This window comes from Homalodisca vitripennis, chromosome 6 (genome assembly GCF_021130785.1).
Source record: "Homalodisca vitripennis isolate AUS2020 chromosome 6, UT_GWSS_2.1, whole genome shotgun sequence".
NCBI classification, from domain to species: domain Eukaryota; kingdom Metazoa; phylum Arthropoda; class Insecta; order Hemiptera; family Cicadellidae; genus Homalodisca; species Homalodisca vitripennis.
The window spans coordinates 119,634,407-120,742,457 of NC_060212.1; the positions used below are offsets into that span (position 1 = coordinate 119,634,407).

At 35.6% G+C, this 1,108,051-nt stretch overlaps 15 protein-coding genes and 1 long non-coding RNA gene across 22 annotated transcripts; 8 read left to right on the forward strand and 8 right to left on the reverse strand.

Annotated features, from left to right (window-relative positions):
- Positions 1-5,469: 5,469 nt before the first annotated feature.
- LOC124365542 lies at positions 5,470-20,995 on the reverse strand. Its single transcript, XM_046821531.1, has 7 exons — positions 20,977-20,995; positions 20,732-20,874; positions 17,563-17,770; positions 16,141-16,453; positions 13,237-13,352; positions 9,694-9,801; positions 5,470-6,023 (listed from the first exon to the last, which is right to left on the reverse strand). Exons 1-7 carry the CDS (start codon positions 20,993-20,995, stop codon positions 5,773-5,775), a joined length of 1,158 nt encoding a protein of 385 aa, XP_046677487.1. The 3' UTR covers positions 5,470-5,772.
- A 44,062-nt stretch (positions 20,996-65,057) lies between these two features.
- On the reverse strand, positions 65,058-73,843 carry LOC124364836. Its single transcript, XM_046820615.1, has 2 exons — positions 73,612-73,843; positions 65,058-65,548 (listed from the first exon to the last, which is right to left on the reverse strand). The coding sequence occupies exons 1-2, from the start codon at positions 73,729-73,731 to the stop codon at positions 65,351-65,353; spliced, it is 318 nt and encodes a 105-aa protein (XP_046676571.1). The 5' UTR covers positions 73,732-73,843; the 3' UTR covers positions 65,058-65,350.
- An 11,012-nt stretch (positions 73,844-84,855) lies between these two features.
- Positions 84,856-92,496, reverse strand: LOC124364837. The gene is made up of 3 exons (XR_006922670.1): positions 92,388-92,496; positions 92,203-92,286; positions 84,856-84,964 (listed from the first exon to the last, which is right to left on the reverse strand). It is a non-coding gene; the product is annotated as an uncharacterized LOC124364837 (long non-coding RNA).
- Positions 92,497-125,686: 33,190 nt separating this feature from the next.
- Positions 125,687-133,599, reverse strand: LOC124364838 (mucin-4-like). Its single transcript, XM_046820616.1, has 2 exons — positions 133,397-133,599; positions 125,687-127,039 (listed from the first exon to the last, which is right to left on the reverse strand). The coding sequence occupies exons 1-2, from the start codon at positions 133,556-133,558 to the stop codon at positions 125,702-125,704; spliced, it is 1,500 nt and encodes a 499-aa protein (XP_046676572.1). The 5' UTR covers positions 133,559-133,599; the 3' UTR covers positions 125,687-125,701.
- Positions 133,600-138,423: 4,824 nt separating this feature from the next.
- Positions 138,424-143,418, reverse strand: LOC124364839 (zinc finger protein 420-like). The gene is made up of 2 exons (XM_046820617.1): positions 143,179-143,418; positions 138,424-140,217 (listed from the first exon to the last, which is right to left on the reverse strand). Exons 1-2 carry the CDS (start codon positions 143,401-143,403, stop codon positions 140,050-140,052), a joined length of 393 nt encoding a protein of 130 aa, XP_046676573.1. The 5' UTR covers positions 143,404-143,418; the 3' UTR covers positions 138,424-140,049.
- Positions 143,419-458,416: 314,998 nt separating this feature from the next.
- LOC124364840 (zinc finger protein ush) lies at positions 458,417-852,468 on the forward strand. 2 transcript variants are annotated; one of them, XM_046820618.1, is made up of 10 exons: positions 458,417-458,585; positions 829,754-830,017; positions 835,473-835,565; positions 836,129-836,242; positions 837,116-837,297; positions 837,406-837,936; positions 838,224-839,477; positions 844,469-844,690; positions 848,455-848,713; positions 849,110-852,468. In XM_046820618.1, the coding sequence occupies exons 1-10, from the start codon at positions 458,432-458,434 to the stop codon at positions 849,172-849,174; spliced, it is 3,138 nt and encodes a 1,045-aa protein (XP_046676574.1). In that variant the 5' UTR covers positions 458,417-458,431; the 3' UTR covers positions 849,175-852,468. The 2 variants fall into 2 exon arrangements, with proteins under 2 accessions (XP_046676574.1, XP_046676575.1); XM_046820619.1 differs by lacking the exon at positions 835,473-835,565.
- Positions 658,325-663,723, forward strand: LOC124364844 (Krueppel-like factor 8). Its single transcript, XM_046820624.1, has 4 exons — positions 658,325-658,516; positions 660,310-660,522; positions 660,636-661,629; positions 661,899-663,723. Exons 1-4 carry the CDS (start codon positions 658,466-658,468, stop codon positions 662,144-662,146), a joined length of 1,506 nt encoding a protein of 501 aa, XP_046676580.1. The 5' UTR covers positions 658,325-658,465; the 3' UTR covers positions 662,147-663,723.
- LOC124364841 (glucose dehydrogenase [FAD, quinone]-like) lies at positions 716,204-729,695 on the forward strand. Its single transcript, XM_046820621.1, has 2 exons — positions 716,204-716,293; positions 725,036-729,695. Exons 1-2 carry the CDS (start codon positions 716,205-716,207, stop codon positions 727,014-727,016), a joined length of 2,070 nt encoding a protein of 689 aa, XP_046676577.1. The 5' UTR covers position 716,204; the 3' UTR covers positions 727,017-729,695.
- On the forward strand, positions 734,789-748,103 carry LOC124364842 (glucose dehydrogenase [FAD, quinone]-like). The gene is made up of 2 exons (XM_046820622.1): positions 734,789-734,894; positions 745,760-748,103. The coding sequence occupies exons 1-2, from the start codon at positions 734,833-734,835 to the stop codon at positions 747,747-747,749; spliced, it is 2,052 nt and encodes a 683-aa protein (XP_046676578.1). The 5' UTR covers positions 734,789-734,832; the 3' UTR covers positions 747,750-748,103.
- LOC124364843 (glucose dehydrogenase [FAD, quinone]-like) lies at positions 758,769-773,103 on the reverse strand. Its single transcript, XM_046820623.1, has 2 exons — positions 772,954-773,103; positions 758,769-760,759 (listed from the first exon to the last, which is right to left on the reverse strand). The coding sequence occupies exons 1-2, from the start codon at positions 772,992-772,994 to the stop codon at positions 758,890-758,892; spliced, it is 1,911 nt and encodes a 636-aa protein (XP_046676579.1). The 5' UTR covers positions 772,995-773,103; the 3' UTR covers positions 758,769-758,889.
- On the forward strand, positions 791,248-809,364 carry LOC124364845 (pre-mRNA-splicing factor syf1 homolog). The gene is given in 19 exon segments (XM_046820625.1): positions 791,248-791,388; positions 794,252-794,400; positions 795,167-795,290; positions 795,484-795,681; positions 796,077-796,261; positions 796,362-796,476; positions 796,904-797,051; positions 797,649-797,800; positions 799,201-799,421; positions 801,082-801,244; positions 802,209-802,322; positions 802,675-802,837; positions 804,689-804,798; positions 805,592-805,795; positions 806,360-806,443; positions 806,445-806,477; positions 807,051-807,171; positions 808,240-808,395; positions 809,259-809,364. Coding segments are annotated over 19 exon segments (2,562 nt in total). The 5' UTR covers positions 791,248-791,349; the 3' UTR covers positions 809,342-809,364.
- A 32,467-nt stretch (positions 852,469-884,935) lies between the features above and the next one.
- Positions 884,936-954,319, reverse strand: LOC124364846. 2 transcript variants are annotated; one of them, XM_046820627.1, is made up of 9 exons: positions 954,177-954,319; positions 917,236-917,393; positions 891,919-892,096; positions 891,735-891,813; positions 891,061-891,124; positions 890,504-890,617; positions 889,313-889,453; positions 888,487-888,614; positions 884,936-887,274 (listed from the first exon to the last, which is right to left on the reverse strand). In XM_046820627.1, exons 2-8 carry the CDS (start codon positions 917,383-917,385, stop codon positions 888,501-888,503), a joined length of 840 nt encoding a protein of 279 aa, XP_046676583.1. In that variant the 5' UTR covers positions 917,386-917,393; positions 954,177-954,319; the 3' UTR covers positions 884,936-887,274; positions 888,487-888,500. The 2 variants fall into 2 exon arrangements, with proteins under 2 accessions (XP_046676583.1, XP_046676582.1); XM_046820626.1 differs by having other exon boundaries at positions 888,487-888,629.
- Positions 954,320-997,899: 43,580 nt separating this feature from the next.
- On the forward strand, positions 997,900-1,001,583 carry LOC124365258. The gene is made up of 2 exons (XM_046821222.1): positions 997,900-998,110; positions 1,001,218-1,001,583. The coding sequence occupies exons 1-2, from the start codon at positions 998,004-998,006 to the stop codon at positions 1,001,519-1,001,521; spliced, it is 411 nt and encodes a 136-aa protein (XP_046677178.1). The 5' UTR covers positions 997,900-998,003; the 3' UTR covers positions 1,001,522-1,001,583.
- A 38,235-nt stretch (positions 1,001,584-1,039,818) lies between these two features.
- Positions 1,039,819-1,048,008, reverse strand: LOC124364847 (nucleoside triphosphate pyrophosphatase). 4 transcript variants are annotated; one of them, XM_046820631.1, is made up of 3 exons: positions 1,047,913-1,048,008; positions 1,046,212-1,046,333; positions 1,039,819-1,040,154 (listed from the first exon to the last, which is right to left on the reverse strand). In XM_046820631.1, exons 2-3 carry the CDS (start codon positions 1,046,302-1,046,304, stop codon positions 1,039,834-1,039,836), a joined length of 414 nt encoding a protein of 137 aa, XP_046676587.1. In that variant the 5' UTR covers positions 1,046,305-1,046,333; positions 1,047,913-1,048,008; the 3' UTR covers positions 1,039,819-1,039,833. The 4 variants fall into 4 exon arrangements, with proteins under 4 accessions (XP_046676587.1, XP_046676585.1, XP_046676586.1 ...); XM_046820629.1 differs by having other exon boundaries at positions 1,047,884-1,048,002; XM_046820630.1 differs by having other exon boundaries at positions 1,047,907-1,047,999.
- Positions 1,048,009-1,051,198: 3,190 nt separating this feature from the next.
- LOC124364849 (rRNA 2'-O-methyltransferase fibrillarin-like) lies at positions 1,051,199-1,060,463 on the forward strand. 2 transcript variants are annotated; one of them, XM_046820632.1, is made up of 6 exons: positions 1,051,199-1,051,355; positions 1,055,516-1,055,725; positions 1,057,417-1,057,559; positions 1,057,976-1,058,146; positions 1,059,198-1,059,443; positions 1,060,194-1,060,463. In XM_046820632.1, the coding sequence occupies exons 1-6, from the start codon at positions 1,051,343-1,051,345 to the stop codon at positions 1,060,356-1,060,358; spliced, it is 948 nt and encodes a 315-aa protein (XP_046676588.1). In that variant the 5' UTR covers positions 1,051,199-1,051,342; the 3' UTR covers positions 1,060,359-1,060,463. The 2 variants fall into 2 exon arrangements, with proteins under 2 accessions (XP_046676588.1, XP_046676590.1); XM_046820634.1 differs by having other exon boundaries at positions 1,055,516-1,055,713.
- Positions 1,060,464-1,089,936: 29,473 nt separating this feature from the next.
- On the forward strand, positions 1,089,937-1,098,717 carry LOC124365543 (rRNA 2'-O-methyltransferase fibrillarin-like). Its single transcript, XM_046821532.1, has 6 exons — positions 1,089,937-1,090,033; positions 1,094,485-1,094,694; positions 1,095,670-1,095,812; positions 1,096,233-1,096,403; positions 1,097,453-1,097,698; positions 1,098,448-1,098,717. The coding sequence occupies exons 1-6, from the start codon at positions 1,089,937-1,089,939 to the stop codon at positions 1,098,610-1,098,612; spliced, it is 1,032 nt and encodes a 343-aa protein (XP_046677488.1). The 3' UTR covers positions 1,098,613-1,098,717.
- The last annotated feature ends 9,334 nt before the right edge of the window (positions 1,098,718-1,108,051 follow it).

Consider the following 1,108,051-nt stretch of genomic DNA (forward strand, 5'->3'; position numbering starts at 1 on the left):
AACTAGAAAGTTATGTATTTCGTGGAATGATACATCCAATATGTCCAATCCACAATAAATCCCAGCAGTATTTTACAGATCTTTCTGTAATCAAGACCGGAGCACCTCACGGATCTATTCTTGGACCCCTACTTTTTCTCATATATGTTAATGATTTTCCAGATATACATAGATGTTTTGTTGGAACAGTATATAGTCATTACGTCTGATTTGTGACTGATTCTGTACAAAGTTTTCAATAGCCTGTTCTTAAAAATTTCTAAAACAAATATTCTGGAATTTACTCTCAAAATTTCCAAGTTTGTTCCTAATATTATTTATACATTTGGTGGCAATCCAAGAACAGGTCTTCTTTTTGACCTGAAATGGAATACCCATATAAACATATTATCGAAGCAACTAAATTCAGCTCTATTCACCCTGAGATGATTTTCTACATTTGTCTTAGAAGAAGGTCTTTAACTGGGTTACTTAGGGTTATTTGAGTCAAAGTTGAGGTACAAAATAATATTTGTGGGATTTTCTAGTGTCATAAATTTTAACAGAGTATTTACCCATGAAAAGTGAGTCATCTGGGTAATGAGACCAGTGAAAAGCTGTTTAAAGATACCTGTTGAAAATTTGAATGGCATTCAGTTGTTTTGAATGAGTCAACCAATGTGATTTTTTAAAGTATTAATTGTTAGGAAATCATTAAAATTTGTTCGAAGATAAATGAAACTAAACGTCAAATTATAAAAAAAACTCAAGGATATTACTACAAATGGAGGTAAATGTGTTTATGGCTCTAAACCAGGTTTAGTAGCATATGTTGAAAATGCTAAAGGTGAAAAACTTATGAAATTACCCTATATTATTCACCAATAAATCATGTTCTTTATGAACCTTAAGGTTTCAGAAGTAATGCAAGTTGTTAAGATAGTGAATCAATGCTAGTTAGGCGTTTTCTTTTAAAAATCAAGAGTGAATCTCCAAGATGTGCTCTATCACTGTGATGTATAAATTGCATAAGCAGTGGAAAAGAGCTGCAAAGATTTTGTTGAACTGCATCAAGCTAATTGGTATCTTATGATTAAACAGGCCAAACTTGTTTAGGAGCTTTCAGATGACCACTGGCTTGCATTGGCAATAGATCTTATCACTCATATTGTTTTATTGAAGTAAATCAAAAAGTATTTATAAAAATTTGTTCTAACATGTGAAGGTTTTTACTCGTATGTGTGAATGGGATGAGCACCTCTGTACTGGCACATATTGAGATTGAGCTTTTTTAGTTTGCATATGGGATTGCTGCTTTGCCCCTGTATCAAATCACCTGTAACAGTAGAGGGACACCCATATTAACCTGCCTGTTAGTGAATGTATTAAGCTAAAACCAAAAAAATAGAGTAAATTTTGTATTACCTTAATTTTATGAATAGCTGAACCATATCATTACCAACATGCAGTTTTCATGCGGTTTTCATGAAAAACTAATCATAAACTACCAACATCTAGTTTTACAGATTTTTACAAAAACATTAAAATTTACATTAGCAGTATGTAAAGTGAGCATCATGTTTGGAACACAAGTGCTTTTACCGATTTAATAGAACACATCATTGACAACTTGGAGGAAGGAAACACAGTTACAAGTGTTTTCCTTGATTTAAGTAAGGCGTTTGACTGTTTGGGCCATAGTTTAATTATCAACAAAATTAAATCTCTTGGTTTTGGAGGGACTACAGTCAAGTGGTTTGAGAGTTACTTAACGGGAAGAGAACAGGTCGTTGAAATAAAACAAAACCTGGATGGAACAGAGAGGACTGCAAGATCTGGGCCCTTGGCTGTTACAAGAGGTGTTCCCCAGGGTTCAGTGTTGGGCCCGGTTCTGGTTGTTCTTTTTACTGCAGACCTACCTAAGTATTTGGGTAATATAAGCTACCCAGTCATGTTTGCTGATGACACCGTTCTTGTAACGAGTGGCAATGCCATTGAAGACCTGGACATTCGTACCTTCATATCAGTCAGTATGGCACAACAATATTGCTCAAATAACGACCTAGTTTTTAACGCTGCAAAGACAAAATATCTCGCTTCTGGACGATTAAAAGAATGCTTGACTGAGCCCCCAGATCTTCAGAGAGTTGACAACACAAAACACTTAGGCCTAACTCTGGATCAAGGCCTTTCCTGGAGCAATCACACCGACCAACTGTGTTCAAGGCTTAGCTCTGCAATCTTTGCAATGAAGAGGATTAAATCCATTGGTACCTCTATCGCTTTGAAAGCCGCATATCACGCTCTGTTTGAATCACACATTCGATATGGAATAACTCTGTGGGGAAGTTCATCTGCCGGCAACCTTCATCGTGTCCTGGTATTACAGAAGCGGGTTATGCGGATCATGGCAGGACTACAGCCACAAGAATCTTGTAGAGAGGCTTTTAAATCTTTTGAGATACTCACAGTAGTGTCCATATACATCATCGAGGTAATCACCCACGCCTCAAGAGAAAGATTACCAAGGGTTGGTGACGTCAACAGCTACACAACAAGACGGGCAAATGATATATCCCTTCCAGCGCATAGAACAACCCTTTACACCAAGAAGCCTTCCTATAGCGGTGCAAAACTCTTTAACATGCTTCCAGAAAACTTCAAAACATGTGACTCTAAAACTCTGAAGAAAAGACTGCACAGCCTGTTGATAAACTCTACAATTTATAGTTTGAATGAGTTTTTTAATTCTGTTAATGCTATTATTTAAGACATGTATGTGTATGTATATGCATTCATATATTTTCTCCTCATATATATTTTATTTTACAGAAATGTTAGTTGATATCAAATTTTAAAGATATTTTCTCTTTGCATTTAGTTTTAAACTAGTTTACCTACTTCTTGATGACATCAATTTTTACTGCATGTGTTGACTCTGTAACCATTCTTGATGAATGTGTGAATAAAGATATTATTGAATTGAATTGAATTGACTTAAAGCTTTATACAGTGCATTTCTAGTATTAGTATATAATCAAAATTGAATGATCTTTTAAATGAATGATTTTATTATGTTTATGTGGGTACTTTTTTGTATATAAAAACTAAAGGCCAAGTTTGAATTATCTTTTAAGAAAGTGATTTGTTATGTTTATGTGAGTTCCGTATTTGTATTTACAAATTACATTATTGGCATTTCTGGATAAAAATGCTCATAAATTAGTTCAGAAATACGAGTATAATATATTTTGTATAAACCAAAAATTAATTATTGAATAAATAGTGAGTTGAACTTTCGTTTTCAATATTTTGTACAAGTTTAACTTTAACAAAAGAAAAATTGTTAAACAATTGAAACTAAACCCTAATTATCTAGAAACATTTTACTATTTCTAATACTAAACTTCTTCAGAAAGAAAAATACAAATTCTATTTTTATATGATTATAAATAACGATAATATTCATTTTTTTAACGCTGTAAAATTTCTGAAACTGGACTGGCAGCTTTTAAAAATGTGTGAAGCTTTGGCAGTGTTGGAACATCCTGGGAGCAAATCGCCTGGCAGCAAAAGGGTTAATGTTACTATTACATACTAAACATCCTGATGGACATGTTTAGAAACAGTTCAACCATTACTACAGGATACAGTTTTTTCCAGGCATTTAACATTGCACCATATTACAAGAAACCAGTAACGCCAAATTTTGTATTACTGTACAGTGGAAAATCCGGGAATTCCTGTTTTCTTCACGATCCTTCTGTCATCAAAAACTACAATCATTACTATTATCAGGGCATAACGGGTTAATAAAACATATTTTCATATAAAAAACTAATAATTGCTATTAATATAAAAACACTTACATAGTAACATATTTTCATAAGTTAAAAAACAGAACAAACAAACATAACCTACAAAATTTTACTAAAAGCCTTTAGTAAGATTAAACTACATTTAAAAAATTTCTTATGTCTAAATTTATTTAATTTTCAATTTGTTCACTAAAAACACTCTCAGTATTTATTCTAATTATTTTAGGAGCTTTTTAATATAGTTGCTTTTTATGAAAAGAGCTCACGTATTTGCTAGATCACATCATTAGAACAGTATATATACAGTAGATCAGATTCATCATTGAACTGAAGTACATTACAGTTAGCCTACATTACACATCCTTGAGAGTAGATGGAATAATACTCAAATCCAACTTCTTTCCCACATAACACCTTATATATACACAATTTCATTGAAAAAAATGTATAAAACCTCACTAGTTTTATAGTTTCGAATTGTCATTTTTACCACAGTAACATTAATAAATATTTTTTAACCAATAATTCTGAATAACCCCATCACAACAAAAGTTTTACAGATATTTTAAGAAGAGTGTTATTTTTTTAAAGTACTGTAGCACAGAATACACGAACATCTTTTATGTAACAAAATGAAAAGTATTGAACATTTGTAATACATAAAAAAGTTAGGAGTTTTCTGACCTAGTTACAACACTCACTAGAGAAGAACATGTATTTTGCTTTTGGACAAATTGTATTATATAACATTTATAAAACAAATTTTAAGACTCAAACTTGGTTTTTTCAAGTTTTTGTTTTCACATAAAAATTATTTAATATTGAATTTTTAGCCCTTATTAACCCTCCATCGGGCGCTAAACGGAGTTTTCCTCTGTGTATGTTTTATTATTAAAAATAGTACTACTTTTCTGATGTCGGCAGTCATTTCCCGCAGTGTACTTCACGAGCATCTTTCGGGGAAACGAAACAATACCCTCCCGCTTTTATTTATCAAAATGTGTCAGTATGAGGTCTACTTCCGTGCGTGACTGGACGATTCCTCCGTGAGCGCCCGATGGTGTGTTTGTAGTGCTTGGACGAAATCTCCGTGAGCGCCTTATTGTGTTTAGTTTTTATGTTGTAATAATCCGTGTGCGCCTAAATGTGTGACCTGTGATGGTTTCTTTTTAAATTATACCATATATTTTATTTGAATTTTTTGAAATGGAGAATGAAGACGAGAGACTTGTCAGTACAGTACCAGTGTGCTAGGGAACATTTTAGTAATGATTATGGAGTGAACATTGCCGTTATAAGAACCAGAAGGAAAATTTTTTTTAATTTTGTGCAGTGTGTAAAAAAATTTTTAGTAAAGAATAAATTTTTATTTCAGAGCAATAATTGACATTACAATTGTATAATATCTCAAGAATTGAAGTAAGTTGTTTTGTAAGAAGTTAAAAACTAAGTTAATTTCCATACATATTTAAAGCAGGTTAAACATTTTTACAATTAATTGCATTATTCCTTAAAATTAATCATGTTGTTATTATACAATAACATTTTTTTAAGATTTTGAATTTCTTATTTCGAAAATTCATTACATAAGAGTGTAATTTTTATTATATTTCTAAAAATGAATATATTACATTGTAATTAAATCAGTATGAATATTTAAACAAATAAAAACAGTTTAAACGACTATGATATCCATTATTCGCCAACCTGGAGGAAACCTCCGTGAGCGCCTGATGGTGTTTCTAATTTTAAGCGCCCGATGGAGGGTTAATCGCTAATATCAATTTAGAATATACATCCAATATAGAGTTTCTTTGGCTTGCTGTGTAAATAAACCATAATTCCACAAAGTGGTGTATTGTTTCCACCATACATTCAATATCACAGTTAAAACTCAGTCGGCCGCTCACCGAGACACTGCCTGTCTCAGAGGAGGACGGCCCGGACCGGATGGTACCGAGTGTTCACCAGGTGTTCAGGCCTCTGATTGTGTCGCACACTCGATAGTGACGGTCTGAACAGGTTCCAGCGCCAGAGATACACAAGTTTCCTGCAAGATCTCGTTGCAGACTCCTTCCCTCAGGACGTTCTCTTCAATGTCTTCTTCACATACCTCTTGGATAGTCTCAAAGTCCAACACAGAGTCCCGCATGGAGTTCTCAAAATTTTCATAAATAGTGGAATTGGAAGTGTACACATTGTCGTCGGAGAGCATGGATAATCGCCCTGCAATCGAACAGCACAAATCTATTTCAATGTCTTTTTACACTGTAAAAGCAAAATATAACAATACAATTTGGACTTTCCTATTATTTCAGTGTGTGTAACAACTGTAAAAAGTGTGTAGATTCTCAGTACCATTGTTCTTGGACAAAGAGTAGGTCTTGGATCATCATTACTCAGAATTATGTGATGATGATACTTGCAAAGGTGATTAGCAAAGCCATCTAGTTTTAAATGCTAGATCAAACTAAACATAATTAAAAATCAAACTGAATATTCATAACAAAATAATGAAATCAAAAAAATCAGTTGTTACAGCAATGAAATCATTGAGTAAACAAAGAATTTTACTTAAGACACAGTGTGCACTAAAATATACAGTACACTGCAGGATACGACAAAGAAAGAATAATGGAAAAGACATTTTTTATATACTTCCACATTAAATTTATTAAAAAAGCGCTTTCGCCGGTTAAGGCATCATCAGTTTGACATTGGAAAAAAAAAATGTCAAACTGGTGATGCCTTAACCGGCGAAAGCGCTTTTTTTAATAAATTTAATGTGGAAGTATATAAAAAATGTCTTTTCCATTAAAACCTACTTACTTCCACCAAGGATACAACGCAGAAAAAGAAAGAATAATTTAATAACATGAATAAACATGCTAACTTCACACAACTCAAATAAATATACATGGAATGAAGTTATAATCTTTTAACTTTATCACTGTGATTCTCATGGAGAAGTACCAGAAATTTATTTAATTGTTGGATAAAGATTTACTTAACAACTTTCTTGAATTTATAATTGTCAAAGTCAAAAATCTTTATTACATGAACATTAAGTACAGTAATTTTGTCAAGTTCTACAATAGAATATAATGTAAGATATATACATATAGAGAGAGTTTATACATCTTCCCTTGAACTCTTCTATGTTGTAAATTGTCTTCTTAAGAAAGAAATTTTTAGCCGTTCCTTAAGTGCATTCCAGTTAGACTTTGTAGTAGATTCTCCGGTAGTAGATTTCTAAATTTTCTTTCTGCATAGGATGGCTTTTTCTCAAAAAGAGCTGTTCGGTGCTGGGGCAGTATATATCTAGAGGCATGGCGTGTGTGGTAGTTGTGGACATCTTACAGTTTCCCAACTCTTACAGATTGAGTTGGGAAACATGTAAGATAGATTCATAAATATAAAGAGTTGGTACAGTGAGTATCCCCAGAGTTTTGAATGCTTCCTTGCAGGTTTGTTGAGGCTCAAGATTGGCAAGGGATCTAATTGCTCTTTTTTTGCAGTATTAGAATTTTATTCAGATTTCCAGTAGAATTACCCCAGATGATTAAGCCATATCTTATATGAGACTCAACAAGTGTGTAGTATGCAGCCTTGGCTGCTGCTTGAGTACAAACTGTTTTTATACATTCCATAACGTATATTCCAGTACTATCTTATCCAGTATTATCTTATTGGAGATCGTGTTTATATGTTCAGTCCACGAAAGTCTACTGTCAAGTGTTAAGCCCAGAAATTTGACTTGGTTGAGGTTAGTTATATCTGGGATATCTGCAGGTACTCCTTTTTTTCCTTTTTGTATTACTTATTTGGCCCAAGTTAGTCAAATATTATCTGTTTACATTTAATTTAGTTAAAATTTACTCTCCAAAGCTGTAGTAATCTTTTATAAATAACAATACCTGAACAGCAAAGGTACTCAATGTTAATCACTCTCTTCCACATGAGTATGGTGGATCATATAAATATATGCATAAAGTGAAAATGTTAACATTTAGCATTTTGACACTATTTCATATTGTACAACTGTATGTTATTTCTGCTATCTTAACATCATTAATAGGTTCAAACTATCCTATTATTTTTTATGTTTTTCTTCCTCTTTTATCTTTGTCATAGCGATTGTAGCAGCTGAAACGGTGGTGTAACGTAGTGTAGTTTGTTTTGATAGCTGTGTGCTCTATTTATTTAACCCTCCATCTGATGACTATTTCACTTTAGGGCATTTTCAAGACATTTGCATGGTTTGTTTATAAAATTATAAAAAAATAGAAAATAGTGAGAAATTATCAAGTGTTGTACATCAAATTATTTGTAAGAATATGTTCTACAAGCTGGTAACAAAAATAAAAACTTAACTTTTTTCCAATTTTTTTTCTTTTTTAGCCGGGCATAATGATAAAAAAAATTAAAATTTCAACTTTGAGGTAATATATATGTACACTAACTTGTTGTATTCTAAATTCCAAAATATACAAAATGTTACAAATTTAATGCTGAGTTGAAAACACATCGCATAACTTCATAAAAATAAAAACACTAACACTAACAACTTAAAAATAAAAAAAATGGTACGTAGGTCAATTTTGACTATTGTTGTAATACTTCAAACCACTCATAAATGTTATTATTTTGGTTCAAATACAATCCTAAAAATATCTAATGTATAACAAAATTAAACCATGAGAAAAAAAACATATTCTTCTTTATATACATATTTATATAACCCAAAATACATTTACATAGTCCGATTCAGATCCTGACTCCTCTGCTCTTCTCCTCCTCTCACTAACAATCTCCTAAGTGTCACTAATCTCTTCATCTAAACAGTGCCTAATCGCACTAGAATGGCTAAGTTCACTCATAATAAAACATAAACTAGTATTGCAAACGATTTACAACAGTCAAGACAGTAAACAAACATGTGTCGAGAACAATAACAGCAAACCAAAGCAAGAGCTGAACGCAACAGTAAAGGCGCGGGCGCAGTGCAAATCAGCTGATTGTTACATCCCCACTACATTCCAAAGACCAACAATATCGATTCCAGTAATACTGGTGGAAAGGGCATTTCTTCCTCTTTCGTACTATATAAATAAACAGCTTATCGCATATCTCGTTATAGTTGTTATATGACGGCTAACTAAGGATCGCACTGTGCGACTCTATCAGTACAGACGGGTCTAATTGAGTCGCATCATGCGATCTTATCAGATGGAGGGTTAAAGCAATTATTATAACTGCCCTCTTAACATCACAATATTTAATAGGTCCAAAACTATCAATATATATATATATATATATATATATATATATATATATATATATATATATATGAGTTTTTATAGTTTTCCTTCCACTTTTGCCTGTGAGATAGTGATTGTAGCAGCTGAAGCGGTGATGTAACATAGTGTCAAATTTGTTTTGATACCTGCATGCTCTATTTATTAAAAGTAACAGTATAAATATGTGAAGAAAACATTGTGAATATTGATGTTATCTGTTACAACTCCTAGATGAAAACATCTGTTGGACATCCTTTCATTTGTGATAGGCCAGGTGATAGCAGCCAGTAATGTAGGGCTGTATTTTGTTGTTGTTTTTTTATCGCTAATAAACATGTGTTCTATATTAATTTAATTTATATAGCTATGGTGTATAAATACATGGTATAGAAATAATTTATATTTTAATTTAAACATAAAATTTGATTTAAAAAAAAAAAAACAAAGTTAACTTGTGTTTACAAATTTTGTGTTTAGTTAAAATGTATGTTTCGTTTATTTTTTAATATAATTTTAAACAGCAAAGTATTCATAACAAAATATTGGGCTTTAAACTAAATTAATTATTTAGTTTAAAGTAAGGAATGTGAACTTACTTGACTTAAACTTGATGGGGATGAACCACCACACGGTGAGGCCGATTGCCACGAAGCCCACTGCCACAATCACCACCAACATCACGATCTGGACCTCAGTTGCTTGCTCTAGAAAATAAGTTGACTATTCAGTCTTAACGACAGCGCCACACTTGCTAATTGACTTCCTAACTGTTGTTAATTGCTTTGTGTATATTACACCTACGTCAAACTCTTACAGTGCACCGGGCTTTTCTCATTTCTTTAGAAACAATTCTGTAAGAAAGTCTATGTTTATCTTACTACGTCAATGTAGTTTTCCAATGCTTATGAATTTTCGGGTTAGAGACACGTGATGTAGGATGTATGAATTGGTAGTGAAGGATGCAAATTTGTATTTAAATGAGTATTTTTGTAGTTTAAAAATGAGTTTTCCATTTAGCTTCGTTTTTAAACAACGATGAATCATGAGATCAATGAATGGAAGGTTATTTTAATTTAAAGCCTTATTAAATTGTAATTATTTAGAGACAAAGAGAACACCTCTTCATCTAGATAGGAGTCAAGTCTGTGACAGCTTTAGATTTCAAACACCGCACTAAGTGGAAAGGAGCTAAATGCAATACCTACATCTATTGGCCAGTATTTAAAAATTAAATAAATTGCAGTTTAATGCTAATTAACTATAAAAATAAAGTATTTTAAAATATTTTAGCTAATGCAGTTATTACAGATTACAAGTAGTAAAACATTACAATTGTTTTCATAATAATCTTCCTGACCAACAAATAAAAAATCCCTTAAGATCATGAAACAAGATTAATAAATATAACATATTATTCAATTATTGTAAATATAACTTCAAACTAGTCAAACAACTGTTAAACACCAAATATTTGTGCATCCTTTGGTTTTACGTACATTATAATACGTACACTTACCTGATGACTGGTTGACTACTAGTAATGGACTGATGAACCTAAACGTAAATATTTGTTCAAGAAACTGACAACTCCGTCAGATGTGTCATGTTATCGTCTTTCATTAATGGACTTCAGAGTACGTTCACAAATAGTACACAATTTGGTTAACAATCGGGCCCTAATACTCTGTGCCTGCCGCCGATAGGAGAAATTGAGTGGTATCAGTACGTCACATTCGGTCAAAACATTGGGTTTACGTAAGCGTACTCACTTTACTTAATTTTATCGTCTTAAACTTCCTTGATAATAGTACCTTATTACCTGAATATTATTTTTATGTATATCCAAAATATTAAATTTCAATACAAGAGAGTTAAATATATTTTACCTGTTTTATTGCATAATTTTTAACAAAAATTACAGAAAGGATAATAGGATTTCAGACATTTGCCACCGTTTTATGTTAAAACATTTTTGTTGTAACATAAATTAATTGAATGTCTGAAATCCTACTCTCCCTCAAATCATCTGTTGTTAATAACAAACATTAAAAATGGAAAAAGAAAGAAAGTTGTCTCTTGTTAGACTCACTATGTCTAATTTCTAAAGTCTATACACGGACTGCAACAAGCAGAAAAAGGAGTAGAGAAGATTGTAGAGGTACAGAACGAGGAGGATAGTATTGATAAAATGTCCAACCCCTTATAGAACATACAGCTACTAGTGCTTGTACCTGTTTTTCATTTTAAACTAATCAAATTATATTAACTAAACAATTGTACAGGCTTTTCACAATAGAGTAGCATAAATATTTTTGTCATTCTAAAGGATGTTCTAACCAAACTTAAGTTATATTGTCCAAAGGCAGGCATTTTCAAGTAATGAATACATAAATATTTTTGAAAGGGAACTGTACATTCCCTGGGCAAAATGCTTGAAATTCTGTGTGGACTTAATCTGAAAATAATTTAAAACATTTAGTACATTATGTATACAATATCTAAAAACCAACAGCATACAAAGTGCTCCTTTTTGAAGCCATCCTATCAATCTATTCTAATAGATAGAAAGTAATAGATGAAAATGGTTGGTAAATCAAATTTTATTCAAGAAACCCTCGGTGGGAAGAGGGTGAGTATATTAAAAGTTTGTGTAAAAACAATTTTGGTACATTAAGTTTCTCTAGTATTAAAACCACAATTTTTCTGGATTGAAAGTGAAAAATAGGATCAAATTTTATTTAGGATATACTAGCCTATATAAAACCCCCGGTAATATCCCATTCAGTATTTCCTTAGGGTATGAAATTCCCTGAAGCATGATACCACACACAAGACAACCTGTCACAGCCCTCACACATATATTGCGATTCTTGCCTGGCTCGTTTCCATGTCTTTATTTTTTGCACATGTGACACTGTCGTGTTGGATACTCCTTTTTATCTGTTGAGGGAACACGTGTAGGGAAATGACTTTGAGTCAGCCTCAGTGAAGGTTGATAAACAGTTTTGAGTCAGTTTATATGTTATACCAATCAAATTTAACACTAATTAACATAGTATAACAGCTGTTACTATTTAAACAGGCAACTGATATCTTTAAAACAAGTCATTTCAGCCATTGGAGTCATTCTAAAAATTACTATTGCACGATTATATCTGGCAGTTAAAGGGTTAACATTTAGTTCAATATAACTAGAATATTAGCTAAGAGTATTTAATAACTAAGTTGGTAGTATTTAAAAATATAAAAAGACTTCAGAGCCACTATGAGTGGACCATGCAACTGAAACTGACTAAAGCTACCTCCAGAATTCTGTCCAATTAGAAAAATAAGATGTGGAATCACAACATTGCAGAAACATTTCTAGAGAAATGATGTGTCACTTAAACTGACAATTAATAAAAGCTACTTCCAGTGTCCTGTCCAATTGGATTCCAATGTGGTGGAATCACAAGATTGCAGAAACATTTCTAGAGCCATGATGTGTCACTTAAACTGACAATTAATAAAAGCTACTTCCAGTGTCCTGTCCAATTGGATTCCAATGTGGTGGAATCACAAGATTGCAGAAACATTTCTAGAGCCATGATGTGTCACTTAAACTGACAATAAATAAAAGCTACTTCCATTGTTCTGCACAATTAGAAAATACAAGATGTTGTGGAATCACAACATTGCAGAAACATTTCTAGAGACATGATATGTCACTTAAACTGGCAATGAATAAAAGCTACTTCCAGTGTACTGACCAATTGGATTCCAATGTGTGGAATCACAAGATTGCAGAAACATTTCTAGAGCTATGATATGTCATTTAAACTGACAATTAATAAAACTACTTCCAGTGTTCTGTGCAAGTATAAAAATAAGATGTGGTGGAATCACAACATTGCAGAAACATTTCTAGAGCCATGATGTGTCACTTAAACTCTTTCCATTGAATTTGACCATGATAAATTTGAATAGTGGCAATATACCGGGTGTATTGTTTTTATTAAATTTAGGGCAAGAATTTCTGCAGCTTCAGCATTTTTGGAGTGTGGTGTATAAACCACTGCACATCTACAACAGCACAATCAGCATATGAGCATTGTTGGTGTGGCTCGAGGACCTAGGGATCATATCGTGGTTGTGCTGACCTGTGTCAGAGCGGCCGGTCTCCCCCGGTAGCTGCAGTGCCGAGGCCTGCACGTTGTTGTCCATCACTTCGTCCATGGCGGTCGGTGCGTCCGGACTCGTCGATGGCAGGTTCAGCCTGTTGCATTATTCATACTGTCATTGTCAACAATAAACAATCAAAGTTTTGATTTAAAAAGCACATTGTTACCAGAATTCTTTTTAATATATCTAAAAAGAATATTTACTTATAATTTATGAAACATTGATTTAAATTAGGATTGTTCCCAAAATAAACTGTTTACCTGAAGAACAGATTTGTTTTAATTTTGCAGAGACAGATACCAAACTGTTTTATTTTTTGTAATGTTAACAACAAATATTGTACACCTGTAACTTTTTATTCCTTATATTTGTCACAAAACTGTGTAAAGACATAAAATAGTTCAGTTCTGTGGTTGTAACTAAATTCCAGCAAAAATATTGAATTTAGCAATACATTTTAAACAATGAGGAACTCTTAAAATAAACTTTTTACAGTTTGAATAAGGTTTATTATAACCATTAAAGGACTTTGAAAGATCTTTTTGTAAATATCCACAATGATTTATTTTTGGATATAACTAGACATTAGCTATATCCACCGCTTACTTATATGATGATTATGTGGGTATCCATGATCATTATGCTGATTATGTAGTTTTATATCTCGCAATATCCAGTTATAGTCTCATCTGCCATAAATGGTTTTAACGGGAATCAGGTGTGTTTTATTCTCAAGCCAAATAAAATAAAATAATTGTTACCTAGAGCCTTAATAGTTATAGTTAGTGACCCAAGGTCTAAGGATGTATTAATTTGTTTCATACACAGGGGGACAAGATTTGGAGGGCAGGACAATTTTATTTTTCATGTTTATAATAAAATATTTGCATTAAAATAATTAAAATATGTTAATTTTGTAACTCAGAACTTGAGCCTTATATTAAAATATTTTCAAACTACAAGCCTGATACAATACTCTCTCCCTTAACACTTAGTGACCACCGCTTTAAATTCAATTATAAAACAATTTATTCAAAAACCATAATTTCAAATAAAAACCAATAAAAAACTCAGCTATAGAATAATTACCCCAAGAAGTCTACACATCTGTGGGTAGAGAAGAGCTCCTCCACAACATGTAGTGTTCGTGATTCTAAATATAAACTATAATAACTCGACAAACTTTTAACAAACATAGTAAACTATAATAATTTATGAGCATAAAAATAAGTAAAAGTTAGTCGATCTATGAAAATATTTTAAAATAAAAGTCGCAACCAACAAATTTCCGTTGAGACAGAAAAGGGATTAAGGTAGGTGATAACTTCACCAAAATTTTGAAGCACAGGGGTTGAAATATAGGATTTGTTTTGTTAACTATTGTAACATAAACTAAAAATTAGTGGACAATGATTAAGCGTACGGTGGTTTGAGCTGTAACACTGCAGCATCAGAACTCACACGGAGGAACCACTCACAAATTGTGCTCCCGAAAACGACAGCAATGCTTCTCTCCAGTAATATTACTGCTCTATATTCTATGGAATGCTTCTGTAAATAAGATTAGCTATAAAAAAATAGTTAGTAGTTTCAGTACTGAGGTTTATTCTCGGGGTCTGGAAGCCAATGTTTGTTCTATTCCTTGTTCACAATGAATTTGTGAAAATATTTTATTTTTATTACCTTTGATGAAAGTTAAAAGAATTTTGGTATATGCTCACGTTAAGTATAGGGAATCCGTTAAAAAGTATATTGGTACAGAGCCTTTTATATTTATTTAAGAGAATTTTAAAATGGTTGTATGTGAGACCGCAAGTGGCGGAAGAACAGCCGAAAATGCGCCGCGCCACACTAGGATTCCAAATTGCAGAAACGATTGCACATGGGCATAATGCACCATCCTGCAATGTGTCCGAGAGAGTACTCTACAAAGCTGAGTGAAGGCGTAACTACGTTTTCGAAGCAGTTGCTTAATGTTTGATCATATGTATGGAAGCCAAGAAAGTTTTCTACATCCTCAATATACCCACAGACACAGAGATTTACATGGTCTCTTTTTTCAAAACATTGATATCCTTTTAACTGGCCACTTTTTAGTAAAACATTGTGACTAGCCAAAAATGATTGTCAGCTATGTTTTTGTTTTATTACTGTACAGTCATAAATTCTTTAGTTCATTGAGAGTTTTCAAGGTGTGTTGACAATAATGCAAATTATACAGTCCATCGTTTAATTAGTATCTGGTATTATTTACTATATTTCCTGATAAGCAAGTAGTAATTTAATAATATTGTTTGTGGGAAAGTAAATTTATAAACGTAAATTTAACAAACATGAATTTAATAAACGTAAACTTGCTAGCAAAACTGGAGGAGGAGGTGGTGGTGGCAGATTTGGTGGAAACTCTGGCAGAGGAGGCGGTGGTGGGAGTTTCAAGGACAAGCAGCCTGGCGGTGGACTGAGGAAGCCAGAATGGGATTTCAACAGCCTGTCTCCGTTCGCGAAGGACTTCTACAATCCACACCCCAATGTTGTCAACCGACCTTTCAATGAAGTGCAGCATTTCCTTACAAGCAAAGAGATCACCATTAAAGGAAGAGCTCCCAAGCCCATTCAGTTCTTTGAAGAGGCCAACTTTCCAGAGTACATAATGGAAGAAGTCAGGAAGCAAGGGTTTGACTTCCCCACTGCAATTCAAGCCCAAGGGTGGCCTATTGCGATGAGTGGAATGAGTGGATGAGTGTAAGTTTATGTTAAACTTACATTTAATAAACGTAAATTTAATAAACGTAAATTTAATAAACGTTAATTTCATATTTATGTTGATCAAAGAAATACAAATTTTGTTCTAAAGAAATATGAAGTGTTAAGCGAGGACTGACCCAGCTCTCACTGTGAGAGTCTCTGGTTGGAAGGTGCAGAGTACCAGGAACCGCCGAGTGCTGTGAGTCAGGATCGGCAGATTCTCCTGGACAAGGATGAAGGTCTCCACTGCTGTCCTGTTAACCTTACTTCCGCACAGCTTGTGATCTATCCGCAAAGTGTAGAGATCCTTAGGACTGGCTCCGTCCCCATCGACGAGGCAGGGAGGGGTGTCGTTGGCTGTCTCCACCGCGATACGGCCACTGAAATATGGTCCGGTGGCAACCTCCACCTCGCTCACGTCCGGCAGGCACAGGCTCGCTCTCGCTGAAACTGGACAACTACAGTGTACAAACTCTAGTCACCTCATCAATGAGTATCATAGACAACATGTAAAATATGTTCATGAATGATGGGTTGAATCAAAGGAATATTTAAAAACTCTTGGAGCAACTGGAAACAATTTTTAATTGTACTAAATGTTAACAAAACAATACTTTTCCAAATGATTTATTTTGGACGAGGCCTTTCTTTCGGAACCAAAAGTTTCATCATCAGGCGACTTCATTCTGACTCCACCAATAAATATTTTTATTAAAATTAATATTAAAATACCTTATGGTTTAAATATGCAAATACAAACATTTTGGAAATAATTCAGCCAGTAGGAAAAATTAGATGTGAGTACAGTTTAATTTTTTAATAAATTGAGAAGAAAGAAGACTATATTTTTCCATAGGGTCTTCTTCATTGTTTATGAGTTTTTCTTTATTTCTGGTTATGTGTAGTACTTCCAAAGCATTTATGTCCATTGGTTTTGTTACTTGTTTTATTAATTTTAGATTTGTAATTAAAGTTCTGTGTCCTGATTCAATGCAGTGCTTGGCTACAGCAGATTTTTCAACTCTTCCATATTTTATGTGTGATAAATGCTCTTCAAATTGTATTTTTATTGTTCTTTTTGTTTGTCCAATATAAATTTTATCACAGTCACCGCATCCAATTTCATAAATTCCTGATTTATTATCATTTGATTATCATTTTGTCTTTTGGGTTTCCTAAAATTTGGGATAGTTTGTTGCTTGCTCTGTGAGTTTTATTTGTATGTTTTTTTTAAAAAACGTTTTGCATATTTGGTTTAAGAAAGTGCTGATTCTTATGCAAATAAATTCTTATTTTGTGTCTTGAGGTGGCCTTAATGTTGTCTTATCTTTTCTAGTTTTTTTCAATGCTTTTTTAAGCATATTGTCAATAAGTTGTGTAGTGTATCCATTGAACATAGCAATATATTTTATGTAATTTAATTTTTTTTGTAGTTTTCCATTGAAAGTGGTGTATTTAAAAGTCTAAGAGGAATATTACTGTTTTGAATTGCCTAAGGTCAAATGATCCTTGGAAATTATGAAACAATAACTATATAATTTTCTTGAAGAATTACTCACAGCCTTTGGTTGGAATGACAATTCTCCTCGCAGATGGGTCTGGCACCCAGCGCTGGTATGACTGCATGTAAAATCTGGTCCGCCGGGATTCTCGGGGCAGGACCTCAAAGCTGTAGTTGGTAGCCATGCGCAGTCCACTCACTATAATAGAGTACGCTCTGAACTCTGGATCCCCCATGTTTGGTACTCCTGATGTAGCCTCCAGATACTGCAAAATTAATTATTTGTGATTGCAATCAATTGAAGTATTTTTTTTTATTTTGAAAAATATATTATTAAATACAATATTATTTGAATTAGAATAACAATCCTTTAGTTATCTACTTTATTCCATATTTATAATAGGAGGAAGTATTATTGTGATGGATTTTTTTAAAACTTTAAAATAATGCTGTAAATAATTAAAAAAGGATACTCCATAATTTATTACATGAATTTTAAATTTTAGATTTTAATTCCACATCACTGTGTGTTCTTAATGTTTTATTTATTATATATTTACTATAACAGATATGACTGGAAACTAGTATAAATTTACACTATATCACTTGAATCAAGCTAAAAAAATTGTTTTTTTTTACGAAGCCTATTGTAATTTTTGGAGTTCTTAATGACTAATAAAACTTCTTATTTCTGATTTCTTGAATTTTAATTTCCAATTTTACTTCATTTTTAGAAACCATGTACTAAATAAAAAAGGAGTAGTGATTTGTATGAAAATACTCACTTATGTATAAGTATTGGTAATAATTTATTGGAACCAATTTTTATAAGTGTAGCATATTTATATACATATTACTGTAATACCTTTGATTGTATTAAGTTACGCAGAAAATAAACATTTCATTGGTACAAAGTGTGCTGATCTCCGAGGTATTATTTCACTTAGTTCTGACACTAGCGTTGCACCACGTAACTTTGATTGTTCTGTTCAATCATTTACTACATTGTGGTGACTGCCCACCACATATATCAGACCGCCGAATCAACGGTTAGGACCGGTCTTTCTGATAAGCGGCATGCTGATGGAGGACCGGTGGTCTGATAAGCCAGTCGAGATTGAGTGACGGAAGAGCGAAGACGTCTGATCGGCGAGTGGCGGTGACGGAGATTTGACTTACCAGTCGCAAGTCTTAGTTAAATTATTTGTTTGTGGTATTGTGTGTTACACTATGGATTGATTTAATAATCAAGGGGGGGGTTAGGTGCCGGAAAATTATAGGGGGTGATTATAAATTCTAAATTGTTAGTATGTTGGGGTGGGTTTTGTCGTGATGGGAGGTCGGTGTGGGGTTGGTGTTGATATGTGTAAATTATCTTTGGCGGTTAATAAATTATTTTACGATTTACTTTTACTGATTCGTCTTTAATTTATAGCTTTAAATACTTATCAAAGCTGGCAGGAGGATATTGTGTAATTAGGATTATGGTCACTCCACGGGCTTCATCGTGCAGGCCGCTACAAGCCTAGTCCTACACGGTGACACGTTGCTTCCAAACACCCCTACAACTAGTTACAACATGAAGTCCTGAACCATCACTCCACAGATAACAGTCTATGTATTGGATTAGTTATCTCTTGTGTAACTAATATCTAAATTTATTGTTTTCATTTTTAGAATATGTTTACTTTTTTGTGTTTGTCTCAAAAATGCATTTTTTTGGCTCAAAAAACCATACATTATAAAAAGTTGCTTTATCTTTTGATAATTTTTCACTATTTACAGATGTAATACAATCACAAAACTGCATCTTCAGAAAACTAACATTTTCCACACTTTAAATTTTTTTACCTATTTTTCAATAAATTCTACAAATAATAATTTATCAATCAACAAAAAATAACAAATGAATCATGACTTTTACCAGTAAAAAAGTAATGTTTACTAAATGTGCGAAAAGCTATTTAAAAAAATACAATCCATCAAGGGATTTTATTTTAAATGTATCCAGTTTATAATCAATTAAACCATTGCTAATGTTATAAACCACATTTACATACACATTCTCTCTTAAAACCATTAAACTTAAATTTTTTGTAAAAATGAAATTAAATCAAGGAAACCAAATTAACCATACCTGTTTAGATTTTCTAAAAAGCTCTCATTCTGTATAAACAGCAATATATCTATTATAGCATAAATACTATGGCACATTTTGCTACATTTTATTTCATTTTTTAATGTTACCTTTTGTTAACTTCATATAGTTTAACACCTTTAATATATTCACACTTTTATACAGAGCCACCAGTGGGTCATGCAACAGTGGTTTTTTAATGCTCTCTGAATATTATCCAGCTGGATTTTAGATGTTGAAAATATGTTCTTGGGCACATAACTTTAAAAAGTACGATAACTTTGGCAGTCACAATCATGTTAAGATGTTTCATATAATTACAAAACATAGGTATGGTTCTCTTAGAACAAGAAGCTGAGAAACCTCTCATTGCACTTAGTCCTAAAAGGACCTTTCCATTTGCTTCCAGAGTGATAGGATATTCACAATGGGTAAGGTTGGAAGTAGGGGCCACCTCTTATGGAGATCCAAGAGAAAGAATTTGAACCCTAATTTCAGTCATGGCTCCTTGGATTAAGGAGAGGCCAGATCTGTACCAACCTCTCCAGTCAAAGCGGGCAGGGTTGGGATGCCCTTATACCTAGGCTAAAAACTGCCTTTAACACTTGGGGATCCCCACCAATTCCAACAGTCATCCCCCATAGTAGACTAGATCTAGCGATCTACCCTAGCACCATAGGTAAGGTGGTGGCAAGTACCACCATATTATCGTTTTTTTCATCATTAGACTCTCTTACTGAAATTAAGGATAATTTATTTGTTCATACAGTTTTGAGTCCCACTTCGACACATTATATGGTCAAGTTACGTCAACTAGACACAATATCATGAGTTTCTACTTTTAATTATATTTTTTACTGTCTAATGATGATCAGATATCTGAACACTCGCGTGGTAATTTCTTCATATAAATTATGAACACTGAGACAGTAACAAATAGACCGACTAGCTTCAGTAGCGGCCTCCATGCCTGGTTTATACTCTTATTTTGTATATATATAATAGTATCTAGAGTATTTATTGTACTTTTTATTATGTACTCAGCTGAAGAGTTGTTTTAATATAATAATAATAGTGGTGATATGTTAACCTTTGTGCGGCACCGGTTGGGTCCCCAGGCCTGCAACTCACAATAGTTGATCTGGAAGCTGTGCAGACCAGCTAGCTGACTTGGGTACTGCCAGTGTAGAGTCACAAACCTGTAGTCAGCCTCCCCATGCAGCTGGTAGATCTCTGTCACAACATATCGTACATTTATTGTTGATAAAATAGTTGATCTGAAAGCTGTGCAGACCAGCTAGCTGACTTGGGTACTGCCAGTGTAGAGTCACAAACCTGTAGTCAGCCTCCCCATGCAGCTGGTAGATCTCTGTCACAACATATCGTACATTTATTGTTGATAAAATAGTTGATCTGGAAGCTGTGCAGACCAGCTAGCTGACTTGGGTACTGCCAGTGTAGAGTCACAAACCTGTAGTCAGCCTCCCCATGCAGCTGGTAGATCTCTGTCACAACATATCGTACATTTATTGTTGATAAAATAGTTGATCTGAAAGCTGTGCAGACCAGCTAGCTGATTTGGGTACTGCCAGTGTAGAGTCACAAACCTGTAGTCAGCCTCCCCATGCAGCTGGTAGATCTCTGTCACAACATATCGTACATTTATTGTTGATAAAATAGTTGATCTGAAAGCTGTGCAGACCAGCTAGCTGACTTGGTTACTGCAAGTGTAGAGTCACAAACCTGTAGTCAGCCTCCCCATGCAGCTGGTAGATCTCTGTCACAACATATCATACAATAACGTAGCTGTGGTGGGAAGGGTTGATTCAATGCGAATATTAAGCTTAATTCCATATTTTGATTTCTTCTAAAACCTTTGCCCTCCAAACGGAAATAGGTTTTACATCAGGACAAACTGAATTCTTTAGATTTTGCATCTCATGTATGTTATTCAAATGAGGAGTTGTTACATTCATAAATTATTGTAAAGATTTACAAAACAGTTGATTTTGTAATACGAACAAATAATTAGTTACGTAAGCTAACATTAATACTTGAAATGTTTTCGTTTCAATTTGTATAGTTCATAATGCTTATATTGAGTGCTAGTGCCACATACTAGGATTTATTACTGTTTAATTCTAATTACACAATAAAACAGCTGTAAATGCAATAACTTTCTAATGGTTTTCCAATCTGATAACAACAACATTAGTTAACGAATTGTTAGTTAATTTAATTAATACATTCACAACAAACATCCAAGTGATCTGACTGTACACGACTACGCTCCTCCAAGCGTATCCTGACATATCCTGCTTTCAAGGTCAGTCCTGTACTGTAGTCCACAAGCTGGCATGGTGTATTACCTATGTAGCCCTCACCACCATTCTAGATTCGTTTGTGAGCCAAGGTTTTTTGCCAGTGCGAGTAATAGGTTCCCCACTTTGTCACTATATGGTAAAGGTTGGTTGTCTAGGGGAATTAGACAAGTCAATGGTTTGTAAGAAAGAGTCTAGAGTTTCCAATCACAATGACTTGAGTTTTAGTCCATGTCTAAAAGTCTCAATAACGATGCCGTTGATGTCAGTGTTCATGTCAGCGACAGAAACATGGAAACTCAACTGACAACACTTGTATGTTCATCTATTTGCAGGTCCGTTGGCGTACAGATGCAAGTTATAGTACTTTTGACATCATCAATGTAAATAGAAAAAAGAGAAGGCTAAGAACAGAACCTTGGGGAACCCAACATGTCACTGGTTTTCAATAAGATTCATTATCACAGTTTTTGACACTTTGTTGGCGGTCAGATTAGTAAGAACACACCCAGTCAATGTAACCATTCCAAAATACAATCCTATTAAGTTTTAAAAAAATAAGTGGATGATAAACACAACCATAAACCTTTAAAAAATCAAAAGAATCCAAATAAATACTTTTTTTCTGTTTATAGCTGAGTCCATCATCTGTAATTTTCAAAAGGGTACTTGGTTATTTTGCTGTGGTTGGACAAAAATCAGACTGAAAGTGTAACATAATTTTATTGGACTCAAGAAAATATGATATTTGGTTATGGACTACTCTTTTAAGACATTTACAAACTTGGTAAAGCATAAGAAAGTGTAACAGAGCTGTCTACTGATTAATTTTATCTTTCAGACTATTCATTATTCATTTTGGCAGCTTTAAGGTCCAGAATTATTGCTTATAAAACTTTCTCTCCACCATGGTCCTGTAGATAAATCTCTGTTGTTTCAACTCCATCCATTACACCTTCATGCAGCAGGGATTAGTTGTTGAATCGTTTTATACTAAATGGATTTAAAGACCACATTATTCATCTGTAAGTGAACACTAATTTGTACAGTGTTACATTTAACTGCATGTGGGATTTCAAATTTTGAAGCTCAGTCCTTATGATCTTTCACTGTAGCTAACATAACTCATTATTTTACGGTTTTAATCGTTACTGTACATTATATGTTATAAAATGATGCAAGTTCTGTAAAACTGCTTGTTTGATATTAATAAAATCAATAAATTCAAAATTTTTATTCTTTATGTATTATATTATATTAATTATTATATTATATTAATTATATGTATTATATAATTTATATGTATTATATTAATTTGGTTGATACTTAAATTTTTGCATACAATATGACATTTATTAAGTAAAATACCCACAATAACATATAAACATCTTTATTCCAGTATTTTCCAAAATTCAATAATATTCACATTGTACTGTAATTTGACAGAGTGTGTTTTATTAAGCTGTGTGTGATTGTGTAAACATCTTTAACACAACATAAAATTGTGTAAGTTGGAAAATCCAAACAAATTTTCTATATAAATTAGTTTAAAATTAGTGTTAGGAAATAAATAAGAGCAAAGGAGGAAAGAAGAAGAAGATTGAAGTTATGAGGTGATGGGTGCTGTGAAGCAAAGCTGAAATAAGTTTTAAGACTCTAAGATAATGGAAATTTAAAGAAACTAATGTTGAAAGAACTTAATTTAAAAAGATAAAAGAGGTTAATATTTTTTAATACACTGATCTTTGTATTAAAATGCAATAGATCACTCTAACACATTCTCACCAGGATTTTGTATCTTAATTAAAATACAGGTAATCCATTTGAATGTACTTACCATTAGAGAGAGCAAGGATCGGTAGCAGGAGAGCTCCGAGGAACACTGTGCTCCACCAACACATCTGTAACATTTGGCATCTTCCCACAGCGTTGGTATTTATTTTAATTATTATTAAATTAAACTATTATAATATATTAATTATATATAATTATTAAATTGTGTGTAATTATGTATTATTTAACTTTTTCTATTTCATATTAGGCTCATTTTTACAAATGTTTTTGTACCACAAGAATGGGAAATTTTATATATACAGAGTGGCGCAAAAGTCACTGGACTGTAGGTTAAAAGAAGAAAAAAATAACAGCATAATCATTTGGCGTACTTGGACCATATTTTTTTGAAGGAACAGTGACAGGAGATAAATATTTGGATATGTTTCAGAATTACGCGGTACCAGGACTCGCGGTACCAGGACTCGCGGTACCAGGACTCATGACGTTTGCAGAAAACTTTCAAGAACTTTACTTTCAACACGATGGTGCTCCACCACATTACGCCACTGCCGTTCGCGATTATTTAAACGAACGTTTCCAAAGAAAAGTTATTGGTCGAAGTGCAGATATTGACATGCCCCCACGTTCACCAGATATCACACCAATGGATTTTTTCCTATGGGGATAGTCAAGGACTCTGTTTATTCTCGAAAGCCTCATACTATTGACGAACTGAAAGACTACATACATGACGCATTTTATGATTTGGACAATGATCACTCACTATGCCGTAGAGTATGTAACAGTATTCCAGAAAGACTTCAAAGATGTATTAATGAAGACGGAAAACAATTAGAATATAAAAAATAATTGTAAGTATTGTTTGTAATAAAAAATAATTTCAAATAAATCTAGTCTTGTTTTAACCAACTGTCCAGTGACTTTTGCGCCACCCTGTATATATATATATATATAAACATCCGGATGGTGTAAATTTAAGATATGGATTGTTGTAGGTATAAAGTTATCCTTCACAATTTTAATTTGTTTTATTTTATTAAATTACACAATTAACTACAAATTGATTTTATAAATAAATATTTCTTGTATTATGCAAAATTATTTACTATTTGTACCTAATTCAAAATTAGTTTTACATATGATGTTTATTATTTTTTGTTAGTATGTTTACATCTTTATATCTCTTAAAAATGTCGTATTTTAGACGAAATATAGAGAATTTTTGTTAAATTTTTCTATTTTCATTGAAGATACATACACGTGTGTCAAAAAAATTTGAACATTAATTAGACAATTTGAAGGATGCAAACTTATAAGTCAAAGCAAACCATTAAAATATTAAATAAAACATTTACAAATTAAGAATAATTCATAAAGTAAAATGATTGATTTAATTATGTGGTTTGTAAAGACTTTGGTAAAGAAAACCATAACAAATCTTTTTTTAATAAATAAGACTCAGATGTGGAAATGACCATGTTAGAGCATAAAAAGAAAAACACCAAAAAGATTAAATGAACTCAAAACAGACTGTCTAGAATTTGAAATTTTATTGAGAGCTATTAATAATATTTTTTATAACTACTATGTAATATAAATGAAAAACTAGTATCAGTTGGGTCTATGGTGGGAATTAGCTGAGTTAAAGTTTTTGCTAGAATATGAATAGGCGTCGTCTTGAAAATTTTCATTGGTTAAGATTAACAAACATCCCATAAACCCATGCATATATAAATGTTTTGATTATGGTGGTTTTGATTTCTGGGGGATATGATCTGAAAAAATCCAAAAAACCTCCTGAAAATTCCATTACAGGAAGATTGCAATAGGCAGATTTGTATGAAATCTTTCAAAAACCAGCATTTTAAAATAAATATAAAAATAAGACATCTTTGTAACTAATAAAATTAATAATAAATATACCATTTAACAGCATTATTTGTATATTTATTATTCTTAATCTTAATTTTCTTTACATATCTACCAACATCAAATCGTACAATTCAAATAAATCTTCACAGCTCTGGCTGGCATAACTAATGTCTTCCAATTATTACTGAGCACGCTATCTATCGCCAAAATATAACAACAGTAGTTCCCTACAAACTCACCAGAAGTGCCTTTAACGGCTTATGAAGGGAAATCGGCGCTTCCCGCTCCGTTATCTACGTACATATCATGCTTACTTACCGCTCACATACATATCAAAGCCTCAACAATATTTTATTTTCCCATTTGCATGTTTATATTCAACTTTTTTAAAGAATTAATTACAACGCGAGTGTTTTTAGTCATCAACTCCAGGAAAGGTCCTCCGCCACTTTCAGTCTCAACTAAGGTTAGTGCTACTCACGCCAAAACATAAGTTTTAAATTATTTTTATATTTCTTTGATACAGTCCACTACTTTTGAAGAATCCACAAAACAAATTCTTTGACTTATAGTATAAGGGATTCAAATAATGAAGAAATAATCGGAAAGTTTTATGAATATCCAATTCAATTCAATGTTTTATTGCACAAAAGACTATATAAATTGCATCGCAATTGTCATGACATTTAAAAGCTAAAATTTTGCGTTCGTCATTACAGTGGCTCTCATTCAGACTTACAGTTTTTCATTCACCCAAATTCTCATTCATTACATAATTTTCCCACTACAATCACATGGTCAGTCAATTATGTGGTTCCCCAATCGTTTGCCATGAACTCGTCTGTACTATAAAAAACTTCCAAGATCAGCGCGGTTTTCAGACGAGTTTTAAATGCCTTTGGCTTTGTGGCATTTTTTATCGAATTTGGCAATTTGTTGACCAACTGAACTGCCTGCGAAGGCAATCGTTCATGAGACACCGCCCTGTCTTCCAGTACGGTAGTTATTCCTGCCTCTAGTGTCAAAGAGTCACTACCTCTTATGGTCTCGCATTTTTATTTGAAAAAAGATATGTTTTCAGAATATAGAGGCAGTTTGAGATTTTTGAATACTGCATGACTCTCTCTGTTGAAGTTTTGCAATTATTCTAACTGCTTTTTTCTGCAGGGTGAACATTCTATGAAAATGTATATTTGCACAACCTCCCCACAAGATCACTCCGTACAAGAGATGTGGGTAGATTATTCCATAATACGCAATCATCAGTATACCTGAATTGGGCAGTATTTGGAAAGCTGTCTCAAAACAAAAATGCCTGAAGACAGTTTTGAACAGACATTGTCCACGTGAGAATTCCATGTCAGCCCTCTATCGAAGTATATTCCAAGGAATTTAGTCGAGAGGACTTGTTCGACTTTAGTTTCATCCAACACGGCTGTTGGATTCTAATTTGAGTCTGTATTTCGCAAACAAAATTTAAGATAAATAAGAAGAGAAGCGGACCGAGTATGGAACCTTGAGGGACTCCACAGCTCAGGCACTCCTCCCCCGATTGTATGTTTGAAATTTTGACGAATTGTTTTCTATCTCTAGGATGCGATTTGAGCCACTTGTGAGGCACTCACCGTATCCCGTAATATTCCAGGTTTTATTCAAGGTGTAATGATCAACGCAGTCAAAAGCTTTCAATAATTCTAGAAACACACTTAGTGTGTTTCTTTGACCTTCAAGTCCATCTACTATCAAGTCAACTAGACGCACGACTGCGTCTAATGTTGGCTTCCTATTTCGGAATCCGAACTGGTTTATTGATAACAGTTTGTGACTATCTAAAAAAATTCACGATCCGATTTAAGAAGGCCTTTTCAAAAACTTTGCTGAAAGACGGTAAGATCGAAATCGGGCGGTAATTTTGAACGGAACACGGGTTGGGGTGACTTTGGCTGTTTTGAGACAGGAGGGAAAAGTTCCAGAGCGAAAAGAGAGATTAATTAGGTGTTAGAGTGGCTTCAGCAAATGGTTTGAGCACTGTTTCAGAAGCCACGTTGACACATAATTCAAATCAGTCGACTTTTTGGGTGGGAAATCCCTTATTATTCTGGCAATTTCCTCCTCTGTGACCGAAGACAAAGGAGGCTAGTGGGATCCGTACTACATTATGAGTTGGAAAAAACAAAACTTCATATACATTTTGTCTATCTGCTAGACCAGAAAATATAGGCTGCCGTACTGGAAGGTGCCTGTCCAAGATAATTGTTTATGTTTCTCCCCCACTCCGTTCCGTGCAGACGCACAACTAACGACACTCCGTTACAGATGCACTGCTCCCAGATTGCGCATCTGCTGACGCCTCCTGCGGAAGGCGCGACCTGTTACCAGAGCACACGAGCACGGCACGAGCCGCTCTGCACGGCACGGGAGTCGACTAACTGTACCCCGATGACAGTCAAATAGCGGAGACCCAACATGCAACAGAGGCAGTCATTGTAAACAATGGTACCGTAACTTACCGGATGGTCATCGACATCCAGCAGCTGTTTGGACGTTGCTGACCCACTGAACATCTGTTTTTTTCATCTGTGTGTTTGACATTTCTGGACCAATCTCTCAATTCCTTTTGGTGTGCAAGGCATGCTAATCTGTTAACGAATTCATGATAAGCCGCTGGGATATTTGAGTGTTGGATCTGAGGTCAATGTGATTGTGTGAATGATTGTATGAATTGTGTGTGTGTGAATGTGTAGATGAAACCCTGTATATTGACGATTGCGATACGATGTAAAAACTGTTAAAATGATGCAATAAAGAGATTATTATCATTAGCGTGTCCGGGATAGCCTACCTCCGTGGCGGTCATCTTGATTTTATTTCGTCAGAATAATGTTACAAAATAAACCATTTGCTGCCTCGTGTTTGGTTCAAAAGTTTGCAAGTTGTCTCATTTTTAAATACGGATTACACGCGCCTTATAGTTTTTCCTTTGATATTGTTTCGTTATGCAATAAAATATTAACTTCCTTAAGTTAAAAGATTTTCAATTTTGTACGTATTCGTAAAATTCATTTGGACGCATTAAAAATGAATAAACTTGCAAAACCAAGTAACCACAAATAGTGAAGAAAATGGTTTCAGGTGATTATTGTTTTTGTGGAGCAAAATAGAAGCTAGTTTCTAAACCAGCCGATTTTAACTTGGCTAAATTAGTAAAGAGCTGTGATGTGGAAATCAATTCACCACCCTTTCTGCAATAGGTACCATATTTTGTTCTATTTAAACTGAAACTAATCAAAATGTGGAGTTGAACCAATAATACGAGATTACATTTTTTAGAAAAAGTGCAACCGTTGTGTAGTTGGTAGATGTTTTCAACAGCGTTCCCTGCAAACAAAATAAAAATGTTTCTTGTCATTCTGTGCGTATTTGGGTTTATCTACAAGATATTTTGTAACATGAAATGTTTAATTGCTGTGAATTCACAGAGGCGGCAACACAAACACAGAAGATGCGAATTCCTGTAGATGACCTCCTTTCCTCAGTAAAGAGTATCAGGTAACCGATCTTGCTTGAGCGTACTCGGAATTCAATTTCTCAGGTTTACTAGAATAGCAGAGAAACAAACCTGTATATATAGTCTGTCTGTGCTAGCATGTTTCGAACGGAAATAGAACAGTGACAAATTACATCAACGATCAACACTCTTCTCCAATATATTTTACAAGCCAGCTCGTATGTGTTAATATTTGTCGATACAAAGTAAAATAAATTTCTTAAGATCTGGACATTTCAAAGGCGAATTTTAAATCCAATAAGCGTTATGTTTGCGAAATTTCCGATTTTGAGAATGACATTGGTGGTAAGTTTTTTGAACATATTGAGAAGAACACAGGATTTTTCCGGACATTTTCCTTCGTTCAGTGATACAAAAAACCACTGAACGATGGCAAATGTTTGGAAAATCCTCTTTCCTTCACAATCCTTCCATCGTCAAAAACAAACTTCAAAGAAAGAATCTACATATTGTTAAAAAGTGTCTAATAAAGGTAGTTTTCATGCAAATACCTGAAGAGTAGCAATTCATGGAAAACTTTCCCCCCATGTAATAAATACACATATGTCCTTTCATGTTTTATGCAAAGTGACAAATTATTACAATTCTGAAGTTCCACTTGTTTATATTTTTTAGACCCTTCTCCAGATACTCTCACGAAGTGAGGAGGGAGGGGTTCTAGGCTTAACCTTAACCTTCCGGGTTACATTACCAATGCCTACTACTGTTGCTCAAGATATCTACTTTTCCGTGGTACATTTTTATCAACGCGTACTAAATATGTCAGATCTCTTGCGGAGTTTACAGTAAGTATACCACAGTAAGATCGATGGTCAAATCGAAACAGTCGATTCAGTACTCACAATTCAAATCCGCACGTGCACAACCGAAATTTCTACATTTGTCATGTTCGAACTGTGGATAAGCCAACAGTAATTTCACATTTGGCTCGCACGATGGTGAGATGAGCCAGAGTCGGTCGCAGGACACGGTACGGCTACAGGATGAGTGAGCCACCACGCCCCCTATTCGTGCAGCGGCACACTACGCTGCTGTACACGTTCTGGCGAGTCAGCTGGTTCGAAAAACTTTGCATATTCTTTATCTGTGTTATGTACAAATCAGATAATGCAGCCTGGATGAATGAAAAACCAATAATAATTTTCAATAGGTAATAAAAAATGAGTTTTCACTCACTTATCATCCAGTCTTAATGGTATTGAATATTACTTTTGTTATTTACGCTTGTGCGTTCTTGTTTTCCTGGGCATTAGCCGTAGTTCAGAGTTCAGTATTAGTTGACTGCAGTGCCATTATTGCAATAGATTTGCAAAGCATTCTTCTATAAGGGAAAGGTATATTTTGTTAGCCTACATCAAACCTTGCAACGTATTGTATATGAATAATCTTACTGTTACTGTTATTAGTAAGGTCTTGGTGTATATTCTGTGAAGAGTAATTTATCTTGTTTTACAAGAACGGGGGCCGGATAACGATCCTGTCTGCGAAATTCCTGTCTTATCTTATCGAGTAATGCTTCCAGTTAGTACGGAATGTTGCAGCACCTTTGATTCTGCCCCTTACCGACAGCAACGAAAGATAAACATCCCCCTGGATAGTGCCTGTCAGAGAGAGAAGGGGGAGAAAGAGACAGGTAGGGAGGGAGAGATAGAGAATTTTATAATATTTATAAACCTATAGAAAAGTTTGAGTAGGTTTTTGTGGGCTAAAGAACCTAAAGAAAGACATCCAGACTTTATCCCAAGTATATTACCTGTCTGAAATCATTATTTAAGAAAACCGGGAATCTCGGGAGAATGTAGTAATAAAAATGTTCTTATAAAAGTCGCTTAAAAATACCAAGCTTATCTAATGCATACTAAAATTATGTTTTGCTCCTAATCTGTTGTATAGAAGGAGTTCCTAACTAAATTGGATCGTTTATTCGTTCCTCTTTCTTTGAACTATAGAAAAATGCGTTTCTGAAAAATAAGTTTCTATCTATTGTTTAGGGCACGAATTAATTAATTCAAAATGTGCAATCTAAACACACGTTTAATCTTTCAGGAACCAGATGCAGCTAGAAGAGTCATTGGTCTGGAATGAACCGGTCCACATCCACGTTCCAGCAGTCCAGCAAGTCTGTAAACAAGTTCCGCCCCTCCATCGCGTTGTCTTGTCTATCTCGACAACAGCTGATTATTACCGTACCTCCGTCTTCGCCTGGTAGTTGCTCGTATTTTATTTCTTCGCAATTTGCATAAATTGTCCTCCTTCTCCCTGGATTCACGCTCATTAGCGTATCCTAATCCATTCATAGGGCGGTTGCACCTCTATGTGTTGGAAAAACTATTCAGTAACATAGTAAACGAGTTACGCTGTATTTCTAGAAATACAGCGTTGCGTTATTAATAATTTGAAGTCCCGACTAAACGATGAACTAAGAATGCTCATAAATTAAGAACACTGGGCTGAGAGGTGAGTTGATGACAATGAGAGAGAAGTAGGAGTTAGAAAACGAAATAGGGAAAGAGAGAGTGAATGAATGAGAGACGGAAGAAATGCAGAGAGACTGGGAGGGTGTATGTAAAATACACGGGCATAGCGAGGAGTAAGATAATGTTCTGTATTTCCTCGAGATGTGTTTGTATGTTTTCTTCATCTTTTCCCTTGTTTTTTTTTTATTTGTCTTTTAGAACGTGAATATTTTATAAACACAATGTTCTTCACCAATACATATTTTTATTTAAATTAAACTCCTCATTTAGAGATTTAAATTGTATATATATATCATTATTTTTATTTTAATAAATGATTAGATTATATTTAAATTTTTTGCTTATAAGTTAAGATTGTTCTTATCTATTTCTACAACTTTATTGCTATGTATTTGTCACAAATTGTACCTTATTATTTGTATTAGACCTTTCAACATTATGGACTCAGGCCTACCACCTGTGTAGGAACTTTCTCATGCCAAAATATGGTCAATGTACAAATTGCATGTGATGAGACAAATAATTTGATTTTATTAAATCACCACCTTAACTTTTATTCTTGACCGAGTAGTTCAAAATTCCAGCACTGTAATTTTGTAAACCACTATTGAAGGCGTTCGATTTTTAAGACGGGCTTAATTTGTCGTGGCCAAATGCCTGCTCGTCTGAACGTGCAAACTCCAGACTCCGCAGGGCGGCGTTGTTGCCTTTCAAACTCTGCCGAGAGAACCTCCGATACGACGCGTCTGGGAGAAAAGTTACCTGAAGATTAGGCTGGATGAGAGTCCAAAGTTCACTGTGACAGTCTCTGGTCCGCTTGTGGGTGTGAAATCACCGATTGCGACACGGCAATCTCGGAAGCGCCCAAGACAATAATCGGGGCCGACTGTGGTGTCGCTGACCGAAGTCAATACTGTACAAATTGCCGTCACACTTTGTAATAGGGGGACGGTCCATTTCACACAGTGATTTGATATCAATTTCATACATAGGAGGCCTCTTTGATGTTACAATACGCATTGGATGATTGCGTTTGAGAGAAGTGGCGGAAGTTAAATCGGAGGTCTTATTTTACTTTTTTTTAAAGAGGTGGATCCCCTTTTAAGCTACCCGTCCTCATGGCCACTGGCCTGTGCGAGGATCTTATCAAACAGTACAAGGGGAGAGTCGATACAGTACAATGTCGATAGTACTGATAAAAAGTGCAACGGTCACAGACAGGATTTGAACCCGCGCTATCTCAACTGAGACTAAACTGACTAAACGCCTTAGACCGCTCGGCCATCGGCACTCCCAAGGCGGAGTCTTCTCTAGAAGCACGCATAAATGACTGTGCAGTCAGCCCATTCCGTTAAAATGTACAGTGCAGCATAGATTGTAATGCAAGATCCATAAAATTGAGCCTAGTTTGTGTATATGTGTATTGTTTAATCAGTAGATTCGATTGTTAGGAAGTATGATGCTATATCATTGAATTTTCAATACGCGTATTAGTGAGAAGTTTAATTAATATACTATTTCCATATCGTCATTACGGACCTCCTTTGATCTTAACTTTACCGAGGATGACCCGGATTCAATAATCCTTCAGTGGTAAAAACTACGGAAAATAGATGTAACGGAAGTAATATATTGTAACAAGATCAATAGTTCCCGTTCACATACACAGCATTTGTGTTATTGTGATGTATCGCACTGTAATGTATGGTTAGAGATACACAATAGGGGGAATAGAAATGAGAAGACGAATGTATGTTAACACGTGGTGGTGCTAGGTACGGGAGTCACAGGCTGACTAACCTGGTTTTGGGCGGAACTGGGCAAAAGGACGATCGGGCAGAAATATACCTAAGTGCATGATGGAAAACCACGAATTGTATTTAATACATAGAGTAATATACATTAGAAATATAAAAACCCGTTTACTATGCCCACATAGATTATCATTTAACATTTGGTGTTGCGTTGTATAGGACCACTAGTAATAAAAATCTGTAAAGCATGCTGAAACTTCAAAAAAGGCAATTAGAATAGTACTAAATTTAAAGGACCGGGATTCTGTGAAAGATTATTTTTCTAAATTGTGAATTTTAACTGTTTATAGAATGTATAAACTTAAAACAGTAATGATAGTCAGATCAAATGTTTACAAATTACCTCGATTAGCGTCAAATCAATACTACTTTACTCGAAATAGAAACCGATTTGCAGTACATAAACACTCTTTGGAATTTCATTATAAGAAACTAATCTCGGCAGGAATTAAGTTTATAAATGCAATTCCAAAAGATAAAAATTTATTGTTAAAAAAACAACTTAAAATATTTTTAACCAATACATTTTTATATTCATTTGAAGAATTTATGGAAATATACAAATATTTTGAATAAAATATGACTCATGCCGTTCTTTATTTATTTAATTTTAAGTGTAATTGTACAAATTATATGAATAAAGTTGTTTCGAATTTGAATTTGAATTACAACTCTGATTGTACTGGTACCAATACAAGATATCAATAAAAGTACACTGCAGTTATCAATATAGTTATATTATTACAATACGTGCAACATGACCAATTTAAATTAATTTATAATTTGAATCAGCCAATTTCTAGGCTTTAGAACCAATTCATTATTCTAAACTGGTGATGTAGACCGTGAGTTGAGTAAAGAAACTGGAAATTTGCGTAAGGAGAGAAGAAATAGGCAGTTCAAGGAAGTCTGGCAAGGATTAATTCGCCCTTACAAGATTGCAATTGTGGATAAAGTCTGTTTAATCTGTTGCGACAAGTATGTATGTAGCCGCTGTATTACAGCTAGGATAAGACTACACGGAAACGTTTTTATAGCCACTAATACGAGTATGCGGAACGTTATTGTCTCGGTGCGCATGCGCATTAGCCCCGTCGTACTTCTGCGCATCTCCACATCTGTTTCTTTACTCATCTCACGACCTGTAACGAGGTTAATTGTATTCGTACGGTTAGTCATGAAAATTGAGAGCTACTATGTAACCGTGGTGGAGCAGCACTTCCGAGCTTGGCTCAGTGGTTGTTTTAAATCAGGGAAGAGATTAATTTACCCTGCCTCAACAATTTAGGTGGGTTTTGTTTGCAATTTGATGCCGGGATAGCCCTCTTCAAGAACATACAGGGTGTTCACAAACTTCTGTGTGTGATCGTACACATAATTCCAAACATAAATGTCACACAAACATAGTTCGAGAAATGTCTCATTTAGCCGCTAGCCACTATTTTGTATTTTTATAACAGTTAATATCTCTGGAACTAGTAAAGCTACAGATACCAAACCTTGCATGTAGGTAGTAATACATAATAGAAAAATGTTATAAAATAATGGTGTAATTTGCTTTAATATTAACAAAATGGTACCAGTTGAAATTTTTGAAGTCAAATAACAAGAAAACCAGTAGTGTTATAAAAAATGCACAAGATACCAATTATTTATTAATTTTTATACGAATTCCAACGATACATTTTGTAAGTACCGTTAGAATTGTAATAAAAATTGAAAAATAGTTAACATCTCGCAATTTTTGTATAACCGATGCAAAACAGCTGATACCCTGCAACTGATAAAATTATTGTTGCTCCCGGTTTGTGCAAGCATACCTATAAAATGGTCGTGCTCGATTATACGTTGACGGATTTCGTTGAAAAAAGTACCGTTGGAATTGTCATAAAAATTACTAAATAATGGGTTCTAGTGCATTTGCAACTATACTGGGTTTTTTTCATTTGACTTTTAAAATGTTCAACAGGCGCCATTTTGTTAATATTAAAGAAAATTGCACCATTATTTTATTAGATTTTTCTCTTATGTGCTACTACGTATCTACGAAGTATGGCTCAGTTGAAATTTCAAAAGGAACAAGCAGAACTATCTCTTCAACTTTTGGAATCTGAAGCAGAAGAAACAATAAATTGCCTACAAAACGAAGTCAAAACTCTAGCGGAAAAAAAATAAGTTTTATGAAGAGGAAGTAAAATCCAGAGATGAACAAATAACAAACAAAAACAAAGAAATTTCTATTCTCAAAAAATCAGCTATATGTTGAACATGTAGAAGTTAATGTTGAACATCCACCAAGTGACAGAGTCTGTAAGGCAATTCAGAGTTCAAATGAAAGTAAACCTAACAACATGCAAATAAAATTATTGGAAAATAAAGTAAATGAACTTAGAAAAGAAAATCTCAAGCTTATAGAAGCTATTCAGCCCTGTCCCTTACCAGACGAAAACTCTCACTAAGGAGATTAAAAGATTGAATGAACATGTTGAGCTCTTGGAACACACATTCACTGAAGAACTTCAATCCTACAGGGAAATAATTGGTATGCTACAAAATGAGCTTGAGAGTACCAATTTGCAAAATGAAAAAACTAAAAAATGACATCAAACAGTTTCAAGAAAATAATTTTAAATTCCCAAAAAAATTTTCTAAGGATCTAGATAGATCAAAGTTTTGCTCCGATCCAATCAGCCTGGCCAAACCGTTTTGATTTACTGGGAAACTACTGAAACGAGTATTCATGAAGAAATAACAGAGGCACTCTTACCAACAACTAACAATATTAGTAAAATAAGACAACCTGGAGAGGAATAAAAGTAATAATACCAATAATAAAAAATCACAGGTTGCCTCCCAACTTCAAATCCTAAAGTAACAACTGAAAAATAAATCCAATATACTGATGTTTGCTGGACAGCCACGGGAGAGAGATGTATAAAAACCTTGCTGAAATCTGGCCTAAAAGTAATGTAAATATTTCTTGTATATACAAAACCCAATGCAACTCTAAAGAGTGTCGTCACAGACTTAAAACTGTTGGACTAAAGACTTCACGAAAGATGATTCAGTTATAATTATTGGGGGGAACGAATGATGATATTGTGGATAAGGAAGACAAACGTATTAACATTTTCAAAGATATTATTCAACTTACAACACATACCACAGTTTCGAATTGCTGCAATACCCTGCAGACATGATGTCCCCGGGTTGAATAACCGGATAGCCTACATAAACATGGAATTGGAAAAAATTCTTTCTCAACATCTAGATGCAGATTTTCTCCCTGTCAACATCTTACCTAGGCATATGTACACAAAAAAAGGGATTCACTTCAACCGTACAGGAAAAAAAGAATTGTCTAAATGATCAAACACAGTATCTGCGGAGAGAACCAAAATCATACAGACAACTTAAGAACACAAATTCATGAAGAAAAAACTAAATTTGTCTATGAACTCTGTAACAGGAATTCAGGTGCTGGAGGGGGACATGGGGGAGATTATTGAGAACCTGAAAAGCAACGAGTCTTGTGCCTTTGCACATACAATCTCAGGCGACTTCCCATCAAGATAGAAGGATGACTGCAGGGGTGGCGGTGTGTGTTTGCAAAGCAATTTGGAAAACCTGTATGGAGGGATTGCCTCACCAAGCATCTGGCTTACCAGAGGGATGGTCTGCGGGCAGCAGGAGTCTACAGCCTAATAACCAAGGATAACTTCAATGACAAGCCTTCAAGGGATGATTACAACAAGGCGTTCCATGACCTTACTCATGACTTTAAGAGTAGAACTTTTTTTCTACGTTAATATGCTCGCCCTTGGGTTGTGTCCGAGACCATGTCAAGATAGAGCACTTTGCCAAGAACATCAATGAGTTTCATCAGACCACAGGGGCAAAGGTGGTGGTGGTCACCAAGGAACAGTCTACTGCTCGTAGAGTATTTACCATCATGGACTTTCCCACGCAGTATTTGTCAGGAAGCTGAAGGAGGAGGATTAAGAAGGCAGGATCTGCAGATACGCCGGCGACCCAAAGACCTCGGCACCTCCCAAAGTGTTCCTGTCTCCACCCAGTCTAGTTTTAACTTGAATTCATTTCATTTACATTGTTCAGACTTCCCGCCATTAACAGTCCCCACCAAGTCACTGCAAGCTCCCTTGACACCTGGCAAGAACCCTTCATCTTGTTTAAACTCCCTAGTACCACAGCAAAAACACCCCCCTGTTAATAAGTCCTAACCTTTCCATATCCAAAAAAAACTTCTGGTTTGTTCAAGTAATCCAGTATATAAAAGCCTTTCAATGTTACATCACAATGTTCAACACCTTCCATCTCGTCTGGATCTTCTTCACATTTTTCTCACTGAATCAAAACCGGACATAATTGCACTAAGCGAGCATAAGATGATAAAAGAAGAAATAGACTTGCTAAAAATTTCAAATTATGTAACAGCTTCTTATTTTTTTAAAGAAACCTAGGACGGGGGTGGAGGTGTCATAATTTTGACTCATACAAAATGTAAACTTTAAGGCTGTAGGAATCCCTTATTTTCAATCAATATTAGTAGAAAAAGAATTTGAATGTTGCTTAACAGAAAATCATAAATAGTGGGTTTTCTTTTCGTATTAGGATGTATTTACAGATCCCCAAATGGTTCAAACTTAAACATCTTTTTTGAAAATTTAGAAATTTTACTACACATTTTATGTAAAAAATTTGAAAAAAATTGTTCTTGCTGGAGATTTTAATGTGGATGTTTTAGTACAAAAACCACACTTTATACTAGATTTGTAAATGTTTTATCTGGTTATGGTATGAGGTATATGGTAAATTTCCCTACTCGAGTAACAGCAAACATTCAAAAACAGCAATTGATAACTTCATCACCAATATAGAACCCAATAGTTTAAATGTAATTGGGGCAATCACTCCATATTTCTGATCATGATGGCCAAATAATGGAATTGTTAGATTTAGAATCAAAAAATATTACTCTAGTTAGAAAACAAGTAAGAAAATTTGATAAAAAGTAACATAGACATATTTCACAAACAATTAAGCTTAGAACATTGGTTAGATGACTCTCAATCTACCATTCCCCTTAAATATGATAGTTTTTACAATATATTTAAGTATTACTTTGATGTTAATTTTCCAAAATTGTATATTACAGAAAAGTTGGATAGTAGAAATAAATGGGATTAATGAGGAGTTAAAACTAAAGCAAACTGAAATAACTTATTTGGAGTCTCAATTTATAATATGTAAAGATAACGAATTAAAATTATTAATCAAAAGTAAAAAAGCAAGATCTACGAAATAATGTAATTAGTAATAAACAGTTATACTTTGAAGAAAAATTATGAATTCAAAAAAATAAGATTAAAACTACATGGAACTTAGTAAATTTAGAAACTGGAAAACTGTCAAAAACCTACACAAACACTAAATTATTTCATCTGGGTCACTACATAACTGATCCATCTGTTATATGTGAAACATTTAATGAATTCTTTGTGAATGCAGTTAAAGATCTAGTAGTCCCAAACATTGAGCACTCGGCAAAAGCTTACTTTATTAAATGTTAGTCAAGTCAACACAAAATTTCAATTCAAAATGGTAACAGAAATGAAATTGCAAAAATAATAACATCCTTCGATAATAAAGTACTCTTCAGGATACGATGACATTCCTATTACAATTATAAAGGCAGCTTTGCCTTTTATTTGTATTCCGTTAACTCATGTAATCAATCATTCCCTAATCTCAGGTATATTTCCAGATAAATTTAAAATAGCCCAAGTTTATACCTATATTTAAAAAGGGTAATTTAGAGGATGTGAAATGTTATAGACCAGTATCGGTACTTCCAGTATTCTCAAAAATTTTAGAAAAAGTAGTATATAGTCAATTTTCTAATTATCTCGAAAACTAATGAGCTATTAGATAAACAACAACATGGCTTTAGGTCCAGTAAGTCTACTACAACGGCAGGAGTTGAGTTTTATTGAATCAATAATTGAATCTGTTGATAGAGGGCAAAAAATAATTGGCATTTTTCTGGATTTGTCAAAGGCCTTCGATAGTGTTGAACACAGTAAGTTACTGAATGTACTTTATACTCTTGGAGTGAAAAGTACAGAATTGACATGGTTTAAATCATACCTGTCAGAAAGAAAACAATTTGTTGAAATTAATCATTATAAAGAAAATGTAAAAGTTAGATATAAGGAAAAATATGCTTCTCGTCTTTTAACTGTTCAATATGGTGTCCCCCAGGGATCGATATTGGGCCCATTACTGTTCCTATGCTATTTGAAAGGTCTACCTGGAATAGTATGGGGCAATGATAATAAAGGTTGCCTTTATGCAGATGACACCAAACATAATTGTAAACTGCGGAAAGTGAAGAGCAAATAGAAAATTTCCTCTCACATTGGCTTGTCGTTGGTGAAAGACTTTTTGGACAGTAAAAATCTCCTTTTGAATTCTAGTAAATCTAATTTTATTTCCTTCTCAACAAAGCAAGCTAAGAATAAATTTACGGCCCACAATATTTGTCGAAAATAAGATACTGGACCAAGTACAGAAACTAAATTTCTAGGATTAGTTATAGATGAAAAACTTATCGTGGGATGAGCATGGAAATCTTGTTATGCGCAAAAACATCAAGTAGGCCTTTATGCTCTAAGAAGAATGGCACTATCATGTAACATAGAAACATTAGGAATCTATTTACTACGCCTTAATCCACTCCCACATTTCTTTTGGTATTTTGTATATATGGCACAACAAACAAAACGAAATATGGACAGAATCTTAAATCCAACAAAAACGGGGCCTTAAAGATTATGCTCCATTTGAAACAATCCGACTCTGTTAAACATATATTTTCAGAATTGAAGATTTTTACAGTGTATAGCTTATATATTTTTTGAGACAATAAAATTCATACTTTTAAATAATAAAACTACAATAGGGAAAAATGTACATACATATAATACTAGATCACATCGACAAGTTGAACAACATAGATTGTGTTTTTTCGAAAAGAAAACTTCTTTTAAAGGAAACAAATTTTTTTGACTGTTTACCGCAAAATATTAAACAAGAGAAAAATCCGAACAAATTTCTTAAATCATTAAAAAAATTTTTTAATAAAATCTGCATTTTACTCAACTGAAGAGCTACTTACTCTAAGAAACCATTGAAATACATTGTGCTTTTCCCCTTTTCGTTTTATTCAAAAGAAAATTGTTAATGACTACTCTAATAGAACAGGTATGAAAGTTGAAATAAGGTGAAAAAACACTTAATTTTAATATTTTTATTTGTAGGCTCAATGTTTGTATGATTGTTTGTAAAAACCTGTATTTAGAACTAATGTTGTTCTGGCCCGAAGAAGGGGAAAACCCAGTAGCGTAGCCAGAAAATTTCGTTCGGGGGGGGTCCGAAACCGGGGGATCCGGGGGACGTTTTGTTGTGTTATTTGCCAATGAATTCACTGGTAAAAGGTAAATACCAAAATTAATGGAGCTTTATTAACTACGCCTTATATAAAGTGGAAAGAAGTAATAGGCAAATTAAACTCTCACAGCAACTCTAGTACCACAAATTTTTCTTGTATAGCTACAGAAACTTTACGAAGTTCGATTCTGGTAGAGTAGAAGGCACCAAAGTGATGTTGGATTCACTGGATAAGAAAGAAAAGAACAAAACAGAGCTCTTCACTCAAGCGTATTAATGACACAACTATATTCTGTGGAGAAAATGAAATACACCTTCGGGGACATTGGGCCACTGACAGCCGAAAATCCTTTAGAAAAGGAGGGCAATTTTCGAGCGTTGCTCGGGTTACAGATCAAACTAACGGTCGGAAAATGCACCGGAAAAAACTCTACTGATTAGAAGTTCGGCCACTTTGGATTTCACTGATTGGGGCATTTATGAATGAGTTATAATGACGATTTTTTGTATCATTACACTGTAGACGAGTATATAAGTATCGGAAAAATCACTTTCGGTCGGAAATAAAAATACACCTGAAGAACTTCAACTACTTCGGACTTCGGTTATTGAGGTAAACGTGGTATTTTTTTATTGAGTTAGGACGACGATTTTTTGTTATCATTAAACTGTACTCGACTACCTATATAATTATCGAGAAAAAAAATCACTTCCGGTCGGTAAATACCAAATAAAAGCTCTCTACTGATTCGTTTTGACGATTTTGGATTTCATGGTTGAGTGGTTGAGGTAAGTTAAAAAGTAGTACTTATAATTATGTTAGGACATTGAATTTAGAGATTAATTCAACGCCGACTAATAAATATATAATTATCGAGAAAAAAAAACAAAAATAATCACTTCCAATCGGAATATACTAAGGAAAATGAAATAATACCTCAGTCAGTGAAATCCAAAGTAGTCGGAACTTCTTATCAGTAGATTTTTTCCTGTGTATTATCTGACCGGAAGCGATTTTTTCAATTTTTATTTGATAATTATATAGATATTAGTCGGCGTTCAATTGATACCTAAAAATCAATGTTCTAACATAATTCTAAGTACCACTTTTATCTCAACGACTTCAACCAGTGAAACCCAAAATCGTCAAAATCTGAATCAGTAGAGCTTTTCCTCGGTATATTCCGACCGGAGGGTAATAATAATACTTTTTATTGTGTCAACAATATAAAAATTGCATACAATCGTCAAATTAAAATTATTTAGAAATATGTATATCTATTTTAAATTGCCCCCATTCATACCCGTTTCATACACAGTCCACACTCCCATTCCTAAGACTGATAGATACTTACAGCCATACGTTTTAAAAATCTTCTAAATTTTACCACCAGAAATAGAGGATGATCGAATTACTTTAAATTTCATTCCAGCGGCTCATCTTAAAACTCTTCCACTGAATAAAACACCCTCGACACCAAAAAGTGTCTCAATCGAGCTTTAAATTTTGTTGGTTCATTCAAATTTTTGATTTCATCAGGGAGCTTGTTGATCAGCTTAACACCAACCTCGGATGGCAAACGTTTAAATGCGGCTGTTCTGTGCGGATGTAACCGAAGGTTGTCCCTGCTCTTGTCCCGTATTGATATACGTCTCTGCCCCGGACGAACTCGCACTTAAATCGGCAGAACAGGGCGACATCGAGGATGTAGAGACAGGGCAAAGTTAGCAATCCAAGCTCCCTAAAGGCATCTCTGCATGAATTTCGGGATTTAAATTTTGAAATGATGCGGACAGCTTTCTTTTGACTTCTAAATACTCGCTCAAATTTGTATTTAGACAGCTGCCCCATAGCCTCAACTCGTACATTAGATGGGGGTGTACAGGGCCGAAGTAGGCCATTTTTAGTACATCCCGGGGAGCAAAATTTTGAAAGGTTCCGTATAGCATAAATGCCTGAAGAAACCGTTGAGCAGGTACTTTCAACGTGATTGTCTCAAGTCAGACTTCGATTAAGGTACATTCCGAGGAACTTGGTGGAATCAGTTTCTTCTATGAGGACATCGTCCGCCATCACAGCAGCGCGATCCTCAATCTCTCTTTGCCGCAAACAGAAATTTAGTGCATTTGATTTGGAGTTGTTGGTCCTCAGATTTAATTTAGAAAAAACTGAATACATGAATTCAGTTCTAAAAAAGGAAATGATTTCTAATTCATGTTTTGTTGGAGCTTTAATGCAGAGCGTTGTATCGTCAGCATACTGGACCATTTTCCCTCTCAGGAGCGATGAGTTCCGCCTGCTGATGTACACAAGGAACAAGACTGGTCCAAGTATAGATCCCTGTGGGACTCCATAGAAAGAAAGTCGCTAATTTAAAATGATTTAGGTAATTGTTTTTTTCTCGATAATTATATATGTATTAGTCGGCGTTGAATTCATACCTAAAATCACCGTCCTAACATAATCCTAAGTACCACTCTTTACCTCAACCACTCAACCAATGAAATCCAAAATCGGCAAAACTTGAATCTGTAGAGAGCTTTTCTTCGGTATTTACCGACCGGAAGTGATTTTTTTCTCGATAATTATATAGGTATGGTGTACAGTTTAATGATAACAAAAATCGTCGCCTAACTCAATCGAAAACCCCACGTTTACCTCAATCATTGAAAGTCTAAATTAGTTGAAGTTCTAATCAGTAGAGTTTTCCAAGTGTATTTTCCCGACCGAAAGTGATTTTTTCGATAATTATATACACGTTTACAGTTTTAATGACACCTAAAATCAACGTCTTAACTTAATTCTATGTAGTCACTTTACGTCCCCACGACGAATTTTGAAACGAAGTGGTCGCTAATTTAAAACTGTTCGCCGTGTTACGGTTCAGGTTACTTTGCGACGTCACGTGACCGCGCCCTATAGAAATACCGTGATTACACTACACTATACGAAAGGACCGAGCCCAAAAGTATCGTTTGATACTTTATGTTTTTAAACGAAAGGACAATTATATTTTTTAACAACGGTCACTTCAATTCAGTGAAATCAATCAATTTAATGTTTGTAGACAAGAGTAATGATAACTGTCCTTTTTTCTCCTGCTCCATGCTTTATTTTTTAATATGTCTTAAAATTTCGGGGGGGGTCCGGACCCCCTGGACCCCCCCCTTCGCTACGCCACTGGGAAAAACCCCCTAAACTAATCTGCACGAACCTAGTTAAGAATGTGTAATTTTGTGTATAAAGAGGTTCTTGTTTTCTGTTTTATCTCATTTGTTTTTTATTGTTCACAGACATTGTAAATGTTTAAATTAAAACCAATTACTTTGTTGACACTATTTTCTTGTACGATATGTACATTTTTATGAAATAAAGATGTTTGATTGATTGATTGATTGATTGGTATCTGTAGCTTTACCAGTTCTAGAGATATTAATTTTTTTATAACAGATACAAAATGGCGGTCAGCGGCTAAACGAGACATTTCTCGAACTATATGTTTCTATAACATTTTTTGAATGAAATTACGTTTACTATCACTCACAGAAGTTTGAGGCACCCTTTTGTGGACATGCTGTATATAAAACTCACAACAGCAATATTATAACTCACAGACGAAGACAGTATTAAGATGTCTACTAGTGGCTGGATATCACGTCCGTGTCGGACGCGCATGATCGCTCTAAACTGCTGCGAATCCATACTGATCGCGTTCACCGTCATGATGCGGTACGTGGTTTGATGGTCGGATTGTAACACTGGACCGTTTGTCCGATACTGAAAGCCTAATGTGGCTGCGAAGTAGGTGCCAGATCTGTGAACGTTATGGGTCAGCTAGCACGTCGCTGTGACAACCAGACACTGAGACGATGAGCTTCCATGTCGTTATCTCAAAATCACAGCATTCAGCCACAATCACTTCGCGTTGAAATCTTGAGGCTTAGAATGTTGATCACTTGGACTCGGAATATCTCTCGAAATCACGAATAGTGACGAGCAGCTATGTGAACTTCGCGAGGAAATAAGTACAACAACCAGGTACTGCTTGGGATCGAGTTTCGATCCATACATGTACGGAGAGAGATAAATTACATTGAACTTAAAGTGAGCATGAACGTGTCTTTAATCCTTTAATTCCTTTCTGGCGATCTCTTCCTTTTCACAGTTTCCATCCGTAATGTTGGCAACGATACAGAGTATTCTACAAATAACGTTAGATCCTTGCTTAGATGCTTAGAGATCGTGTCAGAAACATCGTAGTGCACTCAATCGTGCACCTGGCGAGACAATGAGAATACGTCTTTACCTGATTGCACAACATTCTGTAGTCTAGGTGTCTCTGATGTCAGAACGATGCATAGGTTCGTTTTGAGCTTCTTCGTCGCCGACTTTCTTTGGATCTCTTTAGACGAACATGACTCCAGATTTCAGGAATCAAGTCTGAGACAGCGTCAGATTCCAGACGCTGCCATAAAAGGAAGATGAACTGGACATAAACTCAACATTCAAAAAGACACAGAGTATTTACATTTAGAAGAATCATAATATTAGGGCGACTAAGACTAGATATTCGATTGATGAAACAAATCGCTAATATGATTGAAATCTACAAGAAAATGCTTTAATTCACTTTTCAAACAGCAATATAAATATAGGATGAACGTGAGGTTCCAGAATGTAATGGTTGAGTGACGTGGAACTAGGTTGAATCGACAGAATTTTTATCATTAATTCCAGAATGGACGATGGTGAAAAGGATCCTGAGGATGCATGTGGAGTCCTACCCAAGGAGATGCGTGAGTCTATGCGTTACTGGTGACCTGTTTCCAAGTAAATCCAGTTCTTTAACCTTCTTTACAACACTCCATATCACGGAAAGTGTTACTATGGAAATCGTTTAATTAACGAAGGAAGTAATCATTATGATCCAAAGTAGCTGGTTATACAGGCGGGTAGTGACCAACCCGTCTGATCTGTGATCCAATGAATGCTCTAATACATTCCACTACACATCAGTGCCTCAACGTAGCACTGTAATAGGGTTAGTCGTAAACTGAACACTGCGAACACAACGGTAGCGGTTGAGATCTGAATGGTAGAAGAGGCGCGACGCTGGAAAGGTCGGAGGAGCTGAGGTTAATTGAAACGGTCAGAAGCCATTAGAGCAAGACGGGGCAATAAACGGTGGTCGTGCGGTGTTCTACTCACGGCCTCGGACACAGCGGCTCGGCACGGCAGCCTCGTCACCTAGTTACCGTGGACCTAGAGACGTAACCATAGCAGGGCCGTAACTGCCAGGGAGCACACGGGGTGCTCTAGACGAGGGCAGATGGTAACCAGAGATATACCTCAGAGGAGCAACGTTTCCAACGTAAGTATTGTTGGATAATGTTTCCAACGTAAGTATTGTTGGATGATGTTTCCAACGTAAATAGTTGGACAATGTTCCCAACGTAAGTTTTATTGGGAAATTTTCCCAACGTAAGTATTGTTGGACAGTGTTTCTAACGTAAGTATTGTTGGACAGGTAACCAACATAAGTATTGTTGAGCAGTGTTTCCAAAATAAGTATTGTTGGGAGATTTTTCCAACGTCAGCATTGCTGGGCAGTTTTTCTAACGTAAGTATTTTTGGACAATGTTTCCAACGCAAGCATTGTCGGGCAATGTTTCATACGTAAACATTGTTGGGCAATGTTTCCAACGTAAGTATTGTTGGACAATATTTACAACGTAAGTATTGTTGGACAATATTGCAAACGTAAGTATTGTTGTGCAATGTTTCCAACGTAAGTTTGTTGGAAAACAGAGGTACAAAATTCCCTGTACATCCCGAGGCCCTGTGATATATAGTTACGTCCCTGAGCCAAGGCCCTTCCTGATTACCTCGCTGTGGTACATTGATGATGCTAAAGCACTTCTTTTCAAGACGATTATTCTTCGTTATTTTGTTTTCTTTCTTTCTTTGGGTCGGATATAAAATAGAACAAGGATGTACTGGTATCCACTTGGCTCATACTATTGGGTGGGTAACATCCGTAACGGGTCTCTTTTAGTGCGACTGGTTACTTCTCTTTGGATTAAAATAGACATGCCGGAGTATCGAGGGTCGGCAGAACGTAATGATAAAGCTGTCGCACATCCGGACGGGGTGGCCTCAGTAAAGTTCTTCCTTGCACCAAGAGGAACATATAATCAAGTTTCAATTCTGATCATCTGATCAAATATATTCATACAGTTGAAGCATCATTAAACCATTTAAAGTCTAAATAATAATGCTTTTACCAAGAGTAACGGGTGACGGTTTAGAGAGATCTAATGGATTCAGACAAATATCCCATGCCAGTATTTCCAAGACTGAGATTAAGAGTAGCACTATAGGATGATGTTTTAATTTTCATCTTTATTGTTTGAATAACGAAGTGCAGGACAGGAGCGGGTATTCCTTAGCGAATAACAAAACGCTAAACATCTGTCCTAACCGAGTCAAATTTTTGTAATCAGCAAATCTTACATATAAAAGCCCGCTATATACTTCTTTCTTAGTTGTATTTCCAAGACCATTCCCACAGTAAGGTTTGAGCCAAGATTAAGAAAACCAATATAACTCAGTTAACACTCTTAAGCGTGTTCTAGTACATGATCCTTGCATATTTCACTCTTTAGGGTGTCATACCGGATACGGATGTTATTGTCAGGTCGACGGTGACAGCTTTTTCTCCCTGTGAGCATACGCTGATGAGTTTTAACGCTATGAGTACAACGTAGACAATTACATAATTACGTGGAATCCTCTTGTAATGAAAGATAAACTCCAGAAAAATTCCCACTGGAAGCTGAGTAGACATTAATGTTTCCTGTTAAGATCATCATTTGTATAATTCTTGTATCAGACATTACTCACTGATGACGTAATACACATAAAGAAATGTATAAAAGGACATGTGATGAGATGACGGCAGGTTCAAGGGTATGACGTCATCGAAGGCCTTACACTTGACCTCAGGGGTCTGGGGCACAATGGTGTTGAGTGAGGCAGTCTCCATGGAGATGGTCAGGGCCGTAGCAATCGTGGGGCTCCGGATCTCCGGACAGGGGGGAGGGAGTCGACCCAAATAAAGACCTTGGAGCTCTTCGACTGAAGTAGGTAGAGGAGAGATAACAAGGCTTTTCTAGGGAAGTAAGGAATCTCCAAAAGATAATTTGGAGGATGGAAAAAATCAAGTTACGTCTCGGACCCCCAGAACTCTACAACCTCGGAACTAATCTTAATAGATCCATAGCAATGCATTGTAACGATAAGTAGAGTGGCGTTGCTGTTAAACAAGTTTTAAGATGAAACAACTCCAAATAATTTCCTTTCTAATCCTTGTTTTCAATACACAATGTTATATTGTACAAAGACAAGTTTACGATTTGTACTGTAAACTTTATCGAAATGTGAATTATGAGATGACGAAATTTAGTAGACTATGATATTTTACATTTAATTTAGATTCTTTAATTAACAAACAACATATTGTACACAGATTAATTAAAATAGATCACACCTTATTCACACAAAAGACCATGTAATTTCACTTTCAAACATTTCATATTAAGAATTATTATTTTCTTCTATTATCATATGGAATCGAGTTGAAGGTAATACTCATAAAAGGTGTATAGCTACAAAACTCGCCTTCAAATTCAACTACTAAGTAGTTAGCGAAAGCCTCTCCCGCCAGATCATGAAGAGATCCGATGTATGCCCCTTGTGTGCACGATCACTGTCGAACGAGATCATCTTGAGTGAAACTCTACTTCTACGTCACTACGAAAATTGCAAACATTGGTCAAATGAGAGTGTTGATATATGTCTCTAAAACAGTGACTCTGGTTTTATTGGTCATAAAGGTGACCATATTAACAACGAGAAAACCGCAGAATAAACAAATCTACGAAAATCTACAAAAACTATAAAGGTTAATTATATGATAACTTTTTAGTAACTAATCAACACATGTGATAAAGGTATTCTGTTGGATTAGTCGGTTTCATGCAAAGCTAGAACATTTTAGCTTTAACCTGTAACTAAGTATCATTCTCATTACAAATTAAACGATAAAAGGGTTTTACTGGAATTATTGACGAAACTTGAATCGACAAAGCATGAATCCAATATATGATATTTTAGAAGTGTCTATTAACTCACTATCTTCTCCGCCTGTTTTGTACAAACAAATTAAAACTCTCTTTACGAAGACCTAGCGTCTTAAAATTTAGAGGATAAAACTCTGAAATGGAAAACAGTGGGATAGTAGCAATTTACCATTTTACATAGCAAACACTCATATACTTTTATTTTAAAGGCATTTAAAGCAGAGGGGAAACCTTCTGCTAATTGCAATCTGGCCCAGAATGCTGTCCGTTACGGGGCACACGCGAGGCCTCTCAAGCTTACCTGAGGTCTGGTGTGCGTTTTGCGTTTATACAGGAAATATCGATCACAAGGTGTGTGGTAAATGAAACACTGAAATGATCAACAGCAAAACGAAGGAAAGTCGTTTAGTCACTAATTCGAATCGGCCCTATAACATCCAGCTGAACATATTGTGTAGTGGACATTCCGGAGACTTTAACGCTATAAAGACTTTACTCTTGGATAACTTGTTTTTGTACAAACAAGGATCCTTCGCAGACTTTAACGCCATAAAGAATGTACTCTTGAGTAAATTCTTTTCGTTCAGAGAAGACTCTCCGGAGACTTTAACGATATAAAGACTGTATTCTTGGATAACTTGTTTTCGTTCACACAAGACCCTAACATATTATAATATTTCAATTTAAACAATCATTATTTTATTTAATATTATTAATATGAATAATATTAGGTATAAACAAAATGGTCTTTTATTCACTCTTTACACGCCATCCAATATATTATCACTGAAATCGCCCTTAACAGAATGGAAACTCACATCTTCACAAGTAATATTAGACAAGGTTGTTTCGTTCTGCTCGCCTCTCCGAGCGACAAATCATGGGAAAATGTTCATGTATTATAAATATTAAGTTTATTCATTATTTAATATTTACAGGATAATTTAACAATTTTTAAGTTTCTCCTTCCTGTAAGTCATTTTGCTGTTCTAACTTGAGTTATCCTTATTCTAATAGTATTATAAATGCGAAAGTGCCTTTGTTTGTTTGTTTTGCTCTCACGCGTAAACTATATAACCAATTGCACTGAAAATTTACATGGAAATTCATAGGGTCACTGAATATAGGTCTATTCTTACTTCGAAAATTCCTCTGGGCTACGCCCCACTGATCTCTAAAGCAGTTAAAAATCCCATTTTGGTCCCTAAAGTTGCAAAATATTAATTAAAAGAATCGGTTCAATGTAAACTGCTCTGTATAGACATTTTATTATGGCAGAACGATTATGAATTAATTTAGTTTAACTACTATTTTATTTTAAATTAGTTTATATTTATACAATGAAAGCATAACAAAAGTAAAAACGCTTCTTATTTGAACATCGATGGAACATGGCAAACCAATTAATTTATTCTGGATTTTACTTAGTCATCAAAATTGTGAACGTGTACATGTAAGATATTTAATTTGGTTTCCTTAGACATTGTAGGACGGCATATTTACAGTAGCTGAAGGAACAAAAACATAGAGACTGGGCATTAGCATGATTGAAAAACCCATTCGTTCCGTCACTAAAACTTGAGGAAACAACGATTGCAATGATTAAAACAAGTGAAATCACAAAGATACACGCCTAAGACACTAAATGCGGTTTTTATGACAGACAATCGTTTAGGGGACATCGCATCCAATTCTCATTGATGAGGTAGGCTATACGACATATATTAGGTATATAAATAGTGATATAATTCCTAGACTGGACCAAGGGAATAGTATGATATTGCGAACATAAATTGGGAATCAAGAACTTGTCAAATGAAGTCAAATCAAACACATTTATTCTCCAGTGAAATTTACATAGTGAATGACTTACGGAATTACTCACTGCCTAGACCTATTGTCTGTGTGCCGAGAGGAGTTCATATATAGAATTAATTAATTTGACTTATTTTAAACTTCACTTAAATAAAGTATTGTTTGTTTATAATTAAAAATAAACCGTTAGATTAAATAATATTATATATAGATCAATTGTATACTAACTATTAAACTTTTTAGGAGAAGCCGATCCCATTTTAAGCCTTATTCTGTCCGTCCTCATGGGCCACTAGCCTGTGCGAGGATCTTATCAAACAGAATAAGGAGGAGAGTTGATACAGTAGTACAGGGTCGATGGTACTGATAAAAAGTGCAACGGTCACAGACAGGATTCGAACCTGCGCTAACTCTAACTCAGACTAAAAGTCCAGCGTCTCCCATTGGTAAACAATTGTAAAATAAGTTAAGACTATAAGCAAATCAAAGTTAACTGTTATGTTAACAAATTACATAAATTATTATTATTATTATTATAAATAGTTAATTAATAGTAGTGGAGGAACTGTAAAGGTATACAGCTAATATAAATTATACTGTATAAATGTGTTAACCCAAAAGTGAAAAAAAACAGAAAAATCATAAACAATAAAAATAACATATGAACTTTACTATACCATGCATCATCTTACTTTTAGATGGCAACTGTTATAATGCAAGTATTGAAATTTGTTAGTACTGTTGATACTGATTTTAGTTTTTAATTTTAATATAAATATTTGAATCCAAGGGGGAAATAGCAATCTGTAATTTTGCGTTGGAAATTTAATTCACTTGATCTAGAAGTGCACAATCTGAATAAGAATTACTCGCAATTTTGCTTAACCTCTGGACCTCTAGTAATTAGTAATCATCAATCATGAACACTAAACAATGGCTACCTGGTGCTTGACATATGACTAATTCCATTAAAGAAAACAGGACCCTCTCGTATGACAAGTGCTTGCACTAAGAAAGCTATGCACTTTCGACTTTGGATTTCCTGTACTTTGGTCTATAATAGTTTAAGTGTTACTGAAATCGTGGGGACTATTCAATCAAATACACGGAATGTTTCTTAGAAATTACGGGCAGAGCCGCTGGTATGTGCTCGTTGTGGTATAAAATTGACTTTTACGTGTTAATTAAAATATTTAATTATGGTTTTAAGCAACCTATGTTTTCCTCGGATTTTCAGAATGTCTTATTAGCACAATAAAACGTGTTCCGTTAATAACGAAACTAAATAATTAGGGCTATTTCAGTAAGGCATAGTTTTTAAACCTGGACATCGTATTAATTACGTCATTGCTAATGAGTAACTTCATTTAAACACTCCATTAAACTTCTCCAAGTAGTGCAATTTCGTTTGGAATGAATACCATAAGAATTACAAACTTGTTATACACTTTGATCATTTTCATTGATGTCAATGAACGGAACAAATATAATTTTGCAGATAAATTACTCTCCCAATCGTAGTGAGAAAGAAACTCTCAGTTGAATGCGACTGACCCACTTCTCAGTTCCGCCTGCGTCTCCCTACTCTCTGACTCGGACGAGGAATACACCACAAGTCCACAAGACAATTGTCGACCGGCCATTTGCCCACATCACAAGTACCAGTAACTGAACACAACAGACCACACTCCACATTTGCGGCAAACCGTAGACAATAAGGAAGTCGCAGACGGGTTTCAAGACTCCTACAAAGAAGTGATATCCGAGAGCAACGTTTACGAGCTAAAACTGCTCTTTCCCCTTCGTCATCGTCCCCGAGCGTTCATCTCGTTATGAGAGGTCTTGCTCGAGAACAGACCAAATTGGCTATTTCTCGTCTGTACAAAAGTAGTCACTGCAAAATTTGGATTTAGTTCTATTTCACCCTCTTTTTTTCTTAGGACAAAAGCTTATAAATTACACCTAGTCCTATAAGAATCTTAGCGCTGCTTCCGGAGGGACAGGATATTCAGGATGGGTAAGGTTAAGAAGTAGAGGCCGCCTCCTATCCAGATCCATGAGGAAGAACTAGGGTACTAATCTGAAAGTCTTGTTCCCCCGGAAGAAGGGGAGGCCAGCTCTGAACCAGCTCAAAGCAAGCAAGGGGTGGCACACCCTTGTTGAGGCTAAGCAAGAATCTCTGAAGTTAGGGAACGAACCCCACGAACTCTAACAGCCATCTCCCGTAGTAGACTAGACCTTTGCACCGCAGAATCTCGACATTTGCTGTTAGTGATGTGCCGCTCCTAGACATCCATAAGTGCTCAGATTTAAGTGACACATCGGTTTTGCTGTGCCCAGTGGTAGGTTCAACTGGAAGGTATAAACCAGCCAGAAGTGATCCCTGCTGGGTGACACCCTCCGTTTAGTGCAGCGTCTAAAATCTCGCATACTTGACTCCTGGAATCTGGAGTCCAAAAGAGATTAAACATTTCTGTGCCTGAGACGTTAAAAAATCTCGTTGCGACAAAATTGTTTTGGTTTCTTCAGATGGATAAGATTCCAGGAGTCAAGTCTGTGACAATGTCAGATTTTAAAACGCTGCACTAAGCGGAGGGTGAAAAGGAGCCAAACTCAACATTCGCTTGAATTTGCAGCCTAAGATTAGTCGAGTTTCCCTCCTGGAGAGCATTTATTTTTGTTGCGTTTTAATAAGAGAATTGGAATTGACCTGTGCCTACTGTATTCTAATGTAATGGAATCTGATGTCCTAATGTATTCATTGATCTAATCTTCCATTTCATTGATCTAATGTTCTGACAACTAAACCATTAACCTATTCAATCTTAAATTGAGAGTTCCCTTAGCATTCTTTCTTAGATTTAACTAAATACGAGTAAAAATCGACCATCAAACTGCTGTTTCTATTACAAAATAACCTTATAGATAGTAGAGATCATTCCGGTTGGAGTGGGTGTTTATTAACTGTGTATAGCAACTAAGTGTGTATACTTAACTCTTGCGAGATTGAATAGTTTTATACCGGCTCCCCACGAAGATGCGTTTAACCGGTTACAGAGTTTCACCGGTCAGCTGTGTACCGGTAACAGGATAGGCAGAAAGTTACCATTTACGGGAGGGTTCATCGGACTGAGTGGCGAGCTATTGTGGTAGCTCGTATTACGATATTTTACGACCTCCATCGTATGTGACCTTCTGGTGTTGTCTGGATGTGACAGGATTCAATGGATTGTGTATAAATGCAGAACACACAATAATTACAGCCTCCGTGCTAATTAATAGTAGCTCTATGCGCTAAGTGCCTGGACATTATCGTTTATATGTGCGTCATTATCCTGACAAGACAAGGATCGATCTCTTTTAACTTTTTTATGTTAAAAACTTGATAAGTGAATCAAATTATATGTATGAATAATTAATTGTTGTAAAGTCATGACTAGTTGTAGAACAGACTTTTGCTAGGCTACGCAGGACATATATGCCGCAGGTAACTTTAGCATAGACATTATCAGTATGATCATTCTAGGCCAGCTCTTTACCAAGGAATATCCCAGAAACTTTGTGGAGTTGTAAAACATCATCCACAAATACAACAGGTTGCAACATATCATCATGCGGTAGAAGGTAGAAATTAATGACATTTGATTTCGATTGATTTTTTCAGATTCGTTTCAGCCAAATACAGAATGCATGGATTCCATGAAAGGTGAAATGTACAGATCTTGTGTTTACTTGATTTTAAAACAGAGAGTAATTAAATCCGCACAATGAATTAGTTTTTCATGGTCGATAACTGAATTTAATCTATATACATAAGTCAGAAAAAGAAAAGTTCCAAAGATATAACCCTGAGGGACGCCATGATCGATTTTACGTTTGTTTGAAACAACGTTTCTCTACCGTTTGATCAACGCTGAGTTGGACTGCTCTGACATTCAAGAAAAATCAACTTCAAAGCATCGTTTGGAACCAGAGCCATGAATTATTTCACTAAGGTCGCTGCTTCCTCCCCTTATGCAGCAAATGGCCCAATGCTGAGGATTCAGCGGCTAGGGAACAACATTCCATCCACCCTCGACATCTTTAACGCATCCAAATCTGCAATCAAAAGTCGGCTTGCATCACGGTAGCTGTTATTATTATTGGCTCGTCTCTACACCTACCCTGCCTGTGTTGTGTCTCAGTCTTTTATTGTATGATCACAGTTAACTTGTTTGTCAAAACTGTTACCTACGTCATAGTTCATTTCTCGTTTTGCATCGTTCTTGTTAAGCATCTTTCTTTGTTTTTGTTATATATTTATCTAATTATTGTTACATATTACTTGTTATCTATTTATACTTTCTTGTTATGCATCTTACAATTCACATATATTTGTTTCATTATGAATCTATTGTTTTGTTTACTGGTTGCATATTCTATTATTTTTGTTTTAGTCTACTAATTAGTTTCTTTGGTCAATTGTTATGCATGTAGATAAAATTGAAACTAACTTATTGAAATGGTGATGCCGTGGAAATAATAAAAATAAAAACATTCGGAATCTCTACACATCGATCTCGATCTTTAAGATAATAAGGAAGCCATTAATGTGGAAAATACTGGACGCCGCATTTCTCCAACTGGCGCAACGGTGTCTTGTGATGCGCATCGGTAAAAGCAGCGCAGAAAGGTGAAGAAATCTGCTAACCACAGGTTCTCACCCTTCTAATCCGTGGACAATAGACGAATACCATTTATTTCACTGCTATAATCTGCTATTTCTCTTTTTAATACCGTAATTAACTGATTTGGGTTTATTATTCGTATTTCTAACAATTAGTGTAAGGTTTTTTATTCATGGATCCGTCGACTGCGTAGTACAATATGGGTACTAAAATAATCTTTTTTTTTATAAATTTTGAAAGTTCAACTTGTTGAATGATCTAACGAGGTCAATCTGTTGTAACTCAGATGTGAAAAATTGCTTTCGCTTACTTCCTAGCTAATGCTTTATAGTCTTTATAGCGCACTGGCGGACTTCAGATACCCATAACTAATTGAAACAAATCTCAATGTTTGGGCGGTTACAACAAGTCTAGAAATATCTGTTACATTTGTTACATAACAGGTTATATCTGTAATCTTGTAAACAATTAATCCTATATCTACCACCGATTGTGACAAAACAAACATAAAGACCTCGATTTTTCACGATACTTCTGCTCTTTCTTCAAAGTTTGTTATTGACGAAGGAAGATTTGACATGATAACAGGATTTCAGACATTTAACATCGTTATAGTTACAAAAGGTATAACACAACGTTTCGATGATTGAAATCTACCCTCTTCGTCAAGGTGGGGGAAACGTCGTGTTATACCTTTTTGTAACGATAGTAAATATCCGAAATCTTGTTATACTTCTGTTGTCAATTAAAACTTTCGAAATGACAAGTTGGAGTCTTGCTTTTATTTTAACACAAAATGGCAGAATGTATTTGACCACAAAAATTGATCATGTTTCTTGAAATTAATAGATCTTATCATTGCAAAGAGGAGGGGGAAACGCACAGACAACACCCTGAATACAGACAGCTACAGGCTGTTACAAGGACAGCCGATTGACAACACTGTCAGAAGCCGATGCCTGTCTAGCTGACGACGCGATGACTGTGAGCCGTTATATTTTTATTGTGTGGTCCTCGAAGTTTCTGTGTCACTTCTCTGTCTGGCCATTACTGTCTGTCATGCTCCAGTTCGAGGACTAGGCCTACTGCCACTGCCACGGCTCCCCTCGGCTTTCATGCTTTCTACTGCGCGCTCTTCATGCTTCGCGTCCTGTCTCGTCGATACATATCGAACTATCAACTTTAATTATTGTATAATTAACGACACCAACGAGCTGGGGAGCAGTGCTGACATCTTCGGTTGTCGATGGGAGCCTACAGGGAGTGTCTCAGACGCCACCTGAAGTCTTAACTTTTTTCTCTTTCCCTCGTTGTTTATTTGCTAGACTGTTCTCTGTTTTGTTTGGGTGAGAGACGTATTCAACGCTCTCTTTTTACCTGTCTTTTTTGTTAAGTTTATTGTTACTGTTGCCCGATTAATACGTTTATTTTATGTTATTAGTTTTTGCTCTCGGAATACTTTTGGTGTCCTTTAATTAATTTATTACACTATTTCTAACCTTTTATCCATCAACTAATTTTAACTAAAACATAGCGGCTCCAACCCTACTTGTTTGTAATATTAAACTTTGATTTCTTGTTAATTACTATATACGCATTTTAGCTCTCCTCTGGTTGTGACGGATTACTATGCTGCAAACACATTTAAGTTATTGTTGTTGAGTTAAAACCTGTATTTTAGTTTATTAGTTTAAGTTTATTTACTGCGCAATATTGTATCAAGTCTGTGTAATGAGAAACCGTTCAAATAAATAAATAAATATTATAACACGTATTAATATTTTATGTTATTACCATATAAATATAATATATCATTAATAATATATATATATATATATATATATATATATATATATATATATATATATGTCGTTTACATCAACTAAATAGATTATCCAGACTATTACACTTTTAAACGTGTTTTTGAAACACAAAGCGTTCGATTCACACCCAATCTGTCCATTTCATTCCCAAAATAAGAACGACCTAACTCATTTTATTTCACAAAACATTACATTTTTGTGGTGTTGAATGTACCACACATAAAGTAAACAATCATACTGATCAGTTATATAATTTATTCAGGGTATATTTGTGGTATCTTCGAGCCCCAGGCTTCACACGTTAATGGGCGTATCCAGTTCTGAGCGGGGGGGGAGGGAAAGAATTGCCCCTCCAAAAATTTAGTTTACTCCAGAGTTACAATACCAAACAAAATCATGTAGAGCGGATGCGAAATGATCGTTTTTGCCACGATGAAATGGTGTAAAAATCTAGAGCCACCTAGTTAGAGGAATCTGTAACAATCTGAAGAGCCCTTACTTGCCCCTCCTCCCCCCCCCGAAACTGTAACAAGTACTCTCCCACCATCCCCGCCCTGTACAGTAAGGCCTAAAGTTCAATTCCCACCAAGGTGTTTGTCTGCTCACATATAGGCTACATCGTCAGTGTCGGAGGAACATAAAATGATGCGAGTAGGACGAATCATAGTTCGGCCGTGGACCAGGACCCGAGTCGACAGGAAGCTGCAAAAGCCGGAAGTCAATGAATCGTAGCGGAGTTTTCACCCAATGGCAGAACAGCAGTGAATAGCCCTTGGTCATTAAACCTCGGAGTAAAAACTGCCATACGAATCAGGAGAAGAGCAACAGTAACAGTAAAACAGCGGCGAACACGCTAACCACTCGCACTCCATGTTGTATTACAGTACATACGTTGGAATGTTAGCTTATTACATCCATAGCACAACATCAAAACTAACTGCACTATTCTAGTAAATGTTTAACGGCTCCACTAAACGTCTTGCCTATTTAACAGAGAATCAAAGGATTCCAAAAGTGGAGGGGAAGAATGTTGATCAGGAAAGTGCAAGAATTTCAGTTAAAATAAAGCTTTTAAATAATAACATTAAAAAAAACATTTTTTTCAGGGTATCAATTCAGTTTCTTTTGTTCTGACTCATCAATGTTTTTGTAATAAATATTCAACCTGTTTTCAATGGCACGAGTGTCTCCTATTCCAATATTCCTCCTATTTCAGCAAGGTTTGGCATGTTCCACAGTAGAAAATAGTCCCAGATTGCCTTTTGAACGTTTTGAAGACCAGAAATAATAACAACCAACAAATAACACAAAAATTATAACACGTTTAAAAATTTACAGTTACGTTTACAGACCATAAAGGCCACCTTGATACAATATGTAACGAAATAAAAACGGAAAATTAGTTAAGAGAGTCGTTTTACCAATGAAAGCGTCTTTTTACCAAGTAATCAAAATAAGTAATCTAACTATAGAAGAAGTTATTCTTATATTTTGATACTATTACCACTTTTAGTAGTTTTCTGCTCTATTGGAGCTATTGGAATGTAATACTTGAACTTAGTATCATATCGATGAAACTATTCACATAGTTGTAAATATATCAGTTAAATACACATATACAAGTAGAATTTGATTCGGTGAATGGAGGTGTTACTTGATAGCAACCGATATGTTGTTATATCAGTGACATTTCATAGTAATAAGTTATGACACCCTGACTAAGTTTATCACAATTTTGAAGATTATATTTGTTCCGTAAAATATGTAGAGATTTCCATAAATAATAATATAATAATAATGTGCTAATAATATAATAAATGCGACAGTGTTTTTGTTTGTTTATTTTGTTATCACGCATAAACTATTCCACCGATTGCGCTGAAATTTTACATGGACATTCTTAAGAGTCCCTGGGGTGAATATAGGCCTATTCTTATTTCGAAACCCTCTCCGGGCTACGCCCTACTGGTATTTAAAGTAGCGATAAAATTCCACTTGGTCTCTAAAGTTATGAAATAATAAAAAGAGCATTTGTAATGTAATCAACTACTCTGTGTAAACAATGTTTATTATGTTCAATTTGTTAACATTTATAGTGAGTACAAATATTTTTAACGCCGTTTTAGATTTCACCGATTATGTAAGTACTCATCTATCTTACAAAATGTCTCTAACATAAGGTATTTAGAATTTGACACCGAAAACTTCCTTTAAAGCAGTCGACAAGAACTATGGTAGATGAAAGTTCACTGGACTGTGATTTTGAACTAACATACTAATTCTAACTCTAATGTTCTAAAATATTAACAGTATTTTCAGTTTATAAAGAAACAAACGCGTAGTGTTATTGTACTTTTAGCTGTAGATTTTCATCAAATATTAAGTATTAGATATAAGACAACGTTACTATCTTACAAAGTAAATTAGAACAGCCACGCCCACAAATATAAACTTTTTACTATTATAAACTATTTTCTTGATCGTGGCAATAAGGAAACTCAACATCAACTTCGGAGATATAATTCACTTGAACCAGAAGTGCTCATACAGGCAAAACCTACGAAATTGCGTGCGAAGCCGCGGGTAAATGCTAGTCGATATGTAAGGCATAAGCTAAATACAGTACTATTTACCTACATTCCATATATACTATATTCTTTATTGTGCAGTATGTGCATGTTATAGTAAGGAAATAGTTCACTTTAAAACGTCTAGATAATTTTTACATTTTTATAACTTCCAATTTTAATAATTTCAACGATTCTTAAGATCTATTGTAAATGTAATGGGATAAAAACCAAACAACAACAACAAAATGCGTTTTTGTAAAAAGATTGCAGAAAGTAATTGAGGGTATATAAGATCAGTTACAGCATTAAAATTAGTACACTACGGAGAGAGTTTTGATACAAATGTTTGCAGCAGAGTTTTTAGGTTAACTGTTATACTTTAATCGTTAACGTTTTGGAAAAAAATACTTTTGTGGAGTTACGTTCAGAATCTTCGAATATTCTTAAAACCTATTATTACGTCAGTTTCTACATTTCAAGAAAAATATGGACTAAAATTTAATTTAATCTATACAAAACTGGGGTACGGTCCAATAAGCGGACCCGGTTTTTTTTATATCGAAGAATATAATCATCGATACCTAATATTCGCATATCGAATCATAGACTATCAATCGATATAAAAGTAATAACAATCTATGTTTAAAATTAAAATGTGAATTTAATGATAACAAATAATAAATGAACATAACCATAACTCATAACGGTACTTTGGGATTATACCGACCACACCCAGACATGAATCGTTATTTCACATTTCGTTTCTACTGATTACTAGATTAGCGTAGAACAATATTTCGTCAATATAAAACAGGAATTGTCTTATCGCAAACACCTCCCCATCCTCAGACGAGGTCTATACTCGGAACGCGTCTAGTGCCCATAAGCAGCATGTTGTGTTTTCTCGCCGCACCGTGTGCGTTACTGGTGTATCGCTTTGCAGGCGCTTTTAAATGTCCAAGAACTCACCGTTCTGTACTCCATGCCAAATGATGCTGATCTTTAGAACACATTAACTTTTTATTGATTTTAAATCTAAGGGTAAATTAAGTAGATCAAGTGATGATGTACAACTGAAAACTTTTTATATAAAAATCACATTCCGCCACCCAAACAAATGCGACCACTCCGGCCATCAGCGCGGGGCAGCCACCGAAGTTGCCCCGCGCTGAATGTACGAAACTGTGAAAAACATCCCTCGAGATAGTACTCATCAGTAAAAAAACAAAAACTTCTAGACATTAAAAAAGATACCAATTGAATGGATAAGGCAATGATGTACCGTCAAAATACGTTTTATTTTCTAACACGTAGATTAAGTGTGTCATGTTTGTAATTTTTTGTGAAAGATAAGATAAAATACTGTCACAATAAAAAGTTTTTTTTTTTTCATTGGGTAATATTTTAATGCCTGAAATATTTGTTTCCGACTTTGTAAGAAAAATAAAAGTCAAAATCTCAGTTATTTTGTTTCTATACAAAAATTCAGTTTTTTTTTTATACTGGAAAATAAAAATCCACGGTATAAAAGCAGCTACTCATAACTTGTAATAATAAATGAAATTGTAGTATCTAACAAGAAAACGTTTTTACTAAAGTTGATATTGTCCATTACTATAATGCCTGCCATATGGGCGGAGTAGTTCTTGCCCATTTCTGCAGACTCGGAAACGCACCAGGATTTAGCTCCTCTGACAGTTCCATTATTATAATTCGTTACCTTTCCACAAAGTATCACATAACGTGATTGCAGAGTCTCGCCCGCCCTTAGGTACTAACTTCCGTGAACCTCTACATTCTGAAACACATAACAAAAAACATATTTACCAAACTCTTTTATTAAAAATCACATTTCGCCACCCAAAATGCGAGTGCCTCCATAGCACCGAAGTGCTGCCCCGCGCATGTTCCCTCGAGATAGTACCTATCAGTAAAATATCAAATTCTAGAGGGGCTTAATCAGAAATATAAATTGAATTGTAATGGAAAGGCAATGATTGTACCGTGCAAATCACGTGATGCCGCGCGCCTGTAATCAGGATTCTCGAGAAAGATAGATAACAGCGTTAATACTGGAAATGCTTGTAAGTTTGTAATTTTGTAATTGAAGAGTTGTTTTTTCACTATATGTTTGATTATGTTCTTAAGTTGTTAACTAAATAAAAAAAATAATTGCATCTCATGTATCGTTACATTTGACTTTCCACAAATATCACATATGGATTCTTAGGTATCCTGAAGCCGTCTTTTATTTCGTGATTAAGTGACGGCCATTTTAATACACGTTACGTGCTTAATTGTATTATTTGAAAGGTTTACAATATCGTAAGTTTGTTAAAATAATTCATCAGTATCGAATTATATCGATGGTTATGAAAAGTAATATCGTTTGCCCGATATAAAAAACCGAAGTCCATGTATTGAATGGTGAAGTGACTTTTTGTGATGCATACTATGTATTTAAGAAACAAAATGTTCGGACAAAAATACTCATACGGTATTTTGCTCATTCCAAAAGAGTATAGTAATTGATACAAGATCTAAAATTATATTTTTAATGTTAATTGAATTATTATAGCTTGCCGACATTTTAAAATTACAGTCATAGAATGTTAGGCAACGATTGAAATATTTTGAAATAAACGTAGAGTTTAACAACTAGATTATTTAAATTTATGTCGTCTAATTCCAGGAAATTAGACAAACTGTGATTTTAAAAAATTGGGTTCGATCAGTAGTGTACTTCAAATACGAAATTACATTAATTAATGCATTGAGAATACTAAACACTGCCATTAAACGAAAATTGACAAAAACCTGTACACGTAAGGCACTAAAAATTTGCTTCTCTAAGGTTAATAATAGTGTTACTAATTTTGTTTATTGCTTAATTTTGCGTACTGATTACAGTATGTATGTGTAAACAGTTTGTATTATTACATAGCTTATATTTGTTTGTACAGAAAAAATTAGTATTGTTGAAAACTATTCAAATTTAGTGAACATTTTGGGGGTAACCTAGGTAAAAAAAAGAAACTGGTAAAAATTACCCCATTTAGATCAAGGGGTTCACTAGTTATATTAATAATGCTTGACAACTATCATCTTTTAAACTTAAGACATAAAAAGTAAATTAATCACAGTATGTTTTACACTTTCGAAAATTAGAATTGAACGCTCGAGTATTTTACGACTAATTGAATTGCTGGTAAACATGGAAGATCGTAAACATTTCTTATTTCTGTTATGATTTGGATAAATTTAATGTACCACACATTTTTATCAATAAGTAAATAGTGAATCCAGTTTATTGTATAGTGGCCAGATAAAATACGAGAACATTATTGAATAGGTTATCACTTAGTTAAATAATCTGATGCGATAAAATGGTATCTGCTACGGAGCCTACCTGGAGCGGTGGTTCGCGCAGCGTGGACGGGCGGACTGGCGGACTGGACTGAGGCGGGCACGAGTGGCAGAACGTTGAACTGGACTGCACAAAAAGTGCACAACCACGACGCTGGCGGCAGCTACTGCATCCATTACGCCCTGGCCATCCCCCGTGCCTGTACGCCGCTAACTACATGTTTATTCGTATTAAGACAAGATGCCCACTCGTCCGGGCCGATCTCTTAGGAACGCGGTTCTGTAAGGAACAATAAGAATGAACCTTGAATTTGAGTTCGGGTCCTGAGTTTAGCTCCTAGTGGAAGCAAATTATATACAATTGTAACACTACTACCCAAGAGCAGAGAACGAAGGTCAACGTACACCCTTCTCTCATCGCTGAGATGAAGAATTATCTATCTTTCATTCATGCAAAACATACACATACAAGAACAACATGCTTCAAACAAGGCTCCGGTATATGATCTGTTGGACTTTGAACGCTTGTATCGAGTGACTAGTAGGTATTATCACTGCTGGTAATTCACCCACAACCGATTTACCGTTACAAGTGTGTTCCTAGGGAGGAACTGTTCAGGTCTGGAGTTTACTCCCATGATGATTGAGAACAACTGTTTAAAAGTCCCTTCTGAAAAATTGGTTCAGATTCTCAAAGGGTCGGGATTATGTTCGATTCATTCACGTTCATACATACAAGAATATACGCTACACTGTCGTCGTGGCGTAGGCCTACAATACGTATGCGGTTGCTGTACATCAGACACTGTCGCTGACATAACACAGGGATGCAACAAACGTGACAACGCTGCTGGTGGTTGCGGTTTTGTCTGGTGTTAATTGGACTGTGTGGTACTGGTTGCTGGAGACAATACTGTTCCTGATTGTTTTCCTTGTCTCAAAGTACGATGTCGAGGTCAACAACACTGTGTTCTTCTCGCCGTGAGGAACAGTTCTTTGCGGCAGCCATATGCACCTCACCGGAGCTACAGGAGCTTTGCAGTGTCAAGTGATCTTATGTTTCCGGTATACTTGTGAAATCAGAATTAAGAAACCTCGTTCCAGTGACAGTCACTGCGTTTGTAATGCTGCAGATGGAGTAACACTGTGAATTTAAACTGTTAAAAAAATCAACACTAAAATTTTACCATTACTGAATGCTGCTCGCCTGTCTATACAATAAGAGAAACTTCGTTAGATGTTCAGAATCAATACAGACGTTTTCAAACATAGAATTTGAGGTTTGGGAGCTCACAGCAAAAAGATATGGACAGGGCGATAATAATCGTGGCCACCAAATCCTAGATCTTCCCTGTGTGTGAAATGCTATACAAATATAACGATCCTTCCACATAGGATTCGAGTAATACTCTCTATTAACCTTTCTCTGTGTAACTCTATAGTATTAGTGTTCTTCACCTCACGTGTTTTTGTATTTTTCTGAAAAACCCATTACCGTTGCAAGATCTGAAACTGGTTTGCTTTGCGAGTTTTACAGTATAATATTAAAATTGAAAGAGTTCCCCACCGGATCCGGAGAGTTGAATCTTGACACAAAAACCCATACAGCGAGTTTCTGTTGATTGTCATTTTAAAGGTAGTACCAACTGAGAACCAGCTAAAAATTAAATACTGAAATAGTGGTCGACCCAAACAATGATCACATCAACTTATGTAAAATAACAATGAAGTATTATTTCTTGCTTTTATTGAAGAGATTATTAGCACTCTAGAATTTAAATCTCAAATTTACAATAATAATACAGAGAAATGGTATTCAACGTTTTTACACTTGAACAAAATCAACTGTTATACTTCATATTGATCAAAATTTATTCATTCCAGATCAAAATTTTTACGGCAGTGCTTGTTTGATAAACTGTCCAATCAATGGTTAATGTACTCGTATTTCTAAATCGGCCTGTGATAAAGCCGTTGATATCTTAATTTGGAGTTCGTCGAGGAGCACTACTTAGACTTCTTTTTTACATTTTCTTTATTGGCCGCCTTTAGATTTTGTTTCTTCTTGTTGAGCCCGCGGATGACACACTTCTTGGGCAGATACTTGCTGTCCACCACCACCGGTCTCTCAAACTCTTCCTTCTCCCTGTGCCACATTCTCGCGTACTCGTTACTCATCAGAAGCCCCATCTTGGGTCTGCCTTCCTGCAAGATATAAACGTGGGATTAGGTCAAAATATTCCTTTATTGCGGGCAGTTTTAATTTCGTACAATATACTTTTACAAATAAAGGGGACGCACTTACACCGAAAACACTCAAACCAAAAATAGGGACCTCTATTAAATAGTTACCCTGATTCTTTTGTTAACAATGTAAAGGTATAGCCCAGAGCCGCCTCAATCACCTCATTACTTCAAAGCTACACTCAGATGATAAAATTGTATAGCGTGTGGAGATGCCGTATCGGAATCGAGATTCGAACCCAGGTCCCCCGGAAGGTAGACAACTCGGATACCAAGGTCGGCGGTAACGTATCACTAAACGTGGTATTTGTACTATTTACGCTCTATAAACACCTGTATATAATTAGTGTCAGATAAATGTTATGGTTATGCCAACCGAAAGCAGATATGGCGGGTAACCCATTTCCCTTCGCGGCCGATGACGCGCTTCTCGAACTGACATTTGCCAATGGGATACGGTATGAGAATAAGAAGAAGAAAGAAATTAATTATTTAAACAACTATCAAAGTCACATAATAGCGTCATATATCTGCTAATTAGACATTTACATTAGTTTTGACATAGTAAATATAACTCTTTTACTTACAGATTTACTTAGAAGTCAACTTAAAGTTAGTAATGCAAAAATTAAAACCATCGTTTACAGGTGGCCATAAAACTAATACTATTGGGACTAAAACCCCCTCAACAATGTAGTGGCAACAGGGTTTACAACCTTTTTAACTACAGACTTTTCACACTCAGACTACTTTCAATCTTCTTGGGATCCGGCCGAGAGTTGAAGAGCCTAAAACTAATAACGTTTTATACATTCGTATCCCCAGATTTGCACACCATAGATAAGGTGGGCGTATACTAATTCATAACCTTACGAACTCTGTTACTTTTTTATCGTGCTCCGAACAATTTCGACCACGATTGGTTCAATTAATTTAGCAACAGTTTTGAAGCTTAAAGTTCGCCATCTCTGTATGTATACACTATTTGTAATGAAATTCTGAACATACAAATGTCAATAAGATTTATATTAATACCTCCAGTATGAATATTATTAAGAAAGTAATATTTTCTTTTTTTATTTAAAGGATAAATCTAGTTTGTAGGAATCACAAAGGATGACCGAATAGTCAAAGCCTCCTGACAGAATAATTTAAGATTATTTTAAGATTTTGTCAACTGAACCGAATCTGAATATAACTTCATTGGGCAAGCTGATATGAAGTAACCGCTCTTCACTAAGATTTGTCAGACTAGGAATTTCGATTTCTCCCAACATCTGAAAAGCAATTGGGCACTCGAAAACTGAACTCAATTATGGGAATTATCTGCTTGTTACAGGATAACAAATTAAACAAATCAAGATAAAAAGGATTAAATTTTCTCCTGGTAGACTACCAATAACCCCTTTACTTTAATGGTTCTACGATAATTACATGTTTTAATGGCAAACTGTACACCATTATATTGCTATCTACATACTACTAAGAGAAATAAAATTAAAAGGTGTATTTCATTTGTTACTTTCCCTTGCCCTATAACTTTCTCGTTCACTAAACCTTTCGTGCATACCAAAGTTTGTAAGTCTGTCTCCTTGTATTAAAACTTAAAGCCCATAAAAATTACATAAAAAGGTAAAGAAAAAATATCTTATTTTAACAGGTGAAGTTATGGCTAAGAAGCCCTCTCTAACACTTAAACAGGGGATCAACGGCTTAAAAGTGACTTTCGAACCACCACCAACAGCCGGGCAGGCGAGCTTGCAAGGACAGGATCGCTCAGCGGTCACCCATCCAAGCAGTAGCCACGCTCGGCGTTGTACCCGCTACACTGCGCCATTGGCAAATATAGGTTAAATTAACTGAAAGCATGTCCAACGATTATTCAAGTCTGTTTCAAAAAGGATGGACATTTCACAGCTCTAGCTCAGAACCTAAGAATAGCCTTCAGCTGAGAGTCAGCGTTGAGACTTGGGCTCGCCCGATGTTACGTGTGATGGATGCATTCTACAACTGTTTTCCTTATTAATATCCTAGTAAGGAGGAATATCGTTCCGAGAATATTGTAATGAAATGAAGTTGCTGTGGGTTAACTCGTGGGGGATTGGTATCCTCATAGGCATCAGTCTCTCTTCCAGATGGGATTGAGAGTGATGTACCCCTTTGTCTTCTTTGTTTGAAGCTTTTTCACGATGGAAGGATTGTGAAGGAAACACAAGCACAAGACAAAGATATTTGCCATCGTTCAGTGATCCAAAAAAAAATCAGTAACAAACTGTAAAAATAGTGTTACCCATTTTTGTTGTATCACTGAACTATGGCAAATTTCCTTGTCTTGTGCTGCACTTCTAAAGGGGAGGCAGGGCAAGATGATGAAGCCACCTTCCCTTGTCATTACCCTAGTAACAAGGAGAGAAAACCTTTTCCTCCTCTTAGTTTGGTGATGAAATTGAGAGAATCCCTTTATCCCTTCCTTTCCTGGTGTCCCCCGCATTATAATTCCAAACTCCAGACTGAGATGTCTGCGACCTGTATCTAGAGTCTCGTAGCACTTGGGGGTACGCAGTGTCTTTAACGAAATCACCTGAACAAAATGAGTATTCATGTTCTGGAAACCCTGTGCAAGAAAGGTGGCGAGGCTGGTGAAACAGCTGAGCAAGTCATATTTGAATGTCCGGCGTTACAAAGCAAACGCTCAACATCACTTGGTTTTCTTAGAAATACTTTAGAGGGATGGAGCAGGAAAGCATTGTTCAGAAGATCTCATGATTTTATAAAGGCCTGGGATTTGACACAGCTTAAACATGGAAGAGAGTGCACAATAAGCCGGATGGCTGAGAGGCAACTACCAGGCCCAGGAATCCTGACCCTCGGTTTCTAAATAAATAGGAGGGGATGACAGGGTTAAAATCAAAGGTACTTTGGAATTATACCGACTACACCCAGACATGAATCGTTATTTGACATTTTGCTTCTACTGATTACTAGATTAGCGTAGAACAATATTTCGTCAAAATAAAACAGGAATTGACTTATCGCAAACTCCTCCCCGTCCTCAGACAGAGGTCAAAGTCGAGCGGTCTAGTAGATAACGTGGTTGCAGTCTCGCCGCCCGTTCAGCTGGTGTGTCGCTTTGTTGTACTTCCGTGTTTTACCCCTACATTTCTCCAAACACAAAAATTCAACAAAAACAAACATTACCAAACAAAAAATAAACTCTTTATTGAAAAAAACACAAAAAAACTTTTTTTTATTCTTGATCACACTCCGCCACCCAAAATGCGAGTGCCTCCGGTCGAAGCCCGCGCTGATGTCAACGAAAGAAAAACATCCCTCGAGATAGTACCTATCAGTAAAATATCAAATTCTAGCGGGGCTGATCAGAAATATAAATTGAATTGTAATGGAAAGGCAATTATGTACCGTGCAAAAAACTTAAATAATCATGTGATGCCGCGCGGCCTGCCGTAATCGGGATTCTCGAGAGATATAAGATAACAGCGACAACAATACCGATCACAATACCTGGAAATGCTTGTTGATTGATGGAATATTAGTTCTGTTACTCAACTACATCTTTTATAACGTTCTAAGTTCATTGAAAAAAGTTTATGCGTTGGAGGCATATAACGGAATCTGACCCCATTAACAAGTGATAATCGTTGTAAGTTTGTAATTTTGTAATTAAAGAGTTGTTTTTCGTTCTATCATGTTTGTTTCTATAAATTTATATTTTTGTGTTCTTCATACTGGTGTGGTCGGTATAATCCCAAAGTACCAAAACGAATTATAAACTTTTTCGTATGTTATACTTTATAGCTTGATAGACTTAAAATCATTCGTAATAATACATGTCAGCTTATGAGACAAATGGGCAAATTGGTGATTGGCAAGTTGGTGGTAACTGCAAGTTGGTGACTTTCATTTCAATCAGACCTCTATTTCGTTGGTTGACGAATGGTGTTATGAGTGTCAAACTAAAAAATATAACTTGAAAAATTTATAATTAAGTAATTTCTTTCAGAACCGTCGACCTCCACCTAAACTCCATCTGACGATCGACTCGTTTCTCATGGAAAATCCACTATCGATTATTTTGTTTCGATTTACACAACCGAGCGTGATCTTTAATGCCTAGCTAGTACTCGTATGGCATGTACATATATGAGGAGGTAACATTCAAAAGCTCACATGTCCAAAATTGAAAAAAATCGAGCTGAGCACTGATTATAAACTGTTAGTGAATGTCTTTATGACTTACACATCTTTTCCAGTCAAAAAGCTCACACAATCTATTTTAAATCAATATATAAATATCACTTTCCAAGCAAAAACCTCACTTATTTTATTGACAGTTCCAAGCAAAACCTCACATGTACCAAGAGCCAATAGGAGCACGCCTTGCAGGTCACGTGACCTGTCAAAGACGTGTCAGCTGTTTTTTTATAGCTGTCCATCAGTTTGAGTTATGCACTGTAGATTTTGCATTTACAATAGTAGTCATAGTTGTTTTCATGTGAAAAATATGGAAAATATTACCTGTGAAAGTGGTGTATTAGTTTAAAAATACGTCTCAAGGAAGTAGGAAGAAAGTTTAAGAAACCTACAAAGCGTGAAATTGCTAAGAATTTAAGACATTCTGCTCCATCTGGTTGCAATGTTTATTACACCCCGTGTAAACATAATACTAAGGTATTTCAGTGCTGTAAAGTGCGCCCTCAGGATGCATTGAACTATCGAAAAAACCTGTACTGTTCTTCTAACAAACAACTACAAGATCAAAAAGTAAGTAGACTTATTTCACATTCTGGAGTAAAGCGTCAGAGATCCCGCACAACTAATTGCCTAGGCCTAGGCCTACCTAAAAAAAAGTAAATCTCACAGCTTTTTCGGCTCATTACGTGTTTCCTGTGGCTAATGGAAGTAATATCACAGTCTGCAAATCATTTTTTTCTGCACTTAACTAAATTCAAATCAGACAGGGTTAGGCAAATTTTGAAGAAACTTCGTCTTGGCAAGGACTTTGTAGAAAAACCGAGGTGGGGATCGAGTAAGTGGTAAGAGTATTCTAAAGAAAAATTCTGTTAGAGAATTTATAGGTAATTTAAAAAGGTTCAGAGAGCCATTACAGCAGGAAAAAAACCAAAAGAGTCTACCTCAGTAGTGACCTGTCAATTAAAAAGTTGTGGACTATTTTATGATAGCTCTACAATTTCCAATGATCTTAAAGTCACAAAATCTATGTTTAGACGTATATTCTGCAATGAGTTCAATATCGGATTCAAATCCCCAGCATCGGACATCTGCAGTTTTTGTGCAATGATAGATAATAAAATAAAAAGCGCAACACCTCATGAGAAGCAAGGACTTTTTTGTCCAAAAGACTATTCACAAAAAACGCGCTAAAGCATTTTATGAACTCTTGAAAAGAAGTTAAAGGCAATGAAGTAACATTATGTTTTGACATGCAACAGGTTCAGAGTCTTCCACGAACACCTGTACAACAAGCATTCTATGCAAGGCAGCTGAGCCTATACAATGTTTGTATTACGGATGTGAATACAAAGAAGCCTGAATTTTTTATGTGGTCTGAAGAGCAGGCGGGACGTGGATCTACAGAAGTTGGGTCTGCTCTGATAAATTTTTTGAGCTCCTACAAATTCGATGAATCTATCACCCATCTTAGACTTTTCTGTGATGGGTGCACGGGCCAAAATAAGAATAACCATATTTTGCATTGTTTGATGTACTTTTTGGCTAAAACGGAAGGGAACTTGGAGACAATTTCAATTACTTTTCCTGTCCGTGGACATTCTTTTTTACCCGCAGACAGAGTGTTTGGCAGAGTAGAAAGAATATTGAAGAAAAAACCAACAATAATAAATAAAGAGGAATATTTGGAAGAGTATAGGAAAGTGGGTCCTGTCAAAGTTCTAGGCACTGACTGGAATCTAAAGGATTTGAAGAGTTTGGGGGGGGAAAGAAGGTTTTCTCAAACCATTAGCTATGATCAGTGAAAAAAAGAGAATATTTATGACAAAGAAAGTATCCTCTAAAGGCACCATCTCAGTGAGGGTAAAAGCCAATCGAATATTTTAGGTTCGAGGATGAAAACCTTAAACAGTTAACCCTACTAAAAAAGGGAATGAATTGGCAACTATTTTAAAGGCTCCGCTTCGAGAAGTGCCTTTGATTCACCCTATTACCAATGCAAAGAAAAAGGATGTTGATGGCCTATTGAAAATCCTGTTTGGTGAACATTGGGGTAGGGATGAAAGCCTCCTCCTGGTACAATGATATAATACACGGAGAAAATACACCAACCATTGAGGAAGAGATCGAGAGGTGCCCCAGTGTGACTGCCTAGAAGACGATTGTGCGCTTCACATTTAGTGTAAAGACTTATTAAAACACAATGAGAGATTTTCATTTCACTTTATACATGATTTTTTAATTTCCTAGAATATAAATTCAACTCTTTAATATTCTTTAAGTAATTTATCTTTTTGGTATTTTAACTTTGTGGTGTTAAATAATATAATATTGTAATCTGTATATAATGTTCTTATTAACCTTTACCTAGACATAAATTTGTGCTTACTTAAGTTTAATTTATCATTCAATTACTGCAAATGAATCCAGTCAAAACAACACAAAATGAACCTCAGTTCTGAACAAAAGCTCACATGTCCCAAAGATTCAAACAAAACCTCACATGTCCAAAATTTAAACCTAAATATTTAGTGAACCTAGCACAATTTTAGGCTCGAAAGCTTTAGAAAATGTGTTTTTGGGGACAAGGAAAAGGTGGTAGGGCAGCTTATTTTTTGTTTCAATTAACAAGGTTGCTGGAGAAGAGTTTTTCTCTTTTCGTGTAAATTTTGATTTGATGGACATGTGAGGTTTTGAATGTTACCTCTCATATGTCCTCCTCCGTAGACTAATGGATATAGTCTCGGCTCTCTAACTGAGAGATCACGGGTTCAAATCCCGGGGAGGGCCAATCAGGCATAGACACGATAAAGTATTTTGCAAATAAATACTAGTGTGAAATAAATCAGAGTACTTTGCAAATAAAATACCAGTGTACATCGAAGCCAGCATAGCTTAAAGCTGAGGCTTAAAAGAGAGAGAAAAGAAATTACAGATACAGTGCACTGCAGTTGAAGATGGAAAGTAGAGTAAAGAGTGTTATTTATCTAAGCAGGAAAAGGTTGCAGTATTCGCTAGCTTGATAAAGAAGTCGTCTTCTTTAATGGATTTTTTAATCATTATTTGGAAAACTAGGTATTAATAAAAGTGTATCTTTTAATAGTTTTGAATTTTAGAAATCAAAATCTTTTTAATCCATTTAATTACCACTGTCTAAAATCAAAACTATAAATAATTCCCTGATGAGATAATTTTTATTTCTCTCTCTTAGGACAAGAAGCTTATAAATTGCACTTAATCCTAGAAGAACCTTAGCGCTGCTTCCGGAGTAACAGGATATTCAGGATGGGTAAGGTTAGGGAGTAGGGGCCGCATCCTATCGAGATCCATGAGGAAGAATTAGAGCACTAATCTCAAAATCATGTCCCCCCGAAAGAAGGGGAGACAAGCTCTGAACCAGCCTCTCCAGTCAAAGCAGGCAGAGGGTGGAACACCCTTATGTCTAGGCTAACAAGAACCTGCGACTCTTAGAGAACGAACCCCACCAACTCCAACAGTCATCTCCCGCAGTAGACTAGACCTATTGAATTGCCCTTGCACCTTAGAATCTCGGCATTTGCGGTTATTGATGTGCCGCTCCTGGACATCCATAAGGTTTCCCAGATTTAAGTGACACATCGGTTTTTGCTGTGTCCAGTGGTAGGTTCAACAAGAAGGTATAAAGCAGCCAGAAGTGATCCCTGCTGGGTTGACGAGATAACTTACTTACATTCTGTTTAAACTATTTCGAATCGGAAATCTATTTCCTTCTCTAAGTGTAAACGTGATTCAATCACAACCAAATTTAAGAACGCAAATCCAACTATTAGACTTACGTGTTCGTATGAAGGAATGAACGGTTTTGCGTGAGCGTAGTCTGAGGACTTGATTCCGTCCGGAGGTTTAGCCTTGTGGGTGGGCTCCCACTTCAGCTTCTTATCTTTAGCGACTGCCATGTCGGAAAATAAGTGTAAAAATAGTTTTCAAAACATCACCTCACTTTTGTTAAAATGACATGCTCTTGTTGGAGTTGCAAATTAAAGGTTAAAAGTCAATCAGCTGATGAAGATATACTAGTGGTAATAATAATAATATTTTAATGTAATGTAATTTTAATCCGCGTGTGACAAAAATGCCTATATGATGTATCACTATAATTATATGAGCACGACATTAAATTTAATATTACATAATTATGTGCTTTTAAAGCAATCATGACTATAACACTTTATTGACAAAGCGAATTGAATTTTATAATATAAATTCAAAGTAATACTGTATATAATAACAAAGGTTATTAAGTAATTGAATTTAAAATAAATTTTAACGTGTGTTTTTATTTTCGTATTGTAATAATTGTAAACATTACGGTTCATAAAATTAAATGTGTTTGGAATGGAACTAAGCTTGAAGGAATAATTTTGAAATTGGGTTAAATTTAAATACAATACGAGTATAGCATTCGTAGCCGGTAGTTTTATTCTCCAATTCCAACTAGATTGGCAGCCTGCTCTAACACTCAGTACTATCTGAGCAACACCCAAGTATTGGGAAGTGTCTGGCAAAAGTTTGAAGGAGTTACTCGGTCTTTCCGTTTCGAAGCTAATTCGTGGATTTATTATTATAACTTAAGTAACTGTACAACATAAGGTATCTGAATTTACCGTTTTGACGTTACAAATCTAAAAAGTGAATATTATCAGTTTAAACTACCAAAACGAAAAGGTTTTAGTTTTGAACAAAACATAACTTTGTAAAAATAATATTACTTTCTCGCTATAAAATGTTACTCATCGGCATGTTTTGACGGAAACTTTCCGTCATACAATGATACACACCAGAAACCCATGGTGAAACCACAAGAGGGAATCAGGGTAGTGAAATCATAAGTGAGCTTCTGCACATTCAAGACATTAATACTTTTAATGGAAGTTCCATTAAAATTGGTGTTATACTAAAAGTATTTTTCTAGGACAATTTTGGATACCAACGTGTGTGTATACATAAGTACACTCTACATAGTGTCCTAAATTACTCTGATCAAACGTTACTGTAACAATTTGGTATTTGGCATAATTTCAATATACTCATTTATTATCCGACCACAACAAATAAGGTATTGTACATTAGTATATGTTATGACATTTATACTTATCTCTAGGTCTACTTAACTAATTAGGTCTTTGGGTTTTATTGAAATTTGGCTTGAAGCGATCACCATTTTCTATCACAGATTATTTTTATTCTTAGAATTAAGTTAGAACATATAAAGATAAAGTATTGTTGTCAAATTGCATGACTGGCAAGAACGTAGCCAGGAAAAGATTTGGGAGGTGGGTCCAGACAACTGATATTTTCCCGTAGTGGACAGAGAGTAAGGCCCCATTTTGTTCCTTAAAAAGTTCTTGGCCCGTTTCTTTGTTGAGAACGATATTTCAGCAGTACATATAAGTAGCCTAATACTGAATTATTTTAACAATAATAATCGTTTAGTAAAACAGTAATTGAAAAAATTTCAAATTGGGGGGTCCGACCCCCTTACTGGCTACGTCCTTGACCTCTGGAATACTAATCTACCCTTTGCACTCCTCAGTCCCTAAGAGGTGGACATGGTGCTTTACCTGTTGTACTCTGTGAATTCTCGGCGCAGCTGTGTCCGTGCACTCCTCAGTCCACTTCTTATGGCCCAAGGTCATGTTCTCTACTACACTGAATATAGATGGTGACAGATGTCTGTTCCACTCTGACATGTTATTCACAATCACAACAACAGGTGATTTTAAAGGGGCATTTTAAAAGGACAATTTTAAATGATCGTTTTATGCTAAAGCGTTGCTTTCATTTTTCTCTTATTGATTATTTAATATATTTTTCATGGATTTAAAAATCAAAGTCTTAGATATATTTCTTTAAAGGTAAAAAGCAAAATTACTACAAGCAAATCCACAGATACAAGTAGTTAATTTTAAGGCAAATTTTAATGTTATTTATAAAAAGTACTAAATAATTAAAGAATTACCAAATTGTTCAAACAATTTTTAAGTCAGTATTGGTTTGTAATGTGTTGTTTCGACTTTTACCAACTTAGAACATTTCAAACATTCAGTGACAGTAATTCAGTTTGTTTCTTATCATTTTAATAAAATAACTATCAATTTTGCTTTATAAAATTTCTGGTCTACTTTCCAAAATAGCTATGTAGAAATGAATTTTAAAAATAAAAATAATCAATCTGAAAATGTATATCATATGGAGATATTGATTTAATGTAGAAATTAGTTCACAAAACTAAAATTATTTTGAATTTCTCACGATTTACTCATGTATAATTTACTAATATTTATTATGTATAGTGTATATATGAATCGTGATTTGTTAAAAGGGCCCTAGTACATTTGGTAAAACTTTCAGGAATTAACAAAAAACCATCTTGTTTGGAAAATATTTACTTTATCTTTTATATCTTTTAGTTTATTACTATTTTTAATTACTGAAACAATAGATATGGTGTTTTTTGTTCATTTATATTACTTTTTAAATTATTTAAAACTATGGACTTGTGCCCTTTTAACAAAATGCACTAAAAAAGGATAAAAAATAAACAATTTCTGATCAAACTTGTGCTTTTATTGCTTACATTAGTAGTTTGGTATAGCATTTGGATTATGAATAAGTCAAATTAACAAAATAAACATTTAATTTGATTTCAGAAAATATTTTTGAGCCATAGTATTAGTTGGTCACTTTTTAATGTGTTATAAGGTCTCAACCTCTGGTACTCAAATCTTCTTCTTCAGCTGTTCCAATGGGCCCATTTACAATTTCGTTATAAAATTCCAGATGTTCTACTGGTACGTACTGAAGAGCTTTCTTATGTCATTGGCCTTGGCTTCCTTCAAGGGAATTTTCCCTCCCGGGTATGCAAGTCTGGTTGGAGCTGAAGGCGTACCTGATTGAACAGACATGAAAAATGTTTGCTTGTCTAGGCCATTAATTGTGGAATAGGCCGTGATGTACCCTTTTAAGTCTGATCTATACACAAAGTGGTATAGCTTACTAATACCAAAGCAAACCCTACTCTCTCTTTTCAAGTTTTTCGTCTCATCAGAAACTGTGTGGAGTTTGTAATGCTTGCCCCACCAGTTTTTGAAATCCAATATTTCATCACAGTTTACTTTCTTAAACAAACACTTTCCTGGTATGCTGCTTTTAACAATTTGTTCCACAACTTCATAGGGGGTGAAGAGTCTGTCATATTTCTTAAGTTGCCTTTTCACAAGACCGAAATCTCGGTCACATGCTAGAAAACTATGTCCCCTTACAGGAAAGAATTGCTGCACTTTTGAAAACTGATTAGAATCTGTTACATACAACAAAAATCATATTTCCTCTTCTTTGAAATATTATTTTCAATTGCAACTTCGTCATTTAAAACAGGAAAACCGTCGTTTGACATGTTAAACACAAAACATTTGACAACAAAAGCAAGTCATAACCTTAAAATGCAGAAGGTTAGTCTGGAACAACAATCTGGGAATGGGAAACAGCTGAGACACAAACTAAAAAACACAGCTGGAGACAGTGCTGCCAACAAACGTTTTGTTAAAGGGGCACAAGTCCCGGACTAGTGCCCTTTTAACAAAACTTTCAATACCAAACAAGCTCTGTAGCTTATGCTATGTGGTGGATTTGTGCCTTTCTAACACAGTTAGATGAATCTATGTTTATGAATCTATGAATGCAAAACAGTGAAAAAATGAATTTCTCAAGAAAATGGACTAATGCCCTTTTAACAAATCGCGATTCATATAGGTGTTTGAAAAGTCTGGGTACGGCTTAATATTTTACAAACCATAGCAGATAACATCTATAAACTTTGCACAGTGTCATATGGCTATGTAGCCTAAACTATTTTTCCTTGCTATTACCATGACATGCCAACCATGGGGGGACGACCCACAGAAGAAAACATGGAAACCTTAAATATTTAGAACTACGTCATCAAACTGTGACAAAATATCTGAACGAAAATAACATACAAGCAAAAACAAGAATCTCATTGGTTGTCACAACAACGATAGCTCACTGGAAGGTAATTGTTTGGGTTTGTTTAAATAGTCATGAGTCACCCAGCTGATAATTGCCAGCTGAGTTTCAGCGTGCAATCATCTTACAAAACAGACTTCAAAAATATTATTTCATATTTATTACTGCTGTTTTACATTAAATAAGTGGCATAAAAATTAATAAAACTAATTAAAAAATATTTTATTCATCTATAGTCTAGTCATCAATAGAAAGGGTTATTTTATTTTGTATTTTAAGAAACAGATAAATAACATTTCTCCCCAAAAATTGTATAATCTTGTTGATTATATAGTTTAGAATCAGCCAAGGTATGGCAGAACATTATATATATATATAACAGAATTATTTACAAAAAATGTAATATAGTTAAATGTCAATGTCCATAAGAGGTGGCCAGAGGAGTTTAGGAGCATTTTAGCATCGGCCACTACATATGGACAGAGGAGTGCAACGACACGGCTCACAACAAAATATTCAGTGTTGTAAAGGATATGACCTTGGGCCATAAGAGGTGGCCAGAGGAGTGCAAATCACAAGTACTGTCATGCGGACGGGGAGTGCAAAGGGTTAACACTTAGAAACATAAATTGTATGACATTTATTGTATATTATGTCTTATTATCATCTGATGAATACTGATTGAGCGATTTCTGAGCATCTGTATGCAGATTCCATTTTGCTCCAATTTACCAAGCAAATTTAAACTGTGAATATTTCACAACAAAAATTTTAAATTGGGGGGTCCGACCCCCTTACTGGCTACGTCCTTGACCTCTGGAATACTAATCTTAACACGTAGAAACATAAATTGTATGACATTTACAGTATTGTATATTCAGTGGCGTAACTAGACAGAGTCGCGCCCCCCGCAGCGTACTGAAATGCGCCCCTCCTGTCGGCTCCTAACACCCCCCCCCCCCTTCCTCCTACTGACCTACACGCATCGTTATAATTATAGCACTACTTCCCCTGGTCTACCTTTATTCTCATGATGTTCACTCTACTTACGGTAAATTGTAATAGAAAACAAACCTTTACTTTTTAAGAGTGGCTTTAAATATTTGGTGTAAATAGTTGATAGTCCCGTGCTGTGCAATGTTTATTTTTATACATTTTGTAAAAAGATCAAAAAGGAAAAGAAAACTTTAAAATGAATTATTCATCATAATTATTATTTATTAATGAAACTATCTCAAACATTAAAATAAAAAAATAGAGAAAAAATTGTAGACATGTTAATTATTTCCATTTATTTAAACCCTCTCCTCTTCTTAAAAACTGAAATATTTTTCAGCTAACATCTTCAAGTTGATCCTACGAGCCCGTTCATGTTCTATGCTCAAGACTCCAAAGCGCTCAGCCTGGTATTGGTCATAGTGTTTCTCAAATAATTCTTTATGAGCTTGAGTTTAGAAAATGACCTGAAAATTTATATAAGATTAAAAAACTATGTTGTTAACATATATGCCATTTTTCAGGTTATAATACAAGTATATAATTAAAGGGTTATAATAACTCTTCTTAACACAAAAATTAATTTTAGTTAGTACGGGTTTTTTATGATATTTTGGTGATTACGAACCTTTCCGCTGACGCTGACGTAACTGGGAGAGTCAAGAACATCAATCATCGCTGTGCAGAAGACATCAGGAAGGCTGCTTGACAAAGTCACGTTTTCTATCATTAAATATGAGGCTAAATCCTTAACTTTTTTTCAATTCCTCTTGTTTTTATTTCATCCGAAAACAATGTTTCTGAAACACACTATTTGTGTCTCCAACCCGTGTGAAACATCTTCCTCATACTTCTCACAAAACTTCCTGGCTGAAAAAATTAGTTCATCATCACTTTTCTCTGTGAGGTACTTTGGAGTTAAAAAGATGAAAACTGATCGTTAATCCTGACCATGCTCTCAAAACGTCTGGAGATTTGAGCAATAACTATATCCAAGCTCCTGTAAAATACTTTTACTTTGAATTCTTGCAATGGATTAGAAAAATTCAACATCGTTGGTCAGTTCGTCAAAAAAGTTTTTTACTTTTTTACATCGTTTAGTCGGCAGAGAAGACTCAATATTCCATCCCCTGGCTAGCGTTTCAGCTTCTTTAACAACACCTTCAAACTCATTTCTTGCTCTCTTTAGTTCAGTCATACTCTTTCCAAGAAGGGCTGTAGCTTCGTCAATTGATACATCCTCTTTTTGTAGTGTTTTAGATGTAATATTAATTCTCTCTCTAAAACCTTACTTTGGAAAGTAAGCATCAATACAAATTGACAAAACACGTCATTTGTTTTTTGAGTCCAGTTGCCTCTAAAACCTCTTTATTCTTTTTAGAAGTCAGAATAATATTCGTCAAACAGCTTAAGACAGAAACAAAGTTACACTTTATGGCCAGTGTAAACAATCGTACCTAGATGACCAACGGGTCGGACACAATCTTTTGAGTGTCTTGCTAAGTATAGACCCCCTTTGCTCCATAGATTTCTCTCTCAAAGCTTGCCATCTTGGCAGGCTTTCGCCGAAAAACACGTAAATTTGATTGACCAAATCGTAAAATAAAATCATTTCTGTTATGTCAGTAACTGAGTCATTGAGTACCAAATTTAAATTATGCGAGGCACAATGCACGTACTCTGCATTTGGCGACTTTTTGCTTTTATTCTAGATTGGGATTCCAGAATAGTTTCCACTCATTACGGCTGCCCCGTCATAACCCTGGCCCTCTTACACTTTTCAATTTTAATGTTGTTTTCTTCTTCCAAAAAATTACAAACCTCGTTAGTAATTTTTTCCGAATTTTGGCCTGTAAGAGCTATGAACCCTAAGAATGATTCTTTAATTTCAAGTTTTTCGTAGTTTTGGACTGCCACATGTCGTATTACTATCGATAGTTGATCAGTTTTTGAGACGTCTTGAGTGGTGTCTAATACCAGAGAGAAGAAAGGAGCTGCTTGGATTTCACTTACAACTTCATCCAGAACATGCTGTGACGCAAACATGATCATTTCATTTTGGATTTTGGGAGACAAATACTTAACTTTGCTTTGATCGTTTTCTAAGTGACTTTTTAGAAGAGGATCGTTATCGTGACAACAAATCTATAATATTCAAAAAGTTTCCAGGAAGTAGTGTCCACTGTTTCAATATTTTTCATTCCCGATGCCCTCTGAACGCTAAGTTACAAGTAGCCATAGTTATTACTACATCTAAAAGTCTTTTGAGAATCTCACAATACTCAGGTTCATACTTTTGAATAAGTGATTTTGCATCTTGGCTATTTTTTACGGTACTATATGCTAAACATGAATTTAAGTGTATACGAGATGTTTCATGTTCTTTAATTTTTTTGCTTAAACCTTGCCAATCATTTATTAGACCTTTTACACCAAGCATCTTTAAATTTAGGGTCAGTTCTGTCAGCGAACAACCAACAAGGTTCACAGTATACGCCATTTAATAAAGGTGAATAACAAAGCCAAAACCGTTCTAGTTTTTGGCCCGTTTTGGCAATTTTGTAATAAAAAATCACTGCTAAAAGATCTATTGTTTGTCGAGTCTTTAGGAAAAGGCCCTGTGGGCCTACATGGTTCAGAATTCAAAATGAAAGTTTTATCTTCTTCTTTAAGAGGGATACTCCGTCATTAGTGTAGAGCCCAATGTCAGTTTTAAAAACACCACGTTGTTGACTGATTTCATTAGTATCAATATGCAAAACACAGTTTTTATCAATGTCTACGGTACAGCTACAGCTATCATTATTTATCTTAACGTCTAGACTCACGTCTGGTTCGTTATTTGTGAATTCAGGTGGGGTCTGAGTAGATGTTCCATTTTCTGTCTCGATGGTAGGTAGGTCAGAACTTATTTCACTACACTCACAAATTAAACCGGAAGTTATTTGTTTCCTTACACTGTCATTGTTTTTACTAAGAGATATGTCAGATTTAAAAAATAGATCAATTTTTTGGTGTTTTTTTTGCTTTTTCTTCCTCCTCCTTCTTCCGCTTTCGGTATTCTGCACCACTAGGTTTTTTAGACATTTTTGTTTAATTATTGATTTAGTTTTCTAGTACATCGTCCCATAATATAAGTTTCCTGTAAGAGGTGTAGTTTGCAAACACTTTTCACCGCCACCACAGTTGTAGGCTACTGAATAAATCACAACTTTCGAAAATGCAGTAAACGTAACGAGTAATGAATATATGACTGAGTGACAAGGAACCACAGTATACTGTGAAGGAACTACCTAACAATAATTGGTACTTGGTAGTGTGGAGGGAGGGAGGGGAGTATTCAAGTCGCAACATGAAACAAGGCAGTACACGCACGCACACCCCCACGCTCACACACGGTCCTAAAGCGCCTTAAAATACACTTCCGTGGGCGGTTCAGCAAATAGTTTGCCTGCTTTAGTTTTGAAGGCGTTTAACTAAAACAAGAAATGATAATAGGCCTACGATTATTCCTCGCTAGCTCATTTATACAAAAAAAATTATAAGGAATTAAAATGAAAATAGTGATATTCAAACCTTAAAGAAATTTGGTAAAATCGGTATAATTTTTTTTATTTTTTTCATTCCTTCGTGTGGCGCCCCCTTGACACGCCGCGCCCCCCCGCATTGCGGGGGTTGCGGGGGTATGTATTACGCCACTGTGTATATTATGACTTATTATCATCTGATGAAAACTGATTGAGCAATTTCTGAGCATCTGTATGCAGATTCCATTTTGCTCCAATTTACCAAGCAAATTTAAACTGTGAATATTTCACAACAATGTTAAAATCCATTTTACCTTTCGGTGTTGTTTATCTAGTCATATAGCTTGATTTTGTAAATACAATTTATGAAAAGCTAGCTATTATTATTCAAGGTTTATTATTTATCTAATAAAATAAAGTGAATTACGCTATCTTTAAATTTAAATCATAGTAAAAATAGCATTTTTAACCTAGCTAGTTTGGGTTTGAGTGAATTCCTAAGCAATAAACACCCACAAATTTTCTACTTTGTAATGTCTAACATCTGTTACTCAGAAATTATATATGTACATTCTTGTAGCTGTTAAAGTACTCGCTTTTTTTATTATCAACATTTAAAAATATATAGCTAATTACATGGTTTATGAAATGGCACAGTATTAATTCTCATTAACAGTATAATTAGTTTTGTATGAAAATGATTTCAAACCTTGGAGCGATGTCCTCAGTCAACCCAAAACTCTCAGAAGTTTCTGGTGTGAAACTGCTAAATAAAGTGTTGACTGTAAGAGAAAACATTTGTGCGATATATCCACTTCTGTGTACCAGTTAACAACGTGCTAAAACAATTACTGTCTTGGGATATTGAGCCCAAAATATCGCAAGATGGTATTTGTGTTAATATTCTTAAGCTATGTTAACTACAAAATAAGATGATAGTTGCAATAGTCAAATTTGTTGTAATAAATACATTCAAAACCTTGAGCAACACAGATTGCAATTTGTTTTCATGATCAACAAAATTGTTTTACTTCGAGGAAATATTGTTAAATCATATACCATGGTTGTGATTAAATTAAATAAATAAAATCTGTATGAATTAGTGCTACGTTGCTTTCCTCTAAATAAATACCTCAAACTCAAATATTTTGAATGTTTTCATCTTAATTCGATCTAAAGCAATTATCTTGATACAAACTTAACATAAAATGTGTGGAAATTATGCTCTATTCTGTCAACTTTGATATGCCTGTTTTTATACCCAAGTAGCATTCTTAGACCTGTGATTGTATCTAAACATATAATTCCCGACATGTTTTCAAGTGAGAATTTACGAGATCCTCATTGGGATATACAAAGACCATAACTTTCAATTTGTAAATATTTTACACTTACCAGTTATACATTTTTTAATCCTTAAATTGTACAATACAAGAAAATCGATGTTACAAAGACTGAAGTCAAACTTCTGCATTGGTTATAAAATACTAAAACCACTGTAAGCCTAAAAATAGTACACTAATCTGACTAATCAATATTGTAGTGCTAAACATACCAAAGTTAACAGAGAAGTTTTGTTATGTTTTTGCAATACCATATCTGAACTTTCAACATATCTAAACTTCACACCAAGCCAGAAGCACAAATTTATTTTGTTTGCAAAGTTGAATTTAGTTCGATTATCTTAGCATCATCATTACACATACCATTGTATCTACACACATACACATGGCATTTCGTAATGACCGCAAATATTCAAAAATATGATTCATCACATAAGAATAAATCAAAGTCCTATTAAATGCAATTGCAATCTTGTTTTTACAAAATAATGTTGACATGAATATAAATTTGAAAGAAATCGGACATTTTAATTTCGACATAGAAACAGTTTAGACCTTTCCTTGCAATCCAAAATAATTTCAGACATTTCAATGGAGGTAATAGTCTCTAGATGTAGAACTACAACAGTCAACTCTCAGAGCTAACTTCACAACGGACCCATGATGACCAAACATCACTCTATTCTGATGATTGCAGCAGTGGGAATGACTGGATCAATATCAGTTTTGCACTTGTATGTTTTGTGTTATATGGCTTAGTCTGGGTATATGATTTATTTCCATTATGTATTTTATGAGTAATCAATAAAAAATTTAAATTCACTACAAAACATTTTATTTTTTGAAATGGTTATATCATATTGTATATTACTTATCAGCCACAATCGTGCATACTTAAGTACAAAATTAGTGGTTTTTTAATACCTACATGTTTATTCTTATTAAATTTGGAACAGGAACAGTTCAAACATAAGCACAATTTGTTTTAAGCATAATGTCTAATTTATGAAATTTCAAACTCATTTTTCTCTAAAAATGGTTTTTGGCTATGCACACTTTGGTGAAATGTAAAAGGAATATAAGCTTGAACCAATTATTGGGCAGTGGGCCTTATTTTTAGTTACGGTAGGCTATGTGGGAAGCATAAAAGCAATGAAAAACAATCTCATTTAGGAATGACCAAAACAACATTTTATTTGTCAATTTTTAAAACAATTAATAAAAAAATGTTTGAAACACAACGTTTTTGAAGTGTAGTGCCATCTTGATCACCCCTCCTGGAACAGACAAAATAACTTGTTAGATTGTACAATATAATAAATATTACTACAGTAATACTAAATATAAAAAAAAAAAATATTAACCTTTCAAAAAGTTGTGTGCCTTTTCAGATGAAATTACAACAGAATCACTATACAAACCCCGAAAGCATTATATTTTTTTTATATAATATATGCATTTTTCTAACCTCCTTGAATTCCACCATGTAAAAAGTACATTAATAGTATGACAATTTTTTAAACCTAAACTGCATCTTTTGTTGAATGTCTAAAAAAATATATTTGTATCCAGTAAATATAATTATTATTGTTCCATTAAGCCATAACTTATACCCAGAGGATTTGTGATCATTAACGTGCTCAAATAACGAATGACGAAGTATAAAAGCTTCAGTGGTACCATGTCCAGTTTTAGTAAAGAAATATCACTAGAGATATTTATTTATCCCCATAAATGTAAACAATGCATAAAATATGTTTTAAAAAGCAATTAGTGCAAGTGCAAACAAAAAACGGCTACAAGTAAACTGAGTATGCACCGCTGACTGCTGTCACCACAACATCTACCACTGCATACATCTCTGACCACCATGTTTCAAGCTCTGAGGTTTTTTGTCACCTGCAAAGGGTTAATTAAACAGGTTTGATACAAATTTTCTGGAATGAAATTTCTAAATGTTTGAGATATAGAGAATGAATGTAATACAGCATACAGATATGTCCATGTCAGAGAAATTGTCCTAAACTGGACACACTTGAATATCCATGTTGTCTTATTTTAGTTTGCTGTGTGCATTATAATTTACAAAAGCGCCCTGGATGTGTAGGAATGCTTAAATGTATACCATTGGGAAGTAAATTTTACTATGTAGTGTCAAAATAGGTAATTATCATATTAACGGCCGGGGCGGAAAAATACGAGTTTTGCGTTAAAAACTTATTGGAATCGTCATATAGAACAAAAAAGTATAAGGTTTGATGGGGTGGAAATGAGAAATAAAAAAGTTCTAGAATATGAAAAATGAAATAACTTTTCAGTAATATCTCCATGTTCTACATCCACGTCTAGCGTCACGTGACCTTTTGTGGCCAATGATTGAACCTCGTGATGACGTCATCGGTTGCGCCGCCATCTTTGCAAACGTAAATGAAAAATAATACAGAAATGAGCAGAATTTTTATCAAAATAAATAATGTTTTTCTTAATTTCGAGAAAAAATTAATTACGAGTGCCTCCGGCCATCAGCGCGGGCTTCGACAGCACCTTCGGTGCTGCCCCGCGCTGATGTCAATAAAAGAAAAACATCCCTCGAGATAGTACCTATCAGTAAAATATAAAATACTAGAGGGGCTGATCAAAAATATAAATTGAAATGTAATGCAAAGGCAATTATATAAAGTTAAAAAACTAAATAAATCATGAAAAACTCAAATATATAGATGGATCAGAGAACACATACCATTAGTGTGTTGACGGATACAGCTGAGCAGCAGCAACAAAAAAGTCGTCTATCACAACGAAACGACAAAGTCTCCCGGTTTAAAAACACCACTCGACGGCACGACGAACACATACACTCATTTTTTTAAATTCCATGTTCAATTAAAAAAGAGATAATTTCGTTTCGGTTAAAACATAAACTCTTTACGTGCCCTACGAAACACTCCGACACACACAATTCACTAGGGTTGGTTGAACTAGTGGATGGTTGATTCATCATTGTAAACGCACTCACTCAATCCGACCTACTGAACACGATATCTTGTGTAGAACTGACCCATGCCCCGGAGAACTCAGATAACAGGTACATTATCAGGCTGCTATCAGTCCCGGCCCCTAGGGTTGGTTGAACTAGTGGATGGTTGATTCATCATTGTAAACGCACTCACTCAATCCGACCTACTGAACACGATATCTTGTGTAGAACTGACCCATGCCCCGGAGAACTCAGATAACAGGTACATTATCAGGCTGCTATCAGTCCCGGCGGCAGATAATATTCAAGTAAACAGATTATCCAGACACAGCACACAAACTGAACATTAAAACATTAGGAACTTAACCACTTATCAATATACCCCCTAAAATTATGTTATTTGTCATTTGCACCCCATAGTACTATATATATTTTTTGTTCAGGAGGGTGAGCAGAATACGTTGGTAACGTCAAATTCGTGATTTGCCGCCCCGGCGTTTAATCTTACTGGTACGTCAAAATAAATCAATAACCAATGATATTCTTATATCGGTTCATCAAACAAAAGAAGTGGTGTGGCATGCGGATAATATGATGTGGTCAGTAGGCCTAAATAAAAATAAAAAACCACCAGAATAAGACGGCTAAAGAATAATGTCCTCATTTAGTGCTTTAATTCTTTCTACAAGTTATGTTTTTGATCAACAATTCATTAAGTTAATTTGATCAGCCCTGATTGTAATAGTATGCAATAAACTCACTGCGATGAATATAAATACACACATAACTGAAAGCAAAATACTACTAACATTACTTAGATAATTTGTTGACTAACTTGTTAATTTATGGGTTAACACGTACATAATACAACAAGATCACAATTTTTATTCAGTAATTAGCATATTGGCGATCAGTTGCCACCAGAGAATAAGTACAGCATGTTGATGCAGAAACATAAATATAAAAAATTAGATTGTCATATCCAGCTAATCGATTCTCGAATATGTAATGCATTGAATTATTTGAGATTTAACTTCCACACATCAGACGCATTTAAAAATCCTTCCACCTTTAAACTTGATATTAATAAAAAAAAAAAAAAAAAATCAGAAGCATTAATAAATTTCTGAGAATGCCCAATTAACCCTAATAGCAAACCTGTTAAATAAGGTCAGGTATACAATCTCTCTCTAATATATATATATATATATACTATAGTATAAATTCTTATAGTTTCATGCTTTTATAGAAATGATCTACATTTACAGTATGAATAGTTAGATTACTCGTCACATCATCAAGTCATATGAACTGAGTTTCGCTCAAATTCCATTAATTAATAAAATTTACAGTTGGTTAAAAGTTTTCCCCCACTCAATAATCAAGTAAAAATAGACAACCCTGCTATCCCTCCTTAAAATATACAAACAATGTACAACAGTTACAAAAATAGCCTTAAAAGCACTGTAGAAAAAATATCATTAGTTACAAAGCACAGACAACAGATGATCACTTTTTTTCAGCAACTGTCACTGACACCGCAATCGGACAAATGAAGAGAACAATGCGTGCACAATTATGTATGATAGGAAGATTTTATCTCTCTTTCAGAGACGAATATAGTGTTGTGTACATCGCTTATAAGGCGGTCAGCACCAACCGACTACATTGCTGATGGAACCCATGCGCTACCATCACTTGCACACTATCCTCACCACTTTTGTCACTTCAGTTCCACCGTCTTTCTATTCCTGTTGGTATATTTTAGACCAACTAGCCTATGTGATTTCATAAATAAGACATGCATTTAATTTTGATGTTTAGTTTTCAGTAATTTCAACTTATTTTGTTACTTGTCATATTGTACATATTTACATAAAAAAAAGACTTCAAGTTCAAAGAGTTAACTTATTGAATACAAAATCACAATTATAGTTATTAATTTAAAATTAATTATTGCCAGTGTTGTATTTATTATTTTGTATTAATGTTACAAATAACAATGTTTAAAATGGATTATAAAAAATTCAGAATCAGAAACATCTTTATTCATATTAATACACATGGTGTATATAAGAATGGTGTCAATCCAATATAATACTATAATAATAACATTATTAACATTAACATCATTGTTAACAATAGTAACAGGTCACAATTCATTATATAATATAAGTTTCATACTAAAATCATTAAAATTACAAATGAAAATTTAAAAATTAAAGTTAAAGAAAAAAAAATGTAATAAAACTGTTTTTATCCATGTTTTCCACCATGGATTTCAAAAAATTCAGAAAACGAATACAGGGGAAGGTTAGTTAAATATTTTTTTAGTTTAACATTGAATAAATTATTATTTTCCAGTAATTTTATGTAGTTTGGCAACAAGTTGAAGAATTTAGCTCCCATGTATTTTGGTTTTTTACAAAAAAAATTCCAAATTATGTCAGATGACTGCCATATTATTTCTATTTCTTGTATTATATGAGTGGTTTTTACCACATTTTTCAATATCATTTATTCGATTTTTCACTGACAGTATAGTGTCATATATGTATGCACTATAGACAGTCATGATTTCTAATTGAGCAAAGTGGTTTTTTACGGATTCATTCCATTGTAAGCCGAGCATAATACGAATTGCCTTTTTTTTGTACAGTTAGGATTGAATTTAAATTTCTAATTGAAGTTGATCCATATAGGGCAATACCAAAAACAATATGTGAATGAATATGAGAAAAGTATACTGACTTCAAAGTATTGTTTGTACATAATTTTGATATTCTTCGAAGAGCATAAAGACCAGAACCCATTTTTGAAAGTACATTGTCTATGTGTTTATTCCATGACAATGAGCTATCCAATGTTAATCCCAGAAATTTTACCTCCTCGACTTTTGCTATAGAAATTTGATCCATTTGTATACTAGGATTAATTTTGTTTCTACACCGGTTAGTATTAAATTCAATATAGTTTGTTTTGGTTGGATTTAGAATTAAATTATTTTCTTGGAAAAATTGACTTAAATTGGATAGACTAAGAAACGCATCCATTTCAATGTCATACTTAGATGGTGCGCTTATTCGCAGAGTGGCATCATCAGCATATAAACATAATTTTTCCCATTCAGGAAGACCTTTTAGGTAGCAGAGAAATAGCAGAGGTCCCAATATGGAACCTTGAGGAACCCCAAAAATGGTTTGTTTTAAATTTGATTTGTAGTTGATACTAAAATTATTTTTAGTGTTTTGATGAGCTATTTCCACAAATTGTGACAATTTGCGTAACTTTAATAAGCGGCCTACACTCCTTATTCAGTTGTTTTTATCGAATAGTGCAATGTTTTTATCTAAAGGAATAATTCGATAATAAAATTTATTTAACTCAGCACATGATTCCAATTTATTAGTTTACAGTAATTTTAATGTAAACAATAAACAAGAAGTAGCCTATTTAATATTTTGACTTTGGAAATGGCGACGAATATAAGGAAAATGTGTTAGAGATATTTCTCACAAGTGACAAGATTTGGGTAAATCTTAAGCTCAGCGACTACCGCTCCGATCGCCGTAATTTTTTGCATTCTAACACAGGTTAACGTAATTTCACCGAAAAAAAATAGTCCCGATTATCGCCGTAGCAGTTTACTCCCCCCCCCCCCCCCAAAAAAAATTTTTGGAAAAAATAAAATTAAAAAACCTGACTGACAGTGCATTTATTCGTTTTTTTGGTGTTATTAGTTCGTAGGGCACGTAATTTCACCGAAAAAAGTAGTCCCGATTATCGCCGTAGCCGTTTACTCCTCCCCCCAAAAAAAAATTTTGGAAAAAATAAAATTTGAAAAACCTGACTGACAATGCATTTATTAGTTTTTTTGGTGTTATTAGTTCGTAGGGTAGTAGCCCATGTACTAATTCTAGTATAAACTCGTCTTATCTTATCAGTAATAAACGCGCGCCGCTTATCTTTTGCATGTAATGAAACCTGCGTTAGTTCTGTCTGAGTGTTGTGTGTGTAAGCAGTCATGTGTGATCTGGGCTTGGACTTTGCAAGCTCGAGTTAATTTTTTTTGTATAAGAGCAAGCAGCGCGAAGTGCTGCGCAGCGGGCAAGCATCGCGTGATCTGAATTTTGAATAGGCAAGCTAGGGTCTTTTTAGCGTGTGACAAGAACCATCGCAAGCCATGTCAATAACTTCACTAATTATTCCTTGTCCATGTGGGTTTGTTTGTGTATGTCTGGCGGTCAATCGGAGCCGTCCTATAGGTCACGTGACCCGTCCGGCCAATCGAAAACCTTTCTGTTTGTCACGTGGCTACTGTCAATTCATCAAAACGTCCATGGTCGGCCATTGTTTTTAGTTTGATAGTCGAAAATCTTGTTATTTATGTGTTTTGTATTGCCAACATTGTACTGCCGTAAAACTGGTTTTTATATGTTAGCGATAATCGGGACTATTTTTTTCTGTGAAATTACGTTAACCTGTGTTAGTACGAAAAACCTTACGGCGATCGGAGCGGTAGTCGCTGATCTTAATATTTACCAAGATTTGTTAAAGTGGCTTCACCACATGGGTTTGGTTCCTGGTAACCCATAGGGAGAAATCTTTCCTTCATTTCACAAAAGCGGTTACCCATTGATATCTATCTGGACAAGTTATAAATATTGTAAGGTTTCTTTGATACTAGTCTAGGCAATAGTTGGTTTTGTCGTTTTGTAATGTTAGTATTAAATTTAGTTTTTAAATTTGTAATAAACGAGATTCCTCTTGTAACGGTAATTTATTTAAACTCTCCATTGTGTGTAATTTTTACATATTAAAGTTGAATAATATATTGAATTGTTTCATACAAATAACGGAATATCAACTGTGGTCCTCTTATTAAAGTCTCCCCGATTATTTTTAATTTATTACTACTACTTTAGAAGAAAACATAGCTGAACTATCGTAGTTCAGTTTGGTGTAACCGTAAGATTTTTATTATTAGCCGCGGTAGTTAGGTAATCAGAAATATCAATTATTCTATTACAGTCATGGCCGGTTATTAACTTACATCACACCCAAAACAGTAAGCTAAAATATTGTACAAAATTGTATTTGACAAACCACATGGTTACATACTAGCCTATATTTAACCATTTATATTATTAAGGTTCATTAGATCAGAAATATTGATGATTCAATTATCATCATGGCCCCATATTACCACTAACAGTAGGCTAAAATGTACAAAATTGTATTCCAGGAACCAAATCCCACATATTAGCATACAGGTAACAATAATTATTAGATTTGAATTTTTAGAAGGGAGTCCTTACAGCACTAGGCTAATGTTATTTCGCCAGTAAAGAATCCTATTAGATTAAAACCGATTAATTAATAGGTACCAATCAGCATGGTTTAGTATAGGACCATGTGCACTTTCAATATCTATGCTACCACTGATTCACATTAAATAAGTAGAATTTGCTATTATTATAAACCTTGGATTAATAAGAAACGACACAAATAAATCCATAATAAATACTGAACACTTACGTATGAAAGGGAAACGATCTACTTGGACCTCGCCCTCATCTTCCTCCTCTTTCGCTTCAACCTCCGCATGCGCTTCTTCCTCCACTAGAGAAAAACAATAATTATTGATAGTTCACTAAATATTATACCCAAACAATATTAATATCTGGATGGTAAAAAAAACTAGATTTAAACAAATAAGTTACCTTAGCTCGCATTCTGTTCTAAAGGTGGATTACAAAAGATTCTTCAACGTCTGCTTCACCACGTCAGTCCAGAGAAAATGAAATGATCAAGGCGGATGTGAAGGGAACAAGCCAGTAAACCTCCCCACCAACACACCATAAAAACAAACCGGAAATGGTAGACGCTCAAGTAACACTTTGTTTTGATGTATATAATTCCACTTACTATATATATAATAAAATACAACTAATAATATTATGCTGATGTCAAAATAAATCCATGCTTAAAGATTTACATTTTTCTATTTAAAAAATCCACTATTTTATACACCGAAGAATAGTATTACAAAAATATGTATTGATTCTCAATAAACTCTACAGCATTACAACCAAGGAACGTTATTCAATGTAACTAGAGAAAAAACATTTATGTAATGTAAACGTTAAGTGAGCTGATTAATTTTGGTTAATTTTGATTCCCTATGTATTAAAATAAACTTGTAATTAAAATTAAACTCTATTGTAAGTAATGAGATGGTCGAACGCGATCTTCATGAACTGACAAAACTGTAGTATCATCTGCGAAAGTTGCAATTTGAGTATGTTCATTTTCTAGGCGGTCAGTGGTATATTATAGCAAGTATAAAAATTGACCAAGTACACTTCCTTGAGAAACTCCGGATTGTCTTGAATGTAGCTGAGTAAGGACTTAATATTTTATTTGGAATGATGGTTATAAGATATAATTTTAATATTAAAAATAGAATGGAACATAAACCTCTTAATTTTGTATAATAAACCAGTATGCCACACCTTATCATACGCTTGACTGACATCTAAAAAGGTTGGTAACAATAACCTTTATTTCCAAAGGACCCCAGCATCATTTCAACTACTCGATGGACTTTTTTGTTTCTACCTAAAACGAAACTCATGAGCAGGTACTAGAAAATCTTCATCGATTAATAATTATAATCTTTTCAGAAGACGCTTTTCAAACAGTACTGAAATAATAGGTAGAGGCTTCTTGGTCTGTATGAGATCAGCTAGGTGGACAAGCTTCCCAAGTTTTGGTGTGACAATCAGCTGGGCTTTTTATAATTGAAGTGGTACATTTGTTCCAGTCTCAATATGGGGTTAAATAAGAATGTTAAGAATATAATCGCTTTTCTTGGAAGTTCTTTCATTATTTTTCGTGTAATAGAGCCGTAGCCAGGAGAAGTGTGAAGATTGGGATTGTAAATTATAACTGAATGAACTTCATACGGTTAGAATTTTTGTAAAGAGAAATCGAGTTGAAGTAAAAATCTAAATACTCGTTTATTTCCTCTTCGAAGTTTACAAAGACGTAATTGTGTTAGAAAATTTACTTAAAGGCAAATGTATCTTATTTCTATTTGGCACAAGTTGCTAACCAGTTTGGTTTTGGTCGTCGTCTTTATTTCCACCAGGAAAAGTTTTCTAGGTTTATCATGTAATTTTTTTCATGCCACTAACAATGGTCATAGCACACACTTTTAAATAAATCTATATTTATGGATGAAGGGTTAACCTTTGAGATATCTATTTTATTACACTTAAATCTAATTAGTTTTCGTAACAGAATATTATGAATAAAGATTAAATAGGAATTTTACAACACATTATAAATATTTTTACACTTTAAAAAAGGAAGTATTAATTATTATAAATAGAAAAATACCACCAGCAAAATAATAGCGAATTGAGCTGTCAACCCACCGGAAGTGGAACTTAAAGATGGTTTCTAAAACACAAAATGGAGCAGGCGCTGCCTTCTATATACAGGGTGTATCAAAAAGAATCATCCGATTTAATAAAATCATAACTATTCTGTTTTTTGAGCTAAATGCGCCAACAACGTACTGTTGAAAAGAGTACCTTTTAAAGTTTTACATGGGTCCCGCTAGGTAGCAGCAGCGCGCATGAGTGAACGCCTACTTAACTTCTAGTGAAAATGGCGTATGCACGACAAAAAGCGTTTTGTGTTCTAAGTTTTTCGTAGTGTGAGTCTCTAATAACTGTTCAGCGTGACTTCATTAATAAGTATTGTGTTGATCCTCCTACATCACAGAGCATTAGACGATGGTATGCACAAGTTCAAGAAAACAGGTTTTCTGTGTAAAGGCCCCCCACCAGGCCGTCCCAGGCCGTCTGCCATTGTTTCACACGCAGCCCTCAGAAATCTGTTTGCCGCGCTGCTCGACAGCTCAACGTGCCTCCTATGTCCGTCTGGCGTGTGTTGCGTCTACGATTACGCATGAAAGGATACAGACTTCAGATACTGCAAGCTCTTCGTGAGTGTGATAAAGAACGACGCGTGGAGTTTTGTAACTTCGTTCTTGATAAGATGATGGACGATGAACATTTTGTATCGCGCATAGTGTTTAGCGACGAGGCAACATTTCATTTAAATGGAAAGGTAAACCGCCATAAACGTTAGAATATGGGGCACAGAAAAACCACTTGAAAGTGTGCAACATGAAAGAGACTCACCAAAATTTAATTTGTTTTGCGCAGTTTCACGGAAAAAAAACGTGTACGGTCCATTTTTCAGTGTGGGATGAATTTGAATACCGCATAGACATATGCCGTGCATCTAAAGGTGGACATATTGAACACCTTTGAAAAGGTATGAAACAAAACTTTTTGAGTTTCCCTTTCAGCCAAAAAAATTAGTAATTGTGTATGTTTACTACTGTTCGAAATATAGACATGCCAAATCGGATGATTCTTTTTGATACACCCTGTATACCTCAACCTAATATTTTAGCCAAGTTATCGCTGATTCCAGTTACACTGCAGAATTGATAGCAATTTGGAAATGCATTAAATTAAGAACTTAGACAAAACTGAATTCGTAATTGTTACAGATTCCCAAGCAGCAATCCTAGCCATAAAAAAAGATTTGAAAGACCAGGAAATCATAGTATAGTATTGTCAATAGTTTCTGAACTTTTGAAGTATAAAAAATATAGTTTTGCAGTACATACCAGGCCACTTTTTGAAACAAAAAAAGCAGATAACTTACCTAAAGTAGCAGGTTTAGAAGGCAATCTGAGTAATTCCAAATAAGTTTTGAAAATATTAAAGAATATCAAACAATTATACGATTCAAAATTTAACAGTTATTTTTCAAATAAAAAAAGGAGGTGGTATAGAAAAATAGTAAATCAATACCAAAACATTCTTTGATTAAAAATACAAAATATAGAAGACAAGAATGAATTAACATTCACAGTACCTAATAAATTAGTGATGAGAGTCTGAAGTATTCCCAGTGGGAAGGAATTTATAAAATGAGAATATTGCCGAGAATATTTCTTTGAGTCCCGAAAATTCCCAAAAATGACGAATTTATGAAAAATTTTAGACTTTAATACTTAACACGTTTTAACACTTACTAACAATTAAAGAACCTTGAAACTAGGTTAACAAAGTAAATTCGTACATTTTTAATAACTGAAAATTGTCATTCCATGCATTAGTTTCCTGTATAAACAACACCCTGGACATTTATATAACTAAATGGATTTTGATTTATAATCCTTTATTAAAAACTCAAACATTTAGAACCCAGGGATATTTCAACAAGTAATTTCTCTTTAGAACTCATGTTCAAACATTCTAGGTCTACCATATTAAAGAAGTTCCTATTTTATAAATTTACTGTTTTTTTTTTTTTGTTTTTCAATTTTACAATTTGTAATTTTTAGGCCAATAATTGCAAATATTGACGGACTATTTAGTATTATTTAGAGCAATATTAGGAACGAATCTAAAATCTATTATACTATTTCAATACCAGAACCATTTTTGTAAATTAAAAATGACCAAAATCGAGAGACAATGCTGAATACCTGGCAGAGATCATTGGATCTGCCATCGAGAAGCGTGCTCTTGATAAGATGATGGTGGTTATTGCTGTCAATGCCCCAAACATGAAGATAGCCTTAACACTGATGAAAGAAACCTATCGTCATATAGAACCATTAAGCTGCATTGCTCACCTTTTCCACTTACTGTGTGCTGACATCTTAGGATTTAAAAAGTTTCTTTGCAGAGGTAATAAATATAGTAGACTATTAAAAACTGTCACATATTGAAAGCTGTTTTCGATGAACTTTCTTCTGAGAAAAGTTCGATGATCAAATATCTCTTTAAGATGCCTGAGAAGACCAGATGGGGCAGCCACCTTTTACGATGTTGAAGAGTCTGCAATAGAACAATGTGGTCCTCCAAATATTGGCCGTCAATGAAAAGACTGATCTAGACCCATCCATTTAAAAGAAACTAATAGACGATGTTATATTTTGGGTTAGAACAGAAAAAATGGTAAATATGCTTACATGGATTCAATTTAATGATCTTCTAATAGGGTGGTCAGGAAATTAAATGAACTAGAGAAAAGTATGAAAAAACTTACCAACATCACTCACGCAAAATTGTGATGAAAAGAAAGTCAAGGAGAAGTTATTAGAGAGAAAATATTTTGGCATTCGACCAATCCATCTCGCAGCAGTTATGCTGGACTCTACAATGCAGGGAAGTTTGCTCGACCCTGCGGAACTACTAGACTCTTTTTATGATTGTGCTCAGCAGATGAGTTTGGACGTAAAGGGGAAGGTTTAGCTAACTATAAAGACAAGGAAGGCTTATTCTCAAGAAAGTTTCTTTTGGAAGGGACGGACGATAAAGATTAAATTATCAAAGCCTTTTTCGTAGTGGAGAGGTACTTCTGACATAGCAGATTTAGCTAAAAGAATATTTGGGACACCGTAGTAACTTCAGCTGCCACAGAGTGTGCATTTCGTACGTTTTCTATGATCTTGGTCTGAGCGAGTATCGAAACTGACAATTCTTTCTTACAAGTGGAAGCTCTAAACGCTCCACCTCCAAAATAGGAGAAGAAAGAAAACAAGCAAGTAAGGAGAAGAAAGAAACAAGCTATTAAGCAGAAGGCAACCCAAAGGAAACGGGAGGCTGGTAAGAAGACGTAGAAATTCTTGATATTGAAGATGATAAGATCGAGTCGAGTAACGATGAAGATGATTTTTTTCGATTTATAACTGCAGAAGAAAAGGATAAGGATCAAGATTTTAATGGGCATTGAGGGTAACAGTGACTAGGGGACTTAAAAAGATCGAATATGGAAAGTAAACACACTATATAACCCATTAAACCTTTTGCCTTTTAGTAGTTTTGATTTAATCTTTATAACATTTTACTTTCTAGTTATTTTTCTTAAGTATTCAATCAATAATAACAATAATAATTTTTAAACATATAAAACTATTTGTTTAATTTTATTTCAAAATTACCACATTGGTCTATTAATTTGGGCGATTTTGTCTTTAAAATGATAAATTTCAAGAACTTTATTTAATTCTAATTTTATTTTAATATATATTTCAATTTTTGAGTTCGATTTAACTATATAACTTCTGTTTTTACCTATTAATTTAGTTTTTTGAGCTATCTGTTTGGAATTATCACTGGTAATATAACCTGGGAAAATTTCATCATTTTTTAAAATTACTGGAAATTTTGCAACACTAACAGTAATTTACTTACAATAATTCAGTTTTACAGCTTTATGTCCGAAATGTTTCCTTCGACATCATCAAAAAACGTATTTTACGTGCCCATAATATGAATATGCCAGAAACCAATGTTTTCAAATTACCAATAAGAACTCGAGATATAAATATCAAATTTTAATGACAATATCACAGTTAGACAATATTAAAATATACAAAGAATTTAATAATTTTTATAACTTACTAAAACATACATGTTAAATAGAATAAGTTATTGCAGTGCAGCTTGAACACAATATTCATGTTTCCTGGTAGATATCTTTTCAGCTTTGGTCCTCCTCGAATGACTGATGTGCTCCCTGGCGAGAAGTCTCCTATAACCTCACCAACAACCCTATATTTTTATTTATTTATTTCCAACGGCAGCAGCCAATTTACAAAGACAAGCATAGATGGTAGAATACAGCGGAAAATAAAATTAATACAATCAGATGAAAAAATCTACATAAAGTAACAAAATAGGTATACAAAAATTTGATAATAAATAATAAGTATCCAAAGATATAACAAGTTATAAATATCCAAAACATAACAAAAAATAAAGATAAAAATAAAAATAAAGATTAACAAACAACAATAATTACTCGAGTATGGAAACAACTCAGAAAAATGATTTTAAATAAATTGTACTTTACATAAAAAAACAACTAAAGTATAGGTAGATGTCAACAAATGTAGAATAATAAATAATTACGTAAAGGAAAAAAAAACATTTATAAAAACTTTTTGTGCAACAGGAACAAGCAATCAACTAGCTAACGAAAGTATAAGATTGATAAGAGCGAACATAAATAAATAGTGCTAATAAATTAAAATATAATATATAATATTTAACAAATAACAGTAGAAATTCAATAAATACAACATACAATACAATGAACATGCACTTAACACAGCTTAAAGCTAACTAGGTCTTAATTTCTAGTCTTTCACAGAAAGAAGAAGAGAGGAGGCCTGCCGACGAACCTGGTGAAGTCCATCAAAGAACAGGTCACACCCAGACGCAACTTTATTTCCCAGGCGAATAAACCTTGCGAAAGGACTGTTGAAGTCGAAGTTGGTTGAGTGGTATCTTCGACCCAGCAGATCTCGAGATCTTGTGTTTGCAGGAACTCTGAGGTCGATTTCAGCTAGGAGATCTGGACAGTTCATGTGACCATTCACTATCTTCCAGAGAAGAACAACATCAGCCACGTCACGTCGCAGGGCAAGAAGTGACAAGTTCAGATTGCTGGACAGTTCCTCCACAGGCACATCAAGATAGACAAAACCCATTTATAATTCTTATAAATCTAAAATCCTGCTTTAAAGAAAATAAAATTACACTAAAATTCAAATAAAAAGTTATAAAATACATGTGTTTTGTCATTAAATCTTGTTCTAATATAGAGACAACCACGATTTAAATTTAAAGTACGAGGCAGCATGAGTTCTCCCAATGCCATAAAATGATGTATAAAAAAGAGAAACATTTTAGGTTAGGGTATGTTTACCACCGTGAAGTTAGCGTCACTTTATCGTCAGTCTGTATTCCGTGCAACAATTTTGCATGTCAACAATCTGAAGGCGCTAACAAACATTCAAAATCTGAAATAATAGTATAAAACTAATTATTAAAAAACGATCTTTCACAAAATCTACACAGTTAATCGTATTTATTACTTACCACAAAGAATTCCCGTTAATATACTTTAATATTACCAACGTCAAAAAAGGTATATTAAATTAAATGCACCGTTAGGACGGGCGTTCTCGTATAAAAGTAACTCCTGAGACTAAACCAAACAAGTGCCCGCAATGAAACTTTGTACACAGATGCTCTATAAGCTGAACTTTAATATACCAACGTCAAAAAGGTGGTGTCGGCCGTCAGAGGTCCTATCGTCAAAATTAAATGCACCGTTAGACGGGGCGTTCTCGTATAAAAGTCGCTCCTGAGACTAAACCAAACAAGTGCCCGCAATGAAACTTTGTACACAGATGCTCTGTAAGCTGAACTTTAATATACCAACGTCAAATAGGTGGTGTCGGCCGTCAGAGGTCCTATCGTCAAAATTAAATGCACCGTTAGACGGGGCGTTCTCGTATAAAAGTGTCGCTCCTGAGACTAAACCAAACAAGTGCCCGCAATGAAACTTTGTACACAGATGCTCTGTAAGCTGAACTTTAATATACCAACGTCAAATAGGTGGTGTCGGCCGTCAGAGGTCCTATCGTTAAAATTAAATGCACCGTTAGACGGGGCGTTCTCGTATAAAAGTCGCTCCTGAGACTAAACCAAACAAGTGCCCGCAATGAAACTTTGTACACAGGATGCTCTGTAAGCTGAAATTTAATATACCAACGTCAAATAGGTGGTGTCGGCCGTCAGAGGTCCTATCGTCAAAATTAAATGCACGGTTAGACGGGCGTTTCTCGTATAAAAGTCACTCCTGAGACTTAACCAAACAAGTGCCCGCAATGAAACTTTGTACACAGATGCTCTATAAGCTGAACTTTAATATACCAACGTCAAAAAGGTGGTGTCGGCCCGTCAGAGGTCCTATCGTCAAAATTAAATGCACCGTTAGACGGGGCGTTCTCGTATAAAAGTCGCTCCTGAGACTAAACCAAACAAGTGCCCGCAATGAAACTTTGTACACAGATGCTCTGTAAGCTGAAATTTAATATACCAACGTCAAATAGGTGGTGTCGGCCGTCAGAGGTCCTATCGTCAAAATTAAATGCACCGTTAGACGGGGCGTTTCTCGTATAAAAAGTCGCTCCTGAGACTAAACCAAACAAGTGCCCGCAATGAAAACTTTGTACACAGATGCTCTGTAAGCTGAACTTTAATATACCAACGTCAAAAAAGGTGGTTGTCGGCCGTCAGAGGTCCTATCGTCAAAATTAAATGCACCGTTAGACGGGGCGTTCTCGTATAAAAGTCGCTCCTGAGACTAAACCAAACAAGTGCCCGCAATGAAACTTTGTACACAGATGCTCTGTAAGCTGAACTTTAATATACCAACGTTCAAATAGGTGGTGTCGGCCGTCAGAGGTCCTATCGTCAAAATTAAATGCACCGGTTAGACGGGCGTTCTCGTATAAAAGTCACTCCTGAGACTTAACCAAACAAGTGCCCGCAATGAAAACTTTGTACACAGATGCTCTATAAAGTGAACTTTAATATACCAACGTCAAATAGGTGGTGTCGCCGTCAGAGGTCCTATCGTCAAAAATTAAATGCACGGTTGACGGGCGTTCTCGTATAAAAGTCACTCCTGAGACTTCTAAAAGTCATTCTTCTTTGAACGCTTCTGATCGACATTTTCTCAGCGTCATTAATGTTCTGACAGACTGCATATTAAGATCAATAGCCAGCATCTATATTTTATATGTTTCATATCTTTCATTCTGTACTGTTTTTGCTTGATCTAGTAACAAACTTCTTTTTGTATATTTTTACGTTCTCCTCCCCTCAGTTGGTAAGAACCTTTTTCTTTCCAGTATGAATCGGGACAGACGTACCGCTGCTCGTTATTCTTACATTCATCAACAATATCAGTTATTTCAACTTCAAATTTAAAACCCTTCTTTTACATTTTTCCAGCTGCGCTTTGAGCCACACCTTGCATATGTTACATATTTTAAATTTTCATTATGTTCTTAGTCTACTATTTGTAAATATTAACCTGCAACTGATATTTGCTTGTTTTATTTACAGCATTTCGGAGCCAAAATTCTAAATGTGGCTCTGTATCAAATACACCGTTAACCATTAACGTCGTCGTCTATGTGACCAGTAACTCTCTTTTTTTCTTCAACTGCAAATTTATTAGAGCACGACAAGGAATGTTTCCTTTTAGGTACTGCTATGTACGATTTTCCTGATTTTTTCTGCAATATTTTTCAATATTTTTTTTTAGGTATTCCTCATTGTTTGAACAATTAGCCGATACATTAATTTTTCCTTTTTGATGTAATATTTCCCTTATTTCATATTGTCAGTCTCATTGACATATTCACTGTAAACATCTTTTGGAAACTATCGAATACTGGACATCCATATTCTATCTCGATATAAAATTTCGTCCATTCTATCAAAAGGGTATTTTTTATCGTCATCATAATATACTGGTAAATGTCCACAGATGTCGTAGTTGTCACTACCTCTTTCTGATTCTCTTATTTCAATTTTTAATTCGTCCCCAACTGTACTTAAGTGTATGATCATTTCATTGTCGCAAAACTTATACAAGCACTTTTTAAAAACTAGAATTACGGGTTTTTTTGATAGATCTTATTTGTTTTAGATTTTCTTTATATTTATACATGTCATCAAAATCTGTCCCACGTACACCACTCCACCGACCCTACGATGACAGCTAATAAACTCTTTGACTAAAATGTTCAAATCTCTGATCTTTTTTACACTCATTTTCCCACAAATATAACAGTGCTATGAATTTGTATTGTTAATAAAGATTTCTGTTTTCGTTGATGTTTGTAAGTCCTGGTGGCTTGGTGATTTGCAATAAGTCAATTATTTCACACAGCCTCTGCTGTCTTTTAATCTATTCAGCAAAATGTTTCTCCTTTGCCTGTTATTTGCTTTATTCCAATATCTGACTCAGGTAATTGTGTTAGAAACTTATTCCAAACATGCTTGAATTTTCTTGCATTATTTTTATTTACTCCCTTTCCATCCTACCTTCTGACAATAGTGATTGTTACACTTTATGATAAACGATCTTTTCCTTTTCCATTAGTTCTTCTTTTGTTATTTCATCACCGAGCGTGTTCAAAAACACTGTTTAGTAATTCCGCATACTTCTCGTTTACTTTGTTCCGAGGGAGATTGTTGGATGTCTTTTTCTGCTGTAACTTTTGTTATGAATTTTGAAAAAGTTTTTTTTCATACAATTTATTAAGCAATAACATGTGTTTGTTACTGCAGTCCCCAAATATCAACAAAGCAGCCTCTTTGAATAATGCGTGTCTTTCCTTACTACGTTTTTTTAATTTTTGGTTACAGCATCCTTTCTTGTTTAAAAACGCAATCAATTTCTCTAACACATCAGGATATGTTGAACTAGTCATCGATTTTCTCTTTCAATTGCAGACTCTGTAAATGGGGTTTTTTCTACATTTTTAGGTTGATCAGACGAAATGTAACTGTTTTCTGCGATGCCACTTTTATGAATGGTAGTATCATGTCTGGTGTTAGATTTGTGGGGTTCCATCGGAGACTTCCAACTCAAATAAAATCTCTTTTTTATTAGTAGATCATAATGGCCTTCTGACTCGGTGACCTTTTTCTATTCCTTGAAAATACAAAATCATATGTTGTATACACTTGATTGATATTAAAATTAGCAACCTTAAAGATAGTATCTTTCCCACAAATCCTTTGTTTAACATCTCTTTCTCTGTATACAGTTGCAATTTCTCTTGTAAACCTCGCAAAAAACTGTAATTTCAAATTCCGATCCATATATTCGCTTCTGTTACATTTCCCATTAGGTTTTTGGCATATTTTAGAGGAGAGTTAAATTCTTCTCCGAGCGTATATTGTATTCTCTCATAGTAATGCTGCCAGTTTGTTACTACGTGGTTCACTATGCTCGTCCTAACTTCCGCGTGCGATGTTGTGTACCCCACAACGCCATACTCATTGCCCCGAAATTAAAACAATGACCGGTTCCCCTATAACCTTAACTCTTTCAAAACACCTCCTAAAATTAAAAATATTACTTATTTTATTATTATTATAACATAATACGCATTATTGATTACATATTACAATGGGTCGCATCATCTATAAACTTGTTTTGAAAATAAGCAAAAACTGCTCATTTAGAAGAGATTAGGATAAGTTTATAACAGAAATATGAAAAAGTATATATATTTTACTTTATATCGCCTCCTTCATTTGGTCTTAGTGATTTATTATCTGTGTCCAGGACTATTCAGGCCAGTCTTTCAAACCTCTTTTTATCTCAATAGCATCATTTTAAAAGTCATTTTTAAATACTACACATTATACAAAATTTACACAACTATAAAAACCTTTGTTTAAAGTTAATGCAGGCCTACCTTGTCTCTGCTATTATATTCCATAATGGTAGTAGCGACACCACGCACAACCAAAGCCATGACAAAGTAGCAGATTTATCAACCAACAGGATTTAGTATAACTGACAAATCCTGAAAAAAATATCGAAAACATGTATCTTCGGCCAGTAAGGCGAGGATAATGTGTTTTAAGTTGTAAGCGTAAATACATGTGCATTGATTATTTTTAAACGAATTACTTAATAAATGTTTTAAATTCAATAGTTCCATTTTACTTACTAATTATTTTAATTCCATAATAATACTTAAAATAAATTTCAAAATTGAATCACAGTTAAGTCACCGTAACTTATAATAAACTACTTTTATTTTGGATATGATAGATGGTGGTTAGCCACTATAAGGTCAGATATTAATGCACAGCAAATAAATAAATTTGTTTGTAAAAGACTGGCCTCTGTATTCACTGTTCTTAAATCCGCGCATGTATTTATGTTTTAATTGTCATATTTATATAAAAACACGGTGCACAAAAAAAATAATATAATACCGTAATGCTCAGTTAAAATATGACTTTGAAAATATTTTAAATGCATCAATAAATCCTACTTTAATAATAGGGCGATATATGAATGTCTGTACAATGAAAGAAATTGGATCGGGTCCAGAATATATTAATTTAATATCTTCCTTGCTGTGTACAGATAGGCATGGTAAGAGAACCAATACCGTCGTGTAATAATTTAATTTATTGTTCATTAACAGGTTAATGTTTTGTCTAGAATATCGTATTACAAAATTAAAACCATGTTTTGTAACTGGTATGAACAAAAATAATTTTTCTGTAGAAAGGTTTAAACTAAAAAAAGTGTTGTGTGTTAGATTACGTGTAACCACTGAGTTTTGAAATTAACTGTTAAAGTATAAATCTCTTATTATATATATTTTCCGTTATTTGTAAAGTACGGAATGTTTATGTTAAAATTCAAACTTGTTGCTATTTGATAAATAAAATAATCAATTGAAGCCTACATCTGTTGTTTTCAGATGGATGATAATATTACATAATTTCGATTTCACTATTAGTACGAAATGATAGACTTTATCTATTACGTCATAATTATGTATCATTACAAATTTAATCGCGAGTGATAAGTATAAAATATTAATACCAATTTATCCATACCAGGTAAAGTTTATAATATGTTTTAAAATTTTAAAATTAATTACCTCAGATAACAGGATACAGGAAGATCAAGTAGCACTCCGTGTGTTGAACTTTGCACTAATGCAAACAACGTTCACAGATCACAGCCAATCCAAGAATGGTGCCAATACATCCCTCAGGCATCGTTTTTATATTTATTTGACATATTGGAGATTTACAACGGGGAAACAGAAGGAAGATGGTCCTAGACTACTGTAGGGTTTTCAGCTAAGTGTGAGGTCCAAACTTTCTCCGGGGTTCAAGGGCGCCGCCCGTGTTGTGCCGCCCTTGTGCCAGCAATTTTGTATAGAATTTATGATTCTATTGGCAAATCCCAATATTCACTTTGCCTTGTAGAAGCAAGGACCATCGCTACCTACCATATACCAAAAGCAAGGAATGCAAAATCAGAAACTAGGCATTTTCCTCTCAATGTCTTCCAGGACGTTACTTTTAAAACTACAAGTTTAAAAAAAGATCTACAGGGTGATTCAAAACTAAACGGCAATCTCTCGGGAGCTTATTCTATAGCTAAAAACATAGTAAAAAAGTTCATATAACCATATGCCCGGAATACGCTTCGTTAGCGAGTTACGCCTAGCGATAAAGATTTCGCCCGGATTTCAGAAACCCTTGGTGAAGTCAGGCCGTATAAAAAATGGTAAAGGTAGTTACAAAGTTATTAAAATTCGTCCCAGAGCTGTAAATGCAATACTTTCAGAGATATCTTACGTATAAAACACAAGAATTGGTGCAAAGAAATAACACATTTTTGTGTTTAACGTAAGATTACTTCCAATAAATGTTAAATAAAGGTCATTTTTTTCTTTAAACAGATTTGTAGAATCATTTTAATTCTGAAAAGATTCATATGAATTACTTAGGAAAAACAATTAATAATATGTATTGAAATTTTAGCTTTATTTAAAAATAAAAACAGACGCACAAAAATGCACATTCTTATCTGCATAAAATATTAACTAATGTTTAGGTTGTGAGTAACAGCTGATCAATTTTATTCTAGACTGAACATTAACATAAAATGTATTTACCTTTATAAAACTGTAATAATCACCTATAATAGTTGCTCAGTGTCCTCCGTTCGTTAGCAATGCACGTTTTTCGCACGACGGAATCCACTCTTTTCTAGCGCGTTTCATAACGTTTGGAGCATTCTTGATAGTTTCTGCCGCCTCTGTAATGCGATTACGTAACTCCTCTATGGTGTTAATCCGTTTTGAATAAACAATTGACTTCATCCAACCCCATAAGAAAATGTCTGCTGGCGTGAGGTCAGGAGAACGTGGTGGCCATTTTACTGGTCCATTTCGACCAATCCATTGTCTTGCCGTATGTATCATTTAAATAGCTTTTCACATCATTAGAAAAATGTGGAGGTGCTCCGTCGTGCATAAACCATGCATTTATTCTGTTTTGAACAGGAATAATCTTCCCAAGAGGGTAGGCAGGTTTGTTCTTAAAAAATTTAAGTACGCTACTCCATTAAGTCGATTAAGGAGGAAAAATGGACCAATCAAATTATCACCAGAACACCAAGCCATACATTGACTGAAAATTTATGTTGGAAAAATGCCCTCGTCGCAGTTTCATGTGGGTTGTCGTAAGCCCAAGTATGGGTTATTACGAAAATTTACAATTCCATTTCTAGTAAAACAGGATTCATCAGTAACGAGAATACGCCGAAGAAAATTACTGATGTCGTAAACAATTTCTTCTTAACCAGCCGGGCCGAACATCTTTCCGTTTATTAAGATCTCTGCGGTAATAAGTCTTGAACACGTGTTATATGGAATGGGTACAACTGGTGCTTCATGAAGTGTCCGCCATACGCTTGACTGGCAAATATTTAACTGACGTGATAATCGTCTGGTGCTTGTGGTTGGTGATAATTCTACAGCATTTATTATTGCTTGTTCATTATTATAGTTCCTTGCGCTACGTTGACGACCAATATCTATTCGCTTCGGTTTAAAGCTACCAGTTTCTCTAAGTCGTCTCTCCACAGCTTCAAATGTTTTGCGATCAGGTGTTTCTTCAATGTGGAAAAGTATCACGATTATTCCTGAACTGCAGCTAAACCATTCTTGTTAACTTTGCCGTAAATCAGTATCATGTCCGTATACTCTTCAAACGAATACATACCATTTACATTATCTGCCATTATTTACTAAGATAATTACATACACACTTTTATAAAAAATAATATTTAATAAAATATTTTTAAAAATAAATATTTAATAAAATATTTTATACACTTGTATAAAATATTTCCAAATAATCACAGGATCTCACAAAATACAATCTTCACACGCCACAATACAAAAAACCTCCATAAAGGTTATTCAAAATATTACTTCATGAAACTTAATTGTTGATCAGCTGATATTGCCAACCTTTGCAAAGAAAATATGACGATAAAAATTGTTGAATAAATGATCAGCTGTTACTCACAACCCTAAACATTAGTTAATATTTCTATGCAGATAAGAATATGCATTTTTGTGCGTCTGTTTTATTTTTAAATAAAGCTAAATTTCAATACCTATTATTAATTTTTTTCATAAGTAATTCACAAGAATCTTTTCAGAATTAAATGTTTTACAAATCTGTTTAAGAAAAAAATGACCTTTATTTAACATTTATGGAAGAGTAATCTTACGTTAAACACACAAAAATGTGTTATTTCTTTGCACCCAATTCTTGTGTTTTACGTAAGATATCTCTGAAAGTATTGCATTTACAGCTCTGGGGACGAATTTTAATAAATTTGCCAGATATAAAAAACATAAAAAACAATCGTATTTGTATCTTTGTAACTACCTTTACCATTTTTATACGGCCTGACTTCACCAAGGGTTCCTGAAATCCGGGCGAAATCTTTCGCTAGGCGTAACTCGCTAACGAAGCGTTTCCGGGCATATGGGTTATATGAACTTTTTTACTTGTTTTTAGCTATAGAATAAGCTCCCGAGAGATTGCCGTTTAGTTTTGAATCACCCTGTATATACTGTGTGATTTTATATAAAAAAGAGCGCTATTCAAATAATTAACAAATACATTTTGTACATTAAAATTCAGGATCTATGTACAAAAGTTTCATTGCGGGCCACTTGTGTTTGGTTTAGTCTCAGAAGGATCTTTTATTTGGGGGGCAGCTCTTTTACTCTACGAATCGTTATCTCTCAACGACCCTATTTTTATATTTGCAATATCAGTGTTGGGTCTTTTACACTACTAAACGTTTAGAATCGTATAGAAAACTAAAACACGTTTAAATTGGCATTAACATTAAATTTATGAGTAAAAATAAACCTTTCCTCTACTCTTTGATGCCCCAGTGGGAAACTGCCCTCAGTGTAGTTAAGATATCTGGAGTTGTTATATATAAATCTCCAGTAAAATTACAGTAAGAACGTACGCGTGTTACGTTTTGTATACAGAAACAGATTTGTAGTTTTCCATTCGATTTTTAAGGAGATTCTAAATATACATTCTTATGCCAATAACGTGTATTTTGATATTTCCGCACTAAAATATTAAGTTCAACGATACAGTATGTTATCAAACGTATCTGACGCATATTAATAATATAAAGCCAATATTGAGGTCATACTTTGTATTTTAAGCAGCAAACAATTTCCGAGGTTTGTGCGTTTTAAAACCACATGTTTTAGGTTTGCAATTTATGACTTTATTAAACATAGTCAATATGAAATAAATGCTTTCAATGGTATTACTATTTCTATGAGTTGATGTAATGGTACCGCCATTTAATTATATTATCAATTCTAAAAATATAGAACTTCTAGGAAGGATTTTTTCTCTTAAGTCAATGCACTTAATTATCATGTTATTCATTTCTATTTGTCTATTTTGAAAATTATAATGGTCATTTGTTAGTATTAAATTTGATGTTTACCTCTGTTTAATGCATACGAGCTTTAATAATTAAAAAACTTAATAATACGTTTTCTTTCTCCAATAAGCGAGTCCCTGGCGTCATATATGGTATATTGTTACGTAGAATGTTTTGGCGTGATTAGCCTACCTATTCCATGTAATCGATTGTGTTAATTTCATGTAGGTATAAGTTGTACAAAGATGTTTGTTAGCATTGCATGATTTTTACAGTTCAAATTAATCAACGTTTCAAATAATGGAAATGGAACAAAAATTATTTTAAACTACAACAGAATTAACAGTGAGGTAGTCTCAGGGTAGAGGCTCGAGGTGAGGTGGTTCCTTTCCTCGAAAATGGTTGTCATTACAGACAATAGGTTTATGGCAAACCGGTCTCGAGTTTGCGTGTCCCTTTTGAATGTGTCTAATTGAAATTACGTGTAAGGGTTATAAAACTATTCTCAGAAATTCCCGTGAGGGGTATTGGGGTATAAAGAGATAAGTCTACACAATAGCTTTTCTTCCATATTATAACATCTGCTCATACTTCCTACCAGGTGTCAGCAATAACATAAATTTCTCAAGCCTCAACCACAATCTCACTCTGAAAAAAAAATTTAGAAAAAAATCAGGGAAACCCTAATGTCCTAAATTACACACGACATTTAAATACAATACAACCATGCGATATAATAACTCTAAATAAGATTTCACATACCCTGAATAAATTCAGTGATTACAAAAAACAATAGTTCAAAACTTTACAATAGTAAAAATAATTGGTGACACATTTAAAAAAATAAATTGTTGCAGATAAAACAGAAGTAAACAGAATAAAAAATAATAAATGAAATATAAAATAAATTGTTTTTTGAAATATATGTGAGGTTTAGAAAAAATATATTGTTTAATTAGCCTACAAATTTTACTTATTATTTTCATGGATATAATAAGGACAACGTCATTTAAAAAAAGTGCGCCAAAAGAGAAGCAGTTAATATTTATGTTATAACTTCTAAAATACTTCCGCATGCTTAGAATTTCAAGCTATCACTTTTTATAATGCTTTTAATTTTTCATGTTTTTTAAAAAATAATGAAACTTTGGAGTACCAAATCCATACGACGTTTGAACATTTTGCAGTATATATACTAATCTAGTTTATATAAACCTTGATACTTGAAAATCTAATACTTTTATAAACGCGAGAACATCTGGTCTAACGGTGCATTTAATTTACCTTAGACGATAGACCTCTGACGGCCGACACCACCTTTTTGACGTTGGTATATTAAAGTTCAGCTTACAGAGCATCTGTGTACAAAGTTTCATTGCGGGGGGCACTTGTTTGATTTAGTCTCAGGAGTGACTTTTATACGAGAACGCCCGTTCTAACCGTGCATTTAATTTTGACGAATAGGACCTCTGACGGCCGAAAACCACCTTTTTTGACGTTGGTATATTAAAGTTCAGCGTACAGAGCATCTGTGTACAAAGTTTCATTGCGGGCACTTGTTTGGTTTTAGGTCACAGGAGCGACTTTTATACGAGAAACGCCCCGTCGAAACGGTGCATTTTATTTGACGATTAGGACCTCTGACGGCCGACACCACCTTTTTGACGTTGGTATATAATTAAAAGTCAGCTTACAGAGCATCTGTGTAACAAAGTTTCATTGCGGGCACTTGTTTGGTTGGTTGAGTCTCAGGAGCGACTTTTATACGAGAACGCCCCGTCTAACGGTGCATTTAATTTTGACGATAGGACCTCTGACGGCCGAACACCACCTTTTTGTCGTTGGTATATTAAAGTTCAGCTTATAGAGCATCTGTGTACAAAGTTTCATTGCGGCGGGGCACTTGTTTGGTTAAGTCTCAGGAGTGACTTTTATACGAGAACGCCCGTCTAACCGTGCATTTAATTTTGACGATAGGACCTCTGACGGCCGACACCACCTATTTGACGTTGGTATATTAAAGTTCAGCTTACAGAGCATCTGTGTACAAAGTTTTCATTGCGGGCACTTGTTTGGTTTAGTCTCAGGAGCGACTTTTATACGAGAACGCTCCCGTCTAACGGTGCATTTAATTTTGACGATAGGACCTCATGACGGCCGACACCACCTTTTTGACCGTTGGTATATTAAAGTTCAGCTTATAGAGCACTGTGTACAAAGTTTCATTGCGGGGCACTTGTTTGGATAAGTCTCAGGAGTGACTTTTATACGAGAACGCACGCCCGTCAAAACCGTGCATTTAATTTTGACGATAGGACCTCTGACGGCCGACACCACCTATTTGACGTTGGGTATATTAAAGTTCAGCTTACAGGGAGCATCTGTGTACAAAGTTTCATTGCGGGCACTTGTTTGGTTAAGTCTCAGGAACGACTTTTATACGTGAAAACGCCCCGTCTAACGGTGCATTTAATTTTGACGATAGGACCTCTGACGGCCGACACCACCTATTTGACGTTGGTATATTAAAGTTCAGCTTACAGAGCATCTGTGTACAAAGTTTCATTTGCGGGCACTTTGTTTGGTTTTGTCTCAGGAGCGACTTTTATACGAGAACGCCCCGTCTAACGGTGCATTTTAATTTTGACGATAGGACCTCTGACGGCCCGACACCACCTTTTTGACGTTGGTATATTAAAGTTCAGCCTTATAGAGCATCTGTGTACAAAGTTTCATTGCGGGCACTTGTTTGGATTAAGTCTCAGGAGTGACTTTTATACGAGAACGCCCGTCTAACCGTGCATTTAATTTTGACGATAGGACCTCTGACGGCCGGACACCACCTATTTGACGTTGGTATATTAAAGTTCAGCTTACAGAGCATCTGTGTACAAAGTTTCATTGCGGGCACTTGTTTGGTTTAGTCTCAGGAGCGACTTTTATACGAGAACGCCCCGTCTAACGGTGCATTTAATTTTTGACGATAGGACCTCTGACGGCCGGACACCACCTTTTTGACGTTGGTATTATTAAAGTTCAGCTTTATAGAGCATCTGTGTACAAAGTTTCATTGCGGGCACTTGTTTGGTTAAGTCTCAGGAGTGACTTTTTTTACGAGAACGCCCGTCTAACCGTGCATTTTAATTTTGACGATAGATAGACCTCTGACGGCCGACACCACCTGTTTGACGTTGGTATATTAAAGTTCAGCTTACAGAGCATCTGTGTACAAAGTTTCATTGCGGGCACTTGTTTGGTTTAGTCTCAGGAGCGACTTTTATACGAGAAACGCCCCGTCTAACGGTTTGCATTTAATTTTGACGATAGGACCTCTGACGGCCGAACACCACCTTTTTGACGTTGGTATATTAAAGTTCAGCTTTATAGAGCATCTGTGTACAAAGTTTCATTGCGGGCACTTGTTTGGTTTAGTCTCAGGAGCGACTTTTATACGAGAACGCCCGTCTAAACCGTGCATTTAATTTTGACGATAGGACCCTCTGACGGCCCGACACCACCTTTTTGACGGTTGGTATATTAAAGTTCAGCTTATAGAGCATCTGTGTACAAAGTTTTCATTGCGGGCACTTGTTTGGTTTAGTCTCAGGAGCGACTTTTATACGAGAACGCCCCGTCTAACCGTGCATTTAATTTTGACGATAGGACCTCTGACGGCCGACACCACCTTTTTGACGTTGGTATATTAAAGTTCAGCTTATAGAGCATCTGTGTACAAAGTTTCATTGCGGGCACTTGTTTGGTTAAGTCTCAGGAGTGACTTTTATACGAGAACGCCGTCTAAACCGTGCATTTAATTAATTTTGACGATAGGACCTCTGACGGCCGACACCACCTATTTGACGTTTGGTATATTAAAGTTTCAGCTTACAGAGCATCTGTGTACAAAGTTTCATTGCGGGCACTTGTTTGGTTTAAGTCCTCAGGAACGACTTTTATACGAGAACGCCCCGTCTAACGGTGCATTAATTTTGACGATAGGACCTCTGACGGCCGACCACCACCTATTTGACGTTGGTATATTAAAGTTCAGCTTACAGAGCATCTGTGTACAAAGTTTCATTGCGGGCACTTGTTTGGTTTAGTCTCAGGAGCGACTTTTATACGAGAAACGCCCGTCTAACCGTGCATTTAATTTTGACGATAGGACCTCTGACGGCAGCCGACACCACCTATTTGACGTTGGTATATTAAAGTTGGCTTACAGAGCATCTGTGTACAAAGTTTCATTGCGGGCACTTGTTTGGTTTAGTCTCAGGAGCGACTTTTATACGAGAACGCCCCGTCTAACGGTGGCATTTAATTTTTGGACGATAGGACCTCTGACGGCCCGACACCACCTTTTTGACGTTGGTATATTAAAAGTTCAGCTTATAGAGCATCTGTGTACAAAGTTTCATTGCGGGCACTATTGTTGGTTTTTAAGTCTCAGGAGTGGAGCTTTTATACGAGAACGCCCGTCTATACCGTGCATTTAATTTTGACGATAGGACCTCTGACGGCCGACGACCACCTATTTGACGTTGGTTATATATAAAGTTCAGCTTACAGAGCATCTGTGTACAAAGTTTCAATTGCGGGCACTTGTTGGGTTTAGTCTCAGGAGCGACTTTTATACGAGAACGCCCCGTCTAACGGTGCATTTAATTTTGACGATAGGACCTCTCTGACGGCCGGACACCACCTTTTTGACGTTGGTATATTAAAAAGTTCAGCTTATAGAGCATCTGTGTACAAAGTTTCCATTGCGGGCAACTTTGTTTGGTTAAGTCTCAGGAGTGACTTTTTTATACGAGAACGCCCGTCTAACCGTGCATTTAAATTTTTGACGAAGATGGACCTCTGACGGCCGACACACCTGTTTGACGTTGGTATATTAAAGTTTCAGCTTACAGAGCATCTGTGTACAAAGTTTCATTGCGGGCACTTGTTTGGTTTAGTCTCAGGAGCGACTTTTATACGAGAACGCCCCCGTCTAACGGTGCATTTAATTTTGACGATAGGACCTCTGACGGCCGACACCACCTTTTTGACGTTGGTATATTAAAGTTCAGCTTATAGAGCATCTGTGTACAAAGTTTCATTGCGGGCACTTGTTTGGTTTAGTCTCAGGAGCGACTTTTATACGAGATACGCCCGTCGTCTAAACCGTGCATTTAAATTTTGACGATAGGACCTCTGACCGGCGGCCGACACCCAACCTTTTTGACGTTGGTATATTTAAAGTTCAGCTTATAGAGCAATTCTGTGTACAAAGTTTCATTGCGGGCACTTGTTTGGTTTGTTTAGTCTCAGGAGCGACTTTTATACGAGAACGCCCGTATAAACCGTGCATTTAATTTTGACGATAGGACCTCTGACGGCCGACACCACCCTTTTTTGACGTTGGGTATATTAAAGTTCAGCTTATAGAGCATCTGTGTACAAAGTTTCATTGCGGGCACTTGTTTGGTTAAAGTCTCAGGAGTGACTTTTATACGGAGAACGCCCGTCTAACCGTGCATTTAATTTTGACGATAGGACCTCTGACGGCCCCGACACCACCTATTTGACGTTGGTATATTAAAGTTCAGCTTACAGAGCATCTGTGTACAAAGTTTCATTGCGGGCACTTGTTTGGTTAAGTCTCAGGAACGACTTTTATACGAGAAACGCCCCGTCTAACGGTGCATTAATTTTTGACGAGATAGGGACCTCTGACGGCCGACACCACCTATTTGACGTTGGTATATTAAAGTTCAGCTTACAGAGCATCTGTGTACAAAGTTTCATTGCGGGCACTTGTTTGGTTTAGTCTCAGGAGCGACTTTTATACCGAGAACGCCCGTCTAACGGTGCATTTAATTTTGACGATTGGACCTCTGACCGGCCGACACCACCTTTTTGACGTTGGTATATTAAAGTTCAGCTTATAGAGCATCTGTTGTACAAAGTTTCATTGCGGGCACTTGTTTTGGGTTAAGTCTCAGGAGTGACTTTTTATACGAGAACGCCCGTCTAACCCGTGCATTTAATTTTGACGATAGGGACCTCTGACGGCCGACACCACCTGTTTGACGTTGGTATATTAAAGTTTCAGCTTACAGAGCATCTGTGTACAAAGTTTCATTGCGGGCCACTTGTTTGGTTTAGTCTCAGGAGCGGAACTTTTATACGAGAACGCCCGTCTAATGGGTGCATTTAATTTTGACGATTAGGACCTCTGACGGCCGACACCCACCTTTTTGACGTTGGTATATTAAAGTTCAGCTTATAGAGCATCTGTGTACAAAGTTTCATTGCGGGCACTTGTTTGGTTTAGTCTCAGGAGCGACTTTTATACGAGAACGCCCGTCTAACCGTGCATTTAATTTTGACGATAGGACCTCTGACCGGCCGACACCACCTTTTTGACGTTTGGATATTAAAGTTCAGCTTATAGAGCATCTGTGTTACAAAGTTTCATTGCGGGGCACTTGTTTGGTTTAGTCTCAGGAGCGGACTTTTATACGAGAACGCCCGTCTAACCGTGCCATTTAATTTTGGACGATAGGACCTCTGACGGCCGAACACCACCTTTTTGACGGTGGTATATTAAAGTTCCAGCTTATAGAGCATCTGTGTACAAAGTTTCATTGCGGGCACTTGTTTGGTTAAGTCTCAGAGTGACTTTTTTTATACGAGAACGCCCGTCTAACGGTTGCATTTAATTTTTGACGATAGGGACCTCTGACGGCCGACACCACCTATTTGACGTTGGTATATTAAAGTTCAGCTTACAGAGCATCTGTGTACAAAGTTTCATTGCGGGCACTTGTTTGGTTAAGTCTCTAGGGAACGACTTTTATACGAGAACGCCCCGGTCTAACGGTGCATTTAATTTTGACGATTAGGACCTTGGACGGCCGACACCACCTATTTGACGTTGGTTATATTAAAGTTCAGCTTACAGAGCATCTGTGTAACAAAGTTTCATTGCGGCGGCAACTTGTTTGGTTTAGTCTCAGGAGCGACTTTTATTACGAGAACGCCCGTCTAACGGTGCATTTAATTTTGACGATAGGACCTCTGACGGCCGACACACCTTTTTGACGTTGGTATATTAAAGTTCAGCTTATAGAGCATCTGTGTACAAAGTTTCATTGCGGGCACTTGTTTGGTTAAGTCTCAGGAGTGACTTTTATACGAGAACGCCCGTTCTAACCGTGCATTTAATTTTGACGATTAGGACCTCTGACGGCCGACAACCACCTATTTGACGTTGGTATATTATAAGTTCAGCTTACAGAGCATCTGTTGTACAAAGTTTCATTGCGGGCACTTGTTTGGTTTAGTCTCAGGAGCGACTTTTATACGAGAACGCCCCGTCTAACGGTGCATTTAATTTTGACGATAGGACCTCTGACGGCCGACACCACCTTTTTGACGTTGGTATATTTAAAGTTCAGCTTACAGAGCATCTGTGTACAAAGTTTCATTGCGGGCACTTGTTTTGGTTTAGTCTCAGGAGCGACTTTTATACGAGAACGCCCCTTCTAACGGTGCATTTAATTTTGACGATAGGACCTCTGACGGCCCGACACCACCTTTTTGACGTTGGTATATTAAAGTTCAGCTTATAGAGCATCTGTGTACAAAAGTTTCATTGCGGGCACTTGTTTGGTTTAGTCTCAGGAGCGACTTTTATACGAGAACGCCCGTCTAACCGTGCATTAATTTTGACGATAGGACCTCTGACGGCCGACACCACCTTTTTGACGTTTGGTATATTAAAGTTTCAGCTTATAGAGCATCTGTGTACAAAGTTTTCATTGCGGGCACTTGTTTGGTTTAGTCTCAGGAGCGACTTCTTTTATACGAGAACGCCCGTTCAACCGTGCATTTAATTTTTGACGATTGGGACCTCTGACGGCCGGACACCACCTTTTTGACGTTGGTATATTAAAGTTCCAGCTTATTAGAGCATCTGTGTACAAGTTTCATTGCGGGCACTTGGGGGGTTAAGTCTCAGGAGTGACTTTTATACGAGAACGCCCGTCTAAACCGTGCAGTTTAATTTTGACGATAGGACCTCGACGGCCGACACTCAGATGTTGGACGTTGGTATATTAAAGTTCAGCTTACAGAGCATCTGTGTACAAAGTTTCATTGCGGGCACTTGTTTGGTTAAGTCTCAGGAACGACTTTTATACGAGAACGCCCCGTTCTAACGGTGCATTTAATTTTTGACGATAGGACCTCTGACGCCGACACCACTATTTGACGTTGGTATATTTAAAGTTCAGCTTACAGAGCATCTGTGTTACAAAGTTTCATTGCGGGGGGCACTTGTTTGGTTTAGTCTCAGGAGCGACTTTTATACGAGAACGCCCGTCTAAAACGGTTGCATTTAATTTTGACGATAGGACCTCTGACGGCCGACACCACCTATTTGACGTTGGTATATTAAAGTTCAGCTTATAGAGCATCTGTGTACAAAGTTTCATTGCGGGCACTTGTTTGGTTAGTCTCAGGAGCGACTTTTATACGAGAACGCCCGTCTAACGGTGCCATTTAATTTTGACGATAGGACCACTGACGGCCGACACCAACTATTTGACGTTGGTATATTAAAGTTCAGCTTACAGAGCATCTGTGTACAAAGTTTCATTGCGGGCACTTGTTTGGTTTAGTCTCAGGAGCGACTTTTATACGAGAACGCCCGTCTAACGGTGCATTTAATTTTGGACGATAGGACCTCTGACGGCACGACACCACCTTTTTGACGTTGGTATATTAAAGTTCAGCTTATAGAGACATCTGTGTACAAAAGTTTCATTGCGGGCACTTGTTTGGTTTAGTCTCAGGAGTGACTTTTATACGAGAACGCCCGTCTAACCGTGCATTTAATTTTGACGATAGGACCTCTGACGGCCGACACCACCTTTTTGACGTTGGTATATTAAAGTTCAGCTTACAGAGCATCTGTGTACAAAGTTTCATTGCGGGCACTTGTTTGGTTTAGTCTCAGGGGAGCGACTTTTAATACGAGAACGCCCCGTCTAACGGTGCATTTAATTTTGGACGATAGGACCTCTGACGGCCGACACCACCTTTTTGACGTTGGTATATTAAAGTTCAGCTTATAGAGCATCTGGTGTACAAAGTTTCATTGCGGGCACTTGTTTTGGTTTAGTCTCAGGAGTGACTTTTATACGAGAACGCCCGTTCTAACCGTGCATTTAATTTTGACGATAGGACCTCTGACGGCCGACACCACCTTTTAGACGTTGGTATATTAAAGTTCAGCTTACAGAGCATCTGTGTACAAAGTTTTCATTGCGCACTTGTTTGGGTTTAGTCTCAGGAGCGACTTTTATACGAGAACGCCCCGTCTTAACGGTGCATTTAATTTTGACGATAGGACCTCTGACGGCCCGACACCACCTTTTTGACGTTGGGTATATTAAAGTTCAGCTTATAGAGCATCTGTGTACAAAGTTTCATTGCGGGCACTTGTTTGGTTTAGTCTCAGGAGCTGACTTTTTATACGAAAACGCCCCCGTCTAACGGTGCATTTTATTTTGACGATAGGACCTCTGACGGCCGACACCACCTTTTTGACGTTGGATATATAAAAGTTCAAGCTTATAGAGCATCTGTGTAACAAAGTTTCATTTGCGTGGCGGCACTTGTTTTGGTTAAGTCTTCGAGGATGACTTTTTATACGAGAACGCCCGTCTAACCGTGCATTTAATTTTGACGATAGGACCTCTGACGGCCGACACCAACCCTATTGGTGGACGTTGGTATATTAAAGTTCAGCTTACAGAGCATCTGTTGTACAAAGTTTCATTGCGGGCACTTGTTGGATTATCTCAGGATCGACTTTTATACGAGAACGTCCCCCGTTCTAACGGTGCATTTAATTTTGACGATAGGGACCTCTGACGGCCCCGACACCACCTTTTTGACGTTGGTAATATTAAAGTTCAGCTTACAGAGCATCTGTTGGGTACAAAGTTTCATTGCGGGCACTTGTTTGGTTTAGTCTCAGGAGCGACTTTTATACGAGAACGCCCCGTCTACGGTGCATTTTAATTTTGACGATAGACGCCCTCTGACGGGCCGACACCACCTTTTTGACGTTGGTATATTAAAGTTCAGCTTATAGAGCATCTTGTGTACAAAGTTTCATTGCGGGCACTTGTTTTGGTTAAGTCTCAGGAGCTGACTTTTATACGAGACGCCCCGTCTAACCGTGCAATTTAATTTTGACGATAGGACCTCTGACGGCCGACACCACCTTTTTGACGTTGGTATATTAAAGTTCAGCTTATAGAGCATCTGTGTACAGAAGTTTCATTGCGGGCACTTGTTTGGTTTTAGTCTCAAGGAGCGACTTTATACGAGAACGCACCCGTCTAACCGTGCAATTAATTTGACGATAGGACCTCTGACGGCCGACACCAACCTTTTGACGTTGGTATATTAAAGTTCAAGCTTATAGAGCATCTGTGTACAAAAGTTTCATTGCGGCACTTGTTTTGGTTAAGTCTCAGGAGCGACTTTTATACGAGAACTCCCGTCTAACCGTGCATTTAATTTTGACGATAGGACCTTCTGACGGCCGACACCACCTATTTGACGTTGGTATATTAAAGTTCAGCTTACAGAGCATCTGTGTACAAAGTTTTCATTGCGGGCACTTGTTTGGTTTATCTCAGGAGCGACTTTTATACGAGAACGCCCCCGTCTAACGGTGCCAATTTAATTTTGACGATAGGACCACTGATCGGCCGACACCACCTATTTTGACGTTGGTAATATTAAAGTTCAGCTTACTGAGCATCTGTGTACAAAGTTTCATTGCGGGCACTTGTTTTGTTTTAGTCTCAGGAGCGACTTTTTATACGAGAACGCCCCGTCTAACGTGTGCATTTAATTTTGACGATAGGACCCTCTGACGGCCGACAAAACCACCTTTTTGAACGTTGGTATATTAAAGTTCAGCTTTATAGAGCATCTGTGTACAAAGTTTCATTGCGGGCACTTGTTTGGTTTAAGTCTCAGGAGTGACTTTTATACGAGAACGCCCGTCTAACGTTGCATTTAATTTTTGACGATAGGACCTGCTGACGGCCGACACCACCTATTTGACGTTGGTATATTAAAGTTCAGCTTACAGAGCATTGTGTACAAAGTTTCATTGCGGGCACTTGTTTGGTTTAGTCTCCAGGAGCGACTTTTATACGAGAACGCCCCGTCTAACGGTGCATTTAATTTTGACGATAGGACCTCTGACGGCCGACACCAACCTTTTTGACGTTGGTATATTAAAGTTCAGCTTATAGAGCATCTGTGTACAAAGTTTTCATTGCGGGCACTTGTTTGGTTTAGTCTCAGGAGTACTTTTATACGAGAACGCCCGTCTAACCGTGCATTAAATTTTGACGATAGGACCTCTGACGGCCGACACCACCCTGTTTTGAACGTTGGTATATTAAAGTTCAGCTTACAGAGCATCTGTGTACAAAGTTTCATTGCGGGCAATTGTTTGGTTTAGCTCTCAGGAGCGACTTTATACAGAACGCCCCGTCTAACGTTGCATGTTAATTTTGACGAATAGGAACCTCCTGACGGCCGACACCGAACCACCTTTTTGACGGTTTGGTATATTAAAGTTCAGCTTTTAAAGCAGCATCTGTGTTACAAAGAATTTCAATTGTCGGGCCACTTTGTTTGGTTTAGTCACCAGGAGCGAACTTTTTATACGGAGCCGCGCCGTTCTAAACCGTGCATGTTAATTTTGACGATAGGACCTCTGACTGGCCGACACCACCATTTTTGACGTTGGGTATAAAAATTAAAGTTCCAGCTTACAAGAGCATCTGTGTACAAAGTTTTCATTGCAGGGCACATTGTTTGGTTTTAGGGGGTTCCTCAGGAGCGACTTTCTATAAGCGAGAAACGCCCGTCTAACCGAGGTGCATTTAATTTTTTACGATAGGAAAACCTCTCTGACGGCCGCGAGACCGCCGGACCGACAACCTTTTTTGACCGTTTGGTATATTAAAGTTTCAGCTTACTTAGAGCATATGTGTACAAAAAGTTTCATTGCGCGGCACTTGTTTGGTTTAGTCTCCAGGATGCGACTTTTATACGAGAACGCCCCGTCTAACGGTGGCACTTTTAAATTTTGAGGACGATATGGACCTCTGGACGGCCCCGACACCACACTTTTTTGACGTCTGGTATTAATTAAAGTTCAGGCTTATAGAGCAATCTTTGTACAGAAAGTTTCATTGCTGGGGCCACTTGTTTTGGTTTTAATCGTACCTCAGGTAGTGACTTTTTATAACCGAGAAACTCCCGTCTAACCGTGGCATATTTAATTTTTGACGACTTAGGGACCTTCTGACGGCCGACACCACCTAATTTTGACGTATGGTATATTTAAGTTCAGCTCTTACTTTACAGAGCATTACTGTGTACAAAAGTTTCATTGCGGTGGCAACTGTTTGGTTTAGTCTCAGGAAGCGAACTTTTATACGATAACGACGCCCGTCTAAACGGTTTGCTGCAATTTAATTTTGACGATTAGGACCTCTGACGGCTCGGGCCCAAAAAAACAAAACCGACCTTTTTGACGTTGGTTTATTTAAAGTTTCAGCTTATGAGAGCATTCTGTGTTACAACGTTTCATTGCAGGGCACTTGTTTGGCACTTGTTTGGTTAAGTCTCAGGAAAATGGTGACTTTTATACGAGGAAACGCCCGTCCTCCACCGTCTAACCGTTGCATTTAATTTTGGACGATTAGGGAACCTCTGACAGGGCCGACAACAACCACTATTTGGAACTTTGGGTATAGTTGAAAAGAGTTCAGCTTACAGAGCTTCTGTGTACAAAGTTTCCATTGCGGGCACTTGTTTGGTTTAGTCTCCAGGAGCGACCTTTTATACGAGAAACGCCCCCCTCGCGTCTATCCCGTGATGCATTTAATGTTTGACGAAATAGGACCTCCTGACTGGCCGACACCGGACTCCAACCTTTTTGACGTTGGTATATTAAAGTTCAGCTTATTAAGCATCTGTGGGTACAAAGTTCCATTGGCGGGCCACATGTTTTGGTTAAACATCAGGAGGTGACTTTTATACGCAGAACGCACCGTTAAACCGGGCATTTAATTTTTGACGGATAGGAACCTCCTGACGGCCGACACCACCTATTTGACGTTGGTAGCGCTAGATTAAGAGTTCAGCTTACAGAGCATCTGTTGTACAAAAGTGTCTATTCATTGCTGAGGCACGCGCGCTTGTATTGGTTTAGTCTCAGTGAAGCGACTTATTTTATCGAGTGTAACGCCCCGTCTAAACGGTGCCATTTAATTTTTGACCGATAGGAAAACCTCTGACGGCCGGACACCACCTTATTTGATGACGTTGGTATATTAAAGTTCAGCTTAATAGAGCATCTGTGTACAAAGTTTTCCATTGCGGGCACCTTTGTCTTGGTTAAGTCTCAGGAAGTGACTTTTATACGAGAACGCCCGCTCTTCATAACCGTGCATTTAATTATTGAACGATAGGACCTCTGACGGCCGACACCACCAAATTTGACGTTGGGTTGGTATATTAAAGTTCAGCTTTACAGAGCTTCTGTGGTGTACAAAGTATTCCATTGCGAGGCACTTGTTTGGTTTAGATCTCAGGAGCGACTTTTTATACGAGAACGCCCCGTCTAACGGGTGCATTTAATTTTGGGACGGATAGGCCTTCTGACTGCCGACACCCACCTTTTTGACGTTGGAAATAATTAACAGTTTCAGCTTATAGCGCATCCTGTTGTACAAAGTTTCATTTGCGGGCAACTTGTTTGGTTTAAGTGCTCAGGAGTGACTTTTATACGAGAACGCCCGTCTATGTACCGTGACATTTAAATTTTGGACGATTGAGGACTCTCTGAGAAACGCCGACACCACCTATTTGACCGTACCTGGTATATTTAAAGTTCAGCTTAGTAGAGCATATGTGTACAAAGTTTCCATTGCGGGGGCTCTGTTTGGGTTTAGTCTCAGGAGACGACTTTTATACGGATAACGCCCCCGTCTAACGGTGCATTTAATTATTTGACGATAGGACCTCAGACGACGCCGACACCACCTATTTGACGTTGGTATATTTAAAGTTCCAGCTTAACAGAGCAATTTGTGTTGACAAAGTTTCATTGCGGGCACTTGTTTTTGGTTTTAGTCTCAGGAGCGGAATCCTTTATATACGAGAAAGCCCCGTCTTAAAGCGGTTGCACTTTAATTATTGACGATAGGGACCTCTGACGGCCGACACATACCCACTTTTTGTTCGTCGTTGTATATTAAAGTTCAGCCTTATAGAGCATCGTGTGACAAAGTTTCATTGCGGGCACTTGTTTGTTTAGTCGCTCAGGAGTTACTTTTATACGAGAACGCCCAGTCTGGGGGGTCAACAACGGTGTGCATATTTGAATTTAATATACCCTTTTTTGGTCGTTGGTAATATTAAAGTATAATTAAAGTATATTAACGGGGAATTCTTTGTGGTAAGTAAATAAATCAACGATTAACTGTGTAGATTTTGTGAAAGATCGTTTTTTTAATAATTAGTTTTTTATACTAATTATTTCAGATTTGGAATGTTTGTTAGCGCTCCTTCAGATTGTTGACTTGCAAAATTGTGGCACGGAATACAGACTGAACGATAAAGTGACGCATAACTTTCACGGTGGTGTAATGTTTAGAGACATAAGAGACAGAGTTGCCTTTCAGTAAAATTGTATGCTTACAGTGCGTAATTTATAGAATAATTCTTCACATCATGTTATACTTCTAACAGGAATTTGGTTTGATTCAAAATTGAAGGAAGTTTTATATTTAACAATTAAAGGCGAAAGCCAACTCATGTAACTCACTGGAGAAATTTCAGAACTAGATTGTTTCTTGTGACCAAAAAATGACTAGTAAAAAAAAGTAACACATTCAAATTTTAATAGACCTACTGATACTTAACAACATTTAAAATGAAGCAGAAGCTGATTTATTTTGTATTCTTAAATATAAGATTTTATCCAAGAATCTGATGCTCCTGTTTTGCTTGATGTTTATGAGAGTAAAAAATGCAATTGGAAAATAAAATTGATATTGTTCCATGCATGAACAGAATGAATACCATGGTTTTTGAATTTTAGAACGTAAGTGAAATTTTATGACTTTATTTGAAAAAATCTATTCTTAATTTTATTTAGGTAATTCAGAAATAAATTATAGAGGAAAAGTACGAAAAGCGACCTTGGTTTTTTTATCTCGAATATTGACAAAGGATATTACTTAATTTATAACTTTCGATATAACCAAACCGTATACTGAATTTTTTAATAAGAATTTACCAAGATGGTAAATCTTAAGCTCAGCGACTACCGCTCCGATCACCGTAATTTTTTTGCATACTAACCACAGGGTTAAACGTAATTTTCACCCGAAAAAATAGTCCCCGATTGATCGCTAAACGACCATAAAAACCAGTTTTTCGGGCAGTAAAATGTTGGCAATCACAAAACACCATTAAATAACAAGATGTTCGACTAATCAAAACTAAAAACACCAATGGCCGACCATGGTCGTTTTGAGATGAGTTGACAGTAGGCACGTGACAAACATGAAAGTTTCCGATTGGCCCCGGGCGGGTCACGTGGACCTATAAGGACTGCTTTCGATTTACCGTAAACAAACAAACCCACAAGGGACAAGAGAATATTAGTGAAGTTATTGACACTGCGCGTGCAATGGTTTTCTTGCGTCACACAATCGCTTAACAAAACCCTAGCTGTGCCTATTTCAAAACACAGATCATGCGATGCTTGCTCTTTTTGAAAAAAAAATTAGATACTCGAGTTCTTGCAAAGTCCCGAAGCCCAGAATCACGCCGATGACTGGCTTACACACACCGACACAAAACTCAGAACATAACTAACGCAGGTTTCATTACAGGCAAAAGGTAAGCGGGCGGCGCGTTTAACACTGATAAGATACGAACGAATTTTTTTAAACTAGAAAGTAGTACCTGGACATACTGCCCTAATCGAAACTAAAAAGACCTAAAAAACGTATATAATGCAATGTCAGTCAGCGTTTTTTTAATTTTAATTTTTTTCCAAAAATTTTTTGGGCGGGGGGGAGTAGATTTTTTGTGGGCCTACCGGCGATAATCGGGATTATTTTTTCGGTGAAATTACGTTAACCCTGTTGTTAGAATAGCAAAAAAAAAATTACGGCAAATCGGAGGCGGTAGTCGCTGATCTTAAGATTTCCCACCCCCCCCCCCCCCCACCCCCCCCCCCCCCCACCCCCCCCCCCCCCCACCCCCCCCCCCCCCCACCCCCCCCCCCCCCCACCCCCCCCCCCCCCCAGTATTCTGATGCGGTAGGCGGCGTTTCACTCTACTAACCAATGTGTTTTCACTGACTTTTTTTAATTAGCAAATTATGTCATAAATTTATAACACAATAAATAAAACACAATAAATACCAATGTTTTTTAGTTTTATTTATTGTGTATATATATGCATTCTATGACTGACCTATTGCAGGTGTAGTCTCTGTGACAGTAGTTGTAGTCGGATTCTGCAGGGTTGGGCAGACTGGACATGCAGGTGCAGCAGGAATAGAACAAGTCCGAGCTGTAGATGTTTCACTCATGAACACTGCTTCTGAGGATGTAGAACTGTCTTGTGGGGTATATTCTTCATAATCAGTGTTCTTTGTTGAATTTTCACTCAAAGCTGAGGTAGCAGTTTCTTCTGTTACAGTTTCAGCTTTTTCTACAGAAGATTCTGTGGAAGTACTATGTGTGGAAGTTGATTCTGTTATATCTGATTCATTAGCTGCAGTATCATCTACAGAAGAGTTTGTGATAGTACTATGTGTGGAAGTTAATTCTGTTATATTTGATTCATTAGCTACAGTATTTGAGCTTGAACCTGGTGTTACAATGGAAGAAACTTCTTCAGTAGTAGTCTCAAAGGGAACTACAAGTCTTTCAGATTTCATCATATTCTTCCCTACATTGTCTTCGCTCTCATCAACATCATTTTCAGTTGTTGAAAATGTTTCGACTTCAAACTCCTTGACCAGTTTATTGATTTTGTCTATTAAACTGTTGTTTTGAATGATATATTGAACTTCAGTTGTGGTAATTGTTGATGAAATTACACTACTGTCTTCAGTTTTCTGAGGGATACCAGTCAAATTGAGTTGGGAAAAACTTTCAGTTGAGCTTTCTGTTGTAACTTTAAGATTACTTTCACTAACAGATGTTGTATTTTCAAAATATGATGAGCCAGGATTCCACACTACTGGATTGCTAATATAATAACTAGTTGTCTCACTTGATTCTACAGCAGATGTGTTAATGAAATAAGATTGACTTGAATTGAATATAACTGGATCATTGATATAAGAGGTAGTTGATGATTCATTAGTTTCTTCTGTTACATTATCATCAATATAAATTCCCTCTGAGTTCCAAGTCACTGGATTGTTGATGTAGTAACCAGTTGATGACTCAGTTTCGTCAACTGTTGTAGATTTAGATGTCTCAGTCTCGTTTATTATAGTGACAATAGGGACTTTGGTGGTGACTTCTGATGGAGAATGAGATGTTGTAGTTTGGGCCTGTTTTGTTTTAACACTTATTTTTGTGTTTGATACAGGGGTAGTTCTAGTGGATGTCTCAGTTACATGATCAGTCGAAGGATGGTTTGTCACTACTGTTTCATTATGAATAACTGAGTCATGTGTTTGCACTTTTTCTTTATCTTTAGATGGATCATCTCTGGTTGTTGTTGGGTTTTGCTTCACGTGGCCATACAAAGATGAAGAGTCAGACGCAGGATTATCTCCAGAAACCTAAAAAGTTCACTTTTACAAACTTACAATTAAAAATTCAATAAAATATGTCTATTTTTTATAATTTTAAATTGAAAGGTAAAGGTTGTTTTGTTATTTTATAAAAGAAAATATTTTTCAACAAAAAAATGAGGTATTTTAACTAGTGAGGATTCAACGTAACAAACACTTAGTTCATGAATAGAGAAAAACCTTTTACACTGTAATAAATACATTAAACATACATAAAAACATTTGATCTCAAAGTATCAAATGTGTGACACTAAAATGCAAAAGAACAACTGTAATTGTAAACTCCAACTCCAAAATAATATGGTTAGCAAATAAGCTAAGACAAAACTGAGTATTTGAAAAATCTGTATGCCATATTACATTATTTTTATCATAACTCTTTTCATTATATGCAATACAATAACTTAATAGTAACACACCACAATGTATTGAATAAAATATTGTTCCATATGAATTTGAATGAAATAATATCATTTATATAGAATTTGAGTAATTATCACAAGTATGATGGAATATGAAACATACGTCATTTGTGTCAGAAGCTAACAGGTACGTTTATCCTTCAAAATAGTACAAAATATTACACTGCTTAGTTTGTTACATTTAATAAATTAGCATAGCCTGTATAGTTTTTTCTATCATTAAATTATTATCAAATATAAAAACTGTCGAACTGTACTGTAATTTGAAATAACTATAACATAATTCTCTTTGACATTATTTTCGGTAGTTTAAAAAACTAATGACGATTCAAATGTGGTGGCCACTTATTACACTAAACCCGTAATATTGAGTTTTTTTGTAGAATATTAATTTGAGAGGACGTGCATGAAATATTTTGTTAAAATTCACATTATTTTGCCTTATTTTAATTTAACAATCCAACTGAGTTACTTCCAAATTTATAGTCTACATATTACATTTTTTAGTATAAAATGTTCTCTAGTGTCACTAGTATTATTCATTAACATAGGAATAAATCCTCTCTCAGTCCTACCCTATCTTAATGCTCCAGGATAGATTTTTCTGGCACCTGTCATCAGAACTGTGACTTAAAAACTTAAATATCTTAAGATCAGTCATAAACATTAAAAACAATTTCACTCCCTGCACTCTATTTCACTGCTTTGAAATAAGTCCCACCTAGCTTTCAATAGATGCATATCTTAGAATCTTCACATATACAGTAAAATGTCCCCAAGTTTTAGAGTAAAAAAGCTCATTGAGAGGGAAACTATTTCTGCTACTTATACCATCTTCCTGTTTCAAAACAATTTCTAAATGCATCCTAAGAGGAGTGTCACCTAGAACCCTAACACGAACATCCCATCTCTCTCACATCAGATGGGTAAGTTATGGTTATTGGGAGGAAAACCATCTCTGCAATTTATACCATCTTCCTATTCCAAGACAGGTTCTAAACCCACCCTAAGATGGGTGATACCTAGAAACCTAGCAGCCCATCTCTGGCATCAGATGTGTAAATTATGGTTATTGAGTTATTACAGTGTAGTCAGAGATATGATCATATAAATGGAAAATATATTTCTAATTCTGAGTTGAAAGTAAAACTTTACAAGGTGAAAGGTTATTTAAATTGTCTGATGACACGTTTGGACAAAAATATGTAACACTTACGTAAATCAAAAGTAAGCTGACTGGCTGGATGTGTGGCCAAACTGACTTATGTGGATTCATGTTTTACTACAGACTTAATTGGGTGATTTAACGAAATGACATGGTTTCTGAAGCAGGTTTATCTTTTAATACTTTTAAGAGTCAGTACTGTAATGCAGAAATCAAAGACAAAATTACTATCTAACCTTTACTATACATTTAAAGACTGTAAAAAAACCCATCTTAGTTGTCTTTTGACACAAGTAGGCCTCTGAGACCTGTGTTTATATATTTTTTCTTGAGTAGTTAGGCCAGGCAAAATCAACTATGGCAAAATAGTACCAAGACCAGAATAAATTACAATGGCTATATACACTTTTTGACATTATGTTCTTGATCATAGCAACAACGTAAACTCAACATTGGCATTGGAAATATAATTCACTCGAACCAGAGTGCTCATACAAGTGCAAAACCTACGAAACTGTGCACAAAGCCATGGGTAACTACTAGAACATTATAAGCAGTGATGTGCTACCACAATAAGCCATATAAATATGATTTATGTAAATTTAATTTAATTTGGTGGTAATAAAGGAACGTTAACCAGACAAAGGTTTTATAACGATGTATACTTTAGGTGGATACTTAACAAAAATTATAGAAATGTACTGTTTTGCCAAAGTTTTTAAACTGCAATGGCAAAGTGTCACTGGAATACATATACAATACGTTTTCTTTGTACCAATGGTAACTTTTGCACACTGTGTCTGATGTAACAGCAGCCTCAATTTTTTTTTTAATCAATTATTGACAGTCTAGATAGAACTTTTGAAGTAGTTGGTTTGTTTATAGATCTGAGTATTATTATTAAAATGGAGTAATTTGGGAATACAAAAGAATGCACTGAACTGGATAAGGTAATACCATTGCAATAGAAAAAAGTTGTGGAAATTCTTCAAATTAAAAACAATTACAAAATTTATTACCAATCCTCAGTGGAAGAAGTAAAGTAGGGAGGGCCTCAGGGATCTATCTTGGGTCCTTTATTGTTCATTTGCTACCTAAAAGATTTTCCTCAACTCAGAGAGGGTAGTAAATTATGTCTGTATGATGATGACACTAATTTGAAAGTTACAGCCTCAATTGGCTGGAAAGAAATAGAAACCAAAGCAAATTCGGACATACATTTATTTAATTACTTTTTAATTTAATTCTAATAACCTACTCCTAAATGCAGAGAAAGCTAATCTAATTCATTTTCAAACTCAGGCAAACTACAGCAAATTTTACCCTGTAATCACAATTTGTAATAAAATAATTGAAAATAAGGATAGTATGACATTTTTGGGTTTAGAAATACACAAAACTATTAATTGGAACATTCATGTACAAAATTTACTTCCCAACATGTTGTCAGGTTTATATGCATTATATGCATGAATTCTGAAAATGTCTGCAAATCTACTTGGAAAATAATAAATAAAGAAATAAAACCTAAAATAGAAAGAAACAATGACATTAGATTGATTGCAGATGGCCAAATGAGCTCCGATCCATACAAAGTTTGTGAAATATTTAATAGTCACTTCATAAATGTTGTAGATGACAGTATAGTTCAAAATTTCCTTATCTGTGTTAAATAATAGTAATAATATTTAAATATTCAAAATCCACCCAATAAACAGCTTCGTATAAAGCCTTTAAGCGAAATCGAACTTGATAAAGTCATATCATCTTTTAAAAATAAATTCTCTGCGGGGTATGACAATGTCCCTATGCCTATTATAAAAAATGCAAAATATCTATTGATTAAACCATTGATGCATGTTATTAACTCTTCTTTTGTGAGTGGAATATTTCCAAAAAAACTGAAAATTTCTAAAATAAAAACAGTTTTTAAGAAAGGTAGTACAACTGATCCTACTAATTATCGTCCATTGTCAATACTGCTAACCTTCTCCAAAATATTTGAGCATGTAATGCATATTAGGTTAGTGGAACTCTTAGAAACTAATGGGTTATTTGAGGAGGAGCAGCATGGGTTTAGGTCGGGTAGATCTGTCATCAACTGCTGGAATTGAGTTTGTGGAGTCAGTTCTGGATTCTGTGGACTCGGGTAATCGTGCTTTTGGTATATTTATGGACCTCAGCAAAGCATTTGACAGAGTCTGCCATAACACTCTAATTAGAACATTAGAACATTTAGGGATTGTGGGTGTGCCGTTGAACTGGTTTATTTCCTATCTTAAAGAGAGAAAACAATACGTTGAACTTCCTCATATTCAGAATGGGCAACTAACCTCTGTTAAATCAAAAATGAAAATAATTAAATATGGAGTCCCTCAAGGCTCTATACTTGGCCCCTTATTATTTCTGTGCTATATTAAAGGTTTACCGAATACTGTATTAAATTTAAATAGTAAAATGTGTTTGTATGCAGATGACTGTAACCTAGTTATATCTCATAAATCTTTAAACGAAATAGAAAATATAGCAAACCAAAATATGACATCAATATATAATTATTTTTGTGAAAAAAATTTGTCACTTAATGCAGATAAAACTAAATATATTTCATTTTGTACACACAAAAATAAACTCAGTCCACAGCCAAAAATTGAAGTTCAAAACACGCAAATAGAAAGAGTAGATAAAATTAAATTTTTAGGTTTGACATTGGATGAATGCTTAACTTGGGATGGTCACATACAGGTAATTCAAAGGAAAATATCTTCTGGTCTTTACGCATTGAAATCAATTTCAAAATATTGTAATCTGGAAACTTTAAAAATGGTTTATTACTCACATATTCACTCGCATATTTCTTTTGGTGTTGCTTTGTACGGAGCAACCAGTAATGCTAATTTGCAAAGTATTTTGCTGTTACAAAAGAAGGCTATGAGGGTTATGTTAAATTTACAGACACAGGAGTCAGTGAAACAAATATTTTCGGATTAAGGTATTTTAACTTTTTATGGGCTTTACATTATGGACACGATATTAGAAGTAAGGAAAGCTAATTACAGCTTACCTAGATTAGGCACCTTCCATAACTATTCAACTAGACACACCGTAATCAATTGGCAGCTCCACAGATTGATTTGCAGTTCACAAGGAAAAAACCAATAGTTGCAGGCATTAGATTTTACAATAATTTACCTAAAGATATTTTAGCAATTGACAATTTTCAAAACTTTAAAAATAAGCTAAAGCACTATTTGATCAGTCGACCACTTTATTCATTTGATGAGTTTTTTGTCTTTAGTTAGTAGCCTTAAGGACTAAAATGTAAAATACACAAGATAATCTTGTACATAATGATAACCGTTATAATGACCGATTTGTCATGGGCCTAGAATATAAATTTTGTAGATTGAGTAGGCATTATGCACCTTGTATTATCTTATGATACCATAGTTATTGTAATGTATGGTATATTGTAAACTGACGCCATTTTATGTTTGTTACATGTTATGTACAAATTATGAATAAAGCGAATTTGTATTGTATTGTATTGCATTAATTAGACTGAGAAACCTGTGTGAAAAAGAAACATTAAAGGTTATTTATTTTTCGTATATTCACTCAATAATATCTTTTGGAATCTCACTTTATGGTGTTACTGCTGTAAATAATCTAAATTCTATTCTAAAAATGTAGAAAAATGCCACTAGAACCATTTTTAATTTTCATAATAGAACATCCGTTAAGGAATACTTAGAAAAAAATATTATGACGGTTGAAGGGATGTACATATATTTTTGAAACTATTTTGTCAATTAAAAGCTAACTTCAGGAACTGGAATTGGTAGGAGATAATCACAACCATTTCATAAGAAATTGTAATAATGTATTAATAAGCCCCCATACCATACAAATTTTTAAAAAGAAACCAAAGTATATTGGATTAAATTTTACAACAATCTTCCTATCGAAATTAAGTCAGAGACTATATTCAATAAATTTTAAATCAAATTAAACTATTTTCTCATCAACAAGGCTATATATTCCTTAAAGAATTCCTGTGATGATTCTGGAGGGAGAGTTCTCCATTATTAATGGTTTTGTGCTAAAAGCTGTTTTAATTGTAACCTTTTAACAACTGTAATTATTGTATTTTAAACTTCTTCTATTTCCTGTGATATATCTCGTATTTTCTGTGTGTATTCTTGTTTTTCTAGTAAGAACATGAACTAAATCCTGACACTATTCTTGTATATACATATACAAGGTGTTTAAAAGTCTGGGCACGGCTTAATATTTTACAAACCATAGCAGTAACATCTTTAAACTTTGCACAGTGTCATATGGCTATGTAAAATATTTTTCCTTGCTTACCATGACATGCCAACCATGGGGTGACGGCCCACAGAGGAAAACATGGAAATCTTAAATTAAAGCATGGGTTGAGTGATACCTCATTCGAAAGAGCTCACTTAGTAGAGTTGAATGCCGCAAACCGCATCTCAAAAGGTTTATCCAATCAGAAATGGCGGGTTGTTTTAGGTACACATTGTGAAGTACATTATGCGCTGCCATTTCTGACTGGATCGTCGTATTCTGATGCGGTATGCAGCATTTCACTCTACTAACCAATGGGGTCATTCTGTGTGATAAACATCTCATTCATTCTTTCTAGCCTCATGGTTTTATTATTTCAATTTTTATCAAACCTCCATCAGACAAAACCAGCAAAGAGATAACAAGAGGATAGTGTGAAAATACCTTGTCTGGACCTCTCTGAGGGTCGATGGACAACCAGAGGAAGAAAGACGTGAGTCCGAACAACGCCAGAATCACCAGCATGGTACATAGGCACACCCTGAAGGATGCATCTTCCTGCTGAGGAGTCTCGGACTGAGGTTGGACTTGATACCTCTGCTTCATCTCTGACACTGGTCATCTCCTGTTTATTTAAGGAAGTGGGTAACCACAGGCTGTGGCAGGACATCCATGCAGGATATCGTGTTTTAACGCTCATAATCTAACTGACCACTAACAGGTCCATGGAAACTTACAGTATTTTCAATCATAAAATCCCGTTCTGATTTATTCACATACCAGATATTAAAAAAAAAAACCCCTATAATTAACCTATACTTTATTATATTTTTAATTTCTTTCAATTGTTTTCTTGGTTCCACCCATTAATTTACCTTAGAAATAAACAGATACAATATATTACAACTCTAAGACACATAAAAAATTTTGAACACGTCCAAGGAGCAAAGCATTAAAAAATTATCTAAAATTTTCAATTTTTTGTCAAAGCCAAATAGATGAGTTTGCAATAATATTTGAGATACTGATGCATATTTTCATTTTTTTAAATGAATAAGGTTTACTAAAAACATTTATAAACTGGACTTTTAGATTTAAATTAATAAAAACATGTCTCTATTTGAAGTTTTAACTCATATACATACTTTAAAAATTTCACACTTATTTCTACCGCCATTTTTGTATGGCTCTTATCACAAAATTGCTTAAATTTCCATTTCGAATTACTGTAATTTTCTTTTAAGTAATAAAAATAACTTTTTTACATCGATGAATTTAAATTTTCCTGGCTATGAAATAAAATGGAAAAAATCCATACAAATTGTATTACACCACCATTTTCAAGTATTTAAAATATTATTATTATTGGCTAGAATTTTGTGAAGTAAAACTCAAACAAAAGTTAACTTTAGCCCATTTCAAAAACATCCTCTTCTATCTGAAGGTGCAATTTTAATTTTTGCCCGACTTGAGAATCAGCTTTGATTGGTAGTGCATCACATCTGGTTCAAAGTGATGAAAATTAGAACTTTAAAGATAACTCAAATCTTCTCACAAACTTGAACCCTACCTCACACTAGAAGTAATATGTATACATTTTTATTTTCAATTGTGGTAACTTTAACAAAAAAAGAAACAATTTTGGAAAAAACACTCTAAATAAGGATAACTCCATAGTTATGTAATCACAAAAATTTCAAAACATTCCACAGACTTAATTTTTTCAAAAAATATACTTTTATATACTACAAAAAAGCAACCAGAACTTACTTATTGAAAAGTAACAATATTACAACTCTATTTTAAAAGGTTTAACAATATTCGGGAAATTACAAATATGATCTGGCTACTTTTATTGATAAAAGTAGTACTATTTCAATTTATATTTAAATATTAAATTAAATTGATTTAATTATTAAATTTATATTATATAACACTAACTGACCAATCTTGGTTTACACTCAACGAATACCTTCAGCACTAAGACAGATTTGTAATTGGGGCTTGTTCTATATTGTTTGGAGTCGGCCCACTAAACCTATACTTACAATGAAAATTTCAACCAACCATAAAATAGTTAACCCAACTTATGATAAACACTGTATTATATTTGCATAAATGCATCCTATTAAAAAGAGCAGCTGACAATTATCGCTACTGCTGTGGAGAACATAACAGGATTTTGAACATTCGCCATTGTTGTTTTTGCACCTGAAGAAGACAACAGATCTCAATATTTGAAATTTAGTGTTCTATTTTTTCAAATATTGATAATAATAGCAAATATACGTAATCCTGTTACCTTTTCAAATCATCAATAACCATCATTAAAGAAATAAATGCCATGGAAAGGCTACATATCTGTTCATTTTTGTGCTCCAACATACACTGCTCTAAATTTGAAACTGATTTCAGTAAATGACTCCTTTGCTTTGATGCTTTTGCCAGTTTTGCACCTAACAAAGAATAGTAAAATGGACCTGTTTACACAAAATCTATTCCAAAATAATCACAAAATGGTACTTAACAGATTTTTACAATATAACACAGTAAACTGAAACATTTTAACAAAAGAATCTCACTTGCCAATAAATAATAATATTTTATTATCAACCGCATTTACACTGTGAGTATTATGCAAAGTTTTTGCAATTTTGAGAGTTAAAAGGTAAAATTTTTGCTATCATTTCCTTCAAGCAGATTAAACAAAAAGATCAATTAAATGCATGTAAGTATTGGTCCCATTTTTAGTCACATATGATTGGTTTATTCAATACCCAATGTTAATACCACAGAGGTATAATATAAATAACAATAACAACCACAGAAACGTTCATTCAAGGCCCTACTAGATACTCAGGCCCAGTTGCCCCCCCTCCCCCAAAAATGACCACCCACGTGGCACATCAAAGATATAGTGCATAATTCGTGCTGCGAGTACTTGAAAGTTCATGGTCATAATAAGTCTCAATGGCACATGATTGCTTACATCCACGTGTTGTTGGAACTCTCGTCCTCTACTTTAGGAATCGTAATCAACCCCTGTAACTATTAATCGGTTAATAGTCAAAATGCCTCCACCTTGCTGTGGGCCTGGGTATAAAAGCGAATACGATGATAGTAATTATGTAAAGTTTTTTGTTTTCCAAAAGACAAAGAAAGAGTCCAAGTTTAGTTACGAGCCATAAATAGAGATAATTATCTGGTTACGCTAAATTCTCAAGTTTGCATCAAACATTTTGATGAAAGATATATTGTGTTACTCGCTCTGACGGATCAGTTCTTGCAGTGAAACAGAACAAACTTGCTGTCAAAGAGGGTGCAGTTCAACAATTTGACAATTTACATGGAAACATTAGTTAAACCCTACCTCGTGAAAGAAAAAAGACAGAATTTAGATAGGAACAGGCAGTAAAGTGGCTAGAGGAACTACAGAAAGAGAAAGAACTTAAAAACTCTGTAAGCTCATTACATAATTTAAAATTAAATTTAACAAAACACCTGGATTTTAAAAGCTTTAGTGTGTTATAATGTAAGGCAAACAGATATAAATTTTTCAATGTAGATGAAACAGAAGACCCTTTTACTAGGATCGTTATTTTATCTTATTCTTATTAGTTACGACCATAACAATTTAAAAATGTAGTAGAATTTTGAAATGGTCACAGAAATGTTTGTCATTGTTTAATAGTGCTAAAATTATCTCATCTACTCAAACTGATAAGCTTACAAGCATAACGATTTGTTAGATATTGTTTCTGGTGAATTAAAACCAAAAGTAATGGAAATGCTAAAATTTCTTAAAGAACAAATAAACTTGACACTAGCTAAGAAAAGTAGTTTTAATGTGTTTTCTAAGTTTGTTAAACTATTCATATTTATGAACAAAAATATATATTTTTTTACAAGTGCATTCAAAAATGTAAAAACTCACTAAGATGGATTACCCTAATGCAAAACAGCTTCTGAGGTACGATTTTAAAATAAAAAACACATATGGACAGACAGACACTAAACAAAGCGAGATATGACATATGTTCATATGAACTTTTTTGCTTGTTTTTGTGTCTACTATCATATCGTGTTAAAGTTGTGCCAACCTCTCACAAAACATCCGTATATCGGGTGTCCAAACAGTCCTGGGACAATTAAATATTTTTGAACAGATTACAGATAAGATCACAAAATAGAAATGCTGTGACCCGCTACTTCATCAGGAGGATGCCTAATAAGGAGTCAGAAGGAAATCTTAAATGTAAGCATAGGTTGATATGCACATCAAATTAAAGATCGTTATTAGTACAGTACAATGTTACAAACCCAACCTAAAACAAACAACTGAGCAGGAAATGACAGCAGTTCAAAGATGGCTTGAATTTACAATTAATACAAAAATAATTTCATTACTAAAAGGGAGTGAAAATAAATGAAAGGAAAATGAATGAACTATGACAGGCCTAACAGATAAACATATGTGACTGATAAGCACAACTATTACTGATATGAGAGTGGGTATTCCCACAAGCAGGAAACATTCTTGCTTTAAGTAGTTTTTATTAATAGCATTCTACCCATTAGTGAATACTCGCCATAAAAACTTTGATCTTCATTTGTTTTGAGTTGAAAACTTAGTTTTTGCTTGGCTTTGATATGGCACTTAGCAAACACAAGAGAGTTACCGTATTAATGATGTAATTGTGGTTGAGGAGACAACACGGTCTTACAGTAAAGTACAAAACCTATTCAATAATTCATTTCCTCTCCGATACCTGGAAGTATCGAAATTCACTGCTAGTTCTATTGAATTATATTTACAGCACCAATGTTGAGTTTGCCTTGTTGCTGTGATAAAGAGTTTGTATTTATGTCCAATGTAATTTACTTATTCCTAGTATATTTTGCTCCATACTTGATTTTGCCTTGTTTTCCAATCAAGAAAATGTATATCACAGATAAGAGGAGCCTACTTCTGTAAAAATTAAAAACAGATGAATTTTATATCAGTTTTATAGTAAAAGTTTGATAGTAAAATTTTCTTTCAGCTCCAAATACATTGCATAAACATAACCTATTCTAGTTACCCTTTTAAATAGGTTCAGTTTTAATTTCTCTATGGATTGGGTCAAACACATCAGCATTAATTCTTTTTGGCACCTCCTAACAGAAAAGAAGCAAACAGAGTCACTAACATACTACAGTAGCTGACAACAATCTCTCTGGAAGGTACCTTCAGAGAAAAACTGTCCCATACTTCTGGTTAACTGCTCTTTTACGAATTCAATTTATAACAATTGATTTTAATATGCATTCTTAAATAACTCAAAAGAGACTATTTTCATTTAATTTGTTTCTAACTCTTACGTACATAGATTTCTACGAAATAAGCTCTTTGATTTATGCGCTTCCACATAGGGAACATCAATACCAGTTAAAGGGTTAAAGTAAGGATAAGAGAATAAATCAAACACATCTTAGGAAAATTATGAACGAATATATTAAATATTAACAATATTTCAACATCACTTATTGACAACCTTATTATATATAATGCTAGTGATATTTCACCTCCAAAATACATTTATCTTATCAAACATAACAAAATTTTACCCAAAACATGAATGTTACAGTAATAAATAAGGGTATCTAAATACATGCATTGGCTGTTAACAGTATCTTGTTTCATAATACCTGAAACTGGAAAATATCTAACTCACGACTTTAAATGCAATTAATCACTATTATTATATTGGTTTTAACAAAGTATTCTCACTATAATAAATATTATAACCTAGAGGCAACTTTACTCTTAAAATGATTAGCCACAGCCAAATCTGTTTATATGAAAACTTGATAGCATAAAAACTATTGATACTACATCTACAATGTATAATGGGTTACACTCAAACAAAACAATGTGTGAGAAATCATAAGCAAAATAACTTATAAATTGAATAAGTCAACTATAATAATAGTAATACAGTCTAATAGGTGAACAATTTCAGTCTAACAAAAGCTTTAATAAAAAGCCAACGCTTTCCACCAAGCAGTCAGTGGTAACCAACTTCTTACAGAAGCCTTCTCTTATTTAACCTTCCACTTAATTTATTCCTTCCACACCTTCCGAAAGAAAACTTATCATACTTTGTGTTAAACACTACTTACATTCTTGTGTTAAACACTACTTACATTCAACCTGAAGTGTGAAATGATTATAAATCGATTACTGAGTAGATGATTAATTTTTGTAATACGCCTGCCTGTTTATGTCAAATTTAATAAAAACCAAGTTTTTATTTCAAGCAGCAACTTTGATTTACATGACAGCGGACATTAATTCAAAAAATGCCTTTCAAACTAATGATAAAAAAACAACAATTAACAAAACGGTTGAAATAATGTCACATTTTATTCATTTATCAAATAAACCTTGTTCATTTTAATATCAAAGAGCTTGCTATTAATTTATTTATTAAATGTTTTGGAATTAAGTGAATAAGTTTACTGTAAAAAAGAATGAACTCATATTAAACAACACTTGTCTTTAATGACCCATTCGTAACCCGGTTTATTAAGTTTCATATCAATATTTTTCAAAGACATAAAAATTACACAATTTTACAACATTAATACTGTTTTGTTACAATGTTAATGAAGCATTTCCAGTTAGATCTATAACAACACTGAATCCTTTTGTAATATATCCTGTTGCTAATCGAAATAATATTGCAAAGTATACAAGATAGTTTCCCAAGCTTTACTTTGAAAACTGACAAATAAAAACTTGTACCTGTTATCTATTACTTTGTAAAATTGACTCTATACTCTCTATCTACTAGTTAACATGCAAATTTACAAAGAAGTTTAGTGAGTTTGTATCTCATTGTATTGTGTTAGTTATGATTGTGGAGTACACATTACAACTAAATTCACCACAGATGGAAACTCATAATTGGGATGATAATTCCAAAATGTAACTCTACTCTGTAAATGGATTAATACAAAGCTCTATGGTGTGACAAACAAAAGAGCTGTTTGCAGAGAGCTAGGTCTGTATGATACTCAAGGTTGTGCATCTATTGTCTCACTCTTAGCCACTGTCATTGCGGCAGTATACCAGCCTCGTTCCCGCTGAGAGGAACCACTACCACCTGTATCGTCGGGACATTGTCGTCTAGTTGCTTGCTGCCTTCCAAAAGACGATATTTCCGTCGGTTCACATGAGTGTGGGAGTTTGGTTTTGTTTTCACAGGGTGCTTGTATTTCTCCTGTACACATAACAGTAAAATGTATTGTTAGGTTTTTAATTACTCTGTTCCCTAAAACTGCTACAAGCTGAGTACACGGCTTAAATTTAAATTGAACACAATAAACTCATAACTCTTGATAATGTTACTTTAGATGTCAATATACATATTGATATTGCAATGAGGAACATGTAAAAGAATTGTAATAGTATTTGTACACTCACATTTTGTCAAACACATGTCTACTTTTTCTCAAGTTCATGAAAATGAAACAAATATTTTAAAATTATCAGTATCATTAACAATTAATCAGAACAAAATTACTTCCTTAATACTTTGAGTGCAGATTCTGTAATTTTACACAATACCAAAAACCCCTGAAGAGTACGGATCACGTAATTTTAAGGAAGTGGTGTTTTTAATTTGAGTGAATTAGGAAATCGCTACTGTGACTTGTTTTTGTTGTTAGTAATACAATTCTCCATTGGAACATGCGCACATTGTATTAATCAATTACAAAGAATTACATGAACTTGTTTTTACATTGCAAAAGCTTGCATTTTTTGTTAAATATAATGACATAAGTTTAATCAATTTGTAATTGTTATTATACTGTTTTATCTATATACTTTTTTTAATATTGTAAAAAGAAGTAGTTTGTTTTCTTTGTAGAAACAAATTTATAGAATTTGTCGGCCACACACGATAATAACACAATCTGGCTACACACGATAATAACACAATCTGGCCACACACGATAATAACAATCCGACCACACCCGATAATAACACAATCCCGCATCACACGATAATAACACAATCTGGCCACCCACGGTAATAACACAATATGGCCACGATAATTGAACACTATGTATCAAGAATTGGAATCTCTTCTGTTTGTCTGGTGTCGATAAACCTGAAGGCATTGTGTTAAGATCATATGAAAAATGCCTTTTGGATCATGTCAGTTTTCAAAACGTCAACTTTTTCTCATTGCAGTAGCTCCAGTTATCATTTAAATTACAATTAGTTTTGTAGTGTACTAATTGTGTCACCTGTGTTCTGTATTCCCAATGAATATTCAGTTCGCTTATAAATGTAACCATGTAACTTCAATTGTAGCTGAAAAAGACATACATGTAGAGAATTGCCAGTAATTTTAAGCAGCATTTACAGAATTGAGTGATTGAGTATCATATTTTGAAAAATAGAGAGAATATTGAAATATTTAAGAAAATAGTTACAACCGAGTCTGGGAACAAGAAATTTTTTAAACAAACAGAATTTAAATAGTTACTATTACAGTTAGCTTACCGTTTTTACCTAGTTTTCATCTAACGTAAGAGTTTATTTAACAACTTTACAACGATACTTCAAGTAATCCTTTATAATACAATAAAGAGTTCTGGTTCCGTACGACAGTCGGCTTGTTAGCCCTTTGTACTTGAAAGGCCAGCAGCACTGGCCACACCAAGGTTGCAGACAGCTCGCGTTAGTTTTGCCGTAGTTGTCCTCGCAACTCGTATCGCCAGTACAGATGGCCGCACTACTTTCATTGACAGCTCGGTGGCCATATTTGTTAATTGCCTCCCTAGATCGGTATTATTTTTCAATTTCCTCCACGTTACTTGCATAGTAATTTAAAATGTCTAAAGAAGAAACAAAAAATAATTTTAAATTTATTTTTAACGACTTTTTCTAATACAGAGTTAAATATACATTTGGGAAATTTAACTTTTATATGTATATTTTTAACAAAGATATGTAAATAAAATGTTATAAAGTAGGCCTTTACAATTATGTTATATTCAGACATGAACAATTTTACATTTTTGTCAGCCTTTACATTTTTTTATGGAATCAAACTTTTGAAAATACACACCTATGTGTAGTCAAGAATAGTTAGCACACAACTTCTAATAAAATTGTCTAGGTTTCTATCACTTCAATGTATAGGCCCACTACGCATCATTCGTCTTATTTGCAAAGTCAATGTTTAGAGAAGAATTATAGGTTAATTTAAAATTTACTGCTTTACTAAAAAGATTACTTTCAATTACATTATAAAACAAAGAGAATATTAGAAAATAACTGCTATGTTTAGTGGCCAGTACAGCTGGACCTACGAGCTGAGATAACATTACGCCAAAAATTAATCCTCGTTTCTGACAAAATGACAGGTGAGCTGGTCATACGAGCTTCAAGGACAAATTATACATACTGCCTTCGAGTGCATAGGGTTAACCCTCTCCCACTCGCATTGTTTCCAGGCGCTCACGGTGCTTCTAACCTCAATTAATTCGCTCTGCCGGTCGCGCTCGGTAAAAATACGCGGTGCCTCAACTTACACACGTTCTGTCATTGTAATTAACTATAATTATATATAATAATTATTTTACTATATATTGGTTCAATGAAGTTGACTGTACGAGACCACGGAGGGGGCACACGGACAGCTGGGCGCCGGTGGTGCGGGATTGTTTGTTGCGCAGTTACTTGGTGAAGGTCATTGTCTGGCTCGCCATCACTGCCACTATGATCACTCCGAACTACATTCTCAATGCCACCAACCATTTCACAAGGCTCTGGTACATCACTACACTCACTTGAATCGTCGCAACCACTACTAATAACGAGATCGATTTCACTGTCACGAAGTGTACGACTACAACCCGCCATTCTTTCCGCACAACTAATATAAATAGGAAAATAATGGAATAAATCTACTTTAAAAGTAAAGTGAATGGTCTCCTGATAGCAAACAACCCGTAGTAGTACAAGATATTGCTACTCGAGAGCAGCACTTATCGGCTCTAGTAGATAAAGCAGTGCGTGCCAATCTGTGCCGTTTAAGCTGCAGTGGCTATGTGGTGGCCATGCCGATTCATGCCTTGCGAGCGGGAGAGGGTTAAAGAGACTACTGCAGTGAGAATAATTTATTTCAAATTGACTGAAGGTATTAAAAAAAGTATAAAAGACTGACCAGACTGTGAATGACGTGACCGCAGTCCTTACAAGGCTTGTCTTCGGAGAGGCAGACCGTCTCGTGTTGCTTGAGCTGTCTGCTGCGCTTGAACACCCTGTTGCACCTTTCACACCTGAGGTTCTGCATTGAGTGAGTTTGCAAATGCAGCTTCAGCTTGTCTTTTCGATAGAACTCCTTTTTGCAGTTCTGGTGCTTGCTGAAGGGGCATTTATACCTGAACATTTCACAAGATAGGGTTAATGCTACAGAATAATACTTTGTGCTACATAATTTTTATAAATTTCCAGTAACGTAAGCAGAAACAATTAGAATTACACTTAATATCACAGAAAAGCACTGATATGGCAAAACCAATGGTAAATATAGTGCCAATGATAATGTTATAATGAATTTATATATTTTTATTGCTGATATGCTAGGTACAACACTACCATTGCTTATTTCCTTTATTCAGCTTTTCTTTTTAATCATATTATAATAAAAACCTAAACATGAAGTTAGAAATCAAATTATGCGCATCATATTAATTAAAATGTGACAACGATTTAATTAAAAACTAATAGACAGTTTAAAAAAGAATAATACATTAATCAGTTTTCATTGGATTTGAAATTAAGTATTTACCAGATAAACTACATTGAATTGAAGTGCAACAAAGTAGTCTGGTTAGGTTAGGTTGAATTCCACTATAATAAATTTTTAGGCAATAAAGTAACTTACTTGTAACTTTGTACTCAACCACTATGAAAAACAAGTTATAAAGTTTTGTAATATACTAAACCTACATCAAATGTTCTGTAGTGTGGATATTTAATATTTATGAGGGCTGTCTGGAAGTATCCAATATTCAACGATTACTGCTTATGTTATCAGATTCAGCACGCACTATCTCTTTACCCTCCTATTTGTACCAAGAATAGCTCTCATTCACAACTTTAAGAAGTCAGCTGTCAATCAGTGTTTAGTGCTTGTGTTTCCCTAGCCTTTCACAGAATTTCTCTAAAAAATGACGCAACGTGAAGGTCAGTGAATTTTCAACACCAGCTATATTTGCAGGAAATGCTTCAAAGCTGTGGTGGCCTAGCAAATTTCATCGCTATCAGTATACGCGAGAAATTTAGTGACAATTCATCTATATCACCTAATATAAGCTCCTTTCTTTGTATCCCTGTTTCTTTTAAGTATTGACATAACATAGTGTATACGTAAACTACACCTACACGTCCTTTCTGTGACGTTAGGAAAATACATGGATCCAATTCAGAAAAAAACAAAAAGACAAACCATTACCAATAGCCAGACTGCAGTATGTGGTACATACATTTTCGGTATAGACCACGATTTTGTTGATACAGAAGACCAGAGTAGTATACTTTGGCCGTTCCTGGGACAACGCACCCGAGACCGGATCTGGGACAAACCGTGTGAGACCGAATCTGGGACAGAATTTTTTAGAGAGCGACTAAGAGTGTGAGTACGGGTAGTCAGAACCGCGCCGCGCGAATCACCACGCATGTCATCGCTGTCCCGCCACCGCGCAGACACCACGCGTTGTTACTGTAAGTATACAAGGAAAAGCGAGTTTGTTCTCACCAATATGTCCTTGTAAGAGTTCCATTCTTCATCGGTGTACAGATCCTTCTCTACTATATTGTTTTTCGTCAACAATCTCCAAAGACCCTCAGTCCCTTTGTATTTCTTTTGAGAGCTGACTAATATAATGTCATCATAATCAAATGTAATCGGTTCGGAACCGATCATCGGCTGCTCTAGATTTACATCGTACCAAATACCAAACTGTTTGTCGTTGGATTTTGGAAGGTATCGGGCTCCTAGAGAACCAAGTGTTACTACTTTAGAATCCATCAACTGTTTCATCGATTGCTCTTGAGGTTGTACTTCTGGCTCATCATCGTAATCTACATCCTCAAACGTTCGACGATCTGATGCTTGAGGTTGAAACCTTACCAACTGTTTCATACGGTTTTGACTACGTATCTTTTGTGTTTCCAATTCTCTATGTTGTTGTTCCCTAATGGCTCTGGTGATTGGTTCGTACTTTTTCTCATTTTCACGAACATCTTCTAACTCTTTGAAATGGGTCTGAGCAAACTCACTTTGTAATTTCCGGTTTAACTCATCCAACTTTCTAGCTTTAGAAACAGTGGGCGGTCGAAGTCAAAGTCAAAGTCAAAGTCAAGTCTTTTATTGCCGTTGATAATATTACAATTATGTGGCAAAAGTCATACCGAATAAATCTATAATTTTTACATTCGTTCACAATACCACATTCAGACATACAATCGTTACATTCATCCATACCACTTACTCGCCAATTCTCTCCACTGCCAACGCCAGTGTTAGTCTTCTAGATTGGAGGTCTCCCAACTATAATTCAAAAACTCGTCGACGCTATAGAATGCTTTAGACGCTAAAAAGCGCTTCAGACGAGTTTTTAACGCCTTGGGCGTTTGTACGTTTATCATGGAATCCGGCAAACTGTTGAGGAAACGGACACCTGCCTGCGAGGGCAGGTGTTCATAAACCACCGTTCTGTGTCGCCCAGTACGGTAGTTGTCTCTGCCTCTCGTTTCATATTCATGCACGTCACGGCCCCTAGTCAGGGCACATTTTGACTTACAGAATAAAACTGCCTCCAAGATATAGAGACATGGCAGGGTCAACAGCTGCAATTTTTTGAAAGCTGGTCTACACGACTCTCTGAAGTTAATGTTGGCGATTGTTCTAATCGCTTTCTTTTGAAGCCTGAAAACTCTCAAAATTTGATTGTTTGAACAAGCTCCCCACAAAATCACTCCGTAGGAAAGATGTGGGTAAATCAGGCCGTAATACGCCGCCATCAGAACCTGACTTGGGCAGTATTTGGCTAAAGATCTTAAAACATAAACGCCAGATGCTAATTTTGAACAAACTGAATCAATGTGAACATTCCATGTCAAACCTCGATCAAGGTATATACCAAGGAATTTGGAGGAGTAAACTTCTTCTAATGTGGAGTCTCCCAGCATGACGGAAGGCCCATCATGTGTTATTGATATGTTACGATTGGCAGACGTCTCATTAGCATTTGATGATATAGTATTTTTGTTTGAGAAGTTTTTTAATTCACCCTGTTCAGCACGTTTGAACTTTGCAGCCAAGACACTCTGAATTTTTTCAAGTCGCCTTGCTTCTTTTGCGTCTAGTTTATTCGCCATGTTGTATACTTATAGTAATAGACACAGAGTTATTCTTCAAATCTTTCAAGTCAAGTTTATGAACGTCAAATTACGTTTATACTTAAACGTCAAATTACGTTTATACTTATACGTCAAATTACGTTTATGAACGTTAAATTACGTTTATACTTAAACGTCAAATTACGTTTATACTTAAACGTCAAATTACGTTTTATACTTAAACGTCAAATTACGTTTATACTTAAACGTCAAATTACGTTTATACTTAAACGTCAAATTACGTTTATACTTAAACGTCGAATTACGTTTATACTTAAACGTCGAATTACGTTTATACTTAAACGTCGAATTACGTTTATACTTAAACGTCGAATTACGTTTATACTTAAACGTCGAATTACGTTTATACTTAAACGTCAAATTACGTTTATACTTAAACGTCAAATTACGTTTATACTTAAACGTCAAATTACGTTTATACTTAAACGTCAAATTACGTTTATACTTAAACGTCAAATTACGTTTATACTTAAACGTCAAATTACGTTTATACTTAAACGTCAAATTACGTTTATGAACGTCAAATTACGTTTATACTGGTACGTTTTACAACGAAGTATTATTCAACACTTAGTTTCCTTTTTAAATTGCACATATATTTCCTTTCTTGTGGTTTAGCTGTAGTATTAATAGATATGAATCCATGAGGTGTTTTCCAACACTCAAAACAGAGAGCCTCAAATTGGTTGAAAGTCATGTCAGAACCTACAAAGTCCTGGAACACTCTCTTTGTATAGTACTTGTTCATTGTAAACAGACACAACAGATTAACATTGTTTCGTATGACCTGCATATCAACCCGACCATAGCTCTGACTCAGGTACACACAAGAAATCCCTTTATGACGTCCTCTAATGAAATAGTCTTTGATTTTAGTTTGCTCTTCTAGGAGGCAGTCATCGAATACCACAAGTGAGTTTGGTTTGCAGTCATCGATAGAAATGAGATCTTGACAAGAAGAATAGAAAAACGCAATGTGTCTTCTAAGGTTTTTTTCTAATCTACTGTATTGTTCACGCAGATCTACATATGCAGGTTGTTCTATTGAACGACTAAACACGTATAGATTCTTGAACGGAACTCCATCTTTGTTGTAAATGAAATTCAATAACAAGTTCCTTTTACCACACCCAGACGGTCCTACAATAAGACACCGTAACGGTCTAGGTAAAAATTGGTCTTCGAATTTCTCTCTGCAATACACTTGAATTTCCATAGTATGTTCTCTTACATACATTTAAAATTTAACAGTTTTCGCATATTCTATGATGACCCCATGCTAGGGTTCGGATATTGTCTTCGAGTACGAAACGCTTGTCGTCCTTTGATGAAAGTACCACTTTATGGTGTTCTACGCTGTAGAGATTGTGTGCTTGACTCCGAATTGTATTCATCGTTTTGTAGTGCTCGATGTTACTAAACAAACAGTCTTTATAGTTGCTAAAGGTAATTTCATTTTCAACTACAGCTTTTTTCACGCCCTTAGACCTCTTTATGTAATGGTTGTCTTCTATATTGCTCGCATACATCTTGGATCGTAGTCCTACAAATTCTCGCATGATTCGACCATTAAGTTCATCTTTCATTTTACCCAGAACTTTTTTGTTTACGTGGGGGAGCCCATATTGGTTGGGGTTGGGGTAGTCACTTGTATCAAATAATCCAATTATATGTTTCATGTCTTCGTAGAAGTTTTTAGTCTTCATGTCATATATCAGGGAATCGGTATCGGTGTACACCATTTTTATATTAGATCCATACTTCTCTTTCATTACATTGTAGTGGAAATCATACATCAGTGTCTTTGATATGTCTAGAATACTCATACCTACGTAAATAGGTTTATTTAACAAAAGTTTTTTCTTACTAAAATGTACAGCAACTAGGTTTTCTGTAAAGATGGTTCGACTCTTAAAGTTCGATTTGCTAACCCATCTTTCCACTAATTTGGACTTAGTACCCAAACGAATGTCCACACGATTTCTCATATTTTCCATAGTTTTTTCCAAAAACTGAGTTGTTCATAAGTTTGAAAAAGTCTTTCTCAAAATCATTTTTTCGCCTTTGTACGCTCCATAGTATTCAGATTAATGTACGGCTGCAACCAATTGCTTTGACTGAAACTAAGAACTCTATGAACATGTTTTAGTTTCATACCCAGACTCAAATAAAGCTTTAAATTTTTGTAGTGTACGACATACTTTTCTTTGCTGTAGAGAGTTGTCAGAAGCTTTGCCATTTTCGATCCTGGTGGGACTCTACGTTCTGGAGCGAGAGGTAGATCAGAGTGTACGTCGTGTAGTTCTTCAGGATATTCCAAATCAACTTCTAATATGTAGCCTGTGGGTGAATCGTCACTAACTTTCATTACATCGATGTCTGTACTGCTCCACTGAAAGTTTGCATATGGTAGTTTTACAGACATTGCCCACCCATACAGGTTGTTTGCATCCAAGTACATGAGGTAGTTGTTTGGTTTCGATTTGTCGTAGTCTTTCATGTAGGGATTGTTTGCCTTCGCATATCGATGAGAACACTGTGAAATACCACCACGAATACCCTTTTCAAACCATGAGTACCATATCGATGTCAGTCAATAGGGACAGTTCGACTTTTGTAATTTTTAGCATTGCGTTCCAAGCCAACCCAGGTGCTGTGAAATACCATGCAGGATCTAATTTGTATGTATTGAGACATACATCCCTGAAGTTTTCCATAACATCTGCAAGCAGCAAGACATCGGTTTCGTTATATAGCATTGTATATTCTTTCATGTTCTGAATGTTAAAAGGCGGTCCATACATCGCACGCATGTTTGTAATCTTCATTTGTTATGTGTTGTTTATTTAGTCTATTGTAAAATACTTCTTGACTAGGTAGTGATGTTTCACTATATTTTTCTATACTGTCCATGTAGTCGTAAGGGTACACTCCTTTTCGTAGCAATAAATTGAGGTCCTTACCATTGTAATATGTTGAGATGTGTTTGAATTGAGATCTGGTCAGATTCTTTGCCAACCTATCGAGACTTTGTGACATGAACTTGAATGAATCGATGAATCGTAGTTCAATTCCACCTTCCACACTGACCGTAAAGGAAATGTACCGCTCCTCGTTGTTGGGTATCAATGATATGCGATTTTCGAACTTACCAAACTCTTTAATGAATAGGTGAGTGTCGTAACCTGCTAAATTATGAATGAAAACAGGAATGAACCTAGGTTTTTTGAAATTGATGTTACACTTGTTGTGAGCTGCTCCTCTAAACAAACCCGTCAAATGGTTAAGGTCTCTAACACGATCATCACCAAGGTAATTTCCACAGATATGACACGTAGTTGTAGATTCAAACATTTCCTGTTGCTCTTTTGTCATCAACTGCATGGGGACTATTGCTTCACTCTTGTAAAGTTCATTAATCCTTATCGACTCCTCAATCAATGATTTTAGAAATACATGTGCAGCATCGTCTCCAAAGTATTTAATCGGTGGTTTGGAAAAGCCGTCCTCTGACACCCTATACATACAGAAAGAAATGGCATTATGTTTCTGATATTTGATAGTGAACGACTGATGATTACCATTACAATCCACTTTACACGGTTGACATGTTGAAATAGGTGCTAGACAGCATTCAAAGTCTGCGTAATACACAAAGGGCACTTTCATTGAGCAATTGAAATCTTTAAATCTAATTACAGTTCCTGGCTCTGGTAGTTCCAATTTCACAGCATCGTGTGTGTTACAGTCTTCTCTATGCTTGATGAGTAAATCCTCTCTCGTAAAGTGTTGCAAACACCTATTGCATATCCACATCTTATGTCCATTTCGTGAGATCTGTGAACTAACCAAACGGGACATATCTTTGATCCAGCAGTAGTGAGTGTTTGTTTTTTCTCTGATAAACAGTAGATTAACATGTTTTTCCATCTCGTTATCAGTTATTCTCAGCGGGAATATATCGAACATGTCATCATAAGCATAGACATTAACAGAAATTCCACTACGTCTTTCAAACTTTGCTATATCATCAAGTTTCATGGGGCATTCGCAAGTTGCTAGTGCATGAAGCAGCTCTCGTTTGAAAGGATTAATGAACTTTAACAAGAGGTGAATGCAATAGTCCCCCATGCAATTGATGACAAGAAGAGCAACATGGAAATGTATGTGAATCTACTACTGCACATGTCAATATCCCTGTGGAAAATTTATCTTTTGGTGATGATCAGTGTTAGAGACCATATACCATTTGACGGGTTTGTTTAGAGGAGCAGCTCCACAAACAAGCTGTAAACATTCAATTTCAAAAAAACCTAGGTTCATTCCTGTGGTCTTTCATTCATAATTTAGCAGGTTACGACACTCACCTATTCATTAAAGAGTTTGGTAAGTTCCAAAATCGCATATCATTGATACCCAACAACGAAGAGCGGTACATTTCCTTTACGGTCAGTGTGGAAGGTGGAATTGAACTTACGATTCATCGATTCATTCAAGTTCATGTCACAAAGTCTCGATAGGTTGGCAAAGAATCTGACTAGATCTCAATTCAAAACACATCTCAACATATTACAATGGTAAGGACCTCAATTTATTGCTACGAAAAGGAGTGTACCCTTACGACTACATGGACAGTATAGAAAAATATAGTGAAACATCACTACCTAGTCAAGAAGAATTTTACAATAGACTGAATAAACAACACATAACAAATGAAGATTACAAACATGCGTGCGATGTATGGACCGCCTTTAACATTCAGAACATGAAAGAATATACAATGCTATATAACGAAACCGATGTCTTACTGCTTGCAGGATGTTATGGAAAACTTCAGGGATGTATGTCTCAATACATACAAATTAGATCCTGCATGGTATTTCACAGCACCTGGGTTGGCTTGGAACGCAATGCTGAAAATTACAAAAGTCGAACTGTCTCTATTGACTGACATCGATATGGTACCTCATGGTTGAAAAGGGTATTCGTGGTGGTATTTCACAGTGTTCTCATCGATATGCGAAGGCAAACAATCCCTACATGAAAGACTACGACAAATCGAAACCAAACAATTACCTCATGTACTTGGATGCAAACAACCTGTATGGGTGGGCAATGTCTGTAAAACTACCATATGCAAACTTTCAGTGGGAGCAGTACAGACATCGATGTAATGAAAGTTAGTGACGATTCACCCACAGGCTACATATTAGAAGTTGATTTGGAATATCCTGAAGAACTACACGACGTACACTCTGATCTACCTCTCGCTCCAGAACGTAGAGTCCCACCAGGATCGAAAATGGCAAAGCTTCTGACAACTCTCTACAGCAAAGAAAAGTATGTCGTACACTACAAAAATTTAAAGCTTTATTTGAGTCTGGGTATGAAACTAAAACATGTTCATAGAGTTCTTAGTTTCAGTCAAAGCAATTGGTTGCAGCCGTACATTAATCTGAATACCATAGGAGCGTACAAAGGCGAAAAATGATTTTGAGAAAGACTTTTTCAAACTTATGAACAACTCAGTTTTTGGAAAAACTATGGAAAATATGGAGAAATCGTGTGGACATTCGTTTGGGGTACTAAGTCCAAATTAGTGGAAAGATGGGTTAGCAAACCGAACTTTAAGAGTCGAACCATCTTCACAGAAAACCTAGTTGCTGTACATTTTAGTAAGAAAAAACTTTTGTTAAATAAACCTATTTACGTAGGTATGAGTATTCTAGACATATCAAAGACACTGATGTATGATTTCCACTACAATGTAATGAAAGAGAAGTATGGGTCTAATATAAAAATGGTGTACACCGATACCGATTCCCTGATATATGACATCAAAACTAAAAACTTCTACGAAGACATGAAACATTTAATTGGATTATTTGATACAAGTGACTACCCCAACCCCAACCAATATGGGCTTCCCCACGTAAACAAAAAAGTTCTGGGTAAAATGAAAGATGAACTTAATGGTCGAATCATGCGAGAGTTTGTAGGACTACGATCCAAGATGTATGCGAGCAATATAGAAGACAACCATTTCATAAAGAGGTCTAAGGGCGTGAAAAAAGCTGTAGTTGAAAATTGAAATTACCTTTAGCAACTATAAAGACTGTTTGTTTAGTAACATCGAGCACTACAAAACGATGAATACAATTCGGAGTCAAGCACACAATCTCTACAGCGTAGAACACCATAAAGTGGTACTTTCATCAAAGGACGACAAGCGTTTCGTACTCGAAGACAATATCCGAACCCTAGCATGGGGTCATTATAGAATATGCGAAAAACTGTTAAATTGTAAATGTATGTAAGAGAACATACTATGGAAATTCAAGTGTATTGCAAAGATAAATTCGAAGACCAATTTTTACCTAGACCGTTACGATGTCTTATTGTAGGACCGTCTGGGAGTGGTAAAACGAACTTGTTATTGAATTTCATTTACAACAAAGATGGAGTTCCGTTCAAGAATCTATACTGTGTTCAGTCGTTCAATAGAACAACCTGCATATGTAGATCTGCGTGAACAATACAGTAGATTTAGAAAAAAACCTTAGAAGACAAATAGCGTTTTTCTATTCGTCCTGTGAAGATCTCATTTCTATCGATGACTGCAAACCAAACTCACTTGTGGTGTTTGATGACTGCCTCCTAGAAGAGCAAACTAAAATCAAAGACTATTTCATTAGAGGACGTCATAAAGGGATTTCTTGTGTCTACCTGAGTCAGAGCTATGGTCGAGTTGATATGCAGGTCATACGAAACAATGTTAATCTGTTGTGTCTGTTTTTACAATGAACAAGTACTATACAAAGAGAGTGTTCCAGGACTTTGTAGGTTCTGACATGACTTTCAACCAATTTGAGGCTCTCTGTTTTGAGTGCTGGAAAACACCTCATGGGTTCATATCTATTAATACAACAGCTAAACCACAAAAAAGGAAATACATGTGCAATTTAAAAAGGAAACTAAGTGTTGAATAATACTTCGCTGTACAACGTACCAGTATAAACGTAATTTGATGTTTAAGTATAAACGTAATTTGACGTTCAAGTATAAACGTAATTTGACGTTTAAGTATAAACGTAATTTAAAGTTCATAAACGTAATTTGACGTTTAAGTATAACGTAATTTAAACGTTCATAAACGTTATTTAACGTTCATAAACGTAATTTGACGTTTAAGTATAAACGTAATTTAACGTTCATAAACGTAATTTGACGTTTAAGTATAAACGTAATTTAACGTTCATAAACGTAATTTGACGTTCATAAACGTAATTTAACGTTTAAGTATAAACGTTATTTAACGTTCATAAACGTAATTTGACGTTTAAGTATAAACGTAAATTTAACGTTCATAAACGTTATTTGGGACGTTCATAAAACGTAATTTAACGTTCATAAACGTTATTTAAACGTTCATAAAACGTAATTTGACGTTTAAGTATAAACGTAATTTAACGTTCATAAACGTAATTTGACGTTCATAAACGTAATTTAACGTTTAAGTATAAACGTTATTTAACGTTCATAAACGTAATTTGACGTTTAAGTATAAACGTAATTTAACGTTCATAAAACGTTATTTGACGTTTAAGTATAAACGTAATTTAACGTTCATAAACGTTATTTAACGTTCATAAAACGTAATTTGACGTTTAAGTATAAACGTAATTTAACGTTCATAAACGTAATTTGACGTTCATAAACGTAATTTAACGTTTAAGTATAAACGTTATTTAACGTTCATAAACGTAATTTGACGTTTAAGTATAAAACGTAATTTAACGTTCATAAACGTTATTTAACGTTCATAAACGTAATTTGACGTTTAAGTATAAACGTAATTTAACGTTCATAAACGTTATTTAACGTTCATAAACGTAATTTGACGTTTAAGTATAAACGTAATTTAACGTTCATAAACGTAATTTGACGTTTAAGTATAAACGTAATTTGACGTTCATAAAACGTAATTTGACGTTCTAGTGTAAAACGTGACTTGAAAGATTTGAAGAATAACGCTGTATCTATTACTATAAGTATACAACATGGCGAATAAACTAGATGCAAAAGAAGCAAGGCGACTTGAAAAAATTCAGACTGTCTTGGCTGCAAAGTTCAAACGTGCTGAACAGGATGAATTAAAAAACTTCTCAAACAAAAATACTATATCATCAAATGCTAATGAGACGTCTACCAATCGTAACATATCAATAACACATGATCGACCGCTCACTGTTTCTAAAGCTCGAAAGTTGGATGAGTTAAACCGGAAATTACAAAGTGAGTTTGCTCAGACTCATTTTAAAGAGTTAGAAGATGTTCGTGAAAATGAGAAAAAGTACGAACCAATCACCAGAGCCATTAGGGAACAACAACATAGAGAATTGGAAACACAAAATATACGTAGTCAAAACCGTATGAAAACAGTTGGTAAGATTTCAACCTCAAGCATCAGATCGTCGAACGTTTGAGGATGTAGATTACGATGATGAGCCAGAAGTACAACCTCAAGAGCAATCGATGAAACAGTTGATGGATTCTAAAGTAGTAACACTTGGTTCTCTAGGAGCCCGATACCTTCCAAAAATCCAACGACAAACAGTTTGGTATTTGGTACGATGAAAATCTAGAGCAGCCGATGATCGGTTCCGAACCGATTACATTTGATTATGATGACATTATATTAGTCAGCTCTCAAAAGAAATACAAAGGACAGAGGGGTCTTTGGAGATTGTTGACGAAAAAACAATATAGTAGAGAAGGATCTGTACACCGATGAAGACTGGAAACTCTTACAAGGACATTATTGGTGAGGACAAACTCGCTTTTCCAAAGAAACAATCCCAAAAGTAATCGTCCCAAATCAAGTCAAGGACTAAAGTGGAAACATATGATAAAACCTATTTGGGATGAGTTGGTGAATGGAAAAGTGGCAACAATTGGTTCAGGGTTAAAGGTTTACAATGAAAGTCCGGTCGAATATAAGTACATAAAGAACTTCAAAGACCTCATTGACAGGTTACACTACATTCAAGCTCAGGAAGAAGCTGGAAACAAACAAACTTTCATAATGGAAAAACTGTCTGTAGTTGATTTCCTTCACGATGAAATGGAAGACCTAATTGCTACACCTAAAGGGTTGAAAGTACCTAGTCAGATGTTTGTCTGTTTTGCCTGAACATGTTATAGAAGGTAAAGGGCTTTTGAACGACATCATTAACAAGTTACCATTCGAGTTACATGCGCCCAAGAACTGGAATCTTGATACGTACAAACTACTGTGGGCCCGGCACCCAGCTTGACAAGAGACTTGTTAGGGGAGGATAAGGGAATTAATCCCCTCGATGAAGCTTGTAAGAAGCATGATATATGGTATAGGGATCATAAAAACACAGAAGACAGGTGGGAGGCGGACAAAATATTACAAAAGAAAGCTTGGGAGAGGGTTACCTCAGATGATGCTGACTTGAATGAGCGTATGGTCGGTCTAGCAACAACAGGAGGAATGTGGTTGAAACGTAAACTCGGTATGGGGTTAGGAACTTCAGGATGTATCTACCCATCAGATATATAAAGCAATGAAAGCAAATATTTTTTACCCTATATATAAGAGAGGATATAATAGAACAGTGATCAGTGGTAAAACCAGTGATGGAGAAACTGTATATTGAATTTTCGAGCGGTATAGCAAGAAGTGAGTATAGAACTGCAATGCCAGTTTCAGAGCTCAACTTCAATGCACCCAACAACAATACAACATTCAAACTGGATCATGGAGACGCATTTTATGATTCACGCATAATGTACCACATTCAAGGAAAGTATGTGCAAAAATCTGATGGATCTGATTATCAAACTAACTCTACCGTCAAACTGGTAGACAACTTCGCGGCCTTCTTGTTTTCAAGAATAGAGCTGAGGAAACACAATACATTGATCGACACAGTAGAACTCCCCGGCATAACCAGCACTATAAAGGGGATTGTTAGTTACAGTAACACTGAAAAACAAACACTCTCAAGTAGTGGTTTCTCATCATCGTTTACAGGAGGTGGGAAGTTTGAAGCACTCGGCACACTTGGGCATTTAGGATTAGGGTTCTTTGACCACCTACGTTACCCGATGTACAAGGGAGGTTTTGAAATCACATTTACTAGGAATGAAGATAATGATGCGTTGTTTCACTGGAAAGGGGCAGGGTCCACAGCAACGGATCCTGGCGATGGGAAAAAATTGTGATAGAGTCGTTTGTGTTACGAGTCCCCATAGTCGATTATACCAGCACTTCCAAAATTCAGTTAATTGATGGTTTGAAACATCTGAGTGACAAGGATGCTTTAGTCTACAACTTCTTTCAATGGCAATGCATCGACAAAAGAGGGGTGTTCGGTTCATCATTCAGCTTCGATATTACAAGTGTTTACAGAAATGTGTACAATCCTAGATTTGTTATAATCGCACTTCAGACAAACAGAACAAACACCCAGGCAAAAGATCCAGTAGATTTGACAGCTGCAACATCAAAAATGTGTCTGTGAAAATTAATGGAGAAAGGTACCCTCAGGAATTGCAGAATTTTGATATTACTAATGGTATATACAGGATCATGTACGATCAGTACCTAGGGTTCCGAAAAATAAACTTCGGAGACAATAACGTGTTAGTAAACCTGAAAGAATTTATTGATAACTCACCTTTGGTTGTAATTGACACACATCTACATCAACCAACAACAGACAGATCTCGAAGTGACATTCAGATTGAATTAGATTTTGTAAAAGCTATTGCATCTCCACAGGGGAGTAGCGGCACCACAGCATATGTTGTTGTTGTATCTGAGGCACATTTCTCATATGACATTACTCGAAACATAATCAAATTCCTGTAAAAACAAATAAAAAAAACAACAAAAAACAAAAAAAGTAAAATAAAAATGTTTTTTTTTTTTCATTAGTAGGCGGCAATTATTGTTTTCATGTCAGTGTTTTGTATATAAGAAAGCGTATAGAATGGAAAGTCAGCATAATTATACAGTTCGGCTATCCGAAGCTCAAAAAACGTAAGCTTCGTACACAGCGTACAAAAGACGGAAACCTACAGTAATCAGATTATCTAATGAACAGCTGTCTCACGGAAGTGATCGTATACTTCTTTCTGGAGAGCAACACAAAGCCGTTTCTAGAGCTGTTAAGAACAAAAAAGGTTTACAATTGCTTCTAAGTTACAACCAACTCGTATCTAATAAACAAGGAGGGTTTTTGAAGGAAATTATGGAAATGGTGGATTCGTCAGTTCCTGGAGGTAAACGCTTCATCTCTCCATTAATAAGAAGAAAGTTGGCTCCTTTACTGAGAGAAAAAATTTATACCTTGGTTAAAGAGTTTAGTCGATGAGGAGTTGGACACCATTATTGAAAAAAGACCCTACGGGTAGAGGGTTGAAACATCGTATTGGTCGGAAGCTTGATGCATTGTTGTCTGTGAATAAAAAAAAGAGATCTTCCCGCTGTCTCTTGGTGAAATAGAAAAATTAGCAGGTATATTAAACATTAATGAGTTTAGAGGTGTTTTCATGCGACAGTTACTTCCAGACAAACCTACAAATATCGAACGTGGTTATAGTAAATCTTGGTGACCTTTCATCTGGTGGTACTCACTGGACGTGTTATGTGAAACGTGGTGAAAAGAAATTCTATTTTGATTCATATGGTGATGTCAATCCTCCAATAGAAGTAGTCAGGTATTTGGGGCCAAAAGGGTTGGTTTATAACTCAGAGCGTATTCAGGGGTTTGACGATCCTCCTATCTGTGGACATCTGTGCCTGGAGGTTCTACGACGAGATTCAGCTGGTGAGGACTGGGAACATATTCTTCGTAGTATAAGAAAACAATAAAAATGCATGGAAACCGTGGTTTTATTTTCAACAGATTTGGAGACGAAATTGAAATTGGATCAATACCAACTCAACCCAATTCAGACCCTTCTCCTAACGAGATAATTGAGCTTGCAAGTGATGTATCAAAAGTCTCACAAGATTTATTCGAAGTCAAGAAATTATTGGAATCGCATTTGGTAAAATCGGAAAAAATAATAAATGCGATCGAGATTGTCCCCACTAGTACCGTAAATGGTGAAAAGATATGGGGCAGCTTCCTACTGAAAAAACCACCAGAGAATTGGTCAAGTGAGCAAAGCAGTGGAGCCATATGATGTGGTTGTCAAAGTTCAATTGAGTGAATTAGAAGGCAAGATATACATCATGCAGAAAAAAATTCAACAACGAAATAAAAAATATATGGAAAGAGGTTTTGAAGACTTCCATGATGGTAGCAACTTCATCTAAAACTTGTATAGAAATTATAAGTATATAAAAAAACTGCAACCATGCCATTACTCAAAACTAACTGGAACTGAGTCTGTACTGACTCTCCATCTAGAACACCCCATCCACTTGGATCCAAACGAAGAGTATTATATGGCTCTTGTTGGATTTTACTCTGAGAACAACATATACAACTTGTTGCAACATGCAAAAGTCTATTTTTGGGACTTGGGAATACATTTCATTCCGAAACCACTGATACTTCAATGCGGTTACTGGACCATTGAAAAACTTGAAAAGAGTTTCAGAGATTGCATAAAATCGTTGAATCTTAGTATAAATTCTGATGATTTCAAGATCTTTAAAGACGGTGACAAAATATCAATTAATTCTCCAATTAAATTCTACTTGGATAAAACCGTTAGTGATCTCTTAGGTTTTGAAAAATCTGATGCAAACAAACTTACAAAAAGAATCGTCTTACTTCAACTCAAATGAAAATGTAATTGCATCGAATCCACCGAATCTCAGAGCTGTTGATGTCATCGAGATACACTGCAATATTGTCAACAACAGTCTTGTCAATCATGATGTTCACTCTCACAAACATTTGGAGACAGCAATCCTCTACTCCTTTTCCCCTAATGTACCACACGGCTACAAAATATCTCAATCACCTCAAGAAAAACACTACATACCTCTTCGGAGCGGTTTACGAAAGATTCAACAGATCACAATCACACTTGTAGACCAAAACAACCAACTGCTCCAGAACAACCATGCAAACAACATCGTCTATTTAGATCTGATCAGTAAATCACAAACACATACATACTCACAATTGTGGTAAATAAAAACGCGTGGTGGCGGTGGCGGGACAGCGATGACATGCGTGGTGATTCGCGCGGCGCGGTTCTGACTACCCGTACTCACACTCTTAGTCGCTCTCTAAAAAATTGCGGTGGCGGGACAGCGATGACATGCGTGGTGATTCGCGCGGCGCGGTTCTGACTACCCGTACTCACACTCTTAGTCGCTCTCTAAAAATTCTGTCCCAGATTCGGTCTCACACGGTTTGTCCCAGAAACCGGTCTCGGGTGCTCTGTCCCAGCAACGGCCAAAGTATACTACTGATGTCATCAGTCATCCATAGGAAGACGCAGTTGGGGGACCTCCTGGGTGCGAAGCTCACGGATGTGATCCCACGGTGAGGACTCTGCAGCTTCCTTAAGGCTCGATTTCAGGCCTTCTACGAAGCTCCTGATGGTAGGGACGTTGGACGAAGCCCTGACTACGGTGTTCCTTACGAACCAGGGCGACCCAGTGGCCCGCCGGAGACACACGCTCTGGACAGCGAGCAACTGCCTCCTTGCGGTCTTGCAGGTGAAGTGGTACCATACTGGGGCCGCATATGTGAGCACTGGTCGTATCAGAGCCGTGTAGAGCAGGACCTTCGTCCTGGTCGGTAACTTCGTGGAGTTGAGCAGGGGGCCGATGCTGCCGAAGCCCTTCCTCGCTTGGCCACAGATCCTCTTGACGTGGGGTGTGAAGGTCAGCTTGGAGTCCAGGAGTACCCCCAGGTACTTGACTGAAGTCTTCCACGGTATGTCGTCGCCGTTGAGTGACAGGTGACGGCCGTCCACTTGTCTCCTTGTCCTCGTGAAGTTTATGGCTTCACATTTGTCAACGTTGAACTTGATCCTCCAATTGGTCAACCAGGGCTCCAGTAGGAGCAGCTGTCGCTGGATGTAGAACCCAGCCATCCTCAGGTTGGCAGAAGTGGCCGTGAGAAGCGCATCGTCCGCGTACAGGGAGAGCTGCACTCTCGGAGCGACCGGAAAGTCGTTTGTGTACCACAGGTACAGGATCGGGCCGAGGACTGATCCCTGTGGCACACCAGATGTCACTAGGCGGGTCGTGGAGGTTGATCGGGCAACGCTGACGGAGAAGGTCCGGAGGTGGAGATAGCTGCGGAGCAGCCGGAAAATCCTGCCAGGCAATGGAGACGATGACAGCTTGAAGAGCAGTCCCTCGTGCCACACCTTGTCGAAGGCTTTGCTCACGTCTATCAGGACCGAAGTGGAGTGGTGCTTCCTTCCTACAGCTCCGGTGATGTTGTTCAGGACTCTGCGAAGCTGAAGGGTGGTGGAGTGGCCAGTGCGGAAGCCGAATTGTTTTATATTGATAGACGTGAAGAACTCCTCAGGGAATCTCGCCAAGACGATCTTCTCCAGAATCTTGGAGAGCACAGGCAGGAGGGAGATCGGCCTGTGGTTCTCCGGGAAGAGAGGGTCCTTGCCGGGCTTGGGTATCATGATCACCCTGGCATCCTTCCAGTTGGTCGGGAAGTGACCCAGGCGTAGGCATGAGTTCAGATGCAGGTGATCGTCACGATCACCCAAGCCGACAGGTTCTTCAATGCTGGAGTTCCTAAGAAGTCTGGGCCAGGGGCCTTCTTCGGGCGAAGGCGGCGAATGTGGTCTTGCACTTCAAGTGTAGTCACAGTGGGCAGTAGATCGTCTTCGACAGGTTGGTATTCCTCCAGGAAGTTTTCAATCATTTCGCACGTGTACTCGTCGTAGACATCCGCGTGTGGGGAGAATTGGTCTTCCATGGTGTCGGCGAAGGCCTCTGCTCGATCTCCAGGGGAGTAGACAATACCACGCTGTCCATGAAGTGGTCGGTTGGTCTTCTTCTTCCCTCGAAGTGCCCTGGAGATTTTCCAGATGCCGCCGACACCACCGTCAGCTTGATGTTCCACAAAGTCATCCCACGCATCTGCTCTGTGTTCAGCCAGGAGACGGGAGCACTTCCTGGCCTGGCGGTTGAAGGTCTGCTTAGCGTGGGTACATCGGGACTGCTGGTACTCCCTTCGCAGTCTGCGACGAAGGCGAATCTCCTCTCTCAACTCCTCGGGTAGAGGTGGAGTGATGTCAGTCCGGGAGAGAGGAGATGACGAGGCCGTTCTTGGAGGATGGAAGTCAAGTCGTGTACTTGTCGGTCTAGCTGGTCCGGTGACTCGGCAGGAGTTGGTGGTGGCCGATGTCTGTCAGCGAGGTGGTTTGCAAAGCGGTGCCAGTTGATCTTGGTGGGACGAGCAGGAGGATATGATGGCACTCCGTCGTCCGAGAGGTCGAAGACAACTGGCACGTGGTCTGACGAGAGATCCGACACTGCAAACACCTCGATGTGTCCGTCCAGCGAGCCAGCTAGACCGATGTCCAGTATGTCCGGAAGGTGCCGTTCATTGTAATTGTAGTGCGTGGGCTCAACAGGTGTCAGTAATTGGATGTGGAGTCGGTTATCCAGGAGACGGTGGAGACTTCTGCCGTTGGAGTTGATGTTCCGGCATCCCCAGTCCAGATGCTTTGCATTGAGGTCCCCAGCAACAAGTGCAGGGGAACCAGGACGCAGCAGGGCATCAAGGCAGCAAGTTTGCAGCGTGTTTATAGGTGGATTGTAAACGGAGGCAATCTCCAGTTCGGCTCCGCTGTAGTGGATGGCAATCCGGGTGATCTCAGCTCCTGGGGCAGGGACGATGGGTCACTCGCCGATGCACCATGATCGCTGAGCCTCCGCCTGGTCGGTTGTTCTGCAGCTGCCTATCGGTGCGGTATATCTGGTAATTGGGGATATTGAAGCGATCTGTCGCCCTGAAATGAGTCTCCTGTAGAAGAGCGACGTCCACATCCATTTCAGTTAGTAGCTGACCGAGTTCCAGCCGCTTGTTTGCCAGCCCGTCGGCGTTCCAGCTGACAACTCTCAGCTTACCCATGGACGTTGGCGGATAACATGTCCATGAGGCGTGACATCAACGCCACTATGTTGGTCAGCTGAGTAAGAATCTGATTTAGTCTTACCTTGAGGTCCTGAGGCAGGAGGGAAGCTGGGTAAGAAATCGGCGTGATGTTTTGTGTGGGCGTCTGGGCTTGTAGTTCAGGGCTGGAAGCAGGATTAGGTGTCTCAGCACGAGAACTCGGTGTTTGCCTGGGTAGTGTTGGTCTGGTAGGAGCAGGAGTGTCCTCGATTGTTGGGTTCTCTAGTTGATGAAAGGCAGGTTGTTGACGTGTCTCGGAGGTTGAGGTCTTCGGAGTTGAACGAGAATGAGCCCCCCGAATTTCCTGCTTCCGAGCTGGGCGATGACGGCGACGCCTTACAATCTCGAAGTCATCTTCCTCCCGGTTTTCAGTGGAGGGCTCCACGGTGTCATCTAAGGTGGCAGGAGCAGGAGCAGGAGCTTCTCGAGGCTTAGGAGGCTCAATCCTGGAAGGTACAGGCCTCTGAACCCTCCTGAACCCTCCTGGCAACGGCAGCATACGAGAGCTGCTTCTCGTTTTTGAAGGTGACACACCCACGGTAGTTGGCAGAGTGGGCCTCTCCACAACTGCAGCATCTGGCCGGGGTTGAAGCTTCCTTCGGACAGAGACTGGACGGATGATTATCACCGCATCGTACGCAGCGGAGCTCACGGTGGCAGTGGCTGGAGCCATGCCCTAACCCCTGGCATCGGTGGCACTGGACTGGTCCACTAGGCCTGGTGTACTTCCTGACCTCCAGCCTGCAGAAGAACAGAGTCCGTGCGGTGTAGACATCAGTAGGAGGCCGGAGCCCATCACCTCCACGGAGGGTGATGAGCCACAGGCTGGTCGGTTGTCCACGTCTTGTCTTCAGGAGCTTGGCCTCCACGATGCCATAGCCATCTCCTTGGAAAGCCTCAAACGACCTCTTCCGGCGATAGGGTGGCTGGGAGACCTTTGATCACCACCTTGAGGAGGCGCTCAGTGGTCATGGCGAAAGTGTGGAACTTCAGCCCCTGTTCCTGTAAGTACCTTTATAGTTGCCGAAAGTGGGCCACGGTGCTTCTGTCTTCAGCCGTAGCGTCCGAGCGGTGCAGATTGCCTCCAGGTCGCCCCCAACCAGCTGTTTGATGGTAACAGCATGGTCCTTTGGGGACGTCCATGATGATGGGAGGAATGCGTGGCCCTCGCTCGACGTCCATGTCTTAGCCTGTGTTGGTGTCCGTCCGTCGGCTTTTCGGCGGAAGAGTCGAAGCTGGAGCCGCTTGTCGTTTCCGCAGACCCGCGGCGGGACGGCCTGAAGTTCCAGAGTTGGCCTCAGTAGTGGCTGGATCCATCAGCTGGGAAACTGGAGCAGAAGTCTCCGGTGGTGTCAGGCCGCCTTTGGAAAGGCATTTTTGGGATTCCGACTGGCGTGGGTTCCCCTGGCACTTGGTCGCCGTACCCTGGCAGCTCTCGGGGGTAATCCCGACTTCACCCGGGCCCTGTTCTCCTGTCCCGGGTGGCACGGCGTTGCTGGGTCGAGATGCAGTCGGCAGGTCGTGGATGGTCTCCAATGGGCCATTGGAGGTCTCCATCAGGCCGTGGGAGGTCGCTGGGGCAGCAGGAGCCCTCAATCCGGGCCTCTTTGTCAGAAGAATCAACCCTTAAAGGCGAGGTGGATGCTTGACCGGTCAGTAGTCCTTTATTCATGTAAACTTTATGTGTGCTCTTGTTTTTCTTCACTTTTAATCTTCTTTGATCTTCTGAGTCTGAACTCTCTGAACATTCTGAGGGTGAATAGTTCTTGTCTTCATCTATGTCATCCGTATTATCAATCAAAGCTTTGAAAATATTTAATCTATTTTGCTGATCCATTTATATGAAACCTAAAAACATTGACGTAAACTACTTACTTATATTATTAAAATCGCAAACGAGAATGCAATAAATTTACTTTTTATATCAACCTAGTTGTCTATTAAAAATATTTTTTCTTGTTTAATTCTACTAGGATTTCAGTAATAATTTTCAAATACATATTCTGAAATACTTAGTCGCTGATACCAAGTATTCATACTGTAAAATTTAATACGTGTTAGTGAGAATAATATACGGATCAACATTATTCTCTTGTCGAGTGAGTGCATATTCTCTACGGTAGATTGCAGCACATGTGACCTAACCTAGGTATTTCAATTAACGAATCTAATAAGGGAGGGGAGTATTACATTGTAGGTGGGTGACGACCTCCACAAGGACTGGCCCTAGTACCATGGAATGGTCCAACCTGGGTGCGCATAACAGTTTCACTGCAGACATTGCTGTTGGTTCTAGTAACAGTGGTGAATGCACGTCAACTGTTTTAAGCACAGGCAGTCCCAATCCCTGCCGAGGTTGGTAATTAAGTATTTTTAAAGGAAGAATTTATATATCTCATATACATTTTGTGACATATTTTAGTTTTATACATACATACATATATATATATGTATAATATACATATATAATTTGTATATATATATATATATATATATATATATATATATATATATGATTGGTATGATTTGCCTGACGTTATGATCATATCATGCCTGACGATGATTTACCTTTTTTCTGTGTCTGACGGTTGGTTACTTTCTTTTAGGCTTGATCTTACTTGTTCTTTGTTTTAACATAGTTTGTTTTAAAACTAATGTGCAAAAACCATTTTAACTTACAAAATATTAGGGATGCTACTGATCAAAGAAAAATCAATATCAAACAGCAGTTGTACAAAATATTTATTTTACTACCACCGTAACAGCTAAATGTTCTGAAGAACAGCTAAGAATGTGTCCACTTTAGTGACTGGACTTCCAAAAAAACGTGTTGTGAATTATAGCGGCTGTGTATTTCTTTTAAATCTAACAGATCATTTTATTGTTTTGGAATTTTCCCAATTAATTGTTTTGCTGTAATGGGCTTAGTTCGTGTTAAGGTTATAAAATAATTTTTACATAAAATATATGCCTAGTTACCATATAAATATTTGTAGCCACATGTACCACTGGATTCTTAAAACGTAACTATAATTTCCCACATTTTGTATTACTTCTAACCATCCTATCCCGCTCTATTACATTTCCAATTACGAATACGTTACAAGCGTCATATAAAATATTTTTCAACGCCAACCATCTTATCAGTTTTTCGTCCTAGCTTAGATAAATGATATTTTATATTTATACTACATATAATGTTATAAAATGTCTAGAATGTTTTATATTATCCTCTAGAAGTACACATTTTATGTTCCTTTAGATAAACGCCAGTAACTATGCACGAAGTCGTTTGTATATATAAATAATTGATTAGAATAGTTTTGCTATTTTAAATCCCAAAGATTTTATATCTTACCTAACAACTAATTATACAGTGTTACCATGAAAACACGGACTCCTAAATCAGAATACTTTCAAAACTGTTTGCGATACAACGGCTACATGATTCATTGTGCAAAAGGTTGGTTAGGACGGTATTGGCATTTAAACTTTTTCTTTGGACCTGTGACCATGACACCACGGCTGAGCCTCTGTTGTCTTGAATGCAAAATGTTTCAAAAGGGTAAGTCAGAACATCACATTTTTCAATCAAATTCAATCACTTCTAAATATTTATGTTAAACAGCAATAAGGCCTAAAGTTTAGACTGTAGCAACACATTAAATTATCGTATTAATTGTAGGAGAACAGATAAATACTGTAACTCACTTCTTGTATTGTATATTTATGTGCATGTAATTACTGTATGTAATACGGCCACTATGCCGTACTATGGCTTTACTTGCCTGTCTGTTATTAGTGCTATCGTTTAGACACGGCAATTATTTTCTTGTTTTATTTGAAATTTGTATTACTGTACTGAATTACTATCTAATTTCTGACACTTTCTAAAGTTATACAATTATCGATTCTAAAATGTTGGTAAATAAATTCAATAAATAATTCTAATCCATCCTTGTCAAATCTTTCACTTTCAGTTACGGTCCTCATATTTTTAATTATATAGGTCCCGTGAAATCCATTATGCTTCCAACGAGGAAGTATCCCGCAACATAAAGAGAATTAAAGCAAAGAAAACTTGACATCAAAGGAATGTCAGTGTGGTTACTTGAATGTTGTTGCAGGCAAGTATTGAAACCACTCAATCGATTAGTTAATTTCTTATTAGAAACAGTAATTTCCCAGCTCTCTTCTCGAAATATCGAAATGTGTTTTAAATGGGCAAATACTGTTAAATGTTACCGTCATCCTATTTTAATTGTACTTGTTTTTTCAACTAAATTTTTAAAGAGCATAAAATAAGTACCAGAGGGCTACTTGAAACATTCTTTAAACTACACCAGTATTAATCGATCATTAAAATGATGAGATTAATAAGTTTGAAGATTTTTTTGGATGGTTTGTAAAAAATTAAACCTGTTTTTATTATTTTCTATTATTTTCTATTATTTCACAAAAGAAAACTCACAATTATCCAATAATTTGTGTTATTGGATAATTGTGAGTTTTCTTTTGTGAAATAATAGAAAATGTATATTCCAATAAGAAGAGCTCCTCCTCCTTCATTGTTTTTATTATATTTAAAGAACTTTCTAAAGCATTTAGGACTGCATTTAAGGCAATAAAAATTGTTACACAGTTGAAATAATAAAGGTTTCGGTGTGCAATCATGTGGCCTGCTTTCATCTCGAGGATAAAACAATTTCACTAGATAAAACTGCCTAGTTCACAACTTTCGTTAAGGCTAAATTCAAATTACATTTATACTCACTCAGGGATCAATTCTTGGGCTTTTTAACATTCAGGGTATACTTCAGCAGTTTGAATGATGTTATCTAAAAGGTACACTTTCCTTAGTATGCTGACAACACTATAGTTTGTTTTAAAAGAATCATAGGTATAGCAAATAAAATATTTTGTTTTTATAATTTCTTGCTTTTAGTACTGTAAACATACCATTTTTGAAGCTAACCATTCAAATTCCATTATTAGTATTTATTGTTTCAAGAGAAATTGGAAGTTTCAGCATCTGTTTTAGTTGAAGGTGTTCCCTCTGCACATTTATAGTGATGCATTTTGATTGAGGACAGAGCAGAGACAGTCTTATCGATTATGTTTTACTAGTGTTGCAATAGACATGTATAAACTGCATAATCTCTTAAAGGTTTCCTCTGAAATAAAATTTAAAATTGTATGTTACGGCATTATGCACCAAAACTTAGAACTTTGATTATAGGGAACCTTTGCCATACACAAAATGGAAAGAGTAAAAGGTAATTTAGAGCATCATTCAAAGTCTGCTTTTGGAAAGTCTAGAATGCTTACACTAACAAAATTTTTTTCTACGCGTAGCCTTCGTATTGTAGTGGGGACTGATATATAATATCATAGGCACAATTGACCCTTTTATTATCTATTCAACTAACAACACAACATCCTTCATTCTTTCCTGTCTTTATTCATGAGCTCCTTCTATCTTAACGGCTTAAATGTGTCCCAGTGACGCCTTCCTCTGACCAGTTATTCGTTTGTATAAATAAGGTCTTTCGATAATCTACTCACTCTCTTAACCTACCAATTATGCTCTATGTAACATAATTATTATTTTCGATTACTAATTGATACTGCATTTTTCATTTATGTATGATATAGTTTCTTTGTCCACATTGGAGGAAATACGTTGATTATCCATCTGATTGCAAGTTCTACATAACTTTTGCAACCTAAAGTCAAATTTATTAGCTTTAACAGTCAAAATTGCTATATCATGGAACAAAGACATTTGCAAACGTCGTACATGATGTAAATATTTTTAGGCATTTGTCATAATGTGTTGCAATGTGGGTTAAATCAACATTGACAAAGATTACTTGCGTAAAAGTTTCACCCGTAATTAAATCAAATTCACGACTTTTTATCAAACTTATTTTTTGTTTTGACTATAATGATCCATCAGAAATGTAAAGAAAGGTCTATCCCACTTATTTTCATATCATATATATTAACTTTTAATGTTAAAAACATGTGCTCAAATCCAAAGTTCGACGTCTTGTACAACTTGGCTAACGGAACTTTTATTAAAATATTGAGAATTTCCACCATTTAACAATTTTTAATTAAATAACTCACCAAAGCTATGTACTACTGTCTTCGCACTAAATTCAATCTGGATCTAATTACAAATACAGTATTTATTAACTTATGTTATATACATATTTCTAGGTAAATTCCATCAAGATGTCAATTTTAATAAATGTGTGTATTTGGAATCTACCAAACTGGTTACACAATTAAAACGTAATAATATTTAACGCTAACAAATGGTTTCCCCTGTTTATAACAGTACTTCTTGAATATCGAACTTATCGTTGTAAAATTTTGGTGAAATTAAATATAAGGGGACTAGATACATCAATATTTCTTAGTCACAAAATCGTCTTCCTTACGTATCCTTTACAAAGTATTTAAGGTCTCAAGTCATCTTTCAATGTTTAGGATGTTAATATAGCATTACCTCTAAGGCTACATCAAAGTACAGTATGTGGATATGGAACTGTCAGAGTACATAAAAATACTCGAATAGCAAAACTCGTATATATTAGCTTCCTAGGTTTGGACGAGTGGTTAAGGACAATGGCGCTGTTTATACATGGTGTGTATTTGTAATTACTATATTACATAATAAAATTGGTTTTATATCGTCGTTATAAGGGATATAATCAACATATAACATAAACTTCTGATATAACAATAATTGTCTTTAATAGAATTTTAAAATGGTTTACTTTTTAATAGGTTCCTATTTAAAATATTTCGTTTTTCGCATATTTTTATTTACTAAACGTATCATGATTTTTTTTAAATTAGAAAAGGAAGAAAAAATTAGGTCATTTCATATTTCCTTATGAGGAATATATTTAACATGTTACAAAAAATAATTGGTGTACCTAAGTAAAAAAGATGGACTGATACCAGAATTTACTGTCAAACCTAAATTTTATTATTACAGAAATGAACACACACTCTGTACATACGAATAACCATAATATTAAGTTTTTGGCCCCAAAACGCTCTGGATACATATAACTTTAGGATATAAAACACATGATATAATATATTCTCATTTGAAACTTTTTTTACAAAAATTGCCATCACCTATCACAAAGGTTTTTTTTGGCAATCTTTTCCGGGTTGATTTTTAATAAATGCTTTGTAAAAAATTCGGTTATTTGTTGAAAACGAACTTTGCAGCTTATTTTTTATTCTTTGGCAGCTATAGATAATGTACGGCTAGTCTGAAACACTCTGTATATTAACAAAAATAAGTTATGGAGTAAATTTTATAAGTCTTGTGTATGTTTGATATGTTTATTATATAACTTAAAACAAAAAATTTAACTAATCCATATACTTATTTGTATAAAATAATGTAAAACATTAAGACGTTGTAAATAACAGTTTACTAATAACATCACTTTTTCTATAAATTCACGAGCTAATAGTTGTGAACAACAAAAATGTATAAATAACTTTAAAAAAACGAATAAATGTTTTTCGGAATAAATAATAAAGAACTAATATTGTAAGTCTTGTGCAAATTATCTAGTACAACACTGTGACTCCGTTAATTTACAGTTTTATTCTATCGTATATAACATGGATATATAGTTGTCGCTAAAGCAGAAGTGCAATCATGAAAATGAGGATATATATCTTTGCTTGCGAGCCTCCATACTCTTGGGCGGAGTATCACTGGCCGCAGAGAAACTGTTTATTGCTCAGTACAAATTCAACGCTACTGTAATAGTTTCCGTGTTGTGTTACTTCTTATTGCCTAGATGCCATCCATATTTCTAGGTTGAAACTGTTTTTAATGAATAAAAATTTCAAGGAAAACACGAACACATTCAACTCCCAATTCCTCAAAATTAAGCAGAAAATGTTTAGTGCAAAACGTAATCCGTACTTCCCGCTAGCTATTTAAAACTAGAAAAAGATCCTGATTGTCATTCATAAGAGTTGCCGTGTATTAATCACAGTTATTTGCAAAATAAAAACTAATTAAACTGCATAAATTATTTATAAATACAAAGTAACTTTTACCGTCAACAAGTTCACAATAATTCAGTACTTTAAAGAATATTTTGGGAATTATAAACGAGATAAAAGTACGATTTGCAAAATTACGACTAACACCTAGCTACTAAACAGAACTTTGAAGTATACTGGTGATTGGACTCCTGTAATACGACGAGTAGACATATAATATGGTGTAGACTTGCGTCTATCTGCTTCTTCTTGGAGCTCTTGATTGTTGACCACGCGACATTCTTCGTCGCATTTGGTGAGAGCTTTGAAAGACTTCATTAAAATGACATGAAACGGGTAAGTATAAGTTATACTAAAGTAAATATTTATAACTCAGTTGTATTACTTAATGTTGGATTTTTTGTATTACTTAATGTTGGATTTTATCTCCTGTAATTATTATAATTTTACTCCAAAGATTATCTACATAAATCACTAAACTACTTTAAACGTCCGATCAAACCGTTTTTAAAATTAATCATATTTTTTTAATTAGACAATAATAATACAAGTATATAAGAATAATTTAATGTAATTAGTATATAAATTTTTATCCCTTTGTTGATTGATAAGCAGGCTCATCGGCTTGAGTAATTTTATTAATAATACCAGCTATTCGTAATAATAATATGTTGTTCATTGTTATTTTGTTTACTTTTTAATTAATAAAAAACCAGTTGTCGATTGAAACACATAATTATTTTTTTTTAAGAGAGCTTCCGTATGCTTAAATGTAGAAGTATCATTATATTGCTGGTCTGGAGAGGCGGCTGTGAAGGTGGAAGACAGGACATGATCCCCGGTTTGTCCAATAAAATCGCAGGTTTCATATCAATGGCAAAGATTGTAAAAAAGTAACACCTCTTAAAATAAAAATTGTAATATGGATATCTCAGTAATACATTGTAAACCAGATATAGCCAATACAAATTAATTTGTTTGTTGTTAAGGGTTCGTTGCCAAATGTTAGTCTTGTTACTTTACGATCATATTTGTCTCTTGTTATTTTGTGTACAAAAATGCAGCTTTGTCTAATTCTATTAGTGTTTTTCTTTAATCGAATAATGTAATTTGTATTTATTAATATCTGTAATAAAATTCCTATTTTATATTACTTCAGAAACTGATGATTGCATCTTTCAACGCTGTTTAACAAGCTACAGAAGTGTTATAGTAAATATAATAAGCGGTAAAATTTGTAAATTTGTATAATTCAAATGACATGAATTATAAATAATAAAAATTGTGTTAAATTATCGTAATCTTTACTGATTTTATTTATATTTCATTGTTTAATAATAATACTATTTAATAGAAAGAAAAATCTTGTTACAACGTTTGTTTGAACAATTCTTTGAAAATTGTATAAAAATTGTAAATCATGTACTTTTACAATATGTTGAAAAAGACAAAATATATAATATATGGTAGGTAAATTCTTTAAATCTGACCTCTTAACAGTAGATAGTTAGGATAAATAACAATATAAAAGTGACAAATTAATATGTAGTTCGGACAAAATTGTAGATGTCAAAAAGACGCTTGTTAACCTCGTCGTGGCTGACCTTGTAGCTGCGTGTATAGAAAATATTCGATACCATATTTTGAAACTTTTTGTTACCGGTACCTCTTTCTTGCAAATTTTCCAGTTGTATTTTCTTACAAAATTTGTTCTGAAAATTGATTCTACTCAAAGTATTAAATTAATTCATTAAAATAAGAGTATTTAATTATTCAGATACATCTCATATATTTCAACAAAATACAAAACAAAGGCCAATGAAATAATTCCTGAAACACAACTTAATGCTACAAACGGTTATTATGTGATAAAATTTCATTTTATTTTATATTAGGCTAAATTGAACTATACGTATTTATTTTTTAATTTGTTTTTATCGATATATTTCATACCGTTTGGCTGACGGTGAGTTTTCAATGGGGAATCACTCTTACTATAAAGCCAATTTAAAAAAACTGAACATTAAATTAGAAAATCTGAAATGAGTGAATCATAATTAAAGCCTTAACCGTATAATTTATAACCACGAAATTATTCAGAAACACTGTTGTAAACATCAAACTTTCTGAAAAAAAAAGATATTTTTACTTATATATTTAAGAACTTTATTGGTTTTGAGATTATACAGGCAAAGGACGTACGTCTGTCTATTTGTCAGCTCGTACGCCTGTCTGCAACAACTTTTGATATACAGCTGTATGTAGATTCGTTTTGCGTGGATTATTCGTGATCCAAGGAAGGACCTTACTGGTTGTTGTAATTTAGGTTAAAGGGTCAAATAATCCGTCTATCCGTTTGTCTGTCCGTTTAACGGTCTGCATAACAACACAGAAAGGTCATAGAGACTTTAAAATAAAGACACGGTTTTCCCCCTTGTTCTAAGGAAATCAATGGCAGTCGGCACGCACGAGTGTTAGTTCTGAATTCACTGTTATCGAATTTAGCTCGGTTTCATTCTAATTTCTTATAAACTGTTAAAAATATACAATAAGTAACAATAATACTGTAATAATAGTATTAAAATAAAAAAAAATATTTTTAAGACAGAAATTGCTTATATTATCTGTCTTTATTCGTTCATCGCTACCATCCGGAATGAAATATGTATAGCTATATTTACGAACAAAAGTCCTCCACACCGCCTGTTTGAGTATTCCTGAGTGCCTTAGAGTCTGCAGTCACCCAAGGAATTTTCCTGCCGTTCCTATGGGATTATCGGTTACAAAACCCTTAAATAAAATTGAAGGACTAAATTGTAATCAAATCTCCAAGGCTGTATAAAATATGATTGATTACTTATGCTGGATCAATGCTTAATCGGTGAAATTAAACTATATTAAAATTCAAAACCAATGTCGCCTGAAACGCTACAGGCCGAAGCTACCTTCGATAGACCACTTGTCGATCATGTTCACAGGGCCTGAGTCGCTAGTTTCCGCTTGGGTACTCTCGAAGATTAGTATTCGCATCAATTCAGTAGATTCTCAAAGCTGTCAAAGTTCCCTAACCGGATGGATTGGAATTATGTCTTCACTATATTAACTTTTTACAAGTGACATTAGAACTAACTAAGATTAAGCTGATAACAAAATTAAAATTAGTAAACTATTTAAAAAGGTGAAAAGTTTATAACTACTACAATAGTGTAAAAAATTAAACCAGGCATAAAAGTTGTAACACATCTAATGTATTCGAAAAGATCATTGATAAGGGTAGGCAAAAGTAAGAAGAACTTTTCCGGCCAGTCTCTAGCATAACTCTAGCAAAGTCCTTGCACGCTGTAGGACGCATCGTTCTTCAACCTCTTCCCGAGAACGTACTTGGGCTCCTGTAGAGAAGCGTAAGAATTTTTGAACCATGCAGCACGTCAGCATACTGAAGAAGTCTTACATAGGAAGAAGGTGGGCAGCCTCACGATAAAGTGACACTTGGTCAAAACGCGAGAGTAGTAAATGGTCCTTGCTGCAGTGTTTTCCAACATTAGAATCCTTCCCGTGTCCTCCCTTGAGAGGCTACTCCAATATGCTGGATAACAGTAATAAAATACTGACAAAATGACGGGCAAAAGAGATTGCTGAATCACCAGGGTCTGGGCTTCAAACATCACCATCACCTTAAGTGGCCGAGAGACTGTATCTCTTGTTGTTGAGCTATATGTGAAACTGAACACTTGCTGAGGCCAACTTGAGGCCGTTGCTGCCAGAACAATGATCTTGTCCAGATAAGAATTTATATATCAGCGACCACAAGTTTCATATTTTCAATGTTGTATAAAATATGATACTGATAACTGTCTGCATGTAGATGGACTGTGCAATGTTGTACACGTATGTATATATTAGATGTGCACGTCGCTTAGGAAGGGGTGCAAATCCTTCTTCCTCTGACAAAAATCGTACGTGAATCAAATATTCCTAAAAAGTGTTACCGTACAGACGAACAGACGGATGGATTGTCGTCCTGACTGACGTACAACAACACAATTTCAATAAGACCTTGTTGGGTTCTTAATAATGTTTATATTTTTGGAGGATATCTACTCCTTGATTACAAACTTCTGCAATTACAATCATGAATACAAAATTGCAACAACAAATAATATATTCTAGTGATGCCTTTTAAATAAAAATTATTATTGGATGTGTCCAACTTGTGCTGTACGGAGGTGAGATACTCTGAGGAAAGCAACACGTTTTGAACTTTAATGAAACCCTTTGTTAAGAACTAATGCGCCAAGCCGGTGTTGTTTGTTGCCTGAACATGCTCCAGACTTTACGTGGGGCCAGTTACATTTTAAATTACTTATAAAAAAAATACTGCTCTTACGGGATGTACAAATATATTCCATTTAGTAAGATTATGTTCGAGATTATGTATTTATCATTAGGTTTTTTCATAGTTTTTGAAATCTTCACCAAGAGGTGTTATTATAAATTTCTAACTATTGACTTGATTGAAATAATAATTTGATTTGAATAGCCAATCGAACCAAATAGCAAGAATCAAATATAAAATTATCAGTAAGAATTATATAGAGTTGAACCGTATACTACCTAACAATACTTATCATCGTCTCCATGAAAACCGAACAAGATTTTAACATTTAGTTGAGTAGCTTGGTGTAACGTAAATATTTAATTGGAATGCTATCAAAGAGAGGATACAGCTAGTGCAAATTTAATCAGTCGTTAACTACAATCTGGATTTCTCAACTTTTCTTTAAACCTGGGACTATTAACAAAGGTACTACAGGTCCAAGCTAACCTATTCAAACTAGTTAATCAAATTCATATACTTATTGCCTCAGTCTTAGCAATAGTTATGTATGGTAGAAATACTGTATACCGTTGAGCTCTAAAGTAGGAAGCGTGTTGATCTGTGTATTGCAAATGACTTTATCAATCCACGTAAAACAAGTACTGTGGATAGTCCACAAGAAACTACAAATATTAACTTCTAGCAGGTGAATTGTGCTGAGAGTATCTTAGCATTACTTCTTTACTTATTTAAATTAATGACTTTCGTATACAAAAAATACAAATTTTAATGATTAACATATAAATATTTATCTTTCTGGAGTGCGTAAAAAGCATAGCAAGATAAGAGTATCAATTTTTGAAACAGTAAATTTCGGTTTATATTATAATATTATACAATTAAGAACTCTAAAAGTGTTGACACATTAAATTGATTAATACTGACTATTATATAATATTCCTATTAATGAAAATTACAAATTAAATGTTGAATAAGTCGAGGTATATTTTTATCAGAAAACTGTAAATGACAATGAAAAATTTTCAAAATTTATCAGTGTTACATCTCATTCTGGATTAAACGAGAACGAGGCTCTTATCCAGCTGTGGGAGGATCTGAACGTATTCTCACTTCAACTCACCCCTCTTGATTAGCAACTTATAGCAGTAATACTATTAAGGTAATACAAAATCCATAAAACTTTCACGAAGATTTACGGATGCTTAAGTATGAAATGTACTAAAAGTACGCATAAGAGATTTACTGGAGTTTAATTAAGGATAAATATATACTAAAACGTAGATTGAGATGTCCGTGAGCTAGAAAAATTTACACTAGTTGTAAATCTGTACTTTATTAAAATATTTCTGTAAATATAATAGTTATGCAAATCTTATAATTAACATCATAAAAAATTTTAAATTTTTATGTTCCATTTTCTTATTGTTACAGGGTGATTAAATAGCAGGCCGCCCCACTCACACTAATACACACACGACACATACACTACTGTAGGTAAGGCATTGATTTATGTAAAAGTTAATTTGGCTACAATAACTCTTTCAGAAAGCACGCTAATATTATTTGGTTGACTATATGGTTTATATGAGAATAGCTTATAATCTTAATGTAATTACCATTACTCATAGCTATTATTGGTTCATGAGTTGTATTAATTGTATCTTTTCATCTTAATAGTTCATCATCTTTGATGGATACGACGTTTAGTACTGTACTTATTTAAAATAATATGGTGACTTTGCCACAATATAATAAGACGACGTGTAAAGTAATAGTAAAATTACAGTGTTCCAAGTTGCAAAGGATTTTATGAAACATACGTACTAAGAAGTGTAGATCTCTAAAACAAGCATTTAATCCATAACCTTGTTTGGATCATCGTCATATCTAAGTATTATAAATGGTCGATAAATCTCATAACTGCGTGACAGAACATATATTTTATAATTCTGACGCAATCTTGTTGCTTTTGATCATCACCGTCAAATATTCTATCAAGGTCAGTATTATTTACGGAGATACCACTAAAGGTCTTACAAAATGTATGTTGTACCTAAAGATTCTAATTATTCGAAGATACTAACTTACTAAAGATCTGATCAAATATCTAGTGTGAGTAAGTATGTTGTTTCACAATTATTTCTTAAAATTGCATTGTTTTAAGCACTGCTCATGGTACCGAGGAATCTTTCTCGTGATGCATTTCGAATTGAGGTGCATGTCAAACAGTAGATTATTGTTGAGCGTTATCTAAACTTAAGTTAATCTTATGGGTAACTTAAAAGGTATCTTAATGCCAACGAGAATTTTAAGAATACATAATTTGTAAATAAACATCTCTTAGTTTGACCACCCAATTTAAATGGTTATAAACGCAGCGTTACGCCCATTGTCCTGAATCAAGGCAACCGATAAATGTTGTAAAATGAAACATGGGTATTAATTTTTTTTGGAGATGCCTAAAAGAAATTTTAGAAATGATTATTAGAAAGAAATAGTAATTATAGCATAATTTAATTGTTATTATCACTAAATCATAAACTCATAAAAAGAGGTTTAATCAGATAATCTATTGTACTGCAAATGCAATATACATGCAATATAAATAATAATCACGGGTTTACCATTAGAAGAAACAAAAGTCAATGTGACTGTTAAGTAATAATAGTTAAAGTGACAACATGATTTAGTAGCAGTTCAAATATGCTTTACAAGGAGAATGTAATTAATTAACCCACGTTTAAGTAGCGGCACGGGTCGGTCAGTATTTAACAGAATTACATGAAAATGTATCTAAAAAGTTCCAAAATAATAAATGTTTTGCCTAATTATAACCAAAAACCTTGCAAATTCCTCTCTTAATAGGTAAACAAAAACCCTACCATGTCTACTATACACGCAAGGTTATCACTACAAATGATTTACCAAATATTTGCAATTTAAGAACGTCTGTAATGAGTTTCCTACTAAAAGTAAATAGAAACTTGTAATATAGGATTTATAAAAATTTAACATAAGCTAAATGTTAATTATATTTGTTTTTTGACAACTCATGATACTTTTTAAACTCGTGCTGGTATAATTCCAATAAATAAAAATAAATTCACATAACAAGGGCTCCGATCGAGGAAGAAAACAATATATTTTGATTTACCATTCGGAGTGGTGCCAAGCTGGAAATTAGGGTCTTTCTTCGGAGACACAGATTTTAAGGTTTAGTGACAATTCCAGATTTCTGTTGATGAGAAGTTTGACTTACACTAACTGTTGTAACCTCTAACCGGGAGACAGCAATGCACACATAAGTCTACATTATATCAAGCCACTAAGAGCACAGGTCAAACAATTAAAAATTGGATTTCATGAAGACGAGTGTATGACAATGAATTATAAAAATGGAACGCGCTCTGGGCCAGAGAAACCGAGCCGAAATCCTGGGCTGCGTTCCGAGTCTGCAGGCGCTGGAAATGGGCAAGAACTATCTCCGCCCATATGGCAGGCATTATAGTAATGATCTAACATCACTTTAAAACGCCTTCTAGACTTAATACAATTGTTAGATACTACAATTTATTTATTATTACAAATGATAGTAGCTGCTTTTTACAGTGGATTTTTATTTTTAGTTAAGAAAACTGATTTTTGTACAATATCAAAATAACTGAGATTTTGACTTTTATTTTTCTTACAAAGTCTGAAACAAAAATTACAGGCATTAAAATATTTCCCAGATGAAAAAAACAACTTGTTATTGACAGTAATTTTATTTCAAAGTAAACTACATAAAATTTACAAACATGACACACTTAATCTACGTGTTAGAAAATAAAATTATTTTGACCAATTTTTGCTTTATTTATAAGTTGGATTTTTTTTATAATATCAAAAGTTTTCTGTTTTTTTCGATGTGATGAGATATTATTAAAAAAATAGTTTAGTCACAGTTTTAATTAAAAATAACTTGTGGCTTCCAGTGAATTCGTCAATTTAGAAGTGGTCGCATTTGTTTGAGATAACTACAGCAAATAACAATATTTTACAATTTTCAATACCGTACATCATTACTTGATCTACTTAATTTACCCTTAGATTTAAAACCAATAAAAAGTTAATGTGTTCTAAGATCAGCATCATTGGCATGGAGTACAGAACTCGGTGAGTACTTGCCCACTTTAAGCGCCTGCAAATCCATGGATACACCAGTAACGCACAGCTGTGTGCGACCGGAAAACACAACATGTGGCTTATGGGCAGTGTGCGTTCCAGTAGTATAGTTCGTTGGTGTATGACGACGTATGCTTTGTTTACTAAAGCCAGCTGGTGTAAAGTGTTTCAATAAAAATCTCTGTGGCACAGCTGACAAAATATGTAAATGGTATTGATGAAACTTTGTATATACAAAAACTCTTTGCAAATATTACCAACATTTCCATATTACATTATAATCCAATAGGATATGTCAATAACATAATATGATGAGCTAGCTTCTTGTTTTCTTAAAATAATAGTCTTCTGCAGTTTCATCAGGGTAGGGCTTGCTGGTATTTTATCAGATCCATTTTTGAAAGTAAAACTAGTTCACTTTTTTTCTTCACCATTTTCAGAATACCTTACCATTAGTTGTCTTTTTCTTGTTAAAAAATTTCAAAAATATGCCCTGTCCTCTCAATTTTAAAATACTTCGACATTTAGTACATATATTAATTGAAATAAAACTTACACTTAATTTGAATATATTATATCAGTGATTTACAATCGTTATAGACTATTACGGTTACTTATGATTAGCCCAGTATTGTTGCTTGTTAACTTTTTCAAAATTTGGTTTATATATGCAAGGTACGAGTACGCTGCACTACGTGTTGTGTAATAGGCTTCGATAAAGTTGCAAGTTAAATATTAATTATACAATACAGCTCATTTCATTATCGTCATGCTGTCATACAGATCAATCATACAGAACAGAAAACTTAACATCCTCTCAGTAGGCATAAACGAAATTCTTTCACCCCACAAAGTGATTTAATGACACTCAAGCAAATTCTACAGTTAAACATGCACCATCTCAAAGTTATCTATTTAGAAATGAAGTATCCTGAACATTTTAAAGGCTGAAGATGATATTTATTGTGATATCAAGGTAAATCATAGATTCACATTTTTGTTTCCTTAGTTAGATTAAAAACCTGTGTTTTTAATAAATAGTTCTAGTGAGGTAGTCAGTGTACTACATCGCAAGAGTGCGCTGAAATGATGCGTTGTTAATTTTTACGATCCTAGTATTTTTTTTTTTACTGCGTGAATAATCTACATATTCTCAAATGATTGTACTAAAACTTTCTTACTACTTTAGATTTGTTTCGTAAAATCAATACTCTCAGTCATTCCACTCTTAATAAAAAATTTCACTTACAAATGTATGGGAGATTGTAATAAAAAATGGTTTTTAAATGTGGAACAATAACTAAGCAGTTAATAAATAACGTAATATACATTTAGTTATGTTTTGAAGAAAATTGATGTAGCAAAATGTTAAAATTATAAAACAAGGTACTTTTGTTATGAAAACATTTAGAGAGGCTTCATAAGGTATAATGTGACAGAATATTATATTATAAACATTTGATGATTAATACACAATAGAAATATTTACCTTATGTTCTATAAGAATAATTACACAAATTGAAATGTCATGTTTATATAAAAGAAAAATTTATTAAAGTTTTGGTTACACTACATCAAAATAACTTTAAACAATCGAACATTTTAGAAATTGATTATTACAAATTTATTATTATTATTAGAAAGTCAACAGGGGTATTAAATTGAGGGATAGTGCAACAACTCCTGTCTGTCACTTTTCTTAGTACTCTCTATTTTTCCAGTACAAACCATTCTATTTGATCTGTTTAGTAAAGATCAAACAACTTTATGGGTTTGGACTAGTTTAACCATAAAAAATAGGAGGGGTAGAATAGAAATGGAAAAGAAAATTTGTCTGTCTCTACAAAAATGTAATACAACAATGCACTTCACTGACATAGTACATTACTTGTACTTGCAAGTGCTGCTACTAAAATTGTGTCATGTTATGTTGAGAGAGAGAGAGAGAGAGAGAGAGAGAGGAGAGAAGAGAGAGAGAGAGAGAGAGAGAGAGAGAGAGAGAGAGAGAGAGAGAGAGAGAGAGAGAGAGAGAGAGAGAGAGAGAGAGAGAGAGAAGAGAGAAGAGAGAGAGGAGAGAGAGAGAGAGAGAGAGAGAGAGAGGAGAGAGAGAGAGAGAGAGAGAGAGAGAGAGAGAGAGAGAGGAGAGAGAGAGAGAGAGAGAGAGAAGAGAGAGAGAGAGAGAGAGAGAGAGAGAGAGAGAGAGAGAGAGAGAGAGAGAGAGAGAGAGGAGAGAGAGAGAGAGAGAGAGAGAGAGAGAGAGAGAGAGAGAGAGAAGAGAGAGAGAGAGAGAGAGAGAGAGAGAGAGAGAGAGAGAGAGAGAGAGAGAGAGAGAGAGAGAGAGAGAGAGAGTGAGAGAGAGAGAGAGAGAGAGAGAGAGAGAAGAGAGAGAGAGAGAGAGAGAAATTTTAGTTACGTATGGCATGAGTGTATAAAGTGCGAGAGTTTCCAAGCCTCCTAATAAACTGTTTTAGATCAAATATTTTTTTTTCATAAATTAAGTTAAAATTTTTATTATTTATTAATCATTCATCATCACATTATCATTTTTGTCGTTTTTATCTGATAGTCATCTTATTCTCACACACTTTATTTGTTGCAGCTAATGATGTATTTGTTTTTTTTTCTTTTTTATTATATTATGAGTGTATATACGTTACATTAAATACATACTTATATTGTAAATTTCATGTTCTCAATACGTTAAATTTGTGTACAAAGATTTTACACTACTTATATTTATTTATTAATTAGGCTTTATGTAGATCATATCCTGTTTTTGTATATTTGTGTGATCTTTATTTCCACGAGGAAATAAATATTGATATCTTTTTCATAATTATCTTAGTGTACAGATCCAGATGTGTTCTCTTCCAGAGAATTTATATAACGGTAAGTTAAAACTTAAGATTGGTCTATTTCTTAACAAAACAATAATTATTAATCGTTACCATGAAAACACAATTTTAAAACTTTATACCCTCGAAAATTTGTTTAGTACAGTGGCATCGTAAGAAATTTTGCTTCAAGTAGATGTGGACAAAGTTAGCAGAGTTCATATTCAGTCTACTTCCAGCCTATGACCACGGCTGAACCTCTGTCGTTAGGACTGGAATATTCTTCAAATGGATAAGTCAAAACAACACAATTTTCACTGAATACAATTCACGTAGATTTTATCTTGCATGTATGGCTGTACATGTAGTCTGAATATTGGTGTTAAACAATTAATTCTTGAGTTTACATTGTAGCAGCTCATGACTGACTTATTTACCAGTAGAACCGCAGAAGTACTATAACCTACTTATCTTACTGTATATTTTGCAATATGTAAGTATTGTATGGGCACCAGTCACTACGTCACATACATGTTCATTATTATCACTACCACTGAGGCAGTACAGTTGATTAAAAATTAGCAAAAATTAAAAAACCTTATCACTTTACAATGAAGTTGTACACGCGAGTGATGTGCATAGTTTTTTAAATCAACATTTACGTCTATTTCCTCAGACGTACTTAAATTTGGCTTTTTAGACTAAACGAAAGTGTTTATAGTATCATAGACAAAACACAAAGGAAAGTAAAAACGTTGCGGGTTTACAAATGTAATAATAAAGGTATTTAAACTGTTAAATTGGCACCTCAACCATTGCTTGTTGCCAAAAGTATGTTATAAAAATTTCTCCCTTATGCTATTTACTTTGAAAAGTATTTCTTTCTTCGCTTGTTTTTTGTTTGAAGTAGTGTAATTTCAATATTCCTAATATTTACTGTTCAAATACTCAAACCAGGTTCTTGAATTTTTTGAAAAGTTTATCCTAGAAAAATCATAAGTTTTTGGGGGTTGTAGTGGTCAACATTGAAAATATCAATAGGGTTAAAAAATATTAAATCATTATTTTTTTCTGAAATTAGATTTATTACGCTTTACAACACACTTAAGATAACCCCCAGACAAGTAAATATATTTTTTAATTATGTGTAAAGATTTTAAGTAACGATTTTCTCTAAACTTTTAATATCCTGACAGTAATTAAAATATTACCTAAACGTCAGTATTAAGTATTTAGAGCCCGGAAAACTTTTAAGGAAAATATTCCAGTTTTATATTTTGTATGCCTTTCGATGCTGTGTCGTTTTGATTCCACTACAAGTAGCGTGGTTCAAAATCGATATCTTCCAGGTCAACTAGTAAACTCAAATTGATTGTGTCATTTATAAGCTTTATATGAACACGTGTAGGTCACCCTGCGATCTAAACTATATTATTCTCATTCAACTAGACAATGTTGTAAGAGCTGTACCAGATGTACAAAAGCATTATTTTTAGTCCTTTCTTTTTTGGATTAAATCAAAAATATACAAAAGTTACAAGCGTTAACAATATCTCATGCAACTTTACAAAAGCGTGGTTGTTTTATCAACCAAAAGAGTGTCATCCACTAGTAGATCATAGTGGAACAGAAGTTTGCTAATCAGCAATGGGTTTTGGCCACTTCAGCTATCATCAAACTCCACATTAAGGGTAGTCTGAGTCAGAAATATATATTCAATGTCACCAAGCCATAGGAGGAATGCTTGTGTTATTTACTGCAAAGCGCTCACAGCTTTTCCTCAACCTTCTCCTCAATAACAGAGAATTAATATGGATAAACATTTGCTGCAGTGTCCTCTAAGAAAAGGCATGTGCTTCAATCTGTACGTGATAAAGAAAACGGCAGAATTACATTAGTTATCACTTGCCGCTAATACTGATCCCTGGTCTTCAATGTATGGCTGTAGATGTCAGAGTATTGATGTTTAAAATATTAAGCCTTGAGTTTAGATTGTAGCAACTGATGAATTTGACTTATTGCCTCTGGGTCTTAGAAGTACTCTTATCTACTTATTTTACAGTATAATATTTAGCTGAATTGCGGTTACTGTATGGACACCGGGGACTACTCCACTTACTTGTCCGTTGTTATAACTACCGATGAGGTAATACAGTTTGATTAAGTACTGTTATTCAATAAAATCATAACTAATCATTCCTAACACATTTCAATAAAGTTAAACACGCGATTTTTTTACATAGCTCACATAATTTAAAAGGTATATGTATTTTCTCAGATTTAATTAACTTCGACATGTTTTACTTAACCAAAGTGTGTATAGTAACGTAAACACACACAAAGGAAAAGAAAAACATTGAGAGTTTACAAATGTATTAATACAAATATTTAATTATTATACTTGCCACAATTCTTTAATAGATCCTACATAATCTTTGATAATTCAAATTAGTTTCAAAAGTTTGAGAAGAATTTAATATGATCAATTTTTTTATTTATAGATGCTACTTTTTTTCTAACTATCGGAGGAAAATATTTAGGATATTTAAGCCAATGAATCATTCCATGATGTTAATAAATCTATGAATCCCATTGTTATGACAAGCATGGATCGAAACTAAGTTTATAATGGTTTCAATATTTATTCTTGATAACCGTTGTAAACCTTATCTTTATTAAACGGTTAATACAATGTTTAGCAGTGGTCTTAAAGTTTTCATATATATTAAGAACGAAGAATTCCTATCCTATCAATAATTTTAAATAAAACCTATCTACACTTATAATATTGAAACATCGTTCAAGTCAGCACATAGTGCACTTGAAAGACTGGCGATAGGTGTGGCGGAAAATTATATAAAATCTAAAAACTTATGACGTAACCTCTTTATTTCTATTACTTAAGCACAACCAAGAATATAATAATTTTACTTCTTATGTCAACCGAGTTTTCAAATAAAATAATTCTTTCTTGTTTAATTCTACTAGCACTTCAATAATAATATGTTTAAACAAATTCTGAAACACTTAGTCGCCGTTATCAAGTATTTATACTGTAAATTTCAACATGTCTGAGTGAGAATTTACGGATCTACATTATTCTGTGGTTGAGGTAGTGCATATTTTCTGCGGAAGATTGCAGCGCACGCACGTGATGTAACCTACATTTTATATATACGTACACCTATGACGGAAATTACTAACGGAGGATATTATTAAGAATATTTAATAAAAGGAAAGATTATATGAGTTTAATAAATGTATTAAATCCATTGTTATAAAGTTCATAAGGAAAGTAAATTCATAATGGTTTCTAAATGTAGTCGTTTTTCAACCGTTGGGAATTGAATCTTTATGAAAAAGTTAGTCCAATGTTTAGCACTGGTCTTATCGTTTTATATTTAGTAACGAGGAATTCATTTTACATCAGATCCTAATATTAATTTAAACGTAGCTGTAAATACAACGGTTCTATTGATACCTCAAGTCAGCACATGTGCACTTGTAAGATTGGGTGGAATTGGACTAGAAATTCTCAGTAAAATTTAATAATATATGGAGTAAGCTATATATTTATAATACTTCAATTGCAACCGAGGATAGAATACAATGTCGTTTAATATCAACCAGTTTTTCACATAAAAATACTAGTTTCTTGTTTAAATCTACTCGGACTTCAATAATAATTAAAAATTATATCATCTGAAAACATTAAACATCGTTTTAAAGTAATTATACTGTACAGTTCAATACGTGTCAGTGAGAATTTACGAATCTACATTATTCCCTTGTCGAGGAAGCGCATATTGTATCCAGTAGATTGAAAGCACACGTAGCTTAACCTAAATATCTTAAATAAACCAACCTAATAAGGAGGTGAGTATTACATAGTAGAAGGGTGACGACCTGCCTAAGTACCATGTAATGCTCTAACCTGGGTGCGCATAAACAGTGTCACTGCAGTCATTGATGTTGGTTCTGGTAACAGTGATGTATGCACGTCAACTGTTTTAAGCACAGGCAGTCCCGATCCCTGCCAAGGTTGGTCATTTAAATGTTTAAAATCTCTCTGACATTTTCTTCATTATGTAGACCAGGGTTTTTTTAAAGTCACTAATCATAGTGTACCAAAGTAACACATCAAACACTAATGGAAATTTTTTGTTTAACCCTTACATTTAACCCTTACACATTTGTTTATTATAATCATAATAAAAACCAGGAACAAAAGGTTGTAACTGTCTGCAAAATAGTTTCAGAATTAAAGCCAAAGAGACATAGTTTGTTGTAAAGAAATCCCGACATAGACATTGATTAATAATGTTACAGAAGAATATAGATAAACACTATATAAATGTGTCACCTGAGTGTCAAACTGGCCATAAAGGGTTGAAAGACAACTTGTTTGATTTAGAATTAATGGTGAGAGTAAACGTTAACAAATCTATAACGTAGTATTCAACTAATAGTGTATTATGACTGAATCTACAGTATAGGCCACCTTTTGCCTCCTTATGGTTGCTACCTGTAGATGGGATACTAGCAAAAACTTCCCTGGCTCTCGTGTTACAATCTGTCACTTGGAGTGGATACTTAAGCTAATCATCATTGTAAATGTCTTAGTTTACGAAATTGGACCTAAACTGATAACCATTATTCCATTAAATCTCAAAACTTTTGAAGTTCCGTGTGTTGTTTACAAGTTCAGAACGTACAATACCTCTAGCTGAACATGCACTATTATTTTATCAGAAGAAACACTCACAAACCTAAATTTGGTCTCGTACTCGTCAGCTTCTATAATCCATAATCAGCACAATCTTCTGTCGGTGTCCAGTTGTTGAAAATCATCAAAATTCTCTCGCAAACACTCAAATCTTTCTTTTGATTTCACTATATTTATTTCATATTGTTCAGTTAGTAATTTATACGAGCCTACGCGCCTTTCAGGTTCGTGATTTAAAACAGTTATTATAACTATAATGACAAATTATAGTTTGTAATCACTTGTTTACAAAAATTACATGTTTAAAATAAATAAACTGTTATGTATCCTAAAAAAACTGTATCCATGGAAACTGAATTACTCTGCACTACCTGAGCTCGCTGCGAGAAACGTGACAAATTAACACAAAAAGAGAATATTAGCATTTCATGATATTTCATAGTGTAAATACAAGGCTTATTGATTTGTCATAATAACGAAATTATGAACATCATTTCTTTGTGTTAGCATATATTTTAGAACTTTGTGTATTGTAACTGTCGATATATATAAAACATATAAAGTACTGTCACAGTTTAAATTAACGCTTACAAACAGCAAAATATGTAGAAACTTATAATATAAACAGGAAGGTAGCTGTACGCTACACACCACGTGTCACGATCCAGGGACTTGTAGAGGTTGCATGCACAAATGTATAGGCCCACAGCGACGTTACTATGTAACGTATTACCTCATCATATACTAAGTTTATTTACAATGTATTTATTCAGCAATTTTCTCTTTGTCTTCATAGTTTACCTATAAAAATCAATTCAAGAAATATTCGCTAATGCTCACCATTACTCGATGTTGCAAATATAGAAATGCAAATAAGTATTTATTGTAGGTATATATGTAGACAATTAAAAATATTGCATGAAAAGATATATTTCATATAAAATTTTTTCTACTGCCCGAGTTTTAAACAATACAAACTAGTTGTTTAACAGAAAAATATTATTATTATTTTAAGAGCCCAACGTCTATATATCCATATTACATGGGATTATATCAATGATGACTTAATATTGTAGTTTTTAGTTACTGTGTTAATTTTTATATAGTAGTAACGAAGTGTAATTTTCTTTTACATAACTGTGTGTTATATAAACGGGTCTACAAATTATGCGGGATGTATTGTAATTCATCCAATAATACGGAGCCTAACCGGCTTTTTTATGGAAAATGTCAAATTAAACCAAATTACTTTTAAATGTTATGTACTTAAATTCAAAACTAAATGTGGTTAGGCAAGGGGAGTTCAAAATAGAAAGAAAAGAAATGAGTGATCAAAGTCGTCTTCACGTGACATACGGAGGACGAGTAAAGTTAATGTCTCATCCTCCAGAAAGGACTGTACCTGGTGGACGCACTGACTATATGCACATTTTACAGAATGAGAGCAAAGATGGAGTACAAACTCATTTCACTGGTTTTAATATCAACTCTGTGACTGGGACTTGCATGCGAAATAAACGTGTGTTGTGGATTATAGGGGCTGCGTACTTCTTTTAAATGTAACAGGAACATTTTATTGTTTTCGAATTTTAGTCTCATAGTTTCAATATAGGGTGAACGTGGAATTCTTATCCTATCAAGATCCTAATTTTAAATCAAAGTTATCTACACATATGATATTAATACATCTCTCAAGTTAGCAAATAATGCACTTGAAATCCTGGCGATAGGGGTGTTGGAAAATGATATCAAAACCGAAAAAACATTGACGTAACCTACGTATTTATATTATTTAAATATCAACCGAGAATACAATAAATTTACTTTTTATATCAAACCTAGTTGTCAAATAAAAATATTCTTTTCCTGTTTAATTATACTTGGAATTTAAATATTAATTTTTAAAAACATATTTTGAAATACTTAGTCGCTGTTATCAAGTTTTTATACTGTAAAATTTAATATTTAATACGTGTTAGTAAGAATTTATGATATGGGCATTATTCTCTTTTCGAGTAAGTGCATATACTCTACGGTAGATTGCAGCACAAGAGACTTAACCTAGATATGTTCAATTAACCAATCTAATAAGGGAGGGGAGTAATTACATGGTAGAAGGGTAAACGAGCTGAGAAGGACTGGCCCTTGTGCCATGTCATGATCTAACCTGGGTGCGCATAACAGTTTCACTGCAGCCGTTGGTTCGCTGTTGGTTCTAGTAACAGTGGTGTGAATGCACGGCAACAGTTTTAAGCACAGGCAGTCCCAATCCCTGCCAAAGTTGGTCATTAGAAGTCTTTTAAAGTTACATTTTAATAGATATCATATATATTCCTTCGTTTACAAAATTTTCCGTTTGTTATAATATTATCCGATTGAGATTCGTAATTTATTTCTGTTTCTGACGTAATGGCTTTTTTTAAAATGTAACGTTTACGATTGTTTTTTTTTACGTTTTTTAGATCGTTTACGTTACGATATAATAGACCTTCCTCTGGCATATTTTCTAGGTTAATTTACTTACTATTATTTGTTCTATGTTTTCAAAATAATTTGCTTTAAAATGTTAATCCCAGAAAAAATGTCAACCTGAAAAAGATAAAGGATAATGCCGAATAAATGAAAAAAACCAAACAGCAGTTCATTCTTAATTCAAATTAACGTATTAGAGATTATGTGTTTGAGTATTGTTTTTAAATGTAAATATGGTCTCACACCGTTTTAATTTTCACAGTTGATTGTTGTGTCGTGATGTGTTAATAGGTATTGAGGTTATACAATATTATCAAATAAATTATACTTTCATTGTTTTTTATAAATATTTGTTAGTGAACAAGATCCAGTTAATTATATACAAATGTTATTGGACACATTCTTCAGAGAGGATAAAAAACTATACACAGTTTTGCAACCGGAATAGCGTTATAAATGGAAACTGTTTGTCGATTAGTGTAATTGAGTGAGGCTGTATTAAGCATCTGTAGAAAGAAACTACAACCTTTCTCATATTTTGAATGCAATTAATTACAAACGTTACCTATTCATAAAAAATAATGTCACTTATAAGGTAGTTAGATGATCAAGCATTTTACTCAGTTTTAAAAATAGAGAACAAATCACAAAGTTTAATTTTAGAATATTAGAGAAAGAAAATATTCCAAAAGGAGTCAGATGTTATATATAGTAAAAATTAAAGTTTGTTGTATGGTTGGTTTCGAATGATTCCTGGACTTAAACAGTGAAATAAATATGATCTCATATTGAACTGTAATTTTAACTGAATATAGCTTTGCCTATCAATCAGGAGGATATTCCGAGAACAAATTAAGCTAGTGGCTTGTAGTTCGTGTCCTTAAGTGTACATCGTTCTCTCCTCAAAGAAGTCTGTTTACGGAAAAAAATTAATTATAATTTAAGTATATGTTTTCCTATAATAATTTATAATTATTTTCTCAGGCAATACCTATTGTAATAATGTAAAAGTGACTATTTGTGACTGTGACAAAAATACTGCAAAACACTTGGCCATTTAATGGACAAAAGTTCAATGAACTGTTTTGCAACAAAATTCTGGGCTTTATAAAGTGTAGTGGTCTAGCTAATCCTAGAGAAAGTCCTCTTTTAATACCGCATGAATTTATTGCATAGTAGTATTATTATTAGTTACTCCTAACGAACGCATTATAAATAATCAATTAAATACTAGAAATTATATTCAAAAATAAATGCTTCAATACTTTTTAAGTTGAAAAAAAAAAAAAATGTATTAATTTTAATTAATTCGTCCATGTCAAGCACATTAATAATAGATATCAACGTAGCACTAGCAGAAAAATATAATGCCGTACTCTGCGTTGCACAAAGCCTGGGGGGGGGGGGGGGGGGGGGGGGGGGGGGGGGACGCACAAAATACAAACAATGATTATGTATTAGTAGATATAAAACTTATATGTCACTTAAAAAATACGGATTAATATACCGGGACCAGAGAAGTCACGTTTGAGAAGGAACACATCACAGAAGCAGTAACAAATATGAGGAAGCCTACTATCAAGGATTATCTTAATGTTATTAAAAACATGTGTGAATTCTTGTCAATCAGGGATGTTTTTGTCCAAGTCTATTTGTATTATATTTTAATGGCCTTCTTTTTATCAGATTAATCACCCAGAATTTTACTTTGTTTATGAATCTTTATATAATATTATCTTCCTAAATTATGAGCTAAACTATGAACTTTCAAGGATTTAAGTCTTACACACCTAATGAACTTTAGATAAATAAACCGCTGTTAAACAAAAAGTAATGCTATAGTTATTATATGTAAGTTATGATTGACTGACAGTAACAAAGATAAAACAATTCTAATCACATCCCTGTACAATTCTCTGTGTGATTGTCACTGGTTTTGTGAGGTTACAAAACTGAGTTAATAATATACAGCTCCTTAGTGTATATATTGACTCGACCTGGACTGAATGATTAATATAGAATAACTTGTTTCAAAAACCTAGAGGAATAAATTATTATTTTACCAATACCTAACAATGTAATACAAATATTTAACAGTAGATGCAATAGATTTTATAGATACCATTATCAAACTTAGTGGTTTATTACTAAACCAATAATGACACTTTTTATTACCCTTCAGCAATGAAACTAGTGAGTGTCGCTTATTTATTTGTTACCATTTACTTTTTAAAATCTTCATTTCTATTTATACGAGTATAACAGTATGTGTTTCTTTACTTCCTTAGAAATAGTTTGGATATTAGGTTTAACGGCTGTATATAATACCTTGTGAGTAAGACATTCGCAATTGTTGTATAAGTTATAAATATCCTATAACAATCAATTATATTACGTTTGTAACCAAACAAATACAATCATAAATGTCAAATAATTTGCAATATATTACGAAGTTTAAAGTGAAAATATATTTTAAGTATCATACGATTTGTATGATACCTCAATCGAGAATTTTCAAAGGCGCCATTCGTTAATACAATTTAAATTGTTACTTTGTCCTTTATATCTGCATTACATTACTTACCCTTGCACTTTATTTGCTCTTAATAGCACTCTAATTACATGACATACAGTATTAACAATATTATGTAATACAGCCTTTAGCACTACATCCCTTAGTTATGTAAAACATTGAGCTTACAACAGTACAAAACCTATGTTACGTGACATGTGGTGTAGCATACTCCTAACTTAAAAAACAATTTTAATGCAGAGGATTTTCTAAATTAACATATAGTCCTTTCAATAATGTCTTCGAATTCAAGTATATGGAACAAAATAAATTATCTACCAATATTTATCACAGTTCGCTTATGCCCAAGTTTAATAGTATGTTATGCAATTTTGAGTTGCACTACACATTCAGATCGTCTACAGCTGGATAATATCTTTGTTATTTTTTCAATTCAAACTTTGACCAGATCATACTATGATAGACTAGTTCAGTAAGTTTATCTGGCTTAATTTTACAATGTAAATTTTTATATAAATGTCGTACAACTCATATAAAAAACATACGTGGTAGACCATAAATTAATTACATTGTTCAAAATCACATATAGGCAGATCCATCCACACTGCGTTTTTAAATAAATTTCAAAAATAAAAATTCAAAAAAAGCAGTTTTTGAAAAAGGAATCTGGATTTACCATTGGATACAGGTCCTTTTGGTTTTAGGCGTCAATAGCTTAGTTTCTGTAGAGAAAAAAAAGGATTATTACATTGAAATTGTATTGTTTTTCTCAGTAAACCCTAAAAAAAGCAACGGTGCTGTGGTAAAGTAATTAATTGTGCCATCGTTATTTTGGAATTATCCAAATCGTAGACTTAATCTCGCGGTCCATTTTTCCATTTTCCTACTATTAATTACTATACATACAAATTTTGATTTTTATGTTCTATGATAATAATAAACGGGAAAAATTTTAAAAAGGGGAATTTATTTTTAAAAGAGATAGATAGTATGTTTCACATGGTACCTAGCAGTATCTTCCAGAATAATGAGTACACGATTGTGAAATTAATAAAGACACAAGAGTACAGAATAATTCAATGGTACTGAGTCACTAAATGGGTAATTTGCTATGAATCCTTCACAAAGGAAAAACTAGCAAATCTAATATATAAAAACCATATTAATTATATCTTAAGTAACTATAAAAAACGTAATTACGGAATTTAAGGTATAAAATATTTTTTTATATCAAGTTCCATTATAAACAATATTTTTGCGGAGATTTAAAACTATTACTATTGTTCTTATAGCATGTTGTGGGTATATGTGCTATGTAGTGGTGTTTAATTTGTGGATCTTTCTCTCTCAGTATAGGATTTTCTTGGATACATATTGAACAAATCTGATGTATTCATAATTTTCAGAGGATTTCTTCCTTATTTTACCAAGTATGAGTGCCTTATTATGTACATGAACAAAAATTCTGAATCGGCTTTCAAGATTATTATACGCTGTGCTATCACACAAAATAGTATTGTTTGTGGTGTTTCTGTAAATAATCTGAAATCTTTGATACAGGAAAGGCCATTGTTATCTTCAATGCTAATGAAAACCATGGAACAAATCTGGGTCATGATGACGCGACGCGATGGTCCATTTATTATTATAATTTTCAAACATTTTTTCAAAATTTCTAGGTTATGGCTAGAATAGTAAATATTTTAAAGGACACATATTATGTGAATAGCGATCAACTCTATAGAATACGTTACCATGAATACGTACGAAGTGACATTTATTACAGAACGCTTAATAAATATTTTAATAATTTTATAGTATATATTTTTAATTTATACACTAGAATAACGTTAGATTTGTAAAGTAACGGCTGAAAACAATAAATGATAAACAAATATTTAATATAAGTACTGGTGTTTAACGTCCATTAAGGATGACGGCAAGTCCAAAATTATGGTAGTACTGTATCCATCTGCTTTTCGTTGGAATATCTGGAATTGCTGTCTACCCAGGCGTTTCCCCATTGAATGTGAAGACATTTTGACAGACATTTCATAGGAGCGGCCCAAAACGGGGTGAGTAGAAGTCATATTCCAAGTTAAGGTTCTTGTAGATAAAAACTTAATTTGTGACATACTCTGTCCCTGTCCTTGGTATTTAAGGGAAGTAAGATCAAGACATTTTACACATCTTCAAAAATTATTATTATCTAAAAAATTATGCAAGACATAAACTGTTGTCAAACACAGAGAACAATCATAATACAATCAATCGTCTTATTTTAAATGCAATAGCTAATGATTTTGAATTATTATGCAAATTAACACATAGCATTTTAACTCAGATAAGTAGGTACTTAAAACGTTTTAAGAATAAGATTAAATACTATTATAAATTAATGGTTCAATATTATGGATAATTTAATTAGCGATTATATTCTATTTTTATAACACGTTATGTCTGAGAAGATGTCCAATAACACAGAAATGGGCACTGAAGAGGGAAATTAATTTTTTTTTTTTTGCGACTCTCCACATTGTTACCTCACCCAGGAAACAATATGGTGGCTTAGCTCAGAGAAAATGGGTCGGGGGTCGGTTGGTCCTAGAGGGGTTCTCTAGCACTTATACGGGAATGGTCTTTAGGGCGCCACCTCATTTGCAAGATACACACACAGGGGGAGAATGAGGAAACTATCCCTGACGCCGGATAGAAGATGAAATGTCCTTCTGTAGAGTTAGAGAAGTAAAGGAATATTATTCTCTCGGTCCGCTGTTGGGTCGGGAGGGTAAGGCCCGGCTTTTACACAGTACTACTAAGATCAGGTCTAGGTCGACCCCCCCATGGACCCTACTCTACTGTATAACTTATAATCAATATTAGAGTTAAACTACCCAGTACACAACTAGTCTCAGCTCTTCATTAACATTGAAAGATTATTAATAATATCGATTGCTTGGATTAAAATGATCGAATGTTAATATATACAATCTGTGGTGCAAGTCAACACAATTCTGGTAACTGACGAGCAGAGAGGATTAATCGATGAGGCAACCTGTTTCGATAATTTGAGCTTAATTTAATGCCAAGGCTCCCATAGAAAGTAAAGAAGCCACTCAATTAAATACACACAAAAGAAATCACATGCATCAGGGGTTCATGCCCTAATAGACATAAACACAATATATATACATTAAACACAAATATCGTTGTTATGAATCTATAATTACCAAGGGACAGTAACAAAATAGGGTCCACCGATAAAACAGTTTTTGTAATAAATGCCAAAGCAATTGTTTTACATCAGTCGAGGTTAATCAGTAAAAAAATATGGGAAAAGCGTTTAGACAAAGTTCAGAAAGGCTTAGGGGGAAACGTGATAGAAGTGGAAACTATTTACAGTGATCCCTGGATTGGTAAAACAATAAAACAGTTTTTTGTCTGGGGGCCAGGAAAGACTCTGCTAAGAATGTTGGTTACGTTTTCGCAATCATAGGCCCTTATCTGCACTCGGGAAATCGGGGACTGGATCACCCGTTTAGAACTAATCAGTTGCGGTGCGCGCCCGTTAATTTGTCCCGGACACCGTAAGGTAATGATTAGCTGATAGTGAAAATGGTCGGATATTGCCGCTCTCCACTTACCGGCGAATCTAAAAAATCCGTAGATTGACCCAGTAGCCAAGCCTTGGACCTAGATGCGCGCTACTATCAGCCGTGATGTACGCAACAGTCGTTAACGGAGCAAGGGACCACGTTGTGAGAAGAAAAGTTGTAAGTTCGAGGATCATCGTTTGCCTCCCTCAGGTCTTCTCGTCGTCTTGTAATTATTTCGAGGATTTTCTTGGACTCTGAGGGTTAAGAACAGTGCAACTATATTAAATTTTGCCACATCTAAGGAATCCAATTATCCCGAGAGTTATCTTGCAATTCAAACCGATTAACTGATGTCAAACTTCATTACATTCAGGACTAAGGCCGACTGGTATAGGAAAATTAATTTATGTTCAATCTTATGTATTACAAATTTAGAGATTTCAACAAGTAAATAGTCCATTTTATTATTAACTTGGACTGTATTATTATGTATATTAAACCTGTTTTCACGATGTTTCAATATATTACTTGTTTCACGATTAAGTGTCCTTGGCCCCCCCACCCCCCCCCCCCCCCACCCCCCCCCCCCCCCACCCCCCCCCCCCCCCACCCCCCCCCCCCCCCACCCCCCCCCCCCCCCACCCCCCCCCCCCATGTTCTGCTATTGAGCTTTATGCAACTAATTGAATGTCTATCAACGAAAAGTATACCCCAAGACTAACGACCTCGTAGGAAAGGTGTTTATAAAATCAACCGCTCTTCCCAGTCCATTTTCATGCTCTGTGTGTCAGAGCTTGGTTCCTTCGCTCCTTTGAATTTGGCGTTTTTTGGGGGTGAATCACAAATCAAAATATCACTTTTTTTAACATCATAGTGTTGTTCATCCGTAACATGGGCGTGCTTTCGGTTCTCTTACGGTCGCATGTGGCTGTCAAATCATGCACCAATGCGTGAAACCTCTCGGAATAAAGCTCTTCAGCAGGAGTCGCTAGGGTAAATTGTGAAAGTGAATTTGGACAATGCAAGGGTTTATTTACGGAACTCAGAATTTTTAAAATGCGGTAACACCGCACCTGTTTAATAGAACGTAAATCTTATTTACGGTCAATTCAAAATTAAGACAACTTTTTGAAAATCAGGTAAGCTAGAGCAAGTACAGAAATATTTTTTTTCCGCTCCATCAGAGAAATTTTGTATGTTTACATTGAGATAAAGTTGCGCTGTTAATCAAGTTTCATTTTGGGGAAGTATTGTTGACAACTAATTGTGGTATATTATTAGTTTAAAAATATTAAACCCAAAATTAATTAATATACACACAACTTTTCTAATTCACGAAGGAAAAAGTTTTACTTGCAAATGTTATATTTAAAAATAAATAATTTTCGTTTGCTAGGTTTTCCTAAAAATGCTGAAATTTTGCAATTGTAGATGAAGTTATTAGGTAGTAATGACACCTTGGGGGTTTGAAATTCGTAAATTTTAATAGGCAGAGTAGTTTAGTTAGTAAATTAAAGATAGGTTTTAGGGAGGTAAGATAAAAAACTTGTGTACGATTATTGATGTGATCTATGCAAAAATAAATTTTAAGACCTCATAAAATGGGCTGTTAGAACTTGTGATGGTGAAAGTCACACTGCTGTTACGGGCGCACTTCTTAAATTGCTCTACAGTGATAGCGCACACACGCGCAATCTCACACTGCCGCCTCTTGTGGCGCCTGCCCACGATCATATCAGAATAGGGATAACCAGATGTCCATGGTCCACATTAGTGTTTTCAGGGATTCGTCGCATAGTTAGGCTCTATTCAGGAGGTCTAACTTCCATCGCTATCCCGGTTTTCTATCGCTTCGGTACACACTACTGCACTCACAATGCGCTCCTGGTGGCGCTGGGCCCCGATATATAGAATAGGTTAACAAGAGTCATCGGTCCACATTAGTGTTATCATGGGATTCTCCTCAGTTCGGCTCTTATCAGATAAGTCTTAACTTCGCTGATATCCCCGGGTTTCATATCGTTCGTACGTCCAACTATCTGAAACCACACTGCCGATCTTGTGGCGCTGCCCCTCGATATATTATTAGAATAGCATAAACAGAAAGTCACACCAAACTCCGGTCCACATTAGGGTTATAAAGGGGGTTTTTCTCTCTAGTGCGCCGGCGCCTCTTATCAGTAGTCTAACTTCCATCGCTAGCCGGGTTTTCTCTCGTTCGGTAAAAACTTACTGCACTCACACGCCGCTCTTGTGGCGCTTGCCACCCGATATATAAAAAAAAAAATAGATAACCAGAAGTCCATCGGTCACATTACCTGTTATCAGGGGTCTTACTCCAAAACACAGTTCGGCTCTTATCACGTAGTCTACTTCTCATCGATATCCCGGTTTACTATCGTTTCAGGTACTCAACTACTGCAATCACTCTGCGACTCTTGTGGCGCTGCCCCGATATTATAGGCAAAGATAACCCAGAGCCATCGGTTTCCCCCCAATTGAGTTTATTCAGGGTATTTTTCAGTTCGGCTGTTTTCTCAGTAGTCTAATTCCATCGATATCACGTGTTTCTATCGTCCCTACCCCCCCCTTCGGTACAACTACTGTACTCACACTGCTGCTCTTGTGGCGCTGTTGACCGATATATAAAAATAGATAACCCAGAGCCTTCGGTCCAAATATTAGTTTTTCAGGGGCTTTCTCTTCAGTTCGGCTGTTATCAGTAGTCAAACTTCCATGCTATCCCCCGGGTTTTATCGTTCCCCGGGTACAACTACTGCAATCACAACTGCCGATCTTTGGTGCGCTTGCCCCCCGATATAATAAAATAGATAACTGAGCCCATCGGTCCAAATTAGTCTTATCAGGGGTATTTTCTTCAGTTTCGGCTGTTATTCTGTGTCTAACTTCATTCGCTATCCCGGCTTTCTATCGTTCGGTACATACTTACTGCATTTACACACTGCCGTACTTGGCGGCGCGCTGCCGATATATATATTTAGATATACCAGAGCCTCGGTCCACGATTAGTCGTTATCAGGGGATTCTCCACAGTTCGGCTCTTATCAGAGTTAACTTCCATCGATATCTCCGGTTTCTATCGTTCGGTTACAACTACTGCAATCACACTGCCGCTCTTGATGGCGCTGCCCCGATATATAGAATAGATAAACAGAGCCATCGGTCCAAAATTAGTTTATCAGGGGATTCTCTTCAGCTATCGGCTCGTTATCAAGTAGGTCTAACTTCCATCATATCACCTCGGGTTTCTATCGTTCGTAGCAACTACTGTACTCACACTGCCGCTCTTGTGGCGCTTTGCCCCCCCTGATATATAAAATAGATAACCCAGGCCATCACACCCCCTACATTTCTGGTCCAAACATTAGTCTTATCAGGTGTGTTTCTTCAGTTTCGGTTGTTTCAGTAGTTAACTTCAATCGCTATCCCGGTTTCCTATCGATTCGTTAAACTACTGCAATCACACTGCCGCATCTGTGTGGCGCTTGCCCGATATATAAAATAGTAACCAGAGCCATCGGTCACATAAATTAGTCTTATCAGAGGGGATTCTCTTCAGTTCGGCTGTTATCAGTAGTATAAACTTCCATTCGCTATCCCGGTTTCTATCGCATTCGTACGCACACTACTGTACTCACACTGCCAGCTCTTGTGGCGCTGCATGCCCCGATATATAATATAGATAACCAGAAGCCATCTCGGTCCAAATTAGTTTATCAGGGGGATTCTCTTCAGTTGGCTGTTATGCAGTAGTTAATCTTCCATCGAGTTATTCCGGGTTTCTATCGTTCGGTACTAAATACTAGCACTCACGTACCTGCCGCTCTTGGGCGCATGCCCGATTTTATAACATATAGATAACCAGAGTCAGATCGGTCCACATTAGTGTTATCAGGGGATTCTCCTCAGTTTGGCTTTATCAGAGTTAACTCCCAGCCGAATATGTCCCGGGTTTTCATACTCGGTTCGGTAAACTACTGCTCAATCGCCTTTTTTTGTCACTGTTCCAATTAGTGAAGAATGTGAGAATTCAAGATTTAAAATATCTAATTCAATATAATAGAGTAATTTTATTTTTGTTTATATTCGCCAATTAAAATTATATTTGTTGCTTTTTTGCGGCCCTTAATTATTTCTTATTTTTTTATTATTTATTAAAACTTTTTATTATTGAAATATTTTGTTGGTATTAAAGTTCAGCAATGATAATTTTTCCCGGTTCAGTCAAATAACAGTAAAAGTGTTTGTTTTATTATCTGTGCAGCTTGAGGTTAATCTCAGGTTATTGTGTTGCATAATTAACATATTTGGTTGGACTTGAGTATTAGCGAATCCTATTACTTGTGGATTGAATAAACATATTTCGTATTTGTTATACTGTCTAAACGGAATATCAATTATCGAAAAATCGAAACTTATCTATCGATTTGAATTGTGACAAGGCTCTGCGACCGAAGCTTGTAAGAGGCCCCCCCATCCACTTACAGTTCGAAAACTGCAGTTCTTGACTGCAGTCAGAACTCGTGAAAGGTGGACTGTGGGACTGTTGAAAAAATGTTCACCGTCAGTACGGACTGCAGTCGCGGACGCAGTCAGTTCGGTTGGCGGTTGGTTGTGTGGTTCAAGTCCTTTCCGGTGTTTTGCGTAGGTGTGTACTTGTAGTTATTATTGGTTTATATTATTTATTAAATATTTTAGTTATATTATTCGTTTTGTGGGCTGTAGGAAAAGTAGCATTCTAAGTTCTTATCGTTATGTGAAGTTAAAGTGCAATGTCTTCGTTTGACAGATTTGCAGAGCTATACGCTGTAATAGCGGTAGCTATTAAAAAACGCATACAGAAACGAAGGCATCAATGTGGAAAAAAGAATGGCTTCAGAGGGAAGAGATTTAAAACCACTTTCACCTTATTAGGGAGCTTGACGCATTATCCTAGAGACTGGAAAACTACTTAAAAGTATGGACGAGATAAAGTACTTTTAGATTTATTACGTTTGTAACACCCCCACCCCATTGATTACCAAACAAGATACATAAAATGGAGGGAAGGCCATAAACCACTTGAAAAACTGACTGCGGACATTTGCGGTATCTAAGCACTGGCAGAACAATGTGAAGATTTAAAGTTTTCAACGAGAATTTTCCGCACCCAAACTTTAGGGAAGGTATTAATTCCAGAGATCTGCTAGCTTATTGTCAAGGACTTGAATGACTATTGAGGTTAGTAGCATAATGTGTGTTTCAAGTAGTTTGGAAAAATCCAATATTATGAAACCCCAGAAAAAAAGTTAGAAAAAAGAAAATTAATAACGTAGGTCTTTGTTGTTTTCGAATGCATACATACTGGAAGTAAATATTACAATATTTTATTAATCTGCTTATGGATTTGTTAAGGTACATAGCTACACATTGTCTTATGTCACTACTTTTTGCTAATTTTTAAAATTTACAAACTCAAGTATCTCTTAAACGATTACGAGTTCATTTTCTGTGTTTGCACACAAACATTTAAACCATTTAGCGCATTAATAAAGTTAGTAAAAGGTAATTGAACTCATACAAAAATTATTGTAAAGTATTATATTATCCATACTTGTATGTGTTGCGTTGTCACAAAGCAACACATTTACTTTTTACTATGACCTAGGAATGAAAAAGTAAAAAATCAATTTAATTAATGTAAGTATAAAGATAAAGAAGTAATACGTACCTATGGTGTATGGTTTAAACACAATTGGGGGAAGTAAAGTAATAATTATAAAAATCTATGACACTGTCAAACTTAAGCAGTGCAATCTTGTAATAACAAACACATGGCATGCTCACAACAGGACGATATGAATAAAGATTTAAATAGTGTAATCTTTAATTGGAGTGCAAAATATTTTCAACACCAAACAAAAAAAAAAAGAAATGTAATTTGATTCAAACATTTTAATAACTTATCAATGTACTCAAACTACTGGAGTAGGCCCTACTAAAAACCGACAGCTTGGGTTTGTGGAAAAGTTTACAGGTTTAAGCTACTTGTTTTTTATGGAACACTTAATTTAGATTTGTATAGTTGCACACTGTAAGCCTGGACATTTGACTGTACAATCAATACATTGGTTCTTAGGTATGATTTAAATCCTGAACCTTGGGGGTAACACTAGCTGCGCTGGTGTTGTGGAACTTGAGTAAGAATACCTGCGGTTAACATGTAGCAAATAGTGTTAGTCACCTAGTTCTGCTTCCAAAAAGGGCATTCATTAATGATTTTATGGCGCATAAATCCTTTGCTTCATTGTTCAGCAATCTCAGCTTTTGAGCAACGTTCTTCCCAAAAAGGCGGTCGTAGTGATTCTTCTTCTTTTGTTGTTGCAAGTTCGTTGTCCCCAAATATTAAACCCAAAGACTTGATCACACGGGGACAATTTTTTTTGACGTTTTCTAAATGAACTCTTTAGGTTCAAAAGGGTGTTGCAGAGTTAATATTGGCAAGCGGTTCGAGCTACTTGAGGAGGATTCTGTAGGAGATTGGGGCGATAGTCATTTTTCCTCAGCATCTAATGGTTCTTTTTTGGTGATCGTCCGCATCTCCTGTAAAAATAAAAAATGTTTTGAAAAAAATGTCAAAATCCGTGACTTTTCGAGGATTTCCTTTATTTCCCGTGCCCGGTAGACACCCTGTCATTAATTGTAATAAGAACCACAATATCAATTATGATTCAGTATCACCAACAGTACATTCTTAACTACTTATTTATCTAATTTCTATCAAAATATTATATTGAAAACAATTTACAGAGGGGGTGGCGAAACGGAAAACGAGGGGTGATACGGTTCTCGGGATGGGTTTGATTTCATTAAAAAGTTGTTCAGTACAAAACGCTGGTTGATATATGAACAGCTGACAGTTTTATGAATTGTTTTCAGGTACCCGAATACAGCCGAGGAGTGGAAACTAATCGCTTGCCAAGTATGTTACGGGGGAAAAAATGGAATTTCCCACAATGCCTAGGCGAATGGTTTTGGAAAAGCTTATAGCCATAACACCACCACCTGGAAGTGGTTTCTACACTTCCTATAAAACTACTAGAGGGTTTCCATAGTCAGTAGGTACTTTTCTGCATTGCTGTGCACAACTATGAAATAATTTATTTTCTATTTTGGTGTTAATGGCCCCGGGTAAATCTGCTGGAGGAGTTCTGAGAAGAGACTGACTTCAACAAGGAAAAACTACAGATGATAAAAGCCGCTCAAATTTACCTGAAGAGGGCATTGTAGAAGGCGAAGCTCTTCCATACGTTATTCATTGCAGATGACGCCTTTCCCCCTAGTTCTGTGGTATAATGAAACCCTTTTGCCTATAGGGTTGCTCAAACAAACCTAGAAAGGTTTATAACTACCGACTTCGAAGAGCCACGCCGAATGGTCGAAGGGGTTCGTTTTGGGTTCTCGCTGAGGAGATTTCAAAGGTTCTACAAAAACCAATCACCTTCATTGACTGGAAGAAAGTGGATAGTGTTGTTGTTGGCGTGCTGCTACCTGCAACAACTATTTGCGTAGGGACAATCCCTCAAAGGGTACTCACCTAAAGGTGATGGTTGGATTTTGGATGACGACGAACCGACAGTTGGTGTGTCTAAGCCTGGACCAAGAAACCAGCGATCACATGGCATTACAAGTAAGAACAAACCGACGCCAAATGGCTTAGTGCAAAAGAAGTAAGAAATATAATCTTGTTCATTATTTTAGCAAACAAAAGGAAAAGTGGGAATGGCAAGACAGATACATCTCTTAGTTCTCTATAATGATTATTGAAAAACAAAAATACCCTCGATGACAAACTGTAAAGTTAGTGTGTAGCATTTGTGAAACTTATTAAACCGCAAAAATAGTATTTAATTCTCTTACCCTCGTCTTCACTGACTCTTACCTTCTCCTCTAAGTTGTAAGTCCCTCCTAGACATTCTTCCTGGATCAATAAGAAACAATAAGTTCGTCTGTAGTTTGTACCCACAGCTTTTGGTACATATATATCGTCTGTTCCCAACTGCAGAGTACGTTGAGAAGGCTGTTTAACTTTCTTGGTTCCTTACGAAATGCACTTCTGATTTTGTTTATCTTCTTCAACAAATCGGCTTTTTGTTGCAGACTGTCAAAAACCCCCTTTCACTACTAATAGGAAACTACGGTGGGCTGCTTCCTTCTTTTCCCATTTTGTGGTAGTCTTTTGACTTAACCTTCCATACACATTATTGTTTTCCTAAACTCCTATATAAACTGTTAAAAGATTATTCCTTCGACCAACTGGCCTATTGATTGCAGCGTACAAACAAAAACAATGCGCAAAACCAAACGTCACCACCTCAATGACGCATGAGGTCCGACACGGAGCAGGCTGAGGCTAACGCATGCGCATATCTCGCAGCTTGGACTGTCAGATGTGGCCATGTCACGGGAGCCTCCACTAACTAGCAGTTCCGCCTGCAGTCCGATCGTTGACTGTCGCAACCGGTGCGACAGTTGACTGTCCAACGATTCGCCTGCCCGGATTCCCCATCCACTTACAGTTCTAACTGCAAGTCCGGACTGTCTCAGTCCAGGACTGCAGTTAGAACTGTAAGTGGGATGGGGGGGCCTTACGCGGCGCGTGGTGTGGCGTATTCCCCTATCTTGTAATTACTTTTGCGGAATGCACCTTATGTCCGTGACTGTGGCTCGCGTCTCAACTGACAGATCGTCGGCCGTCGCCGTCGTGTCCAGTGCTATCGTTAATGACTCTGTACTTGACTTGAGAAAACCCGTCCGTGGAAATCTTTATGGAGATGTATTTCAATCTGACCCAAAGGGGGAGTATTTCAAACTGTAATTCTAAAATACTTAAATATTGGAAAATATGCACAAAAAGCAATAGGTCATGTTTCTCTTTGTGGTCGCTCTATTTGGGAACAAGAATCATATACCTAACAACTTTAGATTATTATACACCTTTTTTTCCTGCGTTATATTTGTTCTATTGAATTACTTTAAAGGACATTGAATTGACTATAAGAGGCCCACATTGAAAGAGTTCATCGGATACTGACGGTTGTCTCTATGTCTCCTGAAGTTAAAATTAAATTCTACTTTTTGTTGTTGTGATATACTTCCATGCTCAATTGGAATTAAAATCTTAAACTTGTACAGTTTTATCATACTGAGTGTGTTCTTCAGAATTGTTCTTAAGCGGTTACTAGAAAATTTTCAGGTGTGTAAAAGGGGAAAGTTGGAAAGGTGGGGTTTGGTGTTTGATACGGGGTTTAACAGTGAGGTGCTGTTTGCAGATCAATCTGGTTAACGTAGTGACTGAAATTGTCATTTAGACAAGTTACTGTTGTTCTTAACAGTATTCTGGACACCGTAGTGGGTTTGTCGAGTTAGTTTTCCATTGTACCAGAGAGAGATTTAAATTGGGTTCTAAAGGAAGGCACTCACTCCGGGCTCTGATGTTATGTATGAGATCGTAGGGGTGTGGGAGTATGTCGAATATTGGGCCAGTTATGCTTGTTTTTACTGTCAGTCAACTAAAATTAGGTTTCGCAGAGTTCAATAAGAAGCTTATCCGTTTTTGCTTTATATTAAATGTTTTACATGAACATTGTACGTTTCAATAATTGTATCCATAGCACTAGCTCACTTTTAGAGAAGAATTCAATACTGTTATGTTTAACCTTTTAAAATAATTAAGTGTTCTTGAAGAAATAACCTATTAGATGTCAAATTATACTTAAAATGGCTTTTAGACACTAAAAATAAATTAAAATCGATTAATATATATCAATTAAGTTTTTTTTTTAAGTTTGTACAAACAAGTGTGTACTTTATAATCAATAATTTGCCCAGAGGATTTCTTCAGGAGGTCATTTTACAAAACACAGCTAAGCTTTTATTGAGAGTGATCTGCTTTACTTGGGGTGCGAGGTTTTGTTAGTATCGTGTACCAGAGAAAAAATGCAAGTTGTGCAGCATGGGCTCTGCAAATGTAAGCACATCTCTGATCTAACATTGGGGTTTCTTTTTTATAATTTATCTTAAGACAAATGAAACGTATTTAAAAAGCAGCAGGTTTATTTAAAAATCGGCCAATCCTGAACTGTAGAAAAACCCTTTCAAATGGACTAATATGAACTTTCGTAACAGTACAAAAGTATGAAATGTCAGGTATTTGTGGTATTTGACTCAGTTGTTACGGACAGTTGAAAGTGGTGGGAAGCTGCGCGGCGGCGGGCACTCCCACAGAGTTGAGATATGGACCCGGACCAAGTATGTATAAAAGGGTGTCACATTTATTAATCAGCTGATAGTCGGCGCTCTATTTGGGGTTATTGGTCGGTTGTGGTCAGGTGGGGGGGTGGGGGGGGAGCTGGACCAGGGTGTGGACCGCTGATCATAAGATTTAACAACAGGCACGACCACAATTCGCCTACTACAAACAAATTTTTCCTGGGAAATCTAGGATCGACGCGGACTGTTTTATGTATGGTGTTGTACGGTGGGCCGTAGCTAGACCTTCCTCACGGAGCCTCTCGACCGAGCCGATTGGGCTGTCTCGGCGATTTATTGTCTCCAAGCAGCTATCTTGAAAGGGTGATTTGGCGGGAAACGTATACACAGGTATGCATACCTATGGACATATTCACGTTTTACAGACTTTTAACTTATAGAAGATTTGTCAGAAAGAATAGACTTAAATAAGAAAAAGATAACAAAAAGGATACAACATGAGCTTCACCGAAGTGTAGGGTTGCTGCCGCTCTGTAACCGTGACGCGTTCGATTCCCCCGGGGAGGTAATTCAAAATTTGGAACTTTTCCCCCTTGCAAAGTTTAGTGAGAAACAAAATGCCAATGGCGTATATACCCAAAAACATATTATGGATTGATGGTGAATTAGAATCAGCCGGGAAAAACTATTATTACCTTAGCACTACGCATATTCATTCTTCCCTAAAAATCAAAATACTGAAACACTGATACAAATAATTTATATGTGTATTTAAGTATTTCAAACGGTACACGTTAGTAAATGGTAACCTCACAAGGTTGTCGTCGATATAAATTTTAAAATAATCGTCATTGAGTAGGAATTGAATGAGTATGATGATAATTTACGTGTCAATTCACGTTAAAAATATACAAGTCTGTAAATGTAACGGAAAAATATACTTTTATAGATATTATTAACGTTTCATTCGACGCATAAGTGTAGTCATTTGGCCATCGACACACTGATGTTAACATACTTTAAACGGCGGGTGAAATAACGTTGGAGTACGATTTGCAAGGGATGGATTATTCTTTTAAATGTGGCCACTGCAAGTATTTAATTGTTCAATGGCATTGGGATTGCAAACTGCAAGACGTTGGTAAAACGGACGCGATTGAGGCTTTTGGTTCAAGTTGAAAGTTTTGTTTACATTTTATCAAGATGTTTCTCATCGAGTGACGTATTTAGTTCTTAGATTAAGATAATTAGGTTTCTGTGGGAGAGACTTCTACACGCAGTACAAATTTTATTTTGTTTTATGAAGACGGAATCTCAATGCTCTAACAAAGCACATAAGGTGTGACTAATTATGTGTGGAAGTGTTTACCTTCCTATTAAAATGCAGCACTGAAATCTGATTTCTGTTACACACCTTTATTGTTGCAGTCCAGCACCATTGTGGAAGCGTGAACTTGGTGCTAACCTCCTTTAACACTAATATAGAATTTATGTATAAAATATGAGCATTAAAAAAATTTTAAACTGTGTTTTCCCCTATGTAGCCGTATTACTAAGCTAACTTCAACCTTGGAAGTAGAAAACGTTTGTTATAATTAGGTTAAATGAACAAACAATTTTTTATGATTGTTATCACTCCTCAATATTTTTTCACATAGTGGAAAACTACAAATTTGTTTTGCGATGTAGCGAGAACTGTGTTGCATAAACTGTGGCGTTGTAAATACAAGTTCAAGTCTCAGGTGGTCATTGTTTAAAGTTATCTTCAGTTTAGTTCCGTTATATAAAGTGACCTTTCACATGCAATCAGTACTGTTTGTAGTCGTATTGTTATTTTAGGTTACAATGTTCAGCACGCAGTGGTTTTTACAAGCCCAGGTCATTAGTAAAAATGTGTGCATGGAGAATAACTTGGATTTTACTGAAAATTAGAAAGGGCTTGTTAGGTGGAATTATTTCGAGACAATGAACCACCCAAATTTTTATTGCCGTAAGCTCTTACAAAATTTACCGAACTCAAAAATAAAGGAAGGGGGTTCAGAAGTTCATGCGGTTTAAATCTATTATTAGTGGTTTCATTTGTCATGTATACTTCCCCAAAGATGCATACGAGTAGCAATATAAAAAATAGCCATAAAAATTTTAACTTAATAAACATTATCATCTAAAATATATCAATCTCTGAGATAAAATATTTAAACAAAATAAAATACAGAATTCTCGGTTGGATTTTTTTAATCTCGCTGTGTATTAAATATAAAGGGGAAAGTTTCTTTTGACATAGTAATCACCAATGCATCCGACACCAACGATAAGTACTTCTTTATCTGACACAGTCTACGTCGACTTCCCCTTGAGGAGACACAAACTGTGAACATACTCCTTGACTAACAAACAACGAGGGTAAACACAGCAGTATTCTTTATGTAAGACTTGTAGCGGAAGAAAGTGAAGTATACAACTTTGTTATCCCTTCAATTGTTGCGGAGTGGTGTACAAGATTTGCGATATCGCGACATCCACATCTCAGATGGGACTTGCGGAACCTCGGATTAAAACAAGTGGGAGATAAGGGAGACAAAAAAAGCCGAGTTTGCCTCGGTATCAGCTCACAGCCCCCATGGTACCGTCTCTGGGGCATGCATTGCGCCTTATCAGACAAAGGAGTAGGAGTGCACCCGTCAAACGTGCCCCCATGGTGACCCCTTCCCTACCACCCTGCCAAAACCACGCCGTCTTTGTCCTTGTATTATTTAGACCTCCATTGTAATATCAGTTCGCGTTATGTGTCTTTAGAAATAATATGTATTTCTTATAGTAAAGTCTGCTTCAGTTTAATAATTTATATGTCGCTCATTATTTATCAAGACAATAAATTCTCCTGTATTGTAATAAAAGTCGATTCAATCATTTTTTTGCTTAGAGCTCTGAAAAACTAATTTTTAATTAACGACGATTGTTGAGGTTGACACGTAACTTCTTACCATTGAACAACGGCGTATCGGTCTCTTTTCTATTTGTTATAGAGGAAGATTTCCCCTTACGTAAATTTTTCCAAATAAGTGTGTTACGCACAATGTATATACCAGTAGTATTAAGTAAACATTTTCAATTTTTTCCTATCAAAAATCCGTGTCGAAACTTTAATTTCCAATCTACAGTCTAAAAAATGGTCACAAGAAAACTGCCATAATACTTATTTATGAAATGGGGAAGATTGATTGTGATGGCTGTCAAGCTTACCCAACCAACGATCCAATTATGAGATAATATGCTCCTTTATCATGGGCAGCCAAGTCTTCGACAAATTTTTGACACTTCATTCTTTATTACGTTTTCTTTAAAATAATTACACGTTATTCTGTAGCATAATGTTGTCGAAAACTAGTTATAGTTTGGCAGTCTGTCATAAAGAAGCCCTTTTTTTATACAACCTGTAAGGGGATATTGGTTGTTGTTTTGGTCAAGCTTGTCAACCAATCACGATGCATTCGACAACTTTTAGTAACTCCTCATTACAGGACGGATTTGTATATTGGCAGTTTCACATCTGTTGACTTAAAATCAGCTCACTCACAGAGAGCTCTGAGTGTTTCAAGAAGTTAAAATTTATTTTAAAAAGGCTGTGTTATAAAGCGGAGCTAAAATGGAGAACAGGTGTTCTTTATATCACTGGACGGGGGTTTTTTTAAGTTAAGAATTTAGATAATAAATAAAAATGTTTCCCCACAACAAGGTAGAAATTTTAATTTTTACAAGCATTTGTAAATATGTATTTCCCCGTGTGAAATCGTTGTTTTAATATATTTAGTCCGATATTGTATTTTTTCTTGATTTCTTGTTTGCAGGGTTTGTTTGCTCGAGAATTCTTTATTGTTTTCCGCTCATTATGTTGGAGGGTTGTTTCAAATATTGAGACAAGAAAATTTGGGGGTTACACACGAAAGGTAAGATACCATTGTTAATTATTATCAATCGTAAACGTGCAACTGCCCAAAAACATTCGGTAATCAGGGGGATCTCGGAAATAAGTGAAATCACGAACTAAGAGCTCTGGACCTCAGTTAAAAACTCGGCCATCAGCCTGCGGTTTTGGGCGGAAGATGCATCACGATACTGTACGCTGATTTGCAAGTAGATGATCTGTGCGTATCTGACCCAGCTATCTCTGCCACTATTGTTGCTTATTGCTTATCACTCGGTTCTCAAAAACCTGCGAAAAAACCTACCTCTTATAATTTTCATTCTCGAGGTGTGCCATTCCCTTTTTTTTCCTAGCGAGGCACCTCCATTTGCGATCCCGACCTTTTCGTCGCCTGTCGCGCCCGCCCCCTATTTAGTTCACCCGGGGGCTCGTGCGCACTTGTGCGATAGCGGCAACTTAATATTTATCTCATTTGACGATCGGCTATTGTTTATGTGTGCGGTTTCCAATTTCATGTGTTTTGTTTAGATAAAAAGTGGTGCAGTTTTGAATAAATTTTTCTGGAAATGTCGTGTTTTACTATGGTGTAAAATAGAAAATTTGGGGTTTTTGGGCCCGGATCACCTTGTTTATAATGGTTCCCAATTGGTTACTGGTAGTTTGGCTATATCATTAGTCGATTCGAAAAATAATAAGTCAACTAGGGTAATTTGATTTCTAAATCATGCAAATGTAATTTTGGTCATTTAAATCAATATTTAAAATTGGGTTTTGGGGGGCCCTCCTCCTAGCAATACGGACTCTATCATTTCAAAGGATGTTCATACGTTATACAACAGAAAAACCCATGTGCCGATCACTTTTAAAAAATTTTTTCGATAATAGAACATTTATGGAGAAATAATGTTTGTATAAGGTGGCCAAAGAAAACAAAAGGTATACTCTTTAAAGCCTCAATTTTTAAATTTTAAATTTTTAAATTTGCGAAATTTGATGTAACGTCCAAAATTTGAGTTTCTTTTAACTAATAGTTTGAATAATACTGTATATTTAAAACTCTTAAAAATAAAATGAAAACACTCTATAATTTCCCAGGAGTTTTTTGTGAGAGCACAAGATAGGGTTGTTCATTTTTGATGACTTTATTCACAAATTATCGCCTCATTGGGGATACCGCATTTTTCTATTGATTTGGATAAAAGAACACAAAAAATTTCATTTCAGTATCGAGAAGAATTGAGTTTTGAATACATGGATTTGTAGGGCATAAATTTTTTCGAAGAAACATGCTTCCCCAAACGTGGTTATATACCATATATGAGTATTAAAAAAGTCTGCGAATCAGATTTTTTGGGGCCACATAAAGAGTTGGGAAAATATCGTTTTAAAGGGGATGGGTGGGTTTGTGTGGTTCGATTGCAGACAAAAATATGAATCATCTATTAAAAAAAAGAAATATTGGGGTTTTAAAAATACCAGCAATTACATAAGTTTAAAACGTAATGAAGTGTCAAATTTAACCCTTGTAAGTTATGACTACTTGTTGATTTCCATTTAAATTTCTTCTTGGGGGAAAAAGTTTCTTTGTTCGATATTCACTATCATATAGATGTTAAAATTATTTTATAGGAGACCTATCTTCCACTTCCAAAACCCATAATCCCCTCCAAAAACCCCCTTAGCGGTCGGCAATCGGATATTATCTTTCGAGCTTCCCGGGGTTGGGCTATCAGCTGACAAGTGTCAAAGAGGTCAATGACGTTGACTGATTTCATTGATTGTACTCCTAAATCATCCTAAGTAAATTCATGTGTAACAAATAATCTTCAGTTTTTTTCCCTCGTTATAGACATGGTTTTTGCTTTATGTGAAGTGAGCTAGGTAATTCAATTTTGGGTTTTATTTAAATGGCATTTATTTTCACTAAGCTAGCGGGTTCGCAAAATTTAGTTGTCCTATGACCTGTTGTATTGTTTGTTATTTTCACTATCCGCAGAGAAAATCATTGTTCAAATTTTGGTGCTGTTGTTTGATTCAAATTTTCCCCATATCTGCTATTTTAAATATCACTCAAACAGTCCTCATTTTTGGGATGTTGTGCAATGTTTTTATAATTTCTACGCACGTATTACCTTTTTACATCGGAGTTCCATATAATTCCTAAAAACACCTACTATATTGAAAAGTTCTTTTTAATATTTACTTTCCCTTTATATGCTATTTTAAAGATTAAATAAAACCTTTAGCAAGAAGTTCTCCATTTTCCCTAATCCAAATAGTTCCACATCCAACATGTTTCAAAAATTATTCTTGTAAAGATTTTCATTTTTAACATGTAAATTTTTAAAGTAACCCAGGAGTATCTTTTCAATCCCTTTTAAAAAACAATTTATACAAAACAATTTAAAATTGTTGGGGGAATACGTTTTATTGTATACGGTTAAAAACCTCATTAAGCGATTTCTAAAGGCTGCTCACTGAAATTGCATAACAATACGTATCTAGGTGTATTACACACGGCTGTTATTAATAAAAATATTGAGTAATGAACTTTATTTCCCCAACTGTTTAAAACTTTAATGCAAAACTATTTAACAAACTTGGGGAAAATTACCTGAATCACTCTTTGAAGTAAAATAGTGGTCACGGGATACAGATATTAAAACAAAAAATACGGGCGGGTTCAACGACAAAAAGAGACGTTTATTCAGGCATACTTCGCCGGCTGGAGGTTTAAAATCCAAACTTAAAAATGTTTTCGGAAAATGGTTTTAAAGACCGAAAGTAGCTTATTTAGTCCGGAAAATATCTCTTTTTGATTGAAGAAGACTTCAAAAACCCCCATTGGCTTGAGTATCTTTCTTGATTGGACGCTATATGCAAATCGCTACTACGGCCACCGAAAATAACTTGGAGAATAGATTACGATTGCGGAAATTTACGGTTTTTGGCCCAGGACCCTTTTTAAGCCACACAAAGGACAATACGCTACTATCAAAATATTAAGCTAGTTCCCCAACTAAAAGAAAGAAACGTTTTTATTCAACAGACTTGTGGGGTTAATCAAAATTTTTAATTTCTTCTCTTTAAAATCATTAACATAAATATTTAAAAAATGGGCATATGAGAAGCATAACATAAATAAATACAATGTGTAAAAAACATAAAATTAAATATATATATATATCCCTACTATAAAATATTGATTAGTACAAAATCAATGATACTGTAATAAACCCCTTTACAAAACCCATCTAAAAACAGACTTCGCAATTTAACACACAAAGTTTTAACTGATCTAAAAAAGAGTCTTTATTAGCTCAAAAATCTTTTTATCAACTTGGTAAGTGTTACGTCGTATTTTTTTAGCACCAGGTCTCGTAAGCATTTAGAATATTAAAATTCAGTATTCGATTGTGAAAATGTAACTCATAGCTCTCAGATGTTGCTAACACAGTATGGGTTTCAGTCTATAGACCCCAGTTGCACATACAGAAGAGGAGACCAGAAGAACTAATATGACAATTTAACAGCAATTTTATTATCTGTTCAAGTCAAGATAAAAGGTCGCCGTTATTTATTGTCTCTCTAACGAACTATTATTGAGTCGTAGATTTTTGTATCGCCTTTTACTTTAAGATATAGGGTTTTCCCCTAAAATTTAAGACCGTATTAAAAGGCACCGGGAGATTATCTGATAAGCGCTATCGTGCCTCATAATATATGTCGTTTTTCCCCTTTGTAGAATTTTTTATTGAGCCCCCAAACGCTCGTTATCTATCTGGAGATCTCGTCTTATACAGCGTTAGTTGTGTCAACTTTGCTCCGACAAAGCTTAGTGTAACCGGCATGTAATCGTTAGATGGAACTTACTACTAGAGTACACATTGCTCAACAGAAGATTTTATTATCTTTGACACTTTAAGAGAGTTTAAATAATAACTCACGGGGTATTTTTATTCGTTGGCGCGTAACAAAATAGGTTACAAGAGATGGTGAATAGGGTTTCTGTGTGAAAAGGCGGTTATATTATTTTAAAAAGGCGCCCGCTTTTTTAATAAAATTTTATCACGAGGGTTTTTCACTATGGAGAAGAGTGATAAAACTACGAAGTTTACGTCCTTAGTATGTAACCGTAAAATTTGAGCCGAGATGTTAAAAATAATTAGTAAGCATTCAATTATGGTACCCTTGTTTTTTTCCAAAATTTATTTTTTGGGTTTTTATTCAAAAAGATTTCTAATTTATTTTTGTTCTACGTCATCGTTGAAATTGAAAAAGTATTTTCCATTTCACAAGAGTGATATATAATGCGTTTATTTAGTATTTATGATATATTTTAAATGAGTAAACCCTTTTTCCATTAAACGCTGCAATAAAAAATAAGGGATAAACTGAATGAGGATAAAAACTCGTTCTTAGGGGAAACAACTGAAGGTCATGTCTAACTACAGCGACTTTAGCATGACTTTGCAAAAAAATACGACCAACTTTTCTTTGTTATAAAGTTTGTTATTGGTGATGGGTGATTTTGGGTAGTGATATACGGTTTTTTTGGACATTTCCCCATTGATTGTAATATGTCAGATAAAAGAGTTTGGGTTTGGCGATTTTTTGGACGTTCAAATGCTATCTAAAACTATATGCCTATTAAATTACTAACGTATGGACAGGAGTTTTAAGGGGGACAGTTGGCTGTGAATTAGAGTTTGTACGTCATGTCAGATTATGAAGTAAATCGAAACCCTTTTCATCCGTCCATATGATTGTCTATCAGACGGCCCAGGCGGGTGTAATGTTTATGGCAGGATGACACCGTAGGAGGAAGACTCAGGGGTCCACTCATAATGGAAATGCTCCCTTTAAGTTCCGCCTGGCAGGACCCGGAGGCCGACATCTCTAGCGCTGATAGCAAGTCTTGTCGTTATCAGCTGATAAACCGGTGTCTGTGCGCTTCCGGTTGATAGCTTCCTGGTCTCACCTTGTGGATCCACGTGATGTCACTCCCCACCACCTTCTACGTCACAGTACCTATAAACACCATTAGTGTGGTCCATAGGAATAACTGCCTGGAGAGTCAGCTTGCAGCTGCTGAATATTACAGTGAGAATCAATTCAAAAAAAATGAATTTGTTTTCATAGTAAAAACATCCTAAACTTTAAACAGTTATTTTCATTTATTGGATAAAAATATCTTTTTAAGGGGCATTTGATTTGTACCACTACAGTTTACATAAACTGTAATTATACAGTAAGGTTAGTATGTTAAACTGGCTTTATTTGGTACTATGTAATCAGTGTGTTGCTATACACTAATTTAAATTACGCCCCTTAAAACTCACTTCTTATAAAAATAATTGTTCTGTCGTATAAAGTTACGATAATCGCTATATCTCAAAAGTGCCCGTGCCAACAACAAGACCCTCACTCATTATCACATAATTCTCTAAGACTGTGGTATCCTTTAGAGAGTTGAAATTAGGCACACTTTAAAACCTCATTGAAATAGAACAGTCCGGTAAACATTTCCATAAAGAATTCGAACATTCCATAGGGGGGGTTGAAATGACTAGAAGATCTAGATTGTTGTTTTTTAAAACTTCCTTGTGACCTTTTTAATACAATGCAATTTGATATGTTCAACACAAAAACAGACAACAGACCTATAAAACAAATTTGTCCGTGCAGAATCACAACCAGCATAGGGGAAATTTTTGTTAGGTTGCATCCTCTAGATTAAAAACTATATTTTGTTTTTCCTCTAATTTTGGGCTTCGCGCTATCTATCAAACATGAAAATTTGTCACTCGTGTATTTATATGTTCTCAATATGACTTCCCCGGGACAACGGGAACATGTTTTTAAAATTCGGTCAGTGGGATTATAATAGCCGGGAAAAGGTAACTCTTTTTTGGGTTGAGGAGACTACCCAAAACCTTGCTTGTATGTTTTCTTGAGTTGGCGCAAACCATGCAACGCCACTACCGGCACCGAACACATACTTAGACAGGAAATAGATTACGCATTGGGCGAACAAGGCGCTTTTGGCCTAACTAGACTTTTCTAGAACCAACAAGACAAAAATCTGCTATCCAAATATTTATCCCAAATTTTAATTTATTGAAATATTTGGATCGAGTGATTTAAGAGCGCTTTTTCTGTTTCATTGATTGCCCCCTGTAAGGACTGTTTCACTGCCCGATTCGCAGGACCCCAAAAATCGCCGTTTAACTTAAAACTTCACAACAAATTGAAAAGGATATGCCTATGACATACCTCTTGTTGCAGTAGGAATTTTCGCATTGCAAAGCAGAGGCGGTAACAGCTGAGTATAATATAACCAATAATAAGTGAATACTGATATGAAAATACATTTCCAAAAACGGGTAAACCATGATGTATTCCTCAAGTTGATAGATTTTTTTAAAATACCCATTGTGTTTGATATCCTGTTTATTTCCCATATGTCATAAATACATTATTAATAAGTGGGACAGATAAGTTAGTAAAAGTTGATGCAATAATTACGAGGTATTTAATAATGAACTTTCATTTATAAATGTTTAACATTTTGTAGAGTCAGTTATCAGTTACAAAAGGATAGTAATTAGAAAAAAGTCATCCAAATACCGAAGGAGTACAACAAATCGGAAGTTCAAATTAAACATTTAAACATTTTATAAGGAAATAATAAGAAAATTAAGTCGACTTTTTATTAGACCAAAATTATACTTATTGACAATTGGGAATAAAACTCAATCACTTGATTTCATTATTCTTTCCTCATTTTTATTCAATTGAAACGGTTTTTGGTATCTAGATCAAGGGTGATTAAATTTTTCTAAAATAGAGGTTTTGTAAAGAAAGTAATAAATGTAAATTTTAATAGTAGATAATAAAATATTAATACGCAATGGCCAGGTAGTTACAAAGAAATATTTTCTGGTAATTTTTTGTGCATAACAAACCCATCACTCTAGCATTTTTTACGACAGGGATCCATGGATATTTTGTGGACTTTATCATATCCAACAGAAGAGGGAATAATGGGCGCCACCTGCAGGATGGCAAAGCATATTAAATCAGATGCTGATAATAAACAAGCCACGGGATGATAGCCGGGTACACCGTGATTACGCACTATAATGTATCAGATCCGCGGATGTACTGGTAACCCCAATGGTTATTTGTTTGCTCTGACCGCCAAACGCTGCGCTCCAACGCGCGCCGATATCACACAGACTAATTTATTAAAAATAACCCTGACAGATTGGACTCGGCTGTGAAAATTATATTTTCCGATGGTGAGCCGAGTAAAGATACTTTTCGCTGCGTTGTTATTACGGCGTTTTTATCCATGAAAGAAATCGTAGCTGTTTCTATTGATCAAAACGCTTGTTGTGTGTTTTTGTCGCAGCTATTCAACTCGTACATGCCAGTAGCTAAAGGAGGTTTGTGCATTGTAAAGATAAAAGTAAAATAAACGTATTTATAATTAGTGAATTGTGACGATCATCTATTTTTCCATGGCTTCACGAATTACTTGAAATAAAATTTCGTTCGTTTGTTCTTTAAATTGTGCATGGCAAAAGTTAAGCAAACCTTATCCTTCTATGGTACCTATTCAGGTACACCTCGGGTTACAGATTTTGGGGAATGTCTTTAGTCAAATACTCGCATTAATCATACTCATGAGGGCGGATAGTAGTGTATGACAAAAAATTTTTAAGCCACACGATTCCATGGTAATATATATGGCACTCCTGGTACAGATTTTTCTAATATCTTTACTAAAAAGAATACTCAAAGAGGCGGATAGTGTATTGACAATCAAGTTTCAAGCCAAATTTGTATATTCTACTTCCCCCCCCCCGGGTAAATATATAAGACACCCCATGGACAGATTTTGGGGAAATATCTTATACTTCAAAAAAGATAATACATAATCAAGAGGAGGGAGATATAGTGTATAAACAACAGTGTAAGCCATGTTATTCTACTGGTTCATATATATCACACACCCGTGGTTTCAGATTTTGAAATATCTTTTACTCAAAAAAAATAATACTCAAGTGGCCCCGGAAAATTTGTGTATGGACATCAGTTTAAGCCATGTTATTTCTACTCTGGGTTAATATATAAGGGAACACCCCTGGTACAGATTTTGAACTATCTTTACTCAAAAAGATAATAAATTTTAATCAAGAGGCGCGATAGTGCATGACATCAGTTTAAATGCCATGTTAAAATTCTACTGGTTCTATATATATACACACACCTGGTACAGACTTTGATCTTATCTTTAACTCAAAAAGATAATAACATCAAGAGGCGGTAAATCAGTGTTTGACAACAGTTTTAAGCCTCGTTATTCTCTGTATATATTTAACATCCCCCCTGTACAGACTTTGAACTTCTTTACTCCAAAAAGATAATAATACTCCAAGAGGCGGATTAGTGTATCATGTCATCTGTTTAAGCCATGTTATTCTACTCGGTTTTTACTATAATATAAAACAACCCCTGTTACAGATTTGAACTTTCTTTACTCAAAAAAAATAATAATACTCAAGAGAGGCGGCTTAGTGTATGACATCTGTTTAAAAGCCATGTTGTAAATTGCTACTGTTACTTTATAAGACACCCCTGGTACAGATTTGAACTTATCTTTACTCAAAAGATAAATAATACTCAAGAAGGCGGATAGTGCATGGACATCAGTTTAAAATCGCATGTTATTCTACTAGCGTACTTTAATATAACACCCCTGGTACGGACTTTGAAACTATCTTTACTCAAAAAAGATAATAATACTCCATAGAGGCGGATTAATAGTGTATGACAAAACAAAGTTTTTTAAGCATGTTATTCTACTGGTACTATTTATAAAACCCCCTGGTACAGACTTTGAACTATCTTTACTCAAATAGATAATAATACTCAAGAGGCGGATTCGTGTATTGAAGTCAGTGTTAAGCCATGTATTTCCCCTTTACTGGTATATATATATCACCACTTTTTGGGTACAGGACTTTGAAAACTATCCTTTACTCAAAAAGATCATAAATACTCAGAGGCGGAAATAGTGCTATGACATACAGTTTAAGCCATGTTTTTCTTACTGGTATACGATCTATAAACCCCTGCGGTAATAGACTTTGAACTGTCTTTATCTCAATAAGATAAATATTACTAAAGAGGCGGATAATAGTGTATACCAAACAGTTTAAAAAGGCCTTGTCTTTTTACTGGTATATATATGACACTCCTGGTTTACAGATTCTTGAACCATCTTACTCAAAAAAATGATAATTAATATACTACAGAGGCGGATAGTGTATGAATCAGTTTTAAAGCCATGTTGATCTGACTGGGTAGCCTATATATAAGATCTCCACCCTAGGGTACAGACTGTTGTACTATCTTTACTCAAAAAGATACTTAATACTCAAGTAGGCGGGTAGTGTATGACATCTGTTTAAGCCATGATATTTACTGGTACTATTATATAACACCCTGGTACAGACTTGGAACATATCTTTACTCAAAAAAGAATTTTAATTATTTCCTCTAAGATGCGCAGATAATAGTGTACGACTACCAGTTTAAGCCATGTTATTCTACTTGGTACTTATATATAACCCCACCCCTGGTACAGACTATTGAACCTATCTTTACTCAAAAAGATATAATATTCCCTCAAGAGGCGGGATTAGTGTCATGGAAACACAGTTTAAGCCCATGTTATTCTATTCGGTTATATATTATAACACCCCTGGTACAGACACTTTGAAACGATCTTCTACTCCAAAAATGATTAAAATATTATAAGAGGCGTGATAATAGGTGATTATGGACAACAGTTTAAGCCCATGTTTTTCTTACTGGGGCTACTATATATAACAACCCCCTGGTACAGAACCCTTTGAAATATCTTTACTCAACATAAAGATAATAAGGGGAACTCAAGAGTGCGGATAGTGTTATGACATCTGTTTAAGCCATGTTATTCTATGGTACTACTATATACACCCTCTGGTACAGACTTTGACTATCTTTACTCAAAAAAAGATAATAATATCAAGATGGCGGATAATTGTGTGTATAACAACACAGTTTAAGCACTGTTATGTTACTGGTACTATATATGACACTCCTGGTGAACAGATTTTGAACGCCATTCTTTACTCAAAGAAAGATAAATAATATCAAGAGGCAGGACTAGTGTATGACTATCAGTTAGTTTAAGCATGTTAGTTTGCTATTGCTTACTATTATATAACACCCCTGGTACAGAATTTGAACTATCTTTACTCAAAAAGTTAATAATACTAAGAGGCGGTAGTTGTATGAAATCAGTTTAAGCATCGCTTATTCTTCTGGTACTATATATAACCACCCTTGGTACAAGCTCATTTGGGGGAACTTCTTTACTCAAAAGATATTAAGACTCAAGAGGACGGATTAGTTGTAAAAATGACATTAGTTTAAGCCATGTTATTCGTTACTTGGGTACTATATATAACTCCCCTGGTACAGACTTTGAACACTTATCTTTACTCAAAGAGATAATAATACTCAAGAGGCGGAATAATCGGGTATGACACGAAGTTTTTTAAAAAGCCATGTTAAAATTCCCCTTACTTTGCGGTACTATACTATAACTACACCCCTGTACAGACTTTGATTCTATCTTTTACGCCAAAAAACTAATAATACTCAAGAGCTGGATTAAATAGTGTACGACACTGGTTTTAAAAAGCCATGTTATTTAAAATGGTACTTTATATGTCACCACCTGTACAGACTTCTGAACTATCTTTACTCAAAAGATATTAATACTCAGAGGAGCGGGAAATATTAGTGTATGACAACTGTTTAAGCCATGTTATTCTACTGGTACTATATTTAAAGACCACCCCTGGTACAGAATTTTGATATATCTTTACTCAAAAAAGATATATAATATTCAAGAGGCGGTTAGTGTATGAATCAGTTTAAGCATGTGATTCCACACTGGTACTATATATGACACCCCATGGGTACAGACTTTGGAATACTATCTTTACTCAAAAAGAGAATAGATACTCAAGAGGCGGGGAAAATAATGTAGTGTATGAGACAACAGTTTAAGCCAGGTTATTTCCCCTATTGGTATATGTTTTTAAAAACCCACCCCTGGGACAGATTTTTTACACATCTTTAAACTTCAAAAGACTAATAATACTCAAGAGGCGGATATATAGTGAGAGCTGATGACACGGTTTAACCATGTTATTTACTTGGTTTCTCTATATAGGGCAAAACCCCCGGTAAGATTGTTTGAACTATCTGTTACTCAATCTAAAGTTATAATACTACATAGAGGAGGATAGTGTATGATGTAGTGTATGTTGGGAAACCCCGCTTTTAGAACATTCATGAGCACTGATACTCCAAGGAGGCAGGTTGTGAGTTTATAGTTGGGGTGTTGTTTAATACTTATAACATTTTGTATATGATTTGTACTCACCGACTCGTTCCCCTACCTTGTAGGAAGACTGCAATAACCCCATTAAATTTCCCTGATTGCTAATCCCAATGATACAATGGCGGTGGCGAGCGCGCACTTAAACACTGCATTCTTCTATACCAGTCCATTGTCGGGAATAACAGTTATTGTGGCCGTTAATACAATGGGTGTTTGTTATTGTGTCCGTACTACCCGTAACTGTCGTCCACACACATTTTATCATACATTTTGACCCCAATGTTAGTGGCTTTTTAATAATGTGATTATATTGGTTTGGGGCTGTTACGCCTCACCCTTTCCCTATCAGTTCCCTTTTATGTGTTATTTAGTCACACGTTACAGCCGTCGGGGCCCCCGCTCGCTGACCCTTGATACTCACTACTTATTGTTCTAAAGTTGTACTTTTAATGTATTGGGAAAATGTTCTTTTGATACATTCTGTACTATTGGATGGATGGAAAAACACTATCTTTTAACAAGTTTTTAGTGAAATATAAAAGGTTGAAACACATATTTTTAATGATTGTTTTATTTAAACCCCCACGGGTAATGTGCAATGTAATGATCAAATTTGTCATCTTTATGTTACGAACACAGAAGTACGACGATGTTGAAACAAGAAGATTATTTAAACGCTTGTTCTAATGAAGTAACAAGAGTAGTAATTTATAGAGCATGAAGTCGACCGTGTTTCAAAACCCCATAAAATGTGTTGGGAAAATGGCAATATTGTGAGAGGCTAAAAAAACAAGCTAGGATTTACAACGCACTTGACAATTTGAAATTTGTAGCAATTGAAAATGGCTGAGACAGACATAATCTCTTTTACATATAAGCATCTTTTAAAAAATCAATGGAAATTTGTACTATGATAAGAAATAAAAATAAAATGTAATTTGAAAGTGATAAGAATTTTTTAAAATAGATTAAGTATACTTACTATTAAGAGAAGTACTAAAGGTATAAACCCATTCTAGTTTATTTAACTTGCTTTCGGTAACAAATTTTTAATAAAGAGTTCTGAACCTTACTTGTAATGGAAAAAATTTTTAAGTTTTTTGTTATGTTTCAATATTCTTGTGTTGGTTTGTATAGAAACAAAACTGTTTTTTTTTTTTTTACAGTTTTGTTGTTCACGTTTTAAGAATCGCTTCAAATTTAAAAGGGTTTCTTTTGTCATTGTTCTCTTTTTCCCTCTAAAAACATTTAATATTTAGTCGTTGCGACAGTAATTGCTTATCATAGAATTTTTCCTCTTCCTCCGATTCTTCACCCCTCACCACACGCGCTGTGTTGGTGTGGATATGATTGTTTGGAGTTGGTACGATGGTTTATTGGGAAAGGGGTTTATGATGGCACTTTGTTAAAATATTAACCACACGATAAAATTATCCAACTCAGTAAAAAAAATTGTAAAGCCGATATAAAAGTAGAGACAAAAAGGGAACTGCTAAGGAGACAGCAACGGGAAAATTATTAATATTAAAGACCTAAGACGGGTGATGCTGGGGGGGAGGAGGGGTCAACATGGGGGCAGTTGACGGGGTCTTGTACTCTGAATTCCTTGTCTGTTAAGGCGCAAATGCAGGGCCCAGAGACGGTACCATGGGGGCCGCGACGGGACTGTGCTGATTACAGAAAGGGAAACATCGGCTTTTTGTCTTTCCCCCTTATCTCCACTCTGTTTTATCCGAGTCCTGCAAGTTTCCCCATCTGAGATGTGGAGTTCGAGTGACGCGTAATCGCTAATCTTTGTACCAAAACCTCTCCGCATCAATCGGCAGTAATTTTAACAAAGTTGTATCTTCATGCCGTTACAGTCTTACTGGAAGATACAACTGTGTTTCCTGATAGTTTGTAATTTTCCCCCGTGGTTATGTGTCTCTTTTTCAAAGAAATCGCACGCGACTGCGTGTTAGATAAAAGAGAGACGTTTTTCGTTGGCGTTGGCTGGATTGACATTGTGTATTACTATGTTCCAAAAAAGGAAAAAAATCTCGCCTATGTAAATTACCATGCTTAAATTTCACTCGACCCGAGAATCTGTGGTTTGATTTTAATGCTTTACAATTTGGTATATGTTGCGATCTTGTTGTCCCGCCCCCTTTAGTTTATAATGAATCATGTACCCATTCCAAACTAAAAAATGATTAACCCTTTTATTTGGTGTTTATATTTTTTAAAAATATCAATAATTTTCCCCAAAGAAATTGCTTTATTATTGAAATTTTTTCTATTCTTTAAGGTTACTATATTACAACCCTTTTCTAAACAAATTGTCCTTAAAGTATATGAACAAAAGGTCTCAATATTTTGTTTTCTACAATTATCCCCAAAGGGTCTTACCTTTTCAAATGGATAATACAAATTGGTACTTTTTTTAGTTTTAAAAAATGTTTCCTAATATGGCTCTACCCCTTGTCTTTTATTCTGTAGTCCGATTTCTTAAATGGCTACGTTTTAATCTCGTAGAGTTTTTCTGTTATTTAATGTTTTTAAAAACGATCGTAGTTTTGTAGTCATTATTACATTTCAATCAATTTTTTGTAAATATCTGGGGAATGACAAATCACATGTTTTGCTAAGGCCCCTTTGCGTGACATTATTGAATCAACATGATGTAAAAAGTAAAAAGTAAAAGAAACGTTTTCTATAAGAATTGGTTATACTACTTTTTCCCATAACAAGCTTAAGGTTGGCACTTGAAAATTGTCTTTGGCGTTCTTTATTTTGGACCTCCTTGATAAATAAATTTTTTAATAACAATAATGCAATGATATATGTTACCAAATTATATTTCCCCGTTTTATGTCTCCCCTAAAGAAATTCATCATTGACCCCTGGTGTTTGGGATTAAGAAAAGGGGCTATTTTGTGTTAAATGTTTTGTAAAAAATGTTATCGAATAATAATAATAATAACAGTTACTCGAGTTCCTACACCTACGTGCTTCTGTGTTTTTATTGTGGGAAGAGTAGTGGTTTTACCACGCTATAATGGACGATTCTTCCCAGGTAATTTAGACCTTATGCGCTAGATTTTTGCAGCTAAAGTGGGTTCTTACACCCGATAGTAAAAAAATTATGTTTACTTAAGTTAAACAGGTACATTAAATGGTAGCTCCTTCCTTCTCGATGTTAATATAATTGCATTGAAAGTTTGGGGATTTCTGATTGTATCAACTATACTATAAAGAATTTTATGGGGAAAACTCATCTTAATCTTAAAGCTTCTTACATAAATAGAACCTAAAATATAGAATTTTTATAAGGGATGTATATAAAGTATATGTTCTGGGGCGCTCAAATATAATTTTTAATACAACAGTAAATATGAATGATAACATACGTGTACAAAGAGACAAAACCCTCTATCTATACTTAAGTTTAATAGTATTTTAATTTAGGTAGTTTAAAGGGAAAAGCGTTTTTTTTTTTTTCTCTCACTCGTGACTAGTAAAAATTCAACCCCACCAGTTTTAAAAATTTCAAGGGGAAAAAGCATTTATGGTAGTTTTGTTTGTTTTCCACTGAGTTTTAAAACTACTAATTTCCAAAATTGTTAAAATTATAATTTGTTTCTTATTTTTAAAAAAACTTTTTATCATACTCATGGGGTACAGTGATTGATTTTCCCACTTGACGCTAACGCTAACGAGTCTGTAACTCGCGGGTGTGCGCGCGGCGCGCGAGGATGGCGAAAGGGGAGGGAATGAAGACAATAGCTTTTCTACCCCGGAGACTGCAGCGAGATGGCATACATCACCCCGTGTTATCAGTTTTCGTCGTGCACGCAGCTCTGTGTCTACAAAAAAATCATTCGCTGGTTTATGGGCTTGACTGAAAAAGCAATTTCTCGCTGCCGTTGAGATGTTGCATAGCCTGCCCCCCCCACTGCCACTGAATTGTCCCTCGGGTGGGTGCTCCATATAGCCCCCAGAAACAAAAGAGGATACAGTCATTAAAAGGTAGATAAAAGCCAGCCACTTTATCCCGAACTTTGGAATACTGGCTAATAAACATGAGGAAAACAAAAAGCCCCTTTTTGAAATGCAAAAAAATCATCAAGGACACCGGTAGATGGTTGAAAGGCACTTTGCATTATTTAAAACCGAACTCTTGGGGATATGCTACTAAAACATAAGAAACAAATGCTAAGCCCAACAGTCTTTAAAAATATTCAGAATTTCATCAGGACACCTCGGTAATTTTGGGTTTAGAAAGCACTTTATTATTACCCGAACTTTTGTAAACTGGCTACTAAGCATGAGAAACATAAAAGCTAGCCCCCAAACAGTCATTGAAATGCAGAATGCATTTTTACAGACAACGGTAAATTTGGTGTTGAATGCAAAACTTTCAAATTTATTACGAACTTTTGGATATGGCTACTAGCATGAGAAACAATAGCTAGCCACCAACAGTCCCCTTTGAATGGCAGAAGAAAAGTCAGACACCCGGGGGTATTGGTAGAAAGCACTTTCATTATTACCGAACTTTTGATTTACGGGCTACTAAGCATGAGAAACAAAAAGCTTAGCCCCAAACAGTCTTTGGAGAAATGCAGAAAAGCATCAGGTCACCGGTATATGGTGAAAGCACTACAATTATCTTCTCACAACTGTTTGATACTGGCTACTAATCATGAGAAACTAAGCTAGCCCCCCAAACAGTCTTTGTGAAATTGCCTCAGAAGCATCTGACACCCCGGGGGTAATGGTAGGGGAAAAGCGCACTAAATTCATTACCAAACCTTTTTTTTGATACTGGTACTAAACCATGAGAAACAAAAGCTAGCCACAACAGTCTTTGGAAATGCAGAAAGCATCTCAAAGACACCCGGTTTTAAAAATGGGTAGAAAGCACTACCAATTTATTTCCGAACTTTTGTTACTGGCCCTACTAAAATTGAGAAAACATAGACTAGCCCCCCAACAGTTCACTTTGAAATGCAGAAAAGCATCAGAAAAACCACGGTTTTTGGGGTAGAAAGCCCTTTATTTTTACGAAACTTTTTGAATACTGGTACTAAGCAAATGAGAAACAAAAGCTAGCCCCAAACAGTTCTTTGAACTGCAAGAAAAGGAAAGCATCTGGACACCCGGGGGTAATTGGTAGAGCAAAGCACAACAATTATTTTACCAAACTTTTGATACTGGCATACTAAACATGAGAAAAATAGTAGCCCCAACAGTCCTTTTGAAATGCAGAAAGCATCAGACTCCGGTATTGGTAGGAAAAAGCACTTTATTATTTACCGAATCTTTTGATACTGGCCCTACTAAGCCATGAGAATCAAAGCTAGCCCCGCAACAGTCTTTGAAAGGCAGAAGCATAGACACCGGTGTAATGGTTAGAAAGCACTACAATTATTACCAAACTTTTGAACTGGCTACTTAAACATGAGAAACAAAAGCTGAAGCCCCAAACATGTCTTTGAAATGCAGAAAGCATCAGACCCACGGTATGGTAGAAAGCATTCCATATTACCCGAACTTTTTGTTTATGGCTACTAAACATGTGAGAAAACAAAAAGCTAGCCAAAACAGTTCTTGAAATGCAGAAAGCATCAAAGGTCACCGGTAATGGTAGAAAGCACTACCATTTATTACCGAACTTCTTGAATACTGGCTACTAAACATGAGAAACAATAGCTAGCCCCAAACCAGTCTTTTGAAATGCAGGAAAGCCATAGACACCCGGGTATTGTAGAAAGAACTTTCATTTATTACCGAACTTTTGCTATGGCTACTAAGGCGTGAGACAAACATGACCTAGGCCACCACAGCCCTTTTTTGAATGCCATAAAGCATCTCGACACCGGGTTTTAATGGTAGAAAGCACTAACATTTTATTACCAAAAATTTTGATTATGGCTACTAAACATGAGAAACAAAAGATAGCCCCAATCAGTCTTTGAAAATGCAGGAAAGCATCAGACACGGTAAATGTGTGAAAGCACTACCATTATTACTGTGAACTTTTTATATGGTAATAAACATTGAGCAAACCCAAAAAGATAGCCACAACATGTCTTTGAACTGCAGTAAGCATCAAATGAACCCGGGTTATGGTAGAAAAGCACTTTTGTATTACGAACTTTGATTCTGGCCCTACTATGCATGAGACAAAACAAATGTAGCCCCAAACAGTCGCTTGAAATGTTTTATCCATGAAGCATGCCAGACACCGGTTGATCTGTAGGAAAGCATTTCAATTATTACCGAACTTTTGAATACTGGACTACCTAAACTGTGAGAAGAAACAAAGGCTGAAAGCCCCAACTGTGCTTTGAAATGCAGAAAAGCATCAGGAACCCCGGTATATAGGTAGAATGCACTTCCATTATTACCGAACTTTTTGATACTGGTACCAAACAAATTGGTAGAAACAAAAGCATTGCCCTACAGTCTTTTGAAATGCAGAAAAGCATCAGACACCGGTAAATTTTGGTAGATAAGCATACATTATTAAAACCGAACTTTTGATACTGGCCCCTAACTAAACATGAGAGAAATCAAACTAGCCACAACAATGTCTTTGTAAATGCTCAGTAAGCATTCCGACCCACGGTAATGGTAGAAAGTACTACATATTTAATGAACTTTTGATATGCAGAGAGCCTGCAATTTAATCACCGAACTTTTCATTATGTGTACTAACCCTAAGAAAACAAATGGTTGCTTAACAATTTCTTTAAAATGTAGGTTGACTGCCTCTTTTATAGAAGTTTTTTTTAAATCTGGGCTGCTTTTTCTAAAGAGAACGAAGATAGTCTTCAGATCATTTTTAATAAATTTAAATTTTAATTCTGGCTTTGTCTTCGAAAATCTATGATTTCTGTCCCACTCATTGTTAAGGAAAAACAGGATTTGCCTCGCTGGTCGATGGTTAATGGGGACTGTGCTACTCTCGTTAGCGGGACCTATTCTTTAGACGGCAGTCTTGTTTATCTCTTGGTGCGGCAATGGACGGGTTTCTATTTTAACGGAGGACAGAATCTTGTGATTGGTGCTTTGGGGTTGGGGAAAGGGTGATATCCGAACATTTTAAGGGGAAGAAATGCGGACAAACCACAAAGCTTCGCCAAAGAGTAGTATGAAGAGCTCTGTTATTGTTTACTATTTTAAACAGCTCTTATTGCACTTCTCGGTCTTGTGTTTTAAAATTTTTACATTTTTATGATGGTAAGTTCAGTTTGAAAAAACCACATTACTTTACCGGGTTTCCCCCAACACCGCTATATTCCCCCTTATCATAAGCCGTTATAACTAGATAACCCACCGTTGCTAATGGCGCTGTGAGGTGGTCGACTGGTCCCCTGTGGTAGTGTGGCTCGCTAGCCTCGCGTCCAGCATGATCCTCACCTAGATAGAACGTAAATTGAATCAGTTGCCCCAAGAATGTATTGCTCAGGATACGTGGCCATTTTGGTTTTATAGACACTCTCGGAAGCAGTATAACTCCACACTGATTGAAACATGGAGGGGCGGTTGATCCCATCTTTGTGCTGGTGACGGTACGGTATGGTGGAGAGGAGGCCCCGGGTTTTAACGCTTTATACTCTTACGCACTAGGAGCGGGTTCGATCAAAAATTTCTATAAGTCGGGGAACAGCCCAGGTTGCTTTCATTTACCATTGGATGTGTATTAGTATTCCTAATTTTGGGCTTTCCTTTTTTCGCTCCTGTTCCCTTTTAAATTTGGTCAAAAGGGAAAAATTTAAAACAGAATGTGATTTATCTGAAAGAATTTCTTCTTGAATGTTTTTTTAAACTTGATACGATGTCAAATTCTGTGAAGAAGGTTTGTGAAAATTTAAGAAAATGGCTGGCAGACAAACTATATCAAGTACATTCATAGTTACTCTTATACAAAAACCCGTTAGTATTTTCTCCACTTTTACCGCCAAAACAGGGGAATGATTACCTAAACTAAACAGTTTTACTTACGGCTTGCACTCAATTTCGTAGGATTTGCACTATGTATGGGCACTTCTGGTTTGACGTGTGAATTATATTTTCGAAATTTTTGCAATGTTGCAATATAAACCCAATAACTACGTAGGTGTCCCCCTTTCGTCAAGAACTAAATTTTTCAAAATGTTACTCAATAAGACTACTATAAAACTTTCGAATATGTTAGTCATAGTTTAGTTTAAAATTACGAAATTAACAAGCACTAAACACAGCGAATTTTAAAATTATATAATTTACTCACGCTAATAACAACTAAAATAAAAACTTTTGTACTAGAAGATGACTTATTAAATAGTCGGATACTAAATTACTGTTCTGAAGATAGTAGTACGTTGGTCTTATTGTTATTAGGCCCCAAACAATTAGCTTCAACTGTCGAAAAGGAGCTTACAATTATTTTTAAAATTATAGTTCTTTTAAATTTATGGCGTGTTCAAAGTTAGACAGTCTTTGATATCCTCATTACTAATTCTGCACAAAGGTAACGCACCAAAATATTATTTGCTAAAGTTTACAGTTTTAAAAAAAAGTATGTTTTTACTTAAATATATACATTTTCCTTGTTTTGGTTTATTTTTTTTTACTCGACAGTGTTTTTGGGCTCCAATAAAAAAAGGGTTTTGACAATAAGGGGAAGTGTCAACTTTTATCAAAAGTTTCACACTATGCTTTTAAGACTATAAAATTTTGTAATAAAAATTGAAAATTTAAAATTAATTAGTTATATGAGTGTGGTATAACTAAGCAAGAACCATTGTGAACTTTTGAACATTTGACAGGTGTTGTATTTGTATGTTTGTATCGTTTTATTTTCTTTCTATTTTAAACCCAGATTTTTTCCGCTTGAACTCGTCGTATGACAATTTAATAGATATTCTGCTTTTCGGAGCGGTAGAAGAGAATCCTAATTTATTTATATTATAATAAATCGTTATAGCCGTTCTTGATTTATAATAAAGTGTAACTAATCCTAATGCTATATTTTATAATTAGGATTTCCTCATATAAGTCTATCATAGATTAGATGGGTTTTTTTGGTTTTTCTCTGTCAGAGGTTGTCGAAAAACGTATATAAAAAGTCAATCTATTGGGGTTTTTATATATATATAACCTACTATTTTGCATCAAAATTATGAAAACGTTTATGCAAGGGAAGAACTTGCTGATTTTTTTTCCCCTTTTTCCCGATATGAATATCCTCACCCGAGCTCTCGCCGGAACATCATTTCCTCCTTTGAATTTGGCTTTCTGGATTATTCACTTCATGGGAAAATGCTTGTACTCTTTCCCTGTCTCTTTGTGGAGAAAATGTTTTTATCATCAATTTTGTCCGTAATCTAGTACACTATAAAATAAATGATCATATATTCGTGTCCAATAGTTGTGGGGGGGGGGGGGCAAGGCATACGCTACACCTCATAAGGTGCACTATGGTACGTCGATGCAAATTATCTTTAATTCAAACTTAGCCATTATTGTAAGAATTGAAGAACTACTCAGTGTTTCTAAATCACATCGATATGAAAAACAGTTACCGTAGAAATTTCAATTCAGGGGTGTTGATTTCTAATTTAAAATATCTGGTATTTGTAGAGCGTCCCCGGCGAGTACAATTCACAAAAAATTGGTTATTGCGCTTTTTTGACATATGCTCATATTTGAGCAGGTAAGACTAAATGTGACGTGACGAAACTTGAAACACGCGATGCGCAGTCACGGTCACGGGGTTGACAGTCCGGCAAGGACACCGCAGCGGGCGCGCCGACGGATGTGTTCCATTGTTCCAGACACGGATGATCAGTAAAACACGGGGCGCCGGACAGCGGAACCGCGACACCCCCGAACCTGCTAAAAATTTAGAAAATAATGGAGGTACAAAACTGTGTATTTGTCACCAGATCGTAATCTGCAGGTGACCTGATGGTGATGCCATCGCACTCCACTTCCAAAACCCCCCTATTCTGATTGTTTTCACCCGTGACGGGGCCCAATCACCTCTGTATGTTTTGCCTATCGAGCAGATAGTTTTGATAACTTATTTACATTAAAAAGGTTTATTCCGTCAGCTGTAACTATAAAACCCAACGATTCAATCGAGTAAATGTGATAATCGAAAAATCGTTATCTTCTACACTGCTTATGATCAATAAACGCCATCGTTTTTGGGGTAGAATAAATCCGTCGTTTTCTACACAAGCATTGTTGTGTTTTTTGAGATGGTCTTCTAGACGTGTGAATGTGATAATCGTACGTTTAATCTCTACACTGCCATGCATGAACAATAAAAACCGGCCATCAGTTTTGTGAATTTTTAATCACGTCCGTTTCTAAACACAAGCAGATGTGTGTTTTTTGCGATGGTCTTCAGACGACGTGAATGGGGGAATAATCTCGGATCGTTAATCTCTACACTGCATATGAATAATAAAGCATCGTTTTATTGGGGAATAATCCGTCCCCGTTTTCCTTAAAGATAGCTTTTTTGGGGTGTGTTGTAGAGATGGTCTACAGGAAGGGTAAAAATTTTTGATAATACTGATCGTTTTCTGTCTAGACCACGATGAGTTTATATGAACAATAAACGCCACGTTGTATCGGAATAATCCGTCGTTTTCACAGAAGCTTCATTGTGTGGTTTTGAGATGGTGCTCTTCAGACGAGGAATGTGATAATCGTTCGGGGTTTAATCTCTAGACATGCATATGAACAATAAACGCCATCGGTTTTGTGGGAAAATAATTTCCGTCGTTTTCTACAGAATGCAATTGTGTGTTTTGTAGATGGGGGGTCTTAAGACGATCGACTGTCCTCTATACTTATAATGGTTTAACATTAAATTTTTTTTGTAGATTTAAAAATCGATACATGTTATTTGACCTCGGCAGTTCATTTTAAAAAAATGCGCGACTATAAACATTTTGTAATAACATATACACACGGGTTTTAGAATAGAATTGAATTATTTCGTTGTGTCTTTCATAGTATTTAGTTACTGTAAGAGAGATAATTCAGCTAATGCTTTAAAAGTTAGGCAACCAGAAATAAAGTGCCAAAATAAAACTTGTGACGAGACCCCTAGTGAGAGGCACACGTTGAGTGGCGCTGCTTCTAGCGCCAGGCAATCAGGGGAAACTAACTGAAATAACTCCCCTAACCTCAGCAACACCTATTTGTATGAAATGATTTTTAAATCTTCTGTGTAAAGTAATATGGTATTTTTAAAACGGTGTTTTTTAATTTTCGCGAGCATTCAAATTATCACTGAACTAGATTAACTGGTTTTCGTCATCATACGAAATTGTTTAAATTATGCAAAATTTAAAAAACGGGCGTTTAATATTTGTTATTAACTGTATTTTTCTTTATACTTATAATTAATAACCAGTAATTAGTCATTATTAAAATTTTTTTTAAGCAGTATGTAGATGGGTTGTAAAGCATATTACAGTTGTTCTAGTGTCCTCCCATTTCCCTAATGGCCAAAGGAATTTTCTTTTTATGTCGATCCGTGGAACTTCTTTAAAAGGTGTGTTTGTCTCTCGTTTTGGATACTACATCGTCACAAGTGTTTGAATGTATTTTTTAAAAATATGTAATGTAACAGCTGAAATTGTTTGGAATCTTTTTACAAACATTACCGGTTGATTTTTTGGATTATAACTTGAGGAGTTGTAACAAATAAAAATCGTATCTAGTGTCCCCCATAAATACACTCTATATATTTAAATTTGTTTTATAACGATTAAACAGTCAATATTTAATATTTACTTGAAATTGCGTTATGTTAAACAGGCCTAAACATTTATAACAATTGTAAAAGTGTAATTAGGCCTATAGGTCTTATTTATTAATTCCACTTTTTTTATTTAAGTGCCGGTTTAACTACGTAAATTCACATTACAATTATACACACACGCCTGTGTACACTCCCAGCCTGTGGCGCGACTGCGCGGGGTTCTTGTAGAATATTGAAAATCGGGTTTCCTGCTCCCTTCCCCCTACCGGTGCTGATAACGGCTGGTGTCCGGCGGTGCTGCTGAATAAACATTAATGTGTCGGGATAGTGCTGATAAGCAGGGTCACCTTGCCGGTCCGCTTGATAAGCACGAGACTTCACCTCCATGGAAAACAAACGCCGCCGTTAAAGCCGACCGTGCTCGCCTAGTGTGGCCCTTCGTCACGAGCTTTATGAAATCACGACTTTCCTTTGTTAGGGCGCTATTTAATAAACGTGTGATTTAATGGCGAACTGATTGATAAAATGGTCTGTTTAAATGTTGACTTACTAGAAGAGCGTTGGAAATTCCCTTCCAGATGCATTGTACGTTGTAGATACAGTAGCTGACGTTAGTACTGGAATGAACTATTGCTGGAGTCACACAAAGTGTCACAAATAAGTTACATAAGAAGAGTGTCTTTACCATATAGCGCTTTTCAAGATAGTAATTAAATAGACTTTCTATAAATCTTCCTTGTGTCTTATGTTACTTATTCAGAGCATATTCAGCCGTAATTTAAGGAATTGGAAAATTAGAACTTGTCAGGGAAGTGATTGTTTGCAATATGTTCGTTAGAGTTTAACCCTAGTCCGATAGTTGTGATTAGTAAAATATTTTAAGTATTTATAGATATATTATATATTTAACTATTTATAATTTATATTTATATTAAGTAATTATAATTATTTCGGAAAGATTTAATTAATTCTTCACCTTTACTGAACATTACCATTTAAAATATGATAATATTTTTTTCTCTCACGCTGGCTTCTGCTACCACCCCTTGTACATGATTTTTAGGAAAGGAAATTTGTTGTGGCGGTGTCAAATTCTGGAATACATCTCATGGCCCATAAACTTTGCCGGTGGGACATGAGGGCCTGGTTTCCGATCACAAGCATTTAACTTCGAAGGGGGAATAAGTTTTGAACCATTAGAGATACTCGAAATATACTGCAACTAAGTCTACTAAGTGCACAAGAAAACACGTATGTACACACGTTTAGTATTACCATTGGGTGATTTTGATTATTAACTAGTTTTGTGTCAGTATATTCCATTTAAATAAATGGATAAGCCCCAAACGTTTCACAGAGTAAAAAAGGTGACATCCCTTTATAGTAAGAGTATTTACATAAAAGTTAGACTAGTATGGCTGTAAAATCACAATCAAGCCAATAATGTGGAGTAGAAGTAATTAGAAGGGCGCACCATCGACGTCGCCGCCGCGCGCAACATGGAGGAACAACCCAGTAGTTGGCTCCAAGATGCGCGGTTTAACGATGTTAGAACTGAGACCTGTGCTTTATTCAGCCGCGATATTCCTTAAAATCGAAACCGGCTGAGTGCTGGTCTTGGTGAAGTAATGGTCGTCGAGTAAGCGGGTAGTAAAAAAATCGGCCCCAGCTTATAGCAATGCGGGGCGGGACAATTATACAGAACAGTTACAAACCACTAGCCCTATGCCTGCGTCCGCAGCGAACGTCCCGAGTCCTAACCGTCCGAATCGGGAACCGGGTTATAATGCGGGGAAATTAGTCGCTTGTTTGTATGTGTGGCCCGGGTTGTGTCACATTTTACACTCGACTGTTTAATCAATGTTGGCGCTCACTCGGCCTTCTGAGTTGCCCGGCACTGACTACTTAACTCGTTCTTTCATTCGCAATTCACAGATTGTTTAGGACATTTTTAAATGTGAAATTTCGTATGATGGCGCGGCTGTCACATTACACTGCTGATTAATCCAATATTGGCCATCTGACTAGCGTTTAAGCTGGCGCTACCCGTAATCCCATTTACATCCTTTGCCATTTTTACACAGATTGTTTGATCATGTTTAACATGTGATTTTATTGTGGCCGGCTGTCCAAACGATTACATTGCTCGTTATCAACCACGTAATTGCTTGGCCACGTCGGCGTTCTGTTACCGGCATTATACTCGTTCTTCTTTCCATTCGCATATTCTACAGATTGATTTGACATTTTAAAATGTGATTTTGATGTGGCCCTGGAAGCTAGTTCACATTACATTGCTGTTAATCTAATGTTGGAACACAACTCGGCTTCTGAGTTTAACCCGGCCACTTACACGTTCTTTCATTCGTCGCAATTCACCAGATTGTTTGACCATTTTAAATGTGATTTGTATTGTGGCCGGCTGTCACATTTACATGTGCTGGTTAATCAATTGTTGGGGCCACTCGGCGTTTTGTTACCCCGAGGTCCCACTACTCGATTCTTTCATATCTCGGCAAATCACAGACTTGTTTGGACGATTTTTTAAATGTGAGTTTTATGTGGGCCGGTTGTGTGGTCACAATTACACTCCTGTTATATCAATGTTGGCCTACTCGGCTATCTGTTACCACCTGAGGCAACTACTCGTCGTGTCTTTCTCATTCGCAAATTCACAGATTTGTTTTTGATCATTATTAAAATTGTGATTTATATGTGGCCGAGGCTGTGTCACATTACAACTGCTGCTTATATCCAATGTTGGTGTATTCGGGGCGTCTGTTTGCTTCGGAGCACTACTCTCGTTCTTTACATTCGCAATTAATCATATGTTTTTTTGCGACTTTTAAATGTGAGTTTGTATGTGGTTGCGTTTTGTCACATTACACTGCCTGTTAATTCAATGTTGGGTTAGTACGTCGGCTGTACTGTTGCTGGCACTTACTCGTTCTATTCATTTACGCAAATTTTAACATATTTTGTGAACATTTAAATGTTGATTTTATGTGATGGTCCGTTTAGTCGACATTACATCACTGGCTGTAATTCAATATATTGGCCAACTTCAGCTTTAAGCCGAGCGTTCTACCCAATATCATCCTTTGCCATTCACAGAAGTTCGTTTGACATTTTAAATCTGAGATTTTGTAGTTGCCCGGCTGTTCACAATTACACTGCTGTTAATCAATGTTGGGTATGTCGCGCTTCTGTTTGCTGGCAGCTACTCGTTTTCTTTCATTCGCAAATAACATATTTTTTGACATTGTAAATGTGATTTTTATGTGGTCGTTTTGTTTGTCACATTTCACTGCCCTGCTGTTAAGCAATGTTTGGTATTCGGCTTCTGTTGCATGGCACTAGCTTCGTTCTTTCATTTCGGCAATTAACATATTTTTTTTGGACATCTTAAATGTGGATTGTTATGTGGTCCGTGTTTGTCACATTAACAAACTGCGCTGTTTAATCAAGCTATTTGGCCACTCGGGGTTTAAGCTAGGGCACTTACCCATGTACAATCTCCTTTGCCATCTCACTAGATTGTTTGAACATTTAAATGTTATAGCCAGTTTGTCATCATTACTACTTGCGGTCTGAGTTAATCCATTGTTGGGCTCATTTTCGGCATTCTGTTTGCGCCTGGCACTCACTCGATTCCTTTTCATGTCCGCAATTAACATTATTTTTTGGACATTTAAATGATGTATTTTAAATGTGGCCCGGGCTGTCACGATTAAACACTTAGCTGTTATCAATAATGGCCACTCGGCTTCTGTGCCAAGGCACTACTCCGTTCTTTCATTCGCGGCCCCAAAAAAAAAAAAATAAAAAAAAATTTCCAATATACTTGGTTTGACATAAAAAAATTAGTGGCCGGCTGTCCAAAATTTCACTGGCTGTTAAATCAAATATTGGCCACTCTTCAGATTAAGCCGGCGCTAGCCCATTACATCCTCTTGCCATTTCACTAGAATTGTGTTGAACAATTTTAAATCCTGATTTTTGTGTTGACCGGCTAAGTCACATTACACTGGCTTGATTAATCCATAGTTGGGTATTCGGCTTCTGTTGCCTGCGGCACTTACTCGTTCTTTCATTCGCAATTTAACATTAAACTTTTTTTGACATTTAAAATTGTGAATTTATATCGTGGCACATCCGGCCTGTCACAATATTACAAGGCTATGCTTTTAATCAATGGAGGAGGTCAGTAACAAGATCCACAGGGCTGTTGGGTATTCTGGCTTCTGTTGCTGGCTTACTTCTCGTTCTTTTCATTCAGCAATTAACATATTTTTTTGACATTTAAAAATGTTGGATTTTTAGTGGGTGGGGGGTCGTTTTGTCCACATTACAATGCTGTTAATCAATGTTGGGTTTATCTCGGCTTCTGTTTTGCTGTGCACTACACTCGTTTTTTTTCATTCGCCAATTAACTTATTTTTTGGGACATTTAAATGTGATTTTATGTGGTTCGTTTTGTCACATGTACACATGAACTGTTATATCAATATTGGCCACTCCTGCTTTAAGGCCGGCGCTACACTATTTACATCCTTTGCCCATTCCCAACAGATTGTTTGACATTTTAAAATGGGTGTGATTTTATTGTGGCCTGGCTTAGTCCACATTTAACAACTGCTGTTAATACCAACTGTTGGGGTATTCGGCTTCTGTTGCTCGGCACTAACTCGTTCTTTCATTCGCAATTAACACATATTTTTTGACATTTAAATGAGTGATTTTATGTGGACGTTTTGTCACATTACCTCTGCTGTTATATCAATCATTGGCCACCTCCCTGGCTTAAGCTGTGCGCTATATACCCATTACATCCTTTCACTTTCTCAGATATTGACATTTTAAATGCTTGCGATGTATGTGGCCGCTGTTACACTTTCACGCTCTTTATGCACTGATTTGGGTATTCGGCTTCTGTTCTTGCTTCACTCGTTCTTTTCATTCGCAAGTAACAGATTTTATTGACATTTAAATGTTGATTTTAGTGGTACTTTCACATGACAACTCTCCGGTTAAGCAATAGTGGCCTCTACTGGCTTATGCTGCGCTTTGCCACTTCACGTGCATTCCACAAGTAATTGTTTTGACATGTACTAGGTAGCCAGATTGTCCACATTTATACAACTGATGTTAAGCACAATGGCCACTCGGGCTTCTAGCTTCGTTCTGCCATTCGCACCTATAATTTGTTTGACGTTTTAAATTGTGTTTGTTTTGTGCCCTTTTGTCACATTCAAACTGGTGTTACATCACAGTCGCCCACTCGGCCCCTCGGCTCTTGTAGCTTCGTTTCTATACCATTCGACAACTCTAATGATTGTTTTGACGTTTTAAATGTGTTTGTATATGTGGCCTCTTGTTACATCTAACTTGTCGTTAATCAATGTCGGTCGGCCACTCGGCTTGTAGACTTCGTTTCTACCATCGCAACTATAATGTTTCGTTTGACGATTTAAATGGTGTTTGTATTTGGACTGTTGTCACATCTAACTGGTGTTAATTAAACGTCGGCACTCGGGCTTATAGCCTTCGTTCTACCATTCGCAACTCTGATTATTGTTTGACGTTTTAAATGTGTTTGGTATGTGGCCCTTTTGTCCCACATCAAACTGGTTGTTAATCACCAGTCGGTACGGCCACACGGCTTGTTAGCTTCGTTCTACCATTCGCAACTCTATGATTGTTTGGACGTTTTAAATGTGTTTGTATGTGGCCTGTTTTGTCACATCTAACATGGTGTTGAAATCAATGACTGGCCCACTCGGCTTGTAGCTTCGAGCTTCGTTCTACCATTCGCAAACACTATGATTGTTTGATGTTTTTAAATGTTTTTGTATGTGGGCTGTTGTGCACATACTAACATGGGTGTTAATCAATGTCGGCCCACTCGGCTTGTAGCTTCGTTTTTACCATTTTCGCTCAACTCTATGATTGTTTGATGTTTTAAATGTGTTTTGTATGTGGCCTGTTTGTCACATCTAACTGGTGTTAATCAATTCGGCCACTCAGCTTGTAGCTTCGTTCTACCCATTCCGCAACTCTATGATTGTTTGAATGTTTTAAAAAATTGTGTTTGTATGTTGGCCTTTTGTCACATCAAACTGGTGTTAATCACTGTCGGCCACTCGGCTTGTAGCTTCGTTCTAACATCGCTAACCTCTATGATTGTTTTACGTTTTTAAATGTTTTGTATGTGGCCTGTTGTCACATCTAACACTGGGTGTTATATCAATGTCGGCCACTCGGCTGGTACTTCGATTATCTACCATTCGCAACTCTATGATTGTTTGATGTTTTAAAATGTGTTTGTATGTGGCCCTGCTGAGTTATCCAAAAGGTGTTAATCAATGTCGGCCACTCGGCTTGTATGCTTCGTTCTACCATTCGCACCTTATAATTGTTTGCCGTTTTAAATGTGTTTTGTATGTGGCCCTCTGTTGTTAAGCATCTAACTGGTGTTAATCACTGGTCGGCCACTCGGCTTGTAGCTTCGTTCAATACCATTCGCAACTATAATTGTTTGCCGTTTTAAATGTGTTGTGTATGTGGCCTGTTGTGCACATCTAACTGGTGTTGAATCAATGTCCGGCCACGTCGGCTTGTAGCATCGTTTCTATACCATTCGCAAACTCTATGAATTGTTTTGATATGTGTTAAAATGTTGTTTGTATGTGGCCTGCTGAGATATCAAACTGGTGTTAATCAATGTCGGCCACTCGGCTTTGTAGCTTCGTTCTACCATTTCCGCCACACTATAATTGTTTGCCTGTTTTAAATGTTGTTTGTATGTGGCCTCTTGTTACATCTAACTGTGTGTTAATCACTGTCGGCCACTACGGCTTGTAGCTTCGTTCTACCATGTCGCAACTCTATGATTGTTTTGATGTTTTTAAAATGTGTTTGTATGTGGGCCTGCTGAGATATCAAACTGGTGTTTAAATCAATGTCGGCCCACTCGGCTTGTAGCTTCGGTTCTACCATTTCGCAACTCTATAATTGTTTGGACGTTTTAAATGTGTTTGTATTATGGCCTGTTGTCACATCTAACTGGTGTTAATCAATGTCGGCCACTCGGCTTGTAGCTTCGTTTCATAACCATTTCGCCACCTATAATTGTTTGAAGACGTTTTTAATTAAAATGTGTATTTGTATGTGGCCTGTTGGAGATTATCACAAACTGGTGTTAATCAATGTCGGCCACTCGGCTTGTTAGCTTCTCGTTCTACATTCGCAACTTTATGATTGTTTGATGTTTTAAATGTGTTATTTGTAATGTGGCCTGTTGTCACATCTAACTGGGTTGTAAATTCACTGTCGGCCACTTCAGCTTGTAGCTTCGTTCTACCATTCGCAACTCTAATGATTGTTTGACGTTTTTAAATGGTGTTTGTATGTGGCCTGTTTGTCACAATCAAACTGGTGTTTAATCAATGTCGGCCACTCGGCTTGTAGCTTTCGTTCTACCATTCGCAACTAACATATGATTGTTTGACGTTTTAAATTGTGTTTGTTTGTGGCCTGTTGTCACATCTAACTGGTGTTAATCAATGTCGGCCACTCGGCTTGTAGCTTCGTTCTAACCATTCGCAACTCTATGATTGTTTGATGTTTTAAATGTGTTTGTATGTGGCCTTTTGTCACATCAAACTGGTGTTAATCACTGTCGGCCACTCGGCTTGTAGCTTCGTTCTACCATTCGCAACTCTATGATTGTTTGATGTTTTAAATGTGTTTGTATGTGGCCTTTTGTCACATCAAACTGGTGTTAATCAATGTCGGCCACTCGGCTTGTAGCTTCGTTCTACCATTCTCAACTCTATGATTGTTTGACGTTTTAAATGTGTTTGTATGTGGCCCTGTTGTCACATCAAACTGGTGTTAATCACTGTCGGCCACTCCGGCTTGTAGCTTCGTTCTACCATTCGCAACTCTATGATTGTTTGACGTTTTAAATGTGTTTTTGTATGTGGCCTGTTGTCACATCAAACTGGTGTTAATCACTGTCGGCCACTCGGCTTGTAGCTTCGTTCTACCATTCGCAACTCTATGATTGTTTGACGTTTTAAATGTGTTTGTATGTGGCCTGTTGTCACATCAAACTGGTGTTAATCAATGTCGGCAACTCGGCTTGTAACTGACACTAGCCGTCCCTTTCCCTCGCAATTCACCTTTTGTTTCAAAATTTAAACATATTTAGAACTTGCTGAACGTTCAAATTAACTATCAAGAAATATTGTCATCGAGCAGTGACTTGCACCTTTATTTATATTATATTTCTTACGCAAAAACTATATAACTTTGGATGAGTTGAGAAAACCGTATTGTAAGAGAAGCTCAGGTGTGTTTCCAGTCCATTAGCTTTAAAACAATGCGATATCAGCGTTCTACAATCGATTGGGATATTGTCAGCAAACTGAAGGCAAACACTTTGAACATTTGTTATAACTGTTTTGGTAAGTGATTTGGAAGTAAAAGAAGTAAAAATAAAAAGATTAAGTGTCTCAGTTTTCTCTAACAACCAGAATTGTTTGCATTTGAAAAATTCTGTATTTAACAAAACAATCTTTGAGTGTCGCTATTTTGTAATGCGTCAACTGTTTTACGTGAGATTTTCGCCAAAATGTTTCTAAATTTAAAAGACCTTTTAATTTGATGTACGACTCGACCTATGCTTCTATTTAAGAATTTTCACCAACCCCTAGCGGACGTCCCCCATATCAGCAAGGATATCATGGTGAAATACATAAAATAATTGTTTTATATGAGCAAAAAAAGCTTGATGTAAAATTTTGGTTCTTATTATTGTAATTAGTTCAAAAAGTTATTAGACCGGCCCCCGGGACACTTTTCAGCACTCTGTATATATATATATATACATTTAATATAAATTATATATTTAATAATGAGGTTAGATCCTAAATAGTTTGCTAAATTGTATGGATATAGATATTGTTATTGATTTTTGAAAGTCAACATCAATAGTACTAACACATTTCAATACATTCATGATAACGTTGTCATCCATATTTAAAGATAGATGATACAGTAAAGTACATATTCTTGCTCCCCAATCTATGTTTGCTATATCGTGTTATTTGCTCGTTCTAGTCTACGAATTATATCAGTATTTATATACCTAATCAGTATCGTATACTTTATCAGTGAGAAATGGATGAGATGTCCTCTCAAAGATTTTCTGTCATAAAAATTGCTTTTAATGTCTCGTGTATTGCTTTGTGATTCAGATTGCTGTAATAACACACTCACTGCGCTCGCTTGTTTCCTCAAATTGTAGTTACGGAGCGAATGGTTTGTTGAATCCTTCTAATGCCCAGTCCCCTCATTTTTGTTGCTTCAGCTACTTTAAACATAGCCGACTGTCCGACAACGTCTAAGGCTACACATTTCAATACCTTGCATGTACACATTCACAATTTAATTCACTCGGTATAATCTGGAATATATTAATTTGTTTACCTTGTTGCCACTATGTTCAAATAAGAAGTGTTGTTACTTTTGTTATCCTTTCACTCTATAGCCTAAATGTAAACAAATTTAAAATAGTGGTTAAACTAAATAAACATATAGTCGTGCTGTCATAGTGCAATGTTTGTACAGAAAAGTTGATTACATTTAACAGGCTCTTTCATATTACAAAAATTTAGAGATCAACACGGGATTTTTGCTGCTTTAGAGACCAGTGGGGCGAAGCCCGGAGTGATTTTCGAAATGAGAATACGCCTATATTCATCCCAGGAACACCAAGAATGTCCACGTAAATATGTCAGTAGAATCGGTTGAATAATTTATGCGTGAACGAAAAATAAACAAACAAAGGCACTTTTGCATATTTTATAATATTATAAGGATTTTTTCGGACATTTGCCATCGTTCAGTGAAACAAGAAAACAGTAACACTACGTTTCAAGATCTGCAATCTGATCTCTTCTTCAGGTAAAGAACTAACCTAATACATATATATGGTTAATCATAATCATGTATTAGGTTAGTTCTTTACCTGAAGAAGAGATCAGATTGCAGATCTCGAAACGTAGTGTTACTGTTTTCTTGTTTCACTGAACGATGGCAAATGTCCGGAAAAATCCTGTTTCCTTCACAATCCTTCCATCGTCAAAAATAACCTTCAAACAAAGAATTATAAGGATGTGCGTGAAACTACAGAAAAGATAATTAATTATTGACATCCAAACTCAATTCGTGTTATTGAACGATACTTTGAATTTATTGCGCGTTTCTACGTACAGAAAGCGAGAGGTTTGGGGAACTCACAAAAGGAAAAAAAGTTTTAAATTCCTCTTATGGATTTTTGGCAGCCTTTGAACTTGTAAGATTCATAGATTAGGTCTAATCTTTGAATCATGGAATCGCAGTAAAGATATCAGATAAAGGTATGTAGATCTACCTATATAAAATATTTAAGTAACATAATTTAATTCCCATTATGTAGTCTATTGATAAAAGTAGTATTTTACCATTGCCTCCAATAATTTAGTTCAGTGAATGCTGGATGGCCTTGTACTTAATTATAGCAGTTTCACCAAAATGTCTATCATGCCGACTGGTGTTCAGATTACAGACGAAACATTTCTCCCTAGCACACGAGAGTTTCTAGTCGATCCCAGTTATGGACACGGCCCGAGTTCTGATGAGTCCGACAGCAATAACTGAACAGATTAGCCATCGCCGCACGAGCGCTCGGAGTGCACTCACAGTCGGGCGGCGCAGCGGCAAGCTCTATCCGACTGGTTCTTCTCTCGGCGCTCCTTTTTTGGATCTCGGCTGGCAGATAACAAATCGCAGCCCGTTATCGGCTCGTCGCCATCGTAAACTGTTTTATTCCGTACAAATTCCCTTAAACATCGATACAGAGAGGGTTTTAAACGAGATATTTTCGCTAGTTGTTTGTTAGGGCCGATAGTATCTGAGAATAAATCTGCGGTATCGAAGATCTGAGGCCACCCAACAGCGCCGCCCACCTCTGCGGACACCTGGACACCGGCTGAGTCAGCCCTGGGCAGATTCACTGCTGCTGCTTAAGGCGCTTGCCTGTCGGAGAAGTTCAGCATGGACCTGATTAATCATGCAGGTATCGGGGATTTGAGGCCACCCAACAGCGCCACCCCCCTCTGCGGACAAAAACCTGGGCAGATTCACTGCTGCTGCTGAGGGTGCTTACATGTCGGAGAAGTTCAGCATGGACCTGATTAATCATGCAGGTATCGGGGATTTGAGGCCACCCAACAGCGCCACCCACCTCTACGGAAACCTGGACACCGGCAGATTCACTGCTGCTGCTGAGGGTGCTTACATGACGGAGAAGTTCAGCATGGACCTGATTAATCATGCAAGTATCGTGTATGTGAGGCCACCCAACAACGCCACCCATCTCTACGGAAACCTGGAAAAACCGGCAGATTCACTGCTGCTGCTAAGGGCGCTTACATTACTGAGAAGTTCAGCATGGACCTGATTAATCATGCAGGTATCGGAGATTTGAGGCCACCCAACAGCGCCGCCCACCTCTACGGAAACCTGAAAACCGGCAGATTCACTGCTGCTGCTGAGGGCGCTTACCTTACTGGGAAGTTCAGCATGGACCTGATTAATCATGCAGGTATCGAGGATTTGAGGCCACCCAACAGCGCCCACCATCTATACGGAAACCTGGACACAGGCTGTGTCAGCTCTGGTGCTGCTGAGGACGATTACCTTACTGAGAAGTTCAGCATGGTTCTGATTAATCATGTAGGTATCGAGGATTTGACGCCACCCAATAGCGCCCACCCATCTATACGCAAACCTGGACACAGGCTGTGTCAGCTCCGGTGCTGCTGAGGACGATTATCTTACTGGGAAGTTCAGCATGGTTTCTAATTAATCATGTAGGTATCGAGGATTTGACGCCACCCAATAGCGCCACCCATCTATACGCAAACCTGGACACAGGCTGTGTCAGCTCTGGTGCTGCTGAGGACGATTATCTTACTGGGAAGTTCAGCATGGTTTCTAATTAATCATGTAGGTATCGAGGATTTGACGCCACCCAATAGCGCCACCCATCTATACGCAAACCTGGACACAGGCTTGTGTCAGCTCCGGTGCTGCTGAGGACGATTACAATACTAAGAAGTTCAGCATGGTTCTGATTTATCATGCAGGTATCGAGGATTTGAGGCAACCCAATAGCGCCACCCACCTCTACAGAAACATGGATACTGACTGTGTCAGCTCCGGTGCTGCTGAGGACGATTACAATACTAAGAAGTTCAGCATGGTTCTGATTTATCATGCAGGTATCGAGGATTTGAGGCCACCCAATAGCGCCACCCACCTCTACAGAAACATGGATACTGACTGTGTCAGCTCCGGTGCTGCTGAGGACGATTACAATACTAAGAAGTTCAGCATGGTTTCTGATTTATCATGCAGGTATCGAGGATTTGAGGCAACCCAATAGCGCCACCCACCTCTACAGAAACATGGATACTGACTGTGTCAGCTCTGGTGCTGCTGAGGACGATTACAATACTAAGAAGTTCAGCATGGTTCTGATTTATCATGCAGGTATCGAGGGTTTGAGACCACCCAATAGCGCCGCCCACCTCTACAGAAACATGGATACTGACTGTGTCAGCTCCGGTGCTGCTGAGGGACGATTACAATACTAAGAAGTTCAGCATGGTTCTGATTTTATCATGCAGGTATCGAGGGTTTTGAGACCACCCAATAGCGCCGCCCACCTCTACAGAAACATGGATACTGACTGTGTCAGCTCCGGTGCTGCTGAGGACGATTACAATACTAAGAAGTTCAGCATGGTTCTGATTTATCATGCAGGTATCGAGGATTTGAGGCCACCCAATAGCGCCACCCACCTCTACAGAAACATGGATACTGACTGTGTCAGCCCTGGTCAGATCCACTGCTGCTGCTTAGGACGCTTACCAGTTTGACCAAAATTGGACCATTCATTTAAACGTGATCAGTAACTTAATTTGAACTAGATAAAAATGTATTTTTTAAATTTTTCTGTGCTAATTTACCTCGTTAGTTGATAGAATGTACTCGGAAGCTCTTTACACAATTGAGAGTAGATATGGTCAGGATTATGTATTGTATCTAAATAGATACGAGCTATGTTTACGGTTAAAACTAACTTCAATAATGTAGAAGATTTACTGAGCCTGATAAAGGTTACATGTATGACCTACAAGAGTTTTTAATTCACCTTCACTTTCACAGACAGCCTGGAGACCTTCAAACACAGAAATACAAATTACCAGACCAGCTGGTAAGATTTGAATATACAAACATAAATATCTAAAACAGTGGTTCACAACTAAATTTTTGAGAGCCCCCAAAACCTATAGGTACTCACTTTTGACGGCACCTCTTTGTAATTGGGTGTCTACGTTTATAAAACAGAACAGTGGAAGACATTGTATTATTTTGTTTTTTTTAGCACCTTTCGAAATTGTGAGTAGAATATTTTGCTCCATGAAATACACTTTTTATACCAGTATTTGGTAGTATATTGTCAGTGATATATTTCATTAAATCTTTACCATTTTGTGACTAATTATCGAAAGTCAATCAAACTTTGAGAGTGTGCCATTTCCAAACAAACAGTAATTTTTCAGCCGAATTTGTGACAACGTGCTCTCATAAGATTGACCTTCAAAATGAGGTACAATTCTACCAATTCAACATTTAAGATTTTCACGACTTTCTCAACTGGACACATCCCTTTAGGAAAACATGGGACCTAAAGTAACCAAGCTCTAAGTTACTATAATGGGGACGTAACCCTTGAGTTTGATTTATCAATGTTTAATCATAAATAACATATGCATTTTTACCCAGACTTCTTTGACACCCGGTACTAAATACGTTGAATTTTTTACAGATAAAACGATCGATTTCACTAACACTTGAACTATTTTATACGAATTGTGGAGGAAACCCGAAGTTAAGACAAACGTAGGTTTCTTAGTGAGAAATCCGTGAGAAAACGTAGCTTTCCAACACTTATGATGGAATCCGATGGATAACAGAAGTAGTCATATATCACATATCATGTATCCATTTTCAGCGTTCTTGGTTAAGAGGATCATGGGTTAAGTAAAATGTCAATTAATTTTCATTTTACGTTATTGCGCTTGCAGGAACACTTCTGGTTAGAATCTACTACATTTCGTGTGTGCGTGCGCGCGCGTGTGTGTGAGTACTTTATACTGGTATACTAAAATTACTTTTTCAGTATAACTAAAATCAACATCAGTAATAGTAACACATTTCAATAAAGTAATTATCAAGGAGGAATATTAATAGATTCATCTTTTATCCTGACTTTCTGGTTGCCTAAATTTTGAACTTCGCTGATACGTGATTTTAACATTCCTTAAATATATTGCTTTATAATTAGGTTATAATTGAAAATTTCCTTTTTAGGTTGAAGCAATTTCGAAATTATTTTGGTTGTGTTGAATTGTATGTGCATATAATGGTCTCTCAGAATTTTGGTGAACAACATTAAATCAATAATTTATTATTCTTACTCTTACAAGAGTGATTGGTTTTCAGTATTTTTGGGCAATATTTACAGTATTTTCCGAATAAAGGTAATTAAGGTATTTCATATACATTTAATAAATATGTATTTGTATAGCCTAATTTAATTGAATCACAAAAAGAACTTGCTCCGCCCGTACAAGTATATACTTGTATACATATCGTATGTATGGACTGAAATGCCACTACAGCTATGAAGTGCCTACTTTTACGATTATGGGAAATATTATTTTCACTGCGCTATTATTATTGCTTCACTAATTGAGTTGACTGTCTCGTTGCGTCGAAAGCACTTTCAAACTAAACAGTGTATGAAATGTTTCGCGGATCCTCTAGAATAGGCCCACAGACCACCAGTTGATGAGAGCTCTAGTCGATGATTTTCTATTCGACTGAAAATACCTCGAAATCAACATTTAAAATATATTTCTATATAAAACAATATCGGTACTTATTACCCTTTAATTCTGTCAATACTTTCTTCGCTAATTCTTATTGTTTTTCCATCCACATGTATGTATTGTTCGTAAGTTTTTAAATATTATTTTTATTTTTATTTTCGACCGTCAATTAAGATCCAACGCCTCTTCCTTCATCTTGTATCTATGTATATGTACTTATTCACTTATTACTATACGTATCAATACAAAGATATGTTTCATATCTGATCACATACAGGTTATAATTTTTCAATTAAAGTTTTTCAATGGAAATATCTTCTAATGTCATAGTGTGTACGCTTCTATTCATCTAAATAGTTTAAAATTTACTATACCACCTTGTCTGTATTCATACATTCTTGCTTATCTTAAGGTATTATATTATGTAAATAGGTGTGTGTAATTTCTGTCTTATTAGATACTATTTGGCCTCATGTTTCAACGCCTTCTTTATAATTTCTGTGTGTTCAAACATGTTAGCGTCGAAATTAACTGATTATTATTTATTTTTAAGTCTTATTTCATGTTATCTGTGATTGGGCATAAGTCAGCGTTTCTTGCTGAAACCAGGTTATGCAGTGCTCGCGTTTAACCGTCTGAACTATCTAGACTGTGGGATGGAAACTAAGATGTTTGGGTTTTGGGTTTACGTAGGCTGAACCGGGGTAATAGCTTACCAGGCTGTTCTCAAACTCTCCTTTATCACCTATGTCTTTGTGAAGAAAATGACAATTTGAAGGCACCTTCATTGGGAATTCGGCTACACCATCCTACTGTGTCTCCTTTATCCTTCCTTCAACCTTACCTTGGCTGATGGTTGACTGTGGCATTCAGACGAAAAGAATAAAGATAGGCTCAGGAAGGGACATGCAATTAAGGACTTGGGAGAGTTACGTTTGATGGCAAGGTAGACGCGATGATTGCACGAGAAGGTATTCGTTATCTAAATCCACATATCAACGAGACTGTTCATTGCCGTTCTCTTGATGTGCCCCAACGTCCGCTCGATGAAATGGGCTCATCAAGATAGCAACTCAGGAACTTCAAGCAGCTGGAGATCTTGCTCTCCTTTGTCGTTGGATGTTTTTTCTCTTTTGGTGTAAACTTACTCCATTGACTCCTCACGTCGCATATCCACTAACGTTAGAAGTGAAGTGCTGAAATCAAGGACTCTTGTTCTTCCGTCGACGGTTGTTTGTTTTCGATAGTTTGAGTTATCCGTCGTCGGCTCATAGATTTTGAATGGAAAATTGTCATGGTGGCCAAGGTGGGTATATCTTAGAGACAGTTTTAGTACGCAGTATCTAAAGATTTCATAGAATAATATGAGGAAGCTTCCTTGATGGTGTTACCAGAGACCAGAGGGAATCGTTGTAATGTGGTTATGCGATATTGGAGTCCATTTGTTGGTTAACAATCGCACTCTATTACTGAAAGTTAGTTGATGTCTTGGAAGCATTGGTTAGTCCACTTCCTCTAGGATATTGACCTGAGGATGTTATAGCCGATAGGTCTGTAACTCGGGATTTAATGACGTTATGCTACTAGTAAATGGAATGCAGGTACAGTATCTGTTCTAATACTTTTACTTGATCTCGTTTTTTGCTTTGGTGGTTTCCCTGAAAATCCTCTTCGTTAGTGGGGTTATTTGTATTACAAAATCAAACTTATTCTGCCGACTTCAAACTTAACTGTATCATTTTAGTTAGTTGTCAGGCATCGTCATTATATACTGGCCCAACGCCTTCAGAAAGCGAACGTTTACACCAGTGATGCTTTGACGGTGTGGGCGGCCGTGTTGAACACGTCACAGAACGCAGTGTTACCTTTTTAGATATGCGGTCAGTTGTATCACCATCACGCTGCATCTTTATGTTACAAAGACAAATTTGATAGCGCAAGCCACTTTTGCACTCTCAACAGTTTTTGCAGAATTCAGTGGGTTTTGAGGTTATGTGTGAGCCTCTATCAACATATTTCTACGTAGCAAGCTAAGGTGGCAACTTTATCACGTGGCCCACGGTGTAAGGGCTATCCCTTATCGTAAATTCTGTTCTATCTTTGTTGATGTTATTGTGAGGGCATTCTTTGCCCGTACCTGTGAGCTTTTATATTGGTAACAATAATAAATTCTGTGGCTTCCCGTGATGATCTTTTCTTGTTTACGTCTTCAGATAAGTCTGCAACCTGGAGTAGTACAGATGGCGTGACAGCAGACTGTATCTTTCATACATTATCGGCTAAGTGCAGTGCAGTTTAGTTTCTACAAAGTTACGAGGACCAATGTTACAGCTCCTACGTTCTGCTTAATCAATAGAATGTGCGTTTATAACTACTCAGATCGTTGGTAAACGCATTGCCTCATCGTGGATTTCCAACTGGGATCGCAATTAATTGGGAACCTTTACAATACAATGATTTTTTTGTCTTAGGACAAGAAGCTTATAAATTGCACTTAGTCCTGTAAGAACCTTTGCGCTGCTTCCGGAATGACAGGATATTCAGGATGGGTAAGGTTAGGGAGTAGGGGCCGCCTCCTATCGAGATCCATGAGGAAGAATTAGGGCACTACATCTTAAAGTCATGTCTCTCCGGAAGAAGGGGAGGCCAGCTCTGAACCAGCCTCTCCAGTCAAAGTAGGCAGGGGGTGGCACACCCTTGTTGAGGCTAGCAAGAACCTCTGAGGTTGGGGAACAAACCCCACCAACTCCAACAGTCATCTCCCACATTAGACTAGACCTATCGAATCGCTCATGAACCCCAGAATCTCGACATTTACGTTAGTGATGTGCCGCTCCTGGGCATCCACAAGGTTGCCCAGATTTAAGTTGCACATCGGTTTTTGCTGTGCCTAGTGGTGGGTTCAACTGGAAGGTATAAACCAGCCAGAAGTGATCCTTGCTGGGTTTATAAAGGTTGTTACATATCTTCTTCGTCATATTCATTCACTGCAGGATCCAACAGGAACTTGAAAAGGAACAGGACATGCTTTCACTATCAGGCATACCGGCGGTGAAAGCTAGATCACAAGATACTTCAGGTGGCACAGAGAATTCTTCTCCGATGATTGAGTTGTCGAGGGAGGGCCCGTTTCGATTTTCCGAAGAATCGCCAACACCGCGAGAATGGTTGCGGGGGCCGTGGGTTACGAGCGGGGGCCCGACCGCCAATATACCTGTCCGAGGGGCCCGCCCCGTTCTGTTCAGCTCCGTGCCTATTAATTTACACACCACTCGGGCCTGTTTGTTTTCTGTATTATTTATTGAGCCACGACTCCGCGATATTGTAAGACTCCCATAGACGCGATATCGGTCGAGCAATGCAGCGCCGGGCTCGCCGTTCTCTTGCTCAGCTACATATATGGTGGGAGTGTATCGAGCGAAATCGTAATAATGGCAAGCTTTATAAATGGCTCTATCCAATAAATGTTTATTTCACTGTTTTTACCGTAAGTCCACAATTTACATAGGCTAATTGGAAACGCCTTTTGAAAAAGGTATTATTAAACTCAAAGTAAAACATGTATCGATATTTATGAACTTTATTAAAGAACTCAACAATTGTCAATACTTAGAACTTCCATCCATTTTACGTCAATTTCAGTGTTATTTAAGCACTAGTTTATGGGTTGTACTTCTCAAATTTTTTGCAGTTTCACAAGTATAGTTTTACAAAATAAAACAGAACTTCTGGTTATGCGTTATTTACTATTAAGAATATTAATAAAACGAAAATATAACCAGAATTGGACTTATACTTTCATAAGTCGCGTTCCTAAAATTCTCTAATATAGTGTTGATGCCTTTTTTGTATAATTGTATGTTACCGTAACATGTGCCTTTTATTTAAAACTCTTTATGTCACAATATAAAATGGTTCCATAGAATATTTTCGTACTGATTGAGATTCAAGACAAAAATAGTGTTTTGTGATAAATATTTGGGAACTCCCCAAGAAGCTTAACATTTAACCGTAATATTTGCATTTGGAAAGGTTAAGGAATAATTTTCCTTATCGATTAGCCATGCAGCTAATTTCAAATTATTGTTGCAATGGTTTCTCTTATTCAATGCAGAATTAGCTTTTTTCGTTTTACATCAGCTTATCTTTTTACAATATATGAACTGATAAAACATGGCTGACGAATGTTTGGCGGAATATTGTTACTGGTACAGTGAGTAGCTACTTATAAATAAGATTCTATTTCTATTTAAAGTATTTATAACTCTTTAAATGCCATATAATACCAAATTCAAGTTACTTCTTGCTAAACATGTAAACCATTTCGGAGACCGTATCACAACTGATAGATTGATAATGTATTCTGCGTTTAAGTCTAATCGAATGAGAAACAAACAAAATTGCTAGGTAGATACAGTACAATGCCATAAATATTTATCCAAAATATCTTCAATATAAAAAGAACAATAATTACAATTTAATTTCTATTTTTAGATCACATACCATGTTTTTTCCCTAAGAGCAACGAGATTAGCCAGTTATCAATTCAGTATGACATTCATGACTGTCATAGTGTTGTTATACAAAATCAGATAATTTATCTGTGAAATAAATTACAGCAAAAAATATCACTGTATGCAATCAATCGCACAATATCTTTTTCTGCAAACCATTCAACAGTTTCTATTTTTTAGGCAATAAAATGTAGAGAGAATTCACAAATTCTAAGGAATGCTACTGGTGGTAAAGAAACAACAATCAGTGGCTCTAATAATATTAATTGAGAGTTTTTTAATTGGTAGTTTTATTTGGGCGAGATTGTGAGAGTCGTTACAACTGGTAATAACTAGTCGGCTTTAAAGCAGTGATAACGAACAAGCTGATAGGGTTATCAGTTATTATAATAGATAAGAGATCCAAAGTACACGGTTGCTCTGATACCGCACTGAACAATGCTCGGTTTTATAAACATGATGCAAACTGTCGATCTCAGTTATTGTCTAAGTTACTGATCTCAGAAACTCAGATAAGGTTCTTTGCTAATAGGCAACGATTTTCTCACAGAGAGCGATACAACTACAATAATGTTTAAATAGGACAATTTAATATTTCAATTATCAAGCCACCATAATATTTCACAATACCTATTTTCTATGACAAGCAATATTTTGTTCAAACCAATTAATTTAATTTTAATTTTAATTTTATAGCGTTTATGTTATAATAACAAAGGCGTTACAATAACAACATAAAGAACTTCGGGAATAGCAAAACTAACGTATACTAAGGATCCAACCAGTTGTAAGTGAATGGGCTATTTTGCGTGGGCCAAATTGCCAGAAATGAAAACTTAAGGGTTCTTAATATTTCGTTAAATATAAAACAAAGGTGGTGAATGACAAACGTAACAAAACCTACCAAAAATGTATGTTGTCTGGAATGCATTTTGCATCGATGTTACTACAACGATATATTTATTAGGCAGTTAAATGAGTGATATAGGCGTTTTAAAATGTTCAATTTGTACGATGGATAAAATGTTTGCAAAAATCCAAATTAGGTAGATAGATGAATTTTTATCCCTTATAGCATAAACTAAAAAGTATTTTCCCGTCGTTGACTACATAGTAATAATTTAAAACGTGGTAATTTAAGGAAATTTTTGTATGCTAATAAAAGGTATAATAAAATATAGCTAGTGTATTTTATTGTATAACAATCAATGAGAACATATTTCAAACAATTCTAAAATCTCTTTCTAAATTTCTGTTTGCATGTTCTGTATCGCCACACAAAAGAAACGATAATTATAAACTCATTACATGATATAAGTTATGTTAAGTAAGCTATAACAATAGTGACAAAAAAATCAATTTACATTTAAATTCGATCCATCAAAATGACGACATGTTCTCGGAGATTCATTTTGAGATTTTGTTGCATGAAATACACTAATTAAATACTGTACTAAATATGTATAGCATTGTACGCTCCCTGTGTTTGATCATAATTGCGCGCGCACCACCGCCTAACTGATTTTAATCATTTGTTGGTTATTCATCATAAATTTCGCCGGGACTTCACAGTTTTTACTCTATGCAACTTTCCGCTGCAGTCATTCGATACTACCACACTATCGACACATTGCGGTTATCGTATCGAAAAGCCGAAATCGAATGAAAAAGTATGGTAAAACTGCTGCTTAGAAAATTAATCGGGAAGAGCCCTTAAAGTGTATTTCATTAATCACACACATATTTCATGTCATAAAAGGAGTTATTTATATTAAACCAGTTCTATACAAAGTATATTTCTTTCCATGCAATAAAAAGTCGATACATCGAAACTATTAATTATTATCGCTTTATTTGTTCGATATATTATCAGTACTTCCGTTAAAATTGGTATTTTAAAACGTCTTGAATTCGGTCGTCAATAATCAGGGATTGTAAAATTCCATTGAAAGCATCTGATAGAGGCGTATATTCTCTACAAAGTACTTTTATTCATTATCGTATATCGAAACAAAAATATCGATACTTGTACATGGTTTTATCGATTAGAATTATTCTTATCGAACGTGTGGAGTTACGGTTTGTCAACTCAGTTAGAGAAAGTGGAACAAACGCGATAATATACAGTGTATCCGGAAAACACTGGAAATATTTATATATAATTATATGAGCGAGAACGAACAAAAAAGATCATTTGAGCGGAATGTCTTATCTAGCTTCATTTAGCGACAGTTTTAGTGGTTCATTAATGGTTTAAATTACAGTGTTGTAATTTGTTAATGGATATCTACCGTATCTATCAGGTAAACATTTTAGTGCTATAAATGTAAAATGAAAGTGTTTTTAGGTTATCCTAGGAAGAACGTAATCAAATATTTGTTTTTGTAATCAAGGAATATAACTATTAGACAACATTTTAGCATATTATTTTCTAACATTGGAATAATAATAATACATGGCATTATATTTTAGTATGCAATTATATTGAAGTGAAATACATTTGTTGATTTAAATTGGTAGACAAGTATTTTTGTGGTCTCAGTGGTATTTAATCTGCAATAAACGTCTGCAAGTTTAAATATAGACAATACAATATTTTATGTTCTTCATACTCAATAGGTACTCATTTCTGAACACAACTGTACTTTACAGTTTTAAGCAAAACGCAAAACAGACGGTACACACAAATCACACGTTTACAAATAAATACACGTTATTCCCTTATAATGTGTCAATATGGAATACATACATGTCATTAATAATACAAAACTATAGACTCAAATTAGATAAATAGTCAAACAAAAATACAATAAAGAATTTATTAATTACCCTTACCTAATTAATTGTTAATTAACCAATGGATTTTATTACAATTACGGTACATACGGTATAACAATTAAAATACTCACTTATTTCTACAATTTGCCGTAGAAGAAGCAGCTTAATTAACTTTAGGTGCGAATTCAGAATCAAGAGAATAAAAAAACGGATGGTAGTTAAGATCTTTAGAGGCGTTGGGTGATCGAAGTCAATAAAATGTTGCAGTATCTGTCTCGAATCACGTGTTGTGATAACCTCAACCAGCTGCTGATAAGAATCTTTATCAGGCATCTGTTTATAGAGTGATTTTCCTAGTTATAAACTGAACTGCGCAGTATAATCAGAGAAGTTGAAGAAGGAAGATCAATTGAAGTACTTATACATATACTAGTAAAAAATTGTTAACATTAAATTTGTTTTCTATTCCATGTGTTATACTTGTACCTTGAAATTGGTGTACTCATTTTGTAATAAAATATATTTATTTCAAAATGGAATTTTACCAGTAATTAGGTATTTACTAAATCAGTTACATGCATCTATACATAATGAATATCTAATTTTATCCGCGTTTTGTAATAGTTATCGTTAAATTATTCATACAAATTGTTTGACATTGTTTTGTTTGTAATCTTGTTTATTGAAAAAAAGAACTGGAGCGTTTCATTTAGCGAGCTTTGAAATTTTACTTAAATAACAGAATACCATCCATACGCGTCATGGCGGTGCCATGCATTGTATATCATCACATATTGTAGAAATAGCTTAAATGAGTAATAATAAATTGATTATAACACCCGTAATTAATTTAAACTCGTAAATCGTAGCTCTCTCTTAATATATGATAAATTAAATTATTGTAAATCTTCTATCGAATTGTGTTAATCACGTTTACCCTTATGGTTTACCGAAAGACAATCCGCTCTGAAATTGTACATGCCCAGATCAGATGTATTGGGCAGTGCGACAACAGGGTCAAATCTCATTGTTTTCCCAGAGGTTTGTTCGTGACACCCACATTCATCCAAGTGTCTCATCAACAGACAACCTGTTGTGTGTCTGTACAATTGTTGTTATGAGAATTATGGCAATCACGATTGTTGTTATGGGAATTATGGCAATCGCGATTGTTTTTATGGGAGTTATGGCAATCACGATTGTTGTGATGGGAATTTTGGCAATCACGATTGTTGTTATGGGAGTTGTGGCAATCACGACTGTTGTTATGGGAATTATGGCAATCACGATCGTCGATTTGTTTTATCAAGAGGTATCCTGATATGAGTTTTGAACAAACATCGGTTTTGTTGTTATGGGAATTACGGCAATTACAATTGTTGTTATGGGAATTATGGCAATTGCGATTGTTGTTATGGGAATTATGGCAATCATGATTGTTGTTAGGGGAAATAAGGCAAACGCGATCGTCGATTTATTTTATCAAGAGGTATCTTGCTATGAGTTTGAACAAACATTGGGTTGTTGATATAGGAATTATGGCAATCACGACTGTTATAAGAATTATGGCAATTACGATCGTATATGTGTTTTATCAAGAGGTAACCTACTTTAGGTTTGAACAAACAACGATTTGCTGTATTGGGCATTGTAACAACCAAGACCGTCCATGTGGAACCTGTTTTGTTATTCACACCACTCGACTTTGTACTAATGTTTCTGTGTGTTTAATGCGGGATTTGCCCTCACGACGAGAATCACAATTCTTAGCTACAGTAATTGTGTTAATCACGATCTCCTGTCGATCGGTGCCACACCGGTACCAGCGTGTTCACGCGGACCAGCCGTACACTTATCTATTGAATCAGTTCGATTTAATTATTATTACCGAGGGTTTTCACGATGCATCAGTGCGAGTTATAAATCTGGTGCAGTTCAGAGACCTGGTGGGGGGGGGGGGGGTCAGCCGGTATAATTGTGGCACGAGCGGCTTTGCAAGGGGAACGTGTTGAAAGTTGGCGGAGATCTGATGGGGCGCGCGCAAGCGGCCACTCCCCCAGCGCACGACACGGCTGTATTTGGGGCCGCAGTGATGGTCGCACGGACATGGTTCGCACCTCTGCGGCGGGAACATGAATGGCAACAGGTACTGCCTGCCCCGCCCCTCCCCCCTACACGACACTGCTAGCTGTGGTGGCTTCTGTGGTCGCGAACTGTGTTTTGTGAACTGAGCTCAAGGCTCTTGTCAACTCTTATTTTACTTCTTTGGTCGGGCGAAGTTACTGCACCTATTCCAGCAAGAAACTCGCGTCGGCAGCACTTCCTCCAGAACAACCTGGCCGTAGTTATGTACATGCAGAATGTCAAACCTATTAATTACCTATTACAGGAACACCAACCATGCACATCCCTTCGTCATCGTGCACGGCATCTAGGTCGTGTGTGAGTTTCTGTTCAACTTTTGCTTGTTATAGGGCATCAAAAAGTCATAGTTGTCGAAGAAAACTGATTGAACATTATCACCACAAGTGCTGCAGGTGCTGCGCAGCTAAGAGTGTTCGTTCACACACCTTTTGTGTTGTTGGCGATACATCCAAAAATACACCGACGTCATTTCCTTATGTTTTCTCCAACAACAATTAATCATAAATTGAAATGTAGATTTATATAGGTTTCAAGTGATACATTAATAAGCTATTTTTATGGTACACTTTCCATCATCAGTTATCTCAATTTGACTGTTTTGTGGTCAGATTTTAAAATAACAATCCAGAAGTGGCTGTTACGAAATTAACAAAAGGTTTAAAGGAACAGTGTTTGTTTAGCGAAGTCTCTACGATGAACACAGATCCCTGTTGTTGTGTTTGTCCTTCTGTATGCACAATAACATTCTAATGAGTATTTTTGGTGGGTTGAAATTTTGTGTGTAGTTCTACCACTACTATAATGTAAATTGAAATTGGAAATAATAAACATCGGTCTGCTGCAAACCCCCCTCAGAGTGTCCCTTGACCCGAAGTCTAGCGTGTGTTAAACCTTGTTGATCAAAACTAAACGATAAGTCAATTCAACTTTTGACTATTCAGTCTTAATGAACTTATTCACCATTACTCATGGTTTAACCTATATCCTTTTCTCAGGTAAATTAAGTTTTAACAAAAACTTAATACTGTCAAAAATATATCTTATTATTCTTAGTTTACAGATTATTTCGAGAAAGATTTGCAATCCATATCTCGTGCCAAGGATAAATATGATTTTACACTCCTCTTACCGCTATAGGAGTATTTTTATTTGCGTGAAAATAGAATAGAATAAGTCTACAGACTATACAATAATAAATCACATACAGTACGTACTTTCCTCAAGGAAATTCTTTTTCTAGAAATTTTCTAAGCTAGATAGGTATTTTATAGATAACTTTTCTATATATTATGTCAATAACATAAAAGTTTCAGTTAAACTTGTTTCTGTTCAACGAAAAAATATTACAATATGAGCCAGTCATTAAAAATGACAATGGAAAGGTGCCAGGAGAGTTAAAGGTCAAGGATCTGCGGACCGCCTGATGTAGAAAGGACTTTGGCAAGCCATCAGATATGTCGTTATTTACTCCACCTGGAGCGCCAAGCCGGGCGTTGTAGTTAATTGTTTATGTTTGATGCAACAATACTGTAACTGCAGCCTGCGACTGAGTCCATGGGGTAGTGCCTGAGTACAGAAAGGACTTTGGCAAGCCATCAAATATGTCGTTATTTACTCCTCCTGGAGCTCCAAACCGGGCGTTGTAGTTAATTGTTTATGTTTGATGCAACAATACTGTAAATGCAGCCTGCGACTGAGTCCATGGGGTAGTGCCTGAGTGCAGAAAGGACTTTGGCAAGCCATCAGATATGTCGTTATTTACTCCACCTGGAGCTCCAAGCCGGGCGTTGTAGTTAATTGTTTATGTTTGATGCAACAATACTGTAACTGCAGCCTGCGACTGAGTCTATGGGGTAGTGCCTGAGTGCAGAAAGGACTTTGGTAAGCCATCAGATATGTCGTTATTTACTCCACCTGGAGCGCCAAGCCGGGCGTTGTAGTTAATTGTTTATGTTTGATGCAACAATACTGTAACTGCTGCCTGCGACTAAACCAAGGGGTAGTGCCTGAGTGCAGAAAGGACTTTGGCAAGCCATCAGGTATGTCGTTATTTACTCCACCTGGAGCGCCAAGCCGGGCGTTGTAGTTAATTGTTTATGTTTGATGCAACAATACTGTAACTGCAGACTGCGACTAAACCAAGGGGTAGTGCCTGAGTGCAGAAAGGACTTTGGCAAGCCATCAGGTATGTCGTTATTTACTCCACCTGGAGCTCCAAGCCGGGCGTTGTAGTTAATTGTTTATGTTTGATACAACAATAGCCTACTGTAACTGCTGCCTCCGACTGAGTCCATGGGGTAGTGCAAGGGGTTACAAAATTAGTACTGAAAGTAATGCCCAGAATAATACTTGCCACAACGCTCTGATATGATTCGTTTCAACTCAGACTTTACTAGTTATGAGTTAGGTTAGTTATCCTCCTGAGGAAGAGATCAGATTACAGATATCGAAACGTAGGATTACTGTTTTTTGTATAATTTAAAAGAGACAAATATCCGTAAAAATGCTATTATAATTAATTACTGATTATAATATATTTCTTGTTAAAAACGATAAAAATATTGATGTATAATTAAAAAAATAAATCCGAATTTAAAGATATCATTAGAATATGTATATTTAAAAAACAAAAATAAACTATCGTATTAGGAACCTGTATCTTTTCTTTCTCTCATAATAAGTATAGGAATTAATGTGATGGAAAAAATTTGATTTTAATATCTTGTAGAAATAGGCTATATGTTAGACATTTCAATTCAAAAATGCTCTCATGCCATATAATTATTTTCTTATAAAAAGGTCAAAATACCTTCTATAACAATTTTGATTTCTCTTTAAAGCTTTTCCAAATTTCTAGATTAAATCAGTTGCTTAAAATATTTTACAACCTGCTTTTCATTAAAAAACTGAATTTCAGTCTAAAACTTGAATGGTTCTTTATGGCAACTTATGATTAGAACTGTAGTAGTAGTTATTAACGTTTCAAATCAATGAATCTTTAATTTTTTTTAATCTAACAGAATTATTTTTTTAATTTTTCATAAATTCTAAAAATACAAGTTAGCACGTTATACAATTTATACTGAATTTTAACCATAAATAACTTGTTAAATAATGCAAAATAAGTTACATAAACGACGCCTATTCAAAATTTATTTATATAAACTATATATTGTTGACTACATAAAGACACCTACGAAAAGTTAAACCCAACATTCTCCAGAAGTCAGCGATAATGACGAAGCGTTGAAATAGTGTAACTTCCATATGGAAAGGAATAATTATGCCTTGTGTTGGTTCCACTTATTTCACTACGGTCGGGTTGGATTACTTATCCCATCAGTCCTATGTTCTTAGTAAAACAATAGACCTCTCGCAATTGTACATAACATGTGTTTAATTTACATATTAGTGATATCGATGATTACAACACAGAGTGATGGTGTGGCGTGGCAGACGGCGCTTGAATGCAACTTCACGCAGTGTGCTCAAGAAGTCACTCGCACCTTGAAGGCGCTGATCTGCCTTTGTTTATGTGTTTGTTACATTTGTGACATTCAAGAGTTGCTAACCCAATCTGTTTCATGTTCTCGAAATGTATACGTAATCAACAATATCTTAAATATAAAAAAATCACTTTTGTATAATTATGTACACTATTAAAACCGAAAGAATGTACAACCGTGCGTTTAATTTTTTTCGTTCTTTTAGATACCGTCAGCTGTCATGGGTAGTCTTCCACTTCTAAATACCTGATTATTAAGGCACATACAGTATAATTGAAAAAAAAATGATGGAAACTTGCCTTAAAGCTTATTAAATATATAATTTCTTTTTATAAGAAACCCAAAGTTGTTGTATATGTTTTTCCGGCACTTTTTAATTTCGTCGGTTTTATCATGCATGAAAAATGCTCTAAAACGCTTCCATATTTGAAAGCTGAGAAACGCATTTATTGTGTTTTCATCAAGCGTATGCATGAGAATTTCTCAGACATAATATTTGTGTAAACCATATAAATGCAGCGGGCAGGCATCGTTGACAGGATTAACGTATTAGTCAGGCTCGTCTTTACGAATTGCTTCCACGTGAGATACCGAACATCCAACACAAAGGAGTGCCAATACCACTACTGAACTAGGAGGTTAAGAATAGACGTGGAGGAACAACGGTAGTTCAAAATGGCGTCCCTTCTTTATTTGAGAAGGCACGGAGTATTACCAAACTGTCAAATATATAACTATCGTAAAGGTATGATAATTTCATTGATTTTATGCGCCGGTAAGATACACGATGGGTAGTTATTATCGTACCATGAAAGATTTTTGACAAATTTATACAAGTAACAAACCAAAAGTCAATTATAACATAATTTATTATACGAAACATAACATACTTTTTCATTAAATGTATTTGGTACGATTTATTGTATATGAAAGTACGATAATTTCTCGTTGTTGGTATGATAATCGGTTTTTAAAATCTGGCTATACTGAGTTTGAGCAGACGCGGAGTTATAGGAAAACTATCAAAAACGGAGTTTTCAGAGGATTTAAACAAATCGTAGCTCCTTTGATTTTCGTTGCCGACGAATTTTTTCTTCAATATTGTTTTCAGGAAAAATTGTAGTTTTCAGGAAAAAAAATTAACATACCTTTCCATGGTCACGTTAATGTAAATTGATACCAATTTTTTTTATTTAACCACACTATACCGATAAAACGGAGTGTTGAAGGATGTATAAACACAGAACAATTTTAATCAAGTCTTTACCGAACTGACTGTAACTTTTTATGCTTATTAATTGTAGAACATTTCAGGTTGTATCAACTGCATGAATACAAAAAATGATGAAGCTGGCTGGCAGTGGTGTTGTGACTAACCTGACTTCTGACAAAACTGACTGTAACTTTGTGGTTCATTGACCTATTGACCCCAAAATAAAATAAGTTCCTCCTTGGACCAAGAGGGAAACTTTGTATCAAATTTCGAATCTTTAGAATCTTTTTATCAAGAATTATCGCACAGACGGACATATAATAATAACACCTCAGCTGCTAGTGCTGTATCATGAGCATGCGACAATTGTGTTATCAACTTTATTTCATATTTGAGTAAATTAATCATCAGTTGAGAGCATACCGCACTTTTAAAAATTTGAACTCAAACATTTAAAATACTTTTGTTTTTAATTTCAGCTAGTCCATTATGTAGCCATTGTTACCAATTTTGTGACAGAGACAGTATTTTTCCGGGCATTTGCCATCGTTCAGTGAAACAAAAAATCAGTTTCGAGATCTGTAATCTGATCTCTTCTTCAGGTAAATAACTAACCTAATACATAATTACAAACTAGGTTAAAATAAACAAATCATACCAAAGCGTTGTGGCACGCCTAAGTCAGGAATCACAACCAACGATTTTGTGTGTCAACTTCACTAACTCTAAAACATGCACTTAATAAGGAACTATACACAGCACTAATCATTAAAACTGAACTACAGAATACAGGTCACAATACGTCTGCATTCGTCTATCAACCAGCTACGACTCGACGAGAGTCGTCTTACCTGAAGAAGATATCAGATTGTAGATCTCGAAACGTAGTGTTACTGATTTTTTGTTGCACTGAACGATGGTACATGTCCGAAAAAATCCTGTCGCCTTCACAATCCTTCCATCGTCAAAAATACACTTTACCGAATTTTATGTAAATTATAATTATATAAACTGAAGTTACATAGAAGTCGATATACCTAACATAAATGTAAGTAACGTGTGCGGCGAGGTGGGGTATCCCCTGGGTCGGAGGTAGGAGTAGGAAGATATACCGGTACTACACCGTGTACTCTCCACTATCGGTCCATCTCTTTGCCAACAACACTCTCAGGAAACCAAGATATATTCTTTATTCATTTCGCACTATCAGATTCCCTTATTCTCACGTGACTCCACTTGCTGAAATTAATTCTTGGCTCAAGACTTGTAAATCTCGCGCGTTTAGCTTGGCTACACCTCCGCCTGCCCCTAGCACGATTGTTGCTACACGAGTTCTATTCCGGGCTAGGACTTCATCTCTTAAGAGATCCTGATCCTTCCGCCGAGTGCTTATTCCTCAGCAGTAAGGGCACTGTGTGGAGGTGGAGAGAAGTGGAGGGTTTTGTACAAAACGCGCTAAGGGAAGAAATATTGAAAGAAAACAATAATGAAAAATGGATAAAATCATAAAATGGATAAATAAAAAGGATAACTTGCCAATTTGTGCTGGCAGTTGAGGTGCGAACTTCAGTTTCAGCCTAACATGTCTTCTTTAAATACACCACTACTCGATTTCTTCACAGCGCTGTCGTTTCTAAGAATGTGAGTGTACAACTCCCGAAAATCCTCTTGAATACTCTTCGGCAAAAAACATTCGAACGAGATGACGTAATAGACTAGCGCTGAAAACTGTGTTAAGCGGGTGTGGACTCTAGAGAAAATGCTTTGTTTGATTTGGAAGGAAGAGCCTATTGCCGCTCAGGAAGGTGTTCGTTTTTTAAGATAATTCCTAGAAGTATTTTATGATCTCTAATCTAGCGCTCGTTATCGAGCAGTCTTTGAGACAGCACTCAGGACCTAATTAGGGTGGTTGTTATGAGGGTTGTCGCACAATTACTACGTATATCCTTCTCAGTTGTGTGATGGTTTTGAGAGCTATCATTCTTCGCATCCACCCACCCCCCCCTCCAAAAATATCCCGTATTTGTATCATCCCTGGAACATCGTGTAAGAAGAGTGCCACTCTTATATTTGGTTGTGTTATCGGTAACAGAACCTGCTATCAGCGGTTGACGTAGAAAACTCTTCTGTCAAAGAATTTTTTGGATAATCGATTGCGATAACGGACGTTGAAAATCACATGCAGCCTGTCTTTCACTATAGTAGCCCGCACGAAAATAGTCAGATGGTGACTGGTACGTCTGAATCCCCCTCCACACCTCGCGCTCAACATTGTTGCCAGTTTTACGTGTATTGAAAATTACCCATCTGACTCAATATCTATTGCAATAAACGAACATCATCAACTGTTACCATGATCATATATACATACACTTGATTTCTTATAGATGGCAGCGGATATAGTACCACCACTTCAAATATTATTGGACTACTTTCTTGCGGGTTACTATAGTTCAGACTGTTTCACGTGAGCTGAGTGTGCGCTTTTATATTGCGAGTCACACAAAGAAGAAGATGTCAAGGCGATGCAAATTTGTCCTAATTCTAATTTTATTAAGGAAGATTTGAACATACGTGATATGTGTGATGTGATAAGAGACTAAACAATTTTTTCCTGTAATGGTGGAGCATGGATGTCTATTTATTGGTCATTAATCGTATCCTGCTCTAGATTTACCTCTTCTTTTTATGAGTTTTTCACCACTGTTCTTTATCCGGTGGTCCGTGAGGAAGTTCTGATTCTATTCACGTGTGCACCTGGGCATACCACTGTTATAACTACTAGGTACTGAAATTTCAGCACCTTTCGTAGCCCTTTTACGTAGGATTAAAAGTATAACTGTTAATAAATTAGTAATTAACATTAATTTATTCTGTTAATACTGAAATTTTCGCTTTTACTAATTCACGACTATAGTTGAGTTCCGTATGTAAATTGATAAAAAAAGTTAACGTGAGCTATTAACGTCAACAATTCTATCATACTTACTTTTAATAATAGCACATTTTTTCAAACCTTACTAATTCTATAGTGCCCTTAACACAATCCACCGTATAATCAAACTGGATTCAGAATGTCATATAAAATAGGTCAAAATCACGTAGGTGTACATAAAAGCTTATGCCAGCTGAAATTTTAAAAGTAACGTTACTAATAAAATGTATCCGAGTAAATTGACAATTGATTGAACTCGTGCAACATAATACCTATATCAATTAAATTTTAATCTTTGTACCTAATAATACGTAAAGCTCAACTAACCTTCGATTGACAAGTATTGTTCATAGAGATGACAATTTCCTCGCCATACGATCCAGAGAATATAAACATAACAAACTTGAAAATTGCTACTAATTAATAGATACAAATAATGCATTATTGCTTATTAATAAAATCACCAATAAATTTCATACCCAGTTATATTGAACGTAATTTTTGATTCGGTTTCAACCTTTGATGACACAATTATTATCTTTATACTTCACCATCTTTGATTGAACTTCAACTGTAAAGTATTTGTGTATAGTCTAGGAGTCGAAATCGAAGGGTATCAAAAAGATTAACTTAATATATGTTGTCAATATGCACGTTCCAGGTCATCCACAAGTATTCCATCTTTGTAAACTTCCGTGGTCTGACAGAAATTAATAAGGAACCCTTTTCATAACCTCCCAATTCAGCATCCAATAACAATAGTACAGACGGTGACCATGTTATTCCTTAGGTGAAATTTCTTTAAGAAAAACCAGGTTAGGTGTTAACAAAATTCGAATTGGTTCTCGGCTCATATTGTTTGTTATTTTTGCACCCATTTTTTGTTAAAGAAAATCTTTGCTATATTTATATAAAAAACACTATTGCTTATTTTACCTACCAAGCCCTTCAGTTAACTTCCCCTCAGTTGAAGGAGACACATTAAAAACACTAATACACGTAAAAATATATAGTATAATAAAAATTTAAATTTGGTGATGTCAGTAAAAAAAGTTTCGTATCAATACAAGATCTTATCAAAATTCAAATTTGGGGAAATATGTAAATAAACGTACATATTATTTCCTCCTCCCCAAGTGAAGATGGGAGATGGCAAGAGGCCTACCGTAGAAACAATCAATCGGCGCAATACAGAAATGTTTCCTGCCCACGAGAAACCTGACCCATACATCTCAGACGGTGGCTGGTGGTGTCTCGTATTTATTATATCGGGTCGCTTTTAATTTCGCTATCGGCGTCTAATATCCTCCCAGTGTATGCAGATGGTGGCGCTGGGATTTGTGGAAGGGACTCAATTTCCTCTCCGCTATCACCAGGTGCCGATCTTATAACAGGCATGCATTGTGTCTTTTTTCGGACGCGGGGCGAAGGGTATTTCCATTTAATTTCCCTGCTAGTGGAGATGGGCTATCGGTAAGGTCCAGCTCGGAAATGAAAATGGGCGAGTGGACAGTCCGAGGGGGGCGGGGGCGGGGGCGGCGGCGCCCAAGCGTGAAGCTTGCTATCCATCAACAAGATATGATAGAGCTGCGGCCGAGTCGCCAACTTGCACCTATTGACCGGGCTCGCCTCTTATCAACGACGTTACGCCTAACCTAGTTCTGCCCTTGTAATGTCTCCGTCCGCCTCTTCCCCCGCTGATAACAGCACATTCCTTCCGGCACGTTCAAACATCGTGTTTTCTGCGTGGCTGCTTTCAAAGATTTTCTAAACAAAAACAAGTGGACTATAAAAAATATACCCACAATATCTTTGCCTATAGTTAAGAAGATTTTAGAATACTAGACTATCCATTAAATTCAATAGCAACGAAAGAATGTGTTTGAAAGGGGGAACATTGCTAAAGAAAAAATTTAACCCATCTTTTCACAGTTGTTACTGATGTCTTCTTCAGGTGCGATCAGACTGATGACAAATAAGGCATTGGGGATTGAGAGTGGCTATTAGTCAACTGCAAATTATTCTACAAACGACTGTTCGGACAAGATACTTGTGGTACATAGCTTATCTGCTTGAAGGCGGCGGTAGCTAGCAGGTCAAAACATACCTTCTATCAGTATCTTAGTATATGTAGGTTGTCAGGACGTCGGAGACTTGTCCTGGTATTCCGGGCATGATCGATCATTAGTCCTTTTACGACTCAGGAGTTCGTCCTGCCAAGGAAGAATGGTGTCATGGCACTAACACGCTACCGGTTCGTGCAACTCTGGTATTGAGTGGTCTCTTGTGCCAGTGCTTAACACTCGAGGAGTTGGTATTTACACTTGCTGGCTCACGGGTTACAATCCTGCACCAGTGGAGAACTCAGCCTTCTGTTAAAACCACCAATTGCCTGTGGATACAGTCAACCCGACTTAAACTAAAGAAGCTTTGGTTAGCTCAAATCAAATTGAGTACCTAGTAATCCCTCGGTTTCACCGGAAAGTCATTCATGGAATATTCTTGGATCTCCTCGAGCCTACCTATGCTTCTTTGCGTCTGACATATTGTATGGCTGTGACTTCCATTTACTACAAACCTTTGTATTTTGGAGAATCAAGGCGTTGAAATGGACCACAGTTTTTCTTAAACGCCTTTAAGATGTTTTCGTTTAGCGTGGGACTGATAAGGTACCTGGCTCTGACCTAAGCATCCAAATTTTAATTTTGAATTGCGAGTGAAGTAGACACAAGCCAGAAGAATGCTTTGGTAATTCGGAATCCAGTTTTTTATTTTTTAATTGACCACTTGAGTTTGTTTTACTATTTATCCCAGCAAACTAAACGAATAACCCATTTAGAAGAATTACACGCACACGCAGAATCAGTATTATATGTACTCCGTTTTCATTATCTGGATCTCTATCACGTAATAGTCATATTACTCCAGAATAAGAGCGCTTGATTCTTTTACCATATAAAATGTTCATGCTCAGACCGAGAATCGAACCCGGGTCCCTCGGGTGAGAATCAGAGACGCTAACCACTGAACTATAGAGACGGCGGTATTGCGTGCAATCTGTAACTGTCTAAGGGGGACCGATTCGTAGAACATTTGTCTTGTAATTATCGCGCAGTAGCCAGGGCAACAGTAACATTATGAAGCAGTTCAGGATGAGATTGGTGAATGAAGACAATACAGCGCCCTCACCCAGTATTAGCCCTAGATGGTATCTATAGTGTCAGAGGCGGACGCATCAAGTAGTTATGATAGACGTCGACACTAAAGTCGGTATATAAATGCATACAATGCAGCGAGTTACGAGCTGTACGCGCTTCTTACTTGGAGCTCTTCATTTCCGTTTTCCGCTTTACGAGTCCTGAGTACGTGTGAACGCCGGAAACTGCGAGTGTAATGGAAAACAACGCGGCCCTTAACTGATGATTTTTGCGCGACAGTTAATAGGGTCGGTGATGGATGGTAGTTTACTTCTATGACATTACAGTATCCCCTTCCACAAGGGTCTCGATTACTCCACCCTTTCTTTATCTGTTTAACCCTTGTTTCCACCTCACCTATTAGGTTCATACTAAAATTACTACTCACTTTCTGCTTTAAGTTTTATATACAGTTTTTTTTCCATTTCGGTATGGGTTTGGTTCAATTCTCAATAATATTCGATTATTATTTATTAACTAGAATTCTTTTCGTATTGGCTTGAATTGTGTCTGACGAAAATCGGTGTTTATCGAAAAGATATTTTTATGTTGATGTCTGTATTCACGAGAGTCATAATTCATGTATATTCCTAATTTAGTATCTGTAATTTTAAACAGAAAATATAATATTATATTATCGTTGTTGGTACACACGTATTGTGTGTAGCGAGGGATGTTATTCCATACAGCTTGCAATTTTAACTGAATTGATTACATTTTCTGTTTAATTTTAGTACCGTATGCCAATGCTTTATAAAACTAAACAATTCTTGGAGATTTTTTCATTAGTGTGTATAGTTGTGGTACGCTAATCAAAGATAATATAGTAAGTACCGATTTGCGTATATTTATATTAATCCACGGATTTATATTCATTCTATCTTATACATGGACATGAACATGTACTACTTAAGTACTCGTGGCACTGTATGGAAAGTAAAGACTATCGTGACCCCAGCAAAGACGCAACTCGGTGCAGAACATAAGATCGTGGCCCAGCAAAGACGAAACTCGGTGCAGAACATACGATCGTGGCACAGCAAAGACGAAACTCGGTGCAGAACATACGATCGTGGCCAGCAAAGACGAAACTCGGTGCAGAACATACGATCGTGGTCCTAGCAAAGACGCAACTCGGTGCAGAACATACGATCGTGGTCCCAGCAAAGACGAAACTCGGTGCAGAACATACGATCGTGGCCCATCAAAGACGCAACTCGGTGCAGAACATACGATCGTGGCCCAGCAAAGACGAAACTCGGTGCAGAACATACGATCGTGGTCCTAGCAAAGACGCAACTCGGTGCAGAACATACGATCGTGGCCCAGCAAAGACGAAACTCGGTGCAGAACATACGATCGTGGTCCTAGCAAAGACGCAACTCGGTGCAGAACATACGATCGTGGCCCAGCAAAGACGCAACTCGGTCCAGAACATACGATCGTGGCCCAGCAAAAACTCGACTCAATGCAGAACATACGATCGTGGCCATAACATTCAATATTAATTAATTATAATATTAATATTATATAATGTACATTCATAATTATTTACTAATTAGAAGAAAAACCATTTTTTAGCAGATTACTTTCAATAGCGGCCAATGTAAGCCATAAATTTCAAACTAGAACTTTTTGTATTCTGAAACTACCTTTATCTGCTTTTTACATCTCAATATCAACAGCTACATATTCTTCAGATCATGATGAAATTGAAATTGTTCTATATAGCTATGCCGGAAGATTCTTTGTTATTATTGCATTTTTCTTTGATACACTTTTTAAGTTGGTAACGTTCCAAAATTATTTACAGTTCTAAAGAAATTGTTAAAATGTGCCTAGATATTTATTCAATCAGAATAAATGTTATTCCAATATAATATAAATAAAATGAAAATGACACTTAGTTAAAAGAGGCAGAGTTAGGGCTCTTAGTCCTCATTCCTTAATATACATGTTAGGAATGATGAGGGGACGAGAAGGTTCAGTAGGATCAACGATGATAGCATTATATTCGCGATTTATGGTTGTAATATAAATCATTTTAAAAAATTGCTGATGAATTACGATGGAACTGTTAGATCTTCAATATCGGCCGGCATGAAAGAAAATATGTTGGGAGAATTGTCATTTAACGAGTAAATTCTTATATTAGCCATTTCCAAATTATGCATGTAAGTTAGGTAATGAAGAACATCACTAGTAAATTAATGTACTTCGGGCAATCATGCAATATCAGCATTATGTTGGGTAAAACGAGTAATGATCTATTGTTCTTTATTGTAATGAAATTCAAATGTAATGTTATATAACTTATTCATGATGGTGGTAACGGTGTATTTGAAACAGAGGATATTACATTATAACACACATAAGCAATTTTATGTGGAGCAAAGAGCCTTCTTCATAAATGTGCGGCTAAACTAAAGTGAAGCACGTAAAATGCAGTTTTCTGTTTAGTGGTAAACTGATGTCATCAAGTGTGATAAAGTTCAGGGGAGTTGGAAACGGCAGCTGAACATTTTTGAAAACTAGATATACATATTTATAGTTAATATTTGATATGTACAGTTACACCGGGGTATAAAATGTGAAAATCTAGAAAAATATTATAAATGATAGAACATCCACGTCAGTAAAGAGAGTACTGTAGTGTCCATTAGGCTGGAAGCATAATAAGAGCTGGGAGAGCATGGTAATAAGTGGTAATATGGTTCAAATTACCACTTCATTACCACAACTGCCGGGCTGTCTGTGATTATAGCGGCTAATGTTCACTGGCAAGTATAAAAATGGGTGATTATGTAAAAATAACGAATTTTGTTGGCCAAACAAAACAGGGACTTCCTTCCCCGGTCGGGAATTACGGCAGTGTTTTTAATTAAGAATGAATCAAGGTGCACTGTTAATGACCTGTTTTCGTTGTTGTTGAGAACAGGAGGTGGGATGATGTGTGGGTGCGGGAAGAGCTTTCGATTTTCTTTGTGTTGAAAAGTCTTTGTGCACAAATCGGAATTTTCTGTGGTTGATATCTCAATAAGCAAGTAGTTGTAGGAGGGCGATGATTGAAATTTATTACTTCATATCGGATCGAAGTAAATAGAACCCAAGCCTTCCATTTAGAGAAGCGAAGTTCTGTATTTCATTTATTACTTAAATTGATCACATTTCCATGTATCTAAGACCCTTCACTTGCCTCAAAGCTTTTCTTGCTTAACGCCTTTGTCCAAATTTGACCTTTCAACCCCTCTTATCAACAGCTCATACAGTAATTCCTCCACTCATGAGACTTGCACGACAAAGTTTTCCAAATACACAAGGTCAGTAATTTGAGCCGGTTCAAAGTCTTGAGCCCAGTTATCTCCCCGGCTCATATATGAGTGTGTATATAATACGCGTAAGTGTTGTTCGTTGTGCCTGCAGAAGGCACTGACTGTACTGTTTCAGAGCGCTCTGCACATCCTTTTCAGAGTGGCAAGGAGCTTCTGAAATTCTTGTGTGCTAGAGGAAGAACTTGCAGTGAACGGGGATGTGCGAATTCAATGCTTATTGAGGAAAATGTAGAACCAAAAAACTCTAAATTCATAAAGGTTAAAACCCCTTCAAACCTTCCGTACCACTTCATGTACAACAAACATCAGGTAGGATTTAGATGTGTTTTGGATTTTAATTCTCAAGGATCGTATTCTCAGCTCGGGAGTAATTGCCTCTGTGGGGGTAAGTAATGGAAGGATGAGGGTCAAAGGATCAGTTCAGGGTTTCATTTCTGCCCTTATTGGAGTAACACTGAGCACACTAGAGGCAAAGCTGACGGTATGCACCACTAGTGAGTGACTTGCACACTATCGATGATTTCACGACATGCAATGTCAGTCTCGAAGTGTTTCAACACCAGGCAGCGACCACGGGACCGAGACCGCGGAGTTGGCTGGGCAGACGGCGACATTATGTAAGGGGTCGTGCGCCGATCAGCGATACCCGCGTCGATCATTAAGCATGAAGACAACTCGATCACTCGATCTGTTCGTGTTTCCACAACTCCACTATCGGGTCTCGGCTCGGGGAAAGTGCTCGGCTCTGGCTGGAAGGTTCTGTAGAACTGCAACTTTTTAGATTGACTCGGAGTTCCTAGTACTCTTGGGACATTTCCATAAACAGTCGATGAAGGCTATTACAATTGATGGACTCCCGGGATGGAAGGTCCGGAGAAGACAATCCTCCGGCTCCAGGACAGCGCCTCCTACTGCCAGTATTGTTCTGTAATGGTCGCATTGTTATCAGTGTGAGGTGTGATGCTATCAGCGGTTTGTTGTCGGCTGGGCCACAATGCAGGATGACTTGCAGTACGCTACAGCGTCACCGCCCCCTCTACGCCTTCTCACTATCTCACCTCTGTTTACCTACGTTACCTCTACGTTATACTCTGTTCTGGTTAGCTTACTAGCTGGCTCTTGCAGTTGTCTTCACCCCTTTACTAATTATTTTTATATAAAACGTGCGTTCAATGTCATCATTTATCATGTACTTAATCAAGTAATGTTGGTAGAACTGCCTGGCCAAGATTACCAACACCACATACTTGTTTTATCCCATTTTCAATCAGAGAGTAGGTGGGTGTCATGTGTGAAGGTCCTTGTACTGTATGTGCCAATAACGTTTTTTAGTGTTATTACTGCACGTTTCCTACGGGTTGTGGTCTTCATATGTGACTCAAACTGCAGAACTTTCTTATTATTTGTTGTCCAACCTTTTTTTGTTTTTCTCGTACATTTGTGTATTATTTATCCACCTGCAGAAGAGATAACATTTTAAAAGACAAAATGTAAATTTTCTGTGTCTTCTAATGCTTAAAGATGGCAAGTGTCCACACCCATCTCTATGCCAGATCAAAGTCCCCAACGTAAAGTATTATCTCCAAAATTCACCTTCCTTAATTACCCTAATAACTAATCATTTCAAAAAACCAAATTAAAATATAAATTTTTATAAGTTAAGATATTTTGTAATTTAGTATGTCAGTGTTGTGTGCCATCCCGTCAGAAGCTGAAGACCAGTGTTGGCTGTAGTGTCGATAAGAGGTGTAAAGGAGCAAGAAGCTCGAGTAGCACTAGCTATGCCGTGTGTGATTCCAGTACAATACTAAACGTTATCTGAGTATGGTGAGCCATACTGACTGAAGCTGAAGACCAGTGTTGGCTGCAGTGCCGATAAGAGGTGTAAAGGAGCAAGAAGCCTCGAGTAGCACTGGCTATGCCGTGTGTGATTCCAGTACAATACTAAACGTTATCTGAGTATGGTGAGCCATACTGACTGAAGCTGAAGACCAGTGTTGGCTGTAGTGTCGATAAGAGGTGTAAAGGAGCAAGAAGCCTCGAGTAGCACTGGCTATGCCGTGTGTGATTCCAGTACAATACTAAACGTTATCTGAGTATGGTGAGCCATACTGACTGAAGCTGAAGACCAGTGTTGGCTGCAGTGCCGATAAGAGGTGTAAAGGAGCAAGAAGCCTCGAGTAGCACTGGCTATGCCGTGTGTGATTCCAGTACAATACTAAACGTTATCTGAGTATGGTGAGCCATACTGACTGAAGCTGAAGACCAGTGTTGGCTGCAGTGCCGATAAGAGGTGTAAAGGAGCAAGAAGCCTCGAGTAGCACTGGCTATGCCGTGTGTGATTCCAGTACAATACTAAACGTTATCTGAGTATGGTGAGCCATACTGACTGAAGCTGAAGACCAGTGTTGGCTGCAGTGCCGATAAGAGGTGTAAAGGAGCAAGAAGCCTCGAGTAGCACTGGCTATGCCGTGTGTGATTCCAGTACAATACTAAACGTTATCTGAGTATGGTGAGCCATACTGACTGAAGCTGAAGACCAGTGTTGGCTGTAGTGCCGATAAGAGGTGTAAGGGAGCAAGAAGCTCCGAGTAGCACTAGCTATGCCGTGTGTGATTCCATTACAATGCTAAACACACACCGCTATCTGTGCTTCATTACGGCCGATGCTCGGGCCAGATTACAAACTAGTTCCTATCTTGCCATCTACTCATGTTTCCAGATTCTTCAACCGTGTCTCCCCATACCTTCCCACCGCTCGCTTCGCTCTACACTGGCACATCGTGGCTGTATTCATAGAGCCGTTTGATTCGGCTAGTAACGTTTCAATATTTTGTTTAAATGCCACTTCTTTCTTGATTAGCTACGACATTTGTGAATAATCGACTATGAGTTTGATCACGAACTATTTGGTGACCTTTTAGAAAATCAATATGACACAACACGAATACAAAATATTTTGGCTGAAAATACTGTTGTTGTTCATATTCCTTTTCTTTGTGTAAGTTTTACTAAAATATTCATAACTCGCAAACCTTTTAGGTTAAGACTTTGACATTTTGCAAGGCTATTTTTCTTCTTGAAATCTAAATAACAACAGTTTATATTAAGGAAGGTAAGTTAGAATAATTATGAATATGATGAAATCTGCAAATCCTTACGATATTCAAATTATTTCAGCATTCCACAACTGTTTGGGCCTGGAGTGATAATCACATTTATGTTGTTTATTTTAACGCATTTCAAACCATATTTGCATTTTGAGTCAAAACTATTTTGTATAGTGATGAAGGTCTAATACAAGATCAATTCTCTGACACCAATCTTAACCTACCTTGAAGTTAGGAAGCATCAAATTGCTACAGTAAATACACAATACATAATGCATTGCTACAATATATATATATATATATATATATATATATATATATATATATATATATATATATAAAAGCTAAGTAAATTTATTTTTACCATAGGTGCACTACACTAAAATATGTCTTAGACAACATATATTTTAGTGAGAAAATACGGCATTTACTATCTCAATCTGCTATGATTTGAATAAAGCATAGAGTTATAACTAATTAACCATTATGAGAGTTTGATTTCTGTACACCGCTTTCAAGTTACTCTAAAGAGTATAAAGTTATTATGAGGGTCGTGGTGACCTTGAAAGCAGCTTAAATATAAATGTAGCTCTGAGAGGAGAGCGGGCGGGGCGGCGCGGCGCTCTTATCGCGGCGGCCGGCTGTTATCAGTAACTGACGTCCGATCAGATAGCGGGTCTTATCAGTAGAACCGTCTCTGGCCGAAATAATGCCGCACTCCACACAGCCCTGCGCTCTTTGTTCGTTCCTGTCTGCTCAAGACCACCTCAACCTGCTTGTCTCACTGTTATTGAATAACATTTTAGAAATAAAACATCGTGACTTGCCGTATAAAATAGTATAATCAGTTTGTTTTAACAGTAACAAAGCTAACCTAACAGTATTGATGGAAATGGTAAGAAATTGTTACAGACATTTCATTTTAAAAATTGTATTGTTTTCTGTTTACCCTCGTCTCTGCGGTAACTCTTCATAGAAAGGTTATAGAGACTTAAAACTTGGAACATAATTTCCTTTTGGTTCAAGGAGGAACTTGACTTTTGGGTAAAAGGTAAAATAATATTAAGGGTAAAAGCATAAATCTGGTATTTTTACATTAATCGTATAGTGGCAATGAGAAAATCGCAGAACAGAATTGTAAATAAAAATTAATACAATCTTATGACATTTTATCATATGAAATAGTAACAAAATCATGTGATGACATTATTTTGTTGTATGGATTGGTAAGATTTTCGATAAACAGAAATAAAAAACATATAAGTGTATTCACACCGAAACCTCCGTTAGTTTATAATTATCAGACAAAACATAATATAATATCGAGCTATCTAGATTGGAGTAGTTTACTACAAATAAATATACGGTAAACGGACTGTAGGTCCACGTCATAAAACTGCCGGAAGCATTTCTTACCTACTTCTTAAGGGGTGGACAGTGGGTCCACGGTCCCGGCCTGGGACCCACTGTCCGACTCACGGGTTTCTTTTGACGAGGGGTTGACAAGGGATCGCCGTATTCACACTGCAGCACTTGAATGGATGTTTCGAGATCTAAACTATATATCTGCTAAATAGTTTTCAGTACACTACACAAGACACCTGCAAAAAGAATGAAACAAAATTATATACTTAAAGTCAGGTTACTTACGCCATTTCTAACTTAAGAATTTCTGTAACGATTATAGTGGTCTTTGCTTTATTGGATACGTTTTCGGTCCGACTAGGAGAACAACGATTAAAATATCGTAAGAATGCACGGAAAAATCAGGTAAAGAGAACAAGACATTTATATAATAGTATAAGATCCTGTTAACTATAGTCAATTGTTCTGTGTAAACATTGTTTTATAGTAGCACAATCATAAATTATCTTACATTTAGTCGTGAAAGCATAGAGTAAGCTTGATAATAACAACACTTCTTATTTCAAACTTTTTTGCGACCACTGTTGAGCACAAGTAAGACAAATATTTAGATAAGAAAACTAAAAGTTTTATTAAAAGTCTACTTTTAACTGTACACTTTAGTAAATATTGAGTATGCATGATGAGTACTGTATGGAGACATCAAAGGAATGTACTATATAACTTTTATATAGTTATAAAACGCATAGTTTATTTGACTTTTGACAGAAGTAGGCTTCTCAGAAGTTTGTATGTACCTTGTTCAAGAAAACAAAGCAATATTAACTAGGGATTTTTTATTAACTAAACACCAAATTTTAAAACTTTTAACGATCAACGGTTTATTTTAAAGGGGAATGAAACTAATAGGGTTTAAGAATAAATTTAAGAATTTGGAGCGTTCGAAGTCCTTATAACTGCTAGTAATTAAACATGTTATCTCCTGTCGTTCCGGGATCACTATTTGAAATAACGTTAAAATTTTTCGCAGCGGGATACAGCGATGAATAGCAATTGGAAGTTTGAATGAAACTAGACAGATTTTTTAGCCGTTCATCGAATTCCTGTTTGAGTGATATTTACAACGTATCGTTAGCGGCATAAGGTCACTATTATGTAAGTTAGTATGTCTGTGTAGGCAGATGTTTTGTTTACTGTTTGGATTATATGCCAAGAGCCACTATTTAAGGTAATAAAATATTTTGTCTTCGAATCTATTTAACTTAATTTGGTACAACTTTGAAAATGATATATTAGATATGAACTAAATGGTTATTTTAACTATTAACAATGTTAATAAAACAATAAACTATCTATTTCAATTAACGTGTACTACGAGTAACGTGTCTACTGGTATATACAGTATTATACAAACGATGGTCCAATATAAGGAATAACTAATACAAACTTACTGTAGATGTTTATGATTCATTAGGACAATGCCAAATTAATCAGATAGTAATATAATGCTATATGGAATTCGTTAAGATATCATCCCTATTAGTAATCCACTTCATATGTGATAGCTTGAGTAAACTGTTGTTAATATTTACTGCTTTAGCAGTACGCTGTGCGAATGTAGTGGAAGCATCACTGACCAGAATAAAGAATAAGTGCAGGTAGAAAAACTTATGCATGGCCAGGTCAGTTTTGAAAAGTAGGACAGTTAGTCCACGCCTACCCTGCAGAAAAGTGACGTCAGCCACCCTCGTCAAACTAGGCGTGGACCTACAGTCCTACAATCTAAATATACAAGCCATCTACTGACAAACTATGAATTTAGAGCTAATGAATGCAATACGACCGTACTATGACAAAAGTCTTAAGTATTCATATACGTAGTACTATCTTTTATTGCTCATAAAGCTTTTCATTTCGAAGGAGATAGACCTTTCTTACTTACTTTATGGAGGCACTCGTTCACTTTTGGCTCAAGTTATCCAATTGATGTCTTCTTTCTACCAGTAACGAGGGTCTTAAATTATTCTTGTGCCCAGTCTTAATCCTGTGATTACGCACTCGGAAATTAGAAAGATTATTAAAACTGGACCTACAGAGTTTTAAAAAAAATGAAAGGCAGTGCCCAAAGACAATAAATAACTATATTCTCAAAGAACTATATTTTCATAGACAATTCAGAAATCATATCCCGCCTACACCAGACAATCCACCCCACAAATGATTGGAGCTGCTTTTATAACGTAAACACTTTTTTAGTGATGACTTTGAATCGGTTCTCCAAGAAATGATAAAATAACAAGACGAGGATAAAATGCCCATAGTGTATAACTAACGAAATTTTAGTTTCATCAACGAAATTTTAAAATAGGTACCTCAAAGAAAATAAACTAACTCTGATTCAGGTGCATAGCACACTTTTTAATGCTTCAAATACAATTGAAATCAATGTAAAAGCCCAGTTTGTGTCGAGATTCGCATTTATAGTAAGACTTTTACTATCATCTGTTGCCCACAAACGAGTTGCGAAAGTGATTAAGTAGATAAGAAATAAAACTACAATGATTATCGTGCCAGAACACCATTATTGACTGAAACTTTAGTAAGGATATAAAAAACCAAATTACGAGTATTTTCTGAAACCACATATTTCCGACCGTAGAGAAAGAATCTTCGGTTGCTAATGACGTCAGAGCGTCTACAGAGGTCACAGAATATATCAGCATGATTCGATAAAGTGAGTAGGAAAATACTTGACTAAATGTCAAACCTCATTTGATAAATATAAATATTGAATGTGAATTACTGTAATTAACAAACGCATGTGCACCTCCCCCATTAAATAAAACTTAAATGTTTTTCCAATGGTTATAAAAATGGATATAGGTTTGTAAGTTTCTGGAAGATGTTTTTGGACCCTTTTGAAGAAAAAACTACATTGGAATATTTTAAAGTAAATCGAAAATTTTCTTGGGAAAATGAGTTTCTGAACAGTGTTGTTAAAGGCGTGTAAAAAGGAATGCTTAGAAGTTTGATCAAAGATGGACTGTTATCAAAACATCAATTGATGAGCTTCACTTGAGCTGAACAGTTAAAAAAAACAACAAAAGAAAGGTCTTATTAGCTACGAAAATGAACAACAGAGTCATTTTAATTTAAATGTTTCTTGAGTTTATGTTTCTTCAGTTGCCTGGGAAGTCCATTAATGGACAGTTTACCAGAATATGTACTTTGCTAGTAACATATTTTTTTCTTTGCCTTTTAAACTAGTTGTCATACCTTTTTAGTTATATTTTTGTTTTTTAAATTTTGAACTTCTGCAAGATGAAATACGGCAAGGTAAATAAGAATTACCAGTTTGGTCTAACTTATCCGCCGGATGTCGCTAAACGCATACAGGAGGCTGAGGGGCATTAAGTTTCTGGAAGATGTTTTTGACACTTTTGAAGAAAAAAACTACATTGGAATATGTTAAAGTAATTCGAAAATTTTCTTGGGACAACAAAAGAAAGGTCTTATTAGCTACGAAAATGAACAACAGAGTCATTTTAATTTAAATGTTTCTTAAGTTTATGTTTCTTCAGTTGCCTGGGAAGTCCATTAATGGACAGTTTACCAGAATACTTTGCTAGTAACATATTTTTTCTTTGCCTTTTAACTAGTTGTCATACCTTTATAGTTACATTTTTGTTTTTTTAAATTTTGAACTTCTGCAAGATGAAATACGGCAAGGTAAATAAGAATTACCAGTTTGGTCTAACTTATCCGCCGGATGTCGCTAAACGCATACAGGAGGCTGAGGGGCATTATGCCGAAATGGAAATACATGAGGAATACAAAAATGCGCACATTCGAAGCAATTATTACTCTTACGAATGCAGGAGGTAGAATTTCAAATGCTCGTCCAGTAGAAAGTTTTGCTCCAAGAATGGTTAGTAGTAACGTATGGAGTGTTAACAGTTTTTTTTATAAGGACATATTAGATAGTTGTTTTAAGCGGACATAATTTTGCCATTAATGCAAAAACTAAAAGTGAAACAATACCACCCTTTCTCTATGACTCTATATGAGTGTGAACACGTAGTTGGTCACGATTGTAAACACTACTTGTAACCTAAATCACACCAACGATCAGACGATGGCGATGTGTGATGGAAGTTGCCACATCGCAGACACCTCTGAGTTCATAGCTAGGCGTACACCTTTCTCCCGTATTGCTGCCACTTTTATGGACACTCGCCGCTATCTCGGAGATCGCTGAACCCGACGAGGAATGTGGCGGAATTGTGGAAGGTTGATTTTCTCTACCTCACCGCGGCAACCTGGAGAAGCCATAACGTTTTACTATACGATTACTCACATATTTTCTTCTTTATTGAGTAAGGTACTATATCGTGTACTTAGCTTCCACGTGATTAATGTACTTCGAATTTGTAATTTACAAATTCTACTGGGGTGCATGCGTTCAAGAATTTCAATCTCTATAGGTAGGTATGACCCCAGGATCTACCCACTTTGTAAGACCTTCAGAACTTTTTTTGCTATGCACAAGCTTTACTTAAAATCACTGTTTGCACATCAAGAGATAAGGGACAATATCAGCAAATGATGCCACCCGTAGCATTAATGTCCATTAATTCCACATTTCGAAAAACTGCGATTAAGTGTAATAATATTTGTGGTATCAGCATGAAAGTATATCTCTTTTATTGAAAATGAGGACCACCAAAATGGGTTACTTCAGGTTTGTAATTTACAAATTCAACTGGGCTGCATGACTTCAAGTACATATTTTGTTATAAATATATAAATAATAGGATTTCATAAATGTAATGTCCACTTTAGTTTGCTTTCGAAGCATGGCTCACTCAAGCGTCAGTTTTAAATGTTAATTTATCTGAATATGTTAACACCAATAATATGTTAAATCAAAGTGTACAAATTTAATTTTGCACAAAAAAGGAATGTTAATGTGTTAAATTAAATTGTAAAGAGGTGTAAAGATAGAATGCAGTATTAAAAGAGGAGTTTGAATTGAGAAGCAATTTTGTAAGTTTTTAAAACTTTGTAACCAACAAACACTTTGTATCAATAGTGGTTATTCATTGATTTAATTGCTTAGATTCTGTTACATGCCGTAATTTTGGGTTATAAATAAACGGGATGGGCATATTGAACTATTTGAATTATTAATTAATTGAATTATTTATATTAACTAAATATTATACAATATAGAAAGTGGTGATCGTGTCATAATAAACCATTACTTTGTTTTATACTCTAAAAATAAAAATGTAACATGATCACGTATCCATTAGTTTTGTTCGTTTACAGTGCCGCGTGGGAACAGGGTTGGCACTACTTGAGGAACAGCAGCTCTGCGCCAATCAGCTGTAGACAGACGGTTCTGTATTGTATCAGCTCAGCTGTTTTGACAGTGACGTACGGCCCTGCCCCCGCGTCTCGTCGCTCGGATCTCGCGCGGAAATTTGCACAGCCGGCAGAGACGTCGCAACAGAATCGCACATCCCGGCAATTGATTTACGTGAACCCGAGGCGACTCCGTTATCGTCGCTCGCTCCGCTCACCGTGCAAACTCACCTCACCTCACCAATCTGTCCCAGCTACACCTTGCAGCCACCTCCTGGGTGCTGATTTATTGTTGCATCGTGCTTGTTGAGTGTCATCTGAAAAAATTTAATCCTATAAAACTAATAGGGCTTTCGCTGAAATTTTAAACACAATTGCAAAACAAATCACCATAGTAAAAAGATTTATTTTTGTGAAAATTTATTCGTTTAAGATCGTTAAAAAAAACCTAAAGCTTAGACAGCTAAAATTCTGCAGGTGGAAAAACAATAATATAAGTATTCAAAATAAATGTATTGTATAAAAGATTTTTTTTATTTTACAAGTAACTCAATCTGAGTCTTATAAAATACTGAATCAACAAACATTTTCCACTGCATGATTGAGTGGACGAGACTCTTCCTCTAGATTTATGACTGTAGTGTACACTCATATATAATATAAAACATACATTAGTATTCTAACATATAATAAGATACATTTATTTAACCCTATGTTGAAAGATTCAATTATATCAACAAATTAGTTGTTGCAATTGCGTAATAAATCATTTGTTAATTGGTCTATGTGGGTTTATTAGAGAGTGATAATTTGTATCTGAACTCGGATAATAATGAAATAGGTCAAAATAAATTGTATTTCCCCTTGTCTCAAGACTTGTATCGCATTCTGTAGTGTACGTACATATGTCAGTGTTATTACTTACAGCATACATTTTCCATACTTGGACCTATTTTAAAACTCAGTTCTTTTAAAAAATGGACGGTTTAAAAATGTTAAAGTAACTTTCGCAACTCGGAATTAAGAATTAAAAACCCTGTAAAAACTAGATAGTTCATAACAATGCAACGTGTTTGTTATATAGCAAGAAATTGCGAAACATAATACGTTTACCGTATTACTACAGTAAATCTTATGCAAGTTCAGTTTGAGTGGTGATCATGTGAAACTTGTATTAATTGCAAAAAATAATTTAAAGTGGCCGTCAATTATTTTGTAAGTCACTAGTATTAACATTCAAGTCACTTGTTGTTTTAAAATATTTTAATAATTAAAATCGCTCAACATTTCCCAAAAGATAACGATATGTTTCAATATATTAATAAAACACTATACACAGGTGTTGTAACATTTTCAGAATAGGATATTTATTCTAGGCGTTATTTCGAATATGATAAATGAAATCAGTGTTGCTAATGGTATTTATGTGAATACACAAGAACTTAATTATTTTAAACAATTACAATAAAGAGCGGTAACCCAGGTATATATAAGTCAACAAAAGTCAATAAGTAGTCTGGTGATGGAGTGCATCGAAATGTCTTTAACTTGTGTTAATTAACTAACTGGTTGTTTTATGGGTTTAATGAGAGTAAATATACATAATTAATTGTCATATAATACATTGTAGATGTTGTTTTTAAAACATAAACTATTTAAAAATTTTATAGGACTTCAAACTGCATTTAGAAACAGAAAAGTAAACAAAAGGTTCTTACAACGATATTGTTAATATGTTTGTAGATAGTAAATTGAGGATTTTCGTGACAGGCGATCATTTTGATGTAATGTAACAAAAAAATAAAATAAAAACAGAATATTAAAGATCCAGATCCGCAACAATTATGCACGAGTATTTAGCAACAACTATAAGAAGAGCGTCTTTTCGATTTATGGGTATTACAGGTTTTTTTAGTGTTGTTATTTTTAGAAAATATAAACTTTTTCAGTTTACTTTCTGCATGTCGAACAGTAAGGAAAATAATCTAGTAACGATGGTAATTTCTTTATAATTTAGGTTCTCAAGGTTTCTTCTAAGTGTGAGAATTCCATATTATGATTTCCATCTAAACTTCCACCCAGTAAAGAACAAATCATCAAAATCTGCTTAGAATTAAAATGATCATGTGCAAAGGAATTTTATTATCAATAGGCAGGTATATCCCCATAATCCACCCGTTTTGTAAGACCTTCTTAATTTTCGTTTTATGCTTTTATAGCTATTCTAAAACCACTCTTTGCACGTCAAGAGAAAAAAGAAAATAGTAGTAAACGATGCTACCTGTAGCATTAATGTTCACTAATTCCACATCTTGAAAAACTGCGATCATAGAGTCTTCTTTAATTTGACCCAAGTGTAAGACATATGTGGTATCACCATGAAAGTATAATCTTTGATTCAAAATAAGAACCACCAAAATAGGTTACGAACTGTTGCTATAATATTGTTATTGTTATGCATGTAATGGATTCCTGGAAGAAGTCGTTACCATAACATATTTTCCAAGAAAGGCCACCCTATAGCCATCACAGCTGCATCCCTCGACTGATAAGGAAAGGTAAACGAAGTGACCTGTCATGCAGGTTTTTGGGACTTCACCTATTTTTTTCAAGAAGTGCTTAATCTTTTTTCATAACAGACAAAGTGCATGAGTTTTTCACTCACAAATCTTCCCTTTATTTATTCTTCACTTTATTTACCAACTCCTTAGTTATATACTTATTATTTATTTTAAAGTAATAAAATTTGTTATAAACTGTTATAGACTAATATAATTTCAATAAATATTAAATCTCAAAAAGTACTTGCTCCGTCGGAACTCGAAAACGGATTTCTCACTTGCCGGGTGAGCATGCTCAAGTTCCGGCGGAGAAGTACTTTTTGTGATTTAATCTTTATTGAAATTAAATTACGATATTACCGTTTATACAATTTGAACGAATTTTAACAGATAGATACTTGGTCCTCTGATCATGTCAGTTTGGTTATTTAAACACATAGTGACAGAAACAGTCAAATATAAAATAACTTAATAATAAAAGTAAGGGTTCTGGGGTATATCGGAACTATACTCGCCCGGCAAATCAGAGATTCCGGGTTGGAGTCCCGGCAGCGAAGCAAGTACTTTTTTATTTTGTCTCAATTGAAATTTTATAGTAATTATTTAGTCATTATAAGGAATTCCATGTTGGAATTATTAATAACTGAATATAAAATTGGTTTACTGTTAGAAAAAAATAATTATGCTCATTCAAGTGAATTTATAGTAACAGTTATTGACGTTTCTCAAAAAAATTATTATATTTGTACGTATGTAGTTTTTTTCAGAATGTATGTGTTGTTTTCCACCAATGCAGCAATATTTTTGAAATTGAACTTTCCAAGTTAATTTAAGGAAGAATAATATAGCCTATGGAGTGAGTGACGATGTTCTTTGTTGTCTTGTTTAAGTTTGAAGATTGACCGATACCTTATCTAATACCTGTCATTAACTTATCTAATCTCAGATATCATTAGTCGGGATGGACAGGTAGTTACCTAAAGGCTGTCGGACTTTGGCGCTTCAGGTGTCTTGACGTCAGTGTCAATACCTTGGATGATGTAAACCTTGTGTTGTGTTGTAGTAGTCACTCTTGTATCATGAAGTGATATGTTTAACTTTGGAAACGTCTAAATAAACAAAATAGGAAAACTTAAATTAAGTTAAATATTCCAGGGCTCCCTCCCTTGGTTGCTGCACCAAAATAGGGAAACTTGGAATTTATATAAAATGGCCACCCTCCTTTGGTTGCCGAGCTAAAATAGAAAAACTTGGGATTTATATAAAATACCAATTCATCCTCCTTTGGTTGCTGAGCTAAAATAGAAAAACTTGGAATTTACATAAAACTCCAAGGCTCCCTTTCTTGGTTTCCGTTGGGAATTTACTTAATGTGAACTAGCCAGCCTTAATTTACCCATGTACCCTGTCCAATTACTTGGACTTGAACTAAATACTTGAGATTTTGTATAAAAGTTCATTTCCATTTATGCAACACCGTTCTATGATGGTTTATCCCCTCCATGGGATTCAGCTTCAGCTAAACTTAGGGTTAAACAAGATTTATCTTGTCTCAAAATTTCTCTCAATCTATATCCACACGATATCTAGAGAATGAATTGAGTTGACGGTTTCAAATACTGCATGAATCTTCGAGAAATGAACAACATTGAGTCGATTGTACACGTCCTTTCTTGGACGTTGATAATTCAAGGATTCTGTAAGTGCATTATCAAGATTATACCCTGACTTTATGTTCATAAGATCCTATGAACGCAGACCATTTAAACAAAGAATTGAGCTACATAGTTGCAATTTTGCATAAGCTTTCAGTAAAGCCTTTTACGCGACATCTGGTAAACTTGAATCTAAAATGGATTAAGAGATTGGAATATCTTTCAGTGTCTATCAATTATCTTAGGATTGTTTAGAAGGCCATTAAAAATAATGTGCTCATGGTGTCCCTGTGTAAAAAGCATATATTGTGTGCGTAGCCTGGGGTAACTGTTATTGAATAGATAATAGAGAGGAAAGACAGTATTAAAAAACGGTGACAACATGTGAGAGATTTCAACAAAATTTGAATTTATGATATGGTAAGACATTCTCAGAAATGTTGTACCTATTGAATTTAATTTTACATGAAACTGAGACAAGAATGTGTTCTATGAAGGTGCGTGTCCAACCAATTTAGCTAAGATTCACTGAAAGCTGACACAATTTATATTTAGTTTTCAGGTGATATGTAAAAATTTCTTTTCTGTATGATTTTCTGTGTATTTTTCTGTCCGCAGGACATCTCGTAAATGAAATGAGCTACAGGCTTGAAATTTTGCATGAACCTTTCGGGAAACCTTTTACGAGAATTGTGGTGTGGCATACTCCTACCTTTCCTGTATTGTTAATTAGCAATAGAGAACATACTCTAACTTGGTATCTATAGAGTGTTCTGCTGTGTTATAAAGAACTGAATCACCGTTAATGAGCCGTTTCCAGTTGTCCCCAGCACCTAGGTGGAGGCGTGCATCGTGGACACTCGCATCTAATTAGCAAACACTACACAATCACCGCGCTCTGGACACTCGCTTACATTCTGCCAGCAATCGATAGTGCTAAGTGAAATTCCCGCTACATTAGGCTTATCTGAGCGATTCGCGTGAGCTTGCCGCAAGGCCTCGCTAGCTGGCTGCTCGCTACGTCTCAATCTGCCTTCGCGTCATCGTTATCTGTCTGTCTGCAGCGAGCTTGCAGGACCACTTCTGGCTTCACTGGATCTATCCAGGTTCAGAACAGACAGCCATAGTCTTGTACACGTACACTATGTAACACATGGGAAGTTACTCTCAAATTGACGCTCATTAATAAACAGCTACATCCTTAACAAGGACATTCCAGCTCACATTCTCTATGATGTGAGCTTCTTTGCTCCTTTAAATAACTAACCCACCATTTATTTTTTTGTTTTGTTTTTGAAGTAAAACTGTAAAAATAACTGAAACATTTATAAGAACAAGCGTGGTATATAAATTGATACAATAATGCATAGTACGCTATTTCTTAACGCCAATTTTGGACTGTTGTGATGAACAACTGTCATCATCGTGGTAAAATATCGTTATTTTATAAAGATATTTTGAAATATCCTTATACATTATTTAATGTTCAACATTCTTGTGTTACAGGTATGTTAGCTGCTGTTACAACAAGACACATCTCCAACTGTGCTAAGACTTGTCATGGTGACGCCAACTCGTGAGTAATCAGGTTATAAATCTTCAGAGAAACGGCAAAATGTAGCTATTAATAAGCACACATTTCAAATTACGTTTTGATTTTATTATGATTTTCAACAACAAATGTCTTTGCCAGGCGTTTCCACTTTAAATGTGTACGTAATGTGTGTATTACAAATAATACTAAAATATCATGTGTGAAAACAACGATTTGAAATAATTTTGGAGACTTTAAATTCGTGTATACTTAGTTTTAGGAAAGGAGTTTTAAATAGTGCCAACTTCATTTTTTATATTTATGTAAGATTATTCCGAAGCATTCAAGTGCATTTTCATTAAAACAATATTTTATCCTTATCGTTTAATATAATGCTTGGCTACAACAGATTTTTCTCGAGCGTTCAAAATGTTAAAATTATTTTGTATTATATTCTCGATTAAACGGGAATGTTGAGTATAGCTCCAGATGACCTTTGTTCTCGACCAGATTCCAGGAGTATGTGACAGCGGCATATTACAGAGACTGCACTAAGAGGAAGCTGAACTGGAGCTAAATTTAGCATTCTCCGATATAACTAGTTTTAAGTTCCTGACTTTTCATATTAAATATTTAGTATTTCGCCTTTCCCAATGCCTGGAATAATTATTACTATAAATAGCAGCTATTTTTTAATGTTTTAAAGAAGTCTCTATAACTGATCTTAAATATCGTTGCATGTTGTAAAGATGATCCTGTTTGTTGTTTGAAGGAAATATTGTTGTAGATTTCCTTTGTATAGGTTTCTTATAGTGTTGTCAGTTATTTTTGTGGCGTTACAATTAATTATAGAAATGTATTGCTTGTAGTTTAATTGTGTAAATGTTTGGTTCGGAGTTGTATATTTATAACACTGCTAACTATTAAATTAAAAGTATTTTTTGCAGTGTCGTATAGTCAGATTAATTTATCTTAAATCTAATTGTATGAATTGGTTTATTGTAGGTATCAATTTCAAATCTTTTTGGTTTATAATATTCTTAAGGCGTCTTATGAAATGGTGTTATTGTTAATTGTAATGATGCATAGTTTTTTATTAGGGGAAATGACACTTTTCCATTAGTTTTGATTATTGTTGGGTGTCTGTACTGGAGTACGATAGCGCTTACGGGATCTGAGTTTGAATTCACTTTCTCTTGTTCAAATCACGTTAGATGATTTTGTACGAAAATACCGATTATAAGTGACCCTGGCCAGAAGTGCGTGGTGGAAAACAAACATTCCTCAAGTTGGTACCTCAATTTAGCTCAGATCACGTGAGCGTTCGTAAATTAAAAATTTAAAAATATTATATTACTGGGACCAACGGAAACTTACGGAAACTTTAATACTGGAATAAATAGAAGCAAGCGACAAGATTGAAGCGAAAGCTGTATCGTAACCAGGCTACTACTGGTAGCTACGAGGGTTATCGGCGTTATCTGATCTAAACTGGCTCAGCATTATCTGCTTACGATGGGTTCGATCTTGACTTGATCGTATTACAACACAGGCAGGCCCCAAACAAAGATCGAAAAATTATAGTACACTGCCGTTTTACCCGGTAGAACACCATGCATTTTTATACTTAACCAGTAACATTAGTATGAATCTTACATGAGTTAGATTTTTGTACTTATCTATTTTGTAAAATCTTACAACTAATTTTTGTACACTTAAAAATAAATTTAATAATAAGGCAAAATTAATTTGGATTTCTGATAAAGTCACTTATTTTGAATTTCTAAAATGATTTTCAACGCAACATCGACACATTTTATCAATTTTCTCGAAAACCATGTTGTATTAGAAAGGACTTTGAATTTAAAATAACTCGTAAAATAACTGCAAAAAATCTGAGGGGTCTTTTTCGTTTAAGGACCAGCACAAAAGACCCTAGCTTGCCTATTCAAAACTCAGACCGCGCGATGCTTGCCCGCTGCGCAGCGCTTTGCGCTGCTTGCTCTTTTAGAAAAAAAAGTAACTCGAGCTTGCAAAGTCCAAGCCCAAATCAACTCATCACGCTTTATTGAACAAGAAAAACTAAGTAGGTTTCATTACAGGCAAAAGATAAGCTGCGCGCGTTTATCACTGATAAGATAAGACGAGTTTATACTAGAAGTAGTACCTGGACTACTGCTCTACGAAAAACACAAACAAAAAAACGATTAAATGCACTGTCAGTCAGGTATAGTATGTTTGTAAGGTGCTGGCCCTTAAACGAAAAAGACCCAATCTGAGTATTTCTCATTGATGTGCCATCATATTTTGTGTTGTTAAAATTGAATTGTTGAATTGTGTTAAATTAGAATTTACTCTCATTTATGCATGGTTTTATAAAATTGTAATATTTATTAGGTTTTAAAAAGTTTTAAAGCCAATATCTGAATCAAAATTACGCCAATCATTCCTACGATACACCAAAATAGACGAGATATGTTTCTTCTTCTGCAACGACGTCTCTAACTGAAAGAATAAAATTGTGTCTTTTATAATTGTTTTTATACAAAAGGTTTTTTATATTTCCTCGAAAGCAGAAGACCAAAAATAAAACACCAAGTTAAACCCCGTCAGATACTTAACAAAAATAGACAGTGGTGCCACCTAACGTTGGTCGTGAAGAACTATGTGTTACACTGTGGCGACGTTGCTGTTTCTTGCAGAACTAATAGCTGCAGATAACGCGGCTTATCACCTATTGACAATGTCTGCATAACAGCTATCTCGATGCACCTGTAGTTCCACAGCTTTAGTAGTTTGCGCGGCAACGTCACAGAATCTATAAGATGGTCTGGGTCTAGATACTTTACAATTTCTCCATTAATTAGTAGGACTTCCATAGCGGGCAGATCTTGACGGCCATCACTTGTGTAGTTTCGGTTTAGCAAACAAAATGTAAGTTTTAGTTTGTTTATCATCCCACAAAATGGATTTCATGAAATAACATTTATTTCTTCTGCACTTTCTACACATATCTAGTTAATACAGTAAATAACATATTTTGTAATTACTAACGGATGACGCATTTGCTTGCTGCCAAAGTGAACGTGGTCCAGAGTAATGACGTACATTTTCACGTACCTTATCGACCAATTTGCGCAAGTCCAAAGTGATCAGGATGTAATTAATTGTGAGTGAAACGATAACCGGATCTCGTCAAATTGCCGTCGTTAAATGTTACAAGGATAGAACACTACTTTTCGATCATTAGAATCTGCCCTATTTTCCAGCTGTTAATAAATTAATACACTGGAAAGCAACCACAAACCAATATACGGCGATGGATTTGCAAAGTTAAATATTTAATAAAAGCACTAGTTTGCATGTCAAAATATAATTTCAAGTGTGTACCTATGTGAAGAATCACAAACCGTAAGACTACAAAATACAAGCGCACTACGCAAAACATGCTATATACATCATTCAGAGACTGCGTAGTGTTGTATTCTTCAAACATTAAACCATGAACAATTATGGAATTGTGTTATTTTTTCAAATTAGCCTAACAAACGTAAATAATAAATTTTTAACAAATAATTGTGTCTATTAATATGCGATTTGAGTACATAGTAGAGTAAAACAAATACCTCTGTAGATCGGAATCCGGATTTAAACTTAGGATTCCTAGCCAGTGGGATATTTATGGATAATAATTATTAAACATTTGTATTGTAGCAATTCAATCTCTTTTTATCATTAAATCAGTATTAACATCATTAAATATGTCTTGTAAACGATTCAGACAAGTTCATCTATCATAAAACTGTTAAAATGTATTTCATGTCGACGTCGTTCAAAAGTTTTTGATATATTTGAGCATTAATTTATTCGAATAATCTAAAAAAAATCGTAATTGTGGAAGGTTTCATACAGACATTACTGACTTGCTGAAAGCAATATATTAAATAACCGACTTCAAATCACCTAAATTTCACTGGAGTATTACGACGATTTCAACACTGGAACAGAGAGCAAACAAATACAACTAAACATATCTAATAAAAAAAATAATTTCGGTGCCTGACTAAAATAATTAAAATAAAATAGAACTTACAAATTGTGCTCTTATTCCAGTAAAATTGTTTTACTCATATAGAGTGCATGATTTCAAGATAATAATAAAAACTTGGAAAACATAGTGCGTATTGATGTTTATAAAATATGAATAACAGCATTGACATTCATAACGATCGACACTGAGAGACAGACAGAGGCAGATTAGAACAAACCTGTATAGAAGCAATACAGACAATACTAGATGTAGAAATAATGCATAGAAACCGATAACTAGGGATATGCATTGAGACATTTAGGGCCAGGTTAGAACGCAACTGTGTAGAAGCAATACAGTGACCACTAGATGTAGGAGGGATGAATGAAAGTAAATAACGAGCGAGATTGGGAGACAGATAAGGCCAGGCTAAAACACAACTGTGTAGAAGCAATACAGTGACCACTAGATGTAGGAGGGATGAATGGAAGTAGATAACGAGCGAGACTGGGAGACAGATAAGGCCAGGCTAGAACACAACTGTGTAGAAGCAATACAGTGAACACTAGCTGTAGGAGGGATGAATGGAAGTAGATAACGAGCGAGACTGGGAGACAGATAAGGCCAGGCTAGAACACAACTGTGTAGAAGCAATACAGTGAACACTAGCTGTAGGAGGGATGAATGGAAGTAGATAACGAGCGAGACTGGGAGACAGATAAGGCCAGGCTAGAACACAACTGTGTAGAAGCAATACAGTGAACACTAGCTGTAGGAGGGATGAATGGAAGTAGATAACGAGCGAGACTGGGAGACAGATAAGGCCAGGCTAGAACACAACTGTGTAGAAGCAATATATGAACACTAGATGTAGGAGGGATGAATGGAAGTAGATAACGAGCGAGACTGGGAGATAGATAAGGCCAGGCTAGAACACCACTGTGTAGAAGCAATACAGTGAACACTAGATGTAGGAGGGATGAATGGAAGTAGATAACGAGCGAGGCTGGGAGACAGATAAGGCCAAGATAGAACACAACCGTGTAGAAGCAATACAGTGAACACTAGATGTAGGAGGGATGAATGGAAGTAGATTATGAGCGAGACTGGGAGATAGATAAGGCCAGGCTAGAACACAACTGTGTAGAAGCAATACAGTGAACACTAGATGTATGAGGGATGAATGGAAGTAGATAACGAGCGAGACTGGGAGACAGATAAGGCCAAGCTAGAACACAACTGTGTAGAAGCAATACAGTGAACACTAGATGTATGAGGGATGAATGGAAGTAGATAACGAGCGAGACTGGGAGACAGATAAGGCCAAGCTAGAACACAACTGTGTAGAAGCAATACAGTGAACACTAGATGTAGGAGGGATGAATGGAAGTAGATATCGAGCGAGACTGGAGATAGATAAGGCCAAGATAGAACACAACCGTGTAGAAGCAATACAGTGAACACTAGATGTAGGAGGGATGAATGGAAGTAGATTATGAGCGAGACTGGGAGATAGATAAGGCCAGGCTAGAACACAACTGTGTAGAAGCAATACAGTGAACACTAGATGTATGAGGGATGAATGGAAGTAGATAACGAGCGAGACTGGAGACAGATAAGGCCAAGCTAGAACACAACTGTGTAGAAGCAATACAGTGAACACTAGATGTATGAGGGATGAATGGAAGTAGATAACGAGCGAGACTGGGAGACAGATAAGGCCAAGCTAGAACACAACTGTGTAGAAGCAATACAGTGAACACTAGATGTAGGAGGGATGAATGGAAGTAGATATCGAGCGAGACTGGGAGATAGATAAGGCCAGGTTAGAACACAACTGTATAGAAGCAATACAGTGAACACCAGCTGTAGGAGGGATGAATGGAAGTAGATAACGAGCGAGACTGGGAGACAGATAAGGCCAAGCTAGAACACAACTGTGTAGAAGCAATACAGTGAACACTGAATGGAAGTAGATAACGAGCGAGACTGGGAGATAGATAAGGCCAGGTTAGAACACAACTGTGTAGAAGCAATACAGTGAACACTAGATGTAGGAGGGATGAATGGAAGTAGATAACGAGCGAGACTGGGAGACAGATAGAGACAGGAGAACACAAAAGTGAAGCAGATGATAAGCGGCCTTATCAGCATGCCGTCTCAACTAGCGAGCAGCGTGATGTCTGCAGTAAAACATACAGTTGTGTGCCACAGCCGCGCCGTGATAACGCCGTTCCAAGCCACCTTGATCACTTTTACATTGTTCTCTGATTTGTAACGCCATTGCATTTAGATTTTAACTGAGCATTGGAATATTTTAAATCTTTATGTCTTTTGTTAAAATGTTCACCATTTGTTTTCCAAACTTAATTTACTACTTGTGGGGCTTCCACTGTTTTATCTATTTTATTGGTTTTGATGATCCAGTCAGTATTTTAAAAACTGTGCACCATCCAAATAAGAATAAGAAAAGAAACACGATATAAAATTAATTACATTAAATAATTCATAAGGAATAACTAGTGCTTAATACACTTTAAAAGATTACACCACCAAAAAGTGTTAAACCCTATATTTAGACATTATTAAAACCTACCTTATGTTGTCAACGGTCGTCATTCATAAGATTGGGTGTGATATTTATTGCCCCCAAAAATGGCACCTTAATATTTGTAAGAATACAGTTTGTAAAACCCTATATGAAATTGCTTCAGTTTTAAGTATTAAATAATTGGTACTTAATTTGAGTTATGGTTAATTATAATTTTTTTAAATATCGGGAATGGCGGAAATAGTTATTACGTTATGCATTTGTCATTTATGTATTTGTGCATGAAAAAATGCATGATACTCCTCTGATTGCAGCATTAGTTATTTATTTAAATGTTAATTTATTCTTTAGTAATACGTGTACGGGACTTCAATTATCTGCTTTTCAAATAATACTGAAAAAGCTAAATACCATATCTAAATTTTGCAGTTTGACTCTGAGGATCACCAGGCTTATTTATCGTTTTGTGGAGCAAATTCTACTTGTACTAAGTACCCCACACGTACAAACGAAGGTTTATTGATTTTTTTGTATCACTGAACGATGATAAATGTCCAGAAAGTCATGTTTACTTGGTACTATGTACTAAGTAATTTGTCTAATGTCATTATCTAAACTCTCCCTCCTCCACTCACAGCCCTAGGACTAGATCGCTTCCTTCACAAACAGAAAAATTTATTCAAGGAAGTATATGAAATGGACCTCAGAAATTAAAAACAATTTACCACCCTAAATTCAAGTCTTCCAGGAAAAAACACATTGTACTGGAAGAAACCGTATACAAGTACTAGTTCTCCCTTCTGAAAAGCTCTCTCTTCTTCATTAGTGGCTTTAGAATATACAAGAAAAACAAAGCTTATTATTACTATGGAAATTCCCAGCAAGACTACAGGTCAGAGTGCTGAGAAGAGTTCTTTCTTATATTTACATATCGTTACATAAAAGCTATATTAATGACAGAATAAAAATAAAGTGTCTTTAAAAGTATAACCTAAAATACTAACAACTTTGAAAAGAAAGGATTACAACTAATACAAATAACTTGTCTAACAAACAAAAGCAGGTCGACGTATGAAAATTAATTACTACATTAATGACATTGAAATTGACAGGTGCCAAGTTTTATGCAAAGATTAAATTAATAACAAATGGTCATACAACAATTAATTAACAGAGCTTTGGTCCGGTAATTTAGGTATAAGGTGACAACAACAGCGCCTCTGCAGCCCGCCATCCAACACGGAGCAACCATGCTGTCACCTTCCGTTTATATACAATGACGCTGTCACTCTCTGCTTCCCTAATTTCGTTAGGTAAATTTCGATACAGTATTTGGGCCAGATAAAATGAATTACTAATTTCAGAACTATGAATTAATCTAGGAATGGAATAACCGTAATTATCTTTAAACCTTGTTGCATAACGATGATGAGTTTCAGTAAAAATCGTTTCTTTATTACTTCTTATGAATAATAACAATGTTTTGATAAAAAGCGGTCTTATATTAAGCACAGGAAATTCCGCAAAAAGTAATAAAGTAGGAAATCTATAGCTCTTTTTTAAAATAGTTTTTACTATTGCTCTCTGTGTGATCGCCAGTGGTTGCAAGACAGCAGCGGAAGCACCACCCCATGCCAGTATACCGTATTGTAACACCGACTGCACGTAGGCAAAGTACACAGTCCTGCACTGATCCACCGTCAAAACATGACCAAGCTGTGAAAATGCGTATATAAGTTTCCTTAAGGCTTTATTCAAATACTGTGCGTGTGGGCCCCAGGAGAGTTTATAATCAATGATAACACCCAAATATTTGTACTGGTCCACACGCGCAATTGCTTCACACCCACACACATTCGACAGCGGATCACCGCAGGAATGCATCCTCAAAATCCGAAGGTCAGGATCGGCTTGATTTCTAGTAACGATGGGCAAATATTTAGTTTTACTAACATTAACTGTAAGAGAGTTATGGTCAAACCACATTTTAATTTTTGATAAATCCTCCGAAGCCTGTTTCAAAACTTCGTCCCACGTGCAGCCAGCAGAGACAACAGCCGTGTCATCAGCAAACAAAAATAATTTTCCTTTGAAATTTAATTTAGAGACATTATTGGTATAAATTAAGAAAAGTAGAGGCCCCAAAGTGCTTCCTTGGACAACTCCAAAATCAACACCAGCATTGTCACTCTTGATTCCATTTATAGAAACTACCTGAAGCCGATTCTGGAAGTAACTCCTGAACCACTCTAATTCTTTACTCCTTACACCAACTGCATCTAACTTTGCAATAAGCTTTGTCCTGTCAACAGAATCAAAGGCCTTTGCCAAATCTAAAAATGTAATCAGCACTCGCTTTTTCAACGCAATCTGACTTGAAATAAACTTTGTAATGTCAAACAGAGCATGTGATGTATTTATGTTATCTCTAAATCCATACTGAACATCAGCAATTATATTATGTTGTGAGAGATAATTTGACAGTTGCTGTCTTTCTGATTAAACAAATAGTGTTCGTGCTGAGAACATAATGGAGTTTTAGTTTGGTTTCGCGTGATTTCGATGGATTCCGCTAATGTATAACACACTTTGTAATTTTTATATCGTTTTGATGGATGTAGATGTGCCGCAAGCCTGTGATGGATGTAAGAGTGCGTGGTAAGCCTCCATAGGGAGACTCTGAGGTATTTTAAGTGGCAGGCGAAAGGTTGCACATTTATCGCTTAGGCCATGCTGTAAAGCAGTGCTATTAATGATTTCAATTACTTCCTTGTCATGGTAGCTTTGAAGACCATGACTCGCGATGTTTCTTTGAAACTGGTAGTCAGCAAGTAAATTCTTTGAATTTTGCCAACGTTTATCGAGGCAACTTGGAGTAATTGGTAACGTGTTTGGTGGCTTAAGTAACGCGACGTCAGCTCATGGGCTTACTTTCAGTCCGGCCAAGCGCAGTGTGTTGCTTTTGGTAAAGTTAAGAAGACCATGGTAATTACAGATTCCTAATTCATTCATCTTGAGAAATAGTGCTTTCTTGCCAGAAGTAGGCTTTAAGAAAGGAAGCTGCACTAGACAAAGGTTGAATCGCGACCGAAGAAGTAGTAAGATATCTACTGTCCTGAATGCTTAAAAAAGGCTCTTGAAATGTATCCGATCATTTCTCGATTTTATCACATTCTCGTCTTTGGCAAAGCCACTTTTGGAAAGTTGAATTTGTTCTATCGATTGTACTTGCTTCGATTGCTATCAAGGCGATGTTTGTGAATTGCTTTACATGTGATTTCAATTTTATCCCTTTCCCTTCTTTGACCTTAATAATCCCTGGTTTAAAGCTTGCCATGCTCCAAAGCTCTCCTGATCCATTATCCTCAGTTGTTTTTGCAATGTTCCGTTCTAAGTAAGTCGAGTAGCGAATCAGTGGTACCAATAATTGAAATTAGCAGTGATTTGGTAGTAATAGTGGTTCTCGTGTTGAAACATGACCAGTTGAACGAAGTAAGTTTAGGTTGATTTCTGTCTCAGAAGAATGTCACACCAATATCATAAACATAATAGATGAGATAATTATTATCGTATTCTCGTCATACACGACTACTTGGCGTGGAATTAATTGTCACAGACTAAAGTTTACGGTAATTTTGGGCCACATATGTCGGCTGCTTTGGTGGATCATGACAGGGATCTTCCGAGGTCACCCTATGAATATCGGTAGAATAAACGTACCTCCAAAGGTCCTAAAGCTTTGTCACATCAGGTAGTTCTTCACCTCCCTCATCCCAAGTGCGGAAGTCAACTAATTAATTAAAAAAGAGACAAGTTTTTTTGCTATCACGTCCATTGCATAATTCCTTTAATATGTTTATCCTTACTTAACTTTTTATTCAGTCTTTGATACTGGCAACGTATATAATGATTTGTAATTGATGTAGTACATTACTTTTTCGTAACTATCAGATTTTATAGCTTTGAAGTATAAGATGTCTTATTTGATTCAGTTCTTTATGCTTGATAAAGAATAACATAAACAGTATACAAATATTTCCCCACAATTTAACGGTTGTACAAATAAACATTTTTAACCTGCCTCCAGGAATAATTAATGCCAAAAATAATTACTGACACAACTTTTTGATAAAACAAGAAACCAAAATTTACATTTCCGATATTACTCCCATATGTAACGATTACTTTATGGTAAGGATGAGAGTCAGCAAAGAAAGTGTGGGTAGTACTACGATAGTATGCCTGATAATATGCTATCTTATCGTACAGTAAGGATATAAATCTGTACTGTACTTTATATATGTCCTGTACTAACACTAGGATTTATTGGCCTGATCATATCATGTGGGAAAGATAAAAGTCGGCACTGTAATGTAGGTAAGAACGACCCGTTACCTTAACAAATAAATATTTTAGAATTGTATATATCTTCAGTACTACTTACATCTATTTAATGTATATCCCAGTCAGATATTCTTGATTATTACGTTAACTAACAATAAATAAGACCTCCTAAAAATAAATATAGTATTGTAAAATGCAATTTTTATTGTTTTTTGTTACTAAATGTTAATACCTCTTAAATGTTTTATGAAGGAAATCAATATTACAATACAGGCTGATTATTGTTAATTAGTTTAAATTATATTTATCTTCTTTCCATTTATTACCCTGACATCTAAAACAGGTTAACTAACACTAAGTAACTAGTAATAATAATAGTATATTTATTAGTACAACTGAATATTTTTACACGTTTACTGTACAAGTCATCTGGTACAAAAATATAGTGAAATACATAAAGTAGTATAATACAATATTATTAAGTAACAATCTACTCGAGCTTAAGTAACAATAGTATACAACACAATTTGAATTTAGTTTTTTTTTTTAATATTAGTACTGTAGTCTTGAATATGTTTTTTTTGTTGTATCAGTATAAACAGATTAGTTGCACAAAACCCTATGTGGAAGTATTTAGCTGGACATATACAGCGTTATGGGGCCGAACAATACATGTATTACCACTCCATATTAAATCTAATATTTCAAATATACATAGGTAAAATGGTGTATACGGTCAGATTCCGTTATATGCCCCCAACGCTTAAACTTTTTCAATTAACTTAGAACGTTATAAAACGATGTAGTTGAGTAACAGAACTAACATTCCATCAATCAACAAGCATTTCCAGGTATTGCAATCTGTATTGTTGTCGATGTTATCTTATCATTCTCGAGAATCCCGATTACGGCAGGCCGCGCGGCATCACACGATTATTTAAGTTTTTTGCACGGTACATAATTACCTTTCCATTACAATTCAATTTATATTTCTGATCAGCCCCTCTAGATTTGATATTTTACTGATAAGTACTATCTCGAAGGATGTTTTTCTTTCGTTGACATCAGCGCGGGCTTCGGCAGCACCTTCGGCCGGAGGCACTCGCATTTTGGGTGGCGGAGTGTGATCAAGAATAAAAACAAGTTTTGTGTGTGCTTTTTTCAATAAAGAGTTTAGTTTTTGTTTGGTAATGTTTGTTTTTGTTGAATTTTTGTGTTTGGAGAAATAAATGTAGGGGTGTGGTCGATATAATACGTAAGTACCCTTTTTTCATAGCTAGTAACCATTTGTAATTCATTATAATCATCCGTAAATGAAAAATTAGCGTTGGGGGCATAATGTTAGTTCTGTTACTCAACTACATCGTTTTATAACGTTCTAAGTTCATTGAAAAAAGTTCAAGCGTTGGGGGCATATAACGGAATCTGACCGTGTATACTTGTAATGCAATAGTGAACAATTTAAAAATGTGTTTCGTAACATTAGTTTGGGATAAGTGACAAAGAGAAATAATAAAAAATAGAAAAAACTATAACGGATTGGTGCACTACTGGAACACGCATACTTTAGATGAACTATTGACGCTGCAGCGACTCACGATGCAGGCTACCACAGGAGACACGGCGCTATCTAGTGGCAGCCTCCCGCGTTATCATTAGACACAACACTTGTCTCTTATTCCAGCCGCCAATCAAGTGGAAGGACTGCCGCTGCTGCAGCAGAATTGACTGACGCTGATAACGGCTGTTATCAGTGCCTTGACTTTCTGCATGTCACTGCCGACTGGCAGCCCGTTTATCTACAGACGTTCTGTTCCGCCCGTCACCACTTCACGTACCTTCTCTTATCTTGCCACCCCCCGCCCCTCTGTTACATATTTAGCTGGAGAGGGGCAGTAAAGATATCGATCGAGATACTGAAGTTATAAATTTCACTGAACGGAACACGAAATAAAGATGTACATGTGTTAACATTTGTGAAAATGTTAAAACTAAGTAATTAATGATAATTAATTGCATGATTAACACAGTAGTAAAACAATATAAATAAAACATTATTTACACTTTATGCCACACTTCAAGTTCACCACTGCGGCGGCCTAGAATCTTATCACAGATAATCTGATAATGGCATAGCAAGGACACGCCAGCCAAACATTACTATTAATGAGAGGGGGGATATGTAGATGGCGTGTTAGCTATACTATACTGTATTCTATACTCCTGCTGACTGTTTTTGCTGACCGAGGTGGTGTTACAGTACCCATATTTCGGTAAGGTGAGGCAAGATCATATCACAGATATTGTGATAAGGGCGTAGCAAGGACACGTCAGCCCACAATAACATTACTATTAATGAGATGCGGGAGATGTAGATGGAGAGTGAGCTATACTCTACTGTATTATATATTCCTACTGACTGCTTCTGCTGTCTAGGTTCTTACAGTAGCCATACTTTTGGTGACGTGAGCGAAGATCATATCACAGATATTCTGATAAGGGCGTAGCAAGGATACGTCAGCCCACAATAACATTACTATTAATGAGATGCTGTATAATATGTAGATGGAGAGTGAGCTATACTCTACTGTATTATATATTCCTGCTGACTGCTTCTGCTGTCTTAGAGGTTCTTACAGTAGCCATACTTTGGTGACATGAGCGAAGATCATATCACAGATATTCTGATAAGGGCGTAGCAAGGATACGTCAGCCCACAATAACATTACTATTAATGAGATGCGAGATATTTAGATGGAGAGTGAGCTATACTCTACTGTATTCTATACTCCTGCTAACTGCTTTTGCTGCCTGAGGTGGTGTTACAGTAACAATACTTTGGTGAGGTATGGCAAGATCATATCACAGATATTCTGATAAGGGCGTAGCAAGGACACGTCAGCCCACAATAACATTACTATTAATGACATGTGAGATATTTAGATGGCGTGTTAGCTATACTCTGCTGTATTCTATACTCATGCTTACTGCTTTTGCTGTCCTAGTTGTTCTGACAGCAGCTATACTTTGGTGAGGTGAGGCAAGATCATATCACAGATAATCTGATAAGGGCGTTGCAAGGACACGTCAGCCCACAATAACATTACTATTAATGAGATGCGGGATATGTAGATGGAGATTGAGCTACACTCTACTGTATTCTATACTCCTGCTGACTGTTTTGCTGCCTGAGGTGGTGTTATAGTAGCCATAGTTGGAGAGGTGAGCCAAGATCATATCGATTTCTGTTAAGGGTATTCTAAGTACACGTCAGCCCACAATTATATTGATATTAATGAGACACAAGTTAAGTAGATGGTGTGTGAGCTATAATACACTACTCTAGTTTCTACTTCTTCTGACTGCTGCTTAATATTGCTTTGTGAAATGGTATCACAGTTGTTATATTGTATTAAAGTGAGCCAAGACCTTATCACGGATAATCTGATAAGGGTTAAGGGAATCTCATAAGGATTCATGAGTCCAACAATAACATTAGTATTAATGAGATGCAGGATATTTAGATGGCGAGTGAGCTATTATACTCTATACACCTATTGAGTTTTGCTTGCTACTGCAAACTGAAATAATCTCACAGTGGGCATACTGCGGTAAAGTAAGTCCAGACCTTATCACAGATATTCGTGTAAGGGCGTAGCAAGGACGTGCCAGCTCAACAATAACATTACTATTAATGAGATGCGGGGATATTTAGATGGCGAGTGAGCTATACTTAGTCTATACTTCTGCCTTGATGCTTCTGTCTGGACTGATGCAGCATAGGCGTACTGCGGCTATTAGATAATTGCACCGCGCGGCATGTGTATTAATTACTTCCGATTATAACGGTATTGTGGAATACAAGCATGCTAATATGCCGCTGGACGCTTGGAGTGATATTTCCGTAGCTGTACATGATACTACATATAGCCACGCAATACGCATTATATACTGCAGAATAGAGTAACCAGGAATGTAGTATGTTTATTTAATACACAGCTCCAACAGTACATGCATGTAACTAACGGCATGTGGCAATTTAGTGTAATAATTATAGTGCTGTGTTACTGCATTTAACTACTACTATATCCCTTCATTTTCATATACGGTATTGAAAATATATTAGTTTCTCTGTTTATCGTAATTAATATGCCCTTAGGCGTATTACAGTCAAGGATATATAACAAGATCCTGCCAATATCGACCACTCATTTACTGATCACTTTATATATAAAGACAACATTCTGTATGAAGTTTAAATGTTTCCCGGAACTTCTTGTAACACGATGTACAGTAAAGCAGACATCTACTTTCCACAGAACACATTACTCACGAACATACAAAACTTTTCATTGTTATCCAGTATACCCGTACAACTGAAGAGTCTTGAGATTATTCTGTTGTCGGCTATCTTCAAACAATTTAGGGATATCCCAAAAATGTATTTATTATTTTGGCAAGAGATTCCAAATACTATCCACGGCATCTTTCCCTAAAATTATGAGGCCTATAAAACTGTCATTAGTTATTTTTTATAAACTTTAGATTTTTAAGGTACTCTTACAACAGTTATTTTCATGTTTTTGTTGTCAATTACGAAAAATGGTCGGAAACTGCGATATAACTAACGTTTAAACTCATCATAAATCTTATATTTCTGTAAAAGAGGTTGCTATCTGACCTCTGACTTGAGACCCATAGCTTACAAACCACTGAAATGTTTGAAGCTACTCAACCAAATGCAGCGAAAGTGTGTACAATATTTTTTATTTTCTATTAATACATTTTCTATTAATACATTATTCTTTAATACAATACTCACCGTATGCTTCCTCCTCTTGTAAAAGTTCAAAATAAAGTTCTTAAAAGTGATAAATCATTAAATCGTGAAGTTTTGTATTACATCGTATTATTTTATTGCTTTCGCTTACAAACAGTTTTGCCAAGAAAAAATCGCCCAAAAAGTTTGCACAGTTCTTCAACCAATGACACTAGTCTTATAAATGTAATGGTTTACAAGCAATTACGAAATTAACATTGATTCAGGTGCTCACTAAGAGAGGTTCCCCTTGAACTTCATAATTCCGATGCACTAAACTTTCAATGTACTAATTCAAATTTGCATTATTTTCCGATAACATGCAAACCTTCCCTAAGTCCTTTTCCCTAAGTCAAACCTTCTCACGGGACTCTCTTACTAGCATTTTCCAGAGCTTCATAATATATCAGTTTATCTCCAAACAAATGTTAAAGATAGTTTGCCTCAGTGATGTTGGATGTTGGAATTTTGCACTAATAATCGAAGAGTCGGCAATTCGTCTTTGCCGCAGGACTAATTTGCTAAAGCTGTTATAGGTGTGGAATAAACAATAGGTAAAAGTATATGCAACAACAGAGCTATCTCCAAAATCATCGAGCAGATTTCTTACAACTTTCCTTTCCCAACCCAATGCATCTTAGTTCCTTCTATACTCAGATGCTGAAGAATTCTTCAACCAGATGTGAATTCCAAAAATATTAACTTATATTGAAAAGTCAAGACTTTTAGCGTTTTATGTATTTCACTTGAGGGTTTTTAGAAAAAGCATCAGGTGTTTTCCGAACTTGTATGATTCAGCATCTCATCCTTCTCTAAGCACCTAACTGTAGATGTTTGGAGATTTCTAGTGTTTCATTGAAGTATTTTCCCTCACAGTATGATGCCTAGCTGGGTGTCTCCACTTATTTCGTTTTAAAGTAGTTCTCTGTTCTCCAAATGCTTTCTTCAAATAAAAACACAACTGAACATTTCTATTCATCGAAGTTGTTGTTGAGTTTGACTGTGCAACTGTTATACGTACAAGGTAATAATAATTTGTTTGTCGCTCACAGGTATTTCTTACGCGTAGGCTGTAACTGTTATCGGAGTAACATTCTGTGTCAATCACTGCCACATACCGAACACTCTAGCGGCAGTGTACCCGAGGTTGGTATCACTTGGATGAGCTTTATCACCAAGCGCTGTACCCTCAAGTGGCTCCAGGACTGGGCCGAGTGAATGCCCCTCCTTGTGTCGACCCATCACAATCTTGCCCACCATCTCATCATCTCAGACTCTGCATTCCTCTCAAGTATAACGGCTCTCTAGATTCCTTCCATTTCAAAAACGTTGATCTTAACAAACTTGTCACAATGTTTGCTCTTTTACAGGGTTGAAAAAACCAGTAGGCTTCTATGCAGTATTCCTTAGAGGAGTCCCCTTGATCAAGGTAACTGACTGGAAAAATAGATCTAATAGTTTTCATTGGTGAAATTAAATGAAATGAAAAATTTCTTTATTGAATACAACGTAAAACATACTCAATTGGCGAGGTTAGGACTATTACGTCCTCTCTTACACCTAACCATAAATTAATAAACTATACCATTAGTGTAAAACAAGAGCCACACACAGTATAGTCTACATTACTATTTGACATTCAAAAATTATAATCTATATTTATATAAAGTAATAAAATTAAATGAAGGTTCTCCCAAGAGCCATCGTCCCATACCCTATGACACGATATCGTCAACCCAACGAGGTCCGAAACAGATGGTCCTTAAGCACCCACCAAAACCGCTCCCGACTACGAATACCTCTGATATGATCCGGGAGATTATTCCAGATTCGACAAGCAGAGACTGTGAATGATTTACTGTAAATAGAAGATCTATGAACAGGAATAGACAACAGAGAGGCTCCACGTCGAGTATTCCAATTGCTTGTTTCAGAAATGAAAGAATAGCGTGATGATTGTGTAATAAAGTATAACTTTTAAGGCATTACTCTATAAAGGCAAAGATTCAAAGGCACATAAATAATAATAATGACTTCATGATTCAATTGGTTATATATTATAAGAGTATTTGCTGTTGTTTTAAATAATCGTTTTTTGATCTTTTTCTAGCCTATACCCAATGAACATTTTCCTCGTGACAGTTCCTAGTCTCGACTGATCGGCATGGCCCATTACTCGCTGTACTTTCCAATCGTGATTGGTCACCGCACGAGTTACCCTCTTACGTAACAAATTGAATTTCGCGCCTCGCGATCCCCGATAGACACCCCTCACCGGCAGCCCCGCGCCGCCGCCGCCGCGCCGCTTGCCTGGAGTTGGGCCGTGGAACACTTGTGTCTTCTGGAACAATCAAACTCAATATGCTGAACTCTGATAGCTCCAATAACAGGACCTATGGAATTTTCCAACTTTTGCTTAAGTTCCTCGAATATCTTGTGGATTGTCGTCCAATTGTTCTTATACTGATGTGATTTATAATACCTATTGAGAAATAAGATGAAAAATCTCGTTAGTGTTCGTAGCAGAATCACCGAAATTAGAATTGTTTCATTAATTCCTATACGATTAACAAACGAATGTGGTCAGAATTAGAGAAAGGCTTTATTTGCTGACCACTTAAAGATTGCTTGTATTACTAATAATTTATTACGATTGTGAGCAATTTCAAATGGTCTTTAAATCCATATTTTGATCGGATGTCCCTTCCTAAGGTATATCAATCATTATTCCTATAATAAAACCCAAATTACTACCCAATTGCAAATTATACACCGTAATTAGATATTTGCGATTAATACTGAATTACGATCATTATTTCTTTGAAATCCCATTGCTAATACGACCGTAGGCCTATTAAAAGTAAAGTATAAAATTGATTGAGAATACCTACGAGAGCGGTTCTGATGTTTTAACTTCCAACATACATGTTCCGTTAACAATGATAATCATTTCAGATGCATTAACACTTTGGCTCGTGACATACTGTGTATTATTGAGATCTGGAACACACTCTATTATTGTAACATTTTGGAGCGAACGTCTTCAGTGGGGATCAAAAGATTTTGCTTTCCAACAATCTTGGACATACATTTCTTACATTACAGCTATATCTTCATGTTCCATAAATCTCATGAGGGTGTAGGACTTACTGTGAAACTAAACCTAGAAACTTAGAACACTGTATATCACAACACTGCTATGTATAAGAAATGTTTCACTTCAAGTAAACAATTTTTCCGTGTTTGATTGCAGATGTAACTTGCACGAACAAGTTTAACCTTTACCTGAAAGTGCTGCTATTACCGGTTGCCAATAAATCCGCTTCAAACCCGCGTTCTCGTTGTTGTTGTCCTTCCCCGTTCTGAGTGTTGGGGTTTGATTTGCGGTTCGGGATTATAGTTGCCTTTAGTCTAAATCAAACCATACAAAAATGACAGGATAACAGGATTTCGGATATTTGCCATCGTTATGTTACAAAAAGCATAACACAACGTTTCGAGGATTGGAATCTATCCTCTTCGTCAGGTGAGGGAGGTATCAGTACATACAAAAATAAAGAACAGAAAGAAGAAAATAAGGGAAAGAAACGGGTTCAAACATACCTAAAAGCTGCTTTGAGTCTAGTATGTTACAGCTAGTATATAGTATAGTATGTACAGATTTTGGGTACGTTTGAACCCTTTTCTTTTTCTTCTTTCTGTTCTTTATTTTTGTATGTACTAATACCTCTCCCGCCTGACGAAGAGGATTGATTCCAATCCTTGAAACGTTGTGTTATACCTTTTGAAACAAACATATAACGATGGCAAATGTCCGCAATCCTGTTATCCTGTCAAACCTCCCATCGCGAATAACAAATTTTAAACAAAGAATACCAGATATGCTCGGCTAGTCTCTATAACTGCCTAGACTAAAGCATCTTCTCGTCTCGGATGTTGTGTCATCCTCGACTCCTCTTGATTGCCTCGCTTCCCCAGATTGCCCCCAGTTGTTAACTTATCCAATGATCGTTGAGGTGTGACGGTACAACCTTTATTCAGCATGTTGCACTACGATATCTCTTGTGAGGTCAAACAACCCACTCTCTAGGTCAGCTGAAAACTCTTTGAAGTAAAGAAAGAAATGAGTTCGGAAGCCATAGCCTCAGCTAAGATTTTCAATATTAATTTTGTTATTAACTATGTAGATATTTTTTATTTATTTTGTTATTAATGTTTTAGTTGGCAGTAGGCCACGAGTAATCAGTTGCCCGGAAAACCTCAACTTTGGTTTTTTGTGATCCCTTGCCTAACGTGGTTTTATAAATGTTAAATGTTGCTCTTGTGTTTATATTTATTTAGTACGTATTTTAAAAATAAATAAAAGTACATCGACCTTCTAATTTACTTCATAGTTCTGTGTTTCGAAGGACAAAAATAAATTGGGTTTACTTTTTTACAAATGGTCAATTATTTTGTGCAGTTTCTCAAAATATTTTATTTTTACCTAGTAATACTTTATATCCTGTGATTACTTTTTTAATAAAAGTAATAAGAACCCATTTTAAGTCTTACCATACAAAACTACTCCTCAATCTAGCCAATGTGAAATTAACTTTATGTTTAACTCCACCCATCCGTCTCTCTCCATATATTCCAGGAACAAGAGAGAGGATGTCTATACATATAGAACGGCGAAAGAGTTCACACCTTTCTACAATGATGTAACACTCACCGCACGAGCAACACCTCAACTGGTGACATAGAAATTCGACCTTTCCCCAGAGGATAACTAACAAAGGTGACCTACAGTATTGTCACCACAATACATACATCACAGTTGTCACAGTATTTACAGCACTGCCTATTGTACCTCTACAGTACTGTCACCACATCATTTACTGCATTATCTATGTTATCTACAACAATCTTATCTAACCGCGGTAGTTATCACACTATCTATCTACAGTTCCTACAGCACTGTCACCAAAAATACCTATAGCACTGTCACTACAGTACTTGTAGAACTGTGACCAAGGAACCTAAAGAGAGAATTACTACACTACGATATATATACGTTAAATTGTATAAATGGCAATAGCCTTATTTAATTTCAATGTTTATTGAAATTTATATATATATATATATATATATATATATATATATATATATATATATATATATAAATGAATGTTTGTGTGTTTGTCCTTTATGGAATCGCAAAATATTAGACATACCATTATGAAAATTTGTACGTATTTTTCCACGGAGAAGGTTTATAAGCTATGCCCATTGGTGTAACTCACCACCAAGCGGCGCTGCAAAAGATAAAATGTTTAAAAGCGCCTGCAGACTATAAACTGCAATTACGAGACAGTTACGTATATTACATAGCCAAACACTATTTGAAGGCGCTAAGTTATTATGTATATTTGTCTTTAAGATACATTTCTGATTGAACTTAAAGTTTGAGTGTTAGTTCACTTTATAATAAAGTACATGTACGTGCACAATGGCTATAAACATAAACATATTTTCTTGATCGTGGCAACAAGGCAAACTCTACATCGGCGTTGTAAATATAATTCAATTAAACCAGAAGTTCACATACACGGGCAAAGCTTACGAAAAGCGTGCAAAGCCGTGGAAAACAGCTTCTGTTTTAAAAAGATGAGAGGGAATGACCAATTACATAGTAGTTATACTTGTCCAAAAGATCAAACATATGAGAGATAGTAAAATAAAATTGTCTGAGATAGTTAGTTCATCTACCTATCGAAAGATTTACACCAGATGAGGAAACAACGACTGGTTTTGTAGAACGAAATAAATATTACTGTATACCCGTTTTACTAAAACGTTGTGATCATTCGTTAGGAGTGCCGATGGCCGAGCGGTCTAAGACGTCGGACTTTGAGTCTGAGTTAAGAGATAGCGCAGGTTCGAATCCTGTCTGTGACCCTTGCACTTTTTATCAGTACCATTGACCTTGTACTGTATCGACTCTCCCCCTTATTCTGTTTGATAAGGTCCTCGCACAGGCCAGTGGCCCATGAGGACGGGCAGAATAAGGCCTAAAAGGGGATCGGCTTCTCCTTTTTATAGAAAAAACAATTCTTCACTCTTAATAAGAACTAGTCATTCACAATTGTGATCTGAACGAGTAGGTATATTGAGTTTTGTATGCAGATCTGCTCAGTTTGTGTTTAATCTTCATCGTAAATCACGTTAAGAAGTAATCAGTAATACATTTATGGTTTCGACGACGGAAAGCTCTGCTGTCGGGTTTCACAATAGATCGCAACGCATAAATTTCACCACTACTTTGTCAAAGGGCGAGGGGCTCCAACTATGACTTATCGCGGCCATAAATTGAGTGGCCAGGCGTACCGGCGCGGCGCGGCGCGGCGCGTGTCGAGGGAGAGGGAGTCTGTCGCAATGGCCACTGGACCATACACTTGTTGCTAGGGCCACGACCTTGCCGATCAGCTGTAATTTTACAGCCGAAACTGGGCCGAGCCCGCCTCGGTATTAATCTTGACTCGGCATTGATTGTGCAGACCACAGATGGCGCGATAGGGAATGCCACCGACTGGTGCCGGTACCGCCCGGCTCCTGGCTCCTAGACCTCCCCACCGACCTATCGACCCCGCACTCCGCCATACATTAGTGTGCTTATGACGCACATACCGTATTACATGCAAGCACAAGCACACTATCTCGTTTTGGTAACTCGGAATGACGAGATTTTTCAAATAAATTTTCATGATTTAGACTTCCGCAAGGTTTAGATTTTTCACCAAGGTTTTAAATTGTATTATTTTGAACAGAAAACCAAGATACTATCTCGTTTTGGTCACTCCGAATGACGAGATTTTTCAAATAAATTTTCGTGATTTGGACTTCCGCAAGGTTTAGATTTATCACCAATGTTTTAAATTGTATTATGTTTAATAGAAGGCCAAGAAACTATCTCGTTTTGGTGACTCCGAATGACGAGATTTTTCAAATAAATTTTCATGATTTAGACTTCCGCAAGGTTTAGATTTTTCACCAAGGTTTTAAATTGTATTATTTTGAACAGAAAACCAAGATACTATCTCGTTTTGCTGACTCCGAATGACGAGAATTCTCCAGATAAAGTTTTGTGATTTGAGCTTCCGCAAGGTTTAGATTTATCACCAATGTTTTAAATTGTATTATGTTTAATAGAAGGCCAGAAAACTATCTCGTTTTGGTCACTCCGAATGACGAGATTTTTCAAATAAATTTTCGTGATTTGGACTTCCGCAAGGTTTAGATTTATCACCAATGTTTTAAATTGTATTATGTTTAATAGAAGGCCAAGAAACTATCTCGTTTTAGTGACTCCGAATGACGAGATTTTTCAAATAAATTTTCATGATTTAGGCTTCCGCAAGGTTTAGACTTATCACCAAGGTTTTACATTGTATTATTTTGAACAGAAAACCAAGATACTAACTCGTTTTGCTGACTCCGAATGACGAGAATTCTCCAGATAAAGTTTTGTGATTTGAGCTTCCGCAAGGTTTAGATTTATCACCAATGTTTTAAATTGTATTATGTTTAATAGAAGGCCAAGAAACTATCTCGTTTTGGTGACTCCGAATGACGAGATTTTTCAAATAAATTTTCATGATTTAGGCTTCCGCAAGGTTTAGATTTATCACCAATGTTTTAAATTGTATAATTTTAAATAGGACACTCACCTATTGCCGAAACTTACATTATACAAATACTGGCTGTTTATTGCCCGCAATACGAGGTTTCCTTCAACCTTATTGAACGCTTATTAAATCACAAACAGAACTATATCCGGAGTACGACTTTATATTTTAGCTTTTTATAACGCCGAAGTTTATTTGATTACACACTCGTAACAGCCCAGCGTATAACTGAATTGCAGTTCAATATTCGATTAATCGAGTGTTAATTCTTGTCAGACAAATTTGGAGATAATCTGTGTGCTTTTTATTCAGTATTAAAGATGTAAATGTTTCTATTATATATATTGAAGGTTTTTATACCATTATTGTAAGAATGAGTTGCCAAGGACTTACGGTGTATAACAAGTGTAAATGGTAATCGTGAATAACATGACAAGAAACGCGAAGCCAAAATAAGGGAAGCAACAATTTCTAGACTTCTAGGTCCTCCAAAGGTTGTCGACAATTAGTAAATCACTTCGTTACTTGATAAGAGAAAAATCCAGTTTGAGGCAAAGTAAATTAGGGTTGAAGTGGTCACGCAATACGGTGGAACGCTCCCTGCATGTCTCGCGACTGTACGCGTTGCGAAACTACTAAGGAGCTGAGTAGACAGGGCCACGCTGCGTGGCGGTCTGGGGTTAATCATCTTTGTGTATTACTAATTATTTTGAAAACCAAGAACCATTGTAAAAGGACAGCTCTTTAATAATAACCTGGCTTGAAGTCATCGGTGTTTACTCAGAACTGCTTAGAAGTTTAAAGGTACTTATTACACCTAATGAGTTGCAATTTGGTGCTCATGAACAAGTTGAAAAATGTAACTAATAAACATCAAGGATAGTACGATTTTAAAAAATCAATTTCACAACGATTTTAAAATATTTATCTACTAGCAGTTACCCACGGCTTCGCACGCAATTGCGTAGATATTTAACCTGTTTAAGCACTTTTGGTTCGAGTGAATTATATTTCCGACTCCAATGCTAAATTTGCTTTCTTCCCACGATCAAGAAAATATGTTAAAAGTACTGTATATATTTATAGACATTTCAATTCCAGTCTTCGTATTTTTTGTTCCAAGGCTGAATTTGCATCTTTCCCGATCACGAAAAAAAATATAGGCCTACATATAAAGCTCTGAGAAGCCTACTTTTGTCAGAAGACAACTAATTTATGTTTCATAACAGTTTTTGAATGTAAATTAAAAGTTAGACTACATTGTGTCTTATATCTGCACTTCTAGCAGTTACTCGCTGCTTAGCACGCAATTTAGTAGGCGTTGCACGCGTATGACCACTGCTGGTTCGAGTGAATTATAATTTGAGTTTGCCTTGTTACTACAATCGAGAAAATACGTATGATACGTTTTGTTTCATACTTGATTTTTCCTTGACCCGTGACATATGAAAATATAGATCACAGATCAGAGAAGCCTACTTCTGTCAAAAGTGAACCAAGATGGGTTTTATATCAGTTTTTAAATTTATAGTAAAAGTTCATTAGTAACATTGTCTAATACTTAATGACATGAAAGGTTAAAAGTACATTAACAATCACACTATGCGTTTGTTCCTTTTATAAACTGAAAAATATTGTTAATATTTTAGAACATTTAGAGTAATGGAATTGGTACATTAGTTCAAAAACCCAGTCCAGCTAACTTTTATCTAGCTTACATAGTTCTTGCTGACTGATCAAAAGGAAGTCTTCAGAGTCAAATTCCATCCTGTTTTAGAACATTTTATAAGGCAATAGCTGTTCCCCGCGGCTTCGCACGCTTTTTGTAAGCTTTGCTCGTGTATGAGCACTTCTGGTTCAAGTGAATTATAGTCTCAACGCCGATGTAGAGTTTACCTTGTTGACACTATCAAGAAAATCTGCCAAAAGTGTATCTTTATAGCCACTGTACACGTACATGTACTTAATAATAAAGTGGTCTAATATTCAAGCTATAAGGCCAAACAGAAATTCATTTAAAAGACAAATATCCATAAAAACTTAGCGCCTTCACATAGTGTGTGGTTATTATACACAACTATCTCGTAATTGTAGTTTACAGGCGCTTTGATAACTTATATATTTTGCAGCGTCTCCTGGTGGTGAGTTACATCAATGGGCATAGCATATAAACCTTCTACGTGGAAAAATACATATACATACAAATTTTCATAATGATCGGTCAAATAGTTTCTGAGTCTATAAAGGACAAACACACAAACATTCATTTATAATATATATATTATATATATATATATATATATATATATATATATATATATCGCTACCTCAGAGCAACAGTGGGACATGTACCAAAGACCCTACTTTCGGGAATCAGCGATCAAAGTTTTTCATGTTAGATGATAGCAGTTTACTTCTTAAAAATTTGCCTAATTGAAACTAAAAAAAATTACCAAAAGTGTCATCTGATACATCTTTAAACAGTTTTTGCAACAGTTACTTGTAATTAGTACTTCAATTATGTACATAAAAAAAAATATAAAATAAGACCTGGCACGAATGTCCCACTGTAGCACTAATAAATCATACTTTTCCAAATCCTTGTCTCAAGTATAATATTTACACTATCATTTAGAAATAATTATTTTTAATGATAATAAATAATGATGAAAATAAAACATTGTATTTTAATAATTTTTTTTTATTTTACATTTTTAGAACTTTTGTACATACAGCTTTTAAAAAGTATTAAATTTATCAAGAAAAACATTGTTTTAATCATCTTCATCACTGCTGTCCTGGGCTATTGAAATTACCTTTTTTTGAGCTTTGTAAATTACAATATAATTGGTAATGTTGCTTTAGGAATTAAGTTTTGCTGAACACAATGATAATAGATCCCTTTTCCTTATTATCTGAAATAAGAGGTGCTTCGGTATAAGCTTTCTTCAAAACTACTCGTAACTCCTTTGCACTCTCTCTAGATTTTTTTCTTGTGTCAATTTCTTATGAAATGTTCGTCTTTATAAGACGTCTTGTAAATCAATTAATATTTATTTTCTTTTCTCACTTTTACTATATCTTTACATCGTTCCATGTACATTTCTCATCATCCTTGTTTATAGAAAAATTTTTGCCCGTGTCTTCAGAAAGCTTCTTCCAATCGTAGAAGTCTAGAGTTTCCATTTCTTTTATATTACGGTTCCCCTGACATTTTGGAGGTCCTAATAAGCATGGATATTTCACTAGGAATATAAACTGGACCACTTTTCAAAATCCTTTGTTTATCTCTTTCAATGGAGGAATGAATACTGTCTGCTTCATTTTCCGTATGACCGACTATTAGGTATTTATGTTTGTACTTTCATATATGCATGGTTTGAATGCAAAATAGGTACATGGCAAAAGACATACTTGTTCTTATTTTGTGGTACAGTGTTATCACTGTAAAATATTAAATTCTTCTTGTCCTCACAGTGTTCCTTAATGAATTCACAAACGCAGCTTGCAATTTCTTCTATACCTCGGTTGCAATACCTTCGTTCCATAAATAACAATAACCTTTTCTTGTGAAGTATCCTTATTAGAAATGTCAGCTATTGTAAAATTAAAAGCATTCAATTTAGAATTGTAATAAAATAGTGATGCTTTACCCTATGGCAACTGGAATACTGCCTCTAAATCATACACTGCTAACGTCAGGTTTTGTCACTAGCACATTTTTCCTTATCCTTTTATTTCTCCATTCTCGAAAGTAAAACTTCTTCTCTGTGCTTTTTCAGATGATCTTCCTTTTCTATTTTTCTTCATCGTTTAAGAGTTTGTTGTACTCCCTCGCATTTTAAACATAAATCCTTCTTTGGCTTAAAAAAACTTATATTTAACTTGGTATTGAAAATTGATTCATACAAATATTTATTTACGTAGTTCAAACCTTTTAGTCTTGTTTTCTTCTTCATACATCCTATACATCATTGATAAGTTTAACCTACCTTCCAAGTATTCCCTTATTAGTTCTTGCCCTACAGTAATGGGATTCAATCTGTGGGAAATGATTTATGTGTTTCCATTACTGAATTTACTAATGCATCTTCAGTTTTCTTCTGTTTCCCATGCTTTTCCTCTTGGGTCTCCCCCAGTAAAACCATTAACATCACTATTTTTCATGACAGTAGATATAAAATTGTTAGAAATAACAAATGTAGATTTAAACATTAATTTACAAACTCGCTCTCTTTTACAATCTATCTCAAGATAAAACGATGCGTTGCGTGTACGAGCTGTAAGTGGTCGCCCATTATTGTTACTGGAAAAAGAAATGAGTTTTGATATGTAGTCTCTTTTTCTTGTAATGTCACACAGATTGTAAAAATTTATCAAAGATTGTCTTGCTACATGCATTTTGAAAATTTCAAATTACGCTTTAAAATGCATTTTTTCAGTACATGATTACTCCTATAATTACAAGGTCAAAAGCATTTACCATTCACAAGTCTGACTTTTGTTTATTCATTATCAAGCCAACTTTTTGGAATTATTAATTATTTTTAATGTTCTGGAAGAAAAACATTGCACAAATTGTGCTAAGGAAAACACTTTTATCATAAGAATAAACTAAACAGTATGACCTTAACCTTATTTCAAACACAAAAAACAGCTGGTGTAATATTGGGACAACTTCAGTGCACTGAAGACAGAAACAAAGGATTAAAAGAGCAACACTGGGACAACTCAGATATCCCACTGTTTCACTATAATATAATGGAAAAAAACTAAGTGTTCCATCAGGATATCTTTTATATTGCTTTAATTGTTAGATATCTTGGGAAAACCCACTGTAGCACTGAAATCTGCATCTCCAATAGAATCAAAACCTATCATAACCTCAAAACACTAAAAATCTCAGATGTCCCACTGTTGCACTGAGGTAGCGATATATATATATATATATATATATATATTATATATATATATATATTATATATATATATATAGATGTGAGTACTTACCTAATCGCTGAAATCTAAAAATGCGTGCAAAATAATGGTTATTCCTCATAGAACGTACTCACTATAAATATAAACAAATTGAAAATAATAAACAATATTTACACAGAACAGTTGATTATATTAAACATGTTATTTTAATTAAATTAATATTTCACAACTTTAGTGACCAAGATGGGACTACTTTAAAGACCAGTGGGTCATAGCCCGGTGGAATTTTCGAAATAATAATAAGACTATATTTATCCCAGAGACCGTAAGAATGTCCATGTAAAATTTTAGTACAATCAGTTAAATGGTTTAGACTGAAAGCAAAACAAACAAACAAACAAAGGCACTTTCGCATTTATAATATTATTAGGATTTAATATTGTAGTGTTGGCAACGAAATGAAAGTGATTAATTCCTCCTTTGATCCTTTTTCAGCAAACGGACAGGACAATTCAATTCCACATTAAAAAATTTAACAAAACTGTTTTAATGGGTTTTGAAGAAGTGCCTTATATCACGCAAATGATTCAAACTTATAACCTAAAAGACAATTAAGTTGCATAAGTTTAGTGATAAATTTAGATTTCTTAAGTTTAAATTTTTGCCTCATAATGCAAAGAATTAGAAAGGTCTGATGTTATCATTACAAGGTAAAAACGATTAATATTACTCAAAGGAACAAATTCATAATATTTATTTTGTAAATTTAGTGTACATGAAATAAACGAATATTAAATGGATTCCTAATTAAGGTCCTCACCGTGTTCGTTTTATGGGCTCCAACTGTTCATCGAATCACAAGTAAGTTTCGATTTATTTTTTATTGGACTGGAATTTGATTCTTGCTTATTAGCTATTATGATATGTTTATTTGGATCTTCGTAACTATCCCATTTACAGGTTTGAGTTTTGTACCCGTACGATGAGTATATTACCGCAAATCGTGTAAAGTCTTACATATGGACAGAGTGGCCGCCCGCGTATAATTAACCTGTCCCGCGAGAGAGTCCGCCCCGTCGCCAAACACAGCGGCCGCCGCGCCGTCAGCACTGTCTCCGGCCACCCATCGCTCCTCTAAATCACACGGTAATTGCCAACTACTCGATGATTTTCAATTAACTGCAGCGTCAGCGTAAATCAACCGAGAACGCAACAGGGGGTCGCCGGACGTGATTAATTTTATTATTTTTAATCGTTTAATTTATTATAATTAATGATTTATCTGCAACATTAATGAAGACATCGGGGTAGCAGTCAGGCTACTCTTTCCCATCCGTCTTCGGGAAGTCGGAAAGGTCATCGGGAAATTACCGTGTCGGGATTAATTAAATTACTAAACGAACCCACCATCGTTCACCGGCTAATGGGCCGGTATCGGATGGGATATTTCCATTAAACCGTTGATTACCGCGACGATCGTACGGGAGATCGGGGACCGGGCGGAGGTGATGTCAGTGGGGGAGTAAGACGTTTTATAATTATCGGTGGCATGAAATATGTCTGAGGTACTTTCCCAGGGTACGACGGGGGACTTGTATGAGACCTCACTTCACCGATAAAAAAATTATTATGTTAGTAGTTATACCATTATCATCGTAGGATACCGTACTTGGAATTGATTTTTTTAAGGATTAGCCTGCGGTATGTTTTTAAACCTTTTTCCGAAACCAATAAAATCAAGTTTGATGTTTGTTGTTGTGTTGGTTTAAACTCAATGTGGAAGGAAGTTTTAACTGACAGCAATGATCGGTGCTCAAAAAACAGACTGAAACTCGAGTTACAAACTGATGAGTCATCAAGTACCTCTCTAATAATATTACTAATATTGACGGAGGCGCATTAAGAGAGTCACTCGCTCTCAAGCTTGTATCCACTTGCGTATTGTCAGAATAAAGCAGTCACTGAAGCCGCTGTGATATTCGGTGCTAGTGAGATAAAGCTGTTATCCAGACTTAGTGTAACCCCGCAAGATTGCCGCGGTCCAGGGAGGGTAGGAGGTCGTTAGGGCGCATTAAGAGAGTCACTCGCTCTTAAGCTTGTACCCACTTGCGTATTGTCAGAATTAAGCAGTCACTGAGGCCGCTGTGATATTCGGTGCGAGTGAGATAAAGCTGTTACCTAGACTTAGTGTAACCCCGCAAGATTGCCGCGGTCCAGGGAGGGTAGGAGGTCGTTAGGGCGCATTAAGAGAGTCACTCGCTCTTAAGCTTGTACCCACTTGCGTATTGTCAGAATTAAGCAGTCACTGAGGCCGCTGTGATATTCGGTGCGAGTGAGATAAAGCTGTTACCTAGACTTAGTGTAACCCCGCAAGATTGCCGCGGTCCAGGGAGGGTAGGAGGTCGTTAGGGCGCATTAAGAGGGTCACTCGCTCGTATTTTTCACCGGACCGATACAATCTCATCTCTCTAATTACATCAGGTTAATGAGAGCCGGCGGTTGTCTCGCGCAAAAATGCGCATTTAGCGGTTCTCATGGCCCGGCACCGGCTGCGATAGTGCGCGGCCACTCCGCTGATAACCACCCTACCGTGGGGGGGGGGTCTCTCACCCCCGGGTGGCCCACTATAATTACTACAGTCGGTGTACTATCTCAATCTTTTGTTAAACAAATACTGTACTTAATAATTAACGTGTATTTCCATAAACGTACTTTACGTAGTAATTGACTACGCTTAATTACGACTTATAGTTTAAGTTACGCAAAAATCTAGTAATTTATAGACGAATTGATTAAAATATATCAGTAATAATCTCATTTTTACTGCAATAATATTTATGTTCTTAACACGTAACATAATTAATCATATAAAGATATTACGTAACAGTATCAAAATAATTTCTTCAAATACGAGATTATATCACTAACATATAATCCTGAAACGGGTTTGTACACGGAGAACATTAATTCTAAACATAGTTAGAAACCGTTATATGTCCCAAATTACCTTCTAGGAAGTTAGTATTTGTGTTCTGACCCTCGGCCAATATTTTTATCTGATATATGATTGATACTATCTCGATGGATGTTTTTCGGTTGTTGCCATTGCCGTATTGTTGATGGGAAGCATCAGCGTTTGCCCGATATGATCTACGATTCTATAAGATAACAACAGTTCGAAAATTAAAAACTTTCTAATGCTGCTCAAACAATCATAGACAGAAAAAGTTTACATTTTGTGAACAGATTATGGAATCTAACCCTAAGTCGAATTTCGAGTTTTCCGTAAACTGTGCCTGAGAACTAACTTGTGTAAGCTGTATATGGTGATTGAAGTTGGGAAACTTAAATAAAAGTTATATACTATACCCATTGAATCGTTCTTATTCCTTTTCAGGAATATTTGTACTAAAAGTAATACGAGGATTGAAAGTAAAAAATTACATTTGACCGATAAGTTAAGATTAAAGTTTATGATCTAATCTTACTTCTTAGGGTTATGCGACTGGAGTCATAAATGAATGTAGATTGCCCGGGTCACACCTGGTCCAAACGTTGCTTATGTAATGAAATTCTTGAGATATTTCGGCCTTGCAGTGGAGGGCCACCATCAGTCAGTTTCAGTCTGTTGACTGGATTCTCCTCTGGGACTCCACAGGGAGGCCGAAATATTTCTTGATTGCGTGAGCGATGTTTTGACACGGTGAACCGGAAAACTAGATTAGTTTATGATCTAATCTTATTTCTTAGGGTTATGCCACCGTAGTCATGACTGAGTGTAGGTTTATCGGGTCTCACCTGGTACCAACATTGCTTATGTAAAGAAATTCTTGAAATATTTCGGCCTTGCAGTGGAGAGCCACCATCAGTCAGTTTCAGTCTGCTGACTGGATTCTCCACTGGGATTCCACAGAGGCCGAAATATTTCTTGATTGTGTGAGCGATGTTTTGACACGGTGAACCGGAAAAACTAGACTACTTTATGATCTAATCCACATCAATAACCTTACCTGAATATTTGTTTTAACTATTTTAAACATGATTTGTTGAGTTTAATAATTAAATTTTTATTCGGAGTGCGTGAAATTTTATTGATTCAAATTCCTAGCGAGCACTGTAAATTAATAAAATATTTCTTCAATTTAAACATAAATCTGCACTGTTATTTGATTATAAAATGAAACTGAAAATGTTTATTATTTTCATAACCAAGATTATAAATTACAATTACAGCAAATAGCTCAATTTCGAATCTTACCAATAAATTGTGTTTAAACCTAAAATACCAAGATCACAAGTTGTCTGTCGATCTGGTTTGTTTGTTTGATTTTTAAAACCCCATTTGTTTTAAACTGCCATTTTAATTATAATTTTAAGAGGTGTCAACTAAAATGTTAAAATAAGGAGTGCATTGATATCAGTATAAATACAGTATTTTACAGTCAGTAACGATGCAATTCTAACCAACTTGTGTTGTCTTTTGTGTACGAATAGGAATAGGAGCCACGTTTATTTTACAATGTTTACACGAATGGACTCAAAAAGTAAATTTCAACAGTAATAGCAAAAATACAATTTTGCTTCAAAAGTTTAATAGAATTATATTAAACTGTTCAGTTAGTACATATATTTGTCACAACGTTTTGTTACTTCTTTTTAATGTTGTAGATTGTAGTTATGTGCCAAATTAATTATCATCCACCTGAGGAAGAGATCACATTTCATATCTCGAAACGTTGTGTAACTGATAATTCTGTCTCCGTAAAAAACCTTGCGTCGTCAAAAACGAACTTTGAACCAAGAATAAACCAGTTTTCTGATGTCACATTAGTTTATCTAATAAGTTCATTAATAGGTATTTTTTATTCCTCTGAGAAATCGTATCTCTGGTAGTTTGATATGACGTATCTTTGGAGGTCTAATTCTTAAAAGTTAGGGTGAACTTGGAAAGTAATGTTTGATCCCAAGAGAAGAAGTGCGAATTAAAAATGAAGTAGTTATTGCCGTGTCACGTTATCGGCATGTACGGCAGAACACACACGCCGGGGCCGAGTTACCGACGGGCCGAGTTATCGGGCTCAGTGTCGGCGAGTCCGTGCCCGTGAGATCATTCATCCGTGCTTCCGCCGAAGATACATTCTGAATTATATTTCTTGACGGAGCGGCGTATATCGGCTACCCCCTCCCCCTCCCCCTCCCCCTCCCAGGCACCGCTCAGCTGGGCGAGTAATGATGTGCGAACAGAGATAAGTTTATTCCGCAGATACCCGCTGTCCACCCTCCCGCCCTGTAACCTATTTTATACCCTGATAGCCCGTATCTGCGCGGCCCGGCCTGTACCCCTTCTTCTTTACTGGACGCCCTCCCAACACCTCATCTGTGCCATCCCTAACCCGGGCTCCTCTCAGATAAGGGATTTTGCAAAATACAATTTCTTTTTCATTTAACATTTCAAAATTTAAAATTACCACTTTAAATGTTTAACTTGTAAATTTGAAATATATTTTATAAATATAAATAAAATATAATTTTTAATAAAAAAGCAAATTTTTCTAGATTAAACTTGTAACGTTGTTCCCGGTGTAGCAATTCTGCAAACATTTACCTAGGTCTAAATCGTAATAATTTCTTTTAATCGGTATACTTAATTTATCGCAATGAACCACTTTATTCAAATAAATAAAAACAATAAAGGACTGAAGTTTGATCCCTAAGTGACACCGTATCACAGTTTTTACTTGTAAGCTTGGATGTTTGGTGACTTGAAGAGTGTTCTATTTTCATCTACTTGAAGGATGCTTTTAACTTAAATTATTTTGACAACATCTTTTTCGACAACTTAAAAATAGTAAACAGTAGGTATAAACGGTTCTGTATGTTCTCTGTTAATGCTCTAACAAACAGTAATAGTTTGTTTTAGATCTTTCATACTTACCAAAATAGTTTCAACAAGAATTAATACTGTCTGTCATTGCTGTATATGGTCTGAAAACATATTGTGGTTTGGACAGTTATTGTCTCTTGAGACATAGAAATGTTGAGTAAAATCGTTCCCCAAATATGTTTCTTAATCTGAACTATTAAATATTATCCTGTTATTCTGTTTTAATCACTACAAAACGATAGTAGTAACAAAAGTTACCTTCGTCAGCCATCGTTATACAAGGTATTTTATAGATATTGTTGCAAATTTAGGCAAAACCAATATGCGTTGCGATTATGATGTGATAACAGTACATGACAATAAGTTAATTAGTTTATATGTTTTTGTTATATTTTGTCAAATTTCAAACAGAATTATAGTTCTTTTTTAATGCTTGACTAAACACGAAATGAAGATACTTTTTATGGAGTATCAGGAATAAAGTTTTAAAGTGACACCGTATCACAGTTTTACTTGTAAGCTTGGATGTTTGGTGACTTGAAGAGTGTTCTATTTTCATCTACTTGAAGGATGCTTTTAACTTAAATTATTTTGACAACATCTTTTTCGACAACTTAAAAATAGTAAACAGTAGGTATAAACGGTTCTGTATGTTCTCTTTTAATGCTCTAACAAACAGTAATGGTTTGTTTTAGATCTTTCATACTTACCAAAATAGTTTCAACAAGAATTAATACTGTCTGTCATTGCTGTATATGGTCTGAAAACATATTGTGGTTTGGACAGTTATTGTCTCTTCAGACATAGAAATGTTGAGTAAAATCGTTCCCCAAATATTTTTCTTAATCTGAACTATTAAATATTATCCTGTTATTCTGTTTTAATCACTACCAAACGATAGTAGTAGCAAAAGTTACCTTCGTCAGCCATCGTTATACAAGGTATTTTATAGATATTGTTGCAAATTTAGGCAAAACCAATATTTGTTGCGATTATGATATGATAACAGTACATGACAATAAGTTAATTAGTTTATATGTTTTTGTTATATTTTGTCAAATTTCAAACAGAATTTTAGTTCTTTTTTTAATGCTTGACTAAACACGAAATGAAGATACTTTTTATGGAGTATCAGGAATAAAGTTTTAAAGTGTTTTAAAATATTTAGGGGGTTCAAAATATAATTTCAACATATTGTATTGCCTTTTATTATTCTCGGTTTCGTTCTGCAAAGGAAAATATTTTGGTCTTTTTCGTTTAAGGGCCAGCACAAAAGACCCTAGCTTGCCTATTCAAAACTCAGATCACGCGATGCTTGCCCGCTGCGCAGCGCTTTGCGCTGCTTGCTCTTTTAGAAAAAAATTAACTCGAGCTTGCAAAGTCCAAGCCCAGATCAACTCACCACGCTTTATTGACACAAAACTCAGACAGAACTAACGCAGGTTTCATTACAGGCAAAAGATAAGCGGCACGCGTTTATCACTGATAAGATAAGACGAGTTTATACTAGAAGTAGTACCTGGACTACTGCCCTACGAACTAATAACACCAAAAAAACGATTAAATGCACTGTCAGTCAGGTATAGTATGATTGTAAGGTGCTGGCCCTTAAACGAAAAAGACCCAAATATTTTTTTTTATTACGTACAGAAAATGCTTATTGGCTATCTTTTAGCACTGTTCTTTACAGTAGTATGTGTAATGTTCTTGTCTGTTTAGTAAATGCTGGTGTATAAGTAACTTATGATATTAGTGCGAGAGAAGTTACGGTTTCCCGTTATGTTTTATTGCACTGTATACCAATGGGGACATAAGTAGTAGAAGACATTTCAGCTAGGTCACAGGTCACAAAATCGTTATTCAACAAAATTATAGGATCAGTTCACAAACATTTATAACAGTTCAATAATGACGCGATTTCTGGAAGTTTTGTGCGTTTATAAACGGTATAAACAAAACCAGCATTGAAATATCAATGAAGTATCACTGAACTATGGAAAATGTCTGGAAAAACCCTCATACAGGTGCAAAACCTACATATTGCGTGCGAAGTCGCGGGTAACTGCTAGTAATTTATAAACAAGCAAGCAATAAAATATAAATTGAGTAAAAAGCTATAAACCATTAAATGCAATATGAATCAACAATAAATAGCTTCTAACTTACCAGACACCGCAAAATTACAAACTCGATGAACAAATAAAGAACTTGGGCATTTAGGCATTCATTTGTTAGGTGTTTGGGGCAGTAATCAGGATTTTCCTGACATGTTCCATCGTTCAGTGATACAAAAAATCAGTAACACTAGTATTACTGATTTTTTGTATCACTGAACTATGGGAAATGTCCGGAAAAATTCTGTTTCTTTCACAATCCTTCCATCGTCAAAAACAAACTTCAAACTAAGAATAACAAAACATTTAGTCCTGGCAGACTGTACGCTGAAAAAGTTTGGTCTGAAAGAAAAGTTTAAGGAATACACTATTAAGGGCTGCATATTAAACACTTAACGGCTTCTAAAACCAAATGTGGCTATGGAGGACAGGACAAAAGAAGACAGGAATAAGAAAAGAATGATGCTGATTGCTGAGGAAGAGATGAACTACAATTATAATCGTCTAGGAGACTTTAGATAGTAAAATTATTTAACATTAGCCTACGCTAACAGTTATTTGTGACTTCCAAAAGTCTTACTCGTGAATATACAATTTTTCACAACACAATATAATAAAAATATCTGGTTGAAATTAATTTGTAGAGTCTAGACATTATAACTGGTTTATGGAACTAAAATTATTCAAAATTACTTAGAATATATTTCAACATAAAAATTAAAAGTTTGCCCTTTCAAAAATAAACAATAATTCATTCATGAGTTTACCAACTAAAAGCATTATAAAAATGACCAATTTAATATATATGAATATTTTTTATTGTTAATATTGTTTTTGAGTCTTGATTGTTTTGTTTATATTTATTTAATAATTGTTATTGGTACAATTGGTTACTATTAACTTTCATTGATTTTCATTCATATTGTTATTATCCTTATTATTGTTGTCAATCGTTCCATGCTTTGTTTAAATTTAGTTAATGGTACAAGTCCACAGTATTCAATTACTTAAGTATAGTGTAAGGTAGTAAGTAAATTTAGTTTATGAGTAAAGTTTATAAAGTAAATGAGTATTGCCTAGCCACCGATACCTGAACACGATGGCTAGTGATATTCCATGTACTTTGGTAATCAAGTATGGAATAAAGCTTCGTTTCATTTTTTCGTCTTTATTTCCTAATTTAACACTGGAGCTTGTGGAGCATCCAACTGCCCTTAAATTAATACTGACTGACTCCAATATAATCACCGATATTTTAACTAACGTTCTCGTACATTTTAAAAATTTCAATTCACCTGAAACATTACAAAACTTGTACCAACAGCGCTTTATTTTCACAATGAAACGTCAGAAATGGACTGAAAACGCACCGGTGAAAATACCTAAATCCGGCCATTTGCCAACAATACGTTTCCCAGTCCCATCTTCCGACACAAAACCTACGGTACCCGGAGCGCGCGGGGTGCGGCACATCGACATTCTTCGTATGTAAAAACACGAATACGATTCGCGGTCAAATCTGGGGTCGTATTGTGGGGCAAATGAAAGCCGGGAGTGGAGTGTGTGACAATTGTAAGAATTAATTGGATGGGTGCAGGTGTTGATAAGGCTATCTCTGACAGACAGCTTCTACCCCCTCCCCACCCACCACCGCCCTACACCCACAACCCCCTGCCAAACATATATGAAATATATTCAATGTGGGGAGAGCGATAAGGAGCCAGGCTCGGCTTACGTATAAGAAATCAATTCTGTGGTGGGACACTTGGTTATCTAATACTGCCGTTCGTGCATCACTTACACTGGCAACTCATCATCCCACCTCCCCTCCCCATCCAACACAGCGCTCCAACCCTTAACATACTCCCCGCTCCCTCACGCGCGACACCTAATTTTTGTTTCCTTAGAAAATATTAAACGTTCCTCCATTTGAAAACATTTATCTACAATTTATCGTTCAATAACAGTTCCGCGTGTTAACCATTCATATTATAGCTATTCTGTGTAGATTTTAGTTCATGTTTAAAGGTGTATTGCCATGTACACTGTACAGTAAGTGATCAATTGTTGGAAAATACTAAATACATTTTACTTAGAATGTTTCAAAATTGACGTCTTTGAAACAAAGGTGGTATCATCATAGTGGTTAAAATAAAACTTTTTCTCGTATGAACATTTATATGTCCGGAAATGCATACAGGTTGGCATGTACTCGTATTACTTTTAAAAGTACACTTTTTAAAAGTCGTTGTAGTTAGAGACTAAAATTATTTTTTTTTTTTAGGTCCATGTTTAGTACATTTCCTGTTATTATTACTGACTGAAAAAATATTCATTACAATACGTCTTCGCTAAAATATGTTGCTATACCTTGTCAAAACAGCTCCAAACTGTGTAGGTGTCCACTACATGTTTCGTTGTTAAAAAGTGATAGTGCTTTTAGAGTTGTCAAAAGTTAAAAATAAACAAATACACATACACAAAATAACCACCGGATGATGAATCTTTTGTTCTGAAACATGTAGTCGACACCTATACCATGTTTTGACAAGGTATAGTACCATATTTTGTAGTTCATGCAGTTCCGTCGCTTTTATATTAGCACTTTTAAAGTAAAACATTACACCAAAGTATTTGATAATTGGCTGAGTGATAGCAAAGCTTCGTGATTTCACGCAAGAGGCTGGAAGAATTACATTTCCGTCTGTCTACACGATGTCTAGATAACGATCAGATCTATAGGCTTGAAAGTTTGCACGAAACTTCATTTATTTAAGAACACTGGGTTCCATAAAGGTGCATGTCATGTTGGCTGAGCGTTAGCGAAAGGTTTTACTTTAATCCGACGGGTATCCATGATGACAACGAGAAAATTGCAGAATGAATAAATTGTTAAACTAACTGAATACAATCATATGAGGTTTCAACATGTGACATTTTTATTCAATGATGTAAAAGGAAATATAATACAGTGGAAAGTCAATGTTATAAATTATAAATTGGTGGTGAGATTTGATTTCAGCGCACTCTTTCGTTGTAGTACAATCTCTAGGTTACCGGAGCTTATTATTTAAACAATGGTATGAAACTTAACTTAATGAACAAAAATGTGAATGTATTATATAGTGAGGCATCTAAAAAAGCTTAGATCAGTAAACTTTTGGTTTGGCATGAAACTTCGTTATAACATAGACAAGAGTGAGATATATTATGGTGCATTTCTGACCACGAATTACTGACTAATCTAGGAGGTTTACAAAATTTTTCTTTTGACTGGCGGAGGGATTGAAAAATTTTGTTTTCTGTATGGGTGTATGTATGTCTGTCTATCTATTGGAAGGACTTCTCAAGAATTAAATGAGCCGTAGATTTAAAATTTAGCTATCAAACTCATCGAAGCCTATTATGCGACACGTGGTGTGGTGTACTCCTACCTTGGTATTAAATTTAATTTAGTAAATTAGTATCAAGTGAAAGGCCTAATGGTTGTGAATTGTATAATAAACAATATGACGGATTAATTGTATTGCACTAGTTTACTAAGGCTAGTTTGCCTAATTGTAAACGTACAAGATATATAATATAGATTTCAATCTTGTATTTAAAATTATAAAGTCTAAAATTTCATAAATTATATCCCGTTACTTTCTGAACAACCTTAGTATTTCACACAGAATTCACATGTTGAACTCAATGCACGCGTGAAATATTCATGGTCCATATTGTGTAATGAAAAATATATTGAAGTCTTTGTATAATGCCAGTGGTCAGTACGTGAGGCCATCAACATTCCCAGCACAGGTCACGGCACGATAGAATGTTAAGAGATCGATTGCGTCAGCAGTGGAGCATTCTTGGATGTCGAGTCATAAGGCAGGGCAATGGGCTCGTGTAGAATTCAGGACTACCAGAGCTACAGGTGCAGCACGGCTTATCTACAACTTGACTGGAGTAATTGGTCAATATTTTGCGGTTGCCAGAGTCCGTTCTCTTTCCGTAGCCTCTTTTCTGCATTCCGATGTGAGTCCATTTTATTGGCTCACCATTTGCTATTATTATACTGCGTTTTAACAGCCAAAACTACAGTTATTGATATTTGAGCCAATATTGTAGTGAATTGTAAGGGTCTGCATTTCTAACCAATTTTATAGTCTACACTATTGTAATAAAATGAAAGTTTAGCCAATATTATATATTGTATTGTAAAATTGTGATATTCTAGCTTTATTTTATATTGTACTGTAATGCAACGGCATGGTATTAAATTTTAACCAGTGTTATTCTGTACTTCTTGTTGTGATATTTTAGTCAATATTGTACTATATTCCGAGTCTAATATTACATTTTATTCTAGATTATACTGTATTGCAACCGTCAGATAAAATATTTTACTCGATACGACATTTCTCTAAATGCCGTATTTAGATACAGCTATAAAACATTGCTAAGCCTATTAGGGTTTAAGTTGCGGTAGAAACAATTATAAAGCAGTTTAAATTCGAAATTTATTATTTTACCTCCCACGAACCCATATTAAATAAAAAAATCAGTAACACTACATATCGAGATCTGCAATCTGATCTCTTCTTCAGGTAAATAACTAACCTTTTTTTACAAACCTAACCATAATTACAAACTACAAACTAGTTTGTATTTATGTATTAGGTTAGTTATTTACCTGAAGAAGAGATCAGATTGCAGATCTCGAAACGTAGTGTTACTGATTTTGTGTTTCACTGAACGATGGTAAATGTCCGGAAATATCCTGGGGTCTTTTTCGTTTAAGGGCCAGCACAAAAGACCCTAGCTTGCCTATTCAAAACTCAGATCACACGATGCTTGCCCGCTGCGCAGCGCTTTGCGCTGCTTGCTCTTTTAGAAAAAAAATTAACTCGAGCTTGCAAAGTCCAAGCCCAGATCAACTCACCACGCTTTATTGACACAAAACTCAGACAGAACTAACGCAGGTTTCATTACAGGCAAAAGATAAGCGGCGCGCGTTTATCACTGATAAGATAAGACGAGTTTATACTAGAAGTAGTACCTGGACTACTGCCCTACGAACTAATAACACCAAAAAAACGATTAAATGCACTGTCAGTCAGGTATAGTATGATTGTAAGGTGCTGGCCCTTAAACGAAAAAGACCCATATCCTGTTTTCTTCACAATTCTTCCATCGTAAAAAATAAACTTCAAACAAAGAAGCATATTGAATCCGTAAAAAGCGGAGTTATTACTTTTTCCCGGATCAATGAAAAGTTGTATCGTCTAACGTTGTAGAATTTGGGGAAACCCGCTTGGATCCCTCCTTGCCATGGCAAGATTTCCGTCCTCCCCTGTTCTGCTTCACAAGGTGTCGACCGGAGTGAGGAGGCGGTGGCGCTGTCCGCACTTAGTGCCGTGACTGGCGAGAAACACCTGTCAAAACATTTTGACCAGAAACAAAGCCAGCCATCAAGATGTCGGTTTCCATAATTAAACCAGCTGGTGGTGATTAGTGACCGGTAGGAGAGAGGGGAGCGGGGGGGACGGTCCACTCAGCTGATCCCATCTCCACACCGTCCCCATACTCTCCATATGGCTCCATACTATCTGTTCCCATCAATCTGTCTGGACCTGCTCACGGGAGCCGAATGTCATTATAAAATATGTCCTCGGTGGTTTATATAAACTGACGAAAATCAGTTTCGATCTTTTCACGGAGAAGGAGCAAACCAGACCCAAGCTGATCTGAAATGATCGATTGTTGGGAAAGAGTCATCCTTTTCACTGGGTGTAATTAAATAATGCAGCCTATGTAATTAATGTTCAATAATGTACTGTTTTATGTACACGTAGTTATTCATTATTTTAAATTAAAAAAAAACCATCATTAATTCGTTTTCAGGAAGGGGGAAACTTGAAAGCAACTGATTTCAACAAACTTTTAAATTATAAGAAACCACTCTCTTTACCAGAAATAATAATAAGGGTTATATTAATTATAGAGATAAGGTTGTTGGATTTTAGATACAAATAACTATGTTTTGATGATTACAAAAATATCAAGTATAAAAAATATATATCCTACGGTATTGATGGATCCCAGCATATTTCAAAATCTATTTTAAAGGTAATTATTTTATCCATATTATCTATCCATAACATTATATAAATCCAATTGTTTCGGTTAACTTACAATTATTCATATTGATAGTTTCGTTTGAATGATAAAAAAATCATTAATTTAATGAAATTTACAGCTTACTTGTTTCAAATATTAATAAGAAAAGACAATTTATTCACACACAAGAAGATTTCAATTGCAGTTGCGAGAGAAGTAAATGTTTAAAATGAAAAAAACAATTTATTTTTTTAATAATTTGTAAGGTGCATGGTTTTAATATTTTAGGCAAGTAAATGCTACTCTCAATGAAATTCAAACAAATATTTGCGTATTATATGTCTATAAAAGGCTATATTAAACTTGCTTATAGAAATGACTTCTCTATAAAATCCAATACTAATTTGTCACGAGATGGCCATAAAAGCCAATGCTATATTTCCTATAATATTTTAATACACGCCAGTATTACTTTTGCTATTATATTTTAATACACACTAGTACTACGTTTGCTAAGATTTGTCATACAAGCCAATACTATGTTTGAGTCTCTGGGAGATCCGCAGAAGCCAGAGGTAATTTTGAAGCATTGCTGTGAACTAAGTGTTTACAATAGACAATCATTACTAAGTTTGATTTATTACTAGATATATACCCATATAAACTAGTCTTGAAGATTAATAGGAACTAGTTAGCTGTCGGCCAGGCATCTGGTTATTATTGTAACATGCGGCTACATTCTACGTAATAAATATTACAAATTTTGTTACATTTCACTCAATCTTAACTCAATAAATGTTTCACTATAGAAACTGCTATTGTCTCAATGGTAATTGATAACTGTAACAATACAATTATCTGTTGGTACTATTTTTTATTTACATTAGTTAAATAAAATACACGAGTTTTCCGTAAGGAGCTCTGTATTGAATATAAACTATAAACAATTAGTAATAACGTAATCGTATATTTTACAACTCGGTATCACTGAGACACTAAAATCTGTTTCCATAGTGAAACAATCATTGAGATTTTTTGTAATTTACTGGATTTTTATATAATTTATATAATTTTATAGATAGATAAAATTGACAAAATAATTACCTTTAGATAAATTTACAATATTTTTAAATAAGCTAGGATCCACCATAAGATATATATATATACATATATATATATATATATATATATATATATATATATATATATATATATATATATAGTTTTATTTTTTATTTTTGTACTCAACAGAATAGTTATTTGTATCTAGTAATACATTTGTGGATTTATGGCGATTTTCTATTTACAGCGTAGTTTTAAACTTTATACCCATGTTTAAATTGGAGTCTCAAATGGGCAGGTGGTAGCTTACTAGCGTGCTAGGGAACCAATGAATTACTTTTAAAGCGAGTTATTCCCTCCTTGTACACTACGTCTATTAATTTTACACTCTTTGCTTTATTTATTATTTGCAGTAGCTTAGTTGGTTAACTTACACCTCACTCCAAAAAGTATGATATTATCGCAACAGATCTGAATTTATTTAGAGTGTATTAAAAACCAGACTATCATAAAACATATACCGTACAATACTTGGTAATGTACAGCATGGAACACGGCCGGCCGGCGGAATCCAGAGTTGGCCGAGACAGGTTTGTTATGACCGGCATAGGGCCACCTACAGCGCGACAGTCGGGCTGGCTCCGAAATATCATTGTTCACCGGTACACCGGTACAAGACACGACCGGTGCGGACCGGTGAAATTAAATCTCAGATATCTATGAGCAGACGCGTGCGCCTCTCTCCTCATCTCTACCACTCTCTCTGTCACCTACATGAAAGATTTTTGGTCAATAAATACATTTCTTATTTTTTCACTGAAATTAAACTACTTTGATTGCTCTTGAAAATTGACTGATTTTTTTATCGTAGGTTTGATACGTACCTTAATTGTTCCTTTTATTCATAGTTTTACGTAAGTAACCCAAAGACGGTTTTTGTATTTTTTTAATAATACTTTTTTTGTAATTATTTTAAACTATTTGCTAAAAAATATTAAGTGAAGGGTTTTAGTTCAAAATTAATGACTTATGAAAAATATGTTTACTCTTCTTGATTTGCCTGCCCAAATAAAGAAAACGAAAATAAATTGATAGGTTGAATGCTTTAACACTGATTCGTGCTGCTTGAATGCTTGCGCCATGAAATTCTTAGAACTGACGGACTGTGCAAGATTCCAGTTCGGGGAGCGAACTTTTCCCGCCAGTAAAGTTTTATGTACGAAATCCAACTTCTGTATGTCTGCACGCACGTAACTCTCGAACGAGTTGACGTATAGCATTGAAATTTCGAGTCAAACTCTCTCTACCCTTGCTATTTGTACATAGGTTTTGAAAATAGTACGTATCAGTTCATTAGGAATCCCAATATCTGTCTGTCAAAAATTTACTCTGGTTACGTTTATTGTATGTATAACCATGTTGATAGGAGAAAACCACAGAATAAACAAATGTAACTTCATGACATTTGTTGCTAAGTAACTGTTGTATTATGATAAACCTGTACAATAAAACTTTTTATTGGTTGGTTTCATACAAAACTTGAACATTTTAGCTTTAGCTGCAATGCCATCTCCGCAGCAAGCTACTGTAAAGGGCTTTCTACTGTATTATGTTAATTGGGAATTGTGATAAAAATGGATGGAAGTTATATGCCTACAATGTACCATTGGTAGTTTAAATGTTTCTATTAATTCATTTTCTTGCCTGTTATGTACATATATTTTATAGATTTTATTTTATCTTCTCCTATGTGAAAATCAATATATCTATGTCACTGGGTAAATCAGGTTTTATTTATTTCCATTGTTTTGCAGACACAAGTGAGCTATATTTTGCCTACTTCTATATAGAAGATATACAATGAAATCTCGCTAAAGATGTATTCATTGTAAAATCAGAGCTTGTGCTCTTAAACTCATAAAACACTACAAAGTCTTATTAGATGAGCGTTTAGCGGAATGTTTCCTATGACGATTGTAGATTTTATATTTTTGCGTGTATCTGTATACGGCAACTTTGCTTAAGTTAACTGGTCAGATTCCGTTATATGCCCCCAACGCTTGAACTTTTTTCAATGAACTTAGAACGTTATAAAACGATGTAGTTGAGTAACAGAACTAACATTATGCCCCCAACGCTAATTTTTCATTTACGGATGATTATAATGAATTACAATTGGTTACTAGATAAGAAAAAAGGGTACTTACGTATTACATCGACCACACCCCCTACATTTCTCCAAACACAAAAATTCAACAAAAACAAACATTACCAAACAAAAACTAAACTCTTTATTGAAAAAAAAAACACAAAACTTCTTTTTATTCTTGATCACACTCCGCCACCCAAAATGCGAGTGCCTCCGGCCATCAGCGCGGGGAACATCCCTCGAGATAGTACCTATCAGTAAAATTTCAAATTCTAGAGGGTCTGATCAGAAATATAAATTGAATTGTAATGGAAAGGCAATTATGTACCGTGCAAAAAACTTAAATAATCTTGTGATGCCGCGTGGTCTGCCGTAATCGGGATTCTCGAGATAGATAAGATAACAGCGACAACAATACCGATCGCAATACCTGGGAATGCTTGTTGATTGACGGAATGTTAGTTCTGTTACTCAACTACATCGTTTTATAACGTTCTAAGTTCATTGAAAAAAGTTTAAAGCGTTGGGGGCATATAACGGAAACTGACCAGTTAACTTACAGGGATGAAATTTTGAGTGAAATTCCACCTTTCCTATCTCTATCTCGAAATTAAGTATGGTGAATATCAGTTTATTGGGAGTCAGAATGCTCTCCGGGATAGGATGTTGTCCTCTATGGGACGAACGCGAAATCTCCCACGTGACCGTCGTTTGGCGCTGACTGTAATCTTCTTTATATATACATTTGAACTTGACAAAAAGTTAATCTAGTACTGATTAGAAATTCTGGTTAAAGAGAGTTTAGTTCATACAAAACAAAATGGGACGACTCAACTTATCTGACTTTAAGTTTCAAGTTTATTTCCAAGATTGTCATTAAATTACTAGTAACATTAAGTTGTTGTGTAAATAGTTTTTGTAACATTACGAAACCCTAAAAAAATGGTTAATACATAATATTAATTAATTATGTAAATGGAAAGATAAGTATTAAATGATTTTCGGACATTGTTTGGTTACGCTCCAGCTGTGTTACTGAATACAACAGTATGCGTCTACATAACATAAGTTTAATAGATTTTTACTAATAGATTTTCCGTTAGCATTCTAATATTTAAATGTACATTTTACGCATATTGATTACGATATATTCTGAGGCAAAACCCTCTGGTATTTACCCTGATATTTTGTATATCACCCATATTACATACAAATTGTGCTTTGATGAATTTGTTCTTAAGGACATATATACATTTTGGAAAATTGAGTAACAACGTTGACTAAGGCCTAATCATACATAATGTCCACTACCAAACCCAGTGACTAGGATTCAATAATCTTATAAATAAAAATGAATTGCTAAATGTGTTGCCAAGCACTGATCTCCAGAACGGCTGGCAACAAAATTGGCTATTTTTTTTAAATATTCATTGAAGTCCGAGGAATAATTATAAAAGAGAAAGATCGGTAATTTTCCCGGTACACTTTAGAATTGGAAAAATAATGATAATATTTACGTTTCAAAATATAAATTTTACTGGCTTTAAACAGCTGTGGATACCGTTAAACATTTTTTGATGTTTCAGCTGATTTTTATTTTAAAGTTTTAATTTTATGAAATATTAAGTACACAGTGCCTGACGAGTTGTAGTGGAATGCATTTAAGAGAGATAAATTTACCCTATAAGTCCTACTATAGATTGTACCAATGACGAATTAAAACATCTAATGTACTGGAAATACTTTGTTACTGGTTGGCTTCCTTGACATTGTGATATGGCATTTCTGTAGTGCCTTAAAGAAAACCCGAGGAATGAACACTAACATGCCTTAACGAACCATTATTCCCAGAACTGTAGATCCGAAAAACATCATGAAAATTCTATAACATAAAAAGTTGATTATATACATTATTTTGAAATGTTGCCTAAACTTAGTAATCATTATATCTCGAGTAGCTCTTTTTGACTGTAGTAGGCTTCTCAATTCCAAGTATGTATATTTTCTTCATGAGACAACAAGGCAAACTTAACTGTGGCAGTGAAAATGTCTAAGATTGAAAGAAAATTGCAAGAACCGCGATTAGGCCCTTTATGAACGAAGTAGGTTTCTAAAACCTACATGTGTATATTGTTTTGATCGGGATAATAAAGCAAATTCAAATTTGACACAATAAATACATGACAATAAATACATAAGTGAATGTAACCGGCCGGAAGTAGACGCTGTTGACCGAAATAGGCGTTTCAGCCCTGTATATGTACATATATTTTCTTCGTCGAGGCAACAAGACAAACTCAGCTGTGACGTGGGTAATATCATTTATTCCAACAAGGAATGCTCCTATACGCGCAAACCTGATATCATCTCTTAACGTGTTCTCGCCCTAACCATGATAACTAAAATAATACTTAACTGATGTAAACTTACGTCTAAACAATACCATTGGATACCGTCATATTACGTCATATGTGCTTTATCCAAGTTGGCTAAAGACTTCAATTTAAAAATATTGTATGAAAATCCACGCTAGTTGTTTATAATAAATTCATAGTAAATTATATATATACTCTTGAGTAAATACTAGGAAACATTTTGTAATTAACATCTTAAAAATTGGAACAAAGGATCCTCGTTAAAATGTTCAATAAAACGATACTTCTAATACTTCTAAAAGTCGGCTTATCCGCTCGTCGATGTGGCTGCAGTAAACCACAACGACATCCACCATTAGATATGACAATAGAGTACTGTATCCGTGGACAGAAACAAACAAAGCTTACGTTATGTGTCGGCCCGCCTCTATACCAGCTGCAACACCGGTATCGACAGGCAACATACGGGCGCAGCGGGTGGCTCGCTCGCTCTCCGATAGTCCTGGCAAATATTTCGCGTCTGATCATCGGAGATAGGAGTTTATACCTCGACCCAGCCATACACAGATACTATCGGAGACTTGGAAGTTGTGGATAGTGCATTATAACCCACTCTTGTTATCAACTTATCAAGAGAACTCGGTGAGACGAAAAGGGTGACTCACTTTGTCTCCAATAGTCCTGGAAAATATTTCGCGTCTGATCATCGGAGATAGGAGTTTATACCTCGACCCAGCCATACACAGATACTATCGGAGACTTGGAAGTTGTGGATAGTGCATTATAACCCACTCTTGTTATCAAGAGAACTCGGTCGGACGAAGAGGGTGACTCACTTTGTCTCCAATAGTCCTGGAAAATATTTCGCGTCTGATCATCGGAGACAGGAGTTTATACCTCGACCCAGCCATACACAGATACTATCGGAGACTTGGAAGTTGTGGATAGTGCATTATAACCCACTCTTGTTATCAACTTATCAAGAGAACTCGGTGAGACGAAAAGGGTGACTCACTTTGTCTCCAATAGTCCTGGAAAATATTTCGCGTCTGATCATCGGAGATAGGAGTTTATACCTCGACCCAGCCATACACAGATACTATCGGAGACTTGGAAGTTGTGGATAGTGCATTATAACCCACTCTTGTTATCAAGAGAACTCGGTCGGACGAAGAGGGTGACTCACTTTGTCTCCAATAGTCCTGGAAAATATTTCGCGTCTGATCATCGGAGACAGGAGTTTATACCTCGACCCAGCCATACACAGATACTATCGGAGACTTGGAAGTTGTGGATAGTGCATTATAACCCACTCTTGTTATCAACTTATCAAGAGAACTCGGTGAGACGAAAAGGGTGACTCACTTTGTCTCCAATAGTCCTGGCAAATATTTCGCGCCTGATCATCGGAGATAGGAGTTTATACCTCGACCCAGCCTTACACAGATACTGTCGGAGACTTGGAAGTTGTGGATAGTGCATTATAACCCACTCTTGTTATCAAGAGAACTCGGTCGGACGAAGAGGGTGACTCACTTTGTCTCCAATAGTCCTGGAAAATATTTCGCGTCTGATCATCGAAGATAGGAGTTTATACCTCGACCAAGCCATACACAGATACTGGGAAGTTGTAGACAAGGTGCTGTAACCCACTGTCGTTATCAGCGATATGTCTTATCAGCCGGGTCGACGCAGACGGTACGGTACGTGGTGGTGGGGTATAAATTGTGCAAAACACACTCCACACAGCACAGATAGGGCACGGACACCAGGGTAAAGAACACTGCCTGTCCGATCACGACTGTTTGTACAAATGTTACAGAGTGTGGCAACAAAAACTATGATAAGGGAGGCCGCTGCCATATCTCCCTTCTCTTTGTTGACTCCCGTACGCGCCCTGGTACTGTTTAGTGGAACGCGGTAAATGTCCCGTTATCTCTCTCCACGACAAGTCAGTTTGCGGTAGATCTGTTATACCATCTTGTATTATCTTCAGCGACAACGTTTTAGTGGTAAAACATCTTTGTTGATTAGTTAGTTATTTTTAGAAAATTCCTTACGACCGAAATACTAATTGTAACTGGAAAAATTAAACTTTTAGAATTTCATGAGTTGCGATTTAGATTTTAAAATTGAACCGAATCCGTTCTCGAAATATGTTTAAATTTCTGTGAATAATACATAAACACATTTACAGAGGTATTCCTATGACATTGGATATTGCAAAATGAAAGTAAACGTAAAGAACTTAAGGTTATTGTAAAAATTATGGTTTGTATTTTCGTTAAATGTTTTGATCGTGAACTTGTGGCAACATACAAAAGGTTTACTGTATCAGATATAATTAAGTTACTCAGTTAACAGTGAACATTTTGTTTTTTCCTATTAATATTACTCAATAGACAGCATTGAGTCTTTTATCGAGGTGTTTGTTGTAGGTTTCCACGGAACCACTTTATGAGTTCCCTACATTGGATTTTTAGAAATACTTTATTTTCACAATATTAAGTCTAGGACTTCTCCACTTAAAACGATTCTCTCTAGATGCGTGCAGTTAGGAGTACGCACAAATCATTCAGTAAAATATCCAGCGAGTCACTCTGAAGAATTGTTGGAATTTCCAGCACTTCGTCAGAACAACAGAACCTACTTAATGTGCTAATTTATAGCGGCCTCATACTGTAGACTTTCGAAAGGAACCTCATATGACAGTACAAGCTGCACCCTGGGTTAAGAGCCGGCTTCAATGAAACGATTTTGAAGAATATCATAAGAAGTGTATTAAACCTTATCATCTTAGCTTATGGAAGATTTTATTTTAAATATTTTATAATACTGATTTAAAATTATTTACGTTTTTTGTAAATATATTTTTAACTATTTAATTGATTAAATACAAAAAGGTTAATTTTTGAATTACCAATAAAATAAAAAAGTGTTTGGATGCATATTATATCTTTAAATTGAAATATCTTCCATAATTCTACAACCAAAGTTATGCCTTTAAAAATGCATGAGATTTAACATGTTCTTATGGGCTAAACTCAGAATGGCCATTACTACAACGGCTCTGATCTAAAAACAAACTTAAATTTATTGTTAATAACCCGTAGAGTGTGAATACGTAGTCTATGTATTTTGGTTTAAATATATTAACTCAAAGTTAAAACTCAGTCTTTAAACTATACTTTTTGTAAAAATTTAAATATACTATTCTGTTATAATAGTAAAAATTCTGGTTTATCCGTGAAAATTAAAACTTTAATTGGACAATTTTAGCTATTTTTGAGTACATATTTGTTATTATTTCTAGAAATACATGGAAATTATATGTATACGCCAAATCTAACCAAGATTGAACCATCCGTAATTACGTAAGGTGACTATGGATTGATGTTTGGACAAAGAGATACACACACGCACATGCTCGCCTGGGATAACTAGATATGGATATTTATATTAAAATTAATTACCAACGCCCATACGATCTTCTTTAGGGGAAATAACGAATCAACACATCATTTGTATACAAAATTAATTATATTAGTAGTGTAGAGTGGAACAAATGTGTCGTTGAAATATCCATAATTAATTTTATTCTAATTTTTCTTTTGAGCTGTGAAAATTTCGTCCAGCGGGAAAAGTAATAGAGGCTCCGACCGGATGTTTATCAGAGCCGTTAGCCGACGTTCAATACAAGTTGAGAGGCGAGAGGAGGAGATGGAGGAAGTTTCGTTGATCAGCTAACTCGGGGAAATGAAGTGCAAGACTCCTGCCCGGAATGCCAATGAGCGGCTGTCCCTGGAGAGAAGATAACAGCCATAACCCTCTCCCACTCCACCCACCCCACCCCCGCCCCTCGGCAGTTAAAAGTCACCCTGGATGTGATGTGGGGATTAATAACACCTGCCACAAGAGGTGTCTCCAGCTGTCATCTGTTCTGGAGCCCTGGAGAGGGGAGGAGTGTTTCAGCCGATCGTGATGGAGTCATGTCCGGTCTGGGATTGTCTGAGCACACTCACTCCAGAAGGGTGGTGTTTTAAATTATGAGATAAGCATCACATGTTAGCTTCGTGAAGAGGTTATCGAGCGGCCGTTTGTAAGTGCTGGGCTGGTAGTACAATTACTAAACAATTAAATAGTCGAAGAAAAGATTTACTTTATTGAACAATGATAAATAACTGAGCTATTATAATCGTCTTTTTGGTCTTTACTGATGTATCCTGTTACTACTAGAATTTAAACAATAAGAATAAAAATAATAAAATGTACCAATCTAAATTGTTACCAACGGACACTGCTAGTTTCCTAATCTCATTAACGTTTGTTAAGAGAGATAGATCTACGGTGATACTTGGGCAATTTATGCATTTTCAGTCTAAACGTATTTCTCCTTGAAAAGTCGTGTCTCTGTGATATTAAGGAGAGCATTAAATGAGACCTTTGCAGAGATTTACAGAACGCGTTAGATTTATCTTAGCCTAAAGGTGCAATTGCCTTATGAGCGGTGCGAGCTAGAAAGTACACAAATCCCGTGGGCTTCAAGGCCATCGAGTTAGCTAGCAACGTGATAGTAAAGTTCGGTGATATACCTGCGACTGTACAATCTGTGCAGTTTCAAGAAAATATTGGGCCACAAAGTAGATGAAGAGTTTCCCTTCTAACCACTCGAGTGACCACCGAGGTGGAGTGATAGTGATGTTTCATGATTCTGATGGAAAGAGAATGTGTAATTGTACATGCGGCGGGGTTTTCGAGAAGGAACTGTAAAGGAACAACCACAAAGTCGAGGAAGGCTCTGGACTTCTCACCTCACGAGTGACTACCAAGACGGTGATAGTAACGTTTTATGATGCTGAAGGAAAGGAGGAATGTGCAACTGTACATCCGGCGGAGTTTTCGAGAAGAAACTGTAAAGAACAACCACAAAGTCGAGGAAGGCTCTGGACTTCTCACCTCACGAGTGACTACCAAGACGGTGATAATAACGTTTTATGATGCTGAAGGAAGGAGGACGTGCAACTGTACATCCGGCGGAGTTTTCGAGAAGAAACTGTAAAGAACAACCACAAAGTCGAGGAAGGCTCTGGACTTCTCACCTCACGAGTGACTACCAAGACGGTGATAATAACGTTTTATGATGCTGAAGGAAGGAGGACGTGCAACTGTACATCCGGCGGAGTTTTCGAGAAGAAACTGTAAAGAACAACCACAAAGTCGAGGAAGGCTCTGCACTTCTCACCCCACGAGTGACTACCAAGACGGTGATAGTAACGTTTTATGATGCTGAAGGAAGGAGGACGTGCAACTGTACATCCGGCGGAGATTTTGAGAAGCCATAAAGAAGAACAGCCTAGTAGAGGAAGGCTCTGCACTTCCAGCACACGAGTGACCACCGAGAGATAACGACCGAGAGACGCCATTGTGCGATAGATAATAAAGCACGACGGTGGGTGGTCCGGGCAGTCGGTCTGTGATATCAGGTGATACGGCATATCGCACGGGCGGCGTCCATTAGTGCGCTATGTCACCGCTAAAAGCGTCGCGGTCACAGAGCGGCGTATCGCATCGCACCATTCTCCAAGGTTACGTGCTCGGCATCCTGTATCTACGATGTTATCTCCGCTGCCCATTAATATCCAGATGTTGCGACACTGGCGGCCCTCCGCAGTGCCGTGCCGGGCAGTAGCCATCACGGGGAGGGGTGGGGGTAATCCATCTTGTCGGGAGGGATGTCCGAATGGGTGGAATGGACATTTATAGGAATCCATCAGATCACCGGCAAATAATACATTCACTGCTACTAAAAATTCTACTGCATCAAAATATCTGTATTATAAATTAATGCACTGATTAAACGAAACCAGAAAGTGGACAGCGCGAATAATTATTTTTAGATTAAACTAGCTGTTACCCGCGGCTTCGCCCGCTTTTCGTAAGCGTTACCCGTGTATGTGAACTTCTGGCTCAAGTAAATTATATTTCCAACGCCGATGCAGAGTTTGCTTTGTTGCCACGATCAAGAAAATCTGTATATGTTTATAGCCATTGTACACGTACATGTGTTTTATTGTAAAGTGGTCTAACACTCAAGCTTTAAGTTCAACCAGAAATTTATCTTCAAGACAAATATACATCATAACTTAGCGCCTTCAAATAGTGTTTGGCTATTAAATATTCGTAAGTGTCTCGTAATTGCAGTTTATAATGTGCAGGCGCTTTGAAAACTATTATCTTTGGCAATGCCACCTGGAGGCGAGTTACATCAATAGACATAGCATAGAAACCTTCTTCGTGGAAAAATACATATACATACAAATTTTCGTAATGATCAGTCAAATAGTTTACGATTCCATAAAGGACAAACACACAAACATTCATTTATATATATATATATATATATACTAGCGGGCCCGGCGCGCTTTGCTGCGCATTTCAATAATTTTTTGCAAAAGTTGCCCGCGGCTTCGCACGCAATTTCCCGTTGAAAACAGTACACTATATTCACTTATTCTTTTTCTATCACATTCTAAACATTGCTGAGATAATTGATAGTCGTTCCATCGTGAGCCTCTTGGGCGTATTATGAAGGTATGTACCATATTCCTGCCTCTATCTAGCTGTTACCCACGGCTTCGCACGCAAATCTTAAGAACCGAAGTCCTTATATTACTTAGTAAATTTTTTTTTTACTATAATAAATTTTAGATTAAATTAGTTATATCTCCGATGCCACGATTGAGCTTGCTTTGTTGTCTCGATGGAGAGAATATGTACACACGGAGTTTTGAGAACCATACTTCTGTCAAAAAAAACAACTAAGGTTGATTTTATAACATTCTTTATATTTGTAGCCAACGTAAGATAGTAATTATGATATCTGCATTACTCTTCTGATCAAGCATGAGCATGGTTTATATTAAATAAATATTGCAGTTAAAGGTGAATTTTTACGTCAAATTTGAATTGTATTATCTGGATAGTAAAGTCTATGTTTAACAGTGATTGCAAAAAACAGTTTAAACAAAATTTGTCGTTTCTCTTAAGCTTACTCTATGCTTTAAAACTATAAGTGTAATATATGTTTACAAAGAACAGCTGATTAAAAATTTGAAAAGACGTTAACATATGTTTGCTGCAATGCATTTCTTATGGGTATTTCTGTAACCAGTGGGGCGGAATCCTGAATCGGGAAAGGGATGGGCATAGCTTATAAACCTTCTCCGTGGAAAAATACATATACGTACAAATTTTCATCATGATCGGTCCAATAGTTCACGATTCCATAAAGGACAAACATACAAACATTCATTTTTATATATATAGATATATATATATATATATATAAATTGTTGTACAATTAAGAATGTGATGATATAATTAAAACATCTGACCAGTGTAACCACATTATTTCTTTCGACAAGAGACGACCATGGATGATAGATGACCCTTAAGAGGAAACAAAAACAGAGGGAGTGGTGAATCGATCAACAGAAGACAACTGGTGAAATTAACCGACTGGCAATTTAACCGACCAACTTAACAGAGAAGCTTTAAGTTTTGCGCCACCTTGGGATCGCGGTGGGAGTAAATGTTGTGGCAGAATTCACATTAGACATCGACATTTTGTTGGCAGGCCATTAAAGCATTTTATACAATAACGTGATATCTTACAGAATGGTTTCATTCTACAATGTTAATATGATTTGGGTGGCAATAAAATTAGTATTATTGAAAGTTGATACGTACATTTTACTTTTGGCTAACACGTTTATTACGAAACTTTTAATTAATTAATTAAGATATAAATAGTAATATAAATCTGTCCAGTTCAAAGGACTTAAATTCTAAAATTACTTGAATATTTTGTACTAAAACTAAACAATCACTTTCTTATTTACATAAAATGGTGAAATTATGTAAACTCTTTTTTCACTCTTTAGTTAACCTTTAACACGTAGCAGCTGCAGTGTAAACTTGTTTTATAGTCTCGCTGTGGTAACAGCAATGTATTACGAAACGCTGCAATCTTGTAGTTTGTGTACAGTCTGGAGGGACAATTAGGATGTCTGCACCAGCCTGCGATTCTGATGCTGCATGTGTAGCCATTTAATTGAAAGTTTGTTAGTGGTACTTGCACTTTTCCAAAAAAATCAAACTGGAGAACATATATTCTACGTTCCATTCGTTGAGTAACTTTGCAAATTTACTTTTGGAACAGTTGGTAAATAGATATTATTGACAATTGAAACAGTTGGTGGAGCGGTAGTATTGACTATTGAAACAGTTGGTGGAGTGGTAGTATTGACTGTAGGAACAGTCGGTAAAATGGTAGTGTTGGCTGTAGGAACAGTAAGTAAAATGGTAGTGTTGGCTGTAGGAACAGTAAGTAAAGTGGCAGTATTAAACACAATAATCACCACTGGCATTATGCAGTGGTAGTATTGACTATTGAAACAGTTGATGGAGTGGTAGTACCGATTCTAGGAAGAGTCGGTAAAGTGGTAGGTATTGACTATAGGAACAGTAAGTAAAATGGTAGTATTGACTATAGGAACAGTAAGTAAAGTGGTAGTATTGACTATTGAAACCGTTGATGGAGTGGTAGTACTGACTCTAGGAAGAATCGGTAAAGTGGTAGTATTGAGTAGAGGAATAGTAAGTAAAGTGGTAGTATTGACTAAAGGAACAGTCGGTATAGTGGTAGTATTGACTATAGGAACAGTAAGTAAAGTGGTAGTATTGAAACAGTTGGTGGAGTGGTAGTATTGACTATAGGAAGAGTCAGTAAAGTGGTAGTATTGAGTACAGGAATAGTAAGTAAAGTGGTAGTATTGACTAAAGGAACAGTCGGTATAGTGGTAGTATTGACTATAGGAACAGTAAGTAAAGTGGTAGTATTGAAACAGTTGGTGGAGTGGTAGTATTGACTATAGGAAGAGTCGGTATAGTGGTAGTATTGACTATAGGAACAGTAAGTAAAGTGGTAGTATTGACTATTGAAACCGTTGATGGAGTGGTAGTACTGACTCTAAGAAGAGTCGGTAAAGTGGTAGTATTGAGTAGAGGAATAGTAAGTAAAGTGGTAGTATTGACTAAAGGAACAGTCGGTATAGTGGTAGTATTGACTATAGGAACAGTAAGTAAAGTGGTAGTATTGAAACAGTTGGTGGAGTGGTAGTATTGACTATAGGAAGAGTCGGTATAGTGGTAGTATTGACTATAGGAACAGTAAGTAAAGTGGTAGTATTGAAACAGTTGGTGGAGTGGTAGTATTGACTAGAGGAACTGTAGGTATAGTGGTAGTATTGACTAAAGGAATTGTAAGTAAAGTGGTAGTATTAAACACAATAATCACCACTGGCATCATGCAGTGGTAGTATTGACAGAACGTTGCTGCTTTGCCGTGCTGCCGCTTAGCGGTGATGAGAGAACAAACGAGAGGCAGCCTCAGGCCAACACGATCGGATACCATGTTCAGAGGTGAGAACACAGTATCTGGTAACACTTCTTACTCATTCTTCTGCCAATAGGTGAGTAGCCAATGATGTGCTGATTTCCCTACTCATATATACGCGGCTGTTAAATAATAAGCAGGTGAAAACCAGTATCTAATACTATAATTTTAAAATCTCTTCAAACACTGACGAAGATGTTACCGAGAGACAATATTCTCGAGTTTAATTTGACACTTGTTTGTGATGGTTTTATTGGTTTTACTAGTGAAGCTTTAATACATTGTCCAACATGACAGCTCGGCTTTCCATCTACTGCAAACAAATCTACTCCCACTGTAGGAGAACCTCAAGTCTAGGATGTCACAGCCACTGGTGTGCTGTCAGAATCGCTATACTCAACAGCTGCTGTAGATCACATCAACCCTATAACAATTAGATACTATTTATTGGTTCAATGTTGCGGTAGATCTGCTGGTGACCAAGATTCATTTCTAGTGCAGTACCTTCTTGAGAAGATCCTGTTGAACTCCATATGACAAATGCAACTTCTGTAAACTCATAGTCTTTAAGTTAAGAAATACTCGTATAGTAAGAATGAGCCTCGACTGATGTGTAGGTGCTTGCCAGTCCTCTTCAGTTTAAATTCAAGAAGAATCTGAAATTATTCACTTTGTGACAAATAAGTTCTATCAGTTTTTCTCAACGAATAATACAAAAAGAATCAATCCCAACCCAAACCAAATTTTTGCCGTTTTGACTTAATTAATATGGAACACAAAGCAATCATTCTTACACCCCACAGATACTTCTTGGTAACAATGATCCTGCTTGATCGAGCCAGAATCTTGTCTTAATTCTTCATTCACTTTACACGTTTTTGTCTCCAAGAAATCCTTTCTGAAGCAAAATCGTCCCTGTAATATATACATTGTTAGCCACAAACCTAGGTATCTGAGGTGTTCTTTCAAGTAGCCTAAGTGCTTTAATACTGCTACATGCTGCAAAATACAATTTATGAAACAATTTTATCATGTACAAAAATAAAAAAAATATTTATGGAATGATTACTACACCCATTAGTTTGCTTTATCTAACGTTTCGTGAATTTAAGTGAATTATAACGAAAATTGCTGTCGAGTTAAAAATCTCCAACGTCAGATTAATTTTTATTACATCTGATAAGTGTTGTGATGGGAAACTAATCTGTAAAAGCCGATTACTTGAATATTTAAAATATTTAGGGACACGATGATTCGGCTGGTAGATAAGATAAACGTATTGCTTGCGGCTAATCTAAACTGAAGTAAGAAGTGTTTATCGATTTATCAATCAGACGCTTTTAAAATGTTATCGGAAAGAGAAATCACAAATTAAACCTCTAGTAATCAAGTACCGACTAAAATAATCGATTTAGCTATCTAATTGCCGAGATATAAGTAATTCGAATTCAAATCGTGGACATTAATCGATATTATTGAACAGTTGAATACTCTTAGCGAGTCGAGAGATAATGGACGTTAATCAAGCTATGGTGAGGGGTTGAGAGGGGAGGGATCGCGCGGCCGGCGAGCAGAGATAAGACAGATGGCCGCGTTGATAACGTTGCTACGCGACTATCTCCACCCCTTATCAGCTGATATTGGACTAAGCAGAGCTGCTGATCGTATCTCTCTGTACTCGTTTATTCAATCAACCCTCCCACCCCCTCTCTACCCTCGTTCCCTTTACACGTTTCCGTTTCTTTTCTCCTCTTGTAAAAGAATTTTCTGTACAGCCTACACAAGTTGTAACTGAATAATTCAAGTTCTATTATTACCACTACTAGGATTAACCTAATTTTTTCCACAATAGATATTAGCAAAACTTATCTAACAATGGAGGGGCTAGAAACACTTCATTTCTATCTATCTGTTTGTATCTCGAAAATGAACTGACCTATAGAATTTTCATTTTGTATGAAGCTACGAGTTCGATGATCGTGCATATCACTTGCTGAGGTTTAGCTGCGCATTAACGAACATTGGTTTAATGGGTAACAATGATGTCAACGAGAAATCGCAGAATAAATAAATTTGTAAACAAACTAAGTACAACCATACAACATTTTAATGTGACACCCGTAGGTAGACAAACTATCTGCAAGATACCATGAGAAAGATAACAACTGTCGACTTAAAATTTTATATATAACTTGAATTCTACATAGACGAAAATTAGTTCTACGATGGTATATATCTCACCGTGGGAATTGGCTGAGCGTCATTAAAACCTATCGCTCAGTATTCTGGCATAATTTCTCTTTTGTCAGCCGAGGGATATAAAAGCTTCTTTTTTGTATGTCTGCCCATCCGCAGGACATCTTAATATTTAAATGGGATATAGACTTGACATTTTGCATACAACCTCAGCGAAGATCGTTACGCGACATGAGTAGTGGCGTATGTATTGTATAAAATATATGAAACATTATTTGTTTGTCTGAAAAGGATGGTACAGTTAACTGCCGTAAAAGAAAATAATATATCGTATTAATTAATTAATGTCATTTACATTCTGTAAACGGTTGATCCATGATGAGTCGGAATCAATTTATGATTCTTCAAGTGAAATTTTGTAAAACGAAATGTTTTTTTTTCCATCGCTGAATATTATGAACCTTTATCGCTCTCTCGCGAGCTTCAAAATCCAAGTACCGGTTTTATGCTGCTTACAACTAACTACCTGTTAATCAGAATCCAGCATGAACAGTAATATTACTTCTTTCATAACTGCATCAAATCATAGTTCTATGGAGATAATTCTGTCTCTGCAATCTTGAATCGTTGCACCCATGAGTAACTTGAGTGACGTCTTTGAGAATAGATATCTGGAACCCTATGACATGAACAGCAAAATGTCCTGCAATGTAAAACAATATTGAAAAACTGAAACGCTAAATTATAAAACCTGGTAGATATCTTCTTCTTCATGAGCACTTGGATGAAAAATAACAAATGTAAAATGCACTGTTTTAGTTTTAGTTTGTACCGCTCCAGGACATTTTAAACTGGATACCAATACGAGTGTAGTCTAGAAGGATGAAAATTACATTTTTTTTAATCGCTCATAGAAGTCATTTTCATATCTGTAGCCTATCTATTGCTTCACGAGAAAATATTCCAGAATCCTGGTATATACATGCAATTATGTCTAACATGATCCGCGGATCTCTACGAACAGTTATTAATAATTTCTGCATGATTAAGTTATATTGAGTACACTTTTTTAAGAATCTTCCAAAGTCTTTTACGATGGATAACTTCTTTTTGGCAATACAGTAAATACTAATAGCTCTAACTCCCCAAATGGCATTTGCTTTCAGATTCTTCATTAATGAAGACAGTTATAGCTAATAAGAAGTTACGGCCTTCAAAATACGGTTTGTTTCAGGTTTTAATGACTTGTTGACAACTTACTGGGGTTATGAAATATTTAATTGTTGTCTTCAGATTCTTGCCTAGTCAGCGATCACGAAAACACCTATAGTATTTTACAGCATTTTTTATTGGACATTAAAAAGAAAATCCTGTTACGAAATACTGCATTAGTTGAAGCCATAAATATGAAATGGAATATTTGAAGAAAAGAAAAACATTTTCAAACTAAAATAAATAAACACATTTGAGGAACAAGATAGCAAGGAATAACAGTATGCACATTAAAAAAAAAATAATAATAATATTACTACTCACTAATGCAAAACCATTCCAATGGTTATGTTAAGAATTAACCAAATGTCCATCTAGTAGAAATTTTGGACGCTTTTAAACCAGTTTTGATTTTGATCTATCCCTCTCAGTCCTTGTCCCTCCTAAAACTACAACGCCAAATTATTAAGAGATAATTAAATTAAGTCACTATCCCGATATTTTGAAGCACAATATATTGCACTAACTAATGAATTATAATGATGCCATTAAAAGTATGGTTGTAATGTGTTTATGTTTAGATAGCGAGGTCGGAGACGTAACAATTTACACCAAATCAGGTCTTGAAAATTAAAGAATTAATGCCTCTAATTTAACTAGAAATTACATAATTTTTAAAAACATTATAGGTATTTAAGATACTATGTTTTAATAATTATTTCCTCGTTATTTACCACCCACTAATTGATATCATTAAATGCCACTCTAACAATTTACTTTAATTCCAATATTTGTGAAATTGTGTGCGCTTTTTTACTAACAGGTTGAAAAGTGCCAAAAAAAAAAAGAAACACCGACGTTAAGAACTGTCTGGGGCAAACAATATGAACTCAATTCGTCAAGGCTGTATCTACCGCCGCCAGAGCCACCCGCCCACGGCTAAGCTGCCCCGTCATACTTTTTACGTCCGAACTTTTCATACACAACTTATTACACTTTTAATGGAGTTGCGTTGCTTCCCGCGCTACGCCACAAATTAAGATCCAAGGGTAGATAGGTTAGGGGCAGATTTTTGTAATTTCGAGAGCTTTTTTCTTATCTGCCCGCGGCCTTATCGGACCACCCATCTGCCTGTGGGTGTCTTCTGGGGAGAGTCTGTTGCTAGATAAGGGCGTGGAACTTCTCAATGGAATAATCTTCCTTCACAACCGCCTCATTTTTGAAAACCACCGATTTTAATCATAACTACTAAAGAACGTTTAGTTTGCAAAATAAGATCCATTCACGTAAATTTAATAAAACCTAAACCCGAATAATTTACGTAAGTTTTCTAGAATGCTCTCAAGTGTTGTTCTATTTCTATACTATACCATAAGGTGTCGAGTGATAACGTGCCGATAACGTATCTGATACAACATATTGGTCAACAATTACAAGTTCTCGAGTAGCAAAGGTATTTAAATGTGCGTGTTTGTTCACAACAGAAATACTCGTATAATCTGTTATGTCTTCTACTGTAGCATTTTACAAATTAATTTCACTATGAGTCACTTGGGATAATAACAGACATTGCATATTCAATCCGCAAAGACCTTCGTTTCAAATTAAACTGTTATAATTGCATTCAACAATTGTTTGAAGTAAATATTTATTTTTGTTTCAAGATTGCAGCACATAAGGTTGTGTACGAGATTGGCGACTACAACTAGGATTATGAAGAGTAATAATTTTTAAATTTTGGAAAATGGAATCATAATGTGATTGGTCGAAATTTGTTGTTTACGTCATTGGTGTAATAATAATAATTACATATAATAATATAAAGTTCGTTTTACTTTTCTTAGGAACTTGAAATTTCTAACAGTAATGCTATCTGAGAGAGTGCACCTCATTGATACATATTTATTAACTTTTTCAAACCTCTGAACGTTTTGTAATTCTATTCCCCTCGATTATCTCGCAACCTTGAAGCTCGTAGTGTTCGAACCGCTCACATTTAAATAATTGCGAGCTCGCTGTATGAGGAACGGCCGTTATATGTACGACCCTCATTTGATAAATTGGCGGCGATCAGGCCCGCGATAAGGTGACACGGCGAGATCTTATCTAGATTAATAGATACTTGATGATTATGAATGATGATAAACTCGTTGTACAGCTCTAACCATACGCTTCTCTCGACAGGTTATCTTAGGATCTAAATTGCGATCAGTGCTCTTTAACCGGCCGATCGCCAGGCCAGTCACGACCCCCCCCCCCTCACCCCCCTCACCACCCCTCAACTTGTCGGGTCTCGTTTTTCAAATGTGTACCTATTCAATTACGGCCAAGTTGTCGGTACTGTATGATTTATGTTATTGCGATACCGCGATATGCGACTCGCGTGCATTACATATACAATCACTTTGTCCCGCCGAAGTCGTCCTTAGGAATATTGACTTTATAATTGTGCTGGCATGTGGGAATTTAGCGATCACTTTTATCGTCAAACTTAGACAGGCTCACGTTCAAATCTTGCCAATTAAAAAATAAAATTTACATCTCAGTGAATCTTTAAAAATTCAAATTATCCGAGACTTCATTATATTCATACTTTATTATTGTATTGAACAATCCACGGACTGGAGGGTAAATTTAATGTTATCCAAAATTTCAATTAGAAATGATCAAATTATCCAAGTTACTTACTTATTTTTTGTTTTTTAATATTTGAATTCTGTTATCTGATCCATAAAAAATGTTTTGTATTGTATTTTAAAAACTAAAATAGAAACAAGAGCTGATCTGCAATGATTGCGACGCCCGAAAAACCACCCTCGAGATAATGGCCTAAATTTTACGTAAAAAATCACAAGTTTTGAGTAGAATAACGGAATCTAACTATTACTTTTTTGCTGTAAAATATGAGACAAAACAAATCAAATATTACAACAAATAAGTTTACAACGTACAGGACAGAATTTAATCAAAATATTTAATCAAAAAGCTATGGAGAACTAATTATTTTGTCTATTCATCGATTTAAAAACGCTAATTTTAATCATTGTAATTTGACAATAATGTTTTTAATAATTGAACACAAACAAACGTCCATACATTTTTTGTATTATTGCCAATGATAGTATTTGGACATGTTTGATTGTTTAACAGTTTCATACTTAATAATGACTATATGTGGATTATTACTCTCAAGGGCTCAAGTGAACCGCAACTCTGCTCCTCCAGTAACCTTTAAGATGCAGGTTTGTCACTAACGCTATTGAAAAGATTCGTTTATAGTTTTCTATTTTCTATTATTAGTTTATTATTCTAAGAATTCTATTATGCAAACAGTATTAAAGACCAATAGTTGAATATAAAGTTTGAAATGTTACAATTTGTAAAAAATGAATATACAATTTAATATGTAAAAATTCGAAATTTGAAAATAGCCATTTTACGTACCTAATATTTTCTTTTACTTTCACGCACAAATAATGTACAGTTATCAGTGATGTCAAAGATTTAAGTTCGAATTAGATTTGGATGCAATGCATTCATAACAGATCTACTGGCAATATGTGTCAGGACATTTATATTTTGAATATCACTTTTGCGTACAATTCTACAAAAGAATTATTAATTTTACAATACTTGTTTACATTTTCTTTTCGTAGTTAGATCACAAGGTGGGCAGATTACAATGTAGCAACACCTCCATACACGCCAGGCAGCACCAGGCCCGGTCTAGTGTATAAAATCCATTTAGTCGGAAAAGTGAACAAAACGTTTGCATTAGTTTATCTAAATTGGATCCGAGGTATTACGGGAGATAAATACTAGTAATTTATAAATGAGACGGAAGATAAGACGGGACTGTAAAAGTAAAAGAAGAGACGGCAAGCTCTCGGCCGGCGGGGCGTAGATGACAAGCGAGATAACTGCTGTTAAAGATAACAGAAACGACATCCAACTTTAAAAATCTACCCATGAAATCTTAATTTGAAAAGTTGGGGAGGAAACAGGGCGGGAGTGGTCCAGCCGCGGCGCGGCGCGGCGTGACGTCACTATCTGGCGACTTCATTAAAAACGGAGATATGGTGCCGGATATGGTGAGCTTGTGGCTTTACTGAGTTAGGGCTAAGTTCAACATTTGCTCGTTTACATCTAAGAAAAATTAAAAGTGAGGGAGAAAAGTCATTTATAATCTCGCATTTCAGGACTGTTTCAGTCACTCTGATCTGAGACATATCACTTTACCACGGTATATGGTGTCGTAATAGGCCAAAATATCATTTGCATTTTTGCATAGTAGTTAAAATATTAATTTCCGATGATGTAATAAATAAGATGGTGCACACACAATATTTGGTCTTATCCGAGTCCTTTAACTACTATAACGTTTTACATAGCCGTATTTCATTATTGTCACTGATATCCAAGTTTTTATTATATACAGGTAGTTTAATTCATTTAATACATGTTTATAAGGGTTTGCAAAATTTACCTTTGTAATAAAATAACTATAAACCTAGTGTAAACTACGTATTTGTAATTAGGTTGTTTAACAAACTGACAACACAATCATATATAAATCCTGCCGTTTAATGTTATTGTTTGCCGTAGCGAAAGCAACCTTCCATCCCTCCTTGTTAACATAAGGTAACGAACTACATCAACCTTTTACTAAACGGCATCATTTCAACACAGTTTGAAATAACGGCACAAGACAGCAAAGGCTGTAAAAACCCTCATGCTCCGCATAATTCTGTAGTAAATTTGATAGCCTTGCGAAACAGCGTATAGTGTTTTACAGTTAATAAATCAGAAGGTGAATGGCGTAGCAGACCGTTTTCTCTGGTAGTGAAAACTGTTCGCAATGAAGTCGTTTCAATACAGTAACCCTTCAAGTACCAATAAAATAAGCGCCATCGTCACTGTGCAGTACGTCATGCAATTTACGTTATATACTGTTTACCTCGGCCTGAAACAAAAGACGCCCCAGAGTTCCGTGCAGAAACCGCCCTCTGACAGTCGCACAAAGCCGTATTTCACTCGGCGGCACTTTACGATAGAGCTGTGAGACGCCGGGCTCGGTGAGATGCGACCATTAATAATTCATTGGTTTATTGCCGTGCACTTATTAATATTATAAAACAAACTGGCCGTAAAGCGAGGCGGTTCCGTTGTAAATCTGTTGTCGATGCCGTAAAACAGCTGTAATTATAGGGGGATAAATCAGCTGGTAATGGATACAGCACGACCTGGTGGTTGATCCGGGAAACACGTCGCCTTCGCGTTGCAGAGCACAGGGGTGCCCCCGTAGTGATGTGGGAATCGAATACTTAAAAGAATCGAATATACTGCTCACCCTTGTATTCGAATACTTTATCTGCGTTGAATATTTCTAACAGACAAGTCTAGTCTTGTCTTACTTCCTTCCCGTAATCCATTTTCTTGATTATTTGGGATTGTTCTGCCAAAAAAGTGGGAATCTCTTTTGCCTTTATGTGCCTCCTGCAAACAATGTCATACCCTTAATTAATTTATGAACTTCAGGAAAAATATATTTGTTTACTTGCTACTTTAGTCCCAACTGAAGATTCTTATCTACTGCAGGTTTTGTCACAAATGATGGAATCCAAACACCTCAATCATAATTATTTTGTTTGTACAGAACAACATGAAATAAATATTCATTTTTGCCATTATTGTTTACAAATATATTTATTAATTGAATATTTGTACAATTATACATTTTATCAAGTTAGAATATTTACATATGAGAACATATATATAAATATATATATAAAATTAATTAGTTTGTATTAACTATATATGTACAAGCTTCTAGCACCTCGACCTATGGCAGCGCTATACTTGTACAAAAAACTCCACTTAGAAGCGTTGGTGATCATTTGTACTGGAGGTCTAGGAGACGGCTACGTCGAAGAAGCAATCTCCATAGCAACGAGACGACGAAGGAAAGGAGATGTTTACAGTTTCGTGCGAGAACCGCCGCCACAGCAACTGCCACAGTAACGTTCCTGGTTCCTGTACCATCCAATGATTGACAACGATCGGTTTGCTCGGACATCGTGATCGCACAGAGATAACGCTTGGCGACGATCTCAAAACACGATCATGGAAAAGGTCTTTTGAGATAATCTGAATTGCCCAGGGAGGGAAGGATGTTAAGTTAGAATCAAGAAAAACGACAGAAGAGGTCTCATCCACTGGAGAAATTCCAGAACTGGAGTCAAGACGTCCTTGTGAATGTACATCATAAAGATTCACTCTCGATAGTGATTGATAAGGAACTGGTTTTATGGGAAGCGGATTGTAAAACGTCTGCATTCCTGCGGTTGATGATGACAGTTCGCGCAGAGGGTAACATAGTAGTGGAGGCACTACGATACACACGTCGCTACAGAACACATTAAGAGCATAAATAATGCAGAAACCACAATACCTACTTCTGGTGTCATGTGTAATCTCGGAAAATAATGATTCCTACTAGGTAAATGTACAGATTCATCTCGTAGTTATGGTATTTGAATTGATAACCTAAGAATTGTAGCTTGAAGGAAAAAGGATTTTCCCGGACATTTGCCATCGTTCAGTGGTACAAAAAAAGTAGTACTAGGTTTCGAGATCTACAATATGATCTCTTCTCCAGGTTAATAACTAACCTAAACACATAATTACAAACTAGGTTAAAATAAACAAATCATACCAGAGCGTTGTGTCACGCATAAGTCAGGAATCACAACTACCGTGTTGTGTGTCAACTTTACTACCTATAAAACAGGCACTTAATAAAAAACAATACACCCAACACTAATTAGGTCACACAATAGGCCTGCATTTGCCGACCAACCACCTACGTGGCAAAATGTCCGGAAAAAATACTGTTTCCTTCACAATCGTTCCATCGTCAAAAAACAAACTGCAAACAAAGAATTGTAGCATATAAATAACAATTTACTGTTGGGGTTTTGTACTAAAACAGCGTAGTGTTCCAAAAACCAGGTGTATATTTTCCTACTGAATCCTTTACAGTTTGTAGAATATTATCTTTTGTACGCAAACAAAAGAATTCACAATTATGTGTAAACAAATAAACCAAGTGTAAACAAAAAATAAAGCATTCAATAAAAGGATTTTTATTTATTCGTTATAATAGTTTTAAAGAAATAATTAGAGGACTGATTTTAAGAGATCACATGGTTCACAATTATTGATACACACATCATACACAGGAAGGGGTTCTTGAAACAGACTAAGTTATTGCGTATTTTTCTTTTTATTTACTGATAAATCCTGCAAAAACCAGACTTTAAAAATGCACCGAAACAAAAGCAAATATTTAATACACAAATAATTGTGTATTGCCAATAAACTAACAGATTGATAGCCACACTATGTGTTGTAAAAATGTATGTGTACTACGTTATTAAAAGAATAAAATATACGAATAAAATATGTTATGTATGATTTATTTTTTTTTAATAGAACTAAATGATGAAAACTAAAAATATGCTCGATACATTTTTACATACGCTAAGGAATTATTCTCTGGTTTGCAGTTATCGGAGTTTTGGATAATCCTAAGTACATTATAAGATTATACAATGTTTAAATACTACTGTAGTATTAAAACTTAGTTTCCGTTAGGAATCAATTGTAATAAATTCTAAGGCTATAAATAGATAGTGTTAACTCTCACTGTAGACACATATGTGGGTGCGTGATGCCACACAGTTTTAGATATGAATTACTATCCGGAAAGCAAGTTTATAATGCGGTCCCCCTTATCCGGAATTTCGATCATCCGAAATAGGCTTGGTCCCATCAACTTGGAGAATCGCGTCCCCCAATAAATTTGATTTTCGTTCCTTTAATTTGATCTTTATTCAATTTGTATATGTTATTGAAATCTCTGACCACTCTAATCTTCAAGGTATTCAAAAATCTCCAGACTTCTCGGCAATGTAACTATCCAATTACACATGTGTGTTTAGACATTGTACGATATGAAAGCAAGAGTTGTAGGTCTAAATTTACTTAAGTCCGAACTTGTAATGTACATAATTGAATAAAATTTTATACTGCCTTTTGTTTAGGAGTACACAAAAGGCGACCAAGGCACTCACGTTGGATGAAGAAATGAACTTATCCCGACGTCCACTTAGTGATGGGAGAATCGGATCTCTCACTTGCCGGGTGAATGTGCTACCATTACACCACAGATGCGCTTACTTTTTTGCGATTCAATTATTTTGTATTTGGCCGTATCTGTCACATATGCGTTTAAAAAAGCAAAACTAACATATGATTGGAAGACCAAAACACCTGTCAAACGACTTTTATTTACGTTAAATTGTATAAATGGCAATAGCCTTATTTAATTTCAATAAACATTGAATCACAAAAAGTACTCGCTCCGCCGGGAGTGTATATATATACATATAAAATTAACACAAAATATTAATTTTACAGAGGTGTAATGGTAGCAAATTCACCCGGCAAGTGAGAGATCCGGGTTCGACTCCTGGCGGAGCGAGTACTTTTTGTGATTCAATGTTTATTTAAATTATATATATATACTATATATATTCATCTTAAACCCTCCAATGAATATTTGTATATGAACAGGAATACAGCTCTTGAATATTTTATTTGAATTAAGCGAATGAATTTAAATAATTCCAAACAATGAATACTGTATGTTTGAATTCGATTCTTCCATATACATTGTATTAATTTCAGAAGTATTCGAATTCATTTTGACGTATTCGAATATGTGAATACCGAGCTGTATTCGAATACTATTCGATTCTGTATTCGATTCTCCCATCACTAGGTGGACGTCGGGATAAGTTCATCTCTTCATCCAACGTGAGTGCCTTGGTCGCCTTTTGTGTACTCCTAAACAAAAGGCAGTATAAATTTATTCAATTATGTACATTACAAGTTCGGACTTAAATAAATTTAGACCTACAACTCTTGCTTTCATATCGTACAATGTCTAAACACACATGTGTAATTGGATAGTTACATTGCCGAGAAGTCTGGAGATTTTTTGAATACCTTGAAGATTAGAGTGGTCAGAGATTTCAATAACATATAAAAATTGAATAAAGATCAAATTTAAAGGAACGAAATCAAATTTATTGGGGACGCGACTCTCCCAAGTTGATGGGACCAAGCCTATTTCGGATGATCGAAATTCCGGATAAGGGGGACCGCATTATAAACTTGCTTCCGGATAGTATTCATATCTAAAACTGTGTGGCATCACGCACCCACATATGTGTCTACAGTGAGAGTTAACACTATCTATTTATAGCCTTAGAATTTATTACAATTGATTCCTAACGGAAACTAAGTTAATACTACAGTAGTATTTAAACATTGTATAATCTTATAATGTACTTAGGATTATCCAAAACTTCGGATAACTGCAAACCAGAGAATAATTCCTTAGCGTATGTAAAATGTATCGAGCATATTTTTAGTTTTCATCATTTAGTTCTATTAAAAAAATAAATCATACATAACAATGTTTTATTCGTATATTTTATTCTTTTAATAACGTAGTACACATACATTTTTACAACACATAGTGTGGCTATCAATCTGTTAGTTTATTGGCAATACACAATTATTTGTGTATTAAATATTTGCTTTTGTTTCGGTGCATTTTAAGTCTGGTTTTTGCAGGATGTATCAGTAAATAAAAAGAAAAATACGCAATAACTTAGTCTGTTTCAAGAACCCCTTCCTGTGTATGATGTGTGTATCAATAATTGTGAACCATGTGATCTCTAAAAATCAGTCCTCTATTATTCTTTAAAACTATTTTAACGAATAAATAAAAATCCTTTTATTTAATGCTTTATTTTTTGTTTACACTTGGTTATTTGTTTACACATAATTGTGAATTCTTTTGTTGCGTACAAAGATAATATTCTACAAACTGTAAAGGATTCAGTAGGAAAAGATACACCTGGTTTTTGGAATACTACGCTGTTTTAGTACAAAACCCCAACAGTAATTGTTATGTATATGCTACAATTCTTTGTTTGAAGTTTATTTTTGACGATGGAACGATTGTGAAGGAAACAGTATTTTTTCCGGACATTTGCCACGTAGGTGGTTGGTCGGCAAATGCAGGCCTACTGTGTGACCTAATTAGTGTTGGGTGTATTGTTTTTTATTAAGTGCCTGTTTTATAGGTAGTAAAGTTGACACACAACACGGTAGTTGTGATTCCTGACTTATGCGTGACACAACGCTCTGGTATGATTTGTTTATTTTAACCTAGTTTGTAATTATGTGTTAGGTTAGTTATTTACCTGTAGAAGAGATCAGATTTCAGATCTCGAGAAAAGTAGTGTTACTGCTTTTTTTTGTATCACTAAACGATGGTAATGTCCGGGAAAATCCTTTTTCCTTCAGGTTACAATTCTTAGGTTATCAATTCAAATACCACAACTAAGTGTAATGAATCTGTAAATTTACCAAGTAGGAAACATTATTTTCCGAGATTACTCATGACACCAGAAGTAGGTATTGTGGTTTCTGCATTATTTATGCTCTTAATGTGTTCTGTAGCGACCTGTGTATCGTATTGCCTCCACTACTATGTTACCCTCTGCGCGAACTGTCATCATCAACCGCAGGAATGCAGACGTTTTACAATCCGCTTCCATAAAACCAGTTCCTTATCAATCACTATCGAGAGTGAATCTTTATGATGTACATTCACAAGGACGTCTTGACTCCAGTTCTGGAATTTCTCCAGTGGATGAGACCTCTTCTGTCGTCTTTCTTGATTCTAACTTAACATCCTTCCCTCCCTGGGCAATTCAGATTATCTCAAAAGACCTTTTCCATGATCGTTTTGAGATCGTCGCCAAGCGTTATCTCTGTGCGATCACGATGTCCGAGCAAACCGATCGTTGTCAATCATTGGATGGTACAGGAACCAGGAACATTACTGTGGCAGTTGCTGTGGCGGCGGTTCTCGCACGAAACTGTAAACATCTCCTCTCCTTCGTCGTCTCGTTGCTATGGAGATTGCTTCTTCGACGTAGCCGTCTCCCAGACCTCCAGTACAAATGATCACCAACGCTTCTAAGTGGAGTTTCTTGTACAAGTATAGCGCTGCCATAGGTTGAGGTGCTAGAAGCTTCTAAGGTCGGCAAACAGGTTTATGTTTCAACTAAGAAGAGATGTTGGATAATCATTTGATAGAAAGATCTTGGAAGCTATGATTCTGGAGCACTGATTCTGATGGTGTATTATTTACGTCCAATTTGGTTTTAATACGTCAGCCATTACATCCTTGTTCTAGCAGATTTGCCTGTTCCTCTGGGGTGGGATTTGTTACCTCGTAAGTAGTGGATACGGTTCCAGCATATCATTTTTTGATAGTTTAGAAAATATATGTGAACATTCATAAAAAAGTGACATATAAACAGATTGAATTATTTAACCTCTTCATTGCTTTAAGTTGATTCTTGAGTTGGTTCTTTTGGAACAGCCAGGTTAAGGCTAATAAGGAGTCCATTTATAACAATACCTATTATTCTAAATGTATAGTTGTTCAATAAAACTAATTATGTGAACTTGTGTATTTCAAGTACCCCAAACGTTGCACCCCTTCCCCTCCTCGGATTAATTATTAACATAAATATTTCAACTAATATCCACGGAAGGATCGTAATGAGACTAAAAATCAGGATTTTTGTGATTGATGAGAATTTTAACTTCCGACCTTAAATTGCTTATTGGAGAAGGGGGAGGAGATCAAACTTTTAATGTAAATCCAAATTAAATAAAATGTAAATTTAATCAAGTTTAATATTTTTGTGATACATAAATTATTAACACAGTTAGTTTGCTAACCAAAGTATGGATTTTATAATATTTTTAAGTTAAATTTTTGACTGCCAACCATTTTGTTTTTGACTTCTCTCGACATTAAAATATGTTAATATACCCCTCCATTCTCCATTTAGTTAGCCTAAATTAAATATGATTCTGTTAAAACACGTTCTGTAGTTTATCATCACAGCTTTACTGTAATAAGTTAATTGTTAAATTGATTTTTAATTATATTTTGGCAAAACTTTCATCATTTCCGAACTAACGTAAATGTTACTTATCTAAAATAGAGAATATTGCTTAGATCGATGGTCAGTTTTGGCGTAGAAATAAAGTAATATCAAGTTTTAGTAATTGTATTTTATTTACAGCCAACGCCCGCGCTACAATTCAAACGACAAAGTGTCATTTCAGAAAATTTCATCATCTCAACTTCTCTCTTACAACGGATTTTCGCAGAAGCCTGATGTCAAATGTCTCTGAGATGCCATTATATCGGAGATCCTCAAATTGAATTTCCATCACCTAGCTGTCTGGAACTGTCCAAAGAAAAATGGAGATCTCAGGTTTAGCCGAGCTGGAGAAATTCAAAGTAGGTGTCTGTCTGTCAGAGAAAGTTGATTGTTGGTGCTATCGAGGCAGCAGTGGCGTCGGCGATCAGCGGTGTGGAAAAACGATAGTCCAGAGTACAAGGTGGCAGTGGCTGATATCTTTGCTGCGTCCCCGGCCTGCTGTCCTGATACCCGCTCATTCCGCTCTGTGTTTACTCGTAGCAGAGATATTTCTGATATTTCTGTGGAACTGAATTTCACAATCTCAAAAACGTCTTTGATATAAAATATAGGGTAAGCGGTATTACTGTTTTGCGTGGAAGAATATTATTATCCAAATCCATCTTATCATTATTGAAATGAATATTACCTAAGAGTTTAAAATGGTCATTTTTTATTGCCAATGCGTAATAAAGAATAACTATTCTTTCATATCGCATATTAATAATTTAAAACCGTTACCACTGTCTAAAAAGATAAATATTGTTTTGTAAAACGAAATATAGCAATAAAATATATTATAAAAACATATCTCAAAATATCATACAGTTTTTTTAACTATTACATTTTAGTACTATTATGAGTTTTTAATATTTGAAAACTATTATGATTAGAAGTTACTAATAATATCATAATATAAACATATAGACAAATAAAAAATCAAGGAATAAATATTGTATTCCTTGTGATTTAATATCATTATCTATAAAATTAATTTCGTTGTAAAAGACGTATTTTATAAACACAATGTTAACCCTTTTTATTAAACGGTATTTATGAAAAGCATCGTATTGTTGTTTAGTAATGAAATATGGCTATAAGTGAGGATTACCTAATTGACAAAAAAATTCTGTATTAAGGTTTAACACATCGGGAACTAAATATATTTTCTCTCTTGCAATTTGTAAATATTGTAAGAGACAAACAGAGCACCATAACATTTTATAAGATGTGATTGTAATAAATATGAAATTTCTGAAAACCATTGTACTTTATGGTATATATATTGTTCGATACTGCAACACTGTTATAATTGGGGATACTCCATTCAGAACAAATGTATATATACTACTAAAGTGTAACGAATCAAAAACTAAGTATTTTCTCTATTTCGACTTTAAGCGAAATTATATCGCTTTCAAACCCATATCATCTTTTATCCCATGTCATCATAAATATAAACCTGTATTATTAGTAAAACTAATAAATCTGACGTTTATGGTTCTAATTGACATAAAAAAACTTGAAACTTAAACTTGGGAATATTTTATTACCGTAAAACTTTAGATGTATATGATTTAACAAGATTAAATAAGTTTACAGTATAAAAAATGAGTTTATTGAATATCGTAAATTTTTATAAATACAATTAACATTTGATTTGTTGAGTGACACGAATTGAGCAGGTTGTTTAAACATAAGCAATATAGTGATTTTCTTTTTTCAAATTAATGTATATGGATTTTATATCTGGGTTTCTTTGTTATAGCAGGATTATATTTGTTGCGCCTATTTTAGTGTAATTATGTATTATATATTTTGCACTCGTACTCGTTATCAATGTAGAGATAATCTTATTTAAAAATGAATTTTTAATGCAAAAAATTTTAATCCTACAGATAATAACTTTTATTACGCTTCTTTCCAAATTTATTTTAGCAATTTTCTCATTGCCTTTTTAGTTACTAATAAGAACAATTTAAAAATGTTCGATAACGTTCAGCAAAAACCTTGGAGTGATATGTACCATAATCGAACTCGGTGTTGCCTATATTTTCCATCCCTTTAATTTTAGGCTTCGCTAACGCTCAGCTAGTAAGCTTGAATTTTATTACAAAATGTTGAGTACTTTGCACATTTTATGATCCAAACGAAACAGAGATGTTCTTTTATATAATACCAACTGATGTTTGCTCACTGTTTATTTTGCACTTTTCCTTGTGGAGAAGAGTCCATGAGCTGTTGCAAGTAAGGATATATTAAGGGTCCCCCAAGAGCCACCCATATTTAAGGCGGATAAGAGATGGAGGGAAGCGAAGGTCAATCAGTCAGGGATATTTACCCTCACTATCTGCTGGACACAGGCGAGATCGCTCCCACTCCTGGATTAATCACCGTCTCCAACTTTGTTTGAGTATCCCTTCTGCTTGTTGTAGCCGTTCTTGTTTACACAGTTTGGGTCGTGGACGTTCCTTCAAATACAGTGAGTGGCCCTCGTCACTTTTATTTCGTCGATAAAGTATTTTAAAAGGGGCAAAAAACCAAACATGTCACTCGTGGGGCTGGAGAAATTTCATCTCTGTCTATCCGGACAATATCTCGAAAACGAGCTGACCTTTAAATTTAAAATTGTACACGAAGCTTTGTTTCTATATGAGGAACACAGAGTTTGATTACGGTACATCCGGTACTCCGTGAGATTTGGTTAGGGGTTAATCTTACATTTATTTAATGGGTAACCATGATGGCAACGAGAAAATAGCAGAATAAATATCGGTTAAGCAAACTGAGAACAATCATTTGAGATTTTAACGTGTAACATTTGTATTCATGAACTATATTAAACCTAACTTAGTAAATAAAAATGTGGATGTATCACCTATGGGGATATACCGAGATAGATTTGAGATGATTACTTTTACTTTTTATGAAATTTCATTTCTACGTAGACAAGAATGAGTTCTACGATGGTGCATGTGCACCATGGAATTGGGCTGATCGTCATTGAAGTCTATCCACTCAGTAGACTGATACAATACTTTTGTCTGCCGGGGCGATGTGAAAATGTTCTACTGTCCGCAAATTTATTTTAAAAGCGAAGCCTTCTTATAATTATTTTACCTCAAGCAGCACATATAACTATGTTTTATGTAAAACTCTTGTAAAAAATTGTATAATAATAAAGCTACATCTAGGTCTAAATAGAAACATTCTAAATAGAAAAATTCTAAAAACTCCGTAATCATTTCAATTTTTATTGTTTACAGTATTCAAACAACTTTTGTATAGAACCAAGCAGAACAAAACTAATGAGCTTTAATATAAATGTTTGGGGGGAACAAATAGCAATTTACACAAGAATTATACTATCGTAATTATTAATAGTCTTCAGCAGAAAGTAAAAATATAATGACATTTATAGTTTTTACAAAATGTATTGAGTAGTCTCTGTTTTCGAGGAAGATTTATGATAATTAACAATATTTAAAAAATTTACAAGTATGCGTAAATGACTTATACAGAAATTGTTTAACTTTACGCTTTTAAGAGAGGGGCTTTCTTTTTCGATTGGCCCATATATAATCGTTATCTGGCGGTGTGATCTGTACGAGAGTAGACTAGTAGGCGAGGAAGCCACTGGTGCTCATTGTGAGCATAAATGCTCAATCAAACCTGGAGCGAGACCGCGCCTCCGCCGCGCAGCCGAGCCATTGAGAGCCCCCGACTCCCAGATATATATCGCGCTATTGAAAGAGTTAACCCCGCCCCTCCCCTCACCGGTCGTGTAAAAAGGCTAACAGGGCCTCCCCACACTCCCGTGGAGAGTTTCTCACTTGTACAGATACACTGGCAGTGGCAGTCCGAGACAAAGGTATCGACCGTGCCCAATCACCCATCAGCGGCCAGTGTGTGCTGCTGCGCCGTGCTGCTGCTGCTGCCGCCACTACTGCTGATGCTGCTGAGGCTGCCGGATGGGCGACTGCCGATACTAATGAGAGGATCCGTGTCTCCATCGTCGCACTCAATTGTTCTTTTGTCCGCTGATCATTTCGCTCCGATTCCATTTTTCCTCAGCAGAAGTGGACCACTTTGACACCACTTGTGATGGTGACGGTGGGGAGTAAGAGGGCACAAGAGATTGTATATCTCAACGCAGGATGTACGATCAGCAGCACGATATTTTTTAAATTTGGAAATACATATTCATTCTTTTGATAGACACGTTTCACGATTAGGTCATCGGGGAAATAGGCACCCCTCTGACTTTAGGGGCACGATGTGGAGGAGAACTTACAGTTTGTGCTAAATATGTTTGTAATAATAACTGAAAAAATAATACAATTTATGTTTTATGTTACAGGTAGAGAGACTACATTCGTGAATAAGGCGTATGCAAGAAATTTGTGATTTAGTGAGTCGCCTTGTATAGCTTGTATGTACTTCTATGATATTAATACACCATTTTATCCAATACATAAATCAGCTTGAAATCATTCGCTACTGCAGGTATTTGACAGTATTAATCAATTAAACCAATGGTTTTTAGAAAATAATAGAATCTTTCTCTCAGTTATAGTATTTGTTGCAACGCACACACTATATTTGATTGACTACGTCAAATATTATAGTATTAGGCTGTATTCATTAACTCGCTTGTACTTTGCGATCATTGCAGAAATTAATTATGATTAAATAATTAAAAACGGAATATGGATATGGAAATGTTGTTGTGTTATGGAACTCTACAATATATTTGAGACCGTCAGAGCGTAAATAATTTATTACACGACTTATCATACATATCGTAATAACAAGTTTGTAATACTCGAGTCATAGCGTTCTCTAGTAGTGAAATTATAAGATAAGAGCTATCTCGAGTGTAGACAATGACTAGCATTCTTCACTCGAACTAGGGGATAATGTGTTGCACTGAAAGGCGTAGTATTAAAGTTGTTTGAATACTGTTATCTGCCCCCAAAACTTAAAAACTTATTGTTTGAACTTAGGACCAGGTAGGATGAACTAGCTGATAATAATGTCTCCGGCCATCAGTTCGGGGCTGTGGCAGCACCTTCGGCATAGATAACGAAATGTAAGCATAAAATGAAGCAATATAGAAATTCATTTTGGTTTTTTACAGCACTCAAAAACATTCATTACAATTTCCTAACATGAAATGCTCTTATAGTTATCAATTTAATTTTATATAATTTTAATTCTTTCAAGCCATGTAATAACACGTAAATTAAAAAAAAACTACAACGCAATTTTGGAAAATAAGCTTAACTTTTCTTTCTTCATCGCCTTTGATAAACTTTATCCCGACTGTGACAGTATGATCTGTTAAATTGAATTCTGAACGTTAACTAAGAACAAGCCATATATGAGTATTAACTAATATTCTCCCAGCCGACAGATGGTTAAGCCATAAGCCAGCCTTACCAATGCGACAACCTCCGCTATCACTCGTTAACACTCGTGGACTTGTGGACTTCTTGTTCCCCCCTCCCCCACCAACCTGTTACCTGATACAGATTATGAGGCTCAGGTATGTAATGTTAAATCGGAAATTCGTAAACACTTAATACTCTAAAGGTTTTATGTTTTGGAACTATTGGATCAGGTAGATAAGTTAATTTATGAGTTTGTATCGTAATTTTACGGTTCGTCTGAATATTTTCATAAATATTGACCCCTCTCAGTATATGGTCTGAGACAACAAAATGTCCAGTCGAGTTATATATATTATTGTCTCAGACCATATACTGATAGGGGTAAATTTTTAGAAAAATGTTCAGGGTATATATATATATATATATATATATATATATATATACGCTCCCAAAATAGGTCTAACAGATATAAGCTTTGTTAAAAAACACTTTTTTACTAACTTTTCTGAAATAAATGCACTTTTTTAACGTCACTTTTATTTTGTTTATTTTTATCCACATATTGCAATATTAGTAATGAAAACGTAACAAGAAGTGAAGTTGAGGGAAATGATTTTGAAATTGTTTGGGGCACATATTTCAAGTGAACGTTGAACGCATGATTGTAGTTATCCGAAGTTGATGCGATTAAGCCATTTTGTTTGGATACTCGAAATTTCGGATAAGGTGGACCGGCATTGAAAACTTGCTGCCGACTGGTATTGATGCAAGTTATACTCGTATATCTAAAACCTGAGCAGCTGCATCACAAGTGCAGATCCACTGTGAAGGCGTTCACTGTCCATAGCCATATAATGTAATTACTGTCTAACATATGCAAATCTAATGGCATATAGCAGTAAATAGAGTTCTTATAATGTACTTCAGATAACCAGGTACTTCGAATAACGGCATTCTGGATAATGTCGTTCCTAGTGAACCAGGAACTTCGAATAACGGCATTCTGGATAATGTCGTTCCTAGTGAACCAGGAACTTCGAATAACGGCATTCTGGATAATGTCGTTCCTAGTGAACCAGGAACTTCGAATAACGGCATTCTGGATAATGTCGTTCCTAGTGAACCAGGAACTTCGAATAACGGCATTCTGGATAATGTCGTTCCTAGTGAACCAGGAACTTCGAATAACGGCATTCTGGATAATGTCGTTCCTAGTGAACCAGGAACTTCGAATAACGGCATTCTGGATAATGTCGTTCCTAGTGAACCAGGAACTTCGAATAACGGCATTCTGGATAATGTCGTTCCTAGTGAATAACTGTTGTCGTGCACTTGTGTGTACCAACACAAATACTCGTATTAAGGCTCCAAAATAATGTATAATGGAAACAGAGTTTTACTATACATCGAAACAATCAGTCAAGACAGTATGTAAGACTTGCAAAATCAGCCAAGAGTAATTTTTATTAGCAGTTAAACATGTTTAACTAATTAACTTCATAAATAAGAAACTCGCCTTTTAAAAATATAGTACCGTCCTGTACAAATGGCTATAACCAAATCTTAGACTCTGATGATCAATGTATATATCCCGTAAATTTGATTATTTATTTAAACTATTTTATATTAATCTCTTTTTATATATTAATTTAAAAAGAAGTTAATAAGTACCGGCAACAGACCAATATATATATATATATATATATATATATATATATATATATATATATATATATATATATATATTGCTAAGAATAATCATAATAATGTAAATAAAACAGCTGCACTTTAAGTTGTAAATTCTAGTATTTGTAGATTTTACAATTATGATCATGACTGATATATATCGCTTTGGGGTTCATCTCTGAAGTAGTCTACTACATTGGTCAGTTTTTCTATTGTATATAGAGTTGACAGGTACAGTATTATTCGCGATATAATTAACACGGAGTTGTCATGTAAAAAATCGTTTTCCTATATAAACCCTCTTTTAACCCCTTTAAGGAAAACGAGTTATGATTAAACCATTCAGAGAACATTAAAAGACATCTAGCCAACAAGAACACGCCATTAAACATATTTAACATTTACTTTTAATATTTATTAAAAGAAGAGTTTGTTTATGATTGTAAGACCGGTTAAATCTGGTTTAATTCGTTCTTGTGAGCCTACAGCACGTATTCGGGTGTATGCTGTGTAGATAAGATGGTATCGGGTGGTATCCGTGGACCGGGCCCACAACAATGGACCACCCGGCTCTTGGTACACGGCGACAGCCGGCATTACTCCGGTGACGTCATACACTGAGCCAGTACCACCAGAACAATGACATCACCACGTGGCTTATTGATCGAAAGCGGTACACTAAGATCTGTGCAGTTTTAATCCTTTCTTGAAGGAAACGGGATTTTCTATACATTTGCCACCGTTCAATGATATAAAAAAATCAGTAACACGACGTTTCGAAATCTGCATCTTATCTCTTCATCAGTTAAATATTACCTAACACATAATTAAAATCATACCAGAGCGTTGTGACACGCATAAGTCATGAATCACAACCACAATGTTGTGTGTCAACTTCACTAACTCTACTACATGCACTAAATAAAAACAAAACACAACACTAATTATTAAAACTCAACTGCAGAATACAGGTCACAATAGGTCTGCATCAGCCAACCTACCACCTACCACTTAGAGATCAGATCTCAGATGTATAAACGTAGTGATTTTTGTACCACTAAACGATGGCAAATGTCAGAAAAAATCCTCTTTCCTTCACAACCCTTCCATCGTCAAAAACACACTTCAAACAAAGAATCCTTTCTTGGTCGTATTTCACAATGTCCTGTGTTTTTGAAAAGGAAACATTTTATGATACGTCTGAGTACAAATACAACAAAGTTGTTAAAAAATGTCTCGTTCAAAATGGTACCTTGTTTGATCACAGTCAGGGTATATTTGTAAATTAATTTAAATGATTAGTTTTACGCTAATAATGTACTATCACCTCAAGTTATCGACAGTAACGTAATGACATTAGGATGATGTTAATGCTAGGACAAGTTATTAGAACCATTTACAAAGTTGCTAGCAATGTCGGCCAAACAAGTTATTGTTCACGATTCGAAAATTACGAAGCATTAAACAATGCTTAACTTTTCTGTTATGGAAGAGTGGAATACCCTAAAATTTTATTCAGAATAGGGCTATGACACACTTTATACTATAACCTAGTTATTAATATGAATTTTCATTGTAACATCTGCATTCGTTACTCAGAACAAAACCATAGCGAGGTGTATGTGAACTCGTATAGGTTGTTTTCAATAAGAGTAAATCATCTTTGACATTAGCTCATTCATCATCAATTTATTAAACAGATTTTTCAAATAAAATAAGTAATTATTTAGGGAACCTAACTATTTACTTATACTAGTGTACGTTTGAGATAAGTTGTGGATGCGGGTTTTACAGCCTTGTTTTCAATGAACACTTGTCAAATAGTTTTAAAATGAAATTTAATTGTTTACAATCGCATAATGAACAATAATTTATAGTTATTGTCAAATTAACATGATAAAATTTATATGTGTAAGTTATGAATGTAAAACGTACTTGGTGACAGTTTTCTTACTAAGAACAACAGTCCTCCTGCTTGTTAACATAACCTGCTCGGATAATCGTTACCTACACATGCAAACGTCAAATGCCAGTGACGTCAGAGCTACTAGGCCTTGTTATCTAGGCGGTATTGGCTAGCTGACCGCTGACCTCTCCACTCTCTCGCTGACCCCTTATCAACGCCCGCTCGCCCGCCGCGCCGCCCAGTTTACCTGCGCGTTGTCACGTTTTCACACTTTTGTAACGCGCGATAACTTCGAAATGTGTTGGAAACCGTTGTTTGGTTTGCTTGCCGCATTTCCGCCAAACTGTAATTTGTTTTATATATTATATTTTCGTTATTAAAAAGAATCAAAACCATTTGAAAGTGTTTACATGTTTCAGATGGCATACGTTTGAATTTAGAACACAAAGCTTATTTCTGCAGGTGCTAAAATATCTTAGTACCAGTAATATGCGCATTTTACTTTTCTAATCTGTCGACTAATTGTTGTTTAGCATTTGTTCAACACATATATAATCATGTGTATGTAAGTATAAACACATGCATTATACAAGGTGATTGAAAAATAAGTTGCACCTTCCTTAAACTTTTTTGTTATTTCAGATATTGTGAAATCTATTTCCGGTACTCTTACAAGGGGCTACACTAATAATTATAGTTTTCAAATTTTTTACTCTTAGTGGCCAGGTGGTGGGGGGGGGGGGGCAACTAATAATCTTCAAATAGCACTTATGGTCTTGTAACATATCATTTTAAAGGTCATGGTTACGCAATAAAAACCGTGTTTTGTAACTGAATAAGACAGACCTTTCAAGTGAACTGTTAGAAATTTGGGGAAACCTCTCATAAACCGATTAGATAAGAGCATTGCATAAGTTAAGAATTAGATAAACAACAAAAGGTTATTTGTTTTCCCAACTACTTCCCCCGCCTACACCTCAACCCTCATCAATTACCCAAATAAGTTTTGTCTTAATTGATTTTTCATTATTTGTTAGATTACGGTACGTATTATTTACATGTCATGAGTCGCAATCAAGCTCAGTTTCGTTTAGGTCTGCCATTTCTTGTAGGGTGGTCCGATTTGAATTCTTCAAGTGTAGTTTTTATTGCCTAACCAAGACCTATGAAATTATATGTTACAAGACTATAAGTGCTATTTGAAAATCTTGAGTTAACCCCACCTCCTTTCCACTGAGGGTAAAAAATTGTAAAACTATCGTTATTAGTGTCGCTCCTTATAGCTAGTGAGAGTCCCTCAAACAGATTTCACATCTAAAATAACAAAAACGTTTAAGTGGGTGCAACTTACTTTTCAATCACTCTGTATAAGGTGTGTGTAATGTTATGAGAAGTAACTTATATAAGCTTTATTTATTATTTTGCAGTTAGTTATTTTTATTTGTAATATATATGTTAATTCTGAAGGCTCTTTATATCAATTTATATGAAACTTTTTATATTTAAAGCTTTGATTAACTTATAGGCCCAATTATTTTTATTTCAGTTTCGAAAATAATTAATTTTTCGTGAAATAAGAAACTTTGGAATCTCCGTTTGCTGTATCTCTTAAACAGGCAGTGCATTAAAAGCGTCTACTCTGAAATAAGTTCTTTTAGCTAAAGATAAATATTAGATCAACATTGGCATTGATTTTCTGATATTTTATGTTTATTTATTTTTATTAGTTAAACATTTTTTTATGAAATAATTTCCCCCCTCTACTTAGTTTTTCAATGTAAATTTAAGAGTAGGCTACATACATATTTTCAGAATTGTGTTTTAATTACGGTGAATTAAATGTAAATTTGAACACGCCATACTTTTCTTTCAAATATTAGAACTATAAAATAAAATCCAAATGTATTTAATTTTTTTGAACGGAAATCGTGATGAAAATATTTTTTCGACAACCAATATATACTACTGTTATTATCAGAAATGTGTAGATCGTTATTATCAGCTGGCCCTACAAGTGCTCTCAAGCTGTAATCTATAGTTACAGAGTTACACCCTTCTTCCAGTACGGTAACACAAGCTCGCGCTCGCACAGATGTGCAACAGTATCGCCGAGAATCTATCCGCTCTGTAACTCAAGCCTACTCCGCCACGTGCCCGGAACTGACCGCTTCAACTTCAGCCCTCCCCCTCCCCCTACAACCGTTATCTACATTATGTTTGGTCGTACATTCTATCCACAAGTAGCCTGCAAGCTTTAGCGTGGGCGGTAGTGGCGTATCAATCTTCACGGAGGCCAAATATCTGGTAAATGTGAGAAGTTGAGATTTCCAATACCGAGTTCTCATCCTCGAAGACATTCTAGAACCGTTTCTGTCTGTAATAGGGAACACTTCCATAGTGTATCACATTAGATGTAACTGTCATGTGTCACATTAACGCGACTCACAGTTCGTAGTAGTCGTATCAAGCGTAGCTGTGGTACGATACGGTGGATGTGGTGGTATGATAACTGAGGCTATACATTAGTTGTGACGATACAGAAATTGTGGGGGTAAAATGGCTGTAGTATAAGGGAGATGTAGTGATGCGAATGTTGGGTTTAGCTCCACAATTTACCTTCCTCTTACGTGCAGCATTTGTGGGGGTATATATATATATATATATATATATATATATATATATATATATATATATATATATATATCGTATGGGGGACAAAGGCAGCTATCCATAAATAAATAAATTAAAAATTATTAAAAAGTACGTAAGAACAAAGTTCTTGAGTCATAAATTAAAAATAATATTAAAATCTCCCGTCACAAAGCTAAATCCAAATTACTGAGCCAGTTTAGAGACCCATCCTCTAAACCACTCAGACCAGCCAGACCACCAGAAAACAATCGCAAAGGGCAGTCGTTTACAATGTGCTCAATTGTCTGAGAGTTTGCGCCACAATTTACCTTCCTCTTACGTGCAGCATTTGTGGGGGTAAAATGGCTGTAGTATAAGGGAGATGTAGTGATGCGAATGTTGGGTTTAGCTCCACAATTTACCTTCCTCTTACGTGCAGCATTTGAAATCTGATGCTGTTGTAGACTTCACTCCTGAAATCTGGAGACATGTTCGTCTGAAAGGATCCAAAAGTAGTCGGCGACGGCGCGGGGGTACGTTTAGGGCTTCTTCGTTCTTCGAATTTCTTTAAATTCTGTTAATAATTATTACTCGACCCCGGAAGAAAAGTTATAACTCTAGATATTCCTCTCTAAAACTAAATATTTTCCAGTTTGATTTGATTGATTCATTAAGTCCATTTCATTCACCATCTATTTCATATGGTTATATTTTTATTAAAATATTGTCCAAAGAGCAATGAAATAGAAGTTTATTTTGTATAAACAATCTTTTAGTAATTACATTTCTTTTGTTTGCATTTTACATCAATTGTTTATATTTACGCTGTTAGATAACGAAGTATATTTTAATGTAATGCAGAGGTTATAGTGAATCTGTCTTCCAGCATTTATTCTGATTATATACCCACGTAGTTTGAACATACTGAGGCATAGAAATAGAAGTTCATTTTTTATAAACAATCTTTTAGTAATTACATTTCTTTTGTTTGCATTTTACATCAATTGTTTATATTTACGCTGTTAGATAACGAAGTATATTTTAATGTAATGCAGAGGTTATAATGAATCTGTCTTCCAGCATTTATTCTGATTATATACCCACGTAGTTTGAACATACTGAGGCATAGAAATAGAAGTTCATTTTTTATAAACAATCTTTTAGTAATTACATTTCTTTTGTTTGCATTTTACATCAATTGTTTATATTTACGCTGTTAGATAACGAAGTATATTTTAATGTAATGCAGAGGTTATAATGAATCTGTCTTCCAGCATTTATTCTGATTATATACCCACGTAGTTTGAACATACTGAGGCATAGAAATAGAAGTTCATTTTTTATAAACAATCTTTTAGTAATTACATTTCTTTTGTTTGCATTTTACATCAATTGTTTATATTTACGCTGTTAGATAACGAAGTATATTTTAATGTAATGCAGAGGTTATAATGAATCTGTCTTCCAGCATTTATTCTGATTATATACCCACGTAGTTTGAACATACTGAGGCATAGAAATAGAAGTTTATTTTTTATAAACAATCTTTTAGTAATTACATTTCTTTTGTTTGCATTTTACATCAATTGTTTATATTTACGCTGTTAGATAACGAAGTATATTTTAATGTAATGCAGAGGTTATAATGAATCTGTCTTCCAGCATTTATTCTGATTATATACCCACGTAGTTTGAACATACTGAGGCATAGAAATAGAAGTTTATTTTTTATAAACAATCTTTTAGTAATTACATTTCTTTTGTTTGCATTTTACATCAATTGTTTATATTTACGCTGTTAGATAACGAAGTATATTTTAATGTAATGCAGAGGTTATAATGAATCTGTCTTCCAGCATTTATTCTGATTATATACCCACGTAGTTTGAACATACTGAGGCATAGAAATAGAAGTTCATTTTTTATAAACAATCTTTTAGTAATTACATTTCTTTTGTTTGCATTTTACATCAATTGTTTATATTTACGCTGTTAGATAACGAAGTATATTTTAATGTAATGCAGAGGTTATAATGAATCTGTCTTCCAGCATTTATTCTGATTATATACCCACGTAGTTTGAACATACTGAGGCATAGAAATAGAAGTTTATTTTTTATAAACAATCTTTTAGTAATTACATTTCTTTTGTTTGCATTTTACATCAATTGTTTATATTTACGCTGTTAGATAACGAAGTATATTTTAATGTAATGCAGAGGTTATAATGAATCTGTCTTCCAGCATTTATTCTGATTATATACCCACGTAGTTTGAACATACTGAGGCATAGAAATAGAAGTTTATTTTTTATAAACAATCTTTTAGTAATTACATTTCTTTTGTTTGCATTTTACATCAATTGTTTATATTTACGCTGTTAGATAACGAAGTATATTTTAATGTAATGCAGAGGTTATAATGAATCTGTCTTCCAGCATTTATTCTGATTATATACCCACGTAGTTTGAACATACTGAGGCATAGAAATAGAAGTTTATTTTTTATAAACAATCTTTTAGTAATTACATTTCTTTTGTTTGCATTTTACATCAATTGTTTATATTTACGCTGTTAGATAACGAAGTATATTTTAATGTAATGCAGAGGTTATAATGAATCTGTCTTCCAGCATTTATTCTGATTATATGTACCCACGTAGTTTGAACATACTGAGGCATATCTGCAGATGTCTTAGTTGTAATTAAAAGTTAATTCTCATATTAATTATATTACTGTTTCCGACGACCAGTAAAATTTAGAGTCTTCAAGTATAAGATTATTATGTAAGACAATATTTTAATTATAAATATTGTATAAGTATACTAATATCTTTTGTAAAGTATTTTGTATGGAATACAATACAATATTTGTTGTATTACTACAGAAAATGCAATGTTGTGTTTATATTTAAAATAACATATTTATTTTGTTACTTTTTTGGAATAACAATAAAGACTTTAAAACTTTGAACATTTTGTAGTCAATTTAGTAATCAACAGTGGTTTTTGTTCTTATTTTCTGTGTTGGAAAAGAACAATATCTTAGCTATAATGTTTTAATACAATATAGAAATCTGAAATTTTATCTAGCATGTTTCACAGAGTACGCCTATCGTAGATAGATCTTAAATTGAGTCTTAAATTTCAAGAGAGTATTGTAATGTATACTTAGGCATATGATTGGGCAGTGAACATTATTTATTTATTAATGTATATTCACATAATAATTTTTTTCATCAAACTTACGAATACTGCGTCTTAGACCAATACATTCATTCGTGCATTTTCGTTCAGGCACAGTTTTGTCAATATTTGTTTGTACAATGTAACTCTCTAGTTAGAGAGCTAACGAAATTTGACCTATAAAAACAAACTATTTTCTATCATACTTTAACTACTAAAATGTTAATGAATCCCAGAAAAAAGGCTATAATTGCTTGAACTAATTAAATTGTAGAGAGGTGACTGAAAGCTAACAAATGTTGTCAACTCAAATAACCGAAACTTATGTAATATAGAAATACAATAAAATTAATTTATATGAAACAAAACTAATATGTGAATCACATTGTGTTATTATTCATAACAGTAATACTCGTACATATACGAGTATATTACAATCAATATGTGTGTGTAATGTTCCATTTTTAAATCATAAATTTTTTCTTAATATTTTGTAAACGTAAATACTCCGCTTACTCTATATTGACATTGTGAAAAAGTGAATTTAGTAATTAACAGATGCTTTTAAAGTAAAACATCACGCAATGATTAATGGACCGAAAACATAAGGAAAATTAGATTTTCCTGCATTTTTTAGATTGTTATCATTAAATTAGTTATTTAAAAAAAACCAAAACACTAACATTTTCCGTAATTTTTATATTCCCGATTGGCTTGTTATCGGGGATCAATCTTTCGGATAAAACTGAGACTAACGGAGTTGTCCTGCACCTTTACTGCCAATCACTGTCACCGTGGAAAGAGCCAAGCACCTTATCGGGTACATGAATCAAGTGATCCAAGGCCAAACGAGCGCGCGACACTAATTGTAATTGTAAATGCCATATCACATGCATGTCAAGGACTTGTACCGCATAGATAGCGAAATAACCAGTATCGGTTAGCAGTGATAAAGTGTTCGCAGATATGTTATCACTGTGTTAACCTCACTTTCCTTTGTTCGCTAGTCTGATGACACACTCTGCGGAGACTAAAACTCGGAATCTATTGTCTTGCTGTATTTAAGGAGAATATTGTTGGTCTAGACATAACACAGTACACTGAGCTGTGCATCTGATGAGATAATGAGAACAACACTTCATTTAGATTACACTAGAATTCTGCTGGATAAACCAGACCGGATCTTTGCTGTATTTTAGGTGTCTGATGTCGAAACGATGCAACACGAAAACAACCAAGAACTCATCGTATTGCAGAGAATACGTTTTGAATACTGTAGTGATGGTACTTTCTTTGTTCTCTTAGGACAAGAAGCTTATAAATTACACTTAGTCCTGTAAGAACCTTTGCGCTGATTCCGGAGTGACAGGGTATTCAGGATGGGTCCTAACCTTTTAGGGAGTAGGGGCCGCCTCCTATCGAGATCCATGAGGAAGAATTAGGGCACTAATCCCAAAGTCATGTCTCCCCGGAAGAAGGAGAGGCCAGATCTGAACCAGCCTCTCCAGTCAAAGTAGGCAGGGGATGGCACACCCTTGTTGAGGTTAGCAAGAACCTCTGAGGTTAGGGCACACCAACTCCAACAGTCATCACCCACAGTAGATTAAACCTATCGAATTGCTCATTAACCACAGAATCTCGACATTTGCGGTTAGTGATGTGCCGCTCCTGGACATCCATAAGGTTGCCCAGGTTGAAGCGACATATTGGTTTTTGCTGTCCCAGTGGTGGGTTCAACTGGAAGGTATAAACCAGCCAGAAATGATCCCTGCTGGGTGAGTGATGGCACTTACTAAGTATTATTGCTAGAATACTGTACTCTTTCAGTCTTGTTGGATCCGTTCAAACGGACGTGGGCTCCAGATTCCAGAATCAAGTCTGTGACAATGTCAAATCTCAAACGCAGAAGTGAGCGGAAGGTGAATTAACCTCAACATTCATAATATTCTTGAATGTTTACAGAGAAAACTATTGGAATGGGACTTATTATTTTTACAAACTTATTATACATGCTAACTTATATAATTATGTTATGTTGTTTTTACATTTACATTCAAAATAGAATTAAATCAATATAATTTTTAAACCAGAGTGACAGATATACTGGTGATGCGACCCACATAATTTTTAAAATTGAACTTGAAAATCTAATATTAACAATTAACTATAGTAAAGTTATCCGTGGAGACATTAAAATCAAACTAAAATTTTTCAAATTAGTTATTTGCTAGGAAACTAGATGTCTTATTTAAAATATACAAGTTGTGGTTGGAAGTTTTCTGCACTCTCTTCTCGAATTTAATAATTTGTAAAGGAAACAAGGAAAGGAAGGTTTAGAAGAGCCTTATAACATCTAATCCAACAACCTTTTCTTCGTTGCCTGTGTCTTCTGGTTGAAGAGACTAAGCTACCTACAAGGAGTGTAGTAAAGGAAGAGAAGACATTTAAGGGCTGCAGAGCAGCGGAAGAACATTTTATTCGGAGTCTACATCACCAGGGCCCTCAACCGGAAGTCTACATAAACCTCTCTCTACCACATCGCAGAGCTTGAAACGTTCGTGAACAAAGAGGTTGTGTGTTCCAGGCCATCAAAGTCTAAGGACATCTAAGAACAATCCAATCAGCCCTGTCTGCTACCATCAAAATCATCTTCATTCTTGTACCTGCTAGAAGAATCATGGTTGCTGGACGGCTCTAACGAATCCTGGGAGCGGTACTGAATTTCCGAGAGGCTGCCCGCTACAGTAAGTCGCGTTGTATGGAGCGGCTTACACTGGGGGAGGTCACACTCCCCCACAACACACACACACACACACACACACACACACACACACACACACACATCGAACACTACTACCTATCTTCCTTATTATCTTCTTGCATTGGAGTATTTGACGAATGTAAATCTGCTTATGGTTTATATCAATTAAATATATTGGCAATTCAACCTCATGATCTCTTAATTCATTTTAAAATGACACCTCACAACAAAACCTCACAAGACTTTGACATTTTTCTGACACTAATTATTCGCCACATGATTTCAGATACAACATGAAACCCAATTACAATCTGGTATTCAACAGTTTAAGCTATCATAACAGGGTTAAGGTAGTAGCATTTTATCCCACAAAGATTTTCAATAAATTGCCTATATACTGAAATCATACGGGATTTCATTACTGCCACAAACAAAAAAGGGACATTCATACGTTTTTGGCATTATCAGCAACAATACATAGAGAAAAACAAACATGAAGGGAATAACAGTAGAGGAAAGGAATAATATAACAGTGGAAGGTACCAACAATGTTGCATTTTCAATTAACTCAACTCCGTACGTGGAATTGGATGTACCTTCCTCTGAGTGCAGCGTCAAATCTGACGTCACAGACTTGATTGCTGGAATCTACATGTTCGTCGGAAGAGATTGAAAAGAGGTCTCTTTTCATACTTTTTACACTAGAGGCATATATAATAGAGAATACAGTGTATTCTAGATGAAGAGATATTCTCATTATCTCATTAGAGACACAATTGAGTGCACTAGAATGTTTTAGACATGATCCCTAAGAGCGGTGAAGCAACCGAGTTTTCAACTCATAACGTAACTATGGTGGGAAGGGTTAATTCAATGTGGATGTTGAGTTTAGCTTCAGTTTACTTTCCTCTTAGTGCAGCGTTATTTTCTCAATCTCTTCAGACAAACAAGATTTCAGACGCTTCACTAACAGTAACGTATAAGTAAAAATATAAGTATCAACATCAACAAAAATTTAACAAAAACTAACAGCTAATAAATACATAATTAATATTATTTCACAGAAAGTGCATAATAAACTAAATAAGGCAAGCAGTATCAGTGATAAAGACAGTAATATTCATGTGATTAGTAAATAGATTATTCACTTCGAATCGGTAAAAATATTCGTTTCTGTTTTTGTACATTGCTTTTACAGCCACTGATATGTAGTAAGTCTAAAATTGTTTATTCAGTTCGATAATCGATAGTATCAGTTCGGTTGTTTCCAATCTTAGATCTTGGGTTTGCATCTCAATACGTCTGTAACTGTAAGTGTACTACATACAGAAAGGGCGCGACCTCGCTGGTATTGCTCTATGATTGGATAAATCACATCCTTCTGAGTACAAATAGGATGTCCTCTTTTTTGAGTTTTAATAAAACGCACATATCTCTGTATTGGTATCTTTTTGAGATAATAGTTTGTTAAAACTGTATTCGTCATAAATATTTCTTAAAACAATGGATTACAACAGTGATTATATTTATAACTGTTGACCAATACCGAATACAGTACACATCCTCTTCAATATAATTTCAGAAGTCGTCAGTGGTCACTGAGTGCTGAAGGAGAAAGCTACACCAAGCAGCTGTCTGACCCCACATCTGCCATGAGACTGAGTCACATAATCTGTTCTCAATTATCACCTGATTAATGCCCGTCCGGTATCTGAGGCCAATCGCCTGGCTGATAGTTAATTGAAAATTTTATCTTGATCTATTATCGGATCTGTTCATTTGACTAAAGGTCAATTAACTAGACAAAATACCCGCTCGCCAAACAGGCAGTTTGTTGTGACCGGAGGGCATAGTTTTCATTCCACTCGGTATCGTTATACGATATACAAATAGATATTCTTGGTCCAAATGGCTAGTTAAATGTTCAATTATCTTGTCAACAAATTCCATAAATAATTTTTGTAAATTACTCTAACCTTACTTATGGAACAAAAACATTTATCAGGAACAGTCGAGCAAATCAAGACGTTACACAGCTAGATTCTGTCTCTGTCAGGTTGTTGGAAAATATTTAGATAGAGTCGAGCAAATCTAGCTATTGAAGATGAAGGAGCTATACAGCTAGATTCTGTCTCTATCAGGTTGTTATAAAACATTTAGATAGAGTCGAGCAAATCTAGCCATGAAGGAGCTATACAGCTAGATTCTGACTCTGTCAGGTTGTTAGAAATCATTTAAATAGAGTCGAGCAAATCTAGCTATTGAAGATGAAGGAGTTATACAGCTTCTACATTCAGTTAAGGCGTGGTAAGGGTGTTATTAACTCTGATATACTCTGTGTCTCTCTGTCAGAACATTTATATTGAATCAGGTAAATTGAGACGATGGCGATGAAGGAGTTATAAAGCTGCATTCAATCAGCACTGGTAACGTGTTGTCAGCTCTAATAGAGTCGATGAATCTCTCAGAACATTGGATCCATTTAATTAAGACGTTGGTATTGAAAGAGTTATTAACTGTACGAGTGGTAATAATAGTATTAACTCTAATAGTAGTTTGTTACAATTTTTAGAACATTGGGATCGAGTCAAGCAATTTGAACCATTGGCAAAGTAAGAGAACGCTACATTCAACTACCTGTGATAATAAATGTTGTTTGTATAGAGGTGGAGTTTCTATAATAATACAACCTTTTATAAATAATCCAAAACCCATCTTCATTTTTTATCCCGAAAAAAAAATTAATTCTGTAGTATGACGTGTGCGTCACCCAATTCTCACCATGAATGCACACACGTTTTTAACTTGTTTGGCTGTTTCATTCTGCACGGAGCGTCCACATTTGTTCTTTTTGCAGCTTTACTTTTCACTAAATTATTACTTGTTAGATTATTCTTTGCAATATTATTCTTTTCCCCTAAATTCTTCTTTTGCTGAAAATAAAACATACAGACCTGTGCGGTGGGTTAATGTTCATAAAGTTCTCATATTTCACATTTCGTATTTCAATTTTAATTGAGACATACACCTTCTTCACTGACCTTTCGTCCTTTACATCCTGAACTATGAAGGTCACTTCTGTTAACTTGTATATAATTCTATAGGGTCCACAAAACCGGTTTGCCATTTTTTCCTATAATTTTCTCCGTATAATTGTATGGCTGTCAGTCTTTCACGGTGTTCTTAATATTATACGCCTGCGCCAGTGTCACGAATGTAAACCATTACCGGATTTTGTTATTTACAACACAATAAATTTACAGGGATTACAATAGCACAATTAATTATTTACACACAAAAATGCTCTAATAGTGATCAGAATAAATATTACCCTGTCTTTCGATATTTGAAGGAACAGGGAAGAATATCAGTATAAATACATCTCATTTTATACCACAATACTACCCTGTCCTTCTCTATTTGAAGGAACAGGGGAAAAATCAAATAATTAATTATTTGTGTAATTATTCTTTACACAACGTTCTCTACACACTCATTCTTTAAACAATAAATCTTCGCAAAATCATTCCTTACAAATAACTTTGTACCCAATTACTCCTCACACACTTGATCACGACTACTGACGAAAACTTTACGCCGCTATTAAATCCAGGAAATCGCCTGTGATCTTGACCGCACACACAATTCTCCCCTCGCCGTTATAATAGGCGCCTATAAAAAGTTGCCGAGTGGCACTGTCAGCCTGTTTTTCCAAGGATCAGCTCGAGCCCGAGTCCGGTAAACAGTACCCGGGGGGGAGAGGTGTTTGTCCCGCCATAAAACACATGAGGCCAGCCTGCTATCACCAGGACCCACTCGTGTTAATATTGACGCGTTGATAATGTGCCCTGTCCCGTACCCGGACGTCTGAGTTACTTGTTACTGCCCCACATACTGTACCCGGGGTTTACAATTGTTTCAGGTCTCCGACATGGTTCCATCATTTATCTACTCGCAAAGTAAAACATAATACACCATCGATACCAAAAAACGTAACCAATTATCTGCCATGTACAGTAGTTATTACTATTCACAGATTATCTGCAGTCCAGTCAGTTTGGTAGTTATCGCAAGATCTTCATCGACATCGATTGTGGCTGCTCTTTGGTTATATGACCGCTGAGCGATTCTGTCCTTGCAAGCAGTCCGGCCGTTGGCGGTGGTTCGGAATTCACCTTTAAGACGTTGGTCCCCGGTTATGTGTCAGAGAGAGCTCTTAGTCCTAACTTTTCCTGATAAGATAAAACTTATTCCTGTAATGTCTGTCAAGAAAGGTGTGTTGTGTAGTTTTACACGAATACAGTTTTAGTTTGTGGGATCATCAAAATCTTCCTACTCAGGAGATCGAAGTCGAGAACCTACCGTCATTTTGAGAAAAATTGATATTACTGTGTTACTGGTCCTATCTACAATTCCAGATAAAGTGCGTGACACTTAAGAGTTGTATATTGTTTATTTAACACAAGTATATGTCATTTTCAAAACGTAAAATTCAAAAATAACAAAAAAAATAAAAAAAACAGCATAATATACATGCAAAGACTCATTTTAGGATCCTTAGCTGTTGTTGTTCTGAACAAAAAATAGGATGGTCGAACAAGCAGAAACTAGTTTCATTTTCTTTATTTATTTTAAATGCATATTTGATGTGTCTGATTATAAATGAGGATTATAAAACAGTCAAAAATAACAAACAGGTTGAAAAGATTTCATGTAGTTAAGTCTTCCTCTACAGTTTCTTAATTAAATATACTTTGAAATATAAGTTTTAACTGGTTTCAATTGACCACGTTATAGGATTGTTAAGGTGAGTAAATAAATTCAAGTTAATCTATTGAAAATAATGTTTAACCAAATGTTAAATCTATTCTACAGGTTCCTGGTTCTTTGTTTTACTTTTCTCTGTAGGTTTATTTCTGAGTAAACGTTTCTTACACAGACAAACCGATTTTAAAGGTAAAATTTGTTACTTATTTCTCAAAAAGCTGTAATAATGAAAATTGTGTATACAATCCTAATAACTTTTAAAGAATTTTAATATTTTTTAGTAGATTTTCGAAACAATGCAAGACTCTCAATCCGTCTTCTAATGTTGATAAAATTTGAACTTGATTTTAAATGTGAATACTGTTCACAAATTATAGTAATAAAGGCACTTTATTTTCTTTCAACCTTAGCCATTATGAGCATTATTTGTAAATTTCAAAATTTTTAAGTAGAAATGTTTAGGAGAACTGTTTGTCAGCATTTCAACCCAAGAGCATTTAATGAGTTTGTAATGATTGGCTAGTTACAACTTACCTTTCGTTAACAATAAAGAAATTTCATGGAATACATTTCCTTCACAAATGAAAATATTACTAAGTGAAGAATTCCTACCCTAGGGTATGTGCCAGCAAACCCTACGGCGGTATAACTACCAGAGGTCTGCTGTTGACCTCGTCACTCGCGAGCGTGCTGGATTGGCCTCGGTTAAAAGGTTACTATTAAAAGGTTAATAAAAAACAGATGGTAATTGAGATAATGATACGTAATTGATTTTCACAACAAAGTGTGTGCCCACACACACACTCGAGGCCCCAGGTATTATAGTAGTTAGAACATTAATGGTCAATAGCCCTCAGTTAAACGTTAAATTGTTATGTGCAGCACGTTTTATATTTATTTTCTTGGATATGCCAACGTATCCAAATTTAAACCATCATTTAATCAGATACTTAAGGGATATAGAAATATTCAGTGTTGTCATCAGTAAATAGAATATATATATGAATCTTTTATTTCGTACAGAAATAGTATGGCAATATAACCACACTAGTGGAAACTGCGCTGGTGAGGTCTTACTCAGATCGTTAGTGACTGGTCTGAGATCTCACTGTAACCTTCTACACCACAGAAATAGTGTAACAGTATAACCACACTAGTGGGAGTCACGCTGTTGAGGTCTTACTCAGACAGTTAGTGGCTTGGCTGAGATCTCACTGTAACCTTATACACCACATCAATAGTATAATATTATAATCATACTGGCGGAAGCCGCGCTGGTGAGGTCTTACTCAGACAGTTAGTGACTGGGTTGAGATCTCACTGTAACCTTCTACACCACAGAAATAGTGTAACAGTATAACCACACTAGTGGGAGCTCACGCTGTTGAGGTCTTACTCAGACAGTTAGTGGCTTGGCTGAGATCTCACTGTAACCTTATACACCACAGAAATAGTGTAACAGTATAACCACAAGACTGGCGGAAGCCGCGCTGGTGAGGTCTTACTCAGACAGTTAGTGACTTGGCTGAGATCTCACTGTAACCTTCTACACCACAGAAATAGTGTAATATTATAACCACACTACCGGAAGCTGCGCTGGTGAGGTCGTGCACGGACAGATAGTCAGTGGTCTGAGATCTCAATGTATTCTTCTACACCACAGAAATAGTGTAACAGTATAACCACACTAGTGGGAGCTGCGCTGGTGAGGTCGTGCACGGACAGATAGTCAGTGGGCTGAGATCTCAATGTTTCCATTTACACCAATCGTTACCACAGAAACAGTGTAACAGTATAACCACATTAGCAGGATATGCGCTGTCGAGGTCGGGCATGGGCGGTTAGTGACTAGTCTGATATCTCACTGTATTCTTCTACACCAATCTACACCACAGAAATAGTGTAACAGTATAACCATACTAGCGGGAGCTGCGCTGGTGAGGTCGTGCACGGACAGTTAGTGACTAGGCTGAGATCTCAATGTATTCTTCTACACCACAGAAATAGTGTAACAGTATAACCACACTAGCGGGAGCTGCGCTGGTGAGGTCGTGCACGGACGGTTAGTGACTAGGCTGAGATCTCACGCCGTAACTGAAAGGCGGATCATAAATACTGGCAGATAACAATATAATTCTGTGGAACTCGTTATCGGCCATCGCAGCAATGTCTTGTTCTTACCTGATCTCACGAAAACTGAACCCAACACGATCTCAACAACTAGGCGACTGCGACTCACGCAATCCGAGATCAAGCGGTAGCTAACGAACTTGGATAGCATCGGTAGTGCCAACTGCGCGGCCTCTCTGTCTCTCTCACCCTGTCTCTGCTGTCGTGTGTAGTCGTGAGGTTGGCAACAATACCACTTTATGAAAAGGTGTTGTATGCACTTCGTTGTAACAAGTTCATTGTTATGTTAAAAATGGTCTTAAGTTTGGTATTAAAAACTTTATAGTAGAGTGTAGTTAGATTTATAAATTTAGTTCCCACAAAAACGTTTAAGATGCTCTTATACGTAATTTATATATAATTAAGTTAATTAAGTAATTTTGTATCAAACATTTGTTATGAAATATAAAAAGCAAGTAATACGGCTCGATGGTTGGACAAGAGAGACAACAACGCTCCAGCCCCAAGACGAAGGCTCGAGGACTGATGCCTGCTCCTTATCTGATATCTATCCCCCTTCTAAATGGCCGTAATTAATCCCCAGATATGGCGTTATAATATGAAACCCCGGTTGACACTGGATTTGTCAGCCTAAACACACAAGGGTGGGGGGGAGGTGATAAACTGATAACACACTCCGCTGTTCATCATCTCGGTGTAGCTCTAGCCTCCTGGACTCGGGAACTAAGTTCTCAGTTATAACACTCTGAAAACTTATTTTCATTCGGAGTTTTTGCGAAAAATTACTACATTATTGACAAAATATTTAACTCGACAATGTTTTAATCAGCTTTTTACTTGAAACTTCAAAAAGGTTTTACTATGCAATATTTATTTTTAGCTCATGTTGTTACTATAAAATTGTCAAAATCTTAATCAGTTCCATTGTATATAAACTCAACTTTAAACGCAATTTGCATAAAACCGAATAGTAAAAAAATAATCTTAATTAATAATTCAATTAAAAATTCTATAAGTTAAAAATGTTACTTATGTTATTTGTCGAAAAGTTCGTGAAGAAACTAAAGGTTGAAAGGTAAGTAGGATTCCATTCCCACGATACTTTACTAGAATTTAAAAATCCCTCCCCGACCCATACTTATTTTTTATATACATTTTCTGTAACAATAAGTCAATCACTTATTTAATTTAGTCAGTCTCCAAAATACAAATAACGCTGATAATATAATCGGATAAAATTAAAATTGAGAAAAAATTAGTTTTATCTGTTATTATTTGTGAACTGTTTGTCTTTAAAGTTATAGAAAAAAGTTGTAGGGAGCATCTCAAAATGTACAGCTTGAGTCATTTAGCTGGTGTCTATATTAGCAATAAAATGTAATCCAATACCGCTTACAAAGTTATACAGGGTGAACCAAAATGTAGTAAATGTGTATATTTTGGGATATGTTTAAATAAGTGAAAATGAACAAAAAAGTTATTATACCACTATGTACTATTTTTCTTCGTTTAGCGTGTGTCTGGCGGTTTGAATGTTAAAAAACCGCAATTCAGAAACGATCTTATTAGTAAAAACGGACATTTTACATTTTTTAAGCAAAATATTTTAAAAACTGACGGTAATTGAAAACAAATTTCAAGTTCATAATGCTAATCTATAACAAGACAATAATGATGGTATGTTGTTTGTTACAAATGAAAAATAAATAGCGGAATAAAGGAGTGTTTACTATTCTCGCGCAATCCACTTTAATGAATATAATTAACTTAAATTATTCCCCCGTGCTTTGAAGATTTTTATCTTCTTATTGGTTTACATGACATTTTACTTTCAAATTCCTAAAAGCCGCCATTTTGAAACTATTAATGATACATTTTTTTTAGCAGATAGTAACATTCTAACAAGACATTCTGAGTGACACGTGTACGTCTCGAGTGATAGCTTTAAAGAGAAATAGACGATAGTGTTATAGGAAAGTTGTCTATTTAACTGTATACAATACGAGTATTTATACGCGTAGAGTTTTTGAAAATGTGTATCATTAGTTCCTTTCAGGCTGCTCTTTGGACATTATGTATAAAAGAGTCTTATATAAAGTAGACTACTTTATACACGCGATCGTTTAGTTATACGACAGGAGCCTTGTTGATTGTTAAATACTTAAAGTGTTAAACACTTAAACATATATTAAATAAATTTTTATAAATGGCAATAGCCGAATTTAATTTCAATAAACATTGAATCACGAAAAGTACTTGCTCCGCCGGGAAAGTACAGTTGGGTAGCACATTCTCCCGGCAAGTGAGAGATCCAGGTTCGAGTCCCGGCGGAGCAAGTATTTTTTTTGATTCAATGTTTATTGAAATTACATATAAGTATATGTAATTTCACTTGTTAACAACACACACACTTGTTAAACACTTGAGTGCACTTACCCGCGGCTTCGCACGCAATTTGCAAGTTTTGCACCTTTGTGATTACCTCTAGTACAAGTGAATTTTTCGATGCCAGTATTGAGTTTGCCTTCTTCCCATGATCAAGAAAATATGTTAAAAAATGTATATTTATTATGGTGATTGTAATTTTCGCCGATCTTAGTATTTTTGTTCCGTAGCTGATTTTACCTCTGTCACGATCAAGAAAATATGTATACATATACATACACAGCTCTGAGAAGCCTACTTTTGTCAAAAGACAACTAATTTAGGTGTCATAACAGTTTAAAAGTTACACTGCATGGCCTCTTACATCTGCACTGCCAGCAGTTATCCGCTGCTTTGCACGCAATTTAGTAGGTGTTGCACGTGTATGACCATGCTGTTTCAAGTGAATTATATTTCCGACGCCAATATTGACTTTGCCTTGTTGCCACGATCAAGAAAATACGTCAAAAAGTTTATAGTTATGGCCATTGTAATTTACTTGTTCTTAGTAGGATTTGTTCCATACTCGATTTTCCCTTGTTTCCCGATCAAGAGAATATATGTCACAGATTAGAGAAGCCCACTTCTGTCAAAAGTGAACTAAGAGTTTTGTATCAGTCTTTAAATTAGTAAAAGTTAGTAAAAAATAGTAAAAGTTGGATAGTAACGTTGTCTTCCAGATCTAATACTTAGTATTTGATAACATTTTACATTTACATTAACAATGACACTAAGCATTTGGTTCTTTATAAACTGAAAAAATATTGTTAATATTTTAAAACATTTAGAGCTGGAATTGGTACATCAGTTCAAAAGCATAGTCCAGCGAACTTTTATTTACCATAGTTCTTGCCGACTGCTTCAAAGGGAGTCTTCGGAGTCAAATTCAGACTATCTTGTGTTTTAGGACATTTTTTAAGGTAGATGAGTACTTACCTAATCGCTGAAATCAAAACGGCTGTTAAATAATGGTTATTTTTACCATTATTAGAAATTATTTATGTTTGAATGTACTCACTATAAATGTAAACACATTAAAAATAATAAACAATGTTTACACAGAACAGTTGATTACATTAAACATGCTCTACTAATTAATATTTTACAACTTTAGTAGCCCGGAGGAATTTTCTAAGTAAGAATAGACCTATGTTCATCCCAGGAAACGTACAAATACATGTCCATGTAAAATTTCAGTACAATCGGTTGAATAGCTAACTTCCCAATCAATGTTTGGTATATTATACCATTTCTTCGATCCAGTCTAGGAATTACATCAGCATGTATATACTTAATCAGTATCGTATACCACATCAATGAGAAATGGACGCGATGTCACCTCGACGATTTTCTGTCATAAAAATTGCATTTAGTGACTCGTGTATTGCTTTGTGATCCAGAATAAATAAATTGGTTTACCTTGTTACCACGATGTTTAAATTAGAAATATTACTTTTATTATGCCTTCTCTCTATAAATGTAAACAAATGGAAAGTTTTGTTTAAAATAATTAAACATAAGGTCGTGATGTCATAAAACAATGTTTACACATAAGAGGTGGATTCATTTAACTGGCTCTTTGAATTCACATTACACAACTTTAGATACCAAAATGGGATTTTATTTCTGGTGCTTTAAAGACTAGTGGGTGTAGCCCGGAAGGATTTACAAAATAAGAATAGGCCTATGACCTAGGGGCTCTAAGAATGGCCATGTACAATTTCAGTACAATTTGTTGAACAGTTTATACGTAAAAGTAAAAAACAAAAAAGGCACTTTCGCATTTATAATATTATTAGGATTAAGATTTATATATATATATATATATATATATATATATATATGCAATGAGCTATACAATATTAATTTGTACTAAATCTATATAAATAAAAATGAATTTCCGTTCGTTATCTCGCTAAAACTCGAGAACGGCTGAACCGATTTGGCTAATTTTGATCTTGAAATGTTCGTGGAAGTCCAGGAAGGTTTAAACGATGAGAAAATATAACAAAATTGCAAGAAAAATACTAAAAACGACAATTTGATTTTCCCATACCCAAACTGTTCTTACCTGTCAAACGTTTAATTGATGTTTATGTATCGATAATTAGTTTAACAGCTGTAACAAATACAAATGACGAAGTGTCTCAGTATCATATGTTTACTTACTACTGCATGCAATTTTGGGTAAAACAGCTGTCGCCATTATAGGTTAACATTATTAGTGCAAGAAAACATTAATATTCAGATACTGCTTAGAATGCCGAGAAGAAAACGACCTAACATAGGTCGTCGAAGTAGAACGAATGTGCGGCGAGCTACCTCTACCTCACGCGCTAATCGCACTGATGACCAGCAAGAGACTGATAATGATAACAGTCGTATTGGTATGGCACATTTGCGTTCTACAATAAATCAGAATGAAGTGGATAGACAAAGAATGCAACGAGTTCGGGCACATCGATCACAACAGCAGCGAGCCCGGGAAAAGGAAATTGACCGATTCCCGCAAACGCAATGCTCCTGTGAACCCTGGAACGAGCAGCATTCTCCTACGATCCAGAAATCGATTATAGTGCCGACAAATACAGTACAATCCAAATAACGCTGAATGTTATTATCTTAGATTGTTATTGGTGAATGTTCGTGTCCGACATTGTTTCAACAATTGAGAACAGTTGATGGACATCTGTGTGCTACTTACCGTGAGGCGTGTCAACTATTTACAGTTACTCGAGGATGATTTACATTGGGATAATACGCTCAAGGATTCCATCATATCTTCATCACATCAAATTCGAACATCATTGTTTGCGATTATAATATCCAAATGTTTCCCTTCGAATCCGAAAGATTTGTGGATGAAATATAGGGATGACATGTCTGAGGATGTGCTACATCGTGTGCGATGTCAAACTTCGAATCCTACACTACTAATTAATGCGGAAATTTACAATTAGACATTGATCATGATAGAATAAATGTGTTTATTAATGGCAAATAAAGTACTGTCGTGTTTGGGCCTGACAGCACCCAATATTGTATGTCGAAGATTTTTGTTACACATGGTAAAGTATATCTTTATATGTTTACGCACCGCAAAAAAAGACAAAAAATATAGTTTACCAGAAAGCTTAAATTGATTACCTGTATTAGAAAGCTTTAAATTGATTACCTGTATTGATTGCCTTTTTTTTTTTTTTTTTTTTTTCCGATATGATAATGATGATAATTTGACAATAAATGTGTTATATTTAATGTATGCAAAAATGTCTTTGTTTAATCATTTCTGATTCCAGGTGCTGAAACCAACAAAAAAGTCAACTCTATGAATTTTTATTCATACTGATTCGTGATGCTATTAATGCCGTTGCAAATGCAGAAAATGTGGAAAAAATTACAATTTTGACGGCCACTTACATTGGAAGCCCGCGCCATATGCACGAATACGCGCAAGGTGCGATGTCGTATGTTAGAAAATATGGCCGTCCAGACCTATTTATTACATTCACCTGTAACTCACAATAGATGGAAATTAAGAAAGAATTGCTACACACGCCAAACACCAATTGATAGGCATGACATCACTGCCAGAGCAAAAATTAAAATCTTTAATGAATTTCCATTATAAAGCATCGTGTGTATGGCCAAGTACGTTTTTGGATGTACTCTGTTGAGTGGCTAAAGCGGTGGTCTGCCACATGCGCATATATTAGTTTGGTTAGTTGATAAATTAAGGCCAGAAGACATTGATTCCATATTTTCAGCCGAGATTCCCGATGAAACACTTGACCCAAAATTGCATGCAGTAGTAAGTAAACATATGATACATGGACATGCGGAGTTTTCAACAACTCCCCCTGTATGGTCGACGGCAAGTGTTCTAAGCGATACCCTAGAGCATTGATTGCTGAAACCATCTCGGGAAATGATGGTTACCCGTTGTATCGTCGGCAATCAGTTGAGGACGGTGGGCGATCTGTAATTGTGAAGAAAAAGGACAAAATGTTGATGTGAGAATAGTTGGATTGTGCCGTACTCGCCAATATTGTCCAAAACTTTTGAAACTCACATCAATGTGGAATTTTGTAACTCTCTCAAATTGATAAAGTACATATGTAAATATGTTAACAAAGGTAGCGACATGTCCAAGAGGTAAGTGAAACGAAGTTCACCGGTCAGCTAGTTTTATATATAAATTTCTCACAATAGCCGTCTTATTATTTTACATCTCAGCTGTTAATTATTACTATAGTATAAATATGGTATTGTATTGTTTTATTATTATTATATTTATCTTACTTTAAGCACTAAGAAAAACAGCTTATATAAACGCGTAGTTACAATAGAGTAACTATGTTATTTGATAGACAAAAATCCCCAAAAAGTACTATATAGTATTCTTTTAATATTGTAAAACACTTATTAAAACACACAAGTTTTGTTTAAAACCTCCAAACTAATGTATGAATATTTACACCATATCACAACGTGGGTACATCAGAGTGATTGATATGGACCTAGTTGTAAAGAAGTCGACCATCAGTTAACCCCCAGCTATGGCAGGACATTGCTGATCCTTTAATCTTCGCCTTGACTCTTGTCCTCTAAACTTCCTCATCCTTTTCTTATCATCACACAAAAACTGATAACAGGGCGGCATGTCCCCTTAGGCTCGCTTTGTCCCTTTTGTCCCCAGGATTGTCGGGATAACGCCAGCTTGTCGGTATTCATCTCTCATTCACATTTGAATATGTAGTAAAATTCTACATTGTTAGTCTTTAATTATTCTAATTTCGGTAATTTTATTACTTTGAATACATGATTACTTATTAATATTTAAATTGCCATTTGAAATACCAAATTACCATAAAAACTGTTAAATCTGTCCTCTAACCTAACGTTTTTCCAGGACGTTATTAGGATGTGAGTGTATAATATTTGATAGTTGACTCAAGTTTTCCTGATCAGATCCTCAAGAACTTTGAGTTTATAAGTGATAAATACTATCGATGACGCTTTCAGTTCGTCACACTAATGATGCGCAATCCGACGATCGGAGGCGTTAATTTCAGCTCGTTCGGAAAATAAAAGTACTTTCCGATCTTGTTTAAATAATCATAAAGACAATTTTTCTTCGTTTACTTTTGTATTACTGTAGATAATGGAATAAAAAAAAATTTTTAAGACAGGGAAATAACGGAATTCAACAAAAATTTTAAATTAATTTAAGTTTGTCACATAAAATTGCTGTGAATGATTTTGAACATTTTTACTGAAAGTTTTGAAAACATTAATGTAAATAATGATCAATTATTAGCACCTACTTCGGCTTGTTACCGATAATTGTATTAAGATTAATGATTGTTTTATAATTTAGTTTGTACATTTTTCTCTTAATTATCCATAAGTCGTAAAATAATATTAACCCTAGTCCTACTCTGCACGTAGATTAGACTTGGGCTGGGAGATTATAAACATCGTAAATGGAGACCACGTCTAGTATATTAGAATTAGCTACTAAAAATTGTTTAATTTTGATCGGTGCAAAACTAACCGTCCTAATGACTCTCAGATACTTCTGACACAATACCCACCTCTACCTTTATGCTAATATTTTTGCAATATCCAGCAGTAAGTTTCTTGGGGTGATTGCTAAATATCCAAAGTAAATTTATAACTATTATAAAATGTAAACGTAATTAAAGCAAAAGTATTAAATATTTGTTTATACTTCTATTATAACGGTTATTGTATAGTTTTATATTTGTTGTTCATACAAATTCATTCCAGTGACAGTGTCCCTAATCTGATAAACATCCCTTTGAAATGGGAGGAGCTAATTCATTCCAGTCACAGTATCCATACTCAGAATAAACACCGCTTTGAAAAGGGAAGTGCTAATACAGTCCAATAACAGTATCCATACTCTGAAAAACATCCCTTTGAAATGGGGAATCCACTTCATTTCAGTGACAGTATCCATACTCTCCTTTGGAATGGATGTATCTTATTCATCCCAGTAACTGTGTCCATGGGCAGAATAAGGATCCCCCCAGGCTTGACGTCAGAGCTAAGGAAATGCTTATTCCAGGGGAGATTCCAGCCTGTGTTGGCCCCGATACCTCCCAGGTGTGTGTGTTTCTCTGCAATGTAAGTACCTTGTTTTGGCCCATTTAGAAATTTACTACTTTACGTCGCTCCATTCGAATCCCTTAGTTTTTATACGTTATCGACGCGCTGTAAGTTTTTAAGCGTGTAAAAGTGAAGTGTAAATATGGTTTTGTTGAGGCGCACGGAACCGGGAAATTAGCGGCGAGTGATAAGCGGCCCAGGATTGATGGACGATAGCAGTCGGTCCATGTAAACAGCGTCCTTACATGGAAAGCTACTTACGTCCGGAGCTTCAGAGAGCGCCATAATTTGATGGAAATGCCGCGGCAGCCCATAGATAGCCGCTGAATCTGGGTCGTCATCTGCATTCTGTCCGCAATCCGCTACCAACCTTCTTACTTTTCCCCCGTTAAATTATTTTTCTATAACAAATATTCTTTATCGAACAATTCAGATTTAGAGGTTTTCGGCTAGTTTAAATAAATCTCTTTTTATACTGTGATAACCAAATGCGGTGAAAATATTTAAAAAATCAAATTTATGAATTAGTCTTAATTTTATATAAATCACTACAATATACCTAGTTTATATAATAACCAGTCGGTATCCGCGGCTGTCGCCTTTATTCACTGGAGTATTTCTCCAGCAGCCAGTTGCCCGTGTAATTGTGGGCGCGACTTCCGTAGCACTTCCTCCGTTTCTGTCTCCGCCTTATCTGATTTCTGATCCTAAAATTTGTAGCCTATGTTCGAGGCTATAGCAATATATCGTCAATATCATATTACTTTTCCTGTGATACACGAATTACACCACTCGACGACCAGTGCCCAATCCTTAAATACATGTATTTTATATGTAACCAATGATGATGCAAACACTTTTTCCTTTTTTACATAACTAAGTATTCAAAAAGTCGATAATAAATGCAGTGAAATATAGAAAAGTTGCCCAATACTTATTTTTATAACATAACTCTTCCTTATATATAAAACAAGATAATATTAAGGAAATGTTAAATATAAAACATATTCAAATAACTTATCCCTCTTTTCCCCTATCTGTATAGTTACACACTCATACACATATTTAAAACAAATAGCATTGTACATTAATTAGAAACAAAGTTTTGCTCTCCCAGACATATTCTGTTTGGAGGTATATACAGTGTATCAAAACTGTTACACAATGTATGGGAAATATTATATAAAAGCTTGTTTATCACGACATAGAATTGTTGAACACATTATAGTATGCACTAGCATTGGTTTTTAGTGTTATTGTTAAACCAGCTGATAGAGGTTTCTTTAATTGCAGTTCTTACTTATTCCTCCTAAAGAAAACGTTGGATGATCAGCGATACCTAAAATGATTTTGATTGATTTTCGTTATGCCTTTCCCAATTTTGTAAATCGATAAACAAGAAATCCAGTTAGGTTTTTGTTCAAGTGAACTGAGATTTTCACCAGTGGAAGTGGTACAAGTGGCTCGACAGAAGCTGTGGATGCAGGTTGTAATCCAGCTATTAGAGGATCGGACTTTGAAGGAGAGGTTAGAAGGTTAGGCCAGCTCGCTCTCAAGTTAACCCTCGTGATCGTGACACATTAGCACGCTGCCAAGCGATAAGTGAGAGAGCGCGACTGGAGCGAAATCGTAAGTGATCTATCTGCACACCCAGAACATCACTCAGGGTGGCTGTGTGGTCTAAGGCGCTTCTCTCGGACGCGAGAGTTGGCGTTGGTGGTCGCAGGTTCGATTCCCTCGCTTGACGTTAGGGTTTTTGCGGTCTGATGTGCACTCTTGAGTTACTCACTGGTATATGGCGAAGCTGGTGGGAGAGTCCACCTTAAATTATCGGTGGTTGGTTTCTGTGGAAGTTGAAAGCATCGGTGTATTCTAGTATCATAAGTGTACCCAAACACGTGTTTTGAATGGTTGTTTAATTATTAAAAAAACACTCGATTTGTGTTATTTTATGTTTTGTATAGCGTTTGTTATTAAATCATAACCATAATAGTTTAGAACCCACTTAAAAAATGCCTGGCGTGTTAGGAAAAATTACCAGCAGTGAGAGGGTTAATGCTTTGGATGGAATTGACCCTTATTAAGGTACTAAAAGAGGCCGATCATCAGTCGCGCTTATTTTGCAGACGTTGAAATGAAGGTGCACAGACATTGTTGGATATGCAAACTGATTTCCCCGGAAGTTATTCTTTTGTAGGTTAACTTTACACACACACAAATAGTGTCAATGTAACTTACATAAGTGTCAGTCAACAAGATAAAGACACAACAAGCCGTTTAAAGGCAAATATTGTGTCTCTATCTCGTTGGGTCAAGCTATCAAGCCAGCATCCATTGGAAAAACAACTTCCATGCTAACATCTATTTTGGCATATTAAGCTAAAAAAAGCCGCTTTTACACATTCTATACCTTCCCATTTTGAAACCCACTGGAACTACAATGGAGTGACATTACTTTTATGCTTAGGAAGAATGCTCTACCGATTTCACGATAAACTAGGTTGTGTGCATACTTGATAACTGGCTAGCCAGAACTGGAAACTTCTTGGTTCGGAATCTATATAAACCTGTAATAATTGCTTTTCGTTTAACACAGTTTCATTAATAATGACACTAAGATAATGTAGCTACGTATTACGGGAAGGATTGATTTAACGTGAATGTTGAGTTCACTTCTAGTTCACCTTCCTCATAATGTGTAGCGACTGCAATCTGACGCTGTCACAGACTTCACTCCTAGAATCTCTAATCATGTTCGTCTGAAGAAAGCCAAAAAAGCTGTGTACCTGATGAGACAATGAGAATATCTCTTCAGCTATATTACACAATATTTTGTAGTCAAGGTGTATGTGATGTCAAAACGATGTAAAGAGTACATTTTGAGCTTCTTCGTCGACGAAATTTTTTGGATCTCTTAAGAGGAGCATGACTCCAGATTCCAAGAGTCAAGTCTGTGACAGCGTCAGATTCAAGACGCTGTACTAAGAGGAATGTGAACTGGAGCTAAACTCAACATTCACACTCGCTAAGAATTTTTATATAAGCTACACAAACCATAGAGTAGCGTATTATACAGTATTATTATAACTATATAATACGTTACTCTATGTCTGTACCGTTCATTTTTACGCATGTCCTTCAGTCTCGTATCTCGGTGTGGCTTCAACTCCAGTAAATAATTCCTGTTTTATAAGACAACTATTTTAATTTTTTATATCTTTCCAAATATATTTCAAAAGAAAACATTAAAGGCAAAGTATGACGTTTGTACAGAGTGAGGCATATCACCCGTCCGCGATGTATATCGGCCGAACCGAGTTTTTTAACGAAACCCCCCCTTAATTTAACCCCAAAGAATTCGGGAAAATAATTGTTAACACCCATATATACGCGGAAATGACACTTTAGGGAAGGAGTATGTTAATTTTTTTCGAAAGGGTGTTTTTTAATTTTCAAATGTAAAGAAAGTTAGGTGCCGTAATTAATTTTAAAGGACTCTATTCATTTAAAAAAAAACAGTTTTAATTTATTTATCTTCTTGCATAGAGGGTGGGCTTAAACTGTTAATTTGGAAATGTGGTAATAAGTGACAACTGTAACATATTTTTAGAAAGATAACTTTCTTTGGTAACCTTGGATACAAATTTGGATTTATTAAGATTTTTAAGAAGGTAACAGTAAAAAAACTGTCAAACCCATATACAACTTTGATATTTTTGACTACCTTGTATACGAGAAACAAAATTATAAAATATTTTTCAAAACGATCAGTGAAAAAAGAACCTTTAAAATGAGGTACGGTTCAACCTACCTTTAAATTTCAAAATCTTTCAAACATAACCACAACCCCCTCCCCCCCCCTCGGTTCAGCCGCTATCGTACATCAAAGTGAGTGATCCCTCTCACCCGGTGTAGTTCCTAATTACTGTATATAAATATTTACTAAATGGACTACATTTTTCAAGATACTTTATTTTGTTTGTTGTTTCAGGTATCTCAAACAATCCCACTTCTTAAGACGGCCCTCTAGGAGTATGTATCTAACAGGTTATGCAAGGTAACTGGTTTTATATACTGTAACTAGCTGTTACCCACGGCTTCGCACGCAAATCTTAAGAACCGAAGTCCTTATATTACTTATTAAAAGCAATTATGCGCGATCGGCTGCGGGTAACAGCTAGTTCGTCAATAAATTCGTAGTATTTTATAACGAAAACTCTTCATTTTGAATAAAATACCAAATACCCAGATACCCACGGCTTCGCACACGATTTCCCTCAGAAAAATTGGGACATAGGAGGCATATTTCTTTTGAACGTCGTTATTACCCTTCTGAGATAGATTATAGTCACTGAAAGATACTCCAAGCTCATGATCTATTTAAGATTTAAATGTTAAAACAGTCTCAATATGCACCTGTGAAATAACTGGAATTTTTCTCCAATATTCTATGATTTTTGTGTACAATTGAACTATATTAGACCATCGTGGACAGGAGTCAAAAAGTTACAATTATATACAATGTAATAAATGATGGCGCTCAATGTAATTTTGAAACGAAAATAGGCATATTTTAGGTACATATGGTTCAGTCTGATTATGAGCTTCAGATGTTAAGCGAAATTGCGTATGGTTTTTATTTTAGGCTTTGCGCGTGTATCACTTCTGGATCAAATTAGTTATATCTCCGATGCCATGATTGAGCTTGCTTTGTTGTCTCGATCAAGAGAATATGTACACACGGAGTTTCGAGAACCATACTTCTGTCAAAAAAAAAAAAAAAACTAAGGTTGGTTTTATAACATTCTTTATATTTGTAGCCAACGTAAGATAGTAATTTTGATATCTGCATTGCTCTTCTGATCAAGCATGAGCATGGTTTATATTAGATAAATATTGCAGTTAAAGGTGGATTTTTACGTCAAATTTGAATTGTATTATCTGGATAGTAAAGTCTATGTTTAACAGTGATTGCAGAAACAGAAAATTTGCTGTTTCTCTTACTCTATGCTGCTTTCAAACTATAAGTGTAAAGAAATTTAAAATAATAATTAAATTATAAAAATATATAAAACAAATATATATCGCATTATATATGTTTACAAAGAACAGCTGATTAAATTTGAAAAGGCTCTTTCACTTAATAACATATGTTTGCTGCAATGCATTTCTTACGGGTATTTCCGTAACTTTTAGAGACCAGTGGGGCGGAATCATGAATCGGGAACGGGATAAAAAGTATCCTATGTCCTTCTCCCAGTGCTTAGCTACCTCCCTACCAATTTTCAGCCAAATCGGTTCAGCCGTTCTTGAGTTATAAATAGTGTAACTAACACGACTTTCTTTTATATATATATATATATATAGATTTATGTACTTGTTCGCGCTCATTCAACCTGGAACAAGCTTCTCGAAGTCAAGCGCGGCTTGGAGACTTGTGCCTGAATAGGCCTGCTGTGTTTACGTACGTGACTTTAAGTGTAGTTTTAGTAAAACTAGTAGTGAGTAAAAACATTCCTCTTCCAATATTATTTTATTTTTTGGGAAAGCTGTTGTTTTACTAACTAGTAGTTTCTCGTACATCAATTAAAATCACTCCAAGAGCCATCAGTTTAGTTGTATTAAACCAAATTTAAAAGAGACATAATGCTTCGTTTGTCTGATACAACTATTTTTCATAACAATTCCAACGGTACTTTTTCTAACAAAATCCGTCAACTCATAAGCGAGCGCGACCACTTTGAATGCACGCTTACGCAAGCCATGAGCAACAAACAACTGATACCTGTCAACTGAGACGTGTTTAAATTAGTTGGTATCTTGTAAAATTTTTCTAACTTATGTAAAACAGCTGATGTTTATGAAAACAAATGTTTGTTGCTCTCGGCTTGTGCAAGCGTAACTTTAAAGTGATCTTGTTCACTTATGCACTGACGGATTCCGTTGCAACAAGTACCGCTGGAATTGTAATGAAATTGCTCAAATAGTTGGTGTCTGGTACATTTTTTATAACTATACGGATTTTTTTTGTTATTTGACTTTAAATATTTTTAACAGACGCAATGGCGTATAATATTAAAGAAAATAACACAATTTTTGCTGTTATTAATGCGTGTGCCAAATTAGGATTTCCCTAGCTTAAATAGTTCTAGAGAAATACATTTTTTTAATAAAAATACAAAATGGCAGGTAGCGTCTAAACGACACATTTCTCGACATATATTTATAGGACATTTTTTTTGCTTAAAATGGTAGTACTATCACACACGTGTGTGTGTGTGTGTGTGTGTGTGTGTGTGTGTGTGTGTGTGTGTGTGTGCGTGCGTGCGTGCGTGCGTGCGTGCGTGTGTGTGTGTGTTGAACCGAATTTAAATAATTGCATTTGCGTGAAGGTCAACAAAAAAAAATTAAATGTAATTAATTTTATAAAATTTCCACGAATGGTTGTCTACAACCACTTTTGTATGGTTGTAGAACAACTAGATATAACTCTCGATCTATTTTCTGGATGAATGAGTATTCCTTAATTGTAAAATGGGCTAGAAACTTGAACGCCCTAAATACCTGAGTTTTCCTCGACCATAAATTCACGTGTGTACACAAATCGAAGAGGATTCACACGGGAGGCAGTATGTGACTTCCTTAAGGCCCTCCAGTCACATTTATGTAATTCAGTGTCGCTATCGGGAGAGGAGACGCACCTGAGGGCGCAGAAGAGAACAGTAGGCGCGGCAGGAAGGCGCGGGGCCTAACGTTGTCATTACGGCCGCTGACAGATAAAACTACGCATAAATCATGCGCGGGGGTGGATGGCGCTCCTATTAGCACAGTATCGTATCTGCAGGAAGGAACCGCGATCGAGCTGAGCGTCGATACCGGGCATATTTCAGCCCTACACCGCACCGGCTGTTCCTTGGCTTATCTGCCAATATCTCACCTCACACTGCGCCGGCACCCTCACACCTTCTCTGATGAATTTTATAATTTCCAGGTGTAATTCATCAACCTTTACCTACATTTATCGATGACTAACTGTTCATTGTTGTTTATTTAATACTCATTGTAGATGTGTTTTATATTATCAACGACATCACTATATTGTGCTGTTATTTTCCTTCAAGGAACTATTCAACAAACTGCAATCACATTTAAATACTTTGTATCTGCTAATTGGGTTTTCCGATTTTCTAGTAACTATCTACAGATGTAGCACTTGCTTTATATAAAACTGTCCTTTTGCTACTAATGGTCCTCGTTTTTAATGGTTGAATCCGAAGCATTCCAAACAAAATGGTCGTATCAGTAAATAGCAAATATTCTGTATACATTATCACTTTCTTGGACCCTCAGACTGGAAAACATTTGCGCCACCCCTTGTGGAAAGTTTGCAAAAGTTATTGTACGTTGGTAACAAAAAGAATAAATTATTAACTATTATAAAACAATTTTTTTCCAAATGATTCAAAAGTTATTAATGCGTACAATTTAAAAAATGTAAGTCACTTGTACACATGAATATTTGTTGCTTTATTTGACTATTGTTTCATAATAAAGGGGTCTTTTTCGTTTAAGGGCCAGCACCTTACAAACATACTATACCTGACTGACAGTGCATTTAATCGTTTTTTTTGGTGTTATTAGTTCGTAGGGCAGTAGTCCAGGTACTACTTCTAGTATAAACTCGTCTTATCTTATCAGTGGTAAACGCGCGCTGCTTATCTTTTGCCTGTAATGAAACCTGCGTTAGTTCTGTCTGAGTTTTGTGTGTGTCAATAAAGCGTGGTGAGTTGATCTGGGCTTGGACTTTGCAAGCTCGAGTTAATTTTTTTTTTCTAAAAGAGCAAGCAGCGCAAAGCGCTGAGCAGCGGGCAAGCATCGCGTGATCTGAGTTTTGAATAGGCAAGCTAGGGTCTTTTGTGCTGGCCCTTAAACGAAAAAGACCCTAATAAAGTCATCAAAGTGCATCTAATATAGCATTACTAGAAGTGGGCCTATTGGTAAATCCACCATTGTGTTTTGGCTAATACTTGAATGGTTCGAACAACTACGTTCTATTATACTGTTTTTGGCGAACACTTATTAGTGAATGATATTAGCAACTATTTTTTTTGTACAGTTAGTTCTTGACGAATATTTCTTGGCGAATGATTTGACAATGACTCCAGTGTATCATATTCGACAAACACTCAATCAATCATTTTAAACTACGTTTGTTCTAGTGTACAGTCATTCACGAAAAGTTATCAGCGAATGATTTTAGTACTATATTTTTGTACATTTTTTGACGAATGCTTTCTTGGCAAACAACTTGAGCAACTACGTTATAATGTACATATTTTGGAGTAAACGTATTTTGAAATGAATACTCCCTGACATGCATATTATACAGGAGTACATGATTTAAATTTCACTCCTTTCTTTCTCATAACGAATGTTTGGAGTCATGAATTGCAATAATTTGGAGCTTATTAAATATTTCAACCCTCTTCCGCATACAGTACAGTACCAGAATATTTATTGTACTAATAAAAACAAATTAGTTTTTGTATTTCAATAATGATATGTGTTTTAACCTCCGAGTTAATGTCTTTTAAGTTCGTTCTTATTTGTGTATGTGTATGTGTCAAATTTTGCACGTAGGTGGCAGTACACGTACAGTCTGTTAATCAAAATTAATTTTTGGACATCCAAAAATAATTTTATTTTGTGAAAATATCTCTTTTGTATAATTTTAACCCATGTGTACTTAAAACTCGTAAAGATAAGCTATTCAAAGTTGAAATGTATTTTCAGATTAGATTTAATCGAAACCATAAATTATTTGATTTATTCATAGTAAACATATTTATAAAATGTTCATGTTTTAATTTGAAGGAATTTTATAACCCAGATTTTATGATTTTTAAAGAGCCCAAACAATGTTACAACATTTTGAATTTGTTTAGCCTATATAATAGCTAATTGTTTGAACATTTTTAACTTCAAAGTGAATTTAATAGCATAGTATAGGATACACACCTATACAGGCACAAACTGTCAGTATACACTGTTACAATACGTTTTGGGTGACTGTGACTTCCCTCAATAACTATCCTTCACAATTCGCTATTCAGGAAGACATAAAACCAAATGAATATTTCTTTAATATCTTTTCTTTATCTCTTAAGTGGTTCATAAATCGAGGCGCCGATAAATTTCCACCGAGTGGACGGCTTAGCGGCGGAGTAACGCCGTCATTAGGAGAATAAGTTCCGCAGATAAGCGGGCGAGCCGGGGAGGGGCTAAGACGGCATCATGTCGCACGTTAATTGTAAACCGATGGCGAGCAATGGTTCGGAACCGGGAGTGGAAATCGACGCTGAAATGTGGCCAGATAAGCGGTCGGTTAGCGCTCAAAATGCGCTGCTCAGCTGATCGGTTCATTTACATCCTGTGCGGATTACAAAGAGTGAGCTTGTAGCGCGCAAGTGTCTGACAGTCCATTACACCAGTGTAACTGCTCGAGACACAGCTTCCTCCGGCATTGTGTCACACTCGAGACAGTCCGACTTTGCAAATTGCAATACAACCAGACTAAGTACTAGTCCCTTTGTTTGAAGTTATTTTTGACGATGGAAGGATTGTGAAGGAAACAGGATTTTTCCTGTGAAACAAAAAATCAGTAAAACTACGTTTCGAAAACTGCAATCTGATCTCTTCTTCAGGTAAATAACTGACCTAACACATAATTACAAACTAGGTTAAAATAAACAAATCATACCAAAGCGTTGTGACACGCCTAAGTCAGGAGTCACAACCACCACGTTGTGTGTCAAATTCACTAGCTCTAAAATCGTGAACTCAATAAAAACCATACACAACATTAATCATTAAAACTGGACTACATAATACAGGTCACAATACGTCTGCATTCTTCTACCAACCACCTGCTCGAAAACGTAGTGTTACTGATTTTTTGTTTCACTGAACGATGGCAAATGTCCGGAAAAACCCCCGTTTCCTTCATAAGTACTCGTATTTTATTCAAACTTATATCCTCAAAACTAATACAACTTATAATACACACATATATTGTGGGAATACACTAAAAACGTAGAGTATTGTTCTTCCCTATGTGTATGCTATTACATCAAGTTTTACAAGGTGTGCAATCAGTATCATAGGAACATGGATATAGATTAAATAATTTAAATACTAGTATTTATTAGTTTGAAACGACTCAATTGGTCATGAAAACTGGAACTCTGCGTTTAGAGAACGGCTATCTGTCCTCTTCATCAGGTAAAAAACTTTAAGCATAAGGTTTATTAACCGATAACTTAAGGCGATTAACAAGTCAAAGCATTCTGAACAGAAACGCCCAAAAATGAAAGGGTCCTGAAACTGGACACTAAAGTCAGGAAAACACAAAATAATACTACACAATACAGGGGCACTACATCAACACATGATGATAGGATAAGTGAAGACTGAGCAAGAAATTCCTTTTCCGTGCGTCCTGCATCATGATGACGGCTCTTCTAACGGCGCGGCACAGTCAAAATGGCGAGGTGTTTGATGGAGGGGGGTATAATCAGATTGCTTCTGCTTACTGTAACGCTAGTAACGGCGAAAAATATTGTTTTATAAATTGGGATTACTAATAAGTTACACGAGATTTTGAAGTAAACAATGTAAATGTACTCTCGTACGTTAAAATAATGTTGTAGAACTAAAGTTTCAATACGTACTGAAGCAACAAATAAAACTATGTAAATGCATGCAAATAAACTACCAAACGTCAACATTTTTTGGTCAATTTCTTTATTCACTCCATATAAGTATTTCAATGTAGATTATACATCTAACGAAATATATTTCAAAATAGGAGCACAAAATATGTCACTGATGAAAAGAGACAATAGATGATTGCATCTTCTTAACAGTTCGAAAATAAACAAGACTTCCTGTTTCTCAGCTGATATCGAGTCGAGGGTCACAAGTCTGTTTGTGAGATCCAGATCCAATCAGGGTAATGAGTAAGTGACCACAATCAGGCCGATAAGGAGCTGATAATCAGCGATATCAGGAACCTCTGACCGGCTGTTATCTCGGGTCAGTGGCTGGTCCACCCGTCCCCCGACTGCGCTGATGGTAACCTTATCTCTCACAGATGTTATTATACCGAGCTTATCTTATCGATCATGCTAAAGTCCTAAAGCTAAAGGTTTCAAGTAAATAAATGCATCTAGTAGAGCTGAATATGACAGATTTTGAAGTTAAAACTTCTAGCCTAAAAAGACTGCGTTTTCTCGACTCCCCCCCCCCCCCCACCGTTTATAGCTTGTCTATTCATGCGATGAGGCAAATTTAAATCGAAGGATACAGAGTTTTGTAGTTGTTAATGTAACCTGTCTTAACATGACTTCTTCATTTAAAGTTTGTTATTGACGATGGAAGGTTTGAAAATATAATAGGATTTTGGACATTTGTTATATGTTACATAATGAATATATGTAACATATAAACCTAATTTTCGAGGATTTTTCATTATAACACTACCGTCGTCATGGTGGATTTCGCCTATCATCTTCGTTCACCTTTACTAGTTTGGATGAAAAATAACACTTATTGTTAATAATATTTAAATATACCAAAACGTGTATTTGTCTGGTGAGTGGCATTAGATAAAACTCATGCACGGTCATCTATTATACTCAAAATACAAGCCGTGAAAACGAAATCGGTTTGTATTTGAGTCGCCCTTATATCTATCATACTCTGCATAGACTGCTGGATAAACCGTTCTCTTCGTACAATTACATTTGATTTTGACGAAGTTCAAATCCGAAATAGATATATTCAATATTGTAATGTATAAAGTTAGTTTATAAAATACCATTGAAGGAACATTTCTGTATCTTACAAATTCACAATGTTGTGGGTGTAGAAATACTTCATTCGGTATTCGACAGTAAAATTATTTCATTAAAAAATAAATAGTACTGAAATTGCTTAGTAATATCCTTGATTCCATCTATACTAACTACGATCAATAATACAATAAAGTGAGTATATTTATGCAAATGTGTCAAGCTAGATGTTTTTACACTTCTACTTATATATAATAACATTCAATGTTTTTATTTCTTTAGAATTAGACAAACGTATGTGCGTGCACTTTAACACTTTTGATTGCCATGATATGGAATCAATTACAATGAATGACTCCCAACAAGAACTTTTTAATCGTTTTATTATTGTTGTGCGCAACAAAAACACACCAAAATATAAGCAATTTAGTGTACTCTGTTCCGTCCGATTTTTGTTTGAGTCAGACAATACCCTACGACGATTCCAGGAACTGGTTTCACATCGTCCATGTTATTGATAGAAATGGTGAAGATTTAGCCTATAAACAAAGTGACCTGCTGTTATCTTTTATTTATTGTTGTCCACTTGTAGTGATTGTTGTCACCTTGCTACTACCTTTGTCAACTTGTGCTATTATACGAATGGGCAAATCAGTTCAGTTCGTTAAACTAGTAAAGCTGTTACTAACTGTTACTTGTCATCTTGATACAGCCTGTTATTTTCCTGCACTGTCTGTTGTCACCTTGTACTCATTGTTGTCCATTTGTACAGAATGTGGTTATCTTCATACCGCCTGTTTTCACTGCATTACTGCGTTACCTCATTATTGACTTGGTACTTACATTGACTGTTTGACTGATTGTTGACTCTTTCATTTGTCTGTTGTCACCTTGTACTGTTATTGTCGTAGTACTGCCTTATTGCCTTATTACTTATAATTTAATTACTTTCATATTTATTGTTGGCAGTTAAATCTTCAAATGTATCCATTACTAGTAAAGTTATTTAAATTGAATTTAAATAGGAGTTTGATAACTTCGTCATCAGAAATAGTAGGGACATTTAACTCTTTTTTTCGTTCTGTTACAACTCTTGCTCCAGCTTTTCGAAGCCAAAGGCCTTTGCATTTTAGAGCGCCCCTGTGACATCCATAGCGTTGGCTTCAGTAACTGAGGTTTAAGTAGAAAGTGTCAATTTGGGCTTTAAACCAAAAAAATAATATAACGCCATGGCCTTTCAATGTGGTTAATCAAACTTTGCTACGAGAAAATTTTGAAACTAGTAACTCAATTGATTAAATCTTCCTTTGAAAATGGGCTCTTCCCTTGAGATCTTTAGAGGTGACGGCAATCTTGAAAAAGGAAGCCTTTCTTTGGTAGCAATTACCGCCCAAAGTCAATCCTACCTGTTTTAGGCAAAATGTTTGAAAAAGTGTTTCTTGACTGGCTTATAAAATTTATTGAACGTTTTGATTTGCTCTCTCCCGAACAGTTTGGCTTTAGAAAAAAGAAGCCCATAATTTATGCCATAAACAAGGCGGTAGGTATGGTGGTTATGGGCTGGGAGAGGTGAGAACATGGCCTTCGATTGCGTCGAGTGACTTGAAAATGAAAATTATATCAAAGCTCGATTAAAACACTTTTTGGTATCAAAAACCTTTTATTCCCTTGCAGAGTTCATTGCTAGGCCGCTGGGATCATTAAATTATTTCACTTTCTTTGTTGCTTGGTGTGCTAAATTTGAAAGAAGTTAATGCAATTTTGTACATATATGACTAAATTATTAACGATCTCACCAATTCTTTTATCATTAAAACGACTGTTAATATACAATATGAATATGGTCTTCAGGAATAAAATACGTATTTATCTTTCAAACCTTATTGCAGAAAGTATGCTGCCATTGTAATGGAATGAACATAAGTTAAGCGTGGCTTTGTGTGGAACGTGTTGCCATTATCCCCGGTCAACGACAGTGCAGAAACCCAAACGTCATCTGTAATCAGTAGCAGCAGCTTGTAGTCGCAGCTTGTAGTCGCAGCTTGTAACTACGGTGGTGTAGGAGTTAGCCTATCCCTATCGTGGGCGTGTGTTAAAACACGTTGCCAAGTTTTCCCTCCCCCCCGTCCACGACAGTGCAGAAACCAAAACGTCCCATCTGTAATCAGTACAGCGCAGCTTGTTAGTCGCAGCTTGTAACTACGGTGGTGTAGGAGTTAGCCTATCCCTATCGTGGCGTGTGAAAAACACGTTGCCCATTTTCCCCGGTCCACGACAGTGCAGAAAACCCAAAACGTCAATCTGTAATCCAGTAGGCAGCCGCTTGTAGTCCGCAAGCTTGTAACTACGGGTGAAGTGTAGGAGTTTAGCCTATCCCTATCGGTGGCGTGTATAAACTACGTTGCCATTTTCCCCGGTCCACGACAGTGCAGAAACCCCAAAACGTCATCTGTAAATCAGTAGCAGCACTTGTAGTCGCAGCTTGTAACTACGGTGGTGGTAGGAGTGTAGCCTATCCCTAATACGTGGGCGTGTGTAAAACATGTTGCCATTTTTTTCCCCGTTCCACGACAGTGCAGAAACCAGAAACCGTCATCCGTAATCAGTAGCAGCAGCTTTGTAGTCCGCTGCTTGGTAACTACGTGAGTGTAGGAGTTTAGTCCTATCCCGTATCGTGGGCGTGTGTTTAAAACACGTGCCCATTTTTCCCCCGGTCCACGACAGTAGCAGAAACCAAAACGTCCATCTGTAATCAGTAGCAGCAGCTTGTAGTCGCAGATGTAACTACGGTGGTGTAGGAGTTTAGCCGAGCCCCTATCGTGGGCGTGTGTTAAAACACTGTTTGCCATTTATCCCCGGTCCAACGACATTGCAGAAACCCAAACGGTCCATTTGTAATCATTAGCCAGCAGCTTGGTAGTCGCAGCTTGTAACTACGGTGGTGTAGGAGTTAGCCTATCTCCCTAGCGTGGCGCGTGTGTAAAAACATCGTTGCCATTATCCCCGGGTCAACGGCAGTGCAGAAACCCAAACGTCATTTAGTAAATCAGTAGCAGCAGTCTTGTTAGTCGCCAGAGCTTGTAACTAACGGTGTGTAGGAGTTAGCCTATCGCCCTATCGTGGGCGTGTGTTATAACACGTTTGCCATTAATCCCCGGTCAACAACAGTGGCAGAAACCCAAACATCATTTGTAATACAGTAGCAGCAGCTTGTAGTCGCATGCAGCTTGTAACTACGGTGGTGTACGGAGTTAAGCCTATCCCCTAACGTGGCGTGTGGTAAAACATGTTGGCCATATCCCCGGTCAACAACGACAGTGCAGAAACCCAAACGATCATCTGTCATCAGTAGCAGCAGCGTGTAGGTCGCAGCTTGGTCAACTACGGTTTGTGTAGTGAGTTTAGACCTATCCCTATCGTGGGCGTGTGTAAAAACATATTTGCCCATTTATCCCCGGTCAACAACGACAGTGCAGAAACCCCAAACATCAATTTTGTAATCAGTAGCAGCAGCTTGCTAGTCGCAGCTTGTAACCTACAGGTTGGGTAAGGAAGTTAGCCCGTATCCCCTATTCGTGGGCGGGGGTGTAAAACATGTTGCCATTATCCCCCGGTCAACAACCGTGCAGAAATCCCAAACATCATTTTGTAATCAGTAGCAGCAGCCTTGTAGTCGCAGCTTGTAACTACGGTGGTGTAGGAAGTTTAGCCCTACTCCCTATCTTATCGCTGGGCGTGTGTAAAACATGTTTGCCATTATTCCCTCGTCACAACACGACAGTGCAGAAACCCAAACGTCATCTGTAATCAGTAGCAGCAGCTTGTATCGCAGCTTTTTGGTAACTACGGTGGTTGTTAGAGTTAGCCCTATCCCTACTATCGTGGGCGTGGTGTAAAACTTGTTTGCCATTTCTCCCCGGTCCAATCAACGACAGTGCAGAAACCCAAAACATCATCTGTAAGCAGTAGCAGCAGCTTGTAGTCGCAAGCTTGTTACTACGGTGGATAGAGTTAGCGCCTATCCCTATCGTGGGCGTGTGTGTAAAACATGTTCCCAATTATCCCCGTCAACAACGACAGTGCAAAACCCAACATCATTTGTAACCAGTATCACTGGTAATCAGTAGCACAGCGTGTAGTCGCAGCTGTACGGAGTTAGCCTATCCTATCGTGGGCCGTGGTGTTTAACATTTTGCCATATCCCGTCAACAACGACAGTGCAGAAACCCAAACTCATCTGTAATCAGTAGCAAGCAGCTGTAGTCGCAAGCTTGTAACTACGTGTGTAGGAGTTAGCCTAACCCTATCGTGGGCGTGTGTAAAACTTGTTGCCAATTATCCCCGTCAACAACAGTGCAGAAACCCAAACATACATTTTGTAATCATATCAGCAAGCTTTGTGAGTCCGACAGCTTGTAACTACGGTGGTGTAGGAGTTAGGCCTATCCCTATTACGTGGCGTGTGTAAAACATGTTTGCCATTATCCCCCGTTCCACGACAGTGCAGAAAACCGCAAACGTCATCTGTAATCAGTAGCAGCAGCCCTTGTAGTTCGCCGGCTTGGGTAACTACGGTGGTGTAGGAGTTAGCCTATCCCTATCGTGGGCGTGTAAGACGCGGCACACTATGCAAATGTTAACACCTTGTACTACATATCACTTCCCTCGCCGCGCCGGTTTGTTTATACCTTTGTAATTAAATATTGTTCACGAGCACCGCACCGCACGGCACCTCGGCACGGCGCACAGCACGGCGGGCGGGAAGAGCCCGGTATCCGCCATCTCCACGTCTGGAACGCGTGAACTCCGGCCTATGATTTGTTGATCGTATCGGGCAGTAATAACACATACGTTATCAAATCGACACCTCTGCTCTTCTCGCTTCTAATAGGAAACCATAAATACCTTGTTAACTCGATCCCGCTACGAGACTCAGCCGGCAACAATGCGCATGCGGTACCTACAATCAGCTGTTTGTGTAGGGAAAGTCTCAGTGTGATGTGTACCATCAGCTGATAGCCCGTGGCTCTGGGTGACCCATCGCGAGGTTCCCACGCTAGTTTGGGGAAAACTGGAACTTATCGTGCTTTGTCTCATAATCAACCGTCAGATGTACGTAGTTGCAACACGGTATAATGCGTTTTTCTCTATTTGGCATGCTTATTTCAAAAGGGTTTTTATAAATTACTTCCAGTTTTAATACACTTATACTCATAATTCATCATAAACTTGTAGTTTTTTTTTAATATGAACACTAATGTACCCTTCTTGTTGGACATAAATTCAGGCTATACTGCCTTTTTTATATATATATATATATATATATATATATATATATATATATATTTTGTTTTGTTGGAATACTGCATGAAAAAAGTAGATAAGTTTCACCGACAGATAAAACACTAAATCTTTACTAATCTTATATTACACATAAGGTATTATTTGTTTAATTATTGTCACACAATGTACTTGGTTGCCAATGGCGCAGTGTAGCGGGTACAACGGTTATTGCAAGATGACCAGATCAAGCAACGCCGAGCGTGGCTGCTGCTTGGATGGGTGACCGCTAAGCGATCCTGTCCTTGCAAGCAGCCCGCCTGCCCGGCCATTGGTGGTGGTTCGGAAGTCACCTTTAAGCCGTTGGTCCCCAGGTTAAGTGTTAGAGAGGGCTTCTTAGCTCTAACTTTGCCTGGTAAAATAAAATATCTTTACTTTACTTTGGTTTGACGTTTTGTCAAATAAATACACAACACAAAAACATAATTTATGCAAAAAAATAAAATAGTTGTTTAATACAATACTGGGTATTCGCAGCTGTTTAAGACTCTATTGTAAATTTATTAAACAGATCTGAAATTAAATATAGTTTATAACAATTATTGTGAGTGAGTTTATGTGTGTTTTACTTCCATATACAATGTAAAATTCACCGTTTGTACATCCAAGGATTTCTAGAACTCATCGGCAGTCGAGGGAACTATCCACTATCTGATGAGGGGAGGGGGGAGGACACTGTATAACCTATTAGGGAGGACAAACACATGTTTCACCCGACGCCGTCACTCGCTCGGCTGAGAAATGGACTCGAGCAGAGCAAACCGGAAGGTAATTAGCTTAAGACAATTAATGTACAAAGAGCAAGTGGCTGAGATAAGCTGAACGCGGTGCGGGGTTGAAGCCTGTTGGAGATGAATATAAACAGTGGTGGATGAGGGGTGGTATCGCTCTTGACCGATAACAGGGGAGATAAGGCGCCTGGCCCGAGCTGATAAGGAGTTGACGACGCTCCATTATACATACGACGCCGAATGGAATCAAGATTCTGCGATTCCCCGATAAACGGCTCAGTGCAGTCAATACTCAAAGGTACCCTCCCCCTTCCCGCCCCAACCCACCCTTTCCATGCCCCACCGCAGTCGACTCTTGATGATAAATTAAATTGAAATTATATCTGACCATTGTGCACTTACCGCCTTGTTAACGGATTAGTTTGATGAAAACCTAGCATTGATGCTTTCGTTTAGTTTTGGATTTAGCCTCAAAATCCTACCGCATTTTTACAATGATTTGAGGTACTCATGTTACGTCGAAAGAAGGAAGGTAGTAAAGGATTCATTTATATGAGTTTTATTAGGATATTTCATTCAATAAGTCTTTATTAAATATTTTTACAGCTCTATTTTTGTTAACCAATTATTGCTGTAAAACAATTCACATATTGTATAGCATCCTTCACTTTCATCTTAATTCTAAGCTAATTGTCTAGAGCACAAAACTAAATTTAATATAATATTTAACAGGTATTTATTTAAAATATTACAAAAATTTTATTGAATTACAAGTATACACAATCAGTACAGGTTACTTCAAATTAAACAGTATTTATACAACAACTTTATATAATTACAAATATAAAATTATAAATAATTTTAAATAATTAAAACTTTAAAACAGATTTAAAACTTTAACAATGGTTAAACTTTAAAAAACAATAAAAATCCTAAAACATAATTTAAGACATAAAACAGTTCGGCCCCTTAAAACTCTGGCTCGCGGTCCGCGAACTTAATGAAACCGAACCGATTGGTCTCTACTTACAATCTGAAACTGTAACCCAATGTACTTTCGTTATATTGTAGAAAACATTTCAACAGGCCTGCTTTGTGCTTTGGATATCAGAGAACAACTGTTTTAAAGTTTTTAATTTCTTCACATTTACCACTTTTACAAGATTCCTGGAATAAGTTCGAGTGGGCCTCACAAAGGCAGCTAAGCTGTGCCACACGGTATCAATGAACCGGGATTCGGGATTTATGTAAGCCAGTAAATACTGCAAGGAGATAGGAAGAGCCAGCTCCTAGTAAATCGGTGGCTGGTGGCCGCTTATCGCTGTTCAGACGTGGTTTGAATTACGCCGCTACGCCAGCGCGCTACCGTCACTGCCAAACGACCCCTGCAAGTCGCAAAAATACCTGCCTACCTCCGGTACCTCGTCTCGGTCTCAGTAAAGTAACTGAGAAGCACCGTACTTTTGTCTGTGCAAACGGCGTACGTTATTAATTATTTTCTGCACAGACATTATTAGTTTCTATGGATTGATTCGTACAGTATGGAGTTGCAATTTACAAAAATATGGGCTTCATCGGCCTAACAGAACTCATACTCATCTAGTCTAGACACAATCTATAGGGCTGTCACTCCTCCCCCCCCCCCCCCACCACCGTTAATGCACAGTCTATTAGCACTTGATAAAGTATGGATAAACGTATTTCATAAAGAGCAGTAATGTAGTCACTGTATGCTGCTAAAAACATAGTGATGTCGAGCAGCCTATGATGACCTGTACTACCAGTTAACGGAGGATAAAGACACACCTAAGAATCGAACAAATTGTTTCGAATCGTCCCATTTCACAGCACATTACGCCAGTACTGTAAAAACCAGTACCAGTTCTGAAACTTATACTGAAAAATTTTCGTCCAGGATTGTCTAGATAAACATCTAGAAATCTGAAGGAAATAGGATTTTCCGGACATTTGCCATTGTTCAGTGATACCAAAAACCAGTATCATTACGTTTCGAGATTTCCAATCTGATCTCTTCATCACGGGGGTAACTAACCTAACACATAATTGCAATCTAGACTAAAATAAACAAACCATACCAGAGCGTTGAGACACGCATAAGTCAGGAATCGCAACCATTGTGATGTGTGTCAACTTCAAGAACTCTAAAACATACACTTAATAAAAAGAAAACACAACACTAATTTATTAAAATTGAAATACAGAATTCGGGTCACAATTGATCTGCATTCGGCGACCAACCACCTACGACTGACCATAGGCCAGTACATGGCAATCGCCAAAGCAAAATAAAACTTCAAACATAGAATCTAGAATTCATGTAATTGACAAAATAGTTAGATGACAGCCGATCCACAAAGAACGAAGTGTAATGTACTTTTATCAAATTGCACCAATACAAGCTTCGGTATTTAAGTTAATTCAAGTGTTTTTTCGTTGCCTTAACAGAGATCTGAAAAATCAGCTACGCACATTTCAAGTTTTTCAGTACAATTTTGTTATTTTTTCAGTTAAGTAAATGCAAAACAAAGCTATATTTTTGTACATAAACTTGACAGCAGCACTATGTTAAGTTGTTATGTAATAAACATTAAATACAACGTTTACGTTTTAATTCGGTTTCCTGTATGATAAAACCCGTTATTCGCCACACTGAACAATTGTCTTTAGGCGCTTAATAGTACTTCTGACCTCGTTCGTGCACCAAAAACAACCACTTTTCCTCCCAGTGAGTAAAACTACTGTTGTATTACTGTGTGGGCTCTACGTATCGGTATTGGTCCTTCTCCTAACTTTTTATCTTTTCCACCTCCAACGTTCCTACTGTAAATGAGCGACCCACTGCCGCCGTCCGCCGCGAAAAAACTCTCTTTGGTTAGATAATAAATTAACGTCTCAACTTTTTACCAAGTTAACCACAAATTAATGTCTAAAGTGTTGCTGTTTAGACGAGAGATAAGTCTGATTTATTCGTCTACTTTTTAAACTTTAAACTTTCCACTTTGATGAGGACAGAACCAGAATTGTCTGTGTTTTAGGGATGAATATTTGTAACGCTTATACATTTTAATTTCAATTTTAAATCGCAATTGCATAATTGTATAATATTCACTCACTTATGCCTACTTACCATTTTATGCTTTAAACCATAATTGTGATCCCTTTAGCAATCAATTAAGCATTACGATTTACCTATAAAATTAGAATGTATATTGAAAGATTAAAGCTAATTACTTATATTTTAATTCTTAGAAACCCAGTTAATGTAAATATATAATGAGAGATAACAATTTATGTAAATCTTATTCTTTTACAAAAATTATTATATCTGGTACAAAATGTCGTCTGTCCCGTCAGCGTCAACGCTTGTGTAAGAATCATATCCATAGTTAGGAGTATAAGTATTAAAAGGAGTTTAAAGACATGCCCCGCACTTTTCAAAGTCACACATTCAGTAATTGTGTGTTTTTTTTTAATTTTATAATTAAATATAATTTATATATGTAAGAAATTCTTTAAATATTATGGTTGGGCATATTTTGATTCTCAAGCAACGCTTTGTTAGTAGAATAACTATATTCGGAGACGTAAAACTACCTGGCTCTAATCTGGTTGTGATTTATATACAGTACTGAACTGATATTTTTTTTCCAGAACTATTGGGATTTTGGAGAGGGGGAGGGGGCACTGACCATCTTAAGCTTACGGCCTTGTGTCTAATCTGTGCCAGCATCAACGAACCATAATGGTGAAGGTGTCGGTTTAGCGAATCGTGACTTGGTGGCGGCCGATCGGCTTTTTGGCGCGATTGGCAAATATTTTGACGGTTCTGGTAGAGGGGGGAAGGGGGAGTGTGGGAGCGAGAGAGACCAGTCACTCAGTCGTATCGTTATCGTGGATCTACTGTTGAGTTTATGGTGAAAACTATCTGAGGCAGCCATCAACATCGTGCCGGGGCTTTTAGGACAGCCTGACTGCGCTGAGATAACGAGCTGATAATAGAAACTGCAGTCCAGCCCGGCTCAGGGGTAATTTTGCGGCTACTTCACCACAACACCTACATGGGGACATTCGTCTAGAAACTGCAGTCCAGCCCGGCTCAGGGGTAATTGTGCGGCTACTTCACCACAACACCTACATGGGGACATTCGTCTAGAAACTGCAGTCCAGCCCGGCTCAGGGGTAATTGTGCGGCTACTTCACCACAACACCTACATGGGGACATTCGTCTAGAAACTGCAGTCCAGCCCGGCTCAGGGGTAATTGTGCGGCTACTTCACCACAACACCTACATGGGGACATTCGTCTAGAAACTGCAGTCCAGCCCGGCTCAGGGGTAATTGTGCGGCTACTTCACCACAACACCTACATGGGGACATTCGTCTAGAAACTGCAGTCCAGCCCGGCTCAGGGGTAATTGTGCGGCTACTTCACCACAACACCTACATGGGGACATTCGTCTAGAAACTGCAGTCCAGCCCGGCTCAGGGGTAATTGTGCGGCTACTTCACCACAACACCTACATGGGGACATTCGTCTAGAAACTGCAGTCCAGCCCGGCTCAGGGGTAATTGTGCGGCTACTTCACCACAACACCTACATGGGGACATTCGTCTAGAAACTGCAGTCCAGCCCGGCTCAGGGGTAATTGTGCGGCTACTTCACCACAACACCTACATGGGGACATTCGTCTAGAAACTGCAGTCCAGCCCGGCTCAGGGGTAATTGTGCGGCTACTTCACCACAACACCTACATGGGGACATTCGTCTAGAAACTGCAGTCCAGCCCGGCTCAGGGGTAATTGTGCGGCTACTTCACCACAACACCTACATGGGGACATTCGTCTAGAAACTGCAGTCCAGCCCGGCTCAGGGGTAATTGTGCGGCTACTTCACCACAACACCTACATGGGGACATTCGTCTAGAAACTGCAGTCCAGCCCGGCTCAGGGGTAATTGTGCGGCTACTTCACCACAACACCTACATGGGGACATTCGTCTAGAAACTACAGTCGAGCCCGGCTCAGGGGTAATTGTGCGGCTACTTCACCACAACACCTACATGGGGACATTCGTCTAGAAACTACAGTCCAGCCCGGCTCAGGGGTAATTGTGCGGCTACTTCACCACAACACCTACATGGGGACATTCGTCTAGAAACTACAGTCGAGCCCGGCTCAGGGGTAATTGTGCGGCTACTTCACCACAACACCTGCATGGGGACATTCGTCTAGAAACTACAGTCGAGCCCGGCTCAGGGGTAATTGTGCGGCTACTTCACCACAACACCTGCATGGGGACATTCGTCTAGAAACTACAGTCCAGCCCGGCTCAGGGGTAATTGTGCGGCTACTTCACCACAACACCTGCATGGGGACATTCGTCTAGAAACTGCAGTCGAGCCCGGCTCAGGGGTAATTGTGCGGCTACTTCACCACAACACCTGCATGGGGACATTCGTCTAGAAACTACAGTCGAGCCCGGCTCAGGGGTAATTGTGCGGCTACTTCACCACAACACCTACATGGGGACATTCGTCTAGAAACTGCAGTCCAGCCCGGCTCAGGGGTAATTGTGCGGCTACTTCACCACAACACCTACATGGGGACATTCGTCTAGAAACTACAGTCCAGCCCGGCTCAGGGGTAATTGTGCGGCTACTTCACCACAACACCTACATGGGGACATTCGTCTAGAAACTGCAGTCCAGCCCGGCTCAGGGGTAATTGTGCGGCTACTTCACCACAACACCTACATGGGGACATTCGTCTAGAAACTGCAGTCCAGCCCGGTCAGGGGTAATTGTGCGGCTACTTCACCACAACACCTACATGGGGACATTCGTCTAGAAACTGCAGTCCAGCCCGGCTCAGGGGTAATTGTGCGGCTACTTCACCACAACACCTACATGGGGACATTCGTCTAGAAACTGCAGTCCAGCCCGGCTCAGGGGTAATTGTGCGGCTACTTCACCACAACACCTACATGGGGACATTCGTCTAGAAACTGCAGTCCAGCCCGGCTCAGGGGTAATTGTGCGGCTACTTCACCACATCACCTACATGGGGACATTCGTCTAGAAACTGCTAGTCCAGCCCGGCTCACATGTAATTGTGTGGCTACTTCACCACAACACCTACATGGGGACATTCGTCTATACACTGTTATCCAGTTCTGGTCATATGTAATTGTGCGGCTACTTCACCACAACACCTACATGGGGACATTCGTCTAGAAACTGCAGTCCAGCCCGGCTCAGGGGTAATTGTGCGGCTACTTCACCACAACACCTACATGGGGACATTCGTCTAGAAACTGCAGTCCAGCCCGGCTCAGGGGTAATTGTGCGGCTACTTCACCACAACACCTACATAATAATAATAATCTCTTTATTGCATTCTTTTAACAATTTTTACATCGTATCGCAATCGTCAATAGTTTGTCAATTTACACGATATTATCTACACATTCACGCAACCTCATACTCACAATTCCTACAATCATTCAAGACACAATCGCACTGACCTCAGATCCAGCACTCTCAAATATCCCAGCGGCTTATCATGAATTCATCAACAGAGTAGAAAGCCTTGGACACCAATAGGAGTTTGAGACGCGTTTTAAATTGATTTTGATTATTGGAAATTTTGATTTTTCTTCAGGGAGCCTGTTGATTAATCTGACACCAACTTCTTGCGGTAAATGTTGCGCTAATGTCAATCTGCGTTGATGAGTTCGAAAGTTGTCCCTGCCTCTAGTTTCATATTGATGAACGTCACCGCCACGAAATCAAGGTGCACCTTGATCTGCAGTACATGATCACCTCAAAAATATAGAGACACAGGGCAAAGTCAGCATCTCAACTCCCTGAATGATTCCCTACACGACTCTCTGTAATTCAAATTTTCAATGATTCTGACAGCTTTTTTTCTGGAGTCTAAAGACGCGCTCCATTTTGTTTTTTGCACAACTTTCCCCAAAGTCTTATTCCATACGCAAAATGAGGATGGATTAGGCCATAGTAGGCCATTCTTAAAACATCTGAGGAACAAAATTTTGCTAGATTGCGCAGAGCAAAAATACCTGAGGTAACTCTAGCACAGACCCTGTCAACATGATCGCTCCAGGTCAGTCCTTCGTCCAGAATCATTCCCAAAAACTTTGTGGAATTATTTTCTTCGAGAAGGTTGTCGTCCATAAATACGGCCGGACGCACGACTCGATCATGCTGACGAAGGCCGAAATTTACTACTATTGTTTTTGACTGATTTGTTTTTAGATTCATTTCAGTGAAATACTGAATGCATGTGTTCAGTTCCATAAAAGAGGTGATTTCCAATTCTTGTATTGATTTACTTTTAAAACAAAGAGTCGTGTCATCGGCATATTGAACTAGTTTTTCCATGCTGGATAACTGAATTCAATCCGCCGACATAAATCAAAAACAGGAGAGGCCCGAGGATAGAACCCTGAGGGACACCGTGGGCTATTTTAATTTTGTTTGAAATGACGTTCGAAATCTCCACGCACTGATGTCGATCCTTAAGGTAAGAACCGATCCATAAATGCGGAGACCTCGAATGCCACATTTCTCCAACTGGTGCAACAGTGTCTCGTGGTGCACGCAGTCAAAGGCTTTGGACAGATCGAGAAATATGCTAAGCACATGTTCTCGCCTATCCAGACCATCGACAACATTGTCCAATAGATTGTTCACAGCGTCAATTGTGGATCTGTTTTTTCTAAATCCAAATTGCTCTGGATTCAGAATTTTTCGAATTTTTTTCCAGAAAGCTTTCAAGCCTTTCGTAGAAAAGTTTTTCAAATATTTTGCTGAAAACTGGAAGAATTGAGATTGGACGATAATTGCTTGTGAGACAAAGGATCGTCCTTTTTGAAAATTGGGGTGATCTTGGCCGTCTTTAAAAGAGATGGAAAACTTCCAGTCCTCCCATGAAAAATTGATCAATTTTGTTAGAGGACTCAAAATATGCTTAAAGCAGCGTTTGAGTAGCCACACTGACATCCCATTGGCGTCACTGGTCTTTTTTTGATTTTAGTCTCTGTATGACAACGTTCTACCTCCTCCTCACACACAGGAGCCAAAGCCATGGACGCAACAGGTACCCCAATCTCTCCCTCCGTGAGACTGGGGATTCTTAAATGACGAATTCGTAAAAGCAACGGTTGAAAATATTTATTAAACTCATTTGCCACTTTTAATTTATCTTCAACAATTTTCATTATTAATTTGGATTTCAATAGATTTGGAACTCTTGTTGGAACTCCATCTCGAGAAAAGTTATTAATTAATTATTTTCCAAGCCGTTTTGGAAAGGTTTTTCACAGGTACCCAAGGCTCTATTGATGTCATAGGCTTTTGCAGCTCTTATGACCTTCTTATAGATTCTCCGATACCTTCTAAAAAACATTTTGAAAATCATTATTTTGAGTATTAGTGAAAATTTTATAGAAGAATTGGAGCCTTTCTCGAGATACAAAGAATTCCTTTAGTTATCCATGAACCTTGCAGCTTTTTACTGATTTTTGTTTTCCTGAGCGGGCATGCAGCATCCAGATAGTGACTGAAGGTATCACTAAATGACTGATACATGTCGTCGACATTTCTATACCCGCTCAAAAACGTCCAAGATTCAGTTTTTTAAACATCTATTCAAGTGGCAAATGTTTTGGGAAGTAAGTGCCCTAGTAATTTTTGAATTTTGGATTTTTGATTTTCTAGTTTGCATCCATGAATCAAGACCTCCTGCGCAAAATGATCAGAGATTGCAGAACTCAATACAGAAAACTGTTGTGTTAGGAATGTTGGTGATCACATTGTCGATGGCCGTACGCGTCGTGCTGTCACTCGTGTTGGCAAATTCACGGACCAATTTAGATTGAAGGAATTTAGAAGATCGCGAAGGCCGCTGGGTGAGGGGGGTCGGTGTGATCCAAAACATTAATGTTGAAATCGCCAATTATTACAAACTTCGTTTGATTTAGAGGAAAGACCAATCAGAAGGTGTTCCAAGCTCTCGAAAAAAGAATCTCTAGAGCCATTGGGGGATCTATACAACCCAATGATTGTTTATTCTTTCCGAAGAGTTGGAGTGATGCCTACAGCTTCAAAATTCATGTCCGAACTGTTTTTAATCTTGAAATTTTCGAATTTTGAGGAATTTTTCATAAAAATCGCCACACCGCCCCCTTTATAGCTGGTTTCGACAAAAAATGTTTAGCCAATTCAAAATTTTGAATCTTAAAAAGATGTATTGAATCGGATTTGAAACCGTGTTCTGAGACTATAAACACATCGGGTTTAAGCTCTTCACACATTGATCTCTAGCTCTTCAACCTTGTTGGTATGCTATTTGGGCGTTTTGGTGAATCAATTTTATTGTTTCAGTTGTCAATTTTAAATTTTGAATGTTTTTTAAAATGTTGATTTTGAATTTTGTTGTGTTTTTGGAGCTGGATCTGAAGTCATCCCTAGGTCGGCTTCACACATGTCTGGACCAGGACAGTTTTTTTGACATTGGACAGTCTATGTCTAATGTAGTTGACACTCTGGCTGCCTCCGCATACGAGACAAGCTGGAACCTTGGAGACCGTTGAGAGACAGCAGCCGCTCCCCGGGGGTAGCAGCAAGTGGCGGCACGAAGCTGGAGGGACGGCGGTCACTAGGAGTGGCTTCTCGGGTTCCGGAGGGTCAGTCTAGAAACTGGGGACATGGGGACATTCGTCTAGAAACTGCAGTCCAGCCCGGCTCAGGGGTAAATTGTGCGGCTACTTCACCACAACACCTACATGGGGACATTCGTCTAGAAACTACAGTCGAGCCCGGCTCAGGGGTAATTGTGCTGCTACTTCACCACAACACCTACATGTGGACATTCGTCTAGAAACTGCTACTACAGAAATATTCTGCGATTTCATGTCCTAAAGTTCTGCCATCAAGCGTTGTGGCAAACTTTAGGATTTCTAATTCAGAACCTTTGCTATTCTATCAAGATACAAGGTATTACTGCAACCCAACTTCTGCTGTTCCTTCCTTGTCTACCTTGAAATCGACGCTACAAAGAGCATATCTCACTTCTGATGTTGTTTCGTTTCAAACACAAAAAAAAAATATTTTAAAACTGAAGACACTTCTTCTCCGAACAAAAACTCTCTCTAAAAAGCCCACGTAGGCTATAGTGTTTATTAAATTGGATTTTGTCGTACAAGATTATACTTGGGAGACTCAATAAGTTCTCGAGATACTGGCAGTATCTGTGGATTATCATGATCAATCAAGTGGTTGATAGGATAAAAATAATCTTTTACCGGAAAACTAATAATATTTGATATTTGTTGTTATCACTCTGAGTCAATATTGATTATCATGTTCGGAGATAAGTCGATAAAGAATATCTTATTTTATGTATCACCAAAGTACTCGATAGATAACGACCGTAGCAGTCGGACAAGGCGTGACTATAAGTCGACACAAATATTTAACGTGTTTTAATAGCTTTAAACATGAATTGTACTTTTAATATTTTTAATCCAACTTTTATATTGTATTTTTTGTTTTTGTTTATTTATTTGTGTTTGTAGAAATGACTAATTATTTGTACTTTAAGTAAAATTGATGAACAATAATTCCACAATGACCTTCCATTGCCTAGTCGAGCTAGTTAACACTTAAATCAAAGAGCGCTTGCTTTCTGCCAATGAATTATTTTGAGTATTTGCATATTAGTTTATAACAAAGCCAATATGTAATCGTAAAACAAAATACTTGTCAAACGCTTTTCATTGGCTTAATATAGGTGGAAATTTAATTTAATTTAATTTAAAAAGATAAATAAATTAATAATTAATATAAATATAAATTTTAAAAAGTACTCAATTTTCCAGGACTTTCAACCCAGATCATTATCATTTGCTGAATGGGCACAATTGAATTAGTAATATACATTTTAATATATAACAAATCCCTGTCAAAACAAATGTTATAAACAATGAAGACAAAGATTTTAAATCTTAGCTTTGCCTTCTATAAATCCATATTTGAATTCATTAAATATCCTTAAGTTTAGGTTCAAATCTAAATATGTGAATAAATAGTAGATTTCATTCCTAGGAGCAAAAGTTAATGTTGGTTTTGGTGCGGAATCGTGTTTTACGAACAAGCGCATACGATTAAGCGCCAAAAAAAGTTTCGCTCCGTGTGTTGAACAACGGTTTTTATCATACGGGAGACAAAATTTAAATATATACGTTTTTTAAACGTTTACAATTAAAAACTGCTTTATTTTTTATTTACTACTTCTGAAACAGTAATAAAGTTTGAGGTTAGCGCATTGAAAATTTTGAATAGTGCGCCAGCTGATTTTTAAGATGTCTGTTATAAGGTTACGAAAAACAATCACTTTATGGACCAACTTACGTTTAAGAACAAAACTAAACTGTTATTTGTACAGTATGATACATATTCGTATATCTATCTAGAGCTTGCGTTGTACATTGAAGAGTACAGTCGAGAGAGAGACCCAGTATTTGTTGTTCTTGAGGGGACTGTACGCAGCCAGATAGTGCTGATAACAGTGTTGCCCGATAACATCTCCAGCAGGCCCGACTTTCCTCTGCCTGCTCGCTCCGCTCAGCTCAGATCGATCCTAGACGGGCCTCGGCTGGTCTAACCACTGACTGCCTTCTATATTTACATAACACAGAAATACGAGTGACGTACTACTTACATGTCCAGTTTATAAATCCAAAACCTAACAAAACTTTTTGATTCCTTCAAAGAGTAGGGTTTAAAAGTGGTGAAGTAGGGCTAATAAAACGTCTTTCGTTTAGAGTTAAAGACAATTTTGAATTTTCAAGTTAAATAAAAAGAGGTGTCTTATGATTTTTTTTTCGATTTTTTTATCACAAAATTGCCTCGAGGAAGCACTAAGATGAAATTATCTGCTTAGATACGACTAGATTCCGCACTAACTTCGATTGCTCGATTGAGGAAACAATCAGAATGTAGGACTGTTGAGTCGAGATCCAATTCACCATTCGGTAAGTGCAGTCTGAAATCCAGACACTGACCGTCACAGACTTAATTCCTGGAATCTGTAGTACCCAGACTCCACGTGGAGTCCAGATGAAACGTGATCTGCAGATTCCAGGACTCAAGTTTGTGACTGTGTCAGATTTCAGACGCTGCACTAAGCAAAACGAGAAACGGGGCACAAACTGAACATCGCACTGATTCTACCTTTCCCACCGTAGGTACGTTGTTTGTGGAATCTGAATGTCTTCGAGACAAAGTTCAATGGCGGATAACATGTTACAGCTGCATTAGTCATTGCCAGCTCATATGACTCATATGAATAATGTATTATGTCAGAGGGTTTACCAAACCATTGGGAGATTGTAAAAACCGAGCCCGAAATAAGAGTCATAAGAGTCACTGACTGTCATGAGTTGTTCCCCAACCGTCCGTTGCATCGTAACTTTTGATCTAACGTCTCACCCATCATCGGAGATCAATAAAGAAGGAACAGCTTGGTCCCGAGGCCACTGACGGTTGACTGCCAGCCGGCGTACTGGTTAATAGCCAATAACTAATATTGGCCGAAGTAATTATAATTCCAAATGTGGGTGGACGGGACAGTTGTGAATACACAGACGGCGGACGGACGGACGTCATTATGAGTTAATTAAGAGCGCAGGTAATGAAGTAGGTGAGCTGGGTTGTATCGGTGCAATTTATCACTTCTTTGTGACAGAGGTGTCGACATGTGCTTGGCCCCGCTTCCTTTGCCAATTGTTGCTTCCAGTCACTATCGTTGTTGTCAAGTATAATTTAGTAACACCTAAGTCTTTGGGTTTTGTCATGAATAAGTATGTGTCAATGTGATTATCTGAATTGATTACCCATAGCTGCTCTTTAATAGAGATGCTTACTATTCTGCAGCGATTTGTAATTTTTTATACTTGTAGTGCATTTTGGCAAGCAGGCTATGTGAGAAATTCATAAACTCCGAATTATTTTGCCCAACTAAAATGAAAAGACGTGCCATAGAAAGACAAACTGTGGCCAAATGATTACTACTACTCATGATAGTCTGAAAATCGTTAAAAGTAATTTATGTATATTTTCAGTTCCTTCCATACTACTGTAAAGATTTCAAATTGTTCATCCATTTTCTAAAAATCCAAATATTAAAAAAAAGCGTACTTTTATTCGAAATTCGAAAATGCTTTCAAAAAAATATAAAAGTTATTGTGATTGAGACATGGATAATAATAACTGCCAAGTTGCTTCATCCAGTTTATCTTCTCGATTTGATGAGTTGGGAAGTCAATGAGAACTCCCTTAGTATGATGAAGTGGTAGAAGTGCGGGTGAGAGGTCAAGTGACTGTGGTTCAGCCATTTAAAAAAAATCCAAATATTTATAAAAGCGTACTTTTATCCGAAATTCGAAAATGCTTTCAAGGAAGTATGAAAGTTCTTGTGATTGAGACATAGATAATAATTTCCAAAGTGCAAGTTGTTTCATCCATTTAACCTTTTCGATTTGATGGGTTGGGAAATCAATGAGAAATCCCATAGTATGATGATGAAGTGGTAGAAGTGCGGGTGAGAGGTCAAGTGACTGTGGTTCAGCCATTTTCAAAAAATCCAAATATTAAAAAAGCGTACTTTTATCCGAAATTCGAAAATGCTTTCAAGGAAGTATGAAAGTTCTTGTGATTGAGACATAGATAATAATTTCCAAAGTGCAAGTTGTTTCATCCAGTTTATCTTTTCGATTTGATGGGTTGGGAAATCAATGAGAAATCCCATAGTATGATGATGAAGTGGTAGAAGTGCGGGTGAGAGGTCAAGTGACTGTGGTTCAGCCATTTTCAAAAAATCCAAATATTTATAAAAGCGTACTTTTATCCGAAATTCGAAAATGCTTTCAAGGAAGTATGAAAGTTCTTGTGATTGAGACATAGATAATAATTTCCAAAGTGCAAGTTGTTTCATCCAGTTTATCTTTTCGATTTGATGGGTTGGGAAATCAATGAGAAATCCCATAGTATGATGATGAAGTGGTAGAAGTGCGGGTGAGAGGTCAAGTGACTGTGGTTCAGCCATTTTAAAAAAAAATCCAAATATTTATAAAAGCGTACTTTTATCCGAAATTCGAAAATGCTTTCCAAGGAAGTGTGAAAGTTCTTGTGATTGAGACATGGATAATAATAATTTCCAAAGTGCAAGTTGTTTCATCCAGTTATCTTTTCGATTTGATGGGTTGGGAAATCAATGAGAAATCCCATAGTATGATGATGAAGTGGTAGAAGTGCGGGTGAGAGGTCAAGTGACTGTGGTTCAGCCATTTTCAAAAAATCCAAATATTTATAAAAGCGTACTTTTATCTGAAATTCGAAAATGCTTCCAAGGAAGTTTGAAAGTTCTTGTGATTGAGACATGGATAATAATAATTTCCAAGTTGTTTCATCCAGTTTATCTTTTCGATTTGATGAGTTGGGAAATCAATGAGAAATCCCACAGGATGATGAAGTGGTAGAAGTGCGGGTGAGAGGTCAAGTGACTGCGGTATGCGGACTCTGGGTCACCAGTAATTGCCAGGAGCCGAGTCCAGGACAGAGCTGTGAGGGAGACCATTAGGTGTGGGTTCTAGGTGCGACCGGGGCCACCGATGTTATCTCGTGACGTCATCAACAAACGACCCATGTCTCTACACGCTCCCACCTGCACCTGACGTCTTCTTCCAACACTTCCTCCCGACTCGCTCCTAATTAAAATCTATCCCGACGATTGATTCTGCCCCGGCATTGCCTAATGAACTGGAATAACAAGGAGCCTCTGTCACGATTTACCTGCCCGGATTGAGATGTGGATTGGGAAGATGGGAGCGGACACGCCTGCGGACACCCATCTGGAGCTGGATCTATGGGTGTGGAACGATTTCCGAGATCCTGTTAAGGCTGTTTTATGTTCACGCTTTACCTCTCGATCCGTATCAGTCGCTTGGACCATGATTTGTGGAACGGTCGGTTTCCTATAAAAACAATACCACTTCGGTTATCTTGATTATCCGGGATTAACCGAGCTTGTTTTGATGTTTTCTTCCGACCTTCAACTGTGGAGGACAAATCGTGCAATATCACCTTGAATACCTTGAGATGCTCAAGTTTTTCTTCACAATACCAGGATTGATATAACTCTTGGAAGAACTAGGTAGGTATGTAGTTTTATAAAAGTTCTGCCGTAAACAATTAATATTCTGCCGTCATCATATTATATATTTGCATTGAGAACACTACATTTACGATGTTGTTATTCATGTGGATTTCAGGAATCTTGTTCATCGCAGAGATAAGTGTATTCGCGGCCGATGATTGACCACAACATGAGCAAGATAGGAAATGGTCGGGTTTGTAGGGGGTTTCTCTTGAATTGGTCCGGATTTATCTCTTGTTTCTGGAATTATGATTCGACCTCGAGATAAAAAACCCACACGCACTTATCCCGGGACCCGCGAGCACACACGGAGAAATAAATCACGTTATCGCCATCCATCTCGGCCGGTCAATAAATTCAGGAGCCATTAATTCCGACGGAATAGATCACAATCTGAGGGAATTCTGATGCAGCCTAATCGGGGATTTCGGTTTGACTTTGAAGCGGCGCGGCTCCGCCGAGTGGGCAGCCTTCTTGGCCTGACGGCTGTCGCATTGTGGACGCAGGGTACATGGCTATCGCGGAATATTATTAGTTTTGCTCAAGTCCCTCGCATTCACCGATCTACGATAGCTGCTGCTGCTGCTGCTGCTGCTGCTGCCGTGCACTCGTTATGTCAGCAAGAGACCGTTCGCTCCAATGTTACACTATGCGGATGCTAGACATTTGAATGTTTTCATCTCCAATTGTCTAGAATGTACGGTATTGACTATTGTATCTTCGTTCGCTACTCATCATTCCATTCTTTCAGATAAATTCAGTGAATAATTATAATTTAAAATATGCAAAATAATATCTTACAAATTCTTTAAAATAAGCTACTGTGGTCTGCTCCGGAGTTTGAACTGAGCCTAAGAAGGGATAATATAAACCGTTTTGTACGGTTTAAAAATGATCGTATGATTGAGAATACCTTGTAAACGTAGCTCTTCGACTTTTTTATTTGGTGTATTAACCTAGATCGTGCGACCATAAGAATTTTTTGGGAGGACACTTTGAAAAAAGATTGTGGACAGTTTTCGTTCAGTTATGTTTCGAAAGTGCCTGAGACTCTTTCTATGGAGTTTTGGTTTGTTTAGTTTATAACATTTTTTAGCTCATACATCAGTAGTCAGGCTTTCTAGAATTTTCAGCTTCTGCCTGATATGTTCACATTGAGGAATGTTTTTGTTCATCGCCATAAGAGCGGGGCATCATCGTTGTTGCTATCCTTATTGACGACTGGAGCAATAGTGACAGATCGTCCGGATCCTAGAAATACCTTCTAATCTCGTTCAATCTTAAAGAGTAAAGAGCATAAAAAGGTTTACGTTATGAGGGCTAGTAACGAAATTTGGCCATTATTATTTATACAATGAAGTATAATGCAGATCTTTCCTACCAATGTTCACACATGCTTCTCATCTGTTCTGAATTATTTAAATACTCGACGTAACGAGATTGGCACTTCAGTAACTTTATTTCTTATGTAGTTCTTTCTTTACATCGGAAATGGTGTAAGATTCTACAACAAAAACAGTCTTCTTAATGCCACCCACAACCAAACTTCACAAGTACTAAGATCTGGACACTGGTTAGGCCAAGAGTCAATAACAAAAGCATGTTGTTGACTTATCCACCGATCCATGTTTACTGAACTGCATCTTCTTCTGTGTTCAAGACTGATGTGTTCAACAATAAAAAGGATAACTGCAAAGTAACAATTGAGAAACAGCTGTTTTAATGTAAAAGTTTCAGATGTTATTAGACCCCTCCCCCAAAAAAGGACGACCTGTTGGTTAACAGCTTGCAATAGCCTATTAAAGAATAAACGTAGGCATTATTGCTTTTATATAAACTCTTTGTATACGAGTAAACACTAAGTATTGTATAGAGAGATTAAATACAGTTAACTCGTTTTATATTATTATAAACTTATTAAATATGTTTTATAAGTGTCATTTATAGTGATATAGTAACTAGAAACACTGGAATCTTGCCTAACCGAATTTAATGGTGCAGGAAATTTGATTGAACAAAAACTAGGTTAATACGGAATAATACGGAAAATAGGCATTTGTATTGCAATACGTGAGCTAAGCATGGAGTGCTCATCTATTTGGCAGAGGATTTGCATTGTTTTGTTACACATTGGCACTTTACTGGTATTTCATAATGGTACAAATATATACACTTCTCGTTCTCCCTTTGGTACTTTTCGTGTATTTGACTGGATACGATGGTTCCATGGTACTTTTTGTTGTAAATACATTAAGCTTTTTTGTCAGAAGGTATTCTTTAAGAAAATAACTTTTTTCATAAAATTGACGCTGTTGACCTGAAATTTTGTTATGCGAATATTATTCGAGACTTGAATATGAGACAAGAATCAGATTTACCAAATCTTTAACTAAAACTGGCTGACGAATAAGAAATAACATTTTGGTGTCGTATCCACTCCGATAAACCATACAAAAGCCAACAAGGGGAGTACGAGAATATATGCATTTGCACCGTACCAATATGTACGAGGACGTATGCAAATTCTCCGAGTAGACAGATCATAATTCTGCGTCTAGCCAAAAAGTCCCCAACCCAGCCAAGTGCCGTAGCCTAGAGGCCGCCAGGCTCGAGTAGCAACGACCTGAACAGGATCTGATCGCCGGGGTCCGGGAAGATATGGAACTGCCGTGCAGCGTCGAGGAATGCCATTCGTCCGGCATACAGAACAGGGCCGATTCGGAGAAGACGGGAGAGACGATGCGTGGTGCTGTGGCGGCGCAGCGACAGCACTCCTTTGCATTCATAACGATGTATCGGACGATCGGGCCACGCGTTCGACATGTAATAACAGGGGCCTTAATAGCCGCTACTGAACTACGGGCCCGCCTCCAGCCCCGGGCCTCGCCGCCTCCGTGCCGTGCGGGCGGCACACGCGACATCCCCTCCCGTATCACAACAATGGTCGGGTGTACGCCGTGTCGTGGGCAACAAAACAATTGAACAAGTTACAGACCCATTTCACTTTCACTACGCAATATCAAAATTTTTCGAAAACTAGTTGAATACTCTTCCCCAGTTATTTATTAGTTCATTTTGTTAATATATATACGTACTTTACACATATCTACCACTACAATGTCGTTCGCCCATTATCAAAATAGCTCTTCAAGAATCTTCTCTATTTTCTTGGCAAAATACACGTGCAGTATAGTGTCTTGAAATATCTCTCAAGTCATGTCCGGTTGTAAAAAGGAGTTGTACTTTTAAAAGTTGTTACAGGAAGTTCAACGCTTGAATATTAGGAGCTGTGAAAATTAGAATACTATAATACTCGAAAAAATCAAATTATTTGTTTTCGTGATTTTTTGAAGTTGATGGTCCTTTTCTTTTTATAGACTGTACATCCTGATCTTCCATTGTAGTTATTTTAAATACTTTCAAAAGCCGCCTTAAATTACATTATGAGAAATTTCTACACGTGTTCTGACGCACGTATAGAGGTTAAGAAAACAATGAGAGCTATGAACAATTTCAAAATTAAATAAACTTTATTTCACGATGTGTTATTACTTCATGTTCATTTCAAAAATGTGTCTCAGCTCACAATTGGGTGTTAAGCTAAATGTCCTATGAGAGGACTCTTGTCTAGCGGATATATTACTTGTCTGGTTCCTTGTGTTATTTACAAATGGCCTAACACTGTGTTTATGTTATACCCAACGTAATTTTATTCTTTTTTAATATAAAAACTTTACTTAATAAAACAGACTTAACTTGAGATCTCAATTGAAATCTGTCGATATTCAATAAATCATAGTTCCATTAACATCCCATTAGATATCGCATCATTATTGTGTGAAGATATAAATTACAAAATTCAAAACAATTCCAGGTGGATAAATCTTATCATTCCACATCAAAGTCAATACGTAGAATGATAACAAAAGAAATGTTGAATTTCACATCTACCTAGGAACGTCAGCAACATAGTCGATCCAGGAGCTTTCGTGTAGCATATAAAGATCCCGGAACTTTTGGCATGTGCTATTAACCCCAGGAGTTTTGTCCTGTAACCTAAAATCGAATCAGGGATTTTGGCCTTATAATCCACTAAGAATAGCTTTAGCCATTTATCCTATCGTGATAAGAAAATTAGGCAATTTAGCCAACCATCAGTCTATGAGATTTGGCCAATGTAACAGTTTACTAGCAGCTTTGATAGCGTAGCTTACCACCAAACAATGAAATTTGGTCGACCTTGAAGACCTTCCAATAATTTCCTATCCATCAATGTGTCACGTTATTATCGTATTATATAACGTGAAGGTTAAGATTATAGATCTTAATCAAATTAATTCATACTTCATACTGACTCGTAGAAGTAAGCATTTACATACAGCAACATAATTAAGTGTGCAGTTGAGCGATACAGTAATAATTTACTAGTTTTATACCTTAAACAACAATGCTAGTCTTTCATTTAATTTCCTAAAACAGATAGATATAGCTTTAATTACGGTTTATGAACGTTCCTATAGCATTAATAGGCTGGTGTGTCTAGAAACGCTCACTTCCGTATCAAAACTCTTCTGAACTCAATCGTTAAATATTAATACTTTTATTCTGACATTCTCAATTCCTCATCCGCCACCTAACAGTAGGCAGCAAGTCATCTCTAGCTCGTTTACAATGTACTTAGTAGAGAAATACTCAAGTGCTTTTTTAGATATGCCATGTTTTTTATATTTTAATAAAAGTATAGAGAAGTATTTTTTGAACTGAAAATGAAAAGCTAATTAACTGGAACATTTAATTAGAAGAAAAGGAGTTTCTTAAAATTACCATAAATAGAAAACGTTTCCCTCTTAATCACGAAAACAATAAAAAGAGAAATTCCATGCCGTATGGTTGCATAATTTTAAATCAGCTTGTGCTTTATTGCAATGATCACCTTGCTTGGCCATTGAAGGTATCGTGAAATTCCTCACAGAACAAGTCGCCACAGTGTTGTCACGCGGCTTCCTCTTTAATAATCTCCCTCTGCTAGTGGGTTATTTCAACTTACTATGGACATTGAGGATCCTGAAGAGGAAATCTTCTCAAGAGGACGATTACACGGTAGAACTACTACGTACTATGTGTCCAAGAATTGTGACTGAACTTGGAATTTCAAATTCCGAGGAATCAACACTATAGTGATTATGTCCTTGTTATTAATATTCATTAATACACAACTTACTACAAAATGAAGAAGTATTAGATTGATTTCTTCATTGAAATCTTTAGAAAATTTATAGCAAAATGGCGAGATTAATTTTAAATAAGGGTTTTATGATTTTCTATTATAGAGCCCTCTAACACTGTAGGAATTCTATATTAGCAGCACATTAGAATATTACGAAAATGTCTTAGACTACAAGAAGATACGTGTATATTTGTGAAATTATTATTATATTATTTTGAAAATTATAAGAGTCCTCAGAGATCGAAATCCTGGAAATACCTTCCGGTATTCCAAAATATCTGGCCCAGGTTAACTTTGATCAACAACGAATAGTAAGAGCCATCTGACATTCTAAAAGTCACATAGCGGTTCATTGTAAGAAACTGTGGCGATAACATGGACGAGGCTGCGGGAAGTTTGTGGAAGACCACAGCAACCATATTAGGTTTAAAGGTCAATTGAGATATTATCATTGACCCTTCGGATATTACTAACTACTTAGCCTTGTACATCGCTGAAGTACCTAGAAGATCTTCATGTTCTCATGAATTTCAGATACAAAATACCTCGTATATTCAATTTGGTTTCAATTAAATAAACAAATTTCATTCAACAAATGAATGTGCTTTGAATAAATACACTATGCATTGTCAATGACCACCATCTCTCCACCTGGATCTGATAACGTACAAAACACAAAGCTAAGGAATCTCCCAATTGAGTCCTAAAAGTATCTTTTGCGCTTGAATAACAAAGTATTTAAAGTATTTGAGATACACCGCCTTAAAACTAAGCCAGGAAAGCAAAGGTGCTGAATAGACCTGCAACACCACTTGGTATCACTCACTGAGCTAGGAGTACTAAATCACATTGTGATACAGCGTCATGAAGGAGGGACTCCTTGTTTGTAAATATTATACTGCCCTTTTATGAACGTTTTAAGAATAACACAAATACTTTTGGTGTGTGATAGTTACACCTACAACCAAAGTACAAGTAAAGTTTACAAGTTAAATTTTACAAGTAAAGTTAGGAATGCCAGTTTTCTCTAAGTACACAGTTTGGTCAAAGTCAGATCTAATACACTTTGCAGAGATGGCTCAGAGGCACATGTTACCACGGGTTGTACATTTTTGACAGCAAGAAGGGGTTGTAGTTTTATTTGTATTCGCTATTGTAGTTTGTCTAGTAATTAAGCAGCTCATTTGCAATCAATCCTCCGTCAATCCATGTATTAATCACCGAAGAATGTTCAAGAAGCAAGGCATTGCTCTGACCCAACGAGGCAACCAGCATGGCCAGCCATATATTGCACAGCCTAGGGAAAGTCTGCAGATTCCTCACAAGGACCTACTAGTAGCAGCCGCCAGGGCACTTGGTTGGCATTTCCGAACTTGCTCACACTTTCGAGGAGCCGTCTGTCTACGTCCTCTACAGCGGCTGTCAGTACCAGGACTCTCCTGGTTGTGTGAAACCCTTGTTGCTGTCCTACTCGAAATTTGCAGGTTCTGTGAAGTAAACAAAATTCAACAGAAAACTGCTGCAATCACTATTCAAATATGAGGTAGGAATTTCAGAGCAGAGGGCATAATTTAAAACAATCTTCCATCAAAATATTTTAACTCCAATTCAGAATTCAGAGCCCTAGGAATTGTCTATGATAAAATGTCTACAGTTTTGAGGAACTCGAAGGTATAACCGACTCTGCAAGAGGTATACGACAGTGGACCATCGATGTACGATATCCGGTGTGGCCCAGGGCCTCAGTCCGGAATATATGATTAACTGTCCACAACCATTGTCCCTGGGATCTCCGGCTATCCCAATTTGCCTAACAAGAAAGAGCCGATGTTATCTGGACGTTTTGCGGAATCCGGTTGGTCGCTTTGGTTGGCATAATGCTCCGATCGGGAACTCTCCGATAAGCTGTATTTATGTGAGTCCAATTTTTATCCTCCATCTGTCCGACAACTCTTGGTGGCCTCTAATTAATATCTGCCCTGTTCTCCTCACCCGAACATTTCCGACCCGGCCCGATCTGTGTCCGCGATTCTCTCACACCATTTGTCTCGCCGTTATTAATTTCGACCCCGTGCCTTGTGGACTACATGACCGCCCACCCAAAGTCTAATTTATTTCTTGCAAGCAGCGTTTCTAATTTTCCCTTAATTTTATGTTCCGATAACGCTCGATCATTTGTCATTCTTTTATTTGCTTGGCGCCTTTCACGTCATTTCTTAATCTATTACGGACTCACAAGTGTTTGTACTATTCACTCTAGGCTGAAGTTTAGTATTGTAGTTTCTGTCAGTTAATATACTGTTGTAATACACACGCCGGTCTCCTTATCCTTATACCCGACCATTAATGATCTTACTTCGCCTAATTATTATAATGTTGTATAGTAATTATACACTTTCGTCAAGGTAGAAGAAGAATATTCACTTCTCAGACCGTTTAAATTATATTTAAAAGTACAATAATTTATTCTCCCTTAGATTTCACTGATTAAAATTTCCATATGATAATATTACTTTAGTCATAAACCGTAGTTCAAATTCATATTTCAACATACAATCTTATTGGTCAGCAATGGAAAGTATAATACAACAGAATAACATGGATGTTTAGAAACAATTTTTTCTTGGCTTTGCAATCTTCTTATGTGTGTACAATTTCAGCCATTTACAGTGAAACGTAATTTCACACTTACTTCAATCTTCACTCAAACCGCATTCATACATTATTACATCAGTGTTGGAAAGTTAGGATCAATTTTTGGAAAATTTTAAAAAGTCCTCATAGACACTTTCCATGAACTCTCCAATATAGTAAAATGCCATGGTGATTAAAGATTTGCAGAGTTAATAGTGTGAGCTCTCTTGGGCCACACAATTTCCTTAAAACTTCAGGAAGATGGTTGATTAACTTGACTCAAACTTAAGCAAAAAGGTTTTCAAATGCGACAGATCTATCTCTCTGCACCCAATAATTGTCCCTGTCTCTTGCTTCATACCCCTTTATATGAGAATAAACGTCCATTCCCTGACTTAACTCACATTTCAATCCGTAGTACAAGACAGACTTAAGTATATAGAGTAAAGCCAATAATCCATGCACCACGAGAGCACGACTTTCATTCTGTCAAACGTGCAATGATTCTTTCTTTCTTTTGTGGCTTAACTCCTCTTTTCCATTTGTATCGGGAACAACCCCCTCAATGTAAACCTCATACGTTTTGTGAGAAGTATTATAGAGCTGAAAACATACAATATGTTACTTTTAGAACTGTGTATCCGAAGTTGCACCCGAAGAGAATGCGTAATGAGTAATTACCTAAAGTAACCTTAAAGAATGGTTACTTATGGTCATTTTGACTTTCCTAGTTCACACATTAATTAAATTATATAGGTACCTTTTACAGGATCACCTTCGTTCTAACGCCATTTCACATAAAACTGCAGGTCTGACTTTGTCGCCTTCCTGATGAAGACAAGGTTGATGCGATTACATTTATAAATTTTGTTTTAGGTTTACGAAAAATACTGGCACTGAATCATTTCTCCATTCTTAATTGACAGCTACCGACTATATAATGTCAGCTTGGAGCGATTGGAAAATGTTTGTTTTTTAATTTTTACAATTACTAAATGTTTTATAATAAATAAAAACAATATTTTTTCCAATGTTTTTATCTGTCGAACGAGGGCCTTTCAAAGGTTTCATCATCAGAATAAATAATTTACTTGTGGAGTCGCTTGATGATAAAACTTTTAGTTTCGAAAGACCTCGTCCAAAAAATAAAAAATTGGAAAAGTTTTGTTATTATTAACATTTCATGCGGTCGTTTAATTTCAGCATATTTTCATTAAAACCGTATTTCTAAAGAAAATAAAGTGATTGAATAAAATCATAAATATATTAGAGAATGTATTATATTTTATTGTAACATGGTAAAAGTATTGTTATGTTACAAACTAAAACCATTATCGTGGATTTGTTAATAAACTAAAGTCTAGTCGTTATTTTCCACAAGAGTTGTGCGGATAGTAAGGGGGGGGAGGGTGTCTCATCTCCAGTAGTCGATTGTATATGGCTAGTAATGGCAGCTAACCAATACAGAAATGAGCACACACAATAACTGCCTAATATTTCAGGCGAGTTTATTTAGTTCTTGGCTTTATACTACAATCCGGGGCATTTGGAATCGAATGGCTGATAAGGGAGAATGGATGGGTGGAGTCGAGGCAGAGTAGAGAGAGAGAGAGAGAGTGGAGGGGGTGGAGCGGAGCAGGGTAGAGATGAGAGATAAGAGATAGAAGCCAGACATGCCTTATCTCTGCTGATAGCACATAACTCCGCGCAACTCCGCTGCCGCTGATAATGCGATAGCGCTGCAGAAATATGAGGGTGCACTCCAGCCCGACCTGACCTGACCTACTTTTTTATTGCTGTTGTTTTTTAATCATGTGTTATTTGAATAATTTCATAACATTTGTGTAGCCTTAATTAATTAATTACACATACAGTCTGTCCTCCGTTTAATTCGCGTAATTCTATTCTTAATGTTATTCATGTAGTCGGCTGTGACTGGTTTCATCTTGATTTTAGCCCCTTAAGAATAATATTACTCTTCAATTTATTTTACGACCTTATTTTAGTTCCAGAATTATAGAAGTGGGAGTTATCTCATTTTAATGATATGGTTAATAAGCACCCAGCGCTTTATGGTTTTGCGATATTTTAATGGGTTTTTAGAAACAACATCTATCTTTATTATGCTTAATTGTTTAAATGTACCAAACATATATTATTTTTTAAACACTTTTAAACTCACTTCGGTGTGTATTAATTCATAATTTTTTAATGATATATCTCCCACAAATCACAAATTAGTTGCCTTCAACGCTATCCATTTGACTTTTTTTAAGTAAAATTGAAACCTAAGATAGATAGATTTACATATTTTATTTTTGAGAGTCTCTGTGAGGAAAATTCAAAACAAAACTCTCTAAATTTCTAGAGTCAGAGAAATTCCACTATTTATGTTCGAGAAAAGTAATGACGACATTACAAATTTTCAATGAATAAATATATTTCAACTATATACATAAAAGTATATGTGAGAATAAAATCAACGGAACCTGATACCTTCCACCACTAATACTGCTCACATAACGTACTAATCTTTCCTGAATGCACACAATTCAATGTAGAGTTTTGAGAAAATTCACCATATTTTTAGAATTTATTTTTAAATTATATTCAATTTCATAGTACGATTGGAAAAAGTACATCGGGAGTCTTGCCAAAGGTGGAATTTGTAAAAAAAATTAATGATAGCTATAGTTGACGTATGACACGTATGATACATTTGTGTTTGGAACTTAGGTGGACTCCCCACCGCGAGTCGCTCTGCAGCGGACGCCAGGCGGGCCGCTGCCGAATTGAAACCTGAACGGCATACAAATGTTAGCCCCAGGCCCCGCACGGCGGCCAGCACAGCGCCATAATTCAGGCCGACCGCGCCAACTCACAAACAAGAATGATAATTTGTAAAAAGTCGAAATTCAATGCCTATTCAGTTACACCAATCTGAGATGTTACGCGGAGATAGGACGGCCGAAGTGATAAAACAAAGAGGGAACTGTGCTGAGACGTTTTTACGCAAATTAGCTGCGTCAATCGCGGCTATCACACACTCCATCACCGATATGGGAATAAATTATAGGAACAATGGTGACTGCCCGGGGAATTAGCGGTACAGTCTCGTGCTGCTACTGGGCTGGGTACAGTCGCTGCCGGGACTCGCTAATTGGGTGTCCTCCGGTGTCCATCATGTGTTCTTTGCAGTCACGGTCTCGCATTCTCTTGGATACTCCAGTGATTCCACTCTAAGTCTATCATCCCTCCAACTAATTTGTCCTAACAAGAATCACAATTACGATCACTATTTGAGTACTTCTAAACATTTATATTTGACATGTAAATTTTCTTCAAAGTTTCCGGTTTGTTATTAGAAAGTTACGTACAAACATATTTATGAACAGGGACAACACTATGTGTAGACCGTTTATTAAAAAGTATTAACCTTTAGAATACATATACGTTTACCAGTTTTGCCATTTGTCAAAGTTATTTTGCACCAAGGGTTTTTTATTGCACAATATTATATTTGGTTTTTATACGTACATCCGTTGAAGTGGAAATATGTTGCGAAAAGTAAATTATTTCGTCGCAATATAAGAGAAAATTTGCCTCCTTATTTTGAGAAAACCTCGCAATAAAAGCATTAACGTAAAACCTGATGAATTTAGTAACCTAAAGCAGTCTTGGTCGCCTTCAGACTCCACTCATGTGGCTCTCCTGATATCTATCAAGGCCTCAGGCGTAGATCACCGGGTTTCAAACAATTGCGCCGTTTATAATGAGATGAAATTTTTTCCAAAGAATGTTATATGATATTACAAGAGTGGGGTGAGAATTGATATGTTTTACCTTAAAATACAATGGAATTTGCAGCAAGAGACCAGACCAATCAAATATTACAAGTATCCAAGTTTTTAAATTATGCAAACTTGATTATTATTGTACAGGATTATCAAGCGATCAGAGAATTGTTCTAATTATGAAACACTTAGAATAAAAAATTACTCAAGTCCTTAAGGTGTTGGAAACGTCAGACTTGTAACCAGGAAGGGGTTGACCACAGGAGCAGTTTATTCAAATTTTTTCCCCACTTCAATTCGTGAATAAGTCTTCTGAATGTCACATATCAGGAATAGAAATAAGTTTTTACTTGCTGCTTAGGGTGATGAATTTTTTAAATTCTATTGTATCTTAATAAAAACATCAGTGACTTTAAAGCATTCCACTGTTGTTTTCAGTTGCTCCAATAATTTCTCAATTTTGAGCCCTGATTTATTGAAATATTACTTACTGGTTTATCCCGTTGCTGTAATTATCTTTCAATAGTGAATCCTGATTTCCTATAACATTACTCACTGTGGTATATTTTCCCTCGAATTATTATAGCTCAAGCGGCGGTTGGTTTTGTAAATTTATGTCCATTACTATATATACAATTACAACAAACTTTTTATTCGAGAATATAATCTAAATTGTAATCTAAAAGAGAAATCGTCTAAATTGTGTGTTGGTTTATTACAAAAGACAACTATATAGTACAACATTAAGAAGTGTACATGTTTCATTGCTTGTTAGGTTCCCTAGTATACTTTTAACTATTTTAAAAATCTATTATGTATTGTGAATAAAACTTAAAATAAAAGAATCGTATCGTATTGTACATAAAACGCGATAAAACGCTATGAATACACAATAACATTATTCCACATTCTCCTATGTGACAGAACAAAGAGAAAAGAAGGGTTGCAACCCCTCCATCGCCGCAAAGTTATTGTGTTTATCAGATGTGATAACGACAGTGGAGTCTGCCCCATATCGCCTTATCGCACATATCTAGGTACCCCGACTCCGCCGCGCCGGTTATTCTCCCCATATCAGTTATTGGTTTCCAAATACGCTAAGCTGTCCAATAAAGTCGCAGATTAAAAACACAATCTTGTAAAATATGAACCACTCATGGATAGGGTTGAATCCTCTCTGCAAAAATATCAGTATTGGTTGTAATACCGTTTGTAAATGTGTATGTAGTACGATAAAATTGACTTATAGTTTTGGGTTCAGTATCATACAAACTCATCTAAGACCGGAATCCTATTACTTCGGATTCCACGTAAAACGGAAATAGTACTAGTTCGGATATTTATTGGTTATTTACTTAGTACTTCATGACTGCTGTCAAGAAATCCAGCTAAGATAAAGGTTACACTTTGCTTACCTGTTACACCCATCGTTCTTTCACAGTACACCTTAAGTTAGCCATTGAATTAGGTAATGACATCATCACTCTGCTACGTTCATTAGCATGTTAGAGAATTCTCTACATATTGCATAATAGTTGTAGAGAAATTATTATTGTTTTAAAATATAACTCAATGATGTATCTCGTTACTTGAAACATTACTACTGGTATGACCCGTTTCTTATATTACTATTCACTAATATTACCCATTGATCGAATTTTTTGACACAAAATGCTTAAGAAATCTATCTCTAACGAACTAATGAGAGAGATTATTGCATGCTACAGATATAAAATGTGGAAATAGCGTACCTCCTCTTCTCAGCCAATCCTACACCTCTCAGTATCACTCGCCTACTCCTCAGCACAACCTATACTCCAGCACACTGAAAGTGTGGAAGTTGTCTACCTCCACTCTCTAGCCAAACCTAAACCTCTCACTATCACTCACCTACTCCTCAGCACAACCTATACTCCAGCACACTAAGATTGTGGAATTTGTCTACCTCCACCCCTTAGCCAAACCTAAACCTCTCACTATCACTCACCTACTCCTCAGCACAACCCATACTCCAACAGATTGTGAGTGTGAAAATTGCCTACTTCCACTCCTCGGCCAATCCTACTCCTCTCACTATCACTCGCCTACTCCTGAGCACAACCTGTCGCCCAACAGACTGAGAACGAGGAAGTTGCCTACTCCCTCAGCCCGTACACCGAGTCTTACACCTCTCACTATAATTCACCTATTCCTCAGCATATATGGCCCTAAAACAGACTGGCCTTTCCAATTCTAGCCTTCAAGAAATGACATTTATGAAACCTGAAAGTAACTGCGAACCGGAAGTCATTTCGACCAATAAAGTAATTATCGCATTAGTAAGGTGGGCAGACCGGACGGCGATAACGTATCAATATTTAAATGTCTAATTTGCATCCAAGTCTGTGCCCGCGCCCGCACCGCTGCGGTGGCACCATTTGTCAAACCTCGGCCCGTTCTTTATCTGACCATCTCTGGGCCGAATATGCTTCTATCATTGGCGCTGCAGTGGACAATGGCGCATTAGCATTTCTCCGTAATTATCCTCCTAATCATTCTACAGTCATCCGATAAGTGGGGCCATTAACGGGGCCGAATTATCAGATGGTGGATGATAACGTGAAGGCGCCAGCAGCTCGACTGTCACCTGAGGATTAGCCGTTATCAGCAGGTCACGCTCCCCCCTCCCGTCCCTCCCACAACCCTACATAAGTCCTCATCGTTTGCTTTCTTCTAATCTTGAGGTGGGGGCCTAGAACCGCTATAATCTTGGCTTAATGCATTCCAACGTTGTAACCAAAACGTCAAATTGTATTTCCACTCTGGAGGTGATGACCATTGCTCTACACTCGAGTTGATTGTTTTCCATTTAGTACATAATTATCTATCTGCACAGTGTTTAACCCTTTTAGCGCCAAGCATATTGGGCAAGTCGCGTCACATAACGCCAGAGTTACTGGTGCGGGTTCTCCCGTCGGGCTTCGCGGCATAGCCGCAGTAGCGCACGGCCAATTTTACAAATTATGACACACATACATATAAATCGTTCTCATTTCGCTAAATTTTATGATAAAACTATTGATTTTTACCTCATTTTTTCGTTTAATAGGAGAACAATGACATGTAATGGAATTTATGAAATGTTGATCTGTTAAAATTGTATACCTTTTAAGTTAGATACTTTTTCCATGTTGTGTGTGTGTAAATTAAGAGCTCACTAAATGCCTCGAAAAATGTATTTCCTCAACAAACCTGTGTATTATAGTGTAATATATTTAATTGAGAAAGACAACAATTTATAAATTTATTAGTAAACAAAGTACAAAATTGACTTTTACCATAGAAACGCATATGTCGTTAGATAAAACATTTTACTGTGTATTGTTATTTTGTTTGAATATTATATGAATGTCTATGCAGTGCTACTTGCTACAGTACATTTTACATAAAATGCATTAATCATTACTCATTTTATTGATATTAGTCAATAAATGGTTGTGTAATACATGATAATGGTGAGAGCCTAAATAAAGGCTCATGGTGCTTAACGTCCGAACTTGTCCAAGCCTATATATAGGCTTTTGGCGTTTTATTACTTAACAGGTTGAGTCTATATATAGGCTCTTAGCGCTAAAAGGGTTAAAATCTATTGATTCAGTGAGGAATTAGGAGTTTAATACTACTGAATAGAGTAATATTAATTAAAACATTACCACTACACAACTGGTAGTCAGTCACATTGTAACTAGTACGGTAACACTCACTAAACTAGCTGATATCTACACCGCTTGGTAATAAAAGTCGCAAGTCACGTTGAGATCTGTTTTATGAAACTCGTATTAACATTTCAAGTATGATGACATGTGTTGGTGAGCCATTTTATTTCTCGCACCATACCAGTGCGTCTTGTAAATTCCTCAGTAGTCAAGAAAATGTACCAGACTGAAAAATTATTATACTATTCATTGAAAAGTGTAACATTCAAATGACGTTAATTATAATTACCCCATTGTTAACGCCATGTTATAATATTATGTTCGATGGTGTTCTTTCAAACTTTCCTAAGCTTTAAGTATCGATAAAAGTATAAAGTTATATTGCCTCTCATATACTCCCTTTGACCTTTTTCAGTCTCCATTGATGCTGACTTCAATTATTTTCATTAATAAAGAAGAAAAAATCCAGCAGGTGCGATAGTGCGTTTTTGAGTGCACGCAAAAATACAAAAAGCTTTAATTTTTACAAATCATATTCTTTGTTTGAAGTTTGTTTAACGATGGAAACGTTGTGAAGAAAATACGATTTTTTTTGGATATTTGCCGTGGTTTAGTTATTTTAAAAAATCAGTAACACTACGTTTCGAGATCTGCAATCTGACCTCTTCTTCAGGTGAATACATAACCTAAAACATAAATAGAATCTAGGTCAAAATAAACAAAGCATATGAGAGCGTTGTGACACGCTTAAGTAAGAATCACAACAATCGTGTTTATAAATTAAACAACATTTTTATAAAGTCCTCAATTAACCTGTTACCTTTAGCAAAATATACAAGAACAACTTAATATTCAGCGTAGAATTAAAATATTGACTATATTTTAAAAAACCCAGATAATGTGGATGGAGGACGCGGTTGGTAGACCGCTAGCTGTGATTTGTCAAATCTCTGTTTGGTTCCGGCCACACATGGACAGGCCAGATCCAGTATATGTGACAAGAGGCAACAGTCTGATAACCAGTAATCAAACATTTGTGAAGGGTTTTGGTTTGATGAGTCTCTACAATTGTTCTTTGACTACACTACGCAGTCCAACATTCATTGCATTGTAACAAAATGCGAGAGTGGAAAAACATTTGATTTTGTACGGTCGGAATGTGCCAAGGTCGTGTTGTTCAGTAAAATTCTTTTACTCAGGTAATAACTACTTATTTTAATTGAGTTTTGTGTTTAATACATGTTTTGTATATTTTTTACAATGCTTACAAAGATTGCAATAGAAATATAATACCGTTACTAAATACCTACATCTAGAATGACAACAGTTACTAACTGTACATTAGTAGACATCCTCTGTGTTGCAATGAGTACGCATTGAAGCTTCACTGGAGCACAGTTTACAGTGCGATCCTATGGCTAGACTTAGGAACTACCATTTACGGTACCTAGCGTCACATTAGCTAATTCTGCTCTCTGTACGATGCGACGTATGGGTGTGAATTGTCTTCGCCCTGGACATAGTATTCACAGCGTGCATCCCCTCCTGAAGACAGCACTTCACTGGACGTAGCACATCCTGACCATTTTGTCCACTTCATATAGCACTATCTGGATATAGCGTTTCATTGGCCATAGCAACTTTCTAGCTTAGTATACCCCTGGGCATAGCATTCCTTTGGACTTAGCACCATCCTAGACTTAGACTACATCCTGAACATTTCATTCAATAATTGATATAGCACTATCTAAATATAGCATTCCATTGGAACTTAGCACCATCCTAGACCTAGAATACCCGGAAATAGCGCATCCTGAACATGTATCCACGTGACATAGCACTATCTGGATATAGCATTTTACTGGACTAGCAACTTTCTAGACTTAGTATACCCTGGAAATAGCATTCCATTGGACTTAGCACCATCCTAGACCTAGAATACCCAGAAATAGCGCATCCTGAACATGTATCCACGTGACATAGCACTATCTGGATATAGCATTTTACTGGACTAGCAACTTTCTAGACTTAGTATAACCTGGAAATAGCATTCAATTGAACTTAGCACCATCCTAGACTTAAAATACCCTGGAAATAGCACATCCTGAACATTCCATCCACTTGACATAGCACTGTTTGGATATCTCATTTCATTGGACATAACACCACCCTAGACTTAGAACACTTTGGACATAGCATTCCATTGGATGTATTGGATGTATGAACAATAAATAAATAGTGCGAAAATGGGCACATACTTTCTTCCCCGCCATCTCACGTAGTCGCTTCCGCTCTACCAAAGTTTGGAGTTTGGGTTGAAACGTTGTGCCATGGTATTTGGTCCCTATGCTTTCTACTGTGTGTGCTTAGTGCGTTTCAAACGGGATACAAATGTAATATTTGTTAAGCCATTGTTACGAACATTGTAACAGAGTAAACCATGTAATGTGTTTCAAAATCATAAATATTTTAATGAAATAAATTTTTTAAACACAGCTTTTACAAAAATTTGACGTTTATTATTCGTTAAATTCAGGATTTATTAAGTATTAAACCTTCAAAATGAAAAAAGAAATTAGATATCTGACACCGCCTCAATTGAATTTATGAAAAATTATAATTTAAAATTTATAACTTCAAAACAAGAATTGTATAAATATGTAATTTGTACCACCATTTCATGGCTCAATTCAACATTTTTTCAATATGTACAAAAATTTATTTAAAATATGTTACAAAAACATATTCTTAAGATATAATTAATTGTAAAAAAATTTATATGTATCTAGTAATTACACCCGGATACCAAATTTGGTATATCGATCAATCCTTGTAAAAGTAAAACATTGTTCAAAGACGTCTTCCACTCACGATATCTGAAAATAAACAATTTTTGAATAATACTCAACATTTGTTTCCTCCAATCGTTTGAGGTGGAAGTTGACATAACTTGAGTGTTGACGTCTACGCAGGTCGGGGGGTGGTGGAGGGAAAGGGCAGACTCGGAGTGGACTAGAGGGCGGACAATCTATTACAGACTCAATCCGAGATAGAGAGGAAACACGTCAGCGGCCGAAATAATATATAACCGGAGTGTTCACCGATAGCGGTATTTCACGTGCGGTAACAAGCCGATATACATACAATCCTGCGGCCTCAGTATGACCGATACTATCTACATTAGCAATTTACCGGGCTCGAGCTAGTTGAGCAGTCGACAAAGCTATCTCAGGCCTTCCCCCCATAACTCGGCTCGCTCACATTCAAATGAACGGCTCTGACTTAATAAATTTAATGGTGTACTAAACATGAGTAATGTCATCTTTGTCGGAACCGGGACAAACGTTTATATAATATTAATTTTATTGTCGATTTACTGGTACAAAACACGACGACTTCAACTTATATATGCAACAGTGAATGTGTTGTGGGTATAGGTGAACCTACAAGGGATTTGTAAGGTTAACAGCTAGCTATACTTGGATGCCATATTGATTGTAGTTCCGTAAGAAAGTGTTTCAGATATTTTTCTAGGTTTTGCAGAAAAAGTTTATCATACTTCATCGTTTCAGTATTCAAAACGTATAAACTTTTCAAAAAACTAAAAAGCGTTTGGAAAAGTATTAATGATATCTTTAAAATGAAACATTTATCATAACGCTACAATAAAAAATAAGGGCGTAAAGATGTATGAGGTTTAACGTTGTACTCATTAGGAAAATCAAGGCCGATCTACTATACTTTCTACTTAACCTTCCTCTTTTTACTTTTTCATTATTATTAATATTGTACATTACTTAAATATTAGTTCTTACCCTATTCAGCTGCTTTATTACCTAACAAAACTCTAATGCAGAAAAAAGTTATATCTCCAGGTTTGGATATTTTATTTGAAGCCTTATTATTTTTTTTTTTTTAATTCTTTAGTTCAGAAGAACAATTGAAAATAAAAAAAGGTCAGTGATAGGAGGACAACATTCTTTTTTATATTTGTGAAATGAGTAATAAAATATACTAAACTTCTTTCGTCTTAGCCACCAGTGGTGAAGAAATTGCAAATCACCAAGTTGAGAACTCTTCAGAACACGTTATGTTTTTAAGATTTAATTTAATTTTTACTGTACCGCAGCCTAACACATAAATATCATATTTATTTAACCACATATTCTACAATTGTGATCTGTTGTTGCTTGATGTGTATTATATCGAGGGATGTTTTGTTTGTATCCATCAGGTGGCTTGGTCCGCACTGAAGCCTAAGGTACAGTGTCACCTTGATATAAACCATGAGTCTGTAGGATAACGGTTGGAAACTATAAATGCACTTTAATCTTGTTACAGTATTAAACAATCTCAAAACTTGTTTCTCTCGGTAGGCATTTCTGTGTCAGTAGTTAAAGTAACATAGAATGGTTGAAGTTTGTGGGGAAAGATAAAGGATTTTAATCGAAAGTTGTATAGACTTTAACAGAAGATACCATCAATATACTAAGCTACTACAATGATTTTACGCATCATGTCCAGCTAGTTTTGTCGTTGGATAATTTGTCAGTAATGAATTTTGAAATGAATTCCTTTTAAGCTTGACTGAAAAGGCCTCACTCAAGTTTCTGAGAACACAATTCAGTGTGAATTTCTAATCAAAGTCGATTTATTGGGAAATAGTCAGCGTCAGCGACCCCCCTTTTTTCCTTTTTGTTCTGTTATGCACTATTAAAAAAACAATAATGAGATGAATAGGTAATGGAAGAAAAATAAAGAGAGTAGAGAATTTTGCAGCCTTTTACATATACTTAAAGTAAGTATATTACTTCACCTACTAAATTTCACACAAGTTGTTGTGCTATGAACGTAAATGGCATTTTTATCATTTAAATAAATGTGTTGATAAGAAATATTTAAAATGCATAATATAAGATGTTATGTGTTTAGCGTGGTGAATGGGGATGCCCTGTTTAGTCATGGGAGTCTCTATTACGCCGACTGATCATTTCGAAAGGGTACATTAGTAGCACTGCGGCCAGAGAAACTGAGGATAACAATTTATTAATAGATGTCTATACCACTCAACAAACATAATAGAAGGATAGACACAACTATACCACACGCAGATCACTCCGCCATCTTTCTAGAGGAAGGAAAAGGAACCCCGTGAGTAGCGTTGAAAGCCTGCTTTCCAAATAAAATAAACTGCAATGTAACTCATTTATACCTCAGATATTGTTACGATGAATACTTAAATTTCGCATGAATATTCATCGTTAGTTTCTGACAATAACAGTGGAGTTGAAAGGTATACTGGTTTAACTAGTTACATATTGGATTTTATTGTTGTTGGAATGTTTGTATTTTCTTAACATTTTGCTGGCAATATAGTGGTCAAATTACTGATTAACACGAAAGAATTTTAACTGAACGCATTTAAATTCAATGTATTTTATGCTGTGGGCATTTATTTTATGTACTTTGGATAACATTTTGGCATTAAGAAGAAGTGATAACACCGCCAATGCGGAGAAGTTTGCCGTCTCACAGAATCGAACCTCAGAGACAACACTGTACTGGTTATGTGTTGAACACATTGCTTTCTTTCCTACAGAAATATAATTTTAATGTAAATGTATATACATAAAACAAAGATGGGTTAGTTACGCCTATTATAACTCAAGAATGGCTGTATGGATTATTATGATCTCTGATTTGTTGCATTCTTCTCCTACCCGAATAGCGTACTATTGAAATAGCGCAAAGGTTCACGGTAAAATAAGTAAATAGATAAAGTACAAATTATATAAATTATACAATAGTATAGATTGAATGAGTTTGTTAAATGTATTCAATTAATTTAACTACTATTTTAAATTTATTTACATTTATAGTCTTGAAATCATATGGTAAACTTGATGGTAAGAACAGTTCTTATTTTAACCTTTTCTGTGACTAATGATGTGCACTGAGTAAGAAATAACCAGATAGGAAAATTTAAAGCTTTAGTACCAATATACTTTTAACTGTACATTTTAGCAAATAAATTTACTATCTAACATTTGCTATAAGTTTAACGACTGTTACAAAACCCATCTTAGTTGTCTTTCTCAGACCTGTGTATGTGTACATATTTCCTTGATGGAGGAAACAAGACAAAATCAACGTTGGAGTCGGAAATATAATTCACTCGTAGTGCTCATACACGTATAAAACCTACGGACAATGCGTGTGAAGAATCGGGTAATTGCTAGTAACTAATAAATATGATATTATATTTATGATATACAACAAAATGTTATCTCGGAAACGAAGCAACTTTGATTAGGGGATGTTTTGTCACTTGAACTAGTTATTGGGTAATCAATCAACCTTTGAACATTATTGTTGATTTAGGGTCCACCATGAACATTTATTTTTAAAGAGTTAAATCCGTTATTGGCTTATTTCTTAAGTTCTTCTTAACTTAACCTATAATACATATAGTAAACCATATGATGTTTAATTTTTACTTTTTTCTTAATATATTATTGGTGATATTTTTAGACCTGGCTTAACTTTTTCATTTTCAGTAAGAAATTATTTATTGTATTAATTTTTAATTACTAACAATTAATGCCAAAAATTACTCGATTTTTACTAAAAGTAACTTGAGATAAATATGACAACCACGCCACAGATAGTTACAGTTAATTTAAAATTGCTAAAGTCCCTAAAAATAAAGTCTATGTATCGTTGGAAAATTCAATTAAATATATTAACAGTTGAGATATCTGTTGTTAGATTTTAAATTAATACGATAAAACTTAAACTTTCCAACATGTGCGCAGAACTGGTTTTATACTTATTGACTTTTATGTAATCTTAGATAAATAAGAAAAACCAGTTCTGCGCACACTACTAGAGTATATTAATAGAGGAAGATCACGAATCACGCGGTTCAATTTTAAAGCTAAAAAGTTATTTTCAAATTGATCTCATGTTTCTGTTGCCACTAACCTACGAGTGTCTCATTATTGAGACATGTCCGTACTGTTTCATTATTGGTAAAACATTGAGACGCGACGCTGCGTACTTAGCCGCAAGTTATAAATCATTGGTAAAAGCAATACGCAACCATTGAGACATTAACGCACTGCTGATTAATGTCTGGCTGGTGATAGCACTACGACAGTAGTTATTAACATTACCTCCACTACGTCATCAGTGATTAATCTCTGTACGATGACAGTATTACGTAATTAGTAATTAATAACTGTGATGTTAGTACACGATGAGTAAATTGACCACAGAGAGATTACATTCACCGTGATATTTGTCTTTCAGCTGACTCATTCTTTCTTACTATACAATGGGAACGCGACACCACAAGTCGCGTAACAGCTTCGCTGAGTATGTATTCAGATTAAATTTTGCTATCTTACATGTTAAAACGTCATATAGTTGTACTCGGTTTATATGTAAATTTATTTATCGTACGATTCCTTCTTTGCCATCATGGTTACGCATGAGACCGACGTAAAAATATCGCTTAGCCCGATTCCATGGAGTGACATGTACCATTTATTGAAACTTTATGGATAAGTCTACAGAACAATTCGTAGATATCGTACTGACAGACTTACAGAAAGAACGGAAATTTTATACCCCTCGAATAATAGGCTTCGCTAACGCTCAGCCAATACAATGGGTTAAAACTCTGCCTAACCTTTATTTTTCAAAGCGATCTGTTATATTTTAATCCCGCACATGAATACGGACGTATTTGAATTAAATCTTTAAAGCATTGGGAGTAATACTTTCAGATACATCCTAATTGACATCAATGGACTTATACCGTCTTCATTACACATTCGTATCGTATTTATTGTCGTTGTCTTTGAATATACCCTTTTTTAAATGTTTTTACGATGAAATTTTCCTTGATTAAATGATTCGACCGTAGGAATATTTAATTTCCACGAGAGCGTCACGAAAGTTGACAACACAAATTCCAGCCCGTACCCAACGCGGGGCAGCGGCAGAGGCGCTATCTGGGGCCGGGACAAACGTGACAGTGGAACGAATTAAAAAGAGTACCAGATAACATCATCTCGCACGCATTTAGTTTAGCCGATAAACGCAAATGGAGCAGACGGGCCGGGCAGGGAGTACTATCTAAATGGACACGGCACCTCTATCATTCGTCAGCGGTTTAATTTATTCTTTAAGAGCGCGAAATCTAAGCCATCTCCCCTCCGAGTTTCCAGTTTCCAATTTGGCATACGCTTATCTCGGTGCTCACTTAACATAGGTAAGTATCGGCCGGTCGGCTTAATTAGGGCAGATTTATATAAAATGGTCTCGATCTAGATTGGCGCCCGATATCCGACCAGTTTCCAAACAAATGCAAATCAGTACAACCGACGTGACGCCGGGAAACATTAAAAATAAGTCAATTCCAGCGGTGGAGATCTCGTCGAGTCTCTTACACTTTCGCGTTTTTACAGATTACAACATTGCCTTATCTATCCACTTTGTCTAAATTGACTGCAACGGTCGCCTGTTAGTTTACAAGTTATGCCGTGCATTTCCAGATTCTGTCTCGATAACGTGTTCATTCCAGTTCTGTTATTTTAATACTCCGATGGTGTCTACAGCTCTGCTAGATATGTCCAGGCCACGGGCAATCGTTATATCTCGGACAGTTTGTGAATCTACCGTACACCTGTGACTCCTTACACTGCACAACACTGGTGGATATGGGCTCTAGGGTACAACTAAATCTTCTGCGTGTCATAAAAATTGTACAAATCTATAGATTACTACAATTATAGAACGCGTAATGACAAATAAGTTTTATAGCTAAGACAAATGTATTAGAAAATATCAAAATAGCGATATGACTTTTCTCCGCGTAAAACAGAGTCTTGTTTTGTAAAAGCCATTCTATGTGTTCTACTTAATTCGTCAGAGACCTATTATCGCATCTTTACTTTCTTCAATTTGACGCGGTGGTCCGATAGTCCGATAAAATAAGGCGTAGAAGGACAAGACGAATGTTCATCCCTTTCGTTCCCGTAACGCATTAAGACCGTTTTCCGGACATTTGCCAAAAGAAATCAATGATAAAAAACCTAAGTAACACTACGTTTCGATTTCTGAAATCTGGTCCCTTCCTCAGGTGGATAACTATCCTAACACATTACTGCAATATATGATAAAATATACAAATAAGAACAAAGCTTTGTGACACGAATACGTCAGGAATCACAAGAAGTGTGTAATCTGTCAACTCCACTATCTGTTAGACATACACTTAATGAAACAAGCAGTAATTGTTATGAAATGAACTAAACAATACAAGTTACAATAGGTCTGGTTACAATAACCTCCCAGTGGTAATACGAGTAATTAAGTAACCAATGTGATTCAATGTTTATTGAAATTCAATTAGCCTTCTTCACACATTTAATCAATATAAACAAAAGTCGTTTAGCAGGTAATTGGTCTACAAATCATAATGTTGCTTTGGTTATTTGAGCACATTTAGAACAGAAACGGCCAAATACAAAATAACTGAATCGTAATAATAAGGACTGGGTAAGTGAGAGATCTGGGTTCGAGTCCCGGCGGAGCAAGTACTTTTTGTGATAATTTATTTGCATACTATACAACAATTGATAATGCAGGTAATTTATGTGTTATCTTTATGTTATCTTTATGTGTAATCAAATGTAACCATTATAAAAAAACTCGAGGGAAAGGAAATAATTTTTTACATTATTTTAACACTAAATATTTACGGGCCTTGTATTATTTATTTCATAAAAAAATTGTAATGAGAATATGGTATTTAAGGCACTTAATTTATATCTTTTGTATTAAAATAATGGTATGTTACCTTACTATTAAAAGAAAACCTGTTAACATTTCTTTTTCCTTTTTTTTATTAGGTTATATACGTCGCTGGATTTGTAGGGGTGTTGCTTAAGGGATACATTTTGAAAGTTACGTGACCCTCCACTGAACTTCATGATTTCACTGACACAAAATTCTTCATCAGAACGTAGTTCATATACATTGTTTTTTACACAAAGAGACTGATTCTTATTGGTTTTTCAAACATTAGTATAATTGCTTTTTATGGATGTATTGTAGGTGTAGATTAAATAGCTAATTTAACAAAGAGCGAAAATTCACACTCCTACTGTGTTTCTTCTGTGTATCTAATTAAATACCAATAATTTATCAGTTGATAAATAATCAGAGGTTAGGTGAGTTAGGTTATGTTCGGTTACACTTCGCCGCGTGCACCAGAGTCCAGAGACTGTAACCAGAGCCACGTCTTGACCATGCCAATATGAAATGTAGTGAAATCACATATAATGTTACATTAATACCCTTGCAATTTTTATTCGAGCGACGTTCTTAGAAGTAGCCGTCACAAATTTACTGTTACCTCGTATTTTTATTCGTTTCGCTGATTTTTCACAAAACTAAGGGCTTGTCTTCATCTCCCTTGAGCCCTCCAGGCGACAGTTGAGGTCGGCCATTACCCCCCCCCCTCCTCCATTTATAACGAGCTTAGGCTAAATAAGCAGTTTGTGCTAATCAGATGAGGACGATAAGTGATAACATTTGCTTACCTGATCATCAGATTTGCTACCACAGTGGATTATAAAGCTAATAGACCTTTAGCATTCGTATCAAAACTTCCAAACTATCCAGTATCACATGATTATGTAGCCTATTCGATTTGAGTATGTTAACTTGTCTTTCCCGCTATTTACCTTCCTAGATTAATATTTCAGTACTTATTCACATATTGCGTGTTACCGTACCATTATGAAACTTCAGACAATCAGATAAAGAGAATGGAAACCGTCACTTTCGGCCAAATAATCGGTCTGTAGGCTATATGGTTAGATTTTAGGGCCTGAAACTGAAAGCAGGTACATAATTTCAAATTTGTTCGTTACATTTCCTCAATTTATAAAATATCTTTCCTTCTAACCCTAATTAAGTATGTGTGAACTGCCCGCGTCGGAGCAGCTGATCGGCCAACGCCACCACCCTCTCGACACTGTTCAAGACGCTTGTTCGCTCTCTCTCCAGACTGGCCGCCGAGACATGAACTGGCCGCGCCGACCAGCACAAAGAACATGTAATTTTACTTGTACAACTTGGGTTAGTCTATTTGTAATGCAGTATACATAACGGAGTTTATCTTGAAAATTCAGTGAAGATTTTATTCTTCCTGGTGCCCATAACGTCCAAAATGCAGTAAACGTCCACGCTTCTTCCTCTAAATATTACCTCATCTAAATAAGTTTCCCACCTTCAAAACATTTTTTTTTTCTCTTAGGACAAGAAGCTTATAAATTGCACCTAGTCCTTAAAGACCTTTGCGCTGCTTCCGGAGTGACAGGATATTCTGGATGGGTAGGGTTCGGGGTAGGGGCCGCTTCTTATCGAGATCCATGACGAAGAATTTAGGGCACTACTCTAAAAATCATGTTCTCCCGGAAGAAGGGGAGGCCAGCTCTGAACCAGCCTCTCCAGCCAAAGCAGGCAGGGGTGGCATACCCTTGTTGAGGCTAGCAAGAATCTCTGAGGTTAGGGAACGAGCCCCACCAACTCCAACAGTCATCTCCCGTACTAGACTAGACCTATCGAATTGCCCTTGCACCCCAGAATCTCGAGATTTGTGGTTAGTGAAGGGCCGCTCCTGGACATCTATAGGGTTTCCCAGATTTAAGTGAACATCGGTTTTTTTCTGTCCCAGTGGTAGGTTCAACTGGAAGGTATAAACCATCCAGAAGTGATCCCTGCCGAGTAACCTTGAGCAGTTATGATTTAATATTTATTTACATGTCGGACGGTTGGTTTTAACTTTTTGAAGCAAAGAAAAATTTGATTTCGAGAAAAAATGTTCGTTTTATAACCCATTGCGATCTCCATCATAACTTGCGAGTCTGATATCGATCTTTTCTTCCTTAGAATTTCTCTGTCAATTTCAAGAAATGCAGGTAGTGTGCTCTCATACAAATTGGCTCTCTGCAGAACACGTTTGAGAACTAAAATAACCACTCTTAAATACTTTCAGATCAGACCTTAAAAAAGATTCAAGCAGTCTACTGATGCAGCCGAAGTCTCTGTGGTACAGATCTCATGTAAATCAGCCCGACTTGCTCGGTGGTCATTGTTAGTGTGATATTATTCAATAATACTTTGCTAAGAAACTGTGTGTCTTAGCTGTTAATAAGACTTGCCTTACCCTTCCAGTCGCATTCTCGTCATCCTTACTAATATTTCCTCATCCTTAGTTATCATGTTCTTAAAATCGTAGTTAGTAAAGTCTGAAGTTAGGGAAGTCACAAACGTTATAGTTGCGGTAAGTTAGTGGTGGAAAAGTTCATTTTAACCCCATAAAAGCAATGTTAAACCTTATGCACTTTTACGACCTCATTTTTTCTTAAAATTATGGGTTAATCTTAAGTATATCCAAACACTTTTAAGTTAATTTTACACTTTTAAAAATACTTTTTTGTAGTCATCCTTTAAATATTAAAAAAGTATGCATTTTATAACAAAAAAATATTAACGCTTTTGGATGCGTATTAATTATATCTTAAAATGAGATATCTCCCAATACACTACGATAAAAAATAAGGTCGTAAATTTGCTGAGGTTTAACATTGTTCTTATTGGGAATAATCTAAAGGTTGTAACATTGTAGCCATCAGTTTCATCCATTGTAAATGTAAATAAATGTCTTCTTGTGAGAAAATTCCATTAGGTACAATGTTTCTACAAGATTCCTTGAATTAAGAAATACAAAACATTTGATCTTCCTTAACATCTACTTTGCAATGAGGTTTTGCAATGGTTCAGCGCTTAATTATTTTAATTTGTTTATCAATGCACTAGTCGTTACTATGATTAAACTGGGCACAACTGGCGTGTTAATAAGTCCTTCCTTGGATTCTGATGACTTTACTCCATTTTATAAATAAAGGAAGACATATCTTCGAATCATTTTGTTTTATTAACATTAAACTATTGAATTTTGAGTTTATCTCCACCTTCCTTTTATTGCAGCGTCTGGTATCTGACGCTATCTTAGACTTGACTCCTGGAATCTGGAGTCATGTTCATCTGAAGAGATCCAAAGAAAGTCGTTTCAACATCAGAGACACCTATAAATAGGTGAAGTGGTAGTCTCATTGTCTCATCAGGTACACAATTGAGTGCACTACGATGTGATAGATACGATCTCTAAGCACGGTGGAGCAACCGAGTTTTCTATACATAACGTTGCTATCGTAGGAAGGGCAGTTCACCTTCCATTTCCTGACGTTATGTATAGAAAACTCGGTTGCTCCACCATGCTTAGAGATCGTGTCTATCACATCGTAGTGCACTCAATTGTGTAGCTGATGAGACAATGAGACTACCACTTCACCTATTTATAGGTGTCTCTGATGTTGAAACGACTTTCTTTGGATCTCTTCAGATGAACATGACTCCAGATTCCAGGAGTCAAGTCTAGGATACCGTCAGATACCAGATACTACAATAAAAGAAAGGTGAATTGGAGCTAAACTCAAAATTCAATTGAATCATAGCTACGGTATGTGTAGAAAACTCGTTGCTCCATCATGCTTCCTATTAATTGTTAACAATCCTCAATAATACTGTTTTCTCGAGACAACAATATAAACCAGACTACTCATGCATATCTCTGTGCTTAAACTCTCGCTCGCATCCTCTGTGAAAGATTAGAGCGACGGAATATTAGTTTAGTGGGGTCAGTTTGTCATTTAACCGCATGTAAATATAATGTCCGAGTCTTGAAGATACTCGCGTATGTGTCACAAAATGGAGGGAGAAGTCATTAAATAATATTCTGCCTTTTGGAATATTCTAAAAACATTTATGTTCGGGCATTACTTACTACACAGGTACAATATAAAATGGTACAGGCTTAAAACCAGAGAAAAAAATTGCATTTTTTTCTTTAATTTGTATACGTTGAGATACAAACCATCTTAGTTTTGTAGCTAATTAATAAAATACTGTTAAGAAGTTGTGCACTTTTCTTCTTCTTCTTCTTCTTCTTTACTATAACGAACATTTTTGTATTCATCATTTTTGCGTACAGAGCAATTAAGATTTAGTTTCATGCAACGCAGCGACACAAAGCATATTAGTTTATCAATAAAAACAACTCATAAGTTAATACTTAAACATTTCTATCTTTCCACAGTGTAAAATGAATAATGAAAATGAATGAATGAAATTGACGGATCAATTATTTAGATATTTTTAATACACACATATTAAAATCACAATTAAAGCACGGGTGATGGAGGTAGGACACAAAGCATATTAGTGTATCAATAAAAACAACTCATAAGTTAATACTTAAACATTTCTATCTTTCCACAGTGTAAAATGAATAATGAAAATGAATGAATGAAATTGACGGATCAATTATTTAGATATTTTTAATACACACATATTAAAATCACAATTAAAGCACGGGTGATGGAGGTAGGACACAAAGCATATTAGTTTATCAATAAAAACAACTCATAAGTTAATACTTAAACATTTCTATCTTTCCACAGTGTAAAATGAATAATGAAAATGAATGAATGAAATTGACGGATCAATTATTTAGATATTTTTAATACACAAATATTAAAATCACGATTAAAGTACGGATGATGGAGGTAGGAGCGTGAAAATTTCGGTTTATAAATGTATTTTGATGCCAATAATCTACAAAATTAAAAAGAATTTATGGAATTTGATTTTAGGTTTCTTTCTTTTGTGGGGGGGGGGCTTTGCCGAAACAAACTCATTACAAGGCAACAAAGAGGTATTGTTTACGTCTTTAACATTATTTATATTATTTTTTGTTTCTAAATTGTTAGGTGTATACATCTATATATATAAAAATGAATGTTTGTATGTTTGTCCTTTATGGAATCGTGAACTATTGGACCGATCATGATGAAAATGTGTACGTATATGTATTTTTCCACGGAGAAGGTTTATAAGCTATGCCCATCCCTTTCCCGATTCAGGATTCCGCCCCACTGGTTACAGAAATACCCATAAGAAATGCATTGCAGCAAACATATGTTAACGTCTTTTCAAATTTTTAATCAGCTGTTCTTTGTAAACATATATTACACTTATAGTTTTAAAGCATAGAGTAAGCTTAAGAGAAACGACAAATTTTGTTTAAACTGTTTTTGCAATCACTGTTAAACATAGACTTTACTATCCAGATAATACAATTCAAATTTGACGTAAAAATTCACCTTTAACTGCAATATTTATTTAATATAAACCATGCTCATGCTTGATCAGAAGAGTAATGCAGATATCATAATTACTATCTTACGTTGGCTACAAATATAAAGAATGATATAAAATCAACCTTAGTTGTTTTTTTGACAGAAGTATGGTTCTCAAAACTCCGTGTGTACATATTCTCTCGATCGAGACAACAAAGCAAGCTCAATCGTGGCATCGGAGATATAACTAATTTAATCTAAAATTTATTATAGTAAAAAAAAAATTTACTAAGTAATATAAGGACTTCGGTTCTTAAGATTTGCGTGCGAAGCCGTGGGTAACAGCTAGATAGAGGCAGGAATATGGTACATACCTTCATAATACGCCCAAGAGGCTCACGATGGAACGACTATCAATTATCTCAGCAATGTTTAGAATGTGATAGAAAAAGAATAAGTGAATATAGTGTACTGTTTTCAACGGGAAATTGCGTGCGAAGCCGCGGGCAACTTTTGCAAAAAATTATTGAAATGCGCAGCAAAGCGCGCCGGGCCCGCTAGTATGTTATAAAAAGACAATTAATATAGAAATACAAAAAAAAAAACAAAAAAACAAATCCAAATAGAAACGTCACATAATATTTTGTTGTCGCGTTGTTCAATTTTTAATGGCTCGAAGAAAACTTGTTAGTATAAATGAGTTTAGAGTATTAGATTAAATAAACAATATATTTAAACAGTTCTTATAAGAAACAAATTAAAGGGAACAAATGGCACCAAATCTAAGCCTTTGAAGTTAATCTAAAGTTCAGTTTATAACAGTTTGAATTAATCAGGTAATTCACTATCCATTTCTATGTTACACAAAAAAGTAATTTGTATTAGTGATCCATGTGAAATAACACTAAGTTATGTTCAATAACTAAGTGAACAAGTTCGAATATTTGATCTACAAATGTTCAGCAAGTAGTACATTGTTTTTCTTACATAGTTTCTCCTGGATACAAATATGTATAATAAAAATGAAGTAGAGGTTCGGTCGAAAGTAAGGTTCAAATCCTAGCTTAACACTTTCTTAACTAACCGCTATCGCTATTCTTTTTTATGACATCACATAGGCTGAAAGCTAAGAATAAAATCCGATAATTTGCTTAGTTCTGCCTTTTAAAATATTTATTTTTTAAACTAGCTAAAGTTTGAAACCAAAACAGTGCCATATTGAAACAGTGCACCGCATCAAGAATTTAAAATTTGGTTTCGATAATTGACGTAAGATTGAGTGTTCCCCAAAGCGAGTTGTATTTTAGATCCGTGTAGCCGTCTGGCTTTCTTATCCGAAGTCAAGATAACGTAGATGGTTCTAAGACTCAACGGACAGAGTGACAGACACAGACACGTAAATCAGGGACTACCGAACAACGGGTCGTCAACCTTCTTCCATTAACATCCTGGCTTCTAATCTTTTTACGTAATTTATTCCGACACCCAATACTTTAATTGTGGTCGAGCATCCGTGTCGTAGACGCTTCTCAAATCTTCGGGAGTATTTTAATCCCCTGTATAACAGAAGTCGGGAATGGAGTGGACAGAAAGAGGTTATGTGTGATAGTGGCGGTGGCACGGTGGCGCTATCTGGCGACGCTAGCGCTCTGCACCGTTGTGGCGAGCGGCCCAACTACCAGATCTCAGTTATGATTAGTGAGTGTGCACGGAAACATCGTGTCGCCATGGTGCAGTCTTCGCCAGTGTTGGGTTAGTTTGTTTACTGGTTTTGTTTACTTTCTTATTACATCTGATAAACATTGAAATTTGTAACGTGTACAATTTGTTATGTTTTTATCGTGAAAGAAATTTGCAAACGGCATTTTTCATGCTGAGTTATCTAAGTAAATAAACTCAAGAGAAACTTTTTTAAGAGTATTAAATTACTAATGATTATATTATACTGATTTTAAAAATCAAAAATATTTGTCACCATATAATAATAAATTTAGTTTGTTTGTTGGTGTGTTTTAAATGATGTTATTACTGTGGAGACTAATGATAATATCTATGCTACGTAGCCTATAAGCGATGTTTACATCTATATATTTGTTGTTGTATAATTACTTTTCCTTGTATATTATAGTTTGCAGAGTCAATTTAGATTTGGGCTACTGTAATTGGATTTTCAATTATTAATTAAATGAACAAAATACAAATACATTTGTGAGTAAATGAAATGAAATTAGCGCTAACCGTTTGGTTATTTACTACCTAACAGGTTTTGTGGTGAAATTGTGGTGTGATTAGTGATTTAATTGGTGATTAATTATATATAAACATACTAGCTTAATGTTTATTGTTCCTTGTGCAGAAATATGAAAAGGTGAACCATGAACTATTCTGTTAATTTGACTTATTTCCTTATTCTATTTTAATTCATGTAATTTATTTCACTAAACATGTTTACAATTTAAATTTTAATTGAGTATTTTAGGTTATGTTGCTAATACTAAAAAAGATAGTTAAAATATTATGAATACATTTTTCTTTGAAATGTACATTTTGTTTTCAGTTATGTATAAATCGGGTGTCAAAAGCGAGAGCAAACACTTCTTGCATACATTTTCAAGCATCTTAAAAAAACGTGAACAATTGGGTTTCCATATACTATACTTAATGTCTGATATAAAATGTCAAGTAGGGTACTTAATTCATCTTATATGTGCTACTGCTGTTATGTTTCCTGTTGAAGTTAAAAGTTTCATAATGTGTAAAAGTCAACTATACATTCAAGCTATCAGTGACACGATAATTCAATCAGTGCCCTTCAATGTCCTAACATGTTCGCTTTTATCATCGGGTAATGTAGTGTAAATTTAGTTCACCAAGTTGTATTAAATGTGTTCAATAGAACAATTAACATTAAAGTTTTAAACTGAATGACAACTCGTGGTCTTCACTGAAACCGCGAACGGAAGCGGAAAACCTCGAGGAACATTAGTTGAGGTTATGTCGGTTTCCTGAGTCTGCGCTATTAGCAATTACCGCCGCAGAATATAACAAGCACTACATCCAGCCGATCGCCGTTTTTCTCTTTCCCACAAGTGCCTCCGTTATCACATACGATCACAGATGTTGTAACGTCGTTGTTTCCTCTGGATTTTTTACAATAAGACATTATGATTTCTGTTTCTCAACGCTTTGTTTCCCCACGGCCTTGACGTTATCTGACGGAGACGGGCGATAATCTGGGATGTGAGCGCCCGCTATCTGTAGATAGCCCACTTCCTCTGCCAGCAAATTGTAGCAGCGTGTTTGCCGTGTCAAAGGTCCTCTATCTGATCTGATGGATATCGGATCACTGTCCCAGCCCTCCTCGGCCGGGCTAACAACCGGATCTGGGGGGCCGATAGGATTCTTTTATCCTCTTTCTGGTCTTCATATCTGATCGCCCGTTTCACGAGGGTTTCTGTCAGTAATTAGAACCGATCCTAGTCGTCCCCGTAGTTGTCGGCTCTAATTATTGGCTGTAAACTGGCACGATTCGGACAGAGGATGTTTAGTTTTCTTGTAGCAGTGTAAACATACAGGATTATCTTGCGGATTTCAAAAATCTAACATTGTAATTTACACATGTTGGAAAATATCCAGTACAGTATCAATGTGAAGAAATTTTATTAAATATTCGACGGTGGCAGGTCATTTTCCTAGTGCCAATTTTCAGTCGTTCCTGCGATAGTGAAATACAATTTTATTGTAGTTCACTTATTTTTAGGAAAAAATAATAGGCAACAAATATGAAGAGGTATTTTTAGAAAGGAAAGGTTTGTTTGAATGCTGGGATTATTTTAACCGGTCTATTACATGGCTAAATGGAAAGCTATACTAATTCGTTAAATAAATCGGTCGAGTATTCAGGAATTAGAACTGTGATCCCTTTATAGTCACGCTAGCTCTAAGCTGCGAAGAAAGTACCTGTATAACAGAGTGGCTTACAATAAGTGAAATAAGGTTAATGTTACAACTTGTACGTTATTTCATAAAGGTATAAAACGTGAGTTACGTCCCGTCACACCATGCTGTGCAGAATGTTTTTTGTAAACTAAAGTAGTTTTGTTGTCATGTGTCACTAATATTTTCATTGTTTCAACTATTCTGCTCGCAATTCTTAGGTCTGTTCGAAAGCGACTGCGTGGTCTTCCCCATGAAAAGGGCAATTATACCGAACCAACTATGATTTCCTTTACTGTATTCATGCACTAAAATTATAAACATTAAAAATAAAATAATTTTACTGGAAGTAATTGCCGCTTCAACATTCGTGGTAAATGGTATCAAGTGAATAAACAAAAGCCGAGATGTTTTCCTTATCTCGGTGAAGTGTTATTGCAGGTTGTTATTAAATAACTAATTACTTCATGCACCGGGTGACACACAACTTGAGTAATAATAGTTACAGGAATACTAAGTTTCCGCTTGTTTGTCAGCCCCGTCGTGGCGGCGCCGACTCATCGGCTTATCAAAGTTATCGAGTCTCTGTTCTGCCGGTGAATCACGCCTGCCCCGAGTGTGACTTGCTGGCCACTCCGTGATCCAAAGTCTTTAGGCCGAATGTGTCCGAGTGTTGCCGATAAAGGCCGAACAGCCAACAGCCGGCAGGCGGACTGCTGTTACCGTGACTTATCGCGCCGGGAGCCCGTGGATTGCTCACTTCGGCATCTGTAATGAGCTCGCTGTTGGCAAACAATGATAACAGACCGTCATTTGTGATAACTAGCTACAAAGCTCGACTATTCAGTACGATGGGATCGTGACTTTCGTGACATTCTTATCGCTTTACTACACTGGAACTGTGATATCATGTGCTAAAAAAAATAAAACGTGAATAATGTGGTACATTTACGTTTATTGATTACACTTTTTTAATCATTGTTTTCAAGTGTGGCTTATATAGTTTTCAAGCGTGGCTTGCCCTTAAAAACATTTTCTCATATTTTGTACCCAAACCCTTTTTGCAAAGAAACCTTTAGGTGACGTTCTTTAATTTCCAAATAAATGTAAGAGTCCTACTATACATCGATGCTACGCCCAAAAAGTTACCTAATTAATTTTATACTTTGCGAAGTGGACTAAAGATAATACTCCATATTTTATAACCAATGGGCCAAAGAGTTTGAGTCCAAAAGATGTTTAGGGACTTGGACTATTTATTCTTAACGGCTAGCTTGGAATAGACGTGACATGTTCGAAAGTAGTTAAAAGTCGGTAGAGAAGAGAAACTAAGTCCAATAAAGGCGTCATCTCTGGTTTGAGACTTCAATAATACTAGTAGAATAATTATACAGTTTTTAGTATCGAATACTAATACAGTATTATAAGAATATGTATTAAGTTTCCATGGTAATACTTGTAGTATATCTATTTATTTTATTTTTTAAAATGTCCATAAATTTTCTTGAGTAATAATTACTAGTAGATTATCTATTTGTCTAGTAATATTAAGAGGATTTATATTAACTGTGTCTAAGTAGAATGTCGATAAAGTCTTTCTACATCTTACCAACAGCCGGAACGTGCAAGCTTACGTCAGTTCGTGATTAATTGTAAATCTCCGACATTTCAACTCATTAACAACATGAGCACAAGTTATCACGCTTCCTTTTAAGTTATAAATAATATAGTTTCATTTCCTCACTTCCATTATTATCTCAGGCTCAGTGGAAAAAATACTTTGCCGGGGGGATGTTATCACCAGTGGTCTTTGTCTGGCGAAGTGATTTACAGAAGGGATCAGGTGATGAGCGTTATCGCCATCAGATAAGATAACACTATCAGTTGGGGACAAAGGTAGGTAGACGAAACCTCTCTCCACGCCGCGAGCATATCTCTCCTCTCTGCTTCTCTTTGTTTCATATGAATTCCCCACAACAAAACAGCAACGAGAGTGTTATTTTCGAACCAAACGTAATGGCACATATTTGGGAGTTAATTATTGTTAAACATTTAAAACAGTATTAAAATTTTTATTATGGTCAAGCACAAATTTTATATTTATAATCACTAATTTTGAAGTTATATTGTGTATAAATTATACTATTACGTTACTGCGTTTCTTTATGTTCGGTCAATTTAATATGGGGCTTATTCCAACAATGTAAGCCACGTCTGGGTCTAGATTTGTAGAAGTTGAATTTTGTATAGATTATAAACAAGATAACCATGAAAATATCGAAAAATATACTCTCTAGGAGAACAATCACATTTAAACCAAACACAGTACGGAAATGGCCAACAAAAATGTAATCTTGTAGCGGGGGAATCTTGTTTAAGCCAAACACAGCACGGAAATGGCCAATAAAAGTGTAATATTTAGCAAACAATCATATTAAACGCAAACGCAGCACGGAACGGAAATGGCCAACACAATTTAATCTTTAGCAGTGCAATCTTATTTAAACCAAACACACCACATAAATGGCCAATAAAAGAGTAATATTTAACAAACAATCATATAAAACCCAAACGCAGCACGGAAATGGCCAACAAAAATGTAATCTTAAGCCGAACAATCATATTAATCAAACACAGCACGGAAATGGCCAACAAAAATGTTATCTTTAGTGAAATAATCTTATATTCAAACCAAAGTAATTTCGTATATGTTAACAATTACTATCACGAAGAGGACAATTGTATTAACTCGTTTCGTACCCATAGGCATGTCTTTCCATGTAGTAAACTAGTTTCATTCCGTACATATTAATATATTTAACCCGCATACATGTATTTTAAGTTATATTTATTAAGTCAATAAGACTGTGTCAATAAGTCAATTAGTACTCACCAATCCGGACTGCGATTTCCAATAATATTGTGTTGAATGTATTGCCATCATCGTCTGATCCAGCAAATGAAAGTTTTATAAAACGTATTGTCGGTTAAAACTACAACTGAGGCTAAAGGAAAGCTATATTAAAATGTTTAAGTTTCCTCTTTCACGCTTACCGGGAAACCCTTGTACACTCGCATTTGTATTTGTTCATAGTTTCTCATTCTCATTCAGGTAGTTTTTTAGTTAATATTTTGCCAATTAAATTTATCAGATAGACAAAAATCCAATTTATTGTTGTGAAATTTATTAATTAAGTTTGATGGTGTAAATCGATAACACCATATTTTGGGTGTATATACTTGTAATAGCAACATTAATTTGTTCAATTTATAATGGCATCCCTTTTGCTTCCATTTATCCTACGTTCCATACAGTTCACTGGTTACACAACAAACTGATGACAATTTTTATTGGTGCACATTTTGAAAATGTTTTTAGTTGCATTAATAAGTAATCTCTGTTAGATCTTAATGTTAATTTGTTATATATTTTCTGTTTTGAATAAATAAAACATATAAGGTTGCTTTTAGGATCATGTAACCACTCTAAACGCCACAATTATTCTCTTTGATTTTGTACCATGCGTACATTTTATAATAAAATCTATGTAAATATAAAAAAAGGGTAATGGGCTTCGTTCAGCAGGATGTTTGTCTTCATCAGACATTGAGGGATACGTCATGGTTTTAAAAACGAAATAACATTATAAGTGGAGGAATGGGACAAAGGAAGCGGGCCCGGCCCACCTAGCACTAGCGGAGATGCGATAAACCATAGTTATCACGAACAGATAGCGTCTCTATCTACCCCCTCAGTTTATATGGGTTCAACAGCCCCTATCCTGGCCTGCCCATATACACTCCTCCTTCCGCAGCTCCACCGTCCTCGCCTTATCAGCCGGAGACTAATGGCAGTAGAAAATTTACCTTTGACGTCGTCCGTAGATAACGTTATCGTCCGTTACTCGTCAGGAGATATTCATCGCTCAGGGTTTTGTTTGCTCGCCCCTACTTTCCTTCTAAAATATATCTTTATTGATGAAGCGACAAAGAAAGCATTAAAAAACGTTTTACTTTGTGACCTTCTAAAATTGATCTCTTTTTTAATATCATATCTTCTACGCGAGAAATACGAGATACCTCGAACATAGTTTTAGATATAACAGGCAGATTCCAACAACCAACAACATGTGGTGTGCTTAAAGTTTTTTACAATGATTTGAAGTATATTAAAATGTTTTCTACATATGTCCAGTTAGTGCATTGCGAATACACACTTGTATATTTAGACAATCTATGAGTTTTAGCCGATTTGGGATTTGTAATTAGAAATAAGCTTCAAAAAGTAAGCAAATTAAAGTGTACTGTAGGTAGGTCAAGGTTTACTATACTAGGTTTTCGTTGGTGCACGAGAAAAAAAATTGTTTTTTACGTAGTGACGATGAGGTTATAATAATGATTGAGGTGCTTTTTCAGTCTGTTTTAGCTTAACAAAAGAAAACTAATCGATATAACAACCGTTTTGGTGGTAAATGTATACCGTAAATTAACTCTGCTGCAATCCACCGTCAGCCTCCCACCGATATGGCGATGGTGCAACGCGGCAAAGCCAGGTGTCTAAAGTTAGTCTTGTTCAATGTTTGCCAGTGATAAGACGTTATCAGTGTATCGGTTCGATCTGATAGTGGAGTCTATCGGCCTGACTCACACCTGGCGCAATCACCTGGCCTTTCACAGACCGTACTGCGGTAACCATGCGAACACCTCTGGTCCAACACTATACTGGAGTGTGGCTTTAGGTGTTGTGACTTCCAGTACTGTCTTAGGGCCAATGTGCACTCTATTAGCACACAACCTAGCTTCTTACGTGGCTCATCTTGTTGCAGAGCATAAACAAACAGAATGGTGAAAATCAGAGATCGCTATCTCTTCCATCCAAAATAATAGGTCGTAAAAATTTTAATGAAGTCTTTACACTTACATTAGTTTTCTTTAGGTACAGTTACTGCGTGGAACCTGATTGGTCGTTCTGAATCAGTTAGGAATGCATTGAAAGAAGGATTCAATGAAGTTTAGAATGTACACTGATAAGAAGATTATTTACAATGAGTGACTACGCAAACAGTAACTTTACCCAAAGAATACTAATGTAAATGTAAAGACTTCATTAAAATGTTGACGACCTATTATTTTAGATTTAAAATAGACGTCGTTCTCTGATTTTCACTATTTTTTATGTTTGCTTATTCTTTTCAAAATGTGGGGTCACTTGAGAGGAGTTAACATTTGAAATTTTTTAGATTCCGCATTTTTGTGGGACACAAACAATTTTGAAACTAACTTAATTAAACTTCCTTTCTACATTGCACCACTACCCAAAGAATATCTCCTTATATCAACTTTATAAACAAATATAGGGGTAGTACAGACTTTTTATTCGCCCATTGTATTTCATATTATTACACCCCCGATTCAACCATAAGACATCTAAATAATAGTTATATCATCGTTAGACCAATAAGAGGCTAAAAGTTATCATTTCGGTGACATATCCAGTCTTTGCATCGTTGAGATGCTCTGCTTAAGTTTTATTTACATGTCTGAACAGTTCGCTTTATGGGTATTAAGTTAAAAAAATATGACTTGTATATAATGTTGACATTTCATCTCTTTTTAGCTTCACATTTTGCACTAAACAAAACACGATTTATGATTGATGGAAATTCCTACATCGATATCAAGAAAAACTAAACTATATACATATGGAATGCAAAAGGGTTCTCGGCTCCTGGGTCATTAATGCTTCTTCCAAGATCAGGTACGACAAGAGAAAGGGGGAAGGGAAGCAAATAATAAAACTAAACATTAAAATTTCAGATTTTAAATAATCTAGGCCTATTTATGTATGTATACTTTGTTTATACGACTCGTGCCACACACTGGACGCAGTGACTCTCACCTCACACAACATAATAACTGCCACATTAAACGTTCAAATACTTTATTTTTCCTACTAGTGCCACACACTGGACGCAGTGACTCTCACCTCACACAACATAATAACTGCCACATAAACGTTCAAATACTTTGTTTTTCCTACTCGTGCCACACACCGGACGCAGTGACTCTCACCTCACACAACATAATAACTGCCACATTAAACGTTCAAATACTTTGTTTTTCCTACTAGTGCCACACACTGGACGCAGTGACTCTCACCTCACACAACATAATAACTGCCACATTAAACGTTCAAATACTTTGTTTTTCCGACTCGCGCCACACACTGGACGTAGCGATTCTCACCTCACACAACATAGTTACTGTCACATTACGCGTTCCAATACTTTGTTTATCCGCCACGTTGTTTATCCGACTCGTGCCACACACTGGACGCAGTGATTCTCACCTCACACAACATAGTTACCTGCCACATTACGCGTTCCAATACTTTGTTTATCCGCCACGTTGTTTATCCGACTCACGCCACACACTGGACGCAGTGATTCTCACCTCACACAACATAGTTACTGTCACATTACGCGTTCCAATACTTTGTTTATCCGACTCGCGCCACACACTGGACGCAGTGATTCTCACCTCACACAACATAGTTACTGTCACATTACGCGTTCCAATACTTTGTTTATCCGACACGTTGTTTGTCCGACTCGCGCCACACACTGGACGCAGTGATTCACAACTCACACAACATAGTTACTGTCACATTACGCGTTCCAATACTTTGTTTATCCGACACGTTGTTTGTCCGACTCGCGCCACACACTGGACGCAGTGATTCTCACCTCACACAACATAGTTACTGTCACATTACGCGTTCCAATACTTTGTTTATCCGACACGTTGTTTATCCGACTCGCGCCACACACTGGACGCAGTGATTCTCACCTCACACAACATAGTTACTGTCACATTACGCGTTCCAATACTTTGTTTATCCGACACGTTGTTTATCCGACTCGCGCCACACACTGGACGCAGCGATTGCGATCGACATGGAATTAGCGGCCTGTTAATGACGCGCAATTACCGCTAATAAAGTCGTAGCTCTCTGCCACCTCTACTCCGCCCCACCTTGGACACTGCACTCATTCTGGTTTTGATTGAGCAATTTGACTGTAAGATAAATATACGGTTGCTCATTGGAGACCTCAGGATATAGATATCTCCTATTGGCGGCCATTATGGGCAGTGATGACTTACAATAGTAATGTTCTAAGTACTGCATTTTTACAGTATAGACAGATAGTTTATAGTTCATCGTCGGGAGACGTAGAATTAGAAGACGGATATGTGAGGTGAACAAATGAAGAAATTCTATATCCGAATGTACGTAGCATAGTACTAGAATACTGTTTTAGAAGGAATGGCTACCGATCAATATCAACTCATCAACGAAAATAATCATGTATAATGTGTAACCTTGGTCTAGATTGTGTGTGTGGACTAAATAAGATAACGTTATCTTTGGCATAAAAATGTATCGTGTACAGTAAAAACCGTATTAAGTGGATGAATAGCTTGTGCCAAAGTGCAGTGATAAAGGGCTTGATAAAATTGGTTCCGCTTATTATTTGGTGTTAGAAGTGCCTTGGTTGTGCCAACATAACGTTCTCAATTTGTCATGGATATATGTAAATTAACAATATTATGCGACTAAGTAGGCTAGATTTTTAAAAATTACTTATTTTTTCAGCATAGAAATAGTAACTTATAAGATGGCATAAAATGATTAGAATTTTCAACTCGTAACTGAGCTGTCGTATTTTCATCGTTTTATTTTACTGATTTCAAATCTGTGAAATACTGTAATCTATTTTAGCCTTAATCTTCCACGTGTCTAGAGTGCGCTGTCTCTCCGAAATAAATCCCCCGATGACGGCACTGTTTATGGGGGCGATGAGAGGCCATGTATCAGCGGGGCTCGAGGGCCATACATCACCGACTATAGTGGTGGCAAAGAGACTTGGCGATTGTAGGCGGATAGGCGCGAGAAGACACGGGATCGGCGCATGCGCGGTGCGGACATACGTTACGATGGCGCGGTGATAGAGTGCGTCACAGCGCGCATGCGCATACGTCTTGTCCCGCTGCAAACCTACACTACTCACACACTGACTCGTGCTCGACTGTCATATATTGTGCAGAATGCGTACTGACTGATGTACGAGAGTGGACCATTTGACTGTACGAAGTCTCCTGGTTTGGTTTGCTCAGGCGAAGGCTTTAAATTCAATTGAACGAATTCAAATGTGATTAGTAACGTACTAATTCTTGACAGTCGTAATTTATCCCTCGTCACGATATAGGTGAACTGGCTGGTACATAACAAGTTATCCTCTCACTTCTTCCTGTATTTAGCGGGCTAAATGTTAACACCGTATATTACAGGTACTCTCAGAAAGTTCTCTCAGAAAAAGTTTCAAAATTCAAAAAACATTTTCTAATGTGGAATTCAGAAAAATGTTTTCAATGACTTATTCGTTTTTCACTTTGTGGTTTAGATACTTAATAATTTACTGTGCCGTATGGTACAGTTCAATAAAACCGTATCAATTAAAATCAGAATCTTTGATCAGGCCCAATTACAGATCGATTAATTTTATGAAATCGAAGTTCTATGTTTTACGAATTGTTATGAAGACCTTAAAACTCACGAATTTCGAATTCATTTTTGGAATGTTACGCATAATAACGGCAACGTAGTACTGGGCTTCCCTGGACGTAAATGCACTACTTGACTTTCTAAATTACCCGTATTCAACAAAAAGATGTAAATACTGAAGGTTTTTAAGGATAAGAAAGGTTTTTATGGAGCTTCCAACACGTAAAGCTACTCTGTATAATCGTTGACTACCTTAACCAAAACGTGAAGATTGTTGTCATAAGAAACCGGAATATTTAGGAGGTCATAGAGCCCCGAGCGATTAAAATTATGCTACAGTGGTTTATTTGAGTACCATAAGTGCACTTGGTTTTAGTGGAAGAAGAAAAGAATGTCGAATACACAACAAGTCTCCAGGTTATCAACAAATTTGTTGGCAACTAACGGTGAAGCTTTATGTAGTACGCATATTCAAAACTTTAAATATATACCATTTTTCCTAACTGCTCAAATTTGATTGTATAGTAATGTTTTTTTTTACACTAACGTTTCCTCATAGGCCCCGCTGTGAGAAGGTAAAGAATCGCTGAAGACATTAACAACTTAGATTGCATGTCCTAATAAGGAAGGTTTTTACAATGTTACACGATACTTGTTAACACCACTATAAAGTACAATCAGTTATTATCCGTTTAATTTAAAAATAAAAATCACTGAATGAGTCCCCTCATCTTTTGGGTAAAGTGATGGATGAGTGGAAACTTTTCAGTTGTTTGGGTTGCTGGCGTGAACAGTTTTCAAATACTGGATTTAACAATGGAAACTGTAGTTGATAATGTACAAAATAGCGCATGCGGAATTCCATTTACCAGTATAATATATGCCTTATTATACTAAGTGATAAATATAATTAACACTGATAGATTTGTGTCCAGTGTAACCAGCACGATCTGGCAGCTTCTGAGATGACTTGCGTTTAAGTCTCCAAGCTGTAGAAGTGTGTAGTTGTGAAGAATATTAGCGCACTTTTACAGATTTGGTTTGATAAATATGCATTGTACGATGTAAATATCACTGTATAATGAACCTTGATTCTCATAGAAGGGAAGTAAGAGATATTATGTGTGGGACTGGTATTGTCTTCGCCATTTTGTTTAGCTTATGGAAGTGAAGTCATACCATCACCTTTGGAAGTGACATCGCATGATCATTACTTTTCAAAGTGGTGGATTCAGAGGTTATCTGTAAAAGTAAAACCGACATGATCATTTTGTTCTCAGAGATGAATTCATAGATTATCTGTAAAAATATCACTGCAAGATCGTTTATTTTCTAGGAACGAATTTAGAGATTATCAGTGAGATTAGCATCGGCATGATCATTCCTTTTCTTACAGATGAATCCAGAAGTTATTTGTGAAACTAACTCTGGCTTGATTATTAGTTTTCTCATGATATAATTCAGAGATTATCTGTGAAAGTAACATCAGCATGTTCATTGCTTTTCTTAGGAACGAATTCAGAGATTATCTGTGAAAGTAACATCAGCATGATCATTCCTTTTCTTACAGATGAATCCTGAAATTATATGTGGTAATAACTCTGGCATGATTATTAATTTTCTCATGAACGAATCCAGAGATTATCTTAAGGGCGAATTCATAGATTATCTGTGAAATTATCACTGCAATATCGTTTATTTTTTAGGAACGAATTCAGAGATTATCTGTGGAAGTATCATTGCAATATCGTTTATTTTGTTAGAAACGAATCCATAGATTATCTGTTCAAGTAACATCGTCATGATTATTGCTTTTCTTACGGATGGATCCAGAAGTTATCTGTGAAAGGAACCACGGCATGACGATTTTCTCATGAACGAATCCAGAGATTATCTGTGGAAGTTACATCGTCATAATCATTTTCATTCCTTGGGAATGAATTCAGAGATTATCTTCTAAGTAACACCAGCACGGTTAAGGCTGCATCCAGATGTTATCTGTAGGGAGCTCTCATGTGTGAAATCAGAGGTTAGCTAGACTTAGAGGCATGCTGAGCCTGAGTATCACCGGCCCAGGCCTTTCTCCGGTTGGGTTGGTGGTTTATGGCACCGTGACCGTGTGATTAGCTCGTGCTCATGGCGGCACCGGACTCCGGCTAACGTAGATGTTAACGGCGGCGGTCCGGGCGTGTTCCCAATCAGGGCCGGCCAATTAATAACCCGATACCATCGACTGCTGACCGTGCCGTATTGTGAGTGCCCCGCCCAGACAAACAACAGCTATAGCTACCTCTGCCTCTACACCGTACACACGTTCAATTACCGAATCTTCCTATCCATCTGTGTCTCAAGATATACTAGTGGTCAGCGTCTATTGAATGTCGGAGCTGGACTAGTCGGATCCTCCCTCAACCTTCGGCAATATGTGCCTGAGGATTGCGCTTCTGTGATGGTAGATGATGTTCTTTTAGAGGAAAAAGGATTCTCCTAAGTTCCTAGGTATGTGCTTTGACCGAGGCCTGACATGGGACGACACATGCATATGTTTAAAGGTTTCTTCGGGCATTTACGAAACCTCTCAAAGTTTTGCTCCTTGGGCGTACTAAGAACGGCCTATTTTGGCCTTGTATATCCTCATATACCATACGGGCTGAGACTGTGAGGCAGCTGTTCTAAATACAAATTTGAAAAATAGCATTTAGAATCCTAGAGAAGCGGACCGAATAATTTCAAAATTGAAATTCAGAGATTCGTGTAAAACTTCCTTCAGGGAGCTTGAATTGCTGGCTTTTCCCTGTCTCTAAATCCTCGAGGTTGCTCTGAACTGCCGGTTCAAGTGTGAGTTGGTCCAAGGCAGGGACGTTCACCAATATGGAACTGGGGCCGGGACAACTTCCGTACTCAACAGCACAGAACTGCCACGTTCGAAAGTTTACCATCCGAGGTTGGTGTAAGGTTCATAAATAAGCTGCCTGATGAGAAAACAAATTTAAATAATCCTAAAAAATTCAAAGCTCGATTGAGAAACCTATTGGTGTCGAGGGTGTTCTACTCTATTGAAGAGTTTGTGATGAGCCGCTGGGATCGAATTTGAAGTTAATTTAAATGAATTGGTCAAGTCCTTTAGTTCTGTTCTAAATTGTAATCAGCATAGCTGAACACTTTTTAATAAGTGAAATGACGTGTATTTAAATTGATTTATTTTTATTTTACTACATGTATATTGACGATTGTATACAATGTTCTTAAATTGTGAACGCAATAAAGATCTATTATTATTTACTGTATGAAGCTGTTGGGGCACTGACGAGCGAATGGCCGTTATTGAAATCTCAGTAAGTTTAAAATCGCCAGCACTCTCTTGTCTACACAGTAGGCTACAAAAATTTGTTAAAGACAATATAAACAACTAAATATAGAGTAATACTCGAACAGTACTGGATTACGCCTTTGTGCGACATCTCTGTGTGGACTGGGAATTAATTCACTTATAAGTAATAACAAGTGTGGTGAGGTTATGTTGATTTGTTACAGAGTTTCTCTGGTCTTGTTTTGTGGGGACTAATTTTCTCATCACGGTTAAGCACTAATTGCAAGTGAATCAAGTTTAAGTGCAAGTTTTTTTATTCTTTGTGAATTATAGATTTACGAGATGCGGGTTTCAGTTAAACTCAACCATAGAATAAAATATAAAAATGTGATGCCAAAGTGTGATAAAAATTAAACTCAATTATAGCTAGTATGCTCGTTTAACTCGTATTATAGCCTGGCGGTTATTGTACAATATTTTGCGTCTGCACTTAAAACTGCTTTACCCCTTTCGTATCCTATTTTGAAACTCTGATCGGCTTTAACAGCATTCGATAGTGTAGAGAGTTAAAGTAGTATCTCAAGTTTACGTTGCTGTGTGTTTTTATCAAATTTAAACTTTTTATAAATTCGAATCAAATATGAGAGTCTGATATATTTTTCTGCACAACCGGTGAAAATATTACAATAACTAGGTAGCGTTTGGGATGATATCTATAAATTAGCCATCTTCTCCAATGTGATTCTGTGAACAAAACATAAGGTACTCAAGTATTTAATGTTCAATAAAACCCATGTATTATCAGGCCTTACACAGATTTATTACATTACCACAAGTAACCGCACGGGTCTCACCAACATAATAATTAATTCTTGTAGTGTCAACGACACAATAATATATTACTTGTGTAGCCCGAGTATCAGTTACTCTCATTGTTGTTTCATTCATATCTGTAACTGTGTATCAATCTGTGTATACAAACGTGACACATAAATTATTACCGTCTTACTTCTTGCAGTGCGCCTCTGTTGTGCGGAAAGTGGATCTAATTTGAGTGGTTCTTGTGTGAAAGACAGGCTTTGGTCAAATTTTAAAATTTTAATAACTTTTTATTGAAATTTATTTAGCATTCTACGAAAGGCAAGCCTTTGTATTGTCTATATACTGTAAAAGTGGAATATTTTGTTCAAACGTAGTGAACAGCTGTTTCTATAAAATATTTTTCAGAGCGTACGTCCAGTTGTATTTCTTTCCAAAAATAAATAACCGGTCAGTGCGTAACATAGTTTATTATATTCAATTTACAAATATACTAAAAAGATCTTATTTTGAGTAAACAAAATACACCCAGTGGCGTTCTTCAGTGCAGACTTAGTCGTACAAAGTCGTCGTGCAGAGTCTGTCTTGTTTTATTTCTATATAAAGCATTAATTAATTTTCTAAGCCGATCTTTGAGAAAATATGTTAGCAACAATACTTACCTCATAACTTTGACTCGCACGGAATCCCCTGATGAAGTCCTTGGTAACGCAAAAAAGGAAACCCTTTTTTTCAAATAAAACACAATCGCCACGTTTCAGGATTGTGACCTTGAAACAGATCCATAGGAAAAGAAGGAAAACAGAACACGTGTTTTGAATTGATATACGTGTTTCACTGTTGAAGTTAATATGTTGCTTTAATTTATTTGACATCTTCATTTGAAATGGTAAGTAGGAAAGACCTCGAAGACTAAAGAAATGTTCTTGTTGAAAAGATAAATACCATTATTTTATTGATACCCCAGGTGCATGTTTGAGGTTTCGTACAGATTTTATTTCTTAGGTCTCAAATTTCTCTCGCAACTCACTATTCCATCGGACTGACGTAAATCACCGGAATAGCTCTGTGGCGATGTCGAGATACTCCCATCTGCGGGTGGATCAGAACCTGTTGCGGGAAGTCGAGGCAATAAAAGAAAGGAGGTCCGTTGCGCGCCTGGTTTTTGCCGAAGATTCCCAAGCACCGCTGTGTAGGCTGTTGACGGTGATCGACCTCCGTCAAAGGCGCCGCGCTGCGCGGACTGACGACCAGGAAGTGGAAGAATGGTGCCGAAACCCGCCCGGCAGAGACTCGTCACAGCCGGACAATGTGCGGGCACCTGTTCGGAAATTTTAATCCGCCGCTCCTGTTCTTTGCCTTCCAGATTAATTAGTTACGACTCCCCGCCCGGGAGCCGGAATCCTACCCTTATCACTGGCATATCTAAATCTCCTCGATTGGTATCTGGAGAGTCCCGGCCAAATTGGGTTGACCTCTCTGGAATTCACACGTGGCCGTTATTTAGCCTCGGCAGAACATAAATAACGAGACGCCTAGTACAGACTCCACTTCTGTTCAGGTATTACGGTCCGCAGTACGTTTACTGTCTGCCACTGTGGAATCTTTATTAAACTCATTTATTGTTTGTCCCCCAATTGAAAATGCTCTTCATGTCGAGTCTTCTTAGAGTTTGTAGTATTTCTACAACGAGTCGTAAAACAAAGAATTGTTAATGGAAATTACCCAAAAAGTGAATCGATTTCCACACACGCGGGGACAAATGTGTCGCCACTCCAGGACGTGGGATGACGTCATGCTGATGTATTCCGCTGGAGTGCGACTTATCGCTAGATCTGGAGATCTTCCAGCGACACCCGCCAAGGTGACGAATGCCACAACATCGAGGCCAGCTGTTGCCGGACCGAGGTCGCCACCTGTCCTGTCTGTAGTCGAGCACGTCCTACGATTTATACTTCAAACGTCTTCAGTGCAACGCTGTACATACAGTTATTTAGGAATTGTTCTTTCCAGGTAAACATGAAGTCAAACTTAATAATGACTTAGTGCGTGGACCAAACCTAGACCTCCTCAGTTATTCTCCTAGATTTGGAATAAAAACAACTGTTATCTGTAATGTGCTAAATTTAGAATAAATAATTTTGTTTATCTTCCTCCAAAAAATGGTTGTAAGATTTATGAGCTTAACAGTAGTTGATTTGTTTTTGAATGCAAATACTGAGCGCGAAAATTTTGTTCGTGATTTTTGACCTTGTCCAGAGTTCAGAAAGACAAGAGGTAAAGTCAGTGGCGTTCTGTCATAACTTGATCAAGCAGAAGTGAAGTGAAGAAATCACTTTCTGTCGGTAAATTGTGGGAATTTGAATAAACATCAATGGAGAATAAACTGTACACGTTCGATTTTTGAAAATGCATTATATAAGACCAAAGACGTTCGTGATGGAACAACAAGAGTCCCACCCCCCCCCCCCCCCACCCCCCCCCCCCCCCACCCCCCCCCCCCCCCACCCCCCCCCCCCCCCACCCCCCCCCCCCCCCACCCCCCCCCCCCCCCAATGCCGTGCACGATGACGAAGGGATGTGCATGGTTGGTGTTCCTGTAATAAGTAATTAATAGGTTTGACATTCTGCATGTACATAACTACGGCCAGGTTGTTCTGGAGGAAGTGCTGCCGACGCGAGTTTCTTGCTGGAATAGGTGCAGTAACTTCGCCCGACCAAAGAAGTAAAATAAGAGTTGACAAGAGCCTTGAGCTCAGTTCACAAAACACAGTTCGCGACCACAGAAGCCACCACAGCTAGCAGTGTCGTGTAGGGGGGAGGGGCGGGGCAGGCAGTACCTGTTGCCATTCATGTTCCCGCCGCAGAGGTGCGAACCATGTCCGTGCGACCATCACTGCGGCGGCCCCAAATACAGCCGTGTCGTGCGCTGGGGGAGTGGCCGCTTGCGCGCGCCCCATCAGATCTCCGCGAACTTTCAACACGTTCCCCTTGCAAAGCCGCTCGTGCCACAATTATACCGGCTGACCCCCCCCCCCCCCCCACCAGGTCTCTGAACTGCACCAGATTTATAACTCGCACTGATGCATCGTGAAAACCCTCGGTAATAATAATTAAATCGAACTGATTCAATAGATAAGTGTACGGCTGGTCCGCGTGAACACGCTGGTACCGGTGTGGCACCGATCGACAGGAGATCGTGATTAACACAATTACTGTAGCTAAGAATTGTGATTCTCGTCGTGAGGGCAAATCCCGCATTAAACATACAGAAACATTAGTACAAAGTCGAGTGGTGTGAATAACAAAACAGGTTCCACATGGACGGTCTTGGTTGTTACAATGCCCAATACAGCAAATCGTTGTTTGTTCAAACCTAAAGTAGGTTACCTCTTGATAAAACACATATACGATCGTAATTGCCATAATTCTTATAACAGTCGTGATTGCCATAATTCCTATATCAACAACCCAATGTTTGTTCAAACTCATAGCAAGATACCTCTTGATAAAATAAATCGACGATCGCGTTTGCCTTATTTCCCCTAACAACAATCATGATTGCCATAATTCCCATAACAACAATCGCAATTGCCATAATTCCCATAACAACAAAACCGATGTTTGTTCAAAACTCATATCAGGATACCTCTTGATAAAACAAATCGACGATCGTGATTGCCATAATTCCCATAACAACAGTCGTGATTGCCACAACTCCCATAACAACAATCGTGATTGCCAAAATTCCCATCACAACAATCGTGATTGCCATAACTCCCATAAAAACAATCGCGATTGCCATAATTCCCATAACAACAATCGTGATTGCCATAATTCTCATAACAACAATTGTACAGACACACAACAGGTTGTCTGTTGATGAGACATTTGGATGAATGTGGTTGTCACGAACAAACCTCTGGGAAAACAATGAGATTTGACCCTGTTGTCGCATTGCCCAATACATCTGATCTGGGCATGTACAATTTCAGAGCGGATTGTCTTTCGGTAAACCATAAGGGTAAACGTGATTAACACAATTCGATAGAAGATTTACAATTTAATTTATCATATATTAAGAGAGAGCTACGATTTACGAGTTTAAATTAATTACGGGTGTTATAATCAATTTATTATTACTCATTTAAGCTATTTCTACAATATGTGATGATATACAATGTATGGCACCGCCATGACGCGTATGGATGGTATTCTGTTATTTAAGTAAAATTTCAAAGCTCGCTAAATGAAACGCTCCAGTTCTTTTTTTCAATAAACAAGATTACAAACAAAACAATGTCAAACAATTTGTATGAATAATTTAACGATAACTATTACAAAACGCGGATAAAATTAGATGTTCATTATGTATAGATGCATGTAACTGATTTAGTAAATACCTAATTACTGGTAAAATTCCATTTTGAAATAAATATATTTTATTACAAAATGAGTACACCAATTTCAAGGTACAAGTATAACACATGGAATAGAAAAACAAATTTAATGTTAACAATTTTTGTACTAGTATATGTATAAGTACTTCAATTGATCTTCCTTCTTCAACTTCTCTGATTATACTGCGCAGTTCAGTTTATAACTAGGAAAATCACTCTATAAACAGATGCCTGATAAAGATTCTTATCAGCAGCTGGTTGAGGTTATCACAACACGTGATTCGAGACAGATACTGCAACATTTTATTGACTTCGATCACCCAACGCCTCTAAAGATCTTAACTACCATCCGTTTTTTTTATTCTCTTGATTCTGAATTCGCACCTAAAGTTAATTAAGCTGCTTCTTCTACGGCAAATTGTAGAAATAAGTGAGTATTTTAATTGTTATACCGTATGTACCGTAATTGTAATAAAATCCATTGGTTAATTAACAATTAATTAGGTAAGGGTAATTAATAAATTCTTTATTGTATTTTTGTTTGACTATTTATCTAATTTGAGTCTATAGTTTTGTATTATTATGACATGTATGTATTCCATATTGACACATTATAAGGGAATAACGTGTATTTATTTGTAAACGTGTGATTTGTGTGTACCGTCTGTTTTGCGTTTGGCTTAAAACTGTAAAGTACAGTTGTGTTAAGAAATGAGTACCTATTGAGTATGAAGAACATAAAATATTGTATTGTCTATATTTAAACTTGCAGACGTTTATTGCAGATTAAATACCACTGAGACCACAAAAATACTTGTCTACCAATTTAAATCAACAAATGTATTTCACTTCAATATAATTGCATACTAAAATATAATGCCATGTATTATTATTATTCCAATGTTAGAAAATAATATGCTAAAATGTTGTCTAATAGTTATATTCCTTGATTACAAAAAACAAATATTTGATTACGTTCTTCCTAGGATAACCTAAAAACACTTTCATTTAACATTTATAGCACTAAAATGTTTACCTGATAGATACGGTAGATATCCATTAACAAATTACAACACTGTAATTTAAACCATTAATGAACCACTAAAACTGTCGCTAAATGAAGCTAGATAAGACATTCCGCTCAAATGATCTTTTTTGTTCGTTCTCGCTCATATAATTATATATAAATATTTCCAGTGTTTTCCGGATACACTGTATATTATCGCGTTTGTTCCACTTTCTCTAACTGAGTTGACAAACCGTAACTCCACACGTTCGATAAGAATAATTCTAATCGATAAAACCATGTACAAGTATCGATATTTTTGTTTCGATATACGATAATGAATAAAAGTACTTTGTAGAGAATATACGCCTCTATCAGATGCTTTCAATGGAATTTTACAATCCCTGATTATTGACGACCGAATTCAAGACGTTTTAAAATACCAATTTTAACGGAAGTACTGATACTATATCGAACAAATAAAGCGATAATAATTAATAGTTTCGATGTATCGACTTTTTATTGCATGGAAAGAAATATACTTTGTATAGAACTGGTTTAATATAAATAACTCCTTTTATGACATGAAATATGTGTGTGATTAATGAAATACACTTTAAGGGCTCTTCCCGATTAATTTTCTAAGCAGCAGTTTTACCATACTTTTTCATTCGATTTCGGCTTTTCGATACGATAACCGCAATGTGTCGATAGTGTGGTAGTATCGAATGACTGCAGCGGAAAGTTGCATAGAGTAAAAACTGTGAAGTCCCGGCGAAATTTATGATGAATAACCAACAAATGATTAAAATCAGTTAGGCGGTGGTGCGCGCGCAATTATGATCAAACACAGGGAGCGTACAATGCTATACATATTTAGTACAGTATTTAATTAGTGTATTTCATGCAACAAAATCTCAAAATGAATCTCCGAGAACATGTCGTCATTTTGATGGATCGAATTTAAATGTAAATTGATTTTTTTGTCACTATTGTTATAGCTTACTTAACATAACTTATATCATGTAATGAGTTTATAATTATCGTTTCTTTTGTGTGGCGATACAGAACATGCAAACAGAAATTTAGAAAGAGATTTTAGAATTGTTTGAAATATGTTCTCATTGATTGTTATACAATAAAATACACTAGCTATATTTTATTATACCTTTTATTAGCATACAAAAATTTCCTTAAATTACCACGTTTTAAATTATTACTATGTAGTCAACGACGGGAAAATACTTTTTAGTTTATGCTATAAGGGATAAAAATTCATCTATCTACCTAATTTGGATTTTTGCAAACATTTTATCCATCGTACAAATTGAACATTTTAAAACGCCTATATCACTCATTTAACTGCCTAATAAATATATCGCTCGCTACGAGAAAATCGTTGCCTATTAGCAAAGAACCTTATCTGAGTTTCTGAGATCAGTAACTTAGACAATAACTGAGATCGACAGTTTGCATCATGTTTATAAAACCGAGCATTGTTCAGTGCGGTATCAGAGCAGCCGTGTACTTTGGATCTCTTATCTATTATAATAACTGATAACCCTATCAGCTTGTTCGTTATCACTGCTTTAAAGCCGACTAGTTATTACCAGTTGTAACGACTCTTACAATCTCGCCCAAATAAAACTACCAATTAAAAAACTCTCAATTAATATTATTAGAGCCACTGATTGTTGTTTTCTTTACCACCAGTAGCATTCCTTAGAATTTGTGAATTCTCTGAATGGTAATTCTAAGCAATATATGGGTCAACCTCGATTTTTCTCATATTACAATATAATGTTCCAATAGTCAATTAGAAAAGGAAATGACTAGAATTTCTTGCCGGAAAGCAGTTATAGGGAGCAGGCAACCGCCAGAAGGTCCATATATTGCTTAGAGTTACCTATTAGTGATCAGGGGCACTGACGTGATCTGGGCTTCAAATTTGGAACTAATCGAGTAATTTTTTTTTTTTTTTAAAGAGCAAGCAGCGCGAAGCGCTGCGCAGCGGGCAGGCATCGTGCGTGATCCTTTTTTTATTAAAAATTTCTGATAAATTGTTATTACATATTACAATATAATGTAGGTAATGTATGTAAAACAATTTTAAACACATAATTACATGCTGGAAAGCAAAGTAAACCAATATAATCCGCCCAATACAAAATCTCCGTAAAAATCTGGTAAAGGAATCTGTGTCATTCCTTTGGCCTGAATCAATTCAGTATAGACGAAGATCACGCACGATGCTTGCCCGCTGCGCAGCGCTTCGCGCTGCTTGTTCTTTTAGAAAAAAAATTAACTCGAGTAGTTCCAAATTTGAAGCCCAGATCACGTCAGTGCCCCTGATCACTAATAGGTAATTCTCGCGGTTGCCTGCTCCCTATAACTGCTTTCCAGCAAGGAAATTCTAGTCATTTCCTTTTCTAATTGACTATTGGAACATTATATTGTAATATGAGTTGCCTGCTCCCTATAACTGCTTTCCGGCAAGAAATTCTAGTCATTTCCTTTTTCTAATTGACTATTGGAACATTATATTGTAATATGAGAAAAATCGAGGTTGACCCATATATTGCTTAGAATTACCCTCTGAATTTTATTGCCTGAAAAATAGAAACTGGTTTGCAGAAAATGATATTGTGAGATTGATTGCATACAGTGATATTTTTTGCTGTAATTTATTTCACAGATAAATTATCTGATTTTGTATAACAACACTATGACAGTCATGAATGTCATACTGAATGGATAACTTGGCTAATCTCGTTGCTCTTAGGAAAAAACATGGTATGTGATCTAAAAATAGAAATTCAATTGTAATTATTGTTCTTTTTATATTGAAGATATGTTGGATAAATAGTTATGGCATTGTATCTACCTAGCAATTTTGTTTGTTTCTCATTCGATTAGACTTAAACGCAGAATACATTATCAATCTATCAGTTGTGATACGGTCTCCGAAATGGTTTACATGTTTAGCAAGAAGTAACTTGAATTTGGTATTATATGGCATTTAAAGAGTTATAAATACTTTAAATAGAAATAGAATCTTATTTATAAGTAGCTACTCACTGTACCAGTAACAATATTCCGCCAAAAATTCGTCAGCCATGTTTTATCAGTTCATATATTGTAAAAAGATAAGCTGATGTAAAACGAAAAAAGCTAATTCTGCATTGAATAAGAGAAACCATTGCAACAATAATTTGAAATTAGCTGCATGGCTAATCGATAAGGAAAATTATTCCTTAACCTTTCCAAATGCAAATATTACGGTTAAATGTTAAGCTTCTTGGGGAGTTCCCAAATATTTATCACAAAACACTATTTTTCTCTTGAATCTCAATCAGTACGAAAATATTCTATGGAACCATTTTATATTGTGACATAAAGAGTTTTAAATAAAAGGCACATGTTACGGTCACATACAATTATACAAAAAAAGGCATCAACACTATATTAGAGAATTTTAGGAACGCGACTTATGAAAGTATAAGTCCAATTCTGGTTATATTTTCGTTTTATTAATATTCTTAATAGTAAATAACGCATAACCAGAAGTTCTGAACTCAGAATAACTATTCTCTATTCTCAGAATAACTATTTTGTAAAACTATACTTGTGAAACTGCAAAAATTTGAGAAGTACAACCCATAAACTAGTGCTTAAATAACACTGAAATTGACGTAAAATGGATGGAAGTTCTAAGTATTGACAATTGTTGAGTTCTTTAATAAAGTTCATAAATATCGATACATGTTTTACTTTGAGTTTAATAATACCTTTTTCAAAAGGCGTTTCCAATTAGCCTATGTAAATTGTGGACTTACGGTAAAACAGTGAAATAAACATTTATTGGATAGAGCCATTTATAAAGCTTGCCATTATTACGATTTCGCTCGATACACTCCCACCATATATGTAGCCGAGCAAGAGAACGGCGAGCCCGGCGCTGCATTGCTCGACCGATATCGCGTCTATGGGAGTCTTACAATATCGCGGAGTCGTGGCTCAATAAATAATACAGAAAACAAACAGGCCCGAGTGGTGTGTAAATTAATAGGCACGGAGCTGAACAGAACGGGGCGGGCCCCTCGGACAGGTATATTGGCGGTCGGGCCCCCGCTCGTAACCCACGGCCCCCGCAACCATTCTCGCGGTGTTGGCGATTCTTCGGAAAATCGAAACGGGCCCTCCCTCGACAACTCAATCATCGGAGAAGAATTCTCTGTGCCACCTGAAGTATCTTGTGATCTAGCTTTCACCGCCGGTATGCCTGATAGTGAAAGCATGTCCTGTTCCTTTTCAAGTTCCTGTTGGATCCTGCAGTGAATGAATATGATCAAGAAGATATGTAACAACCTTTATAAACCCAGCAAGGATCACTTCTGGCTGGTTTATACCTTCCAGTTGAACCCACCACTGGGCACAGCAAAAACCGATGTGCAACTTAAATCTGGGCAACCTTGTGGATGCCCAGGAGCGGCACATCACTAACCGTAAATGTTGAGATTCTGGGGTTCATGAGCGATTCGATAGGTCTAGTCTAATGTGGGAGATGACTGTTGGAGTTGGTGGGGTTTGTTCCCCAACCTCAGAGGTTCTTGCTAGCCTCAACAAGGGTGTGCCACCCCGTGCCTACTTTGACTGGAGAGGCTGGTTCAGAGCTGGCCTCCCCTTCTTCCGGAGAGACATGACTTTAAGATGTAGTGCCCTAATTCTTCCTCATGGATCTCGATAGGAGGCGGCCCCTACTCCCTAACCTTACCCATCCTGAATATCCTGTCATTCCGGAAGCAGCGCAAAGGTTCTTACAGGACTAAGTGCAATTTATAAGCTTCTTGTCCTAAGAAAAAAAATCATTGTATTGTAAAGGTTCCCAATTAATTGCGATCCCAGTTGGGAATCCACGATGAGGCAATGCGATTACCAACGATCTGAGTAGTTATAAACGCACATTCTATTGATTAAGCAGAACGTAGGAGCTGTAACATTGGTCCTCGTAACTTTGTAGGAACTAAACTGCACTGCACTTAGCCGATAATGTATGAAAAGATACAGTCTGCTGTCACGCCATCTGTACTACTCCAGGTTGCAGACTTATCTGAAGACGTAAACAAGAAAAGATCATCACGGGAAGCCACAGAATTTATTATTGTTACCAATATAAAAGCTCACAGGTACGGGCAAAGAATGCCCTCACAATAACATCAACAAAGGTAGAACAGAATTTACGATAAGGGATAGCCCTTACACCGTGGGCCACGTGATAAAGTTGCCACCTTAGCTTGCTACGTAGAAATATGTTGATAGAGGCTCACACATAACCTCAAAACCCACTGAATTCTGCAAAACCGTTGAGAGTGCAAAAGTGGCTTGCGCTATCAAATTTGTCTTTGTAACACATACAGATGCAGCGTGATGGTGATACAACTGACCGCATATCTAAAAAGGTAACACTACGTTCTATGACGTGTTCAACACGGCCGCCCACACCGTCAAAGCATCACTGGTGTAAACGTTCGCTTTCTGAAGGCGTTGGGCCAGTATATAATGACGATGCCTGACAACTAACTAAAATGATACAGTTGAGTTTGAAGTCGGCAGAATAAGTTTGATTTTGTAATACAAATAACCCCACTAACGAAGAGGATTTTCAGGGAAACCACCAGAGCAAAAAACGAGATCAAGTAAAAGTATTAGAACAGATACTGTACCTGCATTCCATTTACTAGTAGCATAACGTCATTAAATCCCGAGTTACAGACCTATCGGCTATAACATCCTCAGGTCAATATCCTAGAGGAAGTGGACTAACCAATGCTTCCAAGACATCAACTAACTTTCAGTAATAGAGTGCGATTGTTAACCAACAAATGGACTCCAATATCGCATAATCACATTACAACGATTCCCTCTGGTCTCTGGTAACACCATCAAGGAAGCTTCCTCATATTATTCTATGAAATCTTTAGATACTGCGTACTAAAACTGTCTCTAAGATATACCCACCTTGGCCACCATGACAATTTTCCATTCAAAATCTATGAGCCGACGACGGATAACTCAAACTATCGAAAACAAACAACCGTCGACGGAAGAACAAGAGTCCTTGATTTCAGCACTTCACTTCTAACGTTAGTGGATATGCGACGTGAGGAGTCAATGGAGTAAGTTTACACCAAAAGAGAAAAAACATCCAACGACAAAGGAGAGCAAGATCTCCAGCTGCTTGAAGTTCCTGAGTTGCTATCTTGATGAGCCCATTTCATCGAGCGGACGTTGGGGCACATCAAGAGAACGGCGATGAACAGTCTCGTTGATATGTGGATTTAGATAACGAATACCTTCTCGTGCAATCATCGCGTCTACCTTGCCATCAAACGTAACTCTCCCAAGTCCTTAATTGCATGTCCCTTCCTGAGCCTATCTTTATTCTTTTCGTCTGAATGCCACAGTCAACCATCAGCCAAGGTAAGGTTGAAGGAAGGATAAAGGAGACACAGTAAGATGGTGTAGCCGAATTCCCAATGAAGGTGCCTTCAAATTGTCATTTTCTTCACAAAGACATAGGTGATAAAGGAGAGTTTGAGAACAGCCTGGTAAGCTATTACCCCGGTTCAGCCTACGTAAACCCAAAACCCAAACATCTTAGTTTCCATCCCACAGTCTAGATAGTTCAGACGGTTAAACGCGAGCACTGCATAACCTGGTTTCAGCAAGAAACGCTGACTTATGCCCAATCACAGATAACATGAAATAAGACTTAAAAATAAATAATAATCAGTTAATTTCGACGCTAACATGTTTGAACACACAGAAATTATAAAGAAGGCGTTGAAACATGAGGCCAAATAGTATCTAATAAGACAGAAATTACACACTCCTGTTTACATAATATAATACCTTAAGATAAGCAAGAATGTATGAATACAGACAAGGTGGTATGGTAAATTTCAAAATATTTAGATGAATAGAAGCGTACACATAATGACATTAGGAGATATTTCCATTGAAAAAATTAAAAATTATAACCTGTATGTGATCAGATATGAAACATATCTTTGTATTGATACTTATAGTAAAAAGTGAATAAGTACATATACATAGACTACAAGATGAAGGAAGAGGCGTTGGATGAGAATTGACGGTTGAATGAAAATAAAAATAATATTTAAAACTTACGAACAATACATACATGTGGATGGAAAAACAATAAGATTTAGCGAAGAAAGTAATGGCAGAATTAAAGGGTAATAAGTACCGATATTGTTTTATATAGAAATATATTTTAAATGTTGATTTCGAGGTATTTTCAGTCGAATAGAAAATCATCGACTAGAGCTCTCATCAACTGGTGGTCCGTGGGCCTATCCTAGAGGATCCACGAAACATTACATACACTATTTAGTTTGAAAGTGCTTTCGACGCAACGAGACAGTCAACACAATTAGTGAAGCAATGATAATAGCGCAGTGAAAATAATATTTGCCATAATCGTAAAAGTAGGCACTTCATAGCTGTAGTGGCATTTCAGTCCATACATACGATATGTATACAAGTATATACTTGTACGGGCAGAGCAAGTTCTTTTTGTGATTCAATTAAATTAGGCTATACAAATACATATTTATTAAATGTATATGAAATACCTTAATTACCTTTATTCGGAAAATACTGTAAATATTGCCCAAAAATACTGAAAACCAATCACTCTTGTAAGAGTAAGAATAATAAATTATTGATTTAATGTTGTTCACCAAAATTCTGAGAGACCATTATATGCACATACAATTCAACACAACCAAAATAATTTCGAAATTGCTTCAACCTAAAAAGGAAATTTTCAATTATAACCTAATTATAAAGCAATATATTTAAGGAATGTTAAAATCACGTATCAGCGAAGTTCAAAATTTAGGCAACCAGAAAGTCAAAATAAAAGATGAATCTGTATTCCTCCTTGATAATTACTTTATTGAAATGTGTTACTATTACTGATGTTGATTTTAGTTATACTGAAAAAGTAATTTCAGTATACGAGTATAAAATATATATATACTTGCTCCGCCGGGAGTCCCTAGCACATTCATCCGGCAAGTGAGATATTAGGGTTCGAGTCCCGGCGGAGCAAGTACTTTTTGCGATTCAATATTTATTGAAATTATATATATATAACTGAAATTAGGCCTCGGAAATGTAGTCGATTCTAACCAGAAGTGTTCCTGCAAGCGCAATAACGTAAAATGAAAATTAATTGACATTTTACTTAACCTATGATCCTCTTAACCAAGAACGCTGAAAATGGGTACATGATATGTGATATATGACTACTTCTGTTATCCATCGGATTCCATCATAAGTGTTGGAAAGCTACGTTTTCTCACGGATTTCTCACTAAGAAACCTACGTTTGTCTTAACTTCGGGTTTCCTCCACAATTCGTATAAAATAGTTCAAGTGTTAGTGAAATCGATCGTTTTATCTGTAAAAAATTCAACGTATTTAGTACCGGGTGTCAAAGAAGTCTGGGTAAAAATGCATATGTTATTTATGATTAAACATTGATAAATCAAACTCAAGGGTTACGTCCCCATTATAGTAACTTAGAGCTTGGTTACTTTAGGTCCCATGTTTTCCTAAAGGGATGTGTCCAGTTGAGAAAGTAGTCGTGAAAATCTTAAATGTTGAATTGGTAGAATTGTACCTCATTTTGAAGGTCAATCTTATGAGAGCACGTTGTCACAAATTCGGCTGAAAAATTACTGTTTGTTTGGAAATGGCACACTCTCAAAGTTTGATTGACTTTCGATAATTAGTCACAAAATGGTAAAGATTTAATGAAATATATCACTGACAATATACTACCAAATACTGGTATAAAAAGTGTATTTCATGGAGCAAAATATTCTACTCACAATTTCGAAAGGTGCTAAAAAAAAACAAAATAATACAATGTCTTCCACTGTTCTGTTTTATAAACGTAGACACCCAATTACAAAGAGGTGCCGTCAAAAGTGAGTACCTATAGGTTTTGGGGGCTCTCAAAAATTTAGTTGTGAACCACTGTTTTAGATATTTATGTTTGTATATTCAAATCTTACCAGCTGGTCTGGTAATTTGTATTTCTGTGTTTGAAGGTCTCCAGGCTGTCTGTGAAAGTGAAGGTGAATTAAAAACTCTTGTAGGTCATACATGTAACCTTTATCAGGCTCAGTAAATCTTCTACATTATTGAAGTTAGTTTTAACCGTAAACATAGCTCGTATCTATTTAGATACAATACATAATCCTGACCATATCTACTCTCAATTGTGTAAAGAGCTTCCGAGTACATTCTATCAACTAACGAGGTAAATTAGCACAGAAAAATTTAAAAATACATTTTTATCTAGTTCAAATTAAGTTACTGATCACGTTTAAATGAATGGTCCAATTTTGGTCAAACTGGTAAGCGTCCTAAGTAGCAGCAGTGGATCTGACCAGGGCTGACACAGTCAGTATCCATGTTTCTGTAGAGGTGGGTGGCGCTATTGGGTGGCCTCAAATCCTCGATACCTGCATGATCAATCAGAACCATGCTGAACTTCTTAGTATTGTAATCGTCCTCAGCAGCACCAGAGCTGACACAGTCAGTATCCATGTTTCTGTAGAGGTGGGCGGCGCTATTGGGTGGCCTCAAATCCTCGATACCTGCATGATCAATCAGAACCATGCTGAACTTCTTAGTATTGTAATCGTCCTCAGCAGCACCGGAGCTGACACAGCCTCAGTGTCCATGTTTCTGTAGAGGTGGGTGGCGCTATTGGGTGGCCTCAAATCCTCGATACCTGCATGATAAATCAGAACCATGCTGCTGAACTTCTTAGTATTGTAATCGTCCTCAGCAGCACCGGAGCTGACACAGCCTGTATCCATGTTTCTGTAGAGGTGGGTGGCGCTATTGGGTGGCCTCAAATCCTCGATACCTGCATGATTAATCAGAACCATGCTGAACTTCTTAGTATTGTAATCGTCCTCAGCAGCACCGGAGCTGACACAGCCTGTGTCCAGGTTTGCGTATAGATGGGTGGCGCTATTGGGTGGCCTCAAATCCTCCAAAACTGCATGATTAATCAGAACCATGCTGAACTTCTTAGTATTGTAATCGTCCTCAGCAGCACCGGAGCTGACACAGCCTGTGTCCAGGTTTCCGTATAGATGGGCGGCGCTGTTGGGTGGCCTCAAATCCTCGATACCTACATGATTAATCAGAACCATGCTGAACTTCTCAGTAAGGTAATCATCCTCAGCAGCACCAGAGCTGACACAGCCTGTGTCCAGGTTTCCGTATAGATGGGCGGCGCTGTTGGGTGGCCTCAAATCCTCGATACCTGCATGATTAATCAGGTCCATGCTGAACTTCTCCAGTAAGGTAAGCGCCCTTGGCAGCAGCAGTGAATCTGCCGGTGTCCAGGTTTCCGTAAAGGTGGGCGGCGCTGTTGGGTGGCCTCAAATCCTCGATACCTGCATGATTAATCAGGTCCATGCTGAACTTCTCAGTAAGGTAAACGCCCTTAGCAGCAGCAGTGAATCTGCCGGTGTCCAGGTTTCCGCAGAGGTGGGTGGCGCTGTTGGGTGGCCTCAAATCCCCAATACCTGCATGATTAATCAGGTCCATGCTGAACTTCTCCGACAGGCAAGCGCCTTAAGCAGCAGCAGTGAATCTGCCCAGGGCTGACTCAGCCGGTGTCCAGGTGTCCGCAGAGGTGGGCGGCGCTGTTGGGTGGCCTCAGATCTTCGATACCGCAGATTTATTCTCAGATACTATCGGCCCTAACAAACAACTAGCGAAAATATCTCGTTAAAACCCTCTCTGTATCGATGTTTAAGGGAATTTGTACGGAATAAAACAGTTTACGATGGCGACGAGCCGATAACGGGCTGCGATTTGTTATCTGCCAGCCGAGATCCAAAAAAGGAGCGCCGAGAGAAGAACCAGTCGGATAGAGCTTGCCGCTGCGCCGCCCGACTGTGAGTGCACTCCGAGCGCTCGTGCGGCGATGGCTAATCTGTTCAGTTATTGCTGTCGGACTCATCAGAACTCGGGCCGTGTCCATAACTGGGATCGACTAGAAACTCTCGTGTGCTAGGGAGAAATGTTTCGTCTGTAATCTGAACACCAGTCGGCATGATAGACATTTTGGTGAAACTGCTATAATTAAGTACAAGGCCATCCAGCATTCACTGAACTAAATTATTGGAGGCAATGGTAAAATACTACTTTTATCAATAGACTACATAATGGGAATTAAATTATGTTACTTAAATATTTTATATAGGTAGATCTACATACCTTTATCTGATATCTTTACTGCGATTCCATGATTCAAAGATTAGACCTAATCTATGAATCTTACAAGTTCAAAGGCTGCCAAAAATCCATAAGAGGAATTTAAAACTTTTTTTTCCTTTTGTGAGTTCCCCAAACCTCTCGCTTTCTGTACGTAGAAACGCGCAATAAATTCAAAGTATCGTTCAATAACACGAATTGAGTTTGGATGTCAATAATTAATTATCTTTTCTGTAGTTTCACGCACATCCTTATAATTCTTTGTTTGAAGGTTATTTTTGACGATGGAAGGATTGTGAAGGAAACAGGATTTTTCCGGACATTTGCCATCGTTCAGTGAAACAAGAAAACAGTAACACTACGTTTCGAGATCTGCAATCTGATCTTTTCTTCAGGTAAAGAACTAACCTAATACATATGTGTATTACATATGTGTATTAACCTAATACATATATGTATTAGGTTAGTTCTTTACCTGAAGAAGAGATCAGATTGCAGATCTTGAAACGTAGTGTTACTGTTTTCTTGTTTCACTGAACGATGGCAAATGTCCGAAAAAATCCTTATAATATTATAAAATATGCAAAAGTGCCTTTGTTTGTTTATTTTTCGTTCACGCATAAATTATTCAACCGATTCTACTGACATATTTACGTGGACATTCTTGGTGTCCCTGGGATGAATATAGGCGTATTCTCATTTCGAAAATCACTCCGGGCTTCGCCCCACTGGTCTCTAAAGCAGCAAAAATCCCGTGTTGATCTCTAAATTTTTGTAATATGAAAGAGCCTGTTAAATGTTAAATCCACTTTTCTGTACAAACATTGCATTATGACAGCACGACTATATGTTTATTTAGTTTAACCACTATTTTAAAATTTGTTTACATTTAGGCTATAGAGTGAAAGGATAACAAAAGTAACAACACTTCTTATTTGGACATAGTGGCAACAAGGTAAACAAATTAATATATTCCAGATTATACCGAGTGAATTAAATTGTGAATGTGTACATGCAAGGTATTGACCTTGGTAGCCTTAGACGTTGTCGGACAGTACTATATATAAAGTAGCTGAAGGAACAAAAATGGAGGGACTGGGCATTAGAAGGATTCAACAAACCATTCGCTCCGTAACTACAATTTGAGGAAACAAGCGAGCGCAGTGAGTGTGTTATTACAGCAATCTGAATCACAAAGCAATACACGAGACATTAAAAGCAATTTTTATGACAGAAAATCTTTGAGAGGACATCTCATCCATTTCTCACTGATAAAGTATACGATACTGATTAGGTATATAAATACTGATATAATTCCTAGACTAGAACGAGCAAATAACACGATATAGCAAACATAGATTGGGGAGCAAGAATATGTACTTTACTGTATCATCTATCTTTAAATATGGATGACAACGTCATCATGTATGTATTGAAATGTGTTAGTACTATTGATGTTGATTTTCAAACATCAATAACAATATCCATATCCATACAATTTAGCAAACTATTTAGGATCTAACCCCATTATTAAATATATATTTATATTAAATGTGTGTGTGTATATATATATATATATTATATATTATATATATATTATATTATATATTGTTTCTTGGGGAAAAATAGCAAACTCAAGTTTTGCGTAAGAAATATAATATAGTTAAAGGTGCAAGTCACTGCTCGATGACAATATTTCTTGATAGTTAATTTGAACGTTCAGCAAGTTCTAAATATGTTTAAATTATGAAACAAAAGGTGAATTGCGAAGGAAAGGACGGCTAGTGTCAGTTACAAGCCGAGTTGCCGACATTGATTAACACCAGTTTGATGTGACAACAGGCCACATACAAACACATTTAAAACGTCAAACAATCATAGAGTTGAGAATGGTAGAACGAAGCTACAAGCCGAGTGGCCGACAGTGATTAACACCAGTTAGATGTGACAACAGGCCACATACAAACACATTTAAAACGTCAAACAATCATAGAGTTGAGAATGGTAGAACGAAGCTACAAGCCGAGTGGCCGACATTGATTAACACCAGTTTGATGTGACAACAGGCCACATACAAACACATTAATTTAAAACGTCAAACAATCATAGAGTTGAGAATGGTAGAACGAAGCTACAAGCCGAGTGGCCGACAGTGATTAACACCAGTTAGATGTGACAACAGGCCACATACAAACACATTTAAAACGTCAAACAATCATAGAGTTGCGAATGGTAGAACGAAGCTACAAGCCGAGTGGCCGACAGTGATTAACACCAGTTTGATGTGACAACAGGCCACATACAAACACATTTAAAATGACAAACAATCTGTGAATGGCAAAGGATGTAATGGGTAGCGCCAGCTTAAGCCAGAGTGGCCAATATTGATTAACAGCAGTGTAATGTGACAAACGGCCACATAAAATTCACATTTAAATGTCAAAAAATATGTTAATTGCGAATGAAAGAACGAGTAGTGCCAGCAACAGAAGCCGAATACCCAACATTGATTAACAGCAGTGTAATGTGACAGCCGGCCACATAAAATCACATTTAAAATGTCAAACAATCTGTGAATTGCGAATGAAAGAACGAGTAGTGCCGGCAACAGAAGCCGAGTGACCAACATTGATTAACAGCAGTGTAATGTGACAGCCGGCCACATAAAATCACATTTAAAATGTCAAACAATCTGTGAATTGCGAATGAAAGAACGAGTAGTGCCGGCAACAGAAGCCGAGTGACCAACATTGATTAACAGCAGTGTAATGTGACAACCGGCCACATAAAATCACATTTAAAATGTCAAACAATCTGTGAATTGCGAATGAAAGAACGAGTAGTGCCGGCAACAGAAGCCGAGTGACCAACATTGATTAACAGCAGTGTAATGTGACAGCCGGCCACATAAAATCACATTTAAAATGTCAAACAATCTGTGAATTGCGAATGAAAGAACGAGTAGTGCCGGCAACAGAAGCCGAGTGACCAACATTGATTAATAGCAGTGTAATGTGACAACCGGCCACATAAAATCACATTTAAAATGTCAAACAATCTGTGAATTGCGAATGAAAGAACGAGTAGTGCCGGCAACAGAAGCCGAGTGACCAACATTGATTAATAGCAGTGTAATGTGACAGCCGGCCACATAAAATCACATTTTAAAATGTCAAACAATCTGTGAATTGCGAATGAAAGAACGAGTAGTGCCGGCAACAGAAGCCGAGTGGCCAACATTGATTAACAGCAGTGTAATGTGACAACCGGCCACATTAAATCACATTTAAAATGTCAAACAATCTGTGAATTGCGAATGAAAGAACGAGTAGTGCCGGCAACAGAAGCCGAGTGGCCAACATTGATTAATAGCAGTGTAATGTGACAGCCGGCCACATAAAATCACATTTAAAATGTCAAACAATCTGTGAATTGCGAATGAAAGAACGAGTAGTGCCGGCAACAGAAGCCGAGTGACCAACATTGATTAACAGCAGTGTAATGTGACAGCCGGCCACATAAAATCACATTTAAAATGTCAAACAATCTGTGAATTGCGAATGAAAGAACGAGTAGTGCCGGCAACAGAAGCCGAGTGGCCAACATTGATTAACAGCAGTGTAATGTGACAGCCGGCCACATAAAATCACATTTAAAATGTCAAACAATCTGTGAATTGCGAATGAAAGAACGAGTAGTGCCGGCAACAGAAGCCGAGTGGCCAACATTGATTAACAGCAGTGTAATGTGACAGCCGGCCACATAAAATCACATTTAAAATGTCAAACAATCTGTGAATTGCGAATGAAAGAACGAGTAGTGCCGGCAACAGAAGCCGAGTGGCCAACATTGATTAACAGCAGTGTAATGTGACAACCGGCCACATAAAATCACATTTAAAATGTCAAACAATCTGTGAATTGCGAATGAAAGAACGAGTAGTGCCGGCAACAGAAGCCGAGTGGCCAACATTGATTAACAGCAATGTAATGTGACAGCCGGCCACATAAAATCACATTTAAAATGTCAAACAATCTGTGAATTGCGAATGAAAGAACGAGTAGTGCCGGCAACAGAAGCCGAGTGGCCAACATTGATTAACAGCAGTGTAATGTGACAGCCGGCCACATAAAATCACATTTAAAATGTCAAACAATCTGTGAATTGCGAATGAAAGAACGAGTAGTGCCGGCAACAGAAGCCGAGTGGCCAACATTGATTAACAGCAGTGTAATGTGACAACCGGCCACATAAAATCACATTTAAAATGTCAAACAATCTGTGAATTGCGAATGAAAGAACGAGTAGTGCCAGCAACAGAAGCCGAGTGGCCAACATTGATTAACAGCAGTGTAATGTGACAGCCGGCCACATAAAATCACATTTAAAATGTCAAACAATCTGTGAATTGCGAATGAAAGAACGAGTAGTGCCGGCAACAGAAGCCGAGTGGCCAACATTGATTAACAGCAGTGTAATGTGACAACCGGCCACATACAAACACAGCGACTAATTTCCCCGCATTAAACCGGTTCCGATTCGGACGGTTCTCGGACGCGGACGCGGCAAGGGCTAGTGGTTTTTACTGTTCTGATAATGTCCCGCCCGCATGCTAAGTGGGGCCATTTTTTACTACCCCTTATCGACGACCATACTTCCCAAACAGCACTCAGCCGTTGATTAAGGATTATCGCGGCTGATAAAGCACAGTCAAGTTCTAAATCGTAAACCCGCCATCTTGGAGCCACTACAGGTTGTTCCTCATGTTGCGCGGCGCGACGCGCTGGTGCGCCCTTCTAATTACTCTACTCCATCGGCTTGATTGTGATTTTACACCAACTAGTCTAACTTTTATAATCTCTTACTTAAGGATGTCACCTTTTTACTTGTGAAATTTGGGGCTTTCATTTATTTAAATGAATAACTGACACAAACTAGTTAAAATCAAAATCACCAATGGTAATACTAAACGTGTGTACATACCGGTACGTGTTTCTTTGCACTTGTAGATTAGTGCAGTATTTTCGAGTATCTAATGTTAACTTATCCCCCTTCAGAAGTAAAGCTGTGATCGGAAACCAGGCCCTCATGTCCACCGCAAAGTTATGGGCCTGATTGTATTCCAGAATTGACACCCACACAAAAAATTTCCTTTCTAAAAACAGTACATGGGTAGCAAGCCAGCATGAAGAAAACTATTTCATATTTTAAATGTATGTTCAGAAAGGTGAATTAATTAATCTTTCCGAAATATAATACTTAAAATATTTACTAATCACAAATCAGACTAGGTTTCTTAACGAACATATTGCAAACAATCACTTCCCTGACAAGTTCTAATTTCCAATTCCTTAATTACGGCTGTAATGCTCTGAATAAGTAAATAAGACATAGGAAATTATAGAAAGTCTATTAATACTATCTGAAGCGCTATTGGTAAAGACACTCTTCTATGTACTTTTGACACTTTGTGTGCTTCAGCAATCGTTCATTGAGTACTAACTTAGCTACTGTATCACAAGTACAATGCATCTGGAAGAATTTCAACTCTTCTATAAGAAATTAAACAGACCCATTATCAATCAGTTCCATTAAATCACACGTTATAAAAGCCCTAACAACGGAAAGTCGTATTTATAAAGCTCGTGATAAGGCACACTAGGCGAGCACGGTCGGCTTTAACGGCGGCGTTGTTATCATGGAGGTGAAGTCGTGGCTTATCAGCGGACCGGCAAGGTGACCCTGCTTATCAGCACTATCCGACACATTAATGTTATCAGCAGCAGCCGGACAACGCCGTTATCAGCACCGGTAGGGGAAGGGAGCAGGAAACCCGCATTCAATATTCTACAAGACCCCGCGCAGTCGCCACAGGCTGGGAGTGTACACAGCGTGTGTGTAACTGTAATGTGAATTTCGTAGTAAACCGGCACTTAAATAAAAAAAAGTGGAAATAAATAAGACCTATAATTAAACTTTTCAATATTTATAATTTTGGCCTGTTTAACATACGCAATTTCAAGTAAATATTAAATATGAATGTTTAACGTATTAAACAAATTAATATATGAGGTGTATTTATGACACTAGATACGATGTTTTTGTTACAAGTCCTCAATTATAATCCAAATCACAGGTAATGTTTGTAGATTCCAAACAATTTCAGCTGTTACTTACATATTTTATATACATTATACAAAGTGACGATGTAGATCCAACGAGAGAAAACACATTTAGAAGTCCACGGATCGACATAAAAAGATTCATTTGGTCATTAGATTTTTTGTGTGGACACTAGATCAGCTATAATATGCTTTACAACCATGCATACTGCTTAAAGTAATAATAAATATGTACGGTTATTAATTAAAATATAATACAGTCAAACAAAAATTAACGCCGTTTAATTGCATAATAGTAAACAATTCGTATGATGACAAAACAGTAATATAGTTCAGGATAATTTGAATTCGCGAAATTAAAAAACCCGTTAATACCTTTTACTTACACAGAAGATAAATCATTCATACAAACGAGGTGTGCTGAGGTTAGGGGAGTTATTTCAGTTAGTTCTGAGGCCTGGCGCTAGAGCTGCGCCACTACCTGTGCCTCTCACTTCACAGAGTTTTTGGCACTTTTTCTGTGCCTAAATTTAAAGCATTAGCTGAATTATCTCTTGAGTAACTAATACAATGAAAGACACAACAGAATATAATTCAATACTATTAAACCGTTGTATATGTTATTAATAAAAGTTTATAGTCGCATTTAAAAATGAGACTGCGAGGTCAAAAACATGTATCAGGTTTTAAATCTACAAAAAAAAAAAATAATAATAATTTTAAACCATTATAAGTATAGAGACATCGTCGTCTGAAGACCATCTCAAAACACACAATGCTTGAGTAGAAAACGACGGATTATTCCACAAAACGATGGCGTTTATTGTTATTATGCAGTGTAGAGATAACGATCGATTATCACATTTACTCGTCTGAAGACCATCTCAAAACACACAATGCTTCTGTAGAAAACGACGGATTATTCTACAAAACGATGGCGTTTATTGTTCATATGCAGTGTAGAGATAACGATCGATTATCACATTTACTCGTCTGAAGACCATCTCAAAACACACAATGCTTGAGTAGAAAACGACGGGTTATTCCACAAAACGATGGCGTTTATTGTTCATATGCAGTGTAGAGATAACGATCGATTATCACATTTACTCGTCTGAAGACCATCTCAAAAAACACACAATGCTTGAGTAGAAAACGACGGGTTATTCCACAAAACGATGGCGTTTATTGTTCATATGCAGTGTAGAGATAACGATCGATTATCACATTTACTCGTCTGAAGACCATCTCAAAACACACAATGCTTGTGTAGAAAACGACGGATTATTCCACAAAACGATGGCGATTGTTCATATGCAGTGTAGAGATGCGATCGATTATCACATTTACTCGTCTGAAGACCATCTCAAAAAACACACAATGCTTGTGTAGAAAACGACGGATTATTCCACAAAACGATGGCGTTTATTGTTCATATGCAGTGTAGAGATAACGATCGATTATCACATTTACTCGTTGATCGTTGGTTATTGGTTACACGTGACGGATAAACCTTAATGTATTAAGTTATCAAAACTATCTGCTCGATTGGCAAAACATACAGAGGTGATTGGCGTCATGGTGAAAACAAACAGATAGGGTGGAAGTGGAGTGCGATGGCATCACCATCAGTCAGCCGGCAGATACGATCTGGTGACAAATAACAGTTTGTACCTCCATTATTTTCTAATTAGCAGGTTCGGTGTCGCGGTTCCGGCTGTCCGGCGCCCCGTGTTTACTGTTCCTCGTGTCTGGAACAATGGAACATCCTCGTGCGCGCCCGCTGCGGGTGTCCTTGCCGGACTGGTCAACCGTGACCGTGACTGCATGCGCGTGTTTCAGTTTCGTCCGTCACATTTAGTCTTACCTGCTCAATATGAATATTGTCAAAATAGCGCAATAACCTATTTTTTGTGAATTGTACTCGCCGACCTCTACAAATACCAGATATTTTATTAGAAATCAACACCTGACTAGAAATTTCACGGTACTGTTTTCATATCGAGTTTTAGAAACACTGTATTCTTTAATTCTTACAATAATGGCTAAGTTTTAATTAAAGATAATTTGCATCGACGTACCATATCACCTTATGAGGGGTATTTGCCATTCTACGGACAAAATTTGAAACATGTTTCTCACATGAACAGGAAAGTACAAACATTCCAGGAAGTGAATATCCAGAAAGCCAATTTAAAGGATGATGTTCCGGCGAGAGCTCGGAGGATATTCAGTATCGTGGAAGGGAAAAATCAGATGTTCTTCCTTCATAAACGTTTTCATAATTTGATGCAAAATAGTGTGTGTGTGTGTGTGTATATATATATATATATATATATATATATATATATATATATATATATATATATAACAATTGATGACTTTTTATTACGTTTTTCGACAATCTCTGACAGAGAAAACCAAAACCCATCTAATATGATGACTTATATGAGGAAATCTAATTATAAATATACATTAGGATTAGTTACACCTATTATAATTCAAGAACGGCTATACCGATTATATAATATAAGATAAATTGGATTCTCTTCCGCTCCGAAAAGCAGAATAGCTATTAAATTGTCATACGAGTTCAAGGGAAAAATCTGTTAAATAGAAAATAAAACGATACAGAGAACAAATGACAACACCTGTCAAATGTCAGTTCACATGAGTTCTTGCTTGTATCACAGTATATCATATATCTAATTAATTATTTTCAATTTTTTTACATTTATAGTCTTAAAAGCATAGTGTAAACTTGATAGTAAGTACACTTCTTATTTCAACGTTTTTTTTTGCAAACACTGTGGAGTAAAAAAAATAACCACATAGGAAAATGTAAAGTTTTAGTAAAACATACTTTAAATGTAAACTTTAGCAAATATTATGTGTGCGTTACTTGGTCGGTAATGTAATGAGGATATCAAAGACTGTCTAACTTTGAACATAAATTATTAAAGACTATAATAAAATAATGTAAGCTGCCTTTTCGACAGTTGAAGCTAATGTTGCCTAATAACAATACCAACGTACTTTCGTCAAACAGTATAGTATCGACTTTTAATAAGTCATCTTCTAGTACAATGTTTTTATTTTATTGTTTATTAGCGTGAGTATTATATATTTATTCGCTGTGTTTTGTGCTGTTTTCGTAAATTTTAAACTATATCTATGAATAAACTAGTCGAAAGTATAGTAGTGTATGAGTACATTTTGAATAGTTTGACGAAGGAACCTACGTAGTTATTGGTATTAATCAACATTTGCATCGAAAATATAATTCACTCAAACCAGAAGTGCCCATACAAGTGCAAAGCCTACGAAATTGAGTGCGAAGCCGTAAGTAACTGTTAGTCAGGTAATCATTCCTGTTTGGCGGTAAAAGTGGATAAATAATAACGGGTTGTATATGAGTAACTATGAGGTGATATGTTTGTCTGCCAGCCATTTTATTTCACAAACTTCTTCACAATTGACATCGTATCAATTTAAAACATTCAAGAAGATTTCAGATTAATACAATCTTTTTAAATTTTTCCCTTTGACCAATTAAAGGAAGAGGAGAGAGGAAGCCCAAAATTAGAATTCTTAATACATCCAATGGTAATGAAAGAACCTGGGCTGTCACTTATAAAATTTGATCGAACCCGCTCCTATTGTGAAGTGTATAAACGTTACCCGCTCCTCTACACCATACCGTACCTCACCAGCACAAAGATGGGATCAACCGCCTCCATGTTATAAGTGTGGAGTTATCTGCTCCGAGAGTGGTCAATAAACCATGGCCACTATCTGAGCAATACATTCTGGGCAACTGATTCAATACGGTCTATCTGAGGTGAGATCATGGCTGGACGCGAGGCTAGCGAGCCTCTACCACAGGTGACCAGTCGACCACCTCACAGCGCCATTAGCAACGGTGGGTTATCTAGTTATAACGTCTTGATAAGGGAATATAGCGGTGTTGACCGGTAAAGTAATGGTGTTCAAACTGAACTTACCATAAGTAAATGTAAAATTTAAAACAAGACCGATGTGCAATAAGGCTGTTTAATAGTAAACTATACCGACTCTTCATACTACTCTTGAAGCTTGGTGTGTCCGCATTTCTTCCTTATCGGATATAAACCTTTCAACCAAAGCACCAAGCACAAGAGTGTCGTGAAAAGAGAAACCCGGTCCATGCCGCACCAAGAATAAACAAGACTGCAGGAAAAGAATAGGTCCGCTAACGAGAGTAGCACAGTCCCCATTAACCATCGACAGCTGAGGCAATCCTTTTTTTCTTACATTGAGTGGACAGAATCATAGATTCGAAGACAAAGCCAGATTTAAATTATATATTAACTGAAGCTATCTTCCGTTCTTTTAGAAAAGCAGCCAGATAAAAAATTCTATAAAAGAGGCAGACTAACCTACATTTTAAAGAATGTTAGGGCTACCATTTGTTTCTTAGGTTTAGTACACATAATGAAAAGTTCGGTGATAATTGCAGGCTTCTCTGCATATCAAAAGTTCATAAATAATGGTAGTGCTTTCTACCATTACCGGTGTCGGATGCTTACTGCATTTCAAAGACTGTTGTGGCTAGCTTTTGTTTCTCATGTTTAGTAGCCAGTATCAAAAGTTCGGTAATAATGGTAGTGCTTTCTACCATTACCGGTGTCTTTGATGCTTTCTGCATTTCAAAGACTGTTGGGGCTAGCTTTTGTTTCTCATGTTTAGTAGCCAGTATCAAAAGTTCGGTAATAATGGTAGTGCTTTCTACCATTACCGGTGTCTTTGATGCATTTCTGCATTTCAAAGACTGTTGGGGCTAAGCTTTTGTTTCTCATGCTTAGTAGCCAGTATCAAAGGTTCTGGTAATAATGGAAAAGTTGCTTTCTACCATATACCGGTGTCTGTTGCTTTCTGAATTTCAAAGACTGTTGGGGCTAGCTTTTGTTTCCCATGCTTAGTAGCCAGTATCAAAGTTCGGTAATAATGAAAGTGCTTTCTACCAATACCCGGTGTCTGATGCTTTCTGAATTTCAAAGACTGTTGTGGGGCTAGCTTTTGTTTCTCATGTTTAGTAGCCAGTATCCAAAAGTTCGGTAACGAGAATGGTAGTGCTTTTCCTACCATTACCGGTGTCTGTCTGATGCTTTCTGCATTTCAAAAGACTGTTGGGGCTAGCTTTTGTTTCTTCATGTTTCTCATTTTAGTAGCCAGTTAATCAAAAGTTCGGTAATAATCGGTAGTGCATTTCTACCATTACCGGTGTCTTTGATGCTTTCCTGCATTTCAAAAGGACTGTTGGGGCTTGCTTTTGTGTTTCTCATGCTTAGTAGCCAGTATCAAAGGTTCGGTAATAATGAAAGTGCTTTCTACCAATACCCGGTGTCTGTGTTGTTGATGCTTTCTGAATTTCAAAAGACTGTTGGGGCTAGCTTTTGTTTCCCATGCTTTTAGTAGCCAGTATCAAAAAGTTCGGTAATAATAAAAGTGCTTTCTACCATATACGTGTCTGATGCTTTCTGAATTTCAAAGACTGTTGGGGCTAGCTTTTGTTTCTCACATGTTTAGTAGCAGAGTATCAAAAGTTCGGTAATAACTGGTAGTGCTTTCCTACCATTACCGGTGTCTGTTAGATGTTTCTGCCATTTCAAAGACTGTTGGGGCTTAGCTTTTGTTTCTTATATGTTTAGTAGCCAGTATCAAAAGTTTCGGTAATAATGTAGTGCTTTCTACCATTACCGGGTGTATGATGCTTTCTGCATTTCAAAGACTGTTGGGGGTAAGCTTTTGTATTCTCGATGTTTAGTAGCCAGTATCAAAAAGTTCGGTAATAATGAAAGTGCTTTCTACCAATACCCGGTGTCTGATGCTTTCTGCATTTCAAAGAGCTGTTGGGGCTAGCTTTTTTTTCCCATTTGCTTTAGTAGCCAGTATTCAAAAGAGTTCGGTACAATAATGAAAGTCCGTTTTCTACACAATACCCTTGGTGTCTGATGCTTTCTGCTTCAAAGGGACTGCATTGGGCTCAAAGACTGTTTGGGGGGCTAAGTCTTTTGTTTCTCATTTGCTTAGTAAGCCAGTATCAAAAGTTCGGTAATAATGGAAAGTGCTCTTTCTGACCATTTCATCAACACAGTTCGGTAGGATAATGTTCGGAATGGTAGTGCTTTCTACCATTACGGTGTCTGATTATTCTCAAAGACTGTTGTGGCTCTGATGCTATTCTTGTAGTGTTTCATTACCGGTGTCTGACTCAGTGTGGGGGCTAGCTTTTGTTTCGGTAGCCAGTATCAAAGTTTTGGTAGACCATTTTGTTGTGCTTTCTGCATCAAGATGATTTCGTAAGCAGTACTATTATATGTAAAAGGTGCCTATGCTTTGTACCAGTATCCAAAAGTTCGGTAATAATTGAAAGTTGCTTTACTACAATTACCGGTGTCTGAAGCTTTTCTGCATTTCAATGACTGTTGGGGCTAGCTTTGTTTTCATGCTTAGTATCCAGTTATTCATAAAGGTCGGTAATATGAATGTGCTACCAATACTCGTGACTGAATTTTAAAGACTGTTGGGGCTAGCTTTTGTTTCTTATGTTTAGTAGCCAGTATCCAAAAGTCCGGTTATAAATGAAAGTGCTTTTACTTATTCTTTGATGCATTTTTGCATTTCAAAGCTTTTGTTTCTCATGTTTATTAGCCAGTATCAAAAGTTCGGTGATAGTGGCTGGCTTATCTACGTTTTAATGACTGTATCTTCTGTTTCTGGGGGCTATATGGAGCACCCACAAGAGACATTCAGTGGCAGTGGCAGGCTAGGCTACATCTCAACGGCAGCGAGAAATGCTCAGTCAAGCCATAAACCAGCGAGTGATGTAGACACAGAGCTGCGTGCACGACTGACAACTGATAACACGGTGATGTATGCCATCTCGCTGCAGTCTCCGGTATAAACTATTGTCTTCATTCCCTCCCTCGCCAGTCTCGCGCCGCGCTGCACACCCGCGAGTACAGACGCGTTAGCGTTAGCGTCAAGTGGATCATCACTGGACTCCATGAGTATGATAATAAGTTTTAAATAAGAACAAACTATAATTTTTACATTGAAATTAGTAGTTTAACTCAGTGTAAAACAAACAAAACTACCATATGCTTTCTTGAAATTAAACTGGTGGGGTTGAATTTACTAGTCACGGTGTTAGAGAAACCTTTCCTTAACTACATAAATTAAAATACTATTATACTAAGTATAATAAGTGTTCTCTTTGTACACGTATGTTATCATTCATATTTACTGTTGTATAATATATTTGAGCGAGAACATATACTGTATATACATCTTGTAATTCTATATTTCAGGTTCTATTAATGTAAGGCTTTAAGATTAAGATGGTTTTCCCCATAAAGTCTTTATAGTAGTTGATACAATCAGAAATCCCAACTTTCAATGCAATTATATTAACATCGAAGGAAGGAGCTTACATAATGTACCTGTATACTTAGTAAACATATTTTACTATCGGGTGTAAGACACGCTTTCTGCAAAAATCTAGCGGCAAAAGGTCTAAGTTACCTGGTGAATCGTCCATTAATAGCTGTGGTACCACTAACTCTTCACAATAAAAACACAGAAGACGTAGGTAGATCTCGAGTCTATTATTATTATTATTATTATTGATAACTTTTTTTACAAAACATTTAACACAAAATAGCTTCTTATCCAACACAGTCAACGATGAATTTCTTTAGGAGACATAAAACGGAAAATATTATTTGGTAAAATATTTCATTGCCTTATTGTTATAAAATATTTATCAAGGTCAAAATAAAGAAGCCAAAGACATTCAAGCCAATTCAAGCTTGTTATGGAAGTATATAACCATTCTTATAGAATGTTTTCTTTTAATATTATACTTTTTACATCATGTTGATTCAATATGTCACGCAAAGCTTAGCAAACATGTGATTTGTCATTCAATATATACAAATTGATTGAAATGTAATAATGTCACAAAACTACGTTCCGTTTTAAACATTAAATAACAGTAAAACGTCTACAGATTAACGTTAGCCATTTAAGAAATCGACTACTGAATAAAATACAAGGTAGAGCCTTTTAGGAAACATTTAAACTAAAAAAAGAATCAATTTGTTTCATTTGAAAAGGTAAGACCTTGGATAATGTTAGAAAACATATTGACCTTTTGTTCATATACTTTAAGGCAATTTGTAGAAAGTTGTAATATAGTAAGCCTTAAAGAATAGATTACAATTATAAAGCAATTTGGAATTATTGATATTTTAAAAATATAAACACCAAATATGTTAATATTTTTTTAGTTGGAATGGTACATGATTCATGATAAACTAAGCGGGACATCAAGATGCAACAAATACAACATCTCAACAAACATGACAAACAATGTAAAGCATAAAATCAAACCACAGAATTCTCGGTTCGAATTAAGCTTGGTAATTACATAGGCAAGTTTCCTTTGACATAGTAATCAACAATGCATCCAACACCAACGAAAAGCGTCTCTTTATCTAACACAGTCGGCGGCGATTTCTTTGAAGAGACACATACCACGGACTAACAAACAGCAGGTAAACACAGTTGTATTCTTCTGTAAGACTGTAACGGCAGAAGATACAACTTTGTTATCCTGCAGTTGTTGCGGAGAGGTGTACAAAGATTTGCGATATACGCGTCACTCCACATCTCAGATGGGACTTGCGACTCGGATAAAACAAGTGGGAGATAAGGGAGACAAAAAGCCGAGTTCCTCGGTATCAGCACAGCGCCCCCATGGTACCGTCTCTGGGGCTGCATTGCGCCTTATCAGACAAGGAGTAGGAGTGACACCCGTCAACGTGCCCCCATGTTGACCCCCTCCTCCCCCCCAGCATCACGCCGTCTTTGTCCTTGATATTAATCCCGTGCGTCCTTGCCAGTTCCTTGTCTCTACAATTTATATCGGCTTTACAATTTTTTTTACTGAAGGTGGATAATTTTAACGTGTGTTAATTATCAAAGGCGTCATCATAAACCTTCATAACCATCGTTCAACTCAAACATCATATCCACACACACAGCGCGTGTGGTGAGGGGTGAAGAATGAGGAAGAGGAATTTATGATAAAATTACTGTAGCAAAACTAAATATTAAATGTTGATTAGAGAAAAGAGAACAATGACAAAAGAAACCTAATTTGAAGCGATTCTTAAAACGTGAACACTAAACTGTAAAAAATACCAGTTTTGTTTCTATACAAACCAAACAAGAATATTGAAACAATTCAAACTTAAAATTTTCCATTACAAGTAGAGGTTTCAGAACTCTTTTAAAATGTTACCAGCAGTTAATAAACTATAATGTTTATACTTATTACTTTCTCTAATAGTAGGTATACTTATCTATTATATCATTATAACTTTCAATTACATTTTATTTTTTATTTCTATCATAGTACAAATTTTCATGTGATTTAATTGATGCTTAGATGTAAAAGAGATATGTCTGTCTAAGCCATTTTCAATGCTACAATTCAAATTTGTCAATGCGTTGTAATCTAGCTTTGTGTTTAGCTCTCACAATATTGCTTCCACACGTTTTATGTTGAAACACGACTTCAGCTCTATAAGTACTACTCTTGTTACTCATGTAGAACAGCGTAAATATCTCTTGTTCAAACGTCGTACTTCTGTGTTCGTAACATAAAGATGACAAATTGATCAGTTTCATTGCACATTACCCGTGGTTAAATAACAATCATTAAAAAATGAAATTTATTATTTTTCGTATATATGACTGCTTGTTTCTACTGGTGGTGCAACCTTTATATTCACTAAAAACGTGTTAAAAGTAGTGTTTCATCCAATAGTACAGGATGATCAAAAGAACATTTCATACATTAAAAGTACAACTTTAGAACAATAAGTTAGGATCAAGGGTCAGCGAGCGGCCGACGGCTGTAACGGTGACTAAATAACACATAAGGAACTGTAGGGAAGGGTGAGCGATAACAGCCAATATATTCACATTCGAGCCACTATCTGGGGTCAAATGTGATAAAATGTGTGTGGACACAGTTACGGGGTAGACGGGACACAATAACACCCTTGTATTAACGGCCCAATAACTGTATTCCGACAATGACTGGTATAAGATTGCAGTGTATTGTGCGCTCGCCTCCGCCATTGTATCAGTTGGGATTAGCAATCAGGGGGATTAATGTTATTGCAGTCTTCCTTACAAGGGTAGAACGTGTCTGGTGAGTACAATTCATTTACAAATGTTAGTAAGTATTAAACAACACAAATATAAACTCACACCTGCCTCTTGAGTATTGTGCTCATGATGACTAAATGCGGTTAACACACCATACTATTACACTATTATACGCCTCTTGAGTATTATTATCTTTTGAGTAAAGATAGTTCAAAGTCTGTACCAGGGGTGTCATATATAGTACCAGTTGAATAACATGGCTTAAAACTGTTGTCATACACTATCCGCCTCTTGAGTATTATTATCTTTTTGAGTAAAGATAGTTCAAAATCTGTACCAGGGGTGTCATATATAGTACCAGTAGAATAACATGGCTTAAACTGTTGTCATACACTATTATCCGCCTCTTGAGTATTATTATCTTTTTGAGTAAAGATAGTTCAAAATCTGTACCAGGGTGTCATATATAGTACCAGTAGAATAACATGGCTTAAACTGTTGTCATACACTATTATCCGCCTCTTGAGTATTATTATCTTTTTGAGTAAAGATAGTTCAAAATCTGTACCAGGGGTGTCATATATAGTACCAGTAGAATAACATGGCTTAAACTGTTGTCATACACTATTATCCGCCTCTTGAGTATTATTATCTTTTTGAGTAAAGATAGTTCAAAATCTGTACCAGGGGTGTCATATATAGTACCAGTAGAATAACATGGCTTAAACTGTTGTCATACACTACTATCCGCCTCTTGAGTATTATTATCTTTTTGAGTAAAGATAGTTCAAAATCTGTACCAGGGGTGTTATATATAGTACCAGTAGAATAACATGGCTTAAACTGTTGTCATACACTATTATCCGCCTCTTGAGTATTATTATCTTTTTGAGTAAAGATAGTTCAAAATCTGTACCAGGGGTGTTATATATAGTACCAGTGGAATAACATGGCTTAAAATTGTTGTCATACACTACTATCCGCCTCTTGAGTATTATTATCTTTTTGAGTAAAGATAGTTCAAAATCTGTACCAGGGGTGTTATATATAGTACCAGTAGAATAACATGGCTTAAACTGTTGTCATACACTATTATCCGCCTCTTGAGTATTATTATCTTTTTGAGTAAAGATAGTTCAAAAGTCTGTACCAGGGGTGTCATATATAGTACCAGTAGAATAACATGGCTTAAACTGTTGTCATACACTATTATCCGCCTCTTGAGTATTATTATCTTTTTGAGTAAAGATAGTTCAAAATCTGTACCAGGGGTGTCCATATATAGTACCAGTAGAATAACATGGCTTAAACTGTTGTCATACACTACTATCCGCCTCTTGAGTATTATTATCTTTTTGAGTAAAGATAGTTCAAAATCTGTACCAGGGGTGTTATATATAGTACCAGTAGAATAACATGGCTTAAACTGTTGTCATACACTATTATCCGCCTCATGTGTATTATTATCTTTTTGAGTAAAGATAGTTGTAAATCTTGTACCAGGGGTGTCATTATATAGTACCAGTAGAATAACATGGCTTAAAAAATACTGTTGTCATACACTATTATCGCGCCTCTTGGCTTAGTATTATTATCTTTTTGAGTAAAGATAGTTGAAAATCTTGTACCAGGGGTGTCATATATAGTACCAGTTAGAATACATGGCTTAAACTGTTGTCATACACTATCCGCCTCTTGAGTATTATCATCTTTTTGAGAGTAAAGATGGTTGAAAATCTGTACCAGGGGTGTAACATATATAGTACCAGTTGATCATGTGGCTTAAAATTTTATCATACACTACTATCCGCCTCTTGAGTATTATTATTATCTTTTGAGTAAAGATAGTTCAAAATCTGTACCAGGGGTTTGTCAGTATATAGTAACTCAGTGGTGAATAACATGGCTATAAACTGTTGTCATACAGTTATCCGCCTCTTGAGTATTATATCTTTTTGAGTAAAGATAGTTGATGAAATCTGTACAAGGGGTGTCATATATAGTACCACTTGAATAACATGGGATGGCTTAAAAACTGTTGTCATACACAATCCGCCTCTTGAGTATTATTGTCTTTTTGAGTAAAGATAGTTGATAAATCTTGTACCAGGGGTGTCATATATAGTACCAGTTGAATAAAAATGGCTTAAACTGTGTTCTAATACACTACTAATCCGCCTCTTGAGTATTATTATCTTTTTAAGTAAAGAATAGTGTTGAAAATCTCTGTGTACCAGGGGTGTCTCATATATAGTACCACAGTTGAATAACATGGCTTAAAAAAACTGTTGTCTGACACTATCCGCCTCTTGAGTATTATTATGCTTTTTTATATGGAGTAAAGACATAGTTGAAATCTGTACCAGGGGTGACATATATAGTACCGTGAATTGTATAACATGGCTTAAAACTGTTGTCATACACCTACTATCCGCCTGCTTGAGTATTATTATCTTTTTGAGTAAAGTGATAGTTGAAAATCTGTACCAGGGGGTGTCATATATAGTACCTGCCCTCTGAAGTTGAGTAACATGGCTAAACTGTTTGTCATACACACTACTATCCGCCTCTTGAGTATTATTATCTTTTTGAGTAAAGATAGTTGAAAATCTGTACCAGTGGGGTGTCATATATAGTACCAGTTGAATAACATGCTTGGCTTCAAAATGTTGTCATACACTATTCCGCCTCTTGAGTATTAATTATCTTTTTGAGTAAAGATAGTTGAAAATCTGTATCAGGGGTGTCATATATAGTTACCAGTTGTATAACAACATGGCTTAAAACTGTTGTCATACACTACTATCCGCCTCTTGAGTATTATTATCTTTTTGAGTAAAGATAGTTGAAAATCTGTACCAGGGGTGTCATATATAGTACCAGTTGAATAAACATGGCTTAAACTGTTGTTACATCACTAAACTATCCGCCTCTGAGTATTATTCATCTTTTTGAGTAAAGATAGTTGAAAATCTTTTGTACCAGGGGTGTCATATATAGTACCAGTTGAATAACATGGCTTAAAACTGTTGTCATACACTATCACGCCTCTTGAGTTATTATATCTTTTTGAGTAAAGATAGTTGAAAATCTGTACCAGGGGTGTCATATATAGTACCAGTTGAATAATCATGCGTGCTTAAACTGTTGTCATAACACTATCCGGGGCCTCTTGAGTACTTATTATCTTTTTGAGTAAAAAGATTAGTTGAAAATCTGTACCAGGGGTGTCATATATAGTTACCAGTTGAATAACATGGCTTAAACTGTTGTCATACACTATCCGCCTCTTGAGTGATTATATCTTTTTGTGTAAAGGATAGTTGAAAATCTGTACCAGGGTGTCATATATACGTACCAGTTGAATAAACATGGCTTAAACTGTTGTCATTACACTACTATCCGCCTCTTGAGTATTATTATCTTGTTTTGAGTATAAGATAGTTGAAAATCTGTACCCAGGGTGGGAGTGATCATATATAGTACCAGTATAGGAATAACATGGCTCTGGCTTAAACTGTTGTCATACACTATCCGCCTCATGAGTATTAATTATCTTTTTTGAGTAAAGATAGTTGAAACTCTGTACCAGGGGTGTCATATATAGTACCAGTTGAATAACATGGCTTAAACTGTTGTCATTACACTACTATCCGCCTCTTTTGAGTATTATTATCTTTTTTGAGTAAAGATAGTTGAAAAATCTTGTACCAGGGGTGTCATTATATAGTACCAAGTTGAATAACATGGCTTAAAAACTGTTGTCATACACTATCCCGCCTCATTGAGTTTATTAATTATCTTTTTTTTTTTTTTTTTGAGTAAAGATAGTTGAGAAAATCTGTACCAGGGGTGTCATATATAGTACCAGTTGAATAACATGGCTTAAACTTTTGTCAATACACTATCTCCAGCCTCTTGAGTATTATTATCTTTTTGAGTAAAGATATAGTTGAAAATCTGTACCAGGGGAGTCATATGAGTGTAGTACACAGTATGAATAAACATGGCTTAAACTGTTGTCATACACATGATCCGCCTCTTGAGTAATTATTAATCTTTTTGAGTAAAGATAGTTTGAAAATCTGTACCAGTGGGTGTCATATATAGTGACCAGTGGAATCATGTGCTTAAAATTTTGTCATATTCTACTATCCGCCTCATGAGTATTATTATCTTTTTGAGGAAAGATAGTTGAAAAATCTGTACCAGGGGTGTCATATATAGTACCAGTGGAATCATGTGGCTTAAAATTTTGTCATACACTACTATCCGCCTCATGAGTATTATTATCTTTTTGAGTAAAGATAGTTGAAAATCTGTACCAGGGGTGTCATATATAGTACCAGTTGAATAACATGGCTTAAACTGTTGGTCATACACTACTATCCGCGCCTCTTGAGTATTATTATCTTTTTGAGTAAAGATTGTTGAAAATCTGTACAGGGGTGTCATATATTAGTAATCCCGAAACCCAGTTGAATAACATCGGCTTAAAAACTGTTGTCATACACTATCCGCCTCCATTGAGTATTATTATCTTTTTGAGTAAAGATAGTTGAAAATCTGTACCAGGGTGTCCAATATATAGTACCAGTTGAATAAGCAATGCTTAAACTGTTGTCATTACACTATCCGCCTCTGAGTATTATTATCTTTTTGAGTAAAGATAGTTGTAAATCTGTACCAGGGGTGTCATATATATAGTACCAGTGGAATCATGTGGCTTAAAATTTTGTCATACACTACTATCCGCCTCTTGAGTATTATTATCTTTTTTGAGTAAAGATAGTTGAAAATCTGTACCAGGGGTGTCATATATAGTACCAGTTGAATAACATGGCTTAAAACTGTTTGTCATACACTATCCGCCTCATGAGTATTATTTATCTTTTTTGAGTAAAGATAGTTGAAAATCTGTACCAGGGGTGTCATATATAGTACGCATTTGAATACATGGCTTAAAAACAAATAAAATATAAATAAACTGTGTCATACACTACTATCCGCCTCTTGAGTATTATTATCTTTTTGAGTAAAGATAGTTGAAAATCTGTACCAGGGGTGTCATATATAGTACCGCTTGAATAACATGGCTTAAACTGTTGTCATACACTATCCGCCTCTTGAGTATTATTATCTTTTTGAGTAAAGATAGTTGAAAATCTGTACCAGGTAGGGTGTTCATATATGAGTACCAGTTGAATAACATGGCTTAAAACTGTTGTCATACAACTATCCGCCTCTTGAGTATTATTATCTTTTTGAGTAAAGATAGTTGTAAATCTGTACCAGGGGTGTCATATTTAGTACCAGTGGAATCATGTGGGGGGGGGGGGGGGGCTTAAAAAACTTTTTGTCATACACTATACCTATCCGCCTCTCTTGAGTATTATTATTCTTTTTGAGTAAAGATAGTTCAAAAATCTGTACCAGGGGTGTCTTATAGTATATAGTACCAAGTAGAATATACATGGCTTAAACTGTCGTCATACACTATTATCCGGTTTCTCTTGAGTATTATTATCTTTTTGAGTAAAGATAGTTGAAAATCTGTACCAGAGGGGTGTATTATATATAGTACCAAGAACCCAGTTGAATAAACATGGCTTAAACTGTTGTCATACACTACTATCCGCCTCTTGAGTAATTATTATCATTTTTGAGTAAAGATAGTTGAAAATCTGTACCAGCGGGTGTCATATATGGTAGTACCACTTGAATAACATGTGGCTTATAACTGTTGTCTAGCACTATCCGCCTCTTGAAGTATAGTATTATTATCTTTTTGAGTAAAGATGTAGTTGAAAAATCTGTACCAGGCTGGTGGTCATATATAGTACCAGTTGAATAACATGGCTTAAACTGTTCTCATACATCTTACCTATCCGCCTCTTGAGTATTAATTATCTTTTTGAGTAAAGATAGTTGGAAATCTGTACCAGGGGGTGTCATATATAAGTGACCTCAAGATTGAAATAATCATGGCATTAAACTGTTGTCATACACTATATCCGGCCTCTTGAGTATTATTATCTTTTTGAGTAAAGTAGTTGAAATTACTGTACACGGGGTGGTTCATATATAAAGTACCAGTAGAATAACATGGCTTAAACTGTTGTCATACAACTATTATCCGCCTCTTGAGTATTATTATCTTTTTGAGTAAAGATAGTTCAAAATCTGTACCAGGGGTGTTATATATAGTACCAGTAGAATAACATGGCTTAAACTGTTGTCATACACTACTATCCGCCTCTTGAGTATTATTATCTTTTTGAGTAAAGATAGTTCAAAATCTGTACCAGGGTGTCATATATAGTACCAGTAGAATAACATGGCTTAAACTGTTGTCATACACTATCCGCCTCTTGAGTATTATTATCTTTTTGAGTAAAGATAGTTCAAAATCTGTACCAGGGGTGTTATATATAGTACCAGTTGAATAACATGGCTTAAACTGTTGTCATACACTACTATCCGCCTCTTGAGTATTATTATCTTTTTGAGTAAAGATAGTTCAAAATCTGTACCAGGGGTGTTATATATAGTACCAGTAGAATAACATGGCTTAAACTGTTGTCATACACTACTATCCGCCTCTTGAGTATTATTATCTTTTTGAGTAAAGATAGTTCAAAATCTGTACCAGGGGTGTCATATATAGTACCAGTAGAATAACATGGCTTAAACTGTTGTCATACACTATTATCCGCCTCTTGAGTATTATTATCTTTTTGAGTAAAGATAGTTGAAAATCTGTACCAGGGGTGTCATATATAGTACCAGTAGAATAACATGGCTTAAACTGTTGTCATACACTATCCGCCTCTTGAGTATTATTATCTTTTTGAGTAAAGATAGTTGAAAATCTGTACCAGGGTGTGTTATATAGTACCAGTAGAATAACATGTGGCTTAAAATTTTGTCATATTCTACTATCCGCCTCTTGAGTATTATTATCTTTTTGAGTAAAGATAGTTGAAAATCTGTACCAGGGGTGTCATATATAGTACCAGTGGAATAACATGTGGCTTAAAATTTTGTCATACACTACTATCCGCCTCATGAGTATTATTATCTTTTTGAGTAAAGATAGTTGAAAATCTGTACCAGGGGTGTCATATATAGTACCAGTAGAATAATAACATGGCTTAAAACTGTTGTCATACACTATCCGCCTCTTGAGTATTATTATCTTTTTGAGTAAAGATAGTTCAAAATCTGTACCAGGGGTGTCATATATAGTACCAGTTGAATAACATGGCTTAAACTGTTGTCATACACTATCCGCCTCTTGAGTATTATTATCTTTTTGAGTAAAGATAGTTCAAAATCTGTACCAGGGGTGTCATATATAGTACCAGTAGAATAAAATGCCTTAAACTGTTGTCATACTACTATCCGCCTCTTGAGATCTTTTTGAGTAAAGATAGTTCAAAATCTGTACCATATAGTACCAGTTGCATGGTAGTCATACACTATATATTATCTTTGAGCTAGTTGAAAACAGGGGTGTATAGTACCAGTTGAATCATGTCTTAAAATTTTGTCATACACTACTATCCGCCTCATGAGTATTATTATCGTTATGACTAAAGACAGTTCAAAATCTGTACCGAGGGTGTCCTGAATAGGTACCAGAAGGATAATGTTGCTTAAACTTTTGCCATGCACTATTTTAAAGAACAAACGAACGAAATTGTATTTCAAATAATTCGTGAAGCCATGGAAAAATAGAGAACGTCACAATTCACAATTATAAATACTGTTTATTTTACTTTTATCTTTACAATGCACAAACTCTATCTACTGGCAGTGTACGATTGAATAGCGCGGACAAAACACACACAGCGTTTGATCAATATAAACAGCGACGATTTCTTCATGGATAACGCCGGTAATAACAACGCAGCAAAAAGTATCTTCGGCTCCCATCGAAAATATTTCACAGCCGATCCAATCTGTCAGGTTATTTTAATATTATCTTGTGTGTATCGGCGCGGCGCGGAGCGGCAGCGTGGCGGTCAGAGCAAACAAATAACCATTGTTAGCCAGTATCCGCGATCTGATCATTATAGTGCGTAATCACGGTGTACCGGCTATCAGCGTGCTTGTTTGTTATCAGCATCTGATAATATGCTTGCCAGTCCTGCAGGGTGGCCCAGTTTCCCTTTCTGTTGGATATATAAGTCCACAAAATATCCATGATCTCTGTCGTAAACAATGCTAGAGTGATGGGTTGTTTGCACAAAAATTACCAAGAGATATTTGTTTGTATACTACGCTGGCATTGCATATTCATGTTGTTATTATTAGTATTACGTTTATTATTCTTTTTACTACTCTATTTCAGACAACTAATCACTTCTGATCTAAATACCAACAGTTCATTGAAAAAATATGAAAGAAAGGAAGAAAATCAAGTGATTGGTTTATTCTATTTGAATAATATCATTTTGGTCTAATAAAAGTCTACATAATTTTATATTATCTGTCTTTACGAGTAGGTGGATAACGGACATCTGCTTTCAACAATATGATTGTATATATGTTTTTTCTTTCTTTCGACGTAGAGAGTGAATGTTTTCTCATTTAAAAACCTTATAAAACTGTAAATGTGCAATTTGTGTTCTGAGTTGTTGTACCCTATGTTCATTTGGATTACTTTTTGTTAATTCTGCCATTATAACTGATTCAGACTACATAATGTAAAATATAGTAAATATAAGGTGTTATATTGTAAGTAATTTTAATCTTCATATTATTGCATCAAATACATGGCTAGTCAAACACAATGGGAAACTTTAAAAAATCATGTCAATGTAAGGAGGACGGTACATCAGTGTTAACCGTTTTAGAAATGTATTTCATAAAGTATTCATTTATTATAGGTTATGTTATAATAGCTGTTACCCACTGCTTTGCATGCGATTTACTATTGAATAACAGGTATGCCATAGGCATATCCTTTTTCAATTGTTGTGAATTTAAGTTTAAATGGCGATTTGTGGGGTCCTGAATCGGGCAGTGAAACAGTCCTTACGAGCAGCAATGGAATAGAAAAAGTGCTTTAAAACATTCCATGATACTTCAATAATATTTGGATTAATATTTGGATAGCAGAGTTTGTCTTGTTGGTCTAAAAAGTCTAGTTAGGCCAAAAGCGCCTATTTCCGCAATTGTAATCTATTTCCAGTCTAAGGTATTTTCGGTGCCGTAGTGGCGTTTGCATTGTTGCGCCAATCAAGAAAACATACAAGCATGGGTTTGGAAGTCTCCTTCAACCAAAAAGAGATTACCTCCGGCTATTATAATCCACTGTCGATTTAAAACATTTCCGTTGCCGGAAGTCATATTGAGAACATATAAATACACGAGTGACAAATTTCATGTTTGTAGGATAGCGCGAAGCAAACAAATTGAGGAAAAACAAAATATAGTTAATCTAGAGGATGCAACCTAACAATATTCCCTATGGCTGGTTGATCTGCACGGAAAATTGTTTTTTAGTCTGTTGTCTGTTTTTTGTTAAAAATATCAAATTTCATTGTAATAAGGCCATCAGGAAGTTTAAAAACAACAATATAGATCTTCTAGTCGTTTCAACCCCTATGGATGTTCGATCTTTATGGAATGCTTTCGACTTTCTATTTCAATGAGGTTTAAGTGTGCCAAATTTCAACTCTCTAGGATACCAAAGTTAGAGAATTAGTGATAATGAGTGAGGGTTTTGCCTTTTAGATATAGCGATTATCGTACTTTATACGACACAATATTTTTAAGAAGTGAGTTTAAGGCGTATTTAAAATAAGTGTATAGCAACACACTTTACATAGTAACAAATAAAGCAGTAACATACTACTTACTGTAAAATTACAGTTACATAGCTGTAGGGTACAAATCAATGCCCTTAAAAAGGTATTATCCAATAAAATGAAATAACTGTTAAATTAGATGTTTTTACTATGAAAACAAATTCATATTTTTTGAATTGATTCTCCTGTAATGTCAGCAGCAGCTAGCTGACTCTCCACGCAGTTAGTCTATGGACCACTAATGTGTTTATAGGTACTGTGACGTAGAAGGGTGGGGTGTGACATCACGTGATCACAAGGTGAGACCAGGTAGCTATCACCGGAAGCGGCACCGGACACCGGTTATCAGCTGATAACGACAAGGACTTGCTATCAGCGCTAGAGGATGTCGGCTCGGTCTGCCAGGCGGAACTTAAGGAGGCATTTCCATTAGTGAGTGACCCTTGTCTTCCTCCTACGTGTCATCTGCAATACATTACACCCGCCGCCGTCTGATAGACAAACATATGGACGGATGAATGGTCGATTTCCATTCATAATCTGGAAATACGGAAAACTCGAATTCACACGCACTGTCCTTAAACTCCTGTCCAGCACTGTTGTATTTATTAGGCATATAGGTTTTAATAGCTGTTGACGTCATAAATTCGCCAACCAACTCTTTTTCTGACATATTATAACAATGGGAAATGTCCGAAACCGTATTATCCTACCAAATCACCCATCACCAATAACAAACTGTAAACAAAGAAAATGTTGTCGTATTTTTTTGCAAAGTCATGCTAAGAGTCGGCTGTAGTAACATGACCTTCAGTTGTTCCCCATAAGAACAGTTTTAATCCTCATTCAGTCTTACGCCCTTATTTTTATTGCAGCGTAATGGAAGGTGTCTCATTTAAATATATCATAAATACGTATTAAACGCATTTTAGCTTCTTGTGAAATGTATACTTTTTTCATATTTCAACGATGAAGTAGAACAAAATATGATAATTCTTTTGAGTAACCCATAAAAATATGGAAAAAAACTGTACACATTTTGAATGCGTACTAATTATTTACATCTCGCTCAATTTTACGGTTAAATCTAAGGACGTAAAACTTCGTAAGGTTTATCACTGTTCTCCATAGTGAAAAACTCGTGATAATTTTATTAAAGCGGGCCTTTAAAATATAAACGCGCCTTTTCACACAGAAACCCTGCAATTGCCCTTCTTTGGTGAAATCTGAGAAAAAATATTACTGAATTCAGTGTAAAAATTCAAAAAGAGATATCAAGCTCTGGATTTTTGCAAGAAGAAGATCATTTTTCTCAATGGCATCTTTGATAGTACTGTGTGCAACTTACTGTTTCACCATCTTCTGTAAACTATTTTGTTTACGCCAACGAATAAAAAAACCCGTGAGTTATTATAAAATCTCTCAAAGTGTCAAAGATAATAAAATCTTCTGTTGCAATTGTACTCTAGAGTAGTTCCATCTACGATACGATGCCTGTTACACTAAGCTTGTCGGAGCAAAGTTGACACAAATAACGCTGTTAACGATCTCCAGATACGATAACGAGCGTTTGGGGGCTCAATAAATATACAAAGAAACGACAGATATTACTGGCACGATAGCGCTTATCAGATAACTCCGGCCTAATACGGCTTAATTTGAGAAACCCTATCTAAAGTAGGCGATTAAAATCTACGACATCAATAATAGTTCGTTTATGAGCAATAAATAACGGTCGACTTTTATCTTGACTTGAACAGATAATAATATTGCTGTTAAATTTCATAATTATTTCTTCGGTCGCCCTTTGTAGTGCACTGGTCTATAGACTGACATACTTTATACATCTGAGAGCTGATGAGTTACATTTTCACAATCGAATACTGAATAATATCTAAATGATTACGAGTCTGTGCTAAACGACGTAACACTTACCAAGTGATAAAAAGATTTTTGCTAATAAAGACTCTTTTTTAGATCATTAAAAACTTAGTTGTTAAATTGCGAAGCTGTTTTAGATGGTTGTAAAGGGTATTAAGTTCATTTATTTTGTACTAACATATTTTATAGTATTTATAGTAGTAACATATATATATATATATATGTTTATATATATATATATATATATATATATATATGTTTATGTTTTACACATTGTATTTATTTATTTTATGCTTCTCATATGCCATGTTTTTAAATATTTAAAATATTTATGTTAATTGATAAAGAAGTAATTAATTTTGATTAACCTCCACAGAGTCTGTTGAATAAAACGTTTCTTTTAGTTGAACTAGGCTTAATATTTTGATAGTAGCGTTTGTCTTGTTGGGCTTAAAAGTCTGGGCCAAAAACCTGTATTTCCGGCAATTGTAATCTATTTCCAAGTTATTTTCCGGTGCCGTAGTAGCGTTTGCATTATTGCGCCAATCAAGAAAACATCAAGCATGGGTTTTGAAGTCTTCTTCAATCAAAAAGAGACTATTTTCCGACTATTATAATCTACTTTCGGTCTAAAACATTTCCGAAAACATTAAGTTTGATTAACCTCCACAGGGTATGCTGAATAAAACGTCTCTTTTCGTTGAACTCCCCTATTTTTTTGTTTTATCTGTATCCCGTGATCACGATTACTTCAAAGAGTGATCAGGTAATTTCCTAGTTTGTATATGTTTTGCATTAAAGTTTTAACTGTGGAAATAAATTCATTACTCATTATTTATTAAATACAGCCGTGTATTTACACTGATAGTATTGGTAGGCATTTCAGTGAGCAGCCTTTTTTAATCGCGTATGAGGTTTTTAACCGTATACAATAAAACGTATTCAACAACTATAAATTGTTGTAAAATTGTTTTAAAGGGATTGAAGATACTCTGGTTACTTTAATTTACTTGTAAAAATTATAATCTTACAAGAATATTTTGAAACATGTTGGATGGAACTATGGATTAGAAATGTGAACTTCTTGCTAAGGATTTTTAAATCTAAAATAGCTATAGGGTAGTAAATATTATAGAACTTTTCAATATATAGGTGTTTTTAGGAATATATGGAACTCGGATGAAAGGTAATATGCGTAGAAATTATAAAAAAATTGCACAACATCCAAAAATGGACTGTTTGTGTGATTTAAAATAGCAGTATGATAATGAATCAAACACAGCACCAATGAACAATGAGTTTTCTCTGCGGATAGTGAAAATAACAACAGATAGCAACAGGTATAACAACTAAATTTTGCGGAAACAGCTAGCTTAGTTGAAATAAATGCCATTTAATAAACCAATTGAGTTACTAGCTCACTTCACATAAAGCAAAAACGATGTCTATAACAGGGAAAAAACTGAAGGTTATTTGTTACATGAATTTACTTAGGATGATTTTTGGAGTACAATCAATGAAATAGCAACGTCATGACGCGTTGACACTTCTCAGCTGATTGCCAACCGGAATCGATAGATAATAGTCGATTGCCACCCTAAGGGTGTTGGAGGGATTTGGTTAGAAGTGGAAGATGTCTCTATAAAATAATAACATCTATATTATAGTGAATATCGAACAAAGAAACTTATCCCAAGAAGAAATTATAGGAAACAAACAAGTACAAACTTACAAGTTAAATTTATACTTCATTACATTAAACATATGTAATGCTAGAATTTAAAACAATTTTCTTTTTAATAGATGTTCATATTTTTGTCTGCATCGAACCACTCAACCAACCCATCCCGTTAACGATATTCCCAACTCTTTTTGCCCAAATCTGATTCGCAGACTTTTTAATACACATATATGGTATAAACAACGTTGGAAGCATGTCTTCGAAATTTATGCGTACAAATCCATGTATCAAAACTCATTTTCTCGATACGAAATGCAATTTTTTGTGTTTTCCAATCAAATAGAAAATGCTGTTACAATGTGCGAATATTGTGAATAAAGTCATCAAAAATGAACAACTCTTCTTGTGCTCTCACAAACTCCTGGAATTATTTGTGTTTTTTTTTAGATTTTAAATATACAGTATTATAAACTATTAGTTAAAGAAACACAATTTGACGTTACATCAAATTGCAAATTAAATTATTTAAATTGAGGCTTTATAGTGTATACATTTTGTTTTCTTGCCACCTTACAAACATTATTCTCCAGAAATTTCCATTATAGAAATAAATTTTTAGTGATCGGCACATGTTTTTCTGTGTATAACGTATGAAAATCCTTTGGTTGGGATAGGTCCGTATGCTAGCCCCATTACCAATTTATATTGATTAAATGACCCATTACATTTGCATGATTTAGCAAATCAAATTACCTAGTTGACTTTTTTTTGTCGAATCGACTAATGATATTAGCCAAACTACCAGTAAACTATTGGTAAACATTATAAAACAAGGTGATCCGGCCAAAACCAATTTTCTATTTCACAAGTAAGAACACGACATGTTCCAGAACATTATTCAAAACTTGCACCACTTTTTCTAAACAGAAACACATGTATTGTAAACCGGCACACATAAACAATAGCCGATCGTCAAGTGAATAAATAAAGTGCCGCTATCGCACAGTGCGCACGAGTCCGGTGAACAAATAGGGGCGGCGGCGACGGCGACGAAGGTCGGGACAAATGGAGGTGCTCGCTAGGAAAAAGGAATGCACACTCGAGAATGATTAAGAGAGGTAGGCGCAGGTTTGACATGATAAGCATAACAACAATAGTGCAGTGAGAGCTGGTCTGATAGCACAGTCATCTCTGCAGATTTCAGCGTAAGTTTCGTGATGCATCTTCCGCAATCCGCAGGCTGATGGCCGGTTAACTGAGGTCCAGAGCTCTTGTTCGAGAGCTGGTCTGATAGCACAGTCATCTCTGCAGATTTCAGCGTAAGTTTCGTGATGCATCTTCCGCAACCCGCAGGCTGATGGCCGGTTAACTGAGGTCCAGAGCTCTTGTTCGAGAGCTGGTCTGATAGCACAGTCATCTCTGCAGATTTCAGCGTAAGTTTCGTGATGCATCTTCCGCAATCCGCAGGCTGATGGCCGGTTAACTGAGGTCCAGGCTCTTGTTCAGTTACTGTATTTCACTTTATCCGAGATCCTGATTTACCGAATGTTGGCAAGTTGTACGTTAACATTGATAGATAATTACGAATGTTATCTTACCTTTTCGTGCACCAATTTCTTGTTCTGAATATTGAAACACTCCAACATATGAGCGGGTAAAACAGATAAGATTGAGGCACAAACCTGAAACAAGAAATCAAAGAATAAAAACAAATATCACTAAATTATTTTAAAACAACGATTTCACACGAAATACATTTTACAAATGCTTGTATGTATTTCTACTTGTTGTGGAACATTTTAGTTATTATCTAAATTCTTAACTTACGCGTCCAGTGATATAAATAACACCTGTTCTCCAGTTTACTCCGCGTTATAACACTGCTTATAAACTATTAAATTCTTGAAACACATCAGACTCTCTGTGGAGAGCGATTTTAAGTCAACAGATGTGAAACTGCCAATAATACAAATCCGTCTGTACTGAGGAGTTACTAAGTTGCGATGCTTCGTGATTGGTTGAAGCTTGACCAAACAACAACCAATATCACTTACAGTTATAAAAAAGGCTTCTTTATGACAGACTGCAAAACTATTTAACTAGTTCGACAACATTATGCTACAGAAATACGTGTAATTATTAAGAGAAAACGTAATAAAGAAGATAGTGTCAAATTTGTCGAAAACCTGGCTGCCCATGATAAAGGAGCATATTATTCATAATTGGTCGTTGGTTGGGTAAGCTACAGCCAATCACGATCAATCTTCCCATTTCAATAACAGTGTTAAAACGGATAAGTATTATTGGCAGTTTCTGTTTAACATTTTTAGACTGTAGATGGAAATTAATGTTTCGACACGGTTTAATAGGAAAAAATTGAATGTTACTTATACTAGCTGTTATTATACATTGTGCGTAACACACTTATTGCAAAATACGTAATGGAAATCTTCCTCTATAATCAAATAGAAAAGAACGATACGCAGTTGTTACAATGGTAAAAGTTACGTGTAACGCCAACTTATCGTATGTTATTTAAAAATTAGTTTCAGTGCTGTAAGCTAATAAAGATTATCGACTTTTATTACAATACTGAATTTGATTGTCTTGATAAATAAATATGAAACATATAAATTATTATCTATGCATGTCTTACTTATAAAGAAAACTTATTATTTCTAATGACACATAACGAGACTGGATATGTACAAAGAGGTCTAATTAATCCCTTATATATTAATAGCAAGGACAAAGACGGCGTGGTGCTGGGGGGGAGGAGGGGGTCAACATGGGGGCACGTTGACGGGTGTCACTCCTACTCCTTGTCTGATAAGGCGCAATGCAGCCCCAGAGACGGTACCATGGGGGCGCTGTGCTGATACCGAGGAACTCGGCTTTTTGTCTCCCTTATCTCCCACTTGTTTTATCCGAGTCGCAAGTCCCATCTGAGATGTGGAGTGACGCGTATATCGCAAATCTTTGTACACCTCTCCGCAACAACTGTAGGATAACAAAGTTGTATCTTCTGCCGTTACAGTCTTACAGAAGAATACAGCTGTGTTTACTCGTTGTTTGTTAGTCCATGGAGTATGTTCACAGTTTGTGTCTCCTCAAGGAAGTCGACGTAGACTGTGTCAGATAAAGAAGTACTTTTCGTTGGTGTCGGATGCATTGTTGATTACTATGTCAAAAGAAACTTTCCTATATGAATACTCAGTTTAAATCCAACCGAGAATTCTGTGATTTTATTTTGGTAAATATTTTATCTCAGAGATGGATATATTTTTAGATGTAATGTTATAAGTTAATTTTTCTGGCTATTTTTTATATTGCTACTCGTTGCATCTTGAAGTATAATGACAAATGAAACCACTAATAATTTATTTAAACCGGCTTGAACGTCTAAACCTTCTTTATTTTGAGTTCGGTAAATATTTGTATGAGCTTAAGGCAATAAAATGGTGGTTCATGTCTCATTATTCCATATAAGCCCTTTCTAATTTCAGTAAAAGTGAAGGTTTTCTCCATGCACGCATTTTTACTATTGACGTGGGCTGTAACCACTGAGCAGAACTTTGTAACCTAAATTAACATTTACGTACTACAAACAGTACTGATTGCAGGTGGAAAGGTCACATTATATACGGAACTAAACTGAAGATAACTATTATCAATGACCTCCTGAGACTTGAACTTGTACTTACACGACAGTTTATGCAACGATAGTTCTCGCTACACGAAAAACAATTTGTAGTTTCACTATGAAACTATATTGATGGAGTGATAACAATCATAAATTGTTTGCTCAGTTTAACATAATTATAACAAACGTTTTACTTCAAGGTTGAATTTAGCTTAAATACGGCTACATGAGAAACACAGTTTATTTTTTAATGCTCATATTTTATACATAAAATTCTATATTAGTGTTAGGGTTAGCTCCAGTTCACCTTCCTCAATGGTCTTGGACAGCATCATAGGTGTGTAACAGAATCAGATTTCAGGTGCTGCATTAAGAGGAAGGTAAACACTCAACACATATTAGGTCACCCTTCCCATTGTGGCTACGTTCTTTGTAGAGCATTGAGATTCCGTCTTTATAAAACAATATTTGTACTGCGTGTAGAAGATCTCCCACAGTAAACCTAATTATCTTATCTAAGAACTAAATACGTCACTCGATGAGAAACATCTTGATAATAATGTAAACAAAACGTTCAACTTGAACAAGCCTGCAATCGTCCGTTTTACCAACGTCTTGCAGTTGCAATCCCAATGCTATTGACAATTAAATATTGCAGGTGTCTCATTTAAAAGAATAGTTCATCCGCTTGCAACTCTTACTACGTTTTTTCAACCGTGTAAAGTATGTAATCAGTGTGTCAATGGCCAAATGACTACACTTTGCGTTGAATGAACGTTAATAATATCTATAAAAGTTATATTTTCCGTTACATTTACATGACTTGTATATTTTACTTGGAATTACACGTAAATTATCATCAACTCATTCAATTCTACTCAATTGAGATTATTTATTATGTAACGATAACTGTGTGAGGTATCCATTTACTAACGTGTACCGTTTGAAATACTTAAATACACATTAAATTTTGTATCAGTGTTTCAGTATTTTGATTTAGGAAGAAAGGTATTGCGTAGTGCTAAGGTAAATAATAGTTCCGGCTGATTCATAATTCACCATCAGATACATATATATGTTGGTTATACGCCATTGGCATTTGTCTCACTAAACGTTTGGAAGGGAAAAGTTCCAAATTTTGTATTTACCTCCCCGGGAATCGAACGCGTCACGGTTCCAGAGCGGCAGCAAACCCCTACACTTCGGTGAAGCTCATTGTTGTATCAGTTTTGTTATCATTTTTCTTATTAAGTTCTATCTTTCTGAAAACCTCCAATAAATGTAGTGTTTTATGTATCTAATATCGAAGCTGTGATCGTGAAAATGCCTATGGGTACGCTTGCAAAACATATTTCCAAATTTGAATTTACCACCCCGGAAATCGAACCCGTCACGGCTACAGAGCGGCAGCAACCCCTATACTTCGGTGAAGCTCATTGTTGTATCCTTTTTGTTATCGTTTTCTTGTTAAGTTCTATCTTTCTGAAAAAGCTCCTATACATGTAGTATGTTATGTATCCAATGTCGAGGCTGTGATCGTGAAAATGCCTATGGGTACGCTTGCAAAACATATTTCCAAATTTGAATTTACCACCCCGGAAATCGAACCCGTCACGGTTACAGAGCGGCAGCAACCCCTATACTTCGGTGAAGCTCATTGTTGTTGTATCCTTTTTGTTATCGTTTTCTTATTAAGTTCTATCTTTCTGAAAAAGCTCCTATACATGTAGTATGTTATGTATCCAATGTCGAGGCTGTGATCGTGAAAATGCCTATGGGTACGCTTGCAAAACATATATTTCCAAATTTGAATTTACCACCCCGGAAATCGAACCCGTCACGGTTACAGAGCGGCAGCAACCCCTATACTTCGGTGAAGCTCATTGTTGTATCCTTTTTGTTATCGTTTTCTTATTAAGTTCTATCTTTCTGAAAAAGCTCCTATACATGGAGTGTTTTATGTATCCAATGTCGAGGCTGTGATCGTGAAAATGCCTATGGGTACGCTTGCAAAAACACATTTCCAAATTTGAATTTACCACCCCGGAAATCGAACCCGTCACGGTTACAGAGCGGCAGCAACCCCTATACTTCGGTGAAGCTCATTGTTGTATCCTTTTTGTTATCGTTTTCTTATTAAGTTCTATCTTTCTGAAAAACCTCCTATAAATGTAGTGTTTTATGTATCCAATATCGAGGCTGTGATCGTGAAAATGCCTATGGGTACGCTTGCAAAACATATTTACAAATTTGAATTTACCACCCCGGAAATCGAACCCGTCACGGTTACAGAGCGGCAGCAACCCCTATACTTCGGTGAAGCTCATTGTTGTATCCTTTTTGTTATCATTTTCTTATTAAGTTCTATCTTTCTGACAAATCTCCTATAAGTTAAAAGTGTGTAATCGTGAATATGCCTATAGTTACGCCCACCTGTGTATACGTTTCCCGCAAATCCATTGAAGATAGCTCTTGGAGACAATAATCGCGAGACAGCCCATTCGGGCTCGGTCGGAGAGGCTCGTGAGGACGTCCCGCTCCGGCCCACCGTACAACACATACATATACATCACGTCGATCCTAGATTTCCAGGAAATTTGTTGTAGTAGGCGAATTGTGGTCGTGCCTGTGTAATCTATGATCGCGGTCACACCCTGGTCATGCTCCCCCCCCCCCCACCACACCACAACCGACCAATAACAAATGAGCTCCGACTATCAGCTGATTAATAATGTGACACTTTTATACATACTTGTCCGGGTCCATATCTCAACTCTGTGGGAGTGCCCGCCGCCGCGCAGTCACACTTTCAACTGTCCGGTAACAACTGAGTCAAATACCACAAATACCAGACATTTCATACTTTTATACATACTTGTCCGGGTCCATATCTCAACTCTGTGGGAGTGCCCGCCGCCGCGCAGTCACACTTTCAACTGTCCGGTAACAACTGAGTCAAATACCACAAATACCAGACATTTCATACTTTTATACATACTTGTCCGGGTCCATATCTCAACTCTGTGGGAGTGCCCGCCGCCGCGCAGTCACACTTTCAACTGTCCGGTAACAACTGAGTCAAATACCACAAATACCAGACTTTTCATACTTTTTGTACATACTTGTCCGGGTCCATATCTCAACTCTGTGGGAGTGCCCGCCGCCGCGCAGTCACACTTTCAACTGTCCGGTAACAACTGAGTCAAATACCACAAATACCAGACATTTCATACTTTTATACATACTTGTCCGGGTCCATATCTCAACTCTGTGGGAGTGCCCGCCGCCGCGCAGTCACACTTTCAACTGTCCGGTAACAACTGAGTCAAATACCACAAATACCAGACTTTTCATACTTTTGTACATACTTGTCCGGGTCCATATCTCAACTCTGTGGGAGTGCCCGCCGCCGCGCAGTCACACTTTCAACTGTCCGGTAACAACTGAGTCAAATACCACAAATACCAGACATTTCATACTTTTATACATACTTGTCCGGGTCCATATCTCAACTCTGTGGGAGTGCCCGCCGCCGCGCAGTCACACTTTCAACTGTCCGGTAACAACTGAGTCAAATACCACAAATACCAGACATTTCATACTTTTATACATACTTGTCCGGGTCCATATCTCAACTCTGTGGGAGTGCCCGCCGCCGCGCAGTCACACTTTCAACTGTCCGGTAACAACTGAGTCAAATACCACAAATACCAGACATTTCATACTTTTATACATACTTGTCCGGGTCCATATCTCAACTCTGTGGGAGTGCCCGCCGCCGCGCAGTCACACTTTCAACTGTCCGGTAACAACTGAGTCAAATACCACAAATACCAGACATTTCATACTTTTATACATACTTGTCCGGGTCCATATCTCAACTCTGTGGGAGTGCCGCAGTCACACTTTCAACTGTCCGGTAACAACTGAGTCAAATATCACAAATACCAGACATTTCATACTTTTATACATACTTGTCGGGTTCATATCTCAACTCTGTGGGAGTGTCACACTTTCCTGTCCGCAACTGAGCAAATACCAGACATTTCATACTTTTATACATACTTGTCCGGGACTGTGGGAGTGCCGCCGCCGCGCAGTCACACTTTCAACTGTCCGGTAACAACTGAGTGACATTTCATACTTTTATACATACTTGTCCGGGTCCATATATCAACTCTGTCTAACAACTGAGTCAAATACCACAAATACCAGACATTTCATACTTTTGTACTGTTACGAAAGTTCATTTAGTCCATTTGAAAGGTTTCTACAGTTCAGGGTTGGCCGATTTTAAATACCTGCTGCTTTTTAAATACATTTAATTTGTTCTTGAAGATAATTATAAAAAGAAAACCAATGTGAGATCAGAGATGTGCTTACATTTGCAGCCATGCTGCACAACATTGCATTTTTCTCTGGTACACATATAACAAAAACTCGCACCCCAAGTAACAAGATCACTCTCATAGAAATCTAGCTGTGTTTGTAAAATGACCTCTTTGAAGGATTCTCTGGCAAATTAATGATTTTTAAAGTACTTGTTGTACAAACTGGTTGCTTTTGTGAGACAAATAATTGTTACAGTCCAAATTCACGTCATTTTACCACAGCATCATTCTTATGTACGAAACGGAAATAAGTGGGCAATACTGTGTAATTTTCGGAATATTATTATTTAACAAACCATGCAGAGAAGTTTCCTGCTTGTGTTGCAGGACATTTTTTCCATATTGAGTGAGTCTTCGAACGGTTATTTCGGTCAATGTATATGTTCCGAGATATTTGCTACAGTTTGTTTCCACTAATATCGTTCCTCAAATTCTAATATATGATTAATCGATTAATTTATTTTTGTGTCTAAAAGCCATTTAAGTATATTTGACATCTATTAGGTTTATTTCTCAAATACTTAATTTGTTAAAAGATTAAACATAACAGTATTGAATTCTTCTCTAAAAGTTACGCTAGTGCTATGGATACAATTATTGAACGTACAGTGTTTCATGTAAAACATTTATATAAAGCAAAATCGGGATAGCTTCTGGTATTGAACTCTGCGAGATCCTATATTTTCAGACAGACTGACAGCAAAAACAGCATAACTGGCAATTTCGACATACTCCCTACGATTTTATACATAACATCACAGCCAAGTGAGTGACCTTCCTTTAGTAACAGCAATTAAATATCTTTCCTGGTACAATGGAAAACTACTCGGACAAACTCCACTACGGTGTCCAGAATACCGTTAAGAACAACAGTAACTTGTAAATACAATTTCAGTCACTACGTTAACCAGATGATCTGCAACATCAACCACTGTTAACCCGGTACAAACACCAAACCCACCTTTCCAACTTTCTCTACTCCGAAAATTTTAGTAACCGAATTAAGAACAATTTCTGAAAACTCAGTATGATAAAACTGTACAAGTTTAGTTAATTTCAATTGAGATGGAAGTATTTCACAACCAAAAGAGTAGAATTTAATTACTTCAAGAGACATAGAGACACCGTCAGTATCCGATGACTCTTTCAATGATGGCCTCTTATAGTCAATTCAATGTCCTTTACAGGTAATTCATAGAACATATAGAACGCAGGAAAAAGGTGTATAAGAATCTAAAGTTGTAGGTATAAGATTCATGTTCCCAAAGAGAGCGGCCACAAAGAGAAACATGACCATTGCTTTTTGTGCATATTTTCCAATATTTACGTATTTTAGAATTTACGAGTTTAGAAATACTCCTTGGGCAGATTGAAATACACAGGTACGCAATACACTTACGAAGATCTCCTAATGTATCCACGGACGGGTGTTCTTCAACGTACAAGTACTCGTCATTAACGGATACATGGACACGCGGCGACGGACGACGATCTGTCAGTTGAGACGCGCGCCACAGTCACGGACATAAGGGCATTCCGCAAAAAGTATACAAGATAGGAATACGCCACACCACGTACCGCGTAACAAGCTTCGTCGAGGATCCTTGCACAATTTCAAATCGATAGATAAGTTCGTTTTCGAGATATGCACAATTTCAAATCGATAGATAAGTTCGTTTTCGAGATATGCACAATTTCAAATCGATAGATAAGTTCGTTTTCGAGATATGCACAATTTCAAATCGATAGATAAGTTCGTTTTCGAGATATGCACAATTTCAAATCGATAGATAAGTTCGTTTTCGAGATATGCACAATTTCAAATCGATAGATAAGTTCGTTTTCGAAATATGCACAATTTCAAATCGATAGATAAGTTCGTTTTCGAGATATGCACAATTTCAAATCGATAGATAAGTTCGTTTTCGAGATATGCACAATTTCAAATCGATAGATAAGTTCGTTTTCGAGATATGCACAATTTCAAATCGATAGATAAGTTCGTTTTCGAGATATGCACAATTTCAAATCGATAGATAAGTTCGTTTTCGAGATATGCACAATTTCAAATCGATAGATAAGTTCGTTTTCGAGATATGATGCCGTTAGACAGATAGACAGAAACGACACTTTTTTCAATCCACAAGTAATAGGATTCGCTAATACTCAGCCAACAAATATGTAATTAGGCAGCACAATAACCTGAGATAACCTCAAGCTGCACAGATAATAAAACAAACACTTTTAATGTTATTTGACTGACCGGAAATTATAATTGCTGAACTTAATACCAACAAAATATTTCAATAGTAACAGTTAATAAATAATAAAAAATTAAGAAATAAGAAGGGCCGCAAAATAGCAACAAAATATAATTTTAATTGCGAATTATGTACAAAAAATAAATTAACTCCATTATATGAATTAGGATATTTAAATTGAATTATCATATTCTTCACTAATTGGAACAGTGACAAAAGAAAGGCAGTGTGAGTACAGTAGTTGTACCGAACGATTGAAACCGGGATATCGATGGAAGTTAGACTACTGATAAGAGCCGAACTGAAGAGAATCCCCTGATAACACTAATGTGGACCGATGGACTCTGGTTATCTATTTTATATATCGGGGCAGCGCCACAAGAGCGGCAGTGTGAGTGCAGTAGTTGTACCGAACGATAGAAACCGGGATAGCGATGGAAGTTAGACTACTGATAACAGCCGAACTGAGGAGAATCCCCTGATAACACTAATGTGGAACGATGGACTCTGGTTATCTATTTTATATATCGGGGCAGCGCCACAAGAGCGGCAGTGTGAGTGCAGTAGTTGTACCGAACGATAGAAACCGGGATATCGATAGAAGTTAGACTACTGATAACAGCCGAACTGAGGAGAATCCCCTGATAACACTAATGTGGAACGATGGACTCTGGTTATCTATTTTATATATCGGGGCAGCGCCACAAGAGCGGCAGTGTGAGTGCAGTAGTTGTACCGAACGATAGAAACCGGGATATCGATAGAAGTTAGACTACTGATAACAGCCGAACTGAGGAGAATCCCCTGATAACACTAATGTGGAACGATGGACTCTGGTTATCTATTTTTATATATCGGGGCAGCGCCACAAGAGCGGCAGTGTGAGTGCAGTAGTTGTACCGAACGATAGAAACCGGGATATCGATAGAAGTTAGACTACTGATAACAGCCGAACTGAGGAGAATCCCCTGATAACACTAATGTGGAACGATGGACTCTGGTTATCTATTTTATATATCGGGGCAGCGCCACAAGAGCGGCAGTGTGAGTGCAGTAGTTGTACCGAACGATAGAAACCGGGATAGCGATGGAAGTTAGACTACTGATAACAGCCGAACTGAGGAGAATCCCCCTGATAACCTAATGTGGATGGACTCTGGTTATCTATTTTATATATCGGGGCAGCGCCACAAGAGCGGCAGTGTGAGTGCAGTAGTTGTACCGAACGATAGAAACCGGGATAGCGATGGAAGTTAGACTACTGATAACAGCCGAACTGAGGAGAATCCCCTGATAACACTAATTTGGAACGATGGGACTCTGGTTATCTATTCTATATATCGGGGCAGCGCCACAAGAACGGCAGTGTGAGTGCAGTAGTTGTACCGAACGATAGAAACCGGGATAGCGATGGAAGTTAGACTACTGATAACAGCCGAACTGAGGAGAATCCCCTGATAACACTAATGTGGAACGATGGACTCTGGTTATCTATTTTATATATCGGGGCAGCGCCACAAGAGCGGCAGTGTGAGTGCAGTAGTTGTACCGAACGATAGATAGAAACGGGATAGCGATGGAAGTTAGACTACTGATAACAGCCGAACTGAGGAGAATCCCCTGATAAGACTAATTTGGACCGATGGACTCTGGTTATCTATTTTATATATCGGGGCAGCGCCACAAGAGCGGCAGTGTGAGTGCAGTATTTGTACCGAACGATAGAAACCGGGATAGCGATGGAAGTTAGACTACTGATAACAGCCGAACTGAAGAGAATCCCCTGATAACACTAATGTGGACCGATGGACTCTGGTTATCTATTCTATATATCAGGGCAGCGCCACAAGAGCGGCAGTGTGAGTGCAGTAGTTGTACCGAACGATAGAAACCGGGATATCGATGGAAGTTAGACTACTGATAAGAGCCGAACTGAGGAGAATCCCCTGATAACACTAATGTGGACCGATGGACTCTGGTTATCTATTCTATATATCGGGGCAGCGCCACAAGAGCGGCAGTGTGAGTGCGCGTGTGTGCGCTATCACTGAAGAGCAGATAAGAAGTGCGCCCGTAACAGCATTGTGCTTCACCATCACAAGTTCTAACAGCCCATGTTTATGGCTTAAATATTTTTGCATCAATAAATCGTAACACAAGTTTTTTTATCTTACCTCCCTTTAACCTATCTAATTTACTACTAAACTAATCTGCCTATTAAATTACAAATTCTAACCCCCAAGGTGTATTACATACCTAATAGACTGTCATCACATTGCAAGATTTCAGCATTTTTAGGAAAACCAGCAAACGAAATTATTTATTTTTAAATATAACATTTGCAAGTAAAACTTTTTCCTTCGTGAATTAAAAAGTTGGTGTGATATTAATTACTGGTTAATATTTTACTAATAATATCCACATTAGGTTGTCAACTACTTCCAAAATGAACTTGATAGGCAAGTTTCAATTTACTACAAAATTTCTTGATGGAGTGAATAAAAATTTGTACTTGCTCTACTTACTGATTTTCAAGTTGTTAATTTTGAATGACCGTAAAAATATGATTTACTTCTTTTAACTGTGCGGTTTTTACCGCATTTAATTCTGAGTTCCGTAAATAAACCCTTGCATGTCATTCAGCTTCACAATTTACCCTTGGCTCTGGCTGAGAGCTGATTCCGAGGTTTCACGCATTGGCATATTTCTGCCATGTGCGACCGTAGAGTACCGTAAGCAGCGCCATGTTACTGGTGAACAACTCTATGATTTAAAAGTTAGTATTTTGATTTGTGACCAACGCCAAATTCAGAGGAGCGAAGGAACCAGAGCTCTGACACACAGGAGGAATAAAAATTGACTGAAGGCGTTGATTTGTAAACATCCTTTACTACGTCGTTATCTTGTGGTATACTTTCTTTGTTACATTCAATTAGTTGCAGTAAAGCTCAATAGCAGAACAAAGTACATACAGCTCTCTTAATAAACAAGTATGACAGAACCAGTAAAAAAGGTTTGTACTTAAAAAATTCATCTTTGGAAAAAAATGGTATGGTAATATTTATTTACATCCCATTTACACCAATAAATCACTGTATTTATAAGTGAATTGAGGAAGTAATAAAACGTAAGGAAATGAGCTTGAGTGCAGAAAAATGCTAATAAAACCAGTTTCACTATGAATAAATCATGAATTAATTTTGCACCTATTTTAATTTCAAATGAACATAATGATGGACCAACTTATGTACAAAGTGGATACAGAATGGCAACTTGTAAAAACCTCAGCATTCATTCAGTAGGGTAGGCTGATGAGAATAAATTGTTATTTTGAACTGGAACTTTAGGCATTCTGTGAAGTTTGAAGCTAAGGAGGAAGAGTAGTAGTAGGTTGATCATATAGGAGGTAGAGTAGTAGTAGGTTGATCATATAGGAGGTAGAGTAGTAGTAGGTTGATCATATAGGAGGTAGAGTAGTAGTAGTAGTAGTAGTAGTAGTAGTAGTAGTAGTAGTAGTAGTAGTAGTAGTAGTAGTAGTAGGAGGAGGAGGAGGTTGATCATATAGGAGGTAGAGTAGTAGTAGGAGGTTGATCATATAGAAGGTAGAGTAGTAGTAGGTTGATCATATAGGAGGTAGAGTAGTAGTAGGTTGATCATATAGGAGGTAGAGTAGTAGTAGGTTGATCATATAGGAGGCAGAGTAGTAGTAGGTTGATCATATGCTATCTGTCTTTGAGAATCTTCACACATAGTCAACTTCATAAAATCATGAAGAAACTCAATCTTCTTGTTTTCAAAATAAAGCTGGAGATAGAGGTTATGTAGGCATGAGTCGAGAAGATCCAGTGTATTCAAGTTGTTGAGGAGAAAATATCATATGGATGTGAATAAAAGTAATAATGCATACATCCAATGGAGTGTATTCCAGGCCAGAGCAGAATCTATGTACAATTTCTCGAAACTTGCTTTTAAGGGTAAGAGGGTAACGCTAAAACATCTAAATGAATCAGTACAAAAATATACCTACCCGCCCCCCAGCCGATATTGACACAAGAGCACGCCCAGAGGAATTCGATATCGTTTCCTCAGTTTGTACCATCTGAGCACGCTTTTGAGTAATTAATTACAAAACTGAATAAATAGTGTAATAGGAAACAGCCGGACATAAATTTGAAAAGTTCACGTCAGATAAAGTGCGGTGTAATAACAGGTTTATAGACGATAGTGTCAGTAGTGTTGGTCGTGCATGACTTCCCCCCACCACTCCCCTTACTTATTGCGTGGTGGAGGGGAAAGGAGGTGAGGAGGGGAAGGAGGATCTGTTTACTGTCGCGTGACGTCACCAGACGATCTCCAGAAGTCCTTGAGCACCTTATCTTTACATTTAACTCCAACTCTCAACTCTCGGTGGTAGGATGGCAGCGGATAAATCATTCCTTACCATTAGAAACCGCCTTAAAAATGCCTACTTTTGGCCCCGGCACTGTCGTTTAAGATGGCCACCGGTAAAAGTACTAGGTTCTTATTCTCATTAAAAGTGCATACACTGAAGTTTTGTCTATTTAACCAAAACTAAAGTTCGTATAATGGTTATTTTCTTGGCCAGAGTGGAAACTTTTTTACTTTTAATACGGAAACTTGATATTAAACCATCAGGATATATAAGACACCGTGGTACAGTAAAATGTCATCCTGGTTGTATTGTATTTTATAAAAATATCAAATAAATACTAAATTCATTATAATCCTACATGAATTGAAGGTAAATGAAGTTATGGGAACAAAATATTGATATCTATAAGAGGATTTACATTCAATCAGTGTTTATTCCACTCTTAAAAAACGAAGTTTTTTTAGATTTGTGGTTCTAAATAAATCATTGGAAACTCACTGCTGAACGATGAGGAGACACACTACTTATAGGTCTAGTATTAACAAGCTGACAACAATAAAAATATATTAGTCCTATAGTTTTTAGTCAAAAGTTGATTTTCTACATTTTATTCTTTCTTTGACTTAGGAAATAGCTAGACAACAATGTTGTCCACGTAAATATTCAGATCAACTCCGCATAAAATGTAGATGATTCGCTACAAAAGAGATAAATATTTTTGATTATTATATAACTATCTTGTGAAAATCCAGAGCAATGTGATACTAACTCCCAATCAATATTAGCAAATACAACGCCGTGTACAACTTAAGACATGCAAAATTAATTGTATACTTCACAATAAACTGAATATATTTCAAAGAGTAGATTGACGAGCGGTCGAAGAAGCCGGACCTTAGATCTCAGTTAGAGATAAGCGCAGGTGTAAAGCATTTCTCTGAAGGTAGAACTTTTTATAAGTACCCTCGACCTAGTACTGTATCAACTCTCCCCCTTATTAAGTTTTGTAAGATCCTCGCACAAGTCAGTGACCCATCAGGACTGAGACTTGAGCAATGAGTTAACAGTTTTGTAAATTTAAATAAAAACATAAGTTAATTTTTATTTTGCAGCCTTGGCGAGTGAACAATGCAGGGCTGAGGAAGATGATCGTTGAGTATCAGGTATGGTTGGAGGAGAAGTTGAAAGAAAAGGGATGATACTGTTTCGAGAAGTATAAGAAATGTAATTACTGACAGTAAAAAGAAAAATGTCTTTTTATGTGTAATGAGAAACGCGAAATGGTCCAGAATGTAGTGAGAAAAAGAAGAACAGATCTAGAAGTCAAGAAGGAACTGTATGGATGAAATAATTGTATAATAGTATTGAAATAGATAAATAAATCATCATGCATCGTTAATGTCAGAGAACTATTTAAAGAAATAGTATTAGAAGTTTGTACTGTGACATAATATTGAAAGCCGGAGAGACCATTGTATGTTAGATGAGCATGTAAATCATAAGTATCTTCTCAATTTAGCAAGCATGGTAGAACATGAATTATGAAAGGATGACAACCCTATAAAAATGTGTAATTTATTAGATCATCCATCAAAGTCCATTTTTCTCGTAATTGGTTGAATTTTAAGGCAGACTTTCCAGAAGACCTCTCTGTAAGCGTTACACCGCCCAAGATTCACAGGTGTGCTCGATTGAATAAAACATGGCGACAACAAGTTGAGTGGAGTGTTGGTACCGGAGTGACGCAGATTGATGGGAACTTGTCGTGCCGTGTGAGACCACTGCGCGGCGCTGGCGTGGGGAGGCGATGATGACGTAATAAGACTTTACCGATACAATCTCTCAAGTAATTATTAGCAATTTATTACTAAACATAAATTTATATTAGCACAAAGTTATCAAAAAGGAATCGGTATTACAGTCTGGTTTGGGCCCTTGTTGAAAACTAAACTGCAAAGTTACTATAACATTTGAAAAATTGGAACTGTACGAATTAATTACACACATAATGATCATTCGTGCATTTAAACTTTTATTGATTGTTCATTATTTCCCATCATTGTCATCAAAAACTATCTATATGGAAACTAACGGAAACATAACGATAAATTTAACACTATTTGTCTAAAGTTGTAAGCTGTATGTATGTAAAACTATTTTCAGTAGTTATAAAAGTAATATAACTTAAATGCTTTATTGATAGTTTATGAATATAATCTAATACATTAATAATATTAGAGTGTTTCATAAATGAAAAAATGGAAAAAAATTAAAATGCTTTGTAAAAAAACAGTGTAAATTATGGAATAAAGCTCTTACAGTAAGGTATGTTAGGAAGGCTAGAAATGGAGGCTAATTGAGTGGACGGGCGGCCGGATAATCACAGATAAGCCCGAGCCAGGTCTGTTATCAGCATTGGACCCGCACCACCCTTATCTCACCCATCCCACCCCTCTCCTACCCTCCCGCCTTCCTTTCATGCTAATCTGGGCCGCCACTGCTCTGATAACGGCTCCTTATTTATTGCGTCATTATCTCGATGCGAACTGCCAAATCTCTGGTGAGCTCTTCCATCTTGAGATCTCCTTCTGCTCTGGGCGGATTGGATTTGGTGGTTATTTTTCGTTATTTACAATCACAGACTTCTTCCAACAGTTTTTTGCTCCTAGACTTCATTCAGTATGTAATTTCTGTTGCTATACTCCAATCTGTATATTATTCCTCCATTCAAATTTTTATAAAATTATAGTCTATAAATAAATAAATACATTAATAGCTCTAAACTTAATTTAAACTTCGAAAAGATATTGTTTCCAGATATTCTACTGACATTAATCGTGGAAAAAGGAAGTCAAGAGATCAGGTTGAAACCCTTCCAGATACTTAACCTTACCAGAAAACACTGAAACTTTTATTTTATATTTGTTTGCCTACCGCCAATCTGTGTCCGTTTTAGCAATTTACAATACTATTTGGCCTATCAAATGCTGAAAGACATTGCATGGAATTCTCAAAATATTTAAAAAGTGCCATCTTTCCTGAATTCTCCTTACAGTGGGTGAATAGCATATTCAGGTCTGCTAAACGTGCACTTGGCTGGTTCTTGCTTGTAAGGACCCAGTATCTTCTAGGTGCTCTTTAGATAACCAAAATAATACAAGCACAAGCTACACCCTCCACTCTCCACATGTAGCCATTCAAATAATAAATGTCAAACACTTTTAAATCGCAAACATAGTTTGTATGCAACTTTTTTGTTTCGAACCAAAAAGGCTGAAACTAATATGTTGCTAACAAATCTAATAAAATTGTAAATGTTTAAGTTGCAAAGAGCTGTGTAAACGCGTCTTTAGGCTACTTGGAAAACAAACGCCACACCTTAACATAACCTTCTTAACGTTGTACTAATCAAGCACTTTTCATGGACAGCGACCCATATATCTACAGAGCGTGTCTAATTCAGTAAAAAGTCCTAATATATTATGATCTTCATAATGCTCCGCGTAGCACCTAAACTTCTCTGTTCACAATCAGCTGTTCACGGATCGTAGTTGTAATTATCCTCTTAGGCCTTCAGCAGTAGTCTCCTTATTAATTCCCCGCAGTCAGGTGCCGTGCTACATCGCAGGACGCTCTTATCTCCTCCGTTTCCGCAGGAAGCCAGCTCCCTTATCAGCCGGCCTGGCCAGATCTTCCCGCGATACCGCTATTGTTTATCACTCCTACATGCGTTGCCTTGTCTTTGTTGTCGGTTAATTTATTCTCTTATATTATCGCAGTTGAAGAACTCTTGCGCAATTAAAAAGTACGACAAGTACTTTACTAAGATTATACTAGGGTCCAAGATGGCCCTGAGATACCCATCCGAATCTAATTTACTACTCACAGACAAATCTTTTGAGTTCCAAGGTTCTCCTCTTCTTCTCTGACTTCTTACCATCAAAAACATTAAATCAAATTTCTACTGAATGCTTTAGTACCAACATTTGGAAACTAAAATAAGCTGTGTACTGTTGCGTTGGAACGTAAAAACTGTCCTCATGCAGTTGTATATTTAGAGAAATAATTTATAATTTCCAAGTAGATTGCCAATCTTAATTCGTACTATAGAAATAATAATACTATAGAAATAACTATAGAAATCTTTCCAAATGAATAACTATAACATTACAAATTTTATGCCAACCAAAACCTCAATTTACTAGTATTTTCATTAAATATTTCAGGTTAACCATTATATTTGTTACTGATCACCATTTTATAAATGATACATCGATATATCGTATTTTGAAGAAATCACTAAATTAGAAAAACGAAAGTGGCATGCTTAGCTCAAGAAGTTCTTAAGATTTTCGGATAACTCTTCAACCATCGAAATTATGTTTGAATTGTGTCAATTTACTTATTTTTCATCTCAAATTAAGAATATCCTCGATCTCAGTCGCTATGCGTGATCTGGTTGTTATATTGATTGCTATATCTTGAGATGGTTAAGTAAGGTTAGGTTTGGTAAGTCCACTTTATCACACACCAACCGATATGTTAGCCAAGCAATTACTCAGGCTCTCGGGCTCTGCTTACGAAATGAGGTGACAAACTCTATTGCTTCAACACTTTTGAGCAATTACTTGATAAAACCGAAATCAGTCTGGGAACACACTTCACTTTCTTAGTTGAAACAGTTGAGATTGTGCTTGTTCGAGATAGTTAGTTACCATAGAGATACAAACTACTCGTATTGCAGTAGCTTTAAAGTAAGCGCATGAACTTTATAACCCAAGATTGTTAGTTACCATAGAGATACAAACTACTCGTATTGCAGTAGCTTTAAAGTAAGCGCATGAACTTTATAACCCAAGATTGTTAGTTACCATAGAGATACAAAACTACTCGTATTGCAGTAGCTTTAAAGTAAGCGCATGAACTTTATAACCCAAGATTGTTAGTTGCCATAGAGATACAAACTACTCGTATTGCAGTAGCTTTAAAGTAAGCGCATGAACTTTATAACCCAAGATTGTTAGTTACCATAGAGATACAAACTACTCGTATTGCAGTAGCTTTTAAAGTAAGCGCATGAACTTTATAACCCAAGATTGTTAGTTACCATAGAGATACAAAACTACTCGTATTGCAGTAGCTTTAAAGTAAGCGCATGAACTTTATAACCCAAGATTGTTTAGTTGCCATAGAGATACAAACTACTCGTATTGCAGTAGCTTTAAAGTAGCGCATGAACTTTATAACCCAAGATTGTTAGTTACCATAGAGATACAAACTACTCGTATTGCAGTAGCTTTAAAGTAAGCGCATGAAACTTTATAACCCAAGATTGTTAGTTACCATAGAGATACAAACTACTCGTATTGCAGTAGCTTTAAAGTAAGCGCATGAACTTTATAACCCAAGATTGTTAGTTACCATAGAGATACAAACTACTCGTATTGCAGTAGCTTTAAAGTAAGCGCATGAACTTTATAACCCAAGATTGTTAGTTGCCATAGAGATACAAACTACTCGTATTGCAGTAGCTTTAAAGTAAGCGCATGAACTTTATAACCCAAGATTGTTAGTTGCCATAGAGATACAAACTACTCGTATTGCAGTAGCTTTAAAGTAAGCGCATGAACTTTATAACCCAAGATTGTTAGTTGCCATAGAGATACAAACTACTCGTATTGCAGTAGCTTTAAAGTAAGCGCATGAACTTTATAACCCAAGATTGTTAGTTGCCATAGAGATACAAACTACTCGTATTGCAGTAGCTTTAAAGTAAAGCGCATGAACTTTATAACCCAAGATTGTTTGTTGCCATAGAGATACAAACTACTCGTATATTGCAGTAGCTTTAAAGTAAGCGCATGAACTTTATAACCCAAGATTGTTAGTTGCCATAGAGATACAAACTACTCGTATTGCAGTTAGCTTTAAAGTAAGCGCATGAACTTTATAACCCAAGATTGTTAGTTGCCATAGAGATACAAAACTACTCGTATTGCAGTAGCTTTAAAGTAAGCGCATGAACTTTATAACCCAAGATTGTTAGTTGCCATAGAGATACAAACTACTCGTATTGCAGTAGCTTTAAAGTAAGCGCATGAACTTTATAACCAAGATTGTTAGTTACCATAGAGATACAAACTACTCGTATTGCAGTAGCTTTAAAGTAAGCGCATGAACTTTATAACCCAAGATTGTTAGTTGCCATTAGAGATACAAAAACTACTCGTATTGCAGTAGCTTTAAAGTAAGCGCATGAACTTTATAACCAAGATTGTTAGTTACCATAGAGATACAAAAACTACTCGATTGCAGTAGCTTTAAAGTAAGCGCATGAACTTTATAACCCAAGATTGTTAGTTACCATAGAGATACAAAACTACTCGTATTGCAGTAGCTTTAAAGTAAGCGCATGAACTTTATAACCCAAGATAGTTAGTTACCATAGAGATACAAACTACTCGTATTGCAGTAGCTTTAAAGTAAGCGCATGAACTTTATAACCAAGATTGTTAGTTGCCATAGAGATACAAACTACTCGTATTGCAGTAGCTTTAAAGTAAGCGCATGAACTTTATAACCCAAGATTGTTTAGTTGCCATAGAGATACAAACTACTCGTATTGCAGTAGCTTTAAAGTAAGCGCATGAACTTTATAACCCAAGATTGTTAGTTGCCATAGAGATACAAACTACTCGTATTGCAGTAGCTTTAAAGTAAGCGCATGAACTTTATAACCCAAGATTGTTAGTTACCATAGAGATACAAACTACTCGTATTGCAGTAGCTTTAAAGTAAGCGCATGAACTTTATAACCCAAGATTGTTAGTTGCCATAGAGATACAAACTACTCGTATTGCAGTAGCTTTAAAGTAAGCGCAATGAACTTTATAACCCAAGATTGTTAGTTGCCATAGAGATACAAACTACTCGTATTGCAGTAGCTTTAAAGTAAGCGCATGAACTTTATAACCCAAGATTGTTAGTTGCCATAGAGATACAAACTACTCGTATTGCAGTTAGCTTTAAAGTAAGCGCATGAAACTTTATAACCCAAGATTGTTAGTTGCCATAGAGATACAAACTACTCGTATTGCAGTAGCTTTAAAGTAAGCGCATGAACTTTATAACCCAAGATTGTTAGTTGCCATAGAGATACAAAAACTACTCGTATTGCAGTAGCTTTAAAGTAAGCGCGCATGAACTTTATAACCCCAAGATTGTTAGTTGCCATAGAGATACAAACTACTCGTATTGCAGTAGCTTTAAAGTAAGCGCATGAACTTTATAACCAAGATTGTTAGTTGCCATAGAGATACAAACTACTCGTATTGCAGTAGCTTTAAAGTAAGCGCATGAACTTTATAACCCAAGATTGTTAGTTGCCATAGAGATACAAAACTACTCGTATTGCAGTAGCTTTAAAGTAAGCGCATGAACTTATAACCCAAGATTGTTAGTTGCCATAGAGATACAAACTACTCGTATTGCAGTAGCTTTAAAGTAAGCGCATGAACTTTATAACCCAAGATTGTTAGTTCTTCTGAGAGTGAGGAAGAAAAGATAGACCTCTATCACAGACACAAATTATGGACTCGTTTTTCATATGAGTTGGTGGAATTCCAATGATTTAAAGCTTTACTGGAGAATATATAGGTACACACCAAATACCTTAAAACTATTAATTTAGAAACGAATAATATAAATTAAAATTGGGGCGACTGGATCCACTTCGCCACATGAAAGAAGCCTTGTAACATGTTTTGAAAATGTTATATGCATTCAATACTATTTTATACAATTAAAATCAAATATAGGGGCTTTATGAAACATCCAGCGTATTCGTTGGTAATGTTTAAAATCATACAGTCCAGCTTAACCTACCACAAATTGCCCACTGGGTGAACACCAAATATCGCAGAAAGTGTCTCAAGAGGTGTTGTTCAACTGGTATCTCGACTAAAAGCTATATCTGTCACCGCCTGTCACATAAAATCAGATTATTGAACATCACGAGATTTTGTTTTAAATTATGTATTAATCTATTAAGATAAGTCACTGAAAATTCAGTTACAGAAAATCTTAGATAAAACATTTCTGGTAAAACTGAGTTTCTTAAAAGTTTTCAAGTAGTTTATATTTGAATATAAATACTACTCACTCTTACCTTTCATTCTAAAGTAAGATACGATTAAAGTGTACTAAGTACTCGTATATTTTGGCACATTAATACTACTTTTATAATGTGATCAGTATTGTTCCAACACTTTACTAATATCCTTTTTCTTGTGGAAGTAAAGCTGTCAGAGTGCGCAGAAATAATTCCACTACTTAAGTACGTTCAACGTCTATTTTATATTTTCTAAATGCAACGATTAATTAGACTGTTATTTACATTGTAGGATTATATTTCACGTTTCAACATAGCAACAAAGAATTGCTTAAATATAATTTAGCGATTAAAGACTGTGTCAAAATAGAACTGTAGTAATAAGTTAATCCATTGTGTAAATTCCCAATGTTTTCAATTCTAACAATGTAGGAAATAATATTTCACCGAAATTATAAAGCGCTGATAGAGCCGAGTCGCAGGCAGATAACAAATACCAAGTGATAAGAACAAGGGTCAGCGCGGCAGTAGCAGATAACAACGGGCGCTGCTGATAACGGGATTGGAAACTCTGCTGTGACCTCCTCTTGTTAACATATTGGACCTGGATTCCGGGCGTACTAGCCGGTCATTTGTAGGCCAGAATACGGTCGAGTGTATCTAAAACCTAATAAACTTGGAACACTACTGTGTTGTTGCTACGATTCTGTTATAATTACTTATCTCGTATCGACCACTCGTGGGTACAGTACAGTAGGACAATGTACTGTAACAGTTTATCAATAATTGTAAAATATTATTTTGGTAACCATCCTTCCAAACTTTCTGCATTTTTTATTTATAAGTGATCCAAAAAGGCTTCAAGAAATAATACTTTACAGACATTCTCCATCGATTTTGTTTACGGAAAAAACACTTCAAGAGTTGATAGCTAATACCTACATCTGTTATAAACATTTTTAATTATGTTCAACGAGCAAAAGAAAAACTAACGAGCCAATAGCAGCATTCAATTTATGGTAGTAAATAAAAGATCAGGACAAAGCCACTAAAGTACAATAATTAACAATCACGACATGAACATACTGATAAAACAGAGATACCACTGAGGAAAATTAAACCAAGAACAAACAACATTGAACTAAAAATGTCAAAAATACAAAGTGTACACAGCACAAACGACTTATTAATGACGACTGTAAGTAGTTTCACAATACATTAAGAAAATAATAGCATTTACATTCAATTAATAAATGAATCAGGTAGACCGGTCCCTAAACAAGGTCCAACCAATTTATGTGAATTACATTTACTCTATTCTCATCCACAGTTATATTATTATTTAAGCTATAATATAACTATAATTAATTTTTAAGCTATAAGCCTGTTTATAGGCTATTACAAGCATATATTTTAATTTAGATCATTATACTTCCCTTAACGGCACACATATACATAAAATATATCGTGGTTGAGACATCATAATTATTATCTCCCAAATATATGGGCTTCGAGAAACTAGATTGCTTTAACTACTACTCCGAATAGCCTCAATAGTTTGTGATCACCGCAAACTAAAACCGGTTAGACTCCGTTATCTGTTCCCAAAACTCGTGAACAGATCCTCTAGAATTCTGATCTGTTACGTGATCTAGGTACTATCTCGAGGGGTGTTTTAATAGCCCGCACCGATAGCCAGAGGCACTAGTCGGCCCATTAGGGCACTAGAAAACTTTGTAGTCGCTTTCAAACAAGCATAGAAGACATTTTCTTATTTTGCATTTCTATTTAAGTAGTTTTCTGTTCTCATAGGACAAGAAGCTGAGAAATTTCACTTATCCTAAAAGGACCTTTGCGCTGCTTCAGAGTGACAGGATGTACTATGCAGGTAAGACTTGGAGTAGGGGGCTACCTTATGTAAAGATCCTCATGAAAGGATTTTGAGCATTAATCTCTGTCATGTCTCCTTGGAAGAAGGGGAAGTCAGCTCTGCAGAAGATTCCAGTCAAAGCAGGCAGGGGGTGGCGCACCCTTATGTCTAGGCTAGCAATAGTTCTGAACACTTAGGGAACCCCACCAACTCCAATAGTCATCTCCCGCAGTAGACTAACTAGACCTAACGATCTAGCCGTGCACTCCAATATCTCGACTTTGCGGTTAGTGATTTGCCGCTCCTGGACATCCATAAGGTTGCCCAGATTTACTTAAACAGTTGACACATCGGTTTTTTGCTGTACTAATACCAACTTTAGGTTCAACTGGAAGGTATAATCCAATCAGAAATGAACCCTCCAATGGAATTTAAAACGTTACAGTAGCATAAAAATGTTTGTTTTAAGGACAGATAACGGAATCAAACCCTGAAACTTAAAAGTTATAACGTGTACAGACTAGGCTACACCTCACAATCAGACAAGCGGGCCATTACCAGCACAGTGTCGCAAGTATTATCATTGTTTATCAAGGTGGGGGCGGTTATCGCAGTAGTGATATGGGGGCAGTGATATGGTAACAGTCACCTGTCAGCCCTGCAGGCCTCTTGTCTTCCCCTGCCAGCCCCGAGTCGTTCTGTCCACTCAACGCCTCATCAAAGTCCTGCAGGCCTCTTGTCTTCCCCTGCCAGCCCCGAGTCGTTCTGTCCACTCAACGCCTCATCAAAGTCCTGCAGGCCACTTGCCTTCACCTGCTAGCTCCCAGTCGTTCTGTCCACTTAACGCCTCATCAAAGCCCTGCAGGCCTCTTGCCTTCCCCTGCCAGCCCCGAGTCGTTCTGTCCACTCAACGCCTCATTATAGTCCTGCAGGCCTCTTTCCTTCCCCTGCCAGCTCCGAGTCGTTATGTCCACTCAACGCCTCATCAAAGTCCTGCAGGCCTCTTGCCTTCCCCTGCCAGCCCTGAGTCGTTCTGTCCACTCAACGCCTCATCAAAGTCCTGCAGGCCTCTTGTCTTCCCCTGCCAGCCCCGAGTCGTTCTGTCCACTCAACGCCTCATCAAAGTCCTGCAGGCCACTTGCCTTCCCCTGCTAGCTCCCAGTCGTTCTGTCCACTTAACGCCTCATCAAAGTCCTGCAGGCCTCTTGCCTTCCCCTGCCAGCCCCGAGTCGTTCTGTTCACTCAACGCCTCATCATAGTCCTGCAGGCCTCTTTCCTTCCCTTGCCAGCTCCGAGTCGTTATGTCCACTCAACGCCTTATCAAAGTCCTGCAGGCCTCTTGCCTTCCCCTGCCAGCCCTGAGTCGTTCTGTCCACTCAACGCCTCATCAAAGTCCTGCAGGCCTCTTGTCTTCCCCTGCCAGCCCCGAGTCGTTCTGTCCACTCAACGCCTCATCAAAGTCCTGCAGGCCACTTGCCTTCCCCTGCTAGCTCCCAGTCGTTCTGTCCACTTAACGCCTCATCAAAGTCCTGCAGGCCTCTTGTCTTCCCCTGCCAGCCCCGAGTCGTTCTGTCCACTCAACGCCTCATCAAAGTCCTGCAGGCCACTTGCCTTCCCCTGCTAGCTCCCAGTCGTTCTGTCCACTTAACGCCTCATCAAAGTCCTGCAGGCCTCTTGCCTTCCCCTGCCAGCCCCGAGTCGTTCTGTCCACTCGACGCCTCATCAAAGTCCTGCAGTCTATTACATTCATTTACCTGCCCCAAGTCGTCCTGTCCACTCGAGGTCTAAAGCCCTTCAGGCCTCATCATAGTCCTGCAGTCCTCTTGTCTTTTCCTCCACGCTCCGAGTCGTCCTGTTCACTCGAGGTCTAAAGCCCTTCAGGCCTCATCATAGTCCTGCAGTCCTCTTGTCTTTTCCTCCACGCTCCGAGTCGTCCTGTTCACTCGAGGTCTAACGCCCTTGAGGCCTCATCATAGTCCTGCAGTCATCTTGTCTTTTTCTCCACGCTCCGAGTCGTCCTGTTCACTCGAGTTCTAAAGCCCTTCAGGCCTCATCATAGTCCTGCAGTCCTCTTGTCTTTTCCTCCACGCTCCGAGTCGTCCTGTTCACTCGAGGTCTCACATCAAGTTGATATTCTGTTTGCTTTTATTTTCACCACACTCTCCGTCATTCTTCCAACTCAGCTTCCTCCACTCATTTCGAAATAAATGAAAGTTTTTTTTAATTTTTATTAGTGTAGTACGTTTCAATAACTAGACATTTCAATCAAACTGTATTGATGATTGTATTTGAGACAATAATGCAATACAGTTAACTTATTATTCACGGAACTGGAAATACAATTTCCCTTTCATACATAAAACTTATTGTCATTTGTATCCTCATTATAATTGTTTTTGTTATAATAAACCGCCAAGTAAAGAAGTTTATAAACAAAATTTCAAGCATCTAGAATACTTATATTATTTTTCTTCTTTGTACCATCTTTCATAGATTATAGTTTAGCGTATCTAACGAGATTTAAATACAGTTTCATGTTATTTCCACACAATAAAATATCTGGTGAAAACGAAGTTAACCGTTTGCTACGCTATCGTTTCTGTGCAATGTTATTTACTAGATTAAATAATAATTACTCGAAGTTTTCCCTCAAACAACTAATTGATTGTTATTTAAACAAATAGGTAACCAGCGATTTATGGCCAACATGAAAACAAATACAAGTTTTCAAATCCTATCTACTTGTATTTATACCTATCTTTAAGTCCTCTAAGTATTTAAGTTATATTCGGTAATAAATGTTACAATGTATTCATAATTTGTTGCAAGTACAATGCAGAATGCTGCTGATTTTAAAATTTCAGAATGATGTTTTTGTGGACGTCTGTAGTTTTTAGGAAATAGTCGATTGAGGAAAATAGTATTTATTGTTACTTTTAGAATTTTTCTTAGTAGTTTTGGTTGCTTCATTTATGATACATTAATTTTGTCTTTCAAAATTGCTGTGTATTAACCAACAACATTTTAGAATCAAAACTATGAGATTAAGAAATAAAGTAACGTTTTTCAGCTATTCAAATTTACTACTAAAACTAGAAGGATGGGAAGAAGCAGAAACTACTCAGTAAAGAGTACAACATTTAGTTGCAACAAAAGCTATTAATAACGTGATCAGTTTACTTCCAAATTGGCGTAGATTTGGAAAACCGTTTAGTACGTCTAAAAAATACAATGTCTCAATTTATGAGATGACACTCATTCTTCACAATAACATCTCAATTAAACTTTTAACTTTTGAGGTCATAAGGGTAACTGCACAGTTAATCTTATCCGGAGTAATAACTTCTATTAAATCACAAACAGTCAACAAAATGACGATTGTCTTGTTGTGTCCAGTCATAAAGTAAGTCATAAACTATCAATAAGTCATATCAGTTTGAACTGGGGTACAAATTATTGGTTTATTAACTGCAAGTTTGTGGGTTTTGGACAAACAACTGAATTTGTTTTTCCTAACAGAATTGTCGAAGTAGCTAGTACAAACTGCAAAAATACGTGACAATAGTAGTTAAGAATGATTTTATATATATATATATATATATATATATATATATATATATATGTATATGTATTATATATATGTGTATGTATGTATGCATACAGATATATATACAGTAAAATTACCCGCGGCTCATACACTTTCGAGCGCTCGTGTATATGTATGTCCTGGAACTGGAGATAGGCTAGTTCTAGAATTCTTTTACAAATTATCAAAATCATATTTTCCTATTTTTATTTCAAAGTAAACAATCAACAATGTTTTCTGTATTGAATTTACATTTAAAATTACATTAGAATAGCGTAAAATATAAATTTAACAATTTGCAATGTATAAACCATGTATTTATTACAAAAAAAAACGCTTCGCACATACCATTATTTATAAGTAGAGAAAAATAGTCGCCCAATCCCAAAACAAGTAATATCCTAAAACGTTAAAACCTTTGTTTTTAGTTGTCATTGGTATCTTTCTTTACTCATGTTTTCCACGCAGAAAAAGATAGGCCAATTGAGAACCTATTAAATCAAAACGTAAACAAATTTGAGATATCAGTTGCTATGGCACCTCTAGCTCTATAATCTATAATTTTCAGTTCAGTTCGTGTCAAAACATGTTTAAAGCACGTAAAAATTAACTGTACCAATTTCAAAATTACTTACCACACCAAGACATATTAAATCCATCTGCAATGTCTGCAGTGCAAAAACACTTTAAATTCGCATATTCATAGAAGTTAATGTAATACTAAGCCGGTTAATTTCGATTTACTTGCTCTCTGAATAGTTGGAAAGATATCTCTTTGCTGTTTAATGTTATGTCTTTAGCCTCAATTGAATTAGAACATCATTTGTAATAAGTAGTGTGTAATTTTGTTTTTATTTTGACTGTTAATATTTTTGTTCAGATACAAAAGCTTTCAAATCCAATATATTTCCTTTAATAAAAATAATATGAAAGTTCTGTGGTTACGAAGTATGTACAGAATACTGTAATTTAATAGAGTGTATGCAATATACAGTGTAAGTTAAAAGTACGGATACACTCTGTTTAGTTTCTGATGGATAACGTTGGAGCATGTAACTCGGACACCTTTCTAGGAATTAGAAGTGAACTTGTCATTTACTGTTTACATCATTGCCCATTTCCCATTTTTAGGAATTTTTGTACTCCTGATTTTGATACAGGGTTTCGATTGGGATAAGTGTTATTAAATAAATTCATTACTTCATCATAAGATCTCACCCGATCTCCGTAACCTCGCATCAGGATCATAAGCTCTTGTTCAGTTGAACACTCTATATCAACGTAAAGTATCACAAAAATACGTCTTAACTTTGTTAATCGCAACCAGAAACTGAACATGTTACTGGACTTCCTGAAAACTGATAAGATAAGGGAGGCCTGCCTTGCAGCAGGTAACTGTAAAACCGGTTTGAGTTCGTAAGGAAAGTGGTTGTTTATTCAAGTTATTATTCTGAGTGTGTATGTTTGTTTTGCCTCAATTAATTTTTATTAATTTCAATGAGCTGCCATTTTGTACTGGGTTGAGCTCTAATCTCCACTGTTTATCTTTTATCAAGACCTTTCTAAACAGGCTTGGACACATGGTATAATAAACACAGTTCACTAAGTTTTAGCCGTATTATTGCTCAACGTAATTGTAATTACTAGTGCTACTGTAACTTTAAATTCCTAATTTTTAAACTGCTTCCCAAAACGCACATTTTGGGGAAATAGTTCGCTTTTGTTTCCTATAAGGGTGTGCTAAGTCTCATATTGTACTGGTTTGAGAGAGAAAGCTCTAGTTTCCACTGATTGTCTTCTTTTATGTCTTTTACGTCACCTTTAAAGTGATGGGTTTTCATATTTAACAATTTTGAGACCCCTCCCCTTCCAAATATAATTTTTGGGAAATGGGTAAATGTTTTAACAGTGACTAAATAGTTCACTTATATTTCCTGGAAAGGTTTCCCGAATTCTATGACTCCATCTTTATCCATCAAAAACTTAAACAGAGTGTATCCATACTTTTAACTTACACTGTATGAGGCAGCATAACGAGAATTTAAAATTTTTCTTGAATGCCCATAATTCTTTTTAAACAGAATATAACAGGTTTAGCAACTGGCGTATTCATTTAAAAAATAAACTATATCCCTTGTGAAGTATTTAAATAATAATGAGAAATGCAATACTAGCTATATTACAAATGAATGCATACGCAAAACCATTTCTATATTTTGCCACTTGAAAAAACGTCATATACCACAAACAACGAAGTCCTAAACGCGATTACAAATCCAGTTTATTCCCTCACTAATTCTCCAAAAACTTAGTGTCAACATTAAAAAAATAATGGGTTCTATATAGTTACATTAGTTTATTTATGATTTTACGTTTTCTCCTTAGTTAAATGTCACTCATTATAATATTATCCCAAGCTGTAAATTATTTTTCATTCCTTTCGCCAGCCTTTCGACTGCTTTTTCATCTGTTGAAAAGTTCATAATGCCCATCCGTCCAGCTCCAAAACAAGTTGTATCAAATAAAAAGGTGCAAAACCAGCTATGTGAAGCTTATATATTGAAAGATGATATTACATTATTGCTCTTTATTATACAGATGTACAGGAACAACAGTAAGTTTTCGTTTATTTGGAGTTTAATTTGTGCAATGATCTACTACTGCCATTTATTTTATTTCATAGTTTTTGTTTGAAATGGTTTTCATAATGGGTGACACAATTTCCTTTTTTTTTCGGAATAACGTTTAGTAAAGTCAATGCATGAAACATTAATTTCGATATAATTTTTATCATCTATATCTTATAAACAAATCGAATATTGAGTATACGTTACTTAAAAAGTTGCAAACTACACATCAGAGTGCGTGTGTATTTCTGATTGTAATGTATCAGACTGGGAGGCGAAGTAGCAGACAGAGAACGTCTGTGTAAGATGTTTGTCAGAAGTCTGATATTGACCGAGCCGGCCCAGAGATAAGCAAGATAACGCCATGTTTGGCCCAGCCACATCGAAAACACCGATAACAAACCTACTTTGGACCCGCCTTCGACTCCTAGATTTACTGTTTAGATTTCAGATTTACTAGCTTTGGAACTTTTCTGAGACTCTTACATTACTTTAGCCCAACGTAGTTGCGTAATCCTCCGACGGGAATATCAGAGTAGTATCATTGGCTACCACCACGTCTTATCTGCAAGTAATAAATTGATTGCAACGATGCTATTTTCCTACCAATCATTAGATTTGGTATTATCAATGACATCACGATGCTTATAGTTTCTAACGCTACCGTTGCAAACAAAATATCAATGAAGAAGAACTGACTCTCGTTTTCGATAAACACTGCCGCGAATTTTTTACGGTTAACAGCGTAAATACGTAAGTAGATGGATTTAAACTTGTGAAAATACCTTAGAAAATGTATTACGAGAGAGAAAATCAATAATTATTTTGAACCCCTTGAGGTTTTAACGAAAAATGATCACTTTATTTCATCCGACTTTGTACACATAATCTGAATAAATTATTTCTAAATAAATAAATAGTTCAATTTAAATTACAACTAAATTAATAGATCAAAACAATGGATAAAATCAATAAAAATCATTAATTTACGTATAACAAAAATAAATAATGTGTTTAAAATAAAATATTTCATTAACGCAATAAGTAATGCAAATGAGCAGTACAGTGTTTGAAATAAAGAGTACTGCCAATGATGTCTGAAGTATGTCTAAATAATCCAGATGGCCGCGCCTGGCGCAACGCAACCCGAGCAATTCCTCTTCAGAAGTGAGATCAACTTTAACAGTTGCGTACTTTTGCTAAAGCTCATACTATATAAATTATATACCATACATCCATTTTAATGTATGACGTTTTTACTCCACAACACATGGATTTTCTAATACATAATCAAATGCAACCTTGCTGATACTTAATATAGTGTAAAATAAATCTTCTCTGAATCTAAATAACCTTTTATAATGGAAATATAAAGATTGCCATCTTTGGTAACATCTTACTGTATTGGTTTATCCTCTACCTGTATTTAGACAAGAAACTGTATTAAGTATAGACTAAACTGATAATTTCTTTAGACGATATTCTTCTGACATATGACAGCCAACAGTTTGAAAATATGAGACCTCTATTTTAAAAAGACTTTAAAAGCCCAGCAAGAAGGGAGAAAGCATTCTGTAGCAAAAATAAGGGTTAATAAAGTTCTTCATCGGCACATATGTTCTTGCACTAAAATTAAAAGTGCAATAATACGGAGCTTTCAGTCACACTTCCAGTATTCTTCTCATACAAAGGTACTAACGGCACTCCTACTACTGCACACATGTAGCTTTGTTTCCTTTCAACAGTTAAGTCACCTAAATTTCTAAAACCTTCCCCGATTTATTTCTCCCTCTCCTGTTAGTCCCTTCTACAAATGAACTAGACGTAAATCAGGAATAGGTACACGATTTATTTCTCCCTCTCCTGTTAGTCCCTTCTACAAATGAACTAGACGTAAATCAGGAATAGGTACACGATTTATTTCTCCCTCTCCTGTTAGTCCCTTCTACAAATGAACTAGACGTAAATCAGGAATAGGTACACGATTTATTTCTCCCTCTCCTGTTAGTCTCTTCTACAAATGAACTAGACGTAAATCAGGAATAGGTACACGATTTATTTCTCCCTCTCCTGTTAGTCCCTTCTACAAATGAACTAGACGTAAATCAGGAATAGGTACAACCAGGCAAATGCACAAGTAAGAAGTCAGTAAAATATCGAATAATGTCTCTTTTATTAATCGCTTCTGTACTATCGTTAGTTGGTTCTTGTTACTATAAGTTAAATAGCCGGTTACCAAGCTAAATAGCCTGTTGTACGATCATGCTGCAGTCGAGGAGTGAACAGAAGACCAACGATGTCCACATCGTACTCGTTGTCTTCCTCTAATACAACTGTGGTAAAGTGAAGACCAACGATGTCCACATCGTACTCGTAAAGTGAAGACAACGATGTCCTCATCGTACTCGTTGTCTTCCTCTATTACAACTGTGGTAAAGTGAAGACCAACGATGTCCTCATCGTACACGTTGTCTTCCTCTACTACAACTGTGGTACAGTGAAGACCAACGATGTCCTCATCGTACTCGTTGTCTTCCTCTACCACAACTGTGGTAAAGTGAAGACAACGATGTCCTCATCGTACTCGTTGTCTTCTTCTACCACAACTCTGAAGACCAACGATGTCCACATGGTACTCGTTGCCTTCCTCTACTACAACTGTGGCAAAGTTAATGTATTTCACTGGTTTCACGAAATGGTCTTATCTTCCCATTGACAATGTATTATTTCTATTATACATGACACAAGGAAATTTTGAATTATTTTAAACTGTACAGTAAATGCTGTATGTAGTAATCAGACTTAATCCAGTTATTTTACTGGATAAATATTTTGAAATTGCTTAAAGAGTAGTACTAGGGCTGATCATCCTGGGCAAGTAGAAGCCATAGTACTTTTATATCGGTCTGTGGTACTTAAGGTGTTAACACCTTTCATAATATTCACATTTAAAATCTTGTATGTTTTTCGTGCCGTAAATTTAAACTAAAACATCTATAAGTTTAAAATATAGATGTTTGTACAAATCGAAAAATGTGGGTGTGAAGCAAAGCGTATGTTATGATGGTATCTGTAGCCCACTCCACTGCAGCCAGATGTCTTGATACTGGCCCAGTGGAGAGTTACACAACCGTGATAACCACTGATAGAGGCTATCATATCTGACTGTTCGACTTTCACCCCCGATAACACCAACACCAAATCATGGTGGCTACACCGAACTTGGACGACTTAGTCACACAGCGAGTCACTTACACCCAAGGACTTTTGAAAGTATGGAGAAAACTACATTACAACATTTTCTTCACGCCGGAACATTTTCTGTGCTACTTTACCTTGTATTTGTTTTGGCGACGTTTCTTGTCTCTTAAACCGTCCCAATATACTGTTACTCTAAATCTGAAAATAGCCGTTGCATGACATCCGCAAATGAGTATAAATTACTGTTATAATTAAACCCAGCAAAAACTAAAGACGGCATTGCTGCTACCATAGGCACCTTAAAATCCAAAGTATCTTGTGGACAAAGTTCCTTCAATACCTTGTGTCAAACAATCTTCGCTTATCAGGATAACAAACAAATCATTTAGTTCTTAAATTTCCCTCCATTTTAGTAATAACCAAAATATATCCAAAGTATAAGAAAATATCTTTTATCAAACTAGAAAGGAGGGTAATGTGAACAGGAGGTACAGATGTGGCCAAAATCGTTTACAATACAATGAAGGTACCACCTCGCTAAGCCCTACAGAAAGTTGAACAACAAATTTTAAATCAGATGAGAGTTTGAATGACACTACACTTGCAGTTTTCATGCCAGTCTGCTGGATGTTCCAAGACATGATGATGTCCAATCCTACTGCAACAGAATGGTGAACAACTAACTTCTTCCAACCCACACACAAGACAATAAAAAACACTCTCTTGGTTACATTGGTCGCAAAAACATCAGTCCACCGTCACTAAATCTTAAGGATAAGATACGAAATGAACTAAACTTTGGAAGTGGCTAGTATAGACATATTCTCAATTAAAATCTTAAAATGTTACAAAAAATATATAAACATTTTTTAAATGTTAAGTAATCATTGTATTTCTTTGGGCGATTCAAAATTAAAATGTTTAGTCTAAGATTTGGATTTTCTTAATTGTATATATGAAATTGAAATAAAATTTATGTAATAGTTTAGTATAATTATTTACTCGAATTACTGTAGTCAATGACAGTATTTTATAACTCGAATTTGTTACATTTTCTATTTGTTTTTGCTATTTAGACCTTTTTTATTATTCATCGTAGTTTTCAATATTTGATTAAACTATTATTGCATTAGGAAAACGGAAACAATCAATTAGTTTGTGTATTAGCAAATTTAGAAACTTTATTTTGCTTTATACGTATGAGGGTCGTCACAATTAATGACTACAACGAAAATATACTAACACAGAAGCGCGGTACCCGACGCGGCTTTGTGGACTGAGCTAGCTGGACACTAACCATTCATTGTTGCGGAATAAAGTTGGTAACATGTTTTGTTATCACTTGTTTGTTTTATGTTTCAGGAACTATTTTCCATTTTTCTCATTTTGTCGTCTTTCACAATTTTCTGTTCTTTAAGGAGGTATTTGGTTGGGATATCTTTCTTATTTTAAAATCATAGCCTTTTAAGATTCCTGAGGGTGGAAACATTCATAGTCAGATGCAATCTTAAGAAATTTATTAACTTCTTGTACTTCATATTCTTAAAAACTGCGGTTGACCTTTCATTACCGGCCTACTACCAAAGAAAAATGTATAACTGAGTCTAAATCATTCAATCTTAAACTAATCTCAGAATAATTTATTGTGGATATAAATATTAATCGCACTAAAATACTGCACTCATGATAAGATTTCGAAGTCGATTCTAAATATATATTTATTGAATATTTCTATTGCAAACAGATGAGTTCAAGTTGTTACATATATAAAAAAGACTGGATCAAATATTGATCCCTATAGGACTCCATATGTTTATTTGTTTTTGTTCGACATGAGGTTCGAGATATGTACTTATGCATTTATATATTCCGCTTAGATAAGGCAAGATCCATTGCCGTAGAGTGTATGAATGCCAGACCCTTATAACCAGCATAACAATGTGATGTAATACACGGCTAAACCATTTTGATAGGTTAAACATAGGTTGAACACACATGCACAGGCTACATGTCCTAGTTATTCAACCCAACGACAGCTACAATAGTATTAGAAACGGAATTAAACGTGAAGTGGTAATTAAGTAAATATAATTAAAGTAAATTCATCCAAGTTCATTATCCAAACCGTTCAAAAACAGTTAAGTGTCAATAACTGTACAACAACAGCAGTATAAAGAGCGGTTAGTAATCTCCAACTTGTGTATAAAAACGTTTGATAAGCTTTTTTCTAAATCGGCTAAAAATATCCTTATTGAAAAGGAAGATGTATTACTATCAATATAGACCGAAAACGTAGTCTGGACAACCATACCTGTTTAAGTATGATCATCCGTATAATGTGAGCCTTTTGAGGAGGAATGAAATCTGAATTCGTGGAAATATACCTTGGCTGTTAAACGAATCTTTATGTAATACAAATCTGAAAAAAATCTGAATAAAACAAATATCTTACATTTTTTTAGTGGCCATGAGCGTTTAGATTCAAACAAACGTATTACTAAACATAGACCTAAGACAACCATAATTGTTTAAAATCTTCCAGATTAACGTGTTCTATTTCCAAAACGCGTTGTAATGATCAAATCGTTGCATCAGTTTCTACTTAATATCCAGTGACAGGGTGAATTTTTGCACGAAATGGTCCCGTCATGACGCCATTATAGATATTTTTAGTTACGTTATCGATAGTTTTGCTTGTTTAAATCTTCAGTCGGCTAGATCGTAGACCAATAAAGGCCTCAAGAACTGAAAACATTTATGGAGCGCTAGCTTTGGATTGGTGTGGAAATTTTAGTAATTTGGTAACTATTTGCCAAATATGACCAATACATTAAAAATTACAACTAAATATTTATATTCAAAACGTGTAATTATTTTCTAAAGACAATAAAGTACTTTTTAAAATATGTAATCCTAATAATTTGTTTTATACATTGTTTTATAAATCTGCGCTGCTGAGACGCTGACACAATATGTGTACATTTAACAGTTATATTTTCATTGTATTCAATCTTTTCCATTTTCATCGATCATTTCACACAATTAATATTCGCTGTGGTTCTATCAGTAGTAATTCACTTCTGTTTATCACCTTGCGTTATGGTTTTTGTTCATAAATATTTCACACAAGCAATTTATTTTTTAATTCGAAGTAATGTTTAATGCAACTTCGATGCCACCTAGAGTTTTTAGTCTTGATTATAAATAAACAACACTCATTTCGGAGAAGTCAGTCCATGTTGAGCTGCTCTTGCACAAAGGTAATTGTCTGTGCAGCGAGAACTCCGCACATTCTTACCTGTGGCACTTTGGTGACTAAACGAGCTTTTATTGTATCTATTATACAGTTTAAATGTATGTTAGGATAAGTCCAAGTGCAGGTACTAATTAGGACATAGACTGGCCATGACTACTGGTAGATGTGCGGGTGCCACAAGTCGAGTGACAGCAGGCGGCACTCTGCGATAGCCGCGCACTCTGCAAGATTAAATATCTTCCCACACGGCGGTGATAAATAGACTCATTACTGACTGAGACGGCCTATCAAGTGTTAATAGCGTTAATTACACTTTTCCAACAAACTTTTCAATAATCTAATACAGTCGTGACCAGTCCTGCTTGTTAATTAGCATTCGACGGTGACGCTACAAAAACTGAAAGTTAATATCTGTGCATTAGTGTGCTGTTTGCGCGGACTCGCCTCTTGCATGCACAGGTTATATAAATAGGGGCCGTGCACGTAGCGAAGAGGTCCTGCGCTAGCATTTAATACATATTATCTTATTCTATAACAACCATTTGCAGAGCCAGATTGAATACTTTACGGAATACCAATCGCAACGCTTGAATTGAATAACAATGAACAATTTTACAGGTTATAATCTCAATTATACATTCCGCACAATATTTACTCCAAAAAGTGTATACAATTAAGCAAGTCATCGACCAATTATAAACCATTACCTTCACAATTTTAACAATAATTTGTTTACGCATTGTAAGTAATGAACCTACGAAAATTGTTATGCGAGAACATTACGTTACACGCTAAAGTTAAAACAGATGCGAGGTAAAATATTTGGACGTTATCAGGCTCGTAAATATTATCTTATCATAAGAGCAAGTGTTTTATCAGATCGGCCGCTATCGCCATGTTGATTAGTGGTTAAAATTGTTACGCGATTCTAAAACAAGGCTCACTACTATGGTATTATAAAGTTACATTGCGGTACTAAATCCTGCTTTATTTGTTAATGGTTTATTGGTTACATGATTTGAATTGATTTGATTAAAATTATATCATGTATTGTATGAGATCATTGTGACGATTTCACTACCTCAAGAGGGAAATATTAGTAAAAATTAGTTATCTTAGTAATAAATTTATTGACTTAGTAAAAGTAATGGTTTGTTAGCACGTCTCGTACGTTTATAAATTCATCGATCCGGCCAAATTCGAACATTCTCTTGACGTAATGACGTAACGTCGGTCGTTAGGCCCAAGTAGCTGGAGAAGATAAGCCAGTTATCTCTAGACTTTTATCGCCCAACCATTAACCAGCCGAGGTACGAGATAAGGTCCGGCGAAAGGTAACGACAACACCGAGGTTAACACGGTGGATAATAAATAACTCACTGACCTTTGAGCGGCTTCGGGTTACTCTGCTTCCTTCTGGACATGGTCCGTAGACAGTCGGCGATCAGCACATGTCAACAGTAGTAGCAACTTTTAGGTTATGTCTGACGTACACCCGACCGACACAGCAGAATCACACCTCACTACAGGAACGCGCGAAAGCGACTGACTCGGCGGCGGGACTCCGGCGATGCCGCCCCTCCCCACCCCCACCCGGTACCACCACGCCCGCCGTAGATAAACATCCATGTGACCGGGGCGGCGCTATCTATCTACATCAGTAATCACTCAATTGGAAGTACTGTTGATCGTAAATCACGCTGAAAAATTGATAATTCACCGAGATAGCCGGGGAGTTGGATTAGGTCAGGCGGGCTTTCGATTTATGCCCTGCCTCCATCTTATTATGATCTTGGAGTTTACATAAAACAGATTAATAATTGGCAGACCAAGGACAGTCAACTGTTGCCCCATTGTCGCGGCACAGCTGACATTTCCTAGACTGTGTCCACGTCAGGTAGATTTCATCACGGCTTGTCCTTTATCTGCGATAGACATCTGGTCTGGAACGAGGGTCATAGAGTTAATGGGAAGTGTATTTATTACCAACTGGACTCTAGTGTGAGTTTTATAAGACTATAGAGCACATTCCAGAGAGAGCTAGATATTGGGGTACTAATACCCCTGAACAGTATATGCCCTCCCCCTCCCCTCTGTTCTTATCGTGTTAACCTTCACCGTGACTCAGTTATGTGTACAGTCATGAACTTTATCTCTTTAAATTTAAACAATAATTTTGTGGGCATTTATAGCCCAATAAATGTATTTTTGTGCGTACTCATAGGAAAGGAGTCTTACAAGTAATGAGTGAAACAACTCAAAATGAGTTTCTGATGCGCGCTGGCTCCAACTATATTTTGGACAGAAGATAAGATCAAGAATTCTATTACACACCAGAGTTGTATCTTTGTTTCGAAATATTCAAGAACAACATATAAATTTGACGTGATTCCAATGAGAACTGTGGGCACTGCGTTCACAAATTAAGATTGTTATTTGACAGAGAAATGATGTTTTAAACCAAAGTATTTAAATAAATTTGTCTGCTATTAAGTTTAATAGTTCAGTGTTATTTTTAGAAGTTACTAGATGTTTCCCGCGGCTTCGCTCGCTTTTCGTAAGCTTTGCCCGTGTAAGAGCATTTCTGGTTCAAGTAAATTATATTTTCATCGCCAATGTAGAGTTTGCCTTGATGTCACGATCATGAAAATCTACCAAAAGTGTATTGTACACGTACATGTCCTTTATTATAAAGTGGTCTAACACTCAACCTTTAAGTTCAAACAGAAACTTATTTTAAAGGCGTAGTTATACATCATAACTTAGCGCCTTCAAATAGTATTTGGCAGTTAAATATACGTAACTGCCTTGCAATTGCAGTTTATAATGTGCAGGCGATTTGAAAACTTTTATCTTTTGCAGCGCCGTCAAGTGGCGAGTTACATCAATGGGCGAAGCATATAAACCTTCTCAGCGGAAAAATACATACACATACAAATTTTAATAATGCCCGGCCACATAGTTCACGATTCCATAAAGGACAAACACAAAAACATTCATTTATATATATATATATATATATATATATATATATATATATATATATATATATATATATATATAGATGTAACAATTCTCCTTGTATACCAGTAGGGTTTACTAATTTTAATAAATAATTTAATATTCATCGTGGTTCATTGTAGTTGTATTGAATTGTTCTGAAAAGCGGTTGTACTTAGAAACGCTCAAAATTAAGAACCATCTTCATTTATTTATGGAAAAGATATAATTACAATTCTGTGAAAAATATGAACTCTGCGTGAAATTACTCAACATTTCTCTTTAAAATAAAACACCGATTAAGAAGTGTTGTCTGTTAGAAAGGTCACGAACAACTCACTACGCGACTTCCATTCATATTTTAAATGGATAAAATCTTTAAAATACTTTTATAAATAGTGCAAATTGTACATTGAAAATAAAAACTCAGATACGGTAGTGTTAATTAATATTTAATTTTTATAACATTGGTACTATTACAAATTATTTATATAACATTTATAACGTATTCAGAAATTTAATTACTAGTAGTTTTCCCTTGCAGTATCTATAGCAGCCAAACAAACTGAGCTGCATAATTCAACAGATACCTCCATTTTTGACACCAAAGAATTAAGTAAAATGAATTAAAATTAAGAAAAAATGTACATAAAGGGCACTTTTTGGTAGGGGTCGTTTTTGGAAAAGTGTCAAATGAAAACATTGGTCCCCCATGAGATCCCTAATTTTAAAAATCTATATACCCTTATAATTTTGGCGCCAAAACTCAATATTATGTTTATTCCAATGTACAGGTGTGACAAAATATCTTTAATTTAGGTTTTAACAGTAAATTTTGCTGTCAGGCCCATTAAGATCTAGGTGCACCAATTGTTTGTATGACATATATACATACCCTATCAGAAAATACGGGAGGTGTAAATTTTAACTTCCTTTTCTAATTAAAAATTATAAATTATTAATAATTAAAAACGCGAAAAGACAAAAGTTTTAAATGGGTCCTATGTTGCAAATTACACCACAGTAGTAGACAAACGTTTGTATTTTAAGTTTGTTTATATCTTACGCCGTTTAATTATAGAGCTTAAAAATTGATATTGCTATGCTTGTGGCAAATTACAAAGCACTCATTACTGTTTTTAAAACACATAGGAAACCTTTATCATAATCACTAGTGATCTATTGTTTAATTGGGACCAGGTTAAATCTTACAGGTAATCCACTCTTGCAGTACAAGTACGTCCTAATCACAGTGTGCAGATAACATGACTAAACGAGTCTAGTTTTAATTGTTCTGTATAATGGTTGCTGTGTAATTTTCCTTGCATTGACTAATGATTTAAAATTCACTCTGTGAAGTGTTGCATAACTATTCCTAAAATGCCTTATTCTAACAAAGAGTGTTTTGGTATGCTTATTGTGTTGGGTGAGTGTTTTAGAAACTATGTAGCTGCTGTTGAAAACTATCCCACAATGTTACCCAAAGCGAGAGCACAATTCCCGAATCATATTCCAGCGATTAGCGAAGGGTGTTCTTTGTAACTGGTCGTGTTCAGACAGAACAGGGCAAAGATAAGCATATTTTAATATGCTTAAATTATGAACAAACACTCCAATAAATGAGGATTTTTTTATTTTTGTGAGGCTTTTCGTGTTAACTGAACACATCTTTAGACCCACATAACCCACATAATAAATGAGAAAAATAAAAATTTCTCATTTATTGGAGTGTTTTCTCATAATTTAAGCATTTGGTTTCCAATAAGAAGAAGCTGGTAAAATGTATATTGTAATATGTTAGGAGTTAAAAAAATACCTGACGTATTAACAGGTTTTACGATGAAGCCTCAAAACTCTGTTAGAAGGATAGCTTCTGATATAGTAGTTTGGTTCCATTCTAGCTCAATGGTTTGGAGGATTCTAAAAGGTAACAAATCCAATCCTTTCCAATCCAAATTTCTTTACGTCAGAAAGTCCAAGAACATGACCTTCAACGGGTGAACTTAAGCATTTGAGCAAACAAATCCAGCAAATTCCGTTATTTTTCAGAGAAGTCCTATGGTGTGTAGGCAACGTTCCGTAGCAACGGAGAAGTAAATTGGTATAACATGCAAAATTGGTTCAAATATCCCCACTAGAAGGGAAGTTGACAATGAAAGGTATTGGGCTGTAAACACGTTGTGTGGATTAACGGTGAGAGTATTGGTCCACATTTTCCGAAGGTAATTTGAATGGTAAAATATACAATCACTTCTTGCAAATTATTTTCCGGGATTATTAATGGTAGTCCCTGGGTAGTGTACACTTGTCAAAATATTTGGTTTCTTCAGGACGGAGTTCCACCTTAATGTGCAATCAATGACCGCCAAACTTTTGATCAACAAAATCTTGCGAAGTGGATTAGGAGAGGAGGAACTAAATATATTGTTTACAGCACACGACCTACAACAAGAGAGAACATGTTACGAGTTATCAATGCAGTGGAACCCGTGTAGTGATGGAATAAAACACACATTATGAAATATAAAACCACACATGTTGTAAAATGAAAAAATATCTTAGTTTCATATTAAAACTATACTAATGTCTAATTTTACAACACAACTTGTCCTTAAAATTAACAAAACAATTACTTGTAACATCATGTTACAATGTTTGTAATCCAATCTAAGAAAAACACAAGAAAGATAATAAATGAAGAAGAATAGCCTAATCACTTTATATAAACTCAAATTGCAAATTGTTTACTAAAAAGTAACAAGCAATATTTTTAATTCAAGATGCAATAAAGGTAGAAAAATAAGTAAGTTGTTACAATCTTACTGTACCTGGTTGTACAAGTGGAACAATACACTAAAGATGTTTCTTTATCAAACCGTATCGATTGTTACAAGAGAAAGTGAATTTCAATGGATAATTTTTTAAATCGTGTCAAGTGTTAAACTGAAACACACACAGTAATTAATTATTCGTAGATATCAACATTTTATTATATATGCATCTTAAGGATTGTATTATCAAGAAAGCATGATAGTCTGCTGAATGCGTAAAATCGCATTTATCCATCACAATTAAAAAGCTTTTTTCCAGAAAAACATGATTCAAAGAATCACGTATTTAATGACCAGATAAATACACTTCAACGCCTAACCACACGTATACCTATTTATAAGCGTGAAGGAAAATAAACTAATGAATTTAGCTAAGGAACAGTTATTTTTCCTACAAATTTAATTAATTATGTCACTTTAATGACCAGATAAATACACTTCAACGCCTAACCACACGTACGAGACCTATTTATGAGCGTGAAGGAAAATAAACTAACTAATTTAGCTAAGGAACAGTTATATTTCCTACAAATGTAATTAATTATGTCAGTTTAATGACCAGATAAATACACTTCAACGCCTAACCACACGTATACGTATTTATGAGCGTGAAGGAAAATAAACTAACGAATTTAGCTTAGGAACAGTTATTTTTCCTACAAATTTAATTAATTATGTCAGTTTAATGACCAGATAAATACGCTTCAACGCTTAACCACACGTATACGTATTTATGAGCGTGAAGGAAAATAAACTAACGAATTTAGCTAAGGAACAGTTATTTTTCCTACAAATTTAATTAATTATGTCAGTTTAATGACCAGACAAATACACTTCAACGCCTAACCACACGTACGAGACCTGTTTATGAGCGTGAAGGAAAATAAACTAACGAATTTAGCTAAGGAACAGTTATTTTTCCTACAAATTTAATTAATTATGTCAGTTTAATGACCAGACAAATACACTTCAACGCCTAACCACACGTACGAGACCTGTTTATGAGCGTGAAGGAAAATAAACTAACGAATTTAGCTAAGGAACAGTTATTTTTCCTACAAATTTAATTAATTATGTCAGTTTAATGACCAGACAAATACACTTCAACGCCTAACCACACGTACGAGACCTGTTTATGAGCGTGAAGGAAAATAAACTAACGAATTTAGCTAAGGAACAGTTATTTTTCCTACAAATTTAATTAATTATGTCAGTTTAATGACCAGACAAATACACTTCAACGCCTAACCACACGTACGAGACCTGTTTATGAGCGTGAAGGAAAATAAACTAACGAATTTAGCTAAGGAACAGTTATTTTTCCTACAAATTTAATTAATTATGTCAGTTTAATGACCAGACAAATACACTTCAACGCCTAACCACACGTACGAGACCTGTTTATGAGCGTGAAGGAAAATAAACTAACGAATTTAGCTAAGGAACAGTTATTTTTCCTACAAATTTAATTAATTATGTCAGTTTAATGACCAGATAAATACACTTCAACACCTAACCACACGTATACGTATTTATGAGCGTGAAGGAAAATAAACTAACGAATTTAGCTAAGGAACAGTTATTTTTCCTACAAATTTAATTAATTATGTCACTTTAATGACCAGATAAATACACTTCAACGCCTAACCACACGTACGAGACCTATTTATGAGCGTGAAGGAAAATAAACTAACTAATTTAGCTAAGGAACAGTTATATTTCCTACAAATGTAATTAATTATGTCAGTTTAATGACCAGATAAATACACTTCAACGCCTAACCACACGTATACGTATTTATGAGCGTGAAGGAAAATAAACTAACGAATTTAGCTAAGGAACAGTTATTTTTCCTACAAATGTAATTAATTATGTCAGTTTAATGACCAGATAAATACACTTCAACGCCTAACCACACGTATACCTATTTATGAGCGTGAAGGAAAATACACTAACCAATTTAACTAAGGAACAGTTATTTTTCTACAAATATAATTAATTATGTCAGTTTTAATCACAAAGATTATTAAAGGAATACGTCACGTGTCGCGCAACAGGCCTCGCTGAGGTTAGATGTAAAGTTTCTAATCGATGACGCATTTAATTCTTAATATATCCTGTGGTTGATAAACAGACAGCCAATCGTGCAAAACATTGATACAAAAATTACGTTCAGCCAAATTCTACGATTAAACATACACCAGCATAGAACACCTTTGTCTGTATAGAAATTAAGGTCCATACAAAATTACAATTCTGAGGGTGAAATCGCTCACGCAACTTCTTCCCCATCATGATACATTCAAACGTTTGTTCCTTAAGTTAGGTGTCATTCCAATGTTTAAATAATAACAGTCCCGGTGGGCTAGGGAGGGTACTACACCGTCATAGTGCACTGAAATCAAGTCTTGTCAACGGTTTTAACATTGACTTCCCAAACAATATTTTTTCGTTTTACTCCAGGAATAAATGAATTATTATATGAATAAATAAATTCGTTATACTCTCGAGTTATACTCTTCGCTAAAGCTCAGAGAATAAATACTTCATGCAATAAACGCGTAAACTATTCAACCGATTGTACTGAAATGTTTTTATACAAACCAACATTGTAAGGGTTCCTGGTTAACATATTGCCCTATTCTTATTGTCTATATAAGACGTCTAATCTTTCCGGGCCACACCCCACTGGTCTCTAAAGTTGCGAAAAATCACATCTTGGTATCTAAAGTTGCATTGCAGGAACCATTATTATTAAGTGAAAGAACCTTTTAAACGTAATCAGCTGTTCGGTGTGAACATCGTTTTATGACAGCATAACCGTATGTTTAGTATTAATTTAAACCACGGTCTTCAATTTTTTTACATTTATAGTGTGAAAGCATAGAGTAATCTTGATACCATAGAGTAACAACACTTCTTAATATAACCTTTTCTACATCCGCTGTTGTTGAGCGTAGAGTAAGTAGCTATCCAGATAAGAAAATAAAAAGTTTTGTAAAAATATGCCTTTAAAAGGACATTTTAGCAAATATTAAGTACGCTGTTCTTGGTCAGTACCGTACTGTAATACAGATATAAAAGGCAATGTCTAAATTTTACCATAAATTTTAACACTGTTATAAAACACATCATAGTTGTCTTTTGGCAGAAGCAGGCTTCTCAGACCTGTGTATGTATACACATTTTCTTAATCGTGGCAACAAGGTAGACTTATCATTGGCGTCCGAAATGTAATTCACTTGAACCAGAAGTGCTTATACACAAGCAGTTTACGATTTGCGTGCGAAGCCACGGGTACCTACTAGTTCATTAATAAAACACAAACTGCTTCGTCAGAAAGGTTAAGCGCGTGCACCCCCACTACTGGCTTTAATCTTCGAAAACAAAATGGTAAGTAATTAATTACTGTTAGTAAATATGGCAGAGGCAGGCAAATTTTCCTACAGATATCACCACAGTTGTACTGGAATTGGGTGTTTAATTCACCCACGTATAAAAAGTCGTAGATGTTCAGTTATATTGAGTTATCGTAACATTCTGTATCATAATCGATATAAATAAGTCTACATTCGAGATCACACCAAGTATTCACCTTAGTTTGACGAGTATGGAGGAGCAATGTTAATAAACCAAAAGACAAGTTGACTAAATAAGTACACCTTCCACTAGGGGTTGTGGAGACAATGGTCAGCCCTCAGTTGATTGGGTAGCAGATCTGCGCATGACGTCATTGTTCTCACTCGGCCTGGTTTGTAAACTCCACTTCGACCGCAATAAATAATGGCGTATATAAAAATTATTATTTTTTCGTTATTTTCTCAATCAAAAGTGCATTCTTAACAATGGAATGCTCGATTGAATACAGTAAATTCTGAATAATAATAAAACCCAACTAAATGTATCAGATTTGTGAGGTGGAGTGTTTTATATTATTAACTATAGCCCTATTGTCGATCCTTATTTTTTTATTTTTATCCCGCTTAAAAATGTACTTCAGCCAACGCTTAGTTAAATCCTATTAAACATATAGGGATTCCGCTGAGGTCGAAATAATGAATACTCGATTTGCAAAGTTTATTTATATTTTTAATTGTGGCAAATAAACATAAAAGCACTACTTCTAGATGTTAATGAACTAATAGATAATGAACTAAATGATATCATAAGGGTGGGCCTGGTGGTTCCAATGTTCTATGGGAATTTTGCATACGAACTTAATAATTATAAAACTTTAAAATTGACTTCCCTTCCCGTTGATGTCGACTCACAAGCGCGGGTGTCAGCATCTTGGCTGGACATTGCAGTTGTAGTCGGAAAAAGAGAAAGTTATTAAACTAGTAGTTTAAAAAGCGAGGTTGAATAAGAGACTCGGTTGAAATAGGAGACTCGAAGTTAAATCAGAGACAACTCAAGATTCATTACAACGTGGTCTCATCAGAAGGACATCCCCGCACTATTATTCATATTAATATTCCAAATAAAACATCAACCAAGGCAAGTTACTTTACTATTTACAACTTTATACTACATTCAAAGTTATTTCTCGCATGATAGGGCTAAATACGAAAATATAAATTTTATTTACGGACAAGGCGCGTGAGATGTTCCACGGCAGCAGAAACGGCAGCTACAAAGTTCACGAGAGAAAAAATTAATACGCGTGCCAATTAGGTTATTAATCCGCCAAGAATTTAGCCCCAAGAACATAGGATGTAACTTATATTAACCAGTAACGAGTAACAGGGTTGCTAAAATATGTATTATATAAAATACAACCAAACAACGAGTATACAGTATAAGAGCATTAATGCTCTGCACGTTCTCAGTGTCATTGTAATAATTTTACCGTGACATTCAAAACTAAAACAAATTTTAAAAGAACAACTAAGAAAATCTAGAGTAACTATACGTGGATAATTATAATTGTGATATGACTAAATACTGGTTTAAATGTTTAATATTAATATTAAGTTTACGTTACTTTTAAAATCAGTGCTTGTCAGCTCTTTTAGGCTGCAAGGGAGTTCGTCCTCAACATCATTCCAAACTAATTGAACCATGCTTGTCAAGTTCCAGGTGAAATTTCGGAAAGCTCAGCATATTGTTTTGGCATGCATGATAACTAACCTTATACCTGATATATGTACAAGGGATCATTAAGTAAAGGGCAAAGGATTTTTATCCGTACATTTGCCATCGTTCAGTGGTACAAAAATTCAGCAACACTACGTTTCGATATCTACAATCTGATCTCTTCCTCAGGCTACATATTTATTTGTGTGGAATTGAACATCTCAAGATAAGCAGATACGCTGCTACATTTTATAAACTAAACTCCAAACTGTGATTTCGAATTTCTGTACACGCTCATTCTCTTAACTAAACTGTTCATCCTATACCCTCGCATAGTTCTTGATCTATTCCATTTCACAAATCTAATACTACCTTACTTAATTAATTAATTATTTGAAATAAATTATTCAAAATTTTGAGTTTACGTGGCAATGACAAGACGTTTAACAATATTTAATAAGTTTATATTGGTTTAATAGCTATATGAGATAAAAATTAATTTATATATCGATTAGGCAATGAAACAAGGTAAAGAGTATTAATTATTCATTCAAATAAACAGGTATTTTGAATTGTTATAGAGACCGTCCTTCTTAAACAATGTTAAACTAATTTCTCCCTTTGCTATCTTGTAGGATGTAAATTCACCCCTAGGACTCCGTTTATAATCCACAATCTATTCCTTGTTTATTAGCCATAGACATTTATTTCCAAAATATTATAACATTTGTTATCAGTACATTTATGTGCATCCGTCATGTATTGCGGAATAATTTCATAAAATAACTTATTCAAAAACAATATTATGTTTCAAATTACCTTCTCTGAGAGACAAATTGACTTGCATCACATGGGTTAACAGGCAAGAAGAAAGATATTTGATTTCCTAATCACGCATACATTATAGACCTCCGGGTAGGTTTATTCTACTCCGGTGTATTATTTAAAATCCATATTTAAGATTCTTATTTAATTAAATATTACTGAATGAAATAGTAACTAATTGAAATAATATATTATACTGATATTAACTACTGTAAACACGATGTAGCAATAATAATAAATCATTCACTAACTATTCCACCTACTGTTGCTGGGTGACACGGTAACAATATTTTGTATTCTTAACCTCCCAAGTGTTCTCTTGGCAAGCATAGTTCACATGATCAGGACACAATTGGTCAATGTCCAGCGACCCTCCAAACATCTTGAAAGGTCAGACACGACAAGTCTCTCTTGCGCAAGACGTTTCAACACATGAAGTGCTAATACAGTGCACTTATTCACTATCTTGGACTGAGTTGGAGGCCATCATTAATTCAACCCAGTAGGATTTAGACCTGGTAATTATCCACATAGTGTGTATAATAGCTAGTGCATCAGCCATATCAGCTATGCAAAAAGAACAGGTGGGCTAAAGTAGTTACCTTGAGGGACACCTTCTGGTTCCCTCAGGAGATGTGACTCATTCAAATCACCCGCTATTTTTCTCAAAATAAGAGCTAACCTAGTTCCACAATGTTGTACAACTAAAAATATTGTAGCTTCACCAGTACCGTATTGTAGAGTTGAATGGCGGAGAACAGTTGAACATGACCATTCATTGTGTACACCGCTCTTGCCTCTTATTTGAAACAGATCTCCAGACATATTAGCCAGGACACTAAAATTACTATGGTTTCTTCTGAACCTTTAAATATTACTAATTGTGTTCGGCATCCACCATCGTCGTCGTCTTTTGAAAAGGCTCTCTATTATTTTAGACATATCTGGTAAAGTAGATATAAGCCCAACGAAGTTTATAAATACTGACAGGATTTTGCTTCTTTGGTATTGGTGAACTGCACTCACTATGAAGTCTTTGTAAATTCTTCATATCTGAATTAATTATTTATCAAGGGACTAAATAAAGCACCTTTGTTTATAAATGGCCTTACTTCAATAAAAATACCAATCGATATATCATCACTACACACTGAATTCAATGTGATCTTATTCATGACAGGGTTCACTTCGTCTACTCTGATTTTTGTAAATATCAAATATTTTCTGACGTTAGTTAATTTATTCTTCGAATAACACAAAAGAACCTCATCATCAATCTTCTACATATACTCTTTTCTGACAAGATAGTTCTTTTTTCGTTAGTTTTTATATTTCAGCGATAAGTACACAATTTCATGTCAGTACTCAATTTTATTTAAAACTTGAATTTTAGTTGAACTTTAGCACGCAACAAAATATTTTCTTATAACTTCTTGGTCAACTTAGCCAAGTCTTGAGTACGTTACACCAGCCTTCTTGTAGTTTTGTTCTTCAAAATACTCTTTTTATGTTTGCAGTTTTGTTTAACAAGACTTCCTTACTTCTCAAGAAGTGTTCTCCGTGGTTGATCTTTTTCATTGCATGTCCATCATATGCAATTTTTAAGTTAGTAGCAATACATTTGTATAATTTCGATTCTATTACAAGTGTTACCTCCCAATCAGTTTTCTTTTTGGACAAATCTCGTATATTAATATCAAACATTGAGTAGTGTCATTATCTAAAATTCTTATTGCAGGGTAATCTTGTGTGAAAATGCAGTATATAAACATATTAGCACTAATCTTCACTCCTCTACCAATTCCTAATACTAGAAGCATCGGTAAATTCATTAAAAACTAACAGATTAGGTTATATTTTTTGTTATATGTATATAAATTACAAATGCTGGATTATCTTTTTTGTTGAAACGTGTTCGGAAGTTATTACTAACTATTTGGGTCACTTGGATTTTATTTCAGTCAGCCAATAGATCAACATTAGTGTCACCTGAGTCACTGTATCAACTTGAACAACCATATCAATTAAAAGAAATTGAAAAAGAGACTACAATATCATTTACTAGGAGGTCTATAAATTATACAAATACTGATAAATATCTCTGCGATATATCAATTGAGGGGTCCACACAGCACTAAGGATCTATTGTGCCGCCTAATAACAAAGGTGTGTTTGACATAGGTTACTACTCCGCCCCTAGGCACCTGAGGGTGGCTCAATCCTGGACTCAACAAGGTGTACCCAGAAATATAATTTATTTATTTATTTACAGTCATATAACTAAGGTTATTGAGCCCTCTCGTATCTTATATGATACAATTGGCAACAGATAATCGTACAGTCAAAATTTAATTATAAGCAATCCTTTTCTCTCACCTGCCACAAACTTAATGTAGATTTCCAGTGCAGTTCAGAAGACTGGTACATTGAAATTTACGTACTGAACTATCTGGTTCCCTAAAAGGCACTAGAATGTACAGTAAAAAAAACTCTAAAACACTGTATGGTCCTGTCTTCTGAGAGTTTCGGACCTCTATCAGGTCTCTGATTTTGGACTCCAAAATCTCTCAGCCTCTTCTTGGAGTTCTTACACCGGACAACCATCCTTGGTTAACATTTATCATATAGACATTGTGTGCCAGTTATAGTATATACTTCTACCAACAAGGGTTTTATAGCAATTGTACATAGAACTTTACTGTTATGGCCTGGGGACTCTACTTTCTTGGTTTGGAATTCTGTTATAGGTTATCATTAATTATTAATTGTCCTATTTGATTATTTATGTCAATTATTGCTAAAATTCACTCAAACGGCAGAGTTGACCTAGACCGAAGAATATTTTTCAGACGTATATACTTTTTTGGTCGGCACAAGGCGAACTCTACCTTATCCCCGAACTATTTCTCGGACTCAAAACTTTGCGTGTCACACGATACTACCCTATCTGTACATATATACAAACGAAACCGTCCTTCCAAGTTTGTCTGTCTGAAACTATCTCAGTAATTTTAAACGCCTTTATAATATATCAACTCTTAGCACATACACACGATGCAGGAATTGAATGACTAAGTGATAGTTTATTATGCGCAAAAAGTTTTCCAGTCCTGATTTTAGTAGCATTTACAGCATCATTCCATCAGACGTTACCATTGTGTGTATACATGGAAGTAACCGTGACAACATAATCATCAAAACATCATATTATGATAATTTACTGATGATGTTGGACTGTAATACGGATCAGGATACCTCAGGCCCTTGCACCAGCCATCCACCACTTTATAATTATTGATATTACTGAACCAGGTTTTATATATACTTTGTCATGGAGAAGGTTGACGTTGTCCTATCTTAAAGTTAGAGGAGTTACATGAAGGCCAAAATTATTTGAGCCCGTCCTTATAGTAATTTTTAAATATATTTAGATTTCATTAAATCGTGTGATCAAAACGTAAATAGAAGTACTTGTAATCATTGTACTACTTCCTTGGTGAATTTTGAATATAAGAAATCATTTAGGTCATATTGGCACCTAGAGCTTTTCATACCTTCCTGTTTATTTTTATCCTATTTTCCGAAAAACCTTTTTTGCTTAGATACACATTCCTCGGAAAACATTTCAGTCCTTGTTACGAAGGATAGTCAAATGAAAAATAATAAAATGTAAAAACAAAGAACAGAGAACGAGTTAATTCTGTAAGCATGTTGGTATTTTAATAATTTTGCTGAGTTACTACAGTAAAAAAACCATAACAAATTTATGGGTCATATGACAAATGTTTACCTAATCCCATGTAAAAAGGACAATTCACGATAAGGATATATACTTATAGATTATAAGAATCCATCATAAGTCCATCAAAAGTGGTCTCTCGATGATAAGGAAAGATTTTCACCTGTAGGGAAGTTTTCAGGATAAAAGTTCAAGTACAGGAGCACTCCTGGTTGAGTACCTCACGTCCAAGCTCATGTACGAAGGACTCTTGATATGGATTACTGTAGCAGACAGGTGGCTAAAATTTCTTCAATTCCATATACGGAGGCTTCTAATTGTCAATATAGGTCATTTTTCAGTAGAAATGTGACAAACTTCATGTACACACTACATTCCAACGGAAATGGTAGATCTGTTTTCCAGCAAAGTCGAGACTCTGTCTAAATATATCAACGGAAGCATTTCAACAACAAAGTTATATTTTTTGTAACAGATGTACGTCGAAGACCTCTCCAAGGTCATTTATAGAGTCTTCTCGACAACTGAGTTTTTTTCTCCAACAGTGTGCCGATTATTGTCCTAACCTTATGAACCTTTATTGGAAAATCTTTTTCCTACAGATAAGTAGTCTATCTGTTTTCTAGTATTTTCAGTTACAGTCTATGTGCTCTATTACATCTGTATGTTCATTATAATTGCTGCTTTACTGCTTGATAACTAGGAACTTGATAACTAGGTCCTGAGCTCAAAATATCACTTCAGTACGTCACGATGAGTCCAAGCAGTTTTACACCCCTGGTAGTGTTGACGCTGGTGTGTAATATTTCACTGGAACACTGAGAACGTCTACTGGCAGAGCCCGGACAAAGACAACGTGTAGCTGCACGCCCGCACCAGCCGCGGCACTGCCGCTGCTGCGTCCGCGGTATCTTCGTCATCGCGACATCCCTCATTCCAGATCTCACAGCCCGCGTCTCGTCGTGCCTGCTATTTGTTCGTGCGTCTTTGGCCTCTATAAATTTGCGTAACAAGGAATTAAATCAGAGGGCCTGAATCGTGAGATCTGATTGGAGGTCGGGTAGCCAATGGGAGACAGGAGCACTTTGTGTGCCAGTCAATGTCAAATTAGCTCCCTCTCTCGCCGGCCGTGTGAACCTCGTGGGGAACACCTCAGTCAAAACTGCCACGATTGACGGTGTCCGCGTCACTCATTACGCGTCACTTCTGACACCTCGGCACGGCCACTACAGCCTGATCGTGTAACCTACGAACTGACAATCAAGTCGTTTATTTATATTTGCCATTGACACAAATGGTGGTTATCAACAGTCGCGTATCAACGTTATATTGTAATATGGGTGTGTTCAGGGGTGCACTGGCTCCGGAACTGCGTTAGTGGAGGAAAAATTGATGTACAGTTAAAATGTGTTCCAATGACTATGGACTGGTAGCAGATCTATTGAGAAATGCAATAGATTTCTCACTCCCAACTCACCACTTGAGTCTTTATGAAAGGAAGCCTAGCTACAGAGGAGCCTTGTTCTACAACAATATGCCTGGACACCTCAAGAAAGTATCTGGACAACGACTGAGTAGACAACTAACAGCGTGGCTGGAAGACAGACCCTTCTACTCAGTGAAAGAATTCCTGGAGAGAGCCCTTGACTAAATGAAGACCACATAATGAATTTACAAACACTGACTATTACACTCATTTATAACATTAACACTTCTTCTTGACCTTTGTCCTGTTCTCTAAGAATATGTACAATAAAGAAAAAAGAAAAGAAGAAAGAAAAGATCTTGTTGTTTACATTTTATTTATTTACTTCCAACGGCATCAGCCATTACTACAACTAATTACAATAAGTACATGCATAATACAAGTTAGTAAAACGATAATACTTTTATAAATATTAATTAATAAATACGCTAACTTATAAATGATTCAAATTTGCAAGTTTGTAGAAGACATGCAGTTGCTATTAAATTACTACATTTTGCAACACAGTATATGGCTAAAACATTAACGATAACAACAATGCAATCCGACTAGAACAAATTTTAACTTGCATATAAAAATATAAGTAATTAACAAAAATAAATATCTAAAATGTAACATAGCATAAAACATAACAGAAACATAACCGTGCATTATAGCCCAAGGAACTGTCATGAAATATTTAAATTAAATACTGTGCAAATTAGGTAAAGAGTTAACATAATAGGCCTACTAGAAATTGATGCACTAAGAGGAAAACACAGTCAAAGCATGGCGATGTATACAATGGATACTGTCCTAGAAAATATCGCATTCACATACAGTTCGATTACCCAATCGAGCAAATCTTGCCAAATGACTATTGTAGTCGAAGTTGGTGGAGTGATGCCTGCGACCAAGAAGTTCTCGAGATCTAGTGTTATAGCGGAGGGATCTCTTAAGTCAATCTCGGCAAGGAGATCTGGGCACTGCACCTGGCCATTAACAATCTTCCAAAGAAGCAGAACATCAGCCACTTCACGTCGCCAGGCGAGAGATGGTAGGTGGAGATCTCTGGTGATGTCGTCAACGGGAACCTCCAGGTAGTCATATCCAAGTCGGACCCCAACCAGCCGAATGAATCGGCGCTGTAAAGCCTCTAATTTCATCTGGGAGCCGATATTTTACTTGATATTTTACTCCATCGCAATTCCGTTGTTTCAAATGTCAGCGTATTATATTCCTAAAGGAACCAAGTTAAAATTTAATGCAAATAAATGTGCGCCAGCGCGGAGATCAGCGGTACGTTGGAGTCGGCGCGGCGCGGGTCACTACGTCACGAGTCTCGTCATAGTCTGTCACCTGTCTGTCACTGTGACCGCTACGAGGCACTAAGCTATCTATCAGTTCCGAGTTGTTAGACTTAGTTTAGTCCATTTTTATTGCTACTAAAAGCATTCGTGTAGTGTGTCGTTTTTATGGTTAGTTCTTGATAAACTTTGTTCGAATGAAAAAAGTTTGACCAACCTGTTTTATCTCTCCCTAATGTCTACCACCACTAATGCATCATTAAAAGTTACTGTAGTGTTTTTTGTTCAGTAATTAACTGTATCATTTAATTAATCAATCTTATTGCGTGTGTTTTATTACACAAGCTCTTGGATTACTAATCTGATAAAATAACTTAATGACATCCAAAACTACTTTTATAACAGTCTAGCTTATTGATAACAACGGGGCTTGCATCGACCACTATAATCTTTTAGAAATATAAGCACTTTGAATTTGTCAGCTAGGATTGAAAAACTACAGCTTGTACCTACAGTACGTGCAATGTACAGTGGTTCATCAAAAGCTGACATCTCCCAGATGTTTACTTAACAATAGTATACGACATTCTAGCCGAGTTTTTTACGCTCTCAGAATCTCTGCAAAAACAAAAACAAACTGTGCTACACACAGAGAAACTTACAAGGAGAAGTAGACATTTTTCGATGCTACGAAGAAAAATCCTGAAAATAAACGTTTAGAAGATAAATGTACCACCTATGAAGTAAAATATAGTGTTGTTCTTCAACCCTCAGAAAATCAAACACTCCAGGATTTAAGCCTCGAAACTTTGTAACAATTTGCAAAAAAAGAGCATTGACAACGATTTCCAGCCAGGAACCTTATCTGTCAAGAACACCGTTTCGTCAAACAGCCTACAAATCTGTCACATGAACCAAGAATGCTCGAACCTGATCAGTGGCCTACTGAAAAAATTAAAGCAACTTGTCAAAACAAATCTTAAGGGGGTTCGGCTCGTCCTATCCTTTCCATGTTAAAAAGCACAAACTTAGGAACACACAACTCCAAAACCATTAGAGGTAATAAGCTAATTTTTTTTTTATTTTGATCCTTATCCTTATACCTAACATTTAAGTGATGGGTTTTGAATTAAATGAAAATAACACATTTTTAATTTAAAACAAAAAAAATGTTGAAAAAACATTCTAAATTAAAATTTATTTTTAATAAAAAAATATATTCTAGTATAAATAATGAATATCCCATCATTCATATTGTTCATTGTAGTGTAAATAACAAAACAAAACCAAAATCAATGCAATAACTCAAGTAGTCCAGGAGACAATATTGTTCCTAAGTGTAAAAAATCTGTTTTTTTGGAAAATCGCTAGTATACATCATTTAACCACAGTGACATAAGTAATCCTACCTTAGTGCATGCCTGGCCCATATGAAGGGTTTTCTGGATCTTCCTGCTCTTCATACATGTCCTCTTAGTCTTTTCTTAGCAATCTCTCGCTGTTTCCGGCACTTTTTCTCGATTTCCAACATATCTTTCTCGGCGTTTTTAATCCGGGTCAAGTAAAAGTTCTTCATTGTGTTTATGCAGATTGGGCCAGGGGAAATACCAAATTTACTCAGGATTTTACACTTTGTGATATTGCCATCATTGAAGGTAGCAATGGCTTCATAAATTCCCAAGTCAAGTGTATTCTTCATCACAAAGGTCGATTTCGGAAACCGGTTCCAAAATTATGCTGTTCAGGCTCTCGCAAGGATTTTGTGTTCCACCATGGAGGCACTTCCGCAACAAATGTTCTTGAGATAAATCTCTAAAAATGGGCTTTATCTCTGCCATAACTGTAGGAGGAAGGTTACAACAAACAATATAACCTAAAATAGTAGGTGTGTATTATATAAAGTGTGTTCAAGAGCACAATCAAGGTTGCTAACCAACAGTACCAGTAAAAAATGCATGTGCTTTCACAAACTAAAATATCAATAAAACCACTAATACTCATCTTATTTAAATGAAATTTGTGTTAAATTAAAGGTAAAGAGTTGTAGAAAACAATTCACAAATAAAAAAAAGTTTAATTTTTTTTGCTAAATTTGAACCGAACCCCCTTAACATATACAGTATATGGTACTTCTAAATTCGTCCTCTCAGGGTGAATAAAATCACGTTTTTAGAGGTTAGGTTTTCAAAAGTTTCAACGGCAGGACCCCGGACTACCGTTTTGCCATTACCCACCCTTACTTACGAGTACACCCTTGGTTGTGTTCTTTATTTAGCATCATTTGAACCAAAGTTGCATAATTAAAAAAACACATTTAAAAAAGAAAAGTGTAACCGTTATAGAGAATAATAGAATCAAGAACAATTGAAGTACAATAGTTATTAAATTAAAAACACCAGTTGTGTTATACTCGTACTTCACTTTGACTAGATAGTGATAACAAGTCTGTAGCAGTGCAGCAGAGAAAATTGGGAAAGGTCTAATCCCAGGTCTTGTCCTTTCTGTCCTGCGACCATATCAACTGTAATATTCCTGGGAAATATAATCGCTGCCAAGATATACAGGAAAGATAAGAAGAGTTGGGAGAGAATCGGGTTTTTAAATGTCCGCTTGCATGATTGAGCCTTTTTAATGCCTGCAATTACCCCAACTGGACTGATTTTGTGTTTGAGAAGTCTTCTACTCATCTCCTAAACACATTTCCCATTAAAAAGCAATACCGTAATCATACTTGTTGCTTTAAAGAATATAGTACATCACAATATTAAGTCAATTTAATTTTTTAGATTTAACCTTTGAATGTATTAGTTACACAAGAGATAACTCATCCAATGCTATAAATTGAGCGACGGAAAATTGTGTATTCGAACTACTCTCTAGGAGCGAGAGGCTCTGGTTAGTAAATATTTGAACGGTAACAATCAAAATTACGTGGCACAGCCTTAGGGTCGTGCCTCAGCCCACCTCGTCCTAATTAATGATTTATCTCCTGTGTAACTAATATAAGCATATATTTTGCTGAAAAGGAGCGTAGCAAATATAGGCTTATAATTTGACATGTTGATTTTTGTTTCCTTCATTGGTAGTGTTTAATAACGCTAATGTTTACTTTATACCAGAAAGTTCCTTCATTAAAAAGAAAGTTGTAGTTTATGGTATTAATTGGAGAAATTTCATTGTAGGCCTCTGGACTTTTATTGAAGCACAAACTGTAATAAATCTAATTCATCAGTAGGAATCCAGGTCGTGGTGGTAACAGGACAACGATATCTACAACCACCAAATTCGAATTGTTTTAATGTCGTTTAACAACCTCTGGTTATGTAACAACATCAGTTGCATAATTACATATCACTAAAAACATCTCGCAGAGGTGGATATCTGGCAATTTCCTTCCCACACAGTACGAACACCTAAAACACATGTATTAAAGATCGAACATAGTATGTCCGAAAATCCCGTACTGTACTTTGCTTTCTTTTCCTTTTGATTAAGTCCACATTTGTTGAAAAAATGTGACGTTTATTAAATTTATTACTTGCTAAAATGTTTATAACGGTATGGTCATATACTGCTAAAGAGTATTTTTATGTAATTAACTTTTTGTAAATCGTTGTATTAGCTTGCTAAAATAGTAATAAAAGTTTGTTTCGATTCACCTGTATTTCTTAATAACGTTCCCTCAGCATTAAATCTGGGGTAATTTCTGTATTTACATTGATTATTATTAGCTCAATCGTTCAGTCCGATCGTATTCCTCCAGAAACAACCAAAGCAATCGCAACCTTGGCGGGCTCCGTAAGTTTATACCTTTGTACCCCAAGCTGTCATTATTGTAAATGGCGTTGATCATTGTTGTGACTATTCAGAGGTAGAGGTAACTTTGGTGGTTTCCAAAAAGTATATACCTCTGTACCCCAAGCTATCATTATTGTAAATGTCGTTATCATTGTTGTGACTATTCAGAGGTAGAGGTAACTTTGGTGGTTTCCAAAAAGTATATACCTCTGTACCCCAAGCTGTCATTATTGTAAATGGCATTGATCATTGTTGTGACTATTCAGAGGTAGAGGTAACTTTGGTGGTTTCCAAAAAGTATATACCTCTGTACCCCAAGCTATCATTATTGTAAATGGCGTTGATCATTGTTGTGACTATTCAGAGGTAGAGGTAACTTTGGTGGTTTCCAAAAAGTATATACCTCTGTACCCCAAGCTATCATTATTGTAAATGGCGTTGATCATTGTTGTGACTATTCAGAGGTAGAGGTAACTTTGGTGGTTTCCAAAAAGTATATACCTCTGTACCCCAAGCTATCATTATTGTAAATGGCGTTGATCATTGTTGTGACTATTCAGAGGTAGAGGTAACTTTGGTGGTTTCCAAAAAGTATATACCTCTGTACCCCAAGCTGTCATTATTGTAAATGGCGTTGATCACTGTTATGACTATTCAGAGGTAGAGGTAACTGAGGTGGTTTCCAAAAAGTATATACCTCTGTACCCCAAGCTATCATTATTGTAAATGGCGTTGATCACTGTTGTGACTATTCAGAGGTAGAGGTAACTGTGGTGGTTTCCAAAAAGTATATACCTCTGTACCCCAAGCTATCATTATTGTAAATGGCGTTGATCACTGTTATGACTATTCAGAGGTAGAGGTAACTGTCGTGGTTTCCAAAAAAAATATATACCTCTGTACCCCAAGCTATCATTATTGTAAATGGCGTTGATCACTGTTGTGACTATTCAGAGTTAGAGGTAACTGAGGTGGTTTCCAAAAAGTGTATACCTCTGTACACCAAGCTATCATTATTGTAAATGGCGTTGATCATTGTTGTGACTATTCAGAGGTAGAGGTAACTTTGGTGGTTTCCAAAAAGTATATACCTCTGTACCCCAAGCTATCATTATTGTAAATGGCGTTGATCACTGTTATGACTATTCAGAGGTAGAGGTAACTGTGGTGGTTTCCAAAAAGTATATACCTCTGTACCCCACGCTATCATTATTGTAAATGGTGTTGATCACTGTTATGACTATTCAGAGGTAGAGGTAACTGTCGTGGTTTCCAAAAAATATATACCTCTGTACCCCAAGCTATCATTATTGTAAATGGCGTTGATCACTGTTGTGACTATTCAGAGGTAGAGGTAACTTTGGTGGTTTCCAAAAAGTAAATACCTCTGTACCCCAAGCTATCATTATTGTAAATGGCGTTGATCATTGTTGTGACTATTCAGAGGTAGAGGTAACTTTGGTGGTTTCCAAAAAGTATATACCTCTGTACCCCAAGCTATCATTATTGTAAATGGCGTTGATCATTGTTGTGACTATTCAGAGGTAGAGGTAACTTTGGTGGTTTCCAAAAAGTATATACCTCTGTACCCCAAGCTATCATTATTGTAAATGGCGTTGATCATTGTTTGTGACTATTCAGAGGTAGAGGTAACTGTTGGTGGTTTCCAAAAAATATATACCTCTGTACCCCAAGCTATCATTATTGTAAATGGCGTTGATCATTGTTGTGACTATTCAGAGGTAGAGGTAACTTTGGTGGTTTCCAAAAAGTATATACCTCTGTACCCCAAGCTATCATTATTGTAAATGGCGTTGATCATTGTTGTGACTATTCAGAGGTAGAGGTAACTTTGGTGGTTTCCAAAAAGTATATACCTCTGTACCCCAAGCTATCATTATTGTAAATGGCGTTGATCATTGTTGTGACTATTCAGAGGTAGAGGTAACTTTGGTGGTTTCCAAAAAGTATATACCTCTGTACCCCATGCTATAATTATTGTAAATGGCGTTGATCATTGTTGTGACTATTCAGAGGTAGAGGTAACTTTGGTGGTTTCCAAAACGTATGTACCTCTGTACCCCAAACTATCATTATTGTAAATGGCGTTGATCATTGTTGTGACTATTCAGAGGTAGAGGTAACTTTGGTGGTTTCCAAAAAGTATATACCTCTGTACCCCAAGCTATCATTATTGTAAATGGCGTTGATCATTGTTGTGACTATTCAGAGGTAGAGGTAACTTTGGTGGTTTCCAAAAAGTATATACCTCTGTACACCAAGCTGTCATTATTGTAAATGGCGTTGATCACTGTTATGACTATTCAGAGGTAGAGGTAACTGAGGTGGTTTCCAAAAAGTATATACCTCTGTACCCCAAGCTATCATTATTGTAAATGGCGTTGATCACTGTTGTGACTATTCAGAGGTAGAGGTAACTGTTGGTGGTTTCCAAAAAAGTGTATACCTCTGTACACCAAGCTATCATTATTGTAAATGGCGTTGATCATTGTTGTGACTATTCAGAGGTTAGAGGTAACTTTGGTGGTTTCCAAAAAGTGTATACCTCTGTACCCCAAGCTATCATTATTGTAAATGGCGTTGATCATTGTTATGACTATTCAGAGGTAGAGGTAACTTTGGTGGTTTCCAAAAAGTATATACCTCTGTACCCCAAGCTATCATTATTGTAAATGGCGTTGATCACTGTTATGACTATTCAGAGGTAGAGGTAACTGTGGTGTTGATCACTGTTATGACTATTCAGAGGTAGAGGTAACTGTCGTGGTTTCCAAAAAATATATACCTCTGTACCCCAAGCTATCAATACTGCATAAGATATTTACTAACTGTACAGGACAAACCAAGTGATATTCAATTCAAGGTTCTCGGACAACATATCAATGTAGAACTGATAGTTTAAAGGAGCTTTTCACAAGAAGCGGATGTGGGCCTGCACCTGTCTTTACATGTACTAACCACTGGTTCCGGAAACCACCCGCTTGAGTCATTCCTTAAGTGTGAGCTCAGACCCGCATGTTGTAATTACCATTCTCGGAGATGTTATCTTTCAGATGGTATGTGGGTTGAGAGTTTTCAGCTGTTGGTCAGTTATTAATGCACAGTTGTTTTGCTTCCACTGAAAAGTTATCCTTATTGACATTACGATTACAAAATAAAACTAACATTAAACAGAATCGATATCTTACTATAGAAATAATTAAAAATGCAAAGTTTTAATACAGAATATTTCAACGTAAGAGTCCTTTGATTCCAAGGACTCTTAAAGTATATTATTGGCGATGGATGATTTGAAAGCATAATATGATTTCAGCCATTAACAATCATTACTACATTTCGAGGATTGGAATCTATCTTCTTGTTCAAGTTTTAAAAAAAGACATAAAAAGGTCAAGTTAAAAAAAGGTAATGAACAAGGACGAATTCTCTACAGTCAAACTTGGCAGCAGAATAAGTTGTACGTAAATAAATCACCAACCATAGGTAACTCTAGAACAGTTATGAGAAACACAAAATATATCACTGCACAGCGTATGCTGCAATATCAAAGAGTGCGTGAGGGGAAAGTATTGCATGTTTGCATCTGTCAACATTCTTAGAATATATTTTAAGTCACAATAAAGTATGGGAATGTTGAGTTTAGCTCCATTTAGCCTTTCTCTTAGAGCAGCGTCTGATAAGTGACACTGTCACATACTTGACCCCTGGAATCTGGAGTCTAGGTTCGTCCAAGTACGGTTTGAACACTGAACTCATGGCAAGTACTAAGCAGTATTGCCAAGATACTGTTTCGGCAATCTGTATCCCTTCTTGATGATTGATAAGGACGTGGACTTCAGATTCCAGGAGTAGAGTCTGTGACAGCTGCACTAAACAGAAAGTAAAATAGTATTGGACAACACATTCTTATTGAATCAACTCTTTCCACCATAGCTTTGTTGTTGCCATAAATTATATTAACTAAATTATTTATTCGGTATGAAATTATCTCAGAGAATAAACAGTATTTGTAACACTGACTATAATAATTCAGTAACTCACGATGATGTTATTTAAATCAGTAGCTAAAATAAACTATTGACAAAAGTATTATTCCCGTTTGATAAGAAATTTCGTCCGGATTAACTTTACGAGTATTCGCTAGGTTGTAATTTACAGTTTTAATAAAGAAAATAAATGTCATCTTCTGACTTCTAAGTAAATGAAAATTCAATTCAAATTCCATTTGTTACCTGCGGAGCAATGAATAAGTCACTTTACTTAAATATTTGCAAGCCAGGTGCAGTGTGAAACGGCCTTGAGTTTTTCCCCATTAGAATATGCACATTTACGACCTTATAATTTATAATCATATATAATACACACACACACACACACACACACACACACACACACACACACACACACACACACACACACACACACACATATATATATATATATATATACATATATATATATATATATAATATATTTAATAATATATAATAATATATAATCGTATATATAGTTTATGATCGTAGCAAAATTTAAAATTTATCATTTTAAAGATATAATTAACACGCATCCAAATGCATTTTTTGCAAATTGTATACTTTTTGTCATATAAGCGATAAAATATGAAAAAGTTTGAAATTTTTTCTAAAATATCGTAAAAACTAAAAAGTGTTTGGATGCATATTAATATCTTTGAAATGTGACATATCCTATAACTGTACGGCTAAAAGTAAGGTCGTAAAAGTGCATGGTGTTTTGGTCTTGGGGGCTTTAGTTGCATTAGGTCTTCTAATGGGGCTTTAGTTGCATTATGTCTTCTAATGGGGCTTTAGTCCATACGGCTTAATCATACCCGGCAGCGGTGTTTTTTACATCACCAATGTGACAATACAACCGTCACATTGGTTCCTCTAGATGTATCAATATTATTTTTACTATGTCATTACAGTTTGTTAATTACAAGAGCCAAGACCTGTAAAACCGTAAATCTGGCGGACAATACATTCAATTTTTTCTGTTCTTATGCACCGGTCAACTTGCTATATAATTAAAGATGCAAAGAGAAAGGAAAAGTATAAACATGAATTAATAAAACTCATTAACAACATTTCCATGATTTTGGAATAATTTAAAGGAAAGTGACTTGTTTGAAATGCCTATCTTCTGAAAGGATCTTCCTTTGTTCATGGTGTAAAGTATAATAGTCTAGATATGACAATAATGCTGTCATCAGTCTAATGGCAGATCCAATCCTAAATAATGGAGGGGGCTACCTGAGTTTTAGTTTACCATTATTAAAACCAGGAAATGATGCATTTTATTACAACAATAAAATGTAATGATTAGAAATAAATTTATTCGTACTCAAAGTTTATTCATAAAGTTTATATTGTTTTACTTTATATGGTTACAATACAAGAATGATTGTGTTCCTATAAAACAATTTTTTTTAATCTCCTTTGGATCCGCTAATGTCTTAGTAACTGAGAAATTAGCGTTACGCTTACTACACCACAATAACAAATAGCTGACCTAGCCTAACAATCAGCCTAGCCTATGGCTAACTGATGAATCATTTTGGGTTTGAACCTCAGATCATCCACAAAAAGGGATGAAAACAACTACGCCAACGATCGCGGTGTTATGTTTTCGAAGTAAGGTACGCTTGTAATTTTTACGCTTTTTCACACCAGTGACTATAAGTAATTTGAGAAAATCCTTTTCTGAGAATAGGAAGTGAAACTTGTGTGTGTGTGTGTAGATTTTATTCTTTCTCATTTCAAGATTACTATTCAGTACTCAGTTTTAGTTTCCCCAGTGTTCACTTCAACGTATTTTTTGCATGCTTTCTTATATCAAGTACAACTATTCATCATGTTAAACTAACTATTGACATTCGTTTAAAATTTTAACTTACCAAGAAAGCTGTTCATTAAACTTATAGAAAAATGAATACATTATTTAGTTTCAAGTAAACAAGGAAAATTAAACATATATATTGTATCCAAACTCATAATTCCCAACAAGCTCTGACAACAACAAATATCTTTTTTAGTAAACATTGTAAAGAATATAAACAAGTTGCCAAAGACTATCCCTCACTATTCTGATAGGGGCTACTCAAGAATTCTCCTTGTTATAAAGGATAAACAGGAGCGTCGGCGACCGCCTCGGCAGATCGCTATCACCATTCAGGACTCTCTCCAGACGTCTTTGCGCGCTGATAAAGGCAACTGATAACACTTCTCATTAAGATAAGACGCTCTGGAGAGCTCGTCCCATTTCAGTCTCAGCTGCGTCGCGCCTGTTATAACTTCCTTAATCTGAAATGCCATCGACCACTTTCAAAGCATAGTGCCACCTCGCTCGCTCGCCACACACACCCCCTTTATGTACTCTTCAAACGTCTTTTCATTCAAAGCGATTGGGTTTTGTTTCTCTCTGGCGAGGGTATGTCACGAGTTACGTCCGGCTTGGGGCTGCAAGGAGCGCTTACGATTCTGATCTTAGAGCTTAGAAGGAAAACTTCATAGAAGATTCTAGAATATTGGAAAATAAATATAGACTTCACAATAGTTTCCAGATCATTAAGAATATTCTTAAAAATTTATACCCAAGCAAGAAATTTAATTGAGAGTTTCTATTAGAAATGAATTATTTTTAGAGGTAAACCATAGGATTCCGAGTGCTTCGAGAAATGGCTTTCAGTGTTGAACAAAAAGTGAAGTGTTGTGCGTGGGCTATTGCTTTTGGCCACATTACAGAAGCTATTATAATATTTTAGGTTGCCTACCTAGGAGTCGAACCACCCAGCAATCCAACAATAACTAAGTGGAAAAATCTTAGTTAGAAACTGGAAGTGTCGTCAAAAAGTTCTCTAGAGGATCAAATGAGGAAAGAGTACTAGTATGCTCATCAATACTCCGCTCTCCAGGTAAATCGAAATCACTAAGGAAGGTTGAACTTGAAACTGGTGTTCCAAAGTCCAAGTCACCGCAGAATTCCTTTGCAAGATCTTACGATTAATTTGTTTAGCGCTGTTATCAGAGTGTCGCTGTGGATGGATTACAATTAGAATAATTATAATTGTAAGTTTTTAACAGACTATGATCTGACTATGACTTCTGATTGAAATGCTTTATTTCTCGGTCAGGTTCCGTTATTTCACCCCATGTTTTTAAATCGCTACTATAGCCACGGAATTGATTGTTTTAACTATTTATGATCATAGATGAGTACGGAGGTACTAAACAAGATAGACATTGTTTGTTTTCCTTGACGTCGTCTTATCTTATCAGCATCAGGCATGCCCAGACTGTTCTTGTTATCGAAATGAGACGAGTGCCTCCGGCCGAAGGTGCTGCCGAAGCCCGCGCTGATGTCAATAAAAGAAAAACATCCCTCGAGATAGTACCTATCAGTAAAATATAAAATTCTAGAGGGGCTGATCAGAAATATAAATTGAAATGATTAGTTCACCTCAAACAATCAATTCCGTGGCTATAGTAGCGATTTAAAAACATGGGGGTGAAATAACGGAACTTGACCTATTTCTCTATAATATGAAAATAAATAATTTTAAAAATCCAAAAATACTGTTTTTTTACTGTTTTTAAAGTATAGTTTTTCAAAACGCCACGATTTTGTTTCAACAATTGCTAGAAAGCTGAAATTTGCACATAATATGTATTTTTAAAACCTATTTAATAAATTTTGTAGAGTTTGAAAATGTTTGATGCATAAATGGGCAAGTAATATAAAAACACACATCTAAATCTCTTGGTGGGACATCCGGTATATCACAAAGTTCCTACTTTAGAATGTCTGTTAGAATAAAAACTATACCGAAAGATTCTGATTTCTTTATCTTGGAAGATAAACCTAATGTACATACTTCACCGTAGGTATCAGATTCTTAATTAATCTTAAAATATAGACCGTTCCAAGAAACATCCCGATTCTTGGTATTATAAGATAAACCAAACTTGTAGGCTTATGTTAATCGTAGAGACCAGATAGTTAAAAATTAATCTTTGAAGAAATCTAACCAAACAAATTAATTTGGCATTCCAGAATATTGTGATTTATCTTGCAAGATATACGTATAGTCTAGAATTCATTGTTGAATTATAGATTTTTGGGATTATTATTATTAGAAGAGTGTGTTAGGAACTCTCCACTTACGGTTATAGCAATACTGCATTTTTATATGCATAAGAAATTTTACACTAATTTGTTTTAAGATATACCTAAGAGAAACCTCTTAGTATATTTATTACAGCACATCAGCACTAACTTTCAACGGCTATTTGTGCTGTTATTTGTTAAGCGCTGTTATCAGAGAGTTGCTATGGATTGGTTACAATTTGAGTGAATTAATTTAATTAGCTTGTTAATTTAATGGTCACTGAATTCATATTTAATTATATTTCATTCGTTTTTTATGGAAATAGGGTTTATAGCAATCTATTTAAAGAGTTTTATTGATGATAAACAGTTTGAAAGAAACAAGTTGATGAACACTTATCAAGAAATATTCCTGAATCTCCACACCACCAAGAAAGGTTTTTAACTTTATCTCATAATTAACCTTATATTGTGGGAGCAACATTTGAAGAATAGAGTAGATACACTAGAATAGTGTAGTACACTTACTACAATAAAAACACATGTACAAAACAAGAAAAATAATAGAAAATGGAGGCCTCCAAGGGTTAAAAACTAATTATATGGTGATTAGATGTTATTTGCGCCTCCGCAAGCAGTTACCTATAGTATAACAGAGGAAACAAATTTATTTTATTTTTAAGTGATATTCCACTTTTCTTTAGTGGTATTCCAAACATTTTTATATAAGTGATAGTCATTTGGAGATATTCCTATTTCTGAAACCACTTTAGAATAATTGGAAGTTAAAAGACACCGAAACTGGAGAGCAAATCAATGACTATGAGCACCAATCAGATAACCCGAATTTCTACGAAAAATTTCATGGAATTTGGTAGAATAGCTTACGTACCCTAACTAGCTAATTAAATCTTAGTTAATGTTAGTAGATGCTTTGTATTTCAGGTTAGTAGAATGGAGCCCTGAGGTAAGAACCCTTAGCCCTTTCTTTTATAGCCAATAATAAAATAGTGAAATCTGTATGAGAGCGACAACACAATTGACCTTTGTTTAAAGCATACTATTGACGATGGAGGGTTTGAAAGGATAACAGGATTTCGGACATTTGACATCGTTATATGTTACAAAATGTATAACACAACGTTTCGTGGACTGAGATCTATTCTCTTTTTCAGGTATTAAAATAGTACGTTATATAAAAGGAAAGAAAGAAAAAGAAATGTATCAAAGCGTAGAAAATTCGCTTCGTTTTATCTTTCTTTTGTAAAGTACTATTTTCTCACCTGATGAAGAGGATAGATCCCAATCCTCGAAACGTTGTGTTATACACTTTACAACATATAACGATGTCAAATGCCTGAAATCCTGTTATCCTTTCCATACAATTGTATACTCAATGTAATGCCAAAATAATTATAAACTTTTCCAAATTATCAAATACGTAGGTCGCTAAACAGCGTTTCAGACGAGTTTTAAACAACTTGATCGTTAGGCCATTTTTTTAATATAATTTGGTAATCTGTTGATCAAATGAACTCCTGCGAGAATAAGCGTTTATGAATTGCCATTTGTATCTCACAGTCCAGTAGTGTTGCACCCTACAGCACCAGCTCTTTAGTGAAGTGTGGATAAATCAAGCCATAATAAGCCGTCATCAGAAACTGAGTGAGTAGGGCGGTATTCGGCTAAGGACCACAAAACATGAATGGTTGTGGGTAATTCGGAGCAGATATGGTCTACGTGAGCGGTCTATGAGAATTCTCAATTTAAGTTAATTCCATGAAATTTGGTAAAGTAAACTTCATATAGTATAGTATCTGCTACCATTCTTAGTGAGCACTTATGTAGTATAATGAAGCTCTATAACAATTCTGAAACAAAGATCTGCATATTTTAACGTAAACATTATTTTAATAAAACAATTTCAATATAATAAGCACACAATAATTGGGTCTTTTTCGTTTAAGGGCCAGCACCTTACAAACATACTATACCTGACTGACAGTGCATTTAATCGTTTTTTTTAGTGTTATTAGTTCGTAGGGCAGTAGTCCAGGTACTACTTCTAGTATAAACTCGTCTTATCTTATCAGTGATAAACGCGAGCCGCTTATCTTTTGCCTGTAATGAAACCTGCGTCAGTTCTGTCTGAGTTTTGTGTGTGTAAGCATGGTGAGTTGATCTGGGCTTGGACTTTGCAAGCTCGAGTTAATTTTTTTTCTAAAAGAGCAAGCAGCGCAAAGCGCTGCGCAGCGGGCAAGCATCGCGTGATCTGAGTTTTGAATAGGCAAGCTAGGGTCTTTTGTGCTGGCCCTTAAACGAAAAAGAGCCCAATAATTTTATGACAAAAAAAATAATCCAATGTTTTTTTATAAAATTCAAATTCCCCAAAAGAATACTTTATCTTAGGGCTTGCTATGCTTGTTTGTGACCTTGGCTTTCGTTCATTTAAAGCTACCACAAACCTTTTGCTAAATTGATCTAAAGCAGTGTATCTTCTTACTTTCTGATTTCTTTTCACTATTTTCTTAGTGTTCAGTCTAGGAATTATATCAAATGAAAATAAGACGTGTACCGTATCCTGCAATCATTGCAACATTGAATCGTTGTGTCCACTTGTTTCCTCGAGCCTGAGAGAGAATTGCTTGTGCTCTTTGCGTGACTTCCTCGACTCTTTTCCTTCAGCTACTGTAAACATTCGATGCCGGAATATCAGAGGAGCCAATTTCGAGTACTTCACTTTCTTATATTCATAATTTTGTTGATTAAACTGAGTTCTTTCCACCATTTAAGTTATATCCCATTATATTGATAGAATTCAATTAAGTTCTGGCATTAATTGTACTATAAGTTGAAAATTTGAGTCATTTCTTCTTTTGCTGCAGTCATAAAAATTAATGTAACTACTGTACAGAAACTTCTGTCTAAAACATGAAGTCTTACGTGGATAAACGCCCAGCATTAACGACTAGATTGAATAAAACCAGTTTTCTTACTTACAAGATTTAAAGAAATGTTTCTGGATATCTCCTCATTGTCTATATCATCGTGCTTTAAATGGGATACCGTAATACAAATATGTGTGTGATAGAGAATACCTGAGGATGACGATATGATGCCGCAGTTTCTCAAGTCTAGTGATGCGAAACTGGAAGATTACAGTGATGAGGATGTTTGAGGATGATGGTTGGAGTCCGCAGTGTCCTCAGGTCTCGTCATCGTTACAAACATCACTGCAAACATCCCCTTCCGCTGCTCGAACTGAGAGACTGTGGACTCCACTCATCATGTTACATATCATTCCTGCAAATACAAGAGATTGTGGGCTCCAATCATAATCGTTAGACATCCACATCACTGCTAACATCCCCTTCCGCTGCACCGAACCTGAGAGACTGTGGACTCCAATCATCATGTTACATATCATTCCTGCAAATACAAGAGACTGCGGGCTCCAATCATCATGTTACATATCATTCCTGCAAATACAAGAGACTGCGGGCTCCAATCATCATGTTACATATCATTCCTGCAAATACAAGAGACTGCGGGCTCCAATCATATCGTTAGACGTCCACATCACTACAAACATCCCTTTCCGCTGCACTGAACCTGAGAGACTGTGGACTCCAATCAACATAACTACATATCATCACTGCGAATATAAGATACTACGGACTCCAGTCATAATCGTTAGACATTCACATCACTGCAAACTTCCCCTTACGCTGCACCGAACCTGAGATACTGTGGACTCCAATCATCATAATTACATATCATCCCTGCAAATACAAGAGACTGCGGGCTCCAATCATATCGTTAGACGTCCATATCACTGAAAACATCCCCTTCCGCTGAACCGGATCTGAGAGACTGTGGACTCCAATCGTCATAATTACATATCATCACTGCAAATACAAGAGACTGCGGGCTCCAATATTATTATTCGTTAGACGTACTCATCACTGCAAACCTTCCGTCCCGTTGCACCAGACGAGAGATGCCCTGGGATGGTCGGTTATACTACTAGGAATCTCGCCGTAAAAGGAGGTATTTTGTAGGTGAGTACGAATCCATCGTTTCTACTAAAGTACTGGATTATGAATGAGGGGTTAGGAATTTTTCCATTAACTATACCTGGTATAACCTGCACCAAACGGTATTGTAATTTTGGCAGTATATTTGGCAGGCTTATAGGGTTTGGACCTCTTAAATGTTTATCCGATACTTAATGATACTAAATAATACTAACCGAAACTAAATTATACTTACTTAGTTCCAGATCTGGACGTTCATCGCCATGGATACTGATACCGGTGGTACTTGTCAACATATCATGGTATAAGGTAAGATTTTCCTTTTTATCTTAACTCCGCACGAGTCAACGCGTAAGGTTACTCACACTAACAGGAACCTTAATTACGAATTGAAAGTATTATTTATCCTGGTTTTGGAGGAAACATTACTTGATCACCAATCTTGTTTATTATTACATTTTGTATTTGTGTTGTGCGTGTAACAGCCGAGAGATTCCATGTGTACGTAAAGTATGTACTCCCCGAGTGCTACTCATTTCGTTATCTGGACTGATAAAGTTTAACTCTGAAAAGAATGTGCATTACATTTTATTCATAATAAGTAATTTGCTATATTTAGTGTACTTCGTATTAACATTACTCAATATGTTTATCTGCCGGGCTTTTTAAGTGGTTTTTCCTTGTGTCGATGTGGATTGAGTTCTTTCATATGCAATTAGGTCAACACTTAACATAACTTATTTCATAACAAATGTCTCGTCTTTGCCTTTAAGGTCGGCCTTTACATAAATTAACTTATTAAATGCGTATGTATTCATAAATTGCTGGAAAATCCAAGATCTGTAACTAGACTTGTGATGAACTACTAACAGTGCCAGAACAAATAACATTATCGATGAACTGGAGTGACATTCCCAGCTCGTGTAGGTGGCGTTGGGGGGGGGGGGTGTGGAGGGGAATGGAAGCTGGCGATAAGGAACAAACATGATAAACAACTGATAAGCACGTTCACCAGATAGTGTGCACTCCCAGACTGGCTCAATGCTTGATTTTACCTCGCTTCTGATAACACAACACGTACTTCTTATTTTTATTCCTTATGCAATATATTCTGCGAATTACTACTCTTTGTTGTTAGTTTACAAGTCGTTGAAAAGACAAAGAATAGGTAGACCGCTGAACTGTATAAAATACTTGTGGCAATCCATCAACCTAAATTAATCTATTCTTATAACAGTCTCTGTGTTAAATTTTTATATGTGTTACGTTTGTATTCGTAAATTAAGATTTTTAATATGATTTCTCAATAATTTCACAAATAACTCAAGATTTTGATCAAGCTTATTATTTTCGACTATGATTTTAACCTTCTGTATGAATCAACGTAAAAGAACAGTTGTCGCCTTTACGGGAAATACAAGGTGACAAACCAAGCATAAAAGGCTAATATGACAGAAGTCATAAATGACAAAAAGCATTTATTGAATTAGTTAGAGCTACTGCATGTAGCAAAATGCTCTCGTACTAGCAAGACAAAGTATGTTTCTATTACATTAAAATAGTAATTTGTAATCCTTAATAAACATTACACTTGTGTAGTAGACTTACAGCCAACAATAAACTTTGAAACAGTGTAAACAAATTGTAAAAACTTGTAGAAAGAGTGTAGTTAAAGCCGAATTTGGCATTATAATAATCCCTGTCCTGGGTAGACGTGAAAGGTAGTGCTGCTTGACGTCTCTCTATGAAGATATAGTAATTACTTTAACACCCTTTGGTGCTTTTGGCGTTTGTTGAATACTTGTTTTATTTGTTTACTTCCTTCCAAGATGTTTCAGTAAATCTTATAAATGATACATTTTCAGGTTTTAAAATTCACTGTTGTTAATGTGCTGAAGAATTTTAAAACTGCCACGTATGCGGGACCCACATTCCTCTTAATTTGTTTGGCCGTCCTTTCAAAACTTTAAACCATTAAGAAGATTTTTGTTGACTTAGTCTAATTAAACCAATGGGAGAATATAAGTCGGTTCTGGTCGTTGTTTTATAGACGTCTCTATGGACAATTTGCTCGCATAGATTGTAAACCTAAGTAACCCAATAAGAAGAGTTTTTCTAAGAAAATGGTGAATGTGTTTAACATAATTAAATTGCGGTATTGAGGAACCAATACGTCTGACCATGTATTATATTCTATTACATACTTTGTCTTGCTAGTACGAGAGCATTTTGCTACATGCAGTAGCTCTAACTAATTCATTCAATAAATGCTTTTTGTCATTTATTTTATGACTTCTGTCATATTAGCCTTTTATGCTTGGTTTGTCACCTTGTATTTCCCGTAAAGGCGACAACTGTTCTTTTACGTTGATTCATACAGAAGGTTAAAATCATAGTCGAAAATAAAAACCTTGATCAAAATCTTGAGATGTTTGTGGAATTAAATCTACCAAGCAATTTAAAACAAGTCTTAAATCCTTAGACCTTAAGACATCCTAATCTCCCCAAAGCTATCTTTATCTATTACCATATATTTTACCTACTTAGGCACTTAAATAAACAACACAAATAATGCAAATTTGAAAATATATACATTTAAAATTCCGTTAAGCATTGAAATTACAAACTTTTAAAATATTTCATCAATACACTAACCCCCTAAGCCACATTTCAACCACATGGATGTGTTGTCTTTATGTAAATGCTATTGTTTTTCTACTCTAATTATGAGGCATGTGTGTGCTAAATTTTAACTTTCTTACATTTTAAGAAGTTGAATAATTAGTGATGAGTTAGTGTGTGAAGGCTTTGGACTTTAAAGATGTGTGTGGATGTTTTGCTTTCTAAAATAAACTAAGGGAGCGATTTGTGTCATTGTAATATAGTTATATTTTTAAAGCGGGGTAATAGAAAACGGAAACTCCCAAAGTAACTATTATATATGTGTTTAAGAAACATATAAATGAAAGTTAGGAAGAAGTCTAAGACTAGAGTCCTCACTCGAAACAATTGTACAAAACAATTAATTGTTTTAAAATAGTAATCAAAAGAAGGAAAACATAAGAAGAAAGCTGAAAAGACAACTTGCATTAATTATTATTCTCACAAGTTTCTCTGCTCACAAATAATTAATAATTCCTGTGGCCGTGTAAATAATAGTTCCATCACAATCATCCAACGACGTAAAGTCGTAATTTTCAGACAAATACTCGGTCTTCGTATGGTTTCCTGACACTAAGTTAAGATTTCTTTACTTGCCTGACAATTTGTTGAAAGAGTGGCAAGCTAAACAATGTTATTTGAGAAAAGAATTATTGTTTTATATTTTTAACCCTTTCGATGCCATTCCATTTCGACCACACCACAGCTGGTCTTCTTTCGTAGGAAAAATTTCAACGAAAAACTACTTTGTATACTTATTTCATATCAATTAACTACCGGGTCCTAGTCTATAACAAACATAAACATTAATAAACCAAAGTTAGAATATAAAATATAATATTTACGAGGATTTTATAATTCACATCAATGATATCGGGATATGTTTTCAGTGGTGTGGTTGTACTCTATGAAGTCTCACATTGGGTTGTAAAAACGTGAAAAGGTTTTCTTGGAGTACCTAAATAGTTCTGCAGTTTATAAATATAATGAGTTGTACGCATCGTTATTTTCTAGAAAGATATGAACTGTAAACATCATATAAAACATGAACCAAACTAGAGAAATGAGAGTTTTGTGCTAGTTATATAGTATATTTTCTCTAAGCTTACACGGTCGGTGTTTTGGATTTTAGGTCCGCACACGTCACTAAATAAGTACTGTATTACAATTAGAATTGTGTAATATTTCATTTTCCCTGTACAAAGCCATTTTCATTCAACATGTTGAACTGATACTTGGATAGCTACGTATTGTGCTGTTCATAGTTCGGGTTAATTCAAGACCTTTCGGTGTCAGTAAAGAACAATGAAAATAGGTTTCTTGAGTTCTCGTGAGTCAGGTGATATCTGGGCATTGGATGTATCTCTCTTTTTTTATTTGTTACATATTAACATCAAATCATTACGCCGACACAGAGTTTTTCTTATTGCGAATCCATTGCATTGAAAGAAACACAACAAAACATTTCAGCTCCATAGACCATGCAGCTTTCGAAATGTTTTTGAAGGCGAAGGAAATATTCAATTAATCAAATATCTTCAATCAAATAAACCTTTTGGGGCTAGGACCCCGTGTAGAATATCATATGTCTGGTTGAATTAGCTCAAGATCTCCTTGCAAATAGTTGAAATTAATAAATGCGGTCATAAGTTTTATTAAAATCAATGATACAGTTTTTTGTGTGTAGCGGACATAGTGGAAAATGTAACCGAAAAATCTAATATTAAAAGAAATTTAAGTTTCTGAAAAACTGTTAGTAAGATGATATATACAACGGGTAAGTGATATTTTATTCATATAACATAGAATTGAGAATATGTTTCAAAAATATTTATAACAACAGGGCTCTTAGCAATTTTCAGTATTTTATTTACTGCAACTTCGAAGTCTTTTTATAATTAAATTATTACTTGTATTTTACCCACATAATGAATTTTAAAAAACTAATTAATGTATTTTCTGTAAAGACTAATAGACTAATAGACAAATGAATTATTTTAAGGCATCAGTTAGTACTATGAGTTGATAACAATCTCAAATGTAAAACAATGGCGTTAATCAACGCGTTAAATTTGTTTAGAGTAGTTATTGTTAAAAACAAAAATCCAGTTTGTATGCACTGTAACATAATTTATAACTGATTTTATTTATTTTTTGTTATAATCAGCTCAATAACACACTGTAAACAATATTGAACGCCCCAGTGTAGCAGTACATAAGGAAACTTCATGAGATGTGGTTGGTGCAGCACTCTAGTAGCGAAATCCTGAACTACTACTAGCTACGTGGTGATACAGAGAACAACATAGAGTATTACAATAATTAAATAAACGTTAGATTACAGAGTTTAAGAGCAGATTTGTATATGTTGAAAATAGATTACTTTTAAGACAGTTATATTAATTAGCTACATTATGTATGGTTATTGTGTATGTGTCCAAGAAATTTATAAAATCAATCATTCAATTCGCATATTCATTTACTTGCACATTTTTAGTTTGTAGACAGAAAATGAAACTGAGGGATCTTTCAATGTCAATCTTGCTTAATAATATTCCTTAATAATATTGCTTCAATATCCCCAACTACCAGGCATATCGCACCGATAGGCAGCTGCAGAACAACCGACCCGGCGGAGGCTCGGCGATCATGGTGCATCGGCGAGTGACACATCGTCTCCTGGCAGCAGTCCTGCCCCAGGAGCTGAGATCACCCGGATTGCCATCCACTACAGCGGAGCCGAACTGGAGATTGCCTCCGTCTACAATCCACCTAGAAACACTCTGCAAACTCGCTGTCTTGATGCCCTGCTGCGTCCTGGTTCCCCTGCACTTGTCGCTGGGGACCTCAATGCAAAGCATCTGGACTGGGGATGCCGGAACACCAACTCCAACGGCAAAAGTCTCCACCGTCTCCTGGACAACCGACTCCACATCCAAACTACTGACACCTGAGGAGCCCACGCACTACTATCACAATGGACGGCACCTCCCGGACATACTGGGACATCGGTCTAGCTGGCTCGCTGGACGGACACATCGAGGTGTTTGCAGCGTCTGATCTCTCGTCAGACCACGTGCCAGTTGTCTTCGACCTCTCGGACGACGGAGCGCCATCATATCCTCCTACTCGTCCCACCAAGATCAACTGGCACCACTTTGCAAACCACCTCGCTGACAGACATCGGCCACCACCGACTCCTGCCGAGTCACCGGACCAGCTAGACCGACAAATACACGACTTGACTTCCATTCTCCAAGAAGCTATGACGGCCTCGTCATCTCCTCTCTCTCGGACTGGACATCACTCACCTCTACCGAGGAGTTGAGAGAGGAGATTCGCCTTCGTCGCAGACTGCGAAGGGGAGTATCAGCAGTCCCGATGTCCCCACGCCAGGCAGACCTTCAACCGCCAGGCCAGGAAGTGCTCTCGTCTCCTGGCTGAACACAGAGCGGCTGCGTGGGATGACTTTGTGGAACATCAAGCTGACGGTGGTGTCGGCGGCATCTGGAAAATCTCCAGGGCACTTCGAGGGGAGAAGAAGACCAAACCGACCACTTCATGGACAGCGTTGTATTGTCTACTCCCTGGAGATCGAGCAGAGGCCTTCGCCGACACCATGGAAGACCAATTCTCCCCACATGCGGATGTCTACGACAAGGACACGAGCGAAATGATTGAAAACTTCCTGGAGGAATACCAACCTGACGAAGACGACCTACAGCCCACTGTGACTACACTTGAAGTGCAAGACCACATTCGCCGCCTTCGCCCGAAGAATGCCCCTGGCCCGGACTCCTTAGGTACTCCAGCATTGAAGAACCTGCCGGTTTGGGTGATCGTCACGATCACCTGCATCTTCAACTCATGCCTACGCCTGGCTCACTTCCCGACCACCTGGAAGGATGCCAAGGTGATCATGATACACAAGCCCGGCAAGGACCCTCTCTTCCCGGAGAACCACAGGCCGATCTCCCTCCTGCCTTTGCTCTCCAAGATTCTAGAGAAGATCGTCTTGGCGAGATTCCCTGAGGAGTTCTTCACGTCTATCAGGACAGAACAATTCGGCTTCCGCACCGGCACTCCACCACCTTCAGCTCCGCAGAGTCCTGAACAACATCACCGGAGCTGTAGGAAGGAAGCACCACTCCACTTCGGTCCTGATAGACGTGAGCAAAGCCTTCGACAAGGTGTGGCACGAGGGACTGCTCTTCAAGCTGTCATTCGTCTCCATTGACCTGGCAGGATTTTCCGGCTGCTCCGCAGCTATCTCCACCTCCGGACCTTCTCCGTCAGCGTTGCCCGATCCACCTCCACGACCCGCCCAGTGACATCTGGTGTGCCACAGGGATCAGTCCTCCGCCCGATCCTGTACCTGTGGTACACAAACGACTTTCCGGTCGCTCCGAGAGTGCAGCTCTCCCTGTACGCGGACGATGCGCTCCTCACGGCCACTTCTGCCAACCTGAGGATGGCTGGGTTCTACATCCAGCGGCAGCTGCACCTACTGGAGCCCTGGTTGACCAAGTGGAGGATCATGGTCAACGTTGACAAATGTGAAGCCATAAACTTCACAAGGACAAGGAGACAAGCGGACGGCCGTCACCTGTCACTCAACGGCGACGACATACCGTGGAAGACTTCAGTCAAGTACCTGGGGGTACTCCTGGACTCCAAGCTGACCTTCACACCCCACGTCAAGAGGATCTGTGGCAAGCGAGGAAGGACATCGGCAGCATCGGCCCCTCCTGCTCAACTCCACGAAGCTACCGACCAGGACGAAGGTCCTGCTCTACACGGCTCTGATACGACCAGTGCTCACATATGCGGCCCCAGCATGGTACCACCTCACCTGCAAGACCGCAAGGAGGCAGTTGCTCGCTGTCCAGAGCGTGTGTCTCCGGCGGGCCACTGGGTCGCCCTGTTCGTAAAAATCAAGTTACAAACTCTTAAACTCCCATAGTGGAAGCTTTTTTTGTTAAAATCGTTAGAAATTTCTTTTTATCCACCTTACAATTGTTCAAAAAGTCCACAAATTTAAATCCAATTACAAGAAATAAATTGAAGTACTAAATTAATGAAAAGAATCTTTTTTGACAATATTTTGACACTTCCTCTTTGAAGTTTATTCTTTGATGAAAGTGGCGGAAAAGCTGGCAAACATAAGAAATGTTATTTTTAGTTTTTAGTTTTGATTTATGAACGTATGTAAATGGGATTAACATCACTTTGAGCTAAAGTACCTTAAAGCCACCAAAATATACAGACACTCGGTTTACACCAAAATACTTATTTTATATCTCTTTATCAAAATTTAATCACGTAAGGAGTAGTATAAATTGAAATTTTATGTTGAGGACGCTCCTAAAATTTTGTGTGTGGAAAATATGTCCTATTGTTCTTGAAACATTCCCTAAGTTTTATTTTTCTATTCGAAACTTTTCGAAAATTAACACGGAGGGGATTATGCTCTGACCATTTTTCCGGAACAAGGTTTACATTTTGTTACTAAAGAAATTTAAATCCTTCTAAACTTAAGAGTGAAATTTTTTTAAACATATTGTAAACACATAGTATTATTTTCATCGGAAGGTATAAGTAAATTGCAATAAAATTATTATTTTTAACATTCAGAAAAAACATATTGTGTCTATATTTTGGTTGTAAAACAATCAAAGTTAAAATATTACTTGGATAAGAATATTACGCTTTTAAGTTATAATCTGCCAAATAATCTATCTATCAATCTGTTACATTAACTTTATTTAGACATGTCTCATTAAAATATCGATTTACGAAGCAGCCAAATCTAAAACAACGTTTGACACACGGCTTACATGATGTCAAGGAAATAATGTTGTTTTACCATTTTGGATTTCTATTAAACTAAATTGGGGTATTGCAGTAAATGTAAAATTATGAGAGTTCTTCGAATACAACGTAGACTTTGGTTAGATTCCAAGAATCAGTCAATTAGTGAATACTGAAAAACTTACATCTCAGTTCCGTCTGACTTCCGACTTGCCCCGTGCTGCAGGCCTTGACATTTCTACCTTGCCCAGGAGGCAATAACAGGGGCTCTGAGGTAGCCTGAATACAATGACCTACTGGGCATCCTTCCAGGTGATGAAACTTTCAAAAATATTCCCAGCAGACGTATCAGAAATCGTAAATTTGTTCTAAATTTAGAAATATTTTATATATGTAATTCTATTGAACGGCAAAGGTTAATTTTAATATTCAAATATATTTTGTTTGATAAGCCTATGAACAACCACGAATAAATAAATTTAATAATTAATCCAAGAGCACTTTAGCTTTTGCCAAATCAACCAACAGTACATTCCAACCCTTCAGAAAATAATTGACCTCCACTTTCGAAATCTATGAAGTAATAGCTTTATTTATCCGTAATTGCAATACCTTTATAGGTAAAATAAATGTCAATCACTAAATTGGACCCTACTCACTGTCTTTAATGTCTTAATATTACCATATTTAAATTGTAATACAACCATGATAATTTAATACTATAGGAAGGATAAATACAGTTCTTGTTGTTGTTAAAATAAATAAATACAGTTAAAATATCAGGCTCTGTGGTGTAATGGTAGCACATTCACCCGGCAAGTGAGAGATCCGGGTTCGAGTCCCGGCGGAGCAAGTACTTTTTGTGATTCAATGTTTATTGAAATTAAATAAGGCTATTGCCATTTATACAAATTTAATGTAAATAAAAGTCATTTGACAGGTGTTTGGTCTTCCGATCATATGTTAGTTTGGTTATTTAAACGCATATGTGACAGATACGGCCAAATAAAATATAATTGAATCGTAAAAAGTGAGGGCTCTGTGGTGTAATGGTAGCACATTCACCCGGCAAGTGAGAGATCCGGGTTCGAGTCCCGGCGGAGCAAGTACTTTTTGTGATTCAATGTTTATTGAAATTAAATAAGGCTATTGCCATTTATACAAATTTAATGTATATATATATGTTATATATATATATATATATATATATATATAAGATGCGAATATAAAATGAAGTATGTAGTATGCAATTTAGTTTACATGTGGACACAATATTTAGTCGATTGGTAAATAAAATATGAATAATGATAATATCTTCAATAATAACGTAAAATTTTATGTAAAATCGGTATCTTGTTTTACTTTATTTTGTTGTATACGAAAGTTTATATTTGGACATTTGTTTTAGTGCCTATTGTAAATGACAACGTATAATTTTGATGCCTTTCCTTTACCTATAGCACGAAAGGTAATATTGTTGCTTTCCGTATAGCGCCTGCAATATTATGAAGCAATTATAAACGCCAAAGTGTACGTTTATCATAGAGTTAATTAATGAAGGCGTCCTTGTTTAGCGTTAAATAATAACGCCGTTTCATCTACAATGAGTGGCCTATATCACTTATCTCTAATATTTTGAAGAGGAACGTAACATTATCATGTAATCAAGTAAATACAAATGTGTAGTATAAATACATTATAATTTCTACGTAACTCCGTCATTTTGATTACTACAGTACAGTGGAAATCATGTTATATGAAATATGTAAATATGTTTCCAAATAAATTGAAACAGGTTGAAATATAGGTGCCATTTGTAAATTTTACCAATATCACAATTTTTACTTATCTTTTACAAATAATGGGCCCAGAGGCAAGTGACCCGCGACTGTGTCATAAGTAAAATAAATGATTTTATTACAAATATTTAAAAAAAATAAACATACATATATACGATAAAATGTATAAATTCAATCTCTGTTTTTAATGATATTTTATCATATCTAAGATAATCGTCATTGGGATAAACCTAAAAATAATATATTTAAAACATCGTTTAATAATTAATTGTACGTTTTTTTTGTTTTTATGGAGGATTTGACGGAAACAGAATATTACAATTTCAACACGACTATACATCTAGTCTGTCCTGGTCTGTAAGTTGGATCATAAACTGGAATAGTGACGCTTATATATATATTATTGAAACACCACACACATTGCTGAATATTTCTGAACCGTTGTTGTATGTACTGTATTAATGTTTTCAGTGACATGAACAGAGAAATGTAATTTATTACGTTCGATTGTGCCGAATGACGACTGTATTATAGTCTACCGTGAGCGTGTGTTGGCAGCACTGGTGAGTTGTGAGTACTACATGTGTCCACACACGCGTGGTACTGAGAGAAGACAATGATGGCTCTCACGCGCTCTGTAACCAAGCGTGATGCCAAAACTCAGTGCTATGCATATCCCTCGACTTTGTACCCATCCGAAATATTCCACTGTGTTCATCACGAGTCATTGTTTTACCAGTTAACAAGTACAGTTCGAGGTCTGTTCCTCCAGTTGCCTTTGTCTTATGTCTGATATAGGAAATAATGTGGGAAAATTCAAAATTCCCAACCAAGAAATTTTAAAGTTGTCTATGGTATTCCGCAAGGATTTATACTCGAACCACTCTGTTTCTTATGTATTTCAACAGATTGAAATCATAATTTATGGCAAAATAATTGAATGTTTACGGTATAAATGTGCAACAATACACAATTATAAAATTATTTAATTACTTTTTAGAACTGAATTCGTGTCTTCAGAACTTGTCAACAGTACATGTGAGGAACACAATTTTCAAATCAAATGTAAATAATCGTTGCCTCAGCAAAACAAACTTCAAGAATGCGATGATGGCAGATAATGTCCTCCAGGAGGAAAATCATTCGTTGTGACAGGTCATGGTCGAGACTGACCTGATACGATCTTATCGGAAGCGTATTTTTAACAGTTCTTAAGCAAATATGTTTTTGGAAACATTTTATAACTATGCTCTATGGTGGTACTAAGAATAGCTTACTTTGGCACTGTAAACTTTCATCTTCATACGAGTTGAGTCTGTGTGGCAGCTGTTCTAAATAGAAACTTTAAAGGGTATTTCGAATCTAAAACCATTTAAACAATAAAATATGAAGATTGAGACAAAACCTCTTCCAAGAGTCTACATTGCGAAATCTTTTGTCTGTCTCCATATCATTTAGGTCACCTTGTAGTGTAAATTCACGTGTAATTTGGTCCACGGCAGGAACATTCACCAATACAAGACTAGAGACGCAGACAACCATGCAGAACGCTTATCGTCCGAGGTAGGCATTAGGCTTATTAATAAACCTGATAAGATCAATCATTTCAATACAAAATCGATAGAGATATATTTTGGTGTCAGGAACGTTCTACTAGTTAAAGAGTTTATAATGATCACCCCAGAGAGTTCAAATAAAATAGATCATCCTGCTTGTAAAAATGATCTATTGTGCAAAAGGTGACAAGAATGACTGAGGGAATGAATTGAGAGTAAATGAGAGAAGTTGTGCAAGTTAACTTTCTTTAAGGATTGTAGAACTTTATTGGATTGGCAATGTTAGTGCTATCTTAAAACTGTCTGTACGATAACAAAAGTTTATTACATTGTTATTATAGATAATTGATCTGCGATGAGGCCCGCACGCGCGGGTAAACATGCGGGAAATGATTGCCCGCGCGTGTGCTGTGAAAGCACGTGATGTCAGTAACTGTCAGTTGTGAATAGCCTAAGAGAGTCCCCTTCTACCCGCACGCGCGTGTTTAGCTATGTTTACAACACCGAGTTTTGTATCGACAGTAAAAATAGTTCGTCCAAACAGGCACAAGAACCCTCACGAGCAGTGTCGCGAACAGCTGTCGTCAGCACAGGGATATGTTTAGACTAGCCCCTTTTACTTTCGGACACAACACTTAGAATGAAATGTGTGTTTACTATAGTGGCGAAATAAAGACTTAAATTCCTCTCTTCTAATTAGAAAGCAATTTCTTGCCAGTCCAAGGAAGTAGCCAGGAAGGGGTCCCAAGGAATCCGCTCCCCCCCCCCCCCCCCCCCAAATGTCGTCAATTACTGTTTTAGTAAACGATTATTATTATTTAAATAATTCAGTATTACAGACATGTACTCCTGAAAGATCGTTCTCAACAAAGATACGGGTCAAGAACTTTTTAAGGAAGACAATGGGGCCTTGCTCTGTCCACTACGAGAAAATATCAGTTGTCTAGATCGCCCCTCCCCCCCCCAATCATTACCTGGCTACGTTCTTGTGCCAGTCACAAAACTTAGAATGAAATATGTGTTTACTATAGAGGCGAAATAAGGACTTAAATTCTTCTCTTCTAATTAGAATGCAATTTCTTGAAAGTCCATGGACGTAGCCAGTAAGGGAGTCCAAGGAGTTTGCCCCCAAAAACTTTTTTAATTACTTTTTTAGTAAGCGATTATCATTATTTAAATAAGTCAGTATTACAGACATGTACTGCTGAAAGATCATTCTCAACAAAGAAACAGATCAAGAACTTTTTAAGGAATAAAATGGGGCCTTACTCTGTCCACTACAAGATAATATTAGTTGTTTGGACCCCCTTCCCCCAAATAATTTCCTGGCTGCGTTCTTGTACCATTCCAAACGGAGCTTAAACATTGCCCAGTCACTGTAATGTGTAAACAGGTTCTGTATGGACTTCCACAGCTATCGCAGATACTAGTGACACCCCAGTGACAGTACTCGCGATTAACGTTGTTTTCCTTGTTCACACTACTCGACAGTGGTTGCACAAGTTCTCTCGCAACTTTTCTAGTATATGTTAACACAGCTTTACATAGATGTAGCAACAATGGCCGATGGTACGTGTTGTGTAAACGTGGATGTGGGGCCGGACACCCACATAATAATAATAAGAATTACTAGTTTTTTTTTTTTCAACAATTTCTAAAACCGATAGGTCAAAATATTATTAGCTTGAAATACTAAAAATTACACGTGCCACTGAAGTTAGAAGACCCTGAGGTATTTCGGAGCTTGTTGATACAACCTTGGATTCTCTCTGTTTAGTGACGCAGAAAGCTGTTGCGGATTCGCGCCAAAACCGCCACACCGCGTCAACATCGCTATTACTCGTACATCAACATACACGTTAGACCTTGAACACTGATGTTAACTGTGTTTGCCACCAAACATCTCCTTACTGCCACTAATAGTAAGGGCGTAAAAGTTTATTTACTCAATTACTGCTATGTCAGAAATATATTTACTAGAAAGAAAGTAAGTTATTTGATCAAAACTACAATAGCACTACGGTAATTTACAATCACAGAAAATAGGCCTATTTGTTTTTCTGAGCTGTGTAACGTAGAAATAAGCTAGTTGGCACCTGATTGCTAAATCGTCTCTAACACGGTTCCTCTTTAGTTGTACTTTGTATTACAATTATTATGGGTAGGAGACCATACGTCCTTCATTAACTACGCCACTACAACAATACATAAACAAAATACACATGTATCACGATGTAAAAGAAGGGCCGCTTCAGTAATTCGTAGGAAGACAGTAGGGAAATTTCTAGATGTTATATTGGTATCTCTGAAAGCCTCCAACCCAAAAGTTTGTTATAAGCTGTTCTAACCTCAAAATCAGTTCTTGTATTGTTGTTGCGGTGATTTAATATGTTCTTGGATAAAGATAAAGCAAAGTGTGTTTTATTGTTAGCTGAAATAAAATCCGCAATTTTAGATCAACGTGTGTCCCGACGTGGATTTGGAAGAGAACCACCACACAAAATAACATAACACATTGGTTTAAACAATTCGAAGAAACTGGATCAGTTAAGAAATAGAAATCAACTGGGAAACCAGGTATACCAGACGAAATGGTTGAAGTAATTAAACAATCGGCAATTAGTAGTCCTGGGAAGTCCATCCCTCGTCGAAGCGTTGAATTGGGTATTTCCAAAAAATCAAATTAAACGCTTATATAATACCGCAGGAATTGATACTCAATGATTGTGTAAACCGTTACACTTTCGCAGTTGAAATGTTGGATAGAATAAGTAAAAAAAATAATTTTAAATAGTATAATTTTTACAGACGAAGCTACTTTCCATGTGAATAGATGTGTTAACATGCACAATTCACGAATATGGGGCTCTGAAAACCCACACGTAAAACAACGTGATTCGCTTAAAGTTAATGTTTGGTGTGGTGTGATGAAAAATCGCGTCATAGGGCCTTTCTTCTTTGCTGAAAAAAAATTAATGGAGTAATGACATGTTGACTAATTATTGCTTTCCTTAGCTAGATAAACTCGAAAACATTTATCAACTTCATTTCCAACAATATGCATTCCCAAACTTCAGTGCATTGGTCCCGGACGCTTTAAACGAAACATTTGAAGATCGATGGATAGGCCCGCAAGGACCTATGCTGTGGCCTTCAAGGAGTCCAGACCTGACACCTTGTGATTTTTTCTTGTAGGGGTACATCAAAATCGTTGTTAATTCACAAAAAATTCGCAACCTGAATCACTTAAAACGCAGGATTAATGAAGCAATGACAACCATAACCGCGGAAACGTTAACGAATGTTTAGAGAGAAGTTGCGTATTGTTTGGACATTTGTCGAGCGAGTAAAGACGCTCATATTAAAATGTATTAATTACATAAAATTAAACTGTTTGAGACTGCAAATTATATGAATAAACAACAAATTCTGTTTTCTATAAACCATGTTTGAAACCGCACCATTCTTTAATGATAACCTTGTATTCAACATATTGGTTCTGACGCATGAAATACACACAGAAATATATTAATACAGTACATTAGAACATAAATTATACTACTATTACATTTATACAGTTGGTGCTAGGTTAACTAGTTCCAAACTTTAAATTTATTACAGTTCCTTACTTAATAACAAGTTGCAAAAATACCTAGTGTACGTTTTATATCAGTGCTAAGAATCACAGAAATATATTAATACAGTACTTTAGAACATAAATTATACTACTATTACATTTATACAGTTGATGCTAGGTTAACTAGTTCCAAACTTTAAATTTAATACAGTTCCTTACTTAATAACAAGTTGCAAAAATACCTAGTGTACGTTTTATATCACTGCTAAGAAACTGAATAAATTTTAGATCTCGACTTTATTTGAATAATTGATTCTTTGTGATTATTAAGTCTGTACCTAGGTAAAAAAAGAGAATTTTTCGTTACGTTTTATGTGTGAAGACAATTAACTTAGGAACCTACGTATACGAAGGAGTTAGGATCGCCAGGTTAAAAGTTTTACTCGTATATGCTATTTTGTGTCTTAATTAAGCACAACCGTTATCTGAAATTTTTTACGGCAAAACTGATAAATGGAATTTCACTAAATGTGTCATATCTTTACGTTAAGTAACCTAGTCTATTTCTTGAAATTGGAGAGTTAAAATTTGTTAATATTACAATTAAGATCACTCTTTTACCACCTTACAAGAAAAAAAAAACAAGTTGTTTGTTCTCCAAACTTATTAGAATACAAACAATGAAACTAGCAAACTCTAATTTTGCAATAAAATATCCTTTAAAATTGTATGTATCATAGAAATATTTACTAAACTTTTCCTACCAAAAAAATTAATATAAAAAAAAATAAATGGCCGCAATTAAAAACAATTTAAATGGAAGAGTTCATGACTTTTCTTCACTTTAAATGTATTTATAAAAGAAACCAGCACATACCCGCGTTTCGCCCACAATATCTATGCAAAATTCCGTGTATTTGTTTGAAGAACTCCCACGATTTCAGTAACACTTAGACTATTTTAGATCAATACAGAGGAACTCCAAAGTTGAAGTTCATAGTTTTCTTAGTGAAAGCACTTGTGATGTAATACCGATAGGGTCATATGATAATTCTAACATGGAATTAGTCATTATGCATCAGGTACCCATTTGTCTGTGTTAATGATTAAGAGGGCCAGAGCATGTTGCACTTCTACTTCAAATTAATTATATTTCCAACGCAAAATTGAAGTTTGCAATTTTTCTCCGAGAACCAATACACATAGACCAACCAATATATAGGCTAACTTTGTAATGAAGTTGTATTAAAAACATTAGTTTTCCAAAATGTAAGGATATAGATATTGTTATTGAAAATTAAAAACTCAAATCAACATCAATAATACTAACACATGTTAACACTTACATTATGACACTTACATTATCATCTTAGTACTTAAAGATGATAGGTACTAAAACATAAAACTCAGAATTTGAGTCCGAAGACTTCCTTTGAAGCAGTCGGGAAGAACTATGTTAGATAAATGTTTGCTGGGCTATGCTTTTTTAATATAATGTATGAATTCCAGATTTAAATGTTCTAAAAACAAAAACTATATGTATTAGTGAATTAAATTTTTATTTAATTTTAATATAAGTAATAGTTTAAAAAATAATCCAGTTTGGCAGCTTTTCAGTTGACTTCTGGCCTTTTAATTATACGAGGAGCAGCTAAAAAAAATAACGAAATAACACCTAAAAACCTACATATAGGAAATTGAGAGGTCTACCAAAGCTCAGAGAATTTTATACATATGATGCTAGGATTATAAGGGTTTAAACTTACTTATTACTTATCCATGCAACCTAAACCCTACTGATACTAACGAAAAATGAAACGATCTTAAATGTCTACGTAAGCCTCTCTAAATTAACAGCTCTCAGCACAATATTCGATGTTTGATTTAAAACTGCAGACTGAACCTTCACACATAAGTCTCTATCTAGAAATAGGCCTATTGGTTAAGCTTTAGTAAATGATACTCACGTATTAACTCCAGTGATTTCACGATAGTTTGGATTACATTTCCGCCATTACAATTTTATTTCAAGAATTTAATATTGTTTTCTTTTTTATAGTCTTAAAACTGAAGTAATAAAATCTAAAATAGTCTGTTCAAGCCCATGAAACCATATTGTTCTATGATAACCACAGTTTAAAAGCCTATGCTGACTATGTACATAGCAATTAATTACATCCTTTTTCTATTAATACTGAGATGTTTTATTTTACTACCTCTTTAACTGGGAGCAATGTCACAAGTGAATTGTGTAACACATTCTTGAAATTTCAAATGCCATAAATCGTTTATGAATACTATAAATAACGTTGCTCTCAGTACAGATCGCTGAGGCACACCACACTCATTCCACAAAATCACTAAACATTTCTTTCAATTGAATACGTTGTTATTCATCCATTCATCCTCATTCCACAATTATATAGATTTTTATTCGTCACTGCTCAGTGTCGCGAAAGTATTTTTTTTTTTTAATTTATTTATTGCTGGAAGAAATACAGTACAGCATTCTCACCAACAGCTGTTCCAGTAGAGCGTTGATGAGCTAAATGTTTACCTACCAGCAAATCCACCAATCAAGATATTATTTCCTCTTGAAACCACTTTCTGAAATAATTCTAGAGGATGGCTATTAAGACCTCTAAAAACTCATAACTCTGTTGGGCTGAACAACGCAATGTTGCATTACCTTTCTCTTGATTCATCATTTTCGAGGACCCTCTCTACGAGCTAATACTCAATGTCACTGATCCAAGGTTGTCTGGATCGACTAAGGACCGCGGACCATAGTCTGTGTTGGCATCTCGTGGCACCGCATCAACAATCAGCTCCACCTGCGTGAAAAAGAGAATCTGCTAAGGATCCCTTGTGATTTCCTAGTAGTCCCTCACCGAAACCTGATCGAAACCAAACATTCCACAATGCTAACCATAAGATCAGCACTGTTGTTTGGGTCGGCATAAAAAGCTTTAATAATTCACGAATTTGAAATGAAATGAAATGAAATATGCCTTTATTTAAGAGGCGGAGTTAGGGCTATTTAGCCCTCTCTACCACTCAACCTCACATAATATACAGATATATGTACAGTGAATGATCTTAACTAATAACAAATTTTAAATTAAAATAAATGCTTAAAAATTAACCAAAAATATATACATACTATTTAATAATTAAAAATAAAATTTATCAGCTTAATATGTAGAAAAATTCAAACAAAGTTAAATTAAAACTTAAATTAACAGATTACTTTTTAAAGAATTTCTCGTTATTACTACATTCATTCTCTCAAACACACAGCCCGACCACAAGCACGTCACGAGCACCGCCACCCGTCACCCCCACAGACCGGCCAGCAACAAGTCCTTGACCTTTGCCCCAAAACGAACTCGGCCCTCTATAATACGTATATCATCAGGAAGAGAGTTCCAGAGGCGACATGCCTGAACAGTGAACGACTTACTGAAGAAGTTCGATCGATGAACAGGAATTGACAGTAAGGTGGATCCCCTTCTCGTAGGTCGCTCACTTATATCGGAAATAAATTTGAAATGTTCGGACAGGTAAACAGGTGACTTGTTTTTGATAACTGAATGTAGAGTTGAAAGAATGTGAAGTTGGCCGAAGTTGTTGAAGTCTCAGAAGCGATAGCTGTTTGAAAAATGGAGTCACATGCTCATAACGTCTGAGATTGAAAATAAATCTGATACAATAGTTTTGAGCACGTTGAAGCCTGTCCGAAAGCTCAACAGTCATGTCACTGATCACAGCTTCACAGTAGTTGAAGTGTGGCAGTATGAGAGTTTTAAACCAGCATAACCTTGACACTGAACGGTAGATATAAAGCAAAACGCTTCAAACTGTGAATGCCAGCAAATATTCTATTACACGTTACCGTAACCTGGTCACTCCACTTAAGATTTGAGCTCATAGTAAGACAAGGTTTTTCAGTTTGTTTTGAAAATTTAGTACGTGGTTATTGAGTTTCAGTTTTTGGTGCAACGTTGAAGTCCAAACGGTCGATCAGTCTTGGTTTCCCAATACCCATTGCCTGCGTTTTGTCTTCATTTAATTTCAGCCCATGTTTATTTGCCCAACAAGCAATTGATTCAATGTCGTGATTGAGCAGAACCATAAACGTGTTCAGTTCATCAGGCTAACAGTGTACGTAAATTTGTAAATCATCGGCATAAAGATGAAACTTAGAGTGCCTTATAATAGATGTGACGTCATTAATGTAAAGTGAGAACAAATAGGGGCCCAAGAACAGAGCCCTGTGGAACACCCCGTGTTACGGTTTTCCATTCCGATATTGTTTCCCCTTCTTTGACACATTGCTGTCGCCCAGTAAGATACGATTTGACCCAGTTAACACACCCATCGGAGAAACCATACTTCTTCAATTTGATGAGGAGAAGGGGGTAATAAACACAGTCAAAGGCTTTGGAAAAGTCAAAAAAGCAGTAAAAATGGTGATTAGTCTCTTGTCCATTGCCAATCTGATATCATCAGTAATTTTAATTAGGGTTGTGGTGGTGCTGTGATTAGGCCTGAATCCAGACTGCCATTTAGACAAGATGGTATAGGTATTCAGATAAGATGAAATTTGTTGATGTACCACTCTTTCAAGGCATTTGGAGAGACAAGGGAGAATACTGATTGGACGTAGGTCAGAAGGGGATTGCGGATTAGACACTTTTCTCAACGGACGAACTAAAGCATTCTTCCAGGTTAAGGGAAAGACAGATGAATTTAAAGAATAATTGAAAATGACTACTAAAAACAGGAAGGGTGATTGGCAATGTATCTTTTAGAAAGCGCAAAGGTATGTTGTCAGCCCCAACTGCGTTGCTGGTCATCCTCGTAAAAGCAGCAAGCACATCAGCCTCACTCACAGGTGTGAAAGAAAACTGGCGGCCAGCAGCTTCCTGAGGAGCAGCCTCCAGCTCAGCAAATAATCGCTAGCTGCAGATTATATTAACAGGGATATTAATAAAGTAATCATTTATAATATTGAGGTCAAATGGAACAGGTGGACTGATATTGGATTTTCCCCACACAAGGTCTTTAATTTTACTCCACAATGATTTAGTGGACTGAGGTTCTGAAAGTGTTGTGTGGTAAAATCTAACCTTGGCGTTACGGATTTGCTGCTGCGTTGTGATTCCTAAGACGCTTATAGGCCTCCCAATCTTGAGTGGATTTAGAACGTTTAGCTTTTCTGAAGCGGAATCCCTTTGCTTTTGCAAATTTCTTATGAAATCATTCATCCATGGAGAGGGGGCTTTGGTTACTCTTTTAGTTATGATTGGGGCATGTTTATCAAATAAATTAGTAAGAAAAGCATTAAATTTGTAACCATTTCGTCCACATTATTGGCAGTGGTTACTTCATGCCAGGGTAAAGCAGCAGCATCTGTAAGAAGTGAAGCATGATCTATGTCCCTGTATTTGCGAAATTTGATTATATTGGGCTTATTTTTGGGGATATGGAGTTTATAGGCACAAAAAAATGAGATCATGCTTTGAAAGTCCAGGGGCAGGAAATTGTCCGTGGTGTGCAACGTGGGTCGGGTTAGAAACAGCCATGATGTCAAGCCACGTGTCGGTTGTAGCAGTGTGATGAGTGGCCTGAAGTGGTAGCAGAGACATGTTACATGACTGAAACATTGTGGTCAAAAAGGTTTTTTCATACGTAGTAGGCCCTAACAAATCGGAGTTAAGATCGCCCATGACAATGACATGACTGTAACGAGCCATAAGATCGATGAGTGTGTGTTTTCAAATTCGGCAAGATGGCCGGTATTGGGGGCCCTGTAACATGCACCGACTAAAACATGCGTCCCCATTAACACTGACGTCCAAAAACATAAATTCAGGCCCGTCCCTCTCTAGATGTATCAGATAAGAATAAGATGGAAGTAGGAAACTGAGACTTGACATAAACTGCGACTCCACCACCACGTTTGTGTAGACGGTCGTTCCTGAAGATGTTGTAGCCAGCTAAATTAAAACTCTTGTCGCTTGTGGTTGGTTTTAGCCAAGTCTCAGAGAGCAAGATAATGTCGGTATGTAATGGTTCAAAAATGGAACGAAATTCATCAATATGACTAAACAGTGATTGTGCGTTAACGTGGGCTGCCTTGAGGAAGTTGTTGTAGGGAGCGAGAGAGCGGCAGAGAAGCGCGGGCAGGAGAAGCGAAGAGGCGCGCTCGCTCGGGGCGGGGCTTGTCAGAGCCGCGCGCGGCTGCGCGCAGAGGCGCGATACTGCAGGCAGCGAGCGGCCGGCGGTCACGCGACAGTGACATTGCGGTCAGAACATTCACACACACACGCATACCATAACAAAGAAAAAATAATACCTTATCATAGAATATAAACTTAAAATTAATTGGAATTATTACTACACCACCAATAATCATAATACATTTAAACATACATTGCAAGCTTGCAGGCTCTCATTATAATAATTATTAGTATTATAAATATTATAAATACAACATAAATGTAAGTGGAGAAAAAGAGAGAAAAAACAAAAAAAAAAATTCAACGAAAATTTAGTTAATGAACATTAATAAACTCTATATTCAGTACAGAAAAAAATCAAATAAAATGGTAGTGAATTAAAAACGGGAAAAAATTGATAGCAAAATTGAAGAATTTTAAAATGGTACAATAAATGTTGTACTTAATCAGTTAGCGGGTTGGAGGTCGGAGAGCCGGGTCGCCACTCCCTTGCTGCCGTCGCTGCCCAGCCACAGCACCCTGCCGTCCTGGGTCCAGGTGTTGCGGACCCCGTGCTGCGCCGTCACCCTCTTCAGCACCTCCAGTCGCCGCGCCGTCAGGTCCTCCCGCACCGTGATGCCCGTGCCCTTCAGCTTCTTCTTCCCCCTCCGCTTTTGACCCCTCCGCTTTCCGATTAATTTTGTTTAAAAGTCCAAATTGCTAATTTGATATGTCTTTGTTCCAGCTTATACTAAAAAAGTAATTATTTTAATACTCAACTTGGTGTAAGTTTACAAACTAAATCCAATCATACTTTTTACATAAATTACATGTTCTATAAAAGATTTAACCATTTTTCGGTCAGATTCCGTTATATGCCCCCAACGCTTGAACTTTATTCAATGAACTTAGAACGTTATAAAACGATGTACTTGAGTAACATAATTAACATTATGCCCCCAACGCTATAACTTTTCATTTACGGATGATTATAATGAATTACAATTGGTTACTAGCTAAGAAAAAAGGGTACTACGTATTATATCGACCACACGCCTACATTTCTCCAAACACAAAAATTCAACAAAAACAAACATTATTGAACAAAACAACAAAAACAACAAAAACTAAACTCTTTATTGAAAAAAAACACACAAAACTTGTTTTTATTCTTGATCACACTCCGCCACCCAAAATGCGAGTGCCTCCGGCCATCAGCGCGGGCTTCGGTTCGGTGCTGCCCCGCGCTGATGTCAACGAAAGAAAAACGTCCCTCGAGATAGTACCTATCAGTAAAATATCAAATTCTAGAGAGGCTGATCAGAAATATAAATTGAATTGTAATGGAAAGGCACTTATGTACCGTGCAAAAAACTTAAATAATCATGTGATGCCGCGCGGCCTGCCGTAATCGGGATTCTCGAGAAAGATAAGATAACAGCGACAACAATACCGATCGCAATACCTGGGAATGCTTGTTGATTGATGGAATGTTAGTTCTGTTACTCAACTACATCGTTTTATAACATTCTAAGTTCATTGAAAAAAGTTTAAGCGTTGGGGGCATATAACGGAATCTGACCCATTGTTCTAAAGTGATGTCCAGTTTTACCTTTCCACCGTATAATTATTTTCATTCTGGTAATCAAAGGAACACTACTACATGCCTAGTCGTATATACAGGATGTCCCATAAGTTAACGTTAATACTCAAAGGGGTGATAGGACAGCCAATGACTAACTCAAATAACAAACAAGACCCTAGTGAAAGTCGCTTAGTATTCGAGATGTAATCACTTTTATGCAGATCACAAAAACATCTACTTTAGATGAATAGTCCATGTAGTACTGATACTAAACTAAGAATTTTGTTATAATGTTTGATTAAAATTTTAATTTTAGTGCCATGAAATTTGGTTCAATTGAAAAACAGGCGACTCGCCTGGCCTATCGCCCATTTCAATATTATTATTAACTTATGGGACAACCGGTATATAAAATTATTTTGGAGAATGGTTTAGGAGTTATAAAATACACTCCTTATATGTAGGCTCGACTTGAGAATCTTCCCATTTAAGATCTCATAAATGTGTTTTAGATTTGTGTTTGAACACACTAATATATAAAAATTTATATAATTTCTGAAGCATCATCATATAGTCAGTATCTGAAGCTAGTCAATAATTGATTTAGGTATTAAGTGCAAGCACAAATTTTACTCATAATGATACGTAACTCAAAACATTAGGACTAACGTGCTTCAACTGTCCAAACTTTTAAAGTTAACGTTTGAATTAAGTGCGAAATTTTAGGCCTATTATGTCCAAATTCAATAAAACTAATTTTTCCCTTTAAATGTCAAGGATATCTTACCTTAGGATCTTTTTTAAATTACAAGAGCAATTAGGAAGAGCAACGTGACATGATCATATGTTTAGTCGCGGAAGGTGAGAAAGATTGCAAAATCCATGAAATAATGTTAAAAGTATACGGAGAAAACTGTTTCAATCGACCTAATGTTTAAAACTGGGTAGAATAGTTTCCCCAACCAAAGTGACCGGAAACCCTCCGGAAGTGACCGGTGGTTGTTTGTGGGTTCAAAGTGACCGTACAAACGTTTCTGGCAAACAACGCAGTAGGCGACCGATCAAAGTTGGGACTTTCTCTCTCGAATCACGGTGACGCATTGATTCGCTGTTAAACTGATAAGCGTAAAAATACACGCTAGTGTTGTGACTGTCCAAAAACGATTCACAACAAGCCGCAGTACAAGAAAACCCGTGTAAGGTGCCCAGACAACTCATAGCCGACCACAAAGAAACCCGGCTTCAAATCAGTCAATAATTGAAAACTTGATATTTAACTGTAGGAGAAGGTTTTTTTGGAAAGAATTATAATGAGTGATGAAGCATGGATCCTCTACTAAGAGCCATAGAACTACAGAGCCTTGAGTGGAAGCGTAAGAATTATCCCACTTGCAAAATATTTAGAACCCAGCCATCTGCCAGTAAAATCATGCTTACAGCACTCTGGGATTTTCAGGGGCCAACTTATTGTGATTTTCTTGAAGGCCAGAGAACAATCAACAGCCAGTACTACAGTGACATGATGGAAAACAAGATAAGACCTGCTATTCGAACGTAATGCCACGGACTCTTGACTGAAGGTGTGATTTTGCTTCGTGACAACGCCCGTTCACGGCATAGCTGACGAAAGAAATACTTCAGAAACTAGGGTTTCCACATCCCCTTCCACATCCCCCCTATAATCCTGACCTCACCCCATCAGACTACCATCTGTTTGGATCCCTTAAAAAGGGCCTTCGAGGGAAACCTGTCCTATCCAATGAAGAGGTCAAAAATCAGGTGCAAAAGTGGGTTTGACATCGACCCAAAGAATGTTACGCCAAGGGCATATCCAAATTAGCAGAAAGATGAGGCAGGTGCATAGCTGTTGCTGGGGAATGTGTTTAAAAGTAACCAAAGTTCAGTAGTGATTGAATAAACCGTTTTTAAGCGATAGTAATTTGCATCGTTACTTACCCAGTCCCTCCTAACTCGTCCGATTTACAAAATGTGCAAACTTCAGTGACTAACTTATTTTATTTTTTGTACCCAAAGTTTAATTTTTTTATCTTATCTATTATTATATTTTATTATTTTAAAATATAATTTGTAGTGGTTGGTTATGTATAATCTGTTTAATTTTGTGCATATTAAAACAACTGACAGTGGTCTGTGATAATTCAATCTTTTCACCACCCGATGTAAACATCCAAGATCCACAAAATATGTGTTGCGACCCATCATTGTGTTTTATTATTATTGTTTTGTTAACATTATCTTGTTGATTAAAAACTAATGTGCTTTCACTCCCTTTTGCTATTCTTACCACAATATCTATTTTTTAACAATTTATTTTTATTTCATCCTTTTACAATGCAATATATGACAGTAAAATAGCTTTATTAACAATGTGTATACTCAAAAATGTTTAAATATTTGTTTATTCTACTATGTTATCGTTGCCATCATGGTTATGCATAACACTAAAGTAAAAATGTTAGCTAATGCTCAGCCAAATCTCACGTAGTGACGTGCACCATAACCGAACTCGTGCTCCTCATTTGCAAAGTTAAAACTCTATAGGTTATTTCGTTATCAAGATATCGTGCGAAGAGACAGAAATTAAATGTTCCCAGGCTCTTGAATTATAGACTAATCTAACGCTCAGTTAATTATGTTGTAATAGATAGTAAATATTCGTCAACGTTGTAAAAATTAACCTTCAAAACTATTGATACTTGAACACTTGAAATATACCTACCTTCAACACAACTGAGTACCGAAGGATCGACAGAAAGATTTATCACACATAAGGAAGGACAGACCATCCTTTGACCTTTTGAACCCAAAATTAACAATGTTTTTTCTTGAACCAAGAGGAATTTATCTATCAAGTTTCAAGATTTGAAATAAGAATCAATTTATCGTAAGTTGGTGTACCATATAATACGAATTATTTTGTTATATCAGTGTAGAAACGCAATAGTTGGCCTACGCTGACAATACTTTCTTCTAAGATGACACGAAAGTCATACGGTATCTGACCTTGGTCTGAGCATGCACACCTAGTTTCTAGTCGCTGAGCACGTCTCATGCATATTTTTGTCAAGGAAAGGTTTATTAAATCACTTTATTGCTTCTACGTAATGAAGTAGTACCGGATGTGTTCTATCAAACTGCGTTGTTTGGATTGTATGACGTCACAATCCATTATAGCTGACGTGTGTCTCATTTCATTAAAGAACCATCTCATACGCAAAGTAGGTATGAGACATTTTCTTTTGTGTCTGAGCAAAAGTATAAGTTCATATCTTTTACCTTCAGTAAGTCGTGGCTCATTAAATATTTAATCGTCAGTTTACAAAATATCTTACAGTCAGTCATTGGTACTGACTAAGACAACATTAACTATTAGAGCCATATGGATATAACGGTATGGAAACAAGTTACTTATATAACACGAACACGACAAAACATAATAAAGAATTATCAAACAGACGGACGTGCTTTGACTTTTTCACCCCCTCCCCTCCCCAAATAAATAGGGTTCTTCCTTCGATCGAGAGGTACATATGTGGTAAGTCTCAAGTCTCTAGGGCCTTTCTATCAAGAGTTATTGCTGAGACGGACAGATGGACGGACAACGACTAGAGTTAAGAAGGCATTGCCTTGCCCAAAATAAAGGATAGTGTAGTTTCGGTCCACTTATATAAAAAAGATCTGTATTTAAGAACAGGATATTAACTGCGGTGTCTCTAACGAGACTAAACCTTTGACTCCCTACACTGATTCCTTATATTTAAAATAATTTTTGAAAGCTGTAATAAATCAGTTAATTTTATATAGTCAGTTTATATTGAAATTAATAACAAAAAAATAAACTTTTCAAAATAGATCTTCATTCATGGTGGCTTTTGAGCCAACAAGACAAAGCACTTCTTGGTGACCATTCTTACGAAATGTTGACAAACATCACTAGAAGAGTGTTTGGGGCGAGTCAGTATGGTCCTAGGCTAATGAGAAAGGTCATTACCGAGAGAGGGAATGGCGACGTCACTTTTGTGTGGCCTAACAACTTTTCGATACCTGGTAAACAAATCCGGCTTAGAAAGGGATGATTACAACATCCTCCCGGAAATACTGTAGTTAGTAGACGGTAGCAGCAGATTTGACAGATGCATGTATTTAGCAGACCCATCATTCATTATATCAACAAAACAATTTTCATAAAAATCCAATTTATAACGGTAGTCCCTATCTGAACCTTAAGATTTAAAGTCAGGGTTTGAAAGCAGCAGATTCTCTGGTTTGTCACTTAAGTATTTTTAAGTAATATGTCTCTCAGCTCGTACCTTGTTCTTAAGTGAAGAGATCCTGGAATAAGCCTGACGCAAAGCCAACTCTCCTTTATTAAAAACACTTAACATTTCTCCAATATGCAGATTATGACTATAGAAGAACACTTTTTTGCTGACTCGAAGAAATTGACGAAAGTTCTTAGTTTCCACATCATTGTTCTCCACCGCCTGTCGGTCTGTCTATAGCTCTGTAAGTCAACGTAGTTCTTTGAAAGAGGAGATAAGAAACATGACGTTCACCTGGACCTTTTACGAATCCAAGCTACGGGGGACATCGTATTTTGAGAATATTCTCGACTAGACATCACAAACCTTGTCCTCGTCATGAAACCTTATAAATTGTCGCAGGTCATCGGAGTAGACAAACCTTCCGATATAGCCAAGAAAAGGTTTAGGATGCACGTAAATATATACGGTTCCCTTTGTTCCCAGATATTATTAGTCTGTTGGTGCCATTTGCTAAATACCAGTGGCTGGTTGCAAGGCTAAACCTCACTGGGCCGTCACACTCCTCCTCCATTACATTTGCTAAATACCAGTGGCTGGTTGCAAGGCTAAACCTCATTGGGCCGTCACACTCCTCCTCCATTACATTTGCTAAATACCAGTGGCTGGTTGCAAGGCTAAACCTCATTGGGCCGTCACACTCCTCCTCCATTACATTTGCTAAATACCAGTGGCTGGTTGCAAGGCTAAACCTCACTGGGCCGTCACACTCCTCCTCCATTACATTTGCTAAATACCAGTGGCTGGTTGCAAGGCTAAACCTCACTGGGCCGTCACACTCCTCCTCCATTACATTTGCTAAATACCAGTGGCTGGTTGCAAGGCTAAACCTCACTGGGCCGTCACACTCCTCCTCCATTACATTTGCTAAATACCAGTGGCTGGTTGCAAGGCTAAACCTCACTGGGCCGTCACACTCCTCCTCCATTACATTTGCCAAATACGCACGTAGGTGTGACAGCGTCTCAATTTGATAACTGATTTTAGCCTTGGCCGACTGATTCCGACCACTTGTGTATCTGGGTCACCGCCCGACTGTCGTGCTATTCAACATTGACTGATGTCCTATAGGTATACTATACTATATAACAATATCCTAAATGCTATAAAGTACACTAAAAGGCTTCAGGATAAAGATTGTGTGCTTAATTTCAACCACTTTTCCTAACAACGTAAATCAAAGGTTCACCACGATCTGCTTCACTTTTTACAAATCATTAGCTGCATATTTGTTTGTTTAGTTTTCTCTCGTAAGCTATTCAACCGATTTTACGAAAATTTTCATCCACATTCTTACAATCCCTCGTATCAATATAGGCCTCTTCTTATTTCGAAAATCCCTCCGGACTACGCCCCACTGGTCTTTAACGTAGCGGAAAATCCCATCTTGGTCTCTAAAATTCTTGGTCTGTTCGGCAGGCGTCACTCTCGGCGTGATTGTGACTTCCATGGTCCCCTCGCCCGAATGATGAGGCAGGGAAATAACTTCTGCCACCTTGTCGATCTTTTTCACGACAGTGCTTCGACCATCCGGGGAAGAGTGCTGGCATCCCTCCGCGGTCCTGAGTAGAAACACAATTTCTAATCTTTACATGTTATAGTATTTATTTTATTGTTATGCTTGTTACCCCTCATATTGATTGTTGTGGTACTGAATAGTTTACTGCTTTGTTGTTATGTATTATGCTATTTGTTGTTACTGTTACTTGTATTACGTATTAATTGTTATATGAAAAATTTATGTAGTTGTTTTGTTAGATTGTCACTGTCAACTTTATTGTTATTTAACTCATTGTTTCTTTCTTTCATTTGATATTTAAATATACTACCCGTTTGTACTTTGGCTTGTTTGCCGTTGGAATATAATAAAATAAATAATATTGTGAAATATTCACTAAAAGATCCTGTTAAATTTAAAGAACTCGTCTGTGTTTTATTATGTACATAATAATAAAACCCCTTAAACTTTTTTATTTTCGTACAATGTACATTTCGAATTCTGGGAACTCATTTTCAGGTACATCTCTAATATATTTTTTATTGTTTTATGATAGCATAACTATACATATTTTGAATTAATTTGACCACTATTTTCAATTTATTAACATTTATAGTGTGTAAATTCTCTAAGGAGTAACGATTAGTTTTCACGCTGTGTGGAAATTTCAGCGATTAGGTAAGAACTCGTCTAGCTTAGGAAATATCCTAAACATTAGATGGTTAGAATTAAACTCTGAAGTCTTCTTTTCTAGCAGTTGGCAAGAACTATGCTAGATAAAATTTTTCTGAACTATATGCTACTAAACTAACACCCATTATAGCTCTAGGTGTTTAAAAATAATAAAAATATTTTCAGTTATAAAAAATAAAACAAACACGTAAATATTGCCATTTTAATGGACCTTTTACTGCGCATGTTTAGCAAATATTAAGTATTAGATTCAAAGTACAAAGTTACTATCTAACTTTTACTATAAATTTAAAGACTTATAAAACCCTTCTTAGTTGTCTTTTGACATATTAGGTTTCTCTGATCTGTAACATATCTTTTACCGAAAAATAAGACAAAATCAAGTATGGAACTCTACATTACTAAGACCGGAGTAAATAAAAATTTTAAAATATTTTCTTGGTCGTGGCAACAAGGCAAACTCAACATTGGCGTAGGGTACGTACTCGTAATTCACTCAAACTAGAAGTTCTCATACAGGTTCAAAACATACGAAATTGCGTGCGAATCCACGGGTAACTACTAGTTATAAATATTGTCCAATATTCTATTTGGTAGAACACCACAAACAGTTAGAGTGCTCTAATTATTTTTCTATGTGTATTCGATCATAAAAACATAAACAAAATGTTTTATGGAGTACACCGTAAAGAACATTTAAAATATTTGATGTACTTGAGAAAGAACTTGAAAAAATATTGTTACTTAATTACTTGAGGAGACTGATATCGGAAATAAAAAATTATGTTCTATAGTTTTGTTAAATTCATTTTTACAGTAAGTCACATTAAAACACTTTTCAGTAACCTGTTGTGAATATGCTTTCTTTAAGGTTTTCTGAAGGCTTCAGAGATTTTCATTACTTTCTAAAATATAAAAATTGATTTTTATTTCTTTTACACTGACATAACATACCAATACTTATACCAAACTAGTGTATATTTGTTATGCGTTTCATATTCCACAAAAATTAGGTAGGCTACTTTGGTATTATATGGAGGACACTCTATTACTAGGTACTACTTGTTATTACGCGATATAAGTAGGTAAATATATACAGTACTTACGTATAATAAATAGAAAAATTTAGTACTAACATTTACAAGCGCTTACGTCAGATCACGTTTGACTATCTGAGGTCAGGTAAGTACCACCGACAGGAATGCCATTGGTAATCAGTGGGTAACGAGCACTTCTGGCGAAAATGAGACACATCTCTCGGAATAGAAACCAAATTCAAGCTTAGATAATGTGAGCGCTCGTAAAGGATAACTTTAACTTTGGTATTTCAGGTAACATATTTATCATACCGTAACCTAAACTTACTTATATAGCGTAATAATAAGTAGTAGATAGGGACAGAATTACCTGCTTATAATAAAAAAATACCGATAATTATAATTATAATAAAAACCGAATCAACATGACCAAGATTACCAAATTCAAATTGCAATGAAATAAATAATAATAATAATGTATAAATATGATAGCTTGCACCTTAATCGTTGTATTTCATATGTATTTACAAAAACACAACAAATGGAAGAGGGGACTTCATAGTCCTAACTTTCACCCCTAATAAAGCCACGATTTATTTCATTTTGATTTTACTTATCAAGTGCTCGATAGGTTCTTCTTAAAACCATATCGTAAACTCTTAAACTAGTTGCAATAACTCTTGATAGAACAGTCCTAGAGGCTTGAAACTTGATACGCAGGGAACTTTTCCCAAGTAAGCCTATTATTGATTTTAATATCTTCCGGGAAACGTTACAGTCTGTTCGATAAGACTTTCGTTACGTTCTGTAGGGTCGTATATAGCGTATTGGTTAATGTTATAAACTTGGACTTGGGCAGAATTTATACTATTATGTGTACTTATCAAACAGATACACAAAATATGCCTGACCAGCTTGTATAAATGCCTACATACACAAAATATAAGTACTAAAGTCTGAAATATCATCTAATAATCAATATTTCGAAGTAAATTTATTATGTTATAAAAATGTTATGGTTGCCTGCCTAAGTATTTTTATTCTTCAGCTTAAAATTCAACTGTATGTAGTATGAAAATTGATCTTGCCAATCAGTCTTTAAGGCTGACTAAACAAAAATTTTTACATTTTTCTAGCTTTTTAAGCTGTTATGTGTCTTCATTTCTAGGAGGAGATTTGTACAGCTTATCATAACGCTCTACACATGTATTTCCACTCAGTGCAACCATTATACGTGCAGTTTTCCCCTATGGGTTGGTTGTCTTCTGCCAGCTTTCTCTGAACCGCCTTATCATTGTAGCTTGGAGTACAACGTCCCCGGTTTGTAAATATTTCCTCACGAATGCACCAGTGTTTTCCTTTATAACTAATGTTTCATCACTTTTTATTTTATAATTTTTATTAGTATGGTTTATCAGTTTTTGTCTACTACTGGGTGAATTTAATTATCAAACAAAGCTTGTCCAAGCTGAACTCTTGTGCAGGAATTGTCTGATTGCGAAAGGCGCTCTTGTCTCACCTATTTCCGCATCAGTGAAACTGCCTTCGTTCACAGTGTTTATCCGTCTTGTACAGATAACTGTCATAATATTTATCAGATTATCTTTTATCTTCATGTTTAGCTCACATATGTTCCTTTAAATAGTCATCATCATTAATGGCATTATCAGTCGACCAGACCCATCGAAAAGATGAAACCGATGATGATTACCAATCCTCGGTTACGTCAGTTTATGTCTCTAAATGGTGTAATTATTTCTTTACCTATGGATGCACCAACAATTAATTGTTCTGCGAATCAATCTGTTTCGGTTGATAGAGTGATTAAGTATTTTATAGTCTAATAACGTGAAAATAGACAGTTTTTGGATTACTTCCGCCAATTAATTTGTTTCGGTTGATAGATCTATTAAGTATTTTATAGTCTAATAACGTGAAAATAGACAGTTATTGGATTACTTCCGCCAATTAATTTGTTTCGGTTGATAGATCTATTAAGTATTTTATAGTCTAATAACGTGAAAATAGACAGTTATTGGATTACTTCCGCCAATTAATTTGTTTCGGTTGATAGATCTATTAAGTATTTTATAGTCTAATGACGTGAAAATAGACAGTTATTGGATTACTTCCGCCAATGAATTTGTTTCGGTTGATAGATCTATTAAGTATTTTATAGTCTAATAACGTGAAAATAGACAGTTATTGGATTACTTCCGCCAATTAATTTGTTTCGGTTGGTAGATCGATTACATTTTATAGTCTAATAACGTGAAAATAGACAGTTAATGGGATCACTTAATTCAATTAGTCCTGAAACAAAGTTTGATATTCCAAGAAGTTCTAAAGGAACAAATTCAAACTTCCTTAGGTTTCCCTGCGTGTCATTCCATACAACTTTCTCGTCGTTCGACTAAATACGCCTCATCGGTGCCGAGTGTAGACTGACCAAGTACTGGAATGTTGATTGGTTGGCCCTAATTGTCGTTTTCGTCGTTGACACCACCAGTCCCTTCTTCAACATGGAAATCACCGTAACTCTAATATTCTAGTGTGATAAATTAATCAAATAACCGTCAATAACTCGTAGATTTTTAAAATGCTAAGGCCAGTATCATATTATGCATTACATTTTTGTCTGTTTAGGCAAGTACACAATCAGAAATACCTTGGATAAGTAAGATTATAACACAAAGCGAAACGGTCTTGTTACCCAGGTAGTAACCACACTGATTGATTAGTGCTGCTCCTGGCGGAGATACCTCGAACCACCTTTGTCCAAACACTGCATTTACCGTAGGTAGCCACGGTAGCTTAGAGTAAGGCTGCTGCTCTTTACCCAAAATCAAATGCTACAGCAGCAATTAACAATGTAGACACAATTAATACGATTTTTTATAGAAAGTTATGTTTATGCGTGTACAATAAGAATTATTCGTATAAGCCACGTATTTTTATGATTTACACAACAGGCATGGGCTGGATTTTTAAGGTTTAAAAAGGATCCATAATTGTATGTAGAATATTTAAATATTATTAAAATGTTCACCACAACTGCAGTATTTTAAGAAACACAAACTGTGTTTTATTAACCAAATGCTCCTTTTTTAATTATGGTCACCAGATTTAGCTCCTCGCAGATCTGATTTTGGTGCCATGGTTTATTGTTATCGATATTTCTGTGTCATCCGCTTGGATGAATTATAAATGAATGAAGAAAAATTGAGCCGGTCCACGAGGCCGTTGGGTGGCAGAAAGTGAAACCTCAGTCGGCCCCCAGAACTTGACCACAAACGTGTTCCACACTACACGAAAGTTGTCCTACGAAACACAAGATTATATTTGTGAATGTCATGCGGTATAATGCAGACAAAACAATTCAGTGTAAACCAATTATATGATTGTTTTAATCTGATATTATGTGTAAGTGTTACTCAATGAATTGGGAGTTAAAAAGTAGTAAACTAAGGAATAGTTATTTTGTGGTCAAACAAGAAAAATATTGTAGATATAATTTAATATATATTATTTTATTACCAATAATTTTTGTTCAGACGTTACATATAGAAATGTAATGCAACGTTTTATATCCTGTAGTAGTAGACCAGGACGTTTATTCAGCCAACAGTATATAGGCTTTATCGATTTGACTTAATTTCTTGGCAATTTTTTTCAATATTCTGAAATTGTGCATATCAGGAGATTGAAAGGTCTAACCATATGGTCAGTATTTCAGTACATGGCGCATGTGCTTATGAGTTACGCAGTAAATAAATACATATAAGTTTAAAATAGAACTTACGAATTTTACATTTCAATAAACGCAGATCCCTTAAATATTAGGAAATTCTATGTGATTAACGGATGCGATGGGCAGTGCACAAAGACTCATATGTGCCCATAATTCCCATATTGAGACAGCAGGGTTCTCTAATTCTTGGGTTACGCATATTAGTACTCTGTCACTAAGTGAAAATAAAATAAGAAAATGTATTTTTTAATTAGGTAGTTAAGTGGAATTTTAATAAATTGATACTTGCTAATTGTGTGTATATTCCCAGATTGCTAGCAATCTATATAAATGTACCTTTGAACTTAATGTATGAATTTGTAGGCAGATGTTGGGCACAATGCCGTATAAACAATTTATTATTCGCTTTATGCATTGTAAGTTTTAATTCAAAATTTCACAATGACTTGCGAAAAAAATCTTAAGTGTGAAGCAGCCTTACATAAAAACTTGTATTGTATAGGCCTATAAATAAAATACTGTAGAATATAAAAAGCAATATCATTGTAGGTAGAATCTTGGAATTCTGTTACAGAAAATATCCAAATAAACAGATTTAAAATGCTTAAAACTAACCAATTCCTGTTATACAGATATAATGCAAGTTTGGTTTATAAACCAAAACCTAATAACTTATCGTGACGTTATATACAGGTTTTTTTGTCAGTATTTTATGGTAAATTCAGTTCGTTCTATAAACTTTTACCCGTAGTTTTGCCAAAATACAATACATTTTTCAATTTTTTTACCAGTGGGTTTTATTGCAGTTTACTTTAAGTCTCAAACCCTACAGGTATCAAATATTTTTTAACTACTCAATACACTTGTGGATATACATTCTGAACTACATCCAACCTGGTTAAACTAATATTTTCAATTACTTAAAATGCATTAAAACAATTATCTGTAAATTATTTTTAGTTTACTTATATCAATCTGGTGCAAAATGTTGTAATGAGAAAAAAGGATTTGCAGCAATTGTCTTTTTAACATTATTAAATCTATTGATTGTTTTTTTTAACTACGGATAAATGTTTTAACTACTTCATATTTATATTTACCATGAAGAAATTTACAAAAATACCAGTGTATAAGATAATAATGAAATATTTAGTTTTTAATTTTAACAAGTCGATTAAATTTCTTTCAGAACAGAACTGGCTTACGGTTGTGGGAGAGAGAGGGCTTGAAGTAACAGAGGTCATTATTAACTTCAGTTAAAGCTAAGAGTTGTTAACTAAGGTCGTCAAGCCAATGATGTAGGGCCTTTACTTAGGTAGGCCCTTAATAAGTATTAGTATGGCCTAATACTTATAATATATTATATATAAGGTGAATAAAAATTCAGAACACTCCCCTTCCTCTATTTTGTTCTAAAGTTTATATAAGGAGATATCCTTTTGGTAGTGTTGCATTGTGGAAAGAAAGTTTCATTTGATGATTTTGAAAATTCTTTGTATTCCCCAAAAATGTGGGATTTTACGGGCAACCTCCTTTGATCCCTCATTTTTATGAGCATAAAAAAGTTTTAAGAACGGTGAAAACCAGAGATCGCTATCTCTTTCCCATACAAAATAATAGGTCGTAAAAATGTTAATTAAGTCTTTACACTTACATTTTTTTTGTAAAGTTTCTGACTCCGTTAAAACCGGTTTATTGGTCGTTTGTGTTCTGAATCAATTAGGAATGCAATGGACGAGGGATCCAATGAAGATTAGAAAGTACACTGATAAGAAGTTTATTTGCAAATAGTGACCGGGCGTTTCCGGTTCAAACTACGGTTTAGTACAAACAAGCCCCTTCTTTGTTTCAATCTCGTCACAACAGGTCATACATAGGTACTACTTAGGGTGGTTACTATCATTATTGTATGGTTACTGTTTTGTAGAGTGTTTGGGGAAGGTTTTGTGGGTTTTAGTGTTATTACAGTTATTGATTTTTAATCGCTTTGTCAGTCTTACTTTTACATTATATTCTCAAATTACTAATTCCTACATAGTCTCGACGATAAAGTAAAAATTATATTTATTTTAGAGGATTCGAATGAAAATTATCATGAGGCAGAAAGGCCGTCTGACGTTGCACATTCCTGATAGACCTGCGACAAGGAAATTCGTAAGATTAAATAAGTTTCGAGTACCTGGATCCATTTCAGATGCTCCACACTGAGGTCGGAAATGCCCAGGAAAATTAAATGCGTGGGCTGGAATTTTTGGGAATCATATTTTAGGACCATTTTTTATTAGCGGGAATCTTAATGGAGAACTGTATTTGCAAACGTTACAAGAATAAATTTCTCCCCGCAATAACTACTGTTCATTTCGTTCACTTCCAGCAGGATGGTGCCCCAGCACATTTCCACCGTGCTGTACGATATTTCCTGGGAACTCAATGGATTGGTAGGCGTGATCTAATAGAATGGCCTGCGCGGTCTCCGGACCTTACACCCATGGACTTTTTCTAAGGATCACGTTAAATCCTTAATTTACAAAAGACTAATAAAAAAACGCTGAAGGTTTAAGAAACAGGATTGTTGAGGCCTGCAACCAAATACCTCTTCAGACTTTTCTAAACGTGAGAGAAGAGTTCACCCTGCGCTTGTCTCACTGCCAAATATAGAACGGCTTCTGTTTGGACATTTTATTTGACTTGACAACGTGGTTATTACAAATATTATTCTGGTAACTCTGACTTTTATTTTGGGGGGAACAGAGATAGAGATTTTTAGTTTTCATAATTCTTTAAGTTTTTATGCTCTTTAAAATGAAGGATCACTTACGAGGTGTATACATTTTAAAATTTTGGAGTTAACCTCAATTTTTGGAGACACAAATAATTTTGAAAATCACCAAAGCGAAACTTCCTTTCCATATTGCACCATTAACCAAAGGATATCTGGATATCAAGGTTAAACTCTAGTCTCTTGGAGTAGGAATGTTGCATGAAGCTTCATTTCTAAATGAGCAACACTGACTGAGTTCGATGATGGTACATGTCACTCCATAGAGAAAATCCCATAGTATTTCGCTGAGCACTAGCGAATATTTTTACATTGGTCTTATGGATAACCTTGATGGCAAAGGAGAAAACAGCAGAATAGATACATTTGTAAACAAACTGCGCTCAATCATGTGTAATTTGAGAATATGACATTGTTATTTATAGAGTAATACGAGTAATAGAATAATACGTAATAATTGTTCGTATAAACAAATAATACGGTGGAAAGTCAATGGTTTAGTAACAAGATTTAATTTCAACAATTTCACTCTTGCGTTTTAGTGCCCTCACTACCTAACCAGAATTTTTATTATTTTAACACTGCTATGCAACCTAACTTAATGAATACAAATCTGAATGTATCATGTAGCAAGTTATCTTGAGGACGATTTCATGGTGGACTTTAAATTTTGCACAAAACTTTATTTCAAAATAAAGAAGAATATGTTCTATGATGGTGCATGTCTAACCATGGAATTTGGCTGATCATAATTTTTGTATAACTTTCTTTTTTCATGATTGTCTGTATCTACCCCCAGTACATCCTTAGAATGAAATAAGATATAGATTAAGAATTTTGCATGCAACCTCAGCGAAGCATGTTACGCGACACGTGGTGTGGTGTACTCCTTCCTTCCTTGTAAGTTATTTACGACCATATCTTAAACGAGATTAAAGTTTTCTCAAATTATCACTGTTGTTAACAAAGCATGGCTTGTACAGTTTTTACAAAGCCAAAACTGGTTTGTGCGTGGTGGACGGGCATGAGCGGTGGTGCTTTAACAGGTGTGAATAAGTAAGATATGTCAAACAATAATTAAGTTTTTGTGTTTCATTTTGATTAGACTACTTAGTCCAAAATGGTGTCAATTTTGAATTAGTATTGTATGAATTTGTTAAATTACTTATTTTTTTTGTACGTACAATATTGTTTTAGTAACTTTTTATATCGTTTTGAGGTTAGCTTAGGTTAGGTCTATGACAAATTAAACATTAATTAATTAAGGCAAGAACACGTTGCTGGGCCGGGCGCGTCGGCAGTGCTGACCCTGATACAGACATTAGTGCAGACTACAGGAAAAACCCCTATCTAAAAAATACCACAAGAGTACCCAAGATTGGGAGGACAATATGGCTAGAGACCTACAGTTGTTAGACGTACTAGAGTGAGAGCTGGCAGCTAATCGCAGGAGATGGAGGATTATATTAAAACTGATCGCAGGAGGTGGAGGAGCATTTGGCAGCTGATCTCAGGAGATGGAGGAGAATCTGGCAGCTGATGTCAGGAGATGGAGGAGTATATTGAAACTGATCGCATGAGGTGGAGGAGCATCTGGCAGCTGATCTCAGGAGATGGAGGAGCATCTGGCAGCTGATCTCAGGAGATGGAGGAGAATCTGGCAGCTGATGTCAGGAGATGGAGGAGTATATTGAAACTGATCGCAGGAGGTGGAGGAGCATCTGGCAGCTAATCTCAGGAGATGGAGGAGAATCCGGCAGCTGATCTCAGGAGATGGAGGAGTATATTGAAACTGATCGCAGGAGATAGAGGAGCATCTGGCAGCTGATCTCAGGAGATGGAGGAGTATATTGAAACCGATCGCAGGAGGTGGAGGGACATATGGCAGCTGATCGCAGGAGATGGAGGAGCATCTGGCAGCTGATCTCAGGAGATGGAGGAGCAAATGGCAGCTGATCTCAGGAGATGGAGGAGTATATTGAAACTGATCGCAGGAGATAGAGGAGCATCTGGCAGCTGATCTCAGGAGATGGAGGAGTATATTGAAACCGATCGCAGGAGGTGGAGGGACATATGGAGCTGATCGCAGGAGATGGAGGAGCATCTGCCAGCTGATCTCAGGAGTTGGAGGAGCAAATGGCAGCTGATCGCGAAAGATCGAAGGGCCTTGCTGGAAGGGCAAAAAGGTTTATGATTTTGTTCGGCCACAAAGTAGTAAGTTAATAAGTAAACAATTAATGCGAGGTCAACTGGTTTCCGCTAACCGCTTGAATGACACGGGGTCATTGGATTGTTAATTGCCTACATTAGCTGACAATCAGTCATACTTAGCTAATTACAAGACCACACACCCACATTTTATCGTCATACTACGTTCTTTTCCACCTTAATATACGTAATTAGAGACATATTCCGCAGTCTCAATATGTTTATGCTAACAAACAAGAGATGACCAATAAAATAAATATTGAAGATGTTAAACTATATTTTTTTAAACTTCATAACAGACTCGGCAAACACACGCAGTGGCCTTTTCACGTTCGAGTCACGTGTACACCTAATGGGTTGAGGCTGTTCCAAGTCCGTACAAACACAGAATATCTCACTGAGTGACGAGTTGTCCTGTCTTATAGTCTAATTGTAGTTTAGAGTGTAGTCGCAACGCCTACGGTAAGAATAAATTCCATGCCATTCTGTTTTAACAACTGTGTGGAATATCTGGATTGCATGAATAAATAATAGTGTTGTACCGGTGGTCACCTCCAAATCGCTCTGTTTGGTTGTTATGACGTCATAAATCCAAGATGGCTGCCGTACGTGACACCACTCATATAACAAAGTGGTCCAATCCATAGTTGTTTAGTGTAGTGTGTTTTTTACTTTTAAACTTCCTTGTCACAGTTATTTTAAATACTTTTCATACCGGCAGGAGAAATTTTTATAATAATGTTTAGGGCGTACATTTAGAGCAGTGTTTAGGGAAAACTTACAAACATACACACAAATGTTCAAGATAAGATACATTTTTATAGAATTTAAAACGAATGGGAGGAATAACATAATTTGTACTTTAAAATATTTTCATATTTAAAGCTTTAGTCATTATCTTGAACTGTATTTTGTTGAAAATCCTTAAAAAAAAATTATTTTAATATCATATAACTCCGTTTATTTGAAGCTACGACCCATGAACATACTGTAAATTTCTTTTATTGTATTACAAACTAAGTTTTACTCTGAATCAAGTTTAAAGTAAGTATGGAGATCCCTCGATAATCCAGTAATTGTTTTACAACTTATGCGGTGTTTGAAACAAAAAAGAAAAATGACTGGATCCAAGAGAGTTTGCACGTAGGTTCTGTGAGGTTACATGTAAGAAAGGGCCATGAGCCCTAATTTCGCCTAAAATAAAGAAATATTTCATTTCATTTTATTTCACGTAGCAGTCGATATATTTATATATGAAAAAACGCATTTTGTAAATGAAAAGGGGTAGAACACAAAAATAATGTAAAAGTGAGAACCGAGGAGGAACAGGAATACATTCTAGGTCTTAGGAGTATGCAACTGGCGTCATAAGTATAATTTACGTTTTCCAATTAACCTTTAGTCTCGAAACATTAATCATGTAACAGATTTTTTGTAATGTTTCGACTTCGCTATTGAAAGCCGTCTTCAGTCCGCATATGTTAATCCGAGACTACCAATAACACACATCCGCCTGTACAGATGAGTTGAAAGGGTCTGGGTTTTACTTTGATTGGCTGAAGCTTACCAACTATGATCAATATGGCTCTTTTAACGATGCCAGATTTCTGAAAATTTGAAACTATCTTCATTGTTGTAGTTTTTGTTTATTATTTCCTATAATTAGAGAACTCTTAGATGGCAGTCACCTTAATCATGGCAGAATCGCTATTTTGATGAGGAAAGGAAAAACAACGAAATTCTGACATGTAAAACAACGGATTAAGTAAAATAATGTAGGGAGTAAAGACAGCACAAATTCAGATGCCTAATTTAGGTTAGTAACTGGGGTCAGAATGCGCTACAGCTGTATTAGGTCTAGGTCTAGTAAATAGTAGCCCTATATCTGGCCATAGGATCGCGGTATGAACTGTGTTCCCCTTAAACTACTGTATTTGATCTTTTCTGTGGTAGAAAGCGTTATAAGTTATGTGTCCTTTTTTATACTGTAGAGTACAATTGAAAGTGGTTACATGCGAGTACATCTTGGAGGAATTCATGCAAAACTTTAAATATCACAAAAAAACGCTGCAACAAATATTGGATAAATATCTTAAAATCTAAATATTCGTATAAATCAAAACATGACACCGTGTGCATCCAGCTGATGTAGAGTTTAAATCTACTATTTGTATCTTTCGTCATGTAGATAACGTTCAACAATTACCGGTATTGATGATATACGCAATATCACAGTAGTGAATAATGGCGTTAATGACTCACATGTAAAGACTAATTAACTGAATAAGAAAGTGATAGAACAAGAACATCGGAATTGTTCAATAAACTTCAGCGGCTTCAGTTGACTTTACGCCTTGTGATTGCTGATGATCTACATATGTCACGACTTTAAACATCGTTTTTCATCCTACTCGGATATGCGAATTTCTGTTATTAATCTAGAATAATTTCAAGCGGTTCCCGTAAGAAAGGAGACTTGTGTGACGTCATTCAGAAACCAGTTTATCACATATGAAGTGATATATTCACGGACATGAAAGTTGGAAATCAGAAAAATAATTAAACGCAAACAAGACTCCCAAATGCTGATGTATGTAATTACGTCATATCACCAGTCATCATTATGGAGTGATAAGATATTTTAATATACCATTTTTGATATGCCATTGATGGTGGTTATTGGGCTTTTTATTTAGTTCTTCCTGTTGACTCAAAATGAAGGTCAGGATTTACAATAAAATTGCATAGTTTAGAAACTGTTGTTGAATAATGTTCAGAGTGGATAAAAATTAAATGTATAAGAACAAAATGGAGCATATACATAAAGAGTCTTGGTTGTAGGTTTATTTGTTTTCTGTGCCACAAGTAGTATAATGATTCAGTTCCGAAGTCTCTCATATTGTCCATTTTGAGTTCCAGAGGTTTGGTCAGTACCGGTAAATATATTATAAGCAATTTTAAGAACTTGCACTAACACTAGTACAAGCAACGAGTTTAATATTTTTGCTATCGGCATAGACTTAACCTATAGGAAAATCTTCCCTCTTATTCTGGAGGATGTCTTTTTAATGTTTTGTCAGAAAACATTAAGAGTTAACAAAATTCTCGAATTTGAATTCTATTAAAATCGCTTTTAATCAACAATGTGTTTTAAGATGTAGAAGAATTTATGAATTATGTAAAATATTCAATTTAAATTTAGTTTAATTTTAATTTTTCTTAATTCATTTATTTTTATTTTTAAGCAACAAATCTATTGACAATTAACCAAAACGTTTGTACACCGTATTGCTACAAGAAAATAAATTTTATTTTGTTACTTTTGCATTGTTAACTGTAAGTTATATAATTCAAAGTGTTTGTAACATTGCTATCAATATTTTTGTTGTAAAGGCAGTAAATAATTTATTATTATATATTCACATCGTGTGTATATCATTGTAAGCAACAACAAAACTGGAGTTAAACGCAACACTCACATTAACAGCAAAAGGGTTTGTAAAGACCTGCATTAGATTTTAAGCCTTATCCCGTACGCCTAGAGTACCATAATCACTCTTTGTTGTTAAGCTAGCTTCACACATGTTTGTATTTCGTTGCAACTACTGATAGGTTATGAAAGTGTTATTGTTTATTATACCATATATTAGATCATAAGGCGCCATCTCGAACAATACCGTCTAGGAATCTAAAAATTTATAAAGTACCGGTTGAAAACCATAAATTAAAAATTCAGTAGTGTGTTGCCCGAATATAATCATTGATTGAAAATAACAAAAGGCATCCCTACACAGTGACCTTTTTACAAAGAAATATCAAATATTAAAATCTTTTGAGAAAGCATGGAGTATTTTCTCTGCACAAAAATCCCTTACGGTATTAGTATAAAAATAGATTTATAATTTTCCATGTATTAGTAACGCGTATTTCATACATTTATATACGACATATAAATAAATAGATTTATAATTTTTCCATGTATTAGTAACGCGTATTTCATACAATTATATACGACATATAAATAAATAGATTTATAATTTTCCATGTATTAGTAACGCGTATTTCATACAATTATATACGACATATAAATAAATAGATTTATAATTTTTCCATGTATTAGTAACGCATATTTCATACAATTATATACGACATATAAATAAATAGATTTATAATTTTTTCCATGTATTAGTAACGCGTATTTCATACAATTATATACGACATATAAATAAATAAATTTATAATTTTTCCATGTATTAGTAACGCGTATTTCATACAATTATATACGACATATAAATAAATAGATTTATAATTTTTTCCATGTATTAGTAACGCATATTTCATACAATTATATACGACATATAAATAAATAGATTTATAATTTTTCCATGTATTAGTAACGCGTATTTCATACAATTATATACGACATATAAATAAATAGATTTATAATTTTTCCATGTATTAGTAACGCGTATTTCATACAATTATATACGACATAAATAAATAGATTTATAATTTTTCCATATATTAGTAACGCGTATTTCATACAATTATATATGACTCTAGTAGACTAATGGTAATGATCGCTTTATATCATTAAGGACCTATAGCGACAGGTTCTTCTTAAACCTTGTCCACACTCTGCAAGTGTGTGTCTTCGGTTCTTCAAATTGTCCGCTGACAAAATCTTTGACTCAACTTTGCGTTCACGCTAGCCAGCCAGTATTAATATGGTGACTGAAGAGGACTTAGTTTTAGCTTGTGTGTGCTTTATCTTCCTAAACCATGTAAACTAATATACCGAGGAAGATGCAATGGAGGACACGTAAGTTTTTTGAAGAAAGTTCGCACTATGGTAAATAATTACCATCGAACCTTCGAATAGAAGATGATGCAACAGATGATGAACAGAAGGTTTCAGTAACTTTACAAGGAAGACGCCTACAGAAGCGAACTGCAACTTTTCTTCTTAGCACATAGGATTTATATTCACGCATAAACTGTGTTTTTAAGTTCTTGCCTATTTAATTTACACTCACGTTAAAACATTTCGTTAACTCCTGTGGCGCATCGCGTTTTTATTTCGATTTTTGTAGCCTGGAAGGGATATATTTTCAAAATAATGGACAGGAACGCAATTCTTCGATCAGTTTCATTGACTAGTTGCGATGTTATTTTTGGGGTAAGCGAAAATATTCGCAACTTGCCAGATAGCCAGTCGAGCTGGGTTAGAAATTTCCAGGGTTCGATAATTTAATATAACTATTATTTATTGTTAGAAGCCGAATCAGATGGCCCTTCCAAAAAATATTGGGCTTACTTCAACATGGCAACTACAATAAAATTGTAAAGAAGTAGAAAAATATAAAATAACCTTGCTCAAAAAAATAAAAAATTCTTGTTTTAGGAAAGTTATTGTTTAAGCGATTTCGAATTTAGAAAACAATCTTTAATCCTAGAACTTCCAAATTTAAACCTGTATACCGTATTGTTAATTAATACGTCGGTCAGTGAGTAATTACTAGTAAGCTGAGTGGTCTCCACTAATAACTTGGTCGGGGAGTCGTACACAGTAATTATTGTAAGAGCCCAGGTCGGAATTATTAATCGGTTAAATAATGATAATTAGTAAAATAAATATACTAAATTAAAGCAAAAATATAAATAGCAGTGAGGTAAACAAGTACCTATGGCAAACAAAACCAATATTCAAATAACATCAATAGAACATATACAATCTTAGAAATTAAAGATTAGCCATGCACCAGTATCACAGTGCAACTACTATATACATAAAGCAAGCACAAATCATTAACTTACTAAATATTTTTAAGAGATGCAAAAGCTAAAAAATGTATAATTTAAAAATAGACGAAACTGTATTTATTCTGTAGACAAGTGTATGACTCGAAAAATATATCGTCGATTTTTATCAGGCATATAATTTTGGGAAAAAACAAAATAAATAAAATCATTCAACATGCAGGCTTACCCTGCCATATGCAAGCTAAGATAATGATAAAGGATTTTAACCATGCATTAAGGCTACTAAGCTAAATTACTATAAATATCAGGGCTAAATGAGTATCAAAAAATTTTAACACTTGTCCTATCAGAAAAATTCACCAGAAAATAATAAGCTAAAATATCGTTAAGTAAATATTTTTGAAGGAGATTATCGGGGTTAGGGTGTCAGGACGTTCACCGAAAAAGAAAGGATTGCGAGCCCCAAAATATATAAAAAAGAAAAATAAGGATAATTACCTACAAAAATATAAATAATTAGTAAAATAAAAGATAAGATTGAATTTCAAGAAGAAAAAAATATTTACGAGTAGATCTCTAATTAGCAAAGAAACTTAATAACAGTCAGACGAAAGAATTCTGGTCGAGAAAACGTTATACCTAATATAAAAAATAACATCGGTTAAGTATAAGATTTACTTTATAAGGTAGAGATCGGTGGGAAGAAAGTATTTGTAAAAGTAAGTCGTAAGGGAAGGATTCCAGTTCAATCGCCGGAAAAAAAAAAAAAAACAATGGTAAGGCGAGTCCCGACATGTATTTTTTTCCCGGGTAGGAGATAACTGGTATGAAAGAGATGCTCGTAAAAGGAAACTCGTTAAGGACGAGGTGCCAGGACAATCGACAGGAAATAAAAATATTAAAAATTGTGAGTCCTGAAAAATTTAGAAGGAAACATTTTAACACAGTTTATTTCAGATTTAATCGAAATGACAAAAAATAATCTGAGTAATTGGAATTCAAAATGTAAGTTAAATCGAAGAAAAAAATAACTTGAGTAATTAAAGTTTTAAGTTAAATTTATTCTATTTAAATTTATTGGTTCTCTTAAATAGCAAAATAATTCCATCAAAAAAATAAATCTATAACCACCAAATATTAATAATATATTTCAGATCAATTAATTTTCTTAAATGAGAAATAAAATATTAAAGTCTGTTTCACATAAAAATTGAAAGACTGATTGATGGTGGAGATAGTAAGTAACAGAGTCGTCTCTTACCTGATGCTGTGTATCACGTCGGCTCGCGTCGTAGGTTCCGCATATGGTCGAGGAAGAGGTCGTAGCAGTCGTCGGTGTGAACAGCGATCGTCGGCCTGCACCGTTCGTGATTATTGTACTCGGCGGGGAAGCGGCGATATTCCGTGCGGGCACGGACCCGTCAGTTAGTGTCTGACTCATCGTTAGTAAAATAATGATATCGGTACTTTTAATTTAGATAACTATAAAACTCAAGTCGTTATATTTTAATTTCAAAAAATTGTTCTAATTTCGCAATTTCACTAATTAATATTTTATTTCGTATGTTAAGAAAAAAGTAACATGTTACACCACATCTGTACTTCAGGAAACAAAATAAAGAAAAATGAACGTTAAGTGTGGTATTTGTATATAACTTAAAAGGTTTCTGAAATTAAATTAAACAAAATAAACACTCTTTTCGTACGTAATAACAATTTTAATCATTGAATAAAATGACATCATCTTCTGGCAAGAAAACATAATTAAAATCAAATTGTAATCTGCGTAAACTAAAAAAAAATTATTCAACAAAACAAAAATCCACACACAATATATTATACTATAATTACTGAAACAGTCTTTCACAATAAGTATAAGTCATTTAAAACAAAATCAGATATCGCTTTACCAAAAATAAAACCAAAACCTAACTCGAAAACAACACGTCTAAGGGAAGGATATTAGACACGCCGGGTACAGGGGAGTGGCAGTTTTACAAGGAAGAGAAAAGTAATTGATCGTAAGAATACTAACAAAGCAATTCTTGGCCTAAGAAAATAAAAAAATATCAGTTTTCTTTTTGCTGTTTGCTGCGGCCTTACATACGCAAAAATCGTTTGGGAATTTTTATTCTAACGCCCCCTGGACAGATAATGGTCTTTTTCCGCACTCTTTTCCGCTTCTGACGTTGACGAGGTTCGGAACAGTGTGAAACATCGTTTGATGATGACGAGGGGTTTGGACAGAAAGTAGTAGGAGTGGGGTTTGAAGTGGAAGTAGTGGGGATGGGGTTTGAAGAGGATGGGGTTGGTTCAATTCGAGAGGTCGCTGAGAGGTCGGTTACTTGAGAGCTCGGTTGGTTCTTCCCTAGTTGCATCTTAGGCCAGTGCTCGTCCGCGATGAGGGATAGGGGCAAGGTGTATATCCGATAGGTTCGTTGAGGACTGGATTAGGGATTTCGTCGGGATAGGAGGTAGGATGAGAAAAGATATCCACGTTTCGAGGAGGGAGTTCGAAGTTCTGCGCAGGGGTAAAAGAGATCGGTCACATCGGCAGTTGAGGTCGTTTTGTGATCTCGACTAGGTTATATGGAGGTCTGAGATTTCAGGATTGGGTAAATAGTCGGAGTTACTGTCGGTATCGAGTTAGTAGCCGTTACAGAAGATATTTCGGGAACGAGATGGGGAGGATCAGCGGTCGATGCACGTTGTTCTTGCTGCAGCTCCCACGAGATGTCCAACCAGCTCTTGTCGTTGAAAACTAACCAACTGAGGTTACGGTCGTCGACGGAGATATCGGGTATTGGGTCGGCGGAAACTTCCTCAGCGTAATCCACGCAAGCCTCACTGAGTTACGCCATAAAAGCGTCGTATTCCAATTTCAACCTGGAGGGCTCTTCCGTTCGGGGAGGATGTGTGTCGTCTTCCACACCGCGCTCTAGGATTTTCCAAGCCCCGGCGTTGAGAAGGTCGGGATCGAGGAGTTTCCAACATTCGGCAAGGTGTTCGTCGAATGCACCCAACCGGCTCATTCGTAAAGCTTCCTCCATGTGGACTCGCACACTAGTGTGTTGAGTTACCGCCGCTCAATCGGTTGCCCTCGGGACAATCGCTCCGCAAACCACGTGAGAGAAACACCCCACAGTTCACATCGTTATGTTGTTTAGGGCAACTGAAATTGGTGTCCTGAAGGAACCATGATTGCGGGGACCACTCTAATTTACGAGACTGGGCGTTAAGTCGTGGAGCACTCTTTCCATTGCTGAGAAGTGAGTGCCGCCCAGCGAATCGAAGGTCTATATCCGTTTGGCGTGGGGATGAACAGCGATAAGGACCCAATGTCCTATACCGGTTGGAAGGTGGGGGGGATCAAGATAAGGTCTACGTCAGACGGGTTGACTTTCCTAAACCTCCTAGCTGCTCTACTAAAATGACCATCCTCGAGGTTTTTCATGTAAAAGGTATCTAAACCTAGGATGGTCGGGAACCCATGCAGGCCTTCTTGATTCCGCCTCTCAATGAGGCGGTGATACTCCTCGATGACAGTGTCATCAGACTCTCCATTAATACTTCTGCCACCAGAATAGTAGGTCTCATCTTCCAATCTATCAAATAGCATCGTGCAGCCAAGCAATGATACAATAAAAAAGGTTAGTAGGAGGTAAACTATGGGTACACTACAGGGCAACACAAGGATCTAGTGTACCTCCAAGGAAGAGTATGTCTTCAGATCCTTCGTATGGGCTCGGCCTACGTCTTCTCCCTGGAGATCTCGAAATTCGAATATATTCCATCCTATCTTTCTATGTAGGATGAATGGTCCTTCAAACTTTGGTGCCAATTTTCCTGCGATATTCTCAGCCAAGTTTGTAGCTGCGTCTCAAAACTCGTTGACATACAACAAAACTGTTATCTCTTCTTCTTATGTTATAATAATGAGCTAGGCGACTGTGTGCTTTTTCCAAATTTATCTTACGTTTTTCCCTTAATTTCAACATATTGGTGTCACAGCGCCTTGAGTGATGCTCTCTAATATCGAACCTTAAATACAGTTTAGAGTTTTAAGTTTCCTGCCGAAATTGAGCATGGCCGGAGTAAATTTTGTTGATTCGCTACAACACGTATTCAAAGTAAATCTAAATTCGTTTAAATGTTCATCCCAACTACAATGATCGATGCGAAATGCACGTACTGTGAAATCATAGTTTTTAATACACGGTTCGTTCGATCTGTTGGGTTACTCTGAGGACTATAGGGTGCGGTTGTTTTATGAAGTATTCCCCAATCACTTGATAAAAAAGTAACTTTACATAACCTTGAATTTGAACTGATACAATTCTTGTTACATCATTCCACATGGCCATTTTAACTAATAAAACTAGTAAACTTAACGAAAAACCAATTTCAATGTAATTTAATTACCAGTCAACAGATCCCGATGTGCATGCTGTGTGTCCCCACTGATAACTGACATATGAGCTGTGCAGGATAGTTACGGGTAGTATCCGGTCTCTTGTCAACAGACACGTCCACACATGCAGGCTTGAGATAAAAAACTTGTATCTTGTATCCGTGTTTCCATTCGTTTGGAAAACAGACAACACTGTATTTTGTCTCCTAAAACACACAGACTTGTCGGCAGACAGTCGACAGGTTAGCTGCATACATAGCCAGATACAAAAGTAACATCGTGTAGAGATAGGAAATACCGTTATTTGTCAATAACTTATTACCAAAATAACGTAGCTAGTTAGTATTACGTTCAGCAACCTGTTACCGTGGTAACATGTTACCAACCGACCCACGCTCAGTATTAGCATCATATTGTTACCAACGAACTATACTACTGGAACGCGCACTGCCCATAAGCCACATGTTGCGCTTTCCGGTCGCACACAGCTGTGCGTTGCGGGTGTATCCATGGACTTGCAGGCGCTCAAAGTGGGCAAGAACTCACCGAGATGAGCGGCGATCAACGGGACGATACGGCATCACGCCTTATCATGCCGAAACATGACTCGTTGTTTTAACGCGAAATTTTGCTTTGTTGGTTACTTTTCGTGTTCAGTACGTCAAGACGTTTGCTCTGAGCAACTCAACTAGTTTTGGTTGTTGGTAATGTTTGTTATTTCATAACGTAGTGAAGAGTTGCGCTCCGCACAATTGCACGTCCAGATGGATTAATGGCAGCCACTTTTTTCACAGGTACTTTTTTGTAAATAACACTTCATAAATTTACCGTCGCAGCTGATTAAAGTGGCTGTACTGAAGCTGAGTGAAGTGAGCGTGAATGTTCAAAGTATGACCTTGACAGTACAAGTACTAACTCAGTGCTTTAAAACTTTTAGGTTGTAAATTCACTAAAACGCCATTTTTTAAACTTGATGCCATTAATTACTATAATTATGCTATTCTGAATCCTTCACATATGTTAAAACTTGCACGAAATGCTCTAGCCGATATGAAAATTATGGAATCTAAGTCAGGGAGGATTTGCTTTAAATGTATAGAAGAACTTAACAACTTATAGAAAAAAATGGGTTTAAATATATGTAACAAATTATCAAACAAACATATTTTCTACAAAAACCGAAAAATGAATGTGAAGGTTGCAGCACAGACTCTAAGCTCCAGCGTAGCGGACGCTTTAGAATATTTGTGTGTAAAACAACATCCACAGTTCATAAACTGTTTACCAACCGTTGAATTCGTAAGAATAATTGATAATCTTTTTGATTATTTGAACAGTAGAGATAAATTCGGAAGAGGCTTTAAGGGGTCTATAAAATTAGAAAACAAGGAAAAAGATGACAAAATGTTAAAAAGAGCAGAAAATTATTTGCCCAAACTTAAAATTGGAGAACTATCGGTGTGGGGCCATGCAAGGAAAACATTTGCTTAATGGTTTTTAATTAATATCAAGAGTTTTTGTATTTTACGAGATTGATAGTTTCAGATGATTTTAAGAATTTGTTAGCGTATAAGTTTAGTCAAGACCATTTAGAATTATTTTTCTCCTGTGTTCGAAGTAGGGGTGGAAAAAATAATAATCCAAATACTAAACAGTTTACTTGGGCAGTAAGACCACTGATGTTCCGAAATAGTGTCAGAGCTTCTGAGAATGCCAACTGCCTTGAATTTGATCCTAATTCACACCTCGGCCTTCTTGAGTTAGGTCATGATAAGTGTGATTTGGATTTGTCTTTGTATGATGAAATTGAGAGTGCCATGTACAGTATATCATGGAAAATTATAATAGTTCTAGTTTTAAGGATGAAATGTTATACTATATTTGTGGCGTCATTGTAAGACGTTTTGAAAATGTATTAAATGTAACGATTGTAGTTCTGTACTCCATGCCAATGATTCTGATCTTAGAACAAATTCACTTTTTATTGATTTTAAATCTAAGGGTAAATTAATTAGATCAAGAAATGATGTATTGAAAATTAAAAAAAATATTGTTATTTGCTCAAGTTATCTGAAACAAATGCGACTACTTCTGAATTGACATTGAGAGTTTGTAACCAGTTTATTGGTAGTGTTTTCAAGGGGCATTTTAACTAATGACGAATTCATTGGATGCCACGAGTTATTTTTAATTAAAACTGTGAGTAAACTACTTTTTTAAATAATATCTCATCACATCTTGCAAAACAGAAAACTTTTGGCATTACAAAAAAATCCAACTTAGGAATAAGGCAAACATTGGTAAAAATAATTTTATTTTCTAACACGTAGATTAAGTACCTATGTCATGATTGTACATTTTATGTAGTTTACTTTGAAATAAAATACTGTGAATAAAAAAGTTGTTTTTTTCACCTGGGAAATATTTTAATGTCTGTAATCTTCGTTTCCGACTTTATAAGTAAAATACCAAGTCAAAATCTGTTGTTTTGATATTGTACAAAAATCTGTTTTTTTAATAAAAAATAAAAATTCACTGTAAAAAGCAGTTATTAACATTTGTAATAATAAATAAATTGTTGTATCTAACAATATTATTATGTCTAGAAGTCGTTTTAAAATGATGTTAGATCGTTACTATAATGCCTGCCATATGGGCGGAGTGAGTTCTTGCCCATTTCCAGCCCCTGCAGACTCGGAACGCAGTCCAGGATTTCGGCTCGGTTTCTCCGGCCCAGAGCGCGTTCCATTAGTATAATTCGTTGATTGTTACTGAACAGACGATATTAAGTTGCAAGTAAATCAAAATGTGTGGGGCTATTTAGACATAGTATACGAAAACTTAACTAGGTCAGAACAATGTAATTTTAGACTGGTAGACTATTTTGAAATATACTAATCATAAACTAACACAACACAACCATCGTTTAGTATACAAAAGCTAACTCACTAAAATGTAATATTTAGATTAATAGACTGCTTTCAAATAGACCACTTATAATTACTGATAATTGAGAACGAACAATTAATGACGAATAAGTTAGGTTTGTTTTCATTTTTCCAGAAACAAGTCTACGTGTTCTATTTTGATAAATATATTTTATTTATTTATTATTATTTATTTCAATCTCATGTTTTATTACCTGTCCCCCTCGCACCATGCAGCTGACGACTCCATTACGTTATTGGTTTCTCAGTAACGTAATACCAGAAAAGCGTTACCAGAACTGGTCCGTTACTCAGTAACCTGGTAATTGAGTAACCTAATACCAGAAAGACGTTATGAAAACGGCAAATAATTCAGCCCACCTGTTGCTGAAATAACAGGGTGTTACTGGTAACACGTTACCATGATAATAGGTTACACTGAATAACGTTGTTACCGACATTAATACGTTATATACCGCCCATCTCTGCCGTGCAGACAGTTCTGCAATTGTGAACGAGGCATAAAATCATGTTGTACTCTGTCTGTTTATCCTTATGTGCGGTAAATATTGATAGAAAGGTCCTACAGACTATGAATTTGACATATAAGTTCATCTTGATACAAAGAAGAAACCTATTAATTTTGGGGCCAAAATACACCAGTCTGTATATCCGCCTCGCAATAAATCTTTCTTTACGTATTGAAATATCTTTCGTGTCCATCGATACTCCGTTGAATCGGTTAACTCTCAATTATCATTTTATATTTGTATTAGTAACTTGTATTTCTTACCATCTATATATATATATATATATATATATATATATATATATATATATATATATATATATATATATAAATGAATGTTTGCGTGTTTGTCCTTTATGGAATCGTAAATTATTTGACCGATCATTACGAAAATTTGTATGTATTTTTCCACGAAGAAGGTTTCTATGCTATGTCTATTGATGTAACTCGCCTCCAGGTGGCGTTGCCAAAGATAATAGTTTTCAAAGCGCCTGCACATTATAAACTGCAATTACGAGACACTTACGAATATTTAATAGCCAAACACTATTTGAAGGCGCTAAGTTATGATATATATTTGTCTTGAAGATAAATTTCTGGTTGAACTTAAAGCTTGAGTATTAGACCACTTTATAATAAAACACATGTACGTGTATAATGGCTATAAACATATACAGATTTTCTTAATCGTGGCAACAAAGCAAACTCTACATCGGCGTTGGAAATATAATTTACTTGAGCCAAAAGTGCACATACACGCGTAATGCTTACGAAAAGCGTGCGAAGCCGCGGGAAACAGCTAGTTGTATATGAATCTCCTAACAGTAATTCTTTCATGTTACTAGTGCATACGACTGAAAATTATGGCTGTAAAATCAGCACTATCATTAGTTTACTGTTTGTTTACCCATCGATAAATGACTGGCTGTAACATATATTCTAAACCGATGATTAAATATTTAATGAGCCATAACTCACTAAACGTAGAATATATCAATATAAACTTCGGCCATGCACAAAAGAGAATTTCTTAGACACACTTTGCGCATGAGTGTTCTAGGTGGAATTATTCTTAATGGGATGAGTAAGTCACATATGGCAGCCATATTGGATTTAGGACGTCATAAAAGCCAAACAGCGCAGTTCGATAGAAGACATCCGGTACTAACTTATTAAGTAGAAGCAATAAAGTGATTCAACTCTGTTACAGCTTACCTTCACAAAATATCGCACGGAAGGTACTCAACTAGAAGTTGGGTGTATACGCTAAGTTTAAGTTAATGTCATATGAACTACGTGTTTTTAAGAGTGTCTCATTTCAGCGCCTATTGCATACGTCTAACAGATGCACCAGAAAGTTCTGCAGAGTAATATTCGACTACTTATACAACACAAAACAATTGTTTTTGTCTGGTAAACTTACGGCAAAGCAAGTGATTTTTAGTTTAATCTTCTTTCCGATCGTACTTTTTTCTTCAAAATAGCGTTTATACCAGAGCTATTAACCTGTTTTTTTTTTTTTATTAGGCTATATAGCCTACAATTTATACATCTTCGGAAGCTAGAGTTTTTATACAGTAAAACATGGTTTTCAACCTAAAATTATAATATAGACATTTAAATTTAATCTCTGAATAATGCAGATATTAATAATTTTGTTGAAAAAATAAGTTTTGGAACTGTAAAACATTAAAGACGAAACGTTATTACGATAATTTAAGTATCTATCATTATAAACAACAACATGATGGTTGTTATAGTATTTAACAATTCGTAATGCGTAGTTGTAAAATAATCGTGTTAAGATTATTTTTAGCCGTCGGTCAGTTGCTGGCAATAAATGTTAATATTGATCAAATACTGACGAAATAACGTATTAGACTGACAAAACAAAAGACCGTTTGTCTAAAGAGGTTATGACGAACTCGGCGAGGTGAGCACGTGATGATCAGCTGAGAGAACACGCCCCTGTCGTCGTGTCAGGCGCAGTCAGATACCATGTAGCCTTGCTGTACAAACCCGTCTCCTTGTCTGTTAGTCAGCCAGTGTTCACATGAACAGCAGTCGATACCGGAGTCGGAGTGAAAGCCTGATACCGCAGAGATGAAGACAAACAACTCAGATTCATTCATAAACAAAGAATGCTGTTCAATTCATGCGGAACTCGGCACATCTTTGATGGCAAAGTGTTTAATCAGTTTTCTGCAATTTTAATTTAACGGGAAAATGCTATTAAACAGTTGGGTCAAGGTTTTATATTTTTCTCTTCCACTTTGCAGTGGATAAATCATAATCGGGACTGTTTTACTTCATTTAAAATGTAGACTGTAGATAAGATCCTACTATATTTAACTTTTGATGCTTAAAGAAACTTCAGCCAGATTCAACAAAATTTTCAATTTACTTGTATTCCACAATTTATTATAATAATTGAAATAAACGCTGTATTCGTACATTAGGCGAAATCATACATTTTATAGTTATAGTGTTTGATTTTACTGTCACCAAATAACAAATTCTTTGGATGTAAACCCATTACTTTATATAAGTTCTCTACATCAAACATCCCTATTTAACAATATACTTTTTCATTCCTATAGGCACTCTACAAACTAAATTAAAATATTCATCAGTATGCTCGTTCATTCGTGTATGGTTTCTACAAATAAATAGCAATTCATAAATATCCATTAATGTATATTAGTGTTTATTCAAACAAACAGCAATATTTGTTGGTGTACTCATTTATTCAGGTAGGTTTACTAGAAAGAAAAATCAATATTCATCAGTATACCCGTTCATTCATGTAGTATACAAAAAACAGGACTATTCGTCAAATTGAAATACCCTTTCTCGACTGTGCCCGAGCGATATTTAGATAGTGTACATCTTTTGCGTCTGAGTTGTTGTGCAATGTAACAGAATACGGATTCTAGGAGCAGTATGATAAGCAAGTTGCCACAAATATTAACCCAAAAACTTCAGTTTAAAGTACAAGTACACACCAGCTAGTGCTTCCTGTGCTGAGAATGTGCAATAGAGACGATCCTTAAACAAGTACTAGTGCTCAGTAAAATGCAATTACTTTTATTACTATTAAATAATTTTATATGTCGGACAAATGTATTTATTACAAAGTTTATTTATGAAGGAAAACCAGTTTAGCTAGGTTGTACAAACCTGTTAGCCGACCATTATTAAGTACTGTATCAGAATTTTGTAACAGTTTCTTACCTTTTTACCACAATTTGTTAAACCTCTATCATGAGGAATGTTGAAAATAAATAAAGTCGATCCATTATTCCATGTGCAGACTTGTGAAAGTGTTTGATTCATTTGACAAGCAATATTAGAATTGAGTATATTGTTTGCACTTTTTTACTACAAAATGGAATCTTAAAAAAGTTATTAATAATTAATTGTTATATTGGCTCACGTGCTTCCGCAATAAAAATACCTACAGCTAAAAAGATCGAATATGTTGGGTATAATTTTGTTCTTTACGTAAAATTATATTTATTTCTTTGTGAATGAAATAATAAAGTCTGAAATGATTAATTGAAATAATTATAAGGCTCTGAGAAATATATAAAGTCTGCTTGCAGATCTTTCAATTATTAATAATTGTTTTCAGTAATTTTTAAACTGACAGAGTACAATAAGGTATTGTATAAAGTAGGACATACAAATTTTATAGCGTTTGTAATGATAGGTGATATAAATTTGTTAACCGGTTTTATATTTTTCTAACAGCACCAATAAAAAAATGACCATAACATTTTTTAAATATAAATGATCTAATTTCAAAAATTGAAAACATAGTAGCAAAAACAAGGAAGTAAAAAGTAACTTTTATTTAGAGAAACGTAAACTTTTCATTATTGATTCGTTGCAGAAAATGAATTTCGTAGTTATGTTCACACCGTCCATGTATTGCAGTAATTATAATTGCATAAGTAATAACATGAAACAGTCGCGTGAATAAGTACAATAGATCGTAACAATAACGAATGTGACAGTTATAGCGTATATCGATTGTTCCACAAGATATGGAGCTATAATAAACACTGCTTTCGCTATTAGTTATTAGGTAGTGCATATCATTATAGTACGTGTTTACAAAGACAGTACCTTCTTTAAAAGTATGAATCCTTAATACTGTGTACCCCTAAAATGTCGATATAAGTGAAAAGCTTTCCTGCCATGTATGAGCTTTGCCATGGTCGTATTAAAGCAATTCCTTCGCTCTGTCCTGTCTCACATCTCAAGGAGGATTTCAAATTTTCTCTAACAAGGACATCTCTCGGAACGCTAAAACGAAGTGACATGTTCCTCGCCATCCTTGAATTGAGTGGTGGTCATTTCCAGAAAATTCATTCTCTGCAACATATGCCGTATCGTTGCTTCACGTCATGCTCCTCAGATTTCTTAGTAGATCGTCACCTGATACCCTGAAACATTCATGAGGTTAGAGGATTAGGAGGATTCCTAAAGACGTTTTATCTGGAAACCCAATATCAACAGGGGCATTTTTCGTGCTAACTCTAAGGCAAGCTCTGTTTATATGGAAAATCCCGATTTCTGTACGCTATCCTATTTCGCTGTTCCAGGAAAGGTTCCACATTGCGTCCAATAGGGACGTCATTCGAATACTTCACACGTAAGCGTAATATTCCATAGCATTCCTGAGCATTCCAAGAGTTATATCATCCGAAAACGTGATATAAACAGGCATATTTCTCTTGGTATTTCGGAAACAAGCTAAGTTTATTTGGAAAATTTCTGTATGTGCACTTAATCCTTTTTCGTTTCACCAGAAAACATTCCACATTGCGTCCAACAGCGGACCCGAAACCTTAGTATGAATAGCTATCAAGAGATAATATATGTTTCGTAAGGTAAGTGAAGGACCTTAGATGAAAACTACATTCCGGCAACATCTTTCGTCTCATTGCTCTCGAGGTTCAAAGTCCGATTAAAGGAACTTCATCTAGATCCTTGTCATAAACAGGGATATGTGCCATAGTACATCTGAGGTTGCAATCTATTCATTCCATCGCGTCCCAATATTCCAGGAAGGAGTCCACGTAGCCTTGATCAAGAATCCCGAAGACAGAAAAAAAGTAAAACGTTTCTTGACATTGCTAAGATAAATTGCAATTTGAGGAAAGTTTATATGTGCAATTTATCTTTAAATTGTCTCCATTTAAGTACACATAAAAGTACAGCCAAGAACGTAGCCAGGCAAACAATGGGTGGGGGGGGGTCCAGCCAACTGATATTTTCCCGTAGTGGACAGAAAGTAGGCCCCATTTTGTTCCTTAAAAGGTTCTTGACCCGTTTCTTTGTCGAGAACGATCTTTCAGCAGTACATACTGAATTATTTAAATAATAATAATCTAAAAAACAAATTTGAAAAACATTCCAAATTTGGGGGGTCCGGACCCCCTCGCTGGCTACGTCCTTGAGTACATATTACAACATTATTTACTTATTGTCATTAAAAAATTAAGAAGGCATCACCGAAGGTTGCCCTCTTTAAAACACAATTGGTAAAATAGTCCCGGAATAAATCTCTGGACTAACATAAAAAAGACAAAAACAAATCGTATTGCACAACTTGTTTTAAGTCGGTTAAAATAAATGACTGGGATAAAAAGGTAAAAAGGTTTAACAAAAGTTCTTTTTAGTTACAGTATAGTTGTGTATTACACTTAGACTGGTGGTCCGAATTTTATGTAACTAGAGCATTTATGTCATTTGTAAAAATTTAAATTGTCTTTGTATTATAAACATGTAGTAAAATATGTATTGCAATGATAGAACAGCACAACAGTTTCATAGTCAGTTCAGTTATAAACAGCAAAACAAACTTTAAATAGCTTTAAAACCGTTGTTTGAGAGCCAAATATACATTCTTTCATTGTTAATTAAATTTCAGCATATCACTAAAACTGGGTAAAGAATAAGCCACATCACGTGTCACATAACAGGCTTCGCTGAGGTTGAATGCAAAATTTCAAGTTTATAGCTACGCGTGTTTTTGTCACACGTTGAAATGAGATGTGGTTGTTTACAAATTTATTTATTATGTGATTTCCTAGTTTCCATCATGTTTACCCATAAGACCAATGTACAATGTAAACGGCTGCTAGTGCTCAGTCAGGTTTCGTGGAGTGGCATGCGCCACCATGGACCTCGATGTTGCTTCTGTAGAAATGAAATTCCATGCAAAATTTCAAATTTACAGGTCATATTGTTCTTGAGATATCGTGCAAACAGACAAAAATAACATTTGTTCAGTCCCTCGAGTGATAGGCTTCGCTAACGCTCAGCCAATGAGTTGGGTCATACAGTAAAATCCCCCACTTCCACTTCCAGTGAAGGCAGTATTGTTGTTTGTAACGGTGACTATTGAATGAATCAACAATAGTCTGGTGTAAAATATACTTCCTTGCAGAATATTACAAGAGTGCACGGGTGTCGTCCCTTGTGTTGAGAGGAGTGGTGCAGGCCGAAAACTATTGTTCTTACAAAGGTTGACGACCTTCGCACAAATGGAGACTAAGGTCAGGGTCCAGGGCCCCGACAGGGTCTCAGGCAGTAAAGTGTTTTTATCGATCGCCGAACTGCCGTCCAAGGTTCGTCTTGCCATTATACTCGTCGGGCTCCAACATTGTGAAGGTGCCAAGGAGGTCTGTTGCCGTTCCATCCAACAAAAGAGGTTTGAACCTACGGCATCTGGAGTGACGGGTTTATGGAGTCCCAACCCACTATGGGCTGCAAACTAGAGTTTCGTAATAGTGTTTACGGAAATACATTCATGTCATGTTTTCTTTCAATGCACTAATGATTTTTCTCATAGTTTGGTTATTCAAAAAATTACTATTGTGTTTTGGAGGGCTTCAATGTTAGTCTTAATAACACGCTTTCATAATAATTATGATTTTTTTAATTCATTTTGTCGCACTTTGCTGGATCGATTTTCACAAAACTTGGGCTACAATACATATTTTAGATTAGATTGAAAAATTTCGTGGTGTTGGGGCCCGAGAATTTGTAAGGCGCCACTGAGTTAATAATAATGTTGACCCCGCCAAAACATCGGTCTATTTCAATATCCCACTCACTAGGCTACTTTCGTGACAACTTCTGACCTCATATTAAAGGGCACTTACGATAAACACATATTACGTTATGACGAGTGTTGACGATCGTAAAACTAATGTAATTATTAAATAAAGGTAAATCTGCACACAGCGTCAGTAATAGCAATGAAAATAGAAGAGAGGGAAGTGCGGCTGCAGCAGTGTGGTAGTGTAGAGGAGGGGGGAGGGGGGGCTCGTGTCGGAGGTGTGTTGTGAAGGCAAGGTCGCAGCCTGGGCCGACACGGACTGTCCACGCACCGATCACGTGATCACTGCGTGCTCGCCGCGCGCCTCACCGCTCCACTCAGTGGAATTTTACTTGCTACGTCTGTCTACGCACACACCCACCTTCCACCGAGCCACACACCTCCGCGCGGCTTTCTCTCCGTCCGCGGCCTCTTGGCTCTCCGGCCTTCGTCTATTCTTGCCCGAACAACAAAGCACCTCAATTGTGAAACTGACCAACATGTTTTCTTAGATCACGTACACAACGGTGACAAAGGCTTGAACTACTCTACATGTTTTGTGATCAAACAGATTTCTTCGTATATATTGTACATGGAATATAAACTATTAAAGCAAATACATTTCGGCAATAGAATAGATTAATTTATATTAGATTTAATTTTACCTTCAGCAGATGTCTATACAAGGAAACATTTCTAAACATAAAATTCAAAATGGTGTGTGAATATATATACCATAATATTCTCTTACTATAAATCACTGGCATTTAAACATTATGAGAATTCCATAGCTTGGTTGGTAATCCAAGACGTGAAAGAAAGGAAACGAGACAAATACCTCCTTCACAACTTCCCAGAATTTTCGTTGGAAAGGAAAGGTTTTTACCAACAATGAATTTATACGCACAGTGGAAAAGCCTCGGTAAAAACTAAATGGTAGTGGGTTGCCTATAATTTAATATCATCTACATATCACCTGGTCGGTATAGCGTGAATTCACTTTTTTCAAATAAATTCCTTCTTTTTCTAAATTATACTTTGGAATTCCCATATAGGCTAAGACAGTGTAAGGGAAGGGGGAGGGAATAATAACTCCCCTCAATTACTGGAGCAATCGTCATTGTATTCGACGATGTAACCATCTTTATGGACGATGACGTGATGGTCCCTGCGGACGGTGATAAACGTTATAGTGGGAAAAACCTTTACAGATAGTAGTCGAAATATATACAGAGCAGAAGCCGAGAGCACATTCGCATTGCATAAGCATAATATATCCCTCTCATAACCAACCGATGAATTTTCTCTAAGAAAGAAATTGATAGTCAGTTGCTCTGATTTTGGACGGAAACGGACTGGGACGCTATCAAGGGCTAAACATATCAAACGAAATTTCAAATAATATTTTTTTACATTAAGACACTTAATTAAATGCTAAATCAACGTCAGCTAATATGGTATTTTTGGCAGCCCTTTCGGCCTCCTTGTCTAGTTGTATGACGGTAAAATATAACTATGATTTATGTGCCTGACAGTCGGTTCATAAAAGCTAACGAGGATGACAATTTACTTCATTCTTAGAAGAAATTCCTCTATCGATTTCAGGAAAAACAAGATTCTGTGCTTATACATCGCAAATTGGCTTCTAGAGTAATATAGCCTACTTCAACACAAGGTGTCCTGTGGCTACTTCGATGGGATAATAAGAACTAGCATTCATATTGCGATGTGTGATATAAAAGCTAACGAGGATGACAATTTACTTCATTCTTAGAAGAAATTCCTCTATCGATTTCAGGAAAAACAAGATTCTGTGCTTATACATCGCAAATTGGCTTCTAGAGTAATATAGCCTACTTCAACACAAGGTGTCCTGTGGCTACTTCGATGGGATAATAAGAACTAGCATTCATATTGCGATGTGTGATATAAAAGCTAACGAGGATGACAATTTACTTCATTCTTAGAAGAAATTCCTTTATCGATTTCAGGAAAAACAAGATTCTGTGCTTATACATCGCAAATTGGCTTCTAGAGTAATATAGCCTACTTCAACACAAGGTCTCCTGTGGCTACTTCGATGGGATAACTAGCATTCATATTGCGATGTGTGATATAAAAGCTAACGAGGATGACAATTTACTTCATTCTTAGAAGAAATTCCTCTATCGATTTCAGGAAAAACAAGATTCTGTGCTTATACATCGCAAATTGGCTTCTAGAGTAATATAGCCTACTTCAACACAAGGTGTCCTGTGGCTACTTCGATGGGATAATAAGAACTAGCATTCATATTGCGATGTGTGATATAAAAGCTAACGAGGATGACAATTTACTTCATTCTTAGAAGAAATTCCTCTATCGATTTCAGGAAAAACAAGATTCTGTGCTTATACATCGCAAATTGGCTTCTAGAGTAATATAGCCTACTTCAACACAAGGTGTCCTGTGGCTACTTCGATGGGATAATAAGAACTAGCATTCATATTGCGATGTGTGATATAAAAGCTAACGAGGATGACAATTTACTTCATTCTTAGAAGAAATTCCTCTATCGATTTCAGGAAAAACAAGATTCTGTGCTTATACATCGCAAATTGGCTTCTAGAGTAATATAGCCTACTTCAACACAAGGTGTCCTGTGGCTACTTCGATGGGATAATAAGAACTAGCATTCATATTGCGATGTGTGATATAAAAGAAATAAAAATTTCTTATTATAAACCTTAATTTAAATCTGGCCTTATCTGTTACTGGCTTAGTATACACATTTTAGATGTGTTTTTAGAAAATTTTAGAACCTGGAACGCGATTTGGAGGCTTGTAAACTTCGCTCAAATGAGATAAAATAAAATGTTATAATGTTTTTTATTTTATTTATCACTAAATACGGTACTATATTCGGCGAAATTTCTTACTAGGCTGATGAAAGGGCAACATGTAACAATGAATCACACAGTTTTAATTAATAAAATCCAATCTACCATTTATCACAGTTTTGGTCCAACAATTTACAACTTATACCACTAAAATATTACACTATTATGACACAGAATATGCCACTGTTCAAAATTTACTAACAGTTTTAATATATAATTGTTCCCCTTTCAATAAATAATGCCCTTTACACCAAAATATGAAAATAAGTACATACCTAATTTAGTATTTTCCTAAAAATTACTCACTCGGGTTTTTCCAAAACAGTAGCCTAAACGTCATAACACTGTCTGGATTGAATACGACCTTCATAATGTACACCTTAATTACAACGGTGACAAAGAAACTACGTTCAAGGCATAATTACGCAGCATAGACAAGTGACCTTGAACCGTTATGTAACAATAGAAGCGGCGCTAACACATGTTTGTACAGTGGTATAGGAGACGCAGCACTCGACCACCTCATGGGCGTGATCGTGATCTACACTTGTACAGTCATTTCGACTGCTCAACGACAGGGAACCAGAAACCTTCAGTCGATGTATTAATGTGACGGCAGAACTGTGTCATTAAAAACGCATTATCTGTTTTTTGTGTGAATCTTTAAAACAAACCATTATATAAGCACAAAAGTCGGAAAGAAATCGAAATCCAAGTGCTTAACTGTAGTTTTGGTTATGGTCGAAATAGGAAGGTATCAAAAGGGTTAAAAAATATAAAATGATAATTGTTTTTGTCAGGTGATGTTTTTCTTAGCTGGACACACTTACAACCGATCAGAAGCGTAAATAATTGTAAATGCTGAGTGCAGTTTCAGTTTCAGCTCACCTTCCACTTGGTGCAGCGCCTGAAGTCTGGCGCTATCACAGACTTGGCTCCTGGAATCTGAGAGTATGTGAGTCTAAAGAAATAGAAAAGGTCAGTGACGAAGAAGCTCAAATTTCAGCTTACCTTCCACTTGGTGCAGCGCCTGAAGTCTGGCGCTATCACAGACTTGGCTCCTGGAATCTGAGAGTATGTGAGTCTAAAGAAATAGAAAAGGTCAGTGACGAAGAAGCTCAAATTAAACTCTTGATGTCGTTTCGACATCCGGGACACCTTGACTACAAAATATAGTGTAATCCAGGTGAGGAATTCTCATTGTCTCATCAAGTTCACAATAAAATTGTCCATGACAGTCTCAGATTCCAGAAGCTGCACTAGAGGAAGATGAACTGGAGCTAAACTCAACATCCACATTGAATCAACCATTCCCACCATTGCTACGTTATGTCTATAAAACTCGGTTGCTCCACCGTGCTTAGAGATTCTGTCTAAACATCGTAGTGCACTCAATCGAACTGTATGCATAGCTTCGACAACAAAAACACCTTAATAAAAAAGTAACTGTAGGCCTAATGTAGGCAAAGAGGTGTTTAAATTATCTCAATTCCGCACCTGACGTATATAACGGCTGGGAACGAGAGAGCTTAAGTCGGGATTACTGAAATACAGTTTTGCCTGTACTTGACCACGTGGTGTAGGACCGTAGGCCTACCAGGCCTCCCCAGCCGACAGCTGAGTCAGTCACTAGTGTATGTTTCGAGGGCAACAAGCGCGACTCGGTTTTCCCCAACCTTTCCTCATAATAGACAGAGATCGGCTTTCATAAATATACAGAAACTTTCCGTGCCACGTACGCCTACCATTATAACACAGTTGTACTACAAATACCTGCTAGCAAGTACCTGCCATGTACTGGAGTATACCGAATTTCAGCCTTCATCTTACGTATTCTTTCTTATGTAAACAGGCATGCAAAAACTTGATTTCATATGATCGCACAAATGCTACCTTTGTTTTTGTTTCGCTATTCAAAAGTTGTAATCCCGAAACCTAGCTCCCAATAATATACACAGCGAATTTATGTTTCAGGGTTGACAACTTTGCCAGAGGTTGTTTACCTTAATTATTAAATGCATAAGTGTTTTATGCCATTGGCTTTAAATAGATACAATAAAAAATAATAAAATTTAAATAAATAACAAGTTATTACGATTGTAAAACATTTTACATTGTGTATTGGACTCCGCTGACAAGTTGTATAACTCAGCAGAACCATCAATTCATCAATTCTGTATAATTAAATAAAGCTATCACAACAGTGGATCCGGGAAGCCATCTCATCTGGAAAGAGAGATTTTGTATAGCCTACTATTCCTAAAACAGTTACGGGGCTGGTGTGCTTATGCGGTGAAGAACATTTCTTGTTCACCTGTAAGAAGGTCATTAGCTGTAGATTATCCAACAAACATCAATCGTATCCCGTTTTCTTGCAACACCCTGAAATGTTTGTGAATTCCATCAAACGTACTTCATACTACTGAGAATATCTATTGTTTATGAGAGTAGTATTTATTTCTGCGTTCCATTCTTTCATTTACTAAAACACAGTTTAAAAAGGGAAAATGTCCAATACCCACTGTTTAAAGCTGCAAGTAATAGTTAGTAAAGTAATAGCTAAGAAATGAAAATACTGTAAGAATTTGTTTAATTGTTTTCTATGTTTTAATTTTACCATAATGCTTTATATTACTGAATGCTCGTTTTCATAACAAACTTTCTTTTTGGTGTATTGCCAGTAGAGAAAAAGGTATCAGTTTTACATTGTATTATTACTATTCCCACTGCTTCGCATGCAATTTCATTTCGAAAAAACAGTGACACCACGAGCATATTTGTTTTAAATGGAATTCCAAGCAATTGTGAGATAAGTGATAGTAACTGAAAGAAAACTGAAAGAAATTCCATTGTCTTGATCCATTTTAGATTTAAGAGATGGAGCTTGAAGTTCGTAGAGTGAAACTGTTTTTTTTTTTTATAAGTAACCCTGAAATTTCTCTTTAATATTTCACGATGTTTTATAGACTTGCTCCAACCGTTTCAGAAACAATTGAACTATTTTAGGCCAATACTAAGTCTAAAGGGGATCTAAAGCCGAAGTCCTTAGCTATTCGTATAGCACACGCACTAAATGAGAGCATTTTACTGTAAGCCTACTTAATTAATTAAAAGCCCAAGTAGGTTATAAAAACAAACCCAGACAAAGAAAGACAACCATACACCTAATATAAGATTTGTAGTGTTAACTGGCTTTGACAGATGAATAGCCTACCAACAAACCTTTACTATCGCTTGTTCAAATGTGTTTAAATTATTATACTTCCAGATAGGGAAATAATAAAATACACATTTATTACAAAGACGTGTAGTGTAGGCTAATGTAGCAATATTATGTAATGAAACCAACAGGATGTGGGCCACGACAGGTGTGTTTTTCTTTTTATTAATTGTGTTCAGAATAATTTAAGCAGTAGAAAATGATAGAGACCTCTCTGTTTGTCGTGGAAGGGTAAGTTGTGTGCAACAGGGTCTGCAGCGTGCAGGGACGTGGGGAGGTGGGCCCGGGCCGTGGATCAATAGAGTGACGCGCCTGACGTAACGGCAGCGGCCCCGTGACGTCACGATCAGCCGGTGTTCACGTGATCGGCACGCCGCGACCACGAGGTTACTGCGTGACAGCCGCTCCGCTATTGGCCCGGGAGCCGAGCCCTCGCGCGGGATTGGCCGCCCGCTCCCGCCCCAGTTCGACAGCGCGTGAGACCCTCACTCACACCCGACCATCAAAACACAGGTTGCCACAGTCACAGAAGTGTCTGGTCAGTGTCAGTAGTCTGTGGAGACAGTGTGACAAGTGACAGTGTAGATGTGGTGCAGTTAGAGACAGGATGAGCACAGAGCTATCACCCCCACACACGCCACCACCCCTGCAATACAAGGTATGTACAGTGTACACCACCAACTACTCATTCCTTTGTCAGGGTTCTTTGTTCTTGTCTGAGACGATTTGCCAAATTTTGAGTATCGCTTTTGATTCTTGTTATTGTAGGATTGGTAACTGTCTCAGATCATTGTAGTTAATCTGAAAAACTAGATTCACAGTCCTTTATTACCGAGAACGAAAATAAAACATGCTATTTCAATTATGTAAATCAGTTATGCATTTTTTAGCTATGCAAAATAGAAAAGTATTGTATAGTTACAATCTTCCTATTTATTCAGATTATTTGGTATTTAAAAATTTTATAAATAATTACGTTGTAAAACAATAGACCTCCAGGTTTCTTTACATACTGTGGTGCCTTGTCATATTACAAAACAATAATCACTTCACGAGTTATTTATTACTTTACAGATTTAAGTTTTACAATTATTGTATCTGTAGCCACGAAGGTAGAAAGTTAACATTAAGATGGAGATTAATTAAGAAATGGTTGTTTTATAAAACAAAATCCTATAATCAAGTTTATTCATAAGCCATAGTATAGGTTATTCATAAATAAACTTCTATAATAAAGGAGTGATAGTTGTTTATTCATAAGTCATAGTATAGGCCAAGTACTGAAAATCTGGAATAATTTAGGTAATAAATTCTGAAACAAGTGGAGACCAAATTTATATTCAGTTCTTGGTGCTTTTGTGTGTTCTTTGTAAGTTGATTAACAAATTTTACTCTCTTGTAGTAATTTACATAGTTATATACTGAAAAACTTGAAAACTATATTGAGTTGTAACATTGATTTATCATGCTGTATTATTCACTACACTATTTTTGTTAAACATCTAGTTGACAGTAGCCTATAAATACGTGAAGATACAAGTGCAAATATTTCAAGAAGTGTGTCGAACGCTCTATATATTTATAGTTTATCTGGAAAACATTTAGGTCAAGTATGCGATACAGGCATGTTCGTGATAAAGATGTTCAAGATATCAGTTCACAATATATGGAGAAATGTTAAAAAATCTCATACCAGGATATAAATGATGAATCCAAGATAGGGGAAATGTACGTACTGCTGTGATTGTTTTGAAATACAGATAAAGGGGCAGTAATTCTGCGCAGGGGGTAATCACTGGGGGTCAGGTCAATAATCATGTGGGCAGAGGATGTCTCATAGCTGACCAGTCTATTGTAGACTTTCACCCACTTACGGGGTTATCACGGCAAGGCGCGTTGTTGCGTCGCACCAGGATATTAATAGCGGTGGCTACTCGATCACGCCGGCAGCGCCTGTCTATCACGTGATCAGGCCGTGCTCGCGGCGTGTCTCACAGACTCTGCGGCGCCGGCACTGTTTACTAGAGGCGAGGCCGCGGCCCTCTCTGAGCGGCTTTCGTCACAACACGCGGCCGCTGCGTGAACCGTGAATCCCGGCGCCGTGCCGCACCCTGCCGCAACCGCAACGCAACTCTCCGGATTGCGGCATCTCCACCTTGGAGCTATTACACAGCTTGCTACTACAGTATTAGCTTACAGTGAGTTTACAATTCTTGTACTTACTGTAAACACATACACTGCTGTTATTGCCTTATTCATTCCCTAAAATATAAATAGCTATAAATCGGTATTGTATGTGTTACACTAAAAAATGGCTAGTTTGGTAAGTATTATTCCATTGATTGGCAATAGTTTTGGATGCATCATCCGGACAAGACATCGGTACGCTAACTATTTTATAACTGAATATCAAATTCACCATTTATATTAAAAGTGTGCTTGATGTTCCAGATGTATCAGAAGCCTGTTGACATGGAAGCCGTCAGCAGCATCCTTTCCTACGGCTACATGGATAAGAAGAAACTGGCGGTCTTGAGCAGCAAGCGGGCTTTTGTGGAGCCCAACCTGCCGACCCCGCAGCCTTCTGACTCGGACAGCGATGACTCGGATCTCCCACTCCGGAAGCGAGTCTGCCGTCCACAGCCGGATTGTGAACTCGCCAGAGTAAGTTTAAATAAACTCACAATTGTAAAAAAATTCCCACAACTTGAGCCAAAATAAGAGTTTTAAATTTTCCAAATTTAAAAAAATAATAATAAATATCGTTTTGGTTACAGATGCTGTTGTCGAGCACACCTCCCCGCACCCCCAGTCCTGTCGAGTCCAAGGTGACATCAGTCGCGGTCTCTGTCATAATGAAGGTTAACAAGGATGGTGTGTGCTCTTCTGAACCGTTCGCCAATGTTGGAAACCAGAGGAGGTCTGAGGAGATCTTTCCTACTGCCGCCAAATGCAATACAAACGATTCCAAATATTCTGCCAAAATCTTCTGTGATATTACCGATGATTCTGTGAGGAAGCCACCAAATTGTGTTGATTCAAAATTAGCAGTGACGAATACGAGTGTTACTACTGCATCATCGGAGAGATTTGTGTCTTCCCAAAATATACTGAAGAGTATTAAATTTAAGATGAGTACAAGGAAGGAAGAGATTATTGTGGAGAATAAGGATACGTTTCGGGACTCCTCGGTGTCGGCAGTGAAAGGATGTTCATCCCAGCCATCTTCGCCTCCATCGGTGAACACCCTTGCCCAGAGCAGGCTGCAGCCTGCACCAACACTTCCATCTCAGCCATCTTCGCCTCCATCGGTGAACACCCTTGCCCCCGGCAGGCTGCAGTCTGTTCCACCACCACCATCGGCAACTCAGAGGACCATAGCCATCGCTCCAAAGCCTTTCTACCCTATAGTCACCGTCCCGGACACGCAGACGGTGATTCTCTCGGGAGGAACACTCATCCCGGTCAACTCCTCGAGTCCCTACCTGCAGTCACAGCCGGTCACCGGATCTCTCATTCCGGTCACGACCGCTTCTAAGTTGTCCAGTCCATCTGCCCCCGTGGCTCATGTAGTACTGTCCCCTCCAGGATCCCCGGAGATGCCCAACATCTGCCCGTCCTTCGTCTTTTTCACCGCCAACCCCTCCCCTGTGGAAGACAAGGATCACAACGCAGACCCTCGCCGCAGAATCTTCGAGTGCGAACATGAAGGCTGCGGCAAGAACTACTTCAAGTCTTCCCACTTAAAGGCTCACATGAGAACACACACAGGTAAATATCGGTTCCTGAAAGTTATAAAAATTTAAATCAATTACAAGGAATGAGTACAGTAAACCTAAAAAACAAGTAAAATATCTTAGCCTCTATATAATTAAGGATTATTCAAATTGTTCTTATTCAAAAAAATAAACGTGTGTTTCTAAATGTAAGAATCATCGAAATCTTAAGTAAAGTTAGCCAATCTAATTGCTGCATTCATAGGAAATACGTTGTTCTAACATAGTCTATAACCTTTTCTAAAAACTTTGTTTGATGTCCAGGTGAGAAGCCGTTCGTCTGTCAGTGGCCAGAGTGCGGTCGTAGGTTCTCTCGCTCCGACGAGCTCTCAAGGCACAAGCGAACGCACACTGGAGAGAAGAAGTTCGTATGCAGCGTGTGCAGTCGGCGCTTTATGCGCTCTGACCACCTGGCCAAGCATGCCAAGCGCCATGCCAAGGATGGTCCTGCTCCCTCCTCCCCCTCACCACTACAAATAGGACTGATGATTCCCGCTCAGAGCACTGCATGAGCAGCCTACTGAATCAAAGTTACCTAATAGTCCTGAAATACTCAAAATTATCTTAAGGTGTTATCTCTTTTTCTTCTTCCTCAGTAATATCTGAGCACAAATAAAACGTGTGTTTATTTTATAGTGGTACTGATTTTGGGTCATGTTCATGGTTTTCATTTCATTGCATCAATTTGGTCACGTAATTCATAAAATGGTCGGTATATATATAACGTTATCAAAGTAAAATCCTAAGGGGATGATATTTTTGCATGTTGGGTGATTCTATTTAATTTTGTGGAAGAAAAAATAATGATGTGTTTTGAAGTATTTTATTAAAATGGGTTTTGTTCATGCATTCTTCTGTATTGCTTAATGGAATGCTCAACGTTAATTGCGTCAAAAGAGTTAATCTGTACATTTCAAGACTTATGTAACATTGGAAAACAAGTCAATGAAGATTCAATTGGTACATTAAGATAAACAGCCAAGATTATGAATTTTACAAACACGTTTTGCAATAAAAAAGGTTATCATGAACTATCTCTGATTATGTATTTTGACTGCACTGAACTCTTGTGTTGAAATCTTTAGAAATATCGCCTCTTGTGTAAACTGCAATTTCTGCAATAGTAGTATATTTTAAGTCAACATCTTCTCTGTCTTCCAGTACCTTTTCTATTTAAATCTTTTCATTCGTTTGTGCATTTTTGAAGTAATTTTGTACCTGATGTATTATGAGTAGCCCTAGGTTTAAGTGTGTATGACTTATCTATTGTGATAATCTTATAATAACATTGTGTTATATTTAACAAATAGTTTTGATCCATTGCTGTTGATTGTTATCAATTTTTGTTCCTATGTTTGTTAATTTTATTTGAACTCGTCATATTATACCATTCCCTTTTTGTTTATATTGAAAAGCGAATACACAATAGTAATTCAATCACAACACCCTTTTTATCATAATGTGAATTTTATGATTTTCTATTTTGTTTTTGTGTAAATTCTATTCGACGTTTCATCATTTAGGCCTAACATTTTACATGACCTATGTGTTAATGTATCGAGCTCAAAGTCTTTTCTAGGCCAAAAATTCAATAAAATGCACTTAAGAAACATTTGTAGAAGACTTTCAAAATAAGTTTTGTGACATGTATCAAACTTCTAAATGTGTATATGACTTTTATTAGGTTAATAGTATCTTAGACTTCAGTAGTGAACCCAGGCCAGTAATTGTTACTAAGAAATCTTGTAGTTATTGCACTTTTTACTACTGTTTAATAATGTTTTACATACATATATAATTTTCCACTTACTCAAATTGTGATAATTGTGATTTGAATTTGTATCGAGCTTTTTTAATAAGCTTCACACTTTTATACAAAACAGACTGCAACGTTAAAATAAAGTATTTATTTGAATGTCTTAAATAGCTGTAAAAAGTTTAGTAGAGTAGAGGTTTTATAATTTGTATGATTGTTAATTAATTGTTTAAACAATGGAGAAGTTTATTTTATAGTACATAGTATTTAAAGTAGTTACTTGTTTTGTCTTCCGACATCACTCTGTTTACAATAAAATCAATACTTTTCAAACAGTTGTTTTATTTGTTGCCCCTTTGCAGTATTTTGGTTTATCCCTTTTGGTTCTGATTATAATTGGTTTGCTTCTTATTTAAATAAAAGGAAGCAGTGCATGCAAGTAACCTAAAGATATTGAAAAACTTGTTGATTAAGACTTGAATGAGGTCAGAGCAAGTGTCCCACAAGGTTTGATTTTGGGGCCGTTGCTTTTTATTATATACTTTAATGAACTTGGGAACCACATTGAGGGTCATCTGGTTTATTACGCTGAAGTGTAGTCTTGTACCTTGGACCAACTTCATTCATGGTTTTCAGTGAATTATCTCCAATTTAATGTTGATAAGAATAATATAACATTTGACGTGGTAAATAGGGTTTACGAGAGATTCCATAACAGTAGGTATTCTATCGTACTTGTACTTTTAGATCACGTCTCGTTCTTGGGTATTAAAGTTGATTGTGACCTAAAGTGGAACTCCTAACTTGGTTGTTTCCATTAGGCTTTCCAGGACACGCTATTGCCTTCGGTATCTATCTAGATTCTTAATTAAAGAAATATTAAAAATTGTACAATTTCGGGCAGATTTTCCCTGTTAGCTATGGGGTCATGATGAGGAGTTCGGCTCCTGAATCCTCTTTGGCGAGTTTTTGTGCTTCAAAAAAGGGCGCTTAGGGTTTGCGGCCTCAGACAAAAAGAAAGTTGAAGAGGATATTAACAGTAGCTTAAGAAATAGTATTTGTTATAAGTTATGACTATGTTCAAAACATTGTAATATGTCTTGATTACAATACAGTATACTATTCTTTTAAATTATATGTATAATGGAAACTGATGTCTATAACAAGCTAAAAATTGATAATAATGATTATTAATTTAAGGAAAGTAAAATTTTAAAAATGTATTAAATACACCAAGGGAAATAATACAACGAAGCCATCATTGTTAAAAACAGGTTGTAAAGGTACGACCATCATTATTACCCTTTTTTTAGAATGGAGGTTGTTACTACAAAAATGGTACCGTATTACTCAAACACTTTAATGTTAAATTTGGATCGTAGCATTATGGGGAAAAGTCTCCGTAAAAGCACAATTAATTCTCATCTAAACTATTCTGAATATTGTAAAATGTATAAAAACGCTTTTTTGAACACTCAAACAACGAAGTTAAACAGTTTTTTTCTGAATAATAATATAACAGATAGATAAACACAGATTCATACAAAAAGGCGTTTTACAACCCCGGGCAGGCAAAAGAGAAATTGTGTCAACCTACAGAGTGATAGGCTTCAGTGACACTCAGCCAAATTCCATGGTCCCAATGAAGTTTCATGAAAAATTTAAAGTCTGGATATAAAATCTTTTTGGAGATGGCTTGACACATGATATGTTCACATTTTAGTTCATTAAATTGAATTTCATTGTATTGTTTAAATAATAAAAGTTTACACTAAGTCACTAAAAGTTAAGCTACACATGTGACGTGCTAAAATCGCATACGTTGTACTCAGTTTGTTTACAAATTTATTTTGCCGTTTTTTCGGGTGTAAAACTGATTGAGTGCCCAATATTTTTCTATGGGCCTAAAATTGAGATTGTGGTCAAAAACAGATGCTTCTTAGTTCTGGATATGGCTGTTGCAGCACCTGTAATAACAGAGCTGGCATTGAAGAAGATTTGTAGAGTATAATAAAAATGTAACCCATTTTGTGATAAAAAAATGAGTCTAACTTAAAAAGATATGCCTAAATAGATTTTTTTGTAGTAAAAGTTTTCTTTTTTTTAAACCCATTTATTTTTACAAAAATGCATATGTGTTTTTAATATGGTTTATATTTCTTTATAGCCAAGAGCAAATCCAGTAGAGAATCCTTTGAGATAACTGCCAACAAAGGGATTAGGGCAGTTTAGACAAGTTATTTGAGAATATGTCTAATAAGGCGTTTCCTTCTTTCCTTGTTAGTTAATTGAAAACGGATTTACATTTATGAAATTCTTTTCCAGTTTGATATTTTCCTCTATCACTTCATCAGTATCACGTTTCTTTTTCAGTAACTTATATAGTCATGATTGGCGAAGCGTTCCCGTTTACTATCCTTACTTACATCAATCGCTCAAGCTGTGTAGATAACATTGAACTCTTACAATATAAGATTCTTCTGATCCCTCTATTGTATCATTCTTACAGAAACTAACAAAAAGTTTCACGTAAAATGATATGTTTAAACTCCTCTGACACATTCACAATGTTATTAGACCTATTTCCTTTTATACTTGAAATTCACTATCCTTTAGTCGTCATCAATTCAGGGGCCTTAACCTGTTAAACCTCACCATGTCACTTACTTAGATCAATCGCTCAAGCTATGTATATGACATTGAACTCTTACAATATAAGTTTCTTCTGGTCCCTCGATTGTATAATTCTTACTGAAACTAACAAGAGTTTAACGTACAATAATGTGTTTCAACTCCTCTGACACATTCACAATTTTATTGGTCGTCATCAATTCAAGGCGTTAAACCTGTTAAACCACATCATGTTATACAGGTTAGGAATTCCCGCTGCTTCCCCACAGCTTTTAATACTGTTTTCACTTGAAGATGACATCATAGCAGATTCTTAACTGGATACTAAATAGTCTTTTTCGTAATTCGTAATTAAATACCTATGGAATGCTAAAAACAAATTGATTTCAACAAGGTTTTATAATTACGATAGTTTCGAACTCAAACCAAGAAATGACACCTCGTATGTTTGCGAATTTCCTAAAATTAATTAATTAGTAGTGATTAAATCTGTATAACGTTAAGCGCAAGTTTATTTACAAAAAACCGATTAACCTTTCCCTCTTATAAGTATAAATCGATACTAAATATATTCATAAAAAATATACAAATGATTATACAAACTAATTAGAATAAAATCAATACTATTGTACAAATTTATGCACATCCATGCGTAAACCACGTCACAAGGGCACTGAAAGAGATAGGTAACTTACTGTACATGTTAGACTATTGCTATTAATAACTTTCCTTTATTTCTGGACAAAAGTTTTCTTACTCCTTGTAATATAAGTGGGAACTGAAGAATTTAATGCATTGAGTGAATCGTTAGGAAGGTGGCGGATTTTTTTTCTGAACAACGTGAAACCGCAACTTCATACACATATTCTTGGAAGTGACAGCGCCTTACGGCTTACGCAAGCAATGATTCAACATTGTCTTAGGCGTAATATAAAAAAAATCATGCGTGTTGAAGGAAATAGTTTCCAGCTGGTTGTAGTACGGATATATTATAAGTACTACAAGGTTACGGTCCCTCACGATGATTATGCGTGACTTACGTCAGAAGCGATGCAAAGTTCCCTGTGGATACTGGTTCGCACCCACATTCTTGGTTGAACGTCAGTGTACATAAGTTTTATCGGATATATTATAAGTACTACAAGGTTACGGTCCCTCGCTATGATTGTGCGTGACTTACGTCAGAAGCGATGCTGAATTCCCTGTGGATACTGGTTCGCACCCACATTCTTGGTTGAACGTCAGTGTACATAAGTTTTATCGGATATATTATAAGTACTACAAGGTTACGGTCCCTCGCTATGATTGTGCGTGACTTACGTCAGAAGCGATGCGGAGTTCCCTGTGGATACTGGTTCGCACCCACATTCTTGGTTGAACGTCAGTGTACATAAGTTTTATCGGATATATTATAAGTACTACAAGGTTACGGTCCCTCGCTATGATTGTGCGTGACTTACGTCAGAAGCGATGCGGAGTTCCCTGTGGATACTGGTTCGCACCCACATTCTTGGTTGAACGTCAGTGTACATAAGTTTTATCGGATATTTAGGTACTGCAGGTTACGGTCCCTCGCAATGATTATGCATGACTTACGTCAGAAGCGATGCGGAGTTCCCTGTGGATACTGGTTCGCACCCACATTCTTGGTTGAACGTCAGTGTACATAAGTTTTATCGGATATTTAGGTACTACAAGGTTACGGTCCCTCGCAATGATTATGCATGACTTACGTCAGAAGCGATGCGGAGTTCCCTGTGGATACTGGTTCGCACCCACATTCTTGGTTGAACGTCAGTGTACATAAGTTTTATCGGATATATTATAAGTACTACAAGGTTACGGTCCCTCGCAATGATTGTGCATGACTTACGTCAGAAGCGATGCGGAGTTCCCTGTGGATACTGGTTCGCACCCACATTCTTGGTTGAACGTCAGTGTACATAAGTTTTATCGGATATTATAGGTACTACAAGGTTACGGTCCCTCGCAATGATTATGCATGACTTACGTCAGAAGCGATGCGGAGTTCCCTGTGGATACTTGTTCGCACCCACATTCTTGGTTGAACGTCAGTGTACATAAGTTTTATCGGATATATTATAAGTACTACAAGGTTACGGTCCCTCGCTATGATTGTGCGTGACTTACGTCAGAAGCGATGCGGAATTCCCTGTGGATACTGGTTCGCACCCACATTCTTGGTTGAACGTCAGTGTACATAAGTTTTATCGGATATTATAGGTACTGCAAGGTTACGGTCCCTCGCTATGATTGTGCGTGACTTACGTCAGAAGCGATGCTGAATTCCCTGTGGATACTGGTTCGCACCCACATTCTTGGTTGAACGTCAGTGTACATAAGTTTTATCGGATATATTATAAGTACTACAAGGTTACGGTCCCTCGCTATGATTGTGCATGACTTACGTCAGAAGCGATGCGGAGTTCCCTGTGGATACTGGTTCGCACCCACATTCTTGGTTGAACGTCAGTGTACATAAGTTTTATCGGATATATTATAAGTACTACAAGGTTACGGTCCCTCGCTATGATTGTGCGTGACTTACGTCAGAAGCGATGCGGAGTTCCCTGTGGATACTGGTTCGCACCCACATTCTTGGTTGAACGTCAGTGTACATAAGTTTTATCGGATATTTAGGTACTACAAGGTTACGGTCCCTCGCAATGATTATGCATGACTTACGTCAGAAGCGATGCGGAGTTCCCTGTGGATACTTGTTCGCACCCACATGCGTGGTTGAATGTCAGTGTACATAAGTTTTATCGGATATTTAGGTACTACAAGGTTACGGTCCCTCGCAATGATTATGCATGACTTACGTCAGAAGCGATGCGGAGTTCCCTGTGGATACTGGTTCGCACCCACATTCTTGGTTGAACGTCAGTGTACATAAGTTTTATCGGATATATTATAAGTACTACAAGGTTACGGTCCCTCGCAATGATTGTGCATGACTTACGTCAGAAGCGATGCGGAGTTCCCTGTGGATACTGGTTCGCACCCACATTCTTGGTTGAACGTCAGTGTACATAAGTTTTATCGGATATATTATAAGTACTACAAGGTTACGGTCCCTCGCAATGATTGTGCATGACTTACGTCAGAAGCGATGCTGAGTTCCCTGTGGATACTTGGTTCGCACCCACATTCTTGGTTGAACGTCAGTGTACATAAGTTTTATCGGATATATAAGTACTGCAGGTTACGGTCCCTCGCAATGATTGTGCGTGACTTACGTCAGAAGCGATGCTGAATTCCCTGTGGATACTGGTTCGCACCCACATTCTAGGTTGAACGTCAGTGTACATAAGTTTTATCGGATATATTTAGGTACTGCAGGTTACGGTCCCTCGCTATGATTGTGCATGACTTACGTCAGAAGCGATGCTGAATTCCCTGTGGATACTGGTTCGCACCCACATTCTAGGTTGAACGTCAGTGTACATAAGTTTTATCGGATATATTATAAGGTACTGCAAGGTTACGGTCCCTCGCAATGATTATGCATGACTTACGTCAGAAGCGATGCGGAGTTCCCTGTGGATACTGGTTCGCACCCACATGCTTGGTTGAATGTCAGTGTACATAAGTTTTATCGGATATTTAGGTACTACAAGGTTACGGTCCCTCGCAATGATTATGCATGACTTACGTCAGAAGCGATGCGGAGTTCCCTGTGGATACTTGGTTCGCACCCACATTCTAGGTTGAACGTCAGTGTACATAAGTTTTATCGGATATATAGGTACTGCAAGGTTATGGTCCCTCGCAATGATTAGTGACTTACGTCAGAAAATCTGTGGATACTGGTTATTCTTGGTTGAACGTCAGTGTACATAAGTATCGGATATATGAGGTTACGGTCCCTCGCAATGATTATGCATGACTTACGTCAGAAGCGATGCGGAGTTCCCTGTGGATACTGGTTCGCACCCACATTCTTGGTTGAACGTCAGTGTACATAAGTTTTATCGGATATATTATAAGTACTACAAGGTTACGGTCCCTCGCAATGATTGTGCGTGACTTACGTCAGAAGCGATGCGGAGTTCCCTGTGGATACTGGTTCGCACCCACATTCTTGGTTGAACGTCAGTGTACATAAGTTTTATCGGATATATTATAAGTACTACAAGGTTACGGTCCCTCGCAATGATTGTGCATGACTTACGTCAGAAGCGATGCGGAGTTCCCTGTGGATACTGGTTCGCACCCACATTCTTGGTTGAACGTCAGTGTACATAAGTTTTATCGGATATATTATAAGTACTACAAGGTTACGGTCCCTCGCGATGATTGTGCATGACTTACGTCAGAAGCGATGCGGAGTTCCCTGTGGATACTGGTTCGCACCCACATTCTTGGTTGAACGTCAGTGTACATAAGTTTTATCGGATATATTATAAGTACTACAAGGTTACGGTCCCTCGCAATGATTATGCATGACTTACGTCAGAAGCGATGCGGAGTTCCCTGTGGATACTGGTTCGCACCCACATTCTTGGTTGAACGTCAGTGTACATAAGTTTTATCGGATATATTATAAGTACTACAAGGTTACGGTCCCTCGCAATGATTGTGCATGACTTACGTCAGAAGCGATGCGGAATTCCCTGTGGATACTGGTTCGCACCCACATTCTTGGTTGAACGTCAGTGTACATAAGTTTTATCGGATATATTATAAGTACTACAAGGTTACGGTCCCTCGCAATGATTGTGCATGACTTACGTCAGAAGCGATGCTGAATTCCCTATGGATACTGGTTCGCACCCACATTCTTGGTTTGAACGTCAGTGTACATAAGTTTTATCGGATATATTATAAGTACTACAAGGTTACGGTCCCTCGCAATGATTGTGCATGACTTACATCAGAAGCGATGCGGAGTTCCCTGTGGATACTGGTTCGCACCCACATTCTTGGTTGAACGTCAGTGTACATAAGTTTTATCGGATATATTATAAGTACTACAAGGTTACGGTCCCTCACGATGATTGTGCGTGACTTACGTCAGAAGCGATGCGGAGTTCCTTGTGGATACTGGTTCGCACCCACATTCTTGGTTGAACGTCAGTGTACATAAGTTTTATCGGATATATTATAAGTACTACAAGGTTACGGTCCCTCACGATGATTGTGCGTGACTTACGTCAGAAGCGATGCGGAGTTCCCTGTGGATACTGGTTCGCACCCACATTCTTGGTTGAACGTCAGTGTACATAAGTTTTATCGGATATATTATAAGTACTACAAGGTTACGGTCCCTCACGATGATTGTGCATGACCTACGTCAGAAGCGATGCGGAGTTCCATGTGGATACTGGTTCGCACCCACATTCTTGGCTATTTGGTCGTGTACTTAACAGTGATAGGATATTATATTATAGTATCTATTATCTATCAATTTGTCAATAGGCTTGCTTGCCAAAGTGGTAAGAGCAATAAAGGCCTCATTATATAATATCACAACAGAATTTCAAATTTCATTTTACACTAAAAGAGCTGTAATTATGATTCTAAACATTGCACTTGTTTTCAGCCATTTACCTAACCACACATTTATTTCATATCAAGGGAATGGCTTGTTATTTTAAATGTGAATTCTATTAATTGAATATAACAATGTAAATAACTTGAAAGGGTATGTTAGGAAATGGATGTTTTTATTGTTATAGCCAGGAAAGCTTGACCATAATCATTACAATCGTAATCGGCGTGTCTCCTTCGCCCATGAGCGATTAATTTTTACTATTTAAAATATCCTCCTAAAAGTATTTGTAAAATATAGATGCAAGATATGTATATAAACGTTATTACATACTAGTCTTGAAATAAAATTAATAAAAATAATTATTATAAAAATATATCTGCAACAAATAGAATTATAATTATGTACTTTACACACATTCATAATCGTATGATAGTATTTTAAATTGCACGCGTAATATTATATTGTAAACCCAATTTATTTAAATACCTTCTCCTTAAATTGATCCTAAAAATAGACTGAAAACGAAATTGTTAAAAAGCTAACTACTATATGATCTATAATCACAAACCTTTTCGTTTACTCCATCAATTTAAATCGAATTATTAATTTAAATATAATAACATTGCATTATAAATTATACTGAATAGTCTTTTGCAATCAGTTTCGGAATATAGATGTTACCAAAGTTATCACACAATACGGAAACAAAGCTGATAGATGGATATATTGGAAAAAGGAAGTTTTTTAAAAATAAATACTTAAACGATGTTTTGTGACATTTCTCTGATTATGATTTTGAAGATATTTTATTGAATCTCATTTTTCTTACTATCCATAAACGTAGTGTACTTTTACTGTACTTAGAGTGTACTATAGTATATACTCATACGTAATAATAACCTACTCATGCCTTCAACTATAATAATAATTTAATTGTGCTTTTAAGTTCTTAGAAAAAGGAGAGTTTCAATACAGTTTTTAAAACCCTTTATTATAAAACAGAAGAAAGTTGGTTTGTTACTAAACCCGAGACTAAAGTTCAAGTGAGTAATAAGTAAACAAGGCAAAGGTTGAGTTGAAAGTACTAATGATTCTGTTACCGATAATTTCAGCGAACGTCGCCTCAAGAACAACAACTCGGTTGCTTAGACACAGGTCAATGTATCTCTCACTCTCTCCTTATCCACTTTCTAGCTAAGAAACAATACAGTTTATCAATACAAGAATTACAGTAAATTCAGTAGTAAAATATATTATAATATATTTGTAGTGTAGTTACGATTGCGTCATGGCACACGAGGGGGGTTAAAATTAGAGTAGGAGGTCCTTCTCTGAAACCTTTTAAAAATAAAAACACAATTTATATTAATGTAGATTATTTTGTAGGGAATTTAAGACACAGACCATTTATAATGGCAAAATAATAAATAACTGGATCATGCAGTATAGTATTTATAGTTTCATGGCGTTAGAGGAATGTCAGAAATTTACAAAGTCGCCTACACTGTCCGAGCTGAGAATAAATTCATTTTTGGTTCAATAATAGTAAAAAAATTGTTTGAAAAATTGTGTTATTAAAGCTATAAACGTTGTTATTAAAAAAAACTCAACCAAATTTATGTAATTGAAAATATAATTTAACATCCCTCTTTTCTCGTAGAAAAATATAATATAATAGAATAAAATATAGAATAGAATATAATAGAAAAAATATATTCTTTGGCTTGAAAAAGGACAAAATTTACTACCGTATTATCTACCATTCTAAAATTAATAAACAAGGAAAGAAAATTTTTAGAGTTTTTCTTTGTTGTCATTAATAATATAGAGGTTGGAGGTTATTAAGAGCTGAAGGAAATGCCTCACGATAAACAAGATGACAAAATGGCGAAATAACAAATTGCAAACGTAATGGCTAAATTCTTGTTCTACAAAACATGTTAAAAGAAGTAAATTATTAGATAGCATTTGTATTTGATAATCAAGGATTAGATATATTATACATACACATAATTCAATTTGTTTATGACAAGCATTTGTTTACGACATAGTAAATGTTGTATAAAATACAGTTAAATATTTTTCTTCAACACTGGTAATTAAGCATGAATAAACAAGTTGAGTTTGCCTCTAGTGTATTACACATATGATACACTAATATTATACAGGGTTACGTGTTTTTGTGTGAATTGTTTGTTGATGGAAACCTCTCTAATATAGTGGTTAAAATAGCCCCCATATGTATGGTTATTTGCTTACTTCAAAATGCGTCATGAAGGCAAACGTTGGTTCACAAGTGTCACTCAGAACTGTGAGACACGGCTTTATGCAATAATAGAGTATTTGTGTGGTTTTCAAAGCTTTATTTTGACTTGTGTCAACAGTTTTGAGAGTAGGAGAATTTTTTACAACAATTTTTGTTTGTTAATGACTTCCTTAGAGTATTTGAAATTTGTTATTGGTCCAAAACTTTATATTGAAGTACAAACGTTAGCAATTTATTTCTTTTTAGATCATCTAAAGCTCAAGTCATCTAGCACACTATTTCAGATTAAGCTCTTTTAACAGACTGGTCCATCCCAGGTCGACCACTCTTCCAGTGACGATGAACCATCTTCATTCTAATAAATATTTACGCAACAAGAATTGATCCCTGAGGGTCACCGTATCGCAGTTTAATTAACTTGTGAATATTAGTGATTTGGTGTTTTAAAGTATCCAATCGATATACCACCACTTCGTTACGTAACTCCATGCTGAGAAGGAACTTACGAGAAGCGCCGGGGTTCGGCGCTCCCGCTGATGTAACATCTAGAAATAACGGATAATAAGTAGAACAAGTGGTAGAACACCAAAACGCGCGATGAAAAGGCAGATGTTCCCGGTAGTGAGGTACACACTGCCAGTTGACCGGGCGCCAAGCACCTGGACCTACATGCTCGCGGTTCTCAGAACTGACCGGTGCGACCAGCTGTCTACCCTGACATGTGACGTACCCAGAGAACATGTAGCCATAATTTGGACGGGAGCCTGGATCCTCCTACAGGAACATTTAAAATTAATGAGCTTTTCCATAGCTATAAAGTTACCGGTTTGCCATCCAAGAACACTTTTCAATACCTTTCTTTTCTACATTTTTGCGTTTCACATCATCCCGCAAAAGTTCCTAACAAAACTCTCTGTGGAGGGCCATATGTAATTAACAAATGTAGACCAAACCTGACAGGACCAGTAATACACATCCGCAAGTGAGTTGAGGGGCGGAGCTTTACCGTGATTGGTTGAAGCCTAACACGTCGACGACTAATGTGACCAATCAGCTGTCCACTTGACATTTTTATCACAGACTGCCAGGTTTATAGATAATCTGATAATTAGATAATCTGATATTATATTTTGGTTGAAGTTATTTTCCCCCTTGATAATTTCTAAGTGTTCTCTAACTGTTCTTAAATAATATTGTAAGTTCTTTATGTTTGTCGAGTTATATTTGCATGTTGGCACACAGATGTTGGCTGTGAATTATTTTTCTGTATTATGATGGTCCCCGTGCTGTTGTTTTAAAAGCTTGTGTTGATATTAAACTGTTTATTACCATACATAGACTAAGCCACAAAGACGCTTTACAGTGGAAACGCGTCCGTTACTGGTCTCAAGCAGTTCTTTAAACTTTGAGCCTGTTTTGAATAGTTTCATGTACGGCGTTACTTAGATGTAAGGAAAATTGGCCATTTTTATAGGTTTTTTTATTTTTTATTGGATTAATATGGGGCACATTCTGATACCTAAGGTAATTTATTGTTAATTGCGTTATTAATATGTGTAATCGTTTTGGACAGTAGGTAGGCCTAATAGGCAAAGATAAAAAAAGCCATCGAAAAGTAAATTATAAAAATTAGATTCAAGGAGTCAAGTCTGAGATAGTGTCAGATACCAGACGATGCAATAAAAGGAAGGTGAACTGAAGCTAAACTCAAATTCAATACAGTATTTAAATGTCATCGATTGTATTACTGGCTTTTCTAGTCCCTGAGCTCGTGCCTGAACTATGCTTGTCGTCACGTTTGCCAAGTAATGTCAACGTCGTTTACATACCATCGATCATTTTGCAGAGTTGTGTAGTAGGTAACTTCACCATACACCAAAAACGGATTTCACTCTCTTAGTCCAATTTTCAATTTAAATTGACAGGTACTAACTTCCTAACTTCTTTACAAGCTACTTATAATTAATCATCGTATACAGTTGTCGAGTCTTTTAGCTCTTCTTTACTCTAAAATGTTAGTAGTCAAGAGCGGCAAGTAAACGAGAAAAATCAAGGTGGTGACATAACGTTGACCTTGTTGGACTTTTATCATTCTTATTTATAGAGAATCTTTGATGACGTCATGCTTTTATATATTGAGGAATAGCTTGTCCTCGAGCAATTTAATCACAGAAAGGATTTCCTCCATCATTGGAATCTCTAACATTATTATAGTTCAGCCCATGTGATCTAGAAACTGTCCTCTGAGCGATTCTTCCAACTTCCCGTCTTTTTTATACAGGTATGAAAGTCCCAACTTCTCGTGCTACGTTCACTGTGCTTACTCGTCTCCTAAAGGGATTATAAGCCCTTTTCTGAGGATTTTTCCGTTCTCTTCACTATAATTCCCTCATTCCGGACCACATTCCATCACTGCTCTTCCTTCTTTGCTATTGCATTAATACACATATAAGTCTGCCTCCAAGAAACCTCCACTCGCATAACTACATCCTCCACCAGTATCCCCTTCTCACATTCTTCACTCTGTTAATATATGTCGCTCTCAACATCATATACTCCTAGCCACTGACTTCTCGCCAAACTCTAAAGAACTCTCCTGTTATCCTTCTTAAATCTTGCCAAATTACCATTTCACTAATCCCCTCCCGACGTTGATCCCATATTATGATTCTCGGAACTACCTCACTAGCCACCTTCTAAATCAGTTCTTTCACCTTAGTATAGATACCCTTTCCATCTAACTCCTCAATCAGTTACGTTTTTTATTCGTCATACATCGCCCATCTAATAAAACTTTGATTCGCCCTCTTCAAGGACTTGATTCCTAGCATTTCTATGTCTTATCTCTAAATTCTAATTAACTTTTACGATCAACCTGTGAATACTTGAATTATCTGTTCGCTAACCAATCAAATAATATTACCTCACATCTCTTACTATTACGAACATGTCTGTCATTCTGTTGTTGTCAAACATTGACTACCTAATCTGCTCATTCAAAATATAGAGGACTTCAGTCTTAACATACATTCTACCTTCTCTCCTCTTCCTACAAAACGTCTGAGAACTACACTCTAGATTTGTCATTAGATCCCATAATTACCACTCTCCGACCACCTCAATCCTGTCTTATACCATCCTCAATTCTGACGGTAATCCCAGCTCGAGATTCCAAAGTAAGCGGAGTCCACCGATGAAATTGAGGCAGTAAATTCAATTCTCCAAAAGTTTGAAACCGCTTAGTTCTAATTTTGCACTGTCCAGAGAAAGGAAATCTCACCGCCAGACGAGCTATCTATTCGAAATGTAAAACTGCTAAAACAACTGGTGTCCTCACAGCTTATAAGTTATCAAACTTCGGATAATGAAAGCTATAAAAGTTATGCCTAATCTATAGTGAAATGAGCGAACATTTCAAGCATTGGTAAAGCTTCAAGAGAGTTTTATATGACATAAGTAAATGCCTCACAACTCTTATTTGGCCCATACTTGACCATCAAGTCCATTCTGACGTAATGTCTTTACTCATATGCAGACATCTGAGGAATCATCGTACTATCTCCTAAAATGAACGAAGCTATAACTCGGTTATCTTAACTTGGCCGGTCTATACAAAAGACAAAACATTGCACTTAACCGTGTTAAGGCAAGTCCCTACAGATAATCCTGTGTATTTCGAAGGCATAATTTCAATCTTACAAATAAAAGAAGATCAGTAACCAAAACCAAAATCCAAATTAATTTATTCTCAATTTAAAACTCCTAATTTTTAGGCAAAAACCATTAAAATGGAAATATTTTACACAAAAATTGATTACCCTACCGTTCGCGAATACCCCTCACGAAAGCTCCCGTGATAAGCTGATGTTTTCTGATATGTCGCCTCAAATTTGGTTGAACTTCTTCTATCATAGAGGTTTCCGAAGTACTGGTTTCCATTTTGCACTTATAACTAAGCAAAAACGTTAGCATCCCATAGTTATTGACGCCGTCAAATCTCTTTGTAATATTTAGAGATGCAACGTGAAACTGACTCAATTTGGAACGCGCTTGTGATAAAATTAAAAGTTATGATTGTGACATCTTCAGGACAGTCATTGTCGAAGCAACGCTGTCACATATCGATTACGTTTGCTTCCCAAAGACGCTGAGCCAATGTCGTATGGAATCGCCTGACTAACACTGAGCTGATGCTGATGGGTCGAAAATTAGCTGTCTAAACAGAATCGGACTTTCTAGCAATAAAAATGCACTGTAGTTCTCAAAGGGTGGCAGGGAAGCTACCAGAGCCGAGACTAAGTTTGAAGGTTGAGTCGTGGGAAGCTTACGCAGGAACATTCAGTACGCGAGCACTCGACACAAGAGAGGGATTTACAGCAGACTCTGATAAAGCTGTAAACAAGGTGCAGTAAGTAGTGGTGGGTGGCAACCCGGATCACGCAGTAGTGAAGTGTTCTGATAGCTGGCTATAATAAGCCAGTTATCTGTACATTCACCCGGTTGCTGATCCTCTGATAGTGACATCACCGACAACGACAACCTTGGGATTGCCGATTCCATTACACAGCCATATGCTGCTGTGCAAATATTAGATTTCTGTCAGTTATTTATGGAGCTGTTGATAGAATTTTTTTATTAACAGTGTTAAATCTATAGTAAATGTCTATACATATTTAATTACTCAATAGTAATACGTTCATTGTGTAAGGTCAATAATCTCCCACTAGGGTTCAATTCTGGCTAGTTATACCTTCCAGTTAAACCTACACTGGGTATAGCAAAACTCGATGTGTCTTAAATCTGTCTCCTATGGATGTCTAGGAGCGGCACATTACCAACCGTAAATTTCGAGATATTGGGGTGCAAGTAGATCGATAGTTCTAGTCTACTGCGGGAGTTGGTGGGGCTCACTAAGTGTAAAGGGCTGTTGCTACACTAGACGTAAGGACGTGCCACCCCCTGCCTGCTTTGATTTCACAGGCTGGGACAGAGTTGACCCTTCTTCCAAGAAGACATAAGAGATTAATTCCCAAAATGGATTTTGACAGGAGACGGCCCCTATCCCCAACCTTGACCATCCAGAGTACCTTGTTACTTCGGAAGCAGCGCAAAGGTTCTTTTAGGACTAAATGCAATTTCTCAGCTTCTTGTCCTAAGGGAACAAAAAAAGACCAATAACACTCTTGCAATGCATGCTAGTCCAGCAAAACCCAATCTAGGCTATCTGTCAATTTCTTCATATACATAGATTCTTTCAACTTGATGAATTTAACAAAATATCATCACTTCACTTCCTTCCCCCCCCCTTCTGATTCGTGTATGTAATTCTAAGAGTTTTCCCAGTGTTGATTAATTAGTTAAGTTTCCCAGTTGATTAATTAATCAACAGAATATGTGTCTTAAATATAAATTTTAAACTGGTTCTAAAATAATTTGTAATGTATGTATGTTATTTATGTCAGAAATAAAAATGAAGCCTGTCGATTAAAATTACATTAACTCGTGATGACAGTAGTTTCAATGAGTTTTTTTAGGTCTTCTTTCCTTTATTTTAGTCTTCTACAAGCAGATTCTTCACCTTCTTCTTCACCTCTGCCTCTACCTTGGGATTTGCTAAAAACATAGTTATGAAGATGTAAACGTATGTCAGATATCCAATTTCTCTGAAGGTTTTCCAAGCATCCTTATCCTAATTTAAGTTTTATTACAATTTTATCAGTTTTCAACTCTTTCAAAACTGTATTTATACACAGTAACCATTCATATTAATCCCTAAATTAAACGAACCTAACGTAATCTAACCTAATACATGGTTGTATTCAGGACTGCTAGTGACCAGGATTTTACTAGGTCACGTAAGAAGAAAATACCTCGGGTAACCTTACGTTATACATTGTGTATGTAATAGTCCCAAATCAGCCAACAGTCATTGAGCATTCCGAGAAATTTCTACAATAAGTTTCCTCTTAGAGATGTCATCTAAAGGGTTTGTTGTTGTTCAGTTCAACAACACATTTTACATGTAAATTGTTCAATCTTAAGAATAATAATTAAGATTTAAGATAACAGTCACCATGTTATATTTGCAAGATTGTGAACCTAAAAGGTAGATTATGTTAAAATTTGTACAAATGTGTATTTGTTCAATGTGTTGTTAAGTAAACCGTATTAAACATGGTAATAAATCAACATAACATGTGAATGATAAATCCATTAATGCCATTCTTGTATGAAATTACTAGATTGGAATGTTGTATCCGTTTTCACCGTTATCTAATATATTTAAAAAATAAAAATTATAGTCGTTTCTTACATTAATTCTAATCAGATTACTTAAAACATCAAAACATGTGCTCCTAAACTATCTGGCTATTGCAGTCAAGTAATAGAAATGAAAAATATAGGAACAAAATTATTGAAAACCTTAGACCAACCAAGTATGAATAATACCCAGTTCCAGATAGCAATCGTTTGGACATTCAGCTATCTGATATGGGAGGTCAGCGAACTACCCGCGCTTCTGCAGTAGATTTATAGCAAGCTCTTTAATTTTCTGCAACTAAAATACTAGTTGTACAGTATAATTTAAAAAGGACTAAGGTACTATAATAAAAAGAAGATCATTCTGAACAGTTTACTACTTATTTCTGTTTTATATTTATACTTTTTGTTTTTAAATTGTGTACAACATTACATAAACACAATCATGTTAAATACCGAAACAACACGATGTTCTGTTATTCACGATGTTGATGTTATTTGGCACTTGTTTTGCTTATTTTTTTGCTTCTGTTTGCTTTAGCATGTATGCATGTAAACTATTTATGTAAGTTGTTTATATCAAGCCTCTTGTATTTTCACAATACCTATAACAAATGTGAAATGGTGTATACCGTATGTAAATAAATAAATAAACATTTACGTTGCTTTATTTCAACATACTAACAAGTAGAGAATGGGCAGAGATGTTGGGAGTGTGAGGGTAAGGTTGAGAGGGCGTATTAATCCTGGAACTCTCTGGAGTGTCAGTACTAGCACTCGATGCGAACAATCATAAGCCGTTTCAATTACACTACATTTTCATGGCTGAGCTTCAACGAAGCCCTTCACTCGTGGGGCTTGAAAAATTTCATTTCGGTCTGTCTGTCCGCACGATATCTACAAAACGAACTTACCTGTAGACTTAAAATTGTGCATGAAGCTTAATTTCTAAAGAGGAAATACTTACTTAGACGATGGTGCATGTCACTCCATGAAATTTGGCTTAGTTTTAGCGAATATTTTTACATCGGCCTTATGGGTAACCATGTTGGGAACGAGACAATAGCGGAATAAATATATTTGTAAACAAACTAAGTCCTCCTATAAGTTTGAATAAATAGGACACACGAGCATTTACACGTGTAATCTAACTATTTCATTACGTACATCATAAATTTTAGTGATATGGTGTGCAAAATTCTGGTGTGTAAACACTGGTATGAAAACCGAGTAATTGGAATAAAATATGAATGTATAATGCAGCAAGATGTGTTGAGAGAGATTTCAAATGCAGACTTTAAATTGTGCATGGAACTTCATTTCTACAAGAATTAGTTCTATGATGAGTAATTAGTTTTTATGTCAAATTCTTTTTTATGTGATTAGCTGTCTGTATATCTGCCCGCAGTAGATCTCGAGAATGGAATGAACTATATATTTGAAATTTGGAATGTAACCTCAGTGAAGCCTGTTACAACACCTGTGGCGTACTTGTACTTTGTATTTGCCATTAATAAAATACCAAGTTTGGAGGTTATAATTTTTAATGGATTTACCATAAGAAAACGGTGATCACCATCGAGGTGAGCCAGCTCCGTGAAGGTGAAGAGTGTAATTTTATTTAAAACGCTGTGCAGCACAGATGAAATATCTAGACAAGAAAATTAAAAGTTTTAGTAAATACATATGTTTAACTGTACATTAGAGCAAATATTAAGTATGCAGTGTTTTTTTTGTTCTCTTAGGACAAGAAGCTTATAAATTGCAATTAGTCCTGTAAGAACTTTTGCGCTGCTTCCGGAGTGACAGGATATTCAGGATGTGTGAGGTTAGGGAGTAGGCGCCGCCTCCTATCGAGATCCATGAGGAAGAATTAGGGCACTACATCTCAAAGTCATGTCTCCCCGGAAGAAGGGGAGGCCAGCTCTGAACCAGCGTCTCCAGTCAAAGCAGGCAGGGAGTGGCACACCCTTGTTGAGGTTAGCAAGAACCTCTGATAGTTAGAGAATAAACCCCACCAACTCCAACAGTCATCTCCCACAAAAGACTAGACCTATCGAATTGCCCATGAACCCCAGAATCTCAACATTTGCGGTTAGTGATGTGCCGTTACTGGACATCCATAAGGTTTGCTGTGCGGTTTTTGCTGAGCCCAGTGGTGTGTTCAACTGGAAGGTATAAACCAGCTAGAAGTGATCCCTGCAGTGCTTATTTCCACTGGATAAAGTTTACTTTTTGGTTTTAGAATGACGACCCGTTGGAGATTCATTTTGGATATGTGACTTTAAAACAGTGTGACAGGATAGAGTCAGATATTGGGATTTCTTAAAATTACCACCACTTATTTGAAACAAGTTTGGATAAGACCTCAGAAATGAAAAGGAAAGTTTCTCTGTTTATGACGCTCAGATGACACCAAAATAAAATAAGACATGAAGCATTGACACGGAATATGTTGTATGTATTTGTTTACTTTCGATAACCATCAGGGTTTCCTCAGGGATTCTCTGAAAATTTTACAATTTATGTTACAGTACCGGGTGGCATTCCAGATGGGAGGCCATATTGAAGCGGCCAGATAGTATAGAGTGCGTAAATATATTTTAAATAATACCATGACACATTTGAGCAACATTAAGGAATATTACCTCATTTATACGAGTATCACAGTTCCAGTCAATGTCTGCGGACCTTTCGCAGTGACCTCCACAATGACGTAGTCCCTCAATGGAGCTAGCTAAAATTTCACTTTTACCTTGGGTTGTCTTGATGGCACTAAAGTTGGACAGGTAGATAACATTTCATTCGCACAGCTAAATAAATTTTCATGTATTTTTCAGGGATCGAAGTGAGACTCTTCTAAGAAAGGTACATGACTGAACAATGAGATGGAGTAAATTGCAAAAATGGAAATTGGTGGATAGTGAATGCGGTGAAAAATTCTGCTGTTTATGTTCCTGTTTATTTGGATTCTATTCTGGATCAGCGAGACGGGATAGGTTGAAGAAGGTTGGGATTTATCCAACTAATAGAAGGCATTTCGCCATTTATATTACTTTGTAGATTGCATAATTCCCCCTTTCATAATTCCCATATTCAGTTGTTGATACAAATATATCTTCAAATTTCCAGAAATATGACAGAATTCTCGGATCAGAATTTAATTTTATGGGTTTATATACGTGGCAAGAGCAATGGATAATTTGTAACTCCATGAGTTGAAATAATTTAAGAAAGCAGCAGCTACATTTGTGCCGAATTTTCGTGTCGATCATTGAGCTATTTAGATTTTTTACAGACATTGCGAAACTTTATTACACTAATTTCAAGTTTTTTTAGTTGCATATACAATACCTACCTACCAGCAAAGATTATTTGAACCGGAAACATTTAAATAAACACCAAATTTATGGTAATAAAAACTCCTTACTTATTTGTAGACTCCTAAAATTAAAATTTTAACCCCTATGGATTATGATCCGTGGACCATACAAGTCTGACGTTAATGTATAGTTAGATCCAAATTATAGTTTTGATAAGCGAAATAAAAACTTTCACTGGCAAAACACCATACAACTTTGTTGATTTAAATTTTTACCATGGCATAGAACAAATCGTTTTATATTATTGAATACTTTTTTATCTTACTCAAGATTTTAAGAATGAGATGATAAGCTGATGTTTTGCGAAATCCAGTTGGGAGATTTTAAAAGCATTAAAGAACGGTGAGATAACATTTTAATGGTCCCATTGACAAAATCAAAACTCTGTACAAACTACCTTACACAAAACTATACGGTCATTGTTTTTAATTCAACTCTCAGAGGAACGGGTCTTGAAAATTGATTGAAAAAAAGATAGGAATATAGGTCACGCTGCATTTCAGTTTAGGATCGAAAAACCAAGTATTTGTTCAAATTTAGGTTAATAGTTGAGAACGGATAGCAACGGCTCTTGAGAATTTGATTCGAAATTTTAAGCTTAGGGATTAGAACACTGAAGTCATAGATTCATAGATCCATAATAAGGTATTTAGATCTAGTTTATAAGAACAATATTATGTGAACATATTTGACCCAGCAGTAAAATATGACAACTACGTGAATATATAAAATATTGGATAGAACCTATTGCATTGTATGGCCAAGACCCTAACATTATGTATTTATGAATGGAGTTTAGCAAAACAAATAATATTAACTAGACCCTTATATAAAATAAATATAATGTTCTGTTGGCTGAGCATCAGTGAAGCCTGTCACTCGAGGAGCTGGAAAAAATCTCATTTGTAACTGTCTGATGTTACAATGCAACATCCAGTTCGTTGATGGAAGATGGTCCATTTCACCATAGGATTTGGGTGAGCGATAACCATCTTTACATTGGTTTTACATTGACAACGAGAAATTTGCAGAATTAACAAATTTGGAAACAAACTTCTTACATTGTAAAATCAAATGGCATTTTAACACGTGGCAGTAAGTAATGTATATAGTCCAACTGTCCATAAGATATATCAAGTAAAGATTTTGAGTGAAACTTCGTTTCTACGTAGACAAGAATTAGTTGTATGATGTTACATGTCCATCCATGAGATTGGGCTGAGCGTTGTTGAAGGCTATCGCTCAGTAGGCTGGCACAATTTCTCTTTTGTTTGTCCGGAGGATTTAAAACTTTCTTTCCCCCATGATGCTAGTCTATTTGTCCGCAGGATATTTCAAGAATGAAATGAGCTATACAGTTAAAATGTGCATACAACCTGCTTTAGTCTACTGCACAACATGGTGTGGTACACTCCTACCTGCATAGAGTATAATTTTTTATTCTAAATTTGTTTCGAAACCAGATTTAACCGTTTTAGCCGTACAAAATTATGCATTACAGGATTTTCTAAAAGTATTAATTCATAGTTGAATTGTTCATGTTAAGAAAAGTCAACAATATGTTAGTCTACTGCACAACATGGTGTGGTACACTCCTACCTGCATAGAGTATAATTTTTTATTCTAAATTTGTTTCGAAACCAGATTTAACCGTTTTAGCCGTACAAAATTATGCATTACAGGATTTTCTAAAAGTATTAATTCATAGTTCAATTGTTCATGTTAAGAAAAGTCAACAATATGTTAGTCTACTGCACAACATGGTTTGGTACACTCCTACCTGCATAGAATATAATTTTTTATTCTAAATTTGTTTCGAAACCAGATTTAACCGTTTTAGCCGTACAAAATTATGCATTACAGGATTTTCTAAAAGTATTAATTCATAGTTCAATTGTTCATGTTAAGAAAAGTCAACAATATGTTAGTCTACTACACAACATGGTGCGGTACACTCCTACCTGCATAGAGTATACTTTTTATTCTAAATTTGTTTTGAAACAAGATTTAACCGTTTTAGCCGTAGAAAATTATGCATTATAGAATTTCCTAAAAGCATTAATTCATAGTTGAATTGTTCATGTTCAGAAAAGTCAACAATATGATACAGTAACTTTTGTATCTTTTCAGATCAAGTTTATCTTAGCAAGACGGGTACAAGTTTGTACGTTAGTCTAGAGGAATGGAAAATTCCCAGTTCTCACAATCACTTAAAAGATTATAATAATACTTACGTTATCACAGAATATACACATTACGCCGATAGATATCAGCAGCATAATATCTCCTTGACGTGTTTGGTTTATCAGATTGCAATACGTGACTAACTGTCGAAAACCCAAATCGCATCAATCAAGACTCACAAACTGAATTCAGCAATTATCTAGAGTACTTTCATGTCAATGAATCAGACTTAAAGAACAAAAATAGCAATTCATAACGCTGTTAACCCAAAATTGAGTCCGCTATGTGCCTTTCCACTTCTAATAATATAATTTAGTAACTTTTTATTGCTAGATAATATAATTAAATACCTCATGAAACCTTCATAATTATGGTCTTATAATTAGTACTAAAAACATTTATAGTTAACTTATTTAGACTCTATTAATCCGTTCCATATTTTGAATATTAATATAAATCGTACACAGTGATCCAAGAATTATAAATTAAGGAAACTTTTTAATCTAGGCATTATTGGAAAGTTTTAATTGTTAATCTTACTTTCGTCCATTTGATTTGCAACATCAATGCAACATCAAGCCCGAATGTTTGAAAGAGTGGGGGTGAATAAAGTAAAAGGTATACAACACTTTGACTTCATGGTTATAGAAAATAAATGCATTAATAATGTTTTTACTTCTAAAATTAATGAGGTATTGAATAATAAGTTCGGGCGTAAAAAGCTGATCTTTAAAAAAATACTCGTTTGTATTAAAAACACAAATTTCACACATTGTGGATTAAACTTAGTTTTGTTTAATGGCCTCAGTTTCACAGTGAACTCTTCAAAATGAGATGTTTGACTTTTCGCATTGGAATCAGAAGTTCCAATGACGAGCTAGCAGTCTTATAGGAAAATAGTGTGATAGATAAACTTGACTGTTCCAAATGACTTAGAACATTCCTAGATTAAGGATTGACTTGGAATGCTCATATTGACCATGTTTCCATGGGCACTGTCCTTGGGCATTTATGTTTTGAGGTCTTTCGCCAAATAATATCCTATTCAGGTTCTGATAAGTGCATATTACGACTTGATTTACCCACACCTTACCTACGGCGTGGTGTTGTGGGGAGCCAGCGCAATCGGCTAGACTATAAGGATTTTTAAATTGTAAATGCAACCGATTCGGGTAATTGTACAACTGTTCAGAGAATCTTGGAAGGAAGCCTTCAAAATTTAATGTTGTCTGCCTATCTGTACATTTTGGAGACAACTTTGTACGTCTAAATGTGCCGAGATATGGGACATGGATATGAGACAAGAAGCAGAGACACCTACAGAACTAGGAGACGAGAAATACACTACAAAAGAACGTCCAAATTAGATAACAGTGTTTTGAAATAATTTAGAATAGAATATATTTATTTCCTCGAGATACAATACAAATTTACAAGTGATTCATTTTTACAGAGAAAAAATTAAAACTAAAACTCAAATTTTCTATTATTTTATCAAAGAAAACTCACAATTCTCCAATAATTTTTAATTGTGAGTTTTCTTTGATGAAATAATAGAAAATTGATAGTTCCCAAGAGAAGAGCTCCTCCTTCATTAAAACCCAAATGTCTTGTTGCCAATTTTGTTTTTAGGCTATGTGATAGGCCCTACTTAAAAATAATCTTAAATTAAAATTTGATTGAAATTTGGTACGTAGATTCTATCCTTACACGAACGATATGGCAAAATTAAATAATTACGTCATTAAATAGTAGAACATTCAAATGCACCTGTAACAAGAAGAATAGAGTAGGCTGAATAATTGTTTTAACTAGCCTAACTTATGGTCAGATAATTTTAATACCAAATAAATAGTTCAAGATCTTGATACTAATTATAAAGTATACCTGGCCACACTAAAGCAGTACTCCTACTACTACACTCTCTTCATATAAAAATGTTTTATTTGCTTATCTGCACGTTTATTTCTAGATTTTAAATTATTTCATATTAGCTATAGAAAAAGATTAGCAGGAGAATACTTTCCTCAATTATTTTAAACGTTTATTCAATAAAAGTATATTTAAAGTCCAAATTTCAAATTCAAAATTGGCGTCCAATAAAATAATCATTATCTATTATTCTAAGTATTTAGATTTAATCCAACAATTTATTACAGGACCATTGAGGTTATCTTCCAAAATTCAAAAGATTATCTTCTAGGCTTAACTTCCAAAAGCTTTATGGAGAAAAGTCTTCAAACAAAATAAATTAAAATTCAGAACATCTTATTTCAAATCAAAAATCGAACTGAAATTAAACTTTCTTATCAAATTAAAATAAAATCGAACCTTTCTGAATGCTTTTTAAAATATAGAGTTATTCTCTCTTATAAGTGTAACTAAATATAAATTAAAACTTCACTGAAAAATACTTCGTGCCACGTGTTCTACTTCCTGTGACAGTTAGCACAAATTCAAGTTGAAAACTGTAGTTATACTACACTCCTTCTAAAATGTATTTAAAATCTTGAAATCCTGATGTATTCATTTATTCAGACTCTTGGGTATTAAGCTTCTATTGCAAGCAAACATAAAATAATATTACATTTTAAAACGTTACTTGAACAAAATAATCTTGTTTTACCTTATAATATTTTGAAATCTTCGTAAATAACTTCGTTAAGTTCCTAATTTATACAATGCAAATTGTGTTAAAAATAATACAAGATTCCCTGACAACGAAAACCTAATCGGTTTACAATCATTTCCCCTACGAAAATCGTAATTCGAATATAAAATTTATATTTACGTGAAATACTATGCTGAACGGTTCTTGAACACTGAAAAAGTGAAACACAACCAAACAAAACTGCGGAGACTGAAAGTGGTACAAAAATCGTGAGTGAGCCTTAATACCGTTTTTCCCTAGCCTACATTACCTCATAACGTTTTTCCCTAGCCTACATTACCTCATAACGTTTTCCCTAGCCTACATTACCTCATAACGTTTTCCCTAGCCTACATTACCTCATAACGTTTTCCCTAGTCTACATTACCTCATAACGTTTTCCCTAGCCTACATTACCTCATAACGTTTTCCCTAGCCTACATTACCTCATAGCCGACGCCCCGAATTGGTCTCCGACCATTAAACCAAAGGCTGAAGAAATTAATTGCCAAATCTCCTACCCTATTGTAGTCAGTTATCGTACACGGTGCCCAGAGGATCAGGTGTCTGTCTGTACCGTTACCTATCTTCGCGGATCCTTTCTTACAAAATTAAATTTTGCTTTAACAATTCTACCTGTATTCTAATATTATATTACATATAACTCTCATAATTTTCATTAATTAAATGTATAAAAATTGAAGAAGAAACTAAACAAGGTTTAATAGTTTTTATCATAATACAATAAAACCTTTATCATTTTGACAAATAAATGGTACTTTATCTTGTCAACAGTTCCAAAATTCTATTTTGTAGATTCTCACTACATGTTTCGGGACAAACGTCCCACTTCAGGACATGTTTTTGGAAGCGAATTTAGGAAATTTAATAACAGTTTCGTGGCTACCAAACATGGAATCATTTATATTTTTAGTTTCTTAGTGTTATTATACTATAAACGTTTCAGAACTTTGGGAGGAACTATAAATCCGCATAAGAAAGCCGTGCTCTTAGTGTTTTGGACTTTTAGTGGTCTAATAGAGGTGGAAGGAAATGTCATAGCCACAAACAAATGAAAATAAATAACAATAATTTGTGATTTACTGTGTTGTTCAAATTAGATATACATTAACTTTGAAAAGCAATATGAGAACTCTCGCTTGACAAATTTTTATCTGGAGCACCTGTTTTTTTTGTACTTTTCAACATTTCAAGGACTCACTCTCACTCAAAGGACTCTAATGAATATTAAAATGTGTTAATATTGAGTTTAAGTTGTATATACATCTCTGAGGACAGCTCTAACTAGATTCCAGAATTCAGAAATCGGTTACAAATCTCAGCCATTAAAGTAGTTCGGCGTAAAGGCAAGAATTATTCAGTCCTCAATAAGGAAACAAAACTACTTGGAAATGGTAACTTATTTGGTATTATGGTTATAAAGGTTCACTTGTACAAGTAAACCACTTGTCTTTTGTATGTATGTTCGGTTGATTACGGTCGCCATCTCAAAATATGAAGAACGATTGATTGAAATGAGATTTTGAATGATTGAAAACCACAATCCTGGGTCTAAATGTTGTGACAACGTAGGAGTGTGTACAGGATAATCGAGGGGGTTGGTGAATTTGTACACCAACATTACTCAGATGTATTTGTGGCCCAGTCATTAACCTCTAAGCTGCTACAAGCTCTAATCGCATCATGTCCTTTGTGCAACTGTCCATATTTACCTGATTATTCACAGTAGTATATACTCCCAACTTAAGTAGAACTGAACATGATCGACAACCTCAATCCCGTGGCCTCAATGTTGTGATGACGTACGAGTGTGTACAGGATAATCGAGGGGGTTGGTGAATTTGTAAACCAACATTACTCAGATGTATTTGTGGCCCAGTCATTAACCTCTAAGCTGCTACAAGCTCTAATCGCATCAAGTCCTTTGTGCAACTGTCCATATTTACCTGATTATTCACAGTAGTATATACTCCCAACTTAAGTAGAACTGAACAGGATCGACAACCTCAATCCCGTGGCCTCAATGTTGTGATGACGTACGAGTGTGTACAGGATAATCGAGGGGGTTGGTGAATTTGTAAACCAACATTACTCAGATGTATTTGTGGCCCAGTCATTAACCTCTAAGCTGCTACAAGCTCTAATCGCATCATGTCCTTTGTGCAACTGTCCATATTTACCTGATTATTCACAGTAGTATATACTCCCAACTTAAGTAGAACTGAGCAGGATCGACAACCTCAATCCCGTGGCCTCAATGTTGTGATGACGTAGGTTGGGTCAACCTGTGAACTGCCACGAGTATATTTATTTGCAGCTCAGTCGTCGACCTTATTCGTGTAGTAGCTTTGCCAAACTGTATTCGCAGAATCGTAAATATTTTAACCAACAGCTTCTTACTTACCTACTTGATGATTTGAAGTACATAAACACTATTGGTGCTTGCTAACCTGATACGTGTGGAAGGATGAAGAACCTCCCTTGCTCACAATAATGGAACAACTTAAGTGTGTACAGGATCGTCAATTGTCACAAGTCACATGTATTTTTAATTCAACTATACCTTACCATCTACTGTAGCTAATGATAAACTCTTTTCACAGATTCCACCCTCTTAGCCAAACTCCTGGTAAGTACATATGAAAATATGTACTTACCAGTCTATCCGATGATAAAGTTTTAATGTCCATCATCCATATATTTAAGGAAATAAAATATGCAGCATCCGAAAATATCAATCTCTTGGTCACTGTAATGTATATTTAAGTAGGTTTAGTTGTAGCTTCTTGTAAACTATCTTCTCACAGTTGGATCTTATGGTCCCCTCTTTATGATATAAATAATGTACTTGACTAGTTAAGCTATTTACAGGTCTTTAACGCTCACTATAAAAAGAATCAGGAAGTATAGGGACTGAGAGTAAAGTAAAAGGGCAAGTACGAGTTTACGAAGGAAGTACGAGTTAATGTACTATACATGAAAGTATGAGTAGGATAGAGAGTATCATGTAATTATGGTTATGAAGGGAGGATTGTGGTGTAATAGTTCACATACAAGTATTAGTAGGATAGGAAAAAATACTTATTATGCATGGAAATATGAATAGGGCAAGGAGACGTGCAACTGGAATCATGGTGTTAGTGGTTACACAGAATATTACACAGTAACATATTATGTATGGAATTACGAGTAGGGTGTGGAGTACGAGAAAGGATGATAGAGTATATGAGTTGACGTATAACGTATGAGTAAATATACTTAGTATGTGCGTATGTACTTAAGATGAGCGTGTGGAATTATGGTGTAAGTGTCTAACATTAAAAAAGAATTCGATAAATTGGTCCTGCCTTTCTCGAGATTAGCGCTCAGCAACACATTTATTTAAAAGAAGATTAATATACTATATTAATATACTATGCTAGTATGGTCATTGATTCTATACGTGTTTTAATTCGCAGACATAACACTGAGTAGGATTGTTAATCCCACGGTCCCAATGTTGTGGCGACGTAGGTGTGCGGGGGAGGGTCAACTGTCAACTGTTATACTCTGACTAGTCAGACCTATTTGTGTCCCAGCCATTGACCTTAACCACTATTATAGCCGCTGCCAAGCTCTATTCCCAGATATCTCCTTCTTTTTATTCAACTCCTCCCACCTTCAACTCCTGATATGTTAAATATTTTTTTATTCTAAACATATGTAAAAGTGCCAATTCTATTAGCAAGGAGATGAGTGCTTTCTTGTTCCTTAGCCGATTTAAAGTGAAAATACATTTTTTTTAGTAACTTTTTTCTCATAACCAATAAATCTTAGATATTGAAACTTATATATTGTCATAATATACAGTATATCCATAAAGCATGCAATTTATAAACAATCTTAAAAGTCTAAGTGAGCAATTAACAGTTAGTTTTTTTAGCATGTTTCCATTGAATAAATATTTCCATAAGCTTTAACAACAATTTTAAATTGTTGAGTTCATCTTGTAACAGACATTTCAAATGTATGCTTAATGCTTTAAATACTCATAAGATATTATCTATCCACGGGGTATATCTCGAGAACAATTTAGTCTTTATATTGTTCATAAAACTTCATCTACGTAGACAAGATTGACTTCGATGTTGGTATTTGTCCATCCGTGGGATTTGGCTACGTCGGTAGACTTCAATGTAAAAATGTCTGTCTCTCTACCTGGCTGGGGGCTGGAAATACTTATTTTCTGATTGATTGACTGTTTGTACGCCTGTCCGCAAGATATTTCAAGAATGAAATAAGCTCTAGACTTAAAATGTTGCTTGAAATTCAGGGAAGCCTTACAATTCACGTGTGTATCCTGATGTACTCCTAACTATTGTTTATTGAGTCTTACTAAAAACTAATTCAAAATGTTACTTTACTTGTACACTTTTTTGTGTATTCCATATTCTATGAACAGTTTTATTTCTAACGACTAGTGTATATAATTAATAAAAACTAAAAATAAAAGTAAACCATATCTTTTCTAAATAAAGTAAAAGTTAATCCGTATTTGTATTTCTAAAATAATCGCTTCAAATAAAGGTGTATTAAATCATTATTTATTTTAGTTGTGGTCCTCTCCTCCTTGGTGTCGGGCTTGAAGTGTTTAATTTTGATGTCATAATGATTTTAGGGTGTTTAAAGCCACATTTTGTGTGTTAACTTTCCCATATTGCACTATTGTGTTTTGGTTTGATACCTGAAGAAGGGATAAGATATCATTTCAGAAATGTTGTGTTTTGTAACAAAAATTCACAATGTATAAACAAATTAAAATGTCAGTAACCTATCACGAAAGTGAAAATAATAGGTTGGTTCCTAATGGCAATTCACTAGTAATGTAAATTCAAGAAATATTGGAATTTATCAATCTAGTCGTTCCATTATTTGATACAGCCCCTTTTAAATCCAGGTTCAAATTCTAGTCTTGTATTATGGATTGTTCTGTTCTTTTTCTTTATGATCATCCCTAAAAAATGGTTTTGGAGTCGTGTATAACCCAATATGTAAAGGGTCTCAAATTAATTCCTATACAAAACTATAAAAAATGGACGTAGAATAAAAATTTGATCTAGTTTAAGGGAAATATATATATATATATATATATATATATATATATATATATATATATATATATATATATATATATATATATATATATAGGTAAACAGGCAGTCCATAATTTATTATATGTCACATTTACAAAGTTTATTTACCGTGCGTGTAAATAAAAACATCTAGGATGTCTTATATTTTATTTTAAATGTTCCAATTTGAGGTTGCAAAATGGAAAGTAAAAATTGTTTATATGGAGATTCGTAAATTTACAAAGTAAACGTATGTTTAGTTCATATAATAATCAGTTTTCATTAGGCGGTCAATTAAATGTAACATAATTAGTTAAATTTAAGACAATTATTCCTATACACTTCTGTGTCCAAAAACGATCACGGAAAATTTAATTAAAATATCAAAAACATTATTTCCGACAAAAGCTTCATATTGCTTCATAATGGAAATTACTAGTAATATAAATTCAAGAAATATTAGAATTGGTCAATCTAATCGTTCCATTATTTTGTTTGGATTGTTCTGTTCCCTTTTCTTTATGTATCATCTCTAAAGAAAGGTTTTGTAGTTGCGTAGTTGTGTATAGCCCAATATATATGGGGCCGCAAATTAATTTGCATACAAAACTACAAATTAATGTTGAAAACACATTTTAATTAGTTTAAGTAATATATGTGCCAGTAATAATAGAGTTTACCTCTACATAATTTATTTTATGCCTGATCATTTTAATGTTTTGTAAACATTTTTTGAGCATTTTAATTATTTATAAAGTAAACGTATTTTTAGTTCGTATATATAAGTTTTCATTGATCAATTAGATTTAACATAATTAGTTAATTGGCACTTCCCATGAGAGTAGTTAATGAATGTAATACCATAAAACAATTATTCATATACACTTCTGTGTCCAAAAACGATTACGAAAAAATCAGTTAAAATATCAAAAACATTATTTCCAACAAATGCTTCATAATTTGAAATAGCTTTAAAACGTGCTTGAAAATCATGCTCCTACTGATCCAAGGCATTTCCTTGAGCACTCCTACTTACAGAAACATTCACCGTGATTTCCAACAGTAATTCTCGCTTTTATTAAACTCGAATTCCAATTTGTGAAACCTCACGGAACGAGTTTTTATGCTTGTGCGTCACCTTGCAGGTTGTGCCTCTGACGTCTGCACAAGCGGGTGTAATTCCAGCCTGGGGCAGTTGACGTGTCCTGGCGTGGGGTCATGACGTCAGACGGAGGCAACCGCCATGTAGTGACGTCAGAGATTATAATACACGTCGATCTCGTAAAACAGTTTAATGTTCTATACGACCGCAAATCTCATTGCATACACTTGGAAGGTGAATTGCTCTTTATTGAGGATAAATATATTTGTGAGAAAACAATAAACTAATCTTTTTAACGTTCTACCAAATTCAATAAGTGATTATTATATATCCATTATAACCGTGAATAATTACAGATTTGTGAACAATATTATTAACTTTAAGACAAACTGAATGGTCTCAAATGTATGTACTGGTTATGTCTGAATGCGGGGAATTAAATCAAGGAGTTTGTCTTATGTAAGAAAACTCAAAACGAAGTAGCTTTAGGATTATTCATAACTACTATCTTGTCTATTTTTTTTTTTAAATTTATTATTATTATTATTAAGCCTACAGTATACACCAGTGTACTGTTTGTTTGCTTAAGTATAAATACAAACAATTCTATAACAGTTTTCCTACAGATATCCTACATTAACCTCTTATATTAGTATATCTTTTTTCATCTTAGAGTAAACATAACTAAAGAACTAAGAGTATACTCAGTAAAAAAACCTAACTGCTTTGTTTATGTTTTGTGTTGTATCCATGATGGAAGTCACAAGGTTTAAATACAAAACACATTTTTATTACTTCCACAATATCATTTAATATTAAAAGCACTTTTGATATTAAAAGCATTTAATATTAAGGCATCATCAGTTAATGCAAACAGAAAAAAAGTGTATAAAACAGAAAAAACGTATACAATAAAGCAGTTAAAATAAAATATAAAATTGTAAAGACTAAAAACTAATAAATTATAAAAGTACTGTGTGGGAAAATATGGTTTACAGTTCATAATCTTTGAACGGATTTCTTCTTTTACCAGAGATAAGAAAATGTCACTGAAATTTACAAAAAGTTGAAAAATACACTCATCTTTAAAAGCCTTCTTACGTGCTCTCTCAATTTTGTTTCTTTTAGTCCAGGACGATTCCTTAAAAACTACACTTGATGATTCAAAATTTATATGGTGCTGTTCCTTTATAGCATGTTTCATTAATTTAGATTTTTCAACGTTTTCCTTTTAGTAATTATGTTATGTTCTTTTAGTCTCGTTTTCCACAGGTCTTGATGTTTGTCCAATATGTTTTTTTTGCATTCAGTCAATTTTATAAATTACATTATTAGTTTCTTGTTGTTTATGTTTTGGTTTCAATTTTGTTAGGTAACTTCTGAGATCGTTTGATGAGGTAAACACAGTACGGATTTTAAACTTAGAATTTATGCTTCGAATTTTTTCCCGATGTTCCTTTTTCATAAGGAATAGTTGCAGTTGTGAGATAATTAGGATTGCCTTTTTTGTTAATTTGCTTGCAACTTTTGTTTATAGTCTTAGTTCGTTCAATAACTGACAGAGGATAGTTAATTTTAACAAACAATTCTGTAGCATCCTATCAAAGTATAAAAAAATGTAATTTTACCAATAACCTAATTTTCAATGGTAACTTTTATTGGATAAAACAATTCATTTTGAGTGTTCATTCTATTTTCCCATATACAGAAGACATCATTGATATACCATAACCAAATTTGAGGTTTATTACTCCAATTTTCAAAGGCAATGTCTTCAAAGTGGTCCGTAAATATGTTGCTAATTATTTGGTTGAGAACACCACCCATAGGTAAACCGGATACTTGATTGTAAAATCTGTCAACTGAAAATCAACTGAAAATAGTTGTGGCTACACATACAGTAAGTAGTTTCAATACACAGTTAATAGATAAGGTTGTTCTCATACTGAAGCTGTTATCATTAGGAAGTCGTTGTCTAATCAAACATAAAGCTTCAGAGACAGGTACATTAGTAAACAAACTACGTCTTAGCTGACCATAATATCACTATAATTAATTTTTGATACTTGTTTAGTAAAACCATTATGACTCTTATCACTGACAATATCAAATGTTTCTGATTGAAAATATCAAACTCAATAGAATGTAACCTCAAAATGAGTAGTTCATGAATAATTTTAAGATATGTACTAACATTGACTTTTAATTTATACCAATGTTGGATCTGTGCTGTTAGCCATAATTTCTTAGCCTAATTACATTATGTAAAGCAGATTTTTATGATTATTTTTTATGAAAACAAAATTGAAATTCATTTCAATTTGAATATAATTAGGAAATATATATAACTTTCGGCATTGATTATTGAACCAAATGTGTTGTGTGCATAATCTTTGTTTTGTTGAGGTTTCCTGTAAAAACACGTACTAGTTGTCCCGAGTCGCTTTGTTCCAAGAGTTTTTAATTTTCTGCGTTGTATCCTTGATGGACTCAAAAGGTTTTAAACAAAAGACATTTTTTAATATTTCCACAATATAGTTTTTTATTAAAAGTGCATACGCCGGTTAAGGCATCATCACTTAATGTTAACAGAACCATGTTTATAAAACAGAAAAAACACACATTTTAAAGCAGTTAAAATAAAATATAAAATGTAAAGACCAAAAACTGAGATTGTTTGATGAGTTAAACACAGTACGGACGTTAAACTTAGAATTTATGCTACGAATTTTTCCCGATGTTCCTTTTTCATAAGGAATAGTTTCTTTAGTGACATAATTAGGATTGTCTTTTTGTTAATTTGCTTGCAACTTTGGTTTATAGTCTTAGTTCGTTTAATAATTAATTGGCCCAGGGTTCTTAATCAAAAAGTCTGTAGAAATGTTTTCTTTTAAAAGTTTATCTTTATTATCAGTGACCGATGATAATTATTTTTAATCAAGAATTCTGTTGTCTTTTGCTTTGTTTATGTTTAGGCTAATATTTAAGAGTACAATAATGGTTCTAGAGGAGTTGAAGTTGAAACTTGAATATTTTAATCTATTGAAGGATTTGTATCCCAGTATTTGAACCCCTTAGACAACAATTAACCAATACATGAGAATTGAAATATCCTACAGAACGTAACGGTAGAGTCGGATCTCAAAATCAATAAGGTTCTTCCTTACACTCGTACCAAGAGGAACCTCTGTACCAAGTTTCAAACCTTTAGGACCTTTTTGAGTTTTGAGTTAGATGGACAGAAGAGATACATAGAACTGGCCTTTGACCTTATGATCTTTTCCATGATTTCAATAAGGCCCTGTCGTCTCCAATTAGGCCTATGTTATATATGTGTAGTTCTATGTATCCTCTAGAACTAATCTTCTTCTTGTACACACAAAGAACGGACTAACTACTTAATCCTTCACTTAAGATTTCACTCAATGAAACATTGGGTTAAATAACACCCGGAGTCTATTTTGAAATTCTATTGGATTTATAGTTTATATTACTTCAGACTGAAAGTTTGTAATCAATTAATAAAGTTTCTATTATATTTACGATGTTGAGTGTGATCTTCTATATCACAATGTTAGAATCTAACCTTTACAGACTGTGGACCTTGAATATGCTAGGATTGAAAATGAACACCAGACATAATTTGGATAGAATTTTAAAGCTGTTAACCTCGAATTTTGAATTAGTTTTAACCTTGAGATTGCCGATTCTGAACGTTCTTGGTTTAAAATTTCTACAAGTTGAAAAATGTACCAACTACAATATTCAGAATTTTGCGTCCAGTTATAGCCATGTCTTTTTTATAAGGTCTGATCCTTTCTCAGCAATCATTAGAACGGCAGCATTTATGTTGGCCCTAACTATAGAAGGCATGATTGAAGCGTCGATTACCCTCAGTTTGTTGACGCCCTTGACTCTCAAATGTGGGTCTACCACGGAATCTGCTGAAGCTGCCGGGCCCATCTTCACTGTACCACAAGGGTGGTATCCAGTTGATGAAAGGTGTCTCAGGGCACACTCTCTGTATCTTCGTGAAGCAAACGGAAACATTTCACAACTTGGAATGTCGAGCTCGTGAAATATTGCATTCACCTTTCTTATAGCACGTGTTGCGCTCAGCTTTTCTAAAAATTCATACAGTCGAAAAAACGTCTCTAAATCTCTAGGATCTGAAAAATATCCAGGGTTCAATTTGGGATATTCTTTAGGATCTTTGCTCCTAAGTGTAATGTTTCCTTTACTATAAGGTTTCAATAAAAAAGAATAAATGAGAACGATAAAGGAGTTTAAGTTTAGCTCTAAGTACTTTGTTTTAATCTCGTTCCTATATCCAAAATTGTTTAAATTTTGTAATAAAGCAATTGAATCATTTTTATTAAAATCTGCAAACGTTATGTCAATATCTGGGTAACAAACGGGTTTAACAGTATTGATGTAGGCACTAACAGAAGCGAGACCCAATGAAGAAAATAGACTTTGTCGATGTGAGAGGACATCGGACACGTTCAATTCTAGTTCAGGTTTGGTATAGTTTAGAGACATTACAACAGTGTTCGATATGTAATGATCTTGAAGGTTTTCTCCTACTGGGAGATCCTGCACAACCTTGATCCCCAATTCTTGTAGATTTCTCCTAGGCCCAATTCCTGATAACATTAATAGCTGAGGACTATTTACGGCGCCGCCTGAAAGAATTACTTCTCGCTTTGCTCTGACTGTTATTATCTTACCATATTTGTTAATAAATTTAATTCCAAATGCAGTTTTAGTCTTTTCATCTATCAAGACTTGTACTGCTAGAGAATTCTTCGATACTTTAAGATTGGATCTTTTGCTTATAGGGCTCAAAAATGCCTTAGCAGTACTACAACGCCTTCCATTTTGTAAAGATCCTTGTTTAGGCGTAAATCCAATTTGGTTTCTACCGTTACAATCTACATTATAACAGTAACCTAACTCCTCTACCCCTTGACCCAATACTGTAGCCAAGGGTCTTACTTCATAATTCTGAAAAGTTTCTACTTTCTGGTAACCCCCAATATTGTGATACTTGTGGAAATCTGGTGATGCTAGCACTGCTTCAGCTCTCATGTCTTCCGATTTCTTGAAATAGGGGAGAATATCTTTGTAACCCCAGCCCACATTGCCTTCATCAGCCCATGCATCAAAGTCTCTGGGATTACCTCTAACATAGACCATATAATTGATTGTACTGGAACCTCCCAATACCTTGCCTCTGGGCCAGTTGCACCGGTTGCCTTCCATTCCTAAGCAGTGCAAGTTACTCGGCTCTGTCTTGTACTGCCAGTCGATTTCACTTCTTTGCAGTAACGGGAGTAAGGCCGGCACATCCGAGATATTGGTGGGGTCTCCCCCTGCCTCTACCAGCAGCACCCTCCATCCGGTCACCTCCGTCAGGCGGTTGGCTACCACACATCCGGCGGTCCCTGCACCCACCACGATAAAGTCGAACTCTTCTCCATCTCTAGGGTCGTAGTGGGCGGGGTAGTCGTAGAGATCGGCGAAACCATATTCTGCCGCCCCTTTCGGAGAACAAGTTTTGTTCACCAATAATGACGGGGGATTCCTGAAGCCTGCGAATACTTCATGGCTCTTTCTGAAAAAGATTCCAAAACTAAATCTCATTATTGTCTATTAATTTTTCCTTCATTTCCTATCCATCCTAACTCAGAGACAGGTCATTCATAATATGTGACAGAATCAAAGATGATACATCTTGGCAATCGTTTTAGTAAGCCATAGATGTGTCATATAGTTCGTCTGAGTCATACCTCGTATTTCTTAGGTATTAAACAAGTTTGTCGACCACTCCGCATCTACGTCACGGTATGTCCTGTCCCTTTTTGATTGAATGGTCTCATGAAATTCTCACCGCATAGCCACGTCCTTTCAATTTAATGAACATCCCATAAGGATTTGGGTTTGATATGCACACGAGTTGGGCACAGTGCAGCTCTAGCATCTAGCATATTTAACTAGAGGCGGTAGTAGTGACCTATGTCTTGTTTGGAAAATGAGCACCAAAACTTACGAAAATGGTTAGTAAAAATTTATTAGAAAAAGAGTTTTAATTGTGGACCAATTCTATCCTCGTAGTCAATCTATTTTAGCAATGCGCACAAAGCTATGTTGCAATGCTGCGTTGCAATGGATAACGTGGACTAGCATATTTACCTTCCATACTTAATCGAGTTAAAGCTGAAATAGAAATGTTATTCCCATGCAAAACAGTTCTAAGTAACCAACCAGGCATAAATGTCACCAATTATAGTTTATTTTGATAGACTTACCATTTATATTGACATTTTCATATCTGAAACTACTTCTGACTGAATACATTTTTAAACTCTAAATTATAACTAATCTGATGTAGTTTTGATGCATAATATCTGAAGCAAATACCCTCTCCCGGCCGCAACGCACCCGCCACACCGCACCTGCCGCACAACACCCGCCGCACCGCACCTGCCGCACCGCACCCGCCGCAGTGTTGCTGACTCAATGCACCTGTAGGACTACAAAATAGAAAGGCACAGGGACCGTAACCGCATGGACTGAGAAAAGTGACTCAAGCGGCAGGCACTGAGACGTCACAGCAGTACTACTGACTGGTATGCGGCTCCCTGTATCTCTCGCGTTAGTGATAGTAAGTTGTACTGCACTGCCTCACATTTATGCATGATTAATGATTCCTGAGCAGGAATATATATGAATGAAATGAGACACTAATCCTTCATACAAGGACGTAGTCAGCGAGGGGTTCAAGGGGTTCGGCCCCCAAAATCTTTAATTTTTAAAATTACTTTTTTAGTAAACGATTGTTATTATTTAAATAATTCAGCATTACTGACATGCACTGCTAACATATTGTTCTCATCAAGGAAACGGGCCAAGATCTTTTTAAGGAACAAAATGGGGCCTTACTCTCTGTCCACTAAGGGAAAATATCAGTTGTCTGAACTCCCCCCTCCCAAGTTTTTACTGGCTACGTTCCTGCCTTCATAATTAGTGATTTCAATTAACCCAACCGAAATATGACGGATTTTAATTTGAGCAGTAGTGTGGTATACAGATAAGTGTGAAGTAATTAATAGATAAATAGATTAATAGTTCTTAATTTATAGATTTCTATTCCTGCTAAGTTGTCTTACAAATCATATGTTTATTACTAGCACTTACCCGCGGTTTCGTACGCAATTTTCTATCGAATAATAGGGACGACATGTTATGCATATAGTTTTTAAATGGTGTATAAAACGCTCTATACATAAACTAATGGCGACTGAAAACTATTCTAATCTCCTCAACCACAACCAAATCGTTGGACTAAGTTTGGAAAGCAGTGATTTGGGGCTTGAATTGAGAGGGCGAAACAAATTTGCCTCAACGATTTCATTTATTGCACTTTAACAACTTTAAACCATTTTGTAGTATTCCTAAAGTCCGTTCCTAATCTGTACATTAGTGAAATAACTTATAACATAATACGTTGAAGTCCTATGATATTTAAAGTGGGCATAAGTTCTATGATAAAAGGACGCAAGCATATATCAATTACACATTTTTTGTTCAATTCAATTCAATTAAGAAAATATTAATAACAAACTTGAATGCATTCTTTTCATTTCAGCCAAATATAAATACATGTACGTACCATATATATATATATATATATATATATATATATATATATATATATATATATATATATATATATATATAAAACAGAACAAGTTTCACATCCTTTTTATAAACTGCAAGGTAGACTTTTGTAAACTGAATTAAGCTAATAGAATATGTACTATTCAATCATTTATAAATAAAAATCATTTTGTACTAATTTCAACCAAAATATAGAATTATAGAAAGCAACCAAATAAACCAGAGCTTCTAATATACCTACTAATCAGTTTTATGGTTAAGAGATCAGAGGCTGAATTTCGAGTGGCTCCATTTTCAGGAATTGAGTTTGTAGAACACTTCTGGTTCGAATTAATTAAATTATATTTCCGACGACAAATTTCAGTTTGATCCGATAAACAATATATGTCTCTATGTATACATACTGGGAGTAAGGTTAAATTCATTATGAACAGAAAAATCAGAGGATAGGGTTTTATTTTGTGATTCCTGAATAATTTTACATCAGCTGTAATGTATAATATTTGTAAGTTTTGGCAAAAAACATAAAACTAAAAAGGTCAAAAGAGATCTTATTTTTAGATCTTTAGGTTATCAACTAAAATTTTAAATAATGAACGGTTAAGTATAGTGATCGTCTTTGGTAAATAAACCCATTTAAAGTAAAATTATATCATAATAAAATTGTGTAACTTAACTATTGTATGCTTGACAACTGATACTTGGTTAGAATATATTTAAAATAAAATAAATCTCATACATACGTACATATTTTATTTTGGCAATCATCACGTTTCATGTGGGTTTTATAGACGTTCCGATAATTATAAGTACTTGAGGCTAACGTTAGCTTATCTATGAAAAGCTCATAATATGTGATAGTTAAAAAAAGTAAACACACTATACGCCATTTACTTTACATTGCGCAAAACAGTGCAAACGCCTGTAGAAAGACTGTAGGCAATTACACAGTAGAGAGGTATAACACACAACCTGATAATTGTTGGAAGGCGCTTGGTACAATCATTCTTTTGTATAAAGTATGTATAGATCTCCTGTTCTTGTTTGTTATAAAATCTTTAGTCTTAATAGTTTGACTTGTGTGTTTTGTGTAGTATACTATGCGGTAGTAAAACAAGTAAACACACTATACGCCATTTACTTTACATTGCGCAAAACAATGCAAACGCCTGTAGAAAGACTGTAGGCAATTACACAGTAGAGAGGTACTACACACAACCTGATAATTGTTGGAAGGCGCTTGGTACAATCATTCTTTTGTATAAAGTATGTATGATCTCCTGTTCTTGTTTGTTATAAAATCTTTAGTCTTAATAGTTTGACTTGTGTGTTTTGTGTAGTATACTATGCGGTAGTAAAACAAGTAAACACACTATACGCCATTTACTTTACATTGCGCAAAACAATGCAAACGCCTGTAGAAAGACTGTAGGCAATTACACAGTAGAGAGGTACTACTACACACAACCTGATAATTGTTGGAAGGCGCTTGGTACAATCATTCTTTTGTATAAAGATGTAATAGATTTTATGTTCTTGCTTATTATAAAATCTTGAGTCGTAATAGTTTGACTTGTATTTGGTATAGTATGATCTATTGAGACAACTTCCTATCTTCGATTCTATAACTTATTGTTTAACCTGATTATTATCGGTACAAAACTCTCCTAGCTTGTGTTTGCAATTGCTTGCATAATTAATTGGTATAAAAGCTACTTTCTAATGTTAAAGAAAAATTTAAACTGTCCATAAATTTGTTAGAGTTAAGAAGGAAAATATAAATTGTTTTTCGTTGGATCCAGTTGCACGTGTAAGTTAAAATAATTTCAGAATATTTACACAGGAGGTTACCATTCAAAATACCGTGCTTACCTAGGTACTTGAAATCACATGTGCAGTTGAAGCTGTTACTTAATCACTAATTGCGTGATGTCAGTTCATAAATACAGTATAATGTTTTAAATTAAGGTATTAAGATTTTGCTTATATCATCCAAATATAATAAACCTGATGTTATACCCGAGAGTAAGGCTAGTCAAGGCTTGTCCGTTTTGCTAAAATTCTCCTCTCTTGGCCTAGAAAATGATCGGACCAAAAGAATTTAGTTTCCAACGGAAATCATAACGGTTCCGTTGTGAGAGGGAAATAGTCATCGGCTTTAAAGGTCGGTTACATGTAAAAATGTATTTAAAGTCTGGGGATTAATCGCTTTGTCGCCGAGCAGGTAACGAGTACTTTCGAATCTTAGCCGAAAGATAAGTTAAATTTTTGAAATTCTTCAGATGAACATGACTCCAGATTCCAGGAGTCAAGTCTGCGACAGTTAAGAGACGACACCTTCATTAGAGGAAGGTGCTTCATGTGAACTGGATATAAACTCAATATTCACATTGAATCAACCTTTCTATCCATAGCCACGTTATGTGTACAGCGTTTGCTCCATCATAGTGCACCTGATGAGAATACGCCTTCTCCTAGATTACACCATATCTTGAGTCTAGATGTCTCTAACATCGAAGCGATGTAAGGAGTTAATTTTGATCTACTTCGTCGCTGTTATTTATATCTCTTCAGATGAGCATGACTCCAGATTCCAGAGCATGATTCAAGTCTAAGACATTCCAGAAGCTGAATTACGAGGACGGTGAACTGAAGCTAAACTCAACTTTCACGAGAGATAAGTTGTTATCTTCAGCCAAGTTGGCAAGTCATGTGAGATTATTATCATTGGAAGTGTAACCCCATTGGCTGTGATAACTGTTAAAATCCTCAACATAGAAATAGTAGTTTGAACAAACGATGGAAACTTCGCATGGATATTGCATATGTTTTGCGGCCTACAAAAGTTCACTGTAATTATTTGAGAAAGCCTATGACCAGTTTTTAAGGTGGGTTTACACATAGCCTGCCGTGCCCGTGCCATGTCTCTGCCGTGCGATTTTGACAACCGGAGACCGGTTGCTGCCGTGCCCGTGCCATGTCTCTGCCGTGCGATTTTGACAACCGGAGACCGGTTGCTGCCGTGCCCCTGCCATGCCACCGTTACGTGCCGATGCACTGAAGGATTCAGTTGTTAAATTGGACACGGACGAGGTGGAAGGACACGGATTGGACACGGACGCTGCTTATTTCGCGTTACGTAAACGGAAAAGTAAAATTAAACGAAAAAAAAGACGTATTGGGTATACAAAGTATTTCGGGTGGGAGACGAGGAGGGAGAGTTCCACACTCTTTTTCGAAGATTGAAGGACGACCCGCTTTATTTTATGAGATACTTTCGGATGGGATTTTAAAAGTTGAAGTATTTGCTCGACCTACTACCAAGATCGAAGAAAAACACTAAATGGAGGAAATGTATTTCTAACCAAGAAAGACTTGCCTTGACCCTTAGGTCACTGCAAGTTCGTTATTATTAATATATAATATATATATATATATATATATATATATATATATATATATATATATTGTTTAATATTGTATATGTATAAAACACCCTGTAGGTTGACAAAATAACCGGTGAGGGGCACGGCAGGCTATGTATAAACCCACCTTTAAGATGCCGCCAGTGCAGTCACAATAGTTTTGTGGATTGTTCACACTTCTTCAATGTCCTGTCAAACATGTCCATAACCCTATGTCCCTAAGTCCACAAATCCTATGTCCAGTAGATTCCACTTACCTCAGTCCAGGAATATTACTTTTTACAATTCCAATGCATTCTAGGACATGCGTTTCTTAGAGCGCAAGGAAATCGACCTATTGTTCTGAAAGTACTTAGGATTTCAGAATTGGATCTTATCACACCGACCACATCGAAATGGCAAACATTCTAAACAAATCCGATGTTCCTAAATGTAAATTTGGCCCTCAGAGGAGCCGGTTAGCTTGCTTGTGGCACTATTTACACGGAAGTTATACAGCTTTGAGTCAGCCACTACTTGGAGATCCGTATTATTAACAATAATTAATACTTTTAACAATAAATATTAGCATATAAATAACGTTAAAATGTTAAAATAGTTAAAAACATAACGCAAGATCATTTACGTCGGCCTAATCTTCAGAATAAAGATTCATTTTGGCTGGTTTATCTTATTTGGATTTTTCTGTACGCAGTTTAACCTATAATGGATTTAGCTAAAAAAATATGTCTCCTGGGCAATCCATTTGGATATCCAGGAACTGCGGAGATATTGAGGTTCATAAGTGGATCGATAGGTCTTGGACGTGCACAGGAGAGGTTTTAATACTGTGAAGGATGACTGTGTCGGAACATGAGAGGGTGCTGCACCCTGCCCGCTGGAGAGGCTGGAACAGAGATGGCCTTCCCTTCTTTCAAAGTGACGTGACTTAGATATAATCCACTATCCTTCCTTATGGGATCTCGACAAGAGTCGGTCCCCAACTTCAACCTTACCCATCATGAATATCACGTCACTCCGGAAGCAAAATACTTGTAGGACTAAGTGCAATGAAAGGTTTCCCAGCTTCTTTTACAAAATGAAAAAATGGTCTAAATGATAAAACAACACTTTTTCGTGATCAGAATTGAATTTGAGAAGTTGCAAATTACTCTAGTCAATACGGTTTTGTAAAAAGAATGGTGTCTGATTGATACGTCATTAATTGTAATGTGTACTTGAAATAAAAATATAATATTAGTTTATTGCAGGTACAGTCATTGACTTCAAATTTGTAATTAGATGAAAAGTTTCTCAATGTAAAGAAATACATAGTGTATTCCTTATAGCATTTCCAGATATCGAGTGATAAGTTTTTCAATGCCGTGAAATGAGAGAAAACTATTGGGTCGGCTGTAAAAAGCGTATAGTGATTAGCATAAATCAAATATTTTATTGCCAGAACATTTCAAAATGTACAGTTATGGCCAAGATCACAATTAAAAACTTTTACAACTTAAACAAACGCACCACATTGAAAATACAGCCAAACATACAGTACATTCATATCAAATCCATTCTTGTTAATTTTCCTACTTACAGTGACAGTGCCAGTTGTTACCCAGCAATATACCATAATCCCTTCAGCACTATAAAATGGTCGGGCACTTGAAAAAACGATTTCAAACTAACTTTTAACGCCTTCAGTGTCGATATATTTTCAAATGATTCTGCCTACTTGTTTAACAAAACTAACTTCTGCACTTGTCACACAGGTTTTGAGCTTCTCGTCGTCGACTTTCTTTGGATCTCTCTACGAACATGACTCCAGATTCCAGGAGTTGTCTGAGACAGTGTCATATACCAGATGCTGCCATAAAAGGAAGGTGAACTGCAGCTAAACTCAAAATTCAAAAGAACTAAGTATTTCTCCAAAAGATTTGAAGATACGTCGAAACTACACATTCTACGCACAATATGTACTTACCTGCATATTGATAATTGCAGAAGACGCAGGAGGTAGATAGAGTATGCAATACGCCTCGGGCCTACAGACATTATATTGAGTCGGTGTACCGGCACCACTTGGCAATGTAGAATAGATAACATAGGTTTGACAACATGTGATAAATTTTCAGTGTTTTAGAACCACACCACACAATTGTTAGTGCGAGTATTTCCTTGTTAAAGCAGGCTATCTGATTGTTCTTACGTCAATATCTAGTTGTCTGTGGCTTTGCGTTCAACCTAAAATATTCTGTAATATAATGTCGTACGGTTTTTTGAAAGCATACCAAAATAAATAATTAATAAATAAAGGCTATAGCATAGGATGCTCGCACCAAAATTAATAAAAATACAAAACAATATACATATTTTGTGTTATCTACCATTTAAAGAACCAATTTCAATTCCTCTAACCCAACAAATTCCTTTATATTTCTAACATATGTCCACCTGGGATAAGAACGCAAAATATATAATAATAATAATAATAATTGCTTTATTGCATTTTTCTACGACATTATAATGCAACGCAATCGGCAATTTGTTAACCTTAACACGAAAAGTTATACTTATGTCTCATATTCGCTCTAATACATTTGCACTGATCTCAGAACCTGCCTTTCCCTACATCATATACTCGTATTTCAGCGGCTCATAATGAACTCATAAACAGAGTAAAACGCTTTAGACACGAACAGGCGCTGAGACGAGTTCCAAATTGATTTGGGTTGTTGCAGTTTTTTGTGCCTTCAGAGAGCTTGTTGTAGTTAGACGTTGAGTCTTCATCAATCTGAATTCTAAACTTGTCCCTGTTTCTCGTACCATATTGGTGAACGTCGCCGCCACTTATCATAGCAAAACTTTATCTGCAGCACATGATCACGTCATATATATGTATACAAGGAAGGGGCAAAGTCAGTAAACTCATCTCCCCGAAAGTTTCCCTGAACAACTCACTGTAATTTAACTTGGCAATAATCCTTATTGTGTTTTTTAGTTGAAGATACGGTTTATATCGCTTTAAGTACCACTTCTCCTTAATATCACTCTATATGCAAAATGTGAATCTATGAGGCCATAGAAGGAATTTTTTTAAATTTTTGACCAACTAGAATTTAGCATATATTTATGAGGAGACTCTCGCACATTTGTTGTCAACATGAGCGTTTCAGGTTAATCCTCTATCAAGAAACACCCCTAGAAACTTTGTGGAGTTATTTTCCTCCAGAAAAACATCATCCAAAAAGACAGAGCTTTCCTCTGCATGTTCATTTTGTTGAATTTTTTTGAAGGCTAAGCTTACGACACTTGATTTTGACCTATATCAAAGTATGGTTGATATACGATCATATTGTCTGGGACTCTGAACCACAATAACTGGCCTCCTAACCTCGACTTCAGACAGTCTTCGCTTGAATTTCCAAGAATTATATCAACCCTCATCACTGTGTGGAAACGGTTCAGCAAAGTCCAGTCTTGTACGAGGTAGATCCACTCCATCTAATGGTAAAGTAGGTTTAGACAAAGTTTTTTCCCCTCAAATATATCCCACTCGGATACTGATCTGGCTCTGGACTAAAAGTCTGTTGTAGCTAATATGCTGATTTAATAGATAATTTTCGAGACCTGAGTCTTTTCCTCAACAGGAAAGGTTTTCATTATGTTTAAAAAATGGACTATCGTTATCAGTCGTTATCCAGTCGTTATCAGTCAGCCGAGCTGGAAGGTCATACAGATAAGCGCTCAGAGCGGATAGCGTAGTGTGCGTGTTTTGCCTGCCTGCCCGTTCCGACCTGTACTGTCGCGACCCTACTCGTTTCTATAATATAGATATATACCAGTCTATTAATATTGGGTTTTTCTTTTCAATTTTCCCTTATGAAAATGGTGTGCTCTTAGGTGCAAAGAAGAACTATCCAATCCGTCTGAGGTGGTTAGGTGTGCTGATTGTAGTGCTGAGTACCATCCTGGATGCTGCCGAATTCGAACTGTCGCTAAGCTTAAAGCTTTAATATCTAGTGGTGGGTGTGGCAGTGTGTGGAGTGTAAAAAGGACTCATCTTCTGTGGGAAGTAAGTCTGACTCAGAGGAAGCGTCCGTGATGAACATACTAAAGACCATTCAGAAAACAGATAGCAGAAGACAACAAGCTGTTCAAGACGAGCTTCAGTAGTCTTTGAACAAAGTATGACAAAGGTTCAGGACTCTCTCGCATTAGTAATGACGAGACTGGCTTGCGGTGGAAGATGAGAACGTCAAGCTGAGAGAGGAGTGTGACGGCTTGAGGAAGGATAATGCTGCATGCACACCAGGCTGCAGAATGCTGAGTGGAGCGTCGCTGATCTCGAGCAATACTCGAGGGATGGACAACATTGAGGTTCGTGGCGTCCCGCAGTCAAGAGGAGAAAACGTCTACGCGGTCCTGGAGTCAGTGCGAGAGTCATTGGAGTACCATATGACAAGCGGGACATATCTACTGCCCACCGCTTTCCAGTGCCCCGAGATCGACGTTTCCACCCATCCATCATAGTCCGGTTCGCCCTGAGATCCGTGAGGGCCTGAATGGTTGGATGCGGCGAAAAAGAAGAGGAATATTCAGGACGACGGAACCTACACGCCTCGTTTCAATCCGGGACCAGTTTATATTAATGAACATCTGACTCAGCACAACAGGGCCCTGCTGCAGCGCGGGAAAAGCCGAGGTAAGAGCTGGTACGCTGACCTACGCTTTGGTGCAAGGATGGTAAAGGTGTTTGTCCGAAAAACAAACACTACCTCGTGGGCCATAACGGATCTTTCACAGCCTCCGAGAACTGGACCATCTACAAGACCGTCAGCCCCAGTCACGGGAAAATACGCCTCCGAAATAGTGAAAGTGAGACCCTTTTCGGCAAAAAACCTTTTATTTAGTAAGTAATTTCAGTTCATTGTAAATTTAGTTGTAAGCAGGATATGCTACACCAGATAAAGTTATTTTTTTAGTTATTTTTATTTTTCAATTATAGTAGTAATAGTTTCATGCATACATTTACCTATCAAAGCTTAAAATAATTTCAAAGAAGAAGGAATCAACGTTAAGTTTATATTATATCACATTCATTTCTTGTTTTTCATTTCATAAATATACTGTAAATCAAAGTTTAAAAAAAATTTCCAAATAAGGAATCGACTTTAAGTTATATTATATTTAATATTCATATCTTGTTATCATTTCATAAATATGCTAAAATACAATGTTATAAATACAAGTATATAAGAAGTATATTTAAAATATAAATTAATCAATAAATTATAATAGCATCTAATTATTTTTCCTGCGACCGGGAGTAAAATCAGTTCTCTCTTTCTCTCTCTCGCTAAAATAAGTATGTATGTGTACATGATGAGTATGTATTAATATTACATTAAATTGGTAGTTTTTATGTTGAGGTTTAAATTTTAATACTTTTAAGGGGAGTAGTGGAATTTATGTTAAATTGGTTTCTCTTCATTAGTTATAAGTAAAGTGGAAGTATCGCATACCAAATATGTAAATATGGTCATGATAACATCATTGAAATGGTTGTTTTTGTATTACTGTATAAACTGTCCAAGCCAGTAGATAAAAATATTATAAGAATGATACGTTATCGTTATTTAGTTTTGTTAAATGTTTAATTATTTTAAAATTGTTTATCTTTTAAGGCAACAAAAATATCAACTTAAATTCAGTTATATTTAGACCGTTTATTAGTTATATAATGTTAGAAACAGTAAAATCATTTTCAATCGTAGTCGACTTTTAATTATACAAATGCTCGCATGATTTAAAGCACTGCATAGCCAGTATTTATTTATTTATTTACTATTTATGAATATTATAGATATAATTAACTTTTATAAATTATTAGTGTTAAAAATGTATTCTTAATAAAAAGTGGTTGGGCGGCAGGCAGCCTGTCAATAAACAATTGGAAAGGCATGATTGACGATAATGATGATGGCATTCTTCCAGTTATATGCACTGAAATAGATTGTATAGATAAATATAAAGATTTTTATTCTTTCCCCAAGGATAGTAACACTTACCCATATAAAATGTGTTCCATTCAAATATTAGAAGCTTTTCAAAAAAATGTTTGCCGATTTATCAGTGTATTTAAGTTTATTAGTAGACAAGTTAGATTATTATAGTTTTTACAGAATGTTAGCTGGGGGAAGGAGAGGAGGGGGTGAATATAGATGGTTTAACCTTGTACTGACGGACAAAAGACGAAACCAGAACGACGGTGTAATTTTTATATGTAAAACAAACGCTTATCAAGTGACAGCATCACAAATAACATTAGGAGAACGTATACGGAATTTCACTTGACTTTACTTACTATAATAAGCACTTTAACTTTTAGCAATATATAGAAACTTTGATAGTGATGTAAACAGTTTTATTGAAGCTGTCGACAACTATTATATGAACTTAGAACACAACAAAAAATGCATTATGCTGGGAGACATCAACATAGACCTTTTTACAAATAACGACATTTTAGATAAATACTAGAACTGCCTCACTGGCCACGGACTTTTTACAATGTGTGGACAGAGCTACTCGGGTGACAGATCACAGCACGACCTGCTTGGACAATATCTTTGTGAAGATACGACGACTGGCGGAGTGTGCGGACAGCAGTGCTACAGACCACTGTCACAGACCACTACAGCACCGCACTTAGTATTTGCGCTCGGCAGTGCTGCCCAAGACACCCCCTCACCGCCCATCACGTACATAGACCGAGCACTGTTCACCGACAATCTTACTAATACTCACTGGGAACCTGTACTGAACTGCTGTGATACAGATGAGTGTGCAAGTAGTTTTGCTCATATTGTTTCAGGTGCGTTATCAAGTTCAAAAAAAACCAAATTAGAAATCCTGTTACACGTAAGAAAAAACTCAAGCCATGGATTTCAACCGACTTAATAAGCACTATACGGGAAAGAGATAAAATGACCAAAATTCTTAAAAAAGCAACCTTTTAATTGTGAATTACGTAACCAATTTAAAAAAAACATTAGGCAGCATTTGAGCAACACTTTGAAACACGCAAAGCGACAGTATTTCAGAAATAAACTGAATGAATAAGAAAGAGATGCAAAATTGTTTTGGGAAATAGTGAATTAATTGGCCGGGAGGGTTAAAATTAGAGACGCGTTTTCCAATAAAATATTTTCTTCCTGGAACGACTACAAATAACAAAGAAATATTAAAACAAGTTAGTAATGATTTCAATACTTTTTTTCATCTGTTGGTACAAAGTTAGCAGACGATATCATTGTAAGTGGGAACCCAGTGGTGAGAGACTCTGACTTTAGATTGAACACGGACTTCACAATACACCCTGTGACTGAACAAGAGGTTGCACGGGCAAATCACTGGACTAAGAGGAGGATCCGCACCTGGATGGGATGGGGTTTCGGCGGACCTGATAAAGTCTAATATGGATATTATTTTGCAGCCTTTAACACACATAATTTAATTTAAGCATATCAAACTGGCGTATTTCCCCATAAATTCAAATTGGCAAAAATTTTCCCCCTTTATAAATCAAATTGTTTTAACCGACAAAAGCAACTACCGCCCTATTTCATTGTTAAGCGTATTTTTCCAAAGTTTTAGAACGTATAGTGAAGAATCAGCTCGTCTCATATTTACAAAACAACAATATATTGAGTGTGTGCCAATATGCATTCAGACAAGAACAAGAATATTAATTATGTATTGTTTGACGTAAATAAGGAATTGAACGACAATACCTCAAAAAAATAATAGGTGTTTACTCATATTTTTTAGATTTAAAAAAAAGCGTTTGACTCAGTTGATCGCACATCTTGCTAAAAAAAAATGGAAATGATAGGAATCCGCGGTACTGCTCTAGCATGGTTCACTATCTACTTGAATGACAGGAAGCAGGTTGTGTCTATATGCGGAAAAAACTAGCGATCCACAAAATGTAGACTACGGGGTAATACAAGGCAGCACATTAGGCCCAATTTTGTTTCTAATATGTATACACAATATTGCAAAAATTCAGTTACAAGGCAAAACTTTTTCTGTTCGCAGATGACAGTTTAATATTTATTTCAGGAAGAAGTTTGGCTAGAAGCACAGGCCAAGGCATTGAACGATTTGATGAATATAAAACTGTGGTTGGATCACAATATTCTGTCATTAAACATTTTAAAAAAACAAAATTAACTCAGAATGCCCATTCAATGAATTGAAAATTCATTGTGGAACGTACACAAATTTAATATGTGATTGTAAGAGTATAGAGAGTGTAGTGTCCTATAAGTATTTAGGTGTGGTTTTCGATCATCGTTTAAAGTGGACGGAACAGGTAGCTTATTTGCAAAACGAAGTCAGAAAATACATTTATGCATTCAGGAGATTAAGTGACATTTTAAGGTACAAAGAAATTAAAACTGCGTATTTTGCTTACGTACAGTCTCTATTATCATTTGGAAACATTGCATGGGGAGGAGCTCGAAAATCGGTCCTTGAACCTCTTTTTGTTATTCAAAAAAGTATTTTAAAAGCAGGGTTTAGGAAAAGTAAGAGATATCCAACTTACAATCTTTTTCATGAAACATCAATTCTTTCCTTACGCCAGTTGTATATAAAAAGTATATTAATAAACATATATAAACATTTTTCTAACCATTTTCTCTTTAACGTCACATTCTTATAATACCAGGCACTCTAATAGAGTGGGGATCTCTGTCATACCATTAATTAAGTCATATTCAAATACTAACTCATTTTATATATCTCACAGACCTTATTGACAGGTACTGGAATGCACTGATGGCGATGAACATTGTATTTAATAGAGACTGCAGTAGCTTTGGGTAGAGATATATCAGTGCTACATTCCTGGGATATAAGTTTTGTATATACATACTAGTAATAATACTATTAATAATACGACTCTAGCCTACGCACAGGCTGCTTGCCCATGTAGGCTAATTTCCAAACGCTAACGGCTATGTATAATACTTTTAGTAATTTATTGTACATATATTAATTATCAATTTATATATTAATACTAATTGTAATAGTATTGTAATTATAACGGAAAATAAACTTTCTTTCATTTCACTAGATATAATTTTTCCATACACTCATAGAACCTTCTTGCGTCTGATTTCAGAAGGAACATTATGATTTATTATATTATATTTATTTAATAGCTTTTATTGTTATAAAAATTATTATTCTGTTTTTATCACTGTCATAGGCTAGATAATCTATGTGTATTCCCATTATAGCTGCTGTTATATATGCATTGTTATAATTTTGCATCATACTATTACACGTTACTTGTCGATCTTTAATGTATTTATTAGAAACTAATTACTTATTAATTGTTGATTATATAATTGGGGGTAGATGACGTGACCTGTGAGAGGTCTAGAGCTGCCAAACACCGGAAGTTGCTAGAGGTTAGGACGTTCCAGAGTCCAGAAGCTACCGTAATCTTTAACCTGCCAGAAACCTGAAGGTAGATCCCGGAACCCGAGAGAGATCTAGAGCTGTCAGTGACCGTAAGTTACTAGAGATTGAAGACTAGTAGAGGCTTGGACATTCCAGAGACTGAGATTTGTCAGAGGCCAGGTGTTGCTGTAGGCCGAGAGTTGACAGGAGCAGGAACACAGAGTTCGGAAACACTGACAGCTCGGAGGATACCGGGAGTTCCCAAATTGGAGAAAGTACCATTTTTTTTTAAACTTACTTCCCCATTCATAACTTTAATAAAACCATAATGATCCAGTGAACTATTATATTGAAGTACTTGCAATTTCAATTTTGTGCTAAACAAATTAATGTGCAGTACTGGGTTATATGCAGTAAAATTAAGATTTATTAATATAATTATTGTGTTTTCAAAATAAAAAGCTGCCTGCCACATATTGTTATGGCATTAGCCTGTATTGTAAATGCTTATTCTCACCCGAATTCCATTATAGTAGATAGTACTCAGTGATCATTTAATTTTAAAAAACATATGTTTAAAACATACTTTGGTAAATATTTTAATACAAAATATTGATATTTAATGTTTCGGTAACTTTAAACTTGTTTTGATCCTGATGAATTGAATTACGTATCGCAATGTGCAACATGTGTGCTTACCATGTGAAACCTAACTTAAAAACAAATATTGCTTCCTTTAGTTATTGGCAGAGGTACGCTAGAAATTCAAACGTAGATATATTAGTACGTCTACACACTATATAACAAATTTATTAGGTCCGAAAGGTCAACAGCAGTCCGGTGGACTTTTCCTTAGGCTCTTTTTTGGGGTATTACATATACCCTAAACCTCTATTAAGTCGGCTCCGAAATAGTTTTCTATTCTCACCACGACTGCACGTATAATCGTAGACACTCATAGTGATACGAACTTATTGAAGTGAAAAGTGAGGAAAGTAATTAGAAAATGTTTCAGCAATATGTGTGAGAGAGGAGGATGTTTTATATTTTATAAACGAGTGTATGTAAATATATGGAAGCGTTTCACTTTATCATTGATCATTGCAGCCAACTCCGCATTATGTACACAGCGACTGCGTCTCCAGATATGAAATGCAGAGCCTACGTTGTCTTTTTCCTTCTAGGTATTATGAAATTGTCGGAATGCAGGTTAGTAGATGAGCTTTTTAATAAGTCGTCGACAAAATCAAACCATTATCTTTTTAATAAATGTAACCTTTAACGATATCTTGTTTGATATATTACAGTTTTCTTGTAATCATCAGTAGTGTTATTAGGCTATAACAACTTATAGGAAGAAACTTCATGTTATGCTTATGGGAATTTCTTGTTCTCAAAGTAAGAAACTTGAGTATTAACTGGAGAAGTACATGCAATTTTTACATTTCCTTTCAAAACTTTCGGAATGGGATTGAGTCCCCTGAGCCCTCTTCCCTTATACAGGGTGTGCCCACAAATTACCCTATCAAACTTCATCATTTGATTTGTCAGGTCAAAATAAGTAAAAAATATCGTATAAGTTACAGCCCTATCTTGCTTAGTTTAACGTATTTGTCCGTTTGTTTTTTTAGGGGAAATTATATTTTTAATCTGATTTAAGGTGTAAAGTTCAAACTTTACAAAATTCAGACCTAATTAATTCAAGATTCAGAAAAATATCATATTAGGTTTCAAAATGGCTGTCATATACAATTTTAAAGCTCATAACTGGAGATTTTATGAAACATTTATTTTAATAGAGAAATACGCCTAACTTTCATGTGAATTAATTTCGCTTTGTCAAACAATAACGGAATACTAAAGGTTTTACTAAGTGTTATCCTCTATTTAAAACACTAATCTAGTTAACTAACTAACTTTTCTTTGTTTAAAGTTTGTTATTGACGATGGAACGTTTGAAAGGATGATGTGATTTCGGACTTTTTCCATCATTACGTGTTACAAAATGACTCATTAAAAATGTAAAATATGTACAATTTGTAGCATACGTTGGCAAATGTCCGAAATTTTACTAGATCATTGTTGTTTAACTACAGTGCATGTTAGTAGAAGTTTAAAACTAACGGTGAGAAAAATATGTATAAAATTAATTATGTAAATTAACTAATTTGATTTCATAAATTGTATTTGGTCAAAACACATAAGCAAATGAAATAACATAAAATTGAAAGATTAATTTGGCAAAACAACATCAATTGCAATTTAAAAATTTTACAGCGAGCGAATCGCCGAAAATGAACAATTAATTTCGTCTGTTAGTTACATAATTAGCTGATCATTAATGCTGTTTATTAATAACTCGGCTAGGGTTGGTTGTATTAAATGAATGATGGCGGTCAGTAAAACCTTTACTATTCCGTTATTATTTGTCGTAGCGAAATAATTTGGTATAAAAATGTTTACATGAAAGACCAATATTTCACTATAACAGTAAAGTTTTTCACAACTTCCGTTTTTTGAGTTATTACAGAAAACATTGTAAATTGTGTATGACCACTATTTTGAATTTTTCTGAAACTTTGTCCAAAATCTGGTTAATTATTCTAAACATTTTGCAACGATTTCTAATATATATACAACCGATGTGTAACTGGACTGATGACTGACTCACTCACTCACCTCACGTATACTAATTTAACTACTTCCCAGATGAGTTAGAGACTTGAAATTTGGTACACAAGATAGCTTTCCACGTGTAACACCAGAAAATCACGGAAAAGTGAGAATTTTTTCATTTTCAACACCCTCAAAAAATTCCCAAAAAATCGCGCATTCTTCAACCCTTGCAGGGCATTTTTTGTAAGCCCGATAGCGGGCGGGAACCGTTTGGAGCTAGCTCGGATCTGACGGAAAATTCTATGGTCAGGGAATAGAAGTGAACTACAAAAAAGGTCTAATGACTTTTTGCTCTATCTTCCATGGGTTATGCGACCAAAAAGCGTCGAACATTTGAAATTCAGAGAATTTTTTTCGATAAAATAATGTTTCAAAGCCCAGATAGCGGGCCGAACCGGTCTTGGTCGTAGTCAAATTGATTGACCATCAAATTAGCAAATTGGCGCGTATCTAACAAGAAAAAGGTCCGTAATCTTTTGCCCTATTCTCGATTGGTTTGGCGAAAAACGTGATTATGTACAATTTTGTTGTAACTTTTACGCGGAAACTTATGTTTTTGGGGTCGATAGCGGCGAAAACCTTGGTCGGAGGTTCAAAATAAGATAAACGTTTTTATTTAGGGAAATAAGATGACCTACAAAAAAAAGGTCAGTGGACTTTTTACTATATTTCCCTTAGTTTGACCGCAAAACGCGATTAAGTGAAAATATTGGACATTTTCGCCTAAAAATTTACAATTCCGGGCTTGATTGCGGCTAAACGGTTGGTCGTAACTCAAAACAAATTTAAACGGGATTTAGAAAATCACTGATCTACAGAAAAGGTTCAGTGGATTTCGGGAAGTTGGGCTGAGACGTTAGCTAAGCGTCAATAGTAGAATAGGGACAGCAGAACTTTTAAATCCACGAAAAGTGGAGAATTTTTCATTTTAACCCCTCAAAAAAATTCCCAAAATCGCGGATTTCATCACCCTGCAGGATTTTTTGTAAGCCGATAGGGGCGCAACCGTTGGAGCAGCTCAGGTTCTGACGGAAAAATCATGGTCAGGAATGAAGGTGAACATACAAAAAAGGTCGAATGACTTTTTACTCTACTTCCATGGGTTATGCGACAAAACGCTCGAACATTGAAATTCAGAGATTTTTTCGATAAAAATAATGTTTCAAGCCCGATTAGCGGCCGAACCTTGGTCGTAGCTCAAATATGATGACCATCAAATTAGCTAATGCGCGATCTACAGAAAAGGTCCAGTAATCTTTTGCCTATCTCGATTGGTTTTGGCCGAAAAAACGTGATTATGTACAATTTGTTTTAACTTTTACGCGAAACTTTTGTTTTTGGGTCGATTGGGCGAAAAACCATTGGTCGAGAGGGTCAAATAAGGACTAAACGGTTTTATTTAGGAAATAAGATGACTACCAAAAAAGGTCAGTGACTTTTTTCTATATTTCCCTTAGTTTTTCGACGCAAAACGCGATTAAGTGAAAAATATTGGAATTTTTCGCCTATAATTTACTTTCCGGGGCTTGATAGCGGCCCTAATCGGTTGGTCTTAACTCAAAACAAATTTAAACGGATATAGGAATCACTGGTGATCTACAGAAAAGGTTCAGTGGACTTCGGGAGTTGGGCTGAGCGTTAGGCTAAGCGTTCAATAGGTGATAGGGACAGAGGAATATTTATCCCGAAAAAGTGAGATGGAATTTTTTCATTTTCAACCCTCAAAAAAATTCACCAAAAATCGCGCATTTCTTCACCCCTGCAGGGATTTTTTTTTGTAAGCCGATCGCGGGCGAACCGTTGGAGCCAGATCGGATTGGACGGAAAATTCATGGTCAGGAATGAAGTGAGACTACAAAAAAGGTCTAAAGATCTTTTTACTCTATCTTCCATGGTTTTAAGCGACAAAACGCTCGAACATTTTGAAATTCAGAGATTTTTTCGATAAAAATAATGTTTCAAGCCCGGATAGCGGCCCGAACCGTTGGTCGTAGCTCAAATTGATTGACATCAAATTAGCAAATTTGCGGCGATTACAGAATAAGGTCCAGTAAATCTTTTGCCCTATCTCCGATTGGTTTGGCCGAAAAAGCCGAAAAAACGGAATTATGTACAATTTTGTTGTAACTTTTACGCTGAAAACTTTTGTTTTTTTGGGGGTTCGATAGCTGCGAAACATTGGTCGGGTAGGTCAAAAATATAGATGCACTTCGTTTTTATTTAGGAAATTAAGATGACAACTACAAAATGATTTGTGTGAGTATAGACAGTGACTTTTTAATATATTTCCCTTAGTTTGGACCGCAAACGCGATTAAGTGAAAATATTTGGACATTTTCGCCTAAAATTTTACATTCCGCGGCTTGATAGCGGCCTAAAACGTTGGTCGTAACTCAAAACAAATTTAAACGGGATTTAGGAAAATCACGTGATCTACAGAAAAAGGTTCAGTGACTTCGGGAGTTGGCGCTGAGCGTTAGCTAAGCGTCAATAGTAGATAGGGACGAGGAATATTTATCCCGAAAAGTAGAGAATTTTTCATTTTCTAACCCTCAAAAAAATTCCCAAAAATCGCGCATTCTTTCCACCCTGCCAGGCATTTTTTTGTAAGGCCCGGATAGCGAGCGAAACCGTTGGAGCCAGCTCGGATGACGGGAAAATTCATGGTCAGGTATGAATTGAACTACAAAAAGGTCTAATGACTTTTTAACTCTATCTTCCATGGTTTAAGCGGACAAAAACGCTCGAACATTTGAAATTCTCAGAGATTTTTTCGATAAAAATAATGTTTCAAGCCCGATAGCGGCCGAACCGTTGGTACGATTAGGCTCACTATCTGATTTGACCATCAAATTAGCAAATTGCGCGGATCTTTACAGAAAAAGGTTCAGTAATCTTTTTGCCCCGATCTCGATTGGTTTGGCCGCAAAAAAAAAAACGTGATTAAGTCAATTTTGTTGTAACTTTTACGCGGAAACTTTTGTTTTTGGGTCGTAGCGGCGAAACCAATGGTCGGAGGTCAAAATAAGACTGAACATTTTATTTAGGAAATAAGATGACCTACAAAAAAGGTCCAGTGGACTTTTTACTATATATTTCCCTTAGTCTTGACAGCAAAACGCGATGATTAAGTGAAAATAATTGGACATTTTGCTAAAAAAATTTACATTACGGGGCTTGATACGCGGCCTAAACGGTTGGTCGTAAATCAAAACAAATTTTAAACGGGATTTAGGAAATCACGTGATCTACAGAAAAGGTTCAGTGACTTCGGGACGTTTGCTGAGCGTTAGCTAAGCGTAAATAGTAATAGGACAGAGGAATTTTTATTATGTTCACAGCACAATACCCTCTAAAAAAGGGCAAGTGTGTCATTAACACCGGTAATATTAACCCCCCCCCCGGGGATTTCTGGTATGACCTGATAACTCCTGTTACATTACAACCACCCTGATGTGTACCCCCTGGTAACATTAAACCCCCCCCCAGGGGAATTTACTGCCTGACCTCATGTACCGAAATTTTACAGTTCAACAAATCTCTTATAACCCCCCCCCCACTGGGAAGATCCTGGTATGACCAGATAACCCATGGAGAACTTATCCCGTGGTAAACGGTTAACCCCCCCTGGATTTTGATCATTATGACCAGACAATATTCCTGACGAATTTAAAAACCCCTCTTGTCTTACCTCCTTAACATTAATCACCCACCCAGGGAATTTCTTCGCCTTGATAGATAGTCTCTGTGATATTAAACCCCTGTTCGACTTGTAAAATACTGTTGAGGTAGTTTTTATTATGTTGAATACTAAACAATTCAGATAGCTTGACCCGTGCAGAACTTTTCTCCGAGCTCATTTCTGCTAAACCATAGGGCGTAGTTCAGATCTGAGGGCACAATCGAAAAGACAAAATTAAATTTCCAACCAAGAAGGTCAGTCTCTTTTTGTCGTCATCCTCGTAACGGTTTAACCGCAAAATGCCCTCAAAGTCTAAAGTTTTTTACGAATCCGGAAAAAATCTATGAAAAAAAAGGTTCAAATTTTTAATCCTTGTATTTACTTAATGTAGGACTTAACCAGTCACGTAATTCGCTTATCCCCGAATTGCAGAGCGGAGCGTTTTCTTGGCGGGCCTGGGGGCGTAGCCCCGCGAGGCCGAAGGCGAGTGTACTTTATACCTTTAATTTGCTTGAAAGGTATAATTTTTCCTCCAAAAAACGCAAACAGATAAACAGACAGTAACCTAGGCAAGATAGAGCTATATATTATATGACATTTCTTACTTATTTTGACTTAACATCGATAAAAACTGTCTGCGTATGTTCTTGACTCTATATGTGTAACAAAATTTACGTTTTTCTTGAAAATAGTCCACATATTCTTCAAAATATTTTAACAAATGTAATTTTTGCTTTTGTTTGAATATAATTTTCCACAATGAATATATCGAATTAAATAAAAAGTATAGACAACATATCCGACACATATTGGATTGGCCAATTTAGCTGTAGGCATAAAACTAATCCATAATTTAACCGAAAACGAAACTTTTATGTTCCTAAGAGCATTAACAAAGAAACTTTTTACCCTCACGTTACCAGTCAACCGTAAGTCTTAATATTAATTTGAGAGTAATCTAATAAATTGAAAATTAACCTACCGACACACATTAATCGTATTTAACTGGATAAAAAGTGTAATGTAACACACACACTCTCTCTCTCTCTCTCTCTCTCTCTCTCTCTCTCTCTCCCCTTTCACTCTCTCTCTCCTCTCTTTCATGCACCGTGGATCTTAGAGCAATCTGCTAGGGTTGAGTGCTCAATTTGGAATATTTAATATCACAGTATGGAGCAACGAGATAAAATACGAGTACTTGTACGTTGTTGAGATTTTTTCTAAACGACCATACATGTCCTGACAGATGCTACTGAATATAACGTTATTCATGCTAATTTTGAAACCCGTTCAAGAGCAGAAAGATGGAAAAGAGGTAAGAGAACATTTTTCAACTAAACTTTGCTTAACACTTAGGAAATCTTTATATTTATATAATCCTCTTTGAAAATGACAAGGTCCATAAAAAGAGAATACGTTTACTTCAACTCAAGGTCAAGGTCATCAAGAAATATTTCACTTGTAACGATCTAGGGTGTTAGTTTACGTGTTAGGAGTGTGAATATGAGGGAAATTAGAACCAGTCTGGCATGAGTACCGAGAAAGTACAGAGTACATAGATTGTTTTTGAAATTGCAACATTAGACCATTAAATCACTTTGCTAACAGGGTAGATCAAATACCTGTATTTATCGTCTATACTTTCGTAGAGGATTCAACTTCTTGTATTATACATAAACATATAGCATAACAGTGAACGTAATTGTACATTCACTTTATAACAGCTAATGCAGTGTACCTATCAATATTTAAATACAGAATTAGTTATTACTACGGTGTAAAGTACTAATACACGTTAAATATACATAACATATTACATTTAGAATGACTGAAATAAGGGGGAAATGTCTGTATAATATATAATTTTGGAGTTAATTGTATATAATTCATATTTTTTCTTAAAATTTCGAACCGTCATTAAATATTTTTTATTTTAGTACATTTTGATTAAAATCTTTTCCTGAAATAAAAATTATATTTTACTCTTTGATTCCTTGGATTTTGAAGTAAAAATAATTTTATTTAAAAAGTTATAATGCATGTAGTTTAGGTATACAAATCAGCCTATTTTATTGCCATCATAGTAGTACTTAGCAACCATTTCTTTTAACTTCACCGAACATTTATCGCGACTTACAAAACGCCGTATAACGCGGATTGTGAAAACAACAACTGGTTTAAAAAAACTCCAAACAAGTTGAAACTTACCATATGACTGAGTGAAAAGTCCTAACTTATTTTATACGATTTTTCAGGCCAATAAAGATATTACACTTTTTTATCCAGTTAAACACGATTAAACGTTCACTCTATTTCCTATTCAATAGATTTTTACACAACACGGCATTTTCCATCTCAACAAGTTATTTTATACGATTTTTTCAGGCCAATAAAGACATTACACTTTTTTATTCAGTTAAACACGATTAAACGTTCACTCTACTGTATTTCCTATTCAATAGATTTTTTTATAACAAAACGGCAAAACCTTGTCATCTGTAAGGTAAGTTACGGTCCATGGAAGTAAACTAAATCTTATTCCTTCTTGTTATTCAATGTCATGCTTCATGTTTGATACCTACTGAAGAATAAGAACCCTCCCACAGCAAGTATGATGTGTCTGATATACTGCGAAAATTTCAATCTCCGCAATTAACCCTGTCTCGTCACTTTTTAAATATTGCCTTCAATAGGAACGTAATTTCAAAGCCTGACACGAAAAATGATGTTTTCTAGCATTTCTGAGACAACCTGTAATTGTAAGAAAACCACATTTCCGAAAATTCCTTTGTCTGGCTTCTCCATATGGTTATATTTATAATACTTCCAAAGTAATTTCCCGGTCAGATATTAATACCAATCCATAAAAAACTTCAGTGTCCCCAATCCATCTCTCATTCGCAAAAAAAATCCATCCAAATCGGTTCAGTAGTTTCAGAAAAAAATATGTGGGCATACATAAAAAAGTGATAGCCTCCTCTTTTTTTTAATTCGTTTTAAAAATTAGGTTGATTCACAAAAATGAGACGAGTCAGCAGCGTAACAGAAACAAAGTTTGTTTTTAATTTCTTAAATTTTTAATTTATGTATACGTATTGTAATCAAATGCTAATTAAACGTGCAATCAGTTTATTTACACATTTTTATATTATATTAATTTATCATAAGATTATTATCCAATTTATACTAAAAAGAATAAATACTCGTATGATTTCTTTGCCGCATCTATAATAATAGGAGTACTTTATGTAAGTTTATATCAAATAAGTAAACTATCTATAGTAATTTTAAAACAATTTTCACCTTTAAACTGTTTTCATATAAGCATACTTGCTTCAAATTATAGTTAAAACAAAGAATATTCTCTGATTAGAGTGAATAATAATGTGGTAACACCACGTCTATGTAGTGGATATGCTAATAATAATAAGTATAAATCTATGCCGAAATCTATTACAAATACAAATTATTAAATGCGTACATCGCTGTGAGTGTTTATGGTTATGCATAATTTATTTGGCTTTCCTCCTTTCCATGCAACTTAACAAAATATCTATGCACTTTTGCTGTTTAAAAATTTAGATCTTTTTCAGGAGGAGCCACGTCGTAAAAAGGAGTTACACTGCAGCGTTGCCAGCATTGTTCTTGCCACCGCAGGGAATGGAAACCGATTGGTCTGGAAAGATAGATTGTAGTAAATCGTGCCCAAACCCGTACATGTTCAGGGAATCTTGCTCATTCCATTACGATGACCCTGCGGCTCAGACTATCCAAAGTCTCTTCTCGTCACTCGTTGTAGCAGACTGTGACCTGGCGGACCCCTGCGACTACCCCGCCCACTACGACCCTAGAGATGGAGAAGAGTTCGACTTTATCGTGGTGGGTGCAGGGACTGCCGGCTGTGTGGTAGCAAACCGTCTGGCAGAGGTGGATGGCTGGAAGGTTTTGCTCATTGAGGCTGGGGGAGACCCGACCAAAACATCGGAAGTGCCAGCACTGTTCCCGTCACTGCAGAGGACTGACATCGACTGGCAGTACAGGACAGAGCCCAGTAACTCTCACTGTCTCGGCATGGAACACAACCAGTGCAGGTGGCCGAGAGGCAAAGTTCTGGGAGGCTCTAGCACGATAAATTACTTCGTTTACATCAGAGGAAATCCACTGGACTACGACAATTGGGCAGCGATGGGATGTGAAGGGTGGAGCTACGCCGATGTTCTTCCTTACTTCAAGAAATTTGAAAACATGACATCTAAAGAAGTTTTGGCATTACCAGATTCTTATAAGTATCACAGCACCAAAGGGTTATTGACAATAGAGGACTTTCAAAACTACGAAGTAAGACCTTTGATTAATGATTTTGCAAAAGGAATGAATGAACTGGGCATCACTCCTAATATAGATGTTAACGGTAGAGGACAAACAGGATGCACTCCAAAGCAAGGCTTTTTGAAGAACGGAAGACGTAATAGCGAAGCTAAAGCATATTTATCACCATTAAAACAAAGATCTAATCTTAAAGTATCAAAATATTCTTTGGCAACACAAGTATTAATTGATGAAAACACAAATGTGGCTTATGGAATAGAATTTATTGACAGACATAACAGAGTCATTACAGTTAGATCAAAGAAAGAAGTGATTTTGTCAGCCGGTGCAATAAACACTCCGCAGCTGTTGATGTTGTCTGGAATTGGTCCTAGAAAACATTTGATGGATTTGGGTATTCGAGTCATTGAAGACTTACCAGTTGGTGAAAATCTACAAGATCATATTTTTTCAGTAAGTTCTGTAATCACTCTAAACTATTCTAAACCCGAGCCATCAGAAGGTTCCATGTTCGATTTTCTATTAGGTCATCCTAGCGTTTATTCTTCAGTGGGAATTCAACATTTTGGCTGTTACCTCAACACTCTGAATGTCGCAAGTAATGTCCCGGATCTAGAGTTTAATTTCATCGATTTCAATAAAAATAGCTTTGATGGATTAACTACACTATTTGATAATTTCAATTTCAGGAAGGAAACATCTGAACCGTATTTGGAAATAAATTCAAGAGCTTTTACGTTACTTGTCCGTAGCAACCTGTTATACCCATATAGTCGAGGGAAGGTATTGCTTAGAAACGGAAATCCCAAAGAATATCCTAGATTAATTGCTGGGTATTTCTCAGATGAGAGAGATATTGACACACTGCTACGAGCCTACGACTATATTATAGCATTTATGAATACCAAGCCCCTTAGAAGTGTGGGTGCAACTCTTCATGAGATCAAAATTCCAGGATGCAGAATGTTCCCGTTTGCTTCAAGAAGGTACAGAGAATGTGCTGTGAGGCATGTATCGAGCACGGTGAACCACATGAGTGGCACTTGCAGGATGGGTCCTTCACATTCCCCGATGTCTGTGGTGGACCCTCGCCTGCGAGTCAAGGGTATTAAACGTCTCAGAGTCATTGATGCATCAATAATGCCGACAATCCCCCGCGGGAACATAAACGGCCCTGTCAGTATGATAGGCGAGAAAGGAGCAGATCTTGTTAAAGAAACTTGGCTTCTCGGAAATCAGAGCTGATCCAAACTAAAGGCACAACATTCAAATTAGTTCATATGAAATTATAATTATCCTCCAAAGTTTCAAAAATCCTCTTCTTTTTACACAGCAGCCAGCATAAAAATGTATACTTAAAGAATTGATTATTAAATTTAAGAAATATTGTTGATTGCTTTGGTAGGGGATCTTCTGATAGGTTCAGAACTTCTGATAGATTGTAGATCTTTTGATAGTTCTGGTGGAAACAGTCTCGTCAATTCTTTAATGGTTTTGAGAAGTCACTGTGAAAGTTTGCTACAGTTTTATAATAGCGAATACCCGTGGCTTCACCTGCAGTTTCTACGCTAAATTCCGTATATTTGTTTGAATAGCTCCCACGATTTCAGTAATACTATATAACTTTTTAACTATTTTATGAGATCAATGTAGAGGAACTCCCAAGTCGAAGTTTTTAGTTTTCTAAGTGAAAGCGCTTGTGATGTAATATGATAGGGTCCTATTATATTTTTAAAGTGGAATTAGTCATATATCATTCATCAGGTACCCATTTTATAGTATTAATGATTAAACAGAAGCTAAGCAAAAGTGTGAGTGAGTAGTTCTTATTTTTGGTTTTGAATTTCTGGCTAAAATTAATTATATTTCAAACGCAATGTTAGAGTTTACTATTTTGCCTCAAGAAACAATAACAATAGACAATTGTGTAATGAGGCTGGATTCAAAGTAATTTAGTTTTTTAACATTGTATGGATATATGTTTTATATTGTTATTGAAAACAGAAAAAAACCCAAATCAATAATACTAACACATTGCAATACTTACATTGTGGCAGTTGCCATCCATAAGTAAAATCATAAAGTTCTTGTGTTCTAATCCATGTTAGCTATATCATACTAATTCCTTAGTCCAGTCTAGTAATTACATCAGTATTTATATACCTAATCAGTATCGTATACCTCGTCAGTGACAAATGGATGCGATGTCACCTCGACGATTGTCTGTCATAAAAATTGCATTTAGTGACTCGTGTATTACTTTATGACCCAGAGCAAATACATTGGTTTTGCCATGTTGCAACGATGTTGAAATAAGAAATGTTGTTACTTTTTTATGCTTTCACTCTGTAAATGTAAACAATAGGAAAATATTGGTTAAAATAATTAAACAAATAGTCGTGCTGTCATAATACAACGTTTAAACATAACAGTTGAATACATGTAACTGAGCCTTTTAACTTCCATTACACAACTTTAGAGACCAAAATGGGATGTTTTCAGACCAGTGGAGCAGCCCAGAAGAATGTACGAGATAAGTAAAATAACCTTCAAACAAAGAAGTATAGGCCTATGTTCATTCTAGGGATCCTACCTATGTCCGTGTAAACTTTCAGTACAAGTGGTTAAATAGTTTATGCGTGGATTCAAAACAAATAAACAAAGGCACTTTCGCATTTACACTATTATAGGATTACGCACTAAACTCATCTTCATATATTCATGCAAATAAAACGCGAACATTGATAGTGAAGATCAAAAGAAATCCAATCAGTGTTAGACAAAAATACTTTTGAATCAATAATGTAATTTAAATATTAAGGTATACTTAGCCTAACTGAATTAGGATTATCTATTCATCCATTATGTCCAGCATATTGGAAACAATATTTTAGTATTAAATAAGTAGCTTGTAAAAGTTAATTAGATAGCAAGAGCTTATTATATTTTTACATTTATTTTACATTTGTTTCCTACCTTAATTTATCAAAGTAAATTTTCATAAATAAAGTAAAGCTATACTATACGATGTAATTCTTTGTAAAACAAACTATAAACAAAATTTTAGATTTTAATGTTGTAACCCTATCACAAATATACATATCTCGCATTTTTTAAATAAAATTAGAACATTTGTACTCGTACAGTGACCTGCTGTTATAAAATTTCCTTCGTTAATATCGACTCAGATATAATTATTATTATATCCAGAATTTTTATTAAACTTCAAACGACAATACCTATTTATATAAGTGAACTAGTAATATAGTTACATATAGTGCTAGAACTTAAGTGTAATTAAATATCGATATGAACAGAAAAATATATTACATTATTGATTATAGATTAATAATTAATTTAATTTAATTTAATTTAAGTTTAATTTAATTTAATAATGTAATTAATACTGTACTTGTTTAATCCTTGAGAATCCTTAATATTCCATTTTATACTCATGTCAACTATTTACTAATAATTACACTAAGGTTTTATTACATATTTTTTATGCAATTCACATATTTTTCTTAACATTAATGCCATTCGATGTTTTATTATGTTTTATCACTTACATATTGGTTATGAAAAAAACCAGTGCTTACATATAGTAAAACGCAGTGTTTTAGAAACGTCTGTAGCCTTTGCGACTAAGCTAAAAATGTTTTTATTTTATATTTATAATTGGAAGAATATATAGTCATTAGGACATTTTTAAGTTGCCCGCTAAGTTCAGATATTCTCTGAAACGCAAAACACTCGCTTTGTAGTCAGCAATTACAGTGAGGAATTTGAGAGATAAGTGTGTTAATAGTTTATTATAATTTATAACTTACATTTTGCATCAAAGAAACTCCAATGTGTGAGAAATTAAAAACTTGGAACTGCATTTGGATGAAAATAAATTTTTTATCAAAGTAATAAAAATGATTTGATGACTTTTCATATTATTATTACTTTAAATATAAGTACGAGTAGTAACAATGGAAGTATTGATTTATGAAAATATAAGTGCAGCTTTGCCAAAACCGTACACAATAAAATTACTTTTAAATATCTTCTCTGGCAGGACATCAGTGTTTACAGAGTACCGCAGATTAAGAAAAATCGATGTAGTCTTAAAAACATTCACCAAATAATTGTACTCAAAGAATATCAGTTTTCAGCCTAACAATGGATGATACGTAATCCTGTAGCACACGATATTTTGGATGATAAACTATCTGTCTACTTGTTCTGGGACTCTTCTCTTAACCGGAAAATATATATTTATCTTTTAGTAAAATAAATTATTCGTTGAACAAAAAATGACTTTGTAATAAGCCAGAGGAAATACAAATTCAGCTTGGGAATGCTGTGTAAAAACAATAATTAGTATAATTAATGAAATTTTATTTATTATTTATAAATATTATTACTTAGAATATAAACGTAATTTTACCAAATTCACAGCTTAAGGAAGAATTAAAGAAAAATATTTATTTGACTTTAAATCATTTATAAGCTACGCCGAAGTCCGGGTGGTAGGTATACACTAATAAATTAATGTTAGCATTTCAGGGCTGATAATAATAATTAATTATAACACACTGATATAGCTTATGATATAGCTGCTTAACTTACATTGCCTTATTTAGAAATCATAGTCCTAATCTTGAACACGTCCTTCCTGACACCGTAAACTTAACCAATACTTTTCAAAATAAAAATACTTTTTGTTAATGGAAGACTAGTATTCGCCTTGGCTACACAAATACTGAGGACCATGAAACATGAAATTATGTTGCACGAAAGTTGACCACGAACTCATGACACCACGAATGTGCCCAAAAAAACCCAAACAAATTAGCTTTAAGCCGAGAAATTAATCAACAAAATAAAAAGTGCTTAACCCGAAAGTTTATTGACGAATGAAAGGATTGTGAAGGAGAAAGGATTTTCTGGACATTTTCCATCGTTCAGTGATACACTAAATCACTAACACTACGTTTTGAGATCAGAAATCTTTTCTTCTCGTAAATAACTAACCTAACATGTAACTGCAATCTAGGTTAAAGTAAACGAATCATACCAGAGCGTTGCGACACGCATAAGTCAGGTATCAAAACCACTATGCTGTGTTAACTTCACTAACTCTAAAACCTGTAATAAAGGAAAACAAAAACAAAACACAACACCAACAATTATTATAACCTAACACAGGTCCAAACAGGTCTGTACTCGCCGACCAACCAACTCAATCCTAGTTAGTGTCCTACTTATGTGTTAGGTTAGTTATTCGCGTGAGGAAGAGATCAGATTACAGATTTTGAAACGTCGGGTTTCTGATATTTTGTGTCACTGAACGAGGGCAAATTTCTGGAAAAATTCAGCTTCCTTTACAGAAAGGATAAGTATTGTATCTTCTATACTGATTTTACTCACCAAAAATGGAAAGGTAAACTCTGGATTGTTTATCATGGCTAGCATAATACATTAAAGTTACTATTTAAAAGTGTTCCCGCCTTAACAACCGTTATAATATGCCAAATACTACTTAAATACAGTATAAGTAGTAAATACAGTCTCGCAGGACAGACCTAGCGAGATGCTGTCTTTTAGCCAACTTGTCTAAAGGAATTCTCGAAATTTGTACCGGAAGTGGATCTTTAACTCAGCTACGTATAAAAAAGGGGAAGCTTTCAGTATGATTTTTTTATTCGCCATTCCACATTATAATCGACATAAAGCAATATTCATAATCAATTACATTACATTACAACATATTCAAAGATGCAATATACTATTCTAAGCAGCAACATAAGAACTTACAGTACAAAAAGGTTGAGTCATCATACTCCTTGCCTTACACTAATTATAAGCTGTGTGCAATACTGTTTTAGCTTGCAAACTGCCTACTCTAGTATTGCAGGCGTTACTTACTCTTGTATAGTAAGTGTACCACACAGAATACCATTCTGTTTGTTTATTTATTTTTTGTTTACTTTCGCATAGTTCAAGCATTCTTGTTCACATACATTTAATAATTCACTCATAAGTATACTTCAAATTATCAGGACTCCATTATATTCTATTTATCCGAGAAAAAGCCTACAGATCGATATAAAATGTTATGATTTTTACAATAAATTATATACTAAAGCAAGCATCTCTTTATTTCCTTTGTATTTATTCTAAACATGTTTTGTGTAAATAGAACCATTATCAAAAAAATCACGAATCTAGCAAAATTAAATTTTAGTGATTAATTGGAGAGCGATGGGTGAACAGGCGCCTTTGGTCCCACTCTTGTTTGTGGATTCTAAAGTTTATCAACAGAGTTTATCACCATTTTATTGGATTAGGATTTTTATATTTTAATAATTATTTTGTATTTCTAAAAATTTTTATTGTTGGTAGATGATAAGACTATTGATATGCTATTATTTATTTGTAATTATTTTTTAAAGCCTCAATTACTCTATGCTTAAACAATTATAAACGCTTGCTGGTGTTTGACAACACATATTAGGTATGTTAAAAAAACATCGGTTTTACTTAGTTACCTCCTTCAGAGTCAGTTCACTCGACGGCCTTGGCCATACTCCAGTTGGGGAAAAAACCAGGTATGGAGCACTTCATAAAAGCCAGTAATAAAAAAATACATACATATAAACTTTGTAGCAGTGTTGCATAATCAAAGTGTTCAAGCCCATCTACACCAATAATATTAAATAATTAAAAACTGTATATAAACGGTAACAACATGTAAATTACTCTAAAACTGTACTAAAAATATTTAAAAACTCATGCATAAGCCTATTTACAACGAACCAGCTTTAAAGTCTTCAAACGATTAAGTTTAATGTTCTGATTAGTTACAAAAGTCTAATGTTTATGCACATCGACTAGCTAATTTTCCTTATTTTACATTTTCATTAAGAGTATGAAACTATTGGGATTTAAAATTTCATAGATTTAACCATCCAAATTCGTGAAAGAAAAAACTTTCAATGTTATGAAACATACGCATCAGTGAGAGGTCGTTCATAAGTCCCATAAGTACGATGGATTTGTTTCATTATCAAACGAGAGAACTCGTGGAAAACCGTGATATGACTCACGTGAACTCAACAGATTATTTAGAGACGATCTCTTTTGGGAACATGTGGACACCAATGTAGAGATTTCTGGCAATCTTATAGTTGGACGGACCAAGCCGTACCGTGCTACTATTCATAAAAAATGAGTCTTCAGAAAATGTGGGGAAATATTTTGGGATATTTTTAATAAGTGGAAATAAACAAGACAGTTTCTATAAACACTACAATATTATTCGCTTCCATTTGGAGTCTGATTGTCTGCATTTTTATTTAAAAAATTATAACTCAGAAAGGGGTTAGGTTAAGGCGTTGTAATTTTACGCTTCTAGCATATGCCTTATTAGGCTTTACTGCTTGTACACATACACACGTAAGCTAACTCATAACGTACACTGTAACGTAAACTCATATGAGTGTTTGTGTATGTAACAGATAGCGCCCTTAAATCAGAGGATATATCTTAGTTAATAGAAGTGTTTTATGACTAATTTCTATTCACTTGCATGGTTTCGCAGCGTGAGTGTAGCAGGCGCACAAGGAAATGTCACGATAAGAGGCATACCTGTATGGTTGGTGATTATTTATGCACCAGGTATCCCTTTCTTACGCCTCGCGTTAATTAATAATGCATGCATAATCAAAAGTCAAGCGCTCTACGTTTCTATTTGTCTAGAATTTTACAAATATTGTTTTTTATTGAAATACTGTGAGTCGCTTAAAAAGTCAAAACACACCAATGAATATTAAAGGTGTAGCTATATTAATCTTGTAGCTTAAGAAACTTTTTTTACGTAAACAAAAGACATATAGACCGAAAACGAAGTATTATTAACGTAATTTTTGAACACAAAATACGTTCATTGTTTATATTACTATTTATACTATATTATTATTGTATTAATTCTCAATACCGTTCCGCACGAACCGTGTATAAAACACCTTATTGCATGTAAATACTATAGAAAAATATGTTGAACTCGAACATGAAAAGTATTGGATATTATTAAATCATATTACAAATAACTGATAAACTACTAGTCTATGATAAATTATAATATTTTTATTATTTTAATGGCTGAGCTGTAGCTAACTGAGGAACTGGAAAAATCCATTTCGGCCTCTCTGTCCACATGATATCTCGAAAAAGAACTAAACTATAGACTTGTGAAATTGTGCATGAAGCTTCATTTCTACTTGTGGAACACTGAGTTCGATGATGATGCATGTCACTCCATAAGATTTGGCTGAGCGTTAGCGAATATTTTTATATCAATCATATGAATAACAATGATGATGGCGAAAAATAGCTAAATAAATGTATAAACAAGCTCTGAACAATTATTGGAGATATATATAAAAATAATATCACATATCAAATAATTCGTAAAGTATAAAGAAAATAAACAATCAGTAGAAAGCCAATATAAAACTCGGTGACAATTTTGACTTCAGCACAGCCTTACGTTGTAGTATCCACACTTACCGGAACTTTTATTTGATCACAGGCATAACACTAAATTACTTAACAAAAGTGTAAATGTATCTTGTAGCAAGAAATACCGAGAAAGATTTCATCCGTACAACTTTGAAATTTGCAAAGTAGCTTATTTCTGACAAGAATTAATTCTACGATGTTGCATGTCCAACCATGGAATAGGCTGAGCGTCTTTGATTCCTGTCACTCAGTAGACTGACACAATTTCTCTTTCGTCTCCCGGAAGGATGGAAACATTTATTTTCTGTGTGATTGCCTTCCTGTCCGTAGGATATGTAGAGAATGAAATTGGCTTTATAGATTTGCATGCATGGCGAGGCCCGTTACTGGTCACGTGGCGTGACGTAGTCTTGCCTTGCTTTAAGTAAACACAATGCGGAAACTTGCATCAGTATTTACTGTACAAGTGTGAATTTATGAATGCGCCGCGCCTTATCATTCAGCGTTAGAGCAGGCTGGGTGTAGATCACTCAGCAGCGAGTCTCCAGGCATGATGCACGTACTCAGCGTCGCCTTCTGTTGTCTAGGTCTGCTGGAGCTGTCAGCATGCGGGTTAGTTGGAGGCACACTACATATGTGCCGATGTTTTGTTTTGGTGATATATAATCAAACATTGTTTGTTCATAAAATAACGTTAATTCATAAGCACTCTAATTTCATACAATCTGTGTTCTAAATAGCGTTAAAAATTAAACCAAACAGGGCCAAATAAAAAATGTTTTAGTTTCTAAAATTTGAAGTATTACAAGCAAAATTTATTAAAATCCATAACAATAGAACCAAGTTGGTTACTTATTTTGTAGAGGAAATATGACATGGGAAGAAACTTACATTATTTATTTAAGTGTTATAATTTAGGCTCATCTTACCAATCCAAAATCTTCCATATATCAGCAGTCGATAGGACATTTACAGTTTGTTATTCGCTGTTCAAACATATGTTAAATGTATGAACAGCAAATTTCAAATAGTCTATGACTATCTATAATGTATAATCTATTTCACCGCCATATACATAATTTTAGATTGTTAAGGGAACTCGAAATTTTATGACTGTAAATTACTCAAAAAACCACTAATTATTTAGTTTTTCAGTATTACTTTTTCCCACTTTTATCTCACCCGGTCCAAACAGATTTAGAAGGTAGTCTAATACACAATGGGAAGTATTTCATCCATAGAACTGCTACAGGACCCAACCCATTACCTTCAAGTTATCGAGCCTAAAACGTAATTACTGAAACAACACAGACATATAAAATCCAAATTGTAAACTGAGCGTTATAATCTCAATAATCTATGTAATAATACATAACACCTTATTAAGACTTTAGCTTCTGAAGTTACATCGTACTTTGAATTTTAAATCAATACAGTGATACAAATAATCTTATAGACTTCAAATTTGGCATGTATCCTTGCGAAGCCTTGTTGTGAACCACATAAAATAAATATTATTGCCTTACTGCCTTGCCATAAAAACCAGTTTATAACTAGGGAACGTTTTAGCATTCGTCCACTTCGTAGATGATCTTCAAATATTCGGAAATGAAATTTATGTCTGTCTATATGTCCGTCCACACGTTATTTCGAGTTCGAACTAACTTATAGACAAGTTTGCATGAAGATTCGTTTATTATACGGAACATAATGATGAACCATATCACTCCCTCCATGGGATTTGACTGAGCGTTAGATGGTTGGTACTTGTGGTTAACGATGAGGCAACGACAAAATCAAACAATGAATAAATAGACCGAATACAATAATGTGACATTTTAACATGTTACAGTAAGATATGTCTCCTAAGAAAGCGAGAACATAGACTTGAAAGTTTTCATGCATTCTTAGCGATGCCTGTGGCGTGCGACATGGCATGGCGTACTCATACTTTGTAAAATAAATAGTATTACCTAAATGAGTTGCCACAAAACCGATATACTGTAGAACTAGAGAATACATACAGGACTCGTCCTCTTCGTGGATCATTTCGCTAGGATCTTGTTGGCTTAGCGTGTGCGATCACTCGGGGGCTGGGAAATATTATTTCCGTCAGTCCGTTTAGTCTCGAGATGAAACTGACCTATACACATTGAACATGAAGCTTCCTTTCTAACATTGAGTTAGGTAATGGAGCATGTCACTTACTCCATAGGTACTGAGATCAATCTTATGGCATTTTAAAATATTACGTATTAATACTAAGACTAATGAGATGAATTACAGACAACATTGTCCATGCAACCTCAGTGAAGCATGTTATGCGATATGTAGGGGAATGCTGCTTTATATTCTAAAATCAGCATGAAAGCTGTTACAATATCCGTCTTTGAGATCTAAAAATTGGTATACTCGTTCGGAATGCTGAAATCATTTCAGAATACTAGTTAGATTCCAATGAATATGTGAACCATTACGCTTATAGAAAACATTATAAATAGGTTTATAATATCACAAGCTTTGTAGCTTTGTGATGGTCTCCTCGGTGTTGACGAGATAGGCTTTGTGAAAAAATCAAAACCTTTTTTTAGTTCGAAATGTGAAGTCTATCTTGCACAAAACTGCTCTAATATTAAATTTTTATATTTCTCAGTTAATTTTAATGTACTAATATTGAACAACATTCTTGGGAAATTGATTGTTTTTGATATTGTCGGAATTTGTATGAACACATGACGAAAAACTACCATTTTTAAATACTTCAACTCCTACCCGCCCCAAAGTTACAATTGTACAATTGAGTCAGGTCTGATTTACTTTATGGAATAAAATCAAATTTTAGACGCATAAATTGTAAAAATTAAATTAAACTGTTTTATAAAAAAGCTGAGAAATCGCCTTTCAAGAAAATCTTTTTTATATAGAGCTGAAAAATGTAAAGAAATTACAAAATGCTTGATATATGTATATAATATATATAAATAAAGCATGTATATATTTATTTATATATACAGTTTTATATGTATAAAATACATAACCTAATTATATTCAATATTTTAACTATCATTAACGTAGAAGTCAAATTAACAACGAATTTAGTAAAATTCATAGAAGAATGTTCTATTTATATTTATAGTTAAATAAAACGTTTATTCAAATGCTAGCAGTTACCCGTGGCTTCGCACGCAATTTAAAAAATCGAAGGACGTAGCCTTCTTAACGAATTGCATTTATGATTTAATATGATGGAGCCCTATAATTTTCAAATAGAAGTAGGCAAACATTTGGTACTTAGTATTTCAGTAGCCATAATGCCATAAGATTTCAAAAGTTGTACCATAAACGGATTAGCGCGTGTAGGAGCTTACACATCTGGTTTGAACCAATTACATTTCTGAAACCACAGTTGTGTTTGTGTCCCATAATGCCCCTACAAAGAAAATATACATAAACTGATCTTGGAAACCTACTTCGTTAAAAAAGCCTTTGTAATATACTATAATATAATATAATATGATATTTCCAGTGAGTTTGCCTTGTCCAGATAAAAAAATATCTTCGTAGGACTTTTTACTAACAAATATTATAAAAGTGACTGTTCCCACGGTTTAAATTCACTTTCAGTTCTGGGTGCCACATTTGAATCAACCTTTTTGCCCTGATCAAGAAAGCATATATGTAAAGAATGGTTCGATTTTGTCCATTCCCCTATTTTCATTAAACCCCAGTAAAAATTTCCTACCTACTGTATAGGGAAGCAACCAGTTTCGAATACATTATTTGCAAACATTCACAGATTTGATGATTAGAATGGGTTTTTATAACGGGGGTTTAGTTACTATTTGCAATGCTTTCCAAGGTTTAAATTCGTCATAGGTGCAATCTGCCGCAAATATTAGATAGTAACTTTGATTTTGCAATTGGCATTACAATACCGATCAACCTGTGTATGTAACCTTTGTAACATTTTTAAACGTTTAATTCAAACACATTTGTTTGCTCTTTGTAAATATTATAATTATTTTTCGAAATTCTGAAACGTTGTGGGAAACTCTTCATACAAAAGTTCCTCGGATTTGAAAAAATTACCCAAATTGGTCCAGCCATTGTCGAGATTAGCGCTCAGCAACACATTTAGCGATTCATCTTTATTTATGAGTATTCTGAAGTAAAATCTTTTTTAGCGATAGAATATTTGTTTAAATGATGAAAGTTGTGTAAGCATTGTCATAGACGCCTCCTCCAGTCTCATTAATATGTTACTTCACTTTGAAGATTTCTAAAACAAAGAGAAATGATGAATGTATAAATGAGTACTCACTCCGAGTACTCAGTACTCTTAAAAATAAAATGTCTTTATATAATGCGCACAAAGCATTCGTAAAAATAGTTTCAGCGGACATCGATTTTGGTTTTGATGGTGTTTAGAGATTTATTGTTTTAATTAACTTATTTAATGACTAATAAAAATACAGTGACGAAGCCTGATAATTACGAGTAAAAAAAAGTTTATTCTATCAATTATAAAATTCTGTTTGGTGAAATTTCATAATTGTGGCTTTGATAAAATTCAATGAAGTGGGCAAAATAAATAACCTCATATTTTAGAGACGTGAAATACTCATTTAAGACGTGAAATATGTGTGATAAATCCTCATCCCAAAGGATGAGGTGTACCTGGGGGATTCTGCTTTAGAGTATCATTTATATTATTGATATATTCTGCTGTTCATTTCCTATCAATTCCGATTTCTCCAGGAATATGCTTTTGATATAACTGATAAACTGGTCAGTTGATAAACCAGCTTTAAGTAGCATATCAGCAAGTGCACAGTACCCATCTAAAAATTCTAGTGGTCCAATATTCAAAACAAGAACTCAATGAGGCATAAAACGTCAGAGTGTGGCTCTTCCGGGAGTGCAAGTCGTCAGGAAGGCACAATGATGTGTTTGATAGTGATATCACTTTCTCCCATCGCGTCAGTCAATACGCTACTCAGAGTGTTTTAGGAAGATTTTGTGGTCTGTATAGAAATTTACATTTGGAAAATTTACTGGCGGGCTCCACTTTATGCTGTAATTGATAAGTTGATAAGTACCCTCGGTATTCTATCTTAGAAAGTCTATCTGTAAACCTAATATAATGATTTTCTTGCTTCAGTCCAAGAATTATAGTCCAAGTTGTATACTCTACTATTAGAATAGTAACTGTTAAATCTAATCAGAAATGTTTCTTTCATCTGTGCAAAACGGATCCGCTCCCCTTTAAGTTTTTTTCTGCCATCAAAAAGACTTCAGTTTGTGTCTGATGCATTTTTGTGATTCCATTCTAGCGTCAAGTACGCTACTCGGAGTGTTTTAGGGAGATTTTGCGGTCTGTGTAGAAATCTACGAGTACATTTGGAAAATACACTGGCGGGTTCCACTTTGTGCTGCAATTGATAAGTTGATAAATACCCTCGGTATTCTATCTTAGAAAGTCTATCTGTAAACCTGATATAATGATTTCCTTGCATCAGTCCAAGAATTATAGTCCAAGTTGTATACTCTCCTATTACAATAGTAATTGTTAAATCTAATCAGAAATGTTTCTTTCATCTGTGCAAAACGGATCCGCTCCCCTTTAGATCGTTTTTTTCTGCCATCAAAAAGACTTCAGTTTGTGTCTGATGCATTTTTGTGATTCCATTCTAGCGACGCTCTTTTGTTTCCTAAACATTTAGGATTTGACATCTTGATTGTTTATTTCTGGAAATACCAATATTTTCTTAGTCTCGTTTTGGGGATTTTAAAACTATTGCTGGTGGAATTGATTCAGGTATCATATGACGTATCACTGCCATCAGTGGACAACGTTATCAACGACACATGGGGTTGATAAATAGCCTCTGCACCGACAAAATTCTCATATGGGTGATAAATTGTCAAACAATGTAAAAAAGAACTCAAAGAAAATATATAGTGTAAGAAACTCTTGGGGAAGTCCACCGTCATTCAGATTTTTATTGTGCTGTGAGACCTACCTTGATTCTTTAAAGAATAAACCCTATCATTCATACAGTGTGTTAAAATCGCTCACGCCGTTTAATTTTGGAACATGAATGTCTCGGTGGAAAGACAAATTGCCATGCATTCTTAGCTTATCTACAGTAATATAGTGCCAGTAGGCCTATTTGGCATTCTTTGGTTCTTTGTGTTTCCTTTGGACATGGTGTTACCAAGGGAGTAAGTAGTCAATGGTCATTTTTCAGAGACAGTCAATGTGTTCAGGTTATCTTTTCGTTACTCCCAAAAAACTGTCTTTTCCGTAGAACATATATGTCTCTCAACAGTTCATATCTTCATGTATATAGACCATTATGTTTTATGTAAAGGGGAACACTAACCGCCGTTTTAAATACGAGTTTTAATTCCTACATTATCATAATGTTATGTGCAGGGAAGTCCTTATTTATTTATCACCAATGGCGCAATTTATAAGTGACGTTGGATATCGCAAGATAACCGAATCATGGCTGCTGCTAGGGTGGGTGAATACTAACCTAGCCTGCCCGGTCATTGGTTCGGGAGTCACCTTTAAAATCGGCATTGGTCTCCAAAGTCAGAGTGGGTTTTCAGCCCTTCACTAGGTGAATCCTTTTCCTTTTTTTCATTAGTGGTATAAAAAGAATCAGCCAGTGGTGACGTTAAACGCAGGATAGTTTGTTTATCTAGCACTAAACAAAGGCTAGTCTAAAACTTTATTTCTCTGAGTTTCTCCACATTCATTTATTCCAAACTTTGCACAAATTTTCTTGCAAATAAAAAGCGATGGTGAAACGGGTCTAATATCCTAATTATGATGTAATTAACGATCATAGTAATTTATGTATCATGAAATTCATATCAGTTATGGAAAAATAATAGTTATAACACAAGCAATCATATGTTTACTACGCTTAAATTATTAATATTTAGGATAATAATTTAAGTTAAATTTGTATTCCGCTTCTATTTTGAGGTTCTTATTTCAAAGATATAGTGTAAATCCAGCTCATGTCTACTATAGGGAGGGTAAGCTTTCAGTAGAATAATTTATACTTAGATCTGTCGCTTAAAACAAGCAGTATTGGAACTCGGTCTGGAGCTCCAACAATCGTTGTTGCTCAGAGCTGGATAATCCGAACTGATGCTCCGGACCAGCTTGGTCAGGAGAGGCAGAGTTGTCCTCGGCTTATTGTAACGATAACAATAGAAACTGACAATTAGCGCACTTTGCTGTATTGGTTGGGTTGGTGATAAACCTATACCAATTCTAACCATATTTGAATACTCTTAACAACATATGCATGGTAGGAGTGGAATCTGCAGGATTATCAACAGGAAAACTGGAACTTACCTCACATATGCTAGGTACAAATCGCACGATAACGATCCATGTAACGTTTAAATTGGAAGCAATTTGGAATTCCTATTGGAACAATGAGACAGAATTGAGTGCGCATTTTGAAATGTGTTACCTTGGATTTGTTTGTAGGATACTTTCTAGTCTACGTTGAATTGTAGTTTTCTTCCAATGACCATCGCTTACCTCACTATGATAAGGACACAGAGTATTATCTCTTTGGCAGGTGGAATGGGTTTTATCATTAAGTAACCTTTGCGGTGAGTTCTTCAACTACTTACCTACCTCACAGACGTTAGGTAATTAACGTTTTTTATAGTAGTACAATCCATCCTAGAGCACTATAATACAAGAGAGATCGTTTTTTAACTTAAATATAGCTTACTCCACAGTCACTTAGAAAATGTGTTGTTATATCAGGATATTTGAAGTGACTACTTCTTTTGGCGGGCTATGGATATACGAGTAAGATTTGTACGGGGGAAAAACTTTCGTATCGCGTCACGTAACGTCACATCACGCTTGTTTGCTCTGTATTCGCTAGGGGCAGGACTCATTTTTATTTCTTATCTCTGAAAAATGAGATTGTAGTGAAATTGATACTCACCTAAACAATGGAAGGCAGAAATAATTACTATACTTTATTGTCATTATATTTAAAAAAAAGTAATTATGCGTTTATAATAACGGAAATAAGAAAGAAATATTCCGGAATAAATCGTTGTACTTGTGTTTTTATCGTTTGATATTGTTAATTTTAATTTAACTTATAAAAACTAAATTTATAGTTTGACGTTTCTTCAGCAAAATTTGTATTAAAATCTGTTTTTACTTAATTGATTTTTTAGGTGAATGTTAGATAAGTCCCAATGTAAATGAGTAAAGGTTATAATTATAATGCAGAGGAAAACTAATTTTCTTCCAGGATAAAATTACAGGCTGTATTAGTTAGAAAAGTCTAATGAATTTATTTTTAATCCTTTTATAAATCCCATCAGGACGAAACTAGTTTTAACTGGAAAAGGAATTAATTATTAACTTTGCTGAAGTTCAATTTATAACCCGATGAGCTTTAAATAATGCTATTAAATGATTCAGTAAGTTAATAAATTTTACGTTGGATTCATTCATAAATAAGTTAGTAGTTCTTACATTTATTTAAACTAGTATTTTACCAAATATTTCAGCCTGTGTTTGACTTTATTCACAGATCGTTGTAAAAAGTAGTCACTTCTGTCGGTCAGTCCCGCGACTGCCTTACAAATTTTTATCCAGGAGGCATTAGAAACATGACAAAGAGTAACGAGATAGTTTATGTTGCCGATATATCGTTATCTAGCGATTACCTCAGGAATACCAAGAAATATTTCTCTTTTGATTTGTTGGTTTGAGTGAATATATTGGAATCCAGTGTAGAAATATAAGAAAGGATGGATAATATGTTGAGATGCACCTCAGTTGGATTACATGTGGAATATTTTTCATGTAAAAGAGGTCAATAAGAGTAAAGAGATTGCGACTTGGTTTTTTATTCGAATTCACTTTAAGAACTTGTGTCATTTATACGTGTAACAATGTTGGCTATATAATTTAACTTTCAATAGCCTCAGTAAAGTCTTTTGTAGTACATTAAAGCCTAAAATTAGTCTTAAATTGAGTTACATACAAGCATGTGCTAATAAAAATACGTTTTTAATTACCTTTTAAGAAAAAGGCCGCTATTTTTTAACAGGGTTTATACCCTGTTAAAAAATAGCGGCCTTTTTCTTAAAATAATAATATATTATTAATATATTAATAATAATAATAATAATTGTTGTGTTGTTTTTCTCGTTTTATTAAAACTTTTAAATGAAATATCAGAATTTAATTTTTGAACTTTTGAGCTACCTCCAACCCCTATTTTTTGAAGTAGCTGTAAAAGGTAAAATCCTCCTATCCACCAAAAAGCATGATTTATAAAGATTTTTATGCAAAAAAGTGTTTTTTGAAGAAAACATTCTAATCTGAAGCCAAAAGTTAAGAGAGGGAACACCCTGTATACGTACATACTAACACATAAATTTTACATGTTTAAGATTTATGAACAATCGTATAAACGAGGTACAAAAATATTTTAATTAATGAGGTTGTTATCGTTAACACTCGGTTTCGACTTCTTTGTCGCGCACCTTTTTTGGATCTCTTCAGAATGACATTACTCCAGATTTGCATGAGTCAAGTGAAAAATAGTTCCTCTTTATAGCCACATGGTTCAAAATACAGCAAGCACGACGTTGCTTATTTACTAATCACGTAGCTTTAGCTGCGTCCTCTTCAGTGACCATTTCGTACACACTGGATACGTGTATCAGAAACTGTGACAGCACACCGCTTACATCCTGAGAATGTGACACAGTTATCAAATGTGACGGACTGTGGTAATCACCGTATATTTAGACTGTCTGGTAAAATATATTGATTGTCTTTAAGAAGCTTATAAATTTCTTCGTTTTCTCATTTCCAATCTTTTAGTACTTCGTGCTTTAGTACAGGTGCCATATATGTACATATACCACTGTAAGGACGATAGGTATAAGAAGTCGACCATGCGGATGATGTGTGCTCTGTGGATAAATGGTGATTAACATATATTATTAATAGGTACATTAGTACATTATTAGTAGGTCGTACATTCGCGATCAGCCATCCTCGCGAATGTACCTACGATTTTCAAATAGAGATTGCGTGTTAATGACTAAATCTTAGGTACTCGCCTGTCTAGAAGACCACAATAACGATAGCGGTATAACTTAATGAACATGGTTGTCAAACTCTAATTGAAAGAAGTACGAGGGAGAAAAGGGCTGGTATTAATTCACTTGACCCACCGTGGCAATTTCCGACCTCACATTTTCAAATGCCAGTTCGAAACCTGTAAATGCCCTTACTAGCAGCACTATGATAAATTATCACAACTTCTTTTATAGAAGATCGGAAGAACAAGAATTATTATTTTACTTGGAAACTGGTTTCTTATCAACAGGCTTTGCACAAGTAAAGATGGTGGTGAAAAAAAGAAAACAGAAGAAATGTTGATGTATGGTGATTAAACCAATGGGTGGAATCAGGATTTGAGTATGCGCCTTCTTGAAGTAGTTAGGTGAGTGGTTTGAAGAGTAAGCAATTTTGAAGCGTCTTCTGTTCTATATATTCTTAATCGGGGAAACAATCATTATTGCTACGGAACCGGAAGTAGATTCCATTGGCCGGAAGTTGTTACTTTTTGACCGAAGTAGGTCAAACTTTCAGGCCAACTTTCTTGATCGGGACTACAACTTAAACGCTTCCATGGTGCTGGAAATATCTTAGACAGAAAGTGTATTATTTTGAAACTTTTTGACAGAAGAAGACTTTGGACATATTTATGTCTCCTCGGCCGGTTCAACAACACAAACACTACTTCGGCACTGAAAATACCCTAGACTGAACATACATTACAAAGTACGGAAATAGATGCTTTTTTATTGAAATAGACTTTTCCGAACAACGTATGTACGAGTCTATATTTCCTTGGTCGGGGCAACAACATAAAATCAACTAGGGCACCGGTAATAAACGTAAAGAAGATTGCAAGGGCCGTAGGTAGACTCTTTTTGACTGGAGAAGGCTCCTGAGACCAACTATTTATATATTGTTTTAGTGTGGCGATAAGGCAAACTTTATTTTGGCGTATGAAATATAGTTGATTTTAACCAGAAATGCCTACCCTGAAATAAGTAAGACCCATTGGCAATTTTATGTTTAGTTTTAAAGTACTTAACAAAGAATCCTAAAATATCATAGGGCTCCATCACATCACATTACATTGTAAGAATTTCCCTTCAAATTACAACGATGGACTTTGTATTCCTCCACTCTAGTTAAAAATATTTTAAGTATTTACTTTTGATTCGAGTCCAACTTCATAATATTATGGTTTCTCAAACTCTAAATATTTATTTTTAAAAACCATACAATACAAAACATTGCTACAATCTTGCAATTTTTCAAATAACTTTAAAATAGTAATAAAACTGATCAACTCTGTATTAAGCACTGATTATATTTTCAGAAAAAGCCACATTCTAAAGAGGAGTTACACTGCAGCGTTGCCAGCACTGTTCTTGCCATCGCAGGGAATGGAAACCGATTGGTCTGGAAAGATAGATTGCAGTAAATCGTGCCCAAACCCGTACATGTTCAGGGAATCTTGCTCATTCTATTACGATGACCCTGCGGCTCAAACGATCCAAAGTCTCTTCTCGTCACTCGTTGTAGCAGACTGTGACCTGGCGGACCCCTGCGACTACCCCGCCCACTACAGCCCGAGAGATGGAGAAGAGTTCGACTTTATCGTGGTGGGTGCAGGGACTGCCGGCTGTGTGGTAGCCAACCGTCTGGCAGAGGTCGATGGCTGGAAGGTTTTGCTGATCGAGGCTGGGGGAGACCCGACCAAAACATCGGAGGCGCCGGCCCTGTACGGAAGCCTACAAAGGACAGAAATCGATTGGCAATTCATGACAGAGCCTAGTAATTCATACTGTCTCGGTATGGAAAACCACCAGTGTAGATGGCCAAGAGGCAAGGTGCTGGGTGGCTCTAGCACGATTAATTATATGGTTTATCTCCGAGGAAATCCTCTGGACTATGACGAGTGGGCGGCGATGGGATGTGAAGGGTGGAGCTACTCGGATGTCCTTCCTTATTTCAAAAAATTTGAAAACATGACATCTAAGCAAGTATTGGCATTGCCAGATTTCCACAAGTATCACAGCACAAAGGGGATAGTAACAATAGAGGATTTTGAAACCTATGAAGTAAAACCTCTGAGGAAACTTTTTGAGAGAGGAATGGATGATTTAGGTATCAGACCTAATCCGGATCCAAACGGTAGGAGACAGACTGGATGCACTCCCAAACGAGGATTTTTGAAGGATGGTAGACGGAATAACGCAGCTAAAGCATATTTATCACCTCTAAAAGACAGATATAACCTTAAAGTTTCAAAATATTCCTTGGTAATTCAAGTGCTAATAGAAGAATATACAAAGACTGCATATGGCGTAAAATTCTTAGATAGAAATGACAGGATCATTACAGTTCTTGCAAAGAAGGAAGTCATTCTCTCAGCTGGTGCAATAAAGACTCCTCAACTGTTGATGTTGTCTGGAGTGGGGCCTAGAAAGCATTTAATGGATTTAGGTATTAAGGTAATTCAAGATTTGCCAGTTGGTGAAAATCTTCAAGACCACATATTTTCTACAAATCTGTTGATCACTCTAAACTATTTAAACTATTCCACCACTGAACTACCATCAGAACCCGCCATGTATGACTTTCTCATGGGTTGGCGCAGCGTTTATTCTTCAATAGGAAATCTAAACCTTGGGTGTTATTTTAACACCCTTAATACCCAAAGCAATGTTCCTGATATTGAGTTCAATTTTGTGAATTTTAACAAAAATAGTAATGACTTACTTACGTTGCTGGAAGACTTCAATTACCGGGAGGAGATGATACACAGCTATTTTAAAATTAACTCAAAATCGTTTGTTTTACTTGTACTTGGTAATCTGTTAAAACCATTCAGCAGAGGGAAATTATTGCTTAAAAACAGAAATCCCAAAGAATATCCCATACTGATTGCTGGGTATTTATCGGATCATAGAGATGTAGAAGTATATTTACGAAGTTATGACTATCTTATTGCATTAATGAACACTAAGCCCCTTAGAAGTGTAGGTGCAACACTTCATGAGGTCGATATCCCTGGGTGCAGAATGTATCCGATAGCTTCAAGCCAGTACAGAGAATGTGCTCTGAGACACTCAACGACCACTGTGAACCACGTGTGTGGCACTTGTAGGATGGGCCCACTACAATCTCCGAGGACTGTGGTGGATCCTCGCCTGCGAGTCAAGGGTATCAAGCGACTGCGAGTCATTGACATATCCATCATGCCGACAATTCCCCGAGGAAACACAAATGGACCTGTCAATATGGTTGGGGAGAAGGGAGCAGATCTTGTGAAAGAAACTTGGCTGCTTGGAAACCAAAGCTGAACTTAATAATGTTATACATTGCGCATGTTACATAATAATACTTAATAAAGTTTTCCTCACTAGTTGATTTATTTAATCATACATATAATTTATATAAATTTACATTATTTCTACGCCAACTTCCTCTTTAAAGGGGGGGGGGGGTCGGACGCTCTATCTCTACAATGTTAATTTTCATAATTCTGGTACTCTCAGAAACCAAAACACATAGGCTAATGACATGCTTTTTCTTACAGTAGTTGCTCTTTGTGTATCTTATGAGTGAGATTTCGTGTTAAAAAATATTATCATAAAAACATAAACAGCCTTTAGTCCTCGGCATTTTTACTAACAATCTTTCACCGTAACAAAGAAACCGAAAACTGTAACTAACACCACTGTTACTACTATGTAAACAAACAACTCAAGCAGATAACATATTGTCTGACTAAAAGTAGCAGCTGTGCATACTTCAGGGGGGTTTACCAATAGACAAAGGGAAATACTGATAAAACATTGGAAAATATTAATTTTAATATAACTAATGCGAGAAGAAAATTTCATGTAGCTGATCACAGCTTGAATATTGACTTGACATACTATTATAAAGTTTTTAATAACTCTATAATGATTGACGGAAGTTAATATATTTGGTATCTAACTAAAGCTGAAGACATAAGATACAAAATTAGACAAAAATAAAAATTTGAACAAATATGTTTTTTTCGACCGACCCCCCACATCGAAGATGTTTTAAAACCTTGGTAATTTGCGTAATTTTATAATAGACATGCCGATACGCTTTATTTGTTAGACATGATACAAATTGGCAATAACTCAAATGGCAATTGGATTAAATATCTTATTGGTAAATGTGCCCATATGACAGAATTTTCAAATAAAATATCAAAGGAATATATACATTTTTAGGAATAGAAATTAGCCAAGGAATTACTTATTCTTATAAATAAATTTAGAAAAATCATAAATATGTCAGGAATTAAGACTGATTTGTATTGTATTGTTTATTTCAGGAATTTAAAGAGTTAGCAAAAAAACTAAATCTAGAGTCTATTATACGTGAATGCAGGCGCAAGAAAGTCAATATTGAGAACGTTGTGACTTGTGTACCAGATCAAAACTAGACTCTGATCGTGATATGGTTGTCCATACTTTCTGTCTGCATTGTTTTTGAACACCAAAAGACTCATGCAATTTCTGTCGAAAATTATTATTTCACAGGTCATTTGTTATTTTTGAAATGATCGTTTCAACTTAGGTTGGGTTTACAGATTACATGTGTACAGATTATCATCATGATCTAGTGCCTAGCCCCCTATAATGCCTTCTGTCATTAAATATTTATGGTCTTTGTGTTTCCCTTGATATTTCTGGAATAATCAGACACTCCAATAGTCAATATTTTGTAGTGTTGGGAATATAGGAACTTTAGTTTTAAAGTGATCCTCTGTTTTTCCGTTGTTACACAACATAAAATTCTTCGGACGTGACATATACGCATATCTGATACTACCACCTGAAGTTACGTATTGTCAATGTCAATACGTAGGCGATCAAGACGTGGTCGCCTGTGATTTCTTCCATTGTGTAATGAAGGTATGTCAAGAGGTTTGTTATGTTTTTGGAACCATGTTGTCAGTTTACAATTATAGAATTTGATTATTTTGTGTACAAAACATGATCATGATGTTGTCACCAGTAATTTTCTTCAATGCATTACATGACTCTCGTTGGCCATTTACCTTTCTGGGACCATCTTTTCAGTCCGAATTTTTTAACGTCTGTCTATAACCTACGAAGGTCGTTTTTGCAACCTCCGATCTGACGCCATGACGGCCAAACACGTGGCAGATCCTCGGTATGCGCAGTAGTTGATCGCGCATCTTCCCCGCTTATATTTGCACTGCCTAGTTCAAGTATACTGTTTGCGCTGCGCTGCAGTCAAGTCAACAATGTCGCCTCTGTTGATTCTTCCTCCATATGTTAATTAAGGAGTTTTATTCATTTCCTGCAAGCAGAAGGGAATAGTGCAGCAGAAATACACCGGTGAATTTGTCGTGTTTACGGAGAAAATATTATGAGTGATGTTTATGCACTCAGCAGTGACAAATATTGTAGCTGGGAAGATGCGCAATCGACTACTGCGCACACCGCGGACCTGTCACGTGTCTGGCCGTCATGGCGTCATATCGCGGAGGCTGAAAAACCTTGTATTTTGGCCGATCTAAACGTGTTAATCAGTCATTTCTTTCATTGCACTAGAAGATTTATTGTTCATTGAAATTTCTGGAAAACACATTTTTATATCTGATCTTTAGAATGTCAGCCAGCACCATGGCTTATCGTGAGTCACTCGTATTTCTTTAATTTCTTTCACTGCTTTAGAACACCATCGATGACTTCGGTTATTCTGTTCCACAATGACTTGAACTTGGAATATGAATAAATACGAATTTTTAAGAATGAATATGTAGTAAACTTGACTGATCTAACCAGGATTGTTTGACGTTATGAAAGTAGTAAGTGTCAAAACTAACACTGCTAATTTTTTCACAATTCTTTGTTTTTCAAACGTTGGTTTCGCTATATTATGACTGATTTGCTACGAGAATACTGCATGTGGTTTATACAAAAATAGAATACAATATATATATCTATATAGAACAACTTATAGCTAGTTAATAATTTAAACAATATCTCTATTTATTTTTATTTCGTATTGGTTTTTTGTATCAGAAATTGAGTGCTTTCCAGTAGTTTTGTAATGGAAGTTTCATAAAAAGAGAATAAACCTAATTTCATTGCTATTATTTTGTACTATTACTTTCCCTCGATTATTACATATATTTATATATTATTACACTAATTACTTCAGCAAATTTGTTTTACTTATAACATCGCAAGTGAAGAATCACAATATTCTACACTGGCGTTTAACTTGGAGACCGCCCAATTCGATGAAATTGAAACTCCAGCGCTGGAAGTGAGTTGAGATTGGCGAAGGATGAATGAGACTGGAATGTATGAAAAATTATGTAAGTTTAAACGTGGTGGTAATGTGGTATGAGAGTTTAAAATTTATAATTAATTATGACGTTTGCCATACAATGTGAAGTTGTAACGAGCAATTAAAGAGTTGATTTGATTTGGTTTAGCCATATCGAGTACGTACATTTGCACTATCAAAAGAATTTGTTGCCATTCATTATTTTCTAAATTAAAATGTTCCGAAGTAACTCTTGGAGACAAATCAACTAAAAAGTAAATCCATGATACGTATTTGAACAACAGTAGAAGAAAAGTATGTTCGTTTTCATTTGTATTAATCGTGGACGTATCTGAATTTAGGTGACAGAAATATATATATATATATATATATATATATATATATATATATATGTATGTATAATGTATATACATACATTAAATTGTATAAAGGGCAATAGCCTTATTTAATTTAATAAACATTGAATCACAAAAAGTACTTGCTCCGCCGGGAGTCGAACCCGGATCTCTCTCTTTTATTAAGTGAGAGATCCGAATATCATATATATCATCACTTATTATATATATAAGTGAGAGATCCGGGTTAAGATACGTAAGAACTGTTCGAGGTAAGTAGTTAAATTAGTATTCATTTATATTTTTATTTGTTACACTGATCTTCATCCAAGCAAAGGATAAAAGTAGAAATGAATAAATAGGCGCAGTTTGAAAATTGAAAGCTAACTCTTTTGCTCCCAATTAACATTTATTAATACTAGTTATTCAAAGGCCATTAGGTAAGGTAGGAATGTGGAAAAACACCAAAATATAAAATATACAATAAATGTGTACTGGAGCATTTTTACCTGTGATCTGACTAAATTTCTCACGTGAGTAATACAGTATAAATAATAACGAATTTTCAAATTCCAGTCTGTCTGAATCATTGATTGCGACAGGAAGGGCACAAAATCTGTTGAGAGCACACAGATGCTGTATTGCTATCCAATTACACTGAACTTACAACAAAGATATGCGTGTCCAAATCAACCACGGGAAATCCAGTGCAGATTTCCTTTGATGAAGGTTGCCGTCCTTTTCTTAGAAGATGTTTCAATTGGTTTGCTCTGTACGTCCATTTGTGTCTCTACTGGAGAAGAAACAGGTGTTTCTTCGACTAGCGTTGCCAAAAGTTCGGAGCGATCTCCTGTGTCAGTGCCAATATACTGAGGAAGCTCAGGTGTGGTCGGAAAAGACATAGAGGTGTAAAATGTCTAGATTAAAAAGAAACTTCTACCATTGTCAGGAAGGCAAATGCAAGAAGTGTATAATTTTGAGTTTGACAGGGATAATTTTGAGTTTGAATACGTCTTGTAGTTACTACGGTTTGACCAGGTCCGTTCCAGGTATGTAACAGTTTTGGAAGTTATAATGCCTCATTAGTTTTAAGAAATCATTCTTTCCAAAAAAAAACTGCTTCACCGATTTTACTCCACATATGAAGCGGGAATGAGAATGATCTCCAAATTTTGGAAATTAATTTATGTAATGCTAGCTGAACTTATGTCTTAAATAATATTTCCCTTTTATAAATGTTTTAAACTTTGAAGTAGCTTAATCTGTGAAAGAAGTGAATAATTTTGTAAATGCCTTTTCTGTTTTTAAACTGCTGAGAGAAATGCTTTTGATAATGTATCGGAAACTAGCTTTTAAGGTAAATTACTACGTATACAGACATACAAAATCGGATGCTGAATAGTTTTGAATTCTTATAGCTTTTCTGATGAAAATTACTATCGAAGTAAACATTACGGCGTGATAGCGCCAGTTACTTGGTACATTTCCCATTGGGTTGACTTCTCGTTTTCTCGACCTTGAATACACTGATGCAATTTCCTTCTTGTATTCATGCACTCAATCGGCCAATACTGCTGTCCGCTTTGTCTTGTAATACCAACTGGGAAACTGAATGCAAACTCAGTGCTCTTGCTTAATGGTTTAATACTGAATCATAATTGTATTCCTTCGATAGAATTCTATTCCCTTCTTGTTTATAGATGAATTTGCATATGACCACTACGGTGCATTGATACTCACTTGATCTAGGTATAACTGCAATAATTTTATGTTGCATTTTTCAGGGCATCTTCCAAAATACAATTGTTTTAATTTTAAAGTTAGAAATACTCTTCGTGATCTATAAGATAGAAAATACAATACATATATCGTACATTAGAAAATGCAAAGCATTTATGATTTCTTTTAAACTTTATGATCCATAATGTCCAGTTGTAGGAGCACGAAAACTGGTGATGAATTTAAAAGAGTTAAATTCATTTAACTCATTTCATGTAACGTTCGGCATTTGAGTTTGTGCCGAACTGAAAAATGCTTTCAATACTTAATTAATAATGTATTGTGGTAATTTTACTGACAGGAAAAAGGTTGTAGTTCGATGTATCTGTTTTCCTGAAATTTCATGAATTACATTTCTTCCTCGATTAGCTAGCTTATCTTAGCTTAGATTGCCAAGTGGTTCGTTAATATGTACAGGCATTTAGTTCCTGATAGCTGAAAGGTTAAATCTCAAATCCCAATTATTACCCCAATTTTAAATCCGCCTTCGAATCCAGTTGTACAGGGCATTTTCTAACGCTATCAAAATGATCATTAGAGCCTAGATCGGAGTAATGTGGTAGGCATCGGCTAGAGCTACAAATAATAAATTATAGTTCTGCCTATAACCAAACTCTATGTTGTAAATTCACCAATAAAGTATATTATAAGAAGTTATATTTTCAACTATCTATTGCTATCAATTTAGTCTCCACAAATTTCCAATTTTTGGAATGTGAGATGCTAGTGATGAATTTTCATTTTGAATATTTAATTGTATAGTGTAAATGTTAAACATCACTAGAATATGGTTGACAAACTTTAATATACTGTTAAATATTTTCAACGTAGTTTCATTAGTTTTTTGTACACAACAATTTCAACAATGTATTTAGAAAATATATACCATATTCTTGCTAAAAAACAGGGGAAACTTTATTTAAGTAGTTTTAAACCTACTAATAATATTGTATTTTCAGTTAGTCACCATTTAAAATTAAAAAAACATGATTTGTTTGGTACGGAAAATAGAATTTCAGTCAAGATTGCCCTCAAGAAACTTGACAGAAAATTGAACTCTTTAAATTAACTACTAGAAGACTCTGACATACTAAAAATACAATAACAAAATATCCTCAGAAATTAACCAGTTATTACGTTGGTGTATCCAGTGTACGTATAATAAAAAACACATTTTAAACTAAGCACACTTTTTTTCACGTGTCATTTAATTGGTAAGGCGAATCAGGTGCTATTAAGTTGGTGCTTTAGTAATCGGTTGCTTTAAAGTAAAAAAAAAATACTCTCGTGAGATTCGCAATACAAATGCAGATAAATAAATGTTTCTTAGTGTTATAATGTTTTATTGAAGGGAATGAACTAGATATTTATGTATACGTAAATACAAATGCATTAACGCACATTTAACCTTAGAGAGGGGTGCTATAAAACATTTGGCCAAGGGGCTCAAGACATCTAAATCCGGTACTGCACAAAAAATCCGATATTTAGTAAAAAATGTGTATCTATTTTTTGTACATGCGTTTAATATCTTACACTTGTTACTTGCATATCAGTAATATATTAATGTACGTTTACTTATGCAGATATTTTATATTAATTTCTAAACCCAACATGAGGTGGACAACAGAAAACACAAGAAGTACGTTATCAAAGAGAATAAGGAAAATGTTGTATTTATATGTTAATAACAATTTCATTTTTAATATATTCAACGTGTTTTCCTGTTCTCTTATCGACTGTCTAGAGTAAATAAATACCATATATATTAAATATTTACACTACATATTACTCACGTGTAATAAATAATTAATGCGAATATCGTTCCAAGTTTGTCGAGATAATCTTATCCTGTCTACAATTTTTTTTATCAGTGTCCAGAACACAATCAACAGTGTACCTCTTCCATGTGTGCACGAAAAACAACAGGCGCCCAATCAATATGATTAACGTTCCAAGTTTGTCGAGATGATATAAAATCCAAGTTTCTCCTGTTTACAATTAAAAAATCAGTGTCCAGAACACAATCAACTGTGTACCTCTTCCATGTGTGCACGAAAAACAACAGGCGCCCAATCAATATGATTAACGTTACAAGTTTGTCGAGATGATATAAAATCCAAGTTTGTCCTGTTTACGATTAAAAAATCAGTGTCTAGAACAAAATTTATATCAAAACTCCTCCTACGTAAACTCGTTACCAAAAACGCCGATCTACCAACGTTTAATTGTAGGTTAATTTATAATAAATCTGCACTATTGTACTGCTCTTGACTAAATGTTAATTACTATTAATTATTATTTAATTACTCTTAAGAAGTCTGTTAAGTAGTTGCGCGTGCATCATTGTGTAATATAATACGTTTTTAAAGAAAAATATTACGCCACAGTTTTAGACATTTTGAATATAATGTTTTTGAATAGAATAGCAATAAAACCTGGAGAGTAACAGAAATGAACACGATTGAGTCGTCTATTTTCAAAGCCAGATTAATCTTTTATTATTTGTTTACGTTACACAAAAACAAGTCAAATCTATTTACTGTAATATAGAAATGTAATTTTTTAACTAACTCATATAGTAAAGACACGTAATTATTCAAAGTTTCATCTCCTGATATGTAGAACTTTTGAAGAAATACGTTTTTTATTTTCGATTTATCTAATTTTGTAACAAAGTTTCGTGATATGTCTGATTTGTAACAGAGCCTCACGATTATTCTGGTTTTGTGACAAAGTTTTGTGTCTCTCGGTTTTTTTATCAATTTGCATCTCAGTTTCAAATTTATCGTGATTATTATAAGTTTAGATAGTAGTATAACATGTCAGACAAAATATTATTAGTAATAAGCTTGATAGACTTTACTAGGAACTAAAACATAATGACTCATAATTGTGAATTTAATTATATTGACAGTGTCAGTTACACAACGCGATCTATCTGCTTTTGAAACTGACACTATGGTAATATGAGTTTTCAACAATCGCTTATTTTTCACGCTATTTAAATTAATGAAATATAATTGGGTTTAAATGGATCAGCGCTTAAACATGTAGCTCTTAAACACAAAAGATCTCATCTACTGCGGTGGCTGACCAAAGACTGTAGCTAGCCAGCCTGGGCATGAGGAAGTTTTGCCCTTGCCTGCTTTGACTGGAGACGCTAGAACGGTGCTGACCTCGATTTCTTCCCAGGTGACATAACTAAGATATAACCAACTCCTCCCATCTCTCTTCATGAGATCTCGAAAGAAGGTGGCCCATAAACAACTTACCCAACCTGAATATCCTGCCTCTCCGGAAGCTCGAGCTTTCACGACTAAGTTAATGAGAGGTTTCTCAGCTTCTTGTTACAAGTGAACAAAAAAACCGATAAAAACCCACGACGTGCATACCCTTTCCAAGCATATTTTTCTGTTAAGGATATAACAAAACACCAAATGAAAAATGTCTCGTGATATCAGAACTATAGGGCAAAACGATAGTTGTTTACGTTTAATTAAGTTAAGTCTTAATTTTAATCATAGACTGATGTTTTTGAAAATGTTATTACAGTTACAATAAAAGTAAAATCACGGGTCGGCATGGGAATAGACTAGGAGCACACTCCAAGACAATAAACAATCTATTATCATGCAGCATAATTTGTCTACGACGCAAGAGGACAGACTAGTTATTTATCTTGGCCGAGTGATGAGTTCTGCTTCTTCTAGTAAAATCCAGTGGAAGAGATTGGCATCTAGAATTAGGGGAGTGAAAAATGGATACTGTAAAAAATATTAGAATTTATGGTAAAAGGCGGAGGACCTGTTGCAGTAAAATTTGTGGTGCCGCGTCCTTTTTTCTGTTTAAAGATTATTTATATTTTGTATTTTTCGTTTATCTTGTTTTTTCGGCATTTGAAATAATCATATATTTAATTACAACGTGTATATTTTTTAGTTTATAAAAATATAGTTGATGACTAAAGCCGATTAAATGAAATACCTAAAATGTAAAGATGTAAGTTTTATAAAAGATATCAGTAATGAGAAAACTATGCTATATTTCCCATTACTGTCGTCGTTTCTAAAAAAAAAATAAAAAGTTAGTCAAGCAATCGAAATTAGGTTTGGTAGAAGAATTACGTAACTTGTAGATGACGATGTTACCTACAAATAAAATGTTTTTTTTTTTAATATATATTAAATTTACAGGATTTTCTTATACAAAATTGAATATCTTAAAAATAAAAAAATATCACATCTTATTAAGTCTGATGCGCATATTTGTGGCTTCTAGCTTTACCAATTTTGCGCATGATCCCCAAAAATTTTGTAAATAAAATGTTATTACAAACCTACAATAGTATCTTTTTTGAAGTGATAGAGCCGTTAGTTAACTCTAGTAACTTAATCAAAATTAGTTTGTTGATAACAAAATTTCTTCTACATTGTAACATTTAACCTTGGTGATGCAATTTTGTGAACGGATTATTTATTACTCATGGTGTGAGATTTCTCATATATAAGGTATAAAATATTTACTATGTTTTAACGACATTCTGAAATGGCAACAGAGTTATATTTAAATTTTTTACGAAGCAATAAACGAAATAATTGGTATTTATTTATTAAATGTTTTCATCGTTTCAAGAAACTTGTTACATATATTTTAGAAGATTACATTTGCTGTAAAAAGAACTTTGGCACCTACAGTTGGTGTTTCCTAACCACACAAACACATTGAATGTTTATCATATATTAGACTTATTATAAGAAATAGTCCATTCGATTAGTGGAATAGTACAAAAAAGTGCCTATAATGCAAGCATGTTACAAACAAGTTTACATTGTTTTACGAAATAAAAAATAAGACACATTAAAAATTTTGCTGTGAGAAACGTCATACCATAACTCGTTAAAATATAATGTCATGGAATAATATTGATAATTATTATAATATATATAATATAATTATAATGATATTTATTATTTTTAATCAATAATTTTTAAACACCAAAATATTCAAAAGTAACTTACATATCATTTAATTATTTATCGTTCCAATATTGCTTTAATCGTTAAGGTTAAACATTTAACAGTTGTTTAATATGATGCCGATTACTAATATCTATATTACTAATAATAATATATTATTTTAAATTTTATTTTTCATACTGTCAGAAACTATTGAACAAGATTTTTTTAGTGTATCTTTGGTCTCTTAAGAGTCGAGTGTACTGGAGGCCGGCCACCTTGATTTTAGTCTCTTAAGACAAAATTTTAACTTCCTACACATTTTTAATCTTGCTATTAGTCATTGAAATATGGAGGTGTCTCATTTTAAACAGACAATTAATACAGCGGCATTTCTTTTACTTTTGTATTATTTAGAAAAAATCTCAAACTGTTTTATCCTATACAATGTCATAAAGTACACTTCTAAAAAAGCATTTAGGTGCGTATTAGTAATATCTTTGAAATAGGATTTTTCGGACATTTGCCATCGTTCAGTGAAACAAAAAATCTATAACACTTATTGTTTCACTGAACGATGGCAAATGTCCGGAAAAATCCTGTTTCCTTCACAATCCTTCCATAGTCAAAAATAAACTTCAAACAAAGAATCTTTCAAATGACAGTTCCCCATAATTTACGACCAAAAGTACGGGCATTGAAGTGTTTGGAGTTTAACATTTTTCTCATGAGTAAATCTCAAGGTCATTTCTCTACAGCCCGCATAAGCGTCCCTAGCTTGTATCTAAACCCCATCAAGTGTGCACTTTTGGGTGTTCCTGTCTTTAGATAGCTGACAGACAAATCAAAACTATAGTACAGCAAGACAATTTTATCCAATAAACTTAATTCAAAATTATTATCAGTGAGGGATGGCCAGTCCTACCAATTCATCTTGAAATGCAGCAGAAATATAATTTATTGGAATCGACTTGGTTTTATAATTCAATTCAACTCTTGACAGGTCTTCGACAGTTTGAAAAATTCATATCACATTTGAACGGGATTATTCACTGACTCAGTCAACTCCAGTCCTCTTTAATGAATTCAGCTGCCCTTTCGCCGATCATAATAGTAGGAGCATTTGTGTTGCCGCTGACGATTTTTGGCATAATGGACGCATCTGCGACTCGAAGACTCTTGACCCCATGGACTCTCAGTCGAGGATCCACCACGGCGTCGGGGTCCCCCACAGGACCCATCTTGCAAGTCGAGGTTGGATGGTACGTCGTCGAGACGAGATGCTTCAGACAACATCTCCAGTAGGACTCTGAAGGGAAGTCGAAATGTCTGCAATCCGGGAGCTCGATCTTGTGCAATCTTGCATCCAGCGATTTCATTGCCTCGGTTTTAACCAGATTCTCCACAAACTCTATAGATTTCAAGAACACTTTTATATCGTCTTCGTGTGTTAAATAACCAGAAATGATCTTCGGTTTGTCTTTAGGATCCGAACTTCTTAGAGATACCCTTCCTCTACTCTTCTGCCTCAGAAGCGTCGGCATCGTCAAGACTATGTGGCGGTTCTTATTTGCATCAATGTAAGATTGCGCTATTTCCCTTCTCATGTTATACGACTTCATGGTCAGCACTTTAATATCCTCTTCGTGGTTCTGATCAATGTTAATATTGTGGAACTGTATGTCAGGGTTATCATCACCATCGACATCTATAAACATTGATGAGCTTAAAAGTCCAATATTTGTGTATCTCCCCGATGACATTATAAGATAATCAAACATGTCTTCTTCTGGCGATTTTTCTGGTTGGCTGTAATTAAAAGATAGTAAAACTCCAGTCATCAACATGTGATCTTGAAGATTTTCTCCTACCTTTAAGTCTTTGATGACATCTATTCCCACATGGTTTAAGTCATTTTGAGGCCCAATACCGGAAAGCATGAGCAATTGAGGAGAGTTAATTGCTCCTGCTGATAAAACTATTTCTTTCCTCGCTTTTGCCATTACTTTTTCTCCTCTGGCGTTAATAAATTCAACCCCAGTAGCTATTAAGGAATCTTTGTCAATGATGATTCGTGTTACCAGAGTATGCTTGGACACCTTAAGGTTTTTACGATCTTTCGCCGGTGAGAGAAAAGCTTTGGCAGCACTGCAACGCTTCCCACCAACAAGCGTACCTTGGAGAGATACAAAACCTAACTGCGACTCGCCGTTACAATCGGTGTGGACTTTGTAGCCTAGTTCTTCCATCCCACCCGCGTAGACGTGCAACAAATCTTTTAATTCTGAATTGTTGTAAGTAGATACGGAAAGCATTCCCCCTACACCGTGGTACAGGTCATAATTCCTACTTGACAAAACTTCAGGCGCTTTAAGATTTTCTGACTTCTTAAAGTACTTGAGGACATCTTTGTAGCCCCACCCGTAGTTCCCATCCTTCACCCAAGAATCGTAGTCTCTCGGGTTTCCTCTGACGTAGAGGTTTGCATTGATCGTGCTGCACCCTCCGAGGACCTTCCCTCTGGGCCAACTGCAGCTGTTGTTCACCATACCCAGGCAGTTTTCCTCTTCCGGGTCCGTTTTGTAGACCCAGTCGATGTCGGACCCTTGCAGAAATTGCACGAGGGCTGGAACCTCCGAGGTTTTGGACGGGTCTCCCCCTGCTTCCAGCAGGAGAATGTTCCAGTTTTTCTCCTCAGAAAGTCTGCTGGCCACGACACTCCCAGCGGACCCAGCGCCCACCACGATGAAGTCGAACTCCTCCAGCGGCTTCACGTCGTAGTGTGGCGGATATTCTGAGGGGTTTGCCAGATTATACTCGGCCGTCTCTATCGCAGTGTGCAGACTTTGTACCATCTCTGAGCAGACATCTTGGGAGGCAAGACCCGCGGGAGGTCTTGTGCTGCAATAACGCTCAGAACTTGTGAAATACCTGCAAAAAACCAGTTGAGTTTAGCATTATATTTGTATAGCCAATATTTAAACCATTTTCATTGTATTAGTGAATATTAAATATGTATTTCTCCTATTGATATGATCAACCAAACTGACATTTTTCTGAGATTTTGAGTTAATGCTAAAGATAAAAGGGAAAATTACCAATTTAATAGAGGACACGGATTAACTGGTGGCCACGAATCTGGAGTTTCGCTTTTAGTATTCAGTCTCATGTTTGAAACTGTATATTAAAAACAAATTTGTCTCAAATAAAAAAATTTTTAATTCAGAAACTTAAATTTTAGTGTTTCTATGATATTGGCTTGTTGGTTGTAAAATTATCTATTAATAGCCTCAAGTTATTACTTATTTTAATATCAAATCTCTTATGGAAACATCGTGGGAAATATACAAACTTACCCCATTGTAAAATTCTTACTATGGAGGTATAAAAGTAGGTATTTTAATAAACCAAGATTTTGATTTGATTATAGCAACATTACTATCTCTAAACGAATGCATCAGCGTTAGAAATAAATATTCAGTCTGTATTTTTATGGAATTTATTAAATAGACAACCAAGAATTGTGATTTTATATTTATTTAAGAGTTATATTGAATATTTAATTACAATTTTTAATGCGGAAAGCATATTTAGCATTTGGTATTAAATTTTGACTAAATTTTGTAAACTCGGAATAAGCAAAGTAAAATCATATACATAGTAATTAAAGAATCTAATATTAGTTGATACACGTTTTATTAATGAAAAATTCATTTTACAAAAATACATTTATGGAGGAGATGGTAAAACCCCCATACTAACCGCACATCTAAAGTATGAGTACGCCAGACCAGGTTTGGCGTAACAGGGCTTCGCTGAAATTGCATGCAAAACCTCAAGTCTGTTTCTCTTTTCACTCATTTCATTCGCGAGGTTCTGCTGACACAGAATCAGACAGAAACACTTTGCAGACTCCGGACAGCCAGAAGTTTTCTTTGCCTACTGGGGGATAGGCGCTTAGCTAAAACCCATGGATACCACGAACCTTCACCGAACCCATTCTTTTTTATGTAAAAACGCAGTATCATGCCAAATTAAAGTCTACATATCGTTTCAGACCTTAGGGCACGTAAACGCTCAGCCCAATCCCACAGAGACATGACCACCATCAAACATGACGTTGCTAATTGTAAAAATTAAGTTAACACGCAAAACTTCAAGTCAACATGCGTTAGCTACATTCGTTCTTTGCTAATGATATTGTTCATACATTTTCCAATATTTAAACAAGTACTAATGCCTCCCGGAATATGGCAGTGCCTTCATTTACATAGGGCCACAATACGAGTACAGTTCTGTAAAGCTAGTATTGCCAAGCACAAGTAGTAAGGCGCTATTGTAGCTATTAGCTATTATTTAGCGACTATTCTAACATTATAAATAAGTATGTGTCAATAATTGTTAAATGAAGCCAATTTTATATGTGAGTTTTCGTTTTAACTTTTAAATATAAACCATTAGTATTGGTTTATACCTCCTATAACTCTTTATAGGAGGTATAAACCAATACTAATGGCTTATATTTTACGTTGAATTTAGAGTTTTCAATGGACAAATCTATATTGAATATTAATTAAAAATAATTATTAATAAAAAATAATAATATTTTTAACATTGAAAATCCGTCACCTTTAAGATAAATAACATTTAAAGTTAAAGTGAAAATCTTAGATTAAATTTAAATATTTGAGACAAGGATGTATACATAATAATGTATAATAATAATCAATTATTGATTTGAGGTGAAGTCCCAACTGCCTACTACAGCAATTAACGGTAATATACTTACTTAGATGGATCTATTCTACTATCGCTGTTTAGATGTGATTTACGTAACTGTTACCAAGAGGAGCTGTTTTATTTAAGTACTATTACGTTTTAGTTACTTTTGATACAGTTTTTGATGAAAGAACGAATATTGTACCCAATTGTACTAAATTGTACCTAAAAAGTAAATCAACAAAATAAAAATCTTTTTAGTCGTCTTATTGCACGTAAAATGTAAGGAATCTAGAAAATTTGGTTCGAGAAAAATTTGTTTAGCCTAAAGTATTACTCAAAAGATTTCTTGTTGAAACTAGGAAAAAAACATGGCTACTAGACTGATTGTCTGGCAAATACAATACAGACACTTTATTCCAACTGCTAGCAGTTAAATTTTTAACTATGTAGAAAAGAAACCCATTTTTACAGATTAATTAAGAGGTAACGACATATTCTTCGTAAAATACGTAAGTAGTATATCTGCGTTTTAAGTTAATAATTGATGGCTTACACATAGTATTATACTTTTATAGATGTTCACTTGTATCAGTAATCAATCAGCTTAACTCATTAATATGGAGTTCACTGAAGTTCATTAATATGATTTCTGATCTAGGTAATTATGTAAAACCAGTCTCCATTGGCTTTAAAATACCAATAAACTCAGCGCTATAAATGTTCTGATCAGGTTGAAAGCTCTTGCAGACTCATGGTTGTAAATGCTGCCATAACGTTTGGCTGATGCCAATTCTGCGGCTACGTAACCTTGACCCACCCGCGCTCAATGATCTCGGGACCGTCTCAAGATCATCTCAGTGATGCTTAAATCATCTCAAGATGATTTAAGACGAAGAAAACGACAGAAGGTATTTCTGTTGAGATTGATTGCTTGTTTATGTCGTCAATAATTACTTCAATGAGTAGAATGTTATAGGTTTGAGTTTTGTTGATTTATATTTTATCGTTGAAAGAAAACTAGTTAATGGCCTGTAAAATTCAATGTTTGTGGGTACCTACTTTAATTCCACCGAGGCGAAGAAAACCTTCATCATCAATCTAACTAAGAAAGGTGACTACACTGAAAATAATAAACCCTTCTAACCAGTTCAATTATTATTATTTGTGCCTTGCGAAATATCAACGTAAAACGTTTACACAACATACTGTTAAGTATTATATTTAATTACATTTAAGAACATCTTATAACGATGTCCAGGTCCTTCAGATAATGTTTCAGTGTTGGAATTTGGCATTGAAGCATGAACTTTTATCACCTCAACAATTAAAGGTGACAAAATGTGTGTGGTCATGTAGCCAAATTCTTCAAGGTTATATAGATAAAAGTCCCAAGGTCCTGATGACCATAATCTAAAGATAATGTGAGATTTGAAAAAATTACAAGACATTTTTCTGTTAAGATATATTGCTCTTTGATGTTGTGAAGCTGCAAGTTTAAACAACTTCAATAAATAGTACTTTAATGTGAGTTTTTTTTAATGATATATATATTTTTTTAAATCAAAACCTGTTAATGGCCAGTGTAATGACACGTTTGTTGGTAAAAAAATTCCACTTGAGCCAAGAAAGCCTAGTGATCATGCAGACCAAAGTATTATAGGTAAAAATCGTCGTATTCACGTACACAAAAATGCCTGTAAACCAGTATACGAAATTCAACGTTTTCCTGTAGACCATAATCAACTATGTAAAACTGTAGGGTTCCTCTTGGCTACCATTGGTTCTTGAGGTTCTAAATAAATATGTGTATATATATATATATATATATATATATATATATATATATATATATATATATATACACACACACACTATATATATATATGTCATTCAGTAGTTAAAATCATAATCTTCCACGCTGGATTAAGGTGGTGCAATCTGTGAATACTGAACGGTTGGGATATTTTTGTTGGTAAAAACTTTTATTTGCATACTTTTTCAAAGATTATTAATTTCATATATAACGTAAATTTAATCACATATAATTTCACCAACACTAATAAAACTTGTCTTTCCATGAAGAGTAGCTTTATACTTGTATTTATGGGCTTCTTGTAATCAGCCCAAAAAATGGTTAAGCTTTCGTTTGCTGAGCGTTAGCGAAGCCTTTCACTTGAAAGGCTGGAAAGTTTTATTTCTGTCTGTCCTATAGACTTTAAATATTGCATGCACCTTCTTTTATATGGACAACATTGATTTTTTTTTACTCTTTCCAACGAAACTTAATTTCTACATAAACAAAAATGGATTCTATGATGGTGCATGTATATTCATGGGACTTGACTGAGCGTCATTGAAGAATATCACTCAGTACTCAGTAGTTCATCTTTTTGTCTGTCGGGGGATGTAAAAATGTTCTGTAGATTGTCTGTATATCCACAGGACATCTTAAGGATGAAATTTGCATTGAAATTGTGTATGTAATCTCAGCGAAGCATATACATATATATTTCAACAATGAAACACAAAAAGTACTTGCTCCTCCGGTACTCGAACCCGGATCTTTCACCTGCTGGGTGAATGTGTTACTATTACACCACAGAGCCCTTACTTCTTACGATTCAATTATATTGTATTTGGCCGTATCTGTCGTATTTGTATATACAGGGTGTTCACTAAATGGTGTCACAAACTTCTGTGGGAGATCCATAATTTTAAGCAGGAAATGTCTTATAAATATTTGTTGAAAAATGTGTCGTTTAGCCGCTAGCCACCATTTTATATTTTTATAAAAAATAATATATCTAGAACTATTTAAGCTACAACCAAAATTAAACCAAATTTGACACATAGTTTGAATATATAAGAGAAACTTTTTAAAAATAACTGTGTTATTTTCTTTAATATTAACAAAATAGTATATTTAATGTCAAAAATATTTATAAACGGGGTAGTTTGGGCTTTGGGGGTCATGTTTTGTACAGTTTTGGTTAAAATTTGGTTAATACCCTTAGCACATTGCTATGGGAATGCAGTAAAATAATCGCTACTGTGGATCAAAACTATTAGATAATCGAGTAACCCCTAACTAAAGATCACCACGAATTAACCAGTAGAGGATTTATTGGATTTTTATTAAAATGTAGCTCGTTTATTTTGTGTTCAGACATACAAAATAAATGATTTACAAACAACAACTTCCAGTTTTTATACCGATAATAACAAAATGGGTACCGGCTTTTTGTGCTTTTCAACCAAACTCTAACTTTGAAAATTCACAACTCTGAAATTTGTAATTCAATCAAAGACCACATTTTTAATACAATGCCATAACTATGGAACATGTAATTGGATAATTATGTGCAAACGAGTTGTTATCAAATTATCATTTCAACTTTTATTCTTAACCGGCCTTGTTAAAATAAAAAAAACATGTTAAAATAACATTAGCTTGAAAATTAAATGTTATGGTGGTTTACAAAATTATACGCCCAAGACAATGATGACTTTAAGAGTTCTTTAACAAGACCAATGTTGGTTATTTAATCAGTCGGCCAAGAATTAAAGTTAAAATGGTAATTAAATAATACATTTTTCATAGAATTGTTAAATTTTACCCCAAAAGAGCATATTTGTAACTTTTTGATCCAAGAGTAGGCATACTTGATAGCCATCTCTCTGCACTAGGCTAAGAAGGTCTGGACCTCCAGAGAGATGTCTCTAAAGTTCTATGAGCCAAGAATCCGCAATCAGTTGGTACATAGAGGTAGTTTGTGTTGATCAGAAAGCTTACGGGACTTTCAAAATCAGATGGCATTGATAATTTAGTGATTTATTCACCCAACAATTTGTTAGTTGAACTTTCAGCCACCTTGGCAACGCCAATACTGCAGCCTTTTTCTTCTTAGTCTTTTCTTTAGATAACCAAACTAATGTATGATCAGAAGAAAAAATGGCTGTCAAACAAATTGTATTTACATTCATTAAATTTATGTAAGGGACAATAGCCCAGTTTAATTTAAATAAGCATTGAATCACAAAAAGCTCCACCGGTATTCTGTACAGATGTCTTCTACACTCATTATTCGGCTGCTTTTATCGAATGTTTCGATTGTTTTTTACATACTGAATGATTTTATATTAAAATTTGTTCAACTTAAAATATGAATTTAGCTGATTAATGATAAAAATAAAGTAAGTAAATAAAAGAAGTAACTATTTTTGAAGAATTTGTAAGTGACGATAAATATGAGGAATAGAGATAGTTCTTGGAAAAATTTCAGAGAAATTTTAGGAGTGCAATAGAAGTAGACTATCTAGCAGATAATGTTTGTAAACTTTTTTTACTGCAGAGAAATACACCAGTCTGAGGAAAATCCTTTTCCCCATTTCACAAAAGCGGTTACTCTCTGCTATTCAGACAATCTATAAATACTGTAACGTTCCTCTGAAATGTAGGTTTAGACAAAAGTTGGTTCTATTGTAATGTCAATATTATATATATTTTTTTAAGAATTGTAATGTTTTTTTTTAATGTAATATAATTCCTGTTTCGTACGATTATTATACAATATCGATGTTAAATGCAGTAAAATAATCGTTCGATAATGCAGTATTGAATCGTTCGATAATAATCGATTAACGAGTGTAGACCGCTTATTAAAGTCTCCCACATATGTCTGCCAAAATCGTCGAAAAACTATTGTAATAGAGGTATATAATAAGTTTCATGTTAAATAATTTTCCTCAGCTACTTCCATAACTGAAGGCCATTTTGCCACACACAAATGTCTGATATTACCTGAGATTGAGGTCATAGATTAGTAAATTCAGATGTGAGTCAAATATCGTTAGGACCTCCTGAAACATAACATTCATATTTTTACGGCACGTAATTGTACCCTTGATTGACGATGGTTTATCATTCATTGTACAGTACACACCTGTACATTATTAACTATCATTACAATGGCTTATTATCGGTGAGTCGATGATAACTGTAATTAAAACCTGTACTATTACTGTACTTAGAGACGTTTCGATCACTTTTTGCTATCGGAAGTTGTTGCTTGTTACTTCGCGCACATTCAAGGGCGCTTGTTTAGCAACCTTGATATTCAACGCAATCTGCATTTCGTTACATATGAAACCACCGTTATGTAAGTGCAGTATTTTACCTACTGATTATTCAACATCGTGTATACAACATTTTCCTGCTTGCTTCTACAAACTTTAAATTCCTAAAGAAACTTTCATTCTGGCTCCTCATATAACATAAAAACAAAGTATAGAGAAAACAAAATCTAGTTTATATATATATATATATATATATATATATATATATATATATATATATATATATAAAATAAACGATAATTCTACGATAAAAGATGCTATTGACGTCAGATCAATCTGTAAAATAATTCATGAAGCAAGGACTAAAAGAATCTTATGCTGGTGCGAGTCAAATAGTTTAGTTGGTTCTTTGCTTCAACCCCAAGTAGTCTACATTCCAAACCGCAGGTAAACACATACTCCAAGTATGTGAGAAAATTAATATTCTAATATCAAAACATTATAATTTCGGACGAATACTTCCATTAAATAATTACAAAAATTCAACCCAAAATAGTCAATTTGTAACAAAAAAAGATTAATTTATGTAAAAGTTGTGACGTTGAACCCTAATAATCGTCAAATAATACGCCTTCTGAAGCTGAACTTCAGTGGAATATTTACTACAATCCCATTTTGGGTCTAAGTAACCAATATTTTTCTCTAACTGCTAGCGTTACTAAACTAGCGATTTGTTAAAGAAAAACATACCCAAAAGCATGTAACATATTACTACATGTACAAATTTGTATTTTAGTACAGGATTTTAAGTGCTGTACGTGTGTTCAAGTGACCTACTAACTATATCTGAAGAAACTGCAGGAGACCGGAGGCTGTCACTAGCTGAACTCAGGAAGAGTCCATAAGGTCCCAGAGACCAGGAGCTTCCAGCGGCTAGGACTGCCCAATGGGCATGAGGTATCTCGAGAATATTTCTCCATTAGAATTTTCAGAGGCTGGAAATAATCAGACTTTGAGAGGTACCACATGGTTAACAGCTATTTAAAGGTTCTAGGATCCAGAAACTTCCAGAAGTTGAGCTGGAAGCTCCCAAAGCCGGGAAAACATGTAGTCTGAAAACTCACTCTGACTGGGAGATACTTCAACTTTCCCAAGAAAGGAAGCTTCCAAAGGCTCCCCATGAAGCCTGTTTATTCAAGAAGCGGGGAGATCTAAGCAACCAGAATTCCTGTAGGAAAACTCTAGAAGGTTTCAAGAAGTAGCCTAATGTAATACCCAGGAGTTTTCGATACTCAGAGGCTGGAGTCCATGGTCTAGAGTACTCAGAGGTTACTAGAGGTCTAGTGGAAACATTTCCAAATATTCTAAGTCGGTTATCCCAGAGACAGCTTTAGAGATTAGTACCTCTCATACACGTTGTAAACCTTGAGATCTTTTAACGAGGCGAGAGTCTATCAGTCTTTTCTCTTGTTAACTTGGTGGTCTGTCTGATAATAGATTTAAAGAGGGTAGGTAGAGCCATTTAATATGGCTGATCATAGCAGAGAGTACGTTAAATAGTCCCAGAGTTCCTAGAGATTATGTTTCCCAGAGATGGTGTCCACACTCGGAGACTAGCTACACTTTTATTTCGAAAATCGACATGTAAGCTAGAAATGTGTGTTGAGATTCTATCTGGGTGTTTCTTGTTCGTGTTGCTGTTATTGTAATTCTAAGACTTTTTAACTGTCATAAAAAATTACATCAATTCCAAATGTTTAAGAAAAATACATAGTAAAATAGTACTAAAATGCACAGTTTCCTCGATTTTTCCTTCATGATTGATGTAATGAATAGGATAAAACGTACAGAGCAATTTTAAGGGATAATATGGGTTTACTGAAAAAAGTGTTAAAAATGAAAACAAATTTATGGCTCGCAGATAATTTTTTTCATTTGACTACGTTTAACAAATTGCTTTAAATGTTCATGACATTAATATTTTATTGCTTTTTAAACAATATTATCTGGCTCATAAAATCCAAACTTAAGTGAATCTTATTTTTAGGGATAATTTGGTTTTTACTGAAAAAAGTGTTAAATGAAAACAAATTTATGGCTCGCAGATAATTTGATAAAAATTTTACTACGTTTAACAAATTGCTTTAAATGTTCATGACCTTAGTATTTTATTGCTTTTTAAACAATATTATCTGGCTCCTAAAATCCAAACTTAAGTGAATCTTATTTATTTGCTGTGGCGCCCATGACTCACATTTTTATCTGTCGGAAGCTTGAATGTAGTAATAGTTTCGTTTCTTAAAATATGATTATTGCCTAAATTTGCCATTTTAAAAATAAAAACTACACCTTTATTCAGTAAAATGACAAACCTGCAGGTGAATATATTTTCAACAAGCGTTTGAACCCTTATAACTACTTCATATTCAAATTTACAATTAATCATATTATTAATATTTTATTAAATTATGATACGTGTTGCAAAATCGTAATAATAGCACTACATCGACCAAAATTAAAATAACATTTGACTTACAAATTTGAAATAGCAAGTGAAATAGCAAAGTGCTTTTCGGCCATATTGTTATTTAATTTAAAATAGCCTAAAATAAAAATAGTCAGGTCGTGTGTATGGATGTTATTGTAGTATTTTTATAGGTATAGATTTGTAAACAAATAATTAACTAAAATTAACTTTATTTATTTATGTTATAAAGGAAGTTAAATAGAAAAGAAGAAATATAAAGGAGAGGTTTGTAATTTTTTTAATTACACAATATATTAGAGGTTTTTGGGGTTTATAGTATTTCTCTCATTTTAACCCCCGCATATATGTGTAAAAACTTTTTTTTTAGTTTTATTTCAGAAATCAGTGAACATAAAAACTCTTACAAAAAATGTTGTACAGTTAATTTTTATTTCAGTTTCAAATCTGGAAAAAAATTAGATTACTATAATAACACATTCCAAGACTGTGTCCGGTTAAAATGTTTAATGCTTCATACAATATACAATACATATAAGGTTATGAAAACTTTAAAGAATAATAAAAGTTGCCATTTTTACTTAGAAACATTTTGACACCCAAAGCATAAACAATGTAGATATGAGCTTTAAGTGCTTGTAATGCACTACACCACTTTCATTGTTCACGTCATCACGCCATCGTTAACCGCATTACAATATTATAACAGTTACAACATTATATATCTACGTTATTAACAGACCATTGTTTATGATTTAGGTGATAGACTTTCTTAATTCGATTTAAACATATTTATGTTTTCAGAATCTTCTTAGATTTTAAGGTATTGAACTTTTAAAAACTTTAAACTTCCGCCATAATGAAAATTTATACGATAGTGGATGGTAATTTTTCTATTAATTTGAGTTTGAAAAAAATAATTGTGGCAAATTTGAGTTTATATTTCTACTGGTTTCTGAGATAAAAAATTAAAACTAAGAAACACATACAGACGGTACACAGAAAGAGAGTTGTTCCATTTAACTCCTCTTAGTTAATGGAACAATAACCTAAAGTTTGTGTAGTGAGTTTTGTTACGCTCTGTATATTCCAAAATATTAAAGTGCTATTTAAACAAATAGTCTAAAATTTAAACAAATATACTAAAATACAGGTATGTGTTTATTAATGATTTTGTCTTAGTTTAAAAACATGAACTGATTTAATTTTTAATTCAGTTTTGAAATAGCCTATCCGTTAAAGTACTGGCGCTTTTGTGTGATACCTTGTCAACCAACTCCTCTTCTAACGAAACCCATAAATCGAACAATAGGTCCCAGGCTATCATCGCGGACTCAACGTCCGTCCCTGGAGACGTAGATGGATAAGAAGTGCCCACGTAAAGTTAACGACGTGGACTCACAGTCCTCTTACTATATTGTCCCAGGCTATTATCGCGGACTCAACGTCCGTCCCTGGAGAAGTAGATGGATGAGAAGTGCCCACGTAAGTTAACGACGTGGACTCACAGTCCTCTTACTATATTGTCCCAGGCTATTATCGCGGACTCAACGTCCGTCCCTGGAGACGTAGATGGATAAGAAGTGCCCACGTAAGTTAACGACGTGGACTCACAGTCCTCTTACTATATTGTATAAGAAGCACGTCTAAGTCGCTTCGCTCCATAACAACATATTTTTTTAATTTGGTCATCACGAAAAAATATTATGTCTTAATTTAACAGCATAATCTTAACTGGCTGAGCGACAGCGAAGCCTTATCACTCGTGAGGCTGGAAAAAGTTCACATCTGTCTATTTGTCTGCATGATATTTCGAATATGAACTCACCTTTAGACTTGAAACTGTGCTGAAACTTAGTTTCTATATGAGGAACACTGAGTTCGATTATTGTGCATGTCACTCCGTGGGGTTTGGCTGAACGTTAGCCAATATTTTACATTAGTAACCGTAAGGGCAACTAAAAAATATCATAATAATAAATAAACCGTTAAACAAATTAAGAATACTGATAAGATAATTTATCATTTGACATATTAACACATGTAGCCCAATTAACAAAATACATGTGATATCATTTTACGGTGACTTTATCATTTAAACACTGATTTGAAACCCAATTTAGTGGAAAGAGATATGAAGGTATCATGTACTAAAATATCTCTAGAAAGATTACATATACCCGAACACATAAAACATAATCTTTTAGTGACTTTCATGGAGTGTAGCGTAGAGTTATAAGTAAAGTGTGTAGTTTTTAGTCATTGTAATGTCGCTGTGAGACCCAAATTAATGAAAAAAAATATATATGATGTGGGAGGATATCTTGAGAAAGATTTTATCTGTAGACATCTGCAGATTTTGCATCAAACTTCACATCTACATAGACAAGAATGGATTCTATAATGCTGCATGTACAACCATGTAATTTAGCGAAGTGTTGTTAAAACCTATCACTCATTGGGCTCACACTGTTGTTGCTGGGGGTGTGAAAATGTCTTTAAGTAATGAAATGCGCTATAGAATTGAAATGTTGCATTGAATCTTACGCGAAACGTAGTACGTATACTCCTACCTTACACTGTATAGAACCTAAGGAAAGGTGAATTTTATAATTATAAACATATTTAATATATCTATAATTAACAGAATAACCCATTTTGTAGTTGAATGAAAAGTTAGGTTATTATTTTAGTTAATTCCAAGTATATACTGTACCTATTAAATTAAACAAGTTACTTAATCTGATTTTAATCTTAATATAGGTGAAATACTGCACATATATTTAATTCTTCCTATCATATTTTATTTTAGTTTTAAACAATAAAGATTCACTTTACTCACGACAGGTAAGAGAGCAGTAGGAGGCGGTATAGGAGATCCATCTCGGCCAACGAACAAGCGCAGACTAGACCGCACGTCGTCCTTGTCAGTCAGTACGGCTACTACACGAGTATTTGTAACCTATGTAGGAGGCAGAGATACTAGTGTTCATGCGAGTAGGATCTTCATTGATACTGGCAATAGTGATACCCAGGGCTGAATGGGCTACAGCCCAGGGCGGCAGAATTCAGGGGGGCTGCAAATTTTGGTAAAAAAGTAAAAAAATAATTTATTCTGAAAGTTAAAAATATGTAAAAGAATTATTTGCAATAGATTTTTTAAACATAACAATTTGTAAATTGGAATTGTTTAAGCAATCATTCGCTTAATATATTCCATTTATTAGCCTACATGGTTGGTGGGGGGAGGGGGGAGTGCGGCAAAATTGTGGATAGCCCAGGGGCAAAAGTTATAGCACAAAATACAGAATGTACCAGAACTGCTTTCTTTTAATTCTTTGGCTATTTTAGAGAGACATTAACAGAATATTTATTATTGATTAGACCTCGTATTGGAAGAGACAAAAGTAAAATAATGTATATTATGATGTGTCCCCTTTATCTATTATACCTCATCCTTTTTAACCAAAGACCTAAGAAGACCTTTTATATTCATCAAATTGTATAAATGGTTTATGTAATAAATATTTGTATCAACCATTTTATTCATCATTGCTGAGTACAAAGTTTACGTAACATGTGTATGTATTTTACATTGTACATTTTAGCAAGTATTAGGCCTAAAGGATGTAGTGCTTTATTAGTAGTATAATGCAAATATTAAAGACAAAGTTACTACCTTTCACTACGCATTTAGAAACTGTTATAAAACCCACATTAGTTTTTTTTTTACAGAAAACAGTATTCTCATATATTTTCTAAATCGGGGTTAAGATACTTCACACCAAAAGTATCTTAGACTGGAAGTATACGTTTTTTGCCCGTTTAGGCTTTTCGTACCTACGTGTACATGTATTTTCTTCATGGGGGCGGTAAGGCAAACTCAACCATGGTGACGGAAATATAATTCATTCGAACCAGAAGTGTTCATGGCTTAAAGTAAAAGCCATTCGCCATATAGCTTTATTTGAAATTCTTAACGATGAGCAGTGAAAAATAATATGTACCTAAAATGTACCAACTTCCGTTTCAATACTATAATAATGCCCAAAATTTATTACATCATAAGTGCATTAACTTAAAAGCTAATCACTTCAAATTTAGGATTCCTCCACACTATCCTAAAATAGTCCAATTTTGACTGAAATAGTTGGAGGTATCAAATATCTTGGAATATTGGAGAGAAGTTCGAATTATTTAACAGGTACTTTAAAAGTTGTTTAAATCTACGAATTCAGGGCCCCAACACAAAGCTCTACAAAACTAAATTCTAAAATAGAACAAGAGATTGGATATCTTTCAGTGGGTTTATCAGTTACCTCAGGGATATTTAGAATACTATTTAAATGGAATATGCCCATGGCGTGTACGTTTGTTCAGCTGGAAATACAGTGCGGAGCCGTAGGTAACAAATGTTTCAGACTACGTCAGCGTATACATGATTTATAATATTCAAGTATGGTATGAAATATTACTCTTAACTGTCTAACCATACTTCATCTCTGAGCATCAACCCAGTGACTGGAAGAGGTTTTTACTCATCTAATATACAGGGTGGCACAAAAAGAACGCATGAATTTGAGTAGCGTCAGTACCAGTGGAGGGGAGCTATTATGACCACTATACGACACCATTTTATAATTTAGATTATACAGTGTTAGTAGCTATAGTGCAGTGGACCGTACAACATCGGGTGTGTTTACTGGTGAACAGTATTTAAAACCAAATAAATCTGCCATCAATGTCCAACGAAGATTTCTTACAGAGTTTAATGTCGAGCGTAATGGTTCGATACATGATCACAACACGATACTTCGTTGGATAAACTCGTCTCGTACAACAGGATCAGTTACAAAGAATAAATAGACTGGTCGTCCTCGTACGACTCGAACTCCATACAAATTTATACAGTGTGAGAGCCTCAGTTCTTCATAGTCCTCACCGCTCTCCGACCTTGGGGAATCTCGTCAATCGCTACAGGACATTCTGTCATGTGAGTTGAAATTTCTTCCTTAAAATTTTACGATTGATCAAAAGCTTCACGAACGTCAATTTAATCAACGAAGAATTTTTGTAATAGAATTCTTGATGTTGCAACTGACAATGCTGTTTTAGTGAAGAAGCTCACACCATTTGAATGGATCTGAACAGGCAGAATTGTCGCTATTGAGCAGCTAGCAACCAACAAGACACGCTTAAAAAACCACTGCAATCCTAGTTACGGTGTGGTGTGGGACTTTGAAAATGGATATGTTGGACCTTATTCTTTTGAAAATGGTAGTGCAACTATCACAGTTAATTTTTAACGCTATGAGGAAATGCTACGCATATTTTTGCAGTTACAACTTGAATCTTTGTGGATCGACAGGGCAGAATTATACTTTTAAAAGGATGGAGCTACAGCCCACACGAGTAATACATCTCTCGTTAGAGAAATTTTTCCTGGTCACGTGATTTCACGTTCGGCGTTCTCCATTGGTCGGCACGTTCACCAGATCTGATGAACGTTCTGGCACGATCTATCGCCGTGTGACGTTTTTTATGGGACCACTTGAAATGCAAAGGTTACTGTCGTAAACCTTGTTCACTAGAAGGTTTGAAGGCTGCAATACGGAAAAAAATCGCTACTGTAATCACAAGGGCACTTTGATGAAAGTTATGGAGAACTTTGAAGAGAGACTTTTAATGTGTATTAACGCAGAATGGTGCCATCTTCCCGATGTCATTAAAAAAATATAAATAAAAGCTTTGGAACACATAATACCAAATTCCCAAATTGGGGTTTTTTGCAAATTGTTTTTGTGTTTACAAAATGTTTTGATGATTAAAATAAACATACTCATGCATTTAAAAATGCATGCTTTCTTTTTGCGCTACCCTTGCTAGATGATTTATCAACGTACAGCAAAAACAAAAAACAAATTGTTCCGCATGGGTACTGTAGCAATATATCCATACTTCATCTGGGTCCTATCTACACAGATACCTGAACATAATAGATATTTATTTACGTTTATAAAGGGTTATAATAATCAATGATGACATGCAATATGTCCTGTAACTATCTACCCATACTTTGCCTGGATTTTATTTACCCAAAAACGTGATCATAACTTTATTATTCATTTACATTTAGAAATGGGTTGTAATAATCACTCATTACGTGCAATATGTCCCGTAACTATGTATCCAAACTTCACCTGAATCCTATCTACCTAGAGACTTGAACGGTATTTTTTATTCATTTCAGTGTATAAATAGGCTATAATAACCGAGTATACAGTAGTATGTAATATGTCCCTAATTCTCAATACTTCACACGAGTTCTACAGAATCCTGATTCTCTTTCTATTTAGTTAAATTCATAAATAAATCTCAATAATCAAGAATATTATGGAATGCCTCCTTTAACTATCTCTCCACAAATCATCTGGGCCCTGTCTAATCTGAGTGACCACATGGAGTATTTATCATCGCTTTTGGTTCAAACATAGATGATAGAATAAAGTACAGCATACTGTTCATAGTAGCCTTTCAGTTAATTTCACACATCATATGTGCATCCTATATTTAGAGAATATCAAGACTATCGTATATGCAGTAGATAACGCTAGACGGCTCTGTGTGATATAAACATTAGCAAACAGTTAATTCGCTTTCTTTTATGGTTTTACACCACCTCAGCCGAATATAACTCGTCTGATCGTTGTAAAGATTAGACAATGTCATATCCCGAATTCTTCGATACTGTTGAAGGATAGTCTCATGTAGTAGTAGACTGTGACTGAAGTTAAAATTAATTTTAAACAGCGTGTCACGTATTTCTTGTCAGAAGCATTTATAAGTTGTTATTATGGAATATATTACGGGAAAAAATTCCTTTCTAAGGTATTTCTTTAATACGGTTAACCGAATTAAAAATGTGTGCTACTATGAGTAGCGTTCGCAGGTAGGCCTATTGTAAAACGTATTAAAAAAAAGGACAAAACCCATCTCTCAAAAGTGCTCTTGTGGAGCATGAAACAGAGTTGTTGCTCGGGGGGGGGGGGCGTCGAAAATATAATGATTCATGGTGGTCCGGTGGTCTGACACTATAATGCATAGTTTGACAGTTATGCATTGTTTTTTTATCTAGTAATCTAGTTATGGTAATATCTTTTTAATATTTTGGTTTTATGGTATTTTATTTTGTTAATAAGAATTTGATGAAAATAGTCTTAATAGGTAATTTAGTAAAGTAATTAAGTAAAGGAAGTAAAAAAATCAAACTCCGAATAAAAAATAATTTAATAAGAAATACTGAATATTAATGATCGTACAATTTAAACGATTCGTATCTATAAGGAGTAATAATCTTTATTTATCTTTTTTGTACTGTTTGATTGTGTATTTATTCCATTCTCAAATTTATTACCATTACTGTATCCTAAGCACTTATGAATAATTTTGAGAAACAAGTTGTTTTTTTTTTTAAAAATTAACCGACCATAAGTTTAAGTTAACATTTAATTCTCTTTTTCTAATTAAATACTTCTTAACGTTTATGTTATCAAAATCCATAACACATGCCTTTAACACAAGTACGATCTAAAGCAGAACTGATATCACATTACTTTAGGCTGGGCTCGAACGATTCTTTGTTTGCGTGAGCAAATGCCATGTCCAAAACCTAGACTCGAACTCGGGTCCTTCGGGCTATAACAGACTTCCCTACGCAGCTATCTGGGACAATATTTATTGAATATTAAATTTGTAATTAAATTAGAAACGGTTCTTCGTGTTTTATTCTTTTAGTTAACAGATGTTTAAGTGAATAATCGTTTACAAAATTTAGTAATGTTTGTAAAGTTTTGTGTACTATACACATATACATTATTATAGATCTAAAGATATGTGGATAAGTATGATGGTGCATAAAACTGCCCTTCACTGAAGTAGTATAGTAGTATAAGCGTGTCCCTTATGACCTTCTGCCGTATAGCTTCCTAAAAGATTCCCCAATGCATTCCGGCATGTATCAATATATAGTTTCTTCTTAAGACCTCTCTCCTTTTATATGAGTGCTCACTATCGTCGAACTTTATTTAGGTTTCACTGTTTATCTTTATTTTAGAACCTTACACTGCTCCCCGGCGTGATTTACTCTAATGTCTATAGTCTTTTTAGCTACACATTATTTTCCTCCTATGGCCTCCCAGCGTGATTTGCATGGGTTCTTCCGTGCTTTTTGACATGTACATTTACATGACACCTCTTAATGACTACATTCTTTTAGGTTCATATTTGTTCCCTCATATAGCCTCTCAGCGTGGAGCTTTACATTGATTGCCTCCGTGCTCTCTTGACGTGCACCTTTATATGAATCACACTATAAATCCGAAAGTCCTTTAGCTTCATATTTGGTCCTTCATATGGCCTCTCGGCGTGGAGCTTTACATGGGTTGCCTCCGTGCTTTCTTGACGTGTACCTTAAAGTCCGAAAGTCCTTTAGCTTCATATTTGTCCTTCATATAGCCTCTCAGCGTGGAGCTTTACATTGATCGCCTCCGTGCTCTCTTGACGTGTACCTTTATATGAATCACACTATAAATCCGAAAGTCCTTTAGCTTCCTATTTGTTCCCCCATATGACCTCTCGGCGTGGAGCTTTACATGGGTTGCCTCCGTGCTTTCTTGGCATGTACCTTTATATGGATCACACTATAATGCCGAATCTCCTTTAGCTTCCTATTTGTTCCTTCCTATGGCCTCTCGGCCTTTATATGGGTTTTGCCTCGAGCGTCCTGTCGTGTATTATTGTTTGGGTTTCTCCTGTGTTTCTTATTAGTCTACTACTAGTGCTGCTTCCCATGTATCATAATTAAGTAAACATTACTTTCTAAGGTTTTTACTAACCAACTTTAAATAATTTGGTAGATTTCATTTTCGTATGATGAATGATGAATATCAAGTATGTCTTGATATATGTTGTTAGTTGCCTACGGGTGTTGGTAGCCAATACAATCCAAAAACTAAATCAACAGTATGGAATATTCTTTGTTTAAAGTTTGTTATTGACGATGGAAGGTTTGACAGAATATCAGGATTTCGGATATTTGCCATCGTTATGGTTACAAAAGGTATAACACAACATTTCGAGGATTGGAATCTATCCTCTTCGTCAGGTTAATATAATACCTCTCCCACCAGAGGAAGAGGATAGATTCCAATCCTCGAAATGTTGTGTTATACCTTTTGTGACCATTATATAATAACTTTTCTTTTCTTAACACATTTGTTATATTAACTGTAAAGGTTTAATCCTGAATAATACTGACCATTATGTTGGAGAAACGTGCTTAAAACAGGAAATCGTACAAGAACTGGAATAACAGGAGCTAAAATTGTAATGGAAAATTATTCTAATAACTGCCTAACAGTTTGTTGTTGCTACTGTAATCTAGCGCAGTTATACTGCCATTACAATCTAGTATCGACACCACTTTAGTTGTTTTCAGTATCTAGTGTACTCTCCCAATAATTAAGTCAATCTTCAGTCTATCACAAAATAATTGCTGTGGCGTCAGTAGTAAATAATTCGTTTTTGTCAAAATAATGTGTAATTACGATCAAACGTTTGAATTTTAATATAGAACATTTATTTAACTAATGCTTCCTAGAGACTCTATTATAGATATTTTGTAAATATAGTATTAATACTAATGTCGGTTAATAGCATTGCATAAAAGCTATTAATAACGTTGATCATGGTGAATGCTGACAAGGTAGTCACACGTTTACAAGTTCTGGCATTCATGTTTTACTGCGAAGAAACTGGTTTCTTGACGCTGATGATTCATTCCCAAGTAATCTCATCGAATTTCGGTCAAGGTTTTTCATAAGGAAGAAACTACTTGCATTTTGCTGTCCTGCATGGCAGTAACTTGAGATTGGGGTGCCCGGGGAAATAATTGATTTCGCAATCTGTATGAAAATTATTATTTATTTTAATTTAATGCCACTTTAGTTGTATTGTTCATGGTAGAATATTAGAAAGTGTTTATTTTATAAGGTGGGCCAGTCAGTTGAATGCAAGTAAAAGAAATATGAGGAGGTATATCAGACATAAATGCCAGATCTAGAAATTGAGAGTACGGAATGAACAGATATTCATTCTGTTATAAAGATAACCCTGTAATATGGAGTTTATAACACACACACACACACACACACACACACACACACACACACACACACACAATTTTGGGGGTAATATACCTAACTCCAATATTGCGTTGGAAATGTAATAAATTTTAATTAGAATTCCAAAACCTGAAATGATAGGAGTTAGTGACAATTTGTTTAACCTTTGGTCCTCTTAACCATTAATCATAAAAACTTAAAAATTAGTAATTGCATTTCAAAAATATCATAGGATCCCATCATATTACATCTTTAATACTGACACATCGGCTCCTTGTTCAATATATATTTTATTATTTTATTAGCAAAATTTTGAGTTAGAGAGTAAAATTTACCGTCAAGATGAGGGGATGGCAATGGGTTCTCCACTGTCACCTATTTTCGCCAATACCTTTATGGAGGAATTTGAGCGAAAAGCTTTGGCTTCAGCTGAGTTCAAACCGAGGATTTAGTAGGGGTATGTGGATAATATTTTTCCACATAGAGACACTGAATTAAATAAGTTTTTGAATCACGTTAATAGCATTTCTCCTTCCATCCACCTCACAACGGAAGTGGAAGTCCAAAACAAGCTTCCCTTTTTGGATGTGTATGTATTAAGAGATAGGGATGTATTTAAGACAACTGTTTTTCTAAAGAAAACACACAGGAAAATATTTAAATTATCAATCCAACCATCAAAAATCTGTCAAAGAAGGAGTGGCCTACTCGTTATTTGATAGAGCAAAGAGCTTATACTCAGATAAAGATGGATTAAAAGAGGAATTTAAGAAAGTTGAATCGGATCTTAGAAGCAAAGAATACCCTCAGTCAGTAATAAATAAGTGCAAACGAACCAGAAGAATAATTCCTGAGTCAGAAAAAATGAATAGTGATAAATTTGGGTTTATGTCAATCCCTTATGTGACGGGATTATCGGAGAAAATTAGAAGAGTAGGTAGAAAGTACAACATTAGAACCGCGTTTAAAAGACACAATACTCTTGGACAAAGTCTCGTAAAAACAAAACCTAAAAATGGCACATGTGTATCGTATAGGATATAATACTTCGAACATTACGAAAAGAATATTATAGACTGGAAATTTTTATTGGACTTGCAGTGAATCCTTCGAAGACCGTCATCATACCATTTACAAGTGGGAGGAAACTGGAAATCACACAGCCAGTCTTATGTGGGGGCCAGATACAGATAAGCAGGGAGTTCAAATATCTAGGAGTCAAACTAGATGATGAACTCACTTGGAATAGTCATCTGGAATACGTCATAATCAGCCGATCTCAGACTACACTGATGATGGTGAGACGTGCGGTAGGATGCACATGGGGGCTTAGACCCGACATGTCACATTGGCTGTACACCAGAGTTATCAGACCAATGATGGTGTATGGCTCAAGTCCAACAGGTGACTGCAGCAAAAAACCTGTCAAAGGTACAGCGGTTGGCATGCTTGGGGACAATGGGCGCCATTAGAGGAACACCAACCGTTGCTATGGCAGTAGTGCTAAACCTCCCACCCCTAGACATATTCGTCATAGGAGAGGCTAGGATGGCTGCCTACAGACTGAAGTGCAATGGAAACTGGCATCATCACCATGCTAGTAAGCACTCCAAGATCGTTGACATTCTCGAACTGGATATTCTAGAAATGATGTCTGACAGAATGGCAAAGGTTACGGACTGGGAAAAACCATTTCAAGTCAACATTGTTGAAAGGAAGGAATGGTCAAAAGGTGAGCCTGACTACATGAAGAAGGCTCTAACCTGGTACACTGACGGGTCAAAGACTCTGAACGGTACTGGGGCAGGGGTCTGGGGAGCCAGACCTAGGGTTAACTTAAGCTTTAGCCTAGGTAAACTGGCAACTGTCAGGCTGAAGTTACAGCCCTTGCAGAATGTGCAAGAGTTAATGTGGAAAGGGGTTACAACGACAAAAGCATCTACATTAACTCGGACAGCAGGGCTGCTCTACAGGCCTTGGCCAACCATGACTGTAATTCGAAGACAATCTGGGAATGCCATAAGGTCATGAAACTGCTGGCGAAAACCAATAAAGTTGTTCTAACTTGGGTGCCTGCTCATAGAGGAATCACAGGTAATGAAGGGGCAGACAGTTGCGCTAACTTGGGAGCCAACTGTCCTCTTACCGGTCCTGAACCAACGTGTGGGGTCTCATATAACTTAGCACGTAGATCAGTTACCAAGTGGATGGTTAACAAACACCTACAACATCGGAGAAATACTGAGGGGAATGTACAAGCAAAGCGGATGCTCAAGGGACCATCAAGGAACATTGCAGCAGATCCCCTTAGAATGAGTAGAACGGAGATCCGAAAGGTGACTGGTTTTATTACAGGTCATTGGATATTCCGAAGCCACCTGAACAGAATAGGTATTCCAGTTCAGGAAACACTGTGCAGGAAATGTGGCGAGGCTGACGAAACAGCCAAGCACGTCATATTTGAATGTCCGGCATTACAGAGCAAACGCTCAAGATCCCTAAGTGTTCTTATGCATACGGAAGAGGGGTTGGAACAGGAAAGCATTGTTCAGAAGATTTCATGGTTTTGTAAAGGCCTGGGATTTGATACAGCTTAAACCTGGAAGAGGGTGCACAATAAGCCGGATGGCTGAGAGGCAACTACCAGGCCTAGGAAACCTGGCCCTCTGTTAAAAAAAATGAGTTATTAAACTATATATTACAGATTAACATATAGTCTACAATGGAAATTAGCCTACATGGACAAGCAGCCAGGTTATAGGCTATTTCAGTATTTCTCATTTACCTCACTTTCAATTATATTCATTATATCTTCACGTAAAATAAATAATTCTTCTAAAATTTGTAAATACGATTTTCAGCTTTTTAAAATAACATATTTCTGTGCATCACATATGAACACATGGTATCTACTGTAATACTAAACCGTATCATATGTGTGCACACTATATTTATAGAGTAATGAAAACACATTATACGCTATTGGTGTATATATTGAGAATATACAATAGATTAACCACATTTCTTGACTTTGCATCTTGGTCTGAGAAGAGGTTTTAAATTATTTTCCATGGTATGTAAAAGTAAATGTTTATGCAGCAAATCTTAGCACATAGGACTCAATCTGATACTGATACGTCTCGTCCCCTTATTCTGTTTGATAAGATCCTCACAGTGGCTCGTAAGGGCAGTTAGAATAGAGCTTAAAGAGGATAGGCCTCTTCTTAAAAATTGCTTAAGGTATCAATATGAGTGAAAATAATAATGTTACTTAACTAGTCAGTTTCTTATAGCTAAATATCCTTTCTTCTCATTTTAAAGCGTATTTGGTTTTTGTGCTTTCATGGTCTCAAATAATAACTTCGTCTGAGAGATGGCTAGATTACCCAATACTTATCCCAACAATCGACGTCACTTCTTTATTTCCAGTAATAAAAGAGTTGGAGTTACGAACCAATTATTCAGCTATGCAACACTCAGTAACTTATGTTTTCTCTCGGTGAGAAGCTGGCGGTTCTCGTGAAACCACTGAGGTTCAACCCTAGAAGTTTGCCACTAACACAGTTTTTATTTTCTTTTTTCAAGAAGAAATCAATTTTAGTTTTCCTTCTGTAATGTGAATTGTACATAAAGAATTAGGGTCAATTTAGTAAATTAGTGAAAACCCAGAACTATTCTATAGGTTTTTCTATATAATGAGAAATGTATTGTTATATGGTTTTTTTTGTAGACTAATAAACTAGAAATTAATCGTATGCTAACATGTTGACGATGACTATTGCATTTGTCATTGATCAATCAAAATACAATGGTAATTCTATTCCTTTTTCAACTTTTCTCAACCCCTTTTATTATTTTTTATTTTATATGCTATTTTAAAGCTGGTTCTTTCTTAAAACCTTTCATTGATTGTCAACGATCGTGCTACTAGAGATTTCGCATGGGATTATTTTCTCAATTCTATCATGTCGGATTTTAACTGAAAGAGAAAGAGGCCATGTTAAATTCCATTGTCATTCTGCTAGGCTTGCGAGCTTGTTTGCTGAATACTGGCCTGATTTTTGCAGATTCAGTAGTGATTAAGGTGGTGAAGTGCCTGTAACAAGCGCTTTCGGTCATTTTGCAGAGAACGCGTTTTCCAACTCTCTATAGTTTCAAGCGCATAATCTGTAAATATAAATTTTGAGCTAAACATATGTATAAGCAGAAATGAGAAAGTTGCAGCTTTTTAAACCAGATGATGTTGGAGGCCCTTTTTGCAAATAACGTTAGTCTTTCCTGTTTGTATTTATTGCTTATAATTTATTGTTTATTCATGAGCAAATCAAGTGAATATAATGCATTTTCTTTAAATAGTGGTGAAGGTGGCGTGTGGAAAAATGTAAGAAACGGAGCTAAAATAAAAGTTTAAGCTCCAATTAAAGAAACGTGGAAGTGAAATGTAGCAAAAGTATAATCGATTGCTGGTAAGTTATTTCAGCTTATAAAACAATGTTGTAAAGTCAAATTCTATAAATATTTAGAAGGTAGGAATCAACATTGACAACAATATTAAATGGATTTTACAATCCAAGTAGTAAAAAGCTACAGGACACATTTCTAAATTTAAAAAGGTATGATGGGGAGGGGTAGAGAGTGGAAAAGAGATAGAGAGAGAAAGATTTGACATTTCCTTTATTTTACCTGCTCCGGTTTAGACCAGAGATCCACTCTTCAACAGGAGTAGGCATAAAACTATTACAATCAGTTATTATACACTTGAGTTGTGGTTATACATTCATCAATTGTAAATGAGTTATTATATTTAACTATTACATTACCAAACCGTGTTTCTCTTAAGTCTACATTTCTCATAATCGTACATTCTTCATGTAAATATCAGCGCTCTTTTCTTTTTTTTTACAAAGAATGCATACTGTAATCTAACCGCTCCCTAATTTTTTGCCATCATATCTGCTTATAGTAACCTGTTACATGTTCATCTAATCTGAGCTTGAATATTTCTCAAGTATACAATATTGTACAGTAATACAAGTATTTTGTACTCTTTGTAATTTCTCCACTAAATTACTGTTTATATCACAATAAGCTATACTAGCAAATCAATGTTGATACCAACAATTTTCTAACTACAATAGATGTATTGAAACTCAACCGCTTAAACTAGTGCAAACAATGAAACAAGTCTGATATATATATATATATATATATATCTTCGTTTTTCATTTCAATAAGTGAAATAGTATAACAGCCACTTGGTGATCCCGGCTGATAAAGGAAGTAAGATTGTTATTTCAAATTTAAAAGATTACATTGAAGAAGAGAAGCCTTGTAATCTTCGTTTTTCATTTCAATAAGTGAAATAGTATAACAGCCACTTGGTGATCCCGGCTGATAAGTGAAGTAAGATTGTTATTTCAAATTTAAAAGATTACATTGAAGAAGAGAAGCCTTGTAATCTTCGTTTTTCATTTCAATAAGTGAAATAGTATAACAGCCACTTGGTGATCCCGGCTGATAAAGGAAGTAAGATTGTTATTTCAAATTTAAAAGATTACATTGAAGAAGAGAGGCCTTGTAATCTTCGTTTTTCATTTCAATAAGTGAAATAGTATAACAGCCACTTGGTGATCCCGGCTGATAAAGGAAGTAAGATTGTTATTTCAAATTTAAAAGATTACATTGAAGAAGAGAAGCCTTGTAATCTTCGTTTTTCATTTCAATAAGTGAAATAGTATAACAGCCACTTGGTGATCCCGGCTGATAAAGGAAGTAAGATTGTTATTTCAAATTTAAAAGATTACATTGAAGAAGAGAAGCCTTGTAATCTTCGTTTTTCATTTCAATAAGTGAAATAGTATAACAGCCACTTGGTGATCCCGGCTGATAAAGGAAGTAAGATTGTTATTTCAAATTTAAAAGATTACATTGAAGAAGCTACGACACAGTTATCTGATACAAATACATACAAGCCTCTGGAGGAAGATCCTACAGATAAATTTAACGAAGTTATCAAAAACTACCTCAAAGATTATGGTCCCAATCAAGGTTTGTCTTCAAAGAATATTGAATTATTAAGTCCAAAATGGCCCCGAACACCAATATTTTATACACTCCCAAAAATCCATAAACCCATTCGTCCTCCACCTGGTAGACCTATTGTTTCTAGCTATGGGAGTCCAACAGAAAGAATTTCAGCTTATATTGATGATCAACTGCAACCTTTTGTAAAATCATTACCATCCTATATAAAAAATTCTACTGACTTCATTGAACAAATTACTACTGTTAAACAACCAATTCCTGAAAATTCAATTCTAGTAACAGTAGATGTAAATTCTCTATACACAAACATACCACATAAAGAGGGTCTGCAGGCTGTAGAGAGTGTTCTAGACGCTAGAAAAAAATAATGTTATTCCATCGACCAACTTTTTGATTAATTTAATGCAATTCGTCCTTACAATGAACAATTTTAAATTTAACGACAAAAATTATCTACAAATTTCGAGTACAGCTATGGGCACCAGGATGGCTCCCTCATATGCTAACCTATTCATGGGCGAATTCGAGAAGAAATTTCTAGCCTCACAAAATCTTCAACCATTAAAATGGGTACGTTTCATCGATGATATATTTTTCATATGGCATCATGGACTGGAATCTTTGCAAGAATTTTTGAAGAATCTTCAAGAGGTCTCTCCTTTGAAGTTTACATGGAACTATTCTGATGTTATAATAACTTTTTTAGATTTAGACATTTTCTTACAATCGGGCTACATCAAAACAAAATTGCATGTTAAAACAACAAACACAATGAACTATCTAAATTTTTCAAGTTGCCATCCAATATATATAAAAAAGTCTATTCCAAAAAGTTTATCTATACGAGCCAAGAAGCTATGCAGCAATGATATAGACTTCCTAAATTACATTGAAAAATTAAGCAACACTTTTAAAACATTTAAATTACCCAGACAAAATTTTAAAAAATCAAATAAACAAACCAAAACATCCAGCAAGCTTCAATTATAAAACACAACCAAAGTTTATTACACAGTTTTTTCCTGGACTACACAAAATTAACAGTATTATGAAAATTGCCCATAATGTCCTACTTTCCTCTCCAGATACCCAAACTTTTATGTCTAAAGCACCTAGAGTAATATTTCAAAAACCTCCAAATTTGAAAAACAAACTTGTCCAACCTAAACTACCTAAATTACACCAACCCGTTACTAATGGATGTGAACCGTGCAACAAACCACGTTGCGGTTCTTGCAAAATTATGAAAAACTCTAGGGAATTCAAAAGTAACGTAACAGGTTTAACTTATCCCATCATTGGCAAAGTAAACTGTGACTCTAAGAATGTAATTTACCAAATTAATTGTAAATTTTGTGACAAACAGTACATTGGACAAACATCTAACCACCTTAGAGTCAGAATAACGGGGCACAGATTTGATATTTTCCATAAAGACAAGGAGAAGCCATTGGCCAAACATGCTGCTGAGCACAAAAAAGACAAAATTGAAGAATGTTATAACCTTAAAGGAATTAATAAGGTCTTCCCTTGTCATGAAGACAATTTAAATAGATTAAAATTAAAAAACCTGGAACAAGCACATCAATTACTTTTAAAATCAAAATACCCAAATGGTCTAAATTTAAGATAATTTTAACTTTTCCAAATTTCCATCTGTGCCGTTAATGATATATCAGCTGGGTTTTTAAATGTTTTAGTTGCGTATTTACATTTTTGGTTATTTTATTTGTTGTGTTTCTTGTTTCTGGTTTTCTTGATTTATATTATGCTTCCTGAAGATGTGGGTATTAAATCCCACGAAATATATAGAAGCCTTGTAATCTTCGTTTTTCATTTCAATAAGTGAAATAGTATATATATATATATATATATATATATATATATATATATATAAGGAGTGTATTCAAATCTGAGTTTTAAACTTATGTATAACATTATTTATATCATTAACATAAGCGTGAATGTATAACTGTAGATCATCTGCATATGCCTCGGATTAGCTAAACATCAAAGAATCACACATTCTATTTACATACAAGGAAAACAACACTGCTGATAAGGTGGAGCCTTGCGGTACACCGACTGTGTTACTCTTCCAATCTGAGTATCGGCCACTTCCAGTTTTAATATTTTGCAATCTACCATTTAAATATGAACTAAACCATATAACTACATTATCACTCAAACAATAGGAACTCAATAATGATAGCATTAACATGATGATGAACACAATCAAAATCACGAGAAAATCTAATATTATTAACACCGATAATTTTCTACTGTCCATTGCTCATCTTATATCATGAGTTACATTTATAAGGGCCGTTTGTATACTATAATTAGATTTATAACCAAACTGATATTTATACAATAATTTGTTAACACACAAAAATGTACACATTTGTTGGTAAACTATCTGATCAATTATTTTTCCAAATACACAAAGGATATTTATAGCCTTATAGTTCTTAAACTCTCTTGGATCTGGTATCCTAGGCTAAGGTAATATAAGAGAAAGTTTCCATTGCTGAGGATATACACTATTCAATAAAGAAAAATTAAACACATGACATTTTTAACTTCGTTAAAAATCAACTTTAAAAATTTCAAGTGTATCCCATTACTTCCAATAGCTTTTGAAGATATTTGTGAAATAACCTTACATATAAAATTTGTGTTAACCAGACTAAAACTAAAATAATCATTACCTAATTCTCATATCGAACTTTCTTATACCATTATAATAATCATATCAACACAAATATCATTCATTATTAATTCCACACAAAAAAACTAATGTCATTTATTAATATCAACAACAGGATCACTCAATTTCTTAAACTCATTACCCGCACCCTGATCTCTAATAACTTTCCACAAAACTTTACTCGAAACGTCAGTTTTTAAAAATTATCAGTGTTTGTTTCGAGAGTCTCTGACTTGCTCTAATACTCTCTCTTTTGATATTATTCTGTACCACTCTGTAGTTCTCGCATGTAATAGGATCTTTAGCAAGTACATAGCGCTTTTATAGAGAGTTTCGTTGGTTCATTAATGCTTTTAAATTCCCATCAATCCATGGACATGGGTTTCTCTTTGTATAAATACGCCGTTCTTGAATATATATATATATATATATATATATATATATATATATATATATATATATATATATATATATATATATATAATATAATGTTAACAAACTTTCACACAAAATATTAACTTTATCTTCAATTGAATCGTTATTATAAAGATCCTCCCATTTCAATGCTAAACATTCATCTTTGAGCGTATCCTTATCAATAGTCTTAAAAACTCTTAAGGTTAAACAGCTTTTTTCATTTCCTCACCTACATTTTTATTTAATTCCACAAGTGTGTGTGAGAGAGATTTCAAAGTTTTTCTTCTAAAAATGTGGTAGACCTATACACAACATGGTACAAGACCTACAAAAGTTCTTCACCGGATTAACTTTACTTTTCGTGTTTGCTTCACAAATGACTGTTATCGTTGAATATGTTATACTACTGCTATATCCGCAACGATGATACATCGTATTTTTTAATATTTGTTTAATCATATACTAAGAAGGGTCCAAGAAGGGATTTCATTAAGAGGGGAGGGAGGTTCCTTACGATGGGTTCCTTAATTTGTGCTTGATACAGTTAATAAAGCAACTATTGTGCACCTGATGGGACAATGAGAATACCTATGTATTTAGAATATACTATATATTACGATCTAGATGTCCCTGATGTCGCAAACGATGTAAAGAGTTCATGTAGAACTTCTTCGTCTCCGATTTTGTTTCTCTCTTAAGACGAACATGACTCTAGTCCAGGAGACAAATCTCACGTCAGATTCCAGACGCTACACTAAGAGAGAGGCAAGCTAAAACTAAACTCAACATACGAATCAAACCTTTCAACCATAGCAACGTTATGGGAAGGAAACTTTTGTAGAATTTAATCGTCTATTAAAAGTGTGAAGAAATAGAACTGCAAGAAATGCACCAAATAAATGAATGCTAAAAAAAATCACTCCCCCACCCACTCATTTGTCAAAAATCTCCTTTTTGAACAGAAAACGCTCCAGTGTTTGGTTGGAAAATATGTTTCAGAGTTTCTTAGAAGCCCAGAAAATAACAACCCAACACATCAAAGGAAATCTAAATTTAAATTACAAAAGTATGTGAAACTCGTTATATAAATTTTTTAAGAACATTGCATGAAGTAATTAATTTTACACCAGAAAGAAAAGTGGTTCTCAGAATGGCAGATATCATAGTTTTGCAGTCATTATTTCCTTTTCTAAACGAAAATAGAGTTTAAAAAAGTTAAAATAGTGTTGATAAGGGCCATACAAATATGAACCCTGTTTTCAAAGAAAATCTCAATGACAGGAGGCAACGAAAATCACGGTTTGTGCGTAGAACTTGATAATGATAACGAATAAGCAGTTATTTTTATTATTGTAATAAGAATTATATGTTTTGAGATAAAGTTGTTTAGCCTATGTTTGTAGTAAATTAATCTTAATCTACTTATTCAAACTTACTATATATCTTTTACCTATTTTTCTTTAATCATAAAGACTAATGAAGAATTTTGGCTTGGTAAACACGAAGGCCCTTTTTACTTAGGAATAATCAAAGCATAGAAAAATTACGTTTTCTATAAAAAGGGCCTTCAACATAAAGAAAATTTCTTGTAGTATATATTATTCTTTTTTAATTTAGTAAAAGCAGTACACAGTTTGCTAAAAGTTAGAATGCTAGTTCTTGTTTATTAACAAAGACCACAGAAATGATTATTATAAAATATTGGTTCTTGTGTTGACAAACTTAAATATCTGTGACTCAAAACATTGAATGAAAACGCTACCGCTTTAATTTCTAACCTAAAATTTTTTAATGTTTATATATAATTAGTTCTTTAGTATATATTGTATTATTTATGGTTGAATTAAGTTAACCTAACTGAAGTTGTCTGTTTATTTCATTTGAGATGCCTGAGTACACGAATAAATCAGTCGATCTTATATTTGTGAGTACACTGTTTCATATTTTAGGTTATGTTGCAATGTCGTATATTTTATAAATATACAATAGGTCTAGCCCTAATATTCCGATAGTGATTAATGTAAAATATTTAGGGCACAGATTCCTGAGTGCTTTCAAATTTTTGTATCGATATTGCTTTAAATAACCAAAGTTGCCATAAATTTTAAACAAGGCCTAGGCTAGTTGAGATGTTTGCAGGCTACTCTCAGTATGCTACAGTAATGCCTATCAAGTGTATTACAGCCTATTTCAGTACCATTTAGCGCAATCGAATTTATAATGACCAACATGATAGTCATGTGCCAGGTAGGGTACGATAAGCGGACCCGGTTTTTTTATATTGAAATTGGCAAACGATATTACTTAATACAACCATTGATATAATCAATCGATCCTGATTAATTATTTTGAACAATTAACTTAAAAAATCTATATCAGCAGCTGTAAACACTTTCAAATAATACACGTTCAGTAATTTCAATTTTACATAAGTAACATTTATTATTAAAAATGGCAGTCAATTTTAGAAAACTACACGACATTGCTTTGAAAGATGATAAGACATGTTTTTAGTGGCTTCAACATGTTGGACTCGTACCGAATAACCCATTAGGTATATGTGAAATTTTTGGGAAAGAAACAACTGTAACTGTGAGAGGAGCAAATATGGTTGTCTTCACTTTTCATAATTTTGATTATAATAATTTGTTTGATTACTTTACAGTAATATTAAATTCATATTTAAATTTAAAACTTATGATTGTTATTGAGGACTATAGATACTTTTATATAGATTGATAGTCTAGGATTTGAGATGCGAATATTAGGTATCGATGATTAAATTCTTCGATATAAAAAACCGGGTCCGCTTATCGTACCCTAGCCCATGTGCCTATTAAAAAAATACTACCAGTTATGTCAGGTAGACTTTAAAAGTGGCCTTCACTCGTTATCCGTTTTTTTTTTTTTTTTTTTTCCAATGGCTCGATGTTTTCATCTAAGAGAATAATTCAATATTACAATTTATTTATTTATTTTTTTGTCAACAAATTATGTATTAGGTTAGTTCTTTACCTGAAGAAGAGATCAGATTGCAGATCTCGAAACGTAGTGTTACTGATTTCTTGTTTCACTGAACGATGGCAAATGTCCGGAAAAAAACTATTTCCTTCACAATCCTTCCCGTCAAAAATAACCTTCAAACAAAGAATATTGTTATTGTCTTTGATATCTAATCTAGGTCATAGTTGGTTTTTGTAATGTTACTGTTAAATTGATGTGTTTAAAATTGTAATGTACAAGATACTTCTTGTCACCGTAATTTATTATAACTCATATTGTGTACAATTTTTACATATCGAAGTTGGATATATATATTAAATTGTTCACCGAACAACGAGTTTAGGCCACTTATTAAAGTCTTTCCACCATGTCTAAGGGCAGATGTCTGAATGGTTGCAGTATAATAAACAGCCACCATGTCAATTGAATCATCGATAATCATAAGTATCTAATCCTTGATATTTATGATTATTTAAAAATAGGCTACTAAAACCGGAATTCTGGACCAAATTATAGTATTTTTCAGCTATTTTTATGTATTAAACAGTAATAATTTAAAGATGAATAAAAACTATTTACAAAATCTAACAAAGAAAACAATGTCTTCTTTCTAACATTTAAGTTAGTTACTTTTTACTGTTTTTAAAGATAAACGATTCTGACATCTTAAGATCCAAATAACATATGTAAATCACCATTGTACTTAAGTGGCCATTACTCAAATACCATACTTTTGGATTTTACTTTGAATTAATTTGTAATAATGTCATACCCAATTATATTATAGAGTTTTAAGACTGTACTATAATAGTGCAGCTATATTTTTATTTATGAAAGAAATGTAGGTATTTAGCAAAACCAAGTTAGTATTATAAATAATAAGATTATATAGATTCAAATTATTTTTAAATTCCTAATTTGCATCTGATATCTGATTATTGAGTTCAGCTTTATCGTACTGGTAAGGTATGATGCACAGTATAATAGTTGGTTTGACAATACTAGATACAGCTCGACTCACTATAACTATAAATAACTAAGGTATAACTAATTGACAGACAAACCTTTTCAGTAAGACGTACAATTTTTAACAGTAATGCACGGTATAGTTCTGATTGATGATGATAGAGTATAGAGTAACATCAAAAACTGTGTAGAAATCAAAAAATTGAATATCTTGGTGGTAAAATCTTAAATATATTAACTTTTTTTATCCTGCAACATAAAATAGAGTAAAATAATCTAATAGGGTAATTCTGAATCAAATCAACACATGGTATAAACATTACCACCTCAGAGATTGATCTTCACACTTTTTTTATTTCTTTTTTCTTTTTTATGAACAGTAATTATGGTTATGTAATTGCATGTTCATACTACAAGTATTTTATACATCATCATATTTTCTTAGATGTCATCTTCTAAGCTCTTCCTTCATATGAAATATCTGTGGTTGGTTATGATTATGAGAGTGAACCGTATCACAAGTATAGTAAATCAATGCAAGATTCACCTTTATTGGCATTATAGGCATCAGATCTTAGCCAGGAGGGTTTCTTTAAACTTATTTTTAAAATTATATATAATGAATGTTAGCGAAAGTGGTGAATATATAGTAACGTATTCTACATGTGAAATAACATTATTTTTACCATCCTGCTTTACTTAGCCAATTATATCAGTCCTTTCAAACATCTCTTGCACTTTGAAATTCTGTAGATTAGATTGTATTATAATGTAAACCTATGGCTGAAAGTTAATTAAATACAAAATATCTTACACAGAGCGAAGAGGACCTGCCTTATGAGGAAGAAATTCTAAGAAATCCTTTTTCTGTAAAGCATTGGTTGAGATATATTGAACATAAGAAAGATGGAACAAAAAATGCTGTGAACATTATATACGAGAGGGCTCTTAAAGAGCTGCCTGGGAGGTAAGTCATATAGTTTCAGGTAAGCATTAGTTAAGATACATTGAACTTAATTAGAAGATGGGACGAAAATGGTGCAAGTATTTCATATATGTATATACATATGTGAGAAGGATCTTAACACGTTCATGACGTCAGTGTTTTTTCCTGAATTTTTTAATTGCTGTCGGATTTTTCAATAATAATTGAAAAAAACTGTAATCAGTACATTGATGGGGTACACATCGTCGTGAACATGTTAAAGAACTATTTTCTGAGACTTAAATCATACCTTTATAGTTAAACATTGTTTCAGATATATCAAACATAAAAAATGGAATGGCAATGCTTTGAGAATATTATTTGTGAAAAACTTAAATTATTTTCTGGGGTTAAATCATACTTTTGGCTCATGAACACGGATGAAAATCCTATCTAAAAAACTTTAATCACCAGCAAAGTATTTATTGCTTCTTTCTGTGATAAAATCATAAATATTTATTTTTATTTTTATTTTAATAATATATTTTATATACTAATTTGTTTTTCATTAAATTTAGGCTACTTAATTGTAATTGAACACTTATAATTTATTGATTTTAAATACTTTTTATAGTTTTCTTGAACAATATATATTTACTCATAAATCATAAAAAACTTTATGCAATTTTGTTGCCATTTAAGATAATATTATTTTTAGTTTGGATCGACCACTCATTTTTGACTAAAAGTTTGGCATTTGAACATTTCTTCAATCTAATATTGAGTTTCTAACTTTTCTGTTTTCCAGCTACAAGCTGTGGTACAATTATCTGAAGCTGAGAAGAAGACAGGTGAAAGGACGTTGCATAATTGATCCATCGTTTGAAGATGTAAACAATGCATTTGAAAGGTCTTTGGTGTTCATGCATAAGGTAATATAAATCACCACGTAAAAGCAAAGTCACACTGTTTTTAATACTTCTTGATTTAGATTAGAAATGTATTCATTGTTCTCTTACTTGTATCCCTACCAGATGAATAACTATATAATCTGAGAAGATTTTCTGGAAATTCTAAAGATAATTATTTTGCGTTTGTAACATTGGTACCACTGGTAATGTGTAGATGCCACGCATATGGTTGGACTACTGCCAGTTCTTAACGGATCAGTGTCGCATCACACGCACGCGGCAAGTGTTCGACCGCGCACTGAGAGCCCTGCCTATCACACAGCACCACCGTATCTGGCCGCTATATCTCTCTTTCCTCAAGAAACACGAGATCCACGAGACAGCAGTCCGGGTGTTCCGCCGATACCTCAAGGTCAGTTGGTTGAAATAAGAGGTATTATTACACAAGCATAACTTGTGAAAATCTTGGTTGAATAGTTTTAAAATTACTTGGTTTATTTTAATCCACTATTAATCTCTGCTTTTGGCTATCATTGATTGCATTTATTTGGAACAATTCATTTCTGTTTAACATATATATTTCCTATAGTTTTATTGTAATTGATTTACCACACAAAATTAATACAAGTAAAATATTGTTAAGATCACATTGAGTATTTGACTGTTAACAGGAGATTAGACTAGGCTGCTGTCAAGCTGACCTGTGATATTTAGACACAAATCAACTAGGAGGAAATTTTTTCTAAACATTGCAACTTTAATCATCTTTGATAGAATTAACTCATGGTGTGTTTGTAACATTTTCAGCTGTGCCCAGAAGATACAGAAGACTACATCGAGTATTTGACTGCTATCGGTAGACTGGACGAGGCTGCTGTGAAGCTGGCCCATATAGTCAACAAGGAGGACTTTGTGTCTAAACATGGGAAGTCGAACCATCAGTTGTGGAATGAACTCTGTGAACTCATATCAAAGAATCCTGATAAAGTGAGGTGAGAATCAAGCAAATATATTACCAGTTTACCATAAATGGATGTTTATACAGAGCTGAACTGTTGCTCATAGTTGGTATAAATTGTGTTTGGGTTTCAGATCCTTGAACGTAGATGCCATTATAAGAGGCGGCCTGAGAAGGTATACTGACCAGTTGGGGCATCTGTGGAATTCACTTGCCGATTACTATGTCCGAAGTGGCCTCTTTGAACGGGTAGGTAGAACTGAAAATACTAATTAATTACTAAGTAATGAAATTCACAAAGTTTGCTCATTCTTGAAGGCTTAAAGAGAAAAAATGAGATTTTGGAAATGTTTGCACGTCATGGGTGGCCAATGTTTTGTTTATTGAAAAATTGTGTAGCTTTGATTTTTTGTCCAAGTTTGCTTGTCCAAGGGGTTTAATTTATTGATTATGGTTATGGTGTGTTGGTTCAATGTTTGTGCTATTTCCTAGTAATTAAAATTTTAGTCTATTGTAGACACATCCAATATGTGTGTTGCTCATTAATTAACTCACCGTCCATTGCTTATATTCCTGTAATCATTGTTCTCAGACATTCCTACTATAATTAATTAGAATTAGATATGGCCAAGAGCAAACTGTTTTCTTGTTTATAAGAGACGATTGTAATGTTTAGGCGAGAGACATATATGAGGAGGCAATCCAAACCGTGACAACAGTGAGAGACTTCACACAGGTATTTGATGCATATGCGCAGTTTGAGGAGCTCAGTCTTGGAAAGGTGATGGAGGAAACTGCAAGCAAACTCAACCCCACAGAGGAAGGTAGGTCATAGAATTTGGGATATAGAGATTTTTGGTTATTACAGTTAAACAATAATAACGATCCCTTGATTGCTTTTTATTTATAATATTATTTTGAATATCAAATCTTTTACCTATTTTATTGACTTTAATTGTTAGGTCCTCATGTAGACATTCAGATTACACAGATGATTTTTTCAAACACAATCGTATTAAAAAGAATTCAGATTCAGCACGTTCAGATATCCCAGCGGCTCATCATGAATAGGACATATTGAACACCAAAAGGCATTTGAAAAGAGTTCAGTGAGCTTAGTGATTAGTCTTAGACCAACTTCCTGCCGTGAATCAAAGTACACCTAGATCTGACGCACAATATTTCCCCATGAATATATATCAATTAGGCTTCTAAAATGTTTCCTTGTAATTATCTTGGTGGTTTCAGTAAACGCTGGTTTGTCACACATGACTTCCTTCAGCCACTTTGTACTTTCATAATCTTCCATTAATCTGGAAGACCAATTTGGCTGTGACAGTTGAAGATTTATTTCACAGTGACCAACAGTAACAATAATTACTAAAGGAATGAATGAAAAGGATGGATGTTATTCTTTACAGATGACGTAGAGCTGGAGCTGCGGCTAGCAAGGTTTGAACATCTTATCGAACGCAGATTGCTGCTGCTCAACTCTGTGCTGCTGAGACAAAACCCTCACAATGTCCACGAATGGCTCAAGCGAGTCAAACTCTACGAGGGGAAACCGCATGATGTGAGTCCTGTTTTATTACATTATTAGTCAACTTTGCTTCTGAAATTTTAATTATCATTTTCTTTTTTAATAAAAGATCAAAGCCGTTTTATTTTAAATCTTTTTACATTATATAAAGTAAAAATAGCCAGGGGAAGCTTAACCCTAGAGGTGGCAATGTAAATTTTCTGTAGAGGCAGGGTGTTTTAGTCCAATTGTTCATGTATTTTTCTACAAAATATTAAAACCTCAACCAATACTCTAAATTTAACATATTGTATTCATAGAAGAACACAAACAGACTTTTATTCAGATAATTTTTTATCATAATTTTTATAATGCACGAAAAACAATAAAAAGAAATGTGAAATAAAATTTGACAAAAAAACTATGATATACATGTTGACATATAATGTATTCAAGGCCCTAAAACAATTTTATGAGTCATTTTGATTGTAAATCAACTAAAATATAAAAAGCACTGATACAACATATATTTACAATAGATACAACTTTAAATATATCCATGTTTCCTTATATCCATAGAACCTAAAAATAGTACAAAACCTATTAAAACATAGTATTAATGAGAAGTTTAATCTTCCTCTTTCCAAATTTATGAGGTTTATCACAGTCGGATAATATTTACTTCTTCAAAAATAATAAAACACGACTCAACGTAATCGGACCGAATATTCGGTGCTGTCACTTGAACAGTAGCCTACTGCACCTGCAATTTTGTGTGTGTATATATACACCTGCCACCTATATCATATAGCTCTGCTCAACAGAGTCGATGATGATCACTAGAGGGTCACCAAAGGATAACTGTCATTACAACTAAGAACGAGCATGATGCTGAGGGATGAGTAGCCGAGAGCTACACGCTTGTGTGACTGGTAAACCAGGATGCAGAGGGATTAAATTACCTCCACAATGTGGTGCAGAAGCTCATCATGCCACTGCAGCGAGTAAGGCAAGATGCGAGGGCTTAGTATGCAGAACGGTTGACTGAAGACTCAGCTTGTATGTCACAGTATCTATCGTTTATTTTTTAGATTTAAAGTCAATGAATCTGCTGATTTTGGGAAAGTCTACTAATTTTCATTTCTTCACTAAACTGTGATGTAGGCAAAATGTTATGTGGTGTCACCCGCAAACAAACAAGAAAGAATTTCCCTGGTGCATGACAATGCTTTTTTCTGTACCTCTTGTACTCTCTTAACAATTAAAATCTAGTTGTGCTTTCACACAGTCCTAAAAACTAGCAATCCCTAAAGTTATACAAAATAAGTATACACTTAAAGGGAACTATGTAAAATTTGGAACTCTATATTTTACCAAGCCTAGGATATTCACTTTCTAGACACATTTAATTTCCATAACTATTGTAATCTTGGGTGTTGCTTTAACCTGTCCAGATAATCAACACATACACAGAAGCGGTACAGACTGTGGAGCCTAAGCTGGCTGTTGGCAAGCCTCACACATTGTGGGTGTCGTTTGCCAAGTTCTATGAGGAAAACGGGCAGATAGAGGATGCTCGGGTGGTCATGGAGAAAGCCACTCTAGTTCCTTATGTCAAGGTAGATGACCTCGCCTCTGTTTGGTGTGAGTGGGGCGAGATGGAGATACGGCATGAGTAAGTTCCTATTTATCAGCTGGAAATTGATTTCCACATTACATACACTTATTTCATTCAAGAATGGATAGGACCCTCAATCGTTTTATTTAAACAATTTAAAACATTTTGAGTATAAATCCTGCTATTTTACAGAGCGCCGAAACTTCTGAAAAATGAGGATTAAGTAATTTTACAGAATTGATCTTTTTACTTTTAGCACATTATGTAATAACTAATTTTACAGGCTCCACTAAATCTGTGACATCTATTGTGTTGTTAGAACAATCCTCCACTGGAATATGAACATTGTATTAAATCAGCTTGTTTACAAAGCATCTTGTATCATTTGTTTATTTTCATCAGTCAAGACATGGCTAATGTCATGAATTTCAAAAAAAAATCCCAACTTCAACAAAGTTGTACTTATACCATTATACTGTTTTGTGTGAAAATAAAAATGAATAAAATATTGTAAAAGACATGTTTCTTCTTTAGTATAAAAAAACTTTGTTATGGAATTTTATTTACCTTTTTTTTTCAAATAATAGTATCAAATTATTTTGTATACTTTATGAATTAAAAATAGAAATATTAATTTCTATGTCACAATAAAGAAGATGACACAGGGAATTTAGCTATATATCTTTTTTATAATGCAACTAGTTTTTTTATTTATGATTTTTCACTCAAAATGGCTCGTAGTCCTTGGTTGACCACATATTTCATGGTCTCAAAGTGATAACAATTCTTTTTTTTATAAAAAAGAACCAATTAATATATTTTAATAACCTTTGTATTTTTTTAAACTTATTTAATAGATTTTTATTTTTTTGTTATTACAAAAGGCAAGTAATTTAATTTCCCTACACCCTACAATAAGCCATAAATTTTGTTTCACTCGATATAACATGCAACTTTTTGTGTACAGTCCTCTCAATAAAGCTTTTTGACAACCACAAGCAGGTCTTTTACAGAACATAATATACAAAGGAGGCACTGTAAAACTATAGTATGTCACTGTGATTGCCTTCAACTTATGACAAAAAAGACTATTGAATATTAACAAAAAGTGTTTTAACATTTGATTAGTTTGGGATGAAGGTGTCTGTAATTTCCTTCATCTCCTTATTCCACCTGATCTTGCTCCATGCATTGTCCCTTTGTTTCTGCAAGTGAAGAAGGATACAAGAGAGGTTCTCTATCTTTATCATGTATTTTTATTACAAGTCTACGGCAAGTATTAGCTGTATGGCATAATAATGATGGGAAAAAGTTAAATAGCCTTTTAAATCCACTATAAATAAATAGAAATGAGTTTCTAATATCAAATAAAACGTTTCCAGATGATTGCACTAGGCTCCTAAAAGTTGTATAGTGTTCACTTACTGGAAAAATTACAAATTAAACATGTTTTGAATATTTGGTTACTTTCTTGTACAGAAATCTGTAGTGCAAGTATAAGACAATCTGAATTGTATGAATTACTGTAGAAACATTATACATTTTTACATTCAGTAAATTTTTATAGTTTCTATATAGTTACCCTCAAACACCCCACACTGTTATAGTTAGTGTGTGTTAGTTATAGTTAATCTCAAAACACTTCATTAAAAATATTTATATTATTTTTTAATTTTTGTGTTGGCTTCATTTCTACATAAAATGATCTATCCTGCAGGAACTATGATGGTGCTCTGAAACTGCTACAGAGGGCTACCGTAATGCCGGCACGTAAAGTGGCCTATCATGATGAGACAGAGACTGTACAGATGAGGGTTTACAAGTCACTTAAGCTCTGGTCCATGTACGCTGACTTAGAGGAGAGTTTTGGCACATTCAAGGTATCATCACTCAAGAATTGTTTTATAGAATGTTACTTTTTAAATTATAGTCCTTTGCCATTTAAAACCTGAGAATTTTAATTATTCTTAACAGTAATAAAACAGTATTATTTTCTTGAAATCAAGAACTTTAAGAATATCCTTGCAATATATTTGCAAAAAATAAACACTGAGACAATTCCGTCTTTAAGTTCATTTTTATGTTTTGATGAATTGAAATCAGGGAAACTCATTAGATAGAGAAGAAATTATAAAAAGACAATGTTCCAAATTTTTTGATCAACTTTTCATATTTCTGATGGTGGTTTTCCGATGACGATAAAAAAACCAGTACAGTGTTAGTCATCATTCTGTATTCTTTTCTATTGACTACACAATTTTCCCATCAATTCAATTTTAAAATGGTCATTCATTTTGTGTTTACAGTACAATGAATTGTGTTACATATCAGTAGACTGTAGACTTTTCTAGTAGACTTAATACATATTATTGCGAGTAAATGATAGAAAGTAATGCTAAGTATGATAAATTTATATAAAAATAAAGCTAAACTAATATTGAACAGGTATTTATTAAATACCTTGGCAAACTGCATTTCTCAGAAAGTGAGACCTACAACATGACAAACATTGTAATCAAAACTGTCCAAAACAATCAAATTTCACTCCAATAAATCGTGCGCAACGAACTGAAGTAATGATGGCTGAGTGCACTTCATTAGTGATTTCTTGTTCGTCCATTGTCAGCGCACTAGACTTTGATAATCATTGAAAATTATGTACAATCTACTTTTAAACAGTATGTTCATTTTATTAAGCCTGCCAGCTATGAAGCCATCTCTTCATGGAAGTAAAAATGTATGTTGTATAGTCTATAATTTTTTAGAGTATTTTAGTTATAATACTAATGGTTTTCTGTATATGCATTGTTAAATAATTTGTATTCATTGATCTTTGTTTTCCAGTCTTGTAAGTCTGTGTACGACAGAATCATTGACCTGAAAATTGCTACTCCCCAGATCATCATCAACTATGGACTGTTCCTGGAGGAACATAATTACTTTGAAGAAGCATTCAGGGTAAGGTCAATAAATTGTAAATTTATTCCAAACTAACTAGAATGAAAGTTTAATGAATATTGCCAGTCAATAATAGAGTATTAATTGTGGACATTAGTGTAGCACCTGTCTGTAGATACTTGAGTGTGTGACTTGTGTATGTGTAAAGGGAAAGGAAGGAAGGGTGTTGATTAGTAAACAAAGTATTGAGAGGTATAAGATTAGAGAAGCATATTATTCTCAATGGATCTCCAGCACTTCTCCACTTGTGATATTGCACTTAAGTGAAATGGATCTGTATTGGATCAGTTAAATTTGACTGACTTAGTTTAAATCACTTCCATGTAAGTAACACATTATATCGATCTTTCAGGCATATGAAAAAGGGATTGCTCTCTTCAAATGGCCGAACGTATATGACATATGGAACACCTATCTTACCAAGTTCCTGAATCGCTACGGTGGCACCAAACTGGAAAGGGCGAGAGATTTATTCGAACAGTGTGTAGAAAACTGCCCTCCGAAGTTTGCTAAAGGTAACACGTCCTTTTTAACTTAGTCATCCTAATGTTTTATATATATATATATATATATATATATCAAAAAGTCCAAAAAAGTTATTAATAGGTCTGGTGAAATATTGTATATCAATATCTCAATCCGTTTGGAATATATCCAGGCACATCAACACTTATTTACACACTATGATATATATATATATAATATATATATATATATATATATATATATATATATATATATCATAGTGTGTAAATATGTATATGTGTAAATAAAATAAGCTGGGCACCTCAAAGCCTAAAAAATATCATGCATGCATTGTGTTCATATGCACAAGACATTGGCATTGTCCCTATAGATTATTATTTTTGTGCGTTATTTGCCCATAGCTTTTGCTAGAAACAGCGTAGAGGTGTTTTCTTAGTGATGTTGTGTTTCTATTGAATAGTCCTTTAAAATGACATATCACAAGATAGTAGTTGCGAATTGACAATTTAAAGTTACCCCCCCCCCTTCTATCCCCCTTTTTCAAAATGGAAAAAAAATTATTTCACCTCCAAAAAATGAAAAATAATAATTTAATAAGTATGGTAAAAGTTGTACATTGATATCTGAATCAGTTTGAAATATATCCGGGCATATCAGGATTTAATTTATACCCATAGATGTGAGTGGTTGTTTGCTCATATCTTTTGCTAGCATCATCGTATAGATTTTTTGTTCCTGCTACTGTATTTCTTTTGAGTTTATCTTTCAAATGACATGTCACAAGATAGGGGTTGCAATTTGAAAATTTAAAGTGACCCACCTCTACCCCTCTTTTTCAAAAAATGGGAAAATATTGTTACCCCTAAAAAGTATTTTAATAGGTATGGTGAAGATTGTACAATGATATCTTAATCCGTTTGGAATATATCCAGACGAATCAGGACTTAAATTACATCCTGTATAAATGTACATTGTGTACAAATAATTGTTATAACTTTACAGCACATTCTTGCTAATTGGAATAGATTGAATCAATTCTGGGCCCACTCAAACAACATCATGGTCTGCCGTCCTTACGGAATGTCTGAATTAAGGAGAATTTGTGAAGGTGAGACTGATCTGAAAGGGGAAATGGAATGAGAAAAGCAATTGGCTAGAGAAGGTCCTGATGTTATAGTTGTTAAGTTATAACGGGTTTCTTGTGTCTCACAGCAATAACATTAAGTTTTCATCTTAAGCTTGTAAACTGGTGTAACCTGCTTACATCAAATTGATGTAGGGGGTACAATCACCCAGGCCTTATCTTTATTTTATTCTCTGATACATTGGCATTGATGGAATGGGAAAGGATAGGCAGTGAAGCGTGTTAGCATCGGCTCTTCTTTATTCATAAGATTTGTGATAACGATGCTCGGCTTTTATCAGTGATATACAGTATATATCACGGGTAAAAGTAAGTGATCTTTATCTGATCAATTACCCTAATTTGATGACAGCTGATACTGTATCTTGAATCCCACTTCCTATACCCTTGAAACCAAGGCAACAAGCAGCTAAAAAGAAGATTTGCCATCACAGAGAAGAGATGGTGAGGCTCAGGAAGATGATGAGGAGAATAGTGAGTTGTCGCAAGAACAGATGTGATGTGGAGCAGTACAAGAGTCAGAACAACATCCTTGTTTATGGCCAGAAACATACAGGAAAAGCATCACTGTTCTCTGTATCACCAGAAACTTGTATAGGATTTGTCTGTAAAATGATGAGATTGGATCTGATAAAAAAAATACTGTATTAACTGAATTAGAATGGACTAAACCCTACTGTAATTTGCAAAGTGCTATTTGTTTATAACACCATATATGTTTTTTACTGTATTTCAGCTCTCTACCTGCTGTATGCAAAATTGGAGGAAGATCATGGTCTAGCCAGACATGCCATGGCAGTTTATGAACGAGCAACTGCAGCTGTTCTACCAGAAGAAATGTTTGAGGTAATTTTAATGAACTTAGGACTACAACTTCTTTTAGTTTTCATTTTATAATTTGTAAATAAAATAACCTTTTATATATTTCGGTCAGCTGAAACCATTGATGCTATAAACATCAAGGATGTGTTTCAATTCAACCTATTGATAGCAATCTTTCATGGATTTTAACCTTTGAACTCATTGAAATGTGTGTATTTAACATACTGAACCCATTTGCACCACATCTTTCCATGGAATTTTCCCCCCTTAACCCTTCATTATCATTATTTTCCTTGAAGTTTGGAAGTTAATTTGTCAAAGAGAAAATAAATCTTAATGTTATTCTATTTTTATTCTAGAGTTTATATTCTACATATATTGTGTGTTTAATTCAGAGAAGTGTTTATAGAGTCCTCAGTTTTGGGCATAGGTTTTCTTTATTTTGTAATTAGTGATTTACAGACCTTAACAATCTGTTTTACTTTTGATTACTCATCACAAAAGTGGTTTTATGTTGCTCTAAGGGCGGCTACTTCTCTAGTTCTTTATCTGTCCTTCCATTTTGTGATATGGAACTTGTTAAGACACCCAGCACTAACATACTTTGAATTAAAGTTAGTTACTATTTAAGTCAGTTAGTTTGGTTTTCTTTAACAAATTGAAATATTTATCCACTCCCTCTCCCTCGTACAACGAACAATTGTTAGACAGTAAAGCTTTTGCCAGTACACCATAAAAAGATAAATATCTTTAGTCTTTGCTTTTTTTCAACAAGTGACTATCAGAAATATTAATTCTCATCATTTTGTTGTATTAGCTGTTCAATATATACATAAAGAAAGCAGCAGAGATCTACGGGGTGCCACAGACTCGGCAGATTTACGAGAAGGCAATAGATGTGCTGCAAGAGGACAACTGCAGAGAGATGTGTCTACGCTTTGCTGAAATGGAAACGAAACTGGGTGAAATCGACCGAGCGAGAGCGATATATGCACACTGCAGTCAGATCTGTGATCCAAGGGTATGTAGATAATACAGTGTGTTTATAAACCCAGGATAAAATGTTAGTAATAAAAGTGAATAAATAATGAAATCGAGTAAACGTTTTTGAAATTAAAATTGGAATTAAACTCTAATCGATTTATCTTGATTTATTATTATAAGAAAATAGTAGACTACAAGAACAAGGTTTGCTTGCGTCAATATTTTGATAATAAAAAAGTAGAATAGAAATCTTATTATTTACTAGTAGTGAAGCAAACTTTACCATATCAAATACACTTTATAATAATATTAAATTATGAGTTATTCCAAAAACCTGTATTAAGAGCTTTTATAGAAACTGTTGACAGTAGATCTATTCACCTAACTATAATTACAGTTTTAGAAGGTACACTACCTCTACTGTAAACTCTGGTAGTGAATGTGTAATAAATTTCATGCCAATTTCGGTTCAGGAGTACAGTTAAGCCAATATAAATATTATATGAAAATTCTTTTCACTTCTTACTTATCGGGCACCCAGCATTCTGTTCTGTTGTGTATGATGCAGTCAAGCATGTTACAATGTTATATGTGTTTCTAGGTTACTGCAGAGTTCTGGCAGACTTGGAAAGAGTTCGAGGTCCGCCATGGAAACGAGGACACGATGAGAGAAATGTTGAGGATAAAAACGTAGTGTGCAAGCGACGTACAACACACAGGTACTTAGGAGTATTAATATCAAACCCCTAAAAGTGGTATAACTCTAATGTGCAACTCATACAGGATTTTAAAACCTAATCAATGTGGCATAATTTGTAACAAGTGTTGACATTCCTGCAGTGACACCCATCAGTATTGATACATAAGTTGACAATGGCATCTTCAGTCATTTAATTATTTTGCCACTAGATCATGGGCAATGAGTTTTTGCATTTTTGAATTTGTAAACAACTCTTTGATGATTTTTTTTAATGTTTCGTGTTATCCTTGGTCTTTTCTCCTTCTCTATATATTCCTCCATACAGCATGGTCAAAGCTGAAAAAAATGTTACTTTTTATCATATACAATAGCTCTACATAATAGCTTTATATTTTTATTCAATGATATAATTTGCTGTATACATTTGTTATTGCCATCTAAGTAGAAATAAAGCATACTAGTGGGCTTGTAAAACATTAATAAAAATGTTTTTAGGATTATTTATTATGTTTGTAATATTGAAATATACAATATTACTTAGCGTGCAAAGTGATATGCAGTGTACAATAATATTGATGTGTACCTTACATAGGTGAACATGATGTCGGCCCAGATGTTGTCTGCTGCTAGTAACGTGTCAGGCACTGTAGCGGACCTGGCTCCAGGAGCCAAGGATGGCATGCGGATGCTTGAGGCCAAGGCGGCGGAAAATGGCATTTGAAGAAAGATCAGGTAAGAACAAAATTTTTGTTTCTTCGTTTCATGTTTTCTGGTGTTCTATTGTTTTTCTTACTCGCCCAACCTAGTGTTGGAGAAAGTAATAAGATGGTCTAAAAAAAAATCAAATTTGGTATTTCAGTGAATTATTTCTTTTGAGAAACCTGAATAAAAAGTGGGTGTCACAAAAAGTTTTGTCCATAAAAAGTATATTATTTTCCTATATAGGTGTGCAAGGCTGTGGTAATAACTAACATTGAAGTTTTCTGTTCCACACTGCATCAAAACATTTCTTATACAATTAAATTCTTTAAATGTTTTCGCCTAACTACAGAGTTCCATTGTTCGTCAACAGATGTTAGACCTGTCTAGTATAAACTTAATTTTAAATGTTTCAGTTCAAAATTTATTGACTGAAGATGGCTTTTCACAATGAGGCAAAAAAATATTTCAATAATGTAATTGTGTAAGCAATTTTTCAACACGGTCAGAACCCGAAAACTTAGATGTTAGTTAAAGTGTACTATGTATGTGTAAAAGTGGCCTTGGTGAAAAGTTTAGTAATTAAGTGGCACTGTATAAGTAGTGAGAATAAAAACCACCAATAAATAAACTAATAGCTAACAAGCGCAACAAATCTTCTAATATCAAACAAACAATATAAATACAAAATTAAAAGTATCTAAATCAGGATAATAATTAGCACGCAGGATGTTCTCAATATGAATAATAACAAGAAATCAACACTAAAATTAAAAACAACTTTTATAAAAACAATAAATACCTTTACTACTTCTATTTTTTTACTGAATAACGTTGAAGAGTTCCTAGAATAACATCTGTATACTCAATTCAAAAATATTTATCTGTTCTCTACTAAAATACAATACAGTCACTAATCAGTGCTTACACAACAATGAGACTTTGAGTATCAGAACCGGGTATAAGTATCTGAAGAACCAGAGTCAACACCGATTGATTCTGTTTAATATACTGTATGAACATATAAAATAGTTTATTTGATTGAACTCGTACTGATTGTAACCAATGATGGTTTGTTGCAGTGCCGCAGGTGAAAGGAGGAAACATCCTGTTTGTCCGAGGGGAGACCCAGGGACAGGAGAGAGACGGCACAGACACCACTAGAGTCGTTAACCCTGATGAGATCAATATTGACGAGGATGATGAAGATGTCAATGACTCATCTGAAGATGAAGATGGTAATGTCAATTTCTATTATGCACATGCTATTTCTTCATCATTTTCACTTTAACATTTGCTTTAATTTTGATTTATTAGTAATTTTATAATCATCATGTTTTGGTTGGATTAATATTGGCTGATGAACAAAGCTGGAGTAAGATGTTTGATTTTCCTGGTTTGCGGGGTGGATCGATGCTTCTATGTGTCAAACGAGGCAACTCAAATAGGGATTCCCTCCCCTTAATAAGGGGGTTCTTTGATAAGGTTCAAGTAATTAATATGTCTGATTGACTTGGCAGTAGTAATTGGTTTGCACTCAGCAGAGAAAGTTGGTTTACTAGTGGCCCTTTTGTGTTTTAATCCTATGAGAAAAATCTGATTAGTACTAAATTGCCTTAGTTATCAAATAGAAAAATTACCTTAACATTGGGATTTTAAAATTTAAATTTGCAAATCAATTACAAAAATATGCATACTTTAGTTTGATAAATAAATAAATGAAAAGTTTGTCAAATTCACTCTCTGGACTGAACAGTTTAAGTTTTGTTTCTCATCCTTAGATGTTACTTTCTTTACTACTTACAACTCTTGCTTTAAATGCAGACAAAGTGAAATTTAAAGAGAGCTTTCAAAATGAATTTTAGAGTTTCTAAAAAAAGGAGCAAATAGCATTTCATTTACTGTGTTTTAACTGAAAACTCTGTGTAAAATTAAAACTATTCTTTTGATTTTCAGACATTTATACAATTGTTTGGTATTCAAGCCATCCTTTATAAAAAAGTTGTTATTTCATATGAATATTTGTGCACAAACTAATGTGTTACATTATTTAATGCATATTTAAAAGGTCCCTAGTAATGACAGGTGTATCTTTTTACAGAAGAAATGCCGGTCCAGAAACAAATCATTCCATCTGAAGTATTTGGTGGCTTGAAAAAGGACGATGAAGATGAATCACCCTAAATAAGAAGTTTTTATAACTTTATAAATAAATATGTATATAGCCTAGTATTTATTTCAACGTTTTGATTTCTTTTGTTTCCTTTCTGATATCTCTGAAGTCAGTTTAGATGTTAGAACATGCATGGTCACAACTTTGCCACTGGGAACAAATGTATCTTTTAATTTTTTATTTTATTTAAACCTCAGCCTTGCTTTGCTCTGTGGTCAGTGTTAATGTTTCTGTAACAAGCCAATACAATTCTAGAACCATTACATTATATGACCTTAACCTGTTGAAAGGAGAACAGAATTTCTGGAAACGAGTTACCAATATTTAAACCACGATTCAATAAATGGTATATGTCCTCTTCTTCAGGTATAAAATACCTAAAAATATCATGATTAAGCATGCACAACAAATTAATAAATCAAAAAAATTAGGGGATCAAATGCCGAAGGTTTTCTCAACAACGGAAAAGTTGTACATAAAAAAATCATCAAACCCATCTGATAATTAGCACCAAAGACAAGAGTAGCAACAAACAAAACCACAATAGACATAGAGCATAGACATCATTATAATATAAGTGTAGCAGCATCTTGACAAATAAAAGAAATAGGATAGCAAGGGTTGAGAAAGCTCATTGGTTTTTATTTTCAATAATATTGTTTCTATTTACAAATTTTATTGAGATTTCTTTGATTTTTATATCTTAGTTAATATATAAACATATTAATATGTTATAGCCAAAGTGTTTGTAGTTTAATATCAACAGAAGGTTGGCTTAGCAGTTGGTGTGCTATTTTTATGTACTTCCAATAGGTTTTGTTTCAAAAAATTCTTACCAAATGTATTATATCAGCTTTATCCCATCTCATGTGATAATTTTCATTGTTGAGCAACTTTAAACAATGTAGTCTCCACTTACCTGCTGTGGTGGGTGTATCGTGTTGCCAAGTGATTTTACTCACTACTTTCCTCCTCCCCTCACCTCTAAATGGTGCGTGTTATTGAATAAGTGAAAAAGATTTATTTCAACCACATTGATACAATAGTCCTAACAGAAAATAACAAAAACATTTGTGTTGTGCTTTTTAAAATAGCAATTGCTTTAGAGACACTGGAACAATGAGCTTCCGTCCAATTGTGGCACTGGAGGCTCCTGGATCTATGTCTGAACAAGAGGTGAGGAGACCAATTACTTTAAGGGGGCTGGCCCAGTATCGCAATCACTTTTGCATGGTTTTGGAAAACAATTTTGTACTCAGTCAAATATTGCCCAATTTGTTTGAAACTATCAGGTTAAGTCAAAATAGACTTTTTATACACACTTAAGAAAAAACAAAGTTGTAAATATAAAAATTTATTATTTTTTTTAATTTTTTTTTTTGCAAAAAAATCTTTAATCTAATGGTTTTAACATGATAAATAATCTACCTTATGAGATAATATCACAAAATAAAATGTATCTTGTTCCTAGGCAATAGTTTCTTGGCCTGAACTAAAAATATATCAAAAAATGTACAAATAAAACAAATTACTGAATTTTAAAGTAGTTTTACCAAAAAAAATTGAGTTTTTTAGAAGGTAATAGGCTTGGAATATAAGAAATACTTTACTCACCATTTTAATTTTAGTTCAAGCCATTTACACAGCTAAAATGAAGATCTGGTGAAAATTTGGTGAAGATTGCTCTAATACTTTTGGAGTTATGATGTAAATAATAGGAAAAAACAATGTTTCGGGAAATCACAAACAAACATATTTTATTGATAAATTTACTAAAAATGGTACTCTAAAATTCTCCAGCAGCATAAGAAAACACCTTCCTTTTCCTTGTCTTGACTTTCCTTTTCTATTCTAAGCCTTCTCCTTGCTCTCCTTTCTTCCAGACTTGCCAATATAGTTCTTTTATTTCCGTCGCGCACTCGTCGAACGTCCAAAAGTCTTCATGCAGCTGTTGAAGTGTTTTCCCGGGTTTGATTTTCAAGCGGTCTAGCACTTTTGGACTTTGCATTATTCCCTTCATTAAATATCAGGGAAGCTTCATGAGCAACTATTTCCACAATATCCCTTCCTGCAAATCCTTTTTTAGGACACAGTGACCACAAAATACTGTTGAAACTTTCGTTGGAGTTCTGTGTTTTTTTCCCATAAGACAACCTAGGAGGAGGTTTGGCATTGTTAGGTCTACAAATATTGGTTTTATCTCCAGCATGATGGCTTTGGGGATAGTGTTTTTATGTTTAAAAGTCCCAAGACTGTTTGAAGCAACTGCTTGTTGGTATGAATGACTGGAAAATAGAATCAAAACAAAGTCTTGTCTGACGTACGATTACACTTTTACCTGTAACTCAGCAAAAAAAAATCGTATGCCCATGATATTTACATCAACCCCCCCCCACCCCCCCCCCCCCCCACCCCCCCCCCCCCCCACCCCCCCCCCCCCCCACCCCCCCCCCCCCCCACCCCCCCCCCCCCCCACCCCCCCCCCATATCTCCTTATATCAACTTTATAAACAAATATAGGGGTAGTACAGACTTTTTATTCGCCCATTGTATTTCATATTATTACACCCCCGATTCAACCTTAAGACATCTAAATAATAGTTATATCATCGTTAGACCAATAAGAGGCTAAAAGTTATCATTTCGGTGACATATCCAGTCTTTGCATCGTTGAGATGCTCTGCTTAAGTTTTATTTACATGTCTAAACAGTTCGCTTTATGGGTATTAAGTTAAAAAAATATGACTTGTACATACTGTTTGACATTTCATCTCTTTTTAGCTTCACATTTTGCACTAAACCAAACACGGTTTATAATTGATGGAAATTCCTACATCGATATCAAAAAAACTAAACTATATACTTAAGGAATGCAAAAGGGTTCTCGGCTCCTGGGTCATTAATGCTTCTTCCAAAATCAGATACGACAAGAGAAAGGGGGAAGGGAGCAAATAATAAAACGAAACATTAAAATTTCAGATTTTATAATCTAGGCCTATTTATGTATATATATACTTTGTTTTTCCTACTCGTGCCACACACTGGACGCAGTGACTCTCACCTCACACAACATAATAACTGCCACATTAAACGTTCAAATACTTGTATTTTTCCTACTAGTGCCACACACTGGACGCAGTGATTCTCACCTCACACAACATAGTTACTGCCACATTAAACGTTCAAATACTTTGTTTATCCGCCACGTTGTTTATCCGACTCGGCGCCACACACGGACGCAGTGACTCTCACCTCACACAACATAGTTACTGCCACATTAAACGTTCCAATACTTTGTTTTTTCCGACTCGCGCCACACACTGGACGCAGTGATTCTCACCTCACACAACATAGTTACCTGCACATTACGCGTTCCAATACTTTCTTTAACATATCCGACTCACGCCACACTGGACGCAGTGATTCTCACCTCACACAACATAGTTACTGTCACATTACGCGTTCCAATACTTTGTTTTTCCTACTAGTGCCACACACTGGACGCAGTGACTCTCACCTCACACAACATAATAACTGCCACATTAAACGTTCAAATACTTTGTTTTTCCGACTCGCGCCACACACTGGACGTAGCGATTCTCACCTCACACAACATAGTTACTGTCACATTACGCGTTCCAATACTTTGTTTATCCGCCACGTTGTTTATCCGACTCGTGCCACACACTGGACGCAGTGATTCTCACCTCACACAACATAGTTACCTGCACATTACGCGTTCCAATACTTTGTTTATCCGCCACGTTGTTTTTATCCGACTCACGCCACACACTGGACGCAGTGATTCTCACCTCACACAACATAGTTACTGTCACATTACGCGTTCCAATACTTTGTTTATCCGACTCGCGCCACACACTGGACGCAGTGATTCTCACCTTACACAACATAGTTACTGTCACATTACGCGTTCCAATACTTTGTTTATCCGACACGTTGTTTGTCCGACTCGCGCCACACACTGGACGTGATTCTCACCTCACACAACATAGTTACTGTCACATTACGCGTTCCAATACTTTGTTTATCCGCCACGTTTGTTTATCCGACTCGTGCCACACACTGGACGCAGTGATTCTCACCTCACACAACATAGTTACCTGCACATTACGCGTTCCAATACTTTGTTTATCCGCCACGTTGTTTATGCGACTCACGCCACACACTGGACGCAGTGATTCTAACCTCACACAACATAGTTACTGTCACATTACGCGTTCCAATACTTTGTTTATCCGACTCGCGCCACACACTGGACGCAGTGATTCTCACCTCACACAACATAGTTACTGTCACATTACGCGTTCCAATACTTTGTTTATCCGCCACGTTGTTTATCCGACTCGTGCCACACACTGGACGCAGTGATTCTCACCTCACACAACATAGTTACTGTCCCATTACGCGTTCCAATACTTTGTTTATCCGCCACGTTGTTTATCCGACTCGTGCCACACACTGGACGCAGTGATTCTCACCTCACACAACATAGTTACTGTCACATTACGCGTTCCAATACTTTGTTTATCCGACACGTTGTTTATCCGACTCGCGCCACACACTGGACGCAGTGATTCTCACCTCACACAACATAGTTACTGTCACATTACGCGTTCCAATACTTTGTTTATCCGCCACGTTGTTTATCCGACTCGCGCCACACACTGGACGCAGTGATTCTCACCTCACACAACATAGTTACTGTCACATTACGCGTTCCAATACTTTGTTTATCCGACACGTTGTTTATCCGACTCGCGCCACACACTGGACGCAGTGATTCTCACCTCACACAACATAGTTACTGTCACATTACGCGTTCCAATACTTTGTTTATCCGACTCGCGCCACACACTGGACGCAGTGATTCTCACCTCACACAACATAGTTACTGTCCCATTACGCGTTCCAATACTTTGTTTATCCGACACGTTGTTTATCCGACTCGCGCCACACACTGGACGCAGTGATTCTCACCTCACACAACATAGTTACTGTCACATTACGCGTTCCAATACTTTGTTTATCCGCCACGTTGTTTATCCGACTCGCGCCACACACTGGACGCAGCGATTGCGATCGACATGGAATTAGCGGCCTGTTAATGACGCGCAATTACCGCTAATAAAGTCGTAGCTCTCTGCCACCTCTACTCCGCCCCACCTTGGACACTGCACTCATTCTGGTTTTGATTGAGCAATTTGACTGTAAGATAAATATACGGTTGCTCATTGGAGACCTCAGGATATAGATATCTCCTATTGGCGGCCATTATGGGCAGTGATGACTTACAATAGTAATGTTCTAAGTACTGCATTTTTACAGTATAGACAGATAGTTTATAGTTCATCGTCGGGAGACGTAGAATTAGAAGACGGATATGTGAGGTGAACAAATGAAGAAATTCTATATCCGAATGTACGTAGCATAGTACTAGAATACTGTTTTAGAAGGAATGGCTACCGATCAATATCAACTCATCAACGAAAATAATCATGTATAATGTGTAACCTTGGTCTAGATTGTGTGTGTGGACTAAATAAGATAACGTTATCTTTGGCATAAAAATGTATCGTGTACAGTAAAAACCGTATTAAGTGGATGAATAGCTTGTGCCAAAGTGCAGTGATAAAGGGCTTGATAAAATTGGTTCCGCTTATTATTTGGTGTTAGAAGTGCCTTGGTTGTGCCAACATAACGTTCTCAATTTGTCATGGATATATGTAAATTAACAATATTATGCGACTAAGTAGGCTAGATTTTTAAAAATTACTTATTTTTTCAGCATAGAAATAGTAACTTATAAGATGGCATAAAATGATTAGAATTTTCAACTCGTAACTGAGCTGTCGTATTTTCATCGTTTTATTTTACTGATTTCAAATCTGTGAAATACTGTAATCTATTTTAGCCTTAATCTTCCACGTGTCTAGAGTGCGCTGTCTCTCCGAAATAAATCCCCCGATGACGGCACTGTTTATGGGGGCGATGAGAGGCCATGTATCAGCGGGGCTCGAGGGCCATACATCACCGACTATAGTGGTGGCAAAGAGACTTGGCGATTGTAGGCGGATAGGCGCGAGAAGACACGGGATCGGCGCATGCGCGGTGCGGACATACGTTACGATGGCGCGGTGATAGAGTGCGTCACAGCGCGCATGCGCATACGTCTTGTCCCGCTGCAAACCTACACTACTCACACACTGACTCGTGCTCGACTGTCATATATTGTGCAGAATGCGTACTGACTGATGTACGAGAGTGGACCATTTGACTGTACGAAGTCTCCTGGTTTGGTTTGCTCAGGCGAAGGCTTTAAATTCAATTGAACGAATTCAAATGTGATTAGTAACGTACTAATTCTTGACAGTCGTAATTTATCCCTCGTCACGATATAGGTGAACTGGCTGGTACATAACAAGTTATCCTCTCACTTCTTCCTGTATTTAGCGGGCTAAATGTTAACACCGTATATTACAGGTACTCTCAGAAAGTTCTCTCAGAAAAAGTTTCAAAATTCAAAAAGCATTTTCTAATGTGGAATTCAGAAAAATGTTTTCAATGACTTATTCGTTTTTCACTTTGTGGTTTAGATACTTAATAATTTACTGTGCCGTATGGTACAGTTCAATAAAACCGTATCAATTAAAATCAGAATCTTTGATCAGGCCCAATTACAGATCGATTAATTTTATGAAATCGAAGTTCTATGTTTTACGAATTGTTATGAAGACCTTAAAACTCACGAATTTCGAATTCATTTTTGGAATGTTACGCATAATAACGGCAACGTAGTACTGGGCTTCCCTGGACGTAAATGCACTACTTGACTTTCTAAATTACCCGTATTCAACAAAAAGATGTAAATACTGAAGGTTTTTAAGGATGAGAAAGGTTTTTATGGAGCTTCCAACACGTAAAGCTACTCTGTATAATCGTTGACTACCTTAACCAAAACGTGAAGATTGTTGTCATAAGAAACCGGAATATTTAGGAGGTCATAGAGCCCCGAGCGATTAAAATTATGCTACAGTGGTTTATTTGAGTACCATAAGTGCACTTGGTTTTAGTGGAAGAAGAAAAGAATGTCGAATACACAACAAGTCTCCAGGTTATCAACAAATTTGTTGGCAACTAACGGTGAAGCTTTATGTAGTACGCATATTCAAAACTTTAAATATATACCATTTTTCCTAACTGCTCAAATTTGATTGTATAGTAATGTTTTTTTTTACACTAACGTTTCCTCATAGGCCCCGCTGTGAGTAGGTAAAGAATCGCTGAAGACATTAACAACTTAGATTGCATGTCCTAATAAGGAAGGTTTTTACAATGTTACACGATACTTGTTAACACCACTATAAAGTACAATCAGTTATTATCCGTTTAATTTAAAAATAAAAATCACTGAATGAGTCCCCTCATCTTTTGGGTAAAGTGATGGATGAGTGGAAACTTTTCAGTTGTTTGGGTTGCTGGCGTGAACAGTTTTCAAATACTGGATTTAACAATGGAAACTGTAGTTGATAATGTACAAAATAGCGCATGCGGAATTCCATTTACCAGTATAATATATGCCTTATTATACTAAGTGATAAATATAATTAACACTGATAGATTTGTGTCCAGTGTAACCAGCACGATCTGGCAGCTTCTGAGATGACTTGCGTTTAAGTCTCCAAGCTGTAGAAGTGTGTAGTTGTGAAGAATATTAGCGCACTTTTACAGATTTGGTTTGATAAATATGCATTGTACGATGTAAATATCACTGTATAATGAACCTTGATTCTCATAGAAGGGAAGTAAGAGATATTATGTGTGGGACTGGTATTGTCTTCGCCATTTTGTTTAGCTTATGGAAGTGAAGTCATACCATCACCTTTGGAAGTGACATCGCATGATCATTACTTTTCAAAGTGGTGGATTCAGAGGTTATCTGTAAAAGTAAAACCGACATGATCATTTTGTTCTCAGAGATGAATTCATAGATTATCTGTAAAAATATCACTGCAAGATCGTTTATTTTCTAGGAACGAATTTAGAGATTATCAGTGAGATTAGCATCGGCATGATCATTCCTTTTCTTACAGATGAATCCAGAAGTTATTTGTGAAACTAACTCTGGCTTGATTATTAGTTTTCTCATGATATAATTCAGAGATTATCTGTGAAAGTAACATCAGCATGTTCATTGCTTTTCTTAGGAACGAATTCAGAGATTATCTGTGAAAGTAACATCAGCATGATCATTCCTTTTCTTACAGATGAATCCTGAAATTATATGTGGTAATAACTCTGGCATGATTATTAATTTTCTCATGAACGAATCCAGAGATTATCTTAAGGGCGAATTCATAGATTATCTGTGAAATTATCACTGCAATATCGTTTTATTTTTTAGGAACGAATTCAGAGATTATCTGTGGAAGTATCATTGCAATATCGTTTATTTTGTTAGAAACGAATCCATAGATTATCTGTTCAAGTAACATCGTCATGATTATTGCTTTTCTTACGGATGGATCCAGAAGTTATCTGTGAAAGGAACCACGGCATGACGATTTTCTCATGAACGAATCCAGAGATTATCTGTGGAAGTTACATCGTCATAATCATTTTCATTCCTTGGGAATGAATTCAGAGATTATCTTCTAAGTAACACCAGCACGGTTAAGGCTGCATCCAGATGTTATCTGTAGGGAGCTCTCATGTGTGAAATCAGAGGTTAGCTAGACTTAGAGGCATGCTGAGCCTGAGTATCACCGGCCCAGGCCTTTCTCCGGTTGGGTTGGTGGTTTATGGCACCGTGACCGTGTGATTAGCTCGTGCTCATGGCGGCACCGGACTCCGGCTAACGTAGATGTTAACGGCGGCGGTCCGGGCGTGTTCCCAATCAGGGCCGGCCAATTAATAACCCGATACCATCGACTGCTGACCGTGCCGTATTGTGAGTGCCCCGCCCAGACAAACAACAGCTATAGCTACCTCTGCCTCTACACCGTACACACGTTCAATTACCGAATCTTCCTATCCATCTGTGTCTCAAGATATACTAGTGGTCAGCGTCTATTGAATGTCGGAGCTGGACTAGTCGGATCCTCCCTCAACCTTCGGCAATATGTGCCTGAGGATTGCGCTTCTGTGATGGTAGATGATGTTCTTTTAGAGGAAAAAGGATTCTCCTAAGTTCCTAGGTATGTGCTTTGACCGAGGCCTGACATGGGACGACACATGCATATGTTTAAAGGTTTCTTCGGGCATTTACGAAACCTCTCAAAGTTTTGCTCCTTGGGCGTACTAAGAACGGCCTATTTTGGCCTTGTATATCCTCATATACCATACGGGCTGAGACTGTGAGGCAGCTGTTCTAAATACAAATTTGAAAAATAGTATTTAGAATCCTAGAGAAGCGGACCGAATAATTTCAAAATTGAAATTCAGAGATTCGTGTAAAACTTCCTTCAGGGAGCTTGAATTGCTGGCTTTTCCCTGTCTCTAAATCCTCGAGGTTGCTCTGAACTGCCGGTTCAAGTGTGAGTTGGTCCAAGGCAGGGACGTTCACCAATATGGAACTGGGGGCCGGGACAACTTCCGTACTCAACAGCACAGAACTGCCACGTTCGAAAGTTTACCATCCGAGGTTGGTGTAAGGTTCATAAATAAGCTGCCTGATGAGAAAACAAATTTAAATAATCCTAAAAAATTCAAAGCTCGATTGAGAAACCTATTGGTGTCGAGGGTGTTCTACTCTATTGAAGAGTTTGTGATGAGCCGCTGGGATCGAATTTGAAGTTAATTTAAATGAATTGGTCAAGTCCTTTAGTTCTGTTCTAAATTGTAATCAGCATAGCTGAACACTTTTTAATAAGTGAAATGACGTGTATTTAAATTGATTTATTTTTTATTTTACTACATGTATATTGACGATTGTATACAATGTTCTTAAAATTGTGAACGCAATAAAGATCTATTATTATTTACTGTATGAAGCTGTTGGGGCACTGACGAGCGAATGGCCGTTATTGAAATCTCAGTAAGTTTAAAATCGCCAGCACTCTCTTGTCTACACAGTAGGCTACAAAAATTTGTTAAAGACAATATAAACAACTAAATATAGAGTAATACTCGAACAGTACTGGATTACGCCTTTGTGCGACATCTCTGTGTGGACTGGGAATTAATTCACTTATAAATTAATAACAAGTGTGGTGAGGTTATGTTGAATTGTTACAGAGTTTCTCTGGTCTTGTTTTGGTGGGGAACTGTAATTTTTTCACGGTTTACTTCTAATTGCAAGTGAATCAAGTTTAAGTGCAAGTTTTTTATTCTTTGTGAATTATAGATTTACGAGATGCGGGTTTCAGTTAAACTCAACCATAGAATAAAATATAAAAATGTGATGCCAAAGTGTGATAAAAATTAAACTCAATTATAGCTAGTATGCTCGTTTAACTCGTATTATAGCCTGGCGGTTATTGTACAATATTTTGCGTCTGCACTTAAAACTGCTTTACCCCTTTCGTATCCTATTTTGAAACTCTGATCGGGTTTAACAGCATTCGATAGTGTAGAGAGTTAAAGTAGTATCTCAAGTTTACGTTGCTGTGTGTTTTTATCAAATTTAAACTTTTTATAAATTCGAATCAAATATGAGAGTCTGATATATTTTTCTGCACAACCGGTGAAAATATTACAATAACTAGGTAGCGTTTGGGATGATATCTATAAATTAGCCATCTTCTCCAATGTGATTCTGTGAACAAAACATAAGGTACTCAAGTATTTAATGTTCAATAAAACCCATGTATTATCAGGCCTTACACAGATTTATTACATTACCACAAGTAACCGCACGGGTCTCACCAACATAATAATTAATTCTTGTAGTGTCAACGACACAATAATATATTACTTGTGTAGCCCGAGTATCAGTTACTCTCATTGTTGTTTCATTCATATCTGTAACTGTGTATCAATCTGTGTATACAAACGTGACACATAAATTATTACCGTCTTACTTCTTGCAGTGCGCCTCTGTTGTGCGGAAAGTGGATCTAATTTGAGTGGTTCTTGTGTGAAAGACAGGCTTTGGTCAAATTTTAAAATTTTAATAACTTTTTATTGAAATTTATTTAGCATTCTACGAAAGGCAAGCCTTTGTATTGTCTATATACTGTAAAAGTGGAATATTTTGTTCAAACGTAGTGAACAGCTGTTTCTATAAAATATTTTTCAGAGCGTACGTCCAGTTGTATTTCTTTCCAAAAATAAATAACCGGTCAGTGCGTAACATAGTTTATTATATTCAATTTACAAATATACTAAAAAGATCTTATTTTGAGTAAACAAAATACACCCAGTGGCGTTCTTCAGTGCAGACTTAGTCGTACAAAGTCGTCGTGCAGAGTCTGTCTTGTTTTATTTCTATATAAAGCATTAATTAATTTTCTAAGCCGATCTTTGAGAAAATATGTTAGCAACAATACTTACCTCATAACTTTGACTCGCACGGAATCCCCTGATGAAGTCCTTGGTAACGCAAAAAAGGAAACCCTTTTTTTCAAATAAAACACAATCGCCACGTTTCAGGATTGTGACCTTGAAACAGATCCATAGGAAAAGAAGGAAAACAGAACACGTGTTTTGAATTGATATACGTGTTTCACTGTTGAAGTTAATATGTTGCTTTAATTTATTTGACATCTTCATTTGAAATGGTAAGTAGGAAAGACCTCGAAGACTAAAGAAATGTTCTTGTTGAAAAGATAAATACCATTATTTTATTGATACCCCAGGTGCATGTTTGAGGTTTCGTACAGATTTTATTTCTTAGGTCTCGAATTTCTCTCGCAACTCACTATTCCATCGGACTGACGTAAATCACCGGAATAGCTCTGTGGCGATGTCGAGATACTCCCATCTGCGGGTGGATCAGAACCTGTTGCGGGAAGTCGAGGCAATAAAAGAAAGGAGGTCCGTTGCGCGCCTGGTTTTTGCCGAAGATTCCCAAGCACCGCTGTGTAGGCTGTTGACGGTGATCGACCTCCGTCAAAGGCGCCGCGCTGCGCGGACTGACGACCAGGAAGTGGAAGAATGGTGCCGAAACCCGCCCGGCAGAGACTCGTCACAGCCGGACAATGTGCGGGCACCTGTTCGGAAATTTTAATCCGCCGCTCCTGTTCTTTGCCTTCCAGATTAATTAGTTACGACTCCCCGCCCGGGAGCCGGAATCCTACCCTTATCACTGGCATATCTAAATCTCCTCGATTGGTATCTGGAGAGTCCCGGCCAAATTGGGTTGACCTCTCTGGAATTCACACGTGGCCGTTATTTAGCCTCGGCAGAACATAAATAACGAGACGCCTAGTACAGACTCCACTTCTGTTTAGGTATTACGGCCGCAGTACGTTTACTGTCTGCCACTGTGGAATCTTTATTAAACTCATTTATTGTTTGTCCCCCAATTGAAAATGCTCTTCATGTCGAGTCTTCTTAGAGTTTGTAGTATTTCTACAACGAGTCGTAAAACAAAGAATTGTTAATGGAAATTACCCAAAAAGTGAATCGATTTCCACACACGCGGGGACAAATGTGTCGCCACTCCAGGACGTGGGATGACGTCATGCTGATGTATTCCGCTGGAGTGCGACTTATCGCTAGATCTGGAGATCTTCCAGCGACACCCGCCAAGGTGACGAATGCCACAACATCGAGGCCAGCTGTTGCCGGACCGAGGTCGCCACCTGTCCTGTCTGTAGTCGAGCACGTCCTACGATTTATACTTCAAACGTCTTCAGTGCAACGCTGTACATACAGTTATTTAGGAATTGTTCTTTCCAGGTAAACATGAAGTCAAACTTAATAATGACTTAGTGCGTGGACCAAACCTAGACCTCCTCAGTTATTCTCCTAGATTTGGAATAAAAACAACTGTTATCTGTAATGTGCTAAATTTAGAATAAATAATTTTGTTTATCTTCCTCCAAAAAATGGTTGTAAGATTTATGAGCTTAACAGTAGTTGATTTGTTTTTGAATGCAAATACTGAGCGCGAAAATTTTGTTCGTGATTTTTGACCTTGTCCAGAGTTCAGAAAGACAAGAGGTAAAGTCAGTGGCGTTCTGTCATAACTTGATCAAGCAGAAGTGAAGTGAAGAAATCACTTTCTGTCGGTAAATTGTGGGAATTTGAATAAACATCAATGGAGAATAAACTGTACACGTTCGATTTTTGAAAATGCATTATATAAGACCAAAGACGTTCGTGATGGAACAACAAGAGTAGGAGAGACATAGCACCTGGAGTCGGTATAGAGCCAAGTCCATAGTCCAATCCATCGCCATGCCATTGTCGAGATGCAGGATAAGGTTTACATAAGTTATATTGAATCTCGAGTGAAGATTCCATTGCGATAGGCGAGCGTGTGTGTTATCATAGATGTTCACACGAGGCCTCGTCAAGTAATTTATTGTTTTTTCTACAGAGCCGATGATCGGTGCCCTGTATCGGCCCATCTCGGCCACGTCTATGTGTTTATTGCCATATGAGATCACCGATGGACCGCCATTGTTGGTTGGGGGCTGATTAATTTCGCGAGATCCCCTACCCTCACGTCACGAACTGTTCCGCTGTTCCTTCTCACTTACTCGTTCCTTGTGTCCATACATGTTTGTTCCGACGCTATAATATCGCACTTGCCTCCTCTATAGCAGCGCGATGTAGCTGGGTAACTGTGGGGATTCTATCTAAACTATCTAAAATTGCCTTAATTTCATTATGTAAAAGAATACTAAGTAAAATTCACTTCTAGAAACAGTGAAAGCGTTGTTTCCATGTGGATGTTTTAGTCTGAAGTGAAATAGGCTCTGCATTTCGAGATCTGAAATCTGATCTTTTCTTCAAGTATATATATACTTGAAGAAGAGATCAGATTGCAGATCTCGAAACGTCGTGTTACTGATTTTTTGTTTCACTGAACAAATGTCCGGAAACTCCTGTTTCATTCACAATCCTTCCATTGTCAAAAATAAACTTAAAACAAATAATAGGTTCTGCAATTTCATTTATTAACGCAGAAAAGTCATCTGTATCTGCAGGCATAACTTCTAATTATTTATTGATGGCAAACTAAAGTCGTTTTAATATTTATCCGCCCTATTTAAAATGAAATACCACCAAATAATTAGAGGTGAATAAGTAGTATTTTGCTAGTATTTTCTCCAGATCTTTTAAATTCCACAACGTAAAATTCACTATAACTAAAATAGGCTCAGACGATGCCTAGTTTGGCTGCCTAAACCTATTTAGCTTCCTAGCCAACTCGTAACCAAATAGGCTGCATCTTGCTCGGGTGATGATTTGGCAGCGAAAGAAAAACGCGGCCAAAGCGACGAGAGCAAACAGCGAGCATCACGATCGCTTTATCTTCCATCTTAATACATCTCGGAAATATGTGAAAATGTGTTCGATAAGAGTCTTATTAATCAGGAGGGCCGAGCGGGCGCCTGGTTGGTCGGCAGGAGTTGAGTTGTTAGTGGAGGAGTTTACGTAGTAAGCAAGCTCGAGTACTCTGTACAGTTTATGGTTATGTCCAACACACGTTTTTATTTATTTAAATTGGTTCAGGTTTTCCTGCAGCCTGCAATTCTGGCTTTATTGCTAGATCTCTGGTTTCTTACTTTTGCGGTGACTAAATCGGGCTGGTGCCAAAATACTCGCCGTGTGAGTAGTGGGAGAGATTGACTATGAAAGTGACAGTTCTTCACTACACTGCTCTTCTACACTGCTGTTCTTCACTAAAATCAGCTAATTTTTGTACACTGTTTTAATTTTTTGTCATGTTTCACTAATTCTACATGTTTTTGTGTCTATTATATTGGTAAGTTCTTCTTCAATGTGTACAAAATTTCAATAATATGTGTATTTTAATAAATAAATATGTCTATATGTATCCTTGAGATAAATCTGCCAAGACGTGTTTTGCTAGTTCTGGGTTGGATTGGTAAGGTGAACGTGGTGTTATGTAGTATAAGGTTAGAATAACTTAAACACACGCACACACACACACACACACACACACACACACACACGCACGCATACATACGCGCACACACACACACACACACACACACACACACACACGACACCGACTCCATGATATCAAGATTTACCCGCCAACGTCAGATAACGTTAATTTACGAGCGAGCTCTTACTAATAAAGCGCGTGATTAGCGTTATCACGTTCTCCCCGCGTTATCAGAGTCACACAGCGACTGTACATATATACGTTGTACCCCCCCCCCACCACCCCCTCAAGGTGGGACCAGACCACCCCTACCGAGCAATAACACTGAGTTATCCTCTCTTTCACAAATATTGTCCACAAAATAAATTTGAAAACATTCTTTCAGCTAACAGAGTAAAAGCTGATACGATTTTACGATGTATACGAATGTTCAGTAACACAAAGAGCCATGGTTTATATACCAATTAAAGATATATTTATTTCAAATATTTATTAATTTATATTTTTAATAAATAGGTCGGAATTTCGGAATAACTATTTGAATATTAAAATATAAAATAACTCAGAAACAAAATAAGTCGATGTTTTACGATAGTATGAATGGTAAATGTTGGGATATTATTTCTTAAATCTTATCTAGTTTTTTTTATGTAAACACTTAAATAGAATGCCTTATTGGAAGTAATGAAGACAGTTATAATCTTTGGCCAAGATACAGGTATTAAAGACAATAAACGCAGCAGCTGCGTTTTAACATTCATTTAAAAAGTTATCTTTTTTATTCAATTGTTATATGAATTTCCATGTATCGTTGCATGTATTAGCACAATAAATAAATAAAACTATCAATAAGATAATTGACTTATAAATAGTACCGAAAGTAGTAGTCGTTGTGTGTGTGTGTGTGTGTGTGTGTGTGTGTGTGTGTGTGTGTGTGTGTGGGCGCGCGCGTGCGTGTAAGTTATTCTAACCTTATGCCACATAACACCACGTTCACCTTACCAATCCAACCCAGAACTAGCAAAACACGACTTGGCAGATTTATCTCAAGGATAAATATAGAAATATTTATTTATTAAAATCCTAAAGTACGATAAGAATTAAAGGCACGAGGATCGTACTTATTTAAATAGTAACAATTTTGAATGAATTATTTGTGCTGTATATGAAAGCGTTATGTTTATCTCCTTGCTATTGTTAATTTTTCTTTCTCGTTTTGCAGGGTTGATTAAAAGAATAGCGTATACCAGAAAAGTGTAAATTGTAACGAAGGGGTGTTAAACAAGTTGGGTTGAAATACGCACTATTGTCCTTCATACATGTTAATGGTTTTGTCGCTACGTGCCGATGACGCTGCACGGATACAGTAGTACAGTAGTAAGGCGCGGATGGTACGGTAGCGGGCCAGGCCCCGTGTCGCCGCCCGCCGCCGCTTTGCATATCTGGATCTGAACCCGCATTTGGCGTGACTGATAGCGTTATCAGCAGGGTTGCGTGCGCGCCCGACCCTCTATAAAATCATATTCTTGCTTATCTTGCAACTGCACTGCACTGCAAGGCCTGACGCTCTAGGCAGTGCCGCGAGGGCGGGCGGCGCTCCGCGACTCGACCGCTGTTGGTTCGATATTTCGCATCGTGACAATCAATCAGTCATGTTTATTGACACAACTGCACTGACGGGTTCTTATGTGTGTCACAGTATAACCGCTGTACTGTACTTTAGGAACATACATATTTCACCACAATATATCTATCATTCTTTTACATTATGTTTAGTTTTTAACTATAATATAACGAATTAATCATACTTTGAGTCCAATTATAACTAAATTCCAGTCGTTATCAGAGCATCATTATAGAAAATTTTTTTATTCCCCTTTAAAATTTGTCACAATTAAATTGTTTCAAAACGTTAAAACATTTTTTGAATACCGCTTTCTACAAATTGACTAATTCAAAATTCAAGTATTGCGCCTGACTGTCGACTTCAATATGTATAAATTTTTACATTTCCGGATTATTTGTTTTCTTTTTATCACGAATGCATTGGATGGTTTAGTCAGCAGTCCCATATTTCGTTCTTTACACCCTAATCGTTAACTGTAACGTATTTAACGTACTATCTATAACGTAAATTTGGTATTATTTTCTATTTTGTATTATTTTTTGTATACAATTAAACTAACTACATAGAATAATTTGGTGAAGGAATGCTTAGAAAACATACATTTCCTTTATTTTTTCTCGTAAGGTTCAAAATGAAAAATGAGATTGTTCAACCCCGAGCGCTATTCGCGAGTGGGGATTCCCTACACGTCAGCTGGTCACTCTAGGAGGCCAAAGATCATATCTGTCTGTATACGGCTAAGCCACCTATAATAATGTGAGGGTCGAACTTAGCAATCCCTATCGTATTTAACAGTACATTTTGAGTGTTCTTTTCAAGAGAACATTGTGTAATTTTTATTGATTTACTTCAAACAGTAGTACCACTCCACTACTGTTACTGTGTTTTATGTTGTGTGTTGTACAGACGGGAATTCTTTTAAACACTAGTTGATTGATGTAATAATTACCATCAGCAAAAACCCCCAAGTTTTGTTTCATTTTCATTTTTCATAGGATATTATGGAATAACGGTTACCTCATTACGCGTTAAGTAACAGAGCTTTAAAACATTTCGAGGTTAATGGAATCTTTTAAAATATTGATAAACTCACGGTCAAATATTTTTATTTAAGGAAGAATAAGAATTTTCAGTGTGAGGGTTTGCGAAATTGGCAGCACGCCAGGAAATTGAACTCTCTTAGTTGCGCGGCTTATCTCTCGAATGCCGGAACTCCGTGTAATGGACGCGTGTCCGAGACGTTCGTGTCAACAGAAGACGAGGCCCAGGCCTCATGCGGCAAGTCCAGCCCGTAGCCCGTAGTCGGTGCTGGTGTGTGGCCCGTAATTGATTCGTGCGGGATCCGATAGACCTGGAAACGATAACGTTCATTATAATCCGATGCCGGTATCGGCACCCGATCACCAACTTCTTAATGAGTTCCACGAACTGAGGCAGGATCGCGATAAGGCCCTAATTGCGCGTCGACGAAGATAGCAGCGTTATCGCTACCCACCTGGTTCATAACTCCGAGCACTGTTTGTAATTTGTTCGCAAACAAAACGTACCTGCTGCAGATAATATTAATTTAGCGGTGAGGGATGTAAGTGGGATAGCGGGGTTCTGGCTATAGATTTCGAGATATAGCCTATATCCTATCGGCCCTTTCTTGCCTGCCTCTAAAAAAACCATTTTGTTTTGTGTGGGAAATATTGTATGTCCGAAACTGTTGTACTCAATGAAAATTAAAGAAACCCTCCCACCAACCAATGTTTTTATGAACATCATTATCCCACTGATTTACAACGACATTTATTTTCCATAACAATTAAAAATTCACGGAAAAGAGTGTTCAGGCAATCAAGCAAGCACAAATGTTAAAACTAACTTAAGCCTCTGATAATATAGAGTCCTCCCTCAGATATAATGTTAAATCTCTCTTCCTCTACTAATGTTTGAAAGGTTGTTGATGGGGAAAACTTGGGTTTTTATCGATAATGATGAAATACTACACATTTTTGTGCAATCAATTTTTTTGGAAAAGAGATATAATAAGGAAGTTTGGCTCAAAAAATATGAAATCGTCTTTTTTAGATTTTTAGAAAAGAATAAATTCCCAAAATATTTTACATCCAACTATTATCATAAATATAAAACACTGTTATTAAATTATATACTTTGAAACCACTTTCATCTTTGAGTATACATAAAAATTATAAACAATTCAACAACACATGGTAATAAACTCATCAAAGTTAAACTTGGCAACAAAAAAAGTGTCACTTCAAAACATCAAGCATATACTCGTAGTTGAATACTCAGCTTCATTCAGAAGGACTGCAAATGACTTCAACAGAAGATTGACATAACTCTTAATCTGTTCACCTTGTGTATAAAGCCCAATTAGTTGTGTTTAATGTATTTATTTATTTTAAAAAGCTGTCTTCATAATTTTCAGACCAGCAATGTTGAACAATATGAAACTTTTCCACTAGCTCTTGTATTGTCTTTACATTCTTTATCTCACAGATTAACCTTTTGTCTCATCTATGTATTCCCTATCACAGTAAAATGCTTTACTGTAAACAGATTTTAAGCCTTATGACATTTTTGTTTGGTTTTTACAAGATACTAAGATCGAAAAGTGTTTATAATATTGTATTTTTGCCTACTCTTCTACTTTTTTAGTTTATCCAGGCAAATAAGGGAGTGACATATATGCATTAGTTCTTTGTATTAGTGTTTTTTTACTCAGGATGTTTATTATCACAATATTACACTTATGTATGAGAAACTGAGGGCACTCATTCATTCTTCATAGTCAGATTCAATTTTTTTCTTCTTTTACCCCATTGTTGACTAAACCAAAGCTCTATGCTTCTTTTTGACAGATTTGTTATTGTTTGATTAAAAATTTAGATATTAACCATATTTTCATTTGATAAGCTGTTGCCCAAGGACATCCCTATGTTTTATTACTTACATGTCCAAAAAGGGAGTTTGTTTTGGTCTTCTACCTCCATGGTTAGTTAACAGAGGGTATTAATGCTGTTTTAATAGATAAAGAAATCATTGAGTTTAGTTCTCTATGAGGAAAGATGATGTTCTACTTCCATGGAACAGGGGTAGTAATGTTGGTAAGATATCACTGATTTAGTTCATCATGAGGAAAGATAATAAAAGTGTCATTCACATACCTCCAGCATATCCTTAGTTTTAATTGTGTTGAAGCATGGGCTATTTGCTTAAATTCTTTTATACAGATATTGGCTTAAATTGGTTGTAAAAGTAATGTCACTCCCTCTCAAGACAATAAATTTTAGCTTTAGTTTCAAAATCATTATATTAAACACCTAATTATAGGTTATAACAGACAGAATTTTAATTCTTTTGATTAATATCGCATTTTGAGTGATTCAGAAACTAGTACTATAGGGAACCTATTTTCTAATCAAAGTAGTCCATCAATGTGTTTTTTAATTATCTATGAAGTTCTTAAAGTTCTAAATAAAGTCCTTTGTCCTGTAAGTGGTATCAGGATGCTCAAGAGGACTTAAGATAATTCCCTATACAAAGAACTCCAGGAACGAATTATTGGCTAAAGAGCATGCTATGTGTGTGACTTGGGAACAGTAAGGAGTTAGTTTTGGTCTGAATTTAACAAATAAATTTTCGTTGTATTTTTGAAGTGTTGCATTACTTTGATCATAAGGTTAAACTTAATATTCTTCATGAAGTGGAATAATTAAAGATCTAATGCCTTTCTTGCAGCTGGCGAGGAGGAGGAATGGGGCAGTGAGGGTGAGGTGGACCGTGCCAGCAGTGAAGGAGTGAAGCAGGCCAGCACTCCTAGTGAGCCAGACCCGCCCCCCGCCACGCCGCCTCAACCTCCAGCATCACCAGTCCCCAAGCTACGGCTCAACACCAGTCTAGCTACAGATCCTGCTCTCCGAGTTCCACCTCTCAAGCCTGAGCCTCCTGCCAGCCCTGCAGACTTGGAGTATCTGGCATCCTTGCCTTCTGCCCTCCAAACTGGTGAGTGAAGTGAAAAGTTGCAGCTCAATATCAGACTAGTCACAGATCTTGCTCTCAGAGTTCCTCCTCACAAGCCTAAGCATCCTGCCAGCCCTGCAGAATTGGAGTATCTGGCGTCCTTGCCTTCTGCCCTCAAACTGGTGAGTGAAATGAAAAGTTGCAGCTCAATATCAGACTAGTGACAGATCCTGCTCTCAGAGTTCCTCCTCACAAGCCTAAGCATCCTGCCAGCCCTGCAGAATTGGAGTATCTGGCGTCCTTGCCTTCTACCCTCCAAACTGGTGAGTGAAGTGAAAAGTTATAGCTCAATTTCAGTGTAGCCACAGATCCTGCTCTCAGAGTTCCTCCTCACAAGCCTAAGCCTCCTGCTAGCCCTGCAGAATTGGAGTATCAGGCGTCCTTGCCTTCTACCCTCCAAACTGGTGAGTGAAGTGAAAAGTTAGAGCTCAATATCAGTCTAGTCACAGATCCTGCTCTCCAAGTTCCTCCTCTCAAGCCTGAGCCTCCTACAAGCCCTGCAGACTGAGTGTCTGGTGTCCTTGCCTTCTGCTCTCTAATTTGATGAGTGAAGAGAAAAGTTACAGCTCAATATCAGTCTAGTCACAGATCCTGCTCTCAGAGTTCCACCTCTCAAACTAAGTACAATAGGTAAAACTCTATTGTGCAATAGGTAACTACGTTGACTGCGAGAGACACCTTATGATGCAGACAGATTAGCTGTTCTCACTCAGTATAGAGCAGAAGCGAAGTTGTTACTACATGTATTAGCTTGACACTTATTGTACAATAGTTAACTAAATTGACTGCGAGAGACACCTTATGATGCAGACTCGAGATTGAGAGTAGCTGTTTCTCACTCAGTATAGAGCAGAAGCGAAGTTGTTACTACACTACATGTATTAGCTTGACACTTATTGTACAATAGTTAACCACATTTGACTGCGAGAGACACCTTATGATGCAGACAGATTGAGAGTAGCTGTTCTCACTCAGTTAGAGCAGAGAGCAGAAGCGAAGTTGTTACTACATATATTACATGTATTAGCTTGACACTTATTGTACAATAGTTAACCACATTGAATGCGAGAGACACCTTATGATGCAGACAGATTGAGAGTAGCTGTTCTCACTCAGTATAGAGCAGAAGTGAAGTTGTTACTACATGTATTAGCTTGACACTTATTGTACAATAGTTAACCACATTGAATGCGAGAGACACCTTATGATGCAGACAGATTGAGAGTAGCTGTTCTCACTCAGTATAGAGCAGAAGCGAAGTTGTTACTACATGTATTAGCTTGACACTTATTGTACAATAGTTAACCACATTGAATGCGAGAGACACCTTATGATGCAGACAGATTGAGAGTAGCTGTTCTCACTCAGTATAGAGCAGAAGCGAAGTTGTTACTACATGTATTAGCTTGACACTTATTGTACAGTAGTTAACCACATTGAATGCGAGAGACACCTTATGATGCAGACAGATTGAGAGTAGCTGTTCTCACTCAGTATAGAGCAGAAGCGAAGTTGTTACTACATGTATTAGCTTGACACTTATTGTACAGTAGTTAACCACATTGACTGCGAGAGACACCTTATGATGCAGACAGATGACTCAGTATAGAGCGAAGTTGTTACTACATATATTAGCTTGACACTTATTGTACAATAGTTAACCACATTGACTGCGAGAGACACCTTATGATGCAGACTCAGATTGAGAGTAGCTGTTCTCACTCAGTATAGAGCAGAAGCGAAGTTGTTACTACATGTATTAGCTTGACACTTATTGTACAATAGTTAACCACATTGACTGCGAGAGACACCTTATGATGCAGACTCAGATTGAGAGTAGCTGTTCTCACTCAGTATAGAGCAGAAGTGAAGTTGTTACTACATGTATTAGCTTGACACTTATTGTACAATAGTTAACCACATTGAATGCGAGAGACACCTTATGATGCAGACAGATTGAGAGTAGCTGTTCTCACTCAGTATAGAGCAGAAGCGAAGTTGTTACTACATGTATTAGCTTGACACTTATTGTACAATAGTTAACCACATTGAATGCGAGAGACACCTTATGATGCAGACAGATTGAGAGTAGCTGTTCTCACTCAGTATAGAGCAGAAGCGAAGTTGTTACTACATGTATTAGCTTGACACTTATTGTACAATAGTTAACCACATTGAATGCGAGAGACACCTTATGATGCAGACAGATTGAGAGTAGCTGTTCTCACTCAGTATAGAGCAGAAGTGAAGTTGTTACTACATGTATTAGCTTGACACTTATTGTACAATAGTTAACCACATTGAATGCGAGAGACACCTTATGATGCAGACAGATTGAGAGTAGCTGTTCTCACTCAGTATAGAGCAGAAGCGAAGTTGTTACTACATGTATTAGCTTGACACTTATTGTACAATAGTTAACCACATTGACTGCGAGAGACACCTTATGATGCAGACAGATTGAGAGTAGCTGTTCTCACTCAGTATAGAGCAGAAGCGAAGTTGTTACTACATGTATTAGCTTGACACTTATTGTACAATAGTTAACCACATTGAATGCGAGAGACACCTTATGATGCAGACTCAGATTGAGAGTAGCTGTTCTCACTCAGTATAGAGCAGAAGCGAAGTTGTTACTACATGTATTAGCTTGACACTTATTGTACAATAGTTAACCACATTGAATGCGAGAGACACCTTATGATGCAGACAGATTGAGAGTAGCTGTTCTCACTCAGTATAGAGCAGAAGCGAAGTTGTTACTACATGTATTAGCTTGACACTTATTGTACAATAGTTAACCACATTGAATGCGAGAGACACCTTATGATGCAGACTCAGATTGAGAGTAGCTGTTCTCACTCAGTATAGAGCAGAAGCGAAGTTGTTACTACATGTATTAGCTTGACACTTATTGTACAGTAGTTAACCACATTGAATGCGAGAGACACCTTATGATGCAGACAGATTGAGAGTAGCTGTTCTCACTCAGTATAGAGCAGAAGCGAAGTTGTTACTACATGTATTAGCTTGACACTTATTGTACAGTAGTTAACCACATTGAATGCGAGAGACACCTTATGATGCAGACAGATTGAGAGTAGCTGTTCTCACTCAGTATAGAGCAGAAGCGAAGTTGTTACTACATGTATTAGCTTGACACTTATTGTACAATAGTTAGTAACGTTGACTGTCGCAGGCCATAGTTTCATAATGAATTAATTTTTTAATTTGGTTTATCATTTTTTTTAAATGTCACTGATAGATGCTGTAATTAAATTAATTGTTATTCTTACGATTATCTAGGTGGTAACTACTCATATTTCGCTCCAACAAATATGTTATTCAACTAATCTTATTTGCAGATGTTTGAACTGTAATCCGTTGTTTTCCAAACTCAGTTCTACCCTGGAACTGAAGTTTTCTTCTACCCTTAAGACCTCTTCTCCTTTTTTTCTTTATTGGACAGTAGCCCAGATTTGTTGCATCATGTCCTCTTGAGTCGTGGGCCACATAACCAAGTGTTTTAACCTTCGCCATAAGGACATTCGTGGAAAGAGCCAGAGTCTTTGCACATAGTCCTGGAAAGACTTTTCCGCCTTCCTTACTTAAGTTTCTGGCCCTCATAATCTGAGATTTTTACAGAAGCCTATAAGATTTGAGGGCTCCTGTTCTCTGATATCCTTTCGGTTGAGGAGATAAGCTCCTAGTATTGTTTTTGTTTTGAAAATGTCAGGACAGTGTAGCCATATGCGTCTTTTAATTCTTATGGCTCTCTGCAGAGTCTGCATTCATCTGTCTGGCTTAAATCAACCTAAGAGGACTATGTCTTGTACTGCATCCCTAGTACAAGATGTATATCCTCCATGTTTAGATCTGGGTAATAACCAGCTTTGTTTGTGACACAACTAGTGGAGAAGGCTCTACTACAACCCTTGCTCTGGAGATTCAGAAGGTGGTGTTATGTAATAACCAAAATATTGGATATTTGGAGAAGTAAAAGTATCATTATTTCTTACACCGTTTTTAGTGCACATTACAAAAACTTTTAACCTGTACGTCTTCGTTTATTTTAGTAAATTAAGTTACAATTTCATACTAACAATAGGCTTAGCTCTGACTTTATTTTGTTTCTACATACACAAACACACAGAGATATTAAGGAAATGTTGAAATATTCTACAGCCCTCGTAAATTGGTTGTATTTGAGTTGTTGTTATGCATACTAGCAAGTCTTCTGCGAATACATCTATGTTTTCAATATGAGTAGTACAGTAGTGTGTGATAACATGCAGCAACTGGTACCTTATCTTTGCAATACTTAGTGTAATAACCTGTTATCTTCACTTGTTCAGCTTAATGTTAACGTGACATTTGATAATACATCTGATAACGTTTATTATCTATAGTTTAATTATAAAGGCACTTCAAGTGCTGTGTCAATGGGTTGTTGTGAGCTGGTGGTTACTGATGTTTTAAATATATCTTTTTGCAAAGTTTTCGCTGTTTCGGTAGTGATAGTGTCTTTTCCTCCAGTAAATGATGATGATAAGAACATTATAGTGATGATATAGAGAAGAGTATCTAGAAATGTAAGTTGACTATGGAGCATTTATAAAACCATAACAGAACTGTAAAGCTTCAACATACATAAAATAAGTACATAACCTTTTGTGTCGATTTCATTGTTAGTGAAAGAGTTACACGATTTTTATATTATGTACAAACACATAATCATAACACTTTTGTTATCGTTTTAATACAAAATGTTGATACATTACATGCAACAGTTTATACGTCAAGGTTATGTAATTGCAAAAAATGAAGATTATTCTGATTTATTTAATAGTATATGAGATGACTGTATTGAGTGATTATTTTAGACCCAATTAAAATTGTTTTGATTTGACCTATTCTATATTGTTACTTATACTATTGGCTGTTATATTGACTAACCTGAAGCTGTTGGGTATTACTCTCTTGAAACTGCTCAAAAAAGGATTATCATCCCTCTTGTATAATTTTAAATACAGAAATCAACCATGTATAACTTGTTCAAAAAATTAGTTTGGCACCACACAAATGCACAACATTTTCAGGGCAAATGTTAGATGCTATAATACATTGTAGTGTTGATGAAAATTGATGTGTTAGCTTTTGAAAGGTACTGAAAAGATGTTGAATAAATTAAGAAATAATTTTCTATCAGTTTTATCAGACTAATTTGCCACAGGCAAAGTCAGTGTTATAATCAGATGCTCCTGCCATTACTCCATGATAGTAGTGGTGTAATTACATTAATCTCCCTATCACCTGTTATCACAGGTTCTGTTTATTTCCTTATCGCAATCACTCTGTATGCTGATAAGAACTATATCTGGTGTGGCACGACCACTACCAGTTCCTGCCAGCTAACAGCATTGTGGTGTTCTTGCAGCGATTGTAGCAGGTCGGCTGTTCTGCGTTCCACCTCCTGCCGAGTCCCCCGCCCCTGCTCCGCGCAAGCCCGACTCTGCAGAAAACAGGCAAGGTAGGCCAAATCACATTTTGAAAACCCCCCTTCTCCCCACAACACACAAGTAATACAATTTAAATTTGGTACAAAAAATCTTCACAAACTTCATAGGTTTGTCATCAAAATTATAAAATTCATGTGTTGGTATGTTACAGCTTTATCCTCGATTTAAAGTTCTATTATTTAATTTTTTATTTGGAATTTTTTAGTATCTATATTGTAAACATTATATTATAATTCCGGGACTTACTTTGTTTAAATTATTTTAACGCAGGAATATCCAAAATCCCTTGCCCTGACGGACATCTAAGTATTCTCCGGTATAAGCTTAGGCTGAGATCATCACTATTCTTCACTCTTCGTCTGTGATTACTACTTTTCCTAATTAGAGAATGGTTTTTAGATACTTCATCCTCTACAACTCTTTTCTCTCTAAATGGACACAGTATTCTGACTTGACCTTAAACAGGTCACCTTTGTGTCCTGAGCATGTGTTAAATAATGTGTAGCGAAGCACTGTTACTTGCACATAAGACTGCAGAGTTGGAAGTTTATAAACGTGTTGTGGCGTGTTTCAGGGAGCAGTGCCGTATTCATCTGTACTCCTTGTGGCATCAGGTTCAGTTCTCACAGCACCCTGGACGCCCACCAAACCTATTACTGCTCGCATCGTCATGTCCCCACACCTAAAGGTGAGTCTAAACTTCCCCTAAGTACATAAGGATACAAGGGTCACCCTTGAGATACATACATTTTGGAATTGTGCTTAAAACATTTTTATTAATTGACAAGTTACGTTTAGTAAATAAAATATGTATTTCAATGCATATTTCATGCTATATAGTATTGTAATTAGTGCTCAAAGACAGTATACTTAACCAGTAGAAAAAAAACCGATAACAAAAAACTGATTATGATCTAGTATAATTTGTAGCATCCCACAGCACATATACATTAACAAATCTGTAAATGTGGACTTGTTTGAAATCATGTATTATAAAAACGCACTATAGTGATAAAATTTCATATTTGTGATTTAAGGCTGTTTGGTCTAAATATAATTTTTTATGTTCAAGTGGTGAATAAATGTATGGTATGTCCTAGCTTCTTTGATCATTTGAATATTTATTGCTAATTTATGTATTTATTTTCATATTTAATTTATGGTTCTATTTATGTATTGTTATGTGGTTGTAATATGGCAATAAAAACTTATTATTGTATTGTGTATTGGGTGAGGAGTGCATTCCAGGCAAGGAATCAGTTCATATCCGAGTACAAAATATATGGGAATACAATTTTTAAAAATGTTACTTAAAACATCATCTTCATAGACATAGGTTGGATACATCTCTGTAGATTTGGCTTTTTTGGCCAGTCTGTTTGTTTTCATGTAGGGCAGTTGGCCATTGGGTAAGATTGGTTGTAGCACGTACCTGACTGTTAGGTAATTTTTAACTTGAATCAAACAAAAAACAAGTGTGGTCAATGTAATATATAAGTACACAAATCACATACCATTTTAGTTAAGAATTGTTTGACATGAACTGCTTGTGTTGATGCAGCCACGACCAGCAGTGGAGGGGGAGGTGGAGGTGAGAGTGAGCCAGAAGACTTGAAGCCAGTGGTGGAGGGGAGGGAGGATGCCAGTGGAGGGGAGAGCAGCACAGGAGAACCTGCACCTAAGAGTATGAGGTCTGGCAAGCAGTACCGTTGTCCTCACTGTTCTTATAGCGCAGACAAGAAGGTACCTAGATCAAATTATTACAAAGAAAAATTGATTATTGTCGTATTTTTAATTAATCTTTATATGGATTTAAAGCGGTAAACTAATGGAATTATTTTTATTTTGTAGGTTAGCTTGAATCGTCACATGCGCATGCATTCATCCTCGCCCGCTTCTCAGACAGGTTCAGTCGCGACTGAGGGCGAGACAAATCTTGTGGATAGATACTGTCAAGACTGTGATATTCGTTTCTCTTCCACCAAAACCTTCAAGGCACATAAGTTACACTACTGCAGCACTCGGCATGTGATGAAATCCAAACCGGTTTCAGCTCCCAGCTCACCCTCCGAGTCTCGAACTACTCCCACGTCTCCGGGAGCCTCAGATACCTCCAACCACCCCTCCCGAGAGCCTCCCACCCAACCTTTCCTCGCCTTGCCAACAAATCCCATCCTCATCGTTCCCTACTCTCTGTTTCAAGGAGCTTCCATACTGTCCGGACCTGCGGTGATGGGTCTCCCTGCTCAGGACACTGCTTGTCTACTGCTCCCTGACGGAACCCTTCAGCCACTGGCTCAGGGACTTCTATCACATTCCAGGCTCCCTCCACAAATCCCCAATGAAATAAGCAAGAGGCAGAGGGTTACATCAGAGACGATAGTGAGTACCTCCATCACTATGTATGTATAATAAGAGAAGATTCTAATTTTCAGCGATACCACAAATTGACATAAATATGTTTCCTAATTATTTTTAAATGTCATGTTAAATTTAATAACGAATTCAACGTGAGTTCTTGGTTGTCTTGAAATATATTTCCTTAGTCACTCTAGTGAACCAATCAGCAAATAAATTGGCTTATTGTACATTATAATATTGTTTTGAAAATCACCCTAATTTTTTGTAATTACCTTATTTTGTATGAACATTTCAATTTCTTTTTGCAGGTCAAACAACCTGAAGATAATCGGACTAAAAATGGCATGAGTGAAACACCTGGTGCTCCTTTAGATTTGAGTGTTCGAACACGAGAAGAAGAAGGTGATCTAGTGATCGATATGGAAGAGGAGGATGAGAAAGAAAACAGACAAAGTGTGGACAATCAGGCAAACATCTTCCCGTCACCGGATCCAGAGGACATTATCTGTGCTCCCTCTATACCTCTAATGCTGTCCACATCGTCCACATGTTCGTCGCCATCCCCAGCTCCCCCCTCACCCACGTTGTCTTCCTCTTCGTATTCTGCAAATACCAGAAAACCTCAAGAAATTAAACGACACCGGACAGATTCTCAGAGCAGCAGTCCTAGTCCAAAGTCTTCTCCCTCTGGAGCCAAATCACCACGTAGGACACCAAATGGTTTACCAAATATGAGTGAGAAAGTTCACAAACACGGTGATTCAAAAAGGAAATTATCAGCTGAGTCAGTATCCCCTCCAAAACTGGATAATGGTAACAACAACCTCACTCTGTCTAGTTTGCTTTTAGCTGCTGCTGCTCAGAGTCAAATGGAAAGTTACCCTGGAAAATCTGAAGCATCAGGTTTGCCTTTCCCTCCAGATCTCGTGTCACACCTCAGTGGATCAAGACTTCCAGGAGGAAAAGGTAAACCGATCCCGGCCATTCCAGGACTTATCCCTGCTGCTGGTAGAAATCTTCCTCTGTTACTTCCGAAACCACCACGAACACCGGCAGATCTCATTGCTCCTGCAACTATCCTACCGCTGCTGACTTCTGAAATGGCTCTCAGGATTGCAGTGGCCGCAGGAGGAGATTCTCCCGTCTCAGCTCCGCAAGTTCTCGTCAAGCAAGGTGTCTCCAAGTGTCAAGAGTGTAACATAGTCTTCTGTAAGCATGAAAATTACATCGCCCACAAAAAACATTATTGTTCAGCACGGCAGGTGAATGAACCCATGATAGTGCCAGATGACGACGTGAAGCCTGCAAGCCCGGCAATGTCTTCCTCTCCTCCCAACACTGCCTCATCTCCTACCAGCAAGGATCAGTCTCATAGTCCTGTAAACCCGATACCCAACTCTGGAGCTTCGGTCTCCAAACCTACTCTGTACCAGTTTATTTGTGCTGCTTGCGGCATCAAATTCACATCCTACGACAACTTGACAGCCCACCAAGCTTACTATTGTCCGAAGAGGACCAGCACTGACAGTGAGAAAGGAAGCAGAAGATGCCAGAAGTGCAAGGTGAGCTATGTAAATTTGTACTTGTTTGAAATAAATAAGAAAAGTTTCTGCACTTTTAAAATGATTTAACAGGTCATAATTCGTAAAAATATTTAATCTACAAAACTTTTGCCATTACATCTGATGAAAAACGGGAATATAGTGTTGGCTTCCCTTGAAGAAATGAATAGTGTTGGCTCTATCATGAACTCTTTTTCTGCTAACGTTTTTTGTACTGTACTTAAATATTCTAGAAGTAAAATGTTACATAACAACGTAATATGAATATTTTAATTGTTTAAGTTATGGATGCAAATGTTTTGTTATGTTATAATTTTCTGTCTATATTTTTAACTCAATTTAAACACCACTGCGATTCAGTATATTTTTTTATATCATTCACAAAATTTGAAGGTCCAACCATAAAAATTAGCTATTTATGAGTATTTTCTAAAATTAGAAAGATTATAAAATTTATCTCCTTCTGGACCCTGACCATTACAATATAATTACCATTAATGAATAATCTTTAATGATAAGTATAGTCCTCAATATAACCTGAAAATTCTTTCAAACTGGTACAAACCTCACTTGTGACATTTTCAAAATAAAACTAATTTAGGGTTGAAAATATAGTTCCAGGGAAGATAATTTCAGTAAAACAAATACAAAATTACTTTTATTTTCCCATAAAGGTGTGTTATATAACATAAATGTGTTTTATATTAATGTGATGAAAATAACTAAAACCCTTTAAATTAAAACTTTTTATTACATACACGTGTTTCGGTTTTTAACCATCTTCAGTGTACATTAACCTGAGAGGATAATGTACACTGAAGATGGTTAAAAACCGAAACACGTGTATGTAATAAAAAGTTTTAATTTAAAGGGTTTTAGTTATTTTCATTACATTAATATAAATAGATAACCCTATAAGTGGAGTTAATAACATAACATAAATGTGTTTGTTAAAATCATATTTAACAATAAAAGGTATATGTTTTTGCAACTGTATTACATCATGTAATGATTACATCTACTAAATCCACTCTAACTTTACATGCTTAAGGTTTATTAATACTCAACTTTGGCGGGACTTATGTTTGGCCATGTTTGTTAGTGTTCACTTGTATATGTTGATGAACGTTGAGGACACAGACGATTATAGTGCTGCTAGCACATAGTATTTGTCTAATTTACAGTTTTTCATAAAAATGATGCAAAAACAACACATTTGTGATTTGTAAGCATAATAACCAGGAAATGATTTAATTCTTGAATTTTCTTTCGCTTAAAATTTGTTGTGATACTTAACTTTCAAAATATTTCCAGGAGGGTATTGTTGAACTTTCCGTCTCTCCCTGGTAGTGGTTGTCAGCTAAAATTTCCTGTTTTTTCCCACTTTGCCATATGAGTGGTCCTACATTTAAGTACGATCCTCCTCTTCCCCTTTGTAAATCAACATTCAACCAAATTAGGTTGCCAGTATCTCATCAGAAACATCAGAAAAATGTGTTTGTATTGTTAGAGACTAGTAGACAGAATCTAAATCTCTTAACAGGATTGCGTGGAACAGCTTGTCTTGTTAAGCTTGTATCCGGCTTTAACGCCATGGTGCACACAGCATTACACCTTATCTTATGTGTACCTTAAATACTTGTATACTTTTTTCTTATGAATTAAACATTTATTTACATTACTAAGCAATGGATAACTAATACAGGGTGTATATTATGTCTGGAAACACCCAAATATATCCTTTAACAATTTAAATATAAATTTGAAACCTCTTACAATCGTGATAGAGATTGGGCATCTACTTTTTTGGAACATATGTTCCTGTTATGTCACACCAACGGGGGACGTCCTGCCGAGGGTATCGTGAATATTCTTAATGGAAGCCTATACCTTGTGATACATAATTTTAAAGGTAATAGCTTACTGAATTGAATGCCACAAACCGCATCTCAAGGGAATTATTCTATCAGAAAATAGAGCATTTTTAGTATTGAAAATTTACTGATGTTCAACAATGTAATTTTAACATGGTTCTTGCCACAAAATGTGTTACACTAATTTTTTAGCATTTTTTTTAAATGTTCAAATTAAATAAAACAAAAATTTCATTTTTAAGCTGGTTCTATTAGCACAAATTTGCCAGTTTTTATTACAGTACAATTATGGAAATACTTATGTTATTGATTTCTTATTACAAATTAAAAGTAATGTATGCTGTTAGAAAGTCTTACAACAAACGTTTTACCTGCATTTGGTGTCAAAGCAATTGTTCGAACTGTGTTCCTTCTACGGTTTGACAATGAGCCAATCTTGTGTAAAATGATTCGACAGAGTTGCCTAACATTTCTTCAGTTATCGCAAAGCAATCTCCTCTATAATCCTGTTTCTTAGGTCTTCCAAATTATGAGGCTTTCTTCTATAAACATTGGATTTTAAATGACCCCATAGGAAATAATCGATTGGTGACAAAATCCGGAGATCTTGGAGGCCATTCGATTTCTCCTCTTCGGCCAATCCATTTATGAGGAAACCTTAAATCCAAATACTCTCTTACCTGTCTCCCATAATGGGGTGGAGCACCATCCTGCTGAAACCATACATTATCAAAGTATTCTCCTGATGCAATTTGAATAGCTGGGATTATTTCATTTTGGAGCATATTGTAGTAAAGTTCGGGCATTTAAATTTCCATTGATGAAAAAGGGCCCCCAACAATTTTGTTACCTAAAAATTCCACACCATACGTTCAGTTTTTTGTGGTTGCTGTGAATGGGACTCAGTAATCCAATGTGGGTTTTCACTAGCCCAGTATAACAGGCAATTGTGCCTGTTAACATTTGCCATTTAGGAAAAAAGTTTGCCTCATCAGAAAATAGTATGTTGGTCAGAAAAAATCTCTATTGTCATCATCACATTTGCGCATCACAAGTTCACAAAACTCAACTCTTCTGTCGTAAATCATCCTCACTTAACTGTTGGACTAAATGTAACTTTAAATGGTTTGTATTTATTAATTTTCAAAATCTTACTCACAGACATAGGGGTGCATATCATGTTGCTGTGCAGCTTTTCTGAGCGATGTATGTGGGTCTTCAATAAATGTTTGCAAAACATCTAGTGCATGTTCTTCATCTGTTGCAGATTGTATCCTACCCGACTTTTGGCCGATTACGTACACTCCCTGTCATTTCAAAACGCTCAATAGTTTTTTGATATTGTTGAAACACTTATGGGATTCCTTTCTGGGAAAGTGTCATTAAAACAAATTACAAACTTCCCGATAAGATCTTTGGACGATCGCCATATCCTCGCATCATCAACAGAGTAATTCGTTCTCTTTCAGACAATTCCATTAAAATGCCAAATAAAACTGAACTACTGTAATTAGATAACTTGTTGACAGGGCAATGCTTCAGAGACACTGATTAACTCGACAGTAATGATATGACCTTTGTCCATTTGTAATTTCCCAAGCTTAGACCTGACCTGTCTAGTGAAAGCTCCATGCTCAACAAACTGAAACCTGTAGACCAGATGATTAATAACACAATAATGTTTCTCATAGGCTAGTGACCTTTGTCTCTTTAAACCTTCCTGCTGACTGGAAAACACCAAGTACAGATTCATAAGTAATCAGAGAAAGTGACTCATAAGTTTTATTCATTGTAATAAAAACTGGTAAATTTGTACTAATGAAACCAGCTTAAAAATAAATTGTTTATTTTATTTTAATTGAACATTTAAAAAATGCTAAAAAATTAGTGTAACACATTTTGTGGCAAGAACCATGTTAAAATTACATTGTTGAACATCAGTAAATTTTCAATACTAAAAATGCTCTATTTTCTGATAGAATAAATTTCTTTTGAGATGCGGTTTGTGGCATTCAATTCAGTAAGCTATTACCTTTAAAATTATGTATTCACAAGGTATAGGCTTCCATTAAGAATATTCACGATACCCTCGGCAGGACGACGTCCCCCGTTGGTGTGACATATACAAAACATTGTTCCAAAAAGTAGATGCCCCAATCTCTATCACAATTGTAAGAGGTTTCAAATTTATATTTAAATTATTAAAGGATATATTTGGGTGTTTCCAGACATAATATACACCCTGTATATATCTATCTTAAGTGTATTCTTAACTAAAGCTTTGCCAACTTAAGTCCTGGTAAAACCCAACTCTGCTCTTTACATAAATATTATGCCAATTACATAAAAATGTATCGTAATTGGTGTCAATTCTGAGAGCAGGCTATGCAGAGTCAATACACAAACCCATTATACTGTAGATTCATCAAGCATAACAAGATAACCTCCATTTCATTCAGACAAAAAAATCTGTATTAACCTGAAGCAGCTTCCCCACGATGTGCAGAATTACTGCTGCATTTGAAATGAAAAGAAAATATCTTTATTCCTTCTGCAATATTACACTTCATGCATCTTATAATGGTAGGAATATACTCGACCATCCTACACAGTTTTGATGGCCGGCAATCAAACAATATACACTATTATCAGTCACTACTTTTATGACACTGAGAATTGGCATTCGGCCTCTGTAGTGTTATCACTTTATTTGTTTACAAACTAATGTGGACAATCTTAAACCTTACCTATAATATAAAATTAAGCAACCAAAACATAATTACTGGAACAATTATACACACTTATCAAATTACTGCTACTTTCGTAGTTTATTTATTTTATTTTAACCCATGAAATCTAAATTTTCCCTATACTCCATATACAACCTTTTCAGCACTCACATATACATTCAGAAATGTTTTATTCAATTATATCTGGTTTTTTTTTTTTTTTTTTTTTTTTTTTTTTTTTTTTTTTTTTTTGTCTTACTGCTTAGAGACATATTTATTCTGTCTTTAAATAAGAGTAGTTTTTTATATTATCTGGTGAAGCCCTTAGTTTGGGCATTAACTGATAATTACTAAACTGTCTTGAAATCTAACCATCCCTGTGTGTCAGATGACAGTGCCGATGGACCATGTGTGCGGTGGAAGTGCGGCATGGAAGTGCCCATGCTGTCACGTTGTCAGTCCCACGGCCAGTGCCGCGCAGAAGCACATGGACACTCATACTGGGGTCAAGGCATTCCTTTGCACCATATGCCGCTACAAAGGGAACACCTTGCGAGGAATGCGCACCCATATACGCATGCACTTCGAGAAGAGATCTACTGAAATTATGGTACATAACATTATTTGGTATCTTTACAGATGATTCTGGTCATGGTACATACAAATGTGTTGTAAGATGACACATTTTGATGTTAGACTCAATACCTACATATCTATATGAAGATTTCAGTAGTATTGATTATAGGTTACGACATAGCTATCCTTCCTTTTTTGAAGGTGACATGGAAATCTTACCCAACCTGAAAGTACTGCCATGTCCGAAGCAGCACCAAAAGTCATTTTATGGTTAAGTGCGTCAAGAGGCCCAATCAGAATGTTCGATTAGGGACTTGGTTATGGATATCTCGTGACCCCTTTTGCTGTTTTGGGAAGGCTCTAGGAGTTGCAGTCTCCGTAGATGAGGTGCAGTATCTCTAATCTCGGTGTGCCCTTTAAACTGGTGAACGTCCTCATTGACTGCCCTACTTTGCTGTACAGTATTGACGTTGTGGTCCTTAGTGTTACGAGATCCAAATCCATCCTTCAGCGGAGATGCCTCCCTACAAGCTACAGCTCTAATAGTGGTCTGTCATGGTTGGTGAGAGAAGGAAGCTTTGTGTTTTCTGAGATTGATTTCTTCACTGTTCTCTAGCATCATTCAAGAAACTAGTTCGTGGAGTGTTATTGAAGTGAGATTCAACCCATATGGCCTAGAGCTCTAATAGTGGTCTGTCATGGTTGGTGAGAGAAGGAAGCTTTGTGTTTTCTGAGATTGATTTCTTCACTGTTCTCTAGCATCATTCAAGAAACTAGTTCGTGGAGTGTTATTGAAGTGAGATTCAACCCATATGGCCTAGAGCTCTAATAGTGGTCTGTCATGGTTGGTGAGAGAAGGAAGCTTTGTGTTTTCTGAGATTGATTTCTTCACTGTTCTCTAGCATCATTCAAGAAACTAGTTCGTGGAGTGTTATTGAAGTGAGATTCAACTCATATGGCCTATGTTTTCTAGCGTAGATTTAGTGCCTGTATTATATTTTCAATACATCAATATTGATTTCTGCCATCATCGAACTAATTTCCAATTTATTTTGTTTTTTGAATAAATCAATTAACTTTTGATGGGAATTTATTTGTTACCCATCATTCTGCTATTTATATTTTATATTGTTCTAAATTTATCTTGCTGCAGGTATCTTCTATCAGGTTGCAAGGTAATACCTACCTTGTTATCAGACTATAATTTATCTTCTTATTATATTATAATTAGTGGTGTTGCTATTGAAAAGAAATAAATAAATGAAGGGGTTTCAGCTTCTTGTTTTAAGTGAAGAGAACAGAATTTTGAGTTGGATGTCAAGTACATATTTATCATCTTGACATATACATTTCTTGTAAAATTTTCTTTCTCTTTATTGTAATACATTTGAATTGTTAACTTTCCTGCATGCTTAACGTTATTTTTTAGAATTTGTTACTTGAAGTTTTCAAAATGTTGTGTAACCCTGTCATCATTTAAAGCCATATTCATATTCAATAATAAATTTCAAACAAAGTCTTATCATAATCATGTTTGATCAGTGATTCAGGTACTAGAGATATGAAATTAATACTTGAAAACGATGGCAACATGGTGAAAATTATATAAAAAAGTTGATGCTATCTGTTGTAAAGTTTATTCTCGTGGTATTTTTTTATGAGGGAAAGAGCCTTAGACTCTGCACTTATTTCTGAAAGAACCTTTCCACCGACCGTAGTTATTTCTAATCCTCAAAATTCTAAGGCTTCTGCAAAAACACAAGATTTGAGGGCTCCTGTTCTTTGATGTCCTTTGAGCTCAAGAGATAAACTCCTAGGAATGTTTTTCTGGTTTTTCAAAAAGCAGGACAGTTTAGCCCCTTGTGCTCTACTGTTTCTTCTGCCTCACCACAGAGTCTGCATTTATCAGTCTGGCTTAGACCCACTTTCATCAAATGTCTTCGAAGAGGGTCATGTCCTTTTTTTAGCTTTACAATTTTATATCTTTCTTGCTTAGATATAGGAGTTTTGACCATCCTTTTGCATATGGGGAGATAAACATTTTTTATTGCCTGAATCCTGAGGGCTTTCTCTAAGTCTCGGATCTAATCCTCTTTCTCAAACATTTACTAGAGTTTTATTGTTGAAGAAGGCTACTCCACAGCCCAGCTCTGGTCCTACCAGTCTTTCAGAAATGCCTTTTGTCTTGGCACCATGCCAAGAAGAACCTGTTCCTTTTTGCCTGTTCTATTAGTGTATTCTTGCATTATATACCGCCTTTGATTCGAAGGAGCAGATGTCAAGCTCTTTTAAAGCGACTCATCTTTGTGCAAGCCTCCTGGTGCATTTTTCAGTTGCCATGACTTCAGCTTGGAAAACCGTAACATATTTCCTGAAGGGCATTGCCATTTTTTGCTCTTAACCCATAAACACCAAACCCTGCCCTGGTGTCAAAGTTTAAGTCATCAGTGTAAAACTTCAAAACACCTTTAGTAAGGTAGGCTTCCTTTGTATTCCATTTATCTCTACTTTCTATGGAGACGAAATATGGTTTATCAAAGGAGTATTTCTTTACTATGCACTCCTCCGACATGTAAGCTATCATTTCAGCATCAGGTCATGTATTGTTGACACGTGTCCTTCTGAGGAGGTAGGTTTTATCACTTTTCTATTCAAAATCTTTTATAGCACTTGATGTACCTCAGTATCCCAGTAATGTATGAGGAGTGTACCCCAGTACTGCTCCAATGCAAGAGTTGGACAGTAGCTTATTCCCCCGATAATGCTTACGCATGCTAACCTCTTGGTTGCTGTATTTTGTTCTTCTTTAGCCTCCACACAAGAGCTGCGTAAGTGATCATTGGTTTTATAATGGCTCTATAGGTCATCTTGATTTTTAGTCCCTGTTTATATTCAAAGAGTCTTACAAGGACCAAAACCTTTTTTCGCTTTGGATAAAATGTTTTCAATGTAAGGATTTCATGAGAGTCTTTTCTTTAGAACTACTCCTAGATAGTTGACTACATAGCTGTACATTATTTTTGTACCTTCCGAGACAGGTTAAGCTTGTTTAATGTTAATTTTTTGGTAAAGGTACATGTTTACATGTTTTTGATAAGTTCATCCTTCCTCATGACATCAGATCTTTGTAAAGTAAGGGCTTCTTGAGTGATTCGTTAATACCTCCCCTAATCTAAATCATCAGCATAACATTGTAGTTTTATACCACTTTCTTCTGCTTCAGCCAAGAGATCATTCACCAGCAATGCTCATGACAAGTGAAACAGTATCCCTCCCCAGGGACGCCCATTTCAGACCATACATGTGGCAGATTCCTCTCAGAGCTTTGTTCTTACATGACAGTTTTTTAAGAGAACTACAATCCATTTGACAGCACTTTAGGAAACTCAATCCAAATAATAAGATTTCATCCCTTATCTGTCTATTTATCGTTTTTTCCATGGTTTTCACCATAAAAGTCATCATTCTGTATGACTTAAGCTGAGATGAGTGTCTCATATTTTTCTTTCTCTATCTTTTGACAATCGTTTACGAAGCACAAAACTATTTTTCATCAAATTTAATTTAGTAATCTATAAGGCAGTAATGTTATGTTATTACAGTTTGAATATTGGGCAATCTCTTGGTTTGATAAAAGGAGTGCTGAAGGAATCGGATGATATCAGGAAAGAAATTATATGATGAGATCTTGAGGGAACAAGGATGAAGAGGAGAGCCACATTAGGGAGTCTCGAACACTTTGTTGTTAGGGTTTCTGTCATGATGAAGAAATGCTAAAGATATATCATAATGTTTCAGGAAGAGAACTACATAACATGTATCCTTGAGGATGGAAGTGGGGGAAGCATCGAACTGCCAGCAGTTGATAGTGAGGAAAGCCACATCAGGAAGACTCCTGACACTAACAGCTCCCGAAATGTCAACGGGGACTCTGTCAAAGTGAAAGAGGAGATGGAGAGGAGGCCAGAAGATGAGGATGACGAGGAGTACATTGAAGTTGACGAGGTCAAGACTGAATCACAACACAACTCCCAAGACTGTTCCGACTCGAAAAGTGGTAATGTTTTTTTTCAACTTTTGATACCTTTAGTTGATTTAGGAATTTTCAATAACAATACTTGTGCAATCAAAGGTTTACCAAATAAGAGATTGCTTTTTGTATTTGGAGATATAAACTATAATAACTCCATATTATTAAAATCATTCTGTCATTTTTTTCATTATTTTCACATTTTATATTGTAAAATTATTTTTATAACCTCAGTAGAAGATATTTTATTGTTGGAACTTGTAAGTTGATTAGTACTTAAAATTTAGCATATAAAAAGTCAAAAGACATTCTAGTAATTTTTTCCTATTGATCATTAAATAAAACCATTCATTTAGAAGATTATATTTTTTCATGCAAGAAAGCGGTACTTGGTATGCAACTAACCTCACTTTGTGTGTTCAGTGATGATGAGGAGAGGAGAAGGTGTGGTGACGAACTTGGCTCGCAGTGTCCATGTCCATAGATGATTACACAGCGGACGACAGTAACCACACAACTGACTCAACACTTAATATCGATTAGTTATCGCCCACTTTTGCACCAGTACGTAAGATGAACGTAAACACATGTCCCCAATGGAATTGATGAACATGCAATCACAAATTTTATATAAAAATATGAAGATTTGTTAGTTGATTACTTTGGTGTCAGTCAGTCTAGTTTTTTTCATTATCAGGATCTCAGATATTAATTTTTATGATCCATTATTATTATTGTATGAATAAGCATTTACAAACCGTTATCATCTATATTATAAAATCGATATGTTAGAAATCACAATGATTTGCAGTACTTCCAAGTAACATGGTAAAATTTTAAAAAAATGTTTACAGCAAATTCAAGATCACTTGAAACAATATTTAGAAATATACCGGTATTTGTAACAAAATATTTCAATTTTAAATTACTGTATTGTTTAGTATTTAGTAATATGTTTTTTATATTTTTTACAAGTTTTAAATGTTTATTGCAAAATTACATTTGAACTCCCTGACAATGAGGCAGTTCAGTATATGCATTGTGAAAAATATTGTTCAAATCAATGATAGTGGAATCAAGATGGTCGCCAATGTTGCCATAGCTCTTAAAAAGTTGTACACCCATCGACAGACATAATAACCACCATTATGTTTCCTTGAGCTGGCCTGATAGGGGGTGTATCCAGACTTGTGCCTCATCCTATATATTACAGAATCATTTTCATCTAGACAAATATTAATTGTACTGATGGTGGAGAAGGAATGTTGGTATTTGTACGTCACAATAACTTTTCTACATTATTACAGATTATTATAGAGAATAACATATAGGCTATACCCCCTCAGTGTTTTACGACTTGAGGTGGCAACAATTTAATTTTTTTTTTTTTTGGACTACAAACGGTTTGATAAACCTTGAGCCAGTCCCATTAGTAACAAGGTAAATTAGTTTCTATCTTGAGGTATAATTATCTGTAGTGTATTTATTAAATCTGAAAATTACAATTGGTTTTCTTGACACATGTTTATAACACATTGGGGACAGTGTTATGTACTGAGATTATATATTTTATGGAAGTTTGGTATAAAAGTTAATAATGAATATTAACTTCTGTACTATAGCAACTTCCTAATAAATAAAGATTAACTCTTAAAGCGCGGCTGTATCATGACAATTATGCTAAACATAACATACAGATATATCCGTTTTGTCTTACTTGTGTACATCATAATTCATGAAAGTGTCTGAATGTATAAGAATGCATAAATGTATTGATTTATTACCTTTGGAATGCTAATTGGATTATGTGTTGCATGTAATTAAACAATTAACTGTGCCTATTCTGTTGTCGTTTTGTCTGACATGCAAATATATTTGTACAGCATACAAATATACAGTGCGTCTACATGTACAACGTGGCCATCAGTATCGGAGTTAAAAAAATTCTTTCTTTCAAGAAACAGAAAATAAATTTAACTTTGACAAAAACTGAATTCTTTTTAAAACTTCTAAATGTACACTAATTGATCACAGCGCTTTAAGGGTTAAATGTTGAAACTAATTAACTAGTGATGAAACTTAGGGATTTTATATTTAAGATTCTTGAAATTCTTAACCCCTTTTAATGGTTTTGACGCAAATTTGATTGATAAAAAGTGTGCTACTGATATAATATTATGCATTGTTATATTGTTCCTGTTTTATTCTGTCTGTCATAATATTACGCAAGAAGCATTTCTGTGACAACTGTGCATTGTGCAAGTAGTTCTGGTGATTTTTACTAGATGTCAGCACTTCCTTGGTACTCTGATAAATTTGCCATAGTCGCACAGTACAGACAGCTTCTGCGTGTCTTGAAAAAGTATATATCTAAACTCTACAAACCTGTTTCTGTAAAAACAACATAATTTAAAGGTTCAAAAAGACAACACTGTTAGGGGGTTAAGTAAATTCTTATAATAACATAATGTAAAAGTCGGCGATTGAGCCCAACAGGCGAATACATATAATTTATTGTAAATACAGAATACTGTACCAAGATTGGTATGTATATACTGCTGTTCATATGTTTAGTTATGGTATCTAATATTTTGTGAATGCTTACAAAGCATAATGAGGAATGTAATTCTCAATATTTTGTTTCTGTGATCATTTCATGAAAAATGTGCAATTCTCATTGTTTACTGTTTAATATTTAAGTTTTTAATATTGTCTCATGTGTTCTATAAAAAGCACAGATTTTATCGGTTATAATGTTTTATTCCTATAAATATTTATTTATACTGATTAATAAATAATGAATCCAACATTTATTTTAAATAATTAGTTTTACTTATTTTATGTCAGTAAAGTAAAGAAAAGTAAGTACAAGTGTGAAATCAGTAATTGTTTGTAAATTTACAAAATCCAAGATTATTTTATTGTATTAGTAATGTAATAGAATTACTAACCTGTACCAGTTAATAAGGGCATTAGATAAGTGGCTTGCAATGCCATTTGCTGTTTTTTATTGTATGTAAATTTAACTAAAATGAACTGTATGTCATTATTAAATAATGAAATTGAATTTCACTGGACATTTTTTGTCCCTGAATCGTGTATATATTTTGTTTTACCAAACTAGTACATAGGGTATGTATTATATATGTGAATAATATGTTATTGTTGATGTATAGATTATTATAAGCATAATTGAATATGTTGTATACGCTAGTTAGAATTTTGTAATACATTTACCTATCTTGATTTTATTGTTCACGTTATTGTTTTGACAGGGGTTTTAAGGGATAATGTAAAACGAGAATTTATTTTTTTTAATAATTATTTATACATTCCAATGAAATAACAATCAGTTTATTATTCAATAATATTCATTTTATTGTTATAAATCTTTTATAGAACAATTGTAAAAATTATTTATGGAAGAGCTAAAAGTATAAGTTAATAATTTTTGTATATTTATTATATTATTCATCAGGATTGTTTTGAGTATAATTTATAACATTTGAAATTACTCAATAGAATTACTGTCTAAATATTATACTGAAATGTGACAATTTCCACATCCCCACTTAGGTCAGTAGCCATGCATTGACGTAAATTATAGTGTAAATTGTGTTGATGTACGGTGTTGCTCATGTTCCCATTCCCTGTAATAGTTTAGGCCAATACATGTACAGTCGGTTACTTATCTCGTTATATTCATGTATTTGTGAATATTTCCAACCATTTAACGTATAAATATTGGGATCCTCAAGACAATAAAATATTTATTTGTAAAAGTGTTGTGATTTTTTCACTTCCTACAAATTAGATCATACATACTTTAACACATAAGTGAGTATCACATTATGACCAACAAGATCAAATCTCTATGAACTATTTTCCATGAATATGATCAAGCTTAATTTCATGGTATCATTTAAAATGATCAATCCTCTTCCAGTCGAATCACCATGGCATGTTTCTGGCGCTACCGGACTGAATTGATTGGGCTGCTCCATCAGGGGAGAATACTCTCACGATTTTATTATTTTAACACCTCTATTGAAACAAAACTATTACACACTATACATTGAAGTAAATACTATTAAATTATCTATAATATGGTGGTATTTGAAAATTTATTAAGTTTATAACGTAAACTAAATCCAAATGATACTCATTTGTACAAGAAACGTTTACTTTGTTATTTTAAAAAAAGAGTACATGTCCTATACATAGAACTAAAAAACAACATAATACATCAGTAAAACATTTCAAGAAGTCACAAATAGGTCTAATAATTATAATTAGATAGCAAAAGAAATTGGAAGGGACTGTAATGAAAAACAGTTAAATCACTGTCAATGAAGAGATTGAAAATGATTAAACATTTCATATATTACTCTTAGATACCCTCACTAAACATAAAAACATGTATGAACAAGGACAATAGTACTATCAATAGATATTTTCATTAGCAGTTCTAAAAGCAGCTGTACGATGGCAGCACAAAGCAGAGAGCAATGATAAAGCAGTTGGTGGTGATCAGAGGTGCTCAAACTTTAGTGCTTTGATTCCGTTGAGGTGATTGTAGGTGAATGCCTGTGACAGGGTTAAAATTGAGAATGTATTCATGGACAATATTCTCTGAGCTGCAAAAGAGGCTTGCTTTCAACATCATCTTAGGGATAGTTAAAAAATGTGAATAGTGTACAGTGTAGTTGTTTTAAATGTGTATTTATCAATTTTAGGGCCATTGTACAGTACATGGATGAAAAATCTAGGAAGCCTTAAAAAACTTGGTTATATTTGTGTTTCTTTTTTGTTCAAACTCTTGTGGGCTTCTTCATATGGGAGCACCAGATCCTGCAGTCCTCTTTTGAACTGAAGGGCCCTTTTCATGAGGGGATCCTCTTCAACATGTGATCTGCAGAAGATCTCGTCAATGTTTTTTGAGGAAAATCTTGACTTTGTTTCAGGATTATCGGGATTTTAGTTTTCATCTTCAGGCTGTTCGGATACCTTGTTTTGAGATGTATCAGTCCGTCATTTCTTGGATAATTTCTTTGAAATCTTGATGGCCTATTTTAGGAAAACCCTTACCGCTGATGTAGTGAGTGATTTCTAAAATGTTATCCACCACTGATGTTCCTATTCCACTCAAATTAATTTTGGAATCAATCACCCTTACAGCTTCAGGTCATAACTTTGGTTAGCATGCAGTTATGATCGAAGGCTTCACTTCATTGATGTTAATAAGACAGTTTGAGATGTTGTAGGTTTCCCACATTGATGGAACTGTGAGTTCAGGGGCGTCATCCATAGATTTTAGGAGAAGTTAAAATGTTCTACACAAATAGTAAGCTTTGAAAGCAGCAATCTTACCTTGATCTAATGGGTTTATTGTTTATTTGTTTATTGTTTATTGACATTCTTTTGTACATTATCATAGAGATAAGAACAAGGGTCATTGAAAATTCAGTGGTTAGGCATTGTCAGTCCTTTGATAAAATTCATCAAGTTGGTAGAAAGGATGTTCTTGTAGCCAGCACTTCAGGAGTTGTCCAAACTGCAGCCTGCTGGTCTTCTTCAGGTCCTCTGGAAGGGCATTCCATAACTTGGCTCCAGCGTAGGTCGGTTTCCTTTCTGTGGCTGTCAGTCTGTGTACAGGGAGTTGGTAGCTAGAGGCATGTCTGGTGTTGTAGCTGTGAATTTGGGAATTTATGGGATTGATGTGGTATTGGTGGGCAGGAATATGACTTAGATGTTCAATCGGTGGCATACAGATTTGTACTCAGACCAGTTTTTTTTAGAAAATTATAACAGGGCAACATGGCATACTTGACCATACACTTGTAACGGGGCGGGAGGCAAAACATGATGGGCCAGGCCAAATATCCTTTCCCGGGCCTGCCAAAGCTGAGTACGGCCCTGATGGTATATCCAAGTGGAGTGAACCAACCATCTCACATTTCGTAGAAGGCAGATTAATTTCTTATAATATTATGTACCGGTTAGGTACAGTGTTTGGAAAATAGTAACATAAGGTTAGAGAAATGCTTAAAAATGGGTTCAACATTAATGTGCACTGTATTTCAGTATACAAGTTTATAGTGAGTTAACTAGTATACCCTAAACTTATACTAAAGGTCTAGGAGGTGTGGAATCTAAAAATGAAAGTGAAAGAACAAATTTTAAAATCCAGTACACTTTAGGTAGATTACTGCGGAAAACTCACTATCCTTATCTAAGAATAATATTAATTTAAAAGCCGGCTGTACTGGTGACCATCTTGATAGTAGCTCCATAAAATCTAAGTTAAACCTCATGTAGCTGTATGACCGTATTTTTAGTTGTAAAACAATAGTATATGTGTCAGTTTATAATATAAAAATATAATATGCATTGTAGTGCTTTAAAAAAATATTTTTATAGGGTATTCATAAGAAAATTTTTAACTTTGTTGTACTTCATAGCTTAACCCTCCATCAGGCGCTTAAAATTAGAAACACCATCAGGCGCTCACGGAGGTTTCCTCCAGGTTATGAGGAATAATGAATATCATAGTCGTTTAAACTGTTTTTATTTGTTTAAATATTCATACTGATTTAATTACAATATAATATATTCATTTTTAGAAATTAAATAAAAATTACTCTCTTATGTAATGAATTTTCCTAATAAGAAATTCAAAATCTTAAAAAAATGTTACTGTGTAATAACAACATGATTTATTTTAAGGAATAATGCAATTAATTGTAAAAATGTTTAACCTACTGTATTAATATACGGAAATTAATTTAGTTTTTAACTTCTTACAAAAACAACTTACTTCAATTCTTGACATATTATACAATTGTAATGTCAATTATTATTCTAAAATCAAAATTTATTCTTTACTAAAATTTTTTTTAAACACTACACAAAGTTTCAAAAAAATTTTCCTTCTGGTTCTTATAACGACAATGTTCACTCCATAAACAGTACTGAAATGTTCCCTAGCACACGGGTACTGACAAGTCTCTCGTCTTCATTCTCCATTTCACAAAATTCAAATAAAATATATTGTAAAACTTAAAAAGAAACCATCACAGGTCACACATTTAGGCGCACACGGATTATTACTCCATAAAAACTAAAACACTATAAGGCGCTCACGGAGATTTCGACCAAGCACTACAAACACAACATCGGGCGCTCACGGAGGAATCGTCCAGTCTCGCACGGAAGTAGACCTCATACTGACAGATTTTGACAAAGATAAGCGGGAGGCTATTGTTTCGCTTCCCCGAAAGATGCTCGTGAAGTACACTGCGGGAAACAACTGCCAACATCAGAAAAGTAGTACTATTTTTAATAATAAAAAATACACGGAGGAAAACTCCGTTTAGCGCCCGATGTAGGGTTAAATATACAAAAAGCCTTGCACTCTACTAATAAAAGCATTTTGATGCATAATAATTACATCTTCAAAATGAGATATTTCGCTTGATTTTATGACAAAATAAGAGCGCTTATACTACATTACGATTAACGTTCTTATGGAAAAAAATCAAGGTCATTTTACTACAGCCAGCTTTTTTTTAATGTTTCAATATACAAATTATAAATACTTCAGAATAAATACCTTTATTAATTCATTGTAATAGGCATAATAATAACTATTATAGGCCAGCCACAAACAACATAGTTTCATGTCGATCTCCCAACGTTGTCTGTGTAAAAAATCAAAATTTTACTGTAGTTTATAGTGGTCTGAAGAAACATATGTCCGACAAGGTAAGAGACAGCATTAGTAGTTCAGGTGGACTACTAAGACACCTTCTGTATAACAAAGAACTTAGTTTTGATATGATGGTTGATAATATACATGAAATGAAATGAAATATGCCTTTATTTAAGATGCGGAGTTAGGGCTATTTAGCCCTCTCTACCACTCAACCTCAGAGAGTCAAAATTGATTTATTTGATATTAATCTATTTGACAACTAGATTGTTTGCAGCACAGTATTGTTGATCCATATTGACTGCATTATTATTCTATCTCTAGTATTTCAAGTATCTAGTTTTGGAGAAGCACAGTGCAACCTCAATAAATCAATGATTTTTAGTTGTACAGAAAAGATCATTTTGTGGGACGCTTCACAACTATTTAGCTATATTTAGTATTTTAGATCTTATTATTCAAAGTAGTTTTTTTTTCAACAGTTTGGGGTGAATTATGTCGGTAGCTGTTACCTTCAAGTATTTTGTTCAACATCCATATCTTCCAACTTACTTGATAATATTTCATGACTCAAAAAATCTGCTATAATCTGACAAAATTGCAGTTGCTGTGTCTTCTAGCTTTGAAGTTTTATAAGGTATTCTTTGTAGCATTTGATGTTGAACATCCACTTATAAATCCATTGTTCCTCTGCTATTACATAACTGTTGATTGTTAATCAATGTATCCATCCACCTTGTGAGACAAAAAAAGGATGCAAGGAAAACTTTTTGGGGGGAGGTCCAGAGTGATATTTTTCCATAGTGAGAATAAGAATAATCTTTATTCCATTAATACACATTTTTACAAGAAGCATATGAATAGTGTCATCATCTCCACACTAGTCTATCTTAAAAAATAAAGTCAAAATTTAAAATTTACACATCTTTTTAAATAGAATTTTATTATCTAACTTAAATGATAATATATATAACATAGTCATCTGAGCTCAAAAAAGTCCTGAATGGAGCACAATGCCTTATTGGTAAGGTAATCTTTTACTGCACTTTCAAATCTCTTCCTGTCAGTTATATTTTTTATTTCCTTAGGTAGCTGATTATAGTACTTTTTGCCAATAAAGATTGTTTTCATTTCATATAATTTCAGATTGTGCCTGTCAGTTATGATTTTGTTACGTGTATTGTAAATATGTGTAGATTTTAGGGATTCATTGGATTTTTTGTTACAAATTTTATTACTTCTATTATATACAGTAGAGTCCCGTTAATCCGACCTAATTGGGACCGAGCCCTATTCGGATTATGTGATTGTTCGGATTAGCCAGAATGACAGAAAAATACGGTTTTAAACTTGAGAATGGGTCTATTTTGTTATAGAATTATCAACATTTTTTATTAAAATATGTTTTCTGACTGTTGCATTGTATTTCTTGATAAATAAACGTGTTTGCGAATACTAAGCACATTTACCGTATTTAGTGTGAGAGTTCTATTGTTAAGCAATGTGAGCGTACTGGATATTGTACGGGTCCACGAGCTACGGGTCGATGAGAACCTGGGCGATAAGGAGAGTTGGTGCCACACGGGAGACGGTGCAGCAGCGCTTAACCTTACACTACGATACCTAGAGCAACAGGCTACTGCTACACCTGCCGATATCATGTTTATGACACGATGGTGAAACTACGCGTCATCCAATAGACTCTCTTCAATGCGACAGAAGACAATAACTGAATTTATGTCTTTTAACAATTAATATTGTACTCAATAATAATATTAGTACTGTACGTCCAATTTTTGTTTGATTTCACTTCTTAATACAGTAATTTAACTCATACTTAATCTATAAGTTTCAATTTGGTACTGTATTTAACTTCATTATTTTTGTACTGTACCGTACACAATTTGTCTTAATAAAATACTGTATGTCTATTTAATTAAAGTTTTCTTTGTTTATGTACGAAATGATGCACCAATTTTCATTTTTAAGTAATTAGTTCCTATAACTGCTCATTATTGTTAAAAATAATTCCTCCTGGACCTGTTCGGATTAACCGACGTTCGGATTACACGTGTTCGGATTAGCGGGACTCCACTGTATAAACTATAAATAATAGGGATCTTAAGTTCACTGAAAAAGTGTTTCACCGAGTCTAATCTATTCAAGTTTAGCATGATTCTTACTGCTTTTTTTGTTTTATCAATATTTTATCCAGATTTTGCTTGGATGTTGCACCGTATATACATATTCCATATGCTAGGTGTGAATGAATCAACGCAAAGTAGGCTTTTTTCAGAGCATCCAAATTACACAATTCCGACATGCGCCACAATGCATAGATCCCTGATGAAATCTTGTTTAATACATATCCCACGTGTTGGTTCCAAGTCAGGTTTTCATCTATGATTAGTCCCAAAAATTTTGAAACATTTTTCTGATCTGTGTAATTATCGCCAATTGGTATAGATATTTCTAAGTTTTGCCTGTTTTGTTTCAGTGAGAATCTTATGAAGATTGATTTTTTTGAGTTCAGTAACAAATTGTGTTGATTAAGAAATTGTTCAATATTAGCCAAATCTATAAAAGCTGATATTTCAATTTCCTCCTGTGATTTTCCTGTCACAATCAAATTTGTATCATCCGCACATAAGCACATTTTACTGAAATTTGTCCTTTTAGCTATTCCTCCAAGACAACATATAAAAGGTAGAGGTTCCAATATTGACCCTTGTGGCACCCCGTGCTTTACTACTTGCTGTGTGGAGGCAACTTTCCGAATATAGTTATGGCACTGATTATATTCTGTAAAATGTATTTCTACATACTGTTTTCTATTGCTCAAGTATGAAGTAAACGAAGCAAGCTCTTTTTTTGTATTCCCAGTTCTTTTAATTTAGTTATTAGAAGATTGTGAGAAACGCTGTCAAATGCGTGTGACAGGTCTAAAAAAATGCCTATAACTTTTTTTCCAATATCAATTGAATTTATTATATTTTCTATAAATTCCACACCAGCAGTTATTGTGGATCTCCCTGGCAAAAACCCATGCTGTTCTTTATTTAATAAATTATTTGTTTCTAAATACTTGAGAAGTTGGTTATATACAACTCGTTCATATATTTTTGAAAATGAAGGAAGAATTGAAACCGGTCTATAGCATGAAACATCTTTAGCACAACCTTTTGATATTTTTAATTTTTCTGGAAAATTGCCCGATATTAAAGAGGAATTAATTAGGTGAGTTAATGGTTTGATTATGAAGCTTCTTGAGTTTTTTTATCACTATTACTGGTATGTCATCGATGCCTGAAGAACATTCATTTTCAAGTGAGAGGATAATCCTCTCTACTTCTTTTTCAGTCATGGGTCTGAATGAGAATGTACTAATATTGCTTTGAGTGTACACTCAAAGCAATATTACACACTCAGTAACACACACTTTTTGCCTCAACAGTACTGTTGAGGCAAAAAGTGTGTTGATGTTTTGTGAATATTTGGAGTTATTATATCATCGACCATGTTTACAAAAAAGCTATTGAACAGTTCACAAACTTTTAATGGATCATTAATTTCTACTTTATTATGTTCTAAAGTTATATTAGTCATGGTCTTGGATGGTTTACCTACTTCAGATCTAATTACATTCCATGTACTTTTTACTCTATTTGAAGAGCTTATAATCCTTTCATTGATTTTCTCTTTTTGTGTTTCTATTATTTTTTTGTTAAATTCTTTCTTTTTTTGACAATTATTGGTTTTAATTTTGTTTTTTGAGGATCGAAAAATTGTTTCTAGTTCCATTACTTCATCTTTTTTTCTTTTAAGATCACTTGTGATACAATCGAGAGGTTTGTATGAATTGTCTGTAACTGATTTCTTAGGAAAACATATATCAAAATAATAAATAAATATACTATAAAACACATTATATTTTATTTCTACTGTAGCTTTGTAAACATCCAACCATTCTTCCGCTTTAAGAAATCCAAAGAAAGTACAGGGTGAGTCTAAAAGGACTTTACAACTTTGAAATTATATAGATATATATTGACTTTACTTACAGACTTGATATATGTGTCATTTTGTAGCAAATTATTTCATGTTTATTGTCATATTCTTATTTCGGTTTGATGTGACTTCCATTAGTGATATGGCAAAGATCCCACCGGTAATCAATTTCTCGCCACACCCGTTCTAGCAAATCTGGCGTAAATTCAGCAATGCAGCTGTGATTCTTCTTCTTAGATCTGCAAGACTGGCTGGTAGAGGAGGAACATACACTTTATCTTTAATGAAACACCATAGAAAAAAATCCATAGGAGTCAAATCGGGGGGAACGAGGTGGCCATGCAATTGGTCCTGAACGCCCAATCCAGCGACCTGGAAAACGACTGTTTAGGAAATCCCTACCATCTTTTAGGTAGTGAGGTGGTGCTCCGTTTTGCTGGTAGTAGAAAGGAGCATCCTGTTGTTCATCTTCATCAATTTGAGGAATCAAAAAATTCTGCAACATATCAAGGTAAATGATAACAGTGACAGTTCTCTCCATAAAGAAAAATGGCCCATACACTTTAAATTTACTCATCGCACAAAACACATTCACTTTTGGACTGTCCCAAACTCGTTCAAGGGATTCTCTTGGGTTTTTCGTCCCCCCAGATTCTGCAGTTATGGGTGTTCACTTTACCATTGATATGAAAGGTACTCTCATCACTGAAGATAATTGAGTTCAGGAATGTCTCATCTTCCCCCATTTGATCTAACATTACAGCACAGAATTCTCCACGAGCAGCTTTATCTAAATCAGTGATATGTTGTACCATCGTAAGTCTGTATGGTTTTAAGTGCAAACGTCTCCGTAGCACTCGCCAAACTGTCTTTTGTGGAATTTCAGTCTCCACAGCTGCACGCCACGTTGACTTTTTAGGACTACGGGCAAAGGTTTCCCTGACCTGTTCGACAGTAGCATCACTAACCTGTGGGCGACCTGGCAATTTCTCATGATGAACACAACAACCTGTCTCGACAAAATTCTTGTGCCAACTGTGTAAATAGAAGGCCTGCTTGGAGGGTCTCTTCCGTATTCTGTGTGAAATCTACGCTGAACACTTGTAGCAGAGTTTGTTTCATGAAACAATAACACACAGCGAGCACGCTCCACAACAGTGAAAGTAGCCATTTTAGTACAGACGAAGCTGGCGCTCGCAGTGGTGGAACTTGGTACTACAGCACTACAGGAGTCAAACATGAAGTAATTCGCTACAAAATGACACAAATATCAAGTCTATAAGTAGTCAATATAAAGAAAAATATGATCTTATTGTGTAATTCTCAATATTCAGGTACGTTACATCAGCTTCCCTCATTTTATGCTCAGAAAGTGCCAAAATATCTGGTCTAATTTCCTCTAAATTAATTTGAAACTGATCTAAAGGAGATCAGAGTGTGCTGTATGTTTTAGTGCATAATCAAGATATTTTTTTACTGTTATTGCCTGGAATAGCTTTCTTAATTGGTTTTTTATTTATTATTTTAAAATGTGAGTAGTGGTCATTTAGCTCCTGTCATGCAAGAAACACTATCAGACTCTGCTTTAAGATTTAAAACCTCCATACTCAAACTTAAACTAGACAAACTATTACTATTTAGTTGATTTCTAAAACATCTTTCTATACTGGTATTAATTTGACATGTTGGTTGTCTAAAAAAACAGAACTTGAATTAGACTTATCTTTATTACAATCTCCACTGACAGGCACTTGAGGAACAAATTGGGGCACTGAGAGCACTGCATCATTTACAACTTTCTGACACTGTACTTTGCACTCAGCTGATGTGGAAGTTAAGCAGCGTTGACCTCGTTCATATTACTGACCAGGTAGAGAGCCACCAGATGTCTCATCACTATAATGATCCAACTGTAGACAGTAGCTAGTGCTGGTGTCAGGTGTCAGCAGAGGCAAGTATTCCTGAAGAGAGAGGTGGTTTGGTGGTAGTACACTTGCCTCCTCATTGAAGTTCTCATAATTTTGTCAGTTTTGCCACTGGCAGCCTGATCATGACTCTCTAACCTTCCCTGGGAGTTAGGTCATGTGGCTTTTGAGTAAATGTTGTCGAACAGAGACACAGCCTGCATAAATATTCTGTTTAACATGGACGTGCCTCTTCGATTTAAATGAAGGCCATCCCTTGAGGGACAAGCATCTGTAATGTATCTTTCCAAGTTTTGGTTAGATACACAACCCCAAGGTTCTTGCATACCCACAGAATATTTTGGTTTGTACGGTGCAGTGTTGTAGACCATATACCTCTTCGAGTTGTAATGCTGTTGATAATGATTTGAGCTTTTGGCAGTTTCTTTTTTATGAGTTTAATTACATTACTCATGGCTACCATCACCTCATCCGGACATCCATTCCTACTCAAATCATTTGTACCAACATTTATAAAGACAGTTCTTGGGGAATGAGAAAAATGTTTTCCATCCTTCTGATATTGCCACAAAGCTGATTTGCTGTTATCCCTCTATAGCATATTGTACTTCCATTTTTAATCGAAACATGTTTGATGATGGAGTCACCCATAATTAGAATGGGTTTGGAATCTAATTTTAGTTTATGCTTATCTAATGTGGGATTTATCCATTCATGTTTTGACAGTCTTTCTTTCTGAGGATTATTTTTTGTTTTGTGTTTAGTTTTTTGATAACTGTAATTACTGCTTTGTAGCTTGTCAACTGATTTTTCAGGCTTTTTAAAAGGACTTGTTTATTTTTTACTTCTTCAGCCTGGGAGGAATTAATGATTTGCTGGGATTCAGTCTGAGCCTTAAGTGATAAAGTGGAAGTAGGATTCTTGGCATTAATGAGAAGTAAGTTAATCTGATCTACCCAGCTGAGAACCCAGACACAACATTTTTGCAAAAATATCTTGTCATCTGTTAGTGGTAGGTCATTTAGTATCAGTTAGCAAGTCATTTCCAAATTGTGTTGTGCATAAACACCACATTCCACACTACCTTCTGTTGCCAACATCGCATCTCCACCACATTTGGACATTCCTCACTACTGAGACAGTGGGACAGCTTAGAGTCAAACTGCCTGGTCTGTGCGCTATTATATCTTGCCACAGAGTCATGATGGAGGTAGGAGTTCATTGCTCTGATACAAACCGGTAGTGCCCAATGACTTCCTCCACTTTGCACATCTTCATTTAAGCGATCATTTATCAGAGCAAAAATATACTCACTTTTTGAAGTTCCAGAGTCACAAATATTATGCACAGTAGTATTGTCGGTGCTAATTTTTAACAAATGTCTCACTGAAGGATGAAGCAAAGTTGCATTATTAGGTACTGTGATAAGCTTGTCAAGCCAAAGGCCAATCTCCTCATTGGCTAGCTTATAGTATGTACCAGAGGGAGAGAGATTTTGCAAATCGTGCTTTATTTTTCTAAGACGTGTAGGTTTTTCATCTTGAAACTTCTGTGATTTATTCTCCTTCCTATTATCTGGTATTATTTCCTTGCCGTCAACATCTGTCAGTCCACTGAATCTATTTGGTGTCAGAATATTGATAAACATAGATTTATCATTGATTGGTGTGATATTTTTAGTAGATGTGTTCTGTTCATGTTTTTTAGGTTTTTTTGTTGTGTTTGACAAGTTACCATGCATATTTTCCACCTGAAGAAAGTTAGCTTCTTTTCTTTTCATCTTTTCATCAAGAGCCCCAATTTTGTCTTCAAGACAACCTATGGTCTTCTTGAGCTCGTTTATATAAGCTAAATTCTTTGTCTTCTCTTCTTCCAGCTAAAGAATTGTCATCCTTGAAATTGTTATCTATTTTAATTCTTTCCTGCAGAGAATAGATTTTATTTTTTAATTCGTTTCTTTTTATGATTTGTTTCAGTTAAACAAGAATTGTAATTTTCCATTTCTTTAATTTTGTCTTCTAATTCCAGTTGAGTTTCTGATTTAAACTGTTTTAGATAATAAATTTCCTGTTTGAGAACTTCATTTTCTTTCAGTAGTAAACTCCTTGCTTCAGTGGCCAGGGCTAGAGAGGTGTCAAGGTCTAGTTCATCCCCAGATGGCAACCCACAAATTCTTTTCTACCAATTTACACATACTTGAGCAATCAAAATTTGTGTTACTACATTTGTTGGACATCCACCTTGAGTTCTCATCTTTACAGATTTGTTTGTATTCAGAATCAGTCAATGGTATACATTTTACATGGAACCATAAGTTGCATGTACCCTTACTTACATAATACAGCTATTGACTTTACACCTTTGCCACATATTCCGCATGGATATTTATTCTTCATTTTACTTTAGATTGTATGTACTTAGATATGATATTCACTAAGTACTAATTATTTATTATTAATTTATATCCTTTTACATAATTTCTATGAATATAGAAATGTATTTGTTATGTATTTTAATAATTATTGAATTATTTCAATTCAATAATCCAAAACAATACTATTAATATTGAGTGCTAACCCTTTAATTCAATATAATAATTTTTCAATTAAAATCAAAACGTCCTGAAAATCAGTGTATATTGGGAAACAGTCTAGGCAGATATATTAATATCAGTATTCACTGACAGTAATCAGATGACATTTAAGTAACTACAGGCTGGTAAAGTCCAGGTACTGGGTACAAGCCACTATCAGTCCTATCAGTCGATGACCTTGAGCCACTTCAGTCTCCAATTACTACTGGAGCTGTCTCATAAAGACAGATTGGGTAAAACAGTCACAGCTGATTGAATAATCAATGTTAACCTGCACTTGTTATGAGATTTCAAACTGCCTGTTACTACTGGAGTCAGTCAGTAGTCCACTTCCTGTTATCTATTGATCAATAATAAATAGTTATTTTAATTTTCTTTGCAGATTGTTTTGTTATGTATATATATATATATACTATATATATATATATATATATATATATATATATATATATATATATATACAGGGTGTCCCATGAAGAAACGGAGAAACTGTCAGGACTTGTTCTTACTGTGAAAATAATGAAAAAAGTTTCATATACACATAGGTCCAGAAACGCTTAGTTAGCGAGCTATACACGGTGAAAGATTTTGCCCAGATTTCAGTGCCACCGTTAAAAGGGAGCCCTATTAAATTATTTTGGGTGTTACCCAGGACGTAAAAATTTAATGTATATTATGCAAAATTGAACTGAAAAATTGAATAAAATTGGTACCAGACCTCTAGTTGCAGTAATTTTTAAGATATCTGAAGAAATACACAAAATTTCGGTGTCCAAAAACAAGTTTTTATTTAGGTTTCAAGTAGATTAACTTTGTTAAATGTGTAACAAACACGTAAAATTCTTTAACAAAACTTGTAAAGAATTAATTTCTTAAGATAATAATGTAAAATAAGCCAATTAAAAATTATAACGTAAACTTTAAGAAAATCAATTTTTAATTAAATAAATAACGTACGAAGAATAGACAAAATCGGTTACACTTTTTTTTCTTACTGGATGTACATCCTAATATTTGGAGAAAACATGTTAATTATTGAAAATATATTATTGAAACATAATTATGTATAGATTTTATTTATAGAAACATTCTTCTATTTTTTTTCTAATGAATTACATACTAGTAAAAAAAACTTTAGTATCATAAAATCTGAAACTTAACAATAATTGCGAATTAATTTACGTTATTCTACAACATTTGTAATCAAAAATATTATTTTCATAGATTGGCAGAGTACTAACAGCTGTTCAACAATCACAACTTTTTTTTTGAATATTTTATATTGAAGTGTCATACAGATAAGTTAAGTGTAAATATTGATACAGTATAAAAAGTTAATATGCCGTTTCAATTTTCTAATGAAGAATATGCCGACATAATGTCTGTTACGGATATGCTAATGGAAATGCGGAAGCTGCTCGACGTGAATATCAGGAAAGATTTCCTGCAAAGGCGGATTCCAAATGCGAAAACCTTTTCTTCAGTGTTTCAGTTTTTTAAGAACGAATGGATCATTTCCAACGATTGTCGTTTTCGGTTGAATGGCAGGCACATCATCGAACTTCAAGTGATTTAACATATTCATCGTAGCCCGGGTACTAGAACGAGGCGAAATTGCGTATCGCACTGGTTTATCGAGAAACAAAGTGTGGCGCATCTTGCGTAAAGAGAGACTTCATTTTTTTCACCTGCAAAAGGTACAACATTTGCTGCCGACAGATTACCCTTTACGGTTAAACTTTTCTCATTGGCTTCTAGACAATGCTGATAGGGTGAATTCAATGTTATTTACTGAAGCAGCTTTCAAGAGAAACGGGTCCTTCAATTGTAGAAATAGTCATTTATGGAGCGAAGAAAATCCACATGGTACCGTAGAAACCTTTTTTTCCAACACAGATTTCACATTAATGTTTGGTGTGCCGTTATTGATGACAAAATTCTAGGGACCATTCGTTTTTGAAGGAAACCTTACAGGAAATATGTACAAACAATTTCTGAAAAATGATTTACCGGCTCTTTTGGAAGATATCCCTTTACAAAAAATATTAAAAATGATTTTTCCAACACGATGGTGCAACTCCTGATTTTTCTTTTGTAGCTAGAAATCATTTGAATGCTAATTTCTTGAACTGGATTGGGCATGGTGGACCAATCAACTGGCCACCCACGATCGCCTGACTTATCGCCTCCTTGACTACTTCTTATGGGGACATATCAAAAGCTATGGTGTATAAACGTAAAGTTGATACCAAGGAAGAATTTACTCGTTAGAATTTCGCAACGCATTTGACAGTATAAGAAATAATCCAGACATAATTCGCAGAGGCCACCTCAAATATTTTACGTCGAGCAGAGTGCTGTGTGCATTGTGAAGGAGGGAATTTCGAACAGTTTACTAAACTAAGGTTAGTTATTTTGTTAGCATTTATTTTTTTTTGCTATAGTAAGTGAAAATAAAAGTTTATAAAAACATGTACGTTCAGCAAGAAAAAAAAAGTGTAACCGATTTTGTCTATTCTTTGTACGTTATTTATTTAATTAAAAATTGATTTTTTTAAAGTTTACGTATAATTTATATCGGCTTATTTTACATCATTATCTTAAGAAATTAATTCTTTACAAGTTTTGTTAAAGAATTTTACATGTTTGTTACATATTTAACAAAGTTAATCTACTTGAAACCTAAATGAAACTTGTTTTTGGACACCGAATTTTTGTGTATTTCTTCAGATATCTTAAAAATTACTGTAGCTAGAGGTCTGGTACCAATTTTATTCAATTTTTTCAGTTCAATTTGCATAATATACATTAAATTTTACGTCCTGGGTAACACCCAAAATAATTTAAATAGGGCTCCCTTTTAACGGTGGCACTGAAATCTGGGCAAAATATTTCACCGTGTATAGCTCGCTAACTAAGCGTTTCTGGACCTATGTGTATATGAACTTTTTTCGTTATTTTCACCGTAAGAAACAAGTCCTGACAGTTTCTTTTTTTCTCCGTTTCTTCATGGGGACACCCTGTATATAATTTTTATATATAAATATATATATTTTATATATACAGTATTTTTATATATAATTTATATATATATACATATATAAAAATTAAAAGTTTAGTATTAATAGTGAGTGTTTCAATAAAAAGTTAAAGCAATGGACTGTCCCAAAATATTTAAAGTAGTTATTAAAATAGTGTATACAATCATGTGGCTATATGACACAGAAATGTAAGTAATATATGTCATATACTTTGTGATAAATTAAAGTTTTATGTCACAGTAGAGGCCTTATACTTGTATAAGTATTCTAAACACTTTACAAAATTACACAACTTAGTAAAACACACATTTAGAATAAATTATACTTCCTATGTTTACTGTCACATCTTCAGATAAATAACTAACCTAATACCATAAGTGGACAGAGAGTAAGGTCCCATTTTGTTCCTTAAAAAGTTCTTGGCCCGTTTCTTTGTTGAGAACGATCTTTGAGCAGTACATATCAGTAATACTGAATTATTTAAATAGTAATAATAATCGTTTACTAAAAATGTAAATGAAAAAATTGAAAACTTGGGGGGTCCAGATCCCCTTGCTGGCTACATACTTGTTGTGAGAACGATTTTGTCAAGATTCAATAGAGTTAGTAGACTGATATTTGTCTGTAGTTTTCTGGTTTGGTCATTGTTTCACCTTCTATGAATTGAGGGTACACATTTAACATATTTGGGAAGTTTCCTTCATTGAGTAAAAATATTTCTACAATCTGTTATTACAATTTTTGAGAATAGTTTATAAGATTTACTAATACTACTTTTGATTGCAGAGACTTAATGCCTTTGAAAACTTCATGGTTGGAGAGCCATAGAGAATATTACTGTTATTGTTACAAGGAGCTTCTGAAATAGTTGGCTCTTACATGTAGTTTTACAGTTTTAGGGCTTTTAGATGTTAAGTAGTGCTGCCTTTTATGTTGTGGGTTAGGACACTTTTCGATATTAATCAATTTTCCAGGCTGCGGTGAACGATGGGATGAATCATGTAAAACAGTGTTCTCAAAGTCAAGTCAGGTATTTATTTATAGATGTATAAATATCAAGTAAATAAATAGCTTAAGTAACTTGTAAATAATAATGAGTATTTCACCAACATAGCATATTATCATTAACATGATAGAAATGCATTATTGCTATTCTGTGTACACTTCAAATAATCCAGGCAGACATCTAGTGAACAATTAGATAATAAATAGCATTGGTTGTGAGTGGGACGTGCTCAGTACCCTAGATGCAAAAAATAATCCTAGGAAGTACCTTCTTTCCCAAATAGGAAAATTGACATCCAATTCAAAATAGAAGTAAAAAGTGGTTTATAACACGATTCCTGGGAGATGAAGGAAACAGGATTTTTCCAGACATTTGCCATCGTTCAGTGAAACAAGAAATCAGTAACACTACGTTACAATGCGGAGTCACAATATGGTTTTAAGAAGTTCATCTCGTATGAACCAATAATAACGAAAGGGCCCATTCCTGTCCCCCTTCCTTTTTTATTTCCGCCATCTTGTTTTAGCCAGCCATGACGATTACCATTGGCTAGTCCCTCTGGTCAGTCGTAGGTGGTTAGTAGACGAATGAAGACGTATTGTGACCTGTATTCCGTAGTTAAGTTTTAATGATTAGTGTTTTGTATAGTTTTTTACTAAGTGCATGTTTATAGAGTTAGTGAAGTTGACAAACAACATGTAGGTTGTGATTCCTGACTTAGGCATGCCACAACGCTTTGGTAAGATTTGTTTTAACCTAGTTTGTAATTATGTATTAGGTTAGTTCTTTACCTGAAGAAGATATCAGATTGCAGATCTCGAAACGTAGTGTTACTGATTTCTTGTTTCACTGAACGATGGCAAATGTCCGGAAAAATCCTGTTTCCTTCACAATCCTTCCATCGTCAAAAATAACCTTCAAACAAAGAGTCCTGGGAGATAATGTTTATAAAAATGCTCTGTAGGTCGACTCCTGTACTCATTTAATGGGAGATATTACTTAATCTGCAGACACTGTAGCTCCTTATCTCACCTTCATTTTTTATTGACATCAAAGCTACTAATTTTTCATCAAGAAACAATGCTGCTTCACCTAATATTTTACCCTTGATTATAGAGGTATGGACTAGTAGTTTGAGGCAATGCAAGTAAAATTAATAACATTCTTATCCTTAAAAAAAAATCTATAAGAATTATTAACTCACAACCACTTAAACATTGTAAACCTCTTTTTACTATTTGTATAATTCAGACCATAATAAACCTTTATCTTTTTGATCTTATGAAATATATCTTTCAAAATCCTCAATTATTAAAGCCTAGCAGTATAAAACACTCCACAATACCAGGAATAAAAATGCTGCATCTCTTAATTTTAATAGATTGAGCAAAACTCTTGAAAGCCATTCTGTTATTGCACTGAGGGTGTACAACCATTTGTTACCCTTAGTCTTAAAGTACAATAAAAAAATATTAAGTTTCGAGAATAGGGAAGTTGGATAGTGAAATAGTTATTATAAGTACCAATGAAATAACTCAAATTACAATGCAACATTCCATGATATTTGAGCTTCAAAGATTCCTGTAGCATGAACTATTTTAGGTCACTAGAGTAGGAATCCTAAAGTCAGTCTATAACTTTCTTAGTGAGAGAACTTATCATGAAATATTATAGAGCCTTGTATGAGTAATTTTCAAATTAAGTAGACATATTTGAGATAGGATACATATTATTCCAGTTTTCATGCAAAATTTAAACACAACCACACATAGTAACCTTTGCGCGACAGAAGTACAAATATACTATAATTGTCAGAAAATGCCAGATACCTAAGGTTATATCTATAGTAGTTGTTACAAATTTGGAGTACTAATAGACCTAGGGTTTCTAGAGGTGAATTGATTCCAGAAGCTGGGGTCTTCTAGAGAGGTGGGTAGTCGACATGATCAGAGAATTGATCTCTCAGGTACTGACGGTACTGGAGGCTCCTACATCTAAAATATACCATGGCAAATGATTTCGGTCAGAGAGGGTTTTAAACGTGGAGCATTTTCACCAACCAATAACACATATTGAGGTAAGTTACCTTGAAAGGTGGAAACTTCCACAGGCCGTGGATTCCTGAGATCATGACCTTCACGATTCAAATTATCCCAAATGTGGAGAGATAAAATTTATTCCAATCCCTTATATTCATACTTTATTTTATTTTGTAATCTACTAATAGCCTACATAATTAAACCCTTGCATTAATTTATATGAAGGTTTAAGTCATATTTTAACCTGAAATGTTGTGTAGTGTTATTTACAAGTTAGACTTATATGAAGTGTTGAATTCAAATTTAATAATTCATTTGTGATATTTTAACTTACGGTACTTTGGTTAGTCATGTTCCCAGTGTTACATATATAAGTTAGTAAGTTCTATATTAACTGACTAATAAAGATGCAGCTGTTTCAGACTAATCTTTTGGTTTTCTTATTGAAGATATGAATGTCCAAGTTATTAAATGATTGAAGGGTAATGGATAACAAAAATCAGAATTTTAAACTGTTACTTTTGGACGGAGAGTTTTGTAGAACAAAATAATTTGTAGATTAGACTACATTCAAAGCAAATATTCAAACTGATCTTACCTAAAAATACCTAGAAAGAATTTGGTCATCACACATCACGTGATCTCTGGTCACACCGGCGTTGAAGCTTCTTGATTTTTGGCACAGGAGTAATGGGACCAGTCTCTATGACTGGAACGTTATATCAGCTTACAAGAATGTTCTTGAAGCGGGAATCCGTGTATGCTTTTCACACCCCTCAAAATGATCATTAATAGACCACCATGAGGAGTGGAGTGAGAGGGGCTGGGATTTATGAAGTGGGTGCATAACTGTGAGAATTGGTCAATGGAGGCGTCCTAGCTGTATATTATGCTGAAGTTGGCAGTTACAACACACCTTCTGTTGTTCTATCTCCGTGCATCTCCAACCTTCCTATCAAAACCACAAATTGATGTAATCACTTTTGTCTTGTTACTAAAACTCTCCGTCCGTAACAGTTCCACAATACAACATCAGTTCAAAAGCTATTGTGGTACAGGAATAGCATTTTAAAATATTTCATATCGGGAGTAATATCAAAGTCTTCTCAGTTCACTGAACATCGAAACATAGCTTACACGATTAAATTCTTGAAATATTTCAGCGGAGAACCTTCTACAGTCAACACATGTTAAACCGAAACAGCAAATTACAAGGATTATATAAGCATATATTATTATTCATATCAGCTTTAGATATTTACCATTTAACTACGCATACTTATCAACATAACTAGGTGAGCATAGTTAATTCACAATCTAAGTTATTGAATTCAGTAAATAGCAACTAATTACTTGTGATAACTAAGATAATTTAGTATAAAACTCACGACCCATTACTCATGTTGTAGGCTAGTTCCTTCTTGTTGTAGACCCACGTTGGTTGATTTGATTCAGTTTCAAAATTTATTATAAAGATGATAACCATTACTATAGAAATAGTAACAACAATGGTCTTAATATCTTTTATTACAAATAAACTCTAAATTTAATTCACATTAGCTATAATATTTTTAATGTTTAAAAATAATTTTATTTCATATTTATTGAGTTGAAAGAAGATCTCACACCCTGAAAATGAAATAAATAAATATTGTATAATTGAAATATTACTTAAAACCGTGTTACAATTTGATTTTAAATTTAAATTTCATTGCATTAATTATTTTCAGAGAAAGGGTTATATAAAGTATTTCATTATTTATTACGTAATTTTTAAATAATTTAGAGTTGAATTAGTAAACAAGAGATAATAAAATGTTCTTATAACATTACACAATTATTTATTTACAAAGGAAACAAACATACATTTGACACTTCACAAATTAGACATTAAAACAAAAAACATCTGATTATGAAACTTTAAAATGAATAAACACTCACACTAATATTTATAATATTACATATATTATATTACACAATTTAAAATATTACACTGCAAAAGTTGTTTGAAGGAATTCACATTAAGTTAATCAAAATGTTCTTACATATATACATATTAAACTGTATTCTATTTCATTCTGAATAAACATCTCCCAAAATACATATTCCCTGGAATCTTTCAAGTTCTAATAAACATATGAAAAAGGTTGAGCAATGTTAAATCACAGATTTAAAAACAAACAATAAATAAACTTGAACATATTTTAATTCATCAATTCTAAACAAAGTCAGAAACATTATTAATTTATGAATTAATTTAGGGATATTTAAGAGATGGAATTGAAAGAAAACTCAAGATGTAATAGCAAACTTGAGACCATCTAGAGGCATACATTGCAAAAGCGCTGGTTAAACGTGAAGGATTTTATAAACAGAATCATCCTTAATTTAGTTATAGCATGAATTATGATACAACAAAAATTTTAAAAATCTACACATTAGAAACCAAACATTGAACACATTTTTCATAATTTACTGATAATATTTCATGACTACTGGTTAGATACAATCCCCACTAAAATAAAATCTGTAGACTTTAAAAATAATAAACAATAGAAAAGAATGAATTCTACCTGTGATTAAATACTATAAAAATATATTTGGTTATTGAATAATTTACAAAACAACATTTGTTGACTAAATGATACTATACATCAGGTAGGATTGTATGCCTTTATTAACTGGATACAAAAACAATACAGATTTACAATTTGTATTTGATTTACAGATTTATATTTGTGAAAAATGGTCGTCTTCAACAGTTATAGTAAAACCTTATCCGAAGCTTTATTACAGTCAGCCCTAACAAGTTTTTTTTACAAGTACTGTAAAATGAAAAGAAGGCCTATGGCTTACAACTGTCACAGGAAACATTATTGGTAAAGTGAAAGCAGTAACTTCTCAGGGATCTGTTATATGGAAAACTTCCCAGGAGAAAGTGTTAACAATTTGTTATAGTGAAATCATTAACTATATCATTGTATTTTGTAATACTTGGTTTTACTACCTTATTGAGAATATCTAAAATCAATTTGGATATGTTGGATATGCTAAAACATTTAAGTAAACCAAGGTAAAAGACATAAGTTAGATTAAAAGTAACACACAATCAGGGCCGGCCTAAGGCATGTGCGGTTTTCTGGGGGGCACCGAAAAAATAGTACAGTATAATGAAAACCTTACATAATAAAAATGTAGGTATTATGGACTTATCAATGGAAATTGAATTATATAATTTTTGTTTAACAAAACTGTTCCTTGAGAGAACAATAAATATATGCTTCATTCGTTCCTCTTTGTTGTTTTAACTAATAAAATGAGCAGTTGATAATTGTAGATAAGCGAGTCACAAAACTCACAGGACGCTTCGTCTGAATCACATCAGTGACTTGGTGTCTCTCACCACTCTTCTCCTTGTGTTCTCTGAATAACAGGTATGCATGCGTTGACACGCACATCTGCTGTCTGGCATCTGCACGCCTTCCCTATTGTGCACGATAATTCTTCAGTTGTTTTTCAGAGTGAGTAATGACAAATGTTGTTAAGTGTATCAATTAAAAAATTATAATAAAACGTTAAAAAATAATCTTGTGTATGTGTGCTTTATACAAAATATTTTTTGGTGTTTAGTAATTAATTGGAGCCTTTTGTTTTGTGTAAATATTATTTTAAAATAACTATTTGCGATCTTAATGAACCGATAATGTTTACCAAGCCCTGTGGAAGTCAAAACAGGTAGCAGAAAGCTAACTCATTGAAAGAAGAGGAAGCCATTACACAATTTCTTACCCAGCACCAAATGGCTTTCCGAGGAACAAATGAAACACTACACAAAAAGAACAATGGAAAGTATTTGGGGCTTGTTGTGTTGATTGCTAAATTTGATCCTGTATTGAAAGAACATATTTCTAAAGTATCAAATAATGGAAAGAAAAGGTGAGTCTTTATTTGGACATAAATATTCAAAACGAGTTATTGACTCCATTGAGGGATAAAGTAAGGGAAGAAATAATAAACAGAATTAAAAAAGCAAAATACTATGCATTGATCCTTGGCTGCATGCTCGATTTAAGAAGGAAAGAACAGCTCTGTTATTTTGAGGTATATCCATGCAACAAAAGAAAAAAATGTTGAAATTTGTGAAAGTTACATTATTTTAAATTGAAATAACAGATGCTTCAGAGAAGGGGATGTCAGCAACTTTCTTTAAAAACATTCAAGAGTACGACCCGGACATTTCTATTTACAGAGTACAGGCATATCATAATGGGGCAGATATGTAATGAAAACAGTCTGGTCTACAAAAACAAATTCTAGAAAAAACTAGAGAGCTTTTTATGTACCATGTCGACTTGTTCTATGGACAGCATTTTGGTTGGCAGTTTCTAACATAGGGAAAACATGGTCAGTGTTTCAAATTAAAGATAGACCTTATCACAGAGTTTTGATACCTAAGAAGTATATTTATATCTTGTAATGAGCTGAAGGATAGCAATCTCAGATAGCTGTGTTCTAAATCTAAACACCCCTCAACCTACCGATAGCTCACTAGAACGTCTTTACTGCAGTCAAACCCTAACCATGGAGCAGGAGCATGGTTTCCCTCTCATCTGGGATCAATACCAAATCTAAACATCCCTCAACCTACCGATAGCTCACTAGAACGTCTTTACTGCAGTCAAACCCGTTTGGAGCAGGAGCATGGTTTCCCTCTCATCTGGGATCAATACCAAATCTAAACACCCCTCAACCTACCGATAGCTCACTAGAACGTCTTTACTGCAGTCAAACCCTAACCATGGAGCAGGAGCATGGTTTCCCTCTCATCTGGGATCAATACCAAATCTAAACATCCCTCAACCTACCGATAGCTCACTAGAACGTCTTTACTGCAGTCAAACCCGTTTGGAGCAGGAGCATGGTTTCCCTCTCATCTGGGATCAATACCAAATCTAAACACCCCTCAACCTACCGATAGCTCACTAGAACGTCTTTACTGCAGTCAAACCCGTTTGGAGCAGGAGCATGGTTTCCCTCTCATCTGGGATCAATACCAAATCTAAACACCCCTCAACCTACCGATGGCTCACTAGAACCCGTGACTGCTCTGCCTAATAGTACAACAACCAACTTGATTAAAGACTCCAAGTGTACAGTCTGCTACTAGTTCCAAGTCAGATGGAATGCGTCCTAACAGATATAATGATGTTATTATTCTAATGATAAAGCTGTTAATACCCCAATCTACATGGATACTCAATATCAAATTAAATGCACTTATCGAAAAATGTATGAGCTTACAGAAAGATGACCGCTTAGATGAGAGCTTAGATGACAAAGATAATACCGGACCTGACTTTCAAACTCAAATTTTATTAAATGAATTAAACAAGTACAAGGGTGAAAATGAAAGTTTGAAAACAGCTATAACAATGTTACAGGAAGAGATCACCTCTTTTGAAAATAAACTTCAAGAATTAACATTGTTAAAGGGCACCTGCTTTAATTGCTTTCCGCCTATGCAGCTATCACAATCTACTTCAAAATCATCTGCTTCATCATATCATCCACCTGGACTCAAGTGACACAATCAAATAAAAAAACCCAGTAGGCCTAGGAGCCCTTTGTTACCTTCAGTTCTTCCATGTACAAATACTTTTGCATCTCTAACAGTGGCTAATGAGGAGGGAGAAGAAGAAGATGAGATGGTCAACGTTGAAAATGTACAACCTGAAATTCTCATTTGCGGGGATAGTCATGGACGAGACTTGGCCTATCATCTGAACAAAGCACACAAATCCAATAAGGCTTTTGGGTTTTATCAAGCCTGGTGGTCGAAGCAAGGATATTTTAAATCATGAAAATATAGAGGAATTGAATCTGAAGAAAAGAGACATATTGGTGTCAGTATGCGGTGCAAATGATGTTGCAAAAAATGAAGCCAATGAAGCCTTGAAGAATATAACAGACACATTAAATAAATTTTCACAAATGAATATCGTACTAGTTAAATATACCAAATAGATATGATCTTGCAGAATGGTCAGTTGTGAATAAAGAGGTCAGAAAAACCAATAAGTCTCTGGAAACTCTTTGTCGACAGCATCCAAAACGTCACCTTAGTACAGGCAAGTGAGGCTGAAAGACACTTGCACACTCAGCAGGGCTTACACTACAACTACAGGGGTAAATGTGGCTGGCAAGAAAGATATCTGAAAGCAATACATACGATTAGCAGAGAAGCCTACCAAGAAAAGCCCTTGAGACAGGGACTGGTAGCATGAATGGTGACTGATCAACAACCAATACCACCTGGATGTGATGACTATGAGGAACTGGAACCCAGGCTGCCTACTCCTGCTGATCTGGGAAACTCGGAACCACCACCTGCAGATCCTCACCCTTAGTTAATAATAGAAACAACCTAGGTCTTAATGGTTTCAAGGTATTTCATATCAATATTCAATCCATTAGAAACAAATTAGATATGTTAGAGTTATTTTTTAATTATATTGACTGCAATGTTGTTACAATAAATGAGCACTGGCTATGCTCAGAAGAAATTCCTCTGTACATTCCAGAGTGGTTTTCAGTCTTGCTGGAGTTTACTGCAGGGCAAACCACCGCTTAGGAATGGGGTTTCATCTATTTTTATCAAGTCTCACCTGGAGTTTTCAGTCATAAATGTCAGTAAATTTTCTATAAATAGCATCTTGAAGTCTCAGCTGCCTACATAACAAAGTTAAAACACTGTAATTGTTTCAATTTATAGGACACCACAGTTCTAATGTGGAAATTTTTTTCAATGTCTTGATATTTTTCTGGAGTATTTAAGTAAAAATACTCATCTAATTTTATTTTAACAGGGGATTTTAATATTAATGTTTTTAAAAATGACCAAACAACAAAATCTTTTCTTAACTTATTACGATCATATAATATGTATTGTGTCAATATGGAAGCGACTAGAGGCCAAGCTTGCATTGATAATATAATAACTAACATAAGCAATGACTAAGTGCAGTGCAAAGTTGTAGATGCTTGTATGTCAGACCATTTTGGTGTTTTAGCAAACGTTAGTAGCCTTGACAATCTCAAAAGTAGAGCTAACGTAATCACTAAACAGGTTAGATCTTTAGACTCCCAGGCTGTATCTTATCTTAAAGAAAATTTAAATAACTTTAGTTGGAATTTAACTTGTATCGGTATGCTAATGTAAATGAAGCTTTGACTTATTTTTTGAGCATATTAAGTGTTAATTATGACGAATGTTGCCCTGTAAAAAATGTAAAGGTAAATGAGTCCAAAAAGTAAAAATTAAAATTAAAAATAAGTGGTTTACACCTCAACTTAAATCCTACAGGGATTCTGTTATGGTATTTTATGATAGATATAAAAATCACAAAGATCTTACTGATGAAAAATGTTCACAAAACCGCAAACATTACAATCAGAAAGCAATACAAGGCTGAAATAAGACGGGGCCAAACAAATTGCTTTTGAAAATTACATTCTATCATCCAAAAAATAAGTGTAAAGCTGCTTGGAATGTTATTAAGCATGAATCAAACTGTAACAAGGAATATAAAAAGACTACAATTGATTCTGATACTTTTAATAATTATTTTGTAAATTGTGTTAGCCAAATGAATAACCTACATCCAAATGATAACTTTGATTTAGCTATTCAAAATGTAAACAGTTTTATCTCTTGTAGATCCTTTGAAAGAAAGTACTTTTACTTGGAAACCCATTACTGTCAAGGATGTCTTGTTGTGTGTATCTAAATTTAGCTCATCACAAAGTGAAGATTTCTATGGGTTTTCTAATAAGATATTTAAAGAAATTAATAGACACAATAGCTGAACCTTTAGTATATATATTTAATATGATTTTGGATCAAGGGATTTTTTTCTAGCAAACTTAAGGTAGTGAGGATTACACCAATATTCAAGAAAGGTGATAGAAACAGTCCCTCTAGCTACAGGCCAATATCATTAGTCCCTATAGTGAGTAAAATATTTGAGTGTTGTGTTAAAGATCAGCTGTATAATTTTTTTGACAGTAGCTCGCTTTTGTGTGAAGAACAGTTTGGATTTTTACCAGGAAAATAACACATCAAAAGCAGTTCAATCAATTGTTGAAAAAGGTCCTCATAAGTTTTTTAAAACAGAGATCCATGCTCTGCTACTCTAATTGACTTGTCAAAAGCATTTGATAGTATACCACACAAGCTTCTTGTTAAAAAATTACACAGCTACGGAGTTAGGGGTAAAGAACTTTTCTTGTTATCATCTTATTTAACAAACAGAAGTCAAATTGTGATTCAGGGTTCCTGATTTCTCAGATTACAAAAATGTGCAAGTTGGTGTACCACAAGGATCGGTACTTGGTCCTTTTTTGTTTATTATAGCCATTAATGTTTTTGCCAATAGTATGCCCTGTGCATCAGTTTTATACGCGGACGACACAACTTTATTCAATTCAAGCAAACACCTTAATGACTTAGTTACATTGCAAAAATCAATCTTTTACAAATAGCGCTTGAATGGTTCAAAAACAATATGTTTGACTGTAAATGCTGGTAAAACCGAAGAAATATTTTTCTCTTTGGACAACAACAGCACAAAGAGTTCTGTTAAACTTTTAGGAATTCACCTGGATAGCAAACTAAGCTGGGATAATCATACTAGTCAATTATGTGTTAAGTTATCTAGAGTTATATATTTGTTACGTAAATTAAGTCTCTGTGTTAGTAAAAAAATGTTAATTATATCATATTACGCTTTTTTTCATTCTATATTATCATATGGTATAAATCTATGGGGGAACAGCTGTGGGGTTCAGAGAGTTTTGATATGGCAAAAAATGGCACTAAGGGTTATCAAAAATACTGGTAGTAGAGAACACTGTCATCCTATTTTTAAAGAATATAAAATAATGACTGTTATAAACATGTATATTTTCTCCGCTCTAGTCAATGTTAGGGAAAATATTGATAATTACCAGCTAAGACAGGGACATACACAATTATAATACGAGATCTAAGTATAAGCTAGAATTACCATTTGTAAGGCTCAAGAAAGCCCAGGTCAGCCATTATTGCATGAACATTGCATTTTTTAATAAACTGCCAAAGGAATGTTGGTACCTTGAACTAAATAAATTTAAATTATTACTCAAGGGTTGGTTGGCAGAAAATCCATTTTATAATATTGAGGAGTACTTGACATGTGACACGAACGCTTTAGCAGGATCAATTTTTACAAACTTGATAATAACTGTTAATTTATTTCATGTAATATTTTATGTCTGTGTTATATGTGCTATTTATTTTTGTGTCTATCTATATGTTTATTTATGATATTGAACAATCTTGTTTGTAGATAATAACAAAATGTAACTGACGATGCTATTGTAATCACTGTATTACTTATTGGAAAATAAACGATCTTGTATCTTGTATCTAGAACGTCTTTACTGCAGTCAAACCCTAACCATGGAGCAGGAGCATTGTTTCCCTCTCAAGGATCAATACCAAATTTAAATACCCCTCAACTTACCGATAGCTCACTAGAACGTCTTTACTGCATCAAGACCTCACCATGAAGCAGGAGCATAGTTTCCCTCTCATCTGGGATCAACACCAAATCATGTTGTACCGTGTATACTCTCATGTTCAGTTTCAGACCATTTTTGGCTGACAAAGTAGGAAAATATTTTCACAAAATACCAGTGGCGTAACTAAAGAGGGTGCTGAAGGGGGTAGAAACCCAAAATTAAAAAAACATATGTACAGCTATCCAACTTCCTTGAAATACATAAGAAACATTTTATTTTGAATTAGGGCAATCAAATTTATCTAAATTTATATTTATTCAAATTTATTTCATAAACCCTCCCCCTCCCCCTGGTTTGGTGTGCTCTTCAATCAGATCCATCCCCTTCCCAAAGCCAAGTCATATTAATGCCACTGTAATGTAGTACTGTTTATTTATGTCATATATTATTGAATATATATACAATATTATATATCTATACATTTCAATGTGGATTTTTCAGTTGTCGGCGGGGGTGCGCTGGAAGGGTTGTGGAACTTGTCTCATCTTTTGGCCTTTATAGTGAAATTACTTCGTTCACTAGAGAATACGGCGGTTCATGCTCTCTTATCAACAACATATTTACAAATATCCCTAGACAGCAGGCTTCATCCACTGTCCTTGTCACTGGGATTTCTGATCATCACGCACAATTGGAGAGCAATCTCTTTATATCGGTTTTTCACCTCAGCACACTAATTTAAAGTTTATAAAACCTGTAGATTCTTTTCCAGTAATAACATCAGCATCTTCACAAATCTTCTTCGAAGAGAATCCTGGAAAGAAATGGTGGCTGGAAGGGATGTGAGCGAGAAGTTTTGATGGTTTCCCTATCTGCTGTGGGAGTTCAGCTTCAGCATTGCCTTCCCAGAAAAAACATCCAAAGTTAGGACAAGGAAATATTGTGGCAGGATAAAAACTTGATGAGGATCTTAAGAACCTCCGTGATAGAATGTTATTCCTCTACTCATTGTCTAGGGATTTAGACTCAACCTCATCCCCTCAAGAGATCTTTCATTGATCTTAGAAAGGAATTTAGAAGACGTGTCCACTCTGCCAAGGCTGCTGCAATTACTAGCCATTTACAAAAAGCCACCAACAAACAAAAAGCATCTTGGAATATTGTTTAATGACATGATTCCTGGAAAAAGAGGTAAAGGCTTTCAAAGAACTTTTTGTTAAAGGAACGAGCAGGGTTAAACTGTTGAGGGACCCAGTGGCTGTGTCAAACAGATTCAACACGTTCTTCGTTGAGGTGGGCAAAAGAGTTAAAAGTCATGCTGACTCATCTGGTCTATGTCTTATCGTTATTCCCCAGCTGAAAGAGTGTGTTCGTCGATGGTTTTCTTTTTCCTGCAAATCAAGGAGAAGTCCTTAAAGTAATCAAATCGCTGAAGCCTGGTAGCTCTGCGGGGATTTGATGGGATATCATCTAATCTCTTGAAGAATTGTGCTGATCTTCTTGTTGGGCCCACTGACATATTTGATTAATTGCTCTTTTGAGGAGGGAATATTCCCTACAGCTCTTAAATTATCTATCGTAAAACCCCTCTATAAAAAGAATGGCAGTGATCATGACATAAATAACTTTCGTCCTATAGCTATTTTATCCACGTTTTCAAAGGTATTCGAGAAGCTCTTTCTTGCAAGGTTATCTTCTTTTCTGATTTCAAAACAATATTCTTTATGCACATCAGTATGGCTTTAGAGAGGGTCTGTCTACAACAAACGCAATGTTTAGTCTTATATCAGACGTAACAAAGGCTCTAGATAACAAGGAACATGTGCATGGGCTCTTTTTTTAGACCTATCTAAAGCCCTTCGATGTGGTAGATCATACTTTGCTTTTGAGGAAACTGGAGTATCTTGGGCTGAGAGGCAATGTGTTTGAATGGATACATTCTTATGTGACTGGTCGAAAACAGATGGTTGAGATTCCCTATATGGATGTGCTGACGGACTGCTAAAAAAAAGACTTTCTCAAGAACTAATTGTCAGAAACCGGTGTGCCCCAGGGATCGGTCCTTGGTCCTGTATTTTTTCTCCTCTTTGTAAATGACATAGCCGGGTGTATTTCGGACTCTCACTTGTACTTATTTGCTGATGACACATCCCTCGTAGTCTCCAGTAAGAGTAAACCACAGCTGGAGAATCAAATTTTCATAGACGGGAGCTCATTATTTCAGTGGCTGGAGGAAAACTCTTTATGTATTAATACAGCAAAGACCAGGCTAGTTGATTTTGCAATCAGAAACCAGTTGGATAATGAATGTTTTGAATATTATCATAGGGGATACCGAGTTTAGTCCGTCAGCCACTGTTAATTATCTTGGTGTTGTTTTTGACCTTAATCTGAACTTCTCAAACCATATTGAGAAAGTTACAGGTAAGCTAAGTAGCAGTATTTTTTTATTGTCTCGACTTGCCTGCTGTTTTGTTTTTTAAAGTGCTGACATCCTCTTGTTGGCTTATCATGGTTGTTTTTACCCTTATTTATCTTATGCAGTACCAATTTGGGGCCATGAAAGCACCAAGACGCAGTATGTTTTCAGGTTGCAGAAGAGAGCTGTTCGGATAGTTTTTCACTTGGCCGGAAATCAGTCATGCAGATCGCTATTTCGAGAGAAAGGCATACTCACTTTTCCATCAATATACAATCCTCAACAGCCTGACATTTTCTAATCAAGAATTTTGGTTTATTTACTTCTCATATTACACATACTCATAGATACCAAGCTCCGTCACAACAATAACATAACCCTACCTCGCCATAGCACCACTTTTTTCAGAAATAAAACATATTCCTCCTGCATATCATTGTTTAATTCTCTACCACAGTATCTAAAGAATGTTAAGGAGCCCAACAAATTTAAAAGCCAATTGAAAGAATTTTTAATTCAAAAGGAATATTACAGTGTCCAGGATTACTTACTTGAGAAGAAAGACTAGTTTTAGTATGTTATGTTTTTTGGTTCTGTATGTAATGTTAAATTTAGTAATTTAGATAATTTACTTTAATTTGACCTCTGCCTGTGCAATCCTTGTATTGTTTGTGGCAATAAATGATTTGACTTTGAAATATACTATTGTATATTTATATAATATATAACCATACATTTGTACAAAATATTACTGTATATTTATACATTATTGATTTTATTATTGGAATAATGAATGGTTAACTAAAACCTGTTTTGAAAATTATTGTATTTTAGACACGTGTTTCAGTATTAAGCCATCATCGACGTGAACATTAAACTCTAACTAAACAATAAACAACTAAATATACACATGTGGATCATTTAAACAGAGGTTAAATTTATATGACACAGTTGCAATTTTGATTAGTATTCTGTATTTCAAATTTAATTTTTTCAAAGATAGGGTTTGCCTTATTTTTAGATTGCTATTATGTATATTGTGAGGATCTTTATTATAATTTAGATAAATATGTAATCCTTATTTCATGTTTAATTTTTCTCCTTTCCTTTTGATATCCAAAAATTCCATGATCTTTTCAATATTTTTGTTGTTATGGTCAGTTTCTAAAAATTGTTTAGCGAAATCTGATTTTATTGTAGATTTATTAAAATTTCTACCAGTTTGTCCAATAAAATAGCTTTCATAGTCACTACAGTTAATTTTGTATACTTCAGATTGATTGTATAATTCTTGTTTGTCATCTTTTTGGTTTACTTTGTTTTCATAGGTTTAAATATATTATTTCTTGTTTGCTAACAGATGGAAAATTTTGAATTTTGAAAGGTTTTTTGAACAGCTTTGTTTATTTTAGTATTAAAAGGTACACATATATATTTCTGAATTTCATTATTATTAGGATTAGGTCGTATTATGTTGGTTTTATTTATTTTTTATTTTCTTCTGAATAATTTTGTCTACAATATGGGGTTGATATCCATTTTTGACAGCTAGATATTTGATGATTTTCATTTCTTTAGTTTTATTCTCATCACTCATTGGTATATTTAACATGATATTTTATACATGGAGTGATTTTATTATATTTATAAGTAAAATGTGAATTGTTGTAAGTATAACAGAACAGTTTTATTGGTTAGTATTAGTATGTTCATTGTTTATTCAGACAGCTTCGATCTACTCGTAGTATGTATCACAACAATAACTATAAATATTGCCGAATAGAGGAGAAAGGCCTCACCAAAAATCTTTGTGCTCAAAGTCGAAGCTAGTCAAGGCCCTGGTCAATAACTGAGCCCCAGACAAGGGCAATGGTTTTGAACAATTTACAAAGATTCTTATTGCAATGAAAGTCATAATATTTGTATGATAAATAAAACACAATGAAGAGTCTTTTCACATAGATACATTTATTTATTACAAAATAATATTCACAATCTTATGAAAGCAAACTTGTTGATTGCAAACAACTAAATTAACATTCTTTGGTATCAAAACAAAACTTATTCTACCACATAATCCTTTGCATAATTTAAACTTCTGTTTAATTTTTTCTTAATAACTACTTATCAATAAAGATAGGAAAATCAATAATAATCTTATTTTCTTGTAAAACAAAATGTAAAAATGTTTATAATTTAAATAAAAGAAACATATATAAGCAAGTGACAACAACAAGAATAGTTTATGCATTTGACAACACAAAAACAAGTACTGAAGCAAATATTTTGCAGAACTAATACTTATGTGTAACATGAAGAGTTCAGTAGTACATACACAATGTATTGAACATGAGATGTAATTCAATTCACTAAAGTAGTACATTTAGTGAAGTAATTGTATCTTTGTTCTTGTTATATTTCTTCTGGTTTCCAGGCTGTGTTATTGTTATAGTAATTAAGTAACGTATACTTTCAACATACTTATTAACATTAGATTTTTAATTTGCATTTGTTTTCAGAAAACCACTATTTCAACTAACACTAAAGAGAATAGTGAAATAATGCATAGCATCTTGGTCTACTGACGAACATATTTCTAACTTTAAAACACTTGACACAGCAGGAATTTTAAAGAAATATTTAAGCCCTTGAATGATTCCTTATGCTTTGTAAACACATTCTAAACAGTTTATATTTTAAATTGTTATATACATGAAATAATATACAAATTAAAACAAATAGTAAGTAAAGTACGCTAAATCTGTCATGGTATGTAACACGCTCCATCAATCTGTCTGTCCATCTGACAAGATATAGAACACTGTGGCCTTGATTATGCAAGACTGGTAACTAGTTATAACTACAATTTTAAATTTTAAATTTGTAACTAATTAATTGCACTTTTAGAGGTAAATAGTTCATTTTATTCATTGATTCTCAAAAATGTGATTTTCTGATTGTTTTCAAAATAAGTATAATGTACAGAAATATATATAAGGTGTGGCTAGAAAAATACAAGACTGCTATTGCGACAGAACTAACAACACTGTAAGGGGAGTTCAAGTTCTGGCCCCTTCACCTTCGAATGGAATTTTCTCATCCAAGCTAATTCACTCTATTCAGTACAACATATCAAAAAAATTATGTCTTCAGAATAAAAAGCTACGTTATATTAGAAAATATTATTTTATCAAAATAACAGTTTTTCCTCCGTTAAAAGATTGTTTAAAGAAATAATGACAGCAAATATCGATAATCATGTTATTTTTTCCAATGTCTGATAGAAAACACTGTATGAATATCTATGTTTATAAACAGTAAACCTGTACACTGTACAGCGTTCTGTTAGTGAGGACTGACAAAACGGTTGAATTTACAGATAACCATCCATGAATCCTTTATCAAGACACCTCAGCTTTATAATGCTTCGTCTTCAAAATGTTTATGGCCAACACATCTTTACATAACTGTGTTGTTATAGTTATAGTAACAGATTATAGACAGGTTGAACGTGACAGAATAGAAATTCACATAGAGGAATATAAAATTGTATAGTGGTAATGAAAATGTGGATAATAATGAATCAAACTTTTTCCACCCTCAGTCTCGTGTTTTTCCAGCCAAACTTCATGAAACTAATTTCTAATTAATCTAAAAAATAATAAACCACATCAACGTAATCGTATTTTGATTTCACATGTTCTCAACAATAGAATTATCAATTTAAAAATAAAAACATAGGTACATAGTTTTAATCCATAAACTGAATATAATTTAATTTGCACATATTCTTTGGGATTGCAGCTATGAAATAAAAATATACATTATTTACAAAACCTAGACGAACTTAACGGTCTAATAAAAGTCCCATTCTAATCAGCACTAATTACATGTTGACAGTGCATAGCCAATTAATAAATAATAAAACAAGAAACACTAACAAACCAACAATGTTTATAGTTCTAAACTGAGTAGTATTCAATTAAATTTTAAATTTAAAGGAGCTACAATTCTTACAATTCGATCAACATCTAGAAGGCAGTAACATCCAGCCAACCAACACGAAATTGACTGACAGTTTTACATTACTTGTAGAGAGACACAGAATGATTAAAGTACCTTACGACATAAGTGTGACTCGTGACTCCGATTGGAGTGATATTTTTACTACATAGAGAGGAACTGAAGTGGACGTTGAACTGAAGATAGGTGTGGCTATGACAACTGGAGACTCTTGCCCAGGTCCTTCTCATCCCTTCACAGCCAAACTGAACTAGATAATTAACTGAAACAAACATACAAATCATCATTTTTTTGTTTCAAATAAAGGTAATCAAATAATTATTTATACTTAAAAGGAAAACACTCTAACCTCCTCGTTGATATTGAAAAAAGATTTGTTAGATTGGCGTTACAGATTGACGTATATGCATACAAAAAAGATTTCGTTCTTTAAAACCATTAAAATAGTGTAGAAATTGAGAAAACTGGCAATAAATTGATATTGTTTTTAGCTACCTAAAATCATACATATTTATGTAACTACCAAATTTATATCGATTTAAATAATGTTCAGTGTAAAACAACATAAATAACCATCAAAGTACTAACTAACCATCAAATTACTAAGTGTACACTTTATGTCAAGACCAAATTAATGTGCATCATGACATTGTCCTAATTCCATAAAGAATTTTAAATTGCAAGGCAACTTGCCTGATGCTTACATACAAGATTATTCTCTTGAACATCTCGTGTGAAGTCACAAAATTGCCAGTGAGAATAAAAAATTGTCTTTAAAGTGCTATGTCAATATATCGAAAGTTTATTTTTTGTATAAATCTATTTTGTGAATAAGTGGACAATGTTGAAACTGTATTAGAATAATGAGAATCAATATTTGTCGACACTATAAATGAACAAAAGTAGAATTTATACTAAACTTAAAATCATACAATTTTTAAATCGTAAAGAAGAATTACGCAAAACACAGTAGAGCACCAACCTCAAATTTAAAGAAACCAACATATTTAATTACTTCCTTGTTTGCTCAGATATACTACATCAAGAACGTAGCCAGAAAAATAATTTGGGGAGGGATCTAGACAACTGATATTTTCCCTAAGTGGACAGAAAGTAAGGCCCCATTTTGTTCCTTAAAAAGTTCTTGACCCGTACCTACGTTGAGAACGATCGTTCAGCAGTACATGTTAGTAATACTGTATTATTTAAATAATAATAACCGTTTACTAAAAAAGTAACTGGAATAATTCAAAATTTGGGGGGGTCTGGACCCCTCGGACCCCCTCGCTAGCTAAGTCCTTGCATTACAAAAAAACAGTACAAGGACAATTGAGTGTAAAAAACAAACTATTGAAGCTTTAGCTATATGTAGACTAATTCAGTGGCCCATATCGCTACAACTAACTTTGTGTATTATACAAAATGACATATAGAGTCAATCACCAAAAGTGGTTTTGTAGCATTTGATACTCACCAAGATTTGACTGGTTAGATGTAGAAGTAGTTCTCATATTCGGGGTGAGAAGGCTCTGGAGAGGAGAGAGAGAGTGACTGTCTGGACGAGCAAGGCAGGGAGAGGCTGGGCGTCCACGGCACAACCACCTGTTCCACATGCCACTAGAGGTTATTAATCAAAACAATGGTTAGTTCAAGTAATTGAAACCATGCCAATCTAAAACTGAATTTAAACATGATTAGCCAAAAAGAAGCACATGTCTTAATGCACAAAGATAGGCTCTTCCCTTTTTGTCCATAAGTTACGCTAAGATTAAATGAACTTAACATTTTGTCCACAGTAAAAGAGTTGGTATGGTATAGTATGAGGTGGTAGGTACTGGTAAAAAGTGCACCAGTCAAAAGAAATACTCAAATTTTGTGTGTGTGGAAACTAAATAAAAAATCTCATTCTTAATTTATGTTCCAAGTGATCACGAAGGCAAAGAGTTGTTATTTGGAAATGTTGCAGGGAGGGCTCAATTTTGAAGGAGCATCTTCTCAAAATTTTGAGTACACCAAAAAAGCAGAATCTGTGGGCCTAACCATAACTAAGTCTATTTTTTCAGCTATCATGTCTTTTATATTTTTATATATCAGGATTTTAATAACTCTGCACTTGTTTAGTTTGTTATTTTCATCATAATAAGATTAAATTTACAGGGGAGTCACTATTATATTGTGTTGACTTCAAAACGTGATCCTGTAGTTATATTTGATCCATGGCTGAAAAACAGCCTGTTTTGAACCACTGACTATTAGTGATGAACAGATCAAATGAAATTTTGACTTTTGCAGCAACACACCTTGGTTCTGGAGCGACTCTTGTAGTCAACATTGCGTCGGATAAGGAAATGGTACTCGTGAGAAGGCAGCCAGCGTTGTTGCACCTCCAGTGGCCTGTCGTCGGGATGGAGCTTGCGCTGGGACTCCTGGCTCTTGCAGACCTACACAGTCAACATCCAACATCACAACAATGAATTTTAAATCATTAATATAGGTAAGTATTGATCTAGAACTAACAGACGACTTTTATTATAAGGAAGTACTACAACTGAAATGGTGTGGAGCTAACCCAATTTACTGAGTTGTAGATTAAAATGATGAACTGGTGGGACACTAATTGGATGTTAGTGTTTAAAACTGATATGGAATTATCTTAGATACATCCAAACTGAATATTAGCTACAACTGTAATAAGAAATAAGTCAATTTTTATTATGTTTGTATTCTTTCCAACAGCATATTTTATAACAATTATAATAAATTTAGAGATTTGAAAATAATTTGTGCAGGAAAATACAAAATGAAAAACGTCTTTTATAGTTCTCACTAACAAAAATCTAATATTTAAAATCCAATGTTTTGAGAACTATAAGTACAAAGTACACATCTTCGTGTAGTATCTGGCATTAAACACTACAGTTTAGTCAAACCTATTTTTCCCAATTATATTTTCACATATTCTTTGTTTTAGTTCTATCAAAAATCAGTAATCCTTTGAACTCTAGTGTCAATGTAATGTGAGAAATTGAGTAACTCTACCAGAAGCGTAACTAGGGCCAGGCTTTGGGTGATGAACCTGAACAAACCACATTAGGTAGCATGAAATAAATCTGAATATACGCTTAAATTCTTATTAATTAGATAGGTCTAATTCAAGGTAAAACATTTAACTCCTGCATTTTATACAAGTTCGAATGTTGTTATATGAATATTTATTTTTAGGGCTCTTGGGGGGTTTTATCATACTCATCCCTCCCCCTTAATTATGTGGTAAAGGTTAAAATTATATGTAAATTGTAATTCCACAACAAGAGAATTTCTACCCACTTCTCACAAGGTGGAGGAGATGAAGATTCAACTCTGCTGTATAATGCTTCCATATTAATACGTGCTGTTTCACTTTTAAAGTTAGTGAGTGTGTTGTCGAGTGCGATTGAATACTTTTGAAGCAACTATAGTGTTTGAAAAATATAGTTGTAGGAATTACTGACCTCGTAGAGGGAGAACTGTTCCACTCTGTCCTTGCTGTTGTAACAGTTCAGGAGGATCTGGATAAGTTCATCGACGGTCGTGCGGCAAGAAATCAGCAGCGACTTGTATTGAGACTGAAACAGGATCAATAGAAATTATGCTAGGAGTCATTTACATACATAATTAAGATAGGTAACTACTAAAACAAAATAGAAATTTAAAAAACCGACTTTGTACACTGTATTTAATATTTCCATTACAATTTTGTAAATTTTAGTCTGTTTTAATACAAGGATAATGAATAAAAACAAGTGTTTAATGGCAGTAACGGAAATAATTAATTGTCATGCGTTTATTAACACACACTGGTGTAATTATGTGAGTAAACAATGTTATATGACAATGTCTGGCATGCTATAGAACAGTAAACCCTCTGGATGCCAGGGTAGTACGTGTGAAGGCTACAGAAGAGTCAGTTACAGAGTAGCATCTCATAACCACCTGGCACCCAGATGTCTTTGTTGTTAAAAAAACTTATTTAAAAGTAAAAATATAACAAAAACATTAGAATACTCACTCCAGGCATCAAGACGCTGTCGTAAATTTTGACAAGCCCTCCTCGTCGAGTTTGCAGAGCAAATCTGTGAAAACATAAAAAGTTTAATAACCAAAAGGACAATTAATAAAAAACATTAGAATGATACATTCATTTTATTTATTGTAAAAATCACTGTTTTGCCCAAATATGTCTCAACAGTTTTAATAATAAGTGGGTGTCTGAAACAGTAATTTTAAGAATTGATTGGTAATAAAACTAACTAAAGTTAAAGCAAATATTGAGTTCTAAATTTTCCTTTACTACAGATGAGTTTGTAAATTAACTGTGGAATATATTATTTAGTCATATTTTACACAACTGATAGATTAAAGGTTAAAGGTTACTTCGGCATTCACTACATCATTAGATACACATATACATATTGATGAAAAATAATTGGATCAAAGTAAAAAAATACAGTTACTTTATGAACAATTGGTAATTTTATTGTTAAAAAATAAATTTTAAAAGGTAGGTTAAAAAATACCATGTATTGGTTTTAGACACATAAATCTTGTCCAATTATTTTTCTTACAAGTATCGTTCTGGTTGAATTAAAGATTATCAATAATGTCAAATAAACTAAACATAGTGATGATTGCAGCATATCACACTGTATTACAGTACTTTTTATGATTTCCATAGAGTTTTACCTGGAATCTCCTCTAGGCTGGCAAGACTGTAAAGCTGCAGGCCTGGCCTCTTCATCGAGCACCAGCACTGTCCTTACTCCTGCAAATAGTAAGAGAGTATTAAAAAAATATCATAAAATAGTTTTGAAATGATTTATTTCAACTTAGCAAAATGGATGGCAGAAAGAATTTATGAGTTTTGTACCTGCTTTCCTGACTGTGACTTCCATGGTGAGGTAGAAGAGGTTAGGGTCACGGTGCCGCATGCGATACTTGTTGAGGAGAGACTGGACCACTTCACGGCACGTTGTCTGGAAGGTAATGCTCAGAGTCTTGTACTCAATGTCAGCCCTCAAGCACCTCGCATACACCTTGATTGTTGTCTGTAACAGAACAAGTTACTGAACTGACAGGCTGAGACTTCAATGGCAAAGTAGAAAAGGTTAGGGTTACAGTGTCTAGCGAGACCTGTTGAAGAGAAATTTGAGACCACTTTATGACAAATTGTCTGCAGCCCCTGGCAGCTACCAGGCTACTTTCTATGCCAACCGAACAATGAAAGAACTACAATAGTGATGTGCCCTGAAGACCATTCTGATTTTCTTGACTTTAAGATCAGTTCCAACTACTGCCCACAGAGATGGTAGTTCCATTACTAGACCCAAACAAAGCAGACCAGATGATGTCTCCACGGCCTTCACTAGTCCATTACTCACTATAGCCCAGTCTACGCCGCCGGTCACACAATGGCCTATTGTTACGCCTGATCATAGTGTTTAACGCTGTTTTAACTAACTTAACATGCACGCGCCACGCCGCAGAGCGGTGTTTCTGTTCCCAGCTGTGCTGCGGCAACACTTTCCTCCTCGATTGTGTTGCTGACTTAATTACCACAAAACCATGGGTAGGCACCTGCGGTTATATGTTGGACGGGGAGAGAAACTTCCTCTATATCGTTAATTGTAAACACCGTTTGTCAATGTGTATTTTGCTTTTACCCGTGATGAAACCTAACATACAATAGCGATTATAAAAGTTGTTCACTGTTACCCCACCTCCTCCAAAGAATATTTTAGATAAGCCCCTGAAGAAACAGGCCCAAGGTTCCAACCAATACAATATAATTACTGTGAGGAGTCGATATGAGCAATAAATGCTATGAAGTTGTTTGTTCTATCTTTTATTACATGAGAAGAGTGTTTTAATTAGTCAATTTTGCATCACCGTACTAATCGAAGTCATTTAAAATAATTTATTTTCTGCGTAATGATATATTTTAGTAGCAGGTCTGAAAATAGATGCTTTACCAAGAAATCAAGTTGTTAATAAAGCAAAGTTTGTAATAGGCCATGTAAAAGAAGTCACATGACCGTTTCTTTGTTACATCCTGCGGAAACGAATTGGTTTCTTTCGGAGCAAACTGCCGCAGCGGGAAGAGTTGTTGAAAAAGATCGATGTCCATCCGAGAGTCGGGGACAGCAGTGGGCAGGAAGCGGAAATTTGCTGAAAAGGTCGAAGAACGAGTGAACTGCCCGACCAATACCGCTGTCTCTTGTGGAACGAAAACCGATCTGACTTTGTACTGTCAATCTTTAACTAATTATCGTAATTTAAAAAAAAAAAAAAAGAAAAAAAAGAAAAAAAACAACGGTTTGACACTATCGTTGTGTAAAGGACAAAACCGATATTTCTTAATGAAATAAATACTTTACTAATATAACATATATCTACTTACTGAGTTAAAACACAATAAGGCCCTTCAAATAGAAGGCAATTTTAGAAAATTCGACTTGTTCCAACAAACAAATATTAATGTTCGACATCCTACACAAGTAATAGTAGTTACTGTCTAGATTACATCGGAGGTTGAACCCATGAGGCAGGGAACAAGTACGAGACATGGGTGAATCAATGCGACATTAGCGACAGTACGAGACCTCAGCGACTCGTCCTCACGGGGCGTTGTACTCCTTATCGTTTGATTCCTTCACGCTTCGTTCGCTACTGCTCAGTCCGTACAGGCATGTCAAAACTTCGCTCTCCATTAGAATTACTATCGTCGGCAGATTATCGATCTTATATGAATTTTCACTCACTTCTATCCGATTGATTGGGCCGTGTTAAAATATGTGTTGAGAAATGCGGTGGTTAATGCAGAACACTTCGATGCGGAGATAAAGTTGCAGGACTGAATCAACAGTTTTGTCTGTTTGTCGTATCTCTATTATGGCCCTTTTAAACTCAAAATAGAATTTAAATTTATTCCGCAAGTCTGGAAATGCTAATACTGTAAACTAGATTTTGAGGGGCAAATACATGTATATAGATTTATTTATCAAATAATCTTAACATAAATGCAAATATACATATGGTTTTAATATTACATACAACGTCCCTCTTTTTCGAAACTGATAATTAACTTACTAAACACCGCATTGGTTGTTCTTGAACCTCATGTTAGTTATGTCCTTGATTATAGATCCTTCTGTCTATCTATATATAATCAAGGGTTTATGTATAATGAGGAAATTGACCAGAGAGGAGGAGAATAGAACGTTGGTGGTGTATAGTTTTTTACGAACATAAGTACCATCGTGTAAAAAATAAATGTAAGAAAACACAATAACAATGTGTAGTTGTGTTCAAAGGTGTAATTGAAAATTTACAATAAGTAATCTCAGTACTGATAAACAGGTATAATGTGTTATACTTCACATTGTGACCAGACACTGGAAGGTTCATGGAACAGAAGTCTAGTTTAAACTCGATCTCTGACACGTGAAACTACGCGCATGTTTACTGTTGCGCAGTACGGTACTGCGGCGATGCGCGGCACACAGCAGACTCGACATGTGTCCAGTCCAGGCCAGTGCGCATGCGCAGTAAACTTGTCGATTGCAAAAAGTGACCACTGAGTGAAACGGGAGCGCGGAATGCCACTAGTGCAAGTGTCAGTCACAGATATGTTATCACTATCACTGTGGAATGTTCACGCCCCGTGACCAACGCGTTAACACGCGTTTCGCCGCGGCCACACCGCCTCTGGACCGTCCACTCTCCATCTTACTTATGCCGTGGGAACGTCCGTCAATAGAAAAACTCATCTTCAGAAGCCGACCTTACAGAAGCGTCACTAAATATTTCAACCACTTTCTTTATCCAAAAGCGAAACATTCTTGCTCAACGACCCTGTTACGAAATCTATTCGATGTTCACTTTTTAAAGACAGTTTACATGTGTGAATACTATTATGCATGTCACGCAATGCAATCCTTCTAATTTCATGTCTGAAACGTGATAAAACTAAACAATTATGGACAATAAAATTGAAACTTTGAAGCATAAATGATAAAAATTTCCCAATTTGAAATGATAAAATGTTTATAGTCAATAATTGTTATATTACAATGTTTTTTGAATGCAATAAGTGGTAATCACTTGTAACCGATCAAATTCGTGTTTTCTTGCCGACAACGTGATGAGTCATCACGCGACATAAATTACGCGGTCATCACTGACGTAAGCGCAACAGAACACCACCGAGCAGGTGCAATGTGAAATATAATCCACTTGAGCTGTTGGCATACTTCTCACAGTTTGTGGTTTGTCGTGAGCAGGAATATTGTTCTTGGATGATATTTCAGCTGAAACTCAGCATACCTTAGTTCAAAATCCAACTGATACTCAGAAACCAAACAGTAAGGAGGTAAAGTGGCAATGTTGTCACCGGTATAAGATTCCAATAATGACAAGCTCGTCAAGAGTATTCTATTCCAGGATCAACAGTAAACCTCCGGACTTCTTGCCTGAGGTGGTGAAAGGCACAAATATGACTAGAGTCACTTTAGGAAGAGGTTTCCCTTGTCGGTCAGCGTTCTATTTCTCCAAAACTGACCCTTAACCAGAAGATCGCGGAAACGACAAGGTGACTAACGATAAACCGTAACAGTTGGCTGGAGACAAGGCCGGTAGCTGACATTCTTCGTAGTACCTTGTCTGTATTAGTCCAATAGGGCAATGACTCAGACAGAGCCGAGAGTTCCGCGAACACCTAAGACCTGTCACCACACCTCGGACAACAGACCTCGCCTTGTCTTGCCATGTTATCTCGGCGCGTGCTCGCTGACCGTTGTGCACACTCCAGAATGTCGCTAGGTTCTCAGAGTTTCCAGATATAGCTAAGTAGGTCACCGAGGAACCAAGTATGATGGCTGTTACTGACGCCAGTAATATGCAATATTTTTGTTTGGTTGTTCTGTAAGCTGTTATTTCTTCTACTAGTCGAGGTCACAAACTAGTTTGTAGGGTAGTAATATTACGAATATAAAATTTCCCGGCGAATTAAATGAAACCCGTGATTTTCCATTGCATTATGCCCAATATTATACAAAGCCTTGTAAAACCTTAATATATTTATCGATTAAGAGAACTTTAAAAAGGTTTGTTTATACAAAATTATTTTGAGCAGCGAACGACTGTCAAAATTGAGTCAGTACCCAGGTTGAGGTCAATAGCCAAATGGAGTAGCTGGCTGACACGTTGGAGAAGGTCGCTATTAGCTATAATTGTTACCGATCAGTGCGTTATTTTTTTGCTATGCGTATGATATGCGTTTTGTTTCTTAATTAAATGCAAAGTATTATGAATAACGTTAAACAAAAACACGTTAACTCAGCAAGCTTGCCAGCACACCAATCAATTGCTCTGAAGTTCAAATGGCCCAAGCCAAATTCCTGCTAAGCGACTCTAACCCTCTCTAGGCAAAACGTGTATCAATAATTTTAAGACCGTTATCCATGATATTCAGACTCTCAGTGTAAAGATTTTGCACTGGGTTATATAAGCATCAACTCGCAAAAACGTTTCGTTTCCGATGTGATTTTCTTCATAACTGCTTTAAGATTTCTTATTCAAGTCCATATATTTGTAAGGAAATCATAACTTATAACCAAAATATGAAACACAACACAATTATTTTGAATTGCAGCTGCTTGATATACACAGCTTTATTTTAATTTCTAGGGGAAACGGGTTTCTTAGCAGTATGTCACATATCTCCTGTATCCTAACGTCTCAGAACTGTTTAGATTCCTGGACTATGTAATAACTGGAAAAGGCGTCAAATAAACAAGCCAGATCGTGTTCAAAGCTCATTTTTACGATGGCAATTAAAGTAGTTTGGACGGCAATATTGGATTAATTAAAGGGCGCCCGACGCAGACGACAGCGACACCACCGTGTTACACGCCGACTGTCAAAGGACAGAAGGATACGGGACGGAAACAGCTGTGAGCAGCCATGCCTTAGGGCACACTCCGGCACACGTGCCCCCGGGTCCATTGAACACTCGGGTTTCCTCCTTCCGGTGGGCGCAGGAAACACGCATTATTGTTTGTTTTGTTTTAAGCGATGTTTTCCACTACTGAGGATGCCGATGTGTTGAACAAACAGGCTTTGTTTGGAGATATCCCCGCGTACGACACGACGGACCGGCATTGTAAACCGTGCCTTGATTATATACAACGTGTCTTCGGGGGAGTTATGAATGATCCGGCTTGCGGAGCTTTCGAGGAATACTTATGTAAATCGTTATTAAACATTCATTTCAACCAATTGCATAACATATCATTCATTACATAACAAATTTAAATTAATTAAAAATTTGGTACTTTGGTATTGTACTTGTTATTACGCGATAAAAGTAGGTTTAGATTAGGTTGCCATAAATATGTTACTAGTAGTATCAACGTAAATGTCAACTTTTACGAGTGCTCACGTGATCTGACCTTGACTTTAGGTACTATCTCGAGGGATGTTTTTCTTCTTTCGCCAGTAATGCGGCCACCGAAACCAGCATTGACGTTCAGGGGCATTTCTAATCGGTATTTTTCCCATTAGATCGTGTTGAACGATCTGGCCACCTCGTACTTCTAGGATAAAGGTTAACTGTTTTTATTTGTAACACGTACGTACCTACTTATATCGCATAATAGTAAGCAGTATATAGGGTCAGAGTGGCCTTCGTATAATACCAAAAAACCAACAGTTGTTCAGCGGGAAACACTGCTTTGATAACGTTATTCTCACACAGGCTTTGCAATAAACGCGAAAGCTTGGTTTACACTACAAAATGTGCCTAAATGCACGAATAAGTAATTCTTTGCGGCCAAAATCAAGTTTTGAATGTGTTTTTGTTAATAAATCAAAAAGACGACTGGAGCGGTTCTTATAGTACCGTTCGCATTAAATCCCCCGACGACGAAGAACAGGATGCCACACCAGATGGCAGTGGAAGTGCTCATGATCTGTGGTGGCGGCGGTAGTGGCGGTGTGCGCACGCGTATCAGCTGATCAGATTAACAGCTGTGAGGCGAGGTGGACAGCTGTTGTTGTGACGTACTGCTGTGACAGTCCACCCGGCTAATCCCGACGACCGCAACAGCTGTTGCATTTGCATGGCATCGTAAACAATATCTCACCGCAGGCGGCCGCGCTTTGGACACAGGCTTCACGAGAATTATGAATTTTATCGTCACGCTTGTCATACTTGGTTTTGATTCATAACCGCCATTTTCTTACTTTTTGCAAAGAAAGTCTCGAACTGTTTTTGGGTTTCTTTATTAATTGTTGTTATATTAGCGTAAAACGATTGCAATAATGAATATATGCTATCTTGTCTTTCGTTGATAAATTATAAATGGATTTTTAAATACAATACTTAGGACAAGTAACGCAATATTTTCATATTTACTTCCTTCGTTTTAGGCATTGTACGTTCCCATACATTCTGTTAAGTTATCAAAGGCGGTTTGAAGATTAGGCGACCTTTTGGAAAAGACGAGTTAACGGATCAGTCGTCTTCTCTACTTGGATAATATATGGAGTACGTGACGAAGAATTGTGACTGTTAATATATAGAAAGGTAGCCAAAGAAGTTAAACGCGATACTATTTTAATCTTAGCAATGATTTAGATTTCGTAGGAATACTTAATAGAAAAGAAAATGCCATGATTAAGAAGAAAATCATAGAAACAGATCTATAGATCATGCCGTCTATTCATGTTCAAACGTTGCCGGAAATATATAAACTATTTCAAAACCTTAACTGTAGGTGTAGGTTGGAACTATTTGCCCAACCTTTGAGCCGGAGATAAACATAGATAATCCGTGTTTTTCTTTCAATAATGCATCTGTCAAACTCAGGGAGCGGTGTGAACGTGTTGTCGGCGGCTGACAGCTAATGGTGTGCGGCAGGGTGTACTAATAGTTCCGCTTTTGTTCCCGACGCGGCTCTCTAAACAAATCGGACAACCGAGACTACAGAAATCTACCCCTGAAATCTGAGTGGGGTGTTTAACCCTTCCACACCGCCACGATTGGGTGATCACAAATAAATTGGTTCATCCCTGACCCAACCAGGCTTGACTTGGCTCGTTCTCCTTCCTCAGGTTACAAGAGAACGCCGATAGAGACATGTAATGAAGATTACTGATTATATTTCAACAGCACTGTAGAAAAACTCGTAGTTTCGCACAAAATTGCTTGGCAATTTTACAAAGGAAGACTCCAGAAAGGTTTGTTAGTGAGCGAGCAAACTATAGTTATCTTCGCAGACAAGTTCCCAAGCAGGGAAAGTGGGACGGAATAGGAACATGGGAATGTGAGGGAGCAAATGAGCGAAGTCGGTTGTTATTGTCTCAGTGCGAACCTGCCTGCGCTGTGACCACACTTGTGAACTGTGCCATTATTGCATGGGACTGACGCATGGAAACTGGACTTGCGCACAGTGAAAACAGGGATCATTAAATCTACGGAAGAAGGGTAGTTGCAAAATGTTGTCATTGAGAAATATTCCCTGTTGTACACACTGTTCTCTGTGGTATCAGTCCTTCACGGACATGGAGACAGTTCTACATAAAACTGTTAAAATGATTAAATATCAGTCTAACACTTGAGCGTGATCCTAAAACGCTCCAGCTTCAAATGCCCTTGAGGGTGTCTCAAGGGACATGTGCAGTCGGAGGGTGATATATCTGGGCTAATCACATGGCTGACAGGCCCGAGGCGATAATTGCAGGAGACACGGCGACAGGAGACAAAGGCTCGAGCGAGAGTGAGAAGGAGGGTCAGGATGAGGATAGTTCGCGAAGGCTGCTGGCGGATGCAAGCTTTGTTCCAGCGGTCCAGTTAGAACACGTGGGGTCCATGTGTCAGCCCGGGACTGTAATGAACACCAAATGTGGCAGTTACGTGAGCACATTTGAAGTGTCTTTCCTTTTCTCTGAGTGAGCCCTGCCTGATGTCAGTCATAATCACAGAGAAATATTTCACTCCTACAGAAAAGCGTTTGTCTCATTGCCTTTCCACATTATAACTATTACAAACTTTTGCACATTTGAAGCGTCTTTCCTTTTCTCTGCCTGATGTCTGTCATAATACGATATGAGATGTTTCGTTACAAAAACTGTATCGTCTTCATTACCTTTCCAGATCACAACTATTACAAACTTTCGCACAATCGAAGCGTCTTTCCTTTTCTCTGAATTATCACTGCCTGATGTCTGTCATAATACGATATAAGATGTTTCGTTACAAAAACTTGATTGTCTTCACTACCTTTCCAGATCATAACTATTATAAACTTTCGCACATTTGAAGCGTCTTTTCTTTTCTCTGAATTATCACTGCCTGATGTCAGTCATAATATGATATAAGATGTTCCGTTGCAGAAACTTTATTTTCTTCACTACCTTTCCAGATCATAACTATGATAATTACAGTTATAGCCTACTTGAAATCCAATGATGAATCACTTCAAAGGGTACTGATACTTTACAGATTTAAATAAAACTGGAAGTGTGCTATTATTGGATGTAGTAAGTGCTAACGGCACCGCCTACTAATCAGTAGCATTTCTGAGAAGAACGAGGCATTCCGGCTACAAATAAGCTTCGTCTATGACGTCAGAAGCGTCTGTTAAGCGCGAACAGAGACTTCTGTGTGATAAGAAAGCTGACCACACATCATCGTCACACACGATCTCCTTTCCTCGAGTTATTACTGTACATTCCAGCGTCGTCTCCAGACCTCTGTCCGCCGCCTCTGGTCTGACTACCACCTCTGTAGTCTTCAATGGGTAGTATTGTGGCGGGTGGGTCATCCCAACATCCGGGTGACCTAGGGTCACTCCTATCAACACTCCTAATGAGCAAAATATAGGAACGACGTCAATGGCAGTTTCATTTCAGTTGAAAACTGTTTTAAGATCTATGAGGATTGGATTCGCAGAAGTTGACATCTAAACCAAGGAACATAAAGACAACAAGCCTTTCATTATAGTTCGGTTAAAATCTTCGGAATATTCGCTGATTAACCCAAACTATATTTTTATCTTTAAGCGTGATTTAAGTGGCGATAAAAAATACATAAATTACAGTTATACAATCATCCTTACATATCTGAAAATTTGCAAAATTCTTCTAAAACACTCAGTATTTATTCCATTATTTTTTTTAATCGGCCAGAGGGTAAATAAAGTACAGGTGGTTAGATTGGTCTCGTATGTAAATGTATTAAATCTTCGGATCTAAAGCGTTGCATTGTCTACAAACATATGTTCAATTGTGGCAGAGATATTTTTTAGAGTTTGATAAGGTCTTAATTTGTTTAGGAAATAATGGAAGGCAATGAACTAATAAATTTCTTATGAAGCACTAATGTCATCTACACAAAAACCTCTTAACGTCTAAAATAGTTTAATGAGAACGCATTCAAAATAAGGAAGCAACCTAGCCAAGAATTCTAACGAGGCGAGGTGTGGTGTCGCCTATTAATAAAACACTTCCAGAAATATTATGGAGGCTCGAGATAAACACTTCCAGGATTGTGAAACGAACAAAATTTAAATCCGCCAGAGAGAGGCTGATGCCAAGATCTCCGAGTCTGTGTATACGCAGGCAGTCCTATCACAACACAGGGAAAACGAGGCTGTCGGCTATTTAATTAACAGTACATGCACAACAAGGTCTGTTATTAGCGCCGCCTGTGGGAATCGACCACAATGCGGCCCAGTTTTAGAGGAATGTTTCTCAAGGCCGTGGCAGAGGAAACAATTAGGGTACAAATAGAGGTGTAGCAGGCAACAGGTGGACGGTGTCGACATCTGTGGCCGCCGTGGGAACTGATGTCAACCCTCGAATCTGGATCTGGACCTGGATCCGAGCACCCGACTGGAACTGGCCGAACGGAAGAGTTGGTCAACTTCCGTCCAAGACGGTGGAACATCTGTCGCGCCCAGGGCAAGTACTCGCGCACGGCCTGAGAACCAATGTTAGGGTTGATCTCATTCTGTAGAAGTCACGCAATCAGTTTGTGATTCTGTTCGACACTTTGAGATTAGTTGCGTAAAAGCCTTTGATACACTTAAAATACACAACGCTTGGCAGGGAGATTCAAATCTATCTTCTGGCACAAAATGTGAATCAGTCTCTCACTTGAATAGGCTTGCTGCAGTGTTCCAAACTCGAGTAGTAGTGACAGACAACTGAGACATAAAAGGTAACTATGTCAACTATCAGTATGTCAGCAGACCGGTGGTTAGTCATGATATAGATTATTCCACAGTGATTAGCCTCTGCTCCACAATATACAGCCAGACCAAACAAGCTCGATCTAGTAGGAGTAGCTAAGTAACTCCTTTCACTGATTTGGCTTCAACCATTTAACACACATAAGTAGAATTTTTGTGTTAGTGATCTTCAAGAATTAGATCTCCTTGTTCCCCAGTAGACTTGCTCTGAATACAGATCATTTCGGATAACTAATACTGGACGTTTCAGTTGCATAAAACAGAAAAATGTGTATAATTTTTGAGGATAAGAACAAAATTATGTTCCTAAATCCTTTCCTAAAAAAATATCCATGAAAGTAATTATAAGCCAAGTTGACTTGACTTAAGTAGTAATTCACTGCAATCGTGATGTGTTGCTTTGAACCCTGTATTGAATCTGAACGTCAAGATACTGGTAGCTTCGATGGAATGCTGATGGGACGACTTCTCGTTCGTCAAGTCCAGTTTCTGACAGACTTCCGGTAATTGCGAGACGAGCTGTGATACACTTCCGGCACGACTGGCTCATCCACTATCTCGTGTTGTTCCTCAGGAGCCATTGGCAAAAACGCAACAGATCATAAGAAAAACACATGCAAGATTTTTATGAATTGTTACTTTGCTTGTAGATTTATTACTGCTGTGGTGGCTAAAGACAGTGAATATACAACACTGAGGATATACCACTAATCGTAGGCCTAAAAGATAATGTGGGTTAAAACTTGTATGTGGACCAATCAATTGTCATTTATCAATACTTATTATTGAATTATTGACATCTAAAATTAAACCGTATTTAATATATAAAAAAAATTAAACAGTAAAAGCGCATTCAGCAAAAGTACATTCAAAGTTCTAACTTTGGTCGGTTTTATTAATTTATGCATTTGAATTTTCTACATAATAACTCAAAGTAATGGAAAAGGGGGTTACGTTTTCAATCATTATTTTCTTTGTTTACAACGGTAATATTATTTGGAAGACCAACAAATTTATATAGTAAGGAAAATATCAGAGTGAACCCTGACTAAGGATCTCGAGTTTCTCAAGAGTAAACTCGTTTTGTTGCAAAATGCCATCAATCCATCAGGGCAAGAATTTGTTATTAAATAACCGAGACGTCCGCTATGCATAGGTGATTAGTATTCAATCGCCCGACGAGGCTTGTAATAGGCGATGCGAGGACGGAAGTCGTGAAAGCCGCCCCAGGGCCGATCAAAGCTGTAACAATTCGCTGTTTCCTGCACCTAATGGACTGTATGACCGCCGAACCTGCCGCTGAAGCCCCGCAGGGCCGGGACACTGCCAGGTGGACAGACGCCCGCTAAACGGTGGCTTCGGAAGGCCCAGTGATTCCTGGGCATTCTTGTCCGGCCGGGCGTGACGACCATCGTCACCTCACTAAACACCGCCCCGTCCCCTCCCCCTCACCCACAATCCAACAAGTACACCCGGGATCGGCATCTTTTTCAACAGTAAACGTTCTATAGAAGTGGACTAGGTCCGATAACACAGAGTCCACTAGCATCGCGTTGATGTCAAAGAATCATAATTTACAAAAATTAATTTGTACTATTCTGTTCTTCAGCATCAAATTTAACCTCGAGTTGATTCACTTGATTTCTGTAGTAAAAGTAATGTTGCATTATTCACAGATAGTTTGTTGGTAGATATAGTGAGTGCTACACATCCACTCAGTAGATTACGAAACTAATATAAAAAATAAAATATCACTTTTGCCAAATTCATCTTTTGCACCCTTTATATGTCTATACACAGAAGTGTACAAACAATAAATTTGGCAAAAAAGCAGTTTAATTTTGTATAATATATTTTATTTATGGATCAAACTGAAAAAGAAATTTGTATTAACATTAATGTTATATTATTAATTATATATTATTATTATTATTTATGATATATTATTAATATTAATTTTATATTTTTATTATTTATATCTGAGGTAATCTTTGGATGTGATTATAACTATATAGTGTATATACAACATTAAATATTACCAGTAATTATAATTATACATTGTTAGTTATAATTAGTTTTCATGTTAGTATTACGATACATATATGTCACTTGTCACGAATCTGGCCAAACAATAATTCAGACAACAATGATACGTAGTAATTAGTAGTCTAGGAAATTACTGGAAGTGATGAACATTGCTGATTATAAATACATAGACAAAATTAAGAGAGCTTCCATCATTTAAGCCTCTGAAGGTTCTGAAAGCATTACAATTTATTGCGATTACTGTATTCGGTATAAAATTTACTTTTAACTTCCCTTAGAGGGGACGTAAAGAATAATGACACAATATTTTTGCAATTCGATCCAAACTAACCAATCCCGTTGATTCGATCTAAACCTGTTTTATGTGACAATATATATGTCAGTCACTCTGCTGTCAGTGCCAGGCGGATTCCTGAGGAAGCTGTAAACACAATCAGAGCAGCAGATCGCCTCGTAGCGAGCAGTTAATGCGGCGGATGTCGCGCGCTCTCGGAGGAAATTGACTTTCGTTTGGCGTCAAGTGGAGCACGTTCCAGCCTTCCAGCTTTCTACCTAATTGTACATCTCCATCTCTAATCAGCCGATTATTAAAACCTCCACTCGCCAAAAAACGTGGCACAGGGTCGGAAACGCCTCGGTTTCCACAGTTTACACTTACACGGCCCAACGGCGATGTGAGTTTTACTTTCTATATTATCTCCGTTTCTAGAAGGGAGTTTGTTACGATCGCGATGCAAGAGTGATTTTTGGCAAGTATCGATTCGTAAATAAAGGATTATTCCCTTTCGGGTAAACAGTTCCATTTATTCCCTAGGTTGGCAACACTTCGAGTGAACGTTTTTTGCAACCTTAAAAAGAGGTTGAACAATAGAACATAACCTCAAATGTTTAGCTAAGTTGAATATTTCGCATAAACTTAGCTTGTTTTTTTAGAAACAGATATAAAAAACAACAAAATACAAAATATTTAAACGAGTACTACAAAAATCAGAAGGGCTGAGACGCCCTACACCGGCAACCACTGAAAGGACAAAGACCTCAAAAGACGAACATCGCGACATCAATTATAAGTCTATGCTGGACACGACGTGACGTTGTGACGGAGCGATATGGCGACGGGCGGTGCAAGCGCTGGAGGCAGCCATTGTTTTCTTATCTCCTTTTGATAATGGCCGGAGTGTAGCGTAAGTTATCAACTGAGAGTGTAAAGATACGAAATTCAGCAGCAACAACAGACTGTCACACTGAATATATATATATATGCTTGTAACACAGTCTTTTAAAATTCTACACAGTTCATTTTTAATATAGTTCACAAACTAATATTATAACCTTGTTTTGAAGAATACACATTGTATTGTTTCTTTGAAAAACTGGATGTTAGTGAGTACATCTAAATGTAAACATAAATCAAGTTGTACATTAAAATTTACGATGAGAAACGCAAGCATGAGGGTAAGCAACTAAACCATGTAGGCTGAGCTGTCTGGAAGGTAGAGTTGATTTGCTTATCCCGATTGTTGCAACGTCGGCATCGCCAGAGGAAAGAGGTGCCGTGGCGAAAAAACACAGGCTTATCTTTTGTCAACAAGGTGATCCTATCGCCAAGGCCGCGGCCGCGGTTCAATATTTCTCCAAGCCAAGACCGACGCCACCGTCTTGATTACGTTTCTCGCAGAGCAACACACCCGAGCCGGTCCGCTAACACAACACACCCTACCTTGGCTGTGTGATCAAGATAAGGTCCGAGATTTACGCCTCAAAAGGGCTGCTGACAAACAATCACGTTCCCATGGTAAATTAAAGCCGCCTGTTTTATTGAGGGGCGTAAAAAACAGGTAGGCCTGTCAGCTGTCCTTCACAGCTTCAAGGCCTTCACAACGTGGGGACATTCAGTTAGTAGGTCCCCGACAGTTATGTCGGCTAACGTAGTAGTTTCATAAGTTTGTCTTGAAAGCCTTCGTTGACAACGAAATGACTATACTCGTATAGTGTATTTAAAACATATACGTCATCATATAATAATTAATTCGTTTTACTAACTAGGTCAGGGGTATCGGCATGGCACATGCTTAAAAATGTTGTAACTCAGAGTTCGGATTTTTAAAATGGTTTAAGACAAAGTATACATTTTGGTCGACTTTATATCATATATTATAACATTTACACCGACACCATGCCTCAGACCTTCACATAAAGGTTCTGACTAAGTAAAACTGTTTATTAGCTTAGTTTCCATTTGTCACCGTGATATTAAATTCCTAATTTACAAGGCAAATAGGTTATGCCCACGTCCAGTTTTAAATTAGTAACAAGAGATTTAGAACAAAACTATCTTTACTCGTGATTGTATGAGATTTCCATCACTACGATACTAAATGACAACAAGGAAAATGTCCTTTAACCGGGCATAAGGAAAGGTCATCTTAGCGATAAAATCATACATATCTATCTCTCAAGACATGTTTGTCTTCGGACGATTGATCATCAGCCTAAACAATGGAATAACGATGGTACGTCTGCTTCATCCATCATGTACTGGAAATTAAATCTACTCAGTAGGAAAACACAAAACGTGACCCACTTGAGGACTGAAAGAAACAAATTTGTCAAGTAAAAATGTTTTAATTAAAAACACGTCATCTTGCGCTTGACTTTAGAGGTCCTTGACGGTAGAGTGCATTTTAAAGCTAACTAACGCCAAAAGAGACACCCGGTAAAATAAATTTGTCCAACTACTTGATAGAAAAATATTCTGGGTATATATATTTGCCAGGTTTTGTGGTACATATATAAACATAAAATATGGTTAACATGAAAGGCGAATGATGTACTATAAGTATAAATACACTATTTAAGTTAAGTTTAAGATTTCCTTTGGCGACTTTGGTTTGCAGTATATATAGACTTATAATTACATCAAATACAGTATGTTCATGATATCATCGCTGAATTTCAACTTCAGAAATAAAATCATCGGTGTTAAAAACATTTATAAACAAACTAGTATTACTAATTTGTTGGAAGTTTGGTTTTTGACGATGGAAGGATTGTGAAGGAAACAGGATTTTCCGGACATTTGCCATTGTTCAGTGATACAAAAAATTTATTAGTGTTTTTACTATATATTTATAAGTTGATGTCATAGTATTGTTAAGTTTTATAAATACGTATTTACAAATGAAAACAATACGTACTAACAATAATCTGACCACTTGGGGGATTAGAGTTCTGTTCGCCAATTAATGACAGATAGGTAAACGAAAAAAACGTTTTTTATTCTACTGAATTACAAATTCTTAAAATACTGGTTGAATAATTGAATCCTTATGATTTAAAATAGCGTTAAGACGTTACGCAACCACTAAATGCAATGTGCTTGTTCAAGCCTTGGCTCATCCCATAATCTCAACACTTAACTTACGTCAGATCAGGGCTTGTTAAACGCGATCTATGGCAGTTTTAGAGGCGCCAAATGAGGCGTAATAACAACACAACTCCTCCCTTAATTGGGCAAGAAACTGGCTATCAGAGGCTGGACGATAAGGCGACTTCTTCCTTCCGGTCAACTCTTATCGGCAAACAAGAAGATGACCCCATTAGTGGACCAGTCATCTTGACTAAACAACTCCCAAAATATCATCACGACTAGACCGTCATGTGTAACATTTGTAGAGTTTTTTCATGTAAGACTATCCCTTCAACGAACCAATACGTGGAAACTATTACTGCAAGAATGATGTCATTAACTGATAATTTTTTACGATGATGATCTAAGTGGAATTACCATGTTTCTAACAATATTTTCGCCCAATTACGTGTAGATACATTTTTTTTAATGTAAAGGGAATGAATAATATTTTTCAAATTTTATTTACATATTTTTATTATTTTATTATTTTTGATTTTTTTTTAAATAAAACAGGATTAATTTTTCATATATTATGTAGAAAAAAAACGATAGGTTGTATGGGTAAGTTAATGCTAAACATAATTCTTCTAAAAGCTGCAGAAAATAAATTTTAAATTAAAAAATCTCGAAAAGAAGCAAAGATCACAGGTTGCAAATAATCCTTCTAAATTTTGACTTTCTTTATTCGGTTTAGTTATTGCGAACGTGACATTTCACACTCAAACTGCACGTCATTGCAAAATTGTTGTGGAATCAACCACAAAGATATCCCCGAACGATAGTGGCCAAGACGGAAAGATAGTGGTTTTTTGTACATGTAAACAAACCTTGAACCAAACCAAAATGTATGTAAACCATCTACGCAACAAAAACTTGCGTTCTAATTAGTTCTCTACCTACATTTCCTTAATCGATCTACCGTTGAAGCGAATTACTAAACATTACTTTAACTGTACAATTAGTTAATTAATCACATACAAAACAAGCCAGAGCGAGAATGTATGAAGTATAGGTTACCGCATACGAATTAATTTTCCGCCGCTTGATCCTGAAGATGAGTCATAAACAGGCGTGTGATCCGCCTACCGTGAAAACCCAACACGCGTACGGCAACTGCAGACGTCCTTCCCGCAACCTCTAGTAGCGGCGCTGCTGGCAGGGGAGGCGGGGAAACCAGTCAGAAATGCGGGTTACCCGACCTTGAAGGTGTCACTGATAAGAAAAGGTAACCTTGCTGATATAAAAACAAGATCTAAAGACGTTTTAAGGTCACTGGATGACTTGGGTCGAATCCAGGAGAGGTCAAACCGGCGTCGCACTTCCTCACATTGTTGTAGTGACCGCGTGTGGCAAGGGTGAGAACATCGGCGGGACAACGGCGGGATAATGTTGTTAGGAAGTTGGTAACCATTCGCGTATAAGGTTATACAACAAGGTGCCTCACTGGAGGACTGTCGGTTGGTGAAGGTCGGCGATGGTGGCCTAGTGGAGAATATCGAATTTCCGGTCATGAATGAATGTCCAACATCCAGCCAGGAAAGAATGTTATGAAAGATCTACCTAAACCTCCCCGTTAACTACTGTCTTGAGATAAGAAGGTAAAACATTACGCCTATTATAATACAAATTCCGCAATGATAATATCAGTTTATTTGTTGTTATGTTTAAATGTTTAGCTTAAAAATTGATCTTTTCTAGCCCTCTGTAAGCTAAGGGCAGTAACAACTGTACTATAACACTTTAAGTTAAATAAAAGTACAAGGAAAGCTGGCAACCAGATAATGTCTAAAAGGATCCTGACTAACAAGGCATAATAAGATCAAAATAATAATTAGTTTTTATGTGTGTATGTACTATTCTACACTTATGTTTAGAACGTTTAATATCAAGGCACTTTACTTTACAAAACACTTAAGTGGTAATATCTATTAATTTGATACAATTATCTTATCTCCCAGGAATAAATAAAAATCAAATCACAGTGTTTTCGATAAATAAAAGTATAATTCAGTATAGAAACTGTAAAAACAAATCAAACCTTGTAAAACAGAGATAATGTTAAAATTATGCTTACATAATCAGCTTTGTATTGTTCAAAAACACATACCCATTAAAAAAATATCAATTACAACGTAACAAATTCAAAAATTCACACACCTAAATCACACAATACAATAGTTAACATCACGCGCTTAAGTTTACATCAACATTAATGGTTTATTATCACCAAAACTATTAATTCAGACTACCGCAAAGAGAATAACACGTTTGTAATATTTCTATAAACGAGACTGCCAGAAGAGTAAAGGGGGCTCACCATACAAGCCAATTAACGGTAATATTGTCCTGTTTACGCCAGCGAACCACCGACTATTTAGGTATTGTCTATTTCAGTTTACTCGGGAATTTGTTGTTCCTGTGAAGGCTTCTAATGTAAGTTATCTAACAACTAACTACCTTTCACAGTCCGCAAGGAACTTGGAGGAGGGGGTGCAAGTTGACGTCACTAAAGCACAAACGAGGATCGTTAGCTCGAGAGCTCGCCTCGTTCCCTCGTTCCTGAGAACCCCGAAGGCTTTGTGATGTAGATTTAGCGGCAAACGCTAATTGCACTTTGCTAAATTAGAGACGCTCTTTGAGCACTGTGTCTCAAAGGGTTTATTCATCTTCTTTTGGCATAGACATTTTAGTAGAAAACCTTTAAGATAATTTAAACAAAAACGTAAATTACAGAATGACTATCCAGAACATATAATTCGTTTTGCTATTTGGAAACGCTGACATCATCACAGAGGATTCCCAACCAAAGAAGTTACCTTTGAAAATAATAAAGGTAAATATATTTATCAAGTTTTGAAAAGCCACTTAAAACTGAAAGTGTTATTTCAATAGCTGATTTAATTTATGGAAATCAGATTATCAGTATTTTGTTTAAAGTAGGTCGAACTCCGGAACAAAGTGGGTTGGTGGTTTAGTTATACCCCAAAATAGGCTACTTTCTGTGGACTTTTCTATGCGATGAAAACAACGGAATCTGGTAGAATGGTTCGTTGGGGCCACTTCCTATGGCACAGTTTCCGAAACAATGTCCCGACAACATGGACTACCTCAATGTCATGCAAATAATCCGTTGCTGTTCCTACTGCACCCTCTGTCGGAACGTTGTACAATTTTGGAACCGTGGCAAAACTGAATTGGTACTTGAAGTGAAAGCCAAATCGCAAAAACACCCGGCTAAAAAAACTGCAAACCCGACATAAAGCTGGAGATTTGCTGCACCAAAGAGGCTGTAAATTAATACCTTTGGTCAAGGACGTGCCCTGTAACGAGACTAACAAGAAGCTGTCCTACAGCCTCCTACGAGCGGGATAGAATGTGTTTTACCTCACGTCCATCAGCCACTGTCCCTTGCAGTCGAGGATACAACAAATCAGCTCTAATTGGGTTCCAGGTGTGACCGTGGAGTCTGAACCATTTACTGCCAAGTGTAGACGCTTGGATAATCGACATGTTCAAATCATTACAATTAAGTGTGGTTGTTTTTTCATACACATTGAAAAGCATGTTTTTCATTACGTTTAAGTGCTCAAGTTGATTATCGTCGCTCGTCGATCACCTGAGTATCCAAGGAATTTGTGAACTGAAGTAAAATATTGATTTAATTCGTTATGCAATAAACCATAAGTTAAAGGTTTTAAAATAAAGTAAAGCAAACCTTTCACATTACCCTAAAGTTGCACTACGGTAATAATAGTTAACATTTAACAAAAATTACAAAACAAAACGTAAATAATTAACCGACTGCTATTTTTACACGAATCGTTTATAAATGGTGGTTTATTATAAAGGATATTATCTATGGAATAGTTTGTTATTCTGGGATTAAAGATCGCGCAGTTTCATTGTACTTTAAATTTTATTGTCAATTACTATTTCATACATCACTCTTTGGATTGCAATTCGGAGTCATGAGTACAAGAACCATTAAAAGTACATTAACAATTTTAGGTATTGATCACATTATTTCGATCATTTTTAATGGGTTATTTACTCTTCGACTCCTTCGCTGTCTGACTTGGAGCTGAGAATTACCCAACTATTTCCAGTGACGCAGGTATTTTTATTCGGAATCAATTTGAGACGATGCCGGTGGCTATTAGCCAAGGAATTAGATGACGCAATCAAGGGCTTCACGGAAGATGGGGAAAGTGTGACAAGGTCCTGTCTTGTGACACCTGAGCTACTGGACACGGGGATCCTTGCTCTTGGGAGCCGAGCAGGACATTCTTGTCCGTCCCGCATTGCGGTTGTACGTTATGTAACCGGTTTCTGGCCGTTGTTCGCAGGGATATCGACGAAATCGACATTCCATAATTGGCTGATCGCTGTCAAGCTCATAGAAAACAGAATTATGATCCACAAGAACACAAGACAACTCAAGAAAATCGTGAACCAAGAAGTGGTCCGATTTTAAAATGTTCTGATGTTAAAACTCAAATATGCGCACTTGAAATATAGGTATGATTATAGTAGATATGTACGCTCTATTCCAAAATCAAAAAAACTGTTCATTATTTTCACGATGAGGACCAAAGGAAAATATTCCTAGTTTCCTAGTGCTGCTTTCATTTGCACATAAACCGTCAATTATTTTACTGATTAATTTAACTCTCACGATTTACAGGACAATCGAAAAATCAAATAAATAACGCTTACCCTTCTGTACTATTTAAGGCAATACAGTATTACTAAAGGGTGTATATAGTAATTGAATAGCGGGAAAGACTGTAGACACCTCTTTCGGTTTATACTCAACAACACAATTATAATCGAGTTTGGCTCATAAACATTTGGAATGTTCATGGAATTGGAGTGGAAATTCAGATATCCTGTTGGAAATGTGTTGTAGTATTCCACTTCTCGATGTTAAGAGTTTCGGAGGCGTGTGACCAGCTACAGTCCCGAGTCCCGGGACGATACCGGGCGTTCAATCATTGTTTAGTTAGCGATGACGTCACGCTGGAGGACGCGCGGGCGTGATGACCCGCCACACCGCCCATCTACCCACGCCAGTTCCGTGTCATTTAATTACACACAACTGCTATGCGTGCAGCCGCAGCCTCCGCCGACGCGCTGTCAGAAGAGAGGATGCTAGATCATCGCGGCTGCTGCTTGCCGCTGCAGCGGCCCTTTTTTGGAAACCAGGTGTGCTGGGTCGAACTCCCCGGCCTTGGCCTTCGCAGGTTATGTGTATCACAACAGTCTCGCGGTTGACCTCTCTCACTCTTGAGATTTCAAAGATCTTAGCCTCCCAGCGAAAAGAACATGTTTCTGATAATCTCTCGATCTGTTGAGGCGCTCTTGTCAAGATCTTCGTTATTTCTGTATCATCTGGCACAACCTGTTATCTTATATGTATTTGTGCCCGTGTGTATAAATGACTCCTTTAGTAACGCGCGCTATTCTTCGGGGAAGTTGAAGTTGAAGGTATTTGATCTGCCTGTATTTACAAGTAACATTTATTGAAATTTCGAAACCTTGATGATACAATGGCTTTTTAGATCTTGCTGTTAACATGTTTGGTTTTTTCTGAAGGAAAACCATTCTCGGTTAATTTCCATCATCCTTCCTGGCTGTATTGAAGATCATTGGCTGTATTGGTAATAGTTGAAATGTAGAACTCTGGTAAGATGTACGGCAGTGAACATCTATCGGTGGCGAGAAAGCAGTGTAAGTGGACCGGAGGTGATGATGGGTAAAGGGGATTGGCACTTTCATCCTTGCTGTCCTCTACAAGGTCGCGTGGCTGCAGCCTGTTACCTCACTCTTCACGGAAGGAAGTTGCTATTCAGAAGTCTTCTTGACCTTCTAGGCCTTACACATGGATCTGCTTAAGACTACTCAGTTTATCCGCCACAGAATGTTGCATTGTCATTTATTTTGTATCTAGATTGAAGTGTTCTCCAAGTTTGTGATTTTGATGCATTTAATTTATAAAGTACAGCTTTTTACATTTACATTTACAGCACTAAATGCATGGTTAGTCTTCTGATAATTGTTATTTATCAAGGCGTTATGCATACATAATACGTATTGACATAGATTTTGTTATGTTTCTAATGTTCATTTTGAGAATTTTCATTCAAAACTCTTCAAATCTAATGGTGTCTCTGTGTGCGTTTCTTACTCAATCACGTAAAATCTACTGAACCATTTTTAATGAAGTTTTAAAAAGCCAATCCTTGGGTCCATAGTTCCAATATAGAACAATTTATATTTCTAAAATTCCTCCAGGTTAAATCCCATTGGTCTCTAAAGTTGGGAAAATTCCCATAAATTCCAGGAGCCTATTAAATGCAATCAAGTGTTCTGTGTACATTGTTTTATGACATCACAACCATATGTTTTATTAATTATTTATTTTTATATATTTGTTTACATTATTTATAAATAATCACCAAGCAGAGTGAGCTTGGTAGCGAAACTCCATATTTCATTTTTTTCTGGAATCTTTGTTTTTAGAAGAAAATTGTGTCTTTATAAAACATACTTTTAACTGTTTTAGGAAATATTAAGTATGTAGTGCTTGGTCAGTAATGTAATACTTATATAAAAAACTAAGTTAATAACTATTTTACATACGTAAATTTAAAGATTGTTATAAAACTTATTACAGTTTTCTTTTGACTGAAGCTGCTTATATCTTCTTGGTAAGTGCAAAAAAGCAAAAGCAATTGTAGCTTCAGAAATATCTTAGACTGGAAGTAAATTACAATGACCGAAAGTAGACGCTTTATGATCGTGGTAGGCTTCTCATATATCTGTACTATGTATATTTATTTCCTTGATCGGGGAACCAGGTCAAATCAACTATGACAGAAAAAAATACAAAAATCCGAGTAAATTACAATGGCAATATATATATATATATATATATATATATATATATATGCCCTATTTTTGAACACGAAATTGCGTGCGAAGCGGCGAGCAACTGTTTGTCTTTGACTAAGAAAATAGAGCCTAAAGACATGCCTTGGCTTTAGAGATAGAGAGGTACTTGAGATTTAAGGCTGGCAGACCCAGGTAAAATCTGCCACACGTTCCAAAACCTCAGGTCCTACCGACCGTCAGCCAGCTCTCCAAACCCGGCACTGGTAATCATACAACTTAAGGCAGTTTCCGAGTCCATCCGGCCTCCACTGGTTATCCTACGCGCTCTTTTAGCTCAAGGATTACTTAACTTGTTCCTCAAAAGACGCGTTCCCTTTAATGGAATGGAATGCTTGGACCACTTGCTTCTCACGCCTTTTAAAATACAGGTTGCCTTTAAAAGCTAAGCGGTTGTGTTGGGCGGACAACATTTCAGGGATTTCGTATTTGACCACCTCAATTACACCGACGCTTTTCAGGCACTCCTTTCAAAATCCATCCTCTGCTATTATGCTAGTCCGACAAAAAACACTTACGCAACACTTTGAAACTAGTTATAAACACTCGTTACGCAAGGGTAACGTTGTCACTATGGACATACTTCGCCCATTCCTCGACCGGATGAGAGGGCGGAAGTCATAAACAGATATAAGTGAAACGATTGCACAAATGCGGGCATTGCGGCGACAACTTTCCATCTCCGTGCGCCGTAGTAGCGTAGCACGGTGCGTAATAACAGAGAGGAGCAGAGCGCATGCGCAGAGCTCGGGATCCCGCCCGCCGAGCCAGGCTCGTTATCAGGTCACGATATCATCAGTGGTTACCGCCGCCGCGTACCGTCCAATTGAAATAATTCACAACCAACAACTGGGTAATGATGCCGAACCGCCGGCAGATTAGGGTGAAATTAATTGTTGAGGTGGGGGGAGGGGGGTTCCAATTGAATCGTGTTTGTAGGAACTGGAACAAGGTAAATTATTGGGAGGCAAAATAACATCTGTAGTCAATCTTTCAACTAGCCTTGATTCTATGGAATTACCTTATCTTACCCTAAATGCTCGTTGCTCTCCAGCCGAGTCGCTATTTTACTTCATTTCTACTATCGGTTTATTTATACAAACACAAATGGTTTCAATTATTAACTTACAACTATTCGTCATATCTAAACCGTGGAGTGAGGCTGTAGGTGTAGACATACGATCCATCCAGCTGGAGAAAAGATTTGGAGAATGAATTTATCTCCTTAAGTACTAACCACTTCGATGATACGAATGGTTGTATTTGGGAGTAAAGACAGGGAATTCGGTTTAGAAACTTTTCAGCAGCCCCCAACACAGCCAAGACCTTAACCACTATAGTTTGGGCTCTAAATAAACATTCATATTGTTAGTACTAATTGTAATTCTACTATCATTAAAGGCGCTTGGCAGGTAAGTAACATTCATTACATAATCCATTAGGAAGTGAAGTTTGACTAAAGTCCTTTTTAATCGAATCAAATTTAATTTCGTTCAAACATCTAACGCTGTTAAAATGTTCGTAGGTTGGACGTTACGTTCCCAAATTCATTTTTAGTCACAGGAGGGAACTCAAATTGATGTGGTCCAAATGAATCAAATTCTCCGAAGGAATCATAGAAACCAGATCTTTCGGAACGGTGCAATTGGAGAGACGATTGGAAGGGAAATTTTCGGAGGTGTGAAGATGAGAGAGAGGAGGTGAGGAGGGTTTCATTGTATCCGTGGGACAGGGAGGCAGGCGCAGGTGTAACGCGAACTCCGAAAGCGATACGTCGAGGGACCCGCGCCTGGGCGAGTTCCCACACCGTGGCCATTGTCTGATACGGCTTTCTTCCGTACATCTCCTGCAGAGGCTGTGTATCTCCTGTTGGAAGTCAAGGCAGATTTGTCGTAAGTTTACTAAACCTCTGCTCTGCAAGCTACACACGATCCGACGTGAGAGATGTTTTATCGACGTAAGGTTTCTCGTAGAAGAAAAGCTAACAAAAGTTATAACACTTATTACGAAAAGATGGGCTGGGTTTTAATTCAATAAGTATTAAAATGTATAAAACAAATTATTAATTTTACTATTTATTTTTGTCATTGACATATGAATTCTGGCAGCATGCATCCTTATACTATTTTTAGTTATAAAGTCTTGTATCTATACATTGTAAATGAACAGTCACGATTACCTTAATTGGAGTTATATTGAAATATTCACTCAGATTTCATGATCACATCAATTGATATAAGTTCGGAGGGAGACAACGACTCTGTTATCACTAGCGAACAAGATTAGTGATTTGCTGACATAGGTATCATGTATGGAAACAATATTATCATCGGCCTAAGATACGATTAACAGGATTGGGTTTGATCAGGAATTGCAAAATCTACGGTCTAATTCCCCAAATTTCATGGAATCCCCAATAGACTTCAAGCAGCATCTTAAGTGAAGGTTCTAAAATGATCTCTCTTGTTGTGAGCCCCAATTTACAGGCTAACTGTGAATGCTATATCTAAATCTGTAGACTTACCGAGGGCGAAGCGTCGCTGAGAGAAGAGTAGCTTGAGGAGCGGCTGGACAACGGCTCAGGACTCAAGGACGAGTAGGATGTGTTAGAGCTGAGGCTGAACGTGTCTGCAGACCGGGTCCGATACGGGCTCAACTGCACATGCTTCAGCATCCTGCACCCTGCATCAAGGAAGATATGTTAGAAGAAACTAGAAAGATATTGAAACCAATCAAAATTATTCTAATGAACCGTATGAAATTTTAGATTCAAGTGCATCAACCAATACAATCCGTTCCATCAATACCAATATATACAGATCTATGCGCTAAAACTGCCGCTTGAAAATCTTCAGATCATGGAAATGCGTTACATTTTCAAGCACTTTTGTGATCAAGGAAAAGAAAATCAATAGAGTTCAACAACATATGTGATACTCCAGCTCAGAGATTAACTATTTTGTACCTCTCATAATCAAGTAAAATATTGACGCAAGCTCTCAAATCTATCAGGAAACATTTGGATTACTCCAAAAAGCTGAATGAAACAAAAGACTCAGATGTCTCGTGTCAGGGCGACATCAATGTCCTCTTTATTGAAGCGGCAGCCTGCATCCTCCCGTAGATTGCGGCATCCGGTGTCGAAATGAAGGCATTTAAATGAACAGATCATTCATATAATTGTACGCATCCGTTGTCGAATTGATCTCCTGGCGTTCCTGTGAGGACCGCGACGCGCCCGGAGATCCAGACAACGGGTGATTCTTCTCAATCAGTCGACCCTCACGTTATTATTAACCCATTCACTAAAACCTCCACTCAAACAGGTTCAAAATAGTGCTGGAGATATGACAGAAGAGGCGGATACACGCTATCCTCACATCTAGTGTGCAGCGCTACAAAGCGGGTTATTTTGGACCGACCTCAACGTAGTATCTGTTGACACGTTTGAAGATTTTTGCTATTGGGTCTAGACGTACTCTGCTTTGGACAGATAGAAGATTTTACAAAGAGATAATGATATCACTACAGAACTGTTAAAAAAGACTGGAACTTGAACAATTTCTTGAAGCATTCACTCTTTAGATTGAATCTGCAACGATATGTATGACATTCATTAGTGAAATAAATCACCATATAACACTTGTCCGCAAATATTTTAGCCCTATTAACATTAATTAAAATATTTAAAAGTCACTCTGAATTTTTAGAATTACGGGTTCCTACTTTATAATTTGTACCTCCATGAAGATGTTTTTCGTGGCTATATTTTACAAATTCCCATAAATATGTTTTGCCGTACAAACAAAGGTTTCTGTCTCGGAAATCGTCCAAATCTATTGGAAAAAGGCAAAGGAACAGTTTTCACGCCCTAGTTGTTGTTTGTAGATTAACAAAGAATCCGAACCACTTAAGATATAGGTTCCAGTGACATTTATACCTTTTATGAGTAGGCCTATTCTCAATTCTCGATCTGGCTGAGGCGTAAGTGACGCTTCTTGCAAGAGATTGAGCACCAAATGAAATTTTTGTTATGATTTACCAAAGTTGACTTTAAAACTTGATACACAATGTGACTTTTACATTTATTAGAGAGGAGGTTTTCATTGGCAATGTTTTATGGATACACTAGAAAGTTCAGTGGCAGTGTCGTTCAACAAACCACCGAAGCTCTAAAGTTCCTAACACGATCTTAAAATTCATAAATACCTCAACACCAAGCACACTTACGTACCCTAATCAGATCTACCCGAACAAGTGCTCGTGAGAAGCAGCAGCGAGACTCGGACCAGAGGCCATATTGTTCTCACGAGACGACCGCCGCCTCACATTAAGTTCCTAAAAAGGGCTCCTCTCAGCAGGTAAAGAATGTCGCGGGGGCGGCGCGGCGCAACACGGCGGGGGCGGAGTTCATCAACCCTTACCTCGTACTCTCTCACGGACCGTGAGTCGGGCCTTGACGCGTGCCGGGGAATCCGTTCCGATCTGGGCCCAAGCCAATAGTACGATCTCCGTGCCGACCTTGCCGCTTGGTCGCGGTAATCGAGCGATTTCACAACGCTCAACGCTCCTGCCTGACATTGTACGCCGGCAATCGGTTAGCGAGAACAAACGCGCGTTTCCTGCTTCGGTCGCGAAATCCATAAATACTGGGCGTCCCTCGACTAGGAAAAGGAGGTATTTATTAACGCATCTTAAAATTAAAGATTCCTACATCTCTCAAATATAATATTACAATTTTAACTGATCATCTAAGAAAATTAGCTTCTATAGTATTGAGTGTGCCAAAATAATAATATTTAAGAAGATTGTCCTCTATTAATCCACTTTGTTTTAAAATAATACATTTATAGAATCCTTTTAGTTTTACTTCTGAGTACTGTAATGTAATGTAAAATACAGTCAACAACCCTAAGAATGTTTCGAGGAAAATTTCATCATTTTGGCACATGAAATAAAATGCACTTATCTGAGTGAGTTCACGACTGATTGGAGTAGAGTGGTAGATACCGATCTGAGAATGCTGTTGCGAATGGCCCATTAAAATTTAATTGGACCATTTGACATCGAAGTTTAACCTATTTACTACAGAACGACTGCAGTCAATTACTCTCGTCTAGTGCGAGCACAACCTTGCGGTTATCTAGATCTCTGTGTGTCGCAATCAGTTGGTGTTCTCCAATTCGCAACAAAAAGTCCTAAAGGGTGTTCAATTAATGGGTAAGTTAAGCTGATCAATAGCAGCACGATTCTGCTAGGAGTAGCATTCCAGTAGTGTTGAACGTACTCTGCAACAACCTCCGAGCGCAAGACTCCAAGGTCACTGAGTATCTCTTTTCTTGGATCGTCATTTGAATAGTCCTTCTTATCCAACTTCATCAACTCAAAAATTCCAAAGCTGATACTTCTTGTTGCCATTGCGAATTCTGAAAATTGCTCTTCTCCATACACCACCTACGATATCTGAATCTCGATGTGCCCCCACTATTCTAGTTAACGACTATTTCAATTGGAAGAGTTTAAATATCTGTTTGGTTTTATTTGATCAGCAGAGATTCTAGTAGGAGTTACACATTCTCCTGAGACCTAAAGAGTAACTGCAAGAATCTCTGGATGCAGGCCTGCAGGGGTAATTGCGCAATATATAGCATGAGTGCAGCGGTGCAAGGTTCATTCTGCGGTCTCCTGGTAATATTCTGCGGCAACACTGCGAGATGCCACTGAGGCCGGCGGATCTTCACAGGGACCGTCGTATTCGTCTTAGCTAGTCTTCGTTCAAAGGTAAGATTGTGCTGGGGTCTTCTCACCTCACTTGTGATTTGATCATCAAAGGAGAATTTACGCAATGATTTTGTAATGTCTGTTTGAAGGAGACCATCTAAGCATTGCGTACATGATTCAAACTTGTAGTTTCCTTGTTATAATTAAAATCAAATTATTCCGTGAAAAGATAATTCATGAATCTCACGGGCCTGAGAAACTAAATGGAAATATAGTTTTAAGTTTTGTAAGGTTAGAGTGATTATATTATCATACTAACTATGTGATGTGATAGTAGTTGGAAAATATTGTTGAATAACTACATTACCAAAGCCACCTCCATCTACTATCAAAAGATAAAACAGCTCGCCATTTTCGGCTTATGAGTTATGCTGTATACAGAATTGTTTTAAACTAATTGTAAATCAAGGACGCGGAAGTTACATTATTGCATGAACAATGTAATTATCTCGAGCATGCACTAAATTATCTCGAGTAAGTCCAGATATTGATCGCAAGAAGAGAAAAGCGGAACCAGTATCGCAGAGGCCTTGTCCCCGACGAATGGCTGAAACCTTGGACCAGGTCTCCGATATTGACGTCAAGCCCTGCACCTGAACTTTAGTAAACCAACGCCCTCCGATAGCTGGAACCATACTATCCGTGATCATAAATTGCGACTCAGTGTTGGGTTGGGGTTTTACAAGATTTCCCTGAACAGTTGAATATGATTACAGTAATAGAATATACTAATGACTTTTATTGGAACATTATTCGTCAATTTTGAGAACCAAATGCTGCCACACTGTTAGTCAAGCTTTTATTACTCTCTGACCACGTCTCCGCATCTGCTGAAGAATCCAAGAGAGCCTACAAAGATCACCACCGCCTCTATGACCCCACTTGCCGTTGTCACCTCAATTGCCGAGGTTAACGGCGTAGGAGCCCAATTGAGGACTACCGTCGCGTCGCGTGCGACGCACAGACAATTGCCCCTACTTTATCTAATTGTGCATTTCCTCGACTCCACTCGGTCACGGAGCCCCCCCCCCCCCCCCCCCGGGTACCTGCTCATGTTATAATTAGAGTTGATGCAACCTTGTTTGTTTACAAGAGCACGGCGATTTTAGAGACGGGTCCACGCACGTGTAAACCATCGGCTGTTATGGACATTAACGTTTAATACTGTTTGTATTTGTTGTGATGGTGCCAACGTATACATTTCACGCCCAGACCTCTCTTGCAAAACTTATCTTAAACAACATCAACCAACAGTGGGTGTCTTATGGTTACTCCTTGATAAACAAATAGTTTACAGGTCACCTGAAAACGAAAGCACTGCTATAACATGGTAGATAATTGCACCCTAGGGAAGTAGACCAGTACGTCCCACCGTGTCCCCTACAAGTGCTCTCCCTGTACAGTGGGAGGCGACTGTATTTACATAAATACCACCTGGTGAACATAACTCAAACACTAACCAACACACAGCCGAGCTCGGTGGCCATTACCGCTTGCTATTCATGCCCCGGGGTGGTTCGCGAAAAGCGTTCACTTACAAGATGTACGGGAGTGAGATGGATTTATTTACCTTAATTATGAACTGCTGAATTTGAGACTTCTTAATTTATTGTCACTAATCATTATGAATGTGTAGATAAGATGACTTCAATTTGTAAAATGATGATTTGAGATCAAAAGTAGATCTTTGCATAAGGTATTCTGAAATCGAAGACTGTCTGGGTAAAGCACAATTTACATTTCCATTCTAAATTTCAATCCATGGTGACCTTTCAATGGATACTGCCATGGGCATATGGTATACTGCCCCCCTTAACATGAACATGCCGAGTATATCAATCGCAGCTTTGTAATGAAATCTATTACACAAATTAAAACACTACAATATCCTTAATATTTCAGACGCGTATTAGTTCCAAACTTCAAAAGTTACTCGATACAACTTTTTTAGCTCGTGACTTACAAACTGGAAATTCGATATTACCCAAACATATACCTGTTCCAGTTAATTTGTTTATTTCTAACGACAGACAAACACAGACGCGCCGCGGGTGGAAGTGTCCTACGGAAACGGAAGTGCCGGAAGCACCCCGTCACGCTCTGTAGGATACTGTCGCGCCAAAAGGCCCCGTTAAAAATAATACCGAAGCCCGGGCTTAGAAGGGCCGAAGTTATTAGTTGGAACGTATTGCGCTGAGAGAAGTTACCGCCTATAACAGACGCCCCGGTAGCTTTTTTATTACAAACATCCATGTTTATGGGGCAGGAGCATCCTGTGGTGTCAAAATAGCGCGTTAGACAAACAAGAGACTACGGACGGGCATCAATTCGTCTTGACGAACGACCTGGTCTAGCGTTTGGATCAATTTGTTTTCTGGATAAAAAAAAAAAAAAAACAAAAACAAAATATCCAAGTTCGATCTGAATATAAATTTTATATCTTACCATGGATGTCCTTCTATTGTATAGAACAGTTCAGTAAATAATTTATACATCGATGTCAAGGATTACTACTACTGTGTCAATTGTGTTTTTAAGTCATTGATTGAGATTGAATCTTTTATAGGCTACATAGATAATAATAAATATGCCATTCTTGTAGTAAAATAAGCAATGAAATATTTGAACTCGAACATCCGTCTTGTAGACAAATTGCCTCTCATTCAATCCACCTCTTTTATGTTATCTAACTATAAAGACTAATAAGATTGAAATTCTCCCATTTATAAGGAGCGTACCATTAGTTCGATGTATTTGTCTGATACTTTTGTTTCTTCATTTCACTTTTTCTTCTTGCTAGTATGGTTTAAAATTACTCATACCTTGTCTCCCAGGTGCAACCTCGTGATGTTACGGCCTGGTTTTGATTTTTGTGTTTTTTTTTTTTTTTGGGGGGGGGGGGGGGGGGGGGTGATTGAGTAAAAATACAATCTAATCACATCTGACATTTAAGAAGTCATGTTGAATCTCCATTGAATCTTGAATCTGGGATTTAATCAGGCGCCTTCAGAACTGCAGAACCGCGATGAGAGCAAGGAGGAGACTGATCTCTTAGCGAAGGAAAAGCTCAGAAAACTTCTGTTTGGCATCGGCCCCTCTGTGAAACAGGTCTAACCGAGACCATACGTGCCAGGAATGGGCTTATATACAGCACTATTTTAAGGGTCGCAGAATTAGCTGCTCGAGGGTTCCACTACAAAACTCGCTCTTGCATCCAGTGCGGGTTGGCGGGAATTACTTGAGAAGGATAATTGCTTTCATTGTAGGGCGTGTCCACTCATCTACAAGAAATGGGATCTATTACGGCAGTCCCTTGTGTCTCTGCAACTAGACAATCCAGTTTACTGAACACATCGTCTAGCGTTCACTGAACCAATAGACTCCTAGGGTTTGGAGGATGGAATTCCAACCACTTGCTAGACTATCAACCGTAATTCTACAGTCTGTGGAAGGAACTAAAATAGGGTTTCCTTAGACAAACCTTTAGATAATACAACAAACTTTCTGGTTGACTACCGACCAATTGACAACACCCAATGTGAATCTGCAATACTCCTGCACAATAACGACGAACAGATGACAACAGGCCGATGTCCAGTCCGACCATATCCTGCGGAAGAGGCATGTCGCAACCCACAGCCCATGGCAATGAGCTGGCCTGCGTGTGCCTCTGCTCGGCTCGCACATCACATGGCAATCCAGGCCGAATAACAATGACCCTTTGTCGCTGGACCATGCCCGTCTGTGTGGCCACGGCCGGGGTCCGCTTCTACTTGCATAGTATACACCGTGTCTCTGCGACTGAAGCTACGGTTGTCCTCAACACGTAACAGCCCAGGATCAGGCAAAAGCGTGGAACTCTCTTTTAGATAGATACGATTTAATACCAGCAATGTTTTACTCTGCCCAATAAATTAATCATTCAAGAACTGTAAAATTATCTCGGACGTAGTAGAAACAAAATATACAAAAAAAGGGAAGACCACGTTTTAATTTCTTCACATCCATGATAAATATCAATAACATCTGTTTTGGTAGTAGAGTAATAGAGTTGATTATGTGATATTTGGACCCAATAAAGTGACCTGTAAAAGTGAATGGTAACATGTGCAAGGTTTTGTCTAAAAAATATTGAGTACATGAAACTTTTTTCAACATTTCAAGTAGATAACTGGGAAGAAACCAGTCACTCTGAGTGTCCAGTCTTATGCATTATGGAAGAATGTTTATTAAAATAATTTTGCCTAATATTTAGAAGATTGTGCTCAGTCATCTGTTAAAGTCAATCGCCTAAAGCACGTGGAGTTGTTATTGGTTTGAGTCTGATGTCTTGGTTGTTTTTGATGCGAGATGCAATCTTTAGAACGTTTCATAACGTTACAAATTAAGATCCATCCATTGCAAAAGGCACAATATTCCAAAATAAAGGCATTAGACTAATAAAGTAAAATACGTAAAATAGACTGTGACATACGTATAATGACGTTCGATTCGGCTGTCAATTTCGACCGCACGATCGGTCTCTGACGTATATTTGTGAGTTTCACAATAAATATAACCTTTTTACACCTCGGCCTTCAACAACAGCCTGATATGTAATCTCTTGTCACAAAGCTTTCCACTTCCTGACAAGTATTACGCTGTTCTAGACCGGTCTCCGCCCTGACTTGTCCTGTAACAATGGCGGGGCTGTTCGGTGATCACATCTACCTGTGATTGTGTTACCAGCTCTTATTGTTGTGTTCGAGCATGAACGTCACCCCGCGCGCATGCGTAATTATTACCCTGACTCATTGTAATTCAGCACTGAGCTCGGATCTACCATAACTGTCGGAACACGACGACTCCTTTAGCATCGCAGTTTATAACATTAGTTCAGAGTATTTCATTCTGAAATAAATAATTTTCAATTGTTACTTTAATAATCTTAAATTATATTTACAAATTATTAGAGCTAACGTATATATACAAACATATTGCCCCACTTCGATTGCTCAAGCTCTTTACATGTTACGACACAACTTCTATTAATATTTTGAAATTTGAATATTTAAAAAAAGGGAAATACAAGTTCTTAATGTAATTTCTAAATCAGTGCAATACCACTAAACGAAACAACAAATATAATAAATATGGTAACAAATCACAATGCTAAAATATATACATAATCATTAATTAAATAAGATGACATGAGGTTACAATTACCCAAGCGGTGTCCCCTGGGCCTAATGTAAGGGTAAGATCTATTGGCTTTGATTACATTTTGCAGGTAACCAATCACGAATATCCAATTTAATAACATTTATTCTAGAGCGTTCAACACCACAACACAATGCACGATACAATACTACAACTACGAACTGGAAATTTACTCCTAAGTACAATTAAAATCTCAAAATATGAATTAAGCGATGATGTGATTCAGCTAACGTTCACTTTGTTTGCTAGTAACGTATTGTATTGCATTGTATTGTTGCTAGACGTTACTGATTGGTCTTACAAATTTTCTGTTTATTAGTTTTATTGCCACAGAACATGTATAAATCCCATGCTTAAGGTGCTATTCTAGAATACCTTCTGCACAGAAGGAAATTACTGCTCTGGAATTAATGATCAACTAATCACGCGCTGACTTCATAGGAGTTTTGCAAAGCTGCATACGTGCATAGAAATGAGTAATCGCTTATGTGGCAAAACCTGATTCCCACATAGCAGAAGTCGCTGAGTGACAACTAGGTGTGAGTCAGCACAAAACAGTCGCAGTGGCTCTGGAAATATTTTACACTGCTTGAGCTGCCAATATATGAGAAGAAAAAAACAAATATTCTCTACTCCCAAAACTTTCTGTTAATAATCTTATAGTACTTTTTTTAACTAACGATTTTTCAAACACATTATATTCCCACATTATCAAAAAACTAGATCGCTTGAAATGTTTTAGCCCCAATGTTGAATTCTACAACCATGTTTATAAGAAAAAATGGTATTAACTACCAAAAAAAAAACAACCCCCAAATCACAAAAACAGCAATTCCTCATAAATAGCAATGGTAACATTTGATTAAAGTAAAAACAATGCTTCCATAAATGTTAAGTTTAAATTTTTAATAAATTATTGAATGCATTAAACATATGATTGTTTTAAGAATGTTAAAACAGAAACTTGTGTAATCATACGCTTTATACCGAGATATGACTTAAGGCTGTTTAGAGACTTGAATACAATAATTCTGTACGACTTTAACAACTATTCTCTCTTTGTAACAATTTTATTTCTCAGTCTCCAACTTATCCCCCCAACGGACTCAAGAACAATTACAATATACATTAACTTCTACATAAAAGAGAAGTCGTATTTTTGCATAAACGTTACCTGCATTACATAAGTAATACACGTAACATAATAATTAGCACAGTATTAACAATAATTAAATAATTTATTGTGTTTAAGTTATTGTACAACTAGCAAGGCATGAGTCGCTAGTGGTACTGTCTGTGGCACTAGTGTCACTATTGTATAACTGGAGAGGCATGAGTCGCTAGTGGTACTGTCTGTGGCAGTAGTGTCACTATTGTATAACTGGAGAGGCACGAGTCGCCACTGGTACTATCTGTGGCATATTTACGAGGCAGAAACCGCGTGGTCAGCTGCAACTAAATCACTTCTCCTTGGCGGTGCATAATTTCAGAGATAGCCGCGCCTATAATTGCGCATACCATCACATGGACGGGCTTACATCGCACATCCATCCATTGGGACGGATGATTCGCCATATTTAACTTTACTAATCCGCCATCACAATAACGCCGCGGGAATTATGGAGTAATACTTTATGTTACAAAGGAGGCGTATAAATGCTGCAAATATTTATACTACTGCATCAAAAATTTATGTTTTTAAGAATTTCTAATCCTAGTTTAAATATAGACAATAACTCATAAATTAGTCTCCATTTTAATACAATACGGTACATATCCGTTTATTTTCTAATTATAACAAACGCGTGCATTCTTACTTGAGAAAATAAACTATACGTAACAGCTACAATAACGCTAAAATTGATTTTTTTTAATAACATTTAATGGTCGACAATGTCAAACACTTTCTCTTTATCAAGAAACAATCAATTTTAAACATTTCATTATATGTAGTCAATCATACTATTCGTAACATAAAACATGCTATTTAATGATTAACATTAAGTCACTCAGATTATAATGAAGAACTTTTACATTGCAGGTAGGGAAAGTACGTCTCAATCCTTTCACAAACTCTCAGTTACAAACTTTAGATTTGACACGCTCGAAATGTTGAAATAATAAGGACTTGTGGATCCCAGACTGAATGCGAACTGTACTGCAGTCATCCTCTCACCAACTCAGTGCTCGCATTAGTTCAAAGGCCAACAATATAAAAAGATGAAATATGTGATAAAGAGTAAGATCTCCTAATGAAAGATCAGAGAGCAAAGATCACAAAACGCAACATCCATTGATCACAATGATCAAGAGGGCGGACCCAACTACGCAAGAACGTCTGATATTAATTCAGGACGTGTTTGCCAGTCAGTAGAGAGAATGGCAATTACATACTGGGGCCTGTTCGAGAGTTGTCAAGAAGACAGGAGTGTTGTCGGTGGTGATGTAATTAAATTTGGATGACAGTATCTGTAGTATATAATAATTTATTATTATTTAATACACTTTAAAATATTATTTCTTGGGCTACACGGCTGGAGTCTTTTAAGACCTAAGCGGTACTCAATGCGTCGGAAAATCGTTTAAACAATTACATTCTTTTAAAATTCGGCCTCACTGGGGAAAAGCATTTTCAGTCAAAAGATATTAAACCGAAACTGTCAATCCGTACAGCCATATATGCAGAGGAGGAGATTTAATCGTAATTGGCTGAAGTGTGATCAAATAACGACCAAATCACTAATACTGTTCAATATGAATTATATTCACTACAAAATTCACTAATTAATTTGACAAAAAAATACTTGCAAACATTCCCTATTAGCCAAGTATAATAAAAAGACACCTTAGAAATTATCAAGAAAGACACTTCAATGTAGTAGATTGCATCAAATTATCGGAAATCTGGCAACTCGTAATGTACTCATATTGATCACCGTTGGTTGAGCTTCGACTAATCACGATTAAGCTTCTCCCCTTGCTACTCATCTGTACATGCGGATACATATTATTGGCAGTCCCAGTTTAACAACTTTAATTAATCTCTAATTTAATTAATTGTTTATGCAACGTTTCGACGTGATGTGAACCGGAAAACTTACATGTTACTAGAATTTACAAAATTTGTAGAGGGTTTCATCTCCCTGATCTCCGGACACGCCACTGACCAAGGAGTCAGCAGCTGAGCGGCTACTACGAGTGACAAGAATACCCAAGGAGTCGCTTGTTGGCTCAGGTTACAAGGGACATTATTCAGCGACAATGGCACGAGTTATGCCGCGATACTCCGTGACTTACCGCTGTGTTCTGCCGGTCTCCGGTTAGCAAACGGTGGGCTGAGTGTAGCTGGGAGGTGTCTGGATTATAGGAGTCCTCTCGTAAAACGTGTAAAATACAACGTTGTCCTACCTGATCGACGAGGGACAAAACATGACAATTACATAATAGAGCTGGTCTAGCTTCAGCCTGATTCTAGCCTATGTCGGCTGGGAGAATATCAAAATTGCAAAACATGTTGGTCAATCAAAAATATGGAAGGCCAACATTTTGCCAAGATTTTGGGGCATTGAGAAAAAAAAGAAAAAGAATGGTTCTAACTGAAGTCCCTGCGATATTCCCAAGTAGTACATTATGGAGGTTTCATCACTGCTCAACTATTGACCATTAATTGCGTATTAAATATTAACGATTTAACGATTTGCACTCAATAAACAGTACATTATTTAATGACAAGGTCTATGTAGCTTTAATGTTTCGCAAAATAATCCTTCGCTTCTCAGTATAACAACCGTGTAATTCAAAAACCTGTGTTTACTAATTATTTTTGAGTAAAATTCCGAGGAAGGAATCTGATGACAGTGTTGTTTACGTTTTTGGAAAATCCTTACGCAGTTGATAATGTTGAAACATACATCTTAAACAGGTGCCCAGCATGTATTCCAACTGACACGAAAATCTGAATCATTTCATAAGTAGAGACGCAAAATTCCCTGACAGTTGAAATGTCACCCGTAGAGAATGACGCAACTCAGTAGCCGGGCGGATTCGGCTGGCATGACCGACGACAACAGGGAGAGGAGAAACGTGCGGGGAATGTCCCGCGAACGGTAAGGTAAGGACAAGGCTACACCCAAGGCCGACGGGAGTGCGGTCACCGGTCAACAACAGTGGATATGATCCGGTTACGGTTACGGTCCAAACACGGGTAAAAGTCAACCGTCAGCCTCCGTCATTCACTCCACTGATAATTGAATGTCAACATAATAAATACCACACAATCTGATCCGGCACTGAAAAGGTAAGGATTAATTATCTGCCAATCGTTACGGACTTCGATTAATTGTACTCTTACAACAGAAAGGCTTATTGATTAAGACATTACAGTTTCGTGTCACAAAAGTTTGCGTGTCACAAAATCCCTCACGTTATAATTTTTGATCAATTTGAAAACGTGTGAAAATATGCAAGTTTACATGTAATAATGAACGATGATTAAGAGGTTTTCCGAAATACACTCAAATAATAAGCCACGCATATAATTAAGCAATATATTTTCAACAGCCAAATGTATGAAGGTATAGTATGTATAACGTAAAGGTATAACTGGAAAGAAATTGCTTTGTAGTTCACCTCTCAAAAAGTTGAAATGGACGAATCAGTAAGGATGAGAAAATATTAAATATTTCTAAGGTAAGGTCGAACTAAAACATTCGTTGCAATACGTTATTCAATTACGAGGTCGTAGTCAACAAAAATTTCAAAAAGTTAGTCGGCCTTACAAACTAGACAACATTAAGCAATAAACCTCATCACAATACATTTACGTTCAGCTCATTATTGGTATTTAGAACGATGGAATTGTGTTCCCAATCCTTCATCCACAGGTGTTGCAAGACAAACATGCAATTTTTTGTATACAGTTAGTTCGAGTACAGTTAGGTCTATTAGAATTTTATTGTATTGTGTTGACCAATCCTTGAAAAAAGGCTACAAAACAGCTTTTAAATATCCTAAAACGAGGAAAGTTATTGCGAGACCAACTTCCCGGATGGTGTCAATCATTTGTGTAGATAATCGATGAATCAACAACAGTCCGGTTGACATTTCTAAGCCATTGTCTAGAGTCAGGTATTGTGAAACTGATTGGTTCTGTTGCAGCGTTTCCGTCTTTATTTTCAATCGTTTTGCAGTTTATTTCTGTTTCGCAAGAGCGACCCCGCAACTCGAGCAAGACTCCAAAGTCTTGTTTTAGGTCAAAGATCCATATAGTTGCTCATTCGGTGATTAAACCGTGCGGAATGGCCATCGCGGCACACGTCAACCACCGCTCGGCGATGAATCACTCTGACCATGAAACAATCAGCGCTACTAATGACTACTACACCGGCGCTACTCCCCTGATGAGCGCTTGTTAGCTTCTTGTCAACTACCTTGCTCAGTCAATGCCAATGCAGTCAAGGTCTCGACAAATGCATTTTATGAGACGGATAACACATCATGTGTTGATGATAGCTCTTGCTAATGAGTTTTCATTCTAAATATAGATTCGTATTGATAAATTGCACGGATGATCTCCTGTTACTTTGTATGTAGTGTAGCGTTTCCAGCGTTCTACCGATCCAGGATCGTTGAGATAGTCTTTCCATTTGGTGAAATAGAAACTCCCAAGGAGAAGTATTAGTTTATTTTTAAAGAACACAACAAATCAGGGTAAGCTATATGAAATTTCTTCATAAGATCTGTCAACAAAGATTTAGGACAGGAGTCACAGGGTTTATTTGACATATGGAAGGAAGTCGTTTTGTATCTCTCAAAGATTTGCATTGGATGAGTTAGCGAAAGTAAAGAACCATTTTCAAATCCTTAAAAATATTGTTAAAGACGGTTTATATCAGCAGTCGTGTGCCCCATTGTTTTCCAAAGGCAGTACAAGATGCACTTTTTTCATATCTCGTTCAGCACTCGACAAGAAAGTGTAATCGACATCAACCAATGCATTATCAGTTGCACAAAATACTCAACAAGCAGTTCCAACACCAAGGAAGAAGCATAAGTTAGGGCGGACAATCTAGGGCAGAGAGGCGACATAGCTGCACATAACAAGCTCCAGCCGAGATTCCTGCGGTTCCGCATCCGGGCCGAGAGGGACAAAAACCTTTTAAAGGGCCCAACTACCCTGGGATCACTTGACCCCCTGAAACCACATTGGGGGAGACTGGGAACTGATCCGCCTGAGCCGGGATAGTTTCTCGGTGAGAAGATGCTGTGCTCATGAACGACGACGTGCTTCTCAAAAATATATGAACGATAGCAACATTCTCTAAGTGTTTCAAGACAAGCCGTGACTAAAGGAGGAGAACAAATTATAACACTTATATATAAATGGATGAGGTATAACCTTGTTTACAGCTAATAAATATTATTATTAATTAATATGTCATGGATATTCCAGTGGAAACTAAAGGAATCCTCGAACTTATCTCAGAATTAAAACGCCTGAAATTCTGGTTGAGAATACACAATGGAACTTCAGTTGCCAACACAAAATTCCATTCCTTAGCAATATGATTGTGTGTACAAGCTGTCGAAGAGGATACCTCTTATGCAGACCTGCATTTCTCGTTTCCAACACAATTTCAGTTTTCAACACAAAATTCCATTCCCTAGCAATGTGACTCTGTGTACAAGCTGACCAAGAGGATACATCTTGTGTAGACCTGTGTTCCTCATGGGTAATATTCGAAGGAGATAAAATTTCTTCTGGCTCAAAAGGATTTTCAAACCGCCTGTCTAATCACCATTGAAAAACTACAGCTAATGAATAATTAATGTTCATTAGAGAAGTTACATGTGAAAACAAAGAGATAAATAGATAAAAAAAAACACCTAGGTAACAAATATTAAAGTTCATTAGGGACACATTAAACCACGTTTAATGTTATGCTTATTGTCTCCTGTTCCCTAGAAACGGCCGGTACTGCGTAGGCTATACGATTTGTTGACTACATAACATTACTGCAATTGTGCTGAAGTTAGCCAACGTCGAATAGATTAGAGAAAACACGTCGGTGGCTCGCACACGACATGACAGAGACTTGTCGTGTTATCACTTAAGGGGGCAAATGGCGTGATAAATTACGGTAAACGACAGGTCACTGCTCAAGTCATTTAGCATCTGACAACGGTCGGAGAAGAGGTAGCGGTGGTATTAGCATACTGCGGGGGCGCCACTGGACCACACCCCGGACCTGCCACACCCTACATTACACGCCACCCTCGTGACCGCCCCCGCCCCCGACCTACCACCCCCGGGGGCGAGGATGATGGAGAGACCCCCGTCACGACCGCCACCACTTCGCCTAATCACCTACAAGGCTTCCGTGGCGTGGAAAATAAAGCACCTCTGGGACCGCCTGTAGGTATTTATTTAGAGTGGGAGATGATAGTTGGACTAATCGAGTTTCTACAAAACATCGGCCAGAAATAGAGTTTAGGACTCATTCGTAACAATTGTGCACGAATTAATCATACATATATTCTTCAAGCCAGTATTTAAATCTTTAAAGTTCATGGATTTAGGCTGCTTAACTGAAATTATTGGTTAGTTTCATAGAATGTGTTTGTTTTGTTCTGGGAGGTTAAACAGATTGTTCACTCCCTGACAACTTTTGTAATGTTATTATTAATTAGAAATCCAACATTCATCAATTATGATAGAAAAACGTTTAATACCTCATGGGACATGAGGGTCGACTTAAACACCAGAGTTTGAAACACTTAACAATCGCTCAAATCTGTACGTTTAGGCTTCACTTTTTATCTCTGCTAGAATATTAAATTAAAGATTCTTTGGAATCATTTTGTAAATAAAAACAATTCACTACAGCATACTATTACATTCTACAAATGGCATAGGTTACAATGGAAATACCAACTTGACAACAGCACCAAAGCTTTTCTAAAGGCATTGCCAATCGTGTTTTGCAGTTTGACCACGTTTGTAATTAAATGACCACCACTTCCTGTGCAGTAATGGACAATAGGGCGTACTAATGGGGTCTATCGACAAATGTCCAGCACGGTTAGGGGCCGTTAAATCACATTATACAGCCATTCCGCAGCTCGAGGGCAGCCAGCGCGTGCTCCACCTCAGGCTCGTGCTGTAAACAAGTATAACAGACTACGTTTGTCTTCTGTTCGGCGAGGGAATGACTCCACCGATGTTTTATACCGAGCATTCTTACCGGTGCTGCATGACGGTGATCGGACAATGTTATTAGTTTTACAGTAAGTATGTAATGTAAGTTCTGAGGTATCAGGAGAGCAGGACTCTGTAACAGCGTGTATCGTTAAACATATCAGGATATCATAAAATCTGAATATCTGTACAATATTATACTTTATTTAAATGATTGTCGTTTTCATACATGAGTAAAAAGTTAATATTTTAGAACGGGCTATTTTCTTAATGACATAATACTTAATAAAATACTAATTTGTGTTTACAATGATGACCGATTCTGTTAATGAAATGGTTTTGTAATGTCGACATTATGTTTATAATTCTTATAAAATAATTTTTGTAATTTTTAGATTTTCAGCCACGGTACTGCACAGACTCCTGCAGGTCAGGAGCGACCCAGGTCGAGGGTGTCGGGTTTCTGCGGTGACCGAGTCACTTGCGGTGAGGACGTCGCGTCGTGACGTGACCTCAACTTTTTCCTCAAAAATCTGACGCCACTCCACGCCGTGTCGAGCCAGCCATTTCTTGCGAGTAGAGAGAGAGGATCAAGAACGCTCGTTACATCACTTCCACAACGCCCATGAGTAATCTTAACGAAGATTGGGACCTGTAATAGAATTGACGTCTCAATAAATTTTGCGCGTTTCATTCCTCCTATTTGCGGTTAATACTCATAACCAATATGATTTTTATTGCAGCCTTAAAATGTGAATTAGCGGTTCAGTTTTTATTAGACGTTCCTTTGATGTTACACCTTAATTCTCAATGCATTGAGTCAACTCTTCAAGGTATAGCAGTACCCGTGCCCTATGACGAATGGAGAGTTGGACCGTTATGACGGTGGTGGACGGAGAAACATTACGGGTGAGTGACCCTGGGGCAGGGGAGCAGAGTATAGAGCAGGGCGGGGCCTAACAACGAGCCATTCTGTAAATTGGACCGATACCAGGCCGGAAGTCAATTAGAGATAATATAGTGATAGTGCGCTACTGTGGCGAGGGAACAATCGCCATCCTGTCACACTCACATGGTGGCTCGTAGTACTAGCTGGGAGCGGGGACACGATACAAGAGGAGGTGCATTCGTCCAAAACTGTTTGAATCCCAATTTCCGGCATGCACCCTCTTCCTTCCTGCCAGAGTTCCCAGGCGTGGGTCCCGGGCCGGGACCGCTCCCCTTGACACGGTAATACCCACTTGCATCATTGCCACCACTATCGGGTTGCGGGATTTCTGGTTCGGGCGCAAACAGACTGGAACTGGCTCTGTAGTCCAGCTGCGAAGATTGGTTTGAACAATGGGTTAAACCTACAGTTTAATAGAATTTGTGTCACCTTACATCTTTTTAAAACCATGGTAATGTCATAGAAACCTAGTAAGCAACTGGATTTCTCCAGCATACTCAGCAAAAATGATAATCCATATGAATCAGAATTCCTTTGGTTGCATTTGATAATTTTATAAATGGAAAACGGAACACAACAAAAATAGGTGTCACCATAAAACTCATTAATAACACTGTCTTTAAATGTCTCAGTACTTTATATATTAAGATATGATTATCTCTAAATCTCTCATCAGGGTTTGAAAACATTAAAGATAAGTTGCCAATCTGCACCTGCCAGATTATGTTTTATCTTCTGTCTTAGCATATAAATCAGCTTTGTTGATAATCTTGGGCGATTTTGTGACAGGACTGTCTTGTAAACACCGTTTTGCTATCTTATAACTTTCGTAAACACCGTTCTAGGCCGACAAATAATTACAAATTTCAGTTTCAAGCGGTAGCTTTCCAATATGCTTCACGTCGATAGTCGTTAACGCAGTTTGTAAGATAAAATACATTTCATGTCGACTCAATGATTTGAAAATATTTGACACAAACGGTAAAATAATCGCCAGAGGATTTATACAACCTAGTGCAATAACCGAGTAACACAAATGTCATTGATGCAATGTGAATCGTGTGTCGGGTTTAATGATATCCTTTTCTCACAACTTCAATAGAACTGCGACTGAAGGAGTTGTAAGGACATCCTAGAATAGTGAGTTAGATAAAGGTGAAACGTTCCTCTATGTGAGAGCAATGGTCTCACCGTGATTGTTTGACCTGAGCGTATCACAGCCAACTCGTAATGCTAGACATTCGAGATTTGGAGACGTAATATAACATGCTTATCTTCTTCAAATCAGTGTGATGGTTGTTTACTAGAATCTAGGTCAATGACTCCATTTGATGATTAGATCTGTTTATGTTCAATTAGAGATGAAACAAACAATAACGCATCTGAAATTACGTTAGAAAGAGAAGAAGCAGTATGAACAACTCTTATCAAAGCACTTCCTTCCTACGAGGAAAAGTTATATCACAATAAACTTACGGCAGAGTCTGAATATAAACACAACATGTGGCTCATAAGCTGAAAACCAGTGTGTATATAAATGTATTGCCAAGTATATGACTGGGCTTTTTTCCACAATCTAGTAGATACTCGTACATCAGCGGCATCGTAATATCTGGCTTCATTTCAAAACGGTAAAATAGACCAAAAACACTAAGATCTTTTTATTTTTAGGAAAGAAGAAAAATGGATCACGTCTCTCTAATTTTGTGGATCTCAAATGATGCTTTGCAACAATATTTAACAATGGTATTATAAAAAATAATTAATAAACAGGTTTGTTAAGTTAATTTTAAGACGATGAGGCAGAATCTTTGGAAATGTATAAAGGATCAACATCCCTACGTGAGAGAATGTCTATTTTGAGATGATGCAATAAGTGAATAAACACCTTCACGGAATGGAGAAACAGCAGTTGGCAAGAAACATTTAAACAAACCACGACGAATTCGGATGTTTCTGTCATGACGCTTCATCCAACAATAGCAGTCAGCAACAAAGATAGCGCTTAAGCCAACAGTAGATTTAGCCGCAGAACCGATGAACAGCAGTTCAACCGCCCAGGTTGTTTACCGCAGTATGGATGGATGGAGGGGGGCCATGTGGGCCCCTAGTTGAGCTGATTTACGCATAATTGTGTGAAACTGGGTCACCCGAGCCCACACTGCACCACAGGCTTCTGCTGTACAAACTGCGCAAAACAAGCGGATCAAGCTTCAATGCCATCTAAATAAACATGATCTAGATTTAGTCCATTTCTCAATGAAGGCCATCGAAGTATAATTTGGCTATAACGCTAAGTAAATGCAATAAAAGGGCCCGTTACTGCGCACTTCAATGTCGGGAGAAGATTGTTGAGCCAATTATTAACAAAATGGGTGATGAGGCATACCATCCGGTTCTCTCTCCGGAATTAATAGAGTAAACAATCCATTTAGATTGTACCGTTTATTACAGATCAGTCCGGTTTGGTAAATACCGCAATGTGCTGAGAAAGCCGAACTATTTTCGTTCACTTTACGTAATAACGTGGTAATTATGAAAATTGGGACTTGTCTCAAAAAAATCACGATCGTATTGGCAACAGTACATGGCTTTAGCTTTATTTTGTAAACAAACAAAGACGTTTCAACAAAAGATACAAACACGATAGTCTGCTTACAGATTTTAGTTTGAACAGAATTAGAATACTATATATCCTGATAAGAATTATTCCTTGCAATCAACTGGTAGCAAATGTATACCCCAACCTGTTAACAATAGTTACCATTGGCATCTTAGATTGATGGAGAATGGTATCGTAGAAAATTAAGATTTATGAATATTAGCTAATGAATTATATAGCCATGCTGTTAAGAGATCCCCAAAAGTAATCAAGTTCTTTTTCGATCCTATGAACCAATAGTAAGCATAGAATTCAATTATCATTGTTGGTTCAAAAATCTGTTGCGTTGAAGTAAGGCGTGTTTTAGTTGAAGCTACGATCTACTAAGGTATCTTCATTCAATTATGACAATACAGCAAACTATCCATGCAGAGTTAGAGAAGAGCGAAAAGGGTATATTTAAATTTTGGTAACTCTGCATCTACCCAGATACTGTTTTAGCCAAATTATTAAACAATACACACTAATAAGAGTCTTTGCACTTGGACAGGTAATTTGGACTCGTTGATCTCGGACTTTCACTTGGACTAACAGTATTAACAGCCGAATTAACAGTCACTTAATTAACTCTCACTTGAATTAACAACATAGATCTCTCTGGGAATCATCTTCTTTACTTCAGTAATTGTAAAGTACCTAACCATTCTAAAGTTCCTAACCATTCTAGAGTTCCTAATCAATAACTCTGAACAATTTTGATTAAATTTTATGTTTTGTGCCAGAGGGATTTTATGTTTTTCACTCACTGATTCCAACGTAATGGTTAGTGTTCAACATTTCATATTTAGTGACGATCTCCTAGTGTCCAGATTTATCTCCTTTAAAGCTGCTGCTATACAATGAACTTGTGACTGTATCTCTCGATTACCTGTCTACTACTGCATTACATTATCACTAGAGTGGTTCATATACTGTTATCTCCAGGTCGTAGAACCTCTCCAGTCTTATCGTAGCTGCCAATATTAAAAAGGCGAGTGACCCCAAATTTATTTTCACATCCGACCGAAAATTCCCCGTTAGCGCACCGAATTTCTAGCCCCTCCTACATCGGAACCGCGATTTAATCGTTACCGCTTATTGGGTTTTGTTATTTATTTAAAATCCCGTATCGTGGACCGCAATGTAATTCCATCCAAGAACACACCTCTGGTCCGACCACCGAATTACAGACCGGAGGCGGCGGCGCTGTCTTCTCTAGGTCCCACGGTAGGCAAGGTCGCCTGTGGCTGTGGTCTGCGTCGGACTGCCGTAATAAAATAATGTAATCAAACAAACAATCCGACTTTGGTCACAGTCCCGCCCCTACCGGTTTATTTGGAGTTACAGAAATGGCCTTCGGTGGATTTTCATTGCGACACCATAGCCTGTAATCTCTCCCCGTGTACTTTTGTGGGTGATTGTTGACATAGAAAATGTCCATACTCATTCTTATGCCGCTTAAGTAAGTCCGTCATGTCATGAAAGAACCAAACACGGTCATGGTTATCTCATCAAGGATCAAATATCGGTTGGATGTTTTGGTATTCAACTTTACAAATTTCGAAGATATAGCAAACAATGTGAAACACTAAAAATTAAATGTTTCTTGACAAATATTGTAGATATGTGTATACTTATTATTACATCCACAATCAGTATGACAATATACGTTTAAATAAAACATTAGTTTTAGACACTCTTATAGAAACATTGAAGCCACATCTGAAATTGTATCTTCCCAATAAAACGACGTAAGAAGAAGGTCAACTGAATCAATTCATTATAATTAATACACCAATTAACTGACATGAGATTACATAAAGCGCACAGCAGCGTATTCGCTAACTTTGCACTGATAACGCTTAATTATGAGCGCTAAGTCGGCGTCCTTAAAAGGAGCTAAATATATGACCACAGCGAACGTTAATAATAGAGAAGTCCACGTGTGTTCGCGGTGGTGACGAAAGCTCCACTTTATTATTCGGTCTTCCGATTACGCAGCGCATAACGTAACGAGTAAACAGAGAGGTGGCATTAATAATAAGTTTAAACTGTGCAATTATTTAGTTACGTGAGCTGAACAGTCTTAGTTACGTGAACTTCTCCATTTATCGGAGTTTACTTTACCGTTTGATGATGAAGCCCTTATTAAGTTCTTTAAATTCAACTTTTCGAAATGAAACCTCTTGGAGGAATTTATTCTGAATAACCTATTAACTTTTTAAGTATGAAACTGAACTAAAAAACTTATAATCAAGACATGTACAAAGCATTGCCCCTAACATTCACAAGACCAAAGTACTCCAAAATAAATATTAAGCAAAATAGCTAATATATAATTCTATCCATGGTCAACATTTATGGTTTGCACCAAATATGCACACAAAAAATAGATTACAAAGATTCCACAAAAGTAACCAACCTTTTGATAAAGAATTACAACTATAATACCTCATTCACGTATGCTACTACCATAGGAAAACCAGTCACAACTTTTGAGTGGCCGTATTTGAATTAACCCTTGTATTTCCTAAATTTCGAACTTTAACTTGTGCATTTTCTTAAGTCGCGCCATAATTAGTGGAGTTCTATTAAAAAGGGCTTGCTTTACGTGCTCCAGAGCCGAGCGATGATCCCAACAAAACAGCTGACAGCGCCGCGGCTTGGCGGGAGTACAGCAATAATCAGCTGGGATCCTTTCAACGAGTGAATAGACCCGAATAGAGAGGGGTGTCTTGAATGACATTCCTCCCATGGGAACGTATTCAAATATTTAACGGATTGCGGAATGAAGACTTGAGGGGACTGAAGAAGGCATGAATTATTCCGATACGCATGCATATCGGGGTAGCCTGGCGCTGCTTTGTGGGAATTTCCTTTAGAGGTTTCTCTACGCAGGATGATGGAAAATGTTTTCTTCATTGAGCCGCTACATCGGGGTGAATTTTAAAGGTCAGTAACTCGCCAACTTTACAAACAAGATGTCACCCATTTTATATCAAGAAACTTTAAGGAAATCTTTGAGGTATTGTGTGACGATAATGTCTCTAATTGGTCCGACAATGGACGTGTCATAATCGTGAGAACGATCTGTTTTATGGGCTGCTGCCGGATTAAAATAAGGAAGCAGCGTCTTATCAAGCGGACGGTGTAAAGCCTACTGTACTTCCTGAGAGTGGTAATCTATCAACCAGATTTCACCCGCGAAACGAAAGCGGGCACTTCATAAAGTCTGATGAGAGGGGAATGCAATTAGAGCTCTGGACAATGGGAGAGGAGACAATAGCGAGCCTGGGACTGGGACCCAATTAGACATATCGACGTGTGTGGAGAGAGTGTGGACCTTGCGAGGAAAGAGGAAACTATACCGGCTGTAAGTGAATTTGTCAGTTTACAACTGGGAGAGTGGGAGATGAAGTAGATCAACACAAACTTGGATTTCAAGTACAATTTTAAGAAGCACGTGTTAAATTATCAAAAACCATTGTTTACTCGTATACATCCAAAATCAAGATGATCTCTCGTAATTCAATATATGAAAAACATTTAGTCCAGTTTTAAACACTTCATCTTGATCACTAAAACTTATATTCCTCCAAAAGCAATTCATGCTCTGATGTATTGAAGTCGTCTCAGAAAATTCCCATGTTCATGTGGTTATCAGTATTGCTTATAGATAATTACAGACAAATTAGTCAATTTTTATAACTGATCAACTAACTAAACACAATTAGTAATACAGAGCATTACAGACTTTTACTTTACACTTGCAACTTTATTGCACACAAATCATCTGATAAATATTCAAAATAGCACCATTACAAAGTTGTATTAATCAAAACAGCCTTTTACTGCGCCACGGGAATGGCAACTCGTCGATTGAAGTGTTCTAGCGGCGGCTAAACAAACGTCTTCCCCAGAGGTCGTCCACTCAGTGACCACGTTGCGGAACACGATGCGCCTGGATGGTCGAGCACCCAAGGTCTTTGCCACGATGGTTACATAAGTAAACATCCACTTGCACGCATGAAATCACTGTGTGACGTCATCGCCCAGTGGTCACGCTCTTAGATCATCCTTGCACTCTTACAACGAATTCTTCATGTAGTCATCATACTATTGAATTGATTTGTAACAGCCTACATTGTATTCTCCTTACTAAGAAGAACCTTAGGTATCTTGGACGCATGTTTGAGTCTTTACACCTAATGTCTAATATAGAATAGATTGTCTTTGAAGAAATTGTTCATTCCATTCATTAACTTCCGTCATGAGCTTTTTAACTGGAAAATTATTGCAGTTTCCTCAATTTCACAACTAGAAATATCATTCTCAGAAGCAACTTGAAAACACTCGTACAGAGTTGGCAAACACGCGCATTCCAAAGTATGCAAAGCACTTCCAAGAGCGACATTTCTGTGTAATTACCAAGAGCTGGTTAAACACGAGGCAAACCTGTCTGGCAAACACGGGCGTTCAGTAGCAGAGAACTTAATTGATTCGTCAAACTCCGGCCCGGTCAGGCCCGTAGGACGGCGGGAGTGGGTCGATTACGCATTCAAATTTGGACTAGTGGAAGATAACAGGTTATACTTCTTAGAATGTCTCGCACGCGAGCTGCACACCAAGCGTGCGTGCGCCGCATGAATGAGTGAGACATTCTCTCCGAGAACGTCCCAGAAATGAAGTAAGATCCCAAGTACCTGTAGTGTACTTAATTGTATGTTGATCTTTGAGTGTACCAATCTGAAATTAGTTAAAAAGTCGCAAGGATTGCTTTAAGATAATATTGTTTTCCACAGACTTCGAGACGATTGAGAACTAGATAGCAATATAAAACTAGATTTCATCTGTACAAATTCAAAATGGCGGACGTTTAAAATAAGAACATCATGCAATGCCATTATCTAGAACAAAGACATTTCTGGTTGAGCAAAACTAAATACTTTAAAATCCTTTTGATAACAAATGTTGACTATTCTATCTAATTTCATAATTTTTAAACTGTTAGAACCACAAGTCGGCTTCGAAACATCGTGGCAAAAACTTAATTACGGAAGTTAACCATGTTGTAAAAGAATTCCTTAAGCAATGTTTTCAGTTAAGTGCCCAATAGAACTGTAACAATAACATGCTCTTCCAGCCCTCTTGAGTTGCTCGCCTGTGCGAGGATCATAATCAGACAGAATAAGGGGAAGAGTCGATGGATAATCTTGTCAGAGAGAATAAGGGGAAGAGTCGATGGATAATCTTGTCAGACAGAATAAGGGGAAGAGTCGATGGATAATCTTGTCAAGACAGAATAAGGGGAAGAGTCGATGGATAATCTTATCAGACAGAATAAGGGGAAGAGTCGATGGATAATCTTGTCAAGACAAAATAAGGGGAAGAGTCGATGGATAATCTTGTCAAGACTAAATAAGGGGAAGAGTCGATGGATAGGAAGGAATAAGGGTAACAGTACAAGGTCAATGGTAATGATAAAATCAGCCACACCCAACTCCCTTATTGCAACTGTTCCAGACATGATATTTGTTTGTCACACTGTTTCATTTTGGCATCTAGACTTATCAAAAGAAGTGTTGCCATCATCCTTTATGGCATTTCAAATTTTGTAAAAACCTAAACAAAACAAAAATTCCTGTCGTCTTATTTCCGAACCTGAAGACTTGCCTGTGCTCCCACAACACCAGATGTTGATCAAGATATCCCCGTCAGACAGACGCTGGCTGCCGGCGGAAGGATAGCGGTAAAGCAGCGCCGTAAGTTACCCAGGGAGCTGGAGGGCGGCCCCACTAACTCACCAGATATTAATTACACATTCGGGCCCACGAGGGCACCCATTACCGCAACAATGTGCGGCCTCCAGCGCTGGGAGCTGAGATCCGAGTCTGGCCGATACAATGCGAGCATATGTGTCAAGGATCACCCCTGGGAAACTTGCACACTCTTCGTATTATATTACTGATTGTTTGGTAATGACTAACACTGACTGGCATGTTGTGATCTTTACAATTTACATAATAATTCTAGATGTAATTATTACAAGAAGAAGAGAGACTCGCACAACCGTCCTTCAACCAAAGACTAAGATCGCCACTTAAGTTGATGCAATCTATTTTTGGGTTGAAACATATTTTTAATGTTAAATTCTTAGCCCTTTAAAATAATTTCCCCACATACGCAAGTAGTAAAAAGGACTGTTTTGTCACTCTACGTGAAAATAGAGGCATTTCAGTCATTTATTAAGACAAGTGTTAAATTTTTGGAGAATTGTGAGTTTTCTTTTGTAAAATAATAGAAAATTGATATTTCCAATAAGAAGAGCTCCTCCTCCTCCTCCTTCATTGCAAGTGTTAAATGTTTACAATGTATGCGTAACTTATAGCTTCAGGGTGTGACACGTTTTCTATTTATACAAACATCATTTTGTTAAGAAAAACAATATTTAAAAATTCATTTTCTTAAATTATATTTCATACATATTTTATAACAGATGAATGAATAAAACATACACTAACTAGGTGAGTGACTTTATAAAAACCATAGTCTGTTAATGTAGTTACAACACCGCAGTGGACGCTTTTTGAGTTAAAAAGATAATACTAATTTGATGTATAACACCTATATTGTTATGTCAAGCTGTTATTACGTAATCTTACTCAAGAATTAATAAGCGGACCCTTATCGTCCTTTCGAGTTATGAGAATATTATACAATTTCCTGTTTTGTTTCAACGATCATGTTTCCTTCAGACTGCTGCAATTGAGTCGCAAAATTGTCGCGGACGGACCACTCTGCAGAAGAATTAATTCAGAGCTCGGCGCTCATGAATCTCTCCAGCAGTCCAGCCGTGGGCCGGGAGGTGGTGTACGCAGCTGGAGGCTCCAGGCGTGATGTCCTTGTACTGGAGACGGTGACGTCTCCGTCTCATAAACAAAACTACGCTCACTGTCCGCATGCGAATGAGGGGTGACAAACATTAAGAGTGACGTGAATACCAACGCCAGCTCGTCTGCTATACCCGCTCGCTGCTTGTTTACTTGCGGGTCGTTCCAGGCTTTGAACTACTCTTTACCCTTGCTCGCTTCCGACCAGCTGTTTACACGGAACACACACCTGCGCCGGGAACACCAGATGCGGCGTGTTTCGCCTGTTTCCTTATGGGGCTGTGGAGCACTTGTACAAGAAACTGGCACGAGATTTAGTTAGGGGAAAAGTGTTGGATCAAGAAATGTTAGATTCAATCTAAATGTTCGATGGATGTGTTTTCTTTATCCAAAAATAAATAAGAAAATTGGTAAACTCGACACGTTTACTTTTCTTCTATAAAATATATCAAATAAAATCAAATAAAAAAACATATCCATCTATTGTAAAAAGAGAACTAGGAATGGAATATAGGAACTAGAAATTCCATCCATTTTATATAATTACTTTGACATTTAAACAATTATAGCTTTGTAAATTTTAATAGAGATGCACATATGCGTGGGAAAATGATCCAATTTATTCAATGTGAAATTTGATATTCCAAAATTTTCTTAATAACACATACGGAAAAATAAATTAGCAACCTGAACAAAAACATCATCATGAAAAGTAAAGATCGTAGTGGTGAAGATAAAAATGCAGCACAATATTATAACAGTTATGCAATCAATTATTAACATTCTAATCTGTAAATGTAGCCAGGCAAAAGAAGAAATTAACGAACGGACATATGGTTATCTGTATGAAGAACTTTCCCAAAACCATGTTCAAAGAAGTAACAATCACATTTTGTAATAGAATTCATAATGTTCATAAACTGGTCAATCGGATTCATTGGGATCTGTAGATATAATCCGAAAGCCCTTGTTGACTTATTGAGAGAATACGAATAGTTTAGTTTCAGCTCAACTGCTAGGGTCTGACTTAATCAGAATTGGTGAGCTAACAACCATAACGTATTCTCAGACACGTTCTGATGCAGAGAGAGGCTCAGCTCGCTCTCAGTCGTGCGTCATCACACGGAAAGTGGTTGAATCTCACGAGATGATGCAACCAATGATGCTCCTTTGATCCTGGTAGCGAGGACGTATCAAAGATGGCCTTCGGTTAGGAAAGGCAACTTTGAATGCTACATTGTACTCCAACAGGTGAGTATACGACGAAGAAACTTTTCTTGGGGAACTGGAAGAAGAGTTATCTACAATTGCAATAATTAAATCCCGCAGATAAAGAAATGGCAAGAAAGCGCATCGCATTTTTTAAGGAAGGATAGGAGACTCTGGGCGACCTTGAGGTAGCAGACATCCTGTTAGACGGTGAGAAGACCTGCGTTAAAGTTGTAGAATCCTTTCGGAACCGGACACAGAACGTGATCTGTTAATCACGGGCAGAAGACCTCTGGGCGACCTTGGAGAAAGAGACATCCTGTTAGTCGGGGAGAAGATCTATCTGCAGTAGTAGAATTCTTTCTGGACCGGGCAGAAGAGTAGATCTGTCGGTGCTGGACAGACGACCTCTGGGTGGCCTTGGAAAATGTTCCCGGTCAGACATTAGCCAGACCGGAGCACATCCTGGTTCCGCGGGTGAACGAACCGCCGCCGCGCGGTTTAGCTCCCATTAACCGCGTCATATTAGATTAGCTGCTCCTCGGCACCCGCATCAACGAGTACACGACCCGGGGTTGAGGAAGACCCGGCGTTGTTCAGCAGTACTGTAAATAAACCCGACACTCTAGAGGACAGAGTGTCTTATAACAGTATCGCACCTCTAAAGCCTATCGCTTGCCAATATTAGCATAACGATTCGTCCACTTCCTGCGCGTCGTCGCCCACCACTCTCCTAATATAGACTTTGGCGTGGGCGTTTGTCGACTCTAAGTTAAAACGGATGTTATAGTGATGTTTACTGAAACAATTGTTATGACAAAAACCTTTTAAGACAATCATCGTCTAGCAGGACTTGCATAGAACTCGAGAAAATTTCCATCGAGAAAGCTTTGTCTCATTTCGAATGCAACTCTCGGTGGACGCAAAGTACAGCATTAAAAATAATACGATGTTTCCTTGTTACATTCACTAAATGGCAAACATGATTTCTGGAGGTTTACGTGAATTCACTAATTGGGAAACAAGGTTACGTGGTTCACGTTGGTTGTGAACCATGGGCATTCTGGGTTTGGCTACTTATACCCAGTTTCTTACACTAACTTTTACCCTTCTCAGAGGTAAGGTGACATTGACAGACCGATTCCAACAATCACTCACAACTCTTTGAGTATAATTAAAATCCAAAATCAAATCTTCTTCAAAGTTATATGCACGAGGCGAACATAAAAAGTTAAAAACACAATTTATAACGTAGGTAAGTCAATAAACTTTGCAATTAAACTCATATTCAACTAAAAACATATATCGCCCATTACGTGTGGAATTTGAAAAACAAATCAGGCCAAATTTTATGAATCCTAAGACGAACTGAGTTCCACCGAAGTGACGGGATCTCATTTCCCATAACCCTGTGTACAAGTGTGACCCAACTGACACGACTAATGGAGGCCGATCTGGTTAAAACAACAGCTGTGGCAGTGTGATTACAGCACGGAGCACTAATTCCCGCTGACAAGAAGTTTTCTTCCACTGCCACTGCCTCACCACGCTACGCCGCCGCGACTCACCAAGGGGGATCTAGAAATAACGATCGTTAAATTGCTGCCCAAGGTCAACGGTCCTGTTTAATTGAGTTAGGAGGACTCCTCCTCCTAATTAGTAGTGTTATTGCCCCTGTCCGACTGGACCGAGTCCGATCAGTGTTGACTCCTTGTAGGGGAGTGCTGACAGCGTATCAGGATAACATAATACTCTGAAATCGACATAGATCCAGCCAGGGTATCAGAAGGATTGGAGACGGCGTTGTTAATTAGATCTTAATGGGTTTTCTTACCAGCGTTCCCCAACAGTAATAACTCATTTGATTAAATAGATAATTTATTAAAAAGTAATTTATCTTGAATAAAGTTTAACGCTTTTCAGGCAATTTTGTAAAATACAAAATCAGCCTAAAGTAATTTTGTTGTCCTCATAGTAGTTACCGAAAATGTATGCTTACCCCAAGCACAATAGACTATCAACAAGGCTTGTTGAACCGATAACTATTCCAAAAACTCCAAATAAGTTGCAACTTAGTACAAAAATGTATCTTATAAATATATCGACGAGTTCGTTGGCCAGCTTGTTACCGTACGCTATTTTTGTTTCTTTGTGACTGCCGTTCATCAAAAATATTTCACAACTCCATTATTTATGAAGCTGGAGTAAAAATTAAAAAAAGTAATCTGGAATGCTTACAGCATCTTATAAATGTTTAGTGATAAAAACATTTTTTGCCTCAAACGGTTTTCGAGATATTGAGTGTATGTAAATACCATGAGAATAAATTAATAATATGTCTGTTGTCACAGAATCTAAAAACTTCTGACTCAGTCGAAAAGACTAAACAAATTTTAAACATCCGGGCATATTGTCCCCGGGCATTGCGAATAACAGTAAAAATTAGAGTGGGGTTCCTCGCCGTCTAGAAGATAAATGTGAGTTATGACCTCTAAATCAAATCGGTAACGGCCCCCTGAAGACGAGAGCGGGATAGATTCTGCCAGAAGTCGTGAGCCGACGGTAGTCACGCTGCCCCCCGGCTGCTAGCAGCATTAGCTGATGAGTAACCTACCGGTGACCTGCTGTTTAGCAGCACGCGAACATTAGTCACCGCCACCCACCGGCGGCGCCAGGCGTCCGCTTGTTCCGTATCGAATATGTAAATATCGATGATATTAGTCGATTGACTACAATCCGGTTCTTTCATTAATCGATTTTTTTAACTATCGAAAATGTTTTGATTTTGATGTACCAAAATCTTTTATTTAATTAATTAAACTACTATAAAACATGTAAATAAATCAAAACAAGCGGTAGTTATTATTATTGTCACTATATTCTAAAAAGAAACAGTGAATATTAACTTTGATTTTGAAAGGAAGATTATGTTTTACAGTGAATTGCAAATTTACGCGTGACATAAACACAAGTTATAATGAGTTAAATTCGAAAATACCAGTTTATTCGATTTTATGATCGATAACTTTCACTATCGATAGTTTGACTCCGATACTCAAGTGACATCTATGTTCTACAAGCTGACTGCATGGATGACACGGAGTGGGATCCTAGAAACGATTTCACAACCATGATGAGTGCGAAGTGCAGATGTAGCATTCCTTTATTTCCTGTGGAATGTCACTTAGACCACCATTAGTTTCTACGCTACTACTGGGAATTGAGAACAACAATTGCAAGATATGTCGCAAACAAATGGCCCACTCAAAAATAAGGCAAATATTATTACTTTCTTTATTCCATTGAGCTCAGACATTCATCATTGGAACGTTCGAAAAATTGCTGGTTACCTTTTTTAATATGCTTATGAAATATTTGTTTTTTGCGTTCATATAATTGAAAATCATTAATTATATTCCAAGATCAATTAATTAATTTTAATTATAAAGTAATTATTCTGGAACCAACACTCGGTCAGACACTGGCCCATTACTTTTATTTTATGTTTTGAATTTCTACCCCTACTCGTATTGAAATATACAAGTGTTTTCTTTCATTTTTTTATTACAAATTTGTCTTTATTTATTCATTTATTTTTATAGTCTTTGTAGCAGGTATAAAAATACCGACCACCATTGGGTATGAATTCAAAATTTTTGTTACATATAAACAAAACAAAATAATAAAAATTTACACTTTAAAGAAATGTTTACAGCGTTATTTGACCTATATGTTTCTAATGTAAATTTGTAACACAACTAAATTATAGATTTGAATAAAAAGCGTTTCATTTAGAGAATATTCTTTTAATAAACATAATTTAAAAGGCTGAGGCCGAATTATTATAGTTTATATCTCTTTAACATTATAGCACACACAATATATTATTTCAGATTGCAGATCTCGAAACGTAGTGTTACTGATTTCTTGTTTCACTGAACGATGGCAAATGTCCGGAAAAATCCTGTTTCCTTCACACTATATTATATTATATAACAAATACCGGACTAGTATTTAGGCTGAAAATAAAAATCATCATCGTCTCTCGCCATCTTTGAAGAATAAACTTGAGCAACACAAAATAAATGTTTAAATTAAATGTTATAAGACAAGTTTGCATTGTGTGTCAATCTATTTAAAACTGTATTTGGATTAATTTCTGACATTACATTCTCTCTCTCGACTTTCAGCGCAACGATAAGAACACACAAAATTCATATATGCTGGTAAACCATAAGTAACAATACATTAGTTCACATAGTATCTCAACAATTACTCTCAACCTGAACGTCGTAAATCAGTAGTTTACAGCAGGGAGCAAAAACACATCTGCAATCTGCTATATTTTGCGGACGTGTTTAGACAGATGTGGCTCCTGGGTTACTCTCACCAGATGCTAGCATGCTCTGCATCTGAGACAGGCAGACAGACAGACAAGACAGGACAATCTGCAATATGGCGACGATGCGACGTTCGAGACAGCTGGGACTTATCAAACTATTCTGGGCTGCCCCGATAACCTGTAGGGAAGGCCTTGTTGAAAGGTTCACGGGGGTAGTCACCGAATCGTAGTTAAATATTGGGTCAAGATCAAAAATCGATCTATTCATTAACATTATTAATATATCGCAAGATCTAATGTATGGAGAATATTTCAAGAGAGCCTAGATAATTCCACAAGGAAGAATATTGAATAATGTTTCAACTATTCGTGTCAAAATTCCACAACATTGGATAAAATGAACAAATTTAAACAAATACGTCACTATAAAAATCGTTAGTTTCGGTTTAAAAAATTATGACAACGTTCGTACAAGGTTGTTATAATTCCTGACATATGAGTTACATAACGCTCTGGTATTGTTAGTTTATTTCAACTTAAAATGTAGTTATATGTTAGGTTAATTATTCACCTGAGGAAGAGATCAGATTGCAGATTTCGAAACGTAGTGTTACTGATGCTTTGTTTCACTGAACGGCAAATGTTCGTAAAAATCCTGTTTCCGTTACAATATTGTATTTGGAAAATAAAATAGTGATTTCAAATTATTAAAGTAGGCCAGTAACCTATTTCTACTTTACCTCGAAAAACGTAGCAAAAATTAGCAAACGTCTCTAAATTTATCAAGTGAGCAAACTGAATTTTAACGATAATGACCTTGTCGACGTCCGGAAATAATGGGAGTCCTCAAAGGACCAAAGGATAAATTAATGGACTATAATGGAAAGTAGTGGAGCTCGCTTTAGGATAAATTACGAGACCGCAACGGAAATGGAACATAACGATTAGAATCTATCGTTATCATTACATTCCAACGCTAGATTGCGGAAACGAGGCCAGGCGACACTTCAACGACGACGCCGAAATGGGTGTAATACTCTATACCTAATGGGGAAGAACCATTTTCTTTATGGGTTGGGAAAACACTTTTGCTAAATCCTTGAAATGTTTCGCTAGGTATATAAGAAAGAAGTTATTTTATAGGAGGTATTATACATTTCTGAATATTGTTTAACTTGTACTATATTTAACAGAAATGATCTGTTACATTTTGCTTAGTCGGTTTATGATATGCCTTAAGATATTAGCAGAAATCGGCAATGTGACGAGAAAATAAAGTATGTTACATTTGTACTGTTTGGAAGATATGCAACTTTTCAATGAGGAATACAATAATTTTACTGACTTTCAAAATTATGCATGCAATTTACATACCTTACATTATTGTGTTATTTTATGTTCAAACATTAGGAATTTATTAGCCGGATTACACTTATAATTAGAAAGGGTGTCGTTTAAAGGTCACTTAGTTCCTAAAATTATATCAATTTTAACTTCTTCGCCACTGTCTCATAATCTTAAAATGTTTGCCCGTCATATTGAAATGAAAACGAACAACCATGCTAGTTTTATATCCTAAACGTTTGTAGCACAAGAATCTATAAGATGATTTACAAAATTATACCTATATTTGCAATGAAAATCCTTGAGCTTTTTCTCTGGAAATTCTTGGTTTTTAGAACCATGTATACAGATTTTTTACGAAGAAGCAAGAATTTTACACGCCTTCTTCTACGCTGTTCCATTTGAACTCTATACATTTTAGAAGGAGTTGTTACACCCCATATTTCAATTAATGGGAAGTTTCAAAATCCATATAGCTGGAGTTTTCACTTTATACAGTATCTTTATAAAAAATACCTTTTGTGCTGAAGTAAAATATTAATGAATTATTAATAATTAAATTAATTATTCAGCAAAATAATTCACTAATACTAACTTAAACTATCGATGATATATCTATTGGCAGTACACGACGCGTGCTTAATAATAATGTACGCCTTCATTTTCCGAACCGCAATCGGGCTACATCCTTCTGTTTTTGACTTGTACACAAGCGGTAATTTCCCCAAATTTGGCCAAATTATACAGTTTACTAATACAGCTAAACCACAATACCTAATAAGCCCCTGTCTATCTTGTTATACGCCATGGGATTATGTTTAAAACATGCTATTACTACTTGTGAATCCTACAAATGTGTAGAACTTGTTTGATGCCGAATTCATTTTCAAGCTAGCGTAATTTGAAATTAAAATGACTTACTTATAATATGATTCCAGGATTGCTTTAAAATATCAATTAGAGTAAATAATACTTATAATAATAATAAAATTTACATTAATATAAAATGTAAGTGCATACATGGGTATTATAGGCCACTCTTCCCCTATCTACTACTTGTTTTTACTCGATATAAGTAGGTTTAGATTAGGTTATTATAAATACGTGTATAGTAGTACCAAAGTTAAGGTAGTACCGAAGCCCGCGCTGACTGATGGCAAGGGGTATTTCCGATCGGTATTTTCCCGACCTTAGATCCGTGCCAGATCTTCCACCGTGATTTGATGTAAGGAAAAATACCTATCGGAAATACCCTGTCTATCAGTGCAGGCTTCGGTGGTGCCTTTCCGCACTTCTGGCGAAATAAGAATACCTCGAGATAGTACCTAAATTCAAGCCCAGATTGAACTCTCGTAAAGGTTACCTTTGACTTATTCTATTTATAATAAATACGTAGGCCTATGTTTACTTGTAGGCCAACCTACTAATATCGCATAATAACAGGTAGTAGATAGGGACAGAGTGGCCTCACATATTAATAATAAAAGTTCCCAAATATTTTTAATCTCATGGGAAAACCATGGCATCAATTTTGAGATTATAAATTAGTAAAATTATTTTCTTAAACTTACATTGGCGCACACTGTAGCATATATTTCAACTTTGTCCCAAAAGTTTCATAAATAACACCTCTCCTTTATTTAATCAATAAGTACATTTTATTTAACTTTCGCATTCTATAAACATGTTTATTTAAGTAATTGCTAATTGAATACATTCAAACTCTTGTGGTTTACTCTCCAACCTAGGAATGAAATTAATTCTTTCAAACTACATCTCCACATTTAAGATGCTAATGGTCCTTTTGTTGTATCTAGCCTTAAAATACCGAAGGAGGGGAGGGGGTGAGCGCAACCCCTGTGAAATTAATTTAGGCTTGTACTAATATAATTTTGAAAGAGTGGTATAAGAATTACATTTCGTTTTGGTACTATTTTGTAACAACTAATTAGTTATAATGTAAAAAGCCGTACTTGCATATCTTTACTATAATTGATAAGTTATGAATTGATTTCTTTATCTGATAAAATGGTAGTACAGATATGATCGATAATTACAATTAAGAGTACTACTGAACATTTTAGGTTATGTCAAACATTCCAAAATTTAAGTCCCAATATTTGTAATTTTACGTGAGTTTAATACATTTTTTTAATTTGATACATTATTATGAAAACTTTATTTGGTATAAACCTAAATAATATAAATCTAAATTATCCTCTGTACACTGCGAGTCCAATCTTTAATACATTATTAGGCTATAAATTATTGGAATATTTACAGGATTTAATTAATAGCCACAATGAGTGATTTCCTCAGATAAGCTGTAGATTCATAAACCAAATCATAAGCAACTTTGATCAATTTCGTTGTATTACATAATCTCTTGAAAAGCGAGTTATAAATAAACCGCATTCAAACTGGTCAAATCAATAATGATGGTAAACACAAGTAAAACATTCAAGCCCTTCAACCCTTTACTTAGAATAAACTATTATTATATTAATTAGGAACAATAGATTTAATTTAGTTTAGAATGCAGTAGCTTTTACAAGCTTTTAATAGTTTCTAACCACAACTGTAATGTAACAGAAAATAATTTGCCGATTTAAGTAATACGAGTAATTTTGATCAAAGAATTAGCTATAGATTTGTTAACGAATCTCTATAAAATCTTTATTGTATTCTTTAAACTAATAATTATTTTAATAAAAACAATATTTAAAACACCTAAATTTTGTGTTGTTTCTACAACAATAATAATGAAAAATAATTTAATAGCTTTTATCCCAGGAAGTGAGAAACAACTTTCCTTATCATTTCAGCACACATTACCGGTATTCAAAAGTAAACAACGTTAGTAAATTCACAATTACAACAAACAATAAATTAAATATAAATCAGTAAACCAACCTTTTATGTCGGATTGATCGAGGAAAGCAAACCGAAGAACGACAGTCCTCTAGACGCAAACACAAACAAAAACCACAACAAACCGGGAGGCACGGTCTCTGAGACGTCCTCACAGTAAACACCCACTTCACTGACTGACTGCCTTGCGGGAGACGCGCGACGAGCTCCTCCCGTTTGTTTTCAATGGGGTGATCGTGACAGGCGGAGAGAAAGAGTGGGGGCAGAGCCGAGCAGTACCGATAAATCCCGAACATTCCTGACAAACCCTGTACATGCGGCTGATAGCGACCTCAGTTCGGAACGGTTCTGATTTCTATTATCTTACGAATTAATGAGTCGTTTTATATCCGAAGTAATGAGTCGTTTTATATCCGAACATATCTGCAAAACATAGAAATTATATCGAATTAATTATATTAATATTGAACTTTCTTTATAACTCCAAAAATACTTTACAAAATGTGAGATGGTGCACAACGAATAAAATGTCATAATCTAGAATAGAATAGAAAAATTATTTATTTTCTTGAAAATATGTACAATAGTAAAATTATATAAACATCATTTATACCTTAAGCACAAACACAAACATTGCTCCTTAGTTGTAGACACAATTGACATGAGAATAAAAATAAAACAATGTTACTTTTTATTAAAGAAATATGAACATGTCTTTTTTTATTTTAATACAGCTAGGGTACATCAATAAACAAAATTCAAGAAAACAAAATAGGACCTCAAAAGGCAAGGAACTGCCTGTGTAGAGGCTCCAACTTTCTTAGAAAAACAAAAGAAAACAACACTCAAGCAAATGAAATTAACAAATAAATTCAAATACGATAAATCTACCCATTTAAACTAAGCTTTAATAAAACAAATTTGAATAAAAAACACATTATATAATTTTCAAAGTCTAAAGCTAATTCAGTATACATAAAATGCCATAAATATAAATTATAACCATATCCAGTTATCTTTTTGTGATATTAGAATATATTCAAATTAATAGGACAAAAGCAACATATTATAATGTGGAGTCCTTAATTTGTAGTAAATAAATTAATAATTACTTAACCAAAAACATAATTATAGAAATATGACAAAATCAATGACAACTACCTGACTTAAATACCTAACATAGCACGTGACATAATTAATAAATACAAAATTATCCCAATTATATTATATTACTGTACAGATTTATGATACAATTATACAAATTTATACAATTTATTGAAGTCTGCCATTGTCACTCAGAAGGCTTAAGTCCAGGCAAATCTGTCTGTTTGTTGGATATATAGAGAATGAGAAATAAGCTATAGACTTGAAATTGTGCATGCAACTTCGACCAAGCCTGATAAGTGTCATTTTGTGTCGTCTGGCGTACGCGATTATAATGCTGATCTGATCTATAGTACATGGAAATTATCGAATAATTTCTAACTAATAGTAATGTAACCTACAAATTATATTTATTTGATTAAGGCAGTTGGAAAATGCAATGAACCAAATATAATGTTACGAAACAATTTTATTGGTTTACATTTTAATACGAAAGATGCAATTAAAAAACTCAACATAATTGTTGATTTTGTGTTTGGAGACCCTGAAGATAAATTCTTTAACTACTATGCTAAGTAGGGCTCTTTTTAATCCTCCTGGATGTTTAATCCATCCACCCTCGAACGTCTTTTTTGGTATTTCGATACTCCGTTGTATTGGTTTATTTGTATGTAGACAAGAGTAATTGCCTGCCATTAATTACGTTGTAAAATAAATTTAATTGCGCTGCATCCTGCAGCATCCAGCTTTGAAAATGTAATATATATATATTACATTTATACATATACATACATATACATATTACACCACCAGGCTCTATTAAATTCAGAGGAGTACAGAGCGAGAACGCGCGGACTGCTTATTCCACTATTCTAATACGCGGGCTATCTCTAGTTGGCAGGAGGGGCCCCTCCATCCCCACTTTTTCTCTCCGCCTGTCACGATCACCCCATTGAAAACAAACGGGAGGAGCTCGTGAGACGCGCGGGCCAACAATCGTTGTTAGTGGGGGGGGGAGGTACGAGGAGGGGAAGGGGTAACACTACACATTGTTGACTGCCTTCCTTCGCTCTCTGTCATATCGTATAATCAACGCTGTTCTGTTCTCTTAACTTATAATCAGAACAGTAAGTTCCAGCTCACAAAAAAAAAAAAAATCCATTAAAGCTATAACTATGACAAAAACCAACACAATAATAAATTGTTATTTCTTACACCAAATGAACATTTTTAAACTAGGTGCAGTAGATTAATATAATAGATAATGTAAAATTTTATTAATAAATAAGGAGGGTCACCCAAAACTAACTTGGACAAGAAGGAAAGGACATAAGTTCATCTTTTCTAACATGGTTATTAACATATTGCATGTTAATTTGATAGTTTTAGATAGTTAAAGAGTGTTTATATTATAAAACTGTCATAACTGCAAGTATCACATTTTAAAATGACCTCATATCAATTACAATTTAAATTTATATTTATACCTATATATATATATAATGTGATACTTGCAGTTATGACAAATTTCCAGACAATTAAAATTGTTGAATTCTGGAAAATGGTACAGTATTATCACAGATTAAAGATATTTTATTTATATATTAGATTTCTATAAGAATACCATTAGTCTGTGGTATTATTAAAGCTTGGCCCTAGAACCCCATTTTCTTAAAACCGCAAATGCTTAACACTATTTGTTATTTAACATGTGTCTATTAGAGAATACCTGTGCTAATTTTTCTGAAAACCCACGCATTCCTAATTTGCTGAACAGTGACTGTTCGGGAAAATGTGTCTGATTCTTAGGTTTCGCCTCTGTTCCAACAGTAACTGATTAAGGTGTGTTCCAAGAAACCTGAAGGCATTACCTTAACATTTCGTAAAACGTCATGGTACTCTTCTAAAACTCAGTTCTCCCATTGGTTCCAAAAAATACTCTACAACTACACGTCATTAAATTCAATACCATCCAACTTGTTTACTTATTAAATTTAAATCCTAGATGTTCAGGATACTTAGCTCTTAACCTCCACCTCCTAGGGCCTCCGCATTAATTTCTGCAATGGGTTCCCATTGATTTCATACAATGACCATGCCAATTTTGGTTACCATTCATATATTCCTAGAAAATCAGACCTATTATGAAGAAAATTATTCACGCCCTGTAAATTAGCCCTTTCTAATACCAAATGGCTCACTCATAGTTTATTCCATAGAACGTTCATAACAATTTAGGTTAAAATCAATCTATTTATAAGGCGATCAGGGTATTTTTGGGGAACAAGTTATCACCCCTCCCTCAACTGAAGGTTCTCAACAACTATCCTCAGTCAACATTTATTCAATGCCGTTTTCGTGAAGATCAATGTATTACTAGGACATTAAAGATCCCTGTGTAGGAGTAGTTTTAGCTTGGATGTTAGAGTTAGGTCCCTATATCTCCGACATTCCATAGAACGTTCATGACAATTTCGTCCAGAAAGAATTTCGGATGAAATCTAAATTTGACATGGACTCAGTACGATGAGTAAATTGTAATGTTTTCCTAAAATGATTCGTTCAAAATCTGTACAGCTGATCTGATAAGACAAAAGAGAGTTGAGTTTTGTTTTTCTTTTATACGTGCGATGGGATTTAATTTTCATTTCATTTTTGTCCGAAAATAGGGTTTTCAAAAAATATAGAGAAAAATAAAATGAAGCGTTAAAAAAGAATAAAATTACAGTTTATGAACATCTTTAATAGTATTTCACTTAGAATGTTACGTATTATACTCTTCTAACATATGCAGTATAATAAATTCTTCTTATAAATCGAGAAACGATAAACAATTATTTGCATACAAGGTGGTACATTTTATATGTATAACATTATACATTTATTACATTAGGGTGATTTGCATCAGAAAGTAGTGTTATATTTTAATCATTATATGTTAAATCACTTATTACTTATTATTAATGAGACTTGTAAGATATTACCCATATTAAAGCATAAATCATATACTAGATCACATATTATGTATATTACATGTTAGTAAACGGATACTTGATTAGTTCTACGATGTAAAACTATAATTTAACACGTGTAGGTACTATAATATAAGAGAAGAAAATAAGTGTAATGTAGGGGGAAATGGAGACCATTGAAGAACATTTTGTATTAATTTATAATCAGGAGAAAGAGCAATAAACTTAGAAGAGATATGGATCATGCCACAGGTCAAAGTACAGTTCCAAGGAATAAGAATCGGTGAGAGAATTGTCACCGGCAAGTCACAGAAGTGAGGATCAGGATGTGTCCTTATCGGTGGACCTGCTCGACTTCCTGGTCCTGGCAAGATCTGTATTTAGTCTCAGGTGTTTGTGTGGGAATAGTTACGCTCTCAGGAAATTCTTCTTCATTGTTAAAAATCAGAGAGATGTAAATATGGAGTATATCAACCACGAGAAATACGTTTTTCCCACAATATATTCGTTAGAAATAGTGCAGAAAAATTTATAAAGAATTCCTTCTTCATTTTTGTAACTTCTCTTCCCACATTTCATAACCATAAACCCACGAAATGCCATAGAGTTACAGATTGAACTGTTGCATGAAATTATACATTAAGAAAGATTCAGTTTGATGATGGAGTACATTCCTATGCTATCCTTAGTGAAGACTTTTAGTTTACTTTATGCTTTTACGCGATATGTGGTCTTGTATACCCCTACCTGTATTATGCAGTTGATATTCAGGTTCACTTGGAATCCATAGTTGGCTTTATATAATTAATATTTTTAACTTCACTCGATAGGTCTTCTTGCAATTTCTAAGCTGCCCCTACTCAGCAAAATAATTTAGAAATAGAAATGTGCTGCATATTTTAAAACTCGGAAACAATTAGTGAGTTTTGCCATATTAAATACTAAGGGATTATTTGAAAATTAACTTAAACAAACAATTAAGTTATTGAATAAAGATTCTTGGAGATATTGGTAAATGTAATACCACTAGTAATAATGTTCGCACATATTTTCAATATTAATTTTATGCGAGGCCTTTAGAAATCAAAGATTTCTTCGCCAGGCGACTTCACAAATAAATAAATATTTAAATGTTTTAAAATAATAAACACACAATAAAGAATGTGGGAATATGGTTAGCTAGTATAAAATATTCAAATAGAGTTACATCTTTTCGTATAAATTGAGTTGAGAGTAGAATCGAATTTTCAATAGGACCGTCTTCATTGTTTGTAACTTTTTCTTGATGTTTGTTTATGTCAAATGTTTCCCGATCATTCAAATGTGTTGTATTTGTAAATTTTGTAGTAATCTTAAATTTGTATTTAAGATTATTAAAAAATGTATTTATAGAGTCACCTGACAAAATTTTTGCTTTCGAAAGGCCTCGCCAAAAATTTTGAAATCAAAAATGTGATCATTATTAGTGGAAACAAATTAAGTTATTGTTTGTTTATTTCATTCATTCATATGTAGCTACATCCCCTGTAGTCTAAACCTTTAGAAACAAAGTACATAAATAGATTATTCAGATTGAAGTACAATCCTGGGATATCTGAAAGGTCCGTTAAGTCCTGCGTTTGTTAGATTTTGTTCTAGAAGAAGCAAACACTGTACTATGGAAGGATCCCAGCATATGTGTGACATCATCGTGGACCAATCTGGATTGCCTTAATTTAGAGCACTTATTGACGACTGGGCTGACGTTCTGACAGAAGACGTCAGATGGAGCGGGGGACAGACAGGTCAATCAGCGACCACACGTGGTATGTGTCCTGACAGTTGACCTCATCTCGTCGTGCTCTGGCAAATAAGCAGTAGTAGTCGGTGCTTCTTCCTTCACCATAACTTCAGATGGAGGCCTTGGTAAGCAATATGAAGTATCGGAGATAAATAGGCAGTACCTTACTTTGGGTTGGCCGTTCCGTTTGACAAACGGAACATATCCTATATTAGCTTAATTGAGTACGAAACAAGCAACAGGAAGATTGAGGAGGAAGTCGGAGTATACAGAATTCTCGCAGGATCGGCCAATAGTTTTGAATAGGATGGATATTCTGTGGATATTCAGTGGATAGATGGATATTCAGTGTTCTCACCACTTCTTGAGAGGTATGTTTTACTAGACTGAACCCGTAGTGTAGGGGTTGTTCCTAGCAGTGTTTCTATGAACTGGCCATCCTTTATCCTCTTAGCAGTCACATCACAACCACCTTGTCCTTCCTCTGTGTTTCCATGTCATTGGGGATGTGAGCCACCTGGTGATGGAGGTAGATTACAGGGGTGTTGATGTGGTAACGAAATGGAAACTCCCAAATTTACGTTCTTCCAGTATGTGACAAAGACGCTAATTTAGGTCAGGGAAGAACAAACCTAGTTTAGACCAATTTGTTATGTACAAGGTAAGCAACAAACACAGTTGTTATATCCATCTAAATTACGTTGCAAGAAGACGTAGAACCACTAACGTACATAGTTGCAGCGTAGGCTGCAAGGAACAGTAGTAGTCTGAACCCTCAATTTGTGTATAGGGATCATGTTTATAGGTTGAGTACCGTTTCCACAAGGAATACAAGGGGTAATTATTCATATTGCTATAAAACAATAACACTAAATTCTCTTTTGGATAAACAGTTATTTTAACACCCATATGAATTGAAGCGTGAAGAATACAGAAAAAATATTAAATATGCCTGAAGTACAATTTGTGCCTACTTTTAAAAAAAGGAGGATATGTTTAGATTAATTATTTTTGTCGGTGGCACCACTCAGAAACGGCAATACCTCAATAGACAGCAATATTCTTGAAATGCATGAAATTTTACACCTTAGAAAGGATGTGGAATACACGTTTCTAAAATTAAAACCTCGTGAGATATGAGTCGAAATGTCTAGGTTTGATATATTTTTTTAAAATATATATATATATCCAATAACTCACACTCGGTGGCATTTTCAGAAATGATGAGATTACGAAATCGTTGATAAATAACGCTTTCTTACTTGCGACTATAATTAATTTTATTTTTACCTGTAGTTTTTTCGCTGTGTGTACCGGAAACCCGAAAATGAAATGAATGTGAAATTTAAGACCCTTACCGGGCTTTCTTAAACGTGACTTTGCCCGTCTGTCTATCCGTATGTGCGATGGCTCTTAATGAAAGGGTCCTAGACACCTGATACAAAGGTTCGTAAATTGTAAAAAAAAGTGCCCTATTGATTTTGAGTGTCATAAGGTAAAAGGGCATTCCGTCTGTGTGTCTGTCATTCTATAAGTGTTGTTACATTCTGTCAGATTCTTCGATACTCCGTTTTATCAATGTATTGTGTGCGTCACTATCTCTATCATGAATAGTTTTGTATTGCAAGGCTTGATAAAGAGGTGGAATGTACTGTGTTTTCTGAGTTGATGTAAACCAGACTTGTGTGGTTGAGATGTTGCGCGCATGATCGGCACCATCCCACATGGTATCTGTCTGCGCGGTGCGCACTACACACATTGCTGGGCTTGAGCCCCAGACCCCAGACAGCTGAGGGCTCTTGACACGTCATGTTTTAGTCAAGTGCTAGATGCTCGACCAGTCTGGCCTCTCTTGTTCTCACTCACCAGCATAGCTACAGTCCTGGCTCCTATGTGTGTGTGGCAGAACTAGTAGGTAGGAGGTGCTGCGTTTCCAGCAACAAAATGGAAGCAAACGATAAAAGGATGGACTTAGAGAGAAAACACACTGCCGTGAGCCCTGGTACCAACAAACCAAACCCTTCTAAGTCAGCCATTTCCAATTCTCCTCAGGGGTTCATTGGGTTACCCATCCCAAATGGTGGGGTTTATTCTGATAAATTATTCATTTGCGATGAAGGTTGGTTGATGTATTCGAGTCAGCCTTTTTTTGTTAAAGAATTCATCACCCTCATACAAGTAGCCTACAGTAAATAGCACCTACTGATTTTCCTTGGTATGATAGGTGACATCACTTGTGGTCATGTCTTATTTTCCTTGGTATGATAGGTGACATCACTTGTGGTCATGTCTTATTTTCCTTGGTATGATAGGTGACATCACTTGTGGTCATGTCTTATTTTCTACGGTACTGTTAACACATACATCTTGTCCCATATCACTTTATCCCATATCATAGAAACCCATGCATCAGATCTAAATTGAATAGTGTTCAATGAGTGTTCCAATAATTTTCACTCAGAAACTAATTCACCACTTCGTTGAATTTGTAGAATCAATAGACTATTTAATGATAGGTTTCTATAGAAATTCGCTGCACTTTGTCAAGCGTTTCTAACAGAATATGTAAAAACTGTGCAGCATTCATAAATTAACGTCCATACAAACTACAAAAAATAGCTAAGAAATGTCTGAGGGAACCTGCTTAACCCTTTCAGGGCCAGGACCAAATGTGAGGTGTTGCAAAATTTTTTCACATATCATATCCCCTTGTGACTAGTCAAAAGTGCCAGGCTAAAATTGGCGATTTTGCAGTCTCTTAGATTAAAATTTATAACTTTTCATAACAATTAGAGAATGACCTAAAAGTTGCACCAAATTACTCGTATAGATATATACTATCAATAAAAAAATATATAGATGTAGTTTTAAGTAATTTAAAATTTAGAAAAAATTATGTTTTAATGAATTACATATAAATTTTTTTATTTTTTTTTGTAAATAACTAAAAAAGAAAAAATAATTTTACCGTGGGAAGCTATGTTATTATATTATACATTTAGAAAGGAACAACCATACAAAATTTTGTGTTATTTCTCTCATAAATAAATTTATTATGACACATTTTGTATAAATACGCATAATTGTACTTCGCAACATTTTATAAATGATAAAGCAACTGACTCTTACACTGCAAGAAACTTAAAATAAATATTCACATTATGGATGTACCGGTAAACAGATGATTGTAGGATCCATAAACAGTTTCAATACAGTTAAAAAAATTATTTACCAAGAAATATTTACACAATTTTATTTGAAATTTATTTACACTTTTTCTATTTACAAATATGCTACTTACAATTTCACTCCCGTGAGATCGCAAATTGTCAGTCATTGTAACTACTACACACAATAGCTAAGCAGGTAACTACTAACACTACTAATATTTACAACCACAAAATAAAATAATGAAGAAGAATCCAGCATACAATAATACAATTACACTAAAGCATAAAGAATTAACAACAATAGATCGAGTCAGCTGATAATGTCACGTGACAATTACGAAATAAAAATGCATAGACTTCCAAAATAAAAATGATATTCATATTAATTATCTACAAATATACCAGGGAATAAAAAAACATAAAACTTTAATCATTTGACATTGTATTTATTTAAAAAAACAACGAATATCAAGGCGGCACGAATATCAGACGCGATGTGTGGCGGCAATATATTGCTGCCTGGCCCGGAAAGGGTTAATACGTAGGCACAGTTTACTTCTTCACATGAACCTTGAAGTGTTCACGGTCAACAGCCGACTTATCGTTGCAGCAAGTACCGCTTATTTCCATTGAGTAATTTCTTGTTATTCACTCAAAAACCGAGCATTTGCACAATTACTGGAGGATAATTTTTTATCCGATACAAGTACCCCAATACTCGTACTTGTATCAGCTGTCCCTATGTATCCTTCTTTGTTCGTTGGATAGGTAAATAGCTTAAAACACACCAAAAACCTCCCGATAGAGTCATCTGTTTTGCCAGAATAAAACGTAAATGATCTGATAAGTCTATAGCTTAATAAGAATTGAAGATAAGAATTGTCTATATTGTCCTGATCACGCACCCTCTACGCTATATTGCACGTCATCCCGTTGTTACTATTGCAATTCATAAAGTTGTTTCATCTTTGAAAAGGTTGTGGTGATATGCTGCTCTCTATGTGGTTGTCTTTTCACCCACAAATTATTCCATAAGAATTGTTTTAATTTTGGGGTATTTTGACGTGCTATAAAAATGTGTTGGGTAGTCATTCACGTTAGCCCGTCAATCTGTGGATTTGGGAACAAGGGAACTTACCTAAAATATGGGATTGTTCGGTATTTCTGTGTGCCTTTGGTTGATTTTGTCGTTTTTCTTTGTTGATCTGGTCAATAAATGCTGTGATAGAGGCTGGAAGCTTTTTGATATACACGTTCATTGGAGATTCAGCATTGTCAGAAGGAGGAATATACATTTCATGTCGCGGACTTTTCGTTCTATCTGTTCTATTTTGTTTTGTTAGTGCATATTGTGCGAAGCATGTCGACTTTTTAGATGACTTTTATTTGCCAAGAAGCAGATCGTAATTTGAACGAAGTATCACGTTGGGAGATTTAACTGTGTACCAGGAAAATTATCAAATAGAAGATTGTCCAATCATCGAGACTTGTTCTGTTTCAGAAGTATGATGTTGCTCATTGCTGTCTGCTCGTCATTGGCGTCACTTTTGCATCACCTCCCGGAACTTAGGTGAGCCACGTCCAGAAATCTCCTAGGCATCGTGACGACCTTCAATAAATGGAATAACAACGACAAGAGCTGCAGGTGCTGCTCAAGGTCAGGGAATCCGTCAATTTCGTTTAATTTACTTAAGTTATTTAAAAGAGATATGTGTTGTGAGAACCCTGTGCCATTTCCATAAATGCAATATTCTTCCATTTTTATCTTCTTCCATTTCGTCCATTTCGATGAAGTAGAGAAGTAAAGAAACTAAAGTGACTTCAAGGTAATCCAGTTGTGTAAAACCAAACACAACTGTCTTTTATTAAAAGAAATTTAAATAAAAACTTAAAACAGATTCTAGTATTTACATGGTCATTGATGAAATAATTTTTATTTGAAAAGAAATAACAACAAACAAACAGTTAACAGTTCTTTGAGTGACAGTTTCTTCCACGCGCATATTTGATGACTGTCAAACATTGGAGACCAAACATAACTGATAAGTTGTTTTTATTTAAACGAGCACGTAGTAAAGAAGATAACAGAGAGGAATATTGTTTCTCTGTCACATCTAAAGCAAAACAGTATAAAGCAAAAATGTGTTTAAAATACTGTACACAAAACATTGGGTTGCATGTGCTTAATTTGAAAACCCTTCAGATAATCCGAGTTGAGAATGTTGAGGTCTGGGAAGTCAGGTCCCATTTTACCCTTCCAGCACATTTAAGAAGAGTCATAAAATCCTCTTACTAGAGTATATATCAAACTAAAAATGTCATGAATTTCTAAAAAATCGAAGAATAAAAAAGTGATTTAGCAGTTAACATTTTTTAAATTATTTATTTCCGCCTAACCTTAAAATTCGAAAACCTCAATATGGTCAAGTTCGGTTCAGTAGCTATCCCATGAATCAAATTGTGGTTCCTTAAATAAGTAATATGAGAGAAGTTGTGATTTATTCCCATCTAATCATTTTGTACTCACCTTTTTTTTAATTATGTACTCGATACTCTCATAAATTTTAATCACAAAATAGTTATATGCTAATAACATAAATTATATATTGCACACCGGAGTTTAGTATCGAAACTCGATTTCGAGACATTCTTAATATGTCGTTGCACTGTATCCTGTTCTTTACTACTAAAATTTTCTGCCTGTGAAAGAATAGTCCAATCGATTAGTCCAGTCAAACCGGTGATTATTTTGGCTTAAGCTCACACTCTGGAAATACCCCTGAAGCCAATTAAGGTGTCATTTTATAAGAAATAAGTTGTAACCTAAAATAGCGACTTCGTCGGATTGAAATTTTCAAACTTATAATGGCTTTTATCAAACAACTAAAATTGTAACCTGATACAAAACGACACGGATCTACATGTTTTGGTACAGATAACAAGATTAAAAAGATATACTTTGTTATTGCTACTTACTATATTGTTAATTAAGCCTCTCTAATTTTTATTGACCACCGTTCAAATTTTAATCCATGTAGCTAAAATTATGGGAAATATCTTTTGAAACGGTAAGGTTTTGGAAATAGAGCGTTCACATTAAAGCGTTCTGATTCAGAAAAGATTTCAAAATTGCCCTCAATTTCGACCAAGTTCCTTTCCCGTAGACAATTAGGGGCAACTCCAGCTACTTCTCTGGTAGGTAACAGGTAAGTGTTATACGATAGCTCTCAGAGAGTGAGACACACCGCATCGACCGACCGGTCCGCGGACTCCTGAATGTCGAAGCCGACAGAAGAACTCCGACGGACGGAAGTCGCGAATCAAAGACACCATTGACAGCGTAGCTCGTGCCGCTTTCGTTTGACGATAAGGGGTTATCACTTCCGGTGGACTGCCGCCATCTTCCAGGGAAATAAGCGTTTTTCAACCCGCTCGTCTCTTGTGATCTCTTTGATCTGTCTTCGGTCGTCATTTTACTGTCGCTGTCCCAGCGACGTCTCAGGGCTTGTTTACCCCAGGAAGAGATCTGTCAAGCCGACCGCTGACAGTGTTTCTACTGCAGCGTTGCGTACATTCTACAGGAAATGACTTTCGATTGTTTTACTCCACTGGTTTACTCAGAACCAATTTGTCCCTTTATTTCTACCATATAATAAGCAAGCATATTTGACTCTTTCATAACTTCGTCTAACAATAGCGAGTGTTGTTCGTGGTTAGGCTATATTATAGGTGGTACAATCGATTTATGGTCGGAAATATATTATTTATTGTAATTCATAACCCTTTCTCTGACGACAGGAGTAGAAATGTTACTCCACAATAATTACACGTTTTTAAAGTATGAAATTCAACAATTTTGTAATTAGTCCAAAATAAAATTGACTGAATATAAATATGTAACTTCTTACTATATATACCGTATTTATATTTAGAAATAATTTTCCCGTTATATAATAATAAAAACCTATCACTTTTTACTAGTCCTCCCTTCAGGAGAAATTCATCTTAGAATAAACTAATGTAGTTTCGTACCAAAAATAAATTGCACCTCCTTAAAGGTGGAAAAATCTCCTAACAGATCCCAGCCATTTTGGATTCATGTGCCATTATGCAAATCACAAATCTTGACCCCCATTAATTTAAATCGAAATGAGTATTACAATGAAAACATATACGGTTAATCGCTAAATCGGTTATTTATTATTCTATTTAAATAATGTTGGTGTCACTAGATTTATGATAAAATCCTCTAAAAACTGTTATTCAAGCAATTCTTGAAAATAATTCTGGTTTTAAAAATTTTCTAAGTTTAAAGTTTTGATGGACGCCATTTTGAAAATACTACAGATAATTTTGTGATATTCTTTTTAGTAACTGGCATTGTTTTCATAAACATTTTAGTCAAATTTGGTATAATTTAATTTATTACTTTTTAAGATATTAATTTTTGTATAAAAACACAAACAGACAGACACACAAGCATCGGGAAACCAAGCATCGGAGATCCTTGTTCATGTGGTGAAATATTTTTTTCTTGACCTGAGCAATGACGTGTATACCTTTGCCCAGAGAGTTACGGGACACCCTGTATAGAGTACGTTTATTGTCACTGCTAGCCGAGACTGCTGATGGTCAGACAATTACATAGAAACTTGGTGAAAACTAATTCACTACTCAAATTTCTTTTTAATTCTCGGCTTTAATAGCCATACTAACATCTGATACTGATTACAAAATGGCATACACTGCCTACTTTAAATTCCTTAATTTCACGAGTGATAATTTTCTGTATTTTTTCTTTATTCTGGGAAGTAATGTCAAAAGTCATAAATCTAACGTATCAAAATATTGTCCAAACCCAATGTCTATAGAACAACAAAATGCTTTTAACCCACTTCATATTCTGTTTTGCTTGATCAATTCTTCAATTTGCATACACAAGATCGTTATTGAATACACATCTATAAAACCTTCAATAGTCTCAACATCGACACGCATTTTTATGAACCGATAATATCCATACATTTATAACCCTACAAGAACTCGATTTGGGTAATGAGTACGTATACTCGTTTTTGGCTCCAAACCCGCCTCTGAAATTTCACGGGGGGATATTGATAGATCGTCTTCTTTTCTGAATTGGCGTAAAGATATTAAGTTATGTTTGGAAAACGAGACTAATTGAACAACGATAAAATGGATTGTCTTTTAAAACGTTACTTGTAACATATTGTCATCTTCACCTGTTGCAACGCATGGACAAATATTCCAATCTACAACTTTGCGATGAATAACGCGAAGTAATAAGTACTGTATATTTCTTCTCCTAACAATGCATCAGTAGCAGCCTCCTCTATGGGTGTGAATAAATAAAATGATTGCCTCTACTGGGGTATTTCCATGCAATTACTAATAATTGTTAATACAGCAGGAAGCGCATTGTTGCCGAGCAATAAATTACTCTAGTGGATAAATCAAGAATAAATCAACATTTTTGAGCAATTGTTCAATGGCAATCATGTCAGCCTGGGGTTGAACTTCAGATTTCAAGTGATTCAGATTTTTAAGAGTTACACAAGAAAACAATTTTAACACAAGCAATTGTGTAACTAAAAGTATCTTTTACCTCTTGCCTACTCTAAAGAATCTTATGATAAATACAAACACTTCAATAACCAAAATGTATACAATCATAAAATAGACAGACATTGAAACAATTGATAAAAAATAAATAAACGAGCAACTGTTATATATATATATATATATATATATATACCTTGAAATCGGAACCAGTTGTAAGCTAATATTAATTTAATAATTCATACACCCACGCAGGACGTATTGACAAACCAAGTATTGAATATTATTAGTCTAAGTTTCTATGATATACATAATACGATATGTTTAGTAACAAAGGAAAATGATTACCAAATAAATTAATATATATTCGTAAAGTTGTGACTAATGTGATGTAGCTTCGTAGTTGAACGATTGCTCTAAACGAACTGAAATACATTACGCGTTTTCGTGACGAAATTTACCTTCGGTAAAAATAATCAATGTAAATGTGTCACTATTAAATAATTAGTAGTGTTTTTATTTCAAACATGAAACTAAAACTGTACAAAATGTAATATTTGATTTGCTATAAGTTTAGTATTTTGAACTTAGGCTTAATCTTGGTTTTAGTCTTTGAGTTCAAATAATTTTATGACAATTTATGATCCTTCACATTCCGTGTCATATGGCTGTGTTATACTTTAAAATCTCCCTTCAACCAAATTTGAGGTGTACATTTAGATTCAGATTTAAAATGGGAGACTTACATCATTAAACTGAGCAAACATCTTAACTCTGCAACCTATGCGCTGAGGTGTCTTTCCTTCTTGCAGACGGAGATATGCTCAAACTGGGTTACACAGTCTTATTTGAGTCCAAATTGAGCTGTGGCTTTGTCTTCTGGGGGTTTTATCACTGTTGGCTTCTTCCATAGAATTTATCTGCTTTAAAAGAACGCCCTGAGGCTTGTTTGGGGTGTCGGTGTGTGAGATAGCTAGTGCTGTTTCGATCGAGTAGTGTCCTCACATTCACATGACTTTGTCATTTATCACCCTTTACTATTTGTTTCAAGAATCTTAATCTGTTCTGGATCAATCACGTGCCGCTAGGCAGAGGCAAAATTTTAGTTGATGGCAGATTTAGATTAACGCTCTATCAAAACCCATTGTTGTTCTATGGCCCAAAACTGTTTAATTCGAATCAAAAACGCTAAAATAAAATTAAGGAACTGAAATGTTAAAAATATGAATTTTTCAGAAAACGAAAGAGAAATTTGAAACAACTTTTGGTAAAGCACACATCTTATAACAGGACATATCTGTAATTCAGGAATTATCTGCAGTATATGGAATTCTGTATATGGATTGCGTCATAAATAAAAACATCCTCCCTAAGAGAAATTATCCTTAATTTATGATTGTATGTTCCGCGCTATCACCGCTCAAACAGATGCACGTGTCGTGGATTCAGTTCCCTTTGACTTATTTATTTATACACTTTATTAAAGTATATAATTTTAAATATTCGATTACAATTTTAAAAAGGTTAATTTTTTACTATATTTTAAAGATCTATCGAAATTGCCACAACGCTATGGAGTTTCAGAAAATAATAATGAGATATAATAATTTTGTCTGTCTACGTTAGTCAAACAAAATTTTAACAAGTAGGAATTTACCTTGGTAGTTCTGGGGTTATATCTTACAGATCTGCACATTGGTGGTAAAGAATGTTGGGGATGGGAGTAAAGTACAAGGAGAAAAAAGGATAGGGAACTCTACTTAGTCTTGAGACGGTATATAAATTGTAATGGGCGTCGTACAAAAAAAAACAATGGTTTTCCGGAATTGATTCCAACGTACAACCTTCATTTACTGATATATAAGGGAAATATCAGGATTTCATCAGATATATGTATATATATATATATATATATATATATATATATATATATATATATATATACATATATATATGAGGCACCGAAAAGTCGATAAAAAGGATAGTTTCGGTCATTTGTGCTGAACAGTAATTTGCATACTGCAAAGCTGGCCATATTTTTTAACGCAATAACCACCGGTTATCGTCTTACAAAAACAATTTTGAAGCCGACGTTGAAAATCGACATCTCGTCTTGAATTAATGGAGGAATTGGCAATCTCAAGGATGAAGCATTTGGTTATGAACCATATTTGAGATTTTAAGCTCAACCTAACCAAATGCTTCATCCTTGAGATTGTATATATATATATATATATATATATATATATATATATATATATATATATATATATATATTCAGTCGGTGAAGATCGTGAAAACCATGATCTTTGGAGCCATATGGACTATGACTGTCAGTTATCGTATCTACCTACTACCCACGTGTACGAGACATGTGAAATGTTTCCTTTATCATTTATATTTTATCCTTTTCCTATTGTTTCCTTTATCCTGCTAGCAATACAAATTAATATAATTGTTATAGGATCAACATATGTAATTCACTGTATATTTATCAAAAGGAAGTACTGGTTCTCTTCCAATCAGAAATCTCGTCTTTATCTCAAACAGGAAATTTCTTGTCAGGAGATAAGTGTAGAAATCAACCACTTGTTCTGATACATACTTGTCAAAATAATTCGTATTTTATGTTACTGAGCATTTCATATTCTGTAACAAATATAGGGTTGCTACAAAAATGCTTATTTAGGAGAGACAGCTTCTCTACCGTTACCAGACCGCAATACGTGGCGAAGAGACACCTGAATAGAAGTGACTCTGTTTTTAGCACACCGCTATGTACTTGTATCGAATCCTTCATCAGTGCTGAAGGACTTGCTGGGGTCGGAAGGAGCTTTGAAGACCAGGTGAACTCTTCAATTGCCCTGGCCTTATCACATTATCCGGACTTCTTTCCCTACTCATGGGATCCATATAGTTAGAAAAACAGCAGAAACGCTAACAGGTCAGACTGTGACAGAAAATGATCGCAGCTAGGCAGTCGATCTAGTGGAGTACTCGTTTCGAGATCACGATCTGCGTGCCGACTCCATTCGTTGGCCTTGACTTTATCGGAAGCGAGAAGAATCCGGCGGGAAAATGAAAGCAGAAGACAGAGAAGACAATAGCAGCACCAATGTTAAACCTTTGGACCGTAAAACTTGTCACTCCTGTCTGGAAGGAAAATCTGTATGGGGGTACTCCGTGACAGGAATTGTAATACTTTGCCTTTACAGGGCTTTCCTCAGGATTTAGATGATCCTCTTCGCAGGTTACAACGGAGCGGGAAGAGATGGTATATTCGCTACCTGTCTTTGGAAACGACACTTGAACCAGCCAAGGAAAATGGAATGAAGAACATGTTTTACCCCCATGCAGTCACTGTCTTCTTACCGGATTACATACCACATTCTTAAAAATGGAAAACTCAGGGAAATAGAAGGTAGCCAAAGAAGATCCTTTGAGATAGAAATTTAAGCTACGCAAACAATATAATCACTCGAGAAGTACGACCGGAGGCAAGCTAAAAGATTGTTATACTGTAAGGGAACAAGCTAAGAGTTTCAACAGGTTTCCTTAGAGACCATTGCAAACTCAATGCACACCTGATGAAGTTTAGTTTTAGAGAAGATGTACCGGCAGATTATGTGAGGATGGGAAGAAAGCATCCTGCAGTGATGCATTAGCAAGCTAAACTCCACACCGACGTCTAGTTGAAACGGAAGATTTGCTCAGGATTGAACCTATGTTTTCAGATCCTTTCAGGAGGCAGGAACCTGGCAGCACTGTAATAGCGATATTCTCCCAAAGATATATGAAGGAGTAATGGTTCACAGTAGCACGATAAGGCTGTACTGAACTCAATAATAAAACCTAAATAAATTATTTATACCTAAACAGACGTTCTCTACTACGACTTCCGTACATTGTTGTAAGATCAGCCCGTGCCAAAATAGTCCGATGTTGTTGTTGCGGTATCTCCCTTCTACTCTCCGAACCGTACAATGTTGCCAATTTTACGTGTAGAAAAAATGGCTGATCCGCCTGAACACCAGAGTCCCGAACAGTTGATGGTCAGCAGAGATATGGCAACACCGCCTCAAATGTTATCGGACCATTTTGGTGCGGGCTGCTCTAGCAGGAAACTTAAATGAATTGAACTTAGTATCTGGGTTCTCATTTTCCAAACATTATTTTGTTCTTTTACAAATAAGCTTAGTGTTTAAAAAACTTTTTTTGCCATTTTGCTTACTATACGAGTAAATTGTTTGAATTACTTTTAGGTGTCAAGAGTTGAAATATGAGTACAACTTGGAGTTAACGATCAGTCACTTAGTCTCACATTTCATCTTTTTATTTTAGCGGTTAGGAAGGTAGAGCATGTTTGCTCCACCTCAAGTTTGCTTATAATGTTCTCTGATTCTTTGCAAGAGTACTTTTCTTCAGTCCGTTGCTCGGCATTCATCTTTAGGACTAGGACCACCTAAGAGATCAGGAGAGGCAGTGTGAGGTCTAGACCGTCGGCCGGCCTCGGCGCGCGTCAAGCAAACATAGACAGACAGGAGCTGACAAACTGTCACGTGATTGATAGCAAGTGATAACAACCTCAGGCACGCTTGTGTTGACGTTTGCAGTATCATGCCACATGGCATGCCTTAGGTTATTGTTTCTCATATGAACGTTAAAATTGTAAACGGTTCCTCCCAATATTTATAGGAGTGGTATGTGTTTATTCCAAACTCTTTAAGTTGTATTATAATTTTTGTAAACAACAATACTTTGCCTTTACAGGGCTCGACTGAGGATTTAGATTATCCTCTTCGCAGGAAGATAGTGGAGCTGGAAAAGATGGAATATTCACTACCTGTCTTTGGAAATGACACTTGAAACAGCCAGGGAACATGGACTGAAGAACATGTTTAACCCCATGCAATCACTGTCTTTTTACCACATTCTTAAATAAGGAAAACTCAGGGAAATAGAAGGTAGCCAAAGAAGATCCTTTGGGATAGAAATTCAAGCTACACAAGCAAAATAATCACTCGAGCACTACGACCGGAGGCAAGCTAAAAAGCTTGTCATACTGTGAGGGAACAAGCTAAGAGTTTGGCAAATGTAGTTTACTGATACGGTAATACGGTAAATATTATTAAAGTAGTCATACTCTATAGTTGAACAGTTTTTGAACTGCTCAGCGATGAGCCGGTTTCAAAAGTGTAAGACAATATGTCAACATTTTTTTCAATTTTCTTTCTTATGGTGTTGTTAAAACTAAACAGTCAATGGGCTTATTTTATTTATTTATTTATTCCAACGTTTCCGACAGTTTACAACAATAACAAACATTAAAAATTATCCAACAATCAAGATGGATTTTCAAGATGGCTCAATTTCAATAGAGACTGCCCCTGGTGACACACCAGGAAGCGATTGATATCAAATGCGGTAAACGATGACGTAGGATTTTTTAGGATGAATGATTTGACGTATGGATACCAGTACAGCAATCATCCTCTCCTTAATTTGTGGGCAAAAGGTTTTATATGGTTGCAATTTTCTTTTTGGTCTGATAATACTTGGGCTAACGGGCTAACAGTATATTGGACAAATGTTATGGCATCCCTATTGTCAGTTTGAAGTGTTGCGCTCATGTCTTGGCATCTGTCTATTAATTAAGCTTGTCATTAGTATCATAAAAAAATTAAGCTGTAGGGAATGTGCTGTAATGGTTAACAGTCACAAACGTTACCTAACTAGCCTCACGCAACCAACGCGTGGGATCAGGTCTTGCCTCATCTTCCCTTCCTCGCCACAGTAATAGCATAATCATCGATATGTCGTACACAATTACATTCCATAACATTGTTCTTAATTTCTTCACTTTTATATTATATGTATCAGTCAAGTTCTACAAATATCTTTGGCTAAAATCGTTTACTATAACGCTTTAAGCCTCATCCCCACTTGCAGACTGTGTGTGGAGACAGACGGACAGTATGGATACTGTATGCAGACTACGGACAGTATGCGGACTGAGAATGCAGACTGTATGGAGACTGACGGACGGCATGGGGACTGTATGCAGACTGGAGAAGGTATGGGGACTGTATGCAGACTGGAGAAGGTATGGGGACTGTATGCAGACTGGAGAAGGTATGGGGACTGTATGCAGACTGGAGAAGGTATGGGGACTGTATGCAGACTGGAGAAGATATGGGGACTGTATGCAGACTGGAGAAGGTATGGGGACTGTATGCAGACTGGAGAAGGTATGGGGACTGTATGCAGACTGGAGAAGGTATGGGGACTGTATGCAGACTGGAGAAGGTATGGGGACTGTATGCAGACTGGAGAAGGTATGGGGACTGTATGCAGACTGACGAAAAGTATGGACTGGGTATGCAGATAATTTTCAGAATCACAGGCAAGTGTAAGAAACACATTCTCATACATTCTGCATCCACAAGAGCCAGCCTATGTGTTGAAGTAACTTTGGCTCGTGTTACTTGTACAATTCTAATTCATTTATTCTGAAAGCCGGTTTTGCGAAGTGTAGACGATATCCCTCTGATTTATTGTTTCAAGAAACAGGAATTCTGCCAATTAAAAAAATTTTTATTAAAGTCTTATTTATTCATATTTACAAACATTTCAGCTCAATTTTTTCTACAATCCCACAATTTTATAACACAAGATATGCAAATATAGTCGGAATTAACACTATTCACCAACACAAATCATTTGCGACAACAAACAGTTTTTATCTAGCACACATTTTATATCGAAATTATTCTAATAGTTTTAGAAATTTCAAGCTGTTCGACTCTCCCTCTCTTGAGGTTTTTAAGAAACATGTCAAGGAGTTTTTGATTCTCATAAACAGTGAGAGGGCCCAGTTACTTATCTCTGTTGACTACAGACGGACCTAGACTGTATGACACCGACTGACGGCACTGTCCTCTCTCCTCTCCTCTTCAAACTATATATAATAAAATCCAATCACTTAAGTAATTAGCCTATTTTTTAAATTTTTGTTCACTCAATATTTTTATTTGTTTTTGTCTACTTTCTCCACAATATTGCTGATTATCGGAATTCGAGGTCATATCCGTCGTTTATTCTGCTTTAGATGTCTTCTTTCAATTATCAAATTTTATAAAATTAATCTACACTCTGCTCGAGATAAAATTCGAATCGTAACAATTTCAACTCGAGTCTACGCACAGGCCATTAAGGCCCATGTAGGCTCTTTTCCCATTATTTGAATTTATCCAGAAATTATGTAGCAAATTTAATGCTGTTTTTACTAGGTATGCGTGTATGTATGTGGATATGTATGTATGTGTATGTATATGTATATGTATATATATATATCTTTATTATATCATCTCTTTATTCATTATATTGATTTATTTATGTAACACAAGTCTTTTTTATATTATTTAACGTTAATTATTTAATTTTAGTTTTTGAATTGTATTACTAGAATACTTCTGTATGTTTATATGAATTAGATAATATACAAATGCTACATTTGTTATCATTTCAATGTAAAGGTTTATTTTGTATTTCATTTCTTTTTGTGTGTGGAAATAAACGTGATTTGATTTGATTTGATTTAACAGAATGATCCCTGCAAATTCTGAGGTTCTATTGTGCGTTGTAGAACTAAAAATAGACAAAGAACCATACACGCTACAGACATTCCATTTCGGCATTCAATTTGCCGTTACTTTTCGTACCCAGCAAATGGTTATTCTTGTTCCAGTGTACAATGTATCTTTAATATATCCGAACAGTTAATTTCTAGAACAATTCCTCAAATCTGTGAAGTCATCATCGTCATATTTTGTTAAAATGAAATTAATAATTCAGATTGATAGTTGCAATAAATGTTTTTTTATGTATTTACATTGAGGAACCCTCCCACAAAATATTAAAAACATTTGGTTTGGATTGATCTTTGTTTAAAATATAATGTTTCTTACAAATTTGTCAAAAATTTAAAAGGGAAACCTCATTTTAATTACTATACCATGCCATATTTTTCGTAATTTACATACTCACTACTTGTACGTTATCATTCTAAGATTAACTAAAACTGCATCAATTTCTATGTATCAGCCGTTTAGTAAATATTAAATACTTTATTATAGGAGGGAAAATAAACATTTTTGGGTATAAGGTAATAGGACTTTATTCCTTTAATGGTGACAGTAGAGGCCAATCTGAATTCTACTAGATATGACACGGACATACTGGCGTGGCGACAACTGTTGACAGCCAGCTGCAGTGTGAGATATCGACACAGGTGTCACGTGCCCGTCGCGTCCCTACTCCAGACCATCGCGTCACATCACGACCCGTCGCGTCGCAAAAAAGGATAAGCTGTTGGCATTAGATGCAACATTAGGAATTGTTTAGATTTCATAGTTTCGACTGATTTATAAACGTGCTGAAATCTGCATCGTTTCCAAAGTGTCCTGAAACTTAACAGACAACTAGAAAGAATTCCAAAAAAATACACAAATATATAAGTATATTACAAAAAATACCTGTTACTATACATGAAATCAAACATCATTGAGGAAAAAGTAATTCTAAAAACATTTAAAGCGTCACAAAATCAAAATAAGCTGTACAAACACAAGTCTTTTTACCAGGGCCGAATTGACTCTTTTACGATCATAAAATCATAAATAATTAAAATAAAAAGTAAAACTTGTTCATTTTATAAAATTCTTTCTCTGCTAATTACTGAATTTGAGCGTGGTTGAATTAATAATTTTCAAAGGCAAATTTTGACCTTAAAATCATTATATACCTTCATCTAGTAAATTGTGATTGGGCTATCTTAAGTCTATATTTTGATAAGTGGTTAAATCTACCTTTTTCCGTCCGTAGTTATAGGAATACTTCATAAAGAGAAGTAAAGTAATATGTGAACATATTTCATTTTGGTTTCTATTTTGGTATTGAATATTCACAGTACAGAACGGTACTGTTTAGTACAGAACAATACTGCGTCATGTACTACAGAAACTGTACGGTAACACCGAGAGAAGCACGGAAAACCCGGAAGGAAATAGTGTCTGAAAAGCCTAAGGAATATAAATAGCCATGACTCATAGAATTCTATACAGTGAACCGTTATTCCATAGACAAATATAATGTTAGAGGACAATGCTAATAAAAAACCCAAACTGTCTAAAATGTATGATCATTATAACGAAATGCTTATTACATTTCTTCAAAAAGTTATTTTAAGGGAGAAGAACTTAATTACGAAGTACACTTCCAATTTAGATCAAATTTAGATAAAAAATCATCAATTTAAATAATACCTTTAACAGCACTCAAAGCTTTCTAGCCTTAATATGAACTAAATCTGGTAGACGATTAAACAATTTTGGTTGCGAGTTTTAAATCGACTTTGTTGTGTTTTACAAACCAAAGCTATATTGACAAAGTTCTTACTATCCAACATTGAAGTTATAAAGCCCTTTTAATAACATCATAAACTGTCACTTCTGTACTATATATAATGTATCAATATATTATTTCTATGTCAAATGAACCCAATAAACAAAATAAAAAATGATATGTTGTATCTGGAAAAAAATCATTGGTTTACTATGAATGAACTAATACAGATGAAACACTAACGTTATATACGGGTGTGTGTGCGTGTGTGTGTGTGTGCGTGTGTGTGTGTGTGTGTGTGTGTGTGTGTGTGTGTGTGTGTGTGTGTGTGTGTGTGTGTGTGTGTGTGTGTGTGTGTGTGTTGTGTGTGTGTGTGTGTGTGTGTGTGGTGTGTGTGTGTGTGTGTGTGTGTGTGTGTGTGTGTGTGTGTGTTGTGTGTGTGTGTGTGTGTGTGTGTGTGTGTGTGTGTGTGTGTGTGTGTGTGTGTGTGTGTGTGTGTGTGTGTGTGTGTGTGTGTGTGTGTGTGTGTGTGTGTGTGTGTGTGTATTATTCCTTATACTCCTTTTTGGAGAAGATTCCGAAGTCTTAGATATCTCATTAGTGGAAGGAGAGTTAAAATGGAATTTATAATTTTTTTAATTATATTTTATATAAAATAAATAGATTTTGTATTAAATTAACTAATGTGTATTCTAAAACTTTGCAAAATTGGATCTTCTTCAGAAGAGGGTTTTTATATGACCAAAGTGTACTATGTTTATGTTAGCTTCCTAAATTTTCTGTCCTCATAATCTGTTTGGTATTCTGGTTGAATGGCAGGATCCACATGCTCCACTGATATAAGTAGCAATAACCGGAATTAGCCAGAATATTTCATTGCCTTAGATTTTTATAAAATCTTTTATGGTACGTGATTCTCTTCTTGGGGGCTTTTACCTAACATTTCTTAAAACTATTAATGGTATCGTATTAAGTACAAATTATTTTATTTTCAAAAGAACAAAAATAGGGTGTCCCTTATTAGTTTACAATCCTTATTAAAAACGGGAAAAGGTTAATTTTTAAATTCTGAATCTTTTAAATTCACATTAAAAACTAGGAAAAATCCTCAGTTTTTATCTTAACCCACGCAAATTGGTGTAGTGTTCACCACTGAAATTTATATCCTTTTTTGTGCAGTCTTTATTTCGTGCGTAACGTAGATCGATAACCCCGGGTTCCAGGACGAAGGATTCCTCGTTCAGGTTCAGTACCGAATATTAAACAGAGGAAGAGCACAATCTGCTCGGAACAGTCGTTGGTTCGGAACACGCTTCAGGTTTGGCGAGTAAAATTACAAAACTGCTCCGTAAACTATTTGCCAACCAGTGGCGCGTAAAACACTGCCATTCTTCATTTCCAGATCGATTTTCCACGGTTTTTATGTATACCTAGCCATTCGATTAATCCATCTAATAAAGGGTGATTTAAGAATACTTCTTGAAGTATCTCGAAACTCAGTTACTTCAACGAAATATAGCTTTCATTTCAATCATATGAATATTTATATTGTCTCTTTTAACGTATCCAACAGTACTTTTAGTATAGTATTAAACTTGGCTTGTCAATTACAATCAAGGATGAATTGAATTCAGAAGAAATTTTCTCGATCATTACCGAAGACTACGACTATTACTTGAAGTAATAGTAATATGTTATCTTTCTTCTAGATTCTAATCACTCGCATCTCTTGCTCACAACTGGTAACATACAAACGTTTGAGATTTACATTTGTTTACGAGTGTTTCCTATGAAATTACATACATTTCATTTCCAAATGAAATAATTAGATTTGTTAAAACTTAACAGTGTATGATTTTGTAATTTTTGTAAATTTTTGCTTTGGTAGCTAGAACTAATTTTGATCTGCTAGCAGTAAAACTGCACATGACGTTGACACTTCCAGTAATTTTAGAATCAAAGAAGATGTTTAAGAATTTTTTAAGTAGGTTTTTAGTATTAAATTAACAATTACGAGTATAGAGATATTGAAAAATCAATTTCAAGACAAAATACTGTTAATAATTCCAATGCCATCACTGATAGTGATGCTACTGATAATGATGGTTCACGAGATAATTATGCAGCAGGAACTGAGTGATTAGCGACATATACAAAAGGGTCGGACCCTCTCCCCACTCATCAAGTCGCCTGATAAAAGTATAAAGATTTTCTGACAAATTATATACTTTTGCTAAATTTATATACTTGTGCTTTTAATGCATTTTGCAATTATAAGAATCAAGACAAAGCTAATAATATTGGTTTAAGAGTGACATACCTCCATCGGTTACTTCTATCTAAACCGGTAAATACTGGTAATTTGACCAGATGGAAAATCTCTGAAATAGATTCAGCGGCCGGCATTGACCCTTGATATTCTAACTGAAGGATGATACTTGGTAAAAATATCAGAGTAATTCTAGAGGGGTCGTACATTAAATTCGGCTATTCTACACATAACGTAGGTATGGTGGCTGGAAGCTGAAGAGGACCTGAACTCAACATTCAGCTATTCTGTTTAAAAAAATTTTACTGTAAACATATTAATAAGAATGACACAAAAATCGGTAAAAATAAAATTATACATAAATTAGGTATGTCTTAGAGGTTGGAATATATCTTGCATGCAATCGAGTTCCGCAACGTGTCTGCAGCTGCAAACAGATTCTGAGATGTATCTATAGAACCATCACTCATTTACGATTAGGGAACTGAAACATGCTGTTTATTACTCTATGTCATTCAACATGGAAGATAAGGATAGAGATAAGAGGCCATTAAGCCCAATACTAAGTACGCGATAAGAAGGATATATAATGACAGTAAAACGGGATATTTAGTGTAATCTAATCCATTTTATGATTTAGAAAGGTTTCATATACAGTGCCCTAACTTAGAGTGCAAATTGAATCCAATGTACAAACATTAAGTATGCGTGATAAATGAGTATCTATCTCTCTTCGCTATGAAATATGGGATGGCGATGAAGATGAAGAAGATGGAGAAGGAGAAGAAGAAGAAGAAGCACGAAAAGGAGAAAAAGAAGAAGAAGAAGAAGGAGAAGGAGGAGAAAGAATACGGGGAGGATGAATAAAAAGAAGAAAAATATAATGAAAACGATTGATTAGATGGGATACTCAATTTCCAATATGCATCTACGTGCAAGATAGCAGTACCGTAGAAAACCTTACTGTCAAGAAATCAGATGAAACCTCAAACGACAAAATTGAACAGAGTCATCTATCACTTTGCTCGGGGATGAATTTTACTATTCTAATTTAAAACTATTTTGAAATCCGATTAATGTTTAACGTAAACATTGATGAAGTTGTGTATTATAATTAATTATAAAGATTTCAATGGTACACAATAGTGATGTAAGAAAATTAACATTTAGTCAGTCTAACTGATTAGGAGTCTGAGTTTTTTTAATCTTGCACAAATTTATTGCTTTCCATTAACGACTCTTCAACTAAATTTCGAGCATTTCGGAGGAGTTAAAGAAAACATTTACCGTAATCTAAGTTTCTATTATAAATCTCCCTTAAAGAAAAGTTAGTAAAAATGAAGGAGAAAATACCTTACAAAGTCCACATTATTTGTCAGTACATTGGATTTGTAGGTTTTGTTACTCCTTCTAACTAGGATGTTTCTGAAAAAGGTATTATCTACCTGAATACTAACGCCAATTTCACATACAATAATGATGAGTCCTCATCTATGCTGCAAACACTTTGTCAAAACTGCAAAGATGTGAAGAATCCTCACCTCAACAAACATAGCTACACCCAAAATCATCGGACAGCGAACTGATTCTGGCCTACTTAATGGGCTTAAGTGTTCTATTCTGGGCATTTACTTTATTACCGTTACAGTATGTTACGGTACTTCTATTAAAGCCTTTCACTAAAGCTTATCGTGTATCACCTGCCATATCCCAGACAGTCGCCCCTCGACCACGCACATGGCCGATGTCCGCAGCACTATTTTTAGTCATAGAAGGAGTGTGCTCGTAATGCGAGGGTGGGGTTAATGTGCTCGAGGGTGCGCACGTGCACGCAAACAGCTGCCCCTATCTCCTTGAAGAGCATCATCCATGTTACGTGTCTAGTACAGAAGCCCCTCTCCCTTTTTTTATTTAATTTTTTGACATGATTATGACGGGGTTGCTGTGTTGGTGGATATCCTGCATATTTCCGTACCACAAGTGATTTTTATAGCTAGTCCAGCACCTTTTTGTATGATGAGTTTCATAATGTTTGAACGCACAATCATTGCAAATGGTTTGTATTTTTCGCTACCGGTTACGCATATGATTTGAGTTCCTCCACTCCAGAGGTGTTGCATCTGACACACAGATTTACAGACGAATGGAGTTGCCACAATTCTTTTTAGAAAAAGCGAAATTTTACTTCTTCGTAATTTTTTAACGATGTGCACACATTTTATTAGTCATGGATTTTTTATCGGTTCTACGTACTCCCAAGTTTATAATTACTAAATGTGTAAAATTGAATCAGAACCTTTTCGTATCCACCTGGAAGACATTTAATAACAAATGTGTAATAAATGTATCGAATTATACAAATGAGTGTTCAAATAAAACTTATAACTTCTGTGTCATTATCCTGTAGAAGTAATATTCCAAAGGTATGTGTATATTGACGTTTTTAAGTTATGTACAACAAAAGGCAAATTTGAATTGGGATTACTGTATGTTATTTTTTAATCTACTCTTTCTCAAAATAAACATACACTTTTTACATGCATTTTCATCTTGGTGATAAACTATAAAAATACTAAAAAGCTAACTTTTTCTGAAGCAAAACCATTTAGAAGCGACATAGTAATGGAAATTTCTCAAAACATCTCCCAGTATCATTTTTTAACATGTTCTTTTTATTGGTGAGGTATAATTTTGTAAGAATAATATACTTTGGGACATTGCCATCGTTAGGTAACAAAAACAGAAGACTATGTTATGTGTCGAAGACTGGAATCTATCTTCAGGCGTTAAAAATGGGACATAAAGGTAAGCACACACACAAAAAAACTAGTAATTGTATGGTGACGAACATACAACAACGAGAAGTACGCCAAATATCAACATCGTTTCTGGAAGGCCAGAGCAGTCAGAATACACATAAATCATATTTGCAACCCAGATTGCAACTATTCAACAATGTAGCCACGATCAAATTCCCAGGGGTTCAGTCTGAAAGAAGTACTACTCTAAGACTTTCTCGGCTGCCTTTTCGATGTATTTGAACTCATAAGTGAACATCGCATTTACCAAAACTCATATTCGAACACGTCTTCAAATTCGGAATCGGTTTTTCGACATCAACAGAAGCTTGTAATTGATCATTAACCCAACCTGTTGGCGATGCCATTCTTGCACTCTGTGTGAGAAGGAAGTTTCTTATGATGAAACCGACAGAATCTCCAGAGAACCGTATGAATTGTGCACAGTAAGTCAACTTGCATGACTCCGTACTGACATTAGTAGGTGAAGTGGAGTACAAAGTGCCGTCTTACACGGAATATCCCAGGCTACAATAGTGTCCCGGGAGAGAGGTAGTTATGAAAGATAGTCCCAGGGTCTTCCCTGAGAACCGAGGACAATGAACGGTCTCCAGAAACTGGAGGTGACTGCCGACAGACGGATGGTCCGTGATGCAACTGATAAAAGAAGGCGTCATAATTGTAGCAGTGAGAGGGATTCAAACTAAAAAGAGTGAGCGGTAAAATAAAGTATATAAAATCATTTTTGCTCTTATTCCAAATGACCCAGAAAAACCATTTTATTTGTTCATCTTCTTTTTCGAGATGCTATGCAGGAAAAGTTCGCAATGCCCTAATTTCGTCTAAATGAAAACAAGCATTTTTATTCTATACTATCCCAACCTCGAGTTTGTAAGTAATTTGAAGTTTTACAAACATTTTCATTGTTTCATTGTGAAGATAAATTCGTGATGGTATGCACTAAAGAGTTTATTTCAGCTACGTCTACCATAAGTCATATGATTAGAATTGTTCACGCTACGACTTGTATGAGCTGTTTTGTAATCTGACCTTTAAAAAGTCTTATGTTTTCTGAAAAGATCTGTAGACTTAATTTTTTTAATTCTTGAATAGTATTACTCAGCTTTGCTTGGCCGAACATAAATCTAAATATCCGTAAGTACTATGTGTTCTCTATTATTGTTTCTGACATATTTTCTTAAAGATTTACATTTTTTCTTATAGGCACTCTTTATACCACGTATTTTATGTCCTCTATCTGTTGAGTAGGATGTCTATAAATTCATTAAACAGGACGTTCGCATTGCAAGTGTTAGTTTTATTAGGCTTGTATAATAATTTATTACTAGCATTTTAAAATTATTTCTTGAATCACTTTTACACTTGTAATCTATATATTTAATATATGGATATCTATACGTAGGAAATTATGTTGAAGTAACATTTGGGGTGTTTCAAATAAACTTTTTGGCAATAAGACAAAAATTGCTTTTCACCCTCAAAGTTTGGCTACTAAAATGAATGTTTATTATCATTACAATCGGTCATGAGTATTATTACGAACTTTGATTATGCGAGTTTAAACTTTCAGGAGCGGTCCTACAACCAAAACTACTACTATAATTAATAGATTACATAAAACTGATATCGTCGATCAGTTAACATTTAGTGCCTTTGCAGACACTTATGTTTCTACTTATCATAACATTATGTTCATAACCTGCGGCAAGGCGCTAGCGCCGTAGACTTGCAGATTAGAAAACACTAGAGGTTAAAGCGAGCTATCAAATCAAAAACGTACCATTGTGGTGTCTTGCAATCATAGCTATTGATATATTCGCCGGCTCTTCCTTTCTCCGACTCACCACAACCTTATTATAGGCATTGCATCACTCCTTGATCTGCAAATCACCACCTTGGGCCGATATGCAGCGCGGAAGGTCATGTTGACCCGAGCTCTGATCTCCAAAGGAATGTGTCCCAAGATCTAAAAGGGTTATATGATATCTGTTCAATAACTTTCATTGTATACTGGAGTTTGTGAGGAGAATAGACCACGGAAGTCTTGAGAGCTTGGAAATGGGTCGAAGTGCTGCAGCAGACACGCGTTCTCAAGTGACTGCGTAGGCTAACCAGAGTTGGTCAAGAGTCAAGGCCTGTCAATTGACGGCCACCTCTCCAACTTCCGGTCAACAGCTATTGCGTCATCTCTATCGACATCCGGTTCGCACCAGATTTCAGTTTCCAATCGAAAATGTACCAATTCAAAGAGTCTGGTACTACGCTGCACTTTGTCTACGTCATATCCTAAAGCTTCTACAGGTTAAGCTATTCTTTTTTCAGGAAATGTAACCTCATATCCAGCTCTTGCTTTTGTTCTGAACTTTGCCTATCCCCCAAGCAAAACTGTCTTCAAAATAAAAAGATGCTTCCCCTTGGACAACAAACATAACCCTTTGCTGGATCTTGCTCTGGTGCAGAAACCATTCCGAGCAAATTTTTGACCTCACTAGCCTACACTCTGTTGACCGCTAGGGCACTGGACCTTAAGCTGCCTGTCTGTTCCAAAGGGTGACCATGACAGTGATCTAGTCTTCCTCACTCCACCGCCCCGCCCCACAACGACCGACCGTTCGACTCCAGTTGGTGCGGCAGAGTCGGCCACCTCCTAATGAGTCTTGGGCGGAAGAGGTCTCCATTGTTTACGTGACCGCGACCTCCATGTTCATCCTCTGACGAAACATCTGAATTGTTAAATTGCATCAGGAAATACTCTTCGGTCCGAGAGCACCCAGAGATTGAACTTGACCAGTTCTGAGTGATCCTTAGCAACACCACATTTATGCGTTCTTGATCTTCCAAGAAATCGATAATTGGTTTGAAATTCTATGCACTTTCCATTTGTTGGGCTATCATTTAAACTGCATTTATTCGGTCTTGTGGAGGAGAGTTATCAGAACACAAAGTCAAATGGTCCAAAACTAATATTTCCATCAAGGATTTAAATTGTGAACTGATAATTCCAGCTAATTTATATAAAGTGTGTATAAAATGTCTGAAATCACCTTAACATTTGTTTGGACATTAGCAGATATAGTTTACAAACTTTGGACAGTATTATAAGAGTATTTAACAACGTTTTATACCTTAATTTATTACCTGCCTACAATGGGGGGGGGGACTGCCCGTAGGGAGTATCATGGAAATCTCAAATATAGAAGCCTAGTTCAATGTAGTACATCTCATTTTAAAGGTATTTACTATTAGAGCATAGTGTCACAAACTACACTTCATAAGCTTTATTATTACAAAATAGCGTCTCTTGAAATAAGATCAGTATTTAATTTGAAACGGCCAACATTGTGTATAGGATGACCGTTTTGGAATAACTCTATTAGAAATAGTGCAGTTTGGGTACGAACTCAAAATGGGGGCTTTTTAACGCTCAGTAATGATCTTATTTCAACAGCTGCCATTTGATAAGGCATAAAGCATTTTAAATGCAGGTTTGCTGCATTATGTTCCAGTACCATATACGAGTACATTTGAAATTATATCTAAATTGACTAAGTCTCGCTTTTAAGATTTAAAATACACCCCCTACGGGACCGTCCCCCCAATGTAGGTATGTAATGGTTATTCCGTAAAAAAGTAGTTATAATGCCTTATAAATAATATGCAAAGATTGTAAATTATATCTGCTAAGGTTTCAAAAGTATACATGTGTTTTCGGAAATTTCAGACATCCTTGTGCTTAATCAGGATTGAGTAATGGGTTTGTAGATCACCAAGGCAGTCTTGGGGAGGATGACGCCAGGAGATGGGTGTTGTGCAAAATCGAGGACATCAAATTTCGCCTATTTCGGTTTAGTGCAACAAAATGGTTTATGAGGACAAATTTTACGTGATTCTCTTAGAAGATTTGATAAACCATATTATTGTACTCCGAAAGCTTTAAAATGTATGAACCGTTTTAGTAATTTTGAAACTTAAATGATTCGTTTAAAATAAGGTCATACAAAAGCGCTGTTTGTGTGATGGAAGGATAAACGTCCTTACTTCCAAACTTTCTCATTCCTAATATTAGTAAAATAAACAACATTATTACGAGTATTGGCTGGGTAAAAACAAGTATATCGCAGTGTATTACTTAAATATACCATCTTTTTAAATACACTTCATTTCATTTCATTTGTGAGTTATTTTTCATCCACCCCCAACCAATTAATAATCTTTTATACTCTTGTCCTACCTTTACGTTTATTTGAAGTAGTTTAAATGCTTGTCGTTTGTGAAATTTTACACAAAAACAATTGGATATGACTAAATACGAATAGAAAGAAATGAAACAGGATAGACATACTGTACTAGCTGAGTTTATGGTTATGTAAAGTTTAACATTTGTTTGGACATTAGCAGATATAGTTTACAAACTTTGGACAGTATTATAAGAGTATTTAACAACGTTTTATACCTTAATTTATTACCTGCCTACAATGGGGGGGGGGGGGGGGACTGCCCGTAGGGAGTATCATCATGGAAATCTCAAATATAGAAGCCTAGTTCAATGTACATCTCATTTTAAAGGTATTTACTATTAGAGCATAGTGTCACAAACTACACTTCATAAGCTTTATTATTACAAAATAGCGTCTCTTGAAATAAGATCAGTATTTAATTTGAAACGGCCAACATTGTGTATAGGATGACCGTTTTGGAATAACTCTATTAGAAATAGTGCAGTTTGGGTACGAACTCAAAATGGGGGCTTTTTAACGCTCAGTAATGATCTTATTTCAACAGCTGCCATTTGATAAGGCATAAAGCATTTTAAATGCAGGTTAACTGCATTATGTTCCAGTACCATATACGAGTACATTTGAAATTATATCTAAATTGACTAAGTCTCGCTTTTAAGATTTAAAATACACCCCCTACGGGACCGTCCCCCCAATGTAGGTATGTAATGGTTATTCCGTAAAAAAGTAGTTATAATGCCTTATAAATAATATGCAAAGATTGTAAATTATATCCGCTAAGGTTTCAAAAGTATACATGTGTTTTCGGAAATTTCAGACATCCTTGTGCTTAATCAGGATTGAGTAATGGGTTTGTAGATCACCAAGGCAGTCTTGGGGAGGATGACGCCAGGAGATGGGTGTTGTGCACAATCGAGGACATCAAATTTCGCCTATTTCGGTTTAGTGAAACAAAATGGTTTATGAGGACAAATTTTACGTGATTCTCTTAGAAGATTTGATAAACCATACTATTGTACTCCGAAAGCTTTAAAATGTATGAACCGTTTTAGTAATTTTGAAACTTAAATGATTCGTTTAAAATAAGGTCATACAAAAGCGCTGTTTGTGTGATGGAAGGATAAACGTCCTTACTTCCAAACTTTCTCATTCCTAATATTAGTAAAATAAACAACATTATTACGAGTATTGGCTGGGTAAAAACAAGTATATCGCAGTGTATTACTTAAATATACCATCTTTTTAAATACACTTCATTTCATTTCATTTGTGAGTTATTTTTCATCCACCCCCAACCAATTAATAATCTTTTATACCTTTACGTTTATTTGAAGTAGTTTAAATGCTTGTCGTTTGTGAAATTTTACACAAAAACAATTGGATATGACTAAATACGAATAGAAAGAAATGAAACAGGATAGACTGCTGAGTTTATGGTTACGTAAACGATTTTATTTATTTTACTGTATCATTTCCCAATTTCCTCTCGATGGAAGAAGAAATAAGTTTATTAATGTTTAATTATAATAATAAAATCATATTTATGTTTCTTTTGATTTTTTAACAACACGACACAACACACACTTATTGTATACTTATTACACGTACTAAGCTTGTCTCACCTACAAACACAAATGATCAATCAATCGATCAATCAATCTCTTTCTTTGTGATATCGTAGAGAAATACAAAGGCGTCAATACTGTTTTCCAAAAATTACAGAATAATAAGAAGTTTGTTAACAATTGCTTGTCAGAGGTTAAAAATATACTTATACTGATAGTCTGCTGTACCTTCGTTCTGAGTCCAAATCTTGGACGAAATTACAGAAGAGGTTCATCCCCCCCCTGTGAACACTAGGGGCAACAGTTGCAACACTAGTAAAGTACGTGGGAAAGTTGGCAGTTGTTCAACTCGGTTGTTTGCATGCAGCCCGCATCTGCTCACCCTGTTCCGGACAGGTAACCCAGCCAGGCTGGCAGAGCCCCAGATATCTCGCTATTAGCCCGCCCAGCACCGTGACGTCCACACCTGCTGCTGACACTTCTGAGACCCAGGGGGACCCTTCCCTTGCAGAACTTATAGAAATATCACTCTCACAGAGCCATCATATGTAATGAGACTGAAGGCCATGGTAGAAATGCATATATCAAATGCATGAGTAGCTCCTGATCCAGGGGAACCCTTGCAGAACTCTTGTAGAAATATCACTCTCAGAGAGCATCATATGCAATGAGACTGAAGGCCATGGTAGAAATGCATATGTCAAATGAGTGAGTAGCTCTTGATCCAGTGGAACCCTTTCAGAACTCTACATACATATCACTCTCACAGAGCCATCATATGTAATGAGACTAAAGGCCATGGTAGAAATGCACATGTCAAATGCATGAGTAGCATCTTGATCCAGGGGAACCCTTGCAGAACTCTATAGAAATATCCCTCTCAGAGAGCCATCATATGTAATGAGACTGAAGGCCATGGTAGAAATGCATATGTCAAATGCGTGAGTAGCTCTTGATCCAGTGGAACCCTTGCAGAACTCTATAGAAATATCCCTCTCAGAGAGCCATCATATGTAATGAGACTGAAGGCCATGGTAGAAATGCATATGTCAAATGCGTGAGTAGCTCTTGATCCAGTGGAACCCTTGCAGAACTCTATAGAAATATCCCTCTCAGAGAGCCATCATATGTAATGAGACTGAAGGCCATGGTAGAAATGCATATATCAAATGCATGAGTAGCTCTCTTGATCCAGGGGAACCCTTGCAGAACTTTATAGAAATATCCCTCTCAGAGAGCATCATATGCAATGAGACTGAAGGCCATGGTAGAAATGCATATGTCAAATGCGTGAGTAGCTCTTGATCCAGGGGAACCCTTGCAGAACTCTATAGAAATATCCCTCTCAGAGAGCCATCATATGCAATGAGACTGAAGGCCATGGTAGAAATGCATATGTCAAATGCGTGAGTAGCTCTTGATCCAGGGGAACCCTTGCAGAACTCTATAGAAATATCCCTCTCAGAGAGCCATCATATGCAATGAGACTGAAGGCCATGGTAGAAATGCATATGTCAAATGCGTGAGTAGCTCTTGATCCAGGGGAACCCTTGCAGAACTCTATAGAAATATCCCTCTCAGAGAGCCATCATATGCAATGAGACTGAAGGCCATGGTAGAAATGCATATGTCAAATGCGTGAGTAGCTCTCTTGATCCAGGGGAATCCTTGCAGAACTCTACATACATATCACTCTCAGAGAGCTATCATATGTAATGAGACTGAAGGCCATGGTAGAAATGCATATGTCAAATGCGTGAGTAGCTCTTGATCCAGGGGAACCCTTGCAGAACTCTATAGAAATATCCCTCTCAGAGAGCATCATATGCAATGAGACTGAAGGCCATGGTAGAAATGCATATGTCAAATTCGTGAGTAGCTCTTGATCCAGGGGAACCCTTGCAGAACTCTATAGAAATATCACTCTCAGAGAGCATCATATGTAATGAGACTGAAGGCAATGGTAGAAATGCATATGTCAAATGCGTGAGTAGCTCTTGATCCAGTGGAACCCTTGCAGAACTCTATAGAAATATCCCTCTCAGAGAGCATCATATGCAATGAGACTGAAGGCCATGGTAGAAATGCATATGTCAAATTCGTGAGTAGCTCTTGATCCAGGGGAACCCTTGCAGAACTCTACAGAAATATCACTCTCAGAGAGCTATCATATGTAATGAGACTGAAGGCCATGGTAGAAATGCATATGTCAAATGCGTGAGTAGCTCTTGATCCAGGGGAACCCTTGCAGAACTCTATAGAAATATCACTCTCAGAGAGCCCAAGGATAAAGCCATGCAATGAGACCGAGATCGTAATAGAAATGCATACAATGTACGGAAATGCAACGGGGCAACGTACATAAAGGTTTTAAAAGTGAGGCCCCACATTAAATGAAGTAGAAGTATACCAAAAACGTTCTGATTTTGTTGAAATGTTTATAAAAGAAGAAAAAACCTACACTTAGGTTTAATAATTTCCTTTTTCCATTTGCAGGAATTTTGTATAAATGCCTATCAAACGCAATTTATAAAATGTTTTTTCAGTATTTCTTGTTTAATGATTATGTATTGTACTTTTATTGGTAACTATAATTTCATAATTCTATAGTGACATTATTTCTCTAAACTAAAAAATAAAAATAGAATATCAAATACCTATTAACGATTAAATTTTGCATTTTACAAATAGAGATGTTACCAAAAGTTTTACTAAATTGTAATTATTTTCTTGTTCCGGCACTTGTTGGCGGCCGGTAGTTACAGTGTTTGCAGTTTTTAGGAGAAGTCTGATTTATCCACTTTGACTAGGAGTTGTTAAATCGGACGTCGATTAACTTAAGCAAATAAGAGTAGGCCTAGTGATCGAGTCAACGATATCATTCCTATGTTAAACTGTAAACCATTTAGTTTTCCCAGTCACGGGAATATTGATTAATAATCTGTTCTAAGGATATTTTGAGCCTTGGTAGTAAAAACATTACGTATGATACCCACCTCAGCCTTCATCTCGTGCATCTCACATTCGCCCTACGTCTTGGGCACATGAACGCATTATACATTATACACAAAATTAAAACCAATATAATAAAATATAATTTCATTTTAGACAGATTTTTTAGACAGGATTAAAAGTTCATTTTTATCTCGTTTAACTTTTAAAATATAAATCGTGCCAAAATAGTGTAAACTTTTCCATTACCTACAAGATACCTTATTCCGCAGTTTCTACACAATCAATGTTATGGAAGTCTATGGTTGGGACGTCAATATTCCCATGACTTCAATTGGATTTCTACACGATGTACTAACCAAATTATTTGGTAAAGTTCTAGCCCTGTGCAATTATACTATTTTGAAACAATTTATTGGTTGCAGTTAAAAACCGATAACGTTTTAAATACTGACTTTTAGACCAAAAAGGAGAGTTTTTCGTAAAAATTTAAATTGATGGGTCCTAAATAAACTTAAAGTAAAAAACAGTGTGAGTGCGCTATGGATAAATCTATATAATTAACATTATTGTTTTTCATATAATAAAAACAATATCTTTAGAATGTTTTTCATCATTTTAAACTGCATTTTAACCATAATTAAAGTCCAGTTTTAGAAACTCAAGTTTTTAGAAACTTAAGAACTCAATTTTGATGAGTAGCAGTTACGATAAAAAGGCACGCTAAACAAAAAATTAGTTTTTGTAACTGTTTGTTTTGTTGTAAAAAAAATAGTTTTGTGTAAAATTAACAATAAATAATATATGGAGGGTTATAAACCACATCACCATGCCAAATAATTATTTCGTAATACACCACGGTAACATCTCTACAAAAGGAGGGGGGCTCCAAAACGTCATCTCCACCAAAAATAACATTAAATATTTTATAAAATCCCAAAAGTTTATTGAGTTTTTTGAATGAAATAAAAAGTAAGATGATCATAGCATTTTGAGGAAGTAGTTGGTACGTCTCATTATATAGACTGTTGACCCCACTTAACAGAACTGTGTTTAATTATAATGTAATCTGAAAGTGACTAAACTTCAGAAATAATGTTACGTCCTCATAAAAAATCTTCTAGTACGTTCATAATTGGCTAAAGATGAGATTATCGATATGAAATATTTCAATGAGAGTTATCTTAACTGAAGAATTGACAAAACTATATGTAATCATAGTTAGAAAGCTTTTCTTTGGTTCTTGACTGATTTTTGTGACGGAGAGGTGTATAACTGTCTATACTGGATTTACATAATTCAATGATACCAGGGTCGATGAGACGTGTGTAGAATTGTTCGGGATTAAAAAAGGAAAATATCGTTTCTCGATGTTTCTTGAGTGGTAATTATGAAAATCAATTCTTGGGTGATCAGTTTCAGTTCAGTATTGACCTCAACTGAAACGCGTTAAGACATGTATACGAATTCCAGTTATCAATGAAGTACCTGTATGACCTGGAGAGGAAGAGAGGTTATTGTTCGGAAATAGAAAAGTACAGGAGTGCCGACGCTACCGTGCCGTTAAACGGCCTTGGTGGAGAATGTTTTGGTCGACCACAATCAGAGGGCCGTGCCGGGAGATCTTCCGGTAGCGGTGGTGTTACTGTCCGGTCTCACTCAGATTTGTGTCCGCTGCTTCTCCGGCATCTGATTCCGTAGTCCTCCAGCTTCCAGCTTCTTCTTCAACCTTCACACAGTCACCCTCTCTGTCTGATCTGTCTTTCGCACTGTTTTGATTCTCAGATCAGTCTTCTTATTCTCTAGTCCTCCAGATCCATCAACCCGGATAATCAACATTCTGAACTCTTGATCTCCCACCTCTGGCATAACCCTTTTCCAGTCTATGCATTTAAATTCTTTCATTTTTCGACCCTTCATTTCTAGACATCAGTGTCTCTGGTGTTTATTTCTACACCTTCTTTTGTCTTTATTATCATCCGGGCCTTGAAAAAAGTTTTTTTTTTTTTTTCAGCTTCTTGCTTATTTTTACTTTCACTTTCCAATCATTTGTTTTACAGTTCCTTAGCTATCAGGCCCACCCCCTTTAATACGTAACTGCCCATCCTTCCCTTTCTTACACTCCGGATCTCTGGCCACCTTTTTTTCTCTTAACACAATAATCATGGCCTTTGGCGCTTTTATTCCATCACCATGTACCTATCTCCTATCTCTTGTATTCCTTATCTTTGCCCACCATTCTTAAATTTCCTGATCTTCCAGCTCTATTAATCCCTAAACTGCGGCTTTCAACTAACGCATATCTGTCATTTATCTAATATTGTGTCCACTCGTCAAGGGATAACTTTATCTTCTGTCCTAGGTCCGTCCAATGAACCCTACGCTATTTGCCCTTGCCCTCTGCAGGAGAGTGACTCTGCCTCAACTTTGATCACCGGAACTCGCGCTGCTCTGAAATATTATCCAGGATAATGTCGCAGAACACGGCACTATTAGATGGGGCACTGCTCTGCGATATTCCGGTTGAGGACGCAGTTCAAGGAAATGATACACTTGAGAGGAACTGTTTCCGCAAACAACGACGCGGGTGTAATGTCCCCATCAAAATATGCGATAAACTCAACTGACCAAACCTGCATTTTATTTGTATTGCAGCCATAACTTGGGTAACTATTGAAAGATATGAATGAGGGAGTCTTTTTAATTTAATATAATTTCATACAAATAATTTTTCATGCCCTTATTTTATAAAATTAAATTCATTGCCATCATAAATTTCCCCCACAAACACATTTTTATAAACATGTGATTTTTATTAATTGATTTATATTTATTTCAATCTATTAATACAAGTACAATATAAAGAGTTGGATTCACTCATTGCCAAAGTAAAGTAAAGTAATTTATGACTATATAAAATTACACATTCATAAATTTGATAATATTATATAATTTTAAATATAATTTTCTTAGCGAAAATTAAATTTTTGTTTAAATAAAAAAACATATCCCTCTCCAAAGCTTTCTCAGGTTCACGCTGTAAATATTTTACATTTACGTTGTTTTTATTTGGGCTGTTTTACAAAGTGCATCCATTTCCTATTTTAAATGCCTGTAATTTCACGAGGAGTGATCAAAAAATTTATAATATTATGGGTACATTGAAGTTACTTTAAAGACTTATGAATTTTAACATACTAAAATATTTTCCAAGTCCAAAATCGATAACACCATCTTAAGAGAGTGTGTACTTCTCTTTCAATCCACCTTCTTGTGATGTAAATATGCGCAGTGTTTACACGATGACCGGAACCTGAATTGATTCTAATTATCGGAGCAAAAAAGCCCCGCAGGAAAGGTCAAAACCAACATATGATTCCAAAGGCGACCACCCCCCCCCCCCCCCACCCCCCCCCCCCCCCACCCCCCCCCCCCCCCACCCCCCCCCCCCCCCACCCCCCCCCCCCCCCACCCCCCCCCCCCCCCACATGAAAACAAAAATTTTATCGCGCTCCATTTAGATAGAAAAATTTATTTAAACTAAATGGTGCTTGTAAACCAACGATTGCGCCTCTCACGGCGTGATTATCACTACGGATATGACGCAGGCGAAGCGATTAATCGTGATGGTCGGTCTGTAGTAGCACACCTCGACTGTCAATTGATACACACAGCGCAATCTTTCGGAACTAAAATGTCGGTAATGCAGATTTGCTTTTAAGAATAAAAATTGGTGTTCCCGTTTACTATTATAACATTTTCTTTTTCAAAATGTGTTAGATAATTTTACCTATTTTAATATATGCGTACATTTTTGTTACTTGTAATTTTCAAATTATATTTTAAATTAATTTCTTAAATTTTTACTTCTCGATGGGCTGTTGTATTGTGTTGCTGAGTATATATGTCCACGAATTCGGTTTGGTCGGTTAGGAAGTTTACTTCTGAACTGTTTCAATGCGAGTGGCCATAGCGGAGAAACACCAAGTTCAGAAGTATTCAGATCGGTATTCCGGAACCATTTCTCTATCCGTATCTCGCTCTTCTCTCTCTCTCTAGCCTGAATATAGATCCTAGCCTATAAACGGCAGAAGTGATCGTGTCATAGGCAATAAAAAGAGAGGGAGAGAGAAAGAGACAGAGGGAGGAGAAAAGGTCGACCGGAGAAATGGTTTTGCACTTTTGGACTTTGAATTTTTTCTATTTTAAATGGAGTTCTTGAAAGAGTTAAATGATATTGGAGAATGTAAGTTTAAAGAGTATAAGAAGTTAAATGAATTGGAAGAAAGGAAGAAACATAGAATCTTGAATTTGGAGAAAATGAAAGATAAATTTCGGGTTTACAATAATTGCCGAGTTGGAAGATTGTAAAGTAACACTTGCCGAACAGATTTTTGACTGTTTTGGATGAAAAAAAGATTAAAGAATTAAACAAAAATGAAAAATTACACTTGATTGTTACTGGAAAGAAGACTATAAAAGATAAAGAAATTATAACAATTAACTTTGTAGAATAAAGTCTTTAACTCTAAAAACTTGCAGTCCCTCCCCACGTCATAGTACTGTTTTGATAACCATAGTTGGTGTCTTTTCTTCATAGGAATCACATGGAATATTATCTACAGTAAATACCTTTTGTTTCACACAAAATGTGGCTATATTCTATAAGAAAAATTCTATAATGCTCTTTAATGAATTGTGTTGATAAATCTTGATACTCACAAAAATTCCTAAGAAATTCATCAATTAAGTCTTGATTATCTTGAAAGAACGTATAATATGGGAAAAATGTCATAAAAAACGATGAAAACTCTCTGTTTGTTTATTTTTTACTTTCTTTTCAATATCTTTCGTAATTATATTAAATATGTAATCCCTTACTTTTTTAGTTTTTTTGCCGATAGTAAAACACTCCCATTAGACGTTTTTTCTGCAAAAGACTTTTACAAGTTCTTTGAATTCTGTATCATTTAAGGAAAGTATCAACTGTTCTTTAAAATGTTTTGGTAATTCGTTGAATTCATCTTTGTTGCACTGTTTTAATGCTAGAAATTGTAGAGACTTTGGTGAGTTCATGTTGTTTATTTAGTAGAAAAGTTTTTTTATTAAAGTACAGTATGTTTTTAGTAAAAATGTTTTAAATTGATTAAATTTTATTAAGATAAATCCTTTTATTCGTAGCAGATTTGACAACATTTTACAAAGCACAGCTTAAGAAAGTAGAAGCTCAGATTCGGTTAATTTTTCATTCCACAGAGTAGATAGTAATGTACCGATCGCTTTTGGAGACGAACGACTGTAGATTCGGTTAATTTTTCATTGAGATTTGCTGTGTTATTTCTCAGCTTCCTTTATGGTACATTGAACAGTATTTTACATTGCTTTTCGGTCGGCTCCGAAAGTGCGCCAGGAACCCCATATTACTATCTACTTATATATATATATATATATATATATATAATATATATATATATATATATATATATATATAGATTTTTTTTGTTTTTCTTTTAGATTATAATATGACGTTTGGAAAAGTTCCAACAAAATCAGAAATGTTTAATCCAAAAGTCCACTTTTGTCGATCTCGGTCAGTTTGTTTGGTTACGCTCCGTGCTCACATATATGCATGCGTGCATGAGTGAATGACGCAAATCGGTGGAGAGGTTAGCGAAACTAATTTTTGTTACCTCGGGTGGTTATGACACGGGTGGTTCTACTGCAACTTAAACTCACTCTTACGGTTGATCACAATACTTTTCCTTGTGTGTACAAGTGTACAAGTGTGAGGGAGAAAGTAAAAATTGGAATCTATTTCCGTCCACAGAAGTAACAATGTTGATCTCGTTAAGAAGGCGCGTAACGATGTTTGCTCTGCGCGCCACTGACAGGTGTCTTGTCTGCTTCCAATGTGTTCCTCATTCTTACCGTGCTTTGTGCCTGTTAAATACGATTGCTATCACATTCCAGTTCAACCTACCAATCATTGTACCCAATTTGGTATTTTCAAAACCCAAGATGAAAGGACTTGCAGCCCTTGTAGCTCTGACGTTTATCCTTGCTGTCGGACCAGTCCTTGCCAAGGACAGTAGCAGTGCAGAGATCAAATGGGGAGTTACGAGCTCGTGAGTATGACTGTGGAAACCTTATCTAAATACTGTAATACAATGTGTGGAAAGTCGATGCTTGGGAAGTCCAGTATCGGTAAGACTATAAAACAATCCTTTTTCTGTTGTTTGTCCGTATTTGAAAGATGGGAGGAATATTTGGTTTTACATTTTTTACATCTATGCATGGTAACGGTTTTAAAAATAAACAACGATCACTTTTATTTCCTTTTAAAAATAAATCTATTTTTCTTTGTTCATTTCGCATGTGAGTTTTTGTTGGTTTATACGTTTCATAAATACTGATTTTATTTTAGTCTCGAATGGAATGAAAAGTCACAATAGAATCGACTCAGCTTTAATTTTCAACGGTACGTTGTTCATGCTCAAGATTAGAGGTTTTCAACTTGTCCTTGACCTGGACAATGTGATCGTAAAAGTTTGCGCATAAAAACGTCGCTTTGGAAAAAAGCGAGCTTAGAGCTGTAAGTGTCTACTGGTTAGATCCTACACGACTCCTCCGCATTGTATTTGCCATGAGAACTGCGAGCTTAGACGTTTAAATTACCTTGGCTTTGACAAAGTTGAGCTTAACAGAGTGAGTGATGCCATCAAAAGTGACCTTAATCTTGAAAATCTTTGGTTAACCGAATCAATGTTGGCTTTTAACAATCTATCTTGGCAGTGTGGATCGGAACTTAATTAAGAATCTGAACCATTACAATGACATGGAATAAACAAGCCTAGAGTAAATTTCTTGCCGGTTGGCTCATTCACATGATCTTGATCTTAAAAGTGTGAGCTTAATAGTACAATACATGACCTTATCCTTCAAATAAGCAAGGGTAGCAAGTGCGACTTCTTAAACATCGAAACAATGGCTTTGCCCTTAAAATTGTATGCTTAAAATGGTATTACCCTTGAAATGTGTGCACTCAAGAGATTTTGCTCTAACAAGGGCGCTCTAAGCTTCTCTTCAGTGGCCACAGCTGCGCCTAGCAGAGAACCTAGCAGAGACTTCTCTAATCTCTAGCTGTAGATGGCTGACTCTACGGGCTGTACACAGTGTTTGGGTGCCGAGCAGGCCAATCTACTAACTCCATTCCTACAGTTGAATATTGTAAAGTGCTTTACGTAGAGCAAGTGGTTGTTTTGTTCATTTATTTGTTTTTAAACTGAGTGTATAGTTTTCAATGTGGCTGAATTTGTTTGGAGTCCCGAAAAACAAGAACATTAATTGAATACCTTGATGCCCATTCAGAAATTTGGAACTGAACTCTGAAAGAATACAGAGAAAGAAATTTGAAAGCACAGTTCTTTGAGATGATAGCAGACCACATTAGAAGCACACTGAAAGAAATTAGCAGAGAGTTTCACAACCTCCCCTGCCAATACAATTCTGAGATTTAACTTCACAATACAGCGCCAATACCACAGGTCTCATAAATTTATGCGCTGCTCTAACTAGCGCATTTACGTTTCTCAGAATACACATGTTCAGAGATTCATCTGGCTAGGTTTGTTTATCTCAGTTCTACGAATGCTCTAACTTGGAAACATAAACTCTACAGTGTAAACACACTCAGTCTAGATAGACCATTGTACCTATAAGAAAGTTACTTTCCAGTGACAGCACACGACCTATATGATTGTAAAAACGAATGTGGTAAAACTAGGCACTGTATTAGAGGTGTAGCCTTGAAAAGTGTTTTATAAATATGTATAATACAATATAATACAAAAAAACACATGACAAATTTGTTTTAATTATTTATTTTCATAACTTAACCTTTATACCTGAAGATGAAATCAATGATTTCGAAATGTACATAGTAACAAAAATAAAAGTTTCCAAAAAGTGTTATAAATGGTTTATTTATATTGTATTATACATAGGCACTGTAGTTTTTTTGGCCTTACCACTGTCATTTGCTTTCCACGTGAGGATTTCAAGGTGTGAGGGTGGCAGGAAGGATACCAGATATCACCTGATATCAACACAAATGAGAGGGTAATAATTGCCAAATGTCGGCTCCAAGTTCCAACAATAGATTTCTTTGGTTGATAGTCGAGGGCGGTGGGTGTCTTTGGGGAACGAGTGAATGCACATGCAAAGGTTTTAAACACTTCAGTAAAGGAAACACTATCTTCAGGACATTTTCCATCGCCAGTGGTACAAGAAAACAGTAAAACTTGCATAACTTAACGATGGCAAATGATTGGGAGAAACCCTGTTTCCTCCACAAACCTTCATCGTTAAAAAACAAACTTTAAACTAGGAACCTCAGTGTTATTGACATTCCGTTGTACAGTGGAGCTCTTGCGTTAAGTGGCGTGAACATCACGAAAGTGTTCTAATAGTGAGGTAACATTGTAAGCTGTCTCATACATGTACAATGCTTTGGTTAATACCACCGCTATTTCGTCGAAATCGGTCAATTTAACAATATAGCATTTGTTTCAAGATTATTACTAACTATGGATGATTTAAATTAAAAACAGGATTTTGGTTATTTGCCATAGCCATATCTGTAACAAATTGTGACAGCGCAAAAAAATAAAAATTTAGGACTCCAAGGGAGCCATATAAATGTTAGCGGGTGTAAAAAGAAATCCACGAGGGCCGTAGTGCCAAAAAGAGGTTTTGTCTATTCCATGTGTGATGAGAGTAGTTCATTTAAACTGACCTTAAAGAGTCTTACCGTATTGGACGTACCAACGCTTTGTTCAACTTTTCTTTGTATTTTTCCTTATTTATATGTTTTTCATAGTGCTGGATATATAAAATGATTATGAAGGAAACAAGATTTTGCCGGACATTTGCCATTGTTCAGTGTACAAAATTTGCAAAAGCACTTTTTGCCAAAGCGTTGTGGCACGCCTAAGTCAGCGTGGTATTGGTATGATTTGTTTATTTTAACCTACTTTGTAATTATGTATTAGGTTAGTTATTTACCTGAAGAAGAGATCAGATTGCAGATCTCGAAACGTAGTGTTACTGATTTTTTGTTTCACTGAACGATGGCAAATGTCCGGAAAAAATCCTGTTTCCTTTATAATCCTTCCATCGTCAAAAATAAACTTCAAACATAAAATGATTAGTAATACTAATTAATGTTTTATAGCAACTGTGAGAGTTGTCATGAGGTGAAGCCTACCAGCAGGAAGACTTTCCGGGCAACCGACTCCGCCCATCCGATCGTCGGGGTGTTCGCGACCAGGGACGACGTGACGGACGACATCTGGGGCAAGGGTATGGTGCGAGGGACCAAGATCGCGAAGAAGCAGTGCTACCAACAGGCTCGAGCTTACTTCAGCGTGGTATCCGGGACCAGCAATGAGCCCCTAACTGTGGACGTGACTCTGGGCACCATGGCCAGGGAAGTCTGCTCCTATGGGTATACCATTAAGGTTTGCTACAAGAATTAGGAAAGAGATGTTGAAGTACAATGTATAGATGAAGAATAAAACTGTTTGTGTTGAGTCGTTAACTAAACCTTGCTAATTAGGCTATGAGTTAAAACTTTTAGTATTTTTAAACTTCCCGCGTTGAAGTTTAGCAAATACTTTTACAATTGCTCCACAGATAGCGTGCGGTACCGTACGTGTGAGCGCCAGATATGAGCCGGCCTGCTTTAGGGGAACAACTTTGTTTTTTCCCATCAGACAATGTTAAACCTCATGCACTTTACGGCCTTGTTTTTGATTACAGCGTTATGGGAGGTGTCTCATTTTAAAGATATAATTAATAACGCTATTTAGTTGTTTTTAAATACTTTTTGAATACCAAATTAATAAGGTACAAAAAACGTTTCAGAGTTCTTTTTTTAATAACCTATAAAAATATCGAAAAACTCAATACTTTTGGTTTCATATTTATGATGAGACATTTTCCATAATTCTACAGCTCTAAATAATGTAGAAAAATTCATAAGGCTCAACGAAGATGGCCTTGCGTGATCTACACACTTTCGCCACCGATTTGGAAGTTTCAGTATTCCCTTATCATAGAAAGTTTGAGGGCGAGTTGTAAGCCAATTGCGCACGTGCTCCTCGATAGTGGTGGGAATAACCGAATGAAAATAACTGGTTAGTTCGGTTATTTTATTTTAACCGATTAGTCGGTTATTTTTGCTGCATCCAGTTAAATTAGTCTATAGACTAATTTTTCTATAAGTTAACTGATTGGGCAGACTTATTCTGTACTTGAATTAGTCGGTGATTCTGATCGGTTATTTTAAATCAGTCTTTAGATAAGTTTTTCTACCGACTAATTTTTCTATAAGTTAACTGGTTGTGAAGACTTAGTCTATATTTGAATTAATCGTTGATTCTGATCGGTTATTTTAAATTAGTCTTTAGATAAGTTTTTCTACCGACTAATTTTTCTATAAGTTAAACTGGTTGTGAAGACTTAGTCTATATTTGAATTAATCATTGATTCTGATCGGTTATTTTAAATTAGTCTTTAGATTAGTTTTTCTACCGACTAGTTTTTCTATAAGTTAACTGGTTGTAAAGACTTAGTCTATATTTGAATTAATCGTTGATTCTGATCGGTTATTTTAAATTAGTCTTTAGATTAGTTTTTCTACCGACTAATTTTTCTATAAGTTAACTGGTTGTGAAGACTTAGTCTATATTTGAATTAGTCGTTGATTCTGATCGGTTATTTTAATTTAGTCTTTAGATTAGTTTTTCTACCGACTAATTTTTCTATAAGTTAACTGATTGTGCAGACTTAGTCTGTACTTGAATTAGTCGTTGATTCTGATCGGTTATTTTAAATTAGTTATAATAAGTTATTTTTATTACTGAAATATCGTTCTTTAGCGATTAACTTTCGGTTAACTTTGGTGATTCGTAATTAAAATAAATTATAATTTTGCAATTTGAACGGTAATTATCTTGTAGTGTTATAGATGATATATGATAATATAACATTTTAAAAATGTTATGACTATAACGTATGCACAGAAAAAAGTAATAATACAATTACAGAATTTCATTTTCAATGACGGTTCTGCCAGTGCGGGTTTGCTTGGAATTTTTTGATTGTATATTCAGGTCCGAACTCAGACCGGGTTTTCGTACAATTTCTTCCGGAGCCAGTCACACGTCTATATGAAGGGACTGTGTCTGGTGGGGGGACACGACGGGGCCCGACCGAATATCTTTACCAGGGCTCGCCAAAGCTAAGTACGGCCGTGAGTAAATTGGCCGCGCCGCGCCGCGTACCTGTCTCAACAGGAATGGTTCATTCCCACCACCACCCATTCCTTTGACTCTCCCATATCTATCAAAGAATATAAATAATCGGTTCAGTTCGCACCTACTTATCTCCAATAGAAGATCTTCTTTTATCAAACTTTGATGTTTGATTTTTTTATAAGACATAAATAAAATAATTGTGTAGGTATTATGGTTAAGGTGTTTCGTGAATAATAGTGTTTTGTTTAAATACAAAAATGAAATGCGTTATATTGAGAGAAGTTAAGCAGAGCATTAGGCTAACTGTTTAGGTGTAATTGTTATCTGTAAATAAACTCTGAAATTGTGTACTAAAATGTGGATTGAATTTAAAAGGTAATCGGTTATTCATTCGACTAAAATAACCGATTAACGAGAAAAATAACTGACTGGTTAGTCGGTTATAAAATCCATTCGGTTATCCCATCACTACTCCTCGACTTCTTCATTGCTCTCAAATCGTTTTCCTCCCAGTGATTCCTTCATAGGCACGAACAACAAATAGTCACAGGGAGACAAGTGAGAGTGCTCAAGGGTTTTCTAGCCCATTTCTTCCAGTGTTTCCCTTCTCAGAATCACGGTGTGAGACCTGGCGTTGTCGTGAAGGATAATGACATCTTTGATGGGTATGCCCCTTCTTTTTTTCAATAGGCGGCTTTCGACAGCAACTGACAGTAGTAACCCGCATTCACTGTACGTTGATCATGTAAAAAAAATCAACAAATAATAAATTAGCCTATCGTCCAAAAAATCGTTACCAGGACTTTTACAGCAGAATTCTAATGGCACGAATATTGTCATTTGTTAGGCTTGTCCTTGGGCGTCGATCCCGATTTTCGGTTTCAACCCGTTCTCGTTCACCTTTAAATTCTCTTGCTCACTTAAAACACGCGATTCTGAGGCAGTATACTGTCCCCAAACTGTGCCCGCAAACGAGTTAAAATTTCAGACGATTTAACGCCTTCATTGGTTAAAAACTTTATGATACTCCGTTGCGCAACAGATTAAGGGACCTCTTGCTCGGTGAAGGCAATGCCGAACTGAACACTAACCAGAACGCCCCCCCCCCTCCTCATAAACCAAACATTTAATCCACAAAGCATTACCTACTTAGAACCTGCATTCTAAGAACAATAGCAAAAATAACGTTTATATTTGATTTACCCTCGTAGAATAGTTTTCTCATTTGCACATTTTCTTGTTGCAAGCAAATTCAATTTTCGATAATTTTCTTTTTCTCGCAAGCACTACAAACAAAATGATGTACAATTTTGTGTTAGTTTTACTGTTATAGTTATTTTTAATGAGTAGTGTAAGATATGTTTAGTTGCTAAATTTTAAACAGATTTGTCAATTATGCATATCTTTTAAAATTATTCATAGAAACATCACTTTAAAGAATGTATTTAAATTGTTTATTTGAACTGGTTTTCGAAAACTTGTACTAATTTAATAGTTTAGCTTTATGTAGAAACCATAAAAATTAGTTTCATTTTTCTAAAATCCATCCAGATTATAAGGTATAAGAGATGTTAACTTAAAAACAGTTTTAAATCTGTTACCAAACAGCCTTTAAAACCTGTGACTGCGGCGATTAACTTTTACAGCTGGGCTGTGTAAAAAGGATCAACCTATCTGAATGTATTAAACATTTCTATAACGAAAATCGATTTGAAAATTCATTTCAAACTCCTTTTGGAGTCCAAAGCGAACTATCGCATAAATTGATGAGTCCTGTAATTATGGAAAAGCGGGGTACAAAATCGGAGTGATTCTGTTTGTATGACTATACTAAATGTAAGTTTCCATATACCCAAACGGTAGGTAGGTTAAAACTTTTTAATTTGGAAAATTGCGATACAATATAACTCTGCGTAATGGTGGGAAGAACATTTTTTTAAATGAAACGAATGAAAAATAATACAGAAAAAATGCATATAAAAATACTAAACCCAAACCTATTGAGCTATAAAAACGCAACACGCGGGTGATCTGACGTTGGTGACACGTCGACCTCGATATTATCATAAAACAAACGTTAACATTTCATATCAGTCTGACAATCCCATCACAATAGCCGTGTCACAAACATGTTTACTAACCAACTGTGGTTAACGGGACACTCTGTGCAGGCGGGCATTTTGATTCTGTTCATATGTACTGACTTTGGTAAATTATATTACCCATTCCTCATAGGATTAATACCAACCTATCTATATCTCAATCTCGGGCAAGATACTTAATGAGGAGGTTAGCTAGATATTTAACAATTTTCTAAGTTTTCCATTATAAAAATCGTCGAACATTGTTTATATCATTACTATCACCTTGAGATATTTCGACTTCGCTTCAGAAATCCATCTTCACTCAAAAGACGAAAAGGCCTGAAGTATGTTTATGACACCTAACCTATCGTAGACGATGGCTAAGTCTAAGTCTAGACTTTTATAGATGCGTAATTTTAAAGGAAGATCACTGTGTTTTAAGCTCTTTGTTGGGGTTTCCCATCTTGTAATTCACAGTATGTAAGGAAGAAAGTATTGTGTAATGCATAATTCTATTTGTGAATTGTTGAAACATGCTTTCCCATCGATGAAAAAAGTGTTTTAAGAGTGGTGAATATGTTTGTATGCAATTGTGTATGTAGTTAAAAACTGAACTAATTTATTGTTAATGCATACATACAACTTTTTCACTTCAAAATGTGAAATCTTCAAAAGATATAGTTTTAACAATGTTGTTGAAACACTGGTGAAGTAAATAAGTCTAAGAATGATATGCGTAACAAAACATTGCAAAACTATTTTCTGTAGTTATGTAGTTAGTGTTATTGACAGTCCGATGTAAAGTGGAGCTCTTGCGTTAAGTGGCACGAACATCACGAAAATGTTCTAATATTGAGGTAATGCTGTATCAAGCATGTAGGCTACAATGCTCTGATTAATATCACCGCTATTCGTCGAAATCGGTCAATTGAACAATATAGCATTTGTTTGAAGATTATTACTAACTATGGATTGTTTAAAATTAAAAACAGGATTTCCGTTATTTGTACACTGTAGTTAGTTTATAGTCTACTTCGAAAGTGAATGAAAACATTTAAGCTTTTTCTTAACACGCAAATTATTGGGACCATGATGGAAACTATACGGATAGTTTGGTACTCATTAAATGTGTTATTTTTTATAATTTATAATAATAGCCCCACAAATTACTTAAAACATGTATAATACTTCAAACCAAACACAGACACTTGGAAAAAATTCAGTTTTATATAGTAGGAAGTACCACATTTGATTAAACTGTCACTGTTTACATCTTTACATCCGTATTCCACAGGGTGTGAAAGTGCATCACCAACATTTAGGCATACTTGATTGAATTTTACAATAACAACTGGAATGATTGTAATATGACGTAACGCTGCAAAAACGGTTAGGTTAGTTCTAGTCATTGTGCTGTACACAAATAGAAGTGTTGAATAATTAACTTCAATGAGTAATTAAATGATTTTTTTCATACCAACCAGTTGTGGAAAGTTATTATCTGCCTTAACATTGAGGGAATGGGGTAGTTTTATATTGGCCTCCTACACCTACCGGAATGGAGTAAGGAGAAGGGGCATTTTTTTGGAAGCCAGTTCAGCTGGCACTAAACTGGGTAAACTAACCACGTGGCTGTGGCTGTGGTGACAGCTGCTACTATCACTTACATGCAGGCCGTGGCTATGACATCACTGTCGTCAGATTATGACATCATCTGCTTGCTCTAGTCTTGTTTTATACAGGGCGTTTGACAAATGTGGGGGAAATTTCAGTATACCATTAATATAATGAAATAAACATAATATATTTTTATCACACTGGACAAATAACATCTGTTTTTGATACGTCGTCTTAAAAGTGCATGTTTTGTGTACATTTGTAACAAGGATCTGCAAAACCAGCTGACGAACAATTTTGTCAGTGACCTAACCTCAAATTTTGCAGTTGTTTCAAGTGCTGAATACGGCTGTTTTTGATGCGAAAACTTGAAAGCATGTGTAAGTTGAGTTATTATGTAATAAAAATTAACTAAAACGTCCTTTTATTTCATTAAGTTACTATTTAGTAAGAAACTAAAAGAAGTTTTGGTATTTTGCCGCAAGACAAAAAACGTTGTTTATAATACGGATCAATTTTCTTGTATTTAAGACTTTTACGCTTAGCCTCTTTCGTAAAAAAAAAATCGTGCACCGAAAATAACCACTTATGCTCCGTGTGATGAAAACTATTATTCTACAACCATATGAAGGGTGCAGGAGAAAAACCAAACTTAGTCCAAAAAAATCGATTTACAGATTATGATGCCATTCGATAGTCTGTGGTCCATATTTTAACATGCCAAAAGCTGCAGGAGAATAACTAACTGAGTTACAAGATACAGCCATTTAAAATGTTGTACCGCAGGGAAAAACTAACTCAGTCCATCTGGTTCAGGGGAAAAAGCAACTGAGTCCACAGTCAGCTGACCTTAGCGCATGCGCAAACAATCCATACTCTGTGGTTCAGCTGTAGCAGACTAAACAACACACTCCTTATTGTCTCTGTTGTGTTAGTTTGTACTGTTGAAGTGAAGTTTTAGGTTATTAGTGTTTATTTTGGTGTGCGTATTTGAATTAGCGTTTGGTGAATATTGTGTTTAGTGCCCAATCACTTGAAAATGATTGACGGTGAGCTGCAAAGTGAAAGTGATGATGAAGCCACTAGGGTAAGTGAAGTAAAAACTACGAAAAAACGAAAAATAACTGGGAGAGTTAGGGATGTCGCCAAAAAGCTACGGGCTTGCTCATATGAAAACGGGTGAAGAAGATTGCCGTTGTAAACGATACGAATGTTTTCAACAAGTTACACCAGAAGAGAGAAATTCCTTAATTAAACAATTCAATGACATAGGGCGTGAAGGAGGTACCAATGCTCAAAACAGCTACTTGGGTGGACTAATTGCGTTGCATCCTGTTTCTCGGAGGAGACCTCGGCTAGACGAAAACCAAGCTAGAATGAACGAAGGTTCTTTTTCATACAAAGTTAGAGTTGTGAGAGATGAGTCTGCCGTTGAGATCCCTGTTTGTTTTTAAAGGCCTTTCAGTCTCTTTTTTTGGTGTTAAACCTTTTAGGCTACACAGAATCAAGCAGTCAATAATGACCACTGGTAAATCTCCCGTAGATAACAGAGGAAAACATTTTAAATCGACCTCGTAAAGTCCCAGAGGCTACACGCGAAGCTATGATGAGCTTTTTTTGTTCTTTAAAAGGTAGACGGGCTCATTACAGCCTTCATGACAGTACCAAAGTGTACTTACCTGAAAATTTAAATGTCAAGGAGCTTCTGTCAATGTTTTTAAATAAGAACCCAGGCATGGAAATTTCCTACGAGACATTTCGACACACCTTTGTCACTGAGTTCAATATCGGGTTTGGATACCCAAGAACTGACACATGTTGTTTTTGTGACGAAAATAATGCAAAGGTTTCAGGAATTGAAAGAAAGATTGCTGCAGTGTCAGTTGAAGAAAAAGAATCCCTACTTGAAGAAAAGAAAAAAACTGGAGGAAGAGCAAAAACTGCATATTACTAAGGCAGATTGGTTTTACAAGTTGAAACGTAAAGCCAAAAAATCAGCAAAACTACGCAATGAAGTGGAGGCTATTGCGATTGATTTCGGGAAGAATCTACCGACCCCCAACATCTCCACTAGTGAAGTTTATTTTAGACGACAGTTGACATTTTTTACATTCTTCAATGTACACATCTTGTCCACTGGGGGAATCCATCATGTACACCTATGACGAGACTGTTGGTAAGAAGGGATCTGATGATGTTGCCTCTTTTTTGTACGATTTTGTCCAAAATTACCTGTCAATGGAAGTGAAAACCCTCTACATCTTTGCTGATTCATGCGGAGGTCAAAATAAGAACCACACTGTAATGAAGATGTTGCACTACCTCACAACTGAAGAGAAACGGTTTGACAAAGTTATAGTGACTTTCCCAGTAAGAGGACACTCTTATATGGAAAATGACACAAAAATATGGGATTAATCCCTAAAACAGCAAAAGCTGAAACACCTGACGTTGGAGATCTGTGTTGGAGAACGCTCGAGTAAAACCATCACCCTTCACCGTGGTTTCTTGCCAACAGAAAATGTTCAAAAAATGGGGAGAGTTTTTGGCATCCAAAGACTACAAAAATAAGTTTCTCTTTGCCGTCAGACCGGTAAAACAACTTAGATTTTTTCCAAGATAAATGTCTCAGCTTAGAATATCGGAACGGATACAATGGGGGCCTTTTTCACATCATCCATAAAGAAGAATGATAGAGAGAAAGAAAGAGAAGAAAAAACAAAGAAAAAAAGAAGAACTTGCCTAGGCCTGAGCATATGGCTGAGCCTGAACAATCCTACAATGCACCCTTAGCACTGTCAAAGGAAAAGTGCAACGACCTAAAAGTCCTTCTAAAGTTTTGCGAAGAAGAAGGTTCAAAGGAATATTACATGAACCTTTTTGTGGGAAATGAAACAGCGATTGAGGTTCCAGCCGTTGATGTAGCCGCTCATGAGACTGCAGAAAGCTAACTTTTAAAGGTACGTTTTGAAATCTATATCTTATTCAACTGTTTTACTATTTTTTTCCAATAACTTTCCGTTAGCAGTGATTAATGAAATAATTATGTTTCCTAAAACATTCTAACACAAAATTATTTGTGAAAAATAACAAACCTAAGATACTTTGTCTTTGCAAATATTGAATTATTCACAATTTTCTTTTTGTTAGTATTTACAGTTGTGAGGATTAAAACTATATCCTATTAGTTGGATATTATTTGGTTTTTTTCATTGTGTTTTAGGAAGAAACCTCAAGTGAAAATGTAACCTAAAGTGGAGGTAACCAAAAGTGGTGTGGAGCTAACTAAAAGAAAGACGTTGGACCATATCCAATGAAAATGACAGACTTTCACAGTTTTTCAAATATTTACATATATCTAAGTTTTGTTTTGTCCTTTTTTTCAATCAAATGTGATAATAAAATAAACCAGAAGTTAAAAAATATTGACTAGTTTGTTTCATTATTTACAGGGGAAAACCCAATTGAGTCCATCGTGTGCAGGGGAAAAACCAACTAAGTCCATGGCGTTGTTACCGGGGACAATTTTTTAAAAATAAACTAATTGTTGCAATGAGCTAATTTTTTTATATTTTATAAAAAAACAGTTATACTAAACCTAGATCCAGTTTTTAAGGTCAAAAAGTTATGTTCTTTTTTTTACAGACCGTTTGAAACTTTGTTTTTGCTCTCCTGAAAAATTTTAGTTTTGTGACTAAGTTGGTTTTTCTCCTGCACCCTTCATATGTACCACCTCGCCTCGTTTAGTGTATCTGCACGTTTGTCTTTATTCTGAACACATTCAAAACTATAAAACACAAGTATAAGTGGTTAGTACTGAAGTTTAATATGACTATGTTATCTTAAAATGTGACCTATCATACTGCCAAGAATGTTTGAGAAACGCGGGAGTTTTGAAACTTTCATGCCAAATTTCATGAAAACTAATGTGAGAACACAAAAACATTGACAAGACACATAAATACCGGCTTCCACCGAAAAAGACAATGGTGGCCTGCGCGTATACCAGGAATACGCGTGCGTGCGGTGACTCCATAAACTCGCATTTCTCGCCTGTGATCGGTGTCTCAAGCAGCGTACAATTGCTATCAACATTCAACATTCCAATATTTTTCTTTCGCTTTGTTGTACTCCAAAAATCCATGCCATATTTTGTTATTTAATAAAATTAATACAGTTTTTTTCAAACTTGCTAAACGTATTTCCGTACTTCAGTAAACACTTCCTTAAAATTTGAGTTATATAATCTTAACCCTCTTCTGAGCCAGTTGCCTAGAATGACTCAAAATCCCCCTCCCTCTTAAGGATGAACTTTGTTTACATCTAAAATACATAAAACCTTTTTTTATCGTTAGCGAAGCCTTTCACTCATGGGGCTGAACATTTTCATTTATGTCTGTCTGTCTGTCAGCTCGATCTCAAAAACGAACTGACCTATTAGATTTAAAATGAAGCTTCATGAGCAATAATTCGATGATGGTGCGTCTCACTCCTTAGGATTTGGCTGAGAGTTAGCGAATATATTTACATTTGTTTTATGGGTAACTAGAAAATGGTGGGATCTAGAAAATAGCAGAACGAACAGATGTCTTAACAAATTGAGCACAATCATATAAGATTATAACTTGTGACATTTTTATCCATAGAGTAAAAATAAGGAAAAATAGAGTGGGAAGTCCATTTTATAAATCGATGACAAAATTTGATTTCAACGCACTCTTGTGTTGTAATACCATCCCTAGCTTATCGGAACTTTCATTATTATGACACTGCTGTAAAATCTAAGTCAATGAAAAAATGTGAATTTATCATTTGACTAGATAACCCGGGACAGATTTCACCTGTAGACATTAAATTTTCAATGACATTATATTTCTACGTAGACATGAATGAGTTCTATATTGGTGCATGTCCAAGAATGGAATTTGGCTGAGCGTGATTCAAGCCTATCACTCAATCTGACATAATTTCTCTTGTGCCTGCTGGGGAGGCATAAACATTTCTTTTCTATACAATTGCTTGTCTGTATTATATATATATATATATATATCCCGAGAGTGAAATGATCTATTGATTTGTATTTGTATATTCATACTAAGCAAAAGATGAAATTGATATGGCTGTGGAGGACCCCTACTTGTAGTATTAAGAGGGTAAATGAAAGGCTGAAAAACCCCCTTTTTGCAATCAAATACTCTTAAGGACCTGGGATATTTGAGAAACCTGTTATATGTAATAAATAACATTCATTCCAACCATTAAACAGAACATAACAGCCTTCTAAATTACCGACCATAATTCCACAATTTGAACGCAGATAAAAAGGTTATACATACAATAAAAACATTAATTTTTGTTCTTTCATAATTTTCAGTTTACAATGCAAAGGACGAGTATTCCACATTTTCTAGTTTTTCAAATATTGGATAAACGTTTTGGTAATTGCTAAACGAATCCTAGCGCATGTTGAGGCTGTATAATGCGATGTGGGAACGAAGTAGTTTGCACACTATCCGTATTTTTGCGTAGTCTAGTTAAAAAAAAAACAACCTTTTTTGGAGAAGAAGATGGTTTAAAGGCCTCTTGAATGAGGTTTCCGTACTCATATGAATGACAAAAAATTGAACACTCTGATAGTTATATAACATCCACCTGATCAAATTTAATACTAATAGCCACTTAGGGAAGCCCAACGGTTGGGTGTGGGCGACCCGGATCAAATTGAAAGCGGAAGTGACAGGTCAATCCGAACAGGGCCCGGAAGTTCGAATAAAGAGCGGGGGTGGTTCTACCATTACAGGACAGAGTGCCGTTACCCACCCGTACCTGCACCCTCTTTAACATAATTCATTTCTACGAAACAGGACTTCCATCCTGGGTGCCCAGGACGGGAGCTGCGCGGAAGCTGTGGAGGCTCTTTCACTCGCCTCTTATAATTGATTATATAGGCTACGTGGATTGTTCGTCGTGTATTTTCTATGTCGTTCCTTATATCCTAATATTTAAATTTGCTTAAGTCGTATCTTATGCATTTTTATAGTATTAGGAAATTATAATTTCGCTTTTGTTATTTCACAAATATACACTTACTTACTTAATTAACTATAACTACATTAGGGCCTATTTAAATTTTATATACACACAGCCTATTTTTGCTTGAAATCGGTAAAAGAATTTTCCCTAACAATGAAATCGATCGTCTGCAGCGATAGTTTTAGTTAAGGTCGAAATGGAAGGGCACCAAAATGGTTACAAAAATAAAACGAGAATTTTTTCTCTGATCATATTTTTCCTAGCTTCACACATTTAAAGCGAAGCGTAAATAAGTTAAATCAGTGGCAGCTTACCATATGCTGACCTTGAGTTGTGGCCTATTTTTTATCTACTGTAGTTTTCAAGCGGTAATTTACCTATTAACGATTTATAAGTCGGTCCTTTTTTGTCGATGCCCTTTTATTTCAATCTCCAACAAAACTAGTGTGACTTGCTTATTAACAATTATCAATTTATTTCTAAGGAAACATTTCTCTGCCGCCTTCAAGAACAACAAGGTTGTGTGCTTATACGACGCTCAAACTCCTAGACTCGCAGCTATGTCGTCTTACAATTTTTATGTTTAATCTGGAAAGCATAGTTTATTTAATGTTCAATCGGTCCTTAAAATCAAGAGCTGACTGTTGTATTGAAAGTTTTATTTCCATATTCCATATACTAAAGGCCAAACAGATTTCACATGTTTTGTAATAAAAGTATGGCGGTTGTCTCATTTGATAATTGGTATTTGTGCACATTCAAATGAGTTTGCTTTTGTTGTAAATGTTACAGTTTTCTTTTTTTATATCTTCCACTGTGGGTCTATTACTGAGTGAAACTGAGCATACGCATCTCACTCAGCCTATGCGTCGTAAGGCGTCTGCCGAAGGTATGTGTGCTAGTAATAAGCAATAGTATTAAAAATCGTTTATACGAGTACTAACCAAATTCTAAAAATTAGAAATTATTATACAAAAAAATAACTAAAATAAATTCACATGTTAAAGGTACCTCTGTGACTTAATTTTATATTTAATTCTGTATAATTAATATGTACTGATCAAAGTCTATCACAATACGATTTATGTTGATTGACACATCCTTGTTCCATATAATGTGTAGGTATTATTTTTGGCACCTTTAATTTCAAAATATCCTACAGTTGGCATTAGATTAACCCTCATGTAAAATTTCGATATCGTTTTTATTGCTCGAGTATCTGTTACCAGTATTATTAAGTTGATAGACGTGACAATATTTTGAAGATATTCTGGGGGCATGTCCAATGTAATTGGTTTTTAAGTTCGTAGCATTTAAATTTGTATATTCTAACATTGTTTTAATTTTGAATTATGCCGTGTAATTATATCTATTATAATTAGCCGCAAACTTTTTTGGATCTCTTCAGACGAACATGACTCCAGATTCCAGGAGTCAAGTCTGTGACAATGTCAGATTTCAGACGTTGCACTAAGGGGAAGGTGAACTGGAGCTGAGCTCTACATTCACGTGTTTATAATAGTGTTGTGCTTCGAAAAACAGTTCTTTTATAGGGTATTACTGGATGTTTTTAATTTGATAAAAAGTGGGCTTTTTAAGTCTGAAATAATTGTGAAATACAGTGGATAAAAAAATTATTTCAACATTTTTGAGCAAATTTTTAGTAACAATCTAATCGGAATATGAATTCCGTATATACAAAAAAAATCAATCAATTAATTTTTAATCACTCCTAATGAAGTTGCAGGCATTTAAAGTAAGTAACTTAGGCCGTTATGTAATCAGGCGAAAATAAAATCGGCTGAAAATAAAAATGTGAAGGTGAAATTTTTTTATTCATTTATGAAAATTTATATTTTTATGAATATATTGAAGGCGTCTGGATTTCTTTCCTTCAAAGTACGTTTTCATTACAATAATTATAAAGTTGAACTCAGTTTATAAAAGTTAGTTTTTAGTTAGTCCTGTAAGAATCAAGACTAAAAATGGAGATCGTGTAATAAGAAAACAAGAAATGTAACCAAATAATTGACCTTCATAACACGATTACCAAAAAAACTTGACCCTTGAAAGAGTCCTGCGTGACAATGAATAGAACCTTCGACATTATATAACGAGTGATTTAGGTCCATTGTGAATGCGACGCTGACAATGCTGGGTGATCCTTGGGGAGGAGGGGACTCTACATTCACTTCCGTCGCCTTTGGAATCATCTGTTGGTTTTGACCTTTCCTGCGGGGCTTTTTTGCTCCGATAATTAGAATCAATTCAGGTTCCGGTCATCGTGTAAAAACTGCGCATATTTACATCACAAGAAGGTGGATTGAAAGAGAAGTACACATCTCTCTTAAGATGGTGTTATCGATTTTGGACTTGGAAAATATTTTAGTATGTTAAATTCATAAGTCTTTAAAGTAACTTCAATGTACCCATAAAATTATAAATTTTTTGATCACTCCTCGTGAAATTACAGGCATTTAAAATAGGAAATGGATGCACTTTGTAAACAGCCCAAATAAAAACAACGTAAATGTAAAATATTTACAGCGTTAACCTGAGAAAGCTTTGGAGAGGGATATGTTTTTTTATTTAAACAAAAATTTAATTTCGCTAAGAAAATGATATTTAAAATTATGTAATATTATCAAATTTATTTAAGAATGTGTAATTTTATATAGTCATAAATGAATGAAAAACGAGTCAGTTCCTGAAGCTATAAAGCAGTTTTAATTTGAGCCCGATTAAAATATTGTTTAACTTTCCTACTTTATTTGAATGCCTATAATTTCATATATAAGCAATCAAAAAAAGTTTTCTTCTGTTTCTATATCCATAGAATTTATCTTAATGGGCTATGAATTTAACATACCGTAGGGTTTTCAAAACTGGATATGCTTAAACATCTACGATATTCTTCGATCTTTGCTAGATGATTACTCGTACTATATCCAATACCACAGTGTAGCGGGTACAACGGTTTATCGCAAGATATCCAGATCAAGCAATGTCAAGCATGGCTGCTGCTTGGATGGGTGATCGCTGAACGAATCTACCTTTGCAACAAGCTCGCCTGCCCGGCCGTTGGTGGTGGTTCGGAAGTCACCTTTAAGCCGTTGGTCTCCAGGTTAAGATTAAAAGTAAGCTTCTTAGCCATAACTTTTTATTACTAAGATATTTTTTTACTTTACTTTGGCAATGAGTGAATCCAACTCTTTATATTGTACTTGTATTAATAGATTGAAATAAATATAAATCAATTAATAAAAATCACATGTTTATAAAAATGTGTTTGTGGGGGAAATTTATGATGGCAATGAATTTAATGTTATAAAATAAGGGCATGAAAAATTATTTGTATGAAATTATATTAAATTAAAAAGACTCCCTCATTCATATCTTTCAATAGTTACCCAAGTTATGGCTGCAATACAAATAAAATGCAGGTTTGGTCAGTTGAGTTTATCGCATATTTTGATGGGGACATTACACCCGCGTCGTTGTTTGCGGAAACAGTTCCTCTCAAGTGTATCATTTCCTTGAACTGCGTCCTCAACCGGAATATCGCAGAGCAGTGCCCCATCTAATAGTGCCGTGTTCTGCGACATTATCCTGGATAATATTTCAGAGCAGCGCGAGTTCCGGTGATCAAAGTTGAGGCAGAGTCACTCTCCTGCAGAGGGCAAGGGCAAATAGCGTAGGGTTCATTGGACGGACCTAGGACAGAAGATAAAGTTATCACTTGACGAGTGGACTCAATATTAGAGAAATGACAGATATGCGTTAGTTGAAAGCCGCACAGTTTAGGGATTAATAGAGCTGTAAGATCAGGAAATTTAAGAATGGTGGGCAAAGATAAGGAATACAAGAGATAGGAGATAGGTACATGGTGATGGAATAAAAGCGCCAAAGGCCATGATTATTGTGTTAAGAGAAAAAAGGTGGCCAGAGATCCGGAGTGTAAGAAAGGGACGGATGGGCAGTTACGTATTAAAGGGGGTGGGCCTGATAGCTAAGGAACTGTAAAACAAATGATTGGAAAGTGAAAGTAAAAATAAGCAAGAAGCTGAAAAAAAACTTTTTCAAGGCCCGGATGATAATAAAGACAAAAGAAGGTGTAGAAATAAACACCAGAGACACTGATGTCTAGAAATGAAGGGTCGAAAAATGAAAGAATTTAAATGCATAGACTGGAAAAGGGTTATGCCAGAGGTGGGAGATCAAGAGTTCAGAATGTTGATTATCCGGGTTGATGGATCTGGAGGACTAGAGAATAAGAAGACTGATCTGAGGATCAAAACAGTGCGAAAGACAGATCAGACAGAGAGGGTGACTGTGTGAAGGTTGAAGAAGAAGCTGGAAGCTGGAGGACTACGGAATCAGATGCCGGAGAAGCAGCGGACACAAATCTGAGTGAGACCGGACAGTAACACCACCGCTACCGGAAGATCTCCCGGCACGCCCTCTGATTGTGGTCGACCAAAACATTCTCCACCAAGGCCGTTTAACGGCACGGTAGCGTCGGCACTCCTGTACTTTCTATTTCCGAACAATAACCTCTCTTCCTCTCCAGGTCATACAGGTACCTCATTGATAACTGGAATTCGTATACATGTCTTAACGCGTTTCAGTTGAGGTCAAAACTGAACTGAACTGATCACCCAAGAATTGATTTTCATAATTACCACTCAAGGAACTATATTTTTCTTTGCTTAACCCCGAACAATTCTACACACGTCTCATCGACCCTGGTATCATTGAATTATGTAAATCCAGTATAGACAGTTATACACCTCTCCGTCACAAAAATCAGTCAAGAACCAAAGAAAAGCTTTCTAACTATGATTACATAATATAGTGTTGTCAATTCTTCAGTTAAGATAACTCTCATTGAAATATTTCATATCGATAATCTCATCTTTAGCCAATTATGAACGTACTAGAAGATTTTTTTATGAGGACGTAATATTATTTCTGAAGTTTAGTCACTTTCAGATTACATTATAATTAAACACAGTTCTATTAAGTGGGGTCAACAGTCTATATAATGAGACGTACCAACTACTTCCTCAAAATGCTATGATTATCTTACTTTTTATTTCATTCAAAAAACTCAATAAACTTTTGGGATTTTATAAAATATTTAATGTTATTTTTGGTGGAGATGACGTTTTGGAGCCCCCCTCCTTTTGTAGAGATGTTACCGTGGTGTATTACGAAATAATTATTTGGCATGGTGATGTGGTTTATAACCCTCCATATATTATTTATTGTTAATTTTACACAAAACTATTTTTTTTACAACAAAACAAACTTACAAAAAACTAATTTTTTGTTTAGCGTGCCTTTTTATCGTAACTGCTACTCATCAAAATTGAGTTCTAAAGTTTCTAAAAACTTGAGTTTCTAAAACTGGACTTTAATTATGGTTAAAATGCAGTTTAAAATTATGAAAAACATTCTAAAGATATTGTTTTTATTATATGAAAAACAATAATGTTAATTATATAGATTTATCCATAGCGCACTCACCTTGTTTTTTCTTTAAGTTTATTTAGGACCCATCAATTTAAATTTTCACGAAAAACTCTCCTTTTTGGTCTAAAAGTCTGTATTTAAAACGTTATCGGTTTTTAACTGCAACCAATAAATTGTTTTAAAATAGTATAAGTGCACAGGGCTAGAACTTTTTGGAAATAATTTGGTTACTACATCGTGTAGAAATCCAATTGAAGTCATGGGAATATTGACGTCCCAACCATAGACTTCCATAACATTGATTGTGTAGAAACTGCGGAATAAGGTATCTTGTAGGTAATGGAAGAGTTTACACTATTTTGGCACGATTTATATTTTTAAAGTTAAACGAGATAAAAATGAACTTTTAATCCTAAGACTAAACATTTAGGTCACCATACTAACTGATAACTTTGTAGTACCCTGTAATAATTATTTAAGAGCTGGATGTACTGACACTACCTTGAGATTATTCCCGATAGGAACAATGTTAAATCTCGTGAACTTTTACGACCCTATCTTTGATCGTAGTTTTAAGGGAAGATGTCGTACTTTGAAGAGCGTATTGGTATGCATGAAATTGATTTTAGTTTTTTATGTACCGTTTGTAATTTTTTAATACTCAAACGATAAATTACAAAACGGTTGATTTTTTGGTATAACCAGTAAAAAATTCAAAAACTAAAAAACGTTTGGAGGTGTACTCAACTATATTTAAAACGAGGCATTTCCCATAATTTTCCGACTAAAAATGAGCCGTAAAAATCCAACCGCTACTAAAGAGAAGGCGAAATTATTTTTTATTATATTGGTTTTAATTTTGTGTATAATGTATAATGCGTTCATGTGCCCAAGACGTAGGGCGAATGTGAGATGCACGAGATGAAGGCTGAGGTGGGTATCATACGTAATGTTTTTACTACCAAGGCTCAAAATATCCTTAGAACAGATTATTAATCTATATTCCCGTGACTGGGAAAACTAAATGGTTTACAGTTTAACATAGGTATGATATCGTTGACTCGATCACTAGGCCTACTCTTATTTGCTTAAGTTAATCGACGTCCGATTTAACAACTCCTAGTCAAAGTGGATAAATCAGACTTCTCCTAAGAATTGCAAACACTGTAACTACCGGCCGCCAACAAGTGCCGGAACAAGAAAATAATTACAATTTAGTAAAACTTTTCGTAACATCTCTATTTGTAAAATGGAAAATTTAATCGTTAATAGGTATTTGATATTCTATTTTTATTTTTTAGTTTAGAGAAATAATGTCACTATAGAATTATGAAATTATAATTACCAATAAAAGTACAATACATAATAATTAAACAAGAAATACTGAAAAACATTTTATACATTGCGTTTGATAGGCATTTATACAAAATTCCTGCAAATGGAAAAGGAAATTATTAAACCTAAGTGTAGGTTTTTTTTTTTCTTTTACAAACACTTCAACAAAATCAGAACAATTTTGGTATACTTCTACTTCATTTAATGTGGGGCCTGATTTTTAAAACCTTTTGTACGCTGCCCCGTTGCATTTCCGTAAATTGTATGCATATCTATTACGATCTCGGTCTCATTGCATGGCTTTATCCTTAGGCTCTCTGAGAGTGATATTTCTATAGAGTTCTGCAAAGGTTCCCCTTGATCAAGAGCTACTCACGAATTTGACATATGCATTTCTACCATGGCCTTCAGTCTCATTACATATGATGGTTCTCTGAGACGGATATTTCTATAGAGTTCTGCAAGGGGTCCCCTGGATCAAGAGCTACTCACGCATTTGACATATGCATTTCTACCATGGCCTTCAGTCTCATTACATATGATGGTTCTCTGAGACGGATATTTCTATAGAGTTCTGCAAAGGTTCCCCTTGATCAAGAGCTACTCACGAATTTGATATATGCATTTCTACCATGGCCTTCAGTCTCATTACATATGATGGTTCTCTGAGACGGATATTTCTATAGAGTTCTACAAGGATTCCCCTGGATCAAGAGCTACTCACGCATTTGATATATGCATTTCTACCATGGCCTTCAGTCTCATTACATATGATGGTTCTCTGAGACGGATATTTCTATAGAGTTCTACAAGGATTCCCCTGGATCAAGAGCTACTCATGCATCTGATATATGCATTTCTACCATGGCCTTCAGTCTCATTACATATGATGGCTCTCTGAGAGGGATATTTCTATAGAGTTCTGCAAGAGTTCCCCTGGATCAAGAGCTACTCACGAATTTGACAAAGGCATTTCTACCATGGTTTCAGTCTCATTGCATATGATGCTCTCTGAGAGTGATATTTCTACAGAGTTCTGCTAGGATCTCCCTGGATCAAGAGCTACTCATGCATTTGATATATGCATTTCTACCATGGCCTTCAGTCTCATTGCATATGATGGTTCTCTGAGAGGGATATTTCTATAGAGTTCTGCAAGGGGTCTCCTGGATCAAGAGGTACTCATGCATTTAATATATGCATTTCTACCATGGCCTTCAGTCTTATTACATATGATGGCTCTCTGAGAGGGATATTTCTATAGAGTTCTATTTAAATGACCTCATGACAATTAAAAAATGGATGGACCAAAATGTTTTATCACTTAACGTCTCAAAAACTAAATTTATGCCCCTTTCTCTTACATCAAATTCAGATTACAACTTACACGATTTAATTATTCATAATTGTAACAATCACTATAACAATGCCTGTGGATATAATAAAATCGAGAAAGTGTCGTCATACAAATATTTGGGTGTGTTGTTTGATTCTCGAATGAAATGGATAGATCACATTAATTTCTTAAAAAATAAAGCAAGAAAGTATATATTTGCTTTTAGGCAGTTAAATAGCATTTTAAGTGTTAATGAAACTAAAATCGTTTATTTTTGCTTATGTGCAATCCCTTTTTTCTTATGGCATTCTAGCTTGGGGGGGTGCTTTTCCTTCACATATTAAAAGTTTAGATATAGTTCAGAAATCTATTCTGAAAGCCGGTTTTGCGAAGTGTAGACGATATCCCTCTGATTTATTGTTTCAAGAAACAGGAATTCTGCCAATTAAAAACATTTTTATTAAAGTCTTATTTATTCATATTTACAAACATTTCGGCTCAATTTTTTCTACAATCCCACATTTTTATAACACAAGATATGCAAATATAGTCGGAATTAACACTATTCACCAACACAAATCATTTGCGACAACAAACAGCTTTTATCTAGCACACATTTTATATCGAAATTATTCTAATAGTTTTATAAATTTCAAGCTGTTCGACTCTCCCTCTCTTGAGGTTTTTAAGAAACATGTCAAGGAGTTTTTGATTCTCATAAGCAGTGAGAGGGCCCAGTTACTTATCTCTGTTGACTACAGACGGACCTAGACTGTCTGACAACTGACTGACGGCACTGTCCCCTCTCTTCTCCTCTTCAAATTATAGATAATAAAATCCATTCACTTAAGTAATTAGCCTATTTTTTGTAATTTTTGTTCACTCAATATTTTTATTTGTTTTTGTCTACTTTCTCCACTATATTGCTGATTATCGGAATTCGAGGTCATATCCGTCGTTTATTCTGCATTATATGTCTTCTTTCAATTATCAAATTTTATAAAATTAATCTACACTCTGCTCGAGATAAAATTCGAATCTCAACAATTTCAACTCGAGTCTACGCACAGGCCATTAAGGCCCATGTAGGCTGTTTTCCCATTATTTGAATTTATCCAGAAATTATGTAGCAAATTTAATGTTGTTTTTACTAGGTATGCGTGTATGGATGTGGATATGTATGTGTATATACATGTATATGTATATATATATATGTATATTTCATCTATTTATTCATTATATTGATTTATTTATGTAACATAAGTCTTTTTTATATTATTTAACGTTAATTTATTTAATTTTAGTTTTTGAATTGTATTACTAGAATACTTTTGTATGTTCATATGAATTAGATAATATACAAATGCTACATTTGTTATCATTTCAATGTAAAGATTTATTTTGTATCTCATTTCTTTTTGTGTGTGGAAATAAATGTGATTTGATTTGATTTGATTTCTATAGAGTTCTGCAAGGGTTCCTCTGGATCAAGAGCTACTCACGCATTTGACATATGCATTTCTACCATGGCCTTCAGTCTCATTACATATGATAGCTCTCTGAGAGTGATATTTCTATAGAGTTCAGCAAGGGTTCCCCTGGATCAAGAGCTACTCACGCATTTGACGTATGCATTTCTACCATGGCCTTCAGTCTCATTACATATGATAGCTCTCTGAGAGTGATATTTCTATAGAGTTCTGCAAGGGTTCCCCTGGATCAAGAGCTACTCACGCATTTGATATATGCATTTCTACCATGGCCTTCAGTCTCATTACATATGATGGCTCTCTGAGAGGGATATTTCTATAGAGTTCTGCAAGGGTTCCCCTGGATCAAGAGCTACTCACGCATTTGATATATGCATTTCTACCATTGCATTCAGTCTCATTACATATGATGGCTCTCTGAGAGGGATATTTCTATAGAGTTCTGCAAGGGTTCCCCTGGATTAAATGCTACTCATGCATTTGATATATGCATTTCTACCATGGCCTTCAGTCTCATTACATATGATGGCTCTCTGAGAGGGATATTTCTATAGAGTTCTGCAAGGGTTTCCCTGGATCAAGAGCTACTCACGCATTTGACATATGCATTTCTACCATGGCCTTCAGTCGCATTACATATGATGGCTCTTTGAGAGGGATATTTCTATAGAGTTCTGCAAGGGTTCCCCTGGATCAAATGCTACTCATGCATTTGATATATGCATTTCTACCATGGCCTTCAGTCTCATTACATATGATGGCTCTGTGAGAGTGATATTTCTATAAGTTCTGCAAGGGAAGGGTCCCCCTGGGTCATAGAAGTGTCAGCAGCAGGTGTGGACGTCACGGTGCTGGGCGGGCTATAATAGCGAGATATCTGGGGCTCTGCCAGCCTGGCTGGGTTACCTGTCCGGAACAGGGTGAGCAGATGCGGGCTGCATGCAAACAACCGAGTTGAACAACTGCCAACTTTCCCACGTACTTTACTAGTGTTGCAACTGTTGCTCCTAGTGTTCACAGGGGGGGGGGATGAACCTCTTCTGTAATTTCGTCCAAGATTTGGACTCAGAACGAAGGTACAGCAGACTATCATTTGTGTTTGTAGGTGAGACAAGCTTAGTACGTGTAATAAAAGTATACAATAAGTGTGTGTTGTGTCGTGTTGTTAAAAAAATCAAAAGAAACATAAATATGATTTTATTATTATAATTAAACATTAATAAACTTATTTCTTCTTCCATCGAGAGGAAATTGGGAAATGATACAGTAAAATAAATAAAATCGTTTACATAACCATAAAACTCAGCTAGTACAGTATGTCTATCCTGTTTCATTTCTTTCTATTCGTATTTAGTCATATCCAATTGTTTTTTGTGTAAAATGTCACAAACGACAAGCATTTAAACTACTTCAAATAAACGTAAAGGTAGGACAAGAGTATAAAAGATTATTAATTGGGGGTATAAAAAGTTGGGGGTGGATGAAAAAATAACTCACAAATAAAATGAAATGAAGTGTATTTAAAAAGATGGTATATTTAAGTAATACACTGCGATATACTTGTTTTTACCCAGCCAATACTCGTAATAATGTTGTTTATTTTACTAATATTAGGAATGAGAAAGTTTGGAAGTAAGGACGTTTATCCTTCCATCACACAAACAGCGCTTTTGTATGACCTTATTTTAAACGAATCATTTAAGTTTCAAAATTACTAAAACGGTTCATACATTTTAAAGCTTTCGGAGTACAATAATATGGTTTATCAAATCTTCTAAGAGAATCACGTAAAATTTGTCCTCATAAACCATTTTGTTGCACTAAACCGAAATAGGCGAAATTTGATGTCCTCGATTTTGCACAACACCCATCTCCTCGCTTCATCCTCCCCAAGACTGCCTTGGTGATCTACAAACCCATTACTCAATCCTGATTAAGCACAAGGATGTCTGAAAATTCCCGAAAACACATGTATACTTTTGAAACCTTAGCAGATATAATTTACAATCTTTGCATATTATTTATAAGGCATTATAACTACTTTTTTACGGAATAACCATTACATACCTACATTGGGGGGACGGTCCCGTAGGGGGTGTATTTTAAATCTTAAAAGCGAGACTTAGTCAATTTAGATATAATTTCAAATGTACTCGTATATGGTACTGGAACATAATGCAGCAAACCTGCATTTAAAAATGCTTTATGCCTTATCAAATGGCAGCTGTTGAAATAAGATCATTACTGAGCGTTAAAAAGCCCCCATTTTGAGTTCGTACCCAAACTGCACTATTTCTAATAGAGTTATTCCAAAACGGTCATCCTATACACAATGTTGGCCGTTTCAAATTAAATACTGATCTTATTTCAAGAGACGCTATTTTGTAATAATAAAGCTTATGAAGTGTAGTTTGTGACACTACGCTCTAATAGTAAATACCTTTAAAATGAGATGTACATTGAACTAGGCTTGCATTTGAGATTTCCATGATACTCCCTACGGGCAGTCCCCCCCCCCCTAAATGTAGGCATGTAATAAATTAAGGTATAAACACGTTGTTTAAATAGCCTTATAATACTGTCCAAAGTTTGTAAACTATATCTGCTAATGTCCAAACAAATGTTAAGATGATTTCAGACATTTTATACACACTATGTATATAAATTAGCACGAATTAGCTGTTCACAATTTAAATCCTTGATGGAAATATTAGTTTTGGACCATTTGACTTTGTGTTCTGATAACTCTCCTCCACAAGACCGAATAAATGCAGTTTAAATGATAGCCCAACAAATGGAAAGTGCATAGAATTTCAAACCAATTATCGATTTCTTGGAAGATCAAGAACGCATAAATGTGGTGTTGCTAAGGATCAACCAGAACTGGTCAAGTTCAATCTCTGGGTGCTCTCGGACCGAAGAGTATTTCCTGATGCAATTTAACAATTCAGATGTTTCGTCAGAGGATGAACATGGAGGTCGCGGTCACGTAAACAATGGAGACCTCTTTCCGCCCAAGACTCATTAGGAGGTGGCCGACTCTGCCGCACCAACTGGAGTCGAACGGTCGGTCGTTGTGGGGCGGGGCGGTGGAGTGAGGAAGACTAGATCACTGTCATGGTCACCCTTTGGAACAGACAGGCTGCTTAAGGTCCAGTGCCCTAGCGGTCAACAGAGTGTAGGCTAGTGAGGTCAAAAATTTGCTCGGAATGGTTTCTGCACCAGAGCAAGATCCAGCAAAGGGTTATGTTTTGTTGTCCAAGGGGAAGCATCTTTTTATTTTGAAGACAGTTTTGCTTGTGGGGATAGGCAAAGTTCAGAACAAAAGCAAGAGCTGGATAAGAGGTTACATTTCCTGAAAAAAGAATAGCTTAACCTGTAGAAGCTTTAAGGCAATGGATATGACGTAGACAAAGTGCAGCGTAGTACCAGACTCTTTGAATTGGTACATTTTCGATTGGAAACTGAAATCTGGTGCGAACCGGATGTCGATAGAGATGACGCAATAGCTGTTGACCGGAAGTTTGAGAGGTGGCCGTCAATTGACAGGCCTTGACTCTTGACCAACTCTGGTTAGCCTACGCAGTCACTTGAGAACGCGTGTCTGCTGCAGCACTTCGACCCATTTCCAAGCTCTCAAGACTTCCGTGGTCTATTCTCCTCACAAACTCCAGTATACAATGAAAGTTATTGAACAGATATCATATAACCCTTTTAGATCTTGGGACACATTCCTTTGGAGATCAGAGCTCGGGTCAACATGACCTTCCGCGCTGCATATCGGCCCAAGGTGGTGATTTGCAGATCAAGGAGTGATGCAATGCCTATAATAAGGTTGTGGTGAGTCGGAGAAAGGAAGAGCCGGCGAATATATCAATAGCTATGATTGCAAGACACCACAATGGTACGTTTTTGATTTGATAGCTCGCTTTAACCTCTAGTGTTTTCTAATCTGCAAGTCTACGGCGCTAGCGCCTTGCCGCAGGTTATGAACATAATGTTATGATAAGTAGAACATAAGTGTCTGCAAAGGCACTAAATGTTAACTGATCGACGATATCAGTTTTATGTAATCTATTAATTATAGTAGTAGTTTTGGTTGTAGGACCGCTCCTGAAAGTTTAAACTCGCATAATCAAAGTTCGTAATAATACTCATGACCGATTGTAATGATAATAAACATTCATTTTAGTAGCCAAACTTTGAGGGTGAAAAGCAATTTTGTTGTTATTGCCAAAAAGTTTATTTGAAACACCCCAAATGTTACTTCAACATAATTTCCTACGTATAGAGATATCCATATATTAAATATATAGATTACAAGTGTAAAAGTGATTCAAGAAATAATTTTAAAATGCTAGTAATAAATTATTATACAAGCCTAATAAAACTAACACTTGCAATGCGAACGTCCTGTTTAATGAATTTATAGACATCCTACTCAACAGATAGAGGACATAAAATACGTGGTATAAAGAGTGCCTATAAGAAAAAATGTAAATCTTTAAGAAAATATGTCAGAAACAATAATAGAGAACACATAGTACTTACGGATATTTAGATTTATGTTCGGCCAAGCAAAGCTGAGTAATACTATTCAAGAATTTAAAAAAAATTAAGTCTACAGATCTTTTCAGAAAACATAAGACTTTTTAAAGGTCAGATTACAAAACAGCTCATACAAGTCGTAGCGTGAACAATTCTAATCATATGACTTATGATAGACGTAGCTGAAATAAACTCTTTAGTGCATACCATCACGAATTTATCTTCACAATGAAACAATGAAAATGTTTGTAAAACTTCAAATTACTTACAAACTCGAGGTTGGGATAGTATAGAATAAAAATGCTTGTTTTCATTTAGACGAAATTAGGGCATTGCGAACTTTTCCTGCATAGCATCTCAAAAAGAAGATGAACAAATAAAATGGTTTTCTGGGTCATTTGGAATAAGAGCAAAACATTCAAAACTGATTTTATATACTTTATTTTTACCGCTCACTCTTTTTAGTTTGAATCCCTCTCACTGCTACAATTATGACGCCTTCTTTTATCAGTTGCATCACGGACCATCCGTCTGTCGGCAGTCACCTCCAGTTTCTGGAGACCGTTCATTGTCCTCGGTTCTCAGGGAAGACCCTGGGACTATCTTTCATAACTACCTCTCTCCCGGGACACTATTGTAGCCTGGGATATTCCGTGTAAGACGGCACTTTGTACTCCACTTCACCTACTAATGTCAGTACGGAGTCATGCAAGTTGACTTACTGTGCACAATTCATACGGTTCTCTGGAGATTCTGTCGGTTTCATCATAAGAAACTTCCTTCTCACACAGAGTGCAAGAATGGCATCGCCAACAGGTTGGGTTAATGATCAATTACAAGCTTCTGTTGATGTCGAAAAAAAACCGATTCCGAATTTGAAGACGTGTTCGAATATGAGTTTTGGTAAATGCGATGTTCACTTATGAGTTCAAATACATCGAAAAGGCAGCCGAGAAAGTCTTAGAGTAGTACTTCTTTCAGACTGAACCCCTGGGAATTTGATCGTGGCTACATTGTTGAATAGTTGCAATCTGGGTTGCAAATATGATTTATGTGTATTCTGACTGCTCTGGCCTTCCAGAAACGATGTTGATATTTGGCGTACTTCTCGTTGTTGTATGTTTCGTCACCATACAATTACTAGTTTTTTTTGTGTGTGTGCTTACCTTTATGTCCCATTTTTAACGCCTGAAGATAGATTCCAGTCTTCGACACATAACATAGTCTTCTGTTTTTGTTACCTAACGATGGCAATGTCCCAAAGTATATTATTCTTACAAAATTATACCTCACCAATAAAAAGAACATGTTAAAAAATGATACTGGGAGATGTTTAGAGAAATTTCCATTACTATGTCACTTCTAAATGGTTTTGCTTCAGAAAAAAGTTAGCTTTTTAGTATTTTTATAGTTTATCACCAAGATGAAAATGCATGTAAAAAAAGTATGTTTATTTTGAGAAAGAGTAGATTAAAAAATAACATACAGTAATCCCAATTCAAATTTGCCTTTTGTTGTACATAACTTAAAAACGTCAATATACACATACCTTTGGAATATTACTTCTACAGGATAATGACACAGAAGTTATACGTTTTATTTGAACACTCATTTGTATAATTCGATACATTTATTACACATTTGTTATTAAATGTCTTCCAGGTGGATACGAAAAGGTTCTGATTCAATTTTACACATTTAGTAATTATAAACTTGGGAGTACGTAGAACCGATAAAAAATCCATGACTAATAAAATGTGTGCACATCGTTAAAAATTACGAAGAAGTAAAATTTCGCTTTTTCTAAAAAGAATTGTGGCAACTCCATTCGTCTGTAAATCTGTGTGTCAGATGCAACACCTCTGGAGTGGAGGAACTCAAATCATATGCGTAACCCGGTAGCGAAAAATACAAACCATTTGCAATGATTGTGCGTTCAAACATTATGAAACTCATCATACAAAAAGGTGCTGGACTAGCTATAAAAATCACTTGTGGTACGGAAATATGCAGGATATCCACCAACACAGCAACCCCGTCATAATCATGTCAAAAAATTAAATAAAAAAAGGGAGAGGGGCTTCTGTACTAGACACGTAACATGGATGATGCTCTTCAAGGAGATAAGGGCAGCTGTTTGCATGCACGTGCGCACCCTCGAGCACATTAACCCCACCCTCGCATTACGAGCACACTCCTTTCTATGACTAAAAATAGTGCTGCGGACATCGGCCATGTGCGTGGTCGAGGGGCGACTGTCTGGGATATGGCAGGTGATAACACGATAAGCTTTAGTGAAAGGCTTTAATAGAAGTACCGTAACATACTGTAACGGTAATAAAGTAAATGCCCAGAATAGAACACTTAAGCCCATTAAGTAGGCCAGAATCAGTTCGCAGTCCGATGATTTTGGGTGTAGCTATGTTTGTTGAGGTGAGGATTCTTCACATCTTTGCAGTTTTGACAAAGTGTTTGCAGCATAGATGAGGACTCATCATTATTGAATGTGAAATTGGCGTTAGTATTCAGGTAGATAATACCTTTTTCAGAAACATCCTAGTTAGAAGGAGTAACAAAACCTACAAATCCAATGTACTGACAAATAATGTGGACTTTGTAAGGTATTTTCTCCTTCATTTTTACTAACTTTTCTTTAAGGGAGATTTATAATAGAAACTGAGATTACGGTAAATGTTTTCTTTAACACCTCCGAAATGCTCGAAATTTAGTTGAAGAGTCGTTAATGGAAAGCAATAAATTTGTGCAAGATTAAAAAAAACTCAGACTCCTAATCAGTTAGACTGACTAAATGTTAATTTTCTTACATCACTATTGTGTACCATTGAAATCTTTATAATTAATTATAATACACAACTTCATCAATGTTTACGTTAAACATTAATCGGATTTCAAAACAGTTTTAAAATTAGAATAGTAAAATTCATCCCCGAGCAAAGTGATAGATGACTCTGTTCAATTTTGTCGTTTGAGGTTTCATCTGATTTCTTGACAGTAAGGTTTTCTACGGTACTGCTATCTTGCACGTAGATGCATATTGGAAATTGAGTATCCCATCTAATCAATCGTTTTCATTATATTTTTCTTCTTCTTTTTATTCATCCTCCCCGTATTCTTTTTCCTCCTTCTCCTTCTTCTTCTTCTTTTTCTCCTTTTCGTGCTTCTTCTTCTTCTTCTCCTTCTCCATCTTCTTCATCTTCATCGCCATCCCATATTTCATAGCGAAGAGAGATAGATACTCATTTATCACGCATATTTAATGTTTGTTCATTAGATTCAATTTGCACTCTAAGTTAGGGCACTGTATATGAAACCTTTCTAAATCATAAAATGGATTAGATTACACTAAATATCCCGTTTTACTGTCATTATATATCCTTCTTATCGCGTACTTAGTATTGGGCTTAATGGCCTCTTATCTCTATCCTTATCTTCCATGTTGAATGACATACAGTAATAAACAGCATGTTTCAGTTCCCTAATCGTAAATGAGTTGATGGTTCTATAGATACATCTCAGAATCTGTTTGCAGCTGCAGACACGTTGCGGAACTCGATTGCATGCAAGATATATTCCAACCTCTAAGATATACCTAATTTATGTATAATTTTATTTTTACCGATTTTTATGTCATTCTTATTAATATGTTTACAATTAAAATTTTTTAAACAGAATAGCTGAATGTTGAGTTCAGGTCCTCTTCAGCTTCCAGCCACCATACCTACGTTATGTGTAGAATAGCCGAATTTAATGTACGACCCCTCTAGAATTACTCTGATATTTTTACCAAGTATCATCCTTCAGTTAGAATATCAAGGGTCAATGCCGGCCGCTGAATCTATTTCAGAGATTTTCCATCTGGTAAAATTACCAGTATTTACCGGTTTAGATAGAAGTAACCGATGGAGGTTATGTCACTCTTAAAACCAATATTATTAGCTTTGTCTTGATTCTTATAATTGCAAAATGCATGAAAAGCACAATTAAATTTAGCAAAAGTATAGAATTTGTCAGAAAATCTTTATACTTTTATCAGGCGACTTGATGAGTGGGGAGAGGGTCCGACCCTTTTGTATATGTCGCTAATCACTCAGTTCCTGCTGCATAATTATCCTCGTGAACCATCGTATCAGTAGCATCACTATCAGTGATGGCATTGGAATTATTAACAGTATTTTGTCTTGAAAATTGATTTTTCAATATCTCTATACTCGTAATTGTTAATTTAATTTAATACTAAAAACCTACTTAAAAATTCTTAAAACATCTTCTTTGATTCTAAAATTACTGGAAGTGTCAACGTCATGTGCAGGTTTACTGCTAGCAGATCAAAACCTAGTTCTAGCTACCAAAGCAAAAATTTACAAAAATTACAAAATCATACATTGTTAAGTTTTAACAAATCTAATTATTTCATTTGGAAATGAAATGTATGAAATTTCATAGGAAACACTCTTAAACAAATGAAAATCTCAAACGTTTGTATGTTTACCAGTTGTGAGCAAGAGATGCGAGTGATTAGAATCTAGAAGAAAGATAACATATTACTATTACTTAAAGTAATAGTCGTAGTCTTCCGGTAATGATCGAGAAAATTTCTTCTGAATTCAATTCATCCTTGATTTTCATTGACAAGCCAAGTTTAATACTATACTAAAAGTACTGTTGGACACGTTATAAAAGAGACAATATAAATACTCATATGATTGAAATGAAAGCTATATTTCGTTGAAGTCACTGAGTTTCGAGATACTTCAAGAAGTATTCTTAAATCACCCTTTATTAGATGGATTAATCGAATGGCTAGGTTATACATAAAAACCGTGGAAAATCGATCTGGAAATGAAGAATGGCAGTGTTTTAACGCGCCACTGGTTAGCAAATAGTTTTACGGAGCAGTTTTGTAATTTTACTCGCCAAACCTGAAGCGTGTTCCGAACCAACGACTGTTCCGAGCAGATTGTGCTCTTCCTCTGTTTAATATTCGGTACTGAACCTGAACGAGGAATCCTTCGTCCTGGAACCTGGGGTTATCGATCTACGTTTACGCACGAAATAAAGACTACACAAAAAAGGATATAAATTTCAGTGGTGAACACTACACCAATTTGCGTGGGTTAAGATAAAAACTGAGGATTTTTCCTAGTTTTTAATGTGAATTTTAAAAGATTCAGAAATTTAAAAATTAACCTTTTTCCCGTTTTTAATAAGGATTGCAAACTAATAAGGGACACCCTATTTTTTGTTCTTTTGAAAATAAAATAAATTTGTACTTTAATACGATTACCATTGATAATTTTAAGAAATGTTAGGTAAAAGCCCCAAGAAGAGAATCACGTACCATAAAAGATTTTATAAAAATCTAAGGTAATGAAATATTCTGGCTAATTCCGGTTATTGCTACTTATATCAGTGGAGCATGTGGATCCTGCTATTCAACCAGAATACCAAACAGATTATGAGGACAGAAAAGTTAGGAAACTAACATAAACATAGTACACTTTGGTCATATAGAAAACCCTCTTCTGAAGAAGATCCAATTTTGCAAAAGTTTTAGAATACACATTAGTTAATTTAATACAAAATCTATTTATTTAATATAAAATATAATTTAAAAAAATTATAATTCCATTTTAACTCTCCTTCCACTAATGAGATATTCTAAGACTTCGGAATCTTCTCCAAAAAGGAGTTACCTATAAGGAGTTAATACAGACTTAAGTACTGTGAAAAACATGTCTCAAAATATAACCTTCTACTCTAAGGACCAACCGTAAATTCACACACTAGCAGTTTATCTCTGATATTCAAAAGGCCATGATACCTTAGGATATCAAATATTTTAATTAATAAGCTTAGAAGTTACGGTATAAGGCGGGACTGCTCTTGGATTTGGTTGACATCATTTTGTACCAAAAGAAGGACAAAGGTTAGGATTAACAAAGTTGTACAGTGAAATTTTTAGGAAGTTATTTCATGGAACAGCTCAGGGTGGTGTACTTGGTCCATTTTGTCTTTGTGATATATTTATTAATGACATGTTAAAGTTACCTTTATACTCATTCCATAATTCATTTGTGGACGATACGGCATCATTAGTGTGGCTCGGGCATTTAATAAAGTGACTCACTAATTACTTAGGGTCAGACAGGATCTAAATATTCATATCCGAGTGGATGATCAACAATAAACTTTTAATGCAATGTTTCTAAATCAAAGTGGGTCTTCTTTTTTTCGATTCAAAAATTGCAATCAAAACCTTTTGTGAGAAACAGATTACATTTGGTTTGTCACAACGCCATATCAGTGTAAAGTATTTCTTGTTGGTGCACAGACTATAGAAACAAGTAGTAAGTGGTTAAAAGTACCTAAGGCTTGTATGTTGATCATCATCATAAAATGGGGAATCAAGGCATATTAATTAAACCTTTCAAAAAAGACTTAGGAAAATAAATTACACTCTACTCTCTCATTTCATTCAAGCAGCATATTAAAAGATCGACATATGAAACAACTTTATTTTTCTTGGGTTTGAGAGTAATACTGAGGTTTGGAATAATTTCATTATGGAGGAACGTTTATCGAACACTACTCGTCAGGCCAATTAAATATGGCACAGAAGGCATGCGCATTGCGTAATATATATGGGATTAGAAGAATGGTATAGAATGAGTTAATATTTTCAAAGAAAAAAAACACATATGTAAACTTTAATCACTTATGTATCAACCTTTGTATTCGTTAATCATGAGTATACCATAAATACATAAATCAATTATAAAATTAGAAACTGCAAACTAGGACTAACCGCAGTGTCCCCCCCCCCCCCCCCCCCCCCCCCAAATTTTTACAATTGGAAAAAACCTTTTTATACTTACAAGTACTTCTAAACGTCAGTTATGCTACCTGGGGTTCCAAAGTTTATTTAAACCGTTTTCAATTAAGGATTGCGGCAATGAATTAATTTTTTGAAAAAAAGCCTAAGGTCAAAATGAAAAAGCAAAAAAAACAATATCCGTTTATTTCCGACAACAATCCCTGAATAAAAAATGTGATCCATTTGTATAGGTTAGGTTACCATATGCTTCATCATATAAGTCACTATGATGTGGTTATATGTTAAATATTGTATGATAATATATTGTAGTTTTATATTTGTTATATCTGTATTCACTACATATTAAGATAATTGGTCTGGTTATTGATTGTTTGTTAATGTTCATATGGTTGTGTACATATGTTGTTGGTTATTATTTAATTTGTATATTTATATTTATATTGGTTATCCCTTCTACTAATTTATATTGTTATAGCATTTTTCATTAGTTTATATTGCTTATACAATCTCATTCGTTTACATTGTTTATACATTCTCACAGTTTTATATCGTTGTAACATTCCTCATAGTTTTTATATAATAGGTTATTTGTTGTTAGTGCCATTTGTATGTGTGATGGCAAATGGCGTTATATGCAGGTGTGTATGTATGCGGTTTGTGTTGTGCGAACTAAGGTAAAATATAGTTTTTTTTGTTCATTGTTTCCCAGTAACCATATGTAATTATTGAAAAACATGTAAAACAGAAGAAATGTTATTGATATGCAGTGGAAACAGTGCTATAATTATATAAAAATTAAAATATCATAGACAAGAAAATGCAGCAAGTCAGCAGTAATTATTGGACATATAATTATTTAGTTAAGGTTCCCCGCACGCAACCCACACACAACACACACACACACACACACAACACACACACACACAGTCCACACACACACACACACACAACACAACACACCCGTAGTATAACGTTAGTGTTTTCATTTGTATTTAGTTCATTCATAGTAAACCGTGTTTTTTTCCGATACAACATATCATTTTTTTATTTTGTTTATTGGGTATTCATTTGAATAGAAATAATATATGTACCTTATATATAGTACAGAAGTGACGAGTTTATGATGTATTTAAAAACGCTTTATAATTCAATGTTGGATAGTAAGAACTTTGTCAATATCGCTTTGGTTTTTGTATAACACAACAAAGTCGATTTAAAACTCGCAAACCAAAATTGTTTAATCGGTCTACCAGATTTAGTCATATTTTAAAGGACTAGAAAGCTTTGAGTGCTGTTAAAGGTATTATTTAAATTGATGATTTTTTATTAAATTTGATCTAAATTGGAAGTGTACTTCGTAATTAAGTTCGTTTCCCCCCTTAAAGAACTTTTTGAAAGCAATGTAATAAGCATTTGTTATATGATATACATTTTAGACAGGTTTGGTTTTTTTTATTAGCATGTCCTCGTAACATTATATTTGTCTATGGAATTAAAACGGTTCACTGTATAGAATTCTATGAGTCATGGCTATTTATATTCCTTGGCTTTTCAGTCACTATTTTTCCTTCCGGGTTTTCCGTGCTTCTCTCGGTGTTACCGTAAGTTTCTGTGAGAGTACATGATGCAGTATTGTTCTGTACTAAACAGTTCGTTGTGTAATGTGAATATTCAATACCAAAATTGAACCAAAATGAAATATGTTCATATATTACTTTATTCTCTTTATGAAGTATTCCTATAAATACGACGGACAAAGGTAGATTTAACCATTATCAAAATATGATTAGATAGCCAATCACAATCTTACTAGATGAAGGTATATAATGATTTTTAAGGTCTTCAAAATTTGCCTTTGAAAATTATTAATTCAAAACCCCCAGCTCAAATTAGTAATTAGCAAGAGGAAGGATTTTATGTATGAAAAGTTTTTCCTTTTTATTTTAATTATTTATGATTTTATGATCGTAAAAGGTCAATTCTGGCCCTGGTAAAAGATTGTGTTTGTACAGCTTATTTTGATTTTGTACGCTTTTTAAATTTTTTAAATTCCCCCCACCCCCCCCCCCCCCCACCCCCCCCCCCCCCCACCCCCCCCCCCCCCCACCCCCCCCCCCCCCCACCCCCCCCCCCCCCCACCCCCCCCCCCCATATTGCATAGTTCGTCAACATGTATTGCTCATGATAGGTTGTCAAGTTTATACAAAGGTATTTGGATAAGGTGACATCTTGAAGATGAGGAATATGGGAGATGTTGCTTTTCTTACTGCCAAAAGTCAGCTGCTTAGTTTTATGTATAAGTCAAAACCAAATCGTGATTTTGACAGTATTACAGTGCTAGGTTAACACTTAATATATGTATATGTCTGTTCAATGAAGTACAGTTCAGTTGAAACAGCAGTACAGTTCAATGAACATTGGAAGATCGTTTGTGAATAGTATAAACAAGAGGGGGCCAAGAACTGACCCTTGGGGCACCCCTCTAGTCACTGGTAAAATTTGAGATCTTGAAGTAACTGATCTTCCATGAACAATGTGTTTAAGTTCGACTAACTAACTGGGACCTTTTAGGTAGGATATAAACAATTTTTTAACTGTATGTTGAATACGCATAGCAGTAAGTTTTTTTAAGAATGAAGTCGTGACTAAGACAGTCGAAAGCCTTGCTTAAATCTATTAAAATGCCAGATGCAGTTTTCCCTTCTTCTAGAGAATCCAAAATAAACTCATCTGTTTCAAATACGGCTGTAATGGTTGACTTTACTTTCCTAAAACCATGTTGGTGGTTTTGTTAAGATGTCATTGGTTTGCAACTAATATAAATCCCTTTCAAGCACTATATTTTCAATGATTTTGGATGTTAAAGGGATGAGAGAAATAGGCCTGTAGTTATAAAACATCATCTTTCTTTCCTTTTTTATGCAAAGGTACCACTTTAGCAATGTTTAGCTTTGTTGGAAAGTGACCTTGGGAAAGTGAGGCATTAGTAATATGTAAAAGAGGGATAATAAGTTCATCTTTGCAGAATTTTAAAATCTTTGATTACATTTCATCTATTCCTGAAGAACTTTTTTGTTTTAAACCATCAATTACCTTGTCTAGCTCTTCAGATGTTGAAGGAAAACCTGACATTTTGGTACAAAGATTAATACAATGTATATTTACTATTCTAGTGTGGTGTTTTGCTGTTTTTTAGAGTTTGTTCTGTCACGTTGGTGAAGTATTTATTTATAAGTGATTGGCAATTTTGTCATCTCTTACTTTTAGTGATATTATATTTGAGCAAATCAAATCAAATCAAATCAAAACATCCTTTAATAACATGTTCATTGAGAACAGAAATGGTGTCAATTATACATAGTCATAATTCAAATCACATAGAGAAACAAATTATACATTTGTAAATGAGTCAGTGAAATGTTTTAACAGATAAAGCGTTCTTTGGAATCGTTTTAGTCATGTTGAAGGAACTCGTTGATGGAGTAAAATGGACGTTCGGCCAACCAGCTGTGAAGTCTTGATTTCAGCTTGCTTCCACTTCCTGTTCTTATGTCCCTTGGTAGAAGGTTGAAGAATTTAGCACCTTTATATGTGGTTTTTTTTCTCATATTGAGTGAGGCGATGTGCTGGGAGGTTGTAGAGGTTGGCATTACGTGTGCAGTAGATGTGTAGATCCGATCCTCTCAAGAGATCTTCTCCATCCACGTACATCACAACTTCTTTGATGTAGAGTCCAACAATCGTTAAGATATTTAATAATTTAAATGCTTCCGTGCAGCTGTCAAGTCGTTGCAGTCCGGCTAAAGTTCTGACTGCCTTTTTTTGAATGACCAGGATTTTCTCGATGTTTTCTGCAGAAGCTGCACCCCAGACGGCAAGGCCATACCTTAAGTGTGTTTCGAAGTGCAATATGCAGTTCTTGCTGTTGCTAGGTCACTAATGGCCTTAATTTGTTTAATTGCATAGACACTAGTGTTTAATTTTTTACAAAGATTTTCTATGTGTGGAGTCCAGCATAACATGTTGTCTAGAGTTATGCCTAGAAATTTCACTTGGCTTTCCAAGGTGACGCCTGGTATCTGTGGTACATCTTCGTTTCGGTGCCCAAATCCAACTTGGTTAATTTTTGTAGGGTTGACGACCAGGTCATTGTTATGGCAGTACTGATAGGCCATGTTAAGAGCTATGTATGCGGTAACGGCTAATTTATCAGTTGTTTTGTCATTTAGTAACAGTGTCGTATCATCCGCATACATGATGGTAAGACAGTGGTCCTGAAGAAGTTGGGGCATGTCATTAGTGAATAAAACGAAGAGGACTGGGCCCAGCACAGAGCCTTGAGGTACGCCACGGGTTACTGGGAATGTATTTGATTGTACATGTTTGGTAATGCCATTTTCTGTGTGCTTGAGCTCCACCAGTTGGTGTCGTCCAGTTAGGTAGCTTTTGAACCAGAGCAATATCTTTCAGGTTCCCTCTTCCCTCTTGCTATTAATTACTGCCCAAATCACCTTGCTTTTATTATCCGAGTGATTTGTGTGATCAGTACTTGTCTGGTGCTGTATAGTCTTTACAATATTTGTTCCTATAATATTCCAGTTACTACCTAATTCCATGCAAATAAAGCTATGCTCAAGAATCTTCGCTTCAGAGCAATTCACTTTTGTAGATCATGATAATTTTTTTACATTATTTAAGAACCGTACCTAATGCATTTATGACAGAAGTCTATTTAGAAAAAATGTATTTTAGAACATTTATTATATGAATTAAAAAGATTAATTTTCTAACAGACCTCACTATTGTGAGCTTATTAGCTCACTCTTATTTACTAATCTGAACATTACACCAAGTGGAATGAGGCCAAGATAAAGTGTGAAGAGTTGTTTAAAATGTAAACTAATGGAGTGGTTGCACATAAAATTAGGAAATCAACTGCTAAGTCAATCTTTTATTGAAGTTTGATCAATTTGGCCTTTCAACATGGAATAAAGAATAAACTATGAAACCTAAACAAATTGCAAAGTCAAAGAAACCTCAGCCAACCAAATTTGAACAAAAACTGATACTATGAGTTTAATACTGAGAAGAAAAACTTAAGGAAGAATGCATTTGACTTCACCCCCAACACAACCACTGCCATTATTTTGTAATGACATGTTGCGATGCTGTGGGATATGCTGTCGGTAATTTGGTAAATTTATGTTTGATCACTATCTGTCACCTTCTCTGGTGTTTATAACACAAAACTTGTTTTATTAACATACATTGGTTAGTTAATCCTTTTTTACTTTGCTTAATCTTACAATGCCTTAAGTTTTTTGAAAATCTGAAGAGAATACATTTCAATCCTCAAAATTTAGAGTTCTATTTTTTTTTAACCTATTAAACCATCTATTGTCAGTAAACTAATACACTTTAATCAAATAAATTGTTTAACTATTTCATTGCTGGTGATCATGACTTCTAGTGTGAAACGTGACATGGAAGGACGTTTGCCACAGTCAACCTGTTAACGGGTAATGCAAAAAAAAAACACCCAAAATTATGAAAATGCTTTAGGCTAGGAGTGATTCAGAAAAAACTTAAAGGATAATTAAAGGGGATTGATAATTATGTCAGCAATACTAGGTAACTTTGTTAGGTAAATGAGATATTGCATGAACAACTTACGTACAAGTTTTTTTAATAACATTTTTTATATTTAGCAATCCTTTCTTAGATTGGGCTTGAATGTGGTAAGAAGGCCTATTTTTTTATTTTTTCAAGTAATAAACTACGTACTTATAAATTAATCGTAAAGAAATACCTATAAATCCTACAGAAATACTTACACCTGTAAATGTTTTAAAGGCTTCTTCTTTATCTCTTGGTTTACCAAAAACTCTCCCATCATAAGAGACGACAGTGTCCGCCCCAATTATGATGTCAGGCTTCACCTGATCATTGGACAGTCTCTTATCAACTTCCAGGACCTTATTGAGTGCAGTGGCAATAGCAAAGTCTCCATGGTTTTGATAATCCTTTGGATCTAGGTCTTCTTCATAGGTAGACGGTACGACTTCGAATCGCAGACCCTTAAACATAAAACATTTTAAGAAGTAATATGTCATTCATAATAAAATATGAATATTATTGAGTAACTATTTGAGGAATCGTTGATTTCCATATATTGTATGATTTCTGTTCAAATAAATGCAATTTGCATGTTAAACCAAATTTTTCAAAGTGAATTTGTTTTCTTCAACTTGATTACAAAAATGAAACTGTGATATATATATATATATAATATATATAATATATATATATATATATATATATATATATATAAGTGATTAATTAGTGAAAATGTGATAGAATAAGTTCCGCTTAAATGCTACTTTCAGGTCAAGGTAAGCCAGGTTTATATTGAGACTTATATTGAAAGAATTTATAAATTCTGTTGTTAAAATTTAATTAAATGTTTAAATTTTGTAAATTAATTTTAGTTTCAGCAGTCTACCTTGCATCTACAAGAAAAAAACACCTCAAATCCTTCACCACTCTTGTCTCAAACCCTAAAATAAGAAGCTTATAAAACAAACCAGTTTTAATTTAAAGTAACTGGTTTTATACATGTAACTTTTTAAATTCTACAGATAAAGGGGATATTAAAAATTAAATTAAATGAATGTGTTTGGTAAATTTATGTTAATTATAATAAATGACACAACAACTATAACAGTGTTTATTTTGTTTCTCTAAGAATCTTTGGCATTAGAAAATAAGTTATAGTAGTAATAAACCTAAAAACAATTTAGTGAATGTTATGAATGCTCCAAAAATGAATAGGCCTACAAATATAAAATTTAACAGTATAGCAAAAAACCAACTCAGTTTTCTTTGTTCCTTTTAATTAATTTCAATTCTTTAAACATGATTACAAACTAAGTATGTATTATAAAACATAATACAAATATCAATTTTGCTTATCTTATTTTACTTGGTTTCAAGAATAACACGAAGCAATGCCAGTACATCATACATGCAGTCTATTTTGAGTTGAAGTAAAAAATCCTCAGTGAAATAATTTGACATGCCCTTTCAAATTCAAATCTTTATTTTTTTTTTATTAGGCTATATTACGAGCAATAGACACTGTCATACTAATACTAAATATACTATGCAGTATACAAATTGTCATAACTACAATAATGATAAAAATCTTCAATAGAATAAGGTGCAGTCCTCACCAAAAAACTTGTAATTATTGTTTTGAATACATTAATACTTAATTTTTTTACATATTCAGGTAAACTATTATACAATTTAATTTGCATATATTTATGACTGTTTATCACTTTTTGGAGTCTGGTACTTGGTAAATTAAGATTATCACAGTTCCTAGTATAGTGGCTATGATACACATTGTGCTCAACAAAATCAGATAAATGTTTTTTAACATATAATAAATTACACAATATATACAAGCTAGGTACAGTTAAAATGTTAAAACTAATAAAATATGGCTTGCAACTTTCTATCTGACTTATACCAGCCATAACTCGAATTGCCCTTTTTTGGCATAAAAATACATCGTTAGCTCCAGGACTATTTCCCCATAGCAATATGCCATAGTTCAAGTGACAATTAAAAAATGCAAAATAGGCCATACGCAAACAATCAGATTCAACATTATACTTAAGCTTAAACAATAAGTATAACACTCTAGATAGTTTAGTAATTAGCTGCTCAGTATGATAATGCCAACTAAGTTTTGAGTCTAGATGAATACCGAGCAACTTGACATGCTGATTGACTAACTCTCCATCTACTTTCCTTAATGTAAAGATGATTTGTTCTGACTTATCATCATTAAGTATTAACTCATTTGCTGAGAACCAGTCACCAGCCCTTTCCACTAATAGAGCAGATTCATGTTTCACATAATCCAGAGAGTAACCTTTAACCAGTGCTGATGTATCATCTGCAAAGAGGACAGACTCATGGGGGAGGTTGGATGGAAGATCATTAATCATAATGACAAATAGGAGTGGCCCCAAAACAGACCCTTGGTGAACACCTCTAACCACTTCCCGCATACGAGACACCTGATCCCCCATTACAACCACCTGTTTTCTGTTCACAAGATACGAACGAATAAGGTTTAATTCTTTGCCCATTACACCATACTTAGAGAGTTTTTTAAGCAGTATTTTATGCGATATAATATCAAAAGCTTCTCTTAAATCTAACAGAGTCAAAGCCAAGAAAGAATTTTTTTCAAATGCCTTAAGAACTTCAGTAACAACCTTCTCAACTGCATCAATGGTAGACTTACCAGCTAAAAAACCAAATTGTGCATTCGTAAAGTAATTATTTTTTACAAAAAAAGAATATAGTCGTCTTTTGATAAAGTGCTCAATAATTTTAGAAAAAATTGGTACCAGAGCAATTGGTCTAAAATTAGCAAGTTCATCTACATTCTTCTTCTTTTGAACTGGGATAACTTTAGTAACTTTTAAACTTTCAGGAAATATTCCTTAATCTAAAATTTTATTTATTAGATACGTAACAGGAGATACAATTGCTGGCATTATACACTTTATCATCTTGTTTGAGAGACCATAGTAGTCCTGACTAGTAGAACCTTTCAAGTTAGAAGTTATATGTAACACCTCTGCCTCTGACACTGGATCCCAGGCCTGTCTAGCATCTGGATTAGATTTTATTTCGTTTACATTGTTCATATAGTCAATATGACTATGCTTCACAGAATTGCCACTACTGTTTGGACCATCCTTAGCAACAGATTCACCTACACTAACAAAGTAGTCATTGAACGTATCTGTTGAAATTGAAGAAGGTTGCTGTTTCTTTACACCAACTTCGTCTTTAATTACCTTCCAAGCAGTTTGACACTTGTTTGTTACATTATTGATCAGGTTTTCATTATACTTATACTTAGCCCTCCTGATAAGATTTCTATAAGTTGCCCTACAATTTAAATAACAATTTTTGTCTCTAGTATCCTTAGTATACTTATATCTATTGTACAAATTTATCATAGTATTCCTAACCCTATTTAGTTCAGGTGTAAACCATTTATTATTTGTTTTCTTGCTTCTACCATTAATTAAATTTACTTTTTTATTTTTTACAGGACAATAAATATTAAAATTAGTACATACAACATCCATAAAATGATCAAAGGCAGCACCAGCATCTTCAACCTCAAACAATCTGAACCAGTTCAGATTATTTAAACTACTGACAAATTGATCAATATTGCCTTTTCCCATCAGCCTAAAGCGAATTCTTTTTGGGACATGTTCAGGCTGTCTTACAACTATGGCATCTGTATTTAACCAGATAAAATCATGGTCAGATACTTTAAAGCAGCCTATGTTGGACTGTAATCTAATATTAGTTGCCAGATTGTCAAGGCAGTAGTTACCCCTAGTAGGAGTAAAATTTGTTTAGTGGAGGTCAAAAGACTTAAGCAAGTTGTTAAGCATTCTACTCTCCTTTGAATCACTTAATGTACATACATTAAAATCAGACCCTACAATTACTTTAACATGGTCAGAATTATCCAGAACTTTACTTAAAAAATTTTCAAGTACCGTACCTCTAAAAACATTGATAATTTAGAACTTGGTGTTCTGTACAGTGATATTAAAATTACCGGTTCTTTACTTTCTAATTTTAAGGTAGTAACTTCGAAAACACCAGGTTTACAAAACTCATCAACATTCAATTCCGTAACATAAATGTCTTCCTTAACCAGCACGGCAGCACCACCATAGTGTTGTTGAGGTCGGCAGTAGGTAGCAGCCCACTTGTAGCCTTGAGGGACGTACAAGGGTACCTCGTGTGGAGATAGCCAGTGCTCATTGACAAGGGCAACATCAAAGTCATGTTCATGTAGAAGAAGAGTAAAGTCTTCAAGCTTGTTGCGAATAGATTGCAAGTTAATATGCACAACCTTAAACCCAGCATTAGGAACATTTATAAAGTCTTTTCCCCTAAGGCCTTGGTTCGTGGGGATCCCATTTCCACTTGTAACTGAGAGTATGGTATTGGAGGGAAGTCGTTTCCCAAAAAAACAAAACTGTCTGTAGTCACTGAATGAAAACTCAAACCATTTGCATCTTGATTACTCATAAGGGGTGTTGAAGTACTTGGCGCTGGTGAGCCACCAGGGACCAGGGGATCATTAGATGGCAATAAGCTTCCAGGAGCTGGCAGACCTCTGACACTCAAAAGCAGGTTGTCCGGTGCCGGCTGAATACTATCAGCCGCAGTTGGTGAGCCCAGATATGAAGGTGTGCCCAGGCGGTCAGGACTTATTTGATGTTGAACATCACCACCCCCCACTGCACAGATACCAGCCGCCTCACAGATTTCCTGAGCGAGCCATCTCTTGCCTCTCTTGTTGAAGTGCAACCCATGACGTGTGTGTAAATGTCTTTCTGCATAGCTTGCCTTGACCAGTGATACATTAGTATAGTCACTACTCAGTTCCACTAAAACATTATTTACTCTCTCAACTTCTTTATTTACACAAGATCAAGCTTTAAGGTCATATCGATGGGGTACATCGACCACAATAACCTTGTTTTTACCTACCATATCCAGGGTTTGTTTAATATATGTCAGTAGTTTTTGTGCTTCGTTGGCAGCTACATCATTCGTACCACATAACAAAATTAGAATATCAACTTTACTCTTAATACGATCACAGATGTTTTCTTTATTAAGTACCTGTTCAGCTTTACCTCCTGGTCTTACAAATCCTACACTGTCATAAAGTTTTTGACACTGATTTATGTTCCAACTTAAGTCTCTTTGTCCTTACTGTCCTTTGTCCTTAGCATGCACAAAATCAACATCACAAGATTAACTCAAATTTTCAAGTATATTTTAAACCAACAAATCCCACAAAATAACTTTATATCATGTGTAAGTTACTTATTTACAAATTACCAACAAGTTGTTCTACTGGCTCTATGGAAAAAATAGGTTTTCCTGTGATAAAGGATCACGTTAATTGTTTTCTGAGAGAACAATCTTTATCCTTCAGGTTGAGCCAAAATAGCTCTGCTGGAGTTTGTGATTCATCTTACAGAATTAGTTTTTATTAAATAGATTTACTACGCTTAATATAATTACTAATTTGTTTTTAAATAATTTTACAGTTTTAAACAGAAACTAATGAAAGTTTCACATTATTTACAAACAACTGCAGAGTGTACAATTTTTGGGGAATGTATATGTTGTTTTATACCAATGGTGCTGTCATGGAACTAGGCTATTACGGTAAGTGATGAGAACAACTTAATTTCAACTCTTAATTTCTTCATTAATAAGATCTTTGACAATGACTGGTAGTTATATTTTATTACTGTTGGTAGTAAAACTCATTCATCCAAAACATCTAATGATAGAAATGGTACTTACCATTCTTCATTTTTGTACGTTTTATGTTAAAATCAATAAAAAAAAGAAACATATATTGACAAGAATACATATTTTCTTCTCATAGCATTGTTGTATCAGTTTATTTTATCTCAATGGGTGATCTGTTGGAGAGAGGCAGTCAGCTTTCCTCGGGGGTATGACTGTTGGATTTCAGTAAGGTAGGTTTGGAGTTTGCGTAATATTCAGGTAGTAGATAAAAGAAATGTTTATTCTTTTTTCACAATAGCAATAGCAATGAATAGGATATGTTTAGGATATTGATACAAGTTAAAATATGGGTTGGATAGCTTAATACATGTACAAGATAGTAATGGTTAGGTAAGTTTGTGTCATTTTTCACATTTAAACATTCAAGAAGTAAGGTAGTAAGGTGAATGGGATAATACAAAAGTAACATGTAAACTAATTTAACAAAAGAAATAGGCTTAGGTTTTAATTCCAGATTTCAAGATTAAAAGATGTTATATTTTATTGAAAAAGCAGCTTATAGGTGATTCTAAATCACTAACGATGGCTGACTAGGCAGGCTCCTTGCAAAGATAGGATTGCTCTATTGTGACTCAGCCATGAGGAAGCCACAGTCCTTATTGTTTGACTTGGTTATCTTGCGATAACTACTGCACCCACTAGACTATGCAATTAGACTACATACTACCACCATGACTACTTACTATGTTTTGTAGAATTTCTGCTCTCCGGGGAGAAGTACTAGCCAGGATGATGCGCTTTCCACTTAAAATAGATGCTCGTATAGGTTCCAGCATTATGATAGAGATATTTATATAGGCCTAAGCTGCAAAAGAATAATAATTTAAACATTTTACAAGAGATTCAAATTGTTTTAATTCATAACAATGGTATTAAAGTAAACATCATATTCGCTTTCTTGGAATCTATAATACATAATTATTATAAATGGCATATTTCTCTAAACTTAAAAAGCAATAATGTATTTTTCTACAATTGTTAAAACTGGCCAGATAATAATAGGCCTTGTTGAGAAAGACATTATACAAGGTCTTTTAATAAACTGGTTTATCTTTAGCATTTTTTCAGTTTCTAGGGCCATAGTCAGACCGGTTTTTATTGTAACATATTAATAGACAATCCCCCACACAAGATTTCGAGCAGCCTTGGTAAATGCAGAATTTATGTTGATTTGTCCAAAATAGTGTGTACAAAAACATATTCCACATGCTAAATGTAAGTGTACACTAGCAAAGGTGAATACTTTTTGGCAGTTTTTGCAAGAAAGCCATCCTTCACTTACAGATGACCTTCTTCTTGTACTAATTTTAAAAATTAACAAAAATAAAAACCAATAATATTCAAATAAAATGTGGATAAAAATAAAATAAAAAATCTGACATTTGAATGGTAGCATTTTAGACCGAGAACAGCGTGCGTAAGTACCCACTGTGACAATAAAAGGGCACGTACACGTACTTCAGGCTCGTGACATGATTACTGATGTGGTCAGTAAGAACCTAAAAGATCTAATTGTTTGCAAAATGAAGGATAAGAGAAAATAACCTACACATTTCTCCTCATTTAGATTTTTAGTAATTAAAAAAAAACCTTGCTCAAAGTTCCAAAACGGTCTCACGCCACAGAATAAAATGACCACTACTGTTTACAAAATAATTTTTGAAATCAGAGTGGTAGGCCTAGGCCTTGTTGTAAATTGAACTGGCCTATTAACAAAATACGGGATGAATTAATGTATACTATTCAATTTGTGCAAGTAAACTGTGAGCAGTATAAAGTCTTCTAAACAGTGATAATTCCATTCAATTGTATATTAGAGTTAAACTAAACCAGTCATTGTAACATGATATGGTATTTATGTGATATCTGGTAAATACCAGATATGGTATTTTATCGAATTATGCCATTTCAGTATTCTATTGTTCCTAAATGATGATGTTGAAGATGCAGAATATTGTGGTAAGTTGTAAAACTAGTTTAAACATTTACAACAAATTTTAATATACATCTTTCATTCAAATTAAAAAAGCGTTTCTGCCCCAAAATCATATATTTATTTTTATGACAATTTTTACACCAAAATAAAAGAAGTTTATGAGCCGTCCATTTCAATTTTTATAAAAGACAAAAACACTTAGGATATCGTAACAAATATGTTCTAAGAAAATGTCCCAATGTATTATAAAATAAAGTAGTTTTAATCTATTATAATGAATTGTGAAACAATTGTATTACTATTATTTGAGGAAAAGTCCTATTATTGATGGAGAAAAGTTGTTATGACATATGGTATTTTAAAAATAGTTTGTTGTGAAAACAACAAGAGTAGAAAATTATCTACGGCTGCAAACAAACCATGTTTTCCGACAAACACTTACAATTACAACAGAAACACTTCAACATAATAAGCTACGTAATATTAATTATTCTTAGGCAGACGACATAAGCAACTAACAGATGTGTTGTTATCAAAGACTATAGATTATAAAGGGTTCAGATTCACAAACTATAGACTTGTAAAGTTTCTACTAGAAAATATGATCACACTATATTTGCAGATAACTTAATTCGCTTCAAATTTCAATAATTTTCTCTATATTTCGTCTGTAATTACGATGTTTATAGAAATGAAGATACGAATGTGTGTGTGTGTGTGTGTGTGTTTACAACTATAATGAAATATAATTCTTATATTTATATATGTTATTTTAGTAGCGATGTCGAAATTTCTTAGTAACTTAGCACGATCACGACACGACTGCACGACTCGCATTTGTTTCATATGTTTCATCTTGTTTTGTTACCGATTTCAGATTTGGTTATATCAAACTTTTATTACTGTATATCCATAAATACAGGAGAATTAAAAAAAGCCTTTTATTTCCAAGTATTATTCCGTTTACAGAGTGGTTTTCAGATTAACTTAGGTTAAGAAATATGAATAAAAAAATGTGAAAATTAAACACAAATGAATCGAAAAATTAGAGTAAATTGATTCAACGCTTATCTAATTTGGTACTAACTAAAATCGAATTATGCATGAAATACTAATTAATTATAATTATAAAGCACAGATGGTGGTAGTCAGGGAGACCGTCACACAATTTAGGACAGAAGTAAGAGAAGCTCCTCCTCCCCAACTCCAACGTAACTTTCGAAAAGTGGAGGTAGTTCGTAACATGATGGATCCTGTAATGAGAGACGTTCCACGTGCTACGAGAGCTTCCGTTCCCCCCATGTGACAAAAACATGGATCATAATACAGGTATGGCTTTTCAGAATCATACTCTATAAGTATGGTTAAATTTTATTTTATATTTGTTCTTAGTTTTTCTGATAAATTCATAATTGTTTTTATTGTATTAACCATAGAGAGATTTATGTCACAAATACGGCTTCTACACTATCTACAACTTTCGTAATATAATAAGAAATAAATAAATAACGTTTTTATTCATCAAGCGTTCTTCAAAGTTACAGACTCTGATTTACAAGACATATCTTGTCATAGCATACAGATAAATAATCATCATTCAAATCTAAAACTAAATAAAATCTTTTTGACAAGGCTTTTAACGAAAGGCAACTAAAGCTCTTCAAAACATGAGACAAAGCATTGTATATTTCCGGTCAAAAGTATCTAAAAGCTTCTCAAAGCTCTGTTTTGCAATCTAATGAGAACCATTATATTTTCCTGAGTAAGGCAACGAGCGAAAGATGAAAGAGCATAGTACACAATAGGAAAAATTGTTGAGCGGACATCGTCCAACTTAGCAGACACTGGCAGTATTTTTACACTTCTATATAACGTCTTTAACTTGATCACGACACTTTCACATATAGACTTTATATGACTCATAAAGTAAAAAAAATGGAATCCAAAGTGACTCCAAAGATTTTTAGAACTGTCCTAACCAAAGGTTTGCCATCCAAAGTGACAAACTGGATATAATAAATAATAATAATATATGCTAAAACCAGAAATTACTATATTTTTAATACGGCATAGACATTAAACAATAACCTAAATCACTACAACTATATAGCGCAAAGCCACACCGATCACAGAAAGAAAAACAAAAAAGAACAATAACTGGAAAATAAATAAAGAATCAGTACAGTTGGTTACGTCTGGGCAAATTTTCCAACAGTCCCAAACACGCTTTCGTAGTGCTTATCGTAAAAGACAAGGACATACCCTGACCTCCAACTTCAGGCCCATAACCATCCTTCCAGCATTAGGCAAAGTGTTTGAAGGTTTGGTTTTGGATCAGATATCACCCCATCTATCCCACGTCCTGTGCGACGAGGAGCATGGTTTGACCGTTTTAGCCACCCTATTTTTATCACCAAGTTAAATAGATACAGGTTTCTTGGGTCGCTGTTAAACTAGTTTGAAAGGTACCTAGCGGAGCAAAGTCTTTGCGTGAAGTTTGCATCCTGTAGTTCTCCGGCATTTGTAGGTACGTTAGGCGTCCCTCAAGGCTCTATAATGGGCCCATTCCTTTTCAGTTTGTTTATCAATGATCTTCCTCGTCACATTCAAGATTATACTTTTCTTCTCGCTGACGACGTCAAGACTGTGATCGTCTACAACCGTTGTAGAGTGGAACCGATGCAACTTTATGAACCTTAACCCAACTTAATGCTAGGTAGTTTCTTTCCATAACTTTTCCTAAAAGGTTGGCTCACATCTTGTCCGATGCCCAGGAATCCGTAATATTGGAGTCATATTTACACCCAACTAGCATGTCGGCAGCATCTGCTATAGTGCTAATAGATGCCTGGGTCTTTTGTTCCGTCTCTCCAGGGATCCTTTCTCTATCGTTACCATTCGTATGCTGTACTGCTCACCTACCCGCGAGAAACTTGAATATTGCTCCATCGTCAGGTAACTGTTATAACTGAATCAGCGCATCGCAAATTCTTTCGGCTCATAGCGCTGCAGTTTGGATATCTGTACCAGAACTCCCCCATTCCTAAAATTGAGGTCCAGCTCGATTTTGATCCTCTCCACTTGCGTCATGAGATTACGGAATTTTGCTTTCTTCTACTTATCAGCGAGGTGAACTGGACCCACATTATTATCCTTCATAGAGGTAAAAATCCTGCTCAACACAAGATCCCAAAACATCTTCGTTAAACGGTCTAATGATATATATATATATATATATATATATATATATATATATATATATATATATATATATACGGCAAATGAGAGATCCGGGTTCGAGTCCCGGTGGAGCAAGTACTTTTTATGATTCAATGTTTGTTGAAATTAAATTAGGCTATTGCCACTTATACAAATTAAATGAGTGTATATATATATATATATATATATATGTACACACACACATACACACACACACACACACACACATATATATATATATATATATATGTACACACACACACACACATACACACACATATATATATATATATATATATATATATATATATATATATATATATATATATATATATATATATATATATATATATATATATATATATATATATGCCTCCAACAAAGCGTTTACATTGTATAAGTCTTTGGTATATATTCGGTACTTACAGAGCATTGATAAATTCACTTCCTTAGTTTCCATATCCGCCTAGAGAAACATGTGTCGTGGGTGTCGTCCAATCACGGTGCTTTGATCGAAAGAAGACAACAAAACTTCTGAAACTTAACCCCAAAAAGCTCTTCCCCACGCTGCAGTGCAGCACGTTGACCGCGTGTGTGTATTGTGAATATATAGTTTGTTTCAGTTTATTTGAGTAGTATTCTTTTGTGAATTTTACATAATGGGTAGACCCGGTAAGTCTTCATGTATTCTTATTTCAGTAATGTTTGAGATAGCGTATAATATTGTGTTATTATTAACTTGCCGGTATAACTACCTTCTTTAACTCATGATGCCTCATTGTTTAGTATTTATTCTTGGCTTATTAAGCTTTTTATATTGATCTTATACTTATTGATTTAAGTTAATGTCTGCTTATTAATCTTTTAGTATTATAAGTTGCTATTTTATTTTAAATGAATTCAAAACTTAGTCAAGCCACATAACCTAGCCTGGCTTACAAAGAAAGTTTCTGTAAACAAAGTATATACTAAGATTGTTGACATTGAAGCTTTTATGTACTTAATTCCTTTCGTCCAATATACCACTAGGTGAATTTTTGTTTATAGCCTACATATTAAAAATAATGTCCTTAATCTGTACAAGAATTTTTACTATTTTATATGTTTAGTTAGTAGGCTATAGCTTACGTACCTATTCCTATGAACGCTTAAAGTAGCAATATTTCATAATGTCAATATTTTAATGCAGATTAAAGTTGTCTGATTATCTAAACTAGCCTACTGAACAACAAAAAACCATATCAAACCAAATTACATTATAGATATTTCAAATTATAGATTAGTTCAGCTATGCTATGTTTGTAAATAAAAAAGTAATAAGTTAGTTAGGCCTATTATTGGCTGCAATATAATAAGTGTCTAATACTCGAGTGATTGATAATATCAAATCATCAATCAGAATGATTTAAATGCTGTCAGATATGTTTGGTTATCCTATTAAATAATTGTAACTGACTAAACTTACTATAAAGAAAGTCGTATTATTTTATATTATCTAAAATGTATATTTTTCTTTGACTAATACAATTATAGCTTCACTATATAATACAATTTTAAAAGTCTATAACATAATTCAGTTCAACATTATTGTTCCAAAGTAATTCAAACAAAGTTAAACCATGTGAGTAATGGCCGCTGGATACTGTTGTTTATATTAGGTACCTATTACAAAATAGCATGTTGAGTTATTATGTTCTATTTACCTTTTACCATGGTAGCATACTGTTGTTTGTCAATACCTATTAGAGTTATTACGTTCTTGTGACCTGTTACCGTGTTAGCATGTTGGTATACAAAAATTTAACTAACACTAAAATGTAACAAACTAATAAATTTATAAACAGATTAATTCGGTAGGCAGGAATTAATTCAAATTAGGCAGTACGTATGTATTATTATATAAAAAGTAACGATAGCCTTAACCCTAGAACTGGCGGTCATTTCATCCTGTAGTGTCGGGCTGTTTTGGAGCTTCGCGCAAGGTTTTTTTAAAAAAATTATTAAAAATATAAAATAAAAGCAATATAAATAAGAGTATATATTTTTGTGTTCAGAATTAAACGTAGAATTGCACTATATTGTAAAATTAACCATAAAAAATGTTCTAATAAACACTTTTTTTAATCAAATATAAAATTTACGAAAAATATTTCTTAAATTTGGGGGGACCATACCTAGCAAATGAAGTTATAGTGAGAAATATTTTATAAGTGAGATAGCCATTCTGTGTCAAATTTTATCTAGTTTCAGAAAAACATAAACATTATACACATTTATGAAAGCATCATAAAGCTATAGAACAAAAAGCAGCGATGCGTATAAATTCTGAAAATCGGGTGTACACGTAAGACTTTGGTAAAACAAGTTTTGCTAATACATTTATCTATGAATACATGTTATTTTGCATATTTTATTACTTAGAATAAAATAGAATATACAGTAGTAATGAAATAATTACCATAAATTATTTTTTGAAAAGTAAAAAAAGTTAAATTTTGCCATTATTCAAAAACTTTGCGAAAAATTTTCATTCAGCAAAATATAAAATAGTTTCTAAAGCTTGTATTATATCAAAATTTATAAATTTATGGTTTATAAGTAATAGGAAATATTATGTAGTTAGAAAACTATAAATATAACTAAAGATATTGAAAAAATATAGAAAAACCCAAACAGTTATTATATATAACCAAAGAAATTACAGGAAATATATATTTTATTGTGAAAACTATCTATTTACCAAAAATAAATAGTTACTTCAAAGCTAAAAGAGTGCTATAAATAACGTTTAGTAAGTGAAAACAATAACAAACTATGTGAAATGAATTTTAGCCAAGTCATTTTGCCATAGCCTACACAAAGCCGGTAATTTCTCAAACATATTTCAATAAATAGAAATTGATTTATTCTAAAATATATATGTTTACACTACTACGACATCAAAACAACACACTACACATTAAATACGACGACACTAAAACACGCGTAAAACTATTAAAACTTAGAAATATCCACAGCTCGGCACGAAAGTGATACAGAACGGCAGCGGCAATATGGCGGTCACAACAAACGGCGTCGCGTTTTCTTTTACGTTCAAAATAACAAGCTTGCTACGTCATAACCATAATACAAAGAGGAATAAAACTCATCTGTTCCTTAGCATTTTTCTTCCCGAATCCAATGGTGCATGAATTATATATATATACGTTACCGGAGTATATTATAAAAAAGTAATTATACGAGGGAATGTTTGATCGACAAAATTTTGATGGTTAACACCACAAAAGCGGCATTAACCGACATAATTATGTCGACATAATTATGTCTATAAAAAGTAACGATAGCCTTAACAAGCGCTCACGTGATCTAAGCTTGAATTTGGGTACTAACTCGAGGGATGTTTTCTTGTTTTGCCAGCATTTCAGGGGCGCTTAGAAGGCCGCATTGATGACCAGGGTCATTTCTGAATGGTAGTCTTTTTTCCGACTTCAGATCACGTCTCAGATCTCCCAACTTCCCCCATGTCAGATCACGTTGTAAAATTTAGGGCTTCAGTTTTTAACTTTGTTCTTATCTTCTTCAGGCTTTAAGCTGCAATCGAATTTGTCGTATTTTGCAAAACAAGCCGAGAAAAACTCTTGTAAAATTGCTATGAAAGCGAGATAGAACAACTGGCTGCAAAAAGTATATCGCATTTGGGAATAAGTTTACAGAATTAAAAATATTGTTTTTCAATGATACTATAAGATCATATATTTTGTCATGGCATTTTATTTCATGTATACATAAATCTGCACTGCTGGTTGACAAACTGTCTGATTGGAAAACGCATGCCTACTCTTGGCTCAAAAAGTATAAATACCAGAATTTAAACGTTAACCAAAAACTAATAGAGCTAAAATTACCGGAGTTACATTTTTTTTCCCCTGGGGTGGCCTACTGCCATGCACTTAAGCCTCAAGGGCTTTTTGCGCACCCCGGAAACACCATGAGGCCTACCAGTTACATTAAAATGTAGTTTGTTTATTTCTGTGTTTAGGGGTTTTTTGTGCTTTTATACTTAACTGCAATTTTTTAAAATTAATTCATTGTTAAACCTGATATTGGAAGGCCCAAAGCCCATATGAAAAAACGGTAAATCTTAAGATCAGCAACTACCGCTCCAATCGCCGTAATTTTTTGCATACTAACACAGGTTAACGTAATTTCACTGAAAAAAATAGTCGCTTCAGGCTGTGTGTCTGTGGAGGTTTATTAAAACAATATTTAATTAAATACGTATTCCTCCTGAAGTTAAGGGCATTAGTGGACAGCACAAGATCTTTGCAACACAGCCCTCAACAGTATAGCGGTTCATTCGTTGCAATGAGCATGGTAAACTAACAAAACCTATTTAATTAAACTGGCCTTAAAACAATAGTTCAAACTTGTGTTTACAAAAATAAATGGCGTTTAAAATAAAAGTAATGAATATAAGCTCGATAACTTGACCAAGGTCAAGTTTTTTTTTTTATCTAAACCTGGTTAAGAATATAAGTTAAAATGGTTATTTGATAACTTTTATCAATGTAATTTTAAAATGACATTTTTCAAATTAGTACACTTGCACATATTTTGTATAAAACTTGGTCTTAACAGGATTATAAAGAAATAAAGTAATTATTTGATCCGAAAGTAATATTCTGTTGTAGAACATTTGTAAAACTTATGATCTCAAACAGATTTCCCTTGACTGCTAACAATATTTTAAAACTGAATTTGGTGGATAAATTCTCATAGTGTTCGCTTTATTTACTCTGTAATAAAATTAGTGAACTGTTCCTTTTTTTTAGGATTCTCACCTGGTGGACGAGGTGGCGGTGGAAGAGGAGGAGATAGGGGTGGAAGACCAAGCTTTGGTCGAGGAGGCGGTGGTGGTCGGCCCAGTTTCGGACGGGGAGGAGGAGGAGGTGGTGGTCGCCCAAGTTTCGGCAGAGGAGGACGGGGTGGTGGTAGGGGCGGTGGTAGAGGTAGAGGCGGTGGTCGAGGAGGTGGTAGAGGAGGTAAGTTTTAGCGATTAATGCTTTAAATATATCCTAATAAAGTTAAAAACCAAAATTAATGTACAGTAGAGTCCCGTTAATCCGACCTAATTGGGACCGAGCCCTATTCGGATTATGTGATTGTTCGGATTAGCCAGAATTACAGAAAAATACGGTTTTAAACTTTAGAATGGGTCTATTTTGTTATAGAATTATCAACATTGTTTATTAAAACTAGTTTTCTGACTGTTGCATTGTATTTCTTGACAAATAAACGTGTTTGCGAATACTAAGCACATTTACCGTATTTAGTGTGAGAGTTCTATTGTTAAGCAATGTGAGCGTACTGGATATTGTACGGGTCCACGCGTTCAATAGTTGTACGAAACTACACGTCATCCAATAGACTCTCTTCAATGCGACAGAAGACAATAACTGAATTCATGTCTTCTAACAATTAATATTGTCCTCAATAATAATATCAGTACTGCACGTCCAATTTTTGTTTGATTTCACTTCTTAATACAGTAATTTAACTCATACTTAACCTATAAGTTTCAATTTGGTACTGTATTTAACTTCATTATTTATGTACTGTACCGTACACAATTTGTCTTAATAAAATACTGTATGTCTATTTAATTAAAGTTTTCTTTGTTTATGTACGAAATGATGCACCCATTTTCATTTTTTATGTTATTAGTTCCTATAACTGTTCATTATCGTTGTAAATAATTCCTCCTGGACCTGTTCGGATTAACCGACGTTCGGATTACATGTGTTGTTCGGATTAGCGGGACTCCACTGTACTGGAATTCAAACCCAGCTGACTTCTTGAGTTGCGTGTGTCAGGCTTGAAATAAAAAAGTCTTCAAACTAACACGATAATTCTCCGGCCACATGGCCTTTATTGTTACCAACTACTTGACCCAGAACAAGACCCCAGTGGTGCCCCAGCCTCTTTACAGTCTTGACTTGGGTCCGTATGAATTTTGTTTGTTCTTCTGATTAAAAGGAAAGAACTGGGGGTTTGTGAAGAACATCCAAGCTTACATTACAAGGTTCCTGATTGGCATTCCGGCCGAGGAGTTTCCCGGTTTGGGAGAATTGTCTCTGCAGGTGTAATGATCCAGGAGGAGACTATTTTAAAGAATTTTAACCATTTGGAACAATTGGATGAACAAATATATTTTTCGTTAAAGATGTCCATTACTTTTATAAAGCACTCTGTATGCATATGATAAGACAACAACAACAATCAGTAAATTAATGATATACCGACTCATTACACTAAATCTAGTAGAAGTATAACACTTGAACAAGATATTATTTACAATTTGTACATACTTCTATACTCCCTTGTTCATTTATACAACATACAAATTTCATGACAACATTCATTTCATCTCGGTTCATTTATTTGTAGGGTGAGCATTTCATAATCACAATATCCTGTTTTTAATTGTAACAAAACTCAACATCATTATAGTTACATTAATTGATATAATAAAGATGCTTGTCTCAATTCAAAAATATGCAAATCACCACATATGACCACACAAGTATAATGGTTTCAATTAACTTATTAGAATGTTAAAACCAAGTCAAACTTACAATAACAAAACCAATCGACAACAACTAAAACTTATCAAAAGGCTTTAAATTTTTATATGGTGATAACTTCAGTATTGTGATGCAAGTGTTGTTCTCAGGTTTCGGAGGTGGCAAGAATGTTATAATCGAGCCACACAGGCACGAGGGTGTGTTTATAGCCAGAGGTAGGGAGGATGCTCTGGTGACGCTTAACATGGTTCCTGGTGAGGCAGTGTATGGGGAGAAGAGGATATCTGTGGAGGTAAGTAGTCATATAATACAGACTTAATGCAAAATAATTACTTGGAAATTTGAGAGTTAAATTTGGTATAATTTATTGACAATCAAAACAACGAAGCAGTCATCATTAAATTTGGTTCTAACAAATAGTAATACTAAAATGTGCTAATCTTCGTCCCGTAACATTGCTACTCAAAAATCAAATTAAACTTAATACATTTCAAATTACTGCTTTACAAAATGTATTATATTAAGAATTATTTCCCAACAGTGTTTTTGTAGATACCTATTTTGAGGCTATCTTTTGTTCATGGTTACGAAATGTAAGTTTAAGTCAGTGTATGTAGTGTAAGAGAAAACTACATTAATGCTATTTTGTAGATTACAGCTATTAAGTGCTTGTAAAACTGAGGCCTAACAACGGATCAATTATTACAGGAAGGGGAGTTGAAGAAGGAATACAGAGTTTGGAATCCTTTCCGGTCAAAGTTGGCTGCAGCTATCCTGGGAGGTATTGACCAAATACACATGCCTCCGGGCAGCAAGGTGCTGTATCTTGGTGCAGCGTCGGGTACCACCGTCTCTCACGTTTCCGACATTGTTGGACCGGTCAGTACCATTTGTTGCTTTATTAACTGTTTCATTATACCTAGACAACTAAATAACATACAAGGGCAGTACGTAGAGAATTAAGCTTTAGTGCCAGAAAAAGTAGAGATAACAGTATTATCTTTGTGTAATTTTGAAGTCCAGATCAATTTACATCTGATAAATACAATGAATGAAAATGTGTGTTTGAACTATCACTATACCATGTTTAATTCTAAGTTTTTAATGCATAATACTGTAATCAGAAAATTAAAAATATATATTCAGAGATTTAACAAGATAATACTCGTTACCTATTTTGTACTGGAAAAGAGCTGCTCATGCTGCATTATCATTTTATTAATATACATTCCTTGATCTAAATTATGGCAAAACTAAGTTAACTATCAATCAATACTTAGTTTACTGTTTGTATTAGACCAAAGTAATGTTATAATCACAGTGTATACACTTGTTTAATTCTGTTTAGCTGTATGAAAATAATCATATAATTTAATAATACTGTTATATGTAGTGCACATATAAAATAAGTTTCCATCATTCTTATGACCATTATAGGCTGATTAATATAATTTCTATTCTGCTTTACCAATACAAAACATTAGAATCTTGTTTTGTAAAGTTCTATCATTTTTGTAATGATAATTTTATTTATATATTTGATTTATTTGTATTCTATTACTTGTACTATTTTTATGCTGACTAAGTCTATTGTAACATAAATGTTATCTGATGACAAATAAAGAATGCATCTTGAATCTAGTATGGGCATGTTCTGCTTCTTGTATTGAGTACGTGTTAATGACAAAAATCTGACCTGTTTATTTCTACATCAGAAAACAAGCAAAATTTTCATTTCTTGCGCTTGCTGAAATTTGTTAAAATCTCAGATTGCATCGCTTATGTTTTTATGTGTAAAGCAAATGTATCCATACACAGAAAAACTTTTTACTGTCTAAGAAATGTAATGTGAATGTGATAATAAATATTTATATTTTAGAACTAAGCTATGGTTATGTTTCACTTTTGCAATAATTTGGTTTGAATACAGGAAGGACTGGTGTACGCCGTAGAATTTTCTCATAGATCAGGGAGAGATTTGTTAAACGTTGCCAAGAAGCGGACGAACATCATTCCGATCATCGAGGACGCCAGACATCCGCACAAGTACAGGATGCTGGTTGGCATCGTGGACTGCATATTTGCTGATGTTGCACAGCCTGATCAGGCTCGTATCGTGGCCATCAACGCCCACAGTTTCCTCAAGAACGGGGGCCACTTCGTTATATCAATAAAGGTGAGAGACTCATAGTTTATTTCTGGAAATAATGTGGAATTTGGTAAATGATCTAGCACTGCAGTTGTCTTAACCGTAAAATCCCTGACATGGTACTTCTACTTTCCTTGGTAATGTTTCCTTGTTTTATATGTAAATAGGTAATTAGAGAATAACTGAACATTCTAAATAAAAAATATATTATTTCTTATTTGAAGTATATAATTAGTTTTTTGATTTTGGTCATTTACAGAAAAAATCTAAATACTTTAGCTTAATTGTTTATATTTACACACACACTTTGCAAGAAAAAAGTTTAATCATTACTGTAATATGAAACACATCCCATAATTCTACAATTAAAAAATAAGCTTGTAAATGTGTTTGGGTTTTAATATTGTTCTTATAGGATAAAAGTATTATATTAAAGTGTCATAAACACGAGGATTAGTAGGTAATTTCCACTATTACTTTAAGGATGAAAAATAGCTCATTTCTCTGTAAAGAAATATTTATGACAAATTTTCATCACAACATGGTATTCTTTTGGTGACGTTTTTTTGTTTTGTTACAAATAAAGATAAACATGCCGAATGCTGGGCTATAAGTATTATTTTACATTTAAATATTGAAGTTAATCCTAGTTAATTTATAGTGTAATTAGTTGCCTTGATTGTGGATATTTATGTTGACATAAAACCAATATTATATACTGCCAAGAATTGTATGAATTTAACTTTTCAACAACTAATTTTGTTTTGCACTCCACAGGCCAACTGTATAGACTCGACCGCTCAGCCTGAAGCTGTATTTGCCGGCGAAGTCAAAAAACTGCAAGCAGAGAAATTCAAGCCTCAGGAACAGTTAACGTTGGAACCGTATGAGAGAGACCACGCAGTTGTTGTTGGTGTTTACAGGGCGCAACCGAAGCAATAGCAGAGTTTTGGGACCACCAATATAAAAATTATTTTTGTTTGTGCCACATTTAAAAATATAAAATAATTGTGGTTGTATATGTTATAAAAACATTTTTTAATATTATTGGACATTTCTTTCTCCTGATTTGGCTCTTACAAGTCTATTGTTCCCTCTTCTTACAATTTATTAAATGAGATAAGATAACAATGTTCAGACATCTGAAGCAGTATGCAGATGAAAACTGTTATATATGTACTAATACAAAAATAATAAGTGATTTTTAGTTATTTTATCCTCTATATAAATACATGTGAGTTTATTTATTATCTGTGATATTTTTATTGTGAATAAGGATGGCTTGAAGTTTAATTTTCAAAATTTTAAAATTTATATGTAGTTTAAATACGGACTAATACATATTTTACATAATCCATCAAATAAACAGTTAGGGGAATATGACTTTTAGTCATGTTACATATTAACTGTTATCATATGAAACTCATGAGTCCGCTAGGTTTCCAGAATTTGTCATTCTCTTTTTGCTTAGAATATAATACTGGGCTGTTTTTTCTTTTTTCCAATCTCAATGTGTTATGTAAATTAAACTAATTAACATAATGATCATTTTAAAATGTAAGACATTTGTCATACTGGGATACATGCTTTCCAAATAACCTCTTCATAAAACGTTGCCACCAGTTCAGAGATGGTGAATACAGCATTTAACCCATTGGCCTTGTATCACGGAGCCTTGTGACAGCTAGTCTGGGCTCAAAATTTATATCACAGAACCATTCCGTGACAAGTACAGCGCCATCTAAATAATTTTTTTTTAACTCCTTTTTCAACCAAATGTTAGTATAAATTAGACTAATATTGTTGTAACACATAAGAAAAACTGCAATACTACAGTTAATTTAAATTTAAATGAATAATAAGTTACTATAAGAATATTAGTGTACTACAAGAGAAAAAAATCAATATTCTTGGAATTTTCAGAATTTAGAAAAAAACATTTATTCTGACAAACTATGCATATAATATATACACACATATTCTAGTATTGCTAGGTAGAGAAATACATTTCAAATAAAACAAAACCAACAATGGGGTATTTTATTTTATATTATTTGGGTACAAATTCCAAAACTTTTTTAGTTTGTACAGTATTATTATTTTTAAATTATGACCAAATATATCACTATCTATTTATTATTAAAGCCCATTTCATGTTAATCCAAAAAGATATAAAATATAACCAAATAACTTGAAAAATAAATTTTTTATAAACATATAACAAAACTCTTACGTTTTTAGCATTTTAATAGGATAACTCCAGTTGAGCTGATGGTAAAAATATGTATAAGCCAATGGGTTAAAGAGCAAGTTATCTGATCGAAAGCTCTGCCTGCCCTCCTTCCCACTTCTTTATATAATTCAGGAAACAGATGAAAGTTGCTTGGCTTGATGAGGCTATAGTCTGGATGGTCAAAAATGTCTCATTGCAATCCCCCAGAATCCATTTTCTCAAAGCAGCACTGTGAGAATGGCCATTGTTATGAACAAGGACAGTTCTAGAAGCTTTCAAAATTTATTGTGGGCTCTGGCTGTAAGAATACCACAGTAACATCTTTCTGGTCCCATAACACAATTACCATAATTCTCTCTTTTTGAAGGTTTTCTTTAGAGAATTTGAATGCATCTATTGTGACTATTGTTTAGTTTCTTAAGTATAAAGAACACAGGTCTCGTTGCTTGTCACAATTTGTTCACAGAACTTTTTCTATTCCTTCATAACAGTTAAAAAACAATAATGCTGCTTTCATTGATCGTGCTTTGTGGTCTTTGGGCGTCATCATTGGAACTAATTGAGCAGAAATTTACCCTATACAATTTTTTCATTATAATAATGTAGAAGGCTGATCTTGGAATTTCAAGAAAGTATCAATCAACTCACAAATGGTAAATCTTTAATTGCTTTTTAACTGGTTCATCAATTTGTTTAACAAGCCTTCTTTTGCAATAAGAATTACGTCCTTCGTCTTGAACATCATGTCGTTTATCTTTAAATTTTCCACCACCCATGCATTATACCGCCATTCATAAAGTTTTCAGCATATACTCATGAATTTCTACTTTGATTAATCCTTCAGCTTGTAAAAATCTAATACCAATTCACAGGCAGGAGAATCAATTGTTTGAGATTCATTTACACAACTGTCATTTATGTCACCCATCTATTTGTATCGTTACGATGGCATAAAATAAGTTTTATATTTTGCATCGTTATGTTCAGTGAAAACCGTAGCTATATTTTCATTTAGAAATATAATTTTACTTCCACAGGAATTTATGTTAGCAGCACTGATATTTTACAATGGCTGAACTGCCATGTATATAAAGAAGTAACTGCAACATTTGCATTTATAGCCTTTTTAGTAATTAAAGTATATTTTGGAATCTACATCATATTTCGAGTATTATGAGTGCTTCAAACTGACTAAGGAGAATTCTTTTTCAAATTTTGATTTTTGGAAACAGGACTTGCACAACAGTTTCTTCAATTTTTTTTATACATATTCTTTGTAATTGACTGAAATATACAGAGTGTTTTGGCTGCAGTATAAGCGTCCAACCCTTGAATGATGATACTCATAAGTAAAGAATCCTCATTATTACTACTTACACCAAATTATGTTATAGGTATTTCAAATAACAGTATAAAAAGTATGTTATAGTCAATAAAAACTGTAAGCTATGAATATTTATAAAATATACCAAACATAAGTGTAACATACTTACTTTTTTTTAAGGATAAACGTGTCTTGACACCTTGACACATGTAAAACATTGACATAACCATTGTACCCCGTGGCCATTACAGATGGGCTGTATTAGTGCCAGTAACAGGTTATACAGATCACCACCAAAGGTCTGGTCACTTAGAAAACTAATTGGAAAAGCTAATTAATAATGTTGGCGAAAAAATGTGCAGCTTTATATATTGATATAACAAAGGCTTTCGATACAGTTGATCATAAGATATTATTAGAAAAGTTATGGTTAGCGGGTGTGAGAGGTCTACCCCACAAATGGTTTGAGAGTTATTTAAAAGATAGAAAGCAGTGTGTGAGAATAGGGAAAGTATACAGTGATTTTGAAACAGTTGAATGCGGTGTGCCTCAAGGTTCAGTTCTAGGTCCAATTCTTTTCCTTGTGTACATAAACGACCTATGTAATGGAGAATTAAATGGTAAATTGACAGCTTTTGCAGATGATACAGCACTGACGTATTCTGATTACAATTTGGAAGATATTTGTAGACAAATGAATGATGATTTAAAAGTTTTAAATTTTTGGTTTAATAAAAATGCAATGCTCCTAAGTGACAAAACAAAATTCATGATATATGTTGCGTGATGTATGTCCTCCAAGCTTGCTGCTGAATGTTTACCACGCTTTAATACACTCCAGACTAAGTTATGGGCTTGTATGCTGGGGAGGTACGTATATATCCACGCTTTATCCTCTCATTACATTTCAAAAATCCTTTATCCGCATTATTACTAAATCAAATAAGACCAATCATTCCTGGCCACTATTTTTAAATTTAAAAATACTCCCTTTGCGAAATCTTTACATATATAAGGTATTAAAACTATTTTTCATAAGAAGCTCAAACCTGGCCCTCACACGTAATATTAGATATAATTTCAGAAGTTTGCTTGTTTCGGTTCCAAAGCCTAATCTAACTGTTTTCAAACACTTTTTTACTTTTAATGCTCCCAAGATTGTTTAATCTTATTACCTTTAAATTAGATCATTTAGCACCAATAAATCGTGTTTTAAAAAGTTTAAATGTTTTTATTTTCATTGGATAATTGCGAGTGCTTTCTGAAAGTTTTTGAATGAAGTAATGAATAATGTGTACATTTTAGTCAGTTTTTATCATCTTTTACAATTCCAATTAATCTTTTTATCTTTACGTCCATGACTTGTTTTTATAGATTTTGAATGGTTTTCTTGTTAATATATTATTATGTAGTGGTTTCATTCCTTCTTTGAGTTTAGTTTTATTATGTTATTTTAATCTGATGTGCATCCTTCATCAGGCTTTTGCCTATTGGATTCTCTATTTTATTTCACAATTATCGAGCTTGTTTTTTTTCTGTAAGTTCTTTTTGATTGTTAAGTTTACTTTTAGTTTGATTGAAGATTGTATTATTATTTGATTATTTTTAAGTTTGTAAATATTTCAAGATCAATGGTTTTATATTGTTTGTTGTTTTTGTTTTGTATAAATATATTGTAACGTTTGTAAATACTGTGAAATAAAATCTTTTTGAAATGAAATGAAAAAAAAAATTTGGAAACACCATCAGACTGGCAGCACTTGAAACCACAATTTCTTACTCAAACACCAATACAGCACCAAACGTTCATACATAATCATAGAATAATATTTGTTAGTTAAAAAAAGATTTCCATTTGATGAATCTTCTTTTTTCTGATTTATCTGTGTAGTACACCCAGGCTTATTCTAAAACAGCATTTTTCGGTTTAATTTTTCATATTACCTAACTTTATCACTGATAAAACCTGTAACCACTGTGGCACAAGAAAGCAGAAATAATACATTTTTAAACAGAGTACAAATCATATGAAATTTTAACATTTGATAATAGTAACACATGTAGCCTAAAGGACATATGGGTCATTCCATGTCAAATCACCCAGTAAATAATTAATTTGACACCCACCTCTTTAGATTTTGATGAAACTTGGCAAAATTGTTGCATTTGCTATCCTATTGATAAATACCAAATTTTATTTCTCTATCTCTTATAGTTTTTTTTCTACACATTTTTTAATTTTCTTAATTTAACACGATTTTAGGCCTCGGATTTCGCGTCTTGCAATGTAACGTGTAGCTTAAAAAATTAATATCTTGAAAACTATTTGAGATATCACCATGAAACTTTGCATAATATTTAATTAATATATTTAAAATAAAGAAAAAATACATTCACTAACCTATCTCAACTCCAAAAAATAATAAAAATATTATAATCAGAATTTTTTTTTATTTGAAAACCGTTGTTGGGATTTACTAAAATTGCAATATCTCAGGTCTCAGACCTGGTAGAGTCTTCATATTTTTTTTACATACTCCTAGATACATAGGCTAACAAATAAACATAAAAGATGTATGGCTTTTTCACATGTTTAGTTAATATTCCAAAAAGTAGAATATTGTTAAGAAATTATAAATTTGCGGTTTACTTACATTTAATAAATGTGAAATAAAATAAAAACTGAATCTAAGAATCAATATGTTTTATAGCAATTATTAGTTCTGCTTGTTATATTTTTTTCCACTTCATCCAACACTCTTCTGTTTTTCTGATACACTTTTTTGAAGAAGTACATTCTGCCAGTGCTATTTGATTGCGGTGCATCAACTGTACTGATAATGTGCTCCAAAGGTATTATGCACAAGTCTTCTCTTTGAGGCCAGTAAAAGCTTTTTTTTTTTTTTTTTTTTTTTTTATCTTTTTTGTTTAGCGTTAAGGCTAATAGGCTTTGGGGAATCCATGAAGCCTCGATGTGCGATAACTATTATTCTGTGGTTGTCATGTTAATAAGGTATTTCAGCAGTATTAGTCAATCCATATACATGTATATCTAATAGACATAATCGAAGATATTAATGGTAATACATGAATGTTTCAGTAGTGTAACTGTAGTGTTTCGTTAGTCACTCAAAAGATGGGAGTTTGGGAATCTAAGACATAGGTGGGAAGATAGGGAATGGTGGGGTGTTAGGAGAGCTTCTCGCCAGGGGCCCATCAGGCATTCCTATCCCGAAAGGAAGGGCCTCGGTTTGAAGTGCCTATTCCCAAGGTTACATGTATGTAGTATGTTTGATTTCTGTTGTGTATAATTCAGTTTAGTTATATCCTTCGTTTAATTGCAACTAGAAAACTATTTAGTTCTTTGAAAATTTGACTATCATTGGTTTGTAATACTCTACATAAGTTCACATTATTTAACACCCAAATTGTTTACTAATTAATTTGAAATTTGTGCTTCTAGCATGGTCATTTGCCGGGCATCTGAAAAATATATGCTCTAAAGTTTTCGTTATTACCCAAAGTACATTCTTAAGCATAACGGAGTAAAATACTTACCTATAGTAAAAAGACTAACTATTTGTATTAGCATGTCCAACTCTTAATCTAAGTAGGTTAACTATCTCCCATCTTTTAAACTTGACATTTTTGAACCAACTTTGTTTTGGACTGAATCTACAATTTGTTTGTACCATTTTGCTTTATTTGAACCTAAAAAAGTATTCATTAAATTTTAGCATGGTATAGTATTTTTTGATACGCCTTAAAATCGTCAAATGGTATGTTAAATTCTACTAGTCTGATGCCATCTGTTATTGCTTCCTTAGCTAAACTGTCCACTTTTTCGTTTCCAGCGATACCTATGTGACCCGGTATCCACTGTATAATGATATTTTTCTTTGTCACTAATATTTCATAAACTATTGTTATAATAATACTTTGATTATCATTATTCGACCCCTCCATGCTTTTTTCTATGGCTATTACTGCAGCTTGAGAATCAGTTAAGATTAATAAAATCGTTGTTATTTAGATTACTTATGTGTTGAATACTTTTCAAAATTGCTACTAACTCCGCAGTATAACTTGAAGAGTACTTATTTAAAGTATATTTGGCTGAGATATTAAGTTGTGGTATCCAGAAGGCAGAGCCAACCCCTTCTACAGATTTGGATCCATCTGTGTAAACACGAATGTAATCTTTGAAGGTTATGTTAGTTTGTCTCTTACTATTTGTTTTGTAACATTTTTCATTTTGTTGGTTCTTGATAATTTTGTTGTCTAGTATAAATGCATTACTGGTAGGTTTACCTTTCTATTTATTAAGAAGAGGGGTTCATCAAAATCCCAAATATTCTTAAATACTACATCAGTAATTATGTTTAATATTAATCTGACTAATATTATTCAAGGATTGTAGAAATAAAGGGACCCTTTTGTTTGCCCAATATTGCATGTCAGTATATATTGAGCTAAGATACATTAAACTTGTATAAGCAGGGTGATTATTTTGCGAAACTATTTTGTAAACTACCCTATCGGCTAGTAGCTGTCGCCTTAAGTTTTAAAGGCATTACAGATGCTTCTGCATGTAATGTTACAATAGGGGAAGATTTAAAAGCCCCAAGGGCAATTCTCAGTGCCTGATTTTGTAAATTATCAATCTTATTCAACTCAGTTTTAGTGCTATGTCCGTAGAGGAAACATCCATAATCTAGCTTACTTCTTATCACACTCTTATAAATCTGTAATATAAATTCAGGGTGAGCTCCTGAGTTCTGCAACTGACAGATTTAAGGATATTCAAGTCTTTCCAGCATTGTTGAAGAATACTATTGATATGAGTCTTAAAAGTTAGCTTATTGTCGATGTATATGCCTAACACTTTAATTGTGTCTACTACAGGTAAACACTGATCTTTTTATAAAGTACTGTAGATTAGGGTCATTATTTTTTTTTCTAGATACAACTAGTATATTACATTTTTTTTGCATTGAAGTCCATGTGTAGGATCTCGAAATATTCAACCAGCCCATTAATAGCTAGTTGCATATGATTTTGAACCATGTCATAATTTTTATGTGCGGAATATAGCAGTATATCATCTGCATATTGCACAGATTTGACTTGAGGTGGTAAAGCATATTTTATATGTGATGTATAAAGGGAGAATAACAAGGGACTGAGAACACAGCCCTGTGGCAAGCCTCTGTTTAACTACCCTAGTGAAAGTATACTTAGGATTAATAAAGCTTAATTTTCTATTTTATCAGCCAGTTGTGGCAGTATATTAAGAACTTAGATGAATACCTAGGCTAGATAATCTATCTATCAATGCCGGTATAAAAACATTATCATATGCACTAGAAATATCTAATGCTGCAGCAACAGTTGTTTCGTTAAATGATAAGGCTGTTAGAGTGTCGGTTACAAAATGTAATAGGTAGGCTAATCACTACAACCCTTCATTTTTCTGAAACCATATTGAGTCTCAGAGACCAAATTGAGTTTTTCGGCCAACCATTCTAACCTATTTTTAATTAGTGAATTCATAAGCTTAGCTAAACAAGATATTAACGAAATTGGTCCTGTATGATTCTTCTGAGTTCTTATTTTTATTAGGTTTTAAGCAAAGCAATAATCCTGAAATGCTTCCATGTTTGTGGGTATGTCTATATGTCCATTCCATATTTCATTAAATATTGCAAGGAGCATTTTAAGGGCATTTTCTGGCAGGTTTTTAATAATTCTGTACGATATACCGTCAAGACCTGGAGAAGTGTCTTTATTTTTATTTTTGATAGCTATCAGTAATTCTTGAAAAGAAAAGTCTTTTTCTAGTGAATCATCAGAAGGTCTGTACAATTTCCTGTCAATATATTGCAATTCATTGACATGGGGCACATAGTCTGGGAACTATGTGTTTCATAAAACCTTCACATAATTTTTCATTGTTATTTATAAAAGTGTCATTACTGTTATGACATTTGTTACCTTTTAACTTGCCTACAATTTTCCAGGCAAATGAGCTTGTCCTTTTCTCCCCTATATCCTGACACGTTTTTTTCCCAACTCAATCTTTTGGCCAACTGAATTTCCTCTCTGGCTTTTAACTGAGCTATCCTGAAATGTACGGTAGTTTACTGCCGTCATTTGTTTTCTAAATCTTGTAAATGCCAGTCTCCTTTGAGCAATAGCCCTGGAACAATTATCTGTCCACCAGGGTTTAGGAGAAAACCCTCTACTATTGTTTATTGGCATTTTAATTTTTTAGGTATGGATGTCTCACAGGCCTCTGTAATTATATTATATAGCTCATCCATTTTATTAAAGGATGTTGAAAGTTTTAATTCATTAACTTTATTTTCTACTGTCTTAGAAAAAACAAGCCAATTTGCTTTCTTAAAATTAAATTTGTTATGACTAATTATTTTTTCCAATCTAGGTTATATTTTACATGTTAAGTTAGTCATGTTAAAAACTTATAACTATAGGAAAATGGTCACTACCCATAGTATCTTGCATTATCTCCCAATTTTCTAGCTTTGAGTGCATATTGGGTGACACAAATGATAAATCTAAGGTAGAAGTGTTTTTGATCTAGAGTAGGTATTGTAGTGTGTCTGTAATCATTAAGTAAAATTAGAAGGGATTTGTTATATTCCGTAAAAATATCACTCCCTCTTGGATTGGGTGATCTGGCTCCCCAGTAAGGATGGTGAGCATTTAGATCCCCGCAGAAAATTGAGTATCCATGGTCTTTATTAAACATATATTGTTCCCAAAATCTTCTCTTTATTTTTATTTTTAGGTTTACAATATATATTGTATATATGAACAGGTTTATTATAATTGTTTATTTCAATACCAATTAATTGTGTTACATTGTCGTTGTAACTTAGTGTTTTTGTGTAAGTTACTGATTTGTGTATTATCATAGCTACACCTCCATATCCATCAATCCTATCAACTTTTTCTATATTATAATTGTTATCTTTGATGTTATCATATTCTGTTAACCAAGTTTCTTGGATTAAACCTATTTGAATTTTATTTTTAGTAATATTATATATAAATTCTGACCACTTGGGTTTTAGTGATCTTGCATTCCACTGAATTATTTTCAATTCATTTAACATGTTTTGAAGTTGTTACTGCTGAAGTATTGCCAGTACCTTTATTTTGGTTCTGTTTTAGTGTCCTGTCAGTGGGCCCATTGCCCCTAGTCTTGGGATTACTGTCCGTAACCTTAAAAGGAGCTAAAGAAATCTTCTATTTGTTTTTTATTATTAAAAGTAATAGGTGTAGATAGTAATTTGAATTTTATGTCATCTATTTTTTTTTGTTAATTAGGGAACGTAAATGTTCCCTATCTTGTGATGTTAGACTCAGGTTTTTGTGTATTTTGGTTAATCGTAAGTGAGTTCTGTTTGCCAGTTACAGTAAGTTTACTGGTATTATTACGGTTTGTATTTTATGCTAGTGGTCTTATAATGATTATTACTGTGACTTAGTCTATGGGAAGCATTCCTACTTAGCCCAACTGTAGATCTAGGTTTTTTAAGGTTAAAGTTACTCTCACTGCATTGGCTGTGTTGTTCCGATATATACTCTTCAGTTAGGGGAGAAAACATGTTGTTGTGTGACTACTGGGTGGTAATTTAATTTATGTGCTGGTAGTTCAGGATAATTTACCTGATATTTGTGTATTTTAGTAGCAGCAGCGTAAGAGCTAGGCCTTTATAACATGAATTTTTTAATTTTTTTATATGTTATAGGGAAGTATTGACTAGCTGTGTGGTAGTCTTCCTCATTGAGCTCATTCTATCCTTAATATTTCTTTGACGAGTAAATTCAGGACAAAATTTAGAGTTACTACTATGAGTACCCTAGGCAGTGAATACATTTTAAGGGGGCCTGGCATTCCTCTGAATGAAAGTCCTCCCCGCAGTTTTCTACATATTCTATTATTGGTACATGGTGTGCTTGCAACATGTCCATCAAGCAAAACAACGAAAACATTGTTTTAACAGGTATTCTGAATGTGTCTACCTTCATACGTACATAATTAAGTTTAACATACTGTGGTAGTATGTCTGAGTCAAAAGTGACTTTTACAAAAAGAAGTTGGAACTAGGTCATTATTTACTCGTCTTTTTAATTCTATTGGCAAATAAGATTTTACTCTCACTTTCCGTTTCGTTTTAAGATTTCTTCATCAGAAATTTCTTTTTCAACATATATTACTCCTACAGAGTAAATTCTAATAGAGGGTACGAAGACATTATATTGTGTTAAATATTGTGAGTCAAAACCAAATTATTGGCTGCTTCATAGTTTTTTGCATTTAACAGACAAAATTTTTTGCCAGAACGTTCAATATGATGAATGTCTGAGCAATGGTTTTTAATTATCTTACCAACAGAGAAAGGGTTTAACTTACGTTTATCTTTGTCTTGAATGATGATTTCATAGGGTCCCTGAATTGTCATACTTGTAATACCTTTTGGTAAAATATTTTTTTTAATTCTGGAGTATTTTCTATCTGGTCAGTGGGGCTACATGGGTCATTGTCTCTTTTTCTTTTACCCTTCATTATTATCTTTAGCAGTTTTATTTAAATAATCATGGTCTATAATAATAGATTGAACCGCTTTTTGAGTTTCCTCCTCCTCGAGGGTTACCATGGCCAGACCTTTCCGACATGTCGGGGTCCGGCCGGGACAGGTTGTGTAAAGATCGTGTATGTATAGGTTAGTGATTATTGGCTATTGTGAAATTGTAACTGAAAATGTAAATTAAATTGTAATGTTAGGAATAAACAGAGATGGAAGAGATTTACATACTATTAGTTACCCAATTACAACAGGTTGAAAGGAATTCAAATACACTTAACGAAGGAACTTGACAACCACAGATGAAGAACACCTTTATGCACCAAAGTTCACGTACGAATCTAGTAAAAGCTGGCAGCAGGTCCTGGAGGGTGAAGAAAAAGAATTTCAACATCTTCTTCTTCATGAAACACAGTTTTAACGAGTCCAAAGTACCACTTTCCATCGTAGTTTGCAGCCACATAATCGTTTAAAGATGGTTGAATGCAGACCCAATCCGTAGCAGAATCAAAAGAAAACATTAGAGTAGGATTAGGACTATCAGTAGTCCTCCTTATTTCAATTTCACTTGTATTTAATGGTTTGAAATAATGGAAACTTCTAGTGCCGGGAATAGTCTTGGTGCTTAAAAATCGTAACACTAACTCCAATCTGAAAGCTTCAGCATTTTTTGTGTCAATAAAGTGAAAGTTTATTTTTTCAATGTTGACTTTACAGAAGTCATAAACTGCAGTTGCTGTCTTGATTTGATTTTCATCTGAAAGTTGAAGGCTGGCTTTTCTCAAAATTCTCTTAATAGTTCCTCCCAAGCCATCACATATTGATTTCCCATGGCTTGTTGCAAAGAATGAATGTTCGGCTTTCATTCCAAAGTCTTCATGATGGTTTGTTAGGTTTTTGAAACTATTTCTATTTTTGTATTGACCAGCACAGCCGTCAGTGAAATAATGAACTTGGATTATTTCGGGATGATTTTCTTTCAGCCGTTTCGAAATTTCTTTTTGTACGTAATTCACAAAACAAGTGTCATGTATATGCCATTGTTATAAGTTACATACTTGTTCTCTATATTTATGAAATCTTGGCCAAGTGAATGAACATGTCTTGCTTATCAAAATTATAATTTGGTTTATTCTGTAGTCTTATGTACTGAAAGACAGTAAAAGTAACACAGAAGTTAAAATTTAGGAATACTGATCAGACAACATCAAGTATGATTATATTATATAATCTTAATACTATGAACCAACACGCACTATGAAGGCAAAATATTCTCGTACACTGAACTGTACCATTATAACGTACCATTAACATATAACAATAACACTGTGCATTAATAGTTTTTTTTTCTAACATTACCAAAAATTTTCATATATAAAATAATCTTCATGGAATGACGGTACAACAATTAATTTGGTGTTTGATTTGTTAATTTTACTGTGTTTGTTATATTTTAAAGATCCTAACCATGTTACTTTTTCTGACATTGGGTTATCTCCCATTACCCATACTTGTTCATTCCTGGGACGATCTAATGTGTAAAAAAACTTGCCGAATAAAATTTCTCCAAAATCATCTACTGTAGGAACTTCTGTATTGTTGGTCAACGTTATATTTTTAAGTTCTAAAGTATTTGTATTGAAAATCTTGTAAAACATTCGTTGTTCAGAGAACAAAATGTGATTGTTGACAGCAAGGACATCACAGTTGGTTGTAGTTGATATCGTATGTACTAGCTGTGACGTCAGGTAGTTATAGATGAAGAGTGGACCATTGACAGTAACAGCAAGAAATCTGCCTTGTAACACACATTTCATATGACGTGTAAAATAGTTAGGCATATCATGTGTTTCGTGGAAAGGGAGGAAATCCAAATGTTTCAAACTGTAGATGTAAAAGTGAAATGTGTTTTTAGACTTGAAACAATTCCTGACAATCACTACAATGTCTAAAGATGGTTTATCAGATTTAACAATGGCCCATATCTTGTTATACGGAGACGATGTAATCTTGCACTCAACTGTTCTTAATTTTTTTCCTTCCTGAACATTCCAAATGTGTAAGACGTTAGGGTCCTCTGAGGTGTAACCAATGAAAATGCTGCCTAAAACAATTGGAGCATCATAAATAAAAGAATATTTCGATCTAACAGACATAAGACTAACCGCCTCGCTAGATGAAACACTTTCAGTTCCGTCAAGAAAGAAAATGTGTTTTAATTCCCAACTTTCGTCTAAAATAGATTTAAAACAGTAAACTTGTACAGATAATCCTTGGACAATCAACATCATGTTGGAGTTGATCATTTGTACGAACATGTACCCTTCTGATTCAAATAGTAAATTCATTGGGTCTCTTACATAAACTGGAGAACCTTTAACGTTCCACAACATAACTTTTCTTTCACTTGACACGAGTACACAATCGTCAGAGACAAAGAGGTAGAACGAGTCTCGGAAGTTCTCTGTGATATGTACTTCCTCCTTGATGGATCTACCATGCCTCCAGTTGTTCTGCAGGTGGGTCTCTTGCATGTAAGACATCCGCCAGCAACAGATAGGATTCAGCGTGCTGTCCTCCGACTCCGGAGACTCAAACCTCGGCTCCACTCTACACTCCGCAGTCTTCAGGTACTTTGCCGTGTCCTCGTTACAGTGTGGCTTCCACAATCTATCCTGGTTGAAGGCATCCCTCCAGTCTATACTGACGGCACAACATGCTGCCAGGTCGAAGGGTGTCAGGTGCTCTGCAACTACCTCCAATGCTTCCAGTGGGAGTGAGTCCATTGTGTATCCTGGAATGTATAAATTGTAGGCTATACATTATTATATCCACATATGTATTAGATGAATTGTATATCAATGAGAAACTTATTAATATATAGACTGAAAATCTAGTCCATAAAATAGATTTTAAATACAGTATACAAATACCTACAGTTCTATTCATGATGAAAGAATAATTGCTGTGAGATTTAAAGTACTTAAGAGTTATGCATTTTCCGTTTATGTTTCGCTAAGTGTAAATATACCATAAGTAATGAAAAACTATTCTTCAGGATTGTAAAAATAATACATCCACAGTAATACCAAAATCACCTCGACTGTTATTGTGTTAGCGATATAGTGAAAATTGGCAAACTTAAATAACATTCATGAAAGCAGCTGCGGAAGCCTATGAAATAAAACATGTACTTCCATTGCTATCTCAAGGCTAAGGAAACAGAGTTATTGTTGAAACAGATGTACAAGCCGGTGGAATATCACGAGGATGACTGAAAAGATTTTTGGGGTGTGTAGAGTGTAACATAGGATAGCGCAAAAGAGCAACGTAGTTATAGAGAATTACTTGTTTTTTTTTTTAAACTTATACTTTACTGAATGTCAAAAGAGATAAATAAGGTAAGAAAAGTCCCTTGTTCAAACATACTCTTCATAAAGATGCATACTGTCGAAAGTTAAATAAATAAAATATTCAGTTTTAAGATTACTCCCATGTAAAATAAATACAATTATTGTACCTTTTACAACTCCACCTCCGCTGAAGCACTACTAACACCATTTGTAAAAAAATTCACAAGCGTGTCAAATTAAATCTTTAACCTTTTTAATAAATAAAGATATTAGTTGATTTCATTGAAGGAGGAGCTTTTTCTTTTATCACAATAGAAAAAAATTGAAATGATAGATGATATGTGTATAAATCGTTTAAATTTTAACATTGTTTTTACGGGGAAGAGGTCAAGGTCCTTCAACAACTGCCGTCTTTTAAGGTGACAGAGTACGCCTTATCTAAACCATGATAAAATTAGTACTTTTTACATACTTATACATAACTTCTTTAATCATAATCCAGTATTACTGAACCTTTCACAGCTACTCTTACACACCTGTACTAACAATAAAAAATAAATATGCAAAATTAAAAAAAGTCAAGAATGTCTTATTTTACCCACTGAATTTGTAAAAGTTTTCATTAGAAAATGCTAAAAAATTGTTGGAAGTGTTATGTGTTGCTTTGGCTGTTACAAAATTTTGTACAAATATTGTATAACAAAATTTTTAGGTAAAACAAAATTAATACAAACCACTTTGTTATTGTTGGGGGTACTAAAATTGGCAACCATAACACATTTCATCCAAATCTGATGAAAACTGTTGTTAATAATGGTCCTAATGTAAATAAAACCACAGTATTCGGGAAATCCTGATTTAGTGAAAATAAAGTACGTATACTCTTACAATAATCTGCTAAGAGTGTCCTGCACGTACTATGGATCTGCATCATTCACTTCTTCATCTTCTAATCTCTTTTTCACAGTTATGCTTGCTTTTCTTTTTTTCAGCTCCTCAAAGGATTTACCTGCTTTTCACCTTGCTTTCTTAGGTCCAACCTACAGTTGGCTCCCACTTTATAAACCTCCTCTTAATAACACAGCACAGCATCTAATAAACCAAACTCTATTGACAGTCCATTTACAAATGTTACTTTTGGAAGCCTGAATCAAATCAGTTGGTTGTATGCTTTATTGCAATTTTGCGCCATGCCATGCAAACAATTGAGTAGGCAGTTATACACAGTCCTTAATACACAGGAACGGCCATTATAAGTGGTGTAAAAGAATTATTATATTCAGGACATGGAATTCCTTATGCTGCTGTTCTGATATTATTTTTACACCATAAATCACCAATGGGGCCCATGCCATACTGTGGCTCAGCATCAGTAGATGCCTTCTAGTAGGACATTGCCCAAACCGCCACTTTTGTATCAGCAATAGTTTTGGCTGAGAAGGCTCTTACTATATTATCATAGTACTTTTGCAGTTTTTCAAGTGTCATCAGTCAACCTGTTACATCCACCCTGGGCTTGCCATCAGACAGCTTTAGATTTTTGTAAGTTTGTCGCAAACGCCTAAAACGTGTACCTAAACACTTTTGCACAAGCCCAACACATTCAAGCAATAGGCACAAGATCCACCATAGTTTGTGATGAATAAGCCTTGCAATCTCAATCTTCTAGAAATTGGGTGGATCTTACATGTTCAGTATGTTGACCACCACTTTACCACCTCATACTTGCTAAGAAATGTTCATGGTTTTTTTTCATTCCTACAAGTTGGACAGTACTTACTAAGATACTGAGCATACAAAATTTTGCCATTTTATACACTAGTCACTGATATAAACCCATGTTTGGAGGTATGGTTTCTCTTCTGCCACGTTCCGTCGACAGCAACAAAGTAGGCTACCACTATTACCATCATAAATAAACTGATTAATTATTATTTTGAACTATTAACTTAAATAGTCTATACCAACAGCTATAAACACTTTAAAATAATACACGTAGGGTAATATTTCAATTCTACATAAGTAATTTTGATTATTAAAAATGGCAGTCAATTTTAAAAAACTATACGAAATTGCTTTGAAAGATGATAAGACATAAATAAAATATATTGTTTTTGTGACTTGTTGGACTCGTACAGAAAACCCCATTATGTGAAATTTGTGGGAAAGAAACAACTGTAACTATGAGAGGAGCAAATATGGTCGTCTTCAGTTTTCCCAATTTTTGTTATAATAATTTGTTTGATCACTGTAAATATTATAATTTAAAACATATGATTGTTATTGAGAACTATAGATACTTTTATATCGATTGATAATCTAGAATTTGAGATGCGAATATTAGGTATCGATGACTACATTCTTTGATATAAAAAACCGGGTTCGCTTATCGTACCCTACCCACTAAGTTTATTGGACCCAAACAACCACAAGTCGCAAAATTAGTAAGTTCCTTCGATAATACGGTACTTTGGATTATTCGAAAGCCAATCTGTCCCTATCTACTGTCTTATTAGGCTATATAAGTAGGTGAGTAATAAATAATATATCATTGAATTAAAATCACATGATGTGATCTTGAATTTAGGTACCATCTCGATGGATGAATTTTTATTTTCTTTGTTCATTGGATTCGGCACCACCACACACTTCTGGTGAAAAAAAAGAAAACCACCCCACGAGATAGTTAAGATCAGATCTTGTGACCCCTCTTAAATGTTTTTTTTTTTTTTAACTTTGGTACTACAAATAGCATTTTTATGACAAACTAATCTAAACCTACTTAAATTGCATAGTTAAAATTGAACTATGGAAAACAACGAACAATAACAGCAATAAATTAGCACGAAACAATGAGAATAAAACCATGAATATGCATCTATTGTGACTATTGTTTAGTTTCTTTAGTATAAAGAACACAGGTCTCGTTGCTTGTCACAATTTGTTCACAGAACATTTTATATTCCTTCATAACACTTAAAAAACAATAATGCTGCTTTCATTGATCGAGCTTTGTGGTATTTGGGCGTCATCATTGGAACTAATTGAGCAGAAATTTACCATATACAATTTTTTCATTATAATAATGTAGAAGGCTGATCTTGGAATTTCAAGAAAGTATCAATCAACTCACAAATGGTAAATCTTTAATTGCTTTTTAACTGGTTCATCAATTTGTTTAACAATCCTTCTTTTGCAATAAGAATTACGTCCTTCGTCTTGAACATCATGTCGTTTATCTTTAAATTTTCCACCACCCATGCATTATACCGCCATTCATAAAGTTTTCAGCATATACTCATGAATTTCTACTTTGATTAATCCTTCAGCTTGTAAAAATCTAATACCAATTCACAGGCAGGAGAATCAATTGTTTGAGATTCATTTACACAACTTTCATTTATGTCACTCATCTATTTGTATCGTTACGATGGCATAAAATAAGTTTTATATTTTGCATCGTTATGTTCAGTGAAAACCGTAGCTATATTCTCATTTAGAAATATAATTTTACTTCCACATGAATTTATGTTAGCAGCACTGATATTTTACAATGGCTGAACTGCCATGTATATAAAGAAGTAACCGCAACATTTGCATTTATAGCCTTTTTACGAGGGTCAGTCAAATATAAACAAGACTTTTAACTTATACGTTTATTAAAGCTAAACAATACAATGATTATATGTTACTGCTTTTCTACATAGTCTCCCTCAACTCTCACACACTTTTCCCAGCGTGAGGATAGCTTATGGATCCCTTCTTCATAAAAGATTTGAGGTTGTGTCTTGAACCAATTGCACACAAATTCCTGTACTTCCTCATCACTTTTAAAACGGTGTCCACCAAGTGCTTCTTTGAGAGGACCAAAAAGGTGAAAGTCACATGGAGACAAATCTGGGCTGTAGGGAGGATGTTCAAATGTTTCCCAATGAATTTGGCGTAATTTCTCTTGGGTCAAGGCAGCTGTGTGAGGCCTAGCATTGTCATGAAGCAAAATGACATCTCTGATTGGCTGATTACGCCTTTTGTTCCGAAAGGCTGCTTTTGCTTGCTCAAGAAGTTGACAGTAATAAGCAGCGTTCACAGTACGACGTTCGTGTAAAAAGTCAATAAGCAAAACGCCTTTGCAGTCAAAAAAGATGGTGGCAAGAACTTTCCCAGCAGACAACCGTGTTTTGGCTTTCACAGGGCGAGTTTCGTCTTTTCTTTCGCCACTCCATTGACGCCATTTTGGATTCAGGAGTGTTGTGATGGACCCACGTTTCATCACAGGTTATTATGCGATTTAAAAAAACCATTCCCCTCTCTCTCAAGCCGATTCAAAAGCCTTTGGCAAATGACTCTCCGGGTTTGTTTTTGATCGAGAGTCAGAAGCCGAGGGACCCATCTTGCACAAATTTTCCGAAAACCCAGATGCTCTGTGACGATGGAATGCACACTACCATGGCTAATTTCCACTTCACTGGCAATTTCATCTATCGTTAAGCGTCGATCATTTTCAAGAAGTTCACGAACAGCACAAATGTTCTCATTAGTCAAACTGGTCCTTGGACGCCTATTGTGACTTTCATTTTCAACCGTTTCACGTCCGCCTTTGAACTTTTTAACCCAATCGTCCACTTGAGAACGTGATAAAGTCTTATCCCCAAACTGAGTTGTCAGTCTAACAAAAATTTCACTTGGTTCAAACACCTTCGTTTGTCAAGAACTTAATAATAATTTGTTGCGGAACTGCAGGTACAACCTCTTGTTCAGACGTGGCTACAATGACAAACAAAACAGCACTGAGAACGCATTGTTGCAGCTTTCCCCCTCCCCCAGGCTGCCCCCTACCGCTACTGCAACATGGCTACCTGCTACAACCTGGACGTTGGGTATAGTAATAAAAGTCCTGTTTATATTTGACTGACCCTCGTAGTAATTAAAGTATATTTTGGAATCTACATTATATTTCAAGTATTATGAGTGCTTCAAACTGACTAAGGAGAATTCTTTTTCAAATTTTGAATTTTGGAAACAGGACTTGCACAACAGTTTCTTCAATTGTTTTATACATATTGTTTGCAATTGACTTAAATATACAGAGTGTTTTGGCTGCAGTATAAGCGTCCAACCCTTGAATGATGATACTCATAAGTAAAGAATCCTCATTATTACTACTTACACCAAATTATGTTATAGGTATTTCAAATAACAGTATAAAAAGTATGTTTTAGTCAATAAAAACTGTAAGCTATGCATATTTATAAAATATACCAAACATAAGTGTAACATACTTACTTTTTTTTAAGGATAAACGTGTCTTGACACATGTAAAACATTGACATAACCATTGTACCCCGTGGCCATTACAGATGGGCAGTATTAGTGCCAGTAACAGGTTATACAGATCACCACCAAAGGTCTGGTCACTTAGAAAACTAATTGGAAAAGCTAATTAATAATTTTGGCAAAAATGTGCAGCTTTATATATTGATATAACAAAGGCTTTCGATACAGTTGATCATAAGATATTATTAGAAAAGTTATGGTTAGCGGGTGTAAGAGGTCTACCCCCACAAATGGTTTGAGAGTTATTTAAAAGATAGAAAGCAGTGTGTGAGAATAGGAAAAGTATACAGTGATTTTGAAACAGTTGAATTCGGTGTGCCTCAAGGTTCAGTTCTAGGTCCAATTCTTTTCCTTGTGTACATAAACGATCTATGTAATGGAGAATTAAATGGTAAATTGACAGATTTTGCAGATTATACAGCACTGACGTATTCAGATTACAATTTGGAAGATATTCGTAGACAAATGAATGATGATTTAAAAGTTTTAAATTTTTGTTTTAATAAAAATGCAATGCTCCTAAGTGACAAAACAAAATTCATGATATATGTTGCGTGATGTATGTCCTCCAAGCTTGCTGCTGAATGTTTACCACGCTTTAATACACTCCAGACTAAGTTATGGGCTTGTAAGACATATATATTATTAGTAAAATAAAGTTCATAGAATAGATGTACAGATAGTTGCTGGAAAGGAAGTCTCGTATTGCAATTCGAGACAAACATCCTCCGGATGTAAGTAGATACGCAACATCCGCCCAGACGCAGCCGATGGTGAACAAACAGGAAAATGCCTTATTTGTAAAAACCGTGCGACAATGTAAGGGACAGCCATGCTGATATGGAAAATTGTTACTCACCAATTATGATGGAGAGATTTGGCAGAGCGTGGTCAATGAGCTGGCGGGAGAAGAACATCAAAACTGAAGAACAAGGAGGAGAGGTGGAAGTGGAGGCCGGGAATTCGAAAAGTGAAGTTCGGGAGTGTTTGTGTTCGTGTGCGGAAAAAATATCTCTAGGCGTAATAAGTGTGATGTGAAATAAAATGTAAGTAATTTTAAGAAACTTAGTATATTTTAGGGTTCATTAATCATTTTCAATTCCATATCTATTTAAATGTTCACAATTTCGAAAATATAAATTCATGTAAATGTTTAGCTATTTTAAAGAAAGTTTCCTCATGTTAGTCCATGAACTCATTATTATTGCAAACACTACAAAATTACTAGTAAATGTTATAATGAATTAAATTCAAAATAAATTGTAATGAATAATTTAATATTAAATATGTCTTCAAAGTATTAAGACATTAAGTTTTTATGCTTAATATGTCGATTGACGCAATCAATTAATCAATTTAATGAAATGTTGTCACAAATAAATGGTTTGGTTCATTTGAGGGTATTTGTACTGCCAATCTAACCTATTATTAAATCCTCTCACAGCAACCCTTGCTCAAAATTATGTCACAACCTTAATCTTAAACTAAACCAACCCTACAAAACCTTTACATGGTGGAGGCGCTAAAACTCGAATTGGCATTCAAATTCCTCACATGGGCGAGCACATAGTTTCATAGGCTAGGTATAAATTAGAACTAAAATAATTTATAATAAGAAAGTATTTAACTAAAATAGCCTACTTCAGTGACAAACCACTCATTTACCTAAAAGATAAATTAAATTTCCAATAACTCAAAAATATTTTCAAACCCGTAATTAGAGTAACGCCAAGTAAACTAACGAGGTACGTCAATGGACATGTATAATTAAATGGAAACCATACTACATGAAGATTTAATACCATTAGACACATATAGGACTTCAAAAGTGACATAATAAAAATATTAAATGAAAATGGAATTCTATCTAGAGACACAGACACTGTAGCAGACCTCAGACCTATCCTAGCAGACAAGGTTCATAGCAGTTTAAAAATCATGGAAGAACAGATAGAGCTAATATCAAAAAACTCCACACCAAACAATCTCAAACAAACCTAACGCCTTAGCACAGCAAACATGGAGTTATATATATTACAACTATTATCACGACAATATGAGGGAAATTCGCAGAAGTTGCCTTGCTAACACATTACCAGAATTCCTAATACCCAAAAGTAAACCTCACTAGTGACCTAAAAAAACTTAACCATCCTCACACAACCACGAAACCTAACCCTAGCTATTCCAATTACAAAGTTATCCTTATACTAAACCTTAAAAAATCACTACCTGCACTATCACGCAACAATACATCCTTATAAAAATCAAAGTTCCCTTAAAACAGTCCACCCTCACATATAAGGTATTTCAGAACATACCCATCCCTCTCCATTGGCAAGACAAAACTATGTTACATCACACATGAAAAATCCATCGTAATACGCACACAAGAATTCACCACAGCCATCCATCCAGAAGACAAGGGTTGTAACCAAAATACACTCCCACTTTGCTTGATTCCCAGGGCAACAGTCCAACGGTGATCAGTCCTTAAGATGTCTACACCAGCATTCTCAACACATCAACACTACCTACTCTCCGAGCTACCTGCGTATTCACCTGCTTCAACGAAACCCCGATGCCCTTTAGTAACACAAGTCTCACCGAACAAATTTTCTGGTAACAAACATCCAAACAAACCTGAAAGTAGTATGCTCACATCAGAAGACCCATCACTACATCCAAAAACCGAATAACACAGGAACTCTAGAAATCATCCTACCCTGTGAATGTTCTCTACACCAAGAAAATTTAACACTTATAAACACTGTAATACCATGTGGTTCCAAAAACCCTGACAACTATAAAATAACACATCTTCTTCCCATTTCTTGGTCAAAAATTTCAATCTATAACTATATTACCCCTCGAATCAGAAACAAGACAAGAATTCAAACACCTGCATGAAATCTTAGATGAAAACTGGACCTTATCGACACCCACCTACTTCGTTCACAATCTACAAAGACAACACCACTTCCAGCTAAAACACGACGACAACAAAAAACATAGTAAACAACACGGAACTCATTTTGTACATTTTATTAGCCTGGACTTCTATAATAAACACTACTTCTTTTTATAGCCCTCTACTTCATCCACATTAATAACATCAAAATAAAATTTCTGAAGCCTACAGTACATGAACGTGACTACCCAATGGATAACCTTAATTAGACTATAAGTACGATTCGTAGGTAGAATCGTCATTAAGCCAGGGGGAATGTAAGACATATGTATTATTAGTAAAAATAAAGTTCATAGAATAGATGTACAGATAGTTGCTGGAAAGGAAGTATCGTATTGCAATTCGAGACAAACATCCTCCGGATGTAAGTAGATACGCACATCCGCCCAGACGCCGATGGTGAACAAACAGGAAATGCTTATTTGTAAAAAACCGTGCGACAATGTAAGGGAACAGCCATGCTGATATGGAAAATTGTTACTCACCAATTATGATGGAGAGATTTGGCAGAGGCGTGGTCCAATGAGCTGGCGGGAGAAGAACATCAAAACTGAAGAACAAGGAGGAGAGGTGGAAGTGGAGGCCGGGAATTCGAAAAGTGAAGTTCGGGAGTGTTTGTGTTCGTGTGCGGAAAAATATCTCTAGGCGTAATAAGTGTGATGTGAAATAAAATGTAAGTAATTTTAAGAACTTAGTATATTTTAGGGTTTCATTAATCATTTTCAATTCCATATCTATTTAAATGTTCACAATTTCGAAAATATAAATTCATGTAAATGTTTAGCTATTTTAAAGAAAGTTTCTCATGTTAGTCCATGAACTCATTATTATTGCAACACTACAAAATTACTAGTAAATGTTATAATGAATTAAATTCAAAAATAAATTGTAATGAATAATTTAATATTAAATATGTCTTCAAAGTATTAAGACATTTAAGTTTTATGCTTAATATGTCGATTGACGCAATCAATTAATCAATTTAATGAAATGTTGTCACAAATAAATGTGTTGGTTCATTTGAGGGTATTTGTACTGCCAATCTAACCTATTATTAAATCCTCTCACAGCAACCCTTGCTCAAAATATGTCACAACCTTAATCTTAAACTAAACCAACCCTACAAAACCTTACAGGCTTGTATGCTGGGGAGGTATGTATATATCCACGCTTTATCCTCTCATTACGTTTCAAAACATCCTTTATCTGCATTATTACTAAATCAAATAAGACCAATCATTCCTGGCCACTATTTTTAAATTTAAAAATACTCCCTTTGCGAAATCTTTACATATATAAGGTATTAAAACTATTTTTCATAAGAAGCTCAAATCCGGCCTTCACACGTAATATTAGATATAATTTCAAAAGTTTGCTTGTTCCGGTTCCAAAGCCTAATCTAACTGTTTTCAAACACTTTTTTACTTTTAATGCTCCCAAGATTGTTTAATCTTATTACCTTTAAATTAGATCATTTAGCACCAATAAATAGTTTTTTTAAAAAGTTTAAAAATGTTTTTATTTTCATTGGATAATTGCGAGTGCTTTCTGAAAGTTTTTGAATGAAGTAATGAATAATGTGTACATTTTAGTCAGTTTTTATCATCTTTTACAATTCCAATTAATCTATTTATTTTTACGTCCATAACTTTTTTTTATAGATTTTGAATGGTTTTCTTGTTAATATATTATTATGTAGCGGTTTCATTCCTTCTTTGAGTTTAGTTTTATTATGTTATTTTAATCTGATGTGCATCCTTCATCGGGCTTTTGCCTATTGGATGCTCTATTTTATTTCACATTAATCGAGTTTTTTTTCTGTAAGTTCTTTTTGATTGTTAAGTTTACTTTTAGTTTGATTGAAGATTATATTATTATTTGATTATTTTTAAGTTTGTAAATATTCCAAGATCAATGGTTTTATATTTGTTGTTTTTGTTTTGTAATATATTGTAAAGTTTGTAAATACTGTGAAATAAAATCTTTTTGGAATGAAATGAAAAAAAAAATTAGGAACACCATCAGACTGGCAGCACTTGAAACCACAATTTCTTACTCAAACACCAATACAGCACCAAACGTTCATACATAATCATAGAATAATATTTGTTACTTAAAAAAAGATTTCCATTTGATGAATCTTCTTTTTTCTGATTTATCTGTGTAGTACACCCAGGCTTATTCTAAAACAGCATTTTTCGGTTTAATTTTTCATATTACCTAACTTTATCACTGATAAAACCTGTAACCACTGTGGCACAAGAAAGCAGAAATAATACATTTTTAAGCAGAGTACAAATCATATGAAATTTTAACATTTGATAATAGTAACACATGTAGCCTAAATGATAATAGATTTTTGGACATATGCCATCGTTACAAACTTTATAACAATACATTTCAAGGATTAAACTCTGCATTCTTCATCAGGTGGAAAATCCTTAACATAAATATGTGCTTAATACCTTTAACATGGGGCAGTGGGCTGCTATTTAAAGAAAATAGAGTTGTACCTGACAACTACTTGTTCTCTATATTTATGAAATCTAGGCCAAATGAATGAACATGTCTTACTTAATTAAAAATTATAACTTGGTTTATTCTGTAGTCTTATGTACTGAAAGACAGTAAAAGTAACACAGAAGTTAAAATTTAGGAATACTGATCAGACAACATCAAGTATGATTATATTATATAATCTTAATACTATGATCCAACACGCACTATGAAGGCAAAATATTCTCGTACACTGAACTGTACCATTATAACGTACCATTAACATATAACAATAACACTGTGCATTAATAGTTTTTTTTAAACATTACCAAAAATTTTCATATATAAAATAATTTTCATGGAATGATGGTACAACAATTAATTTTGTATTTGATTTGTTAATTTTACTGTGTTTGTCATATTTTAAACATCCTAACCATGTCACTTTTTCTGATATTGGGTTATCTCCAATTACCCATACTTGTTCATTTCCTGGGACGATCTAATGTGTAAAAAAACTTGCCGAATAAAATTTCTCCAAAATCATATATTGTAGGAACTTCTGTATTGTTGGTCACCGTTATATTTTTAAGTTCTAAAGTATTTGTATTGAAAATCTTGTAAAACATTCGTTGTTCAGAGAACAAAATGTGATTATTGACAGCAAAGACATCACAGCTGGTCGTAGTTAATATCGTATGTACTAGCTGTGACGTCAGGTAGTTATAGATGAAGAGTGGACCATTGACAGTAACAGCAAGAAATCTGCCTTGTAACACACATTTCATATGACGTGTAAAGTAGTCAGGTATATCATGTGTTTCGTGGAAAGTGAGGAAATCCAAATGTTTCAAACTGTAGATGTAAATGTGAAACGTGTCTTTAGACTTGAAACAATTCCTGACAATCACTACAATGTCTAAAGATGGTTTTTCAGATTTAACAATGGCCCATATCTTGTTATACGGAGCCGATGTAATCTTGCACTCAACTGTCCTTAACTTTTTTCCTTCCTGAACATTCCAAATGTGTAAGACGTTAGGGTCCTCTGAGGTGTAACCAATGAAAATGCTGTCTAAAACAATTGGAGCATCATGAATAAAAGCATATTTCGATCTAACGGACATAAGACTAACCGCCTCGCTAGATGAAACACTTTCAGTTCCGTCAAGAAAGAAAATGTGTTTTAATTCCCAACTTTCGTCTAAAATAGATTTAAAACAGTAAATTTGTACAGATAATCCTTGGACAATCAACATCATGTTGGGGTTGATCATTTGTACGAACATGTACCCTTCTGATTCAAATAGTAAATTCATTGGGTCTCTTACATAAACTGGGGAACCTCTAACGTTCCACAACATAACTTTTCTTTCACTTGACACGAGTACATAATCGTCAGAGACAAAGAAGTAGAACGAGTCTTGTAAGTTCTCTGTGATATGTACTTTGTCCTTGATTGATCTACCATGCCTCCAGTTGTTCCGCAGGTGGGTCTCTCGCATGTAAGACATCCGCCAGCAACAGATAGGACTCAGCGTGCTGTCTTCCGACTCCGGAGACTCAAACCTCGGCTCCACTCTACACTCCGCAGTCTCTAGGTACTTTGCTGTGTCCTTGTTACAAAGTGGCTTCCACAATCTGTCCTGGTTGAAGGCATCCCTCCAGCCTATACTGACGGCACAACATGCTGCCAGCTCGGAGGGTGTCAGGTGCTCTGCAACTACCTCCAATGCTTCCAATGGGAGTGAGTCCATTGCGTCCCCTGGAATGTATAAATTGTAGTCTATACATTATTTTATATATATATATATATATATATTGGAATACATAATAAGACAATTTGGGAGTGACAGTATCATAGTTAGTTTTCTATTTTTTAAGTTAACACAAAGCTATAGTATAGTTTTAAAAGTGGACTAAAAGTTTGGTATAAGTATAAACTCTTCACAGGGCAATTAAATTTTATTTAAATATAAACTATGTAAAATGTACAATAAGATATAATATGCTACTCACTCTTCTAGGAGATAAAACCACATGGTTGTAAGCAAAATTTTAATAGTGAACTAAAGAGTTTTGAGACAGTCTAACCATTATCACAGTTTAAACCATTAACAGTAACACTCACTATTGAAATTGTTATTTGAAAAGTAGTTTGTGAAGAACAAATAATAATAATATTTAGTAATCAAATGGTTACTGGCAGGAAGTGGCCTACTGACATGACTCCAGTAGTAACAGGCAATTTGTGAGCAGAGTATAATAGATTGCACTATCGGTCAGCTGTACCTGTTTACCTAATCTGTCTGCTGGTAGGTAGGTAGGATCTAGTAGGCAGACAATAACAACTCAAGGTCAACTACTATTATCACGATCTTTAACTGACTGCTGTGCCCACCAATATCTCTGATTAATTGATTTATTTGCTGTAATATGTTGAGGCAGAATATGGCTAAACGGTTTTTCATACTTTTCTAAATAACTATGTTTTTTGTGACACCTGCCTGTAAATCTGAAATCTGAACTTTATCTATTCACTATAATGGTGGTAAAAAATACAAATGACTTAAAAGAAGGAGATTTTGTGTTTGCTGCTGTCCGTGGTTATCCTCCTTTGCCAGCTCAAACAGATAAAATTGAACACAAAAACAATAAATATAGATATTTTCGTGTAATTTCTTTGGAACGAACAAAACTTCAAAATGCAATCAAACTAACATTTATCCGTATGAGGAATTTAAAAATAAATATGGAATCCAGAGAGAAAAAAATGCCAAATTCAACCTGGCTTTGGATCAAATTTGCAAAGCCCAAAACTGTAATGGACAAACTACCCCGAAAAACATACGAACCAAAACAAGTGGAAGCAAAAACAAAGTCTTAGTCTACACCAAAGACTCCACAAACACCTCATATTTTTAACAACGCCACAATGGAAACCAAGAATTTAAATCAAAAACACACTCCTGACACACTAACTCTTCAAAGTACAGTAGATGAAGATTCAGCTAAAATGAATAATAAGCCTAACAATAAACCCAATCCTTCAGCTTCACAAAATTAAAAAAATGAACATCTGTGAATCTTTGCTAGAGTCCGAATGGGTTCAAACCAGATGATGCGGTTCAAATCTACTATGATCTCTTGAACAATGCACTCCAAAATGATGAGTTTTATTTTGTCAGTCCTGTAATAACATTAGCAATAAAAACTCTTGAAGACTACAGAGAAATTATTCAACCCATTTGTTTGCAAAATAAAGACTTTATTTTCTTTCCAGTAAATAATTCGTCAGATATTCAAAATATTGGTGGTTCTGGATCCCACTGGAGCCTTTTAGTGCTTGATAAAAAACAAAAGAACTTTTATCATTTTGACTCAGGAAGTGATTTGAATCTTGAACATGCGAAGATCTCTAAAAGAATCAGTACTTATCTAGACCCAACAACAGTCTTTCCTTTAATCAAAGGGCTGACACCTCAACAAAACAACAGCATTGACTGCGGTGTATACATGCTCTTGGTAACTGATGCTATTGCTTCTGCCTTAACAGGTGAAGTTTTTACTTTACATCCTGAGATCCTAACACAAGCCTTAGCACCTCCCACTGAATGGGAAATTTTGACAAAGCGTGCCCAGCTTGCAATTCATAAGAATCGGTACCTGAGTTTGAGTAAATCTGCCATACAGGAGCTGATAATCTCCAAATTTAGCAATGAAATCTTATAAGATAATTATGGTAAGATACTTCTGAAAAACCAAGAACTTTACAAATTAACAACACATAACACAACAGATCCTCTTAAAAATCAAGTACAACAACATAAGTCACGAAAAAACATTCAGAAAATAAGTGGGCCTTAGCAGTTTCTAGAAGAAACAATAATAATGGTACTAACCTAAAAAAGTTACCTCAGCTACAGAAAACAGCAATATCAACTTCAAATAATTATCAAATCTTATGTAATCATGATTTACAACAAACTATAGAAAAGAAAACATTCAACTTACAAGAAAAAAAAGCCAAACCAAATTAAAAAATAACAAAATAATTCAATCAAGACCAAAAAGAACTTTTGGGAAAAAAATTAAATTGGCAGCTTATTCAGAGACAGCCAGAGCCAGGGGTGTGAAGTGGCTCAAGGTATTGAAAGGGCAAATCAAAACGAAATCAAAGCCGTGGGATGTGTAATGCCGAACGCTCGTCTTCTCCAAGTGACAGAAGCAGCATTGTCGTCAACAGATGATGCCATAGTTCTTTTGGGGGGAACTAATGATGTTCTACAAAGTGATGTCTCCTCAATATATAAATCACTGGAAAGTGATCTAATTACTTTAAGCAAGAACAAGCCTGTAATAATAACCACAGTTCCAAGAAGATATGACCAAGACATATTCAGCCCAGCACACAACACTATTGACCTTCTTAATAATTACATTAGAGAACTGGTGTTTCGTATAAAATCTACCTGTCTTATTGACTTATACAGACTAAAACGATTTCATTTTACCAGACATGACCTTCACCTTAGTGGCAGAGGGAGGACTAAACTAGGCTATTTAATTATGGACATTCTGAAAAATGTATTTCCAGAAAAGGAACAGCAGAGTTTGGAAGTGCACATTGGTGATTTAAAAGGTGTTATGGCAAACACACATTCTATTGGTAACTCACAATCAAGTTGAATCCAGTAACAAGTCATTTTGTGAACTCATCAATGTAATTGAGGCTGACATGAATGAGTTTAGTCATGACCAAACAGTTAGTTTTGCCCACTGTATCTCCGCTGACCTCTGTGATGATAAACAGGTGAGTGCAGGGGTTGCGCTGGTATTTAAAGACCGTTTCGGGAAACCCACCCAGTCACATTGCCTCAACGATTTTTTGACTTATCAGACAACCAAGTTTGGTTGTTGTTTTTTTGTCACCGCATCTTTTTACGGTCGGGTGACAAAAAAATATATCATTAAAAGCCAGAAAAGTGTGACTATGATACCGCTTTCTCTAAAGTAACGGAAGATTTTAAAAGAAGAAAACTAAGAACACTGATCTGCTCTCAAATGAGATGTGTACGGGACCACATTACCATAGAACATTTTGTGGCTAATCTTATTCTCTTCCAAAAAGCTTCAAATACCTGTGTCAAGATAGTTACAACTGACGAAGCATCTGCTGGTAAACTTATAAATGGACTGATGCACTCTGATTTTGTTGCAAAACTAAAGTGTGAAATTTCTTTACACTTGACTCAAACCACTATTAAACACTCTAATGCTCTAAATGCTTCTATATCAAATGACGTGCTAGAAGTCAATGTGGCTGATACTACACTGCAAGACACGTTTCGGAACATTTCTTCTGTAGATACTAGTTTAATACATTTAAGTAATCACGTCTTTTCACCTAAACCAACTATTAATAAGTTAGCAATTTAGCCAATCTAAAACAGGAACTAGCTCAATCACTGAACTCCGCACTCTTCCTGGAAATCCATCTAACCAGCACTTCATAGAGTTTAATATAATATTTTTAAATATACAAGATTTAAAAAATAAAATTGATGTCTTTGCAAGTTTTTTTATTAGTATGCCTAATGTGCATGTAATCTGCCTGTCAGAACACTGGCTTGGAAATGATGAAATTAAATTATCATTTCCGGATAATTATTACTGTGCAGCTGCATATTGCAGACAGAACCACATTAGAGGCAGGACATCCATATTTGTAAATAGTAAATTTCAATCTAGGGAGTGGGACATTAGTGGATTTTGTGATGAATTAAACTTTGAAGCCTCTGCTATTTTTATTGATGATCTTAACATATTGATAGTATCTTAGTTTTTTTTAGTATCTTTTTTTTGGTAGTATGCACTCTTGACACATTGCTGTCATGTATTACGCAAAAGACTAATTGTGATATTATATTGGGAGGCGATGTTAATATTTGCTTTGATGTTACAAAAACCACTGCAACAGTTAGTAAACTGCTTAATGTCTTAAGACAGCATGATTTTTACTATTTAAATAATACACCAACTAGAGGAAACAATTGTCTAGATAATGTCTTTATAAGAAAACATTCTCTCAAGACAGCCTCTGTCAGTACGTTCAAATTCCCATTCTCTAATCATGATGGTATCACTGTCAACATTAGGATGAAAAATAGAAAATTTACTGAAAACGATTACAATAATTCTAGAACTGACTATCCCATTAAATTGTTTATCCCTCAATGTGATTTTGAAAATCTGTGTTCAAGGGTGCGGAATACATGTTTGAGTCTCTGTTTACTGTTATCATTAACAAATATAAATATTTTTAAAGTATTAAAAAAATTAAAACCGAACAATTATCCAAAAAATTAATAAAATTGTGGTATACTGACAATTTAAGGAAAATGAAAGAAAACTATTGTTTCTTAGTGACTTGATAAAGGGCAATCATAATTATAATGAATTAAAATATCAGTATAAAATGTCCATAAAAGAAACAAAACTAGCAAGTAGTGTAAATTATATAGAGCAGATTAAAGTTGTCTGATTATCTAAACTAGCCTACTGAACAACAAAAAACCATATCAAACCAAATTACATTATAGATATTTCAAATTATAGATTAATTCAGCTATGCTATGTTTGTAAATAAAAAAGTAATAAGTTAGTTAGGCCTATTATTGGCTGCAATATAATAAGTGTCTAATACTCGAGTGATTGATAATATCAAATCATCAATCAGAATGATTTAAATGCTGTCAGATATGTTTGGTTATCCTATTAAATAATTGTAACTGACTAAACTTACTATAAAGAAAGTCGTATTATTTTATATTATCTAAAATGTATATTTTTCTTTGATTAATACAATTATAGCTTCACTATATAATACAATTTTAAAAGTCTATAACGTAATTCAGTTCAACATTATTGTTCCAAAGTAATTCAAACAAAGTTAAACCATGTGAGTAATGGCCGCTGGATACTGTTGTTTATATTAGGTACCTATTACAAAATAGCATGTTGAGTTATTATGTTCTATTTACCTTTTACCATGGTAGCATACTGTTGTTTGTCTATTAGAGTTATTACGTTCTTGTGACCTGTTAACGTGTTAGCATGTTGGTATACATAAATTTAACTAACACTAAAATGTAACAAACTAATAAATTTATAAACAGATTAATTCGGTAGGCAGGAATTAATTCAAATTAGGCAGTACGTATGTATTATTATATAAAAAGTAACGATAGCCTTAACAAGCGCTCACGTGATCTAAGCTTGAATTTGGGTACTAACTCGTGGGATGTTTTCTTGTTTTGCCAGCATTTCAGGGGCGCTTAGAAGGCCGCATTGATGACCAGGGTCATTTCTGAATGGTAGTCTTTTTTTCCGACTTCAGATCACGTCTCAGATCTCCCAACTTCCCCCATGTCAGATCACGTTGTAAAATTTAGGGCTTCAGTTTTTAACTTTGTTCTTATCTTCTTCAGGCTTTAGCTGCAATCGAATTTGTCGTATTTTGCAAAACAAGCCGAGAAAAGCTCTTGTAAAATTGCTATGAAAGCGAGATAGAACAACTGGCTGCAAAAAGTATATCGCATTTGGGAATAAGTTTACAGAATTAAAAATATTGTTTTTCAATGATACTATAAGATCATATATTTTGTCATGGCATTTTATTTCATGTATGCATAAATCTGCACTGCTGGCTGACAAACTGTCTGATTGGAAAACGCATGCCTACTCTTGGATCAAAAAGTATAAATACCAGAATTTAAACGTTAACCAAAAACTAATAGAGCTAAAATTACCGGAGTTACATTTTTTTTTCCCTGGGGTGGCCTACTGCCATGCACTTAAGCCTCAAGGGCTTTTTGCGCACCCCGGAAACACCATGAGGCCTACCAGTTACATTAAAATGTAGCTTGTTTATTTCTGTGTTTAGGGGTTTTTTGTGCTTTTATACTTAACTGCAATTTTTCAAAATTAATTCATTGTTAAACCTGATATTGGAAGGCCCAAAGCCCATATGAAAAAACGGTAAATCTTAAGATCAGCAACTACCGCTCCAATCGCCATAATTTTTTGCATACTAACACAGGTTAACGTAATTTCACTGAAAAAAATAGTCGCTTCAGGCTGTGTATCTGTGGAGGTTTATTAAAACAATATTTAATTAAATACGTATTCCTCCTGAAGTTAAGGGCATTAGTGGACAGCACAAGATCTTTGCAACACAGCCCTCAACAGTATAGCGGTTCATTCGTTGCAATGAGCATGGTAAACTAACAAAACCTGTTTAATTAAACTGGCCTTAAAACAATAGTTCTAACTTGTGTTTACAAAAATAAATGGCGTTTAAAATAAAAGTAATGAATATAAGCTCGATAACTTGACCAAGGTCAAGTTTTTTTTTATCTAAACCTGGTTAAGAATATAAGTTAAAATGGTTAGGCTATTTGATAACTTTTATCAATGTAATTTTAAAATGACATTTTTCAAATTAGTACACTTGCACATATTTTGTATAAAACTTGGTCTTAACAGGATTACAAAGAAGTAAAGTAATTATTTGATCCGAAAGTAATATTCTGTTGTAGAACATTTGTAAAACTTATGATCTCAAACAGATTTCCCTTGACTGCTAACAATATTTTAAAACTGAATTTGGTGGATAAATTCTCATAGTGTTCGCTTTATTTACTCTGTAATAAAATTAGTGAACTGTTCCTTTTTTTTTAGGATTCTCACCTGGTGGACGAGGTGGCGGTGGAAGAGGAGGAGATAGGGGTGGAAGACCAAGCTTTGGTCGAGGAGGCGGTGGTGGTCGGCCCAGTTTCGGACGGGGAGGAGGAGGAGGTGGTGGTCGCCCAAGTTTTGGCCGAGGAGGACGGGGTGGTGGTAGGGGCGGTGGTAGAGGTAGAGGCGGTGGTCGAGGAGGTGGTAGAGGAGGTAAGTTTTAGCGATTAATGCTTTAAATATATCCTAATAAAGTTAAAAACAAAATTAATGTACTGGAATTCAAACCCAGCTGACTTCTTGAGTTGCGTGTGTCAGGCTTGAAATAAAAAAGTCTTCAAACTAACACGATAATTCTCCGGCCACATGGCCTTTATTGTTACCAACTACTTGACCCAGAACAAGACCCCAGTGGTGCCCCAGCCTCTTTACAGTCTTGACTTGGGTCCGTATGAATTTTGTTTGTTCTTCTGATTAAAAGGAAAGAACTGGGGGTTTGTGAAGAACATCCAAGCTTACATTACAAGGTTCCTGATTGGCATTCCGGCCAGGAGTTTCCCGGTTTGGGAGAATTGTCTCTGCAGGTGTAATGATCCAGGAGGAGACTATTTTAAAGAATTTTAACCATTTGGAACAATTGGATGAACAAATATATTTTTCGTTAAAGATGTCCATTACTTTTATAAAGCACTCTGTATGCATATGATAAGACAACAACCACAATCAGTAAATTAATGATATACCGACTCATTACACTAAATCTAGTAGAAGTATAACACTATTATATATAGTATAACAAGATATTATTTACAATTTGTACATACTTCTATACTCCCTTGTTCATTTATACAACATACAAATTTCATGACAACATTCATTTCATCTCGGTTCATTTATTTGTAGGGTGAGCATTTCATAATCACAATATCCTGTTTTTAATTTAACAAAACTCAACATCATTATAGTTACATTAATTGGTATAATAAAGATGCTTGTCTCAATTCAAAAATATGCAAATCACCACATATGACCACACAAGTATAATGGTTTCAATTAACTTATTAGAATGTTAAAACCAAGTCAAACTTACAATAACAAAACCAATCGACAACAACTAAAACTTATCAAAAGGCTTTAAATTTTTATATGGTGATAACTTCAGTATTGTGATGCAAGTGTTTTTCTCAGGTTTCGGAGGTGGCAAGAATGTTATAATCGAGCCACACAGGCACGAGGGTGTGTTTATAGCCAGAGGTAGGGAGGATGCTCTGGTGACGCTTAACATGGTTCCTGGTGAGGCAGTGTATGGGGAGAAGAGGATATCTGTGGAGGTAAGTAGTCATATAATACAGACTTAATGCAAAATAATTACTTGGAAATTTGAGAGTTAAATTTGGTATAATTTATTGACAATCAAAACAACGAAGCAGTCATCATTAAATTTGGTTCTAACAAATTATAGTAATACTAAAATGTGCTAATCTTCGTCCCGTAACATTGCTACTCAAAAATCAAATTAAACTTAATACATTTCAAATTACTGCTTTACAAAATGTATTATATTAAGAATTATTTTCCCAACAGTGTTTTTGTAGATACCTATTTTGAGGCTATCTTTTGTTCATGGTTACGAAATGTAAGTTTAAGTCAGTGTATGTAGTGTAAGAGAAAACTACATTAATGCTATTTTGTAGATTACAGCTATTAAGTGCTTGTAAAACTGAGGCCTAACAACGGATCAATTATTACAGGAAGGGGAGTTGAAGAAGGAATACAGAGTTTGGAATCCTTTCCGGTCAAAGTTGGCTGCAGCTATCCTGGGAGGTATTGACCAAATACACATGCCTCCGGGCAGCAAGGTGCTGTATCTTGGTGCAGCGTCGGGTACCACCGTCTCTCACGTTTCCGACATTGTTGGACCGGTCAGTACCATTTGTTGCTTTATTAACTGTTTCATTATACCTAGACAACTAAATAACATACAAGGGCAGTACGTACAGAATTAAGCTTTAGTGCCAGAAAAAGTAGAGATAACAGTATTATCTTTGTGTAATTTTGAAGTCCAGATCAATTTACATCTGATAAATACAATGAATGAAAATTTGTGTTTGAACTATCACTATACCATGTTTAATTCTAAGTTTTTAATGCATAATACTGTAATCAGAAAATTAAAAATATATATTCAGAGATTTAACAAGATAATACTCGTTACCTATTTTGTACTGGAAAAGAGCTGCTCATGCTGCATTATCATTTTATTATTATACATTCCTTGATCTAAATTATGGCAAAACTAAGTTAACTATCAATCAATACTTAGTTTACTGTTTGTATTAGACCAAAGTAATGTTATAATCACAGTGTATACAATTGTTTAATTCTGTTTAGCTGTATGAAAATAATCATATAATTTAATAATACTGTTATATGTAGTGCACATAAAATAAGTTTCCATCATTCTTATGACCATTATAGGCTGATTAATATAATTTCTATTCTGCTTTACCAATACAAAACATTAGAATCTTGTTTTGTAAAGTTCTATCATTTTTGTAATGATAATTTTATTTATATATTTGATTTATTTGTATTCTATTACTTGTACTATTTTTATGCTGACTAAGTCTATTGTAACATAAATGTTATCTGATGACAAATAAAGAATGCATCTTGAATCTAGTCTGGGCATGTTCTGCTTCTTGTATTGAGTACGTGTTAATGACAAAAATCTGACCTGTTTATTTCTACATCAGAAAACAAGCAAAATTTTCATTTCTTGCGCTTGCAGAAATTTGTTAAAATCTCAGATTGCATCGCTTATGTTTTTATGTGTAAAGCAAATGTATCCATACACAGAAAAACTTTTTACTGTCTAAGAAATGTAATGTGAATGTGATAATATATATTTATATTTTAGAACTAAGCTATGGTTATGTTTCACTTTTGCAATAATTTGGTTTGAATACAGGAAGGACTGGTGTACGCCGTAGAATTTTCTCATAGATCAGGGAGAGATTTGTTAAACGTTGCTAAGAAGCGGACGAACATCATTCCGATCATCGAGGACGCCAGACATCCGCACAAGTACAGGATGCTGGTTGGCATCGTGGACTGCATATTTGCTGATGTTGCACAGCCTGATCAGGCTCGTATCGTGGCCATCAACGCCCACAGTTTCCTCAAGAACGGGGGCCACTTCGTTATATCAATAAAGGTGAGAGACTCATAGTTTATTTCTGGAAATAATGTGAAATTTGGTAAATGATCTAGCACTGCAGTTGTCTTAACCGTAAAATCTCTGACATGGTACTTCTACTTTCCTTGGTAATGTTTCCTTGTTTTATATGTAAATAGGTAATTAGAGAATAACTGAACATTCAAAATAAAAAATATATTATTTCTTATTTGAAGTATATAATTAGTTTTTTGATTTTGGTCATTTACAGAAAAAATCTAAATACTTTAGCTTAATTGTTTATATTTACACACACACTTTGCAAGAAAAAAGTTTAATCATTACTGTAATATGAAACACATCCCATAATTCTACAATTAAAAAATAAGCTTGTAAATGTGTTTGGGTTTTAATATTGTTCTTATAGGATAAAAGTATTATATTAAAGTGTCATAAACACGAGGATTAGTAGGTAATTTCCACTATTACTTTAAGGATGAAAAATAGCTCATTTCTCTGTAAAGAAATATTTATGACAAATTTTCATCACAACATGGTATTCTTTTGGTGACGTTTTTTGTTTTGTTACAAATAAAGATAAACATGCCGAATGCTGGGTTATAAGTATTATTTTACATTTAAATATTGAAGTTAATCTTGGTTAATTTATAGTGTAATTAGTTGCCTTGATTGTGGATATTTATGTTGACATAAAACCAATATTATATACTGCCAAGAATTATATGAATTTAACTTTTCAACAACTAATTTTGTTTTGCACTCCACAGGCCAACTGTATAGACTCGACCGCTCAGCCTGAAGCTGTATTTGCCGGCGAAGTCAAAAAACTGCAAGCAGAGAAATTCAAGCCCCAGGAACAGTTAACGTTAGAACCGTATGAGAGAGACCACGCAGTTGTTGTTGGTGTTTACAGGGCGCAACCGAAGCAATAGCAGAGTTTTGGGACCACCAATATAAAAATTATTTTTGTTTGTGCCACGTATAAAAATATAAAATAATTGTGGTTGTATATGTTATAAAAACATTTTTTAATATTATTGGACATTTCTTTCTCCTGATTTGGCTCTTACAAGTCTATTGTTCCCTCTTCTTACAATTTATTAAATGAGATAAGATAACAATGTTCAGACATCTGAAGCAGTATGCAGATGAAAACTGTTATATATGTACTAATACAAAAATAATAAGTGATTTTTAGTTATTTTATCCTCTATATAAATACATGTGAGTTTATTTATTATCTGTGATATTTTTATTGTGAATAAGGACGGCTTGAAGTTTAATTTTCAAAATTTTAAAATTTATATGTAGTTTAAATACGGACTAATACATATTTTACATAATCCATCAAATAAACAATTAGGGGAATATGACTTTTAGTCATGTTACATATTAACTGTTATCATATGAAACTCATGAGTCCGCTAGGTTTCCAGAATTTGTCATTCTCTTTTTGCTTAGAATATAATACTGGGCTGTTTTTTCTTTTTCCAATCTCAATGTGTTATGTAAATTAAACTAATTAACATAATGATCATTTTAAAATGTAAGACATTTGTCATACTGGGATACATGCTTTACAATAATAACCTCTTCATAAAACGTTGCCACCAGTTCAGAGATGGTGAATACAGCATTTAACCCATTGGCCTTGTATCACGGAGCCTTGTGACAGCTAGTCTGGGCTCAAAATTTATATCACAGAACCATTCCGTGACAAGTACAGCGCCATCTAAATAATTTTTTTTAACTCCTTTTTCAACCAAATGTTAGTATAAATTAGACTAATATTGTTGTTACACATAAGAAAAACTGCAATACTACAGTTAATTTAAATGAATAATAAGTTACTATAAGAATATTAGTGTACTACAAGAGAAAAAAATCAATATTCTTGGAATTTTCAGAATTTAGAAAAAAACATTTATTCTGACAAACTATGCATATATATACACACATATTCTAGTATTGCTAGGTAGAGAAATACATTTCAAATAAAACAAAACCAACAATGGGGTATTTTATTTTTAAATTATGACCAAATATATCACTATCTATTTATTATTAAAGCCCATTTCATGTTAATCCAAAAAGATATAAAATATAACCAAATAACTTGAAAAATAAATTTTTTATAAACATATAACAAAACTCTTACGTTTTTAGCATTTTAATAGGATAACTCCAGTTGAGTTGATAGTAAAAATATGTATAAGCCAATGGGTTAAAGAGCAAGTTATCTGATCGAAAGCTCTGCCTGCCCTCCTTCCCACTTCTTTATATAATTCAGGAAACAGATGAAAGTTGCTTGGCTTGATGAGGCTATAGTCTGGATGGTCAAAAATGTCTCATTGCAATCCCCCAGAATCCATTTTCTCAAAGCAGCACTGTGAGAATGGCCATTGTTATGAACAAGGACAGTTCTAGAAACTTTCAAAATTTATTGTGGGCTCTGGCTGTAAGAATACCACAGTAACATCTTTCTGGTCCCATAACACAATCACCATAATTCTCTCTTTTTGAAGGTTTTCTTTAGAGAATTTGAATGCATCTATTGTGACTATTGTTTAGTTTCTTAAGTATATAGAACACAGGTCTCGTTGCTTGTCACAATTCGTTCACAGAACTTTTTCTATTCCTTCATAACAGTTAAAAAACAAAAATGCTGCTTTCATTGATCGTGCTTTGTGGTCTTTGGGCGTCATCATTGGAACTAATTGAGCAGAAATTTACCCTATACAATTTTTTCATTATAATAATGTAGAAGGCTGATCTTGGAATTTCAAGAAAGTATCAATAAACTCACAAATTGTAAATCTTTAATTGCTTTTTAACTGGATAATCAATTTGTTTAACAAGCCTTTTGCAATAAGAATTATGTCCTTCGTCATGAACATCATGTCATTTATCTTTAAATTTTCCACCACCCATGCATTATACCGCCATTCATAAAGTTTTCAGCATATACTCATGAATTTCTACTGAGATTAATCCTTCAGCGTGTAAAAATCTAATACCAATTCACAGGCAGGAGAATCAATTGTTTGAGATTCATTTACACAACTGTCATTTATGTCACCCATCTATTTGTATCATTACGATGGCATAAAATAAGTTTTATATTTTGCATCGTTATGTTCAGTGAAAATCGTAGCTATATTTTCATTTAGAAATATAATGTTACTTCCACAGGAATTTATGTTAGCAGCACTAATATTTTACAAAGGCTGAACTGCCATGTATATAAAGAAGTAACTGCAACATTTGCATTTATAACCGTTTTAGTAATTTACGTATATTTTGGAATATATGAGTGCTTGAAACTGACTTTATCCTCAAGGAGAATTCTTTTTCAAATTTTGGTTTTTGGAAACAAGACTTGCATAACAGATAATTCCAATTTTTATATACAGGTTATTCATTGTAATTGACTAAAAAAAATATATACAGAGTGTTTTGGGTGCAGTATAATAAGAGTCCAACCCTTGAATGATGATATTCATAAGTAAATAATCCTCATTAATACTACTTGAACCAAATTATGTTGTAGGTATTTCGAATAACAGTATAAAAGGTATGTTTTAGTCAATAAAAACTGTAAGCTATGCATATTTATAAAATATACCAAACATAAGTGTAACATACTTACTTTTTTTTAAGGATAAACGTGTCTTGACACCTTGACACATGTAAAACATTGACATAACCATTGTACCCCGTGGCCATTACAGATGGACTGTATTAGTGCCAGTAACAGGTTATACAGATCACCACCAAAGGTCTGGTCACTTAGAAAACTAATTGGAAAAGCTAATTAATAATGTTGGCAAAAATGTGCAGCTTTATATATTGATATAACAAAGGCTTTCGATACAGTTGATCATAAGATATTATTAGAAAAGTTATGGTTAGCGGGTGTAAGAGGTCTACCCCACAAATGGTTTGAGAGTTATTTAAAAGATAGAAAGCAGTGTGTGAGAATAGGAAAAGTATACAGTGATTTTGAAACAGTTGAATTCGGTGTGCCTCAAGGTTCAGTTCTAGGTCCAATTCTTTTCCTTGTGTACATAAACGACCTATGTAATGGAGAATTAAATGGTAAATTGACAGCTTTTGCAGATGATACAGCACTGACGTATTCAGATTACAATTTGGAAGATATTCGTAGACAAATGAATGATGATTTAAAAGTTTTAAATTTTTGTTTTAATAAAAATGCAATGCTCCTAAGTGACAAAACAAAATTCATGATATATGTTGCGTGATGTATGTCCTCCAAGCTTGCTGCTGAATGTTTACCACGCTTTAATACACTCCAGACTAAGTTATGGGCTGTATTAAAGCGGATAATACAGCATACATGCTGGGGAGTTACGTATATATCCACGCTTTATCCTCTCATTAAGTTTCAAACATCCTTTATCCGCATTATTACTAAATCAAATAAGACCAATCATTCCTGGCCACTATTTTTAAATTTAAAAATACTCCCTTTGCGAAATCTTTACATATATAAGGTATTAAAACTATTTTTCATAAGAAGCTCAAACCCGGCCCTCACACGTAATATTAGATATAATTTCAGAAGTTTGCTTGTTCCGGTTCCAAAGCCTAATCTAACTGTTTTCAAAAATATTTTTCCTTTTAATGCTCCAAGATTGTTTAATCTTATTCCTTTAAATTAGATAATTTAGCACCATTAAATCGTTTTTTAAAAAGTTTAAATGTTTTTATTTTCATTGGATAATTGCGAGTGCTTTCTGAAAGTTTTTGAATGAAGTAATGAATAATGTGTACATTTTAGTCAGTTTTTATCATCTTTTACAATTCCAATTAATCTATTTATTTTTACGTCCATAACTTGTTTTTATAGATTTTGAATGGTTTTCTTGTTAATATATTATTATGTAGCGGTTTCATTCCTTCGTTGATTTTAGTTTTACTATGTTATTTTAATCTGATGTGCAACCTTCATCGGGCTTTTGCCTATTGGATGCTCTATTTTATTTCACAATTATCGAGTTTGTTTTTTCTGTAAGTTCTTTTTGATTGTTGAAGTTTACTTTTAGTTTGATTGAAGATTATATTATTATTTGATTATTTTTAAGTTTGTAAATATTTTACAATTGCTGAAGAAGTAACTGCAACATTTGCATTACATACATTACATTTGCCTTTTTAGTAATTTAAGTATATTTTGGAATCTACATTATATTTGGAGTATTATGAATGCTTCAAACTGACTATCCTCAAGGAGAATCCTTTTTCAAATATTGGTTTTTCGAAACAGGACTTGCATAACAGTTAATTCAAAATTTTTTATACATGTTATTACTTGTAATTTACTGAAAATAATACATACAGAGTGTTTTGGGTGCAGTATAATAAGAGGCCAACGCTTGAATGATGATATTTATAAGTAAAAAAGTGTAGCATACTTACTTTTTTGTAGGCTAAACGTGTCTAACACCTTGACACATGTAAAACATTGACATAACCATTGTACTCTATGGCCATTACAGATGGGCAGTATTAGTGCCAGTAACAGGTTATACAAATCACCACCAAAGATCTGATCACTTAGTAAACTAATTGGAAAAGCTAATTAGGAACACCATCAGACTGGCAGCATTTGGATCCACAATTTCTTACTCAAACACCAATACAGCACTAAACGTTCACACATAAAAATAATAATAATATCATATAAATAATAGAATCAATATAATCATAGAAAAATATGATCATAGAATAATATTTGTTAGTTAAAAAAAGATTTCCATTTGATGAATTTTCTTTTTTCTGATTTATCTGTGTAGTACACCAGGCACATTCTAAAACAGCATTTTTCGGTTGAATTTTTCATTTTACGTAATTTGTTACTAGCTCAATATATGCAAACACTCAGGAACTAATTAATTTGCTACAAGTATAATTAGCTGAGTGTTAGTAGAGCCTATAACTCAAATGGCTAGACAATTTCATTTCTGTCTTGTCTCTCTGTCCACCTGATATCTCGAGAGAGAGTGCTATAGCCTTGAAATTTGGTATAAAGCTTAATTTTTATAATATAAATAACAGATTGGCCACAAAGCTTTCCACTCAACGGTGATGGGCCTGTGCGTTAGCAAATAATTTTTTATTGGTAATGTGGTAACCATTGTGGCCCAAGAAAGCAGAATTCTTCAGCTGACTGACAAAACAGTTTTAACCTAGTGTTTTCTAGTCCGCTATTTTCTTCGAATTGTTTGTTCAAAAGTTTTTATTTAAGTGTTTTTAATTATTTGTTTTTAAACTTTTTTACCGTGTTTAGATTGTATTTGTTTGATTAATTCACAAGATTCGTTCACACAAGAAATTTGATGTTCAATTCAAATATTGTAAACAAAGGCTTAACCTAAAAATGTTTTAAACCTACTACTCCTACCGCTATGACAGCCAGCCAGGCTAATGAATTGTTCCCCGCTCGGACAAAGTTTCGACGTTAGACATGAATGAAATGCTAACTGTTCCTCTTCCCGATAACAACAACGACTTCGTGAATCCAAAAAAGCGACATATTACTAAAACTGGCAAATGCTTCTCCACCTCCTAAGAAGTACTACCTCGATGTGAGTGAGATTCATTCAAAAAACCGATTCAAGATACTTGAACCAACCCATACCAATGTTGCAGATCATAGCTACTGTCTTCCTTCCTCCACAACAAGGACATGAAATGGAACAAAGGATCTCCTGATGATATAAAGAAAAATAAATCACGATCTAAGATCCCACCAATATTTTTGCGTGACGTAAATAACCACCAAGAAATAATAAAAGATATTAAGTGTAATGTAATATCAAGTTTCACAACTGAAATCAAAGCTAAAATCGATCAAGATAAACCTAACAGAAATAAATGACTACAGGAAACTAACTAACTTTTATGAAACAAATCAAGTAAAGTTTTTCACGTTTAAACCTTCCCAGGACAAAAACCTTGAAGAGATCATTCGTAATGTTCCCTACTCTCTAACTGACGAAGAAATCAATCAAGAGTTATGTGACATGGGTTACCCGACCATTAAAGTATCAAGAATTGTTCAACAAAAACAAAAGTCCAATGCCACTCTGTTTTGTAGAGCTGGAGAATTCGGAAAGTGGTCGTGATATTATGAACCTTGAACAATTTGTTTCACGCCATAGTTAAAGTGGAAATTAAAAGGAAGTCAAAAAACATCCCACAGTGTCTGAGATGCCAAGACTTTGGTCACACAAAAAACTTTCTGCAAACTGGACCCTCGCTGTGTGCGGTGCTCGGGATCCCATCTCTATTCAGACTGCCCGGTCAGTAAAGAAACCAAACCAGTGTGTGTTAACTGCGGCGAGGAACATACTTCAAATTACAGGAGGTGTAAATACTACCAGGGCAATCAAGCCAGAAATTGACCGGTCCGCAAGAAATCCACCATAGGTGAACGACCAAGAATCTCGTCCACAAGTTACAACGACACGACCCGAAAACTCAACGAACCTATGGAAAACTCAACCCAAAATCATCTCCACCTCGATCTCCGTTGAATAAGAACTCCCCCAGCTATGCTGAGGTGGCTCATCCGTCGTACATTCCCTTCAACTGCAAACTCCGTAGAGGATCCACAATCTCTGGAAGCAGTGTAACATCTCAGGTCTTGACGAAATAATAAGCAATGTAGTAAAAATACTCATACCCCAGTTGAAAAAAGGTTATTCAGCAGGTTATTGCTTCTTTCTTTAAAAATGCCCGTGACTAACAATCAGGCCCCAACTCTCTTTAAAAACTTAATTGTTCTCAATTGGAATGCCAATGGCTTGAAAGACAAAAAACATCTCTTTACAGATTTTCCTAGTAAGACATAATATAGATGTTGCATGTGTCACTGAAACTCACTTCCTGCCCAATGATAAATTTAAAATAAAGTGGCTATTCTATTTACAGACAGGACCGAGTGGCTCCTCATGCCTCTGGGGGTGTCGCAATTTTGATCAAAAGAAACATAAAACACCACGAATTTCTTGCTCCCCAGTTACAAAGTTTAAGAAGCTGTTTCCATAAAAATATTTTTACAAAATGGACTCAACTTTTTCATTAGTATCAGCATACTTACCTCCTAACAAACGTTTTGTTGATGAAGATTTTAATAGGATTCTCTATAATAATAGTCCTACTATTTTAATGGGAGATCTAAACAGCAAAAACACTTTATGGGGATGTCGCACTAATAACCCAAAGGGTAATAAATTGAATGACTACTTGATGCGTACAACTATTAATATATCTTGCTCCTGTAGAACCAACATTTTATCCGTGGCAGAGAAACCAGCAACCTGACATATTAGATATTGTTTTGTTTAATAATTTTCAATGAACCGATAGTACAGCAAACCTTATGCGAGTTAACGTCTGACCACTTACCAGTAATTGTAACTTTTTCAATTAAACCCGATTTTAACCAATCCTCCATTGAAACTAATAAATGGTAAAGTTGACTGGGCTGTATTTCATAACGAATTAGAAACTAATATTATCTTTGCCGAATTGTTTACAGTCTTTCGAAGATATTGACAACTGTGTACTACAATTCACTGAGCTGATTAAAAATTCGGTTAAAAAAAGCAGTCGCAAAACAATCACAAACCATGTTTTTGTCCTAATCGCCCTCCGCAAAGAATTCTTATTTTAATTAAAGAAAAACATGTTTTTTAGGAGACGGTGGCAGAGAACACAGGCATCCAGAAGATCGCATGCAGCTTAACAGGCTCATCAGGAAAATAAAATCAGAATTAGATATTTTTCAAAATTAATGACTATCAGAAATATTTGAGTGAAATAAACCCAGGCGATAGTTCAATGTGGCTGGCAACCAAAAGAATTCTCAGAACGCCTTCTACGATCCCTCCCCCTTCAACAAGGCCAGGAGACGTACCAGAGTGACTCTGAAAAAATGTGAGGTTTTTTGCGAATTATTTTGAAAATGCTTTTTCCCCCTAACCCTACTGTTAATTTGCAAACTGAGATGATGAAGTCCAACAGGTTTTTTAAATAGCACAATCTCTTATCTGCTGAGCTTCCCACTCAGTATATCTCAACATCTGAAATTAGAAATGTTATCCAATACCTACCGTTGAGGAAAGCTCCTGGGTATGACTTGATAACAAACTTAATATTAAAAGGAACTTCCCGCCAACAGCCCATCAGCTATTAAAAACTTTAATTTAATTGCATGCCTACACGTTGGTTACTTTCCTAAATCCTGGAAACATGCTGAAGTTATTGTTATCCACAAGCCCGGTAAGCCTGTTAGAAATCCCTCTAGTTACAGACCCATCAGCCTACTAACCCACTCTGGCAAAAGTATTTGAAAAGCTAATACAGAAGAGACTATGCAGATTCATTGAAGATGCTCAATGTATTCCTCCCCACCAATTCGGTTTTAGGGCAAAACATTCTACTACGCAAGCAACTTGCGAGGTTAACACAAACAATAGTGCAAGGGTTTTGAAAATAAAAAGACACTCTGCTGCTTTGTTTCTGGATGTTGCTCAGTGCCTTTGACAAAGTATGGCACAAAGGCCTTCTGTATAAGCTATTCAAACTGGACTTCCAAATTTACTTGCAAAACATCATCGAATCATTTTTTTAGAAAACCGGACTTTTTCAGTAAAAATAAATTCTACTACTCATTCCACTGTTGTTCGAACAGATCCGGGCTGGTGTGCCACAAAGGCCTCAATGTTTTAGGACCTATCCTGTTTAATATGTTCATGCATGACCTACCCATTCCAGCTCATTCTAAAACGCTTGCTCTTTTCGCTGATGACACTGCCTTTGATTTCCCAACATCAAGACATTGACACAGCAGTTGACATGCTTTTCAACTGATACAGACCTACTGTTGGATTGGTTCGTTAATTTGGAAAATCGCACTTAACCCTCTAAAATGTGAAGCGAAAATATATTTTCGCTAAGAAAATTCAATCCCTTAAGGAATATAGAAATTCAAGATAACATCATACCATGGAATGAAAATGACAGAACTGTTAAATATTTTGGGTGTCCTTATTAGACTCTAAACTTACTTATAAACAGCACATAAATTCAAAATTAAATCAAGCAAACACAAGATTGGCACAAATGTACCCAATTATCAATAGAAGATCATCTCTTAAACTTAAATGCGCTCTTTTTAATCTACCAAGGAAATATTCAGACCCCTCTTAACTTATGCTTGTCCAGTTTTGGTGGTCCTTGCCTCCATAAATCAAAAATGAACAAACTTCAAGTATTCCAAAACAAGTTTTTTGAGAATAGCAACAAATTCTCCATGGTTTGTTAGAAACCGACAGATTC

Coding starts and splice junctions, on each gene's coding strand:
- LOC124365542 (XM_046821531.1), bottom strand. Junction 16,454..17,562: donor TGTCATTCCAACCAAAGGCT/GTGAGTAATTCT, acceptor GTAGTTGTCCAG/TTTCAGCGAGAGCGAGCCTG. Junction 9,802..13,236: donor GACCGGCCGCTCTGACACAG/GTCAGCACAACC, acceptor CTTATTTTCTAG/AGCAAGCAACTGAGGTCCAG.
- LOC124364836 (XM_046820615.1), bottom strand. CDS start 73,731: ATGGCAGTCGCTAAAGATAAGAAGCTGAAGTGGGAGCCCACCCACAAG. Junction 65,549..73,611: donor TCATTCCTTCATACGAACAC/GTAAGTCTAATA, acceptor TATATCTTGCAG/GAAGGCAGACCCAAGATGGG.
- LOC124364838 (XM_046820616.1), bottom strand. CDS start 133,558: ATGAAGCAGAGGTATCAAGTCCAACCTCAGTCCGAGACTCCTCAGCAG. Junction 127,040..133,396: donor CTCAGAGAGGTCCAGACAAG/GTATTTTCACAC, acceptor TGAACTTTTTAG/GTTTCTGGAGATAATCCTGC.
- LOC124364839 (XM_046820617.1), bottom strand. CDS start 143,403: ATGTTCAGGTATAAATGCCCCTTCAGCAAGCACCAGAACTGCAAAAAG. Junction 140,218..143,178: donor GTCACGTCATTCACAGTCTG/GTCAGTCTTTTA, acceptor TTATGTGTACAG/GAGAAATACAAGCACCCTGT.
- LOC124364840 (XM_046820618.1), top strand. CDS start 458,432: ATGTGTGATAGTGGCGGTGGCACGGTGGCGCTATCTGGCGACGCTAGC. Junction 837,298..837,405: donor CTTATAGCGCAGACAAGAAG/GTACCTAGATCA, acceptor TTTATTTTGTAG/GTTAGCTTGAATCGTCACAT. Junction 837,937..838,223: donor GGGTTACATCAGAGACGATA/GTGAGTACCTCC, acceptor TTCTTTTTGCAG/GTCAAACAACCTGAAGATAA.
- LOC124364844 (XM_046820624.1), top strand. CDS start 658,466: ATGAGCACAGAGCTATCACCCCCACACACGCCACCACCCCTGCAATAC. Junction 658,517..660,309: donor CACCACCCCTGCAATACAAG/GTATGTACAGTG, acceptor TTGATGTTCCAG/ATGTATCAGAAGCCTGTTGA. Junction 661,630..661,898: donor TCACATGAGAACACACACAG/GTAAATATCGGT, acceptor TTTGATGTCCAG/GTGAGAAGCCGTTCGTCTGT.
- LOC124364841 (XM_046820621.1), top strand. CDS start 716,205: ATGTACACAGCGACTGCGTCTCCAGATATGAAATGCAGAGCCTACGTT. Junction 716,294..725,035: donor ATGAAATTGTCGGAATGCAG/GTTAGTAGATGA, acceptor GATCTTTTTCAG/GAGGAGCCACGTCGTAAAAA.
- LOC124364842 (XM_046820622.1), top strand. CDS start 734,833: ATGATGCACGTACTCAGCGTCGCCTTCTGTTGTCTAGGTCTGCTGGAG. Junction 734,895..745,759: donor CTGGAGCTGTCAGCATGCGG/GTTAGTTGGAGG, acceptor TTATATTTTCAG/AAAAAGCCACATTCTAAAGA.
- LOC124364843 (XM_046820623.1), bottom strand. CDS start 772,994: ATGGATCTCCTATACCGCCTCCTACTGCTCTCTTACCTGTC. Junction 760,760..772,953: donor CTACTGCTCTCTTACCTGTC/GTGAGTAAAGTG, acceptor GGTTTTTTGCAG/GTATTTCACAAGTTCTGAGC.
- LOC124364846 (XM_046820626.1), bottom strand. CDS start 917,385: ATGCTGAAGCATGTGCAGTTGAGCCCGTATCGGACCCGGTCTGCAGAC. Junction 890,618..891,060: donor ACAGCGTCTTGATGCCTGGA/GTGAGTATTCTA, acceptor ATCCTGTTTCAG/TCTCAATACAAGTCGCTGCT. Junction 889,454..890,503: donor AACAGTTCTCCCTCTACGAG/GTCAGTAATTCC, acceptor TTGACTGTGTAG/GTCTGCAAGAGCCAGGAGTC.
- LOC124365258 (XM_046821222.1), top strand. CDS start 998,004: ATGAAAGGACTTGCAGCCCTTGTAGCTCTGACGTTTATCCTTGCTGTC. Junction 998,111..1,001,217: donor AAATGGGGAGTTACGAGCTC/GTGAGTATGACT, acceptor AATGTTTTATAG/CAACTGTGAGAGTTGTCATG.
- LOC124364847 (XM_046820631.1), bottom strand. CDS start 1,046,304: ATGCTGGAACCTATACGAGCATCTATTTTAAGTGGAAAGCGCATCATC. Junction 1,040,155..1,046,211: donor CAGAAATTCTACAAAACATA/GTAAGTAGTCAT, acceptor TTTATGTTTAAG/GGTCTGCGATTCGAAGTCGT.
- LOC124364849 (XM_046820632.1), top strand. Junction 1,055,726..1,057,416: donor TCGAGGAGGTGGTAGAGGAG/GTAAGTTTTAGC, acceptor TGTTGTTCTCAG/GTTTCGGAGGTGGCAAGAAT. Junction 1,058,147..1,059,197: donor TTTCCGACATTGTTGGACCG/GTCAGTACCATT, acceptor GTTTGAATACAG/GAAGGACTGGTGTACGCCGT.
- LOC124365543 (XM_046821532.1), top strand. CDS start 1,089,937: ATGCCGAACGCTCGTCTTCTCCAAGTGACAGAAGCAGCATTGTCGTCA. Junction 1,095,813..1,096,232: donor AGAAGAGGATATCTGTGGAG/GTAAGTAGTCAT, acceptor CAATTATTACAG/GAAGGGGAGTTGAAGAAGGA. Junction 1,096,404..1,097,452: donor TTTCCGACATTGTTGGACCG/GTCAGTACCATT, acceptor GTTTGAATACAG/GAAGGACTGGTGTACGCCGT.